This window comes from Prenolepis imparis, unplaced genomic scaffold (assembly GCF_030444845.1).
Source record: "Prenolepis imparis isolate NDT839.2.m4 unplaced genomic scaffold, iyPreImpa1.0 SCAF_2, whole genome shotgun sequence".
NCBI classification, from domain to species: Eukaryota; Metazoa; Arthropoda; class Insecta; order Hymenoptera; family Formicidae; genus Prenolepis; species Prenolepis imparis.
In genome coordinates this window covers 10,326,826-11,450,448 of record NW_028141160.1, presented here as the reverse complement: position 1 = coordinate 11,450,448, position 1,123,623 = coordinate 10,326,826, and the positions used below count along the sequence as shown (strand labels likewise).

General features: G+C 33.7%; 27 protein-coding genes, 3 long non-coding RNA genes and 1 pseudogene across 89 annotated transcripts in view; 14 read left to right on the top strand and 17 right to left on the bottom strand.

Annotated features, from left to right (window-relative positions):
- Positions 1-19,225: 19,225 nt before the first annotated feature.
- LOC145949090 (protein G12-like) lies at positions 19,226-21,261 on the bottom strand. 2 transcript variants are annotated; one of them, XM_083058801.1, is made up of 4 exons: positions 21,129-21,261; positions 20,568-20,583; positions 20,459-20,488; positions 19,226-20,040 (listed from the first exon to the last, which is right to left on the bottom strand). In XM_083058801.1, exon 4 carries the CDS (start codon positions 20,038-20,040, stop codon positions 19,354-19,356), a length of 687 nt encoding a protein of 228 aa, XP_082914927.1. In that variant the 5' UTR covers positions 20,459-20,488; positions 20,568-20,583; positions 21,129-21,261; the 3' UTR covers positions 19,226-19,353. The 2 variants fall into 2 exon arrangements, with proteins under 2 accessions (XP_082914927.1, XP_082914926.1); XM_083058800.1 differs by having other exon boundaries at positions 20,459-20,583.
- A 75-nt stretch (positions 21,262-21,336) lies between these two features.
- On the bottom strand, positions 21,337-22,400 carry LOC145949089 (protein G12-like; annotated as a pseudogene). The gene is made up of 2 exons (XR_014427537.1): positions 22,307-22,400; positions 21,337-22,069 (listed from the first exon to the last, which is right to left on the bottom strand). The product of XR_014427537.1 is annotated as a protein G12-like (transcript).
- Positions 22,401-23,809: 1,409 nt separating this feature from the next.
- LOC145933173 (uncharacterized) lies at positions 23,810-26,360 on the top strand. The gene is made up of 2 exons (XM_083032716.1): positions 23,810-23,889; positions 24,775-26,360. The coding sequence occupies exon 2, from the start codon at positions 24,775-24,777 to the stop codon at positions 26,233-26,235; it is 1,461 nt and encodes a 486-aa protein (XP_082888842.1). The 5' UTR covers positions 23,810-23,889; the 3' UTR covers positions 26,236-26,360.
- Positions 26,361-53,621: 27,261 nt separating this feature from the next.
- On the bottom strand, positions 53,622-58,636 carry LOC145933178 (uncharacterized). Its single transcript, XM_083032724.1, has 3 exons — positions 58,275-58,636; positions 55,088-55,642; positions 53,622-54,571 (listed from the first exon to the last, which is right to left on the bottom strand). The coding sequence occupies exons 1-3, from the start codon at positions 58,294-58,296 to the stop codon at positions 54,471-54,473; spliced, it is 678 nt and encodes a 225-aa protein (XP_082888850.1). The 5' UTR covers positions 58,297-58,636; the 3' UTR covers positions 53,622-54,470.
- An 8,964-nt stretch (positions 58,637-67,600) lies between these two features.
- LOC145933179 (uncharacterized) lies at positions 67,601-70,452 on the top strand. The gene is made up of 3 exons (XM_083032725.1): positions 67,601-67,696; positions 69,346-69,718; positions 70,170-70,452. The coding sequence occupies exons 2-3, from the start codon at positions 69,406-69,408 to the stop codon at positions 70,268-70,270; spliced, it is 414 nt and encodes a 137-aa protein (XP_082888851.1). The 5' UTR covers positions 67,601-67,696; positions 69,346-69,405; the 3' UTR covers positions 70,271-70,452.
- Positions 70,453-110,324: 39,872 nt separating this feature from the next.
- On the bottom strand, positions 110,325-112,566 carry LOC145933176 (farnesol dehydrogenase). Of its 3 annotated transcripts, none has more exons than XM_083032719.1 (6): positions 112,413-112,566; positions 111,922-112,277; positions 111,342-111,468; positions 110,938-111,094; positions 110,523-110,666; positions 110,325-110,452 (listed from the first exon to the last, which is right to left on the bottom strand). In XM_083032719.1, the coding sequence occupies exons 2-6, from the start codon at positions 112,220-112,222 to the stop codon at positions 110,411-110,413; spliced, it is 771 nt and encodes a 256-aa protein (XP_082888845.1). In that variant the 5' UTR covers positions 112,223-112,277; positions 112,413-112,566; the 3' UTR covers positions 110,325-110,410. The 3 variants fall into 3 exon arrangements, with proteins under 3 accessions (XP_082888845.1, XP_082888847.1, XP_082888846.1); XM_083032721.1 differs by having other exon boundaries at positions 111,922-112,232; positions 112,413-112,565; XM_083032720.1 differs by having other exon boundaries at positions 111,922-112,274; positions 112,413-112,564.
- A 49,319-nt stretch (positions 112,567-161,885) lies between these two features.
- Positions 161,886-164,240, top strand: Syx17 (syntaxin 17). Its single transcript, XM_083032718.1, has 5 exons — positions 161,886-162,433; positions 162,516-162,711; positions 162,794-163,002; positions 163,148-163,364; positions 163,459-164,240. The coding sequence occupies exons 1-5, from the start codon at positions 162,302-162,304 to the stop codon at positions 163,602-163,604; spliced, it is 900 nt and encodes a 299-aa protein (XP_082888844.1). The 5' UTR covers positions 161,886-162,301; the 3' UTR covers positions 163,605-164,240.
- A 301-nt stretch (positions 164,241-164,541) lies between these two features.
- LOC145933172 (puratrophin-1) lies at positions 164,542-487,165 on the bottom strand. 5 transcript variants are annotated; one of them, XM_083032711.1, is made up of 23 exons: positions 487,035-487,165; positions 486,873-486,918; positions 390,526-390,723; positions 307,170-307,382; positions 305,532-306,516; positions 279,442-279,531; positions 260,055-260,172; positions 251,107-251,200; positions 250,931-251,023; positions 250,454-250,543; positions 248,391-248,608; positions 247,729-247,867; positions 210,143-210,268; positions 169,634-170,072; positions 169,309-169,561; positions 168,912-168,987; positions 168,642-168,815; positions 168,154-168,525; positions 167,818-167,961; positions 167,504-167,717; positions 167,301-167,417; positions 167,005-167,208; positions 164,542-166,918 (listed from the first exon to the last, which is right to left on the bottom strand). In XM_083032711.1, exons 1-23 carry the CDS (start codon positions 487,094-487,096, stop codon positions 166,698-166,700), a joined length of 4,686 nt encoding a protein of 1,561 aa, XP_082888837.1. In that variant the 5' UTR covers positions 487,097-487,165; the 3' UTR covers positions 164,542-166,697. The 5 variants fall into 5 exon arrangements, with proteins under 5 accessions (XP_082888837.1, XP_082888838.1, XP_082888839.1 ...); XM_083032712.1 differs by lacking the exons at positions 486,873-486,918; positions 487,035-487,165 and adding an exon at positions 478,897-480,102 and having other exon boundaries at positions 164,544-166,918; XM_083032713.1 differs by lacking the exons at positions 486,873-486,918; positions 487,035-487,165 and adding an exon at positions 469,722-471,351 and having other exon boundaries at positions 164,544-166,918.
- Positions 292,958-377,097, top strand: LOC145933177 (protein G12-like). Its single transcript, XM_083032723.1, has 2 exons — positions 292,958-293,004; positions 376,317-377,097. The coding sequence occupies exon 2, from the start codon at positions 376,317-376,319 to the stop codon at positions 376,998-377,000; it is 684 nt and encodes a 227-aa protein (XP_082888849.1). The 5' UTR covers positions 292,958-293,004; the 3' UTR covers positions 377,001-377,097.
- Positions 487,166-497,538: 10,373 nt separating the features above from the next.
- LOC145933180 (uncharacterized) lies at positions 497,539-499,415 on the top strand. Of its 2 annotated transcripts, none has more exons than XR_014424821.1 (3): positions 497,539-498,002; positions 498,090-498,272; positions 498,344-499,415. It is a non-coding gene; the product is annotated as an uncharacterized LOC145933180 (long non-coding RNA). The 2 variants fall into 2 exon arrangements; XR_014424822.1 differs by having other exon boundaries at positions 498,090-498,264; positions 498,344-499,414.
- LOC145933181 (uncharacterized) lies at positions 499,175-500,937 on the bottom strand. Its single transcript, XR_014424823.1, has 4 exons — positions 500,728-500,937; positions 500,105-500,177; positions 499,463-499,535; positions 499,175-499,258 (listed from the first exon to the last, which is right to left on the bottom strand). It is a non-coding gene; the product is annotated as an uncharacterized LOC145933181 (long non-coding RNA).
- Positions 500,938-503,218: 2,281 nt separating this feature from the next.
- LOC145933210 (uncharacterized) lies at positions 503,219-509,824 on the bottom strand. 4 transcript variants are annotated; one of them, XM_083032763.1, is made up of 13 exons: positions 509,546-509,824; positions 508,148-508,324; positions 507,845-508,068; positions 507,389-507,765; positions 507,048-507,217; positions 506,641-506,777; positions 506,043-506,193; positions 505,768-505,909; positions 505,340-505,612; positions 505,116-505,252; positions 504,502-504,638; positions 503,978-504,211; positions 503,219-503,848 (listed from the first exon to the last, which is right to left on the bottom strand). In XM_083032763.1, the coding sequence occupies exons 2-13, from the start codon at positions 508,272-508,274 to the stop codon at positions 503,789-503,791; spliced, it is 2,169 nt and encodes a 722-aa protein (XP_082888889.1). In that variant the 5' UTR covers positions 508,275-508,324; positions 509,546-509,824; the 3' UTR covers positions 503,219-503,788. The 4 variants fall into 4 exon arrangements, with proteins under 4 accessions (XP_082888889.1, XP_082888892.1, XP_082888891.1 ...); XM_083032766.1 differs by lacking the exon at positions 509,546-509,824 and adding an exon at positions 509,403-509,516; XM_083032765.1 differs by lacking the exon at positions 509,546-509,824 and adding an exon at positions 509,250-509,363.
- A 703-nt stretch (positions 509,825-510,527) lies between these two features.
- On the bottom strand, positions 510,528-514,136 carry LOC145933211 (motile sperm domain-containing protein 2). Of its 3 annotated transcripts, none has more exons than XM_083032768.1 (9): positions 513,996-514,136; positions 513,534-513,680; positions 513,249-513,426; positions 512,664-513,027; positions 512,086-512,164; positions 511,871-511,980; positions 511,555-511,755; positions 511,260-511,394; positions 510,528-511,176 (listed from the first exon to the last, which is right to left on the bottom strand). In XM_083032768.1, the coding sequence occupies exons 1-9, from the start codon at positions 514,075-514,077 to the stop codon at positions 510,997-510,999; spliced, it is 1,476 nt and encodes a 491-aa protein (XP_082888894.1). In that variant the 5' UTR covers positions 514,078-514,136; the 3' UTR covers positions 510,528-510,996. The 3 variants fall into 3 exon arrangements, with proteins under 3 accessions (XP_082888894.1, XP_082888895.1, XP_082888896.1); XM_083032769.1 differs by having other exon boundaries at positions 513,534-513,677; positions 513,996-514,126; XM_083032770.1 differs by lacking the exon at positions 513,996-514,136 and adding an exon at positions 513,823-513,985.
- Positions 514,137-514,165: 29 nt separating this feature from the next.
- On the top strand, positions 514,166-517,494 carry LOC145933212 (protein POLR1D). 3 transcript variants are annotated; one of them, XM_083032771.1, is made up of 3 exons: positions 514,166-514,306; positions 514,912-514,962; positions 515,300-517,494. In XM_083032771.1, exons 2-3 carry the CDS (start codon positions 514,940-514,942, stop codon positions 515,514-515,516), a joined length of 240 nt encoding a protein of 79 aa, XP_082888897.1. In that variant the 5' UTR covers positions 514,166-514,306; positions 514,912-514,939; the 3' UTR covers positions 515,517-517,494. The 3 variants fall into 3 exon arrangements, with proteins under 3 accessions (XP_082888897.1, XP_082888898.1, XP_082888899.1); XM_083032772.1 differs by lacking the exon at positions 514,166-514,306 and adding an exon at positions 514,538-514,682; XM_083032773.1 differs by lacking the exon at positions 514,166-514,306 and adding an exon at positions 514,688-514,792.
- A 244-nt stretch (positions 517,495-517,738) lies between these two features.
- Positions 517,739-535,387, bottom strand: Whd (carnitine O-palmitoyltransferase whd). 3 transcript variants are annotated; one of them, XM_083032760.1, is made up of 16 exons: positions 535,127-535,387; positions 523,083-523,238; positions 522,834-522,970; positions 522,453-522,729; positions 521,447-521,770; positions 520,918-521,117; positions 520,636-520,840; positions 520,433-520,540; positions 520,326-520,351; positions 519,968-520,033; positions 519,525-519,587; positions 518,932-519,043; positions 518,579-518,845; positions 518,345-518,494; positions 518,034-518,243; positions 517,739-517,850 (listed from the first exon to the last, which is right to left on the bottom strand). In XM_083032760.1, exons 2-16 carry the CDS (start codon positions 523,221-523,223, stop codon positions 517,752-517,754), a joined length of 2,385 nt encoding a protein of 794 aa, XP_082888886.1. In that variant the 5' UTR covers positions 523,224-523,238; positions 535,127-535,387; the 3' UTR covers positions 517,739-517,751. The 3 variants fall into 3 exon arrangements, with proteins under 3 accessions (XP_082888886.1, XP_082888888.1, XP_082888887.1); XM_083032762.1 differs by lacking the exon at positions 519,968-520,033; XM_083032761.1 differs by lacking the exon at positions 519,525-519,587 and having other exon boundaries at positions 535,127-535,386.
- Positions 535,388-536,192: 805 nt separating this feature from the next.
- Positions 536,193-538,215, top strand: LOC145946822 (uncharacterized). Its single transcript, XR_014427081.1, has 5 exons — positions 536,193-536,259; positions 536,916-536,983; positions 537,188-537,275; positions 537,583-537,653; positions 537,862-538,215. It is a non-coding gene; the product is annotated as an uncharacterized LOC145946822 (long non-coding RNA).
- A 583-nt stretch (positions 538,216-538,798) lies between these two features.
- Positions 538,799-606,146, top strand: LOC145946799 (solute carrier family 53 member 1). 2 transcript variants are annotated; one of them, XM_083056563.1, is made up of 11 exons: positions 538,799-539,122; positions 539,423-539,473; positions 601,860-601,957; positions 602,103-602,256; positions 602,345-602,589; positions 602,876-603,137; positions 603,334-603,701; positions 603,794-604,136; positions 604,361-604,530; positions 604,614-604,747; positions 604,821-606,146. In XM_083056563.1, the coding sequence occupies exons 3-11, from the start codon at positions 601,889-601,891 to the stop codon at positions 605,080-605,082; spliced, it is 2,007 nt and encodes a 668-aa protein (XP_082912689.1). In that variant the 5' UTR covers positions 538,799-539,122; positions 539,423-539,473; positions 601,860-601,888; the 3' UTR covers positions 605,083-606,146. The 2 variants fall into 2 exon arrangements, with proteins under 2 accessions (XP_082912689.1, XP_082912683.1); XM_083056557.1 differs by lacking the exons at positions 538,799-539,122; positions 539,423-539,473 and adding an exon at positions 601,617-601,756.
- Positions 544,441-577,651, bottom strand: LOC145947779 (sushi, von Willebrand factor type A, EGF and pentraxin domain-containing protein 1). Of its 5 annotated transcripts, XR_014427236.1 has the most exons (12): positions 577,182-577,651; positions 566,829-567,065; positions 558,672-558,884; positions 552,078-552,307; positions 551,717-551,928; positions 550,859-551,073; positions 549,979-550,182; positions 549,776-549,892; positions 549,361-549,645; positions 548,753-549,245; positions 547,422-547,873; positions 545,856-545,982 (listed from the first exon to the last, which is right to left on the bottom strand). XR_014427236.1 is itself a non-coding variant. In XM_083057559.1 (11 exons), exons 1-11 carry the CDS (start codon positions 577,228-577,230, stop codon positions 545,583-545,585), a joined length of 2,652 nt encoding a protein of 883 aa, XP_082913685.1. In that variant the 5' UTR covers positions 577,231-577,650; the 3' UTR covers positions 544,441-545,582. The 5 variants fall into 5 exon arrangements, 4 of the variants coding, with proteins under 4 accessions (XP_082913685.1, XP_082913684.1, XP_082913702.1 ...); XM_083057559.1 differs by lacking the exon at positions 547,422-547,873 and having other exon boundaries at positions 544,441-545,982; positions 548,753-549,242; positions 577,182-577,650; XM_083057558.1 differs by lacking the exon at positions 547,422-547,873 and having other exon boundaries at positions 544,442-545,982; positions 577,182-577,650.
- On the bottom strand, positions 592,023-601,495 carry LOC145946814 (putative serine protease K12H4.7). The gene is made up of 10 exons (XM_083056573.1): positions 601,356-601,495; positions 600,701-600,848; positions 600,247-600,503; positions 599,928-600,109; positions 599,612-599,847; positions 599,387-599,522; positions 599,003-599,319; positions 592,586-592,718; positions 592,327-592,496; positions 592,023-592,249 (listed from the first exon to the last, which is right to left on the bottom strand). Exons 3-10 carry the CDS (start codon positions 600,469-600,471, stop codon positions 592,137-592,139), a joined length of 1,512 nt encoding a protein of 503 aa, XP_082912699.1. The 5' UTR covers positions 600,472-600,503; positions 600,701-600,848; positions 601,356-601,495; the 3' UTR covers positions 592,023-592,136.
- Positions 606,147-608,369: 2,223 nt separating the features above from the next.
- On the top strand, positions 608,370-611,214 carry Por (Protein-serine O-palmitoleoyltransferase por). The gene is made up of 7 exons (XM_083055993.1): positions 608,370-608,886; positions 609,164-609,460; positions 609,557-609,749; positions 609,825-610,041; positions 610,164-610,270; positions 610,355-610,557; positions 610,689-611,214. The coding sequence occupies exons 2-7, from the start codon at positions 609,238-609,240 to the stop codon at positions 611,126-611,128; spliced, it is 1,383 nt and encodes a 460-aa protein (XP_082912119.1). The 5' UTR covers positions 608,370-608,886; positions 609,164-609,237; the 3' UTR covers positions 611,129-611,214.
- Positions 611,215-613,604: 2,390 nt separating this feature from the next.
- Positions 613,605-680,117, bottom strand: LOC145947530 (UNC93-like protein). 2 transcript variants are annotated; one of them, XM_083057318.1, is made up of 8 exons: positions 680,033-680,117; positions 672,093-672,316; positions 666,240-666,335; positions 644,834-645,561; positions 638,832-639,048; positions 628,212-628,374; positions 619,788-620,055; positions 613,605-617,036 (listed from the first exon to the last, which is right to left on the bottom strand). In XM_083057318.1, the coding sequence occupies exons 4-8, from the start codon at positions 645,543-645,545 to the stop codon at positions 616,717-616,719; spliced, it is 1,680 nt and encodes a 559-aa protein (XP_082913444.1). In that variant the 5' UTR covers positions 645,546-645,561; positions 666,240-666,335; positions 672,093-672,316; positions 680,033-680,117; the 3' UTR covers positions 613,605-616,716. The 2 variants fall into 2 exon arrangements, with proteins under 2 accessions (XP_082913444.1, XP_082913442.1); XM_083057316.1 differs by lacking the exons at positions 666,240-666,335; positions 672,093-672,316; positions 680,033-680,117 and adding an exon at positions 663,124-663,595.
- Positions 680,118-681,454: 1,337 nt separating this feature from the next.
- LOC145933090 (protein stunted) lies at positions 681,455-683,031 on the top strand. 2 transcript variants are annotated; one of them, XM_083032559.1, is made up of 4 exons: positions 681,455-681,584; positions 681,791-681,921; positions 682,091-682,116; positions 682,730-683,031. In XM_083032559.1, exons 1-3 carry the CDS (start codon positions 681,556-681,558, stop codon positions 682,102-682,104), a joined length of 174 nt encoding a protein of 57 aa, XP_082888685.1. In that variant the 5' UTR covers positions 681,455-681,555; the 3' UTR covers positions 682,105-682,116; positions 682,730-683,031. The 2 variants fall into 2 exon arrangements, with proteins under 2 accessions (XP_082888685.1, XP_082888686.1); XM_083032560.1 differs by lacking the exon at positions 682,091-682,116.
- On the bottom strand, positions 682,804-685,875 carry Th1 (negative elongation factor complex member TH1). Its single transcript, XM_083032558.1, has 8 exons — positions 685,770-685,875; positions 685,480-685,682; positions 684,113-685,088; positions 683,747-683,999; positions 683,447-683,657; positions 683,231-683,371; positions 683,012-683,141; positions 682,804-682,939 (listed from the first exon to the last, which is right to left on the bottom strand). Exons 3-8 carry the CDS (start codon positions 685,086-685,088, stop codon positions 682,905-682,907), a joined length of 1,746 nt encoding a protein of 581 aa, XP_082888684.1. The 5' UTR covers positions 685,480-685,682; positions 685,770-685,875; the 3' UTR covers positions 682,804-682,904.
- Positions 685,876-685,914: 39 nt separating this feature from the next.
- On the top strand, positions 685,915-698,711 carry LOC145933085 (uncharacterized). Of its 3 annotated transcripts, XM_083032540.1 has the most exons (9): positions 685,915-686,166; positions 687,657-687,935; positions 688,013-688,313; positions 688,470-688,690; positions 688,803-689,191; positions 689,277-692,184; positions 692,326-692,447; positions 693,389-693,486; positions 697,082-698,711. In XM_083032540.1, exons 1-8 carry the CDS (start codon positions 686,083-686,085, stop codon positions 693,453-693,455), a joined length of 4,371 nt encoding a protein of 1,456 aa, XP_082888666.1. In that variant the 5' UTR covers positions 685,915-686,082; the 3' UTR covers positions 693,456-693,486; positions 697,082-698,711. The 3 variants fall into 3 exon arrangements, with proteins under 3 accessions (XP_082888666.1, XP_082888665.1, XP_082888667.1); XM_083032539.1 differs by having other exon boundaries at positions 693,389-698,711; XM_083032541.1 differs by lacking the exon at positions 685,915-686,166 and adding an exon at positions 686,838-686,893 and having other exon boundaries at positions 693,389-698,711.
- A 618-nt stretch (positions 698,712-699,329) lies between these two features.
- Wcy (WW domain-containing adapter protein with coiled-coil wacky) lies at positions 699,330-708,435 on the bottom strand. Of its 9 annotated transcripts, none has more exons than XM_083032553.1 (12): positions 708,242-708,432; positions 707,803-707,836; positions 705,754-705,994; positions 705,369-705,454; positions 704,634-704,714; positions 704,087-704,285; positions 703,248-703,598; positions 702,621-702,847; positions 701,443-701,581; positions 700,676-700,902; positions 700,470-700,597; positions 699,330-700,359 (listed from the first exon to the last, which is right to left on the bottom strand). In XM_083032553.1, exons 1-12 carry the CDS (start codon positions 708,280-708,282, stop codon positions 700,281-700,283), a joined length of 1,833 nt encoding a protein of 610 aa, XP_082888679.1. In that variant the 5' UTR covers positions 708,283-708,432; the 3' UTR covers positions 699,330-700,280. The 9 variants fall into 9 exon arrangements, with proteins under 9 accessions (XP_082888679.1, XP_082888678.1, XP_082888677.1 ...); XM_083032552.1 differs by having other exon boundaries at positions 701,443-701,584; positions 708,242-708,431; XM_083032551.1 differs by lacking the exon at positions 707,803-707,836 and having other exon boundaries at positions 708,242-708,435.
- Positions 707,926-718,494, top strand: LOC145933086 (uncharacterized). 5 transcript variants are annotated; one of them, XM_083032545.1, is made up of 8 exons: positions 707,926-708,060; positions 708,790-709,033; positions 710,159-710,376; positions 710,550-710,661; positions 710,749-710,878; positions 711,214-713,893; positions 714,756-714,807; positions 715,473-718,494. In XM_083032545.1, exons 2-6 carry the CDS (start codon positions 708,974-708,976, stop codon positions 712,824-712,826), a joined length of 2,133 nt encoding a protein of 710 aa, XP_082888671.1. In that variant the 5' UTR covers positions 707,926-708,060; positions 708,790-708,973; the 3' UTR covers positions 712,827-713,893; positions 714,756-714,807; positions 715,473-718,494. The 5 variants fall into 5 exon arrangements, with proteins under 5 accessions (XP_082888671.1, XP_082888670.1, XP_082888668.1 ...); XM_083032544.1 differs by having other exon boundaries at positions 711,214-714,010; XM_083032542.1 differs by having other exon boundaries at positions 711,214-714,024.
- A 2,727-nt stretch (positions 718,495-721,221) lies between these two features.
- LOC145933084 (uncharacterized) lies at positions 721,222-732,261 on the bottom strand. Of its 2 annotated transcripts, none has more exons than XM_083032536.1 (8): positions 731,134-732,261; positions 729,444-729,615; positions 728,048-728,165; positions 727,628-727,772; positions 727,455-727,542; positions 726,770-727,136; positions 721,750-726,355; positions 721,222-721,359 (listed from the first exon to the last, which is right to left on the bottom strand). In XM_083032536.1, the coding sequence occupies exons 1-7, from the start codon at positions 731,195-731,197 to the stop codon at positions 722,333-722,335; spliced, it is 4,977 nt and encodes a 1,658-aa protein (XP_082888662.1). In that variant the 5' UTR covers positions 731,198-732,261; the 3' UTR covers positions 721,222-721,359; positions 721,750-722,332. The 2 variants fall into 2 exon arrangements, with proteins under 2 accessions (XP_082888662.1, XP_082888664.1); XM_083032538.1 differs by lacking the exon at positions 731,134-732,261 and adding an exon at positions 730,138-731,127.
- A 70,860-nt stretch (positions 732,262-803,121) lies between these two features.
- Positions 803,122-971,711, top strand: LOC145933075 (melatonin receptor type 1B). Its single transcript, XM_083032524.1, has 6 exons — positions 803,122-803,146; positions 805,387-805,447; positions 822,237-822,266; positions 952,965-953,224; positions 960,370-960,586; positions 966,781-971,711. Exons 4-6 carry the CDS (start codon positions 952,972-952,974, stop codon positions 967,436-967,438), a joined length of 1,128 nt encoding a protein of 375 aa, XP_082888650.1. The 5' UTR covers positions 803,122-803,146; positions 805,387-805,447; positions 822,237-822,266; positions 952,965-952,971; the 3' UTR covers positions 967,439-971,711.
- An 8,502-nt stretch (positions 971,712-980,213) lies between these two features.
- On the bottom strand, positions 980,214-1,062,646 carry Rdl (Resistant to dieldrin). 14 transcript variants are annotated; one of them, XM_083032501.1, is made up of 11 exons: positions 1,062,390-1,062,646; positions 1,027,692-1,027,789; positions 1,017,719-1,017,786; positions 1,004,682-1,004,926; positions 1,003,489-1,003,571; positions 995,894-996,031; positions 994,619-994,756; positions 993,072-993,356; positions 992,235-992,383; positions 990,304-990,463; positions 980,214-989,693 (listed from the first exon to the last, which is right to left on the bottom strand). In XM_083032501.1, exons 1-11 carry the CDS (start codon positions 1,062,494-1,062,496, stop codon positions 989,548-989,550), a joined length of 1,617 nt encoding a protein of 538 aa, XP_082888627.1. In that variant the 5' UTR covers positions 1,062,497-1,062,646; the 3' UTR covers positions 980,214-989,547. The 14 variants fall into 14 exon arrangements, with proteins under 14 accessions (XP_082888627.1, XP_082888628.1, XP_082888629.1 ...); XM_083032502.1 differs by having other exon boundaries at positions 990,304-990,460; XM_083032503.1 differs by having other exon boundaries at positions 1,004,682-1,004,908.
- Positions 1,019,074-1,123,623, top strand: part of LOC145933077 (uncharacterized) — a 229,973-nt gene continuing 125,423 nt past the window's right edge. Inside the window, exons 1-7 of the mRNA XM_083032525.1 lie at positions 1,019,074-1,019,279; positions 1,023,288-1,023,591; positions 1,023,683-1,023,724; positions 1,050,058-1,050,128; positions 1,078,811-1,078,916; positions 1,118,547-1,118,737; positions 1,118,827-1,118,868. Coding sequence (XP_082888651.1) covers positions 1,078,833-1,078,916; positions 1,118,547-1,118,737; positions 1,118,827-1,118,868 — 317 coding nt within the window. The 5' untranslated portion in view covers positions 1,019,074-1,019,279; positions 1,023,288-1,023,591; positions 1,023,683-1,023,724; positions 1,050,058-1,050,128; positions 1,078,811-1,078,832. The remainder of the gene's footprint in view (positions 1,019,280-1,023,287; positions 1,023,592-1,023,682; positions 1,023,725-1,050,057; positions 1,050,129-1,078,810; positions 1,078,917-1,118,546; positions 1,118,738-1,118,826; positions 1,118,869-1,123,623) is intronic.
- Glurib (Glutamate receptor IB) overlaps positions 1,096,809-1,123,623 on the bottom strand; it is a 223,378-nt gene continuing 196,563 nt past the window's right edge. The window contains exons 5-21 of one of the 7 annotated variants that reach the window (XR_014424809.1): positions 1,119,949-1,120,081; positions 1,116,506-1,116,626; positions 1,114,043-1,114,204; positions 1,112,241-1,112,456; positions 1,111,077-1,111,184; positions 1,110,146-1,110,256; positions 1,109,935-1,110,055; positions 1,109,337-1,109,431; positions 1,108,374-1,108,597; positions 1,106,912-1,107,124; positions 1,103,126-1,103,324; positions 1,102,750-1,102,994; positions 1,100,668-1,100,914; positions 1,100,295-1,100,369; positions 1,099,182-1,099,236; positions 1,098,638-1,098,697; positions 1,096,868-1,096,944 (exon numbers count right to left, since the gene is read on the bottom strand). Coding sequence is in view for 6 of the 7 variants with exons in the window: in XM_083032500.1 (XP_082888626.1) it covers positions 1,099,578-1,099,820; positions 1,100,295-1,100,369; positions 1,100,668-1,100,914; positions 1,102,750-1,102,994; positions 1,103,126-1,103,324; positions 1,106,912-1,107,124; positions 1,108,374-1,108,597; positions 1,109,337-1,109,431; positions 1,109,935-1,110,055; positions 1,110,146-1,110,256; positions 1,111,077-1,111,184; positions 1,112,241-1,112,456; positions 1,114,043-1,114,204; positions 1,116,506-1,116,626; positions 1,119,949-1,120,081; positions 1,120,726-1,120,762 (2,550 nt within the window). In the remaining variant the exon portion in view is untranslated. Of the gene's footprint in view, positions 1,098,698-1,099,181; positions 1,099,237-1,099,309; positions 1,099,821-1,100,294; positions 1,100,370-1,100,667; positions 1,100,915-1,102,749; positions 1,102,995-1,103,125; positions 1,103,325-1,106,911; positions 1,107,125-1,108,373; positions 1,108,598-1,109,336; positions 1,109,432-1,109,934; positions 1,110,056-1,110,145; positions 1,110,257-1,111,076; positions 1,111,185-1,112,240; positions 1,112,457-1,114,042; positions 1,114,205-1,116,505; positions 1,116,627-1,119,948; positions 1,120,082-1,120,725; positions 1,120,794-1,123,623 lie in introns of those variants that run through there. The other 6 variants (XM_083032497.1, XM_083032495.1, XM_083032498.1 and 3 more) reach the window with 6 other exon arrangements.

The window sequence follows — 1,123,623 nt, the reverse complement described above, 5'->3', positions numbered from 1 at the left end:
GATAGTATAGCGAATTTCTCGCTAAACTTGGAAAATTTAGATTAACATTGTTATAACTTTAATGTAATTTGCTCATTTGACTTTATACTGTCAGCTAGAATTTAGAGAAGAATTTATTACTAACAGGGAAAAATCAACAAAGTGCTTATAAGAGTATTCCTTTAACTTTCATAATTAATGATATATTAATATTAATGACATTTGATCGATGAACGATTTTACCAGCGTATAATTTTTGATATATAACTTAATTTAACTCTGATTCTTTACCTCTTCTTATTTTTGAATGTACAAGCATAAAAAAGAATTATTTTTTTCAATTTAGATTATAATTATTAATAATTCTGAATTAAATTTGAATAAGAAGTCCCCAAATGTGAAATTACAAGTTATTTTATTATTTTATTAATAAAATTAAATATGTAGCACACTTGCTACAATAGGAACTGATCAATCGGACACAGCAGTCGCTTACATATTTTATTTATCGAACACACATTCTTTATTCTGCCATAATATTGCCGTCAATCTCGCGAGCGCTCTTTGCCATGTCTGTCGTCTTCTGTTTCTCTTGCACTCGATAGCAGATTCTGTCTTATGTAGCGCTACAAATATAATTTTTATTTTGTTGGCAAATATAATTTTTAATAATTGTTGGCAAATGTGAGTGATAAAAATTATCAAATAATACTGATAAAATAGCATGCATAAATATTTTAATATTCTCAACATCAGAATGAGTAGTAACAATTTCATGTGGACAGCCAATCGTAAAACCGGATTGCAAAATCAACGTTAGACACCGTCCCGTTTTGCGAAATCCGGCATTTTTTGTGTAATTTTCAATTCCGCTTATGACAAAAAGACATATGTTTGCGGAAAAGTCGGCACATAATGGTTCTCTTTAAACGAGTTTCAGCATCATACGAATAAAAGTACGCCGTAGCGGATTTCTCGCTTTTTGTGAAACGAATGTCGAATGGAAATCGATACGGTCGACCAGGCGACATTTTCCCCTATTGTGAAAAACTTTGGTAAGCCGGCTTTACTGGAGTTCACACAGTCCCTGCAGCGAATATCCCGGTAATATTTGATCGTTGATCTAGCTGTCAAAAAGCCATCAAATTGTCGACATTTACCAGCGAATCATAAGATGCGCAAGTAGGAAGAAAACACGTCAATGAATAGTTATGCTTTTTATTGTACAATAATCCTCTCAAAGAAAAAGAAAATCTAATGGAAAATACAAAAATTTTATATTAATGTAGTAAGAGAATATTTATGACTATTACTAATTTTGCTTAAAATATATGTATACACGAGGGATGTACTAGGCTAATTATCCAATCAAACATTTATCGATTTGTTTAGAAAATTTGTAGCGATTTTATATAAAAATTAAAGGCAATATTTATATATTTAGATATATTTTTCTTTTTAATATAGTAATCCTTATTTTTTATCATCTTGATACTATGTACAAAAAAATTCATGTCAAATTTGAGGTGTTAAATTGAGAGTATCTTATTGTTAGATTATCTTAATAAACTTAATCAATAGCTGGGTTTGTTAAGAAAATTTTATTATTCTATTAAAATTTAATTTTAATCTTTGCTCAACATATATATTATACAAAATGTTTAATTAAACATTTTCTACCTGAGATGTTTTCCGTTCATTTTCTTTCGGTTGCATTTACGATAAGATGAGGGAATTTCTTTGGACAATCAAGTATCTTATGGTAGATATGACGTATTCGACTGCAAGCAGAAAATCGCATGGCGCCTTTGATAGCGGTTCTATGAATTTCTTATCTTTCTTATCGCCGACACAGGCTTCTTTGCCGGCGAGCCTCGCGCTCGCTGCAACTTGTTCAGCAAGCAATTAACGCGATATTAGCAACTCTTTAATCCTTGGCGTATCTCGCGATTCGTTTCCCAGTGGCTCGTTCTCGTTGAGACACGCCGATTAATAATGCAACCGAGAGTCGCCCCTTCCAGTTACCCTCATTGCTTTCGAAAGTTCGCTTCCTGATCCTTGGCCGACGGACGGGATATTAATTATGCTCAGTCGAGTCCCGTTTATTGCTTCGCTGCCTTGAAAAACGGGAAATCGCGTCGCAAAAAGGTTAATACGTAACGAGCGTCGAAACTTGCAATATTCCTCTCGCGATGGAATTACTTTTTCTTCTCCTTTCCGGCAAGATGGCGAGCGCGCGAGATATTCTTCCGGAAGAGGAGCATGTAATGTGCAGCGCGCGCGCTACAATTTTGTAATTCTGTAATTAAACAAATAGCAGTCGGGATGAAATTTCCGTCATGCCTCTCTCGCAATCGTTTCAAGGAGCAACGTCGCCTTTTCTTTAATTGCGCGGGCAAAAATAAACGAAGGACGGTCTCGGGGAGACAATGTCGAGGAGTAACAATAATGCGTGCAAACAGTCCAGAGATTTCTTCCGACTTGGTGTTTCCTCCACGGGGTTACTCTTAGTCCATTACACATCGTGAGGCACAAGGATATACGTATGCTGCGAGTGTGTGTGTGTGTGTGTGTGTATGTGTATGTGTATGTGTATGTGTATGTCGGGAGCAAACACGGCGCGCGCGCCGGACAGGTTTCATTGAAAAACAGAGTGGCAATTCCGGTGAGTACGTGGCGCAAAATGAAAAGAGCATTTCATGCACCGACGCTCTTTTCACGGGTTTCTCGTGATAAATTCTTCAGCGTCTCATTACGGCGCATTTCCGCGTGAAAGAACACAACATAAATTGCAAATCCCGACAGCGGGGTTTAGATACGGCCGTTTACAATTCGTTTTCATCAAAAGTATTCCATGCCAAGAAACATCTACAGTACTTCGAATTTAGTTTTATATACACATAACTTTATTTCTTAAATCTCTATCTTAAATATTCTCTTCTCTTATTTTTTTATATGTCTGAATCACTAGCGGATCCTGATGTCGATAATGGGGGGGGGGGGTTTGCAAAATTATTTTATTTAATATTTTTGGTTTCATGATTAGCTTTTATTCCAGGATCAACGACGTCGATAGCTGTTTAATGTTTGTTTTTCTTTATTTATATTTTTTAAACAAATTCAGCAAAACTGTTTCTTTTAATTTGCAAGGGGGGGTTTTAACCCCCCCCCCCCCTTCAAGATCCGCCAGTGGTCTGAATATATGTATTTATATCCTATATGTGTTTATGTAACATATATTTAAAGAAATACAAAAATATTTTATAAAATTATGTGCTTGTAAAGTGTGATTGTACGGATTGTATTCTATGTTGAAACTGCAAGTCAGATTATTACAAGAGCATCTCATTTATAACTCGCAGAGAAAGAGAGGGAGAATTATCTACAACTTATCTTCCTTATTCGTATAGGTTGTTTCGAGAGAGGAAAATTATCGGAGAGATAACTTGAACTAAAAGATGATTCGAGACTTTTGCATCCTATTAAATAATCCGAAAAGTTTAAAAGCTTTTTATAAAACTGAAATATAGAAAATCTTACCTCGCGCATCTTCCGCGGAATCCTTCGAATGGCATTCGACGAATCTCTTAATCACTTTAATAAGATAAAACAGATCCTTTAAATAATTCCCCTGGCGCAAATCGCGAAACGATTAATCAACATTTAATATTAATACTATCCCCTTTGACCATTTGCTTTAAGTACTCGCACTCGGCGATGCAATGGAGAAACATAGGAAAATGATAATCAAGGAAAAGATAATCTCCGCGCAGTCACAACGCTCAAGGCTTCAAGCTGAAAGCTGAAAGAAAGAGAGAGAGAAAAAAGAGAGCAAGCCTTCTTTAAGAAACGAAAGAAAACTGGAGATCGTCGAAGGAATATTTCTTTCAAATTACGTGTCTCGCGAATGGTTACGGAAGCCAATTACTTGAAAAGACTTATTCGGTCACGTTCCGTTTACTTTTTCTTGCAGCAATAGCTCCAGAAGAATAAGAAAATATTACGATCGGTGAGCAAACGCTCCGACGCATACACCTTAAAGTTTCTCAATCTGTATTTTAGCTATAATTCTTCCGTTTCTCGTTCGTAAAGAAAAAAAAAAAGAAAGAAAACTCGCATTTAATTAAGATAATAATTTTACATGGAAAAAAATAAATATAAAAAATACAATTTTTTACAGACTCTGTTTTAAGGTACTTATCTAACATCAAAGAATATATTTTCGCTTTGAATCTATCAGTGCTGTAAATTGCCGTGTAATCCACTTGCTAACTTTGCCGTTAACTTCATTTTCTCGCTTTGATCGACCGCGAGAATGATGATGAAAAGGGCATGAAGGCAGAGAGGAGAAGAGAGAGATAAAAAAACGGAGTGCGCTAGAGCATAGATCATATTTTAGTCCATCAACGAGCGCATCACGTTTCCATGTATCTCATGTTCCACCATCCACTCGGAACATTCGAGCGTGTCACCGGGACGAGACGAACGTGTCACCTGTTCGCAGCATCTACTTTACATGCTTATTCCAGTCTCGGCTTATAACGTCTACCGCTACATCGTATGTGAATGTGTGCGTGTGTATCTGTCAAAGTATGTGTGTTTTCGTGTGTATGTAGAAGTCCAGTGCACGCGCAGCTACCTCGATTTGCATAACACGCGAGTATTTACAGATTCGTCTATGTACACGAGTGTCTCCGCTATCGAGTCTGACTCGCTGCAAATCCGCGCAATGAAAACGTTACCGACTAAACCGATTAACCAGTTTGCAATTTGTTGGTCGTGTTATATCGTTATAGTGTCACACACCGACTAGTATTAATGTCGAATGTCAAAATTCATATTGCCCGGGCGTTCGAGCTATTTAATCAGCTATCTATTTTGATCTCTTTTATTTTCTCTTGAAATATATACTTTATATTTATATATTACTTTATATTTCTCTAAAGCGTTTTACTCTAAAAGCTTCTCGAATGAAAACAAACATTATTTTACCCGCATTATTTAAAATTTTTTCATATATAATAATATCTGTCCGCTGAAACAAATTAATATGCTTTCTGCGAGGTGGACTATAATGTTGAAAAAAATGATGCATTTTAAATGTTAGATATATGTGTAAAGTAGCAATCAAAATAATGCAATGCGGGGACATTAGCTATCTAAATCTCGTGATATGTCACAGAACAGACATTTCCATTGTGACAACAGGAACTAGATAATATGATGTATAATTCTGTCAGTCCTCGGCGACACACGACCAAATGTCGCATTTAGACGTTAAGGATAAGCGATAAAGCAACATAGACGATGCATAATGTTATAGTTCGAGAATTACGTTTGCGCGAATCCGACTTCTGGTGTATTCCCAGGGACCATCGATACATATAATACACTCGGTAAAAAATAAGTAGCAATGTTGTTACTCTAAACTGAAAGTGCGTTTAGATCTGACGTTTATGGCACGACATTTCTCTCCGACACTCGATGTTGCCGATATAAATGGTTAATATGTCCGTTTACAACCGGCTTTACCGACGATAAAGCCTCGTTGTAAGGGGTACCGAGCAGCGTTATTATATTTCCGTACGAATGGTGGAGAAGAAACGGACCGACAAGGAATGAAAAATACGGAAAGTAGAGAAAATGAGCGAGACGATAAATTTCACGGAGCCCCGCCGGATCGATGGGGCACCGTGGGCAGATCCAGAAAGAGGACCCGGATTCACTGCAGAGAATCCCCGCGCGTCCCTGCGAAACTGCGCCGGTAAACTACGCCGAACTATTTACAGATTTATCGCCGGCCCCGCTGTTATTGTATTTCCCGTGAAATGAAATCGGATGGAAAATACCGCGAAAGAGTGAGAAAGGAAGAAGAAAAAAAAAAGAAATACACCCCGAGAGAAGAGAGGAAGCTAAGTTTCGCAGAGACGTCGGGCCAAGAGACTTTTCCAACGTGACGTTATTTACTTCATTTTAGTAGTTTGAAGAAACGACACCTTATTCACGCACGCGAACGAAAAAGTGTTCGTCCTGATTCCTTATTCCTGTAGAATCTTATTGAAGAATCTAAGAATGGTGCGCAAGTTCGCGACGATCTCGCTGATTTGACGCGCGAGATACCACTGGAAAATTTTATTACATCCTTGGACTTTAATCTAATGTCTTTCTCTGCTTCGCAAAATCTTTTTATGAAATTTTCATCGTGATATATATTCTGAATCTGTTCGTGAAACTTATTTAAGAAATCAGAGTTAATATTGCTAATACCTACATTACTACAATATATTACATGATAAAAGAACATTTTACAAGGTAATTTTCACGTTATCAATAAAGAAATCTCTTTTCTGAATTTATTTTATTATTGTCTCTACTTTATTTTCTATCGAAATTTCAATACCGATAATTTTTTTGTACGTCGATGTTTTATCCTGATTGTCTCTGAAGAGAAGAGGATAGGAAAGTTTTATTGCTAAAATGCATACAGTATGTTTCGAGAGAAACCAGCAATAGTTTTAAATCTCTTGAAGTGTCTGAAAACTATTAGATTGGATGATCCTGTGGGATTTCAATCCGAAGCAAATGTCTTGTTTGCACATCCTTCGCAGAAAGAAGTTTTACGATTGGCTTGAAGTTTTGCAAGTTCAGGCATCTACCGAGTTATCCCCAAGAAATTTTGATAGTCGTTTAGCATGTCATACTATACAATACGTACTCGAAACAAAGGTGAATGTGTGTGTGTCTACAGACGCATAAATTCTAAATAGACGAAAATAATAATGCGTGAGAAAATTGGTTTACGGTTATAGCCTTGACAATTTGCCGTTTATTAAATCTGCCGCATCGTGAAGCCGCATTATAAAATTTGCAACACGCGAAATAGGTTCCGCGTGATTGTCAGTCCCGATGATTTTAATTTGGCGGAACGTGCTACCGCCAATTCTCAACAACTTCCAACTGCGTTTCACGGAATTATCGTGTTGTACGCGGCGACAAATTCGCGAGGCAGCCACGCGCAAAGCCGACGCACGAAGCGACGTAATTATTTCGCTAAGTTCCCCTAAACGAGCCGGAATGGCATGGCACGTCGCGACGCGCTCCACAAACTTGTTTGTCGCGACATTACCATACTTATTTGCTCGTCATTATGCCATTCGCATTCGCATGTCGAATCGCGTTACGTCGCGACATATATATGTAATATGCGCCGATTTCGAACTTCGAGATGTCAAGGAATCGATATCGGACGATGTATTGGCGAGAGGGATGAAATCACTCCCCTCGCGCAAGACGCAAACACACAAACACACATATTTATACTCGAAGATGCTGGCGGGATTATCGTCATCGTTATCCTTATCACGTGCTGGCGCGGAGTTACCGCGATTGCATGGCGAATTTAAAAAGCAACTCGCGCACGCCGCGTAAATTTCTTCCCGAGATTAATCCTCCCATCACTTCTCCGCGATCTTTGCACGTAAAACGAGAGATTAAAATCTTACTGTCTTCCTCCGCTCGTGTGTGCTTTCCTACATGTAAAATAACCAAAGTTGCTCTTATTAAAATTGCATAAAGCATTTCCAGGCCTTAAGATTGGTAAAGAACGTCATAGACATTTTAAAATAATTAATTAATTAAAAATACAATTCATTGTTGTTACAAAATATCATAACGCAAAATAAACACAAAATAAATTCATACAAAATATTATGTTTATTTAATTTTAAATTAATTATTAATTAAACGATATATATATTACTACTTTTCATTATTTTAACAGTTTAATTTAATTATGTTAAATCGGTAATAGATAGGCTATTCGAGCCGTACGCGGATGTCGGTGCGTCGATTCCAACGAAAATTAATTTTTCGTTGGAATCGACGCACCAACATCCGCGTATGGCTCGAATAGCCTATCTATTACCGATTTATATTTGATATATATCGAGCCTTTATATTCTTAGTGTTTAATTATGTTAATTATTTTTGCAATTTAAGTTTTATTACACAAGTTTAATCCGAATATAAATGCATTTAGATCAACAAAAAATTTAAAGCACTGGACAAAATATATTTAACTCTAAGCATCATCAAAAAAATTATTATCATCAAGAACTGAAAGAATCATAACAAAATAATTTTATAATTCTTTATAATTTTACAAAATAATTTTTATAAAAAAATTTATAATTTATATTCCTGTTGTTTTGATTTTTATTTGCAGATATTGAAGAAGTTTATAATGTATAATCTTCTTCGTTTGATACGAGTTTAATATATTGCTTTTCAAAAACGGAGAAAATTATAATATACTCTTCTTTAGTTTGCAGCAATATATTGAAAGATTATCGTAAAAATTGTATATTTTTATAGCTTTTTTAATATCGAGCGCACAGAAGTCAAATTCGCACATGGCATGTTGCTTTCGATATTGAAATCGCGATGTCAAGTCGCTCACAATCAGTCACATTGCGCGACTCTGTATATGCCAGACATATGATTGACCTTATCTACTGTTCGTCGTCGTGACTCGCGTGACTCGCGCTCCTTCATTCGCAGAGTCACATGTATGAATCAGCTGTGCGCTTACGCTACACATATGTAATAGCTGCGATTTATCTACTACCTTAATCCCGCGCTCAATTTTTAATTTTATGGGCGGCAATAACTGTGCAGAAAATTGACATAATGGCGTGCCACAAAGATGGATTTTCAAGATTTATCTCATTCCATCCTTTTGTTGTTCTTTTGCATATTGATATGTGCGTTATTTCGTATCGATAAAAATTTGTTATATATATAGCACATTTTTTGTAAATTCAGTCTTTTCATAAAAAATCGATTTCTAAAAATTCTGCGCTTTATAAAAAACTAAGGTATTTTTGTAAAAAAATTTTATGAAACGTTTGCAACATCAGGTTGCAAACTTTAAATCTACAAATCCAGATTCTAATGGATAACTCTTTGCAATGCGTTCTTTTTATTATAAAAAAAAGTGGAGTTTTGCCAGTTTAAATCCAGACTGACATATCAGAGCGAGAGCTGTTCCCCTCTATGCCGCAGATGTAGACGTCGTTGTTGGAAGAAGGCTTTCTCCTTTGAGGATTCCCGCGTTGATTTTTGCGAGAAGTGAAAAGTATGAAGCACGCTCGCTGCCGTCCATCGGGGATCGTAAATACTTGACCAGTCAAAAGTCATGCTCAAGGTAGGAATAAATAAAATTATAAAGGTACGAAGGTAGGAAAAATAAGAACTAAGAGATTTGTCACACATTAGAGTAGGCAGACACGTACTAGTTTCGTATTCGCGACATAAGTTTATTGCGGCAAGCATTTGCGGTTTGTATTCAGTAGATCAAGGGGATTATTCAGTTTGTATGCAGCGATTAAGTGGATTGTCTCCCTAGTTGTTGTAATAAGAAGCGTCGGATGCATTCGCGATGCGTTTGCATGCGAATACAGACTTCGAAGTTTCGAGTTTGATAAATTTCGTATTCAGGCATTAAGTTCTAAAACAGCTCGCAAAGGCCACTATCGTTTCTCGACGAAACTGATTAGCGTTTGATTAGCGAAACAGAAGGCTTGTTAACTTTAATTAATCTTGAAAATAGTTTTCGACATCTTACTGCCTCTCTTTATATCGAAGCAATTACGTGCGCGAAACAAATTGAAAGTTTAATTGGTCTTAATCGATTTAATACTGAATTAAATGCTACAAAATCATATTTATATTTTCTATTGAAATGTGTGTAAAATCTTACAATGTCGCGAATGGTTGTAGTTATATTCCAACCGTCACAACATGTAACGAGCGACAAAAGAACTTGTCTTTAAAGAATTTAAAATAACAGCATATTCGGAGTAAAACGTATGAAATGGAAAGCAAATATTTGCGTTCATGCATGTTTTCATGTCGTGTATTGTTTCAAGCCGGTGTTGTACATTCAGCCAGCGTGTAGGATTTTAAAATGCGTGTACATTTACCTCTACATAGTTTATTTACGAAATGACATTTTTTTCTTTGTGCGCGCAAAACAGCAGAGTATTCGCCTCCATTTGTTATACACACTTGTAGTTTTAAAATTATGATATTTTTTTCTACAAAAATTATTAATAATAACTCCATTTTTGAATAAAGAAAATTAAAAGAAAATTCATGGACAAATAATAAAATAACTTGACAGAGAGAGAACTAATTAATTTATATTCTTTATTTTATTTAAATTGATTTTTTAGATTTATCACTTTGATATATTTATAATAAATATCGAATTCAAATGGATCAAAGGATTCACAGATGAAAAGAAGCGCGAGGAAACTGGCACATCTTGTATATATTGAGATGTACAGTTTTATCTGTCAAAGATCGTAAAAAGATGCTTTACATTCACGTTCCACGACTGTCAGAAGGTTCTATTACTTTCGCTTAATTGATGCGTATTAGAAGGATCTCGTCGCGGCTCTCTATTGAAGGACTAACGTAATCTCTCCACGTCGCGTGTAGTTCGTTAGAGATGCAGGCAGCGTGCTGAGCGCCTGGCGATGAATCCGCAGAAAAGCGTCGGGCGTCGACGGCGACGCTCGGATGGCATGAAAGTGTTCCCGGTCGTCTTTATAAATTACTTTATTCCCGCTCTACCGGGCGTAACCGACAGGTATAATGCTTTGATATATTGTCGTTGCCAACCATCCTAGCGCTGGGAAATTGTAAGAGAGGATCGGAGTGAGATGAGGACGGTTGGTGCGTCCGTTTGTATGCGTCGGTTCGGATGCTGCGAAAGGAGGGAAGAAGCGAAAGCAAGAATAGAGATAAACAGAGGTACAAAGAAGAACCGAGATATAGAGAGGAAGATAGAGGAATAGGATTGGAACAAGAACGAAGAAAGGGGGCGAAGGGGTTATAGTTTCAAGAGGTGAGAAGACGAGGGCGGCTTTCTAATCAGCTTATTTCCGTAGCTCACACCTTTTGTACCCGACGTCGCTCCCCGGATTAAAGCATTGCCGTTACCGGTTATTATATCACGAGATACGAACGAGCGGTGCACGTCTGCGGGGCAAAGTACACAACAATAACACGTGGTTCTATGCAGATAAACTGCGCCAGCAGAAACAATGCCGGTTCTGACCCTCGTGGGGCCGACGTTAAAGGTATACGCCACTAGACCGAACAAGAATTATGGTCTCGCCCCGGTAATTTCAGAACCAGGGCTAACGGGATTAAACCACCTAGAGAAGTTTACAGATATGTGTACAATAGTGAGAATCATAACGTGTTTGAATAATTTTTGTTCAGCGCTTACAGACCGTTTAGTTGTGTAATTATAATGGCCATTTATATTCGAAGTTAATATAAGAGTTGAAAACGTTTCACGTTGAAGCTTCAAAAGCACAAATAAATGATAAAACATTATCTTGCTATTTATTGAAGTAGACTTTGACAAAATTTTGATTTAAGGCTTAGCTGCGTTTGAAATTTTCAAAAAGTTGTTACAAGCTTCAGTGACAGCTTTTCATGTAGATCTTGTCTCGAGATGGAAAAGCATTCGATAATTAACATTTTATATTTTTAAGAATCAAGGATAATTTTTTTAGAAAAAATTTAAGAAACAGTACATACAATAGACATTGAGAATATTTTATGGAAGAATAAATTTCGAAAAATATCGTACTGCATTCGACATTTGTGGCTCGATTGAAATTACATTTCGTCGCCGATCTTATCGAGAGACCTCGAGATCTTATACGCAAGAAGTATCTATATAGCCATGTTGCCTTCTTGCGCGACTGTTCAAAGTTTAATGCATGCGAGAAGGTCGGCTTGTTTGCGCTCCCGAGAAAATTGCTCCTGTAGAGTATATGTATACAGGTGAAATGTGATTTCATAGATGACCTAAGGGACGTTGCGACGTTGATCGTCTTGCGGAAAGAAAGTGACATCTAGATCAGTACACAGCAAACTGGATCCCATTAAACCGAAAAGACGCTTGTAATGTATGCAAAAAATAAACTTTTAATTTATAAAATGTATTACTTGTATCTTTTTTTGCACGTATTAAAAATTTACAAAAGATAATAATTCTAGATTATTTATTATAAGTGTGTATGTGTGTGTCATCATAATGAATATATTATGTAACACACAAATGAGAAACAGATTAAAATAAAAGTTGTTATATAAATGAAGAAAATAATATCATTAACTTCTTATCAATTATCTCTAAAGTTTAATAAACAACAATATGATAACAGAGAATATGATAAGATTATGCGATAGTTCATTTAGATACAAAGTAGTGGGAGTTCAATAAAGATAAATATATAATAAAAAAAAATTAGTAAATACAAGATATATCTATCAAATTTAATCTTTTCTATTATCGATTTAAATTATAGATTAAAATTAAATTGATATCTCTCGATGTGCAATGTATGTTAAAATATTCAACTTTTCAATAACTTAATTATTCCATTTTTTGCACATTAGAATAGAAGAAAAACGTTACAATAAAGTAAAATTAATTTGAATTAAAGTATAATATATATTTTTATAGCAAATATTTTATCACATTAATTTTATATATTATTATTGCAAAAGATTCTCTCTATCAGCATATTATTTCAAGCACACGTACAATCTTATTGATGGCAACACATGTGTTTACTTTGCAAAGATTCTGCTCAAGAATGCTCTTATCTTGCAAGTCACAGTCTCGCCCTGCAACCGACATTAATTAATGTAACTCGACGAGGAATACGAGCATAATTACTTTGCTCGAGTGGCCGGAGCCAAAAGTTTGCTCGTTATCGGGGCTCCACGTAGCTACATACATGTAGATGATGCACAAAGGCACATTCGATAATCTAGTCTTAACACCGGATAGTATGATATTATCACTTTACCACCTGTATCTTATAGATTATAGATAGATGCAATCGAATTAACAACACTGTGTAAAGGGAGAATTAATATTCATTTGCTCTAACAATTGCAATTTTCTATTTTTTAATTTTTAGATCATTATATGATTCATTGGACGAAACAGTGGCAGCATCCATTTTATATATTAATAAAAAATATCCATTCTGTATATTAATAAAAAATAATAAAAGTTAATGTATAAGAATATCATAATATTAATATAAATTTTAATATATAAAAGCAAAAATATAAATGTTAATATATATATAAATTAGAGTAGAATGGGATAATATTAATAAAATGTAGCGCGTAGCTTGCAATGATTTAAAAATGTAAAATTTATATAATTTCAAATAATATATTTGTAATATATTTGTGATGAGAGATATTAACAGATATTTCAACGTGCCGAGCATCCAATTAATGTGAACGAGTGATTGAACAATTTACCTGCATAATCGTGTGCACTATCGCAATTTTCAATAATATTGTGTATTATTAATTGTCACGTAAAATTGTTATTAAACTGAATTTCCTGAAATAATATTTGATGAGGTTTAGCACCATCGCATATACAGTTCCTATTACGAAATTAGCACGAAGACCGAATTGGCATAACTGTCATATATTCTATAAACGTATATAATTCTATATCTAATATGTTACACAAACACAAACATATACGAGCATATACGTATACAATGTGATTGTAAGAATATAATAAAAAAGAATAAAATAAAATAAAATAAAATATAATAAAAAGAGAAAATTTTTTATCAAATCTTAAACGAGAGAGAGAGAGAGAGTGATTTTAATTTCTTTCTAATAACTTTAATAATAGTTTTCTAATTCTAATCGCTTTCTGATTATTTATTTTATATATATATATATATATATATATATATATATATATCTAAATGTTCAGTTTCGTTATCTAAGAAAGTTTAAAATACAATTCTCTTCTTGTATGTCAAGAGTGTCAAATATAAAGTATAATATGTATATTTTATTATTTACATTAAATTGAGTTCAACATAAAATTGAGATAAAATTTAGAAAATATATAATATTATTTATATATTCTATCTGATATTTGTATATATACGAGAAATGTATAATAACAGTTTTGTCGATAAATAATTTCTGTATACTATTTCAAAGTTTTAAGTCTATTTATGAAAGAGCTAAATCATAAAGTTATATAGCAAAGACATTGTCAACAAACTTCGTCTAGCAGCTTTGCGTTTTCGAGCTTTATGCTCCCTTGCAACAGCATTTTTCGTGGCGCACATGCAGCTATATTACTATGTAACCCGCAATGACGCGGTTTTCGCGTCACAGGCTGAAGGGTCGTGCGTTAGGCGGTCACCTCGTGACAGTCAGGCCCATGGCGCCGAGGAAAGTTGAACCCGGGCAAACATACGGAAGAGCGAACGCACACGACAGTGTTTGGCGACGGCCGGATGTACGGGGATAGCAGACCACATCACTCGTCGGAGTGGCCGGATGTCCCGACATTGAAATACAAGCGAACTTGTGCACGTCCACCGAGGTTGCTAACCCCTACGGTTCTTTATCGCCCTTCTCCTCGACCTTCCCGCATTTCTGCGGCGCGAAAGTCACATTTTCTACATAGACCGCTAAGAATTCATCGTGACGCTGTCATTCCGAGATAACTGCAACATTTCTGTTTTAGGATTCTAATAACTTTTTTTAATGTATTTTATGTCATTTATTTTATTTACCGTTTTGCAAATGGAATTACCGCATGATGATTTTTTAATGAAAAAATAATTATAGTCGTCTAATTTCATCTCTCTCTCTTTCTCTTATTCTCTAAGGATCGCTAATTCTAAAAATATCCTGATAACTGTTATGTAAATGTATTTAAATTACTTTGTTAATAATTTTTAGAAGTTATTGTATTCTCTTATTTATTTAATGGATTATATATTTCGTTTTGTCATGATTCAAAGACTTTTATAATAATCCAATTTCTGAATTACATGTTATTTCTCTATTTCTATAGAAAACTCAAATATAATTTTTTTTAATTAAAAAATTTAAGAATTTAAAAGATAGCATTTTTTTAAAGAAAGTTTTATATAGAAATAAAATTATTTATACTTTCTAGAATAATATTATACATATAAGAAATGGATATTATTTTTTTTAAACTAAAATTGTCATGCTTTAAAAGTTCTCATTGCCGCACGGGGTACAATCCTTCTTGTATCGTCCTTTCCCACTGCACCCTGTCAGAGTTCATAGTGCCGGTACTCGAGCAACGGTCTCCTTCTTCTCTCTGGGGTATTTTATCGTGTCGCCTGTAATAAGGTTTCCACGTGTAAGAAACCACCGAGGTGTTCCGCGATATAGGTGGTCGAGGAGCGGTACAGAAAGAGACAAAGGGGATAGTGGGCGCGCGAAACGGGGCGAGAGCGGCAAAGTAGCGAGAAAACGAAACGGGCGATGGTGAGCGTACTACAGGCAGCCGGAGAATCCAATCGCAATAGAGTTAAGTGTTGGAGAGTAAAACCTTGCCGAGGCACGACCTCGATTACTTGCGGAGGATTTGTTACGGCCACCTTTTCTGCCACTTTCTAGCGGGCAACCTCTCCGCTTCTCCGGCAACACAGAGTCGTCCTGAAGTCCTCCTTTGTCCAGGAGCCTTCCGCAAGGCAAGCAACACATAACACGAATGTAACACTAAAAGGACTAAAAGAAGCGCTTTACTCCCCGCACCATCGTTGATCTTTGGGCCACTCGGGGGCTTTTTTCTGCCATCAAACATGAGAGACTTCCGATTGGCTGAGTTTAGTTGGTCACCAATTCCCGATGTCGCCTTCGGATAACATGCCGTAAAATACAAATTTTTTCTCACCCGCTCCTGTACTTTTGTTCCACGCTTTTATAAAGCACTCGTTCTCATTCGTTTTACAAGTTGATCGTTTTTATTCCGATATCAGAAAAATCTTTTGTGACTAAACAAGAAAAACCAATTGTGTATTTAATAATAAATACGTAAATGATACACATCAAGATTATCCAATTTTATATTGATGCATACTAAAGGCTAAAGATTGATGCAGTTTAATATTAATATTAAAGCAGCTTCTCTCTGTGCCACTTAATTGGCTTCTGTGTGTTCCTAAGTAAACAGTTGTTAATTTATTACACACCGAGGTAAGCTATAAATCTTTGATTAATAACTGCAAGACGATCGATAAGTATAATTAACGACCTTTGACTTTTGGCTTTTAATCAAGTAATATAACATTTTTAAAATACCGAAATAATCTAGATACTTATGATTTTATAGAAAATCTAGAAGAAAAGATGAAATTTGATAAAACTAATTATATGAATAAAACTTTCTTCATAGAACCGTGGATTCTCTGAATGATTATATAATGGTGACATACAAAATTAACATTTTAATGATAAATGTGCAATATTTATTACCATGCAATGAAATCGAAATATTATCTGCTACTACATCTATTATTATACTCATAAAAATGACATTTTACATGGCAGATACACAAACGATTCGCTTGTAATTCGAGAACAATGGATTTTATCGCTGACTGAATAAAACAATCGTTATAATATTTTAATTATGATGGGAGTTTATAAATATAATAAATAATAAAAATTAATTTTTAAAAATTATGATTGTCAAAAATTTATGCAGATTATTTTCTGTTATATATGAATATAAAATTATGCTTTTATGATCTCTCATAAATTAATGCAGCTAGTATTGTAAAATACCATAATATAGTTACTTTTCTCAGCATCTTGCAGTTTTGTTGAAATTCCAAAATGCATTTTTACGCGTTTCGCATCCGTTATTGCATATCGGTACGGCAACGCGAATGGAGTATCGAAATTACCCGCGGCAATTCGAATTCTGCCCGGCGGCAAGCCGCTTTAATGTAATTCCGAACACATTTTCTTAGTTGGTTCTTCTTGTTTTACTGTGAAAATCCTCGAGGCCGTTACGTCGGTAACGATAGAACCGGCACGGCAGGCTGTTACCGCCACATGCCGCCATAATATCGAGCAAAAGTTTTCTGGCCAGCAAGAGAAAATAATTTGATATGACTTGCTGTTGCAACCCCGCGCACAGGTGGAACTTCGGTGGAAACGGGGATCCTCCAAAGTACAATTATGAAGCCGATGCTACCGCCGCTGCCAATTAAACGTAGTGCAGTACACGATATAGAAGATCGCAAAGTTTTCCTCTTTTCTTGAGAAACTAGAAACGAATAAATCTGGCACGTATCTTTACACACAATATAAGAAATTATTATTATTTTTTAATATTATTAAGACAATTTGATTTATTACAATAAAATTATAAAATCTGATTGTATAATTAAGAGGGAATGGCGATGTAACAGTTTATATATTGCCATACAAATTTTTGAATAGGACAAGAAAATGGAGAAATTACAAAATTAATTAATATGTTATCTTTAAAAATTATTTGATGAAAATGTTTTGATAATTTTTTTTCAAATAAGGATTGAAAAAAGACATGAGAGAATTGATGCAATTTTATTGTGAACATAAAAGTTTGCTTTCCTGCCAAAAAAATTAATTAATAATAATAATTACTATCAATTGTATTAATTTTATGTAATAATAAATAATATGATATATGCAAATTATTCTCTCTCTATCTCTGGATTTTTTGACTAACGTAAATATTTAGTTATTATATATGAGAAAAAATTGCAAGAAAGAAATTATAAAATTGTGTTAAGCCTTTTTCACAAGTCATATTATAAAGAAGATATAGATCTAGATATAGTTTATTGAGTAAAAAAATTAAGAAATCAAGAAGATAATATCTTCTTCTTCATACTCTTTTTTCCCCTTTTTCTTTTTCCTTAGTGTATTTCTATATTTTGCTTGCTTTCCCTTTCTTACTATCTCTTTCTCCACAACCCTTTAAGCTCATTTAATTATTCTCTCTTCATTTCTCTTCTAAAAATCTTTCTCGTTCTCTTATTCTCTGTCCCACTTATTCTTCTCATGACTTCTCATTACGCGCCAATGATAAGTTCCAAGGCTTATAATTGTAACAATTTTAATTAGAGAAACACCATCATTTCTTATACATTTTCTCTAAACTTTTTCCGTATTATTTTTGTTTCCGTAGTTTTGCTTTCTTCGTGCCTGTATACGTAACCATCCTGCGATTATTGATATTCTTTTTGATTTCAACACGAGAAATCGGATGCCAACTCTTTAGCCTTCTTTTAAAAGTTAGCGCCACACCTGCACTGACTCGTCTTTTCTTATTTATCGAATAGGTGCGAGCGCACAAAGTCATTCGTAACACACGGTGCATGAGTCGCCTTCTCTTATGATCGGCAAAACTTTCGGTGTGCTAAAGAAGACGTAACGATGATTTTTTTTTACTAGAAAAGCTTGAAATTAATCTGTCTTTAAAAAATATAACATTAATAGAAAACGTTCAAAATTAATACATTAAAAAATGTTTGATCGATAATGTAATATCTTAATTTATATTTGCATCTCATAATTGAAATCTGATTGTAATCGTTCATCATTCATCAGAAATATTCTAAAATCGTCTCAAGTCTATTAATACGCAATCTAGTTTTTATTAATTGTATACATTTTTATTTTTCATTAAAATCAAATAATTTTAAACGAAAAATGTTGCAACTTTATTAAATTAAAGTAACGTTGAAAGTATTGCATTTTTTACTGTGATTTCTCAATAATCAATGAAATATTAACATCGCGATTTTTTGAAACATTTTATGTCTCATTAAATGCTCTTGTCATTATTTGTTCAATAATTATCCTGCATATGGAATTATCATAAAAATAAATTTATACAGAAATATAATGTTATATTTTTCAATAATTTAATATATAGACATAATTTTACAAATATTTGTATTTTAATTTTAAATTGTGCATATCATATATATAATTCGTATCATCTACATAATCTTATCATTGTGAATTAAAAAAAAAGAAGGGTTAATTCTATGTATATATATAAGGCAACAATAGGGAGACATACTTTCCTGGATCATAAGTGCATCAGAAATATCACAACAACTTCAAAGGTAAATACAAATTATGTTGGATACTTTAAAGTAAATTTTAATTATAGATTGTATGTATAAGCAAGGATGAAATTATAAATTATATGTATAGGCAATATTATAATTGATAATTTAATCTCAAATTCAATTTCCTACAAATATATATATTATAAATGCTTTATATTCCTTAAGAACTCCAACATTATACAACAGGAAATGAAATTCGGGTGTTAATTTAAATAGCACAGTGTCTTGTATTTGTTTGTCTTTATATATAATATAATAACATAAAATTCAATATATTTTTATTATTCTTTAACCGAAATAAGATTCCAAAAATCCAAGATCTTGTCATCTATTATACGTTAACGTGAACATAATCTGAATCGTTCGGTACAGTGATACCAAGAACGATGAACATGATGTCCGCTACGATTCTCGTATTCACATCTTTGCTCTTGAGGAAATTCAGAATGGTCTGAAACGAATCTATGTCGTACAATTTGTTAATGATTTGCTGGAAGTTGTCGGACTTGAGTTGATCCACGAAACCGACGAAAACTGGAGAAGTTTTCATCTTCTTCACGTAGATGCGAATATAATCGTCATAATGGAACAGTATCTTGATGTCTTTAAAAAGGCCGGAAATTCCGCCGGTTCTCTTCATGGTCGGAGAATATACATGAGAAGGAGGTTCAAGTTCGTCGATATCGAGAGCTTTGTTAACTTTGTTTATTAAGAAGTAAATATCGACGTCTTCTTCATACAGATAATTGAAAAAGGTGATCACTTCTGGGGTAGCCTCGAAATCTACCATTAGATCTCTGAGAATAGTTGTGGATACAAGGTGTTTAAAAGCAGCTTTTACTTCAGAATCCTCCTTCAAATAATCCAAAAATACTTTATTAATGTCTTTAGCAGGAACTAAGTCTAGAATGTCCTGAATATCCTCGTGAAGAGGACCTTTGCCGAAATTTGGAAACTGATGAGTTTGACCCAAGCCGATAATGGCCAAGATGGCAAACAGAGCTAATGCAAAGTTCATCTGCAAATATATGTTTAATAAATTAATACTAAGTATTAGAATGTATTTTTTATATAATATAAAATATGACGCATTGTTACTATTTAGAATTACTAATAGAAATAAAAATTTTTTAATAGAAATATATAAAAATCAGATTTATATATATTTTTCCTTAATTTTAAGAATCTGCTAACTTTTAAAGTAAGCTTTAAAATATATTAGTATGCAATTTAATTACAACAGTCTGTATCATTTAGATACAAAGTTATTGAAAAAGAAGCAAATAAATTTATATTAGAAAAAAATTACTCTAGATTGATATAAAATCGATAATTAAAATTAAAAGCAGTACTTACATATAATAACATTGACAATTATTTAATACAAAAAAATAAAATTTTTATAAAAAGCTCTTGAAATTGTTTTCTTAACTTACCGTGGCAATTGTAGATAATCACACTGAGATCTGTAAGTAATTATCGCATATTTATATACTGGAAACCTCATGTTTTAGATAAATCAATTAGTAAAGTAGATAAGATTACTTTGACATCATAACATCTAAAAAAATGTAAAGATTATTTAATAAATCATTGAACATTTAGGAAAATTTTATACTGTTACATTTGCTTCTTTTACATACGCTTCTTTAGTAAAAGTAATTTTTCTATGCAAAAGGTTTTATTTTTAGAAAGTTTTGTTGTAGTGTAGTTTTATTAGTATAGATATACATATATAATAGTGCATGCATTATAGCAAATTTTATATATCTTATTCTTTTAATATAGAAATATAGAATTCATTTTTAAATTATAAAATCTGCAATAAAAAGGTTGTTGTTATTTGACAACATAAGCACTGATGCTCTTCGTTAACAAAATTTTTTATTTTCTTATTCTGATAATGGACAGATTATTTAAAATTTTACCACATAAAATTCTGTATTCTTAAACAATATATTTAGTATACAATAAAATAATAAAATAATAATATATCGTAAAGATCCTTGATTCTTCATGTTATTTCATTGCCGATCTTTTACACTCTAACCAAAGATTTAAAAGTACTGTTTATTTTATATATAGATAACATATTCTTTTTCATACCAATAGCCTTGTGGAATGTTTCAATATAATTGACAACATTTAATCCAGCCTTTTGTAGATATATTATGAAATTCCTTAAGAGCTTCGACAGTGTATAATCTAATCATGAAATTCAGTAAACTGTAAATAAGTATAGAAGAGCGTTTTGTACTTTCTTTTATCCTCGCGCGCACGCGCGTTTATATATACATAAGTAAATAATATCTTATTATTTTTCTATCGGAATAAATTGCAGAGAGTCCAAGAACTCGTCATCTATCGTACTCGCAGGATAAGCATAATCTTGATAGCTTGGTACAGTGATGCTAAGAACGATAAACATGATATCCGCTACAATTCGCGTATTTACTCCGCTGCTCTTAAGGCCATTTAAAATGATCTGGAAGGATTTAATTTTATAAACTTTGTTGACAATCTGCTGGAAATTATCGGACTTAAGTTGATTGATGTATCTGACAAAAGCTGGAGAGGTTTTCAATTTCTACACGTAGATGTGAATAAAGTCGTCAAAGGGAAGCACTTTGCTGATGTCTTTGAAAAATCCAGCGATTCCACCAGTTCTGTTCGCGATCGTAGAATACACATGGGAGTTGGGTGGTTCGAGTTCTTTGATGTCAAGAGCTTTATTAATTTCGTTTATTAAGAAATAAATATCAATTCCTTCTTTTTGTAGTTAAAAAGCTTGATCACTTTAAGCATAGCCTCCAAATCTACTATCAAATCTTCAATTATAGTTGTGCTAAGGATATATTGAATAGCAGCTTGTATTTCAGGATCCTTTAAATACTCGTCGCAAATGTTATTAATTTCTTCAACAGGGATTAAGTCTAGAATGTCCTGGATATCCTCATGAAGAGGACCTTTGCCGAAATCTGGAGCCCGATGAGCTTGGCTTAGGTCGATAATAGCCAAGACGGTAAAAACGCTAACGTGAATTTCATCTATAAATATATAATATACATATATCTATATTTCATAAATTAATATTAATGGGTCTATTCTGTAAAAATGCTCTATAACATTGTATCTCTAGTATAAGCTATGTATCACTGTAGAGCAAAAAAGAAAAAGCGAAGAGCGAAAAAAAGAACTAAAAAGCTACTTGAATAGTTATAGTTTTCAATAAAAATTATTATAATTCTCAAAGAAATGTGCATAAAGATTATTTCTTTACTTACCGTGACAGCTGTAGATGAACACTGACGTGAATGAACGAACACTTTGTGTATACAATTCTCGTAAAGTTACATTAAAGAACATCATGCTAGATTGATAATGAATCACATAAGCTAGATAGAATTAGATAAGATTTTACTTTTCAATATCAATTTCTGAAAAATGTAAACGTTACTTGATAAATCGTTGTATTTGTCATATATTTATATATGACAAATTTGTCTTGAATTCAATGAAATGCTATATTGTTCGCTATTTCTTTTGTTTATATCTTTCTTATCTATATGCATTTTTCGTTTAAAGCAATATGTATTATCAAATTCTAACAATGTTTGCTGTATTAACGTAGTTTTCATGTATTCTATTTTTTTAATATGAGAATAATTTATTTTAAAATTATAAAGTCATTAATAGAAACATTGCTATTACTTGACAATGAAACTGACATACTTTGTTAATAGATTTTATTTACTTCATCATTTTGATTATTAATTATTTCATGTTTTGACACACCAAATTCTATATTTTTTAATAATACAAAGAATTGTTTTATGGTAAGCAAACCAGGTTATATTTTTAATTCTGTATCAAATTAATATAATAATGTACATTTTATTTCCATTATTTTTAACTTTGTTGTAATTTACAGATAAATATATTACAGAGAAATAACTTGTTTTGTAATATACGTTATCTTAGATAATTTGTTTATGTAGGAGGATACACATATACATATATAATAACGAGAAATAAAGAAGTCGATATTGATGATAAATTCTTGTAAGTACATTTTCCAGGATATGAAATTAATTAACGATATAATCAATATCAAAAATCGTGAAGAAGGAAGAACGATTATCAATGTATCTTAATTTCATAAAATTTATGGTATAAAATATAAGAAATATAAATGTATTATTCCATGAAAAGTATGTAATCTATGATTTTAAGATATCAATTATTGAGTAAGAGACATATCACTCTCTCTCTCTCTCTTTCTAATAATAAGATATCACACAAATCAGAAAGATAAAGCATTAAAACCGATTTCTTAAAAATGATTATATTGTAAGAAACAAACAATCAAGAGATATACTAGCAATATCGAAGTTTCGATCATAACTTTTGTCAATAATAAATGATTAATTATTATAATAGCAAAATATAAGAATTGTGAGGCAAAATGTGAGTGAGAAATATATAGTAATTAAACTAATTTCCAAACATTAAAATTGATTATTTTATTAAAACGCATGACTTAAGAGGAAGCGCGGCTGTTAAGTAAAAAATGATATATTCTAAATATTTTAAATATATCTATCATAATATGAAGAGAAAAGTGCATTTACATCCACCTTTCCATTATTTGATACATTACATATATGTATAGAGAAAAATAAATAATGTGAACTTTATTTTTATGTCGAAAAACTTATCAAATAATCCCTAGTTTTTTTCTCGTGTATCAGTATATCACAATCTGATCATAATCTTATCTAGACTTTTATGTAATTTGATGATACTAATAGTATATAAATGTACGATAATTATTCACTGATCTCAAAGCGCATTCACAGCTATCAAGGTAAGTAAAGAAAAATTTTGTATACACTTTCTTGAAAATTTTGTTTGACAAATTATTTTCACAAAAATTATTTTTACTGTCACTCCTGATTTTAGTTATTTCATAAATAATTTAGAGTCAGTTTATTCTTTTTTAGTAAAAATTTAATGAGATTTAATGCCGATTTTTCTATTAATTTGTTAACAATGAATTATATTAATAATTATATTTATAGTTCTAATCTTTTGTACAGAACGGCGCATGAAATGCCATACTATTTGAAAAGTGATTTCGCACCATTTCGATGTTTATTATGTACAAACACTAGCAGTGCAGGATCACTTTTTAAATAATATGACATTACGTACGTTATCCTGTATAATCTATATTTGTATTTAAATTTTAAAAATATTAATATTTTCTTTTTAAGTAAAATCTACTGAGAACTAAGCAATCAATGAAATGTGTAAGAAAAATCTTATACATATGTGCTACACATATATATCTTAAATATTATGTGCATATATATTTATTGCACATATATATATAAAGTTAGATATATGTATGTTTTAACTTCTGTTTTAAGGCTTTAGTTTAAAGTAAAATTTAATTTATAAAAACTTCTAAATTTCTGTTTATGTAAAAAATAAATTTAGATAATTTTCATATAATTAGAAGCAATTTAACTTATAAATAATTATTATTTCCTTTTCTCCTATATAATTTATCACTGTGCTTGCAAATTTTACAAATTAAATATAATTAAAAGAAATAGATTTTTTTCTCAAAATATGTATATAATACTTTTTTAAATATACTTTTTAAAATTATATTTGCATATATTAAAATATGTTATAATACTTATACAATACCAATTTATTTAATACGGATATAATATATTTGCAGATGAAATTGATCTTAGCGCTATTTGTCAGCTTGGCCATTATCGGCCTGGGCCAATCTCATCAGTTCCCAGATTTTGGCAAGGGTCCTCTTCATGAAGATCTTCAAGATATTTTGGATTTGATTCCTACGAAAAGAATTGTTGAAGTCGCTTCGGATTACTTGCAGAATGATCTTGAAGTAAAAGATGTTGTTCAATATCTCAGACTCACTCCTATACTCAGAAATCTAGTGATAGATTTGGAGGCTATTCCCGAAGTGCTCAATCTTATTAATTATCTGCAAGAGAACGGTATCGAAAGCTACTATTTAGTAAATCAGCTTAATAGAGCCCTACAAATCAAGGAACTCATACCACCTACGCCAGCACCTACCCCTACATCTTCATCTTTACCTACATCTTCACCTTTACCTACATCTTCACCTTTACCTACATCTTCACCTTTACCTACATCTACAGACGGAAGTACATCTACATCTGAATCTACACCTGAGCCTACACGTCAATCTACAACCACGGATGTAGGTACATCTACTACACTTAAAGCTACAACATCTGAACCTATCTTTCACAAGTATAATGTAATCCAGAGGACTGGTGGACTCGCAGGACTTTTCAAAGACATCCACAATCTCTTCAATTATGACGACATTATTGCTGTATATGTGAACAAATTGAGAAACTCCTCAGCCTTCGGCAACTTGATTAACGAACTCAAATCTGGCAACTTACAACAGATTGTTAACAAGCTTTTCGAAAGTCACTCCTTCCAGGTCATTCTAAATGGCCTCCACAACTTGAATGTGAATGTGAAAATCGTAGGAAATGCCTTGTATCTTCTTTTCGGTGTCACTGTACCGAACAGTCCTAAAACGCTATTGGAAGAAATAACTGACTTCGTGAAGCTTCTTTCACTGGAAAAGTGGACTGACGTAATAATCAAGTATATAAACGAAGACAAAGAAGTACTTGAATCTATTCTCTTCATGTTCACACCCGAATTCCATGATGAGCTACGCAAGGTCGAAGCTCTTGAGGTACATAAGGCAGTGGTAATATACTTCGAAAAATCTGGACTCCCTGTTATTCAAATGATGCAGGAATTCCACAAGAATATCGGTATGGAGGACTATGTGCCCCCTAAAATAGAAAACTTTCTCAAATCTCAAATTGGTGCGCAAGAAGTCGGCGGTGGAACGAAAGCACTGCTCAAGGAGCTTGATGATTTGCTACCTTTGGACAAGATCAATGCTCTCTATCAGGAAAAATTGAAGACTTCCAAAGTCTTTGCTAATTTCATCGCAAGGATTGGATCCCCGGAATTTGGAAAAATTGCCAATAACCTAACGACTCATAAGACTTTTACGGAATATATCATAAAATGCAATGAAAAGGGATTGGATTTAGTAGGATGGGCGAGACTTAGTAATAGAATAATTGGTCTTAAATGGGAGAAAAATTGATATATGTAGCATTTTGAACATTTAATGCAAGCAAATTATACGCTATGTAATAATGTAAGATAAGAATTCTCGGATTCACATATATTGCTTCTGTGTAATTAATAAATTTATTGCCTTATAATAAAGTGCTTATTTTATTTATCCTTATTTTCTCTTGCAATAAAAATAATAATTTAATTAAATCATCAAATAAATCAACTAAATATTAAAAAAAACAAATATTTATATCCTGCTGATTTATCAATTTTAGTTATAATTAATATTTATTATGCATGTATTATATTATATATATACTGTGTATATTTTAGTTTCATTAAATAGATATACATATCAACCTATAAATATATTAAAGATTAAATAATAATTATTATATTATTTAACTTTATGTGTATATAGTTTATTTATATATACTCAGTTTATTTAAATGATATATTAATATATAATTTATGTATATGTATAAAACAATATTTGAAAGCAACATGATCACTCAATATATTCAATTTTATAAACAAATGTACAAATAATGTTCAACTTCAGTTTGTAAAAATAATGGACAAGTATTTAATAATCTTTATTCATGACTTTGTCGCGCATTTTAGTGTAACAAAATTAAAATGGATGTAAAAATTATATAACATTATTTAACTTTTAGCAACTAGATATATATATAATCGCATTGGAGATTATTAAATCATTTAATTGTGTATTTATAAGAAGCAAAATATCTGTGTAAGAAATATTATGAAAATTCTAATCTTTTTATGATTATCTTTAATGGTAAAAGTTTTAGCAGTGAGCATAAATGCATTAGACAATGTGCGCAAATCTAATTCTTTATTAATTTGGAACAATTTATGATTTTTTATTCATATAATTTGTAAGTATATATCTCAAATAACAAATTCCATTATAATTATTACGATATTTATATCATCAAATCAGACACATAATATGCTGTAAAGTTATGTTTTTATCATTTCTCGTTATGTTATAATTTTTTCAGGTAATTCTAATAATGAACGAGTCATTTATAATGATAAGTATTCGCTGTAATCATTCTTTTTGGTATTGTAGCTCGCCTTAGTTCTCTAATTAGAGAAAACTTTGAAGGATATCTTAGAACTTATTTTGATCGAGATGACCGATGAATCATTAACAATTATCTGAAATACAATCAGTAAATCAACGATAGAACGAGTTCTTTATCGATAATTAAAAAAAGTTTATCACAGAGAGAACTTCAGCGAACACTTCAACTAATCTTGGCATGTGTCTTGGTTATGCAAAAAAATCATCTATAATAGAAAATGATAATTAGAAATAAAAAATTTAAGATATTTATAAAAGATAATATTATATATAGAATTTAGATATCTACAAATGTCGCTATAAATAGTCTTATGTGATGATTCAAAAGATTTTAAATGTCATGTCGAAGAACATAGTTGATAAATTTCTGCATCAGAAATATATTGGTAACTCTTGCAGATTTTTACAGTTATTATTTATAGAGTTTAAAGATTTTCTTCTTTTTATAAAACTATTAATTATATAATGATATATCTTTTGGGCAAGACAAGAAGACATTGAAAATCACATCAAAGACATCGAATTACTTGCTCTGACGCGAACTCTTAAAAAATTTACAATATATAATGTATGTGAAAATAATTTTGATAATTTATAAAAATTTATTAAAAGTTTATTTTAATAATTATATAAAAATTATATGTTGCTAAATAGCAATATATTTTTGAGAATTATATATATTGTTTTTGTCTTAAAAATATGTATTAACATGATACTCTTGAGAAAAGTAAATAATTAATTTCATCTAACATTTTATGCTAATAATTTTTTTCTTATATTTATAAGAATGCGCAATTCAGTAAAATAAATTTTAAAATTTAAAGTGCACAAAAACATATATGCAGAATTCATTACTTTCTTCTTCTGCACATTCAGAATCACTTAAACGATTCGTGTCATTTGCCTAATACGAAGGAATAATTCATCGCCGGGTTTCAATGAAAAAGTGCGATATCTATTCTGAGGAAGTTGGGAATCATAATTTTATTATCATCGCAATATTTTAATAAGAAAATAATCCAATACTTAAACAGACTCAGGCGTCTGTTAATTCTGTCTTTAAATACATAATCCTTTGATTGAAATCTTACAAGTATATAAAATCTTATAAACTATGCAAATCTTATAAATTATGCAATTCTAACTATATAAATTATGCAAATTGTATACTTATATGATAATATTTTTAATTCTTTGTAATTATTTTTTTTTGCAAAATTTTAGTAATTAGTAAATGATATAATATATATTTATATAAAGTTAATACACGTGTGTGTGTGTATATATATATATATGTTTATTATAACAACTTAACTATATATAACGATAATAATAAACTTCGTTTCCAACATTGTTATAATTAATTAAACAGATATTATACGTATGTATTTCGAAAATGGTAAATATATTACGCATTCTTCTAACAGTAAGATTATTTGGGCAATTCGAAAGAAAAGATGGGCAAGCATCTTAACACGAGGTCTTTAGCAAGCACCGAGTTTGTGGATGGTAGAAATTAATACCTCTCAGGATGTCAGAAACTGCATGAACGCGACGAGACTGCGGGGTGTGAGTTTCATGCTAAAGTCACGATAGCCAGGATAGACCAGCGACAAAGAGAAGGCGCTGCTCGAGGTATAGGATTCAGAAGGGTGCGAGGGCAAACGGCTCGCGGTGTCTGCAGCAAACAATTCCAATTAACTTGCTGGAATTGGAATAGGACTCGTACTCACCCGTTCGCCCGGCCGACTCTCGGCTCATGGATGCCACGACGTCGAGGACGACGAGGACATGAGCATTCCTTCGTCCATCCGTCGCGCCTTCTCATTTTTCCTTGTCAAATTTCGCTGTTACGCTATTTGCGTCCGCAAATTGGTTGTCCTACGAAACCGAAAAACAGCGATGCAACGAGAGTTGACTGAGAAATTGCTCTATGCGCACTGCTGGATTTATCAAAGTACTTTCAAATGCCATTTTTACGTAACAATTGTACTTAATTAAAGTTATTACAAGAATGCCTGAAAAGTCTTACACATTTTGGAGAAATTTTTTAGAAATTGTAAATATTTTAAAAATTTTTGCAACTTAAGCATTTAATTTTTTGTTCAATTTTAATAAACACAGTTCAATCTGTGTGGTTTTATTCACAGCATTTATAGTAAAAGTAAATGAAGTAGATAAATGCTTAATCTATGATGTAAACTTTAAGCAGTTAATTCTAATCCATTAATCTAATAACTTTAATCGCTACCCTTTTTTCTACGTACAGAAAGAAAGTATTATCACATGTTCTGTTAATTTTCTAAAAATTATCGTGCAAATGTGTTGAATACATTGATCTAGAATGTCCTATGAGTTAAAAGTTTAAAAATTTTAGAGAATGTTAAATATTAATAAATCAGAAATACATCATAAGATCTAGGTAAAGTTTAAAAATTTTAGAAAATCTTAAATATGAATAGATCACAGAAAGGCACCATGATACTTAAAAGAGCAAACTTTTGAGATCGAATTCCGAACAAATGACAGTCTATGCAGTTTTCTGTGTACGCATATCAAGCGGATGGCAGCTAGTGGTACCATTATCCGTTGCATAATGCTCATCATCGCCGTCATCGGTTGAGGTAACCATAAAGCACAGCGAGCGAAGCTGCGCCGTTGCCGCCCTTAGACAATGCCACGCTTCTGAGCTTCTCAGATATTGAAGATGCCCGAAAGCTGTGTGTACCGATCCTGATATGTACACAACGTCTAGCCTGCTTCTCAACATTATTAAATCCTACCTTGCTCGTGGACCAACCGTGCGGGACAATGGCGTTCTTTACGTCGCGATAACGTGTCATGAATTGATAATCGGTTTATTGGACGAAATTGTCTCGTCTCGCGTACGTTCATCAATTTCTTTCAATTTAATTCAATTTCTTTCGATCGTCTTGCTGATACTTTGTCACAGCATCTTAGCTTGTACAGGTTTATTCTCTTCTTTTAAAATAAATTGGTAGATAAGAAAATAAGATATAGATAAGTTTTACATTTCAAGTTTTGCATATATTAAATTTTTCTAATAGTACAATATATTTTTTATTTGCCTTCTTGTATTTATTTTTGCAGATTTTTTTTCAGACTCACTGCGATATTTATGCATTTTGTAGCAGATAACAGATAAGTTAGAAAATAAGAAGCATCATACTATATAAGAGAACTATATCTACACATCATATATGATTTATTACAAGATAATTGCCATTTGTAAAGATACTTTTAGGGGCATATATACTTTATTCGTTCATTTATTTCTTCGGAGTGTAATTTTTCTTATTTTATTGCTTTATCATCTCATCGCAGTAGTATAAGTAATTATCTTTTCTCTCCGTCACACACAGGTCCGTACTTGATTCCTGATTCTCGTTCTACGAGAGAACATTACCTACCGTATGACTGCGGCAAATCGACGAGTTTATAGGCCAACGACGGCCGCTTACGGTGGCGTAATTGCCCATCCGATGATCGCGCGGGCGTCATATAATCACCAGCTCGTAAGCCTCGAACAGCTTAATCCATGAGGAGTCGCGTCATTACCCGCGTCGTCAGCGCGGCGTCGCCGACGAGCGTCGCAATAGTCGTCGTTGTCGTTGCCGCTGTCGTTGTCGATGCTGCTGAAGCTCCAGTGAGGAGAAGACATTTAAAGGTAAGTATAGTCTGGCAGAGATCTTTGCCTAGTGGGCTTAAAAGTCAAGTGCCAAGAGCGCAATTTATCTCATCCATTTGCCAGATGAGAAGGGAAAGGGAGGAAGGGGTGAGTCGCCGAGAAGAGAACGCTCGCTACATGAAACGAAGGACGTTGGGGGAAAAAGGCTCGATCCTCTCACCTCTACTTTTATCTCGGTTCGTTATGCCGACACTACGACCACTTTATTGTATGACTCATTTTATTTCCTAGCATGAAAAGTATCATTTTTCCCCGTTCAAAATTCTTTATTTCTCGCAGATCTTCATAATCTATCTGCCTCTTCTCTCTCGTGGTCCAATGGCGAGGCCAGTCTCTTGCTAATCTCATTACTCTTAAGAGCTCTTCTCAAACAAATACAAAGAGTATGTAATTTGTCATATGAAGACTGGCTTGTATGCGAACATTAAATGAAGTCTAATAAAGAAAAAAACCTTTACAACTGTTTTAACAAAAACTATTGAAGGATATCAAATGATATAAGAGGAATTATAAAAATGTATATAACAAAAGCGTAGAGTGAATACATTTTAACATATTAATGAAATATATAATTAATAGTAGTATAAGATAATATTAAGATATTTTTTAAGGACGAAAAACCTAACAATAAATGAAATAAGAAAAAAAATTATTACTTTACTTCTGCCGGTATAATTTAATTAAAATGCAAATATAGGCACGACTGTGTAGGGTTTTTGAAGACGAGACATGCTAATTATTGTATCATCGATTGTACGGCAAAGATGTGTGATCTATCATTCGCCTTTATACAGCGCGAGTGCACCCAATATTGGAAATTCTATACCACAAGTGCATGTGGTCGTAACCCGTTTACACGTACTCGCACCATCTCGATACAGATATGTTTATTACCGGGAACGACATAGACACCCCCGCTCGGGCTATGACTTATCGGACGCGACTTGTTGCGCGTACACGTTGAACCGCGTAACAATTGTTTCCGGTCTTTCCTAGATTACGACGCTACATTGTTGCGATTAATAACGCGATCGATGACAAAGTATCTTTGCGGACTCGCGTCACAGAATCGCAATTAAAGAATCGTAAAAGTCCGATAACGGACGATTAATTTTTTTACATCAGTTTCCTTTACTGCACGAGGGTGCATCTGAGAAATAAGACGAGAAATAAGATGACTGTGAAACTCGTTAAACTCGAAAGATGCGCGCTCAAACAGCAGAAAGCGCTTCTTCAAAGTTCTGAAAAAGCACTGCAACCTCCCTCGCAAAGTCAGCAATTACGCGACGGCTGATAAGAACAAAGCTTAAAGCTTTAGATGAATATTTTTCTCTCTCTTTCTCTCTCTTTTATACGTCTATTTTTTATAAATCTGAATTATACATTTTTTATGCATTTTTTGTAATATGATTAAGTCAGTCTGTTAAAGATTAGCATCAGTTATAGCTGCAGAAACTCTAAACTTATGACATTTAATTCCAGTTTTTCTTAGATATGTGCAAAATTGAAATAAGATTGTAAAATTATTAATATAAAAAATATATCGTATAGAGTAGAACGAAAATGTTATTTACAAAAATCACTATCTAATATGATCACTATTACACACTATCACAAACTGCTTGCTAATAGAAATTTTTAAGAATTTGATTTTTAAAAAAATTCTTTGATTACATGTATACGGATAAATCCGATACGACGAAGTTATCCCATAATTCTGAAAAACAAGTAACTTAGGGGACTAAACGTGACAGAGAAAGTCTATCGTGAAGTAGACTTTACCGTCCACGTGTATCGACTGACGACGAGTGCAGGGTCATGTGAGGGAAGAAACAAGAAAGAACAGAAACGACGATAAAAGAGAGAAGGAGACGAGATACCGAGCAAGCGTCGTAGAAAGTACGAGTGCTGTTAGAATGCGAGAAGTACGTTCGCAATCAGCAGAGTTGCTGTCTGTGTTGGTCCGGTCGAATTCGCAGGCATATCACGTCGTTACATAACAAGATTATATCATTAACCAGCGAGATGCAGACAACGACTACAGTCGATAACGATATGAAGTTGAACTCTATTTTCATTGATTAATGAGAGCGTCGCATACGCCGAAATACAATAAAATATACAATATAAAATACACATATAACGCTTGTTAATAAATGAAATTAGCAATTAAAATATGCTTGTCACTGTCACTTGTCTTGCAAATATACATATAATAAACAATATTATAAAGAATATAAAAATAATCTCTCTTGAAAAGCAATAAATATTAGCACTATTAGCATATAATTATTATAAGTGATATTGATTTAGCGATGCAAAATAAAAGGATTTCTTTTTGCGTTTACTTTACTTTAAGATATCATTAAGAAGGTTTAATTTTTCAAATATATTGAATAAAATTGGCAAAACAAAGAACAGTTTAATATTAAATAACTTGTAACAGTTAAATGTTATATAACTTGTACAACGATTAATTTCGTAATTTTTAATCTTTCGTAAAATTTTAAGAACGTGACAGTTTATCTTTTCTTATCCTTTTTCTAGGAAAAATATAATTTGCTGGTTTTTTATTATAATTGAGATAAGAAAAAAGATAATTTAGATTTAAACAGCATAAAAAATATAATAAATTCCGCGAAGTTAATATAACATTCCAGATTAAAAATTCCCAATATTTTTTAAACCAAATAAATTTTAATTTTAAAATAAAATAAAATTTTCAATATATTTAAAATATGCATCCATAATATAATACATGCTAATTTCGATATTGCAACGTGCTCATTAAGTTAATCGAATTTTTGTGTACATGTAAAATATTTTGAAGACATTAAACTGTAAGAGAGAAAGTCAAGCATTTTTAATATTTTAGTAACTTTCTTCGACTGTGATACATAGTGATTCTAATGAACGATTCAATCATATCTACAAGTGACTCGTTCCGACAACTCTGACTGAATAAATGAATTTCATGCATATTGTTGGAACAAGCACTGGAATGTGACAATGAAATTAGTCTGCGGAATATCATGTCATTATCGACAAGTTTTTTTATTCGTTAGATGATTAATATTTTTATTCTAATAAAGAATTTACGAGGGAAAATCTCAGAGACTCTTAGTACATGGAACAATAAATAATAATAAGGCGGAGAAATCAAAATAAAAATAAGAAAAACAAGCAATTAAGGAGGAACTTGATTAGAAGCATAAGAATGCTAGAAAGCAGAGAGATGTTAGACGATATTTACTTACTGAAAATATATTAGAATTATAAGCAGCCACATATACATGTAAGAATATATATTTAAGAGTATAGAAGACAGAAAGAAAAGAACACAAATTCTTATTTCTCTCTCGCGAAATTTATATTTTATCCTATGTGTATTACTATCACTAGCGGATCCTGATGTCGATAATGGGGGGGGGAGGGGTTTGCAAAATTATTTTATTTAATATTTTTAGTTTCATGATTAGCTTTTATTCCAGGATCAACAACGTCGATAGCTCTTTAATGTTTTTTTTTCTTTATTTATATTTTTTAAACAAATTCAGCAAAACTGTTTCTTTAATTTGCAAGGGGGGTTTAACCCCCCCCCCCCCCCGGATCCGCCAGTGTATATATATATATATATATATATATGTATATATATTATATAGATATAAAGAATTTCTCGCCTAATTATTTTCATGTAACGAAATTATCTCATTATTTCGTCCTATGTCTGACTTAATCTATACTTAACTCCTTGAATGCGTAATGAGTATAATTTACAGTGTATATTATACATATTGTATATATTATATATATATATAAAGAATTTCGCCTAATTATTTTCGTACAACGAAATTATCTCATCATTTCGTCCTATGTCTGACTTAATCTACACTTAACTCCTTGAATGCGTAATGAGTATAATTTCCAGTGTATCTTATACATACATATTGTATATATTATATAAATATAAAGAATTTCGCCTAATTATTTTCGTGCAACGAAATTATCTCATCATTTCGTCCTATGTCTGACTTAATCTACACTTAACTCCTTGAATGCGTAATGAGTATAATTTCCAGTGTATCTTATACTTTTATATATATATATATATATATATATATATATATATATATATGTATATTATATAGATATAAAGAATTTCGCCTAATTATTTTTATGCAATGAAATTATTTCATCATTTCGTCCTATGTCTGACTTAATCTATACTTAACTCCTTGAATACGTAATGAGTATAATTTACAGTGTATCTTATACTTTTATATATATATATATATTATATATATAATATATACAATATGTATGTATAAGATACACTGTAAATTATACTCATTACGCATTCAAGAAATTAAGTATAGATTAAGTCAGACATAGGACGAAATGATGAGATAATTTTGTACGAAAATAATTAGGCAAAATTCTTTGTATCTATATAATATATATTATATAGATATAAAGAATTTCACCTAATTATTTTCATGCAATGAAATTACCTCATCATTTCGTCCTATGTCTGACTTAATCTATACTTAACTCCTTGAATGCGTAATGAGTATAATTTACAGTGTATCTTATATTTATATATATACACTAGCGGATCCTGACGTCGATAGCTCTTTAATGTTTGTTTTTCTTTATTTATATTTTTTAAACAAATTCAGCAAAACTGTTTTATTTATTTGCAAGGAGGGAGGGTTTTAATCCCCCCTCCCCCCCACAATCCGCCAGTGATTACTATATATTTTATAATATTTTATATTTAATTTTTGTAGATTGTCCACCAAAACTTTTTTCCTAAATATTTATATTTGTATTTTTAACATATTTTTTATAAAAAAGATTTATTTTACTTAAATTTCACGAATAGTTTTTATGTCAAATGCGCACAGAGAGATCATAGATTGATCGTAATGGAATAGCTGCAATGGATCATAATAAAATAGATAGAAAAAGAAGAATCTCAAGGAGATAACATCACGATAAAAAGCCGATAAAATACGGTAAAAAAAAGATTATTCCATGTCTCCGATGCGACGCGAAACCATCGATAAGGATGACTGGGTGGTAGATGGAGGCCTTTGAGCATTGTGTACAGAATTTCCATGGGGGGAGAGAGAGATGAGGCAAATTCATGGGGTAATTCCGTGTTCGATACATCGTGCGCGCTTAAGGCTGCGATGTTACCGGCGTCACATAAGCGTAATACCGGATAAGCCGCAATAATGCAGACCCGTTGTGCGTGCATGCGAAAGCGGAATGGATCCTGCTGCTCGGAGAGCTTCAAGAGCCAAACGTCCGTGGTGTAATCATTGCATTGAAACATAGCAAGAATGATGTAACACTTCGACGATAATCCGGCGAATCGAAAAGTTTTAAGAATTCTAAAAGTTCTGTGATGTGAGGACAAATAAAGTCCAAAAGAACGGATTATATATAAAGGTAAAAAGATGGAAAAATTTAGCTATTGCAGATATTTAACTTCTTCATACAATACGTTTTCAATGTATAGTATCGCACTTTTTTTTCTTCCAAATGCAAATACAAAGAATCAAAAATCATAATTGCATTTAGGAAAAATAAAAGATGTGGATTTAATCTATGCCTTGCGAGAACAATGAATAAAACGAACGAGAGATTGTCTTAATTTTGTATTATACTAATTTCACTTAAGACTTTACTCCTCCGTTGTTGTCAGATTTTTATATTCGCGCTTTTTCTTTTATTGCAGACGAAATAATACGTGGCAATCGGGACATTTCTCTCCAAGAAAAGGTGTATCGCTCGAAATTAAATCACATAAAAAGAATCGTGGATTTTTCCTGAGCCCCTGCCGACGTAAAAACAGCGAGAACAATGAAAGAGCAGGATCCAACTCCGAGGTAATTAGTGTGAGAAGCATTAAGAAGACACAGGGCAATTTGGGCCATTTTTCACGGTAATCTGCGGCATTCGCGTGGCGTCGGTTCTCTCGAATTGGCGTCTTCATTTTGCCACAGTGCAACTGTGAAAACGGAGACAGATGGGAGTCTTGAGTGAAGGGTTAGAAACCGTCGCGATAGGGCGAGCGGCTAGGAAAGGAGCGGCAATAAAACGAGGGCTTTTATGAAGACGAACGAATTTAAGAAACCCGACAATAGATTCAGGCTTATGGATTGTAAAAAGTTTTGTCGCAGAGATCTTGTTTGAGTAAGAAAAATGCTGTCTAATATTTTCTTCTTCTCTTAATTTGCGATATTAAATTGTTTACTACATAATGATATAAATTTAAGACTTATTATTAAAAATTTATTACGAGTAATCATTTATATTACAATTTTTTTAAATACAAATTTTACTATTCTAAGTTTTATTATGGATTAGTAAATTATAAAATTAATAAATTAAAAAATATTATAAAATTAATATTATTATTATCTTTAAATATTAGTACACTTATTAATAATATTAATAATTCACAGTTACTTGTGAAATAAAAAATTATTATTTTATTGTTCTATCCTACTAATATTAAAATTACTATTCTATAATACTGAAGTAATCACGCCGATATGCGATGCCTCATTAAATCCTGCAAACATACGAATTGTTCCGAACTCGCGCCAAAATCGTATAACGCGATTATTCAGTTTCATTCGTTCCTCCGTTTTCCTATCGAGCAGATTCATTGAAGAAGACAACGCGACTATAGACATAGACAGAAGAAGAAGAGAGGCGCATCTGCGATTCACTTAAGGAGTTAACTTCATTTGAGTTGGAAAGGCGACTGAATACCGTTTTGCTCGATTATCTCCCAGGTTTTCTCAAGTTCGAAATTCGTTCATCCTGTTTTATACAATAATCGTTTTCTTAATTAACGTAAGAATGACTGACGATACAAAAATTGTATTTCTAAAACTTAAACTAAGAACTTGAAAAAGAAGAGTTCTTTAAAAAAAAAAATTAAAAACCGTTTTTAAAATTTAATTCAGTTTTTAGTTAGAAAATTATAAAATCTATTATTACTTTTTTCCATTTAAATATAAAATATTTAATTAAATGTGTGTGTATTAAATTTTTATATATGATCTCCATTACAAATATTTTTATTTTTTTTAACGATTTAGAATATTAAACGCTACATTTTTACTGCTTTTAATGTTGGAATGCAAACCAGGAGTTAACTCAAGCTTCGACGATTATTTTCAAAACTGGCTGTAAGAGATTTGTCACGGTCTATATAAATTTTATCCGAACGTCAACACAGAGTACCATCCTTAGAGCGATCTACCCAGACGGTGGATAATCCGGCTTTGCGCGATCGGTCCGCAGCTGAAACGATTTGGATACTGGACGTGAAAACCGCATTCCGGATAATAACTAGCTGCTTATCAAGCATCTAAGACGATTTTGGGAACCTATCTGCGAAATGTTGGAGATCAGAATCTTGGCTAACATTCGAGAATCGGCGCAAAGCCTGGCTTAATGTTATTTGTGCTAGAGATCTTTATCTATTGATTTCTATCTTAAAATTGCAACTCAGGAAAAGAGGATTGTTTATATGATTATACACGCAATTGATTTATTAGCTAGATTTGATATCAGATAGTATTAGAAGAAATAAGATAACCGGACCGGATGTATAAATGGAAGCTACTTATAATAAGAATCAAAAGTACTGATAACTGAGAATCATCAAAGATTCTCATTGATACACTTACTCACTTGCTATTGGCTCGGTTATCAACCATCAATAGCTCTTTTAGCAAAAACTAGCTCTTGAAACAAGCTCCTTTACCATCTTGAAATCTCTCTCTTCTTTTCACTCAAATCGCCTTCGAAACCTTCTTTGATTCTTGTGCGACGAGGAAAAAGTATCGATACAAGCGAAACACTTTGCTAACTTCGGGCGAAAAATGTAAAAAATAAGAAGCGAAGCACGAAGTCGGTTCGATGTAAAAGTAAGATAAGAATTCTTGTATTCCAGAAAATGTTGAAAGTGCGGCTTTGTTCCAAAGACGCATTCCTAGTCATCAATAGACATTCTTTTCTTTCTTTTTATTACGATTTAAAGAGCTTAAGATACATGTCTTTCATTATAAAATTCTTATTCCGAAAGAAAATTATTTCTTTCTATTTCAACATAAAACAATATGCAATAGTTTTCATTTCTTCTCATTTTCATAAATAAAATTGTTCAATACTTAAAAAATAAAATAAAATATTCTCTTCAGTATATTCGTTCAAATATATTGCATTACTTGTCGTATTTATTTATGTATGTGTATTATCTGTTTCTACTATTATTCATTTACGTTATTTCTCTGTAAAGTATTTTTCTTAAAGACGTTGGAACATTGATTTGTAAACAAAATAGTTCTTGCTCTTATTAAAACGACTAATATTTATTAAAAAATCTTTATGCATATTTACAATCTTGAAATCGTTTATACAAATATTTGGGTACAGTGTTTCGGAATTATGATTATAAATGTTGAAAAGAAAGAAACTAAAATGAAATTAATTGTCGGTTGTCAGTGTAGAAAGATTCAAAGCAATTAATCGCTAGTGAGAATCGCATGCTCGATTTTTTGAAGCTTTGAAAAAAGGATATAAAAAACAACAATTTGCGATATCGTCTCGCGGATTTCTGTTTAATTAATTGCCTCTACTATCTACATCATCTTCATTTATACCTTATGACAATCTATTCTTTCCTCATTGGCCAAGCAGACTGAAAATAATCAAACGACAATTGATATGTTTGTCTATCATTGATTAATTAATATCTCTATATGAAGACATCGCTCTGGATACTCATTCGGTAACATGTTATGAATATCTAAAGTAACATCAAAGCCTAGTTATAGATTTATCCTATTACACTCAATTTCATCAACCGTAAGCATCTCATCTCTTGCGCAATCTGTATGATATACTTGAGCAATTGAATAACTGATTCCAAAAATATTAGCGAAGAGTTATTTGATGCATGATAATTAAAAATCTCTCATCTATTTTTAATTCTATATATACAATAAAAGTTTCGTGTTAGAAGTGTAAGTAAAATAATTTCAAGGAGACAACATTGGTAGAAATATATTACTTTGATCTCTTGATTGGATCAACGTAGTATAGAAAAATGTATTAATAAATTACATATAAGCAAATAAATATTTTAAAAAAGTTCAACACTTTTCCAGTGATTTTATAATTTACAAATTATGCTAATATCATATTTGAATATTTTATATAATTATCTACTAAGTACATATTATTGTATAAAGTATGTCATCGCTTCTGGTCATGGTGGCGATTTACCAGCCATGAATTCATTGAACAACGTCGGCATCACGCGAGAGAAGGACTTTCAAAAGCAGCATAATACGCTCGTATATAAAACTCGCGTAAAGATAAAACGGCAGACTCGTATCTCGCATTCACTCCCGACACGGTGAATTTTCGTCGTTACAAAAAAAAAGAAAAGAAATTTCAGAATGTTCCGTTTATCTGTCAAATGATGACAAAAAATCACACCCGTAGCGTCGTGTATACATATACATACGTGCGTCAACATACGAGTGCATCGGCACGTTTTAGAACATTCGGAGCAAGGATGTATCCAACAGCCCTGAACGAGGGAGAAAAGATTTGAAAGACTGCATACACTATAATATTTACGCTCATACAGGCCGTCGTGTATATTCGCGCCATACTTTGGCACGAAATATAAAAAGAGATTGCATGGCTGATTTATGTAAATACCTTAGGCCCGCGAATAAACGAGTTCTCGAGAGAGGAAGGCGGAAGGATAGAAACCTTTTCGGAAGAGAGCTGGGCAAGACGGCCGAGGGGGATCGGGGGATGGGTGGGTACGGTAAAGGCTTACGATAGGAAGGTGCGGGTACGTTGGGGAAGTAAATATTTTTCGACGCCGTCACTCGCGGGGATTCGCGAAGAGAGTTTATCGTATTTCGCGCCCAGCTGCCTCGACTGCTGTGAGAGGCTTGGAAGGAAGAAGCCTCGCCGAGGCAAAGGTACGACGAATAGATGGAGGCACGACGAGGAGACGAGAGAGGGATGGGGTTCGCGCAGCCAGGATGCACGCTCATCCGGACAAGCGTATTTCGCCCCGTCGGAAGTCACGACCTACTCAATTTGCGAGTCGACTGCTTATATGCATACCGCCGCATGCTGCTGAAGTTTAAATAATCTCGACGTTTCTGCCGGGCAATAGGAGCACTATGTAACGCGAGTATTTAAAGCGAAATAAGTCTTCATCTTGTAAGCATGCAGATCTTGAATTTTGATGAGAGAAGTGAACGATAATAATATCATATCATTTTCAAATATATAAATACTCTGAAGAGAATTTGGATTATTAAAGAGTTGTCAAATATGTGTGTCATGTGCGCAATCTGCGAAAATATTTCACGGATCAATATCATCTCCGAATCTCAGGAAATTTAATTCATTTTGAATTAAACTTTAAATGAATTAATTTTATATATGTTTATATATCTCTTATTCCCCCTACTTCTCGCATTTCATTTTTAAAGAATAGAATTATTTATACACAATGATCGAATACATTTTCTGTACAAATAAATTGATAAATAATTCCTGAAAATCAGTCATTTCTTTACATTTTGCACAGACATGTATAACATCTAAGATTACACATTAAATAATTAATAAAAACTCGCTTATTCTTCTCTATTGCAATTGAAGAAACATGCCATTATAAATTATAATAGTAGCTGAAGCTTTTGCACTTCGTGGATGTAACAAAAACGTTCATTGTACAAAGCTAAATATTCCCAAACATCGCGACATTGTTCATTTCGTGCGATCAGAGCGCAGTTGATTAACCAGTTTGCGGATCGCAAACATATCGAAGAGAGAGAGAGAGGAATCGAGAGTAAGAGAGCTGGGCGTCTCTCGAGTAATTACACAGACATACCTGGGGCGACGGTGAGACGAAAGCTTCGGTCGGTCCGCGCCGATTGCGCGTGTCTATGTAAACGCGTTGCCAGAATATACCATATTGTATCCGTTTGTTAACATAACGCATCGCGAGAGCAGACGTCTCTTTGATGCGTGGAATATGTTCCTAAGTGACGAATCGCTCCGGATACGAGCAAATATCATCCGTAGGCGACGCCGACGTCTGGCTCGCAGCATCGCCTCGTACAGGTCTTAAGCAAACGAAGCGAAGACCTCCGCGAGAACGGGGTCCTTCCTTGCGACGCCTAAGACTACCCTTTCCCCAGACTACGCAACGACAAAGTCCTTAGTACGAACGGGTTACACATCGCCCTAGGCCAGCTTTTCGCTTAGCGCAGGGTAGATACCACCCTGTAAATGCATACGTAGTGCAACAAGAGTGCGGATGGAACGGATGGTCGCGTTAGTCCGTACAATTCGCCCGAGAATGCCGAAACCGCGAATAATACCACCGCTTGCCCGTCTGACGCTCGAAAATCGTTTGATGTCTCGCACGGCCGATGCTCGAGTATAATTCTAAAGTCGTGTATAATTCAATTGCGGTAAATTCGCATCACACATTGGCTCTCGCGCGTTCGAATGCGCGCGAGAGAAGATTTACTCTTCGACGTAAACGCGTGAAATACTCCAAGCAGTACTCTGCGAAATAATTCCGTCTCGTAATTTATGTACATGTAAAGATATATATATATATATATATATATATATATATATATATATATTATGTCTCTCTCGGGAGGAGGGGGGAGGACGATATTTTAATTCGTAATCAAAAGCCGTCTGTGTATCTGCGATATTTGCCTCGTGTGTTATTACGAGACGTATGCAATTTAATTATGGTGCACACCGCGGTATTGCGAGCAGCTGTCTATGCAAAGACGACACGCATTTGACGTTCCTGACGTATACGATGCCGAATATATATATATATATATATATATATATATATATATATATATATACATATATATACCGCGTCGCTATTACAGTGCTGAAATTACATTATCACCAGGACTTCCTGCATACATGCTTACATTCGATGCTCGTCGACTATTTGCTAATCGATTTCACCGTGAATTCGTCGTGGAACGAAATCAATCGAGAACTGTGTATATCGGATACACATCGTAATGTTGCCTTGCGACGGACGTTTGCGACAGATACGTCGCCTTCCACTTTTCCAGATAGCACATAGAGTTTTCCATTACGTAAACTTTCAATTTAAATCTTTTTTGCATTAGAAGAATTTCAAATTGAGGAATCATATCGAAAATAAATATAAAAATGTATCGTTAAGTGACACAATTTTTGTAAAAGAAATAAGTTTAATCTTTTGTACAGATAACGCTATATAATATATCTCGTGCAAAATGTATATAAAAAATTATAATATAAACGGCATTCTTTGTATGTAATTATAATGCGATTTTATTTAAATAGAACGATTTAATTCAAAAAGTATATGCTTTGTAACAGTATTTTTCGGATTTAACTTTGTTCGGTATCTCAGTCCGCATCACCAAACTATCTATAACTATATACCTATATCCTTTCTCTTCGTCATTTTGGCAACTGACGTCCTCTAGTTCATCGTTAGACTTTTGGTCAGCTATTATCGTGCTTTAAACGTTCACTCTTTTGCGCTATATTCCCTTTCAATATCCCAGCGATCCCGACCACGGAATAATTAGATCAGTCTTGCGCCTGGAGCAGATGGAAGAGGTCAATATTGCGACCCAAGTGAAATGAGAAGGGGCCAAGAGGGAGAAAGAGAATTATCTCTCTCGTGCCGCGTGAAAAAGACTTAATCACATTTCAGAGCGCAGCAGAATCCTCCTTTTTTCGCGTCCACCTTTTCCATTAACTAATAACGGCCTGGCGGATGGATCGGGGAGGAGGGGAAAAGGTCCCGGGAAATAATTTGCGAAGTATTATAAAAATATCACGACTCCTTGAACGACGGTGACGCAAAGTTTCGATGAAAGACATGCACAAAGTTATGATTGGAAATTAACGTTGTTCTAATTACAGAGAATTTCTTAAATGTCGCTTCAGGCGACGTCGTTTAATTGATCAAAGTTCGACACTGATGCACACTGAAGCTTTTATGATTCTCAGAAAATGCAATGTCTATATTTATTTAAAAAATATCAAACGCCATAAAATGGAATATATATTCTATACATATATAGCCAATTGTAAACAACACATACATTTATTAATTAAGCATTGCAATTGTAAATACTATATATGTATATATACATATGTTGTATATGCACTAGCGGATCCTGACCTCGATAATGGGGGGGTTTTGCAAAATTATTTTATCTAATATTTTTAGTTTCATGATTAGCTTTTATTCCAGGATCAACGACGTCGATAGCTCTTTAATGTTTGTTTTTCTTTATTTATATTTTTTAAACAAATTCAGCAAAACTGTTTCTTTTAATTTGCAGGGGGGGTTTAACCCCCCCCCCCCTCCCCAGGATCCGCCAGTATATATATATATATATTATATAGATATAAAAAATTTCTCGCCTAATTATTTTCGTGCAACGAAATTATCTCATCATTTCGTCCTATGTCTGACTTAATCTATACTTAACTCCTTGAATGCGTAATGAGTATAATTTCCAGTGTATCTTATACATACATATTGTATATATTATATATATATAAAGAATTTCGCCTAATTATTTTCGTGTAGCGAAATTATCTCATCATTTCGTCTTATGTCTGACTTAATCTACACTTAACTCCTTGAATGCGTAATGAGTATAATTTACAATGTATCTTATACATACATATATGTATATTATATAGATATAAAGAATTTCGTCTAATTATTTTCATGCAACGAAATTATTTCATCATTTCGTCCTATGTCTGACTTAATCTAAACTTAACTCCTTGAATGCGTAATGAGTATAATTTACAGTGTATCTTATACTTTTATATATATATATATATATTATATATATAATATATACAATATGTATGTATAAGATACATTGTAAATTATACTCATTACGCATTCAAGAAATTAAGTATAGATTAAGTCAGACATAGGACAAAATGATGAGATAATTTTGTACGAAAATAATTAGGCAAAATTCTTTGTATCTATATAATATATATTATATAGATATAAAGAATTTCACCTAATTATTTTCATGCAATGAAATTATCTCATCATTTCGTCCTATGTCTGACTTAATCTAAACTTAACTCCTTGAATGCGTAATGAGTATAATTTCCAGTGTATCTTATACATACATATTATATATATTATATATATACATATATATATATATATATATATATACATATATATATATATATATATATATATATAAAATTTCGCCTAATTATTGTCGTGCAACGAAATTATCTCATCATTTCGTCCTATGTCTGACTTAATCTAAACTTAATTCCTTGAATGCGTAATGAGTATAATTTCCAGTGTATTTTATACTTATATATATACATATACTATATAAATATAAAGAATTTCGCCTAATTATTTTCATGCAATGAAATTATCTCATCATTTCGTCCTATGTCTGACTTAATCTATACGTAACTCCTTGAATGCGTAATGAGTATAATTTACAGTGTATCTTATATTTTTATATATATATAATATATATATAAAATACATATATATATAATATATATATATATATATAAAATACATATATATATAATATATATATATATATATAAAAGTATAAGATACACTGTAAATTATACTCATTACGCATTCAAGGAGTTACGTATAGATTAAGTCAGACATAGGACGAAATGATGAGGTAATTTCTTTGTACGAAAATAATTAGGCGAAATTCTTTGTATCTATATAATATATATTATATAGAAATAATATATATTATATAGATATATAAGTATAAGATACACTGTAAATTATACTCATTACGCATTCAAGGAGTTACGTATAGATTAAGTCAGACATAGGACGAAATGATGAGATAATTTCGTTGTACGAAAATAATTAGGCGAAATTTTTTATATCTATATAATATATATACATATATATATATATATATATATATATATATAAGTATAAGATACACTGTAAATTATACTCATTACGCATTCAAGGAGTTACGTATAGATTAAGTCAGACATAGGACGAAATAATGAGATAATTTCGTTGTACGAAAATAATTAGGCAAAATTCTTTGTATCTATATAATATATATTATATAGAAATAATATATATTATATAGAAATAATATATATTATATAGATATAATATATATTATATATATTTTATATAGATATAAAGAATTTCACCTAATTATTTTCGTGCAATGAAATTATCTAATCATTTCGTCCTATGTCTGACTTAATCTATACTTAACTCCTTGAATGCGTAATGAGTATAATTTCCAGTGTATCTTATACTTTTATATATATATATATATGTATATTATATAGATATAAAGAATTTCGCCTAATTATTTTTATGCAACGAAATTATTTCATCATTTCGTCCTATGTCTGACTTAATCTATACTTAACTCCTTGAATGCGTAATGAGTATAATTTACAGTGTATCTTATACTTATATATATACACTAGCGGATCCTGACGTCAATAGCTCTTTAATGTTTGTTTTTCTTTATTTATATTTTTTAAACAAATTCAGCAAAACTGTTTCTTTTAATTTGCAAAGGGGGGAGGTCTAACCTCTCCACCCCCTAGGATCCGCCAGTGTGTATATGTATATGTGTATTGTTTAGCAAGCAATATATAAAATAACTTTTGAAAAACTAAAAGCCCAATGAAAACTTCAATATGTTATTTCCAAGCGAGTACTGTCGCTTTCACAAATGGAACGTTGCGTTATTTCGCCAGGGATTGCGGATGTCTTGAAAAATCGGAGAATTCTCAGCGGGAAAATCGCCTCGCCGAACTGCCGCGGCAAACCACAAATCGTGGAAGAAACCGAGCCAGACTTTCCTGCCTGCCGGCACACACGCCAAGGAGGATACGAAAGTTTCTTCCGCGAGGAAAGTTTTGAATATTCAATACTCGCCGGCGAGAGAGGCGAGCGAGCGGATTCGCGGAGCGAGGCGGACGGTTGCGGGTGCACGGAGCAATTTCATTTCTCCTATTTCCTTCTTTCCCGCGTATTATTCGTAGAACGCATTTGTAGGCGCAAGAAGGGATGGCGAAGGGACGAAAGAGAGAGAGGAGATGGTCGCGACGGTATTTTCTATTGCCGATGCGTCTGGCATTTTGCGCGAGACTCCATCATATCCCGCCGCTCTCATCGCGATCTCTCTCGCGGAGACAGTTCTCAGGACCCTACAAATCTCCCCGTGAAAGATGTCGAGGAGGTACCCAAGAGGGTTAGATGTTTTTCGATGAATCGATTCGAGGGCACTTCCGCTATGCAAACTCCCTTTCCGCTCTTCTTTTCCCTCCGCGGACTATCTCTCCGGAAACCAAACCCCTGCAGGCTCGGCCTTTTCCCACTTCCCCTCGATCTACCATCGAATCAACGGAGTTAAGGCTGCACTCTTGCAAATCCTTCCTCCTGCAGTCACCGGCTCGGCGCATCGTCCGTCAGACGAGGAAGTTCCGGTAACGAGGTTGACTCCGGACGACGGTATTCCCCGGGCGTATGATCTCGCGGAATCTTGTTTAGAGAGTGTGCGATCGAATGGAAACTCTTTCACTGAGATTACTAGCATATGCTATCGAAAGACATGTTGCGCGATGAAAACATTGTCGGATGGACCCGAATCCGAGGGTATCACGCGCGTAATCAAAGTTTAATAATACATGTCAGCTGTGTATATCTTAAATAATCCTTAGACACATTGTGACTCCATAGACTCTTTTTGAAATTTATCGCTAGAATATTCTTTTCAATTATTTATTTTGAATGCATCTTTTTATTGTTGACGAAATAACAGCTTATTTAATGCACTTACGGAATTAGAGAGATATTTATTAGTACATCCTGATATTTATATTACATTAAATACTACTTCTGTAAGATCATCTAATTTTCGCAAATTATACGAAACATCACAGTTATACACACACATATAAATAAAAGTTTAACGCAAATAATCAGATGACTTTTAATATTAAAATATAATAAAAGAAAAAAAATTATAGAAAAATATTATTTAGAAATATATTACAGCTAGTTTTTATAAATGTATTAAATAATGCAAACATAAATTTTGTTAGCTTATAATTAGTAAAAATATATGAATTTCTCTTCAAACAGTGTATGATTAAATTTGCTTAACTCTCTGTTAATCTCTATAAACGACAAAAAAAAACACGTTTATTCTGTACATCGAATACGTATATAATACATTGAACTCTTTTCATATTTAAAAAAAAAAAAAATTAAAATTAATAACGGTACAATTTTTTCATTTAAAAATTATTTTACATTAATATATATTTTTTAATTTTATTAATTTCTGTCTTATTTTTATTTCCCAGCATTCTCAGTTTCAATAATTACTTAAGATCTTTAGAGAATGTGCTGTATATATATGGATATCGATATTGATGATAGCATCGTGTTTGCAAGGATTAACTTCGGTATAACCATGTAGTAGCCCTCCCAGTAACGTCGCACACCAGCGCTTTTCCTCGAGTTCGCGAGGAGAAACACAGGCGGTTAACTTCGGTTTGAATTAATAAACGAGGCTTGGCTTCTAATACTAAGCTTAACTCAGTTTAGTTTGCCGATCGAGGTCTCCTGCACCGAATTCTAATCCGATTGTGCAGATCACGTGCAATATGGGACGGCGATATAAGCACGGCGATATAACGCGTTTGAGTAAAGTTATATCCGATAAACGTAAATTTTTAAGGAAAATATAACTAAACTTTACAGAAGAGAGAAAGGCAATTATACATTATACATTTAATAAAGTTTTTTTAAGACAATCGTTTCACAGAACGGATCGTATATTTATATTGCAGTTCCTTATATTATCACATGAAGAAGAGAAAATCTAATTGTCCCTTGCAAATATTGATGCTTTCTCTTGTGTACTCTGTGAATAGTATTCCATCATAACAGACGTAAATTGAGTTAGTTCTAGACACAACTTTTACAATTGCATTTAAGCGGATTATATCGGTCAATGAATGACCTGATAAAATAAAAAGAATATTTTAATAAAGGTCCATATAACTCTTGAAATTTTATTTAAGTTAATAAGGCGTAAGAGATACATAGGCAGACACATATTTCGATTGCTGTCATAACACATTTAGAAAACACTCTTGTAACGTGGCGCGATCTAAAATCGCATCGCAGAAAGGATCATCGATAGATTCTTCGCCGAGCTACGCTGCATGCGTGTTTTCGCAAAAGTGGTAGCATCGGCGATGAAACGAGAAACGGTGCAACATAGACGACAGACTTGAATCGGGGATATTGTAGATACCGGCAATCGCGAGGGAAACCATTAAAGGCTGTTTCTGAGGCTTATCATAGTCGCGCAGCGACAGCGCCAAGCAAGGAGGACTCGACCCATTCAATTGTCGCGATAACGTCGGGATTCGAGTCAAGACGCATCAGACTTGGCCGGAAACGACGTCGTCGAAGAGCTTCCTCCTCGTTTAACCGTCCCCGCGAGCGCCACTGATCTAACCCTCGTTTCCGACCTTGCACCCTTCAGATCTGCCCTTCACGAGATTATGACCTTGAGATGTAGTATAGATTGTTGTACAGTGACAATTCTTGGATTATTCTTACCAATCAAATATCCCTGATTCGCCTTCGAAATATTTCTAAATTACTTATCTTACCAAAGAACAAAACGTTATATCTTTGATAATAAATCTTTTCATTATTAATAAGAGAAATCTTTAATAATGAATAAGAATATTATCTAAATAATTTTTATATAATATATATATCATTTAATTGTAGGCTCTTGGTCTTTTTTTATTTGAGAGTCTATTACAAGCGCATTTTATGCTACTAAAAACGCGAGTTACAAGTAAAAACGGGCGAGTTAAATACCTCGCTGAAACGTTTAGGCAACAAGCGTGTAATTAAAAACACGAGAGAAACGATAATCTGGCTTTCGAGAACCGCACACGGTAGAAAGGTCACACGCTCCTGGCAAAATAGAGCCATGCCATCGATTTCCGCTCTCTTTCCCCCTACCCCCATCTCTCTCTCTCTCTCTCTCTCTCTCTCTCTCTCTCTCTCTCTCTCTCTCTCTCTCTCTTTGGCCCAATAAACCTCATCTCCATTCACGCCGCTACCGACTTCCGCTCAGAAAGCACGAAGCGTTCTCTCCGGCGCCCGATGTAGTCCGTCATGTGTTCCTGACAATAGAATCGCGAGGGTTCATGCATAAATGCGACGTAACAATAAACAGAGCGGCTGAGAGTCCAGGGGTGAGACGCGGGAGGGAAGTGGCCCTTCAAAAGCCATCATAGCCGGAGGATCAGAAACCGATATGAGATTCGGGTATATATGAATGATGTATCGCGCCCACACACGCTGTGCTACTATTTCTGTTACTGCGTTGTTGCGAGAACGAGTAAGAAACATCGCGAAAACTCTTCACTTGAAATATATACGCATGCACACACATTGTGTATAACTATATACGAGTCAGACCTGCCGGATATCGCCGCCATCGTGTGAAAAATCTTTTGTAAACTGCGGAATCGTGACTTTGGTTACTGTGCATACAATGTAAAAGTGTATTGCATAATATTCAATTACAATTTAATATTGATAGCAATAATAGAATTGAAGTAAGAGAAAATTGAAAATATGAGAAATAAATAAAATATAATAATTAATTTATAATTATTAATTAATACATTCAAATATGTATGTTCGCATCCTCGGGTTTGAGCATGTAATCAAACAGTACACATATAAACTCAAGAAGATGAAATCTTAAAGAGACGATATCCTGCAAATAATTGCTAAAGCTAAATATAATTTACGAGACAAGTTGCTTTTTCTTCTTGTGCATACAATTGCAATAATGCATATAAAAGATACGATTCTTTCGCTTTTTTACCTTTAATTTTGCTTTTTATTTTTCTTCAGAATAAAAAATTCTTCGATTTGTGTGTCTCAAAAACATGTATATTAATTTTTCACATCTTGCTTTTTGTATAAAACATTAAGATTGATTCGGTATATTTTCACAAAATGATTTAAATCATGTAAAAAAAACTACTTAATGATATTTGAATAAAGTATTATATATGTTTTTTTTCTAATTTAATTATGTGCAATTAACTTTGATAATTCCGTTGAAAAAAGTGTATTTCTATAAAAATTAATAAAAATAGGAAATTTTGTATGTCATATATTTCTGAATTTCTTTTGTTGGAGATCAGAAAGTCAGAAGTATTAACGCGTTTAAAAAATATGTAATTATCGATAGCTGAACATCATAAACGCATTGTTAAAAGTTAACGAGTAAAATTACATATATTCTTATCATAAATTTTGGAAGCTATCAAATTAAAAATTGCACCGTGTGTGTTATTTTAATTATTTAAATCTAGATTAAAGTAAACACATTACAGTGAACACATTACAGATTAAAGTAACACATTACAGTTCTGAATGCAGATTTTCGTGTGCAATCAGAATCCCTTTATCGAGATTGCGAAAGTAGCGGAAAAGCGTCGTTTACAGAGCGAGTATGACCCGTCTGCCGGATTAGATACTCGTAAACTCTTACAGGTGACAGGAAGACGCGAGGGACGCGAGGGGTGACTCAGATCCATGAAGGAGATGCAAAGGGGAGAAGGGGAAGGAATTGATGGCACGCGGGGACCCCGAGGTTGCCTCGAGTGGCGAAACGGCTGGAAGTTCCTTTCATGTAAAGTAATTAACTACCGGCAACCGTTGACAAACACCTTACCCTCGTTCGCGGGCCTGCTGGCCTCGAGTGTCCTGGCATCGTGTCGTTTTCCTGGCACGAACCCGCCCCGCCATTCCCTTTATCCTTTCAAGGGAGAGGATTTTTGTATTTTTCATCAACCCTCTCCGACCCTTCGTTTTCCTCGCTGCTCTCGGCCGCTAACTTGTCTGGCTTTATAGCCAGCGTTCCTTTTCGTCCTTGAGGCTTCTCGTCCTGCATTAAACTTCTATCATCTTTGATCCTCTTCGGCTTTTGCGCAAACCACTGGCCGAGGAAAATCGACCTCGCTCTTTTGTTTTATGAGGCCCTTTTATTATCATATATTTTCAACAAGAAACCCGTACTTCCAAAGCATTATAAAAATTATATGCACGTAGAATTTTTCGTCTTAACGTGCACGAAGATGCGTGTAAAATCATTTGCATATTTAAGTGCTGGTCAGAAGAAGAACTTAAATTTGAATTGCAAATGCTCAAATTAATGAAGGTTTTGGCAAAACACACATCCAACAATTTTGCGTAAATATCTCTTATTTTTAAATGTAAAATATATTAAAAAATTATGTATTTAAACATTAATTTTTAACATTTAAACAGATATTTAGATATCTTAAAAATATCTATTTAATATTGTTTAGAACTCAGTTACACTAAAAGTCTACTTAGTGCTCTTATTGTTAGTTGCTTTATCCATCTTCATCGTGAGAATTTACTTTCAGTTACAAACTTTCACATCTCCCGGGATATCCAGACTTTTCTGATCACCTATTCTCAAGAGATACCAGTTTGTATTTTTAATCAGTATACGATGAGCGCCTCCATTTACCCTTCCCTTTCTTAACTTTATTGTTCAGTTACCGTCTCTTCTACCACGACGTTGTCTACTTCTTCCTGGTCTTTCACTACTTCGTCATCGGCGTCCCATCGGACCAATAAGCGTCGAAGTTTCTACATTAAATAGATAACCGTCTTGACAAATAATTATGAACTTTGTATAACATCGCCGATGACATTTCAATTAGTTAGAGATTTATAAATTGCATAAATAAAGACAAATAAATTGATAAATTTATGTATATTGTATATCATGCACATAATTTTCTGTAATATATCAAATTTTATTTAAAGAAAATGTTGATGTCCGATAACTAAGCTTGAATTAAATTATATATAAAATGTGTATATAAAATTATGTTGATAAAACCAATTTTCTGAAAAAAATATTTGTAAAATTATAATTAATTATTTGTGTGCGTGTTCTGTATGTATTCTATGTGATTTACACATACGAATAATATACACACACACATATGCTTATAGATATAATTTTCTCTGTAAATAAAAAATTTAGTCTCATTACACAGTGTGAATTACTTTACCACTTAATTTCCCACGCGATGCATTGTTTATTAATTGATCTGAGGGATACTGAGGGGGACATCATTTCGAATATAGATTCAAAACTGATGCTATCAGAATAACAATGGTTTGACAAAATTGTTAAACGTAATTAGAATTATAATAGCATTCTGACGAGAGAAATGAAAGGCCCATATTACAACATAATTAAAGCGTATCCCCTAACAAAGTCAAACATTATCATTAAAACTCCTATTAAAACTCCCTCTTCATGTTTAATGATATATTTAATAATGTAATATATACACAAGTCACAGAGTGAATACATAAAAATATTTCGTATTATTAATAATAAAATACACATATATATTAAAGCGCATTCGGTAAATATTCCTCGTTTTAAAATAGATATATTATATTGTTACTCTGAAAGATTACATATTACTTCTTATTTTTTAATTATTAATATCAAAATGCATTTTTCATTATTTACAATAATAATCGTAATGCAATCTACGCAATAAACGCAAATCTAAACAGGATAAGAGTCAAGAGTGGCGATGAGAGTCTAAGTTTGATTATTATACTATATATGCTCACATATTTTTTAAATTTTATTATCGCTTGAGATGATGAAAAGCACAATAATTAATGTCTGCGTAACATTGGATCAATTGTGATAACCTTAGTTACATGCTTTTTTAATACCAATAGAGATGTAATGTACAAGTTATATAATAAAAGTCTAAATATATAATCTGACACTTGATATTTATAGAAAAAATATTATTGCATAAATAAATGGCATTGCTCACATAAGATAAGATAATTCAAAAACAATTATCAAATCATTATTATAAAAAGCATACACATCCTTCATGTTCTGTATATTAAAAACATAACACACAAGTAAAATATTAATTAAAATTGATAAATCTCAAAAATTCTGTCATTTACAAATAAATATAAATGAGAGTGTGCAACGAGATTAGTTCGAAATAGCTAGTATATAATAATTGAAAAGTTTATTTTTCGTGTTAAATAAAATTACGTTAAAAACTATGCTAGATTCTAATCACAGATTCGTCAATAAATGTCTTTTTTTGATTATACGATTTATCGACGAATATTTTATAAGTAACCACTGATTTAATTGATAAGCTATCTTCGCCACCAACTCCTTTCCATGACGAAACGAACCATCAAGGATAGAACCATAAGAAAGATGATAACCGCCGCTGCCACAAGAATAGCGCCGTATCCTATTAAAAAAATTTTTTTTAAATTCTTTCTTTTGTTCATCGCATTACTTTTAGTAGACTGACGGTCACTATATATAATTTTGAATTCGACATTTAAATTCGACTTTGTTACTGAGGACTGAAATCATTGGTCTACGATAGCGTTAAAATTAAATAAACTTCTTCATGATTGCTAAACTAATTGTAAGAGATAAATGCTGATCTATCTTATACTTTAATATCCAAGGTACGTAAAGAAATAATAAACAATTTTTTTCGACAAAAGACTAAGTCATTTACATTTTTTACGTCATTTACTGATAATTTTATTCTTATTGTTAGCCAAGAAAGTTTTTTCTTTCACATTTAAATACATAGAGCATACGTATATTAATTATATACCTATATAATATATGTCTGTGTGTGTATTAGTAATTTCAGAATTATATATATAGATAAATTTTTTAATAGTAAATTTTTTACAATTAAAAGATACACATTATAGAACGATTACAAATTTTAATGATTGATACTCACTTCGTGATTTTTTATCATTAGATTTCTCCGTGATTCTATCGTCTGCACAAGACGTCGATTCAAAAGAACTTCTACGGCAACCCATCTTGAAGAATCGCTCAGGCGTTAGAGGCATCAACGCGTGCTGACCATTAGTCCCCTGGGAATGAAAACCTGTAGCCGGCGTTAGAGATGCTTGGAAAGATGTTAATGGTATTTGCACCCTACAATTCGTTTGGTCCATGGAATGCGTGTTGCCGAACGAAAAAAGTTCATACGGCCAGCCGGCGTGATTTGGTAGCGCAATCGCGCTGTAAGGTGGCGGAATCGCGGTATAAGGCGGTGGATCGTCATTATCCCCATTGTTTATGGACAACGTTATCACGGCACCCGGATTACTCGAGGTTTCCCCGATCTGTACAGATTTGTCCTGAGGCGTTGACCTTAATGACGAAGCGTCACCTTGGAGATACGACTCGTCCGTCGACCATCTCTGAGAGCTTACACTTGTTTCTGATGCATCTCTGCACGTGTCAGTAGATAATAACTGCTCGGTCTCCGGACTTGCCGAAAAATCTATAATTAAAATTGTACATATCTTTAATAAGAGCAATATTTTTTAATTCTTATCCGAGTATCCCTGACCGAAAAGAAAAGTTTATCGTAATCAGACGATATATAAAAATGTAAATAAATTTCAGAAATACATTATACTTACACATATATACAAATGCAACTATACATTTATATTGTTGTAAAGACACAGAGTATATTTAAATTACATTGAATGTTCTTACTATAAAATTTCAGTAGATATAGTTAAAACTACCTTAACACAAGAATCTTTACAAGACTGTCTAAATTATCTAAAAAAATTAAATCAATTATTTTTGAATCAATATTGCTCTAATTCATATTTTATATTCTCTAAATTGATACTTAATCATTTATATTTTTGTTTCTAATGCTGTATAATTAAAATATTGTAAAAATATTAATTACATTACTTACAATTTAATAAATTTTTTGTATAATTATCTTGTGTATAATTATCTTTCTCTTAATTAATAACTAATAATTTAATGATTGATTTTAACATTTAATGATTTAACAATTAATAATTTGATAATATGATAAAAATAAGATTAATATTAAATACTTACATTAAGTTCTAAAAAAGTTAACAAAAAGATATATGTCATAGTTTATGTAGCACATGAAATAAGTGTAAGGAAAATTTTAATCTTGTAAATGCATGTCTACATCGTCAAGTCGAATCGCATAATGATTGCAGATATTAACAATTACGACATAGTTTTCGCGATGCATTTCTATGATACTTAGCTAAAAGCCTGGATTGTGAACGTTGATTTATGCTAATAATCAACTTACATGAACGCGCGCGTCGCAGATCAATATTCTCTGATATAGTATATTATATATTTTTTCCTAGGTCGCGTTGATATGGACCGCTTTAAGAATATTTTTACACATTACAGATTATTATCCATTGTAAATCTCACGCGATGAAATGTAAAGCACAGATTGTTAGGTTGGAAAAAATAACCATGTGCACGTTATATGTAAATTGCAAGATTAGCTTTAATTTACGACATGCGTTATTAACATAGCACTGTGTCACGAATTTTATAAATTATTGTTCGCTCTCAAAAATATTTTTCATCATTATTACATATTGCACTGAACATAAATTATGATTATTACAAAATCTTATGCGAGCAATGCTTTAACAATTATGATGATTTATGTTTTCGTTTCTTTTCTGACGCATGACTTCCTTGTTGCAGGCGAATATGGCTAACTAGTAAATTTATTACACGAACACAATATTCAATATCATATAAATACAACTGTATATGTTGTATGGTTACACAAGGTGCATACACAACTAGCAAACGCCTTGAAACTTGAGACTACTTTCATCCACGAAGGCCAATTAGTCAATTTAATGCAAAATAAGCAAGTATTTTTATATTTAGAGGAGCAAAGACCATTCGATCAAAAAATTTTCAAAAGATGTAAATTAAAAAAAAATTATACGTATCTTTATATTATATTATAAATTTACCATATTATATACGTATAATTTATTTAATTTGCGTCACACTCACCTAACTAAAAAAAAATATAGACCAGAGAAGATTTCTTCAACGATAGTTTTACAACGCTTGTAATGATGAAATATATGCGTCATACACATCTGTCATTATAATAAATAAAATGACGCGATTTGCACTGAATTGTAAAAGAATTTTTTTACGGCGGCATTTACTGATGAATATATAAAGAGTGTTTTCGCAAGTCGCAGCTATTAAAGCACCAATGCTAATATCGATTATTGATCGCTCTCACATATGTAATATTTATCTCATCGGCAAGTCCTTGAAAGCTAGTATATTACCTTCACTATTAAAGCGCGATAGCCGAAGAAACACTTTCTATTATAATACTCTCGTAAGAGGTAACGTGAGCCGAATTCTCACATCTTGCGTTACGTCAAATGTATGCGCCTGTTTTAAAGGAACGTTTCACCCAAAATATCGGCCGCTTTCCTTTCCCATAACGCAACTTATTTACGATTATATAATGTTGATATTTATCATAAAAATTTGCATACATTTGCGTGCGTGATATTTATACGAAATCTTTCCGATACACGATTTATTTTTAAAGTTTAACTTTTAGAATTATCAAAGACTCAAATAGTATAATCAAAATATATTTTTTTAATTTTAGAAAGCAGAATTTACAATAACGGATCAATGTTAAAAATTAAAAATAAATAAGATGGGTTTTAGTATCGCATAGAATAAATTACAGCAAATTATGACATAATACACCTGGTAGCTTCTACAGTAAGTCTGTCAAATATTAAATGTGCAATCACATAAAACTTTTTCACTATTTTACATTTTACTTAATAACATTTATGAGTCACTTGAGTAATAAACTCTAATGAACTGTACATGATAAAAACGACGACTTGCAATCATCTGTATGAAAACCGATAAGAAAAAAACATATAAACGAAGATCGAAATGTCGAGCCATCGAGGCAAATCGAAGTGCGGAACCGGTTTCTGCTGCTCGCAGAAACGAATGATGTCAAAATATCAAACGCGTTCGAGATGGAGCTGACTATTGACACAAAATTTCACGCGATAAATTTACGGTATCTACACGCATACCTTTTCCAGCGTCCCTCGACATTTCTCCATACTAGGTGCACCTCTCGAGCGACGACTGAGCGACGAGAATGTCGCGAGTATCGTGCACGTCCGTGATTCGACTGACAATCACCTGGTGATGCACCTGGCGCGTAAATGCATACATATGTACACATACGCACGCACGTAGCGACGTACCAATCGGGAACCGATAATAAGAGATGCGTCGCGATGATGGTGCCTTATAATACTGAACCGAACGCACGACACGGTGAAACTGCGATCGCTAACGCGACCAGTCGACCAGCAACGAGAATACATGAGGGGCGGACACGTGATCAGCTGTAATGATTTCACAAGAACATGGATAACTCCTGATGACCGCAGTCGTTCAAGATCGGAGACATGTTGACTTCCACATGAAAAAACCCGGTTTCTCGAGCAAAGATACATGCATCGTTGTTGAAGTCAAAGTAAAAAAGTCTGTTTGTGTTTGAGCGATTTAATAATAATTAAGTCGCGTCACACGCGATATTAAGAGAGCTGAACGAATTAAAGCCATTAAATTCCACGTATAATAAAAGAAATATAAAACATAAATTATATATATATATATATAATAATAAAAGAAATATAAAACATAAATTATATATATAATAATAAAAGAAATATAAAACATAAATTATATATATATAACCGATTGTTATTACTGTCTTTCTCAACTGGATAATATAAATTAGTTTTGTTTATAATCTCAGCAACGTATTAAGAATTATGATGGCAAAACTTTATTGCAAAACAATGATTGACAGATCATAAACATCATTGAATAATATCGCTGACTTAGCAGAATCGCACAAGAATTGGGTTAAAGTTGACACCTCTGGTTTAATGAGCGATATTGATGTATTATTATTAATTAGAGCGATATTGATTTAAATAATGTTGCGTATGTAACTTCAAATAAAATTTTATGTTGCTATAAATCCTTTCGTGCAGTAAATTATATATTAATCAAGACGTTAGTATAATTGTATTTTGAAACACGTGTCGCGCGTGTAAAATGAAAAAACACGAAATAATTAAGTATCCACGATGAGATTTTATATCTTTAAACAAGAATTTATGACAGAACTATTACTATTCATTATTGATATATGAGTGACGTCGAAAATTTGCAAAAATTTCAATAACAAATAATTAATTACAATAAAATTAATGATAATTATATATATGTGTATATATATATATATATATATATATATATATATATAACATAAGAGAGAAAATATAATTTCACAAACATGTAGGTGGAATGGAAAATAATGACTTCAATAAATTTCTTAAAACAATAAGACAATTTTAATATAAATGTATCTTTAATCGAACAGCATTTATTATAATAGCATCGTAATATATTTTATGTTCCTATAAGAATATTCTGCCGAATTTATATGACGAAATAAAACCACGTAAGGTGCGATCTCACATCGCGTGGTGCCAATATCTCTCATCCCAATCGATTATGTTTACGATGGCTAACATATCTTGAATATTTAATCGGTGATTCATGGTCGACTTTAAACGAAAGACGCAATACGGATATTTTTTTTAATTTTCAGCGAAGTATGCACAACTCAATCTCGTGACGACATACAGAGCGACGATATTCATAAAAAAAACTTATTCCTTGCCGACGGTATGGCGTACAGTTGTATGTGCGTTATATTTGCGATTACGTATTTCGCATGTCCTTCGCCGATTCTTCCGGAATTTGCACAACGCTCGTTTCCCGACCGGTTGTTTTACGGTCGTCGGAATAACTCCGCCGTGATTTCTCGTGGATTCGCGAAGACACGGCCCGTGAACGAACGACGCGGCGATTTCTGGAAATCACGTGCTATTCTCGTACGTTTTATTTCTGGAGACAGCCGCATCGTAAACCGGCTACGGGATGAGACGTCACACTTTCGCGATATGCTACAATCGTAACAGTAAATAAAATGATGGGTCTGATACTTCAAGAATAACTAAATCTAGCGTGATTTCTTTATCCTAAGTCGAATGCATTAATTGACTGAAAATAAAAAAAATCTCGATCAAATAACTTTATAAGTAGCAAATATATTCCGTCAGAAATAAATCAGATAATAATACAACAGAGAGATGTTAATGTATAATAATTATAATAAGCAGATATATATATACGTGTTTCTCAAAATAGAACAAGATCATTGAGAGACGTGACAGCTTTATTAAGCATGAGCCAGTCTATATCGACTGTCATTAAAATTATGACTATAAAAACTATTTTTAATCGTATAGGCTTTCAAGATGATTTCTCTCGCGTTTACTGCCATTGTAACGAGGAAAAAGGGAAAATGCACTTTCCAAGAACGTTGATCATAAAAATAGGTTACTACCGGGGTGCGCGCTACGACTCTGCTTCGTCTACGTGAAGCTGCTCTTATGGCACATTCGTGTCCTCTCTTCTTTCTTCTATGCGCCATATATAACTGCTTATGGTGTACGTATACGCATGGCCCATGTAAAAACGTGCTTGTTAAAATTTGACGCTGTGCTCACGTGCACGATGAACACTATATTTGGGAGATATAAACGGGAAGCGATGACGACAGCACGAGCAAGAGGCTATACGCTTTGTAAATTAATCAATTAATATTTTCGTAAGAGAGTATGCACGACGTAATTGAAGATATTATATTATAAATTATATTATAGATCTTTAAAATATTCTATAGCGTTTTGATTCAAATTTATAAATAAAAGTGAAATTATTTTTTTTTTAATGGAAACAAGTAGGGGTCTAAATAATTAAAAAAATTTTTTATTAAATCTTTAAATCAGTTTAAAGTCTATATAAAATCAGTTTAAAGCCTATATAAAATTAAATGAGAAATAATATTTTGTCATTTAGTGGCACTCTTGATGTTTCCGCATCGCTGGATAAATATTAGATAAAAGTCGCAAAAGAGAAAAAAATATTCTATCTCTTCACAAAAAAAAAACATTCTTTACAAATTGCAATCGCAATTTTGCATTAAAACCCTTTATAATCGATTCCCATTCTTTGGCTAAGAACTTTGTAGCAATGAGGGCGAGCGCCAACGACTATCTCAAAATAAATGAACGAACGAACGACTGTTTAGCGACAAAGAGCCCGAGAGAACGGAAGTCCGCCTGTGCTGGCATACTTTGTAGCAATTTTGCGAAGTTGCGGTCCGATACACGACTTTCCGGACTGTAAGGGTAGATTAGATTTGGCTTAAGAGTGGATGAACTTGTTTTACGATAAAAGCAGGTAATTCCGTGACGCGCTCGCTAACTTCGACACGACTTGGATGCCCGGAAAATAATCAGCCGCGGAGGTAGTCGTAGAACGACAGACGTAGAACAAACCCCCTTGTTCCGAAGGACGCTGCAACCTGGAGAGAAGGGGATCGGTCTTTGTGCTTCTCGTGAAAATCGTAAGATTGGTATCGTCGCTCGTCTCCTACTCGGTATTGCAGCGTCACTGCCGTGGTGGTCGTCGCCTTTTATTTCGAGGGAAATTAACGACGACCGCCGAGTAATTGTCGGGCGTTAAGCTCCTGTAGAACGTAATTACGCGGGGACAAAGCGGTGTGCGAAGTAAATACGAAAACGCTGCCGCGGGACGAAATTTGTCGCGAGACGCGCTTTCGAAGCAGCGAAAACTTCTTCAGAACTCCGTGCGTTGGCTGTTGTTCCCGTTTGTGTGGGTCTGGAGTTTTCTAACTGGCGAAAGAGTGTCTCTTCACAAGTCCGAAAGGACAATTAATAAATAATTGAAATGATAGTCGTGTCAACACGACTGCAGTAATGTCAATTTAAATTCAGTTAAGTACACAGATTTCGCGATATGAAAAGTTATTTTCTCGTCGGCAAATATGGACGCGAACGGATATATCTTCTCGAATGCATGTAAAATGAATATAAAATAATATAAATGATATAATCTGTCTAATCAAGGATAGTCTTAAACGTAAAGATAATAGGTAATTTAACTTTGACTTAATAAGTAGTAAATTATAGTTTGTAGCTAATAATAAAATAGTGACAAGAACACTTTTAATTTTCTTGTAATAATATTTTCTGCTCTATCTTCGTCAGAAAATTTGGTTAAATTTTTAAAATATTATTTATACTCTTAAAAGAAAATAGACAGAACGCGTTTAATGTTTTAGTCAAATATAAAAAGCCACAAAAGAATTATGCTTAAGAAATTTAATTAGGATTAAAAAATAATGTTTGTAATATTCTTACATATTTTAATAAAAATTTATTAAGTAATATGCAGTATACGAAAATCATTAATAATTATTATAATAAAGTAAATGTGTATATATATTATTTAATTTAAATAATTAATATTAAAAATATTTAATCTTAAATAGTTGTTCCTTGAAAGTTTCCTAAATCTGTCTCTGTATATATGCAAAGTAACTTCTGCTAATTAAAAATTCGTAAATATTAGGAGATTAATTGCAGTGATTAACTCGCAAGAAGGTGTCCATTGTCGGTAACTTCTGACGTAAATTAAGTATCGCGGTGTCGTAATTACAGCGCGAGGCACGCGTGTTGAAGTAAACACGAAGATATAATGACACGAATTTGTCGCACGCGGACGACACCGTTGCATCCGTTATCGCCATCCATTGCAATGGCCAAACGCCGACTGCAGATGGGGCCCGTGGTTGCAATTTAAAAGTCCATTTGTTCTTGAATAACGTAGGAAACGCCGACAACCATCGGCACGCGCATTTTATCCGAAAAATATTGGGGCTGAAAATTGTACATAAAGCCCAACAAAGAGAGACGGAAGGTAGCAAATAAAGTAGTAGAAGAAGCACTACATGAATGCGTGAAAATTATAGAAGAATAATGAGTTAAATACACAAAAAACAAAGAAATATCTCTCTTGGTGATAGTCAAGATCTTATTGAATTTGTTCACAATATATAAACAATAATATATAAACAAACACATATATACATACTATTATATATAGCAAAATAATTTCGATGTTTATTTCGGTGTAAAAAAATTTTCTATTAATCTATATAAAAATATTTCACTTAATAGTTATCAATTAAATAACAAACTAATCAGTCAACAAGTTTCGCGATCATTGCAATACTCGTTTTTTGTTTTGTGAAGCTTTCGAAGTGCGGACGATACAAAGATACATGGTATTCGATACGACCTTGATGATATACGTATATGTGTATTTTATTTGCGAGGCCAACTTACGATAGGTATTGTATATTCATTCTTTTACTGGGTGTGTTAGTCATTTCTCATGCATGATGTCGTATCAGAAAAGAGAATAATAAGTATATGACTTAATCTCAATATATACATTTATTGTGTTCTTTGTCATCAAATTGCAGCAAAAACTAGCTTCTCCTATCAATTATATGCGACTTTGTGTTTTCAAGAAGGTTAGATAATATTAAAAATATGTATATATAATTATATAAATATAAATTAAAATTTATATAGTTACAAAAAAAATTAATCTCTCGATATATCCCCCCCAACCCCCTCCATTGTAATTAGTATTTTCGTATACTTTTCGTATACTTTAAGTATGTTACTAATATTATTAGATTAAAAAAATATATATATATATGTAGTTAAATATAAATATATATATGTAGTTAGATTAAAGTGGAATGTGTTTAACAATCCAGCTATGATATTTATCTTGCATATTTTCGATCTTATTGTTAGTATTAATGGTATTTTAATTTTTTGCGGATCAGCAAACCCACTGTGCAGCAATAAGCAGAAATTGCTTAATGGCAGACTTGACGTCTTTTCACATAAACATGTGAGATAAATGCGGAAGAGCTCAGCGCGGAGAATTTGTGCATCCGTGAATGTTCTGATTTGCATGTAATTGGCATTATATGAACAAAAAGACGTATTTTAAGATTATAATTTGAATGCCAAATCATATGAATTAAACAAACAATGAGTATTAAAATGTGGTTTCATTATTTTTATAGTAAAAAAATTCAAAAGACGTTTAAAAATATATATTAAAACGACTGTGTACTGTGTACTGTGTATGTTGTGTATATACTTCTGTAACTGAAATGTAATTTCTATAAAATAGGCTAGCAAAAGAAACTTAGTGATAACTCAAATGACAATTGTTTAATTTACCTATATTAATTTATTTATATTTGTTATTAAACTTAAAAATTGTAATTTTGTATTTCTATGCACATATAATAACTAATCAATAATATTATATAAAGTTTGACAAATTTATAAATTATAATCATCACATAAATCATAATCAGAAACTCCTAACAACGAAAATTGTACATTATTCATTATATAACAATGTTATAAATAATTTATAACAATGCACTTGGAACATTGTATAGAGAATTTTCAGATACCGAAGCTACTTCAATAAGATTGAATTATAGGATAAAAATATTTAATTAATATGTAATAGTGTATATGTAATAGTTATATCAATCGATACTTTATTTAATATTAATAATGAAACGCACATAATATATAGATGAGATAAGTAAAATAAATATAGAAAAGATAATAATTAATTATGCATAGATTTAACAAGAAATGTCAAATTATATTCATGATACGAAAGATTAATGCACTAATTTACTAAATAATTTTGCCAAGTTTTTGAGTCGTTAATTCACTTTAATCACACTCTGCTCGAGAAGCTTATTACAATCTCTATTATAATCTTATTATCATGACTGTTTATCTAGCTTCTTTCTCTTTCGAAAAAAATTTGTAATTAATTGTATATTCGTTATTATAAAACAGCAGTTATACATAGTACAATACAGGTATAGTGAATTGTCGGGGATGTCACATTGCCATTTTGCTTCCTCGCTGACAGAAACCACCTTCACACCCGGAAATTATGTGGCGTGAATTCTCAGTGCCTTAACGTTCGACAACCTGTCTGAGTACATTTTCCGGCAACACACGTTAGACGCCCAAGTTTCGCGAAAGCACGAACTGTGACGTTTTAAGATCGTATATTACAGCGTTACAGGAATTACACGTGACATTTTCCGTATCACTCCATATAAATTGTGATCGTATTAAATACGTTTCATTTTGCATTAACTATTAATATGCAATATAATGTATGATAATTTTAAAATTTATAAAGATCATTAATCACAAGATATAAAAAGTATGATTAATAAGAGAACATATACAAAATAAATAAAAGATAATAGATGGAATACACATATAAATAGAACAAAAATAGATGACTATAAAAAGAATAATTGTTCAAATCTTTGATTTTCAAAGACATAAACAGCTAATGACGTTAGCATGTGAATCATTAATGATATAAAGTTTTATTATTATATTAAAATTTTAATATTGAATACATTTCCTATGATCAATATTAATAAATATAATATATATACGCGCTTTCTAAGATATAACAGATATTAATCGATTTTTAGATATCTTCGCGTTTTGCCTTAATAATCTTTTTATTAAAAATATTTTAGTATTTATAATTTAATTAATCAAATTTATTAAATACATACGAGAATCATTAATTAATCATTACTCATTAATTACCTACTCATAGATAAATTCAATATGAACAAATTGTTTCAATTTGTATTTAATTTAGTTAATTTATTTTTTATGCATATTTGCAAATTTTCTTTTCACGATTTCTTACAGAAAGTTTTTGTACGACATTATCATCTATTTCGTCTTGTCTGTATGTGTGTGACTTGTAAGAAATAGTTCTAAGGATTATACATATTAAAGATTTGACTTATAGATAATTAATAATTTTTGTATATGTCTCAACTGGATATTAACTAACGTATCCTATTATTGTTATTACTAACCGAATAAAATCATCACTAATTATGAGAATTAAGACTATTGCATAACATGTTTGACGCGTATTGATTTTAATAATTTTTGTAGATAAAAAATAGGTTATCGTTAAATAACCTATATATTCTAATATTCTTTTTCTTTTCATATTCTCATGTACAGTAGTATGTATAGTTAAAAAATTTTAAAGACATTTAAAAATAACATGCTTCAATTTGTTCTGAATAAATTGTGCGTATGTATGTGTATATTTGTGTATGTTATTAATTGCAGTAATTTTTCAAATTAATTTTTCGAAAGTGTCTGCCTATAGACACGGTAATTCCTATGCTTGTCACGAGAAACGATCGAGCATACGTACAAGCTCTTTCATATATATTCGTCATATTGGTGGAAGTTTGATTCGGTCGATGACACAACGTCATACATGCAACTTTTTTTTTCATCGTACTTCAAACATTGACGAGTGAGCGACGAGTGTCACACTCGGCGCCAGGGTGACTCCCAAAGTGACGTACCGCAACAACGTCATTCGAAAGAAGGAAACAAAAAGCGGAGAAAGTAGGGGGTGGCACACGCGATAAAACGACGTGCGTGAGCGGAAGGGATGACGGGCAAGAGACAGGGGTGCAACAAAGTCACGTGCATCGGCAAGAAATAGAGAGAGTGACGGAGGATGCATTCTCGATGAAGGCACTGTGGAGCGAATGACAATCTGAATTTTCGTCGTTATACGAGCGGCTCGTACATTTTTTTTTTTTTGCAGACACGCCCGAATGGCGCCGAAACCATTGATTAAATCCCGGCGCCGACCCATTTTTCCTCTCTCGGTGACCTGCTCTCTCTCTCTCTCTTTTTCTCTTCTTCTCCGATTCTCTTGCCACAGGAGTCTCGTATGCGCAAACTTTTTGGCAACTCGTATACATTCGTGTTATTACCGCACCGATTGAGAATCACAGAGATCACTTGACTCGCGACTAATCCATATAAACACCGTTCTCTTACCGCGTAACATCTATCGTATGTTTTAAAACTGAAAGCCAACATTCGATAAAATACAAACGCGACATACATCGCTCGCGAGACTTTTCTCTTCAATATTAATATCACGATATCATAAATCTTGTACTATGCAATTGTGTATCAATTAAATGTCAAAATTTAAAAAATAATTAATATGTTTTTTTAATTTGTTATTTTCTTTTTCATATCAAGCATAATATGTCTTGGCTTTTAAACAATATAATCTTATTATAAATTAATTTAATACAATTTTAATGCAATTTAAGACATAATTGTATAACTCTTAATCCACGATTATGTTGAATATTTCGTATTATATCGCATTATAAAGCATTTAAATTTCGCGCTTTATTTCTCATTTGGAAGAGTGGGAGTTTTGACATTGACAATGATAACGACAATTTATCGGTAACTGATTGTACTTATCAATAAAATGACACGTTCGCAGTGTTCGACAATGGCAAGTCAGGGATAGTCTAATCAAACTGTGAAAAATAAAGGAAAAAGTGAGTATAGACTATTTCAATGTTTTGAGATATCATCATATAATTTGCTTTAAAATAAACTAGATTTATCTAATTTCTGTTATTAATTCATTTGATAGAGTTATTAAGTTTATACTAATATATTTGTATATTTTAACAAACAGAAAAATTTGATTTTAATAAATTTTATGCAAGTAATCTCTCCCTCTCTCTCTCTCTCTCTCTCTCTCTCTCTTTCTCTCTGAATTAATTAAATTTGTAATTATATTGAGAACAATCATTAAAAATAATCGTATCTGCAACTGATATATAGCACGAATAATTGGATTGAAACATTTACAGTAAATTATAAGCATTGCGATAAATCACATAATAAATTACAAATAATTAGAAAAATTAATATTATTGTTATTTTTATCAATTGTATTATCAAATAATAATTGTTAAACAATATTTAATATCGTGCGAGAAAAAAGGAAATTCTTAAAATTCATGATGTATAATGACTCATATTTGTCCCTCTTATCTTTCAATCAACAATGTTGATATGTATCGCTTTAATAATGTTACGAAACAAAGTATTTGACTTTCATTTGCATTAAATTTAAACGATATTAAAAAATCATAATTAAACTGTTTAAAAATGTTTGTAATCATCGTGATTTCGCAGGTGATATAAAACATATTGTGTCTGGTTACACACCCCAATTAATTACCACAATTTGCATGCTCAACATTATCGTTAAGGAAATCAACGATACATACTAGATATAGTAACAAAATTTTTCTTATTTTTACGATTAGAATTAATTCTATACTTAATACTTATTTTAGATATAGAATATGTAAAATATGTTTTTTAAATCTATAGCCATTCATATTTTACGATATAAGAAAATCAATTTTAAGATAAAAGGTAGATAAAATGATTAAAAGAGATAAAAATATATCGCAAATTTTTATAAATATGATGCAAAAATAAGCTTACCAATTTTGTGTGCGCAAATAATATATATATGTATATTTTTCACATATAAAGCTCAAATTTATCTCATTTAAATATTATTGCTAGGTATATCTTTTATTGCTGCCTCTCTAACTTTACCTTTTTTTCTCTCAAGTTCTTTTAGTCTTTCTTTCTGTCATTTTTGATGCTACGAAAATATGTTTAAAAGAAATATGTATTATCAAAATAATAAAAATTTTATAATTAATAATTATTAATAATAAATAAGATTGCGTAACATGTACCTACATTTTTTAAGTTTAGTCTATCATAATATATAAAATATATAATACATACATATATATCATTAATTATTTTGTAGTTTATAACATTTTTCATTCAATTTTATATACATAATACATACAATTATATACTCCGATTCCATTACACATTTAATATGCATTTAATATGCATTTAATTTTATTAGAGTATAATTAACTTTATTAGAGTAACTAGATAAATATTATATTTATCTAGTTACTCTAATTATTATAAAATTGTCGTTTATTAAACATGCGTATAAGCGTGTCTAATTAAAGTTATGAAAATTTTTAATTATATATCTTTTGACATTATATCATTGCTGTTAATTCAATGCATACTCACGTACAAATTCTATTTTCTTTCTTCAAGATTAATTACATTATTTGTTCTCTTTCTTTAGATTCGGAAATTATTAACGTCGCGACTTTATAATCTGGCGATCTCACAGTATAAATCAAATATGCATACGATGAATAATCCTGCACCACCTTCGTATGAGGAGACAATGGAGGCATCTACATCCGCGAAAAATAATTCGCACATATCTGCATCTAACCAGCCAATGTCAAATATTCAAGAAAATTCGCAAATGTCCGACAGTTATCCCTCATCCGCATCAGCACATCCACAGTCAAATCATTTTTCAAATGCCCCCCCACCTTATCCAGTTGACCCATCTTATGTATCGATAGAATCGATTCAGCAAAATCAATCCGCAAACATACCCCCTGTTCCTGATACAATAATAATACAGCCTGCAGCGAATAGAAAAAGTAAGTGTAAATGAAATAGATATTATGTAATTACACATGATATTATAATCATGATATCATTTATTATTTATAGATTTAATATATATATTGCAGGAAATAAAATATATATTACGAAAGAAACGATATTTAAGCTTATACTATATTTTTAGACACACTTAATTTTAAAATGTTTATAAATTATTAACGCGAAATAATTATCTTTCTCTCTGTCTCTCTCTTTGTAGCATGATTTTAGAGTAATTTTATCTGATTCAAACAAAATATTTGTAACAGTTGTATAATTGTTTAATATTAAAAAATAATTTTATCATGATGGTTATATATTGTCCACCAATGCATTAAATGTGTATTACTGGGTTTAAAAATTTGTAATTTACATGCATAACACATATACACTCGGCTTTTCAATTTTATATTGCAATATTATAATAAAGTTTTTTTTATGTTTCAGCCATCCGCAATTATGTTATACTTAGGACACTAGGTTTGACTTTAGGTATAATAAGCATCATAGTAATAGTAATAAGAATCATTTTTTGGACTCTTGTTTAGTATGTAAAGAAAGCAAGAGAACTCTCTTATTTATGATTGAATGCAATATCTATAATATATATTCGAAGATAAATGAAATAAGTGTATTTTATGTTATTACTGTTAGTATATTAACATCACGAATATATAAATCATTAGTACATTTAAAAGTCGTTAATAAACTAATAATTAATATACTGATATCTTGTAATTTGTCCTATCAATAATCGCTAAAATTATATCTTGTAATTTTATATAGTATAAATCATTATATATAATATATAACAATTTTTATTATGTATATATAATATATATATTATAAATTATAACATTTACCCAAATATATAATCTTAAAGCTAATAAAATTGTATATTTGAGCTTCCGTTTGAGACACAGTTGAAAATAAATTTTGCATTACAAATTACATATACATTCGAATTACGTAATTTTTTTATTTTAATGAGTTATTATTTTTTATATTATTTTATTATTATATTTTATTATTATTTTGTTATTTTATTATTAAATTTTTTTCGTTATCATTCATAAATATGCTGGCTTGTTGATTTTTACTCTAATTACTCTAATCATATTTGTCAAAGTATAAGTATACAGGAAATTTTTTAATATATAAATAAATTATATATAAATTATATGTAAATTATATATGTATATACCTATATATAAATTATAGAACAATAAGAGAGAGAAAATTTGGAATCTTTTAATAATATCCTTTTATAATAGTTCAGTAGCTTTCGTTATTCAATATTCAAACGTCACAAAGATGTATTGTATCTCATCAATTGTTGCTGTTATAAAGTCATTATCACTTACAAACTGACAAAACAATGAGAATTGTCCTTCTGTGCACATATTACAATTTCTTCATTTTCGTTTGAGTTTCGCATAAAGGGACCTATAATATACGTTTATTCACGACAATGTTAATATAAAATATTGTGTAATGAGGAAATAAAGAAAAATAGATAATGCAAAGAGAAAATTTCATCTCGCACACCAGTCTTGCATTTCAGTATCACAAGCATTAAAGACGTTACGTCGATTTGGACGTGCTAAAGCTCGCAATATAAGTAACGACCATATTTCGCATCAGCTACAACAAAACGTCACCTACACATGGGGGGAATTGTGCGCGGAGAGCGAGGTGGAAAAGCCGGCGGGTTGGCCGTGATATCGCTCGCTTTTATTATTAGCGCAATAAAACCTCAGTAACTGAGTAATAATTTAAAAGTTGAGCGCCGTTCACAACTCAAGCACCTTCGGCGCCGCGCCGTGCCAATAAGTGCATCGGTAAAATTCGCGAATATTTCGCGCTACAAGAAAAAGCTGTCGCCAATGCTGATTTTATTTTACAGACTATTCTGTGTCGGACACGGCCATTTAGAATCATGTTGAATAAATATAGATTCGGGACAAGACATATGTCTGAATACAATGCGTCTTTTAAATGACAAATATATGTAAGTATAAATACTTTATAAAGAAGAAAAAAAATAATATTACACGCGATATTGATAGCATGTTGATGACGTGTTATATCTCTATAGCGATTATATTATTTTTAATTACGTAGATACATTAGTTTTCAAAATTTATCAAAACTTGTAACAATGATAAAATGTAAGACTAACTTTTTTTCCCTCAAAGTGATGTAACAGATAATTTTCTGCATTGCGGATAATTGTGTCTATAGCACACAGGGAAAGTTTATACAAAAATATGCAAGAAACTCGTATAAATTCGTTGATATACAAGTATTTTAAACAAATATATGTGTAAATAAAATACATGTATATAATAAAATATTTCATTATTGTAATTAAATATTTAATTGTTAACAAATTGCATAAATTTGTAGGCAAAATTATTTAATAATTCGTTTATGTAACGCGTAGAATTTCTCTCACATGTATGATATTTAATATAATAATGCGTTACAGTGAAACTAAATTTCGCAAACCCCACACATTTCATATTCATCAAAAATTACGCAAAGCGTAATTAATTTATACCTACGACGATTGGAATTACGTAATAAAGCTTGTCGAAAACTCATCGCGTCGTTCGTTCGTTGACGAGGAATTGATGGGACAGCTTTTGTACGATTCCTACGAAAATCGATCAGAAAAGCTTGAATAAGTTCATAGGACGCATTGTCGAACTGAGCAAAGAATACGAGAATTGTCGTTAGCCCCCCGGTGACACGTCTAAGTTGTGGAGTGGAGAAATGGGAACTAGATATACGAACGAATGTTGAGCGGGTAACAAGGTTTCCCGTTATCGAGTCTAAGATACCTAAAAAAAACGAGCGCCGATCACGATGCATCTCCGCGTTACTACGGGCACTGGGAAAAAGGGGGTAAAAGGGAACAGAGAAACGGGGTAGTTGGAAATGTGAGGAAAACACGCGGGTTCTCTAGCTCCTCCCCGCGTGTAAAAATAGATCTTTCTCCGGATCTGCTGGAATTCGATATTGCTTGTATACGTTGCACTCCGCACATCCTATTGTGCGCGTAAAACGAATTAAATATTTTCTCGCAACGGACGATCCGGAGAATTCCAACGAAACGATAGCACACAGATTCGCGGATTTCGTTCGCGAATTAAAATTAATAGAACGCCTATCGATAGAATGATTGCGCGCACACAAACACACACACGCTCGCGTGTGCATTTATCTTGTACGTTTACATGGCTTTAGATTATTGATCGATCGTACGATCGATTGAACCTGAACATATATGTATATATAGAGAGAGAGGATTTCAAATGACTATTAGAAAAGCAGGCTTTTCCCGCTCCACTCCGGACTTTCGAGCTTGCCACGGCGAGATGCGAGCTCACATGAGCTCAACGTTTTTGCCGCACCTTTTTCCGATAATTAATGTTCGTTCCTGCGCACCCGCAAAGAGAACGGAAGAGACAAACGCGAAAGAGAGAGGCAGATCAGATTAATGATTGTTTTACTCGCCCGTCATTACGTGAAAGGCGGCGTTGGTTATCGCCGAGTGAGATAGCGAGAAGAAAGGAATAGAGAAAGTGGAAATGACGTAAAACGTGTCGGACGAGAAATCAAAGAGTGAAAAAGAAAAAAAAGTCGGAACGCGAAAATCGGCAGACGGAATGACGTTTGTACTGTGCGAATTATTTTACAGATTTTTACCACGAGAAAAAATGTGAAGTGTTAAAATACTCTTGCAAAAGCCTTTGTGATCGCATTATGAATTATGCTCTTTTAATAAACGCGCTAATATAATGTTAATAATAACCTCTTACAAAATTAAAATTTACAATTATATGTTATGGATAATGTTAATTTAAACATTATATTTTTATATATAAATTATTTATTATATAATTAGGCAAAATAGTCAGCTGTTCACGGAAACGCTTTTGTAGAAAAATCAATTTATACGTAATTTACAAATTTCTAGAAATGTGTACCGACAAAAGTCTATGTTAGCATTCGCTACCAGAAACATTCTCAATTATTGGAAAAGTTATCGGAAACGTGTGTTTCTCACAGACCCGAAAACAGAAAGAGAATGAGAAAAACCGAATGAAGAAGAGATGGCATGACAAAAGGAAAAGAAAATTATGTGAAAAATCGCTTTAGATTCTAAAGGAATTTATTTGCTTGAATCTAACACCGAATTTAATCAGGAGGTCAAGTTAATGTTTGTTCCAATTTGCTGTTTATTCTTTTTCATGAGATTAAACTTTATAAGTTGCATGAAAAAATGTCTTTTCTTTTTATTTAAGATATTTTTCGAAAACAATCGCCACATTACATTGCTAAAATAAGCCATTGCATTGCTAAATAATAAATTAAAATAAAAATTAAAAATTTTGATATTTAAAACTATTATAAATGGATTACATTTGTGGAAATAATTAACTCGTTTTGCAAGTGTATTGCGATTCAAAATAGAATTTATGGACATTAAGTTATGTGTAACTTGTCTTGCACAGTTTATTTTGTAAATGAAAAAATAAAATGCAGATAAGTAATTATTCTCAAAATGTGTTTTAGTTATTATGATCTAAATATAAAGCTTTACAGTAACAATCTAAATATCTTCGAGAACCATGCGGAATATTGCGGGCATCGAGTTAAATGATCCATTATACACTATTCCATTGTACAAATGAGAAAAGTCTGCGCATTCCTCTGGCGACGTACATTTTACTAAAATTGATATTGATGGAATGGTCCCCGGCGAGATTTGCGAGAAACTTGCGAGCGCGCGTTAAAATAATTAATTTAACGTGCACATTTTACTAGAGACGCCGTCCCGGCGTTCGGAACTGTGTGACGGCGAACAAAGCGGACCACATCGGAAAATTATGTGCTCGAGAGCACGACAATAGCGAGAACGAAAGTGGCCACGTCGCAGCGCCGGGAAAGCCTTAATCCACAACATAAACCGATATAAACCTCAAAACTTATATACCGCTGTAACGGTACTGCGAGTACACGTTCGCCCCCTCGAGATGGAAGTGGCCTGGTCGCCGCGAGTGTTAAAAGGGGTTGCACGGACGTGAGAAGTTAGTGGATGTGGTCGTCGGGGTGGATGTGGCGCAAATAGAGGACCGGGGACGAGAGGGTTTGGCAAAACGTTCCCGCTCGCCCCCCGCGATCGTTTCTTTTCTTCTTGCCTATCCACATTTACGCTCTCTTAGCCCTTCGACTCTTGCTCTCCGACTCCTCTTTCCATCGCGCGCTTTTTCCTCCTTGTCGTCCCTCTCTTGCCCCGACCGACGGCACATCGTCGTGACAACCGGAAGTTGAAGAAGCCGCTGGCCCCGATCGATACCCCGGCAGCGCTATTTGATTCGCTCCCCCGCAACGCGAGGGAAAAAAATTGTGTCTTTCCGCGGAGAGACGCGACGTCCCAAATTGAGAACGATAACGATAATGCGGCGGGACGGCTTAAAATCGAGGACGGCCGAGCGCGAAGAAATCGTTGTGAATTCTCTCACGACTCGCGCTCATCCGAAGAGACGTGCATCGAGCAAGAAACGCATTTCTATTGGCCACGTGACGTATATTTCTTTTTCGCAAGATACTCTTTTCGATTTCGAGACCAGAACCTGAAGCGATTCCAGATGCAGACGTATATCGAGATATATACGAAATCAATTTTAGATAGCTAAAAGATTTAAGAAAGATGTAAGAAACAACTCTGTTTTTCTTTTCAAATACTAAAATGTAATATATGCACAATTGATATGATAAAAAATCTCTCTTTAAAATTTAATAAGAATTATGCATTACATTATGTTTTACATTCTAATTAATTTAATAATTAATTTAATCTGATTCCTACGCTTTTTTAAAAATTATTAAACTTTCAACCATTTAATCTTTTATTTCTTTATTCTTTTTAAATTAAATTTAAAGGTCTGCTTCCTTGTACTCTACGAGATATCATGCACTTTTCATAAGAAGTCATCACTATTATGTAAGTATTTAATTGAATTATGCATTCAGCGATTGTTTCACAGATTATGAATACAATGGTTGGAAAGCGTAGGCATTAAAAGCCCAGTTAAAACTTCCCGTCCGCGATTGTAAAAGCGAGAAACCCCGGAAGGTCAAATGGAAGAAAGTACTTATACGAAGTGCTAGACACGCGACGCCCTCGGCAATTTGCATACGTTTCAATTAGACATTCCCTTAACAAACTGTTCCGAATCAGCATGATCCCGTTATGCGTCCGATACTTTGCATAATTTTGTCGGTATGCTAATTTGCATGTGTAATGCAAGCGGCGTGAAAAAAAAGTACCGGAAGTATCGGGAAATGGATATGGATGGAATCGCGTAAATGGGTAGACAAATTACGATGAATTTGAACGAACTTTCCGAACAGATTACGGATTCGTTCGCTTTTATACATACTTCCTCACACGAAGAATGAACGTTTTGCTGTTGCATACGCACGTTGTACTACGATACACACACAGTACACCATAGACAAAAGAAACGAAGGCACGAAACTCTCTTCTGCCAGAGAGAAGAAAGCAGCAAGAAGGAAAACGTAGAAAAACGTTTCGCGTGCAGTCAGCGACAAGTCGACAATGCGCGCATCGTACTTTAAAACTCGATGCAGTTTATGTCGGTAGACACGTTTACACTTGCATGTATGCAACAGCGGTGTACATGCGTAGATAAACATACCAAAGAACTCATGTAGCTTGTATACTCTGTCATATGTATATGGTATGCAAATGTATAGGGAATATATACTATACATATAAATGAATAGATGTACATGTGCGCATATCCACGTATAATCCATGATCGGTAACGTTACTGAGACGTGAATCTAGAATCCGTTGGCAATGGCGCATTAAAGTTCATGCTATAAACCGCTTTTTCGAACTATGAAAACTTTTGCTGAAAGAAACATCTTATTCGCGAGCTATAACAAAACGATCTGCTCAGATCAACGAATAATAAACTGACATAAATCCTACCGAAATTATAGATGAATATCGTTAATATATTTTAATTAATTATAATTATGTAAATGAAGCAAACATGATAAAATTTTCGATAAAATGATCAAACAATTACTTGTAATACATTGTAATAAATAACAATGTGTGTGATATGATCTACTTGATAATAATCGAAATCAAAAGTAATCTTGCATTACCGGTAAATTATTCATTATAATACAAAATGTGAGCATTATAAATTACATTAATTGGAGTTTGAAATGTTTTGATCATACATATTGCATAATCCAGAGAAGAAACTATTAGCAACAATACATGATATAACTGAAACTTCTGTCTAATACAATTCGCAGGCAGTAACGCGTCATAAAGGGACAGCGCACAATCAAGTTACATATGCGAAATTCATTACAAATATGAATACGTAAGTCACATAGAGTAGATGAAGCGCACAATTCTACGTCGCAAAGTTCCAATGCCATCGGCGAGAGTGTTTCACACAAGTTGAACTTTATAGACAGAACTGACACGACGAATGTATCATAGCGATGGGGTTAAATGCTCCCTTCTGACTTCTCTGAGTAGTTAAACCGCAAGCAAATACAAGTTCGGAGATAAGTACACAGTCCAACATCCATCTCTCGAATGTCAATTCGAGAGATGGGGATATTTTGCGAAATTATATTCCCGTTGTAATTCGCCATAAAAAAAGAGAGAGAAGAAACACGAAACTCGCGTGAGAAAGCAACAAAATGTACGGACTTTTCTAACAATCGTTCACCCCCTTCTGCCAGCAATGGTGAGTTTAAATGCATAAACATATGCATGATTGTACCTAAAGAGAATATTCGGAATTATAATTCGCTTGGCGAATCATTCAATCATATCCGTCATATTATTTGCGCGCCAATTAAGTGCAAGCATTGTAATATAGATTCCATAATTTATTTACTTGACTTTTTGATATCCGTTAATTGACTCTTATAATCTCCGAGTATCATCAATTGCTATTTTATCGATATCAATTTTATTCAATTTTTACATAAGAAAATATATAAATAACCATATAATGTAAAGAGATCATATAAAACAAAAATGTATAAAGTTAAAATATATTTTACTTGCAAAAATAAAAATATTACATATTATTGATTAATATGATCAATTTATATCATGACACGATGATTGTGTTTGAATGCTGCCTTTTGTTAGACGAAGTATACTCCGAAATCAATAATAATTCTAACCAGTTTATCAGTATCTAGATCCTGTTTCGAACTACAATTGCATGCAACTCTGTAATTGCGTGCAATTCTCTGTACTTTCAATATTCGAGACGGAGATGCGGAGACACTATAACTACGAGGACATACAATTAAAACACAGTTTGGTAATAGAGCGAACAGAGCGCTTCTTCTCGCAATCTATATGCACGTAGCACACAAACTGTAGATATGCGAATGTGTAGTTCGCTTCTACAGACTGCTGTAAAGCATTTCATATTTGCATACGTGCATACTTGCTTGATATCCTAAATATGAGCAGCAATATGTGTACGATCCAATATCATAATGTACATCCAACAATAATTTTGCAACGAATGCAATTTTATTGATTTTAATAATTAATTTCATTTACTAATTATAATAATTAAAATATATCTTTTAAAGCATTTTTAATGCAAAAGATCTAATTAATAGCATAACATTATACATACGAATAATGGAAGGTACTTTATCACAAAATTCAATAATGCCTATTATTTTTTTCAATTAACAAATGTTTTAAAAATTTCTCCATATTGACTTGATAAGATTAATACATAGTTAGTAATAATAATTACAAATTTAATTAACCATCAATATGATTCTATTTACATTGCAACATATTGCGTAAAGCTTACCAAACTGTTGGTTGCTTCTTCTTTCACAAGTTTACGTAATAGTAGTTTACGTAACAGAATGAGGGAAAGACAAGAAAATTTAAAAATATCTGCAACATGCTTTCCATTTCACATGTATGTTCATTCTATACAGATATTGACAGAATATAATTTATCATTGCAAAAGATGATTTGATGAGAATATAAACGCGTTAAAAATAATTGCACAATTACTATTTTTATTAAATGCAATCGCATACGTAGAAAAGTTACTGTCCCCGTTTCTAATCCTCGCAAGGAGATTTTCACCTGTGCGTCGTTGCAATTCCAATGATTGCGGTCGCTTTCATACATGACCACCTGTTTGGCAAGCACAGCGCTATAATTTCTATTATGGCCGTAGGCTGTGTCGAAATTTCACTTGGTAAGCGCATTACCGTAAGGCGCTTATCCGATTGCTGACCAACGCAATTAGATACATCATGATTAGTCGCCGACACCGGTTAGCGACTTGTGACCTGCAAAGACTGTGAAATCAAAGAAAGCGCATTTCAAGCTATTTGAAGAGATTAAAAAAAATAAAACCAAAAAAAAAAAAGATGTCGAGACGCTACAATTCAACCATCATTTAGTACTAGAATGATAGAGAAGAAAGAGAAAAATAAAAGAGGTCTTCATTAAGATCTTTTTTTAAAAGTAAACGGATAGAAATAGTTAACAATGAAACACAGACACGCCATAAGAAAATACTGGCAACATTTCTGCATTAAAACAGTTCCCTGTTTACGCTCGCTTTAGAAAGACACAGAATCAAGTTAAATTTAAAATAAACAATTGAATAAAAAAAAATATCACTGTTAAATAGAATAGAATAAACTCACTAGTATATCTTTTAAAAGACAGAAAAAGAGCAGTTGTTTGCTGTAATAAATTTAAATATATCGAGACGCTTTTTTTCATTTCAATTTTGCAGTACATATAGACAAACGAGTTTAGTCACAGACAATTAACGCTGAATAAAATGTTATCACAATTTTGTTAAATATTTTTGTCAAACAGCTTTCATTTAAAAATTGTGTAGCACTAAACTTTACGATCGACGCGAATGTTTTCATGTAAATTGTATGAATAGTGCCGAATAGAATAAAGCAATCGATCGTAAAGGTGAGGTCACACGAGTACCACACTGATATTCACCTATACGTCCCGCAGACCGTAGACGAGAAATGATTTTTCAACAACTGAAGAAATTTCAGCATTTTTGTCTCATGCATTATGGAGCAGCGGTTATTAGACGAAAGACGAAGAAAACCAGAGTCCATTTCCGATAGCCTTACTTCGCCACGCTCTCATCGCGACCGACACTTTTGACGAAATATATGTGATTTGAATCTCGGAACGCGAAAGTGCTATCACCTCCATCCGTCCCACGTCCGTATATCGATTTCCAATTCAACCAGATATTTTCAATATCGTTGTCGTGTCCGTGCTGCTCTCGCTATATTCTTCTATCTTGTCTATATTTGACGCAACTTCGAAAGCTCCGAGCAACTCGACGAAACTAAGAGACACTTAATTTTTTTCCCCCCGTTAAAAAGTTAATTCCCGCGATTCTCATCTGACATTTTTGTCAATACTTTAGCAAATTTCGGAATTATTAAATCATCCTCTCAATCAGAGAGCAATATATATATATATATTTTCTTAATATTGCCTGTTATTCTAATATTTCATGTGTCATTTAAAATTTTTAAGATATCAATATGGATTTTTTTTAAACACACAGACATTTTTACGCATTTTATTATGTCTCGATAAAAAATTGTCGCAATAATCACATCAATCTTATCAAATCGTTTCTATCAGAATTACACGAAAAAAAGAACGAGAGCCATCAATTAGGAACTATCCATCGAGGTCGGTGTAGAAAGCACGCAATCAGCAACATCGCGGAATCGAAACTACCCTATCGACAACGAGACAGAATTAACGTCCTACCAAAGGTGGATTGAGTTTAACCCTGAAGAGGGGAAGGATCGAAAGAAGCGAGAGGAGGAAGACGCTAGAGAGGAAGAAGAAGGAAAGATAATCACGAGAGAGAACTCGTGACCATGGTGCTTCTCCTAGTTTTCGAGTACTTTACGGCTCTTGCTGGTTAAGTACGTACGGCCGACGTTTGCCACCGGCACACGTAAAGTATATATCGTAAAGAGGGCACGGGGGGAGCGTACGGGGAAGGACGGATGTCCTCGGCCGACTCGCCAGTTCAATCAACTGTACGCCCGGCAACAAACCACCGCCGTTAATTGGATCCGAGCAGACCCGGCTTTACGAGGGCCAATCGCGCCGAATTATCCGACCTGCATTTCCCGATCGCCTGCAAGCAGCGGCGCCAACCGCCGGATGCACCACTCGAAAGTTAAAGCTCGCCGACCGCGAGCAACTTCCGCCGTGAGACAAGGAGGGTTCGAGGGCAGCCTAACGGCGGATTAAGTTGGTCCGTGCCATGGAATGCAGGAGCCGACCAATGATAGAAACAGCCCGAAATTGGAATTGGATATAACACCAAGGGAAATAAATAAAACATCGATCATGTTTATATATTATTGAAAATTATTACGTGGAATATGATTACATATGAAATAAATATAAACATTTTTCGTTTTCTAAGGGATCGGAAATTGTTCTCAGTTGATTGACTGCTATATGAAACACGCATTGCATTTATAGTAACAATTATAATTGATGATATATTTTCAATTAGAAGACTGTCATTAAAAGAATAATAATATTAGAAATTGCTGAATTATATTATTTTTTTAATATTATATGTGAATGTTTCATATACATATGTTATTTCGATTTTTTATGGTGGAGGTACTAACTTTTAACAAAGGTAAATTTTGAAGCTTTAAAAAATATTCGCGAACCAATTATTGAGTTACAGTATTTATTTAGCAATCGCACTTAAAATTCGCACTATTTGTTAATTAATTCTTACATTCTCAAATCTGCTAGCACACAGATGTTTTCATCCTAATCAAATTGAATAAATTTTAATTTTTTGTATATTATGTTTGAGTATCAAGTATTCAAAAAATTTCTAATTACTGATCATAATTAAAAACAGAAATAAGAATTAGAGTCATATCTAAGATTATACATTTATATATGCTCGTAGGATCGCACCTGCGAGAGTTTCCCGTTAACGCTTTAAATCATTTTTGCGTACTCATTGAATCAAGTGTTCATTCAATAAGATTACTATACAATCTGTCACGTGTACGCTAAAAATAGTTCTTACTATGTATAAAAAAAATTAATTCTTTAAATACCTTAAGCTATTTTTAGCGTCCACGTGACAGACTGTATACATGACAAATCGTATAGTTGAATGAATGAATGAATACTTGATTCAGTGGATCAGAAGAATGATTTAAAGCGCTAACAGGACACTTTCTCTTGCAATTCTACGAGCATATTATAAATGGATATATAAATCTGCACGACACGATCAAAATTTTTTATCACGTTATATATTTTTTACAAACTTTTATAATGTTTTTATTTTTAAAAATAGCATAAAACATTCTTTTCTCCTTTTTATTCTTTATTAGTTTTTTGTAATCATAAGAATTTTTTTTCAATTTTATATAAACGCATAATAAAGACATTTTTAAAAAAGTTCGAATAATCCTAGAAATTTAACAATTTAGAATACAATAGCATAGAAGGTGTAGCGGAACTAGAATTATAAATTGCGCGAATAGACTCAACTAGACCAGTACTCTGTAAATATCGCGGAAATCGAACGGAAGCCCAAATTTCCGGTATACCTTAAGCCAATCGAGGAGGGGAGGTTGAACGAAGTTTCGTTTTATTTTTTCCGTGAATACATACGTATATACGACCCGTTTCTTCCCCGCCATCACATCATTCCCCGTAGAAATGCTTCCATCGTGCGAAGTATCCTTTTTGCAACGACCCTCCATTTCCGAAAACCTATAGAAGGACCTCTTCACCTTGACGAGGCAGGAGGGTACCAAGAAAAACGGAACAGCACTCAAACATCTCGCTACCCTTTATTTGCCACTTAGCTTAAACCCTTTTACCCACCCAATGTGCGTTCATATTGAAACACTAGACGACACAAACATCGTGTGCATGCGTGTGCGTTCGTGCACCGACGTCGCAAGTAACGTGTTTACGTAAATATTAAGCTGCATTCACATACCTCAATTCAAAGATTCTACACACTTGATTTAAACGGAAATAAGAAAATATGCCCGCGCGAAATTCTGCTATTATATATTGTAAATAATGATCGAGAGCAACAATATATGTAACCAACCGCACATGTACGAATCTATGTGTTATGCTGGCTTTTGCCAATAATAATTAATATCATCCATGCTCGAGTGTAGACGCAATTTTATAGCTTCTTACAAATTAGATTCAACATGGCGCGCATGCTTTTAGCTCTTGGGAATCTTGCTTCATCTTATGGTAGCAGTGGATTTCGTAATTGAAGTACGATACACACGACGTACGTTTTGCGCCCTCCACGAAATTACGGCCGGGTCGTTAAAAATGATTTAGCCTGGAATCTCTTGCAAGAGGAAAAACTCCGCGAATTTCACACAACGGGAGAATAATCTTGGCCACATTTAAATAATGAATTGGTGCTCCACAATAATCATAATGGATTATTATAGAGAGTGAAAATTTTTCTATGCCCAAAAAGTTCACATTGAAACAACTAAAATAAAATTATATATATACACACACACACACACATATATTATTAACCATTAATTTGTATACGTTTATAAAATTTATGCTATTGCAAATGCAATTTATACAAACAAATTGTAATTATGTAATCCTTGTGAATTTATAAACATGTTTTCTTATTAATTATAAATCTCATTTAAATCTACAATAATGTATAATTTTATATAGTAAAATAAATTTAATGTGTTTATTTATTGCAGAAATTGTTATGTGCAAGATATAACTTTGTAATAATATTTTTCAAAATAATGAAACTAATTAATAATACATAAAGTGAAATTAGAGAATCTGATTAAATATATAATATAAAAATCTAAATCATAATAAATATTTATAAAAAAACTTTTTACTTAATATATAGGTATGTATAGCATAATTTGCGTGGCTTAAAATGATAATTTCAGAAAAATGTTTGCCATTAAAAATATAGATATCTGATTCTCTCTTGGTACTTAACAATACAACATGTGTAAACAACTTATGTGTTGAAATTAATGTCAAAATAATCGAGAATCTTACCCTATGCAAGTACTTTTTAAGATGCAATTAGCAAATTTAAATATTATTTAAAATTACATTTAATTAAGCGTCAAATTTTGTATCATTTTGTGATAAAATGTATCAAACACTATTTGAAAATTAATATAAATTAATCTTTAATAAGATTTTACTTGGCATATTGATTATATTGGAAACTTTTATAAATGTTTTTAATACAGCAAGTGCTAACAGGATTTAGAAAGAAATTGGAAGAAAATGCAAAGCACAAAGAAAAAGAGAAATATTTCAAAGCGGCGAAAGGAAAAATATGGAAGAGTATAAAAAAGGAATTAAATTTCATTAATAAGCTACAAACGAGTTTCTTTTTACCGTTGCAGTTATTGATTTATTTTCTACCTGGCAAAAGTAAGATTTTAAAAATTTTGCAGATTACAGTAAATCAAAGCTTCTAGTAATAACATCAGAATTGGATCAGTATTTTCCATCTCCAATAACTGTACGTATGTGTGTGTGTATGTGTTCTGTTCAATCATGTTACTACATATATAGAATGCCAATATATTTCCATCCTATAATAAAAAGACACCAGTGCTGCATAGAAATAATGTGTGAAGGGAGAGTAGAGAATAATCATGAAAATAATAAAGATAAATTCTTTTTTCTCTGAAAAATTCATTTAGCCGATAATATCGCTATCAGAAAGTCAAAAGCGTCGCACCAGCCATGCATCACAAAGATGCGAGTTCCTGGCAGGGAATTGCTAATCCTCATTGGTACAAGCCAGAACTACTACGCACAGATCCACGAGTTTCTTCGAGAAGGTAAGGACGGTTCGCGGGAGCGGTCGGAGAGAGATTGTGAAGGTGGATCTCGGAGCAGAAGGGTGACAAATCAATGGCGGATGGTAGGGTAGGTAGCGGCATATGAGCGCTGGTCTCCTATCTTATCAACGCATTATTCAACGGCGGAGGCTGCTCGGGACTCTAACTGCCTGCATTTGCATAAATCCATAGATCTCCCGGACCTGCTCGGCTGCCCGGCCGTGTCTATCCATCTCTGGATGCATGCATACAGCAAATTACAGTGCCCGCAAGCGGAATTGTGGGTGGCGGACTGGTATGTTTCTCTCTCTCTCTTCCCCTCCCTATCAGTCTCTCTCTCACCTCTTACCGATCCCCCCTTCGTCCCTTTCATGAAAGGCCGAAGGGTGCACTACGATGGCAGGAGAGACATTCACTCTAGTTACGGCTTTGTATTGGATCGTTAACGACACCTCACCTCCTCGCCTTCTCTCTTATTGCCTCTTCCAAAAATATTAGCATATCCATAATTTTCAAAAAGTGTGTACACAATATAGAGGGTTACATAATGTATGTAAATTTTAAGACAAGACCAAGGAAAGATTATGCAATCCCCTAATTGTTAATAGATTACAATTGAAAACAAGAAATATATTACAAGAAATAAATTTACATTTTATAGCTTTTATGTCACAAAATATCTTTGCAATACGTAATCTGTTATATCAACCGTAGAATAAAAAATAATTAAAATATTGTTTAAATTATTTTAAAAATATGTCTCTATATGAATTTTTACAATGCAATATGATATGATCTATAAATTCCACACAAATTAAAAAATATTGACAGAGTTTACAGTAAAACAGAAATATTTTTCGTTTCTTTGTTTATAAAATTTACTACATGTTGTACAATACTAAATTCAGATCCTGCTTTGATGGCGTATTCAGGACACAATCGTCGTCAAATCACTAATCAGTAAGAGAAACAAAAGGATTGCTTCAATGTATTAAGGTGCCGCGAGGAAACGCCGTTTCACGGTGTCAGGATTGCGGTCGAGATTCCTGCCATGGCGGTTCGTTAGCAAAAGGAGACGAAACTATGAGTTCTGGTGCAAATACTGTCGATTACGTGCCAAGCAATAGTCTCGATCTTTAGTGGATTTTCGTGCGCAGCAATATCGATTGTTATATACGTGAGTTCCATGAAATCAGAAACCACTGACTTATCAGTGCTATATGTATATAGACAACTCACTAAATCATTTCTCTGCAATTATGTAATTAATTTGCGCCGAGTTTTCCCAGGAATGTAAACCCTTTGAAATGCGCCTCTTTGGAATGTAAATTAATACGTAACTTCACATATACGTACATCTATCAGCGTTTCGGTCGTCGTTAATTAGTAAATTTATATTCGATGTAAATTTTAATTATACCACACTAGCATGATATTTTGTAATTTTATTATTCACAATCTCCACGATATTAGAAATTATATTTTCCCGTTTTGAAAATATATTATTATCGTCAACAATCATCTAATTACCAATGTATAAATGCAATTAATAATATATCGAAAATATTGGAAAAATGGAGAGTTTTCTCTTAGAATTTACCCTGAAAATCATGGTAATCGTGGAACAATATGGTATGGAAAGAATTTTATGAGAATTTCCCTGATTAATATTTATCACAATAAAAATAATATCTATCACAATAAAATATAAAATATGTTTGATTAATTTTACTATGCAGTTTAGTAAAATTAATCAAACATATTTTATTGTGATAAATATTATTTTTTTGTCATAAATATATATTAATCAGAAAAATTCTCATATATATATCAAATTCTTTCCATACCATATTGTCCCACGATTACCATGATTTTCAGGGTAAATTCTAAGAGAAAATTCTCTCAATGTGTTTATTAGCAAAATTTATGTATGTAGAAAGCAATAAAAATCTGCAATTATTAAAAGAACAACGAAACTTTCACATTAAAACGTATAAAGTGGAAAGTGTGAGCCGATAGAGTCCGTTTCGACCCACCACCGGTTAAAAATTCTCATTTTGTTATTCGACCATTGGATGATCGCGCTAGTTTCGAGAACGGCTGAAACCGATTCCCGACTTCTCGTGAGTGGGTGCAACGGACGCGTAATAAATTCCAGGTTTACCTATTCTGCTTGCGACAGGAATTATTCGGCGAACTCGTAGGTGTACGATCGATTAAACCAGGAGAGATGAAATACGGGGGACGCACCAATTCGTTGTGCCGGTTCAGTAGTTCTACGGTAATCTACGATTATCTCTCAATCCTCTCCTGATTGTTTCAACGGACCTTCTCTATTATATATCCGGCTTTACGCTTCGTTCGTTGTGATTACACTATCGATTTCATTTCGATAAATTATAAATGACATTCACTATATGTTAATATTATTTTCCATTTTTTACTTATCGCAATAAGAAGAGAAAAAATTGATAGTTTATCACTATAGAGAAAGACAATCTAAGCTTTCGAAATACTAAGTGAGTGAAATAGATAATTATATAGAATAAATTAATGATAGTAAATAATTGTTCTCTAATTTACTATACATTAAGAAATATAATATTTAGTGATATTATATTATTGTAAAGAGTGAAACAAACTTGTTCCTTTCTTTTCATACAGTTATAGCTCTCCTTAAACGGCCTATTCAGGTGCAACGCGGAAAATGATGAAATGGCCCGAGCAAGTAGTTCGCACTCCAATTTAACGCAACACGCTCGAGTTCGCCAACAACTCGCGGGAAAAGCCGCATCGCATTTTCCCGAGCCCACGTACGTTACATCGCGCTCGAGGGAACACTTCCGCGAAGGTAAAAGCGTGGGAAGGGCCGGCGGCGGAAGCTACGGCGCGCGTACGTATGCTACATCTCGGGGTGCTTAGCCTTAAAAACTTGGTTCTGCCCTTTTCTCCCGGTGTATCATCAACAAGATATCTTATGAGCGTTTCAACAAGCGGCGAAATGACTGCGGAGTGGCCAACTTAAGTCGAGTCCCTCTCGAATGTCCCTGACGGCGACGGGACGAGCAGTTAATTAACACCTCCGCTTCCTCAGTTGGTGGCAGCCGCAGCAAACTGTCGGTGCGTTCCACTTCTCGCGAGTACCGCCAGCCTTTTCCATCCCCTTGGAAAAGCTCTTCCTTCTTCCACGAAGGAAAGGCCCTACTCAACGATGCTCTCCTTCATCTCTTCCCTCGACGTCTTCTTCTTCTTCTTCTTCTTCGTCCATTCGCTCTTTTCTGGCAGCACTTATCGAGTTTCTCCTTCTTCGGTACCTTCTACCCTCTTCGTCGCTTTCGCAAGATCGGTTAGTAATTAAGATGCTCTCGCGGAGTAAAGAAAAAAAAGTCACCGGCAAGAGCACGAGACAGATTCTCATGTATTTTTAATTTAAAGATAGTGCCTCATCACCGCAACCGTTCACGCTACGAGAGGTGAAGAATAAAAGACCATTTACATCGCAGGCAGATAAAAGAATGTACTTTCTATTAATTTTATTCCTACGATATTTTCCGTTACCCTCCTAATTTCCGTGATTCTTCCGTAATTTCCGCGTTGTGTTTCCAACGATAGATTTTTCTTTCTTCAAACTATAATCTATAAGACAATCAATCTTGTGCAAGAAACAGCTCAATCTACAGCTCATTCTAGAGAGAGAAACATCTGCTTCAATATTATTCTTTTCAAAGAATATCGACAAAAAAAACCAATATGTCTCATCCTTGAAAATACTGGAACGACTGCCAGGGACAAAAAATCTAAGCCTTTGCATACGATATCAACGAATACATGATGCGTCGTATATATCTGGATCCCTTCGCGGCGAATTTCAGGTGTCCACGGCATAAATATTTCCGAGAGTATCCGCACGCGCAGTTGGGCGCAAACAGACGTGACAAGAACGATAATATTCGGGCGTCTGGGCGCTACTGCGGCTCGTTATCCGCGATGTTAATGGTTTTATAATATCGAGACGCTTGAGACGCGCCAATGGCAGAGGCTCGGCGTCGAATGCATTTAGCAAGAGGGAACGCAAAATCGCACGAAGAGATCGGTAAGCTGTGCTGTGCAAAGGGGGCGGACGACGGCCCTTTAATCCGCTGGCGATGCTAGACGTCGTGGCGCTCTGAATAGTTCCTCGACGCTATATCCAGACCGGTTATCGGTTTTCGATCTGTGCGACGAAGCGCGAGAAACGCCGAGTGATAATGCAGCGCGGCGGGGGCTAATATCGTAAACGATAATTTAACGGCGTTCCGCCACACGCCGGCGCTCTCGGACCGATTCTTCCGACGTTGAAACACGAGGCGCGAGGTACGGTTATCGTTGTCGGTATTGGTTGATATTACAACTGTATGCGTACGTACACCATATGTTCCGGCGAAGAAAAAAAGAATAAAGAAAACTCTGAAACTGCCCGAAAGAAAAGCGAAAATTTCTATATGACGGAAACTAAAGTAGAGAGAAACAAGAAAATATGTTTGAGAACATTTATGGTACGTTCGGTGATCTTTTTTTTTTACGCACGTGCATGCCAATCTTATGTGGAGCGCAATCTTTGATTTAATATTTTTATTTAATATAAAAGAAATTTTAATGAGCGCAACGTTGGAGAAAATATTTAATTAATATTTAATATGTATATAGACGAAATATCGTAAGTAAGTGGAAAAGAATAGTTAAGGACAGACAATTCTTTTGTCATTACTACATCCATAGTAATAATAAATCAAAACTTGAAATTTTCTTAATTTTACCGTAATTTCGCGTATTTCTTGACTATTTGCAGATGATACTTTTTTAAGTCATATATTATGTGGACTTGTAAAGTACAAAATTATTTACGCGAATCGCTAATTGGTACAAACAAAAAAAATCTCACATGTAGATTTATACATAAGAGAATAATAAATAATCGCCATAAATAAACTATTGCGATACGTCTGTGCATTATAATTGTGTGTTAACTACCCCTAAACAGGAATTTCGTTCTGTAATGACGTCATATAGATCCTGCTAATGACGGGATGGTAATATCCGCGTCGTGCACAATACCAAAACCAGGACATGTTACAGATCACTTGCATTATCTTGTATCACGCTCAATCTAATATTGGATTATCATTTATAATTCAAATTTGATTACTTTCAAATAAGCGGATGTGAGAGATTCCTAATTTATCTAATTAATACATATTTAATTTATTAACAAGTACAAATCTGCATAAGTCTAGTACATATATAAGTATATATATATACATACAAGTACATATATAAATACACTTGAAGATAATTATTAAAAAAGATTATTCTAATATTTCAAATTGTGAATTTATAATTGTCTCTAATGAAATCAATTGAAATATGTTGACAAATAAAAGCATCATCGCAAAATGTAGTTTACATCAACATAACAATGTACATTTGTTATTTAATTATTTTAATTGAATAAAGTATGAAGTTGTAGTTTATTAATAATTTTATTGTGATACATGATCACAATTAATTGTTCCATGGTATAAAAGCGTATCAATGTAAGCAATTCGATTTATCAAATGTGCGAATTTAAATATTGAAAGACATTATAATAGGTACCTACTAAATAAAGATTTAAGCATACAACAAATGTCAAATGGCCCCTCGCTGTCTGTCATGACGGCGAAAGGGTTAAAATCATGAAACTTAAATTGTATAAATCAGTCGATCCATTAGTCAATCAGAGATCCGAAATACACTTTCAAGTATAATACCCGTCTCGCTGGCGAAACTGACATATCCTGACGTAAAGAATTCTCGCGTGACGTGCTGCAAAATGCAATTTCCACGTATACATGGCGCGCCGATTTCCTACACTGCAACGCGCTTAAGTAATTACTACGCGCGCAACGTGCAACCCTCAAATCGGATTCGACGCACCCGCACATCCCATTTATGTCCCCTCGCAATCCTCCGCGACCTTCGTGCATACATAGCTATATAACGAGATACGCGAGATGATTCTTTGCTTAATCTCTTAAACAATAATTCTACGGCGTACGCGGGAGAGTATCAATAGCGAGATTTTCAACGTAGGATCGCTAGATCACGATCGCCGATCGTAATCGCGGATTGGTTAGAACCACATCATTCTGCGGCGGCCAGGTATTCCACGTCCATCCGATGTAATCACCCTTGCACAACCTAGCCACTGCTACCCCGTGTAGCACGGCCGGCGTTAATTGATCAAATTACAGGACCGTGAGCCGCCATCGAAATTGCAGGACTGACGGACGCCACGTTTTCGGACCGTTCCAAAAGGGGGCCGTCATGAGGGTACACCCGCGTGATGCTACGTGAATTTCCTCTACCTCCGGATACCCTTCTAACCGCCCTCGAACGACCCTTCGTCCGTAGGCGGAAGGGGAAGGAGCGGAGGGGTGGAGGATCACTTCAAACCGATCGGGATGATGTTCCACGAGGCTGCTCGACCGGTCAAGTGTTCATTGCCGGTTCATTCGTGCGAATTCCGCTTTTAATTAATGACTACCCAAACTCAATGATTGATCGACAGTATCGTTGATTGGCGGCATTGCCGCGTTGGTTAGAATTTATCTCTTACTCGACAGAGACATCTTATTGTCGAGGACTCTTCTTCAGCGCGTCTTGTCATTTGTCGCATATTTTGCGAGATAACTCTCCTTCGAGAACTCGTTTAGAACTTGGTGCAAACAACAAAATTTAAATGGAATAGAATTAACAGATTATTCATTAAATAAAAATTAAAAACATAATTATACTTTGTTTAAGAATTTACGAATTGTGCATAACATAATGCAAATAATATTCATTAAACTTTTACAACCATTGATAAGATTAAGCATTATTTATAAAAAGAATGCGTTTACGAATGCGTTTATATACACTGTTTATAAAAAATTATAGAATAATTGCAAAGATTTATGCCAATTAATGTTGCACCTACAGAGATTTATATTTTGAGACAAATAAATAAATAAATGGTTCCAAAATGAATGTTTAAAACCTTAGGTTTTTGACTTGTTTGATATTTCGTGAATGATAAACAATTAGCCATATCAAACGGCTTGACATGTCTCGGGGCACGTTCGTTGCCGATCCTTCGGTCCGACAGACCGCCGGTCAACAACAGCCAGAATTTGTTGCAACAGTGACGAGGGTCGACGTAGTTAAATATGATCGACATAGAACAAGTGCCGTCGACGCCCGTATTCAGTGTTTATAGTTACCGTTGTTTATAGTTGTTTCGAACCTGCCGCGCCATGGCAAAAAGCGCAAGCAAAGCTTAAAGCAGATTGTTACATATGAATTGCATAATAACGTCAATTCAATAAAATATATGTGATCGTATAAGACATGTCGAGTGTTACTATTTTTATCTCTCTTTTCATGACACAAAATTAACCAAAAACTGCACATATAAGAAATCTACATAAATTACGTATAATTACGTATAAATTTTATACTATATCCTTGCTGCAGAATATTTCGAGCGTAATAATCAAGAGTCTTGATATATTTCGCTTTGTGTAATATGAATACAATACATTCGTGTAAATAGAAATTACACTGTAAAAAGATCACATACAATTTATTATGTTTACACGTTTTGCAGAGTATTCAAGTTTTCAATAAAATTAAAACTCTATTTTTCTAACACGTTATAAATTGCAGATTTCAACCTCATATGTTTCAAAAGATTAATATTTTATGTGCAAGTTTGTACACGAAAACAAAGATCGATAAAATTTTCATAAAATAATATAAATATAATTTTTAAATAAAAAGGTTTATATTTATTCTATCCCTGAAGATTTCTATTCTTCTCTGCACAAACTTGATCGGACATTCAACTCGTACGGCGAGATACATAGTTGGTCTCGAGCAATGGATGCGCGCGTTCGAAACATTGATTCGTACTACTTGAAACTCCGCGACGCCGCGAGGCGTAACTTCCACGGATGTTCGGTGCACGCGCGTAGACGGTCAATAACATTGAAAACTAGTCTGCGAGATGAAGGAAGGGGGAGGGAGGGGAGGGACCGAAAGGGAAAACTGACGTAATGAAATATGATCGACATAGAACGCGCGCGAGTGCCATCGCGATGAAGTTATCCAGCTTGGTTTTCGCACAATGGACGACTCTTCGTTGAAATATCCATATACACGCACGCCATGTCGGCATATATATCGCGCGTATATAACACGTCAAACGCGTGCAAATATTGATTCGGCCGCTGTCGAACTCTTCTATACACGCGAACTATAGATTCGCGCACGTAACGCGTGACACACGGACGTGATGCACGTTTTGCGAAACCAAACTGTTATACGCTTGTAATCGATGATATCCAGATGACTCTCTCAAATGTGACAGTGACCGGTGACAACTTCGAAGTCATCTGTCCAAATAGCTCGATCAAAGCAATGGCGTTTAATTTTTTTTTTTTTTTTCACAAAGCTTTACGCTCCTTTTTGTAATATTGTAAAATTGCGGCGAAAATTGCCGAAAAACGTTTAGCCTATGGCGCATAACGCACAATTGTGCGTGACACTAGAACAAATTGTTATTGGAGAATAAGTTTCTCTGCAAAATTCGACAATGTTGCAGTGTAAATCAGATTGTTGATTTTTAAATTATTAATCTTATGTAATTATAAGAAGTTTGATTATATTCAATGTATTAATGTATTAACATTTACCTATTTCTTTTTCTACCTATCTACAAAAGAGTAAAAATAAAAGAATACATATGCTTTCTGCGCAAACGGTTATATATATAAAAAAAAAATTAGGCAATCAACGCAGGCGCCGACCCGATACTTTCGAATCGCGTTAAACAATTTACATGGCAAGCGGCTGAATAGGAATATACGAGTTTCATAACTCGATTCCCCTATTGCGATACAAACGAAATCATTCGCTTTTCAAAGTTTCCCGAGCCAATGCGACCGGAAGATCGCGCAATTCTCGGCCCGTTTATTTTCGCGAATGTACATAGAGAAATACGCGGGCGATTGAAGTCGAGGGGAAGAGCAAAGAGTAACAGGGCTCGTCAAGAGCTAAATCGATTTGCCTGTACGTGGAAGCCGCCGGCGCATCTCCATCTCCTACCCCATCGGGTGCTGCCGACTTTTATTTGCCGGTTCAAGTCGGTTCTGCGCACATCCGTCGTCGTCGTCGTCCTCGTCGTCCTCGTCGTCGTCTTTGCCGTATGTGTACGCAAGTTTTTAAATTCAGTGCACCGCGCGCGGAATACAACGCGAAAGAGATCACGGAAGAAAGAACGATTGGCGCGCAAAAAAAAACGGCGGATCGAAGGAAAACGATAAACGCACAGAAAGAGAAATGCAGCAAAGAGAGAATCCAAGGAAGTAAAGAGGAGGAAGAGATGGCGAGAGAAGGGACTGACTGTGAGAGAGGAGGGTGGAATCTTGGGAGAAATCGAAATTACAGGTTTTCGTCGAAACGCTGGACTGGTCAGACGTGACCAAATTGCCGAAATAAGGGTACGAGCGAGCCGCATCTTCCACGCCAAGATAAATAGGATATTTCGAGATAAATGCTTACCTACGTGCTTTCAAACGGTATCGAGTGCTATCCGAAGCTACCGTGCGCGAGGTACTCTCGATCACTCTCTTCCCCTATTCTATGCGGCAGGAATTTACTTACGAGAGAGCCTCGAGACATACACACATACACACACACACACACACACACACACACACACACAATTTCATGTCGTCACCGTCGTTCTCGCTGCAACGCGAACGTTACTCAGTCGGCGTTCCGAGAATTAAATGAACCGAATAATTGCATAGAGCACCTCGGCGCTCATGGTGCCCCGAATCTCCTTTGCCATCCTTCCGCGCCTTTTCACCCTTTTATAGTTACTAAAGTAACCATTTTATCTCGCACGACCAACTTGCTCCGAATATCGATTCTCAAGGAACACGCGGACGTTTTCTTGAATAGAAAACTTTATTAATCTTTCTTGAAGTCCTGTAGGCGTGTTTAATCAATTAACGTCTATTATTCTTGCAATTCCAGAATAAAATTACTTCACATTGTTAAATAAAAGAATAAAGTTATTTAAATATGAAACTACTATATTATATATATATATATATATATATATATATATATTTGATTGATTGGCTGTAAGAAAAGTCTTTAACAGTGACTTTTAATTGTTGCAATAATGTAGAAGAAATTTGCAGCAGAAATCGATAATGAAATTTGATAAATATCTTTAGCATTATTAAATTTTTTGCATATTGAAATGATAAATATTTCTGCGAATAATTTCAAATATTTTCTATATTATAAATATACTGAAAATTTGTCGTAAATTTGTCATAGCAGTTGAACGCGTGTTGTTAAAACTTGCTCAAACACGAAGTATTGTTTCTCCGCTATTGAATAAAATTTAAATGCTGCGAAGCGGTAGAATTTTTTGTTGATTCGACATGCGAATTGCCCCAAACTTGACACCTACACACAAGCGCCAAATTCCATCATTTTTTCCGAGAACTTTAACAACCATCGGGCGATTGTTAAATAACGCTTCACATTGTCTCTTTGCTTTTAACTAATACAATCAGTATTTTTCAATAATATCAATATAATAATTCGTCGAATATTCAGATTGTGATTTTAGCGTGCATACCGATTTTAATAACAGCCTTTGATATCGTTCGTTATTACACAATCGGTATACGCGTTTTTTTTTCGATAAAATTGTTTGAAGTACGAAATACACATGTATTAAAACATTTCGTAATTTAGTAAGTATATAGAAGAGAAATATTAATCACACAAATCACACACGCACATGCAATATTTAAAAGTACATTTGCTATTTCTGTATCTCCAATAAAAATATTTGAATTTTTCTGTGGACAACTCAACACAAAAATCGGGTAGACATTAATCTTAGTTGAATACATCGGTCGTATTGAATATCCGAGAAAAAGTAAAACTTCTCTCATTTATCATTTGACAATTACGTGTAAAATTGGACAAAAAAAAATTCGAGAAGATATTCTGAAGCTCTTAGTTCTTAACAAAAAAATCGAACAAGTAAATCTTAAATATATTATAAAACAATTCTATAATATTATAATGTTTCCAAACAAAATCATTTTTTCTCAAAATCTTTCAACGTCATTATTTTGTCTTTCCTTTACCAAATCAATTTTGAAGAAAGAACAAACACAAAAAAAGTAGTCGCGCAAAATTGCTTTATTGTCACCGTCAGTCGCGTCACGAACAAATTTAGGGGGAACCGTCAGTGACAAATTGGTACTATTTACTTATTCTTTCTTTAGTGAAACATACAATAAAGCGATACAGAATGATATAGCGCGCAATTTACATTTCTATACATATTTAATCTTTTTTCTCTGTCTACTTTCTTTCTATACAAAACTTTTAAATACATTATATATAATAAATATGTTAAATATATAATAATATTTTAAAAACCTTGTGCACACACACAGTTTTCTATGATAACAGAGAAGACGCATCAGAATAAATTCATTTTACTTGTGCATATTTTGATAAAAATTATAATCTATTCAAAACGAGTTTATAGAAGGAATGTGAGAGTAGGAAAGCTAATTGCTTGATCGACAGCGACGTCGCTCGGACTGAAGAAGAAAAATTTCTCCCTCGATCCTTCAACGTCGTCGTCAACGTCACGTCAACAACATTCCATTATGAGGCCCGCGACGGTGACAATGTTGGTGTTTCCCTCGATCGATCTTCCTTCTAAAACGATGCACTTTTAGTGTCGCGCCGCGCTGACGGGTAAATATGGATACTGCCAAAATTCGAGGGAAGTGCTCAAACGTAAGACGCAATAGACACAAGACAATTGGATGATCCATGAATTTTTTTACGGCCCTTCGAACGGAGAAAAGTCCATCTCGTGATCGTTACGAACTAACATCATACACGCGTAACAAAATGCTTCCCTCGACGAAGCATCTGTAAACGCGACGTGCAGGCAGCTTGGAGAGGCATAAAAGTCGTACAAACGTTTCAAACTCCAAACAGCATTTTCGGCGAGTAAGTATAAGGTTCGAGAGTCTATCTGTATATAACTGTGTTGCGATTTATGTTCGAGTACGCGAGAAACGTCACAAAATCATATAACTGTTTGAAATCAGTGCGAGAACGTTTGCGCGAGAGTAATTTTTGATAGTGTAAGAACCTTAAATTTTACAATCGCATCAATGCGAAACGACGTCTCCTTCGACCAATACTCTTTCGCGTGTACTTCAGATCTGATGTAGCAATGAAATTTTAAACAATGAGAATACAATCGAAATAACATGTAAGTAAGGACGAAATTTTTATAGAATTATCACAAATTATACTCTTAATAAAATGTTAATTCTATATTAATGAGAATATATCATATATTAAAATATATTTCTAATATTATTTATATTAATGCGACACTTTTTTGCATATGTCGATTTTATCGCATTATTATTCCAATGATTATTTTCATTATTATCATCTCTCTTCTTTCTCTCTCTCTCCCCCCTTCTCTCTCGACATACAACGAGCAATTTCGCTGAACGATTTAACGATACCTTAATTTGGTATTCATTCAACCGCGCTCCGTCAAACTTTACATCTTCCCCAGGCGAAACACTTTGTGCCATCGTGCTCGCGTCTTCGCCCATCTTCGTCCGTCTTCGCTCTCGATCGTGATTTCGCGGAGGAATATTTGCAATTTAGATAGAACCAGCATGTGTATGTGTGTATGTATGTGTATAGCAACAGGGACAACGCGACATTCAGTGCATCCTCCGGGTGTGGACGAGGAGCAAAGGGGCACCAGGAGACAAATGTTTCGGAGGGAAGAAGAGGGAGAAGAAGGTTGGTCGCTTGCTTGCTGGCGTCGCGATGTTAAATAATCGCGTCGCCGGCACGTTTTCGCGTAACGAGGACGTTTATCAGGATCCAGCAACCGGGAACTGATTTACAAATAGGCCCCGAGAGAGGCAGCATCTCCCTCCTCCCCTTTTCGTTCCTCTCCTATCCTACCAACACCTTTCTCCGTTCGCTCACCCGCGCTTATAATCCCGCAAACTTTCCGGCATCCCTGTTCCTTCTCAATGCCTCTCTCTTCTTCTCATCGTTTTTCGCTTGTCCTTTCTATAATGGCAGAGACGAATCAGTGAATTTTCGGTATATCGTCAGAAAACGTTTTTTATTTCGATCTTAGCCGCGAGAATCAACCAAGAGCGAAGTTTTCTACAATAGCCTATGTTCATTTTATTTATCAAATAAAGCACTGTACAATGTATTATAATTATGTTATTTTAAGCAATAATTATTTTATAGCATTGATTAATGTTCTTTCTAAAATTGATATAACTCAACATTGTACTGTCGAAAATATCTTTTAAAATCAATTCTATTTATTGTTAGATAGATATGAGATCACAGTAATAAGAAACTGATACACGTTATATAGCAATAATATAGCAAATAAATTTATACATGTATTTATATTATTTCATTATATAGTGATAAATATTGCTTTTGTATTTTTCTCAAATCCATGAAAAAACTATAAAGAACAATCTTTTTAAAATGAGAAACGCGCAGCAGAATCTTCCATCAAGAGATGGGAAAGGCGTTAGTTTGTTTCGCGGATAACCGCAAGTAGAATAGCATTAATTCATAAGAGTTTATATTCCTCTCGTATTTTCGAAGAGAAATGAACGGTAAAGTGGATGCGGTTCTTTTGAGATCTAGGGGTTAACCTAAGACGGTCTCCCTTCCCTGGTCTGTCCCTACGTCGCGCTGCCCTTACCCAGCTTTTTCTCTCTAGGGAAATCATTTTCATTTAAGATCATATACTATCCGCCACCGCCCACACGACCAAGCCAAAGATGGACTCTCTTTCGCTTTTGCTTGGAATAAATTATTTCTCGCACTCGTTTCTTTTTTTTACTATCGACATGCGAGTACCTTCCTTCCACGCGGTATGTTTTGGAAACGGCTTTTACCCTACGACAAAAATAAGCACGCAAGCTGTCTCTCCAAGCGATAAATCACGATTCAATGCACCATCGACGAACATTATTATTGTTTAATGGCGCAATGCCGTGTGTATGAGCGTTTTTTTCTCATTTCATAAATGCGTTATTATGTCTTCCTTTCCGATCGACGCACATCGAGTGCATTAATCAAAGATACCTTGCAACGAAAAGGCACGCAATGTAATAATGGATATGCATACTAAACGAGTGTAATATTTCAATTATACACTGAGATATCGAATAACAATAAACAGTTAAATGCAAATAAAAGCGCTATCGAATTTGTACCGTAATCTAAAACAAACATTCTACAAGCATTGAAAGGTATCAAAGTGCATTACAAAAAATTTAACGGTATTCTCGCGTTTGAAAATCCTGTTTGACACAATTGGACGACGTTTTATTTTAACAGAGTCTTGCTGTATAGAACGAGACGAGGCTGTGCGGTTTTTGTACAAAGAATCAAAAAATACACCTGTCACACACGGCGTGAAATCGGAAAAAAAAAACGGACACGGTGATCCGAAACAACAGAAAACAGTAGGCCTGCGTGACTGAATGCCACAGATTGCCAACAAATCCCTACGAAACTATGTCACGTAAAACTTTTGCAATATCGCCGTTGACCGCGAAATACGCGATACACAAGGGCGCACTGGTGCATCATAATACTGCATAACTATAGACATCCGTAACAAAACTGTATTTCAATAGCTATCTGCAATTGTCTCTGAATGCACAAAGAAAAATTTGCAATTTTAAACAACAGCCGAAACTTTTTACAATACATCGCAAAACACAATTAATTACATATATATTGCAATACAAGAGAATCAATTAAATGTCAGAAATAATAATAGTTCTAGACAATATACATATGTATATAATAGAGAAATGCAAATGTAATATTATATTATATTATTTTATTAATATTACTAGTATTTTATTTGTGTATTGTATTATATTTTATACATGTATATTTAACAAGTATTAAACTTCAAATCAAATTAAATTAAATAAAGTTAAATCAATTACGTAAAAATATAATAAAAATATTTTTTATGTAAAATATTATTATAATATATATGTATATATTATTAAAGCACACACATATTTTTTTATTGTGTCAAGTATATTCATGTATCTGTATTGTTTTAGTCTTTTTTTTTTATTTTTACGCGATGTTCAATTTACGATAAGTAATTTTATCTTTATCTCAAATTTTCTTTTTGCATTCGGAGAGATTTTCTCAATCTTTGTAAAGATTGACCAAGTCGGTAGCGCGGCCGTCAAAACGATCGATGTTTCCGAATAATAATTCGCCTGTCCCTGAAGATTCAACGGTTTCCCGACAAATCGATGCGGTTGAGCCTCCGGGAGTACCGGGACGACCATAAAGCTTCTTGCCACGGGGTAAATCGAACACGCGGCGTCCGCGATGTAAATCTATGCATAGCTTTTGTTCCCTCGACGTACGCGCACCGCCCCGTCCACAAAAGTTTTCTTATTGCTGTATCCGAATACGGCAAAGGTATATAAGAAAAGAGATGGTACATTTATCGCTTTGCTTTTCTCTCCCGTGTGATTCGCCAATCAATTTGTATGAGATACAGTAAAGTTTGTGATTAAAAAATACACAAAATTTTCTCTGTATTTAATTTACATTCTCCTCAAGAATCGCATATAATTTTAATTTAACGCATACAAGATATTTTATAATATATTAATAATTGTCAATATACTCAAAAGTTATCTTTCGACTGATTGTTGTGAATCAACGATAGAAATAAATAATGTAAAAAAATAAATAATTTTTCATTGTTCATTTCGATATATTATATCGCATCATTATTTATTATAATGCTCAGTATGCATTTTCAATATATATTTAATTTCTAAGTAATCAATGCAAATAACTGTTATAACGTATTGTACCGATGTTTGAAATTATTAAACTCTATCAAGTGCAATTAATAATTTAATTGCAACTAAAAATTTATCTATGAAAAGTACACATATTGGAATAGCAGTTTTATGAATTTATCAATTTATAGAGACGAAATAATCCAACAGGAACCTATTGATCGCGCATGCGAACTATGGGACGCGCAACTTTTCTACACAGTAAAATAACAGATATTATAACCTTTGAAACGCGTGAACAAATTATTGGTTAAATCATCGAGCACTTTCCAGCCCTTGCCGCGCTGACTATAGGCTGACTGCCGTTTAGTAAAATACGTGCCACTTTTGACATCATAATGAGATTGAGCGTCGTTACAGGCACATAAACACGTTCGACGCGCAAAAGGGGATAAAATGCGGCTTAATTATATGCAATTAAACCCGGATGGTACAAGTAGATAACAGAGTCCCAGTGAAAACGATTTAACATATCCGTTAATGGATTAAAGTCTAATTTTCTTTTGATACAAATAGCCTAACTATTATTGGCGAGTATCATTAACAAACGAATACAGAGCCATCAACATGACAAAATAAATGATGAGACTTTAAAGACAAAGCCATTAAAATGGCATAGCATCCAAGCTATGTGTAAAGAAGTAATTTGCATTGCATTATATTTATTTAGGCGTAAAGTATAATAAAAAACATTGATTATCTAATAAAACATAAAATGTAGCAGATTGTATTATTCTCTATAATAATTATGCGATGCTAAATACATAATTATTATAATATAATGATGTACTTCTCTCTATTAACTCAAATTTAAATATAATAGTAAAATACGATCTCTCAAAATAATCTTTGTGGTGTTTTATATATATTAGATTAATTTATAAAATGTACAAGCAATTATAAAATGTCTCGCGGACTTCTCTTACACAAGATTCCTTTCCTACGATCTTGTTGTAAAAGCACCGGTCGCGGCATTTGAAATTGCGTGTGCAGCGCTTGAAGACTCGACTGAAGAAACACCGAGGCAGAGTCGTTAAACTTATCGTCGCCGTTAATGAGTAGGGACCTGTAAAGAGACAGCCAACAGCATTTATCTCTCGTCGCGGGTCTTTGTGACGCGGACTGCAATCAGCGGTGTGAAGGAGTTCGGTCTACAAACCCCTTTACACGACTAACTTTGTTACATCGACTTTCCTCCTTTATCTCCAACGCGCAAGAAATCCCGAAAGACATTCGGCATTACGCGCTTAAGAAACTTACGTCTTCTTCTATACAGGCCACGTATTCTCTTGTGTTCTTTCATGCATTTCGTTGCTTCAGTCACGTCACGTCTTTAATCATCGGATGTAGAAGGTGGCCGAATAAAAGAACAAACTTTTCTTTGGCTAAAATATTTGAAGAACGATACTGAATCGTCTAAAGAACAATTAACGCGCGCGAATTTTTGATTATCAAAAGTGATGCTGCCTTTTATATGCTTATATGAATATATATATATATATATATATATATATATACATGTATAAATGTATATATAATGTAAACTATACAGTACGAATTTCTTTTACAAACTGTAAAGCTACAAATGCCACAATCCGCCACGAAATCCAATAACAATGTCGATACGTTGCAGCAAAGTACTTTCCATGACGTTTTTAACCACCGGACGCAAAACCTTTTTATTTCTTTCGTGAATTGACGCGGCGAAAGAGGGAAGTATAAAAGAGCGAAGTAAAGGAAGAGAAGCCCTCGGTCGAAGTCGAAGAAAGACAAACCACTCGGTCGTGACGACTCGTAAGTTCCCGCGCCGGTAGTATCGGGACTCTGGAACGAAACTAATCGAAGAGCATGACGCAGAAGCCTCTCATCCGTGGAGGGTCGTCGCTATTGACTTAGCAAAGTTTGGATTGCCGTGCGGATAAGACGCACGGCAGCGTCAGCAGGCAAGCCGCGAAAGCTTCAGCGAGCTTCAGTTTCGTCCTCGTCCTCATGCGTATGCCGAACTTTCGATCGTGCACTCCGCATTTAAGTGACCAGCTATGAATCGATGACAACAACGATACAAATCTAGACTAAACTGACATTAACGCCATTCTATTCTAGCAATCAATTTTGATCGGGCAAATACTTATTTCTAAATTTTTTATTACATTTATACACATACATATATGTATATTATGTTATATATACAATAAATTTAAGGAGAAAGATTTAATCCAAAAAGATATATAAAAACTTATGAAAGAAGCATTAAATTAAATTTTAATAAAAAGATATACAACAATATTCGACGCATTCAATCAAAGAGAATTCTTCTAATTTTATATGTGTGTATAAATAATATAAATATTAAATGGAGAAATAATTCGGAAGAAATAATTTATAGAAAATTTGAACGAAACAATAGATATTAATCATGCACCGTTTCGCCCGAAAAAGAGTCCCTTGCAAATGTCGAAAAGAATGGAGCCAAAGGCGAAATTGGCGACCGCGTTTACATCGTTCGCGGAAGACAACGCGGCACTCGTTGTCTCGTTAAGTCGACAGAGATCGAACGTTCGTTTCCTTTGCTCTGCGAGAAAGAGCATCGTCCCTTTTCAATACGTCAACCCCATTCAACCTCTAGAGATTCTGGAATCTTTTCTCCGAGCAAAGTGACTCACGTGAGATCACAATTCTTTTTATAAAGGAACATGGCTGGCTTTGATAAAGAGAAAAGAAGAAGATAATGATGCCGCGATACACATTCTACATGGATAATTCGCGCATGGAAAATAGCTTCCAAACATAATTAACGATTTTTCCATATGTGATGCTTCATGCGAATTACGTGGCGAGAGATAATCTTAAATGGACCAAAACCCTGATGCAATGGAGACCATGGGAGTCAAAGAGGAGCAGAGGTCGACCACAGACAAGATGGCGAGAGGACATCCAGCGACACGCGAGGAAAAACTGGATACAGACTGCACAGGAGAGAACGACGTGGAAACAAATGGAAGAGGCCTATGTCCAGGAGTGGATGCTTTAAGGCTGAAGAAGAAGATGCGAATTAAGCAGTGTATATATATATATAATAACAAGTTCTACAGTAGATAGAAACGTTTCTTTCAAGAATAATGACAAGCATTGTAACGAGATGTCGAAGAAGAAAATATAAAAATTTTCGAATATAAATTTATTGTGGTAAATTGTATTAATTTTAATCGATCACAATCAAGGAAGTTCAAGAGAAGTCTCTGAGAAAATAAATTATACGAGATAGAAATAGACAACAGACAGACAGACTTGTCTAGACGTCATTTAGGTCGCAATTCTCTAATAGAGCGCTCTATAACTTGATTTTCCTGAGCAGATCGAGGCCTGATGGCGACTGAACACGTGAAAACGTGGGAAGGAGCGGGATGAATGCTATCATTTCGCGCGATAATGGCCGTAATGACGACGATAATGCCTCAACACACGCGCCTCGCGCAACCGACGACTTGATATATCGTTTAAATCACGACCGGCGTCGTTACATCGTGCACGGACGCTCGACGTCGTAACAGCGGTTCCTACAGTATAGAGAGTGTGGAGTTAAGCGCACCCTATGGAGAAGACGCTCGCGGGGTGTCGTTAACGGTGTCATCTCGTTGTCATCATCCACCTACGTGAACGGCTGAATATGAAATAAGCGGAAATACTTCAGCGGCGAGTCGTTTACGGTGATAACGATAGCCTCGCGGTGATAAACCTCTTCGTTTATATACGTGATAGAGCATTACCGCTATTCGAACGAATAGGTATACATGTAAAATTATGCTTTGTCTCTATTCGGTTGTGGATAGGAGATGCTGCTGCTGGCTGTTTCTTACATATGTATATAGGGTAATATAGATTCCGCGAGTGAAACCGGCCGTTACTTATACATATACGTAGTTTTCCTTACATATGTTCCATAGAGAATGGTTTAAAATTATCATTTCCTCTTCTTGCTTTCGATATATTGTTATATTTTCGTTAACCTTCTTCTTCCTTTATATAATATTGCAAGTTCTAGTACTCTATATATATCGTATATCAATTTTTGTCAACACTATTTTTGGTAAGAAAAAAACAATTTCCAAATTATCGAATCATTCTTAATAATAGTTAACGAGGTCGTATTCTTGAGAGAAAAATAACTGTTGTTTATAAAGGCATTGTAAAATCCCCTGCATAAGTAAAGATGTTGGCGAAGATGCGCCGAGGAAACTTCATCGATAAATCCGATATAAATTTTCCAACCGAGCGAAGAAGTTATGTACCAATGTCGGAGACAGACTTTCAATATTCCTACAATTAAATATTCAGGGATTTATCGAAAAACGATAAACATCCGGCACGTGTGCTGGATGATCTGTCGTTCGTATACAATATTTATTTCGCATACCAACAATAAAACAATTTTTTAATTTTAAGCACGCTCTATATTATTTAAGCATGCTGGCTATAATCTTTTCGTTTTTCTACAATATAAAACTCGATTACAGAGAATTGGATAGTGATTTTTTTATAGTGATAAATTTTTTGTTATCTGAAGTCTGAATAATTTTTCAAACGTATTTGGTGCAAAATAATAAAATATTTAAGAAAGCATTATTTTTAGCCTTTTTATAGCTTTCAATAAATATTTCACACAGTCAATGAAAATATAAAACGTATACAATATACGTATATAAATTGTTAATAAGATCTGCCTAAAAGTCATGTTATATTATATAAAAACGCATTCGTTGAACCCTCTTTATTTAATATTTCGCTACATTGACAAACTACTCTCGCAATAGACACGGTACTTTCTCGATAGATTAAATCATGCCGCGCGCGTATATATTTCTCCTCCGACCCGGAGGAATCACGATCTTTCTTGTTTTTGTATTTTCCAGGCGAAGTAAACTTATCTACATTATTCAAATGACACTTCTCTCAGATTTCTCCTTTTAGCCTCATCCAATATTACTAGCAACTACAGACGACGACGGACGGAATTCATCGTATATACCGCGGGGATCAGCGTCGCAGTGGATTAAACTACGCGCGGCCACGTCGGGAATGCGTTGATAACATTATGCGCATCTTTTTACCTCATGAATGTCTCCGGGATGCGGACGAATGAAACGAGCGGATTTATATTACGGAGGCGAAAGATTCTCCTCTTTCCCTCTTGCGCGCTTGACAAGAGCGGCGTCCATAATATTCATTCTCGAGGTATACGCCCCTTGTAAAGCAAGGCGAAAAATCAAAGTCCTACCAACGTGCAAGTCATAATCCCTCCGCGCGCGGCTGTCCTTCTCTTTCACCGACTTATTATCCGCATTATACAAATCAGGTCCTTGCATCTTCAGGACCGCGAGTCGACATTACGCGCGCGAATCGCCTCGAATTCGACATCGCGCAGGGACCGATTAAATTCATACTCGCGCCGGGCAAGCGAGGGAAACTATTCCGTAACTTCTCCGCTTCGCAGTTTCGCAATTGCAGATTATACAAGGGGAAGTAGACGAGGCACGGCGGTAAGGAGACGGGGCGATGGGGATGCTCGAAAATTTCGGGGGTTAGCGGAGCAATCGACGAGATAACACATAAAGCGCAAGGTTCAAACTGCATTATCTAAACCGGTCACAGAGCAGAATACGTGCCAATTGCAGTTGCGATGTTTAGTTATTGTGTATTCACGTCACATATATGATTGTTAACATATATGATAGTTAAGAAAACATCTTTGCCGAAAAAAAGATATAATTAAAAGGAAAAAACATAGAAGCTACATTCTTAATTTAATCTCTCTTCTTTATGCATTTAAATATGTTATTAATACTTGTAAATTTCGTTGTACAAACCTCGCAAATAGTTTTTCAAATTTAATATTTTGTCAAATATCTTACTTTATTCGATTAAAAAAGAATGACTAAAGAAAAATTGTAGCAATATATTTTAATTTATATTAATTTTTAAGATTATCATGTCCACACAAACACTCTCTCTCTCAAATAATTTTTGGATTTAATTCAATTATTTAATTATTGACTAAACATAATTTGTTAAAAAAATGTATAAAAATTTGCTCACGATATTTAGTTACGTCATTATAATTATATTATGTTTAATGAAATTTCTTTTTCCCCATTAAACCGAGGAAAGCAGAAAACAGAGGGCACTTAATTTACTATAATTCCGATATATAATTCCATTTTTGTAGCTTTTTTATATAAGATTTACAATCTTAAAGCCTTGAACTAGTGACATCAACGCGAAAATTTCACTGTCGTCCACCTCTATCAGGAATATGTCCGAATGCACTCGGAACCGCGCAATATAGTTACCCCGAGAAAATAGCTTTCATTCGCGGCGAAATAATTGAGGTCGCTACCGCACCACCACGATGAACACGGAAATCGGCCGAAATCCGGGGAATCGAATTTTCCGCCTTCGCTCCAATTTCATCCGGCTTTTAATAAGTCAACAGACTTGTTCGATATTCAACCCAATGTGCGGCTTACGGCATGGGCCAATACCAAACGATCGTCGTCGTCCTCGTCGTTGTCGGCGAAGGTGCGCGTTTAGTTCCAACGCGTCACGTGCACGCCGTCACCGCGAATCACTTCAAATTTGACACCGCATTGACGCACGTACGCAGTCGGTTTAAGCCATGTTTGCACTGCCAGTGTTTCGCTAACGAACCTTCTGCAGGCACCCCCGAACCTGTCTAGCGAACCCTTAGCAATCCGACTGACTTCTCGTTGTCGTCGTATCCAGCTGCGCGCCACGTTTTGCTCTCCGCTTTAATGACAAATCAAAACTTCTAATGCATCAAAATCATTTTTTCCAACTCTCAATCACGAGGTTTTAACTTTGCGTTAGACGAAATTTAAGAAAAAATTAATTTCTTGATTGGACGTAAAGAGTTATCACTTTTTTTAATGATGTGCTAATTATGTGCTATAAAATTATTTCAATCTTTCTCTCTCTCTCTGCATATTCTCTCTTTCTTCTCTTAAAAATAGACATGAATAAAGTGTCATATCATATACAAACTCTAAATATAAATTATATTAGATTTAAACAAGAGTATATATCAGCAAAAATTATTATATCTCCCATTGACAATTTATTCTTATTTTCTTTTTCATTATAATTCATTTTCGTTTTCGTTTTCTGAAATATAAATTTCATCCCTGATAATGTCTCAAGCAAAAAAAAAAACGAAATACGCATTCGTAGTTGCTCGCAGGAAAGATTAATTTTTTAGACTTCAAGTCAATAAATAAAGAGGCAGAAAAAGATGATGCAAAAGATATTCTCCAAGAGTCATGTGTACATATCCATCAATTGTTTAGACTCACAGAAGATGTACCCGAAATATACTTTGAGACGTATTCAAATGCGCGAGAACTGCAGAAACACGGTCAAACAACTGTTAGCATACAGAGTCAGTAGAGAAGAGAAGGTGAGTTGTTCCCTGTCGGAAACAGTTACGAACGCATTTAAGGCAGTTAAATCGGGATGTTTGTTCCTTAACATTCAGTGGCTCGTGTAAATTCCGGAATTCGCGAAATTAGTTTAAGTTTTTGAAGCAATATAATAGCCTATGTTCTAAAGGATGTTTTCGAACCAAAACCACTATTGATTCCAATTTATAAGTATATTGAATTGCTTATTACTAAAAATAACATTTTAAATTTCTATAATAATTCGAAATATTTTAATTTCACATTTTTACGTTGCATAGATAACATGTATCCGATAATCCCAATTTATGAGATAAACTCGTTGCTATAGAATGTAAACTAGCTAAGCGAAGAGTGGCAGAATTTGGAAGCATCAGGTGTTACTATACGAGAAAGACGTGAAAGGCACGAAAAAACAATGAATACAAATGCTGCTGTTGGCCGCATAAGCGCTCTCTCTCTCTCTCTTTCTCCCCTTCCTTCCTCTCTCTTTCTCTTCCGCGTAAATAAAGAAATAATTTATGATCGTTACACAATGATCGTCATAAATCGCATTTCTGCCGGTCGACAGAACGTGCCGTTATGCGAGGAACTCCGCTTCCGCCGTCAGCCTCAACCCCTTGCCGCGCGCTGTCGATATTTTACCGCGGGAACGCAATACACGGCCGGCATAATTTATCTGTTTTCAAATATGCCCACGCGCGCCAATAGATTTACATATTTTAATATAAATTCCTAAATACCGGCCTGTCCATACAGACAGCCCTATGAAGCGCCTATGTACGTCTTTATCGATCATCACCCCGCCGCTCTTCTGCGTCGCTTTAAATCTTGCTCTTCTTAACCACGCGCCTCTCCTTAATGTAACACGGCTAAGAGCACGACGAAGAATAAAGCGAAGAATAAAAACAACGGATTATATTTGCATGGCTTCGTGTTATTATAATAGCAGCATAACAGTAAGATAAAAGCATGCAACTATATTAACTTAATCCGTAATGTGTAATTTAATTTTTTACTTATATTGAAAAGTAATGTAATTAATTAATATAACTATATATTAATTAATTACATTACTTCTCAATATAAATAAAAAATTGAATTACCTACATATTACGGACTAAGTTAATATAGTTGCATGCTTTTATCTTACTGTTATGCTGCTATTATAATAATACGAAGCCATGCAAATAATCCGTTGTTTTTATTCTATGTTAAATTTTATGCAGTTTTTTGCAAATATGTAAGTCTAAAATGATCTCATTTAAAACGTTGCTAGAAACGAAATCTCATCACAGAAGCTGGACTTAAATTTTGACAGGGCACCCGATGCATCCGACATATGCCGAGAAAATCAATTTTCCTCTCGCGGCTGATACGTGACATGATTCCCCCTCACTCAAATAGCCCTCTACTCGAAGCATGACGGAATTTGTTTGACACCTTAACTATCGCCTCAAATGTCTTCCTGGTCGACAGTCGAGCTCGGTACAATGTGAGCTGCTATCGTCATCGTCGGAAGTTCACGTTTAGAAACACGCATGCGGATATGCAATAATGTATAGGGAACGCGCGTTTCGATCGTTAGTGTAAATGCCATATGACATGCATCGCTGTATTTGTCATACGCCAAGCAGGATGAAACCGCCGATCGTGTGTAACAACTACTTTGTCGAAATTTGAATGAAGCGATTACACATGAACATATTGCCGATAACGTTACATCACGATAAGCAAAATATGTCACAAATTCGAATTTTTGATCTTTTTAAAATGATACGCGCAAGTGAAGCATCGTGCGCTGATAAAAATAAATATAGAAATCATTATTTCCACAATTATTTTATTAGATTACTTCTTTTCGCAACAAATTTAATTGTGCAACCTGAAATAAATATATGTATGTGTATATATGTGTAAAATATAAAATATAAAAGTATACTATAAAAAATTATATCAGAGCAAAATATATTAGACAAAGTACACATACATATACATACATACACATAAAAATTACGCACAAAATTTTATATTCATGCAAAAAATGCAAAGAGAGCACACAAAAGAGTTTACGAACCAAGTTTATTATTTTATAGTATAAGTTCTTGTAAAGTAATATGCTAAGATGGACATGTATGTTGCTAAAAATATTTTTCATGGAATTTCCCCGGTATGTTGAATAGTAAGCTCCGTAATCTGAAATTAAACGTGTTAAAATAATATAAAAATAATGTTTTTATTAAAGAAAAATTAACAAAAATTAAACCTGAACTTCCTGTCGTGTTCCAAGAGCATAAATGATTGCATCTGCTATGTCTTCCGGTTGAAGAGATGATAATTTTTGGAATTTATCATGCGCTTTTTCCGATCGCGAAACAAAATTCGTTTTTACGAGACCAGGACTAATACTCTGAAATTACATATATTAATGTCTTATATAAAATATATATTCATTACATAATTTTTATATAAAAGTTTTCATTTTAATTTTTTTTATCGCGAAATGATTTATCATCAATATTTCAATATCAAGCATAATGATTAAAATACACGTTTTTTTTTATAAATAAAGTTTTATATATTATTTAATTAGAGTAATATTTATAAAGCAAAAGAAGGAGAGAGAGAAATAAAGACTCAAAATATGATTTCAATCAAAATATAAATTGATCACAACTTACTGTAATTCGAATATAAGGTCTAATGTCCGTTACTTCTTGTCGTACAGTATGAGTCAAAGCAACAGTTGCGTGCTTAGAAGCAACATATATATTCAAATCAAATGCAATATCAATATTTTCTTCAGAAGGCTTTCCCGGAATGCAATGACCCATAACACTATAAATTCAAAATTATCTATATTACCAAATTAATAATACCAAATTACCAAATTACCAAATTAATAATAAATGTTAACAATAAATAAAAGTCATTTTTAAGAAGATTTCTCACATTTTCGCTTTACTATGAGAAACTCTGAGAACAAATGCTTGTTTTAGGAAATAATTTATTAATATTAAGAATTTATCCAAATTTATTTCAAAGTTTTTCTATGTAATTAATGAACGAATAATAGTAATAGTACCTGTTGATATTGAATATGTGCCCTTCGACATTTCGTTCGCGCATAGAATGTACTGCCTTATTCATGCATGCAGCATATGCTGTGACATTAGTATTCATTATTATTTGAAATGTTTTCCACTCACTATCTGCAAATATAATTTATGAATTTTTGTTTAAATGTACGAAAGGGGCAGTTCAAAGTCTTTTATTGTCAATATAAGCTTCTGCTTGCCATCGTGCCAACTATATGTACGTCATAAAAGTAAGAGCTTCCTTAGCGATAACATCCTTTCGTGTAAGAAGCTATCATGTTTTTGAACGAATTTAATAAATAATATTTCATAATCAAAATTAAATTTTTAAATGAGACTTTTTTGAACCAAGAATTTCGCTTCGGTACAAAATTATATTTTCGCAATTTGTTATAGAAAAAGAGTTATTCGCTTATCAATATAAATTTAAAAAAGCGTATGAATATAACACTTATTTAAATAACTGAAATATTTAAATCTTATTTTTCTCCCTTCTCCCCCCCCCCCTCACTCTCTCTCTCTCTCTCTCTATAATATTTTGTGTAAATACAAATATAATATCATTACCAATTACGCGTGTGTATTCACAATAAGCAGCATTGTTGATCATAATGTCCACACCCTTCATCCTTGTTTCGATTTCTCTGAATGCCTTGTTAAGTTCATCCTCGTGACTTACATTGCACCATATAGTTTCTAATCTGCCCGGAAATTTTTCCTTTGCCGCTTTAAGTTCGATCAATTTTTCATTCATGATATCTATAGCAGCCACGTTTACTCCGTACCGCAGAAGAGCGCATGTAATTGCTTGGCCGATGCCGGATGCAGCTCCGGTAACGACTGCGGTTTTACCAATCCAGCGATCCATAATTGCCTGTCTGCAAGTACGACGTAGCTCGCGGTTGACATGCCACTAATAACTACTGAGCCGAAAATAATTTCAAGCATGTAAAAAACGCAATTATTAGCATCTACAATCGCAGTGATGTTAAATTCAACCATAAATTTATGGAAATGGCATTTCGATTAACATCAACCGCGTTAATGCATAAACTTACCTGTGTATCTTCTATTCGATGCTGTCGGCAAAACTTTATGAGACTCACTGCAGAAAACGTATGAATGCGCACAGTCACTATCTTACATAAGTACGAGGCAGAGGTCAAATTTGTCATATCAACGACACGCTCGAGTACGAACTGTGCGTGTAGTAACAAGATAATTCTACTGATAAAACAGATGTGTGACTCATTCCCCCGCTTATAAAGTGGGGATAATAAATTCAAAGCGCACATCTGATATGAAACATAATGAAATAAATACATTGTATACATGATGTACGTCGTGTAGAGACAAATAATATATAAGTACAAAAATAATATAAAAATTTAAAACAAGAAATCTAAGACATTGAATATTTTATAATGTTTATAGTATAGTTATTATATTATTTATTCCTTGTACAATTTATAAATTATTATTAAATGTTATATCAGTAAGCGATATATATTAATGCATTATTATTTATTTTAATTTAAAACAAGATAAAATACGTTTTTTATGATAAAGAGCGAATATAAATAATCGATTATTTTTCTTATGAGTCACCGACAACGAACTGCTGTATTAAAAGTTTTTGTATCCGTATCACAACTTTAACAGAGAACATTTCATGAAACAAGGTAACCATTCTTCGTTGCAGGTATGTCCTGCACGTATAGGCCAGACGCATCATATAGAAGGACAGAGATCCTTCGGCTTAGGTTTATCCGGTTATCCACTCTGGTTCCGTCCTACGGTTTTGCCGCGGCCTTTACTTGTTTTAAGTGAAGCGTGACGTGACCTGCCGCAATCCCTTCTGTATCCACGTACAATCACATTGGCTTCTGCGTACCGTCTCTGAACCAATCTCTTTCGCGAAGACATCGGGCAGAATATCAGGATATTTCGAAATCCCGGAGATTCCGGTAGACGACTCTCAGAGACTCATCCCGCAAAAGGAGGATCTTATTGTCAAAATATATAACACAAATATCTCACATATGACCAACAGAAGGTTGTCGAGACATTTGCTAAAAACGTATTCTCAATGTAAAAGAATATTTATATTTTAAAAACAGAATTAATTTTTATTATATCTGGAGCATATATTATTTTGTATACATATGAATAATAAAACGGAAATGTCGATTGATAAATTAATAATTTATCAATTAATTATTGCTTTCTCAATCTAAGAAAGTTCAATGTGGATGAAAAATAAGAGAAATTAAAAAAATTTTTATTTTATCGTCCCGAATGCATCCGATATACAACCAATCGATTTCAAAACTTCAGCAGGTGGTTCTAGCATCAGCATGGAATATCATACGCGATTTCCATCTTTGTTGTTGGTAAAAAATGCTCGAATAAAAGACTTGCAACTATCGAATTACATCATACTGCGCTGATTAATTTTTTTATATGAACAAAGTCGAATTCGCTGCGTCAGTAATCTCGCGATTCGAAATGATTCTTTCCTCCCTCTCTTCTTCTTCGAATAAACGATACCCGTTTCCGGGCGCAATAATAACATCGTGTATCGATCTTCGTAAGCTGGCATCTGGTACTGGGTCTGATATCGGGCCGAGAGCATTATTCTTGTTCACGCGGGACGACGAGGAAATCAACAAGAAAACCAGAGAAAGCTTCTCCCGCCTTTCTCTTCCCGGCCCAGTTCAACCCACCAGATGCTACTGCTACTCGACCATTTCTCAACGTTGCTGTGATTACGCGCAGCGTTCTGAACTTATCACTATGGACACATATTTTTTTCATAGCAGCAAATTACATAACGAGTGCAAGCACATAAATACGATCTCGGTCCGCATGAAATATACGAAATGAACAAAATACGATGTAAAACATCGATTTCCGCGAGATAAATAATATCATGTTACGTGTGTATATATATATATATATATATATATATATATATATATATGTATATCCTGTAATCCTGTAATTTATTTAATTAAAATTGCTTAATTATTCTCGTTATTTCCTACAAAGAAAGTCTATGACACAATAAATATAAAATTATTTAATCCTAAAAATTAAGCAATTTTAATTAAATAAATTACAGGATTAAATGCCATTTCTATTTTATTTTAAACACAATTTATATTTTAATAAAGTTAATTAAGTTTTAAAAGACTTAATTAACAAAATATTTAATGTTTGTCAATTAAAATATTAAAATCAATAATTAAAGAAATATCAAGTTCATGTTTATTGAACAATTTTTATTTTAAAACAAAATTTAAAACATTTTATATAACTTTGTAAAACATATATCTCCTTAGCAACACACGTACTTTAGATTTCATTTTTAATGTGTTACTTGCTCTACGGAGTGCTTTAAAATCAATGAAAACCGGGCAATATTTCTTGAGATATCAGAAATATTCGGGCTTAAGAAGTAATGACCTTCGAACCAAAAATATTATTATACTCCGCGCCAGCTGACGAGGAAAAAAAAAAAAAACGTGAAAGAAAGCTGTTCTTCGATTCGGAGCGCCATATGCTTTTACTGCTTGGCTATTTTTCAACGAGTCGTGATGACATATACCAATCCGTATTGCAATAAGCTTTATATGCTTTCCTTTCTTACAACGTAACCATATGAATTACATATATTACATGTAGAAGAAAATAGATTTCAACAAATTTAGCGTGGATTGTTTAGTATAGAAAAACTTCAAAATAAATCTATATCAGATTAAATATTTTAGTTAAATTTACATGTAAAAGAAAAATTTCTCTTTAAAAAGAGAAAGAGAAATTTTTATGAATTATATATGAGAAAAAATTTTTCTTTCACATGTATTTAGCTAAAATATCTAATCTAATATAGATTTATATATTTTGCAGCTTTTCTATACTAAACAATTAACGCTCAATTTTGAGAGAGAGAAAGAGAGAAATAAATGAATTTTTTTATCACGAAAATTTTACAATTGTTATTAGTATGAAAAAAATCTAATCTTACTTCTTCATTTATATACGTTGCATATATCTTTTTGCCAATTCCCATAGTTTTCTTAAAAATGTATAACAGTTCGTCTTGTGTCTAGAATCTTCGATTTTATAGAAGTTGGCTTTACACGTCGTTTCTGCCGGCCAGATGTGGAGAAACGACCATTGGGCACCCATAATTCTCGAGTTATCGAAAAAACTTCTGCGGATCTAGGGCGAAGCGGGCGCCTGCCGAGAATTTCCAAAACTTTCTTTTTCGCCAGGTGCAAACGAGATGCAAACAACCGGGCTGTCAGACCATTTTGAAAATTCCAAGCGGGTCATCCAACTAGCTCCGCGTGCGGGAAATGCGAAATCAGCCACCCACGCGCTCGCACGAGCATCTTGTTTCCAATTCGGAAACGACGCGATGAAAGGCTTTTAAAATCTTAGCGTGACAAATAAGATTGAAGAAGAGTGTAAAAGAAAATTTTGAAAATCTAGACTCATTGACCTACTTCATCTTGAAGTTGAGATAATTGCTGGTGGTGTGATAAGACGCAAACGAGAGAGAAGTGCGGCGACTCCGCGCAGCAAAAACTCAGAAACTCAAGACCGAGTCCATCGTAAAGTTCTCCATTACCGGTTCTGCTCGGAAAATTGTTTGCGTAATATGTAGGACACAAATGCCGACGAAATTCAAGAAAGTCGTTATAAACTTGCCTCGCGCAAATCACGAACCTTTTTTCTTTGCTCGCTTAATTATTTCTTTATTTCTCGGGGGAATCCATATTTATCCGATGCGAAAATAAACTCAAAAATTTACGATGTTTGCGGCAAGAAAACGCTAACTGAAAAGTGTATCATCCCAGGCAGATGAGAAAAATGAGAAAAGATTTGCCCGTTTTCCGTTTCAAAGCGCCAGATGTTCTCGCTACTCGGCCATTTCTCAACGACGGCGTGATTACACGCATCACTTAGTATTATTGCAACATTAAGAATTTCTTTTTCTTATAATTGCAGAATATGCATAATATAAATATATATCAAAATTTTGGTTAAGTTTTATCTTGCGTTACAATAAACAGTTAAATATTTTTTTAAATTGTTGCATTTATAAAATAAACTAACATTTACAATTTAATCTATGAATGTAAATAATGATTTTAATTATATAAAACATCTCAATATGTAATGTCATATTCTTTAATAGAAGGGTTAATTTGTCTATTTTAAGCTAAAATGCTAGTCCGCAAGATTCTCAATCATTTTCAATTATTCATTGCTAATAGATTTTTGTCTTCACGATTTTACTTTAAAGAAAGATTAATAAACTTTTCAAGTTTATTAAATAATGTATTATCAAAAATTAATGAATTGCATTAGTAAGTTTATTTGTATAAGTTAAACTGAAAAATGATATGATTTTTAAACTGCAAATGTTAATTTACAAGAGATGTAAATAAGCAAATTAAGATGCAGACTCTATGCTAAGAAAAAATCTATAATAATAATCGACTGTTAATTTTCGAGAGTATCTCTTTTTATTTGACGAGAACATAGAGAAAGAGAGAGCTTTACAAAAGAGCTTATCTTTAACGTAGTTCATTTAATGGAAGTTATTTGGAAGCTTATTCGGAAGTTTATATAAAGCAACTATCACGAAGAATATAACTGAGAACATAGAGCAAAAGATGGCATTCAACTTCGTTTTCGAAGCAATAAACGATGACGGATGGTATCGACGTTCTTTCAGACTATCGAACTAATGTATAAACGTGAAGTAGTCGATTTGGCGTTTTTATGACATCAATGCTATACTTGTTCATCAATTTTGTTAATTTTTAAAGTGCAAAAATGTTTCACTGATAATTAAACATATTTATACAATATTATTAATATTTTTATTATCTTAATAAAATATTTTAAAACATTTCATTGAAATTATACTCATAAAAAAAGCTGTGTAATATTAAAATAATCTGAATTTACATCATTTTTGCGCGTTCGCGTTCAAGAGAATCTAGAAAAAAGAGAGAAATAAAATTTAAAAAAAATTATTTTTTTATAATTTAAAAGTTTAAATCAATTTTCTAAGAAATGACATACACACACAAGATATTGTTTACTTTTACACATAAATCGTATAAATATGATTCATTTTAAATAGAAGAAGTGACTACAAATTACTGTAAAGCTTGTTCTAAAAAATAAAATAGACTACCGAAGTCATATTAAACTATTTCCGTCAACTAAAGCGTTGATGAATAGTATCAATATTTTATTTCGATAATTTTCTATATAAAGTATCCTCCAGACATTTAATGATTGCCGTTCCAACGTTTGTTAATACATTCTGTATTAAATATATTTGACAAGATGCCACAGAAGAAGCATTTTGTATTCGATATTTTAATGAAAAGAGTCAACATGAGTAAAGAAATATAGAATACACGAATACATAGCTCTTGATTCTATCTGAATCTTCTATTTCAACGTTAATTTTAATTTGCTATATCCTTATTAAATTCTTTATATATTTTATCGGCTATTTAGATAAAGAAGCATCATACTTTTTAATTTTATAATACAAAATGTTGTAAAATACAGTATCTATAAAAATTCGTCTATAATAAATATAATAGCGTGCTTTGCTATTAAAAATATAAAATACAGATACACAAAAATACGATATTTCTTTATCTCACGCAATTGTTCAAGAATTAAAATAATGATAAATATATCATGTCGCATATAGAATTAATGCGAGACTATGATGATTTAAATAGCCAGGTATGCCCGCAATTAACGTTAAATACTTCGACAACTGCGTACCCGTGTATTTTTGGCAGCGTCAAAATACCTCTTTGGCTAATTACTTCTTTGCTAAAAAGCAAAAAGAAAGGCAGGAGGACCGTTCAAGCTCGTAGTTAGTTTCACATACCGCCCGGCTATTTTCACAATCTGCATTCCGAAGTGAAGGCCTTTCGCCGGCGCGCTTCCACCTGTTCCCAGATCCCTTCTCTCTGTTTATCCCCGCGTATAATTTCAGCCGACTGGTGACTCGTTAATTTCTCGGTGCCTCGTTCGCGGTCATTCCCATCCCCTCGAGTCCTCTTCTTCCCCTTATGTCTCCGAGCCCCCATATTCGTACGTTGGCGCGTCTAACGACCGGGCGTCATTGCGCGATACAGCCCTGAGGAGCGATCTCGCCTATACATATTCATGAGGCAATAAGCTCGCCGCTGATCTTCCGGGGAATGGAACAACAAGGGAAGAATGGAAAGTAGGGACGCGACGGATGTCGGTCCTGAACAGACATCGTCGAGGCTGTCTCGCCCGCTGGGGAAACACTCATCAACCCTTTTTCGATTGTTTCGGTATTCTCGCGCGTTTACGGCTTGGCCCGACCGCGTTTTATTTCACGGGCATCTAAGCGAAGAAACGAGAGATTAGGAGAAGTATAGCTGTATATATGTATACGAGAAACCGGCATGATATTACAGTTCATTTACGTGACGACAGTTATCTTTCCTTTGAGTCATCGAATATAACGCTCGACTTATGCATCAAACATCGCGGAAAGGTTGAATTAACGAGAATCATTTCTATCTCTATGGTTGTTATGGTTGTTAATATTAATAATATTGTTACGGTTAAGCTGTGAAATGCAAAATATGAATGCAGAGTTGCTCGAACTTGAGATGTAGCATAAACAGAATTGAATATTTTATGAAAACAATTAATTAACTCGGATGTAAATTGATACATACGGGAAACTAAAAGTCTCTAAAAATGTAAAAAAATTGATTTTAATTATAAATATTAATATAAGTATTAAAGTTCTCATCTCAAGGCAATAATAGTTATTTTCAAATGTACGTATAAATATTGTTAATATACTAATGCCGCTTTTGATAGAAGGAGAGAGAGAGAGAACATTAAATAGTATTTAAAGAATAAGAAACCTGCAGAATGCAAAAATATTACAGCAAAATACAAAATATAATATTTAACGAGTAGAATTAAGTCAAGTATATATTGCATTATGATTACATGAAGAAACTACTTGAAAATAATAAAATTTGACGTACTTCTTCTTTGATATTTTAAATTCTCGCTATATCGGATCACGCCTCTGATGCAGGTCACAGAGAAATCGCGAGATATTTCGTGCGCTTGCATTCCGATGCAAATCGAATAAAAGTCGCGCCAACGTATATCTCAACTTTGAATTCGAATTTCGCGCACCGATCGTTCTGCATTAACGACAGCCGACTCAAAGAGTCCACACATCGAAAGTATTTGCGTCGCAAACATCGTGTTTGTCGGAGGCTCCAACGCCTCCATCTCTAACTATCTGCCCCTCACCGCGTCTGTCCTACGCTTTTTCAGCATCCCCTATCTCGAACTGTCCTTCTGCCTCTCACACTCGCGAAACGCCGTGGTGTGAATACGAAACCATTTGGCACCTCTGAGCTGAATTCCAAATTCATTCGATGACAATGTGGCGATCGATAGAGATAGCATGGCCCTAATCTTGCCTTTTCATTAGCCATGTTTATTATTCACGACAGCCTGTCGGCCAAAAATTATTAGAGGGTGAATGCAACTTTAAATTAAAGGAGAGAGATGCAGAAATTATGATTCATTCGAAATTCACGATTCGCCCACGAGCTGCACGATCATTCATTTTATTCAGAGCTTCGAAAACCCTTAGATTAATTATTAATGATTAATTATTACAAGTTGGATACGGAATATAATCGATTGCTTTTATCGCAGCTCGTTGAAGAGCTCCGAAGAATTTTTCATGACATGCAATTTATTCCGCTCACGTTAGTAGACTTTCCTTGTGGATTTCTAATTAATTTCGTATTAACTGTAAGAAACGAAGTTTAAAATAACTCATCCGATATTGTCAATAGCAAGCAACAGCCTGTCGTTGACAACTTCTCGTCGTTTTTCCGTAGCCAAAGGGTTCTCGACCTGAATAAAGGGCTGCTGTTACCAAGTGTCTGAAAGTGTCTTAAAGCTTCAGAAAATTTTCTACCCCCCAGAAAAATGCATCGTTACCATTTTCGAAGAGTTACATCTTAATGCTGTATACTACAGAGATCCATTTATTACTGTTAACTTTGTCAACTACAGAGGAGATAAGAAAAATTTTCATTCGATTTCAAAATTAATTAGAACTGTGCCAATACTGTTGTTTATTTCGACTTGCGGCGTTCTTATCCCAAATTGTTTACATAATACGATTGATCGCACGATTTAACGCCAAATGCTTTCACGGGAAGCTCAATTTTGTTAGAATCGATAGAAGTGTACTCTCTTTTCTATTCGTTCATTCGCCGTGGTCTCCGCGGGCAAGACGTCCTATGTATGCATACGATTTTCAATCAGCAACTTCCCCGCTAGCGCATAGCACAATGCAACGTCACTCATCCAAAGGACAATATATCCCGGAATCCATTGATAAAACGTACAATACTCGCATTCGAGAGTTTCCCCTTTCCCCGATGTGCAAATGCTTTCGCATCCTCAGATCGCTCTGTGTATATCGCTTCTATTTCCTCTTAATCGAACCAATATTATAGTGTTGCACATTTATACTCTTAGAGACAATTACCCATAATCACAATAGCTTGATTAGTTACGCGTGATTAATAATAAATTGAATTATGTAGCACATATAGAATATGTAGAAGATTTTAAAAATTTGATAACTCATGTATGTATACGCGCACACACATACACACACATTATATATGTATATAATATATTCAAATGCATTAAAACGTATAAATATGTTAAATTAATTAATTCTATTTTTATAATACGTACATTTGTTATTAATTCACTTGAAGCAGAAAAAAGTGAATTAAAATTCTCTATTCAATATTCTTTTTCATATTGCCAGAAAAACATAAAGAGAATAATTTACAAATGTGTGTTGATGTGTATACTTAATACTTTTTGATAGACTTATAAACTGTAAAATATTTTAAAATATTTTAAAATATTTTACCAACTTTTCACTGATTAAATTCGCGCTGTTTGCCAGTGATTAACTAGTAATAATTAAATTGTGAATTATATAGTATTGCAAAGTGAAATTTACAGATGTATATAAAAGTTATATATCTGACATGCACTCGACAAGCGTCTGAAGGACTTTGAAACTCTCTACTTTTAAAATCGAGGAAATCTCCATCTCGTAGCTCTATTTTTGTCTAGCAACACTCATAGCGACATTTACCGCTATAACGATGCTCTTGACGAAACATCGACCGGTCTCGTTCGATTCTCGCGTTCTCGAGTGACGCAATTATGTTACCACGATTCCTCGGTATGCGACGTGGTTCACCAGTTGCGGTTTTAGGTAAGGGCTAAGTATAGCTCTACGGTCTTTTCGCGCAGTAATTGGTCCTCGGCGAGTGCGGTCTTGCTGCTTCATTACGTAAATTGACTGGCCAAATAAATGGCATCTCTCGAAAGCTACCACTCACGTTCATGACTTACAACTCTGTCTACTCCAGCGTTATTTGAACCAGAAGAGATTTCAGAAGTTACGTGTTAAATCTTTAGTAGATTTTCTCTCATCTATGCTAGTGTGCCACCAAATCTTAATAGCAGTATCATTTTATTCTATTCAAAATAAAACGAAGCCATAACAATGAGATTTTATCACTAAGCTTCTTATAAAAAAAATTATTATCGCCGCTAATGCTTAAAACTTATTAAAAAATGAAACAGCGTGTTTAAAAATATCAAAAAATATAAAAAGTTAACTTTATACTATAAAATTATAATTTTCTTAATGATACATATTTATCCATGGTATTTATTTAATTATTACGTAAATTAGTTATTATATAATTATTTTTATCCTGTGTTTATATCATTAAATACTATATAATTCAATTTTATTATTACTAATTAATCACTGGCAAGCTCGTAAAGATCATTTATATAAAGATGTGGAATTGTTCTAGTTTCCAAAATAACGTGAAGATGTTGCAGTTATTTTTTATTAGCTAGCAGTTAATCAACCGATAATTTATCTAATATTTCCGAAAAACTAAAGAAACTGACAATCGAATAAGTAATAATTAATATATTGATCACTGTCAAAAATGTGTAATTTTATATAGTTAACTTTATACTATAAAATTTTAACTTAAAAAAATTAAGTAGTTATTAGTTGTATCGTAACGCATAATATTTAAATTTTAATTATTATAATAGTCAATATTGTTTTGAATAGGGGGGGGGGGGTTTAACTTTTTACTTTATATGTTTATGACTTTAATATATTCAATGAACTACGCCAATGTCTCATATTAACTTTCATCAGTACACCGAGTAATTCACGAAATGTCATTGCTTATCTTTTACTAACTCTAGCTCTTACATAACATACGTCCAATGTTAAACAAGTTTAATTCGTGTTATTCATAAACTTGTATTATTCATCAATCATCATTATAAATATGTAAATATATATTTTTTATTTGTAATAATTATTTATAAAAATAATTAAACAGTTGTAATGAGAACTATCTACAATCTACGATCTAGATCTACATCTACATCTACACAATCTAATCTCTACAAGCATCGCTAGTTCATAATAAAATAAGTTTATCACTCACCGGCCCATGAGCCGGTTGCATCGAAGCGCTACGTTGATCTGTAACATACAAATAAAATCCAAATTATAGCAGCGCTTTAAATAATGAATATTTTAAAAAATTATTATTATTTTAATTTTATATTCGATGAGTACAATCATCAGTAGATGTATAATTGAGTAACTTTATAAATTTTTTAAAGACTATATTTTTTATAATATAAACTTTTATAAGACTTATAGTATCTATATCAAAAGTATTTCTCTCTAATTCTCTTTTGTTTAAATTAATATAGAAATAGAAGATAATATACAGAGTGGGGAAAAAATCCCGGACCCCTGAAATATCTCGAAAAGAATGAGATACAGAAAAAAATATTAAATACAAAAGTAGGATTTAAAGTAGGGCACTTGATGGTGACCTTCACCTTGAGGTCAAATTTAAGGATCATTTTAAGGTCCGGGAGTCGAGGGGTCCAGGATTTTTTCCTCACCCTGTATATATATGTACGTGTATGCGATTTATATGTTTATATATTTATTATAACAAATCTATTATACAGTATTACAATACTCACTCCAGAGTTGCTCTGCCAGCGCCCGATGCCTTCTAGGCCTGCTCCTCCTCTCAGGTCGGGTAAAGTCCATCGATTTCCGAAACGCGCGATACTTTGAACGACACTCCCGCACTAAACGCGCGATACTTTGAACGAAATTCCCGCACTAAACGCGCGATACTTTTGGACGAAACTCCCGCATTAAACGCGCGATATTTTGGACGACACTCCCGCATTAAAACAAACTACAAAATTGTAGTAAAATAACATGAGATCTGAAAGATACTTTGCAGGTATTTTATCGCGATTTAAAAAAATGAAAAGAATAGTGATTAAAAATTTGCATAATAATTAATTAAATTAATAAAATTTACGAGAATATTTTAGAATTTTTAATGCAATTTCTACTACGCGTTACTTTATTTTACACTTTAAGATTGACTGAATGTACTGATTGATTATCAAGTTTTTGCGACGGTCGACGCGTAATAAAAAATATATAAATATTATAATAATAATTTCTTATATATATACATATATAAATATAATAGTAATTAATACAAATATAATAACAATAATTTTAATATTATAATAATTCTTTTTGAAAATATATAAAAACATATCTACATCTACATTTGCAGAATCTAATCTCTACAATACTACATCTAATCTCTACAATACTAGTAATAAAATAATAGTTTATCACTCACCGGTTGATGCACAATAGCGGAGTTATCATCGCATCGAAGCTACGCTGATCTGTAACATACAAATAAAATCCAAATTGTAGCAACGTCAACAGTAATTAATATTTCAGAAAACTATTATTGTATGCATTAAATTTTATATTTTTTTTTACGCGTACTCATCAGACATATAATTAAAACATTTTATGAATTTTGATTTAATAATTACAACTAATAAACAAATAATAAATCCTCACCTCAGGGTTGCTCCGCTGATGCCCGATGTCTCTCACAGACCTCCTCCTCCTCTCAGGTTGTCGACGTCTTCAGCTTAAGTTGATCTATAAAATAGAAATTAAATCCAAATTGTAACAGAGCTTAAAATAATTAATATATAAAAAAATTAATATTATATGCATCGAATTTTATTTGATGCGCACAATAAACACAAATATATTTAAATACATTAACTAACAAATTTTGATTTAATGCACTAATAAATTGTTAATAAATACCTAGAAAATAAGTGATTTATAATTATATTAGTAAAACCATGTTAATTTGTCAATTCCTAAGGTATTTAATAAAATTAATGATTAGTAGATATTTTGTCGAGAAATATTATCAATAACGTTGCATAGTAAAAAGTGTTTTTAAAGAGCATAATTTGGTAACTGATATGACTCGATATTATCAACGCGATGCTTTATATATGATGTCTCTCATATAAATGCAAGAATGATGGACATTCGTGATTATCATAATTATTAAGTTTTAAGATAAATATACTTCCGCACTTTTTGCTGAGACATTAAAAAATTAATAAGATACTTCGTGATCAACGGCATAAACTAGACATGCCCGTAATCGTCGTCTGACGAAACGAAAGGAACAGCAAGAGAGGGGAAGCACTTAGAATATCATAAATTTATGGCCGCGGTTGTGCAGCGACCGCGATAACAAAAAAAGCAACAATTTACTCCGTAAACGCGATTTTGCATTAACCACTCGAGGGATGAGGTTCGCGGCGCGTCGAGCAGCGCGGATGGGGAAAGAGCTGGCATGGGCGGACAGGTATCTCAACTTTTCTCATATCGTTTCACGTTCGTTATTACGCGCCGAGTTGCCGCGAGGCGGATGAGTAAAATTAATGGCTCCCATTTGGAACTATTCCCACGTACTTTCGCCTTTTTTTTTCTCTCCTCGCTACCTCTTGCGCTCCCTCCAACACGCTCACTCTGGCGCATCTATTCATATATATATTTTATATATATAATATATGTATGTATATTTCTCTCTTTCTCTCTCGCTCTCTTTTCTCGTTATTCCGCCGTGATTTATAATTAATGTTAGCATTCCTCGACCCAGTCGCCAATCGCCAAAGCGCCGATGTAAACTTTTATCAAATTATTCGAACACAATGCTCTCTTTATCTTGATGCTCGGTATTTTACCAAATTGAAATTACAAAACTATTATAATACGCTGTATATATTGCACGCCGTATGTTTCTAAGACAATTACTAATGCTTCGTCTCTGTATTATATTACTAATTTTTCTGATTAACAAATTTATTCAACAAACTTTCATCCTTTTAGCTAATTTGGCAATAATCAGTAACATCGAAAAATTTTTTGTAATGCAACTTTATTCTATTTCAATTGCGCTTCTTCTTTAAGCAATTTTTAAAAAGATTATATAAAATTCATTAAAAAGATTTATTTAGAAAAAAGAATATTTAGAACATTTTTAGTGCAATTTAATTTTTAAATCAACTATTTAATATATTACAGTTTGACAAATTGTTCGACGTGTGTATTTCCAAAAAATCCATTTCGTACTTATTTGTTCGAAGGAAGACGTAAATACATCTCAAATTTACTAATCGAAATTTACCACAGAGACGTAATCACGGTAACACGTTCACCTCGTGCGTCCCATGTATTTCGCTCATCCGACGCAATTACGAGATATACGTGACAAATTGCTCGCATCGCCGATAAGTTATTTACATTTCATTACCGGCGTCCGAGTAATTTGTACTCTCTGCCGGCGTATCGGAAATTTTTTGCTATCGTGCCGCTGTGGAAAAAGTGCGAGTTGAATAGAGAACAGGTGAAGGTAAGGGGTAAACGAGAACGTTGAAAAGAGGAAGGAACGATCGGGTGACAACTGTAGAAAGAAAAGGATGGTGACATCGATGCGGATGGAGACGCGACACGTTTTTATTAATACCTCCTAGCACACCCTCGTTGGTGGGCACGTGACGCGTCGAAGGAAAAAGTTAACGAACTTCTCAGAGCGTCGCGACGAAGAAACCTGCCTGATAAATAGCGGAGGATGATGGAGAAAACGGCTGTAGGACCGCGCATAGAAGCATCTACCGGGCGGACCAAGAATGTCTCCGATGATATATAGGGCAGATAACTCCGAAGGGTGACTGGGTAATTCATTCGTAAGTCATAAGTCCGCGCGATAAGGGTTATTTATCGATCTTTCTCCGCTCTCTCTTTTTCTCTTTATTCTCTCTTTGTTTTTCGGTAGGCGTGTGTCGAATGAAGGCCAACGGAAATCATCGCTTGATATTAAGTTCGTTAGAGGAGATGAAAAAATGAGGGGTAACTTAGACAACCGGAAAGCAATATCGAAAGCAATATTGGGAATACACTGTTTTCCTTTTTCAAAATATTAAAAATATAATTAAATAGTTGTCACCAAAAGAGGAACCGACAAAAATTATATTTGACATTGTAAATAATTTATGCTGCTTAATACATCGTGTTGATTTAACTCGACATCAATAAACATTCTCTTACAATGTAAAAAATATAATATTAAAAAACATATACGCGCACACTATAGAATTATTAATCATAATTTCATAACAAAATTCTTTCATTTCTATTTTCGCAAAAATATTAATATATTTTATAAATAATATAATATCATAATTAGAAAATGGAATAGATAAGAAATGCTTGACAGTAATCCAAGCAGCCAAGGAGAGTCGGAAGGATAATGCACGCCGTAAACAAACGTAAACACTATGTATGTGCTTATTCGCGAATGTATACCGGTAATAAATCTAAATTTAGCGCGGGTACGAAAAACTAAATCCTCTGCAATTTCTGTCCCGACGAAAGGCAAAAACCTGGAGAGCACCGCCTGCCCCGACAATGTGTCATAATAACGTTTCTGCAGCCATGGTTCTCCTGGCATGATAACCATGGGTCACGATCTCGACGCGGTAACTCGTCGCCTTTTCACCATGGAAACCCTTAAGCCTTAAACCGTACCGAGACTAAGGAATTTGTGGCTCCGCCATGAAGCTCTGGCGACATTGTTGCCTTCTGTCTCTCTCCTTCATCCTTCCGCCCTTAACTTTGATTGTCCTTCTCTCGGTGCATCGTGCGACGTGTTTACGTACGTGCACGCGTGAAGAGACGTGCTTCAGAAGACAAACGCGAATAGCAACTTGAAAGCAATGTTTACTTAAAGCCGTAGTTTACTCAACTGAGAGAGAGAGAGAGAGAGAGAGAGAGAGAGAGAGAGAGAGAGAGAGAGAGAGAGAGAGAATCATCCGGAAGAAAATAAAAAAAATGTTTATTGAAGCGTAATAACAGAAATCTTGCAGCTTTTGAGGCTGCAAAATGTAATGCGTGCAAATATATTTTAGAATGAAATCTTTATATTATAAGCATACTGTTTATTAAACAATATCCGAGTTTTTCCTCTAGTTAAGTGTTATCAAGTTAGTTGCGATAGAAAAAGGCAATATCGCAGTTTCTCGCAAGAACCTGGTTAATGACGGAGAGATGATTCTTAATCAAGGATCGCTCAGAATAGAAAATCGCTCCGGAGCGTGAATTGATTGGTTCTGGGATGAGGTGGCAAGGTGGTAGACCTGATCGATTGATTTGCCTACCAGGAGTGCCTGTGGTACCTGTGGTACCAGCGGAGAGTGCCTTAATTAATCCTGGAGTGGGGAGATATAGTATCCTGCGGTACACGGCTGGTTTCCAATAGATGAGATTTCTATTTCCGAAGTGGCTCGCGCTGATTCCCTACCGTGGAATGACATGTAGTACGAAATTGAACATTCCTCACCGTATGAAGATGTCTAGAACATATTTTCTATCCTGACCTATTTATTAAAAGATATTTCTGTCGTTTAAACGAATTGTAAAACTCACAAGCGACACGGATCTTATATATACATACATGAAGATACAGTTAATTTTTTCTAACAAAAATTCAGTATCATTTTAATTTAAAGATACAGAGAAGTAAATTTTTACATTAACAATTATAATATATATATATATAATTCTTTTATTTATTTCTAAAATTATACAAACTTAGAAACAATCAATGCTTTACGAGTAAATTGCATTGCGACTTTTGTGACAAGCAATAGATATGGAATTTTTATCTTATCAAAATTACTTTCCCTTAAAGTATTATTTCAAAATATTTATTCTTCTCTTCTCCTTTTGTTATTGCGCGCATATCTAACCGAAACCGAAGTCACCAACTAAGATACTTTTGACATTCAAATAACGCCAACTTAATATGCACGATGTCGCTCGAAGCCAATCGAATTGCGGAGAGCTCGTTTCCTTGAGTCACAAAATCTTTCTGCTAAGAATCTTCTATCCTGCTAGTAACCTTCTTATTGCCTATCCTATCAGATTATAAGCTACAGATTTACGTATTCATTTTTAAAAGTCAGTGACAAGCTTCGACCATCAATCTTTTTAACAGTTAAAATTGTTAGATTCTGACACTTTATTATTCTGATGTTTGTTTTTTGTATTTAACTTTTTATTTTAAATATATAGTTTCTCTCTTTTTCTTTCTCTCTTTCTATCTATAACTAGAAAATTATTATGTTATAAAATATTTATTTTATCAAGAATGTGTGTATATATTATATTTAGATTTTTTTTACAAAATAATTTTATAAAGTAGTTTTATAGAAATGTATACAATTTTTAATTGTTTACACATACATTTGCAATTATTAATATTATCTATCTCATCATCAAAGAATCAAAAGTGTCGGATACTTTGCAGTTTGCTCATATCTGTTACAAGTTTTACGCTTACATAACAGAAGAAACGTCAAGAGAAGGCTTCAAACAGGATGCTCTCTATCCTCATTAGCTCTTACTCTGAGCAAAGCAACGATCGTATTCCCTTTTCAGATTCTGGTTTCATCGTCAAGAGAGAAAAGCTCGAAATTTGTTCACCGATGAACTGAAAGTGGTCCTTCTCGTTCTCGTTGTAGCCGATAGAAACTCTCCCGGCAAATCGAGCGGCAAATCTGCCCTTTAATCTCGACCCTTCCTGCATAAAGGGTTAAAAATGACTGCCGTTACCCCCGATGGTCGACTCTCCCCTATCGGGACCCCTTTGCAAGTAACCACTGCGCCCCCGTGAACGCGTGTAAGTGCGCCCGTACGCTCGCTCACGCGAGTGCTCGCATCGTTTCGCCTTCGTGCATGTAAATGAGTAATAAAGTGGGCCAGAGTGATGTGTAAAATTTCATTTTTTTATGAACCACCACTAGAAACGCCAAAGAGTATAGACCAATTATTAACCGTGCTTTTTAAACTCCATCGTCATCTGTCGCACGTATGCGTATACTGTCAAATATGTTGTCAAAAGTTGGTAACTAAGCATGCAAGTTATTGCAATCATCCTATGATTAGTAATATCAATTGACTTTAGCACAAGTCAAAATTTAACGTTTTATAAAGAAACTACATAATTAGCTTTATAAGTAATTACCTATTGAATATAATATATGAAAAATTAATGATTAATGTATAATTATAAAATAAATTTAGTAGCCTTCTATAAGAAAGAAAAAGAGAGAATAAAAAGTTTGGAGAAATAAAACTATCAGTTATTACAGTTATATTATTATTACAAGCTCAGATGAAAATGAGCTTGATAATTCAACGATAACTCAGTAGAGAAAAAAATTAATATTTTATTTTACTTTTTTTTGAACATCTAAACAGACAGAGAGATTATCAAATTCGTATATCTCGATTATTTTTATAATAATAAAAATTCGATTGTAAAATAAATTTTTAAACAGGTCCTAATGTTCGTTTTTTTTTCATGATTCAATGTTTCCCATTATACGACGCGGGATACCAGCGTATCGGAAGCATGGCAAGTGAAAGCAAGACAGAAAAAGCTCCAGGCATTTAATCTCTTTATGAGACATGATAATCGTTCATAACATACGGTGACGCGAGGTGGGCAACAGGCTCATAGGACATGACATAAAGCGGAGGTGCGTTAATTAAATTAAAAACATTGTGTGTATGTGTATGTGTGTGTGTGTGTACATATATATATATATATATATATATATATATATATATATATACACATATATATATCCATTTATTCGGCAAGCGACGAAAAATACGAGACCGTGAAAAAGTGCAGACAAAGAGAGCAATAATAAATAATACAATGATAAAGGAAAAAGAACAGCAAGAGGAGAGCAAGGGGAAGATACAGAAGAAATATCTTTTTCACGATTAATTCGACAAGAGTTGACTTGCCAGAGGGAACGAAAAGCGAAAGAGTTGCAGTGACACAAGCATAAAGGTATTGCAATATCCGTAATGAAAATTAATGAGATTATTGGAGCAGCTTCGACATAAGAAAAAAAAAGGAAAAGGTCTTTCCGCCAAAAGATAGGCATCCTTGATTCTGCTACGAGCGAAATGCAGCATCGGCGATATTATTAGTATCCGTTGATTTATTAATTGTCGGAAATTCCTCCTTTTTCTCGGAATTTCTTAATCGATAGAAATTTAGACTGCTAAGAACGTTAATATTTTATCGATATCATACATTTACAATATCGACAAAGTGTACATATACAGAGATATCAACACACATGCCGCAATTTTCTTCGCTCGCGTGAGATGCAATAACATTAGGTAATCTATCAAATTTAGTATGTTGTAAATTTTGAAAGTTTATGACTAAAACTTTTTTAATTTTTCGTGTGTCCATGTGTGAGATAATAGTTAGTAGTTTTACATATTTATACCTACTGCCGTTGCTATTAATAATACGATATTAACATAAAATATATTCTCACGTAAAACTCATTTTATCATTAGCTACGAGAAAAGATTACATGCGCGCCAGACCGCTATCTCCCGTGAATATTCGCTCTAATGCAGTGTTCACGAATAGATTTTCCAGAATATATAACTGTACGCGACAATGTGCGTGTATGTGTGTGTATGTGTGTGTGCGCGCACAAAAAGCAGCTCGATTAATTAACCTTCTTTGACTGCGCTTTGACTCCCGGCCGAGCGAAGCGCGAGTAGTTTTTGCGCACTCTATGTAAATCCCTAAATTTTCGCTGGCGTCGCGCGACTACCGCTCCATTTTAACGCGGCTATAATGCGCGACGATAAAGTTTGTATTGCACAAATCGGGAATCCTGCATTACGACCTAGACAATCGTTTATTGCTCACCGTGCACAGCCATCCCGCATTAATAATGCTAATCGTGTGTGTATGCCGTCGACGCATTAATTAATGCCGCTGGACGATTGTGCTCCGTAAACAATGAAACTCGAACGTGATTGCGAGCAACGTGCTATTGCAAGACCATTAATGATTACCTCATATAATTTTACGCGATCGGCAATCAATAATTTATTTATCGTCACGCCGAAAGTCATCACCAGCCACGTAACATATATATATTATACAATATATAGAGGGGTGCCAATATTTTGCACGTTTACACGAAAAAAAAAAAAATTATATCGAGCGTGTATTGCAGAAAAACGTGCGATAAATTCGCGTCGACATTAACCATCGAGGGATGAAACCGACGACGGATTTCGCGCCACTGATTATCCGATCGCGTTTCGTTTTCGATCGATCTGCGCGATACGATTGTTTATTCGTTAAACGGATCGAGTTTTGGCGCGACACCTTTGACGCCAATTGGATGTTTGATCGGCGTGTACGAGGCAACACGATTATTTAGCGTACACTAGCTAACAATCGCTTTATCTCTCCTCCAACGGATCGCTCTGTAGTATTTGTAGAGTAGGTTACGAGAGCGTTGAAATTCCAAACTCAGTCGATGGACCACGTATTCGTGCACGTGTACACGCACTGGGCAAGAGAGAGAGAGAGAGAGAGCGAGAGAAAAGGTGAGAGAGAGGGATGGCGATATATAAAGTGCTTTTCGATGGTGTGCGCGTAAACTGAAATCGACGCGAGTGTGCTCAGCCAGTAATCTATGATCATCAGCATCAGGTAACGAGTACTTGTTCGCAGAGTTCGCTGTAGCCGGAGTACAACAAATCAGATTACTCGCGCGGCTAAGTGCGTAACTCGTAAGTGATTTGAACGCAAGAAGCAGAATTATACGCAAAATTGGAGACACATATTCGCACACAGACGCGAAAATGATTCATGTTCACGGATTATTCAATATGTTTTAACGCGATGCATGGCCAGCTAATAGCATAGAATGCATATAAACGATGAGCCATAGAGTTTATGCATTAACACTGCAGTGTTAATGCATAACCTCTATGGCTCATCGTTTATTATTAACACTGCAGTGTTAATGCATAAACTCTACGACTGCTAATAGATTGAAATAATCTGAAACGTAGAAAACTGTGATCATCTATTAAAAAACTCATCGGTACGGTTTTTCATAACAAATGTCGAGCATTGTAAAAATGCACTGTACAAACTTTACCGCTTTGCGATGTATTAGTGATAAATTCAATTGCACATCTGTTTTTTTAACATGTTGATTAAACATTTGGCCGTTATATGACAAAGTGAAATAATACATTTTGCAATCCGCAATCGCGCGATGTCCATATCGATGTTCGAAACCGATGTAGAAAAAAAATGCTAATGACGCGCGGAATATTAATGACGGCGGAAATTGATTAAAAAAGTATTTACATAAAAAACGATTCGTCGAGAAAAGGCTCACGTGCGCGGCTCATTAAATATCTTGTCGTCTAACGCGAATTATTAACATTTACATATTATGATTATCGGAGCTCTCATTATATTGTACATACATATATTAGCAGTTAAGTTTTATCTTAATTCTCTTCTTGTTTATTCTTGTGGCAATTATGATTCACGATAAGATAGCCGAAACGCGATCTCAAAATTCAACATTCGCCATGTGTACGCATTGACACACACGTGCGTGTATGTACGTGTGTATGTGTGTGTACGATGTCCTCTCAATCGAACTTGAAACGGTCACTACTACGGGTCTAGTGCATTTATGATCCGTTCTGATCGACGAATGCTTGGCTTTATTGCCGGACCAAAAAGTATTTTCTACCATCGCGTACTGATATTTACAGTGCCGCGACGTTTCAGGAGGCAATAATATCGGCGATGAGCTCCGTCACGGGATAGAAAAGCTATCCCGCATTTACGTCACTCTCAATTCCAAGAGCTTTCTCTGGAATATCGACTGCATGGATAAAAAAAGAAGTAAAAAAATATAGAGGAAACCTAGATTTTTTTACTCACAATCGTTGAATCAATATATAATGTTCAATATGATGGACAGACACGTGAATAATGGCACAAGCAAATAAATTGTGTATATACGTGTAAAAATAGAATATAAAATTGCAAACAATTAGAGGCATTTTCTGCAAAAAAAAATAGATATATTTTCTATATGAAAAATTAATGATAAAGTGATAATATTTTTCTATTTATTATACATTTTTATGTCATTTAAAATCACTCGTCTCATTAGTCAAACAGATTTAATTATACTAATAGGCTATTAGAATGAGAGCCGGTCCCTATTAAAAGTTACGCGTATAAATTTATTTTACTGCGTGAGTCTTAATATACAACGACAACACGAGTATTTAAGACGACACCGTGAGTTTGCCTTTAAATTTCGACCCGTCTTATCGTCGTCCATGCACGCACGACATAGCATGGCTATTTGTCACTCTAAGCGGTAAGAGTTATGCGAGAAAACGCACCCCTTCTCCGTGGTGTCTCACGCGCGGGATGACGGTGTATCGTACACGCGCGTAAATAAGACTTTGTTTAAGAGCGACCATCGCGATACGCGAATCCAGTCTGATCCACGTGCAAACATCAGGTACCATGGTTTTTAGTGGTTGATGCACTGCACATTGATATTTATAACAAGTAGTATTATCATAGCTATACATCAGCTTTGTAGAAAACTCTGTCTGACTCTTTCCTTCTTTTTCTACTTATACAGATAAGTTGCTTGTGATAAACGTATAAAATTTAATTATTGTTCGTTGTATTGTTATTATAAATTTCAGGAATTATAATGTATTTTGAATAAGATATCAAACACATCAGATACAGAAATGACGTATTAAGTATCGATACTTTCGGGGATCAATCAAATAAAAATATAAAAATGTGTTGTTGAATTAAATCAGATGTATTCATTAATGTAGCTAATCTATATATTCATTAATATTATAATAATAGTTCAGTTTAAAAATAAAGAAAAGATCATCAATGATTGATTCTTTATACGTATATTCAATGTATGGTATTTATTCATAACGTTATAGTTTTGCAGAAATATACATGCAGCTTTCATTATGTTTTGTGTCACATGATTTTAGAAAAATGCATAAGTATATAAAACATGTATAGAATTTAAAAAATATAAAAATTTAAAAAAAAAACTCTGTCCTGATATATCCTGATATATCCAGTAACACTTTTTAAGAGATATTTCTCAGTAAAGAAAATGTTCGAGAATACGCGAACGTCATTATATTCAAATGTAAGATTAGATGTAAGATGCGCGAGAGAATGGCATCTCAGCAGTGTCGGTAGTATCATTACGTAATATAGACACGAATGAGCTAATAAAAATTCTACTGGCGTAATTGAAGAGTACATGACGTTACGAGCGTTAGATATAAGGGGAATATTACTTTATTCGCCGGCGCAGCAATGTAACACCGCGTCGAAGATTATCAAGAGTCTGCGCTACATTCCGCTGCAAGTCTCGAGCGTGAAAAGTACAAGGGAGAGCTTTTCTTTCTCTTTTTCTCTCGTAGGATTAATACACTCGAGCGACCGGAACGGGTGAAGAACGTGCTCTTAGCACGCTGTGTACGTGACGTTATTCTCTCGTTTCTCTCGTCTTCCTCTTCTGTATCATCCAGTTCGGATAGTAGCAGCTTCCTCTCCTAAACTTCTTGCCTTTCCATTCGGCTTCTCCATCCTTTTGTTCCTCCTTCCTCCGTTCCTCGAAGATCTTCGCTATTGCCCTCTCTCGCGCTATGCCTTGCACGGTTACTCTCTCCCTGCGACTGTCACATCTTCCTCTCCTCTCTCCGTCGCCGTCTCGACCTGCTTCCCTCTTTCTCTTCGAGATTAAGTCGTACACTCTCTGAGAATAAGGGAACGTGAGGACAAACGTTCTCATTTCCATAGCAACAATCCGGGAAGCACGTTTTCCAAATTAACCCACGCGCTGTGCAGAATTAACCCAACCTCCCGCAGCATCCTTGTCCTTTCCGTTATCCCGCCGGACGAGCCTCTCGTCCTCCTCGCGATTACGTCGCGCGTTAATTCCGCCCCTAATGAACGGCGCAAACGCAGCGTACGAATTGAAATCTCTAATCGCCGGTTTAGAACCGTGTCCGATTCTCGCATAACACAAATAGCGTTTAGCAACTTCAAGCATCTATTACTGGTATTGCTAATTGCGAGTAGAAACACTTGTGTGCCGCGTTAAGCAGACTTTAAAGGCTTAATTTTGAATTTCTCGAGAAAGAACTTTTTCAAGCTATATATAAATATTCAATAAGATTGACATTATAACTAATTGTAAGTATAAAAATATTTATTCACACTAGTTTTTTTGTGTCTATCACAAAATTCAATAAAGTTTTTTATAAGTAATATTTTCTTAATAAAGTCAATTTATATATAAATTAGAAGAAAATATAACACATAAAAATCTATCTATACTTTAAAAATAAGGCATGACATCAACGTTACGATATTAATAATTATGATAGCAGCACAGCATAAAAATAGCATTTTATTCAGTAAGCGTATAAAAGACGGATATCGAAATTTTTCAATGCATACGGATTTTTATACGTTCAATAAAAGAAAAAAAAAGCAAATGCGAGTATTGGCGAGAAATGGATTATCGAGCACAGCATTTCGAAAAAAATTCGTCAAGACCACCAACTCATTTTTTGAGAAACTAGATCCTCATCTTTTGCAGATTTTGTCAGTTAGAATCGACGATCGAGTAGAATTTACGAAGGACAGTAGGTAGTAGGGTCACTCTCATAAACCAAGTAAGTCGATCTTCTCGGCCATAAAACTCAACTTCGCAGTTTTCTCTGTGTACGCCCAGCCTCTTCTAAAGCAGAATGTGAACGTGGCGAGAACGCGTCTAGTGGAAGGTATTGGAGCCAAGATAGAGAGAAAGGGAATTGTATTAAAGAGCAGGAAGAAGGCGCCGATCTCTTGAAGAAGGCGCGGAGGAAAGGCAGAAACGAAGGATACGCAAACACTTCGCCCGAGGAATGGCCCTATAGGCTTTCACCTTACCGGCCTTCCGTAGAGACGATTGATTATTTAAGTCCTCTCTTGCCTTATATATCTAACGTTCTTCTGGTATTTCCCCCCACCCCCGAGACTCGGCTCCCGGTTGACCCGTAATCCTTTCTTCTTACTCACTACCACTCGTATATTTGTAAATTCACGGTCCGCTCCCATTCTATCGCGGCGCACAAAGAAAAGCCCCCGAATATCGAAAATCGAAGCCATGCCGTGGTACGATCGAGATCGAGGACACCGTTTTCGCACTCATCGTCGTCGTCGTCGTCGTCGTCGTCGTCGTCGTGGTCGCTACAATTTTACGCTGTACAAAGTGCTACGCCACAATCCCTCCTTTCCCTCTTCGCTGGTCCTTGTGCCTCAAGCCACATAATGGTCTCTGGGCTTTACACCAGGCACGTGCTTTCTTGAATTAAAGACCGCCTTCGCACCGGTATGCTATACCGTAACGCATACAACCAGATCGTATACAAGGTTTCGCGGCTTCGGGAAAAGCTATTGGAGCATGAAAACTTGAACGCGCGCGCATTGCACTGGTGTGAACATTTTTCGCACGTGTGTGTTGGTGGGAATGAAACAAGAAACGGGAATGAGTCAAATGTCAATTTCGGAGCCAATTAAAAACTCTTCACGACAAGCGCTTCGCGGCTCCGCGATGAAAGACGTAAATATTTTATCGTTCGTCTACACGTAGCGGCTACTCTAATGGTATCAACTAGATAGCTGAGCACCGTGATTTACGAGCTTGTATGCGCATATTGTTTCCTCTGCAAATATTCTCTCTCAATGACAGACGCCTCATTTGCTGACGCCGAAACGAGCAGATGACTCAAATAATACTAGTCCATTAATTGCACACTAAAGTCTTTCCTATCAGATATAGTAACCATATACGAACTTAATTTTATCGTAACTTTATCGTTATTTTAATTTATAAATAAAAGAATATCGAAGAAAATTTGCAATAAATTTGATCATTTATATTGTATTTATATTTGTATTTGTAATACAAAAATGTCAATTAGAAAATGTCAATTAAAAAATTAGTCCATGCAAAATAAGTCTATAAATAGAACAAGAAATGAGCGAAAAAAAGTCAACGTTTTCAGTCAATTAGTGATAAATTACAGAACTAAAATATTTTCAATAATCATTGCAAATATGTGTATAAGATATATCATTGAATAGCATATTAACAAAAATAAAAACTTTAAATTCCGCTATATGAAATATCTATACGACAACATATTAGATTAAAAATGAATATAAAATATCAAAATTCCGTTTATAGATAATACCTAAATCTTTTCCAATACAGTCTTCGAATATAGAAACACTCAAAGCCTAAAATCTTCAGTTTAATCCGGCAGCTTTCCAACCTATTGTCGTTTATACATATTCTATATTCCCCATACTCTTCTGCGGTCAACAAAACGGTTAACGGATCTTCCACGAGGTCGCGTGACCAACGACAAATCCGATTGTTCCGATGGTATCGCGATTTCTAGTCGATTATATGTATACAGTACGTATATACATATATCTTGCGGGATCCTTGGATGTACTCTCGTCATATCGGCCGGTTCGCGAGCAACCAGAGCGAGGGGTTGGAAGGGATCGGGGATCGGACGAATACATCCGCCTCAAATTGATTGGAATTGTTCCCCGGCTGATATCTCGTTCCTAGTGGTTCGTGGCAGCGTCAGATAGACGGTAGGCTGCACCTTGCAAAGGGACAATGCTTTGCGTTCAGTTAGGCTAGTTTAACCCGGGCTATATCCGTCAGATCGCCCTCGTATGTTTACAGAAGACTACGGGGTAAGCGGGGCAAGGGTAAGCAACGACGAAGGGGTTCTTCTCCGGAATTAATTTCGAAGCTTCTACAGAGAGCACTTTACTCCACGCTTATCGTATTGCTCGATGGAAGGACGCGTTAACTTCACTGCCGGCATCCGCGGAACATATTGAATGTTTGTGTTAAGTATTGATAGATCGACAATGGATCCCGGATTGGAATATTCCCCCCCAATTGGAATTGCAATTAAAATTAAATAATGCAATAACATTCCCTAATTGGATTATTTCTCTCGCATTTGCGAAATACTTTCAAATAAAATAATTTGGCGTAATATCTTTTGATGTAATATAAACGTATACATTCAAAAAAATTAAATCTTTTACTACATACAATTTTTTTAATGACAAACTTTTTAGTCAAAATAACATTATTAATTTTTTATATTTATATATAAATGAAGTAAATGCTCCTGATTAGATTAATATAAAAATGAAAAGTGTTTAAAACAACGTAATTTGTATATATGTATATTACATCAGAAACGATTTATATTTCAATAAATCTGTTTCCAATAAAATAATGTGTGCGATTTTATCGTCATAATTCTAAACAGTATTATACTCAAGAGAACAATTCATATTCATAAAGCATGCGAAGCATTATTTATAATTGTTTGGACGTTTGCGAACGTTTTACTTGGAACAATTATGAATTACCGCACGATAAATTTGCCACAAATAGTATCCGTCGCGTCCATCGTTTGTAAACGTTGATATGCGCATTACAAAGTATTACAAGTACAAAACCGATATCGATCATTCAGTGCGCGAGATAAATAGAAGGTAAGTCTATCATATATCATTTCCTAAATGTAATTAGAATGTAATCTCTGGAGAAATAAACTGCTATGTAAAGATATTCGAAAAATCTATTTTTTATCAACGATGATAATTTATGAAAGTGATTTATGAAAATAATTTTATTTAAAATCCTTTTTTAATTACTCTTATTATTTACTATTTAAAGTCTCTTATCATTTAAATTTGCATTACTTGAATACTTAATAATAAAGAAAAGATTATAACTTTAGCTTTTAAAAATTTCGTGATATTACGTAATAACTAATTTCCCATTTATTCTATAAAATTGATAATTTTTTATTTATTATTTCCATTTTTATCAATTTTTGTCATTATTGCAAAAATTTAAGACATCATACATCGTAGCAATTGTATATAATAAATAATAAGTGTTTGTGCATTGCGCATATTGAAACATTAATAAAAGATTATTTATAGTCGGATATTACGACCACAGTTATAACAACTTGAGATTAGAGTTGTATAGTCTGCTAATATAAGATCATGAAGTTCTGCTCGTTTTGTATAATGTTTTGCAGCTTGCAATGTCAATGCGCGATAACAAAATAGTCTATCAAAAATTCAGATAAAAATTGTGCGAAAGACTTACCACACATTCGGATTGTGGCGATGAGAAATACATTGAATGCATTTTACAGCTTTCAAAGCATCAAAAGAACCTCTTATCTGAAACAGATCAAAACACATTAATCTTAAACATGTGTTACATTAAATAACGTAATTCGTTAAATATATGTAGTTAAAATTAATGACTATATCTATATAAGTATAATTATTACAGGCTATTGTTTGGTTCAAAGTAATTGATGTCATAATATGACTTTTATATATATAATAGCCAATGTATCTTATTTATGCAATCCATATATGCGATTGATTTAAATGAAATGTTTTGTATGTGAAAGTTGATAAGTTTTCGGCGATCGTTGATTCATGAGAATGGCTCATATATCATCTATACATTAATGACATTAAATTGCACAAAACAGGGAAATGCTTTCAAACTTATTAGCAGCCACCGTATCACCACGACTTCCGCCATACGTCACGGCTAATATGCACAGGCGCAGTCTATAACCGTAACAATACGCGTGCTTTGCTTTATATTGCCACAGGCAATAATTACCACAGCAGCAAGGTGAACTTCAGTTTCATGAATCCTCCAAGGAAACCGCCGCTACATTAGATTAGGTAGTTTGACACTAAGGAGGTGAACGTGCATCCAAGCCTAATCTGGAAAGCAATAGTTCGCGTCCTTGTGTATCCTACCTTATAGTGTTACCGCGTTTGATATTCAAGGAAGACTTGTTTATCGGATTAATATGAATTACAGGAACCACTAAATACAAATTAGTAAACGTAATTTAAACAATAATAAAAATACATTTATTGCCTATAATAATGCAAATAAATAATTTAAATAAAAAAGTAATAATAAATAGACAATTCAAATTCCTCATAAAGAAAACATTTTAATTTTTAAACACATTAAGGCACTACTTGCATATATCATTTGTATTTTATATATTAATATTTTTTAATAAAATAAAAATTCGTATAAAAATATACGAATGTAATGTATTAACTATTGAATAGATGTGTAATAATTATGTAATATGTATAAGTACTAAATAAAATCTTGTGTTATTCTAAAAAGAAATATTTTTATTTTTCTCTAAATTAATTTGAATGTATTTTAATCAAAAATATTTTCAACACTCGTATAGAATAATATAATGTCCACTATTACTAGATATTAATTAGTAATTGCATTAATAACTGTTTTATCATAGCATTATTAGTAAATATACCACTGATTACATTATCGCAATTTGATACCAAATTGCTTCGATTTCAATAAAATATACATACAGCGCGACGACCCGTGCCTCAATAAAAATCTAATTGCGTAATTAACGAGAATAACAGCCGCGAAAGGTATTCGTGACTAGCGTCGACAATTATTATCCATTCCTCCAATTAATTGATAGTGTGTACGCAATCGAGTGAATTCGTAAATGTTTCACGTGCGTTAAATTAAATAGCATCGTCAATGATATCTTTATTCGGATGTATAATCATTTATTAAATAATGCCGCTTGAAATTAGGGTTAAGCAGCCGAAGTTTCCATCTTTCTTTCGTCTCTCGAGAAAAGGGGTGATTCCATGGTACGTTGGAAATACGCGTGAGGGATGGCTTCGGCCATTTTATATGACGTGCCGTAGGTAATCCCCATTGCGAAACGATCTGGGCCACGAGCCGAGGAACGACCTTTTTATTTCTCGACCGATTTTACGGCGAGAGCTCGCATTTATTTCGGCTCTTGCTCTTTCCTTCACTCCATCTTGGTTTCTTCTTTCTTTCTCTTTTACTTTTCCTCGTCCTCCTCCTTTGTTAGTTTCTCTGTTTCTCTCCATTCTTTGTATCTTCTATCGTACTACGGCTTCTACTACTGCGACAGGATTTATAACGGCGTCCTCAGCCTTTCCCGTTACTTTATTTATCCGGTTTTTATCGAAGAATTGTCGACTATATAAAAATAATCGACAAGTATCACTATTCACGAAAATTAGATCCTTCTGATGGAAATCACGATTGATCGATTGCGAATTAATTTTGATCAATGCAATAAATAAAAGAAATGTCTACATTAAATTATATAATGAATTTTATGTACTATTTCTCCACACATCAAGATGCGGTATGTAATCAATACATTGCACATATATTGAAGCAGTATAGATACCAATGGATGGCAAATTCCAGCATTGGTAGGCATTGCAAGACGTATTCAGCATATATATCCTGTTTCTCTATGTAACTAGCTCGAAGGATTCGGCCAAGTGATAGGACGACAACCCTAAATCCTACCTACGTGTATTCGAGATGAGAAGCTTGTGAAATAGATAGGATCTGACTGTAGGGTGAATCGCACAGGATATCGAAATTATGTATAAACAGGTGATGAAATAATTTCACATTTACACATTAAAATATATATTAACAAAACAATAATAAATTTTTTAATGAAGATCTTTACTCTCTTGAAATAATATTAGAATATTGTAATTATAGAAATTGGAATTAAAATATCATTTAAATATATCATAAAGTATATGAGAATCACTTGAAAATAAAATAAATAAGATTGACGATCTTGTATACAAAAAATAATAAAAATATTAATAATTTATAACATGCAATTACTAAATTTTTCAAAAGAGAGATAAATATTTTTTTTATTACATGATAATACTATGCAAATGTGGGTAATTTCATATAATTCGCGAATATTGCATTTCTGTGTGTAACAATTTCTGTCAATAGTTAATTCTTTTCAGATCGAGGAAATTTTAACGACATGTACGTATCTGTGTAAAGCCAGCTACGTATATTTCGATATCAATACAATATTATTTTTTTTCCGTTTATTTATCTCGTGCGCGACTATCGTGGAATAAAAATGGACACTGCATTTTTTTTATATAAAAAGAGGAGGAACGAACGAGTCTTTGTTCTTCTCGATTCGCTGCTAAACTAGGCTGACAGAGGGCAACGCACCAAAATACATGACGAGCTAATAAAGCTCGCGCTCGACTTGTCTTTATTGTATGTGAAGAAGAAATAAAGCTTCATTTTGCGCGCATAGCCTTGAGGCTACCGCAGTCTCATCGAGGGACAAAAGGGACGGAACCAATGGCGAGAAGTGAGGCGGGTGCGATATTATTACGCGATACGAACAGACCTTTTTTGTCGTTTACTGTTAAGGGCGTCGAGGCAAAAAGGTCCCTTCGTCCACAGATTGCGGCGCTTCTAGTATACGGAAAAACCTAAGAGCTTAAAACGACCGCTCCGTTGCGTGCGCCATAATGTAATGCATGTTAAATTCGTAAGCTTGCACCGATGTCAACTAAGTGAGATCAATTAAATTTTATATTGTTTTAATTTGAAAATTCTTTTCTATGTGTTTCTCACATATTTCTCTATATTTATGAGGTATTGATTGTAAGAAGCATAGCTGTGCAAAAATGCAATTGTTGCGAAGTTGTGTCATTATGCATCTAAAGCTTTGTTCCGCTCGTTTCCTTGCGACATAAATTAAATTCTACTACTTCATTAGAGACGAGGAACCAATTAAGATGCACGACAAAGCGCCATTTTCGCTTGTGATCCCATTACTTTTTAAGATAGTCATGAAATGCAGTAGTGCCATGATTTTTATACCCGTAGAAAGTAACAATAAAAATTTAGAATAATATCATTCTTCTTTAAGAGTATCATTGTAAAAGATTCGCATGTAAAAAGTGAAATAAATCTCAATGTCGCAAAAAGACAATCATATATCACATCTATCATGATATAAACAAAATTATCATATTACTATACATTTCATATATAATGCCAATTTTTGTTTTTAATGATGAATAAAATCTCAAAAATTTAACAAAATTTTTTTCGAAATTCTGCAATTATTTAAGATTATATACTATATAAAGTTATGTAATGACACATTTAAAAAAAAATCATAAATATAATAAAATATCGCAATACATGCACAAAATTGCAAATATTAGAAGCATGAGAATTACATGTATAGCAATAAATACAATAACTGCATATCGACAATGAAAATCAAACAAATTGACCATTCAGTTGCATCAAAGCTATCAGAAAGTTCGGTTAACTTTTTTTAATCAAACGATAAATCGACTGTCCTATACTACGAACAAGCGAGCCAACAATTTCACAAGCCGAACTAGGTCGGCATATTCGACACACCTACACACACCTATACACCCACATATATGTACAAATATGTACCTATATATATATATATATATATATATATATATATATATATTGCTGCATTACAAAAACTATTATAAGACAAGAAATAAATATTCTATTACACAATAACGGAAAGAAGATCGTCTTCACTTTTGTTTCTATTATTTCAGATGCAAAAAATATGAAATTTGGAAATAATTATTCTTTCTTCTCGTTTTAATAAAACACAATGTCTACATAACACTACATGAAGAACAAATACTACTCTGCCACTTTTTACAATTTTATAATTTGTAATCTTTTTAATTGTTTGCACATAGAAAATGGAATATTTCTAAATATTAACGTTTTATTACACAGTTATACAAAAAATTTAGATCAAATATATGTATATTTAAATATTTTATTATTTGTGCAACGACTATCTGCATAAATTTCCCGAATATAATCAAATGTCTTCTAATAATTTTACCCTCCCGATACTTCGTTGAATTAAGTCTCTCCAGCTTGAGAAAAGTGTCCATAATAATTATCGATCGGTTAATACAATTTACGAACTTACTCCGAAGTGCGAAGTGGTTTTACGTCGCGTGCCAAAGCCCAGAGTCCGTGTGGATACCCTAAGATTCAATTAGAAGCCGATGGGGTATGCAGTTTACCATCAGCTCTCTCCCCGCCCTTCTCTCTCACTTCGTGAACATTTTCCGAAACCCCATAGAGACACGCGCGCAGAGCCGTTTGATGCCAGATGCTGCCATGGATATTGGATAAAAGTTTCTCGGTTCGCGGAGGAAATAATTTCACAAGCCGCGCGCGGCCAGGGCTGCCGCTTCTCGCACCCTCTTTCTCCGTTGCGCAGCGCTCGTCCTTTTGCAAGAAGCAAAACGCTAGTTCGATGCTCAGAAAGAAACTCTTGCAAGTATCGGGTATAAGACTCTCCTACGGGTTTTCTCGACTTGTCGTGTTTCTCTGTAGACAAAACGGTCGGCGACGCCACCTGGCACTTAACATATATGGAAAAGTCCCGCTTCATATTGCGCAATAGTGAAACTTTCCTCCCGACCGATTAAGAGATGCAGAATTCGCGAAGAAGCAATCTCACCGAGGTAATCTCCCCTGTTTATCGAAGGAAAAAGACACTATATCCGTTACTAGCGAGAAGAACAGATTGACAAAAAGATAAGCAATGCATATAATGCAATACATTACAAAAATATTTCTTTGCTTTTAATCATTATTATTCTTGAATTCTTGAAAACTATTCTTATTATCAATGAATAAAAATATTTTTTGCATAAATGTTTCAACAAAGAATGTTATCTCGGTATACATTGCTATCTCTCTCTGTTACTGATACGCTGTCTGGATGCAAGCACCATATAATCGAATCTCCAAGACACCATTATAGCAACTACACCACCTATCCATATCCACGTCCTCATTAACATGCACTCCGAGCTGCATACTATTATTTACTCAACACAATTGTCTTATCATTGATAAGCTAGAGCGATTTCGCATAGAGTATATGAGAGGAAATCGAAACAGAATACGAGAGTACTTCGTAACTGCATCGGTTTACTATTACCAATAAAACGAAAAATAAATGTACATGTGTTATCTAAATTATCGTAATAAAAAGATTAGATTAATTTCCAAATTATATAAAGTATTATCTAAAAAAAAAATATTAATTATTCTATGTAGAATTCAACGTATATTACTATTTTTTTATTTGCCGACGAAATTTAACAATTAAAATAAAATATTAATAAAATATTTAAATATATTTGCTTAACAAAATGAAAAGTTTATATTTCTCATAAAATATTTCTCAAGATATTTCTTCAAAAAATTAAAAAACAAAAAAAGGGGATATTAAAACCGACAATTGCCATTTCTTCCTGCTATTTACTAATTACTTTCATTGAAAGAATAGAAAAGCTATTACATATCGCGCAAAATCGGCCACATAATGCACTAGTTTCTGATAAATACGCGAGTCACATCCAGTATATTGAAAGCTTAATTTTTTCTCTCGGGGAGGAAATCATACAATTTTTTATCTATTATTCTTGAACATCGATGATCTCGTGATACGTACATCGTATCCGATAGATCGTGGACCCCGATCATCCGACGCGACATCGAAGAGAATTTTTCGTTGTTACGGACAATTCCTCGATACACGTTTCAGTTTTACATAGCTATTCCGAATCGACTATTTTTGTTGCGGATTTATTTTTGAAGCACGATAAACAGCGCACGATCGGCCTAGCTAAGTGCTCTCGGCAGCAAGCGAATATTACTCTGTCGCAGCGTCCAATAATCTACGGACAGCATTGAAATAAATGTTTTTTTTTTCAACAGTTCATATGACAATCGTTCGTAGAACAAGCAAATCACGCTTATTAGAAAAACGATAATCCGGTGATTTTAAAGTGATATCTTAATATTTTTATTTGAAATATATGTATATATAATTCGCTCATAATCAGTTATTTAGAAAAACCTTTTCTCTTATTCTAACGTACGTATTCAAATATATTGAAATATATTTTTAAATATGAGAAAAATAATAAATTTTATAATATTATAATATTTTGTTTAAACTGACTGATGCAATTGCTAATTTCTGCATTTAAAAAATTTTCAAATAGCATAGTACAAATATAAAGCAATAAATATAAAGAAATTATAACATATAAACCCCAATATATTTTATAGATAATTTAATTTATAGCTCATTTTTCATGCTTCGTAAATTTAAATTAATAAAATAATTATATTAGAAATAATTAAATTATAGAAATAAAATAAAAATAATAACTTTTAAGAAAATTTTCCTGTATTCTACAAAATATATATCAGGTACATGTTTTGCTTGACATTTATTTACACTAGAAAGCACCCTGTCACCGCAATGTTGATTTATTCTCTTGTAACATATAATGAATCTTTTACGGATTACACGAATCAATCTCGCGTTGTCTATTTTTTTAAGTGATCGTTTTATTTTTTTCTATGCTCAATTTCTCTTGTTGCCTGTTATAAAATCGACGAATAAATCAATTGTATCGCGCGAAAGAAAGACGCATTTTACGCGCGTCATCAAAATTAAATGGTTCTGCAATATTGAATAATTTTCGTCTTATGCTTATTCATTCGAAAAAATATCATTTCAGAAATAATAAGAAAAATGTTAAAGAACATAGAATATAATGTTCTCATTTATACAAAGTCCACATAGTTCTTAAATGAAGCGGCATAATTTGAATGCACATTAATCAAGAAGAGATAAAAAGTTGTCACAGCTATCCTGAGCACTGAATAACTGAATATTATGTATTCATGACAAACAATGCGCCACAAAAAAATTACTTTTATCATTTATGATAAAGGCAAGCATGTGAGATAATTTGTTAATTTATCATGCGACAAAGTGATTATTTTTAACGTCATAAATTTTTTAACCTTATAAGTTTTCTTAATCATTATCGAAATCACTTCTATTGATTTAAATATATTTTTTGAATTTTTCATAATCGTTGCATAAGCAGAATAACATACTCGATACTTTCAAAAATTGAAAGAGAGAGAAAGATAGATATATATATATATATATATATATATATATATATATATATATATCATGTATTTTATACCCCAATTTCTAATTAATTATTGCTTGTTACTGCATATGACAAGTTATGCTCTTTTCTGTCAGCATCAGGAAAGTGGATGCATAATATCCTAATAGTAATTTAATTTGTGTAATTAATTGTAAAGCGTAAAATCATATTGATAATTTCTATGAGTTTAAACGGAGCGAAAATGTATCTTTGATTTCAGCCGTTTGGATCTAAATTATATTCCTCATAATTATTACCATAGAAAAATTTTTTAAAATCTTTAATTGTTATACTCAAACACATTTTTAACAAAATGTATATTAAATGTGATAAAGCAATAAGTTGACAACAATCTACTGAAAAAAAAAACTTTATGTATTTTCTTCTTCAGTCGTCAAATAAAATAATCCCTAAGATATAAAAAAAATATATTATTAAACAATAAATTACGATTAAGCATGGTAAAAACTAGTTTGTAAGTCGCGGTAGTCTTATGCTTAATATTAGAAAAATTTAGAACGCGCACGCGACGATATTTCTTCTCACAGCAATATTTCAATAACGCCCGCATAAAATATCAATGCATTTTTCCAACACAATCCCTATATTCAATAGGCGTCTATCAGTTTTACGTCGCAAGCGACGTTAAATTTACATTGGTTGAAACCGTCCTGTCTATCTATAAAAGTCATGCGAAAGACTTTGTTCCAAGGAGAAGTCTGACATCGACAACATTTGTTAATATTCGTATCTATCGATGATTGCGAAAGAAGAAAGATATTTCTGCCACAACGCCATTGACAGCCAAATAATATATTACGAAATATTTCATCGATTATCCATATGATGACAAGGTAATAAACGAGGCGATAAAAACGACGTAATAAAAAAAATTAGTCCGGGGGTATTAAAAAATACAAAGTACTGTGCAACACAGATGATGCTCACAACGCAATTAATCATCATAACATGGCAATCCAAAATTTCATAAACTGTGAAACGATCTACGCTTTATGCCATAATTTCCAAATAGGCAAAATTCATTTTAGATGGCAAAATTTGTGCAAATATCAATTCGACAATATAAATGGTTGCTACGTTGAATTTTACATTGTCATTTGAACCAAAATAGTAAAATCGTTGTCAAAAATTCTACAAGTTCCTGCGCTGAAAAATCGAATATTATCCTCAAAATTGATAATTTGTAATGGTAGACTATCGAACTTGTCCTAAGACTACATTTTGTGGAATGTTTTGTTGTATAAGAAATTTATATTTAATTAATTCGTAACATATGTATCTGTATGTAACGTGTGCGTATGTAACGGGATGTGATTTGGCGACCGCAATATCGACAATGGTTACACGATGCAAAATTATACTGGCACAGATGCTGAGAAATATTTGAATAAGTGCAAACATCGTGAAATGTTACCATATGCAGAAGGTAAAGATTAGTTAAATGATCAATGTTTAATTATAACGCTGTTACACTAAAATTTGGCGTCTTCGAGAGCAAGATGGTAGTAAAATTTATTTTACTAAAAGCGAGAGAATTAATTCGGATAGGCTATTACTCTCCAGTTGGATGTAGCACCATTAGCGCCTCACCATGTAACTGTACTAAATTATTCGTGAAACTGTTGCTGACAGTACAAAATAATTATAAAATATATATTTCAATATATATCTCTTTGTTATTATTATATAATTATTAATATTATTAAATAATATTATTATTATTGTGTTCTTGTTATTATAATATTATTATATATTACACAATCAACTTGTGTCCCGTATAAATCACACACACACACACATATTATAAGATGCCGTGCATATAAATAATTATGTGCGCATTTTATTTACGTAATATATTTGCTTACCTATATATTTAACATACATATCTGTAATATATACTTATAATCTATCACAAATGAATAAAGTATACGAAAAATCATTATAAATTAAAATCGTTTTTTTTTTTTTAGTTTGCGATCAATACTATCGATTTGTCTGTAAAATAATTAAAGGAATAAATGCGTAAAAGCGCAGAGAAAAAATAAAAATGTGCCAACACCTTTATGAAAAAGGAAATATTGTGTATGCAATGTGTTCGTCTGCAATCAGATCGGTGCAGATTCCTAATTAAGAATGGATTTCAAAGTAATGAAGAATATAAGCCTACATTGAACAAATGTATTAAGTTTTGTGTAAATGCTTTTAACATTTTTTTGGCAATAAGATCTACTCTGTTATATTTCAACATTTATGAAAATAGAATAACCTCACGTTAATTAAAGTTTATATTACTTTATTATATTTATGTTATTGTATTGAAATAAGTTTTAACTATAAAGTTACGAATTGTATTTATTTTTATATTGTATATACTATTGTGTATTTTGCTAATAATAAAAAAATAAAAGCTTTATTTTTTATGCGTGTGAATATTTTATAATATAATTTTAAATATAATATTATATTAAAAACACAGATAATTTAAATAGGAAATAGTTTCTAACTATTCGTAACTAACATTCGAGCGCTAGACACGTGACTTTGTTATTAAATAATGCTATTTCCGAATTTATATCTAACTTCCACTTTAGAGACTACGAATTTGGACTTCCTAATTAACGAGAACGAGAAGAGACAAAGCGCAATCATCGTTCTAGCATAGATGTCAGATATAATTAATTTCACATATTACAAATACGCGAATCAACTCATAATCAGTGTAGTAATAGTAAATTGAATAGTCATATATCTGGCAATTTAATTTTTCGTGATTTAATTTCTCCTTTATAATTAACTTCTGAATTGAAATTAATATCTGATTGCATTTTAATATAGTCCTATTTAATGTGATTGATGAGCAAGATGACAAATTAATGCTTCTTTAAATTAATAGAAATGATTAAAGAATCTTAAAATGATTTAGCGGTGTATATATTGCGCGCGTGCACCCATGTGAATGTGTATGTGTGTGTAATTAATCTAACAATAAGAATTAAAAAATTTAAAAACTCTTCAAGCAAAGTTGTGTAACATTTTTCAATATATAATATAAAATCGCATAAGAGAGACGAGCAATAAACTTAAGATTAAATAAGAATGATTTTTTACTCATTTCTTAGGTAAATGAGAATGACGGATGGAATATGTGGACGATGTTTAAAACGTTTCTAAACGTCCGGTGGCAAAAGGTCAAAAGATCGAGTATCCAGATAACGGTAATTTGAATGCGGTTGTTTGAAATAAAAGGTCACGCAAAAGCAGAACAAAACGGATCTCTGTGTACAGACGACGTATAGCGACTAATGGAAGGCAGAGAAATCACGGGAAGAGGAAGAAGCATAGGGAACGGGAAATCAAGGGAGAGAGGAAGGATGAGATGTGGATGGAAGGAAGGGAGACAAAGGAACCGGGGGTGGGTGGCGAAGCGACAGAAGAGAAGACTCGATTACACGTCACCAGCAGCCCGGAGCCTATTTGGTCGCAATCGGTTTTTCATTACCAAAAGCCTCACCGGCTTTATACCAAATTGTACATTCGCGGCGACCCTTGTAAAACTCATCGAGATCTCACGGACGCACGAGCATTGAAATTCCAGGATGACGCATAATTGATCACCTCTTAATATATACATAAATTTCTCAATTACTGCCTGTAACTTCAGTCAAATACGAAATAAAGAAACGTGAATTTCAAGTGCTGCTCACGTCAAATCTTCAATTTGTAAAAACAAATTATGTAAAATTAAATTATGTATTAGAAATGTGTAATGCGCGGTAAATATATCGTAACTATATATATTAATATATATGGATTGCTTTTATGAAACCTTTTTATATATTTTTTCATAATTTATATATATATTAGAACAACACAAGCGCGCTACGCTATTCCTCAATCCTTTTCTAAAAAAGTCCTTTTCTAAAAAAGATATGTAAAGTCGATACTCGCATATATCGAAGTTTATTGTTGTCGCTTTTCCGCGATGCTCATTGTCTGTCAAGATTCACGTTGTGCGTTATATTCGTAGCATCGAGAGGCTGTCATCGCGAGAGTTAACAGTTTGACAGTTTGTTCAAAATAAAATAAAATAATGATATTAGTATTAAATAATAAATTATAATACTTTAAACTCAATTAATATTTTTGACAGTTATTAGCTGATTTCTGTCAAAAAATATTAATCGCGGATAAAGTATTATAACATATTATTTAAAACATATTATTTTATTTAATTTTATTTTGAACAAATTGTTAAACTACTAATCCTCGCGATAACAGCCTCTCGATGCTATGAATATAACGCACAATGCGAATCGAAACAGTCAATCAGCATCGCGGAAAAGATGCAACAATACTTGCGAGAATCGACTTAATATGCCTTTTTTAGAAAGGGTGTTACAATATTTTTAATTCGATTAATATTTTTGACAATTACCAGCTGATTTTTGTCAAAAAATATTAATCGCGAATAAGATATTATATAACATATTATTTAAAATGTTACTATTTTAATATTTTCAACATATTATATACACCTCCATATTACCGCTATAGAAATGTTAATAAAATAACAATTTCTCACTCACCGATACGTATAATAATGGAGTTGTAGTACACAGCACACATTGATCTGAAAACAAAATATTCAAATTATGTATATACATATATGTGTGTCGAATATCTCATAAACAATGCAGTTTAGAAAAAAAGTTTTTATTTGCATACCTCACAGTTGCCCCGCTGTCACCCGATGCCTCCCTGGGCCTCCTCGTCCTCTTTTGGTCCATGGTAGCACTCACGGCACTCGCGAAAACACGAATAATTACGATTCCGACATCTTACACGGCACTCTCGACATACAAAACTTTACACAGTACTCCCGACGCGCGACACTTTACACGGCACTCCCGGACACGACGCGGCGACGCGTGAATCGCACTGTGTATCGCAATGCTGTAACAAATAAAATACACACATATATTAGAATAATCTTATTATTTCGCGTTATAAGATACACAATATAAATATAAATATGTAAGCTAGAATATAATTAATTTGCTAATTAATTTTCAACATATGTTTTAAATAATATGTTATATTTTAAACTCGATTATAATATTTTTGACAGTTATCAGCTGATTTCTGTCAAAAAATATTAATGGAGGATAAGGTATTATAAATTATAACATATTATTTACAACATATTACTATTTTAATTTTTATAACATATGTATTATTATTTTAAAATTTAATTAGCAAATTTTCACTTTATTAATATTTTTGACAGAAATGAGCTGATTAAAGAAGCATTAATTTGCTAATTAATTTTTAAAATAATAATATGTTATAAAAATTAAAATAATATAATATGTTATAATACTTTTAAACTCGATTAATATTTTTGATAGTTATCAGCTGATTTCTGTCAAAAAATATTAATCGAAAATAAGGTATTATAACATATTATTTACAACATATTACTATTTTAATTTTTATAACATATTTTGATATAAAATAATGTAATAAATGTAAGTAGTATAGGACAACGAAAGTAGTATAAATCGATAAAATAATACAAGTTAAAATTTATAATAATAAATAATAAACAATATTAATTAATTTGGACATCATAATTAAAGGCTTAAATGTAAAACAATGATATAAAATAATGGTGTAGTAAATGTAAGTAGTATAGGTCAATGAAAGTAATAAATGTAAGTAGTATAAGTCAATGAAAGCAGTAAATGTAAGTAGTATAGGTAAACGAAAGTAATAAATGTAAGTAGTATAAGTCAATGAAAGCAGTAAATATAAGTAGTATAGGTCAATGAAAGTAGTGTAGATCAATTAAAGTAATAAGTCAATTAAACTCTACAAGTTTATATATATAATAATAAGTAATAAGCAATATTAATTAATTTTGACATCATAAATTAAAAAGTTAAATGCAAAATGGTGACATAAAATAATGTAGTAAATGTAAGTAGTATAGGTCAATGAAAGTAGTGTAGATCAATAAAAGTGATATAAATTAATAAAAATACTATCAATCAATATATATATGAATAAATAATAAGCAATATTAATTAATTTGGACATCATAAATTAAAAAGTTAAATGCAAAATTGTGATAAAAAATAATGTAGTAAATGTAAGTAGTATAGGTCAACGAAAGTAATATAAATCGATAAAATATTACAAGTTAAAATTTATAATAATAAATAATAAGCAATATTAATTAATTTAAACATTATGAATTAAAAAGTTAAATGCAAAATGGTGATATAAAATAATGTAGTAAATGTAAGTAGTATAGGTCAATGAAAGTAGTGTACATCAATGAAAGTGATATAAATTAATAAAAATACTATCAATCAATACATATAATAATAAATAATAAGCAATATTAATTAATTTGGACATCATGAATTAAAAAGTTAAATGCAAAATGGTGACAAAATAATGTAGTAAATGTAAGTAGTATAGACAATGAAAGTAGTAAACGTAAGTAGTATAGGTCAATGAAAATAGTGTAGATCAATTAAAGTAATATAAGTCAATAAAAACTTTACAAGTTAATATATATAATAATAAGTAATAAGCAATATTAATTAATTTTGACATCATAAATTAAAAAGTTAAATGCAAAATGGTGACATAAAATAATGTAGTAAATGTAAGTAGTATAGGTCAATGAAAGTAGTGTAGATCAATAAAAGTGATATAAATTAATAAAAATACTATCAATCAATATATATATGAATAAATAATAAGCAATATTAATTAATTTGGACATCATAAATTAAAAAGTTAAATGCAAAATTGTGATAAAAAATAATGTAGTAAATGTAAGTAGTATAGGTCAACGAAAGTAATATAAATCGATAAAATATTACAAGTTAAAATTTATAATAATAAATAATAAGCAATATTAATTAATTTAAACATTATGAATTAAAAAGTTAAATGCAAAATGGTGATATAAAATAATGTAGTAAATGTAAGTAGTATAGGTCAATGAAAGTAGTGTACATCAATGAAAGTGATATAAATTAATAAAAATACTATCAATCAATACATATAGTAATAAATAATAAGCAATATTAATTAATTTGGACATCATGAATTAAAAAGTTAAATGCAAAATAGTGACATAAAATAATGTAGTAAATGTAAGTAGTATAGGTCAATGAAAGTAGTGTAGATCAATAAAACTGATATAAATTAATAAAAATACTATCAATCAATACATATAATAATAAATAATAAGCAATATTAATTAATTTGGACATCATGAATTAAAAAGTTAAATGCAAAATGGTGACATAAAATAATGTAGTAAATGTAAGTAGTATAGGTCAATGAAAGTAGTGTACATCAATGAAAGTGATATAAATTAATAAAAATACTATCAATCAATACATATAATAATAAGTAATAAGCAATATTAATTAATTTTGACATCATAAATTAAAAAGTTAAATGCAAAATGGTGACATAAAATAATGTAGTAAATGTAAGTAGTATAGGTCAATGAAAGTAGTGTAGATCAATAAAAGTGATATAAATGAATAAAAATACTATCAATCAATACATATAATAATAAATAATAAGCAATATTAATTAATTTGGACATCATGAATTAAAAAGTTAAATGCAAAATGGTGACATAAAATAATGTAGTAAATGTAAGTAGTATAGGTCAATAAAAGTAGTGTAGATCAATGAAAGTGATATAAATTAATAAAAAAACTATCAATTAATACATACACTGGCGGGTCCTGGGGGGGGGGGGGGGTAAAACCCTTGCAAATTAAAAGAAACTGTTTTGCTAAATTTGTTTAAAAAAAATAAACAAAAGAAAAACAAACATTAAAAAGCTATCGACGTCAGGATCCGCTAGTGTATATATATAAGTATAAGATACACTGTAATTTATACTCATTACGCATTCAAGGAGTTAAGTATAGATTAAGTCAGACATAGGACGAAATGATGAGATAATTTTATTGCACGAAAATATGTAGGTGAAATTCTTTATATCTATATAATATATATGTATATAATATATATTATATAGATACAAAGAATTTCGCCTAATTATTTTCGTACAACAAAATTATCTCATCATTTCGTCCTATGTCTGACTTAATCTATACTTAATTCCTTGAATGCGTAATGAGTATAATTTACAGTGTATCTTATGCATACATATTGTATATATTATATAGATGTAAAGAATTTTGCCTTATTATTTTTGTGCAACGAAATTATCTCATCATTTCGTCTTATGTCTGATTTAATCTATTCTTAACTCCTTGAATGCGTAATGAGTATAATTTACAGTGTATCTTATACATACATATTGTATATATTATATAGATATAAAGAATTTCGCCTAATTATTTTTGTGCAACGAAATTATCTCATCATTTCGTCGTATGTCTGACTTAATCTAAACTTAACTCCTTGAATGCGTAATGAGTATAATTTACAGTGTATCTTATACATACATATTGTATATATCATATATATATAAAGAATTTTGCTTAATTATTTTCGTGTATGAAATTATCTCATTATTTCATTCTATGTGTGACTTAATCTATTCTTAACTCCTTGAATACGTAATGAGTATAATTTACAGTGTATTTTATACTTTTATATATATATATTTTATATATATTTTTTATATATATTTTTTATATATATATATTATATATATATATATATATATAAAAGTATAAAATACACTGTAAATTATACTCATTAGGCATTCAAGGAATTAAGTATAGATTAAGTTAGACATACGACGAAATGATGAGATAATTTCGTTGCATGAAAATAATTAAGCAAAATTCTTTATATCTATATAATATACATATATATATATATATATATATATAAAAGTATAAGATACACTGGAAATTATACTCATTACGCATTCAAGGAGTTAAGTTTAGATTAAGTCAGACATAAGACGAAATGATGAGATAATTTCGTTGCACGAAAATAATTAGGCGAAATTCTTTATATCTATATAATATATACAATATGTATGTATAAGATACACTGGAAATTATACTCATTACGCATTCAAGGAGTTAAGTTTAGATTAAGTCAGACATACGACGAAATGATGATAATTTCGTTGCACGAAAATAATTAGGCGAAATTCTTTATATCTATATAATATATACAATATGTATGTATAAGATACATTGTAAATTATACTCATTACGCATTCAAGGAGTTAAGTATAGATTAAGTCAGACATAGGACGAAATAATGAGATAATTTCGTTGCATGAAAATAATTAGGCGAGAAATTCTTTATATCTATATAATATATATATATATATATATATATATATATATACACTGGCGGATCCTGGGGGGTTAAACCCCCCCCCCCCTTGCAAATTAAAAGAAACAGTTTCGCTGAATTTGTTTAAAATATATAAATAAAGAAAAACAAACATTAAAGAGCTATCGACGTCGTTGATCCTGGAATAAAAGCTAATCATGAAACCAAAAATATTAAATAAAATAATTTTGCAAACCCCCCCCCCCATTATCGACGTCAGGATCCGCTAGTGAATACATATAATAATAAATAATAAGCAATATTAATTAATTTGGACATCATGAATTAAAAAGTTAAATGCAAAATGGTGACATAAAATAATGTAGTAAATGTAAGTAGTATAGGTAAATGAAAGTAGTGTAGATCGATGAAAGTAATATAAGTCAATAAAAATACTATCAATCAATAAATATAATAATAAATAATAAGCAATATTAATTAATTTTGACATCATAAATTAAAAAGTTAAATGCAAAATGGTGACATAAAATAATGTAATAAATGTAAGTAGTACAGGTCAATGAAAATAGTGTAGACTGATGAAAGTAATATAAGTCAATAAAAATACTATCAATCAATAAATATAATAATAAATAATAAGCAATATTAATTAATTTAGACATTATGAATTAAAAAGTTAAATGCAAAATGGTGATATAAAATAATGTAGTAAATGTAAGTAGTGTAGATCAATGAAAGTGATTTAAATTAATAAAAATACTATCAATCAATAAATATAATAATAAATAATAAGCAATATTAATTAATTTTGACATCATAAATTTAAAAGTTAAATGCAAAATGGTGACAAAATAATGTAGTAAATGTAAATAGTGTAGATCAATGAAAGTGATTTAAATTAATAAAAATACTATCAATCAATACATATAATAATAAATAATAAGCAATATTAATTAATTTGGACATTATAAATTAAAAAGTTAAATGCAAAATGGTGATATAAAATAATGTAATAAATGTAAGTAGTATAGATCAATGAAAGTAGTGTAGATCGATGAAAGTAATACAAGTCAATAAAAATACTATAAATCAATAAATATATTAATAAATAATAAGCAATATTAATTAATTTTTATTTAATTATATTTCATTAAAGAGATTTGACGGGTCGCGTTTTCGTCGGGCAGAAGTTCCGTAGTAATTGCAACAGTTTCAACTATGTCGGATGCAACTGGTGTTGCGTTTATAATTTACCACGCGCATACGCGAATCGGTTGCCATATATGCGTGCTATGGTCTACCGCTAAGTTTCAGCCGATTGATTTTCTCTAAGAATCTCATTAGCTTGATAAAATTAATTAGATAATTAACGCTTCATTGATATTTTTGAGTTATTAATAATAAAATTTTTAAAGATATAGAATCGTTTGCCAAATCAAATTCATTTTTTAAATTCATTTTTTACCTTTCAAATTCACCTTTCAATTACGAAAAAATTTGCTAAAAAATGACATAAAAATAAAAGACATTGTTTATGATAAGAGAAATTATAATTTGCAAGGTTGAAACATTTTTAAAGATATAGAATCATTTGTCAAGCAAAATTCATTTTTTAAATTTACATTTCATCTTTCAAATTCACCTTTCAATTACAACAAAATTTGCTGAAAAAAATCATGTAAAGTAAAAGACATTTTTTATGGTAAGAGAAATTATAATTTACAAAGTTAAAAAAAATTTTTAATATAAAATTATTTATCAAGCAAAATTAACCTTTCAATTACGATAGCTAAAAAAAGCATATAAAAGTAAAAAACATTTTATAATAAGTGAAATTATATTTTACAAGATTAAAAAATTTTTAAAGATATAAAATCATTTGCCAGGTGAAATTCACCTTTTACCTTTCAATTACGATATTTATAACAAAATGTATTTTTTAATTTAAGTAGCACATAAGTTTTTAGTTTTAATTTTTAGTTTTAATCAGCTGATATTTGTCAAAAAATATTAATAAAGCGTTAATTTAGTAATTAAATTTAAAAATAATAATTTCCTATAAAATTAAAATAGTAATACGCTTTTAATAATATGTTATAATGCCTTATTTGTGATTAATATCTTTTGGCAGAAATATAGCTGATAACTGTCAAAAAATATTAATCGAGTTTGAAGTACTGTAACATTTTATGTAAAACATATTATTTTAATTTTTATAACATAATATTACTTTAAAATTTAAGTAGCAAATTAACGCTTTAATCGGCTGATTAATTTGCTAATTAAATTTTAAAATAATAATATAAAAATTAAAATAATAATATGTTTTAAATAAAATATTATAATACCTTAAACTCGATTAAAATTTTTGACAATTATCAGCTAATTTCTGTCAAAAAATATTAATCGCGGATAAAGTATTATAACATATTATATTACTTACAAAATATTATTATTTTAATTATAATAAAATGTAAATAATAAAATAATATAAATAATAATTTTATATAATTTATATTTTTCGCAGATTTTTTTTTATTCTATTGCATATCTATTGCATATCGCAGATTTGTGGAAATAGATTATAATAGTTTCTAAAAATGTTGCAAAAAGTGCAAAGGGCTAATCCGTATTAAAATATTGAAAACATTGAAAAATAACGATATATGTATAACCATTACATATACCTATGCATATATACATACATACACACATATATGCACATATACATATATACATAAATACATATATATATTTTTATATTTAGGACGACAAAACTTTATGTATGATTGTTTCATTTCATTTTAAGACATTGCAATTTAAAGTTTTTTAATATCTGAATATGAAATTTGTATGTTATGTATATTAAAAATAATCTCAACTTATTGTTAGAATCATGACGCAGGTTTGAATATGATAAAATATAAAAGAATATACTATATATTATAATATATATATAAGTATTACGACTAAAATTCTTTTACTAAAAATGCTTTGTAAGCTAAAAATGACACTATTGCAATTTAAACGTTATTATTTAAACATTATTACTATTATTATTACAAATTAAATATAAGCTATGTATGCAATGTATATCAATAAAAAATGCTTAAGCATCTCACAAATTAATATATATTTTGAATTTAAGTTAAGTATTAATTATGTATCTTTTATTTTATATACATATATGTGTGTGTATATATATATATAATGCAAATATATGTTGAATTGTCAGCAATATTAAATATATTAATTTCTAATTATTATACACCTTAATCATCTTAAATACCTTAATTTGTTCGATCCATATTTTTACTGCTCCACTGCAATGTACGACGTGAAGAGAGAATGTCACAAAGCACAAATAATTTTCGCGTTAATCGACGAAAGATCAAATATACGTTACGATGAACGACATTGCAAATTACGCGCATAAATGATTGTTTACTTATAATACTTATAATACTCACGCGCACACCACCACATCGCGTACATTTGTACAACAACCGTATACGACAATTTACTCGACATTACCGAATGTTTATATATATACAGAAAATTTCTTTTTTAACGCGAAAACCGTGGAAATCGTTTGTACGTGCGGACACGATAACGAACGCGAAACGTAATGAAGGTTGGCGCCAATGACCGCGCATGCGACAACGACCCCTGCGCCCCCGCATGTGCAATATTCAGCATCGTTTTCTAACCTGTTAATTAGAAAAAGAAAAATATGTTTATGTATCCTTTATTTAATATACATGCGTGTATGTAATATATATATATGTATTATATATAATATACATATATATACATACATATATACATAATATATATGTATATATGTGTATGTATATATATAGAATGCAAATACATGTTCAATTGTCAGCGATATTAAACATTAATTTCTAATTATTATATAATACTCACGCATGTATCAGCACATCGGGCATACTGATTAACTGATTAAGAACTCGTAGAACAACCGTACGACGTTTTATTCGACATTACCGAACGTTTATATATGCACACAATTTGATGTTTAATTATCGAAAACCGTGGAAATCGTTTGCATGCGCGGTGGACACGACACACGTACGAAACGTAGTGAATGTAGCGCGATGATCGCGCATGCTGCGACGACCGCGCATGCGCAATATTCAGCAACATGTTCCGCTAATTATAAAAAGAAAAATATTTTATTATTACATTATTATTATCTTTGAAATTGTATCATGCTATTTAATATTTTATTTGGCATTTATTTATACAAATAAAATGAGTGATAAACATAAATATGCGAAGCGCATTTAAATACATATAAAATGTTATTTTAACATATTTTTGAATGCACTATCTTTTATTTATATTTTAATTTAATAATAATTTTAATCTAAAATGTATTAATAAAAGCCTCGTTTAATACGGCTGTCTGCATCTATTTTAAAACTGAGAATTGCGTAGTCACCTTATTCTACACTGCTGGTAAAGTCATCATTTGTATTATATCTATAAATTGTGAATCAGCAATATTGTCTGTGTGTGGATTAATACTGATTTAATTATATATTTCATTAATTGTGTGCACGTACTTTTTTTATTGCAGCACATGTATTAGAAACATCAATATGCTACTGTAGATGGCAATAGCATCACATTTATACAGCTGTGTTTGTGTCGTGTGTTTATATTCAACAACAGCTGTTCGTTTATTTTGGACAGAGACAGAATGTGTATAAAATTAGTGAAGTAATAAAACGCCATTAGTGAATAATCGTATTTCGTTATTAACTAATTTCATTTATCGTGAGAAACTTGTGTAATGAGAATTAGGAGGGTTCAGGTGAAACTTACAATTAGACATGTATAAAGAGTGAACTTTGAGATTGAGATTTTTTTTTTTCTTATCACAAAGATATAAATTACGTAGAACTCTATAAACGAGCAAATATTAACAAAGAGTCTCGTCAGCCATGTCAGCCTTATCAGAGAATATTACAATCAAGCAACCTATAAGACGTTTGGAAATTCAAATTAATAACTTCAATGTTGCTATTCCGCACCATGTAGATTTATTAAAGCGACACAAGACCAACATTAAAAAAGTAAGTATACATATATATCAATTTTATATTTTTTTCATATTAAAATATTTTAAATATATATAAACAAATTATATCTCTGCAGTATCAAAATCAACACGATTGGGAACGGATACGGAAAGAACATATAAATGTCTCTCGTATTATTAAGCAATTGAAGGAGTTATTGTATCAAATGGAAACTCTCAGAGCGCAAGTTCTTGATGTTGATATTGATAAATTTGATAAATTGACAATACATGCACGGTCTAGCATCATGCGCGCAATTGAGGAATATTTAGGTAAGGAACATATAATACTCTCTCTCAATTTTGATTAACATAAAATTCTAAGAATTAATATAGATATAAATATCAATTGCAGAGATGGAATTAGATGCATCGAAATTGTCACCCAAATCATCAAAGAATGAAAATGAAGAGACAGAATATCCATTTGATGATAATGATATTCAATTGCAAATAGAAGAAGATTTACAACATCAGCAAACATGTCTACAAGTCTGGAATTGTCTGCAAGAGGAAATACAGCAATTACATGAGCTCTTTGCTGAATTTAATAAAATTGTACATGTAAGGATATAATTTCAATTTTGGAGATTTACATATTATAATTTAAGAAAATAGCTCTTAAATTTTTCCTTACTTTAGCTTTTAAAAACAGAAAAAGTATTCTATACTTTATTACATATATATATATATATTTTTTTACAAATAGGATCAGAAAGAAATGGTGGACAATATGGAAGAAAATATTGAAGAAACTCAAATAAATGTGAATGAAGGTAAAAGATATCTACAAGCAGCCTCTAAATATAAAGTCGCTGCGTATCCTATAGCAGGCGCTATGTTAGGTACATGTATCGGAGGACCAATAGGTTTACTAGCTGGAATGAAAATTGGTGGTCTTGCTGCTCTAAGCTGTGGTATTTTAGGTAAGTATTATATAAATTTATATAAAATTAATAGGATATTAAATTTTAATTTTTTAAAATTACACAAGATAGATAATGGATATTATCTCTTTAGGGTTTACAGGTGGATCATTATTAAAAAAGAAACAGATAGAATCACGAAAAGAAATATGTGCAAGTACATCAGCAATTAATCTCCAAAGTGTTAAGAAATCTGCCTCTTGTCCTGATAATTTAAAAGAAGATAAAAAACATTCATGACAGAACATGACTTTGTCAACATGCGATGTAATCAGTTTTAAACATAAAAAAAAATGTACTGTTATATAATTTTAAATTGCTAAGAGATATTTGCACATTTTTCTATTTCTAGTAAATATATTTTTATTTGTACATAAATACTGTGCAATCTTACAAAGTTACATAGTTCAAGAAATTTTTTGGAGAGAAATCTTTTAACACTTTTACTATTTATAATTTTATATACTTAAAAAATATTGACTCTAGTCTATCTATCTTAAATCTTATTGAACCTACAATTGGCTATCTAATCTGTGAATTAATCTTTATTAGAATATGTATGGTCTATTTAGCAATATGTTCGTAGAAATTTAATATAATCACACATGGCCAAAATCAGATTAAGGATAAGTACGTATCTCTTTTATAAAGCAATGACTTTTTTGTATGCCTTTCGCGTGCCTTGTAAATTATTAAAGATGTACTTTTTAAAGTTGCTTGTAATTGCTTATCTATAAATATTAATATAATTATAGCTGCATTTCTAAATAAAACTTAACACACATTATATATATGTATTATGCACATTTAAAGCGATTAAATTAACAAAAATTAAACTTTTGTGGTATTGTATATTTTACATTTTAAATACATAGAACTGGATTGTTTTAAAGGATATCATTTTTTTCACTTATTAAATCAAGATATAAAATACAAAATATAAAAACATCTTACATTAATCAAACTACAAATTGTTAAACTATTTATAAATACTTTAATATATAAGATATATGATACGCATATAATAATCGATCAAAACTACTAAAAGTAATATGTAGAAATATGTATATAAGATGTGGGATAATATTTTAAAAAGATTTGAATTCTCTACAAAAGGCACCCAATACAGTATATTTAGCAAGTAATAAAATACATCGGTGTTAGACAATAGTACAATACTGAAATAATTGTGTTATTAAAGGTAATATATACATTTTATTCTCATAATGGAAATATTTAATTCTAAAGACTAAAGAGCGTTCTACTTAAAAAAATATTAATAAATATCTAAAAACGTGTATAATATTAAGTGACTATCGGCATATTTTCTTATATAAGGTACTATTTTGTTATTGTTATTCCAACATCCCTTCCATTCAAAAGCAACACCAAACACATTCACAGACTTGTGGAAAATAGAAATTGTTTACTTTTGTTTAGTTTTACTTTCGAAGATCGGGATGCTCAGCCAGGTGCACCGATGTATAGCATATTCATGTCATAATTTAAATTCATGTAAACGCAATTGATTTACTTCTGATTGAAAATTATTGTAAAATTGCGATCAAATAGAATTTATAATAAAATAGGGTGCATCGGACTGTGCCAAAATTCTTCGTAACACTCTATGATCTACATCTACACTTCTAAATACTTGAGACTTTTGTCCTCACACAAAAAGATAATAAAATAAAGTTTGGTCAGCATCTATATAAGGTATATACTTACAATACCTTGACAGACCTTGGCAATATGGATGGCTAATTAATCGATTTACTTGGAAGCAAAGTAACAATGCAGAATCACATATTGGCGAACAGCTATTATTTCAATGTCGCATTTATTCAAATTAAAAGAATTAGATGACTATAAAGATTCACAAAATTGATTTCTTTTTTTTTCCTTTATGGAATATAATTTCTTCTAAAATTGCTTAAAATTGCAAGTTATATAGTTGTTTTTAACAATAACATGTATTATACTTACAAGGCGGATATCTCTCCGGCTAGCCATTATTGCAGATAAGAAATCACGAGCAATTCTGCATAGTTTAACTAATCGATTTATTAATAAAGACATTGGAATATGGAGTGTGGATTGTCTTAAGGTAAGCTTACCATTTTAATTGACCTTAAGCTCTTCCAAAACATTTATCCACACTTATATATTAAAATAACTTTATTCTTAAAACATAATAGAATACTCTGTAACAGAAATTTGGCTTTTGAGTACAGGCCAGAGTTAGATTTACATTTATGACGGATAATAAAAGATTTTACAAATGACTGACATAAAAAGAATATATAATATTATATATATATAATCTGGAAATAATATATAGACTATTGGTTACATTACTTGTGGCTACACATTGTATATAAACCTTTGATATTACATTATATTACAAATTAGTATGTATATGTGCGCATTGATTTGACACACATTCCTGAACATATAATCCACAATCAAAACTGTTAGATTCATTATCGAGATAGCATGACAATTAAGGAAAATATATATTTTTTTCAACTTGTATACGATTCGCGCATAAGATCATATATTTTCCTTAATACAGTAAACGCGAACACAATGTGGAGTTAAAGTATTATATTTATCAACTATAAATATAAATAAAAGTGTATAAAATTGTCATATAAGTTATCGGGGAAGATTCACAAAATTTTCCACCGCCGTAATCAGGAATGCCAATGTAAATGAGAATAGCGACCCGTGCATATCATTTATAGTATTATAGCATACCTCGATATAATCGTACATTTGATAGAACATATCTATCTAGCATCGTGTCTTGAGCACGTTGATAAAAATTAATGAGACGGAATAAGAAAATACATGTTGCTATTACTTCAGAGAAACCAGTTATCAGTTGCTTCATAAGTAATAGCTCAATAGCTATATGATCATATAGATCTGTGAATTTCGAAGTGTATCAAAAGATAGATTTACAGAAACAGATTCACTTGAAAGTTAAATGTTAAAATTCAGTACCATTTCTGTAACTATAGGATAATATAATCTACATTTATATGTAATGCGATTACAAGTTCTGTAGCTGGGCACACGTGTTAAGCGTAATGCGGCGACCTATCGAATTGCATGCGGCGTTATATTCTTTCTTTTACGGCGCATTAAACTATAAGTTGCTCACAAGAATGTGATGTATTCAATAGTACACGTGCAACGATATTACCTCATTGTACTTAATTAAATATGTCACGACGATGCGTTACGTCTTTGTAATCATAACACAAACTTGCAAGTGAATCAATTATAGTCGCCTTTTCGCAATATTCTCTATATATTGAGAAAGGTTCATAGATTAATGGACATGTCTTGGTCATAAGATGTGAGATTCGTGTCTGTCGAAGAAGCCGGGGTAACTGTTGCCGCCGTTCCGCTAGTTGGCGATTGCAGAGGGGTCGAAGTCGTAGGTAAAGACGTAGGACTTTCCAAGGTTGAATTCCAAGGACTTCTTTCGGTGCTGTCGCCTCCGTCATCCGACACGATGGAGATATCAGCGATAATACCGCTTTCTATAAGATAAATATTAGCATTATAAATCGATATCGGTCTCAAATTTCTTTTTAAAAAATTACTGCAATCGAAGCGTAATACTCACCAACGCTACACTGACTGTTCAGTGTAGTACTACGATGATGCGGTCGTGGACTTGTATCTAATCCAAGATTAAGCGTTGTAGGAGGACCGCTGCTTCCACCGCTGCTCGAGGATGAACTAACGGAAATTACGCTGTGCGGTCTTCTGCTGCAGCGACTGGAGTCCTCCGCCATTGACACCGCTATAGAGTTTCTAAATCTGGGCGCTGTGCGAGCAAAATTCAAATTTTCATCTCAATATTCGAGATCATCGACATAAACGAATATATTCGATAGCCCGCAAATTTGTCATACTTACTCTTAGAGAGTTGAGCTACACTGATAGAACGATCGTTAATCTGATCTGCGCTAGGCCTTATATCTAAACACGGTTTATTCCCAATGCCCATGCTCGACATCTCCGCCAGGCGCACTTCTAAAAACGTCAAACATCATCGAGTGTAATTCGCTGTCACAATTCTTTTTTTTTTCAAGATTGACGAAACAAAGATAGCAAATTACCTCTGTTTTTAAGCGCCTGTTTCCACAAAAGGTTGCTAAGCTCCTCGGACCAGGCTTTCTTGATGTCTTCACTTGCGCACTGCAGCGTATATGTATCGCCCGGTTTTCTTTTACGGAACCAGATCTCGAATTTTGTGGGCGAATCCGCGATAACGGCGGTCATACCAATGTCCGTCGTTTTAATGCTATGTTTATATATGTAAATATCAAGGTTCTGAAAAAAAAAGTATATATACATAAGTAATATTTAATAAAATAAGATAAAAACATATATGCGTATAATTAAATACGAAGCGACATTCACAAAATTTTACCTTTCTATCAGGGAATCTTCTTGCCTTACTGAAGAGTATAAGATCTTCGAACAAAAATACTTGTCGCAGGCACTTCTTGCCTTTTCCTTGCCAGACTAAAAACTCGTTTTGCCGCAATAATCTGCCTTGTTCTTTTACGTTTACCTACGAAATAATGTTACACAACTTATATATATATATATATATACGTAGATTTAAGAACATAATATATTATATTATTTATGAAAATCATAATTAAAACATATATGAGAGCGAGACATTCATTTAATTATTAAATTAGATAATTAATTTTATTAATTTCCTTATGTTTTAATTATATAAACAATTTTAACGTACGTCACAATCGCGAAGCGAATCCATTGCCAAAAGATCATTTCCATGTCGAAGTTGAAATCGCACCATTTGCTCAGCAGCCCTTAAATCCAATTCACCTTCGACTATCGGTTTCATACTATCTTCTTTTTCTTCCTTCTCATCTTTACCGGACAATTGTTCCGATAGATCTGTGCCGGCTTTAACTAGCTGCTGAAGTAGCAAAGCATATTTTCCCATCCGTTGGACTGGTTTCAATAAATAGCTAGCCAAGTCCATTTTATCCCCCAACTCTAGTTGCTTCTGTTTGAAGAAACTTGTGCCGTATTCCGCCATCAGTGAATCCGAATTTGGTTTGTTTTTATTGTACAAGGCGTAAAGATAAAACTTTTTCTCCTGCATTAAAATATTCATATATATTAATTAACATATTAAAATATTTATAAGACATTTTAGATACAGTGTCTCTTTGATATTTTACAACTGTCAAGAATTGATATAATTATACTCACGTGTCTGAGAAAACATTGTCCCACAAGCATAGGCGATTGCTCGCATTGCTCTAGTTCACGTAGAAAGTGTTGACTGTGAAATTCGTATATCTTCTCGACATTCCCGAAGATTACGTTTCTTTGTCCTCTAAGAGCCTGCGGAATGTCCTCTCGCACGAGTTCCGGGATATAGTTCTTCGCAAGAAAATTCAAACGTGTTATTACTCAGTATACGCGAGGATAAATAATAAAATTATGAATAAACTTTAATGATGTACACATGACAATTACCTCTATTATGTACTCGAGTGACTTCACGTAGTCTCGTTCAGTCTGTATCATCTCCCTCATTATGAGCAGTATTGTTCTGCAAGGTGAAATTCTTCATTAATGGCGCCGTATAATAATGAGTACGATGGCATAAAGTAAATTAAATTATGGAAGAACAATGAATCGTTATTTCAATGATATAGTAGTGAAATGTCACCGTAAGACATTACGTGCTTAATAATTTTATCATTCTATTAACGATTAATACGAGATATTTTTATTCTCAATTAGTTTTTATTTATATTTTTATACGCATCGAAAATTAATATATTAATATATAATTTAAAATGCGAATAACAAAAACATAAATCCATTTATTATTAAAAATATAGTGATATGTGATATGTGAATATCATACTTTTTCGCCTTCATTCCTGGCGCGATGCTGGCTGATCTGTGAAGATGCGAATTCACCGGTGGCTTAACCAGCCTCCTCGGAGCCGGGCTTCGCGGAGGTGTTCGTGGTGGCGAGCAGTCCAAAAGTTGCTCAGCACTTTCCCGAAGTTCGGCGATGTTATCCAGCACCGGTCGACCACCGCTGCCAGCTGATCCGACACTTTCCATCGGACAAGCGTAAGAAGAGCTGCTGTCACTATCATCCCAGGATGTCCCTGGAGAACATGTGTAATTCCAAATTATATATATATTTTTTTGCAACGATCGTAAGGAAGAAGGAATCTTACTTTTTGCTAAAGTATCATCCCAGGAGGTCGACTCGGAAGCAGCGAAGGACCTTCTTCTCGCGGGACTTCCCGGGGCGGACCTAGCGATTTCAAGGGCTTCCACGCATTTGTTTCGCGCGATACGACATTGCTCCAAGAGAACTTCGTTACCGAGCTTCTCTGCCAGAGCTATCATCTCGGTGAAGTGTTCGGGTGGCAGAGGCGGCCTCGCCATCAAGAATTGCTGGGATCTCCTCTCGCTTGCTAGACGAGCCTCCTGCGCCCATTCGTAGGCGCGATCCTGAAGGAGACAGCATCTCGACGTGTCCTCCAAGTACTCCCGCCTATCTTCCAAGCGAGAGCCGAATCCTCGTAGATGCTGCTTCAAGGATCTCGCGAGCTCGCGAAGTCCGCTCGCGCTCGCCGCCTCAGCAAGGTCGCTTCCCTTGTCCAGGTGTCTCTGTAACACGAAGAGAGAGATACAAATCAGTGATGAATAGGTATACTTGTAGTTTCGATCGTAATCTGTGAGCACGAACATTAGTCCGATAAATTCGTGTAATTTCTTGCATCGCTTCTCAACAAAGCTCCGTCTGAAGCTCTATCTAGAATTTCATTTAAAATTTTGCAATAGGCTATAACGGAAGTCAACCGAATATTTCATCCACCAGCTCATAACGAAGGGTGCGATAAAGGACAAAGGTCTTCCATCTCTCGAAAAGATACCTTGGTATCCCTTCTGGTACCACAGAACTGCAGAGCTCCCGCAGCGTCTAACAGACCCATTCCTAATGGAAGGACCATAAATCGACATATGGGGGTAAATAATGTCACGATAAGCCAGGGGGGACCACTACCTCCTGTAGAGGTCTACAACACGTTTGTAGAGGGATGAGTAACACGCGCATTTACACGCGGAAAACCCCGCGTGCACGCACGGAATCGCATCCCGATGATGCGATGATACACGTACTCTCGCATTCGCGCGAGCGTGAAATCCACTTATTGTTAGACACGGCTCGACTACATCCTGGAACATGGATTGCTCGATCGAGTGTCCGTGACGAAAGACGCTCCCTGTATTTCATCCCACGATCGCCCAAGATATTATAATGGTACGATCGAAGAGAGAAAATCATCGCGGATAGGAATCAAGTCGATATCATGCAGAAAAAAGATTTCACCGGTTTATTTATTAGATATAAATAAATGACGCATTAATATGCAATCGAGAAATGAAATCGGATGAAGAAGGAAAAGTCGCAAGAGGCTTCGGTACAAAGAAGAAAGTATTTCGCACGTAACACATCGGTTCATACAGGATACACGTCACATTATATTCCTGATAAAATATCACGTCTCCCGCAGTGTTGAGACACTTTAACATCGTAAGTAGAAAGTATGTGACACGTAACTGCTTTAGACATGTTAATACTGATGTGAATTGAAGGGAAAAATGCAGAGTTCGAATATGAATGATCAGGGGAAGAATGATGTAAGCTATTAAAAATTATTACATTTTACTGCTACTCTATGCGATGGTCTATATAAGCAGCTGTAATGTGTAAAAATTGCAAATGCAATTTAAACGGACCTGTTTCATATATATATTTAAATATTTCATTTAAAATTCGCATTCAAATAAGATACGATAAAATTCGTACAAATAAGAAAGATAAAGACATTTTTATTATTCTTCAAAACGTTGATATATTTTTAAAAGTTGATCTATTAAAAATAAATTCACAGCTATAAATGTATATAAAAAGTCTGTGACATATTATTATTATTAATTGCACATTAATTTCTTAAGTATGATTAGATATTATTTATTAATTTAACGATAAATTGTGATATATATCCCATAAATATTTATAATCAATTAAATTGCTCTCTTTAAAATATATAATTACATGATATAATTATGTCTGTTTTTTTACGACTTGCCCTATCGATTGCAAACGTAATTTAGTGTTTCTCATCCATCCCGATGGCATTCGTTCATTTATGTGCACACGTGGCTAATCCCCCTCAAAATTCTCAAATTATCAAAGCTACTGTTCTCCTATTGAAGCATGACACTCGTGAGAAAATTATACAACACGTGCAATATTATATTTTTTCACGCTAGTAGCACTCTTAAGTATTGAGTAGCGTGCCTTGCTGGCATTACTCATCGATACAATATGGTATAACAAATATTTTCTAATTAATGTATCGTATTATTTTATAGATATATGTGAGGATACATTGTATCCATTTATTTATTAATAGCACGTTTATTAATCAAACAAATATATTTAAATTTTTACTGTCATAATGATTTGATTCTTTTAATATTACTCGCATCAAGCAATGATCAAGATAGCATTTTCAGAAAACTGTTACTTTATAAACAAAGTTTTAGAGATATATAAATTTAATTCCGTTCCCACATACATAATCATCGCTATGCAATGTAATTACGGACACCGCTCAAAACTGAAATCTGCAAAATAATTGTCAATTAAAATTATAAATCAACATTCTTCGCACGTGTCAACAATATTTTTTAATCTCCTTGTATGGGGGATTCGCACTTTTCAATCAGAATATCGAAACGAATCGATTTGCGTCCGGTCCAATCTTCTGATTATAAGTGGTTTACAGAGTGCGTAAATTTTACCTCGAGGGTCGTGATGCTATCTTTCTCTCTCTTTCTCTTTGAATCGTTTAATCAGAGGGACCGTTTCAATACAGGATATAATCCTCTTCCCATAAGCATGCAACTCTCTTACGCATTGTGGATTACGCATAGGGGCGATTATTAAATTTCACGTATCCAGCAGCGAATATCTCGCAGAAAAATCCTTTAAAGATTTATATAGTGTCGCAGTGTGTATTCTGTATTTCCGCTTCTCAGTTTAATTGTTTATCTACACGAGAGAAAACCAACCCGCATTATTATGAAAGTCTGCCAATGACTTGTTAATTTATTATCGCGCCCTCATTGTGACACACATATCTAGATGCAGCGCAAATCCAAGATCATTGTGAAAGTATGCTTATTTTACTGTATTTATGTATTTAAAAGACCATTAAGCAAATGCCGTAAAAAATAAGACACACGATGTACACGACATAAAATTTCAAGCTCGACATAATTGTTTAAATTGTATAACAATTTTCTGTATTGTATATTGTATATTAAATATAAATTAATTGTATGTATAATTAATCAAGTACAAAAGATTACGATAATTGTATTTAAATAATCAAAAATTAGTGCATTATATTGCATATAAAAAAATGCAAAATACATCAATCATAATAAATATTAAACTTAACATTCATACTGCATATAAAAAAATGCCAATTGATGCAAAATACATCGATCATAAATATTAAATTTAATATACATAGAGATCATTGTTCATTAACAGTTAAAAATGTGTTACACTGAAATTATTTTACACGACATAATTATTATTATATAACGCGAAATTGAATACGAAAATTCCTCAGTATAACACGCTCGTGGTTTGTTATTACGATGGAATGTAAAAAGGCGCCTCTCGGAGCATAATTGTTGGAGCGTGAAACCAGATTAGAGCTAAAACGTGAATGGATATATAGATTGTCTACGAACCATCGTACGTGTGTGTGTGTGTGTGTGTTTGTTCGCGCGCATCTATTAATTCATACTATCGTTAATTATTTATCATAATAAATTGTCAATTAATATAAGAAACTTTACAAAGGACCGCTGCAGCACTGTGAACACGCGGCGCCGATTATACTTTCTAATTATGGCAACACACGAACGGTATATCTATCAAAGATGGAAAGTTCTATTGTAGACAGAGGTTACTCCTAATGTCAGGAGGAATCGGCTGCAATATATCTCTTCAAATGCGAGCGCCATGAATGTACCTAATTAACATATCTTCGACCTAGGATAAGTGCAATCTTTCGTAAGCACGCGGGCGCGACGATTCGCGATTGATGGCTGGAAATAATTACATCCAACGTGCATTATTCTTTGAGGAATCATTCGTGAATTTCATTATAACACTGACATAAGTAAATGGCGGATTTGCGAAAGAAGAGCCGAAAAAAAAAAAAACTAAAGAGTGCGCAGTGCAATAAAAGTATAAGTCGTGAGATATACTTATAATATCCTGCAATGTAATTAATTATAGATGAGTTTTGTGGACTAGTAGAGTTAAATTAGTACAATGATTCACACATGATTGTTTAATCGGTGGTCTTATAAGATCTGATATAATCGGCTACATGTGTCATACTTTATGCAGCAATGGTATGCTAACAAGTTGAATTCCATTTTATGATTCAAGTGCATCACAAGTTATTTGTTTCTACTGCAAACTGCTCGTTTGTAAACAGCATTACAAACGCTTGATCAACAATTTGATAATTTTTATACACGTATAAGATCAAGATCATAGTATAATTTCAAATATATTTAATTAAACTTTTACTTATAATTAAATTATTTACTCGATTTAAAATTCGCAAAATTTTTCAAGTGCTTAAAACATTTGGTTGAATATAGTATAAAAAATAGCTTACAAAATATACAACTGCACAAGTTAAAGCAATTCCTCTCAATAGCATCATGCGATGCCAATACATCGTGAGTGAGTTAGCTCGATTTAAATTGACCTATCCTTTCCTGGTCTTACTCGATGTTATAGCTCCATTAATCTTATACAGTAAGAAATAAAAATGACATAAGACATAGATATGCAATATTGTCCGATTGTTGTCATATTGCAATCAACGCGATTTAAAGCGATTCTCAATCTTCCTCTCTATCAGTCTTTACGTGCTCCATTAAGCAACGTTAATTAACCGTTAAAGTAATCATTCACTGTCGCTGGTTATGGGTGAACTCTTATGTCAAGCATACTTCTTGGCTGCGACTCGTATTAGATTTTTCAACCGGTACTTGCAATATTTTTCTAACTGTTTAACGAACGATAAGATGACACTATTCGAAGACGCGGATGTGAACTGACAAGTAGTTGACTGTCAAACGGTTTTCCCGGTTCGACCGGCTCTCTTCTCGCAAACAATTGCCGAGAACTTCCCTATGGCTGAACCGAACATCGATTTCTCATCAGCAACAGGTTGTTGACCAATGTGGAATGTCACGTAAGAAAGTTGCAGTAAAATGCGGACGAATCGGATGTGTTTAACAGAATGCAATATAGTAGTAAGCGTTATCAACAATGACTTTCTTTGCGCATCCGCAAGATACAAAATGTATGGCATGTAAAAATAGATTGGTCAACAGATCCTGCTGTGCCAATTGCATTCAGAAAGCAGTTTTTACGATAATCGCAGAAAAAAATATGAATAGTTCAGTGGTAAAGTAGAAAATGAGATTTATTATAAAACAGAGATAATTTTTCGTTGTATTTTTACTGATAAATGCCACGCTGTACGTGTGTGCTGCAAATAAAATGATAAAATCAAATCATTATTGAAAAAAAAAATCACTTTCCCGTAAATGTGCTAGAAAGCTTACATATTTGAAGAAATAAAACATTTTTTAAAAGTATATAATTGCAATTTTATAAATTGCAGGTATAATATATTTACGCTTGCGGCATTAACTATTTATGGCTGGAACTTTCATTGCGATAAATCACGCGAGAATCTTGCCGTAGACGCTTAGAACTATAGAGAATAGCAAACGCTATTTGAGTCTCGAAAGTTATGTTAAACGCGAGTTCTTTTCCCGCATGATTCAATTCCGGATACAAATTTCGGATGGCAACTTCTCGTTTTCAATCCAGATAGCTCAAGAAAATTTTGTTCTTTGTATTCAAGGCGACGAAATCCAACGCGAGTTTCAACGGCAACAAATTACCTGTCACGATACTTTCTCCTACTGCAATCCTATTGCATACTGCAGAAAAGGTAGAGTTACGCGGGACACACTGAGAGATGCACCATGTTCGCGAGTATTCACGAACGTTTCGCTCTGTCACATTTGACTAAATTTATGATCGGGGCAAATAAGTTAAATAAATAAATCTCAAGAGAAGATGAAGTCAAAAGACTGTTGAATATTCATGAAATTGCAAGAAGACGATGCTCAATAAAAGATTTAATTACAGCAGCAACATGTTAATTTCTTGATGCAATTATTTCCATAGTCACAGTTACAGTAATTAAAAAAATACATTTATATTATTATATAAAAGAAACTTTATATGTCAATAAACTGTAACGAAATTTTACTTATAAAAATAGCAAAATTTGCATTATAAACAAAATAATCACAGGCACTGTTTATATGTTTGCAAACCTAGAAAGAGATTAAATTTATCTTTCCTCCATCTATGCATATTACGATCATGCATATAGATGACTGTTATACGACGTTATATACAACTGTTATATGATAACATGACTGTTATACGACGTTAAAAATTTCTTTTACTGCATAAAAAAATTGTGAATGCAATGATGTAACTTGTGTAACTGATGTAAATATAAACGTGCGGACATTTCTTCATTAATGAAAAAACGGAACAGGATCTAACATGAATGAGCATACGCGATACATTAATTTGCATAATTTGAGAAGAAAGGCAGAAAACATCCAGGTTAATAAGGCATTATTTTAAATAAGAAAATAAAAACGCGTAACCGAGATGTACAGTGATGTGTTTCATACATAACAGCACTTCGCTTACGATTGCATATATGACGATCGTATAATTTATTAAGCAATAAGATATGACACAGAATATCTAGGTCTGACATTTAAAGATAGAGAAAGTATATTATTGCACATGGGCATTTTATAATAGATTATAATAGCGTGTAAGTTCTCTTTTTAAATATGTATTATATATACACAATATATAAAATAATACATATATAAATTAATAAATAATAATATAAAATGTATTATATATGATAAAATATATCTTTATCTTTTTTTTTATCTATTATTTTTTTATCTATTTTCTCACGATATATCTATATCAATAAAAAAATATATAGTTATTAATATTATTTGAATATATATACGATGTGATTGTGTGTGTACTATCGCAATCAAATTTGTTGAATGCATCCTCTGTTTAAATTTTAAATCATTAAAAATAAAAAAAATGCATATCCAGATTTCATCATAAATTCGCAGCAACGCATACAAGACATCGGTCAGATCGTTTCGACACCAACCGTGTTATTGCAAAGTTCAAGAGTACTTTTATTACTTTCCCTCCTGCCCTTCCCGCACGAGATCGACCACTTTCACTTTTTCTCTTCCTGCCTTTTTGAGTGCGCGCCGCGCGATTAGCTGCAGAAATGCAGGTATTCACGATGAAAACTGGTACCGGTCGCACGTGAAATCGATAATCGCCATAGCCACGAATGGTGCAAGTGTCTCGAGATATCGCATTCCACGAGACGGCAAAGGTCGTATCTCTCGATTAGACGTCTGCGTTCGTCGCCACGTGAAATCTCTCTCCCTGCATATTTCGATGTCTGTTTCTCCCGTCAACGTGAAACGTTTACCTTTAATTGTTACGAGACTTTACTTTCTGTATCCGGCAGATCTTTTATGGACAAAATCTATAAAATTTTAACCGAGTCGTAATTTAATTATCAAGGAAAATATCGTATATTCGAAAAATTATTTAACCTCTTCCAATCCTCGATAAGAAATTAATTCGAGATATGCGTCATAAGATGCAATCGTTAGACTATCATGTAAATAGGCTCTCAAACTTTTATTCGTGGTGTCTCATCAGGATGATTGAAGGCAAGTGGCCGCTAAGTTCTAACTTTAGCCACAAGTGTTGATTCCCTACGTTTACGCAAAATAATTCATTGTAAAATTACTGTAATACTCGTAATTCAAGTAAAACATTTTTTATAGTGATTGAGAACTTGCCTATGAAAAGCCTTTTAAAACAATCTAACTACGGTAGAAAAATAATAAAATTAGTTATATTTCATAATTCTTTTATTTTTATCAAAATTTCGAATTAATTTGTGTATTTTTTATAAACTTATCACACATCTCTTTATAGATAAGATTCATGATTACTCCTGAACATGTTTTATAGGATCATATTCGATTCTCAGAAATCACTACTCCGCTAGAATAGAAATTCCTGAAGGCCATTTCATCGGTAGGAAGACACGCGAGAACTATAGTGTGAGAAAAGATCGATCCGAATCGAATCGAGGTCGATTCATGCTCAGAGCATGATCGATCGATCCGATCTATACTTTATGCGCTTCGCGATTTCCATCCATGATTTTTATTGTTCACTTTAGTGATTGGCCATGATCCCCCCTTATTGCCGATATAGATGCAGATAGGAACTATGCATATAAATCATTCGTGAGAAGTCCGGTGCCTTTGCGACACTCAAAATGATCTTGTTACCGATATATCTCTGTATTTTATACATTCCGCGTATTAATCAAATAATGCAATCTAAAAACAGATTTCGTGAAACACAATCACGCCAAATCCTGTCATATATTTACATAAATCATGATAAACAATCTAATACTGTGTTAGATACAGCATCAGATTGTTATATTATATTGTAATTTTTTATTATAATATAATATATACGCTGTATATATAACAATTTTACCGCATGATAAATAGAAAGTTCTAATTTTGCGAACCACAATTATAACGATTTCTAATTTTATAAATCGTTTAGTATGCACAGTTATCCTTTAAAAAATTCTGCCGCGAGATAAGAGCTGAAGATACCAACGAGAATCGTGAGAAGTCTAGAGCTGCAACCGCACTTGTGGTCACATTTTTTTGTCGAAGATAACCACGTGAAGGGAAGAACGATTTTACGAGAGCACGATCTCGCGCTGAAACGTATATAAAGAGTGATTTATGACCGGACGGGACACACACGGGAAAAAGATGAGGGGAACGCACCCCTCAGTGGTTACACACTCGATTCTCGATCTGTGAGCCACGACGCATTATTTATGCACAACACACACAGGGTGTCGTTTTTCAGTCGTGCACCTTTACGGGCTTCTTATACATGCACTTTGGACCGAAGGAACCGCAAGGCTGCATTCGAATGTTTGACTTTTGTGGTTGATTTGCGTGTCATCACGCTATGAAAAGTACCATTAAAATGACAAGAATGTACTAACAAACAAAGATGTATTACAAGTATCAGTTAAATATATACAACCTAACTTTTATTAGATTGTTGTTCACATATGCTATACTATCGTATATACTGAAAAGACGATAAAAAATTGGAAATGGAAAAAAATTTCGTATATCGAGATTTAATCATTTGATTTGCCTATCGAAAAACTTTTAATGTATTAAAATCTATATATGTAAATTGTGTTTGTTATGCGAAAAATGCACATCAAATTAAAAAGATAAAAACAAATATACATAATTTATACGTAGAATCCATAAACATTTAATTTTATGGATTCAAAACTTAAATGAGTATTTCATATTTGTATCTTTTTCTGCTTTATTACATAAAATTCTATTTGTAATAATTAAAATCATTTTTTGTAGTACTACAAAAAAATTTCTTTCAATACCGTTTACAATAAAATTTATACGTTTTATTGATGCCTGAAGTATATGTTTGTTTGGCTCGCTTTAACTGAATCTTGTACAAAATGTTTTGTGTATTCGAGACACCGCACGACTGCATAAACGCTATTCTAACGGTCCGGAAAATGTTTGGCATTCATGACGAAACAAATATTATCACAAAGGGTATTGGTACAATAAGGCATAAAAGACTCTCGCATCTGTCATTCTCATTATTTAGGGAGTAGTGCTAGCTTGTCGAAAACTTTGACGGCGCGTTCCGCGTTTAGCGCGAAAGTTTACAGCTGCCAGATGATCCTTGCGCAGAATGAAAAGCGAGAGCTGCTGCAATCGATAGATCATACATACACATAATAGTGTTAAGAGGCGATCAGAGTATGAATGGCTGTAAATAGTTTTCGTATAAACTACCTCTTAGATTATTACAGCCATAACTCTTGTATAATGTGCTTATAGACGTACCTCTTGTTAGCGTTAACTATATATTGTATTATAGTGAAGGTATTCTTTAGAATACTTTTTTCTCTGTGTCGTATCAATATACTAGTAGTAGTTATATCATGAAAATTAATTGCGTTATATTATGTTATTAATTTTATGTTAAAGAGTTTATTTTATTTTTTATTATTTCATATTACATTATGAATAATTACGCTTGACGAATATATAATATCGCAAATTATGATTTAAATATAATATAATATAATATTGCAAATTATATAATTTATGAAGGTTTTATGCTGTTTTGTAGAGAATCGTAAAATTCCAATATGTCACGAGAGAAAGCAGTCGAATAACTATTCAATCAAATATAATTCGAGTAATTATAAGAGAATATATGTATGAGAATGCAGTATACAATTATCGTTTTGTAGTACGCTCTACAAAATCCCCCCCTCACTCTTTCTATATTTAATTCAATATTGCCGACTCCGATAATTAAAGGGTAAAAACATGAAACATATGTCAGCATAGCGACTGCTGCGTTGATGGCAAAATATAATACGGAATCACACGCATGCTCGAGTTTCATCGACATGTATGACCATTAATCGTGACCACACCTGGCAATGATTCAAAATCATTATCCCGCACAATGAAAAATAAGTAGTTTAAACGTGCCACATAATACTTTCTGTAAAATGGGATATATAAATTAACCTACATCACATTATTACGTATAGTATACTTTGTCTTCGTTTTTACATTCTCTTATACTTTTATCACCTCAGAGCGCTATTAAAAAAATATCCGCTGTAATTAATATTAAAAAAAAGATATGATTACTCAATATCACGTTATTCAATAGTAATTTCTTCATTATATTCTTACAGTTTCTTTCTTGAAGCAAAGTAAAAAAAAAAATCATTATCATGTTTTGTAATATCTTTTCACATTTTCTTACGCATGATTAATTCTGCTACTGTAAGTGAACCATTATGTCGATGCCATAGAGATATTACGTTTGTATCTGAAAAAGGTGCTATAACCGAGCCTGTAGCTACTGGTGCAATATGAATAAAGGAATGCGAGGCAACAATAATAATAATCGTTGCAAATCTCTCGATATAGCGTTATAAATTATTATTCGAATTGAAGTAAAATAGTTTTTAGATAAACAAAATCATATTAACTTCATCACATTCTACCCGTTTTTAACAGTATCCCACCTCACTTTCCTTTCTTCTATCGAGATCTTTCTCCACAAGCTGTTACGAGATGACAATTCTACGCGTTAGTCCTGGTTGCACGTGACTTGCACGTCCTATGCATCGCTCAGTTATTCTTAGACCGTAAAACGTTTATTTTTCTCAGCTTAAAAGGTTTCGAACTGTGAGGTCTATGCGCGCTCTAATAACTCGACGATGTTATGCACATCGCCAGCGACGCGTATACACAGGCCATAAATTCCTCAGCCAAGATTCCTCCACTCCTAGTGGTAATGAAATTCATAGTATTATTCGCGATCTTTCTTATGCAATTCTACTGCGAATGATTAATAACTGATTATCATACATGTTCCCAAGTAAACGATTACTGATAATAATCGTTCTGACGCAGTCTTGATAACTATAAAATAATATATAATAATTATTATTAAGATGTGTAAAGATCTCTTATCTTTTTTTTTTCCAAGAATATAGAAATCTCGCAGAAAAAGAAAGAGAAGATATTTCAAATTAATAAGTCTTTTAATTTTATTTTGAGATTCGATTGTCAAAATTTAATATTAAAATTCTTACGCTTCGTCAGTCAAGAATTTCGTGATATGCTACATCCGTTTATTCGCGATAGTAATCGAAGATTTAAGCATTTCTTTAAAAAATAGGCAACGATATCTTAACCCACGTGCATTCAAGAGTTTGTGCAAACTAAAGATTCTATCTTCAGTTGTGATGAATAAGTAGTGTTGCGATTAAACACATATGCGTTATTATGAAATAATAATACTGCGAACAGTATTGCTTACATTAAATTCGATGATAAAAATTATATCACTTACAATACATTTTCACGCGCGAACGCTTCGCCGACAGATTGGATCAGTTTAACGAGCGTCACGATTGAATTTGCCTCTCCAGGGACTACGACTAATTCAATTTCTAGCGAGTATCGCGAAATACTCGAACGCATCGGTCATGGTTAAATGGATAATCCTGCTCGTCGGTACTGTCAGTCAAATCGCCGTGTCACAGCTGACAGATAATATCATGATGCTCTGCTTTCCAATTACATAGCATGTAGTTATTACGGATAGTGTTAAAAAATTTCAATTCAATTTTTAAACTTTTAGCCAATGATTGTCTTTTACCACTATAATCTATACAAGTATATTTATTATATTTTATAATAATTTTTCAATAATTGATATTATACGTTTGTACTTGCATAATATATTTGCACTATTAATACTATTACTTATTAAATTTCAAAAAGAGAGAAAACTCTCGCTATTTAGATAAGATTTTGTCATATTCAGAGATATAATTATATACCTTGCACTCTCCTTTTCTCTCTTTACTTAAGTAATTATAGATCTAGGAGCGCGAGCACAGATTGCAATTACTGCAAGTATCGACGGAAGTATCTAAGGTTGTTCGATCAATTTGATGCGGATCGAGTACACACTCGGTCTCGTGGATTCAAACGCGATACCAAAGAAGCTATGCTTACAGCGTATTACTGTAGGTGAGACGAGAGTATCGACGTTTACATAAGCGTCTCTGATGTAATTGATCACGAACGCGGTGACTCTCTCGGGCGGAGACCAACGCGTAGCCTGCAGATTGCATTATAGTGCGATTTATCCGCCGATGATTCGCGCAGGATGAAAAATACGAACGTAGCATGAGCGTGGGATACAATCTGCTCGCCCTGACTTAATTGTCTAGCGCGAAGCAGCCTGTAATTCGTCTCTGATTGAGTTCGGTTTAACGAGCATCGAGCAAAAAAGACTTCTTCACAATGACCGCACCCATACTCCACGACGCGAAATTCCTAGCTCCTCGGATAGATTATATTCCGTCAAGTGTCCTAGTGGCGAGCAGTTACTGCTCTACATACTGGAATCTCTTAAAAGCATCCGCCGAGAGTGCATAGGGTTCAAGTGCACCGATTACTTTGCATTCGTCAGATGACGGAGCTGAATTGATGGCAATTGCGGGTAAAGGGAAGGCTGGAGTGATTCAGGATTATGCATTAAAAGCCGTTTCACTTCCACTCGCTTCAGTTCAATCTACTAACTCTCCCGGTCATCAGGAAGCAGTTACTCTTATATCCAATTATGCTTTCTCAGGAGCGCGAGCGTTTTAATCTTAATGCAATTTACCTTGCAATCACATCTTCACTTTCATCTACAATCTTTTCGCGTAAATAAAAAAATCGTTTTCTTCTTTTACTTGAATCGCATTTATTAATTTAAAAAATTGCAAGAATTCTTTTTTGCTCTCTAAATCACTTGAATCGGTCAATGAACTTGCAAGGAAGCGGATCAAATTGTGCGTGACACGCCAAGTAATGCATACAGTGGCGAACAGATGGATGCTGATTTCGAAAGGGAAAAGATCTCATCACCAGTAGCATTATTATTTCCTTATCTATCGCGACATATATATTTTTCTTTCCATCAACAGTGGCAAGGCTTTAACGGTATATTCGAAAACGAGTCACCTGGCCTCCAAGAGGCCTTCGCGCACGTCTGCAGCATACCATACTGATATTGGGGCCTTAGCTCCGGCTCCGTCGCCATGCCCGACCCGTATATATACTGTTCATGCGACACGAATAATAACTAACGGCAAAGTACATTGCGAACACGCTGGCATCTGAATATCACGCTTTGTCACGCAAATAAGCACGGACTTACGCGCTAATACGCGCCGTGTACTTACAGCGGATACATTTATTACGGTACGCAGCCGCAACGAGAATGCATAGTGCAACGAGATGCAAGGTCCGGGCACGTAGGAAAACGCGATGATTGATGAACCACTCGAGAGTTATTCGTACAGTACCACCGTAGCACGATGGTAATGTGCATATGAAAGCGCGAGAGAGAATACATATTTTTACTGTGCTAAATACCGGAATGAGTCGGGAGAAATGGTTAAAATCGTCGTAGCCGGAAAAATACAAATGTAAGTGACCGTTGATGAATTATGTCGCTTCTCATTTTAAGCGCTTTCATCTTAACAGAATTCGCGAACTTTTACTCTTATGGTCTTTTATAAACCATGCATTTATAATGAAAAATTATAAAGAAATGCATTATTTTATGTGCGACATAATTTTGATCATATCTATCGATTTCTCATCAAATTATTATCTTATATATAAACAGCTCATAAATACATTTTGTATTTAAAAAAAATGTACATATATTTGTAAATTGAATAAAATCCTTCGCAAAGATAGAAATAGAAAGTATCAAAAGAGTTATCGATTTTTATATCATGAAGATCATGAAGTTTTATTTAGAATTCAAGTAAAAATACCTTTAAATATCGGTTAATTCAGTTTTATTTCTTTCTTGTCGTACAGGAAATGATCGAGTAGAACTATTATATCTTGATCTTGATCTACATTTTTTTAGTCGCGTATATGACAAAGTTAGTTACTCTTAAATAAAAGTCTACCGCCTTCACGCTTCTCTCTCTTTCTTTCTCGATGATATGAATCTCTCAACCATTGTCCTACATTATTATAATATCGGCGTCAGACATCCTGTTTGACATGACATGACTCGATTCAGGCATGCATTAATTATCGTCGACGTGCTGCCGATAATCGACGGATAATAGCATTGCCTACATAGGGGGCACATGAACGGGAACAGGAACACGTAGGATGCTTTTTTTTCGTCAACGCTTTTCTTTTGCCTTGACATTTCGTAGGCATGTCTATGAGCGCACTTTTACGATTAAATTAATATTTCAAGTGTCTGAATATCATAAATATCAAATATCAAAGAAACATTCTTTTTTATTTATATTATATGTTATATAGGCAGAATAATAATTTCATATAAAATTTTCGCATTTTTGTTATTGCATAAATAATACGTTAATGTGTACACAATTTTGTACATTCTAAAAATCTCTGGATATATTAAAACATGCATTGCGCGCTGAAACTACCAAGATTCCTGCCTTAAAGACCACAAGAACAAAGTGGAATGTTCCTTTTAAACGACAAAATACTCTTACTCTCCTAACTAGGCATCTGCGAATAATTAAGTACAGCGTAGGATATTCATAAAGTAGTAGTAGACTCATAAACGTCTTTCTCGAGGGCTCGTCTTTTCAACAGGATGCGTCGCAGCATGCATGCATGCATGCATACGCTATATTTATCGTGACAGACAAACGTAATAGAAGTGAGACTTTCATTAATTAGACGCAAAATCGACGAGGATTTTCTTCGACTGTTCTATCCGCGGAAACGAAAGGGAAAGGCCGAATTGGTTGGAGAGGAGATTGTTTTGAAGGATAACCGGCATACCTAATGATACCAATATATTATGCAATTGCATCGATCGGACAAATTAAACATGAATTTCAACAAGACTCGAACGGTACTTGTTCTTTTTTTGTATATATTTACGCAACAAATGACCATATATCACGCGAAGTATAAACGGCATAATGCCAAAGTAAATGATAAATTGCATCATAAATAAAATCGTTGTTTTCCTCGTACAATTTTTCTTTTTCCGCAACGCGCAGGACATAATGTATCTTATAATTTTATAATAAAAAATAATGCTGTTATAATTTCACTTATGAACAATCAAAATATTTGATAAGTATCCACAAGATGTTATAAGCAAAAATGATAAATTAATTTTAGATTTCGGTAGAAAAAGTTGAGTTACGAGGCACATGGGCTGCAAAAGAAATATTTTCTTTCAGCTTTCATGTTTAACACAAAGGTCCACGATAAATCTGTGGAAAGGCGACGTCTCGATTAAATTGTGTTACGTTTTGAATTCGCATTTAATTATACGGCGCTAGGAATTTAATCGCAGCGGCAGGAACGCGAGAGCGAGAGTTTACCTTGAAATAGGACGGTGACGTGCGCAATTAAAATGTGCGCAAACGGATGCAATTCCGTGCGACAGCTGCACCCGTTGGTGCGCTAAAGGGAGGACGTGAACCGCGAGGAAAGCGAAGGAGAATAATGGTCGGAGCACAACATAGGGAGGACGCAGCGCAGAGGAGAATGTTGACCAGCCGTAACGCTAAAAATATATGAGCGTAAAGCGATGACTCCGCGCCTCCCCGACATCCGCCGTCGAATCCGCTTTTACCCTCGAAATTACTCGGCGTACCTCTGACAAGGAATTTTTGGCACGCGTGCAAAGCGGGTGAAACAAGGGAGGAAAATTCCGCAACCTTAGTCTCGAATAGCTGTTCTCATGCGCAAGCCCTCAAATATAGTACGGTGGTAAGTCGAAAGGAATCTCCATAGGAGCAGTGAAAAATGATCACTTGTTACCCCCGTTTACTCAACGCATTTATCTGTACCCTGAATTGGAACGCTGCAAATCGGGATTACTCTATGTCATAGGTATGTCTCTTATCTTTTTATAAATGATGACACATAAAATTCTTCTTGAAATTAAAATATAAATTTTACAAATTATGTGAACAATAATAGAAAAATGAATTTGAATTACTTATAACAAAAAAAGATTCTCTTTGCTCCAAAAATTCTACAACAAATAGAAATAAAAATTCCGATGTAATCATCAATATCAGCATAAATGAGAAAAAGAGGGAAAGAGAGATTATCATAAAATATTTCCATGAGAGTTCTTCGATTAAAATGCAAATTTTTTAATTGTTTCGAATATAATTTCAAATATGGTCTCGGCAAATGAAATTATATGTCATTATCATATAATTAACAACGATTGCAAATTTCGGTGCGACGCGGAACAGCACGAATTGCGCGTGCTGGTATGCTTCACTTTAAAAAAAAAAAAGAAAAGAAAAAAAAAACATTGCAATACCTTTCGTTACGCAAAAACATTCACGACATGCTCTCACTTACCAGCTCTCTCGTGTATTTCTTGAAATAGTGCGGTCTCGAAAGAAATTTGCCGGGATGAAAACTCGTTCGCGCGACGGCAGGTATGTATGTAATGAGCAGTTTGTTCCAAAGGGTTGATTAATATAAAAATTGAGCTACGCCCACGACGTAATTGATACACAGATGCACGCACGCGTAAGATGCAGCGAGGAGATGTAAGGAGGTGTAACGCGGTTTCACATTTGACCGCATTTTTGCTCGCAGCGGGGTGACTCGCATAAATCACGTGAATCACGTGTGAGTCGTTGTGTAATTCGAAATTACGTTCGGTCGCAGAAGGTAATTGTGCAATAATGTATCGATAATACCCGACGAGGATCACGACGCAACCGATCGACGTTTTCGCCCGTTATTAGACCGTAATTATATGCATTACACGCAGCCGTATATATTTTAAAGACGCGCCATCCACAAGCGCGTAGAATATTAAATGCGAATTACGGAAAATTACGAAAAAAGAAGTTGCGGATTCCGCGCGGAAATTTATTATTTCCGCGAGATTACAATCGCTACACTTGATCAGAATTTTCCCGAAGGAAATTATTTTTTATCTTATTTTGAAATTATTAATAAATGAATTAATGGTCGGTTAAATATAACAAAAGCTAATAAGATTCTAAAAGATTCGAACAAGAAGTTTAAATAAATGCATCTCGCAATTTACTGACATTGTCTTGATGTATCATACACCATGTTCCTTTCTTTGCCAATAAATCGTTTCAGAAAAATCTACAGAACTTTTTCGCATTTCTCATCGAAGTGCATTGAAAGAAATACTGTCTTTTACTTCTCGCGATCAAACTTGTTTTAAGGATATTTTTACTTAGCAAGAAAATATAATTATTTTAAAAAGTCTGGGATAAGATTCAAATTAAACTTTATAAATAAGATAAGTAACTGTTATTATATATAATATAAAAATTCTCCCCTTTTTCCAATGTTCTCTTCTTATTTATAAATTCTATGCTTAACTGGATTATTGCTCAAAATAATTTTGTATTTGTATTTTTAATTTTTACACAGTTCACCAATATTGCATAATTATTGGAAATATCATTTTATGGATATTAATAAAATCATCGACACGTTTTACGAATAATTTGCGGTCAAAATGTACGAACAAACAAAATGACATTTGAAATATTTGACTTCTTCTTTTACCCATAATATATTTCGCGCCTCTGATTGTCGAGAATTCAAAGAATATATTTTATTCGACATAAAATTCGCAAAATTCGAAATCCGAGAACCGAATCGATTGCCGACTGGAATTTATTTTCCTGCCAGCAAATTAATCCGAAAAAATTTGTTATCGGGTGTGCGCTGGTTCGAGGATATCATGTTTTGTTTTGCTTCATCAGACTCGCATTGTTCCGTTTGATAGACACGTTTCGGAATTGTATGATGGATTCACGGAAGCTAGGACCTATCGTATAAAAAAGCGGATACATGAGTCAAAGCGAACGATTGGATTACTCGAAGCTCTCCCTGGCGTTAGCTTCCATCTCTCGCTATCGGTTATTATTCGTGGAACTTTGCAACGGTCCCCCATAAAAATACAGGAATTGTACTGCGGTGCGTGCACCATGGAGCAGAGTGAAAGTTGTGCTTATGGATAAATTATATAAAACTGTAGGTAACTATATGATATACGTTGTAAAAGAAATAATTACAAACTGCTAATAAAAAATATTAATAATGTAAAAGATATTTCTTGAAAATTTTTCGTTATTTTTTAAAAATAGATATTGCTCATATTATGCTTGAACTTCTCTCCCTATGAAAAAACAAGCATGAGCAACTACGTTGGAGAAACGCGATATGTTTTTTTCAGTTTTTGTGTTTTTACAAATATGATGATTCAACAAGATATTTGCATCGTGAGACTTTTTGAGTGATGCTACTCTGATATCGGATAATATTTTCGAATGACCGTATTATTCGCGTTTATTCGCGAAGGCCACAACGGAATCACGTCTCACATATTCCTTAGTAAGGAAACACGTATCTGATAGAAGAGTTTTTGCGAAATCGAAAGTCCAAGTGCTAAATAACGGAAAAGTCTTAGTTTATTTTCACCTTATTGCATCGGTAAGGGAAAGTCAGTTTCCTTTGGAAATATCGAAACACTCGACCTGCGAAATATGTCGACAAGCTTTTTCGTTCAATATCACTAATTCATAGAGTAATAATAAGGAAATAAAAAGACTAATAAGGAAATAATACACACACATACTTATATGCAACTCATAATATTTAGCGAACAAGAAAGAAACCGTACGTCGCTATCTGCGTAAGCTTTCTCCTGATCAATCATCCTTCCGACCTAATTCACGTAATCCATTGTCTTCGTTCATTCTCGCAAGACGCTTCCTTCGTGAAAGAAAAATTCAAGCGTGTATAAAAAACAAATAATTTAGTCTATTGTGAATAGAAATAATCGACACACACATGCACACATTCATAATTTTCGTTACGTCATTAGGAATTGTCGTGCAGCATTATGTTGAGATTGCATGATTTCCATTAATGTACACGAATAAAATATTATAGTAAAAATTACAATATTCGCAATTGGAATTTTTGTAATCGTGGAACACATATAAAAGAAATCACGATATTTTTATTCAATAATATTATACATATGTATTATATTTTAGTAAGAAGTATTTTGTAATTATTAAAATATTTTGATGTGTAAACAAATGCATAATTTATAATTTTTATAGTAAATCTTAATGTTGTTATAGCTTTATATGTTGTAAAAGAGAAATGTTCGTATAATTTGTACTCTAAAATTTTCTCCGTGTACAGCCGTACTTTTCTCGAGAACATTAAATTGAGGGCATTTGCTTTATCGTTATTTTATGTGATGGATCTACGCAGAAACGGATGCGAAATTACTCCCATTGCCAATCACTAATTGCCACGAGTGAACATGTATGACTAATACCAATACGAAATTTTTGTCTTTTTAAGACTCAGTCCCATATAGAAGAAAATATAATTCAATACAATCCTGCACTATTTAAAAGATTTACAAACGTAATGCAATATATAAAACACATATTTAGAATCACAAATGTAAGAGGAAAAAAATGGTTATTATGTATAAAGTAGACTATATACAGATTTGCACACATATATACATATATGTAAATAATATATCAGACATGTAATTTCAAATTTCTAATTTTCTTCGAGATACTGAGGGTTAAGAGGTCAAAGCAAGATAAAAAACATATTAAGGTCAGAAGTCATAAAAGTGCAACGAAGAAGCCTTTTTAGCGAACACTAAACGCTATCAACAATTACGTCATATCGATATAAATGCATTGTGATGTTATAACGTGATATTCGAGATATATCGTGTATTATATTTATAAACAAATAATATAAAAAATTCAATTAAAACAAATAATATAAAAAATTTCCAGTTATATCTTATTATATTCTAATTAAACATAATATAAAATATATCGCGCGTAAATAAAAATTTTATACAAAACACGGTAACGATATAAAAGCATCCCACGCTGCAGTGATCGTGAACGTGAGAACATTTTTCTCATAGTGATTTCGAAAGGCGCCAAATCAAAAACTGAAAGTGGTTTCAAACTGGATCGGAACGTTAGACCGGTCCTAGGAGCAACACATTATTTTCCTTCGGTCACGCGAAACCACTTCATTGGTCCATTAACATTCCACGAATGCGTGGCCCGCGATTTTGTCGGCCGGATTTGCATAAAGTTCCGCAGGATCCCCGACGCTGGCATCGTGTACCAGAATAAACGGCGATAAACTTATACGCGTTGATGATCATTTCATTGGTTTAGTAACCTCGGGCTTTAGCATATACAGCGGTTATTCTGTTCGGCTAAACACCGTATTTTAGATTAAATTTTATCCCAATCTCATCCTGCTTGCTTTATAAACAGCTTGTTTTTAGATATTAACAAATGTAAACAATTTATCAATTTTTCGCGTAAAATGTTGCATTATATTTGCTACAATTGAGTAATATTTTTAGTAAAATATAAATTATATTTAATTGAAATTGTAGCTGAAATGTTACAGTTTTATTAAATCACACACATATATAATTCAAGCCAATTTTTCAAAAATTTTTTATTCACACTATTGTGGAATTTTTATGAAATATATTTTTATTTGCATTATTTGCAAAAATATATTTCTGTAAAAAATTATGTAGCAAGACAAAAAAAATATCAGATATTAAAATATAAAAGTTAATATTAAATTAAGCTACATTATTGTGCAGAAATTTTTAAATATGTTCAAACCGCGTATTCAATATTTAATTAATACATACGTTAAAGTAAATAAAATGGCTTACAAAAAATGTCAATCGTTCACTGGATCTAAGTGAAAAATTCTAATTATAGAAAGAATTTAATTTAATCGAACAAAAGAAACCTACTAACAACCAAGAACTAAAAGCTATGAAATTGCGTTATCAAATGTGTTGTTTATTTATAAATAAATATGATCAAATTCTTCTAGTTTCACAAAAAATGATAAACTATATCTTATTAATCTATCTCGTATTTATAAACGAACATAATTATATTTGCTCGCGATTCGATTTGATCGCAAATTCTATTGGAAAATCATAATATTGTTTTATTGATTTATCGTATGTATTTATTTCAGCAGCATATAGCTTAAAATGCTACACATACAATAGCATAATATATTAATTGTATAGTTTTATATAGACTATAACAATAACTGGAAAAAAATACTTGCTCCATTCCAGTACAATTACGGAAGGCACGCGCGACAGATAATACGAGTGTCAACACGTAACTAAACGAACAAATTTCATTTCGTAATTTTGATAAGCGAATGTATATTTTTCGCACGTGCAGCGTGTAAATGGCAGGCAAACATCATGACGTGGAAAAACCAAGAAAGTTCGAACGTTGTGTAATCCTAAGCGATTCTGCGAAATATGAACTTTATATTTTTAGATCGGGACACTACAGCCTCTGCAAAACAGCTCATTCCATGACATTGTGCATAATTTTAATAAAACTGAAGAACCTGTTTCTGCGTATGCGGTATAAAATAATCCTCAGTAAAATTAAAAAGAAAAAATAATACATGGCAAAGCATATACTCGATGCATTAACACTATGTTACTACATTATGACAATTTCAATTAGTTTTATAATTCTCTCTTTCTATATATTCTGTATTTCTTTCTTTATATCTATCGTCACTGTATTAATGCAGAGAGTTGCGAAAATGTATACAAAAATTATTATCTACACGATAATCAAAATAAAATTCTGAAATAATATAGAGACATATAATTCAAGATGTGTAAACGAGTCAATAAAATATCGATTAAGATAGCAATCGGAGCGTTGGCACATCTAGATAACATCTAGATAGTTGGTATTCTTGGTAGCAAAAGGAAACACGGTTCCAAAGAATTATTTTCATCGCAGATAGAAGTACGACTAAGATAATCGTTATCGGTATCATAACTTTACTACGTCTAGATATATCCGATGCGTGAAAATTTCAATACAGTGTTCAACACAGGGAAGAGAGAACACACCTTTCCGTAGCATTACTTGGCAAATGCGCGCATTATCGGGATACGCTTTTAATGCCTCGCGTTCACCGACTATACGCAAGCAACCTTTCTCAATGCAAATCTTATTAGCAACATTAACGTACTCGTTGGCGATAAGACACGCATGCCAGTGCAGATAAGAGACTTAAGGTCGATCGTTTTAAGCCGCTCGTTCGACGATCGGCCCCTTAGCATCTCCGGCGTATTTTACGAGCTCGCAATTCACCCACGCAGCTAGATTCAAGTACACGTATCCAGCAAAGCAGGTATTATGTCAAGTTGGAATCGAAAGCGTATATACATGATCGCATGTGTGAATAAGAGACGCGTCAGCCACACCAAATAAATTCTAGAGATCATGACACTCGCCAACGCATCGACAAGTCCGGTGTACGAGAGACGATTTGTTAGATTATCTTAGAGATATGCATTTCTCGATACTAAAGAATGTCGAGGATCACCCGCGAAAGCTGAAATAACATTTCGCTGATTGAAACGCGAAATGCAATATATCGATGCAAATATCCAAAAAAACAATGATAAGAAATGACTACCATCTCGAATCGATATGATTCGCTTGATTTCTGACACCAAGATTTTCATAAAAAAATATAATTTCCCGTTAAATTTCCTTGATAAATAAACCACCGTACGGCTTATTTATCAGATCATCTAACACGATGACTACAATAATTAATCATCGATAATAAACATAGCTCAATAAGTTTAATGATAATTATGTGTTGATTTAAAAAAAAATTATTTTTTTTTTAAATAATTTATGAACCGCGATGGAAGATTCGTCGAAACAAGTTTGCTCTCCATTAAAATTTAATTGAAATCCCCGCTAATATTGAGAGGTCCGATAATTATGCATTAAACTAACGGAACAGAAGCATCTATACGCGCTCAGGATCGAACGGGACGACACGCGAGAGGATTAAAATATGTAAGAGGTTAATGGATGCGCAATCGCGAACATTTCGCAACAGGCGCAAAACCCGTACTCATCCCTTCTCGTGAAGAAATTCAAGTGCACATTCTGAGCCGGTTGCTGGCAGCACGTTTATGTCAAGGCGCGAGGCGAACGTCAAGTCAGCTGTGCCAGGTAAATTCACACTCACAGATCGAGGTGCTCGCCAACGCAAATACCCGAAGGAGCTTTGCGCAACAGACGAGATCGATTCGCATCTAAATACCACCATCGCGGCCGTGTGGGTGCTTTAAAGGGGAACGCAGATCGTAGATCCGCGAGCGATTTGCGCGGGAGAGAACGAGAGATGCGCATCTTTTCGCGACGAAATTGCGCGATTTATTCGCGTATAAAACACGCGCCTATTGAATAGGCGCACCTACGTATCGCCGAAGCGATCCGCCGGAAATAATGCGTCTGGACTTGCATCCATTCAACCAGCCGAAACATTCGAGATGCTCGAGACACAGTCTTGCATCTTCTTGAGAAGCACGAGAGATGCAACTCGAGTTATTCAAACATGCGGTTAAGCGTTTTCGTGTTTCGAATGGAATACGCTCGCTCGCGGAAGCCTCGCGAAACTTACATCGACGACAATATTTCATCATCGGGCAAATCGCTTCGTAAACGTTTATTCTATAAAATGCCTCGTTATTTTTGTTTGTCCAAAACCGGCAAACGAAGCATCTCCGAGCTACTCGCGGCGGATTATTATAAATTACGAGCCGTCCGGTAAGACGAGTTCTCTCTAAGTACTCGCACACATTGATCATCGTTCGCTAATAATTACCATCTGTTACACAGATCGTGGAAAAATGACATATTCATTTATCGATGATGATGATGAGATGCTAAGAGGATTTTACTTTCTAAAAATTTTGTTTTGAATCTTTAGGAATCCCTACATAAATATTTAATGTCAATATAATAAAAATATATATGAAGAATATTTTCAATTTAAAAACTTTTGCTAAATAAAAAATATATTAAAAATAAACAAAGTTTTAATTTATGTCCGATAAAGAAAATAGTAATAATTATGTAAAATTATTTATGTATGTATTATTTCCTGCATATGTTATCATTTGCGTAGGAAATGGCAACCACTTTTTTATTTATTTGTTTATCGGTATGAAATATGTAAAAATTATAGCCTTTGCGAACAGATAGCTCAATATGGAAGCAGCCTGAGACTCTTAAAAATGTCACTCACTTTTAATCTGGGTACCGAGGCCGATCTGCCGTTGATTCTTCTGCGTCTCAAGATTCTTGCCCGTTCGCGATCCCTTCTGGTACACCTGACATCTTGCCGCGGCGCCAGACCAATTTGAGGTGCATCTTCAAGGGACCGCACTCCAAGCAGGACGCAGCCTTCGTCCTCGCTAACACCCGCCACCGCGCTACCGCAGTTCCGCATTCCATCGGCACCCGTGTCACTCGTTATCGTGCACTGTGACAGATCCTCGATGGACCTCGAGGATGTTTTAGCACCAAGCCGATGTCTCCTCCGCTCGATGACAAAGGACGAGGCTCTTGCGCGCCGAGCGAGATCAATCTGCGGCGCGACGACACGCCTAGCGATCAGCTGCTCCGCCTTCGTCACGAATTCCTGCGATCTGCTCGACCGCGATTCAGTTCTCGAGCGATACTTGGTTGTCTGAATCCCATCGATGACGTCGCGACTCGACGAAGGCGTGTTCCACTCTAAGCTCTCGAGGCAAATCTGTTGTTCGGTGTCCCTGGTTCTTTCCGCTCGATCATTTGCATTCTCGCGCGACTGTCCTTTGATTCTCGAGCAATCATCCGTGGAGATCGGCTCGCTACTTTCCGGCGCAGAAGCGGTCCTTCTCAAAACGCGTTCTCGTGCCTCTATTTTGGAAAACACCTGGATCGATCGCGTCAACGTATCGCGATACTGCGGATTCACCACTGTCGTGTGTCCGTCCTCCTCCACGGTATTCTCGCGATTGACAATCTCGCCCGGCACTTTCCACGTCGTCCTATCAATCTCTCGAGTCAGGACGAAACTCGCGCTTCTCCCCTTAAGGGCGTGCGCGTCGTAATACCTGCGCGACGGACCCTTCCAGGATCGATTCTTGCGAAATTCTCGTAGCTTCTCCGGAGACTCAGGCTTCTCGGATTCGCTGGTCTTCTTCAAGATGCCTGACGGCACGATGCGCTTATTGACCTCCAGCGTCGTCGCGCAGTTGTCGCCCTCGCGACGCTTCAAATCGACATTACTGTCGTCGTCGACTCGTTGTTCCTCGGGTCGCGACGACGACGTCTCGTATGCTCCGTCGACGTCGACGCACTGACGTACGGAGATCAGACGGCAGCCGCCGTCGTCGTCCCCACTATCCTCTTCGTTGATATACATCCGAAATAACTAGGCGTCGCGCGTCATCGTCGCGTCACAACGCGACACTTTATCGCGAAATTGAACGCACCAACTTACTTCCTTTGGATAAAAAAAACTGCCGACTCTTCGGGATCTCTCAAGTTACTCTTCTTGCCGAGATGGACCGAGAGAAATCTCGTAATTTGTCAAAATGTATTTGTGCGCGCAGTTTCACGGAAAATCTGCCAAAATCACAGATTCGAAGAATGAAATCGAAATCTCTCTGCGACGTCGGTGATAAATATTATTTAAAAGGGGCTTTCGGGAAATTTTTCTTAAACCGTGTGCTTTTTTTGGTCTCAAGCTACGAACATCAGCAGTGGATGCTGCCGTGTACTCAGGCTATTAATTAACGTCTCGCCGAGATGTCTCGTTTCGGTCATACGTTTGAATGATCTTCTGTATAATTAATCGAGAGGAAAGCATACCTTTCAATATCATCTCTGTTATAATGTAACAGGTTGTCTTTTTGCATGAATAATGTATAGAATAAAAAAATCAAGTCTTGAAAATAAGGTCGTATATAAATTGCAATTTGTTGCTTTCCCAAAAGTAATTAGCGATCATCTTTTAAATTTTTTTTTTCCAGAGTATATAATATATATTATCCCATATCAATTTCACTTTTACCGTTAATATCTCGAGCAGAGAATGCAAAATACATTATTGATAAAAAAACCAGTGTAATTAGAAAGAATTTGATACTTATTCACAATAATTTCCTCGAAAAATCTTGTGATATTTTTTGAGTCTTGAAATATATTGACGTGGAATAATCTCGTCCGTTATGTTCGTGTGGATATGTGTTAAAATAATAACCGCTTTTACATTCGACGCCAAGTCTCATTGGAATTCGTCCCACGTCGAGTTATACGCAAGAAAGAAACACAAGTGCTTTAACAATTTAAAGATAATAGCTTCTTCATTCTTTACAATTAGCAGATAATTATGCAACAGCATTGAAATTTTTCACGATAAAATAGCGACCTTGGAAACCTTCTTAGAATCAAAAATCAAGAATTTACGTGTTAAAAACCCATAATGTTTCGTTCCTCAGACAATTGACTTTTGCAAAAGTTTTGTGTAGCAACATTACTTGGCAGATATTTCACTTAACATACATTGTCCACTCGAGAATCGTCAGACATAATGAAGAAAAGCAATTTTCTAGATATTTTTTAAATAGTCCAATATACAATTAAGGCCAGAATTCTAAATTTAGTGAGAAAGCTCCTGTCTAAAGCAATTTGCCATTGCGAAAGCCGATAAGTATCAGCGAGCTCGATCGATCTTCAGTATCGCGCTAGCGAGAGATCGAAGCAGACAGCGTGTGCTGCGTCACGCATAATTGTATTACCGTAATTAGTGCTCGTTAGATCCCTCGCGACGTCATCTGTCGCAACGTTTGGCGCTTCGTCGTAGTGCAAATCACTATCATAAGACACGCTGTTAAAACGTGTTTTACAAATGAAACCACTTGTAAATCAAATCGAAGCAAGATGAAAGATGAAGATGAAATTCATCGAAGGGAAAGGAGGAAATGTAAATCTTACGTAACGTAATTTTTACAAATTAAGATTTGCGTCAACACCATCATCCATTTGATTGTCGCACTCACATGTAAGTGTCTTCGCCGAATAAATTTCACATATTAATAATTACAACATTACTTTTATCGTCAAATTTTTGTTTTCAAAATAGATCCCCCCGAATCTCGATTAATCAAGCCGAAGATCTTCAAAAGGGGTTGAAGATCCATCTACACCCTCTGTCGCAATTTTTCGCGCACCGCAAAAGAAAAAAATTTTTTTTTTTTTTTAGTTTCTATCTCGATCAATCACCACCGATAAACGGGGGGTTGCACTCCCCTGGTTTAGCATAGGTCGAACACGCGCGAGCGGAAAAAGAGACGCACAGACGTCGAGCGCCGATGGCCTACTGCGCCGGCACCTAATCCCATAGAGCCGGTACGGCGCGCTGTACGAGATACAGCGCACCGCGTGCACAGTGCGCGAGCGCGTGTACATGCACGTATACAAACACCATCGTTACATGGGACACGTACGTATACACGCAAATATGCGACACACACAAACATATACGCACACCTTTCCATTCCGTTCCGTTCCATTCGAACCGCGCACCTCGCGTCTAAACTCTCACCGGTGTTCGGGTCTCTCGCCACGCCACGCTGCGCTGGTTTCATGTCTCTTTCATGGTATGTGCACGTGTGCAATATGTATGTATATATGTATGTATGTATGTATGTGGGTATGTGTATTGACGTTTTGCCGCCGCTGCCGTCGACGTCAGGATCCAATCGAGGACCGATTGCCAGCACTCTTGGCATGGAATGCCTTTTCCTTTCGGAAACCAGCTCGGATCACGGACCGGTTACAACCGCGATACTGCGCACGCACGGCAGAGAATTATTGGGAATTATCGAAAATTGATACTAGAACGGGAAGGGTCTAAAAGGGGTACCCCGAAGGTGCAGATAATGCGGAGAAGTTCGTGTGAAAGTATCGCTTGTCTTGAGACTTTGTTCTTAGAAAATGTAAACATCTAGAAATCACGCAATAAAAAAATATTTTTTTAGATTTATATTTTTATATGGATTTACCATAGAATCTATATGCTCCTTTTCCTGATTAATATTCACTACAACACAAGAGATATCTAAGAAAATTAAAGTTTTAAAGTATCATTTCTTCTCATTGTTTTATAAAATTTTGCTAATCTTATGAAAAAATCAATCTCAAAGTTTATATTCAAGGAATATTGAACCTTAATTGTTAACTTTGATATTAACATTCTATAATACAAAAAAATTATTTAAAATTATTTAAATTATTAATACAAAAAAAAATATTTATACTATATTTTCGTGCTTCTTCTTTTTCACATAAGTCACATAATATATTTAAAAAATGAGTTTAATTATACATCTACTTTCTATATTCTGGTTTAATTAAATATATGTTTCAGAATTATAAAATTCAAATTATATTTGAAGTCTTTTTATAGTCATTGACTATAAAATTATCGACGTCTCTTTTTCACGTACACAATCGAGAGATATCATTTCAAAAAAATGCCCTGCATGGTTTTGAACTAATAAAGGTAGTGTACTTTCGTGAAAACATCATCAGATAAAAGCCCTATATAGACATTTTCCATTCGTGGGTTGCATTCGGTGTAAAGTTTCACTCTACTTTGCATATTTGTAGTCATTATTGAACCTTCATCTATTTTCTTCTTGTTTAATTTTTTTCTTGGTTAACCACACATTGAAGAAAGAAGGTATCATATAATTTATCAAGTTTAGAAAATATCTCTTTTAATCTACTTTCTTTAGAATAATTTATTCGCAATGTCTTTCTCGTGTGATATCAAATATTTTTCGATATAATAAAAATAAAGTCTGCTCGTGATGCAGACGAAACTCGAGACATAATTAGCTTTCAAGATTTTGTGTCTTGTATCATATTCCAAGAAACACATTCAATGCAAAAGATGTTTTATCGTATAATTTTTGTTCTCATATTAATTATTTTTTTGTTTCTTTATTAATTAAATAAAATAAATTATTAAATATCTCTGCAAAAGTCATATACACCTCAAATAATAAATAATTGTAATAATAATAATAAAGTTGCAAATTTTAAATCTCGGAAAGACACAAATTTATTCGCGGTTTCACTAACTTGATATTGTAAAAAAAAAATGCGCAAACTCTTCAATAACCTCCAATCGATATGCCTGATAAAAGGCTTTCACATAAGAATATTTGCATATATATATACACTCCAACTGGAGAGTTACAGAGAGCTACAGTGAGAATGCTTGCACGTGCCGCGTACGCGAATCCGTTTACGCACGTGCTGACGGGATTTTATTAATTGTTCGGCACAGGCCGCCCATTCGCTTTGACACGTGATCCCAGGATGTTCTACCCTAGGATCATATATGTCACCATTAATTATAGTACGCGCAAACATATCGACCAGCCCGTGTGGATAACGAGCTCGTGAGAAATAATCGTCAGCTTATACTGAATTATCGTAAATTTCACGGTAATAATAATCGTTCTTAATCAGCGTACTCATTATCCGCTTCGTTGGAATATAAAATATTAAAATAATTGGAAGCCTTAACGAGAATAACTAAATATTTTGACACGGATTTTTTTTATTTTAATAAAATCATTAAAAATTTATTATCCTACTGTAATTAACTTTTCCTTATAATATAGATTTAAATGAATATGTTTATATGTACGTCTATTATCTTGTATGATAACTTTAATAAATTTGAATTAAAAACACAATTACAAATTTAAATAATTGTAATAAGAATATATGTCACAATGATATTAAATATAACAATTTTTCTTCTATATATTAATCATGTAAAAATTAAATAGATATTAATTATAAAAAAAATCTCATAAATATAATTATACGAAAAGTATATTCAGGAGATATTAAGTATATTCATTTGCGAGTTGATGGAGAACCATGAGAGATGAGTTCAGAGAAATTTATGCTTTCGTATAGTCGTGCAACAATTCATCCGCGAAATATAATAAGTCTCATCTAACAGAATTAATTAATTTTAACTTTGTACTGCGCTGTAAATTCTGGTTTAGCCACCCGATAAATAAAGAAATTTATATACGCGGATTTGTTTAGAATTATGATAATTAACTATATATTTTGCAACTTCGCGACCTGCGATGAATGAATGAATGCTGAGATCATCGTTAATTTGTTGTTGAACGTATTTTTTTTCACGGATATCTGATCCCTAACATTTAAAACTCGGTTCGTTAATTTTCTCTCGCGTTATCTGACGAAAAAACAGGAGATCCGAACTCCGTGCTGTTTCACCCTTGAATCGATCATGTTGATGTGCGTGATACGTTGCAACAAGGATCTGCTTGGTATTTCAATGTTGGAGCTTATGGATTATCGTGTGATACCTGATGCGGCAGTAAAAAAGAAACGTATCCGCATTAATCGAGTATTATCATCGAAACCATCTCACGTACTCCGATACATATAACTGTACGACGACATATATCTGCGACATATTGGTTTTCGCGCATTATAACGGATTTCATGAACGTGTATTTCATATGACCATGTATGTAAGCTTTAATCGATTTTCTATGAAATTCAAATATGTCTCTCGTAATAGTAAAAACATTTTAAAATCCCAAACAAGAATTTTGAGAAGTTGATATACGTATGAAATCTATCTAAAAAATATATTTTAAAAAAAATTTATAAATAAAATAAAATCAAGAAAATAATCTAGAATTTTATGCTTCAATCAATTTATGCAGAATATAAAATATGGCAAAATAGAAGCTTCAAAGAATATAAAAGCTATATCTACAACTGTTAAAAAAAGAGAGAAAATGCATGCATAATTAAATAGTGATCGATAAATTAGTCGTTAACATTTATAGGTACGTGTTTACGCTCGTTGTGTTCACTTTTATTTCAGAGGGGCGACCGACACCCAGCGTGGAAAAACACTAGAGTCCCACGGTGTGTTAATAGTTCCTTTTAGCTAAAACAACGCTATCTCGCATTCCTTTTAATTCCTAACTAACGAGGTGCTCAAGTACGATTCTCCCGGTGGCACAGAGGCCGGATTATACGGATTATACCGCTTTCATCGCAACTATGCGCCATTGTGTACATGCGTGAGGATTATATGTTACGCAAATGCCGCATTATTTCTTCGAGCTAATAAACTTGTGTCATCGGCTGCAACCTCTCAAACATCCTTGAGTAGATTTATAAATGCTCAGCGTTCTCATTACGATATCGCGAATATCCAACTACGAATGCAAATGTAGTCTACATCCATCGGATTCTCAGACCTCGATTACCGATATCGAGCATAGGTGATCATTGCTTTCTATGCACGGATTATAGTGATTGACAGATGATCTTGATTATCTTAGCACTAGAAAAGCCTGCGTAAAAAGGGTTTCAATGCGGAACGAATCAACCATCTGTATAAGAATAAAATTAAGTTTTTCGATTTAACAATAACGTTTAAGGATTAAATAAAGTAAAACAGTAATTACTGCATATAATAAAATGCATAAAAGTAAAAAGTTACAATATGACATTTTATACATCTGAAAAAAGGCTCGTCTTATTATTGTTAATATATCTTTTTATGATGTGTTTCTACCATTAATTTCCCTATATTACTTGCCAATAATCAAGTATAAATATAGAAAAAATAGGCAAAGAGAACATAACGATATGGAAAAAATTATATAAGCTCAAAAACATAATATACGAGAACTATATCGAACGGGAAATCGGCTCAAGAATCCGGTTTATGACAATTCATGAATAATAACGTCGCGTAAAGAGGAACTCAAGTACAGTTATATTTTCCACTCATTTCTACGCAATACAGGTAGTATACGTTCGAACAAGCATATATGCACGTACATGTCGGTACACCCGACGGGTCACCCACTTCGTTTTTCATGAAGAACACGTATGTAACGTGGCCCTGACTGACCAGTTCAAGATTCCCAAACTAGAAATAGAATAGAATCTCTTGAGTTGTACCGTAACGTCAGCGAAAAAAATACTGCGAGTTGTACGGTAAATTTGTAATTTATTTATTCTGCGGTCAACGAAACGACTGTGGAGTCGAAAACGAGCTACTTCTTGGATTGTGGCTAATAAATATTTAAAGACTGCAAAATAACAATTACGCTCTAACAAAAGCATCATTTCATTCATTTGAAAATACATGTATGGAATGGCGAATTTCTGATTTCCGCAATTCCACAGTTACAGTTACTTCACAATAATACGTTCTCGTGATTTCATCACAATTATTTAATGACACGCTTCTAACTTGCACGTGTTATTAAATTTAAACATACATTCTTAATTTATTATTTCATAACGGTGCATGACGAAATTCTGCGATTCCGTGATCACTCATTCGTCGTATGCTCAGATACTTTAAGAATGAACGTAAGAGATTAGTATGGCTAGCTTATACTAATCTATGATAGAGATAAGGCTCTACTATATTCAAAAAAAGGATTGAAGGAATGGGGCTAATAAGAGCCGGTGCGTCGGAAATAAGAACGCAAAAATTCGTATACTTATTTTTTATTTCTTTAGAACGTTTCGACGTTTTGACTGACACCGTCAAGTATTATATCATACATCATTTGTATCACATGTTAAACTGAAGATGGTCCAAAGAAAGAACCGAAACGTTCTAAAGAAATAAATAAGTATACGAATTTTTGCGTTCTTATTTCCAACGTTCTTATTAGCCCATTCCTTCAATCCTTTTTTGAATATAGTAGAGCCTTATCTCTATCATAGATTAGTATAAGCTAGTCATCATCATCGTTTCTCGATTGCTGATTCACGCTAACAAATCTGCGGTACGAAAAGGTGTTTGACGAATGGAATCTCCTGAGAGACTATGCCAAGTTAAAAATTGTTAGATTAATATGTTATTGCAACAACACGCGGGTTCTTCGTGCACATATTCACACGCGTGTGCGTGCACGATAATCGGCATGCGGGTTCATTCACTTAAAAATGCAATAGAAACAGAGAAAGTGCGCTACGCATAGCTGATTGTGCACGTAGGTGCAATAGAAGAAAAAAAGATAATAAAACGCAATGCACCTTGAGAGATATGTGGGTTAATCGACGATTGCAAGTGGAGCGAAACCCACCTCACACCGGGAGGCGAGATGTTTCGTTCGAGATGTACTTACGGTGACCTTCACCGGATGTCACCTCGCGTCTCATCTCCCTTTCTCTTCCGTTTGGCACTGAGCCGCGCGTGTAATGTGCGTGAGAAACGCGTCTTTGTATGCGGAATGATATTTCAAACACAGATTCTTCCGGACTGTGCCATCGCCTTGGGCTTAAATTGGCTATAAATACTTGGCGCCAACATTTTGGACCGTCGATTATTCTCGCAGCAGTTACTTTCTATTAGCTCTTCAAAACAAACATGTTTTCTTAAAACATTATCATATTATACTTTATTAATTTTTTTCAAGAAACACGATGCGCTTATGTATATCTACTTCGGCTTGTTAAATTAAATTTCATAAATTTGGTAAATAAATAAAGAGAAATTCATCTATTTATTTATCTATTTGATAAAAACTGATAAATAGAATATTATGTTACTAATCTATAATAAACGCAGATCTCTCGCGAGAAGTCAATTGTACGATCATAAAATTTTATTAATACATATCGGTCTATTTGCCATTGTTCTTGTTAATGCATCATTAAATTTCAGCACACGTACATAATTGTTGGCCTTCATATATAATTATTTGCAGAGTCATGTATATGGCAAGGCTTATTCGTTAAACACGAGTGCAAATTTGATTCACAATCAGTAAAATTTTTGTAATATATTGTCAAGCGATCATAAATCAAAATCGAGTTTTAATAAAGTCAAAATAAAAGAATTGAGTCAAAATAAAATCTATCCTATTACGATAATTAACTTTTAGAAACAAGTATGATTACATAAAGTGGGAAATAGCAACAGGGAATAGCACATAATTTATGTGTAAAACATAATCGTATCGTTCCAAAGTCTCTCAGATTTTATTTATTAAGTTTGTCGTGACTCATTACATTAATGCTAAGGCGCGGCATTTTATGGTTTCTTCCTCTAAACGTGAGCGTCAAGCGCACGTATTGCCTAACATAACCATTGTACTATGCGTCGTGAGAAAAAGATAACGTAAGTGACATTGAGTCGTCATTTTTACGGAGACGCGAATAATCGAATGGCCCTCTCGGAAGGTTATGCGAACCAGTTTATAATTGCATCAGATTTTTAGAGAACTGTTGAAGGAAACATTATTTTTGCACGATATTGCGACACAACTAGCATAGAACAAAACTCGGCTAAACGTAAAAATTTCAACGAAACGGAACCGCGCAAAAATACCGCGCAAAAATATATCACTTACGCGGATGATTGTTGTTGCCTCGATCACCGATACATATTTTGTCTGTAATTTGCAATGAAAAAGAGTTGTGCAATCTTTATATATGTGAACTATTTCGTCATTCTTTTATCAACAAAAAATATACCTGCGATAGCTTATCGTTTTATTTAAAATTCAGTTGCAATTTTACGAGCAAATTTACATCATGCCGAGAATATTGCCAACCAACTTGCAAATAACTTCTGCACCGTCGCAAATGGATTAAACGACTATCGCGCAACAGATGTTGCATTCAGACGAGGAGGACCATCTTCCTTTTACTCGCGATAAATCTATCGTGCATTAAGTGGGTGTTACGCGTGGGGTCGAACACGATTATTAAGCGATTACGCACTTTCGCACTGGTGGGCAGTTCCGCGCGATAGACGAAATCACAAGGGGCGCAACAAAAAAATTGGGGACTATGCGATAAAGTTAGACTACGCAAAAAGTACCCATGTGCCTCTATAAATGCTACTTAGTGCCCAATAAACACACTCGATTAAATTCATTGATACCAAACGTAAATGATTGAATCGAGCTAGGAAGAACAGTCATTCTTTTTTCAATATAAAAATAAATTTTACAGAATAAAATTATTAAAATTTAATGTGTTGAATTAATATATTAAAAATTCTTAAGAAATTTATTCTAAAATTTATTTAAATTGTTATATTTTGTGCTGTTAAAATTTGTTTATTAATTTGTTTCCAAAACATAAATTTTAAAATTTCATTCTTATTAGAATACCTAATTATCTGATACTATGCAGTATCGTCTCAACTAAATCTCCTTTTGAGAATGAATAAATGGCAAATTAAGTAATTCGATAATTGTGAGCCTTTTTATTTTTAAAATCACTTAAAGTATTATGAAAAGAATGCTTTGACTATGCGGCACATCAGATGCTAGACAGCATCGTCGTCTTGATCATCGCGTGATTGTGATGGAAAGTTGTATCCCGTTTGTAGTTGTATTAAAAGAATATAGCTAACTAACAAGCATATAAAAGAATATACCGAACTAACAAGCATAACCGCCTTGTGCTGATTTGCGCTTTTGCAATCAGATTTTGAAACTGATTTGCCGATCGCGATTCGTGACACGACCACACGGTGGTATCAAAGAGCACTTTGACCGGATGTGAATATTGTAATCATTCAGTGAATAACTCCGAGATATTAATGCAATTATTACGTCGAGATAAATTTAAAAAAGTGTCACATTAATCATTGTCTAATCATTATGGCATTATTAAACCATTATAAAAAAAGAAGAATACTCATAAGATGCATAAAATGCTTGTAAACAAAAATTGAATTTTATTTATAAAAATAAATTATATCAAAAAATTATAATATAATGAAGATAAAATCTTGGTTTTTAAAAACGCGTTTGATTATCTGCATTACTTTCTTAAAATTGTATTGTATAACTACAAATAAATTTAGTCTTTATGTTTATTATATAATTGATTGAGATAATCTAAATATTATTTGAATGTGCTATTTAGTTTTTAATTATTTCTTTGATTTAGATTCGAGATAACTTTTTTTTATCTTAATTATTTTTTTCCAATCTGTGAATTTGAACAATTAATTGAATGTTTAATAGAAAAGTGTAAATAAGATTCTATTTTCCTTTACATTGAATTATATTTCGATCGCATAATTTTTGCCACTTTCACGATCGATCGTTAAAATTCCTCAGAGTGCGTTACACTCAACGTTGGATGTTTAATAAGAATCGCGCGCGACCATACCTTGATTCGCGAAGTAAAGATAGCGGTTTCTAAACGATGGAATTTCTTTTCGAGCCGATCAGAATCGGCTGTGATTTCACGAGCCGCGATCGTCGTCGTTATAGGTGGCGACATAATGCCTCGTTCTTATTCTTGGCATGGCTTCTTCGCCTTTTCTGCCGATGGTGTGTCATGTAATTGGGTTACGAGAACGCCGTATAGGTCATTACGAGCCTTGACGATTCCTCGACATTATCCTGTCCCACCGCATACCATCGCGGCCTTAACAACGTTTCGTACTTTGATCAGTTCGACGGGCTATTTTTCGACGCTTATCTCACTCGAAGTCTACGACAACTTTTACTTTTCTTATCAACAACTGCAGTACGCGTATTACCTAACGTCACGAATATTTGCGAGTATAATATTCGCTAGAAAAAGATCAAGACGATTTGAAATGACTGCGAACCGATCCGACTTTAGCTCTCTATATTACGCATAACGTAAGATGAATTAGTCCCGATTATTATCTTAAGATACACCGCGACGATATCGCGTCTTTTTGAAATAATTAGATGAGCATAATTTTCATCGCCATTAAACTTACGGCGGCATTCAATTGATCACTCTCTTCGTCGAACAACTCCGTCGTGTAATTACTCGATGCTCCATATACCGTTCGCTCGTCGAGGATCGAAACGTGGATCGCGCGTTCAATAATAAATCGCCAATAACTTTGTTCCAGTTCCGTCAAGATGACCCAAATAATATGCTTTTTCGACCATCGCGGCAATAATCGGTGACAATTATGACAGCGTGTAGGTAGCCCAATGGGGGTCAATAGGCCGAGAAAAAGATTTTAAAAAAAGAAAGAAAAAAGGAAAACTGGGAGAAGATACGAGAGATATGTACATTTTTGGATAATGACCATGCGCTCGAGCGTATCCCATATGAAACAGATAATTGAAGTAGGTGCAACGTGATTAATTAATGTCCTGCACAATCGATCGTTGGACCCGGCCAACCGGCTTTTATATCTCGTTGATCGTTCGCCTCGCATTGCCGTGAAACTGATTAATTAAGTAACAACTGTCTGGATCATCGACGAGCCTTTATTGTGCCCTGAAACTGTCTGCGTTACGCGCAGACTTCGAGAGAAAGTTTAGTCTGTCGCAAGAAGGAAAAACAATCGCGGAACGTCGATTTCGTTCGCAATAAATTTTCCACGACGAGAGAGACTGATCGAGGACCAAAGATATTATTATCACGCTAAATTGCGACTCCGTCGCGTAACGCTTCATAACGTTTAATATGATCGTTCCCGTTTAATTGCTACACCAAATTTCACGTAACTGCACGTAATTAACCTAACGAAAATGTATGCTGTCTGGCCACAGTTCTTATTTTATTTTTTCATAATTCTTTCAATATTATCGAGTTTACTTGCAGTAACTGTGTAAACGGATGTTAATATGTAATTAGCAATTATTGTCGACAAATTGAATACGTACTTTCGCTTTATGTTATTTCTATGAAAATAAAATCGCAATTATATGTTAAGAAGTAAACACTTTCTGCGCAAATAATTAATATATAAGAGGAAAAAATTTACGACAAATTAATTGCAGATTGATGATTCCAATTAATCGCTGATGGAATATTAAAAAAAGATTGGAAAAACTATACAGTATCAGTAACTTTAAGAAAGTTTCGAGAAATCATGAGAAAACTACCAGTTTGCAGGTCGAAAGCACAACAAGTTTCATCAATATTCGTTATCAAAGAACGGAAGTATGTGCTCGCAGACATCAATCGTTGTCGTGCTATTGATCGAAGAAAGGACATCGGTACGCACTTACTTAGGAATGGAGATTCAAGTTTCACTCGTTGTGAGAGTGTTAGTCAATTCTTCATTATTCGGCTTAGCTGGTAGTAAGTGTACGACTCTAATTGCGGAACTTATTCAAGAAGACGGCTCCTATATCCGTAAATTAATGATCACGATCGAATCGGCTCATTACACAGCGCCGGAGAGATTCTAATTAACTAGGTGGCCCGTGTCAAAAGGAAAATAATTGCCGCTATTTACGGCGCACCTACAGTTCTCCAACTATTCTAATTTACGCGCCGTGCTTGGTAAGTCGAGAAGAACTATGTCTGTTTGTTCGAAGAACACCTCAGCAGACGGCGCCACGCGATTAGTGGATTGACTTACCGATTAAAGAGAAAATACTGACAAATGTGTATAAAATTTAACGATAACTCAAATAATTTTTACACGAATCAGTAGAAAAATATGTTGTAAAAGAACGATACAGATTTGTAAAATGTTACACATAAAAAAATCTATTATCGACAGAGAAGAGAAAGATCAGGTTTGTAGTTGACTATCTAACTGCAAGCTAAGCAAGTAGATAAAACAGTGATCTGTTGCATAGTTATAGTTATTAATTTTGCACTGCGATAATTATTTATAATGAATTTAAAAAAGAAATTTACGTGGCTTGATTTTTGTCAGTATTAATTTTTTTTTTTTAATTAATCAACAATTATCTCTTTGTCTCAGAGAAAATAACAACATAAAGAGAAATCAATAATAAATTACTTTGTTATAACATTTCATCATTATAAGCAATGAGACGATTAATGCAATTATATTCAAGCGAAATGTGAAAAGAATTGAAAGCGTAACTCTGTGACAATTTTTACAAACATTTTCAATGAAATATTTAACATATATGTGTTGCTTTTTCTAAGAAACAAATGATGCGTGTGCTTAACAATTTGCATACTACAAATTGGCGTACAAATGAATCGTCGAACGAAATCACATCGGTTATATTTTTTAAACAAGTATCATATCAACCTTACGCGCTGACGTTGCACGTATCACATAAATCGTCTTCGAGGAACAGTGATAATTAATGCAAACGAATGACCGGGCACATCTCATAAAGATCACCGTCTTCAAGCATATTTTACTTCCACGAATTAAACCAGCGAGAGATAAATCCGTCCAAATGCAACAGAGAAATAAAACCTTTCCCTTAATCATATGCAGTTACTTTTAATTTGCGCGAACATTTCGCAGGAATGAATATATAGCTGAAGTTATCTCGATGAACATCTTCATCGCTCCTGTCTTTTACCGTCCTCTATTCTGTATATTTTAAGGACACACTTTCGATCTGACCATATTAAGTCTACAGATGCAAGAGAAATAATCATTTTTTTCGTCTCCCTCTCTTTCGGTTTCGTCACGACTTCTTCCGCGTTAGTTGTTCAACTCCGTTGGCAGATAAATAATTTAAAAAAAAAAAGGTGGAAGAGTGCGCGCACTCTTGGCAGGGGTCTTTGCAACAGTTCGCCTGTCACAAAGGAATCTTTTATTATCTCGCGCTTATTGCAATCACCTTTTGAGTACTCGACGGAATTTCTTTCGCATCGAAGCGTGACGGGCGGCTCAATGGGTCGCGAAAAAAAGTGAAATCGTCTCTTAGGAGAGCAACTCAATTCTTGGGAGACTCTCCTTTCAATTCCATTAACCGCTATAGGACAATCAACATGTGCGTTACTTACCATCGACGTGAAATAAAACTTCTCGAATTCGCGCTCGTGAAGCCTCGCTGACGCCAAGTTCGTCGCTGCGTGCTGTGCGTGCTTCGACAGAATGTCCTCACCCTTCTTGCAAAGCCACGATAGTATCTGTAACAAAAAAATTAGAACAATATTCTTAATCTTCGTCCAATATTATCGATAGTCAAAGATCAGTTTTCAAAACTTAATTAATAGAAAATTTTTAAAAATTTAGTTAGTGAAACAGCATACATATTAAGTAATTGACAAAAATCGGTCTTGATAATTTTCAAAATGAGAAAGTATACGTTTAAAAATATTTAGCACATTCTATCTTTTTACGATTATTTTTTTCGACGTTAATTTCGGAAATAAAGGCGATGAAATAACAAGCAGAGAAATGTCAGTTGTCAGTTGATGGTCTGTGCCTTTCATTTGCACTTTATTTCGCTTGCTTTGCTTCCGTATTCTTGAATGAGCTGTCGAGTAAGTCGCAGACAAAACTGCAGTGCACATCAAATGATGCTTTAAAGCGTAACCGGTCCTGAAAGAGTTTTTATATTATGCATAATAGTAATCACTTTATACTCTCTTTCTTCTTCGAAAATTCGCAGACTTTCTAAATACATTCGTGAATCGAAAGCATATTTAAAAGTTTCTATTTCTCTCTTAATAATTACGCCCCCTATTTTCGCATCGTTAACATCAAACGTTAAGTATTGGGGGTAGAAAAATGGGGCTCTCGTAAAACGATGGGCGGACTTATATCGAGCAACGGTTAAAACGTGAGACCATCCTCGTGAAACGACGCACACAGTTTCGCCCGACATGGTGAGAACGTTGTGTCGGTATTTAGTACAGCTGGACAGTGAATAATCGCCGCGCATCCGAATTCGCCGGATAATTAAGGCTCTCCGATGCGGCTGTCCCTGACTTGGCAGCCGCGAGAGAGTTATTTATGGTAGTTGCACGGGGATACACACATCCGTGGATTATGAAAGATATATAGTGTGTCGCTCCATTTCAATATAGATATAATACAGCAGCTCGCAGATCAATGACTCCCGTCGTGATTAGTCATGTCTTACGCAATTTCTCTGCAAGACGATTTCTACCGACGCGATGCTCGCGATATTTCTCGTTACGCAATCGCACGATCCTCATTATGACATAATCGTGATGGCAGGACAGGAGCGATTCTTTGATAACGATCGGGCCATATCAAACGCATGCTCTCGTTCAGGATTGCCACATTTTCCGTCATGCTCCAGAACCCTCAAACAAACGATAGATGTATCGTTCGAGGTATTATTGCTTATGACTTATGACGACTTAATGTTTGCTTGATCGACGTATTAATCGTCTGCACGATGATTCAGCATACATTTATAACGTTGGATAGTTATAGTAAAAAAATTACAGAATTTAATAAATTTAATAAAATGTCAAAATAAATTATTAGATATTTATCTCTGGAACATGTGTGCATTTGCGTGAACGAGAGGAAATAATAAAAAATCAAAAATTTGCACGAAGCAGAATATTAAGTCTGTAATCTGCAAGTATTATAAATTGTAAAACTAGACTTACATATATTGAAACATTCTAAATAGCAGCTATCGATAATTATCATTATTATTTTTCGTTAGGCAAAATAAAAATTAATCAAAAAATAAAATAAAGTCCATAATTTCATTTAATTATATTTATCTTTTTGTCTTAATTAAAAATTAGCCTCATCTACCTAATTTAGCTTATAAATGATCTTTGGCTCGATGCCACTGCGTTTCCTGCGTCTCGATAGTTTCACCTGTCACACACATGCCATCGAAGGCCGTAGTCTCCTCGAAGGAAAACAAGTACGACGCATGCATCGAAGATCTTGCTGATAATTAGACCACCTCTATGTGTACATCGCGTGTGATAAATGGCTAATCGTCATGACATACTGGCGGGCAAAAAATATGCGGGGTTAATTAATGGCAGCAGCCGCGGATTAGAAGACATTGCGAAGAGAAGAAGACGAGGACGAACCAGGAAAATTATTGAAAGAGGAGAGAGAAGAAAGTGTAAGAAAATAAAATTTTACTATGAAAGGCCGTGACTAAAATTAAATTTACGGATCAAGCTCTCTCTCTCTTTCTGTACAATAAAAAATATTATTAATCTCACAAATATTATTTAAAAAACAATACAATTTTCTTGTTATGCTTCTTTAGGAGAGTCAAGGGAGTTTTATTAAGATAAAAATCTTAAATTGAGATTTATTTTAATTCCTTGAAATCAGGAAGAAAATTTATGCACAATTAATCAGTTTCAACAAAAAATTATTTTCCTTGAAACTGACGCACTATCATTCGCGTCTGGCTCCTCTTTCTGGTTAGTTCAAATTTGCGTTTCACAATATCTTTTTTTAAGAACAAATAGTAGTATAAATTAAATCACTGCTTTTTACAATCGCAAAATTTCTTATTAAAGGATTGAAACACACATACACTTTATCAGATATTATTCAAAGATATTCTATAAGAGATATTATAAGAGATTACAATCAAAATTAAATTGAATATGGACTTCATCAATCATATGTTCATCATTTATAGATATAAAATAAGTATGGACATAAGTACGAGCGTCAGAGGCGAGAAAGAAAGCGACACCGCCTCTGTCAGTAGACCTCGCCAAAGAGCACGATTGGGCCCGAGGAGAAACGGAAACCGCTTCGATCATAAGCAAACAGTGCTTTATTTGGGTCACTGGGCCGCGTTAGGTGAACCGACGATCGAATATCGTGCATACGGCTCTACAACACGCGGCTCTTTCGAATGTGTAAACCATTTGTGGGATCGTGATATAGGAACGGGTAGCGAATTTCGCGTATCGACTTTGATCTTGTACAGTAGAATTTATCTCACGCATAGATCGTGCCGGAGAAGCACGCACACCGATTTCTAGATAAATATGCGAAAAACGGACACGCGGATGTGCATTGTATAGATTAGAGTGGTATTTGTGCCTTGTGCAATGTCCATTTAAACGCTTCAATATTTGTCCTGTGTGACGATAATAAAAGCTATGAGAAAATTATAAATGTCATATGTTCCTTTTTTTACAAAATTAATATAAAAATAATATATAAAATAAAATATGTGTGCGACAAATAATATAAAGAGAATACAAAACCTCCGTTAAAAAATATAGTTTCGAATTTAAAAGTAAAAATATCTTATATAAAATAATTAATGATAACTATTCTTCCATAAGAGTTCTGTATTCTTTTACTGATGCAAATATGTCAGACGAGCATTGATGTTCCTGCAACTTCTCGTCTTCAAACATTGAGTTATCGATCGATGAGGCAAACGTGGGAAATGAAAGTTAAATCACGCGCTAACTAATGTACATACTCGTGTTATAAAAAGATTTAGAATATATCATCACCGGAGAATTATATGCATTAAAATCGCCGGTATTTAACAAGCGCGAGCGCGTACGAATATTTCATCCCGTGATGCAACCGAAGCGTGACGCTTAACCCAATTACGAATTTTTCGGCACGCAAATTCTATCGAGAAGCACGAGGTCACCGACACATCATATCGATCCAAAGTGAGTATCGATTATCAAGCCGCGAATATGTGTGTGCGAGGCTCACACACAGACGTGGGAAATAAAAACTAAATCGCGCGCGAGAGAGCAAAACGTGCATCTCGCGTCTGTTGCAAAATTATTGCTGTAAATCATCACGCTAGAGCTGCATACATCGGCATTAGCGGAGGAAATCACTCTCAACATCGTGCACCACCGCCGCACGCATTCCGGAACCATAAGAAGCGAAACACGCGATGAGCACCTCGTTATTATCGTAATACATTTCTTCTTTCCTTCCTTCCTTCTTGCTTTTTTCTCGATTTTCCTTGCAAGAATACTTCTTGATACTTGTATGTAGGATTTTTTTCAAGTTTCAGATTTATTAAAGTATAATATTTTCAACGTGATTTTTTATGAGAAAAATAAATTGTTATACGAAAAAGACAATTATTATAAATTTCACGTAAGATTGACAACGCGTTGCATCTACATAGAATAAACTTAAGAGATTTTACAGAAATCGCGAAATCATAAACATTCACAGCGAAAAGAATTACAAAAATCTTATGGTGAATTCTAAATTCTCATGATTTTAATATTCGATGCGAGTCAACTGTCGATATAAAGTAGAAGAAATCAAGCACTCACTAAACTAAAAAAAAAAAAAAAATTGCATTGATTTGAATATCGTTATCGAATGCTCGATGCTTTATTCGCATTACTACCGAGAGACGATCCCCATGAGATGCAACGCGGGATCCTATACCGTCCCGTTAAGGGAAAGATACACGGAAACCTTCTCGATCATAAGCAGACCTTAGGTTATACGGGTCACTGGGCCGTGCTAAGTGAACGACGATCAAATACCGTAAACGTATGCGAGCGCGTGTGCATGTGCGCGCGTTTATATGTGCGACGAGAAGGTGAGTCAGGTGCGAGAGCGTGCAAACGAACGTTGGCACCATGAGAGAGAAGCCTCGTCCTCCTCCACCTCCTTTTCCTCACCGTAACATGCAGCGATCTCACGCGCCGCGACCTCGACGTGGACCGCGTGCGTTTTATCTCGCCTCCACGCGCGAGCGTGCACGCCTAACGGGCGATAGGTATTTAGGTTCCGTCGTGTGGCTTCTCTACTGAAACGCTTCCGCGTGGTGCATCTTCTCACGCGCGTGTGGACCACAGCGATCGCTTATCGCTTATGGAAAACGCGACGTGTTCGTTCGATTCGATAGCTCGGACCTGGGATTGTCGTCATGGGACTACGTCGACTTACAACGTCGACCAATTACACCGACACCAGCATACGTGTACGTTTAGAGAAGAGAATGATGCGGACCTCGAGCGTGTACGTGTGGGGGAGTGGTGACCGCTTTTGGTCCATAATATGCACAGGAAGGTTGAATAGGTTGATGCCTTTCGGATAAACGCGTCGCGACTGTGACGTACAAAAAGTCTCTGTACATCTCTGATATTAATTATTTGATAGGCGAACCGTTTGAACAATGTACATAAAGTAACAGATGTGTCTATAATATTAACGTACTTATATAATATTTTCTGGATTGAAAGATTTTCAACTGCACCGAGTCATCTTAGTATATTAGATAGAAATAAAAATATTTGAAAATGCATCTGCAGTGATATGAAACTTGCTCACCGATAAAAGGCCATTAGATCCATTAACTTTTAATACAATCTCAATAATTTTTTGTTGTAAAAATAATTTTATCTTCCAAGGAAGAATTTTAGGTAAGTCTGATTGCAAAATATACAAAGTATCGAAATCTCAATTGAATTAAATACAGGTAAATTACCATCCACATTATATATATATTGCCTCATCATTAAAAAGATATGGGCTAGTCGTATAAGTATCTCCGTTCTTCGCTTAATTATCTGGGCGTATACATGCGAAAGTAAACCGAGAGCGCGCGAGAGCTAATTCGATCGAAAGTATCCCGAGTTTTTTCTGCGAAGCTGGTTTTATTCGGACAGGTATACATATATCGGAGACGAGATATACGCGCATGATACTCCCGCTTCCTCTCGACTCGCGATGAAGATCTTTGTCGCAATAACGACGCACCTTCCCGAAACCTGCGTTTTACGACACCACCTCGTTTGAGTTTCGGGACGCGAGCCTCGTTTTATCGTCCCAGATTCGTGGTGGCACGACTCGTCGGCGAACGGAAAGAAAAGAGGACGTCGAACCAGGAACACGTTGGCTTAGCTCGGAGGGCTGTCGAGACCCGAATTTTTATCCACGATGACAGGACTATCAACGTGAAGCGGTTTACGCTACTTTCGTATGAACGATCGCGCACTTTGCGAATTAACATGTCGTATTTTTGATGCGCCAAGGTATGAGAGACTAGCGTGCATCGTCTTTTTGCGAATTCGCGAAATAGCCGTAAATTGAATTGCTTCAACAACTGAAGTCTATTCGCGAGGCGAGTGTACGGATTGCTAGAGCGCGAACGGATCTTCAAGTGTAATTCTCGCGAGGAAAGTTAGTTTAATTATTCGGAGGATTCGGATCTTCAAGTTCGACGTATGGTTAATTTGAATTTTCGAGATGCCCGAGATTGATTAAAAAGCGAATCGGCGCGGCCGATTTGTAGACAGAGAAAGAGAGAGAGACTCGCCGCCGATATTCAAAGCGGGATTAATTGAAAATTTCGCCCTCGACGAGTAGCTGCGTAATTTATCTTCGTCCCCGTGACGTACGCATGTATTCACGCTGAATGCAGCACGAATATTCGACGAGGTTGCCTTTCGACTGCAATCTAACGAGCAAAATTAACACCTAATTTCTAGTCATACATCTATAAAAGCGTTAGGTCTATACATAATCAATTGACCCGTGAAAGTTCAGCTTAACTTTACGATAGACACAAATTTAGGTTTCAGTTAACTGAAATTAAGGAGAACATTGATACGTTACAAATTATTCATTATTAGCCATAAAGCGGTCCATTGAAAATGATTAAGATGTAATTGATAGAATATCCCACTTATACATTTATATAATTAAAGATTAATTATACGATAACATCAAACGCTTTTCGCAGTCAATCAGTAAAATTGCGAATCATAAAATACTAATAAATTCGACGATCGTAAAACACGCACAGTGATGTATAGGTACAAAACGTTTCTCTCGAAATTCATCCAGGATAGAACTTTATAATGTCGTGGCGTCCCGCGGAGAGTTGGAAAGGATCGATTGTCAATAAAGAACAGAGTCGAAAGAAGCGTGGTACCGATTCATCGAGAGGGACCGTGCAGTGTCAGTTTCGACGCGCGATTTATTCGTCCGACTATTTTTCGCATTTTGACGTTGATACCATCTCACTCTACGGGACACGAGGTTTATTTCTCCGATCTATACGCGGCTAGGATTAATGACTCTTCGCCGGTGCGGGTCGCCCACGCGAGAATCCGCGATTCGCTATCATTCAAAGCTTGATTTTCGTTTCGCGCGATCCTGTCCGACGTATATATCCTGTCAATTGAATCGTAACGTAAAATGCGTGCGGATGCAGTTGTCGGTGCGATCAATTTTGATTGACGTGATAATTTAGATATTAAGTCGTTGCAACACGTATCGCGAATGACGAATGAAGAAAAAGATGCACTATCTATATATGTGACATTGATAATATATAATCATATTGTAATTATTATACGTAATGTATATATAATTTTGTGTAAAGTAAAAAAGTATTATCGACAGCGTCATATAGTTTAGAAAATTCCACAATTTTTTGTATACGTAATAATTTTATGAAAATTATTTCAATAATATTTAATTATAAAAACAACAAATCGGAAATATATTGGATAATTAATCTGTATTACTGCATCTGTAAATATTGATCTGATTAAGATATCAAATTATGTCTTAAACTACAATGCAACAATTTTATAGAGTGACAATTTTATATTTATTTTATACATATATATATGTATGCATGAAAACTGTAACAGTTAATCATTTTACAGCGACTTGTATCGTGCTCTGACTCAGTCTTTGAGGAACTCGGAAGATCAAATCACTCGTCGAATCGAATTCTTCGATGCCACACAGGCACGTGCTGTCAAGTTAAACGCGAAGTTGACAGCACGCTATCAATCAACAGGGAGATACCGGGAGATGAGATGTGGGAATATTATGTGAGATGAGATTTATCGACGAAGCTCTGATTGTAAATAAAATCTAAAGCGAAGATAGCGCGTGCACCAAGCTAACATACACACACATACAAGTATGATACTTTTGTCTGCTAAAGATTGATTCACCGGAGACTTAATTCTAAATGTCGCGGGTGTAATATTACCACGTATAAATCGCGAGAGTCAATGATTGATAGAACGTGTTCCACCACCGATCGTACCGTAGTCATTGGTCATCGGAGACAAATTGCAATACCTTTATTATTCATGAGATATTTGAGATTTTTAGAGACAAAAACTATAAAAGTGTAAAACGCATACACAATGAGATTACTTCATGCGGTCGCAATTTAAAAGATTCATCATCTCTTGGACTTAAAAAGTAGGAGCCGAAATTCAACTGGACGGTTGGTGACTGAAAGTATCGATGGCAGAGCCGTTATATGCATGTATATGTGTGTCATGCATGCAATCAACGTCTCAATGAATAATCGCACCGCCAAAGGCTGCTTTTACCACGGACTCTCATCCTCTTTCTCGTCGCAGGAACGATGGAAGTGCAAACGAGACTCGGCACACTGATCTGACACATACGACGGTATGTAGGAAAGAACCATTTTACCGGGAATGAGACGATAGAGATTAAAAGAAGCTGAGCAATAGCTCCTAAAATATTATGCATACTTTGCTTTCATCACTTTTCCACTATAAATTAAGCTGTTATAAAAATATTAATTATTATGATATTAAAATATATAAAATTTTATATGTACATACATAAAAATTTTAAATAAAAATACGTTAACCTTTATGTTAAATATATTATTATATTGCAAATTACAGTTATGTCATTAAATATCGAGATTTATGCATCCAAAAAAATATTTTTGTCATAATTATTAACACGTTTACGCGAACTGAAACGTTAAATGTGCAGTAGTTACATATAATGTCGATACCTGCATAAGACAAGCATCATACACTGCGTAAGTTCAATAAAAACTTGTAACACGTATCGCTTTCAATTTATAATCTTATTTAAAATATCTTCTCTCTTTCTAAAAAACAGCAAGTTATTGATATTGTTGTCGCTTTTCCGCGATGCTGTCTCGATTCGCGTTGTGCATTATATTCATAGCATCGAGCAGCTGTCATCGCAAGGAGGGTTAGCAGTTTGACAGTTTGTCTAAAATAAAATTAAATAAAATAATATTATATTTTTTAAATAATATGTTATAATACTTTAAATTCGATTAACATTTTTGACAGTTATCAGCTGATTTCTGTAAAAAAATATTAATCGCGGATAAAGTATTATAACATATTATATTACTTACAAAATATTATTATTTTAATTATAATAATATGTTGTAATTAATATAATATGTTATAATATATAAACTTTATTCACGATTCAGAAATCAGCTGATAACTGTCAAAAATATTAATCGAATTTAAAGTATTAAAACATATTATTTAAAACATATTATTATTTTATTTAATTTTATTTTGGACAAACTGTCAAACTGCTAATCCTCGCGATGACAGCCTCTTGATGCTATGAATATAATGCAATAAATCGAGGCAGCTAATAAACATCGCAAAAAAGAGGCAACAATATTTGCGAGAATCGACTTAACATGTCTTTTTTAGAAAAAGGGACAAGAATAACACAAGCTATTTGATTTTATGCAAAAAAAAATGATATTTGGACCCTATACTGCGCATATATAAATTATATACATTAAATAAAAAAATTTGTACGCTGGTGTCTGCTTGGTATTAAAATATTCTGCAAACAATGTACTATCAAAATATATAAACGATGAATTTTTGGCTCGCTTTATAATATTAAAAATCGATACTTTGTTGCCGCGGACCCTATACTGTTTAAACAAAATTTAAACAAACTTTATAAAAATATTCTTATTTATATAAAATCGGGAAATGGTGCGCGCGTAGCGCGCACTTATGTTCTAGTAATTCAAATATGCTGGAATGTTTACACCGCGCATACCGCATTTGTATCGCGCTGTCATGACCAAATTTATTAGGTGCGAAACATAAGAAGCGTAATAATTTTAACCACGCTAAAAATTATCATCGCTATAATTGCCTCAAGAGTTATACATCCAGAATGCTCACTGCGCGAAAGTCGGTAAAGTTTAAGCGAAAGACTTCATGTGTAATAATGCTCATAATAATATTTTCAATGCGACAGGTTTACAATCTTATTGCGGAAAAGTATGAAAAATAATAAATCACAAATATTATTTATATAGATATTTGCACATAAATCTCATTAAATTTTTAATAGATTATATCCTGCATCGCGAAAAAAATGCAATTCCATCGAAATTACCATCTAGCAACTTGATCTAATTTTAATGAATCGTTTATAAAATAGCTGATATGATCGATCCATTGTACATCGTGCGATAGCATGTTTCAATGCAACGATGCAAGCGGTGATTCGTAAAGTCACGGATAAGCAAATTGATTGCAAGACGTCATACATAGTAAACAGGTCAGTACGAGACGCACGACAAACGCCGATTCCGATGGGGACTCGCATACGAATGCATCGCGACACGATAGTTATCGGTATCGTCGCAGGATCTCTCGTTGCAGGTGCACCCACTGATTGGCCATGCCACCCGATCGCGATAAACAATAAAACGAAAACAAGCCGGAAAGTGCTTGGCATTATACGCACAAGCGCAAGCGAGGTAATGAGGATACAATTTATTCCTAATAAGAAGATACGCATCATATTTTATGAGCGAACTCCTTTGCTTCCGCACCATATATTGCGTCGCTTCCCATAAAACCGTTGCGCGTACAGTCCTGGCATTAAAAGGCGCGAATGTCTTAACGAATGGACTCGTAAAAACGACACAATCTTCAGGATCTCGATATTTTCCACCATCGGATCAGAATAAAGTCCTCCCATTTTTACAAAAATTAAAGAAAAAATAATTAAATCATTAATCCAGATATATATCTAAATCTAAAATATTTCTTATCCACAACATAATTGAAACTCTAAATTGAAAAATCTTAAGTAACAAGAAAAAAAGGAAACTTGTTGAAATGTAAAATTTGAAAAAAGAAACAAATTAACGCTTTATTAATATTTTTGACAGAAATCAGCCGAGTAAAGCGTTAATTTGCTAATTAATTTTTTTAATATTAATATGTTATAAAAATTAAAATAATAATTTGTTTTAAATAATATGTCATAATTCTTTAAATTCGATTAATATTTTTGACAGTTATCAGCTGATTAAAACGTTAATTTGTTAATTAAATTTTAAAATAATAGTATTTAATAAAAATATAATAAAATTATAAAATAATATGTTTTAAATAAAATGTTATAGTACTTTAAACTTAATTAATATTTTTTGACAGTTATCAGCTGATTTCTGCCAAAAAATATTATTCAAGTTTAAAGTATTATAACATATTATTTACATTATTATTTTAATTTTTGTTATTATTTTAAAATTTAATTAGCAAATTAATGTTTTAATTAGCTGATTTCTGTCAATAAATATTAATCAAGTTTAAACTTTTTCATAAAATCGAGGAATACCGCGTGCTTGTGTTGTTCTAGTATAAGAATCTAATATACATATATCGCGTTATGTAAATTACATAATTATTCGAAGAGGAAAAAAAAAGCTATTCGTTCTAAGACTAATTTTATAGAAAAGATTGAGAAATGAAGAAATTGATGAGCGAAAATGCGATTTGCCGAACTCGGGCCATAGATAAAACGGGCTTCCATTAATCGCGCTATTAAACTTCCGGTATCAGCGAGTTTATCGGGGCTTCTTACTCTAATAGCATCCCGCCTGTACTCTACCACCGAGTTCACGTCTATCGTTGGAAGCGATTCAAACGAGAGAACTGCGTTTAGTAAAGTAGACGCCACCAACTGATTACGCAGCTACGAAGAAAGGGACTGCGTGCAAACCGATGTTACGTACACGAAGGAAAGAGGTTTCTCTCTCTCTTTCTCTTTCTCTTTCTATATACCGAGAGAACCAAGATTATAGTTATTACTGTAATAAAGATACATGGTTTGTTTGTTCTCCGATCTGAGGAGAGAAGGGCTCTTCGCTCTCGCTGGCGAGATTCGTTACAATTTATTTGCCCGCGAGCCGAGGAAGTACTTATGTGTACCGTCGACTTTAAAATCTCATACGTAAGTCTCATCAAATCTCGTTTAAACCATTCTTTCGAATAATTTGTCAAGAGATTCGTACGTGTGCGCATGTATATTCCCAGAGTTTTGTAAAACACTCCGAATGTAGAATTCTGAGATATATAATAGGCGTGTCTATCTCTTCATTTCGTACCTTCACCGAATGCAGTTGCACGCAGATACAAAATGAGAACTCAATTGACTCGAAATGAAAGTGGTATCACGTTCCTCGACGAATATTCGCCGAAAGCGGTCTTATCGAGGATTAAGCTCTTAAAGGAGAGAATTGCATTCGCGATATGTTTGAGCTCGTAAGATACTGCGCTCGCACGTCGTTACACGGGAGCGAGAGTTTTGTTGAAAATCTAATTTACAACCAGAGATTGCGATCGTGCAGATTACGGGCTATGGATTACAGATTACAGGTTACGAGCGCTCGTTGCGAACGGTCTGCCGGTTGTTCGCAGGTTCTAATTTGCGGCGCAAAAAAAGACGCCGGTGCCATCTCTGACTCGATGGAAACCGAGTTCTTATTTACGACTCGCACCCGTTAATCGATTGCTTATTCGATCTGTTTATCGGCGCTTATGCCACGATCGCTATCCCTGCGACGTTTTTCCTCGACAAAGTATTCCCATGGGAACATTCATGCTCATGAACTGTCACTTCACACGATGCCGAAAGCGGGATATCGTTTCAGTCGACAGATTTACATATGTACGAAAATACCATTTCCCCCTTTAATCGTATCATTATCGCCATCTAATAACTCGTCTATCAAAATGATTAAACGTAATCGTACAAGAATGTCTTAAGAGACAATTAGAAAATAAATTGTATATAGAATGAAATATCTTCTTCCCGAGATTCCAGAGATATCTTGTATAATTTAGGTGATATTAAAGCTTTATTGCATCCTAGTGCACTATGTCAAGTCTCGTCCTCTTTTCGCCTGATCGTTATTTATGAGAGGGTAGATTAAGAAAGGAATTTCAAGGAACGAAGCAAGGCAGAAGACGCTATCACATGCGACACGGCGTGTTCTTTCGATAAGATAAGACCAGCCTGCAACACAGGACCACTTATGTAGATCGCTTCGTGGAGCCGTCAGCGTCGGTGCATGCGCGTGAAAACTAATTACACGTGTACACGCGTTTACACATTCGACACGACGGTTTCACGGTGCTCACTTTTCCTGTTTATAAAACAGTGCTTAACAAGAATGGAGGCTATTGTTCGAGTAAACGAATGTTGTCGTTTCTTCGATCAAACTATGAGAGACCTCCTTGTATATCACGTACAAAATGTGTTTTAATAATTCGTACCTTTTTTAAAAGAGCACTGTACAAAATTACACGTTCTCACGAAATGACAAAATCAACATTAGAGAATAAAAGAGAAAGAAAGAGAAAACAGAGGGTACTCTATCACACAAGTAAATCATCAAATTTTATAGTTAACAAATACAAATTATTCGAAAAATGAAACAAAGTATTAATTATTTTTTATTCAAATTATTCTAATTACTTTTATATAATTTTGTTCCCATTCTCGAAAAGTAGATCTCTCTTCTTTTCGCAAAACATGTTTTCAGAGCTAAGAAGTAGTTTACTTAAGATGAAATCACGAGTATTGTAAAGGATAATTATCGCTGCAATTATATTGTCCAACCGTATCGGCATCAATCGATGCATCGCTGCATCTGGACGCTACAAATCATAAGTTTCTCTTCAGAGAGCATGCACTTCAAATTCATTTGATTCAAAGATCGAGCCACTTTCGCCATTCGACCGATCGTTAATCCGCGCGGCGTGGGAAGCAGAATGTACTACGGAAGATTCGCGACAGCTGGCGATTCTCTGCTATGATCTATCCGCGAAACGTCCGAAACATTAACATGCTGGAAGAAGCGAGAAACCGCGCGTCTCCGACCGATCACTATGACGCTATGAATTATCATCGCGGCCGCAATATAATTCGCCGCGTGCGTAATATATTGCGAAAATCAAACACGGATGACAGGCAGTTGACTAGACAAAAGGCGCCATTGGCGAGGCATAAATCATCTTAGCAGTCGCGACTCGGAACGAGAGGAAACCCTTCTCCTCAGGGGTTATGCCACAATAATCTTCTCCTGTTTCTGTCTACCTTTCGCTTTCTTTCTTTCCCTTCCTCTCTCTCTTTCTTGCTTCTTCATGATGCGACTACACTCGATGGTTCCTCGCCTCCACTCCGCTTTGTTCGACGACTCCGTAAAGTTTTTTAAGAGACCACACACTACGGTCTTCGACGACCGCGACGACACGGAGAACTCCTCGAAAAGTCATCGCGACCCGCCGTGAACGAGCGCGTTCTGACCACAGACGGGTGTACACAGACCGGTCTACGTTGAAAACCGAACTCGAGTACCTGTCGCGCCCTTCGAGAGTGGTGCGATCGGTATCTCGCTGGCAATTCGTGAAGGATTCTTTCGTAGCCGGTTTGTAATACTTTTTTTCTCCGAAATACCTCGTCTTATAATAGCCCGAGGAGAGCCGCGCCGATAAAGGATCGACCGCATAAGCCTCGTATGTCGAGAGAAAGAGATATCTTCGTTTAATGATACTTAGATGTTCTTTGGATAAGCGATATGCGAAGGACGATAAGTAACGGGCGCTGTAAATAGTGGGTCATCGAACGTGAAATGCCCCAGAAAGCAACGCCGAACGCGATACTTTCCCCATGACCAATTCATGAATGGAACACGAGATAATGGAGGACTACGCGGCGAACAGAGCGCGTTATCAAGTATCAATTATGCGTCAATGTATACGCATCCCTTTTTTCTAAATTAGATTGTACAACTGTTCGTAATGGAATGAATAATTGCACATTATCCTATCAATCGATATGAATAAATTATTAATTTAGAAACAGAAATTAATCACTGTCAACGACGCTCAGAAATGAAAAAAAGCATGTCGAGAAACATCACTTAGAGCTTAGAGCGCTGTACATCGTGTAGCATGCATATGTAAAAATTCTTGAGCTATGGAAGTTAATATGAATTATGATAAGCGATCGCTTCGACTCACTTCGACTCACTCGTATCTATACGTGTCAACGAAGAATGTCCGCAAGATATTCCGTGATCCGTAGAGACACATTTTTCGATCGTTTATCGCGCGACATTTCAACAATTTGTCATCCGTTCTCGTTCTATCTAAGTCCTGGCACCTGGAAGAAGCTTGCTCCGAAAAATCAATTTAACATTCTCGACGATCCTAGGGATGGCGCAATAGCGATGTTATACTTTCTCGAGTCGATCTCATTAAGAAGCCAGTTCTAATAGGTACAGTGCACTCAATCGCAAGGATGCACGTGATACGTTCATTTCCACGATATCGTGCGATTATTGACACCATGCGAACGACGATTCTCCAAATTTAGCCGGTTTTAGGCTCGCGCGCGACGTTCTGCAGTCGGATGCTGCGGCAGAGAAGGAGTTACTGAGCCCGAACTGATCTCAGGTTAAGACGTACCTACGCCACACTGGGAACCATACGCCCCACCTATCTATCGCGTCGCACAAGACTCCGAGAGTGTTGCTCCTACACCTTCGATTTTTACAAGTAAATATAATAGCAGAGATCGAGAATTCCTCACTTATTATAGACATGATTTTTTCTCTAAATTATTTTTTATCAAAAATCTTTATGCTTAGCAAACAATTTATATAATAATTTTATATTTATACATATGTATATGTATGCATATGTGTATTATATGTATCATAATATGTTTTTCTCTTAGAAAATTTAAGATAAAATTAGGAGAAATAGCACATAATGAAAAAAAAATATTTTTTAAATTTAATATTATTTAATTTTAATAAAATAGAAACTACATACTCTTCATTTTTTAAAATAATTCTATATTGACTTTCATTAATTTTGAAAATTTATCTCCTCTTACCGTATTCAAATAGAAATATCTTTCTTCTACTCTATCAACTTTTATGTATGCAGTTTCTCATAGTAAAACCATTAGAATATAAATAGACTAAAAAAAACTCGAGAATAGAAAAGTTAAAAATTCGATCTTTATAACAAAAGAACAAGACAAAAAAAATACTCAAAACTATATATGCACATGAATGCAAATTAATACAATGCAAATAAGAGCTGTAAAAATAGTCATCTTGAAATATATGCATATAGACAAGTATATCATTTACACAGGATTATAATTGCAATATTCTTATCAAAGCTAATGCGGAATATTGTAAGAGGATTATAACGCATACATATTGGCATTAATTTTACTTCACGATATGAAGAAGATTCAATTATATATAAGGACGATATATATAAGGACGATTTTATTTTCCCGATTATGCGAGAAACTAAAGTAAATCCGCCGTTTAAAATCGTGAGTAAAAAGACGTAAGAGACGATTTCTTAGCTATATCACGAAACCATACAAGGATAGAACCATGGATAGATCAGTGGTAGATTAGAAGGTCCCATGCTCCGCAAACATCTCAGAACGCAGAGTCGTGCCTGCGGTCGGGCCATGCATATTTAATGACGCGACCGGATCTCGTAAAGCTATTTCCTGTAATAAGGATCTTCGTCTAGCGAATGGATCTCGAATAAGTACGACCACCGGCGACGGGGAATTCGAGAGATCTCGTACCGCATAATTCACGAGTGCACCGCGTTTAATATGCAGCACTTTTGAGGAATGGCTCTTCTCCGTTCCGGTAAAATCCAAGTCAAAAAAAGAAAAAAAAATAACAGCGATAGATCCGTGAGCACCGCACTCGAAGGTCAAGCGCCTTTCCGCGTGAGATTCGCGTAGCTGGTGCTTCGCTTCCTGAGAACGAGCGTCTCATTGTTAATACTTCCGGCCGCCGGATACCACACCGACTTTAATTAGTCTTCCGTGAGTGATTAAACGCTCGCACGAGATATAAGATCGCAACAAATTTCCAACGCGATTCTAGATTCTTTTAATGAACAACCGAGATTCCTGTCCTCATCACGCGCGCGTATTATTTATTTTGGAATATGAATTAAACATTGGTACGTATCGGTACGTTAATGCAACTCGTATAACGACTCGTGCAACGATAATATATACAGATATACACCGATGCTTGGTATCTGCATCACGCGGATCAGAGAGATCTCCTCGGATGATTGTCTCGAACGCGAGTGTGCATACATAGCTTTGTCTGCGATGAAATTGCAGATGCAGCTTATGCGCGATGATGCAGCGAAACGACGCCGACTGGTACCGCCATGAAGATCGATGTCGATTAGGATCGACAGAGACAACATTAAGCGCAGAAGTAGCGATAATAATGAGCTACTTGCAACCGATACCGTCGGGAATTTGTCACAACCGACTTCGCGCATTCCATCTCGAGAAATTAATTATGATAACATCATTGCTTGCATGAAAAGAGCTCTCATATCTTGACGAATGAATCCTCGTGGCTTTCTTAAGCGCCTAGGTGTCGAGAATGCGATAACATCTGCATAATTACATGCATTATTACGCATATCAATTAGATATTTTCTATTATTAACGAGGCGAACAAAAATCTCTTGATAAACAAATATATAATTTCTCCTTTTTAATTATCTCTCTTGTCACTTACTCTCCTCTCCCAGTGATTTTCTAACCAGCAATTAAAAAGGAACTAGATGATCAAAAATGAATTTTATTTTCTCATTTCTATAGTTGAACAAATTTCTCATGCAATGACCATCTATTCCGTTTAATTAATGAATCGAATTAATCATCTTTGACAATCCACTAAATTTGTCCTTACATGACGGGAGTTTAAAAGACTTTCTATTTCTTCGCGCCTTTACGGAGAGTTTCACGTTTCAAAGTGTTTCTCAATTAAACAAAAGACAAAGGCGTATCTAAAAATTAATCTTAAAGCGTATCTGGGAATTAATAATCTAATAAATATAATACTTAATACTCACGGCATCTACTTCGATATTTTAAAAAGCGACTATACGTGTAAAGTATTAGGATGAATCGAGAGTCTTAAATTTTAATCAGCACACTTCTGGAGTGATATAATATAATATTCTATAATAAATTCTCAGTTATGATTCACTTAAAATTCCTGAAATATATAATAGTTTCGAAAGCTCAAGATTCATTCGCATGATCATCCTAACTCTGAGCTCAGGTGGTATTAATGCGCATACATGCGCATCATGCATGCATGAAACACTACGCATACGCATGTGCACGCTTACGCACAGACGTGACAATTAGCATACCAGGACGTTCCAGGAACCAACCAGTGATTCCGTTCATCGCCGATCCGAGAATCGTGCGCCGGGTTTGGTGACTCACTCGTTGATTCGCGACAAGCCGCAAGTATAGAATCCCATTGATAATTTTCTTACCGGAAGAAATTATGAATTTTTCCGTAAAAGAGTTATACTACTGTTATAACGCCAGAACGACGCAAACTGATGCAAGCTTAATGAAAAAACGATCAACTTCAAACGCAACGCAAAATAGATTTTAATTTTAATTAACGATAGTCGAGCAAATAATTGGTCATGATAATCTATAAGTATCTTCACCCAAAAATAAAAACTTGCTAGAAATTTTATTTTACTCGAAAATATTATAAATTCTTTAATTAAATTTATTATATTTTTTATCCATATTAAATTTATATTTTTCTTTAGTAAAAGTCTTCTTTCGCAATCTTTCTACTTGAGAAACATTGTATATATATATATCTCTCTCTTATTTTCTAACAATCTTTTAAATTTATCAATATGAGTAAAATTCTTTTTAATATAATAAAAAAATTAAAACTTAAAAAAATCTTGATATGGAGTAATTCTATATTTTAAATAGGCTTACAATTAGTGTCAAGTGCTCTCCTTATCTTGCGCAACAAATTAGAGAACAAGTTTTGTGTGCGAGGGGGCCACAGCATCCTACGCAAGTTACAAATGGAAAAGATAGTCCACAGGGAGGAGGATAATGATGACTCCCGGCGAGGAATCCCGCTCAAATTACGATCACGCTTTTGCGATTGCACTCTCGATCGACCACATGTAACCGCAATATTCCATGCCGAGCGAGAATGTCGCAACATATACGAAACGTTGTCGCGACAAAGTGGGCATCTATATATTTATATACGTATATATATATCTATATATTTATATACATACGTTACGAGGGAGATTACAGCACCAGGCAGTAAAAGTCGCTCGCGAAAGCCATCGAGAGGGAAGAGAGAAAAGCAAGGGCAAGAACGGGAAGAGGAGAAAGAGAGAAAAGTGTTGCAACGACGACGGATAGAGAAACATGGATATATATAATTTATACGAGTCCTAAAGGATTGCACAAGAATGGCCGGTGGTCTGCTAAGAAAAACGACGGCGACAGCGGCACCTCGTGATTCGACGCGCCTTATCGTCGCGAAAACGTTTGTTCAGTATAGGAGACAAAGGATCGACAAAGGACCGATCGTGAAACTTACCACCGTTACTGTACGATTGCGTTGCTCCGACAATCGTTATATCGGTCGACGAACTCGATAAGACTCCGAGATCGATGCAATGTCCGAGGAGTCATCGATCCAAAGTTCGCGCGCTATTAAAGTTCATTCATATAAACGTCGGCAAAAACAGAAATTATATTCCGTAAGAGTCGAGGATACTTTAAATTTAAAAAAAAAACTTTAGATAGATAGAAACCCCTAATTATATATAAAAGAAAATTAAATATGTCTCTGTAATGTACTATATTTTTTAATTCAGTATAAAAGTTGTTTTAGATAAAATAAAAAGAATTTTTTTCGAGAACAAAGAGTCAAAGTTCTTGAGAGACAAAGTATCTAAATCGAAATCTTCACATATTTGTGTTATTTATTATAAAATTTTACAAATTTTACTAGCAAAAAATAATTTCTTTCGAATTTTAAGACGCATCGCGATTTCTTAAACAGTTTATCGTTCGATTTGGGGCGATAATTCACGCTTTCATCGTATGTTTCGTACGTTTTCATTGCTGCAACTTTGCGGATCCACTTTGCAATAAAGTCATTACGCGATGATTACTGTAGCAACACTATAATCTCATCCTGCAGCAAGCAATGCGAACGATACAAGCAATCGTATACGATTCAGACAGAAGTATCACATTCAGCACGCAGTTACAATTTCGCTCGAAACTTCACGAAACGAATTAATAATATCGAGAGCGATGTCTTATCGAAAGTTAGTGGAACGCACACACATCTCGGATGACTTCCCGATATAAACGGAAACATCGAGCAATTGCCCTGAAAAAACAAGGAAGGATATAACGCGAGAGATAACGACCGGGATCGCCATCATGTTGCGGATCATCGATTCGACCACAGTGTATTTTCGGATCTTCTTTTTATCGCGAATCGAACGAAGTAACAGCGGAAAGTTTTACGCGATATCGTTGCAGCCACCGCAAACCCACTCGAGGAGAGGCGAAAGAAGAAAGTCCCCGCGGTCGCAATTATATCCGTGTATTTCGGTTTCCACTGGTAATCCAAGGTCGTCAAATAAAACGCCGAAACCATTAATAAACACTTTCATTCTTAAGGTTTACACCCTGAAACCGCGTAATCCGTCCCACGAGGATTATGATCACGTTACAGCAGTCGAGACTCTTTTCACTCTTACTCTCCCGGAATTTTATTTAAACGTGATACATTCAACACCGCGATAAAGTAACGCGAGACAAACTGTGCTTAACATAGACTTTATTTATTACTATTTTTATCATTATTTGAATTAATCACTTCTAGGGCACTAGTAATTTTAAACGTGATTAAATTAATTGTCGTACATTAAATTATTATATGTATTTACACAATTGTTTTAAAATTTACGTATAATCAATGCGATAGCAATGTGGAAAAGGCTCAAGTCCCCAAATTTGTATTTACACGCATGCTTTCGAACTGAAGGCCAAATTCCAGCGGTAGTCTCGCTAAGAAAATAATTACAAAGTAATGAGAAAATAGGAGCGGGAGGATGATAAGTAACGACAACGATGCGAGCAGAGGTATGGCGGTTTAATATCGGCGAAATATCATCAGGATTATTCATTGGCTCGCGGTAAGCCCCCCTGATTGGAGATGAGCGAACTCGATAAGGACCCTCGGGCCTCGCGAAAGAATTTTCAGGTCTGAGAGCAGGTGTCGCGTATACGGCCAACCTGTTTCAACATCGACGAGAGAGGAGAACGCGCAGTCTGGTCTTGCCGTGTCCCTTACAAGCCTCTGAGATGCGATCGAATATAAGCTACTTCGTACAAATTTGTCCTGAGTAATGTACGAAAGTGGACTGGCGATCGAAATAAATCTCGCGAACGTGATACTTTTCTGATATTGACAAATCAAAGAAAGTCGAAAAATTATGTTTTTATGCCGCAAGTATATCATATACGAAGATATACAATTTGCAATCATTCGACCTGCTTAGAAAATCTTTATTTTTAATATTACTAATATTGTATTTATTACTAATACGTGTATCATTATTTAAAATAATAGAAGATCGAATTTAAATAAAAAAATAAGTGGTCTAATCCTTCATCAAGTATTATACTAATGCGTCTGCTCTGTCGAACATAAGTGGTTTCATTCTTCGAAATGTTAAAGAGCGTTAATATTCCGAGAAAGCATGATCGTTTTTCCGCAATCATACGTGTATACGTGTACATACGCAAAGCTGGTGCCAAGGTACGAACTGTATGTGTTGTACAAGAAATACTATACATCATACAAATATTTACAAGGCGCATGCACGTACGATGCAGTCGATATGCTCCGCGAGGTTACGACGAGGCATTGGTAGCGAACGTGATCCATGGATCGTGCACTTCCTGTAGGATGCAACGTTCGCCTTCCTGCCGAGACCTATGAACCTTCGACGCGCTTTTTTTGTAGGCTCAGTGAAATAGATCGCTCGGGCGAAGGATAACATCGAAGATCGAAAACATGTATTAAAGGCAAACGGCAGAGAGAAAATGTATAGGATGCTCCGTAAAAAATTGACGTTAAATTTCAATATATTATTTAAAATTTTATGAAATATTCTTTGAGATACATTAAATTTATTTTTTATTAAATGCCTCCCTATTTTTCTTTGATTTTTTAATTTGCACATTTTAAATACCTTGATAAAATATTGATTAATATTTTTTAAAATTTAGATTTATTTAAATAATCAGTAATATTAAACAAATTTCAAAAATATGAGATATAAATATTATAAAGTACATTCTATAATCAGTAATAAACTTAATCTAAACACAATTTTAATGTTTGATGTATAAATTGCTTTTGGGAAGTATTCAAGTATATTGGTCTCAAAAGCCGGTATACTTTCCTCAAAGATATATAACGGAATTAAAACTGGCTTTATTATAGAGATTATATTTATACGTATCTCCGCAAACGGTGACTTGGCAATAATCGAGATAGCTTTCGCCGCGGCTCGTTCTCGCAACGCTATATTCGAATCTCGTATAGCAATCGACGGGGCGATATTTATCCAGCCGGTATCAAAGTCAAGGTCCTCATAGCCGCGAATGATAGAGAATACAGGGTGCGATTTATTATTCCACGCGCACACGAATAAATACATGGGCCTGTCATGGGGGGCAGCAGTCCCGATGGAGTTACGATAGGAGATTCTATAAGGAGACCGAGGAGAGGCGCTAATCGAATCGACCCGGTCTGTACAGCTACGTTGCGTGCACACAGTTTATCGCCTTTACGCCTAATTACGGAGTTAATTGCCGATACGGGCGCGGTGTTCGCGATGTATTTCGATGCCGCGCTCGAAGAAGAGTTGCTCGAGAGAGAAAGAAAGAGAACGTTGGCGCGCGCGATTATCACAAATTAATGAACGATTAAATTATCTACTCCCTTCTCATTTTGTCTCTCTTGCTCCAGTCTCTCCCTTTTAACGAGAGAACCTCTCAATCTCTCTTCTAACGGTCGCGCACAATTCTTCGTCCTACCTCTCATCTCATTCGACCATAATCTACACCCATAATTCCTTCGTAATAGTCTCCCTCCCTCCCGACTCGAACCGGCTCTGTCTTTCTTCACTGGGTTTATAATAAACGCGCCTTAAATCAGTCACAGTGTATTAGCGATGCCAAAGGCGCAAAAAATAAACTCTCCCTCAAGGTCGATATGATCCAATAACGTGGGAATTCGCGAGCGTAAACTCGCCGCTGCACAATTAAACCGCGCTCAATTCAATTAGCAATAATTGACAAATTACATCACGCGCCGCGTGCGCAGTAACCATTTAAATGCCTATTTCGCGTCGGAATGGCACAAGTTTCACAAGCGTTGTTACGACGCCTTTTCGTCAGCCGAACATATATGTTGTAATAACAAAAATGCACGTTAAACAGACATTTTCGTTAGCAATGCTTCATTATCAAAGATATACAGTGTTAAACATCCTGTTGAAAGTATTTGCTACTTCTCTTTCTCTTTCAATATTATGTATTTTATATATATTATTATTATTATTCGTTTTTAATTTGATATATTTGTTAATAGATAATCAAAATATTATACCACTTTAATATAATATATATAGTATAATAAGAAAAAGAAAACTCAATTCTCTATTATGTCATCAGTTCAACAAGATTATTAGTCCTCGAGTAATTGTACAAGTCTAGAATCAATTATAATTCGTGCAATTCTTTTAAGAGATTCAATCCCGCGAGATCGCCATTATTTGGATTGCCGAGAGCGTTAATCCCATTAACTTCTGTTTTATTCTAATTGCGCGAGTCGGATATTCGATATCGTTTTTGGCGTCCCTTCCAGCTCTTAGATGCTATGAAGAACTCCTGAACTTAGTTCCACGAGCGAACGCAAATGATAATACTTCGGTAAGCGATTGGATTAAGTCTAATGATGCCGACAGTTCTGTTATCCAATACCGGAAAGTCACGCAATTCTATCATTTCCTTCGTGTATGGATGCGGATGCATTTAATACAGTTTTGGCACGAGCGACGCAAACGCAAAAAAGCAGCATTTCCCTTTCAAAGGAATCAAAAGGTATACAGACATTATCATGTAATTGTTTAGATAGAGATGTGCACATTAATACACACATTTTTGGATTAACTCAGAAATACTATAGAAAATATATGAATTATATATTATGAACAATTTTGATTTGCAATGACAAAACTGCAGGAAAAAAATATAAAAAACAATACCGATATATTTTGTTTTCACTATTCTCAGAAATATTTTCATCGATAAGATAATATAACACTAACAAAAGTCAATAATTTTGATTTTACTTCTTTTATTATTTTTAAATTTTTTAAAATTTAAATTAAATTTTATATATTTTTCAAATAATTTAGTTTAATTTTTCTCGGAGATTAATTAGAATTTAATCGAAATATTGCGTAATCTTTCCTCTCTAATATACACAGTGGGTGATTTATCAAACGGTTAAGTGCAAGAAATCATGCAAATCATTCTCGACATTGGAAGTAACTGATTGAAAAATAGATATTGACCTCTATAAATACACGAAGAAGAGATCAATTTAATCTAACAGTTTTTTATTATCGCTAAGAAAAGAGGATGAATACTAAGTGAAAGGTAATCACTGCGTATCATCGGGTGGATTCTAAGCAAAGCTCATAACGTTACTATTTACGCGTAATTTAATGCAGGAAGCGCGATGTAAAAATAATAAAAAACAGAAGTGAAGAAAATTCTTGGAACCCGTTTCTCACATCCGATTCAAGAACCAAAGGGCACGTACAAAGGTGAAGTATTCGTTACCTCATCATGCTTCCATGAAAAGAAAAGCCATTCATGAAAAAATTCTACATTCTACGTTGAGAAAATCGCGGAAGACATACATCGAAAGAGTAAAAATTACAAAGCAGTAAATAAAATAGAAAATAAGACAGTCCATGATACTTTTCCTCATTTCGATGTCAATATGATGACCAATAAATAATTTAACCTCTAACACTAGCTTATTAACAACAATAATCTAATCTGTTTGCTCCAAAGATTCCTCACACAATTAATAAAAAAATATGCAAAATACAAAGTTTATTAAATTTAATTTAGCTAAAACAACACAAGCGCGCGCCATTCTTGAATTTTGTTTAAAAAGAATGTAATTAAAAAAAATAATATAAAATTTGTTTAAACTCGATTAATATTTTTTTGGCAGAAATCAGCTGATTAAAGCGTTAATTTGCTAATTAAATTTTAAAACAATAACATGTTATAAAAATTAAAATAATAATGTTGTAAATAATATGTTATAATACTTTTAACTCGATTAATATTTTTTGACAGTTATCAGCTGATTTCTGTCAAAAAATGTTATTCGAGAATAAAGTATTATAACATTATTTACAACATATTACTCTTTTAATTTTTATAACATTATTATTTGAAAATTTAATTAACAGATTGACGCTTTATTAAAATCAGCTGATTTCTGTCAAAAAATATTATTCGAGTTTAAATAAACTGAATTATTTTTTAAAAAATATTCTTTTTAATACAAAACTGAAGTTCTAGTTTTTCAAAATTTATTATGTTAATTAAAAACGATATAATTATGTAGAAACACACGGCGGAGTAAAGCAAAACTCGTTGTCTCTCTACATGTGTTTCTACGAAGTATCTGCTTCAGAAGAGATTCCCTGTATACGGCGAGTCTGCGACGAGAAGAGAGAGAGATCACGGAAGGGTTATAGGAGAACCACCAGAGAGGGAATAGGATCCTCGGAAAGGAGACTCAATGACCCGTGGACATCCTGTCCTTTGTGGGGTCTTTCGTAGAAACGATAAACCGTGCGTCGCGGCGTAAGAGAAAAGGAGGAAAAGAGAGAAATGGGAGAAAGAGAGAAAAAGAACGACGAGAGACGACGACGACGACCGGCTCGTCGCCACCGTGGCAGGAAACGCAGCCTTTATACCTATAAGGCGTTATGACACGCCAAAGAGGTCGCCGCATACTTATTTGCATATGCTTTGGTACAACAATGGTATCAGCCTTACACGAGTCTTGGCTAGATGCATCCTGCGGTGGCCACGCAATACAAGCAGCGCGACTCGCCGCGAAGTACAATACATACGCTGTCGGTTTCTTAATGGCTTGCATTTTTCACGAAAGTTATTAAGAATATTTCAAAAAATATTCCAATAAAAAATCAGAGAATAAAGAAGATGTGCGAAATTTGCATTATTATGAATGCCTAACTTAAATTTAATTTTATATACAAAAAATATATAAAGATACATGTATATATATAACAGAAAACAATTTTTTGATAGATTATTATTTTATATTTCAATTAATTCTTTTCTAAAAAAGGCGTATTATATTGATAGTCGAAAGTCTCGAAGTGATTGTTACCTCTTTTCCGTGATGCTGATTGGCTGTCTCGAATGCTATTGTGCGTTACTATCGAGCGGCTGTCATCGCGAAGGTTAACAGTTTTGACAGTTGTTTAAAATAACATTAAATAAAATTAAATAAAATTAGAATTAATTTTCGTGCTTGGCTCTATTGGTCGTTTTAAAAAAATCATATTTATTTATTTATTAAATACTGAGAGCCGATAAAAATATTTCTTAAATTTATTTAAATAAAATCTTTGAATAAAATGGCGCGTTTGTGTTGTCTAGTGATATATAAAGTGCGTGTTATTTTTTATTGTTTTTGACTCGCATTTATGATTTTATGTTAATGATTAAATGATTGCGCGACGAAAAGGCTAAACGTAGTGCGAAATTGTTGACTCGTACTACTTAATCTATCTATATTCTTACTTTGCGCATAATAAAATTATAATATATAAAGTGCATATAATTTTTTATTGTTTTTAACTCGCATTTATGATTTTATGTTAATGATTAAATAATTGCGCGACGAAAAGGCTAAACGTAGTGAGAAATTGTTGACTCGTACTACTTAATTTATCTATATTCTTACTTTATGAATAATAAAATTATGATATATAAATTGCGTGTTATTTTTTATTATTTTTGACTCGTATTTATTATTTTATGCTCATGGCAGAGTAATAATAAAGATTAAAGATTTAAAGATTTTATTTAATTTAATTTTAAACAACTGTCAAAACTGTTAACCTTCGCGATGACAGCCTCTCGATGGTACAAACATAACGCACAATAGCATTCGAGACAGCCAATCAACATCACGGAAAAGAGGCAACAATCACTTCGAGACTTTCGACTATCGATATAACACGCTTTTTTTAGAAAAGGAAGGAATGGCACGCGCGCAGCGCGCACTTGTGTTGTCTAGTATATAAAAAAAAACATTAGTTATTCTTTCACAAGAACAAGACGTAAAAATACTCCAAAATGACTAATTGCTAATTAAAATATAATAGTTAATTTTCATCAATTATTATTGACCTAAGTATTTGATCTCATCCCAATATAAATATATTTATCTAAATATTTCCAATTTTAGTATATCTTTAAACGTCAATATCAAGGTACGATTTATCGAAACAACTGTCTGACGAAAATTCCAGTTTCGAGCTATCATCCCTGTGTAGGGACAGCGGAGATAGCGAGACAACGAAATTGCAGGAGTAACACGACGCTTAGCAATGGAGCAACGCGACTGTACACGCACAATAGGTAGATAAGAACGACGGGCGGTCGTAAGAGGTATGCGGCCCGGACTTGTCTTACGCGTTGATATGCACCGAGAAGAAGCGGTCTAGAGAGCGAGTGCAACGAGGCCCTCCCGAGCAGGGAAAAGCGTTCGCCTTCGTTGGCCGTGCCCGGCGCATCTCTTTATCTGATGGAAAGAAGCCGCCTTCGGAGACTTTTGCCCTCGCGCGAGATCGAGTCCGAGTCTTCGTGAGTCATCACCGAGGGCAACGTGAACCTTCCGCTCTTCGAGCTCCGTAAACTCACTTTCTTGCGCCGCTAACTGTTCAGGAAGATTGCAGTGAAACCGTACGAGTCGGAGCTCACTTTCGTTTGTCCAAGTGGAAGTTCGCAGGTAGTCAAAGTACGTGTTTAGCGCTATTGATTTATGATGCAAAGGTTAATCATCTTACTCTCTCTCTTTCTCCCTCTTTGTCACGTGCGCGTTAAAGTTAAATACATTCAAATAATTTACAAAAAAATTTTTTTAAATAGACTCTCATTAGAAGATTCTCATCAGAAGAAAAGAATCTGCGCTTCGCTAATCCTGGCTCTCAATTCCCGTTTGTTAGATAAAAAAATAAAATTGCCAATTAAAAGAATCATCGATCAATATGATACAAAAATTTTTAATTATTCAAAGCAAACTTTAAGATTATTATTAATTTTTATAAAATCGAATGAAAAATTTCAATTTTACTTGATTTAAAATTTAATTTGTTTTTTACTTTTCAAAGTCTCGTACACATTTATAATTATAAAATCAATAAAAAATTATTTTTTTTAGTAACTCTGTAAACGATAGAGAAGCGAGTAATATTTTTCGTCAGCTGTGTCTAACTAGAGAAATCTCCTCGAAAGTTATACCTAGATTGACGATCGAACTCGCATAAATCTTCTATAACTGACACGCTTTTAGGATTTTTCTCGAGGATTACTTTCATCGCATAAACCTCGATCTCCTTTATTTTCGTCCAATCTTCTCCACTCATCCTCCAATAACAATTTTCATTTAATCTGGCTTTGACAGAAGATAGATTAATATCTTCGCATATGACTTGCGACGCAATGTTAAATAAAAATGTCGCTATTCCTTTCAGAAATTAGAACGATTCAATTATCCACTTCTAATCACGTCATTTGCGGTACATTATTCGCTAACTAAGTCACGACTCACCTAGTTCGAATGAAATAGACTGGAATGGTCAATTCGATGCGAACGCTTATTATCATGGACATGGGCGTTTGACCATGAAACAGGCCGTTTGCACTAACGATACCTATAATAGTCCGCGAGATCGGCGTACTTCCTCCATTATAAACGAGTGTAGTCTTCACTACGATGCACTTTAATGAATTCTCAGATGACCAATATTTACCGCCAATCTAGGTACTAACAGTTTTCTAATGTAGATATATATCATAGATTGACGATAGTAATTTCGAATAATCAATATTTTATCGTCCTTTGTGAATGGCATTTCTTACGTCAAAACTTTACGGTAATATTTTGCAATACGAGAAATATTTTTTACTTTTACGTCATTTTATAAGTACTTTTTTAATATCCACCGGGATTCTTCAATGTCCGCTAATATTGTCAACATCAAACAAGAAGTATTCTTTAAAAACCTTACTCAAGCCAAGATCTTAAGCATGAATGCTTTTTTTCGTCTCTGTTAGTTGCCTTTCAAGACGGTAATTGGATATTTTTTTTGAGAGCAAAATTGCATGAGCGAAGCAAATTACTTTACTGTTGCACCGGGGCTTGTTCCTTTCTGCATAAAGAGATCGAGCGAAATGGAAAGTTCGAGTTCGAGATGAAAATTCTGCCATATAAGGCGACAAATCTGAATTATCGCAATTTCGACTGTCGATATACATAGGTCTCAGCCCCCGGAAGTTCCGCCGACAGTCGTGCAAATAAGGTGCGTAAGTGGAAGAAAGTCGGCGCTTTTAACATTTTGAGAGGAACAAGTACAGAAGATTAGAGTATATTATGTAAAATGCACATCAGTGCCTGGACAGATTGTTGCAGAATGTGCGACGCGATCGTTTCGCCTGGGCGTATGCGCATTATTCTCTGTTATTTACTCGGTCCCTGTGTGTGATCGCACCGTGAAAGTCCGCTTTATACGTTCTCGCGCATCATTTCGAGAACTGTCGGCACTTCCTTATTAAGATTCATTCTGCGGGAATCGCTGGTCCGTGCGTGACGAAAATATACGGATTTGCACGACAACCGGAATATCTCTTTAACACTCTCTTTAACACAGGCTATATAAAGCCTTTTTCGGAGCAATAAAGAAGGATAATGTAAGGATCGAAAAAAATATATCAATTATTAATATGAAAAAGAAACATATAATAAATTAATTCAATTATAATGTTTTTATGAGAATAAAATCAATCATACGATAAATCCATTAAATAAGCATATTAAAAAATTAAAATCTTGTTGAAAGAATGAGAGAAAAAGATCAAATAAAAAATGTTTTAATCTATGAATAATATTGCAAAAATAAATTTCTTATATATTAAATTTTAATAAATTTCTTAACTTTTAAATGTTTAATGTGCTTATACATATTTTTTTTCCATTATGTATTAAACTTGTATGTATATAGACACGCATATTATATATAATTTTGAGAAGAATTAAATTATATAACCGATGGAAGCAGGTCGGGTCTTTTGAAAGTTAAGTGTCGAGAACTTGAAGTAAAGTTAATCCGATATTTCTTCGGAGAAGGCGGAAACAAGAGATGGAAAGAGATCATAACACCGGAAATTTGCGTCGTGGATAGACAACGCGAATCTCGAGCAAAGAGGTCTTAATGCACCGTAATTGTCAGTCGGGAGGAGCTCTCTACTAGTCACCATTTCTGTGTGGCAGGTCAACAGTTAGAGGAAAGTGCGGATAAATGTAAAACGTGACGCAGTTTCAATCCGTCGCACGTAATTGGGTGTAAAAATCGATTCACGTTCACGGAGACAAACGAGCCAAACGGAAGGAGACGATACAAACTGGCGGAAACACGCACAGTTCTCTCTTTTTCTTTCTCTCCCTTCGATTCGCATTAATCCTGAATCTGGAAAGCTTTCCACATATCATGCTAACGTGACAAAAAATGTGAATTGCGAAAAATCAAAGATTGCACGGTGACCGAAGAAGATAAACGTGAAGGACGATGAATGAAAGTTAATTTTTTCAGAAAGCCCGTTTTACTCTTGATACGCGTGCATTAGATTGACGTCGATAATAAATCTTTGTTCGATCACTCGCTACCTTTTATGGTGCACGATCTATTTAATAGACAATTAAATGTCGACCGGCGATTTCTATTGTTAAAACAAAAGTAGAAAGTTATTTTGAAAGTATAAAGCGAAGAGTAACGAAAGAGTAGCACAAAGGAGAAATTTTAATAAACGAGAAAACACGGAGAATTAACAGGCTTCTTCACGGAAGGAGTTATATAGTAATCTTTCGCATCCTGTTTCTTTTTCTGCGAGAATAGGAAATATAATAATCTGATATTAGGTACTTCTATTATGTTCATAATGACTTCGCAAAGCGCGTTTCCTTTAAACACAGAATGGCTCGCAAATTTACCGTTATAAAAGTTAACATAGAAATATTTTCAATAAAATGTCACGGTCTACCGCACGCTTACATATTGTATCGGAAATTTCTCACGTCGATGGACACGCCTTAACACGGACGCGTACATATAATATGAAATAAATATATTTTAACTTTGTAGAAAATGTTCAAAATTATAGCCACGCGTGCATGAATAGTAATTCACAGCTACTTTCTATACGAAACGATAAGAAAACACCAATTTTACATACAAAACAGATTTTACTTACGTTTTAAATATCGTCATCTCCGATTTTTTCTTATTCGTGTTCATGTATTACCATAATTAATTAATTCAGGAAAACGGTCATACACAAAAGTGCATCTGAATGTTTCGCAACATAAAGCTCTCCTTAAGAGAAGAGCAGAGATATTATTGAGCGCAAAAAATTAAGTATTTAAAAAATATAGAATTTTCAAAAAAATTTAAAATTATGAAATTTGTTCTTGATACTTTCCAAAACCATTTGTAAAAGGTTGTAATTAAAATTAAAAGGTTTGTTAATCGAAAATCTCATGAAAAGAGACCGCTGAGGAACGAATCAGCACACTTTCCCATACACATCCGTAATTCCGTACGCGGCGTTCGCTCTCGTCGAGAGGGAGGAACCGGTGTTACGGCAATTAATTCGAGTCCGATCGGTGCGCTCCTCTTTTCCCGCTCGAGTTCTCATCTCCGACCGTCGTTGAGAGACGACGCGCGCTATTTCCGTGAACCAAATACGGCGTTCGGTCAAAGACGAGGAACAGAGAGTTGCCGACTATCACGCAGGGGCATGAACGATTGATGAGCAATGTCGGACTGATTTTCTTTCGGATCCTTGACGCTCAACTTTAACTTGAAGGCGATAACAATTACACGACAAAGAAACTCAATTAAGGTGCACCGACAAATGTTCTCTTTAATTGTGCAAACAAAAATGCAACATTATCATGGCCTATAAAAATGTTGTATGTTTTTGGTATAGATATTTAATTTATTTGTTGTATATTAATAATTTTGTGATCTCTAATATTATCTGCTCAAGAATATAAAACGCTTTCTTTTTCTGTATTCTTGCGATAAATGTTGAAATTCATGCAACAGATTATCTGCGGATACAAAAAAATTATTTCTCTCAATCATTTACATAATTAAAGTCTTTTTTTCTATTTTTTACTTATTTGTTTATTTTTTATTCTTTCATTTTCTGCTCTTTATTTTGAAAAAGTCTCTTTTCTTTTATTAATGATACTAATGATGAGAAGAATAGAAAGGAGATGGAGGAGGACGTTCGCACAAGCCTCCACGGATCATCAAAGTAGAACGCGTAATAACGGAATGTGCACGAGATTTTCGCTTCGGGCGATCACCGTGATTATTATTGTCGTGCGTGTTTTCTAGATTTTTTCTCTCCTTCTCCTCCTTCGACAACAAAGCGTGATAATTTTATGGCGATCGAAAGGCGCTGCCACTCGCTCGAGGTGAACCACCGATCAATGTTAAACGAGAGAGAGACTACTTTTCTGTCGTAGACGAATAGATTCACATGTATCAATCATGTGTATCGATCATTTGAAATTAGATCGACCAAGAACATTCTATAACTCGGAGGCAAAAAATAAATATCTTATGTCTATATAGATATATAACAATTGCAGTCTTATTGTATGAAACAGATTATTATTGTCGTACACTATAATTTGGTTTTTATAACAGAGTTATCCATTAAGAGACATGATAACGTCCAAGATTTTGTCGAAGCATCATAAGAGCTTACGAAATAAAATATTCTCATTTAGCAATGTGTGCTGATGAAGCAATTCTGAATATATATAATATATATAGGTCTCTCTTTCCCTTCCCTGCACAATCGTTCGTAACGTGAAAGTGAAATATGCTCGATGGAAGTTCGATTGAATAATTAAACAATTGTCAGGAGTATAGATCCACTTCCTGGTCAGGACCAGGAAGTCGTTCCTTCTCATGCCTGCCATTATATAGAGCGTAGGACTTTTAATGTACTAAACATCTGCGGCAATTATCTAGATTAAAATCGTCCGATCGCGTGCGTGGAGCTTATTTGGCAAAAGAATGATCAAATACAGCATATGGTACTGCATCCCATACGTCCCAATGGAAATCTCAATGAAAGAAAAAAGAAGAACAAACAGATACACAGAGAGAATGCCGATATTACATATATGCTCGAAAAATATAAATTATAAATTATCTATAATTTATTCGAGAGAGTATCTCTTTCGTTATAAATTCTCTTTCTATAGATTTATAAAATTATCCATAATAAGAAATAAAGTTGAATTTATTCTAACATCGGGCATATGACACCTTCACTGATTTTTCAAATGATATTATCGAAACAATCAAAATACATATCTAATATTTAGTTTAGAAATATTATTGCGCTATATTATTGGATTCTTAATTCATTCTGATCTCTTTGTGTGCTCTAGATGCACGATCGGGTAAGATGCTTAACGCGCTTCCAGTCGTAAACTATCAACGTGGCGCTTACGGGAAAATGATTCCGATTAATAATTAATCAGTTCAATAATGTTGTCTCGCGTTATCGCCCGCGAGCTGCTACCTGCTTTTCTTTATTACCACTTGCCGATGATAGATGGATCGATCCAGGCGCAGCGCGTTAAACTACCCATTACGATTATACGCGTTCCTGATCACATCTCGCGCGCACGTGGTTAATAAGATAATAAGTATCACGCGGGGATGAATAATCGCGATTGGGCGCCATTGCGCCGCCGGTCCTGGCGCACAGTATCCCGCGAAGAGGAGCCCGTTATCATTATCCGCGCGCAAGTACGTCGCGGGGCGGCGATTAACCGTAGCAATAAGGAAGTGCCTACGTTACGGATTGATCGCCCAGACTCTCTTATGGTTCTCGTTGCGCCGGCATAACGAAAGTACGCACTTAGACGACGAATCGTTGATTAATAAAAAGCCGGTGACTCGATTTTACAACGGTAAATCCCCCGTTGACGGAAATTTAACGTTACAGGGAATGCGTCCGGGTTTTCGATAAACTACAGGAGCGAGAGAAGCGCGTTTTCCTTTCACGAGCAAAATCCATCGAAGGACCGAGGTGGTTATCGGTGGATCAAAATTATAATCGTGACGTTAAGTAACGGTTTCGTCAAAGTGAAAGTCCAGTGGCGTGGCGATGATCATCTCGATATATCGGGTATATGACTTCGCGTACGTCGCACAGCCACAAGGGAAGCGCGTGCACGCATCTCGTATCTAATTATCGAGGAATGCTTTGTGCGTGTAGGAAGCCGCTCGCGGACTTAACGACTCGATGCAAGAAAGAGAATCGAGCAAAGCATGCGAGATTGAGCGGTACACGATACTATTATATTTACGCGATTACTATTATATATAATTTCTCGATCGATTTCGCACTCTTTTCTTGTATTTCACGGCGGCTTTTATATATAATATATATTGGGAAATATCGTGCTGCATTATTATAATTTGGCATCTGAAAAAGTATTGCTACTTTGCATCTCTAATGATTTCAAATAAAGGAGATTTTTATCGCATGAACTTTTATGATAATATATTTTGCTCTTTTAATAATATACTTTGTTATTGATTTTTCAACGATAATTTAGACATTGTACATATATTTTTTTGATACTAAAAAGGGAAAGAAATTTACTGTTCTTCAATCGATAATTGTGAATGATTATATGAGTTAAACATTTCAAACATATGTTTCTTCCTCTCCATAAATGTCTTCTCTCTCTTTAACCTTTAAATATTCTTTAATTTAAAAGAAGAAAAATGTACAGTTACAAGATAATGCCTATATTTAATAGCAATCTTTTTTTCTCTTTAGCACTGATGGTTGGTGATCTCATAATTTTGATGAATACTATTACTATACGAATACTATTTCTACGTCGACCGTTTTGGACGTCTTGATGATTATGGAGGGATATAAAAAAAATGGTGAAAATTACACACTGGCGAGCATCGCGAACCGCCCAGGTCATTCATTCACACTCGGCTTCCCAAAGGATGGGCCATCGCTATTTTTTATGTGCACGTGATGGATAATTATTAATTATAAAGCGATCAACGACAGGGTGGCATTTGTGTGCGATCCATCGTGGTAATTTCTGATTCGCTTGTGTACGAAAAATGTGTACTCGCGGCAAGCTCGATTTTCGTTTTCAAGCCCTGGAGGGCTCGTTAAACATGCACATTCGCGCATAAAACCGAGTTTAAATTGCGGTTCGTTTAATGCGACGCAAACGCTGCAGAAAATCACGCGGTCTCAAAGTATTCAGAGGCCTGTACACAGGCCACTGTATACAGAAGGGGAAGAAATGTAATGTTATTAAAGACGGTTTTCAAGGCGTTCAGAAATCTACTGAATATAGAAAGGGAAAAACTGTAACTTTATTACACGTAATGATTTAGAAAAAGTATTACGAGACAATTTTCACAGGCATAACATAAAGACATACTCGCGACGTTTAGAAATAGAAAAAAAGTAAACTACATATTAAAAAGTACAATCATCGAAAAAGAATTAGTTTTCATAGTTATAAAAAATTTTAAAAATTAAAAATTAAAATAGTATATAAGATTGTCTTTGTATAAGAAATATATAAGATAGAGAAATTGATTCCTTTTGATAATGATGTCATACAAAATATTAATCAATATATAGAATGTTTCGAGATAAAAGTATATGTTAAAAAAAAATTAAGCCTTTTCTGCTCGCAAACGGATTAGTTTGTAGGGAAAAATAAAAGGAAATTTTTAAAAATTTACAGTAGAGATGTTCTGATACTGTTGATTGGACCATTCCCATGATACCACCCCCTAGATTGTTTATCGACTCGCACGATCCTCCCATTACATTACCGATTATACTCGCATGCGTTAGTAAATCGCGCACAATCACGTCCTCAGACTTCGTCGTCATTATGAAAATAGCGAGTGTAATGCGTCGAGGAGGCACAAGATTGCGTTTGCCGATCTCCATAACATTTAATACCACGGGGAAAACGCGTTAACACCTTTTTGCTTTAGGCATCTCTCAGAATCAGTGACTGGACAATCACTCGGTTCGCTAAAATTGCTAGAGAAAGCACCGAGTGTAATTTAAAATGTTAAATACTTTCACATTATTAGGTCTACATGTTCCTAAAAAATCTCATTCAGACAAAATTGAACCCAAATTCAATTAAAAATCTGTTTAAAAAAAATATATTTTATATAAATAATGATAGATATTGAAATAAAATATATCTCGCTATGTATCTAAATAATCAATTATAGATAAATGCAATTTTTCTCGATATGGAAAGAGCTGAATTCTCCTGACACTACTAACAAAGCCTCGTATTTGCGAAGGACGAAAGAATAACAAGCCGCTGAGTCAGATTTACGCGCCGCGAAAGATCGATGAGAGATCGAACGTCAAGTCGAGAGACCGTTCGACAACCAGATGTATAGCGCTGCGATTTTCAAAACGAAAGCTCGTTCGTGGAAGCGAGAATAGGGAGGCCTTTGTGCGACTTTGTGCCCTTTGTGCCTTTTGTCGATCGAGGGAAGCTGACTGGCTGAATTTAATGCACGAATCGCTCGACACAGAGTGACCACACGCGGTTTAAGGAGAGGATGAGCCGCATATATGCGGCATAAATGTACCGTGTGCAATAATTCCGACGTAATCATCGGGGAGAGACAACGTGGCGGGCTTTTACATAAGCCACTTTGCGACACACTAACAATTTTTTTCTAGTGCAAGGCCATGGTGACCGTCATCAACCCTTAAACAACATTCATTGTGCTAATCTAAGTCCCAGATTTTTAGAAAATAGTTTCGTCTTATTCAGATTTTAATGTGGATAATTGTGTATCATGTTATTAAACACTCTCTTTCATAGAATGATAAAAATAATATCCCGATACTCTTTTAATTTTGAAAAAATTTAATGATTTTATGCGTATTATTTTCCATTGTAAATAGATATATGTCTTAAATATTTAAAAATATAAAACTATAATATAGTTTGTCGCAATGTCTGTTCTGATTCATGCTGAGACCAGCATCAGGGTTAATGTCGGTCGAATAAGCTGATGTGATTTCGATTATAAATTAATCAAAATAGATCGCAAATGAAAAAAAATTGCGAAACTGGTCGGATGGCTCGCATGCATCATGCATATTTAATTTGGTCAACACTCACCTCATGCGCCTGGTCCTCGATGCTCCGTAGAACTGCGAGATTGCGAATAGTCGCGCGCCGCGACTCGAACGATGACTCCAGTCTGGTGGCGGCTTTACCAACCTCCTCCACCAATCTGCGAGCTCGTGTCACCGACAATCTGGAAAAAAAAAAAAAAAAAACAATTATATAAAATGTAAATTTACTGTTATGAATTCACGTAACCATTCTCTCGCATTCGAAATATCTAAACCTGATTCGCGAGTCCGCGAAGGTTAAGCCGCAAATCGCAACTAAATGCGTATCGAGCATCGCGTTCTTTATCTTTGCATTAAAATGTCCTTGGTCGATACATACTTCATAAAAATGCATAAATGCAAAACATAATGCACATATTATGTACATAGCAAAAAGCTCATACGATCTTAATTAACGGCAAAAGCTATTTGCAAAAAATTATATTGCTACGAATTATTTGATTTATATGTAATGCAGGATAATTGATTATCGATTAGTATAAAAAAGGCATAATTGTATATCAATATTTTTATTTACAAGAAAAAATTAAAATCATAAAAAAAATATTTTTTATAAAACGTATAATATAAGAAACAATTTATGTAATTCATGCTAAAAGAACAATGCATTTTGCGCGCTCATTATGGAATATAAAATTCATTTACCTAACGTGCTCGATGTGCAAAAGCGGGGCCGCGCGTTCCTCGAGCGTGGCGATAGCCTCTTCGGCATCTCTAGACGTTCTTCTCAATGTGGGGTCCGTAAGGAGCCGACCGAGAGGCGTCAAAGTGCCAGACAGGCTTGCGCATTCCTTCAACTCCGACATTTCGAGAGCCAACCTGCGACCAGCTGATTGCCACTCTGTCATGAGGCTGTCGTATTCCTGTAGGAAATCAAAATACCAATCGTGTTGAAGCATCGATCTGTCTACTTTCCGATAATGTTCTCGCGATCCAACGAAATAATATGATCGACAACCGGTGTTCCGGAAGGAATGTCAGCGACGTATAAAAGTAGATGTGTCTGATACGGTGATTGCGCGATTCAATGAACCGTGGTAATCGATCAAATATTATAAATCTTACGGAGAGCACATTGTTTAAAGAGATACGTAATGTGGATGACGCATAACTGTTGCAGAATATAGAACAAATAATCCGAACTATTATCTTGATGATTTCTCTCTCTCTTAACTCCAATTATTCGTTCGCTCGAATCGGTTCGCAAATACCAATCGCATTAGATCAACTTGCGACGAATGTAACGTATAGCGATATCGGTTTCCGATACAATCAATTACACATACATATCTATAACGAGATATATTAATATTAGCTGATATAATCTCAAGATTGTTTTGCAGAAACTAAATCATCAACTTTCATATATTAATTTAGATGAAATGCCGAAAAGTTTAAATTAAATATATTTATCTATCCAGCTGTTTTATTTTAAATATATGTTTCAAAAAGAGGAGATTTATAAAATGTACAATAAAAATAAATCGATGTGCGACTCTATGTCTGCGTGATAATTTACAAATTAGGCTAATGTCTTATTTTCGCGAAAGCGCGTCCAGATCGATCAATCTTATCGATCAATCGATTAATGCTCCATAATTAATCCATCGGCAAATTTCTATCACTACGATAATATCGTAAAATAGATCACTGTAGGAGGACATGCAATTTGATATAGGATTATTATTAATTACGTAAAATAATTGCAAAATTCTCTCTAGATATTCTTCTAATTCTTTTTGACTAAATTTATTTTTTCATCATACTTTTCGAGTGAAAACAAATTTTCGATTGCCCAATCGTATCAACTTAAAAAAAGTCTTATAAACGTAAATATCTCAATGAAAAATGTAAAGTATTAATCTTTAATCGCTATGTCATATATATTAAGCTTGAAAAAATTTTTAAAAATTATTTTAGAAATAAAAAAAGTTAATACACAAATCTGAAAAGATGCAAAATATAAAAAATGTATGTAATGTGACATCTAATCAAAATTTAATTTTTTTTTCTTTGTAAGAAAAAAGTTTTAAAAGATTCTAGCAAATTAGAGAACAAATATATGAATATTTTTGAATGAGATGAAGGTCTGACAAATTGGTAATGTCGCTCAATATCACAATCGGACGATAAATTCTCCGACTATCATTGCGAGATAAAGATCATCGAAGTGAGCAGATCGGCACAATTATTTCGCTCAAACGATTTTCAACGTGTATTTATTCTGCCAAATCTGCCGAATCATTATCATGACATTAAGCCGATCTAAGTGGCTTTCGGTTGCATGACGTTGAACGACAAGTTGCGATAACAATTTACCAAGAAATAATGCATTATTTACATTCACGTTCGTTAATTTTTACAAACTTTATATAATATAATGTAACAATAATTTAAGCTTTTCTCATCTCAATAACACTCTATAAAAAAAAATAAATTGGTGAAGAGATTTTATAAAATATTGCAAATAAAATATATTGTTCAAATGCAATTAACTAAATTATTTAATGACTGTATCGATCCGCATTGCCAATCATTATTTAAATATCGTTGATACGTATTTATGAAGTGTTTTATATTCTTTCCTTATACGCTCGTTATTTCAATTTTTCACAAAGTTGACAAAGTAGATATTCATTGTAGATATTCAAGTAAATATTCATTGTAAATATGTGCGTAGATATTTATTGTAAAGGCATGTAAATTACCTTGTAAAAAGCGATCCACTGCATATGATCGTGATTCTCTTCTCGTCTGGAAATATATTTGGCGAGAGTGGCGTCATTCACGACGACGGTCTGAAAGGAAATGTTTATGGCTAATTATAATGTCACGCGGAGTCGTTCAGTGCTCGTACTTGTGCGATCATAAATTACATGTATCGCAAACACCGAGTTCCAGCTTTTGTGTATCGATATTCGTTTTGCGATGACAAAAAAGTCCTCGTCACAATGGAAACCTCTCGGCAATAATGTACTAAGCGACACGAAATATGCGTAGGTACAAAACGCGAATGTGCATGCACTCGAGAAGACCGAATATAAGGCACTGTGAAATCTAGCTCAGCAGCGCACAATAAGCAACCAAGGAGACAAAAACAACGAGCGATTGAGCCTTAACTACTTTCTTGTCCGCGGGAAGGTGCGCTCAATGCGCGTAAAGATTCAATTGTCCGCTGGACTCACCTGGATGTTACTGAGAGGTAAGAGAGAATCGATCGGACCATGCGTTGTTGCGGCATTTCGAAACACGAGAGTCTGAGCGACGTTGATTCTACCCTATAAAAGCAAGAAAGAAATGCGCGTGATTTCTATGACGATAAAGTCTTCATTCGTTCGAGATTCCTCGAAATTCTTCTTACCTGCAGCAAAACCAACATTTTGTCCATGAATTCCAGACTCTCCTTAGAATCGTTGAGTATGAAAATAGTGAAGCCATCTTTCGTGCGTTCGGAGCTAGAAATTAAAGATATATACCAAATATTAATTTGTGAAAAAAAAATTCTGGATCATTAACTTTCTAATTTTACATAATCTCTTTAAAATCGTCGCCATTACTGTTGCAGCGTTTTACATTATGTGTGATGTAATTTTTTTTTTAAGTATATTGTGTTGAGAAATATCTCCAAAAAATCAATTGACAAATTGTCATTTATGCTAAAGCAACAGTAACATTCAGAATTAACCCTACGTGATATACTACTGTCATTTAAAAATAATTCGTTGTCCATCGTCTCGTATTAGCCGAGTAGCCTGCTGCTTTCGAGTGCTTATCGAAACCGTATCCTCTGCTGCATACGAGCGAGCATCGGATCTTATTTACAAACGTCGAATTTCCTAAGCAAATATTATCGCTTCCATCGAGGAATTCCATGCGCACACGTGAGTCATCGCGTGTCGCAGTAGTATACACGTATGGTTAAGTCTCCCACGTGTGCTGCTACGATTTCTCCTCCTTCCCATCGTCGTGCGCGGAGTGAAGCATGTCATTCGTTGTATGGCAATGCTTTTGTAAATCGACGTACACGTGCAGGCCCGTCAAACCAGACCTCGTTATGTACTTTAATCGTCGTATCGTTTCTCACGTCGCTCGCAATTCAATTGACCGATAGATTAAGGACAAAGCGATTAAATCGCGGTAACAACTAGCGCGTTCTTAATGTCATTGTCATTGTTAGATATCCGATTAAATTGCAAATGAAAAAAAAACTGTTAAACTAAATTTAAAAAATAAATAATACAAATTTTAAAAGCCTTCTCTATTCATATTAATGTCAAAAAAAAAAAAAAAAATTTGCTGAAGTAAAACATGCACGGACCATATCTCTAGTTATGTATAATAATAAGATCGTGTTTCTCCGGTAGCTGAAAATGCTTGTAAGCGTAATTTCAGCCGGTTAAACGTAACTCAATTGTATCGGATATCGCAAACGGCATTAAGTTATGACACGTGGGTGGCTGACATTAAGCATGCTGCATTTCTCACGCAGCTCCCGTGGCACCCCTCTCGTACTCTTGCGTATATAATCGTATAGTAATCATGCTCCTGCATAGCACAGTGATGCAGTGTTTATCCATTACAATGTCGAGCTTTGTACGCGCCATGCGGTGCACCGAGATCTATCCTAAATTGTCATCAGCACGACAGGCTACGAGTCGCGCATATATTTCTCTGTCTTCGTATAATCTATATTTTCTACTTCTGGTTACGTTCGGTCGACGTTTCTTCCGATTTCTCTGTCGCGGCATAATTGATACGCTAAATTTCTCGAGTGCGACGAAGGGACGCCTATGTAAATGCCTCGTGACAACCTTCTCAAATTGCACGTGCAACTGAACGTCGCTACTCCACGTAAAACTCGATAGCGCAAATCATAGAGTTGAACGTGAGTCGATGTACGCGAATCTTGTTGGGGCGGTAGTAGTATATAAGATAAAATCAAATCTCTGTCTTGATTTCCTGTCGTTAAACGTCCTGGTATATAGTTACGGTAATGTTCGAGAACCCAGGAAGATCATGTTTCTGGATTTCAATACCGTGAGATTTTAAATGATGTTATCGTTGGGGAGAGAAGGTTATCGAAGGCCTAAATATTTAATCCTCGTTCACAATCAATTTTTAATAATAATTGATTATGTTTTTTATTTTTATTTAATTAATATTTAAATTTAAAGCTTAATGAATATAATATTATCTTTTAGAGCTAAAAGATTGAATTGTCTGATAATGTTCCTCGACCATCGATGCATATTCGTGTATATAATCTGTCCAGACGTAGCTGAATTATTCGCGGATATTTTCTATTTTACCGTATGATAATCGAAGATCAGAAGACGCGATCGGACAACTCTTCCTCATCGGAATCATCGCGAGATCTATTATCCGGTCGAATCGGCTGTTTTCATGTAACCGTAATGACACGTATACTCGCGGAACTCAACGGCGCAAAACAGCTAGATCACAGCAGCCATCGCTCCCTCGGAACTGACGATCGTTGTTGATAAGTAAATCACTTTGATTTCGCCGAGTTAACGCGACGCCCACGTCTTGGATTCATCAGCTCGCGATATAATCGCCGCGCGCGCCCGGTTGACGTATGATAAATATAGGTGTTAGCGCGCATATGTCGCGTCCCCCTCTCGTCCCCCTTTTACAATGCAATTCATCGGCAACGGAACGAGATCGATAAGACGAGGCCCAGGGGTTGCCGTGTCGACACTGATCGTCCGTTAGCGTGCCTGACAGTTAGCGCTTCGCCTAAATTACACGTCCCACACGTCGAGAGAGCTAATGAAAGGGCGCCGCACGATAGGTTTTGTCGCTCGCCGGAGATCCCGTTGCGATGCCAAGCGGGCGTGCACTTCCTTTCGTAATGACGTTGGTAACGGGGACGAGATGTCTCTCTTTCTTTTTCTCTTTCTCTTTTTCTCTCTTTCAGCTAGCGGAAGTCAATGTCACCATAGCGCGCATGGAACGTAAACGACTTTAATTATAATCTCTTGCCCGATCTAATACAAGATTGTCTAGAGTTAGCAGCATTTATCAATCAATCGCTAATTTCCACTTCTACTTTCTAGTTAACGATTTGATGGTTTAATACCTTGTGCTTAACGCCGGCAATATATTATCAGGTATTTAAATCTCTTGAGCGCTGCATTGAATTCAAGATGTTGAATTAAATATTAAAAATCTTTTAAAACTATTTTTTCGAACGAGTGGGTGTGTGTGTTTCGATGTAAATATAATCCAATATCTTTCAAAGTTTCACGATGTAACACGAAAATCACATAAAACATATAAAATATCGTATCGACTCTCAGAGTGCATATGAACATTAAATGTATACAGACGTGGATTTATCCGATACTGTCGGCGATCACACAAAACTACATCACTGCCCACTCTCGGAAGAACCTCTCGTGTGTGCATTAGCAACCATTGTCAACCTAGACCCCGGTAGAACCGCTGCATTCGGTATCGCGCGAGTACGCCGTACGGACACTCCGAGTGTTGCAGTAGGGTCTAAAATCACGATCGCGTCCTGGGTGGGCGAAGATTGTCGAATGAAGGCTGTGTCACGACCAACTGTCGACTCGCAATTGACACCGAGGCGAGTCCCGGTGTGACGACGATAATTTCGCGACCCCGGAACCATGCGAATGACATTTTTGCCGATGCGCTCGCAGGACGACCCGCCGATTGTTATCGTCATCGCCATTCAACTCTGCTTATCACTGTGCTGCGACGATGATGTTATGTTAAATTTCTTTTTCCTCGCGAACCGAGAGAAAATGGCTGTGACGCAGTCTGCGCGAATCATACCCGGAAACATCTCCCGGCGAATGAATCCTGGTGAATTATATTACGGTCTCATATGGAAGCGTCTAACTGTTATGGCTTCGAGACTCTGCGTTTTTCCGTCGTGAATTCTATCGAGCCAAAGTTCCATTCTGATGCTTAGTCACGAGCCATAAAGTTTGGATAAATATAATAGTTAGCGTTAGAATGTCGTGTCGGCCATAATAAGCTTCGGGAAAGATAATCACTGCGCGATAGACAGTGCGTGGTTAGAGCTATCTTTTAAACAGAGAATACCGTATTTCTCGATATAAATATTCAATCTTTCAAAAAAAAATTCATTACGTTATCTGACTTGCAAAATTTAAAAAGAAATTAAAAGATAATAAAAGATTACATTAATTTTCAAAATATATATTTGCACATATAATAAATATATTTCGCTCTTTTAAAATCTGTCGATTTATCAACTCATATTAAGCAATACGCTAATCAAAATAAATCAAAATGCAGAAAAATCGATGAGCGCGAAAGATAATAGCATATATTGCATTAGTGTTTACGAAATATGTATCTCGTATAAAAGAATCATTCGATCGAATCTTACTGGGGATATCAAAATACTCGACCACCCGGTTGGTCAGTTTAAACCGATAGCTGTAACGTGACTGATCGCAGCGATTGACTCTCGAAAGATCGAATTTCGGATTGTTGAAGGGACGAGATGAGCTCGTAGAAAGTCGACAAGTCGAGCTCGACGTAAGTGGAGCATAAGTCGTCCGCGAAACGTCGGTAGGTCGTGCGAACTGACACTAAAAACGGACAAACCTATATTCATAATAATATTCTAATAATGTAAATAGTATTTTAACGAGTCTGTAAAAGACCGCCGGTATTTAAACATTACACGCCGTTAATTGCATCGCCAACGAGAGACGATTGCGCAAAAATTGCGTGGCTTTTCCCGCCGAGAGCGAGAAAATGAAGCAAGCCGCGATTATATGTCTCGTTATAAAAAAATGTATAAACCTTCGTATCTCCACAATAAAACATACATGAAGATATGATTACATGTTACGTGAATAAATTTAAATGAATATGAAAGACCAATGGAATATAATTTCTCTAAGAATGCGATCAGAGTAAAATTTTCTTTAATAAAACAAAAAGACTCTGATAGGAGATAAACTAATAAGCGCAGAAATTAGGCAATAAATTTTGTTTTAAAATCTCCATTCTAGAATTAAGCGCAATAGTTGCGTGTGCGGAGGGAAATAGGCCGGACAAATAAGAAGACAGCAATTAGAGAAAGATGAAAAGGTGACGGCGGCACAAAAAACGAGAGGCACAGATAGCACAGATACGATCTCGCAAGTAGGTCAGTAAACTGCAGTCACGAATCTTCATCCCGGAGGGAAAAGCGAGCGCGATAACGAGGAGGGACGTTTCGCCGAAGTCGTTACCGTTACCATCGGCACAAACGGAGGGTGGCTTGTGTCGGTGGAGGGAGGGCAAGAAGACGATCATGCCGATTTCTCGAGATGGGGGACGCGGGGGAGAGAGAGCAGGGTAAAAGGATTGATGCGCGTCCATAACTCATGCGCAAATGCGGTCAGGTGCACAACTGGATCAACGAGAGATCCCCGCGATCCTATCATCCCGCGATTTGCCGCTCGTGACTTTCCGTTCTGCACGATACATACGCGACAGATTGCCAGCCACCGAGATGTTTCCTGACCTACCGTTTGTTTTCGCGCAATCGTCTATTAATTATTTTGTCGCAGGTTATCTAGTCGCGATGAATACCGGACGCATTACTAGACTTATCGATTGCAAAATAGCTGTTCTTTACATAAATCGTATAAGTCATGTCAAGCTGATTTTTGAGAGAGAAAGAGAAAAATTATCTAGACACTTTTTTTATCATAAATAATTATTATTGTATAAATGTACCCGATAAAAAAGTTTTGCTAATAAGACATGAATACATATTACGTTACATATATTTTTACGCGAGTACATCTGTCAGTCAATTTTTTACCCTCCTCCTTAATATAATGATCAAAGCTCCGATTCAACACTGGTGATGCGAGTTAACGGTGAAAGACGACTCGAGGTCAATTTCGCCTGGCGATGCATTTGCGAATTACTTTTGGTGATTCGACCTTTCACCGCGACCAATCCAGTTATTACGCGTAACGCAAACCGCGGGAGTCTCGCTTGACGCTTAATATATTTCTCCCGTGTGAGATATAAGCTTTCAAGGCGGCCACTGCAAAAGCAACTGTGAAACGTGACTTGTTACTTCATACTATGACAATCTTGAATTAAGAAAGTTGTACAGATCCGTTACACGTATATTCCCTTAAGGTTTCATCGTTTATACATCAATTTGCTTTTAGTTAAATATTTTATTTTTTCGCATTATTTGATAACAGAAATTTGATAATTTATTTAACATATATATATATTAAAAAATGCGCATTTGACTTATTATATATCAATAATTTTAATCGAAATGATTTAAAAACATTTTTCATGTTTTATTCCGAGTTTAATATTTTTTAATACAAGTCCACATAAGAAAAATAAATTAAAAATTAAAAAAAAACTGAAATACATAAAGTTTATGAAAAAAAATAATACCGTGAATAAAAGCTAGTCTGTGTAAGTAAACGCATAAATATAAATGCAAACTCAGGAAGTTTAATTAAAATGGAAATTATTAGCCGACAAGTTGCCTATCTCACATCTGTCGTTTCAATCGACCAATAAATATCGATACTCGCAGACATGCAGATGAGTGCATTCAATGCACGATAACGATATGTACCGCGCTTTCGCCACTTTACTATCTGCGAAAATGAGACGTGGTCGAAGCACAGTACATTTTTTAATCCCTTTCACACACGAGACTCCTTTTTGTTTTTGGAAAGGCAAAATCGATAATCGATAAGAATTAAGAGTGTAAACATCTGTATGCTGCTAAAAAATATCGTCAATATTTTTTTTAAATTATATAAAAATATTTAGTTTATGTTAAAATGTCGCTCACTTATATTCCAATGTTATTCAAAAATTACTTAATTAATCGCGCACATCTGTGCCTAATTGGAATGCATGTGCGTCCCAGATTCATAACAAACTTCTAACTATCCATTTATTACGCGCGATTTGCCGATTAAACGCTCTTCCGCGTGATTACATGATGAAATGAAAGAGTGCCGCCCGTTTTTATGCCTGGTCGAGATATTACACGGTACGATAATGCACAAACTCTGTACATATAAAGTTTCGTATGCGCGTTTCGAGCGTGTATATGGAAATTCCGGGGTCAATTTCATGGCGAGGAGGTTCCCAGTCGTTTGGTCGTTCTGTTCGCAATAATAAATCTGCATCGCCGGACTTATCCGCGAAGTAATCTGCCACCGATAGCCCAGCGAGGCGCTATGTCAACGTCGCGCTTTCCCACCGCGGTCGCGCGAAAAAATGCTAATGAATCTCTCGCGCCGCGCACAATGTACACGTATAACCGGCACGCTGATTTATAGCGATCGTGTTCCGCTTAGAGAATCATTATGACACCACCTTTCGTCGCGGATCCCGCGACGAGAGATATGTAGTCCACGTATTCGCGTATAGCGCGTTTCCGAGTCTTTTTCTTCCGGCAACGAAAGATATCGACGCGTAACAATGCATATTGTGGCCAAGCGAGATGATAACTCGGCTGCGATAAATTAGAAGTATCGCCTAGACACGCTTACCGATCCTGGGAACGCGAGAGATAAATCGCTTTCGCGAGTTCCAATATCGCGAGCGCGAGTTTCTTATTCGCTTATTATCGACACAGAAAATCATCCGGTCAGCCAGAATACATTTCGTTACGGCGCGGCGGTGTAATCTTTTCGTCGTAATAATTCGTATTAATTCCTGCGTAGTGCGATCGACGAAAGCGCGATATTTTTCCAGGGATCCCTTCAATTATTCCCGCGGAGATACATCGCGATCTCCGAAAAGCCCGCGGGGACAGGCTATCAGTTGCGTGAGTTAAACTTCGCACCGAGAGAGAGAGAGATGCCGATGAAAGGCGGTATATAGACGCGGCGTTCGATGAAATCGCGGAAATTTTCCGTCGCGAACTTTTTCCCATGCCGACGCGGAAACGAGGCAGGCTCTGCCTCGCTCGCGTCGAAGATGCTGAAAGATAGATCTCGACGGTGTTTCTCGCCGAGAAACGCCCCGAGCGCGATAGCACGCGCTTTTCTCGTTTTCGTCCTTTCTGTCTCGTTCCTCCCGCCTTTCCGGACGCTCTTCTCCCGTTCATTTGCGTATACGAGATTGCGTCGTTGCGCGGAAAGTCATAAAGCCGCGGGATGATCGATACCGATATATGCGAGACCACCGTCGTATGTTTTATGAGCTAGAAAGTATGTGAATATATTTGCCGGTCAAGAGCGCGGCAAAAAATCGCAAACGACGTCGCGATTATTACGTTGCCGATAAGCGCCATACGAAGAAGTAAAAATTCAGAAAGTAATTTTTGCAAAAAAGATACGTGCTATTCTTCTAATTTCTTCATTTTAATTAATTTTCAGCTACTTCATGATTTTATCTTAAATAAATTCAAACAAATCGAACAGCAATGTGTACACAATTTAGAGAACATATAGATTAGGCGCTATAATATTTCACATTTGCTCTATGATCAATAAAATTTAGTTTTCAATATTTTAAGTTAATTAATGCTTTTAATAATTAATAACTCATTGATAACTATCTTATCGAATATTAGATACGCAACACGTATACGTTTTCCGTAATCGAATACATGTCGATTTGCGTTCGATTCCGTTCTCACGGTATTTAATCGGTGTTGCACCGATGTTAGAAAGTGCTATATCAGTAGGCACGTCGTAAACGCGTTAATTGAATAGCTTACAAATGAGAGGAAGCTTCGTTAGAGAGCTTGTAGGACGAGATACGATGAGGCCAGGAAGAACGGCGAGCCGCGATTTTGCCCCGCATCGACGATTATAGTGGGCGGTGCCCGCGATTTCATGACAGTGGAAAATTATAATTATTACCGACACCGGCGTCGATCACGTTTATTTAGCGGAAAGCGTTCGCGCGCGCGCGCGCGCTCCTTCCTCTCTGTCGGCCGGGATTAATAAATTGCCAATTCGGAGTCGGATGATTTCAGTTATTATCGGCTACAACGGCCTCGTTGAGGAGTACAGATGCCGTTGTAATAAATGGGTGTCTCGCGCCGGCGCGCCGCAGCCGTAAAGTGTGAAGAATTCTTTCTCTCCGCGGGTTAAAAATGCTCTTTGCAAAAATTATCGCGAGCCGCGCGCTAATCGAATTCATAAATTATAGCGTGCGGTCCAATGGGCGCGCGACTGATCTCGCGATATAATCCGATTGATTTATCGATATCCCGCGACTCCGTAGGATGATTTCGACCTTCTCCGGAGGTTGATGCATTATGCGAATGTTATATGAGACACGTACCTGGGTAGACGAGCGAGGTAGAGCAGAAAAGACGATGTCTCTCTAACGGAGAGGTCTTCCCTTGTGGACACGTTGTCCTCGAATTCGATAACCGGTCTCCCGACGACGTCTATGTATCCTGCAACAAACAATTAGAATAGTCTTGATTAATATTACAAATATTTGATGTAGAAAATTATCAAATGTACCGATTTCTCTTTGTAAGAAATTTTAAAACCAAGGGCATGTTTTATGCGTATATATATTATTTTCAAAATTATCATTGTGTTATAAATTTACCTCTCTAAAGAGATGTAATGCTCTAGAAGTTTAATTTGTTCGCACATATGGCATTATCTCCTTGCATATTTTAATTTGCGTCGCAAGTATAGATACATATACGATTGTGCAACGTGAATTATTTCAATGGGGCAGTAAACGTTGGCAAGCGCGGTTGATTATAAATCATGATTCGATTCATGATGAGCGATTGCCGATTGCAATCTCTCTGCCCGTAATAAATTATTAAATGACATCCTTTTAGAAGTTGTATCTATCTCGGGAGTAGGTCATCTCACTTTGAATAAGGTCTTTTAGCTACGGGGTAAAATATGTATCAGCAGTGACATTCTAAACAATTCCGTGATCGTAATAGATAACGCTGAGTAACAGTTCGTTTTCATCCGTGTTACTGCGGTCGTGATGCCGAGGTCGTAACCCCGGCTATATACTACTGATCATTAAATATAGCCGACGCCTTTTAGCATTGCTTAGAGCTAATCTATGTTTGAGAACGTAATAATGTTCGAAAGACGCTATGTCTGTAAGTAAAAGTCGTGAAAGTTAATTACTAATTAATTTCATACTTATTGCCTTACAGATAAACATCAAATAAAAAGACATTTGTAGAAATCGATAGAAAGAAAGATAAAGAAATAGATATGTAACTTTGTAAAAACATTTTGTCAAGTTTAAAATATATAAAATATCCCAAGATCGACAAAATTAAAAATTACAACGTGTATTTAAATCTCCCAAAAAAATTTCCCGTACTTATCTTATAATCTTCTAAATTAAAATTTATAAATTTAAAACAATTATTTTATCAAAAGATAAAATTAGATTTAAGACTATTTTTATTCCTAAAAATCTAACGTTACATTGTATATATCTTAAACAACATTTCGAGATTAAAAAAGATTTCATATTTTTTTTATATTAACAGATAATGCGTTTAGATATAAATAAATCGCATTGTGAACACAAAATTAAGAGATATATTAAATACGTGAGTACATTAATCTCCTACTGGATAGAGGTGTAGAGTTTTACGAGACACACGATTACGAACGCATCGCGTTGCCAGTTCATAAATACGTGCATAACACCTTGAAGCTCTTCTGAAGGTACTTGCCCAAGGCGTGAATGATAATTCGCGGCGACATTATCTCGCTATTTACGTGGTAACACAATAATAATTGTCCAACGATGATAAGGAAACATCGTATAAAAACTATTAAAGTCTATAAAAGCGCAATTTTTGTACTTCTTTTTATAATGTTATGAAAACTGCAATTATTTGCCCAATTTCACGCAGAATTGCCTCTGCCTCTCTTTTTTTTCTCTTCTTAATTTGCATTATCAATTAGCTTTTCATACAAATAACAGTAATACTATATATAGAATGCGTTCTAGTTTTCCACGAGTTTCACCATTACTATCATTATTTATCGCTCTATCATCTTGATCTATGATATTCAATCCTATAATTATAAATAATTGTTGAGATGATAAATTAATCAAGTAACAATATGATTTGCCAATGCATTAAAAATCTAATTTTAATGTGTATCGAGTGTAATATGTATTCTAATATATATCAGAGATAATAATAATAATAATAATAATATAACACATTATATAATATCTTAAAAACTAATTATGCATACACATGTTGCATATAGTGCATCGTGACAAAACATTTGCGTTGTATTGCTAATATATCAGAAGAAATGTGAAAAATTAATAATCTTGTAAAAAAATCGCATTTCTTATGCATGTGACAATAAATTCATTAGTTTTTTTCCTAATAAATTTTTCTAATTTTTCTAAAAATCTTTTCAAGTATTAGGATAATATTTATCTGTGTCTGGTTAATAAAGTGTCAATCGTCCTACAAACACGTCGAAAGAAATTTCTCGAATCAGTGCATCGCCTCCACGATCAGCTGCGATCGTAGGTAGAGAGGTGGGCGTTTCTTCCGTGGGTTTCTTTCTTTTCACGCACGACGGACAACCGATCGCGCACCCGTTGTTGCGTTAATCGAACTGCACGCATCGCGACCGCTTATCGCTACGAGTACGTGGCGGTTGCACCAGGTATACCGTAACCGCACGGTTGGCGGGTAGCTTTTTTAACGATCGCGCTTGACGCTCGCTCGGATTACCATAACCGATCGATTACTGGCGCACCATTGCGAGAGCGAGGGGTTTCTCGTGGAATAAAGACGTTAACCCGAACTGCCTGTGCTAGAAAATCGCCTTTATCGGGATAGAAATCAAAATGGAGCATCAAATATCGTAATCGATATTGAATACATGATAAAATGTTTTATAATTTTATATATAATAAAATATTATATATACTTATGTGAAATGTATAAAATATTATTTCAGACAATATGCATATAATAAAATTAAAAAGCTATATAATAAGCAAAGTTTTAAAGCTCTGAACAGATAAAAAAAAATCCCCATTAATTAATTTAATTTAAATTTAATATAATTTTAATAGATATAAATAATGCATAATTTGAATATCAATTTCCAACAAATACGTTTAAGAATTTATGGTTAATAAATGAAGATTCTATCAAAGAATCCATTTGAAACGACAACTGATAAGATTCTATACCGCACGTAACGAACTGCTGAAAGACGATTGTGATTGCAATTTTTCTACCGGCACAAAGCGATCTTCTCAAAGCGCGTTTTGTGCACGCGGGATATGGGTTACGATGATCAGCAGATTCGTTCAGGCACACATACACATACGTATATAGATACATATCCGTTTCGCATATGCGCGCATTCGACGATCACCTCTACAAATCGCCGATCGTTCATCATCATCGTCTCACTCCTACTCGATAAAGACTCAATGCGGGCCCCGACTCGGCTTTTAACGTAAATCAAGCATGCTTATGGCCGCGGCGCGACGCGTTCTTCCTCTTTATCTCTCTCTTTCCTTCCTCATTGCATCCCCCCTGAGAAGAAAGCCCCGTAGTTCATTCTGGAGGCGTCGATCCTTTCGTCTCGTCGTCCTCGCCGCGTGAACGAGCGAGAGCGAGTAGCCGCGAGGCGCGCGTCGCGGATACGGGGCGTGCACGCGATGAGACTCGTGAGAAAGATGAACGATAGTCAGATGGATACGTCAATATGCGTGCTATTAGCCGTTACTTTTTGGATTTATTGCCCGATGCCCCGTAAATCCCGTGATTTCTAATTACATGGTCGCGTTTGTCCTACTCCCCCTCTTTCCCTTCTTCTCTGCCCATCACGCGTTCAGTTCCTCACGCCTGTTCTATCTTCAGCCTCTCTCTTTCGTCTCCCTAATTTCCTACTTATTCGCGCAGATCTCTGTCTCGATCGATTTCTATTAAAATGAAACGTGCCGAAGCGGGCGGCGGCCGCGAAGTTTATTGATAATAACTGGGCTATAACGTGCGATTTGATAAATTATCATTTTCGATTTTGCTATGGCAAGCCGGAGAACAGTCTATACTATGCGATACAACCGCAATTTAATCATAGATTAATGCTTGATCGTATCCGTAGGCGATTAATCGCTTAATTAGTCGACTAGATGGATTATTGAGAGTTTCTGTAAAAAATAATAACTCGCGAAATCTTATGATGCATCTGATCGTTTCAATATATTTTCTCTTTACAATTTTAATCTATTACAAAAAAAGCCAATGATTCCTTAGGGGTCTACTCTGTAAAAATGCTCTTTAAAATGCTGTATCTCTATATAAGCTATGTAGCACTGTAGAGCAAAAAGGGAAGAGCTAAGGAGCTACAGAGCTTATAGAGCAAAAATAATTAATTTGACAGTTATCAGCTGATTTCTGTCAAAAATATTATTCGAGTTTAAAGTCATAAAGGCATAAAAAAAAATTTTTTTTTAAATATATACTATAATATATAATAATAATCTTTCTTCTTTTCTCTATTTTGCGTTCCTATTTTTCCTTTACTCCAGATTTCTCCTTTATTCCATATTTATGGATTATTAATTAAATAAAATGTTTCTCACAAGAGCGCATGAAAAGAACGAAATTACAAAACAAAGATATTTGCGTTTACATAATCAAACGAGAAAAGTGTGGTGCCTTTGACCGCGAAATGAGGTTTTCAGCAAACACGTTGATAAGCAAGCTCGTCGTCATGCTCGGTTAGGCTCGCGGCAGATTGACCCCCGTGAGCTCAAACAGGCACGACTCGCCTGTGGATTAACACTCGTTAGCTCACCCGAGATGCTATAATCGCTTAATTAGTCGCCTCGATGCACTACTACGTACTTGTTAGGGTAATCGGCGATTATACATTTGCCGCGGCAAGTAGCACCGTAAGTTTCTCGCAATGTAAGTCCAACGAGGAAGTTCCACGATCGTAACTTCGTCGCGACAAATTAATGACCGCGACTAGTTAGCCTCCCGTCGACTTCGGTTGTGCAACGTCGGATCATATGATCGTTCATATGATAAATACTTTTGTTAGTAAGTAATTCGTTAATTAAACCATTACTCAAAACTATTTGATTTTTTTTACTAAAACTGTAAATTTAAAAAATTACAAAACTATGTAATCTCGCTTTTAAAATTGAATATTATAATATTTAGGAGATTACTGCACATTAGAAATTTACATATTTTATTGATTTATTAAAATTCAGATTCAAACTAAAAATTTGAAACGTTAGATAAATAAGAAAATTATTAATGTAAGATTTTACAAATATTATCTCGTTTGAAAGAAACAACAGTGAATATTTGAATCAATGAATAATAATATACAATAAATAAATTCTTTGAGTGATACGTGTATTTGATATTCAACTTATCCAAAAACGGTATACTATACAATATTTTTGTAAAAATAATTATTTAAATGAAATACTCGGATCGTCTTGCTATTTGAATGTTCAAAGCTTTAAGTGTCTAGTATATATGTTAACGCGCGTAAGGATCGATGGGACACGTCATTCTCTTTCAGATAAGTGTCCATGGTAATATGGCGAAAAAAAGTTTCACCTCTATTAACTTTGAATCTTTCACCTTTCAATGGGCCATCGACTTCTGCATACTGGTCATCGATCATACGCGATATATGTTCCAGGTGTTATAACCGATTGCGGGAACGTATATAGATACATTTCGATCCTTGACCCGACTCTCTCTCGTGTCGTGCGCTCGTAAGATGCACACATATCGCGACGCTAAAATGACGTTAACCACGCCTCGGCATTATCTTTCCATCGTGACCGTTATTGAGAATCCATGAGAGAGATTGGCCGGTCAATTAATAGACGGCAGGATGAATCTCCGTTAGAAACGCGCTACCGAATGGATCATTAACTGCGAAACGAACTCATAAGCCGACGTGGCTTACGAAATCTCGCATATTTGAATCGCGTGAGGAGAAATGCGTCATTAGCGAGAGTCTCAAAACGTATTCATATACCGTACTTAACATTTCCTTTAACGTTTCTTACGTATTTCTCACATCTGTTGGATCGCTCGCAGGAGTAAGCTTCGGGAAGCAACGGGTCGGATCGCGCAATCTCCCTCTCTTTATCTTGAAAAAAATTCGTTGCCGTTTTGTTAAAATCCTAGCTTGTCAACACGTAGAGGCGTCGTTGAGCAAACTTGCCAACGACGACTCACGAAACCGGTAATGCCGACGCGTTACGAAGCAAATACAAACTTTACAACCATGACCTTGACTCTCGATCGCACGAACGCGGTTGCTCGGGCCATAAAGATCGCGGGATCACGCCCTCGTCTCTCGATCTCATCCTAAAGTATATTCCGCCGACATGGCCGAGCTAGGGGTCGAGGCGCATACAAAATGTGTATGCGGCGTGTATAGCCTCGGTTCGTGCGTGGCTAATGCACTTGATCCAATCGTCGACGTGATAACCATAATCACGTGCGGTCCAAGTATACCGCGAATATGTACGACCGAGCTCGCGTATAGCCGATTGCACGTCCGCCGATGAGGATGCAGTTGCGCTGCGTGATGCAGCGTGATACACGTGCGCTGACGCATCGGGCCTAATGCAAATCGAGAAAGCCAAATCATCGTGGCGTCCGCCTATTTTACAGAGTAACACGGATTTATGTGCCTAGTTACTCTTATACAATTGTACAACGCATTGTGGAGAAAATAATTATATATATGCAAAATAATATTTTCAATTGCATTAATATTGCATAAAATATTGAGTAACTTTCCGAGGGATATTCACTTATTGTGCTCTGACAGTGAGATGTAATACACACGCGTAAATAAAATTAATTGATCAATTAAATGTCGTAAATTAAGTTTCAAAGATAGTTAAGATAATATTAATTGTTACATTAAATTTAGTTTTCTTTTTTGTAAAAGAAAATATATCTGAACAAAATATATGTAAATTTCAAGAAAATTTCTTCGATTAAACGAATTATGATTTTATTATTATCAACTATATATTAAAAATGTTTAAGATGCAAGCGTTAACTCTATCTTTTGATCGTGCGTTTTCAATTATACGAAGATCTATCAAGACTCTTTCTCGATTTGTTCTCTATTTGCTTGCCTCTCACTCACGCCATTCGACCAATATTGCTCGCTAATACACCGACGATGCATCAAAGTCCCTATGGTGAATCTCACGCCCCCACACCAACAGATGCCCATTACTATTTACGAACAGAAAGGGACCGACAATCGTGCAGCTTCGTTTGCATATTCTGCTTTATTAACCCACATCGCGCTATAAATGCGCACAATGCACGCTGAAAAATGTCTAGTAAAAATTTCTCGATTCTTTTCTATAATAATCACATTAAATATTATTTCATAAATTTACCTGCCTTATTTTTCATTATATACAATTTATAAATATATTTGTAAAAAGAATTATATTATTTAAAGTATCTAACATTATAAATTTCAAAATTGCATATTTTTTTAATTAAAGAAGAACAAATATTCAGAAAAAAACATCCAATCCACATTTTAATTATATTTATATTTTTTTAAAAATCAAAATATTTCAAAATTTTAAAACCTATTTTGAAATAATTTAAAAGCAATAAAATTCAAATCTTGAATTAAAGATTCTACTTTTTTCTTGATTCTTTTCTTCGTAATTTTGAAAAAAATAAGAGTTAATTTAACATTAACTAAAAAGCAGTTTAACAGCGTAACCACAAAAAATATATACAAAATTTTCTCAAACAAAATATTGATTTTAGAATGCCAATCTTCTCTATTTCTCTTATGAAAAAAATAACGTGCTGATCAAAGACGAGTTTGTTCCAATCTTTCGTACTGTGGTCAAGCGAATCTTTTCTCCATGTTCGATGCCGGTTACCGTAGGAAATAAGACCAGGTTTCGAGAAGCGACTCGTTCCACGAGCGCAGATCGGTGTGATAAGAGCGGTCGATAACGGGGCTCTGGCGGGTGGGCGTATTTACGTTTGCAGAAGCAATCGAAAATACCTCCCGGTTATATGCCGATCGGAGATCGTTCGATGTAAGATTATTTGGATCCTTGTTTACGAGCGCAACATTGTGTACGGACGCAAACAAATAATTCGATAAAGGGATGCATGCTCGATCGAGTGCAGAGTGTTAGAGTATCGAGAAGCATAAGCTGTTAGTTACACATAAATTGGCACCCGCGTTTTGAGCAGCAAATCTCCTTATTATTAATGCGAAAATTAATAATTTAAAATTTTAGATATAAATATAATTTAATAGTACATCAAAAGATTAAAAAAGATTAAATATTGTTATTGTTAAATATTATAATACACTATAAATGTCAACGACCAAGAAAAAATCAATCGGACTTTGTAGTGTTTAATATCCATTTTACGATTGTGTTAATACTCGCGAACTTGTTAAAAGGAGCGGTGCTAAATATCATTTCTCTTAACTCGTAGATCTTGTTTGCTAATAATAATGAAGTCAACGGTAAAGTCGAGAACCCGGCAACGAACGGTTCTCTCTCTCTCTCTTTCTCGGGTACTCGAATACCGATATTTACGATCCTCTCTGATTATTTCCGATCGAGCCTTGAAAGCATTAGGACATTAGTTATCACGTAGCTGCTGGTCAGACATTACTTACATTCACTTGGACATTTCTCATAACAAGGTGGTCGAATACGCAGCGGCAGTTACTACTTGCATTCCTCGTTTGCAAGCGGCGCGGCGTACCGACGACTGCATTCACTACTTTCTCGCGAGATCGCCACTGTTTTGGGATCATATAAAGCGTTATGCGCTTATCAAACAAATCAATTCGCGTATCATATCTCACTGTCATTTGCTAAACGCGGATAGTCATGCAATATATGCAAAGTTGTTGTACCGAATAATATACTTCGATTAAATTGTATAATCAATGGCATCTTTGTAACTTTAAGTTATTCAAATAACTCGAATAACGCGTTTTACTCTTGCAACTAGCTCAGATTCTGTTAGATACGCGTATTGTATCACTGTCATTTACCGAAGTCATGTAATATATACAAAGTTACTATAGTGAATAATATATTTCAATTAAATTTTATAATCCATTAATTGCAGCTGTAATTTTATTTTCAATTATTCGAATAAAATTTAAATAACTTGTACTCTGCTCTCATAGCGAATTGAAAATCTGTTAGAATCACCTGCATATTATTTTATTAAATTATGTTTATAATCCCCTTTTCTCCATCCCTTCGTTTTAAAGTTTAAAAACTGCGTATCAGTTCATTTAATGCGATTAATTTCATATTTTACGTTAAAGCTAATTATTATATTGAGATACACAGCGATTTTAATACGGCTGATAATCTTCCGATAAGCATAATTAGCGTTCAATGAAAAATTGACGGTGAGTTAATAAATCATATAAAATATCAGTCGACGATGATGATTAGAAGCGCATTGATCAGTTATACCAGGAAGGAGTTATCTAAATGGGAGAAATATTGATTGGACATACTTATTTCGTTGCAAGTTTAATCTGCTATTGCGATTACCACTTGCATTCCTCTCTGACAAATCCGCGTAGTGCATTTATCACCACGCAACTCTCTGTATAAATAATATTTTATAAAAGTTGCGGATTTTAAAGTTTAAATCGATATATATCTGATGATTACATCTAATGATTAATTAAGTACTATCAATATCGTATTGCTTGATATACTATGATAAAATTAAAAGCTGAAAATATCGATCTTTGTGAGGAAATTAATTCCTAATCTGCGATATTTTTTCGATCAATGATTAAACTGATAAATGCATTTAATTTATTGTATTTTGTGATAAAAATATTACTACTCAATATCTATTCAATACTTCAATTATCTTATCACGATTTTCGTTAATATTGGCTAACTTGATAACTTCAATTATTTATTCTCCATTAAAAAAGACATTATTTCAAATGTATGGTATATCTTAATGATTAAATATGTATTATATTATATATATTTGACGCGCACACACCCTCCATAATTCACAATCTTATATATTAAAATACTTTCAATATAGAACATAAATATAAATATGTGCAGAACACAATTTGTGCAGTGACACAGATGCACAAAACAGATACCGTCCTCCACAATTAAAGGAAAGCAACGTACATAAATTCGCGTTAAAGATAGACGGATGAATCGTAAAAAGTGGCAAGAAACATCGCGTGTATTTAATTAATCTCTAATCGATGAATGACCGGTAGTTAATACGGTCAGCTCCTTTATCTCCGTTTCGAAGACATTTCTAGTCTATATAGTACGCCTTTGCAACTTTCTAAGCAACGCATTCGCACGGCGCCAATAATGGCAGCCGGCCCGTTTCGGGACCCGCGTGGATGCAGCGCAATTAGTGCCGCGGAAAATCTACGCGGCGGTTAATAACGCGAGTCGATAATCGGGCGAGGCGCATCGATCACTCGGGGAGGCATTATCGATTGGCCTCGGCGAAACCTTATGCCGCCTCGATGCAGCACGTCGGCGGTGGCGGCGGGCAGACTCCTCTCTTCTCTGGGATCTGGGTCGTACCCTGAATTCAGGTTGCGTGCGCGATATCTACGATTACCGCGTAATTGCCTGCGTGTCCGGGCCGCAGCCTAAAGAGCGGCCTAAAACGAGGGCCGGGCCGTGATTATCGAGTATCGAAAATTATAATCCTCCGTCATCTCGCGTGCACATCACCAGTATTAAATGGCGAGAGATATGATTTCACGACGATTTTTGCGGGAAAGCTCATGTGCGCGCATCCGTAATACGGTAGATTTCAACGACAGATTCTGTGATGCTGCTGCAGATTACCGCGTTAAGGTATTAATTCCTCGAATAATATTACGGTTGCACATCTCCGTGGTTTTTATAGGAACATTGACCTACATTTCGATCATATCTCTGCGGTGAAATGTTTCTGTTTCCGAGTTTCATCTTCTTAATATTGAATCAATATAAAATTGAATTATTAAATTAAAATGAGTCCATTACTTTGAACCGAAAAGTAAATGGCAGATTTTAGTGTGTGATGCTTAAATGGCTATGCACAAAAAAGTTCTTTCCAGAATAAAATTCAAAAATTAATTAAGACTGCATTAAGAATGCATATAAAAGGGAATTATAATTGTTTTAAAATAATCTACGTTTTACTTTTGTGTGTAAATACAATTAAAATTTTCTAAAATGTCCCTTTACTTTTTGACTTTCCTCGTATAATATCTGACAATTATTCTTGTCATCTCTTAACGGCTGGAATCGATAGGAGACTTATCAGAAACGTAAGCCGTTAAGAAAAGTAAAGACGCAAGAATTTTTTGTCTATTGGTTTGCTGAAAATGATTCAAAGAAGAAATTTAAATATTCAAGATTATTAAAAAAGATTTTTAGATAATTTTGTTGCGCCTATTTTCTGCGTTTGGCTCTTAGTAGCTCACTACCTATCTGTATTTTTGTAATCTAAGCATATATTCGAATTTTCAGAAAGCCTTTAATTTGTTATAGAATACGAAAATATTCAGTATCATAAATGAGCCTTATGCCTCATCCGTGTACGTTTACAATATTCAAACTTCATTAAGTTTGCGAGGTTGATAAATAGCAATAGAAAAAAGCAGAAACTAGATTCTTTACTTAATCTACTCACACCGACCCTAATGCGAGATATATACATTTCACGTTTTTGTCATAAATGTTAGACTGCCTGAGTACTTCTAGTTATTATTGCTATTCGTCACAAGCTTGTTGCCAGTTACCCGGTTATTGCTTTAATATATATGAGCGGAAAATCAGGATTACGTACAGCATGAATAACATCGCATTTCAAACGATCTTTAGAGACACGAACAAGAGTTTAAGACACCTCGTTAAAAGATGCTTTATTTATATGCTGTAACTAAATTTTCATTTATATTCATTTTTCGAAACTTTCATAATTAAAAATTGTTTTTAATTTCGTTTTTTCATTTTTATATAGCATTCATAGGCTCGCGATAAGTTTTAAAAAACGTTTACTAATATTTCGATCTAATTTACATCTTCGCGAACGTATATATGTAACATTTACTTTCTAAAATTTATTCCTTTTGATCGTCGCGTTTCTGTCACGCGTTTCCCGTACACTTTGCAGGATGCAAATTTCTTAGGAGATCTCTAAGATTTTCTAATTTTCTCACATCGTGATACACACAAGTGGTAAAGACGTAATTACATGAATCGGGCAATCGGGATCTTCCTAATAATACGAGAGACGCGATGATCGCGTGGCGTAACGAGCCGTTTCTAAATCGCTGAAATCGTAACCGGAGTGTTTTGCTCCGCGCGCGCGCACTCAGATATACGCGTGCCGATGAAGCGAGATGATGCTTCAGAAAGGTGGATCACATAGCTTATCGCATGTCGAATGTAACGGAATGTATGCCTCTCTTTTTGCATGCTCGAAGGCACGCATGTACCCCGGCGTAGCCACGCTTCGATGTATTCTCAAAGTAACAATTTCGTTAATCCCCTAATTACAAGGCAAACGGGGTTGAATATAGACTGGCAGCCATTAAGAATGTCTTACATGTTACATTTGAAAAAGAGAGAACACACTGTATTCTGTTTTCTCTATTCATTTCGTAATGGTACTATGTGGATGTGCGCACATGAAAAAATTGGAAAAATATAAAAAAATTTATAATAAATAATAAATAACATAATAGCAAGCAATAGTATCAAGCATTGCAGTAAAAAAAATCTTACAAAAATCGCGTATGTTGTTCTGTCAAATGTTTGCAACGTACAAGTCAGTTAATACAGATCAGCTGATACACATTCATGTTCTAATAGAATTCAATTTCTCATTACAGATACATAAAAAGCGCTTCGTCGCAAATCGAATCACTTCTGGCTTGCATATTCACCTAGCAATTTACTGTATGCAAAACGCGTTTCATATCAGTGTATTACAATCCCGTTTCAGTTTATGTATTACAAGCTCCATATCGGTAAAATGTACAGTTAAAAGTTATCGTACTGACGATGCGCGGTGATCTTCACCTTCTCTTGTTACGAATTTAATTATCATATCGCTCAAAGCACGAAAGAACACATAATGTACCGTAAACCATGCATAGCTAATTAGGCTAATAAACTTGGAGGATGCAATACAAAGCAGTAGTGCGAAAGATATTCCTTGCATAAATACGTTCATTATCATAACTCGTCCATACACGAGCTGCAGGAAAGTTGTAAATTTTCACCGTTTTCTGCGCGTGATAAATTATCGCGACCTCGATATGAATCGCAGTTTTTTTTTCGCCGGCAATGACGTATGGAATTCTGGCCCATTCCGCCCACGTGAAGGCCACGGGGCCCTTGTGCCCCGTCAGGTGATACACCGAGGCGTGTGCGCGTTAAACGGCCATTGATTCATTGCTCGGTGTCACAATAATAAAATACTTCCATGTAATTAGCTCTGCGAAAGTACTGGCCGATACGCTCGACTAGTTAGACGCGATCGGTCGATGACGGCTATGAAATACCGGATATGATGGCACTCAATTTAAATACCCGCATATGCTCTATCAGCGCGTGGCTAAGACTTTCGTAACGACCAACGGGATTATCGCCGAATAATTCCCCGAATCTATCATAGAAAAAATTGCATTTATTTATTTAAATATATGACCTTAATTAATATTAATGCAAAGAGGACCTAAATACTATACCACCTGGATTCTTATCTTGGATTGGATTAATCGTTCCGACTGTGCGCAACAACCTTTTCCCACTGTATCTACTAAATCACTTTTAGTATATCTTCAGTATAAAATATATATATAGTTATATGTACGATGTACATCCACCTATTGCAAACGTTCATCTAGTATCTAGTAGCATCGGCCGTAGGCAATGATATGGATCTTTCGTGCCAGATCCCTCGTTTCACTTCCACTTTTACATTTCTGGTATATCTGTATATTAAAAGTACCTTGCCTGAACAGTGCATGTCTAATCGCATATCGCGATTTTGCCTGTCTTATAATAAAGTAAAATCCTGAAGGAAAGAACGATCGCACTCGCGCAATTAATAAATCAATTTGTAGAATAAGGGATAGTTTCACTAACGCCACAAACTAGAACTGGAACAAGGAAAGGCTCTATTAGCCGGAGAAATTATTTTCTCCTTTTACTTAGCATTAAAAATAATTATTTATATTCGTTACATATGTTATATTAATTATATAGATATAGTACTAATCGTATGACAATTATATATAAAAAAAAAAACAACAAGTTATACTGAAAATATTTAATAATTTATGCATAAAACGCAAGCAATTGCATTTAAAAATTTATTGAATTTAATATACCGATGATAGAAACAATCTAAATGACAAATATATTCGCAAAATTGCCATTTCATATAATCGGATGTATAATTTTCAATTAGATTTTTACGAAGATAATCGAAAGTCGCGTAACACTATATTGAAATTAAAATTGAAATTGAAGCTGACACATCTGATGTCCAGATAAAACTGGTACTGAACAATCGAGTATATTCATCCCTTTTTGACCATATAAATAATAATCCTGCTTAATTCATTTAATTCGCTGCCAATTGCGCGTATTGCCAGGTCAAGATTATAGTCTCGGCCAAGTCACCACGACAATTTTATCGTCGAGAGAATGGTCATAAATAGTCGACCGCTTTCACGTACATGCTCGAGTTTCAGTTAGGTGAATCAGTTTGATTTGTGCATTAGTTTGAACTCGGTGAACAAGATACGAATCGTCTTTATCACGATCAGACGCGCATCCGAACTTGGATAAAATCGTAAATCACAACATGTGTAAATACATGTTCGGAGTGTCGCAATTCACGCCACTGCCTCGTTGTCGTTCTCTCTTCGTTTAATTTAACAAGAATATTTAGTCACTGACATATCGCACTTTTCATACAAGGTACTCCGTAAATTTTGCATCAAAGTTTTATTTAGCGAACGTTTGATCGGACAGCATCTCTCTTTGTTATTAAGTGCACAATTAAAGTCTTGCATGATATTGTCGAAGTGTATGTATAATTAATAAATAATATAATTAAATAATGTAATTAAATAAATAATTAACTTCTATCTCTATAATTGTTTAATTTTGAAAGTTAAATCACTCTTAAGTTAAACTTTGACTTGAATTTTTAGACAAGGAAAATACTGATTTCAAATCTGTCGACATATATACTTCTAAAATTTAATGTAGACTTCACGAAACACCCTATATAATTTCTCATCGCCTCTCTCGAAGATTCTATTACATGCTGCATTCACCTGCTGCGATCGGATACGCGTCACGCGGTGAGCTACCTTATAAATCTATGATTCCTGACATAAATCCAACCGAAGCGATTTCTCCTGACGTGGTAACATTTTCCGATAATTTATGTGAATAACGCCTAATTGAGTCTCGACGGATGTCCGTACTAACGAGCTTGATAACTCGAATCATCTCACGCATATCGATTCGATTTAATCACGCGCGACTTAGAGCGAATTAAAGCGATCGCGAAATTTATCTCACCTCTGTGAAAATTCTCGCGTTGTTCGGAGCTGAGGCAAACAGAAAAAAACGGTGGTAAAAAAATATACGAGACGCCGCCAAAGAGGCCGTCATCGCACTCGCGGCTCTCCAATCTCCGACTCTCTCTCGAAACGCTTGAACTTCGGCCGCGGTCGTTTGTCGTATTTGCACTTCTTTGCCCGGCGGGCGTAAATGCAGCTCGATGCAGCATCTCCTGCGCGCTTCCTCTTCCTGCTCGTCCCGCCTCTTTTAGGCGACCGCGTGCGGCGCAGCGCAACTTCAGCTAGCTAATCGGCGACAAAGCGGCAGCTTCGCCAACTACGGGATTACAGTTAGATACTCGGTGATTTCCCCAGCTGGGAATCCGTGAGAAGAGGAAAGAAAACGACGTAGAGAAAAGAGGGGATATAATGAGAAGATCTTCAATTGCTTCAAGAAAGTCGAGAATCAATGACGAGGAAGCAGAAACACGTTCGAATGACGTATCGAGATTCATATCACACTAAAAGACTTGTAATGCTAGATGATACTTAAAAAAATAGATAGATATTCGTGTAACAATAAAATTATCATGATTTATTATTTAATCATGACTTTAAATTGGACGATGATGAGATTTTTTATTGTGAATCTTTCTTTAATAAGCGTTTAATCTCCGAACGTTATTCACTAAAAAATAGCTTGAATCTATAAATAGACACTGAAGGCTTATATCATGCTTATTTTCTTACTATTGTTGAAGTATGTATTTACAGTGAGAAGCAGTCTTGAGATTGACAGATATGGATTTTTTTAGATACGTTTTCGACCGATCGTGACGACATGTGTGAATATATGAATATATTCGCGTAACTTTCAACGCGAATCTTTTTATATATTTTACACTAATACGCGAATTTGAATCCTTCTCAAAATAATCGAATATTTTTTTGCAGCATAAAAATATTAATGATTGAATTCTAATAAATTCCTTAATCACATATCGTTCTTAATATTACAAGTCTTGTAATTTTATATAACACATTTCCGCAAGTACTTCCAAAATTATAAGAAAAAATATCTGCAGCACTTGTATCTAACATATACATTTTTAATAACTTTCAATCAATCTTTATATATAATCAAGAAATCGATGACTCTCAGGTTTATGCATTATTTATTCGAAAATAAATAGGCTACCCACATTATGTATATAAAATTTTCATATCTGCATTTTTTTCCGTACACAATTGACACAATAGATAATTACTTAAAAGACCAAATTTACATTTCTTGAATAGACAGTGCACTTCTCGATAGACTTTCTCGTAAATCTCTATGTTCTCATCATCAATCGTTTATGCAATAGGCATGTAGATATATTAAGGTGTAAAAGCCGAGCGACGTGAGATGGTCGGAAAATTTCGTGAAGATTACTCGAGACGGGTTGAAAACTTAGCCGCGAGGCAGCTCCAACTAGATACCGCGAAACTAAAACAAGGTTGCGCTTTGTTGCAATCAAGCTGCGGAATGAAGGAAGTGAGCACGACCAGATGAGGAGAACACCGCGAGCATCGAGCCGTTCAAGGTAGAATCGATGGATGGAGAAAAGAGGAGCAGGAAGGGCTTAACGAGACACGCGAGGAACTACCACCAGGAAAGAAAGATAGTATAAATAGGTACCGGAATGTATGATATGCGCGCGTGGGTCGAATCAAAACATAGTCATCGATGCTTTCGTAAGGCTATGTTTTCAAACGAATTTAGGCGATTTATTCTTATAAATTGACTGCAATAAAAAATCGTGTAAACAATTTATAGAAAAAAATACCTATATTTTTTCCCCATATAAGATTATTTAAAAGTTTTGTATAGTGATTTATAATTAATTCTATTATATGCATCCTATTTTCTATAATTAAAAAAATGTTATTAAATTATGTTGCAAATTAAATAATTCGCTTTTTTGCCTTTTATAAATAAAACTTGATTCATTCACCGCATTCATTTCTTGCGGATCATCGGGATCAATTTAAAAGTAAAATCCGTAAATTCTCTTAATGTTACATACGGAAAACAATCGTTCTCGAAAAAATGCAGCGCACGTGCATACACTTTATTGTAATTAAACTTGACAACTCGCGGTACGACGCGTTTCTTACTGTTTATTTCTACTGTTCGACGCAATCCATTGGCCTGTCGCCTATCGGCTCTTCCTGCCCGTATACTTAATCGGCGACAAAGCAGCAGCTTCGCTAACTACGGGGTACAGTTAGACATCCGTAGATCCGGTCAGCTGAGCGAGCCATGAGGATGAGCGGAAGAAGGGACGAGGTAGAACACGAAGCTCGAAGGGAGCACGAACATTGTGAGGCAGTAGTGGGAGATGGAAAAAGGTAGCGGTAAGAGTGTATATGAGATAGTATACGGAAGAATGTGTGTACGGTACACGTGTGTGAGATATATACAAACAGAAAGAAGCATTTAGTAAGATAGAGAGAGAAAGAGGGAGAAAGAAAGGAGGAAGGCCCTTTTACGAGAAGAGCCGTATAAATGGACGAATGCACGAGAACACGAAGGCGTGTGAATTGAGCATGTAGCTCATGTTCGAATAAATGGATAGTTAACGTTAATGTTGCTGCGAGGGGTCTCTCTTTAATCGAGACACAAAAGAGTCGCGTATATCCCACACTCTGTTGTAATTAAAGCGCCCGAGAGTGCGCTTTTCCCTTTCACCCGGTTACCGTTGCAGAATACCGTCTCGTAAGAGGTGACTGTTACATGAACGACGCCGATGTCGAAAATATCGAAAAAAAAGTGGCGGATTTATTCGATCCGAAGCAAAGTTCGGTAGAGCGATTTCTCCTCCTTTGTAATATTAAAAATATTACATGTTGCCTTTAATCAATCTTTGTAGATTGATATCATCTTGGGTCTATTATATTACGAGATAATGTTACGATATTACGATATTATCAATTTATAGCTTTACGCGTAAAATTTTAATTTAAACACGTCATTTACATCCTATACAAATGTTCCGGCAAAAAATTATTTTTGCACAAAACTTCATTTTGTCTTTCACTTAATTTTCAGCTTTCTAAAATATACACACCTATTTAAAAGCTCCTAGACGATCATTATATATTTTCTATGGTAATTTAAGACACATACATACAAAGCGTGTGTTTCGTGACGCGAACGCTCGCGGGTTAATCTTCGGTCAGACTCCTCTCAAGTACCGTCCAACGACTACCTTCTTCCTGCCGTGCGCTAATCGACGACAGAGAGTAACAACTGCGCCAACTACGGGAATACAGTTAGACATCCGCGGATCTGGCCAGCTGAGCCTCGCAGAAAGGGAGAGAAAGGGACAAAGCGGGATGAAAGGCAAGGAGAGCGGTCGAGAGAATGGCGCACTTGAGAGAAGACGGAATCGCAATATAGAAAGGAGAGAAGGGAGAGATAGAGATAGAGAGGATCTGCTCTCCGAGGAGAAGTATCCGCTGGTACTCGGACGAAGTACGTAAATAGATGCGCGGAACAGGCAGAAGATGCGGGGGCGTGTGAATCGACCGAGCTTAAGAACCCTACGTGGTGGGTGTGTCCCAGCTTCCGCATACTCCTACGCGGTCACCGCATGTTGTTATCTTCCGCAACGCGAAGTCGCGAGTGTACGGTATATAAGCGCACGTTTCTGCCATTGCGTGTCTCTATGTGGAGCACTTTAAATGCGAGACAAAGGCTTACGACAAAAGTGCGGCCGACGATCGCGCGAAAAGCGATTTAAAGATGGAAATCTACGAGCGTTTTATGTCACCTTTAAACGATATCTCTTTAAATCAACTACTTTCACTTGTAAACGTAGATCTCAGATAAATATTTGACAATTTGAGATTTATTATTATAAAAAACTCTCTTGTGTGAAGATTATAATTTTAAATTCTCCCTTTTTCTCGACGAATTATACTATAATTTTCCTTATATCGAATTACTACGATTACACGATTACTTTTATCGTATAACTTTTTCTCATAATTTCTTAAAAAGAATATTTTGTTTTTGCAAAACTTACCGGGAAGTGACAGGCCACAGGTAAGGACGCGTTCCGGCAAGTCGTGAATAGTCCTCGGTAATACTACTTCGTCGACTCGTTTTTTGGTTCCTGAAACAAGAATATGAAGAATCTCGTTACACCCGCATCTTCGATAACAAGGATATTGTATTTTAATTTGACAATTAAATTCTAAATACCAGCATATCCATACATACATATAGCAATCAATAATTTGAACGTGAGATTAATAAAACTAGCTAAACGAATCTCAATGGGAACCTCATCGAAATTTGTCTTAGAGCCACTTCGACCAACTCTGATTAACTTCAATCGACAATTAAACTATATCTTTGTCTCTTTTCAGATACCTTCTTAAAAAGAGACAAAGATATAGTTTAATTGTCGATTGAAGTTAATCAGAGCTGGTCGAAGTGGCCCTTAATAACGAGATCGAATAACTTCCTTATGATTAGTCACGATAAATTGAAAATTACTGACTAACAGAATATTTATAATTATTTTCTCAAATTTTTTTACATTATCTGAATAATTGTTATAAACACGCATTTCAATATATTCTTTTTAAATTGTAAAAGTATATTATGTCAAACATAAAATTTAAAAATAGAAAAGTTTTATTTCTTTTCTTACAAATCGCTTTAACAACTAATTTGAAATTTTGTTGGAGCACGTTACTAATTTATTTGCTATATCTTTTTATAACTTGAACCTTTTAACAAAAAATTCAGTCTTTCTATAAACAACTAATTGTGTAAAAATTTGGCGCTTTTTTTCAAAAGATCTTCTTGTAAAAGATCTGATTCTAAAAAAAATTACAATATATTCATAATTAGATATCACGTATTAAAATGTTAAGTAATTAATTACTTAATTTCATACTAAGATTCGAATAGTGACATACAGTATTTCAATATCTTCTATTGAACAAACATGCATGTCACGCTGCTATTAAAGAAAAACATACATACATCTCTACAGTGAATAATGCCAACTTGCTTCATCGAACTATTAAATACGTTTCTCCGATTAATATTCGTTTTACAAGATACAGAGATCGATCGAAGTGCGCGCTCGCTACCGAAACGAAGCCCATTTGTCGATTAATCGCGATGGGAAACGCACGTGTACCGGTGGCATACGATGACGAACACACGTATGTGTATACGCATGCAGAAACTCGGACTCTGCCAGCCCGCGAGCTTGACCTTTGGTTGAAAGGCCCCCTCTAATTCCACCTTTTAACCCTCATCACCTCCTGCCAGGGGAACTGGCGAAGGTAAACGGCGAAATGCGCGCCTATGTTCTCATCTCCTCGAGCGTATATGCATCGCGATGCATCTCGCGGCTCTCGACGGAGCACTTTCTACCGCCGAGACTAACACGTCGAATAATATGTATCTCACGTCGGCAGTTTTAAATAGCGTTACTACCGCGCGCGAGTAGCGAGGCGCGAATACCGGACGTCTCATTCATGACGGCGCAGAAATAATCGAAAGTAAGCGAACATGAGCGCGGCGTCTCTCTTGTCAAAGCGCGCATTCACTTATGCAAAGATCTCGAGGAAAATGTAATCAAGCATAAATCTCAACGCTGGTTAGTTCGCCTTTTCTCTATTCTACTCTTTCTCCCTCTCTCTCTCTTTATTCTTTTTATCTTCCGGAGATCGGCGTAATCACGATTTCAATATAACTAACGCTGATACTACTGGCGCATTATTAAAACGAGCGACTCTCCGTGAAACGCGCGGAAAAAGTTTATCGTTTACACCTGCGGACGCGTTTAGTGACGGTCGTTAAACCGGTTACGATAAGTTTTCCGGCACAGTATCGTGAATCGTGATGTCAGCCATGTCGAGGCATCATTATATTGAAAAGCTCTGCACTTTTTGTATTAATCGTCAGCCACGCGACACACTACGTGTATCCAATTAGCGGACGCTATTTGCACACGGACGCTTATTAAGCGATTATAAGACGTTTCACCGCGAATGCTAATTGCAGGTTCGAGAACAGCCTCGCGACGGGCTCGACTTTATCGCACGTCCCCGCTCTTATTAAATAAATTGATCCGTCGCGAAATCGGAACGACGCAAACCGCATAAGACTTTAAACCGATAAAAGTATTCTGCGTGCTCAGCACGCTGGTTTAAATGCGCGCTAAGATACGATCAATTAGTGTTCACCGTGCACACGCGAGAAGTGACGATGGGTCATGTTTGTTTCCAATAAAAACATATCTTTCGCGGATGCCACGCGAAACGCGTATGGACCGGTTTGTAACACGCAAGTAAAATAAGCTGTATCATGGGCGCGATTTCTGAAATTGCACAAAACTGTCCGCAAAAGTTATACGACATTGAGATTATCAGAGATTGAGATTTTGCTAAAATAAATTCCACTTAAAATTAATTGAAGTGTAAGTTTTACTTATTTACATTTCTAAAGCATCTCTTAAATCGCAAAATTTTTTTTAATTATCCAATTATTTGTAATTCGATAACTATTTATGTCTCGATATTCTCAAACTGTACTAATAATTTCTCCTAAGTATTCCTAATTCTAAAAAATATACAATTTCTAAAATAATGTGTGTGTAGTACCTATACATATATGCATATGGGATATACATATGGATAACATATATATATAAAATAACATAACAATTATATATAGAGCTTTGCTAAAGAAATTAAATCTTAATAATTATTATATAATTGTTGCTATTTTTTAGGTGAATTCTTTAGATTCGTTTGAAAATTAATTCTGAAATATATAATCATTGCTTTTGCGAGATCGAGAAAAATATCCTGAACAAAGAACATATTAAAATAGTCACTAAACGAGGAACAATTCCAATCAATCGTCATGACGTTACACTAACTATCGATGCATATCGCCGTGGCAATTATCAGAGAATTCACAATGACTGGCTATCTCTCCTCGTATGGCTATCTATTCCGGAATTACTCTATCGTAGACTGTATTCAATCGATAACCAATAACTAATAAATCGTTTTTCGCATAACTGAATGACAACGAGTCCGTTATTGGTATTTCTGTATTGAAAGTACAATCCGACATTTATGTTTATATTTGCGGAATAACGATGACGGGCGCGACACGCGACCCAGTTTAGTTACCATGTGCATTCACACGGCTGCATTCGTGTAATGTATTCATGTATAACTCGGAGGGAAGAATTATTTCGCGAATGCGGTTTGCGGTATGTCGGCAGCCTTAGCAAGATTCGCATGCAAATTTTCACGCTCGGACTCATTACGCGGAGGAATGATGAGTCGGGGAGGGAAGGGAGAGTGTTAATTACGCAGTTAATGACGTCGATGAGCGCGTGCATTTCACGAGACAATGAACCTAATATATCAACTCCATCAAAAACCTGCGAGTCGACGCAACAGTAAAAACGAAGATAGCCGCGTTAAGACACGTCTGCAAAAAAAAAAACCGCGATTATCGGTGATTTATCGACGACGGTTCTCCGAAGAACTCGTCGATCATTTCGACGGACCGATGAAACTGCAAAAAAAAAACATGCATACGCAGGGCCACTTCCCTTCTCTGCTTTCTTTCTCTGCTCTATCGCCTGCTTCTGCAGAATACTGCGAAAAAGAGCAGTTATCTGAATAAATACGTAAATCTTCATCGCGCTCTAATCTTTGAACCAATAATTTGCATAATAATGCTCTTTTGATACAATATACGCATCATATAAATATTGCAGAGAGATTTATTTCTTATCTTCTCTTTAGTTTTCCATCACTTGTCATGCTCGGAATAATTAAACACTCGCAATTTGAAACAAAATATCAGAAATAAAGTTAGCTCTATATTTCATATATTGTTTCTATTAAATTACATATGGTTTCATTCAAATTTATCATTACTATTATCAATTGATTTCCATTTAATTTTATAATAATTGTATTAATTAAATAAAATCAAATAATCACCAGAAAATTACGTACGACTCTGCCTCGACAGTAATAAACAAATAATGTACATCATCATACGCAATACCTAAAATAACAATAACGATTAATGTACTCTTTCTACATAGTTGATTAATACCGCTAATATAAAATACTGCTCCCCTATCCCTGAGTTAACGGAAGTCTGCATCATTTTATTTCTCGCGATAGGAACTTCCGTTAGGGCAAGTGCAGACAATTAGTATATTATCATTACTTTATCAATCGAACCATAATTCACGTTCAATTATGCATTTATTTTTTATTACGAAGATACAATACTACAAAGATATGAGCAGTTGAAAAATAATGTTGATGTCTTCCTCGTTTTTCATAATACACAAATACGTCACTCTTCCGTTTGTAATTATATTTATTCAGCGTGATAGAGACCGGAAAGAAAGAGAGAGTAACGTGAAGGGATATTATCATAGCGGCCCTAACAATTATGAGTGAAGTTAATCATTGATAATAATTATAATTAAAGCGAATTCACATCTTAGAGTAACAAGCGGAATATTCGCAATTATCGCCGATAGATCAGTAGATATTATTTATGCAAATTGTGTTTAGCTACCGTCGCAAATCCACCGCCGCACTTTCGCTCTCTCCAGACAGGGTTTCTAATTTCTTCTAGCCGTCAAAACGGACAGGATTTCGAATTCATTGGCGAGTAATCCGCGCTAACAAATCGCCGCTGATCAATACAACGTCGTTAAGAATTGCCAGTTATCACGCGAGGAAAACAGCTGATGAGATCAACCGCCTCGGAGATAATAGGCCTTCTTTGTTCGAAAGTACACCGACGAAGAAACGATCGAGAGACACGCGACCGTATCTATTAGAGCCATAATTTAGAGTAAACAAATTTATATGAACGAGAACCAAGCATTTCGAACGCGGGATTTTGCGGAAGAGAACACGACGGCATCACGCGAGAGACTAGCGAACAAAGCACTAAACGTCTAAATGATTTGCGATAGAAAATCACAATTATATACCTCCGTAATAAAAGCGATTAAAAGAGATTACACGTGTGAATCGAGTGTTAAATTAAAAGCTGTCATACCATATAACTTCCGCTCGCTTCAACTTGTTCTGGTACAAACGCGTTATGTAATTCATTTAATTTTTAATTCAATAATTCTCAATTAATTTTTAAATACCTAATTTTAAAAAATTAATCTTAGTGAAATTAAAGCAATGAAAAATTATTGAATAGAGTAGTCGATGGACATAATTACGTGTATAAACGTAGAAAATAAATTATCGAAACAAATGATAAATGTATTAGCAAAAAATAATTTTCTGACATCACAATCCGTAACATCGGAAAGTTCACTTGAGCGAATAAGCTTTGTGCAAGCTTTCTTCTATCGGATCTGAGATCATTGAGAAGCGAACTAAATGAACAGAAAAGAGGGAGAGAAAAAGAGAGAGATAAATAAAATATAAGGATGATACAATAAGAATATAATCGAAATTATCAATACGTAATCAAATACTACCCGTTGTGTCTAAGCTACTACAACGCGCTCTTAGAAATGAGATAGAAACCTTTTCAGTACGGTAATTGTCATCGGAATTGCAAGATCATTCACTACTGATCATAGATTTTGCGGCTAGTAATTTTAAGATTCGTGATATCTCTAAGTTTTCTGTTACAAAGAAAAATCGGCACATTTACAGCTATCATATTAAAGTTTTCGTTCCCTATTAATGATCGGGAAGAAAAACCGATTCATCTTCAACTTGCCTACCAAATATAAATACCGATTACATTTTCAGAGAAAAAGTAATAGGTTATCTATTTTTCACAATATCGTAAAAGCAATAAAATTCAATTAATTACAAAACATTTTAATAAAATATATAATATATATAAATTTAATAATATATATAAATATACAATATATATAAATATTTTTTTGTTTTTATCTTAAAGAAAATATAAATTACGAACAATGCTAGATTTAATTTTTGAAAGTGTAAATTAAATTTTTTTATTCAATGACAATTAATTATTAAATAAATGCGCCTTCAAAATGTAATAATTTTATATATAATTTTATATATATATATATATATATATATATAATGTAATAATTTTATAATATAATAATTTTATATACACAGAGAGAATTTTCTCTTAGAATTTACCCTAAAAATCATGGTAATTCGTGGGACAATATGATATGGAAAGAATTTTATGAGAATTTCTCTGATTAATATTTATCACAATAAAAATAATAATATCTACTAAAATATAAAACATGTTTGATTAATTTTACTAAACTGCATAGTAAAATTAATCAAACATGATTTATATTTTATTATAATAGATATTATTATTTTTATTGTGATAAATATTAATCAGAGAAATTCTCATAAAAGTCTTTCCATACCATATTGACCCACGATTACCATAATTTTTAGGATAAATTATAAGAGAAAATTCTTTCAGTGTTATGTAATAATTTTATATATAATTATATATTATATATTATAGTGTATATGTAATAATTTTATATATAATTTTATATATTATATATACATATATATGTATATAATTATATTGTATTAATTGTATGAGATTATTAGCTCAATGAATGCTGTTATATTATTAACATATTTACACATAATTAATTTTATGTCAATATTTAATAAATCTATATTAATATTTAAAATCTATATTACATATAATACATGTATATTCATATATATACATATTCATATATGTATATATATGTATGTATATATATATATATATATATATATATATATATATATGTCACCATTTTGCATTTAACTTTTTAATTCATAATGTCCAAATTAATTAATATTGCTTATTATTTATTGTTATTGTATTGATTGATAGTATTTTTATTAACTTATGTGCACATTTATATATATATATATATATATATATATACATATATGTACAAATTTATATTTATATATATATATATACATATTTATGTACACATTTATATATATATGTTTTTTTTATTATATATATATTATATATATTATATATATTATATATATATATATATATAAATGTGTACATAAATATGTATATATATATATATAAATATAAATTTGTACATATATGTATATATATATATATATATAAATGTGCACATAAGTTAATAAAAATACTATCAATCAATACAATAACAATAAATAATAAGCAATATTAATTAATTTGGACATTATGAATTAAAAAGTTAAATGCAAAATGGTGACAAAATAATGTAGTAAATGTAAGTAGTATAGGTCAATGAAAGTAGTGTAGATCAATGAAAGTGATTTAAATTAATAAAAATACTATCAATCAATACATATAATAATAAATAATAAACAATATTAATTAATTTTGACATTATGAATTAAAAAGTTAAATGCAAAATAGTGACATAAAATAATGTAGTAAATGTAAGTAGTATAGGTCAATGAAAGTAGTGTAGATCAATGAAAGTGATATAAATTAATAAAAATACTATCAATCAATAAATATAATAATAAATAATAAACAATATTAATTAATTTGGACATTATGAATTAAAAAGTTAAATGCAAAATGGTGACATAAAATAATGTAGTAAATATAAGTAGTATAGGTCAATGAAAGTAGTGTAGATCAATGAAAGTGATATAAATTAATAAAAATACTATCAATCAATAAATATAATAATAAATAATAAACAATATTAATTAATTTGGACATTATAAATTAAAAAGTTAAATGCAAAATGGTGACATAAAATAATGTAGTAAATGTAAGTAGTATAGGTCAATGAAAGTAGTGTAGATCAATGAAAGTGATTTAAATTAATAAAAATACTATCAATCAATACATATAATAATAAATAATAAACAATATTAATTAATTTAGACATCATAAATTAAAAAGTTAAATGCAAAATGGTGACATAAAATAATGTAGTAAATGTAAGTAGTATAGGTCAATGAAAGTAGTGTAGATCAATGAAAGTGATATAAATTAATAAAAATGCTATCAATCAATAAATATAATAATAAATAATAAGCAATATTAATTAATTTGGACATCATGAATTAAAAAGTTAAATGCAAAATGGTGACATAAAATAATTTAGTAAATGTAAGTAGTATAGGTCAATGAAAGTAGTGTAGATCAATGAAAGTGATATAAATTAATAAAAATAATACTATCAATCAATAAATATAATAATAAATAATAAGCAATATTAATTAATTTGGACATCATGAATTAAAAAGTTAAATGCAAAATGGTGACATAAAATAATGTAGTAAATATAAGTAGTATAGGTCAATGAAAGTAGTGTAGATCAATGAAAGTGATACAAATTAATAAAAATACTATCAATCAATACATATAATAATAAATAATAAGCAATATTAATTAATTTAGACATCATAAATTAAAAGGTTAAATGCAAAATGGTGACATAAAATAATGTCGTAAATGTAAGATGTAAGTAGTATAGGTCAACATAATTATACAAAATATACATAAATGTGTACATAAATGTATATATATGTATATAAATGCATATACTATATATACATGTATATAATATATATGCATATTCATATATATACATATTCATATTGTACACGTAATATAGATATATTATAATATAGTAATATTAATATAGATTTATTAAATATTGACATAAAATTAATTATGTGTAAATATGTTAATAATACAACAGCATTCATTGATCTAATAATAAAAGCGTGACTTGATGTGTCAAACTAATAATTATTACCTCCAAGATAATACTATTTCCCATGACTTAAACAGATTAATCACATTAACGTTGGGTCAGTTTAATCCCAGTTTTTAGCCTTATACTTCCACGCGATTCGACGTGCACTAGCACGCGACTTAACGTCGTAATTTATAGCGCGAAAGCGCAATCAAGCGGCGCGCGATGATTTTATTTAGCGATCTCTCCTCAAGCATATCGGCCGACGCTTATCGCGATACGCGATAATTAGGAGCAGAAGAATGAAAAACGGTGTAACAAACTCCGTCCGCCGTTTTTACGCGACACGCGAGAAAAGTGTAACGGCCGGTTTTTCAGTTTTTATTCTTGATTGTATGCGCGAGAGATGTGCCCCTAATCGATTCATTTTATACGGTGCTCCATTCTTCGCACGCGACCAATCTACTTCAGGATCAATCAGGCTCGAGACCGGTCCAAAGCACAGAAACGAAAGAGCATTTATCGTACTCGGTCTTGTTTCGCCCGCGGTGGATGCTCTTGTATTTGGGTTAATGCATGTTAACGCATCAAGTCCGAAACCACTCCCACCATCATAAATCTTTGTCCACCGATTTATTGTCGCTGTACTAGACACAGTGTATCATCTTGCGAATGATCCCGCGGAATTGTTACTAGACCTTAGGCAAGTATTACTAGGAAGATCACTCTCTGCCTTCTACTTTAGACTAAGCTTTTTTTATTTTAATTTTTTAATTATATTTTTTTCTAGATTTCTTTTTAAGACTACTTGCTCCACGGAAATATGAAAAATTTATATAAAAAATATCTTTTCGAATTAAATTCATTACATATGTCAAAGAACCTATAGTCATCTGAATACAGATCAGCAGCATGTCGCGATTTATAGAATACATTATTCTCTAGAGGTTTCATGGCACGTCCTGCTTTTATTTTATTTATTAAGTAATTGCTGAAGAAACGAATAAAATTGATCGAGTGACAAAATTCGAGTTACTATTGTGAATATTATTTTTGATATAAAATATTATTTCGTTTCTTTTTATCGGATGTATATTTGAGTTAAAAAAAAATCAAAAAAAAGTTGAGTCAAATAAAATAATTCCTATGCTCGTATTTTAATTTTAAAGCACAATTATTCGCGTGTATAGTTTGATAGAAAATATATAATATTATTTTAAAATAAAATATTCTATTATATTCTTTCTTTTTGTATTTATTGTGTATTGGCAGATTTATTTCAAAATGTAATGCTATATATAAACTGTATCTCAATTTTAAAATCAACATATTTAGCTAAAAAATTTGCAGTTATACAACTAATCTATTATATATATATATATATATATATATATATATATAATATTATATAAATAATATTTATAATAAATTGTACACACAGTAAACTATTTGTTTTATATCTATTTTTTTTCTTATTCACTATAATTTATTCATCGTAATTATTTTTAATGAATACCGATTAGTACTGATAAAAATCATATGAATATATGAATGCACAATTGGAATTGCATGGGGTATGTATTATAGTATACAATGCATTATAGACTTTCTGAAGTCTCAAATGTCACGCATCGGCCGTCTGAGAATTCTAAGAGTTTAATAATCTTCGCAGGTTCGTCTTCAACGGCAGTACGAACCTATTTGCGGGAGACGAAACCGCCTCTATTAGCATAAGGTGTCGCGAACCGACGACTCGATTGACTTGTAAGTAAAGGTTGATTGGATATCCTCGCTTTACGATGTGCCGTTTGCAATTTAAACGTTTCCATTCGCGATGTCTTGTGGTCTAGCGCAATGTTTCCGCGTGCCTATGATCTCTCAACATTTTCTCGCCATTTTTTTATTGACAAATAGTACAAAAACAAGACCGCCAATTTTCAACATTTTTCTAATTTCAACATTAGAAAAATCCTAACAAATGTTTTGTTATCGACGAACATGAAAAACATGATTCTATTTTGCATCAAGACAATGCATAGAAAATTTACTTAAAATAAAGATTACAGAATTTATTCAAAAGAAAAAAATATTTATAATTATAATAAAAACATATGTATGACTTTCTTGTATTTTGAATTTTTTTCAAAAGCTGTATAATTATTTAAAATAAGGTAAATTTTTAAAACAAAATTTTTAAACATTTAAATATTTACATTTTAAATATCATTTTATCTGCATTGACTTTGCATAAATAATCTATCAGTTGACAGCATGTATAATTAAAATGTATTGCATTTTTCTCACGTCTATAATTTATACAATATACAATATATGATCTTGAAAAGAAATAGAAAAAATAACAAATGCAAATCTTTAACCAATAAATAATAAATTAAATAAATGACATAGATTACTCACTCCAGGATTGCTCACTCTTGAGTTTCCTTTTCCTTTTTCATTCACTTTTTGTTGCTCTTTCATGGCACTCGTGAAAACACGATTAATTACTGCGCACGCACCAATCAACAAAATACGATGACCACGCGGCATTTTGCACGACACACCTGATAATCATACGCAATGAGCAATTTTATTATGTATATTGCGGAAAACAATTCGAAAATTACGATTGAATTTTGCATTCGAAAATCATGCAGCAAATTTACATACTAGTATCACTGTGACAATATTATTTCTGTTTCTAACGAATATATACATCGTTTATCAATTTTATTATTTCGCGTGATAATATATAAATACGTGAAATTAAAAAGAAATATCCGTAAATTGCAGAAAATATGGTTAGATTTGCCGACTATCCACATAATAGATTTCAGATAACGCGTTTTAATAAATTATAATAATGTACAAAACATTGAATTTATGTGATAAGCGATAAATACGTGATTATATTATTATATATTGAATCTGCAACGTTTTGTTAATGACCGGAAAACACTGACTAAAAAAGTCAATCGACTTTATTTCTAATCAATATATAATATATAATACTGCAAATTGATTTAATTACTAGTTAAAATATGAGAGAGAGAGAGAGAAACCGCCACAAAATATACATCGAAATACAATCGAAATTTAATATTGCAAGCATGATAAATATCTAAGGCATAAAAATCTCGCGAAATATATATATTATTAATATATCGTACCTTTTTTTACTTGAATCAAAGTCGCCACCGACATCTTCGTTACTCTAAGATGCAATCGTATACTACTTATCAAGAGTTGATCAATTATACGGACTCGTAATCGCCAATTGTTATAATTATGAAATATGTATGTATTTCAAAAGAGCAATATGACGTCACACACGAAGCAACGGACGCCGCTGCCTGCTCGCTCGAGAATATCACAGAATGAATGACAAGAATGCAAATACAAATACATCCACAGCAGTACGTAAGCTCCAGCGCGCTATTGTTTATGTGGCCTTGTCATACACGTCACTAGACTCGAGTGAGCCGGCAGCCAAGGCCATATAAACAATAGCGCGCTGGAGTTAACGTACCGCCGCGCCGTACCGCCCGCCATGTCGTCGTCTTGTTATTCTCACTGTGAAATTCGATCGCGCGAGCAGCGGGTTAGTCGCTCTCTCTCTCTCTCCGCGCCTAACGTCAGATTACTTTTCGAAATGCAGATATCTTTTATGATTATTACTTAACTATTAGGGATCCGCATAATTGATCAACTCTCGTGATAAATAGTATATACTCACATCTCTATTTCACGAAGACCGGTTAGATGCACCGACAGGCCGCGTAGTCAAAATTAGCAGGTTAGCCAACCTCAAATATTCATGCGCCTCTATGCGTCGCTTTAGTTACACTGCTACACTAGGTGCACGCTACGCTAATACATTGGCTACACTAGGTGCACGCTACGCTAATACATTGGCTACACTGCTTCTACCCCATTGGTTCATTGAGATTCGCCCTTAGAATAAAAAGATATCGATGACAACTTTAATTCAAATAACGAAAAGATACGATATATAAATATATTAATAATATACATATATTTCACACGCGATTTGCCTTAGACCTATTATGCTTGCAATATTAAATTTCGATTATGTATTTTCTAGTGATTCCTCGCGTCTTAATTAATAATTAATTCGATTCGAGTGGTATCGATTATATCGATATATCGATTAGGAGTAAAGTCGAGTTATTTTTTCAGTTGATGTTTTCCGGTCATTAACAAGAAGTCGCGATGCAATATGGATCGATGTCGAGTGAAGCAACGGTGAGATTATAATTAAAAGGAACAATTGTTAATAATATCAGTCGCGTACCACAGAAATTTAGTGTTTATACATATATCATTGTAATTTATTGAAGTACGTTATTCGCGAGATTTATTTGATCGAAATCTGAACAGTCGACAAATCTATATTTTCAAATATTGCAATCCACGGATATTTATTCTTATATTGATATTAACTATTTATATTTTTATCCATTTACATATATTATAATAGCAAAATAGTAAAAATACTTAAAAATTCAAGTATATGATATTCGTTAGAAATAACAGTAGCATTGCTGTCACGGTAGTAATGCGAGAATTTAATTGCATAATTTTCAAGTATCAAACAAATTTCGAATTATTCTTCCGTCACAATATGATAAAACTGTATATCGCGTGATTAGCGGGAGTGTCGTGCAAAATGCCGCATGTTCATCGTATTTTGTTGATTAGTATACATGCACAATCGTAATTAATCGTGTTTTGACGAATATCGTGCGAGTGCCATAAAAGAACAATAAAAAATGAACAAAAAAGGAGGAGGAAATCCATGGTATCGAGCGATGACAGAGTAAGCAGAATTTTGGAGTGAGTAATCTGTATAATTCATTCAATTTATTTGTTAATTGTAAAATTAATTGCTTGTTTATCTCTATGATAATAATATATTTCACATAATTCACACACATACACGCGCGTGCGTGTAATATTTTGTGTAATATGTGTGTAATATTTTGACGTGGCTTAACAGAATTATAATTATTTAAATTAATTATATAACATACATTTTTATTATGTTCTATTTAATGTTCTATAAAAACTACAAACTTTTTTCAAGAATTATGTATTTTTGATATTAAAGATTTAAGAAAAATGATTAAAAAATTTAATTTCTGCATAATTATTTTTAAAGATATTAATTATTTTAAATTGACTTGTAATCATTGCTTTTTATGCATTTAACGAATGAGACTTAGATATAAATTAAAACTGATATTGTTTAAAACGGAAATAGTTGATTGTAATAAAAATTGATTCATTAGGTAAGTATACGTTTTAATTAAAATGAAGGAAACATATATCTACTTATTGTTAGATATTGAATAAAACATGATCTTTATATGATAGTCGTGCGCATAATTCGTTAAATGGTTATTTAGAATATTATGAGTGATGTTCTTGTCAAATCCAGTAAATCAGATACTATAGCTCGTTGGGTGGTCGTAAACTTTTAGTTTGTTCGTTTTCTTGGATTCTGCGATATATTTCCCTCTTGCAATCTCTTCATGATTCTACTGCCATAGAAATTCGCCGCGTATCCATGTATTAGAAACTGTTTAGAATCCTTATACGGAGTTCAATCTTTATATATCATGGCATAATTGAATAAAACGTTATTGTGTTTTCATATATTTCTCCGCATAAAGCCAAATGTGAAACGCACGAAGCGTCACAAATGAATAAATATTACAACTTAAATTGTTCCTCATAAATAAGATTTTTACTTATGAAAATAATATATGAAATTAATTTCGAAAATTTCGTTGATACAGATGTACAAATATTTTAATTGACTATATTTTTTTATATAAATCAATTATTTTTGAATATTAGTTCATGCTTATTTTGTTACACAGAATGTCCGATAATAATCTCTCATATATATATATATATATATATATATATATATATATATATATATATATATATGTATATATTATATATATACGCGATTGATTTATTTGAATAATTTTAAGAAAATCTCCTATATTGTTTATTGCTTAATAATTAACAAACAAATATGCTACAGAAAATGTAGCAAAGCAATTGAATTTTGAATAGGATTTTTTTCTTGGACCTCTTTGATTTATCTCGCGACAAATCTTATTGTATATTATCGAACATTATTTTTCATTCGAAAATACCGATAATGAAATCTGACATAATTGGCTGCTAACGGAAATAGTTAATGTCACAAATAAAAACTGAAAACAATCTAGTCAACGATTGGCTTTCAAGTTTAAGAATCTCTCTGCAATTTTTTGCATTTCTTCGCAATAATTTATTGAATAATCTTCTTTCGCAAATATATTAGAGAATTACTAATTATTTTTACTATCTATACATTTACATCTAATTTTCTGATTACATTCCTAATATCTACAAGTTTTATAATTTATGAGCTCATATTTTGCATTTCTTTAAATCTTGATTTATTTTAATAATTTTAAGAAAATCTCCAGGTATTGTTTATTGCTTAATAATTAACAAAATATGCTACAGAAAATGTAGCAAAGCAATTGAATTTTTAATAGGATTTTTTTCTTGGACCTCTTTGATTTATCTCGCGACAAATCTTATTGTATATTATCGAACATTATTTTTCATTCGAAAATACCGATAATGAAATCTGACATAATTGGCTGCTAACGGAAATAGTTAATGTCACAAATGGAAACTGAAAACAATCTAGTCAACAATTGGCTTTCAAGTTTAAGAATCTCTCTGCAATTTTTTGCATTTCTTCGCAATAATTTATTGAATAATCTTCTTTCGCAAATATATTAGAGAATTACTAATTATTTTTACTAGCTATACATTTACACCTAATTTTCTGATTACATTCCTAATATCTACAAGTTTTATAATTTATGAGCTCATATTTTGCATTTCTTTAAATCTTGATTTATTTTAATAATTTTAAGAAAATCTCCAGGTATTGTTTATTGCTTAATAATTAACAAAATATGCTACAGAAAATGTAACAAAGCAATTGAATTTTTAATAGGATTTTTTTCTTGGACCTCTTTGATTTATCTCGCGACAAATCTTATTGTATATTATCGAGCATTATTTTTCATTCGAAAATACCGATAATGAAATCTGACATAATTGGCTGCTAACGGAAATAGTTAATGTCACAACTGGAAACTGAAAACAATCTAGTCAACAATTAGCTTTCAAGTTTAAGAATCTCTCTGCAATTTTTTGCATTTCTTCGCAATAATTTATTGAATAATCTTCTTTCGCAAATATATTAAAGAATTACTAATTATTTTTACTATCTATACATTTACACCTAATTTTCTGATTACATTCCTAATATCTACAAGTTTTATAATTTATGAGCTCATATTTTGCATTTCTTTAAATCTTGATTTATTTTAATAATTTTAAGAAAATCTCCAGGTATTGTTTATTGCTTAATAATTAACAAAATATGCTACAGAAAATGTAGCAAAGCAATTGAATTTTTAATAGGATTTTTTTCTTGGACCTCTGATTTATCTCGCGACAAATCTTATTGTATATTATCGAGCATTATTTTTCATTCGAAAATACCGATAATGAAAACTGACATAATTGGCTGCTAACGGAAATAGTTAATGTCACAAATAAAAACTGAAAACAATTTAGTCAACGATTGGCTTTCAAGTTTAAGAATCTCTCTGCAATTTTTTGCATTTCTTCGCAATAATTTATTGAATAATCTTCTTTCGCAAATATATTAGAGAATTACTAATTATTTTTACTATCTATACATTTACACCTAATTTTCTGATTACATTCCTAATATGTACAAGTTTTATAATTTATGAGTTCATATTTTGCATTTCTTTAAATCTTGATTTATTTTAATAATTTTAAGAAAATCTCCAGGTATTGTTTATTGCTTAATAATTAACAAAATATGCTACAGAAAATGTAGCAAAGCAATTGAATTTTTAATAGGATTTTTTTCTTGGACCTCTTTGATTTATCTCGCGACAAATCTTATTGTATATTATCGAGCATTATTTTTCATTCGAAAATACCGATAATGAAATCTGACATAATTGGCTGCTAACGGAAATAGTTAATGTCACAAATAAAAACTGAAAACAATTTAGTCAACGATTGGCTTTCAAGTTTAAGAATCTCTCTGCAATTTTTTGCATTTCTTCGCAATAATTTATTGAATAATCTTCTTTCGCAAATATATTAGAGAATTACTAATTATTTTTACTATCTATACATTTACACCTAATTTTCTGATTACATTCCTAATATCTACAAGTTTTATAATTTATGAGCTCATATTTTGCATTTCTTTAAATCTTGATTTATTTTAATAATTTTAAGAAAATCTCCAGGTATTGTTTATTGCTTAATAATTAACAAAATATGCTACAGAAAATGTAGCAAAGCAATTGAATTTTTAATAGGATTTTTTTCTTGGACCTCTTTGATTTATCTCGCGACAAATCTTATTGTATATTATCGAGCATTATTTTTCATTCGAAAATACCGATAATGAAATCTGACATAATTGGCTGCTAACGGAAATAGTTAATGTCACAAATAAAAACTGAAAACAATTTAGTCAACGATTGGCTTTCAAGTTTACGAATCTCTCTGCAATTTTTTGCATTTCTTCGCAATAATTTATTGAATAATCTTCTTTCGCAAATATATTAGAGAATTACTAATTATTTTTACTAGCTATACATTTACACCTAATTTTCTGATTACATTCCTAATATCTACAAGTTTTATAATTTATGAGCTCATATTTTGCATTTCTTTAAATCTTGATTTATTTTAATAATTTTAAGAAAATCTCCAGGTATTGTTTATTGCTTAATAATTAACAAAATATGCTACAGAAAATGTAGCAAAGCAATTGAATTTTTAATAGGATTTTTTTCTTGGAGCTCTTTGATTTATCTCGCGACAAATCTTATTGTATATTATCGAGCATTATTTTTCATTCGAAAATACCGATAATGAAATCTGACATAATTGGCTGCTAACGGAAATAGTTAATGTCACAACTGGAAACAATCTAGTCAACAATTAGCTTTCAAGTTTAAGAATCTCTCTGCAATTTTTTGCATTTCTTCGCAATAATTTATTGAATAATCTTCTTTCGCAAATATATTAGAGAATTACTAATTATTTTTACTATCTATACATTTACACCTAATTTTCTGATTACATTCCTAATATCTACAAGTTTTATAATTTATGAGCTCATATTTTGCATTTCTTTAAATCTTGATTTATTTTAATAATTTTAAGAAAATCTCCAGGTATTGTTTATTGCTTAATAATTAACAAAATATGCTACAGAAAATGTAGCAAAGCAATTGAATTTTTAATAGGATTTTTTTCTTGGACCTCTTTGATTTATCTCGCGACAAATCTTATTGTATATTATCGAGCATTATTTTTCATTCGAAAATACCGATAATGAAATCTGACATAATTGGCTGCTAACGGAAATAGTTAATGTCACAAATGGAAACTGAAAACAATCTAGTCAACGATTGGCTTTCAAGTTTAAGAATCTCTCTGCAATTTTTTGCATTTCTTCGCAATAATTTATTGAATAATCTTCTTTCGCAAATATATTAAAGAATTACTAATTATTTTTACTATCTATATATTGACACCTAATTTTCTAATCACATTCCTAATATCTACAAGTTTTATAATTTATGTCCTCTATATTTTGCGTTTCTTTAGATCTTATAATAACTTTTATCGCGTAAAATAGAACCTCATTTCCTCTCAATTTAATGCGTAAATTGTAGATTTCACAATTAAGTTTCAATATAATATTTTTTAGATACTTATTGTGTCTTTTTACGTCACCAAAACAAATTTATCAAATATCCTTTATTGTACAAGGTACAAGCCTAACAAAAATTCAGCTTTAAATCATATTTTTCTTTAATCAAAATATTTTCTATATTCAAAAAGACAAAAGAGCACATGATCAGAATCAGCCGAGTAATCAAAAAATTACATGTAAATCCATACTGTATAATTAACACTCTATATTCACAAAAAAAAAGATTATTTAACAAATTGTTCCGAGAAAATCGCGTAGAAATTCTCAAGCTTGATTATTGCATTTAACTCGTAAAATTTGAGACATTTTTATTGTTTTAGTCACATGTTTAACTCTTATATTTGTATGAAAACAATTGTCAAATGCAATATGCGCACGTAATATATACAATTAACAATAAGAAAAATTATAAAAATAATATTTCCCTTTGATGTCACATATAGTAATATCCCGCATTAAATATTAACTATAACACTTCACCCTATTCGTAAGCACTGTAAACTTTTTTTTACATGTGCACTTTACGGCTGATGCCACTTCAATCAGGTACGATATTTTTTCTGTGCAAAAAAGATCCCGTACACAGAAGGCCGCGTATTAATAAGAGGAAGCGTCTAATGGACTTCCGCTGCGTTGTTCTTTATTTTCTATAGTATATACGGCGTTTGTAAATAACATCATGGCGTAATGGGCCGTGTAATGTGGCGGCATTTATTCGGCTCGTTGAAGATCGCTTTATTCACGGTTGGATCAAAAGATCTACCGGCGGCTGCGCTACCAGATTTTACGATGTCCTGTGTGATGGAAATTTGATCACTATCAGCATTATGATTAATAGCGACAACTTCCCTTTCCACGTTTCAGGATTCGCTTTGACAATTGATAATGCGGGAATTTTGTAAAAGCAGACAGAACAGTAAAAATAATCAAAGACTTGACATCAAAAAGAATTTGAAGTGTAAAAAAAAATTGTAGGATTATATAAAATAAATTTCTTCTAAATATAATAATATTTCGTACTTTCATTCCGAGAAAAAATATAAAAAAGATTATTTCATACTCTTTTTTTATAAGCTATTAATATTACATACAGTTATTAATATTAGTTTACATAGAGTTTCAGAATTTAAAATAAACATAAGATTATTTTTGTTCATTAAATGTCTTCCTTACATAAAAATAATGTTAAAAATATTGGATTCTTTTACCTCTTTTATGTCAAGTCTTTGAATTAAAATAATAATGACATAGAAATCATGTATTTAGGATTAATTTATCACATCAAATTTTTCAATTAATAATTTTCAAACCGCAAAGTTTACGATCAGCAATAATCTAATCAAAAACATTACACTGACGTTTGCAAAGATGACAGTTTACAGCAAATAAGCGCTGTGAAACAAACCTCATTCAACTCAATCATTGTCGACATGCGTAATAAAACTCCGAATTAATCCAATTGTCTTGCAACGTAATTGAATTGCGTAAGAAGCGAAAAATCGATAACCGCCCTGATAGGCAAGTACAGTCTCGGGCAAACGATTGGCAATCATTCTGTTGGTACGTGCAAACAAGCAACCCCGCGAGATTCGACGCGATGAGTGTAATCGGGAAGTACGGATTGTCTGAACGAATGATGATTCCTCGCTTTCTCGTTCTACTCGCGGCGCGATACAGCGCGTTGAACGGCCTCGCCGCGCCGCGAGAGGTGAACAGCCTCCATTGTGGAAGCCGCTTGATTCCCGCTTAAGTAGATATGATTGAGGACCGCAGTGGGGACGATCAATGAGCTACTAAGTATAGCCGGCCCGTGTGCCCGGGAGACGTTCAATCAACTCGCGCGCAACACGGGTCGCTCGTCTACTCCGAAACGCTTCAATCTGATCGCGAAACTTCCAGATATGCAATGCAGAAGCTTGCAGCAATGTCACGATCCGCTATTTATTCTCCTTCTTATCCCATGATCGCGTTACGAAAAATGCCATCAGCCGCGATCGAGTGAAATAGGAAAGTTGCCAAAAGTGAAAAAAAAAGAATATGCACGTTTACAAATATTGCAAATAAAATCATAATAAATATTTATAGGAAGACATATTATTAAATGAATAGCTTCATATTATTATTAATTTGACGTAAAGTATAATCGATGATATTTCTTTTAACAAATAATATAAATTTTAATAGATAAATATTAAATTTTTCAAGACAATAATTCTTAACAGGATTTTATATATTTCATAAAAAAGATAATTTTTTATATGAGTAGCTCATAGCGCGATCAATGAACTAATAACACAATCAGTGGACAATGAAAGAAAAATGTTTAAACATCGAATCGCTACAGCATTCTTTTCGCGAGAAGAAAAAACGTAAGAATGGTCGGTCATTCATTAAGTGCATCTTAATAGCGAATCCCATAAAATTTACTAGCTTTCACATACCTCTGACGACATCGAGCAATAAAATTCCACGATGGAGCGCGAGAAACAATAAAGTGGGCGAACTAAGTTGTATCTTCAGTAGTTTCTCTTCAGAGTATAATAATCCCACGCGAAAAAAACAACATTACATCGATATCAGCTGATCGTTAACACCTATTTATATTTCATGCTATTTCTCGCTTTCGCGTGAGAACCTTTGACTCTAAATCACGTCGCAAAAAGCGCATTGCTCAGCTACTATAATTATCGTTACTGCAAAAGTATATTTTAACGAAATTGAACTCATTTAGCTAATTGATAAAACTCATTTTAGCTAATTTATAAAATGTTAATCATCAAACAAAATTGATTTTTTAGCTAAATATTTTAAATCATAAACGTAGATAACAAACGATGCAAAGTAGGTCAATATAATATCCTTGTTATAAAAAATATTGTCTTCTCTGAGAAAACAATATTGTCTTCAATTTATTATTAATTTCACATTATTATTAATAATTTCCGAAATATCATCGTTTTTAAAATAATTTCTTTCACATTTTTATATAATTTGAATAGCATTCAAGATATGTAAAAAGAAAAAATTTAAATGAAGACATTGATTATCATCATTAAATGAAATTTCGAAATGTTTTTAACATCTTCGTAATATTTTCTCAGAGATATTAAATATAATATACAACAGTATTTCTCGTACATTATTTCTACATTATACTTTTACATTATATTCGTAAGAAAACGTAGAGGAATTAGACATTGAACATAGTGAGAAAGGATCGGGTATTCTAGTGTTAAGAATAGAAGCCAGGAACCGGCTTCGCTACTCTTGTTCATCGTTTTTTTCTGCCAGCAAAGAATATGCATTGCGGTTATTGCCGTTGTTAAAGTCGATGATTTTCTTAGGTCGGTTGCGACAACACTAAGATAACTCGCCGCATTCTTCCTGCTCATGTCTTGTCGACTGTCTGAGAATTAACCGCCGCGATACGAGATCGGTTCTTGTGAATCTCACGGAACTCACGCGTTCAAAGAATTTCCGCGAGTCGCGAATTTTTCCGTCTAGACTGAGAAAACTGCGCGTATCATGGATACTACCGTAGACTTAATTGAGCATCGAAAGAGAAATATCCGCGAATGAAAACAATTTCCAGAGACTCGTATACGTCGAATTGCGAGGCAGAGAACGCTCATCACGATAAGGTCGTCGAACTTACAGAAGGATGTGAAAATGTGAGAGTTTCCCAATAATCTCTTAACATCAATCTCTGGTATTGTAGAAATTGCGGACCCCCAGTAAATTCGCTGTTGCAAATTAAATTCAGTGAAAGAAACTATTTTATTAAGGACGATCAATTTTCTCAGAAAATCCAAGGGGGTAGTAAATTTTTCCCTTTACTTCCACGGCCTTCGCGCCGAGGTCGAAGAAGGCTAAATCGAATGCATTCCGCGCTGTCACGCGGCGTAACTCATCCCGACGGTATTCTCCTCTCTTACCCTCGCGTAGGTATTGGCTTTTATATCCAACAACGGGCAGATTATGGCATTGCGGCATGCCGACAAAACGGGGCGCGAAAACGAGTGGGTCGCGCCGACGAGATCGAGCTGCCGTCAATGAGATATCCTCATGCTAATGAACACGACAACCGGCGCAAAGTCATGTCCGATCGTATAGCGTGATGTGCCATAAGTGTAATCATGTCGACTATGCAGGTTACGAAACGATGACAATAAAACGGCCGTTCCAGACGGGAATAAGAATAACGACCGGTTCTTCGCACTTGATCATCGGATGCCAAAATAGAGATAAGGAAATACAGATAGAATTATTGATTCTATACCGTTATTACTCACTGTTACGACTATCTTAATTCATCTTTATTTATTTACATGTTTCGTGTATCATATCTGTATAGGAAAGAATAATAATCTCTCTCATCTCCTGACTCGGCAATCGAAAAACCTTCAACTAAAGCGAAAGAGCAAATATATTAAAATCGATAGTTTTAATTTATTACGTTTATATTTTTTATTTCTCTTGTTTAAAAAAAAAATATATTTTATTCGTATTTATTGACACAGAATTCAGAGCATTTATAACGAGTTCTAAATTAACTTGTTTTGATTCAAATAACTTATCTTGTAAAATAATCTTGAAATTCGCATGATTAAGTTTTATTGTAAAATTTTAATATTTTCACAGTGTTAAATTGTTCGATATTAATTTATTTACACTTTCAAAATTTAATTTGAACAATTAAATTGCGAAAAATTGATTATTCGGTAAATGTTTTTGAAAAAAATTGTTCGATAAATGTATTTCGATTCCTCACAGCTGACTTTTTTTTATTCGACGGTTTGTCTGTTTGCTCTCAACGCTGTAGAAAAATCGCCGCTTTGTTGCCGTATGTCATTAGCACGAATACTTATTGACGAGTTCGTTACTCCGTTCATTCCTGTCGGAGCAGGTCGCTCGCCTCTTGCACCGCGAACATAAACATCGCTGACACACGTCCGGCACACTAGCCGCAGAAAAGTCAGGAAACGTGTTCGAGCATATATACCGAAGCTGCCAATTGCAAGCTGTAACGGACGCGCGATTCGGTCGTAATAGTTCGCAACGGTCCGTGGTATTTGCGGTTCGCCGTACCTGCGTGTATATGGAGGGACTTAGGAAGCCGCGAACTAAAAAATAATTGTTACGATGATTACGCGCGTTTTGCGCGAGTCATTTCTACAACGACGAGCATAATCGACATTAACGTGGTATTGTAACATAATATTCTCGTTTTCTGCCCCATAAAGACAGGAAGAAATCTTGATCATTCAGAATACTCAACTCATTCAATGACCATTTTAATAGAATAATTAACAATATGAGAAGAATTATCTTCTTTATAACATAAGATTTCTTATAAAATCATGTTTCGACTAAGTTCTTTGTACTTTATCATTTAAACTATTAATCATCGAGGTTTTGACTTCACAGATTAAATGAATAATATATATATTTATTAAATTAATATATAAATATATTATTAATATATTATGTATATTATTAATATATTAGTAATATTAATTTTTTAAATTTGTTATTTTCGTAAAAGAGTTAATATTTATTAAGAAAAAAAACTGAATTTTTATTATAAATTGCTGCTACCAATCATGGCTGAAGTGATTTGAAGGTTTCATGTTCATATACCTTCCTACATTTTATTCGTAAATAATATGTAGAACTATTCTATTTTTTGGGGTGGGTTATTTGTTAAATCACGTAGTGTTTTAAATTTTTAAATCACAGTTTAAGTCACATGTTTATATCTAAACTAATTGTAAAACAATAGATACGGCTTTAAACAATAATTTGCATATGACAAACGAGAGAACAAGATAGATTTATAATTGAGAACAAATTTAGAAGTAAAGAAATTGAGAAATCCGCTTGTAAGACGACACAAATTACTTGGTACTGTGTAAAATATTACACAACGGAGCGACGCGAATACTGTAGTCCTTACTTTTATGTCGACGCCGCCGACGTGGCGACGTTTCGGATAAAGGCTCTTGACTTTGCAAACCTGTCGGCGCGGTAGTTACCAAAGAGGCGCGCCGAGACGAGCGTGGGAGGACACGAAAGGAGATCGACAAGAAGAGCCACGAGAGACTTTAAAGTCCGGTCCGGCTCGGCCCATCCGGGCCCGCGAGTGATTCGTTTGGCGACGTCCACGACGAAAGATCGAGTGACAAGCGAACGCGCCGACAATTTGCATACTCGTCCGTTACAATTACGCCTGTGTCGCCGACGCGAGAGTCATCGCTCGTTAACGATGCCCTGGAGAGACGGATTAAACCCGGATTGTGACACGTGACTTGAAAATTTATTGCACCGAAAGAGAGAAAGAGAGATTTAAGCTGCAGAGAAGCTGCATTGATTTGTCTGACGCGATTTTAGAGTAAAGAAATATTAAATTTAAAGACTGATTAATAACTGTTAAAGACCAAAAAAAAAAGTAAAATAAAATGCATTAGATTTTACGGCTCTAGTTCGAATAAATTAAAATGAAAAGACGATTATGGTAGAGTAAAAACATAAATAAATTTTTTTCCAATTCAAAATATATTTCCCGAGTTTCACAGTTATCTGTCAATTAAAAAATTAATCTTATTAAATAATAATTGAAATTTTTTAAAATAAATTAAAAATAAATTTTGCAAATAAAGAGAATCAACATTTGTTTTCAAAACCTAATTAATTATGTCCATTTGTATAAGTTACGGAATAAATTATGAAGAAATTAACATAGAAGGCTTTGTTAAACACACGTTGCGGGGCTTTTCGGTATTTTATTGAGCAGGAAATATTTCCATCATAAATTTTGTCGCAGCTTCAAAGCTATAAAGGCGCATATTCGCATGTTACGCGAGCACATGCATATCGGAATATAACATCACTACTAGTACAGCGATTCTATTCACACGCACTTGTGAGTCTCGCTGCAGAAATTTTTCACACCGGTACAAACGAAGTGCAAGCATGCCGATTCGGTGCCACAAGCATTCGGATTCTTCAACAGACGGCATGACATGAAGTAGCCACTTTACAAGGTACACCGCCTACGCCGTACTTCGACCAGAATTTCAAGTTCGGCTTGCCACGCGAGTTTAGTTGTCCGTAAATCATCCACGTACACAGATGCGTCTGTGCATAAGAGGATTCATCGAATGCGAGCAACTAAACGTGCTGGCTTGGCAGAAATCATTCGCGAATTTTCATAAACCGCATACGCTCCATAGACATTAATCCCGGAAATAAAACTTAACGTTGTATCCACGATTTCTACTCTCGTAAATTCTTCCCCAACTATATTCATTAATAAATTTATATATTACGAATAATTTAACTTTTTAAATAAAGATATTATTTATAAGAAAAATATTTTCGATTTTAAAAAAAGGCAGAATTAAATCATTATTTAAATCATTGTTTAAAGGCAACTAAAATCGGATTGATGTTAAAGATCATGTAAAATAGAGATTCGAAGATTAAAATCATTACTCACCGAATCCCATCCGCACCTCCTCTTCGTCGTCACTGTCGATATGCTTGATTCCTGCCACTTCGAAGCTCTTCGCGAATTGTTCCTTCCGCGAGACGGACACAGAGGAAGAACAGTCACAGTTATCTTCGCCACAGCCGCAGTCGTCGCCGGCGCATCTACATCCTAACAGCGGATCGTCCGTGTCTATGTTCCTACACGCCGGACAAGGAAACGTCATATCGTCGAGCGAGACCCTCTCGATTTTTCTCTCGACGGTGACAAGCAGACTGCCTATGTACGCCGGCAGATCCTCGTCACTGACGTCACCGGGACCACCTACGATCCGTAATCTGTCCTCGAGATCCTTCGGCGAATCATTAGCGCCGTTGCTGTCTTGCCACAGAATGCTCTCTTCAAATTGCAACGGGCTCTTCAGATCTTTCGGCGCGATCGATCTGCTGCGCGTTTCGCACCTGCTGCTCTCCTTCCATTTCTCCATCACTATAGTGGAGACGACGTTGGCGTATCGTTTCACTTTGACGCGGCTCTCGTCGCCGCCAGTGGGACTAGAGTAGTTCTTGGAATGCACCCTGCGACTCGAATCTCGATTAAGTTCGCCGTCAAGGTCGTCCTTCCAAGCATCAACGCTGGATGCGGACTTGGACTTCATCACCGTGTTAGCGCGACCGTATTTGCTGATCGTGCGATTCTCACGACAAGTTTGGTGCTCAAGCCTGTCGATCGATCTGGCCTCCTCCCGGCGATGTTCAGCGCTGCTGATCTCGCGTGTCCTCGGACGCGCATCTTCGCGCGATCTTCGCCGCGGACGACCGGTCTTCATCGCGTTAGAGGATTGCGCCCCGCCGAGATTCGCGCCCGCGGTACTTGCTGACGAGCTCGGCTGACCCTTGTTCGTCAACTCCCGCCAGTCCATGAACTCGTCCTCACGATCCCAACCCAAGATACCCGGAGCCCTCATCGACGTAGTTCGCCAGACTACTGCTATCTGCGAACAATAGCATATAGCTTTGTTCTTAACTCTCTTGCACTTTTACCATCCGCTTAAGTTACGTAAAGATTAACACACCAAGAAATTTTCGACTCTAAATTCCTTCAAATTTTAATTTAAAATTCATTTTTCCCCATAATAAAAATGTTAAAATAATAATAGTTTCCGACAGTTTAAACTACTGATAATAAAAGATTTTTTAACTACGCTAACTAAACAGAATTATGAATAAGTAAAAAGAATTTAGCTGTAACTTATTGTCGCGGTAAAATCGGCTTGCTCGGCACAATTCTAGGAACAGGAAAACGTTATAAACGTATTAACGTGACAATGTCGCCTCGGCGTTCTCAAAGAGATATGTCTTTTATTACCTGAGAGGGAGGCTTAAACGGGCATCTAATACCGCACGTCCCATTACGCGTCTCTATCCGTGTACACGATGACTAGTACAATATTTATGCCGAGGATTCGTCGTAACGATCACTCGGAAGGAACGCTAGGAATTCTGGTCGAGTCTTCGACTCGGTCATTAAGACGAAGTTGTCATTCTCTCGCGGCGGTACCTGCCAGGACATCCTCTGGCACGATCCTTTCGCGACGACCAGGAAGGAGAGAGAGAAAAAAAAGGAACGAAAAAGGATGTGACTCACCTCAACGGTATTTTGCTCGGCGGCTTTACCGGCAATCTTAACGCCGCTGACCGACGAGGTAGTTGCAGTTGTAGTTGCAGCAGACACGCTGCGTACGCAGAGGTAACATTCCCCGAGACGTAGCGCGGACGCCTCGAGCTCACCCAGATGCAGGATCAGACCGCTGCCGCCTAACGTTAGAGGCCAGCCCTCTGGCACCACCACCTCGTTCCCCTGCAATCAGATAAATGGATCGTGTTAGTATTTCATTTCTTAATCAACTTTATGGATGCTTTCGCGCTAAACATCGTAATTTTCGTATATGGATGGAGTCTCTTAAGCTCTTCCGCACACGTGGTTTTTATCGAATATTCTACGCGTAATATTTTCTTTTTTTTTCACAAATAAGAAAAAAAAGCAAAATACAATTGAAGGTAAAAAGAAAGCACGTAGCAGAAAATGCAGTGCGAATTAAGCTAATTAGAATCTTCGTGCATAAATTGCGGATGAAAGTGAAAAGAATTACGACACAACGCACGTTAATAATGCTAATTGCCAGAATAATTCACCCTGTACGGATACACCCTAAATTAAGAGTACGTGCAGTCAGCCAGTGACTGTCCCTTCTGCCTTTCTCTGCTAAAGAAGGTGCGGAATATTCCGCGCGGAATGTGTTAATGTCGGAGATTGTGCATCTCAAAATGCATACTTTTGTTAAGATGTTACAACATAGTCACACTAACTCCACGTTGAATAGTTACACAGTTAAATCATGTACTTATAAATATTTGAAAATGTGATTTTTAATAAAAAATAACATCGCATTTATTATAATAAAATAAGCTGAGATATAAGATATTAAATTTTATTTTTATCCAAGATTATTAATTACAATTAGTTTGATTTTATTAGAACACAAAATACGTATATTGTAATCATATTTATCGTGCAAAATAAAAAATGAACCGAGGAGTGATCTTTGCTGTAACGATGTAACACGTAACACATTCGCAAATACATAACTGTCGGCAATATCGGAAGCGTTATCACGATTTATTCCTAGGCCACCTCGATACATTGTAGCGTTTAATTTAATATCCAGCCTCACGGCTCGTATCTTCTCATCTTCGAAGGAGAGGAGATCGTCGAAGGTGCAAGACTCTCTCGAGACTTGCACCTTGCAATAACGCCTACATATGTCGGCTCGTGACTATGTGGCTCGTGTAAGTAATTAGATGGTAGGATAGCGCAAATAAAGGGCGCTAAACAAATGCACACCGTATACTTCGTGTTCGTAATTAAAAGCACGTAGCAAATGAAACTCGTTCGATCGTCCGCGATTTTCATTATCGAGGTTGAAAAGATGCGTGATTGCATTCCACAACAAAATAAAACTTTACCAAATAGAGTTAGTCAATTGGAATATTTGACGACGAATCTCATCTGTTCATCAATGCAAAACTAATTAACTCGCGACAAAGTAATACTAATAGTGACGTTGATGGCGTAATTTAGAAAATTTAAAGGCATTCTCATTTAGACAGTTTTATATACTCGTATTTGACTTTTATGTAAAAAATATATAATGCTTAATTTTTTATATTTATTAGATATGATATAACACAAAATTGCTTTAACTTTTTTGTTTTATATATTTATTAATTCACAGAAACAATTTTTGGCTTTAAAATACGATATGTATAAATTATTTTTTTATTCAAAAAAAAAATTCTTTTGATTAATTTAAGGTATATTTTTTCTGAAATCTTTACTGTTGATTTCTGACAAGTAAAGCAATTGATAAAATAGCATTTCATAAAAAAAAATTACGAGGCTTTCTTTGTAGATAAGTTATGATCTACATATTTTTGTCTGCGATTTTTTATTTCAAGCATAAAATAATAGAGATACAACAAAAAATGTTTCCTTGCATACATTCTGCAAACCGAATGCATATCTCTGAAAAATATACATAGATGTGTATTAGGCTTTACACATAATATCACATAGAGTAAAATTCAAACAAGAGGAAAACGGATCAATAGCAATTTAACACAAAGCGGATAAGAAGCACTAAGTCTAGTTGTAGAAACTTCTACACCTGGCATTGATTCTTCCATTTCATTAAAGCGGACATGCACGTGTCGCGTGCTACGTGTCGTTGCGTGTTCATCGAACTGCAATGTGCAAGAATACGAGGTAACACGAACTGCCCCGGTTACTAGGTATCCTCAATTATAAAAAGAACATGCATGCAAGTAGGTTTATTATTAAACTAAAAAACTTTTCCAAAACATATAGCAAATAAAAATGCAAGAATAAATCGAGTCGCGCTCTGACAAATCGCGTGAAATAAACTTTATTACGATCCATCGGTGCATTCAAATGTCACGCGACAGATTGTATGGTATGTCTTGGCACAAGTTGTCAGCTGTTCGCAGTGTCAGTAATACTCTGAATAAGTGAAGCCGTTGTTTTCAAAGGAACGTCGCCAAATAAATTATTGAATCACGTAATGAAATGCAAAATAGATCGTAAGACTAGATAAAATAGCGACGAAACTCAAGGAGGCAAACATAATACACGAGGGGAAAGTGCGATATCGCGAAATTTCATCGAGCGTCTAGTATCACATTGTCAAACAGTCTAAGACCAATCAGTGCTAAGGTAACAATGAGAGAGAGAATACAAAGCCAGTCTTGTCTTGAGCATGACGACAGAACGGACGTTTATGATGCGCGCGATAAGGAAACCGGAGGCCTTCTTGCCTGTCAACCATGTGTCTCATTAGCGGTATAAAATGTCGCGCGGGAAATGTATCTAGCGCCGAAACTAAGCGACTTTCACTGCGTGATTTACCGACATACATACTGTCTCCTTGATTTAATTCGCGCGGCTGGATCTTATGTTCTGCACGCGGAAAATCCATGCATTCAGCGATCGACGCAAAACGGGAGATTCCGACGAGAACGTAAATCAGAGCTTATCGCCGCGAAATTCACGTTAGACCGTTAAATTTCATCGCTCTCAATATTACCGATGTTATTATCATTCGTATTTCAGACGCATGCTGAAAAGTTTATTGATCACCCTTGCAGGCATCGCAAATCGTCGCGTAATAATTTTAACTTTATCAACGATTTTACGTGACGTGATTGCGTTCTCCGTTACATGCGGAGGACGATCGCGCATTGATATATACTACTAGTATCTTGAGACTAGTTTGACAGCTGCGTCATAAGAGATATTTCGATATTTATATTAGAATTATTTTTTTTTATTGACAGTAAGCGTCAGATGCAAAGGAAAAGAGAGAGTATTAAATCGTACTTTTTCTACTTTAAAAAAAAAAGGTATAAATACATTTGAGAAAATAAGAAGCTATTTATTATTTATATTAAAATAAAATATAGATCCTGAAATTATACTTAAAAATAAAGAAAACGTATTTTAATTATGTGAATTAAAAAATATGTATATACATATACACTGAAAAAAAATTTGTTAACTAAATCTTTCAATTAAATATTATTTTGTTAATTGAACATATAGAAGTATTTAAATTAAATATAACATATTAAATCTAACAAAATGTATATTTGACTTAAATACAAATATATGTTCAATTAACAAAATAGTAATTTAGTTGAAAAGGTTTAGTCAAATTAACAAATTTTTTTTCAGTGTACACTTACATTTTTTAATTCTTAAATCGCATATATATCGGACTTAAAAATGATTTCTATTTTTTATCCTATTTGATAAGAATGGTTTGGTTTCTAAATTGATTGTACGCGGTATCATCCGTAAATGAATTAGCTCGTTAATGCGTTCGCACGGCGAGAGCAACGCATAGTTAAACACATCGTTCCCCGATATCCGCTTGATCTAAGAAAAGAATCCGTAATAGACGATTAACGAGGGAGAGCAATAAAAAGAGAGAAAGGAGAGACGAAGCGGCGGCTGCTGTACCGGATGCTGTCCAAGTGACAGACACGTGCACGCGACTGACGAGGGCTCATTAATCGCTGGCCGTACTACTGCGGCGTACGCATCGACGCGTCTGTATCACTCGATCCACACGAGCGAAACTCGAACGAGTAACACGCGCGGAAGTAGCGGAGCGGGTACATCGAAACATACATTTCGCGACGGCCCGATCTGATGAAAGTCCGGTAAGACTGATTGCGATCTGGCTGCCGCGAGGAAGCGAGAGCAAGAGGGAAAGAAAAAAAAGAGATATATATATATATATTCACGAACTTGTTCCATGGGACCCGGTTAAAAAACGCGCACGCGTCTCACCGACCGCCCGTGGTAAACATGCTGTGTGCGCGATCAAATTAATCGGCATGACATCGTTACTTCTCCGAGTCGGACGTCTTTCACTCTGAGCTCCGGAGCAGTCTCTCTCGCGATCCGAATGGGGGAAATAAGTCTTAACCATGATATCGTTTCGCGGTGCGAAAAAATATAACGGTTGAGTGCAGAGGCTAACAGAGCTAAAAGAGAGAGCGAATGTGGATTTACGACGTGTATCGAGTTACCGTAAATATGTGAATTGAGATTTGCGTAAATTTGCGTAGTGTGCGCGACGCGACTGGTTTTTAACGAGCATATTTTCGAAAGTATTGATCGCGCATAGCTAATGGGATAAAAAAAATTATATGGATGGCTTATGGTGGAAAACGATAGAAAGCCAAGGCGGAAGGAATGATTTGTCAACTATATGCGAAGGATATTTAATGCGAGCAGATTTTATCAGATTTAAAAAATACCTCTCAAATACACAAACGAGATATGCTTCACTTATCCTTTTAAAAATAACTGCATCGCTCTAATCAATGTATTACGTTTACTCCACGATTTAATAATTAATAAAAAGCAACCACAATTCAGCTAAAATTGCTAGATAGTCCCTGTGTACCAATTAACATAATATGTTAATTGTAAAATAGAGATAGAATTATTTTCATTTGCATTTCGCATGTGTAAAGTATTTCGGAATATCCATGCAAAAAGGAGACCCGAGAATGGATCACGCAGAGATGCGATCTACCAGCCTGCGGACATGGGGTTCTCTCGGGGATCTCGGATGCGGCAACGGATGTGTGCATGCGGGCGGCACATATACAACGCGATGGGGCTTTCTGGCCGATAACGCGCCGTGAATACAGGCGTGTACAGACCGATTCCCTCTTTGCGCGCAGCGGCATGGCTCGTTTAAAATGCAGATTAGACCCTATCCCAGCGTCCTTTTAGAGTTGCCGCCTGGTGTCGACGTGCAAACGGCACCGATCGCACAATATTCGGCGTTATAAAACAGCATCTACTACAATTAAACGTGTAGATAGACGGATAAAAAAAGAATTTTATTATTCTCTAGAAAAAAATCCATTGGATTAAAAATAGTAATACATGAAACAAAGTATTAGCTAAAAATAATAATAGAAACAGCATACATAATAGTGTGTTGAGAAAATAAAATAAAAATATGAAAAGTGAAAAAAAATATATTACGACAGCGCATGGAAATGTTAAAAATTAAGGAACATTATCATATCTTACAATTGTCAATTGCGCGGATTGAGAAACAAAACTTCGTACGTGAGCATGCATATTCTGTCCAAGTCATTCGGCAGTATGTAAAAAATGTCTAAATAGATGCAATGACGACGTTCATATTGCGGTCGCACGAGCACGAAATTTCTTTGAGCAATGTAACAGAGACCGGTTCAAATCGACTCAAATATACGTACGCAAATGGACGCAATTCAAGACCGCGGCTTTCATTGCGGTTTCACAATGAACCTTGCGAGACCAAGGTTCACGACATGGAAATCCTATTCGGTAACAGGCGCCGTTGTTATTCGCGTTTCGTCTCGGTATCGCAGCGTCTGCCACGCGAACTGTTTATGAATCAACGTATAACGTATCGACGAAGTATCTCTTTTCTCACAATTATAATATTATTCTCTTGTAAATCAAGAAAAAATTTCTATCGATTTACAATTTTTTAATTTGCTTTTTATTTTTTTTAAAATATTTCTTTCTTTGAATTTCTCAATTGTATTTTTGATAATATCTTATCATTAGTGTCATTGAATGTATTCTTGTGTTATAAAAAATAGTTGTAAAAGTTTTTACATAACAGCTAGAAAGAAATAATCATAGATTAATTATTCTCTATAGATTAATTATAATCTATGTCTCTGTAATTTAATTTTATTTAATTCTATAAAACGCTAGCCAAAAACCAGTCGCAGCATATTATTATATTAATATATACGATAATTAATATACGAAAAAGATTCATTCTACCTTCATCTCTCTTTCTCGCTTTCTTGAGTAATAAATCACCGCCAAACGCGCACGAATACAGAATTTCTCGACTACCAGTTAACAATGCAGGATCCTGAGGAAAACGCGAAAACGAGCCCGAGCGAAAAGAAGAAGTCTCTCCATCTTATTCGCGTCTTGTCTGTCAAGACAGCTTGACTGGCGAGCTCGACTCCGTCAGAGATCGATCTCTACGTACAGCAATAAACGGTGTTAAAGAAAATCCCCGATGCGGTTTCTCAATTTCTTTTGCCATATCTTTTGTAAAGAAGCTCTCTCCCTTTCCTTTTTTTCTCTCATTTTTATGTTATCTGTTTAAATTCGGTCACAAAATAGGGGGATTTTTTAATATAATGCGATTGATGAATGCATTATAATTATGTTATTTTTAAGATAAAATATATTTAAGAATTCTATACAATATTACATAATAAGGGAAAATATTAAATATTTCCTAAATTAATATTAATTGTATATTCTCTCTTATATACCTACAACATAATTCTTCTTTGAATTCTTTTGCGCGAAATATTTATCCAGGATATAATAAATAAAACCTAATAATAAATCTAAGTCTGCTGTTTGATTGTGCGGGGATATCTTCCTTCTGCGGTGTGACTTCCGCAAAGGAATTACAGGATCAATGCGCATTTTACTGCGTAGAAGCCAAAGGTCCTCGGTGTCCTCTAGCTGTGATTGGCCTATGACCGGCAACAATAGAAAGCTGGATATGCTCGTAAACCCGATGGCTTTTGAAAACGTCACTCGGGAAGAATCATGGAAATAGCGGACGGATTGAGGAAGCATCCAGCGAAAAGGTTCCTTGAACCTCGCTGGTTGACGGTCACTTTCCTCGAACATCGTCCTTTCACATGTGTCACGTTGCAATCACCTGCACTGCCCGAGTCATCGCCTTTGCCATCCACGAGAAACAATCTCCCGCAACTGTTGTGCGAAACATCATCCATCTGGATGGCAATACGCCGAGGTCGATATTACGGTATCGGACAATGATTTTCTGCACGATGCAACATCAAATGCAGAGGAAAATGTTAAAAAATAATTTTTACGTGCGTCAAAAATTACAGAAGATTTAAAATCTAATAACAAACCCGGCTAATAAATTTATAGTTGTGCTAGATAAAGCTCTACATTCTTTCCACATATTTTATCTTCTATAGAATAAAATAAAAAATAAGATAGAGTTCAATATTCATTGCAAATCATATTAATAAAACCATAAATCAATAAGTTTATCGCAAAAATAGTTTATAATTGGTATAAAAATAGAACAGAAACATTTACGGAGTATAGATCGTAATGAAAAAGATGGATTAATAACTGCATGCGTGAAATACGCGGAATAAGCAGAATGCGCATTTCTCGATGACAGAAATGCAACTCTATCGAATTAGAGCGCGAGCAAAGATCGAGAGGCGGTACTTTTCACGACGTTTATCTCCGCGCAGCTGCATTGCATTGTGACGTCGCATCTCGAGCGAGCATATCGTCCATCGGGGTACATGTTGCGAATTCTTTCCGGCTTCTATCGCAACCTATCATTATCTGATGTGACATTTCATGAAAATGTGTGACGTCGGCCGTTTGTTATTACGCGGCTATCCGTGAACGTCGCGTCGTGCTAGCAAGTAATTATCGGTCTCACGGTGTAATTATCGCAATTGTTATCCGATCTCGGGGCGAGGCCAAAAAGGTCAGAACTAGGGGAAGCCTCAACGAGACTTGCAATGTAGATCCATCTTCTTGATCCTCGTCTCGCTATTATAAAAGCACGTCTAGTTAACGAGTGAAAAATATCGAACGGTACGAGAAAAAAGTTGCAAAAAGATGGAAAACAATTTAGTAAATTAATTTGAAACATATCTGTCTATTATTTATTTTAATCTAAAATATAATATAAAACAAATTACTTCAAAATATTTGCATTATTTTGCTTATAATTAGAATATTCTTCTGTATGGAGAATACTTTTTTGCCATTAATTTTCTCTGTATGCTCTAAAGGAGTGAAGTGTATAAAAAATATGAAATACAAAAAAACACAAATATAAAAAAATCAAAACGATAAAGAAAATTTATCATTTCCAATTATTTCTAGAAAAATTGCATATCTCGCCTATTAGAGATTATAAAATTAAATATATAGCGAACGTTAATACAGTACATAAAGTTATCGTTTAATTAATTATCCGTCAATTATTTCCTTATCAGCGTGCTTTATTAGTAACAGCATGGGACAGTGTATGGCCTCCCTCTATAGAGAAAGACATATCTTGTCTCCGAAGTCCCTACATTCTACAAGCGGACTGATAAATTCACATCATCATAACGTTAACCTTCATTAAGCTTTCTTCTGCGATGTATATGCAAAAAAATCGACGATAAAATTATGAATATTATATATGGTTCAATACAGTACACAATGTATGTATATGCAAAAGATATGTAATTCCTCAAGTATATAATTCCTCTGCTATAATTCATTGTGAGAATAGGAAATAAACGGCTCTTCCTCGGTATGGAAGAGGCATCTTTTTGCCGGTTCAATGAGTTATCATTGGAAGACCTCCCCAGAATCGCCGGAGGTGTGTATCGAGTTGTCGTATCTCTTAGACGCATACGTACACATTGCTATCCCGCGCGTAGTAATTATGATAATGTCGCGTGAGTCACGATTACAGGGAAGCGCGACGGGCAAAATTAATAACGAAGATTCACGATATATCTGAGGACATGTCAATTTAAGACAATCGCAACCGACATGGAAATAAGTAAACGCAACGCGAACAGAAAGCGAAACGGAACAGGTAGACGGAACTTGGAAAACGCTAGGTTTCTTAAGAACGAGAGAGCACACGCGAGCCTGCGATCAACGTCGATGACGAAATTTATAGTTTACGTGAAACAGCCCAGCGTACGGTCATCGTGCCTAAGGCCCACTTATTAAATCAATTTAAACATGCATAAATCGATGAGTATGAATATATAGACGATGAGTCTATCTAATGTTGCGTCATGAGATTTTATTTTGAAATAATTTGAATAACAGCTTTGAACTTTCATAAGTAATTAATGTCTTAATTAAGTTATGAATAAAACATTGTTTTCTCAGGAAATAATAATAAATATTAAACAATAATATATTTTCAAGACAATACAAAACTATCTCATAAAAAGATTTTATTTTGAAATAATTTGAATAACAGCTTTGAACTTTCGTAAGTAATTAATGTCTTAATTAAGTTATGAATAAAACATTGTTTTCTCAGGAAATAATAATAAATATTAAACAATAACATTTTCAAGACAGTGCAAAATTATCTCATAAAATAATATCCATTGATACATAGCTTATCTAAAATAAATAATTCATCTCCCATATTTTTCATACTTTGTTATTTCATATATATTTTGAGTCTTAATTCAAAATGTGTTTGTTTCAAATAAATTTCTTAATCATCAATCACAATTTTATCATTTTATAAAAATTAAAAATTAAAAATATTTATTTGCTTCCGTACAAGTTTTTCCTCGCAAAAGAATTTTTAATTGTGTAACGTCGAAATACGGATTCAAGATAAAATCCTAATACATGCCGGAAAGGTATATAGTGCTAGTATTTCCGACCATCACGATGCAAACGAACGTTTATCTTGTGTCCGCGTGCGTGCACCTTCGTGAATAATTCCGCATACAAGAACCCCAATTATCCGGTACTTGCACCTCGCTTGAGCATCCTCAACAATGTATCGATCTAAGAGATCTGCTCAATTTTTTTCTCTCGCCAAGACCATAAGATAAATACGCATTGTTTTCACTCGCGCGCTGTACGCATAATCCTCGCAAAATTGTGAGAGCGATCTTTTCTCGAAAAATCGAGTCTCAATACTCGTATTTTTGTAAACTTTTAGAATGTTTTTTAAAGTATAATTCAATTAAAATTGAATAATAATTTTTGAAGCATGAATAATAATTTACTTACGCGTAAACTTAATAAGATCCAATGCTTTTATTAGAAAGCAATCAACTTTAAATGTATCTAACAACAATTCTGAATCACCAGTCATCCATCGTTCATTGGTACACTACTCATTCGATGCCGATTGAAACACGCTTCATTAGATTTTGATAGCGCAGAGCAAGCAGCTGATTTATTTTCTCGAATCTATTTTCCACGTGTTACGAAATCGCTCGCGAAGGGTTTGATTCCATCTTTAATCTCGACTAAAGTGCAAGCCTGAGCTAACGTCATTCCCGACGGGGGATGATGCTGCGAACTGGTCGTCCGGAGCGTTATCTCTTTCCCGACCGCCGTGTCGGTCACCCGCGGGCTACTTTTCTTCCAAGTGCATGCATGCATCTTGCCGTGCCCTCCCATATAGTCATTACTAACACTTGCACCGGTTCGCTGGCCGTGTAAGTGCGTGCGTGCTTACGTGCGTATGCGCGTGCTACCTCGCCTAGCCGCCGATGCGTGACTATATCAGAGGAGAGCAGAGTCTGTCAGGATTATTATGCAAGCTCGTGGTGCTCTCAGGCTGTCGGTGCTCCGGGTTCCGGGTCCGATTGTTCGTTCACTTCGACGCGATACACTGCTCCCTGACACCTGATGTTAATAGCGAACGTTAACGTGTACGACATTCTTGTTTATTTACGTATCATTTATTATACTTGCTTTTCACCTCGCGCGTATTTCGAATGTCTAATAATTTTTTAACATCGCAATTTTTGTCCTAAAGCGATTTCATTTTTTTTGTCTTAATAAATTAATCTCTTTAGACTTCATTAAATTATCTAATTCTCGTTATTAAAAACATCAAGGATTTTTTTTAAACAAATGGTAATGTCAAACAAGATCGCGATGCAGTTGCACGAAAAATGTTTTACATGTTTATCAATTGTGCTATGGATAAAATATTGCGCCAAGTGCGTGTCACACGTTCAATTCAATCTCTGTTTCTCTGACAAGCGCAGCATCCCACGGCTACATCTGCGATGGCGAAAGAGAATCACTTATTGTGAGTTCATACGCTCGGTTGCGTCTGTCGAGAGTCGATTTGCATTATACGCAAAGCGGTTCTTCTTGATCGCGTGCAATTTGTCATTACGTGTGTCATCCTCCCAGTAGAAGTGCCGGACAAAAAATCCATCAGAGTGGCGATCTCTCGTGCGCTCGTCAGCACGTGATAAAAGGAGTTTCATTATTCATCAGGTTCGGCCAACCGTGCGAGTTATGGATAGTGTGTATAGATAGTTCGTTTACAGGGAGAAGTTCGATGTCTCTTGGCGAGAGTTTCGCAAAGTATCATTGCACTTACGCAAAGCACACCTACGCAAACAGCTTACGCGAACACGTTGCATTATTGCCTCGCATTTCGCGATCGAATCGATATACTTTCTCTCTTTCTCTCGCGAATGATTGTCGAATGTTCAAGCAACATTAAGCTTTGTTTGAGTTATTTTAACGATATCATCAAGAACTTGAATAATAACTCAAGATACGATAACCGAGACCTTATCGCATTAAACATGATCGCGTTAAAGCTTTCGCTAATATACTATTTTTAAATGTATTGTTAATAGATTTCTACTCGATAGTATCGATATGTTATTGTTACTATATATAAAATATTTTTTTTGACGGTCTTATGAGAATATCGATAGATTAGAAACTGAAAAAATCACGGAATTATAATCTGATTATTACATATCAAAAAATTTGCTGTAAGGAAATTATTAAATTATAATGCCTTTTTCTTTTTTCTTCTCATAACAAAATCAAATTTCTAAGCTACCATTAATAAATATCTACCTATTCTCTCTCTATTTCTCTCACTCTCTCGCTTTTCTCTCCGTTCGCTAAACAATACCAGAGTTAATAGCGATCGCACATGCATGCAATCAGTTTACAACCGGATCCGGAGAAAAAATGACGTGCACCGACTATATTTTTTCGCTATTATCGCCAACTGATTTACGAGGGAATCAACGAGCGACAATCGATACGTCGGTTTTACGAGCGGAGATCGTGATACACACGTGGTACTGTCACCCAACGAACCGGTGCCCCGTCTATAAACGTCTTTCCTCTCCCCCTCTTTTTTGCACGTTCATTGAGCAGCGGGTGCCATAAGCAGACGTATTATTAAGCACAGATGCTGCCGTCGTTTAAAGCTTTATTTACGTCCGCGGGCAAAGCAATAAATTTACGTAGGACCAAAGACTTCCTGCAGCATCTTGCTCGGGTCGACGCACCTGTTTCGTGCCCGTCTATATCAGAAAACACAACGCGTAATTTACGAGCGATTCGGGAAAGTATTTAAACGCGACAAAGATCTCCGCCCCACGCCGTCATAATTTATCGCGGGGATAACAACCGTCCGAATATGGCATTACATTATCGTAATAAAGTAATCGCATTTGATCTTAAACCGCTTATTAACTATCGTAAATTAGCGTTTACGCGGATACATTAAACTTAAATTGATCGCGTAATTAGAAAATGAAGATAAATCCTCTCTCTGTAGAGAGTTTCAATAATTTCACAAGAATTGAAAGACTGATAATAAAATAAGACTGTACAGCATATGTACACAAATGCAAAGAGTTAATCCTAATCAAATATTTTTAATGAGCTATAATTATCCTTCTCGATTATATCTTTCATTAAACGCGCGCACGCGTAACCCTCTGAATATATATATTTTATAAAGTGTTTATATCATTTTATATTTTATATTACGTAGAGTTCTCACTTGGCTGGCTAAAACCAGTCATTAAAATTTGTCATTAAGCGAAAGGATAATTGCAGTGACACACCGCGCTAAATCAATTTTTAAGATAAAGCGTGGTTGATGTAAACAAAAATAAAAAACGATCGACAAAATCGTCTGGCGTAATGCGCTTTTACGTGACTTTCGTAATGTCGGTTAACCGGCTAATAATTACGCTCCTTATACGTGCGCGAGGATAATTGTTTTTGCATAATCGAGATGACTTCGATCTCTCGCGGCGCGTTTATTTGATGCGCGAAAAGAATCGGCGAGACGAGCACGCGCGTGCATGTATATGTGTGTCAGAAGAGCCTATATATATATATATATATATATATATATATATATATATATATATATATAGAAGCTATATACACGCGAGTTGCGTAATGCACGATGTAATTATACGAGATTCAGAGCAGATTTTGATGTACATATATACCGTCCAAGATGATGATGATCTACGAAGTAGATTAGTCAAGAAGTAATTACATGCTGATCGATATTATATAGGCGTTTTCGAATACTATGTCTATCTTCCTGCGATTACGTGACGCCTCAACTGATAACTTCTTACATAATTAAAAAATTTTTATGTCAGAATATAGCAAGAAAAATTTTTTTAAAACTTTTTTTCAAACTCAAGCAATATAATAACTTTTAAGATCAACGTCTATCAACTACCGAAATATAAGTGAATTAAAAATTAATGAGCAACGTACTGATATCTGACAATGGAAAAAATATTGGTAAATAGTACGTACATGTGTTTTGAATATTTATAAAGGTAAAAATATATTTATAAATATATAAAAATTGTATTAATGTCCATTATTCATATATATGTATATAAGAAAATGCAGTTATTTATTTGATATCACTCATATAAAAATTACATATGTGACAGACAGACCCAAAACTAAAATCTTCTTCACGAATAAACTGTAATAAAATGTTGATATAATAGCAAATATAGATATTTTCCGGTTTACCAAGTGTAGTTAGGCAATAGTAATATTAACTGAAGCACTTGAATCTTTTAAAGCAGTTCAGAGACGGTCATATGTTATTGATCTTGACAGATTATCGACACAAAAAGCTTTCCTAAAGACTTTCGTCCGATCACATCAGAGTTCATTGTGAGCTCTTCTTCTGATGTTAGGAAAAGTGAAAATGTGTGGCATTGTTAATATGAAGCAGCGCATCAATGCTATACAACGCGTCATCGTAATATTTCAAAAGAGCTGTCATGATTCGAGCTCAGCAACGAGAGCTATTCAAAGTACCGGCATGAAAAATGAGCAATTTATATGATGTTGGAGTTATGTACTTTCATTTTCTCGTAGGCCCAAATTAGTTAAAAGATTATGGAGAAGTAGAAATTGATTTCCAATGTAATAATTAGTTATACCTTTAACACGTTTTCTTGTAAGATTCTAAGAAATTATTTGTCACGCATAAATGTATATGAATATTATAATACGAAATAAAGTGTGAATAATAAAAGCTTTTTGATATAAAATCAAGATAGCAAGAGAAAGTTATTGAAAGTCGAAATTGCAGCAAGTTGCAAATGCAATAACCAAAAATGTTGTCAAAAGTGTAAAAAGTACAAAAATCATCAAATAATTTTTCAATTCGCTTCGAGTTCTTTTTAATTTAAAAAAGATTTTAAAAATTAGAGGAAAAAAACCTATATTACATCTGATATTGATGTTAACGAAAATATGGATAGATGTAAAAGAACTTTCAAAAAGAGGTATAATAAAAAAATTGTTAAGAAAAAATAATTTTCTCCTACATTTTTAATTATTCATTCTATATCAGAATAAGTATATATAGGTATATGTATTTATTAGCAACCGCAATATAATTTAAATATAATTTCGTGCGTGAAGAAGCCGCGCGACGCAAGTGCGAGAAAGTGACGGCGAAATTAATTGACAGCGGGTAGAAATACCTGTAAAAACGAAAGCGGCGACCGGAAATTTAATCAAGCGAGTTGATAGCGAAGGTCCTACTGCCGATGGCCCATCCGGTGGTAGAGAACTTGGCAGCACGCGCTAAATTACAGGTTTTGAAAGGCTCTGGAAGAAATCGCTGTCTTCCCTGTGCGCGCCGCGCGTACTCTCGCACGAATTATCGATCGTGCGATCGAGTCGCCGATCGCCATGGTCGCCAATCAAGCGGTTTTCTAACGACAATGAAAGTGCTCGCTCGACGAGCGATTTTCGTGTGGAAACCGTCGCGGAAGGAGTCGCCTGCAAAGGTTGACGACACGCGATTGACCCCCGTAGACATTATGTCCGCGTGGATTTATCGAGAGAATTTAGACTTAAAACTCGAAATTAAAAAAAAAAAAAAAAAAAAGAAATTGCCAGCAAGTATAATAGCGAAAAAGGTGTTTTAGCAACACGGCCATTTTCATCATTATTTCTTTATTTGATAAACTCAACTACGCAAGAAATCAGCTGATATTGATTGCTGTAGTAATTTGAGAGACTATTGCAATGCAACCATAAAAGTAAACACTAGTAATTTTCTACGATAGATTATTTAGACGTAAATCAGAAAAGCGTATTATTTGTACCGTGGCATCAACGCAGTTATAGAGACGTGTACTCTAATTTACGCAATTGAATAACTTTTCTCTGCGAGGCAATAACTGTCCAGAGTATATATTTCTTCACATTTCTTGTTAAAAAATTAACATCTGCAGTTCGCAACATAAGTGTTGCGATAATTAGGCAACAAAATGTAATAAAATACAAATATTTCGGAGATCTAGATATTGCTCCAAAAACAGAAGACTTGAACATTATTAGAACAGAGAACTGGATGATATAAAAATACATGTTAAAAGTTAATTTATTGAAAAAAATCAGATTATCGACAAAATAATATGTAGTACATTTTTAAAAAAGCAACGATAATATATCGAAAAGAAATCTTTTAGTTGCAATTTATATCATAATTAAATTAGTAATTCCCTCTGCTGCATTCATAATATAGTTGTTTGGAAAGCGAAAGACTTCTTCAACCTCACATTTTTCTAGTTCGAAAATTTTCTAGCGATTATTTATTGAGCTGAAAAATACTCTACAGATATGTCATTGCCTCTGTCACAAATAGAAGATGATTGCTACAAGTGTCTTGACTCATGTCACCCTCCACTTCACCCCAGCTTATTTACCTAAGAACTTTCACGCTAAAATTTCGCTAGAATACGATAACTTTCTTTTTGCGAGAGAAAAGAAACATATGAATATAGCGGCAGCACGACTATCGATGGTATCGATTGCAATCCCGTGTGCAACGTGTAATTTGGGGGCGTATATATATGATATGAGCATGCGATGTTAATGATAACGTTACGACACACATCGTGCTATCGATCGAAAGGGTTAAACAGGTGCGTTCGATTATCCGTTCAATTATACCTTTCTGCTCCAAATGCCGCTCGATCGCGTGGATGCGTTAAACGACAGAAATTGACGTTTGATCTTTCGCTTCTGTGGAGAACGTGAGAGGCCATAATCGGCCCCTGGCGGGCCACGAAGAGTCGCGTGGGAACTCGTCGGTTCGCTTATTTCGAACGCTCTTCCTTCCCTCTCCAAAAATTGAATTAAAGTACGATGCGAATAAGTATAATTATTAAGCAGTCTTTAATAATCGACTAGTCAAATATGGTTAGAACGCCGATGATAAACAGACAATGTTTCATATTCAGTCCGATTCAAGTTTCTACATTTTTTCTCGTCTATTCTTTTATCAATTTATAGCGATTTTTTTGACAGTATTAATCGTTCCAAAGTTACAAACAATTAAAATTCGAATTATTAAGTAAGTTTCAAGACTAAGAATAGCGCTGACAAGATCTTATGCTATATTTAATTCCATGCGGACTTTATACTTTAACAGAACTCTGCTTTCTCGATAGGTTTCTCGAGGACAATCAATATAATCGACGGTATATAATATGGTTACCATATATAGGAAGTAACTATAGGAAGTAACGGTCGGTTTTGCCTCAATTGCGCCGAGATCGTCCGCGAGCACAAGCCATATCGCGCGCCTCATTTTCGGGATCGCTGATCTGAATTCCATAATGGTCCCCTAACGAGCTCAAATTTACGAATAACCGTGCAACAATTTACGAACGAGAATTCTTGCATTGGATAAATAGCCCTCGTAAAGGATCCGCTTTCGAGATACTTCCATAAGGAATAATTCACTTAACGCAATACAAAAAGTATCTAATTAGAAGTTATTAAATTCTGTATATACGCGTGAATTTTTTGAATTTATTTTTAAGTGTATTAAATTGCTTCAAATATCACGAATTATCATATGCTATCACAGAGCATTTATAAGACTGCTCGAAAGACGCAAAAACGCCATAAAAGGACGGAGAATTTTTTTACAATCTGCATAAATATATAAATGAATTATATCGAAAAAAATCTTCACATTCATAATGAAGACAGAGATTCTTGTATTCATCGTAAAGTCACACGATATAATATGTGGAGAAAGTTACTGCTATGTATCAGCAAAACGCGCGAAATAAGCGTAGCCCATTAGCCTCCGACCGTCTGTTTCTAATTAGTATTCGCCTGTATGATAGGTAATATTACTGAGATAATAATACGAAGAGAACCATGCGTTTTCTTACTTGTATGATTCCTCGGGAGCAAGAGACAATCGCGGCCAGATAGAAAGTATAATGAAAGAATTCGTGCAAATAACATGGGAAAATAGTAAATTTCTTGCAAATCTCTGCGTTTCAGAGACATCGCGTTAAATTATTCCTTTTCACAATGGATTTCATCAAGTATTCTCGATATATTTAAGCGATATCTCGAACATGATGACGCGCACACATGCTATGCGTTCATAATAAATTATTATTCGCGATTAAGCTGGCCGAAGATAACGCGAGAATGCACATCAATAATGGTATACATCGTATTTATTGGCCGGCAAGTGCAGAAGCATCGTAAAATACACGACGACTGCAGTTGTATCGAGAGTACTTTCAAAAGTACATCCATTATTCGCTTCGTTATCCCACTTTATACTAATCGCCCAAGATGTTTATGACGTCTAGTTGCTACAAAAGATCATTCGCTCGATTGCGCCGCAATATTCGACGAATAGAGAAATCATATGTTATAAGGAATACACAGCGGAGTTTTCTCTGGTATAAAATAAGAAAGCGTAGATACAAAGAGTTCATAAAGTATAACAAACTTTTATTTTTATAATAAACATTATAATTATTTTTGTTCACATTATGTGCGAATAGTAGATGTAAAGATTTTTTCCTCAATTTTACTATTAATTTTACTATTAATATTTTTCAACAAATCCAGTAAAAAAAAAAATAAATAAAAACTAGCCACTGCAGATATTCGCGGGGCGACTTTTTCCGCCGAAAGTGGATCTCGCCGGAAAGACGCCCGTGGAGTTTACATAATGTCATCGTTCACAGACGTCGCACGCTGGGACGACAGGACACGAGAGAGAGACGGCGAACAAATTATATAAAAGGACCACACACGGCGTACGAGAGGGGGGTTGCAAGTCGCCGCGCGAGGATGTGGCGCGGGCGAAATATATACGACTTCGCCGTGACTATGCCGGAGGATTTACCTTACGTCGAGCTTTGAATCGCTCGTTTAGAATGAAAAGGATCAGTGGCTCGACGGCCTCGTCCACGTGGGTGGTGGCGCGAGACTGAGGGGCCGAAAGAATCTCCGCACGCGCGCGAGGGTTTAGGGATTCATCCAGGTTTAACCTCGAGCCCACACCTCTTTGATTACAGAACGACTCGTTTAATCTTTTCAAATGCAACGATTGTGATATCAATGCGGTAGCATCGCGACGCCGTGAAATAGAAATCGAAGGGATGGGAAAATGAAATTTTAATTTATTCCGTCAGGATATTAATGGGCAGCAATTATTTCTTTAACGATGCTCGTTGACTCGTATATCTCATATCACGCTTAAAATTTTTCTTGCCAATATGTAATTTTGTTATCATTACATTTTCACATGAAGAAAGCAGAGTAACACAAATTAAACACTTATTATTGCACGTATTAAATTTTTTTACATTTGAAATATTAATTATTTTAGGTGTTGTTATAATTTGAATCTTGTATTTGTATGATAGATCAAATAGTTAATTTCAAATAAGAAAATGTATTCATATCTGAGCGTACACATGTGAAAACGAATGAGAGAAAAAACGTCATAAGTCAGACTGATTAATGAGCTGCACAATCTGATACATAATTTCGCAAGATTATTTTCAAGCGTATAATATCCCCGTTTACATAGATCACTTATCTTATGTTGTTTTTTTTCCTTTTTTAATATAGTATGCATGTATGTTTTACTCTGCAACCTGTTTATACATATAAAGATGAATACATTTTCTTCTTCTTTCTTAGCTGATAAACAATTAGTAATCAAAAAAATATAACTAAAAAAATATATAGACTAAAGAAAATAAAAATAAAGAAACTTTTGCAACAAAAATCAAAAGCCAATACAAGAATATATTAAATAATACAAATATTAATAAAAAGACTCTAAATAAATTAGATTTAAACCTTTAATAGCTAATACTCATCCGAGATTAGAAATCAATTTTTATTTCAATTTGAACAAATAAAAAATTCCAAGAACTTTATGATGTTTCTATATATTATTTTGATCGAAAAAACATTGTTTAAAAAAATTCTATCAAATGGAAAATAAAAAAGGCCAGAACTCTTAAGGAACGAATAAAACTGTTCACCGGTGAAACTTAAACGCGACGCATAAAAATTCATCAATAACGCCTCAAGATCCGATCCGATCTTCTGAGCCATAATTTTCGTCTAGTCGAGCAAAATGGATTGAAGGCGAGTCTCCTTGTCGCGCTCGACGACGCGCGTGATACAACTCGTGTCCGTTCCTTTCGAATATAGGTATTCGCGCGGGAAAGCGCGAGAGATTTCGCCGATCATTCGATAGATCGATCTATCGTGTCTCTTGCGAAAATTGCAATTACACTCACGCGTGAAATTTCTCTTCCGGCCACCGCTGCAACTTTGCTGCAACCTCCCTTAGGGCTCTCCCTCTCTTGCTCTTTCTCTTCATGCCAAGTGAGCGACTATCTATTGACAACAACTAACGCGCACTTGGAACATGCATAATAATTACTATATTAGGATTTTGATTGCACAATACTGCGCCGAGGAGATTATAGTCATTACAACTTGTTGTCGAATGTGGAGTCATGGTCAGAAAAAGATGATAATTCCCCATCGATTGATCAAATTATATTATTCGTCATATAAAAATCGATATAAATGATGGAAATAATAAAATCTCCGCTGAATATTAAACTTTTTAAATGCCTAATGTAAGCACATTACTAATCTTAATTGAATAGAAATTTTCATATAATATAATAAAAACCTACTTATACAAATCTCCTATTTTTTATATTAAAATTGTTGAGTAATTAAAAATAATAAATTTTAATCATGAATAATAAATATCAATTTGTAAAAAAAAAAAAAACAAAAATAAATTAAATAATTATATAAGAATCAGATTTTTTTATAATATTGCTACTATTCAGAAAATATATTTTTTTCAATCATTTATTTCTCTCACGTGCAAAGATAAATTTGTCACTTTTATTAAAAGAATTTGTCAGTCAGATTTTCTTCGTTATAACGCATATCGCAGATCCGAGAGTTGTGGCTCTTTTCTGCACCCTTCCTACGTTTCCTGCTTTTCCACCTCTTATACACACACACACACACGCGTAGATTTATTATCCGCGATCCTCCTCGCGTGCGAGCCGCGAGCGTGAAGGGAGATCCCGGTTGGTCTCACCCACCCACTGCCACGTAATGCATGCATGCATGCATCGCATGCGTTGCACCTATCTCCATGCATATTTATATGTATAACCGCGTGCGAAGTGCATTACGCTTCTAATTGAATACCGGCTAGGCCACTACTATTCGAAAGAATTGTCGCCAGTCTCCGTTAGCTCCTGAGATTATTAGATTAAATAATAGATTTCGCGTCACGCATGATACATTGCATTGTTGATATTATACTTTATTATACAGTTTTAATTGAAAATTCATGACAACCATTTATTATCTATAGAAAAGATAAGTCTCAGGATAGGACTATATGTTCACACATTGACAGCGTCAGATAACAAATATATTTATAAAAATACTAAATTGCGCGAGCTAATAGAATCTATTCTTTTAGCTCTTCTTCACTGATTACAAATCTCTAAGAAAAAAAAAATACAATTCCTATAATCAAATGTTTCCGCTACAGACACGAGCAAAGGAACGAACGTAGTGTAAACGCACCTCTAATCGGTATACAACCTTGCAATCTGCCAAGAAATCTAAAACCGGCCGGAAGGAGAACTCGATGAGCTGGCGGCGAGTATACTAGGCGCATCTTCTCGCGCGCGTTTTGCGAATCGCCGCCGTCCGCGCGCGCTACTATTAGAATCGCATTAGGCGAAGGTACGGCGCCGCCAGCAATGAATCATGCCCCGCGATCTTAAAGGTTAACGGCCGAAACAATTTCTTAATTGTTTCAGAGCTCGCGCGCGCCAATCGTATACCTAAAGAGCCCCGGCGCACGTTTATCCTCCTCCTCCTCGCGAGCGCGAACTCGCCGCTAATTATCATCCGCGAGGTGCATTGTATGAACTGACTAAGTACGATGGTCACGACTGCAGTTGCTTTAACCGTTGTGATAAATTCTTTCTGCCCCTTTCATGTCGAGGTTGTTACCTAATAACGTTGACTACTCTGATTTATAGCGAACAAATTTCGCTTGTGTAATTTATATGCAACACAGTTATAATTAACAATTATATATTTAAATACTGATATTATTAAATATATTAAATATATTAAATATATTAAATATATTAAATATTGATATTTATATACCGAAAAGTATAATTTTGTTTTTCTTTATATAAACTCACAAGAAATAGATGAAATTGTTAATTACATATATAATATTACATATTTATCTCCAAACAGCTGATAGATAAATAAAATATTTTTCTATTTATTATCACACAAAAATTTAATTTAAATTATCATTACATTTTTAAATTAAACATATTATATTTTAATTATAATTATGAAAATTATGATAAACAATGAGAGAGAGAGAGAGAACACATATTTTGATTAATATATTTATAAATATCTTAAAAGATTAGCGAATTTCTCGTTTTAATATAAAATATTTCATTAGCGTTTAAATATCCAAAGACAATTTTATAGCATGAAACTTTTCTAATTAACCAGCGGAAGTTCTTCGTATAATTTCTTGATTGTCTTTAATATATGGCATTTCCAGTGAAACGCCTTCTTTCAACGTGGTTACTTTCCCACGACATATGTGATTTTTTTAGAGAAGCTTAAGCACGTAAATTTTTACATTTACGGATTGAGAAAGTTCGACGGTTTCTCTACTTTTTTGCGTTAATATTATCGCGAAACTATTGTCGTGAAACGATAAACGCGTTTATAGGTATCTAAATAATTGTTTCAGAAGCGTATATAATTTGGTGTAGAAAGATTTAACCGAATAATTTCTTTCTCTTTCTCTTTTTTTACAATGTTTTTCTTCGAGCTATTCGAAGGAGCAACAGACCGTATGCACCTGCATACATATAGCATTGTGTCGTCTTAGCGGTACCTTGAGAAAATGAGGAGCACACGTAGTTACCGATCGCCAGCGATCATATAACTAGGCAGAAAATACGTTAAAATTGTCGAGAGAAATCACTGACCTACGTCCTACGGCATTACATAGAAAATGTCCTGTTTTCTTCCATCATGTGACTTACCCTGAAAAATTATCTCTTCGCTTTAAAATAATCGCGACTCGATTATTACCGCTCTTACCTCTCTCTTATATGATTTCTATGTTCCTGACCATGTATTGTTTATTCCCATTTTTCAATTTAAACAGTACATATATCTCTTTGCTATATAACAGTTTCAAATATGTATATTTTATCTTCTATTATTTTGAAAGTGATGAGTCTTTCTTTTTCTAAATTTTATAAAATTGACACATTGCATTAATTCGAAATGTATATCCTATGCAAACAGATTAGATAAAATTAACATTTAGATAAAATTAAATATTTAAAAATAAAATTAAATATTTAAATGTTTAATTGAGATATTTAATTTTAATTTAGATATATTTTTATAGTGCAGTTTAATTAAATTCAAACTATTTTAATGCCATCATTTATATGCAAATGTTATAGCGTATATGCAAACGTTGAAAAATTGTACGACTACTTGTCTCTAAAGACAATCGTAATATTCGTGCTAACCCATGCACATCTAAAAGATAACAATATTGAGAGAACAACTCGCAGACAGCAGATTGCAGTGTCTTACTTTATGTTCATGCAGAGTTACATTGCACCGACTCTTAACTATCCTATAATTGTACGCAGGAAAGTCCCATCGAGAAACTAATTATCGTTAATACACGACGAAAACGTTTTCACGAGACGACCGTGCAATTAACATGTTCGACCACGAAGTCGGCTCCGCCGAGGACTTCCGTTGACGAAGGATGTCCGTTAGAGGCAAAGCGTTTATTATGCAGCGAAATTATGCTATACTGAAAACCGGATCAGAAGGAGACGATCAGGAGGCAGGAAACGCATGAAGATGGCGACAACTACACACGGCAGTTCGTGCAGGACAATAGCATATGCAACTAGTGGTTGCAGCACACAGAATTGAGAAAAATGGACAACGATAAATCAAAACACCAGCAGTACGAGGAAAAAGATGCCTTATAGTACAGCGAATAAAATAGGACGCTATACAGCAGTATAAAGGACGAGTACAGTTATTACGCAACTTCGTTCGAAGATTCGAAAAATAACAATAGAAACGATATTCGCGGCTACAGGTGATTAACAATAGGACCTTTTATGACGAGGCAACGTTACGTGACAAGAAAAGAAAACCAGTATACGACGTCACGTGCATTGTGGCAGTCAATAATCATGACTTTACAACCACGAAGGTGAGGCCGATCAATTTAAACTTTACTATACAAGCAAATACGATAAGTAAATTGAAAACCAGACCAGAAGAAGACGATTAGAAAGAGAAGCTATGGGCGAAGACGCAAGTTTACCAGAGAAAGTTGACAAAAATAAAAAATTAATGACAATATTAATTAATTATCTCGTGCCACATCCTTATTTATTTACTTCGTCCATCTAATTGCTTTTTCGTTTTAACATAATTTTTATGTTATACGAGAAAAATTAAAAGAGAAAAATATATTAATATATATATAAAGAGAAAAATATATTAATATATAAATAAATATATATTAATGATATTAATAGATATATTAATATAACAAGATAATATAATAAAACGTTTCCTTTTTTTTCGTTAGTTTTTAGAATTTTTGCAAATAAATTCTAACGATTTCTATCGACATAGTTTTTGAGGGTGTAACTCTTTTTAATAACATAAACTTTGTGCTAACTCGAAGTCATGAATCTCGTAGTAGAGGATTAAATCGCGAGCGATGTTATATGAGACTTGCAAGGCAATTTTGCGATCTACCGGATCGCCCGTCATAATGGCGTCCAAGTGGTTTGTATAAATCACGTGTCGGTAGTTATGTGTTTGTTCATTAGTTTCTTTCCGGCGGCATGTGCATCATAAGCGATTATCTAAGCGATTAATCTCGCCGTCGGTCACAGCCGCGAATCTCCCCGCGGCACCAAGATTCCCGACGTCCATCACTGGAGCAAGAACCAGCCAATATTACTTTATGACTCAGATGCAGAAGGAAAAGAACGTTGACTGTAGTACAGATAGACAACATTCGTCACCCGGAACATTCTTATACTTCAAAGTTGTAAAATGAGTCGTTACACGCGTACACATTATTATAGATCCGATGCAACGATATTATATATAGATCGTGATTGAAAGTAATTAATAACTGCAAGGACAAATAATCCAGATCATCTGTTCGAGATAGAATCATCAAGATTGAGAATTTATTCGATTCGCGTCCAGCAAAGAATGAGGGACTTCTCATTGAGCAGAGATTTTTGATTTATATACGATTTTCTCATTTGACACGCAAGAGCAGTGATTTCAAGTTCCGATAATACGGCGGGCGGTGCCAGGTTAATGAATATCGCAGATTAAAATCTAGGTTCGTTGCAATAGTATGTAATCGTTCAATGCACTCTCGGTCGCAATAAATTTCGCGCCATGCGGGTGCTCGATCGTGTTCGTCGAGAAATATGGCATGGCCGTGATACGATGTTATTGATCTTCTCACGGATCTCGGTAACCAAATTTACTTTAATACGGCGCTAATGTCAATATACAAGAGAGAAGTTGATATTTCATTGATTATATTTTAACGAATCATTAACAGTCCGTGAGTCACGTTGATTGTCAGCTAGTTGCAACGTGATTCTCAGGGAACAGATGAGTGAGCTATTCTTTCAACAGCAACGTGCAACCTCCACTAATTACTCAGCGAAATAAACTTTTCAAACTCTTATCTTTTTTTATTCTTATCTTTTCCGAGATATTACGCCTGTACAAGCGCAAACTCGAACGCGCAAGAAATAGATTGGCCCTTCTTCATTCAATGTTGCAAAAAAAAGACATCATGCCTGTTAAGAGCTACCTTGGACTGATTCATCGTCGCGCATTTATTTCCGTGGAAAAGTTAATAAATTCTCTGCGAAAGAACGCGTATACGAATTAAGCAATTATTATTTCCAACGTAACTATCATCTCTCCTCAGCTCGCACGCACATATCGTTCTCAAGACAGATTACTACGCTGTAACGTATTCTTATTGTAATTTCAAGTTACAGAATACATCGCGTGTATTCTTGAAATGATACATACAATAGTGCTCGGTAATAATTAATCATATTCTGCAGCGATATTTGTTCAATTTGTGTATATCTAAAAACACAAAAATACATATATAAATAATAATTAATAAATGATAATCAGAGGTCTCTACAACGTCTGTCAACGTCAAATAAATAATGTCTTAATGAAATTGTCGGCCGAAAACTGACATAACCAGACTCGAAGAATTTCGCAGATGTGATTAAATAAAATCAAGATGCGACAATTATTTAAAATTTGTAATGTTCTGCTTTCGCGAGATTCGACCATGCGTATTAGCTCGTCGGAATTAAAGCTCGAGGAAGAGCGGCCAGACACAAGACATGTAATTTTAAATTAAATTAAAAAGATCTTTAAGTATTTGTCGTAGTCAAATATAGAATGTGTGTGTAAATTATGTATTGTGTTTGTGTGTGTGTATGCGTGTTTGTTATATACAGTGTTGTATTAAGCACTCAGGCTTCTGTAGCTTACGAAGCTATTTGACAATTATTTCACTATGCCTTTCACTGTCGTTCGACGATGGAGCAAAAAGATTGTGAACGAATAAATAGCTGTTACAAGAATGTTGCATCAAAATAGAGATGACAAAACTCTTGCCATAAAGTTGGCGCAAAACAAGGTATAAGAAAAATGTGCTTAACCTCGGGGACCCATTTTTAAAATCTTATATTTAGACAAGATTTTATTTAGAAAATAAAAATTGAATAAATCACGTGGTTTTAATAATCTGAAATTTATTACAATTCACCGGAAGATAAACCAAGACTTTCGGCAAAGAGAAAGAGAGAAATGAACATGAGAAGAATTTACAAAAATTATTTGAAAAAAATGGGCTTTAAAGTTGTTGTACATGAAAATTTAACAGAACTAGAAATAAAAAATGTAATAAGAAAATTTTGGAAAAAATTAATCTCTGTTTTGTAATAGTTACAAGTCATGGTACTGAAGACCAAAATACCAAAGACAAAGAAAATAGCACTAAAATTCAGAGAACAGATTATTCGAAAAAACCAAAGATTTAAATATAAAATTTAAATATAAATTGAGATAGAAAATGGGCTAATATAATAGCCAGACGCAGAAATTAGGCGCAACAAACTTATGGAAGCTATCAATCGGAATATCAATTTTGAGGGCCACATAGGGCGTAAGGCCCTAATTTCAGGGCATAAATTCTTACAGAAAATAATATGAAGTTGTGTCACAAAGAATGAATATTAGTAACATTCTTATAAATTACATATATATCTTATAATTAATCTAATTAAGCCTTTAGGCTCTCGATGTGAAAATATTATTTTAAATTTAACAGGCAAGTAAGAGCCAAACGCGGATGTCAATTTGAAGGAAGAAATCAGTTTTTCGTTTTAAATTAATTCGTTGTGCAGAGCACTAATTTTTCTCTGGGACCCCTCCCAGGGGGATACCAAATAATTACAATAATAAATCTCTAATTCAATTTTTTTTTATTAAACCCTTCTGTCTCGCTAAAAAGCTATATCTAAAAAAAAATTCTAGATATTACTTTAATAAACCTTCAATAAACAATTTTTAATTTTAATAAACCTTTAATGAATAATTTCTTACAAATCTTCTGTATTCTTTTTTTATAATATGAGAAAGTATTGCAAAATATGTCAAACAATTATAAAACTTTGTATAAAAGGAAGATTAACTATTTCGAGACCTAACAGATCGGAAGCAAGCCAACTAGAAAATTACATCCTGCTTCCGCATTAAAAGGGAAACACGTGTAGCGATTGAGTTTAACAAAAATGCAGCTACAGAAGGATAGTGCACGGATTATAACATCACAAAGCGATGGTTGGAAATATAGAGCAGTTTTCAGGAGATAGGCAAATGAAAATTTTTTCTTTGAATCTTCGCGTTCGTACGGCTCATATTTAAAGAGGCTTACGCGCCAGTTAACGTATTAATCTACTGACAGTTAATCTTGGCATTAGGTGCCGGTGCGCTACGGTAAGCAGCTTAAATCATCAAGCACCGTCAAGCATTACTTGCTCTCTCTCTCCTTCTCTCGGAATAAATAAAACCAGTTTTCATAAAATTCACATCAAGCTCGCAAGAACAAGTCGTTGCTGCAAAACTCGTACGCGACGCGAATCTATGAGAAATTCATTAATGTCTTAATGAATCTCTATCATACGTTATACGTATTTCTCGGCGACAAAAATTAATTCGATTGTTGTGCGTTATGACTTTTCGGATACTGATTACCGACAATATATCATCTTCTCGCGACGAAAAATTAATTCCAATTGATTCTAAAAAAAAGCTACTATATAAATAATATAATATCTCTAGCATGCCAGTTATAAAAAATGATTTGCAGATGGATAAATGAAAGTACATTATTTAAATAACAGTACATTAGTTAAAGCATTAATGGAAATTAAACCAATCAATTTTGAAATCTGATAGCGCCAGTCTTGATAATGCCGATAACGTTGTCATACTCATGATTTCTATCAAAAGATACGACAGCCATAATCATGAAAACACCCATGGCAAAGATTTAAACGGCTTGTTCCCTTCCGTCGTGTAAGGTTCGTTCTCTGACGCGAACTCTGAACTACGAGCAAAAGTTGGTCGATAGTGAGGTAACTGTATGGGTCATCAGACAATTTTCATTCTTTCATCCTACGGTGCTCGAACGGTGCTTCTACGAGCGTGCTTATATCAGAAGTAAAAATCGATTGTACCTAATCATGACGACGGCTCGTCAACAAGTGTACAAGAATTTTACCAATGTCTATTATCAAATTTTATGGCTTTCGATAAACGTTCAATGAACTTATTTATCCGGATATATAATCTAGAATAAATAAACTCGTTATCAAAAAGTCCATGCCATCCATTCTTTAAGATATGGAAATATATAGTAATTATGTATCATTTTTTTTTTAAGATTGGAATCCTTCAAGAAACGAAGATTAAAGTGACAATGTGAATCTTGAAATATAAAATAATCATTCTGAATATTGAGTAATTATTAAGAAAATTATAAGCCATTATAATTCATCCGTTTGATCGATTAATAATCTTGAATAATGCGAGGATGGGTAAAAGCGGTTTAATTTTAAACATGCGATATGAATCACGTGAATGTTTCCTTGGCGCACTGATTTAATGAAACGATGCTCGAACAGGTTAAATAAAGCAACTATCGCGTTATAAACGGCGCTCGTTCTACCATAATTAATCGCCCTCGTTAATAATCGACTGATAAGGAACTACATTTGATATCCGTTGAACGAGACTTGCACACCGCGCAATTGTTAATAAATAATAACGATAATGACATTCGTGAACAACGATATCGCGCAACATAAAGGAGGCATCACGATTTTTCGGATAAGATGAGCGATTAGAGGTCCGTTTTCTCAAGGGAGGATATTAGTGTCGTGCGACTAGGTCTACGTATTCGTGCTCTTAACCCAGCGAGGGAAAGGTCTCGACCGGCGATAGTTGGGAAACGATTTGTAAGCGTCGCCACGGCGCAATAACCATATCACTTGCCCGTTACCTTCGTGAAATGTTAATCGCAGTCGTGGAAACTGGTCGGCGATTGCGCATGGGTACGCTTTCGCGCGTTCGCGTAGGAAATGGTCCCTCTCTTAATCCCAGAATGCTAAACGCGACCGTCGCGATTAACAGTCATACGGCTTTACATGTGAAAGACAAGAAAACCGGAGATTAAGCATAATTCGACATAATAGAATTTTATCGTATCTCGACACAACGGCACTCCTCTATCGGATAATGATATAAATAAAATATATATTTTAAAAATGGTGTAAGCATTAAAACATGCACAGAGAGATATTATCAGTAATATCAAATCCTTGATTAATTATTCATATACATAGTTGTGGAGAAATATACAAATATAAAACTCACGAAAAAAAATTTACAATGTGCTCATAAATCAGAAAGACATAAAAAGCTCACCTGTCGACATACTAAAGTAAAGACATTGTAAGAATCGTAATTGAATGTAATGCAATTATTAAATCTCGCTAATCGCGTGAGAATCGACACGAGCGAAATCGCGTTATCGCAAAACTTACCGGCTCATTAAACAAATGCCGGACACCGTATTTCTCATCTTAATGATAATTCTCCTAGCCGCGAATTAATATATGTATATATATGCACAACTTCCACTTGTCGCGAGTCTAAAGAGAGAGAAAAAGAGAGACACGCGACAGCGAATCAAGCTTCTCACTAACGGCTGTATCGCAGTCTCATTTTAATTTCTCGTAGGCGATTTAATTTAATCAAGAGATATATATCGGGTATGTACGAAGCGGAGCTTCGCGATCGCGTCCACTTTTCACGAGTGTCACCAAACGCGCCAGGTACCTGTAACCAGCGTCGTACCGGACTTTATCGGCAATCACGTCGATTATCATTGGAACATGGGAAAACGTGATTTATTAAGCGACCACTTCGTAATCCGCGTGCTCAATGACCTGCCTGCCTCGTTATCCTTATCGGCGAAAGAATATCGCTTATTCCACGAGGTCCGAGAACGGCGACTTCCTGGCTCGCCGCAGCATCGCGTCATGTAGCCGCGATTACAATTTGCCTTCGCAAAATCGACGCGTAAATACGCGCGTTTTTCTCTCGTCTGTCGTCCATCCAGAACTGCTCGCATAGGTGCCGCGAAATCGACCTAAAGAACTACATTATACGTTGACTCGTTGTCAACTCCGCGATAGTCGATTACTGGCTACATTTTATTATTTCTAATTTTTATTATTTTTTTTTTGTCAGTTTTACATTTGTCTTTTATTCTTTGACCGTTTTCTTATTGAGTAAACTATTGCGCTATACACGTCATCTCTCTATATTGATATGCTTGTTGCAATGAAAAACATGGATGGATATCTGTTTATTATCTCTTGATCAAATTAATAATAAAATAAAATATTTTTAATATTAAATCAAGCATATCACAAATATATTATATTTTTTAATTTATTGATAAAATTAGATTTCTTTCCAGAAAATTTTCCTTAAAAACTCTATAAGCACTCAGCTCATTCGTAAAAAAAAAATCATGTCGACATCCGTGGATGTATGAAAGTTTTGTTTATACGCCTCGGGACGTGCGCATATGCATTCTTTCCTCGTTCCATGTGCAAGACATGAGTAAACGTCGGCAAACGTGTCTGGCATAAGTATGGCCCAAAAGAATATACTTGCATGCGAGTCACACGGGACAGTGAATTTCGTGACAGGGATCTAAGCATGTCGCAATACTAAATTGCCATATTCTCAATTAAATGTAATTTCCGTCCATAAAAATTAAGTAAAAACCAAAATTTTTCACATATTCATGAGCCTTAATTCACCTTCAAATCTTTACTATTAAATAATTTTGTAATTAATCAATATGCCGATATAAAATTATGATTGTTTTTTTCTTATTAATTATTTTGTAGCTAGAACTATCCAATCTACAATTAGAATTAAAAAGAAATATTTAAATCTTCTTTAGTTAACATAAACATTCTGATTCTTTTTTTGGACCATTTACATCGAACCAATTGACAAAAAAATTAAAGAAAAAATTCATGCGTCTTGATCCTCATCACCGTCTTACGTCTCCGATAAGTTTCGAAAACGAGATGAAGAACAAGAAGCGAAAACCGTACAATGTCATGATGTCAGGTATACAAAACAGTGTCTATAACAATATCTACTTCCTTTACGTTTTCTTTATTTTATAAAACGCCATATAAACTTCGATTTTAAGATAGTACCTAGCTCGGACCGATCGATGCAAGGGAAACGAATACGATATTCGCACTAAATTGAAATTCATAAATCCATAGTCGCTAGTTTGCGTACGTTCTCTCTTCGTTTTGGCGACGCGACGGTGCATATAGGACACGTCGTCGTCATCGTCGTCGTCGTGTATCGCGAATGGCGAACTGGTATCGCGATATTTCACAGCGGCTGCCGCTATTAAGCGCGGATTGCGCTCTCGCGGTGGTCTACCTATGGCCGGGTTATTACCGACGACCTGCCACCCAGGATCTCGAGGTGGGTGTGCCAGGCACTCCGCGACGCTCCGTTATGCTAAGCACACACAGGCAAGGATCTCTCGTCTCGTTCTTGCGATTCCTCGAGAATCGCCAACACTGCTCCGAAACGGGAGAAAAAATCTCGCCATCGATCGCACTCTCGTATGTTTCTAGCTTGTTCCCTCGATTTTAGTTCGATACTCGAGACGAAAACGCGGCGTTTATCATTCTACCACGCACCACCCAAGATGTGTGCACGTTTGATCAACATCGGAAAAACTAGTCTTATATTAAACGCGATTGAATAAACTGAAGATGTTTGAATCGCGGTTTACTTCCAGAAAATAATAGCATACATGCGGAAATAAAAATCATGACAAACCGAACCGCATGTATAAAAATATTTAACATAAAAATATCTTAGAATTTTATTAACATTAATTGCGATAAATATTTAATAACATACAATATCTTCCAATCATGGCTATTATTTTTGCATATTTTTTATAATAAATACTAAATTATAAGTCTCATGAGTTAATGTCTCATTTAATTTATCTTAACTCAAATCTTTGAAAAAAAATCTAGCAAATTAAAATTTCTTTTCGATAGTTTCACAAGATTTAAATTGTCATTATACAAATCGCTACAAGATATAATTATAATGATGTAGCTTTGTGTCTCGGTTAACATTTCTTTAGATAGCTTGTCATTAAATTAAAAGTACCGACTTACATTTATGTAAGTACATAAATGTAAGTCGGTACTTTTAATTTAATGAGAAGCAATCTAAAGAAAAGTTAGCCGAGACACATCGCGGAGCAATGTTCTAATAGCATTGTCTAAAACCGCTGACCAATGACGTTTAACTCTTGCGTGCGCGATTCGCCGCGGTCGACAGCGTGTCCGACGAATTCCGTAGTTGCATGCACGTGAATAATGCGCGTACGCCTACGTTGCAACGACGCGCAAGTAGAATGCGTGCGTAATGGACCGGCATGAAAGGAAGAGGACGATCGTCATAGAACGTGCAGTCGAGACGACTTGTCTTTATACGTGGGCGTACGCCTATAAAATCGCTCTGCTTTCACGATCGAGCACGTGTGCGTCGACCACATGTCGCTGTGTTCTCATCTCTAATTAACGCGTGTCACCAATCGCATCTTAATCGTTCCCTTAGTCAGCAATGAGTTTGTAAATAATGTGACGAACAAGTTGTCAAACGCAATTTAAAGAAACTATGATATTCCTTGCATTTTTTGCATCCAATATAGTCGACTTAAATACATTTGATTCATTTGTCACCATCAAATTTTTTTCTAATAGACTTAAATATTATGAAAATTATGACTATTTCTTGAAAGAATTCCTGTAAGTCAGCAGACGTAGGCAAACTTAATAGACATTACTTTAGGAAAAAAAAAAAAGAAAAATTTAAAACCAGAGTTATTGTATGTGTCACATTAAAATAATTATCGAAAGCTAAATATCTTTATTTTATAAAACATTGCAAGATTGATTAAATATATCAATACAGATAATTGGTCGAACGTGATCGAATGAATGTCGATTCCAGATTTAAAACAGAGCCGTATCAATCTTTCTTATGATTTTGATAAATGTGACACGATCCTTTCTTTATTAAGACATTTAATTTTGCATTTAACAGGAACCAGACTACAGTTTGCTTAATATCTGAATGAAAGAATATGCAAATAAAGACAAATCTGTTTAACTGATATCTGAAGTATCAACGTATAGCCACCTGAACGACACACCTGTGCTTAATCCGATTACCAAGTTATATACATAAATGTATATATGTGTGGGATCGACATATCTGGTCGGGTTACGATTGTATGTGATCACGTTCTTAGTTATCTCGGCAAGGGAGAGTGATATTGAGATTTCAGAGCAACCATTGCTCACACGTGCTCTCATGCAAGTAGAACATAATTATTTACAGTACAAAACTTTGATAAAGTACGTGAAGCCAAAGAAAGATAACTAAATGTGATCTCAGAAACTGTAATAATAAATTTTACAGAAATTATGTTGATCAAAAAATTAGCGATTTAAAAAAGCAATGCTCTATTAAATATGCGTATATAATGTAATATAGTTATCTGCGAGAGAGTTGCTCTTATTATTCTTATTACAATTTATGCATATATAAAATATTGGCTCTCTCAGACGTAACTGATGACTTAAAGAGTACATGTCAAGAAATTAGCTATAGATGACTTATAATATCTTTTCGCAAGACTAATTATCGATGAGACTGGAAATAAATTTCACGACCGTTCATAATTAATCATTAATGACAATTTCCTCCCGGAAACTCGGTGTGTGTTTTTACACCCGCGGCAGTCGCATATACATGTAAGCGTCACAAAGGTCATCGAGGGAGGGATAAGCGCATTCACGATGTGTCCAAGGGAATATACATGTTCAGCTACTATCGCGCTTTCTATCGTTAATCATGCTGGCAAATTAAACGGAAACGATTCATCTACGACGTTCCTAGAAACGTCGGCGCAGCTTCGAAGACGAAACGCGAGGCCGCCCGCGTGTCAGCTCGGTGCGATGAGAGGGCTTTATTCCTGGCAACAAATCAAGATTATGCGTGCCCTATGTTCTATGATCCTGCATTTTATATAGCAAGATCAAATGGCCGACGAATTTTTATCGGTGACACGAACGTCTTATTTTAATCCGACGCGGCCGGAGGACTTCCGGTGGACCACCCGCTCGAATGAGAACACAGCATCGAGCCTTTACCTGGAACTGCTACCTGAAGAGCAACTCGATGACTAATGGATCTAGTCGATGAGAAACGTGTGAGCCTATATCATAAGAAGATGCCCGACCGACAAACGGCTCTCGGTTTTCGAATTCATTGAGTGGCCGCTTGGCATTTACTCTTGCGACGACCTTTCATTCTCAAGTATTAATGGAGTCTATCTATGTATACCGCAATCACGGGACGTGTTTCTGTCGGTTTTGTTTCGCGGAGTCCCTTCCCGATTCGTCTCGGATGAGCGATTATGATTCTCAATTCTTGCGGCAGACGCATTCGTATCCTGCAAATTCTATTATATCTTCGCGCGTCGCTCAGAGGTGATTGCCTCAAATGAGATTACAATCATTTATGCCGCAAGTACTATGTATATATTGGAGGAAATACCGATCTAATCATACGCGTGATAAATGTAGACATCTGTTTTTCTATATGTAAAATTGGTGTACTTCAGGAAACGTTCACACACAAAAGAATATATGTATATAAATTAATTTTCTCTATTTCTCTCTTGCAATTATTTAAAAGGTGTGTAAAGATTATTAAATAATTAACAAAGGCTCCTGTCAATGTAACAAAATTTTATGTAGCAGTTTGCGTTCAAGTTTTTGTCTTACAATATCTCTCATATTTTTGGAAAGTCGTGCGCTACCGCGGAAATAAGAGAGAACCAGCTCCGCGCACAGTTAACGTAATAATCGCCGTTGAAATCGCAAATGCGGACAAGAACTCGAGAACTGTAATTCCAGTTCTTCGTGCATTTCTAGAAAATTGTAAGAGATGAAAGAGGGAGAAAAGTGAAAGAAAAGGGACGAGGTCGATCTCGCGGATATGCTCCATAGAATCTCGCATCGATAACGAGGCGAGAGTGAAGACCAGGCATCGTCACGAAATCATCCGCGATTGTATTATGTAATCACTACAAAGATAGTCTTGTCACCACTATTCTTGCTTCGACGGTCAAAGCGGCTTCAATCAACGCCGCCGATATATTGTAGAGTTAACGACGAGAATAGAATGATACCGAGATGTGAAATAACGCTATAAGCGTTTTGTCTATTACTTCATGTAATCTATCAGAGTCTTTAAACGTCCCGTTAGTCTTTCGTTCTTGCGATTAATAGACGCGCGTCCTTGAAATCTTTACAATGTACGTTGCATTATGCAGCCTAAGCAAAAAACGACAATGCGCGAAAGTCCAAGAACAAATTATTAAAGTATGATTGGCGCCGTCACGTTTGCGAAAGCATACCGACATGAACGAGTGCGCAATATATTTTTCTCAAGGTATCTTTTCACTGATATAGTCGATTATTCATTTCCTATATATAAATTGCCTTATACGAAACCATATTAATATTAATCTATGTATATTTCATACTTGTTAAGTAATCATATTAATTATTTTTTAATCATATTAATGTTTGTGAAAATTCGTGATATTAAAATGAAAATATTAGAGCCTTTCTTTACTCTACTCATTATTGCGAATAAAATTATTCGTATCGCCTACGGCTAGCATCGAAACATAGATTAATCAAAGTATACTTCTAGATATATATATCTCTCTCTCGAGAAAGAGAGAGAAAAAAAGAAATATTTCCATTTATATCTAAAAAATTATTACAATATATAACATATCATACAACAAACACATACTCGTCCAGATGAAATACTGTTTTCCAAGAACTCTGTCGGTCTTCAAAGTGGAGGAAACGATGAAACAAAAGGGCAGAATAGGATGCGAAGAGAGAAAGAGAGGGCGTATAAAAAATGAGGAAGAAGACGAAGAAGAAGGAGGATATACTGACGTGTTCTCGAGGCATCGGGTCGCGTGGCCTTCGACGTGTGCAGAATGTGATGAGCGCTTCGCGATTCTAAAAGACTCGGAGAGGAGAAGAAAAGGGAAAAAAAGAAACTTTCTACGGATATGATAGAAAAGAGTCGCTGTTGCCTTCTCGCCGTAGGATATTCTCGATGTTGGGGAGGAGGATCGAGGGATCGAAGAAAATCACCAGTTCGTCGATCGTAATTAAATCCCTTCGCTCGAGGAAGACCCTCGTCAGCGCGCCACGATTTCGCCAAAAGGAACGCAAACGTAAAATCCCATCGCACATCATGTCGACAATATTTTATATTCGGGGATGAAAACCGCGGCTATAATTTTGCTGAATTTTTGATGCTAAAGATAAACTATAGATATATATTATTATTCTATATCTATTTTAATTTTAAATTAAGTGTATGCAACGATTAATCTATGAATATTAAAATGAAAGATCTATCTGATCTCTTTTATTTTAATTCACTTCAGAGAACATTATCTCTAAATATCTTGCAAAGATGAATCGCAGCAATTCTTGTCTTGTTTAATATATTAATATATTAAATTAATTTTTTCTCCAATAATTTCTTGTATTTTAATAACATGTAAAACATAAATTGCTTCGTAAAAATGATTTAGTTATCATTAGAATCGAACAATTAATTTTTCAGTCAAGCGGTTTAATTCCTTAGTCTAATTTTCACGTATAGATTATCTAGAAATCATGTCTGTTCTCGTAATTATTCTTGCAAGAATGCTTAATTTTACGAAAACGCGGCAAGAAGTATCCTGACGCAATCCTCGATTCGACTTCCTACCGATCGAACATCGACAAAGAATCATGCAATATGTATGGAGCAATCCGTCATCGGAGGCGAGACGCCGCAATGGTCGGAGTAATGAACCGTAGAAATGCGAGCTCGTTTTTGCGTACCCTGTGATGAGTCGCGCGCCGAAGGACTCGCTCTTTTTGCCGGCCGCGGGGACTACCGGATCCGTCGCCGGGTTGTTTACAAATTGATTGCATCGTGGCATCTGAACCCAGACGTATATGATCGCGTTGCGGGCGCCGATTCATTGAATTCCCGAACGAATTTCTGGATTTTTTGGAGCTGGTCAAGCGTTATTTTGACGCATGAAATATTGATGAATCGCGCAGCTTGCTTCCAGTTATTCGGACAAACTCCTGTGAAAATTTCTTACAATTAGCAGAACGAACTGCTCATTCACCGCGCGGATATGTCGTATTAATATTACGATAATTCTTGCCTCGATGTGCTCCGTTAACTTCTCGTACAGCTCGATCCCCTTACCGGGGTAGATCTCATTTAGATCGTCGATCGATTGTCCGTAATACGAATAATAAATTATCATTGATGCCGAGTGTGCGGCTTGATTTAATTATCCAATTCGATCGCTCGAGATAAAGATAGTGACAGTGAGATAAAACTCGTACGACGCGTTCGAGGAGACCGACTGTGTTAAAGATTTACGGTCGTCGGTCTTCGTAAATTCACGTTTAATGCTGTCCACCAATTGGATATAACGCGAGATCCGAGAAATCAGAATCTCGAACAGACATTATGTTATCTCGCGACTCACACCGGTGATCGCATATGGAACGATCCCACTGTACTTTCACGAGCGTTCCTGAATTACGGAATTTCATGTGGGCGGCGATACTTTTTTTTTTTTTTTTCATCTATCCGTTGCAGGTCCGCGAAACACGCGCGAGCGAATGTTCTATGAGCTCATTCCTCAATACTTAATTGATCGCCCACTTCAGTTAAAAACTTGTCCCTGCAGCCGGCACTTTCGCGACGTATTATGCCATTTGACAGAACAGTTGCATGAAAATATAATTATATACAAACCCGCGGAGGTGTTTCAAGATTTTAAGACTTCTAACAGGATTCATTGTCAGACATACCAGTGGAATAAAGAGACAGATACATGCGCAATGAGTAATATATTGATAATACGCAATTCATGCAGACGTATGCAATCTGCTGGCTAATATAAGATCTAGGAGTCGGCAGGTATTAAACCTAAGAGTCAAAGGTTCCGTTATTTTTTCATTGGTATTTCTTGCAACTGTACTTTCTCCGGAAACGATAGATTAAGCCTAATTAAGTTTATTTAAACCTTTGAAAGCAACCAACGTCAAACTTATGACACTCACTATCAGAGATTCAAATATAACTTAATATAAAATCATATTAATTATTTTAAGGTTCTTGCAGCGTCGGATTACTTAACTTTCATTTTTATTTGCCTAATTAATTTCAGTTCTAATTGAATAAAAAGATAAAAATCAGTTAAGCTATAGTTGAAATTAATATTAATAATTCTTCGATCATAATTCTACTCTTTGATCAATTCTTAGATGAATCAATGCATCAACTCTTTCTAGCTTCGCAAAGAACGCACACTACCTCGTGCGATTCGCCGGCGTTGGCTCATTAACAATATTAATAATAAATAATTAGTCACGATCTGTGATGGATTCGGATTTTTTTTAAACCACCCGATATGTAAATCTAGTTAGTATAGTATGATAAATTTATGGGAGCCGAGGCGTCATCGTAGACATCTCATACACGCCGGGAATCATTGTGACTCTTTTCCCATTCGCTTCCCTCATTTTCTCGTCGATATTCATTCGCAGACCCCTGCGGCGGCCCGGCTATACGTACCGCGAGACAGGCCGCTTTCTCCGAGATTCTCCTATCGCATCTTTATTGGCCGATCGAGTCCAAGTACCGCGCCAGGTGACATTAAACACAACGCGCCGGATCGCGCCTCGGCTCTCTAAATAGAACTCCATATATAATTTCCGTGACGATCGATAACAAACATCGTTCTTATTGTGCCATTAAAGGCAGAGTTCAAAGTTTAGATGAGCATGAACGTTCGTGTCACTTCGCGCCCGCTTCTCGGTTAATTACATATGCATCTAGCGTAATGTTCAAAAAGATTTGAAAATTTTTAATTATTAATATTAATTAGCAAGCACATTATACGTGATAATAATTTTTTAATTCTAAATTACACAACGCAATATGTAATTAACAAATAAATGTACAATTTATTTCGCGAATCATTTTTAAATCCGAAATAGTTGTGAACATTTCTAACAGTCACATTATTTCAATTTTGATTCACATCGTTATAATGGATTAATTCCATATATCGCATGACATGCGAAATATAAAGCAATCACTCAAAACCAATTAAAACTACAACCAATTAAAAATTACGATCAAAATGATTACGTAACATCGAAATATCGCAATTATATAATTCGAACGATGGAATCTGTACTATAAAAGAATAAATGAATAAAATATTTATTGATCGATTATATCTCAAAATAATAATACGTATTTCGATATTTGATAGTAATTATTTTTAGTAATTATTTTATATATAAAAAATATATAATTTCAGTATAAATAAAATGAGTTTATCATTAAAGTCTGTAAGTTTCATAAAAACTGCAATCGTAAAACTATATCTACCCCAGCGCGTTGCGGGTCCAAAAAGGATTATCGAATTGTGATAAATCTCTCGCCTCCTACACATTCTGATTTCGATCGCGCCCGCGGCTACCGGTCCTAGAGAGACGATTCCTCGCCTTCTCGCGGAGCGGAGAGGAGGGTCAAAGGACGAAAGGCACCCACCAGCCAGCGTGGGATCCCGGGTGAGATAAACACAGCCTCCGAGGAGCCTGCAGGAGAGGGAAGAGGGAAGAGGGAAAGGGAAGCGAGCGCTCGCTCTCGATGGGTCCTTCTCGTGGCCGGTTTCTAATGCTAGTCTTCCGAGAAGCCGTGGAACGCTTCGCGATCGTCCGAATATATGAATGTCTTATGAGGGAAGGACATCGAACGCTCCTCGGGAGAATCGAGAGATCCCGGCGCGATTCGGTATACGGCAATGGAAGAGTGGAAATTCGCCGCCGCGACTCTACATACGCGACCGTCTCGCTTTTGCGATAGCGCATCATAAAGGTTGCGGCACGCGGAGGAATCGGGCACACTCAATGGAATCTCACTTCTTGCAAGAAAGTTCCTACTTACTGCTTACTCTCGCAAAAAGCGTTCCCGCGGCCGATGTTCGAGGTAATCGACGGACGAAGGAGTAGCAGCAGCGCGTTCTCGACGGTCTCGCGCGCCGATCTCTCTCCGCCTTCTTGAACTCTCCGCCGTCGTAATCATGCAGAAAGTGCATTACATACGGGTAACATATACACGCGAGCACACGCGTTCAGGGGTCAAAAAGAGATTGCGAAAAACTTCTGCGTCCGCGAGCGCGCACCCGCCCGATTGTTTCCGTGCATACTTCCCATTGTCTGGACCTAATTAGAGATTAAACGGGCGCGTCACGAAAGAGAGATAGAGAGACAGAGACCAAACCCACACAAAGAGCCTTTAATGATCTACGAAAATATTCTACAATCGATCGTATCCCGTGTCTTGTCCTCGTAAATACCGTTTTCTCGCGATTCTCACGAACTCATCTCGAGTCTTCCTTTCTCTCTTTCTCTTGTGTGAACGAGAGTTTGTGGTGCTCCGAAATCGGTCAGAGAAACTGGTGCAGCGAAATCATGGAACAGTGACACATAGCATAGACAACAACGACAGCAACGACGATCGACGAGGAAGCGAATGGCAAAGAAAGAGAGGACAACGATGCAACTACGCTATCGGCGTGACGATCCCATAATAGTTCTATGGTTCCGTGGCACTCGTGTGTGTATGTGTGTGTATGGACAGGGTCCAAAGAGCGTTTACACGGTGAGGAAAGGAGGCAGGATCGACAGTGGGGATCAGCAAGATCGAGAACCGTGCGATCGTGTGACGGGTGTCGCGCTGGTCACGGTCTACGATCCCTGCGGGACCAACGGGATATTAGGCTACATTCACACTAGCGATGACAAGTCTAAAGTCGATGCTGCTCGGCAATCGATAAATATCAAGCGAAAGATCATACTTCAGTTGTACGATATTCTTTATTGTACGACTGGAATATAATAATCTCAACAGATAATTAATAGCTTAGATACAATGCAATACTAGTTTATCACCTAACAACGTTGCACTTTATAATATTAGATACGAGCTACTTTTAACAGATGATATTGCAAACCATGCTAGCTCTGCCTCTCTCAATCTTTTCGAGAAAATATAGAAATGGCTAGAAGCGACCACCGTCTCTCATTTGTTGAAATAAAATAAATACATGTAAAAGAAGACATGGTTTTTAAAATTAGAAATGCTACCTGAAATGTGCATAAATTATAAAACTGGGAATAATTATCAAACAAATTTATAAAGAAATTAGCGAGTTCTTATTACCAATCTAACAATAAGAGAAAGTTCAGTGGTTCAGCGACACCTCATATATTCTTTACTTTTTTCAAAGAAAGATTAATGTTATCGCTGATAATAATAATGGCAGAGCCGTTTTGTTATTCACTATAGCGATTAAATATAACTGCACTGCTCGTTATATATGTATAGCGACACTATCGAATGAAAATCTGTCGGGTATCTCGTCGACCAAAATCGAGCTATAAAAAGTGCGAATTTATAGTGTGTGGAGAGATTCCGGTGCGTAATTCTTGGCAATAATCTTAGCGAAATTCCAGCTATCTGACGGTTGCAAAAGAGCATTAAAATCTACAGCCCGATCTGGAAAGTTAAAGCTGGTTATTCGACATTGCAATGAAAACTAATACGCTGTTTACCGTTTTACATAAGCATGTTGAATGTCAAGAACTTTTGCAAGGCGAAACAGCGTGAAATATTTGACTAATAAACTTATCAATTGTTGAACCCATTATTAAGATAATCAACTTTAATTAAACGGGTATTAAATATTACACTTTGCGTAGCAATCTTTCTCGTGATAATTTATTTATGGGAAAATAATTAAACTTGAATAGATTGAGAGAAATCCTTCAGTAATTTATAACGGCGATATTTATTACCGTCATAGAATTGATTATTTACGTTCTATAAATATGAAACATTTTATTTGATAATTGTTTAATAATTTAGAACGTATGTATATATAATATGAATGATGACTTTGTAATTAACTCATATTAAAATTGAAACGTAAATCACGTGTCATATCCCGCTCTTAAAACACAACTGTCTCCTGTTTGAGAGACCGTTTAATCATATCGCATACTCGTTTCATTCTTATTTGACACATAGTCGCACGACGATCTTCAAGTTCGACAAAGAAGTCATGCGCTACATTTCTCGAAGCAGATCCGTTCTCCGCTTCCGTTCGTCATGAAGCGTCGGCTATACATCTACGCGATCCGTATGAATTTAGATATGCGAACGGCCGATACATATTCATGGCGGAATTCATTTGCTGGGAACCACGAGGAGGGCAGCGTCTCATCATGCCGCACCACTCCTTTTCTTCTCCTCGCGCGCTGTTTGTCTTTGGGGACCATACTCTATTCATTATAATTTCACGTTGGATCGTCGCGGCAACCCTATCAACATACTGCGTATGTGGCGCGTATTTAGCAATCGATCTTAAAGGCGGAGACCGCCCAGTTGCTTGTGGAATAAAACATGAGGAAAAAATTTTCATTCGTATATTACGCTGCGCGACTATATGTGATAGAACCTCGTGTCTTGAATCGTTTCCACGACGTGACCGTGTATCTTTCAAAACGGGATTCGGTTTCATCGCCGACATAAAATGCATTTTATGCTTCGGATAGAAGCATAGAGATAACCAAATAATAACTCTTGTTACATAATAAAAAATTGCGTTATCTTTGTCGTAAAAAAGAAATATATATGTTCGAGAGAGCCATTTTAAATTCTTCTAAAAGCATATATTATACGCAAACACTGTTAACTTTTAAATTTCTCTCTTTAGTAACCGTATATCTGTAATTAAATATTTTTTTCAGTTAAATGTGAACTTGTGATTTGTTTGAGAACGATATAGAGAAACGTAAATTTAACGCTGACAAGACAGAATTATATGACGCTCGACATTCATTTTCAGTTTAAAAGCGGATATTAAATTTTATTTTTATATTTACATAATGCATGGCAAAAATTCTTGACATTCAAATAACATGCTGGCGCCACTTTTATAGAGAGTTTAATAATAATTCTTACTGCTATATATTGCTCATGCCATTATTTTGGTGATATCGATATAAATATTAAAGCAGTGTACATTTTTTTTCTTAAAAAAATAATACAAACGAAAATATGTGTACAGTTCAATTGACCAATATATTCATTTGACAAATATAAACATGGAAAAACTGTTTATGATGCGAATCGAATTAGTGGACGAAACCAATCCAAGAAAATTCCGCGTAGAAATTAAATAAAGATGACATAACTAGTCGAACGCGAGGTTTATCAAAAGAAGATGATTTACTCTTACGTGATTAGAACTAAACGTTCAAATTTTCGATATAAGTTTAAAGTAAGTAGAGCATTAGTATCGAAACTGTAAGAATCGGGGATATTCACGTATAAGAATTGGTACCATTAACTCTTTCGAGACTCTGGAGAAAATATGTTTGAAAGAACGCATAATATATTCGTGTAATATATGTTTTGAATTATAAATGTTTCTCTATATATCTTGAACTTCCATTAGAAAATGTCAGGTAACATCGTAAAAGTCAAGATTTAGAAATACATTTATATTTCGAAAGCGTTACAAAGTTATGAACCTGTCAAAAACATGCGTTTCTATAAATTATCAAGTAGTTGTAGCAAAAAGAAATCATCTTCAAGCGTTACTATTATACTCGTAAATCACGATCACCTTTTTTCTAGTCATATTTTTGACTTATACAAGATGATACAGTTATCGCATCGAAAAGAACCAAGATTTAGAAGATTAAAATATTTTATAACCGATATGCGATAATTATAATATAAAAATATTAATCGAAGATACATATCGTTTTAAGTAATAAATTTAAAAAAGATAGTGCAAAAAAAATAATTTAAAAAATAAAGCATTCCTATTAACTATTGACGGTCCGCGTTTAATTAAATGTGATGCTTATGTGGACTGTTTACAACACTGAATCCGAGACCAGGAACCGCTGAGCAGGTACCGATTCTCGTTTCCGCATCGGCGTTTTCATCGCGACAACGTGGTACACCACATAAACGTGTATGAACACACGCATCCCTTCGGACCTGCACGCAAGAACTGGTCCGCGTTTTACAACGGTACGTGATTTACGTGATTCGACGAAATGATAACGGCTACCTGCACGGTGAGCATAGAGAACGCTGCATCATCAGCGAGACGCAACATTTAGCACAAGCAAAAACGTTTCGTGAAGATTTCACGAGTTATAATAATTCCGAAGCACGAGCAAAAAATAGATGCACCCTGATACGAAGGAGAAATAAAATGTAATGAAAATAGTCTGATTAGTCTTTTCTAAAAAGTCAAAAAAGTATTATTAAATATATTGCTTCTTGAGAAACACACAGACACAGACTATATCGCGCATTGCACTTGAATGAAGCCGTGTTCAAATATATATGGATAAAATTATTCTGTTATTTACAAGAATCTAAATAATTGCATTCATAAATTATTCTTTCTATTTCTAATACATGTGTTTAATATCAAATACAAATTTTATTTTATAAATTAATTTACAATTATTTTTGTGAATAATTTTTAACACAAAACAATAAATCTATCTTTATAAAATTATAGCAAATCTATCTGAAATTAATGAATCAGTGCATCCCGCGTGTAAAAGTACATAGATATACAAAGTATCCTGTAATAATTGCATCATTTCTTGTGTGTAAGTAGAGGGTTAAACCGAATAAGAAAGACCTACTGTTTTGCAATCTTCACAATTAATAAGAAATTAATTTTAAAAAAAATAAAATAAATAAATTTAAAAAAGTCAATAAATAGAATTAATAAAAAATAATAAAACTAATAATAGCTTATGCATATATACAGTATGATTACTGTTTACATCTTGTTACTGTATAGAATATATCATAACGGTGGCTTCAGGGTGCAGCGTCCTCAAGGCCACACTTTAGCTAACTTTAGCTTTATCCAATTTTTCAACCAGTCCCTAAGTTATTCTAAGATGGCATTTTGCCAAGGATATATATATGCATTTACTCTTCAGGTTATTTACGTACTTTAAACACGACGCACGTAAACCTTTACGTGGTCTTTTATCGCGTATGTTTCAATCATAGTAATGTTTGTATACTCACGATGTTGACATATACATATCTAATCGCAATTTTTGTTTGTGGCCTATGAATATTTATCTTATGGATTAACGATCGCTTCGTGTAAGAAATAATACCGTTAATAAAACTATGTTTTTCAAATATATCAATTTTCTTAAATAATCTAACGTATTTATATGCAATAAAATAAGTAATAATATTATTAATACATAAAAAGTTTAATTTAATAAAAATATAAATTAGTAAAAAAAATATGACAAAGAAATACGTGTCTCGATTTGAGCAAGACTTTTTAAACATTGGAGAAAATTTATTCAAAAAATGCATGATTTATTTACATGTTTATCTAACTAAAACCTTTTATGCTACTTTTGTGTAATTAATTGTGAGAAAGAGTATCCCCCCTTTTTTTCTCACTACATCATATATGCGGCAAACGTAAAATGTTTTATTCGACAAGAACATGCTTTCATTCCTATTCCTGCATACGAACGTGATGCACATACGTTGCTCAGTTGCTGCATGTTACATTTTGTCGCCCGAAGCGACGTGCATTTTATGCCCGTATTTTACAGCATTAAAAAAAACTATTAAGAGACTTTGATGGCCATGACGATTGCATGGCATTGATAAAGGTCCTTTTTCGAATGCGACGAGCGTATCGTAAATTTTGGAATATAGTTAGGGGCGTATCTCAGCGCGAATGCACTCACGCTTTGAACGTTGCGGTCAAAGTTTTTCGAGCTTACATATTTTATATATACAACTGAGTTGAAAGTATGAAAATTGCGGTCCGGAACGGTACCACTGCTATCTTTTTTAAGAGGCAATAACGAGCCGACAGAACTGCTCGGACCTTGATCCGTTCTGCCGGTACTTAAGTAACGGCTTTAACAGCCCTTAAGACAACGTTCGGTAATCCGTGTGAACGGCCATTACGGCTGTTAAATTGAACAATTGCCACGACGATGGGATCCCGGTTAAACACCTTCAGTCTCACGCGCTTTTCTTCCCACGCGTTAAACACAACCGACGAAGATAGCAGCCAGGATCCTTTTGTTTCTTTTATTTTAATATTATATTAGCATAGCTTTTACAATTTACATTATTGTAACGGAAACATCGAAGAATATAGATATTTTGTATAGACATAAAATTGTTATGGAGATGTTACGTACAACATACACAAATACATATATGTATATGCATATATAAAGATAACAAAATAATAACTATTTATGTTATATAATAAAAAACTATTGTCCTTTTTGCCGTTTCATATATATATATATATGATGTATATACATGTGTGTGTATATATATATATACACACACATGTATATACATTGTATATGTATATCGGGATATATGTCACACGATCGACACGAGCGTGGGTGTGTTCCGTGCTCTCGTGAATCGTGAAGCACTCTCGAACTCATTCTCGGTACGTGATCCTGACTAAGTCCGTTCGATCTTAAATACATGTTCACGCTTTTCGCTTTTGCGCGCGGCTGCATCAAGTCCCGTCACGATCGAGCGGGTATGAAACGACGGATATGAAACACGCCAGTCAACCGCACGTCTTGTCACCTCGCGTTTGTCGATAATAAATCCCGGGATCATGATTGATCACGTAGTCACATGCGCGCATAGTGGATATCGATTTTGAAAATTACGAGACGTAATGTCGCCCGATAACAGTCTAATCTCCGCGCGGTTTCTCCGAGAAATCGATCTCTCAGCTGGATTTCCTCGAGTTATCGTGGGATGGAAATCCCACCTGTGCACATTTTCGCCTTTGCCTTCCTACGTGATCGTATAAGCGAGATTGCTCTTTGCTTCGAAGCATGCTTTACGTTATTTTTATAATATGGAAATATATCAGTACTTTCGGCATCGATACTTTGTCTTCAACAATAAATAAAATAGATATTGATGCATCGTAAATAACAATGACCTCAAAATATTGGAAAGATGTTAGCATTTTTTTCATAAATAATTCTGGAACATCCTGTATATTTTTATATACACATAAAATATATTTTGCATTGTTTTTTATTAATTTACTATTAAAGCTTTTTTTCTTTTTATCATAGAATATTATCGAAATAGAAAAGATGACTGTAACAAATCGAATAGTATCGAAAACAAAAGTATACTATCTATTAGACTTAAGATGATAAAAAATAGAAGCATATTGCCGCGATCTTTACGCTTAATAGTTATGGATAATTGGTAGTAGTTATGGCTTTATGAAATCGCATAACTAGACGTTTAAATAGCATTGGGTTAAAAGTTCTCGTATAAAACGGCCGATATATTTTCTAAGTCAAAATGCAAAAGCAAATAATATCCATACAATCGCAACTAGAATGAATAGTTTAAAGAGACAATTCTTATCTCATTTAATGATACATGATTAACCGTTTCGATCTCAGTTGATTAATGGTTGAAATGTATTTAGGAAATCGTGACGTTTCATTTTCTCGCTAAGATATTGAACTGTATGAGAATATAGGGATAACTTAGCCCCAAAGACAGGAACTTTCTAACGGCAAGAAAGTGATAATATTTTATTTGACATTATAAAAAATTTTTTTATTTCACATATATTTTTTTACACCGCATTATTAAATTCTTTTTTATAAGAATCTATAAATTCACTCTAACAATAAGAGCTTTATAGATATAATAATCACATGAGACTACAGTGTAATTTTTTTATAATGTTAGATTTCAAAAGATAAACAAGATAAAAACAAAGTAAATACAAACGTGGAGAAAAAAAGAAGCGACAAAAAAAGGGGGTTGGCCGTCAGAGAAAAATTGCAACATTATCTTCTCTCTTTCTGAATCCTCCTTCCGAAAGAATCGATTCAGAATTCATACAAAAATCTGACATTAGAATATTTAAATATTTATAATATAAATATATTATAAATATATTTATATTATAAATATATAATATAAATTAGAATATAAGACGGTAAACGAGGAAGAATTACGAAGGGACAGCTCCTTCAGTTAGACGCAAAGATATATGCACGAACCGTTCGTCTGTGCCCACATAACTGGCGGCGGGGGACCCTTCCGATCCAGCCTTCGAAGGGGTCGCAGGGTCGGCGATGTCGTGTCTCTGTTTTGCAACGCGTAATTACCGATAACGGGCAGCAAGCACGCCGAGTGCACGGCCGAGCGCGCGCGGCATTAGACGAATTTTTATATGCGTTCGCGTAACGAACGGCGTTTTGCATATTCTACGACGAACAGCAGCAGGAGTCGCAGCCGCGAGCAGTACTATGTCTCTTCGTTCCGGTAGATGTTACATATGCCCATCGATATATACCGTTGTTGCAGTTGCTTTTGCTGCTGCTCGTCGCTTATGATCGGGATGATCGATGTGAAACACACAGCACGAACGTGAGCGGACTTGAGGGATATGATTTACAGTTTAAAATATCTCTTCATGATTATTTTCCGTTGATCAAGCGTAGATCTTCCGAAGATATTTTGAATAGAGATATATTAATTTTACGATTGAATTGATGTAGAAAGCTCTGGTGTTTGAATATCACAAGGATAACGGAGCTAATTAAAAGTACATTTCGGTCTTAATTTCAAACCATCTTCAAAAAATAATAATTGATTTAATTATGTGTGCGTCTTTGCCTCAGCAACATCCGCGATGGATAAACGTAATATTTTAATAAGAAAAAAAAATATTTTGTACACCGCTTATCATATTAAACTCTTAATTAACCTACCATACTCTTTATTTTATAAACAGAATTATTTTAACACTCCAAATGCATCAAAAGGTCAAAATACACATCAATAATGTCAATCGTTAATAGACTTTAGAGATATCGTCTCGCACTTTGCTGCATAATAAACAAATCCTATTCAAGTCACTAGATTATGGGCAGTAATACGTATATACGAAGCAATGCCGCAAAGACAAGACCGAGAGGCACGATGATACATTTACGAGTAGCGCGTAAAATTCGAACGTATAAACCAAAATCGAGATCGTATTTTTCGACAAGTCCATTTTCAAAATTGTCTTTTGAAACAACACAAACCGTGTAAAAATTTACAGAAATATTCGCATAAATATCTCAAAGAGAAATATAGTGGAAATAGTAATTCTTCGCGAAGGAAAAGATAAAGAGTAAATCTAGTTAGCACTTTTAATGAACTTTTCACAAATATAAAGACTGACAAATCAAACAAAATCTTTTTGCAGCCAAATAAAATTCGCCACAAAAAACATGTTTTGATGCTCGAAAATTCGTCGCAATTCGTCTTGACGGTGATTCTCGTTTAAGAAATCGTTGAGGAGTAAATAAGAAAGAAAAAAAGAATACAAGTGCAAACATGTGTCGCATGCAGCGGTATGGCACCGAAAAGAGCGGTCCTCGAAAGATATATAAACGTATGACTTACGGCTTGCGACCGTGTATCATGAAAAAGCCCGAGCGCGAGTGTTTTCGTGTCACGTCGACGGAGTTTATGCAAACCGTCATACGTTACAGCACATTACACCTCGTTAAAGGCGGCGTTGATGCGTACGCGAGGCATCGGACGAAGTTACGTGTCCGCTCAAAATAGGAAACAACATTCTCCCGTTGCTGCACCAAAGATCGTTCGCTATCTCGCGCGAAAGTTATAAGAGCACTATACACGTGCGAGCGAGCGTCATGCGCGAAATACCGTATTCCCGTCACGCCTTCAACTAAATGCGGCCGTACGACTCTCATCTCGCGTTGGCATTGAATGCAATTCTCGCGCATTAGGCGCATAAATCTTAGAATCATATGGCTGCACGTAACGTCAAAGAGAACAGTACAATGTCACTGTCAAGAACACGCACGCGAAGAGGAATAAGAAAATAAACCGAAGCATAAGAGAAAGAAAGAATAGAAAATTGCCTTAGAACATTTCTACGAACGTAATTTTTTTTTATTTTAATTCAAGAGACGTCGATAAAAATATATCTATCTGAAAATATATATAATCTATAAAATAAATATAAAAATTAATTTTTACATCAATGCACTGGAATCTCAAACGAATCGAACACTAACAAAGAGACTTCGAATTAATAATGCATTTAGTTCCAGGAAGTCAGAGCGGACAGATGGTCCTTGATCCAAATTTAGATCGTGGGTTTTCACAATGATGCATAATGAGAGCAACGATGAACTACAGCTTTATTTATATCGTGGCTGACCGTCTAAGATACGAGAGTTCCACAAACTAGAAAACACCGATCAAAAGCGAAAGAATTGGCGACGAAGGTCCGCGTGCTATTTTTACGAAGGACTCGTGTGCGATGGGGGATCCTATTAACATACAATAAGGACATAATTCTTTGGTACTCCTGAGCGCAAGATGCTGCAGCATGCTGCTAAGTGCTCTTGTTGCCCCTCTTAATCCTCTCGGAATCTTATGGACAATGGACAAAGGAATCTTGCAATTTCGTGAATTGTCGGGAAAACATTTGTACGATTTATGACTGTCAAAATGTATGTCATTTCTAAAGAATTAAAATCTCGACGAAGAATATGTAAAAAATAACATATCGCAAAAGAGTAGGATCTAAAATATATTTGTAGTTAATGTTAAATCCAAAATTTTAGAAAATCTTTGTCTTTTTAGAAAATTTTTTTAAACATTTAAAAAAATTGCAATTCTATTAAAAATTTAAATGACGTACTAGTGTATTGCGTGTATTGAAAGATTCTTTTGATTCCTTTGAGAAACATAATCAAAACGATAAAACCAATGGCGACTTTTACTTTCAAGCTTTCAAGTGATGATTACAAAGAGACGCGTATCGGCCACTAGTTCATCGACATCGAAGCCATTGAGAAGACTTGCACGAAGATAAAGCGCTTTTGCCGCTTAACAGATGTGTTCTGAAATAGGTGAAGTGCATCTCGGAGATGGAGACAATCATGAGAGAGAGGAAAGAAACGAGTCCCAGAGTCCTCGCACTTTGTTATCGGCGCAATGCTATTGACCTCGTATCGACAACACCCTTCGGCTACGGTTCACTATATTTAACGAGCTCGCATACCAACGAGAGAACCATAACACCACAACGCAATGGAAAACTTATTGTTACCATTATCGACAGGATTGTCATATGAAAGATTATCATAAAGATCTAAGAATCGATAGCTGTAATTATATAAATTATGGAACACTAATTAAAAATAAAACAAAATTTGAATGTGTTATATGTAAGAAACACGTTAATGTTATATTTAAGATTTCGAAATCTTAAATAATCACTAATGTGTTTCTTACATATCACACATTCAAATTTTGTTTTATTTTCAATTAGAATGTTACATTATTCATATAATAATATATTTATAATGACAAGTAAATCGAAAAATTTAACAATATTGTTTATGGCACCTTTTATACCTTTCTTAAAAAGGTAATTTTTCATATATAATTCGAAAAAAATATTTTTGTTTTATAATCATGGCGTACCATAATTACATCCTTGTAGAATATAAAGCTAGGGAGAAATTAATTCTAAATTTATCAAAGTATGTATGAAGTATCCTGCAGTAGATATCTGGAACATTCTGTATCGCATGTCGGGTACCGATTCGACGAATCGATCGATCTCATAAAATCGTATTGCGTAGCGCAGAACACGTCGTCATGCAGCACCACGAAGACGTAGATGGACTACCTGTTTCTACCGGTTTGGTATCGGCGCCAACGCTCTGAAAGGCGCTGTCTGCTTGTCGCATACCAAACTGTTCGCATGCACGTTCTTGCAACTCAAGAAAAAGTCAACAGATAATAGATAAAATGCTAGCGATTACACGATTCTCCTCAAACATGACCTACGTGTATTAATCGAGAGAAGACGAAGAATAAGTTACGCCTACACATATTAAAGAGTATTAGTGTGTCATTGTGCAATCTTATGCTATAATATGATAAAGTTTATTATTTATTTGCATTACGCAAATTTTTTATAGCGATATACAAATAAATACAAATTTATTTGTATTTATTTATATATTGCTAGAAAAAATTTTTATTAAAATTAGATATGTCTCACATATATATATTGCAATATATAATTATCAATATCTTTTAAAAATCAATTTTATATTAGCTTATATGTCTGTGTGTGTCATGGAATATTTTATGAATATAATATTACAGTTCAATGTACGACTCGTGATATCATTATAGCGTTTCGTAAAAATTTATCATAGTAGAGCAGTTCGAGAATGCACAATTAATTACATTGTCTGCTAAAGACAACGTATTAATGGACAATTGACACTGCGCAACCTGCTCATGCAAATGACATTATACTCTCGTATGCGCATTCGGATGGGGGCACGCGATGATTTGAGAGCGCGTATGCACCGCAAATAAACGGTCCCACGCACGCATGTACACGGAAATGCAGGGTCTATAATAACCGCATTGCTCTGGTCAGTGACATCGACACCTTAAAGGCTATTGCCTACAATAAAAATGACAAAGAGATAAGCGACTTATCCGTTGCTCGTACCGCATGAAGTGCAAAGTACATTAGTTATTCGACGCACGTTCTCCTTTCTTCAACGTCATTTCGCTATCTTCCACCGTTCGATTCAATTGCCCTTCTACGTAATTAAATTTATTAATTCTATCTATAAAATATCTCACGTTGCTTCTTCATATCACCATTTCAATATGATTCCGCAGAAGCAAAAACTTTAAAAAAAAATTAACTGACTGTGAATCAAGTTGGTTCACACTTACTTGTCAATTAGAGTGTCGCGTAGCACTGATACGTGAAATTGTCAAAAAGACGAAAAATGTGCAAAGAAAAGATTAAAGGGAAGAAAAGACATTAAAAATCGCGCGTATATTCGTTGACAACTCCACGACAAATTGTGCGTGAGGTCTCAAATCGCGTTAACACGTCGGTGGCAAGTGCGTATACACGTTTCTCTATCTGGTCCTCCGGTCGGTCGCTGACACGCACGACGTATTTACTCGCGTGCTCGGCGTGAGATGTGTGTCCGTGAAAGAGAGAGAAAGAAAGTACAAGAGAAAGAACTCTCGTGAGACACATTTCGACTTGCACGAAATCGGTACGACATAAGATCTAATTAGGAAACAACGAGAGAAAGAGAAAGAGAGGGAAATGACGAGCGGTGGAATAAATTTTCGATAAGACGCGTGCGCGTCTTATGACTTAAGTAGAAGATAGACGCGCGTGCTGCTACGTCGGATGCTTAATATGCGCATACTAAAAGAGGCGTCGGGCCTCTCCCTGATTTATTGGAAATCGATTCGAGTCCGACGTCCGCCTTTGCACTGTCGGCCGCTTCAGTGACATCGATTACATAATAATTGCGACCGACCGTGTAAATGAATTTTCTACCTGCTGCTTGCGTGATAAGTTGTAACACATAGTGTCACATAGCAAAGCACCGTTTGTGATAAGTGCGAAAAAGGAGTGTACTTTTTCCCGCAAGAGAATATGAATCATCTGCGCGGAACATCCGTATCTGAGGAATTAATTTTTGCAATTTTTTTAATTTTTGATAATTGTTATATTTTAATGAAACAATATTAGGAAAAGCAAGTTTTAATCAAATGCATTGATCTTTTGAAAAGTGATTCAATATAGATATCGACATTTCATAAATATGATATGCTTTTAGCTATGGCAATAATAATTTTACAATAATATATACATATAAATAAAAAAATCTAATAAGACGATAATTTTTAATATTTCCTAATTAATTTTCCAAAGTTAAAACTATAATTTTTATTGTATAAAAATTTCTTCTTACGTTATGTTTTTTTATACAAAAATATGTTTTATTTTTTAAGAAAATAATATTCCTAAAGATTAAAAATGTCGTCAAATTACGAAATTCACGCTTAAAAAAAATAATTTAAAACAGCAACGAAGAAGCTGTCTAAAAATGTTGGCGATGTTCCGAAAGCGTGTAAAACGGTACGCGAGTATACTATATGTAATAAGCACAGTGATATAAGGTAAGCGATCATATATGCATACATACGTAGACACACACAATTACGCACGTGTCTCTCTCTGCTAGCGCATTGTTCTAGAGAAGCGATCGAATACATTGCATGCAACAGCCCAGTTTGCAATACGAGACTATCTACGCGAGTTCGCGATTCGAGACGCATGGAATGTCAGTATAGGTACGTACGTACTATACACGCGCAATAAGACAATACATAATAGTAGAACAGGAAATGGCGCAACTTTGCCACAATGTCTCGGTATATATCTGGTCTCTCTGCAACTTACAAAGCGAATCCTGCGAACTCCTTGCGCGAGCATTTACGAGGCGGTGGAGTGTATCATATCCCGTCTCGTGCAGTTACACGCGTCGCTGGGTCGTGGTTCTTCGTGAGAATGGCAACCAAACTATTCTTGCCGAGTCCATTTCAAATTAGCGTGACTCATTACCCGTTAAAAAACCGCCGCAGCCTCTCTCGCTGCGGCGATCGAGTTCCTGATCCCTTTCCATCTTGGTAGAGAACATCTTACGATATCGCCTTTCTCTCTCTCTCTTTCTCTCTCGAACCGCGTAGTAATTGCGATCTTACGTTACAAGATCGCAAATTGCCGCCCGGTTATACCGTTAGTCTATAAATTCGCGCGCCGACATCTTTTGCACTTGGTCGTGTTGCTAACTATCCGAAGAACGCTCATTTTCTCACCTATCGCGACATAAACGAGATGCTGCGAAGTGACGGGATTATTGAAGACTCTTCATGTTCGGTACTAAAAGTATCGAGAAAACGATAATGTACCCGAGTAAAAAAGGTTTTATTATTATGAACTATTTCCGACAGTATACGACGTGTATAGTACCAAGCAGACAAGAAATTCTAGCAGAGCTAAGAATCAATTTATCTACTGATTTCGATTGCTCTCAACGTCTCTCCGTGTGTCACGCGAACATTCTACCGAGTATTTTGATGTAATGAGAAATGTCATAAAGAAATAACGCTCTCGTACAGCCGATTTCGATTCCATTGAGATAAATTGTGTCATTCATTGTCGGTACGAAACTAATAAGCCATCGTGCCACGAGTACGACGGTTCTTTCTCTCTTTCTCTTTCTCTCTGTTGATGCACCGATCTGTTATACACACGGTGCACTCGACCCGAACAATGCATAACAAGCATTGTCTCTTCGCTCCGCCCACCAATTCCATACCACGCTGCATTGCTTTTATATCTCTTACTCCGATTATTCAGCCGCTTACACTCCATGTACACACGTGTGGTGTATAATACGGGGGCGCGTAAAAAAAATATTACCTATCAAAGCCGGCAGCTAGACATGAGAATAGACATAAGAATAGATACAACGAATGAACATAGACTCGAGCGATTGAAATTTAAGGTGAGGAATTCAATATAGGTATATCTATCGCAACCGCGCGTTAGACACTGGTTTAAATCAGTGCAACGATTTATATAATTTTGTTCCTTTCTAAAACGTCGGATTTTTCGTAAAAAAAAAAAGAGGCAGAAGAAAGAGAGCTCTATTACAATTATTTATCCATAATATACCGATGTGTGTGGAATTTTCGACCAGTATCATTCAAAGATATTATCACGTTATATTCCTATGTTCCTACGCATAATATATCTCCAACTCTCGAACTATCTTTTCCTTGGTGGCAGCTACGTGCCAATCGCTCCATTCAGACAAGCCCATTAACTGCCGCGCGCTCGATAAACAATCTTTGTCTTGTCAGTGAGCGAGCTACGGTCTTTGCACTGTAACTCGCTCGCATGGCAGTCGATCGGGCGACAAAGAGCTGGCGGTGCACACACTCATCCATTGTTGCGCAAAAGTGGTCGTTATGCAGCCGGCAGTCGTTATCGTCGAGCGGATCGCGAGGCATTCTCGGAATTGCTATTTTTCTACTCTTTTTTTTCTCTTCCCCTAATTAAAGCCGTTAAGTAATTTTCTCCCCTCGCGATGTGCACACGCACGCGTTACACGCATCGTTTCGCCGGAATCGAGTAATATTGATTCCGCACGGTTGCAGTCGATCGAACATGTGCGCGCCTCGATTATCCGCCCATTGTTTAGCAGGCATCCTCTCATGTACATATGAATTACCGATCGCTCGGCCCTCGAAAAGGCTAAACCGTACACGTTTCTCCTTTCTTCTTCGGGAATCGTCCGTACGCCCACCCTCCACGAACTGTTTGCTTCATTCATGAGCCCGCAGCTATTATGCACGGCGTATGCACAACGGATGAATAGCAATTACGATCGTACACAGCAGATCAACGGGAATTAGAATTAAGTAATGTAAGCATCCCGTGACGAATGAATTTCCCTCCCTTGTGATATAGACGCTCTTCTAGCTCCGTTCCCGAAATTTCAAAGCCTAGCTATCTCTTCACCATATTTTTCTGCAGAAACCAACAATTACGTATTCATTTTGTTATAAAGTTTTAGATATTCTCTCCATATAAATTTTACTTTCAACGAAGAAATTCCCCCAAAAAACAAACGCGAAACACTAAGTAAAAAGAAAATCTCATTTCAATTTTGATTAATTAAAAAAAGTTTGATTAAAAAATGCTTACGCATTATTCTCAGTTTCGCATAATTATAAATTAATTCCTGCACAGCTCGTAATCGTTTACATACTGTTTTGCATCGCGTTGTATCGAGGAGACGCGGTTCATTGCGGTTTACCAACCGTAAAAAGCGAGCATGTGTGTTACGCCGTTTAAGATCAACGCGTTTTTTATTTCCCGTTCCCTCCGCGCACAGCATTTCCCGTTGAACCTTGTTACCAATCGTGTGGACACAGGTGGCTGCTGTCTGTCGATGCATTTTACGTCGTCGTGTAGACTCCGTGTGTAAACTCCCAAGTCGCTTGAGCGCCGTGCAAGCAAATGTTAATTACTATCGTCAAGCACGTGCTCGAAGTTTCAGGCTTTGCGGAGATTTAACTCTTTCAGTGTGTACTGAGCTTTTACTCTTATTAGAAGAAAAAAAATCTAAATTTGCCTTGAGATATTTATACGTACATACGTGACTCTATAAGTATATCTAAAAAATTTAATCGATAGAATAGTAAACGTCTCAGAGAGAGAAAGAGAGAAAGAGAGAAAGAGACTGTATATTTGCATATCATAAATAAAGAGAAAGCAGACTTGTCTAATCAGAGCTAATGCTAGAAATACAAAATTATTTATAGTTTTATCGAACTACTTGCTATTTACTATCAAGTTCACTTTTCAAGTGATTTACATTATAATCCCATCGATCGATATTTCGTTCGCGAAACGCAATGAACCGATTAACGTCGCCATCGCGCAATCGAACATTTTAATGGACCCGCGAAATGACAGTTGCCGGCACGTGCACACAGTTTTCTACATAATGAGTGCATAATACTCAACAAGCTCGTTATGAAACTGTACTGATTATTGCGGCGTGCGATAGCGCGCAATAAAACAGCGAATGACTGTTTATCTGACAGGTCTTACGTATCTGACTATACGAGACTTTTTTGGAAGCCGGATATAGTAGCCGATCGATAAAGTGCAGAGAATGTCACTCAGTCACAAATCAATTATTTTATTAATTTGCATGAGGATAAAACATACGCGAAACCGGTTTCTGTCACACCGACAACTATCTCCATTTGCAACAACAATGAATCTCGACTTGTGAATTTTTTCTGTCACCAAAAGCAGTATCATATAAATCTAAAAATGGTCAAATTTGGATCTTTCCACGGCCAATTACGTAAATGATGCTTACGCAAAGCTCAGAGTTACTCAACCATACATTATTGGCGAAAAAAAGAATATATCGAGAATAAGTCTCGAATAATAGGTAATATTATCAGAGAAAGCATTGATATCTTGCTATGAAATATGTTCAGCTGTAGAAATAAATAAATGTCTATTTTTTTTATATATAGTCCTACTTTAAAATCTATCCAAAGTTCAAAAACATGTTCAACTCTTGACAAAAGAAATAGGCTATTTCTTAATTGTGTCAGTAATTATCATATGTTCTCTATAACATTCGTGATAGTTTAATACGGGCAATAGGTATGTACTACTTTAGCAACGAAACCAATCGACTTTGCAGTACCGATCGCGCGTTCACGATTTCCATCGATCACCTTCTTGATCTCGTGTCGATCGCGAGCTAATCTTCGATTAGCTGCAGGGCCTTTCCCCTTTGCCTGCACTTACGGCATTACGACGTGACACGCAAATGCCGAGCAACGTGTTATCGCATACCTGAGAGCGGTGGTCAGGCCAACGCTTGATTCGCTTGCGAAATCTGAAACAGCCGGGCGACTCCGGGTCGGCAAACTGCTGCGTGAAAAAAATATACGACCGCTCTGACCCATAATGCATCGTTGCTCGTATGAGAAAGAGAGTACTTATATGCGTCAAAATTGCATTTGGTGAATGCAAGAGAGAAAAGAATTTATTTTCCGATTTCTCTAACATGCGCATAGATTTCGACAGTCTATTTAATTAAAAATTATATGCAATCAATCTCTTATTTTTTAAAGCTAATTAAAACAGTGAAAATTTAAATGTAAAAAATATCAAATTTTATATAACTTAATTTTGCAAAAAGCATCTATTCAGCTTCGTGATTAAAAATTAATCAATAGATAGAATTTCGTAAATTACATATTTATATTTCTCTTAGTGCTTACAACCTGTTATTACTTATTAATCACTAAACACGAAAAAGTTATATTATTTCCACAATGTATCAGAGCGCATTGTGATAAGGCAGACGTGCAGAGTTATGCGACTTTCATTAATTATACACCCCAAGTATCATTAATCTTTTCATTACACAATGATGAAATATATATAAGAGAAGTCTCCATTCATCACTAAAGTGATCACTAGCATAATTATGGCAGTCATATATTTATTATTAGTTAATTATCTGAATGAGCGAAAGAGAAAAGAAATTACTTTTATTATTTCGTTTAAGTATATCACTGAAAATAACAATTAAATCTGATTAGTAAAATAAGAATAATTTTCTGAAATATATCAAGTCTATATTTTCTTTTCAAAAACTGTCGCGCATTTTATCATCAATAATTTCTTAAAATAATATTTTTAAATGTATTAAAATTTTCTCGGAATATAGAAAACGAGGATTTTTATTCAGTATATTTCGGATAATTCGGATGCATGATAAATGAGAAGAAAAGAAATCCCATTGACCCGCAACTCTCGCATATTATTTACAGGACGATACTCGGAAAAACAATCTCGAAAAAACCTTATATAATAACATCGAAAAAGAATAATCCGCTTTATGCGGTGAAAAAGAAAAGGACACAACGTGGCGCCGGGAGCCGCAGGCTAAAAATGCTGTTATGACGGTGTGCAATCAATAACGCGGCTAAACAAAGGGAGGCTTTGTGGCGGCGCGCGAAGGAGATACTCCGCGTAAGGTCAGACAATAAGTACATCGCCTTGCAAATGCGCGATGAGGCTGCTATGATAGCCGTTTACAAATTGCGGCGGATCTTTGACGCGGTTCGAGGTTCGAGGTTCGAGCTGCTCGAGGCGGCCAGGAAAAAGAAAAACCACGTGAATCGCGCGAAGCGATGATCTGCAACCGTAAAAATACTCTCACGAGATACCGTCCATCCAATCAATGGAGAAACTTTTGCGAAAAGATGACACTAACATGCCTGAATTGACATATGAATTTTACGATAGCAAATTTTACCATCGTTAAGACGATTAAAATTTGGATAATAGAGATTAATAATGTCAATGATTACAAATCATAACAAATTTGTTAAATTAATTTTCTTGCTTAGAGCTTACGAATTTTGAAGAATCTTACAGAAAATTGTAATTTTATTCATACAGAAAATTGAAAAGAACGACAAATTCTTTCTGTTCCCAATTTTCGTGATATTAAAAATATATTTATGCTGTGATAAATCGTGCAATTTTTATGTATGTCAAGTACCAACTAAAACGAATAAGTTCTTCCAATTATTCCTATACGTGTATTGTTTTTTTCTATAACGATATATTAGACTCTGTCTATTCTTACTTATGTATTGTATGTCCACGTGTCGAATTGAACGCGTATAATCGAACGAGTAAGTGTTAACATGCAGCTTTCGCATGCTACTTGTTAAGTCCGAGATAGCGTTATTAATCGAGGCGGTTATGCAGGCGCGTTGATACGATTCATGTTGCTCGTTTATTCGATATAATGCAGTTAATTTGCCAGTAGTAACGCTAAACGCATTGTTATTTATTGATGAATTGATTGCGATACCAACCGATAGAAAAGCTAGCTCCCCGATACTCCCTCCCGTTTCCTTTTCCAGATTTTTGCTGTCAGGATGGCGCGTCGCGTTTTTATTGCCCTTCATGCACGCTCATGGGTTTTTACGATCTGTTTCGTAGAATCGTTGATGATGTGGCGGAAAGCGATGATATCGATGGTATCGATGGTATCAATTCAAAGCGAAAAAACAAGAGATGTCTATATTATTCGTCGAGAAATCGCTAAATCGAGAAATCTGCCGACTATGACTATTGTTTTTCCCTGACGTAGTTTTTATTTGCGCCTGCAGGCCATATTTTTTATACATATATACTCGAGAATATATTTATATAGTTTCAATAACAAGTTAAAGAACCTAACTAAAAGAAGATAATTATATCATTGTGAAAAGAAAAAAGTAGTGAATTTAATATTGAATAATATGTTGCAAAATCAAAAGACACTGTATGTATAACGCGAATTGTGTCATGTAGTTCTTTTTATGTAAGATATAATGAAGGAATATGTCAAACAAACGTACATTTTTATATCAGTGATCGTTTCATAAAAATGTCGCGATAATCGTAGTTTGAGCCTCTTTCCCTGTTTTTCCCCTCTTTCTTTCTCCAACTCAAAACACACAGTTGTATCAACGAACGATTATCGTAACGAGCGCGTTACGGCCACAATGAGAGATTACCCGAACCGGAAACCAGTCACTATTACGAGAAATGAACATGAAACGTGTTCGTGGAAGATTACTGCATCGAACCAGAAAGGAAATACGAATTATAATAAACATAACAAATATGAAATTCAAGTTTGTTACAAAAAAAAGTCAAAAAATAAGCGCACAAATGAAGAAAATAAGAATATCAGTAAAATACTCTCATTAACAAAAAAATTTAAATAACGAAATTTAATGAATTGATACAATTTAATTGAAAAGTGTAACTTTAGTATAAAATAAATTAGCAACGCTATACAAAATATGTTCATAATTGTCAATATTTTTAAAATATAAAAAAAATAATTCTCTTTTTATTTATTCAGAAAGAAAAGAAATTGATGCGCAATACTACACCCCCTGTACGTATCTTTCGATTATTCCATACTTGACTATGTTGGCATTATTCCCGACTAAGAGATACTTATTGTTTTACCGCAATCCCCCCTTTCTGTTTTCCGACGTGCGTAACCAACAAGATCCGCGTCCTGCAACTCGTTACAACATCGTTACAGACGTTCCCGATCGTTGTGATCTCTCGTTCCTGCGATAAATCGGACACGACAAAAAAAAAAGACTTGTCGGCGAACCATATTTTCCACCTGCGCGCAACCTCGGAAATATATTGATGATTGGATCGATAATTGGACGGTCTACGATTCGCTACTTCCGATCAAGCGGGCTCGATTACACCAATCAAGGAAACTCCCGATCTCTCCGCGCTGTGTACTCTAGCCGATCGGGATAATAGAGAAGAAACGAGAGCTTGCGAGGTGAATTCGATCGATCAGCATAGAGAGGGAGAAGAGTGGAAATAGGAGAAAGCCAAAGCGAGCGGAATGATTTTCTTTGGACAGCCGCCCGCATACATGACATATAAAAGACTTTTGCAAAGGGTATACGCGTGGAATATATTCGGAATACAATATACACGTAGCTATAAATCACGAGACAACGTTTTAACAATGTTAATTTCACGATAATTCTCACCCCGATGTATCCCTTGCAGCTCAATTTTCTTACCGGGATTAATTTCATTTAGATCGTCGATCGATCCAATGATGCGAATAATAAATTTTACAAATTTAACCAATGTTGCGTAATGACAAAATATCGTATATAATATAATTAATTTAAATTAAATGATTTTATTCTAAAATTATTCTTTCTAATTTATAATATTTCTTGTTTCTAATATTAAACGTAATTTCTTTTTCTTAGTCTTATCAACAATTCAAAAAATAAGAAAAAAATTATAATATATTTTATATATTTAACAGATAGTGTAAAGTTTCTATTTAAAGATATAGATCTTTGATAAAAATCCAATTACGCTAATTAATATCTATTCTAGTCAAACTACTCTTGTAGTTTATCGACATAGAAGAGAACGAAATCATGTATTGAAAATATATTTTGCTGGTATTATTTCTTCCGATAACTCTAAATTATGAGATTAGTCCAGTTTGCATGCACAAAAGCATGCTTAAAATGTATTTCACTATACATCGTTTATGACAACATTAATATTATCGTTTCACTTTAATTATAACTGTTCAGTATTCATTATGCTTATACTTTTCCTCAGCTACGAGCGTGCATCTTTTTAACACATTCGAGTTGAAGTAGGGCTCAATGTAGGGCTAAACTTGACTTTCGCCTTGAAGATTAATTGCGAATTAATACGAAGTTCGTCGATGACGAAAAAGCGGTACAAAAATTATTTCAGATGCTATCTCGCGTTCCCGTGCAATTATATGCGAACGGGATCGCCAATCGCGGGTGTCGTCGTGTATATACTCAAAGGCAAAGTCATAATTCTCAAATGTCGTCGAAATAATTATGGCAGATAACGTGTTTAATAAGTCATCGACGGAAAGTCACTCGAAAGTATCGTATTAATTTAATTCAAAGTTTTCGTGAGTTGTTCTTATTAATGTAATTATAATTTACATTTTTAACTTGAGATTTTAGCAAATATTTATCTCAAATTTTTATAAGAATTATATGATCAAAAATTCTAATATATTAAACAACTTCAATTATTATAACTTATTAATGAAACGAATATGAAAATATGATTATATATAAAAAAAATACCGCACGATATCATGATAAATAAAATAAAAATAAATATATTACGCGTTTATATACATAGAAGAATGAGATCAACATTTTTTTTATTTGATAAATTCTGAGTTAAACTATGTATACTTTTGTATTGCATACAATTTTGCAGCTTCTCTCTCTCGTATAACACTATTTATAATAAAATCAGATACGGAAATAACTGATAACATTGGGAAAAAAGAATATATCCTACAGTTTTTGTGGGATTTGTAATACAATCGTTTGTGAGATGCCGCGTGAGATATACATATATAAATTAAACTAGCTAATTCGTGGGAAATGCGCAGAAGTGTGAATGATCAGACTAATAGATAAAGACTAATCGATAAAGACAACGAATATTTCCGAAGGCGATTTTCCAACAAGATGTTTGTTACGCTTCAGTGAGCCACGCGTTGCACTTTGCAACTTTCAATAATTTTTGTGAAAAGACTCCGAAATGTTATATAATAATCTAAATGTTCAATTCTATGGCATTAAAAATAATAGATAATAATCATTTTTTTAATCAAAATTTGAATAATTTTTTAAACTTCTCTTTGAATAACTTTTTAAAGAACGTATGTACATTTTCATTTTGAATCGATTTTATTCTTCCAAGAGAATAAGTCAATCAAATTTTAATCAATTTTCTTGGATCACCCGCAGTTCTAATATCCCATCCGCATCTGAGGGCTATCTCAGATGAGGCAATTTCTTGCTAGAATATCAAATGATCGCCAGTTTCGATCCCCTGGGAGTTTTCCGCTTCCCAATAGCAATCTAGAAAGCTTTCGGTTGATTAAATTTTAGCCGCGTGACTCCCAAAATGTTCTTCATTTTTGTTGGTAACAACGACGATACATCGGTTGTTGACCCGCCCACGATCTTATTGCTTTGTTTCGCAGCAACAACTCATACTTTCCGACCTTCCGATCAATGAAACTGCACAGCATGTTCCGAAATGTTCCCGCATGAAGCAAGAAAAAAAATCAAGTCTGCGAAGCTCCCATTATTCACCGTTGTGGCACGAATAAAACATGCGTTTTATTACGCGTTTTCGAGAAAGAAATTATTTAATCCCTTCGTCTCGCCGTTTAAATCACTTTTTTTAAAGCCAGAAAGATCGTTTGCAGAATGCTCTCGGAATGAGTTTGAACTTCGTCGGTAATTGCAGTCGGTGCAATTTCACTATATTTCGGGACGCGAAAAGTCTTTCTTTTACCGAAGATGGTTCCCGGCATTTCTTCGTCGAACGCTGGCGTGGTCGATTTTACGACTCGTAATACATGACCGAGACACGCTTTGCGAGTAGATGCTTCGAGATGAAAAAAAAAGAACGACGAGAAGAGATTGACTTTTAGTGGACACTTCATACGTCGAGCTAACGCGTGCATCTTGAAGCAACGAACCAAAGCGAGGAGGGAGAGGCTGGCAGGCGGAAAAAAACGATTTTGGTGCCATTACGTCATCCCTTTTGAGAGATTGACGTGCTCGTCCCGCCGTGTCGGATGGAGCAAAGAACATGCTACCCTAGATTAGCATAACAAACGTATACTGGAATACTTTAACCGCACGAAATGCTCGAATAGAGAGATAGGGTTAAAAGTATGTATAACTACGGTCGAACTTATCGTTCAACGTATAACGCAACTGAATGAGAAAATATTCCTATTAGAAAGTATCTAATTGTCAGTTTTAACTTATAAATAAAACTAAAAGCTTGGACCGAAAAGGCCGGACAAATCTACATTTTAAATAAATAAAACATCTGCCAGTTAATGTTCGATAAATAGTAATTCGATCGTTGCAAACATCAATATTATACCTACATGTTTAAATAAAACATATTGCGAACAAAGTAGAACAATTTTACTGATGCCCAGTTATAGATCTTGAACGCGTGTCTGAGTTTTACAATATTAATATGTATTATAAATAATTATTATAACAGTTATAAAATAACGCACTTTTGCCATTTCGTCTTTACCAAAATACAGAAAAGAGAATTTTATATAATTTAATTTTTTTGAAATAAAATTTTAAAAAATTAAACAAATTGTACACAAATATGCGTTAAATTTTACTTTGAAAAAAAAAAACTAAGTGTTTTTTTCGATATATAAAAATAATTTGAAAATGACAGAATTAATCTATTATAAAGCAGCGGATAATTAATTACATGAAATTGTTTCTTTGGCAAACTTCTTTATCAAATCTGATCTAACTGCAAAAAAAATGCTATTACGATAGAAATAACGTTATTCCATTTAGCGAAACACATGTTCGCGCCCGCCAGCGATAACGAAAGTGGAACTAAAACGTCAAAAATCGACAATCGACGTGAGATCAAACATCGAGTCCACGATCGAAAAGCGATGAAGAAATATATGACCATATTTCCTCGTCACAATGACGCAAAAGAACGTTTTCTGACTTGCGAATTATTGTTCGCATATATTTTATAAATTCCCTTCTATAAGCACTGATCGTTCTCTTGCGATCAATACAGAAAAGATTTCGATTCGAAAAAAATTTTCTTTCGGCGGATTAATGATCCACAGTTTTCGATATGTTTAAACATAAATCTTGTTCTCTTCGTCAAACGATAGCTTTTATATTTCCACGGCGAAAAAAACACGAATATAACAAGATAAATGAAAAAAGAATAACGACAGTTCTTAAAAAAATTAATGATATGCGAGCAAACGAGTGCAAAATTAAAAGTCTGTTATGCAATTATGATAATTTTCTATACATAAAAAAATTGTGCCGAAAAAATGTGCTACTTACAGCACTCATCATTAAAAAATGCCAATCAATAACAATTGAAAAAAAGAGATAAATGAAAAATATAAATTATATTAAATAGAAAATAGATTAATGTTAAGAATATTTTTCACGTAGAACAACATTCTATCAAAACTATCAAAACATGCCATAATTTTCGCAGAATTTAATTAATATAATTAATTAATATATGTTCGCGTTCATGTATTTTGAAAAGTATTGTTAATTTATAATAAATTCATTTGCGTCCTAGATACTTAATTGGCTCTTATGGCTGTTTTCTTTCTCGTTTTTATTTTTTAAGATATATTTTTTATCATATGTACAAATCTCTATTGTGTTTAAGTAATTTTATTAAATGGAAAACCCTATTTTAATGATAATCTGACTCATTGGAAATTTGGAGCAAGTATTTACGATTATAGAACAAAACAATTTCGCACTTGATAACGCACCTGCATCTTATCGATCGATTTTAAAAGAGATAAGTACAAACTGATTTGGTTAACATTTTTAATCAATGTTATGTAATAAAAAAATTATTTAATATTAATCTATATCACTAAAAATATACACGTATATATTTCAATTAAATAAATAAAATTAATTTAATTTTTTAAATCTTTAGAATACATTTCAAAAATATTAAGATTTGAAAGTATTTTTTTGCCTTTATCTTTGAGTTGATAATAATTACTTTATGAATATTTTAAATATTAAGTCTGTGCGATATCATTATCTTTTATATTTATTTTTAGAGAATCTAAGTACTCCTTTATCACTTAAATTCTAAATCTTTAAATAAAATAGAACTAAGTGAAATTAACAAAGTAAAAAAATAAAACTAATAAAGTTAAAATTATATTAGAAATATTAAACATTCTATTATAATTTACATTCTGTTATATGATGCTCCATGTACCAGTAAACACATTAATTGCGATTTTCTAAAACATCGTGACTCACCGAAGGCACCTAATGTCATTTACACAGCAATTATTCTATACAATGCAATTATCAATAAAATCATCAAATATCTGATACTTCATAAAAGAAAAATAATCTATAGCTAAAATCATTGCATAATTCTTTACATTATTTTAAAAGTGTTTTGACTTAATTAAATCAAGCACTTATAGATAATACATAATCTTATCATCGTAGATTGAATAAACAAGATTTAATTTTGTATATAAAGTCTGTGACAAAAACTGTAGAGCATCAGTTTTCGGGATCACAAGTAGAAGTACCACAACAACAATATTCCGAAGGTAAGTATCGACAGGCTGTCTGACAATGAGTTGAACACTTTAAACTTCAATTATAGATCGCGAGTAAATAAGGATTCTGAGCAATATTATAAATAATTTATTTTTTGCTTATTTAAGATGTACTATTTCTTTTAAAATAATTATAAATTAAATAATATAAATAAAAAGCAATATTTTAAATATATTATTTTAGTTTTAGAAATATTTTTCCCCCAGAGAAATAAATGGTTTCTTGTATCATAAATCTATTAAAAATGTTTAAAATTAATTTTATCAATTTTTTATTAATATTTATTATTTTATAATTAATAATTTTACTTTATTAATTATCAAATCTCGTTAAAAATCTCGAATTAGATTAGTATTCTGTATAATAGAGAACATATTTTTAAATGGATAGATTTTTATTCAGCGCAAAATATCATCAAACAAATATAGATTTTCACACCTTCAATTAATTAAAAATTAAACTAATTCATTTATATTTCAAACAGATCAATATGTTGTGGTATATTTCGATTGCCAGTATATAGTAAAAATGGAAATTGTGAATAATATTCGCAATTTCTATATAATATTCAGTCAATATTTGTTCATGCGCATAGCAAAAATATTAAAAATTTACTTTTAATCAAATATAATTTTTGCATAAATCTCTCATATTTATTATCAATTTTTTTTAGTCAATCTATTAGTTTATATATATATATATATATATATATATGTATTATATATATATGCATGCCCTTACGTGTGTATACATCCCACAATATAATTATATAAAATATAATATACGCGCGCATGTTTAGATGTAGGTCAATAATCCTAACGAAATTTACTTTCGCAGATGAAATTCGCATTAGCATTGTTGGCTCTCGTGGCTACGGCCTCCGCCAAGATCGAGCTCCCCAATTTCGGCAGAGGCGAGCTCTACAAGGATATCCAAGACTTTTTAGACATTCTACCTCAAGATGAAATAATAGCAATTACTCTTCAATATTATTCTGAAGATGCTGAATTCCAGCATATGGTCGAATATTTCCAATCTGACGAATTCATAGACTTGGTAAAAACGGTCGAGGATCTGTCTGAGATCAAAGAATTGATGGATTACATCCACAATGCTGGCATTGACATTTACCAGATCGTGAACAAGCTGAACGACTTGCTTGGACTCGATCATCTCACTCCGCCCGACTATGCTGCAGTCACTAAACAGATCACCGGTGGAATTCGTGGATACGTTGATGACATTATGGCCATCTTGCCCATGGACAAGATTAACGACTTGTATGAAGAGAAACTGAAAACCTCCAAAGAATTCGCTAAGTTCATCGACCAATTGGAATCCGACAATTTCCAAAAAATCGTCAATAAGGTTTACGCTAATCCCGAATTCCAAAATCTCTTGCAACATGCCAAGGATGCTGGCATTGATCTTGAAAAAATCAAGAATTTGCTGAAGATTCTCTGGGGTATTAACATTCCCTCCCGTTCTCGTCTCCATCCCCGTTTTCATATCAAATATTAGAGGCCAAAATGCAGTGTGTGAAAAATGAATTTCTATTGTCATATTATACACTAATAGCATTTTCAAAAGGATATTATCATCTCGCAGATATTATAAATTTTTCGGCAATGTAATCTTTCACGTACTTTACTTGTGTAAAATATAATAAAAGCAGCTTTCTATATTGCTACATTTCTTCTTTCAAATGAAAAAAAATATTCCTTGAAAAAATATTCCTTTAGAAATATTTCCCTTTTCTTATTAGTTTATTCTGTCGAAAATTGCTTTGGACATGATCCAAATTACTCGACCATTCATACCGCGCGATGCATTTCTTTTTGCATTACTTCGGACCGTTCCCACCCGGTCAGGCCAGGTCGAGATAAGCGAGATTATGCTGGCCCGACTGGTCGACCTGCCAAACTCGTTTTCGCGCACTCACGACGGCTTAACTCCGTGAATGGAAGTGAGATTGGGACGAGTCTTCTCCCTACTCTTGCGTAATTATCCCGTCTTTTGCGCCTACCGAACATAACATCGGCAAAAGGAAGAGATTTATTTTAGATTTATTTCTAGTATGAGAACTATCTAAGAACAATAAGTAGAGTGATATTAACAGAAATTGAAAATAAATAATAGATTCATGATTAGAAATAAATAATAGATTATAATAATTGTCAAATAAAAAAAAATATACATATATATTATAGTATAAACGGAATATATAAAGTTTAAAAATATAATCGTATTATTTGTAATAATATAAATAATAATTTTAATAAAAACAAATTTTAATAATAATAAATAAAATTCATATAAACAAGCATTGACATTTAATAAAAAAAATTACGTAATCACGATGATCTTCGTGAAAAAAAATATTTTTGCTATTTAACTTTATTTCTCTACCAATATATTTTATAATTTTATATGATCGATCTCGAGAAGTGACATTTTGTATTGCACGCGTGTTCGTATACATATGTATAGACAACAAATCCAAGTTTCAAGTGTCTCATAGAGATACTACGGAATTGCATATTTTCAAGAAGGGGAACAAGGGGGGATGCTACCAACGAGCGTGGCTTTTAATTAATGGTGCTTTAGAGTATACGTGTCGCGAGACCGATTTACGAGCCGGCGTGCGCTGGCACGTCGTGTGACTAGGATTTATGGTACCGCACTAGTGTTTCCCGCTAATATTTAACCGTGTTGAAAGAGGTTAGCGAGATGCCGCGGGAGGTACATACTCTACGCGGATCGTGCGTATTCTCGAACTACAAGAACGACGATCGACTTTCTCGCACAACCCATCGAACGCGCGTGCTCTGCAATAGAAACGAGCGATGCTCGTTGAAGGCGGCGACTGCAAAGGATATATATGTATATCCGCAAACGAATGTCCTAAACTGTTAAAATAATATCGTATGGAAAATTCGATAAATTAACAGCATTGGGTTCAAAACAACAGATTCAAACTGACACAGACATAGCTAACGAATGCCATTTAAATATAATTTCGCTTAATTAATTATTTTTTTCGTATATATTATGTAGTGATATAATTTCTAAACCAGATTTATTTAATGCAGACCCTACTGATAAAAAAGTTTTGTTTTAACAATTCGACATTGATATTGTCTATTTTTTAGTTTATCTAATAACTCATCTGATCCTTCCATTTATAGTCAATATATTTTAGGTACTCATTAGGTGATAATGTTAAAAAAAATATTTTCGGCATAAATAAAAAAATAGATATATATGTATATTAAATAGTGCACACATATACCTCCTCAAAAAATATTTTGTAATCTCGTATCTCAAAGAATAATTCGATTTTTATAATAAACAAAAATAATAAACTTATCTTTTCTAATAATAGACATTTTGTTAATTACTATTTAAATTATATTTTATTTAAAACAAGGGGAACAACAAACGAGGGAATTGAAAAAATAAGAATCGTATGTGCCATACTTTTCGAGTCTACTTTTATTTTAACGAAATAAAGAAAACAATGTGTTAGATAGATAAATATTGTTATGCGCAACTGTTATTGCATGCATGTTATACATTCGCATTAATTCTAGGACTTACCTAGATATGATAAACACTTTTATAACCCCAGTAATAGCTCCACGTACTCAATGTAGCACTCATAAGTTGTGAAACTTATAAGCTTCGTATTTTACTCTTATAACACTTATATAAGCTCCGAGATAAACTCTATGTAAACCAAGTTCCATTCACGACGTACAATTGACACTTGTCACAATAATACTACCCACGAGGTCCAATCACGTACAGTATATATCACGAATATAAATAATCAGGTCTCACCCGTCAGATGATTGAATAAACGAATAGCGAAAAGGTTCCACTGTTCATTGACGAAGTCGACTAGAAAATTCGATAAACACGATATAGACTGAATCCCAATGTGTCTCCACACGATCTCGTTATCGCGTACAATCGATTATTCTGATTCGACCCTACTTAATATCTGGCGTAAGATAGGCCTTTTAGTCAATCGAGCGATGAACCAGAGACGATTACGGTGTACTGACCTACGATAAAACTGTTTCGCTTTCGCACGAAGCGGATCACCCTTCATTCATTCACGATCTCGTCGCTGTAAATGAATTATTATCGCGTGCAACGTGCTCCAAAAATTCCGCAACGTTCTCTCTGTATTCTCGATTCGCATACATTCATACAATAAATCGGAATCCTTCGATGCATGAACGAGAAAAAAAAACTTGAATGAGAAGAGAAAAAAATTATTCAGTTTTTCCTTTCGTGCGCTACGTCAATCCTTCACGCACGATCATCGCGTGCCCTCGCGCGACGCACCCCTTTCCTTTCCCTCTCGGGAACCACCCCTCGCTCGTTAACGCATATTTGCGATCATCAACGAAAAAGGCATTTTTCCCGGACAATCACACGCGCACCATCTTTCTTATATGTCCATTATCGCACCCGTAGCACTTGGAAATCGATTATAAGGATTCGCGTCTGATATCGTTGCGCGAGAATATTTTTCGCGATCGGAAAACGGAAGAGGAAAATAAGAATGAAAGTCTCTCGGCACGCGAAGATCAACCGACAACACGTGCGGCACGGAGGACGGCGCGTACCTACTGCGAGACAGCAGCCGGATCGTATCGTACCGCGGCTACGACAGCAATGCCCCCGCGTCGGAGGCTTAAGCGCCGCCGACGCGGTCGGGAACCCCGACTGTGGCCCCCCACCACGGGAACCCACCGGTCGACCGTTCCCCACCGCCTCTCTTTCGGTGACATATACAACACCGGTTTCCCCGGTCGACGTGCACCCAGCCGACGATGCGTCCGGGGTGCGCGAACAGCTTTCCCTGCTTCGGGTAAATCGCGACGATTGACTTTTTCGTTTCACCGAGATCAATGGAGAAAGCACTATGGACGGATCAAAATTTTACATCGAGGATCATTTTCTTTCTTTTTTAGATCCATCAAATTCTGGCAAAAATATTTTTTAATAGAAAAAATAGAATAGAAAATTAATCAGAAATCTGTGTAAATAATTAATAGTACCTCTCCCAGAAAAAATTTCTATTATCATGTAATTGTCAAAGAAATATTGAACAAAAATTGTTGAAGAGCAATCTTTTAGTATAGATTTCATACAATTATCAAAATTGTCATATTACAAGTTCTTATTAGGTACTTTTATTGTTAATATAACGAGATAATTTGTCTAGAATCGTTGCAAAAGAAGCAAGGTTCAATATTAATTAAATACATTATCGCACATTGCTTCTATCGATAAAAAGACTAAAAAAATACTGATTGAATATATTTATCAGTTTACACAATATGAGACTGCATAAAAATTTCCAATGTTGTATTGTGTAACATTTTATAAAAGACGGACGTTTAATGGCACAAGAGGATTAATAGCGCATCTTTCATACTCCATCTTTAGAAATGCATTTCCGATGACGAGTACCAGAAAGGGAGGTCGGTGCCGCATTATCGGTAATGGAAAGAGTGGCGAGGCGACCGTGAAAAATGACCTCGGAGTACGTCCGCGTCTGGGAGGGTAGTAACCTCCGTTCACCCCGTCGCCAGGACAGCAGACGGTCACCTAGCCTAACCTCGTTCTTCCGCTACATAACGGATGCCGGAGGCTTTAGGAACATCCCGAGACCTGGCGGAGCCCGGGTAGCCGGAACAATTTTCCATTATTCCGGTCTAATGTAGATTACCTCCGCCCTTTTTCGTGATAGAGAGAAGAGAGAACAATGAAACCTGCATCCCGGCCTATCGTACATAAGCTTTAAATACTCTATGTAATATGAAAGACTTCAGGATATTTACGAGACGATATATGAAATATTAATTTAACTTAAAAAAAAACAATAAATAAAATAATTCTCTTTTTCGTAGAATTCAAAACGGTAGAAATAAGATCGAGAAAATCGCCTTGGAATTTTATTAAAAAAAAGAATACATATAAATCTCCATACACTCAATAGATTAATGTATAAATGTATAATGAATATAAGAAAATGTATAAGAAAATCTCTTGCATTTTCTGTCATAGAAGAAACTGTATAAAGCAGCGATCTCATAAGATAAATGTGCTAGATGCTGTAAATAACTTAAAATATTTTAAGTAAAATATATTTTAGTCTAGCTCACTAGCACGAGAATACACATGAGATACTGCTAGGCGAAATTAGAGATTAACTAATGTAAGTGAGTAAGCGGCTAAGAATAAAATTTTATTGCCACTATAAATAATTCTTATTTCAGGCTATATATTTCAAGTCCTAATTTTACATGCACGGCGACACGACAAACTTTCCAGCTTTTTACGAAACGATGTAACTTGAATAAATGACAGAGGCAAGCTCGGTGCAACTTTGTGCTAGGCTGTGCCTCGCATGACCTTACCCGTCTTTATGACACGAACATGGAAAAAATATAATATTTATATAATTATTTATACTATTAATACTGTTTTATACAGAGAGAAATCGTTGTTTGAACAAAAAAAATTAAGAGAACTGCGTACCAGAAATTTAAGAGTTTTTATATAATTTCATATTCGTAGTAGTAAGTGTATGTAAAAAATTATTTGAATTATACGTATGTATGTTAAATCAAGATCTTTTTTTATACTTTGTTTTCGTTTGGATTTTGTGGATTTGCTGTCTTAATTTATATTTGAAAAGCATATGTACTTTAAATGTAGTTGCGGTAGAAACTATTGGAAAATGAGATAAATAGCGAGCCAATGATAATTTGCTGCCTACGCGATATAAGTCTGTTGTATTTTTTATCATAAGTAATCTAGGACAGCCAATAAGTCTGTCCTACGCATCAGCATGTTCCTGTATCAGCATCAATCTAGATATATTATATCTTTTTCTCCGAATGTCATAAATCGAGATTAAATAATGCGGCAATAAAACTGGGATCATCAATGAAGTAATTAAATCGATATTGCATGGTATCTTTTTACTAAAGGGCGATAAATTCTTGCTTCTAATGTTCCGTAGTCTTAGACTAATTTATCGTCGATTATATCGCATTGTTTAATGTGATCGTCAGTTAAAAAAAAACCGATCAGCGATCAACATCTCTGTCGGATGTAGTTAGAAAAATTGGGAAAATCAAATAATGGCGGTAATATGGATTTGTCGATTTTTCGTATCGCGATTGATAGAGAAGTGGCGAACACCGATGAAGCGAGGAACCGAGCGCTCACAGTGAAAGCGTAGCAGTAGTTCCCGTTTTGATTGATTGTCAAGGAGATTGAGTATCTTGGATTTATCTCGCGTATGTGCGAACGACGCCGCGTAATGACGCGAAAGCGTATTGCAGCACGCGCGCGAGCAAAATTATCCGCGCCGTGTACATGATTACGTCTTATCGTGCAAAAATAAGTTTATTGACGGCTCGTCGGATTTTCCATTTTAATGCCTGCTCTGTCCCGCCATATCGCACGACAGATATACATATGTATCGTTTCCGCAATTTTTTAGTGACAACGATGTTTGATAGAAAGCATGTGCATGCAGAGCACTAAGTAAATATGTGTGAAACAAATATTTTCCTCGCGTCATATATCTCTCAATGATCATATTTCCTGTATGTGGAAATAATTCACCCACATGACGAACGATCTTCTATGCATTGCGCAATTCCGGGTTAATCGATCGAGAATTTATGCGACATCGCGGAATCGAATTCTGTAGCATACAACGAAAGTTGTAATTGAAGAAATAATGACACACAGTTGCGTGGGCGTGTGGAATCTATGGCTGTCATTGGAGAAAGTGTAACATACGCGTGTAGCCGACACCGCCGCTCGATCGCTAGGCGATTTTCACGCGTGCAAGAGATTTTCTACAGGGAGTCTCGATCGCGAGTCGGAGTCACGCTTTTCTCGGTGTATTTCTTCGCGCCCGCGACCGGGAGATAAATCGGTCGAAAAGTGAAACACATGCCGCACATTCGAATTTCATTCGTAGCCCGATTTGATTTATGAAAATTAGTATCGATTTTTTTTTCTCCGCCAAACGAATCATGCTGCTCGCTGCACGCAACTCGAATCAATCTGTGTCCCGAACCTATTATTCAACGCCGCCGCAGTCATTGGCGGCACAAGTGCGTTGCAATGTTGAGGCAACGTGACGGTTTCGAGTATCGTCACGCTGCTTAATAACAGACCAATTTTTACTCTTTACGAGTTGTTAATGAAATCGATTATTTGAAAAAATTAATTATCTTATTTATATTTATCGCCCGTATTTAATGTACTTTAACACACGCATTATTATAGGAAGAAATTAACGTTGCGTAACAGAAAATATTAGTAATCAATTTTTCATCATTATAAATTTCCATCTTTTTCTAAGAATTGAATAGAATCCTATTGCGCTCGTCAAGATCGCATTGGCTATCAAAGCCATACTAAAGATTAAAAAAGCAATAATTTAGACCGCCATTTTAAGAGGTGTTAAATCCACTGTAGCAAACTCAACAAATTTTATAAAAAAAAAAACAAACTTGTAATGTGACTGATAGTTTTAAGTCCAGGAATAATTCAAAATATCTCCAAAAAGTTACCAAAGTAGAAAAAGAAAGCAAAACTTTGACTTTAAAACATGAAACTTTACGATGATGCAAATATCGGGGGTCTCATTGATCCCTAACAAAGGAAAAACAGCAAGAGCAAGAAGAGAATTTTAAGACCGGAAGGTGCGACGACCCGAACATGCGCCGCAGTTGTTGTTTTAGCAACGCTGCGTGTATAGTATCGATTGCCATGGAACCGTGAACTTCGAACAATTACTAAACGACTGCCACTTCTTTACGATGTGACTTTACGGGCGATATGTTCTCGTTAGAGCTTAAGCCAGCTCACGCCTAACCCGTCGTAAGCGAAGGCAAATAACCGTAAAGTTATGTCTTCCTTTACGGTGGGAAAACGTTTAGATCGTTTTCATCACAAAGAGATCGACAAAATTATGAATTAATAAATCTTTGTTTAAAGAAACCATACACAATAAATACCTACTTACTTCTGAAAAATCTAGAAAAGATATTATTGATTTTGTTTTTTTTTTAATTCTGAAATGTATGAAAATCTATCAGAATAAAAATAAAGCATAATCAATGCAACAAGTTTGTCACACCCCCCCCCCCCATATAATGAGCTTTACAAAATTTTAATATTACTCTCGGCGAGTTGAAAATGTGTATAATACATTTCATCACCCGAGTTCTTCTTTCTCAAAAATTATTTCTTTGTTAGCATTAACTCATTTACTTATCATTAATAATTTTCAAGCTTGAAAATTATGTAATAAACAACATAATCGAACTTAATTTCGAAATCAGCTAAAATCGCAGTAAATCTGATACAAAAGAAATTATTAAAATCGGCAGTGTGTTCATATAGAGAGAAGGCGCAAAGAAAATGGAGAACATTGAAATAAATGGATGCAGTATGCACAATCGATATCCAATGTCTTATCATGCATGTCAAAACACGCGCCTTCGTTATCGTGCCTTGATTCGAAAGTTGAATCAATTTTCCGGACGAGGAATCGGGTTGCGCACAAGAAAAGGGAAGCACGTCGTCAATCGGCCTAGTATATTCTTCGCAACTTTTTTTTATAGTTATCACACAAAGCTAAGAAGTAGACAGATTTTATTTAGATTTACTAGAATAAACTTTAAAAATTACTCAAATTTATGTATTCTATATTTTTATGTTCTAATTTAATTTAATTTAATCTTTACTCCTTAAAATTATAAATTAAACCCTCAGAGTACATTTAACTAGCTTGACCGATTAAATATATCAAGGATATCGATATAATTTCAGTAGCTATCTCTTCCAATCTATCGAGCGATCGCTGTCGCAGGGCACCTTTTCGTACCGCAGTGAAAACACCGAGGGTAAGTCAGCCCACGCGGATTCAACGACTTCGATCGTCATGAGTGCATGCCGGCGAATTAAATTTATTATTCGTCTAACTGCCAGAATATCTCCCGAGGGCCTCGTGCGCGAGCCGGCCAACACCGAGATATTATAATCGCCGTGACGACGTGATACGCAATTAATCCATCGCGCGTCAGCGCTCGCTCGAGCCCGCGTTTACGGCGGCGCATACAATAATAACACGTATCGACACGAGCGAAGTAGATGCGCGAATCGTGCCACGGCAATATGATTAATGATACCGCCTATCAGTGCGTGTACGCAGCAAAACGAAGACAAATAGTCGTGCCGGGGCACTTTAAACGCGCTCACCGCGGATCTGTTTCCGTCGAAAACGCGCACACCGCGCAAAAAGACGTGAAATTCTCAAGTCCTCCGCAGACCAATTAGATGCAGATTGCAGATTATCGCGACTGAGAAGAGTTTCGAAACATATGTAGATACTTTATAGTTAGTAGAGGCATTTATAATCAATCTTTTTATAGTGGAAGTCGGAAAGAAATTTTTCCGGAATTTTTTAATTCATTAAAGTAAAATATTAATTAAAAAATAAAGTTTTATTATTTATCCTAATTTTAATTTCAATTATTAATAATACAAGTATAATAATACAAGAGAGATTTATAAAGGCAGCTGGAAAGATAATATACACGTGTGACTTTTTTAAATCTATATAATTTTTTGCAACTTATATGTATACGTGATGTCTCTTAACTATTGAAAAGGCTTGATAGCCAGAAAAGAGCAATTCTCAGGATGCACGGAATATATCGTAGACATTCGCACACGAGCACCTTTCTCGCGCGTAAAATTTAATTTTAGTGAAGATCGATTTATGGAGGGAAATATAATTTCGCTGATAGTGCACAACGTGAGAAAGAGAGAGTTGCGCTAATAGTGCACCTTCTACATCTGCTTTATCGTATTTTGCAATTGCCACACTAATAGACCGTATTATAATCACCGGGACGAACGCGTAATTTGAGATTGCAAGTTATCGTCGATCTTGTGAGGGATATTATTTATTATCGTACTTATCTCACGATACTACGTCGATGCTACATCCTCTATACGTTTTTATGTGAAGTTATATAGTTATTTTTACACACATATGCCATTTATTTTTCACATTAATTATAAAAATTATAAAGAGATTTGTCTACTTATATTAATTATTCAATAAAAGAATATTTTTATGTATATAGGTATATAATCTTTATAATATAATACATTTCTAATTTTATAATATGTATACATACGTAATTTTATCGAAATTATTTTACTATTAATCAATGCAAGATACTCCCAAAAATTTATTTTGGTCAATATTCATTTAAAAATTCTTAATGACATTTAATTAAATCAAAAATAAAAAAGCAAAGCATAGGACAATATACTGTACATAATAAATTGAAATTAATCGTTCGCACAAGTTGTCACAGAATTTATTCTTATTTCTGAATTTTTTTCTTTCAAAGCGTTATTTGAAAGCAACATCATCCATTAGCGGACGTTAACCTGACGGAAAAAAAAAGAGTACTCCCTACGAAAAGCTCGCTCCATCGTTATAAACGGCACATGCCTCGTAAGCTTCGACCCGCAAGGCTCGCTTCGAAAGTGCTCATTCGGGGAACTTTCGCAAGCGCGAAAGCCTACAGAAACTTTGAACTTTCGCGGCGTGATGCGAGGCGAGGTGCACCTTTCTATCTAACCCTTAAGCGACAGCGGGTGAAGAGCGGGGGCAGAAGAGGCTCTGATTGACGACGGCGGACTTTTAATTACTCCGCCGCAAGTTTTAGGGCACGTGGAAGCGAAAGATAAGCTTCCTCGCTCGAAATGAAACGAACGAACGGCGAACGGCGCTCCGGCGCGTAAGTTATGCCGCAAATTATGCAATTAAAAGTCCCGCGGACAGATGTGGGTCCCGCTTTTCGCGCGCGCTCTGTCTTCCGTACTAACGACTTCCGTTGCATAGCTACAGTTGTGGCGGATGCGTGTTGCCGACGAAAACTCTTTCCGACAAATTTGCAACGAATAAATTAGATGTATCAAAATGATGAAGTACATTCGTAATAAGAAAAAAAAGTAATTAAAAGAATATCGAAATTTGTCATTTTTCTTTAAGTATGAGGTCTGTCAGAAAATAATGAGATTAATTCTTTTTCTCTTTATTATAGATATATAATAATTTTTTGCATTTCTACTTCAATTTGTTTGTTATTAATTTGTAATATTGTTTTTTTTTTCTATGAATTAGTATTGACGCGAGGCTTCGTTGCAACATGCGTTTACTGCAATTCTAAACCAAATGCTTATTAAGATCAGTACATGTGCTTGCTAATTTAGATTAATCATAGTTTCACGGATTTGATGCACCGCGCGGCTGACATGAAAATTAATCCGTCAGAAACAGGGCAAGATTATTACACGATGGAGGGTGAAAGTCTTATGGAAAATCGCATTTCGTGCAAAATGATTATAGAAGTGTTAAAACGAGGAGCTTAACATTCAACCATTTCCGCATGCAACAGCATGTTATGGCAATTTCTCGAATCGCCTGTAAAATATGAATCTCGATACGGTATACGGCTCACGCCATAATCTCGCATAATTTATACTAAGGCGCGAGAGAATTATGAGGAGTATACTGCGCAAGAGCGACGGGAATTAAATTGTATACCATTCGCATATAAGATTGCTGCTGCGAACCACTATTGATTCGTGCAGCAATACCCGAGGAACAATGGCGCTTACGGTTCACCACATCCGAGAGTAAAAGTTATTTCTTGTCTCTCTGAATATTATTTATCCGATTATGACATCGCTATATTTCGGAAGAGCTACCGAAATTATTATATCGATAGCCTTAATATATTTAATAGGTCAAGCTAGTTAAATGTGTACTCTGAGGGTTTAATTTATTATTTTAAGGGGAGTAAAGATTAAATTAAATTAGAACATATGAAAATAATAGAATAAAAATATATATATGTTCTATTATACATATATATAATAAATATATAGAACATATATTTGTTTTTAATTTATTCTAGCAAATCTATATAATCTTCCTACTTCTTAGCTTTAATAACTACAAAGAAAAAGTTGCGAAAAATATACTGCGAATCTAATATAGAAATTGTATACGCATGATGAATTAAAAATTTATTCGAAATCGTTTCGTGTTGCCATTTTCTATGTGTACAGAAAAATTTACAAAAATCCTATCTATTTTCTACAAATTATACGAATAATTATTACGGATAATTATTATATGTAATTAAACATCTTGCTCAGCGAATGCGGGTAGTTCGACGACACGTGCAATAAAGCGAATAAAAGGTTCGTCGGAATGAGGCGAATAAAAGGTCTCATCGATCGATACGTAAATAGGTTAATCGCCATCATTCGTCCTCCGAGCATGCAGTCTCTAGCCGACTGTGTGCATGTTGACGATTACACAAACGGTCTATTCAGGTTGCCGGTTCAACGGAAATCGCACGGTCGATAGACCCTAAACGTCGACCCCGACCCATTACGGAACGACAGTGGTACGAACGCACACGCGTATATATTTTCGCGTTTCACGCTCGCAAGAAAGTCGCTTGGCCTTTATGAGAACCGTTCTGTCTAATGACACAGTTGGTATGCCATATGATGAAGATGGATAATGGAGAATCTTTCCCGCAAAGATAAATCGGAAGTCAATGAGATGGACTTAAATGCTCGTTCGTTAAATTATAAAAGTATCTTTGTTCCAATTGTCGTGGAACGACAATGGGGAACTATTCGAAATTCAACATATGTTTGGTAAACTTAGTGTATAAAGTCAATTAAAATAATAGCAACTAGCCATTATCTATATATATATATTCAAATCTATATAATAATCTATCTATCTAATACTATGTTTAACTGAGATCGCGCGCATAAACATTTTTTTATCACGTTACAAACAGTACCATTTTATGATTAATTTTCTCATGGTAATATTTTATGATTAAGTTTACAATCTCTGTATGGGTTTTTAAAAATTAGCATGGCCGATGATATTTCACATCGTCACGTGGCGGGTATTGATAAAAATCTTCATTTTTTTTTTAACGAGCACAATTCTGATATTAAAAATGATCGGTTAATTAAACGACTTAATTCGTCAGATATAGCAACTCAGCTGGATTTTAATTGCGAGAAAATTTCAAGCTGCTCTTGCCATCTAACGAAACTCACTCGAAGCTTAATACGCTCTACTCATTCTATAATATTTTTAGTGCGCGTTATATTCGAGGGTTTTCATGCAACTTGCAACTCTAATCAATAACAGTTGTTTCATTAATGAATCGCAAAAAGAAACAAATTTAAAATGTGTATATTTCGCAGTTAATAAATTTTGTAAAGAGATTTTTGTCGTATTCCTCAATAATTCTGTGTAAGCAAATTTTCTTACAATTGGAATAAATAAATAAAGCCAAAAACTTCAATCACAACTATTGAAGTTTGTCAAGATACAAGTGGACAAAGCAGGGACCCGTGCGCGTCACCGAAAAAAAATTCTTCTCCAAATTATAAAATGTTCAAAGATAATAAATCTTTTTATATATTTCGAGATATTTTTTTAAATCTTAAACAAGTATTGCAAATGCGAAGTTTCATATAGAACACGTCTTATTATAAAATATAATCATTATTATGTATAGTTTCAAAATATTTATATATAATTAAAAAATATATATGTTTAGAAATGTTTAGAAATTTTGCTACAGTAAAAGAATGAGTCTCAAAAATATTTAATATAAGAATTTATAAAATCGTTATTACTCTCAAACTGTGACGACATTTATCTTTATTAGAATGTAACAAGATATATCAACATTTAAATCTGTTGATGTAAAAACTCTTATGCAGATATAATCAGAATGAGTATTCCAAGATTATATCAAAGATTATAGATATTACAGATTATATTAGATATCAGAGATTATAGACATTATCAAATGCCTTCCATTCTCTTAAAAAGAATTTAATACAGGAGAAAATAACTCACCGTTTCGGAGACGACACTCTTGACTTCCGCTAGTAAGGCTGCAGCAGGTGATAGATAAGCCCGGACGAAGTTTTCCAAGTTACCATGATAAACACAAACCAGGATGTCTCGCGCTTGTCTTATCAGTAAATCCATAACACTATCACCATAAATTGGGCCGAGCAAGTTCCGGACCAGAGAAGCGAAGTCTCCACGATCCTATAAAATAACAATAATAAAGCGTAAATAAAAAAAGATAACTTTTATCGCTTCATTTAAAATAATTAGAATACTTTTAGCTTTAGAATATTTATTAATGAAAACAAGTCATGTAAAGTTTTGGTAAAAAGCATATGATTGCCGAATAAAATATGTGAGAAAAAAAACTTATGTACAAAATTCCTCGAAATGTCTAATATAAATTGGATATGAAATACTAAATATTTATAAAACGTGTTGCAAAAGTCTAAATATATGTATATATATCTCAATTTAAAAAATATTAATTCCTTATAAAATCCTTGGGGAAAAACTTGCTTTAGCCAAATAAAAGACAATTAATAATTAACAGACATAGAAATATTAATCCAGCAATTATTTTTTCCTTTATTTGTAACGTTTGTAATTACAAATTAAACAATCCTGTTATTTAATATCGATATCGAGTCATATCACGAAAATGTAACATTACGCTACATTTAAATCATATATATCGTATATATAATTAAATCGATTTCAACATTTGTCCAAACACCGGAAACAATAGAGACAGCGAACCGAACAGTTTCGCGAATCCATTCATATTGTTACGGAATCACGGTCATCGCGCGTAAAATCTGTTACTGGCAGTTATCTCCCTCGGCGCCCAGGATAAACAAGGGGAACGTGATTTGGATTCTGTGACAAAAGCTGACAGAAATTCTGACCGAGGGTGCTGCAACACCCGCGGGAGAGAAACATCAATATTCCTCCCGAACGTATCGCTTAAACTAATATCGGTTAGGATATATTATCCTTGAAGCGCATCTGTGCAAAATCGTATCAGCTGCAAGGTAATAAAGTTCAACCCAACATCGTCGAAAAGGAATCTAGTCCGAAGAATGACAATAATCTTAATCTTTACTTATTTAATATGTACATAAAATAACACGTTTATATATTTAATTATTCCAACTTTCAATCGCCTATAGTTTTTCTTTTATTTCTCAACCCTTTTTCGATGTATACAAAAAATCGATAAATATCATGACTTATATATTCATAAACGTATGAATATACAGTATGTCCTTAAACACGGTTCAATAGAATTCCAATTTTGGACGAGCAGTATCTCCGACGCAATCTCTTTTGCGAAACGTATTGCGTTATTGGTAATGTCTTTCCCCAGCATCACTTTCCCACCAAGATTCGAATACCGAGGTGAACAAGTGTCGTCTTGCGTTCGATGTGGGTGCATTATATCGAGCTGCTTCACCGCATAAACATTGAAGTTTAGCGAGGGCACACGAGAAACTGAGAGAGGAGAGTGAGAGGAAACGACGCGCCATGTATAACCATTATATGTGCGCCCGATCGCCCACGTATTTCCGCCCTCATGGTGCGTGCGGACGAGTGACTATAACGCGAAGTGTCGAGAGCGTGCGAAACTTGTATTTTCGGAGACACACATGCCACACTGCCGAGGGTTTCACGTGGGATCTAGGCGATCGAGAGCGAAACCGGATGTGGCGAGTATGTACGAGATCTACAAAAAGTGTGTGTTACTACACTGTTGTTGCGTATACAATGCCCTCAAATAGTAGTTTTCATTTAAATTCAAGTAAAATTTACAATAATTTTATTCCAAGAAGGCTCACTTATCATGATAATTAATATTGAAACTTAAAAGATTGTCGTATCTGTTATTTATTAAAAAGAATTAACATAAAATTGATTGAAAATTTATAAATAATAATTTGTAATTTGCTTGTATGAATGCTATGTAATGTAAATGATATTTTCTCGGATATTCTATAATATTGAATAATACAATAGGAAATTTTTTATATATTATGCATAATACGTCACAAAAATGTATCATAAATATTAGTTTATAAATTTAATATCAAAAATCATGATATTTCACTATCTCTAAGGATGTCAATTCTGATCGGTTGCAGAAAATTAATATAAATTTTTTGAAAATACATAAATGGCATAAATCATGTATCACATTACAATGCTTCAGTAAATACTGCCAATATTTTTTTTTCATGTGATGTCTCACGGGGTGTATCGATCATAATAAGACCGACACGAGTCGGTTCGTCAGTATCAATATTTGACCACCCAAAATTTATGGGAAAAGGGGTAACTCGGTATTGCATAAAGAGCTCGTTAGGGGAAACACACGTCTCCCGCAGGGAATTCGTCGGAATAAAAGTGCATACGCAGTCTGAGTCTACATATAAATTAACTGATTCACGTGCTGGCAGTTTTAATCGTCTCTACCTTATGGGCACACATTGTTTATTAATGTATTTACTCGTGTGAATGGAAGAACCGCAATTTACTGTCGTGTATTCACATGTTCAAATGCTAATACAAAATGCTCTACCATAGAAGCAAAAAGACATTTTTTTTCTCGAAGAAAAAAATATAGATTTTGTCATAGCGAGAAAAAATTTCGTATCTATATATTTGTTATAAAAAGATTTAAAACAAATTAATTTGTTATGTATTTAAAATAGATTTAATATAAAGAGATAAAATCATGTCTTTATGCAGATAAAATTGTTTGCACAATAAATTGTAAATCTTTCGAAATCACACATAAATTTTAGAGAAACATCGAGAGTTTGCGCGTTTGTATTCTGAATCAATTTGATCATTGGGGAAATCACACTGCATGTGCATTGTTATGCAAATGTGGTATCATTCGTGTAACGTTATTTTAGTTTGCAGCAGTGCAGTAAAATATAACCGCACACATTGAGTATCAAATCAGTGCTAATAATAATTAATAAATTCAATTAAATTATTGTAAATGGCAATTGAATTAATTGCCGCTTCTGCAGGTGAAGCGAGATAAATGTGTCGCTGAAGATTCTTATGCAGGGCGCACCTGCACCCTCGATTCGTTATCTTCACCGCGGTATCTAACGCCTACGCGCATCCCGCGAATATTTATTCCTTGTATTTCGCCTGTCTGTCTGCTTTTACCGCCCTTTCGTCACGTATTTTTCTTACTCGTCGCTTACATTTTATCGTCATTCCGCGCCGAACGAAAATGTGCCATGACGCGAGACGTGCTCGCTCTTTGCTTCGAAGTAACTGTTACGTATACGCGAACGGCTAGGCTTGTAAAATCTATTTTCTCGCCAAACACATCCTCCGCGTGTCGGTGTATATCCCAATCCCCGATCCTTTGAATTCTACTTATCAATATTCCCCGGTTACGAGCGGGGCAATCTCGTCGAGCTATTCCACAACGTTTCGTACACACGTCTTCTTTGCTGTTGGCACGCCCACGTTATAAGAGACAAACGTCGTCCAGCCTCGTAAAACGAGAGGAGTATATCCAGTCTAAATTGGATATCTCTGCACGATGCTATGCTTAAAATACGTCAGTCTTTCATACAATATCTCTTTTGCAAAAGCAATTCTTCTCGTTTTAAACTATTTTCTTTGTCCTTTTCTCGAATTCTTCAAGCAAAAAAAAATGAAATTTTGAACTCTATCTTTAATACTCCAAACATCGCGTTATACTATATACAAAAATATAATTATAATTATATTTCTAAGAGTTATTAATTTAAATTTAACATAATTTACTAACTTTGTATGTATAATATAAGATAAAAATTTTACTAATTTTTTGGATCGGAAGTTGATAGCATCTTTATATGCTAGGCATTATAAATATATTCGGCGAACTAGAAGATATGCATAAAAAATGTTTACGCAATTGCTGGTCTCCTTTTTTGTTCTTTCAGCGGAAGAAGTTTCAGCTGAGTATAATGCTATACGCGACACTCATGATCTCAGATGTGCAAATATTCGCGGAGAACGGGACTGCGTGGTTAACGTAGGAATGTTGCCAAAGAATCGTGGTAGGTGGAACGTCCTATGGGACGAGACGATAGCACGAAGACACCATAACGGTTCTTCGTACGAACCGATTGACAATGATTGAAGGCTGCGGGCCTCGTTCCGGACCGGGGTCTCAACCTTCGTGTAAACCACCGATATATATCTCCGCCACGCTATCCGTCGATCTCCTTCTGCCTTAATCTTGCGGCCGCTCGAGCTTAGACGCCGACGACAGAAACGGGAAACGCCGGCCCACGCGTTCGCTATCGCACGATTTCACGATCGTTCCGAGCGCGATGATACTACCTCCCATGGTGCTTCCGTTTCTCCGCATCGAATTTTTTTCCGAATGTATTTCAGCGTCTCTACTGCGCCACGATTCCATCTCGCGTATAGATATCACCTTCGTTTCATTATGACACTTTAAGCTTTTGCCGAATTAAATACCAAATTAAACGTACCAAACTTTGTATACCTACTTATTTGAGAAAAAGCGATTAAAAAAAAAAAAAAAAAAAATAGTTCAACATGAAAAATAAAATAATTCGATATGCGAAGAAGTAATAGCCGATCAATAATGTTACCTCTCTTTTCACTCAACTATCGAGACATGTATTATTCGTTCAGGTTGATGGTCCCGTTTAAGCATCGCGTAATTACTCTACAATTTACGTAATAATTACGAAAGTAATGGAAAAATGTCTACTTATTGGGGCACTCCTTCGCATAAACCAGGAAGGCGACGGATTACGTGATCGTTTGTTACCTCCGGCGTTGATCCGCGTAAAAAGTGAGACGAATTCCTAATGATACCCTCGGCCATCATCGAATTGCCGAGCGGATCCGGCGAACGACGGTGCGGTTTCACGCATGCTATGCGTACATACGCTCGAGTAACAGCAACGTAGTTATAAAATACTTAACTACGAATTGCCTCGATAGCAGATTATGATAAGATAATCTCTGTCGATTGTCATTGCTTCGCGAAGGTAACGGCAAAGATAACGGCGAAGGTAGCGGTGACAACAACGGGGCGGTAATTGCACACAGGGAACGGAAAATCGATTGACAATTTATTTCCGTCAATTGCATCCTTGTTTTATATTAATTGTACTTTTTTTAAATAAAGAGCTCGTTAAATAGATCCTGATCATTCCTTTTAAAAATATTAATTTTATTTGTGTGCATCGCAAATATATATCCATAAATTCAAGTTATTTTCGTGCGCGCAAGTATAATATTAGGAATTCTATATATAAACAAAAGGACTGAAAAATAAATCTGGTCTTCAAAATATCGTATCACATTTAAAAGTTATAACATAGTGACATATCAATAACAAAAATAATAATTAAAATTATATGCATAAAATAATGCTATTCCGTTGTTAATTTTTAAGTAATAAAAAAAATGTTACGCTAAGAAGAATGAGACATTTTACTTAAAAATATAAATGTTCTTCCGAAAATGTAGAAAAATATATAATTTTATAATTAAATTGAAATATATGACGTTTGTTGATTTTGACTTTAAAATATCGACATCGCCGTAGTATTCGGCTTTCCTCCGTAAGAAAGTGACGCGGAGAAATCTCGAGGATCGAATCACTTGTACTTTGAGAAGACTGAAACGAAGATTGAACAGTTTCTTGCGCTTCCCGGAGCGCGCGCGCGTAGCATAGAACCGCCCGAGGAACGGCTTCGTGATATGTTCCATGTCCATGCGGCTAATAAATTAACTTTATAAAACTATGAGCGCCGCAAAAACCAAACGGCTACTTCGTAAGTTCATATAGCCGCGTCGAGAAATCCGCTTCGGACAAACCGCACGCGAGATATCCGGCGGTCCTATTGAAGGTACGATTTAATTGGTAGTTGGCCTCGTCGTGCCTTTCACCTCCAAGCGCATCCTTCAGCCGTGAATTGCGCTTCCTTAACGGGAAGAGAGGGAAGAAGGGAGAGAAATTGTATCCATTCAGTTCGGTATAGTTCTATTTATAATGAAGCTATCCTAATCCGTACTAATAAAAATATTAATTGCACTATACTAATCATCTTGTCAATTAAAAGACAAATTAAAATTCTAGTACGGGTAAACGTACCTTAGCAGCAAGATGTTCAATTAAAATTCTATTATAGAATTTGATCAATCTGAATAAAAGAAAAAATTAAATATCGCCAAAATTTACTTCGGCATATCACTTAATCTTCAATTAAAGAAATCGAAAAGAAAGTCAAAGCTGAAATTGTTTAAATTCTTTTCTGGTGTTACTTGATATAATATTTCAGAAATTATTTTTATGTTTTGTGTGTGTGTGTGTGTATGTGTGTGCGCGTGCGTGCGTGCACTAATTACAACGCATTGAAAGAAACTAAAAGCTTCAAGATTTTGTTCTTATGATTGATCTAATCAGTTCGAAATTATTCCTTACTAAGAAATTGAATTAAAAATAATTATAAAAACAAGGCAAATTCTCGCCATTCATTTTCAATATTGTATGCTTAAACGATTCTAAATTATTGTTACGTAGCGTAAAAACATTTTTATGCAATTACGCGACACATCAGATACGGCGATGCATCTGTGACGATTTAGACGTTAGACAATCCTACAAGAGCTTTCGGATTCCGATTGTAAAGACGCTAGACTGTAAAAACCCAATCGGAGGATTGATCACAATTACCGGAGAATTATATTCTGCAAGAAACTTCTCCGACCTTTCGTCACCAGGACGATAAATGGAGGCCTTCACGCTATACAAATATCGAGTCGATGATCTAGTGGTGAGAACGCTTGACGTAGCGTTCCCAGTCATCGAGATGCAACGGTCTTTCAGGACCACAAAGTCATAAATAAAATGACCTGTATGTAGACTTGTATATATAATAAAATATATAATAAAATGTGTACATAATAAAAAAAACTGTCTCATCTACATAAAGTTCTTCATTGGTCGATCCTGTCTAGGCGTCTACGTTCTACAGCAAATCGTGGCCGAGCGAGTAAAGGCCCTACATCAAATAATTGCGCGCACGATAATAATAATAATGATGGCTAGATAATAATGATAATTGTGCGCGTTATTGTAGAGATGTGAAACATTTTTTCCACCTTCACTGCAGCGTGAGATTTATTGTCCCGCTCTGACTCATCATCACTGGGACTCGTGTCTTTTTGGGGTACAACGACCGCATAGGCGGATTATGCGGTGCGTTCCGCCTGAGATAACGTAAAGAGATACGTTTACGAGCTTATGAAGTACGAGTACGGACGCGCAAAGAAAGGGAGAATGGAAGAACATGACGACGATGTTGGGCCATTGAACGGATTAAGCAGAGGATATATCATTCATTCAGTTTACTTCAGTCCGAAATGGAACACTTGTAAGTTAATCTTAGAATCATAATATGCTTTGCTTGCAACGAAAATCATATATGTATATACATAAGAACTATATTTTTCTAGAAAGACATAAAAGAATATTAAGAATTAATTAATATTGTTTTACATTATCGCAGAAAAATACCTTATAAAAATTTAATTAAATTATATAAAAATATATAATATATATTATATAATATAATATATTATATTATATTTTATATATTACATAAATATTGATATTAATCTGCATGATAAAACATTAAGATATAATGAGAGATAATAGAACGATTATATATGATTAATATCGAAACAATGCGAGATATAAACAATCAATAAATACATTGTACATGCTTATGTTCGCATACGAAAATTTCGATTATGAAGGCTAAAAAATAGCTCTCTTTGATATATATTTAAAATAAAATCGCTTATGGTTTGTGCAACATCTCGAAGAAGCAACCATTGATTTTGCGTGCGTAGAGACGACCAGACACGCAGTACACAGGAGCAATTTCTACGTGCGTACACAGCTGCGAGGATCGGTAGACCCTTTTACGCCCACGACTTACGATCGGACGAGCTTTTATGCGCTGGTACTCGTCGGTACATGAATATCATCCAACGACAACGGCGGCGATGGCAGCGGCAGCTGCTGCTTAATGATCAAGAGAGCAAAGGAAGTCGAAGTACGCGTATGCCGTACGCATGCATGTGAGTTAGTGCACGTATATCGCAAAGCCGTGATACACACGCATCCAAAGGAGCAGAGACGGTTTCTCGAACTCATAAGATCTATAACGGAAAAGCTTCCGACGTAACCGGAATTGCAGTTTCCGCGCCCGCTTTCTCGTATCTAACTGCTGCCACCAATCGATCCGCCGATTTACGGTAGCTACTTTCACCGATTTCCAATTTGATCCCTCGTATTGTGGCGCGACAGCGAGATATAATGCATCGTACGCACGGACGATTTTCCATGCGTAATAGATCTCGCACGTAAATTGAGTCCTCGTTTTGAGAGAAAGAGAGAGAGGTATGATTTAATTAAATTTCGTTGACCAGTTCGTGCGTTGACAACTGCAATAGTTGACTGTTTTAGAAATTAAAATCTCGAGATTGCGTGTAGATAATGTGATACATATATTTCTGAACTTAATGTCGAATGTAAATAAGCCGAGATAATGCATAGATGCATTAGATCTTATAATGTTATAAAAAAAAAACAATTATAATAAATAATAAATTTTTAAATAATTAAGTCAAATTATATGTCCTAATTTTTATATAACGCGATGTGAAGAGATCAAAGTGCAGTCATAAGAAAAGAGGTTAAAGATTAATGATTTCATTAAGAAAGATGTATCTCGGCGCACTATGTCAAACAATAAAAGAAAAAAAAGTATTTATATCTCTCCCCTTCTTTTATATGCACTTGATCCAACATGATGACGGCAAAGTGTTCCGCCCGTGAAATTGTAATCATGCCTTTGCACCAGGGTAGATTTTGATTAGCCTCTTTGTTTAGTAACCCTTGTATAATCGCGCCACTCCTCGCAAGTCCATCGTGGACAGTAATTTGCATTTTGATCATCGGAATCTCATTTCACAAGCCACGAAATCATACGGAGCTTTAAACAAGAGTATTTTAAGCCTGAATTCGCAATTTAAGACCGAAATTATATTTACCAACAGATTAAATAAGAATGTAAATTTTTTAAGACGATAAAGAGATTGTAAATTAATTTAATAAAAATAAAATTACATTCTATATATATATATATATATATATATATATATATATAGAGAGAGAGAGAGAGAGAGAGAGAGAGAGGAGAAATCAAAAGTTAAACATAAATTATATCTAACAATACGTTTTATGTAGGTAATATGTTAGAAATTTTAAAAATAATATCTAAATAGAAATAGCTAACACAATTATTTAACTTCAATGTACTTCAATGTATAGTTAAGCTTATCTAGCTTGCGAAAGGGTCCGCGATTATTCTCCCTAGAATATTGATCAAGTTCCTCTTCGATTTCCCATTACATTACGCGCATCGAATTTCAAATTAAGCCAGACGCCTGTCGAATTCATCTCATGCACACGCTTATAACACGTTTACTTGTTTAGTCAGCTTCCGAAGTTCCCACCATTTTATGTACCCATTCTCTCAATTGACTAACCAAAAGAGGATTTAGTTCAAATATATGTATAAAGAATGCCCCTCCCTTCTCCGCCTGCTTGGCTCGCATCTTCTCCGAAAAATGTATGTACATATGTATGTATACATGTATGTATGTATACATGTATGTATGTATGCATGCATATTTATCAATTTCAATAAGACAGATTTAGATAATGCAGAGAGTTGTAAACGAGAAATCTCATTCATTCTATTCATTGATCATTGTTAGAGAAAGATATAACAGTCTCAATTTTATCTATATGGGTTAGTAATTTTTTATATATAATTTTTATTAATTTTAGCGGTAAAATTAATAACAATAAATTATAGAAATGTTAACAGCCGCTTAGTTTGCGTAATTCTGGATGATATTTTCTCGGCTGCGACTGCTCAAAGCAACCACGCATTTCCGCGACCGCGACGCGACGCGACGTCCCGATAATTATCGAAAAATGCGCGGGGTCGGTCGTTGTTAATTAAATAGCCGCGCGAATGCGAGGGAAATGTATTGGAAGCGAAGCGCGTCGTTATACAATACACTCTAGAAGCAACCGCAATATCTATCAATATTATACTCTGTTCGCAGTTTTATTAGCCATTGCTTTTAGAAGATTTTTTAAATTTAAAGTATATTTTTTTCATTTCATATTTTGCATCTCTTATCGATAATGCAACGAACTACTACTGTGAGCTGTTGGAGAAAAATTCACGAAAGAGAAGCTGAGTAAAGAAGAGGGACAGAAAATAGAAGGAGAAGTTGAGAGAGATACGCAAGTATTAATCAATCTACGAACGTGGAAAACCGCGGCTTAGCGGATGGGTGCCTCACTTGGCTTAATAAAGTTGCAAATCGTTTCTACGCATGTACACGTGATTAAACGCGTGACACGCATTACACTATCCGCGTGTATATCTAAGAAGACTGTTTACGCTTGTTTAAAAAGCTCCATGTGTCTGTCCATCACGTTCTCCATCGTGGTAATGTTCTTCATACGCGAGCGTATCATCGTACGTGAACACCTCTCAGAATCTTTTAACTGTCCGTCAATCAAAGGATCGGTCTAGCACGCGTCACAAAAGCAGATAAGGAGTTTGATATAATAATTTCTGAAAATGGAATTTGTCAAAAATTTTCATACCGTTCTGTCATACATCGTTATAATTTTTTATATTTTCTAGAATTTTTCGAAATTGATCGTGCAAAATATGGTCAAGAAATTGGGCAATTGTTTATAATTCGTTCTCGAAAATAGTAAATATAGGTGTCAAGTCCGAATAGACTGTTTTTATTATATATTATAAAGAAAAGACGAATAAAATAGAGCACGAGCGACGAGAGATTTCGTCGCCTGCACGACGATGGGTCACGGCTGTTATATTCTATGTAATACGATGTGTATAGGACGGTGACGTCAACGCAGATTGTCTACGAGAAGTATGTATATAAAATGCATCCGGTGGGTGTGTCGCTCCCATACCCTTTGTGACTCCGGCTGGCGCTAGGAGCGACGAGGCTGCTATTATACAAACGCCGCCGTTTAACAGCGGCACGCGGAAAGGGAAGGTAATGGTAATCGTGCGCGCACTACCGCGCGCGAGACCGAATTCTATTTTGTAAGCTTTAAATTTAAAGGGGAAAGGGAGAGAAAGAGGGAATTAACACCGTCATTTTACTTTCGAGATATTCTATGTATAATGGAGTTTCTGAATAGCCTTTCGAAATAAGGTAAATCAAAATACTATCAGTTTTATTAGCTGCAAAGATTGCAACTATATTTTTGACATAAAAAAAGAGAATGAATTATTGAAAATTTATTTTTAAAAGAGTCGTATATACTACTTTCCCTTTGCCATTATTTTTTGCTATAAAAAATTTTTAAGTATCCCTTATAAGACATAACTTATTCATTTTTAAAGATATCATCCAATGGGATTCGATAGAATCATTTGTACGATTATATCGTTTGTATCATTTTTGGTTTCGTTTGGTTTACGTCAAAGGGTACAGAACTATAACAATTTTTTTTTTAATTTTTACTTATATAAGAAGTACTTGCGGTCATTTTTAAAGATATTGTAAAACGGCCAAATTCGGCAAAAACGATTTGATACAGGATCGTTTGTATCGTTTTTGATTTCGTTTGTGCTACAAAACTATAGCAATTTTTAATTTTTTAAGTTTATAAGAAGTAATTTTATTGTTTTTTAAAATATCGTAAAACTCTTTACCAACGAGACTTTTTAGAGAATCATTTGTATCCATGATATTTGTAAAATGGTAGATTTAACATTTTAATGTTACACTAGAAATTTAAAAATGCTGTTTTCGAGTCTTTTGAGAGAAAACAAAATAAAAAGTGATACAAATAATTCTCTATAAAAATAACGCTAACAAAATTAAAAATATCTTAAAGTCGGCTGGTCATTATTTATCACTTTATATATTTTACATTTTTTTAAATGCAAAGGAAATAAAGTGCGATACGTGAAGTACAAACACAATGTTATTTTTAATTTTTAATAAATAATAAAATCAAGCGCTAGGTTTACACATCGATATCCTACATTGTGATTATTTATCTGAGCATTATTTTCGGATTTAAGTACTAATAGAGTCAATCATGAATAATTGTCGTTCGTGCTATGCAACTGTAACGAGAACGGCACTTCGCATGCGAACGAGCTTGCCGTCGTCCACGCCTTTCGCGCAATGTAAATCGATTTCGTTAGACCACAACGCCGCGATAATCTTCCAATTCTCTTAAATCGCGTTGCTTTCAAAATCACAAAGATTAACCGGTAATCAAGCGTACCGATTACATAATAGAGTAGTTATATAGTTGCAACGTTTCACATCTTGAAACTGAAGGGTATAGCATTAATTGTAAAAATCTAATAGAGAGAGAGAGAGCAAAATGTAAGATTCAAAGTAAATACATATAACATCAACACATAGTTATAATGTATTATTTAAAAAAATTGCAAAAAATCGCACTTTAAGCATAATTGCTTAATAATAACAACTGTTTTCTAATCGGCAATTATATAATAAAAAATTGTAAATGCTACAATATCGACACGTGCAATAAAATGAATTTAACTGAACAAAATGACCTGAAAAAAATCGTGCGACATTTTACATTTTGATAATAGATAAAAATTGACTAAAATTAATAACAGATAAACTGGAATATATGTAGAATATAATCCATACAGAAGTAATGAATGGGAAAATTCAAATTTTGTACACATTGCATTTTCCGCAAACAGGAAATCCTCTTTCGTTCTAAAGTTTGCGAAGCAAACTTATTTGCTTTTAAGAAGAGAAAAGGGAGAGACTTTCACCTCGGCCACGGCCTCGCGCGCGCGCGTGCGCACTTGGCACGATGATCACGAAGGATTTACTCTCGCACATGAAAGAGAGGATGAATCTCTCAGTGCGAGCGGCAAGCAGGCTCTTCAAACGGAATAGCATGCGGAATGAAATTCCTCCTCTTCCACTAGCGCGGCGGATCGGCTCGGTACGGCGCACGGAAACGTCCCTCCCGGCGATTCGTAGGTGGAAACTCGAGTCTCGTGCTCATACGGATCGACCACAGGAGCAACCACCTCTTGAGTGGCATGAGAGACGAATGCACTATGTTCACCAGTTCGCTCCCTCGCTCTCTTTCTCCTTCTGTCTCTCCTTTCCCTATCTCTTTTTCCCTTTCCCTCTCTCTTTCTCTCTTTCTCCCTATTGCTTTATCTACTCTGCTTCTTTCTATCTCTTTTCGACTTTTTCCGTTTACTTCGACTGCTTTTATTAACCCTGAACCAACCGTGCATGCTTCTGACAGCGACGATACTGCAAATATTTGTCCACCGATTCTACGCTGTTACCGCGCGCACTGAAAGCGGGAAGGTTGCTGCCCTTCACAAACATTGATGACCGTGATGGGAATTATGAGTATATATAATAACCCTAATAATTTCATATATCTTATATAATCACTTGATCTCTCCAACCGTTCGATCATACATAAACAAGAGGCTATATTTTCGCTATTGATATCATATTTCAAATTTTTTATGTGCCTGAAGAAGCATTAATGCCAAAACGTCCCACATTTTATATTATTTCATTGTACCCAATTATACATTAAATTTATTAAACAAAATAAAACTCGAAGTATTATTTATTTAGACTTTTTAATGATTTTTATTTGGTAAAAAAGTTCATATTTAATTCATATGTTGCATTGAATCAAAAATATCGAATATTAAATTATCAATTTGTCAAAATTGATGCTGGTGAGTTGTGAGCGGTTCACTAGATGCATCCTTGACTTACTATCAAACATAATGCTTGGTAATAACGCTCTCTTCGCTAGTCGCGATCATATATGGAAAATGCACGTAGAATAAATCTTAATCTTATTTATGTTAATATATATATATATATTATATATATTATATATTTTATATATATTATATATGTGTTTCTGGCTTAATCAGCCAGAACAATATTTACATCGACTTTTTTTATTAATTGACGAAAAGAGGACTGAAAGAACGCTATTATCGTCTGCGCTCACAAAACATTTTAAATAATCTTTAAATGCACTATATAATTAGAGTAACTTTAATATTTTTATGCTTCTATACGGGAAAAGGGAAGGAGATTGTCTCTCCGAAAAAACAAATTGAAATTAAATTAGATTTTTCAATGGTATATAAGATTTTCACAATGCTACAATGTCGAAAAAGGTGCGTATAACTCGTCGTATTTACATCGACCAACCCTTCGCACTATCTCATTTAAATTCACGAGGAACTACATTTTCGCGTTACTCTCTTTCTTCTTTAACCATACAGCTGTTTTATATAGAAAAACTGTCAATTGTTAAAACTGCCTAATTCATAAAAAAAGTAATATATTAATTTTTTGAATGTTAATAAAATGATCATCCTTACAGACTTGATTTAATATATTAAAGCATCTACATTTTTTTTGACAACTCGAAGATATTTATTATATAATATTTTATTTTACCATAATGAAATAAATAATGGAATTCATGTTCGCATATAAACCAAAACTTTCTTTGTTTCTTGAGTAAATAATTAGATTTCATCATTTAAAAAAAACTTCAGATTCTGCAAAGTGCAACATTGAGTTAAATTACCAGTATAATATTTATGTTGCGACAATAACCGTGATTCTTGTTTAAGGTACGATTAGATCTAAAATGTGATTACCAATCACTGGAATATTAAACTTCTAAAGAAGATAAAGCAAAAAATACATAGAGACGATTAACAATAATCATTTGATAATCACAATAATACATTTCTAGTTTTGCCTTACGAAATTATACTTGTTGAGTGAATCACGATACTACTCAGTTGCGACACAAGATTCATCTTTCATTAAAATTGCTTTATTATGAGAGCAATAACTTTTGTGTGGCAAGATGCCTTTGATGAAATCGAATTACTTTTCCCTGACAATCTCGATCACCTCGATCAAAATTCAACACAAGAAATTCATCAACTGCATATTACAACTTTCCCTATCCAAACACTTCCGCATCGACGAGAAAGTTAACACCATCGATGATTCTAATCGCGTTATCTTTTCAATAGTATTTTTATCGTGCAAATATATATATATATATATATATATATATATATATTAAAAATATTTTATGCCACTTCATTTATCTCACAGCCCTGTATTGAGATTGAGATGTTATTAGCTTCCCTGATAGATAAACATTATTATGACACAAATCGTATCCTATTGTTACTCTGCAAAATGTTAGTAGTGCCTTGTCTCTCCCCTTTCTTAACGAGCAATTGCATGCGCGATAGAAAGTCAGAAACTACGATACTCTTTTTTTATGTATTCATTTACAATCGATGACATCAACCACTTCTAGATGAAGCGGGTCTACCTCTTTTACAAATAAAGGCTTACAAAATGTATGAAAAAAATGACGTCACTCTGCAGGCGTTGAAATGTTACGCCTCGCGACATTAACAAGAGGATGACGATCGCTCAATCGGAATTTCAATTCATTTACCAAGCTTCTCTATCTCTTTCTTTCTCTTTTTTCTCTTTTCCTGTCGGCGCGCCCATTTATGACGTATTACACCTGGCAACGAACACAAATATACTACTACAAGAGAGGTACGGGTAGCTCGATAGAGCCTATTCGTGCGAATAATTAAGCGAGACCACCACCCAAGCGGCATGTTTCGAGTTCCGAACGCGCCTATCAGCGAGTGTAAGTCTTGAGAGATTATTAATCAACACCCTTTAAAATCAGAGAAAGAGAAATGTATTGTACATTGAGAAAAAAATAATCAAAACTGTAAATATTTCTATATCTTGTAAATTAAATATTATAAGATAAAATATAAGCTTATTAATAATGCAAATCGAAAATATTTATTTATTTAGAACCAATAGCAAAACACAATTTGAGAGAAATCTTGTTTTGTCTACAGTCTTTAATGACAAAATAAAACAATCACTTTCGTACGTCATAGTTCAAAGCCTGCAAGACGGCCGTCTTGTGATATTTCGTTTCACAATAACTGATAGCAGTACGTTAACACCGTTACGTTATCGTAATCGCGATATTTCTTTGTTGATATTAATAGTTTTGTTATTAATAACATTATTAATAACATTTCATTGTGCTTGTCAGTATAGCATGTGCATGGATTTAGAAAGAAATTTGTTAAATATATTGCAATATATTAAATATGTCACATAATTTCGGGGATTATTTAAAATTTGTAAAAATAAATCATAAAAAAATCAGCCTGCATGTGAGATAAAAATATAAAATATTATTTAATATATTCGCCGTTATTAGAGCAAACTCGTAATTAAAATCTTTCGTGAGTAAACGTTAAAGTTAGAGACTAAGGAAGATGAAGAAAGATAAAAGAGAAGACAGCTCTCAGGGATTAGTAAAAACGCATTCATCAATATATCTCAATAAATACTTGATCGATTATATAACTATAGATGCGATAAAGATTAAATCGGTGGAAATCTCGACGTACTGTTCGATAACTTTAAGAATCAGGTTTGAGCCTTGTTTCTAGTATGGCATTTCTCCAAGACGATTTATCGCAAAACTCGAGAGGTGACCTTTAATTGCGGTACCAGATATCGACGTGACCTCAAAAAACGCCAACTATCGGGAGCTTTCGCGCCTAGAGTAGAAGGTAATATAACTAGAAATTATGAAGACGGTATAAGGAAGAGGATGTGATATCCCCTGGTCTCAGGACCCGATTGAGCCGTCCAGGTGAATGTTCTGACACACCGGAAAGCCAGAACGGACTTTAATGAAGAGAGACATTCAGCGTCGCGATTCTTGACGGACTACAAGCGTTGCTAACATGGCAACGATCTCTCTTCCTCATCTCCTTATTCTTTTCCCATCTTCCCGTTGCTCATCTCCTCTTTTATCCACCTCCTCTGCTCGGACTTTCGAACGAGCCTTCGCTGCACATTTGGCTTTCATTGTCAAAGAAACCGCCGATCAACTGACTGCCAGATACTTTCTACCGGTCACGAAATGTTCTCGGAGCACAAAAAAGGCAAGCGAAGTATCTTGGATAAAAATATGTATAAATCTCCTTTCTTTTTCTTTTTTTCATCTTCACGATATAATAATCTACTTGCCAAGTTCTTTATAGCGTTTTTTTATTAAAAGTCACAAAATGCAAAATAAAATGTAAAACGCTTTACCATTTTAAAATACGCTATAATAAAAGAACTATAATTTATATCGCGTTCTAATATAATAGAGAAAAAAATAATCTAATTATAAGCATATTTACGGAATATGAAATATATAATTCCAAGTTTCGATTCAACGAGTAATCGCTTGCACTGACAGTTGCATTACTCTCCTTTTACCTCTAGCAGCCCCTCTTTTTACCGTTTGTTATCGCATATATCTATTCTCATTATCACGTACTCACGTACTCACAATCAGTTGTGTCGTTTGACGCCGAACGCGTGACTGCACTTTCTATCAACTATTGCATTTCTCTGTTTTAATTCAGAAAAGAACTACAGCCCGCTCCAGTTACAAGAATTACTGTGAACTATTATTCGAAAGACATGCAAATTGCAGTCTTGAAACTTTCAGAGACTTTCGCCGCGGCAAGAACAGACTGTATACCTGCATACCAGGCGATTAGCTTATCGATATCCGTCCCATTACACTCAACTAAGGCACGTTCCGATTCCCAGGGAACGTCGCGCGAAACATCTGCGAAATTCCATTGGCGAAATTAAAGCTCAATTCCATCCGCTGATCATCGTCAAGCGGTATCGGCAACCCTTTGTATCACGAAGATAAATACACTGTTCCACTTTCCTTGCGGCACAATAGCCGCGGCGTGTCTTACCGCGTCGTCGTTTTACTAAGCTCTCCTCTATCACGTTGCGTCCCGTGGACTTCAATCATAACGGCGGAGCCGGCTCCATAAATTTGTCACAATGTGTGAAGATAGCGAGCCATACGATATACGCGAGCACGATCCATCGTGCCGCCGTGCGAGTGAAGAGGTCGTCGACGAGCAGGACGGCTACGACATGGAAAATGTCATCCTCGTGGCGGAAGAGGAGCTCCGACGTGTGCTCCAAGCGTGGGATATAGGTCGCGGCGTCTGGGTACTCTGGGTGTGATCATCGGCGAGAAAGAAGAGGAGATCGAGGCAGACGCGCGCGACCAGCGTTTACACAACACGCTGGAAAAAGACGCGACCCCCGGGGACACTCACGTCACGTTATTAATGATTGGTTATCTAATACCCGTGCAAGAACCGTCATTTTCGATACCGCGCGGACGACACGTTTACCATTGATACGATACTGGCGATGACAGTCTCGGTCGACAGTCGTATAATTTCTATATCGATGATTAACGGTTGTAAGTAATTTTGTTACATACCAAAAAATATTTTGATATTTATATTATATAAATATTATAAATGTTCGTATTTTTTAATATAAAATTAATATAATATTTTTATTATTTAAAATATGCATCAGAATATAAAAATCATTCATGAAGTGACAGTCGTCGTATGACATAATTGTGATGCAGTTCTCTCTCATAATAACCATTACTATGCATATTTTTTTTTTAAAAAGAAGAATGTGTATCTATAAATATAAAGTAAGAAAAATATTTAATATATCATATTTAATGTTACATACTTAATATATAATATTAAATATTATATACATTAAATATTTAACTAAAACTTTAATAAGGCTCTCAATGTGAAATACTTATATATATACATTATGTATATGCATTTATTTATATAGATCAATATTATTTGGCAAAACTGAAATTATCGATTTTATTTTATTTGCCGCAATTCCGAGGGATGTACTAGTTCGTCTCGATCTCGGCGTTGACGTGGGCCATTAATTACCGGAAACGTGACTCGCTCGACGCGCGGCAGTGACACGCGGCAGCAACGGTACAGGGCTCGCGTGTGCGAGATCGGATGTGGCTTGAAAGATATCGTCGTATCACGACTATCACGAGAGGTCCGCACGCGCGTGTATGACGACGAAAGATGTTCGCTGTCAAATTACTTTCTCCCAACGAACGCCCCAAGTTCCGGACAATTCTTTGGATTATGTTAAAAACATAATATTATATTTTTAATATAATATATTGTTTGTTGTTAATATAATTATGTATCAATAAATAAAGAGTTTGGACAGTCGTATGTCCTTTGTCTCTTCTCGAATATTTAACATTTATGCAAAGTATAAAGTCTTATCACAAGCCTCCTCTTTCTTTTCTTTCCATATTACCATTATATGTTTATTACGTTGTTTTTCTTTTTGCATAAAGATAAATTATGTATCTTCGAGATATATGTATAACATATCTAACATAAGTTAGAAAAAAATAATTTAGAAAATCAAAGCAATAATACTCTTAATTATTTTTCTCTATTCTACTTTAATAAGAACTATGGTTTCAACTCTAAATCTCAAATAGCAATTATTATTGATACCCATGGAATGGCAATATAGGCTATCCGTAATATATAACATGGTACGATATGATATGAGACAGTGTGGTCTCTTCCATCACTATATTATTTTTAAGATCTTTGATAGAGGGAAAAAGAATAAAATAAAATATACAGAATATATTTCAAATTAAAAATAATGTAAAATATATAAAAACCATTATTATATATAAATGATTTTGTAATACATATACGATTATGTATACATATTTCTATAAGTAGTATAATAAACACCTAAAAACGTGTAATAAGAAAGATTAATAGTTATTAACCACATATAACATTCTAACCATATATAATCATATATAACAAATTAACATTAATATAATTGAATGTTGATTTTTTTCCCTCTTTAGCAAAAGAATTAGAAATGAATTAAAGAGAATCAAACTTTATTTACAATTATAGGGGGGCCTTGCCTATATTGTAAGATGTTTTTTTTTTTAAATTAAACAATGCAATAATGCATTAACGAGAAAACAAGAAATGCAAGATAGGGATATAAATCAATAGTTCGGGTTCCATACGCGACTCTTTCGGTTAATCGAAGAGAAAAGGTCGTGGTCGACCAAGCGGAATCAATTACAACGGTCGCATGCGGTAAGCCGCGTAGTCGCTTTAACGCATGTCATAAATACGAAAACGGTTGGTAAACCGCGAAATTTAATTGGTTATTAGTTCCCTGCCTCTTCTCTTTAGCTCGCCATTGAATAGAAAAAGCTCGTGACCTTGAAAGTCGATTCCGAACCAGCTACTCTAATCAGCGCGATACATTGAATACGATGTGAAACACGTAACACTCGCTGCTCCTTGATTCGACTCGAGCCGAGGCGAGGCGAGGCAAACACGATGTAAAACATATATTTAACGGTAGTCGGGTACCATAGAGAGGATTGTAATCGTATACGTTTAAAGTGGTGGGTATCGACTGTTGCTGTTTCGCAGTCGGAGAATATTAATGACGAGAGCACGCAGCCATTTCGAGAAAGTTCATCGACTTTCGTTCTCTGCTTGTGGGCAAATAAATCGTGCAAAAAATATAATTACCGCGGCGCAAGAGAATCTTACGCAACTAAACTCGCCAAGTGGAAAACAATAAACACCAATATATATAGACAGATAATTTATGTGTAAAACTCTTGAATCTTTTATCGAGAAATATGTTTGTCGCAAAAAGATATAAAGTGATAAATACCAAACAATAAACGCATCTCATTGGTCGCTAATATGGTTCAATTCGATCGCGCGATAAATAACTCCATAATCATCCGTAACATTTTAATAAATCTTATGTCTTACAAGTTACGAATAACAGCGATTTTTATTGTATGTATTCTAATTGGACAAAAATTAATTATAGCTACTATCAATGATTGAGGAGATGATAGTAAAAAAATAAAAATTCTAAAGAATTAGTTAAATTTAAAAGATATTAAAAGCTTTTAGCGAATAACAAAGCTTTAGTTATATAAAAAGAATTAAATATACTAAATACAGAATCATGTTTCATACGCAAATTATTCATGTATATCTTATACTTTATGTTAGAAAAAAATAGATAGAAAATGTTAAAATAAAAAAATTCTTCTATTCTTATAAATAAACTTATGATAGCAAATGAATATTTTCATAATTTTTAGACGTAACGAAATAGAGAAATAATCGAAAAATGTTTATCTTGTACGTCTTGAAAATGTATTAAATTAAATGTTTAATCTCTTTAGAAAAGATATTGGAAATTACACGTAGATCTAACTTCGCCTAAAAATTTTAAAATAAAAGTTTTAACTTTTACTTTTATATACGAGACATGTGTTTTAAATAAGGTCCACAAATCCGACATTAAAAAAAATTAAGTAAGAGAAAACCATTGAAAAACCAAGCTTCCATCAACACCACTTCTTGAGATGAAAAAAGAATTTAAATATTTAAGTATTTGACTGAAACATTTAAATATTTCAACTAAAGGCATAATAATCAAAATTAAAGACAATTTAGTCAATTGAGCGAATCACAGACATTCTTTGGTCTGAAAAAATGATAAAATATAGAATTTAATTTTACTTTTTTGTATAATAGATAGATTTGATAGATTTTTCTGATATTATATATGATTTCACATAATTTTTTGAAGTCGATCGGACGTTCGGCTACAATTCAAAGTATAAATCATCTACATATAACGGGCCTCGGTTTTATTAATGGGCGAGCTAACTCGAAAGACGCGGAAGTTCTATGGGTGTGTGCGAGTTCATTCCACTTGTCTTTAAACGAGCGACGACGAAGTCTCGAGGCGGTGTATAGCGGAGTTCCACGAGTAAGGACTTAAGGACGAAATAGTATATCTATAAGATGGTCACTTTTACACATTGGCATTAGCTAACGCGTGCGTGCACGCGTCGACATTCATCGTGTAGAGAGAGATATTATGTAGCGTGTCGTGGCGCATGCATGCACACGCGCGTATATAGTAAATCTAACTGTTTGACGGTGCCGATTGCCGCTGAAACACTACCCGATCAGTCGTGAAAGTGTAGCCGCGGAAAATGATTATCCCCCCCCCCCTCTCCTTTCAATGCTCACTCTATATGTATGTACACACATGCATACATATATCTACTCTTTTTTTTTTTTTTGTTGGTCCCTCATTCTATTCCTTTTTTCTTACTTTATGTTTCGCCACGTTCCTCTCGCGAAAATGATTTTATAAGCACGCACTTATACAGAGTTCTAAAATTCACAATTTCTTCAAAATTTGAGTAATGTGTGTGTTACAACTTTGTTGTAAAAGTTATTATTTTTAGTATTCAATATCTCAATAAATAAATTCAATAAAATAATAACAATTAATTTAATAAAAAAACAACCAATATATAAAGTAATGTTAAGGAGAATATCTCTGGATTTTCAAACAAAGGGCGGAAAAATTTCTCGAGACCGCTTGGATACCATAACAGAGTCACAAAAGAAAATTTAAAGAACTGTCCATTTATTTATTTTTACGCGTACGTGTTAAAGTTTTTTTTTAGAAGCGTTGTCCAAAATATTTATTCATACAATTCCTCTTCGAGGAAGAAGATCAATTAATGATTCTCACAGAAACGCCGGCTGAGGTTTGACCGAGTTTCTCTTTAGTCTTTTTTTATTTCGATGTTTCGAGATATAAGATTCAAATAAAGAATTGTTCTCTTATTAAGCCGTGGTCAGTGCTCGAGATCATCAATATTCACCTAGATTAAACTGGCCCTCTCACCATCGCCAAAGTAATAATAAGATAATAATATTATTATGTTATTATATAGATAATAATATTAATATAGATAGAAGAATATTAAGAAATTATATTATTTAATTAATACTACTATACACTTAGTTTCTCACCGCGCCATTCACTTGAGCGAAGTAAAAGTAAAAAACTAAAAGAATTTATTACTCGCACGTTTTTGGGGTATTAAAACAAACTGTAGACAATATATTATCACGCGCACGAATCTCTCAAGAGCGACAAGTTGAGCCGGGACTTATTCGCGTGACTTCTGATCGGTATATAGTTTAGCAGACCATTCTTTTCTTCTCAGGACTTTCGCCACAACGCAGGGCGATGCAGCGCGGAGATCGCAGAAAGCGCCGATGTCTTACTGACGATCACAGCCCGAGGCGTGGCGATAATAAGGTGTCAACATTCGCGGACCTCAGTGCATATCAAGCCCCTCGATGTCGGATAATTTCCGGGTTATATACTCATGCCAAAGGACTCACTCGTTGGCCTTGTAATTGCAAAATCATGCCGCGACGAACGGGCAAACAAACAATCAACAAGCTCGCCAGAATTGCCCAGAGGACAGCAACAACTTATTAAGATTACCTACTTTTAGTATGTGTCATAAATGACATATTACATTATACTATTTTCTAGAAAATTCAATCGTTTAAATATGAGGGGGGTTTTTTTAGGGGGAAATATATTTTTGTGACATACAAATGTTCTTGCGCAAGAAGAATTGGAGGTGAATTCAACGACGCAAAGAAAGAGTTATAAAACACTTAGTTATTAAATTCATTAAACGCGCGTTAAGATTTAAATAAGATATATTCTCAGGTTATCGTAGAATGACAAAAACTCAATTCAATAACTGTATTATCAGCTTTATAAGTTTTCAGTTATCAACATTATATAAAGTTAAACATATAATTTATAAAATCTGATATATTTAACAAAATCATAGCAAAGAATTAACAAACTGAGCGACTGCAAACTACACAAATAATACAACAGAAGGGCACAAAAACAAGAATATTATCAGAATAGATCTGCACTATTATTGAAGCGAAAAGACAAACTAAACAGAGACGCTTGCCACGATTTTGCCTCTTGTGAGATTCCGGCAAAGCGGCCTGCACGACGTCTATACGTCGGAGTGCACGTGGTGACTCTCCAACGACCGCGCAACCAGCCGTGATCCAGATAGATCACGTCCGATATAATTAATGAGCACGACCCGCAATTCCCATACACACCTCCAGCTCGCTAGATCCGCCCTAACAAGTATCTCGGCGAACCTAATCTAACTTGTGCAGTCAAACTGTTTTCCGTTGGAATAAGTATTATATAGGTATCTAATAACAAGCTGTGATATTGCGCCCTTAGCAGGACGGCAATCTATAGGGAAAAAAGAAAAAAGGGAAGGGAGGAGATTTTAAGAGAGGATAATATACAGAAATCTCGAAGACATTAATCTATTATAAAAATAAAAAAATTTTTTTATTACGGATTTAAAGTAAGCAAGTTATATTTTTCACGCGATAAAATACTAATTAGATGAAAATTTAGAAATATCATAAATACTGATCGCCATTATTGCATCGACATAAATTTTTTAATTAAAAATTTTTATAAAAATTTGCGGATAATATTAATTCTTCGTTATTTAAATCCAATATGCCAAATATGTCTAACAATTAAAATCTCGAATCGATATTAGCGGCGCCGTCAAAATACTTAAATATGAAAAGAAGCATACATTTTAATAGAACAAACTACAATTATGATTATCACGCGTACAGCAATAAAGCAAATTGTGACATATATCGTGTATGGACAAAAAAAGGTATTCATAATTTATGTTTTTGCTTCTTAATGTGTTTCTAGCAATTATTAAAACATAATTTCCACGGATAGGAAGAAACATGGCGTTTTCCTTCGCTTTGATTTACGGCGCTTTATTTTTCTTCGTTATGATTTATACCGACGATCGTTCTCTCGCAAACGCTTTCGAGAAACATGCTCTTTATCGAATATAAAATCTAATAGCATACAAAACACACTGATTCTTCTAAAAAAAATCTAATAGCATACAAAACACCTGATTCTTCTAAAAAAAATCAGCCTTCTGTTATTTAATCACGGAAATAAAACTTTTAGCTATCAAAAACAATCATTAAAATATTTAAAATTATATTGTAGATTTTACTTGACGCTTCTTTTTTTATTGCGCTTACAAGGATTAAATCCTATTTTTGGACTATCCCGTACCTCACTGATGCAAATTGCGTGGTAAGCTGGAGCACTTTGCATTTGCGTTTTACGAGTGCGGTGACTCATGTCCTCGGGACGGCGGGAATGGCGTTCGTCGTATTTCAGAGAGTAGGAAACCGAGAGGCTGCGGCGCATTATGAAATAGGATATATTACAAGAGGAAGTTGTATTCCTGGTAATCTTATTGGCGCAAACTTCGCGGGATCGCGGTATAAAATATCAATCGTTATGCACTGTTTGATATTAGCCGACAATGGCACTGTCGATATATATAGAACTATAGATCTACTCAAAAGAGTTTTAAAATTAAGCTCAGAACTATTGGAACTCGATGTGTAAAAAAATCGTGAAGTTGGCACCCCCATTTTTCAAAGTCAATTTTCATTATCATAATGACCGGAACTATTTATAAAAACTATCAAGAACTCTTCCTTAGCTTCTAAATAATTCAGAACTCTTAACAGAACTATGATATCGTAATATAGGGGTGCCAACTTCACACACTCAGATTTTTGGATGCTGAAAACGATGCCGCAAGCCAATTTTTACTAGCACATCAGATTTCCGAAATAATTGAAGTTTAATATGCAAAAAACGGATTTTTTGTGATATTTGAGATTCTTTTGTAAAAAAGGTTAATGTTATCTGGAAAATCTGATAAGATGTTATGAATATATTGTTCATCCTATAAAATGCATTTTTTTTTATTTAGATATCTCACTTTTTAGCCATATATATTATAAAAAATTAAAGCTAAAAACTACTTTCCATATAAAGACGAGTGTCTCATATGAAAAATAGTTTCCAACTTTAATTTTTCATAACATGGCTAAAAAGTAAGACATCGAAATAAAAAATGCATTTAATAGGAGATAAACAATACATTCATATCTGATCAAAATGTTTAGGAAACGCTAACTTTTTTTTACGAAAAAACCTCAAATATCGCAAAAAAGCAGTTTTTTGCATAAAAAACTGCTCAATTATTTCGGAAACCTGACGTGCTAGTGAAAATTTATTTTCGGCATCGTTTTCAGCACTCAAAAAAGAACATTGTCTGATTTAAAATAATTTTTGGGTGCACACTAGTGTAATTAAAAATTTTTTTAAAAAGCGCGTTTAAAATTACGGAAAAAAACAAATTCCTCCGTTCAAAAATAAAAAATATTAAAAAAAAAACGTGTCAACTTAACATTATTACGGTATCTAAATAGCGATCTTAAAATTTGGAAATAATTATGGCCACTAATGATTAAAATTTATTAAAAACTGAAAAAAATTGATATAAAATTATATATACTAAAACAACACAAGCGCTACTTCTTCCTCGCGCGCCTTTCCTCGATTTTATATAAAAATAAAAAAGAATGAAATTTTTATATAAAGTTTGTTTAAACTTGATTAATATTTTTTGAAAGAAATCAGCTAATTAAAGCGTTAATTTGCTAAATAAATTTTAAAATAAAAATATATTATAAAAATTAAAATAATAATGTTATAGTAATATAAGTCTGCGTTGTATAAGATCCGCGGGTAAAAAGTAACGATATTTAACATTTTTATAGGAGCCAAAAATTCATCGCTTGTATATTTCGATAGTACATTGCTTGCAGATTATTTTTATATCATAAACATATAAGCGTACAAATTTTTTTTATTTAATATACGTAATATAAGTCTGCGTTGTATAGGGTCCGCGGCTAAAAAGTATCGATATTTAATATTTTAAAAAAAGCAAAAAATTCATCGCTTGCATATTTCGATGCTATATTATTATTAGATTATTTTTATAAACACCATATAAACGTACAAATTCATTTATTTTATATACAAAATGTCTACTATATAAAGATACTCTGCAATCAATGTACTATTAACATATACAATGGATGATTTTTGGCTATTCTTAAAATATTAAATATCAATAATTTGTAGCCGCGGAATTTATATTTATTATATGAAAAAATTTGTACGCTATGTTTATGATATAAGAATAATCTGCAATCAATATACTATCAATATATACAAGCGATAAATTTTAGGCTATTTTTAAAATATTAAATATCAATCTCTTGTAACTACAAAGTATCGACAGTTTAAAAGCATATTAAATATTTTAAAAGGAGCCAAAAATTCATCGCTTGTATATTTTGATAATACACTATTTAAAAATTATTTTTATATCATAAACATATGAGCGTACAAATTCTCTTATTTAATATACGTAATATTGCGTTGTATAGCGTTCGCTACAAAGTATCGATATTAATTATTTTAAAGAGAGCCAAATATTCATCATTAGCATTAAAAGTTATTGATAAAACTAGAAAAAACCGCATGGCTCTATCTATTATATTTTCCGAGATATCGATTTATTTCACTTTTTCCACTTTTACGTCGGGCCAGAAATTTAAAGTCGACCTGTCATACGAAAATTTGCGATAACTTTTTATATATTAATCTTAGCGCGTCGGTCATTAATAACTATTAGTAGAACTCGTGAACTGCTACCCAAAATTGTCAACAAAACTATCGAAACATTAAAAAAATTTTTATTCATCGTCAAAAAATTTCTATCCCGATGAATAAAAATTTTTTAACAGTTCTGATAATTAGGCTTGGAGCACTAATAGTTATTGATAAAACAAGTAAAAACGTGGAAACCGCATGTCTCTACTTATTATAGTTTAAAAGATATCGATTTATTTCACTTTTACAAAATTTTCGTATGTCAGGTGGACTTCAAATTTCTGGCCCGACGTAAAAGTGGTAAAAGTGAAATAAATCGATATCTTTTAAACTATAATAAACAGAGATATGCGGTTTCCACGTTTTTACTTGTTCTATCAATAACAATTAATGCTCCAAGCCTAATTATCTGAACTGTTAAAAATTATTTATTCCCCGGGACATAGATATTTTTCGACAATAAATAAAAATTTTTTTAATGTTTCTATAGTTATTTTAACAATTTTGGGTAGCCCCGGACGACTTTTACCAATAACTATTAATGCTCGAAGCGCTGAGATTGTTATATAAAAAGTTATTGCAAACTTTCGTATGACAGCTCGAAAAATTTCTGGCCCGACGTAAAAGTGGTAAAAGTGAAATAAATCGATATCTTTTAAACTATAATAAACAGAGACATGCGGTTTCCACGTTCTTACTTGTTCTATTAATAATTATTAATTCTCCAAGCCTGATTATCAGAACTGTTAAAAATTATTTATTCACCGGGACATAGAAATTTTTCGACAATAAATAAAAATATTTTTAATGTTTCTATATATTTTTAACAATTTTGGGTAGCACCTGACGAGATTTATTAACAACTATTATTGCTCGAAGCGCTCAGATTGTTATATAAAAAGTTATCGCCACTTTTCGTATGACAGGTCTAAAAATTTCTGGCCCGACGTAAAAGTGCTAAAAGTGAAATAAATCGATATCTTTTAAACTATAATAAATAGAGAAATGCGGTTTCCACGTTTTTACTTGTTTTATCAATAACTATTAATTCTCCACGCCTGATTATCAGAACTGCTAAAAATTATTTATTCCCCGGGACATAGAAATTTTTCGACAATAAATAAAAATTTTTTTAATGTTTCTATAGTTATTTTAACAATTTTGGGTAGCACCGGACGAGTTCTACCAATAACTATTAATGCTCGAAGCGCTGAGATTGTTATATAAAAAGTTATTGCAAACTCTCGTATGACAGGTCGAAAAATTTCTGGCCGGACGGGAAAGTGGTAAAAGTGAAATAAATCGATATCTTTTAAACTATAATAAACAGAGACATGCGGTTTCCACGTTTTTACTTGTTTTATCAATAACTATTAATTCTCCACGCCTGATTATCAGAACTGTTAAAAATTATTTATTCACCGGGACATAGAAATATTTCAATAAATAAAAATTTTTTTAATGTTTCTATAGTTATTTTAACAATTTTGGGTAGCACCTGACGAGTTTTATTAAGAACTATTATTGCTCGAAGCGCTCAGATTGTTATATAAAAAGTTATCGCCACTTTTCGTATGACAGGTCTAAAAATTTCTGGCCCGACGGAAAAGTGGTAAAAGTGAAATAAATCGATATCTTTTAAACAATAATAAATAGAGACATGCGGTTTCCACGTTATTACTTGTTCTATTAATAATTATTAATTCTCCAAGCCTGATTATCAGAACTGCTAAAAATTATTTATACCCCGGGACATAGAAATTTTTCGACAATAAATAAAAATTTTTGTAATGTTTCTATAGTTATTTTAACAATTTTGGGTAGCACCGGACGAGTTCTACCAATAACTATTAATTCTCGAAGCGCTAGGATTAATATATAAAAAGTTATTGCAAATTTTCGTATGTCAGGTCCACTTTAAATTTCTGGCCCGATGTAAAAGTGGTAAAAGTGAAATAAATCGATATCTTTTAAACTATAATAAATAGAGACATGCGGTTTCCACGTTTTTACTCGTCTTATCAATAATTATTAATTCTCCAAGCCTGATTATCAGAACTGTTAAAAATTATTTATTCACCGGGACATAGAAATATTTCAATAAATAAAAATTTTTTTAATGTTTCTATAGTTATTTTAACAATTTTGGGTAGCACCTGACGAGTTTTATTAAGAACTATTATTGCTCGAAGCGCTCAGATTGTTATATAAAAAGTTATCGCCACTTTTCGTATGACAGGTCTAAAAATTTCTGGCCCGACGGAAAAGTGGTAAAAGTGAAATAAATCGATATCTTTTAAACAATAATAAATAGAGACATGCGGTTTCCACGTTTTTACTTGTTCTATTAATAATTATTAATTCTCCAAGCCTGATTATCAGAACTGCTAAAAATTATTTATTCCCCGGGACATAGAAATTTTTCGACAATAAATAAAAATTTTTTTAATGTTTCTATAGTTATTTTAACAATTTTGGGTAGCACCTGACGAGTTTTATTAATAACTATTATTGCTCGAAGCGCTCAGATTGTTATATAAAAAGTTATCGCCACTTTTCGTATGACAGGTCTAAAAATTTCTGGCCCGACGGAAAAGTGGTAAAAGTGAAATAAATCGATATCTTTTAAACAATAATAAATAGAGACATGCGGTTTCCACGTTATTACTTGTTCTATTAATAATTATTAATTCTCCAAGCCTGATTATCAGAACTGTTAAAAATTATTTATTCACCGGGACATAGAAATATTTCAATAAATAAAAATTTTTTTAATGTTTCTATATTTTTTTTAACAATTTTGGGTAGCACCTGACGAGTTTTATTAACAACTATTATTGCTCGAAGCGCTCAGATTGTTATATAAAAAGTTATCGCCACTTTTCGTATGACAGGTCTAAAAATTTCTGGCCCCACGTAAAAGTGCTAAAAGTGAAATAAATCGATATCTTTTAAAATATAATAAATAGAGACATGCGGTTTCCACGTTTTTACTCGTCTTATCAATAATTATTAATTCTCCAAGCCTGATTATCAGAACTGTTAAAAATTATTTATTCACCGGGACATAGAAATATTTCAATAAATAAAAATTTTTTTAATGTTTCTATAGTTATTTTAACAATTTTGGGTAGCACCTGACGAGTTTTATTAAGAACTATTATTGCTCGAAGCGCTCAGATTGTTATATAAAAAGTTATCGCCACTTTTCGTATGACAGGTCTAAAAATTTCTGGCCCGACGGAAAAGTGGTAAAAGTGAAATAAATCGATATCTTTTAAACAATAATAAATAGAGACATGCGGTTTCCACGTTTTTACTTGTTCTATTAATAATTATTAATTCTCCAAGCCTGATTATCAGAACTGCTAAAAATTATTTATTCCCCGGGACATAGAAATTTTTCGACAATAAATAAAAATTTTTTTAATGTTTCTATAGTTATTTTAACAATTTTGGGTAGCACCTGACGAGTTTTATTAATAACTATTATTGCTCGAAGCGCTCAGATTGTTATATAAAAAGTTATCGCCACTTTTCGTATGACAGGTCTAAAAATTTCTGGCCCGACGGAAAAGTGGTAAAAGTGAAATAAATCGATATCTTTTAAACAATAATGAATAGAGACATGCGGTTTCCACGTTATTACTTGTTCTATTAATAATTATTAATTCTCCAAGCCTGATTATCAGAACTGCTAAAAATTATTTATACCCCGGGACATAGAAATTTTTCGACAATAAATAAAAATTTTTGTAATGTTTCTATAGTTATTTTAACAATTTTGGGTAGCACCGGACGAGTTCTACCAATAACTATTAATTCTCGAAGCGCTAGGATTAATATATAAAAAGTTATTGCAAATTTTCGTATGTCAGGTCGACTTTAAATTTCTGGCCCGATGTAAAAGTGGTAAAAGTGAAATAAATCGATATCTTTTAAACTATAATAAACAGAGACATGCGGTTTCCACGTTTTTACTTGTTTTATCAATAACTATTAATTCTCCACGCCTGATTATCAGAACTGCTAAAAATTATTTATTCCCCGGGACATAGAAATTTTTCGACAATAAATAAAAATTTTTGTAATGTTTCTATAGTTATTTTAACAATTTTGGGTAGCACCGGACGAGTTCTACCAATAACTATTAATGCTCGAAGCGCTGAGATTGTTATATAAAAAGTTATTGCAAACTCTCGTATGACAGGTCGAAAAATTTCTGGCCCGACGGAAAAGTGGTAAAAGTGAAATAAATCGATATCTTTTAAACTATAATAAACAGAGACATGCGGTTTCCACGTTTTTACTTGTTTTATCAATAACTATTAATTCTCCACGCCTGATTATCAGAACTGTTAAAAATTATTTATTCACCGGAACATAGAAATATTTCAATAAATAAAAATTTTTTTAATGTTTCTATAGTTATTTTAACAATTTTGGGTAGCACCTGACGAGTTTTATTAAGAACTATTATTGCTCGAAGCGCTCAGATTGTTATATAAAAAGTTATCGCCACTTTTCGTATGACAGGTCTAAAAATTTCTGGCCCCACGTAAAAGTGCTAAAAGTGAAATAAATCGATATCTTTTAAAATATAATAAATAGAAACATGCGGTTTCCACGTTTTTACTCGTCTTATCAATAATTATTAATTCTCCAAGCCTGATTATCAGAACTGTTAAAAATTATTTATTCACCGGGACATAGAAATTTTTCGACAATAAATAAAAATATTTTTAATGTTTCTATATTTTTTTTAACAATTTTGGGTAGCACCTGACGAGTTTTATTAACAACTATTATTGCTCGAAGCGCTCAGATTGTTATATAAAAAGTTATCGCCACTTTTCGTATGACAGGTCTAAAAATTTCTGGCCCGACGGAAAAGTGGTAAAAGTGAAATAAATCGATATCTTTTAAACTATAATAAACAGAGACATGCGGTTTCCACGTTTTTACTTGTTCTATTAATAATTATTAATTCTCCAAGCCTGATTATCAGAACTGCTAAAAATTATTTATTCCCCGGGACATAGAAATTTTTCGACAATAAATAAAAATTTTTTTAATGTTTCTATAGTTATTTTAACAATTTTTGGTAGCACCGGACGAGTTCTACCAATAACTATTAATTCTCGAAGCGCTAGGATTAATATATAAAAAGTTATTGCAAATTTTCGTATGTCAGGTCCACTTTAAATTTCTGGCCCGACGTAAAAGTGGTAAAAGTGAAATAAATCGATATCTTTTAAACTATAATAAACAGAGACATGCGGTTTCCACGTTTTTACTTGTTCTATCAATAACTATTAATTCTCCACGCCTGATTATCAGAACTGCTAAAAATTATTTATTCCCCGGGACATAGAAATTTTTCGACAATAAATAAAAATTTTTTTAATGTTTCTATAGTTATTTTAACAATTTTGGGTAGCACCGGACGAGTTCTACCAATAACTATTAATGCTCGAAGCGCTGAGATTGTTATATAAAAAGTTATTGCAAACTCTCGTATGACAGGTCGAAAAATTTCTGGCCGGACGGGAAAGTGGTAAAAGTGAAATAAATCGATATCTTTTAAACTATAATAAACAGAGACATGCGGTTTCCACGTTTTTACTTGTTTTATCAATAACTATTAATTCTCCACGCCTGATTATCAGAACTGTTAAAAATTATTTATTCACCGGGACATAGAAATATTTCAATAAATAAAAATTTTTTTAATGTTTCTATAGTTATTTTAACAATTTTGGGTAGCACCTGACGAGTTTTATTAAGAACTATTATTGCTCGAAGCGCTCAGATTGTTATATAAAAAGTTATCGCCACTTTTCGTATGACAGGTCTAAAAATTTCTGGCCCGACGGAAAAGTGGTAAAAGTGAAATAAATCGATATCTTTTAAACAATAATAAATAGAGACATGCGGTTTCCACGTTATTACTTGTTCTATTAATAATTATTAATTCTCCAAGCCTGATTATCAGAACTGCTAAAAATTATTTATACCCCGGGACATAGAAATTTTTCGACAATAAATAAAAATTTTTGTAATGTTTCTATAGTTATTTTAACAATTTTGGGTAGCACCGGACGAGTTCTACCAATAACTATTAATTCTCGAAGCGCTAGGATTAATATATAAAAAGTTATTGCAAATTTTCGTATGTCAGGTCCACTTTAAATTTCTGGCCCGATGTAAAAGTGGTAAAAGTGAAATAAATCGATATCTTTTAAACTATAATAAATAGAGACATGCGGTTTCCACGTTTTTACTCGTCTTATCAATAATTATTAATTCTCCAAGCCTGATTATCAGAACTGTTAAAAATTATTTATTCACCGGGACATAGAAATATTTCAATAAATAAAAATTTTTTTAATGTTTCTATAGTTATTTTAACAATTTTGGGTAGCACCTGACGAGTTTTATTAAGAACTATTATTGCTCGAAGCGCTCAGATTGTTATATAAAAAGTTATCGCCACTTTTCGTATGACAGGTCTAAAAATTTCTGGCCCGACGGAAAAGTGGTAAAAGTGAAATAAATCGATATCTTTTAAACAATAATAAATAGAGACATGCGGTTTCCACGTTTTTACTTGTTCTATTAATAATTATTAATTCTCCAAGCCTGATTATCAGAACTGCTAAAAATTATTTATTCCCCGGGACATAGAAATTTTTCGACAATAAATAAAAATTTTTTTAATGTTTCTATAGTTATTTTAACAATTTTGGGTAGCACCTGACGAGTTTTATTAATAACTATTATTGCTCGAAGCGCTCAGATTGTTATATAAAAAGTTATCGCCACTTTTCGTATGACAGGTCTAAAAATTTCTGGCCCGACGGAAAAGTGGTAAAAGTGAAATAAATCGATATCTTTTAAACAATAATAAATAGAGACATGCGGTTTCCACGTTATTACTTGTTCTATTAATAATTATTAATTCTCCAAGCCTGATTATCAGAACTGTTAAAAATTATTTATTCACCGGGACATAGAAATATTTCAATAAATAAAAATTTTTTTAATGTTTCTATATTTTTTTTAACAATTTTGGGTAGCACCTGACGAGTTTTATTAACAACTATTATTGCTCGAAGCGCTCAGATTGTTATATAAAAAGTTATCGCCACTTTTCGTATGACAGGTCTAAAAATTTCTGGCCCCACGTAAAAGTGCTAAAAGTGAAATAAATCGATATCTTTTAAAATATAATAAATAGAGACATGCGGTTTCCACGTTTTTACTCGTCTTATCAATAATTATTAATTCTCCAAGCCTGATTATCAGAACTGTTAAAAATTATTTATTCACCGGGACATAGAAATATTTCAATAAATAAAAATTTTTTTAATGTTTCTATAGTTATTTTAACAATTTTGGGTAGCACCTGACGAGTTTTATTAAGAACTATTATTGCTCGAAGCGCTCAGATTGTTATATAAAAAGTTATCGCCACTTTTCGTATGACAGGTCTAAAAATTTCTGGCCCGACGGAAAAGTGGTAAAAGTGAAATAAATCGATATCTTTTAAACAATAATAAATAGAGACATGCGGTTTCCACGTTTTTACTTGTTCTATTAATAATTATTAATTCTCCAAGCCTGATTATCAGAACTGCTAAAAATTATTTATTCCCCGGGACATAGAAATTTTTCGACAATAAATAAAAATTTTTTTAATGTTTCTATAGTTATTTTAACAATTTTGGGTAGCACCTGACGAGTTTTATTAATAACTATTATTGCTCGAAGCGCTCAGATTGTTATATAAAAAGTTATCGCCACTTTTCGTATGACAGGTCTAAAAATTTCTGGCCCGACGGAAAAGTGGTAAAAGTGAAATAAATCGATATCTTTTAAACAATAATGAATAGAGACATGCGGTTTCCACGTTATTACTTGTTCTATTAATAATTATTAATTCTCCAAGCCTGATTATCAGAACTGCTAAAAATTATTTATACCCCGGGACATAGAAATTTTTCGACAATAAATAAAAATTTTTGTAATGTTTCTATAGTTATTTTAACAATTTTGGGTAGCACCGGACGAGTTCTACCAATAACTATTAATTCTCGAAGCGCTAGGATTAATATATAAAAAGTTATTGCAAATTTTCGTATGTCAGGTCGACTTTAAATTTCTGGCCCGATGTAAAAGTGGTAAAAGTGAAATAAATCGATATCTTTTAAACTATAATAAACAGAGACATGCGGTTTCCACGTTTTTACTTGTTTTATCAATAACTATTAATTCTCCACGCCTGATTATCAGAACTGCTAAAAATTATTTATTCCCCGGGACATAGAAATTTTTCGACAATAAATAAAAATTTTTGTAATGTTTCTATAGTTATTTTAACAATTTTGGGTAGCACCGGACGAGTTCTACCAATAACTATTAATGCTCGAAGCGCTGAGATTGTTATATAAAAAGTTATTGCAAACTCTCGTATGACAGGTCGAAAAATTTCTGGCCCGACGGAAAAGTGGTAAAAGTGAAATAAATCGATATCTTTTAAACTATAATAAACAGAGACATGCGGTTTCCACGTTTTTACTTGTTTTATCAATAACTATTAATTCTCCACGCCTGATTATCAGAACTGTTAAAAATTATTTATTCACCGGAACATAGAAATATTTCAATAAATAAAAATTTTTTTAATGTTTCTATAGTTATTTTAACAATTTTGGGTAGCACCTGACGAGTTTTATTAAGAACTATTATTGCTCGAAGCGCTCAGATTGTTATATAAAAAGTTATCGCCACTTTTCGTATGACAGGTCTAAAAATTTCTGGCCCCACGTAAAAGTGCTAAAAGTGAAATAAATCGATATCTTTTAAAATATAATAAATAGAAACATGCGGTTTCCACGTTTTTACTCGTCTTATCAATAATTATTAATTCTCCAAGCCTGATTATCAGAACTGTTAAAAATTATTTATTCACCGGGACATAGAAATTTTTCGACAATAAATAAAAATATTTTTAATGTTTCTATATTTTTTTTAACAATTTTGGGTAGCACCTGACGAGTTTTATTAACAACTATTATTGCTCGAAGCGCTCAGATTGTTATATAAAAAGTTATCGCCACTTTTCGTATGACAGGTCTAAAAATTTCTGGCCCGACGGAAAAGTGGTAAAAGTGAAATAAATCGATATCTTTTAAACTATAATAAACAGAGACATGCGGTTTCCACGTTTTTACTTGTTCTATTAATAATTATTAATTCTCCAAGCCTGATTATCAGAACTGCTAAAAATTATTTATTCCCCGGGACATAGAAATTTTTCGACAATAAATAAAAATTTTTTTAATGTTTCTATAGTTATTTTAACAATTTTTGGTAGCACCGGACGAGTTCTACCAATAACTATTAATTCTCGAAGCGCTAGGATTAATATATAAAAAGTTATTGCAAATTTTCGTATGTCAGGTCCACTTTAAATTTCTGGCCCGACGTAAAAGTGGTAAAAGTGAAATAAATCGATATCTTTTAAACTATAATAAACAGAGACATGCGGTTTCCACGTTTTTACTTGTTCTATCAATAACTATTAATTCTCCACGCCTGATTATCAGAACTGTTAAAAATTATTTATTCACCGGGACATAGAAATATTTCAATAAATAAAAATTTTTTTAATGTTTCTATAGTTATTTTAACAATTTTGGGTAGCACCTGACGAGTTTTATTAAGAACTATTATTGCTCGAAGCGCTCAGATTGTTATATAAAAAGTTATCGCCACTTTTCGTATGACAGGTCTAAAAATTTCTGGCCCCACGTAAAAGTGCTAAAAGTGAAATAAATCGATATCTTTTAAAATATAATAAATAGAGACATGCGGTTTCCACGTTTTTACTCGTCTTATCAATAATTATTAATTCTCCAAGCCTGATTATCAGAACTGTTAAAAATTATTTATTCACCGGGACATAGAAATTTTTCGACAATAAATAAAAATATTTTTAATGTTTCTATATTTTTTTTAACAATTTTGGGTAGCACCTGACGAGTTTTATTAACAACTATTATTGCTCGAAGCGCTCAGATTGTTATATAAAAAGTTATCGCCACTTTTCGTATGACAGGTCTAAAAATTTCTGGCCCGACGGAAAAGTGGTAAAAGTGAAATAAATCGATATCTTTTAAACTATAATAAACAGAGACATGCGGTTTCCACGTTTTTACTTGTTCTATCAATAACTATTAATTCTCCAAGCCTGATTATCAGAACTGCTAAAAATTATTTATTCCCCGGGACATAGAAATTTTTCGACAATAAATAAAAATTTTTTTAATGTTTCTATAGTTATTTTAACAATTTTGGGTAGCACCTGACGAGTTTTATTAATAACTATTATTGCTCGAAGCGCTCAGATTGTTATATAAAAAGTTATCGCCACTTTTCGTATGACAGGTCTAAAAATTTCTGGCCCGACGGAAAAGTGGTAAAAGTGAAATAAATCGATATCTTTTAAACAATAATAAATAGAGACATGCGGTTTCCACGTTATTACTTGTTCTATTAATAATTATTAATTCTCCAAGCCTGATTATCAGAACTGTTAAAAATTATTTATTCACCGGGACATAGAAATATTTCAATAAATAAAAATTTTTTTAATGTTTCTATATTTTTTTTAACAATTTTGGGTAGCACCTGACGAGTTTTATTAACAACTATTATTGCTCGAAGCGCTCAGATTGTTATATAAAAAGTTATCGCCACTTTTCGTATGACAGGTCTAAAAATTTCTGGCCCCACGTAAAAGTGCTAAAAGTGAAATAAATCGATATCTTTTAAAATATAATAAATAGAGACATGCGGTTTCCACGTTTTTACTCGTCTTATCAATAATTATTAATTCTCCACGCCTGATTATCAGAACTGCTAAAAATTATTTATTCCCCGGGACATAGAAATTTTTCGACAATAAATAAAAATTTTTTTAATGTTTCTATAGTTATTTTAACAATTTTGGGTAGCACCGGACGAGTTCTACCAATAACTATTAATGCTCGAAGCGCTGAGATTGTTATATAAAAAGTTATTGCAAACTCTCGTATGACAGGTCTAAAAATTTCTGGCCCGACGGAAAAGTGGTAAAAGTGAAATAAATCGATATCTTTTAAACAATAATGAATAGAGACATGCGGTTTCCACGTTATTACTTGTTCTATTAATAATTATTAATTCTCCAAGCCTGATTATCAGAACTGCTAAAAATTATTTATACCCCGGGACATAGAAATTTTTCGACAATAAATAAAAATTTTTGTAATGTTTCTATAGTTATTTTAACAATTTTGGGTAGCACCGGACGAGTTCTACCAATAACTATTAATTCTCGAAGCGCTAGGATTAATATATAAAAAGTTATTGCAAATTTTCGTATGTCAGGTCGACTTTAAATTTCTGGCCCGATGTAAAAGTGGTAAAAGTGAAATAAATCGATATCTTTTAAACTATAATAAACAGAGACATGCGGTTTCCACGTTTTTACTTGTTTTATCAATAACTATTAATTCTCCACGCCTGATTATCAGAACTGCTAAAAATTATTTATTCCCCGGGACATAGAAATTTTTCGACAATAAATAAAAATTTTTGTAATGTTTCTATAGTTATTTTAACAATTTTGGGTAGCACCGGACGAGTTCTACCAATAACTATTAATGCTCGAAGCGCTGAGATTGTTATATAAAAAGTTATTGCAAACTCTCGTATGACAGGTCGAAAAATTTCTGGCCCGACGGAAAAGTGGTAAAAGTGAAATAAATCGATATCTTTTAAACTATAATAAACAGAGACATGCGGTTTCCACGTTTTTACTTGTTTTATCAATAACTATTAATTCTCCACGCCTGATTATCAGAACTGTTAAAAATTATTTATTCACCGGAACATAGAAATATTTCAATAAATAAAAATTTTTTTAATGTTTCTATAGTTATTTTAACAATTTTGGGTAGCACCTGACGAGTTTTATTAAGAACTATTATTGCTCGAAGCGCTCAGATTGTTATATAAAAAGTTATCGCCACTTTTCGTATGACAGGTCTAAAAATTTCTGGCCCCACGTAAAAGTGCTAAAAGTGAAATAAATCGATATCTTTTAAAATATAATAAATAGAAACATGCGGTTTCCACGTTTTTACTCGTCTTATCAATAATTATTAATTCTCCAAGCCTGATTATCAGAACTGTTAAAAATTATTTATTCACCGGGACATAGAAATTTTTCGACAATAAATAAAAATATTTTTAATGTTTCTATATTTTTTTTAACAATTTTGGGTAGCACCTGACGAGTTTTATTAACAACTATTATTGCTCGAAGCGCTCAGATTGTTATATAAAAAGTTATCGCCACTTTTCGTATGACAGGTCTAAAAATTTCTGGCCCGACGGAAAAGTGGTAAAAGTGAAATAAATCGATATCTTTTAAACTATAATAAACAGAGACATGCGGTTTCCACGTTTTTACTTGTTCTATTAATAATTATTAATTCTCCAAGCCTGATTATCAGAACTGCTAAAAATTATTTATTCCCCGGGACATAGAAATTTTTCGACAATAAATAAAAATTTTTTTAATGTTTCTATAGTTATTTTAACAATTTTTGGTAGCACCGGACGAGTTCTACCAATAACTATTAATTCTCGAAGCGCTAGGATTAATATATAAAAAGTTATTGCAAATTTTCGTATGTCAGGTCCACTTTAAATTTCTGGCCCGACGTAAAAGTGGTAAAAGTGAAATAAATCGATATCTTTTAAACTATAATAAACAGAGACATGCGGTTTCCACGTTTTTACTTGTTCTATCAATAACTATTAATTCTCCACGCCTGATTATCAGAACTGTTAAAAATTATTTATTCACCGGGACATAGAAATATTTCAATAAATAAAAATTTTTTTAATGTTTCTATATTTTTTTTAACAATTTTGGGTAGCACCTGACGAGTTTTATTAACAACTATTATTGCTCGAAGCGCTCAGATTGTTATATAAAAAGTTATCGCCACTTTTCGTATGACAGGTCTAAAAATTTCTGGCCCGACGGAAAAGTGGTAAAAGTGAAATAAATCGATATCTTTTAAACTATAATAAACAGAGACATGCGGTTTCCACGTTTTTACTTGTTCTATCAATAACTATTAATTCTCCAAGCCTGATTATCTGAACTGTTAAAAATTATTTATTCACCGGGACATAGAAATATTTCAATAAATAAAAATTTTTTTAATGTTTCTATAGTTATTTTAACAATTTTGGGTAGCACCTGACGAGTTTTATTAAGAACTATTATTGCTCGAAGCGCTCAGATTGTTATATAAAAAGTTATCGCCACTTTTCGTATGACAGGTCTAAAAATTTCTGGCCCGACGGAAAAGTGGTAAAAGTGAAATAAATCGATATCTTTTAAACAATAATAAATAGAGACATGCGGTTTCCACGTTTTTACTTGTTCTATTAATAATTATTAATTCTCCAAGCCTGATTATCAGAACTGCTAAAAATTATTTATTCCCCGGGACATAGAAATTTTTCGACAATAAATAAAAATTTTTTTAATGTTTCTATAGTTATTTTAACAATTTTGGGTAGCACCTGACGAGTTTTATTAATAACTATTATTGCTCGAAGCGCTCAGATTGTTATATAAAAAGTTATCGCCACTTTTCGTATGACAGGTCTAAAAATTTCTGGCCCGACGGAAAAGTGGTAAAAGTGAAATAAATCGATATCTTTTAAACAATAATAAATAGAGACATGCGGTTTCCACGTTATTACTTGTTCTATTAATAATTATTAATTCTCCAAGCCTGATTATCAGAACTGTTAAAAATTATTTATTCACCGGGACATAGAAATATTTCAATAAATAAAAATTTTTTTAATGTTTCTATATTTTTTTTAACAATTTTGGGTAGCACCTGACGAGTTTTATTAACAACTATTATTGCTCGAAGCGCTCAGATTGTTATATAAAAAGTTATCGCCACTTTTCGTATGACAGGTCTAAAAATTTCTGGCCCCACGTAAAAGTGCTAAAAGTGAAATAAATCGATATCTTTTAAAATATAATAAATAGAGACATGCGGTTTCCACGTTTTTACTCGTCTTATCAATAATTATTAATTCTCCACGCCTGATTATCAGAACTGCTAAAAATTATTTATTCCCCGGGACATAGAAATTTTTCGACAATAAATAAAAATTTTTTTAATGTTTCTATAGTTATTTTAACAATTTTGGGTAGCACCGGACGAGTTCTACCAATAACTATTAATGCTCGAAGCGCTGAGATTGTTATATAAAAAGTTATTGCAAACTCTCGTATGACAGGTCTAAAAATTTCTGGCCCGACGGAAAAGTGGTAAAAGTGAAATAAATCGATATCTTTTAAACAATAATGAATAGAGACATGCGGTTTCCACGTTATTACTTGTTCTATTAATAATTATTAATTCTCCAAGCCTGATTATCAGAACTGCTAAAAATTATTTATACCCCGGGACATAGAAATTTTTCGACAATAAATAAAAATTTTTGTAATGTTTCTATAGTTATTTTAACAATTTTGGGTAGCACCGGACGAGTTCTACCAATAACTATTAATTCTCGAAGCGCTAGGATTAATATATAAAAAGTTATTGCAAATTTTCGTATGTCAGGTCGACTTTAAATTTCTGGCCCGATGTAAAAGTGGTAAAAGTGAAATAAATCGATATCTTTTAAACTATAATAAACAGAGACATGCGGTTTCCACGTTTTTACTTGTTTTATCAATAACTATTAATTCTCCACGCCTGATTATCAGAACTGCTAAAAATTATTTATTCCCCGGGACATAGAAATTTTTCGACAATAAATAAAAATTTTTGTAATGTTTCTATAGTTATTTTAACAATTTTGGGTAGCACCGGACGAGTTCTACCAATAACTATTAATGCTCGAAGCGCTGAGATTGTTATATAAAAAGTTATTGCAAACTCTCGTATGACAGGTCGAAAAATTTCTGGCCCGACGGAAAAGTGGTAAAAGTGAAATAAATCGATATCTTTTAAACTATAATAAACAGAGACATGCGGTTTCCACGTTTTTACTTGTTTTATCAATAACTATTAATTCTCCACGCCTGATTATCAGAACTGTTAAAAATTATTTATTCACCGGAACATAGAAATATTTCAATAAATAAAAATTTTTTTAATGTTTCTATAGTTATTTTAACAATTTTGGGTAGCACCTGACGAGTTTTATTAAGAACTATTATTGCTCGAAGCGCTCAGATTGTTATATAAAAAGTTATCGCCACTTTTCGTATGACAGGTCTAAAAATTTCTGGCCCCACGTAAAAGTGCTAAAAGTGAAATAAATCGATATCTTTTAAAATATAATAAATAGAAACATGCGGTTTCCACGTTTTTACTCGTCTTATCAATAATTATTAATTCTCCAAGCCTGATTATCAGAACTGTTAAAAATTATTTATTCACCGGGACATAGAAATTTTTCGACAATAAATAAAAATATTTTTAATGTTTCTATATTTTTTTTAACAATTTTGGGTAGCACCTGACGAGTTTTATTAACAACTATTATTGCTCGAAGCGCTCAGATTGTTATATAAAAAGTTATCGCCACTTTTCGTATGACAGGTCTAAAAATTTCTGGCCCGACGGAAAAGTGGTAAAAGTGAAATAAATCGATATCTTTTAAACAATAATAAATAGAGACATGCGGTTTCCACGTTATTACTTGTTCTATTAATAATTATTAATTCTCCAAGCCTGATTATCAGAACTGCTAAAAATTATTTATACCCCGGGACATAGAAATTTTTCGACAATAAATAAAAATTTTTGTAATGTTTCTATAGTTATTTTAACAATTTTGGGTAGCACCGGACGAGTTCTACCAATAACTATTAATTCTCGAAGCGCTAGGATTAATATATAAAAAGTTATTGCAAATTTTCGTATGTCAGGTCGACTTTAAATTTCTGGCCCGATGTAAAAGTGGTAAAAGTGAAATAAATCGATATCTTTTAAACTATAATAAACAGAGACATGCGGTTTCCACGTTTTTACTTGTTTTATCAATAACTATTAATTCTCCACGCCTGATTATCAGAACTGCTAAAAATTATTTATTCCCCGGGACATAGAAATTTTTCGACAATAAATAAAAATTTTTTTAATGTTTCTATAGTTATTTTAACAATTTTGGGTAGCACCTGACGAGTTTTATTAATAACTATTATTGCTCGAAGCGCTCAGATTGTTATATAAAAAGTTATCGCCACTTTTCGTATGACAGGTCTAAAAATTTCTGGCCCGACGGAAAAGTGGTAAAAGTGAAATAAATCGATATCTTTTAAACAATAATAAATAGAGACATGCGGTTTCCACGTTATTACTTGTTCTATTAATAATTATTAATTCTCCAAGCCTGATTATCAGAACTGTTAAAAATTATTTATTCACCGGGACATAGAAATATTTCAATAAATAAAAATTTTTTTAATGTTTCTATATTTTTTTTAACAATTTTGGGTAGCACCTGACGAGTTTTATTAACAACTATTATTGCTCGAAGCGCTCAGATTGTTATATAAAAAGTTATCGCCACTTTTCGTATGACAGGTCTAAAAATTTCTGGCCCCACGTAAAAGTGCTAAAAGTGAAATAAATCGATATCTTTTAAAATATAATAAATAGAGACATGCGGTTTCCACGTTTTTACTCGTCTTATCAATAATTATTAATTCTCCACGCCTGATTATCAGAACTGCTAAAAATTATTTATTCCCCGGGACATAGAAATTTTTCGACAATAAATAAAAATTTTTTTAATGTTTCTATAGTTATTTTAACAATTTTGGGTAGCACCGGACGAGTTCTACCAATAACTATTAATGCTCGAAGCGCTGAGATTGTTATATAAAAAGTTATTGCAAACTCTCGTATGACAGGTCTAAAAATTTCTGGCCCGACGGAAAAGTGGTAAAAGTGAAATAAATCGATATCTTTTAAACAATAATGAATAGAGACATGCGGTTTCCACGTTATTACTTGTTCTATTAATAATTATTAATTCTCCAAGCCTGATTATCAGAACTGCTAAAAATTATTTATACCCCGGGACATAGAAATTTTTCGACAATAAATAAAAATTTTTGTAATGTTTCTATAGTTATTTTAACAATTTTGGGTAGCACCGGACGAGTTCTACCAATAACTATTAATTCTCGAAGCGCTAGGATTAATATATAAAAAGTTATTGCAAATTTTCGTATGTCAGGTCGACTTTAAATTTCTGGCCCGATGTAAAAGTGGTAAAAGTGAAATAAATCGATATCTTTTAAACTATAATAAACAGAGACATGCGGTTTCCACGTTTTTACTTGTTTTATCAATAACTATTAATTCTCCACGCCTGATTATCAGAACTGCTAAAAATTATTTATTCCCCGGGACATAGAAATTTTTCGACAATAAATAAAAATTTTTGTAATGTTTCTATAGTTATTTTAACAATTTTGGGTAGCACCGGACGAGTTCTACCAATAACTATTAATGCTCGAAGCGCTGAGATTGTTATATAAAAAGTTATTGCAAACTCTCGTATGACAGGTCGAAAAATTTCTGGCCCGACGGAAAAGTGGTAAAAGTGAAATAAATCGATATCTTTTAAACTATAATAAACAGAGACATGCGGTTTCCACGTTTTTACTTGTTTTATCAATAACTATTAATTCTCCACGCCTGATTATCAGAACTGTTAAAAATTATTTATTCACCGGAACATAGAAATATTTCAATAAATAAAAATTTTTTTAATGTTTCTATAGTTATTTTAACAATTTTGGGTAGCACCTGACGAGTTTTATTAAGAACTATTATTGCTCGAAGCGCTCAGATTGTTATATAAAAAGTTATCGCCACTTTTCGTATGACAGGTCTAAAAATTTCTGGCCCCACGTAAAAGTGCTAAAAGTGAAATAAATCGATATCTTTTAAAATATAATAAATAGAAACATGCGGTTTCCACGTTTTTACTCGTCTTATCAATAATTATTAATTCTCCAAGCCTGATTATCAGAACTGTTAAAAATTATTTATTCACCGGGACATAGAAATTTTTCGACAATAAATAAAAATATTTTTAATGTTTCTATATTTTTTTTAACAATTTTGGGTAGCACCTGACGAGTTTTATTAACAACTATTATTGCTCGAAGCGCTCAGATTGTTATATAAAAAGTTATCGCCACTTTTCGTATGACAGGTCTAAAAATTTCTGGCCCGACGGAAAAGTGGTAAAAGTGAAATAAATCGATATCTTTTAAACAATAATAAATAGAGACATGCGGTTTCCACGTTATTACTTGTTCTATTAATAATTATTAATTCTCCAAGCCTGATTATCAGAACTGCTAAAAATTATTTATACCCCGGGACATAGAAATTTTTCGACAATAAATAAAAATTTTTGTAATGTTTCTATAGTTATTTTAACAATTTTGGGTAGCACCGGACGAGTTCTACCAATAACTATTAATTCTCGAAGCGCTAGGATTAATATATAAAAAGTTATTGCAAATTTTCGTATGTCAGGTCGACTTTAAATTTCTGGCCCGATGTAAAAGTGGTAAAAGTGAAATAAATCGATATCTTTTAAACTATAATAAACAGAGACATGCGGTTTCCACGTTTTTACTTGTTTTATCAATAACTATTAATTCTCCACGCCTGATTATCAGAACTGCTAAAAATTATTTATTCCCCGGGACATAGAAATTTTTCGACAATAAATAAAAATTTTTGTAATGTTTCTATAGTTATTTTAACAATTTTGGGTAGCACCGGACGAGTTCTACCAATAACTATTAATGCTCGAAGCGCTGAGATTGTTATATAAAAAGTTATTGCAAACTCTCGTATGACAGGTCGAAAAATTTCTGGCCCGACGGAAAAGTGGTAAAAGTGAAATAAATCGATATCTTTTAAACTATAATAAACAGAGACATGCGGTTTCCACGTTTTTACTTGTTTTATCAATAACTATTAATTCTCCACGCCTGATTATCAGAACTGTTAAAAATTATTTATTCACCGGAACATAGAAATATTTCAATAAATAAAAATTTTTTTAATGTTTCTATAGTTATTTTAACAATTTTGGGTAGCACCTGACGAGTTTTATTAAGAACTATTATTGCTCGAAGCGCTCAGATTGTTATATAAAAAGTTATCGCCACTTTTCGTATGACAGGTCTAAAAATTTCTGGCCCCACGTAAAAGTGCTAAAAGTGAAATAAATCGATATCTTTTAAAATATAATAAATAGAAACATGCGGTTTCCACGTTTTTACTCGTCTTATCAATAATTATTAATTCTCCAAGCCTGATTATCAGAACTGTTAAAAATTATTTATTCACCGGGACATAGAAATTTTTCGACAATAAATAAAAATATTTTTAATGTTTCTATATTTTTTTTAACAATTTTGGGTAGCACCTGACGAGTTTTATTAACAACTATTATTGCTCGAAGCGCTCAGATTGTTATATAAAAAGTTATCGCCACTTTTCGTATGACAGGTCTAAAAATTTCTGGCCCGACGGAAAAGTGGTAAAAGTGAAATAAATCGATATCTTTTAAACAATAATAAATAGAGACATGCGGTTTCCACGTTATTACTTGTTCTATTAATAATTATTAATTCTCCAAGCCTGATTATCAGAACTGCTAAAAATTATTTATACCCCGGGACATAGAAATTTTTCGACAATAAATAAAAATTTTTGTAATGTTTCTATAGTTATTTTAACAATTTTGGGTAGCACCGGACGAGTTCTACCAATAACTATTAATTCTCGAAGCGCTAGGATTAATATATAAAAAGTTATTGCAAATTTTCGTATGTCAGGTCGACTTTAAATTTCTGGCCCGATGTAAAAGTGGTAAAAGTGAAATAAATCGATATCTTTTAAACTATAATAAACAGAGACATGCGGTTTCCACGTTTTTACTTGTTTTATCAATAACTATTAATTCTCCACGCCTGATTATCAGAACTGCTAAAAATTATTTATTCCCCGGGACATAGAAATTTTTCGACAATAAATAAAAATTTTTTTAATGTTTCTATAGTTATTTTAACAATTTTGGGTAGCACCTGACGAGTTTTATTAATAACTATTATTGCTCGAAGCGCTCAGATTGTTATATAAAAAGTTATCGCCACTTTTCGTATGACAGGTCTAAAAATTTCTGGCCCGACGGAAAAGTGGTAAAAGTGAAATAAATCGATATCTTTTAAACAATAATAAATAGAGACATGCGGTTTCCACGTTATTACTTGTTCTATTAATAATTATTAATTCTCCAAGCCTGATTATCAGAACTGTTAAAAATTATTTATTCACCGGGACATAGAAATATTTCAATAAATAAAAATTTTTTTAATGTTTCTATATTTTTTTTAACAATTTTGGGTAGCACCTGACGAGTTTTATTAACAACTATTATTGCTCGAAGCGCTCAGATTGTTATATAAAAAGTTATCGCCACTTTTCGTATGACAGGTCTAAAAATTTCTGGCCCCACGTAAAAGTGCTAAAAGTGAAATAAATCGATATCTTTTAAAATATAATAAATAGAAACATGCGGTTTCCACGTTTTTACTCGTCTTATCAATAATTATTAATTCTCCAAGCCTGATTATCAGAACTGTTAAAAATTATTTATTCACCGGGACATAGAAATTTTTCGACAATAAATAAAAATATTTTTAATGTTTCTATATTTTTTTTAACAATTTTGGGTAGCACCTGACGAGTTTTATTAACAACTATTATTGCTCGAAGCGCTCAGATTGTTATATAAAAAGTTATCGCCACTTTTCGTATGACAGGTCTAAAAATTTCTGGCCCGACGGAAAAGTGGTAAAAGTGAAATAAATCGATATCTTTTAAACTATAATAAACAGAGACATGCGGTTTCCACGTTTTTACTTGTTCTATTAATAATTATTAATTCTCCAAGCCTGATTATCAGAACTGCTAAAAATTATTTATTCCCCGGGACATAGAAATTTTTCGACAATAAATAAAAATTTTTTTAATGTTTCTATAGTTATTTTAACAATTTTTGGTAGCACCGGACGAGTTCTACCAATAACTATTAATTCTCGAAGCGCTAGGATTAATATATAAAAAGTTATTGCAAATTTTCGTATGTCAGGTCCACTTTAAATTTCTGGCCCGACGTAAAAGTGGTAAAAGTGAAATAAATCGATATCTTTTAAACTATAATAAACAGAGACATGCGGTTTCCACGTTTTTACTTGTTCTATCAATAACTATTAATTCTCCACGCCTGATTATCAGAACTGTTAAAAATTATTTATTCACCGGGACATAGAAATATTTCAATAAATAAAAATTTTTTTAATGTTTCTATATTTTTTTTAACAATTTTGGGTAGCACCTGACGAGTTTTATTAACAACTATTATTGCTCGAAGCGCTCAGATTGTTATATAAAAAGTTATCGCCACTTTTCGTATGACAGGTCTAAAAATTTCTGGCCCGACGGAAAAGTGGTAAAAGTGAAATAAATCGATATCTTTTAAACTATAATAAACAGAGACATGCGGTTTCCACGTTTTTACTTGTTCTATCAATAACTATTAATTCTCCAAGCCTGATTATCTGAACTGTTAAAAATTATTTATTCACCGGGACATAGAAATATTTCAATAAATAAAAATTTTTTTAATGTTTCTATAGTTATTTTAACAATTTTGGGTAGCACCTGACGAGTTTTATTAAGAACTATTATTGCTCGAAGCGCTCAGATTGTTATATAAAAAGTTATCGCCACTTTTCGTATGACAGGTCTAAAAATTTCTGGCCCGACGGAAAAGTGGTAAAAGTGAAATAAATCGATATCTTTTAAACAATAATAAATAGAGACATGCGGTTTCCACGTTTTTACTTGTTCTATTAATAATTATTAATTCTCCAAGCCTGATTATCAGAACTGCTAAAAATTATTTATTCCCCGGGACATAGAAATTTTTCGACAATAAATAAAAATTTTTTTAATGTTTCTATAGTTATTTTAACAATTTTGGGTAGCACCTGACGAGTTTTATTAATAACTATTATTGCTCGAAGCGCTCAGATTGTTATATAAAAAGTTATCGCCACTTTTCGTATGACAGGTCTAAAAATTTCTGGCCCGACGGAAAAGTGGTAAAAGTGAAATAAATCGATATCTTTTAAACAATAATAAATAGAGACATGCGGTTTCCACGTTATTACTTGTTCTATTAATAATTATTAATTCTCCAAGCCTGATTATCAGAACTGTTAAAAATTATTTATTCACCGGGACATAGAAATATTTCAATAAATAAAAATTTTTTTAATGTTTCTATATTTTTTTTAACAATTTTGGGTAGCACCTGACGAGTTTTATTAACAACTATTATTGCTCGAAGCGCTCAGATTGTTATATAAAAAGTTATCGCCACTTTTCGTATGACAGGTCTAAAAATTTCTGGCCCCACGTAAAAGTGCTAAAAGTGAAATAAATCGATATCTTTTAAAATATAATAAATAGAGACATGCGGTTTCCACGTTTTTACTCGTCTTATCAATAATTATTAATTCTCCACGCCTGATTATCAGAACTGCTAAAAATTATTTATTCCCCGGGACATAGAAATTTTTCGACAATAAATAAAAATTTTTTTAATGTTTCTATAGTTATTTTAACAATTTTGGGTAGCACCGGACGAGTTCTACCAATAACTATTAATGCTCGAAGCGCTGAGATTGTTATATAAAAAGTTATTGCAAACTCTCGTATGACAGGTCTAAAAATTTCTGGCCCGACGGAAAAGTGGTAAAAGTGAAATAAATCGATATCTTTTAAACAATAATGAATAGAGACATGCGGTTTCCACGTTATTACTTGTTCTATTAATAATTATTAATTCTCCAAGCCTGATTATCAGAACTGCTAAAAATTATTTATACCCCGGGACATAGAAATTTTTCGACAATAAATAAAAATTTTTGTAATGTTTCTATAGTTATTTTAACAATTTTGGGTAGCACCGGACGAGTTCTACCAATAACTATTAATTCTCGAAGCGCTAGGATTAATATATAAAAAGTTATTGCAAATTTTCGTATGTCAGGTCGACTTTAAATTTCTGGCCCGATGTAAAAGTGGTAAAAGTGAAATAAATCGATATCTTTTAAACTATAATAAACAGAGACATGCGGTTTCCACGTTTTTACTTGTTTTATCAATAACTATTAATTCTCCACGCCTGATTATCAGAACTGCTAAAAATTATTTATTCCCCGGGACATAGAAATTTTTCGACAATAAATAAAAATTTTTGTAATGTTTCTATAGTTATTTTAACAATTTTGGGTAGCACCGGACGAGTTCTACCAATAACTATTAATGCTCGAAGCGCTGAGATTGTTATATAAAAAGTTATTGCAAACTCTCGTATGACAGGTCGAAAAATTTCTGGCCCGACGGAAAAGTGGTAAAAGTGAAATAAATCGATATCTTTTAAACTATAATAAACAGAGACATGCGGTTTCCACGTTTTTACTTGTTTTATCAATAACTATTAATTCTCCACGCCTGATTATCAGAACTGTTAAAAATTATTTATTCACCGGAACATAGAAATATTTCAATAAATAAAAATTTTTTTAATGTTTCTATAGTTATTTTAACAATTTTGGGTAGCACCTGACGAGTTTTATTAAGAACTATTATTGCTCGAAGCGCTCAGATTGTTATATAAAAAGTTATCGCCACTTTTCGTATGACAGGTCTAAAAATTTCTGGCCCCACGTAAAAGTGCTAAAAGTGAAATAAATCGATATCTTTTAAAATATAATAAATAGAAACATGCGGTTTCCACGTTTTTACTCGTCTTATCAATAATTATTAATTCTCCAAGCCTGATTATCAGAACTGTTAAAAATTATTTATTCACCGGGACATAGAAATTTTTCGACAATAAATAAAAATATTTTTAATGTTTCTATATTTTTTTTAACAATTTTGGGTAGCACCTGACGAGTTTTATTAACAACTATTATTGCTCGAAGCGCTCAGATTGTTATATAAAAAGTTATCGCCACTTTTCGTATGACAGGTCTAAAAATTTCTGGCCCGACGGAAAAGTGGTAAAAGTGAAATAAATCGATATCTTTTAAACAATAATAAATAGAGACATGCGGTTTCCACGTTATTACTTGTTCTATTAATAATTATTAATTCTCCAAGCCTGATTATCAGAACTGCTAAAAATTATTTATACCCCGGGACATAGAAATTTTTCGACAATAAATAAAAATTTTTGTAATGTTTCTATAGTTATTTTAACAATTTTGGGTAGCACCGGACGAGTTCTACCAATAACTATTAATTCTCGAAGCGCTAGGATTAATATATAAAAAGTTATTGCAAATTTTCGTATGTCAGGTCGACTTTAAATTTCTGGCCCGATGTAAAAGTGGTAAAAGTGAAATAAATCGATATCTTTTAAACTATAATAAACAGAGACATGCGGTTTCCACGTTTTTACTTGTTTTATCAATAACTATTAATTCTCCACGCCTGATTATCAGAACTGCTAAAAATTATTTATTCCCCGGGACATAGAAATTTTTCGACAATAAATAAAAATTTTTTTAATGTTTCTATAGTTATTTTAACAATTTTGGGTAGCACCTGACGAGTTTTATTAATAACTATTATTGCTCGAAGCGCTCAGATTGTTATATAAAAAGTTATCGCCACTTTTCGTATGACAGGTCTAAAAATTTCTGGCCCGACGGAAAAGTGGTAAAAGTGAAATAAATCGATATCTTTTAAACAATAATAAATAGAGACATGCGGTTTCCACGTTATTACTTGTTCTATTAATAATTATTAATTCTCCAAGCCTGATTATCAGAACTGTTAAAAATTATTTATTCACCGGGACATAGAAATATTTCAATAAATAAAAATTTTTTTAATGTTTCTATATTTTTTTTAACAATTTTGGGTAGCACCTGACGAGTTTTATTAACAACTATTATTGCTCGAAGCGCTCAGATTGTTATATAAAAAGTTATCGCCACTTTTCGTATGACAGGTCTAAAAATTTCTGGCCCCACGTAAAAGTGCTAAAAGTGAAATAAATCGATATCTTTTAAAATATAATAAATAGAGACATGCGGTTTCCACGTTTTTACTCGTCTTATCAATAATTATTAATTCTCCACGCCTGATTATCAGAACTGCTAAAAATTATTTATTCCCCGGGACATAGAAATTTTTCGACAATAAATAAAAATTTTTTTAATGTTTCTATAGTTATTTTAACAATTTTGGGTAGCACCGGACGAGTTCTACCAATAACTATTAATGCTCGAAGCGCTGAGATTGTTATATAAAAAGTTATTGCAAACTCTCGTATGACAGGTCTAAAAATTTCTGGCCCGACGGAAAAGTGGTAAAAGTGAAATAAATCGATATCTTTTAAACAATAATGAATAGAGACATGCGGTTTCCACGTTATTACTTGTTCTATTAATAATTATTAATTCTCCAAGCCTGATTATCAGAACTGCTAAAAATTATTTATACCCCGGGACATAGAAATTTTTCGACAATAAATAAAAATTTTTGTAATGTTTCTATAGTTATTTTAACAATTTTGGGTAGCACCGGACGAGTTCTACCAATAACTATTAATTCTCGAAGCGCTAGGATTAATATATAAAAAGTTATTGCAAATTTTCGTATGTCAGGTCGACTTTAAATTTCTGGCCCGATGTAAAAGTGGTAAAAGTGAAATAAATCGATATCTTTTAAACTATAATAAACAGAGACATGCGGTTTCCACGTTTTTACTTGTTTTATCAATAACTATTAATTCTCCACGCCTGATTATCAGAACTGCTAAAAATTATTTATTCCCCGGGACATAGAAATTTTTCGACAATAAATAAAAATTTTTGTAATGTTTCTATAGTTATTTTAACAATTTTGGGTAGCACCGGACGAGTTCTACCAATAACTATTAATGCTCGAAGCGCTGAGATTGTTATATAAAAAGTTATTGCAAACTCTCGTATGACAGGTCGAAAAATTTCTGGCCCGACGGAAAAGTGGTAAAAGTGAAATAAATCGATATCTTTTAAACTATAATAAACAGAGACATGCGGTTTCCACGTTTTTACTTGTTTTATCAATAACTATTAATTCTCCACGCCTGATTATCAGAACTGTTAAAAATTATTTATTCACCGGAACATAGAAATATTTCAATAAATAAAAATTTTTTTAATGTTTCTATAGTTATTTTAACAATTTTGGGTAGCACCTGACGAGTTTTATTAAGAACTATTATTGCTCGAAGCGCTCAGATTGTTATATAAAAAGTTATCGCCACTTTTCGTATGACAGGTCTAAAAATTTCTGGCCCCACGTAAAAGTGCTAAAAGTGAAATAAATCGATATCTTTTAAAATATAATAAATAGAAACATGCGGTTTCCACGTTTTTACTCGTCTTATCAATAATTATTAATTCTCCAAGCCTGATTATCAGAACTGTTAAAAATTATTTATTCACCGGGACATAGAAATTTTTCGACAATAAATAAAAATATTTTTAATGTTTCTATATTTTTTTTAACAATTTTGGGTAGCACCTGACGAGTTTTATTAACAACTATTATTGCTCGAAGCGCTCAGATTGTTATATAAAAAGTTATCGCCACTTTTCGTATGACAGGTCTAAAAATTTCTGGCCCGACGGAAAAGTGGTAAAAGTGAAATAAATCGATATCTTTTAAACAATAATAAATAGAGACATGCGGTTTCCACGTTATTACTTGTTCTATTAATAATTATTAATTCTCCAAGCCTGATTATCAGAACTGCTAAAAATTATTTATACCCCGGGACATAGAAATTTTTCGACAATAAATAAAAATTTTTGTAATGTTTCTATAGTTATTTTAACAATTTTGGGTAGCACCGGACGAGTTCTACCAATAACTATTAATTCTCGAAGCGCTAGGATTAATATATAAAAAGTTATTGCAAATTTTCGTATGTCAGGTCGACTTTAAATTTCTGGCCCGATGTAAAAGTGGTAAAAGTGAAATAAATCGATATCTTTTAAACTATAATAAACAGAGACATGCGGTTTCCACGTTTTTACTTGTTTTATCAATAACTATTAATTCTCCACGCCTGATTATCAGAACTGCTAAAAATTATTTATTCCCCGGGACATAGAAATTTTTCGACAATAAATAAAAATTTTTGTAATGTTTCTATAGTTATTTTAACAATTTTGGGTAGCACCGGACGAGTTCTACCAATAACTATTAATGCTCGAAGCGCTGAGATTGTTATATAAAAAGTTATTGCAAACTCTCGTATGACAGGTCGAAAAATTTCTGGCCCGACGGAAAAGTGGTAAAAGTGAAATAAATCGATATCTTTTAAACTATAATAAACAGAGACATGCGGTTTCCACGTTTTTACTTGTTTTATCAATAACTATTAATTCTCCACGCCTGATTATCAGAACTGTTAAAAATTATTTATTCACCGGAACATAGAAATATTTCAATAAATAAAAATTTTTTTAATGTTTCTATAGTTATTTTAACAATTTTGGGTAGCACCTGACGAGTTTTATTAAGAACTATTATTGCTCGAAGCGCTCAGATTGTTATATAAAAAGTTATCGCCACTTTTCGTATGACAGGTCTAAAAATTTCTGGCCCCACGTAAAAGTGCTAAAAGTGAAATAAATCGATATCTTTTAAAATATAATAAATAGAAACATGCGGTTTCCACGTTTTTACTCGTCTTATCAATAATTATTAATTCTCCAAGCCTGATTATCAGAACTGTTAAAAATTATTTATTCACCGGGACATAGAAATTTTTCGACAATAAATAAAAATATTTTTAATGTTTCTATATTTTTTTTAACAATTTTGGGTAGCACCTGACGAGTTTTATTAACAACTATTATTGCTCGAAGCGCTCAGATTGTTATATAAAAAGTTATCGCCACTTTTCGTATGACAGGTCTAAAAATTTCTGGCCCGACGGAAAAGTGGTAAAAGTGAAATAAATCGATATCTTTTAAACAATAATAAATAGAGACATGCGGTTTCCACGTTATTACTTGTTCTATTAATAATTATTAATTCTCCAAGCCTGATTATCAGAACTGCTAAAAATTATTTATACCCCGGGACATAGAAATTTTTCGACAATAAATAAAAATTTTTGTAATGTTTCTATAGTTATTTTAACAATTTTGGGTAGCACCGGACGAGTTCTACCAATAACTATTAATTCTCGAAGCGCTAGGATTAATATATAAAAAGTTATTGCAAATTTTCGTATGTCAGGTCGACTTTAAATTTCTGGCCCGATGTAAAAGTGGTAAAAGTGAAATAAATCGATATCTTTTAAACTATAATAAACAGAGACATGCGGTTTCCACGTTTTTACTTGTTTTATCAATAACTATTAATTCTCCACGCCTGATTATCAGAACTGCTAAAAATTATTTATTCCCCGGGACATAGAAATTTTTCGACAATAAATAAAAATTTTTTTAATGTTTCTATAGTTATTTTAACAATTTTGGGTAGCACCTGACGAGTTTTATTAATAACTATTATTGCTCGAAGCGCTCAGATTGTTATATAAAAAGTTATCGCCACTTTTCGTATGACAGGTCTAAAAATTTCTGGCCCGACGGAAAAGTGGTAAAAGTGAAATAAATCGATATCTTTTAAACAATAATAAATAGAGACATGCGGTTTCCACGTTATTACTTGTTCTATTAATAATTATTAATTCTCCAAGCCTGATTATCAGAACTGTTAAAAATTATTTATTCACCGGGACATAGAAATATTTCAATAAATAAAAATTTTTTTAATGTTTCTATATTTTTTTTAACAATTTTGGGTAGCACCTGACGAGTTTTATTAACAACTATTATTGCTCGAAGCGCTCAGATTGTTATATAAAAAGTTATCGCCACTTTTCGTATGACAGGTCTAAAAATTTCTGGCCCCACGTAAAAGTGCTAAAAGTGAAATAAATCGATATCTTTTAAAATATAATAAATAGAGACATGCGGTTTCCACGTTTTTACTCGTCTTATCAATAATTATTAATTCTCCACGCCTGATTATCAGAACTGCTAAAAATTATTTATTCCCCGGGACATAGAAATTTTTCGACAATAAATAAAAATTTTTTTAATGTTTCTATAGTTATTTTAACAATTTTGGGTAGCACCGGACGAGTTCTACCAATAACTATTAATGCTCGAAGCGCTGAGATTGTTATATAAAAAGTTATTGCAAACTCTCGTATGACAGGTCTAAAAATTTCTGGCCCGACGGAAAAGTGGTAAAAGTGAAATAAATCGATATCTTTTAAACAATAATGAATAGAGACATGCGGTTTCCACGTTATTACTTGTTCTATTAATAATTATTAATTCTCCAAGCCTGATTATCAGAACTGCTAAAAATTATTTATACCCCGGGACATAGAAATTTTTCGACAATAAATAAAAATTTTTGTAATGTTTCTATAGTTATTTTAACAATTTTGGGTAGCACCGGACGAGTTCTACCAATAACTATTAATTCTCGAAGCGCTAGGATTAATATATAAAAAGTTATTGCAAATTTTCGTATGTCAGGTCGACTTTAAATTTCTGGCCCGATGTAAAAGTGGTAAAAGTGAAATAAATCGATATCTTTTAAACTATAATAAACAGAGACATGCGGTTTCCACGTTTTTACTTGTTTTATCAATAACTATTAATTCTCCACGCCTGATTATCAGAACTGCTAAAAATTATTTATTCCCCGGGACATAGAAATTTTTCGACAATAAATAAAAATTTTTGTAATGTTTCTATAGTTATTTTAACAATTTTGGGTAGCACCGGACGAGTTCTACCAATAACTATTAATGCTCGAAGCGCTGAGATTGTTATATAAAAAGTTATTGCAAACTCTCGTATGACAGGTCGAAAAATTTCTGGCCCGACGGAAAAGTGGTAAAAGTGAAATAAATCGATATCTTTTAAACTATAATAAACAGAGACATGCGGTTTCCACGTTTTTACTTGTTTTATCAATAACTATTAATTCTCCACGCCTGATTATCAGAACTGTTAAAAATTATTTATTCACCGGAACATAGAAATATTTCAATAAATAAAAATTTTTTTAATGTTTCTATAGTTATTTTAACAATTTTGGGTAGCACCTGACGAGTTTTATTAAGAACTATTATTGCTCGAAGCGCTCAGATTGTTATATAAAAAGTTATCGCCACTTTTCGTATGACAGGTCTAAAAATTTCTGGCCCCACGTAAAAGTGCTAAAAGTGAAATAAATCGATATCTTTTAAAATATAATAAATAGAAACATGCGGTTTCCACGTTTTTACTCGTCTTATCAATAATTATTAATTCTCCAAGCCTGATTATCAGAACTGTTAAAAATTATTTATTCACCGGGACATAGAAATTTTTCGACAATAAATAAAAATATTTTTAATGTTTCTATATTTTTTTTAACAATTTTGGGTAGCACCTGACGAGTTTTATTAACAACTATTATTGCTCGAAGCGCTCAGATTGTTATATAAAAAGTTATCGCCACTTTTCGTATGACAGGTCTAAAAATTTCTGGCCCCACGTAAAAGTGCTAAAAGTGAAATAAATCGATATCTTTTAAAATATAATAAATAGAGACATGCGGTTTCCACGTTTTTACTCGTCTTATCAATAATTATTAATTCTCCACGCCTGATTATCAGAACTGCTAAAAATTATTTATTCCCCGGGACATAGAAATTTTTCGACAATAAATAAAAATTTTTTTAATGTTTCTATAGTTATTTTAACAATTTTGGGTAGCACCGGACGAGTTCTACCAATAACTATTAATGCTCGAAGCGCTGAGATTGTTATATAAAAAGTTATTGCAAACTCTCGTATGACAGGTCTAAAAATTTCTGGCCCGACGGAAAAGTGGTAAAAGTGAAATAAATCGATATCTTTTAAACAATAATGAATAGAGACATGCGGTTTCCACGTTATTACTTGTTCTATTAATAATTATTAATTCTCCAAGCCTGATTATCAGAACTGCTAAAAATTATTTATACCCCGGGACATAGAAATTTTTCGACAATAAATAAAAATTTTTGTAATGTTTCTATAGTTATTTTAACAATTTTGGGTAGCACCGGACGAGTTCTACCAATAACTATTAATTCTCGAAGCGCTAGGATTAATATATAAAAAGTTATTGCAAATTTTCGTATGTCAGGTCGACTTTAAATTTCTGGCCCGATGTAAAAGTGGTAAAAGTGAAATAAATCGATATCTTTTAAACTATAATAAACAGAGACATGCGGTTTCCACGTTTTTACTTGTTTTATCAATAACTATTAATTCTCCACGCCTGATTATCAGAACTGCTAAAAATTATTTATTCCCCGGGACATAGAAATTTTTCGACAATAAATAAAAATTTTTGTAATGTTTCTATAGTTATTTTAACAATTTTGGGTAGCACCGGACGAGTTCTACCAATAACTATTAATGCTCGAAGCGCTGAGATTGTTATATAAAAAGTTATTGCAAACTCTCGTATGACAGGTCGAAAAATTTCTGGCCCGACGGAAAAGTGGTAAAAGTGAAATAAATCGATATCTTTTAAACTATAATAAACAGAGACATGCGGTTTCCACGTTTTTACTTGTTTTATCAATAACTATTAATTCTCCACGCCTGATTATCAGAACTGTTAAAAATTATTTATTCACCGGAACATAGAAATATTTCAATAAATAAAAATTTTTTTAATGTTTCTATAGTTATTTTAACAATTTTGGGTAGCACCTGACGAGTTTTATTAAGAACTATTATTGCTCGAAGCGCTCAGATTGTTATATAAAAAGTTATCGCCACTTTTCGTATGACAGGTCTAAAAATTTCTGGCCCCACGTAAAAGTGCTAAAAGTGAAATAAATCGATATCTTTTAAAATATAATAAATAGAAACATGCGGTTTCCACGTTTTTACTCGTCTTATCAATAATTATTAATTCTCCAAGCCTGATTATCAGAACTGTTAAAAATTATTTATTCACCGGGACATAGAAATTTTTCGACAATAAATAAAAATATTTTTAATGTTTCTATATTTTTTTTAACAATTTTGGGTAGCACCTGACGAGTTTTATTAACAACTATTATTGCTCGAAGCGCTCAGATTGTTATATAAAAAGTTATCGCCACTTTTCGTATGACAGGTCTAAAAATTTCTGGCCCGACGGAAAAGTGGTAAAAGTGAAATAAATCGATATCTTTTAAACAATAATAAATAGAGACATGCGGTTTCCACGTTATTACTTGTTCTATTAATAATTATTAATTCTCCAAGCCTGATTATCAGAACTGCTAAAAATTATTTATACCCCGGGACATAGAAATTTTTCGACAATAAATAAAAATTTTTGTAATGTTTCTATAGTTATTTTAACAATTTTGGGTAGCACCGGACGAGTTCTACCAATAACTATTAATTCTCGAAGCGCTAGGATTAATATATAAAAAGTTATTGCAAATTTTCGTATGTCAGGTCGACTTTAAATTTCTGGCCCGATGTAAAAGTGGTAAAAGTGAAATAAATCGATATCTTTTAAACTATAATAAACAGAGACATGCGGTTTCCACGTTTTTACTTGTTTTATCAATAACTATTAATTCTCCACGCCTGATTATCAGAACTGCTAAAAATTATTTATTCCCCGGGACATAGAAATTTTTCGACAATAAATAAAAATTTTTGTAATGTTTCTATAGTTATTTTAACAATTTTGGGTAGCACCGGACGAGTTCTACCAATAACTATTAATGCTCGAAGCGCTGAGATTGTTATATAAAAAGTTATTGCAAACTCTCGTATGACAGGTCTAAAAATTTCTGGCCCGACGGAAAAGTGGTAAAAGTGAAATAAATCGATATCTTTTAAACAATAATAAATAGAGACATGCGGTTTCCACGTTATTACTTGTTCTATTAATAATTATTAATTCTCCAAGCCTGATTATCAGAACTGTTAAAAATTATTTATTCACCGGGACATAGAAATATTTCAATAAATAAAAATTTTTTTAATGTTTCTATATTTTTTTTAACAATTTTGGGTAGCACCTGACGAGTTTTATTAACAACTATTATTGCTCGAAGCGCTCAGATTGTTATATAAAAAGTTATCGCCACTTTTCGTATGACAGGTCTAAAAATTTCTGGCCCCACGTAAAAGTGCTAAAAGTGAAATAAATCGATATCTTTTAAAATATAATAAATAGAGACATGCGGTTTCCACGTTTTTACTCGTCTTATCAATAATTATTAATTCTCCACGCCTGATTATCAGAACTGCTAAAAATTATTTATTCCCCGGGACATAGAAATTTTTCGACAATAAATAAAAATTTTTTTAATGTTTCTATAGTTATTTTAACAATTTTGGGTAGCACCGGACGAGTTCTACCAATAACTATTAATGCTCGAAGCGCTGAGATTGTTATATAAAAAGTTATTGCAAACTCTCGTATGACAGGTCTAAAAATTTCTGGCCCGACGGAAAAGTGGTAAAAGTGAAATAAATCGATATCTTTTAAACAATAATGAATAGAGACATGCGGTTTCCACGTTATTACTTGTTCTATTAATAATTATTAATTCTCCAAGCCTGATTATCAGAACTGCTAAAAATTATTTATACCCCGGGACATAGAAATTTTTCGACAATAAATAAAAATTTTTGTAATGTTTCTATAGTTATTTTAACAATTTTGGGTAGCACCGGACGAGTTCTACCAATAACTATTAATTCTCGAAGCGCTAGGATTAATATATAAAAAGTTATTGCAAATTTTCGTATGTCAGGTCGACTTTAAATTTCTGGCCCGATGTAAAAGTGGTAAAAGTGAAATAAATCGATATCTTTTAAACTATAATAAACAGAGACATGCGGTTTCCACGTTTTTACTTGTTTTATCAATAACTATTAATTCTCCACGCCTGATTATCAGAACTGCTAAAAATTATTTATTCCCCGGGACATAGAAATTTTTCGACAATAAATAAAAATTTTTGTAATGTTTCTATAGTTATTTTAACAATTTTGGGTAGCACCTGACGAGTTTTATTAACAACTATTATTGCTCGAAGCGCTCAGATTGTTATATAAAAAGTTATCGCCACTTTTCGTATGACAGGTCTAAAAATTTCTGGCCCGACGGAAAAGTGGTAAAAGTGAAATAAATCGATATCTTTTAAACTATAATAAACAGAGACATGCGGTTTCCACGTTTTTACTTGTTCTATTAATAATTATTAATTCTCCAAGCCTGATTATCAGAACTGCTAAAAATTATTTATTCCCCGGGACATAGAAATTTTTCGACAATAAATAAAAATTTTTTTAATGTTTCTATAGTTATTTTAACAATTTTTGGTAGCACCGGACGAGTTCTACCAATAACTATTAATTCTCGAAGCGCTAGGATTAATATATAAAAAGTTATTGCAAATTTTCGTATGTCAGGTCCACTTTAAATTTCTGGCCCGACGTAAAAGTGGTAAAAGTGAAATAAATCGATATCTTTTAAACTATAATAAACAGAGACATGCGGTTTCCACGTTTTTACTTGTTCTATCAATAACTATTAATTCTCCACGCCTGATTATCAGAACTGTTAAAAATTATTTATTCACCGGGACATAGAAATATTTCAATAAATAAAAATTTTTTTAATGTTTCTATAGTTATTTTAACAATTTTGGGTAGCACCTGACGAGTTTTATTAAGAACTATTATTGCTCGAAGCGCTCAGATTGTTATATAAAAAGTTATCGCCACTTTTCGTATGACAGGTCTAAAAATTTCTGGCCCCACGTAAAAGTGCTAAAAGTGAAATAAATCGATATCTTTTAAAATATAATAAATAGAGACATGCGGTTTCCACGTTTTTACTCGTCTTATCAATAATTATTAATTCTCCAAGCCTGATTATCAGAACTGTTAAAAATTATTTATTCACCGGGACATAGAAATTTTTCGACAATAAATAAAAATATTTTTAATGTTTCTATATTTTTTTTAACAATTTTGGGTAGCACCTGACGAGTTTTATTAACAACTATTATTGCTCGAAGCGCTCAGATTGTTATATAAAAAGTTATCGCCACTTTTCGTATGACAGGTCTAAAAATTTCTGGCCCCACGTAAAAGTGCTAAAAGTGAAATAAATCGATATCTTTTAAAATATAATAAATAGAGACATGCGGTTTCCACGTTTTTACTCGTCTTATCAATAATTATTAATTCTCCACGCCTGATTATCAGAACTGCTAAAAATTATTTATTCCCCGGGACATAGAAATTTTTCGACAATAAATAAAAATTTTTTTAATGTTTCTATAGTTATTTTAACAATTTTGGGTAGCACCGGACGAGTTCTACCAATAACTATTAATGCTCGAAGCGCTGAGATTGTTATATAAAAAGTTATTGCAAACTCTCGTATGACAGGTCTAAAAATTTCTGGCCCGACGGAAAAGTGGTAAAAGTGAAATAAATCGATATCTTTTAAACAATAATGAATAGAGACATGCGGTTTCCACGTTATTACTTGTTCTATTAATAATTATTAATTCTCCAAGCCTGATTATCAGAACTGCTAAAAATTATTTATACCCCGGGACATAGAAATTTTTCGACAATAAATAAAAATTTTTGTAATGTTTCTATAGTTATTTTAACAATTTTGGGTAGCACCGGACGAGTTCTACCAATAACTATTAATTCTCGAAGCGCTAGGATTAATATATAAAAAGTTATTGCAAATTTTCGTATGTCAGGTCGACTTTAAATTTCTGGCCCGATGTAAAAGTGGTAAAAGTGAAATAAATCGATATCTTTTAAACTATAATAAACAGAGACATGCGGTTTCCACGTTTTTACTTGTTTTATCAATAACTATTAATTCTCCACGCCTGATTATCAGAACTGCTAAAAATTATTTATTCCCCGGGACATAGAAATTTTTCGACAATAAATAAAAATTTTTGTAATGTTTCTATAGTTATTTTAACAATTTTGGGTAGCACCGGACGAGTTCTACCAATAACTATTAATGCTCGAAGCGCTGAGATTGTTATATAAAAAGTTATTGCAAACTCTCGTATGACAGGTCGAAAAATTTCTGGCCCGACGGAAAAGTGGTAAAAGTGAAATAAATCGATATCTTTTAAACTATAATAAACAGAGACATGCGGTTTCCACGTTTTTACTTGTTTTATCAATAACTATTAATTCTCCACGCCTGATTATCAGAACTGTTAAAAATTATTTATTCACCGGAACATAGAAATATTTCAATAAATAAAAATTTTTTTAATGTTTCTATAGTTATTTTAACAATTTTGGGTAGCACCTGACGAGTTTTATTAAGAACTATTATTGCTCGAAGCGCTCAGATTGTTATATAAAAAGTTATCGCCACTTTTCGTATGACAGGTCTAAAAATTTCTGGCCCCACGTAAAAGTGCTAAAAGTGAAATAAATCGATATCTTTTAAAATATAATAAATAGAAACATGCGGTTTCCACGTTTTTACTCGTCTTATCAATAATTATTAATTCTCCAAGCCTGATTATCAGAACTGTTAAAAATTATTTATTCACCGGGACATAGAAATTTTTCGACAATAAATAAAAATATTTTTAATGTTTCTATATTTTTTTTAACAATTTTGGGTAGCACCTGACGAGTTTTATTAACAACTATTATTGCTCGAAGCGCTCAGATTGTTATATAAAAAGTTATCGCCACTTTTCGTATGACAGGTCTAAAAATTTCTGGCCCGACGGAAAAGTGGTAAAAGTGAAATAAATCGATATCTTTTAAACAATAATAAATAGAGACATGCGGTTTCCACGTTATTACTTGTTCTATTAATAATTATTAATTCTCCAAGCCTGATTATCAGAACTGCTAAAAATTATTTATACCCCGGGACATAGAAATTTTTCGACAATAAATAAAAATTTTTGTAATGTTTCTATAGTTATTTTAACAATTTTGGGTAGCACCGGACGAGTTCTACCAATAACTATTAATTCTCGAAGCGCTAGGATTAATATATAAAAAGTTATTGCAAATTTTCGTATGTCAGGTCGACTTTAAATTTCTGGCCCGATGTAAAAGTGGTAAAAGTGAAATAAATCGATATCTTTTAAACTATAATAAACAGAGACATGCGGTTTCCACGTTTTTACTTGTTTTATCAATAACTATTAATTCTCCACGCCTGATTATCAGAACTGCTAAAAATTATTTATTCCCCGGGACATAGAAATTTTTCGACAATAAATAAAAATTTTTGTAATGTTTCTATAGTTATTTTAACAATTTTGGGTAGCACCGGACGAGTTCTACCAATAACTATTAATGCTCGAAGCGCTGAGATTGTTATATAAAAAGTTATTGCAAACTCTCGTATGACAGGTCTAAAAATTTCTGGCCCGACGGAAAAGTGGTAAAAGTGAAATAAATCGATATCTTTTAAACAATAATAAATAGAGACATGCGGTTTCCACGTTATTACTTGTTCTATTAATAATTATTAATTCTCCAAGCCTGATTATCAGAACTGTTAAAAATTATTTATTCACCGGGACATAGAAATATTTCAATAAATAAAAATTTTTTTAATGTTTCTATATTTTTTTTAACAATTTTGGGTAGCACCTGACGAGTTTTATTAACAACTATTATTGCTCGAAGCGCTCAGATTGTTATATAAAAAGTTATCGCCACTTTTCGTATGACAGGTCTAAAAATTTCTGGCCCCACGTAAAAGTGCTAAAAGTGAAATAAATCGATATCTTTTAAAATATAATAAATAGAGACATGCGGTTTCCACGTTTTTACTCGTCTTATCAATAATTATTAATTCTCCACGCCTGATTATCAGAACTGCTAAAAATTATTTATTCCCCGGGACATAGAAATTTTTCGACAATAAATAAAAATTTTTTTAATGTTTCTATAGTTATTTTAACAATTTTGGGTAGCACCGGACGAGTTCTACCAATAACTATTAATGCTCGAAGCGCTGAGATTGTTATATAAAAAGTTATTGCAAACTCTCGTATGACAGGTCTAAAAATTTCTGGCCCGACGGAAAAGTGGTAAAAGTGAAATAAATCGATATCTTTTAAACAATAATGAATAGAGACATGCGGTTTCCACGTTATTACTTGTTCTATTAATAATTATTAATTCTCCAAGCCTGATTATCAGAACTGCTAAAAATTATTTATACCCCGGGACATAGAAATTTTTCGACAATAAATAAAAATTTTTGTAATGTTTCTATAGTTATTTTAACAATTTTGGGTAGCACCGGACGAGTTCTACCAATAACTATTAATTCTCGAAGCGCTAGGATTAATATATAAAAAGTTATTGCAAATTTTCGTATGTCAGGTCGACTTTAAATTTCTGGCCCGATGTAAAAGTGGTAAAAGTGAAATAAATCGATATCTTTTAAACTATAATAAACAGAGACATGCGGTTTCCACGTTTTTACTTGTTTTATCAATAACTATTAATTCTCCACGCCTGATTATCAGAACTGCTAAAAATTATTTATTCCCCGGGACATAGAAATTTTTCGACAATAAATAAAAATTTTTGTAATGTTTCTATAGTTATTTTAACAATTTTGGGTAGCACCTGACGAGTTTTATTAACAACTATTATTGCTCGAAGCGCTCAGATTGTTATATAAAAAGTTATCGCCACTTTTCGTATGACAGGTCTAAAAATTTCTGGCCCGACGGAAAAGTGGTAAAAGTGAAATAAATCGATATCTTTTAAACTATAATAAACAGAGACATGCGGTTTCCACGTTTTTACTTGTTCTATTAATAATTATTAATTCTCCAAGCCTGATTATCAGAACTGCTAAAAATTATTTATTCCCCGGGACATAGAAATTTTTCGACAATAAATAAAAATTTTTTTAATGTTTCTATAGTTATTTTAACAATTTTTGGTAGCACCGGACGAGTTCTACCAATAACTATTAATTCTCGAAGCGCTAGGATTAATATATAAAAAGTTATTGCAAATTTTCGTATGTCAGGTCCACTTTAAATTTCTGGCCCGACGTAAAAGTGGTAAAAGTGAAATAAATCGATATCTTTTAAACTATAATAAACAGAGACATGCGGTTTCCACGTTTTTACTTGTTCTATCAATAACTATTAATTCTCCACGCCTGATTATCAGAACTGTTAAAAATTATTTATTCACCGGGACATAGAAATATTTCAATAAATAAAAATTTTTTTAATGTTTCTATAGTTATTTTAACAATTTTGGGTAGCACCTGACGAGTTTTATTAAGAACTATTATTGCTCGAAGCGCTCAGATTGTTATATAAAAAGTTATCGCCACTTTTCGTATGACAGGTCTAAAAATTTCTGGCCCCACGTAAAAGTGCTAAAAGTGAAATAAATCGATATCTTTTAAAATATAATAAATAGAGACATGCGGTTTCCACGTTTTTACTCGTCTTATCAATAATTATTAATTCTCCAAGCCTGATTATCAGAACTGTTAAAAATTATTTATTCACCGGGACATAGAAATTTTTCGACAATAAATAAAAATATTTTTAATGTTTCTATATTTTTTTTAACAATTTTGGGTAGCACCTGACGAGTTTTATTAACAACTATTATTGCTCGAAGCGCTCAGATTGTTATATAAAAAGTTATCGCCACTTTTCGTATGACAGGTCTAAAAATTTCTGGCCCGACGGAAAAGTGGTAAAAGTGAAATAAATCGATATCTTTTAAACTATAATAAACAGAGACATGCGGTTTCCACGTTTTTACTTGTTCTATCAATAACTATTAATTCTCCAAGCCTGATTATCTGAACTGTTAAAAATTATTTATTCAGCGGGATAGAAATTTTTCGACAATAAATAAAAATTTTTTAAATATTTCTATAGTTTTTTTTTACTATTTTGGCTAGCACCGGACGAGTTCTACCAATAACTATTAATGCTCGAAACGCTGAGATTGTTATATAAAATGTTATCGCAAACTTTCGTATGACAGCTCGAAAAATTTCTGGCCCGACGTAAAAGTGGTAAAAGTGAATAAAAAAGTGATTAAAATTATATTATATTTTTATATTATAATTAAGATATAACAAAAAGTTACGCATTCCTGATTATAAATTTAAAAAAGTGTCTTCTTTTAAACTTCGTGCTTAAAATATTTTTAAAAATCAACGAAAAAAAACATTTTTAATAAAAATTTCTTATATATAAACTTGAACACACACAAAATAGAAATAAAATTCGATTAGATCTGAACAAATTAAAAATTAAATATTAATGATTTCATATAAATTATAATATTTAATAAAATATATTTTTAAAAAACCACATAACATTATTTTTACTTTTCAAAACGTTTTAATTTTATCTGGGTTATTATTAGTTTATGCTTGTAGATTAATGTAGAATGTAGATCAATGCTAAGTAATGTGTAATTCCAGAAAAAATGTACATGTCGATACATGTACTGCGACAGTAAGACACTCCTCGGAATAACATTATTACCTTATCGTTTCAAATTTCGTTGCTTGAATATCCAGTGCAAACAAGGACACAGTGTGTCCAGCTAATTGTTATCATCTCGAAACATTATTAAAACTATTTATGATTTAATAAAATAATTTTGTCATATTCTATCTCGCATTTTTCTTTGATCATTATATATATATATATAATAAATAAAAATCAATATATAACGGCTTTTTATTATTATAATAAATAAATTATTTACCATATGGTTGCTTTGCCGTTGCCCGATGCCACTCCGGGCCTCCTCCTCGTAGAAGTTTCGAAACACTCACGTTCACAACACAAACACTTTGTTCCGTTTGTGACGCGCGGCGACGCCCGGGTTTTAGCTATCACATTTTTGACGCGTTTCGGTAAAACGCGAGACTCGCGAGAGCTTATTCGCGCACGAAAACCGAAGCTCCGTTTTCGCGTCGCCGCTTTTTTTCAAGGCTCATTTATCGGAGGGCCTTATCGAACGAAGATGATCAAAATGGCGACTTCGCCGCGACGCACATAAGTCACCGAAAGATGCAAGCGAGACGAACATTGAGCGAGATTCACGGCCGACGAGATCAATCTCGCGCTTGCGATCGCGATTACGATATTGGTACGCGCGACGTGATCATATTTATACGATAATTAACCACCAAAGACACTAATTAACACACACTCGCGGACCGGACCGGCAATGAGCGCGCGACCGTTAATCACGAAGTGGAAAGTACCACGAGAACGTAGCAGCGCTTGTCGAACGAAAATGGCGACTTCGCCGCGACGCACTCAGAAGTCGCCGAAGGACACAAGCGAGACGAATATTGAGCGAGATTTACGACCAACGAGATCATTCTCGCGCTTGAAAGCGCGATTACGATGTTGGTACGCGCGACGTGATCATATTTATACGATAATTAACCACTAAAGATACTAATTAATACATTCGTTCTTTCGCGGAGCGACAAGAAGCGCGCGACCTTAATCACGAACAACCGACGAGCAGCAATGGAGCTAGACTGACGCCTGCCAGTTTCGGAACGCGCAACGACACGTCGCGCCACGTCGTAGTGGTGGGGGTATGTAGAGGTCGCGACGTGGGAGCTCGGCGAATCACATCGCGACTACATACCCCCACCCCCCACCACTACGCGGTGGCGTGACTTCGTTGCGCGTTCCGAACCTGGCAGTGCCAGTCTAGATCCAGTGCTGTTCCTCGGTTGTTCGTGGCCAACGGTCGCGTGCTTATTGTCGGTCCGCGAAAGGACGGGTGTATTAATTAGCGTCTTTGACGGTTAATTATCGTATAAATCCGATCGCGTCGCACGTACCGACATCGTAATCGCGATCGCACACTCGAGATTGATATCCTCGGCCATGAATTTCGCTCAATATTCGTCTCGCTTGCGTTCTTGAGCGACTTCAGTGCGGCGCGGCGAAGTCGCTCTCTTGATCATCTTCGTTCGATAAGCCCCTGCGAAAAGTGGGTCTTGGAAAAAGCGGCGACGCAAAAATGGAGCTTCGGTTTTATTCGCGCGCGAATAAGCCCTCGCGAGTCTCGCGTTTTATCGAAACGCGTCGAAGATTGTGATAGCTAAAACCCGGGCGTCGCCGCGCGTCGCGAACGAAAAAAAATAACGCGAGTGCAAGTGTTTCGAAACTTGTACGAGAAGGAGGCCCGGGAAGGCATCGGGCAACAAAGGAGCAACCGTGAGGTGAGTAAATTTTAATTGTTTAATAGTTACATAGTTCCTGATTATTATTTTTTGCAATTTTTATAGAGATAAAAAAACATACTTTCAATATCGAAGATATTTCTAAAATATCTTCGATATTAAAGGTACGTTTTTTTATCTAAAAATTGCAGAACTCTTTCAAAAAATTATCAGGAACTATATAACTATTTAAAAGAACCTTAAAACTCTGCTCAAAACTATTAGAACTCGATGTGTAAAAAAATGTGAAGTTGGTTATTTTTTGAGAAACTGATTTTCGTTATCGCAATGACCGGAACTATTTCTAAAAATTATCAAAAACTCTTCCTATGGTTCTAAATAACTCAGAACTCTTAACAGAACTATGATAGCATAACATAGAGGTGCCAACTTCACACACCCATTTTATGCAACATATAGTGCAGTATCTCTATGTGTCATAGAATCATGTCATACACAAAAAAAAACAATAAATGGAATAATAATAATAATGATGAAATTCGATACAAACATGGTAAGATAGTATACGAGTAAGTGATTAAATGATAAATCTTATACATATCTCATATCTTGCTAGAGAAGACAATTATACATAAAAAATAATATATATTTTTAAAAATAACTTTTTAAAGCTTTGAATAATACGTCATATATTGAATTTATTACCGTTGCAAGTAATATCAAGAATCGCCAAAGAAAGAAGAAATATGGATCCTGACTACCAATCAACAAAATCCGTTCATCTTCTTCGACGATACTGTTTGATGTCGAAAGGAATATAGAATCTTGAAAAGAGAGGGAAAAATGCAATTGAAACACGGGAAATAATTTTCGAGATGCGATAAAATGACAACTTGCCACGTCACGAAGAAAATAATAGAAATGTTTGTGAAATTTCTAAAGTAACAACTTAAAAACTACTAGTAAGAAAAATTAAATTATACAATTCTAAAAATAATTTTCTCTTATGGCATTTTTCTATTGCAAATTATTTTGCAGAATTATTTAATCAATTATTTAAACAAACACAAAATAGATTATTACGCCTATTGTCAAGGTTTCGCGATCTCATCTGCGGGCTTCTTTGTAAACGCGCGAAAGTTGCAAACGAATATTTCTTGCCGAGTAAATCTTACAGCTTAGCAGAGTTCGCCATGTTTTTGCGGCAGGCAAAAATAACCGCGCGAGTAGATCGACAGCGAGCGGAGCTGGTTTTATATCGTTCCCCGCGAGAGAGGAGAGCTTATACGAGCGCGGCGAGAGATTTAATCTCCGCGATGATGCGATAACGAGATGAGGCGTGGGAGTCGACTCGGACTAATCTTTTGAGCGGCGCGAGCAGCTCTCGTTCGTAGTGTTTGTCTCCACCGACTGATATACTGTCAAAAAGAAAAATGTCCCTCTTGAAAATCTGATCATACCGTCTTTACTCACGCGTCGCATCGACCGAAAAGCGCGAGGAATACATATATCGAGAGAAGAACAAAAAAAAGCAAAGAGCAGAAATGCGATTTATTGTTGCGTAAAACAATCGAAACTTTTTCTTCATTGACTCTAATGGTATCAGATTAATAATAAAAATTTCACACAGCCAGCAACAGGTACGAGATAGAAAGACGTTATACGCATTGCGGGCAAATCAGTGAGGAACTTGAGCTTAAAAAGCATGAAGTAATATAATAAGCATTTGATCGTTTATATAATTAGGAATCTCTATAGAGTGCATAAAACTAGAAAGCATGTGACAGAGGCAAAAGAAGAAATCCTAAATCAGATTTTACAAAACATTAAGAACGAATTTTAAGAAAAAATAAAATGCAGAGATTTGTTTTTTCTTATCAGAGAAGTTTTCTATTGCACGTTTTAAATAAAACCTCCTCAATGATATATATATATATATTTTTTTTTTTAATTGAAACGGGCGGACACGTGACGGTCAATTATTATTTCTCTCTCTCTTTCTCTCGATGCACGATCATGCAAGAGCGCGTTTTAGTGCCTTAATCAAATTATTAACCGGCGGCGAACCACCTCCTGCTTTCCCCTCCCTCGTAAATTTTAGTCTCGTTTCTCGTGGGCTCGACTGTTAAGTCCTTTATTACAATGAGATCTGAACCTATTAAAGAGACTTGAAACAACCAGACACTGGTCGGATGGTTAAATGAGTCGATCGACGGCTCGTGCTAATATAACTGCCTCGGCAATAATAATTTAACTCATTTTCTTTTTTAATACGTAAAATCGGCATGTATTTTGTGTTGCGTTGCGCTCCAATTTGAAATGCCATAACGGTTTGATATATGAATAACAAATGTATATATATGTAATTGTATGACACATATAACTATGTTTGCGCAAAACCCGCTGAAGAAACGATCGTTTGTAGCCTACGGTAGTTTCAGTAACGAGAAGTCGCCGAACGTCAATACGCGGGCATATAAATGATCTCAGTAATGGATATGTATACGATTACTACGCAACGTCAAGAAGAGATATGAACAGACATGAACGTGGATAATTATGCAATTCGGTACTTAAGCGCACAATGAAATATCATGTCATCGTAAATATTACGAAATGATGAAAAGCACCTCCTGATTTGCAATATCTACATCCGTTAGAACGCGATTCATTAATGCCACGTGGAAAGAATATAAAAGATGCAGAGGAAAAAATTTGGAAAAATTGAGATGTATGCATGATTTGTACCTAATCGACGAATTTTTTTTAACTTCTAAATATTTATTATACAATCGATTGCATTCCTTTTGCATTATTACAAAATTCACGTTTCATATTATTAAAATTACTATCACTTTTTTATCGTACCTTTTCATACATGGCATATGATGCAAAACTAGAAGATACATTCCATTGCAATATGTGATATAAATATCAATTATAAACGCCAATAAAAGACAAGTGTGCTGCGATACACGTGCAAAGTGTATAAAATTACTGTGTGCTTGATTAAACTTGATTAATCCACATTTTTAATATTTATTTTTGAAAAGATTTTAATAAGTAAAAATAAAGAAAAAAAAAATCGCGGTAAATTTTTCTCAAACAGAGTAAGAAAACTTTTTTTTTATAATATTAAATCTTTATTAGTAAAAGAGACCTGTTGTGATTCCACAAAAAATATAAAATTAATTTTTTGTTCTATATCTTATATGTTGAGTAAATTTAACTTATACGCGACCAAGAAAGATATTAAATAAGTATTAATTAAAATATAATTAAGAATCAATTAAAATATCTGAAAATAATAATTTGCCTTAACTTAATATAATTTTCAGAAAATTATATATCAATAATCCGATTCCTAAAAACGTCATTTATTTATATATATTAAATACGCGTACGATAAATCAGTGCCTATCTAAACTAACGTACGATATGCGATTCCGGATGCATTTTGCTGCGTGAAACCATCGCCGAGCGACCTATGAACATCTTTGACATGGTACGCCGAATCGCGAAGGCACACGATTAATCTTCGTATCCTCTCGCATTTTACCGCAAAGACGTTCACGCGATATTGACAACAATGTTAATTAGTCCGCGGGATAATTTATATTCAGCCATTCAGTAGCGGAGCGGATTAGTGTGGGAAGAACGCTCCGGACTTGGACGTAAATCACAGACAAGATGTGACGTATGGAGGGAATTCCGATTCTCCTTGTCTCGCTTAAAAGCATCGCCAGTTAAATATTGAATGAAGATCCCGTCTGCGTACGTATATGTGTGTGCGTGTCATATATATATATTATATGTTTGGTTTTGCCAAACGATCTCGATCTCTAGATTACCGGTCGACGAAACATATCACGGCAATAGTACTCACTTTATTACAGCAATTGTAATTATGGACGACGTATTTATCGGCTAGTGAGAGTAGATTTGCACTACATCAACATTATATTACACGGAGAAAATTACAAACCAAAGCTGAACCTTGTGAATAAATGTGAATAATAAACATGTGAGTGGAATCCATCGAAGTGTAATGTTGATTATCGAAATTTTCATATAACTACTCAATGCTCGGACATAATCTAGCCCTTTATATTGATACTTTAACATACTTCAGAAAGATAGAGATTAAATTATAATACTTTGTTCCAACAGGAAAAAAAGTAGAAGAAAAGAGATAAGGGAGATAAAATATTTTGCTACGTGGTTGTTCCCATGGTTGCTGCGCGTCTGAGAGCACAGATGAAAAGCGTGTAGCGCATGCGAGGGTTGCGATCGATGCTAGCCCCACCCCGATGCAATACAACGGAAAACGGAAGCAATGCCCCGAATCCGTTTGCACTTTGGCTAGACGGATCGGCGACGATGCTTGAGATGACGAACAGAAGGCTGCACGTTTTATCAAGTATACAACTGTTTGTAAGAGAGACTCTACACGTGCGCGCACACGCATTTCCCGTTTATAATATATATATATATATATATATATATATATATATATAACATTGTAATAATATATGCAATATGTAATAGTATATATTATATAATAACAAAATAATTATAATATATTGTAAAATATAAAGAAAGATATTAATATTTTTCAATAATCTAATTTATTATTTTTTAATAATTTTATAAGCTTTTGTTTTGCAATAGAATTTTAACGACTCTACTCGCCAATAGCTTATCAATATTCGATAAAATTTGGTTTGATGATTGGATCGTTTTATAAGTTTCGATAAACACATGAGTCAATCAAGTAATCTGCCAGTCTAATGTGTGGCCTGTCAACATATTTTTTATGGTTTACATCGACGCTAGCATTTCTGAATACAAAATATGTTTCATTCGGAAGATAGGGAGACAAAATATTACTGAGGAATATAAAAATTTTTAAATTTAAATATCTAACTGCGGACAAACTTATTGATTTCAAACTATATCGACCTTCCTCTCTCATTCTTACCCTAGTACCGGGCAACGGACGGTTCCGTTGGCCTACTTTAAGCACATATTAGCACGTTCTAGCCTTTTACAATCATGACTACAGGGCGTCTAGCAATTTACACATACGACAAAAAAATCAATTCCGTTCACGTTGCCATAGAGAGAGAATTGACGCCGTCGATATAATAATAATGTCCATTTCCATCGATTTATATCACGCACTTCACAAAGCCCTATCGCGAAATTATGATCTGAATTTTTCATACGCGTGCAGTTATCCCAACTCTCTCTTTTGACCAATGAGAATAAACATAGGCCAAGGTGAACGAGTTAATTTCAATTTGTGATTGATCGCGGACATGATAAGTTTTCCATTATCTCGCGTAAGAATTCGCACGCGGTTACTTTGACTGCAGTCCGGATCGACATTGACTGGAAGATTGTAAAAGTATATGTATGTGAGGGAGGATTTAGAAAGAAAACTAGAACAAATAAAGAAATAGTTAGATGGAGATGGGGAAAGGATTTTAATGCTAGAATAGATGTAAGAAGTAAGGTAAAATTATTTATCTCATTGTGTCGCGCATGTGTAATTTATATTTTATATATTTATATTTTACGATTTATAAATATTATAAATACGAAATCACGAAATAAACATCCTTTCACATATATGTATAACGTTCTTTTTTTATCGTTAGTTAAATAATTAGTTAATATTCAAGATGCATATATACTAATTTATATTATTATTTATTATATCATGCTCACAAAATAAATAATATTTTCTCTTTCTTTCTCTTAATCATTTTAAAATATAATTATTATACCGTCAATATGCGAAAATCAAAAGAAAAATTTATGTAAAAAAGGAAAAACAAAAATATCGCCCACCCAAACGTGATAATTACTTAATCGATGTAATGCATTAAATGTCAGAAAATAAATGCAACCAGAACTCTTATAACCATCGTTAATTATGTTTCCCCACAGTAAATATTTGTTTACGCGGAAAATCGCTTTATTTACGAGATTGCGCATGATATTTTTATATCGATTGTCTGTTGTATCAGTGTGTATTTTCCGATTTTTATATAGGCGCGACTTTACGATGTTGTGTTAATAACATGAAACACGATCGTACAATTTCTACAACCGAACATATAACACGCGTGATAAATGTCGCGAGTAAGATTTTTGCAAGAAAATCGTTTATGCTAATAGAACCGACAGTATTTCGTTATTCGTTGTTACGTCGCCAAGACAATTACATGGATAAATTAAAGTCAGCGAGCAAATCATCATACACTTGACGCATTCAATGCAAATTGTCGTCGGGCCCGTTTGAGCCGCGGGGTGTATATAGATAATCCATTAATATGCACGTATGAATGTCGCTCTTTGGATCGCGCATAACTCACCCGGGTTAAAATCTCACCGCCGAGAGTGAAAGTCGTTTTATCAATGGCGATAAAACGCACCGATAGCGCAAATATACAATGTTTACCATTACGACACTGTGCATCTCGAAATACCTCGATCAGGAATACGGAGATAATTATCGTAGAACAAGAAAAGACCGCGGAGACAGAAAGCCGGACGCATTGATGCCTGAAATTTAATGCCGTAACGCCTTCTTTCTGTTATGCAAATTCTTCCGAACGCGTTCGCGCCTCTAGGGTAATATATATATAGCCGCTGGATAAAACGTAAGTAATTTTATCGCGAGTCACTGCTAACACACGGAACAAATATATCGAGAATGCGACTATATATAAGCTTTGCACACACGCGGTAAAACAAGAGGCTCGAATTGCATTACTCTCGTCCACTGTATTTTCCATCTGCGATCTTAACTCTCGCATCGAGCATTTTATCAGTCACGATTTCGAACACACCGTTTGATTAGAAGAGAGGTTATTATAGAAGTTTTTAAATGTAATAAAATTATAATCAAAATAGAGAGAGAGAATTCGATGATGTGTAATGAGGTCATTGTACTCTATTTGAGTCGATTATGCAATACAGTGCGTGCAATTATTCAACTTCTAAACAATCATTAATTAAAAATCACTCTGTTATGCAGTAACTTAAAATGATTATTAATTGAAAATCATTGTTACATAGTTATTAAAAAAAAATAAGTAAAATAATAAATCCGTTTTTTAAATGATCAATCTAAATATTGACAGAAGTGCCAATTAAAAATAATTGATGCTGATGCATACATATTCATGATTTAAGAATTGATAGCCAAATATTCAATAATTTTTCTTTGGAATTTTTTTCAATGTTATGTGAGCAAAATTTTAATATAAATATAGATTGCATGGATTAAATATAGATATAAATATAGATATAAATATAGATTGCAAAAATTTTTTGAAAAAAGTTTCATGGTAGACTACTTCATGATGATATGCACCTAGCATAGTAGCAAGGAAATAACACGTGACTTATGCGGTAGCTATAATCAGTGGTCTCTCGCTTTTCCGGAAATAAATACGTACGATACATGATTGGCTATCTCGTTCATTCTTATCACATCACTGTCCTACTCAGAGGCCATATCAAGATAACATAATTTCCTGAATATCGATTCGCTTCGTTTATCTCCATATAATACAAAAATAGACAACTTTTATAATCACTTTCGACGTCTCCATTATTCGGCATATGATCGCAATCATCACGACGATTAGTGTTCACCCCTATACTTCCGTGACAATTATCGAATGAATCAAACTGTCAGCGGAAACATTTCATTAATCTTCTAATGCAATTTAGGGAATAAAGAGAACGATCCTATTTCTAACAATTTCTTTACATTTTTTTTTTTTTTTTTTCATGTAGCTTTAGATATACTAAACGTTAAATAGTATATCGTGATATTACAGAAAGTAACGGAATATTACGAGGTCAAGGTTTTCTAGTTTCGCACGTGTCTGCTAACAATGTGAGATTCAGCAGAAATTCGAAAGACAATGACCGCGCTTTCCGAGTCAATGGGAATAAAAACGGCGGAAATGAAACTCTGAGCATCGGCGCACAAAAGCGCACAGAGTGGGTTCTTAATATTTCTTAAAAAGGCAATTCTCTACGTTTCCGGCCATCTCGTTCTCTCTGTGACTAATGGATCGTCATTATAGCGACACTCAATGTCTCTATTATTCTCAACTATACATTCATTTACGTGCGAAAACGAGCAACTTGCTGCCCGCGCTATGATGTAGCGTCGTACTAATCTGTCCGCGGGTCAATAAGTCACTTTTTATACGAGTGGCAATTTGTAATCACGACTTACTTACATTCATTATGTTTCAGAAATTGACTAATAGCACTTTTAACCCACGAGTACGCGCGTAGTTGTTTTTCATCATAATTACATGCAGCAGAAGAATAAGAAATCATATATACAATTGTTTTCTAGTGAGATCTTAAATATGTATTTAAATAAAAAAATAGTGCGCTGTTTTGATAATATATAATATATTTGATATAAAACGTTTCTTTAATATAAAAATAAATTGTAAGTTAAAAAATATTTAAAATATTTATATGCATAATTGAGATTATTAATTATGATGCACGTGATTTTATGTTTATTTTATTTGTATGTAAAAAAAATCTCGCGTGTAATATATATATAATTGAGAGCTTTTTTATATATCGCTTAAGCAATATAAATAAATATCAAATAAAATAAGATTCAATAACCCAATATTTGCAGCAAAGTTATATACAAAATAAAATAAAATTATTAATATATCGAAATGTCAAAAATGTCACAAGGCATATTTAGAAACATAACGAATTCAAATCCTGATTCCAAACGCACGCTATAGACCAGAAAATTATCTTTGTGTTAATTTTGTGAAACAAATTGATAAGAAAATAATCATATCAGTCAACACAGAACAAAATTTTAAAAAATCGTGAAAAATACATTACACTCGATCTAACGAACCGTACCTTCTTTCGTCGTAGTAGCTTCCACTCAAAATTATTCATCCTGTTTGATTTGTCAATCTCTCCTTATCCTCTTTTCTCGTCTCTACGTTTTTTTCATTCTTTCGAATCGTCATAGACAGATGAAAGCGAGTATCGCTTGACAGTCTCCCGGTTAACTTATTCTCTTATTCACGGTGTGAATTCGCAACTAGACTTCACTCACGCGTGTCAACGGAGCGAACGACGACGGTGACGATGATATCGCGGATGACGACGTAGAGGAAGAGCAAAACGAGACGAGTCGAGTTTTGAATTCCCGGCACGACATCCCGGCATCGCAGCTAAACAGCCATTCCGAGATACTCATTGTTCTCGAATCGCGCGCCCGAGGATACGTGTCCTTGGCATGGACAGCGGCATCCGCCCACCTTCGAACGAATGCACCGGGATATAGCCTGAAACCGACCGAGAGCGCGGGAATCCGTTCGCGGACGAGAGCCCGCGTCAAGATCCAAAACAGGATTTCACGTTAGAGAGAGACGCTCTTGACAGACGGACAGTTCTACGTTCGTGAGGAGAACAGCAGGTTCGTGCCCAGGGTTGCCTAAGGGAAGACCCCCACCCTTCGCACGGAGAATTACAAAACGCAATCGAAACGTTACGAAAGTCACCTTGAAAATTTACGATTGCCTCGCAACACAAATATATTCCAAAAGCTCGCGTTTATCGCATCGAATATTTTTAAGTTGTATGCAAAGCGGCTAAAAGTAGAGACGGCGTTATTCTGTCGAACATTTTACTGATATATAACACACGCGCACACATGTAAACATATACACACATCGCGAAACCTGATTCCGGAGCCGTCGCGTGAACGCGCCACGAGATTACTTTGTAATTTTCAGGAAGATTTACACGGCACTTTAGGATGCTCGCGCCGGCGGTGATTCGACGATGTCGAGATAACCGGCCCCACCTCACCAAGGAAGTATACATGCCCGTGAAATCCGCATACTTGAGTTAACACAACCACCTTCCCGCCGAGCGGTGCGCAAGTCATTCAAACACTTCAAGCTGCGACTACACCCATCCACCACTTGCGCTCAAAAACGAGTCAACATCTTGCTCCGAGACGTCGCGAAGATTCGGACCTGCCGCGCTGCCATTTCTCTCGGCCACCCTGAGAGCGTAACTGAAAAATGGTACCGTCTACACGCGAAGCATACGAGACCTCGGGACGACTCGTTGAATTTACTGATGATCACTTCTTCTCTCTCCGTTCATAACCAAGCGAAAAGCTCTCGAGTCAAAAATAATTCTTCGCGAAAATTAAGATGCCGTTCCAGATGAAAAAGCATCAATTTATCCATCCCTCGACAATCTCATCGGCGCTCGTTTTCCCTCCCAGTGAGGAAACACTCCGGACGCGCACAAACACTCGCTCGGACTTTATCGACTGACCCTGTTCCGCGAACGGCGCTGTTAAACATGCACGTTTAAACGGCGCATCTGACGCGACTTCCTCGATGTATATAGAAGATATCAGTGGCGATATCACGGAATCACACGCGAGCAAGCGAGAGCAAGGATGGCCGGTGCCATGGACGACGAGGGTCAAGATGCATCTCGACGCGGAAGATGCAGGGCGGCGTACTGTCAAAATCTCCGTCGGGTGATTCCGCGGAACGGACGAGGGTGCTGGGGAATACGGGCATGCGTGATAACGCTTTCCTCTCATCGTTGTCGTCGCCGTCGTCGCCGTCGCCGACAGGGGTATAATCGAACTCCATACCGGTGTCGATTGCCGCGCGGCGCGGAAACAGACAGAGTCTGAATGAAAGTAAATGATACGACGTACATATGTACGCAACATGCCAGACGAGGCATTACATTCTCACTTTTCTTATACTGATAAATAATCGTAATAAAAATGGCGGATGACTACGAGCAAATTGGGTCCAGTATGATAATACAATTAATGCTGCCTAAAATTATGTGTAACAATAAAAAATCTCGAAAGTATTGTTATATATATGTATATATGTAAAAGGTTGTGTTTTATTTTAAGATTACGTTTTCTATATATCAAGAATGAGATCATAGAAATTGAAATAATAATAGCATATATGTTACTAATTAAGCGCGCTTTATAAAATTTTTTATATTTAAATATTTATAATTATAAATTTCTTACTGTTTCGATTAAAAAGAATACGATATGTTATGGATTCATTGTAATTATTAAGATTATTGTAGATATATTAATTTTCATATTAAGTTTCTAATATTTCGATTTTTCTCTCGTAATACTATTACGTAATATTCTCGTAAATTCAATCGCACACAAAAACACATAGTGTTTTCAAATAGATATTAATTTCTTTGAATAAGTATCAAGACTATTTTGTGTAGAATACATCAATTTCCAACCGAGAGTTTTCTCTCTGGTAACCATTATTAATAATGGCTGCCAAAGGGAAAACCCTAGTTGGAAATGATTGTACTATACACAAAATAGTCTCGATACTTCACACAAAATATGAATATGGTTAAATGCAGATTATGCTCTCGTCAACTTAACTTAATAAATGACCATGAAAATTTAGATGATCTAACATGGAATGATTTTTACACAAAAACCGAAGAAATCAATAAATTTAAATGCAATCTTCAAAGAATAATCATGAAATAAATGAAAAAGTAGAACAACACAATTAGAAAGTCATTAAAAATCATTTTTTAATAGACTAGAAATAAACACGTCATTGTTATTAGGCTTTCCATTAAACTGCAGAAACATTTACTTATCCGAGGTTCATGTATTGATAGCTTTGGCAAAAATCCTTGCTTTTTTTCGCGAGAAAAATAGACTTAATTGTGAATCAACGCAATCATCGAAATTATTATTCCAAAAAAATGTAATAAAAAAACAAAACATCTTTAAATTTTTTTAAGATTAATATATATAGAATAGAAACAAATTCTTTTATTAATCGAATTTTTGTTCAGATTGGAAACTTCGCGATTCATTGTCGTTGACTCGTTGGCGATTGAATGTCTCTTTCATCGTGTGCTCGAATTGTCATGTCACCGGCACACATCGATCTCTTTGCCATGTTATGTGACATTGCATTCTCAGAATTATAAGTCTAAACTAATTAAATTAATTAAGTTCGCTAGTGATATTCTTACGCGTCTATCGTTAAATTCGAACCCACCGATTAACACGCACTAATTTAATATAAAATATGCAATGGCTTTTTAAGTAGATTTCTGCGGAAATGAACAATCTTCTTTGCAAATAAATGAAAATATAAATCGATGCAAATAAAATAAGTGTCAACGTTCCAATGAACTACGTATTGTGCGAGCGGTGAAATAGTTTCGCATGTTTAATTGCGTTTCACGAATAATACGAAGAGCGAATAAAATCTGTTATACCAAAATTTTCACATTATTGAATGCAGAGTATCGAATAGAAGCACAAGTGAAAATTGACAAGCCTTAGGTTACGTACATTCAAAGTAGAGAATAACGCATAAAACGAAAGTGTGTCAGAAATAAGCATCGTAATACAAATTCGCAAAAATTGATATTTGTTGATATCGTTAGACATCTTATGTATATATCATATAGTATACACAGAAATCGAAACTCGTATAATTTAAAAAGACTAGAAAATTATTATACTTATTCATATTTCAAAAAGAAAAAGAGAGAAGAGAAAGAGAGAAAAATATGTTTCCATATTTAGACAAAAATAGAAGCAGCAAAATAATTCAATTATGAATTCAAGAGATATAGAATCTCATTTGATATGCATTTTCAATCATTGCATACACATATTGCGCAAATAAAACAAAATAATAGGTATAATAATGAAATACAACAAAATAGTTCTTTTAATATACTATATACGTGTATAATTTTTCTATATCAAAAGAACTATTTCATTATTATATTTCATTATTATACATATTATTTTGTTTTATTTGCGCAATATGTGTATGCAATGATTGAGAATGTATATCAAATGAGATTTTATTTCTCTTGAATTCGTATTTGCATTATTTTGCTGCTTCTATTTTCTAAATATGGAAACATTTTTCTCTTTCTCTCTTCTCTCTTTTTCTCTTTTAAGCACAAATAAATATAATAATTTTCTATGATATAAAAAAATTAAGTGAAAAAATTAAAATATACTTGATATATACAAAATTATTCCAATATCTTTTATAAATTTTCTATTACTATATAAATAAAAAATATATTTTAGTGGTTAATTGTTTCAGTTAAATTAGGTCAAATTTTTTAAAGACTAGTTTAATTTTTTGTTTAATTATTCGTATTCTGATTTTATTGCTTTCTTTTAAAAAATATTTAATTTGCACTGTCAGTCGTAATTAATATGTATATTCTATTAGTTCTACGTTAGTGATCAAACGTGAGAGGATGAGAAGATACATATATGTATATATGATCTTTAGTTTATTTACTATTTTATGTATGCTTCTCTCAATTTATCGTTGTTTAATTTTTAAAAAAATTCTTTTAACAAAAATTTCTACATAAAGACATAAATACAAGAAATTTCAATTTTTTATATATGTAATATTAATCAAATTATATATAAATAATCACGTATTATGCAATTGCAATGCAACTGCATAAGTAATCTATCTGGTGCCATCTATTGGTTAATGCCTGCATCAGTGCATCTCACGTATGATCAATAACGTAGAACTAATAGAATATATTAATTATGACTGACAATACAAATTAAATATTTTTTTAAAGAAAGAAAACAATAAAATCAGAATACGAATAACCAAACTAGTTTTTTAAAAAATTTGACCTAATCTAACTTACCCTGAAACAATTAACCTGTAAAATATATTTTTTGTTTATATAGTAATAGAAAATTTATAAAAGATATTGAAATAACTTTGTATATATCAAGTATATTTTAATTGTTTTCAATATATTATTAATATACGATAATCGTGCATCGATAATGGATACACGCGCCAATTGCTAATAATCATCTCTCTTCTTATGATTATTATGTTCTTCAGACAGAGAAAGAGAAGGGGGAGAAAGATAAATCCTAAAAATATTTATATTTTTTAAAAGATAACACGAAAAGTAGGATATTGATTAATGTGCAAATTGAAGTCGCGTACTAAATGAAAAAATACATATGTATCTCTATCTGACGACGAAGTAAAATCTTTCGTATATTTTTGAAGAATAGAAGAATAAGAAAGTGGCGTCGTACTTTTCAAGAAAGCTAATATATTTTTTTGTCAGAATTGTACGACCGCGCCGATATTTTATCCCGCGCTGTCTTAATGTTTCATGCTCATACATTTGCATGTATTATAGGACGCCGGTTCTTTCTGTGCGTGCGATAGCTATCTTTTCCCGAATATTTCTTGAGGATCGCGAACAGGGCGTGCGAAGACGTGCGCTTCTCGATTTAACTACAGCACGAATGAAAAGTGATACACACGACTCTTCATTCAATTTTGATTACGGTATTTCGCGGCGTACCGTTAATGATATTAGATGATTTCTCGCGCTCAAAAAACCATATTACGCAATAATAATGCACTTCGACGCTTATCGCGACGATTTAAACTGCAGGTATTGTTTGCATAGGAGATATACGCACGTTATAACGGCGCTGTCTTAATGATAAATAGTTATTAATTTTCTTTCACAATAGATTTTGTCGCAACGAGAACGTGGGATCCTTTATGTTGAAGTAAGATATGATATTCGCGATAAGCATCCGTGAAATTCATTGAATAAGCTCGAACTTACGAACGAAATAATGCTTCTCTTTTAATCACTCTGAGATGCAAGAGCTATTTAAATTTCTCTTCCACTGTCAAATACAGTGAACAGATTAATAATAACCATTAATAATAACTATTAATAATAATCATTAAATAAATCATAATCATTAATAATTAACAGATAATAATATCGTTATTAATATTTGTAATAGTAATTCAAATCATATGTACATATACATATGATATACAATAATTATTATTATAAGTATTATTATTATTATTATATAATTATTATTATTTATTAATTATGAGAATTTTGGACAATCACATCTTTATCTCCACGGAATTAATTTTCTCTTGAGACATAAAACTGATATTATACATATCTTGTATAATAACTACTAAACCATTTATATTGTATACATTATGCTTTCATTAAAAATATCTCTTTAATCTTTATTTATTCCGATTTATTCTGTTATTTGAATAGTTACTTTAACGGATTTCAATTAAATAATTCAATTAAATAATTTATTTCTTAACTTGAAAGTTAACGAGGACATATGAGAAATACAACGAAGGAGTAGAACGAAAAGCATGAAAATATAAAATGCATACAACTATCAGACTAACAATAAGCTAAACTTTCCTCTCTCTTTCTCTTTCTTTCTCTATAATGCTATGGATTTAAGACAATAGTCATTCCAGTCGTGAAATTATCCTCCGTTATAATTAAGGTTTTTACATATAGTTTTGGAATTGGCACGCTTAGAATTTCCGTTGGCGGCGGAAGATTTCTCTCGTAAAAGATTGTCATACTAAAATGTTAAAACGATGCGAAACAAGCGGATTTGAGCTGTACTTAGAAAATGATTTCTACCGTAATTAGGGCACAGAATCGTTTTAGACGGTATATGCTAAATCCGAATAGTGGAACTTTCACGTTTTTGCTTAAGCTGAATTGCATTCACAAACTTTTAGAAAAAGTCACATGAATATCTGTGAATATTCTGGAAGCACATGACGTTCCAACATGAATGTAAATGCTCGTAATGGCATCAAATTAGAATCTCGCGTCACGAAAGTACATTTCTAGTTTACATTTATAGTAACATCACAACCTATCTGGCGCATCTAAAGATAAGTGCCATCATAAACGTCATCAATCAAAATCATACATATTTAGAAAAACATAAGGAAAGAAAAACCAGAATAAACGAATAAAGAAATTATTGTTTTGGTGAAAGCCGAATAAAGAGATTTTGGCAAAAGCTAAGTTATGCAAGTGTTTACCATCAATTATTATCGAATTTTTCATTAACTATAATCAACCATTGTATAATCATAGTTAATCGACAAATAGCGAGAAGATCAGAAATTGCTTTCAAAAGTCAAAAAAACCGAGTATTTGTTCTTGAGGATCGTTACCCTAACAGCACACATATCCGAAAGACGTTCAGAGGACATCCAGAGGACATCCCAACATCCTCTGGATGTCCCTTGAACGTCTTTCGGATATGTGTGCTGTTAGGGTAGCAGGTCGTACAAAATCGCGCGCGCTTCTCGATTTAATTACAGCACGTATAAAAAGAGATACACACGACTCTTTATTCAATTTAATTACGGTATTTCGTGGCGTACCGTTAATGATATTAGATTTCTCGCGTTCAAAAAGCCATATTACGCAATAATAGTATAAAAAAGAAAAAACCAGAACAAACGAATAAAGAAATTATCGTTTCGGCAACAGCTAAAGTATGCAATTGTTTACCATCAATTACTATCGAATTTTCAAATAACTATAAGCAATCATATAAGATTTAATCGATAAATGTTTTATCGTCATTATTAAAAACTGTCTGAAACTAAATTTCTTGTCTAGCAAACAAGTTACTATCAAAACATATAGTCAAAATAAAATAATATAATAAAAATAAAAAAATACAGAATTCATAATAGCATAAGAAAAGAAAAACATCGAATAAAGAAATTATTGTTTCGGCAAAAGAACCTATAATACATGCAAATATATAAACGTGGTATTAACATAACGCGGGATAAAATATCGGCACGGTCGCACAATTCTGACAAAAAAACACGTTAGCTTTTTTTAAAAAGTACGCCACTTCTCGTTCTTCGATTCTTCAAAAATACACGAAAGATTTTACTTAATCGTCATATACATACATATACTTTTTCGTTTAGTACGCAATTTGCACATTTATCAACATCCTACTTCGTTATCTTTTAAAAAAATATATAAATATTTTTCAAACAACTATAATCAAAATTATTGTATAACCAAACATAATTGACAAATGTCCATTATTAAAAACTGCCAGAAACTGGCTAAATTTATTGTGCAAACAAGTTGCTACCAAAACATATATAACGTAGTGGAAATGAATAAAAATAAGTGAAAAAATCCAAATTTTATACTCGTAATAGCATAAGGGAGGAAAAATCAGAAAGCACGAATAAAGAAATTATCGTTTCGGCAAAAGCTAAATTATGCAGTTGTTTATCATCAATTACTATCGAATTTTCCATTAATTATAATCAATCATTGAATAACCAGATTTAATCGACAAATGTGCCCATTGTTAAAAACTGCCAGAAAATGGCTAAGTTTATTGTCTAGCAAACAAGTTACTACCAAAACATATATGTATAACGTAGTGAAAATAAAATAATAAAATAAAATAATAAGTGAACAAATTCAAAATTCATATTCATAATATTATAAAAGAGGAAAAACCAGAACAAACGAATTAAAAAAATTATTTCAGCAAAAGCCAAATTATGCAATTGTTTATCATCAATTACTATCGAATTTTCAAATAATCAACCATTGTATAATCAGATTTAATCGACAAATGTCTATTATTAAAAACAGCCAGAAATTGGTTAAATTTATTATCTAGCAAACAAGTTGCTATCAAAACATATATAACGTAGTGGAAGTGAAATAATAAAGTGAAATAATGAATGAGAAAATTCAGAATTCATATTCATAATAACATAAAAGACGAAAAATCAGAATAAATGATTTAAAAAATTATTGTTTCGGCAAAAGTTAAATTATGCAATTGTTTATCATCAGTTACTATCAAATGTTCAAATAATCAACCATTGTATAATCAGATTTAATCGATAAATGTCATAATTAAAAACAGCCAGAAATTAATTAAATTTATTGTCTAGAAAACAAGTTATTAGCAAAAACAAGCATAAATCAAATTGACTAAAGTAATCAATAATATTAGCCAAATACTAACGAAAATTCCGGTCAATTGACTAAAAATTTTGGATATTTTTTATCCATATTCATTATTTTATTTTCACTACGATATGTAATATCTCGTACATTTTAATTGCAAATAGCAAAAACTCACCGGAGCATTTCTGATACCCAATCGTACTTTACAGTACTTTTTCATAAATACTCGCCACAGTACGTAAGCCATGACGATGATAATTGTCTCGAATACTCCTGCCGTCTTGGAAGCTAACAATCCTCCTTCCACAAAAGATGAAATATCAAATGTCCGTTGCACCACTCGCGAACCGTTTCGATTGCCGGGAATTCAAGACATCGCGGACAATAAACACGGCACGACACGATGCGAATGGGCGAATCGGGATTGCAAGGACACAGACTTTCACACGAACGTTCGTTTATCCGCAAAGATCGTTGATCGATAAACACGCCAGTTACGTCACGATTACGTTGATATGCAAATCGCGCTGTCGCACATTGAAATCCTGCGTGCGATGCGATATGAGAGTGAGATGAAAAAACGACAGTTAAGTAGACGATACGAACAAACTCGGTTTGTTAGCGGCTCATTTGCCGACATTCAGACAGGATCAACAATCGTCGTGCACGCGCCGTTACGAATTACAAATTACGCACAAGTCGCACAACGATCTCAGTTTTCGTCACGTATCACTGCTCGCAATCTCTGAAACGTGATCAATCGTCGGCAACGAACTTTGTCGTCGTAAAATTCGCCGCATCTCGAGATTCGCTCATTCGCGCGATGTTCACTTCAGTGTCGAGCGACACGATACTTACACGAGCAAAATTCACAAGATCACGTGATAAAGTCCACATAGGCGCAATAAAAACTTGCATGAAAACATTCGGGTACTTTCCGCCATGACACAAATTAATCCGTTGTCCTTGAAAAATTTGGCGATTCTTTTCTCGTGTCTTTCTTCGCGTTATTATCGTCCTGGAGAGTCGTTTGTACTCGACGATACTGAACGATCGTGTGTCCTCGCATAATCAAACGTACACAGTTCACATTATCCTGCGTAGTGCGCGATATTAGACGACATTTTGCGGACGCGAGAAACACCGCGGTACGAAACGAACGTTAACTAAACGTGCGAAGACATGTTCACGGCGCATTCTTCGCTTTTACACTCGATTTACTTCACTCGCGTACCTTACGATAGGCATACGATCGCGTCTGATAAAAGAAAGAACTCGATCGGCGCTCGCTTGTTCGTGCATCGGCACGATAGTAACGAGGATCTTCGCGAATCACGTTGACTAAAGACGCGCACCCCATAGACCCGACGAGGTTGGCTGCCGCGATATGACTGACACGCGACACACGCAACTAACCGCGCAGGCGACTACCTCCCTCCCCACCCCCCACCCCCCACCCCCCACCGCGCGACCGAGCGCTGTGTGAAAGACGAACGAAAGAGAGAATATACACAATCAAAAGTTTTATACTGAAATTTTTTAATTGATATAATAACAATATATATATATATATATATATATATATATATATGTTTTGAGAGTCTATCGAAATATATATATATTTGCAAAAATTTTTCTTATATTCTTAATACTGTTATCAAATTATAAAATGTTTAAATCAAAATAAAAAATATTTCTTTTCGAAATATAAATAAAACTTATTTTATTATTAATTTATTTATTTATTATATTTTTTAAATATATACATATACAGTAATGGTCATGCAAATAGAGTCACTAAAAAAGAAAAACAATAATCAACAAATAAAAATACTAAGCAATAAGTTGCAATAAAATAAAAATTTGTTTTTTGTCTCTTATGGAATAAATTATATGATAAAATAAATTTTATCATATTAGTACAAATTTAAACTTTAGTATTTTTATTGCTAATTGTTGTTTTCATTTTTCAGTGACTCTATTTTCATGACCATCATTGTATATTTTTTCTGTATTAATAAAATTAAATGAATAAAATTATCAAAACAATACTAAAAAATTTGGATGAAAAACTAATTAGATTTAATATCTTTTATTGGCAATAGAAGCATATTTTTGACCTACTAGAAACAAAATTATAAGTGTAACATACACTTACATTGGAAAATATATTTATTTATATTCTTAAATCATATATTGATTTTTGTTATACACATATATGTGAAACAAATTTTATTTCAATCAAATAAACTAAAAGTGTAGTAAAAAAGTATTACAATTAGAGATTAAAAGTTTCATAAATAGTGATGATAGAATAACTAATTGTTTAAAAGAATAAAAAAAAGTGTACATAAAACTGATATTAATCGCAAACAGGTAAATCTTTATAAAATTATAATTCAATCTTTATAATCTTTATAAATATATACTCATTAATTACTATAATATATATAATATTTATTTATTAAATATTATTAGTTAATATTTATTTATTTATGAAATATACATCTAATTAATTATTATGTATATTTAATATTAATATTAATATTAATATTTATTATGTATATTTAATATTAATAAAAATATTAATTATTGAAGATATAGAATTTGATACGGAAATAAAAAAATGTGCAGAAACATGATATAGCATCATGGGACGATATTTTAGAGAAATAGCACAATAATGAAATAAGAATAAATTATCTTGCTAAATTAGAAGATAAAAACTTAGCAAAGATTTTTGATAATTGATCGCTTTAAACATTCTGAATTGATAGACAATGATTTTAAGATTATGAATATTAATTATATGAAATTTGAACTATGTTAATATTTAGATGAAATGTTTTAAAGTTATACAAGATCAGCTAATTTTAAAGTTGGCAACGTACAATCAATGATGTCCAACATAAAATATTTTTGTTTCATAAAGAAAAATAATTTTATTTAAAAAAAAATATTTTGAAGATAACTAAATATTTTTTATGCAAACAAAAGTTTTAAAATAAAAAGATTACTTTCTTACAAATATAGAAAATAATCGTTTACTAGATTTAAAAATTTCTTAAAGTTAGCATATTTTTTCAATGATAATTAACAAAAATTTATCTTTAAAGTACTCGTGTTGCCGTGTTTCCTCAACGATAGTGCAGAGTTTCGCATATGATGCTGCTGGCATCTCACTAAACCTTGAGACTTTCGCATCGTGATGGAGATTCATTAAACATACACGAGAGATGTCTCGTTTTAACAAAACAGTTTTAAAAAAGTTTTAAAAGAATATATGAAGGTGTGCACTGCACGATGATTATTATATTATTAACGGAATGACACTGTCTATTCACTTCGAAGTCCGATTGTTCTATCCGATTTTCAATTGTTTCGCTCCATATCCGACTTCAAATTCTTTTATGTTAACGAAAATCACTTAAAGTAATCTTTTATTCGCTAGTGCTCTTCTATAGACTGGAAACAGTCTATAGAATAATAGGATCGAGAGATACACGAACAATAAAGATTGTTACAGAGTCAAACATGTTTATTTAAAATTTTTATTTAAAAAAATTATTTAATTCCACTGATTGTGAGTCTGAACCGTAATCACGTTCACTGAACAAATTGAGACGCGAATGCATTGTAATACTTTAATATACTTATGGCTATTTACAGTTCCAATAATTATACACAGAGAGAATTTTCTCTTAGAATTTACCCTGAAAATCATGGTAATCGTGGGACAATATGGTTTGGAAAGAATTTTATGAGAATTTCTGCCCTGATTCATATTTATCACAATAAAAAATAATAATATCTATCACAATAAAATATAAATATATTAGATTAATTTTACTATGTATAATAAAATGTATAATCTAAAAGAAAATTCTCTCTGTGTATAGTTATTGGAACTGTAAAGAGCCATAAGTATATTAAAGTATTACAATGCATTCGCATCTCAATTTGTTCAGTGAACGTGATTACGGTTCAGACTCACTATCAGTGGAATTAAATAATTTTTTTAAATAAAATTTAATTTTTAATTCTAACAGAAATTCTCTCTATGTACTTAAAGAAATGATAAGACGCGAAATTGATAATCGCTCGGTGTCGACTGATTGTAAGAGGGATGATCTCGAATACCTTACTATCTCACATGGATTTGTCGCGAATTCTAGTGTTTGAACCAATTAGGTTGAAGAATCGACATATAAGTCCAAATAAGGTAACGAAACTATTTGTTGATGTTCTAATACATCCAAAATATTAGTATGTAGGTGAGATGTCGAGGATGTCTTGCGTGGGGGAAAGTCATAGAAGGATTCAAAACATCTACAGAAATTCCTTCTAGAATAATCTACAGCCGCTACTTTAAATCAATGTTTTAAAATTAATTATTTATTGCCAATCTCGATTAGAAAAACCAATAATGAGTGTATTTTGTAATAATGTTCAAAATTTATATCAAGAAATTTAAGAGTTTTCTTTAATGACTGTCTTAACATAATCTCGATAAGACAATTACAATCTTCTATTAAGACAATTACATAAACAATCTTATTGTTAGTTATGTAGGTTAAAAAATATATAATGTAATATATATTAATATAAAAAAAACATGTATTTTTCCTCTTTCGTCGTTTTCGGAAATTTTCTCACCGTCGGATCTTTCGAGAGCTAAGTTATATAGAGATATATGTATATAGAGAAAAATATATATATATATGTATATATTTTAGATAAAAGTATTTTAACATATAAAAAGAAAGAGTATTTTATTTATAATAAATAGCGTAACACATTAAAACATATTTTTCATTGGAAATTTTAATTATATTTATGAAAATTTATTAAGAAAGGATTGATAAGATCTTCGATATTTACATTTGTATTACATTTTTATTCCTGAAAATTGTATTTCGTGTATTACCTCGAATATGTTCATTAAATTTTATATATATGTAGAAGAAAGTTTCTCATGGCCAGGTCTAATATATTTGGTCATATTTATGTTTTTCTTTCGGTCTATTATAGTCAGGGTCATTATTATATTTTCGACAAAGATCCTTTTGATCCCCAAGATCGCGCGCGATAATTGATCACGGCTTTTGAGCGTGTTGTCAGCTGTTTAAGCCACATAAATACAGAGAGATATATAATCAGCTCTAACAAATGTACAGAGAGATATATCATATCAACTCTCGAAAGGACAGCGAAAGAATTTCTGAAAATGACTGAGAAAAGAGGAAAAATTTATATTATATCGATATATATTATATTATATTATATATTATATTGGCAACAACTAATTCTTTGCTATAATAAATCGTTAATATACCAAATTTTATTTGGTAAAGCAGCAAAAATATGTATTACTTCAATAAATATACTTTGTTGTAAATTTAAAGCCATATTTTGGATTGAATTAATTAGAAAATATTGTCTTTGCTATATTAATAAGTCTGCCATGCTATATTATCCTATTTTATCAGTTATAATCATAAATTTTATGCAGCTCTGAAACTTGATTACTATGACACAGAAGATTGGTTGTCTGTATAGTACGGTTGTATATTTGTGAAACTATTAAAATTTTAGCTGTTTCAATAAATCTTTTTATTCCATGATTAATATAAGTTTATATTCAGTCGTCGTTTTCACAATCTGTATGTTACAGTGCAAACACACACGTATTGCAGAGAGAGTATATGCAGCGTTAAAATGCGCGTTACTTATACATCGCACGCACTTTCAACCCGCGAGGGACACGTGGGTGTTCTTGCCTCGTGCACATCCTCGAAAACGATTCTCCTGTTCCCTTAACGTTCATTCATACAACAAGTTGGCTTGCGCCCGTGGGCGGCGATGATGACTCTTAAGACTTCTCTGACCGAAAATCGAGGAGAACCAGGTTCGGTTACGAAAAAAGGGCAGAGAAATGTATGAACCAGTTGTATGTACCGTTTAACGTTTAACGAATTAACGTAAAAACAGTTGACATAAAAATGCGTTGCCTCATTTTTGTACGATTTCCAAATACGTGCCTAACGAGATTGTGGACATAATTAATTTTCGTGAATATATTTTTTGTTTGCGTTAATTGCAATGGACATTTATTAGGATGTGAAACTAAAATATACCTAGTTTAACTAATAAAAATACATTTCTTTACACGTTAAAAAATGCAAAATAAATTTGTTAAAAGTACAATATTTATATTTTTCGATTTTATATATTTTGTTTAACTAATCTTTTTATAATAATTCCTTTTATGTATATCTCTCTTTACATATATTACATTTAATCAAAATCTTTTAAAATATATCATGGCGCAAAATTATCTAAATAGCTGCGGTTTACGTCATCACGTTACATAATTTCTATTCAGATTCAATGTTCTTGCAATTGCGATATCGGCTGATGCGATCGTGCGCATGTCTAATTGCTGAACAATCGTAACTGAACAGCTGATTTTTTTTCTTCTCTTTAATCGAAAATCTAATCCAGTAATTGCTTAATTAACTTATTTCAATAGAGATATTACGAATTTATAAGTTATTTCAATAACGGTAGACCGGATCTGCGACAATTATTTTATTTTCCGCTTTCGTGGCGTGATCACGCACGATCTTTGTCGAACACAATACACGTATACTAAAGGTTCATAGAGTTAAGTAGATGTCAATGCGTTCTCTCCTACGTGTCCATGTTTGGCGATCACTTTCGTGCTCAGAATCGATATAAGAAAAAAAGAGACTCATTTTGCGACGCGCAGTCTTCTATAAAGCGAGATCTCGATTAACCGAATTTCAGAAATTGTAATTATTAATGAATGCTATATGCCTGGCAAATTCTACTAATTATAGAGATATTTCATAATTGTGTCAGCAATTAAGGTATGTTCTTTTTGAAATGTTTGCGAGTGTTTTTGTGCATTTTAAATATTCTAGTTCTGCCTGTTTGTAAAAAAAATTTTTTTTTTTTCTATGACGGCATGTGAAAAAATATAATTGTCTTAAATTGCTTTATATCGAACGTGTGGAAGAAAGCGCGATTAATTAGAGAACGGATTAAAACATGTTGCAAGATATACGGGTCTTCACGACGTATTTGTATATACATACATGTATTTATGTATACGTATCATGTAAATGTATCAAATTAATCAAAGAGAATAATCCGTGTATATAACGATGATGATTATTATTCGATCTGACGAAATTCTAGCATGCATGGCGTTATCTTATAGGAAGATGCTTTCGCGCCTATCTTTTTAAAATGTGAAACCGAGCACAAATATATAAATACAATGAGAATGACGATTAGTTTATAGCGACGAAGTAAAAATTTCGAATTCCGCGAGTTTACGATTTTCGCTCTGATTGTGAGTCTGACTTATGGCACTTCGTATCCCTTATTGCATTTATAAACCTGTCGTGCGCTGCATATGCGATGCGCAGGTTTTGCGCATTACACATTATACACGTCTCGAATACATGGTTATGACCATGATCACAGATACTTACATCAGCAGCCCTGCGGTATAAGATTACACTGAAAATAACGAAGAAACATTTACCGCAAACCTATGACCGGTCTAACAATTAAAATTTACCGTTCACCTCATTCTCGTAATGTAAATCTCTCCGAAAATGCGAAGAAACGGCGTCCAGGGCATAAAATTATCTTTATCAACTTCTTCGCGGGCGATATCCCTTTTTCGGAAAGTCGCAGCGCAATGCGAAATAGCATACACATTCAACGAGATATGCACGTTGAATATAAATATGATTTTCTCACTTTATTTTACGTACTGTTGTATTTGCCAACGTCGTCATTTTTGAGTTCCTTTTTTCTTTGCGTTCGATTATCTATTTATTCTTTTTGAATAAAAACATGCAATAATGATGATAATTTCACGCCGAATATTGAATATACGACTGATTATAATTTTAATCTCATTATTATATCAAATACGATCTTTAAACAAATAAAAATTATAACTCGCGAAATTATGGATAGCTATATCTTGCGTTAAATTTGTCTATCGAATTTGTGTCAATTGTTTATGAAATATGCCGTTTTTATATTGGAGCAAAAAAAAATCGATTATTCATATTTGAACTCGATCGAAATAAACAATTTCTCACTCACCGATACGTGCAATAGCGAAGTTGTAGTACACAGCACACACATTGACCTGAAAACAAAATATTCAAATTATGTATATACATGGGGGTATAGAATGTTTTAGAAGTCTGGAAACGGTCGAATATCTCAGTGTAATGTAGAAAAAAATGTTTTTATTCTGCATACCTCGCAGTTGCTCCGTTGTCGCCTGATGCCTCCCCGAGCCTCCTCCTCCTCTCTTGCTCCATGGTAGCACTCGCGACACTCGCGAAAATACGAATAATTACGATCGCCCGACATTTTACACGGCACTCCCGACACGCGAAACTTTACACGGCACTCCCGACGCGACGCGTGAATCGCACGCGTCTTTCGCGTACATTGCACAATGAGAAGAAACGATTCGAAAACTATAATCGCACGAATCAACGTCCGATCGACACTCGAGAATCTCGCAGTCAAGCGCGCAGCTTATCAGCAATGCTATCTGTAACAAATAAAATACAAATATAGAAAGATACTTAAATAAATATACCCCATATAATTAAATATAATTAAATAAATATATCCCACCACGTCAAGGTGTACCCATTGGGAGGGGGGTATTATTGACGATAATCCCTTCGACAAGTGAGAATAACATACGTTACATTCATGTGAACGTATGTCTCTGTCAAATCGTGAATAAGAGTCGAAACTCAAAATCACGAGACTCGAGGACGTTTAATCATAATAAATAATTCACCTCCAGTGCTATTGCTGGGATAAATAGTTACTAATACAGTAAAACTATCTATAAAAAGCAAAGATTAATATTTTTTGACAGTTATCAGCTGATTTCTGTCAAAAAATATTAATCAAGTTTAAACAAACTTTATATAAAAATATCGTTCTTTTTTATAAAAAATCGAGGAATGGCGAGCGCTTGTGTTCTAATCTTAGTATAAAATTGCGATGTGAAAATAAAAACCTTTATTTTTTATGCTCGTTATTGAAAGTCTGTCTACAGCATTAAGGACGCAACAACCCCGTAAAAAAGAAAGTTTCCGCAATTTATAGTACAACCGTGCTTGCATCTGGAGACTTATGCGTGCATGTCAGTTCACCATCGCATTTATGCGTTATCAAGGACTACATGCGCGAATAAACGCGAATAGCTTTACGCATCCATGAGCTGCGATTATCCGCAAAAATGTCTGCGGCTTCGTAAATGAAGCATCAAGTAGGTAAAAGCATGTGTTACGTTTGCAATAGTCTAAGATTACTGACATTAAATTTGCAATTTTGTGATAAGCATTGAAATCTAATGGAGAGAATCTAATACGTAAATTATTTATTGTGTAACTAAAATGAATGAAGTAAATTTGTGTGTGTAGGTAACTAAATTAATACTTCAACAACTGTAAGTTGTCAAAAAAAGGAGCAGCAAATTTTGTTTCAATCAAATCTTTGTTATCTGCGTACCGAGTTTAAAGGAAGCCGAATAATACTCGTTTGAGCGTGCTTTAAAAAAAATTAGAATATATATATAATACTAAAAACTTCCTGCCCTCTCTTCGATTTTCTCTCTTCGATTTATTATCATCATAAAATTCAAATATTTTTGTATTATATATTCTTTTTTGTCTTTTTCTCATCTACTACTTCTTGTTACTTCTGAAATTGTGGCGAAGTTATTGCCTCTTTGCTTTTTTTCTTAAAAAAACCATCAATATTTCTTATTAAACGCCACGTCTCTCGGCGTGGATTTTTACAGTCGGCCCTACGTCGAAGTAATATTTACGACGTGCGTTTCTTGTTTCATATTCTTGTTTCGCACGACGTCGTGCCGACCGAGAGCCTGTATGTGCATTCGAAACCTTTCGGAGCTTTGTTCTTTGCACTCACTCTCACTCGCGAAAAGATATTTTCTTTCTCTTCGCTTTCTTCTCGACGCACGCGACCAAAGCAGACACGTTGCATTCGAAAAGAACAGAACGAAGCCGCGAGACGAGAAGATTCTGGTATGATAGTATAGAGAATGGTGGTAAAAGGATAATAACAAGACAAGACGAAGAAGAAAGGGCGAGAAAGACTCTGGTTGACTCATCGTAAAACGAAGAAGAATTTTAATCACGATAAATGATAATTGATTAATAATTTTCGCACAAAACTATAAATCTTTGAATAATATACTCTTCAAGCAAGTTATAATATAGAAGAGACGGAAAGTCTGTATATAAACTTTAATATTCCGAACTTTGGAACAACTTTCAGATAATATTTGTGTAACGGCCACATAACTGCTCTCCTAAAGAAATTATTCATAATGAAATTTATTTATAATGGTAAAATAGCTTTAAGTTTGTTAGTATACGTGTACAATTCTATGTACAAATTATTTCTATTGAAATTTCTAATATAAAAAAATGTTTCTAATATAACCAACTAAATATTTCAAGCACATGTCTTCTACAAAATATCGTTTAGAGAGAGAGAGAGAGAGAGAGAGAGAGAGAGATTAATCATAAATATATATAATATATATGATAAATATGATTTTATCAGCCTACTGCCATATCAATATGATTATATATATGTGTATGTTTTTAATTATACATATATTTGAAATTAGAATTTAACACATATATTACAATTATAATACTTTTTAATACAGCAATATATATTATAAGTATAAATAATTAAAATTTATAAAATAGAAATATATGAAATATGAAGTTCCAAGACCGAAATCTGATTTCGAAGATTAGAGAGTGAGATTCGAGTTTATAGAATGAATTAATTTTTCTACAACAATATATAAAAGTAACTATTTTTCTTATTATTATTTCCTCAAAATGTTAGAGATATTCATACATACACCTGAATCGCACTTTCGATTTCATAGCACCGATTCCAATGAACTTTTTACGAACTTGCCACGTGGGCGAGACAGATCGGATAGGTATCAGGATACAAATTGTGGTGCAACGGGATAAAGTTTAATGTCTCTGTCCTTGCGAATCTCGTTGAATGGCGCCACGCCTTCATTGCAAATTGACGTTTGCACAGGGACATACACGTACGCACACACATACACACATATGCAATTATACGAGGCGATAAAGACATAACGCTGCATTCGATTATGGCATTACTCGTGGGTGCGATTATGCTTCATGCATCACTTGGGCACGAAATCATTCCGCTCGAGTCGAGGTTCTTATAAGGATCGAAACATTGAAAGAAAAACGCTCACTGCATCTCGAATTTCACGATAATAAATAATCGAATGTCGACAGACTTTAAAAAAATAATCGAATCATACGATGTTGAGACTCTTGCTTGATTTCATTAGAATAAAATTGTCGCCCGTAAAACTTGCATCCGAGAAGCATATAGGATAAGTGCAAGTTTATTAGTTTTTACTTTATGTATGAAGAAAACAAGTTATATAAGTTACAAAATATAAAATCAAATTGAGAAAAACAACCAATTATATGATGAGTATTTGTATTGTTAATAACATATAAGACGTATTGAAATTTACATTAAAATAAAATTAATCGCCTTAATTTTAATTTTAAATAAAGACTGCTTAAACATCAAGGATCTATATTACAATAATTTACAAATAAAAATTTTAATTATTTTAATTAATATATACATATATATATATATATATATTTAATTAAAAAATATATTTATTTAAATTATCTCTTAAAAAAGAATTTATCTTGAAAGTTATATAAATAGGAATGTTCCCAAACTTTTTTAAAAGAAAATAAGTTTTAGGACTTGTATATTCCTCTTTACTTCTCGGATATAGAAATATATATTTCGAAAAATGTGTATTTTGCATGCTATTGATTGATCAAAATTTTTAATCGATCGATAATTGAGTAATTAATTTGCGTAAGTCTTACGTGTTCTGAATTGGGCGGATATTATTAATAGATAATCAAATGTAATTATAGCGTATTGAATCACACGATACAAAGATCGGCCTATCTCGTTGAAGCGGATGTTCATAATGATAGATCTTTAAACAATAAACATGATGTTTCTCGATATGGAAATAAAATATGTAGACATTTATACGAAAAGTGGTAGCAAAAGGGAAGAACATGCGTGCGTCACTTTTTTGGTTCTTATACTTTACAATTATAACGGTATATATGTATAATAATGTCTGCTAAATTTATTATAGAATCACATTAATATAATGTTTACAAAATTAGTTTGTTATGTCTATGACAATAGATGTCTATGGTAATGATGTTTTGTAATGGATAATTAATTTTTTCTCGCCTACGCTTCTTTAGGGGGACGGCTTTATTAAAATAAAGATGAGTTTATTAAAATAAAAATCTAAAATTGTGTGAGATCTATTTAATTACTTGGTATCGCACTAAGGAAAATTTGTGCCTTGTTCAATAAAAAATCAATTTTCTTTGAAACTGATGCACTACCATCTGCATCTGGCTCTTTCTTACCCGAAATTTAAATTTGTATTTCGCATTGAGAACTTTACTAAATTTTTAGTTGTTTATACTTATATAAATCTCCGTTACCAGAGTACTTTCGTATAAATTAACAGGATAACGAAAGAGCATTGTTCTCGGATAATATCTCCAAGAAACGTACATTTCCAACAGCTGACGCGATCGCGCCTGTCGGTTTGCGTAACGCGTGTTACGCAATAATCGCGGCAGCAACACGGTAAAATTGCAGTCATCGTCATTGTCTCACTCAAAATATCGATCATGGTTATCGTTCATTATCATTTTAATTGGTTCATTCCATGCTTCCCCACTCTGTTTTTTGTCGATTAATAAATCATTCTAAATATGATAGAATAGTTATTAAAGAAGATTGTATCAACATAGTAGCTTGGATTAATACAAATTTCGTTTATGTTTATAAATCATTATCATAAATATTAGATAATAAAAGTTCAATTAATTTTCTTCACTATGTATTAAAATATTTTTCTTTCTGAAAATAAATTTTTTATACTTTTGAAATAAATAAATACACTGAGAGAATTTTCTCTTAGAATTTACCCTGAAAATCATGGTAATCGTGGGACAATATGGTATGGAAAGAATTTTATGAGAATTTCTCTGATTAATATTTATCACAATAAAAATAATAATATCTATCACAATAAAATATAGAACATGTTTGATTAATTTTACTAAACTGCATAGTAAAATTAATCAAACATATTTTATATTTTATTATTGTAACAGATATATATTATTTTTATTGTGATAAATATTAATCAGAGAAATTCTCATAAAATTCTTTCCATACCATATTGTCCCACAATTACCATGATTTTCAGGGTAAATTCTAAAAGAAAATTTTCCCTGTGTATATATATGTATATGTATATATATATATATATATATATTAATTATAATTATAAAAATTTATAATAAAAATAATAAATAATAAGTTTATAATAAAAATTATTATCATCTTTATTTCTGTGCGAAAAATTTGCCTGTATTTATGCCAGACATTAGATTCAAAATATTTTAAGTGCATCATTGTAGGTTGATCTATGACAATGGAATGAATGATTAACAGGATGGGTTTATAAGTCAGCATAGATATTTACTTGCCGTCACGCATCATGGATGGAGTCATTCGCGCGGTAGATTGTCGCAATAAACTAACGACATCCTGCAATTAAAGTACTTGCTCTAGTAATATGCCAGGAGATCCGGCATGATAAATAGTCGTCAATCGTAGATGATGAAATCCAGACAGCGTCGATTTCTCATCTAACACTTATGTGGACATATTGTTTCCGGTTGAAGTAAGTAAAAGCGGCTATGTATAATAGCTTACACCGCTACACGTTTTAAATTGTATGCGTATAACATTGTTGCAAAAATTTTTCCAGATATAATTTGAATAATTTATTAATTTACTATTATTATTATTATTATTATTATATATTAATTTATTATTGCTTGAACTTTCTCTTTATTTCAGATAATATAATTGCATTTTTACTTTAACTTAATAAATATTGTCTATAATAACTAAATTCTATTATTGTCCGAATATTTTTAAAAATTATCTAAAAAATATAATATGCAATAGCAATAATTATTTATTATTTAAAATGTTTACTATTTAAAATGTTTCTAAGATTAAAGATTATCATTAATATAAGCAGTATATCGAAGGTTTTAGTACACATTGAACAGTTTCGACTGATTCTTTTGACACAATTGCTTTCATACAATAAAAATAAATCTAGAAATCCGCATACGAGCAATTAACAAAGACAGACACCTAATTTCTCATTGCGAGGAGATGCCTAAATACGATCTTTCCATATTCTTTCCTGCAGTGAGAGAAACCGCAGAAATGTGATGGCTGGCGGATTTCTTTTGGGAAAAACGAGCTTTCTGTTGGGAATACCTTCGGAGTTATAAATTGTAACAGTACATATGTCTGCTGAGTAGAGATGGTGAGTCTAATTGAATGAGAATCCCGACTGTTTTTTGCGCTATTCTTTCCTGCATTATAAAAGCCAGATAAAAGGCAGAAGAAAATTAAACAACTTTAAAAACTATTTCTGTGATTTTCAAAGATTAGAAATCTATTTCGCACTATTAATCTCTTTTGGTTCATACTTTCGCTTTTGTTGCTCTCTTCGTATATCAAAATATATAATATCTAATATAGTTAAGTCTTTCAGAGACATGTCTAATTATGTTATCATGTCTAATAAACGTTATCGTACGTAGCAAGTAAAATAAAGAATGGAATTCCTATATCATGATTCATTCGACATTAACAAAACATGTCTTTCCTGCACTTGACATTTAAAACCCATCCGATTACATGTTTCCGTCTCGACGTATGATCGATCTTATAATATGTATTCCGCGCTCTGTCGATCTTATATACGATAAAACATTACCATTTAATATTCTCAGCTGAGAGCGTACGTGAAATGCGAACTTTGTCACGCGAATCGATGCTCGTAAAAGGATTTCGAAAGACCTATACACATTTGGCTCGCACGCTTATATCTGCTTGGCCGTGTGTCTCATTTATCCGCTCTCACTATCAGGGAATGATAGCCGTGTGCGTAATTTACGTATACGGACGACGTACACGCGCAATTTTCCGCGCGCTCACGTGCGTTTATATGCGTAAATGTATTCGCGAACACGTAGATTCTCGCAGCGTCGAATCCGGTTAGATCATCGTCACGGTCCATCTAGGTGGTCCTCGTGAAAAAGAAACTGCATATATGTACGCGAGGTTGATTGCGACACACATATATGTGCATACACGAGACTATGATTATGCATGCACGGCATGAGTTCACCGACACGTGAGTTTATCTCACGCGTCTCCGCGTTCTCCGCCGAGCATAGATTGGAGCGGAGGTAGTAAGATTGTGTATAACGTTGGCCAACAATACATTTTCGAATCTAATTTCAACGACAAAGTAATAACAAAATAATAAGTGTAGAAAAATTTATCTTGAAAAGAGTGATTATTGTATTATATGCGCGTGAAATCTGTATTTTCTGTTTCTTTTTAGATCACTAGCGAACACAAGCGCGCGCTACGCACGCAACGCATTAATCAGCTGATATTTGTTAAAAAACATTAATAAAGCGTTAATTTGTCAATTAAATTTTAAAATAATAATATTTAAAAATAATATTTAAAAAGTAATATATATTGTAAATAATATGTTGTACACAGAGAGAATTTTCTCTTATAGACTTTACCCTGAAAATCATGATAATCGTGGAACAATATAATATGGAAAGAATTTTATGAGAATTTCTCTCATTAATATTTATCACAATAAAAATAATAATATCTATTATAATAAAATATAAAATATGTTTGATTAATTTTACTAAACTAACTGCATAGTAAAATTAATCAAACATATTTTATATTTTATTATAATAGATATTATTATTTTTATTGTGATAAATATTAATGAGAGAAATTCTCATAAAATTCTTTCCATACCATATTGTCCCACGATTACTATAATTTTCAAAGTAAATTTTAAGAGAAAATTTTCTCAGTGTAATACCTTATAAGCGATTAATATTTTTTGACAGAAATCAGCTGATAACTATCAAAAATATTAATCGAGTTTAAAATATAACATATTATTACTTCTGTCAAAAAATATTAATCGCGGAGATAAAGTAATATAATATATTATTTACAACATATTACAATATTTCAATATTTTGAACATATTATTTTAAAATCCAAATTAACGCTTTATTAACCTTTTTTTGACAGAAGTCAGCTGTTTAATTTTATTATTTTATTTTTTAACATATTATTTTGAAATTTAATTAACAAACTAATGCTTTACTTTAATCAGTTATTTTCTGCAAAAAATATTAATTTGCTAATTAAATTTTAAAATAATAATATGTTATAAAATGTAAAATAGTAATAGATTGTAAATAATTAATATGTTAAAATGCCTTATCTGCGATTAATATTTATTGACAGAAATCAGCTGATAACTGTCAGAAAATATTAATCAGGTTTAAAGAATTATAACATATTATTTAAAACATTATTATTTTATAATAGCATATAAGTACATATTGCAGAATATAACAAAAAAAAACAGTAATTGACTCAATCATATCAGAAAAATAAGATTCGATATATGAATTTCTTATGTCAATGAAAAACAAAATATAATTAAGAATGCAAAAGCTATATATAATGAATAAGAAAAAAATCGTTAGCGTTGCGTGTACTGGCTTTCTCTTCCTCAGAACTTTATTACTCTAGTAATACCATTAATTTAAATACAGTTGTGTAAAACACATTAATTATATAACCAATAATAAAAAAATATGTCATTATAAATCAAAAATTGAAACATTATATCCGAACAGTGCAAGATTGAATATACATCGAGTATAGACAAAGAAGTTTATAAAATTTATATCATAAATTATGATTAATTATGCAACTTTAATTACGGCAACCAATTCCTGTTTTAATAGCGATTGCTATTAAATGTAAGTAATTACATTCATAATAGTAAAACATTTTATAATAATCTAAAAATAAACTAAATAAGATAAAGATAAAAATTATCTTTCATTGTCTCATTCTCTTTATTCAATACCTGCTCTAGTATAATTTTTGTTTTTTAATAAATACACAGAAAGAATTTTCTCTTAGAATTTACCCTGAAAATCATGGTAATCGTGGGACAATATGGAAAGAATTTTATGAGAATTTCTCTGATTAATATTTATCATAATAAACATAATAATATCTACACGTTAAAATATAAAACATGTTTGAATAATTTTACCATGCAGTTTAGTAAAATTAATCAAACATGTTTTATATTTTATTGTAATAGATATTATTATTTTTATTGTGATAAATATTAATCAGAGAAATTCTCATAAAATTCTTTCCATCCCACGATTACTATGATTTTCAAAGTAAATTCTAAGAGAAAATTCTCTCCGTGTATTTATTAATGAGTGAAATATATTGTAAGATTCTCCATTTTCTCTATTTTTTTAAAAAGAGGAATAAATATTTTACAACTATAACCGTTTTATGAATAGATTATTGCAGATATTTGTAATAAGGTAACAAAATATTTTGAGAAAATTAATATTATTAATATTTATTATTTATTATTTATTTATGTATTATTTATTATTTATCATTTATTCATTTGTTATTTATTTGTTATTTATTTGTTATTAATATTTATTACCCTAATATTTGTGAATATCATTGAATTTTTGCGATAGCTTTTTATTAAATTACATATATTTTTTTAAAATTAATTTTTATAAAAATATTTTTATAAAAATTATTTATATAAAAATATAAATGTGTGAGATAATATATATAATAAATAATAATATATAAAAATCATCACAAACATGTAAAATTCCAAGAATATCAACAAAAGTATGTTGATCAAAACATATTTATATTAAGAAATCAAATAAATAAATTATTTTAAGAAAATATGCAAATCCAAAATATGCAATTTCAAAAAGAATCGTTATATTAATGAAAAATCGCCTCAGTCTAGACTACATTTCACTTGGCGATCACAACATTCCTAGAATGATTTCATCCTTGATGTTCACTAAAAGCTAGACAAAGATAACGATAGCTAGAATTGCCAAGTGAAGCGTAAAATTCTGAACGACGATTGTTCGAACAAACATTACGATGGACGTTCCATGTCCATTAGAGTTACAATGCTTCCAATTATTTGATCAATTCAGATGAAAAGTACGAAGATTGTCTGTTTTAGTCGAGCAAGGAAATGCTTGAAGCATTTATAACTCTAAATAAAGTATCTCAATAGCGTCGGTTTGGAGAGCCGCGCGCCGCGCCGTATACAATCGCGACACAATTCATCATGATTTCAATGAAAATATTGGGCCTGCTCTATTTCTGAAGCAATAGATGAGAACAAAACTCACCGAAGCAGCTTATCGATGTGGCACAACTCTTGATTTCGGTCTAAATTTTCTGTATTTATTCTCGATTTATGCACACACTCGCGAGACGTTACTCTTTCACGCCGGCAGTTTTGAATGCGTGACGCGCCCTTGTTACGTACACTCGCCACAAGCGGCGCTGTAGTCGCCACCGCTGTGACCACGTGACTCAACCGCATTATGGCTGCGTTCGGAAACGTCATTCGAGAATCATTCCCTCTCTTTCTACATCATTTCTCTCTCAGTGATATAGAAAGAGAGGGAATGCACTCGGGTGACGTTTCCGAATGCAGCCCATATGTGTGAGAATGCATGTGTAGTGCAAAGTGCAATGTTTGTTGTTTTTAACCTCTGGGCACTTGGGCACGATTATGCCATAAATTCAATGATTATGATTGTAATGAACTATAAATAAAGCTTTTTGTCGCCTGAAAAACATGTGACGTTTAATAAAATAATATTTATTTATTGCACATATGTGTATATTGCAGACAGTATGTGTGTGCATGCAACTATATATATAAAAAGAGAATTAATACACACTCTATTTAATATGCAATAAATAAACATTTATATATTTCGTGATGGATGTCTGTAATGATAGTCTGCGACAACATTATCAGGAAGAATTCAAATATTGTCAGGAAGATCTGTGAGTGTACCGTAAAATATATTGTAATATATTATAATATTTTTAACAATTGTTATATATTTGCTAATTATATTATATTAATTTCAGGAAAAAGTAAAAGTTTAATATGTCTGTCAAGATCGCTACTTTGAAACACATTCTATGCATAAAATTATAAAGAAGAACACATCGAGAAGGGAATGAATGACACGCTGAGCAAATACAAACATTTCACAAATGTAAAGGCTGAGTTTGACATATATTATATATATGCAATTATTATGTATGTGTGTATGTATTATTATTTATATATTACTATTTAAAGAAAAGAATTCTAAATAATAGACTGTTTTATGTTACAGAAAGAAGAGACACTTTTAATGGAAAAAACCGTAGAATTGGAGTCGATATTAATAAAAGAATGAAATGAATATTATTGGAAAAATAATGACACAAGCAAGAAAGTATTTTGCTGGCATCTTACAACATGTACATTGTCTTATTTTTTAGACCAAATTTTTCTGCTTAAAAATTTATAAAAATTTTATTCACGGCTTGCAATTAACGCAACTTGTGAATTACGCAATAGTGCAACAGGTCAATTTCAAAAATAAAAAATAAATAAAATAAAGTAACGCGTGTATAAAAAATTCGCGTTAAAAGTTTTAAAACTAAAATCGTAAATTATTCTGCAAATTTTTAACTATTTCTTTTATTTTTCTCTTACACGTCAAATATATCTCGCAAAATATCTTTTAAAACTCGCGTTATTTTAATACATTTGTTTTAATGAATATAAAATCAATTTAAATCAATGATGAATTTCAATCATGGATGAATGGATTACAAAACATTATTATTAACTCGAAATATTATAACAAGTAAATAATTATGATTATGTAATCAGTTATACCATTACACAATTTATAATGTAATTTAGTATGTGCTGTATAAAATAAATTAGATTGAACGTACTATATACAAAATGTATGTTAGAAAATGTTTCTCGTATGTTTCTATGTAGAAAATGTATGTTAGAAAATGTTTTTCGTCCTTTTTTAAACTGAAATATTATTAATCTGGAATTGTAACCCATTCATTTTGAGGTAACGGAACTATCTACAATCTACCAATCTACAATTTCTATGATCTATATCTACACAATCTAATTTCTACAACACCGTTACCTCATATAATAGAATAATAGTTTATCACTCACATATACCAATCGATACAATACTGGAGTTGACTGTGGAGTTTAAAAGCTATATGTTGATCTGTAACATATACAAATAAAATATAAATTGTAGCAGCATCAACAGTAATTAATATTCTAAAATTATCATTGCATGCATTAAATTTTATATTATAATTGAATTTTATATTTTATTTGATGTGTATAAGAAGTACTATATAATTAAGAAGAACTATAATTAAATAATTTCATAAATTTTAATTCAATACAACTAATGAATACTCACTCCAGGTTGTTCCACCGGTACCTGATGCCTCTCCTAGACTTCATCCTCCTCTCAAATTGTCAGCTATGTTGATCTATAATAAAATATAAATATAAATATAGAATTTAAATTAACTTAACTTAAACTTTTATTATTTTTTAATATAATTTTAAAATTAATGAATAATTTATGGAAATAAATAATGCAAACTTTTACACATTAATAATTATCAGAAAATTATTTTTAATTGTTCAATTTGTTTCCAATATTTATAATCTCATAGATATATATTTTATACATATATTTAATAAAATTTTCTCAAATTTATTAATTATTTATAATTAAATTAGAAAAGTTTATGTTCACTGATGCGATTTGCAGCGACCGATTTACACAGCAGAGTACATAATCGATTTACATAGCGAAGTACATAGCCGATTTACACGGCGTTGATCTGTAAAATACACATGTATATACATATGTATTTAATCTAAATTAAAGCATTTGTATCCAAATTATATTTAATATCTCGAAAGATAAACATTACGCGCATTAAAATTTTTCTTTTATTAATTTTTTTACAAACAATAATGAAAAATAAATAATAAATTAATCTTAAATTAGCCCGTATTTATCAGTTATTTTAAATAATAAATTATTAACCTCATGATTACTTCGCCGCCCGGATCTCCTCTTCTTTTTTCACCTTTTCATTATCGCTCTTTCGTGGCACTCACTGGAAAAAACAATTAATTACAGTTAGGCACGCGCGCTCGCAAAAAGAATTAATTACGTGCGCATTAATGACACCTGAAGTTAATTAATAAACGCGCGGTACTTTGCACGACTTTAACGGCAGGCGACGCGAACTCGATTATGGCGGGAATATAATGCGGGAAAAGCGCGCGAATCTCGATACTCACAATATTTCTAGATAGTAATTTTGCGCATGCGCGCATGGCGGATGTAGAATAAATCATCGATAATCACACGTATTTAAGACTAATTTTTACCACGTCCGTTAAGATGAACCATTGATTAAAATTAGCAGGCTGACCAAAACAAGCATTCATGTCTATGAATGGCATGAATACTTTTATATCTATTGGCCACTCTGCTAATTTTAACTATCAGTTTATTTAACCGAACTTGATAAAATTGACCCTTATATAACCGCTACGCGGTCGACAATATAATCTCTCGGACAGATAAATATTCCGCGTATTAAAATTTTTCTTCTATTAAATTTTTTACAAATAATAAAAAATAAATAATAATTTATTAACCTCATGGTTGCTTCGCCATCGCCTGATGCCGCCCAGGTCTCGTCCTCTTTTATTTCACATTATCGCTTTTTCGTGGCACTCACTATATAGAAGAAGCAATTAATTATTACAGTTAAGCATGCGCTCGCAAGAGAGATTAATTACGATTACGTGCGCATTAAACATACCCGAAGTTAATTAATAAACGCGCGGCACTTTGCACATTTGCGACTGTAATGGCAAGCGACGCGCACTCGATTGTTGGGGGGAGGGGGGAAATAAGGTGGGAAAAACGCGCGAAGCTCGATACTCGCACAATCGATGCTTCTCTTGCGATATATCCCTAGATTTGCAAGCGCGCGAAATTACAAATTACAAATTAGAAATTACAAATTACAACAAATTTGAACAAATTATCAATGATCATATAAACATCATATTTATATGTTATGCAGTCGAAAAATTATTATAATATGATGTTAATACATCATAATTGATTATTGTAAATATATTCTAAAATAATTATTTTTATATAAATAGTAATATGTTATAAATATAATGTCATAATACTTAAAACCAATTAATATTTTTTGACAGAAATTACTCGCTATTGATAACTTTCGATAACATTAAAATAAAAACAAGAGCAAAAGAAAAGAAAACAAGAACAAAAGAAAAAGTTATAGAATAGAGGAGGAAAAAATAGCTAAAAGACGCAAAAAATGATTTTAAGAATAAATTTGATTAAGATCATATTATTAATAAAACCAGACTTTTAATTGATTTATCTCGAAATAAAATATATATCTTCACTCAAACACAGGTCATGCAATTCATGTTTTAACGCTTGAAATACATCCTTATAAATGAAAGGAAATTTATCTATGGGGTTGATGACTAAGGATGCATTTGGGTGTGGTCTTTTCTCTCTAATAACACTAATAGAATAGTGTAAATATATATTGGTAAACATTGTCAATTTATTAACAAACTAAAGTAATATCGATAGAAAGAAAAGGTCAAAAATTACAAATTTGAAAGTACAGTAAACCTCCAATATATCCATTATTTCAATCTTAATTAATCTTATGTCTAAACTTATTTCTTAAATTTAAATAAAATTCCAAAGTATTTAAAAAATTAAAAATGTAAGTCTAAACGCGAACATGTTGAATGATTGAAATAATTATATTGTCGACGACATAATGTTTATTATCGAGAAAATGTTACACCGCTTTTATTCTTTGGAATAATGTAAGAAAGTGCAGAATTTTAGATAGTATATAATATAATAATTAATCACTAAATTACAATTGTACAATTTGTAAAAAAAATTGTACATTCTTTTTACAAGGTTTATTTCGTTACCTCGAACAAGGTAAGCGAAATAATATATTTCATGAGCAACATTGTACGAGTATTTAATTACACACTGTTCTGCATTCTGACATACTCATAAATTCATGAAGATATATATTTCATATAGTTTTATTAACAAGACAATGTTAAAAAGTTATTGGTTTTATTGGAAAATTGTAATGTTTCCAGTGATCAAAAGAGGCATGCGCATATAAATTTGCTTTTTATAAAAAAGAAATCCATTGTTTTAACAATTATTTTATTATATCATTTTCTCTAAAATTAAATTGTCACTTATCAATATGTATATATATTCCATATTGGAAATCATGATGCCCCTAAATTAAATTGGAAACATTACGTGCGAGGTTGTGATTATTAAACAGTTATATGTATTAAAGATTATTTAAATACATTATGTGAATAAATTCGCGATAATTTTAGAATGTACAAAGCACAAATCTAACAGCAAGTCTGCAATACTTATTTCTTCTTATAAATCATATATTTAACGTGCTGTACTATTCTATGTATATACATACATACATACATATATATATATATATATATATATATTATATTATATATATGCGTATATGTATAAACAATACATATAGAAATTTGTCAAAAAATGTTGTGCCCGAATTGATGTCTAATTAACGAAAGGTAAACAAATATGTTTAAAAAATAAAATAAAATAAAATAAAATAATTTATTATTTCTTATATATAATTTATAATTTTTATTAATTTAATTTAATTTTTAACAAAACCTTATCTTTTTTTTCATTGTATCACGAATAAAATTGTTTTATAGTATTTTTTACGTACCATATATCAAATCTTTCATGACCAATATATTTCAACTGACATAAAATTCTTTCTACTTACTTCCTGATTTTTTAACGTAAGAAAAGGTAATTATAAAGTAGATAATATAAAATATTTTTGATACAATTTTTAAATCACTTCCTTCTTGATATCTCTTATTTATGTTTGAAACATTAAAATAATTTCTAATTCAAACTACATGGACATGCGTCCATGAAGTTTTAGGACTATATTAAACATAATCTCAAAAAAGTACATATCACGGCACTTTTTTGAGATTTATTATATTTAATTAATGTAGTGCTAAAACTTTGTAGACTCACTGTGTATGACAAGCATTTATTTACATTGCAGCCTCATATTATTTTTGTTAGTTTCAGCTTTGTAGCTGCTTTTAGCAGAACTAATATGTTATGCTAATTTATTCCATTCATTTAGTGAAAGTGATGAGTTTCTATATCATAATTATACATATAAATTAACTTAAAATTATACCAAGATATTCTATTGTTTTTCCTTATTATTAACATATGCATAATCTTATCTAATTTTCTTGATGTTACTTTTAAGAAGTTCATAATTGTACATTTGCTTGATATTTTACTAAACCACAAAACTACAATATTTTCATAAATTATTATGTGTACCTAATGCACTAATGGCAAAAAAAAGTTCTTGTACCATGCATGTGAATCACACTGCAGCTCCCTATTAGAGATATGCAAAGTACTTTTAGATGGTAATACACTGCACTCACAGTTTTTTTCTGTACACAGTATATATAATTTTTGCGACTTTAATAATTTTTTGGGGAGGATACGTACACTAACACTGGGACAAAAGTAAAATATTCGACTATTGAATATGTATATTTTTCTTCTTAATATTTGTTATTACGAAATTGTCTGTAACATGTTTATATTACCGCTTTCTTCTTCTTCTTCTTCTTCTTCCTAATATGAAAAATGCCATGTATATATCATGTATTTATCTATATAATAAATTTATATTTGATTTCTTTTCATGTGTAGCCAACTTTTCAAAAAATTAATCATTTAAAAAACAAAATCTTATGTACTCACTTCATCAAAGCCAAAACAGGTTTCCATTTCCTTTTGCAGTTTTGGATCACTTTGTGTGTTCTGTGTTGAAGATTTAGGTGAAGCGGAGGCAATAGATTCTATCTTTAACTCTTGCATTTCTATATCTTCGTCTACTTCGTCAACTTCTTCTCCCGTTTCTGCTACTATACCACTTTCTTGACTTAAAGGATCTTGCATTACTAGTTCTCCATCTTCATTTGCGACTACGGCCATCTGTTATAAATATATACATATACATACACAAATACATACAAAATATACCAAGATATTCTATCATTGTTCCTTATGAACATATGCAATTTTATCTAATTTTCTATTATTTTAAAGAAGTCTATAATTGTACATTTGCTCAATATTTACTAAACCACAAAACTATAATATTTTGATAAATTATTACACACATTATGTTTAATATATATTGTAACAAATAATATTTATATTTTCACATATGGTTTTGTTATAATTTAGTCCAAAAGATAAATAAATCTTTCAAAATATTTTACTTGATCAGTTCCTTGATTATCAGCTAATTGGATGACTTCGAGTACGACATATTGTTGTCCATCACTGCCTTGGACTGCCATCATATCGTCTTCGTCTTCTTCTTCTTCTTCTTCTTCTTCTTCATCATCATCATAACCTTTAAGTTTAGAAGCTAAATCACTTGTTGTCACAACATAACACATGGATATTAGTCAATGATCTATATTTAGATCATATCGTCTAAATCTAAATATAGATCATTGACTAATATCCATGTGTTATGTTGTGACAACAAGTGATATATATATTATAAATGCATACATCATATATATATATATATATATATATATATATATATATATATATGATGTATGCATTTATAATATATATATATATATAAAACATTAATATATTAATAAAAACCAGCTTTTAATAAATTTTTTAAGGAAACAGATATAGACCTTCATCAAAAATATATATCTCCAATAAAGATATATCTTTATTAAAGCAATTCATATGCTAAAACAAGATCAAATAATATTAAAAAATTACATTTTGTCAATAAATGATGTAAATGCATCAAATGAAAATATTAAAATTAATCTTAATACTAGTTTTCGAGTAAATATTTTACCTGTCATTACTTCAACACGTTGACCATCGATGATTTGTATCTTTTTCTGCCTGCCGATTTTCAAAGCTTGCTGTTTTTCTTGTAGAGATGATTCTGGATCATGAACGGCCATATGTCGGATAAGATTACCTTTATGTCTACATAACAAAATTTGTTTTATTAGAAAAAAAATTACATTTTAATAGTCATATTATTGTTTCAAATAATTGTTGCAATGTACATACCTAAATGCTCTTTCGCATTCAGGACATTGATGCGTTTTTTCTTGCGGTGGTGGAGGAATATAGGAAGGATTATGATAGAGATTGCAGTGTCGTTTGAGTAACTGTTTTTGCCTAAATGATTGAAAGCAATGATCACATTGGTATGGCTTTTGATCGGTATGAATGAGCATATGACTCTCCAAATGACGCGCCGATATGGACGCATATGGACATAAATCGCACTTGTAACATTTTTCCCCTTCGTGAGTCTTGCTATGTAACTTATAACTATATCTGCAATATATAATATCCATATATTAAAAAATATAGTTTATTCTCAGATGCTATTATTATATTTTTTATAATTCATTCATATATTTGACTGTTTAAACACACACATATTACCACAATGTAAAGTCTTATAATATTTAAAGAAATTATTCGCATACCTATCCGGGAATGTTTTTCCACAACGTTTACATTTTAAAGGTTTATCAGAAGTATGTAATTTTTGCACATGAATCCTGAGATCTGTTTTCCTGCCACATGTAGCTGGACATAATTCACACTGAAATACTGGTTTATCGCCCACTGCAATGTATATTATTAACATTAAAAAATAAATTCTAATAAGTGATAGTTAATCTCTACACATGAGTAATATGAAACATGAAGAAAGCGGTGTGCGCATGTACATAATACTACAATTTTATACATAACTTACCATTATGTATTAATTTATGTGCTTTTAAACTGTTGGACTGAGTAAATCTCGCTTGGCAAAAATCACATTCGTATGGTTTTTCTCCAGTGTGAATGCGAAGATGGCGTTTCAGTTTAAATGTATCTGGACTTGCATATGTACAGTGTGGACACTGAAAAAATAATTAATTATATTTTAATTCCTTAGTGAAATAGAACTAATATACTTTGAGAGTAACATTTATAAAAGTTTTATATATAATTAAGAATATTAAGCAAAAATATTTAAGTATAATACTTAAAAATTGATTAAGAAAAACTCTACAAAAGTTAAAAAAAATTAAACACGTAATATTGTGGAAGATGCATAAAACTATAGAAAAAAAAAAATCTTATATAGATGTTTTCAGATGTGTGTACATGCAATGTCTACATTAGCGATCAATGTTCAGTTGTGTAAGTTAGCACACGCTTCCATGTGTGTACACATGTAATTGCGCAATTTATTTTTCTATGTTTATATAATTACAAATAGTGCACTTTCATTATTTTTTATATGTGTTTATAATATATAAAATTAATTTATTGCCTTTAAAAATAAAGAAAAAGTACGAAAATACCTGATAGGGTCGTTCGCCTGTATGACATCTAATATGTCTCTTCAGTTTTGATAGTTCGACAGATGCATAATCGCACTCGTGACACTTGTGCGGTTTTTCATGGGTGTGTCTGTACCGAACATGTCTTACAAGTTCACCTGAAAATACGAATAAGACATATTTTATAATTCTTATTTTTGCACGTATTTTTGCATCAGAATTGATGAAACAAAATATTTCTATCCTGATAAAATTTGAGAAAATTATTTATAATTATTAAGAAAATTATTTATATGAAATATTTTTATTTCATTTATACTATAATAATTTATACATTATATATATATCTAAAAAAAATTATGTTTAATATGCATTTCAATGTATATATGATGTGTGAATAAAAATGTAAATAATAATTAATTACATACCAGAAGTCGTAAATGCACTCTCACAAAATTTGCAATGATGAGGCTTGGTCCCAGTATGAGTATTCACATGATTCTGCAACGAAGCCAAAGTTTTAAATCCTCTCTCACAGACACTACATTTATGCGGTCTTTCTTCTGAGTGGGATTTCATGTGCCGTGATAAGAGATACCTATTACATATATAAATTATTCAAATTATTTTCCTTGCTTTTACATACATTTTTCCAAAAAATGATTAACATATTAACGTACAATAATAAATTCAAAAATAAAAATTAGAGATTTAATGTAATACAGAAATATAAGAAAAAAGTATATATAATTATGTATGAAAGCAGTACCGTTTTGGGCTGGTGTAATTGCAGTAGTTACACATATGAGCTTGTGTTACAGTTTGAGATTTTTTAGGAAGAAATTTAATGATTTTAGTCTTATCATCTTCCGCTTCGGATTCTACTGGAGCTTCGTTGTCTTCATTGTCCTCAAAATCATATACAGTGAGATCTTGTTCACCTTCTGCTTCCTCTCCTTCTGCTGCTGCTGTTATTGTTTCACCTTCTGCAGGTTTACTTTCTTTTTCTTCGGATTCAGGTTGTTGAACTATCAGAACATAACTAACTTCTCCAGGATTTGTGTCAGATGGTACAATCGTGACAGTTTGATATGCATCACCAGAATTAATTACAACTTGATTGTTTTCACTAGTGGCTACTTGTTCCTAAAATTTTTCCTTGTATATAAGATATGTTTAAAAGTCATATAATTATATATATCATTGAGATTTTAACATTACTTACATCTTCATCACCCTCGGCATTTTCAAGCTCTTCAATTTCGTGATACTGTTCATCTTGACTTGCTTCCCCTTCATTTTGTACATCAGTTTCTTCTACTTCTTGTATTTGCACTTGTGTCATCACAGGCGGTTCATCGCTACTTGCCTGGTAGTAATATTGACCAGACTGATCAACAAAGTATGTCCCACCTTCTTCTCCACCAGATAATCCCTCCACTTGTTGTACTATAATAAAATGTGAGGATAAATATCATTTGATATAAATACTTGTAAAAAAGAAAAAAACCTGTTGTAAAATACCAACATTGCACATGTAACTGTTCTCCTTGTCCTCCCTCTATTTCTTTATTAAATGTTTCTAAGTAAGTTTGAATCTCTGTGACAGATTCTTGTCCTTCTTCCAACTTTATGGTTGTTACGTTACTCGTCATGATTGAAGCATTTAATTCATACACACACAGTAACACTTATATTCATTAATCTGAAACATTATACATATATATTATTAAACATGTTCACAGATAACTCGAAAGTGTGTTTATATGTCTGTTATGATTGTAAATATAATCAATATTAATATAAAACTTCTGCATCAAAACAATTACATATACATTAACATACTAAAAATAAACGAAATTTTGGCAATATTAAGTATGCATTACATACAATACATAACAGTACACTTCATTCACAAATTTTTCCTCCAATTAAACAGCGCAATTAGGATATTAATATAATCCTAATTGCACTGTTTACAAGATGAAATATGAAATAATTCATTATATATTTATTAAGATTTCAAAACAAAAGAATAATTTATTATAAATTAGCCTTCTACCTTTCATTATACCCTAGTTCTTGAAATCTATCTTAAACATAACATCGCGAGGGAAAGACGCGAGTGCGCCTAAAAAATAATAAACTATTTCGACCAAGCTGACAAAACTGAAAACATCTTTGCACGTCGATATTACGCATAACGTTGTTTTTCCTGGCGCGATGAATGATCATGATTACAACGGTGGATTCCCACGCGTCCGAACTACAGGAGAAAAAAAAATCAATAAAACGCGACAATCATCACACGACGGAAGGAAAGAAAGAAAGAAACGTGCACCGGAGCGCGAGCTCCAGGATCCATTCGCGGCGCCGGTTTCTCGAATCGCGCGGGACAGTCAGGTGGAACACGCGACTACGGAGGGACGACGAGCGCCGCGGAAGCGACGCGCGCCATATGACATGACGCTGGGGGAGGACGAGCAACGCCGTGGACCGCGCCATGACGGATGGACGACGCCAGCGAGGCGCGGCGCGGCGAGGCGAGGCGAGGCGAAGGCGTGACGGGACGAGGCGAGACGAGGAGCGGGCGAACGACCCTGGAGCGTGGAGACACCTGGGAGTGATACCTGGGGGGCACCGTAATCGCGGACTCTCGCAGCAACACGGCGGGGGCCCCGACGAGGTCGCGCATTCTGTCGGGGAGCTTTTAAGACAACGCGGGTGCTTTCGATCTCAGGACACAGGGGGCATTAACGACAAAAATTTCAGAAAATTATCACCGTCGGCGCTGTCATCAATATGGAGGACACGGGCGACGATGCCGCCGTTGCACTGCGTCGCGCGTGTCACCGAGGAGGCGGACTGATCGTCCCGGGAATATCCCGGGCGCCTTCGACCGGACGGATAATTCAAGTAGACTCACCCGCTCGTCACCGTACGATGAAATTGTGCGCGCGATGCAGGACGAGACGACACGGAGGCCTCGGAAATTTATTCACATAAACCCACGTTCGTTCGCGTGAGGGCGTTGTGTAAGAGGCAAATATGGCCGATCGAACTGCGAAGGTTCAAATGCTGCGCTGTGCTGCGCGTCGCCAGCTGCGCAGTGGCACGTTGCGCATCGCTCTCTCGCGTGTTTCTACATACATACACCTCTCCTTCGCCAGTTTGCGTATATTCCGTTTATGCTACTTCCTCCGAGTGCTATGCTGTCGAGTCTCTGTGTTCTGAAATGAACGTCCCGGACTCGCTTATTTTCGCAAACCTAAACCTTCTAGGCTAAAATTTACATAACCGCGTAATCCACCTATATATGTAACTATATGAAAAATCAATCGATACCTTGTTAAACGACAGTCCTCGTTGAAAGGAAGTCTTATTGCTACGCTCCTTCTGCATCAAACGCATGATTGCTCAATTCTTTTTATTCAAATTATAATAAAATCGTTGAAGCCTTTATCCCTCGATCAATCATGCCCGTATAATTTTATTGTTAGTATATTATGCGAGAAACGCATCCCATGCATAAATAAGAGTTTGTTTCAAGTGTAATAGAATCCCTAGTAATATATCTACGCTACCAATCACGAGCGTTTTACAGTTTTTATTACCCAATAGAACTACGAGATCCCATAGTGTAACCAATCACGAACGTTCTCGTTCCGCGCATTCTACATTTTTACATTCTCATGAAATAGCGGAACGAGTCAATCGCGAAAATTAAGTATAAAAAATTAAAAAGGCTTTTCACCAATATAATTAATACACTTTTCCAAATTATATTATATATATGTATATTTTTGTAAACTTCTTATCAATAATTAATTAGAACCATGTATAGCAAACTATACTAATGATTAAATACAATAATGTCAAGTCATTAAGGATATATATAACAAATTACATACATATACATTAACCTGCAAGTTTAATATACATAATCATCAGGCTAGTTTATAGAGTATGTATAAAAGCTTACAAAAATAGTAGTTTTATAATATAGTTTTACACTACTGTAGAGTTAATAGGTATATACTAGTTATGCATGTTTTATGTATTGTGTTATAGAACACAATGGTAAACCACAAAATTACCACAATGATGATAACTTATTAAATGAAAATAACATACATAATATATCAAATGTTAGATAAGAAATTACAAAATTAGTATCTGTAGAAACACAATTAAGTATTTCAGATTTTTATGGAAGAGAGAAAACAATAGCAACTTAAAGATACTAACTATGTATATGTATAGCATAAAGATTAATTTTTATATATTCACATATTAGATTTAATTAGAATAGAAAGATTTGTTTAACATTTTTTCTGATATATATCAAAGTTATTATAAATATATATTTTAGACACTTTAATTACCATCATGAATGTGGCAGTTTTGTTGATCCATCGAATTTTTAATATCCGTTTTCAGAACGTAAACTAATAATATTGCAATTACGATTGTCAATATCATATAAATTAAAAGCATGTACCTTACAGTAACAATCTCACCGCGTAATTTGCCATAATTTTCTTCTAGATGATTCATCTGGAATTTTAATCATAATGCATTATAATATAAAATTTATAAGTTAATATATATTTTTATGAAAATGTGTATAGCTTATATACCTTAGATAAAAATGCATCAATATTTCGATCATTTCCTGTAGAGGTTAATACAGAATGAGACGATTTTTGAATCTCGTTGTTTTCACTGTTACCATCACAACATCGTAGTCTATGCATTTCTGATGCTTTTTCAGACTACAAAGAAAGAGAGCGTACAACATATTAGCATCTTAATCATTTCATTCATAAATATAATTAAAATTTAATTATTTATATTTTGCACAATAACATAATGATAAATATTGAATTAGAGAATGTAAAAAAAAAAAAAAAAAAAAAAAAAAAACCAATTTACCTTCCAGAGTGCAATTAATTCCTGTGGTGTAGCATTTGCATTTTTTAATGAAAGGCACATGACTAAAAATCGATCATTATGTAATAGACCGCGTACATTATAGCCAGGCTGTAATACAACCGCAACACTTCTTTGTTCCGATGGTTGCAAGATTCCAGAACTTGGTTTTACTCTAAATTTTTCAGGGGATGTTGTCTTTATCTATAAATTATTATACTTATATTATGTGTCATGTATTTGTTTCGATATATCTTCATAACTCTATTCTAATGTGATTATGTAGTAATAAAAAAAATAATATCAAACTTATATGTACCTTATAAGATAAAGACTTATCAGTTGTAATATTTTTAAGAGTAATTGTCCCTGTAATGTCATTTCCATCTTTATTAAATGTAATTGCTTCTACAGGTTCTATGGATAATACTGAAATAAACACAATTTAAAGTTGTACATACTTCTGTCTCCAATACTGTATACTAGTGTTAGATTTTATAATAAATTCCTGATTGCAATAAATTTTATACATACATTGTTCTTCATTAATCTGGTCTCCAATACTTGGAGATGGGCTTTGTTCTGTAATTGGTGAACTTTCCGCAAAATGTACCTAGAGAACATATAGCATATTTAAAAAAGAAATTACATAGAACTTTTAAAAATTATTAATAACTTGATATACATCTTGTATATATTCCATATTATTTAATTTTTTCTTATAAATACTATATTTTATATGGATACTCTATTTTGTCAGTGAGGTTATAAGTTTTCTTCTATTTTGTTTCTATAGATATAGAAAGCATAGACTGCTTGTAAACGAGTCAGGCATAGCAACGCAACAAAAGAAGTAGAGTAATTCAATTTTTTTCATTCATATATTTTTGATATATCTTAATTGCAAATTAGATAGCAGCAGTCTATGTTTCCTATATCTATGTTTGTGTCATTTCTTACATAAAAAAAGAAAGGAAATGAAAAAGCATAGTGAAATTGATCTATCATATATAAAAGCAAAAGAATAATGTCCTGGATATTATCTGCTTCATCATTGCAATTGCAGTTTCACAAATAAGAACTTTAATAAAAGAAAAAAGAGATATATATACCTTTTTATTATCCAGTTTGCCATTCAATACACCATCTCCATTTGTATGTACCTCTGATACAAATTTGAAAACATAATCGCTGTTACCTCCCCAAGATTTTAATGCATCGTTTGGATCAACAAACTCCTTCAATGTTGATTTGTTAACAAGTTTGATTTTTGGAATAGCTTTAGCAGGTAACCATGATTTTATTATTTTAAAAGCTGTATTTAAAATCCAGGGCATCTCAAAAATTATAATGTAATTCAGAAAATTTGGATAGTAAGACTTGAATAAATTAATGAGGTATCTAATAAGCTCCATATCCATGTTGGAAAGTCCAGCTTCTGCCATATCAAAGAAAAGTGATACCTGATCTACTTCTCTGAAAATGCAATAAATCAGAAATCCATTAACAAGAGAATGAATAGATATATTAATGATATATGTATATTTGTGACTCTACTTGAAAAAGAGGATTTTAAGATTTTAGTATTGATTTAAGTATTTCCAAACTTGTTCTTTCAAAAAAAAATTGAATTTTCAAAAACTTTTGCAGAATCATATTTGCTGTTCTTACACAAAATTAAGATACATATACAATACCTTTCTAATCTTTCAAACCAATAAATTATACATCTCTGAAGCTCTGCAAAGTCTTTTGTTCCTTTAACATGCAATTTTAATTTAACCACAAGAAGTTTCTTGCCATCTTTATCTTTACCATAGCCAAAGCATGATCCTTCTTCTAGATATTCTCTTTTCACATTATCTTCGGTAATATCTATAATTCAATAATATTAAATTTTTAAGAGTGCCATTTTCTGTTATTAAAATGTCTATAAAAGATAGCCAAAGCTAGGAAACAAATACAAAATAACATAATTTTACCATTTGCTCCAAATTTTCTTCTCCAAGTACAAGTATCCCAAAGCATATTGAATGCTTCCTGATCGTTGAATTCGCTATGTTCCAAAAATCGATTTAGCCAGTCATCGTTATTCTTAATCCTGGCTATATCAGCAGGATGAAAACCTTCTGCAAGCAATATTCGTCCATCAGATTAAATGTGTATAGAATTTACGAAAACAAATAACTGTCATATCTTTTTATTTTTTTATTTTTAAGTCTAAATAATAATGAGATGCATGCGTAAGCATTCCATCAATTATTTACACACGTTCTAGCGTTCTTGCTGCTACGTTATTTACAGTGTAAATTGTTTTCAATTAAATGCGATCGACCTTTGCACACATGTTACATGAGCACTGTTACAACACAAAATATACATTAATTCGCGTTACAAGAACGGAATTCGCTTTCGACGCCGAAAGAGAGGAAGAATGTACACACTAGGATCGGGTGGTCCCTCGTCGTCTAATTTTTTGAAAAACTTGTCGCGAAGTTCCGCGATCGCCTTCGTGTGCGTTTCCATCTTCCTTATGTCAGGCTAGTGACCGGGAGAATGACACTTTGACCGGCACCGAGAACCAATTTATTCACACGCCTCATCTATGCGCGCCACGTCGCGCATGACACTCGAACTTTCCTTCTCCTCGTCTTTTGTGCTCTTCTCAATTAGACGCACTTTTCCTATAATTTCAAACCGAAATTCAATATTATTCGGGCCCGGAAAGGGGAGAAAGAGAAGAGCAACATAGTGTGTAAGTAAGGCAATTAAGAGGAATAGATTTTTTTCTGCGATCATGCAAATTAATTGGAAACACTTTGTTGTGTTTGTAGATAATATTCTGTCACATTTACTCCTATATTTTTTAATATTATCAATTTAATGCGATTCTTTATCTTATCTTCCTCGCAACGCTCTTTTTCTTACGTTAGGCAAAGCATTATTTATCACAAATAGATAATTATAATGGAATTGCGTGTTTATGGTAAATTATTTCTCTCTAGCTTGTGTATCATATATATATATCGAGCATTTTCCATGCTTGAATCAGCTGTGCAAACAGCCATTTTGCAGTCATCAGCTGTCATAAGCGTTATCACATTGCGGAAGTATTAATTACGTGCGAATCGGTATGACAATGCATGACAATCCTGACTTTTCGAAACAGTAGTTTGGTTTAACGTAATATTTGTACATAAAAAGCTGTAAATTAAATACGCGATATCATGTTTATTAAAATGTAATCTACATGTGACATATGACAGATATATATACATACAAATCAATATTTATATTTATATTTATTTTACAATATTTATATTTCATCGTAAATGATTATCATATTTTCGTTTCTTTTAGGACTTCTAGGATAATAGCAATCTAAAATATGGATGATGAAACATTAAACAGGTAATTGTACGATTCTATACTCTCTGTGTTATTACATTTACAATTTCTAACATATATACATAGAATCTCAATAGTATCCCAAGTGTATAGTGTATTTTTCTATATAAGAATGTAGTTTAATAATGCCTGGCCTTTATTTTGGCTTGAAATTGAGAAAATTAGATATTACATCACAGTTACATTTTTGAATATATTGAAAATAACAAATATAATATATTTGAATAATACTTTAACATGCATCCAACTTTTTCATGTTGATTTATCACAATTTTATAATTTTATCTTTATAATTGCAATTTGCATTGTTATTACTATGAAATATATATATGTATTATAGACTTGCAGTTGAAGCTTTACTAGAAGAAGCTAAACTCGGTGCACAAAGGGCTGAAATAATGGGACCTAGTGGATGGATAAAACCTAAAGAAACTGTCAACAAAAGATTTCTCCATTCAACATTACGAAATGCAGTAATATCAAACAAACATCGTTCACTGAGGCAAGAAAAAGTGAAAGTTCAATCACATAAAGCAGATATTGTTAAAAAATCATAGATTGCAATGTATATGTGATATTATTCTTGTATATTTGTGTTAATATATATTCTCGATATATAATTTTAAAAATATATATTTACCATTTTTATAGGTATACAAACATATTTAAGTTGCTAAACAACTACATTTTTTTTGTGTATTTATTCTTCTATTGCAGTACACTCGTGTTAAATAATTTATGTTACATCTTTTTCTAATTTAATTGAAAAAAATTTGTTCATAAAGATATACCAATAAATGGTATAAAAAGAATTACAGATTACAATTATCAATATTGTACAAAAATATTTCGAATATTTGTTTGCAAACATCTTTTTTCGTTTTCATGCCAATATTTAATATATTTTATATTTTTTAGTTGAGTTTTATAAATTCTTAATTTTCATAGAAATCACTTTTATTTACAATGTCAACTTCAAAGTTGCTAATAAATGTAATGCATAAAATTCTATTATACAATTCATGTCTCTTTAATCTGTAGAGTCATCAAAATTTTCATTAAATATACAAATATGAAATAAAGTGTACAGATATGTATCTATTTCATGTTGCACATTTCATATTATCTCTTGGATGTGTTCGGGGAGCTTGCTGTCACATTATAGACGCAAATGCTATGAAATTTGTTCAGAGAGTCAATAAAGCGTTGGAGATTCTAAGTTCCATGAACAGAATTAGCAAAGTGTCATGATGCCTTCTAATTTAAATAAATATAAATATATATGTATATATATATAATTATTATTAATAGTATTAATATCTATTTAAATTAGAAAATTTGTGAACACTGTATGCTGCTGTCGGTTTCAAACAATCAAGATTTATTAAAATAATATAATAATATTAATAGTTAATATTATATAAAATATTAATATTATTTTAATAAATTTTATTAAATCTTGATACTTAGGAACAGATAGTGTTCAGCAGCATTAATTAGCATTCACAATTTACAAATGTCAACACTACCATTACACCATCTAGGATAAAATAGCATTGGCAGTACGAAGTTATGACATAACACACTTCACTAATGACATCCCAAATAATTTTTGCATTGGATAATGCTAATAGCATACTCCACGAACGTATCCTTTGCATATTTAGTTTAAAAGTCAATAAAGATTAATTGTGTAACACCACCAAGTAATAACAAGTTTTATAGAAGCACCAATATCTTTAAACTTACATAACTTTAACAAATATATGTATATAGTGTAGAGAATGTAATCATACACTTTTTTTCTAAGTATAAAATTACTTACAATTAGTATTTACTTACAAGTAATACATTTTGCATTGATAAGTTGCACATATCAATATATGGCATTGGTTAAACGCTGCTTACAAAAAAAACCATCAAAATAATCACATATTTATAGTTGAATCTGTATCTCATATCAGATTTTGAGGTCTGACAAGATTCATAAATCGAAATATCTTTCCTTATTAAGATGCAGCTGATACTTTCTTACTATTTGCATATGGAATAAAATTTTTCCTTCTCTTATGTGTGTAAATTGCATTGTATTCACGTATTTAATTGGTAGGAAAATTTATAATAGGATATTGTTGTATATATATTACACGCACACATACACACATTAAAATAAATTGCATTTACACTCATAGTAGATATGCATGTATATAAATGTTTCAAATTCGATTGTTAATATTTACAAATCGTATTTTTGATAACGTACTCTGTCACATCACAAGCGCGAAAATTATCAATAGTTTCAATAAGTATGTAATTTCTAAATATTGGTTTTTATATTTCTGTAGTCATTTAATATGAAAATGCTTAAGTTTGTAATATTACACAGCAAGAAATGAAGATTTTATACTTGTACTTTTGTACATTTTTGCTATGCAATATTAGCAAATCACGAATAAATTGTCAGTTTATAAATGATATATATAATTTAATAATAAAAATGCTATTTAATGATACACGTGACAAACATAAAAATAATTCTATAAAATTTTTCTACATATCTCTATGTGCAATTGTCTATACTGCATCTTCAATTTTGGGCCCATGATTTTCTTTTTATACATTCTTTCCAAAATAACTGTTATAAAAAGTACCTTCAAAAGGTTAGCATATTAAATTATAATATCATGTCAACATTATTAAATCTTTTCATATGCCAGAAAAATTATTTTGGAGCTATAGATTCCTTTTCATCTGTAATCGCTTTTGCAAGACTGTTACAAATTATGACTAAATTATGCGGACCCGTTCTGATGTATTTTCTTTTTCTGCTCTAGTAAGTTTTTCATATCATCGAGTGCTTTCTTTATCTGCTTTGCAAATCTTGCGGCATCCTATAATTAATTATTGTATATTAGAATTGCTTAATAATTACGAGCATATTATTTAATGAATAAACAGATGTATATTACATGTATAACTGTACTTACAAATGCAAGATGTAACAGATAATAAAAATTCAAGAAATAAATATAAATGATTAATGATTACTAGTAAAGCTAAAAATATTATTTTACCGTATTTGAGGAAGATCGTTTACTAGAAACATGGAAGAATAGAAGATTTTCTCCTGCAATTATGTAAGAAACACCATAGCCATCATCAGCCACAGGGCCAAATCCACCACCTGCTGAAATGCAATTAGGATATTTTTTCAAATCCAATTTTGAAGTTTGGCCATGTGGAGTTTGTGATGTTGATAGTCTCCATGGTTCACTTAAAACTTCCTATAATAGAAACATAATAAAATGTTTTGTTGTATTTTATTAAACTGTTAATTGATACATTATATATCATTACATGATATAGTCAAAAACAAAACAATTACCTTTAGAAATGGCGAGTCTACTTCTAAGTACTTTGATACTACATACAAGCAGAATAAATGTCTATCTATTCCTTTACCGCACATCGCATCCTGATAACCTCTCTGATGCTGTTTTACTGCATCCATTAGTAATCTAATTTTTTCATCCACCTTTATATCAAAAAAGAAAGAAACTGTTAAAAACATATGAATAATCAAACATTTATATTTTTGTTTATTTTATTTCATTTTTACCGTTGTTTTGTTCTCCATTGCTTTCACCCAATTAGCAGATTCAATAGTGCATGGTCTAACTGTTTCCGTTCTACCTTCTCGGAATAATCTTGTCATGGAAGCTTCGTAAGTTAAACTGAATTTTCCAGCATCGCGATAATACGCTAGTTGAAGTGCCATTTGTATATAGGCATCTGGTGATATGGAATTGGCCTTCATCAAGCCTTTGCCATAAGTATCGTGCGCATAAATACGCAACTCAACATCATTCAATATATTGTGTGCTACCTATGTATTAAATAAAATATAAAATTGATTTGTTATTATAATCTAATATATTGCTTAAATAATACCTTTTATGTCATTATTATTACCTGATAGGATTGCTCGATAGCTTCAATACATTTAGGATTCAAATCCCACTGCAATCGAATTGGAGCTGGAGGTGTAAATTCTGGAGTGCCCACATTATGTCCATCCTTATATCTGAGTTATACATATTTATTATATAATTAGAGTTAGACAATTTTAGCTGGAAAATTGTATAAGCTTCTGTGTTATTTTTTATCTTTTGTTTCACAACGCGCTGATCAAACAATTAACAATTATATTCAATTATATATTAAAAACATTAGCAAATTTTCATGCACAAATAAAGGCCCTTGCACAATGCTAGGCGATAGCGATAGAATAGCATCTATTCTCTGTTCCTATTGGTGGAATAAAAAATATTCACCAATAGGAATAGAGAATAGGTACTATTCTATCGCTATCGCTATTCCTATCGCTATTGCCTAGCATTGTGCAAGGGCCTTAAAAATCGAAATAATCACTGTATTACAGCAATATAAAAATTATATGATAGAAGAATTATATAATTATATGATTGTTAGGAATGATGCAGTATGAATGGTTAAAAATCTATATCCCATTATTCTATCTGAAAACAATGCACGAATAAAATTACCCAATTTCATTATCAGCAGCCAAAATGAATTCCCATAGAGTTCCCATCACCGGTGCATCAGCCCTAATAAGCATATCAGTACGAAATATTAAAGTCATAATGCGAAAAGAAATACGAAGAACATTCATTGTCAGTAAAAATACTCAGTAGAGAAAAGTAACCTAGAGAAAATAATATTTAAGAGATTGAAACATAGGCATAATAAGAACCCCAAGAAACCTTTAAAGATGTCTGCCGCAAAAAGTACTGAAAGCACTAAAGATTTGCTGAGGTTTTTTTTAAATAAAATAAATAAAAAAATAAACATATATATGTTGCAGCCTCAACTCTTTTCAGAAGTCCTTGCTACACAAGAAAGAGATAGCAATATATAACAGTTATTTTTCAGAAGCAAAAGAAAAAAATATACAAAATAATATAATTCTATAGATTATAATTCTTACTCTCTCTCCAGGAACTCCGAACATACCACGTACTCCCATAAGTGCGACATGACTGCAGCGTCTGCCCTGCTCATTACTTATCATTATATGTGATGTTTCGATATATAAGTTCATGTGTGTAATAGAACTTATTATATAATTGAATTTTTTATATAATTGTAAATCTAAATCTAATTCTTTGTAATATATTGTATATAATGAAATCGCGCTCTATGCTTATCTCTGTGTAGAATAGATAGGACGTACAATATTTTGAAATAATTTCTTTTTTATATGACAAAAATTTTGATAAAAAATATCAAGAGTTTTTATTTTTTATTATTATAATATATAATCTAACTCTCTGAAATGTACTCACCAAGAATGTTCTGCGTTAAAGCCAATCTAAACAGAAATCATTTTTATAGAATGAAGTTAATTTTAATTCTCATATATAATTGTGAAAATATAATCAATATTACTCACTCTACCGTTGGATCCAACGCACAGTGTAAAAGATTTATCAAACCATCGATCATATCCTTTTCCACGTAATAAAACTCTACCATAATGATCCAATTTCTCTGGATGGTCCTAAAACATGAAATGTTCATAACAAGTATATTAGTTTGTCAATCTAATCAGTATTTTTTCTATTCAAAATATGTCGAATTTATTGGATAACATACTGGATCATATTCATAAGGTACATCGTCTAATGCGACCACGAATGCAGCTTTCTCAATAATATCCAAAGAAGCTTTATTTACACCTTTCGCAAAGAAGTTTTGTCTAGCCTGCGCCCAGGCAGTTCTTTCACCAGCCGTTAACGCAGCTAGTTTCTCCTCTCCCTCCGACGGTGTTGAATCATCGTTTAAAATTTGTTGAATCTGACTGTAAGATAATATTTTCGCCATAATAGACACACAATAGATAAGAATATATGTCAATAAAAAAATTAAATAACTTACAGTTCTATTTCGCAGGCTTGAAGAATTCTATTTCGATAATAAATTAACACCTTAAAATATCTACCCTTATGATAAACTACAATATGTTTAGCATCTTGGTAATGCACAATCTTGTCAACCTCTATTCCTGGAATTCGTGTGGTGTTGAATACTCTTTCATATTGCCAAGAACATAATGGTACTAATCCTTGTACCAGAATCTAAAAATGCACATAATTTTTTGATATATGTGATAATAATAATATTTACATTTGTTAAATAAAATGTAAAAATTCACAGTTTTTTATTCTTGTGTGCTTTACTCATTTTTCTTTTTCAATAAAAAATAGTGAAAACAGAGATATAAAACAATTGAAAAAAATTTTTATATGTAATTACAATTGTATTATTTTGTGAAATAAAAAAGTTTTCTTAACTATACTATTTAATACTAATTACAGTAGCTTTGTCTTACAATTGCAAGTTCGTATTTAAATAATTTCTCGATTCTTAGTAAAATAAAAAAATTAATAACAAAAAGGCTACTAACCGGTTCTAATTCTTGACGTTCGATAAGACGTCTATATTGTAAGCAGTAATATATAATTGCTGCAGTTCGTGCGGCTTGCAGATTCGTAGGATGCGAGAGAATGGCATCAATTGCATAGAAATTCGAGTTCACCATCAGAGGTGATCTTCCACGTAGATAAACGTACTCCTCCCACCAATCGGACACGTAGTTAGTGGACCACCAAGACTTGAGAACTAAGTAACGCTGTAACTTGACGCCGATGCCATTTTGGAACTCGTTGGCCAATCTTTCCATGCGAGCGTAATTTTTGTCATCCAGCAACGGCCGTACGCTCCTCAAATACTATTTCATAAACAATATTTTAAATTTTCGTCTACAATATTTAAACAGACATGAACATTCAAAACTCATTCAATAAAATTTTTTCACCATTGATAACTTTCAAGCATTCCAATATATTAATAACAATCTTACATTTTATTGTAATGTGTGACATTTGAGAATTAAATAAAACACACATTTTGGAAAATATTATGCTATTAGAAACAATTCTCGATATAGTAAGATTCATCAATAAACTCAATCTCAGAAATAAAATAAAAGCAAAAAAAAAATCATTATTTACACTCTATAATCTAAGCAATTAAAAATCTTATAAATAACCATCATTAATTATCCACACATTTTGGAAAATATTATGCTATTAGAAATAATTCTCTATATAATAAGATTTATCAATATAAACTGAATCTCAGAAATAAAATAAAAAGCAAAAAAAAAAAAATCGTTATTTACACTCTACAATCTAAGATCTAAGCAATTAAAAATTTTATAATAAACCATCATTAATGCCATTAAAACAAACTTTATAAATAAAATTAAAACAGATAAAAATTAAGTATTTTATGAAATAAAGCGAAATAGATACAGTCATGGATAGTGATATCGAAATTCAATTGAAGTATGCGAGCGCAGTAAATTAACGTGTCTAACATAACATCATAAAGTATATTATTGATCTAACCCGTTTCATAGTGTCGGCTACTGTCGGCAGTGGTAATCGTGGCAGTGATCCTTGGAAGCTGTACAGCATAGGTTTATGCCAACCGGAGAACAACTTTACCAGCAAGAGCCAGGTTATTGTCAATCTTGATAACTTGTGACCCTTACCCCTTGGTTCATATATCCATCCTTTGTACATAAGTAATAATTTCAATGTGTATCGAATCGCGTATATGACCGCTAGCCATAAGAACAGTCCGACTACGAAAGAGCCTGCCAGGTGCGCAAGTATAGAGGATCTGTTACAAAAAAAAAACGGTCATTAATTCCAGAAACTATTGTCAATCTGCGAATGCAATGAATCATAAACATCTTGCGATCGAACGAAATTATATCGACTTACCCGGAAAGATATGGTGAAATTTTTCCAACGAGGTCATACGGAACCTTATAACCGGCAAAGTGTATCACCGTTACTAACATCACAGTAATCCACAAGCTTTCCAAAGAAGCCGGATAAACGCCGCTTTTCAGATTATTCTGGGGGAGAGAAATGAAATATACATATATGTTTTAAAAAATATGTTTACAAAGATATGTTTTAATATTCGATATTAAATGTTCAGAAATTAAGAATGTGATCGGCGCTTACCTGGAATCGAAAAAATCTCTTCTTCCATGATCGCACACCGGAAAGCCACACCAAATGAAGTACTTCCCGATCGAAATTTACATCCCATCCTTCGTGTGTTATCGAGAAGCTGAATGCTACAGCTGAATGGGCTTCCGCCATTCTGCGTTAGCCTTCCTATAAAATGTAATTAAAATTTAAAATTTGATTTAAGAATAAATATCTTGCGACTTAACTGTAATTTACGCTCTCTCACAGCGTTAAAATTATTAAACACATGTTATTAAATATACAAAACATTATTTTACATAATCTTAAAAAAAAGAAGAAAGAAACCATTGAAACAGTAGCTTAAAATACAAGTATGTCAAAATATCCGCCTATAATGCTAATCGTATAAAAATTAAAATTTTTGTATATAATTAAGATTAATCTAATTTTTGTATAATTAAAATTGATCATACATAATTTTTTAATTGTATATTTTTAATATTTTTAATTTCTTAAATCTGACATATTCTAAAAAAGACCCGTTTGGAAACGGTTAATCGATGAGAAAAAAAGCAATTTCGTCGCAAAGATAATCGTGAAGATGAGCTGCATGAGCGTGACGATGATAATAATGCAGAATGAACGCAGATATACCAGTTGACCTTACTTAAAAGTTTCAATTGCGGTGCGCACGCGTGTATGCGTAAACGTATTGTATAGATCGTGTCAAACTGGTAAATATGAGCATCAAAAAGCGAGTTTGGTGTACTTGTCATTTACGGTAGACTTACTTTGACGAGGTCAAACATATTCGACTTTCAAAAGATGCCTAACAATAATTGCGTTCTTAGTTAATATCAGCTGTTACGTAACTCTTTTCTTTCCTCCTTTCCTTATTTCTTAAATTCCGAAATTAAATCCTCTAACTCCCGATATCATATTTTTAATATTTAAATGCTTAATTTATTTATTTTAATATTTAAAAAATGGATTCTTTTTAAATTATTTTTATTTTTTAAATTTCTTAATTATTAATACTAATTATTATATGATGTATATGTACAATGTACAATGAATAAAATTTTAATTTCTAAGAAATTATTAATACAGTACTGTTAATATAAAAAAATGTCATAAATAACTAGAGTATTTCTTTATACAGGATACATAAAAAAATCTTTCTAAGTTGATATTACTCTTTTAGAATCACTTTTATTATTGAACAATAAGGGAATATTATACATATGAATTGGAGGTCGTCGTGAAATAAAAGTGTAATGTATTTAATAATTAAAAGTATGTCACATCAAAGTACAATACAAAACAAATTAGTGTTGCAGTAAGAATAATATGTGAACCGATGGTGTTGAAAATGAATCCCTCTTTCATGTTACATTCTCGTTAATTGTATGCATTTTATTTGATTAGAGTACAAGTTTGCGAGAGCGTGAGCGTGTGAGATAGAAAGTCTTTCTACATTTTACTCGATTTCCATTCAAGTAAACAATCGGGAAAATAAAAAAGAAAAATGACGATAAGTCCGAATCGATACGTAATTAATTCAACGAGTTGCACGCGTGAATTAAAAAAATATTGGCAAACATATTACTCTCCTAAAGAGAGAAGAAAATAATCGGTAATAATTTATATATAGGATGTACGCGCGAGCGAATATAATATATACAAACCGTCACGCTTTCAGATCGGAGCCTTTTCAGCGTGAGCGTATGAGATGTTACTTGATACGCCATTTAAGGATCTCTCTTCAACTGATTTCACTAGGAAAGTCGGTTTGCTAATAATGTAGTAAGTGTTGAACAGTGTAAAGCGATTAGTAAAAGTTTTACAGTGCTGTCCTTTCAAACATTGCATATAATTATGGAAAAATATTTGGACAGAATGACATCATATATAAATATTTGGACAGAATGACATCATATAAACAAAACGAGAAACAGAATTCCACGCTTTATAGGCAATGTACATTTGTATAATCTTACATATAATTATACTTTTATAAATAATATTTGTGTTTTGATTTCATATACATATAGTATCTAATTTTTTTTCATATGAAAATTCAAAGAAAGATCAATCTTTGTGTGCGCAACTCTTTTTATTTAGAAGAAAATTTGATACGGCATAAGCCATTTTCCGCTTCTAATTATCACTAACGCAGTTATGCAATTTGTAGGTAATATTACCACACATTCCCTAGTTCTCTCTTCTCTTTTCAATATTGAACCAATGAAATTTATTATCAAATGTGGCGTAATAACCTTGGACTTTGAACGACGACTCGTCCGAAACTATTATAAATTTAGAGCTATAATAATAGAACACGATGTATTTACGCATCTATCACGTTGCATCTATGTTATAACATCAAAAACATATCCTTTATAAGCGTTGAATTTTTCGACAATGATAAAGTATATAATATGTCAATTGATAAAGTCGATAATTTTAACGAAAACGTGATAATTTATCTGCGTGTGGTCTTTGGTAGGCGTGTATCAATTCAACAATTTAATTGGTCCGCCCGTTATTCTTATTTCAATATACATATTAGTCATTCTTTGATCGTTTTCCCCGATAAAATAATATCAACATTCTCTTATCAGAGAACGTTATAAAGTGCTTGTTCATTTCTCACAAATTTTCTGTATTTTCAATGTAAGCCAGAATGCTTATTTGTTTTATTATTATTTCTCTATCATTATTTTACAATATATTAATCGATCAAATAAAAATTCATATGCTTTACTGCGATAGAACATATATTGATGTCATCATAAATAAATTACATTAAACAAACTCCTTCCTCACGTAAGTAGGTCGTATATTGTGCCTTTCATTTATCAAGTATACATATATTTTATTGACGAATGTATGAAAGAAAAAAAAATTCTACACAGAAAGTATTCTGGAAAAACAAAACTGATAGTGTCAACAATAATCTCGCAAGATTAATCACAAATATGATTATACGAGAGTAATTATACACAGCATTTCTTAATAAAAACTATCAAAATGTGAATTATAAATAAAATAATATAAATAAAATAATATTATAAATAAAATTTAGATTGTTCACAATTGAATGTTCAAAATTCGTAATATCAAAATTAAGATAAGGCTCGTGTATAATTAAAATCAAACAATCAATAATAGGCCAACTTGCGAGCCGAATAATCAAGATGTTAAACAGATTCTTTATTAAGGAATAAATTAAGTTAGATGATAGCGACGCATTATAAGGCCAGCGTGAAATAAAATTAATAATATCAAAATTAAGATAAGGCTCGTGTATAATTAATGTGTATATTATTCGGCTCGCAAGTTGGCCTATTATTGATTGTTTGATTTTAATTATACACGAGCCTTATCTTAATTTTGATATTATTAATTTTATTTCACGCTGGCCTTATAATGCGTCGCTATCATCTAACTTAATTTATTCCTTAATAAAGAATTTGTTTAACATCTTGATTATTCGGCTCGCAAGTTGGCCTATTATTGATTGTTTGATTTCAAAATTCGTAATATTATACATTATTATATTCATCGTGCAATATTGTGTATTGTGATTATTGGAGTTTATAACGATATGTGATTGCATATCTCTTGTTACGGAAATAAAAGAAAACTAATAAAGACAACATTTTTAGCGTTACGATACAATCTCGAGTTTATCATTATACGTCAGAGATTATTATGAAATTGTATGTGGGTGTGTATACATATATGTATATAAAGTTATCATTAATAATCGAGCTAGTTTATAAAAATTTGGATCCCATTTGTAAATAATTATCTACGATGCATAATCGCAGTAAATAAAATAGATTACTGATTGAAAGAAATCGATTTTATACTCAGATATAAATTTGTAAATTTATTCGATGATATTTTCAATCTGATTCGTTATTTTCATTTATGGTCAAAGCAATTTGCTTCAAAATTTGTGATAAAATAAATTTCTCATCACAAGATAAAATTTTTTATAAACTATTTTATTGACGAATGTATTCCAATCCGAATCTTATCAATTCACTTTCACAATTTACTAATAGTGTCTCGCATTCTTCTCTAGTTTATTCAAAATTTTAGATTTTTTCAAATTGTAATTTTAATTTTTCGATTTCTTTTTCATCTCTTCTTGAGTGTTTTTATTCTAATCTGAAAAGACTTATTGTTAGGCAAAAAAAAAACTGAATAATTAGAAGGCATGAAAATGTGATCGTTCGATATAATATATTAAATAAGAAAATAAATTTAATAATTATCGATATAAATGTATATATGTATCAGTTTCTTTGTAAACTTAAAAATCTTTCAAAATTACTTATTAAAAGATGAATTCTCAAATAAAATTTAATATCACATTATATAATTACAATTTATAAATTATAATATGTATAATATTTTTTATTATGCGATCAATATATATAATAGATAAATATCTAATGTTTCACAAATAGATTATTATCGATATGATAAATTGTCATGTGTGCAGTTATAATAATTTGTGTAAAATAACATCAACTGATATAAAACTATGCATATATAAATAATATATAGAAATAGATGAGTCAAATAAAATTTTTAATAAAAATATTACATTATTTAACAGAATTTATGTTGAATATATTTCATTAAAAATTAAAGTGCTTACTTATATTACAACAATTTAATTTACTTATATAAGTAATGGACAATAGAAATATCTATATTTTCTGTCAACTTTCACTATTTAATATATGCATCATATCTTTTAAAATTAATTAATTTTTTTATTAGATCAATATTTTTAATATTGAATTTAATATTTGATATCTTACATTTTTTATATGAATGTAGATTTCTTCATTGTAAATATCTTTAAAAGTTTTCTTTTACTCGTTTGCTCATAAGTTATGTAAGCTCCCTCTTAACCCGGATATAATGAATTGTAAAATAAAAGATTACATTATTTATCAGCGAGATATCATATCAAACGGTAGTACTTCTGTCTCGGTGTAACTTTAGTCTGGAAATGATAACGCGCAATATTACACATAAAGGTTTTATAATTTCGATGAGATACAGATACGTGCCTCTTTTGATTCCAGAATAAACATTCTGTTCTGTTATTTATTTAATCACGAAAGTGAATTGATAAGATTCGGATTGGAATATCGCTAAAAAATTCATTGAATATGCAGTAGCAAGTCCCAATTTTAAAATTACTTTTCTGCTAATGTATAACTATATTGTATATTTTCTTGGATTAAAATTAAACAATAGTAATATGATATATGATATAAAAATTTACGTGACGCATTTCCTTTGAATATGATATAAAATAACAAAATAGAACACTCATAATATTATTTACAATTTTTCTATAATATAATTTTTATAAATATTATTTATATTTTGTTTTTAATTGTTTCCGTTTTTAAACATAATATTAAGATTAATAAAATAGTATTATAATCTGTATTTGTTTTATATTGCACATATGTTAGTAAATTCTGCAATATTAGCATTTTTTTTGTTTTTCTATTTTTCCTCTTTCTCGTTTTATCACAAATGTTTAAAAGAAATATTAAAAGTTTAGTAAATTGTTCTATAAGAACAATGACTTTAATAAAATATTATAAATATATATAAGTTTATAACGCTATTCTATTATATACAAAGAGAAAAAGAGTACAATCGATTATTTACATATATTAATACATACAATATAATAAACGTTTCTTGGACTTTTAATCATTGTGGTGTACATAATTTTACATTTTTTATTTGCAGCATAAAAATGCTCATGTTTATTTATTTAACTTCCTGTTATTAAGCTTAAAAGTTCTAGTCATAATATCATATTAAAATATTATGTGATTCTAATTCTACGTATTTAATTTATCAATGACATTATTATTCGCGATTCATGATAATTAATGATAATTAATCATTCTCTTTAGCACTTAATAAAAAGCAAAAAAATACAAACATATATATGCTATTTTCTGAGCATGGTAAACAATAAGACGATTTCTTTTCGTAATGCAGAATTTTTACTTTTTGTGTGGGGCAGAAATCCACGATACACAAATAGTACATGATTATATGATTATTGGCTAATTGCAAAGTTATCTATACATATATCATTTTAAAGAACGTGATGTAAGTTCCGCCGGATAACTATTACAGTCAGCCTGAAATCCAATCTGTAAAGTGAACTATAAGATCACTAAAGTGAAATATTATAAGTCGCAAAAAATTTTCACGTTAAACGATGTGCAGCAGTAAACAGTTCTGAAGCAAAGCATTAAATTAACTATTAACATAGAGTATGAATATAATATAAGATGTGACCAACTGATTTTATAGCCTATTCAGTATTTAAATAGTTGCAACAGGCAATTTTTAAATCTAATATCTGTATTTAATATTAATTTCCATTATTCAATTCTTTATTGATTGATAATATTTAATCAAATTAAATTATATATATTATTTATTTTAAATATTAATTTATTTATTTAGATAAAATATCAAAATGTTAAGTTAGGCGTGTGAGAAAGTAAAAAACGAACAAAAATTGATTATTCCTCTTTGTAAATATTTTCTTTTGAATTGTTCTTGATATACTTTTAAACTGTTGTTTTTTCCTTAAAGATTTTATTGTTTAGTTACGTAATTACACAATTTTGTTTAATTATGCGATTGTAATATTACTCGAAAGTTTCAGATAATAAAACTGTCAAGTCAACCAGCATTGAAAATCTCTTCTCGAATAATTGCTTTCAGGAAATAGAAGTTTAAACATCTACGTAAAAATAATTGTGATATTTCACTAATAAGAAACAAATCCAAAGTACATTATTATTTTATGCAATTAGTATAAAAGTATTATCGATATAGAAAATATTTGCTTGTGATATAAGATGAAATAAAGAATATTATTGACGTCGTCGCGATAAGATATTTCTTCTTGTTTCTCTGTCTGATTACACAGCATGAAGACGTACATACATCATACTAGCTTATCGCGCTTACTATATAATCAACATAATATCGCGCACCCGACGTCACTTGTCTATAGAAACAAATATATGCTCGTCACTATAAGAAATAATTAGACTTCACAATTATCTGCAGTAAGATTACTTCATTGTGCAACTGTTTTAAAGCCTGTCTCACACTAAATGCCGATTTAAAATCATAATTGCACATTGAAAGTTCGAACTTAATCAACAAAACGGAGCTAGCAAGAACAGAAATCAAGATCAAGAACGAAACAATCATCTTTTTTTAATGTATACAATTCAATCTTAACTTGATTCTAAAATGTTATATCGTTGATATATGAAATTTAGCATTTTTGGGAGGAAAGTGAAAAAATTCAATTATGAATTATATATATGTCGCATTATAAATATACATATATATGTATATAATAAATATAATGTTATGTATATAGTATTATTAAATTTTCAATAAAAAATGTATTTATTTCTGTGTTTTCTATATAATTTTTAATGCTATTTATTTTATCTATTTATTTTTGTTAATTTTACTAAATATAATATTTTACATTACATAATTTGATATTACTAAAAATTATTAAATTTAAAACAAAATTTTATTTATAAATCGATTCTTTGGTTAATTGACTCGTTCAATATTTTTATTTTAGAATAAGATTCTATAAAAAAATATTTAAAGTAACTTATAGTACAAATATATTATTATTTGAACCACTAGCGGATCCTGACGTCGATAATGGAGGGGGGGGGGGGGGGTTTGCAAAATTATTTTATTTAATATTTTTGGTTTCATGATTAGATTTATTTATTCCAGGATCAACGACGTCGATAGCTCTTTAATGTTTGTTTTTCTTTACTTACATTTTTTAAACAAATTCAGCAAAACTGTTTCTTTTAATTTCCAAAGAGGGAGAGGGGGTTTAACCCCAAACCCCCCCCAGGATCCGCTACTGATTTGAATTTATCTTTGTACAGTCATGGAGGTCACAGAGGTCGCGACCCTTTTTTTCAATGAGTTTATAAATATGCAGTAAAATTCAGAATGCGAATCATTGTCATGTGCTTATGCGCGATGAGTAATCATGATGTTGTTAATTTGTATGCATAGTGTGTAATATAAATTTAAATGCCGTCGAAAAATAATAAATAAACATCAAATTCAATAAATATAAAATGTCGCAACGATTACCATGATTTTCCACGATTACCATGATTTTCAGGGTAAATTCTAAGAGAAAATTCTCTCTGTGTACTATTACAATTTTGATTAATGATTTGATGATAAATTTAAAATGCGTAGCATAGCACGGCCTTCAAGTTTATTATGAAGACAACGGAGAGAGAAATATGACAGAGCTACTTTCTACAATCTACATGATAACGCAAGACTCTGCACCAACACATAATGCTTTTCGCAATCGAAAATCTCGCTAGACATAATTGCACATAATGCAATCGCAATATGTGCTGTCTAATTATAACTAAAAATATCATATTTTAGATAAAAATACCAGAGATGTGCTATATTTAAATATATAGATAAATTATACATAAGCTGATAGAAAATTATTGTATTATTATAAGTAAAGTACGATTGAATTAAAAATTAAAGATTTTAAAGAAAATTTGAGATAGAAAATTAAAAAGTTTAAGAATTAAAAATTTTAAATATTTACATAAAATATTGTGACTTATAAAAAAATTATATACAAAACAAAGTTTGTCTGACAATATTTTAATCAAAATACAAATATAAAGTGTTAAATATAAATATTATCAAATTAAATTGTCTACATATGCGAAAAGATAATGCACAGAAAAATTACTTATTAAATTTGCAAATTATTAAGACATCAATAAAAAATGTGTAATCTTTTAAATAAAATTTAACGTTTAAGGCCGTATAACCTATCCAAGGCCGAATTCCGTCTTATAACTAGTATCTCAGCACTTTTGCTGCTATGTTGGACTTTGACCGTCACATGGATGCGCGATCAACGTATGTGTTAATCATGTGTAAAGAACCGGACTCTGTAATACGTCATTCGGAAAGTTGTGGCTTCAGAGGAAACATATGAGCAGCAGCACGTTTTAAGTTTAATTTATTCTTTGTTTTTTTCATTTGTTATACGATTGATTTTTATTATAATTTTTTTTTAATTTAATAAACATTACATCACGTTTTTCTTCTTTTTCTTTACTTGAATGACCATTTTAATTGCATGAGATGCGTTGTCTGAATAGTGCAATCGACTTTTGCGCGCGTGAAACATGTGCATAAGTCGTTGATCGCACATGTTTCACGCACAATTTCAGAAAAAAGGAAAACCTTGCTTCAAGAGTTGGACTTTGACCCGGAAAAAACAACACGTACAACGTCAGATATTTTAAGACAGAGGTCTCAAATACATGGCGAGCCAAATTGTAGCCAACATACATATACATACATCTACATACATAAACATATCACACATTCTTTCCCCCTAATGATCTGTCTAGCTTTTTCCTTTTAATTTTCTATTAATTAATATGTTGATTAAGATAAAATTAATATTAGTTATATTATTTCATGTGTGTGTGTGTATGTGAGTAGTTTTTCTTTTTCTTTTTTTTCATTATATATTCATAAAAATTCACAAAATTTTTTTGAGAACAATTTTGCAAGAATATTAATTTTAAATACTCAAATGTAGATTCGTCACTGATTTGTATATATCACTGTTTTTATTATATAATTATAAAAGCAATTATAAAAATATTTAGGTGATTTAAAACGTGAATTTCTCCGAGCTTTGCGGTAAAAAGTACGCGACATTTCACGCATTTAAGATTTGTTGATATAACAGAATTCGTCTATTTAACTTAACAAAATTTTTTAATGGCAAGACAACAAATGCTTCTGAATATCACATAACATATCATAACATTGTTAGGCTTATTCTTATCTTGTCAATCGTACTTAACAGTATGAATGAGAAGAAGCACAGAATACAAATTGACAATTTAAAAAAGAAAAACTGAAACGAGAATAAGTTTAGCTAAACAAACGATTTCTTATTTCTCGATACGTACTCAAAAACTCTATAACATCATTACACTTTCGAGTCATTTTATTAAGAATTTTTATTCGAGTGTCAAATATTTATGTGTTATATCTATTGATTAAATAATTAAAAATTACAGTTTTATTGATTGATTTAATTTAATTTGAATTATTTTATCTGTTAATCTTATGTTTAATAATTTATATGTGTAGGCAGATGCTAAATTGTCATACATTTCTGAATTCTGCTATATGAATATCAAGATACATTCAATCGAAAACATTTAATATTCTAAATGTCGAAAGCAAAAAGGCGTTAATACGCCTTTACATGTGTATATAGCTATCTCGCGCGAAAGAAATTGATAATAATCGGCATAGAAAATAAGTAGTCAGCTGATATCGAGCTGAAATAGGATACAAGACTTTGAACAGTGAATAAATATGCGTTTATTGTAGAGCATTTTTTAATGCATTTTTATGCACAATTTATAACACATTACCTTATTGACACATTGCTGTTTCCACGTGTCGTAAACAGAATAAAATTGTTTATATAAATTTTATATTTTATATTTTATTTTTTATTTTATTAAAATATAAAATTTAGGTAATTTATGAGAATGTTTATATAAATTAGATAATTATTTTTTCGCTTTGATCGTTGTATTAATCTAGTTAATAAATTTTTATAAACTCACGAACTGAGCATTACTCATAAATAAAAGTCAAATTTGTCTGCTGTTTTAACTTTCGTAAATTCAAACTCTGTCTACTTTATATTTCATATTCATAATTTCGATCAGCTTGCAATTGTCATCACTAGACTTTGAATTGTATGCAATTGCATATTTGTTACTTTTTGCATATTCTTCGAGAGCATTAATAATGTGAACAATTTATACTGTTTTCAACTAATTAATTGAAAATGTTATAACTTGTTCACATTATTGTTTTTGTAGAGTATCCAAAAAGTAACTAATATGCAATTTGCATATAATCCAAAGTCTAGTCATCACTGATACATATTCTAATGCGCGAATAGAGTGGTACAGTAGAATATAATAAATACAAATCTTTAACTTCATCAAATACTCATTCATCATGAAAATATTGATATAAATATCAGTGACAAATCTGCATATATTTTCGGAAGCTTGAATATCTCTACAGATTATTCGTTTTTCAGAAAAGTTTGATTTATAAATATAGAAAAATGAAAGAAAAAAGAAAATATTAATTATTTATTAAAACAAGATAATATAAAAAAGACATTATGATAAGAATTATATTTCAAATACATATATATGTATAAAGTATAATAATATACCAAAATATATAAAAATATGAAAAAATATATACGTGTGTATGTGTGCATTGTATATATGTATATAGATAATAAGTAACAAGTTATTATGTATATTATGTACACATTTAGTAACAAGTTTTTATGTTAGTGTAATATATATATGATTGATACGTATCTGCAGGAGATCATTTCCGAGCTAGTTTTTGCAATATTTTTTTGCAATGATTTTGCAGGTGGTTATTTTTTAGCGATGATTTTGCAGTTTTATCATAACTAATGTAAACTACGACGCAATACAAATTATGAAAAAACAAGCATGTATTCAAATACCGCGTACTACATATAGATATCGCCGTTATTAAACGAGAAAACGCAGACTTCTCCTTGACTCTCTTCTCTTTAAATACATCTGAATGATTAACATTCGCAAGATCGATTCCCCCCGCAAATATTCAATTTAACTTCTGAAAACTAAAAAAATGAAAGAGAGAGATACTGTCCTCCAAAGGACAAACATCTGTAAAAGAAGGAGGAGAGACTAAAGCTCGTGAGCGATTGGTTGGACATGAAGGTGTGCGACCGCGCCTCCGGGCCAAAAAGTAAACCACGCTTTCTCTCTAGTCTCTAATAATAGAATACGATCTTGTTACGTAGCTGTTGAAAATGACTGGTTGTTACTACTTACCGGCGATGTATACGTAGGCAAAGTCGACGATATTAATCTAGGTCTATGGACGAGTCGGCGTTTCAGACAAAATACGAGACGTATTCGCTGCGACGTATGGTTCGACGACGACGTAGAACCGTCAGATCGCGAATCAACAAACGCACTTCCTGTTACGCGGTATATCTTATACGGAGATTACGCAAGAAAAACACCTACTGTACAAATCGAAGCACCGCTACAGACTAAAGCCACGATGATGAATGATGACGAATGACGAAACGCACTAAAGTGAGACGATGGCGCCGTAGTCTCACGTCACGTGACGTGACACGTGACGCGCATGCGTTTTCGCTAGAAACTGGACAGACTAAATACTATTTTTCATTGGACGTGCAACGACACGACGGAACCAATCACGAGTGACAGAATAATGAGCGGTAGAATTCAAAATAAAGAATTACAAAATTAATAAAAAAATTATATTAATGTCAAAATATTTTTAATAATAATATGTTATATTTAATATGTTATAATACTTTATCCTCAGATTCATATTTTTGACAGAAATCAACTATAACTGTAAAAATATATTAATCGAGTTTAAAATATTATAACATATTATTTTAATTTTTATAATATATTATTATTTTAAAAATCAATTAACACAAATTACATCTTTAATTAGCTAATTTTTGTCAAAAAATATTAATCAAATTTTAAGTATTATAATATATTATTTACAACATGTTATAAAAATCATTGTTTTAGAATATATACATATTTACTAATATATACATATTTAATAATCAATTGTAATGGTTTACAAGCATATTTTAATAATTTTCAAACGCATAACATATAAATACGGTGTTTATGTGATTATTGATAATTTGTTGTAATTTGTAATCTCTAGGTTTGTTCTTTTTAACACTGCACTGATGAACTAGTGCAATATGTTAGAGTGAAACAATGCAGCTAAAAAGAACAAACCTTCTGCTGTTCGCGCGCTTGCAAAGTTAGTGTCTAGGGATATATCGCAAAAGAAATATCGATCGCGAGTATCGATCTTCGCTCACTTCATGCGCGTCAACGATAGTCAAGCAAGATTAATGCGCCGCTTAGTTTTCGAGACGAGAGTGACCAATAAATATGTAAGTATTCACCACTAATTATTCGTAAAGTAAGTAGGTATTGATGCGATAGGTAATTTACATAAATAATTATATGTATATGTGTGTTACTTGTCTTACATTAAAATTATTTTTTAAAACAATATATATATGTATATATATATATTGTCGACCGCGTAGCGGCGGTTATATATATAAGGGATAATTTTGCCAAGTTCGGTTAAATGAACTAATAGTTAAAATTAGCAGAGTGGCCAATAGATATGAAAGTAATTATGACTTTCATAGACATAATAAATGTTTTTGTTTTGGTCACCTAACCTAACCGATGATTCATCTAAAATTTAAACTAAACGGACTTGGTGAAAATTGATCCTATACGTGTGTCTATCGATGATTTATTCTACATCCGCCATGTGCGCATGCGAAATTACTATCTAGAAATAGTTTAAGAGACACCTATCTAGGAATATTGTGAGTATCGAGATTCGCGCGCTTTTCCCCCGCATTATTTTCTCGTCCCATAATCGAGTGCGCGTCGCCTGCCGTTAATATAATAAAGTCGTGCAAAGTGCCGTGCGTTTATTAATTAACTTCAGGTATGATTAATGTCCACGTAATCGTAATTAATTCTTTTTGCGAGCGTGTGCTTAACTGTAATTAATTGTTTTTTCTAGTGAGTGCCATGAAAGAGCGACAATGAAATGGTAAAAAAAAGGAACAGCGATGGCGAAGCAATCATGAGGTTAATAATTTATTATTTAAAATAACTGATAAATACGAGCTAATTAAGATTAATTTATTATTTATTTTTTATTATTGTTCGTAAAAAATTTAATAAAAGAAAAATTTTAATGCGCGGAATATTTATCTTTCGAGATATTAAATATAATTTGGATACAAATGCTTTAATTTAGATTAAATATGTATATATTTGTGTATTTTACAGATCAACGCCGTGTAAATCGGCTATGTACTTCGTTGTGTAAATCGGCTATGTACTCTGCTGTGTAAATCGGCCACTGCAAATCGCATCAGTGAGTATAAACTTTTTCTAATTTAATTATAAGTTATTAATAAATTTGGGAAAACTTATCAAATATATGTATAAAATATATATCTATCAGATTATAAATATTGGAAACAAATTGAACAATTTAAAATAATTTCCTGATAATCATTAATGCGTAAAAATTTGCATTATTTATTATTTATATATATTCATAAATTATTCATTAACTATTCCATAAATTATATATTAACTTTAAAATTATATTAAAAAATAATAAACATATTTAAAAATAATAAAAGTTTAATTTAAATTCTATTTATTATATATTATAGATCAACGTAGCTGACAACCTGAGAGGAGGAAGAAGTCTAGGAGAGGCATCGGACACTGGAGCAACTCTAGAGTAAGTATTTATTAGTTGTATTGAATCAAAATTTATAAAATTATTTAATTATAGTTCTTCTTAATTATATATAGTACTTCTTACACACGTCAAATATAAAATTCAATTATAATATAAAATTTAATGCATACAATGATAATTTTTTAAAATATTAATTACTGTTGATGCTGCTTGCTGCTACAATTTATATTTTATTTGTATGTTACAGATCAACATATAGCTTTTCAACTCCGCAGTCAACTCTGGTATTGTACCGATTGGTATATGTGAGTGATAAACTATTGTTTTATTATATGAGGTAACGGAGTTGTAGAAATTAGATTGTGTAGATATAGATCATAGATTGTAGATTGATAGATTGTAGATAGTTCCGTTACCTCAAAATGAATGGGTTACAATTCCAGATTAATAATATTTCAATTTAAAGAAAAACGAAAAACGTTTTCTAACATACATTTTCTACATAGAGGCATACAGGAAACATTTTCTAACATACAACATTTTTTGTATATAGTACGTTCAATCTAATTTATTTTATACAGCACATACTAAACATTATAAATTATGTAATGGTATGATTGATTACATAATCATAATTATACTTACTTGTTATAATATGTCGAGTTAATAATAATGTTTTGTAATCCATTCATCCATGATTGAAATTCATCATTGATTTAAATTGATTTTATATTGGTTAAAACAAATGTATTAAAATAACGTGAGTTATTTTAAAAGATATTTTGCGGGATATTTTTAACGTGTAAAAGAAAAATAAAAGAAATAGTAGTTAAAAATTTGCAGAATATACGATATACAGTTTTAGAACTTCTAACGCAAATTTTTTATACACGCGTTACTTTATTTTATTTATTTTTTATTTTTGAAATTGACTGTACTATTGCGTAATTCACAAGTTGCGTTAATTGCAAGCCGCGAATAAACGATAGATAAAGATTAATTATTAAATTTCATGACAGCTCAAGCGTAATATAAAACAAAATTTCAAAAATTTTTTGTAATAAATATATTACAAATACATATATATAATTTAGTAATATCAGGTAATAAATATAATTTAATAAATATAATATTAATTTGTTAAAATTAAAATTCATTAAGGGGGGGGGGTAAGGGAGCTGTGCTAGAACAGTAATTTAATTATTAATGAAGCACATATAGCGTGTCTGACATCGTTAAATGTTCGTATTGAGCAATTTTTATTCCGACATTCTAACAATAAGATAAATTGAATTTTGTGTAAAGTATCTAGTGCGGGAGTGTCGTCCAAAAAGTATCGCGCGTTTAGTACGGAAGTATCGTACAAAAGTATTACATATTTTTAAGTGCGGGAGTGTCGTGTAAAGTATCGCGCGTGTAAATCAAAAGACTGACAACGGACAACCCTGATCATCCTGAGAGGAGGAACAGGCCTAGGAGGCATCGGGCGCCGGCAGAGCAACATTGGGGTAAATATTTTTATTATTTATAATAGTGTAATATTTGTTATAAATCACGTATGCATTAATTTTATTTCTATATTTGAATTTAAACAAGAAATAATTATAAAACAATACTTTTGATATATAAAAGTTTATACAAATTTCCTATAAAAGTTTATATTAAAAAAATTAGTTATTTAATTATATATTTGTTAATTAGTGTACGCGATTTTTTGAATATAAAATTCAATAGGTACAATAATAATTTTAAGAAATATTTATTATTTTGAGTGCTGTTATAATTTGAATTCTATTTGTTTGTTACAGATCAGCGTACATAGCTTCGATGCAGTTAACTTCGCCGTTGAGCTTCGATTGGTGAGTGAATTATTATTTTATTATGAGGTAACGGTTTTGTAGAAATTAGATTATAGATATATGTAGATTTAGATTGCAGATTGTAGACTGTAGATTGTAGATCCGTTACCTCAAAATGAATTGTCCTATATTTTTAAACATGCTCTTTCATTTTTTAAAGAGTTTTAATCATTAGCGGCGATAACAACGTTACTAATAATTAAAATTCTTTCAAAAATAAGAGAATATGGTTTAAATTATAGGAATAATAGAGGATATAGAAATAATATTGATATTGTCTTTTAATTAATATATTGTCTAAATCTAAAAAAAAACGATTTATTATTAGACTGAATATGGATATAATGCATAGATTTTATTACGCTTAGATAAATTTCAATTTAGCAAATAAATTACAATTGATTTTTGACGATTTCTTTAACAGAAAATGTGATTACGAATGTATTTTATAAATTAACTAGAACGACATAAGCGCGCGCTACGCGCGCATCATTATTCAATTTTGTGTTAAAAAGAATGTAATTTAAAAAGAATAATATAAAGTTTGTTTTTTTTAACTTAAAAAATATTTTTTGACAGAAATTAGCTGATCAAAATGTTAATTTGCTAATTAAATTTCAAAATAATGATATGTTAAAAAAATAAAATAATAATGTATTCTAAATAATATGTTATAATACTTTAAACTTGATTAATATTTTTTGACATATGTGCGTATGTCAGATAACAATAAAAAAATATTAATCGAGTTTAAAGTATTATAACATATTATTTAGAACATATTATTATCTTATTATTTTAACATATTATTATTTTAAAATTTAGTAAGCAAATTAACACTTTAATCAGCTAATTTTTGTCAAAAAATATTAATAAAGCGTTAATTTGCTAATTAAATTTTAAAATAATATGTTATAAAATGTAAAATAGTAATAGATTGTAAATAATTAATATGTTAAAATGTCTTATTTGTGATTAATATTTTTCGACAGAAATCAGCTGATAACTGTCAAAAATATTAATCGAGTTTAAGGAATTATAACATATTATTTAAAACATATTATTTTAATTTTTATAACATATTCTTATTTTAAAATTTAATTAGCAAATTAACTCTTTAATCAATTGATTTCTATCAAACAATAATAATGAGGTGTTAATATGCTAATTAAATTTTAAAATAAAAATATGTTATAAAAATTAAAATAATATGTTCTAAATAATATGTTATAATTCTTTAAACTTGATTAATATTTGTTGACAGTTATCAGCTGATTTATGTCAATAAATATTAAATCGCAGATAAGGCATTATAATATATTATTATTTAGAATTTATTACAATTTTACATTTTATAACATATTATTATTTTAAAATTTAAATAGCAAATTAACGTTTTAATTAACTGATTTCTGTCAAAAGATATTAATAAGACATTATAATTTGCTAATTAAATTTTAAAATAATAACATGTTATAAAATGTAAAATAGTAATATGTTGTAATAATGTTATAATTCCTTATCTGCGATTAATATTTTTTGACAGAAATCAGCTGATAACTGTCAAAATATTAATTAAGTTTAAAGAATTATAACATATTATTTAAAACATATTATTATTTTAATTTTTATAACACGTTTTTATTTTAAAATTTATTTCGCAAATTAACACTTCATTATTATTGTTTGATAGAAATTAACTGATTAAAGAGTTAATTTGCTAATTAAATTTTAAAATAAGAATATGTTATAAAAATTAAAATAATAATGTTTTAAATAATATGTTATAATTTTTTAAACTTGATTAATATTTTTTGACAATTATCAGCTGATTTCTGTCAATAAATATTAATCGCAAATAAGACATTATAACACATTATTATTTACAACATATTACTATTTTACATTTTATAACATGTTATTATTTTAAAATTTAAATAGCAAATTAACGTTTTAATTAACTGATTTCTGTCAAAAGATATTAATAAGACATTATAATTTGCTAATTAAATTTTAAAATAATAACATGTTATAAAATGTAAAATAGTAATATGTTGTAATAATGTTATAATTCCTTATCTGCGATTAATATTTTTTGACAGAAATCAGCTGATAACTGTCAAAATATTAATTAAGTTTAAAGAATTATAACATATTATTTAAAACATATTATTATTTTAATTTTTATAACACGTTTTTATTTTAAAATTTATTTCGCAAATTAACACTTCATTATTATTGTTTGATAGAAATCAACTGATTAAAGAGTTAATTTGCTAATTAAATTTTAAAATAAGAATATGTTATAAAAATTAAAATAATAATGTTTTAAATAATATGTTATAATTTTTTAAACTTGATTAATATTTTTTGACAATTATCAGCTGATTTCTGTCAATAAATATTAATCGCAAATAAGACATTATAACACATTATTATTTACAACATATTACTATTTTACATTTTATAACATGTTATTATTTTAAAATTTAGTTAGCAAATTAACTCTTTAATCAGTTGATTTCTATCAAACAAAAATAATGAGGTGTTAATTTGCTAATTAAGATTTAAAATTAAATTATGTTATAAAAATTAAAATAATAATATGTTTTAAATAATATGTTATAATTTTTTATACTTGATTAATATTTTTTGACAGTTATCAGCTGATTTCTGACAATAAATATTAATCGCAGATAAGTCATTATAATATATTATTATTTACAATCTATTACTATTTTACATTTTATAACATATTATTATTTTAAAATTTAAATAGCAAATTAACGTTTCAATTAGCTGATTTCTGTCAAAAGATATTAATAAAGTATTAATTTACTAATTAAATTTTAAAATAATAACATGTTATAAAATGTAAAATAGTAATATGTTGTAAATTATAATGTGTTATAATATGCCTTATATGCGATTAATATTTATTGACAGACATCAGCTGATAACTGTCAAAATATATTAATTAAGTTTAAAGAATTATAACATATTATTTAAAACATATTATTATTTTAATTTTTATAACATATTTTTATTTTAAAATTTAATTAGTAAATTAACACCTTATTATTATTGTTTGATAGAAATCAACTGATTAAGGAGTTAGTTTGCTAATTAAATTTTAAAATAAGAATATGTTACAAAATTTAAATTATAATATGTTTTAAATTTTAAATAATATGTTATAATTCTTTAAACTTGATTAATATTTTTTGACAGTTATCAGCTGATTTCTGTCATTAAATATTAATCGGAGATAGTGCATTATGACACATTGTTATTTATAACATATTACTATTTTACATTTTATAACATATTATAATTTTAAAATTTAAGTAGCAAATTAACGTTTAGTTAATATTTTTTGACAGAAATTAGCTAATTAAAGCATTAATTTGCTAATTAATTTTTAAAATGAGTATATGTTATAAAAATTAAAATAATAATATGTTTTAAATAATGTGTTATAATTCTTTAAACTTGATTAATATTTTTTGACAGTTATCAGCTGATTTCTGTCAATAAATATTAATCGCAGATAAGGTATTATAACATACATTTATTATTACAACATATTACTATTTTACATTTTATAACGTATTATTATTTTAAAATTTAATTAGCAAATTAATGCTTTATTTATATCTTTTGAGAGAAATCAGTTGATTAAAACGTTAATTTGCTATTTAAATTTTAAAATATTAATATATTAAAAAAATAAAGCAATAATATTTCTAAATAATATGTTGTAATACTTTAAAATCGATTAATATTTTTTGACAGTTATCAGCTGATTTCTGTTAATAAATATTAATCGAATTTAAAGTATTATAACATATTATTTAAAACATATTATTAATTTAAAATTTAATTAACAAATTAATATTTTAATCTACGTGTTTATGTAAATAGATTATGCGATAAAGGACGAATAAGAGAAGAAGAGAATCTGACTGGCATCGGATAAGCAGCAACTGAAAAATATTATTAAAGCGTTAATTTTTTAAATTAAATTTTAATATAATTTTATGTTATAAAAATTAAAATAATAATATGATGTAAATAATATGTAAATGACATATTACTTTAAACTCAATTAACATTTTTTGACAGAAATTAGCTGATTAAAGCATTAATTCGCTAATTAAATTTTAATAATTTTATGCTATAAAAATTAGAATAATAATATGTTGTAAATGTTACATTACTTTAAATTCAATTCACATTTTTTGACAGAAATTAGCTGATATCTGTCAAAAAAATATTAATAAAGCGTAAATTTGCTAATGTATTGTCTAAAAAACGACCATAAAATTATGAAAAAATGCAAATAAAAAACAACAAATCAAATAAGTAATAAGTTATAAATTGGTTATCTTCAATTGCTGCTTATCGGATGTCAGCTAGAATTCCTTTGTTCTATTATTCGTCCTTTATCGCATGTTTTATTTAAACACGTAGAAAGAACAAAAGTTCCACTCTATAATCATTCTTCTTTTGATAATATTTACTTTATAATACTTTTAAGTAACTTTATTTTTGATAAATATCTCAAAGAAAGAAAACACACCACTTATTTCGAAGTTTTTTTCCCAATTTGGCTGTGTAATTTGAGATATTTGCGAGTCATTAAAAAATATAAGAAAATATTATCGAAATAAAATTAGCAAAATTTCTTAAAACAGATTTTTCTGTATCACAATTAATTTGTCGTTGATTGGAAACAACAAACAGGAGATTTCGCAATTTTCTGTAAACTTTGAATCATTAAGAAAATAGAATGTTTATTGTTTTAAACGATTATTAATATGACGAACGTTTTGAAAAAAATGTATTTTGATATCTTTTTTCCTTTTATTATTTTTGTTATTTTACTTATGTTAAAGAGATAAACACACACACACACACACAATATATATATTTATATAAATATCTTTATTCTAAATTCTCATATACAATATGATATTAAATCTAATGATATTCGTAATAAACGAATGCGCGCTAAAATTATTTATCATGTACCATGTTTGAGTGACAAAAATGCTTTTACAATAGATTAAACAAGTTTGCCCAAAATGGCACTATAATTTATTGCGATAAATAAAATTATGGAAATACATATACAACAAATGTCACGCCGCATGTGATTGCCTCACAATCAGTCAATAAATAAAAAGATATTGCGAAAATTGCATTATTTCTTAATTATATATTAATTCAATGAACTTAATAGATATGCTCCATAGATAGTAACTATAATTAAATGTTATCATACGTATATATTTATATAATACAAACTCTCGATAGAAAAAGTAGCATATATTGGAGGTATAACAGCGATCCACGACAGGCATTCAAATACATTAGTTATAATGTGTCTTCGTGTCCTCGCGTTCGTTTACTTGCATAGACACGCACAATAGTTATTATAATATTTGTTTTACTCCTAAATGGATAAAACATCGGCCTTTCCTTAATGATACTTACATACAGTATTCCGTTTTTCTGAAAACAGTAATCCGTTTAAAGTGAGGCCAAGGTACCCATAACACAGATATAAATTTTGCCAATCCGATTTTTCGTTAGACAAATCTTTTCGAACGTGTAAGAAACTGCATATAAATCTTCAATCTTACAATAACTTACCTTTAAGCGTTAAATTACTATATGTTCGTTTGATCGCGTTATTTTATATTACTTTTGTGCTTTTTGGCATATCTTCTGACCAGCTTATACTACCTTCCTTACGATGAGTAATAATCCATCGTTTTTCTTAAGTGTTACAATGTATATAATATTTACACATTTCGCGTATATATAAAATAAAATTACGATAAATAACATAATAGAATAATATACGTAGGATCTATTTCTTGTTCTCAATTTTATTATCTACTACTTATTAGTGGAAGATTCGCTGTGCTCCCTCATTTAAGGAAGATTTTTTGACCCGCGTAAGAGTTGTGAAAACATTCACTATAGTCTCTCTCTCTCTCTACATTTTCTACAAATCATCATTCACTTGATTGTAGATAATGATGTAGCGAATGTAGCGTTTCAATGATAAAATTTGTTGTTTTATAATTTTATCTTCCGCTTAGTATCGGTGGTGAGACTGTGATTGTCTCCAATCAGGTGTCGCGTTGCCATGATGATGATGATGATGGTGATGATGACGCTTCTTATCGGAGATGCTCGCGTGCTTACTTGATGGATAAGCAGCGACATCACTAACGACTAATTCCGAGCCATCGCGCTCGGTGTTGTTGTTACCGCGGAAGTTCTCTCGATATCCTGGTTCATCCAGGGTCTCCTTACGACGAAGTGGCGGATGGCTGGTCTTGTGACCGGCGGTTTCGTGCAGATTCTCCCAGGCTTGACGATAATAACGATTCAGACCTCCTCGACTTTCCGAGGAACTGCTATCGAAACTGGCAACGGTGTTACAATCGGGCGATGCACGATGACGATAATGTTTACTGCTTCTTCCGCGGTTTCTAAATAAGGATATTAAACGTTATATTATAATGCGTTATTGATTTTTTTTTAATTTTGAATTATCACATTTTAATTACATGAAATTTCTATTGTATAGCACTAAACACATATTTGTGTACAATGAAAAGATAGGCAAAGCGTTATGTGTAATAGAAAAATAATCATTCCGATTTTTCGTGAATTATTATCATAGTCACATATACAATTCACAGTGACATGCATTTTGCAGGCATAAAATTTGTACGTTCTATTAGTGAATAAAATGTAAATGCTGATTCGCCTGAGAGTGCACTTTCATATATTAAATATCAGCAAAAATTTAAAATATATATCTCTTATTACATAGCCTGAAGCAATTTTCAATTTTCTGACAAAAAAGATGAAGAGATAAACAGACAGAAAAGAGAATGAGCATTATATTAACATAGCAATTCGAAAAGATATATTGAAAAACTCGTGAAAAACTTGTTATATATCGAGCGATAATACATAATACAGATATTTACACAGAGAGAAATTTTTCTTTAGAATTTACCCTGAAAATCATGGTAATCGTGGGACAATATGGTATGGAAAGAATTTTATGAGAATTTCTCTGATTAATATTTATCACAATAAAAATAATAATATCTATCACAATAAAATATAAAACATGTTTGATTAATTTTACTAAACTGCATAGTAAAATTAATCAAATATATTATTTTATTGTAATAGATATTATTATTTTTGTTGTGATAAATATTAATCAAAGAAATTCTCATAAAATTCTTTCCATACCATATTGTCCCACGATTACCATGATTTTCAGAGTAAATTCTAAGAGAAAATTCTCTCAGTGCATCAACTAATTTACCAGTGCAATCTTAGAGATAATAATGCAGTTAATATAAAGTGTGCAAGCGAGAAAAAAAGAGCACGATACATGTATATAATTATATTCTGTCGCGGTTTCTTTGCGCAGTGCGATATTCAGGATTCCTAGATCGCAGTCGATTTTGTCTCATTTTATATTATCAAAGTGAGAAAAAAAATAAAATAATTTCCCAGAGAATATAATTGGTTCTCTACGTTTTGTAAAAGTGTTTAAAATTTAATTTCTTAATTTTAAATTACTTTTCTTTAATATATATATATATTTTTTTTTAATTTAAAATTAATTTAAAATTACTTTAACTTATCAATCTTTTTACAAGATTATTTTAAATCATATTTGGGAACCTGTTCAGAACATATGACTGCTTTCTAGAATTTTTATATACGCGATGAGATTTTTTTTCTATTGGAATGGGGTGTAGTTTTGGTGTGTCCGCGTGCGTGCAACGCACTACAAAGGCATCTTCTATTCCGTAGGCGTGATGTGACGTGATGCGACGAGATGGCAAAACCAACTATCGCTAAAAGAAAGTGCACAGTAGAAAACCTTGCTCTCGTTTACCTTGACTAGTATCACTCGCGAAGGGTGGCGCGTGGTAGTTGGTGGTGGTACGTGATGATGGTTGATGTGTTGGTGGGCGGTGGTTGCGTGGAGGGTTGGGGTGGTAGTAGTGGTTGCGGGCTTTGTTAGGGGAGCGGTTCTTTCTCTCTCTTTTTTTTTAACGGCGGAGGCGAGAGGGAGGGGCGGCGATGGCAATCTACAGAGAAGGGTTCGAGAAGTAGCCGGCACGATGAGCCGCCGACAGGCTGAAGGAATAAGGATGATCGCTACCGCGGCGAGCCGTGAGGTCGCGGCGCCCCAGGTGCTGGTCGGGGAAGGGCAGCGCGAGTAGGGTATACCAACGCGAGGGCATTCCGGTGTCACCCCTCCCAAGGCCACCACTACCGCCACCCCTCAGCGCACCAACCCCACCGAGCCCCCTGCGGCGCCTTCCTCTGACGCTGCCGTTGCCGCTAATTACCGCAACGCATAAATTGACTCAGTGTTAATCGTCGTCGTGGCGGATAAGACAATCTACGGGATTCGCGCGCATCTCTTTCTTACGTTACATGTTAGGTCTTGCAACGTGTTTCTCAACTTTTTCTTCAGTCATGGCCACTTTTCGAGCCATTTTTATTTGTATTTGCGGCTATGCTAATCATTTACCCTCACAGTCATTGTCAATTTGCATTGTCACTGGCAAAGAAAATTTTGACTACTTTGTTAAAAAATTTAGTTTGATATTTGTATCTTTTGCGTTACTTGTATGTACAAGACAAAATCTTTGAGTGGCCGCGATTCATGTTGAGAATCATAGGTTTAATGAACGATAAATTAATAAATTAAATGAAATCATTACGGATCGATCAGGGAAAAAATACGTCTCCTTTGCAAAGCGTAATCTATGTTAAAGTAAGTTCTAGTTAAATTACAGGCTAAATTACAGGAAGCTTATGATCAATGAATGAAGGAACGAATAGTACTGTTATCTCTGCACGGTTTTATCCGCGATGTACTGCGGGATGTTAGAAAACTCGTTATCCAAGAGACATGTACACGCGACTTCATCATACAAGCGAAATCATCCTCTCTATGGAGAGGAGAAATACAATACAGCATATATGTTCGTATTACAAGTTAGGAAGAAGATAGAGTGATACATGAACAGAGAATAGAAAGTAGATCAAACAAATACAAAGTAAGCATTACAATGTACAATCCGGTCGAACATCGTCTATGTATATCAGAGTGCGCTATATCATCAGAGAGACAATAAAGATTCGCGAGAGCGGATATAATCCTCGAAGTTGGATCATCGCTCAAAGTGGCTCGATAAGATGTTATTTTTTTACCTGCGTATGAGTATAACCACTGTCGTGATTACCGCTGCGAGGAACACAAAGCCGCCGAATACTCCCAAGGCGATCACGGCACCTAGGTTCAATTTGGCCTGATGAGTACCGCTAGGCTGATCGTCTACACGGAAGGGGCCGGAAGGTTCCGGAACAGCCGCGCCGATCCCCGCTTGAGCATGATCCACGCCGCTTCCGGATATCTCGTTGTCTTGCGGATGATCGCTACCGGCGTCATTGAGCACGGATGAAGGTAATCCGGATTTGTTTAGGCCGACGGTCGGTCTCTTCGAGATGGTCTCCCTCACCGTAGCTGGAAGTTCCGCGGCGTTAGGTACTTTTTTAGCTGGCAAGAAAGTTGTACTGGTGGTGATCGTTGCCGCACTCGTCGTGGTTCTAATCCTCGGCGTGAGATATGCTGGCCGAGGTTTCGATGTCGACGACCGTATCGTTCCTCGAGTAGGAATGCTCACAGTTGTCCGTGATTCCTCTGCTAGGAAAAAATTTATATATTGAATATACATTATATATATCGTATATATCACTATCTTCATTATAAAATTAATTACTTAATTAATTACTTAATTAATTAATTAATTAATTAATACCTATGCAAGTGGGTGCGACATGATCGTATAATCCGGTAGCTAAGCAGAGTATTTGCCGGAAACCAACGAGTCGATAACCCTTCTCGCACGTATAGGTGACGATGCTACCAACTAACAGACTTCGATTGAAATTATTTTTCAACGGGACACTTTCGCTCTCATTGATTTCGTCTATTTGCACATAACTATGCGCAACTATAGCCGGTGGATCGCAAAGAATCGGCTCGCATCGCGGTGGTGGTCCATTCCACCGCTCGTCGATATCACAAGTCAGTCGGGCACGTCCTGCAATTGCAGATTAGCTTTATAAATGTTTTTTTTTATAGATTTATATAAAATGTTTGCTATAAGTCTCTTTTTAATACACTCAGCGTAATTAAGAGTATCGAGTTGCGATCAACTCGGCGATGCTTACCAGTCATCTCGTATCCCTCCTCGCAAGAGTAAAGTACTTGGCTGAGATAATTGACGGTGTTATTGATAAGCGTGTAACCACCATGTTTTATACTTGCGGGATAACCGCACTCGATACCTAAAACGATCAGGGCGATTTACGCTATAAGTCACGTTCGCAATGATTTCGTCTGAGTAAAGTTGTACAATAGTCGTATTCCTTACTTTTGCACACTGGCGGAAACTCGTTGTAGAAACCGGTGTCGAGGCAAGTACGGGTTGCCGGTCCAATCAGAAGGCTACCTACGTTACAACTGTACTCCACCGTCTCTCCGACTTCGTATACGTTGCCGGGAGTCCTGGTTGACGTGGTGGTTACTGTCATCGTCGAATTTGGCGGCTGCTCAGGTCTGCCGCAAGCTTGTGGTTCTAAAAAGAGCAAAACAATATTTTATTATTATTATCATCTTAATCAACAACAAATAATTTTTAATGAGATAGTACATATAAGCTTAACAATTAAAACATTTAACGTAGCAATGGATTGGGTTAAAGAATTTAAATGCAAAGACATAAATTAAATGCATAAGAGACATAAATTTTAAGAGAAATCGTATTTTAGAAAAATTAATCAATAAATAAAGTACAATAAAGTTTTTTCACTAGAACTTTCTATTTCTCAATATACGAACTCTATAATCTTAGATTTTCACGTAATACATTATTTTGAAATCACATGTTGCAAAGAAAATGTTTATCGCGATATATTTATATGTATCTAATAAAATGATAAAATTATACACGTATATTGGGAAATAGAAAATTTTAGTGAAAAAACTTTACTGTAATTTATTTATTAATTAAATTTCTTAAAATATACGATTTTTCTTAAAATTTATGTCTCTTGTGCATTTAATTTATGTCTTTGCATTTAAATTCTTTAACCAATCCATTGCTATACGTTAAATGTTTTATTGTTAAGCTTATATGTACTATCTCATTAAAAATTATTTGTTGTTGATTAAGATAATAACAATAATATCTTTTCTGAAGCGTAGCTTAAAAAAAAGATATAAAACTGCATTGTAAGAAAGATGATACATACGATGCTGACAGATGAAATTAAGTCGCGCTGTGCAAGGTGTATCGGACCAAAGCCAGCCTCTGCTGCCATCATACCGAGCGCAGTCCTCTTCCGTGCCTTGCGGTAAACTCCAAAACGAGACAGACACTTCCTCGCCACTTCCGGTCCATCTCCACAATGTCCGATCTTTCTGATCTCTAACTGCGCCCATCCAATATTGACTGGACGTGTCGCTCCTTCATTGGCAATAAATAAAATTTCTTATTATTTTCTCTCTGTCTCTTTAGTATCTAATTTTAATATTTATTTGATTATTTTATTTAATCTATTATTATCCAAGAAATAGTACATTCTCTAACATATTAATATGCAAACATTTTTTAGCCCTTGATTCACGCGCATATAATTTTCTTATAGATTTTATCGTTCACCTATATCATGTGTAAATTGTTCAGATAATGAGTTATTGAATTTGTCATACCTCAGTGTTTTCATTAGTAATTAATGCTTCATAAATGTACGCATTTGAATTAGAACTTATTTTCTCTCATAGTCTATTAGAAATTCTTAAAAATATATAGATATAATAAAAGTATATTTTAAAATTGCTTTCCCGCTCGATAATGATCGATATCGATTATACAAACATTTAAATTATTTCCTTTTAAATGGTTTTATATCCCGAAAATTTAAAAAAGAAATTTAAATTTGACGAGCAAGTAAGAACTATATTTTAATCATTATTATAAGAGTAATAAAATAGAACGTGATAATAATGAAATGTTCTTATATCAGCTAGTTGAATGTATCTTACGTTTTTTGAAAAAAATAATTTAGACTGCATTTTTCAAACTGATTAATCCTTCTGCATCGTATTACCTGTGCCGTCTCCATAACTCCCACGAAATAAATCCTTGTAGAGCAGGATTGCTCTCATCCACGAGAGTGCCGCCTCGCGCACGACAGAAGGCCAAAGCTTCTCTGAATATCAGTGGGTGACGATTGTAAAATATGTAACACTTGCCATTGTAAGTTGCCGTTGATCCTGGTGGCTGATCCCGGAATTGAGGACATCTTTCGATCGGCAAGGCCTGCATTCATTTCTCATGAAATAAATAATTGTAAAAGAGAAAAAAAGAGATAGTCTATAAACTCTTCAATCTCTCGATTGAAGGATTTTTAAAAAATATTTTGAATTGTAATTTTAATTATTTTATTATACTTTCTGCTGAATACATACCTGATCAGTATAAACGAATGCCTCGCATAAAGATAGCTGCACGGGAATATCGCTGGATGCAGTTTCCAGATGTACCGAGACGAAAGCACCAGGCATCGGCGGGTTGCAAGGTAGAAAAAGAGGCTGTCCTTCCTCTAGAGTTCCGGTGAATCGATTGCAAATGGGATTCGTTCCTAAATCTGGTCGATTATTACCGACTCGGACAATGATAGTACCGGGAACATCATCGCCTATAGATTGATTAAATAATTTACTTATTAAAACTCATTGCTAAAAATTGTAGTATATGTTTTTATCTCAAACATTTAAATATTACAAAAAATATCGTCGCAAATTATTTATATATTTTGTATATTGTATAATAAAATACTAGTTTGGATTATTTTATAAGTCAAAATAAATAAGTTAGTGGAAACGTCTCTCTAGAGGAGAGAGAGAGAGAGAGAGAGAGAATTTAGAAAATTATAGATTAAACATATACCATAATTACAACAAGTTTATAGACTATCTGTGTTCAGGTTAACGGTAAACGTTTATGATATAAAAGTATATAATGATAATATAATAATAATAATGATTAATAATGATTAAATTATATAATAATAATGATTAAAATATATCTCTATATAATAATTATTAAAATATAGCTATAATAATGATTAAAATATAGCTCTTACTTGCTCGTCAAATTTAAATTTTTTTTTGAAACTTTCGGGATTAAAGTCATTTAAAATAATATCTGTGTTAGTGTTATAATAATAGATGTAATTATATATATACATATATATATATATAAATAATACTTTATTAGATTTAAATTAAAGGACTTTTCTTTAGATGAAGCACAACTTTCAAATTGTATAAGAGCAACTTGTATGCAACTTATAGTTCTAGTTTTATATTGTTATTGTAGGAATTTATTTAATTCAGTAATTTTAATTTTGATAAATAATATAATTACTTTATTATAGATTACTTTACTATATTAACTTTATTAAATAGTTGATACAAAAAAGGTCTCGGATCTGGATAAAAGATCGCGTCTTTCTCGAAATTCTCGCGCGACCGTCTCGCTTCGCTTTCTTTTCGGTTCGATGACTTTCAACGACTGACTTATTATTACCGTGTCGAAATCTATCTCGCCAGAGAAAAGACAAATAATACGAATACACAGACGATAAACATTACCGGCTCGACAGTTAAAATATACATATATAAAACAGCGCGTTTGACCGACCTTGTTTTCGAGTCAAAATAAAGATAATGTGCCGAATATAATATCGGTAAGCAACGCATAAAATATAATCACAATAAAAGATAAAAATATCCTACATATCCGTATCATAATTTCCTGTTTAAATATTTACATATCTACATATATATCTATAATCATTAATAGCTGATAAATTCATCTTCATCTCTGTGTATAAGCTTAACATATAAATTGATAATCAATATATTTTATGCTTGTTTATGATTTTTCCTATTTTGTTATTATATATAATTATATGTCTTTTAATACAATAATTTTATTAGAACATATATTATTCAGTTTCCAATAAGTAAAACTTTAATAAAAAATTGCCGCAAAGTGACTAACAATAAGATGTGACGCTGCAATTAATTAGATATAATTAATTTCATATCTGCTTTTATTTTTTAATTGAATTATATTTTTTATGTATAGCGACAATCTACAGGAAAAAGTGATATGATACAATGATACATTATAGAAACCAGACGAACGATATATCGAACAACGATATACTTTTATACCGTCTAAATAGATTTTAATCGCACTATATTTACTCGAATTAATGTAAATTGAGAACCATTAATTTGGTAGAGACTATATTATTTATAGTTTAATTTAAAATAGAATTTATGTGTACAGTGGGGTTAATCACAAACATAGTAGGTATTTGGGCAGATAAAATCATCTCGAGCAATTCGGCGCGCGAGCACTACATCTTCTGACCCGGAAAATATCCCGATTGTGACTGGCTATGGACAACCGTCGTTCGTCCGTTTTGTAGTTGAAAATCGCATAATTACATGCTTTTCATGTTTTGTTCCTGCAATCATGATTGCAGATACGAACTAGCGCGACAGTTTCTCGTTCGGTAAAACTCGCATTAAAAGATATGTACATGCGGCACGTACATACGTTAAGACTTTCTTATTGCACGTGCGAGCCGCTATTCTCGCCTCTAATGAGTGCGTGAACATGTAGCGCATGAGCGAGGAGCAATGTAAGATAAAAGAGAAATTTTAACATCGGGAAAAAATTAAGAGACTAACATGTTTTTCGCTAAGTGTCACGCATAGGCAAGAAAACGAGGGAGACTATGTGTCCATATATAAAATACTATATTATTAATCATGAATATTGGTTGCTAATCACGCTTATATTAATTATTAATTTGATTACATATCAGTCCTTCACTATGGCATATGTTATATGAAGTTTACTCAATTTACTTTTTTTAGCTAAAATTTGATAGAATAGTAATTAGGAAACTATTTTTTGCTCGAGTGCATAAAGTTTTGTTTTTTGTATCGCTAAAGCTTTTAAAAATTCTTTTGTTACGAAATCTCTTGTTTCTAAAAATTGCTCAAAAAAATATTAATGTATTAAAATTTTCAAGGGATAAGTGTCACATTAGATACGTCTACAGTAAGCATTGTTCTTATTTAGTTTACTTTCTTAAATTCATATTATTAGATGTTTGCAAAAGTTCGTATGATTTGACAATTTTTATTTATTAATAACAAATAAAATAACATATAATATTTTAATCAAAACATTGGTCGTTTCTATTGACAACTTTTTGTTACTTTTCGCGCAATAATTTAATTCCACGTCGATAAAATGACTCCATCTTTTGAAGCAATCCATTGCTCGATCCATTTTTGCACTTTTTTAGCATTTTGAAATCGTGTATTGGATAGTAGACCGTGTTGCATCGATTTAAATAGATAAAAATTAGTTGGGGCGATGTCTGGAGAGTACGCTGGTAGAACTTCCCAATCCAATTCGAACAACGTCTCTTTAGTTGCAACAGCAACATGCGGTCTGGTTTTATCATGAAGTAGGATGATTCCATTTTCAATCGCGTTAAATATGAAGTTATATTCGGAATTATGATTTATCAGCCATCAATTCTGATTAAATATAGTCAACATTTAAAAACAAGAAAGCAACTTAAAAGAAAATAATTAAAATATTATTAAGTGACTGCAATCTAATCTAACGCGCCATTTATTTGTAACCTTACGAACTTTTGCAAACTCCTAATATATATCTTGCAAACATATGTACGTCAATAATGTACATTGTCGAAATTGAACGTTTTGATTCTTTTTCGCCGCTGAAGCATAACGTGAAAGTTACTCTTTCGCGCAGAGGGACCGAAATAGTAATTGTAATGCGCCGTCTGTTTAATTATAAGCGGCTGAAGAATCGGCATAAGAATCGTCAGGCATCTCATCGGTGCTGAGCCGTAACTAAACAGCTGCTTGAGATGGGCACATTATACCAGTCATTGTTCCTATCCATCTCGCGCGTATCTATCCGCGAGCACACAAAGGCCAATCGTCAAAATTATCGCACTTGAATAATTCATTTCCCCGACAGATTATGCAGATTATCCGGCGGAATTTGCGCGAGCGGCACGGAAGTCGTTAACAATCTACTACGATTGCATCGCAAGAGCGCTCTTGAGATTAATACGGATTAGCCGTTCACCTCGCTCGTGTAATGATTATTCAAAATTATTTTTATCGCTTTGAGATATATAATTAGACGCGATCTCGTTAATCTGCCGGATGAGAAACTCGCCAAAGGATGGAAATGTTTTTATTCCGAAAAGAACGGTCGCTGGGGGAACGTTTTTCCAGGAAACGCAACGAAACTTTCTTAGGCCCTTTCTTCTTTTGCGCGAATAGTGTGCGTTCAGTGTGCCGACAATGTCATTATTATCAGTCATTTAACAGTGAAAGTTTCCCCTTATTCCACTGAACGGTATTACGAATGAAGCGAATAAATTTTCGAAATAACAATACGAGTTTTAAAACGTTACACAGAGATTAATTAATGAAGAAACGTAAATGGAAAAATTTTGTCAAAATCGTGAAAGTTTCATGCTATTAACGTTGTGATAAAAAATTTTCTCTTTCTGTATATTAGTAATTAAATATTTAATTAAATATTTAATTAAATATTTAATTACGTATAAATATTATACCATATTTTTGCATATACATTATTGTATGTATAATATATCAATCGATATTATTTGAATCTATATACCTAAGGTTTAAAAGGAGGAAGTTATCAAAGTGATGAGATGTGATTAGTTCTGGAGTTGAATGTTCGCGATAATTTTCAGTTGATTGATGATAGAGTATGCGTTTCTTAATAAAACACTGTTGAAAAATGTATGCGGCATACCGCAAAAGACGTATCGCGATGGTTTTCTAACAATTGAAAGTGGAAAGACTCTCACTTTCATCGTGGAAGTTTCTAAACGATCTCGCATGCAAGCAGGGCCTTCGACCGGGTTGGAGAAAAGGGAAGGAAGTGCAAATTTTACGGTGGGATTTTACGGCTCGCTTGTGAAACGTGCTTTTTCCGCTGCTCCGTCATCCGTGGACAAGACTCTCGAACGATTTATTCTAATCATCGAAAGCATCACCGGCTAGCCCCAGGCGATTCATCATCCACAATCATAATTTCAGATCGAATGCTCGTTGAAGCATCGATTTCTTCGAGAATAGATCTCATCGAAATTTATCGCGACCGCAAAATACGAATAGCTAGCTCAGCATTAAGTAGATTGACTCAGTAATTTAGTAATTTAGCATTAATCTGTCAAAGAGCTGTGTAATTCTCTATTATATCTTTTTTTTAAATAATATACGAGTTTCAAAATCAAAGAGAGAGAGAGAAAAAAGAGGAACGAGAGAGATGCAGCATTGCTTTAGTGTTATCTATTAAATGTGTTAATATGTTTTTCAAGTAGAGCTCGCATATAAAAATAAATTATTTATTTAATTTACATTAGATTTATCATATTTTATGAATAGATGGATAACGTCAGGCTTCATGCTCAGCTTGTTTTGCATTTGCATCGAGCAACGCAATCGCGAATTTATCTCGTCGGCGGGAATTACTTCACGTAATTACCGGTGATACTTATTTATCGATAGAAAGTTGAGAAAACGCGTCATGGAAATGAAAGTACCGGATGACGGACAGGATATTTACGATATCGCGGGAATTCTATCTCAACAAGCTTCATTAAAATTCATAATGAGAGTCCGCGCTTATCAGTAACAACGCCCACTGCAGAACATATCATTTTGTAGCAAATTATAATGCGTGAATAGCTCTTTACCGCCATTTTATATTTTGTTTTGGACTCCATTGAAAAACAATATTGTAATGAATATCGGATTCAATATCTGCGAGAATAACATTGTGAAGAAAACAGACAATGTGTTTGATATGCGATTCGCGCGATGAACTCATAAAATCATTATATAAACTGCAAACGTTCAATTATCATTGTCATCGGATGATCTTTCTTATGATCGTTCGTCATTTTTTTCATAATAATTCTTGATAATAGATCTTTTAAATACTGCAAATTGTCTCGCTAGAAAGAAACTATCGACGGTTCGTTCTAGACTATAATTTGAAATAGAACGAATCCGCAAGTACCTTGCGGTCTTTAAGTATAAATACTTAAAGACCGCAAATATCAATTTGCCTGCTGGTCGCTCTCTTAGTCATCGCTTCGTCCAGCTAAGATTTCTTAATATTAACACATCGATCATTGTATTCTTAGTAACACGTTCAATTTAACTATTATTACATAGAGAGTATAAAAATGTTTCATGAATTAAAAATGCTTCTGTATTTTACTCATAAATGAATTCTTTAATTAATTGTAGTTTTTGTTAATTAGTAAGTTAATTACTAGTTAATTACAAAGTCAATTTAAACAATTTTTAATTCAAAACATAGTGAGCAGCATTTAACAGAATTTCAAATCGTCTCTGTACATTTCTTTAAATGCTATATAATATAAAATTCCACAACTTTCTAAATTGATGTTAGAAATTTTAGTAATGCAGATGAATAAAAAAATATATTTTTTGATCCGCAAAAGTTTTTAGTTTAACGGATCAATACGTCTATTTACGTTTATTATATTCTATTCTAAATTTTATGTTGAATATTCTAAATAAATAATATCAATCATTAATATAATATGCATTACTACATATTCAATCTTTCTGAAAAAATCAAAATCATTACGCTTTAATATCTCAAAGTTCTACCTATATAATATTTTTGTCTGATACTTTTAACAGATTATTCAAGATTGTTTATTATTTACAAGTTGCTATTTGTTTACAATTATCAATATTTTAAGGAACGCGCATTATACGAGCATACTATGTTGAAATTAAATGCGACGATAGAGTTGAAAAATATTTCCTATAATTTGCGAAAAGTCTTTTATTGCACAAAACGGTAAATTCTCGCAAGCAACGAAGCGCGGAGAAATATACGATATTACTTACCGCAACACGGTTTACCGAAGTCCAATCGCACCAACTGAACCATATACGGTTCCAACAGGTTCACGTACCACCATGGTCTACGTTCGGGCCTCGTCAGGGTGCAGGTTTGTGGCGTGTAAATCTGACCGCTGCTTCCATCCACGGCGCGTTGCGGAATTCCGCCCTCCGCGCTGCTGGACTGCATCGGCGCTTTGCCGCCAGCCACGTTCAGAACTGCGATTAATACAATTGATCACACATTGTGCTCGTTAATTGAGGCGGAATGGGCTATTTCCGCAAATGTATCGGAAGTAATTAAACTTTTTCACGCAGCAATTGCCGTGAATAAACTCTGTGATTAAATATAAAGAAGCACGATAGCATTCTGCGAATCATCATTTTCAAATGCATAATAAAATTCTCCACAAAAGGCTATCGTGCATCGTTAAAAGATGGAAAGTCTTTTCTCTATATTTTTAACGAGTAATATTTTAATTGACAAAAGATAAATGAGATAAATATAAAATAATATTAATATCGGTAATTACTATAAATTATTATTCTTTTTTCTAGCAAATTGTGTTCACTGATTACTTTAATTTTCTTTCTGATACAGTGCTCGATTAAAGTTCCAATTAACGATTACATTGTAATAGAAAATTTGAGATTACATCACGCGCGAATTAACATATTAGCCATTGATTTAAATTAAGGATTACAAGGCAACAGAAAGGGACGTGACAGATGATTGTACTATGGACATGTATCTATGTGTATGCAATGTGCTAGTTTTACTTTTTTTCACGAGATAGTTCGATGACGCAATGATAATTTTCTATGAGAAAATTACCGTAACTCATTGCCATCTCTGTCCGATAAAAAGAATATTAGCCGTCGTCGCATGGGTGACTAGCCGTATGGCACGCAGATGTAGACGACGAGTGTTGCTGTGGCCGTCAAGTTTTGTGTGTGCAGTAAATGCCGCGCATTCGCGAACAAGTTGTCCGCCTTGCGGTAGTTTTACTGTACCGTAACGTGAGAATTTTATCGAATCGTCAATACGCCGATGCGTAATCTGCGATCATCGCCTTGACGCTTGTCTTCATTATGTCTAATCAGAATCCGACCAACAGGATTCATTCTCTGTATAGAGCTGACCTAATCAAAAGATCCTTGCGAAAGAGTTTGCGCGCGCGTTGCAAGAATTTTACATATAGGTAATAATACTTAGCTTCTTTGTGTATCTCCATAAATGAGTCATTTTATGATTCAGTATCAGTGCTTTTTATTCCAGCAGCTTTACATTGTTATAAACGTCATTCAATAAACAAATTCTGAACATATATACTCAGAAGAAAATAATAAGTATTATTATATATATGTGTAGGCGGGATATTTATTTTAATTATCATTGCAAAATATTTCTCGATCACTTGTGTTAGAAGTACGCAACGTCAAAAACACAATGTGTTAATGAATTTCTCATGCATATGTAATATTCTTCGTGGTCGGCATAATTCGTACCCTATGTATTTTGTGGCTATGTGTTTTGAGATACCTCACAACGTGTTTCTGCATGCAATCTGTTACCACGGCCCCAAAGTATCTCGCGGAATCTTGTGCGGAACAATTGAGAGATGCACAGACAATACGGTAAAAGCTCGTCGTATGCAGAAGACCGGTACGCGAACAAAGGATTGTCTGAAAATCCGTCTGCGTATATGCGTTGAGCACATCTCTAAGATACCCCGATAATAAGCGTTGGGAAATAGCGGTCAGGTTTATGCGGTAAGGTTAATTCAGACTTAATTGTATTTCGCGTCGCTCTGTCCCTTTGAAGAAGAAAGCTTAGTGGTCGTTAAAGATAGGAAAGTGTCAAGTTGTACAATTGGTTCAATCAGGTCAGTAATTGTCAATTAGCGTCAGGTACAATTGCGGCATACAGAAATTTAGGTGCATTGTTCTTGAACTTCGAAAATGCATTCAGTATCTCGAGCTTCTTAAGGATGAAAATTCATTGTAGTTACACGAAACATTTCTTCTCACTCAATATTATCTTTTAATTATTTTTGTTATTCAGTTCTGTTTTTTTTAAATATATATGTTTTAATTTTTTAATACATTTAAAATAATAAAATTGATAAAAGTTATTTTTATCCTCATCAAAATGTTTTTCAGAAAACTTGTGCAGTCATTGCATTTTATTATCACGTCTAATAAAAAAAGTTTTTTAAATTACACATTGCTATATTTAATACTAATAAAAATGCACAATATAATTACATAAAACTGAAATTAATCAATTAATTAGGATACATGAAAATGCTCGAAATTGCCGAAACGGATATGAAAAATAGACATGAATTACAATAATGGGTCGTTCAGATTAATTTTTTTCATACTAAATCGAAATAAAATAATGCTAATATAAATTATTTAATTTAAAATCCATCTTACTTTTGTTATAAGTACTCTAATTAAATGTATATATGTGTTATTCTTAATATAGTTTAAAGAAAGGATTAAAATATTCATCGTGCATTCGCATCAACCGCGTCTCTCATATAATTATCTTAACGAAGCAATCATGATTCTATCAAGTAGGCGTAGGTTTGACACATAAAACGATAATCAATGCATTCTCGACCTAAACCTACATACTGGCTAGCGCCCCCATGAAAGTCCACGCATACCGCGCATGTTCCCACAAGATGTATACGTATGTAAGCGCGTCGTGCTTACCTCATAATTTACAGTTATTTCTTATACACGCAAATGCAAATGATTTTTATGTTGCCGTATCGTTTCCGTCAGTATCGCGTTAACAAGAGATATGGAAAACAATCCATATTGCCACATACTTCCGACGCAAATAATCATATACAATATTGTGTCTTCTAATCTAATCGTAACATTGAATTGTTTATTCGCAAAATTATTTACTCTAAAAATTAGTTCAATATAATATTTATAAATTAATATAATCACAAAATATAATCGAAAGAATTCCATAGAATACTTGAAGAAAAATAACTCAAGTCAAGAAAATGATAAACATAATATAAAGATCAAAGTTTTACAATTACTAATAAAAAAATTATTATAATCTTAAAAACATATTTTATCCGAATAAATAAAGATAATGAGAAGATAATTTTTTTTAATACATGATGTGTGTGTTAATTTTTTATCTTGATGAGAAAGTAGTGCTATTTTATTTTCTATTATGTACAATGTCGTAAAATACAACGTCTATAAAGTCAATTGCTATTTTTTTACGTTTATCTGTAAGACTATTCTATTATTTTTTAATGTAAGTATTGACCATGTACGATTTTTTCAGTTTGACCATCGATGCAAAATATACTACGTTAGCATACTAATCGCTCTTTGTACATATCCTTGTATGTCATATTACGGTTTTGATGAGAATATCAATGATATGAATAAAAATCAACGATACAATAAAAAATACATTCGTCCGTGAAATTGCTAAGTTCATAGAACCGTTTTTATATAATAATAATAATAATAGATGACTCTTTTCTCTTCCACAACTTGCGCCTATTGAAGCATACGTTGCACAATTTAATGCAATCAGGAAGTTTCTTTCTCTATTAAGTATCGAAAAAAATTGAATCTTACTTTCGCAAAATGCCGTTTATGGATCCTTAAAATGGAGAAACAAAAATATTCTACAGATAATTAGCATCGAGTTTATGTCTGATTAAAAATTTTATTAAAGCATATACTAGAAAATAATATTAATAGTGTTAATAGAGTAAGCGATATTTCTTTCCTTTTTTTCAGTATGACATATAATCTCCTCAATTTGAATTATTCTCTTGCGTTAAATTCTCCGATCTCCTTATATTTTTTATGCATCCCTGTCGTCGCGACATCATTAATCAAGTTTGATCGCAAATGAGTTCTCTGGAATTATCGTACACTTATCGTGGAAGGCAAACGAGAAGTACGCATTTGAAAAGTCAAGTTCACGCATAGCTGCGCAAGTGGCAACCGGCTCTCTCGCGGTCGGCGGATCACGAGAAACTGTTGCGACTGTCTTGAGTGGGCAATCGAGTAATTTCGCACAAATGTTACTCGCGCTTATGTTTGCTTTGCAATTATCAAAACGACGACGAAAAGATCCGTGAATATTTGATGATTATTGCTCTATGTATAAGAAATGTCGCGGTCATTATAACATCATCAATCTGCAATATGATATTTCCTTTTTCCACGAGAAATAGGTGTAAAGATTATACCACAGAAATGTGCAAGATTCTGCTTTATCGAATTGCTTCCTGAACTTACACTATCATTCTTGAATATTGAATATTTAAGAGATATCTAACAACTATTTATTGATATTTGAACATATTTTGATATTGATATTTGCAACATATTTTAATTACCGAGAATTATTTATTTCAAGACACGTGAAATATACATATATAACTGATTGCAAAGTAGTATCAGTCAATCAGAGTTTGACTATTTGTCTAAAGCATTTATAATTTTTTCTAAAACATATATTCAGAAGATGAAATAAAACACATTGTTATAGATAAAAACTAAAGAAGAATGTAATAGAACGATCGTGTAATAAATATGATTAAAGATTAAAGATCTTTCTAAGGATAATTATCAATATTATCATGCAAAGACAGAATCGAGCACTTAGAGATATTTGGGTTAAGAAGTTGTTAACGATTTTTATATGGAGACCGTGAAATTCGAAAATAATTTCAGAGACTATGTTCCGCCTTTCTGATCAAGACAGTTTCATTTGTTTCTGTCCCTTTTTGTTCGAGAACCTCGTGACCTATAATTCTATTCCAACGTCGTTCAAATATGTATATCTAAAGTAATATGTGCTCATTAACAATATATGCGAGAGAGAGAGAGAGAGAGTAGAAAAAGAAAGAAGGCGAAAGAGAGATGAAAGGAGAAAAAGAGAGATTCTCTATGTAATATTATTTTTTTAAATATAATTCATCTTTAATGATAATGCACATTATATGTATAATCAAAACTTCTACAAAAATGTTATATTTATGTTTAAAATTTGATTATCATCAGAAATTAACTATCAGCGATTTTTGTATTAATCATTCTTTTTTGTAAGAACTCTCTTTATGCATTTCTTATTTATAAAATAAGACCAAGTTGATATAAGAATTTTATTATTTATATATGCTGTAGAATTGATTCTCCATCATACACAAAATATTAATAAAATTTACGAGTTATTGTATAATACATAATATGAAAAACTGATAATGTTGGATATTTCGATCACAAATAAAAATTCCCGAACTTAGATTTCATATTTATAGATTTAGATTTCAATTTATTTATCGAAATAAAATTACATAAATAAGAAACAACTCTTACATTTATATTTTTTTGAGAATTGATTTTAAATGAGAGATTAAAAAATTTAATATTACTTTTTATAATTTATAATAATTTATATTTTATATATATACATATATATATAATGCATGTATGTATGTGTAGATGATTTGGCGATAAACCATTTAATAAGAGCATCTCTTTTTTGTATCTTTTTTTCGCGTTTTGCTTGTTTCACCTTACGAAAAGACAGTCCTCGCAATTGTCGGGGCGTGTCGATATTGTGTACTCGTAACTCGTAATCCACGTCGCGACCCACTTCCGCCCACGTCACGGCGCCACTTCTCGTGATCCTGGACCAGTTTGGTCTGTCATCGAGCTCACGAAGCGTGACCGTGAGATTTCATCGCGAACGATTCTTTCAAACCATATTCTTTCACTTCGATACGTTTCGCACGTGCAGGAATTGTATTACTAGAAGCAAGAACAACGTCGTGCATTTCCGGAAATAAGTGCATTTTATTCAATCGTCAGTTAATTGTACGACTTTCTGATGAAATAGAAATAGGGTCGGTTCGCGGTTTACTTTTTTCTCTGATTCTAATTCTACTTCTAAATGAAGATGAAAGGATAAAATTAAAACTAACTAATATTGGAGCAATAATACATTTCGAAAGTCTTTTTCTTAGAAAGAAAAAAGATTAACATGATATTTCTTCTACTAACAATAATTTATATCACACTAATTGTTAATGTTTTATTCTATTTAATAAATTAAACAATTTTTTTTAAAGTATGAAAAAATTTTTAAAAAATGAGTAAATAAAAATACAAATTTTTTAAATATTTTCAATTTTAAATGACTAATATTTGTACTTGATTTATTATATTTTAAAATATGTTTTTAGAACTAACATACGAAGGATGAAGAATTCATTAATAAATTTAATATAAAATTTAAATAAAAAATATAAATATTATTTATTTTAAAAAAGAAAGATAAGAAAATGCTTATAATGTAAATTTTTGTCTTTGAGAAATATTTTTTTCTTTGATATGTGAAAAAGACGAATTTCTGAGCTAAGTGTAAAAGTATTTGATCTGATCTGTGGTTTGCACATTCAATCGAGATGCGGTAGGAGAAGAATCGGTCACCTCATTCTTGAGATGATCGACCGCAAGACTAGAAAACGCATTCCACGCGATAAATAATATCTATACATAGTATATATATGAAATACAAGGCATTCCTTATCGTTCGGAAATCTCGTCAATGAGAAAAGCACAGATTTTAGCATACACACATACATATATAGGAAAGCACATGAGATACTTTGATCGTGAACGCTAATGAGTGCGGTAATTATTTTGGAGTCGACAGATTTCACTGACGTCATCCAAAAAGAATTAGCATTTTATATCTCGCGTACAATAAATTAAATATTTTTCCTAATTTATCTATGTAAACCATGATAAAAAATGAAGAAGAATTTATAGTCAAAATAAGCGGCAGATAATAATAAAAGCGGCATATTTGTAAAGACAAAAGTGTTTCCGGAAGAGGGGTCGTACAAAAAACAGAGTAAATTCGTCCGATACGACTCCCAAGGACAAGAGTCTGAAGACGATCCTGTACCAGGAATGCGCGTAAGATTGGGAAAGCCGCGGGCGGTCTTAGCTGGTAACAGGTTCAGAGTTAACGGTGCACTGCCCCCACCGACGACTTCGGCATAGCATTTCTTGTGCCAGCATTGCTGGGCCTGCTCGGTCAAGGACACGTGGAACCAGGTCACTTGCCTTCCCGAAACATCGTGGACATATCATTGCTCTCTATCGATCGTTCGCGTTGAATATAATTATACATAGAAAATCGAACAATTCCGCATCTGACATACATATATAATGTACAAGAGCGATTCTTTTTTAACACGGGGTTCCAGACACTTAGCAAGTCATATTTTATTTATAAATTTTCTGTTTAATTTGTGTGTGAAGTTGATTTTTTTTTTTTTTCAGAAAGGTCAGAAAACTAATCTTATTGAATTATATATGATTAAAAGATGCTGTTTGAAAACTAAAATCCTTTATTCAAATTCTCACTTTAACTTGTTTTAATAGTTTTGTAATTCGAGGATTAATTATATGTAATGTTAAAAAATCCGCTAAAGATAACAATTCAAAATTAATCAGAAAATCTATAAATGAAAGACTGCTTAAAGTTGAATAGCCTATAGTATAGAGAATTTATGATACTTGCAGTCAGTATTACATCATTGTGTATCATTATGTCATATTATACAGTTATCCTGCTAAATTATCATCGCAGTTTATAATCCACAACATATTATGGATATTATCACACACATAAGATATTAATTTGACATTTAATTTTTAATATATATACATATAATTTTATTTGTTTTCTATTTTTCAATTAAATATTGTTTTAAACTATTTTTAATTTTTAATTTCTCTATATAATTAGAGCATTTTTTAAAAGTCTATCCTCCTCTCCACATTTCTTAAGGCCACTTCGACCAACTCTGATTAACTTTAATCGACGATTAAACTATATCTTTGTCTCGTTTCAGATTCTTAAAAAGAGACAAAGATATAGGTTAATCGTCGATTAAAGTTAATCAGAGTTGGTCAAAGTGGCCCTTATTTTTATACATTTTATTTATTATGACTACCAATATTTTGACAAGATGTTATGCTTCACGAAATACCGGAAATATAATTGTATATAATTTTGCCGATCGAAAAAAAAAAAGTTTATATTTGAAACAATTATAAGCATCAAAATTATATACTTACCGCAGAAGGGCACACCCTCCGGTGTCCACATTCCATCGGCTTGGCATTCTCTTCTCGCTGGTCCCAAAAGCTCGAATCCTCGTTCACAGGAATACGTAGCTACGGTGCCCTCCGGTAATGTGGTATCTTTAAGAAGGGCATCTTCCTCATCTATGACATCATTGATATCTGTGCCGGTGAAACGTACGCTGCTATGTGCCGGTGCACCTGGATAACCGCATCCAGCGCCATTGGCACCTGAAACATAATACATTGATTGTTATTTTAACATGATTATTATCAAGTTTTTCACGATTAACGACATAAATTTATTTATATTGAAATATGTTTCATAAGAGAAAAGAGAGAAAGAGAGAGAGAGAGAGAGAGAGAGAGAGAGAGAGAGAGAGAGAGAGAGAGAGAGAGAGAGAGAGAGAGAGATGCAGTGTAGGTTTACAAGAACTTTAATTGTTGCAATGTTTAGTGAAAATAATTATTTTTTATAATGACACGCGCAAATAGTATTAAAAATAGGTATTAATAATAAAAATTACATAAGAAAGAAAAAAATTATTCTTGCATCTTTCCAATAAACTAACTAAAACATAATTTTTTTCATGAATTAAAATATAACGCATAAGAAGAAATTTTTATCATATTAGCACATAAAAAAATGTTTTATTAGATATTATTTTATACAATTCTGTTATAATATAAATATCTAATATTAAAATTTATGCAAACTTTATATTTTAATTAATTTTTATTATATTAGTGTAATTAATGTGTGTGTTATTTACTATAATTCTTAACGTTCATACATAGGATATTAACTTGGATATATTCCATACATTAAATAAACCTAGTTTCTAAGTGCTGAAAGATTTCACTTTTACCCTCATACAGCGACAACAGTTATTTAGAGTGACATACTAATTAATATATAGATTACTCTTGTTTCCTTTTTTAATTCCAGTCGATCGATCCACATATTTGCATATAAGGGAGATAATACAATATAAATTAACTACAGATATACTTCCAAAGTTTCGTTAAAAATTTCTAAGAATTCAAGAGACGTGAAAGGATGCCACTTTAATCTCATTTTTCCATAATTACGCATACTCTCGTAACGATGATTTTAATGCGTTTTTCTCAATGATCATGTCTAATCATGCCCTATGTCCATTTCACAATACTAAATTGCCTCAAATACTCGCGCGTAAATTCTCGCGAAAGCTGTTAAGCTTCTCATAAAGGATAGGCGCTCGACTATCTACCCAGTTCAATCTCACATGACTAATTGCACGATGTAATGCAACAAGTTCTCTGGCTGTTCATCGCAAGTGCATCGCACGCGCTAGACGAGCATGCTCTTTTCAATCTCTTCTATCGAAGACACGCAATCTCACATCATCACGCACTGAGCGCATCAACCATGTACGATGCAAAGCGGATGTACGTTGCCTCATCGGATTGCCGCTGCCGTTTTTCAAGCTGGTGATTTCAATGAGCGGTGAGACTCATCACCTTCCCGAGCAAAATGCTCAAATTCATCGAGGCAATATGTAGCAATATTTTTTCATGTTATCCTAGATACAAAACAGAATCTTCCTTATGTAAGTAATGTCTTCCCATGCACAACGAAAGTGAACACAGGAAACCAGTCGTAAATAGTCTGTTGCTTCGCTTTTTCCTGCGACGCGAATGAAAAATGTAGGTTTGGTCTAAGTATACATCCGCTGCCAGCGATTACGAAAGGTGTTGCAAAGTAGGATAAGTTTACAGATAAGTGTAATGTTTTACAATAAACGTCTAAGAAGATGATTCATAAATTTTTTAATTTAGTTCTAAATGTTATAATAAAAATTAACAGATTATATTATTTTCGCTGCTAAAAAAATTACTAAAAAAATCCTTTATTTTTATAGTTCAAAAACAATATTAAATTAACATTTTCATTGTTAATAATAGAAATAAAAAAAATTTCAAGAATTTTATAACGCTGTCTGTCTCTAATAATCTGGATTTCTTTGTATAACAAATATAATAGAAGCGATGCATAATTCAATCCTATGTCTAAAAATTTAGAAATGCCTCAACACACACACACACACACAATTCTGATTATATTATACCCTTTCGTCTCGTCACGTTTCACTGGTTTATGTGGGCAGAAAAAAACACAGAAACATACACACGTTTTGATAATAAACCGTCATTATCACCACCCTGTCATTTACGTACACGCGGTTGTCAGCAATTTTGAGCAGAGCAAAGTATCGAGCTGGTCGCGAGAAAGCGAGGGATGTAAAACGCCGGTAAGATACGTAACGGAAGCGATAACGCAAGCTGCTCACATCCTGCGGCGATCGCGCAATCGTCTAGGAAGTCATCGGCTATGCACTCGTGTGCGTTGCCCGCGGCCAGCATGATATGTGCCAATCCAAAAAAAAAGGAAGTAAACTTTATCTGACAATGATGAATTTCACTCGTCATCATTGTGTGACAGCTGTCGTCATTCGTTATTCTTTCATTTCAAAAAAATTATTTCCCTTGTTGAAAATAATCTCCTCATTTCTTCTTTTTTCTTTTGTCGAAAAGAATTGTCTAGCGCACGCATACATATATCATATATGTATCGCGCATTTGACGAGCAATCTTCCTTCCATAAATTGTAAAAACGCGCGAACTTTTTCTCGATTTTTGCGAGTAATATTCATAAATTTTTCCTTAATTTTTGATTTGATTTGTTAGATTTATAAAAGTAGCAAAAACATAGAATTTTGTCTATCTATAAAAAATTAAAAATTTACACACATATTATATATATATATACATATATTCTAAATTCTAAATTTCTCATCAGTAAAGTTTTTAATAATAGTTTATCGAAACAATTTTAAAATATTATATGAAAATTTAATATCTCGTAGAAACATTATATACACAATACATGGCACACGACATAGGTATTAGAAATTTTTATAAATCATTTATTAAGAAAACAAGCTTCTTCTTCTCTTCTCTCTCTCTCTTCTTTTTTTTTTGCATTTACTTGCATCGGTTTTAACGAAGTGAAGTATAAAATCGAATGCTTTTTGAGACAATTTACACATTGCGTAAGAACCGCGCACACGAATCGCGTGTGAAACGCAAATCTTGAACGTTTCTCATCAGATATACACAGGCGCGTTCTGAAATCAGTGAAATCGTCTAGCATCTCGTCTTGCATCGATTTGCGGCGAAAGATGGATGCATCGAACGCAACGGAATTGTAGAAACGCGCTGCAATTGCACGCATGCACTTGGCAAAAGCGGACGTTGCAGCGCGAGCGCGAGGGTCGTTGACTTTGGATGTAGGATGTGCAACTTGTGTACTATTGTCGTGCATAATTTTTATTTAATTATATAAAACAGCCAAATTCTAATTGCTCGATATTTTATTTTAATTATATATTTTATTTTATATTATTTTAATTTTATCGATATATAATGTTCAGAAATTAGGAACAGCAAGTTTGTAATGATACATATATATTAAGAAGAAATACCAATAATCATAAATAAACAGAGATTATGTTTATGTCTATCATATCAAAATTCAAACTCACCAAAATTGTATAATTATTATTATAAATCTTAATCTGTTTTATATAACTTTATATTAATGCAATAATAATTATTTTCGAAGCCACATAAATCATGTTATACCTCTATAAATAATACTTAGAAGTTCTTTATCGTGCTTTTGTGTATGTGTGTGTGTATAAAAGTTATAATATCAAATTATATATATATATGATTTTTGTTAAGATATGTAGGCTTTAAAAGATAAAAAAGAATTGTCATGCATGCGTCACGTCATCCGGCTAATTTGGCGCGATAGAATGAGTGTTTGGCTCACGAATGGCATTTCATTCCGAACGCGCAATCGAACGGTGCTATCCATCGACGACATACAATTGATGTCTTGTGGGCTAACTGCGTAACGGTTCGCACTATTCAATTAACATATTTATCACGCGTTTCTTATAATCACGCGTGCGACGCACCAACAAGGATACGCTATGCGGTCGGCCAGCAGATGAAATAGCCCATGATGGCATAAACCCGTTAATTTTATTAAATGTATTATTTTAAATAATTTGCTATCGTGATACGATCATGTTCTTTCCAAGAGAATTTAAATTTTGATGAAATTGATAGTATGTTATTTATTAAAGAGTTTGAATATAACTTCTGTTATGATATCTTCAATTTCATTAAACAGTATCGTATTTTCTGAGAAGAAGGAAGTCGATCGATAAAGATAATGGCGATATAAGGCGCGCGTAAAGCAGGTGCTACGTGTGCAAGCTATCTTCTTGTTTCGATACGCATGTTACCTTTTCATATTCTCGAGAATGCATTACGTGCACGTGCTACGAAAAATAAAGATCGTAGTAACCACCAGCAAATTTATAACTTGCACATAGGAAAACATATAACCAATATTATATTTCATAAGCAGTAATGATGATTTATTCTTTTTAGAGTAACGATTATTTCTTTAACCAGAATGTTAATATATGTATAAACATGCTAATAAAGCAGCAAATATGTTTAATTCTAAAAGTTATATTATAACAATTAAATATCGTATCCTTGAATAAGATTGTTTGTATCTATACAAATATTTTCCATGCGCAATTTACATTCTCAAAATAAATGTCGCGAACAACAACTTGTTCGTTATATCCGCGCTTAATGTAGGTTGCTGGCATCGTCGTAATTGTTAAGCCGCAAATCGGGGCAGAACCTGAAGCCGCGAGGTCTGATTTGAAAAGTACTTTATCCTCTGCCAACGTATATGATCGTCATCAACGTACGCAGCCACGTGAATCGTAAGTTACGGAGAAATCGATTAGAGACCGGCAACCAGCCGCATCTTACGACGCAGAAAAAAGAATCAGCTATAGCTGCAAATTATTACGGGCGAGAAAATATTGCTGGCATTACGAGAGTCAAAAGACAGGAAGTTGTCAAAAGATGATAGGTATAAAATAAAACGAATACAATAATCGTCCTTTGCTAACAAGAATAGCTATGCCCTGCCAAGTTAATTGTTAGAAAAGATAAGAAAGTAATCAATTTAAATAATTTCTTTAGATGGATTAATCAATTTTTTCTGATGAAATAATTTGTCATGATTATTATATGTGCAGTTTGTAATATATCGAATGCCATTTTAAATTATCGAATAACATTTAGTATACTTAAATTATCATCAAGCCTTAGACTCCGATTGAATAATAAAAAAAAATCATAATCTTCGGTTATTAAATTCTGCGCATGTATAGAATGAATAAGAATACGAAGGTTAAATACTGAAATAATAACGAAAATTAAAATTAGCAAATGGTGTCAGTAATTATAACTATAATCCTAATTTTCAAAATAATTAAGAAATTCCGTTATCTCAAAGAGATTCTTAATGTTCTACAAAGCTAATAATTTTAATTGTTCATCAGAATTTTTTTTTTTTTTTAATTTCTTATTTTTACCTATTTTATTCTCTCAATAATTTTCTTTAAGATTGACCTCGATCTCTAACTTTCCTCAATGTTTGCAAAATTATCTGTATTATGTATAATAATTAATAATTATAATATTTAAAATTAATATTTAAATTAATATTTCAATTTCAATTTATTACATATATTTTGCAGATAATAATGTATTGTAATATTTCAATTATTTGTTGTGATTAATATTTATTAAGTTTTATGAAATAAATCCAAGTTTAATATATAATAAAACTAAGTTTGATACACTTGTAAGTAAATTTGCAAAATTACGCCTTAATTAATTCTTTGATTTATTACTGATTTATTCTTATTCTAATTTATAAATAAGAAGCTTATAAATATTTAGTTAATATTTATAAATATTCAAAATAAAAACTTTTAATTGTTCCAATACATCGTGTTCAAAATACATTGCTAAATAGTACGTGTTTCGAATAAATTAGCTTATGTAGGACAATAGAATGGAGACAACGCGTCGAAAAATAACATGGAAAGGATAAAAATTATTCCGGTGTAAATATCAGGTCACTGCTATTTTACCGTTATCCTTAAAACGATTGTCATACCCTACGTTTTTATCATCTTATCTCACTACCGCGACAAATACATTTAGCAAATTACCAGTATTACTTTCGAGTTTTGTGCTATTTATGTAAAATCCAGTATTTGATTATAATAAAAGGAATAATGTACAACTGTAATTCTTTCAATATATATAAGAGGTTGAAACATTTTTTAAATTTAATAATCATGAGATAATCATTATTTTTCGATTAAATACCACGCCATATATAATTATTATAGGTTTTTGCATACTTTTATTTTACATTTGCATATTTTTTAAATACAACTGTTTATGTAATATAAAAAATTAAATTTAAATTTAAATCTATGTAATGTAGTTATTAATAGATAGAATTTAGGTTCCGATAAATCGCACATTTTAATTTTTATTAATGGTTTTAATTTTTATTAATAATTTTAATAATTAAGATAATGTATCACTTATTATATGTAGTAAAAAAAAATATAGTATATTATCGATTATCCTAAAATTATTGAGTTGCTGTACATAATGGATAATACGATTTATATATTTATCTATTTATATATGTGATCTATATTTAAAGTATTTCAAATTATAAAATTTGTAAAATTTATTATAAAAGCTTACTCTCTTATAGAGAGATTTAGTTTTTAGCTATAATAATTTAGAATTATAATTAAAATAAAATAAAAACTCTTTTTATATATATGTATATACAATATATAAATACACAAATAACTTTTATTTTTACTGCAGTAAAGTTTCATTCTTTCATCATAGATGAAGAAATGAAACTTTGCTTCTACTAACTTGCACTCGGGTTTTGTATGTAGTATGTAGTATAACATGTGACTTCAATGTTCGGAGTTTCGCCCACGCCGTAAGAAAAGTGGATAATCAGGGCAAAAGTAGAAGAGAAAAGGTAGACATCGGTCTCGCCTTCTTTTTCCTGTTCATTCGCCTGATATTCCCGTTATTTCACGGAATTGTGGGAAATTGGGTACTGAGCCAAGCTAATTAAACACGCCGTCCTTTTGTTTTCAAGGCGTGCCAATGTATGAGTCAACACATACGCGAAATCGCGACTAATCCTACAATACGACGGAAGTAAATGTATTTATCGCGAAAGTTAGCTGTCGATGATTGGAAGTCAAAAGTTGATTGTATCGTTCTGTATGTGTAAAAAAAATAAGTTAGTTAAATATTTTCAGAAGTCATAATTTAACACAAGCAACTCCTCCATTAATGCTGTTGATAAATCAATGTGATAATTGTAAATCGTTTTACATTATTAAATTACAAAAAAGACTTTTTACAGATTTCTACGATTTCTAATAATTGCTCTGAACTTGTTTCTAAACTTCAAATTTGTAACTGTATTTAAATCTAATTTTAATGATATTATATCATAAGAAGAGAGAGTTGAAATATAACTATAATAATGATTTATATCATGTTTATATCATCTTATCATCTTATCATTTACGAATTATATACAAATTTCTATTTAACTTATAATAAATTCATATGGGAAAATCTCTTAATTTATATTTGATTGAAGTAAGATGTATGAATATCAAATAATGAATAATCGATGACTGTCGATGAACGACTGATTCGACAAAGTAATGAATAATAATGAAATCTGCTCACGTCCCAGTTAATACTTGACACCGATCGATTTAATGATAACGACAGCATCGATCTTTTATAGTTTCAACAGGAAACGACATATATATATATATATATATATATATATATATATATATATGAGAGGACAATAACTGGATATGACTCAACGACAATTGAAAGAAACCAGCAAGAGAACGTGCAGTTAAGAGAAGTGTTTGAAGAGTGTACAGGAGAGAAAAAAAATGATGCACACGACATGTGGGAAATGCAAGTAACCACCACTTTACTGCGAGATATAATCTCGGTCATTAACCTAACTTGTGCGGAAGAAGTAGCATATGTATTATTAAAGTAAAATGCAAAATCAAGTAATGATGACGGAAATTTTTTCTTTGCGTATTTCGCGAAAAAGCTACTTCTTAGATTTAAGAAAGATAACTCATTCTTAAAGTTCTTGTATTTAAGAAATTATATCATGTTGTTAAATTGATAATTAGTGATGACAAATTATAAAAATATCAAAGCTGAATTTACTAGTAGATTGTAGATTATTAAAGTTGATATGTGAATATATTCGATGAAATTGTCGATACTGTTAAATTATATAGAGACACATATAAAATGTCTGTATTAGATTTGTTTCGCGCAATTCAATGTATTTCGCGTTATTTTATAAATTTTACATTTCACGGCAATGTGTAAATGTGCAAGTAAATAGGTAAACGACTTTCTTCACGAGAGTGCACGTTGGAGGGATACTAACAAGTCAACTATATATCTTCTCGCGAACTTCTCTTATACGTTATTGCGATGAAACCTGCTCTTTGCCGGCCACTTTCCACAGCGTGGAAAAACGAGCAAGGATCGTGGAAAGTCGATTATATGCATGCACACTGGAGATGAGAACCCGTGCTGCGTTTCATTTACATACGAGATGTGCATTTATGCGTTTAATGGTGAACGCGCTTCTTCGGAGTGAGCCTAGTGGTGTCTTCGTTAAAGCGAAGATGACATTGAAGAATTATCTCGTTTAACCAGACCGGAGATATAGAAATTGTATTTACAAACGGATTATCCTGCAGGATAATTATGCGAAAACATAGCAAAGTTCTACAGAAAATAAATCGATTATTTATAAAAACACTCTCAAAAGTTAATCAACGCTAATTGAAGACACTTTTTCGAAGTCATTTGTGTGGATCAATCGTGCTACCATTTAAATAATGCTTAACGCAAATCCAATTTACCATCACGTGACGTAAAATTTTACAGCAAAAATGAATCGGTATACGGTATCCTCTCACTAAATGCATTCTAACACACATGCATTATACATTATGTGCTAATTGGCGGATAATCTTCGCTTATTTTCAGATACTTCTCGTCTGCAAATCGTGTACGTAATCAAGTGTGCTTTGGTAATTCGTTATTAAGTTCAATAATGCCGCGAACGCGTGGGATGATCTTGACCCGAGTTGAATTGCCGAGAAAATAAAAGAAAGAAAAATAGAAAAAGAAACTTTACCAGAAAGATACTTATTACAAAAAAAATTATATTTATATTAATATTATAATATATGTATATTCATTATATTCACGAAATGGCTTCTATATTATATGTTACATTAGAGTATACATGTTTTCGGAAAATTTTTCTCTTTTTTATTACTGCAATAGAAAACATTATTATAAAGCAATCTTTTTTCAAAGAACTTTTTCTATTTTATGAGAAATCTATTCATATTTACATTAATGCTATACAAGTTATTAATATATCATTTGAAAGTTGGTGCTAATTTAGATGATCCCATAATTAACTTATAATGAGCACATTCGATTAGATGCCGCATTTATAGGTGTGTTTGATTAGTTTCATTGCCGGTTCTGCAAAATAGAGTGTTTCAATGATACGTAAAATAGAGAATGTCGTTACAAACTGTAAGCATTGTCTCATAATCAGTCAACTCATTAAATTTCTTAGCGTTTAGAAAGCAACAAGTGAATGGGATGTAATAATGATTATAATAATCTTCAGTGTATTAATGAGGCATTATATTTTCCACGGGAGATTAATTCATCTTTGCACAAAATGCCTATTCGCCATATTAAAGTTCTCTAAGAAAATATCCAATTATATTTTCTTGTAAAATTCATAACGAATCGTTACACAAAAACTCAATTAGAGACAATCATAAAAATAATTAATTTTATATCGTGTTTTAGACTATACAAATATAAAAGCCTATTTATTTGCATATCATTATGTATAATTATTATATATGCAATTACAATATATACACACTATAATGACATATATTGTATAATATATATATATATATATATATATATATATATATATATATATATTATCGCGTTTAATGTATATTTGCAATTTATTATATTTGATTATAAATATATAATTCAGCAATCAGCAAAATGTATATACATATATATAATAATTTATGCATATTTTTATTTGTTTATCTTTGAAAATCTCTCGAATATTTAAGAATATCTTCTGGTAATCATTATTGCTAGAAATTTTTATGTGATAATTTTTATTTAATATATGTGTATTTAATTCGATAACCGATAAAATTAGAACTGAAAAAAAAATTTACGTACTTTTGGAAATCAGAGTGATGAAAAGTAAGCAAAGTGTCTTGCGTTCCATTTCCTTAGCGAGGACCACCTTTTCCACGTGGAACTTTAATCTTTATTTAATTAAACTTGTATGTCTTCTCGTTCTCCGGAAAATTGGAGAGACAGCTATTTTGGCGCAACTCCGTGATGGAACAATAATTAATAAGTCCGTAACAATCGCACTTTGTCGATTCCGCAAGAGAAGTTCACCGAATGCACTTCGAAAAAAACATCATTTTGGGGTTCGGGCAACCCTCTTTATTTTTTCTTCTGAACACTAAGCAGCGCGTTTGTTCAAAGCGCGAGTTTAAAAAAAGCGAATCTCTCAAGTCTTTCAGGTATCTTCGAACAGAGTTAAAATAGCGTGCAGTCCAGATCTCGTGCTGTAACTCTCGAAACTCGTATCGATGTACCGATGTCGAACGTTCTTTCCTGAAGACTGAGGCGCTTACTCTCTAGCAGGAAGTCGTCCAGGTGTTCTGTTCCCCTCCACCTGTTCCTCGCTACCACCACCTTAACGAGTAACGACCACTGTACCGGTTGCCATCAGGAACGAGGCTGGCCTGTGCGACTGACTGACTATTCATCCTCCTTCCTTTTTACTCATCCGCCTCTCCTCAGGTATTCAGGCCATCCTGCGTGGTGCTGACACGTCACCAAAAATAGTGAGAACATAATATCCTTTTCCTGTATAGGATGGCTGGATTAGCTATTTCATCAAAAATAGATTTTTTGACTTTCCCGAGGGAAAATTGATCCCAATTTGAAGGAATGTTAATAGGATTATGTAGAACAAATAAAATATTTCGACATAGTTGTATGGAAAGTTTATAAAGAAATTATAAAATCTGTGAATAATATAAGTGGAAGATCGCATTATCTTATTTTTTTAAATATTCTAATTTATAGTTCTAAAAAATGCTTTGTTATGAACAGAAAATATTTGTTTAATTATATTTTTAATATATTATTTAATTTATAATTATTATATTATTTAATTTCTTTAAAAATACTTCTAATTATTAATTATTAGCATTATTAATATTATTAGTTTTAATATTATAATTTATTTTTAAACGATCGAACAGTAATTAACCCTAATTAATATATACCGATACATATAATTCATTAGATTTGATTGTTCGCGTAATTATACGTTTATGGAGATCGTAAGAAAGTGCTGGGGTAATTTTGCAGCAAATGACGAAAGAATATTACATGCAGCTTATGTGCATCGCGTAACATGTTGTTATTATGGTAAAATGTCGAAAACGTCTAATGCGAGTTGAACTCAAGAGTTTTACATAAAAGATAATTCTAAGAATTGTACATATATAAATTTCGCCAATTCACGCTTTTACATAATTCTTGACGTTTCTACTGTGCGCGATAATTGATAATCATCAACCTTTATAATCGTCATGTAGGATATAATTGTAAATTCACAGAGCAAAGCACATCCCTCAACATGGAACTATAAAAATGGAAACGAGGCGTCTCGAAGAAAATAACAGATATATAGAGTTCCCGTAAGCATACGCAATTGTGAAAATTCGTGGAAATTCTATGGCAATTTGTAACAATGTACTAGCGATTAAGAACAATGTATGTATAATTTTGCGGAAAGTATAAGTGGGACCGTAATTTGTACATACATCGTACCTAAATAATTTCTTTTTCGTAACGTGGAATTAAATTAATAGTAAGAAAAATATTTCTTGCAAAATACACGACGTAACGGAATAACAATCTCTATGTATCAAAACTTATGTGAAAATTATATAAAATGTTTACTTGAATTATATTCTTAACTCCAGTGTTTCCAATTTATTCTTAAAAGAAAAAACATTTTTTTAAATTATATACTTGAATTATAATATTTTATAATTATATATATACATTTTTATTAGGTGTGACGTTATTATTTTTTATTTTTCTTCCGGTTAGAAAGAATCTAGAATGCCTTAAGAAAGAAGGACTAGGAAGATGATCACCCAACCGCGTCACCCTAAACCAGCTCGCCTAGCCCTCGATGCTTCCTTGTTCCTTGTGCTAAGTTAATTATGGTTTCTTGATGCTAACAATGAAGAGCATCCATAATTGTATCTTTATAGAGCGCCTCATACGTGCTGATTAACGCAACCATGAAATTTAATAGTCCAGCATGCGTGTATCAGAAGTATTTCATGTGCTTGGGATCTAAGCTGTTTCAACAAGCATAGACTTTGGAAAATTGTAAAAAAATATCTTCAAGACAAATTAATTCATATTGTATGTGTATGTGTACATATAATATTATCTATAATTTTACACTATATAAGAGATATTCTTAATTCTCAAAGATGTCTCTTTTGGAAATGCTAATGGGAAAATCGAATTTATAAAAATTTTCAAAATGGATGAATTATATTTGCATAGAATATATCTTATTTTTTATGTAACCTTTTTCTTAAAATTCCAACGCAGAGAGATTGACGTAAAAGAACTACGTAACCGGGTTCTTGCATTCAAGAACATACATATGGTTTGTCTGTCGCATTCCATGTCACTCGATCAAGAAGAGGTCGCGATTGATTATTCAATTAGAAATAAAATGCGTGAACATACGAGCAGAATTGCGTACGCAGAAATGCACGTATCATGTGGTCGCATCCATCGCATTCATGACGACTGCTTTAAGAAATGCCATATCGAAGCAACCGTGCATGATTTTCGATTATCGAGCATAATTCTTCTTTACTTGATCCTATTTTGCGATGGAACAGATACTTGATCGCTCAGTCAATTGCAAAATGAAGATCAAAACGTGTACTCGATGCAGAGAACGCAACGTGCGTGAAGAAGCAGATTTCCGCGATGTAAATTACGCATTAAAATCTCTCTGAACCAAGAGATGCAGTAAATATTTAATTTAAATATAATTATGTGAGTTAGTGTTAAATCTGTTTAGTTTTGTGAAAAAAATATAGAAATGTAATTATATTTGTTCCAAATATACGTAGTTATGAAAACATTTTTGGAAGAAATAACTATTCACTGATTTTTTTATATTATTGTAATAGTCTTCTTTTCATTATACTAAATCGATTTTGATACACTTTAAAATTAAAAAATTAAAAATTGAAATATTTAATTATATTTTTTAATATTTAAGTGCATGATGTACACAATTTCATGCGTGTAAAATCCGTTTAACAATATCCAATTATTTCTACGACAAATGTTATGAAATATTATAAACGTATCTAACACTAACTCCAATCTGTCATCTTCTAATTCATTTAAACTTTAAACTATAACATAAATCGTGATAATTACTAAAGACTAATTGTAATCACTTTTTTTACACTAGTCACAGAACTAAGTTCAAGGAATTGTGCCTGCAATCGTTTTTACGAAGCACAATTATAGGATCATTATATTAAATCGAGGAGTAGCGAGGAGACCAAATTTATTAAAAGACGGAAATTCGGCGCAACAAAAGCTAGCAGTGTGTGTCGTTTTACGAATCGTCTCGAATCGAGTCACTTGTTAGTAACGCCGGCTTCCTGACCCACATACCGCGACCGCCATACAACAAACGTAACACTTTGTAGCCGCGTGTGCACTCACGAATGCACATGTATGCGCCGATAATACACCTGAGATGTGTATGTGCATGCACAAACACATCTCACGCAAGTACCCCATTATCGTATACGATCAGGTTTTCGTTCAGGTTCAGGTTCTCCATGATTCTGACACAGGAGTCGACGATCTTTAAAGTGACTGAATGAATAGGCTAAATCATGCATTTATCAATTTAAAGAGTTATTCTCGATTTTCATGAAATAATTATTAATGATAATAATGATATTTCATGAAAATCGAGAATAACAAGATGAAAATTAATGTCAATACATATAATAATTGTACAGAATAAATTTTGGAAAAACTTCAAATTTTTTTCTATAAATTTATTGTCAAATGTCATCGTGTGAACTCAATTGCAGTATACAGTATGCGATTGTGCGAATTAGAGAATGAATTTAGAAATTCAGAATGAATAACTATCAGAGAAGGGAGGTAAAATTAAATTATTATTTACTGTATAATTATTATTTATTTGAATCGCTTGTGCTTTGTGTATATGTTTTATCGCCTATACACGAATAAAAAAATTAATTAATATTTCAAAAACAACTAATGAGAGAGATGAGAAAAGGCATGTAACTCTTCGCGAGTACCTTGCAATAATTATCTGCTACAGAGATTTGCACAAAATGGTGAATTATGCGTGAATTATCTTGCGGTACTTTTCCGCAGAAGTTTTCTTTTGTCAATTTACACATTTCGTATATACAACATATCAGTTTCTTGGAAATAATGGAAATTACATTATTCTTCTTGGAACACATTGTTCTTGCTAAATATTGTACTTTCTGCATTAAAATTTATAACTCTTAAGTAATTTCTCTATCTTATGAATAAAAAGAAATAAAGAAAAAGAAGTATAATTAAATTAGTTATAAGTTTTAAATCGCCGCTACAATTTTTAGTTTCTTCCTCACAAATTATATTAATCGGTCTTATCGCTTGATATTTTATAATTTTGCAAAACGAGTCAAGATACAGTTTTATCACCTTAATCTTCTAGCGGAACGATACAGTAAGATTGCCATACAAGGAATTTCCCCTGCCACCTGATCTAGACTAGATCTTAACTGCAAAACAGGAACTATAAATTTTTCTTTCTTACTTTTCACTCTTACACTTCGATTATCAAAATGACTCGCAAATGACTTGCGGCTGAATTCCGCGAGTCTCTCTACTGCGTCATCATCACTGCGGGCATCATTAAACTTTCGAAATTCGCTGAATAATTATCGCAGGTTTCGAACGCGTATAAAGACGAGGTCGTCGACCGGCATGTTCTAATCAGATAGGATTCAATAAGAGCCTCTCCGTTAGTCGTATATCGCAAACCTGGCCATAACCGTTCTTCATTTCGTGCATATATACGAATTGATCGAAGAATCGGCGTCCTCGAATTTTCGAGTTATCGAACAGCAACTTTGTAAGCGTGTTTCCGTGTTTAGAACTCTCTGATTTCTCTTCTCCAATGACAAATAAGTTCAATTCATATTTTAATTATTTATTCTTTTTTCTTTCATAATTGCATTTTATTTACATTTTAAATTAAGAAAAGTAAATTTTTAAATTGAATACTAGACTACTGTTTCATTACAGTCGCAACATAAGCTTATTACATTATTTATATACATATCAACCGTATTAATCTTTGTTTCGTTATTTTACATATGATTAACGTATTTATTAATCATTTTTATGGAAATAGATTGATAGCGCTGTTTTGTAAGAATCCGAGTAAACCGGTAATTATAAACTCTGTAAATTATTTGCGAGCGAGTCAAGGATGTCGAAGAGATTTCCAGCATGCTGGATTTGTGAAAGATTCAATTTTGCCGCGAAGTTAAAGGACGTAGATTTATGATTGCAACACGACTGTAATGTACTTTTTTCTCAGAGCGCACACGTGTGCACATTGTTAGTATATTTAAATTGTTCTTTGCGCGCGTGTGATGTTTTCCCGCAATCTGCTTACTATACGCTAGGTGCATCATCTGCTGGTGTACTTTATGCGACCCCGATTCTAGCCTTAGGGAATTCCTTGGAAAGTCGATGGCTATGGAAAGTCAAAGCAGCGAAAAGATAGAAGACGGTGATACAGCTGTGATTATATTGTCCGTTTGCATGCGCAATGTGTAAATTTTCTCACACAGTCATGCTTTTTTTCTATTATCGTTGTACAGCTATACCCTTGTGCAATTTTAATCGATTGATCAAGCCATGAGTTAATTCACTCGCGACTAATTGTTTTAGTGGACAAGGATGGGAAAACAGAACAATTTTTCGTTAAGAGTTTTCTTCGTGAGTCTTTATTAAGTCTTCCTTAGTTGGACTGTAATTAAATTAAAATAAAGTAAAGAAATCGTTACAGTTATACGCGAAAATGTCTGTTTTTATTTATGCAAATTGTGTGTGTGTGTGTGTGTGTATGAAAATAAAATGACAAGCATCGGAGAAAAACTACTGAATCTCAACAAAGCTGAATATTATAAGCTAACTCTAAAAAGATTGATAATAAAATAAAATTTAATTTCATTATCATTATCTTTTTCCTGTATATGTCAAAAAATATCTTTATCTCTATTTTCTTATTATATATTTTTATACCGATTTCATTCTCTGTTCGTTGCATCGAGTCTTCTTCCGTAACGGAACGCATTGTAAAATGTGTATAACTATTTAAAAAATGATATGATAATATCTTGCAACAAGTATAGGTCAGTGCGCATTGCACTGTGTTAACATAATGCATTCAAATGAGGATATCGTAATGCATGCGACGTCGCTTGCTCCTTTTTCATCTAATAGTGCCCTTTACTCCACTTTCTCTGTAGACTCAAAAAAAAACACGTTATGCGCGTATAAATGCTTGACAAGAGAGCACTGTAAAATTTTTAGCACGACTAATCTAATTGTAAAATAATAAGCGTTTAAATGCACAATATCGACATATTGTGAATTCACAAAATAATGTTCAAACGTGTTACTAATGTGTTTCTTCTTTAAATATCTATTAGAGAGAATTGACTCTAAAACAATGCCATTTTCATAATTGCAATATGTGAGTATTTATACTAACGTAAAATACGTAAAATGACACGTTTAGTCTCAAAGATAAAGTTCCTCATTGCATGCTTTCTCTAGTAATCAGAGTACAAAGCGTACCTATTATTAGTTAAATCGTTGAAAATCCTTCCCGTCACTGTTACAACTAGTATTTTAAGTGCCAAGTTGTAAAAATGTTAAAAAATTTATATTTATAAAAATTTTTCTATTTTTAATTGGATCCTCTCATCATAATCATCTTTAGATTCTTTTAGTTGATAATTTTTACAAAATAATCTATCATATCATCCAAAAAGACATTATTTAAAAAGAGTTACATTATTTATAATCTTTACAATTCTCTACTAATTAGAAAGCATAGAAGACGATCGATATTTTTCGAGATAAAAATATATTTATATAAACGAGAATATAAGTATCCGCAAAATTTTATTTGAGAACAAATATGAAGAATAAACATCGTTACTTAATCGTTAAATAATTGAAATAATCAGAGGAATCTTTGAAAAAATGCAAATTTTTATGAAACGCGCAATCATCATTTAATTTAAAATGGTGTAATCAATACTGGATATTTCATAATTTTACATTTCATATGATCTATCTGTTTTAAAAAATCTTGTAAGTTAAGTCTCTTTTAAGATTTTTTTACATTTAGCTGATTCATCGTAAATTCAAAAATTTAAATAAAAATTTAACTTACATCATTTTTAATTAATGATTCACATTAATATCGATTTCTAAAATTTATTACTCCTACATCCGGGTCTTATGCGATTATTACTTAGTGCGTGTAAAAATATAATTAAAAAGAGATGACGTTGACGCGTTCGACATGTATACAAAAAATCTTTCATGATTCTACAAATCCAGTTGGATACGATAGGACTACGAGAATTGTCGCTTTCTCTTCTGAGCTTATGTCGATTGACGGTACACTTTCATAGACTTTTAAAAAGAATGCTACTGTAACACTCACACTACCAACGCTTCTCCTCAACGAACAATCTATCCTAGAAGAAAAAAAAAATTGACGAAACTTGTCAGTCTTACGAAACATAATTACAACTAATTAAAGCTTGTTAAAGTATTATTCAAAAATCGCGATTTGCTTCAAAATACATAATGTCAGATATAACTATAATCGATACAGCGCAATGACGCAAAACGGTGTTTTTATATGATGAGAAGTCCTGAGGACATTAACATAGCATAAACTATAGCATACAGGTAACAGATGCAAGACCGTTACTATGCTCGGTTTCGATTCTCCGACAGATAATGCGTACAGTTGTTTGCACTGTTGCTGAATTTATTCATCTGAGACAGTATTCCTTCTTCTTTCGCAAAGCGAGCAAACGAATAACTGTATGTGAGAGGTACCTCTTTCTTCTAACATGTAAATACAGAAGTTATCATTTTCTTAATAAGAAACTGCATTCAATATTTTGTTTATAAAAATTTTAAATTTTTATTTTAATTTGTATGCATCAAAAATAAAATATTATAATAATGAACTATTGTTTTTTTTAAAATTATATAATCTTTTATTTTTGTACGATTGCAATTAGGATGCACAATTTAAAAATGTCTTGTTTTCTAAATATACTTATTAATTAGACCAATTAATAATTTCAAACAATTTTAAAATATGAGTAAGCATTAAATTGGCGATAAAAGACTACTTGTATCAATTTTTGCATTACTTTTATTGTATTTTAAATTCACTTTTTAAAATATTTTATTTATTTGATATTTCACTAAAGTGAAGAATATTAATTCTTTTGTTATATTTCTATGTTCTTATAATCTTTATTGTCATAAATAATCAACATAATTATTGATATAAATGTAACACTTTTGAAGAAGTGCTTCTTTCCTAGCTAAATCCTAAGCAAAATATATTATAAAATTTTAATATTGTAAAAAATAACAATATACTCTAAGAATAAAGTAAAAAAGATATTATATATTGATATTAGAAAAATCATTATTAATAAATTTAATCAAGCGACGTGATAGCGTAGAAAAATTTCTTTCTGGCTTGCCACTTTTGCCTGTATGTATATAGGGACCATGGTGCTACCATTCTGATCTCTATTATTTGTAGATCTTGTAAAAATATGAAATATAGTTTCCAATCACATCATTCTCAGTTTTCCAATTACATAGTTTATCTAAACATAAAATGACTGACAGAAAAAAATTTAATTTATCAATGTCAGAGATTGTTGGAAGAGTCGTCTTGAGTACGTAAGAAGAATCGAAGCCGGTATTGCGAAAGCTGCAATTAAATTTTCTGTTTCCATTTATGTCACAAGTAGAACTGTAATTTAGTAGGTGACAGCAAACTGTTCACACTCGGAGTCAGTTGACTTGTATCTGAGATCAAGTTGACTGAAATGACGAAGTGAAACTTTTGATACGGTCAGTAACGATTCTGAAAAACGTATGGGATCATGACATTGTCAACCTACAATAGGAGAACGTCACGAGTCGAAAATTAAAAAAAAAATATGTCACGTATGTGAGTCATACTGTCGACCTAACAGGTATCGCTTTCTCCGTTCAGACAATCGTCAAAGTCCAGGGATAGATACGCGTCATCGCCGAGATCTTCGTCACCAATTTCCTTCGACCTCGTTTTGTGTACGGCCTTCTCACGCCTCGCGAAAAGAGACGCGATTTTCACGCTTCGTTGGAAATTCCGCACGCTGGGAATAGAGCTACAGGATCTTGTTTCAAAGAGAGCGAGAGAGGAGAGGCATAATTGATGCGCGAGATACGTCGCAAGAAGTTTCACTATCCTTCTACGACGAATGTCGAAGTAGGTCCCGATGGGAAGGTGCAACGACCCGATTTGTTCACCTTATAATATACTACGTGATGACGTATACTTTCGAGCCTTAAGCGAGATTATTATAAGAAGTATATTTGAAAAAAGTCAAGGAATAGTTGCAAATTAAAATAAAAATTAAAATAGAATTCTTTATTGTCGCAATAGATTGTATTAAGATAAAAAAATAATTAATTAATTATTCATATATTAGCCACATTTTTAATGAAAAATAGAAATACAATTTTTTTAAATTTTTATTATCAATTTTCAATTGCGTGTACGCTCTTCTTAGAATCTTATAAGATTTAAAGATTTATATAATTAGAGATTTTATATTTTGATTTAAATTTTGTATAAACTAAAAAAAGCAATTTTTTGTTGCAAAAAAGTCAGAACAATATAAACAATTTCTAAATTTTACCCCGCTAGAAATTGTGCAGAAATAAAAGACTATAATCTAGGGAAAAGACAGCAGAAAGTATAATATTTACAATTTATCTCTAGAAGACATAACTAAATAAACTAAATAAAGTATCAATTGATATGCAATCATCAAAATTTATAATCGATAAATTAATATATGTAGAAAGAGAATTAAAATACACATATAGAAGAGAGATTTCGTCGATGGAATTTGTATTGAAATTTAACGTGGCCAGGAAAGAATTATTTTGTATCGTATAAGCCGTACTTTTTTCTATGATCCGTCGTAGATCGTTCGATTAATTTGGATAGTGTCATTAGTATCAGACAAGTAATTTTGGTCAACGACTTCGAAATCGACGACTAGCGAAGGGGAACGCTAAAGAGGCGACGACGATGCAGCAAGTAGTTTCACCGTGTTAAATTAACCGAACGCCGATCAAATCGATCGAAACAGAATAATGTCCGAAGAATGTAGCACGCCGTGAAAGTTCTGCCCCTTGAAAGGGTGAGATAGAAAGAACCTGTCATGCGTTATGCGATATGTAATATGCATTAGATATGCATTAAATACGTGATCGTTGCACTCACAATTAGTCGCAGAGCTGCTGCATATCAGACGGTGCAAAATGCAGTTACATTTCTATGATGTTACCAAATCATTAATCGACAATTACCGCGGAATTACATTATTTAGCGATCGCTCGATTCCAGACTTACGTATCTACTCGTATCCAGTCTAATTGACAGAAACAAAATTGGTTTTCGTAATAAACATCAAAGAGAGATGAAACCGTTAATATCTTGCATGTTGTGAAATAATAGATTTCGCGATATATATATGTAAGAAAAACTGGTTCTTATTTATTAAGAAAAATATAGTTCCTATTTATTCTTAATATACATATATAAATCGTGAAATCTATTATTTCACAACATGCAAGATATTAAAAGTTTTATCTCTCTTTGATGTTTACTACGAAAACTAATTTTATTTCTGCTGTCAATTAGACTAGATAAATCTAGAATCGAGCGATCGTTAAATAAGGTAATTTGCGTTTATTTATTATTAATATTAAAAGCTATCAAATGATGTAAGCGCGCACTTGAATAATAATAAAAAATAACAACAAATAATAATAAAAATAAATAGAAAATAATTCCACTGATAATTATAATAAATATAATACACTTAAATATAAAACTAATAGTTATAATGAATAACTAATAGTTAATAAGAATAATTTGTTTTATTTCAAAAACAGAACTTATTGTACTGTCTATTTCAAACTTTTAAAGCATTATATTTCAGATCTCACACTACTTAATTCTCTATTACTATTTTTGTAAAAGATACAGTTTTTCAGAGCAATTTATCTTTAATAGACTAATAACATGAATTCATCAAATAGTACCTTCTAGTTCTGTATTGTCATCTAAATAGATTGTATTTTCGTTAATGTGTGCTTTTTACTGTGCCATATAACTCTTTATCGGATTTTATCAATTTTCTAATTTGAATACTATAAATATACTAACAATAGTAATATGTTTTATTAATATTTTTGACAGTTATCAGCTGATTTCTGTAAAAAAAAATTAATAGAGCGTTAATTTGCTAATTAAATTTTAAAATAATAATGTATTATACAAATTAAAATAGTAATATGTTAACTGTAATAAAATAGTAATATGATAACTGATTAATATTTTTTGACGGAAATCAGCTGATAACTGTCAAAAATATTAATCACAGATAAGGCATTATAACATATATTATTTACAACATAATACTATTTTAATATTTCTAACATATTATTTTAAAATTTAATTAGCAAATTAACGCTTTATTAATATTTTTTGACAGAAATCAGCTGATTAAAGTGTTAATTTGTTACTTAATTTTTAAAATTAGAATATGTTATAAATTAAAATAATAATATGTTTTAAATACTATGTCATAATTCCTTAAATTCGATTAATATTTTTGACAATTATATCAGCTGATTTCTGTCAGAAATATTATTCGCAAATAAGGTATTATAATATATTATTTATATATAAACATATTACTATTTTACATTTTATAACATATTATTATTTTAAAATTTAATTATCAAATTAACACTATATTAATATTTTTGACAGAAATCAGCTGATTAAAGCGTTAATTTCCTAATTAATTTTTTAAATAAGAATACGATATAAAAATTAAAATAATAATATGTTTTAAATAATATGTTATAATTCCTTAAACTCGATTAATATTTTTAACAGTTATCAGCTGATTTCTGTCAAAAAATATTAATCGCAAATAAGGCATTATAACATATTATTTACAACGTATTATTATTTTAATTTTATAGGTAATTATTATTTTAAAATTTAATTAGTAAATTAACGCTTTATTAATATTTTTGACAAGTATATCAGCTGATTAAAGCGTTTATGTGCTTCTTATAAATTAAAAATATTATATTATAAATATTGTAAATAACTGAAAGGTGGAAGGTGAATTTCGCTTGGCAAACGATTTTATATCTTTAAAAATTTTTTTATCTTGTAAAATATAATTTCTCTTATAAAATGTTTTTTACTTTTATATGATTTTTTAGCTATTGTAATTGAAAAGTGAATTTGAAAGATGAATTTTGCTTGACAAATGATTTTATATTTAATTTTTTAACTTGCAAATTATAATTTCTCTTATCACAAAGTAATGTCCTTTTCTTTACATAATTTTTTTAGCAAAGTTTGTCGTAATTGAAAGGTGAATTTAAAAAGTGAAATGTGAATTTAAAAAATGAATTTTGCTTGACAAATGATTCTATATCTTTAAAAATTTTATTTATTTATAACTGTCAAAAATATAAATAAAGCGTTAATTTGCTAATTAAATTTTGAAATAATAATATGTTAAAAATATTAAAATAGTAATATGTTGTAAATAATATGTTATAATAGCTTATCCGCGATTAATATTTTGACAGAAATCAGCTGATAACTGTAAAAAAATATTAATCGAATTTAAAGTATTATAACATATTATTTAAAATATATTATTATTTTAATTTTTATAACATATTATTTTAAAATTTAATTAGCAAATTAACGCTTTAATCAGCTTATTTCTGATTTCAAGAAATATTAATAAAGCGTTAATTTGCTAACTAAATTTTGAAGTAATAATATATTAAAACTATTAAAATAGTAATATGTTTTAAATAATATGCTATAATTTAACTTTGGGTCTTGCACACAATAAAGAAAATATTAGTAATAGGAATAAATATTAAGCATTAGACTTACTGCACAATACAAAAGTACAAGCAATAAGAACAGAAAATAGAAAATATTTATCAATAGAACAGGAAATATCTATTGTTATCCCCTAATAGCTATCTGCTTCTGTTGATGCATGGATATTTTTATTCTCTCTGTTCTTATTGTCTATACTTTTATATTGTGCAGTAGGCCTAATGCTTAATATTTATTCCTATTCCTAATATTTTCTCTATTGTGCGCAGAGCCTTTTAATATTTTTGAGTTATCAGCTGATTTCTGTCAAAAAGTATTAATCGAGGATAAGGTATTATAACATATATTATTCACAACATATTACTATTTTAAAATTTTAACATATTATTATTTGTAAATTTATTTATCAAATTAATACTTTATTAATATTTTTTGACAGAAATCGACTGATAAAACATTAATTTACTAATTAAATTTTAAAATAATAATATGTTATAAAACTTAAAAATAATGTTTTAAATAATGTTATAATATTTTAAACTCGATAAATATTTTTTGACAGTTATCAGCTGATTTCTGTAAAAAAATATTATTCGAGTTTAAAGTATATACTATATCAAATGTTATTTACATTATTATTTTAATTCTTATAACATATTATTTTTATTTTAAAATTTAATTATCAAGTTAACACTTCTAGTTCTAAAAAAATTAAATAATTATTAATAATTAATTTATTCAAATTAATTATTTATTTATTTAAAAATAATAACTTATAATGTAAGAATTTCTTATGTTTCTTAAAGAAAATTTCGGATGTGTTCACTTATCATGCCTAAGTAGACAAATCCTCCTTTCTCCTTTTTCCTCTCTAGAATAAATAAATTTACCAACTCTGAGAAAAATATCTGCGAAACCTTGAGATCGAGAATTCGTTATAAAATGTACAATTGCCGAGATGTACGTTAAGTGCGTAGAAAATAGCTAGATAATAAAAAATGACGGCGATTGCAATCGAATCTCATTTATTCTCACGGTCTTTCCGTTCTGTCTAGCAACAAAATGAATCTTACCTTTCTTTCGCGAAGATCTCTCAGCCGTCTGCAAGAGATCGAATCGCTGACTAGTAATTTCTATCGATGGCGTTTATCGGCGACGTTTCTTCGTATCTCCCAGAATTGTTATTGCCACTATTTTCGCTTTTGCTTTCACCGTTCCCACAACAATAGCGAGATACATTGTTTGTAGGAAAATCGGGAAGAAACAATGTGGGAGAAAATCTGTCATTTCCGCTTTTAATTTTACTTGAGGACATTATTAATGGGGTTTGAATTGTGTTCCGCGAAATGTTATCTATTCATATCAGATCGAAAGATTTCGCTAAAAAATATGACGTATGTATGGAAAGAGTTGAGATGATCCCGTTATCGATTAAGAGATAGTAACAGTTTAAATTTTATGAATGTGTTCAAGATGTGTATATAACGGAGATTAAAGTTGGAATCAGGAAATTAATATACCAATACTGTTTTGAATACATAAAAAAATTAAATTTTTTAATTAATGGAGAACTAATTTCACAAGAGTTACATATTGTTTATTTTCATACATGTAGTGTGTATATATACGTATATATATATATGTATATATATATATATATATATATATATATATATATATAATGTATAATATATGACGATGGAAAAATATGACATGAATTTTTAATCATTTTTTAACCATTGTTTGATTAAACCTTTTATTTGTATTCTAGCTTCCTTCAATTGAGGCAGATCATTTTCTGACGAAGGATACATATCTGCACAATGTGCAGTGCCTTCAAATAAATTAATAAATTAAATAATGCACACATATATACATGCATAATAAATATCTATAGTACATTCTACTTACCATTGATATAAATAGCAGGTGCTTGTGGATTGGAAGAGTTTATAATACCTAGCACATGCCAAGGATCGACAGAACCATGTACAAATACTACATTTGATACTTGTAGATTTAACGCACCATAGAAAATATTCGTTCGGGTGACAGCAGATTTCAATAAATCTATATCGTATCTGCAAGAGAAAGAATTTTCTCTTATTATTTAAACATTTTCTAAGTGAATATTACATTCAAAAAATATAACTTAAATAGAAAAACAAACCTAGGCCCGAAAATATCGATGCATTGCTGTATAAAAACATTTACTGGAAAGGTATCACTGAACAAATTAGGCTGCGCAGTTGAAGTTTGGAAGAATCCAAACTCTGTACAAGTCTGATACATCCATTGACGTCCTACAAATACCATTCATAATTTATATATGTACACTAGCGGATCCTATCGATAATGGGGGGGGGGGGGGTTTGCAAAATTATTTTAATTAATATTTTTGGTTTCATGATTAGCTTTTTTTATTCCAGGATCAACGACGTCGATAGCTCTCTAACGTTTGCTTTCCATTACTATATTTTTTAAACGACTTATATTTTTTAAACGAATTCAGCAAAACTGGTTCTTTTAATTTGCAAAAGTGGGTTTTAACCCCAAAACCCTCCTCCAGGATCCGCCAGTGCATATATATACATAAACATAAATGTACATACATATTCATATATATGCATAAACATAAATGTACATACATATTCATATATATGCATAAACATAAATGTACATACATATTCATATATATGCATAAACATAAATGTACATACATATTCATATATATGCATAAACATAAATGTACATACATATTCATATATATGCATAAACATAAATGTACATACATATTCATATATATGCATAAACATAAATGTACATACATATTCATATATATGCATAAACATAAATGTACATACATATTCATATATATGCATAAACATAAATGTACATACATATTCATATATATGCATAATCATAAATGTACATACATATTCATATATATGCATAATCATAAATGTACATACATATTCATATATATGCATAATCATAAATGTACATACATATTCATATATATGCATAATCATAAATGTACATACATATTCATATATATGCATAATCATAAATGTACATACATATTCATATATATGCATAAACATAAATGTACATACATATTCATATATATGCATAAACATAAATGTACATACATATTCATATATATGCATAAACATAAATGTACATACATATTCATATATATGCATAAACATAAATGTACATACATATTCATATATATGCATAAACATAAATGTACATACATATTCATATATATGCATAATCATAAATGTACATACATATTCATATATATGCATAATCATAAATGTACATACATATTCATATATATGCATAATCATAAATGTACATACATATTCATATATATGCATAATCATAAATGTACATACATATTCATATATATGCATAATCATAAATGTACATACATATTCATATATATGCATAATCATAAATGTACATACATATTCATATATATGCATAATCATAAATGTACATACATATTCATATATATGCATAATCATAAATGTACATACATATTCATATATATGCATAATCATAAATGTACATACATATTCATATATATGCATAATCATAAATGTACATACATATTCATATATATGCATAATCATAAATGTACATACATATTCATATATATGCACAATCATAAATGTACATACATATTCATATATATGCACAATCATAAATGTACATACATATTCATATATATGCACAATCATAAATGTACATACATATTCATATATATGCACAATCATAAATGTACATACATATTCATATATATGCACAATCATAAATGTACATACATATTCATATATATGCACAATCATAAATGTACATACATATTCATATATATGCACAATCATAAATGTACATACATATTCATATATATGCACAATCATAAATGTACATACATATTCATATATATGCACAAACATAAATGTACATACATATTCATATATATGCACAATCATAAATGTACATACATATTCATATATATGCACAATCATAAATGTACATACATATTCATATATATGCATAAACATAAATGTACATACATATTCATATATATGCATAAACATAAATGTACATACATATTCATATATATGCATAAACATAAATGTACATACATATTCATATATATGCATAAACATAAATGTACATACATATTCATATATATGCATAAACATAAATGTACATACATATTCATATATATGCATAAACATAAATGTACATACATATTCATATATATGCATAAACATAAATGTACATACATATTCATATATATGCATAAACATAAATGTACATACATATTCATATATATGCATAAACATAAATGTACATACATATTCATATATATGCATAAACATAAATGTACATACATATTCATATATATGCATAAACATAAATGTACATACATATTCATATATATGCATAAACATAAATGTACATACATATTCATATATATGCATAAACATAAATGTACATACATATTCATATATATGCATAAACATAAATGTACATACATATTCATATATATGCATAAACATAAATGTACATACATATTCATATATATGCATAAACATAAATGTACATACATATTCATATATATGCATAAACATAAATGTACATACATATTCATATATATGCATAAACATAAATGTACATACATATTCATATATATGCATAAACATAAATGTACATACATATTCATATATATGCATAAACATAAATGTACATACATATTCATATATATGCATAAACATAAATGTACATACATATTCATATATATGCATAAACATAAATGTACATACATATTCATATATATGCATAATCATAAATGTACATACATATTCATATATATGCATAAACATAAATGTACATACATATTCATATATATGCATAATCATAAATGTACATACATATTCATATATATGCATAAACATAAATGTACATACATATTCATATATATGCATAAACATAAATGTACATACATATTCATATATATGCATAATCATAAATGTACATACATATTCATATATATGCATAATCATAAATGTACATACATATTCATATATATGCATAATCATAAATGTACATACATATTCATATATATGCATAATCATAAATGTACATACATATTCATATATATGCATAAACATAAATGTACATACATATTCATATATATGCATAAACATAAATGTACATACATATTCATATATATGCATAATCATAAATGTACATACATATTCATATATATGCATAAACATAAATGTACATACATATTCATATATATGCATAAACATAAATGTACATACATATTCATATATATGCATAAACATAAATGTACATACATATTCATATATATGCATAAACATAAATGTACATACATATTCATATATATGCATAAACATAAATGTACATACATATTCATATATATGCATAAACATAAATGTACATACATATTCATATATATGCATAAACATAAATGTACATACATATTCATATATATGCATAAACATAAATGTACATACATATTCATATATATGCATAAACATAAATGTACATACATATTCATATATATGCATAAACATAAATGTACATACATATTCATATATATGCATAAACATAAATGTACATACATATTCATATATATGCATAAACATAAATGTACATACATATTCATATATATGCATAAACATAAATGTACATACATATTCATATATATGCATAAACATAAATGTACATACATATTCATATATATGCATAAACATAAATGTACATACATATTCATATATATGCATAAACATAAATGTACATACATATTCATATATATGCATAAACATAAATGTACATACATATTCATATATATGCATAAACATAAATGTACATACATATTCATATATATGCATAAACATAAATGTACATACATATTCATATATATGCATAAACATAAATGTACATACATATTCATATATATGCATAAACATAAATGTACATACATATTCATATATATGCATAAACATAAATGTACATACATATTCATATATATGCATAAACATAAATGTACATACATATTCATATATATGCATAAACATAAATGTACATACATATTCATATATATGCATAAACATAAATGTACATACATATTCATATATATGCATAATCATAAATGTACATACATATTCATATATATGCATAAACATAAATGTACATACATATTCATATATATGCATAAACATAAATGTACATACATATTCATATATATGCATAAACATAAATGTACATACATATTCATATATATGCATAAACATAAATGTACATACATATTCATATATATGCATAAACATAAATGTACATACATATTCATATATATGCATAATCATAAATGTACATACATATTCATATATATGCATAAACATAAATGTACATACATATTCATATATATGCATAAACATAAATGTACATACATATTCATATATATGCATAAACATAAATGTACATACATATTCATATATATGCATAAACATAAATGTACATACATATTCATATATATGCATAAACATAAATGTACATACATATTCATATATATGCATAAACATAAATGTACATACATATTCATATATATGCATAATCATAAATGTACATACATATTCATATATATGCATAATCATAAATGTACATACATATTCATATATATGCATAATCATAAATGTACATACATATTCATATATATGCATAAACATAAATGTACATACATATTCATATATATGCATAAACATAAATGTACATACATATTCATATATATGCATAAACATAAATGTACATACATATTCATATATATGCATAAACATAAATGTACATACATATTCATATATATGCATAAACATAAATGTACATACATATTCATATATATGCATAAACATAAATGTACATACATATTCATATATATGCATAAACATAAATGTACATACATATTCATATATATGCATAAACATAAATGTACATACATATTCATATATATGCATAAACATAAATGTACATACATATTCATATATATGCATAAACATAAATGTACATACATATTCATATATATGCATAAACATAAATGTACATACATATTCATATATATGCATAATCATAAATGTACATACATATTCATATATATGCATAAACATAAATGTACATACATATTCATATATATGCATAAACATAAATGTACATACATATTCATATATATGCATAAACATAAATGTACATACATATTCATATATATGCATAAACATAAATGTACATACATATTCATATATATGCATAAACATAAATGTACATACATATTCATATATATGCATAAACATAAATGTACATACATATTCATATATATGCATAAACATAAATGTACATACATATTCATATATATGCATAAACATAAATGTACATACATATTCATATATATGCATAAACATAAATGTACATACATATTCATATATATGCATAAACATAAATGTACATACATATTCATATATATGCATAAACATAAATGTACATACATATTCATATATATGCATAAACATAAATGTACATACATATTCATATATATGCATAAACATAAATGTACATACATATTCATATATATGCATAAACATAAATGTACATACATATTCATATATATGCATAAACATAAATGTACATACATATTCATATATATGCATAAACATAAATGTACATACATATTCATATATATGCATAAACATAAATGTACATACATATTCATATATATGCATAAACATAAATGTACATACATATTCATATATATGCATAAACATAAATGTACATACATATTCATATATATGCATAAACATAAATGTACATACATATTCATATATATGCATAAACATAAATGTACATACATATTCATATATATGCATAAACATAAATGTACATACATATTCATATATATGCATAATCATAAATGTACATACATATTCATATATATGCATAATCATAAATGTACATACATATTCATATATATGCATAAACATAAATGTACATACATATTCATATATATGCATAATCATAAATGTACATACATATTCATATATATGCATAATCATAAATGTACATACATATTCATATATATGCATAAACATAAATGTACATACATATTCATATATATGCATAAACATAAATGTACATACATATTCATATATATGCATAAACATAAATGTACATACATATTCATATATATGCATAATCATAAATGTACATACATATTCATATATATGCATAAACATAAATGTACATACATATTCATATATATGCATAATCATAAATGTACATACATATTCATATATATGCATAATCATAAATGTACATACATATTCATATATATGCATAAACATAAATGTACATACATATTCATATATATGCATAATCATAAATGTACATACATATTCATATATATACATAATCATTATGTAGCATTATATAAACATAATTTGCAGTAATGAAATAATTTAAAAATTAAATTCATACGCTATTAATTTAAATGTATTACCTCCTTCTGCTTGCTCACTAGCCCAAGTGACATTTCGAAGCTCACGAATCATTTTACTATATCGATAATCCAAACATTTCTCCTTAGTAGCATTTAATATCATGTTGCTTATATAAGCGAGTCTATCAATAGGTTTTCCTATCTTTTCATCTACTAATGTGTTACATACAGTTTCAATAGTGATGTTAGCAGTTTGGGAGCTTTGACGATTGTCTTTATTATATTGTACAACGTCAGCAAAGTTACTTGCTAATGTTTCATATAGATTAGAAATGTCCACTTTTTTTGTATGCCCAGGATCAATTGGGTTGCATAATCTGAAATATGATTTGTATGAGAAAACAGCAAATCGCACTTTATCAACACTCTAACATTTCTACTCACTTGAATTTTTTCTCTATTTGCTGTTGACCAACAATATGATGCAACAATATATTGAATTGCCTGTTAGCTTCTGCTATTGTGTCAACACAGTTTTGAGAATAATCTTTCAGAGCATTTGCAACAACAACAAAATATTCTGTAATACAAAATCATTTGTATACACTTATATCATTTTTATCTTAAAATAATACTAGTTAAAATTATATATATATATATATATATTACTTTGAAAGTCAATCTCCGCTAGCAATGGCCCACTACTAGAGACAGCTCCGTGTACTAAATGGGGATATTTAGAACGCATCCAAGCAGCTAGAGATCCACCATATGATCCTCCAAATACAATCCATTTTGTGTCATTTGAAAACTTGTATCCAATATTAACACTTGTAATAAAGTATGCTAAGTCTGCTAATGCCTGCTGCGAGCTTAAATATACCAAATTCTTTACGCTCAGATCCCTGCAAGTATACAATTTACAACATAATATAAATTTCTAAATTAATTTTCTCTTGCATTCAATTATTTATATTCTACATACTGAGTAGGGTGACTTTTTCCATAAAAACGATGTTCTACATAAAAACACATTGCCCCAAACTCTTTGGCATATTCAATCCATTGACCTTCTACCATCCATGTGGCATTTGCTACACCTTCAGCTCCAATCAATAAAAATATGGGGCCATTTGGTTTATAAAAATTGGAATTGACAAAATATTTCTATAAAAAATAATAAATAAATATAACCAACAGTAATTCTATTAGTTTGTTTGAAGAGATAACAAAACTTAATGAAATAGCAATAAGATATAAGATATAATGAAAGATTTCATTATATCTTATATCTTATATAATACCTGTTTCCAAACACGAGCCTCAGTTGGGTTGAAATGATCTAAATATTGCGTGAACCACTGCTCCTCAGGAAGCACATATGTTTCAGAAGATAAAATTGGTTCTCCTAAATTGCCATATTTGCTCCGACCTCTCAGGAAAGTACGCCATGCTGTGCTGATATTTATGATATTCAAAATAATTGATAATAACAGTAGAAGCTGCATATTAAAATGCATTTGAATCATTATTATTCTCCACTCTCAGTATGGAAGCAATTCTGTAAGATGAGATACAACAAATATAAATATATGTCATTGTGAATATTTTAATTGAAGAGAAAGTATAAACCTTTTTTAACTTAATATATAAATACAAACTTTATACACTTTGCTATTAAAATATAAACATATATTTTTCACATCTATGAATATCTTTGACAGAAATTTTAATAAATGCAATATATAAGATACTCACTCAAACTACTTGTAGCAATAAAGGTAAGGTTCTAAAAGTTAGACTCTACTGCAGAAAGTCTGAAACATTCCTTGCGATGAACTTTGTGTGACCTTGCTGTGCGGAGAATTGATATTGTGAATGTAAACACAAACAACTCTTCAAGGACCTGCGCAGGTTAAATACATATGTACATATATAATATATATTTATAGGATAGAGAAATATTTCAAGAGGGGAGAAATAACAAGAAATGGGGTATATATTTTTTTAAATTAAAGGAAAACTTCACAATAAGGACTGCTTTCGAAATCTCGACTTCATAATACGGATAATATTATGAATTTAGGATTTATATATACAATGATAATATATAATATCCTTTTTGGAATCTCTCTTTCTTTCATTAATCAGTCGTATCAGATTTTTATAGAGAGAACGAAAAAAAAAACAATAATTCAGAAAATTATTCATTATTCATTAAATTAAAAATTATTATTATAAAAGATTATTATATTAATTATATATTATATTAAAAATTATTAATTATTATTCATTAAATTAAAAAAACTGAAAGATTGTTGTCGCATATAAAACATTTGCATGCCTATGTTATTTTGCTACAGAAATATTGTTACAGCAAGTTGTAAAAAAAATGAAAATTTCAAGTACATACAATGCAAATTACGTGTAATATTCTCGTGATTTGTCCCGTGAGCGATCATATGACAGATCAACATGTGAGAAACATAATTATTATAATTGTCTGTGAGAGAAATCCGCGTGATTTTTCGCGAAAACTCTGGTTAGCTCGATGCTCGATCAGCTGTTCAGTTAAATGAAACTCGTGACTCGTGATAAGGCGGTTGAAGAAGATTCACTTGGGAGTCGTGAACTCCTCTCGCTGGCGAATGTCAAATAGTTTTATCTCCGATTAAATATTTATCACGCCAAACAGCATTTGATAAAGCGTTTGATCGGCCGCCGCCGACAAAGTTCCTCGGTTTGTTATAAATGTCATCTATAACCTGTTTTGGATTTAGATCCGTTGAGGCGAGCACCAAGAAAAGTTTCTCGGTATGCTCTATATGTAATTTTTCTTATTATTTAATATTACTTATTTTTTTAGATTCTTTCTGTGTGTGCAATATATTATTCATATTTTTTTTTTTTCTTACAGATTAGTGCAACTACTGTGTATAAGACAACATGAAGTTTGCGGAACATTTATCTGCACATATTACGCCTGAGTGGCGTAAACAATATATTAGCTATGAGGTATAATTTAAGTAAAAACATTTAAGTTTATGCTGCGATTAATAAAGCGAGAAAATACATTCGTAAAGCAAACTTGTCAAAATCAAATTTAAAATTTTATCATTACACAAGCTTTTTTTTAACTAAATTTTTTTTTATCTTGCAGGAAATGAAAGCAATGCTTTATACAGCGGTGGAAGAGGCACCTTCAGATGAAAGCGTAGAACCAGAAGTGATATCGCGTCATTTTGCTTCATTTGATGAAGTATTTTTTACATTCTGTGATCGTGAATTAAAAAAGATTAATACATTTTACTCGGGTAAGAATTTCTTTGGCACTAATATTGTTTAATAATTTCATAATTTTTCTATGAATAATATATTAATTATTATTTATTTATTGTATAGAAAAATTAGCAGAAGCCACACGCAAATATGCAGCACTGCAAAGTGAATTAAAAACTGCACTGGAGCTGCAACAAGGAAGTGGAAAGAACAAAGGAAAGGCTAGTGTGAAACCAATTTTGCCCACCAGAAAGCTTAGGGATCTAAAGCTTGCGTTTTCAGAATTTTATCTCTCCCTAATTCTTCTTCAGAACTATCAAAATCTTAACCATACTGGATTTCGCAAGATTCTTAAGAAACATGACAAGGTATTTGTATTGCAATATTTGCATGTCTTTTGTAACTTAACGCTTGTTAGTCACAGCTTGTATAATTTCAGAGACTACAATTATATCCCAATATTATTACCATTTTCTCTTATAGTTGAAAAATAATGCAAGAAAATGCAAGAGAAACAGCTGTTATATATGATATTATAGCTATATTCCCTGTATTACTCAAGTAAAAGCCAGTAATTGTCTAATGATTTGTGCTTTTATTATATAATAGTGTTCAAATCTTAATTTCCCCATAATGTATTAAAAATATTTTCAGCTGCTATCGGTTGATGCTGGTTCAAAATGGAGAGTTGAGTGTGTTGAGACGTCACATTTTTACACGTCCAAAGATATAGACAAATTGATACAAGAAACAGAAGCCACAGTGACAAATGATCTTGAAGGTGGTGATCGACAGCGTGCTATGAAACGTCTTCGAGTACCACCACTTGGCGAGCACCAAAGTCCATGGACTACTTTCAAAGTTGGTTTATTTTCCGGTAGTTTCATTGTTCTCTCTATCGCGGTCGTCCTTTCAGGTATTGTAAAAAATGTATATATATTATATATATTAAATTTATATATATTTATATATATAATAAAATATATATATATATTAAGAATTTTATATATATATATATATATATGTATATAATATATATAAATTTATATATATTATAAAAGAATTACTATGTGTGCTTATAGTTTCATTATTAAAAATTTCCTTATTTTCAGCGATCTTCCATGATAGTGGAGAAAATCTAAAGATTGCATTTAGATTATATCGAGGTCCCTTCCTTATTATCGAGTTTTTATTCCTTATTGGAATTAATGTCTACGGATGGAGATCTTCTGGTGTCAATCATGTTTTGATATTCGAGCTGGACCCACGTAATCATCTTTCGGAGCAACATCTCATGGAACTAGCCGCTGTTCTCGGAGTTGTTTGGACGCTTAGCCTATTAAGTTTCTTATACAGTGCAAGTCTAAGCATTCCACCATACATAAATCCATTTGTACTTGTCTGCATTATGTTGACGTTTCTGTTAAATCCGATTAAGATATTTCGCCATGAAGCTCGTTTCTGGCTGTTGAAGATCATAGTAAGTACAATTTGTGCAATATTGCTCTTGTTGTGAATAAAAAATTGAATATAGTATATATAATTGAATATCTTTTGTGCGCTATTTTTTAGGGACGTGTTTTAATATCACCGTTTGCATATGTCAATTTCGCTGATTTCTGGTTGGCGGATCAGTTTAACAGCTTGGCGACTGCGTTCTTGGATTTTCATTTTTTAATATGCTTTTATATCACGAACGGCGACTGGTTAAAGGCAGGCGATACTACGCATTGTATGTCTGGCTCTCTCGTTATTAGACCTATCGTGAGTTGCCTTCCCGCGTGGTTTCGCTTTGCGCAATGTGTTCGTCGATATCGAGATTCCAGAGAAGCTTTTCCGCATTTGGTGAACGCTGGAAAATATTCTACAACTTTTCTCGTCGTTGCAGCTAATACTTTCTACGCTTATCACGCAGGTAAATTGCATTTATATTAAAAAACTTTTTAAAAGTGTATGTTTTTACATATATACCATATATATTAACTTCAATTTGAAGAGAATTTAAATATGATTTTTATATAAAATTATTATATACGTATGTGTACGTGTTTATAATTTTATAAAAATTATATTTAAATTTTCTTCTAGTTAAAGTTCTTAATTTTTTTTTTTTAATTAATGCAATGTATATATTTTCAGGAGAATATAAAAATCAATGGGAGAATCCATGGTTATGGCTATGGGTGTGTAGTTGCCTTATTAATTCGATATATTCGTACACATGGGATCTTAAGATGGACTGGGGTCTTTTAGATAGTAACGCTGGCGAAAATCGTTTTCTGCGGGAAGAAGTAGTGTACTCAGCATCTGTAAGTAAAACTTATTTGCAAAGAAATATATAATTTGATATTTATGTATTATATATATTAATAATTTAATTTGTATTTTTTAGTGGTTTTATTACTTTGCAATAATTGAAGATTTTATACTACGATTTGTATGGATTGCAAGCTTTATTCTTGTTGAATGCAAATACATCTCTAGCGACTTGATGACTTCCATTGTAGCACCTCTTGAGGTCTTTAGGTATAAACATCCTCTTTGAATTTATTTAAAAATTTCTATGTATCTTCCTATTTTCTTATCAAATTGTTTTCAGACGATTTGTATGGAACTTTTTCCGTTTGGAGAACGAACATTTGAATAACTGTGGTAAATTCCGCGCCGTACGAGATATCTCCATAGCACCCATAGAAAGTTCCGATCAGACGCAAATTCTACGAATGATGGATGACGAAAATGGTGTACTTAATAGGGGCAAGCGTAAAAGTGGTGGTAAAAAACAGAACAACATGAAGGAGGAAAAACGAGCGTTGCTTAAAGAAGAAACCATGGATATTGATATATCGAATGCAAGTTGAATATAGCTCAAAATTTTTGTACGATATTATTTTTAACTTGTTGCAATTGCAGACTGCTATTGGAAGCGTTTGAAATATAGTACTTAAGTGAGGATGATAAGTCACAATTTCGTAAATAACACATATTTGATTTCGTTAGAATACAGATGAAATGCTTTAGTTGAATATTATGAATTTGAAACTATTACAGTGCCTTTGATGTTGCTCTCGCATAAGATACTTCAGGATAAATTATAACACAAAATATTTTAGAATCTGCACCGAGTCTTCCAATATAAAAACAAATAGTTATAGCTTGAATAAATAAGCTTTATGAACTTTATAATCTTCAGATCTATAGATATTAAGACAGGATATACTCGCAAATGAAACATACTTTGCATGCTTTATGAAACGTTGATGAGTAAGATTTTGTCTGCCATTTAGATACCAATGATTTTATTGACTATATTGCTACTAAATTTTTTCTAAAAATGCCAATTTTTAGTAATAAGTATAATTGCTATAAATATGAATATTTCTACAAATATAAAAAAATAGACTATTGATGCATCACATAGCTTGATGTTATCACATTGTTAAGACAAGTGACACTAAATATATTAGACTAATGTTAGAAGTTTTTTTTATACATATTGAACATATAGTACTTATACATACCTTATGCAATTATATTGTGTGTATAAATTATTTTCTGGCCGCGAGAAGAGCAGACATATTGTAAATTCAATATTTAATTTACCAATATTTTGCATATTTGGATAATAGAGCATTTTGTATATAAAACAGTATTATAATTAGCCGACTATTTTATACAAATATTTGGTGAGATAATGGTCGAGAATACACTACGAATGCTTTGAAACATCATTCTAGCTTTGTTCTACATTCCAGAAAAATAAAGATAGAATGATGTTTCGAAACATTTGTAGCGCATTCTTGATCGCAGCCTATATTCCATTATCATCTTATTAATTTTGAAGATATATTGATATAATATAATATAATTTTTGTAGGAAGAGTTATCTATTTTATTTTCAATTGTTATATACTTAAACATATACAATATTTAATAACGATAAAAATGTATATCATTTTATATTATTATTGTTATATTATATGTTATTGTATTTATTATATCAAATTTTTGGTGTGTGTATATATATAAAACTTACTATCTATTATTAATTATTTATACACGTGCCACAAAATAAGTTAATGATTTATTACATTAGAATAACAGAGGCTATATATTTTAAATTTTAAGTAAATAATTCGACTTCATTTTTCGATAAAACTGCTTACATTTGTCAAACGTTATATAAGTATGTACATTATTATTATAGTAATATATTAAAATACATAAATAATCCACACAAAAGAAACTGTAACTATAATTTTCTCTGTATCAATTTTTTTGTTGGAAAAAAAATTAAAAGTTTTTATATTTATATATGAGTTCGAAATATATTTATTTCCTTTTTTGTACTTCTTCATTAAATATGTATTTATCTATGTAAATGATACTCATCTTATCTTCTAGTGAATAAAAATGTGTTTCTAGATGTAAATTCTATATTAGATTTTGTGTTCCAATAATTATGGTTTTATTATACTAGAACAACACAAGCGCGCGCTACGCGCGCGCCATTCTTCGGTTTTATGTTAAAAAAAATATTTTTTTAAAAATAATAAAATTTGTTTAAACTCGATTAATAGTTTTTCATAGAAATCAGCTGATTAAAGCGTTAATTTATTAATTAAATTTTTAAATAATATGATAAAAAATTAAAATAGTAATATGTTGTAAATAATATGTTATAATATCTTATTCTCGATTAATATTTTTTGATAGAAATCAGCTGATAACTTTCAAAAATATTAATCAAGTTTAAAGTATTATAACATATTATTTAAAATATATTAAAAGACATCAGGACTCTTTCTTGCGCTTATTCAGTGGCAGAATCTGCGAGAAAAATCAGTTTTCATATATTTTTGTTATTAATTTACAGATAATTATTAATGCAATTAACGTGCAATAATACGAGTCTTTTAATATCTTCGATAATTCATCTAAATTAATAGATTATATTTTGCGAAGAGATTTAACGAGCAATAATATATGTCTTATTGCGCTCGAAAAATCGTCTGAGTTAATAGGGGAACATATTTTGCGAAGAGGTATAGTGTAGCAATATGTGTCTTTTCAGGTCCGAAAAATCATCTGAGTTAATAGGAATACATATTATGCAAAGAGGTAGATCGAAGTAACGTCGGTAATAAAAGTTGCTAATTTATTGATAATAACGTCGATAATTTACCAACCTTTATTACCGACGTTACTTCGAACAACCTCTTTGCATAACATGTATTCCTATTAACTCAGACGATTTTTCGGACATATTAAAAGACATTTATTGCCGCACTATCGACACTACCTCTTTGCAAATTATATTCTCCTATTAACGCGGATGATTTTTCGAATATATTATTTGCTGCACTATCGACACTACCTCTTTGCAAATTATATTCCCCTATTAACTCAGACGATTTTTCGGACATAAATGACACATATTACTGCAGAGATAGTGCAGCTGTTCTATAGTTATACATATATATTTTTTTTTTTTTACATTATTACTTTATATTATTTGTTATATATTTTTACATTATTATTATTTTATATATTTTATGCATTATTTAAACAGATAAAAATAAGAATAATAATTAAAATAATTAAAAAATAATGTAAAGAATAATTATATTATTTTTTTTCGAAAAAGTAAAAGTTTGCGCAATTAAGTTATAGAACATTCTATATATAATTATAAAGTTTTTAACAAGATGATCTTGGAAATAATATGATTGATATGCTTAAAATAATCTAAATACAAATGCAATAAAAATATAAATGTGTACATAAATGTATATATATATAAATGCGTACATAAATGTATATATATATAAATGTGTACATAAATGCATGTATATATATATATATATATAAATGGTACATAAATGTATATATATATAAATGTGTACATAAATTAAAAAGTTAAATGTAAAACGGTGACATAAAATAATGTAGTAAATGTAAGTAGTATAGGTCAATAAAAGTAGTATAAATCAATAAAATATTAAAAGTTATTATTTATAATAATAAATAATAAGCAAAATTAATTAATTTGAAACATTATAATTAAGGGATAAATGCAAAACAGTGATATAAAATAATGATGTAATCAATATAAGTGGTATAGGTCAATGAAAGTAGTGTAGATCAATGAAAGTAACATAAGTTAATAAAAACACTATCAATCAATACATATAACAATAAATAATAAGCAATATTAATTAATTTTGACATCATAAATTAAAAAGTTAAATGCAAAATGGTGACAATCATATGTTCTACTATTAACTCAGGCGAGAAATGACACGGAGAACACGTGGAAAGAAGAAGTATGTTTTAGGAGAGTATACCTGGCGAAGAGGTTTTAATTTAGGCGTATTTACTGTGTTGTGTCGCATAATCACATAACCTGAAAAAACATCCGGCGACGCCGGGGAAAAAAAAACGTGGACTGTGTACATATATTGAAAAAGATCGAGCGTTGAAAGTATTATATTGTTGCTAATAATCAATTTTTATACTGTGTAATATCTTCTACTTAAAACTTTTACCCGTTAAGATTATGCCGATTGTATAATTATTGAATATCAGAGCATAATCTATCATATAATCTAATTATATGACACGTGCGCTTCAGTATTATTATACGTCACATTATTTCAAGTGAGGTAAATTTCTAAGATCAATTTTACATTTTATTTAGTATTTTAGTGATTTTATCCTGCATACACACATACATTTTCTCTGTCTGATTTTATATAATTATTATTTTGTGTGTGTATAAAAGTCTATCAACGTTTTTATTTGTTTGGCTAAATTTACATTGTCTTTTCAAACAATTTTAAACAATTACTTGCTCTAAATTATGAAATTATAGTTTATCTTGTTCATATTTTCTTTTACCCATGAAATTTCTAAGTTTTATTCTTTATGTTGAAAAAATAGGTTAAACAAGGTGCATCGGTTCTACAAACGTGCTATGTTAATCAGTTACTGGATTCTTTGTGTCTCATACTGTGATGGAAGATGTAGGCGCCACAGTTTTCTACGATGAGGACGATTGTTCGGACTACGGATGCTTACACAACAATGTCGAATATGATTACGATTATGCAGATACAGAGAAGGAAACTCTACATGAATTGTACCAGTATTGTCTTAGTCCTAGTCTATATGATACAGGATATAATCTGTTGCCTTTGTTGGGTTGCACAATCTTATTTAGATTGTTTATTCACATTCGTAAGATTCTTTTTTCTATATTAAAAATGTTATTCTTTTTATTCAGATCATTTCATTTGCATCAATTACAATTGTTTCTATTGTTTTATATTTCAGAATACATATCACACAAGATATTTCATATATTATCAGTAATTATAGGCTTGTACATTATCCACCATTATGTGCATGAATCTTTAAATATATTGATTGTATATGTTCTATTTTCTTACGCTATTCTATATGTGCCAAAAAAATGGTATAGTGGCATAGGAGTCTTTTTACCATCTCTTTTGATAATTGCATACTGGTATGTTTCAATAAAATATTTTTTAAATTACTTGATATTTATATTTCAGTAGATAATACTTTAATTTTTTTTCAGCGAGTTTTTTATGCAGTCAATAATATGGCACAAAATACGCAGTGTGATTATGATTATGGTGATGAAAGCGATTAGTGTTGCCATTGATAGAAGTGATTCGAGCAACTTGCCAGATATTTATAGTTACATGGGTTACATGTTTTGTGGTGTAACTTGTCTATTTGGACCCTGGATATCCTTTAATGATTACCTATTGTTGCATTATTCCAAGATTCAGGTAAATAAATAATCACAAATTTAGTTTTAGTTTACTATACAAAATATTTTAATAAAAAATGTTTCTTTTAAATAGTTTAGAAAATGATAGTGTTTAAAATAAAATTAAAAATTCTATTATAGGCAAGACGATGGATAATATGCAGCATGGGATATGCCATTCTTTCCTTTGTCTTCCTAAGCATTTCAAACTGTTGGATGCAATGGATATTCGTAGATAACTCTTGGAAGTTAGTATCTATAATTTCATATTCTTGATAAATATTTAATCTTACTGTTCCATATCTAAAATACTTTGTTTCATATTTTTTTAGGTGGTTGATAGCATACAGAGATGCATTGTCTTTTAGAGGATCTCACTACTTTGTATCATACATAGCTTCGGCGCTGTTAGTTTTAGGTGGATTTTCACTTTCAACGTCAATGATAGTTAAGCCTTTGTACATCGAGTTCCCACACTCGCTGGTTCAAGTTGTGATTTACTGGAACATTCCAATGCATTATTGGCTAAAAACTTGTAAGTATAAAAATCGGAATTCAAAACAAAGTGTTAATATTTTAAGAATAATAAATCATATAAATCAAACACAAAATGTGTCCGAGATATAAAAATAGAATTTAAATTAGTCTCAATATTATTTTTTACAGATATCTTCCGTCCTAGTATTAAAAATTATGGAACATTTGGCGCAGTGATCATCACATATCTCATAAGCTCTCTTTTGCACGGATTGAACTTTCAACTGGCAGCTGTGTTACTTAGTTTAGGATTTTATACATATGTCGAATTTCAACTCAGGGCCATGCTAGCTGATACTTTCGATGCTTGTATCGCGTCCAAACAATGCGCCAAACGAAAATGCGTACACAAATATAATTCCAATTGTTGGTGGGTGTTTATGACGAATCTGGCATTCTCCGGATTGGCGATGTTCCACTTAGCTTATTTAGGTCTCATGTTTGATACGTCCGATCTGCAAGAAACAGGGTACAGTTATAGTCACACTATCGATAAGTGGACTGAACTTGGATTCGCTAGTCACTGGGTAGCTTTGACTACATATTGTATATATTTTTTAATGAAGTAGCAAATTATTTTGTAAGTATGATTTATACAATTAATTTTATTAAGAATGATGTACTTAATTACTTTTTTATAAAAAATCATAAATCAAATCTGTAGCATATTTTATAGACAATTTCCTCTCTATAAAACTTTAAAAAATATGAATAATACATTTTAAGATAATATTTTATATTATTCCTAATGTATTTAATAAAACAATATAAGTTTGCAAAAAAAAAGAAATTTTTTTAACAATGAGAAAACAAAGGAAAGATGACTACTATTATTATTATATGTTATCTGCTTAAATAAATAATTTGTTTATATGCAATACACAAATACACAATAAAATTGCTTTGCAAATTTTGTTAGTATATTATTCATATTGTTGAATCATCGTAACTATAAAATAAAAGGTTAATTCTCGCATAATAAATACTTGTGTTTCTAATCGTTTGAAATTGTCTAATTGTCTTACATTGACAATTACACTACAATTATTGCTTGTTAATTTATTGAAGATTAAATGGATGAATATCACAAATTATATTTTAAAGTATTATAAAATATTTGTCACTTAATTTTTTTGAGATAAGTTTAACTTTTTAGCAATGTTTTTGAAAGATCAATACTTGTACGAACAAACGCATAGTATTTTGTTAGAAGGAAATTAGAAAAATAAAATTCATATTATTTATATTTATATATAATTATATCTTAATCGACAATTTTAATAAAATAATCCTTATAGTTACATAACATTACGTGTGTCGGCCATATATATAATAATATAGTAATATATTATTAACTATAGCAGCAAAATAATCTGGTGATATAACAATGATTGCAATCATAATCAACGTGTCATCATAATGTATGATAACAATCGAATGTACTAGTAAAAGGAAGTGAACATATAATTATATCTATACTGTACAATTTTTATCGGACGCATTGATAATTATATAGGCGTGCCATGATCTTTTTATCATAAAACAACAAACTTAGCATATACGCTGGATTCCCTTAGTTCATCTAAGGATATATATATAACAATCGCGTTCATGCATGTCTAAAAAGTGAAAAATATTCAAGCAATATAGATCTATTCTTTCCTGTCACTCTTCTATACACGCTTTTATTTCAAACGAAATAAGTATGTGCTTACACATATTTTCAAGATATAATAGAACAATAGAATATATAAGCATAGAGAATAAGCATATAAAAAGAATAGATCTAATAATCTTAAATACAGAGGAAAAGGAAGATAATAACATAATAGCTGTAATTATACTCTTTTGACGCGCATAAACGTAGTTAAATAAAAATAACAGAAAACAACGTTTAAAAAATGTGCTTGATACGTGAACCGAGATGTCCAGTTGCTCTTTCTGTCTGCACAATTATATATCTAGCGATTAATACTTACAAATTAATTGATATTTACAAATCTCAATAAAAGAGCAAGAAGAACGCAAATTCAAAATGGTCCCAATGCTATTTGCTCGCGATTATACATCGCGTCCATATATTTTTCATCTTCTAAACAGATATATATATATATATATATATATATATATATATATATTTCTCTAAATATTTTTCAATAAAATCTAGGAAGTCTAATCTCGCAGGCTTAAATATGTTAGGTCGTGGTCCCCGTTAAACCATGTCTTCTTATCAATGCATTTAAAGTGCAAATTGTAGTTCGTGTAAATCTTTAAAGTTCAACAAAATAGAACTAGTATTTTTTTCGAAAACTATATATAATAGATATTCTAGGCAACCTCGCTGCCTTTTTCGTCTCAAACTCTCGATGTTTAATTTTTCTATCATTTGCTTTCTTACCGTAACACTACCATTATATATGTATCTAATTGCAATATTAATATGTATAGTAATCGGATGAAACTGAATTGCAGAACGAATCGGATTTCAAATAAGGCACAATTCTTCTAATCACTAGAAAGCAATACCTATATATGCTATCACTATGTTTCATTAAACGTGTTTAACGCTAATCCGATTCAACCTCTGTAATCTCATTCATCCGATGTTACACCACATAACTATAGAGCTACTTAAATCTACAATGTTCGCAATACAATAAAGAAAAAGAAATAAGATATAGAGCACAATTTGAGTGATATAGAATATACATTCTTAATGCAAAACCAGATATTATGTATAATGAGTATACATAATGTGTATTTTGATTCGCATGACAGAACCACTCTCTGACATAAATGTCTCTCGAATTATTACATAAATTATCATTTATTTTGTATTTACATATTGAAGAAAAAAATTTTCTTTTCTCGCATCCGAATATCTTCGATATTTCGATTTGATAAAATGGTGATTATTTCATTCCTCTTTGGATATAATATTATACATATATGTAAGAATATGTTTGCTAAATGAAATATTTATAATTATAAGAGTCATTAGATCTGATTTTATTTAATGTGATTAATACTGATATTGCCGCATCGTTCATGTTTATTTCATTTTTGAGATTTCACAGTGGGAGACTCCTCGCGAAATGAAGATGAGGAATTCGCTATGCGACACCACGGAAAGAAAAGAGGGATATAACGTAGGGTATTAAAAATCCTGTCGAGAAGTGTAATACTTTCCGTGGCATTGAGAAGCTAAGAGAAAAAAAGAAAGAAAAGGCGAGATGAAGGAGAGAGGATTGGCAACGTGCATAAAATCCAGCAAGTAAAAAGCGAGCAAAACGAGCACCGTTATATGCCGCGCGTTTCATTCTTGTCGCGCAGCTTCCAACAATGTCATTATGGGGTTCTTTTCGCGACAGCGGTGCTGATCGAGTAGAAAATCGTGATACCGTGTCGCGTCAAGTTGACAAGACGAGTTCTCGCCAACAGGATGAAAAACAAGAAAATATAAATGAATAATAATAAAAAAAGACGAGAGACGGACATGGAACGCGGAGCTGAAGTAACTTTAAACCAGGATGAAATAATATCACGAGTATTTAAATTTAAATAGGCGGCCGCAATACCCCAGAATTGAATATCTCTCATCCAGGAGACAGAATTCTCGTGAGTTCCCTGGTTTCTTATCCATCTCGTTCTGCTTATTGTGTACTGCTGCGAAAAAAAAATAGTTGTTTACTCGTCTGTGGAAACGTTATTGGAATCGTAATTTGGTTTATCGCACGAATCTCTCGGAGCACGTGCAATAAATACGCAAAGGTTGATAAACTCCGAATAAGACCAGCAGACAAACAATTAATCTTTTAGACTGCGCAATAATTGACGGAAATTAACGCAAAATATTTAATTTTATGACGCGTCTGTTAATAAATAAAACAGCCTCGATCTTTACGTTTTGGAAAAGTTTCGCGAAAGTTGTACCATATAAGTGAAATCTTCCTACATAAAGACAATTTTTTCTAAACGAGAAAACACATTGATATATATACAATCCCGTTATGTATGACAATGCTTTTTTAACTTTTTGCGCAAATCAAATTAATTAATTTTAATAAATCTATCATTATTTTTTAATTTTAATATGAACATTGTTGCAAATATCAATTTATTTTTGTCGAATTATATATATATATATAAAAATTCCGAGAAAAATAAAACATTCTTTATCTGAAGAATTTTAGCGAGGATTATTACAAATCATTATGTTGAATGCAAATACTAAATTAAAAACAATATCGATCAGTATTTGACATAATTATTCTAAGAAAAGGCATTAATTTTTTTCAGCAACGAAAAACTTTCAGTCTCTATTATATGTCACATCTCTACGCAACGAGATGCAGGAATTATATATGTATATATAGTATATAGTATATAGTATATTAATCGGAGTATTTATACATAAGAAATATTTGCATAACTTTGCAAAATTTGCTCCGATGAGATAGAGATACGATGAGTTTTTAATATTTTCACGTACTGATTATTCTTTCACGAACAATAAAATTTGTATGCTTCGTGATACATGATATAATTTTTTTTTTTTGTAACGGGGATATAAAGAATTGAGAAATTAAATTCATATTTTTATATATAATTTCGCGTTTTTATTTTCAATCTAAGAAATAATCACCATTCTATCAACACGATAATTTTCTCGTAAAAACAGATCTCTAAAGGATTGCATCCGTATTCTAAGTTTACATTGTAGACTCTTGAGCTACTGTATAAAGTGTGTGATAGGACGAAAATGAGATGCATGTTTTGCATTCAAGCGACTTATGGTGTTTATAACTTATACTTTGATATGTTTTTTGCGCTTTTTCCACTTCTAAAAGAATAAAAAATAGCGCTAGATAAGATTGTCGCAAAAAATAGATCCGAAGATAAAATTTGAATTCTTATTCTGTGAAATTTTTAATTGCAGTGATATGACTTAAATATCGGAATAAGAAAAAAATTTATTTTAATTTGCCTGTAAAAAAATAACATTTTTATAAATTCAATTTAATTAAGATACATTTTTCTCTCCTTTTATATGTGAAACAGAGAGAGAAAATAAAATACACAACATTGAAGAAAGATATTTATATATAAGCGATTCATAATTTAGAATTTTGAATATTAAAAATTTAAAATTACGCGTAGAATAAAACTTTGCTCATTCCTTTTAATTCGTCTTTTTGGTAGAAAAAAAAATACTGTTTTAATGTCCATATTGACATCTCACGTGTTTCTCTTTCAAGAAAAATGCGAGAAATTTCGACTGTCGATGTAACCAATAACAATATTTCTTTATTAAGAATGTCTTTCTTCTAACGATTATTTGTCCTTTTTTAAACATAGAGTATTATAAATTCGAGCGAGAGTATAGAGCATTCTTCCTCGAATAAATGACGAATTTCGTCCAATCTCACGCCAATTTCCATTAGTTATAAACTATACACATATGTCACATGCATTCTCATTTAGGGACACGAAATATAACATAGTAATCTTTACAAATAGTCTCGATTAAGTATTTATAATAAAAAAAATTCGTATATAATTAATGTGTAAAGATCACTAGATTATTTAAACCGGCGCCGGTGCCGGTATTAACAAAATCCACTTTTCTCTCTATGAATCATGATGAAGACATAGAATGGGAACGTTCATCAAGATGGTCCTTATCGTCGATGTCAATTCAAAAGTTTCTAGTAATAGTAACGAAAGTCCCATCTAACACGAGAGCCAATTCTACGTCACCATGCATTTTTTTAGCACCATTTCCTTGAAGGGAAGCGTCCTGTGAGATGGAGTCAACATTCAGCATTTCCACTTCATCATGGAAGGCTTGCGCATATACTCACCGAAATTGCATCCCGACTTTGACTTTTTATTGTCAACAGAAAAAAGTACGTGAGATTGCGCACCGATTACCAGCCCGGATCTATCGGTGAAGTTCGAAGAACTGATAAGCGAAAACGAGAGAATTGATGTATGATTTCATCAGATATAGCGGAAGAAAGGATATCCGCGAAATCAATCGATTGTCGTCTTCCGGTCATCATCGTCTCGACTTTCCCGTCGACAAGACGAGAAAGAGCCGGGAGCGCGGATAATACTTTTAATAAGGAACGATTACGTCGATGGCGGAGATCATTCACAGGTGGGTGATGGTGATCTCGTCGTCGAGGTCGTCCTTCTCATCGTCAGTCTCCTCTGGCTGATTCGCCTCGATCTGGGCGGCCTTCGGATCCTCGGCGATCGCTTTGAGCCGTTGTTGCTTGCGCCTGTGTAGCAATTCGACAATAATGTAGCCTATGGTGCCGGTAATCAGCACCGTCAGCATCACATACAGCTTCATACGGGCGCAGAGATGCGTGCTGTACGCGTAGGCGATCACGAAACCTGCGCTCTCCCATAGCCTGTAGTTTGAGAAGGCCGCCTCCTTGTTACGTCTGAACAGCGTGCCATAGAGTCCTGTAAAAAGGAATCGCACCAGGTACGACGATAAGAGAAAGATTTAAGAATGATTTTTAGTGTCTAAGAAATATTCATCCGCGAAAAAATTAAAGGTTTCTGTTATTATATCTACAAAGATGTTAAAATTATTTTTATGTGGATTCTAAATTTTTTATATAATTACATTAATGATCTTTAAAAATGACGCACCATTAGGAAACATATAGTGTTAATGATTCGCAATGTCATATTAATGTAATTAGTAAAAAAAAAATCAAGAAAAATCTATGAGAAAAAAGCAGAATATACGAGGTATATATTAATCCATGATGGCAATAGCCTTAATTAAAGATATATTTAAATTTAAGGAAATGTTCCATTCACAGCTAAAATTTGACAAGTGGAATTTTCCAATTTAATCTTCAAATCTTGCGTAATAACAACTTGTTATTTTCGTAAGTTGTCGACATACGATGGAAAGAAAATTTTCCATCAATAATTGGTGTAATTTGAGATTGTTTTATAATATGTTCTTAGAGAGACTTGAGAGAATATTTTTTAGATCTTTAAATAATGATATCGCATGAGTGATTGTGCTAATTATCTAGATTGAAATTAGAAATTCGCACGATGTGCACGCATGATGCACGTAATTATTCCGCCAAAGCCGGATACGAAGTAAGTGCTGTCTATATTGTGTGCTTTAATGTATAGGTAGTTGGATAGATTTGCATATCGGTTTTTGCAAAATCTCAGGATGCAACTCGAACAAATCGTAGAGCGATTAATCTCGGAAGAACTACACACTAACAATAAGACAGAAAAGAAACGCCGAAACTTGCTTTCCGGTCGTATAATTGTGCAGAAGTTCTAATTATATATATACAGCTTGCTATGCGCAGGTAACGCGAAATTGTGTCATTTGGTTGTTCTTTATTACACGTGAAAACTGCAGTTAACAAATAAAAATTAAGTCGAAACGGAATTATTGATGTCGCTCGAATATCTCTTTTTTCATCTCAAAACAAAGGAGTGGTAATTATTTTTTTCTAGTGATAAGAAATCTAAAAAACATTGATTTTTTTTTATAATATCTAGTATAGATTCCTTTTTATTTGCCAACCACAACGCATTATGATGCAACAACTCTTGAAAAATGCGAATATATAATGGAATGTTTCTCTGATGTTTAAATTAAATCCTACGCATTAATGAAATAAAGTATGAAAAATTAGTATCGAGTAATTTTTTGTGACTTGAGTATTATCTCTGAAAAAATTTTTGGACATGATTTAATCAACGAAGGTAAAAATCGTCGTCTTCAGTTGATGCTGTAATACGTAATATATGAATATGAATATTTGCTTGATTTCACGTAAGTAAATTTTTTGCGAGATAAAGAGAAGTATTTTTAATGCCTTTGAAAATATATCGATACAATATATCAACAATATGTAGTGTCTTATTTAGAACAAATCTATTTATTGTCATCTAACTATATCATCGAATATTTGATGTTGCGTTGATGTAATGATGATGTTACAATAATGTTACAATAATGTGTATTCAGCTTTATTATGCATCATAAAATTACTATTTTTTTTCTATATGTTATCTCCCTTAATCAATTTCTCCGGGCTCTAATTCAGGAAAACATTTTCATTAATCATGACTCTTTTATTAATTCAACTGATTATATAGCAACGGCATGTGCAAACTAATATAAAGAAAATTACATTATCGAAGTAGTCGCTAGTTATCGAACAGCAATTTAGCTGTTTAGTAATTCGCGATTTATTACTTCCTCTCTTTCTGTCGCGATTAATTTTTTATAGATTACATATTACATCATCGAACCTTCTATTTATCTACCTTGTCAACAACGAACAAGTGCTACATAAAAAAGGATATTTTTCTTATTATCCGTCAAAAATCGCAGACAAATTGACGTTTGCATAATCTATGAAATATAGCCGATGATTATATATTTGTTATAAACTCTATCTTCTCTTTTTTCTCCGACTGAATAGATCAGTGATCTTAGCTTATTAAAAACGTTAATATTAATGAGAAATAATTTATTTCCAGACTAATATTATTTTTTTGTCACGAATATATTAAGAATGCTCGTCAAGTATTCATCTGATCTGTCAATATCCGTGTTGATTGTTGTGAACAAACAAATGCGTAAGCAGTAAATCTTAACGGGCCAAGGGTAAATAATAAAAATTCATCGATTCGATTTTCTTGAAACGACACAGAAAGAGACTGTCGGACAAATCCGCGTAAATCAAAATTGATTTGTCTATCTCTCATCGTATTATGGATAATCAATAATAATGGGATTAAATAATTTAACGATATAACGTTTGCTTCATTATGTTCGATTGTGCGAATAATAATAATAAATGCACGCTCCACATTATGGATTCTAATCTAATATTAATCCGAATAATCTTTTTGTCTCTCTATAATGCAACAATATATCGTTCGATTTATTATATACTGGATTGCGCGTATAATAGCTTGCAAGCCATATGGTTAATAACGTTCATCACGTAATATTTTTCATGATGCTCGATTATTTCAATAGAAACTGATTGCTGTAAAATTAACATATAAAAAATAACAATTCTGAAAAACTGTTATAGCATTGCACTATCTCTCTTTATTATATATTATATGTGTATATATATTCTTTGTGTATTTTTTTATTTTTGCAACATTTAAAATATAATGACTAACATGTAAAATATAATGAATACTCACCATTGACCTGCGTTTGCCATACGGCATCACCTACGCCCCATAGACCCGAAACAGAATAAAAGACATAGGGATTATCAGGATGAGGCTTCCACATGAGAAGAACGACTACGAGAGAAGCGTGAACGATGGCGCCAAGTGCCATCAGCGGTTGTCTGCCGACGAATTTCATTAATGAACCGAACAACAACGAACATCCGGCATTGACCACCCCGAAGCAGATCATGACGTAGCCGACCCTGTGAACACCTAGGGCGCAGGAGATGTACGCCTGGAAAGACAAAAAGAGATAAAAGAATTCGATTTAATATTTCTTTTTTTAATTCGCCAAAGATAATCTATGACATTCCGAGTCCATTAAACTTTCTTCTTTTCTCTCTTTTTTTCTTTCTTTCTTTGAACGTTAAAGGTTGTTGATAAATTAGATCAATAGTTGAAACACAATGGCTTTCATTATCATCGCTCTATATTAGTAAATGTGCTCTTGATTTTCATTCTGCATTTCGATTATCGTATTAAGCAATCAACATCAAACTTAATGACCATATAGAAGATATCATACTATGAATTTTACACTATGAAAAAGAAAGCAAAATTGAAAAAAAAAGAGAATTGGTTTTAATGCAATTAAACTTTAATTTTTTCTTTATAATTTTTACATTGTTAATATTAACAAAAGAATTATAAAAATATTTTTTAAAATATTTGTATTTAGAAAAAAAACTTAATAAAATATTAAAATACATATTAAAACTCAAATTATTAAAAGTGAAAATAATTTTTTAATACCAATAAATGTGAGGCTTGATAAAAAAGTGCATAAAAACGAATCAATCAATTCTTAGATTGCTCATAATAATATCGATTATAATAAGATTAATTTTTCTCTCTTTGAATTTTTTAAAAGACCTGAAGAATGATAACATAAGAAAATGAAAATGACTAAAACTAACCAACATTTTTATGGGAAACAAAATATTAATAATATATAATTAATATAATAAATTATACATAAAAATTATATATAATGATTTATATATATATATATATATATATATATATATATATATAAGTAATAAGAAATTATAATGAAAAAATTTTTTTTAATAAAAATTATTATCGAACGTTTGAAATGCGCAGATGCTGCGTATCAAATTTGCATCCATTAAGATACAAGATTCACGAGATGTAATCGGTCACTTTCAATTCTGTTGCTTTCACACATTGACAAGATTCATGTGCATGTTAATTGAATTTTCAAAACAAGAATCATCAGTTTCTCTCAGATTATTACTATTAAGCGTCACACAGATAGCAGAATACTAATCTATTTTTTCCTGTGCATATTCTGCATATCGAATAAACTGATGCCCTTGTTTTATAGGAAGCTGATGTCAGTCCTTCGTATGTGTATATCAATGCTATCTTGCAATTATAATCCCATCAATCAAATCTTAATGTAATGTGACGATAAAGCTCAGCGAGTTTATAATTTTTTTAATTATGTTTAAACGTGTTTCTATCTTTATTTAAATCTATTATAACATATAAGATACGATTCTGAGGATACTAAGATTCCGAAATGTTCTTGAAATGAGAGCATTAAATACTTTTTTTTAATACTACTCAGGATATCTAATTATATGTTTTATATATTCATATATTTTTTCATTTAAAAAAATAATGATTGTTACTAATATGTAAAAAATAAAAATTAATAATTATATGTATTTTATAAAATATTAAATATGAAATTTAAATTATATTGTGTATTCTGTGTACATGTTACATTCAATTGTCATATACTCGCACTAAAAATGATTGATGCGCAAAAGTACTGATTTCATTCAAGAATAAATTGTTCATTGACGTATTTATCATTGACGTATTTAATCACCAGCTACACCAATTAAAATCAATTTCAAAGTAAAATATATTCATTTGCTAATTCTAAATGCGAAAAAATTCTAAAAAATGTTTAATTCTTCACAGAAGTTTTATATACATACATTAATTAATGTACTCAAATACATATATCACGGAATGTATTTTAATACTGCAAAACAACTGACTGAGACTATACGTTTTTTCATAAAAATTGAATATAAAACAACGTCATAAAAATATCTACGTGCGATTATTTTTCGCAATAAGCAGACATCGTACTCTTCTAGAATATTTTATAAATATCATGCTAAATATCATGCATTTTCCAGCTAGAAAGACGCATTAAGACACTTATCGCGCGATCATTCTGGACCGATCGTTAATGCGTAAATGTATATAATTAAACACACACTCGAACGAACAATCCAAACAAATAATTCGAGTCCGAGTTTTTACAGTGATTATGCAGCAGCTATTTCGAGAGACATTTATAATCAACTTTATAATCAACTTTATAATCAATGATCAAAGTCATTCGAGATTCTGCGTTTAATCAAATATATTATTTTGAATATTATGGCTCATCAAAATAATTGCACAAAATAATGTATTTTCAATTGTATTAATGCAAGTTGAATAACGTAGATGCTAAGATTTCAAGTGACTCATTTATAATAATTGCATCACACCTGCTTTGTTTCGTATACTGTGTGCGAAAAGTGCTTTTTTTAGCATACAATATGTAGTAGCATTTTATTATAAAAACTCAGCATAAGACCGATTATTGCTGATTGAAAAAAAAATTATGTCCAATTAATAAAGAGATTAATATATTTTGTTTAAGAGATAAATATCAAAAATATCGACAGTCTTTTAATATTAATTCATAAAAATAAACCAATACAGATAAAAAAACTCATTTCAATCATATCAATCATACATAATCATGTCTATTTACTTAGCAACTTTCTTTGTATTATGCATGTACACATGCGAATATTTCTATTTCCATACATATAAACATGGCACATGTCATATTATGTCATCCTATAGCTCAAGGCAAACGGCTATCTTCTTAAGAGACAGTACAATAAGTGAATCTCTTCGAACATCTCAATCATTGTGCGATGGATAAACGAATATATTCTGTTCAATATAAACGATAAATGTATTGCTGATAAGTTGACACATAAATATAAGTCACTTCTCGTGATACGGAGTATATTTTCCGAACAAAGCAATAAATTCAAAAAAACGTGATTGATACGATGTTTTATGTATATTTGATAATTCTATTTATATTCACTATTTATATAGTGACACTGAAATATATAAATAGTCACTATTTATATAGTGACACTGAAATATATAAATAGTCACTATTTATATAGTGACACTGAAAATATCTTTTCCGAAAGAAGCAATAAATTAGAAAAAACATGATAATGCTATATATAGATATAATAATTCTATTTATGTGTTTTATATGCACATTTCGACATTGAAAAAAAATTCTAAACTTATATTTGAGTATAGGACAAATAGTATTTCGTAAACCTCCACATCTTCTAATGATTATATTTTTATGCTGTTTACTTTCTTTTTCTCTCTCTCTTAATTATATTTGGTATACACCATATACCAAGCATTAAATAGAATTTTTAACAATGTTTAAAACAAAAAAATCGAAGTAAATTAAAGAAGTTTATGCTGATTTCTCGTCCTTGAATAACCGTATCAGTTAATTCATTAAAAATTCCTTCGGCGCAAATTGCAAGTCATGCGTCGTACCTTTGGTTTCATTGAGTTCCGTCATATCGTCGCATTCCTTTAATACTTCGGTATAATTCTTGACCGGACAACATCCGGGCATTTGAATGGGCTTATATGTATGTGTCCCGAGGATTTACGATATCGAAGAGCAAGTCGTGATCACGACACGTGCACGCGCGTGCGTGCATGCAATCCGGTAGAAGAAATACTGGTATACAGGATTCCAGATATAGAAGCGATATTGCCGGATCGGCGCAAAAATAAGCTCGCGGGGCTATTTATAACAAGTCCAGCATCACTCAGCTGACTCAGCGAAGTCTGCAACCTGCTCTTCCTTCTTTTTCTTTCTCTCTCTTTCTTTTCATCTCGTTTTCTCTCTTATCATGCGCATTTAATTGCCCAATTATCCGGCTTCTCAGAGTCGAAGACGTCGTACGACATGTCGACGAACCAGTTTCGAACAACTCGCTACCCCGGCAAAGCACGAAGCACTTTTTGTAATGCAGGGTCGCTTAATAACGAAGGGGTTTATCTGATGCACGACCTTCCTCGATTAATTCTGCTTTCTTACGTGAAACTCACATTCTACAGCTTTGACGTATAAACAATATCTGACAATTATGAAAAATTAATTTGATTATTCTTAAAGTAGATCTATCTTCAAATGAAAGAGAGAATGAAAACTCTAGAATTTAGGAAATATTCTCAATATATTTTCTTTAAAAAAGGAATCTAAGCACACAGTTATATTTAAAAGCCTAAACTAAGTTCGGGCTTCTTTTGTGTTGAATGTATAGTTTTCCAAGAGATATAAATATTATAAATATTCTTAACTGGCATTATTTTAAAACTCAAAAAATATAATTGAAACTTCAACCGGCAGATATAAGAAAAATTAAAAAGATGATCCGTTAAAACTCGTCGTAGCTCGATCGCAATCGTAAAAAAATCGATAAACTTGCGGTTGTTAAATGCCGTTCTGAGACGTGTTTTTGCTCGCGAGATACTATATTTGTAATACTCGAGAAAACGTAAAGATATAGTATATTGTTGGATGGATCGATTACCAGGTAGACAGCATACAAATTACGCAAATCCATCTCTTCAATCGAGCGAAATAATTCGCATAAGCCTGGTATGATTACCGTCATGGTTTTTTTCTTCATTACGACTTAGAGCAGCTATTAATTACATTCCTTATGCTGTATGCGTGAATAAGTATCACGTTATATCCTGCTTTCAAATATATATCTCCTCCTTATTTAATAATGCTCTTGCTCGCATGTTAGACACATACATTTCCAGATTAAAAAAATGTCTGTTTTAAAAGAAAAGTTTGTTTCTTTATTATATATCTCTCTCTCTTTTCTTATTTCGTTTTCCTTATTTCGCTTTCATAGCAAACATACATATATATCAATTAATGTATGTTTACTTTCTAAATCTAACTCGTATAACTATCATGTGATACGTTTAATCATTTTCTTTTGTAACATACATTCTAATGTTTTTCCATTATTATTTTTATCTAATTATATTTCAATATTTATTGTAGCTTTCCAGTTTCACATGTACACGCACGTGAACGAATATACGAATCTCGTCTCAAAATATAATAAATTTCTTTCTATCTGTTTGTGATGTATTTGATATTAGTTTAATTTTATATTTCTTGGAAGCTATATTTATTTAGAAAAATTATTTTATTTAAGTGTTGAAAAAACAGATTATTTTTGAAGCAGCATTTATTGCACAAAACTTTTTCTTCTTTTGATTTTTTGTCACCATTTAGAGTATTTTTTTCTTTTAATGTATTATTGATAAAAAATCTAATTTAAGCAATAATTAACATATATCTTGCTTAAATTTTTCTATCTTAATGCAATTGCTAACAAATTAACCGTTCAAGTTGTCCGCATTAATATTACACTAAATTGCGAAATTAAAAAAAATATTATCTGACGAAACAGTTGCAATATTAACTGTTTTATATAAACATTTGTATCTTTTATATACATACTTATATTATTCATACAAATGTATCGAATATGTATATATACGAATGTGTATATATACGAATATGTATATATACGAATATCCGAAATAAAAAATTATGGAACACATGTTTCATTAATGCTAGAATTTTTTTGAATATATATTCATTCAACAATACATTTCGCATATAAATCACTTTTCAATAAAGTCATCATCGAAAAAAGCAACAAATTTGATCCTAACATCGTATCTGTAATCACTAACACGTGCTTCCGGAGGATGATCACGCGTCCTCGTGTGGCCGTCACGCTTCAAGAAACGCCGTTCTAAATCTGGCGTGAATCCTAGCGTTGATTCAGGTCGATCTTTTATTGCATTTCATTGATTGCAAATCATTGTTATAGCAAGGTTTCGCGTGCAAGGAAAAATCGAAGAGAAAACTCGTGAAAAACAAAAGTGTATATAAACTTATTAATTTTACTGTAATAATGTTATTTTTTGTTTAGCAATGGTGTGAAAAACCTTCACACATTGAATGAACCAAATCTACACCAAATTTTTTAATTACCGATATCGATATATGTATCTGTAATGTTTGTAACATTTTAATTATTTTTCTTTCAAAATTTAAATAATTAATCTTGTGCGTCATTAGTTTTCAATTTTAATTTTACATTATTTTCTCTTACTTTCTTTTCTCGAACTATATATGTATTTCTGTTAGAGTAATCCATTTGTACAAATTGAGATTGTCCTGTATAAATAAATAAATAAATAAAATAAATAATGGCACAAATGCGACTAAATTAAATTGATTTTATCAAAATTTACTTCATAGATATGATACAAATTAATAACTCTAACAGAGATTTTTTTATCTAATTGTTAATCGCAAATAAAACAGAATTTTCATTAATAAATTTGTTAATAAAATTAATAATTAAAGTATATGAAAAAAATGTAAGCAACACAAATTATTTATTATGATAGATATAATATTTATAATATTATTAATAAAAAAAGTAAATTGATAAAAAAGAAACTTTTGCTAAGACATAGGAATCGAAGAATCGAACGAAAATTAACAATAATTTTATAGAAAGTCGAGCAGCAAATTTTCGCCTCGAGAGCGACGATCGAAATGGATTAAAAGATCTAGAGAGATCTGATGTCGTCAGCTATGTCGTTGACATCGCGTTCGCAATCTTGATGGCAGTTTCCATGCCGACGAAAAGAAAAGTGACTACTTATTCCCGCTACAGTCGAAGACTGCATACTTGCTGTTATCGACGACGAAGAGGACGAAGACTGTCGTTCCCGACTTACAGTGATTCGAGGCCGGATCAGGGAAGGTAGACTCTGGCGCCAGTTGAAGCGCACAAAAAGAGAAAATCTACTCAGAGACCAACCGGTTATAGAGCTTGGCGATCAACCGCGAAAGACTTCCATCATTTCTTCGTAGCCTTCTTCAAAAGTAGGTTACTCACAGATTCTCGAGATTCAATTGAGATATGATTCAAAAAGGATCATTCTAAATATCTTCTAAATAATCGAATACAATCGAAAGAGATAAATAAATAATTTTACGTTTTTAGAAAATGATCAGACGTTGATTTGAGAGTTTTCATTGAGTTCAATATTTATAGTTCGATCAATAGATTTGCAATATAAATAATTAATATAACTTGCGTATTGCGCTTGAATCATTACTTTAGCTCTAATGTAGAAAATCGATTGTTCTTTTCGCGTTTTCGCGTAGGCTACAAGTCTTCTTTTGTATCGACACGTCCGTCGTATCTCATATGAAATATTCTTGCGATGATCGAGTTTTTATCGAAGACTGCCATTTGTCATGACAAATAATTACGTCCATCATAAGCCACAGCGATTTTCGCTATTGCGAAAGGCGTCGATAAATCTTCGTGCGCGGTTTAACGTCATAAATAGAACCGAATGGTACGTGCCCGGGAATAAGAAAGGAGAATATTATAAATAAGAATACGGAACTCTGCTTTTTTCATCGCCTCTTTTTTTGTCTCTTTGCCGCTCGATGACGGCTCGATAATAATTACGGAAGCAAATTGAGCTGACGTCATTGCGTTTCGTTAATGTCGAAGCCTGGCATACGAAACCAAGGATGGTCCATTACCTTTATCAATGATTCGCGAGAACACGTGGATCTAATGGCTCGCAATAAAAGGTCGATACACGGAACAACCTTCTGTAGGTTGCAAAATGGAATGCCATTGTTTTATCAACGATTGCAGTTTACAATGTGCGCGAAAAGGAATGACCAGCGTCGATTTATACGACGACAGCACGATCGAAGCTGCCATTAGAAAGTATATATTTTAATATCCATGAACAAATCTATCTACCGTGATAAATGCAATTACTTGTATTTTATCATCTTTTAATATCAAAGACAATAATTATTATTAATTATGCGAATAATTCATAAAATTTTAAATTTAAGAGTAAAGAATTCGATATTCTTCTAGAAAAAGAAACAATTAAAATTCTTTTTTATGGCTCTTATTACAAGTATGTAATATATGTGTGTTGCATTAAATTAAACTTTCATTAATTATATAGATAAGATAGCTCAGAAAGATAAAATCAAATATTATATTAGTTATAAGTATTATTCTTTCTTCCAAGTCAAATCTCAAATCTCATAGAATTGTGATTAAATTTCTAATATCAATTTATATTGACAGGAATACAGAACAAGAGCGGTTTAAAAATCGTTTACGCATTTCAAGAACTCACCTGCGTAAAATCCGCGCCGATGAAAGCCTGTTCCATACCGATCCATACCGTGATCGGTATCAGTAATTGTTGATAAAGCTTCTTTAGCTGGTAAGCTGTAGCAGACAGTAATTGAATGCCATTTATTTCTTGACTATCCGCTCGTCGTTGCTTCTCACCGTATCTGAAAGACAATTGAGAATTCTGTGAACATTGTAATGTCTTCTCGAGAAGCGCTAAAATGCTATCCATTCTGCGTTTTATTGATTTTTTTTTAAATTCTACACTGAAACACAAGTTTCCAACTCTTGCGATAGACAAATGTGCGGAAACAAAATAAATGTACGATGAGATAATAGGTCTGATTCCGGGAAGGCAAAATTACGCCATCCGAGAGATTTATTTAATAATAGTTTCAACGATAATGAATTCTCATTTACTGACCTTTCCTGAAAAAATTGTGTATTTTTATCTTTATCTAATTTAATCAATTGTAGTTAAATATACAGTTATCTCTCTTTATTAAAATCGATATGCATTATTTATACTTGAGAGATATCCATATTAAAATTTAAAATTATTATTTTCAGATAACTATACCTATATTACTACAATTATATTTTAACAATCAGCGCGATTGTGCTTTACGTTGAACATAATTTCATATATATATATATGTAATGCTAAGTCAAGAGTCGGGTGGACAAAAGAGCGGGAAACGTGAATGAACAATGATAATCAGCTTAGAACGTATGATTTTCCGGCAAACTTTTGCGCCGCTATTCGCAAAGAGGAAGAGCACATTCGCTTGGATAGAGATTAATGATGACCGAGATTAATTATCATCGTGATTGTACCATCCATGTGCTTATTCAGTGTCCATGCAACGCAAGCCACGCGGAAGCGGATTGCGTAATTAGCAAACTTCCACTGGTATACACTGCCATTGAATGATATCGCGTGTCCAACCAGATTCATTCATCGTTTCTTGTCGCGGTTACATGAATGTGAACTCGGACGACATATGAATCGATTCACATTTCCTATTGCCCGATATAATAAATCAATGACTGAGCACAATAATGACACATAAGTTTTATTTTTCTCATTTTTTCTCATTTTTTAAAGAAATAAAAAATTTATAGACCTATTTAATATAAAAATTTGTAAATCTATTTAATATAAACTCTCTATTTTATTGTAATATTTTTATAACACTACAAAAAGCAATATTTAATATTTTATGCCAAAAAATTATTGTACATATATGTATATACATATAATATACAATATATTGTACAATATTATTTTCCTTTTTCTAATATAACAAAGTAGGAAAAAGAATTGAAATGTTACATCGCGCAATTTGCGTATTAGTCAAGGTACTAATCTTTAGTGAGATCGCGTCTAAAAGATTTATGCGCCACTAAAACCACACACACACGAATGGTACTTAAGCTTGAAAATTCTTAAAAAATTTAAATACTTAAAGCTGTTAATAGAAGAAGTTAAGAAGTTTAAATATTTAAAGCTTTGTGTAATATTTTCGCACAAAAATATCAATAACAGGCCAAAGTATTGTAATATTAAAATTGCAATATAAAAAATTTTTATTAAGACAAAAAAATTGTTATTTTGTTGTAAAGCTTATTTATGCATATAACATTTTTTTATTTTTTCTACTTTTCATATTATTATAAATTATTAATTAAATAGATATTATATTATATTTTAAGATATTTAAATGTAATCTAAAAATTATATATACGATAAAGAATACGATAAAAGATTTGTGATCAAAGGAAATATGGGAAATATCTTAAAAGAAAATAAATACCAGCAAAGAGTTTTAAAGGTTCATATATCGTGCATCATAAGATTAATATAAATATCACAGGAATGAGAAGCCATTCTCTCTTTCTCTCGCATGTTCCGCGACAAAATCCGACAGAATCCAGGTGCTAAATTTAACTGACGAATAGATATAATCCGAGGATCCGCGAGAAGTTGGGGCCTAAGATGGTACAACAATACATCTCCGGTGCCTTGTCGGTGAATTCGCAAAATAAATCTTTCGGCTGTGCTCGACAGTTCAGCGAATGTTCTTCACCCCGGGCAACAACATTCCTGAGAACACGTTTGCTAGACTTCTGGGCCCGGCCAAAGTCACGGCTACCATTTAAATCCGCGAAGGACACGTGTTGCAAATTGACACGTGTGCAAAGGTAAATATACATATGTATCTTTTCAGACGGAGGCGTCAAAATAAAGAGAGACGACGCGATCGGATAACATATCTTCCAGAATGATCTAATACACGATTGCTCCATATTACTTTTAAATCGCGTATTATCATTATCATTAGCGCATGTATTAATAACTTGGCGAACAATCATGACAGGTGACGGGACGATCTCAGAAATATATAAGACTAAAGAATTATTACTGTAGATAATTTTTTTTTTTCATATGCTGATTTCTTTGTGATGGCACCACGAAGTCGTGTTTTCGCATGTAAATGTTCATTGAAATTAAGAGAAATTATCATGATATGTTTTGTTTGATATGTTTTGTCCGGAGAGCACGAATATTTCATTAGATGATAGTGATTAATGTGACAGCGATTAAATTACGTATCTCGCTCACGCCGATTCCAAAAGAATTTATATTCATTTCATAGAAGATTTTCCAATAATAAAACTATCTGGCGACTTCTTAATTGAGCAAGGACGTCTTCTTGTAACTAGCATGATATCTATGTCAGAGATCTATCGCCTCTCATCCGCTAATGTAAATGTCTTATATAATGTCACATTAAATCACTTTCAAGCATTAATTTACTATCTTTTCACAATATTTGAGATATAAAAAAATAGTTTTTACGTTTCTATTAAAAATAATTTCTAAAAATAATCGAGAATTACTTCCTAAATTGTGTGTATATTTTTTCAAATTGTAAAACTTGATATAATTATTTCAGTGATTACTTGTAAGAATTTTTATTTTGCTGAAAAAAACGAATGTTATACGATTGCAAAGGATGAAATATAATCGTAACTACGAAATTTCATTCATAATTATTAGCCTTATTAATCTCCTAACAGAAAAGAACTTTCCTTTCAATATAATAATTACGTTGGCCCCTTCCGCTTTGATTTGCGTTTTTTTCCAATCGTGCACTCACGTGCACGAGCGATGAGCGTCATACTATGAGAATCATTTGCTGATTTACGCAACTCGATATTATCTGAAAATTACAGCAGAACGCTTTTCTGCTTGCCGGTCGGTCGGAGAGCGAAAAATTAACGTGCATATATATTATATATGTTTGCAAAAAGCGCGCTTTTATGCACATGAGAGTCGCTGCGCGTTAATCCAGATACATAATTCAAGAATCTCTGGCTAATACTTTCAATAGACTTGATACCGGTTAGTGTTATGGCTCTCTTCGATCCGTTCGAGGACATAGGAGAAAAATGTATTCGATCAGATATGTGTTTATCTCACGCGAACTTCTAATCTATTAATCCTCCAAGCATGAGTAATCTCCGTTCTATTAATAATGAAGAAATTATCGATATCGATAATGAAAAAACGCTCGAAATTATTTTTACACTTAATTCTAGTTTTTCCACGACTGGAATGATTGTTCGCAACTTGTAGGACATAAACCGGTATTTTGCTCAATTGTGAATAAACTTCACGTTCTCATTATCATTATTATTCGCTTCATTTTACGCGTCTTTGTATCGATCACGCGCAACTTTTTATATCCGGCCCCGCGAACGTTCACGTATAGAGTAGCCTAAGCGTTCCTTTTCACCTCTTTCAACCACAGCTGCACCTTTGCGAACGCATATTTCCGCGACGCTTTCCAACGTGCACAGACTTGGTCTGAACTAACCGTTATAGCGCAGCCTTGGAAGCAGCGCGAGTGGACGATAGCGAGAGAACGCGAGAGGTTCTGCGATCTGCATGCGGATCTAACACGCTCGCCTTTCTTACGTAAGACCAATATGCAGATATCACGGACGAGAGATGATAATATCATTACAACAAACGACAATGGAAGGAAAGAGAGCGAGAGAGCGACAAATCGCGATCAACTCTTTGGATATTTTCTGCGGATAATATATCAAGGAAAACATTCAATCAAATGTTTATAATTAATTAAATATATATCAATTATAATTTATAATTAATTAAATATTCATTATCTGCTTCGATCGCAAAGTTACAAATTTTGCGGAAAGCAGTGAGAGATGATATTCCGGAAGAATTATAGTAGCAAACGCGGTATTTTGCACGATTATTATTATTCGATTTGTAACGTACATATTGTAAGATTAAATTGATTTTGCAAGAGAAAATGTACTTAATTTATATATGTAGCATGCCGATATTAATGATTTAATTTATGATCCGCGCAGTCTTGTTCTGCGGTTCGCCTTCCTCGATAACGCGGTTGCATTATGCGGGTCAGGATTATCTTTCTCCTAATGATGTCGCTTGCTAGATTGCAGCGACATAGTTAGCTACTTTATAGCAAACTGGCAGCTTCATCCGCCAAATAGGTTCATTGTTTTCTCATAGCGGTTACCAATGATGCATTTCATTTAGAGAAAACAAAAGCGCCCACATTTCCATCATAATGTTTGCCGTAAATTTAGATAATATTCATATATTGAATATATTCATATATTTTATTCAAATATCTCTTAATGATTGGTGAATTTATTTTCTGCGATTAATTCTTTCGAATAATTTCGAAGTGACATCAAATAAAATAGAGATGTATTAATTCCAGCTATTAACTTAATTTTTTAGTGCATTAGTAGGTATATCGACATACTTTTGCAACAACATATTTTTGTTTTAAAATGATTAGTCATTTATGTATGTTAACAGCTTTTATCTATAATATGTGTATGCGCATTATAAAAAGTCATAGTTGATTGCACAAAAACTGCACGATATTAAATATTAAATTATTTAATTATTCTGTTAATCTAATATGGATTTTCCTATCATTATTAAAACGGCTGTCATTGCTAGTTATATTTGCATTATTGCATTAAAATTAAGTTTGTAATGCAGCGAGCAGACATACAACGCGTTTGAAACTGATAAATATCAAAGCAGCTGATACCGGAAATCGAAAAAGTCAAGTATTTGCGATATACATATATATATTTTTTTTTTTTACCTTGTATTCCGATGTACGCGTCTATCTATCTACAACTAAAGGCAAATTAGCGGTATGCACGGACCGGAAAGAGATGCATATGCGCACTGGGGAAACGTCAGTTTTTCTAACTGCACTGGTATTATGCATGCTGTGTTTCATCGTGGACGATTATCGAACGGCGCGTATCTTCGTAAGCGATCGCATGAATGAAGCGCGACAGCGCTGTACCATGATGCATCAGTTCGCGGATTATGCAACGCGTAACATCGACGATCGTGAAATTTCATTTGCTCAGAGAGAGAAGCGGAAAACGACACTTTACTTTGATTCACTGGCACGAGAATCTGCTCGAAGAATCGTTAATAAAAAAACAAAAATATATTTACAAAATAGTGTAGTAAATAATTATTAAATGGATTTTTCTCTTTTTTTATCTTTGTGATATAATATGTATAAATCCTGATTAAAATTGTAATTATTATATAATAATGATATTTAGATAGATGATTATTTTAACATATATTATATAAAATATTCGATTTTTTTCCTTAATAAAAGTGTGAAAAGCTAGGTATAACTAAAATAGCAAAAGCTTTAAGCTTTTTCTAATTTTAAAAGTACACACGAATTTGCTATTTATGCACGATCTGTTTTTTTTTTCTTACATTTGCGATAACAGGTATGCGTTTGTGAACAAAGGGATATGTTTCTCTCAGAGCGATAACAAAGAAGTTCTATTCCCGCAGATTTAAGCGAGAACACGAGCAGCAAGTATGGGAAGTTGTATCGGTACGTGCTGTCGCGTGTCCTAAATACATTCGTTTTACTGCAACTACGATAAAATGTATATCTACACAGTGTTTTTCACTGCGATATTTTCCTTTCGACTACAAATATATGTATGTATATAAATTTGAAATATAAACTATCTTTATTAATTTATATTATAGAGAATTTATATATAAAATTAAAAAGAAGACTTTTTAGCAAATTAAAGTTTAAATCAATAAATAATTTTGCAGTTTTGTTCCTTAATAATATCTTTTTTTTTTAATTTGATCAATATTTATTAAATTAAATTTGTATTTGTGATACCACAATTAGAAAGTCATAATAAATAATGATTTCGCATAGAATTTTCGCTAAGAATAAACTGGTAATAAAAAATATAGAAAAATTTGTCAAGGATATCACAAAACACTTCTGGAACACCCTATACTTGGCGCAACTATGAGTGTTGTTTTATCATCGTTTTCTTTTCGTCAGACTAGCATTGTGAATTTCTCGTTATCAAAACTCGCGTTAACACACACGTAAATCAGAAGAGGCGCGGCCTTGCGAAAAAACAATTCTGCAGCTCTGCGACCATCGTAAATTTTCCCAGCAATTAAAGACGTCTAAGTATAGTTACAGAGTTCCGGATGAATTCGTCATTAGAACGAAGAATAAACAAGCGAAACAAGAAATGTCTAAATTCAGCAGGATATAATAAAATGTTCAAAAACTCAAAGAATATTCTCTCTCGTCAAAACGAAATATATTAAAAAAGATTAAAATAGGCATGTTAAAAGATGGACAGAATTTGAATTAATTAACATTTACTCTTGATATCCACGAGAAATTTCGTGTAGATATCATGCTGTAAATATAAAGATATATATATAATACAGCTATATATATTTTTATATCATATTATTATTTAATAGTATAAAGATTTTTGGTAAAATATATAAAATACAAATTTAAATTTCAACAAGCTAGTAAGAGCCAGACGCGGATGGTAGTTTCAATAAAAAATTAATTTTCTTTAAAACTGACATCCGTGTCTAACTTTTACTAGCCCGAAAATTTAAATTTCACATTAAGAATCTTATTAATTTTTCTTATCAATTGTTGTAAATATATAAAAGTATAATATATATTATTATTCATAAATAATATTATAAATAAAATATTGTTAATTAAAATAAATAATATATAATGTATAATAAATAATGCTTGTTGTTTGAATACAGCAAATTATATTCGCCAAAATTGTGAAAGAATTGAATTAAATAATAAAAGTTCATAGAATCTCGCGGCGGTGCTGGTGTGCGAAAACAATGAAAATCTGTTGTAGCGCGAGCCATAAAACCGTAACGCTGTAATTACAACTGGGAATAAGTCTGACACGATAGTATCTATCACCTATCATCTAATTGCGATAATACTCTATCGTTTGTTCTTTCCACGAAGGAGTCCGAACCAACTGATTTACCGGACGAGCACAATGAATGAAGCCTTGATGTCTCACGAGAAAAACGTAAAGGTATATTTCATCGTAGATGTCTATAAAAACAATTCATTAAACGAATCGGCCAAGTGTGCGGACAGGAAATAAGACCTATGAGCAGGAAGGTCTTCCTTTCCGTTTTTCCTCTCCGCGACTTTATGGTCAGCGATAAAACAGACGTTTTCGATATAGAAGTGTCGTTAATGTTACGTCTACATTAGAGCGATATCTTTCTATCTCAGCGACGGAAGGTCAATTGTATTAATTACAAATGGGGTAGTTGACGTAGTGCGCATTTCAGCAAAGTATGTATTTTGTAAGACTTTGTAATGTTGAGTTGCAATCTAATCTGCGGCCTGATAATAATTTGGTGGACAACGTATCATTAAGAGTTGCTTACATCCGGACAAACGCGTCCTTGAGTATCTTCCCGCGGCAGGATGAATACGAAAGCACTGACGACAGAAACGAAATGGCAGCTCTACAAATATTATTTAAATATATATCTGATGTTAATATTTAAAATATATTCCACGAGCCAATCCTTTCATCCAATCAATACCAATATATATATATATTTATTTATTTATTTTTTATTATAATTTGTTATAAGTAGAATTTTATTAATTTCTTTATCAAAGTTGGAGAAAGAGAAAAAGAGAAAAACTTAATAGTAATCGATTTATCAATTTTTTATACTGACCTAAGCCTCTGGATTTTTTGCGATTAGCTGGGTAAACGAGATGTAACATTAAACAGTAAGTTTCGAGTTAATTATCTTTCAATAATAGATGTGAAAAAATACAAATATTTTTCTAGTACAGAGACTAGTTATGCAGCATGTTCAAGGATACGCGCATTCAGCATTGACGCAACAATGTGATTTGTCGTTAAAAATATATAATATATAAATATATAATATTTATATGAAAACATAGTAATTTTTTTTTCCAATTTATCAAATTTTTTCGTTAAAATAAAATAGAAATTTAGCGAATTTTTTTTGCTAAGAGTATACGCACTCTTTATTTATCTCAATCTTTTTAAACACATGTTTTATATGTGTCAGATTTATTTCATAAAGCAATAAATTATTTGATTAAACATCGACTACTTTCAATTTGCAAATGAGCAAACGCAAAGTAATCAGCAGATTAATAAGTGTTTCCTCGAATGTGCTTCTAGAAAATTTTAGAAAAACACACATTTTGTTTCATCAGTATCTACCGCGACATTGATCTACGCGAGTAGGACACGAAACCCGTTCACCACAAAGAAGCCAGTAATTGCGTGTTGAGCCAACAATGAAGCCTAATTGCGAAGGTAGAGCATGCCGCAATTATGCACCGCACGAAAGATGACATGCGCGGGATGTAACAAAGGAAGCTGCTTCTACCATTCGTACCACTCTATACCTTATCGGTTTGCACGATCACTGACAATGATATATTTTATCCGTGATTTTGCACTGTGTGAATTGCGTAGCTGTCATCGTCCGCATAGTCGTTTTATGAATATATGACGACGTCACGCGCGATCGCGTCATATTTTCGTCAAGCTGTTCTAAATATAAATCAACAATACACGATCGAGAGATTTTTTCCTCCCAATCTGATAAGACATTATTCTTGTGAAAGTGGTAGAACAACAAAATACATATCACTTTGCGTAAAACTCGAGCATAATAATCGAAGCTCTTGTTCATTAACAGATGTTTCTTAAAAGTCGTTGTGTAAAATAAAATTGATAATTTTTAGCTACTTTTAAAGAGCAAATTTACAAAGTTCAACAATTTACATAATGTATTTCCCAGAAGAAGATTAAAATCCAATTCATCTGACTCGTTCGTAAAAAAGTTGACTCATATTCTCTCTGCAATAAGCAACTTGTAGCTATTATATTTGCGCTCGTAATGCTTATACATTACTAACATTACATAGATTATCAGATGGTTTGAAAAATCCGATCCAAAAGGTCGTACGTTTTAAACGATCGCTTCTTTCCTGTCATTTTTCAAAGATGGTTTTCAACAAATGAGTTGGAATTATTTTCACGGTGTGTCATGTTTTTTTACGATATTACGAAACCGCAGCTTGATAGACGTGATCCGCGAAACATCAACCCGAATTTCCTCTCCCCTACTTCCTTCATTTTGGGATCATCGTAACCATTGCTCTGCTTATGATTGCGAAATAGCGTACATCCGACAGGATGTGCCGGCGATTGCATAATGCTACATGTAGCGTGAACCATACTTATTAAAAGTCGGTAAGTTTCTGGATTCGCTCGTTGCGTCAACACTAAGTGCTCGTATCCTTTGGCATAAATTGTAAAGCAGCGTAAACTAAAGAGAGTCTGGAAAATCTTTGTATTTTTTCATCGATTGTTAAGAAAGAATTTTAGTGAATATGTCTCGGATTAAATTGATATTTTATTCAAGTCCCCTCTTGATAGATAACTAGAGATATTAATTAGCGAATAAAACTTTGTTAAGTATCTTTACATTCTTAGGCAGAATTACAACTTTGATTTGTCGCGTTAAATTATTATATAAAAAAAGTTCAAGTTAAAATTTTTACCAAAGAAATTATCGATTCAAAATTTAAGAAACATATTTCCAATTACTTCAAGCTTTTTCGAATGCAATATTTATATTTATCGATTTTTAATCAATAATAATCCCCCTCCCAAAAGTGGAAAAAACGTAGCTCCCAATTTGCCTGGTTTTATCTATTTTTTTAAAATGAAACAGACAAAATTTTTCTAAGTAAATTTTAATCAGTATCAATGGGATGATTTGGAGTATATTAGTCATTAGTGCTCTATTAGCAGCGTGAAAAGTCACGTTATAAGGAGTAAGTTGATTCAACGTATTTCTCTCAGCGCGTATAGATATGTAAATTCGATCGATTAACATTCGATGCGTTATTTCCAATCACTGACGCACGTCAAAAAGTAGGTAATCAGGTTCGCCAGTCTCAACTACTCTCTAACATTTTTCAACAGCTGCTCGTGCAGCCTATCCTTGTTCATCGGACGCGCAATTTCGTCGCAAAATGTTACGACGGTCATTAAGTCGGTTGATACCTGGCAGGCGATAAAAACGCGTCGCTCTCGAGCGATTAGCATCCCCTGTACCCTCCGACGCCAACTTTCATTCCGACATATATTAGGCACTCACCTGGAAAGAGGATCGACGAACAGAGCGACGATGATTACCGCAACGACAACGCACGCGAGGTAGATCGCCGAGATTTCATAGATCTCCGACTCCGGCGGCCGCTCCAGGCTCTCGTGGCCTCCGTTGCCAAGGACGCAGAAATCCGCACCGCATAATTTAATTTTGTCCCAGCTGGTCGTGCCGTTGCTACCGCCACCTCCGCCACCGTCGCTCAACACTGCAATTTGAAAGTGATCTCTGAGCTGTTTCCTCAAACGCGTTCGCGCTTTCACTACTAAGCTGCTTCTTCGAATTTCATCCAAAAAACAGAGATTGAGAGTCTCTCTCTATATTCAAAAATTTATGGATTTATCTATTGTTTTATTTATGATTATTATAATATAAATAATTATTTAATCTTCTTGCTAAAATGTCTCTATATAGTTTTCAATAAAAAATGTTTAAATAAATTTTTAAATAAAAGGAGAATTTCACAGGAAAAGGAAAATTTATTTTAATATTTATATTTTATATTTCCTATAATTAAAAATTAAAGGATTGTTACGACTATTTATGATATCAATTCGCTTACTTATATTCTTTGAAATTAAATAATCTAGGATCTATGAAATTCAGGACTTAGTTTTTTAAGATAATAGTTTAATAAATGTTCATTAACTGAATTATGTAAGAGTCGTACTTTTCTGCGTTAGAAAACATGATTTTTTTTTCTAGAATTGTAATTAAAAAAAGCTAATTTAAATTATACAAATAACTTGAGGGAAAAATAACTATTGCGCCTTATACTTTGCAACAAGAAGACCATATCATTTTCATATTAATATTCTAAAGAAGAAGAAATAATTATTTTAGAATATTATAATATTTCTAATTCAAAAAAGCGTATAAGTGGTATAAATGGCTTGTTAAATAATTGTTAGCATGACATTTTTTCATTGAAGAAGCATTGATAGTAAAGCATTAATAATAAAAGTATAAGAAATATTGATAAAGTGTTTTTAATTAATGTTAGTTAGCACTCAACGATACATTTACTAAATTTAGCATATGTATATATATATTGATATATTGATAGCATGTGTAGACAGATGATAACAAGAAATATTGATAAAGTGTTTTTAATTAATGTTAGTTAGCATTCAACGATACATTTACTAAATTTAGCATATATATATATATATATATATATATATATATATATATACACGGTATATTTTTTGTCAGTTTTACTAATTTAGGCTGAACAGCTTCAAATTCGATCACCAATCTGTTTAAATCTAATATATATTTCTATGATATCCTTTTCAACATAAGTTTAGTTACGGAAATTATTTTATCATCTTATACATATATGTATCTCAATCGAGGAGTAAAATTGAATATCATTGCAAGCTGCCTGGCAACTGCATGTATACTTAGTAAGTAAGGAATACGTAATAATTTATATTGCCACGTCGATTATGTTAGTGCGCTCGAAGAATCGCATGGTGAAGGTGTACAAGCAATAAATCGAGAGGTCGACCTGTTACGCCGTAACCGGAAACCGACATACCGCCTTGTCTCGGTCGCGAGAGAGCTAGGATATAAAGAATACAAGTCACACACGCACATGAGCGAGAAGCTGGACTCTTCGTAAATCAATATTTCATGAGCGAATTTCACCGCTGATGAGACTCTTCCCTAATCGTTTTGCGGTTTGCGCGCTAGACACGCTTTTTGCTTCGTCTTTTCACGATCGAAAAATTGATTATGCGCATCGACGCGTCCTATGGAGGTAATGCCGAACATCGGTGTCACGGTTGCACCTATCTTCAGTGGGGATGTATCGCGTAATATAAATTTCTGCATTTTTAGTCACGACGCGTGAAGTCGAAAAAGACCTTTGTCGGATGTAAATGACGACTGGTTACCTCTGATAAAAAAAAAACACAACAGACATTCGTCGCAACCTAACGTGTTCTGATTGCTTTATTAACGCTACAAAAATAGCTGAGATTGCGAAGTTGTTTTGCGCAAAAATCCTTCTATGCACTCTAAACGCATGAAAAAATCTTTTGATAAACAGAATGTACCGTTTAATGTACTGTTTTTTGTGTGCATTTTATGTCTTCAGAAAAATTGTAGTTATTTTGGACCTGACAACGAATTGAAAATGGAAAAGAGTTAATTATTCGTTAATAAAGAATCATTGAACCGATCGCGACGAAGCGCACAGCAGAGAGAAGTGCTCGCAAATAACAAGATAAAGAAATTCCCGCACAGCTGTGCAAACGCAGCCTACGCACAAGAGTGTCGTCAATGAGGAAGCGCACGACACGCGTTCGAATGTGGTCGTTTACAGGAAACCTTCTCGAAGGATCTCGTTGGTATTCGACCCGAGTCGAGTTAAATCTCGGAGCCATGAAGGCGCGCTCCGAAGTGCAACGATTCGTTCTGAAACGCGCGAATGTACAACGTTATACATATACGAGTTTATTATTAGCGCACGTGATGTAATGTGTAACAGGTATGCGACGTTAAAATTCTTCTTGAATGTGTCGAGAAATCACGCAATGCGTTAAGCGAGATGCGTTACGTTGCCGTGAAAAATTAACGGTCACCACATCCCGCCGGTTAAATCATCGACCGGAACTACTGACGCGGTACGACTTTCATCTTCTATCGTCGCGGCGTGCGCGACTGGAATCTTGCGTTACTTACAATTTCATATAAGCGTTTAAATTATTATTCGACAGGATTTCAAGAACTAATTGATAGCTCTAAGCGAAGCGTATCGTCATTCTGGAATTTACGTAGGATTTAATCCGGTGCGCGTCGTTAAGTCAACCAGAAGAACTTTCACCGGAGTAGCGCTAATAATACTAAGTATGCCGTGTTTAAGATTGTTCCCACCATCGTTACCAATTGAAAAAGTCTGCTTTTTAACGGCGCGTGCCATTCAAGCACGAGGAAATCGTTCGAATTACACGATCGTACGATGTGACTATATACAGTAAATATGAATAAAAAACATACTGAAGATGTCAAATATCTTTCATGGAGAGAAATAATAATGCAGTAGAACACGCATAAATTTTTTATATAAAAACAAAAGTATTGTTTTATCATTTTTATATTTATTTTTCTTTAACAAAGACTGATAAATAGTTTTATAATTGTAAAAATTTTTTAAGTTTTTAAATTTGGAATAGAAGAATGTTTAATTACAGCTTCAATAAACTAAACTTTTAAGTCTAAATTAAAAAAATAATAAAGCAAGATATATATAAAAAAACCAAATTATTATTCTTTAAAGTTCAAATAAATTTTGTTTTTACTGTATTTTAAATCACATTTATCGCCGATATATATATTTAATATTAAAAGATTGCAATAAATAATGGCCTTCGCTGAAATTTTTATAATAAAACATTGATATCGAATATATCAAGAAATACGTATAACATTAAAATTGCAGGCTCGATGATACACATTTATAATTAAAAATTTTAATTAAAATCATTAAAATCTTAATTCACTTGTACTTCGAAATAAACCGGATTCTTTACGATAATTTACCATATTACGTAAATACGGTCGGTATATTACATATATTTAATCGACTTCTTCCATAATCGGTGTCATAATGGATAAAAAATCCTACAAGTATTTATCGAATCATTTCACAAAAATCTCGTTGTACGAATTATTTAATTATACCCTGTCCGTCCGCGTAATCGATAACCTTCATGTCACTATTGACCATTCATTGCTATCATATTGCGCACACGTCGACCTCAACAAGGACTCAAAACAATCTTGACCTTTGTAGTATATTTGCAAATATTATCTGGCGTCAATGACACCAACTTTTCTCGATCTCCATCTGCGATAATTCAAGAAGAGCTCGTCTTCAGCTAGCTACTTTATATACTTATCTAGAATAATATTTCTTTTTTATAAAAGTAAATATTCTCAATCTCCCATTCCCTCTTCCTTTCCCTTTTTCTCTCTCTATCTTTCTTTGTGTTATACTGTGTTATATTACTCACACATATGTTTAATAAACATCAATAGTTATTTAATATTGTGCATTATTATTGTTCTTTTATCTTTGCGATTTATTATTTAATTAGATTTATCTAGATCAATTTTATATATATTTTTTTATTACAAATTAAATTATATATATATTCTCCGTTGTAGATCTTACAGAATTATGTCCAAAATAGCGTCAAAATAGCGTCAAACTGAATATATTAGGCATTCGAGACGAGCGAAGAAATCGAAGAAACATTTCTTCACTTGTAAAATTGACACACAATAATACTTTACGGAATGTGCATGTGTATGTGTGCGTATATATAGAGATAGAGGTGTACGCGGCAATGGAGAATGCGTACGAGGTAGTACGGAAACCGACTATCACGAGTTTATACCGGATAAATCTCGTTTCTTCTCGGCGAATGTGCGATTCGCTCTCTGTCGCTATCATGGCCTGTCTCGCTTGAGGAGTTCCTCACCGATAGTGTTGTCTTTCACACATGTATGACGAACACGAGGTGTGTAAAGGCGCGAGATATACGAGCGTCAGGGGAAAACCAAGCATTTAGTCCGACTGTCTGACTATAACGTCTGTTTCTACTGGACACGTATGCTGCGTACGACGCTTTGTCATCGCGAAACTTGTCTAATTTTGAGAACAAAAATAGTTTACCTAGTCGAAAGCAAATATTCTGCATTTCTATATATTTGTTTAAAGACTACTTTTAATTTAATTAACCAAAAATGGACTTACAGAGCTCTAGAAAAATTTATATATGTATATGCACATGTATAGAATATTTTAACAATCAAATATAAAAATATATAAGCTATTTTCTATATAAGCAAATTATAATTTTACCATAGAATAAATATAAAAAGTAATCAAATTTAATTAATTACAAATAGTTGTTTTTATAATTTATATTAACAAAAGTTTTCTGAAATTTTTATATTGATAATTTGTATTTAGAAAGATTTATTTTTTAACCGGTTACACAATAATTTTATAATTAAAAAATTTTATAATTATAATAATTATAATAATACACATGCATTTGATTGCAAGATGAGCAAGATAATCTAAGCCATCGTACATTTGTGTATACATTTTACGAGCGTATTTGCGCGGCATTAATAAATATATTGAGCTGCTGGTAATTGAGTGTAAAAACCAGACGGCGATAGTATTAAGACGTTGTGTTATTGAGATGTAGAAAATGTCTTATTATACATTTACGCGAGACAGTAAAGAGAGCTTTTGCAAAAATATATACATACGGTTTAATATGATGTCAAAAATTATGTAAAGTTCATTAAATTCTTTTATAATTTCGACAATGAGAATTAGATAATTTTATTTCCAAAAATCAATACTCTTCACGAAGTAACAATTACTAATTATGTGCATATAAATATATAAAATGCAGGTACTAAAAAAACTCAATTGTAAAACTAATCTTATAACATGCATTGATTTTATCATTGTTGTCATCTCTTTCTATTAGACTGTTACAAAATTTTGTCATTATAATTTTCCAGTCAAAAGTACTTTGATCTTATATACACGATATCCTTGTTTTTAATTGACAATATGCGACTAGTCACAAAATGTGAATTACGAAAAAAACAGCGTGTATTTTTTGTATTAATTTAAATAAAAGTTTAAATAAAAGTTCATTAAAATACGTTGCATATAAATAATAATAAAAATATTCATATAGCATAAAACAGTCCAATAAATCCTGTTATTCATATGCGACCATTATATGCTCCAAAATAATATAAAAGTTAATATTTTGCGAAATAGCAATGTATATTGTATATTTTCAGAATATCATATATCTTAAAAGAACAAAGATACTAAGTAAGATATTCGTCCTCGTACGATTTACAATAACACTTATTATTTTATTTTCAAAGTGTTAAAATAATAGTTTTAATAATATATCGTAAACTTAAAAAAAGTTGTAACTTACCAAGAGAGGAGATGAGATTGCCCCAGAGCTCGGCGGTTTGCCACGCCAGGAAAAAGAAGCCGAAGAACCGTACAACGATGGCGTCAATCGGTTGGTCGGTGATCTTGGCGTAAACCCCGCCGACCTGCGTGAGATATGTGGCTTTGGCGGCCCACATGGGCGCGGCGCCGAGGCCAAGGAGTACTCCGGCAGGTACCAGGGTGTAGAATTTGGGATAGAACTGCGAGCCGATGTACGGTGCGTAGCAGAGCATAGATAGACAGAGGGTCCACTTGACGGTGAGCCTCTTGATGAGGAACGTGGGCACAAAAATGCACGAGAGTACCAGGGCGGCGTAGATAGCCGAGAGTGATACGGTGCCGAGACCATCGCTGGCATTGATCGACGATTGTAGATTCGCCGTACCCTGGAACGCGGTGAACTGCACCATGAAGGCGATCGACACGGTGCCAATGTTCTTCAGGATACGCCATTTCTCGCCGCGCGATATCTTGAACTTCCGCGACTGCGTATCATCATCCGTCGCCGGTAGCTGCGGCGGTTTTTGCGGCTCCGGCGGTATGCCGTCGGTGCCGTCGTCCTTGTAGCCCTCGTTCCTATAACCGCCGCCACTCATCACAGCTACCGTATAAACAGTGCCATCGCCGTCGCCGCCGCCGCCCGTATCGCCACCACTCAAACTTCTGCCACCATCGTTTTGCGATGCCACCATTTTACGAATTGACTACCTAAACATACACAATTACACAATTGTTTATTACTTACATTTGCTTATGGATTATTTGTATTATTATCAACTAATCTCCCGTAATAATTGATAATTAAATATTTGTAAATATCCTCCGTGTGTAAACTAGAAATTAAAAATATGTAAGCAGCTAATTATATAAATTTTCTTTTTCATAATAAGATATAATTAATAAAATTTTAAATTTTAATATATAAAATATAATAATAATCTCTAACACACTCGTTGTATGATATATTGATGTTCAACGAAAATATTATAAATGGTTCAGCATATAAGTAATATTTCGCAATGGAAAGTGCAATCAGTCAAAGAACAAATTATAATATCTTGGCGCGGTGAAAGATTGATGATTTATTAATCGATGTTATGTGCATATAATAATTGACGACGCTTACGTCACATGAAATATTATCAATATGCGTCAAAGGTATGCGTGTATCCTTTCGCCAGAGAAGATCGTTTTTATTATGTACATAGATAAAAATTACTCAGTTTGTTTGGTCTTATCAATTATCAATATCGTTGTGGCTGACATTGAAGACACTCAATAAAAACATCAATTCTTACGTGAATACCTGTGATTAACGCATGTTAAATGAGAATTTATTCAATGTTCTTGACGCGCGAATAAAACACATATACAATTACATAAAATTATTCATGTACATAGAGATGCATGCATATATTAATGTGGCTTTATGCACTGCACTTGCACACACAGTGTTTCCTTCACAATATTGCGATTGCTTCCTGTGATATTTCTTTATCAGATTGCTTCGCTCTTATATACTTCGTGCTATGCAATTGCAGCCTGTATTCATCTATAGTCACTATTAACGAACATATTTTTAATTATGATAATTTATTCATAAATAACAATTTTTTCGGTTATTATTTTATTGTGATATTTTATCGTGAGATTAAAAAGAATAATCGATCAAAAGTTTAGTAATGTAAATTTATAGATGTGACAATAGCTCTCATTAAAACAATGTATTGTTTATTTCACTGTTTCTTCGTTAATTCAATAAACACTTAAACATTGTAAGTACATATTACAACCTGCAGCAAATATTAGTATGATATTGCAATACCCTATTAGAACCTATTTTTGCAACTTTTTGTCGAAGCCATCACTGCGCAAACAAAAATCTGCGAATTGCGATGAATACGACGTGACAAACGATAACCTTTTGAGAGAGAGAACGGCAAGGCTGCGTAATCTGTATAGTGAGTCTATACGGTGAGGTACAAGCGCCTCGTATACGCGTGAATGGATACGAAAATATTAATCAGCTGCCAGGCGTGTATGCTAATTACAATGGATTGCTGCGAGTGACTGACGATCTTTCGCTACGATCGAGAAAGAGCGCGTAATTATGGGCGCATTTCGTCGCTCTTAAAGAAGAAAGATCAAACTTAACTGTTACTGATACCAGTGATATCGTATTAGTATACGATACCATTCTTCAGAGACAATAAACATTTTTATTGTCTCTGAAGAATAGTCACATTGGTCACTAGCTCAGAATAGGCTGCAATAATGGAAGTAATAATATTATTATATATAGATATTGTTTTAAAAAAAATCAATTTCATATATGATATGTTTAACACTTTAATAACCAAGCTTTCTCTTTAATTTCATTTATTGTTCACGAGATAAATGTGTATATATATATGCTGAAGCTATATGCAAACAAAATCTTATAGGAATTATACTTGTGTTATTATGTCGCTGTTCACGCAGCGTTATAATTTTGATCGATTTATATCATTATTTTAAATTCTATAAATCTCTCAACAGGGACATATTTTCATTTATATCTTTTATATAGATACAAATAAAATGAAAGACGAAGAGAATGGATGCTGCAGCATATATGTGGGCATATGCTACAACAAGACTCTTGTCTAATTATTAGAAATTTAATTAGAAAATAATTAGAAACTAATATTTATATTAATACTTAAAGTAATCAAGATTTATGCTTACGTCGGTATTTTAAAATAAAGGTAATATAGTTTTATATCTTTTTATTTACGAGTAATTTTATATGTTAAAATTCTAAGATTAAAATAATCATATCGATAATATATAATGGATAGTATTACGACGAAACGAAAAATGTTATTTGTTGAAAAAAAAATTATTAAAGCAAAATGTAGTCGATTTTATTTCGCTTATGCGTGCTCGATGCCTTTTTATTAAGTGCGATTCTCTGAACAATCGTCATATCGCTCGTGCGATAAAAAGCAATAGCTACTCGTGTCTGAGATAATAATTTTACTGCTGACTTTTCCATGACTAAAAAGCATGTCGGGTCCGTTTAAGACCGTGCCAATGGCAATCAATTCGCTCGAACAGAAAAATTGTGTATGTTATGCGAACAATTGAAATATTCCTGCGATTGTCATACAATCGTATAACAAAAATGAAATAATTCGCAATTATAGCTGTTGTGTTCTTTTAATGGTAGAATAACCGAAGCGTTTCTGCAAAACAATCGTAATTTTTTCCTCGTGCCGTATCGACGCGAGGTGTGTTTTTAATTTATCGATTTCATGTACCAGATAGTTTTATTAAAATTGCGTCATGTATGCGGGTGAACTTACTTAAATCGCAAGCCTGACGAATCGCGTGCTTATTCCGTTGCGTCACTAGCAGTGAAAAATATGCGACACGGAGATAGACACGCTTGGTTACAGACACACGTCAAAATAATCAACGCGATATTGCAAAGTGCGAGGTCGCTGTACGCATGAATATTTTTGTATAGCTAACAAATTAGGAACTACTAATAATTATTGCGAAAAATAAAATAGATGACAAGTACATAGAAATAAATGGTCAAAATAGATAGGAAAATAAACAAGAAAAAAATGCAATTTCACTGATGGCAAGTGTTCTTTGTATTACACACAAGACTTCTCTCTCCAATAATTTATATAACTTTCCAAAGCTATTTCAAAGCTATTCCAAAACTAGGATATAAAAATTAGACATAATAAAAGTTCTCGATTAAATATGAAAAAAACTGAGCATATAAAATATATTATATATTAATATATATTTAAATTATATTATATATCAATATATATTATAACTGTAAAGAGCATTATAAGGATAAAAAAATATCTCTGCCTTAAATATATGCATGTTATCCGATTTCTCTCAAATCTGTGTAAATCGGCTTTTGCCGTATAAATGTCGCATGAATCATGGTATAAATCACAGAAATTCATTGGAAGTATTTTTTTTTTTTCGCTAAAGAACACATAATCTCGTGGCTCCTCTGATATATTTTGCCTCGTTTCTTTGCAATATTTTTTTACAAATACGCGCAAAATTTACGTCCTTGAGTCTTTTGCAATGTACGATTAGAAGCTCAACGAACGATGGAGCCAATGATTTATCTCATAGCATCATATTAAATCTCCTCGACGAATCCCGATCATGAAAATGGATTGGCTGACCCAGCACCAGAAACCGGTAGAATTAAGGCGATTGGTCGCCGGTGAAAGCCGGTTTGGATCGGTTAGAACCGTAATATACATTTGGTGTCGATGACTGAAGACATTCCGCTCGCGGGGTCTACGTATGAGGCCCCGAGACAAACTAGAAAGAGAGATTTAGAAAGACTAGTATATACACGAGAGCTGTCACTCATTAACTACACAACGAATGAATCGCGCAAATTTAACAAATTCTTACTAGAACTGCACTTGAACACAGTGAGTTTTACGATAACAATTCTGAACCCTATCCGTCTCTCTTCGGAGAGACTCTTTCCGCCAGAGGAAGATGCGTATCTCGCGGAGAGATAATACGAACGACTGCAACGGTTATTCAATCTCGATGACTTCAAGACGACATCGCGTGCTCGTAGGATGGCAAGATGTGATGAAACGTCTAATTACCTTGACATATTTTCTCGTGAAAACAGAAAGTACGGATGATGTCTAGATTTTTTCCGCGTACATAGCGCGAAATATGCAGTTACTATTCGTCAGTGATGAAAACTATGGTTGTCTCAGCCACGGATTGCCCATGTCGTGAGATAAATACTACTACCGTAGATGCTGAATGATGCTGACAGCATGTTTAGCACATTTAGTAACAGAGTTAACACATTTGTCTCTTTTCTCTCAATATTGGTCATTTTTGTTTAATTTACATTATCTCTCTAAAATACTGATAGATAAATTGCTACGTAAGGATCATTATTCTTGCTAATCTCTTTAAATTTCTTTATTAAATACATTATAAAAATATCTAGAGGCAAATTATGTGCAACACTGGCTGAAAAAAATGGTCGTTTTATCCGAGGCTACCTGATATGGATTTTAATTATTTTTACCTTGTCTCATTACATGTATCGTTTGCAAATCAAGATTCGCTGGTGTTGTAATTACCGAACGAGATATCTCCGATAATAAAGAGCTGTGTCGTGTATTGTGTAAGCGCATAATGGTTGAGATTGCGTATATACAAGTAAATTTATAAACATTCGCCACAAGGACAGGTATATAATATCGCTTGCGATTATCATTTCTTGCCTCAAATAACTTAAAAAAATGCTTTGAAAAATTCTAAGGCAAAATGCGAAACATCGATTGTACCGATATCGCACATTTACTATTAAATGTGATTGCTATGAGTTTTAGCCCGTAATAATATACCACAAATTTAAAATTCTCAAGAATCTATAAGCGGAACATTTACGAACTCTATGCGTGTATGTGTGTGTAGTTAAAAAATAAATAAAATTATATTAATTTAATTTTAAACAAACAGCATCGAATATCAGCATCTCAAATGATCACATTTAACAGTAAATGTAAAATGCAAATATGTGTCAATGTCAATAAATGTTATAACGCGACTATACGGTATATGAATACACACATACACATAGAACAAGAGAATTGTTGAAACAAAAAATAATCTTAACAGAACATGCAATATCATGTAATTCTTTCATTAATGTCACTTTATATGCATCCTAACTATCTAATTAAACGATCCGTTAGCGGTTCTTAGAGTTCTGAGATGTTATCGCGATTGCCTAGATCAAGCAAGCTGTATTCCTTCTTCGAGAAGATTGGGAACATAAACAGATGGAATTTTTTTCACACGGTGAAATCGAACATAAGCGAGAAGGCATCGTCGCGAGAAACACGAGAGAAAAAATTCCATTCGCTTTGCACTTTCGAATCACGAGCAAACGTCGGATTTAGTTAAAATTGATCGCGAGTTATGTGGATGTCCTTGCGAATAACCTCAGAACCATTGCTTTGCGTCGACTTTGTCAGCAGCTCTATCGAAGCTTAAAGACTTTGATCAATCGGTTCAAATTCATACATATTACTTTCTTGTCTCTCTCTCTCTCTCTCTCTCTCTCTCTCTCTCTCTCTCTCTCTCTCTCTCTCTCTCTCTCTTTCTCTCTCTCTCTCTCTCTCTCTCTCTCTCTGTATTCTAACTACATTGACTTCGCACGAATTAACAAGTCTAATTACGTGAAGTTCAACCATTCGTATGTAAATTGTTCAAAAATATCTACACACTTTACATTTTACACACAGACTGTTTTAAACAAATATTTTTTTTATTTTTAATTCAGTATTTTATTTTTAATTCAGATTTAACTCAGATTTTAACATCAGATTTTAAATTCATTCTACTGTAATGAGAAAAAGTGTTTTATTATATGCTATAAATTTAGAGCTTAAATCTAACATTGCTACTGACAATGAGATAAAAGTGATATTTTATGCAGATAAAATTTTCTTTCAACCAATTTTATTCTATGATCAGACACATAATTGTGTCGTTCTCTCCTCTAGCTAGAGCTCCATAGAGTAACTATAATTAATCTTTCGATCATCAATGTTCCATTTTCTAGTTTACGTAATTCCCTCATACAAGTGAAGCGATTATTTCGCCGCAAAGCAAAAGTAAATACGAGTGCATTTGTGCATTCCCGGCACTATGACGCATTTGCGATTCTTTGCAAATATATATAGATGCGATCGTATATACAAATCCTTTCATGGAGTGAAAAAAAGATGTATGTATATAAGTTACATGTAAAACGTACACACTCGAAACGGAAAAATGACGCGTTTCTGCATCAAAGTATTATTTTTACAGTCATCGAGAAGAAATCGGGAGAAACCGCAAATTCTCATCATCACACGAGAAATAAAGGATGATCGGTACGACAATGATCGATAATATGCTCTCCAATTATCACTGACATTTGCAGAATTGAATGTCATATCAATCTTGTACCTGGCACAACATAGTACCGCGAATTACGTGTCTTATGTTCTTTAAATCCGGCGTACGTTTCTTAAGTCATTAATTCTCAAGTCATTAATGTATATTGTTTAATGATCGTATGTGATTGATAATCGACTATATTGATTCTTATTTATCTAAGCTAATTATAAAATTACGTTCAATAATATCTTTAAAATAATTTTCTGAAATTTTACAACCAGATTTTAAAATCATAGTGTATTATACTATATTTTAAATTTCATAAAAAAAATACTTTGATTATTATATCAATCTGTACATTAATTATTAATAAATCTGCGATATAAAACTTTTTCCCGCTGAGATAATTCTCAGTTCATCTTCAAAATCTCATTAACGGCGCTTAGATGACACGTACCTACGAGGATGCTTGAGATTCGCTTGTCGTCAATGTAATCGATGCGAATGCGTGACCGACCGTGCCATGCCATGACACGTGTCGTGGCGTGCATCATAATTAAGCGGCGCTCACAATGAGTAGTCGACCACTCCTTCGTGCCCCCGCGAACACATCTATTTCGAAGCATTCCTATTCTCAAACAACCATCGATGGTTTTTCCACCATTCGTGTATTCTATACGAAAATCGTGAAATACAGAGAGAGGAATATTAAGTACTAGGGGTAACAAGGTGTTGTACAATGCAAATAAAGGAAAATAATGCGATAGTCGATGTGTTACGCGCAAAGAATTAAAACCGAGTGAAAGATCTTGAAAAAGAGAGAGAGAGAGAGAGAGAGAGAGAGAGAAAAGAAAAAAAAAAAAATAAAATTATGCTACCATAAATAAGGCACCTTAATATCACGGCCGTCGACTATTTGGAAGTATTAAAGATTGTTCATTAAGCCGACCTCGATTATGCAATGATAGAATGCAGCACACGATTCCATCCCGAATGCGTTCGTCAATGTGCGTTTGGCTTTGCCAAACTGTCACCGATGTCCGTCATCGAAAGTACGAACGTTAATATCGTCAAAGATATATTATATCGATGATCATATTCGTCTGATTGACGAAATAAAAAAATCATATATTGTATATATAATTTTCCGCGTTTTTACATTAAATTATAAAAAAATAAATATTGACAAATTTGAAACTTTCCTAAAAAAATTAATTTCCAGCTGTCGTTTCAGCTTAGTTGAGCTCTTCCGTATAATCAACGGCAATGTATACAACGCTGACTCAGCGTGGTTATCAGTGGATTATTAACGGCTACGTGCGGCATGCGAGAATCGTGAACTCGGTATTAAGCGCGGCTTGTCGCGATTACCCATATGCATACAAGTTTCACGTTCCAGTAAATCGGCAAACGATATCGATACGTGTACATTTTTTTATGTATCGTACGATATACATATGCTATTGTTCTACAAAATCATAGCATAGTGAAAATAAATTAAATGTATCAGCAATTTTACTGTGTATGTATATAGAATACGAAAACTAATTGTATCTTTGGAATCATTGATTAAATATAGCTATCAATATATGGTCATATATTTTAGAAAAAAAACTTATTAGTTTTTTTCTTAAAAAAATATAGTTTTATATTAAGTTTCTTCATCTTGAAATTCTGATTTCATTAACAGAAGAATATTTTGATGTATGTCAAGCATAATGAATTTATCGAACCATATGAAAGAGTTGTTTTCAAACACAAGATAATGAATATACGATTAATATATTGCAAAATATTACAATTTTTATCTCGACGTTTAATGCAATAATTTATTTTATATATATAAGTAATTTATATTTAATATAAATTCTCAATAGATTTTCTTTTTATCTCAAACATAGACGCATACTATAACACACTTATTTATAAAAAACTAATTGAACTTAATCCTTTAGTATCACATTTCTTAATCTTTTAAATAATTTAATTTATTTTATTTTTAATGATGCCCATTAAGATACTTATGACAAGAGATCTATTTTATACTACTAAAGATATCATTATTCGCAAAGAATTAACTTTGCCACAAAAATATATGCTGCTTTAGTTAATTGAGTGATCAACAAGCTTCATTAATTCGTGATGGTCTAATATAATTTATATTTCTAAATGGAGTATAACGTATAATGTAGTCTATAGCTCATTATTTTCTAAGAATAACCACATTAATTTAGCATGTGTTTAATAATTTACAGCATAAACCATAAATCGTTGATCGTCATTAAAAATCTGTTGTATTTAAAAATTAAACCTGCGTTGTCATCACGAAAGATTTTCAGCGTTATTAAAACGCTAGTATATATAATATATATATGCATATTCAGTGTCGATTGTGTTAAATCATCGCAAAATTATACCAAGAAAACATAGAAATTTCGAAATAATAATATACTATTACTATTCGACACAGAATCAATTGCCCTCAGGCTTCTTCAAACAAAATCGTTTCCTGGTATTATGAAATCTACCAATTCTTCAAATAAAGACAATGACCGCGTGATAGTTATTTCATCATTTCGAATGAAGAATAACTTTTGACTTTATATGAACTTTATATGACTTTATACTTTATATGAATACTTTATATATGCTGAAAAATTATTCAACGATTTAATTTAATTTCGACTCCATATATATGTAGAATCGAAATTAAATTAAATTGTTGAATAAGCTTTTAATATAAAATTCACAAAGTATAAAGTCACAAGTTATTCTTCATTCCAAATGATGTAATAACTATCACGTGATCATATATACATGTATATTAATAGTCCAATATAAAGTTATCTAAAAATTTCGTTGAGCAATTCGAGACATTGTTACAATGTCAAATAAGAGTTTCATAAATATAATTTCTCTTTTAATATATCACATAATTTTCAATATTCGATATTATAAATTATAGAATTATTGATATTTTTTTGCAGTGGAAAACACATTTTCACATAGCGAATTTAGAATAAATTGAATTATAATCCGTGGTCAAGATAAGATCAAGATACCAACAAAGTGTCTGCTTAGCCGGCATTCAAATCTCTCTCCTTTCTCCCTTCCTCTTACTATCAAATATCAAGCTCACTCATAGATGTATCTATACTACTGCCAAAGTGCATTTATATATATTCCGCATAAAAATACGTCGTAATAAATATTATACGATCATCGTAAAATAATGCTTCTGATATGCATTGTTGCACTATAATGTCACCTATATACTTTTATAAAACATATGCTAGAATATTAGTAGTCCACTGTCTTATAGAAATTTACAAATATTAAAAAAATACAATATGATAATTTGAGGCACAAATAATATTTCTCGCTATATAAAAATTAATTATAGATATAAGTTAATGATAATAATTATGATTATAATAATAATAACAATAATAAAATGTATTTAAGGGGGAGCTTATTATACTGACAATTAATTAAGAAATATATCAAAAGCAATTCGAGAAATATAAAGAAACAATTGAAATTTCTAAATACAACAAAAGTAAAATTTGCCAAATGTGGTACACTTTCGCGTCTCTTTGGAAGTCTACGAACGTCTCGAACACTCCGAGAAGGCCGCGGCGATAAATCGAGGCCACAAGGCGCGAACGAGTGCGCAAGAGAATCCATCGAACGTGAAACGTGGCTGTTTGTACAGGACATACGTATATAATAGCCTGCTCACTTATGCCTATCTCGAGGCGATATTAAATTGGCGAACTGTGCGTTTTCCCCATTCCATTCTGACAGCGCTATTTATATTTGACGATTGCTTAATCCAATATAATCGAGCGAGCGTTTCCTAGTGAAGAGAAGAAGACAACGTTGGTTCGGTAAAAAACGGAGGATCTTTAAAATTATCGTCCTTGCATGACGTTATTATTACAAATAAATTATTCGCGGACATATATCAGTCTTCTAAATTCGCCATGTCTTTTTTGTAACAACTTCTCGAATCGCTCACACGTCATGATTTAATTTTACGATATGTTTAACGTATGTCTGAACATAAAAGTTCTTTTTTCACAATTCGTCTCTTTAATACTCTAATTTACTATTAGAAGACTATATATTAATATAAAAAAATATGTATTTATATATATAATCAGCTTCGAATTGTAAATTAAAATAACAAGAGAGACAACAAAAACTTTCTCTTTATCAGTTTACTTCTTAGAGTTTTATGGTTTTTATATGCATAAATAAAATATATTACATATATTATATAAGTAAAATATATGTAATATATTTTATTTAGTTCTCCATGCATTTATAATATGTAAAACAATGTGTGTATAAACTGTGTGTATAATATATAAAACAGTAACACAAGTTATTCTGAATTAGCATTCTAGAATTAAATAAAAGAGCTGCGAAAATATTGTTAAATATTATCTATATTCTTTTCAATTTGATTTGTCTTTTACGTATAATTGAAAATCAATAACACGATTCGAAAAAAAACACGTGCCGCAAACAAAAACTACTTCATTCGAAGAAGTATCGTTCGAAGTTATATACCGATTGGCTAAAAATTCAACAGTTACCACATTACGTGTTACATCATCACGATCGGTGTCATCGATCGCCATGAGAAACCAAAGAGAGAGATTGTGAGTATGCACAATACTCGAAGCGCGAATACTTTTCTCGATGGATTAAACCGATTGATCAGACTGCACGTCGTTAGAGGACTTGCGAGGAAGATCTGATCTGTATTAACGTTAATCGAAACTCGCGGCTATTTTCTGTCAACTATTATTGATCATCAAAAAACGATGCATTAATTTAAAAAAATTTATCGATCATTTTAATTGCCATTATTGATTTTTAACGCAGAAAAAATTAAATACTCTTTTTAACGCATGCAGTGAATGATAACTGTTCTCATCACAATTAATCATATTTACCGGTATAACTTAATCGATGCGGGACTTATTTAATATTGCGCAATATCCAACATTACAATAATTAAATTGCAATCAACAACATAATTTTGTTTCCTTATCCTTCGAATCTTTTCGTCGAAAAAGAAAACGAGAAGGAACTTTTTATAACTTCAGCCTTCGACACGAAGTTTCTATACGCGGGTGACTTCCTCTCGTCACCAGGGTCAGAGATGACACCGAGTCATTCGGTATACACGGAGACATGAAAGGTCCTTGCAAAAAGAAAAGATGCCACCGAGCTATGCGCTGTCCGTTCGGCATGCATGCGTGAGAAATGCGCGATGTTCATGCATGCAAATTCATGCGGCCGCATCGCAAACTTTCGCACAAATTGATATTTGTCAATATTAATTATACAGCGTGCGCGCTTTTCCTCTAATCTTTTATCTACGAAATCTTTTCAAAATGTCTAGCAAAATATGTTTAAATAAATAATACTCTATTCATAAGAATTTATTATGATATATGTGTACTTTGTAATTAATATTTATCATAAAGTAATTTGTTTTTTTATATTGATAATATAATTTTTTATACGCTCGTGTAGCATCTCAGAATAACTAAATATCTTCTCAGTTATAGATTTGAATAAAAATGTCGTATAAAATAAATGAGATAAAGTAATGAAAAAAATGAAATTTTTCAACAGAAATTATATGTTTACTATTATTTTTGTTCCTGTCTATTTATAATTGAGCAAATATACATTAATAACTTTTTTAAACAATTTATCCCGATTCTTATTTATTTTCAAAAAACTGTGTATAAAGTTTATTATTTAAATTAAAACTTAGTAGCATAATAATGTAGAATTTCGCGATGTATGAATAAGTATTCGTTTATGTATTACGTTCGATCGTGGAAAGATTACGCATTATATTTGCACATGTAAGGCTCAGCTGTTTGCATGCGTTGGCAATATATATGGATTATTGGTCGCGTCAGCGCATTGTTCCACCTATTAAATTAGGCTAATGTTAATTACAAATGACGTTCCGTCGAGTTTAATTTTCTCGACAACAGATTCGTTGACAATTTTGCCACGAATTACAGTGGAAAATGCTATTAAAATTCAGATCAATGTAAAAATGACTTTTACATCACGCTAGGATCCCATACCATGTATCATATGAAGTATGACTAAACGCATCGCAGAATAATGCATATGAAGAATAATTATAGTAATTTTTCAACCATGCAAGTCGTAATTATATTCGCATCATAATTAACGCCCAAAGTACTTCTCGAACACGATGTAAAACACAGAATATATATATATATATATATATATATATATATATATATATCCCATTCACTCTCTATGAGAAATTAATTTCATATCTGCGGTTTCATTCCGGCACAATTTAATTTCCACCATATCTCCGCGCACAATCGCGAACTAAACATAGCAACCATATGTACACTCTGTCCTACGTATAAGGAAATTAGATTACTTTTTCTTCTGGTTCTTTATATTAAAATAGACAAAATTAATCCGCCAAACATAAAATAAGATCATCAATCAGATCCAGAACAATCTCTAACAAAGATCTAAAATTTAGAGCACGAAAAACCATTTGGAAATTCTGTCATACAATTAAAGATTACCGATTAATTGGTAGCATATGATTTTATACGAACTCCTACGCACGTGCGCTCTCGATAATTCTATCGATGTATCGCTAACGTCAATACACTCGTATATTTCGTTCGCTTCAAGCCTTTATTGCATCTGAATGTATATTCGCGTGTGTATACCGAGCTATACCGAGACGCGAAACAAATGCACGCACGTGGCCATGCGGATATTATATTCACTACGGTTTAGAAAGTCCGCAAAACGATCGGCTCGCAAACGTTACAACCGTTTCACAACGAATCATCGAGTAAGGTGTGCCCGCATCGAGAGGTGTACGATCTTCTACAGAAAGAAACATAATAAATAAATAATCCACACAAAGATCTTCAATGCGAAAATCTTTAATCTATTATAGACTGATGTTGGATCAGTGCTACATTTGATCCGTAGATGCCTGCAGCAAGATAACTGTCATTATTAGCACTTCTGTTGAGAAATGTGTAAAACTAACTGTAAATATAAATAACCGTTACGAGATTTGTGTGCCGCCTATACTAATATGCGTTAAAGCATATATATTTAAAGCACCAAATCTTGATTATCATCGCAATATTAACAAATGACTAAAGTTATCTCTTCGACAAGTGTCACGGAAAAAAAAAAAAAAAAAATATGTATATTTCATGACACTTGTCGTCAAAGAGATAACTTTAGTCATTTGTTAATATTGCGATGATAATCGAGATACTTTAAACATATATGCTTTAACATATATAGTAGGCAGTACTAAAATCTCGTAATGATTATATGCGTGTGTTGATAAATTTAAGTTTAAAGTTAAATTTCCCATTAGTTGCATAATTCAAGAACTGACATATTTTGGTATATATTATTTTATTTAAAAAAAAATAATAAAGACAGATTTTATTTCCTAACAAAGAGTTCTTTCTTTTTCTTCTATTTATTATTCTTTAATTTAATTAAAAAGTGATTTTATTTTTTTATGAAGAATGCATAATTTTATTTTTTGTAAAGAGACGACATAAAGACTAACAATATAGAAAATATGCAGCTATTATATTAATTATTATATTTGTATGCAACAAATAATCTCTATTAAAGAAGTGTACAATAATTTGATGTAATAATTTATTCGCGAAATAAATCATAATAAAATTTGTAGTCGATGCTCACCGTCATACAAATTACTTATTATACGATTAATTGTTGTCATATATTGTTGGATAAGAAGAATTGTTGGATAATTAAAGAGCACACAAAAAATCTACAATGCCGTCATGCATTTCGTAATTAAACCTTTGCAATTATTGTATAAATTTAATAATTGTTAAAATAATTTGCATTATTCTTGGATTTCAAATGCAAAGGATGAATTTTGATATATCCGGTTGTTTCAATGATATATATACGAGTGTAATTTTGTATTATATATCGGCGAACTTGCATGGCATGTCAAATAAACCGGAAAACGTAATGTTATCTCCACTCCTTCACTACGATGTCTTTAAGCGCATACGGCACAATTTTATGTCGCACTTGACGGTCATAAATGTCTTAACGATTCCTTGTGCCTTTTGAACACTATCGTTAAAGATTTCGGTACATGTTCTTCGTTATGCCCGTCGCGTATAAACGAAAAAAAAGAGAAATAAAAAACGGAGACTATTCGAATTATTCGGCGATATGGTTTCTTCCAAAAGGAAGATAAATTGTTATTATTCAACATCGCTGAACGTCGAAAGTCTTTATCCGAGTGATTATGAGGAACACGCGTTCAAAAACAGGAAGACCTACACATATATACATATGCGGTGGGATTATACATGTACTATATAATTCTAAATTCTGACATTGTGTAAAAGATCGCGGAATATTTTACGTGCGAGAGATCATTAGATGCTCTCATAACTTTATTCTGTCTCATTACATTATCACGCATCATAGCGTATATCATATGGTCTCCCGTGCGATTTCTGAAATATTTCATTATTCTTATCATTTTAATTAGCCGTTACCTGGCCTTGTCGCTCGATATTACACAGATACAGCCACAACAGCATGATATAAATAGAAGTATAAATTAGTCATGTTGAATGTGTTAGCGCAATTGGCCTTTCTGTTGATATTAATACGCAAACAAATGTATTATAAATTTTAATGTGATTATGAGATCAATATAAAATAAAGTAATATAGCAAGTGTGTAATGTAATCGAAAAAAAAAAAAAAATATATATATATATATATATATTATTGTAGCTTGCCCATGTTTTTATTCAAAATTTATTAATTAGGGAAGGAGAAGATTCTTGAATATTAAAAAAAAATGTGTTTTATATGCAAGAAGATATTTTTATAATATAATCCTTAATATAATCCTTTCATATAATCTTGCGTATGTTTGTAACATGTGTTGTTTAAAATTAACTTATATTTTACCATGTATTTTATCACAGCAGATAACTGATACTAATTAATTGCAGAAATAAAGATTGTAATAATTATTCTTTTAATTTTTAATATAAAGAATAATGCAATATTGCATCTAATTATCAATTGCGAAATTATAGATATATTTAATAATATATTTATTATCTCTTTCGGGTTGATTATGAGATGCAAGATGCATTCTGACAATGGGATAATTAATTTTCTCTTTCTTGTGCAACTTAAATTGATGTGCAATTAAAATTTTTGCATTCTAATTCTATCAAAAAACTTCGCTTAGTAGATACAAAACAATTGCGGAGAACACTTTGAGTAACGTGCAAAGAAGAATTCAGGTGCTTACATCTGCAAGTATAGCAGTTTTCGTCTTTGAAATTTCTGTATAATGTGTTTTATGTCACGCTAAAGTAAATGTATATTTATTTAATAAGAATCTCGCCAGAGCTGCACTCGAATATAATATTGATGAAACCGCGGGCAAATCAAAGATTAAATAATACTTTTGCAATTTATCTTTCGTTCAAAACTTTAGATATAATTATAATTGAAGTCATAATCGATCTTAATAATAGATCGATATAATAAAAGACAACGAAATATGCAATCAGACCAGATTGAAGAATCTTTCATTGAATGTTTTATAATATAATATATATCAGATAAATATTTCTTAATAATATAAGCATACTGTAAATATATATATACAATTAAGCGATCATCTGCAAGTCATGTGCAACGCGTACCTCTCTATATATCAGATACTCACATGAAAGTATTTGTGAACACTTATGAATATTTAATACAACACGAAAACCACTTTTTTTAATATGAAATAATATACATATGAAAGACTTTAGTCTCTATTAAACCGAATGATTGATGAGATAGTTTGTATATCTCAAAGAGATTAAATCAATTTTCCTGTTATAAAAAATTTGCAGAAATGTATATTTACACACGTTGCAATATCTTTTTATAAAATGACAAATCTATCTCTACTTTAATTTTATAATGTATAGTTAATATTGGATGTTTAAGTTATTGTAATTGCAATACAAGTGTACAACTTATTGTTAGATCAATGTTTAAAATGTAAACATTATATAAACGTAAAACTTCTTTTAAGTAGTCATGAATAAGTGTCTGTATGCAATAATATTAAAAATAACACGATGTAAATTATGCAATTTGACATATCATCGTGCTATGTTATTGTAAAAAGTAAAGAGAATTTATTTATTTATTATCGAAAGTCTATCCTAAAACAATAAGTAGTGTAGTGTAGTGTAGAATATGCATAATAACTATATCGCGTTTCTTTCAGTATTGAACATACATATGTGCTATATATTCGAGCAATCGTAACTCTACATCATTGGAACGAAGCGCGTTCAGTATCGCCGACTGCTTGTAGCGAGCGAACATAACGATGCGTGCATATAAACCGTCCAAAGTATAAAACTACAAGCATACGAATTCCTTCTCTGACTGTAAACAACAGATCTTTTTAACGCTAAAGAATGTACGAAAAATTTATTATTTATTTGTACTACCTACAATATTTCCACGCTAAAATTAAAACTTGAAGTAAATCATATTATACTGTCGCGTTCTTATAATGATCGTGTTATACTAATGTTCTTTTCTCGAGAGAACAATATTATTGCTGTTTACAAATAAAATGTCATGAAAGGTCGTATACCCGAGAATCGCAAACCGTAATTTCATGTACATATATTTCTCCATCTTATTCTGCATCAAACCCCCTGCATATTGGTGTTCTATTATGCAAATGTTTCATTTACTCTTTTTACATTTAACAAATTAAAAAAGCTATATATCTTATCAAAACATATAGGTATATAAGTGACTCTTTACTCATAAGTAAGCCTTGCGAATTTGATCGTAATTTTTATCAAAACAATCCAGACGTGTAAAATAATATTATCATCGCAATGGTACATATCAGTTAACGTGAAATGTTTCAGTTTTCTGATTTTGCATTCATGCCAGTTATAAGTATTTAATAATGGATACGTGTTATCCATTCGTATTCTCATTTTCTATCGTGATGTTTCGATCCCCACTTTGACATCTTTACTTTCTAAAAACGAAGTAGGAGCATTATCTCTCATCCGGTTAAAATAACTCGGTAGCAACCATGCGTGTAGTGCACGATGATGCGTACAAAGAGTTCGCCGCGGCTGGCAAACCACCCTCTTAGCATGTAACTCCATAGCTTTCTTGCTACGATACTCACGTCTTAGCAGATCGATCGTTCGAATCAGCGACGATCTCGCGCTCCCCTTCGTCTCGGTGAACAGAGAGACAGGTGGTTGGTTCCCGCGAAGGGTTGTTCTATCGACGTAGCGGTAGATAGGAACCTCTACGTTGACAGCCGTGGCTACCCCCGTCGTTCTCGCGAGAATTTTCAAATCAATTCGATCTTCGATCGATCGAATTCTTCCCCGTGCACTTCGATTTTTCGATGCGTCCGTGTATCTATCAAAGACGAATCGCGCGTGTTCGCGAGAACGCGTCGTAGGATGAAAATCTGCTTCTGGAGAACACGTCCGAACAGTTCGGGGGTTCGGAGACAACTGAACCTGCTTGACTGCCGGCGGACTTTGGAATCGGCGAACGGTTCGGTTCTCACTCAGTTCGCCGACTCTCGGCTTCGCGGATTCGTACGCGCGAGTCGCGGTCGTCGTTTTCTCTCTATACACAAGGTACACGATGCGTCTTTACTTACTCCTCCCCCACCTCCCTATTCACCTTCTTTTCCTACCCCTTTCCACCTCCTGAAAACCTCTCTCTCGTTCGTGCTGTTTCTTCTGTGTCACTGGCCGTGTCGCCGGGCGAACAGGTAGTCCCGTGAAGAACGCATGCACGTGCGTTTTAAGATTTGCACAAATGCACGAGACCAACTGCTGACGCCTTAAATCGCGTATGATCAATATATTTTCCCATCACTTCCTTATATCTTTAATTCCTTCCTTCCTCCCACATATACGTCTTGATTTTGTCATTTTAATACATATCTTCAAACTTTAGATTACAATTAAACGTCAATTATTTAGATTTAATAATGCTACAAAATTTTACAAAAGCTACACTTAATATAAAACCACCATTTCAAAAATAAATTGTTCAATGAATTTTAAGCAGCATTTCTTTGCGACAAGTTTGCAAGAAATGCATTGATGATTCGATAAAAAAAAGACTATAAGATCACTGTAAGAAATAAAAATCTTTTTGAAAAAGTTTCTTAAATCATGCTTCATCTATTTGAGAAATGTACAAAGAGAATATCTCTTTATATTAATTTCGTATACATCATGAATAATATCTATAATTATTACAAGTATTTGTTGCGCAAATATAATCTTTTTAAGTTTAATCTTCCTAAAGACATCGTATTAAAATCTCCTAACAATAAAGAGCCGTAAATAAAATTTTTGTGTAAATAAAATGTATGTCAAATTAATCAAGAAATTACGCGCAATCTATTTATAGACCTGAAGTTTAAGTTAAAGAAATTATTTCCAATATAATTATATAATTTTATAATTATCGATGCACGTAGGTAACAAAAGAACTATCATTTTTCTCATAATTAAATTCTGATATGAAACACAACTTCGAAAAAGTGCACAGAACAAAAAATGCATATTAATTTATATTTTATATGTATAAAATTGTAATGTATCATTGTAGTATTAAATATATAAAAATGGTGACAACAAAAGTTCAGAAATAAAACATTCAGTTAAAGCAACGCATAAAACGAATAAATTTGCATAAATTTTGCAACGAATCTATTTTCAGAAACGTCATTACATGAAGTATCAAACGAAAAATAATAAATTACAAAATAAAGTATTAAATATAAGCTTCTATTAATAATGATAATTATTATACAATTATATTTTCATGAATAAAGCGAAAGAGAATAATGAAAGTTCTGTAGCGATAGAATAACTATGTTTCACGTGTCACTGGATCACTATGTGTTTTCCAGCAATAAAAGATTTTTTTCCTTAGCATGTAGATTATTTTCAACAAAGCAAGTAGCCGACGTGACAAAAGACATTGTCTGAATGTCAAGAGTAAATAATTAAAATCATTAAGCCGCGTATTAAAGTGCTCCGCCAATTTTAGCACATGTACATTATATGTACACATTATCGCGTTACATGACTATAAGATATTATGATAAAAATAATAAAGATGTTTCAATAATTAAAATGTTTGAGATAATCTCATAATAATATATTTAGAATTTCTAGAAAATGAAAGTCTAGAAATTAAAATATATTTAAAAATACGTGACGTAAAAATAGTTTGACAGATTTTAATACCATTTTTCCACGTAGGTATTTGATTTATTTAAAGTTAAGAGTCAGGTCAATATATAAGAAAATATCATATAAATATTGTTTGTTTATAATAATTCATTAGAAGCCATTGATTACTGAAGAAATAGCTGTACTGGACACTATACAAAGAATGTTTGAAGATTTATCTAGTTAATTAACCAACCTTTGACTGAAGAGAATCTGAGTAAAAGTTTCTCTGCTTAAGAGAGAATTTTAAGAATACTAACTGAGAGTACTTAAAGTAATATATAGTACAAGTATCTATGTCTAACGGCTCGTACTGACCTGAACATCCTGACTTAGTTAGATTTTTCTAAAAAAAATTTTTTTCTCTCTTTCAATATTTTTTCTTTTTTAAATTTTTATATTTGAAATTATTTAGAAATGTCTTTTTTTCTTAATACAAATATCCATACGAAATATTCAAATTAAATCTATCGTCAAATAAGTCAATTAATTTATGAGATTTTTTAAAATACATTTTTATATTCTTATTTTATGTTTGTGTGTCAAAAATGAAATGAAACATTCGTTAAAGTTGGGGAAAAAAATCAAGTAACAAGTTTTATCGACAAAGTGATATTAAATAAAAAGATTGGATATTATCCAAGTATCAATTGATTGAAATAAAATTGAAATACTTCTAAAAAGGTAGTACAAATATAAATACAAATGGTTTATGTCACAAAAATCGAAATGACAAAAATTGCTAAATTGGAGAATTATGAACTTATTGAATTGATTGTAAATCAAAATAATACGGAATAGTACGATATATTAATACTCGATACGGAAAAATACCAGTGTCTCGAAAACGGAACAACAAGTCACGAACTGCCCCTATAACTGGTCGTCTCGAGAGAACTAAAGTTCACCGATTCTTATTCACACATCTGCACTGTTAACTCGTTTCTTTAGTTAGTACATCGCTTGCGAAAAGAGCTTTCCCGTTATCAGCGATACTGGGACATAAGCGCGCTTCAAAAAGTGTACTCACCGTTTACACCGTATATTGTAGCCGCGCGAATACTCGGAGTGTCCTCTCATACACGATAGTACTTGAAGATTATTTCATGGCATCGCGCGAAGTGACCTACGACATAAAATAGTCTACTGGTAGAATGTTATCCTTCTACTTTCATATACGCGAGATAAAATTGTTAAAACAGGACAATATAACACATAGTATATATATTAAGCAATAAATAATTAAATATAATATGTAAAATATGATTTTTTCTCTGTAAAATATGAATCAAGAAAGGGATAAAAATCATTACAGTAAAAATGAAAAGATTATTGTTATTATTTAATCTATTGATTAAAATCTATCTTGATATTTTATTGTCAGCGAACAGGCGCATTTGCTCAAACCACATATGCATCCATACTCCGAACAAGATAATAACACATACACATACTCTCATTTGCAGTTCAATAAACTTTTTTAGATATAAATTCTCTCTAAGAGATACAAAATTTATTATTATTTATTTATAATTTATGACGCAATCTTTCAAATATGATGTTACTATGTATTTTATATTTAATAGTCACTCACTCGCATATTATTATTCATTATTTTCTAATAGTTTCGTAACTTCTTCCTAAACAGCGTGATCAATTGTTGTGATCATTATCTTTTACTATGTAGTTATTATTCAATTACGTGACTGTTACAAGTATCATACTTTCTCATTTCAGTCAGATAAGAATTGTATATAATGTATGTTGGAGAAAGAATATTGATACTTTACATTCTCTTTTATATACTTATGAAACTTATTGCTGATTTATATTAATGTCCACATACCAAAACGAAATTAGAAGAATATATTAGAAAGAACAAAAACCTGACTCTTCGCCAAATACGTGAATCAATCGAAATGCCATCGGTTTTTTTCCACGAGTATCGACAATAATCGATATTGGTGTACTGGTGTTTAAACACAAGGTGAAAGAGTCTTACTTATTTCAAATGCCGGCTACGTACGCATACATCACTTCTCCTTGATTGTCGTCTTTCTTTGTTCTTTTTTAATAGCTGTTACCGTGGCATCGTATCGCTACTATCACTAATACATCTTTAATTTTAATCGATTTAATGCAATCACGCACGCTGTTTGTTATTGTGAATTTATTTATTCCGCATTTTTAATGTTAAAATGCAATAAATGCAATAAAAGAAAAAATTAAAAAAAATAGAATATAAAATTATAATTACAATATATATGTATATGTATTATAATTTTATATAACTTTCATATATAATATATGTATAATTTTTACACACCGTTTTTATTTCCGTATTATAACATAATATATATAATTTTTAATTATATCAAATTGTTATTTTTTTTTATCAAAAAACAAATAAATTTGTAAGTTCGATAATTATGAAAGACATGATCGAATAGTTTTCAATCGATATTTTTTCACGGGTTATTGTAACTCGTATCAATTTTTCTCATAATTCAAAGGCAATTTATTCTAAAAACAATTCTTATACTGAAAATGTAACTGACGACTTTCACCGAGCGAAGCCGAAACAGAGTAAACTCTATTCTTTCGCGGCTCTAATTGCCGCGTGCGATCGAGCGAACAATACTTTCTCCACGACATTTTCCAGAACATCAAGAAAATACTCAAGATTTTCGAACTAATGTCTATCTACCTGCTTATTTATCGAGAGAGATTAATTTACTGTTATCGTCGTTAACATAATGACTAGAGAGTCGTCACGTCAACGTCACAGCGCAAACAAATCGTAAAAAGTATCATCATTTTCAACCGATTCGCTGCTTAAACAAACTGCCATCTGAGGAATTATCTCGAGTTTATCAGTAGTCAGTTGTAAGTCAGTCCGGGAAGGATAAGGGTTTAATGAGCAAATTGTATCCAAGAAATTTTGCATGAATAACAAACGTCATAACCACCTGTCGGCTGAATCATATTTCTCATTGTTAACCATGCAACCAAATATGTATCTATAGCTTAGTAATCGGCAGTCCTTGAAATGCAATTTTTAAAACAGATTCGATGGTCCCTACTGGAAATGGGATTGTAAAGGTTGATGCCTGATAAATATCTGAGTATTCTTGTGGTAAATTTTAAGCAGACAGAGATTCGTCACTTGCATATTATTATATGCGATATATTATCCGCGATTATTGATTGATTGATTTAGTTGGATTCAATTCGCTCATTTTATTTATTTTTATTTTATTTATATTTTTATTTAATTCATGATTGCCGTGATTATCGTAAATGAATTATAGTAAGAAAAAATGTAATGCATTCCTATTTGAATTATGTATATGTTGCAGTTTTTATATGTTTATAATTTTAGCGATTAATTTGAAATGTTGCACTCTATAAAAAAATCATGGTCAGAACTTTAATATTGTAGCGATAGAGTTTATTATAACATTTTCATATTTAAAAATGTATCACATTATATCTCAATCGTCTCTCGTTGCATGTTCGATTTTATCGTAATCTTTTTTACGACGGATTTACCATTCAACGAAGTAACAAGACACTTGACGAGTTATCAAACAATAGCTGCGTGCCAATAATGAGAGACAACGCGGGACTGTAGCCACGTGCAACAGCCGTGCAAAGCTAGTTACATTCGTCCGATTTGCGAATAAGCTTTATGAAAAAAGATGAAAATTATTTCAAGTAAAAAATTATTTGTAGTGCACTTCAAAGCATCTTAAAAACATCTCATTCACATGGCATCTCATTCACATGGCATATTAATTACAACTATTCGGTAAATGAGATCGCTATTTACTGATTTATCGATATCAGAATTAATTGTTTTATTATTTGAGATTGAAATGTTATTATTCTGAAATAATTTTTGTGCAAGTTAAAGAGATGTATAATAGTTTGATTAATTGACAAGACTTCAAGTATTAATTGACAAAAGATTTTAAATAGACCGATTAATCGAAATATACATTAATAACGGAAGAGTAATTATTTCCTTTTTTAATGTGCGCTCAAACTGAGAGATATAAGTGACAGGAGCATGTTTAAAGAACAAACATCTCACCTCATATGTGTTATTTAGACAAAATGTGATACAAATGGAAATGCATGTTAAATAAAAACACAATTGTAATTAAAATGCGGCGAAACGCACTGCACGATTGTAATTCAAATGTAACAAAACGAAGCGAATTTATTTTGTCGTCTCCATATTATCGTGTGCTAATTTTCTTCTCTAAAATATGAGATATTTGCATTTTTAAACATTGTCTCGAAAAGTAAATATAAAAAGTAAGAAATCTACAAACTTGGTTTCAGTGCAAAACTGCTTTTATCACGGTATCAGTGATAAGAAGACGTGATATATGTGAGCCAAGACAATAATAGTGATAAAGGTCAAGGATCTCCTTGATGAACCTGACGTAATGTACTTAAAGAGATTGTAAAAATTTAAATATACATATATATATGTATATATATTTAAATATATTTAAATAGTTAAAAGTATATTCCATTTTCATGTCACAGTTTTACATTTAAAAACGCTAGTAAATCATGTGCTACCACATACGGTTACTGATTTAATCCTCGACAAAATAAATAAACATTTCGATTCATATAAATAATAAATATGAAAGTGCGAATGGCCCTCAATTAACGATTATCTATAGTTAAAAGATATAGCGCGTGTCACACGTCAAAATTGTGTAAATAATACCTAATAATAATATCTAATTATTGCTGTTTCATGTATAGATATATTATCGGACTAAAAAGAAAATTATCTTCCTTAACTTCCTTATTATATGCTAATGCAAATAAAATTGGAGTTCTTGTCATGATAATCAGACAGTTAAGAATATAATCATCGATCATTAAATATATAAAATAAAAAATTTTCATTATTACATAAAAATATCATCATTACACGTATACATATACCTATACAAATTTATGATTTTTATTTCTGCTTATTATTAAGATTTAAAAAAACAATAGATATGTTCGTTTCAGTTGTTTAAGCTGTTAAATCCATTAATAGTTACGAAAATTCTGAAATCTTTTATACTTTCTGTACCGCGATCGTCACATGTCTCTTGTTCGATATGATTAATTCATTCGAATATAATCCAATTAAAAATTTTATTATAATTACCGATTGTATTCTGACCTCGCAAAATGTATGACACAAAATCAGTGACTGGCAGTAATCCCGTTATTTCAACTGATGTATAAACTTTCACGTTCTCTTGAACGCACACATTCCGTAAAAAAAAATTATATTCTATTAGTTCATCAAATGCATTTAAAATTGAAGGTAATAATACATTGTCATGCAAACGTCATAATAATTGATTGTAATAAATTTAATTAATACTAGAATAAGGAATTTTGTTTATAATGTTCTTCAAAAAAGATCATATGTGTGTTGTGCCAAAAAACTAAAATTAATTCGATATTGCATAATTACGTACAGTTGTATCTGAATAAAAATAATTTCCTTTATCTATTTACATAAATAGAATTATCAAAAAGGGATGATGAGTTGATAGTAAAAGTAAGTTAATCAAAACTTCATCATATTAATGCAGAGACTAATTATAATATATTATATGATATTTATCAATGATACGAAAATTTAGTCGTAAGTTTGGAAAGTCATAAGTTTAACATTCAATAAAGATATTTTCATAATAAAACGTCAATTGCTTCAACGTCACAGCATGTCAAGTATTATTCCGACAACATGTGCGGGCCAGACTATTACGTGGTATATGATAACATTAATCAGGTGCGTTAAAAGCAGACATTGAAAAAATGCGATTATAATATTTGAACAGACGCGATCAGAGAATGAATTGTGTAATACCTAAAAATATCGCAATTCAAATAGAACATAATAGATACTATTCATAATACGATGACTTTTCCTAAATCATACTTTCGAAAACGAAACTGGTTGAAACGAATGTATTGAGGTATAAAATCAAATACGCGTTACTCTCCATTTCGCGTTTTAGTTCAAAAAGTATATGACAGAAATAATAAAATCGAGTCGTATATCTGGTGTTTGTCGAGCAATAAGAAACGAACAAAATAACTCACATTTAAAATTTTCTGCAAACGGTATACAATCCTTTTCTAAAAAAGATATGTAAAGTCGATGTACTTGCATATATCGAAATTTATTGTTGTCGCTTTTCCGCGATGCTCATTGACTGTCAAGATTCGCGTTGTGCGTTATATTCGTAGCATCAAGAGACTGTCATCGCGAGGATTAGCAGTTTAACAGTTTGTTCAAAATAAAATTAAATAAAATAATAATATTAGTTTTAAATAATGTTATAATATACCTTATCCGCGATTAATATTTTTTGACAGAAATCAGCTGATAACTATCAAAAATATTAATCAAGTTTAAAGTATTACAACATATTATTTAAAACATATTATTTTATTTTATTTTATTTTGAACAAATTGTTAAACTACTAACCCTCGCGATGACAGCCTCTCGATGCTACAAATATAACGCACAATGCAAATCGAAACAGTCAATCAGCATCGCAGAAAAGATGCAACAATACTTGCGAGAATCGACTTACAATTAACATGCCTTTTTAGAAATGGATGTTATAATATTTAAATTCGATTAATATTTTTGACAATTGTCAGCTGATTTTTGTCAAAAAATATTAATCGCAGATAAGATATTATAATATATTATTTAAAATATATTACTATTTTAATATTTTCATTATATACATCCTCATTATCGCTATAGAAATGTACATTAAACAATTTCTCACTCAAAACAATACAGTTAAAAAAAAATGTTTTTATTTTGCATACCTTTTGCCTCCGCTGTTGCCCGATGCCTCCCCGGGCCTCCTCCTCCTCCTCTCTTGGTCCTTCGTAGCACTCACGACATTTGCGAAAACATAAATAATTACGATTGTTCGACACTTTACGCGGCACTCCCGACACGCGAAACTTCACACGGCACTCCCGACACGCGAAACTTAACACGGCACTACCGACACGACGCGTGAATCGCACTATGTATTGCATGCTACCTGTAACAAATAAAATACATACACATATTAGAATAATCTTATTATTTTACATTATAACATACACATACACAATATAAATATAAATATGTAAGCTAGAATATTTAATTAGCAAATTTTCGCTTTATTAATATTCTTTGACAGAAATCAGCTGATTAAAGCATTAATTTGCTAATTAATTTTTAAAATAATATATTATAAAAATTAAAATAATAATATGTTTTAAATAATATGTTATAATACTTTAAATTTGATTAATATTTTTGATAGTTATCAGCTGATTTCTGTCAAAAAATATTAATCGAGAATAAGATAATATAATATATTATTTACAACATATTACTATTTTAATTTTTTAACATATTATTATTTTAAAATTTAATTATCAAATTAACGGTTTAATCAGCTAATTTCTGTAAAAAAATATTAATTGAGTTTAAACAAACTTTATATTATTTTTGAAAAAATATCATTTTTTTAACATAAAATCAAAGAATGGCGCGGGCGTAGCGCGCGCTTGTGTTGTTCTAGTAATAATAAAATTGCGTGCAGTTTATAATATTTTTAAAAAAGAAGAAAGCGAGAGAGAGAGAGAGAGAATAATTCATTTAAAATATATAATTAAGCAACAAAAAAAGCCTTCTTAAGCAATTGTCAATCCTTATATATGTATATATATATAAATATATAAGGATTGACAATTGCTTAAGAAGGCTTTTTTTGTTGCTTAATTATATAATATATATAAAAATAGGTAATAAAAACCATTAAAATGTAAATATAAAATAGTTTTTAGAAAGCATGAATTTTAAATGCAAAATACAAAATAGGCGCATTTTACATTTTACATTTCCATTTTAAATGCATCTATTTAAAATAATGCACATCCCTGGATGTAACATATTCCTGGTAGTAAAACATATATTAACATGTTGCATGCGTCATATTCTCGAATGATAATTTCTCACGTTTCTGTATTCTGTATTCTCACGTTTCTGTATTGTTGTTTTCTATACTGCTTTCTAAAGAAGAAAAATTTATCACTTCTCAAAAACTACGTTTTTCTACGTTTCATTAGAAAGAAAGATTAAAGGACAAATGTACAAATTTGTTACAATAATGTTTAGAATTTGTTAGAATATTTCATTTTGTTGTTAGAAACATAATAACTATTGTATATAGATATAATTGTTACACAGAATGTGTGTGTTTCACACTATCTTTCATTATATATCATAATTTTCTAGTTATTCTTCGGTCAATTGTAGTTGAGATATTCTCAGACAAAATATCTTGGAATCTCTCAAATAATTAGCAAATAAAAAATTTTTCTAGAAAACTAAGGATAATAAGAATATAGAATCTCATATATCGACTATATATTAATCAAAAATCTATTATTATAAAATAATGTAAAATTTATATATATGTATATATATATATATACATATATAAAAGAGAAAAGTACATTGTATATATAAATTCTGGTTTAATTCCGAATAATGAATTTAAAAAGATTTACTCGGAAGGTGTATACTCTTTGCGTGCGATAACATTTATATTGACAATGTTATTAAAATATTTTATCAAAGACAAATTACGAGAATTTTAATTTGACGTTGCGTGATATTTATTCCTGTCTGACATATATATTTTTATTTTTGTGCGGGCAAAGAAAGATTAAATTTGTTCCATAAATATAAAGTTTTATATCAATATATATCTTGAAAATGTAAACTGTTAATTAAAAAATTAGAGTTTTATGTATAATTCCGACGTAACTTGCTTATTTAATACTTATACAAGAATAGCAATTAGCAATAATGATGTATTCATACTTCATTAATTTATTGTACCGGCCATAACGAAGTTATTCGATTTACTAGTGATAGCTCAGGCGAATCTATTATACAATGTAATAACAAATGTTCGTAATGCGCCAATTATTTCCCGAGTTTCTAAAAAAATTTACGGCGCATTTCCGGTCGCGCAAATCGGGCGGAAGGATCTCTCGTGATCGCTACCGAGGATCGAAGTACTCTAACCACGACTTCCGATATGTTGTGTAATCCCGATTTATATGTATATGCTTTGACATCACGTGGACGAGGAAAATCTATGCAAAATGTATGTGATCGGCCAATCGGCGGAACTTGTCACTTTTACTGTTCGTGATGCAATACGTTTCGTGTTATCACTTGTTGTTTGACAGGAAGTATTATATAGTTTATACCGGAAATGCATAAATTTTCCTGATATATTTATGCTATTACTATTGTAAACATAAAGTTACTGTCGTAAATATATAGCGAATATAGCGACAAATACGCGAGATTATAATGGATATTCTGATAATATTACAGTTTAATATTTATAATTATATTATGTAGTAAATTAATATATTTGTAGTAAGCTTATTATAATGTAGTAAGTAAGCTTATAATTAACATACATGCATAAAAGACGTGCGAATAGAAATTTGCATCCGTCGTATCTTCGTACATATATTGTCATGAATCTGTATGCATTGTATGTATATATCTCGGTGTGTTAAGAAAACTGTCAGATCGTTATGAATAGGCGACAATGACTCACGCAAGCATCAATGAACATCACAAACAGTGAGGCAACAAATGTAATTTTCCTCTCTACAGAAAAAGCGCCTATTTGATCTATTCCTTAAGCAATATTATATATATCAAATGATATTTATATAGTAATTTTCCGACAGATTTATCAAAATTCCTAGTTTTGTCAATACATTAAATCGTGTTTACTTAATGTGTAATAATTTTTATGTATAGAAAATGTCGCAAGAACAGCACCGGGATTTATCAATGGAAAAATTAGTAGAATAATTCTCGCGTTGCGTGAATACTGAGAAACACAATATATTCCGATAATTCTCTTGCTAAATTTTTCTTTGTGGTTTATACTAGTTAAAAGTGGATTTTTATGACTCGTTCAATTTGGTATCTAACAATTTCGAAATCGCCAAACAAATAAAATAAAATCATATCGTCATAATCTAATTATTTTGTTTTCTTACGCTGAAGATCTATCTTTCGGATTCTAATAATTCAATGAAATAATGACATAATTATATAAGAAATGTAACCGTAAACACATATATATTAATATGTTCAGATATTAAAATAATAAATAATTTTGACAATATATGTAGTGAGTTTTTATACACAATAAAAATACGAATTAATAATATACACTATACGATACGTTTATTGACCGTAATTAGATTTTCACTTTAAGATTGCAAAAAGTATCGGCGCTTCTATATAATTTAATTATATTCACATACACACGTTCACCTGTAAGAATAATAAGGAACTATTCGGTATGTTTTTTGTTCAAGACATAATGTAACGATTTCTTGGAGAATACCTCAACCTTATTGACAGATATAATAATTATTGTGTAATTTCGGCGAGCCACAATTCTACTAAGTAATTTATTTTAAAATTTATTTATTTTAAAACTCTTGATTTAGTTTAAAGCTGTTGATTATTTTAGATTATAAAAGTATTAATCTATAAATCTATTTACACATATTTATATTTACCAATCTCTAACGCAGATTTATAAATACATATTATAAATATACGAGTATACTTCTATTGAAATCAGCTCTTTTCATGTAAACATATTTTCAGGCAGGTAAATTCTCAAATTGATATGAATTAAAATAAAATTGAATATAAAGCACAATTGTATTTCTTTTTAATATTAAAATTATCTGAATGTTTTCAACTGCATATCTTTGCTCTGTGCAATGTTCATCATATATCATTAGCGGCATATCAACGTTTCCATAATGCATATAATTATATCCTCGATAAATACAATCTCATACAAAAATAAACATACTTGCAGACGGATTAAGGTCTTTTCGGATAGCCATAAACCCTCATGTACTTGACCGACTACTCTAATTATGTCTTTTCCTTTGCGTGTCTGATGATACGCGACGTGATTGTTTTATATACTTTTCTGTTCATGACAAGCGACGCGGAGATAAACAAGATTATAAATTACTACCAACTAGAATTTTTATGATTTTTATCTGCATTCGCAAATATAACATACTACAGTGTCACAAATTGCAAAAAGAAAAATTTATCACCGATAATATTATCAAATAATATTATCAAAAACATTCTAAAGTATCATTTTAAATCATTTTAAATCCCAAACATAAAAACTTTGTCAACTAAAGGTATACCATAATACATTTATTAAAACTTAAAAAAAAGCAAAAGAAAACCTATTTTCACGAAAGCTCAATTTTTTGAATTTGCGAATCTACCAACATTAGATTTTACGATTGCATATAATAATTTTTATGCAAAATTTCTAATGCAAAATTAGCAAAGTTTGATTGAATTTGATTTATTAAATTTGACGTTAATAAACAACTATATTTTTCAAATTTAGAAGACGAAAGTATTAACGAAAGATATTACTTTCGTCTGTATATTATATACAACTACTATTGATCATTATTATCAAGCATTTTAAATTTAGACATAAAACATCAAGAATTTATTAATTAATTAATATTACTCTATCATATTTTCCATGATTATAAATATGCGTACAAACACAAGCAGATTATTTTAAAAGCTGGATTTTAAATCAACCTAACATAACGAAGAAAATATTATAAATATTTAAAAAATATACGACAATCTTGTGTAATGTTTCTAATAAAATGCTGCTAATTACGTATATTTATTTTTGAATTTGAACATTTACACTTTTTTAAGACTCTGATAATAAATTTTTGCAATTCTCATTTCTTTACGAAAATTAATTCATCTTGCATTGCATAAAATTGTTATAGAATAAAATTGTTGTCAGATAAACAAATTTTCGAGATTATTTTTTTTTCATTATCTTCATAATGAAGATATTAGAAAATAATTCAATTTAGCTAAATTGTTATTTTTTTTTCGATTAGTGTCATCGTCACTTTTACGCGTACAAAAATTACGAGCCTACCTAGCGTTGTTAACTTAGCGTTAATGCAATCAGCGGACAGCTTAATATCTATACTGACAGTATGACGTCATCTCTAATATACTTGACAAATGCAATTTGCGACATTGACTAATCAGGCACTATGACAACTTAATATTGCTCTTCTCTCAATTATTATTGTCATACATAATGCACAAGATGTCATATAACTTATATGTTACAGAAATGTATATAATAGTAATGGAAATTTTTCTATATTACAAGTAGACGTAAATTAAATACATACACGTTATGTATGTGTGTGTGTGTGTGTGTGTGTGTGTGTGTGTGTGTGTGTGTGTGTGTGTGTGTGTGTGTGTGTGTGTGTGTGTGTGTGTGTGTGTGTGTGTGTGTGTGTGTGTGTGTAAAGTATATGATAATAATTTTTTCATCATTTTAACCATCTTAATTTTTAAAAAATATTTGAGATATATAATACACATATCTCGTGTGCCATAAAAGCTTCGCGTTAGCAATGTTGATCTAAAATTGCTTTAAAGTTTAAAGGATGAGAAAGGATATAGTTGTATAAATATCGAATAATTTCACAATTTTATATATACCATCATTACACGTATTAATTTATAGAATACGTAATTTTTATATAAAAAGGAAAAAAAAGATATGAAATATTCTATTATATAAACACAAATATGATTTGTATGTATTTAAATTTATATTTGCCATGTAATTAGCAGCATTTCATTAGAAGCATTACACAGGCTGTCGTATATTTTTTAAATATTTATAATATGTATTTTCTTCGTTATGTTAGGTTGATTTAAAATCCAACTTTTAAAATAATCTGCTTGTGTTTGTACGCATATTTATAATCACGGAAAATATGATAGAGATTATTAATTAATTAATAAATTCTTGATGTTTTATGTCTAATAAATCTAAAATGCTTGATAATAATGATCGATAGTAGTTGTATATAATATACAGACGAAAGTAATATCTTTCGTTAATACTTTCGTCTTCTAAATTTGAAAAATATAGTTGTTTATTAAATATTTATGTTTATACATTATCATGTTCAGAAATCAAGCTTCATTGATATAATCTAATAAACTGTATTCGTGATAAATGCAATAACATGTATCGGCGATTTTATCGCGACCAGCACGTTTTTTTTCACGTTCCCTGAGGTTATTGTCCTCATCCACGAAATGTGGTATTACTATCCGAAGAAAGAAGATGGACTATGATTACATAACACGGTCATACGTCGTATTTATGGGCGAAGGTGCGCGAACGCCACGAGCATTGGCAAAATGATATATTGTTTCGTAAAAACAAGCCAAGCAAAAGTGTAATACGCTTTTGAACATCAATCGAGTATGCTTCGACAAGCTGTTCTTTTGATAAATTCTTTTCACTTAACTTTTTAAATAAAATGTAAAATGTTAATCATAAAAAAATTTTAGATATAACAATTAATGCTCGGTGTGAATTTCACACACACATCACCATTTGCAAATATAAATAAAAAAACCAAATAATTTAAAAAAATAATTTGTCATTAAACAAAAAGTCAGAGAAAATATGGAAAAAATTGTATTTAAAAAAAAATAATTTTTAAAATATCTTTTGCTACGTTAAAATCTAACAACACAGCGGTCATTATTTCTGAATTATAAACAATAATCAGAAAAGATAATAACTATCGACGTCAAAGTTTTCTCAATTATCGGATAATTATTAAGAGAGACATCAATATTGCAATTCTTGACAAAATAAATCTGTAATCTATCTTAAAAACAAGTGTCAAATCAAATGCATCATCAAGATTGTAAAATAAATATTAAATCGTCGACTATAAATTGTCGAAAAAATCGCAATGCTTAAATACCATCTTAAAAATTATGAATCGTGACGTTATTGCAACGTTACGAAGTAATTTACGAAAGGAATGAGAACATGCACAATGCAAAACTGATAAAATGGCATTCATTGAAAATTATAGAAAACTTACTAACTGATAATATAAACAAATAAAATATAGATAAGTAAGTAAAAAATACATCGAATCTAAATAATGCAAGAATGCACATTTAAGCGGGTGTATAATATTATGCATGTTTAATATCCTGTTTAATATTTTTACTTGACAACAAGAAATAGCATATCATTAAAAAGTAAGTTAAACACTAATTGTAAGTTAAAATATTATAGTTTTAAAGTTTCATACTAGGTGCAAAACAATCTTAAATTATGATATCTTAATCTTCATTTTAAATTTGCATTATTATTTTACATTTTGCGAATTTAATACAATATTAAATTCATCGTATTCCAAATCATGTTATTGAATTAAAAATATTATTATATTTATATCTCTTTATATATATTTATATATATATCTCTGTAAAAAATGTATTTGCTTTATGATTTTATTTTGTTTCTTGAAAAAATAATATCATCATATTGAGAACTTTACCTTTTTCTTATTGTAATTTATGCAATTTTTCTAAATGTTTGAAGAGAATACGAAATATATCGACACAATTCAACATTTTGAATTAATTAAATTTTTTTACTGTTCTAATTATATTTAAATACTAATTGGTCTATTTTTTTATAGTAGTTTTTATTTTTTAATCTTCCTCTCTCTTTTCAACTTGCTTTTCAACTTTTTAAAAAATATTTTTGATATATAAATGTGACAAAAAAACTCACCCACACACGGTGTATATTGTTTATTTATTTCTGATTGTCTCTGAGACACTGCTATGCGCACATGCTTCATTATCCAAATTTTATTGAGGATCCACCTGCATAAAACATCAAATACATTAATAATTTTGCGTATACATTGCATTTCGTCGTTTTTAAATAAAAGCGAACAATTTTAAGTAGCTATCGAGAAGAAAAGAAAAACTTAGTTATTTTCTAAACATATCGTGTCTTTTTTATTGTTAATAGTTTTTATCAATGATTGGCTATAATAAGATTTTTCTATAGATCTCTTACTGATCATACATCTATGCCGATGATTATAAATAGTTCGTGATATATTTGTTTAATTCAAATAATTCATACGAAGTTATTTATACATTATTTTAATGACTTTCGCACAGTGGATTTACTCATCGCGTTACATTATTCGAATTTTAGATTAAATTTATTCTTCGTCTCTCAACAATGCGATTATAATGTATGCAGAATTGTTTATTATATAATTTTTTTTTATTATATAAACAAAATTCTGCATACATTATAATTGCATTGTATATAAAGTTTTTTTAGCTTTCATATTATATGACATACCTTAATTGATTCACTGACAAGATATTAAAAATCGATGGTCTTATAAAAATTAACAAATTAAAATATATACACACACACACACACACCGATCAGATATTGTTAAAGACTTAAAAAAGATAAGTATTTTTCATAATTTTATTATGTTTTTTCATTTTTAAAAGAGTTTTAATTAGCAAAATGTTAATTAACTTATTTAATAATTTTATGGTCCTATCCGATTGAAGATATATATAATGTTAGATTTTTTACATATTTTTTCGAGACACTCGATTTTTGAAACGGAGATCTATTTAATTATTCTATAATTTTCTTCCTGTAGTTCAACTCATATTTTTTCATTTTTTTAAAGAGTTCTAATCGCATTGATTATATATATAATTAACGCTGCTAATAATTAGAACTCTTTAAAAAGTGAAAAAATATGGTTTGAACTGTGTGTGTGTCGGAAAATTTTAATAAAATATAGACCTCCATTTGAAAAATCGAGCATCTCGAAAAGATAGGTAAAAAATCTAGCGTTATATATCTTCAATCAGAGAACTGTAAAGTTAATTAATGCTGCTGATTGAAACTCTTTAGATAATGAAATAATGTTAATGAAATTATGAAAAATACCTATTCTCTTTAGATTTTTAACAACGTCCGTTGCGCCGTTGCGCGGTACATTTAGATCGATGTGCGATACATATAGAGATGTGCACATGCGTCAACTCGAGTGTCCTTTATGCCGCATTTTCAATGCAATGCGTGCTATTGGTGCTACCATTTTGGACAAATCTTCGAAAGCCAATGAGAAGACAGAATCAAAGTGAACAGTTTTCTCGAGTTTAATACGTTTTTCTGCTACAAGTAGCGCTCTGTTATCTATATTTCTCTTGTCCTTCAGTACCGGAGATTCTTTTGTGATTTTCTAATATAAATTATTAGCAAAAATGTCAGTGTGGAGGCAAGCAGGATTAAAGTAAGAAAATCAATTCTCGTCCTCAGGATTCGTATTTTAGATTGTTTTCTTTACGCGTATATCAAGTATATGAAAATTTTTCATCAAGAATTATGTAACCAAATTCTCATCTGCTTATGAATAATCATAGAATTTTACTTTGTGGAATGTTATTTTAATAAAAATTGAAGATATATATGTATATAAAATCTTTTTTCCTGTTACAGTTATATTAACTACTCTCAGATCGCAGCAAGATTAGTTAGACAAGCTTTGAAAGCTGACTTGAGAGCAGAGGCTGCCAAACGTGACGAAGTCAATGTAAAGTTTACTCAATGGAAAGATGGGAAACCTATCAGTATGTACACTTATTGATTGTTACAATTCTGTTCTACTGTCCTGTTCAATTCTGTCTTTATCACTCATTTCATATTTGTCATTCTCTGTTTCTTTCTTTCTTTTTTTCTTTTAGAATTGATTTTTCTATTATACTTTTGTTATACGTTACGATATATATTTTGTTACAGCTGAAAAGATATAATCATAATGATCAGTAAGTCTGTGATTTTGTGTTACAACCATGTCTAGAAATTTTGTTATTTTAATAGAACACCTTAAAGGCCAATGTCCACGATGCTAGAACTCGGTCCAAGAAGTTTGTAGCCAATAAAATTGCCGCTTTTCCGTAAAAGCTGCAAACTAATTGGCTACAAACTTCTCGGTCCAAGAACTCGGATCGACTTCTAGCATCGTGGACATTGGCCTTAATACACTATCCTGTAACACAAGTGTGGCATTTCTCATCTCAAAAAAAATAATCCTTTAATCATTATGTATAATATGGTTGGCAGTTGTTTTTGCATTTTCTTTTTATAATGTAAAAATCTAATAATTTTTTACTATTCTTATTCTTTTTAATATTATTCTGCATCTGTATTTTGTAAATCCAAGCAATATATTTTGGCAATGAAATAATATATACCTAAATATATATTATTTATATCTCTATAAGCTACAAAATAATATTGCTTGAAATTTAAGATATAATTAAAATAACTTTTTTGTCTGTTGTGTTTCATTAATAAGCATCTTTCTTTATGATTTATATAATATTTATAGTATACTATGTATATGTTAAAATAACATATATAATTTTTTTTTTCCAGAAAATGCCTAGATGACAATGTTATAGATGGATGTAGAGAATTCATCCCGTACATATTTATAGCTTTTAGCAAATTATATATAACAATCTCTGTTTTCATATAAAATAAAATCACTCTTTGTGCTGTCAATTTACTTACTTTTGATTTCATCTACTTGTAATTAATTTTTATAGCGTCATCTCAAAACCGAACAATGTGTTTTGCAGTGTACTGAAAAAAATTATTTTTTTTTAAGGTAAAAATATTTTCATCATTATTTGCTGTTATGAATGTTATATTTACCAATAAATTCTGAAACTAGATCGTTCTCATTTTCTCCACGCATAGTTCCTGTAATTTCTTCATCTTCTACCATTGGCAAAAATAATTGTACAAATTCTGCAGTGTATGGAGGAGCTATTGCTTCTAAAACCTAACAAATTAAAACTCGTATTACAATAAAATATTAATATATTATAATAAATTATATATATTAAAAAAGAAAATAATATTATAATTCACCTCTGTGACAAAATATCTAATTAGAGATACATCTGTATCTCCACGCTGCCAACATTGCTTAATATAGCACACAACAGGTACTACGCAGCCTCTACTCAGTAAATTCACCATTCTATCAATTAACATCTTTTTCATTTCCAGCTGTATAAGAAAATTGTTTGTTTAAAATGTTGATAATTTTTCTTTTTTAATTCTATTTGAAGATTTTGTACTTACTTGTACAAGTATCTCTAATTCATCTTGTTTGCTTTCAAATAAATGCACAAGTAAGTTCAATATTTTTGTATGCAATAGAGGATGACAGGCTACAACTTCATCCAGTAAAGCGAGGTGCACAGGACAATGCTCTGTACATAATTTGAAGTATGATGGTTCTGTTACAGTGCATTCTACCCATCGAATTACACCTACACTTACAACAGAAAACCTGCAATACAAAAGATATTAGTTAAAAAATAATTAAAAATATTTTCTTTTCCATGATATAGAGAGGAAAGATGTTAAAAATCAAATTACCGTATGCATTGATATAGAGTTTGCAACTCTGCTATTAGCTCAGTTGATCCTTTGTTTATATTACATATATTGTGTACTTTCTCAATTGCTTGAATAGTTGTTTTTAATTCGTCTTTATTAATTTTACGTGTATTGCCCTTTTTAGGAGCTGTTTCGCATACACTTGCTGCATAAGCTAATAGATATATATATTTTGATTTATGTTCAGGATTTATCTTAACTCCAGGTTTAAAAAGTGCATCAACCAGTAATTCTGTAATGTACAAAGTTTTAACATAGAGAGAGCTTTTTAAATTTATTACTATACAATTACTACTAATAAATAATCTTTTTTTTTGTCATTATATTATTACTATAAATCTTTACCTAAAAATTGTGGATTACGCAACAGCTCGATAGGAGGTGGCTCTGATGTTGAATAATTTCTAAATAATACACTGATATCAGCTGGATTTAAAGTATTTCTTGATAACATAGATGCTAATGCTTGACACGCTCCAGGACTACTAGCAGCACCATTTAGAGCCATTGTTATTGGAGTAACGTCGTGTCGATTCTGCTGAGCACATTTAGTAATTTCTTGAGAGAGTCTTTTCATCATAAAACCACCGCGAGATTCCTGTGCAAGAATTTGCAGCAAGACTTGACTATATACATAAGTGTGTTGACCGTGACAGACCATTTTTGCGCACTCTTGTATACTGGATTGCCAATTTTCTGTATTTTCAAGAAATCCAGCAATCGCGGTCTTTAATACACGCGAGAAGACTTCAATTTGTTGAGCTGCAGTTGAAATACTTGTAATTTCACCTTGGAATCCAGCATCGGATATAAGTTTGATGGTAAAATTTAACATTAAACAATCTGGATATTCTTCCGCAAGCCTATAAATTAGGGATCTCCAAGTGGGATGCTGTATCATTTCGGTCAACCAAGCAGGAGTTTCACCTTCTTCCGTAAAGATTTTGTCTGCTTTCTTGGGATCAAAAGTTTTAAGGATCATATCTTTCAAATTGTTTTCTACCATTGCTTGTACATCTGTAACTTTTACTCCAGCAAGAATCAACCATTCTGCAAGAAGGTTTGCCATTTGTGCGCAAGCTGTATAATTCTTAGATAATAATTCGATAACTTGTTCAGGATTTCCTCCAGCTTGAAAGTATCTTTTAAGTTGGGCAAAAATGCCAGGCTCCATTATGTAATCTGGTGTTTTGAATTTATCCAAACATTCATTCAGTACTTCTTGCGGATTATCGAATGTGTCTTCTCCACTGCAATCATCGGTACTTCGACCCATTTCATCTCCCCAACCACTGCGATCTTCATCGTAATCAGACTCCATCTAGATAATAATTAAATAGGTAATATTAATTTTCCATTAATATTATTGCATACAAATGTGTATATTTTTTTTTAATTTCAAGATTTGAAAATGCAACATATTCAAGAATATTTTGTTATTATTCCATCAAATAATAAGTCAATAAAAATATGTACAATTATAATTATACACATATGAGAATATTTAAATTCTGTTTTTATAAAGAATAAATAATCTGTAATCTTCAATATAATATATATAATATGATATTAAACATTTTCAATAGGTTAAAGAAGATAGTAGAGCGAACACTTTCGTACAAATTGTTTTTTTTGTTTTTTTCTCAAATAAAAAAATACACAAAATATTATCATCCTGATTATTGAATCAACGAATATTTCTACTTGCATACCTTGCACAAGCACCACGTAAATAAAACCGTTGATCGCTGCCGATGCAAACATCAAACGTACATTAAGGTTGCTGCACATGAGACACGATCAATCCGCCATTCTTCCGGAAATAATGCGTAACGTCACATCCTTAGTTATGATTGGTTGCTTCCGGCGCGCGCCAATGTTACGTTATTGTCCAGTTCTTTTTTTTTACCTCCCTCTACAGATATTCGATTACAATTATACATATATATATTTAATCGTTTTCGTTCTTCGATATACTTGAATAATGTTGACAGTTCCGTACCGCTGACAGGGAGTGCTGGGCAGAAAAAAAGAGCGGATGTCGCGTGTCACGTGGCCAGGCGCACCGAGCACGATATTCGAAGGAAGCCCCGTAGCGCCGTAGTGGCGGTTTCGGGGCCGAGCTCGGCCATATTTCCTCTCGTGGGTCCCGCTGGCAAGAGGGAAGAAGAGGTGGTGCTGTTCCAACGGCGAAGACAGAAAATTTCCAAGGAGGCGATGATCGTGTCGCGCGCGCGCGTCTCGTAACCGATCGTCGTGCAGTGCTAGTGCAGTGCGGTAGAGCAAGACCCGAGCTGCGACCGACCGGACTGAGGATGTCCAAGGGAAGCGGCAGTAATCCGGCCGGCAGGCGGCCCTCGTCGTCGTCGCGCAACGCGAAGCCCTACGACGCGAACAACGTGAGTAGAGCAGCCTCGATCCCGCGAGCCCGCGTCCAAAGCGGGAGCCAAAGTTAAAGCGGTTGACAGATCGACGTCGAGAGCGAACCCTCGGACGAATAGTATCTTCTCGCACGCCCGCCCTAGTCCTACGACGAGGTATCCCGCCGCACGATGTCGCGGTTATGTGAGCGAGCTCGATAACCTTATTCTCGTGCACGCATCTCGTAACCTTGAAGCGAGACTTCATTTATATATCGCGAATAAGATATATGTGTGTCGAGAGAGAAGCGTCTCTTGGAAGCCTCTGGATCTGGCGGTTTAAAAAAAATTATGCGAATCATACCTCCTCTGCGTATTTCTCTTTCTCTTTCTCTCTGTCTCTCTTCTCTGTTTCTCTCTCTCTCTCTTCTCTGTTTCTCTCTCTCTCTCTCTCTCTCTCTCTCTCTCTCTCTCTCTCTCTCTCTCTCTCTCTCTCTCTCTCTTCTCTGTTTCTCTCTCTCTCTCTCTCTCTCTCCTCTCTCTCTCTCTCTCTCTCTCTCTCCCTCCCTCTCTCTCTCTCTCCCTCCCTCTCTCTCTCTCCCTCCCTCTCTCTCTCTCTCTCTCTCTCTCTCTCTCTCTCTCTCTCTCTCTCTCTCTCTCTTTCTCTCTCTCTTTTTCTTTCTTTCTTTCCCCCCCGTGTCCCCTTCGCGAGCGTCACGCGCTCTCTGCGTAGGTCTCTTCGCGCGAATTCTCGCAGCGTGTTATCGTAAGTGTGATGTAGACGGTTCTTGAATAATGCGAGATCCTTAGACACATTGTCAAAGTCAGAGCAGAAATTATTATTATCTCCTTGTGTATTGCATAATATAATGTAACTTGAACTTTAGGTGACTTACATCTTTTGCATTTACTTGCTGCAGTGTCTTTTATACTTGGAAATTAATGTTGGAATTAAATTGGAATATATATGTACTCATTAAATCAATTCGATATCTATATATGTAATTTTTTTTAAATTGTTTAAATTCTTTCATAATCATTATTTTCTTAAGAATAAGAATTCTCTATGTATTTTATACTGTGTTAGATTTTATAATTTTTAAACTTATAAAGAATTTAAACAGTTTAATATTTGATTTGATAAATTATATAATTGTGTATAGCATAAATAATAACTAAAGTTTGTTTAAAGACAATACTAAATTACTTACAATATCTTTTATAGCAAAAATTTTTGCTAAACCGTACTTCATAGCAGATGAATAAAACTTTAAATTTATATTTATTAATATTGTACATATTATTTTGTTCTTCTCTTTTATTTATTTATTATTTAAAAATTTGAAAACATTCTGTGAATATATATATATATATATATGTACTGAATTTATATATTGAATAATTATAAAAATATATTGAAGCAATTATTTTTGCTCTATAGTAATATGTATGTTATAATGGCTGGCTTACACATTTGCATTAATTATACATATTTATATTATATATTTGTGTATTTATATTTTTTACAGTCATTTGTAAGAAAAATGGCGACAAAGGTAACAGATTTTATACCACAATCGTCATGGATTAGTAAGTGGTTTAATCCTCTCCAAAGTAATGAGGATGCATTAGAGAGTAGAGAGAATACGGAGGAAATAGAAGATGATACACAACAGCCTCCAAACAAACGATCACGTATTTGTATGGATACTATTCATCCACCTGGCACATTTTCTATACAAACAAGAGCTAAAAGTGCATTAAATACGATTGAACCCTCTAAGGAGCAATATTCTGTTCATAATGAGGTGATAATCAAATATGTGAGACTGAAATATTAAGAGAGCGAGAGAGATATATTTTGCTTATCACAATTTATTTACAGAGGGAAGATTTTTCGGAACTTGGAATGGCTGGACCAAGTGGGATAGGCCATTTAATATCTTCAACTCCTGCAATGCAAGCAGATATTAGGACTGTAACATCTCACAAATCTGACTTAAATTTAACTTCATCAATTAATAATGGGATAATAAATGGAATTGATGATAATTCGGAGTCGAGTGAAAGTACCAGTGGATGCAGTTCGCTTATTCCACAAATAAACAGACACGAAGGCCCATCAAATTTATACAATTCAACATTTCCCAGTAGAAAGAGACATATTGATGATAAATTAACATTTAGTGAGTGTAAATTGCATACTGCATATAGTTACTTAAATGCATAATATAAGTGATTTTGTGATTAAAACTATTTTCAAGCTTAAAACTATTTTCAAAGAATAATATGTCGATATATGTATATTCCACATTTATGTAAATTTTATATTTTTGTTTCAGCTAATCATTTACAATCTCCAAGGTCCTTGTTTCTAGACAGTAATTCTCGCGATACTTTAAGCAGTCGTAGACCGAGTTTCAATGCATCAGTTGTGACAAATGTTCTAGATCGCACATCTCCCCTGTCCTCACCTTTTTATAGTGGTAATATTACTTATGGAGGTGCAAATGCAGCAGGTTTTTACAAGCAAAGTCGTAATCTTTTTAATAACTCAAGTGAGGTATGTAATTTAATTATCTTTTATTTTAAAGATTGATTCCTTATGCTCCAAAATCACAAAGATTATTTGTTGTTGATATAATAATTTATGTTAATATATTTATTAATTTTAGTTACAACTTAAAGTACCAAGAAGGACAAATGTTGAAGTTAAACCTTCCAATGTAGTTGATTCATCAGGTATAAGTCAAACTGCAAAAAAAATATTGGAAGCATTAGAACATTTCTCATCACCTATATCTGATGCGAAGAAAATTCCATTGAAAAACACAAATAATGCTTCATCTCCGATAATGGGTAGAAAAAGAGCACGAGAAGAAGTAGCGAGCCCATCTACTAGGATTGGCATGCGTCATTTAACGCGAGAATTGACAGTACCAACCGTTCCTGACATATTGAAACTAAGAAGACGTCAAAAATTGCAAGATACAACTCTTGCAGCTAGGAAAATCGTTTCTTCTCGCAGTGATCCACCTCCGCCACTACAAGAATATCGGTTGAGGTATTTATCGAATGCAATTATATTTATATTTATCTGAATTTTCAGAAAATAAATAATATTTAAAATCTGCATTTTTTCTCTCTAGGATGGATGATGCCGATAGTGAAAAGTATCGTGGCAAGCTGAAAGGCAAATCTAAAATAAATTTAGAACAAGAAGAAACAGTGGCTCCTGTAAATTTGCCGAATGTACCTCTACCAATAACAACATTACCCAATTTCAATTTTACGTTACCATTTCCTGCTTTACATTCTGCAGGAAAAACTACAGCAAATAAAGAAAACACGTTTACGTTTGCTAGCCCAATTAAAATGCCAGATGTTGAGAAAAATTTACAATCTGTCAACAATTTCACTTTCAGTAATCCAATCAATGCTGATGACAGCACAAGTAAGATAATTGATACGAGTTCGTATTCAATAACTGAGAATGTTCAGTCTACTGTATTCTCCTCCACTGATAGTACGACCACGTCTATGCCGAATTTTATTTGGTCTGGCTCATCTACAGCGCCTAGATTAAAAGCAAAAATAAAAAAAAATAAGGATGATTTTGTCGAATCTGCGACAGCGCAAGAACAAAAGTCGAGAAGTGTTATGAATGTATTGTGCTCTAAATCTAACAAAATGGAATCTACTTTAACCGGACAGTCAAACTCAGGATTGGTCTCTGAAATGACATATGTAGACAAGAGTGCCAGTTCAGATTTAGATATCAAAAATACACACGATGCCACATTGTCTTGGGAGTGTAGTGAATGTCTGATCAAAAATAGTGGTACAGATAAACAGTGTACTGCGTGCAAATTTGCTCGACCAAATCCTAACGACAAAACTTCAACATCAACATGCTCAACATCAACGATAGATACCATCGTAAAAGCGAAACCGATCGCAGACGATTGTTTCGGCTCTCAATTTAAATTATCTGCCAATCAATGGGAGTGTGCAGTATGCTGTGTAAGAAACAAGCAGAGTGAGATCAAATGCGTAGCATGCTATGCGTTAAAACCAGAGAGTAATTCTGCGATACAGCAAACTGTCAAGTCTCAAACTTATGATCTAATGGAGAAGTTCAAGCCTGCTGAAGGATCATGGGAATGTCATGGTTGCTTGTTAAGAAATGCTGCAAACGTTATTACATGTCCGTGTTGTAATGCATCTAAACCTACTTCCATAAAAACAAATCTGAAAAAGACAGATACTGTTACAAAATCATCCTCACAAAAATCGAGCATTGCTGAGACAAACAACACGACAACACAGGAAACAACATCTAGTAATTACCAAGTAATCAATAAATCACCTAAACCTACTTCCATAAAAACAAGCCCAAGGAAGACAGATACTGTTACAGAATCGTCCTCACAGAAGTTGAGCACTGCTGATACAGATAACACAGCAGCGATACAGAAAACAGCATCGAGTGATGAAATAATGAACAAATTTAAACCAAGCCAAGATTCCTGGGAGTGTTCAGGGTGCCTTGTGAGAAACAACAACTCTGTTACTATCTGCCCTTGCTGTAGTACTTCTAAACCTAATTCTTTTGGTGGATCAAGCAACACAGATCAGACATCGACTAATGGATTTGGAGACAAATTTAAAAAGCCGGAAGGTTCGTGGATTTGTGATTCTTGTTTGGTACAAAATGATGCAAATCATACGCAATGCGTGGCTTGCCAAGCTTTAAAGCCTGGTACTGCAAAATCAAACCAACCAGCATCGAGCATTACTAATTCTACTTTGCAGTTTAAGTTTGGCGTACCATCTGGTACATCAAACTTAGTTAATCCAAGTGGCTTTAATTTCGGCATAGATAAGGCTGATAATCACTCTAAGTCTGATACTGCAATCCCCTTAAATGGATTCAAATTTGGTAATGCGCAGCAAGTAATGTGTAATACTTCCACGAATGCAACGACTACTTGTCTTCCAACTTTTGCTCAACCTACTTTCACATTTTCCGATTCAAAGACAACGTCTCAGTCAACAATACCAACTTTCGGCCAAGTTCCAACATCGTCTGCCGCATTATCTACGAAACTATCGTTTGGAGAAAACAAGCTAACTGAAGCATCCACTCCGTCATCCAACAAATCCGCAAGTGATACGCCAGCTGCTACGCTTTTCCCGATCGTATCGAGTTCCACGTCGCTTTTCAACAAAAACGAATCGAAAACGACGATAGCATTCAGCACGGATAAATCGTCGGCGTTTACTAAAACGGACAGCAGCAAGCCGTCAGGATTCGCCATACCCGAGAAAATCCCAACATTCGGCAGTAATACGCAAGATAGTAAACCAACAATCTTCGGGACGCCAGACGCGAAATTGCCCGTTGTATTTAATTCACCCACAGTAAATCCTCTACCGACATTTGGCATACCGTCCACTAGCAGCACTACTCCGTCGCTCTTCGGATCATCCAGTAATTCTGCTGCTTTTGGAAACAACACTACGCCTGCTTTCGGTGACACCGCAATTGCGACGCCCACTACTCTGTTCTCGTCTACCAAGCCCAGCGTCGAAACTAATAATCCAGCGTCGAATTCTTCTTTATTCAAGTTTGGTTCGGCATCAACGCAGCAACCGGCGACAGGCAGCGGATTTAACTTCTCCGCGAACGTTAATCCGGCTTCATCCTCTACGAAACCGCTCTTTACATTTGGTAACAATTCGAATGCATCGCCGAGTAGTAACAATATGTTCAGTAGTGGTACATTCGGGGCTAATGCTGCTTCGACCAGCCAGAATACAAATGCTGCAGAATACAAAAGTTTTGCGTTTAATGCACCTAAACAAGAAACACCGGTGGCATTCGGTGTTCAAGGCGCAGCAACGACTCCGATGTTCGGCGCCCCGCAGGCAAATCCACAGACTCAAGCAACATCACCATCGTTCTCGTCTATCCCTTCGTCCAGTACAGGATTCAATTTTGCATCTGCAGCTCCACCCGCTGCAGCATCAGGAGGCTTTAACTTTGGAGGAATGGTAAATTGCATACATATATTTCATTAATTAATAAGATAAGACAGTGTAAGTGCCCCCCTTCCCTCTCATATATATTGTATTTCAGTATTTTTTAGATATCTCAAAAAATTATAATAATATTGATATTTTGTGATGTTGCAGTCTACATCTACGCCAACCGGAGGATTCAATTTTAATCCTCCTACTACTACCACAGTAGTTTTCGATCCCAACAGTCGGCCTTCATTCAACTTCACCAAAGGAACCGCGCCGACATCATTCAAGTAAGCATGTGATTGATTAGAAATTTGTACATTATATACAGGTTTTTTTGACTCACATGAAATAAACACTCGATTTTAAATAATTATTTTATTTAGACTTGACAGTTATGTATAAAATATAACACAGTCTCTGGCTGTGACACAAATGCGAGCTCTGTCGATGGCATATTTTACTGCATTTTCACATATTTTAAGCAGTTTATTTTATTTACAGTTTCACGAATATTGTTTTTCAGTTAATCAATCATTCTTAGCTTGTTCTCATTTTTTTTTGGAGGTATCCATAACAAAAATCTGGCGCCATTATAAATCGAATGAAATGAATGGCTAATTAATGTTGCCGAATTTTGAAATTAATTGGTTTGGAAACCTTTTCCTCAAAATTTCCATTGTGGCTCGTGTTGTGTGTATCGTAAATGTAACATCGTTTTGTTGGAACTTTATATTTTCTAAATCCAATTCATCCAATTTGATCAGGAAGGGGTATAGAGGATCTCAATCCTCTTACAATATGCTCTCACAATCTTTCAATCATTATAAGCATTATTACCCTTGGCATTCTTAAAGATCTGACATTTCTCCCAAATACCATACTGTCATTTTATGAGAATGTAAAAGTTACTGATGAATTAAATACAAATTTTTGACAAAATAATACTGAATAATATCAGAATCAGTTATTTTGTTTATCGATGAAGGTCCTGAGATCAAAATCAGTCTCATCACTCATAATTTTCTCGTTAAAATATGGATATTTGCTCCCAATAAGCTGCAAAATTAAATTATTGTATTGCCAAGTCTAAATAAAATAATTATTTAAAAAAACTCATCATGTTTTTATTTCGTATGAGAATTTTTTTTTTATTTAGAAAAAAGTTAGTCTTCTATACTTATAAGATATATACTATTGTAAATGGATATGCATATCATCTGTTTTATAGCGCTCCACCCCAATCGGCACCAGCACCACGGAAAATCAAAAAAGCATTTCGAAGATGCGTGCGGTAGAGAGCATGTGACATATAACGCATACACTCAGGTGCGTCCTTATATATCTATCTGTATATTTAGGTATGTCCCTGTATGTATGTTAAGCGTTATACAATATGTAAAATGAAATTCTGTCATACATTAATCACATCAGTGTGGTGGTATATACCAAGCATCTTTGTAATATAGTAACCCAAAGCTAATCCCCGAATATGCTTGCGTACAACCACTTGTGTTCTCTCTACAGAAAAAGAAATGTAAATTATAAATTATTTAAATTATACAGTAATAATGAAAATAATACCCTGGAGTTGGCATGAAGCCAGTGAAAATCGTGATGCTTTTGCATTACTAACTAAGACCTTACCAAAAAAAAAAGGAAAAAAAATCAGACGTGGTGCGTATGTATACTGACATGACGTACTCAAGATAACATACATATTTACCGAAATTGAAAAATACCTCGATAAAGAAAAAACTTATAATAAGCACTTAACATGTGCAATCGAAAATTAAAAACTCTAGTGGGAGATTGTCACCCGCTCAGGTAAGTATAAGTCAGTCACAGCTCGTAGCACAGGTTGCAAAACCAAAACCTTGATGTTATACTTATTTGGCGAAGATATAATAATAAATTGAAAAGCACACACAAGTATAAAATAATTTTCTTATTAAAATGTTATACATAGAGCAGAGATGACAGCTAAATATATAATAACATTTAAATATATTTGAATATGAACAAAGATTCTTCAAGAAAAAAATTCAGAAAAATTTGAGAGAAATATTATAATTTTAAATAATTTAAATTAATTTTCGATACTTTTTATATTATTTCATAATTTTATTATATTTGACTCTTTAAATATCGAAGAATTTATTTATGTATCTACTAAAAGGATTGGAAATATTAAATGTTTAGCTGCCTTCTGTATAGTTCTTTTTTTTGTTAAAAATGATTAATTTTTCTATGTTTATGTGTTGCAATATCTTCCGTCTGATGAGAGTTGTATTAATTATTTTTTTTAAAAATATCTTACAAGATTCTGTGTGCGATCTTAGTGTCATTGTCATCTTTGAAAATGTATCATATGGATAATAATAGTCTAAAGATACTTGTAAAATATCGTGACATTGCGCACGAGCATTGTGAACTGACTATATATCAATAAAATCCCACTATATACACATATACACATACACGCGCATTAATTATATTTTAATTAGAATTTCGTGGGCAGCCCTACACAATCTTTGTAGAGAACTAGTCCAGGAAAAGTGTAATATACACAAAAATGGCATTCGGATAGTACAAACTGACGATTACTGAACGTTTCCATTGAGTAGTCGAAATTGTATATTTTTTTTATATATTGAATGAAATAATCCTATAAGAAAATACTGAATGCCATTTTGATAGGATTATATTATAATGTGTGTTTTATCTTAGAATGAATGAAATAAATTTAAAAGAAGGATGTGTTGAATGGGAATAGATTATTATGGGGCTTCTAAAGAGTTTCTTTCTTATCTAAAATCTTATAATTCTTGTTTATGGGGGGCAAGAAATTTCTGAATATTTTTCTAATTGTGTTTTCAATTATTATTAATATGTGCTTATATACTGAAGTGATATAATAAATAAAGATTTCATTTCATTTAATATTAAAAATTTGAAAAATTTAATTGAGAAATTGAATAATATATTTGTTTCTATGAATTTATATATTAAACTATCTATTTATTTATATCACGTTAAATATCATTAAAACGAAGAGACAGCCAGTCAAAATTGAAAATTTTTGAAAACTTCATTATTTGGATATTGCAAATAATATAATAAAAAGTAAAAAAAAATATCTCTAACTTGTTGACTTTTTAAACATTCGAAAAATGTTTCCTTTTATCACTTAAAGACAAATTTATGTTGATAAAAATGATTAAGTTTTTTTTTTTATAAAATATCTTTATGATGTACACAATTCACACTCGAATAATGAATAATTTTTATAAGTGCAATTCTTTGAATGACATTAATTTTGGAACTTTATTACTTTAAATAGCTGAGACTGTAAGCTATTCTTTTTAGAAGTCCCTAAAGTGGAAAGTAGTTAGATGGCATGTAATAATGATGAACAAATCATTAAAATCATGCACATCTTATTTAAGATTAGACTAGTTGTGTACAATGTTGGCTTAGATCTGACAGTAGCCAAAAATAACTCGGCACATGGCCCATCTTATGCCATATTAGACATCTAGGTACAAAACATTCTGTTAATTCTGTTGTTATTATATCCCTGTTGTTATATAATATTTACAATACATGTAAACATATTGAGAGAATTTTTAAGTTCTATGCATTATTAAGACACAAAAATTCATAACTTCTTTATGTTAAGCACTTGTATATTTAACATTGTCAAAACACCCTTTGTAGGTATATCTCCCATTTAAGATGTAAACAGTGTTAATAAAATATATAATACGCTAGCGTATGGGTGATTTTAAGAAAACTTTTCTGTGATGCAACTGAAGGTCAAGTTAATCTCGAGTGTGTACCGATTAATAATTTAAAAATTATTTCGGGATTAATATAGGGATAAAATTATTTTAGTTTTTAAGAGAGAAACTCATATCGAACGACCTACAAAGGATTTTTTGGACATAATTAAGTGATTGACACAGGACTCTGTTTTACATGATTATAAAACAAAGATATTTGTAATTAATGGTAGAATGAGGCTGCGCTGAGATATGTCTGTGCTGCTGTCTTACACTGTGAACATTCTCTGTTGAGGCTGTGTCGTCCATTTGTCTATGAATAGACAAATTTCCAAATTAATATATCGAATACATTGCCTACGGAAAGGCAATATCTTTATAATAAATTTCGCGTATATATATATAATATATATATGGCCTTACAAATACATAATGAACGTATAACGTAGATGTATTTAACAATTATAAAGCAAATCGTATTGGACTTGTTTTGTAGCTTTATATGCTCTCCATTCTATGTTTGCATAAATATCCGAAGAGAACTGCATTAAAAATGTTCAACAATAGATATGTAACATCTCATGACTGAAATTCTCAATTGAGTATTTACATATTTTTATTAGATTGTAATATTACTCAAGTATATTTATTATATATAAAATTATTAGCATTATTATTGTATTAAGTGGAAAAAAGAAACTTTTAATGTTTTTCTTAACCACACGTGATGTTCTTAGCAAAAATCTTTTGCTGATAAATCGACTATATATATTTTTTACATTAAAAATTTATATAAACAATTCTTTTTGTTAACAAAGAATTAAAATAACAATGAATATAAAAGCTATGTGCCTTATAATGTGTACTATTGTCAGATTGCTCAAAGGATTACTTCGTTTATCTGAAATTAAAAGGGTTTGTAGGTTTTTAGAAATTGCATGAGTGTAATCATAAATGTACGTACAAATTTTTTAAAATATAAAATTATTGCAAACTACTGATAAAATAAAAATTTGCTAAAAAACGGCAAATTTGAAGCTTTTCTCAAAAAATATTTTTTAAAAAATTTACGTATACGCGTTTAATGATATTTATGCTCATATAGTTTCTATAAAAATGCACATCTTTTTTTATTTCAGATTATCTTAATCGAAGTATAATTCCTGAGACAGTACGACAATAGCATGGAAAGATGCATAGCTTTAAGTATACATCACTATATTTTCAAGCGAAATTTTATATATAAAGCATTCTCAAAATATACAATCATTATGTCGATAAAGCATTTTTAATGAAAACTACAAGAACATCCTTTTCTAGATTCTTACTGTTACAGTTCTACTTTAATAGAGTCAGCCAAATTTAAAATAATTGTTTTCATATTGTATTTTTATGTATCATGAGATGTTACAATATGTTAAATATTCCGAGGCCTTATTCTAATCTTAGTCCATTGGAAATCATGCATTGTACTGAATTTTTCTGAATGTCTGTAATGATTCTATTGAAAATGTATTAAGCAATTACCTAATGGAATTCAGAAATGAGGGAGTTTGTTATGAAATAAATCCAATGACTGACTGTAATTAAATAAAATAATATGTAGGAGAATGTTCACTGTATGCTTCAGGTGCTATGGGAATGTTGTATTCTCATGACATGGTGTAACATTAGTTAATATTATGAAAAGCACATCGGTGTTTCTCAACCGATGAATCATAGAACAATTCAAAAGCGATTTGTTATAGCAAAATGTATAAGAAAAGCCATCTTTATTCGTACAAGCAAAGTTGACGAAATACGCTAATACAGCGATTGAATCTTTTTTTCCCCATAAAAAAAATGTGTATATATATATATATATATATATATATATATATATATATATATACTGTATCTTAAAATCTGTAAGCCGCAATTTATTTCTTTAAGACGATACATTATTAAATACATTTGATTTTACAGAATATACAGATAAAATGTAAGTCAATAATACTCGCAATGATAACAATAAAAAATATATATATATGTGGAATTCTTTTGTGGACCAGAAAAAAAGCAAAGAATAATTGTTACTCTTTCGATTCTTTATCTTTATTGAATAAAGGTGACATCAAGTTGCCTTAATGGATAGCTCTTGTAACTACTCAGGAGCTACTTGGAGCTTGTGTTGAGAAACACCGTGATAGATACGTTAACATTATTACGAATACTATTCTTAATACTAATCTCTGTTTATCTATAATGATTATATAATTATGCACATAATAATTATATAATTATCTAACTATGTGTGTATAATTATATGATTATACACGTAATAATCATGTAATTATATAATTATATTAGAATATAAAAAATACTAATTAAAAATGACGAGGTTAATTAATTTTTGGGTTAAAGTTTTATTTCATATTTAGAAAAAAAAAAAATATATATATATATATATATAAGAGGGCATTTAGTAAAATGATTTGAACTAAAGAATTTTATATAGCATGTGCACACACATACACACACATACATATATATACATATTAATATATATTAAAATAATTAAAAATTATTTACTCTCTGATATAAGGAGGAAAAATTATTAAAAATGTGCAAATCCATATTAAAATTCTTTGGATCAAAAAATAATCTAGAGATGACATAAATTTATAACATAAATTCAATCGCTCTATTCCGATATTTAAGATAAAGTATATTTTATGGGGTTTTTTTTTTTTTTTTTTTTTTTTTTTTTTTTTTTTTTTTATTTATTTTGTTTTAATCCTGTAATTAGTAGGATTGCTCCTTGACAGTTCCTTAAAGAAATATACAAAATAAGAGATGCATATTGTGAATTATTGTATCACATTCATGGTTTTCGACATCTTAAATTGTATACATATGTTATATATATACACATATATATCGCTCTACAAATTGTTATAACAATCTATTTCAAAAGATAATTTTCAACACCATGCTACGCAAACAATTTGTTTTGGACATTTTTCAATAGAGTATGAATCGTTTAATATACTCCTTCCATTTCTTGCAGAATATATAATATATATATATGTATGTGTATAAATATATATACATACACATATATATACATACACATATATATACATATATATATATATGTATATATAATTCAAATAAATAAGTTACAGTAAAAAATGTTTGAAATACCTCATTAAAGGATTCCTTAACAATATTATAATCCCTTAAATAACAATTACAATTAGCGTTATTATTGACTATTCCATATACAGTACAATGTTTATCCAACATTAAGATTATGATCATAACTAACAAATATTATCTTTATTTGTTTAATTTAATATAGTTATATAGGAAATTACAAATAAAGTAAAAACAAATTATCTGTAATTGTAATATAAAAAATGCATATGTTTATTTTTTAGATCCACAGTTTCGATACAATAATGTTCTTAATAACTCAAGAAATTTGACATACATAAAATTTTGTTCACAAATAATAGTACTCACTCTGATTCTGCTATTTACACGTTAAGAGTTAAATGATGGCTATTTAAGTTAATCTAAAGATTTCGTCACTGCTATATACTTTTTAATTACACGATGTAAATAGGAGAGCATGTATATAACAATATATCAATATGTGCTCAGCGATGATACATTCTATTATGTCAAAAAACCCTGTGTAATAAAATGATTGGAGATCAAACACAAATCTGAATATAGAACATACAATTTCTTATATTTTTCCCTATATATTGTATTTATGGATTTAATGTAAATTTTTTTTAAGATAATTCTCAATGAAAAAGAATTTGGGAGATTAGGTAAGTGAGACTACGGCGATAAAGAACTGTATTAAAACTTGTGGCACGAATTTTATTCCGAGATTTACAACGAAAATGTTTCAACTAGTTAAAATGCCGCTTAATCTGGGGATATGAAACATTGACACGTATAACATAGGTAAATACAAGACGATGTGGATAATTCAGATATACAATTCAGCAGTTTGCATTGAACTGATAAAATTGATTTGTTTTTTCTATTTATTTAGTGTTGTGTTTGCGACTTGGATAGGCCTGCTGTGCTTCTCAGAGAGGTGGATTCACTAATAATAAATTTATTCATTAGTTAAGACTCATTAGCTGTTAAATAAAACAGCCGATCCTCTCTGAGCAGCCCATGTTCATTTCGCTATTATATCACTTCTATTACGATATTATAATTTAGGTACAATCTTAATTATTCAATATTAATGAGAATATTAATAATCATGTTTTATTTTTGCTTGAATTAATTATAGATTTTAATTATAATTACTTTATAAAGATTCTTACACTAAGAATCATCAGACATGAAGGAATTTTGGGATTTTAATTCCTCCAGTGTTCGAATTTGTTGACGGAGGAATAATATCCTAAAATGACAAATAAATAAACGAAATGATATAAAAAGTCAATAGAACAATTGTTTTGTTTGACGTAGCACTTATTAAATGCTCGAAAACGGAATAAATAAGATGCTTACCTTTGTTCCTGCAACGTTGCCTGGATTTCTGTCAGCCTCACTATCGATCGTGCCGTTTTTAATTCTGCAGACACTCTCGTACATTGTAAACTGCCCATTGTGTGTGCTTCTTCACTAAGTTTCTGTGCCTAAACAAAATTATTTCATTTAAGAAAACATTTTTTTAATAACATCAGAAATCTTTATTTGAAAAGTCGCATTCCCACCTGTTTTTCGAGAATATCGGCGGGAAAAGCACGAACATGTTGCGTCAAGTCTTCCCGATAATGATTAGCGAGCGATGGTGTTAAAGAAGGTGTTAGGGGAGGCTGCACTCTAGATAATGCCTGTAAACCTCCCGTATTACTTAAATTCCCAAGGGACCCTAATGTACTGAGACTCTGTAACGAGCTCAGACCTTGTACTCCGGAATTTGTTCCTCCAGGACTCGTTACTATAAAAAGACAAAGACAATATATATTTTTAAAACATTTTTGAAAAAATAAAGAATAAATATTGAAAAAGGAAATAAAAGATTTTAATTCTCTCTCTAATAATTAAAATAATTTGCGAATGTATACTTAGATCAAAATAACAATTAATTTTTATATATATTATGTTATTTATATATACTATTTCTCTTTTAATTGGAATCTTTTATCAAAATGATTCTTACTGATGTTAATAGAACCAAGCATTACATTTTATTTGATTAAGCTGTTCCACATTTAATTTTGATATGAATAAAATGCAAAATAAGTGTGTCATGAATAAATCTTGTAATAAAAATTTGTAATTGTGATACTTCATAAATTGTTATAAAAAAGTACAAAGTGATTATTTATCTGTGAAATAAATTGAACGATGCTAAATGATTTAGATATTGAGTAGGATATATCAAACATAAGGACTAACAAATTGCCATCATCTAATTGCAATAAGGTAAAATGAACATGTTTACGTTTTAAACATCTTTGAGTTAAAAAAAACTTACATTTTCGCGCGTCAATGCAATCCTGGGTTTCTGAATGTGTGGGAGTAGGTGGACCCTCACTAGTAATATTGCCACTTGTATCAACTTTTAGCGGGACCATCACATCACTTCCACTATTATTTCGGTCTCCACTAGCGGACTGCTACATAAAAGCGGCAAAATAACATTATGGGTTTAATAACGTTCGCATATGTTCAAAACAAAGAAAAAAATTATTAATTATTGTCCAAAATCACTAGATACTTTTGATTATGATTATTAAGGATGAAAAAGATTAAAAACGACCACCATTATATTAATGTCTGAGAATTGATAAAGTTTTCAAAATTAAAACTTAAGGCTCCTGGCTCCTTGCCGACCATGTCGAAATCGTGACGTCAGAGGTGAGAAAACACACGCTAAAATTTCTTAGATGCCATTTCGAAATAAAAAAATATTTCGATGAAACAGCACTTCGGATGGCTTTAGCACACTCTTAAAAAACCCCGAAAACTATCCTTTCCTCTTTATAATCAATCAACAGCTGTAAAATGTAATATTATGAAGTCCAGTCCGTCTGGTCTTTGCACATGCGCAGTCATTCCGCATGTCAAAGTCTGATATCTCAATCATGTTACAGATGTTGATTGATTATAAAGGGAAAAGGATAGTTTTCGGGGTTTTTTTAAAGAGTATGCTAAAGCCATCTGAAGTGCTGTTTAATCGAAATATCTTTTCATTAAAAAATGGCATCTAAGAATTTTCAGCGTGTGCTTTCTCGCCTCTGACGTCACAATCCAATATGGCCGCGGTGAGCACCCAGGAGCCTTAAAGAATGTTAAATAATAATCTAAATTGATAACAAAAAAACTCTACATTTAGAATTTTAACTGAATTTTTTAAATATAAAGTCTAATTATATATGAATGTGTGTATAATCATTACATAAAAGATAAAAACTTATGAAAAATACATAGTTTTTTCGAAAATTCTGAGGAAAAATCTCATATTTATTAAAGTTGATAAAAAGATATTTAATAAATTGTTAAATTTATTCATATATATTGATATCAAGAAAAACAGAAAAAAAAACTAGAAGAAAAATAAATACTTTTTCACATCATGCATATTTGCATTGCATGAAAGTATAACATGCTTATTATATTGGTATAAAGCTCAAACGATTTTATTTTTCTTACTTGTCGAGATAGCAAGATGGCTGTTTGAATTGTCTGTAATGCTTTCTGTGGAGTGATATCAGGTTGTTCTTTGTTGCCCGTAATTTGCGATAGAAGTCTCGGGAGATTTGCCAGTGACACCGGTGGTCCCGGGGCGTTACTGTTTCCCTGTTGTTGCGTGGGCGAACTAAGTTTTCCAGCCGCCTGCGGTGTCGTTGACGGTGGATGTGATGTTAATCGAGGTAATGCTAACAAAAACACAAAATTATCAATATTAGAAATTCTTCTTATGGAACATATAGAATGTTAGAGTTCCATAAAGTGTACAATATAGATGCATATCTTAAAAAATAGTGATTTTAGAAAGAAATAGTTGAGTTAACTGTAAAACAAAAACTTCTAAAAAAATTTAAAAAGATTATAATCTAATCAAATTAAAAAGTATATAGTCATTACAATATTTTGAAAATAACATCTAATAAAATAATGTATGATAAAATTATTATTATCGTTAACTTTAAAACCGCGCATAATAGGTTTCTTTTATTTAAAACCTTTACTTTATCTAAAATTAACTATTATACATAAATTTAAAAAAAATGCGCCAAATTCTTTACGTGCCTCGTCTTATATACGTAAAGAACATACCGGTGGCCAAGAGAACAGGGCCCTGTGGCAGTGGATCGTGAGCGCAGGATGATGTCACGGGTTCCGAAGTGGGTGTGGAATCGCCTGGCGAGATATCCATATCCTGGGCCTGACGTTCCACACTAGCTTCCTCTCTACAGGATTCTCTTTCTCGTTCGCGTTCGCGTTCTCGTTCCCTTTCCCGTTCCTTTTCCCGCTCCCTTTCCCTCGCTGAAACATCTTCCCTGCTACTGCTACTGCCGCTCCCGCCACATGCGCTCCAATATTCTCGTTTGTCAGACTGTCGCGACGATTTACCATCTCGCATACTGCTACTGCTATTTGATCGCGAGTTGGAATGTTTATCATGACCTATTCAGGAAAATTTCAGATTTTTAAAAGTCCTATACACTTCACATAAGAGGCAAATAATTACTTTACCAAAATATCAAAAATTGTGGAATATGATTTAATATAATTGTTTCTTAATCTTTTTAAAAGCAGCTAACAAAATGCAATAAGCATTTTTTGCAATATGCATTTTATTTTAAATCAATGCAACAAAAACAAATTGCATATTATAGTATGTTCTAATTCAAGATGGAAAAGATAACAAATTCATAAAGAAATTTGTAAATAAGTTCATATTTCATAAAAAGACTTTTTTATAATGTGAATGTCTAAGCTGTAAGCACTAAATATCGACATACAAAAGAATCATATAATTTATCTCTTATTTTAACAACAAAAACTTGTTTTATTTCATATTTTTTTCATTCTATATCTAATTTTCATTCACTATTTTATTTTTTTCATTAATATTTTACGCATATTTAATAATTATGAAAATTTAGACGTACTTGACCTAGACGAATAGTCACTAGACTGTCGTTGACGATTATCTGTCCGATTGATCCATTCTCGTGGTTTCTCCCACTGAGAAACTTCTGTCTTGCAGTTGTAGTAATACTTCTTTCCTGATGAACTCATGTGTTCCGACCAATCTCCAAACCTTGCTGTACGTTCCATTGCACCTCCTCGCTCATCACCACGTTTATCCTAAACAGACTGTTCTAAAATTTCTGGAAACGATTGAATAGATAGGAAGTATTCGCATTAATTCCAAAACTCGTTCGAAAAGTTGATATTCGTCCATATTCTTGAGGTTACACATTGTGTATGTGTGCGAAATCACATTTTTTCATACAAACACACGCGTATCACACACAATAGTTTTTTAAATTAAAATAATAAATAAAAATTTATAGAAACTTTTTTTTCAGAATGTTGATTTATACCAATTAATTTAAATTTTGAAATATATTAATTTAATGCACGTTAATTTAGAATTTTGAATTCATGATTAACACGCACTGATATAAATAAATATAATTATAAGGCACTGACCTGACAGGAATTGTGTGATGGTTTTCTCTGGGATGAAGATTCTCTTGATGAATTGGATGATAATTTTATGGGATGTAAGATCTATATAGAGACGTGAATAAATATTATTTTTTATAATAATGGATGCCTCTCGAATAAAATATTTAATCTAATAGAGATACAATATTCTCATATGTATATTAAATGTTTCTTTTTTAAAGAAGTTTAAAATATATTTGTAAATATTACACTTTCTTTTTTTAGGGCTGTGACCATACAAAAATTATCCAACAGTCCATTTGCACACGGATGTAGGAATAAAGATATATTTTTGATAAAATCAGATATATTATAAATGTATACACACATATGCATGCTAAAGAAATATATTTATGTCTTTTGCATAACATATTTGCAGTTTGTACATATTTAAAACCTTCTAAAAATTAAAAATTTTGCAACATATGAGTTACTGGCTCAATAAATTTCATATTATAGATTAAACATAGTACAATGAATTAAATTTCATGCATATAGAGAATAGAAAATAAATAAAAACAAATATGTTTCATATATAAAGATTGATAAACTTGATGTAATATTTACTATATCATAATATTTGTTCTCTTTAGTTTTCTTTTGAAGCAGTTTTGAGACATTATAGTATGACTATCATATCTCAGAGAAATTATAATGTCTCAATTATATTTTTCTAATTATAACAATCATCAAATTATATATTAATATAATACATACCTCCCCACTACTCCTATCATGGTTGGTCCTGTGTTCCGAGTCTCTGCTTTCACGGCTTCTCTTGTCTTTTGGGGATCGTGCACAATCTACACATATGCAAGCAAGCATGTTACAGCTGAAAATGTTAAGAGACAATTCTGTTTTTATACTGAAAAAGAGAAGGAAATGAGATTCTAAATAAATAAAATAAGAATTGTACACATGACGAACAAGAATAGTATTACGTCATAACACAATATCATAGCAACTGATATATACAATAGTTTATATATTCAATGATATTCAAAAATATGCTTCTCTTGTCCCATTTCTTTGGATTAGTTTTCAAAATATAATTTTATTCAGTAAAATGTTGAAAAAAATAGGGCAAACAAAAATTATTTACCGGAATACTTGTCCCTAGAGGAGGATAATTTATAGTCTCTATTTTCTCTCTCCTTCTTGTAAAGAGGCTTGGATGTGTAATTCCGAGGGCTGTCCCGATCCGTCCCCATGCCCATTCCCAAGCTGCCTGCTGGACTGTAAGAGTTACCATTTGGAGAATCGCGCATACGTCCCTCGTAGCGACCATCCGACGACGTGGTCGAGGAGGAATAGCCACCCTTAGAACTGCTGTACTTTGCGTTCTATAATCAAATTATTAACAATATAAATAAGAGATTATACAAGTAATTCAAGATACATGAGAAGATTGCTTACTTCTAAAATTACTTTTCTCATCATGAATACATGAGATTGTTATTAAAAATGTTATTGAATATTATAGGTTCGACTTTGGAATAACCAACTGTTTCGGTTAAGTGGCCGTCTGCAAGAATCTGTATATAAGAGAAGCAATGTTATGATAAAAGCAAAATTAAAACAATAATTTAATAAAATCTCTGATTCTTCTATAGAATTGACTACGTTCCTATAGAATCGCCAGTGATTTTAAACATTATTCGCCTTCATATCATATCAATTATGTATATATCCATTCCTAATTTAAGACCAACTCTTGTTACTTATTTATATATTTCTCATTTTAATAAACATTATAAAATAAATATTTTTTAATATTACATCATAAAAACAAATATTTTGAAGTACATTGGAAACTTTTTTCCAAGAAAAAAACCTCTAATTAAAAGAAACTCTAGTATGTAATTTTAGAATTATTACGTTTATAGTAATTTTTTTGTATACACTTCAAAATGCTGAAAAAACCATCGAAACGAGAAGAAAACTGAAACGAGAACTTTAATAAAGTAATATTGAAATATTTTTGAAGCACATATCTGCTAGAATAAATTATTGATTTTTCGAAAAGTGAGGTTATGTTTACAACACTAGCAAGTAGTTCTCTCTAATCAGAGATGTAAAAAGAAAACAATTGGCGATATATTCCGATTAATTACTGACCTTCTCATCTCGTATGATTAAATTCAAGTAATGATACGAGAACATGCAATAATCAATTGTTAATCTCACTTAGCAATAAATAATGTATGAATCAAGAGAGAACACCACAATCAATCAATGAGAAAAACCATGAATCCTCTCTACAATTAAATTATATTAGTTTAATCCCTGAGTTTACCCAAAATTCTATCTAAACGTGAATTTTCGCGACGACACGTCTAATCGAACCCGTATATACATATCGATGAAAACAACCATTCCCATTCGCCAAAGTGTCACTTGTCAAAGCTGAAGAGATTCTCCTCGTCTACCAAGCTCGTCGTCTTAAAACGTATAGCCGAGTATCTTGGTGCACAATATATATACGTACAAATTGCCAGCGATTAAGCTAATAATCGCGACGATGACCTGGTGAAGAGATCTACTTCTACACGCAGAGAGACTGAAAGAGAGAGAAAAAAATATTAATAAACCGTCGACAAAAAGACAAGAGTCGACGACGACGACGACGACGATGAGCCTGACAGGACGAGTTGAGAAGAAAACAGAGACGCGCGAATGAGGAATGCGAATCTGTCTGGACTTGGCCTCGAGTCAGGATGATGTGCTCGTTTATCGATTCTACACGTCCGCGACCGCGAATTTCCCCTTGCAGAAAAGAGAAAAAAAAAAAAAAAAAAAGAAAAAATGGGCCGTCGTGCGTGTCCCGCCCGCTCGCGCGCGGCCCGATGCCAGCTGAGAAACGAATACGAACTTTGTGATGCTCTCCCGGAAGAAGAGTGCTGTCACTGCGGCTCGTATCCTCCGCGCGAGAACCGGGACGATCTCATCTCTCTATCTTTCTCTCTCTGTCGTCGGGCGACGCGCGACGACGCGTTAATCGCGGGCGAGAATAATGCGTGCTGTCCGACGAGGACGAGGACGACGTCGACGACGATGACGTGAGGTTGCCTGTGTAAGAGAAAATCTTACACCCCCCCTCCGTATCCCCGATCCACCAATCGCTCCGGCGGTAGCAGATATTATTATTTACCTGATAGGGATGGGCCTGGTGCTTTTCGAAGTACCTGGAATCATAAGACAACGGACCGTGAGTTAGAGAGGTCGTCGTGGCGCGATGTCCGCCGCCGCGGTCGTTTTCACGGGGAACGGCGCCCGAACGGATTCCCATCGTCGTGGAAATTCGTGGAACGTCGTGAGCGGCGGATTGTGGCAGTGAAGTGTTGCGATGCGTGTATGTGCGGTCGAACGAGGCGTACGGACGAATGGACGGAGACGTCGGTGACGAGAGGTGAGGCGAGAGAGCGAGAGAAAAAGAGAGATGTACAGATTGAGGGAGAAGCGAGGGGGGGAGGAGGAGGAGGAGAGCGAAAGAAGGAAAGAGAGAGAGAGAATGAGTGAGAGTGAGAGAGAGAGAGAGAGAGAGAGGTTGGTCGTGTGTCAGTATCGGGTATTTGACGGCAGAGCCCTACCCATCGCTGATCCTTTGAGGTTTCCTCGCATGCATTACCATCAATGCCAGTGTCTGTGGGAAATTCGCGGCCTCGGATGTTCCCTTTTCGGTCGGTCAATGTCATAAGAACAACATTAACGCTTATTTAGCAGTTAACTTTCTTTCTACCCGGACGCCATGTCACATACGTGCTCGGCCGCTGCCGTGCGCGCCGGCGCCCTAGACGAAGCGCTTACGTCACGACGCGCGAGCGACCGACCCGGTGGTGGGGGATCTCGGGTACGTTCAGGAACGTTCCACCAAATTCGGGGTTCCCTAATATAATAATAACTTGCTCTTTGCTGATAAACCAATTTATTTTATATATATATAAAATATATAAATAGAACATATATAATATAATAAGAATTTTATGACATATCTAATTATATGAAAATTGTGAAGCATCCATATTCACATTTTTAGCATTAAATGCGAATTGTCAACGACGCTGAAAATATTCTAATAATATTGTAAAATAAAAAATAATATTGTAAAATAAAAATTTCTAATAATATTCAATTCTAGTGCGAGAGTTACGCCTCAGGGGTCCTTGCGAACATTGACACGTACCTGACCGCGATGGACGTCGCGCAAACTCGTCCGATCTAAAGTCACGGCGGCGTCGCGGCAAACAGGGACGCGAGGAGCCGCCGTGCGTTCCATCATTTGCGCCTGCGCAATTATCGCCGCAAAGAGAGATCCGAAAAAAATGGTTGCGCGAGCTTCGGCCTACTTTGGCCTTTGGCCGACAGACGGCGCAACGCGACATGTGAGTAGAGTCCCTAGGTAACCTCGTAGAGTATAACGGCGTACACGCCAGTCGATTACGGATAAATTACGCGTTTTGCTTGCCAATTTAATAATCACGACTCGAAGATGCCGTGATACTTGGATTTAGCACGATCACTGCATATAGAGAGCAGCGGCTGGACCTAGTGCTCGTAGCTCGTAGTAATCTTGATGCAAACAACTCGGAAGAGACACCGGTCACAGGAAGAGAAGACTCGGTCGTGTGCGGGAAGAGAGATCTCCACACACTTCGAGGGAGGCACGGATAGGTCGTCGTTATGTCAAATTCGCGATAAGCACTGTAAGACGAACGTTCTTTCTTCCCCGCGCGGATAGTTTAAGAGTTGCCTCTTATCTCTTCACGCGAAGAAACGTACGAGAGTTTTCCTTAGTACATCTTATACGAAGATATCGTGTGTCAAAATGATATTGATATTCACGCCTGATACGATGTCTAGAACGGAAGAATTGTTTAGATTTCAACCACCTTTTTCCTCAAATATAATTTTTTTAAATTTTATTCTATTTTTAATAATTTAGCTTTTTCAATTATTGTATATCATGGATTTTTAAACAGATAAATGGTCTGATATATAGCTGTTACTTTGCAGTTTGAAATATTTATGTATCTTTTATTTTATATTATTTATTTTATTTTTATTTTATATTTATTTTATATTATATAGTGTATTTTTTTTAATGTAGATATAAAATGTGAGAAGTATCATAGTTGTTCATATACAACAAAATAACACTCGAAGAATTTATATTGTAAATTCTTGATTGCAAATTTCTTTATTTACATATATAATAATAGTATCAACACTTATATATCTTAAATTTTTTGCATAACTTGATTTGATTTTTACATTTTTTCATTAGATATAAAATCAAAAATAAAATACAAATTTAATGTATTGAATATTGACAAATTCTCTAATTTTTATGCTATATATGTTAGACTTTTTGTAACGTTATAAATAAAAAAAGTTGACTTTTAGCATTCTCTTTGTAATAACAGTGTAATTTTGAAACAAGTAGTAAACAATTATTATAATTATTAAGATTATTTATTGGAATATACTGACAAATTGTAATTATACAGAACTTGTGTCATAAGGAAACTACAGAGGAAAATATGGATATAATTTCTGCACGTGAAAATAATGAAAATACAACAAAATGTTCAAAAATTCGACAACTGGAAAATATCACAAGGAATGATAATAATGCGATTGAAGAAACCTTTTTTAAAATTTTATGTTCATCCAGAGGAAATAGGAATTATCGACATCTCAAACAGTTGCTTTTGCTGTATACTCAGTAAGATCATTATTTACATTAATTAGATCTAATATAATATTTAATTATTAAATGTATCTTTTATTCCTTTTTTTTTGTTTTACAACTAAAAAATTTTATATATACAAGTCAGAGCAGTTAAATTTAGCAAAAATATAAAAGATATATAATAATTGTGATTGCATATATTTCAGGAATGTTCTTTCTAGTGTGGAAAGCAATGTTAAGTTTGATCCAATTAATTTAAAAAACAATATTAATAATATATTAATATTCTTTCACTTATATTGGCTTGACATAAAACAGGTATTGTGTTTTTTTAATTATTCTTTGTTATTTTTGTTGAATTGGTATAAGAGTTATATGATGTAATTGTTAAATTTTTATGTTTAGGAGATAGCTGATCATAGTTTATATTTAAATAAAATGTCAGCTTTATTAAGCATATGTATAGATATGGAATTAAAAACTTCCAGAGAAGAAATTGATGTAAAGATTCTTCCAGCGCTGTGTATATACTTAAGTAAGTATTAATATATTCATATATATACATATTCATATACATATATACAAATTCATATATATACATATTCATATATATACATATACATATATATACATATATATACGTATTCATATATATACATATTCTGATTAACAAAAGACTAATTTCGTACAAACTAATTATGTCGATAATTATCGATAAATATTTATTGAGTATGTTCCTATTACCTTTCAGTATTACTGTCAGTACAGAAAATCTATAATATATGTAACAAACTAGAATTCCAGTACTGGCAGTAGTACTGAGAAGAAATAGAAACACACCCATTGTATTTAATATTAAATTGCTTACAGATAACTCGGAAGAGCATATTATCAGGGTATTACTTAGAATTAAACATATGACAAAAAAATATACAAAGAAAATTTGTAATCACATATTTACGTATGTAAAGGAAAGAAGAGGCCTTGAATCATTGAAAAAAATAACCAAAGAATCAATAATCAAAAAACCAGGGAAAATTGAAATTATCGATTTAACTAAAGATGATGAAAGTGTTTCTTACAAAGAGACAAGTAAAAAGATTAAACATAATTTACAAGATCAAGATTGTTTGAAAACCAAGAAAGATACTGTGAAAAATAAAAAGCGGAAAAATAAAAAGGGAAAAATAAAAAAGTCCGTCGTCGAACTTTTAAAGCATTCAAGTGGGCTTATGGCAAGTGTTAATATCGAAAAAAGTTCCAATGGAGATAGCAAAAGCACAGTCAAGAAAGTTTGTCTGGAGCATAAACCTTTTCCTAACAACAAAATTAGTGATAGTACAGAGAGTTATACTTCAATTTGTAATAGATCTTCATTAAATAATTCATTAAATAATCATATTAATCTTCAAAAGAGTGAACATTTAAATGTAATAAAGAATCAAATGAATAATACTTGTCCAGAAATTGTGAAAGAGGATGAAAAATTGGATAACCCACTTTACTCGTCAACGTTTCATAATCATGATCAATATATTAAAGGGTTCAATGTTACGACAAATGAATTGAAAGAATGTAAACCAGAAAATCATCATGATGTATCACATATGACATATATGACAGGAAATGCAATAGATTCATATAATAATACAATAATGCAAAGTAAGAAGACATTAACATCTCATGAAGAAAATGTCAAGGACATAATACCTTCATTGAAGATATGTCAAAATGATAATGTGGATCAGCATTCTTTCAAGCATGAAATACCAATAAACACAAATTGTAATGCAACGCAAAAGTCATGCAAGTATTGCGAATCGATGCCTGTTGGGAAACCTATAATTTGCATGATATGCAATCGCTTATACAATAATGAACATATTTACGTTGTATGTCGACATCGTATCGATGATATCAGCGTTATAATATGTCGTGACATGCACGGTGAAATAAAAGTGCAACATCTAGATAAATCCAATGACAATACTGTTTCAACTACAACATTTACTGAGGATCAAATGATAGAGTCGTCATTATATAATCAACATGTCAATTTTGATAATGTAAAAATGAATGATAATGACATTGCTAAATACTCTGAAAAAAGAAATAATTCTAATGACATGTATACTGTCTCAACTACATTCATGGAAGATCAAATTGTACATGGCTCCAAATATTCCGAAAATATAATAAAGACAGAACAAGAAAGAAACGATTGTGATACTTTGAATGAAACAAATGATCGATTACATCTCTTTGAACGTGATATATTTAATATAGATATGGATTCTACAGATATGGATTCAAAACTGGACTTTAAAACTTCTATAGATATGGACGATTCTATCAGTTTCTCGCATCAAATTACAATTTTAGAAACTCTGGAAAATGTGTCGAATGAAACCACCGAATTTCTTCTATCTCCAAAGCAGGATATTATTCTATCTCCAAAGCAGGACAAATACATTTTTAAGTGAAAAGGACATTTTATGCCATAATCAAAAGAATGCTGTTAACAGTAATGTAAATCCGATCTTCCATTTGAATACTGATAACATCTTTCAATGATTATCAGCCAAATCTGATAAGTTTAATTTGTCAGTAAATCGCAGTAAGTTTCAATCCAATGTCTTTCAACATCTTTAACCAATTCAAATATCGCTCTTCCAGCTTTCAAGGAGCTACAGAATTTCAGTACTTTTTCTGTTAAGTTAAATAATGATGCTTTAATCAAGCAAGTTTTTATGTTTGTAAAAAAGAAGATATTGAAGGTTTATATATCTTGAGGAATATGTTGAATCAATCTTTGACTGAATTTTGCGCTTTGAAGAAGATGTCGTCAAATTTGCTAAAAAATTATTTAACATCATCACGAAGAAAAGATTCTGCCTCAACATTATACATAAAAAATATATTTTTATCCTTGGATAGGCCTGATGGTCTATCAATTAATAAGATGGTTAATTCAAAATTCATGGATCATATCGACTGTGAAGACCAGACTATGGAACGAGCTGTCAGATGTAATAGTTATTTATTGAAGAAGCACACATCCACTCCATCTGTTGAAGAAAGAAATTATAACAGTTTGAACAAAACGTTCTGATGTTCATTAAAAAGTTTGTCTTGAAAAATTTCCAGTCTCTTGAGAGATGGACTAGAAAATCAATTTTCTAAAAAATTTTCTACTTCTGAAGATCCATTGAGAGCTGCCAAACTGAATCGCATAATATCGTACAGAGAATATTCTTGCTTGGAACACCATACATATAAAATATGAATTTACTTTGAACACACAATCTTATAGCAATTTAATTAAGATCAAATCACGATGAATACAACTGAGAAACCATATACCATAAGTTAATAAATATCAATAAGGAGTAGACTCAGATGTATTAAATTATTGCCTACTGAAGAAACACCTGAAAAAAGAAAGAGAATCGCATCTACGATTTTGCCTCTTCTAGATGCTAACAAGGTTTATTAAATATATCAATATGATATTCTCTCTCGAAAGAGAATTTCTCTTCTGTAATGAAAGGTAATTTAATTTATAAGTCTTTGATATATTTTATTATTATAAATTGTTTATATATTGACAAAATCTGTAACATCGCAGAAGAATATCAAGAACATCTCTGAAGATTATCATCTTTTTGTATGTTTTAAAAAGTATATTAAAACAAGTCTTATTTTTTCTTCATTTCATTGCATTGTGTGTGACAAAAAAACAAGTCTTATCAATTATATGGAAACTTATTTGAACAATTATGAAAAGTTTTCTAAAATATCAATATTTATATTTAATGTCTTTTTGTATGAATTACACAAATAATTTCATATTAAATAATACAATAATGATACATATCAAAAATTGAATATAAAAGTATAATATATATATAATCAGATATGTAACCACAGGAGTATAATAATATATAAAAATATCTAAAACATTATTTGCTTTAACTTAGCTCAATATTGAATTAAATTAAATTTTATTTGTGCATAAAAAATAAGAACTTTTAATGTGCCAATTTTGTACAGGAAGCAATATTCACTTTTAGCGAATATAAGCATTATCTTATGATATTTAAAACGTGATATTTATAATATTATATTTTTGTACTACTTTTTGTCATATATATATTTCACAAAATTATTTTTAAATTTTTAAATTATTTATCTAAACAATATTAAAAATTATAGGTATAAATAAGAGAAAAACGTATTGAACTTGAGATGTATACATGTGTATACGAAGATGCAACACTTATATATCTCATATGTGTTATTCTCATTGAATTTCTTACAGATATTAAATATTTTTTTTATAATCATATCACATAACATTTTACTATTCGATAACTTATATAATATTTATTGATTTTTTATCTTATTTACAGAATTTGTATGTAGAAGAACAAGAAAAAGAACAAGAAAAATAATGCAGTGTGGGTGAGTGTAACTTATATTAGATATGTAATTATATATTATGTAAAAACTTCTCATTTTAAATCTTTGCTATCTCGTCATAGAAGAATGATTTACAAGAACATTTTTTGTATGAATTTTGAGATATTAAAGAGAATCTATAAAAGAAGAGAGAACAAGAAAGAAAGATCATTGCAAAAAGTTAATTTTGGAATATATAATAAATGTTATAATTATATCTTTATAGATACATTGGTACTTACAATTAGTACTATCCTCCATCTAGACACTAAATTCTTTTTTAGAGATAGCGAGTTTTGATATGAGAACTCTTATGCGTTATAGCCTTTTGCGGTCTGAGCTTTTAAATATATAAGTATATATATATATATATATATATATATATATATATTTTGTTTTTTAATTCAAAATATTTTTATAGAAAAAATATTTAAAGAAAAATTATCCTATATTTAAAACATTTTTAGATATGCTTATATAAGATATATAAATATACATCTATCTAGACATTTTTTTAGATTTTGTTAAATTAGAACATTTGATGTATGATTTTATATAAGATAATGATTCTTGATCTTCTATATAATGATGGTTCTATATAAGAATTGTGAACCGCAAAGGCCTAAAAGTAATAAAGAAATCATGTTTACTATTTGCATTTATTGCAGCGTGATCGTTTATCCTGAAGAAGTCGGCAATTTTGAACTACTTATACAATGCAGTCTCATAATTTGACGATTGAAATAAAATTTGAACATCCTGATATAAAATACCGAAAATTACTATTACAATCTTAATAGTTCTCAAGTTATTAATACAATTAAGTACACAATGTCACTATAATTCTCTCATACTCAAACATAATCTCTGTAGATTAGAAATTTGCACAAAGGTAAAAACCGCTTCTTTAAGTTATGTTTTATTATGATTTTAAATAATTTTATTACGTAATATGTTTAAAAAACATATTTTCAATAGATCTTTTATAGCTATATTTTTTTGTATATGTATACACGCGTATATTATTTTATAGTTGCGTTTAAATATTAAATGAAATAATGCAAACACACACGTTGTGAAAAATAAGGAAAAGTAACTAAATACTTTAGTGATCTCGTCTACTCTAGTAGTTATATTTCTGGAGTATTGTTTTATTGTAAAAATAAATTTTATAAAAATAACCGAAAACTTTAACTACACAAATTGTATTTAAAGAAAAATATGCAAGATATTTTACTTTAGGTTTTATATAAGGCAAAAAATGATTAAAATAACTCTATTAATTATTGGAATGAATACTTTCTGAGAATATATATTACAGTATTGAATAATCCGGAAAATTAATGTTTTACAAAGCGAGCTATATAAATAGTTTCACATTATGTGTACTAGCGTATCTATGACACATTTTTTCTTTGATAGCTTTTAATCATTAATGAGAATATATAACAGTAAAAGAAAATGAAATATTCTGTTCCTATTATCGTTATACACATTTATTATTGCTATATGCCAATAAAAATATTTTTTTTTTTATGTATATAAAAATCTTAACTAAATTATGTAATTTGTATGAAGTCTTGTTATAAATTTTATTGATATATATTATTGTTATTTTAATTATTCAAAATAAGATTAAAGCTTATATCTAGTCGATGAGATGAATTCTCTATACAAAGAAGACTTCCGTAACATTTAGCATTGAAATGTTTATATAGTCTGTTATATATTTCTCTACTGATATCTGATATGGAGACTGATTTTATGATATTTTATTATATTTTATTATAGTTCGACAAAAAAATGTCATCTATTATAGATTATGATGTCAGAAATACAAATGCTTAGATTCGCATATAAATAATTTCTCTTTAACAAATTCATAAAGAGAATTTATAAAATAATAGAGAATTTAAGAACCAAGTTGATAGAATCGCAATTTAAAAATCTGCGTATAATTTCTCACACTCCTGACATCATAACACAAGATGCTTTATATAATTAATCTATGATTCATACATTCCTTTTTATTTTCTTATATATTTTATTTTTGTTAATTTTATACAAAGTAAAATCATCAGTTAATGCTTGCCATATTATAGCTGTAAGGATATATAGTTCATCTTTTACACTAAATTTCTTGAATGATTAAGATGTATTTAGTACAAATATCGTTTTGAGATATTTAATAATTATAGCGAAATACACACTGGCTATTTTTTAAACTGCATATGTATAAGTTGCAAAGAAAAATTTTATATCCAAGTTACATACTATAAAACCATATATATATATATATATATATATTCGAGCACATGCTCCACATAATATAATTTACATATAATGTAAATAGAGCGTGTGTAAAGAGAAATTTATGGTCAATTTGTATATATGTATATATCTTGAATGATATTTCTACTGTAAAAATCTCCACCTATATATTCTCGAAAGAATATCATATATTCTAAAAAAAATTGTAGAATTTTATTCGAAAGATTGCTTTTAGTTGAAAGTTATAGCCAGTAGATAGATAAATAAATAAAATATGCATTCTCTAATAAGTAAAATTTATCAAAATAATTTGATCAATTCTGTGTGAATAAATGCAGTGTCTTGATGAGCATATATTTCAAAAGCTGCATTTGAATAGATTTTGATTTGATACAGTAGTACAACACCAAATAATTATTAGATGCAAATAATAAACACCAACTCACATAAGCAATAATATTGCTTATAGGAAATAGTTTATTTTCTGGGAATGGAAATTTTAGAACTTTTTATTGCATTGTATTTGTTTTTACCAAATGTATGTACATGTGTTAAGATATAATGCTAATCTTTCTCTGTAAACTTTATGATAAGATGTTATTTGTTTACAGCTTTAGGCCTAAGAGAGAACACAGTTGTATCTTCTTTTAGTCATCCTTATATACAAAATATTTATATAATAAATACTATATGTAAGAAGCTTTTAACAAATTCGTTAAAAAAGAAAGTTATAAATCTGGTTACAGAGTGTCTGAACTAATAGTACAATCAAAAAGAGTGTAATATAAAACAATAAATAGAAAATAAAGAATAAATTTTTTCGTAGTTTTATTTTTGAGAAAAATATCGTACGAAAACAATTTATTCAACTTATTCCATTTACTTTTTTTTCATGAGAAATTATTCTCTTTTTGCTTATACCACCAGTTTGAAGATACTGTGTAGGAATATGAAAATAATATAAATCTATGGAATATATCATATCTATCAAATCATATACGTGCAAATTATTATATTTCTTGTTCAAGTATCAATATAAAAAGGCAGAATACACTTAGATGATGTTTTCATACGTTTTTAACACAGGTTTCTTTTGTTTATCATCCATACTGTACGTAAAATATTCAAATATGCAGTTTGATTGATAAAGATATTAGCGAATACTTTTTGTGAGCCACATAGTTGTATCTCCTAATTTTATTAAATTCAAATTTTTGTGTACGTAATATTAATATCTTCTACATGAAATCATTCATAAATCTTCATGTAAGTTCGACAATAGTTGTAGACCTGCGATAAATTATTAACTTTTGGTAATGATTGCGTTTTGTGTAAAAAAAAATTGTATTGTGATAAGTTAATCCATGATGTACAACAATGTCGAGACTGAAAAAGAAAATAAAAGTTCAATTTTTAATATATTCGAGTTATTCATTTATTACGCGCAATAATTTGTACAATTCGATAACTTGATGTTTAGCTTCGAAATACTTGAATAATCTATATAAAAGGAAAAAATATTGTATTTTCATTAAAATGCAGAATTTGTATTTGTATGCAAGATTATTAAATTACTATACTATTTTTAAAGCATTCAATACATTTTCTTTCATTATATATATTTAGTTTATAGATACTTGTTATTATATTAGCATAACATACACGCACACACACATACACACCCACACGTTTGTATATGGAAACCGGTACTGTAATTTCCCTAATTTTTTGTTTGCATGGAAAAATAATATTGCAATATATATAACACGGCGTGATTAATATACACTTAAAAATATATTTACAGATCTTGGACAGTAGTATTATTAAGTGTAATAAAAGCCGTACACTCTAAAATTGAAAAGAAAAGAACATTGTAATAGTAGATATATATCTGTAAAAAAAACTAATATACAATTAAGGAAGGTATCTGTAATTATGTGAACTTAATGAGCATTATAAGCATGCCGAGTATTTTTCGCTTTTACCCTGTACAGTATATTCTAATTTTATAGTGAATAAGTATACGTACTTATGTAAAATATTATAACTTTGATGCTACAAACATCTCAAAAGCATATCAACACATTTACCCTGTTGAGAGTTTCTAACATTTCTATTCTTATTTCATAGGTAATGAATCTAGTAGTTTCAGTGAATATAATAGAGGTAAATATATTAATATTTTCATATGTGTGGAGTATATTTACCTCGATTTTTTGCGGTCGACATTTTATATAATGCACATAATGTACAAATATAGGTAAATACAGGTTTATTTATCACTTATGAAAGAGATGTTCTACGCATACACAATACTGAATTTTTGATGAACACGAATTAATGAGGCATCCGATATAAAGTACTTTACTATACTAATTCGATTAATGTTTAAAATGTCAGACTTTCTCCTTTTTTTTAATAAATGCTTTATGCGCGTACAATAATTTATTTATAATTAATGATCTATTTATATTCTCAATCCATATGTATGAAGACTTTTGGCAATTTTGACGAACTAATTATTTATATAGATATATAGTATATAACTTATAGTTTTGTGTTAAACTTAAGCCTATCAGACTTATCGCATTGTAAATTAATAATTAAATAAATAATAACAATAAAAGATATTCGGTAATGAAATAGATGCGCTTTTTTCAATCAAGTATAAGATTTAGTAATTTAAAATCGAAAATAAGGAAACAGCATTGTAGTATAAACGTAAGAGCATTCTACAATTAAAAAATTCTCTAACTACAATCATTTTTACGAAGCTGAATAAATGTACAATAATGACAAGTGTGACAGTGACAAGTAATCTATCAAATAGACTACTTAACAAGGTACATTTCTTTTTGTACAACAAAATGTTAGCTACTGTTTAGCTAAAGATCACAGATATGAGATCAGGTATAGGGATATGGCACTGAAGTTATGCATTTACTTGAACCAAATATATATCCCAAAACAATTAAAAAATGTAGTTAGAACATTCGTATTAGAATAATATAGTGATGCTGACTGGTTCAGGTTTAACACAGAGACTCTTGCAATATGACTTAATTTGTTCAAATCGAATACATATTATAAAAAGTTTATATTAATAGATTCTGAAATCATTAACATAGAATATTAAAATACAGTTCAATGAGTATGAACAGTTTTAAGCTTAGAACTGTTTATAATATACAGCATTTAAAATATCGTTTTCAGAAATTTTTCTAATAGTACAAGAGTTAATTTTAATTTAATTAAATGCTCTATATATATAATTATTAATGTTAATCAGTTCTTAAAGCAAGATTCCATATATATGTATAAACTGAAATATTGAGTAATTACATAGGAACAAGCTATACAATGCTTGCTAGTTGTAAAGCTTTTCTATCTTGGTAACTATACAATATCTAAATTGTGCATTTTCCTTGCATGTCTCTGTTTTATTTTATTTATCAAGCTCGATTAGGTCATTTTATTTTTTTTTTTACTTTTTTTTTTTTTTTTTAGAATACCGCACGTGATTCGTATTTTACGAACGAAAGATGGACATTCATACAAGAAAAATATATGAATTACTTTCAATTATATGTAGCATACTATCTTTTCTTTTTTTCTACGAGATCTGAAATTGTTGTCATATATAAATCGCGGCTGACTAACTATTCTACTTCTTTTGATAGGTACCTGTACGTATAAATTTATATTAAACAATAGCTTTTTTCGATATATGTAATATAAGATTGTATCTATATGTATACATATAAGAGAACAAATTGCAAAGTGGAAACAAATTGAAACATTTCCAGTTTTTGTAATTGTACGGCAATACAAATAATTTTACACCATTCGGCGAATTTATTGACATTATGTGCTTGCATTAAACACTTGCCTGAAGTTACTCAAGAGTCTAAGCGGGCAATTAATCTGAAATACAAAATAAGAGATATATGCTATAAAAATATGTGTAAATCTGTATGTGTGTATATATATATATATATATGTATATATATACATAAATACACATATAGTACACCTCTAATATTTGAAATAAATACAAATTGAAAAACTATCGTCACATAATTAAATAATATCCCAACTATGAAATCTAAATCTTATTACATATATACATAATTACTACAGAATTACCTACGCAAATATATTCCTGGTACATCGTGTATTCTGCATGTGTTTTCAGGGAAGTTGGATTAAAAATTTTATACTCATAATTTTCAATTATCAACCTGGTCATGTTACATTCCCGAATCTAAATTTTTCTGCAAAAATCTGAAAAAATTTACACACAATTAATATTATAAATCGTGAATATTACCAAATATGCAACATATACATGTGTATGCGTAAAACAAAAATATAGTAGAGTACTTTTCTATTGTAACGATTGTAAAGAAAAAGCGTTATACATCAATAATAATTATTGACGTTAATTATTGAAATGAATAATTATTACGTAAATAATAAAGTATATAAAAACATTTATATATAATGTTTTTGATATATATGATTTAAGTGATGTAATTTATATAATTTTTTTAATAACATGCTTTATGTAAATAATTCATTGAATTACTCTATACAAAATTGTTATTGTATAAAATTATTATTGGTATTGATGCAAAAGATTTATCATTTTCCTGTCTAAATCTAATACCTTACCTCAAAAATGATATTACTTCATATTATTTTGTTTTCAATATCACTTTGTTTGTTGAGTTTCTGTGTGTTTGGCATTGATTTTATATATATACATATTTATATGGAAAATATACAGAAACTTAAATTTTATTTTATAGAAATTTAAGAATTTTATGATTAAGAAAATTATTTTTTTTACTGCAGACGGTTGCTGTGCAACCACGTGACAATAGGAAAACATTAGAATTTAAATATTAACTTACAAATATTATCTTACAAAGCTTTATATATTGTGTTATTGCAAGGTAGAGATGACGTTTAACGGAATAAAATTCTCTACAACTTGCTTCTAGCGATATCTAACTAAACATCAAAAATATTTTATGCAAGAATCTTTTAACTAGTCTATCCCTTCACTGATACTAATCTTGAACACGCTGAACGGTCTATCTCTAAAAATCTTCCTAGGACGAGTTACGTTTTCACTTCTGCTTTGTACATATATTTACAAATTTACAGTGCCACACAGCTTGAAGAACACATTTATCCACTCTGTACAGATTTTTTTTTACAGCAGTGACTTTTCATAATGAAATAGTATTGATCATCGACTAGTTTTCTTGCGCCTTCGTTTTGACTCACCGGACGGATTCCATTCTGGATCATCGTAACAATAATTTACCTTAGGAACCTTTCTCTTTGAGCTTCTCGTTTGTCTAATAGATGACTGCATCTTTTTCGCCTTCTTACACGCGTTTTCTTGCTCCAATGCCTCGGTCGTTATACGTTTGAGAGATGTCGGAATCGTTGCTGTTACGTCTCTACGCTGCGCAGGTGCTTTAAACGTCCTATCTTGACAACGTTCTAGGCACACTGCGTTAGACTGATCACCGTTTGGTCGAAACTGGCGCTCGTGATTTCTTGTACTTTCTTTCGTAAGATTGTGATGTGCATTAGAAATATGAATATCTTTGCAGTAATCCCTTCGCACTATATTCGAATTGAAATGATAGCTGCCATGTGGATTATCCACTTCTTCGTTGGGGGATAATTCGTACGATGATTGAATTATTTGTGTGGGATGCTTCTGCGTATTATCTAGTGCTTCTAAGGCTGCTATGGACATCATGGGAATTCCAGGATAGTTATCCAATTTTTCCGCTTTGATGGGTACCTTTTCATACACCATGGACATCATGGCGTGAGCCTTCAATCTCTTCTTCAGCGGCAACTTGTTTTCCATATCCTTCTTAAATAACTTGTCCGGTTCTCTTTGCACGTCCAATTTCTCCAACGTATTATTCTGTAGCGATACTCTCTGCTCTATTTTACGCAGTATTTGATCGTCATATAAACTTATTACCGCTTCACTTTTTGTCCTATCGTGCTCTTGGACGGCGGATGTTTGTACTGACGAATGCGCGGGCAAAAAATAAGAATTACTTTCAATGCAAGACACATGGGAATCTGTGGCAGGGTGTATACACTGTCTGCAATGCGTGACTATGTCGTACGTACAATTTAGGCATGAGCAATGCGATCTACCACATGAATTGGCGGATTTTGTGTGGGAATGGAGCGAAGTAGTGGAATTAATTTGTAGACTACACGACACGGAAGTGCAATGCTTGTGATACGGCATACACAGATCTGTACCGGCGGCGCAATTCCCATAAATCGAGGGTATCGTTGTGGGATGAGTGACTGGAATATGTAACGAATGCTGCGGATCGATCACTTCGTGCGGATGCGTATGTATCCCGTTGCATCCTTGTATTCCGCAAGTTGGCGTAATATGATTACTAAACTCTTGCTTAATGTTCTGCCTGTAAGTAAGGATGGATTTGGATTTTCGTTTATCAATCGACTTGCTGCTGATGCTCACATTCGCAACGTTCGTGTCCTGATAAATCTGCGATGTCGCGGGTAACGTCACGTCGGCCGACAATGAACCTTTCTTACCGTAAGACTTCATTTCCGTGATACTCATCAAGCTGCTCTCCTCCTCGGGTTCGATTTTTATACCCTTGTTCCTGCCGACAGAAAATTTATTTTCTTGACATGATAATTCTTTGCCATATTGCGGCAGATCTAAATTAAAAGAAATGTGCTCCGACATATTAACGACTTCGAACGATGCACAATCCTCCGATGGCATCATCCAACCTTTCTCCTTAACTGGACAATTCTCATCGTCGCTGTTGTGATCTCGTGCATTCTCCACTGCTTTATTAATGATGTACAAATTGCTATTGGGAGACTTTTGTAACAGCACGACTGTCTCCCCGTTTAATATAACATTCGTATTTTCCTTTATCGACTGCACATTGTTTTCTACCATATTTAAATTGTTAGACGTATCCGTTTCGTAATTTACTGCGGTTTCAACGATATGCGGAACGCTATTGTTGAGATCATTTTCGCGATCGTCGGAATTCGTGTCAGTTGTCGATGTCACTTCAACGTGAAGCGCTACTTTATCCAAGGCGTCCTCTGGATAAATTCCAACTATTCTATTGATAACGTCAGCAGTTGGATTTTCCAAAATTTGAGAAACTGCATTCGGCGAGTCGTTGATATTAACTTCATCTTCAATAGTTTGATTATAAGAATTTCTTAACGATGCATAATCCTTGACTTTGATTTGTTCGCATTGTAATTCACGCTCAGTTTTTAAATGAGACACATGTTGACTTGCGATAACATTGGCTAATAATGAAAGTCCGTCTATATTATCCTGTAATTCTGAATCTTGAATGACGCATTTATCTTCCGAAGAATCTTGAATACTTTTCGTGTGAGATATTTTATAGAGTTTCTTCAATAACTTATCATGCGTTTGGTCAAAATTATGAAGATCTTTCTCGTTAATTTTTGTATGCAGTACAGAAGATTTTTTAAATTCTTCTATATTATATTCTTTAACATAATTTTTGGATTCGAGTTCTGCACCTTTCTTATGATCTATTTTCAGATCGATATCTTCCTCATCATTGACTTCTTCTTTTTTTGAACACAGTGACATATTGAAGATATTAGAAATATTTTTCTTATCAGCTGTGCAATTTTCAAAAATAGTTTCTCTGATTTTGTGATTAGAGATTTTGCTATTTCTTGTGTTTTCGCTTACTTTGATGCAAGTACCAACTTCTAAATCTGTTTGTACATTAGAATGGTCTCCATCTGTTATACTAAGACTTATAGTATTATTTGCAATATTGTGTCTTGCTGATACATATTCATCCTGAGATTCAGGCTCCTTTGGTTGCTTTATATTTTCAGAAATGCGTAGTTGTTGTAACCGTTCAGATTCTATTGCATCACTTATTGATACCTCTGGATTATTTATAATTGTTGTAGTAAAAAGTTCAACTGCTGTTGCAGACTCTGCAAAATTTTGTTTATTTAATTCATTGTTGACTGCAGTTGATTTCAAACACTGCGTTTTGTTACTCATTAATTTATGAACATGTTCTTGCACGGATTTTTCATTGTCAGTGATATCTTCTACTGTACTTTTGTCAATTGTTTCTTCCTTTTCATTATTTGTATAATGCGTATGTTCTGAAGACGAAATTACATACAAGGGTTTATCTTTAGTTGTACTAAGATAATTAGCATTATGATTAGAACCAACATCTTCATCTTTGGAATCTTGAGTACATATCGCGGGAGGAATATTTACAGTTTTAGAGTGCTCTGTTCCTAAATCACAGATTTTCCTTAAACTTTCAACTTTTTTACATGTTTCACTTTCAGGCGGAATATCTTCTTCTAGCAGTCGTTTAATCACAGTCTGTGCATTATGTCTATTGTTTATTTTTTCATCATTTTTTGCCTCCAAGGAAGTATTAACATCATGGCAATTGCTAATGTTATTAGTGTCGTTTGTAACATCCAATAACAATTTTGTAGAAGCTTTAGATTTATTAGACTGTGGTCTATCAACTATTACAGAAGAGATTGTTCGAGATATCTCAACAATTTTATTGTTGTCACTGCTGTTCACATCCACTGATTGTTTTGTAGATATCATGTTAGTTAATGTACTTTTACATTCTGTTTCAAAATGTTGCATGGATTTAATTTTATTATTATCTTCTAACTGTATGTCCCATGTTGCAGATGCATTCAAATTATTCTTTAAACATGTATTTTCCGTGGCATGTATGGATTGAAGAAAATCTTCCAATTGCTGATCAAGAGCCATTTTCTTCAAGGAGATAACATTCTCTGCCATTTGCTGTTTCTTCTGTGATGCCCTTATCGCTTTTGCGTCGAGTTTTCTCTTAGCTTCTTCAAGCCATGCAACTTTCTTCGAGCTCCTCTTCTTTATACATCGTTCGAAAACAGTATCAGTTGTAAGATCAATTATTACAATTTTATTGGATTTTTTAGCCTTCTTTCGTGGAAGCACTTTTGGTTTTATCTGCTTAAAAATAGTCCGTGCTACTGAAATATTTGTAGAAATCGTGCCTAAAGGTTTAACATTTGCTTGTTCTGTTAAATTTGAGGATTTTAAATTATCTAATGAAACAGAATTATTTTGCATATTCTTATCCGAGGAAGTAAGATTAGACTTATTTTTTATACAATTCATATTTTCATTTTCGCGTGATGCAACTTCCTAAAAATACAAGCTTCATTATTTTCCTATCAAAATAATCTTAACCTATTACCTATTACATTATTTTTATGCAAATCTCATATCGATGAAAATAAATTAAACTGTTAATATAAAGATTTGTTTATATCTTATACCTCTTTTACAATTTATTTATCATAGTTTTATATTATTACTGATTACATATATTATGTGAAAATTCATTATAATTATGAATAAAATAGAGATTTCCTGACAATTGCATAAAAATGATTTTTCTCTCTCTATCACTTTCTACTTATATAAATAAGTTCTATAATACTTTAATGAAATGGTTTTACAATATAAATATATGATATGAATAGTTTGTATGACAATATAAAAAAAAACATAATATTTATAAGAATATGAAAGTGACAGAAAAATATATGCACATACCAGTTGCAAAGTAGTCTTCTTGGGTGAATTTGGAATAGTAGTTGCATTTTCACTTCTTTTCTGCCATATATCTTCTCTACAGAATTGTATAAATAATTTGCAGCATTTTCTTATGTCAAATTTCTGGTTCATTAGGTTCATTAGGTATTTTGTTGGATTTGGTTGACACTTTGGCACTTTTGGTAATACATCTTCTAACACGCACGGTGGGAAAGCAGCTGGTGGTGCTCCCAGAGAGGCAATTGCGGTTGTAATAATTTGACTTTTCCTTTCCTTATTTACCGTTTTCCAAAGATAATAAATAAGAAAGCAACGACTGTACATAATAGTTGATTCAGGATGCGCTGGAATTTTATTAGTTACTTTTCTGAAACCAAATAAGAAAGAAAACAATTGTACAAAACATTTTAATATATACATTTTTTAAATGCAGAAATAATTTTGTAAATATATATTTCACACTTAATCTTAACTTTAAAAATTAGAATTATTAATAAACAATTGTAAATTGTAAAAAAATAAGTAACAAAAATATAATGACGTAATATAGACTATATTTTGGATGGTATAATTTTTTGATAGAATTATATATATATAAAATTTAATTTAAAATAGTAAGCTACAAAATAATATAGGCAAAAATCGCCTCAAAAATTTAGATTTTGTGTCTATATCGTATACTTACTTCATTATCGGATCTAAAATACGATGATAACTCTGGGACATAAGTTGTATTTTTATCAAAGTATCTAACAAATGCTCGATAGAATGTTCTGGATAAAAAGTATAGAGAAATTTGATTATTATCAGTAATAAAATTGATGAATTATACATATATAAAATGTTTGAAATACATACCTAGATATATATAAAGACAAGAAATAAGTCTTGTACAAATTCTACTATGATCTTCTTTACTTTTTTTTGAAGCTTTTAATTCCATATCTATGTACAATGCCAATAAATCGGACATATTATTTAAGTAAATAGATCTATTACGGTCCTGAAAAGATTTTTGTTTGGTTAAATAAATATTATTAGAAAAAGTTACATATACAATAAAATAAAAATTATATGGATATTATAATAAAGTTAAAGTTTTCATATAAAAAGAAATCCATATCTATATATGCAAATAATGCAATAAAATCGGATATATTATTTAAATAAAATACATTTTCTATTGTAATTTTGAAAAGAAATTAATTCAGTTTATTTGAATATTATTACATGAATATATGCAATAAAATATATAATAAAATAAACTGTTGAACTTACCTCAGAAAGCTCGCGATAGATATATAAGAACAAAAATAAGGTTTCACTAATAGAATCCTTCAGCTTTGCTGCTTTTAAAGGCTTTGTATAACATTCATTCACACTGATACTTATATTTCTGTAATAAAAATAAAAAATATACATTTGAACTATAAGCAATTAAACCTTTATAATGCATACGTATTACTTGTAATTTAATTGTAAAGAGAATGAACAGTAAATGTACTCAAGCATTATAAAATAAATATATATTAAGATGTGTATAATTTATAATATTCTAAATAAGAGTAATAAAAATTATAAATAAATGTCAAATATAATACTAGCATCTAAAAGTTGATCACATTTTTATATAAAATTGAATATTAATAAAATATATTAATAAAATGGAATAAAATATAATGTTGTTAATCTATTAAAGTATTAATTATTTTTTTTTAAAGAGATATGTTAATGAAATAAGATATATATATATATATATTTTATTGCTAATCTATTATAAATCCTTATACATTTGTAAATTATATTTAATTTAACACTTATGTTGGTACAATTAAATATTTTTTTCATAGTTTTATTTCATAGTTTTAATGTTGCCTTACAATATATAAGATAATATCTTTTTGACCTTCAGACTGTTACAATCTGATTAAGTAATTGAGAGGGTCAATGCAATAGCAGAATGACCCTCGAGATCAGTTTAATAATGATACAGTATAGAGGAAATGGTGTGTGTAATACACAATAACTAAGGCTTTCCAAGAGAATTAATAAAAAGAAAACAATAATTAAAAATAAAATATACAAATTCAAATTATCAAAAAATATAGATTAAAAATGTTCTTACTACATTGCAACTATTATGTTATAATTTGTCATTTAAATCTTAAGTTATAGATATAAATAAATGTACACATTTTTTAAAATCTGACAATACATTAAACATTTAAAATCTATTAAGATTTCTGTTTTTCATATACAATGAATTATTAAATAACACTTATATTTTTTGCTAAACTAATTTCAATAAATTTAAATTGTAATTATTTAATATAAATAATTTCTTTCCTCTTCAAAATTATTTACTGGAAAAGATGATAACACACAACAGAAATATGTTTTATATTTGTTAAAATATTTTAACTAATATGTAGCAGCAAACACAAGAAGAATAAATTAAAGAATTTTGAATAAATAAATTTAAATATTTTCAAGTCACTTAATAATTAAAATTTAAAAAAAAATTTTCCAACACTTATTTTTAATCAAAGGTATCATTGATTGAATATTTAGTGTAACATACATGTCATGCAATAGTATCCTGACACCAGTGCTCAAAGCAATAATACTGGTGAGTTGCATATAATATTACAGAAAATACTGAGTGATAGATTACCTGATATAGTACTGCATAAGCTCTGCCAAAGAAGCCATACTTTTGTCTGCGTATATACATTTACACATTTTCTTAAATTCTGAGACCCATGGAAATGATTCTATAACTGTTGATTTGGCGTCGTCACTGTTTATTTTAAATCTTCCATTGTTAAACATTGCGTTTTTGATATCTAAACATCAATCAAGATGTACGAATTTTTTAGCATATATTTGTAACAGTGTAAAACACGGACATAACACAAACGATAATAAATTTTTATGAAAAAACTATACAATGTGTATGTGTGTGTGCGCGTATATGTATATATATGTATAAGGACATCAAATATCAATTAATAAAATATCTTCGATATCTTTATTGCGTATTTTGTGCCATGTTTTATCTCGATTACGGCAATCTTTTTAACACAATTTTATTTTAAAAAAATACTTTCGCCGATTAAAAAAAAAATGATCTAACGGTTTCCACCAAATTACTATCAGTTACTTGATCGATGCAGACAATATCGTGTAGAATAATTTGATTGTGATCGACGCGAACAATTTTGTTGAAAAATATCTATAATAACGTATTGGAATTTTTTGGCCGATTAAAGAAAGGAAAATCGGTTCTCGCCGACATAACTGTTGGATTCTTATACGATAATTTACGCGCGTTTTAAAACTATCCATTATTTTCTTACAACCCTGACCATTCTTAACATCTGCTGCGGCAGGTGCCGAGACCCATGCAGACTATAAATTGCCTAAAAGCCGGTTGTATATTTCTGTAACGTTCACACAGCTGAATGCCACATTTTCCGAGCCGTTTCACGATGTAGTTTCGAGGAAGGGCGAGACAAACGTTACCCTCTAAATGCTCGGAGAGTCACCGCAAATCGAAACTTTCAAAATGCTTCCTCAAACTCATCGGTATATTGTTTCCGGAATTTTTTTTTTTTCAATCAAGATTACGTTAGTTTCTCGGCATTCCGACGTTAACGTGAATCACCGGCGAGTCGAAAACCGATAAAGCAATATCGTCGCCAAGGAACGCGGACACGCCAATAGTAAATCCCGAGGACGGTATCGATTGTCTTGAAACGACGTCGAGCGAATTCGTGGAATACTCTCCGATCGCGACGTTCGCGACGTCTCTGTCGTAATTATTTCTCGAGGTGAAAGAAAAAAAAAAAAGGTCGAAAGAGAGAAATAACAAGGGTAGGCATCCCGCCCCGTCATTCACAAAGAAAATGTGCACGAGACTCCGCGGGAGACTTTGCCTCGAGAAAATTCCTTGGACGAACGAAAATGTACCGGGTCTGTCCGTTCTTTCTCGCGCTCGATGCACTAGGCGAAGCACACTTTTATTTCCCAATCACGTCGTGCACTCGCACCATTCATCGACTTGAACACATATGAACCAAGGAGTTTAATCACGGAGTTTAATCACGAGCTTGCGAGCAACCTGGGGAGGGGAAGGAGAGGGGGGAGGGAGAAGGCCACGCGGCTAGCGCGTTGCTCTCTCGGAGAGTTCGTCGAAATCCCGACAAATTGATGGTCGAATGACAAGGACGACGAGCTAGGAATCGATCGCGACGGGGTTAGCTTTGCACGACGCGGAGGAGACGTGACCTTAAACGCACACGACGGAATCGCCATCGCGCGGAGAGAAAGGATGCGATTCGAGAGAATGATGCACCACGTACCTTGTACCGCGCCGATCTGCTCATCGTTCGCGGCTGCCGCCACCTCCGACGCGGTGCAGTTCATTTTGTACGTGCCGGGTACGTCCGGGATATATCCGGGGAAAGGAGGAGGGGTGGTGTATTACGTAAAAGCGTCCCTCCTGGTCGTGGTATACTTCATGTTAGGGGGATCGAAGACCGAGACTATACTATCGCGGCCACGTCTTTACGCACACTGCGCTCACGCCAACGGCCATATTGACACTGACGTTTGGCGCAGCTACCGCGAGAGAGCGTGCTCTGCGCCCCACCGTCACCACCACTACTGCCACCACCACCGCTACTACTACCACCACCACCACTACTACTACTACCGGTCACCACCGAGAGACTGGTGTTCTTTTTTTTTTTATTCTATGCTTTTATTTATTTATTTATTTTTTTTATCTATTCTTCGGCATTTGTCACTTGTATCTCGTTAGGTTATAGGAGAGCGGCTGTCCCGCTCTTCTAGCTTCACTTCTCTCCACTTATTCACTCGTTCTCCCTTCGCTACGATCCCTACGACACGCGAGAGTCGTGAGCATCGGCCATCGTATACTGTCGCGAGGACGCGCACGATGTTGCCGCAACGCGGCAGCGGCTATCGATGTCGGGCGCATTCGAAACTTCGATACTCGTCGTTCTCTCTCTCTCTGGCGCGCGCGCGCGCGCTCGCGTCTACATCTCATCCCTCGTACCGTCAGTTCGTCCTTGTTCCTCTCGCGGGGGTTTCAGAAATGAATGGCTGATTCGTCGGTCGCCCAGGTAACCCGGCCAATGGAAGCGCGATGCACGCGCGGTGCGCAAATCACGAACCGAGGACACCGTTATCCCTTCTCCGCGGCGGGCCCAATCAGATACGAGCAATTAAGTAATTGCGGGGCACGCGCGCGCGCTACACTACCATCTAGCTAGGAGCTAGGCGATGGGTACTCAAACCTCGATACTCGCTCGCAATTTTCCAACGAGTACCCGGCACTCTCCGTTGAATAGGTATCGATATGCACTTCGGGAATATTAACATAGCCGCAAGACTCGCGAGAATTCAGACGAGCAGCGGAGCGACGACTATCGATTCGAGTGGAGTCAACAGACTATGTTTTGAAATCACGCGCACGAGGTAAGTGCGCGCTACTCTTTTCCCACCACTTCAGCTCCAGTTATATATATGTCTGTTGATTGCGCAATAAATGAACCTACGAATGAAAAATTGCGAATACAAAGATGACACTGTATCCCCGACGAAGAGACATTTATCGAGCGAAACATAAAAGTTATGTATAACCTTGTTTTTGTCATATAATGTAAAAAAGCCGCGTTATTATTATAGTCGTGTCATTAAAATTATGTAATAAAGGAAAGTTGAATCGATTTCAATATATATATCACAAGTCTATAATCAAAAAGTTTCAGATAGTCAAACTTATTATTATATATCAAACTCTATACATATGTAGAATACATAGATTGTGAAGTCGCAGAGAAAAAAAAAGTTATTTTACCGCCGCGACTAATGCTGGTTAGTTAATTTGCAGGATGACCAACATGAAAAATGTTAACGATCTAATTATCGATGCGATAGAAATTTTCAAGTCTTGCCGTTGGCTATCCTGCAAATTAATCAGCCATTAAGTTTAATCGCGTTGATAGAAATGGGACCAAAGAGCGCGAGAACGAGAGTGAAAGCGGTTCGGCGTCAACTTCATCGTTTTCAAAATATTGCAACTTCAACGTATTTCTGAGCAAGTCCATTTAATCGAGTATCTCGCGGGCGAAAACATCGCGAACGTGGAACGTCTGTATCTCGGCCGGGATGAAACGGCGCGTATAATATATCGCGTATACATATATTTGAGAGGGTGGAATATTCGCGTTACAACGTTGAGCGGGTCTCTCTCGACACGACGCAGCCGCTGCCTCCCGCGATTCGCATCGATCCGTCTGCGTATCTTCGCACAATCGAAGCGCGCGCAAGGTAAGTGCACGCTACTTTTCCCGCCTATATGTACGTTGGCCCAACTCCATGAATGTCTTGAAAAGGAAGGTAAACGCGCGTCGAATATTTGCAATTCGCGCGCCGCTGATGGCTGCGCTTGTTGCCGGTGTCATTCATCATCATCCTCGTCGATTCCTTCGAGCGAATATTAAAGGTTCGTGTCAACTTGCGATGAGGGAGAAAGAAATTGCGCGACTCGCACTTGCGCGCAGCTTTTCGTTCGCGTCGATCGATATATAAGTGTATTCGTTTTAATTTCGGGCGAAGTAAATCTGCGAGTGCAAAAATTCTTTAAACGATTTTTGATACGCCATTCTGATATATAAATTTACATGTTTATTCGAATATATTTCCCAAACATATTAGTACACAGAGAATTTTCTCTTAGAATTTACCCTAAAAATCATGGTAATCGTGGGACTATATGGTATGGAAAGAATTTTATGAGAATTTCTCTGATCAATATTTATCACAATAAAAAAATAATAATATCTATCACAAAAATATATAAAATATGTTTGATTAATTTTACTATACTTTTAGTAAAATTAATCAAACATATTTATATTTTATTGTGATAGATGTTATTATTATTTATTGTGATAAATATTAATCAGAAATTCTCATAAAACTTTTTCCATACCATATTGTCCCACGATTACGATGATTTTCAGGGTAAATTCTAAAAGAAAATTCTCTCTGTGACTTTCCTTTCTAGTCGCAACTTTACCGTTGCATTTTTGATTTATGAATCGATCATGGTATTATAATTTAAAAAATATCAAATATAATACAGATATATATTTTAAGTAGATTATAAATTGCCATTATACGACATAAAAGTAAAAGTAGTTATGCGATTCGCATATACAAGATATTCTCATGCGATGTCGAATAATTCTAAATAATTCGTAATTAGCTTTACAGTCAATATGATACTTAAATTTCTGATTTAATATGCATATTTTGTTTTTACTAGAAAAACACAAGCGCGCGTCATTCCTCAAATATTATCTAAAAAAGAATAATATTTTTATATAAAGTTTGATTAATATTTTTTGACAGAAATCAACTGATTAAAGCGTTAATTTGCTAAAATTTTATAGCTGATATCAGCGTTAATTTACTAATTAATTTTTAAAATAATAAGATGTTATTAAATGTAAAATAGTAATATGTTGCAAATAATATGTTGTAATGCCGTATCGGCGATTAATATTTTTGATAGAAATCAGCTGATAACTGTCAAAAATATTAATCGAGTTTAACGAATTATGACATATTTTATTTAAAACATATTAATATTTTAATTTTTATAACATATTATTTTAAAAATTAGTTAGCAAATTAACTCCTTAATCAGCTGATTTCTGACAAAAAATATTAATAAGGTGTTAATTTGTTAATTAAATTTTAAAATAAAAATATGTCATACAAATTAAAATATGTTTTAAATAATATGTTATAATTCATTAAACTCGATTAATATTTTTGATAGTTATCAGCTGATTTCTATCAAAAGATATTAAGGGCAGATAGGGCATTATAACATATTATTTACAACATATTACTATTTTACATTTTATAACATCTTATTATTTTAAATTTTAATTAGCAAATTAATGCTTTAATATGTTTTGACAGAAATCAGCTGATATCAGCGTTGCCCGGACCGCCGAGCCGAGCCGAGTCGAGTCGAGCCGAGCCGAGCCGAGCCGAGCCGAGCCGAGCCGAGCTCCGAGTTCGCAGCGAAGTACGCCGCGACCCGCGACCACCGCCATTACGAGTTTGCGACCTTGGCGTGCTGCACGTCCCGTAAATGGCACAAACCTGTCTGTTGCTTGGTGCATTTTCGATTGTTCGCGATCAACGTTTGCACGCTCATCGCCGGTCCGCGACAGTACAAGTGTGAGTTTAATGTTTTTGCGTATTTAATTATCGTACAAAGCCGATTGCGTCGCGAAATCATGTATCGACATCGTGATCGCGATCGCACGGGCGAGTCTACTACACAGACGGATCGAATTATATTGTTGCGCTTTCGACGTGAATTTCCGGAATTTTTCGGCGTGTCTTCTACGTCGTTGAATTGTGAAATATGAAACATAGTGAAATGTAGTGCCCATTTCGTGGAATATCGGCGACTCCTGACCTAATCTGAGTGCGTCGCGGGGGAGTCGCCGCATCATCGTCGTTCGATGAGGTTAGGTCCAACTTCCGATAAGTAGGCCTTTAAAAAAGAGGCGACGCGAAAACAGAGCATCGGTTTTATTCGCGCGCGAATAAGCTCTCGCGATTCTCGCGTTTTACCGAAACGCGTCGAAAATGTAATATTTAAAATCCGGGCGTCGCCGCGCGTCGCGAACGAAAAAAATAACGCGAATGTTTCGAGTGAGTGCCATAAAGAAACGGTGTGGAGAGAGAGAGGTCGGTGGTCCGGGAAGGCATCGGACAACGGCGGAGCACAACGAGATAGGGTAAATATAATTTATAATTTATTTAACTTTTTATTCGTTATTTGTTTATTTGATTATCTATTTATCTTCGCGATGATGATTCAAATTTTACATTGTTGTATAATTGACTGTCTCGATTCGCGTTGTGCGTTATATTCTTAGCATCGAGAGGCTGTCATCGCGAGGGTTAGCAATTTGACAGTTTAAACAAAATAAAATTAAATAAAATAATGATATATTTTAAATAATATGTTTTAATACTTTAAATTTGATTAATATTTTTGACAGTTATCAGCTGATTTCTGTCAAAAAATATTAATCGCGGACAAAGTATATATTATAAGATTTATAAGTATATATTATAACATATTATATTATTTACAATATATTATTATAATTAAAATAATATTTTGTAAGTAATATAATACGTTATAATACTTTATCTGCGATTAATATTTTTTGACAGAAATCAGCTGATAACTGTCAAAAATATTAAATTAGCTATGATAACTGTCAAAAATTATATTCGAATTTAAAGTATTAAAACATATTATTTATAACATATTATTTTATTTAATTTTATTTTGTTTAAACTGTCAAATTGCTAACCCTCGCGATGACAGCCTCTCGATGCTAAGAATATAACGCACAACGCGAATCGAGACAGTCAATTAGCATCGCGAAAGAGGCAACAATACTTGCGAGAATCGACTTATGTAACATGCCTTTTTTAGAAAGGGAAATAAATATGCGGCAAGATTTCTTTTAAAATATTTCCCTTTTATTTAAAGGGAAAGAGAATTTATTTTTCGATAAATATAAAAATATCTGAATTTTTAAATTTATATCTTATTCAACAAAAATTCTATTTGGAATTAACTTACATATAAGATTAAAATAACTTGTTTTTATTATTTTAGAAAATAATTTGTAAAATAATGTGTAGCTTTTCGAAGGATTTTTATATTTTTGTTTGAAAAAATTGGAAAGCACTCTTATAATCACTTTATATATATTTTAATTTTTGCTCGTTTATTATCGAAATTTATTTCGAAGTTGCATTCAACGTAAACGTGGAATAAAAGGGTCACGTATATTTGGTGCTGAATATACAGCACGCACATGCGAGACTATCTCTCGATAAAGTCAACGAGCGAGTCTCATTTCCAAGCTCAAGTACATACTTCGTATATACAGCTCTTGATTTATTTCTTAATTATTATTCGAAAAAAAATATCTGATTTTCATCTCATATCTGGATTAAATTTGTCCATATTTTATATCTATTAAGCGAATTTCTCGAGTATATCCAAATGTCAAAGGTCGTAAAATGAGTACGTTTAAGCGCGGAATGTGAAATATTAAGAAATCAAAGAGAGAAAAAGAGAGAGGGGAGGGGGAGAAGAGCAAAGGAAGAGAGATACACCAATCTGCTGATATAATACATATGGAGAATCTTCGCATTCACACATTGAATACCGTGCATTTTTATATCCAACATTTCGATATTGGAACTTTTATAGCACGGCTACGAATGGTCGCTTTCCCTTTTTCCCTGCCTCTCGCTGCAAGATAGACAGGATAATTGCAGTGCCGCATCTCGTACGTACCGCTTGTATAAAGAGCTTGTTTACTTGGTGGGCAAATGGAATGGGAAACTAACGTTTCTCGTTCCAAGCGTGCACGTTGAAAATATCGCTCGAGAGCCATAAGCGTCTCACAATCAGACTATCTACTTTAGGTTGTTGTTCATATTAAGCGGAACGCCGAGCTTTTCATCTCGGATACGAAAAGAAAAGTCGGTCGACGGAACAATATAATTGCGAAATGTAACTGCGTTATGTCAATAGGGTTCACGTAGCGTTATTACTTCGCATGATAATTAGGAATCATTAGTAACTTTAATTTCTTGGAAGGACATATGTGTACAGACAGCATTTTCTCTTATTTATCCTGAAAATTATGGTAATCGTGGGACAATATGGTATGGAAAGAATTTTATGAGAATTTCTCTGATTAATATTTATCACAATAAAATATATCTATCACAATAAAATATAAAATATATGTTTGATTAATTTTACTATACATATAGTTTAGTAAAATTAATCAAACATATATTTTATATTTTATTGTGATAGATATTATTTTTTATTGTGATAAATATTAATCAGAGAAATTCTCATACAATTCTTTCCATACCATATTGTCCCACGATTACCATAATTTTCAGGCTAAATAAGAGAAAATACTCTCTATGATATATGTATATGTATATTTTTTATATATATCTTATATAAAAAGTTCACATCTAATTCGTCCTTTTGGATAATTACAACATGAAAATACTTCTTTTTTAGCATTTCAAAGCAAATTTAAATTTACACAACATTAAAAATGTGCTCGATGTTATTTTATAATTACGTGGAAACACTTTGATTTTAGTTATTTCCGGTATATCTCTAGTGGGAAATATAACATGCAAGTTTTAAATTTAATAAAAATTTAATGTAACAATTGTATTTTAATATAAAACTGAACAAGCTCTCATCAAATGCTTATACCTTTTTATTTTTAGCGTTTTTAATGGTTATATCTAGACCCTCTACATAATAGCGTAATTAGAATAATTGGGGAATATAATTTAGCCGAGCTTTCAAGTCTTCTTTGAAAAAATTAATCCTCTTTAAAATATAACTTTAACCTACTTGCATAAAATAAAGTAGCCGGCGGTCTTCCTAAAGGCAATTACTGAAAGCAATTTACTCGTAGTTTCAGGGTGCACTGTAAATTAGTCACGACGAGAGTGTACCGGCGTCGCATGTGACGTGCACAGTACACGTAATTTCCTCGTCGATTATGTTCCAGCAACATAACAGCGCTTCTGTCAGTTTCCTGGCCGCGCACAAGATACGAAACCAAGGTACGCTTGGGCCAGTCCTGAAGAAGGGCTCGCCGGAAGCTCCTTGGAAAAGGACCGGAAGTATCTTGCCGGCAGGAAGAGACCAGACCTACGACAGCGGTCAAAGGACCGTTTCTCTTCTTCCTTCTCAACCTTCACCCTCTCTCTCTCTATCTCTCTTCGAGCTCGTTACTGCCGAACCGTGTCGTGAAGTATAGCACCACAAAGCGAAGTACAACTCTCTCGACCACACGAGCTCCGCTCGACAAGCACGTCCGTATAGCGCTGCCCCGAGCACCTCATGTGTCATCAAACATCAACGACGTCGACAATCACGGCGACATCGACGACGACGACAACGACGGTCAACAACAGCGGCCACCGACTCCCACGCCAAATCTCATCGACCTTTCAAAGTTCATAGCAAATGCGACGCATATCCTAGAATGGCGCGTAAAGGGAAAGCTCGGTTTACCGTGGAGAGACAGGATGCGAAATGGTATTTATTGATACTACTGGATCCAATAATTCCCTTCAAAAGCGTACAACGATTCCAAATATATAAAGTCCGGGTTCGTGAATCAGGATTAAAAGATATATACAGCATTTGCGTATATAAGAGCAGAGAGATGCCGAAAATAGAGAGGGAAAGAGACAGAGAAAGAGGAGAGGCACCCTCGTATGCCGTATTTCGTCGCGCCTGCGCTTTTCATCGAAAAGCTCGGCTCGTTCTCTCGGTCCTCGTCGGTTGTAGCCGTGATCCTCCGTTCCGCTGGTGTCGCCCACCTCGAGCTCAGTGAGCCGGTGTGTGAGCGCCGCGACGCCTAGAACAGCACTGTCGTCGTCGAACGTTGTCATCATCGTTGTCGTCGCCCTCGTCGTCATCATCGTCGTTCCCATCGGTGTGGATTTGGCGACAGTTTCACGTTTTCCTTCATCCTCGTCGTTGGTCCTCGTCGTCGTCGTTGTCGTCGTCTTCGTCGTCATCATCGTCGTCGTCGTCGTCGTCGTCGTCGTTGTCGCTGTCGCTGTCATCGTTGTGTGGGTTCTTTTCGCTCGAGCGCCGTCTGTCATCATCGTCCTCGTCGTCGTCATCGTCGTTGTCGTTGTCATCATCTCATTGCTTTCGATATACCACGGTGGTGCTGGGCGCTATCTGATAGACACGCGACTACTTCGAGCGATTCTGGTGCGCGAGTCGCAGTCGGCGCGGAAAGAGAGAGACGGACGAGTGCAACATACTACCCCCTTGTCCCTCTTCTCCTCTTACTCCATCCATCTGTCTCTCCTACAACTTCTCTCTTTCTCCTTTTGTTCTTCTCCTTTCCCCTCTCTTTCTCTGTATATGCACGCTCTCTCCCTCTGCTTCATCCCTCTTGCCACCGTTTTCTCTCTCGTTCTCACGATCAAGTTCATTCTTCGCGCAACGGCGCTACCCTGCTCGTTGTACCGTGTCCGGTTACTGTATCGTCGTCGTCTTTTCCTCGTTATTGTTGCCTCACGTGCTACGCTACACGGATACACGGCGCTGCTCGAGACAGATCTCGATTTCACGTCTCGCGAGTTCTCTCGTCCGCTCCGATCTCTCTCAGGAGACGACGACCGCGCAGCAGAGGGCAAGTGGAACAGCGGACGAGAGCGCGAGGGGTAGAGAAAAGGAGTAAGTCAGAGGGAGCGAGAGAGCTAGAGAGATAGAGAGATAGAGAGAAAGAAAAAAGGGAAGACTGAAAAACGCGACACGCAGAAGAAGACGAAAGATGTGTAGACACCGTAGCGTCGTGCCTATCATCGTGCTCGCAGGACCTCCAAGGTGGACATTCGTGTAAGAAAAGATACTCGCGTGACGGTCCTTAAACTTTACCTCGGGCGTGCATTCTCGTGTATAGAGAGGGAACGGGAGACAGGAAGTGGAAAAGAGAGAGGAGTCAGGACACTTGTACACAGAGAGGGCGTTAGAGCGAGAGGGAAAAAAGGGAAAGAGGAAAAAGGAGTGTGTGTGTGTGTGTGTGTGTGTGTGAGAGAGAGAAAGAGCGAGCGAGAGATAGAGGGTAGCTGGGAGGGGAATGTACAACAGAGAAGATAGCGATGCTTGAACGTGATGCTATGCACGACCGCGAGGGTTGTTCCGAACGACGATGGTAAACCGAATAATCATTTGATTCCTTTTGGATTGCGTGATACGTATATAACGCGCAGAGCCACATACTGCGTGTCGCTGCGAGCGCGCCTTCCGGTTGCACGACGGCGATCAACGCGTCGGCGGATGACAGCAAACCCGCGAGGGATCGTCAGGCCGATACGTTGTCCCGTATACGTCGAATCTCGGCACGCTCGCTCGCTCGTATTCACAAGAAATCATGTCGATGTTCTGCATATATAATCGTTCTTACGTATTTGTCACATTTGCTTGCACGCAACTGTTGGTGTATATTTGCTATATATATATATATATTTGAGATGATCGATGTATGCACGTTGGTGGTGTTATTGTCCGACGTCGATTTGTATCGTACCGATAATGATCTCGCTAGTTGATTGTCGTAAATTAAAAAGAGATCCAACTATTGTATATACCGCGAAAACTTTAAATAATCTAGTCTTTATATAACACATCTCGACAAGAATTAGATTTTACGCAAATTTTTTAGACATGGACGAAACAGTTAAATTCCGTCTTGGATATCTTTTTTAGATATTATTAATTTTGGCGTTTAAATCTCATTTTTCAATTTATGATATTCATTCGCGTTCGCGTTTTCAAATGTTACGACATTTAATTCTAAGTTTTATGTATAACATGAAGATTGCATTCGATGTAACATCGTGGGATGAAAATCAGATATATTTAATATTAAATGCGATGTGAATATGGACTGATGATGTAACATGATGTCCTTGGTGTACCTTTGTAACATGAATGCATGTGACTATATGGATGAGCTTTTATGAAAGGAATCAAGAGCCTTTATATTAAAACGGAAAAATATACTTATTTTCAAAAAAATAATATAACATTTTGTACTATATAAGACCAATTTATGAAACGTTTTAATTTATTAAACTAGGTAGAGAAAGAGTTGATTATTATATTAATAATGTATAATAAATTTATAAATATATACTACTTTATATGAAAATAATCCACAATCAAATTCGAATAATCAAGTAGAAATATGTATCACACTTTGTAAACTAGATATTTTTTTATCTGTTCGGGAGTAATAAATAATAAAGATTTTCACTACCTTTAATATTATGTCGTACTTCGATTTCATTAGAAGAAATACACAGTACAAATTTGTTTCAACCATGACCTGTTGAATGTCACAAAAAAAAAGATTTCCTATTATAATAATTTAAGAAAAAGATACATTATTCTGTCTCAATAAAGATAGTCGGAGAATTGCATCGCGCAAATAATGAAATGCATCACATACAATAAAAAAAAGTCGGATGAATGCGCATAAATTCAACGTGAAAAACGCGAACGGAATAACAGTATTAATTTCGTGTTAAATGTTCTTGTATTGGCTTCGCATACATATTCGCAATGTCACTTTTACTACATTTAATAAGTTTTTTCTTTTTTTATTAATGAAATTAACTTGCTGTATCTTTGCCTCTTATTCTCTTTTCATATATTTTCCTATCTTTCCAATCTTTTCAGAATGTCGTGTCAAAAATAAGCATCAGCCTTTTTTTCTCAATATATGTTAATATATACGTTAACACAGTATACATGTTAGTATATGATTAATTGATTAATTCATTCTCCGAGTGTTATCTATCTAATACGTACACAGAGAGAATTTTCTCTTAGAATTTACCCTGAAAATCATGGTAATCGTGGGACAATATGATATGAAAAGAATTTTATGAGAATTTTTCTGAATTATATTTATCACAATAAAAAGTAATAATATCTATCACAGAAAAAAATTAAATATGTTTGATTAATTTTACTAAAAGTATAGTAAAATTTATTAAAAATATAGCAAAATTAATCAAACATATTTTATATATTTTTGTGATAGATATTATTTTTTTATTGTGATAAATATTAACCAGAGAAATTCTCGTAAAATTCTTTCCATACCATATTGTCCCACGATTACCATGATTTTCAGGGTAAATTCTAAGAGAAAATTCTCTCAGTGTACAAATAAATGATGAAAATAAAATGCTTGCTGCTTTTCATAACTATTCCAAAAAAGAAACTTTATTTGTGCGTATTCAAAGATTAGAGTAAGTGATAAGAGTGGTAAGTTTCAACACCATGCTTTATGTACTGTTTATTAATACTAATAATGATGACACTTTAGTTATCTATAATTCTCAGATATGCATTTTATTCGCGCTTTAAAACGCTTAATATTGATTGAGCGACAAAAGAGAATAATTGTTTGCATTAAAAATTTACATGATATAATTGGTGTATAGATTAGTTTTTATAAAATTGATGTGATAAATCATAAAGAGAGCTTACAATTTAAATAAAAAATAAATAATAAAAGTGTTTCAATAGATGTAAAATATCATATAAATAAACAAAAATATATATAGAATTAATATATGAATGATAAATCATTCACAAGAGAGAAACCTCAAAGCTTTCGTATTTAAAAGAAATGACGATGATTAGTCTCTCTCTCATGATTTTCAATTTTACATAGAGCGTTACATTAAAACTGAAATGCCAAATATAAATTTAAAGATAAAATAAAAAAAATGTGTAATAAAGACAAGAATTGTAGAACTTGCAGAAAAATATTGTGTGAAATACTATATAAAAACACACAATGTTTGTGTAATAACTATGAAACTTTCTTGAAATTACTGACGAAATAAACCAAGTATAATAGCATAACATCTGCGAAATGGCACCTCAAATGTAACGCGCTGTGTAACCGGAAATAATCTCGTGGACCCTCGACTCTCGAATGATTCATCAGCGCGTTTTACACGACGTCGGGCGAGGAAAGCTGATTATTTTCGGCGTGGATTCAGATAGCTCTCGTTGCGAAACGGAACGCTTTTAACGGTCGTTACACCGTAAAATAGGAAGCTGATACCGGCGTATCAACGTTATCGCGTAATATGAATTTATATGACGATGCCTTTCTATTACGACCGACGATGGTGGCGGCGACGGTGGTGGCGTAATATTACCAAGTCGCCCCGTTGTAATGTATAGCCGTATATGTGCGGTTCTCTCTCTCTTTCTCTCTCTCCGCGGCCCATAAAGCGAATAATATAGCTCGCACGCAAAATGAAATATTTCAATTGCGGGACCCGCGTTAATTGCGCGCGCGAGCGCGTCGTTTCAATTATCCTAATGAATTACGGCGAACGCGAATTTCGACGCACGCGCGCGGATTCCGAGAGCGGATCTCCCGACGCTCGGTCTTCGATCGACCGATCCGGATATGGCATTCGAAAGGGACGCGCGGGGAATATAATGAATATGTAAATATTCAACGGTGTGCATGGCACGTTGCCGCTTGTAAATAGCGAAATGCGTGTAACAGGTGGTGCACACTCTGTTTCTCGCCCGGTGTCGCATCGCTCTTAACAATGATGTACAGACCGATGGCGGGCCGCGATGATGTAACACCATGATAGGTGGATATGGGCCCTCGGGCCCTCGTAACAACAACGTACGCGATCGAGTTCCTCACGCTTTATAGCTGGTGTTCACGAGCCGAATGCGTACGTCCGTTCCTTCGTTCGTTTGTATGCAACACACATACGTGCATTCGTATATAAGATACACGTGCACACGCGGGGCCTGCGGGCACAGAAACGTGTACAACGCGGCAGTAAAAGTTAACGGCGCATTCCTATACGATCGTAAGCCATCGCGCAATAAAAATTTTACGCGTGCCATAAATAATTACAACAAATACACATATCGTTTCTTCTAGATTGTTCGTCCGAGAAGCCTGAATTTTCGGGTTATCGTTCCAACCACTCGTTAGAACCTCGAACTCCCCTTCGGACCGCTCGTTTTTACATCGTCCTTATAAAGAAACCTCTTCAGATCCCTATATATAGGAGTTGCGCGAAGTTCGATTTTATGAACGGCATATGAAATGCGCGAACTCGCGCTTTGTGCAACTTCTGCAGCTCTTGTAAGGTTTCTTTTAAAGGAATTTATTAATGCAAACTAAAAGTTAGATGCGTAATTAAAGCGAGCACGAGAAAGAATGCAATGATCAAATATACAAGCGTAAATGCATATAATTCCATTTTAATTAATTCATTAATTTAATTTTAAATTATAAAATTTTGCTAACAATATACGCACTCGTATTGTTTCCTCCACAGATGTTTTGAAAGCAAAGATTCCTTCGAGATTATAATCTTCGACAAACGAAGAGTAAAAAAAGCAATGTAAGGATATTAAAACCGGTATGCGATTCGAAAGTTATATCGGGCAGTAGAGAGCGTTATCGCGGATGTACATTCAGATGAAATGCACCAGCAACGAAATTCATCAACGTGGATTACAGTAACATTCAATAATTCATTAAAACTTTAATTTCTTTTTTTTACTCGTAATAAATTCGTATTATTCAGGCTGTAAAATGGACCGAATAAAAAAAGTGTATATTCGAGCACTCCACTCTCTCTTTAGGCTCGCTTAATTACGTCATTACAAAGAGCTTTATATGCAATTCGCTATCGAATCGCGTTGACCTTCAATGATGCCGCCGACGAAATAATCGGGGGCACATATATGACGTAATATGGTGATCGATATCTTTATGCCCCTCCAACATGCATTGTGTAAAAGGCGCGATCTTTTGCAGGGCTCGCTTCACATCCCGCAGGCTGCTGTCGACTGCGATGTAATCGTCCCTCGAACTCGCCCTCGATCTCTCATCATCGGCTACGCATTGTCCGTGCTGCAACACCAACAATTTCTGGAAGAGTATGTAATGCGTTCGACGCACTGTGAGACAAGGAGATGAAATCGCGCGGTTATTATCCGAAAAATCCGAATCGATTCGCATCAGATAAATCTCAACAGTGATGATGGGCGACAAGATAATCATCATGATAACCGAGCGTGCTTTTATCGCAACGTTGACGAAACAGTCGAGGAACGTATACGGAACGCACGTGTGATCCTGCATCGAGTTGATTAGTTCGGACCCCACGTTTGCAAGCACGGACGCATCCTTCGAGGAACAGACATTCTTCAGTGATCGGTGAGTACCTGCTGCTCACTATTAAGTGTCCTTTGTCAATGGCGTTTGCATTTGAACAGACCTCATTGTGAAAACCTTTCTGAAAGGCACATTTTCCCTTTCCACTTTATAAAACAATTTTCTCGACTAATTGAGATAAATAAATTTATTTAATTGTTTACTAGTAAATTATCATCTTATAATTGCGAATAGTTATTTTTATATTTATAGAATCATCTAATTTTTTTGAGATTATTTAATACATTATTTTCCGAGGCTATATGCAGACGGTATCGTTTTTCATGTATATTTTAATAAATAGAATTAATAATAGAAAGTGCCATATTTTATAGAAAACGGCACATAAGAGTGCTTACTAAAGTTTTTAAATAAATATATTTTTTTGTGTGACACACGTAATTTTTCGATATACTAAAAAAATTCGTTTTTTTAAAAGATGCAATCGTTATATTTAACTTGTAATCACAAAATAATGTCTTTGAATTTACATCTTGAACTTAATTTTGAATTTACATCTTGATTCCATCCAATGATTATTCAGATAAGAAATTGAAAATCAAATAAAATTTGTTTATTTACATGTTTACAAAATTCTTACGATTATGAATTATTCAATATAAAATGTACAAGTTACTAAGAGTAACTGTAATTATCCGTCAACTTCTTACATTAAATATATAATAAATGCATAAATAATGAAGGTTCGAAACATGTATGCCATTCTGTATATCACGACTTTGACATATATTCTTGTCGTGTATCGTGTACTCAATCAAACTGATAATCTCTGCAATTTATCAAGCAATTTATATATATGTTATATATTTCACACACATTTTTTATCGCGGTAAAAACGCGTGTTTGTTTATATCATCGGATTATTTACTCGTTCGTCCATCGAGAAACAGCTTGCTTTCTCGTACGAAATATTGAACGTTATTCTATCGGACGTATTATTCTACGATGCGATCGGAACGAATTGTTGCGATGGCAATTCGATACGCCGCGGTTTCATGAGACGCCAGCATAATACTGAATGTAATGCACGTTAAGCGCGGCTGCGTGTTGCGTATATCTTGACGGGGGCGCAATAAATGGAGGTACAAGCCGCAATTCGCTCAATGCAGGTAGAAGTCGTAATCGTTCTGGTGCGCACGCTATTACTCCTCAACGGCCGGACGTGGTTAATTGCGAGGCAATATTCAAAGTAATTCTCGGTCCTCGGCAAGAATATGGCTAATTGACATGTAATCCGACGTGTTCGATCGGCGGCTGATTGCAGATGGAATAAACGTATCTGTCTAGAGAAGCCAATATTATATCGCGGAGTTCACGAGTGTATGAGATTCTTCTTACTCTGGACCAGACTTATCTCAAAGAGTCTCGTCTCAATTATTTTACCATTATTTTTTAATAATACTATAAGGAAACATAAGTGTCATAATTATTATAAAATTAAATGAAAATATACTTTCTTTATATATGAATAAAAAATTCATAAATGCGGAAAGGCAATTTCTTATTAATTCTTGAAAAGCTATCTCGGATAATTGTTACCGGCGAGACGAGATATACTTTCCGACCACCATTTTGCTACTGATATTCAATTCCAGCGAGGACCGTGCGAGAAAGCATAATTAACGCCGTCGGATTGTAAATTCACTCTAGTATAAATATTTGCATCTCGGAACTCCGCGCACAAAGCTTGCATACATTTGAATATATCTTCTTTCCGCGGAGATTCCGCGGACGAAACGCGCATATCGGCGATACGATTCTACATCGAGCTCGAGGGTTTATTTCAATCTCGGTAATTCGTGACGTTGATCTTCTTGGATCTACAAAATTAAAGCGAATTGACGAAGAGCGGTGGAGCCGAAGAAACGGAATGAAAATAAAGCAATGATTCTTTAATATTTTTAAATTTCGAAAACAGCATAAGCCATGAATCTCATTAAAACGTATAGAAAAAATTACGAGTATGATATAAAAAAGGGAACAATTTATAATTAAAAATAGATAATTTTGCTATATATTCTCTCTATCTTCTATATTTAATTTTTTTCTAATCCTGTCCAACAGACATACAATATATAATTATATTTATGAAAAAAATTTCTTAAAAAATGTTTTAAATTCCTATATACAACTTGTATCATAAACATAATACTTTATTGTATTCTCATATCAAGAGGAAATTTGTCCTATTTTTAGTAAACCAGTCTACATAATGATTAGTCTCGCTAATTTATAAATTGTTGAATTCTATTGTAATTTAACAATTCGCCTTTCGCCATTTTCGAAATAAATGGTCCATTTAATTCCTGTAATTTCTGTAATTGTCGTAATTTTCCAATGGACCGCACCGTCATTCGATTATCGGCGTAACGAATTTTCTCGCGAATTGACTTTAACCCTTGGTGCCGCAGCGTAATTTCTAGAAATGGTTTGACATTTAAATATCTCTTTTTATCTTGACAACTATCAGTATTGCGTAAATGTAATCACCAATTTTCGTCAGTTTTAACGTTACTATAGAACAACACAAGCGCGCGCTACGCGTGCCATTACTCGATTTTATATGAAAAAGAATGATATTTTTATATAAAGCTTCTTTTAACTTGATTAATATTTTTTGACAGGAATCAGCTGATTAAAGCATCAATTTGCTAACTAAATTTTAAAATAAAAATATGTTATAAAAATTAAAATAGTAATATGTTGTAAATAATATGTTATAATGCCTTGTCTGCGATTAATATTTTTGACAGAAATCAGCTGATATCTGTTAAAAATATTAATCTAGTTTAAGGAATTATAACATATTATTTAAAACATATTATTATTTTAATTTTTATAATATATTCTTATTTTAAAAATTAATTAACAAATTAACACTTTAATCAGTTGATTTCTCTGAAAAATTATTAATAAGGTGTTACGAACAGTAATATAAAACGAGTAATATATAAAACGTTTAACTTCAAATACTCCTCGTAATTCCATTTGTAATTTCTCAGATTGACATCTGAGATTGATGTGATTTTGATAAGATTAGATTTCTATCAGATTCTACAGATAAGTATGATACAAGAGAAGGAAATTCTGTTTTCTCGTAACGACGGAAACACAACAATCAACATAAGGTATATTTTTCCGTACCCGTAGAGCATCGTACGAGATTGAACTTGCCGAAATAACACGATTTCAATACTTGCGCTTTTATAGCACGCACGAATAAAACGATTCACAAAGTGTAGAGAGGATAGAGTCGTCGAAATCGAAGCGAGGGTTTCGAGCAAACGCAAGCTCGGGATGAGCGAGCGGAGTCAATGAACTTCTCGCGTTTACGTAACCCCGGTCGTATGTAAACATATCGATCTCTCTCCGCGGGAGCATGAGCGTATTGTAGCTTTATTTCGTCGCAGAATTGTTGAACGACGAGACTACTTGGACATGAGCAAATCGACACGCTCGTCCTTGGCCCTTTTTTTCAAATCAATTTTCAATTTTCGCGCCAATATTCGCGTCGCGTTGCGTCGCGTCGCGTCGCAGCGATATATCGCATTACGTCACAGTTGTCGAAACATTCTCAAGTGACGAGTGACCGTGCGCGGCGCGTACGCCGGGAATGCTTTTTTATTCGCGTTAGAAATTCGATCACGCGGAAAAAAATACTGCGAGAAACGCGTCGAAAGTGTGAATGTGTTTGTTCTACGTCTGGCGGTTTCTTGTTTCGCCGCGCGATGTTGTACAACTTCATCCTGCGTCCGGTTTAACCCAAGGCTAACCTATCGATGCGACTTGGCGCTCCGCACATACCCGAAACATTTCTCGATGAGAATTATGTGAGTAATGTAATAAACTTTTCGGAAAAGAAAGACAGAATAAACTGGAGCAAGTAGCAAATTGATTATTATTATTAATTAATTCAGGTAATTCAGGTAATTCAGATTTATACAACAAATACGAGAGAAACGAAGTTAGCTTTTTTCTACGTTCTAACCTATCCGAATTCTTGCGATAAAATGTCTCGTATGCTAATTTCAATATATATAATTTTGCCAAGAAAGATATTATTTCTCTTTGACTTGCAAAATTGTAAAGCAACGCTCGTTTCGTGTTCGCGGCCTTTTAATTGGCGCACGTATCGTCGCATTCCAATTCGCGCGTTTCGCGCTTCAATCGCGGACTCTCGGCGGCATACGTCACAGTTGATTAAATATTCTCAAGCGATCGCGCGCGGCACACCGAACGGAAATGTTTTTTTTTATCCCGCATGTGGAATTCTCTTTCACGGTCACGCGCGAAAAACACCGCGAGAGACGCGTTAAAATGTGAATACGTTTTTCGTGTCTGGTGCTTGTTTCGCCGCGCGATTCTCACGAAACTTTAATCCTGCGCCCAACCTAACCTAACCTATTGAAGTTGGTGTCGTTTGGCCGTTAGGATTCATATTATAGGGAAGCGAAGCATTTTCTTAATGACTACTATGTAAGTAATGTAATGAACTTTTCAAACATGTATACTGGGATAAATTGATTTTGATTACTTCGGATATAAGCATTATATTAAGTGCGAGAAAACTGAGACTTACTTCTTTTACAAATTAAAGAGTTTCTAATAAATAAGTTTTATACAAAGGAAATGAGATAATATATCTTTCTTGAAAAATTATTAGTATTCGTATGTGAGATATTCTACTGAAAAAATTAAAATAGGATACAGCAAGTAAAAGATACAGCTAATATAAAAAATTAAAGTTTTGTTTGCTTAAATCTATTTCTAATTAAACTTGAAGTTTTTTAGCTGACAAATTTATAAATAGATTTTGGGAACAAAACTTTAATTTTTATATTTTTTACTTGCTTTATCCTATCTTAATTCTTTCAGTAGAATGTCTCACACATGAATACTAATAATTTTTCAGGAAAGATATATTATCTCATTTCCTTTGTGTTTAAGACTCGAAACTTAGCCAAATATCTTCAACTTATACTCTTGACACGTACAAAGAGTTTATTTCCAAACCGTCTTAAATCTATATTTTAAAGAGAATGGAGTTTATACATTATAAAACTTGTTATAGTGAGCATCGGAAAAAGTTTACAATCGCAATGTTAGAAAAATTACTCACCGAATTCGAAATCTGCATCGTGTAGATTTCTCGATAACACGAGCCAACTTGACAGTTTGTTGCGTTTCCAATGCGTATAGTTGACTTTCGAGCCGTCGTTGTTGACACTTGACACTACTTCACAAAATAAACGCACGTGTCAGGAACTTGGCGATAACGATAGCGTGGTTCTTTGAACTGATACCCGTCGTTATCGCATTCATCTCATATCATATATATATCGTAGACTGTATAATCTTGTGACGGTTCTTCCTTTTCGATGTCACGTTAATTTTATTAAACGCATTCTGCGACAAATATCTTTGCCTTTGAAATTTCCACACTCTCATTATACGAATTTAGATGTGAAATAGTCAAGATATTCATTATTAATAGTTGATCAATTGCCGAACAAATCGTAATTATCATTAATGAAAGGAATAACGAAAGTATTTACATTCTAAAACATAGCATTTCGTTTATTAAACATGGCATGGAATACGCGAGATTACGATTAATTATTAATTTCATTAAGCATTAATCTATTACTTTCGTGATTAGAAGTCATTGCTCAAAATGAGTTAATCAATTGCTATTAATTGTCAACAAGACAACAGATACAGATATATTAAGAGAGAAATGCGCGAAACTCAACGTGAATGATCATCGTTTATTACTTTCACAATGTCGTTGCATCAGTGCGACTCGACGAGACGCGAAATCTCGTTAAATAGCCGTTGATTCCACAATTAAAGTTAACTCGGTTACGTGACAATCGCTTGTAATTTAATCAACACACACATATAGTTACTCATTTCCATTATATTTTACATAATATCAAGTGGCTATACCAAAGCACTAATTAACGTAGTCATATAATAGTACGATGCGGCTCTCTGCCACAGTCTATGTAATCATAGTGGTAAAAAAATTACACACCACGTGCGTAGAGGAATTCGCGATACATTGTCGCGAAAGCGGCTATAAATTCGCGTAATTCGTTGAAGCGAAAATTTATACCAAAACGTTCGTGTCCCACGGTACGCTTCTATGTATACAGGGTGTTCTGCAATTTAACTGAATTTAATTTTTAAAATACATTCTTCTCGCAAAACTTTTTCATAGAAAGAACTAGACACTGTCTTTTTTATATATATTAATTAACATATATTGACTGATTAAACTCTTGGAATTAAAATTCCGAGAAAGTAATCGACTACGCATTCACGGATTTAAAATTTTATTTGTCGAATACATTAGAGATCTTATTCGTCAATATTTTTTACTAGCATTTTTGTTAGTGAAAAAGCTATTCTCTCGATAAGCGAATATATTATTAAAATTGAAATCTGAGATTTCGTCATTCCAATTATTCATATAATTCATATTAATATTCATCCTGTGCGCGTGTAAAATGCGTGTCCTTTCTTCTCGAACTCGACACGCCGATGTATCAATTCTCCGATCGACCCTAGATTGATCGCAGTGGTTTGATTAAGAAAGAAAGGATATTAAGGTCGCGTGATTCCGAGACACTCTGTACATGTGTGCGCTACACGTGACCGGCTGATATACGGCGGGTCGCACCGTAGTACGGGCACGACACCGAATTTAATAACGCGGAACTGCGCTCGACGCGACGAGGTGCGACGTCGCGCGGTCCATACAATCGGGACAATCAACGTCGTCGAGCGGCCATTAGCCCGCGATTACGGGGCGACTTTATTACACGACTGCCACTTCTAACGCAGGACGCACAATCGACGGTATTATCGGTAGACGGCGGTTCGCGGATGCTCGTATAGAGAGGGACGAACGACCGAGTGGCGAGTGTGCTCTATCCCGACGATCGGATTTGCCTCGCAGCGGGCACTCGAGCAGAATCGTTTTCGCTCGAGGCGAACGAGCGCTATCGGGCCCGCGGTGCGCATCTTAAAGCAGCACGCTTAATCGATGATTGTCACTTAAAGGGGAAATGACGACGTTCAACGAACGAGTCTCCTGCGCATCGACCGCGCGCGACGCGTCTCTCCTTTCTCTTGCGTTTCTTTCTCTTAATCAGCTTTTCGATCTCTTTAAGCGCGTATGTTATATCTTTATCAGAATACACAAGCATAAATAAAAAGTGGAAAAAAGTTTACTCACCGAAAAGTTGATTCACGCGAGAATAAATGATATAACTATGAGTAATAATTCTTTGATAGTCATAATAAACGGATTCTTCTGAGTTTATTTTGCTGTAAACAGTTAGGCATCGCGGATTTATACGATATGCGAAAAATAATGGATAAACATTGTCTGGCAAAATACGAGAAATAGCGATAAGAAATAATTGGTACACGAACATCTTTATTCAGCACATAAAACAGAAGAGCTCTCGTTCACGATAACCACACGTGATTGCACTCCTACGCAATTATCCCAAGAAAGGACTATCGATTCTATCTGACCCAGCTGGTCCACTGTATTGTGTTCGCCCTAGAGTATACTTCTCACTAATGAAATGCACGAGTCTGAGCGAATCGGGATTGTCGTTCAGATGTGAAAAGAGCCGCGCAGATCAACGATTAAACGCGAGGGATTGCTTGCTCTTTCTTTCTTTGTTGTCGAAAACGCGAAACGAGAAGGCACAAACGACTCGTCATCATCGACCCGTAGATCTTTGCTCTCTCGCGTAATCAACGATGGAACGGATCGCGTTACGATTGAAAGACAATGGGTCCGCGAGGACGACACTCACGACGAGATCCGCACACTTTTGTACGCGCGATGCGACGACGCACGACTGTGACTTTGTCCCGTTTCACGCACTACTTCGGTGATTGCATCAGGACTCGTCGAATCCCGTACCTTGACCGCGAAACGAAGCGGCTTGGTTGCCATTTTTTTGACTGACTATGCGAGAAAAAAAAAGACGAGTGCGAGAAAGAGAGAAGCGCCGCGGCGACACGTGCTCGGATACAATAAAGCTACGGGTGTGTGAAGTTGGCACCCCCATAGGGGTTATGCTATCATAGTTTTGTTAATTAAGAGTTCTGAGTTATTTAGAACCATAGGAAGAGTTCTTGATAATTTTTTGAAATAGTTCCGGCCATTACGATAACGAAAATCAGTTTCCAAAAATAGGGGTGCCAACTTCACATTTTTTTACACATCGAGTTCCAATAGTTTTGAGCAGAGTTTTAAGGTTCTTTTAAATAGTTCCTAATTATTTTTTGAAAGAGTTCTGCAATTTTTAGATAAAAAAACGTACCTTCAATATCGAAGATATTTTTAAAATATCTTCGATATTGAAAAATATTGGTCCGAAAGCGGTTCCCGCTTCAGCGACTTTTCGGACCAATATTTTTCTCGCCTATTCTCCCGTTGTAAGTTCGAGGATTATTAATTGATCGAACTTAGTAATCTTAAATAGAGATACAGTTCCGAGAAATTAAAAATTTGATTTTCGTGCTTGGCTCTATTGGCCAAATTTAAGAATCACATTTAGATATTATTATATATTTTAAAAATTAATTAGCAAATTAACTCTTTAATCAACTGATTTCTGTCAAAAAATATTAAAGCGAAAATTTGTTAATTAAATATTCCAGTTTACATATTTATATTTATGTTATGTATGTTATAATGCGAAATAATAAGATTATTCTAATATATGTATGTATTTTATTTGTTACAGGTAGCATTGCGATACACAGTGCGATTCACGCGTCGTGTCGGGAGTGTCGTGTAAAGTGTCGGACAATCGTAATTATTCGTGTTTTCGCGAGTGTCGTGAGTGCTACGAAGGACCAAGAGAGGAGGAGGAGGCCCGGGGAGGCATCGGGCAACAGCGAGGCAACTGTGAGGTATGCAAAATAAAAACATTTTTTCTAAACTGCATTAATGCAGTGTTTATGAGATATTCGACTACACACATATGCATATACATAATTTGAATATTTTGCTTTCAGATCAATGTGCTGTGTACTACAACTCCGCTATTGCACGTATCGGTGAGTGAGAAATTGTTTATTTTATAACATTTTTATAGCGATAATGGGGATGCATATATAATATGTTGAAACTATTAAAATAGTAACGTATTTTAAATAATATTATAATATCTTATCTGCGATTAATATTTTTTGACAAAAATCAGATGATAATTGTCAAAAATATTAATCGAATTAAAAATATTATAACATTCCTTTCTAGAAAGGATTTCTTAGGGCTTTTAGAAAGGATTCCTCTTTCTGAAACACTATTGAAATAAGGCTTGAAAATATGAATCCATTTAAAAACTTTATATTTCGACAAATACAGATTTATTGTTTGTTTTAATTAACAGATTAACATATTTTTATGCATCTTCATAATTGTATAACTTACAAATATAATTACGGAGCGAATAATCTCATGTGCATTAATTGTAAATGCAATAATGACTTTCCTTGCACGCATTTTTTAAAATCTATTTATATAAGTAATTGTATATAAGGATAACAATGCTTGACTGATCTTTAAAATATCGATGACTGAACAATGCATTCCACATGCAGCGCTATGAGAATGAAAATAAACGCACGTGCCGCGACAACACGAGTAACCGATCATCTGTTTTCGCTCATTCGCACGAGCTCGCGACTAATGCGGTCGCGAAATCGATCGCTCGTATCTTTCTTGCGCGCGCGAGCCCAAGCGGAAATGAAAAAAAAAGGAACGGAGAAGCGAAAGAGAAAAAGGATGGGAGCACGCGTGTAATTTCGACGAATTTTCGCGAAATTGCGCTCACGTCGTTCTCTCGTGGGCACATTGCCATTGCCACTGCCGCCCGTCCGCCCCGGGTCCATTTTACGGCTGACTCAGCAACGAATTTCACCGACGCGGCAACGAATATTGCTATTGGTAACAGTTTCTGAATACCGTGGGTGCCGCTGCAATTTTCACCCGAGACGAATATACCGCGCGCGCGAACATCGCGGTGCGGCGGAAGGGTCCAGGTTCACCGCACATGTTTTCGCCTCTCGGACCATTCCTCTCTTTCTCTCTCTCACTCAATCTCTCTCGCTCTTTCTCTCTCGGTGGGGTCATTTTCGCCGCCATGGAGGAAACCGTTCCGGTGCGAAACGAGACGGGTTAACCCTCTTGCGGTTCCGCTCTGTTCCGCGACAGTTGCTTGTCAGATCCCATTTAGCCTCCTCACCGCGGCGCGTTTAGTTGCCGGTCTCTATCTGTCTCTCTCTTTCGACCCCTTCTCGGAGAACAATGCTGCCCAACTGAAAGAATCTCATCTGACGTCTGAGTCATTTTTCAGAAAATCACATTTTACGCTCTGTTTCGCATGATCCACATTTCGCATATTATTTCACTGAAGGATATGTCGTTTTCTGACGAAACACGACTTTTAAATTTACTATGAGAATGCAGTCGAAAGATGCCTGAGAGCTACCTTAAAATTTAATTTTTCTGACGTATTTGAAACTGGATATATTTTTGATCTTTTAAGTATTTGGCTATATAGTTTTCTATTGAGCATTCTCCTGTCTTAAAAATAAATGCAAATTGAAAATATAAGAACTTTTGTTTTAATAAATAAAATCTAGAAATATAAACGTGTGTTGTGTGTAGGGAATTTTTTCATAGTTGAGTTATTACTCATTACTGCGATATACATAATATAGCAAATGAAATTAATACAAAATATAAATTAAAGAAATTTAATGTAAATTAAGTAGCCGTACTATTTATAGTAATAATAATTCATCGCACACTCTTGAAATAAATATAAATTCTAGATTAAAGCTACATAAGTTGAAATATAAAAATGTCAAAAAAGGTACGATCTAAATGTACTAATAGAAAATTTTTTATAAACTTTATGTCAATAATTAAATATTTTTTTTCTAAGAAAGAAAGTTAAAATATTTTAATTTTGTAAATTTATTAACTAATTTTCATAATTTTTATGTGATTTAAGATATATTATTCTGTTAATTAATTTTTTTTTATTAATTGACAACAATTCTTCTTTGAAAAGTATTAAATTAAAAAAATGTAATATTCATAAAAAAATTTTTATAATTTGTATATTTTTGTTTAATCGTTGCTCTTTACGCGAAATAAATATATAATTTTTTATATATAATAAAAACTACATATATATAATCGTAAGAAACATTTATTTTTTCATTTGCGCGTGGAAATTATAAATATATAAGATGTTATCATATTCGTTCTTATCGCCGAGAATACCGTCGCGTTTTAAATTCAGGCGACGACGTGATCATTCAAGAAGCCGATGAGATGAAACGAACGAGATACCGAATACCGTACGGTGTTGAGTGCATGCCGTTATTAAATCATGGCATGTGTGTACATCGCGCGACTGCGTTATAGCAAATATACGCTCTGTCCTCTGACGATTGATAGATACCACCGCCTCATTCGATATTTCAAAAGCGCATTGTTCGACACGGACTTTGTCTACGCGCGTCGCAATAGGCAGCTTCCCCAGCTATCGTCGCATCGTCGTCGACGGCATGCATAATTCCGCGTATTGCATGCAGAATGCCCGAATGAGATTAAACCTTGCGAAATGGGCTATTGTGTATCCGCACGTTGCGCAAATGCTTAAATAGTCATTGCTGTGCTGTTGGTGCACCATATATGATTCCAGTGTTCGAGTAAATATATGTACGCGCTCTTCTCTACTCGTTTTTCAACGTATATAATCGCTATAAATCACTACGTAAAGCAAGTCATTATTTTTCATTATACGTGACTTTTTATCGCGTTTAAAAATATGTCCTTCACCTACTTAACTATGTCTTAATGTCTGAATTTTGCATAATAATCTTCTAATCTCTCTCTATTGTGGTAATTTATTCTGTGCGGCTCAATTTAGCTCGTATACCCTTTCTTTGAAATTTTTATATCTCGATTTATGTAGCTTTAATCTAGAATTTATATTTGGTTCAAGAGTGTGTGCGATGAATTACTATTATTATAAATTACTACTATTGAATCTATCTTATATTTGAGAGAGATATTGTGCATGCTGCACGCGCGATGATAATGATATAACGATCGCTATGATTTTCCGACCGTTGTCGCGAAAGACTTTTCGTTGAAACGAATTCCGTTATGCGTGTAAACTCTTAAAATATGCGGCAAGCAGTACGAACTCAATCTACTGTCGGTACAGATACCGAATAAACTTCCCTATCAAACCAGGAAAGGGAGCTCAGCGGAAATCGTTGCCAAGAAAAATAGTAAGAGCTATTCACTTCGCCGCGTAATGGAGTTAAAGGATTTAGAACTTGGCACACGGGGCGGATCGTGGCGGCGGCCTGGTCGAAAAAGGAGCATCTTAACCCTCGGATTACCGAAACTCGTACATACCACTCGTAAAATGAATCATTGAACGTCGGTTGAACTATATAAAAGCCATAATGGCACGATCGCTAATTGTTTCAAAAAGAAAAACCAAGCATAAAGAAAAAGAGAAAGAATAATATCAACGAAAAGAGAGAGAAAGAACGCGTTCTCGGAATTCTTATATCTGCATTTGTTTTTAACTGTTTTCATAAGATAGAAAGATCAAACGACGAGATTTTCGATAACGGCTTGAGATGGGTTTTGAGTCCTATTCGATTGCGTTTTCAATCCAGTCTCGCGGTCCATTATTGTATCCATTGTTACTCAAGTATTTCTTCTTACAGTAACATAGGTTTGATCGCTTGATCGGAATTTATTATGCTAAAAATCTCGGTCCCGATTATTTATCATAACTATAACACCGATTGCAATGATATAGAATAAAAGCGTATTATTATTTTTTTTCCGAAAGTACATATATTCTTGCATCTATTCATTATGTTATGCAACTTTGTACATTTTAAATTGGGAAAATTTTACTTTTGTAAGCAATCTTTGTGAAAAAAGGATTTATTCACTCTTCTTTTTCGCAGTAAAAAAAAATAAAAAATACACAAAGACAAACATTTTAAATTAGAGATACCATTTAAATATTATTCTATTTATTAAAATAGACTAGTACAGTAGAGCATTGAAATATATATAAACACATTTAATAATTGCACCAGTATTAGAGCACTCTGCTATTTTTTAGATTATAGTTCTAATTGCATTGCCATCTCTTTCCTTTGACAATTTTATAGATATATTTTACTTCTCTTTTCTAATTTAAAGTTTTCTGGCAATCGGCCATGTGTATATAGTTATCCTTAAGCATCCTCCATGCGCAGCAATATTAGCATTTGAATTTTCATGAGTTTAGCATTTATGGACGCTGTTTGTTTGGCAATTATACATTATACCTTATATTCGAAGAATTCAGTTAAAATAAGTTCAACAATAAAAATAAAGATTATTAATACAGTTAATTGTATAGGAAAATATGTCTACACATGCTCAAACATGTGTTTAAAAAAAAATTAAAGATTTTTCTTTAGCACATATTTCATTGGACAAATATCTTATGTCGTAACTTATAAATTTTTGATATTATATATTTTAATATATGTATATGATTTATAAAGATCTCTATTAAAAAAAGATCGTAATTAAACAAAAATTTTTTAAAAATTATTTGAAGCTTAATTTGCATAAATTATATGATCGGATTTAAACTATCAAAGATTTTCTTGGATGTTATTTTTAAAATTTGACATGAATTAAAATATATTTTATATAAGATCGATTTTAATATCTTATATAGGATCGATTCGCGATTAAGTATTAATAAACGACATATGAAAGTCTTCGTAAAAATATAATTTTACGATGTCCAATTATCTATTGCATTAGCGAGATGATCTGCGCATCCATAATACGTGTAATTTAACTTGGCGAGATTCGCGAAATCGGGGAGTCGGTGCCTCCGCTAGTTAGCGGTGCGTGTTTTGATTGTTTGCGACGAGCCGAAAATTTACTCATCTCCATACGCGCGCCATCAGGCTCCGGCGTGATTCGCCGGCATTCATGAACCAGCAATTTTATCGACAAACACCGGACGACGTTCAAATACATATTTAATGCCCGTGTGTGTACGTACTTGTGTGCGTATACGTAAACACGATTTTGCGCATCGTATACGAGCCGCGCGGTTTGCACAGCTGATGGATCAATACAGGACATTACCGCGACGAGTAATAAGTTGCCAATACCTGATTCATCACCGTCAATACCGTCGGAGTACATCGCGATAATTAGCCGATAATCCTTGAGCGTTCGATAAACCACCGAACGAACGGGGTGAGCGAGGTGATGTACTACACGCGTGAGAGACAGCGTCGTCGTGCGCGCGTGAACGCTTCTCGTAAATGGTAATTACCGTCCGGGGTGATAACTTTGAAGATATCCGATTAATGCCGGTTCCGTGGTTTAGCATAAGCTAAGGTTGTATGAGACAGGCCGTGTTATCGAAGTCAATATCATCAAGCTAGCAAGCAGATTGGGAAACGATGTGATATACGATGACGATAGTCCTTAGAATAGCGCGATAAACGGTATGGTGATAAACCGTAATTAGAATTTCTAACAGAAAGCGCACAGATCAATTTCTTATCTGTGGAACATGTTATACTTTATCAATATACTATATATACACAACGTATTTCGAGTACATAGAAATTTTGGAAAAATTATACATCGCGTACGAATCAATTTTTATTTTTAACTCGAGAACATTCACCTTATATATTACGTCCACCTGTTTCTATCTAATTTGCATTGTTTCATAAAATAGATAAGAAGCTTTATCGCGCATCGCGTCTCGCTATTTATTACATCTATGCACTTAGGTTACCAGATAATTTTGCTATTCTACACGTGAGCTACGGCGTAGACGGCCAACGCTGGGGTTTTCGCCCTTATGAAATATAAGCCGCCGCACCGCACGATCGTTTGCGGCATTGTGCGCAACCCTCGAAATGCATCAAAGCTGCATACTGCAAAGCGCTAAGGCTCGGACCGCTGCGCGACCGCACTCCCGCGTATTTTATCTCCTCGCAGACTCCTCGCGGAATTGTCGCGCGATCCACGCGAAGAATATAATGAAATATAAGTCCGGTAGGTGCGGTCGGCCTTTCTCGCGACTGCGAATCCGGGAAAAGTTCACCGTGCGACACCCAGCGCGACGCAACCGGCGCAATATTGCCGGTAATAAAGACGTTTGGCGGAAATCCAGCTGTGTGTATGGGATTTTCCCCTACTGTAAACAGTCGTTTCGCGGAGACGTACGGCGAAACTTTGCGAGCGGCGTGTATACTCTTCGCAGATTTGATGAACTCTCCCTTCCCTTCCTTTCTCCGTGTTTCTCTACCCTGTATACGCGCATCCGGATTCTTCCTCGCCACCGAGGCTCTCTCTGCTCGTTTCAGTTTGAAAGAACCTCCTCTTCCTCTCTCTCTTGCCAGGTTCGCCTATCGCATACGAATCGCATTACGGTCGCTTCCCCAAACGACGCCAGTTGTCTCGATATTGCGTATACGAACGTGTCCGTATCGGTTCTGGTTAAATCACCGCGATGTAAACGCGCGCGTCGATGAAATTCGTACGCGCATCGCGATCGCGCTTACGGGAGATACGCTGACTAACCCCTATGCGGATGATGCGCGATGTCACGATCGTGGCTTCGCGACATGGGGCCACCCGTTATACTATCGTTGTACTTGTACAACGGAATCATTCGCGGATATTAACGCGACCGACACGCATGCATATTCAAACGAGCCGAGCCGAGCGTTGATTTTCATCGCGCGCATTTCGAGGACTCTTGTTATACGCGTCGCGATTTCACACGGCTAATGCATTCATGCGCGTACCCAAGTCGCCGATTCCGAATCGGTAAACACGGCCGGGCACGGCGCGACATTATTGGAACCATGGAGAGAGGCTGTGTGTTTTCTCTTGTCGCTCTGCTCGCTACGGTCTTTTTGTATTTTTTTTTTTTTTTTTGCAACTTTGTTTCTTTCTTTTTTTCGCACGAATAACGACGAGCGATTACGACACGTCGTTGCGCGGAACCGAAAATTTTTAATCTCGCCGACCAGAGCGCACTGCCCGGAAATTAAAATGCGTTCACTTCGTTAGGTAAATTTTTAATATGCGCAAGTAGAACGCGCACCTGCGTTTTAGTGCGCGCACCACTCTGGAAATCCGCACGTAAAGTACGCAAAGTGCGATACAATAAAAATCACAAGGTGCAAAGCGAAATTGCGAAAAATCCATACGAGACGCAATTACGGCGCGTCGTTGGCACTTCTCGATACGCGGTGGTCGCATGTGGTATTATAATTTTTTACCGAGGTGAATATTATTTCATTATTGGTTCAACTTGTACACTGTCTTCTATTCCCGTTACTTATTAAATTTTAATGACAGATTCTCGATAAACCTAAGCAGCATTATTAATTAGGGAACGCTAATTTTTTCTTACAATTTTTTAATTACAAAATAATCATTCAATTACAAGATTTAGTGGTTTCATAAATGTTCAGTAAACAGAATATTTTCTGTTAAGAGATAATGTTCCTTTAAATTAATAATAAAGTCTCTCCTCTTATTATTTGTTGATTTTTTTATAGCTTAATTAGTAAAAACGAAATCCTGACATTTTTAATCGGTGAAAACTGGGAAAATTAAAAAACTAAAATATTCACGGTTTTTTTTTGGGCGGAAAATTCTATTCTTTATTTCAACATTTGCATAAGCGAACGTGTAATTTGTTTATGTAAATTTTCTCACTGCGTGATGCAAAAAATGTACAATTCATCATAAAACTTACCATGCGAAAATATTTCGTAATATGAATGTGGATGAATGGCTCTATAAAAGGTCCGTACGCTCTTCGTTTCATAAAAACGTACGTTCTCATTCTCTAATTTCCGCCTCTCATTAGCCGACGCGGTCGCTTTTTTGTATGTCACGTCCTTCCCTTTGGATGCATTTTTGCAAACGTATCACCTGGCTATTTTTTCCCTGGACCGTTCCGGAACAATGTCGTCTGCATATGCTGGTCGAAACCGCCGACCTCGACAAAAGAGCCAAAGGGTGCCACGTTGTCGAGCACCACGTGTCTCAGCGTAATCGACGAAGGTCACTTACGGCTTCTTTCACGTAGAAGTTAAAGAGAATGCGACTGAATTAAAAAATCGATACCGAAGTCAGCCTTCTTTCTCTCTTTATTATAACAGATGACATAGAATGATAAATTTAGAATTAAAATGAATTCTTAATATTCTTTTCGATACAAAAGATTTCTTACGTATTTCTTTTGTTCATAAAATTTAATTATATTTAAGTAACTATATTATATAGTAACTAAAAAAAGTCTTAATGCACATTATACAATTATTTTATATATATATATATATATATATATATATATATATAATTATATATATAAATGAGACATTTTACAATTATATTATTCTTTTTTATTAAAACAAAATTTATTTGCCGGTAATTTTGTTGGTTGTTATATTTTTTTCCTTTAAATATCAATTTTAAATCTTCTATAAATATTCACGTGAAGCTAATTGATTGTATTTGATCAGATTAAAATTATATAACAAGAAAGCTTTTATTTATCGAGAAAAATTGATGCATTTCCTTTGTAACACTTGACTTAACAAACATTAAATGTATTCATCTATGCAAAACAAAAAATAAGGATATGATATTTTAGTCGACAGAATTGAATGTTATTCTAATGTTAGTCTGAGCGAATAAATTTCGCAATCACATTCCACAAACACAAAAATCTTCCATGCATACTTATCACAGAAGGAATAGAGCCGTATCGTGTATTTGGCAGACTGATTGCGCGTGACATAGGTTTAAGTATTATGGTAACGCGATATTTCGCATATTCTCACGCGCGCGTATACATACCAGGGATATTTTATTCATATTCTTACGTGGCTCTCTTTCTCTCTTTCTCTTTCGCGACGCACACATGCTCGGCAAATATTTCAGCCATGACACAAAGATATCTGAATTCGCGAATGTAGAAAACGTCCCGATCGCGGCGCTCATGCATGTATTCATGCACGGTCGCTCGTGCGCACGTCTTTGGAAGATGCCGTCCATATTCTTGTGCGGTACTCGCTACTTTTAGATACTCGTATACGTATATATGCATCTCTCGTTGATGTGCGGTCCTGACTTTCATGCGACGTTATACTTACCCGTCGTTGGGCAGGTGGGCGCCTAGAAATTCGTTAAGGGGGGCTTTGGACGCCATTGCCGTTTATCCTCGAACAAGTCCGCCAAGGGGGGAGGGGGATAAGTCTCCCCTTTACGTTCATAATATAAGAATCTTAAATGCAGCACAGCACACATCGTATAAAATCGTCGGCATATAACGAATTAAGAAGTTATGTGAATTGTATTTCCACGCTTGAATTAGAGATTTGTGAGTTCAAGGGACGCTGTTAGTTTGGACGAGAGAGTTCGCATCTCCGGGTCCCTACTCTTATATCCTCTCTTGCGCCATAATCCCGGTTTTCTACATTTGCGGTTTTTCGACGGCAATGAGAGCGGCGCACTTGGCGGTTTTCTGAACGGCGATCTAATTCCTAATGGCCAATTTCGCTTATAGACCGTGTCGACTTCTTTCAGCTTTAGCGAACTCAATTTCGCAAATGTTATTTGCGCAAATCACTTCGTAATGCTGCGCAACATCGACATCTAAGGATGTGCTTAAGATAATTCGATATTATTAAAATGTTGACATCGAATCTTGTGAAATTAACATATTCTGTAGTCGAAATAATAAAAACATATAGAAATATCTTACATATACATATAATTAATTAAATATGTATGATATCTATTAATTGCACTGATTTGCATTATTTTAATAATACAATTTTTTTGTAAGCGATATTGCACTTTTTGAAAAAATATTAAATAACGTTAATAGTTGTGAGATGTGAATATCAAGAGATATTCAAAAATTCTTACATGCAGCTTGAAATTAATCGCATATGCATTCTAGCAATTATGCAGATATCTCGTATCCTTGACATTTATACGTCGGATATATTTCGCACGCTTCAACGTGTCGCGGAAATTACGATTTGTTTTACACCCGAGGCAAATGGCCGCGTATGCGTGAAATTTCGATTGGCTTGCAATGATGCACAGAAATATGGGCTCCAGTATAGACGGAAATTGGTAACACTTAAAAAATATTTCCTACATTTTGCTTTTATCTCGTGATTTTCCGATATCGGAAATCACACACTTGAAATTTTATTACTATGACGTGTCACACGAAAATTAAAAAAGAGATCAATTGATATAGAGATATATTTTATGTGCATTTGTGCGTAAAAAATGCAGCAAAAAATGCGAGTAGTAAAAAGAGGCATTTTACAAAAAAAAGCATTTAACCTGTTTATTTAATTATTTTTTTATCATTGTTACATTTTTGTTACCTTTATTAGTATTTTTAATATTTACAAAAAGTAATTTATTACAACTATTATGCTATTTTCTTTCATATTTAATTATATATATCCATATGTTAATATATTTCAAGATTTACTTTATAAATAATTTTATCTATACTTATTTACGGCACTTATTGATTGATTTTGATATAAATATTTTTTTATGTGAATAAAAATATATGAGAAATAATGAAAAACTATACAAATATACAAATAATATACGAATGATATATTTTACATTAACTATTCTTTTTCTGCTTCATTATGCTCATTCTATGTATCTCTTCATTCCATTTGTCCAACTTATTAATTTAAGAAATCAACAATCATTTACTCTTTTATACGTCAACAACGATTAATCATAAAAATCAATCTTATCTTTTGCCTCACCTTCTAATTAGCAGCGCTTCTGCTCGCGATCATTAATTATCTCGTTCCATTTTCACGCTTGATTGCTTGACTGAAATATTTTTACCTGAAGCCGCGTTAATTCATCATCCGCATTAAATAATAAGAATGTGATGAAAGTTATGCCATTAGACCGCGTGCTTTTCAAAACCACAGTAATTTGCTGTCCGTGGTAACGCCCTTTATATACAACTCGAAACATACATTTGATTGCTATATATATAAGGAAAAGTTAAAGTGATCATTAAACGGTTATTTAACCCTTGTAAGTATAACCCATTAAAAGGGTAAAGAAAAAAATGACTAATATCATATTATGATGAAGATACATATATAGAAAATGCAAAATATTAAAAAATACAGTAAAAGATATTCAAAATTTTCTTTTTTTTTTTTTTAATATAGATTTAATTTTTATTTTTAATATTAGATTTTGTGTTTATAATATACATACTTTCTATTAAAATATAATAACAATGATCAATTTGAAGAAGTCTTTAAATAAAAATTTTATATTTAATTTAATCTTGTTTAATGTGAAAGTAATTTGTAAAGATTGGCTATATGGATTTATCTTAATGATTGATCTGAAATCTCTCTCTCTCTCTCTCTCTCTCTCTCTCTCTCTCTCTCTCTCTCTTTCTTAATAAGGAATAGCGAATGTTATTGTAGTGGAAAATTATTGTTATTTATCGACGTGTTCTTGTCGTCGATTTAATGACAAATGCAACTATTTGCGGCTATTCAGATTCTATCAGATGTACGCGCAAATAAATTAGCACGCGAAGAGAATCACGTTGACAGACTGCCGATTAATTATATCGTTCAAGGGTGAATCCGCCTTCTTTCCGCACCCCATCCCGGCTCGCCCTTTGCGTACTGCCCTGATGGCAGCAAGTCGATAAACACGTCCGCTACTCGCGTGCATTCGGCGATGGATTAATGACCACTGCAACGGCTGCGATGCTTATAAATCATGCTTACGCGCCGTCTGCTGTATGATCAGTGGTATTCGGTAATAGAAATAAAGAAATACATTCTTGAGAAGGATACATATAAGATTAACTGTATCCCCTTACCAATTAACATTTTTATGATGCATTTCCGATTAAAGCTATATTGCATATAATTATATGGATATATATGTAATACTACAGATAGTGAGTTACGTTTTATTACATTTTGCGCTATCAGTTTACGTATATTTGAAAAAATTCAATAACAATTTTAAGTTTTATTACGTAAAATTGTAGATGAAATAGATTTATTATATATGCCACAAAATATTGCATTGTAACTGCAGTATGTACGACAGACATATTTGTGTGGGAGAGATTTATGTTTTCTCTATATAAATGTATAGATATATATTGTTTAGATACTTAAATAATGTTTAATCTGAATACACTAGGATTATAGCATGAATATTCAGCAAAAATACACAGCTTATTAAAAAATTTTTAATTAGACAAATTTTAAACATATTTATTAAATTCTTCTACTCGTTTATATAAGGGACAAATATATTTCTTATACATTACTCATCTCGGCAAAGTCTTTGTTATGACGCTTCACGGTACGTGCGCGCATTGTGCCAATTAAGCTTCGTGGGAATCAAAGTAAACAATTGTATGCGAGTGCTGCTATATTCGCAGTGCTCCAGCGTAATTAACACACCTGCGCTTGGCGGAACACGTCGTTGTTCAGGGATGACGAGCATTCGTCTTTGAATGAAGTCTAAGCAAAGCGTTTCCACATTTCTCATAACACTGGAATTATTTGTACCAGACGCTTTATGTAATGAGCGGTTTCCTTTAATATTTCATTCAACGTAGCACGTGCGCAATATGAATCTTCAGAAATTTCATCTAGATGGTGTTTAAATTACATCTAATTGTTTGACCTAATGTATCTGCGTCGAGACGAATAATGTTTCAAATTAGTCGCTTTGAATAATGGAATAATTTTAATGGGCTCTAGTTTTCGAATTTTAAAAAAGTCTTTACGAGGAAGAGAATATATTATACATATGTATATTCTCAGATAAAATCAATATTTTATCTGATATTTTTTTAGAGTCATTAATTATGCAGTTTATTATCAATTAAAAATATAGAAAGAGAAGCATAAGAGATGTAAGATAAATATAAAACTATACAACGATTCCCCCTAAAAAAATACGGTATTAAATGATCCACAAGTCCTTCCTGCAAGTGGCAGGAAACTAAAATTCGTTACGTGTCCAAAAAGTATTCTACCGTCCTGCGAGTTTGGAAAAGGGCCATCCTATTATGCGCGCACACTACAATTTATCGCTTCTATTCCGCAAGGCCTGCTCGGAAGGAGACCCTTGACTGCGGCGCCCGGTCGACCGTGTGTCTCAGACTTCCGTGAAAAGCCGCGTCTCGCTTCGACGGCCGCCTATATACGGCGCGTGTATATTCCCTTTAAAGATCTTATCTCGCGCCGTGGATGGATAAAAATAAGGACGTCGTCCTTCGTAGAGTCAAAGTGCATTATCGTTCGTTTTCGTGCCATGACTGGCTCGCCTATCGAGAGAGAAACGAGAATCGTCAGGCCGCTGCTGCCTCTTTCGAGAGAGCCACTGACGCGTTGTCGTTCAACCGCAACCTCTCGACGTGGAAACTTCCGTCCCGACGACCCATATTGAGCGGACTCTGGCTCTTTTGAGCGGCTCTCACGTGAGAGACGCGACGAGTAGGCTGTATGCGGAGCAAAATTCGTGTTCCTTCGAGGGGCGCGCGCCCGCTTCTCCGTCGTCTAACGCCGATGTCAAGCGAGAATTTATTGCACCCGCCAGAAAAGAGAGAGACCCTAGGACTTTCGTTCGATTTCGAAGAGCCGCAGGATTTTTCGTGCGACCGATTCGCGCGGTGAAAAATAAATCGTCAGCTCCGCGTCCCTTGTTGGAAGTTAAAGGCGTTGCTCCTCGCCGGCGCATTGGTTTTTATTTGGCATTCTGTCCTGCACGTTCAGTTGTATATTTCAAGCTGCCTTTGTAATATCCCTAATATCCTCTTTCGACCAGACGCTCATTTGTCGCGTGACCACTTCGGTTGCTTGCTGCGCGGGAGCATAATTTTCTATTCTACTGGCTAGGAAAAAAATTTTTGGCGGAACAAAATGAATTATCAAGGGTAGACATTTATTCTCTATGCATTCGCAAAGGATACGCGTATATGCTTTAGCAAAAAATATTTTAAGTCGAATAAAATTTATAAATAGATTTAATCGTACGTAATTTTTAATTGTATTTATAAATCTGTCCGTTGATATTTTATGCATTCTTATGCATGTGCAAGCGAAGTCTAGTCGCAACTCTCAGTGGCCTCTCGCACTTTTTTTTATCCGGTTTGTAATCCGCTTTTGCAGATAGACGATTTTTTTATTCCGCGCCCCTGAACTCGAGAACACACAGTGCAACGGGATTTAGTGTCGCTTGGAATATTACTCCGATAATATCTAGTCATCTCGCATTTTACCGCGGCATAAAATTCTACCAGGTATACATATATACATATATGTGTCAGTTCCATGTGTTGCGAAAAACCCCGCCTTCCATTATAACATCCGGCTCGTACAATGTGCCTGCTTTTAACGTGAAGAAACGACGACAAACGTAAGGTGACAGGTATAACATGCGCTAACATGCAGCACTTAAACTACCTGCTCTCCGTTCGAGCGGCGGGTTCAATCGACCGCGTTGCGTACTCGACTCAAGTCAAATGCATCACCTTACGCCCACGCGAACCTTCGACACACGCGACAGGAATATCACCCTTCCTCCGCTTTTTGCCTCGCCCCACGCGAGACAACATAAAAGAAAAATTCCATTGTGTTTCTAACGAGCGCTATTTCTCGTCAACTGTCCACGGCACCGTGAAATTTACCAGATTAACGCCGTTCGCCGGCAAAAATGAATTTTTTAATGCGCCGCCCGGACGCGTCTCTCACTGCGGATGTTTGCAACCCGCGACGCGCGCGCAATCCTCTCACCGTAAAACGCGTAAAATCCTGGGCGTAAAATGTAAATGTAGCTGTAAGCTGGCGTGAAAGAAAGAAAGGTGACGGTCACATGGAAATTTTCCGGCTGGTAATTGGTAATAAAGGGGATTAGGATAGCGAATATCGTAAACTGTCGAAAGTAGGATCATCGAGGGGATGGGATCAAAATTACGATTATGAAAATGCATTAAATGCATAATACCCTTTCTTTTGTTGTTTCGAACACGTACTTATGCCCTTTTGATTGCATAATTTGTATTATATAGAGAGCAAATATTTATTTCTCGATGAATAAAGATCTAATTATTATTAGTGAGATTTTTTTATCTTCATGATTACGAAAGAGATTTATAAAGAGAGAACGAAACATATTTAAAAATAAAAGTATTATTACTAATTCAATAGGATTAATGAGAAAGGAGATGTAGTATCTGAGAAGTCATGCGCATTCTTCGAATTACAGGCACAAATTAAAAAGAATAGCGGTTGTTCTGATGCTATTATATCGTAATAGCTTTTCAGTTGTAAATGAAGACTTAAAGAGTTTTGCTGACAATGAGATTTATTTCTAACAAAGAGTACAAATAATATAATATATTTTAATATAATATAATTATATATTTATTTTATTTATTGAATATTTATTTGTGATTCATTATTATAAAAACACGTTAATACTGGAAATTAAGAAATTATGATGTAAAAATTCTTTAAAATTTTTTTTGCTCAGAAGAGCAATTTCATACTTGACATAAATCTATAGTCAATGAGAAGCATGCGATTTGTTTATACAGAAATACATATTTATAGCAATTAAAAAATGTGTCGAAGAGATTTATATATAACTAATTAAAAATTGAAGTAAACATTATATAACTTTTTTGATTGAAAATCGTTATATATATAGTGGAACTATTAATCTTTATAGGTTTCATAATTTATAGAGATGTAATTATGCGCGTATATATAGATTAATAATTTTTAAGATATTTTTTATGTTAGTAATAAGTATTTTTATCTGTTCGCATGCTTCTCTTACATGACAATATAAGCCACGGATATTAAGCGTCTTTGCGTGCAGCGATTCATTTTCCTGCACGCATCCTGACATGATACGTCGTTCCTCGCCTTCGGCGTGCGTGCGTTCTGGATTATGGATCGACTTGAAGCGCTCTCGGGAATCTTGAGTTATTTTATGAGCCGTTAAGATGAGACTTTTCCACTTATGAGATTAACAAGACATCCACGTGCGCGAACGCACGAACGCACTGTGGATACAAAGCAGTCAAATTGAATTTGTTCTCTTTATCTTTAATATATCATAAATCTTAATTTCCTGTATACGTCAAGAGTAATTAGCAATGACGTGAATTGCTAATACGACAATGTATAATAAGAACCACCTTACGAAACTTCTTTAATTATTACTGAATTAGAAATTCTCCTTCAATTATGATGATGATTAACTTTTATCTATTCTCATAGAATTTGATTATAACATATAATTTAAATAAATTAATTTAAATAACTAATTTAAATGTTACATATTAAACTTATGAGATACAAGATTATAGGTATACTATTAATTCTTACACATTTATCTAAAAGTGATTTCTGTGAAAAATATTCTTTTATTTTACATATTTAATTTTATTCTTTATTAATCGGTTAAAATATTGCATGCACTAATAATTTTATAAAATAACTTGTGAAAAGAAACTTTTCTCGAATTAAAATAATTATAAATATTATTATTAAATTATGTGTTGTACGTGTGAGAGAATAAAATCTTATAATCTTGTATTTAAATAACATACAAAGATACGGTAGTAAATTATATATTTGTTTATCGTATTATCAAGAGGATAGTGAATACATATATAAATATTATATAAGTATTGCTGTCGCTGCGGGTGTATAGTTAACAATAGCAATATCTATCAGTTTACAACTCCGCAAACTGATAGGTACTGCGATATAGTCAGAAGAAACACACGACTTCGTAGATATCTCTTTCGTATATATCATCTCCACCTCTATTGATCCGTATTGTTAGTAGTGAACAGAGACACTTTTATTTCCGCCACTGATTTGCTATTCATATTTCTACAAAGTTATATGGAATCGCGAAAAAAGTAAAGATTGCACGAAAAGATTGTGAATTTATTTATTGCAAAACAATTGATTGTTATTTGATATACAAAAAGAGAAAGATATAGGGAGATCATTGCGTAATAAAATCATTATTTAACTGTCTTTTTCAAAATTTGCTTCATCAAAAAATTCTCAAACGCCGATAATTGTGTTTAAATAAGATAGATTACTTTTTTCAATACATTCTGAGAAAGCTGAGACAATTTTTGACAATTGTATGGAAATTATTAGTATTATTAGCAATTTTTGCGCCGCACATGTGCGCGAATAGATAAAAGAAGAGACAGATTTCCAATAGATTCGCGGCTTTTGTTTTAAGAGCAAACACAACACTGTGACGTGAGACCGTTCCGAAGCCGTCAAAAAGGATGAAAGTCCGTCGAAAAAGGACGGTTTGCTCCGACATTTGTTCCAGCGAATACATATATATACGATTCCATCCCCTCGCTCACCGTATATCCCGAAGCCAGGGACGCCATTAGTGTACATCAAGGGATCGACTTATTCTCTTTCTCTCTCTTTCTCTCTTTCCCTCTTTTTCTTTTTCTCTTTCACTTCTCTCGAGGTCTTTGTCGATATTCTGAATCACCGAAAGGGGATACGCGCGGAAGGGGATAGAGTAACGAGTACGTAGTAGAGAGTAGTCATACTCGTCGAATGGACCGGCCGCGCGCGGTTACGAGACCGAATGCTCGTTAAAGGCCGCGGGAGCAGGCATACAACCTTATCGTTTTCGATCGATGTCGAATCCTCGTTACAACTCTTTTCCTCGCCCGCACTCTCTCGTCCTTTTCTACATCTCTTCTCCTCGTCCCTCCTCATTCTTCTCGCGTCGTTCTTTCGTTCGCGGGTGTAACGCGGCCTTAACGATCGCTTCGAGCTCGTTTCAGATGCAGATCTCAAGCCCGAATCTCATTGTTGTCCTCGTCTGCGATGCGACTACGGCTACCTGTTAGCGCCCCGGCTAAACCAGCTGGCCGACCGGACCGTGCAATGACGCCCCCACGCGTGCTTGTCACAGGCTAATTAATCGGATGTTCAGTACGCCGCGCCGATAGATAACGAGCGGTCGATGTTATGGTTCATGGAGAACGTAAAAGTCACTTGCGCGCGCGCCCCGTATAAGCGGATTAACGCCGCCTGACGGATCATCGGAATCCGTGCACGCGTAATATAACGTGGGGATGCACGCGGGCTCCGATCGACGGGGATTGGTCATCCCGCGCGATAACATCCGCATAATTAATGCGTTTTCTTATATTAGGTACGATTGCTGGTACACAGATTATTTATTATATTTTGTTGATTAGTCTTTAGAATAAATGCATCAGTAAATATAATTGGTTTTATATAAGGGAGGGAGATAAATTATTTTACTTTTATTATATATGCGTATATAAAACAATATTATAATATAGCATTATTTTTGTTAAGCACAAATTCTATTTTTTATTGCTAAATAATTTTACATTTATTACTTCCTATTTTTTTACTCATCTTTTAGATATTGATCAAACCTTAAGTTTTCGGATATCATTAACTTGAAAATATGTTTCTAAAAATATTTTTTCTATTATTACAAGAAGAATATTTTCTGTTTTTGTGTATTTGAAATATGTGTAGGTACATATGAATAATACATTAATCGAGATGAATGCAAAAATTAAGGATATATTTTAATGCATATGCATATATTGATATACATTATTATATAGATACAAATTATGAGGATTATTAAACTTGATTGAAAACAGTTTCTAATACAGCAGAAAACAAAGATGTATATGCGTGTTGACAATTATGTGCTGCGGAAAATACGTACACACGTAGAAGAATGTACATATACAATAATGTGTTGTCATTTAGATTATCATGATTAATGCTCAGTTTATCAAAAAATAACTACTTAATGATTTATTACACTCTGAAAGCGAGAAGTAATAATAGATTTATATATATTTTCGGTCAATTATAATAATTCACAAACGATGCTAATACAACAATACCATATCATTATTTAGAGAACAAGAAAGGTGTCCGTTTATTGTTGTAACTCATAGTTGAAACCGTAATCACTTTATATTGTTTCGATGAATTGGAGCACAGAGATATCGTTTGTTTCCCCCGCGATATCTGCGATGGCGTCATTGCCAAAAAAGTAACAATGATACGTATACGTAACACGCATTCAACTAAATATACATGCGTGCATGTATTCGTGTCGATCTCGCGTTCAACGACCGATAAATTAAGAGGCTTCCAAGCGTTCCGTCTATTATCAACAATCGAGAGAGCAAAATGATACGCGCGCGTATATCAAAATCTGCATGCGGGCGGGCGGACGTGCGTAGCGTGAAATTTTGCGAACGTGATGGCATATGGGACGGCAGCATATGCGTTTATACACACGTGTATATTGATCCGCGAGGGCCAGTAACATCGCGTTATTTATCACGCTACGCTATAACGGTCGGATAAATAGCCGGCCGCTGTTAATTATGTTACGTGGGAACGTTACTTCGTTCTCTAAGGTAATAACGGTAAAACGCCAACGGGTGGATTAGCATAATGTCGCGACGTAAAAGTTAACGCGGCCCGTTAGGCAGCGTTTATGAGCCGGTTAAAGATATTCGCGAATGGCCCATTATCGCGCCCTATTTGTATTTGTCCTGGCAAATATTTAGGCATAATCGCGCACATTTCTCACCGTGGAATCACGCTCTGTATCGCGATTTGTCCGAGCTTAACATTCGTTAACGTGAACAGAGCGTACACGTGTTCGTGTTAACACCGAATGGTCTCTAATTTATATAATTTCGATCTTTGAATCGATTTTTCCTTAACAAATACATGGAGGCACTAATTGTTTTGGAGAGACAAAAGATTGGCTTAAACTTCTCTTGCAAACTAGAATTTCTATTATTATTAATAATATTAATAATAGATAACACAAAAGTTTAGTTTTTAGATTTTATTTAAATAGAATATTATATTTTAAGATTTAATATTGGAAAAATTAAATATTGACTATCTAAAAATTGAAAAACAATGATCTCTTTAATTAAATTAATATTAATGAAAAATCGACTACAAATTAAACAAATAAGCTTTGTGGGTGGATGTGAATTATAAACGCAAATTTCGGTATACTTTGTAGAAATGCGTGAATTTTCACGTGATGACATGCACAGAAATATTCCGCCCCTATCGCCGCGTTGCATTTCTGCGCCATAAATCCTGCTATACGTGTATGGCTGCAGTTAATTAGCTGAGTTGATTGGTATCCACGGCTAATTACTGATGCACGTATGCTAATTAATGCGTAGATGATAGATGATAGTAATCGCATATCGAGAAGCAAAAAGTAATTGGAACCTCCTTAAACACATAAAGTACACATCACGCACATTTAGACAAATTCTTTAGAATATTTTTAAAACGCATCTTTCAATTTCTTTATTTAATCGCACGTGCAAGAGTAACGTTTCTTTAAAATACATTATATATATATATATATTGTATATACTATAATATATATGTCATAAATATAGCCTCGATTATTTATATATATTGCATATCATAATTTGAACAATCATATGTTACGTTCAATAATTTTGAAGCTTTAGGCAAAAATTTCTAAATATTCTTCACATACGGGAGATATTTCTATCCCTTTTTTTTTCCTCCCGAGAAACACATTGGTTGATGTGAAATACTGACAGCCACCGCGGAAAACTTCGAAAACATCTCGTTTCTAAACAAACGAAATGAAAAAATGCGTCGACTGTTTATTTTCCTACAGTACTATTCTCGAGCCATATTTTTCCGCGAGAGATAATAAGGATTCCGCGTTTCCTCAGTTTAATATACGGCAGAAACACGGAAAATCAGGCTGTGCTACATGCCAGCGGCTTCGTCGCTTGATGGATGTGCGGCGTCGCGCATGGAGCTCACGCGGAAATTTAGTCCTGAGGCTTTGTGTATGTAGCTACCTATCTACCGCGTACACAGTTTTGCACGCGATAAATAAGTCATATTACACGCCCCTCGCACGGTGTTTTTTCATGAATCTTTCATCGACGGTGCGTTACGGCAGGAGGCGCGCGTCGATGCCTCTCATGGCTGAATTTATTCACAAGCGGATAAGCTTATATCACCTCCGCCCCGTGTACGTGCGTCATTGCGAAGTTGCAGCACTATGCAAAACGCGAGATAATCTTAAAATATGTGCGTGCTCGTAATGTTTCGGAGGAAATATTGACTATAAATTTATTTCTGTGTTGATCGTTTAGAAATGGAGCACGATAACGAAATGATAATCGAATATCGTTACTTCTACTTCTAATATTGTCGCTGAATATATCGATGCCAATAATTTCTCTTTTGCATGATTCTCTATGCATCAGAAAAAAAATATAAGGTATTTAAAAATACACATTGATTATAGCAAACATATTGATTATAGCAAACATTATGAACGAGTTAAATTATTTGTCAATTATTAACAGTTTATAACAAGATATCGTTATGTTACAATTGATACAAATTATATTGAATGATTACATTATTCTTTCCACATTATTATTTTCGCGACAAGCTTAATATTCGAGACTGGTAGGCATAAAGCGTTCTCCCTCTTTTGATAAGCATTCATATCGCGCATTCAGCATTCAATGTGGCTAAATTCCTAGTTTATGACAGATGAATACGTTCTGTATATTGATTGAATCAAACAATCACGTTTGATCCGCACTAAATGCGATTATTCGATTTTCATTCCATGATTACATTAAATTGATTTTCATATTAGACGTAGAACAGGATAATCGTTTCTAACATTAAACGTAGATATGAATTTTTAATTTTATACACTTTAAATTCACTGTATATGAAACTTTAATGATAAATTTAATGATAAAAATCAACGCTTAATTAAACCTTTTTATTATCATATCAACATAATCAAATTCGCCTGGAATTTTTACGTATTCTTGCGCGGCGGTGTATATTTATTCAGATAAGTATATGTGAGATAAATTTTGTTCAAATCTGTAATAAATTGAAGTACGATTTGCTAGTTCGACAGAATTAGGTTACATTTTCAATATTTAAATAAAGCAATTGCCGACACGTAGATAAGATAAATTCGACAGAGAGTGACGCGCGTTCGTATTAGATCCGACATTACATTAATGGTATTACCGTGAGAAGTTTTGCCGCGCCATCGAATGTCGATACCGCATTATAGGGATGGACAGCGTTTTGCTACGGCAGAAACCTTTGATTTATCTTTGAGCGAAGTCACGAAGACGCCAGTTTTCAGATTTTCCATCCGCAATATTGGATCTCAGTTCTTCTCAGATATACTATGAAGATAGAGTTGCCTTAAGATATTTGTATATTTGTAGACGGGGTAATACTTATGTGTATCATTTATATACATATATATACATATAACTTTTAAAATATATCATATGCTAAATATAAATGAAAAAAATTAATTACTATGCTACTATAAAATAAAAATATTAAAGAAAATAAAAATTAGCAATATTTTAATATTAGTTATAAAATAAGTTATTTATCAAAATATGTGTTAATGAAACATTTCTATATTATAGAACAAACTTACACATGATTAAATATACAAAAAATTTCTAAAATAAATATTATAACAAAACGCACTCTGAAAGCTGTGACTATTTAGAGAAATGTAATATAGTGTGCCGATGTATCCTTTTCGCTCTGCAGAGCAAAACGCTTCGCATTACGTAGGAAGTACTGGAAAGGGACTCAATTTGGCTAAATCTTGGCGGGCGGTAAATCTGTGCAAATCCGCTGATACGACGCGGGGACTAAAGGCCGTAAATTCGAGCGCGCGACATACACCGGTGTACCGTAAACGTAAATAATCGTTATCATCGTGCCGCCGTGTAACAAGGTAATGCGGCATTAATACCGAAATCTCGACGCGCATTTGCACGGTGCCGATTTTTAATCTGTTCGATCGAAGTGGTTTGGAGCACTCTCAAAGCGAATAAATTCCATTTTTATGAATTTGCGGATTTTCTCTCAATTCTCAATGTACATATAAAATGCAATACAATTAAATTCTAGATAAAAATGTAAAAAAAGTTAAAACTACAAATAAAAGTTAAGTGTAAAATGAAAATACTGAACAATAATTTTTTTATACGAAATGTTCTAAACTTTGATTTTTATTTTCAAATGTATACATGCTTTTCAAACGAATTTAGAGTTGATTTTTTCCAAAGAAAGATTTAAAAAAAAAAAGTATTGTAAAATTTTATGTTTATTATTATCTTTGTTACTAAATTTTAAATTAACATTCTGTGAATTAAAATTTCACATACATATCAAATGCATTTTTAATCAAATATAAGTCCGTGAATTTAATTGAGTTTAATCGCTCCCAGGCCGATTCAAACCGCCTCACTCGAATACGCTATTCATATCTGAATGCATCCCGAGTGTACAACATATGCGCGATAGGAACAAGATTTTTTCAACGTGGACGCACTCGACGTAGTACATACAATGCAGCGAGATCAATTCCATTATAGGCCGCGGCGGGTAAATAACACTCACGCATAAAACACATCAGACCAGCGCTATGGGATTTGCAGAGTACAGTGCATCGAAATCCCATCGCAAATTGCCGCGCCGAGCCTCTCTCTCTCTTCCCTCCTTTCTCTCTCTCTCTCTCTCGTATCGTGCGCGCAACGGCAATACGATCAAATCAAGCGCAATCTCCAAATCTGCTAGAGCACTGCCCCGGAGTGCCTATTCGGAGTTAGAGGCCGACGGAACGCGGCTTCGTGCTTATCGCCGATGGAACACGTGGAGTAAAACCCACTGCGTCGCACCGCGCGCGCGGGGTAACCCCCGTCGGGATTTCAGAAGAGAGGGTCGTCGGGGGCCAGGCAGGGGAATCGGGCTCTCTCTCCCTGGCGCAAAGCCTCCAATCGATACAGCTTCCCTCCTCGCCGCCGGCACATCTTCCCTAGTCGAGGATGCGTCGCGGGGAGGATAAGAGATAGACAAAAAAGAGAGAAATAGAGAGATAGATAGAGAAAGGGAAGGGAAGATAGGATAGGAAGCGAGAAAGAGACCGATGGATCTACCTGTTAGACTCGTCGATTGCGTTGAAAACCAATACCATATATACGCGCGCGCGCGCAAGGAGAGGTTTGTATTCCTATATAGCCATGGTGCATCGTCGCCGGAGGCGACGGCGATGTCGAGGACGCCCCTCCGCTCCTGCGGCCTCCGCAACAGCTTTGTAATTACCGCATACCCGCGTCCCTATCGGTCGAAGGAATCATCCGCACACCGTGTGCGGCGTATGACAGCGGGCATTGCAAGCCCGACTGCGAGAGAGAGCGTGAATGGACCCCGGTAATGGCCGGAAAGTAATTTGCGACTTTTGTGCGCATTGAAATTTCGCGCTTTTCTCTTTCTTTTTTTTTATTTTATTTTATTTCGCGCGCCCGCCATCGGTGCTCGTTGGAAAATGCCGGAGCGATTATTGCCACCATATGAATATACCTTTCCATTCTGAAACGTGTACTTTCCTTCTTTTTTTTTTTTTTCATTTTGTTTAATTTAACGAAAAAAATCAAGCGCTTTGATTAACGATAATTCGCCGATTTTATACGATAAATTCGCTTTTTCCTACGGCGTATATATTCATGATTCAGGAGGGTTAAATTATTCATGAGTGCTGCTAATAACAACGACCGTGTCACCGGTTGTGTAATATCTTGAGGAATAAATATATTATATGTAGCTTTCCCTTTAAAAGTATTAGTAAGACTCTTTTTCATTTACGTACAGTATAAAACTTTAATTAATTAAATGCATTCGGAAAAAAACGACTATTACGTGGAAAGCTATTTTAGGTGGATGCTCAACTTCCCTAGTCTACCTCGCATTCTGTAACTTCTAAAACTAATTAAGTTAGGGCAGGTCAGTTTAGAACTTTACAAAGCGCGCAACTTTCCTACCATACCCAGCTTAACTTATCCTAATCAAATTGCGGTTTCAGATGATATAAAAATAGCAAAGAAAAGCGCGTGTGTGTAACAAAATTCTCTCTTACCATATTTTCTATACAACTTATCTACCGCCTAACTTTCCTCAGCCAACTTGTTTTTTAGTTTAATCAGTTATTCGCGTTATTTTAAATTATATAAAAATCGAGCTACACAAGTCGCATATGTACACATACTCACGATACATTTCATACACCCATATCTTAAATAACGAAATATGTTTATTTTCCTTTTAAATTTTAAAAAATGGAAATTTTTAAATAAATATATATCTCTCGAAGAAATTTTTATTATATTTTAATATAGTTTTTTTTATTTATTACGCTATACACAATAAATTTTTCGAAAGATATACATTTATTTAGATGTTTCCATTTTCTACAAGTTAAAAGTAAAATATATTTCGCGTTATTTAAAAGATATGGTGTATGAAATGTATATGTATAAAATCCATTACTTATTCGCATTCCATTTTCAAAAGTAATTACAAAACTTACGTACGTTTTACGGATTAACCTCGTGTATATTCCAATTGCTGCACCCGGCTACGTGCCAAGGAATAACGGCGGAACCACCACCTGTCAGTCAAACGTTGCGACAGTTGGACCGAAGCGATTAGCGCGGCAGTAGGCGCACGTTCGATATTGGTAATTGTGCAGAGCGCTGCACGCCCGCCGTGTGGACGAGACAGCAGCAGTTACACGGATTTTATGTTTTCGTTAATCGTTCCGGGGTCTCGCGCACTCTCTCCCGGAGATCCATCGCGTTCATTAACAATCCGTAACGACGGATTAATTTAACGGACGACGTTCGTAATCCCGCTGGCGGCGGGCCGGGTCGGTCGTGCACGCGATTCGTTAAAAGCGCAATATTTCACAAAGTCATTCGGACGCTTTATATCATCGGATATATATATGCATAAGAGTATATGAAGCAAAAGGTACACGAAAGTTTCTTGAAACGCGCTTAATTACGCGATACGTCCACGGGTGGAAGGTATTTTTTTCGGAATTTATATTGCAGGAAAAAATCAACGTTTATCTAGGAAAAAAAGCCCCGTTCTTTTAGATAGTAATGATAAATAAATATTTTTATTCTTTGGTCGCTTAATGAGGTATATTGTTTTCTGTCAAGAATAAGAGCGTCACCGTATATCGAGGGAGCAAGTGTGAATTTACAGATCAATGATAATCAGAAAACTCGAGTGAACTCTCGCATTTAATAGCTGAGCAAGAGAGAGGGATAAAAATTATCGTTTTTTAAAATGTATTTATTAATAGCTTTATCAAGCAAATATCAAACTGTTTTAATAATTTTATGTGATAATTATTCATGAGATTCATCCATATATTATAGTGTTATGCTCAAATACAATTATCTTGATTGATTCTGTCGTTCTTCAAATTAGATTCTTATTTGAGATATTTCACACACACATTAACTGATTAGATATTAAATAATCATTATAATGTGCATCAAACATATGTCAATCTAAGTATAATTTTTAATTATACTAGAACAACACGCTACGCGCGCGTCATTCTTCGATTTTATGTTAAAAAGAATATTTAAAAAAAATAATATAAAGTTTGTTTAAACTTGATTAACATTTTTACAGTAATTAGCTATAATTAAAGCGTTAATTTGTTAATTAAATTTTAAAATAATATGTTAAAAAATTAAAATAGTAATGTGTGTTGTAAATAATATATTATAATATCTTATTCTTGATTGATATTTTTTGACAGAAATCAGCTAATAACTGTCAAAAATATTAATCGAGTTTAAAGTATTATAACATATATTATATAAAACATTATTATTTTAATTTTTATAACAATTATTATTTTAAAACTTAATTAGCAAATTAACGCTTTAATCAGTTGATTTTCTAAACTGCATTTATGAAATATTCGACACACACATATGTAAATACATAATTTGAATATTTTGTTTTCAGATCATTGTGCTGTGTGCTACAACTCTGCTATTGTACGTATCGGTGAGTGAGAAATTGTTTATTTTATAACATTTCTTTCGTATATAATATGTTGAAAATATTATAAGGTTTTAAATAATACGTTATAATATCTTATTCGCGATTAATATTTTTTTGACTAAAATCAGCTGATAATTGTCAAAAATATTAATCGAATTTAAAATATTATAACATCCCTTTCTAAAAAAGGCATGCTAAGTCAATTCTCGCAAATATTGTTGCATATTTTCCGCAAAAGCAGCAACAATATACTTGCGAGAATCGACTTAACATGTCTTTTTAGAAAGGGAATCTTATAATTAGGATATATTTATCATTTTAATTATAAATTATACAATATATATAATCTTACAAATTATTAAAATTGATAACTTTATTTGAAATCGCATTTTTTTTAAATACACGGCGAATTATCTGTGCAATTTAATGCATCAATGCGTGTTAAGTTAGGATTTAGTTGGTCTAATGAAAAATGTGCTTTATAAACATAGCACTATAGAAACCGTTTAACCAAAAACTCCGGATGTGCGTTCACCAACGCATTTAAATACTCTTCTGGCACTCGACGAGTGGGCACCGCGCTGCGCACATCTGTGCCATTTGTGTGGAGCATTTGTACGTGTCGCACAGCGACTGTGCACATCATAGAATTAGGGCTATGTTACGCGTGACTGACGCGACTGTCAAACGTAGCGACAACGGGATTATAACCATTAGCGTCACGTATTTCGCCGACGCTAATAATTGCGCTACGCGACGCGCAAAATTATCGCCACGCGGCTTTGATGCTCTACCTCAAATCGTTCAATAGATGCACTCGAATCTGCATATGTGTATGAATCGTCGCGTTGAGCACTGCGTGCAGACGCATGCGACAGATGAATTCGACACGAGGAAGTGAGATAAATTCATTTCGCTGCATTTCGCACAAACAGAGAGAAGGCGAGTTAAGAAATTAATTTTAAAATCTTTTAATTTTTCTGAATAATATTATAGGACATGAGTTTTTTAATTGATTATAATTTTCTTAATTTTTAAAGTAAAATTTATTTTATTTTTACATTCCGTATATTATATCGTATTTATTATCTCTCTACAAATGTTAGGACGTAATAAAGATTGTTTCTACATACACATACTCATACAGTTTTACACATATCATTTTTAATCAAGTCTATGAGAGTTAAAAGTATTTTTCTATGTCTTATTGTTGATGCTCATAATTATCTTTTGCTAAATCTTTGATTAATGACTGAACAGATTGCCAGAAAATTGCGTCAAGATCATAAAAGTCTGTATTTTTCCAATCTATCTTTTAGAAAAATTTTTATGCATAACTGTCTTATATTAAATGATAAAATCTCATTTAAAAAATTATATTTTTTGCAGAAATTTTTAATAAACAATTAATGTATCGATATCAATGTGCGTCGAACCAATAAATTGGCAGAATAAGTATAATAAATAAAGATGCAGGAGCAATTTCTCTCTCTCTCTCTTGCTGGGAATATATATTCCGCGAGAGGTACTGAAAGATTTAACCGGTGGAATAATTCCGTCCGAGACACGACCGCGCAACGATCTCATTAGCGCGTTAAGGTTCTTTCGCAAACGCGTAGCACCAGGGAAATATTTATGGTGGTCTATAGATTATCGGGTTATCCCCTAGATCTGAACAGCCGCGGTCGGCGCCGCGGGCAAACAGTTTATCGTGTGCCACGTTATTTTTACCCCTCTCTCTCTCTCTTTCCCTCGCCGAAACCGCGTGCGGCGTGCGACACATTAAACGAAATCGTCAATGGTCTCGCCGCGGCGCGGCAGCGTTTAGCGTTTACCGACACCGCGCGCTTGTAATTCCGCGCGTTTGTTTACGGTCGAGATTTTGTTTACAATCGTACTAACGAGATCCAGAATGAAAGGGCCGATTCCCTGGCGCGGTGAATCGCGTTTTGCGCGCGCGAGATGCTTTAAGCGTTTCCGTCCGAAAATCCCCGCGGGGCTTTATTGGAGTACGCGCGGCGATATTTAAACGACGAACACCAACGAACGCGCAGTATGCTATCCGGCGAATATTTGTAGGTTACTCCTCGTGTTATTTGCACGCGCGCGTGTCCGGACGGGAGGATATAGGAGAGAAATCCGGATAGATGAGACGAGGACTCTGCGGTGCGAGCGACAAGGAAATTTCTCGCTTGTCTCTTTGGTAGAAAAGAGAGCCGCGCGCGAGTCCAGAGGATCGTAAATATCGCCCATCGACTCGCTGACGCGATCGGTTTACAGTGCGTCCCATGTATATAGCTACGGCGATACTCTATTTATTTTATTTATCGGACAACCGCGCTCTCTCTGTGGATTGCTTTGCGCGCAGCTCGCGAGAGAGGTAGTAGTATGAATTACAGCGACAAGGAAGACGTCTGCGTTGCAGGTAAAATCCAATCGGGACAGATTGCGAAATACCGTATGCAAAAACACCGAAGCGTGCGTGATGTATAACGTGGTGGATTGACTCAATAGTCAATACGTGCAAATATTTCTCACCGATGCTTTGTACGATATATATGTTCATTCGACAGATTTTCGCCAAGCTAACACAACCCTCGTTTCATGTAAACGAGAAATAACGAATTACGAAATAATAATGCTTTTATTTTATATATGCCAATGCCGATAAAATTATCAGAAAATACAAAGTAACTGATAATATTTACGATGTAAATATTATATATTGCACATATATCGAATATATATATATATACTTTGACACAATGCGTCATTATATACATTTAAAAACTTGTTTTAATAATCATTTCTTATCACATAATATATTATCATAAGCACACGAGACACCTCGTTTTATTGAAGTCTTACAGTTGATTTTTGTACATAATAAAAATTACAAAAGGAGAATCATACATTATATAGGTTCTCATTTATTTCATGATTGGTTCTCTTTGGAAAAATATATATACCGAGTTTTAGGATATAATACAGACATTCACAAAGTTCCATTAAAACAGAACCACATGAAAATAATATTCTACGGCAAGAAAGTAATTTAAGTAAAACAACATCACTTTTCCAATAGTTACATTCTCGGTTATTCGAAACCAAATGGGTATTTTAATAAAGTTTAAATTTTCGAATGCTCTTGACTTTAATTGAATGGATATTATATAAAAATAGTAATTACTGAAAGTTGTTGAACAAATTTGTCATTTAATGAACATTAAATTATTAAATAAGTGTTAATTATGCTTCAAGTTATAAATATATAATATAAATACAAGCTATATACGTACAACAAAATTAGAATGTAATATTTTATAATATAAACATTTTTTATAGAATATTATATCTCCATCTATCATTAAAACGATAAAATATTATATTAAGATAATAATAGAAATCATCATAAAAATCTAATTGAATATTTTCAATTTAAATATATCCAATATTTTTTCACATTTGAATCAGCTGTTTGATTATTGTTATCGTTGACACAATTGATTGTAATATATACTCGATTAATAGTAGTCGACCACGCGTCGCATATTTCATATAAAAAAAAAAGACTGCATCGAGAGAATCGTCGGGATAATTATAGCGAGATAAATCGTGCATAAAAAGTCGCCGATTTCACGCATGCATAAGTGCAGACAATTCCATACAATTCTTGTAAGTTGTAGCGATGAATTTCTTCTACGTTCGCACATTCGCATAAAACCGAGTTTCTTCGATGCAGAATTCATGCACGTGTGTATGATGTATGTGTATGTATGTGTGTATGTGTGTATGTGTGTATGTGTGTATGTGTGTGTGTGTGTGTGTGTGTGTGTGTGTGTGTGTGTGTGTATGTTCTGTTTCTAACTCGTTTGCCGAGCTGGCTTTACATCGTCGCGCGGATCTCATTAACGTGTGACGTGCACACGCACGAGTGCGAACCAGATATGAATGCGAGGAGCAAGAACGAGAGCAAATAGTGACGGGCTTAATAAATACGAGGGAAATGAATCGCTAGTGTTGCTCGAAAAAAAATGTGAGACATTAATAGCCATCAATTTGTGTATCTATGATATTTACTAAGTAATATCTTTCTTTATATACATCATATACATATAACGATCAGGTGTGCAGAAATTGGATTATAATATATAGAAGAAGGAGATTTATATTACAACTCTTTAAGATAATTTATTTTTTGATAAAATTATAAATAACACGATTGTATGCAAATGTTCGATATAAGGAGCTGTTTTAACAAACAAAAAAAAAAACAAAAAAAGGAGAACGTTTCTTTATTACTATTTTTATGTTATAGAAAATTGCTATTTTTATGTCAATTGTATAAGAAAAGCTTTTTCTTCATATATTCTTTAAATAATTTTTAAATTCTATATGAAATCTTTTTTTTAATTGTATTGGGATATAATTTTTTGAACTTATTTGGTTTTTGAATTTGTTTTTTACTTATAAAGAAAATACAGCTTTCAAAATTTTAATTGAATCTATAAATAAATTGATCTAAAATTTGTTTTGTCTCATGCATTTTAGTACATGATTTAGTGTTATTTTTCCTGGATCATTTACAACTCTACTCTGAGTTATAAGTTATAATCAACAAATTTTTATAAATGATAAACGAGTAATAAGTTTTTTCTTCTAGTCTTATAGAGAAAGAGAAAAATTTTAATTCTAGAATTGTAAAAAATTAAATCCTAACTTTTGTTTTGTTTTTCATTGTTTTCATTTCAGTTAGAAATAAAACAAAACAATATGGATTCGATAAACTAAATTGACAGATATTTCTTACTTATACTCTGAAGTTAATTTTTATCGAGTGTTAAATTATTCAGTTAATCTTCCAGTAATTTATCGTATTTATTGAAATTTACTGAAATATAATTGGCATTCGAGTGGTTAGATCTATTTACTTGACTATAAATTGTGATGCGAATGCATACTTAGGGCGAGGCGCATTTCGCAATACTTATCTGGCTGCGAGCATATAAATCCTTCCGGATTCGTTAGAGATTATGATTTAGGTCAGTCGCGGTAGAATCGATGGCGAGATCTCGCGTATTTCAGTCTGAACAGACAACAGACACAGTGCTCTGATTAATCCTTTCGCCCACGGTCGCGTAATCTCGCGGGACGCGCAATCTCGTTACCGATCGCTTCGTCATGGCGTGCGTAAGCTTGGAATTCTCGAATTAAAATTCAAGAAGGCGCGGCTCCTTGATTCGCCCTTAAATCTCTCCTCAATCCACCGCTTCCCGAGACTGCGTTTAAATCGGAGTTCATGTTCCGCTTAAATTCATGAATGCGAGCGGCCTGCGGTGCGATTATGCTCGGCGAAAACTCGTCGCGCGATCGTTGAATCACTACGTATACGCGACGCGGACAAAGCGTCGTCGAGAGTTCAACGACGAAGGTTCAACAGGTAAGAATACCCGAGCGCATACCTGAATCCGCACGTTCCGGTTCCCAAGCGACTCACAGAGCGACAATAGCGCATGTATACGATGGAGGTGCTTTATGATTGGCATAGGTAGTATGTCTACTGAACGAAAGCGGGGCAGCAATAGTGATAAAAAAGGTAAAGGGCACAAAAAGAGTAGAGAGAGAGAGAAAGAGAGAGAGAGAGAGAGAGAGCAAAGGAGAAAAAAAAAGCGAGAAAGAAGTTTGGACGGGACAGGTTCTCTCTCCTTCGGAGACCGACGATATTTGATATCCACGTGAATTGTTACGTAATTTATTTCTTGCGCGGGTGGAGAGAGAAAGAGAGAGAAAGAGAAAGAACAAAAAAGCATGTCTGCTGTCAAAAAGACAAAAAAAAAATAGTTACATCCGAGACAGCATGTATCAAAAGCTTAACATTATCATATAATTCTTTCATATTCGTATCCAACATTTCAATGTCTTTATGTTCCAATATTTGTTTATAGGAAAAGACAGCATATATATGCTACTATTTTATTCTAAAGCATTTAATTAGAAAAAACATAGAAAAGCTTAAAAGTATCAAAAATAACAATTTTCGAATAATATTTTTTGGTCTTATATCACATGCACTTATATACACATACATGTATATCTATGTAAATTGATCGTATATAATTATGTTCTTATTGCTTTGAAAGATTTTTATATTCGTTAAAATGTATATCTTTATATGAATCGCGTATATTGTTTGCCTAATTTTTGCTTCGTTAATTTATTATCCAATTTTTGCAATTTAATTGTCATTTTTATATAATCTATTATCAATCCATAAATATTTTCAAATAATTTCCAAATTGCGACGTATTATCGAATAATTCTCATATTTATTTGACTTAATGCATCTCAGAGCAAATATAACGGTACCTCTACTTAGGAAATATATTTCGTAATGAGAGGATTGGCGAAACCCTACCATGTTCCTGCCTTTCGTCTCGGGTTTAAGGACGCTGCCTGCCTTTTTCCCCAGTGCGGCATTCCATGCCCTGAATTTAAGATGGGTAGCGGATGGCAGGGCCAAGAAGGTTAACGCGATTTGTAGTCTTGCTTGTATCTATGGAATTTTAGGGCTTCGTAGATTTCTACGCGGGGAATCGCGGGGAGAAAGTACAACTCGTTTAACGATGTTGCCGAGGAGCGCTTTTATTTATTTTCGCTCGAGGTGTTTTACGTGCCTAGTGTAACTCAACGTTCAGTCGCTCTAATCTCTTAACAATTAAATACGTTTGTGTACGGTACATTATTATAACGACTCAATTAGTTTTATATATACATAGCGGATCCTGAACTCAATAATGAGATTTCTACAAAATTATTTACTAATGAAACAATTTTTGAAAATAATTGAATTACAATTATTTCTTTTAATTTGGAAGGGAAGAGTTAACTTCGAAACCTTCCCCCTTGGATTTGTCAGTGATTTAATTAAAAAATCGTGGTTTGGGAGATGCATTATGATTTCAGTGGTTTAGGTGTCGCACATTGCACCTCGCGGTGTAAAACTACATGTCGAGCTGTCATCGAGTTTTTTTAAGTGGAGATTTATGTTTTAATTTAATTCTTCGTACAAATTTCTTTCATACATGTATTTACATACGCGAATATATCGTCGATGTAGTTTCGATTGATGTTTTGAATTTTTTATTCGCATCCTTTCTTATCCTCTTTGTGTGAGTCTTTCTCACTTTATCTCTAATCTAATTCTTTAAAAGGCATGTTTGAACCTTGTTGAAATCGGTATACAAATAAAAACATAACATAAAAAATTGAAACAAAAGATGCCGATACTTTTTTGATACTTTTTTACTTTTTTAACTCAACAATAAAATAACGTTTTAATTTATATATTAATGTTAAATTAATTATTTCTACTCGTTTATATCTCTGAAACATTGTGTATCTTCTAAAATAATATTAATTATTAATTAATAAAAATTATTTATTATCAATATTTTATTTATTATTAATAGTTTGAAGAGTTTAGAAATATTTACAACTATATATTCGTAAGTGATGTTGCATCTGAAATGTAATTACTTCAGAGAATCGATTAAAATATTTAAATATTTTATATTGCGGTATGCACATATGTAATTTCTATATGTTTTATTTAAATCACGTATATATTTATATTCAGATATAATGCATAAGTTGTCAATTAATTTGTTGCAAAATTTTTGGCAATCTTTTATCTTCTATTCATCGTTGCATGACTCCACACCCCTTATATCTCGCAGTACTCGTATTCAACTCTTCCGCATATCGTTTCCTGTTTTGTATCTCGATTCTTGGCAAATTCTCAAACTCAAAATCCGCTTTGGTTAAATCTAACGAAACATATTTCTTGAACGAAAAAACAAACTGTCACTTTGTTTAAAGAGAATTGCTTTTTTATTGACTTTAATAATCTACAATCTACGATAATCTAAGGCTCCACAGCGTGAATGTGTTTCGAAACGGATTTAATGGGTGCTGTGCGATAACATTGCTTTGTGGTCAACAAAACATTCGTGCTAGGGATCCATCGGATGATGATCGTTTGGTGCTTTAACGCGGGCGTATTGCGACACATCGTGTGTAATTCAATATCGTGCATCGTCTATCGTGGGTCGAAATTAAGCCAAACATGTTAAAAAGTCTATATCGATCACGTATCGATTTCGGTTAGCAGAATGGCTGTGCTTTGTAGAAGCTATCATGTTAATTTTTTCCAATACATTGGACAATCACAGAGGCGAAAATCTTAATCAGAATATCTTACGATACATGTCTTGTATTGATAAATCTAGCGTTGTGAGTCAGAGCAGCCTCTCTTCCGCGGCAGATCGTCTCTTCCGATATTCTTGTTAGTTGCCTCTCTCGAGACAGCTCAAGGAGGCCCAACATTTGCCATAGGCATCCTTCGTTACCGAAATGATATCGTGTTCTCGAACAATGTCAAGACGCATCCAAGTATTTTATTTCACATTGAGTGGGCGTTAATGATGCACTTTGATGCGCGGAATTCGTTTCGGAAGAAAACGTGTTACGATTAATTTTGATATTTTAAATAGAATAAAAAAAATTAGATGATTGGATCAATCAATTTCACTAAATTAGAATTGATTGGATTAGATGCTTGAATACTTAGAATTAATATCGAAATATCGATTTAATTTATATAGTAATATATGAAGTGCACGTAAAGTATATAAAATAAATATAGAAAGATGATAGAAGTTGATTAAGAAAGAGAGAGAGAGAAAGAGAGAGAGAGAGAAAACTTTATCTCTTTTGATTACATTTTCGTCAAAGTTTTATAGTAGAGTACATATATTATATAATTAAACTTTGTACTTTTTAAGATAACATACACATACACAATTAACTTTACAACTCTATTAAGATAATAACTCAGATTAAATTTCTGAATTAGTTGTTATCTATTAAGATGATAACTTACTAACTCAGATTAAATTTCTAAATTAAATATTAAATTAAAATTTTATATTATTATATTATGAGGGATAACTTTATACATTTATAATGAGGGATTATTTTTAACATTATTTGCTAAAACGAAAATTAAACATTAATCGGTATACTCTGTATTGTTATCAAATTGTGTAATTATATGTTATCAAATATTGAAAGAAAAGCATTTTTGGATAACAACATATGTATATAAATGTATATAGATAAATCCTCCTCAGCCCGTAATCTGTTATCAGTGATCTCTCTTTCTTTATCGTCTTTTTTTAGTATAAAAAGGCCTTTTATAATACTATGACATGAAACTTTGTCTACAATATTTTTTTTATAATATACTGAGAGAAATTAATAATAATATAATATAATTGATATTCTATCGAATATATATATATATATATATATATATATATATATATAAATGCTAAATCGACGTGGGCGTTAAATAAATGTGTTTAGTAATCAAGTTGGTGTTTAATCAGGCTGGCGATATTATATTCGCCGCTTAAATAGGGCACACTGGAATCTTTTGTCAAGGTTATGCAGTAATTTTAGTTCGGTGCGTGCATCGGACGTTTTCACCCCGCTCTGCGGAACAATAATACATTGTTATTACACGCCTGCTCAAAATACATTTAACGAGTTTCAGCTGTTGCACCATTTTGTCGAGACTGCGCACGACGAAAGTATTTTCCAAAAATTTTCACAGCATTAAAAATCAGTAGGATCTTTTTGATAAGTCAGGTTGCCCATTACTACGATTACTTTGTCGAGCGATTTGTTTTGGAACGATGTCAATTCACAAACCCTACCTAGCTACCTACGCCCGATTATCCAATTGACAGAATACCCCATTAATCCATTAAGCTTTGTAAAAATAGATCGCGTCCGTGAAATCGCGTGACTTGATTCTTTCCGGCTCTGTGATTGCAATTGAAATATTGCCTATTATGTATTATGCTAATTTACGTGTCTTAAAAATTAATTAAACATTTTTTTTTTTTCAATTTTTTCCTGATAATTATGTAACAAAAAGTATCAATAGCTATTGGATGAAAATTAAAGAAAATATTTTATCGATACGATTCTAATTGGGATTGTATACTTAATATTTCCAATTATAGAGTTATATTTTTATCTGTTCTATAAGAGCTTATTCATTTCGGAAATTCCACGTTACGCGTAACAAACATAATTTAATTAAACATTAATTATGCGTTGGATATATGCTAATTATGCGGATGATGGATTTTCATCTACAATTTTCAATTGCTTCCGTAATATAGATGCACTATATACATTTCCATCGAACCAACTCGTGCGTGTTGGTCGCGCGCCCCTTCATCTTCACGTATTTATGGATTGCCTGTCTCGCACGTAACAAGAGTTACGTGAAACTACATCTAAACTTGGTACGGGCGGGAGAGTAAAGTGTTAAAAGTTAACGATAATCGAGCGATCGTACGACGCGGTCGACGCCATCGTCGCGTTATATATACATCCGCGCCGTTAAGCTTCCTAACGAGCTTCGATTTTATTGATAGACCTTAAACGATTATTATGTCGTCTGATTGTGTCTTAGACTGATGGAGAGAACGAAAGATAGAAAGAGAGAGAAAGAAGGCAAGAGAAATACCTTAACGATCCTCAATGAGAGAATTTAAATTGCAGCGCGACCGCGCTCTGGTCGAGTCGAGAGGTGGACCGGATTGATAATGGCGAAGCGGAACGGGGGACAAGAAGTGGGATAGGGGGAGGGAAAGAGGAACAGAGATAACCAATCCGGAGGATAGTTTGACATGGATGATTTAACCGGTTTATCTACCGAATGACCGCGTAATTACCCATCCCGGCTCGGGACCAGATGTTTTAGCGCTCGCGGCACGATAATCCGCGTTCTCCAACTTATACTCGGACCGTTCGAAACACACATATTAAGTTGTAACGCGCGTTCGTGAGAAGATTAAAATGCCGCGTGTTGTCTCGCTGAAGGAGAGGGAAGGCGCCCGCGGGTCATCGCGCGATCGGCGTCAGCATTTTTCCCGATGTCATCGGCGTCCGAAAGGCGAAATTATATTCATTAGCGTTTAGCTCTTCTTTAGCACTCTCGACAGCACTCTCGTGTTTCTCGACGTTGAAATTAAAACGTCACCGGTCGCCGTCGAGGGTTCTCGCTAACGTCCCTCGGGGGTGAACGCGCCGCATTGCCAATACGAGGACTCACTCTCGGCCTTTCGACTTCCGGCTTCTCTCTCTCGTCGAACGAATTCCCGGTGGAATTCACGAACGCTCGACCAATCGAGTCGATCGGACATCAAAGAGTATCACGGAAGCGCAATTTCTCCACTTACGTGTCCGAATCGACAAAGAGAGGTTGACTGATGCGAGGAGAAGAGGACGAATGGTCGAATCAACGACGCTATCTCTCCGGATGCGAAATCAAACGCGGCAGCGTGATCGTCCTTCGCGCCTTCCTCCGCGACGATTCGCGTCACGTAATTCGCAAAAGATTTAAGTATCTGTCGGAGTAAAAGCCGGCCTCCCCCCCGACCGGAGTAAAATACCCATTGCCCGCTCCGTATACCAGGCACGGCTTCAATTAAGCATTCCCGATATTCCTCGTACGTGCGTGCTCGTTTCGTTGCATTCCCGTGATCGTACATAATTACGAATACTCACGAGACTCTTTGATAAGTATCGCGTTACCGATACCTTTTTTTTCCTTTGCAGCGTTCAATACTTCCGGCATTGTTGGCTTTGATCACGTTAGCTGCAACATATTGATGTCTCACATTATTTCATATAATTAAAAAATTATCGTAAAAGAACATCAGTATCGATATACGTTCTATAAACATTTGTACTCGTAATTAAAGAGAAGCTCGTGATAATCGATATCGGATGAATAAAATATTTTATAACAATATTTTATTAAAATATTGTATTTAAATCAAAATAATATTTTAGGCATAATTAAGAAAATCACGTTGATATTCGTACGAAAGGAAAGAGAAAGCGCTTTTCTGTTAGGTGGAGGGAAAAAGAGAGGAAGATAGAGAAATTTAAGCTTCGTAAACATAATTATAATACGTAATAATGCAGGAACGATCCGGATGTTTCTCTTTCCGTGCCTCTTGCCTTTCCGCGTTTTCACCTCGAGCGCTCGCGCTCAAAGAACTCGAGTTTAACATTGATACGGTTATCGTTACGACCGGCCATTACTTGGTACGGCTTACACCCGCGACTCTTCCTCCCCAACTTCCCGAATGCCGCACGCCTAATGACGCGTATCTTGGCCCGCGGCGCTATTCCGAGACGTTGCCTCATTTTTACGATTATTGGAATAGTCGCGCGCTCTCCGCCATAAAAGTATAAAATAGAGGAGAAACTGCCACGCGCGCAGGGTCACGAAAGGGTCGGCCCGCGATTTTAAGACGCGATCATTTCGAGTATGCCGTTTCCTCGGCAAGTTGTTGTTTCTGTTTAAAACTTTTATCTGCGCTGAATCGAACCGATATTTGCAAATTGACAGATGCAACTGCTGCGCAATTTGTTCGCAGCTTCCGTCTTTAGGACGCGATAATACATATATACGCGTGATTTTATAATTTTCTGTATTAAATTATCTTCTTTTAATAATTATATAAATACACATAAATTTTATTTATGAACCAAGCGTTCCAGCTTTTCTTCTTCTGCTTATATATTTTTAAAATTTTGCTTATTTAAGAAAATAGTAATTTGAATTGTAAGCTGAATTAATCTCTTTATCCATTTATTTATCTCTGTTTATAATTCTCAAAATACCGTGTTGTTTGATGAAGTTGCAAATAATAGATTAATAGAAGCCGACTAAAATATTTCCCCTGTAATATTAAATTGCATCAATTTAAATTGCATTATTTCATTTTCAGTTTTCGGGGATTGTGAATTGCAACGAAATTTTATATGACTATAACAAGACATAATATACATAGTTAAATGTACAATGAACCATTGCCGTGTCATTTTTTATGTTCTTTCTCTCTTTCTCTCTCTTTTATATATACGTCATATCTGTAAATATAATATAATATTATCTAGATGAACAATTTATCTCTCGTCCGCGTAACAGAAACAACATTCTTTCGCAATAATTAAAACGCTTCTCTCTCCACGAAGCGTAAATCCTATATAGTGCGGTGGACGTGAGAAAGCAACCCCCGGAACTATTCCGAAGCGCGTGAATAGAGGAGGATCTGCGCGATTCCCGGCTTCCATATAGTACGCGTTGGGGTACACAAATCATTGATGCGGATACGAGTCTCTTGTATTCGCGCGGACGGTTCTCGTTGTCGTCGCACAGCCATCGGATAGCATAAAGAAAGCTCTCGCTAACCAGCTTCTCGCAGAGAGACGGCGCGACATCCCCGGAACGAAGGATGCAACGTGCCCGGACTTTTAATATCGCGGTGAAAATTGTACCGAGATATCCCTCTCTCTATCTCCCGATGAGAGAACGTGAGACTATCTCTCGCGCACGTGAGCCGAGGCCGCGATGATTATTTTCTGATTCGGTAGGATTCCGTGTGCGGACGTGCGCACGATCTGATGTACGCGTGCACCGACATTGGCTGCTGGGACAGCACAATAATGCCGCATCCAGTGTTGAAAAGCTCTCACGATCACGACGACGACGACGACGACGACGACGTCGACGACGACGACGATGACGAAGACAACGACAACGATGAGAATGTGGATGACGGGTAAGAGGCGCGGCATAAGTTACGACGTGCGAGTTATCGATCCGCATGTAGTACGTGCCTAATACGTAAGCCGACTCATCTTCGAAGAACGCGACTTTATGACGATTTTCATACGAGGAAGGTGGTCAAAGGGGATAGAATACAAAGGGAAACGGGCAGGAAAACGACAGCGCTGGAATTGACAGGCGTTTCGCGAGTGAGCTCCTGTCATCGGCGGAGATGTACACGCTGATTTTAATGCCGATAAGATTTATATCTAATGGGGTAACCATCTAGAGAGAGAGAGAGAGAGAGAGTGTAGTGTGCATTTATGTAACATCTCTCAACTCTACACCGAGGAGAGAAACCGCGCGGATGTTCGTTTAAACGGCAGTTTCGTGGTTCGTCCGTTCCCTCTTTCTCTTCACGTTCACGATCGCGCACAGACGCGCGCGGCAGAGAATTTCGTGTCCGACTTTTATGTCCCGCGTTGAAAGCTCGTCCGGAACACAGTCCGCCGAGACAACGTAATTTCGCGTTATCTGCGTAATTCAAGCTCTAGATTCAATTTGCACGAGACGCGGCAGAATCGCGCGGCGAAAGAATGGCCTGTCTCGTCGAAAAGAATTACACGGAAACGGGGATGACGCTTTCCGATTAAACAGCGGTTAATTCTAAACGTGTGTCCTTTGTGTGAAGTAAATAGAGTGTGTTTCTCTTCCTATTACAGTGCAGTAATGGGATTGGAAGAATTAATTGGATTTTGCTATAATGTCAAATAATTAAAATGTAATTAAAATTTCCATGACATTCTCTTTTGGAAACAAAATTAATTTTATATATATGTATATATTATTAGTAATTCGGATCTGTTGTCTATTTATTGTTTACAGACAATTAAATACGACTGAGTTAACTTGTACAAATACTACTTGTATGCTATTTTGAAGTATGAAGGCTCCTTTATTTCTCATTATTGCCGTATATCTTCCGAAATGATATTTTGTTTTTACTGTCAGCTTGAATGAAGCACGTATTGTTTTATTATCTTTGCGTGAGAGTTTTATAATAAACTTTCAGCGTGTCTCGCGTGAACGTACCGTTTTTCGAAAACCCATTCGCTCGTTTTTCATCGTGAATTTCGTAGGTTACAGTTTATATCGTCGCTCGAAAAGTTTTGCAATCAACCGGAAGAGCACATTGCGTGTTTGCGATGCATTACGAAATGCAGACTCTTTCTCTGCAGGCTGGCTGACTTTCTTATCGAGCTGTCGCATAATCTTTTACATGTTTTGCAAAGTCGTTCGGTCAAGTCTGGGGGAGGCTCCGATTTTCTCTTTTCTCAGATAGCGATACAAGCTGCGCGCGCGAGGCTGATTTCGTGGGCGAGCGCCGATTTTCTGCTCTCAATCGGCAATGAAACTTTTGCGAACTCCCGCTCGAAATCCCGTGCGAACGAACGATGATTTCCAAGTTTGTGCTCTCAAACGGTCGGCAATGCTGCGCGATGTGTAAAACGACTTCTGAATTGAACGTAGTCAACTCGTGTTGTCATATTGCACTTTTAGTGAAGAAAAAAGTTACAGCGCTAAAAGTTATTTCTCCTGAAATCGCGATTATAAAAACAAAGAAAAGAAATTATTAAGTTAATCGACGAAAAATGATACTAATCTCTTGCTACATTTGAATTATGGATTAATAAAAAATCATCTCCAACTGGAGAAACATGCATTTTACACTAGATTTGAGTGACAAAATCATGCAAATATTGTTTAAATTTCTGTGTAAAATATACAATAATTCATTAATATATAATATGTACCAATAGCAACGAGTGAAATTGATTCAGAATTATGTAATAATTTTTACAGACATTTATATATATAAATTTTATTTTATTATAAATATTTATATGTTGTATATGTGTGTTTAAATATTCGGTATATAATTGTTACTGTATATCTTAATGTAAAAAATATATAAAAAATAATCGTAAATATGCTTTTAATCTTAGAGCTTATATAATGGAGAACAATTTTCTTGCATAGATTTTGCTAAAACTGTAACATCAGGTCTCGGCAGCTTATATAACTTCTGTAATTGAATATTGTGGGGAACAATTTATTGTGCGAAATGTCGATGAACGTCGTTTTTTCGCCGGGCAATTTTGTTTCTCTCCCCACCGATTCAAATTTTATCCCTGGACTAAACGACGCTATTAGCTCCCTTCAAAGCTTCTATACGCGACATCGACGTTTCCCTATGAACTGAACGGTTCTCGTTCGCGAAACAACGCGCCATGGGAACGCGCGCTTTGTTCCCTCAAAAATCACAGAAGTTTTTGTGCCTCGCGTGCACGTTGCTGAGGCGCGAGTTCACACAAAAAAAAAAAAAAAAAAAAAAAAAATAACGTGTGCAAATTTTTCCCTCTCTTTTCTTTTCTCTCTTTTTTTTCATGTCGCTCGCTCACTTGCTCGTGCTAGCGGTCGTAACGTGAAATTCGTCACGTTCCATCATTGCGGTTTACAGTAGCGAAGCCCGGTGGCGGATGAAAATTCCACATTGGCCGATCGTCAGGCCTCCGAATCGTAAAAACTTGTATCTCCACGCGATTGAGCCGCTACCTCGTTCTTTTTCTCTCGAAAGATGAGAGAGAAAGAGAGGAGGGAAAAGAGAAAGAGAGGGAGAATATCGTGGCCAGGATCACGTCCGACGGAGGAGGACGCGACGCAATCGCACCCTCGTCGTCCCATTAAAATCCCCTTTCCCTAGAGAACGGTGCGCGCGCGTTGCCCATATTCGCGTAGAAAAATCCGCGCTTAATCGCGCCGGCCGAGGAAACGCGGCGTTTAATGACATTAGCCCCTCGGGCGATTTCCATCGGCGAATCGCGTGACTCGCCATAAGCGAATTTTGCCAGCCTTTCGAGAGATTGGGTTAGGTCGGCACGAAGGCATTCTGTCTCCCTTGCTTCCTCCTCAACCGGAGGACGATCTTCGATCGCAGATTAAGGCGCTGCCGTTGCCGTCCGACACGTAAACCGGGATAAACGCCGTCTCGTGCGGCCTTTTGTAATTGGCACTTGTTGCCGAGAGTGGCCGAGAGTGGCCGAGAGTTCAATTTACAGCCTGAGAATAGCTGACAATTATCGATAATCGTCGCCGGTTATCTGTAACGTCATGGTCGTATCGTCGCTTTGTCGGGATTGCCGATAACTCGCGTTAGCCGGGCTGTTAGGTCGACTGCAACGTCGATTTCTTGGGATGAGTTGCAGGGACAGCCTTGGTTAAGCTTCATAGCCCCGGGGGAATACTACATGTACCGCGTAATATTAACGCGAATGAATGGTACTGCTATGTTATCAGATTATAGTTAGCGATTCCCCAGTCCCTTCCTAGATTATACCTCTAGACGTAATATCGATGAAGAAAGAAACTTTGGTTAACTCTATGATCACATGCACCCGTTGGTGCAATCGGCTTTTATTGATTTATAGACGATAAGGTATTATATTAGGTGATAAAGTATAACTGAGCATTAAGCATTTTCTGCGCTGACTTTAAATATTATATTATGCAAGAGGCATTAAGAATTCTTTTGAATTATTGATTGATACTGATTAAAGTTAAAGGGTTCTCGCACATTAATTTTAAAATTTTAAAGCTTAGAATATATATATATATGCAATTTATAAATTGTTAATATTCCTGATTATATTCCTGTATACAGTTATTAACTTTTATTGTTAATTATATTTATAAATTGTTGCATAATTAACATAATTTATATTTCATCTTTTTTCTCTATTTTTTCTTAAATTTGTCTTAAGTTTTAAAATATTTATATTACTCAAATAGAAAGAGAGAGATAAGAAAACTTGAGCATTTAAAAGTTTAAGCTTCAGTGATATAAATGGGTAATGCAACTTTATTCCTCGCTTAATTTCTAAGAGGCTTTATGAAAATTTATTAATTTTTGCGGTTTATATTTACCGGCAGTTTTAATATCATGAAGAATTCAGAAGCTGTGAAAAAAAAATATAGAGTCCAATGAAATTTTCGTCGGGTATAAATCGACTGCGAATTTATCAAAGTGTCTGAGCGTAGAACATTGCGCCGTGCCTCGCACACCCCTTTATCTGGACGCATCCCTACAAGTGAGAGAAACTCGGATTCGGACAGGACCGATGAGCTTTTCCGACCAGACGTTATTCGCGGGTGGCATATTGTCCACGAGTAAGTCTGGCGAGTTTTGGCGAGTTTGGGATGTGGGCTTTGACTTGGGTAACTCGCACTATAATCTACAACCCGCTCTAACACAATGGCTGGTTGAGTCCCGGAGGGAATTGCGTCTCGTACCTGCGGCAATGGTTCCCCGGAGTGGTTTCGCGAGTAAATTATTCGCAGCGCGAGCGATCTTCCGGCTTCGTCAAAATAAAATGACGTTTAGCAGTTGGGTTTTCAACGATTTTTTTAGAGAGTTTTTTAAGGGAATTTCTCGCATTTTGGACGCAACGCGGCGCGCGTGAAAAGTTAGTTTAAAAAAAATTTTGTCACAAACTTCGGCGCCGTGCACGCGGTTCATTTAAATGCTTAATTGACAGAATACTTCGTCGGACGACTCGTAAAAGCATCATGAATATTTAATCCGTCGCGTAATCAAGAAAGTTCGGCTAGTTAGGCCGAGTACACAATCGCGATGTACGTGACAACGTGGAAAAGTAGGATGATTTTACTCCGGTAAGTTTATAATCTATTGAGACTTGTACGTTTCTTTGAGAAACTCTGCTCTCTGCGAACTCGTTTAATTATTCGAGGCGAATCCGTGTTATATTCGCAGGAAATGCAAAGTGTTGTACATTGGGAGTCGTACATATTATTAACCCCTTTCTTTATCTCTTTCCGTCCATCCGATAAACTCGATACAACTATTGTTACTTTACGAGACTTTATTGTTACGGGGCAATTTAGATAATGCGATGAAATAGAGTAGTAATCTTTGCAATCTTTTAACGGACCGTATATATTCGCATCACGGACACTACCGTGTCGCGTTTTGTTATTTGACAATTCATTGCGATTACTCTAATCAAACTAAATGCGGAAGTATCGGCGCGCGCACGTTTGTGAACAAAATTACTGCCAAAGGGCGCGCGCAAAACACGTTTTCAGGATCACCGACGCGATGTATCGGAAGTAGATAACGCCGACGCGATTTATTTTCATCACTATCGATGCGAGACACCCGCGGGCGATGTATAGTTAGTGGAGTGAAACCGCGCGCTGGTTAAAATCCTCGTTTTATCCCCGCGGTTTCGGCATTTAATGGTTAAAAATAAAGTAATTCACTGCCAATCTAACAAATCTGGTGATTTAATGACGTCGATTCCATATCAGCGGCAGTTTATATCGGTCCCAATTTTATCGTGTTACTCTGTTACTTTGATATACGCAAGTGGGATTTTACTGTCGGTATAAACCCGATTTATGCGTGGCTTCCGGCCCGGCGACGTGAATTTCGTTCGACCAATCGATAAACCAGTCTACGCAATTGCATGCAGCAGGTTCTGCCATTCTTTACCATCACCGTACAAACGAAATTATGCTTCTCTTGTTCCCCCCCTCTTCTATCTTTCTCTCTCTCTTTCCGCTCCATCCGTATTGCGATAGGGCAATTCGTTTCCGAATCTAATTTGCCGTATTGAAGAAAAAAAAATTGAAAAAAATGATTGACAGTTCGACGATTTGTACAAAAGAATTGCAACTTATGAAAAAAAAAAAGAAATAATAAAATTTTTGAGTTATTATCGAGTCTTTTTGCTATAAAGCGAATAACGTTACGAATAACGCTTTATTCGGCAAATATTCGATGAAATAAAGTATGCCGATGTATGACTTTTAACTGTACTGTGAAAGTACCGTATATGCACAATGGGGAAGTTCGTCATATAAACGCGACGCATTTGCATTTTGTCGAATGTATTGCGGAAAATAAATTACATTCGTGATTCTGAATCGGTTGTTACTGAAAAGAGTTATTGATATACATACATCTCAGTGTTTCGAGTTATAACTCTTTTTTAGAAAGCCATCGCCGGCTCATCCGGGAAACGAGTGGAAATAAGGACGATCGTTACGGCCTCGGTTGCATCATCATGGGGGAACGCGCACCGGATATAAAACCGTGAAAATAAAAAGATTTTCCGCGCGAACATCCCGGCCGCGCTCGGCTGGCAGCTTATCGATTTACTCCACTTAGAGTCCGTTATGACGATAATTGAATTTATATTGTCAATTTTCCGCCGGCTGTGCTAGATCGGCGGATCGATGGGTCAATCTGCGCGACCGTGAACCATTTTGCGGAACGATAGCTTATCGCGAATACTTAATAAGAAGGGGGCGAATTTATCCGGGACATCGATAGGAACCGCTCCTCTCTAGCGTGAAACGCGGTTCGTAAACATTATCGCGCCGCGGTGGATTTATTACAATTGGCTCCCTCTGATTGGTTAATCAAATTACGGAAATCTAGATTCAACGCTGGCAAGTATAATTTGACTGGTAAGCACTGTTCCGCATGTATACGCGTCTTTGATTCAATCAACGCCAATCTGTGCGATTACAGGTTCAATGCGCGCGAATCGAGGGCAGAGATGCATTTCAAGGCTCGAAATATTAGAATAAAATATTAAATTTATAGAATTTATTCTATTATTGCGTATGCGTTTTTCTTATATATGAATTTTATATTGATATACTGGTTTGGGGGAGGGGGCTATGGTGAAATTTTATTTTTAATTCTCGTGCTGCATATTATACATACACACACATATATTATATTCTTACTAGAACAACACAAGCGCGCCATTCTTCGGTTTTATGTTAAAAAAAAATGATATTTAAAAAAAATAATATGAAGTTTGTTTAAACTCGATTAATATTTTTTCACAGAAATTAGCTGATTAAAGCGTTAATTTGCTAATTAAAATTTAAAATAATAATATGTTAAAAAATTAAAATAGTAATATGTTGTAAATAATATATTATAATAACTTATTCTCGATTAATATTTTTTGACAGAAATCAGCTGATAACTGTCAAAAATATTAATCGAGTTTAAGGTATTATAAGATATTATTTAAAACATATTATATTATTTTAATTTTTATAACATATTATTATTTTTAAAATTAATTAGCAAATTAACGCTTTAATCAGCTGATTTCTGTCAAAAAATATTAAAAAAGCAAAAATTTGCTAATTAAATTTTAAAATATGTTATAAAAATTAAAATAGTAATATGTTGTAAATAATATGTTATAATATCTTATTTTTGATTAATATTTTTTGTGAGGTATGCAATATAAAAACATTTTTTTCTAAACTATATTGTTTATGAGATATTCGACATATGTATATACATAATTTGAATATTTTGTTTTCAGATCAATGTGTGCTGTGTGTACAACTCCGCTATTGTACGTATCGGTGAGTGAGAAACTGTTTATTTTATGACATTTTTATAACGGTAATGAGGGTGTATATAATATGTTGAAAATATATGTTGAACTATAATATGTTGAACATCCCTTTCTAAAAAAGTTAAGTCGATTCTCGCAAGTATTGTTGCATCTTTTCAGCGATGCTGATTGTCTGTTTCGATTCGCATTGTGCGTTATATTCGTAGCATCGAGAGGCTGTCATCGCGAGGATTAGTAGTTTAACAGTTTGTTCAAAATAAAATAAAATAAAATAATATGTTTGAAAAAATATGTTATAATACTTTATCCGCGATTAATATTTTTTGACAGAAATCAGCTGATAACTGTCAAAAATATTAATCGAGTTTAAAGTATTACAACATATTATTTAAAACTAATATTATTATTTTATTTAATTTAATTTTGAACAAACTGTCAAACTGCTAATCCTCACGATGACAGCCTCTCGATGCTACGAATATAACACACAACGCGAATCTTGACAGCCAGTGAGCATCGCGGAAAAGCGACAACAATAAACTTTGATATATGCGAGTATCGATTTTACATATCTTTTTTAGAAAAGGAAAGGTTTCAGCCTTTTTGTCGCGCAATTACTTTGCCATGAGCATAAAATAATAAATACGAGTCAAAAATAATAAAAAAATAACACGCACTTTATATATCGTAATTTTATTATGCGCAAAGTAAGAATGTAGATAGATTAAGTAGTACGAGTCAACAATTTCTCACTATGGTTAGTCTTTTTGTCGCGCAATCACTTAATTAATAACATAAAATCATTAATGCCAATCAAAAATAATAAAAAATAACACGCAATTTATATATCATAATTTTATTATTCATAAAGTAAGAATATAGATAGATTAAGTAGTACGAGTCAACAATTTCTCACTACGTTTAGCCTTTTCGTCGCGCAATTATTTAATCATTAACATAAAATCATAAATGCGAGTTAAAAACAATAAAAAATAACACGCACTTTATATACCGTAATTTTATTATGCGCAAAGCAAGAATTTAGATAGATTAAGTAGTACGAGTCAACAATATCTCACTACGGTTAGCCTTTTCATCGCGCAATCACTTAATCATTAACATAAAATCATAAATGCGAGTCAAAAACAATAAAAAATAACACGCACTTTATATATCTCTTTCTCACTAGACAACACAAGCTATTTTATTTAAAGATTTAATTTAATTTAATTTTATTTTATTTTAAACAACTGTCAAAACTGTTAACCTTCGCGATGACAGCCGCTCGATTAATATTTTTTCACAGAAATCAGCTGATTAAAGCGTTAATTTGCTAATTAAATTTTAAAATAATAATATGGTAAAAAATTAAAATAGTTATATGTTGTAAATAATATGTTATAATACCTTATTTTCAATTAATATTTTTTGACAGAAATCAGCTGATAACTGTCAAAAATATTAATCGTGTTTAAAGTATTATAACATATTATTTAAAACATTATTTTAATTTTTATAACATATTATTTTAAAAATTAATTAGCAAATTAACGCTTTAATCAGCTGATTTTTATCAAAAAATATTAATAAAGCGAAAATTTGCTAATTAAATATTCTAACTTATATATTTATATTTATATTGTGTATGTTATAATTTGCTAATTAAATTTTAAAATAATAATATGGTAAAAGTTATAAAATAGTAATATGTTGTAAATAATATGTTATAATACCTTATTCTCGATTAATATTTTTTCTTTCTATATCTTTTAAAGCTATATCTTTTCGAACAAATCTCCTTCGAGTTTTAATTAATTATTAATATTAAGTCATGCGTATAGTATCGCGCGCGCGTTATTAGAGTGCAGTTGCCGATATTTGTAGCCTCGGCCATTACCGAAACGCCGCGAGTATCAGGCAGTTGGAGCTGCGTCCCGCTGTGATTAATTAGTAAGCATAATCGTTAGAAACCATTTCTAACCTTTGTATTGTAATATTTATCAATCGCATATCATAATTTCAACGTTAATATGTAGTCGTAATTGTTCGAAACGCATATTTCGCGAAAAATTCGATGCAAAATATCTTGCCAACATAACCAAATTTAATCTGTTTTCGCGCGCGCGAATGTGTTACGATCCGTGGATATATCTATCGTTAATTCTAGCTTACATATTTATATTGTGCATGTTGTAATGCGAAATAATAAGATTATTCTAATATATGTATGTATTTTATTTGTTACAGGTAGCATTGCGATACACAGTGCGATTGACGCGTCGTGTCGGGAGTGCCGTGTAAAGTATCGGTGAGTGAGAAATTATTTATTTTATAATATTTCTATAGCGGTAATGGAGATATATATCATATGTTGAAAATATTAAAATAGTAACATATACAGAAAAGCGGCAACAATACATGCGAGAATCGACTTTGCATGCACTTTTTAGAAAGGGATAATATTAATTGCATACACAAAATCTCTATTTAAAATGGCTACGCAATTGTTTTTTTATCATAAGCGCATCGAAACCGATGAAAAAAAATATCTCGCGGCGTGAGAAAGTTCTTTTTTTTTCACGTGTCGAGATACGTGCAAAAATAGAAACGCACCTGCAGATGTGCATGTTTCATGATCTTGCCTCTCGTGTATCGAATATATTTATTTTTCAATGGCGAGCTCACGAGCTCATAGCACGCGAATCAATTGCTCAAACGCATTCACATACTTGCTGTAATAAATAAACAATAACTTTATATATTAAGCAAACGAAAAAAGTTATTGCAAGATTTTGAAAAAATGAAATGAATTGAAGAATATTGCATAGGGGTATATGCGAGTAAAGAAAAAAGAAGAAAATGAAATGATTGTCTTACAAAAAAATAATATAATAAATTTAGAAAAAATTAATCAAATTTTAATCAAAGAGAACTTATTCTTTGCAGACGCATATTATTATTTATTATAAATATTTATTTTTCATGATAAATAAGTGTAAAATATATTTATTAGGATAAATATAAAATATATTTGATATTTGATATGTGCAAACTCCAAAATTCATATATTTACATTACTTAATGTAATGGCATTCTTTGAATGAATTGAACTTGAGGTTTTTTTAACTCATTATGCAAGACTATACAAGATTTAGCTAGTTGATCATATTACTTAATAACTTCCTAAAAGAAAAAAGAAAGACGTAACACGATTATTATATCAGAATATTATCTTTGCTGACTTATGTCATTATTCCTCTTAGCGCTGCGTGTCTACCGTCAGCTATCTTAAATCAATGAATAATTTTGTAATGAAGGTTCAATAACGGGATAGGAAGAGGCGGAAGACGAAGGGGTGGCGGAGAGAAGGGTGGGTGGGTGGGAGGGAAAGTAAGGATTGGAGAAGCTGGGCGCATGTTGGATTAATTAAGTACGGTTCACTTTAGCGCGAGCAGAAACCAGCGCTCGATGAGGAACGCACCAACTTGGCAGTGTCGTAAATTTGCTCACCAAGATCAGAAGATTGGTGCTCGTCCAGAATGGCGAGCAGAGGGATAGAGAGAGAAAGAGAAAGAGAGAGAGAGAGTGAGTGGCGGCGGCGGTGGCGGCGGTAGCTGATTGGTTTCTCAAGTGCTTGCAAAACATTCACCGTTGAAAGGCTTTCTAGTCGTGTGCTTCCGTCGTCATGGCAATCTCGAGATCGTTCCAGTTTTAAATGCAGATATATCCGCGGCCACCGCGCGCACGCGCGCACCAGACAATACGCATTTAATGTTGGAAGTCAAATTTATTTGCACACCGACCAGCGGCGATAGTTCGCTAACGATGAATACCCGCTGGAGGTAATTAATTCGAGATTAAGCAAAGCAGGGATACTTGATCCCTGAAAATTAGCGAGCAAAATACGAACGCGCGTGCACAATTATTACTTTTGTAATTCATTTTATCAGGAATGTTTTAAAAATTAAATGTATATACAAATACAAAATAAGATAGACTGCGACAAAAAATTCGGTTAGTATATTATTGATATATTTTACACAAGAGTGAAATTTTTTTATAAATTAAAATACAGTGGCAGGATGTACCCATGGTTATAAATATAAATGAGTTTATATACGCTACAGTCTGCTTTGTTATAAATATGCATTGGATGAAAGTTACATGATTCTGTTATGAATATTAAACTGAAACTGCACAAAATATCACTTAGAGTCACAGATTATTGAAATTGATTGATTGAACAATTATTAGTAAAATCACGAAAAAGCAAAGAGCCAAAAAGCTTTGTGGGAGAATCGATTCTGTACACCATACGGTGCGAGGGGTCACAGACACCAATTGGATGTACAGAATACACATACATACATTTTCTATATATTCAATTTTTTTTTTTTAATCAAAGAGATTATATTTTTCCTTTCTTGTTATTTTTGATAATAATATATAGCATGTGTACTTCTAATTTTCAAATTTTAAAAATTACATAGGTAAATATTGTAATATATACATACGTTTTTTTATAATTTCTTTTTCACTCTGCGGTTAAAACACCAAAGAAAAATAAATATACGAAATGTGATGGGCACATTCAATTCTTTTTTTTTTTTATTTTTTTTTTATTTTATTTAATTGTCGCTAAAAAGCTCCGACCAGGTTTAAGACCAGTACTCGAACGAAACGGCCAAGCGAAATGGCAGCTTTCGAAAGAGATTCTAATCGAACACACGGCGCCAATAAATCCAACAAAAATTTCACATGTATGGGGTGTACACGAGCAGGCTCGCGTGTTAACGAATAGGTTCCGGAGTCAAATGAAAGGACGTAACACAAGCGCGGCGCCATGTGAAATTTGGACGTTTGACGTTTTCCCCCTCGCGCGCCTTGCACCGCCCGGAATGATTTGACTGCGCCGACCAAACCTCGCTTTGAAGTCTTTCGCCCGCAAATTTTTCGCTCGACGGCGCCGTTTGATCATAGCCATCGTATGCGTCGCATCGGATCGCTTCGCATCGAGACGCATCGCGCGCCATTTTTCGCGGTGTGGGAACGGAACGGACCCGCGGCAGAAAATCGCCAATTTAATCGGACGCTTCAATTAAAGCGCAGCAGCGCGGCCAACGTTCCTTTGGCTTTCGCTGTAATTGTCACAGGACGGAACGAGAGACTCGCGACCGATTCTCGTTAATTGAGAAATAGCCCGATCGCGGTCGCGACGAGAATGTAATAAAACATATATAGTGGCGAGACGTATGCGATGACGTTCGCCACCTGCATTATTCATGCATCGTTGCTTCTTCTCGACGAAACTCTCGAAGAGAACTTTTCAGATTTATATGAATTCCCGAGATACCAGCGAGAGAACGGGTAAGGGAGTGTAGAACAGGAAAAAAAGAAGAGGGAATATCGAGAATAGAGAAACGGGGGCGTCTTTCTAAAGATCCGCGCGCAACGATGACTTCTATAAATTCAATAGGGCTTCTTTTTTTCCATCCGTAACTCTGCCTGGCTTGCTTCTCTCGGCGTTTCTCTTGAATTTTATGTGCCATTATGTGTGTTGGGATTCGCGGTTTGTTCTGTGTCGGTACGGCGGCGTTTCCGGGTCCTGAGCTTTGAACTGTGGGCTCATCAATTTTTATCAAGAGCAACCATCCCGATCGCGCTTTCGCGACGTCGACGACCAATGTCGTCTAGATTGGCGCCCTTATTTCGTTCCCCGCGGAAAAGACGACGCATTTCTTTTCGATAACTGTCGTCGTAGAATGATTTGCGACCATAACCGGCGCAGACAATTCGTCGATTCGGTCGTTAATGGATTTTTCAACCATCGTTATTTGGATGGCTTGCTCCGAAAAAGAGATTGTAACTAAAATAATGATTCTTGAGCTATCGAGATGATTTGTTTTGATATATTCCAATGGTAGATATTAACAATATTTTTCGAGCTTTTTCACGTCTTTGTATATAGAATAATCTTTCTGCTAATAATTTTTTTCAAGTACCAAAATCAGCAAGAATTTTTCATATCGATAAAATTTGAATAAAATCGAAGGATACCGCGATCTCTTTCCTTTTTTTTTTTACAGATTATCGCTAATTCTTTAGTATGGATTTACTCACGTCCAATAATATTATATATCGCGGTATATTGACGGTAAATATCGATCTCATGGGTGGGAGGGCCCTTTAGTAAAGCCGGGCTTTAACGAGCGTGCTCGTTCTGTCGGAGTTAAGCGAGTGTGACATGGCCGGCGGCGCTGCACTTAGCGGATTTACATCGCGGCCAGCTTCCTCGTCGGCCCCGCCATCGATTCGCTCTCGTGATCTCGCGAGGCGAGCTTTGGGCTAGCTCCAGAGGTGCGCAACTCAAATATCGAACACAGTGGGCCATATGCACCTTAAATGTCTAAAATCGAGCCGTAATATTATAAAGGTTTCACGATAAATAGATTATTTACAGTGCAGGAATCTGGGCTTTTAGAAATATTAAAATTTTTAAGTTGTTAATTTTGAAAAAAAAAAAAAAATTTAATGGATAAAAAATGTCAGAAAAAAGAAAAAGTGCATTATAGTATCTCGTTTTTAAATCTTATATTTAATTTTATATATTTTGTTCTGTCTCTCTCGATTTTTTTTTATATTCATATGTATACATTAGAATATTCTATGGTTAAAAGCAATATTTCTGTAAATTTGAACATTAGATTTATTATGAGAAGGCAGATTTATTATGAGAAGAAACATCGAAGGGCCGTACGGCCCACGTGTTTTGCGCACCGCTGGAAAGGGCTAGCTGGAAACATGAACGATTAAATCCGCCGGGGCATTATCCGTCAAAGCGGCCAATTGAATGACAGCATCCGGCACGGGGCAAGTCGTGTTGCTCACGGGGTAATTTGAGGGTGTCGCGTCTTACCGTGGATCGGCCTGACGTGAACGATTATCTACCTCTCTGCGGGAAGAATCGCCCGAGTGAGAATACCGTAATCGATCGAATTTCATGGATCAGCTTTGATCGCTTGGAGAACATTTAATGTAATTTAATCTTTTTGATTTCCCCGAAGACGAATATTTTTGTAAATGTATATAATCACAAGGCACTACTTTGTATTGCGACGATGGTATATATATCAGAAAATTATATGTGATTTTTACTAGAAAAGCTTGCATATTTTATACAGAAATTATGTACTTTGTGTTATATGTAATTTGTGGAGTATCAGCTTTTTCACACGTATAAAGAGATGAAGATATCCTGCAAATTGTCAAAACAGTTTTTGTAAAAAATATTCAAGGCTACTAAAGAGAACTAAAAGAAATATTTTTACATTCTGATTTTATTATATATTTATTGCATTTCTGTACCTATAAATAATATCTATTAATAAGTTCTTTTTTTTTTCTCTCTTAAATGATAATTAGTTTTTTAGTTATTAATTTATACGTGTCAATTTTAAAAGAGTCACAATGTGTGCGATGGGATGCTGGAAAGTACCACAGGGAACATCGATCTCCTTACGAAGTAGTTGCCTTTAAGAATTGTAGCGACCTTGATACACGCGAGAGGCGGCGTGAAACTCGTTGAAACTTAAATTGAAGGCAGTCTTTGCTTCATAAACAACTATTAGTGGCGCCGCCCGACTCGATTAATTCTCTTTTATATTTCCGCCTCGATAACATGGTTGAACATTTACGAGGTCTTTGCTAAAGGCAATCGTTTTCAAAATTATCGATACGTAAATGAAACAGTCGATGAATAGATTGCTTTATTTATTTTATGATCATTATATCAACCAATCTCTATTCAAAAAATAAATTTATAATAAAATGAATTTTTGATTATAGAATAGACTGATAGAAATATGCAAAGATATAAAAAATGGAAAATAATCTCTACCATGAAACAGAATTTTAGAATCATATATTAAAATATCTTATACATATATTTTTATACTTTTCTTATTTGTATTTGCAATTGTAAATCTTATGTTCCCTACATAAAATACTGAGAATGATATATAATCTATTAAATTACAATTACACTTTTACATATATATCAAAGGATCTTTTAATATTTTTTTTCTTATCGTTTTTCTAATATTTAATATTTGTGATTCAAGTACTCGCGTCATTTTTTAACGCTTGACATGTATCTATTGTAATAACAGTCTTACCTCGCGCATATTCCATCGTCATAAGTCGCAGTACAGGTGCTTGAAGCGAATATCTCAGGAACGCTTTGGATAACCGGATGCCGTGGCACGCTTTTAAGTAGGAGGGCTCTATCCCGACCGTTCACCCCGACCACTCTCGACCGCAATTTCAGCGCGCGGCGACGCGACGTAACGACGCGCCCTTCACGTATTCCGGAGCGTCTGCCGACGATGTCGTCTATACGCGACGACGTCGTCGCCGACGGACCGCCTGGACGTCAGGAAAACTGACGAGTCATTCTGCGTACACATCCGATGATCGTATATATATTCCACCCAGTTGAGTCGCGAGTAACCGTTCGTAAACACTCCGTAAAAGGCGGTAATCAACGGCCATTTCGCGATGCATCACCGTTGGGACGTTAATCGATTCGTTTGATAGTAATTGCAGATACGATTGGTGCGCTCGCGAGGTGCCTGTATTATTCATGAGGGACTCGAATAATCGAACAGATACGCGTTACCTGCGGACGCGGAGGATTGACGACGAGAATTTTCACAACCGCGCGCGCGACTCGTTCTCCACGATGGCGTTTGCCAAATGCGCCTCTCGGATCTCGATGAGGAGTCCGGGGCGGACAATAATGCGGCATGCCTCTTGAATATCGCTGTTTTACCCGATTCCGAAATTGCGAGCAAAAATTGGATCTACTTTCGCGGAATATAGGATCAAATACCGGGTATTGTCCATGTCGCTCCCTCTTCGCGGAATTTATCCTCGATGGAGAGATCGCATAGCTACCCAGAAAAATATTTTACAGACATATATTTTAAATTAGATATTTTAAATATCTAATATTTAAATTTAATTCCATTTAATTTAATTTAAATATAGTATATTTTGTAAAATATATACGCGCCCTGCAAACAAATTATATAATCTCCATGAGATATATCTATTTTTCCTATATTAATATAATTTGTTTAAATGTTACGCGTGTGAAATTTCGTCATCGTATATTAGTATTGCTCTTCTCGATAATATAAAATTCGTTCAGAACTTTTGTTGAATTTGCATAACTGACAATGAGCCTCCTTGTGTGCTTGTTAGTACTATGATGGTCATTAAATATGCAATACGTTGTGTGCTCTCTATATAGCTACGTCTGTACTCCTTTACTTCGTTATGCTACTGCATTTCTCTATGAGCCCGACCTGAAAGCGCTTCATGTTAACCCTAACGATAACAAGGTTCCAATAACCAGAAATATCAATGCGAGGCTATTTTGTGTGTATTGTAAAATTTCATATTCTGATAGCTATTTCCAGCCACCAACGATTTACTCGGAAATAATATTGTGTTATAAAAGATTATTGGCAATGAATAACCTATTGTTTTTTAACGTTGAAAATTTGAATTATATAAAGGTTTTGAAAAATACAAGAATGAATGTATATATCAATTTTATTTGCTTTAATTCTCGTAAAATATTCATTATTTAATATTGAAAATTAAGAACTCGAGAATTCTTTTATGTGCAATTAACTTTCTGATTTTATCAACGGTATAGTATTGTATTGGGTTATATGAAACGTGCCGATTTTCGTTCGCCATTGTGATATATCGGCCGGTTATAATAACACTTTGGAAAAGAGGGAGAACAAGAATAAAATCTGAGATTATCTTTATTTATGAGATATGTTGCGGCCGATTCCGCGAATCGGCCGCCGAAAGTAAGGACCGGTTTTTGGGCGGGCAAGCGTCTGCGGCGCTATTTTCTTTACGACCGTCCAACGTTTGCGGTTATTTCAAGAGAGACAGGATAGCTTGCTCTTCGAGAACGCTTCGGACTCGTGTTGCGCGCGTGATACTGCGGAACTCTCGTGGAACAGATCATTGGCGATGGCACGCGGATCTGGCCGTTTTCGACCTGAGTAAATGCACACATCCGCTCGTAGTATCCCAAGGGATATATTTATCCTTTGCCGATACAAACAAACGGTCTGGGATGCTGAGATCGTGCCGGGCTTGTCTGTATTCTATGCGCGTTCGCGAACTCGGAGTACAGCGAACTCGTTCGTTGTTGTTTCTACAATGTCCCGATTGTGTCTGAAAGCATTCTTATTTTTAAACGCCAAAACACGATCTTATGTTCTTATGTTAATCTTGAATTCTGATTTTATAAATGCATTTATGGTATCCATTAGCGTCCTTCGGTCGGTGACAGTCTTTATTATATAGTATATAGTCGAGATGAATAAAAAAATCGCAACATTCAGTCAGAAGTTTTATACAATATCGCCGAGGTTGGGTAAAGTCAAGTGGGCTAAAACTAAGTTGATTATCTTAGAAAGTATTTTTTTTACGAACGCATTCTTAGCTTTCCGATGCTAAGAACGATCTTTCGAATTTGTTGTCGTGGTAGTCTTCTGCTTCACTGAGTGACCAGAATATCTTGTCGACCTTCCTTTGTTTTGCTATAGGTATATATGTATGTACATTGGAAATCATCGTCCTTTCGTGAAACAATGGGATGGTTAACCAGTGCGCCGATTTTAAATATGAGATTTAAATTGCAATTTTTATGATTTGTTCACACTGTGAATACCTACATCTTACACGTATTTTATTTATATACATACATATATATAATAAAATAATTATTTTAATTATTAAAAAGAGAAAGAAGGAGAGAGTAATATAACATTAATAACATTTGACAATTAAACTATGTATATATACACACATACACACACACACACACACACACACACACACACACACACACACACACATATAATTGTAGTAAAGTAATTATAATTAAATATTTATATGTCGAGAGTTAGTTGAAAGCCCAATTCAATCTCCATTGGAATTGGACGTGTAGATTTATGTTCGAAGAGGTTCATTCGCTCGCAAATATACAGTTTCAAAATGTCGGTTTCGGGCATGAATGGCTGCGAGTTCGTTCGCTCTTGATGACCGTACCCATTACAGCGACTGCATTCGTTTGCTCGTGCTCGATCGCCCGTGTTCGTATAGTATAAATGCACCTTTGGCTCTGCTGGAATACCTGATGCGCGCACATCTATAATTTCACGCTCGCGTGTCACCGATCCGTTTCATTTCCCATCGAGCTATCATCCGAGAAGAATATTCATCATACTCGACGCCAGTGCCGCGTCAGGAACTCATCATCAAGTTCTGCCAGCGTAGTTCGATCATTCACACTGTCCATCAGATTAATGATAATACTCTATCTCTTACGCATGGATCTGTCGCGATGTTTGCATGATCTCTCGCGAAATCGCATAGTCATACTCGGTCATACTCTATGCGTTTGCAATGCTGATAGCAATAATCACGAGATGACACAAAATCATCGTTGAGATTTTGCAAGGATTATGTATTTGATTAATGCTTGTACTATTCGATGATTTTGGAATTCGAATATATATTTGGCAAATTGATATCGAAACAACACATGAATTAAACAAGCTATAAACGTACATATTAATTAATTATCTATATTTTATTATTACACAGATATACGACATCCCGTATTGTCGAAATAATATCGCGTGATTGGTATTTCAACTTTTACAGTTATATTATAAACGTTTATTATCAGTAAAATAATTTCAGTTTTTCGCGCAGCTATAATTTTCTCAATAATAAACAAGTCTTTATTTTACCTTGCCTCACTTGGGCGGCTTTGCTGCCTGTGTTCATTTCTGTTTTTTACTCACAATAATTCTTTATGTTTTCGTCACAGAGAGGATATAAGAAAATAAAATACAAGCTCCGGCGCTTGGTGCACTTTAAGCTGCTCTCTCTCTCTTTCTCTCTCTCTCTCTCTCTCTCTCTCTCCCTCTCTCTTTCTCTTTCTACCACAATAAGAAGGAACGGTCGAAGCGATTTCGTGGCGCTTCCACGTGTAACCATTTTTCATCTTCTTCGTTCCTGAAACTGGCCAAAGAAATCAGCGCGAGTGTACGCTGTATCGCGATTCGAAACGCCACGGTGGCGTACGAGGAGGCATCGAGACAATCCGTGAACGGCGAAACGCGGGGATGTGGTACACCGATAAGATGGGGTCCGCTCATGTATCAAATTACGACAACTTCATACCCACGCCGGTCGTAAGTCAGGCTATTATCTCCATTATTGCCATCTTTTTTTTCTCGGACTAGGTATATATAAACAGCCCGTACTCGTACAGATAATAGGCACATTCCCCGTCTTCTCTGTCGCGCGGAGGACAGATCTCCCTCCGTGAGTCTCGACGATCTGGTCGTTTGATCCGCAAACATCTGAATTTATGCGGCCGTGATTGCCGTCGAGGAAGCTTGCGCGAAGACTATTACATCGTTATTGTCGTCGTTAGACCTTTGTCGTAGCTCGCGCTTTTTGTCCCGCGTCGACGACTTCCTTCTTCGATAAAACGCAGCGCGTTTGCGTGATCACGCGAATGCTCGTGAGAGTAGCGAATCGGGCTACAAGAGCCTGCGCTTCCTCAGCGTGGTCATTAAAAGTGAATATTGTAATAAACCGGTTTATGGTCGCCGTACGCGAAGGGGAATGGATTAAATCGCAAGCACCTTAATTCTATTCCGCGACACGCAGGCACCCTGTTAGATCGCCGATCAATATATTTATGATCGCTAAATAGGGAGCCGCATTTGTAAAGGAGATTAGTTGGCGCGCGATTGTTAGTTTGTTTGAGAAGGACATTGCAAATTTTTTTTGTAGGGAAATCCGGTCTATGGTTAATTGCACGTATGGGAAATTCATGCACTACTAACTTGATAGCATTCCCGTGAGATCTAATTATCTTTTGTTTATTAATGAGAAAATACAAAGGACCGGTTTTGTTCCTTTGTATTTAACAGATGTAATGTTTTTCGACTTTGTGACGCGAATGTACGATTGTCCTGTTTTTATTCGATTTTTAATGCAAACATTTGCGGGGGTCTGCTCTTGAAACGAATTGCGCGCTAAGTACTTTAACGAGCGAAATCCATTCCAACTAATTGCATTATTCGCGATATATATGGATTAACAAAGTTAGCAGCATTAAAAAAACATAGACTGCAGTTATTTGCAGTTGTTTGGAATCATGACGACGTTAATGCATTTTCATGTACCGTGTATAAAATAGAATAATAAATTTATTAATCTCTCTTAGAGATATACCGAGCGCACATTAAAATCTAAATTGAAAGTAATGACATGGATAATTTCTCTTTTAATTTATATTATTATTTAAAATTCCAATAGGGATAAAAGTTTCAGTAACACTTAAAAATTTCATATCAAATTACATCTGAAATATACAGTTGAAATATAAATTGTGCAAAATTTGCACACATTTATATATGCCTGCATTGATTTTATTATGCAAAGTGTATCGATATAAAATTATTATTTTTGCAATATAAAATAATTTATTTGTATGTGATTGTTGATGACAAAGTATACGTATAAGAAAAAATAACACTGTACATTTTCCAATATATGAATGCAATTAATTATCTACGTGATATCTATATAATAAATGATAACATGTTTTTCTCTAATAATAACTTGTAAATAATTTAATAATGTCATATTTAAAAATGGATTCTAAAATACAGCTGCTTTATCCTATTTTGTTTTTATAAATTCAGTTCTGACAATATACATAAATACAATTTGATCGAACCGAACTAGGCAATCCAAGCCGGTGAAGTTTGGTCGTAGAAATCGCTATTGAAATATCCGCGACGTGACACGCCAATTGTTTTGATTTCCACGTTTTCTCCCGGCACGTCGCAGTTTTATCAATGCGGTCCTTTCGAGTAACATCCCGTCCGCCGTCCGTCGTATTCAGCTGATGTCGCAGGCCTCGTCCGACTTTCGAGAACCAATGCAGACTACCGATGCTGCCTACGTCGCGTCCCGCCAATTATTCAAATTCGAAAAGATTTCCGCCTCGCCGGCGGAAGATGGCAAATATTGACGAAAAATATCAAGCCTTCTCTTGTGCCTAGCCATCGCGTCGCATCGTGACTGACGGTGAAGTCTCGTCCGTTTCATTGCGGATGCGAAGGTCCGGGCACGTCTTCTACCCTCGATCCACATACAAAAGCGAGCGCCTGATAAGGGGTTCCTCGGCGACGACGCGACGCCGTCAGAGAGTACGCGTCCGAAATTTCAACCGGAGCCGGAGAGAGAGAGGCCAGATGTCCCGTCCGATTTCCTTATTATCGGGGGACCCGCGAACACGTGTGTATGGCGCAACGTAACGCGGATGCAATGCGGCGCAACCGCAACCGCGTATGCACATTGCAGATGTATACGGGGGATGAGCTCGTGGGAACGTAGTCGCATGCGGTTCGATCGCTACGCGATGGACGTGCTATATCGGTTACCGTCCACCGTCCACCATGATCGCGTCGCCATAGCCGTTTTGCATTCGGCCGACGCAGGGCTTAATAGCCCGACGCCCCGACTTTATTCTCATGAGACCAGCGCGCGTTCCCTTGCACGCGATATCTCTCGCGTTACATCCTTCCGCCCTCCCGCTCTCTCTCTCGTACGCCGACGTAAAAGCGCCCCCAATGACTTTTAACGAGGGATCTATATGGCGAATCGAGGCCGAGGCCAGGATGAATCGGCCGCTCATGGCTAATTTTAGGAGCTTCGTGTCGCTCGCGGCTTTAGGCAACGTGATCTTCTCTCTCTCTCTATCTCTCTCATTCTGCCCAAGATCGATAAATGTTCACTATGGGAAAACGGATAGAAGCGAATTACTCTGTCGTGTATGCGTGTATATGTTGAAAGTACAGTTTCCAACAAGTTTTCACGACGATCTCGTATCACATTTTCAATCCTTACAACAGCCATGTCGTAAATACAGTTTGACTTTTCTTTCGATAAAAAAAAATCCTTGCGAAAAAGATTTTTGTTTTTACTCGCGGATTAAACAAAAAAAATTACTTTTAAATTTCAATCGAGGACATTGCAATAATATTACGAACGGTTGTCGTGTTAAAACGTCTGGCGAATCACTGCCTTGTAATCTTACTTTGCGATTTATATCAGGGTCAGACCGGTTTGCGTTAAGGCGCTTTAGCTTGTCGCCGAAATCCGCGTCTGGGATTCTTCTCGTTCATCAGAAAGAAGTCGTACCTCGGATGAGATGAAATTTCTCTCTCTTTAGGTATCTCTTCTCTTAAAAAAAAAAGAGAAGGAGAAGAAGAGAAATCATTTATGCGCCAAATATACGGGACAAAATCGTGATATGGATAATGAAGTTAAATTTTTATTTTAGTATTTTTATGTATATCCGTACTTTATATGTTTGTTCTCGAGCTTTTCATATATTGTTATCGCAAATTTATCCTTTATTAACGTCACGAGGTCCTCGCGTTTTACTTATGGCCTCATGTAACATCTGTTACACGTACACGTTCGGCGGGACATGTTGCGGCCGGTGTAACAACCGGCTGCGATCGTAAATCACGCTCGCATGACTCAAAATCAGCGATTTGCATGGCGAGTCGATTGCGTGTGAGCATAAAGGGGGAAAAGGGGAATCCCCTCGCGCGTCGCTAATTCAAAAAATCGCAGGGCAGTCGACGGGACCGTCGGTGCAAGGAATGCAAACCGGCCACGGAGATTTCGTTGAGTTATTACGTGCCGAAATGCGACGTGCAAAGCGGCTTTGAGGAGTCCTATCTCCTCTGAAAGAGAAAGAGAAATATAAAGACGGAAGCGCAATTTACCGGCGGACGAAGAAGGAGCAGGGAAGGGTGGGAGGAAAAAACGAGGAAAAAAGGAGGAAGAGAGATCGCGAAATTATAGCCACAAATCACCGGTTACCGATGTGAAGGGAACTCATCATAATTTTTGTGCAGAGAGAGGGAGGAGACAGAAAGAGATCCAGTCGCGTAATGATTGCTTCCCGGACGTGCTTCTTGAGCTTAACGAAAAGTTGCGGACGCGCGAGAGATTCATGCAAGTTTTACGAACGAAAGAGAGAGAGTAAGATCATTGCATTCGCGTCAACCGCGCGTGAATTTCACTCGGGGAATCGATAGGTAAACGTTTACACTTTGAGACGGAACACAGATCGGAGCTTACAAAGGACAATGCACACTGCCTGTTTCAATTCTGTGGACAAAGGGTTCGGGAGCCAACGATTTATCCGATGGGATAAAAGATGGAAAAATTTTTAGTATTAAATAAAAGAATTGTGTGCGCACGCCAATATTCTCTCTTACGCGAATTTAATATCATTACAAAGTCTACAAGAGCGGCGAGGGTTTCCCAGGCCTCGCTCCACGTTATTTTGCCTTCATTTTTTCAAATAGACCGCCGGCAGTCCGTCGACGATTCAACGGAAGCGACGTCCACGGTTAACATAACAGGGAGCTTCGTGTATTTTCCGCAAAAATTCGCGAGCTACCTTCTGCTACTATATCTTTGTACATGTATATATATATATATATGTATACATATATATCTTGCTTTCCTTCTCTTCGCCCGTTATCCAGCATCCAAGGTGCTTCTCAAATTTCCTCGAGCCGGTGCCGCGCAAAGTAAATTTGCTCTATGCGCCGTGTGCAAAGCAGATTCGTCCTTTATCCCCGCGCCAGACACGAGATTGCCTGAACCATCGAGAGAGTGCGAGCGGGCAGAAAAAGGGCTAAGGAGGATGAAAAGCGCGGACATTACAAAAATTTGTTTATGACGGCGCGTTCCAGCACGACACGGTAATTAGCCTCGTAGAAGTTATTTCAGAGAGGCGTCGTGCCGTTTGACTGGCGTAAGCGAAATATTCCCCCGGCTTGTGCCCGACGATGCGCGCGGCTTTTAAGGCCGTCTTCTCTCTTTCTCTCTCTTTGCAGCCTTGGAACAGCAGCCGCTCGATATCGCGCCGCTGACTTTCGGACCTTCATCGTCGGCTTGTCAACGCTCCCCCGGCGCCTACGATATTAAATTTCGCGTCTCTCGGTGTGCAGCAAAAAGAGAGACAGAGAGAAAAGAGAAAGGGGGTAAAGGGGAGGAATCAAGAGAGATAGAGTAAGCGAGATCGTGGGCCTCTTTTCACGCGGGACCGATACATTTGCCCGAGCCCCGGAAGGAAGGCGTAATGCCGCGGTGCTTTTAAGGCAGCTTAGAAGGGCACGACGAACACCTTACCGTACTCCCACGGCTTACGGCTTACGGCGGGAGCTCGAATGTTATATCAACGGGATTTCGTTTCCAACGTCGCAGCGCAGCGAGCGTAAATAAGAGTCCCTCCGCCACTGCAAGAGTGGAGTCCCGCGTGGGACCCGGGGAAGAGATGCCGGGATCTCTCCGTCGTCGTCGAGCTTCCGAGCGAGCTTCGTCCGAGAAACGCGCGTTTCGTTCCCGATTCGTATGTATCGTGTGTGCACGAGGGAAATGCGGACTTTTCGCGGATATACCGCGGCCTTTCGGGGGGGACGATACGGTAAACACCGGAGTTCTCGTGTGTATGTTGAATGTTGATGCAAGTCCAAACGGTACCGCCGCAGCAAGTTGCAGTTGATTCTGTACTGCACGTGGCACTTTAATGTTTACCGTAACCGAAGCACGGTATCGCAAAGACTCCCTAATGACGAAAGCGTCGTGCGATGCGTGAGCGTATATATGTACGTATGTATGTGTGGATGTGTGGGTGTGTACAGTTGTGGTCGTACCACCGACCGAGCATGGATTTCAGCGGGATCGGAAAAGGCTTTCAAGCCGCTTGCGGGAGAGAGAAGCTCGCGTCCCCGCGATATATACACTCGTAGGGAAATTAAGTCTTATTTCGATACATATATATAGAGAGTCGATGAGCAGTCGCTCGTCCTCGTCTCGTCGCACTCTTTTAATTGCTATATGATTAAACGCTAAAAAGATGAATATAAGATATTCTGCTTGCAGATTTTTAAAGCGCACGTTAATTGTACCTATTTAAATTGATAGCGGCGGCGATAAATTTATGCGGCTTCTTATACGGACCGGCAATTACCGGCGCTTTTATATGCAAGCAATCGCATCGGTGCGAGCAAAGACGTGTTTCTACGCGAGGGTAGCGCGTCGCATAAATTTCGTCAATGCTTGTATATAAGGGCGCGGAATGATATCGCGCTTAATTATTCGCTCCGCTCCCTTCGCTCTTCTCCCTTTAGTAAACGCTAATCAAGCACCCGTGAAAACCGGTCTGGGTAGACGTCACAATTATTACAGCCAGTTGTAACGCCGTGGGCATTATGGGTAAATTGATCAAGTACGTGCTAGCGCGCCGTAGAATTATAGTAATTATTTCGTCTCTAATACAGATGATAAGCGAAATAAGGGAAAGGGAATTGAGCAATGTAAGTGATATCTATCCTCGGATCGAAGTTGGGATAAAAAGTAAACGTAATTTAACGGGATAAATTTAATAGTATTTTATTTAACGGAATAATTAGTCTTAATTTGCAATCTTGACGAAAAGGTTCGAAGCTCTTTCAAGAGCTCTTTTAAGAAATTGCCCTGTCGAGCAGGCCCCTTCAGCTTTCCTCTCTAAAAAAAGGCATGTTATTGATTCTCGAAAGTCTCGAAACCCTCTCGAAAATCTCGAAATGTATTGTTACCTTTTTTCCGCGTTGCCGATTGATTCTGTCGTTGCGCTTATTTCGTAAGCGACTGTCATTACATATTTTGATAGTTGTGTGCATCGAGACAGAATCAATCGGCAACGCAGAAAAGAGGCAACAATACATTTTGAGATTTTCGAGAGGACTTTGAGACTTTCGAGAATCAACAACATGTCTTTTTTAGAGAAGGATGTCTATTTAATAAATTGAATAAGAAACTCAATATAAATAATAATTTTATTTTTCAAAATATCAATTATTTTAAATTTCATTGTATAATTTCGATGTATTTATATTTTACAGATTACAACTCCACTGCTGCGCATCGGATCGGTGAGTCATCAATTTTTACTTCAATTTTGGGTAATATCATGTATGAGAGAAAGAGATTGCAAACAATATGAGATTTTATTGTACGTCTTGATGGAAAAAGATAATATTTATATGGCAATATGTTCATTTTTTGTTTAACACACTCTTGCACAGTTATATTTTAGGCTTATTTTATTACGCGATTTAAAGCGATTCACAAATTATTAATGTAATTTGTCCATAGTTTACATAGTTTTCCGATAGAGAATAATACCGCGCGCGTATTAGGAATATAATATATTCGCAATCAAATACGTCATTGACTTTGTATCTTTTTGACTTATGAAACGGGGGATTCACTTTCACACGATGGAAACCGGCGGAGAATCACGCGATAGATCGTATCTGCGAATCAATTTATAGAGCTCTATCGTGGATAATTAAAATCTTCTAGTCAAAAATAAAAAACAAATAAAAATAGATACCTTAACATAATATTACTTAGCAAATATACATATATGTATTTTTTTTATTCCAGTAACTATTCTAATTTTTTAATAGGATTTTATATCTTGTACCACAGTAGTGTGACTGACATTTAAGTCCGACAGCGCTTTAAATCATTCTTCCGTACCCATTGAATCAAGTGTTCATTTCTTCAATATGATTTGTCATATGTTGTACACTAAAAATAGCTTACGATGTATAAAAAATAAATAAATTCTTTAAATATCGCAAGCTATTTTTGGCGTACACGTGACAAATCATATCGAATGAATAAACAAAAGCATTAAAAAAATCTTACTACTGATAGCAGTCAAGAGATAGAAATAACTACCAGTAGAGTAATTTCTTCGATCGCGCCGCGCGGACTTAAATACCCGATTCGTGGGATAGAACACGCAAGAAAGTTTCCCGCTAGCTTATTATTAGTGCTGTCTCTCATCGCTACATAAACCCGCACGGCGCGATCGAAGAAATTACTCTACCGATAGAGTCTCTCAACTATTATCAGTAGTTTGAGATTTTTTTTAATGCTTGTGTCATTCATTCAGTGTAATTTGTCATGTGTACGCTTAAAAATAGCTTACGGTGATTAAAGAATTTACTTTTTATACATCGTAAGTTATTTTTAGCGTACACGTGACAAATCACATTGAATGAATGGCACAAGCATAAAAAAATCATAAACTACTGACAAATCGGTACAGTATTGGATGAATGAACACTTGACTTAATGAATAGAAGAATGATTTAAAGCGCTAACGGGAAACTTTCTCGCATGTATCCGCGCGGCGCGATCTTACAATTAGAAATCACTCTATTGACTTATTTTTGTTCTCATTTACGATCAGTATAAAAATTTTTGAATACTTGTTATGCAGACACAATACACAAAAAATTAAAATTCATTCAATTTAATTAGGAAGAAAATATATATGTATGTATCTGTATGCTAGCAAATTTAAGAATGTAAGAATTAATTAATTACTAAATAGTGCGAATTTTAAATGCGATTACTAAATAAATACTGCAACTCAATAATCGGCTAGTGAATATTTTTGAAACTTTAGTTATTTGTTAAGATATTTAAACGTGGAATTAAGTACTCATTCCATTTGACAAAATCTCGGACTTAAACGTCGATCGCGCCTACAAAAAAGCAAAGTCCTATTAAATAATTAGGAACTCTAGGATAGTTAATGGTATCAAAATACTTGTTAATTAATGTTATGTTAAGATATTTAAGAGTTAAGATTTTAATATTTATTACGATCTCTCTTTCTCTCCAAGAACTTTTTACGACATTCAATTAATATTTAGGAAAAGGAATCTTATCCTGAAATTCGTTCACAATATAATTTTGTTGAAAAATGTGACTTTTAGAGTAGAAATATTTCATTTTTAGATAACATAATATCTGTATTGTTTTGGTATAAATAACACACACAGTGAACTGTGTAACTTGCCTTCTTTGTATATAATTATTAATCACATAATGCAGCGGGATTTGTCAACTTATAATTTCCAGAGTAATGGAAATATTAAAATATATTTTTAAAAATTATTTTATATATGTAAGGATATTTAGCACTGACTGTCCTTGGCAGCAACGATTAGCTCTTTAATTAATCGTTCTCATGATATATATTCGCGATTAACCGATAAACTTGACACGAATAAAGGGTCGGATATTTATCCTACGATTTATAGACTTACGGGGTCTTACGGTAACGCTTAATCGATTCTGGTGCCGTGATTACCACGTCCGGAAACGTCACAATACTGCCCGAGTCGGCTAATTACACGGTCGAGCAACGTGTCACGAGTCAGCCCTTTCCATCGCATAAATCGTCCGCTCTAATTACGAGCAATTGCACGCGTCACGATTCTCTCTCGAGCTTTCGTATGGTTTTCGCTGCTTATGACCAGCTTACAAATACGCAGAACCGTGAACAGGTATATACGCGGAGATAATGCTATCTGATTTTACGCATTTCGTATGAACGCACATGCCAATAAGTAATCTCAATTTCTCCTTCCAAATTGGAGGAACGCATCGCGAACGAAGGAAATGCAGCGGAGATTTAACGATTCTCATTCTCACGCCGGAGCCATACAATTTCGCGTTATTATTACACAAGTACCGCACGCGCAATTAATGCATATGTATGGTATGCAATAAAGGCTTGAGTATCTCGCTCGAGTGGGTAGATTTGCAGATTTGATTATAACAATGAGAACAAGAAGATAACCATATGTGCATTTGTACTAAATGAAGTCGTGGCGCCGAGGATTCTCTCTTTTTCTCTTTTAATCTAATTAATTAATTTATATGCTCTGCAATTATTGCATTAATCTGTACGTCTATTTACCCTTTATTGCGATTCCTTTGATTTAAATGAATGAAATAGTTTTGAATATATATACCCTATATACTTCTATCTTGCTTATCAGATGATAAGCGAAAGTTTAAATAATTTTTTCTCTTGATATAACTATACGCATCTTGATTGTTACATAATTATGTTGTGTCATAATTATTAATACGTCTTGCATTATAATTATCACATAGCAAATAATCTTTTATTGTTTTTTTTATCTTAGATATAGCATATAGCGATAAATTTTTCTAAATTAAAACAAGCATTTTTTTTAATTATAGCAATTTTACCGCTTTAAGGGGAATGATATTCATTTCTGTTTTTTTTTGCCGAAACCGCAGTTTGCAATAGTTTATTTTAGCTCAAAGAAAATACTCTTCGATAAAGAGAAACTATCGTGGCTTTCTCAGATGTTATACGTCATTAGAGTCAGCATTTTCGATACTCGTTTAATGGTCTTCGTATACTCACCACGTTGTTTTTCAATATGATTGATCGCTGTGGAAATTCGACGGAGACCAATCAATGTGAGATTTACATATTAAATATTTAACATAAAATCTAGATAATATTTTTTGTAGCATTTTTATATAACTCTGTAAAAAAAAAATTTTTAACTTTTATATCACGCCACAAGTTATTTACAGAAAGCGATATATATCTATATATAAATTTTATTTTTACTTGTTACACATATATTACGCTTATATATATATTGCACTATCACGCACGATGACTCATATATCGATAACATATGCGATAACATAAAATATCAACAATAACTATAAACCTTACAATTTATTTATGGATGCATTTTGTTAAACTAATTATCATTGTTATTTCAATTTCAATCACGTAAAAATGCACTATTTACGAGAGCGGGATTTCACTTATACTTACACATCTATTTTGCATGGTCTGTCAAACACGCGGGGTTTTATCGAGCGTGTCCAAGAAAGAGGCGCATAGAGACGTGTGTATTTGCAGCGGGGATTGTAACAGCGAAACGATGTTTTGACATGCCTCGTAGATTCAGTCAATTAGCGCTTTTCCGAGCGTGTGTTTAAGTCATTTCAATCCGACACAGTCGCGTAGAGCGAATGCATACAAATAAACTCCCTCGCGATCCAAGTTCGCTGATTTATCCAACTTTGGTTTGCTGCCTTTCAATCACGCTCAGGCATCTTGGAAACAATTCCTCCTCGGAGGAGGAATGTAACGCTGATTCAGAGGATCAGACGTCCGATAAAACGCCAGCTGTTTTACATATATGGATCTGATAATACCGACTTGATTAATGCACGTGCATATTAATTCCCGTATTATCTCGAACGAGGAACTTGAAAAAGCTTTTAATGCTGTCCCTTTTCTTCGGAGGTCGCCCGCGGATTATCGGCGAAAACCGTATAATGTTGTACAATATACATGTATCGCGAGGCCGCTGTCCGATTCGGTTGTTTTGTTATTCGCTATCGCGTTCGCGTTATGTAGGTTAACGAAATGGCTCTCTCCCATAGCAGATAAATAAAAATTGTATACCGAGTATATTATCTATGATACGTTCGTAGCGCCATGAAAGCAATCTTAATCTTCGTAATCTTCTCTTACGTAGACGTATATTATATTTAGTTTGCCGCCTCTTTGCTCGATTTAGCATTCCCGTCATACGTGCACGTGTGAACGCACGTGCATTAAAGGTGACGGATAATTTATATTGATACGATGTGTACGGATAGTATGTTGATGGATCTGTTTTCGCCTCGTAACATCTGATGCGTACTTTGTGGACAGCACAGCGTGCGATTTATTCCAAAAATAAATTCCCGATCTCTCACTTAGAAAGAGGATCGTAAAGCACGGCAGTGTCTTATCCGCAGAAAGCGCGGATTTACGTATCGCAACGAATGATTGACACGCGTGCACAGCCAGCTGTGAACTGTTTATGCTATCTTACGCCGCGGAATACGGAATATATACGCAGCGCGCGCGTTTTTGGAATATATGCCGGTGCATTATGCGCGCTCCTGAGCGATGACCCTTTTCTCCCTCTCCCCCTCATCCCTTCCTCTCTCTTCCTTCTCTTCCCCTTTTCCCTTCCTGCTCTAAGTTTACGTAAACCCATCTCGCGATCTCGGAGGGGTCCAGATTACCATCGTTGCGCACATAAGAAAGTCAGTCCGCGGAACAAAGGTGAGACGTGATTTACATGTTGGCTCTGGTATATCACGACATTTGCATCGCCTGTTTGCTTCGAGTCCCATGATAAATAGCCCTGCTTTGCCCATAACGTTTAGCCTATTGTATATACATACGTGTGAGGCATCTTTTCAATTCGCACACAACTATGATCCAGATTTACGTACCGAGATTTATCTCCGCGAAGATAGAGCCACCGGCGTACGCCGGGTTGATTTATCACTTCTTTTACAAACCGATTTTTCCGATGATACTGCTTATATTGAAAGACTCCTACGTCTTTCGCACATTATATAAAGCTGTTGAGCTGTATGTTTTCCAAGTACTGAGATCTTCATTACGTTAAGAGCTTGTATTTATGATCCATGACATATTTATACGATAGTTGAATGTTAATCAGCTCGGATATTATCTAAAGTGCTTTGTTAGAATTCAAAGATTTGTCTGCGAGATAATTTCCAGGTGAATATGGAAATTGTCTGCGTAAGGAGGAGAGTTATGAAAATCAAGATACCTTATTGTTGAAATAATTGATATTAAAATACCGTACTGTATTGTAATTGTAACAACGATCACTGACATTTAAATAGATAGCTTCTACGGGACGGGCATTTGTCTTCTTGTCTCGATGTTTACAAGACGAAGGTAGAGGCCGAGGAACGTCAGGTAGGAGTAAATATCGTCGACGCGGTGAATCGTAAAGAATTAATGGCGGAAGGTATCGCTTGTAACAATCTCCGGTTGCCGTATACATCCGCCATTATCGCCACGGACATGATTGGGAATAAAAAATATCGAGCACGCTGACCGCTGAACATTATTCGTAATTCGGCAATGCACTTATGACTAATAAATCGCTCCGCCGCATCGGTGGGGAGAGGCAACAAAGATCTTATATCTTATAAGAGCTTATAAGAGTCGCAAATCGCGGCTTACGGACTTGGCTGAGCTGGCGATCGTTAATGTCGCGAGGGGCGAGCGCGGCGCAAGTAACGTGAAGAGACCTCCAGATACTTTACTGTCCGTGGCCAAAAAACGAGGCGGCGCGGCGCATCGTTGTGCATTCGCCAGTGCATCGCGAAGCGATGCCAGGAAGCGACGACGCCGCCGTCGCTGTCGTTGTCGTCGTCGTAGTCGTCGTCGTCGTCGTCGTCGTCGTCGTCGTCGTCGTCGTCGTAGTCGTAATCGTAGTCGTAGTCGTAGTCGTCGTCGTCGCTGTTGCTCAGAATCCATGGGGAGGATTATTCGTCCGCCCGGAATATTTCTCGTTTTGTGCACCGCCGCAGCGGCCAAACTCATTGCAATTCAGATCGCGTAATTACATGCGCCGCAACGGATGACATCTTGCCGGCGATGTACGCGCGATGTGCACAGTCGCGGGAAAATATAACAAACGGGAGATTACTGCCGGCTGTTTCGTCGTGCTGCTGCGTCTCCGGAGTCTCTCGAGGGAATTTTTGGAACCGCTAGATCTCATATTTCGAATTGCATCGCACAATGGGACGAGGTGAACAATAAGCCGAGCATTGCTAATAACTCTTGCGCGATCCGCTCGTTTTGTGATATTCCTTCCGTTAACTGTCTAATAAATTGCTTTTTACGTATATATATATATATATATATATAAAAAATTCGAATACGCACGCTAATGTATGTATATATTTATTGGGTAAATTTTTTTCAGATATACATTATTCGACATATTATTATGACATATTCGAGACAAGGATTAAATATTCATATTAATGTCATTTATTCAACTTCTAGTTAATTAATCTTTCAGTTTATTTGAAGACATCTGTTTCAAAGACTCTTTGTTTTTATATTATATCTCGGCAGGAAATTACCTCGTATTCCGCATTTCACGGTGCATTAAAAGACACTGGCAGCATAATTCAAGATGGCTTACATAGGTATTGCAGACCCTTAAAAGAAGCGCGTTTCATTGAGCTCGTAATAGCATTGCTGATGTCGTGTTGGTAGCAACGGCCTTCGTGCGCTCTCTCTGTGTTGCGCATGTAGCAATGTCGCTGAGGCCCGGCTCTAAATTCTGGAGCGTGTGCATCCTAAGCTCTCCGGAGATAATAGAAAGTTAATGGTCCGTCTCGTCGCCGCTCGACTTTGCTAGCGCAGTTCAGTATACGTATTGTTAGAAGACACGTGCCTGCCCTTTCATTAATAGAGAGTGGCTAATTTGGACAAGACGTCTTGGCAATAGATCGGCGTAAATAAAAAATTAAGAACATGAACGAGAGAGAGAGAAAGAGGGAGATAATTACGTAGGTATATAAAATCCAAAAAATCCTTTTTTTTTTTTCGAGACATTCTCTTATAGATCATTGATTTCTGAATGTGAGCTCACGACTTGCGCAGAACAGGCTTTACATACTTTAACGCGACGTTACTCGCGTTGGCATTAGATATCCGCCAAAGACCGCGGTCTCTAGAGTCAAGTGTATTCAAATTTCGAACTTCAATACCGCCTCCATACCTGAGTACACTACCGGCCGTCCCTATGTATTCATCGTTATTCCCTTACAATTCGAGCACAATCGGAGCGCGGCTAAGGGGTGCGCCCGTTACCGCAACCGGTACCGCGTCTCTGATACCGGAATACTCATCCCACTAATAGTCGGGCTCTTCCCTATCTTCCACCTCTGTTCCCAGGCTCGATTGTGAATCGCGGCCTAAGGGCGAACGGATCCCTCTGATCTCCGGTCGCGATATCAAAGTATGCCAGATAATGCTGTCTCTTTCTTTCTTTCTTTCTCTATCTCTCTTTCTCTTTGCTCGGATGTTCGCCGTGAGGAGATGGAAACGACAAAAAAAAAAAAAAAAAAAATTATAAAACAACCACGATGATGGTAAATCGACGTTTTCCTGTTCTTCTGTGGAGAGAGAGCTCGCTTAAGCGTGAAACGTATCTCCGCGTATTTTATATTCCGCACGGCTCTCCATTTATTCCTGCCCGTTCGCGCGAAGGTGGTTGCTAGACATCGATTTTACCTCGATCTCCTCCATCTCAGCTTGCCTGCTGCTCATAAAATGACGCGCGAATAGAGAGGAAATCTGGGAACTAAGCTCAGGAAACTGGGTTTCCACGATGCGACAAGGAATATGATGCGAGCGAGATTGATATTTCTTGTGCGCTTTATTTTAGTTTATCGCTTGATCCATTATATGATGCGAAGATAACGATAACGTTTCCGTCACAATATCAAACAGACTTTTATGCACCTCTCTCGCTTCTTTCTGTAGTACATTACGTCTCAAGTACCCGGTTTACTGCAAGCTCGAGAAAATCTCAGATATCTACATCTCTAAACTTTATTAATTATAAAAAAAATATCATATTTGTTATTTTGCGTGATTATGCTGAAAACAGTATAATCACGAAAAATTCAATGATCAGTTCGGATGCGTCTTGCTAACGTTATGCAACTAATAATAGCCTTCAAATATTACGATTCACTGCACGCAACCTCGCGACTGCATCGTTTTTATAGTCGACGATATTGTAAAAGACGTTTGTGTAATATTCTCGCTCGCTGCAGAGACGGACGATGACTTCCGAATGTTGCTCGTGTCTTTTCGCTGTGCAAATGCATCCCTTGGCGCATCCAAGATGCGTTTATTATGAAAATAAGTATATCCAGGGCGGTCGCGGATGTTCCGCTTCGTAATAGCTGTTCCTGCTATACGTTCGCATCCCTCGAAAAGCACGGCGGCGAGGGCGAGGGTGGGCGAGAGTATCCGTGAATGCCCTGGTTACAGACACATGCGCGGAAGTGCATGCAACGTCGTTCACACACGCGGCCACCCCGTCACGATGTTGGTATTCCTTCGAACCCTCTCGCGCGCGCACGCTTCTATTCCATGTCGCGGTGTTCTCGACGTACTTCGACGTTTGGAATGGGTGCGCCTTCAGGCTGTGCCAGCGGGATCGCCGGAGCGGATGAAATCGTCGACTTGCGATCCGGCGATGTGTTTCCCGATAACGTTAAATCGTCCAACGCAAGGGATTCCTACGGAATACCGGCGGCGGAAGTAGGCGATGGGTATCGTAAAGCGGGCCGCATGAACGATAGCCGGGGAGATCTCTCCGCAGAATCGAAGAGACCGCGTCTCCTCTCCCTAGGATAAGGTATTCGCGATAGCGTGCGCCCTCCGCGTGGTGCTATCAATTCCTGGTTGCTGACCGCAAAATATTTCTCTCTCAGACGCGTAATACTTATTACTCGTAGATTTTCCTGTTAGATTTCCTCGTTTAGTTAGATGAGATTGGGTCGCGCGTATATTACGTAGGAATGAAAAAGAATTAAGCTCTGTAAAAGATTTTCGTACGAAACGTGTAGCGAAGTAAAATAAAAAGAAAATTGTAGAATAAAAATAAAAGTGAACAATAGAAGCTGGATCGTTTGCCACAAATTTTAGAACGTAATTGGTTGTTAGATTTTCTGTTGTCGCAATGGTAGATTCGAAAAGAGTTTATTATACTTATTATATGCTTTAGAATGAAAAATAACAATGGGATATATAAAAGGAGGGAATAAAATAGAGATATAGTAAATAAAGAATTATATAATCAACAATAAAAGCTGAAGAAAGCTTTCGTATTCTGGAACTATTCAGTTTCTTTCATCTGTCTGTTCTTTGATCAATGCGAAGCCGATTTTAACAAAAGCTCGAGAAGAGACTTTGATGAATTCTCCAGTTATACAACAAAGCCTTGTACACATAGACACATCTATATGTATATGATGTATTATATAAATTTCTTGAGATATTCTATTTTAGAGGCTAAAATACTACGCGACAATCAAAAACATTTAATCAAAGAAAAAGTGAAAAAACTTACAGAATATAAAAAACGATAATTTTGAATATTTTATTTTATATATGTTATGTATATAATACTTGAATGATACTTGAAATTGTCTAATGTGCATTGAATGTCATCTGAAAATTTCTATGTATGACGTAACAGCCTATCCGGTAGACATGATATTCGATGATTGTAGTTTACAGAAGATTAGGATTTCCAATCCATCGCTTCTGAAACACGATCCACCAAAGGAAATTTTAGATTCGATGATACATGATCTTAGTCACCTTGCATATCACGTTTCTGCCCAATTTCGTTCTAGATCAGTGGGCGACTTAGTGTTACTTCTTATATATTTATGGTTAATAGAACTCTTTCTGAGATTACTCTTATGTAGAATTATACATGCTCTTCAAAGTCGTACGAGAATATCGCGTTTTGGACATAATTTGCTATAAATTGCTTCAAGCGAAATATTCAACTGTACGATTCGTATCAGAAAATAGCATATCACCGTCGGAGATTTAAATATTTATATAATTATCCTTTACATATCTTTGGTACGCGAGATTTGAATGAGATTCTCTTTTATCTAACTGTGAATAAATTATTAAGAATATACTCGGTGAAATATACTTATAATACATAATATAATATGATAAAATGATATAATAGATATATCATTACTGTTAGTTTGATTAATATTTATTAATATAAAACTATATGATACATACACAGTTTTCTTTGCTTTTCTGAAAAGTAGAATATCTTGATTGATGACTTTCATGCATAATTAGCGTAATAGAGACATGTTACAATATTGCTCCCCTCTTTCAACGTAATTAACATTTCTGATAAATTAAGTCTTGAATTGTAGCCTAATGTTCTCCTCGAAAATATGATCTCAATTAAGCGAAATGTGCTACAGGCACGTGAGGTTCCCATTTATGAAGTAAAACTTATGTTTGCACCGCGCGGTCTCGCCGTATTCGATGAGTGTCCTGCGAACGTTCTAACGAGGGCGTGCTTTTTACTTTAATTGCCCTATAAAAGTGACAAATCCTCACGGCTCCTCGAAACTTTCACCATTGGCTCGCTGCCCTGGCCGATACCCAAATATACCTACTTCATTTACGAGAGAGGAGACGCTCTTCTATCCGCCGCGCAGAGAGAGGGAAAGATCTTTCTATCCACAGTCCGTGAATATAATAGATAAACGTCCATTCTCGGGTTTGCCGACGACGGAGATACGCTTTACGTTCTAAATGCGGGCCGTTTAGATATGTGCAATATCTGCGACTGGCGCGCGATTTGTCTCTCCAGCCGTGGCGGCAGTTCGGAAAAAGAGCTGGGATTGAATGGATATATAGCCGGCTTTCTCCCCGAACCCGGGTCTATCTGCATGCGACGCGAGAAGAGTACGACGAGAGACGGGGGAGACGTAGGGATGGCAACGTGAGAGGTGGCGCGATCGAAAACTTTTCCGGAGTCTGTAATCGCGAAGCCGACAGAATAGAAGAAGAAAGCAGGAAGAAGTCTGACTGTACATCTATGGACTATCAGCATCCGCACTTTACCCATAAAAATCTGTATCGAAAACTGTATCCGACATATTTAACCCTTCCTCCTGCTTTCCTGATCTTTTTATTTTAGGAATTTTTCGTGCCCTTATATATACACGTAACGAAAAATAGAAATATATACGCAATTTTTTTTTATTATTATCTGTGAGTCTCGTTGAAACGTTGGCTGCATATTGGAATATATTTACAGAGCTTTTTATTACAAGTAAGAAATTAAATCTTACATTTGAAAATTCTTCACGTTTTAGATACTTTATATTTATGATAAATTGTATAAATTTATAAAAATTGTAAACACACTTAATAGTCGAGAATCGTCTCTTTGAACGTCTTGTACAATTAAGGAAAGTAGCGTACATGAGCCAAGAAAAGTCGGAGACCGCTTATCGCCTCTGCAGCATCCTGCTGTCCCGCAAAGAAATATGTTCTCGCAAGGCGAGAGATTTCGGAGCGTGCGTTTTTATGTGCATCTAGTCGGCCAAGATTTTTTGTAGATTACAGTCACGTTTACGGATTTTCCTTTTTCTCCCTCTCTCTTTCTCTCCGCGTGTGTCGCGAAGGGTCGCGCATAGTATTGCGAAATGAGAAATGTCGCGCGTGATGACGCCCCTGTATTTTCTCCGATACGAAGCGAGCGCGAAATAACTTTCGAAAGGGAAGCATGCTGCTCGGCAAGAGCAATACGATCGCGGCAACAAAATTAACGTCGCGTCGCGCAACGTTTCCCGTTGTCTTCAGATTTATTTATCGCACATAAATGCTCAGCTGAGGAGAGCGAAACGGTTATTCACACGCGAAACCTAACTTGAGTTATTTCAAGAGTAAATTTTCAAAGTGTTGTTAGAAATCATACTATCTTTACTATTTATCAATATTATCAATATTATCTTTTATTAAGACATTTTTGTATTTTTAATGACAATGCTGGATGATATAAAGTATTTTTGCACAAGTTGAGGCAAGAGATTTCTCACCTTTGCAAAATAAATGTTGAAACAAAATTATAGCATGATAGAAGCAAAATTATTACTGGCTTTGATACACTTTATTTTTCATGAAGAGAAAATGATTCGTCAATTATTTTTTCAGAGAGTGTTGGATTTCTAATTTTATTTAATAGGAGAATGTGACAGACTTTAATAAAAGATCTTAATAAATCTTTTGCATAAATCTTGTTTAATGAAGCATCGACACGTTGTTATTTGAAATAAATTTTTTTTTCAAACTCGATGTAAATATGTCAACGATACTTAGAAGAGACAAAATTTAATTTCTTTAAAAAAATCCTTTAAAACAGCTTCTCATTTCAGTTTTTTTTTTATATAACGTATGTATATAAAATTGTCTTGTTTTCATCGATATGCGCCATCCGATTTTTTTTGTACAATACCTTTATATTCAATATCTTTCAAAAGTAAAAGAGAGTTTTTTTTTCTCCCAAAAGGAGTAACATAGATTTTTTTTAAGTATATTTCTGACGTATAGATTTTGAAGTCATTTGGAATAAAACATATTGCTTTTTTAATTGATATCTTAAATCTCAAGTCAAGTTGCATGTGAGTAATTAGTTGCTTCTTGAATAAATTTCAATTGATTCCTAATCTAATGAAATTATTGAATAAAATTCATATCTCAAGATACCAAACTTTGTTCGGAGTTGATTCGCTTGTTGAAACAAGATTTAAATAATGGCCATAAATACGGGTTTAAGATTAGCGCGCGAAAAAGAACTGCAGACTCAATCCGGAAGAAACAACGAGCACATTAAAAATACATAGGTATTCTTCCAACACTGATGACGCGAATACATTTCCTCGTTTGCTATTTTTGAGCAGACGTTATTAAGAAAATATCTTGAGAACTAAAGCAAAAAATGATAAAAGTCTCGTTTATCTCTCATTTCATCAGGATAAGACATTTACTTTATTAGGATATCACTTCAGAATATGATATTTATTTAAAAATTGATTTAAAATTAAAACTCGAAAGTCCAAATTAATATTTAATCTACTTCAGGATTCCTGTAATACCAAATTTACATATAATGCATACTTAACATTTTTGATACAATAATATCAGATTATCTTCGACTTAAAGATAATTTATGAAAAATTATTATTATGCTGCAATAATAATATAGAGGTTTTTGAATATATAACTTTATATATCTTTATTCTTTTCATTTAAAGGATTATTACATAGAAAAAAATAATGATTACATTTTTTCTTCGTTTTTGTAAACAACATTATGTAATTTTTGACTAATATATAGACACGAGTTACGACTCTTTTACCGCTTATATCCCACGGTAATGCTGGAGTCAATATACGCGATGCATCGTGAAAATGTCGAATCGCGAGAACTGATGTAGACATCGAGCGAGAGCGCCCCAAGCGCTTTTTGCATGTCCTACTGTCAGCATCAGGAAATTCAATTCGCGAAATTCATCCGTCGCGCGAGACGAAGTCGGGGTCGAACGGAAATTCTTACAATTCCCGTTGGCAGGAGGGAGGGGAGGAGGCGCCAAAGCGACGGATTTGAAAAATCTGTTTTCGCCAACGTGCAGGTGACGCCAGGGCTCCATTCTCCCGGCCTCGAGAAGACGTCCTTTCTCGAGCCGAGTGAAAAATCGCCATAGGAAAATCCTCAGGGGATCACCCAGACGTCCGGGACGTTCCGCGACGACGACGACGACGACATGAATCCGTAATATTTACAACGTCAGCGTTTTTGCCGTGAATATATGAAGTCATAGTCGATAGCGTATTTAACGAAGTTATCACGCTCGTCTTCTTTCTTCTATCACAGACTTCTTTTCTGTCCTGAATCGTCTGGTAATCAATTATTGAAAGCACAAAAAAAATATTTTTTCACATATTTATTTCGATTAATAAGTTTAATTGACTTTTAAGTATCTTTAGAGAAGGTTCAACGAAAAATTGATGGAAAACGAATATCTTTTGAAAAAATTCAGATAGTTCTAGAATAGAAGGGGATAAAAAAAAAATTTACTGGACAAAATATTATATAAAATATTTATTATATATGCACTTAATTATATTTTGATATAAATTGTTTCTATTGTTATTTTTTTTACTATTACGTAGAAATGTTATATAAAATTTGATTACATATTAATTACATATTATTTTAAAATATTTCTTTCATTAACATATAACTGTAATGGTACTCAATAATTTTCTTAATTTTATTTTCATTTCTCATTAATTTTACTTATGGCTTATCCGTTCAAAATGCATTATGCGCTCATACAATTTTATATATCTGAGCTAGCGATTCGCGCACATGCTTATCGAAGTCGAAGTTCCTCTTTTTTACAAACTACTTTTAATCACTGTGCTCCGATCTTTGATATTCAATATGACATTCGCACATAAGCAAATATTTGATCGGATATCTATTCGACGAATCTTGTCGGCGAAGTAATTCCCGCGTATTATATTATCCCGTGGTTTGGAAATTGAAAATTCCTTTGCCTCGGATCGGCTCCGGATCGACTTTTTACGATTAAGCTTATGCCAATAGTCGCTTACGAAGGGTGCGATCGGCTGCCGCAGGCTTTCAGCTCGAAAACGCGCGAGAGTGCAATAATTATTTCAGTCTCTCTTTCATCGGCGGGCACTCTCAGTAATGAGACGTTTTCCCAGCAGACGGAATGTAGATACGTCGCCCTCATTGCGTCTCGCACACGTTCCGAGTAATCAGTATTTTTAAACTAAATAGGATCAAACCGGAGCACAATTTTTTTTTAATCTTTCCATTTTTGACGTTTCTTCCCTCATTATTAATTTTGACATTTAATACATTAACATTTCGATTATCCAGAATTATTAGAAATATCTCGTACTTTTGTTTTTTATTATTTGGATTAAATAAAATAAACGAAACATAAATTAGACAAATAAATTAAACAAAAGCATTTTAATGTAAATGATAATTGAGTAAGGTCAAGAGAGAGAAAGGAAGGGAGAGAAGGAGTAAAGAATTGAAATAGAACGCAATATCCGAGCGTGTATGTGTTTTTATTACACATTCGCAATTTTAATTTGGAACAACGCGTGTTTCGTCGTGACGTGAATACACCCAGTGTGCCAGATATATTATGTCTCGGCCATCCCAACCGGCCTTTTCACGACCATCCTCTCTTTCTTTCCTTCCCCTTATGTATATATACTATATACCCGCGGTCTTTCTTTTCGTTCCTCGGCTCTTCGCTCTTATTCGCTCCAACATCCGCGTTCTCCTCTCGACGGTGGCTTGAAAACAGGTTTTGTCACTTCGCGCAGACTTCGCTGCGTTCGCAAGGGGAGAGAGAGATACGTAAAGCGTCTTGCAGATTAAACGACACTTTAAGCGCGATAGGCACGAATGGACATAGTCATGACTCTTCTGTTTACGCACGTACATACATACGAATGTTGTTTTAATAAGGTACGGATACACCGACGTGTGCACGAAAAGATCGCTGCCTGCTTCTCCGCGCAAATTTCTCTTCGTGGCACTTGGTGAATCCGAGCACGAGGGTTTCGCTGTCGTTGAAAGCCGTGATATGTCTCGCGTTAACTGATCGCGAGCGTAGGAGGCTGTTCGCTAAAGCGCAATAAGATATTTGTTATACGTGTATATATATATATATATACGTACGAAACATCTCGGTACAACTTTTGCCCGCGCAATAACGTGTTACTATCTTCGCCATTCTGTGTGTGCGCGAAAGGGTAGTAAATTACGTGGACACGGTTATATGTGTGTGTGGAATAATAGTGGTATGTTGCCATGACAAAATTTTATGTGTCTCTTTGCGGGGATCGTAACAAATATTATACAATAACGTAACTTTGTACATATATGAAATATTAGAGAGAATACTCTCTCTCATGAATAAATAATTATAGCTTCATCATCATCATTTCGACGGAGGATGATGTAATGTCGCATAAATGAAGAACCGAAGTGTTCCAAACGGATATACTGCATTGCGGCTGCACGTCGCGTCGGGTGATTTCCCTTGTAGTTTCATCAACATTAGCTTTTATACGGCCTAATCTCCATTCTTATTACCTTTTTTTATGCATCTCTCCCGTGAAAACTCTTAAAACACTCGTCCGTCTTCGGACAACAAATGTATCTTTCTTCCTTATTCTGTTTTCACCGCTATAAAAACGACTCGTAAAGCGAACCGTAATATTTTTAACCACTCTCTTCGTTAGAACGCGTCGTTATAACGGCAAACTACATCTGTTTAAAGACAATATTAGCGCGTACACATAAATCCAAATGGCGCGCGTGCACTCGGAACTAACGGAAGGTTGGAGTATCCTTAAAGTAAATGCTCGCGGGGTTGAGAACTTACGAGCTTGTTGTTAGGAACTATACACGGAGTCGGTTGTTGTTCCACGGGTGGTTTCGCCGCCGAGCCTACCGCGAGATGTGTCGAGACTTTACGGGGGTCGGAGTGCGCTGAACGAGAGAGAGAGAATTCGACTTTAATGATCGCGGGGAGTAACGCGTCTCCCGTGTTTGCCGCATAATTGCTGCCGTTGCAATCATCGTAACCGGCTCGCGTACGACGGGACGGAAATGCAGAATATATACACATGCAGAGTCGTCCTGCGGCCGGTGCTCATAAAGGTAACGTTACGGTTCAGAGGGGGCCGGTCGTTGCGCCACGTTCTCCGGGCGCACGAATTATGGGAGACATTTGCTCGGTAGTTATCGTTTTCGGGTTATTAAACCATTTATCTAACGCACAGAGCGAGCTCCTTTAAATTCTCGGTCAACGGTAATGCCGCGCGGTTTTCGTCCCTCATCTCTCTCGTCGTCGATGTATGTACTCTTGTTTATGCTGGCGTCGAGCGTGTTTTACTGCGCATTCCGCTTCCCTTCGATATCATTCCGGAAATATTGGATATACTAGCCGAAATAAACGACGAAACGCAGACGATGCGCGGAGATATAAAATTCAAACAATGCACGGAAACGTTCTGGCTTGTATGTATTCATTTGCAAGTAAAGTCGCATGAGTCAACTGTCGACATATATAGCCGTGTATATCCAGCTTTTATGTTACTCTATGTAAATGCATTTAAATTTCGAGCGATTCGCGTTAAAACTATTTATATTGTTTATAAACGCGAATATTAACTAAATGTTAATATCAAGAGCACAATCTAAAATAGTAATAATTGCAATAATAATATTAAACTAATCTTTAAGCGGATCAAACATAGTTGTATTACATAATTTATAATATTAATATCATTAATTACAACAAAGTCTTTTTGCGATAATTACCCACATATATATATATTTAACATACGTTTGCGCAAATATCTATTAATATTCTGTACTCGTAAAAGTATTGCGCTCGCAAGAGAATTCAAACGAAAATTGGCGCGTCGAAGCATTAAAGTAATTTCTGTCACTTCGAAAGAAGTGACGTTTATAAAACGGCATTTCTCTGACTTTTATGACTCTCCCTCTCTCCCTAAGTTTTCTCCGAATATATACTCCCAAATAAAGCTTTCGTCACTTTCTCCGGCTGCAGAGGAGTAAAGAGAACAAGCCCCTCGACGCTCTATTATAGCGACTCCCGTATTTTTTCCGCGATAAATCTCTCACCGTCGCGACACATCTCTCGCGTGATCTACGGGCGATCGCGTCCCTCGAAGTCGCGGGCGAGCGATATATTAAGACGTGAGCACAGACTGCCACAAGGTCGAAACTTTCCGCGCGTTAATCTCGCATGCGTTGCCCCGGTTGGTGTTTCTTGCCGCTTCGCGGCCGGCACCGCGAAATATTTGACGTTAATGATTATAAAGTAACAGGCATCCCCCCTTTCGCACATTCATCGGCTAATTGCTCCGTTTTAAATGCCCGGCAAAGCGTTATATGTCGCGGCGACGTCCAGGTCGCGCGAGATTTACGAGGCGAATTGAACCGAGACGGCGAGGTCGGCGTGCCACGCTGCTACTTTCTGTCTCGTCGTCACAAGATATCTTCGAGCGCGTTATTTTTATTACAGCTTTTAGCGTCGTCGTCGTCGTCGTCGTCGTCGTCCTTATATAGTGCGGTTACCATAAACGTCGCGACAAGTTTTTTAGTCATCTACGATAAAAAGAAATCAAGGATATCGCGACGTTTTTCTCCTGTGTGTGAAATCTGCTGCTGTTATTTTTTTTTTTTTTTTTTTTGATAGAAGGCTGTTTGAATGAATTTAATAACTCGAGATTATCTAAATTTAAACAAAGAAAAAATGTTAATACACTTTTTGTTATTTTTTTCAGACTTAAATAGTTGTTTAATAGATCAATGAATTCGCTGCAACAGTAGTCATAAAGAGATGAATATAAAAAAGTATAATGTTTTCCATTTCTAAAAAGTGCATGTTAAGTCGATTCTCGAAAGTCTCGAAGTATTGTTGCCTCTTTTCCGCAATGCTGATAGGTTCTCTGTCGATTCGCGTTGTGTGTTATATTCGTAGCATCGAAAGGCTGTCATCGCGAGGGTTAGCAGTTTGACAGTTAGTCTAAAATAAAATTAAATAAAATAATAATAAAAATGTTTTAAATAATATGTGATAATACTTTAAGCTTGATTAATATTTTTGACATTCGTGTTGTGTGTTATATTCGTAGTATCGAAAGGCTGTCATCGCGAGGGTTAGCAGTTAGCAGTTTGACAGTCCAAAAAGTAAAATAAAATAATAATGTTTTAAATAATATGTTATTATACTTTAAACTTCATTAATATTTTGGCGGAAAAAAGGTAAAAATACTTGCGAGAATCAACTTAATGTCTTTTTTAGAAAAAGATTAGAATAACAAAAGCGCGCGTTACGCCATTCCTCGATTTTAAATAAAAAATTAATATTTTTATATAAAGTTTGTTTAAACTTGGTTAATATTTTTTGATAGAAATCAGATGATTAAAGCATTACATTGCCAATTAAATTTTAAAATAAAAATATGTTATAAAAATTAAAATAATATATAATTCCTTAAACTCGATTAATATTTTTTGACAGAAATCAGCTGATAGCTATTATAAATATTAATAAAATGTATAATCGATGAATTTTTGGCTCGTCTTAAAATATTAGAAATTCATACTTTTTTGACGCGTACCCTGTGGGACGCATCCTAATTTTATGTTTATCATATTAAAAAATTTGTACGCTGGTGTCTGCATGGAACGAAAAGATTCTGTAATCAATGTACTATTAAAATGTATAATCGATGAATTTTCTAATATTTTAAGACGAGCCAAAAATTCATCGATTATACATTTTAATAGTACATTGATTACAGAATCTTTTGGTACCATGTAGACACCAGCGTACAAATTTTTTAATACGATAAACATAAAATAAGGATGCGTCGCATAGGGTCAGCAGCAAAAAAGTATCCATTTCTAATATTTTAAGACGAGCCAAAAATTCATCGATTATACATTTTAATAGTACATTGATTACAGAATCTTTTGGTACCATGCAGACACCAGCGTACAAATTTTTTAATACGATAAACATAAAATAAGGATGCGTCGCACAGGGTCCGCGTCAAAAAAATATCAATTTCTAATATTTTAAGACGAGCCAAAAATTCATCGATTATACATTTTAATAGTACATTGATTATAGAATCATTTGGTACCAAACAGACACCAGCGTACAAATTTTTTAACTTGATATACACTAAATAATGTTGCGTCGCATAGGGTCAGCGGTAAAAAAGTATCGATTTCTAATATTTTAAGACGAGCCAAAAATTCATCGATTATACATTTTAATAGTACATCGATTACAGAATCTTTTGGTACCATGCAGACACCAGCGTACAAATTTTTTAATACGATAAACATAAAATAAGGATGCGTCGCACAGGGTCCGCGTCAAAAAAGTATCAATTTCTAATATTTTAAGACGAGCCAAAAATTCATCGATTATACATTTTAATAGTACATTGATTACAAAATCTTTTGGTACCAAGCAGACAACAGCGTACACATTTTTTAACTTGATATACATAAAATAAGGTTGCGTCGCATAGGGTCAGCGGTAAAAAGTATCGATTTCCAATATTTTAAGACGAGCCAAAAATTCATCGATTATACATTTTAATAATACATTGATTATAGAATCTTTTTGTACCATGCAGACACCAGCGTACAAATTTTTTAATACGATAAACATAAAATAAGGATGCGTCGCACAGGGTCCGCGTCAAAAAAGTATCAATTGCTAATATTTTAAGACGAGCCAAAAATTCATCGATTATACATTTTAATAGTACATTGATTACAGAATCATTTGATACCAAACAGACACCAGCGTACAAATTTTTTAATACGATAAACATAAAATAAGGATGCGTCGCACAGGGTCCGCGTCAAAAAAGTATCAATTTCTAATATTTTAAGACGAGCCAAAAATTCATCGATTATACATTTTAATAGTACATTGATTACAGAATCTTTTGGTACCATGCAGACACCAGCGTACAAATTTTTTAATACGATAAACATAAAATAAGGATGCGTCGCACAGGGTTCGCGTCAAAAAAGTATGGATTTCTAATATTTTAAGACGAGCCAAAAATTCATCGATTATACATTTTAATAGTACATTGATTACAAAATCTTTTGGTACCAAGCAGACAACAGCGTACAAATTTTTTAACTTGATATTCACTAAATATTGTTGCGTCGCATAGGGTCAGCGGTAAAAAAGTATCGATTTCTAATATTTTAAGACGAGCCAAAAATTCATCGATTATACATTTTAATAGTACATTGATTACAAAATCTTTTGGTACCAAGCAGACAACAGCGTACAAATTTTTTAACTTGATATACATAAAATAAGGTTGCGTCGCATAGGGTCAGCGGTAAAAAGTATCGATTTCCAATATTTTAAGACGAGCCAAAAATTCATCGATTATACATTTTAATAATACATTGATTATAGAATCTTTTTGTACCATGCAGACACCAGCGTACAAATTTTTTAATACGATAAACATTTAATAAGCATTCGTCGCACAGGGTCCGCGTCAAAAAAGTATCAATTTCTAATATTTAAAGACGAGCCAAAAATTCATCGATTATACATTTTAATAGTACATTGATTACAAAATCTTTTGGTACCAAGCAGACAACAGCGTACAAATTTTTTAACTTGATATTCACTAAATATTGTTGCGTCGCATAGGGTCAGCGGTAAAAAAGTATCGATTTCTAATATTTTAAGACGAGCCAAAAATTCATCGATTATACATTTTAATACTACATTGATTACAGAATCATTTGGTATCAAATAGACAACAGCGTACAAATTTTTTAACTTGATATACATAAAATAAGGTTGCGTCGCATAGGGTCAGCGGTAAAAAAGTATCGATTTGTAATATTTTAAGATGAGCCAAAAATTCATCGATTATACATTTTAATAGTACATTGATTACAAAATCTTTAGGTACCAAGCAGACAACAGGGTACAAATTTTTTAACTTGATATACACTAAATAATGTTGCGTCGCATAGGGTCAGCGGTAAAAAAGTATCGATTTCTAATATTTTAAGACGAGCCAAAAATTCATCGATTATACATTTTAATAGTACATTGATTACAAAATCTTTTGGTACCAAGCAGACAACAGCGTACAAATTTTTTAACTTGATATACATAAAATAAGGTTGCGTCGCATAGGGTCAGCGGTAAAAAGTATCGATTTCCAATATTTTAAGACGAGCCAAAAATTCATCGATTATACATTTTAATAATACATTGATTATAGAATCTTTTTGTACCATGCAGACACCAGCGTACAAATTTTTTAATACGATAAACATTTAATAAGCATTCGTCGCACAGGGTCCGCGTCAAAAAAGTATCAATTTCTAATATTTAAAGACGAGCCAAAAATTCATCGATTATACATTTTAATAGTACATTAATTACAAAATCTTTTGGTACCAAGCAGACAACAGCGTACAAATTTTTTAACTTGATATACACTAAATAATGTTGCGTCGCATAGGGTCAGCGGTAAAAAAGTATCGATTTCTAATATTTTAAGACGAGCCAAAAATTCATCGATTATACATTTTAATACTACATTGATTACAGAATCATTTGGTACCAAACAGACAACAGCGTACAAATTTTTTAACTTGATATACATAAAATAAGGTTGCGTCGCATAGGGTCAGCGGTAAAAAAGTATCGATTTCTAATATTTTAAGACGAGCCAAAAATTCATCGATTATAAATTTTAATAGTACATTGATTAGAAAATATTTTGGTACCAAGCAGACAACAGCGTACAAATTTTTTAACTTGATATACACTAAATAATGTTGCGTCGCATAGGGTCAGCGGTAAAAGAGTATCGATTTCTAATATTTTAAGACGAGCCAAAAATTCATCGATTATACATTTTAATACTACATTGATTACAGAATCATTTGGTACCAAACAGACAACAGCGTACAAATTTTTTAACTTGATAAACATAAAATAAGGATGCGTCGCACATGGTCCGCGTCAAAAAAGTATCGATTTCTAATATTTTAAGACGAGCCAAAAATTCATCGATTATACATTTTAATACTACATTGATTACAAAATCTTCTGGTACCAAGCAGACAACAGCGTACACATTTTTTAACTTGATATACATAAAATAAGGTTGCGTCGCATAGGGTCAGCGGTAAAAAGTATCGATTTCAAATATTTTAAGACGAGCCAAAAATTCATCGATTATACATTTTAATACTACATTGATTACAGAATCATTTGGTACCAAACAGACAACAGCGTACAAATTTTTTAACTTGATATACATAAAATAAGGTTGCGTCGCATAGGGTCAGCGGTAAAAAAGTATCGATTTCTAATATTCTAAGACGAGCCAAAAATTCATCGATTATACATTTTAATAGTACATTGATTACAAAATCTTTTGGTACCAAGCAGACAACAGCGTACACATTTTTTAACTTGATATACATAAAATAAGGTTGCGTCGCATAGGGTCAGCGGTAAAAAGTATCGAATTCCAATATTTCAAGACGAGCCAAAAATTCATCGATTATACATTTTAATAGTACATTGATTACAGAATCTTTTGGTACCATGCAGACACCAGCGTACAAATTTTTTAACTTGATATACACTAAATAATGTTGCGTCGCATAGGGTCAGCGGTAAAAAAGTATCGATTTCTAATATTTTAAGACGAGCCAAAAATTCATCGATTATACATTTTAATAGTACATCGATTACAGAATCTTTTGGTACCATGCAGACACCAGCGTACAAATTTTTTAATACGATAAACATAAAATAAGGATGCGTCGCACAGGGTCCGCGTCAAAAAAGTATCAATTTCTAATATTTTAAGACGAGCCAAAAATTCATCGATTATACATTTTAATAGTACATTGATTACAAAATCTTTTGGTACCAAGCAGACAACAGCGTACACATTTTTTAACTTGATATACATAAAATAAGGTTGCGTCGCATAGGGTCAGCGGTAAAAAGTATCGATTTCCAATATTTTAAGACGAGCCAAAAATTCATCGATTATACATTTTAATAATACATTGATTATAGAATCTTTTTGTACCATGCAGACACCAGCGTACAAATTTTTTAATACGATAAACATTTAATAAGCATTCGTCGCACAGGGTCCGCGTCAAAAAAGTATCAATTTCTAATATTTAAAGACGAGCCAAAAATTCATCGATTATACATTTTAATAGTACATTGATTACAAAATCTTTTGGTACCAAGCAGACAACAGCGTACAAATTTTTTAACTTGATATTCACTAAATATTGTTGCGTCGCATAGGGTCAGCGGTAAAAAAGTATCGATTTCTAATATTTTAAGACGAGCCAAAAATTCATCGATTATACATTTTAATAGTACATTGATTACAAAATCTTTTGGTACCAAGCAGACAACAGCGTACAAATTTTTTAACTTGATATACATAAAATAAGGTTGCGTCGCATAGGGTCAGCGGGAAAAAGTATCGATTTCCAATATTTTAAGACGAGCCAAAAATTCATCGATTATACATTTTAATAATACATTGATTATAGAATCTTTTTGTACCATGCAGACACCAGCGTACAAATTTTTTAATACGATAAACATTTAATAAGCATTCGTCGCACAGGGTCCGCGTCAAAAAAGTATCAATTTCTAATATTTAAAGACGAGCCAAAAATTCATCGATTATACATTTTAATAGTACATTGATTACAAAATCTTTTGGTACCAAGCAGACAACAGCGTACAAATTTTTTAACTTGATATACACTAAATAATGTTGCGTCGCATAGGGTCAGCGGTAAAAGAGTATCGATTTCTAATATTTTAAGACGAGCCAAAAATTCATCGATTATACATTTTAATACTACATTGATTACAGAATCATTTGGTACCAAACAGACAACAGCGTACAAATTTTTTAACTTGATAAACATAAAATAAGGATGCGTCGCACATGGTCCGCGTCAAAAAAGTATCAATTTCTAATATTTTAAGACGAGCCAAAAATTCATCGATTATACATTTTAATACTACATTGATTACAGAATCATTTGGTACCAAACAGATAACAGCGTACAAATTTTTTAATACGATAAACATAAAATAAGGATGCGTCGCACAGGGTCCGCGTCAAAAAAGTATCGATTTCTAATATTTTAAGACGAGCCAAAAATTCATCGATTATACATTTTAATACTACATTGATTACAAAATCTTTTGGTACCAAGCAGACAACAGCGTACACATTTTTTAACTTGATATACACTAAATAATGTTGCGTCGCATAGGGTCAGCGGTAAAAAAGTATCGATTTCTAATATTTTAAGACGAGCCAAAAATTCATCGATTATACATTTTAATAGTACATTGATTACAAAATCTTTTGGTACCAAGCAGACAACAGCGTACAAATTTTTTAACTTGATATACACTAAATAATGTTGCGTCGCGTAGGGTCAGCGGTAAAAAGTATCGATTTCCAATATTTTAATACGAGCCAAAAATTCATCGATTATACATTTTAATAATGCATTGATTATAGAATCTTTTTGTACCATGCAGACACCAGCGTACATATTTTTTAATACGATAAACATAAAATAAGGATGCGTCGCACAGGGTCCGCGTCAAAAAAGTATCAATTGCTAATATTTTAAGGCGAGCCAAAAATTCATCGATTATACATTTTAATAGTACATTGATTACAGAATCATTTGATACCAAACAGACACCAGCGTACAAATTTTTTAATACGATAAACATAAAATAAGGATGCGTCGCACAGGGTCCGCGTCAAAAAAATATCGATTTCTAATATTTTAAGACGAGCCAAAAATTCATCGATTATACATTTTAATACTACATTGATTACAAAATCTTCTGGTACCAAGCAGACAACAGCGTACACATTTTTTAACTTGATATACATAAAATAAGGTTGCGTCGCATAGGGTCAGCGGTAAAAAGTATCGATTTCCAATATTTTAAGACGAGCCAAAAATTCATCGATTATACATTTTAATACTACATTGATTACAGAATCATTTGGTACCAAACAGACAACAGCGTACAAATTTTTTAACTTGATATACATAAAATAAGGTTGCGTCGCATAGGGTCAGCGGTAAAAAAGTATCGATTTCTAATATTCTAAGACGAGCCAAAAATTCATCGATTATACATTTTAATAGTACATTGATTACAAAATCTTTTGGTACCAAGCAGACAACAGCGTACACATTTTTTAACTTGATATACATAAAATAAGGTTGCGTCGCATAGGGTCAGCGGTAAAAAGTATCGAATTCCAATATTTTAAGACGAGCCAAAAATTCATCGATTATACATTTTAATAGTACATTGATTACAGAATCTTTTGGTACCATGCAGACACCAGCGTACAAATTTTTTAACTTGATATACACTAAATAATGTTGCGTCGCATAGGGTCAGCGGTAAAAAAGTATCGATTTCTAATATTTTAAGACGAGCCAAAAATTCATCGATTATACATTTTAATAGTACATCGATTACAGAATCTTTTGGTACCATGCAGACACCAGCGTACAAATTTTTTAATACGATAAACATAAAATAAGGATGCGTCGCACAGGGTCCGCGTCAAAAAAGTATCAATTTCTAATATTTTAAGACGAGCCAAAAATTCATCGATTATACATTTTAATAGTACATTGATTACAAAATCTTTTGGTACCAAGCAGACAACAGCGTACACATTTTTTAACTTGATATACATAAAATAAGGTTGCGTCGCATAGGGTCAGCGGTAAAAAGTATCGATTTCCAATATTTTAAGACGAGCCAAAAATTCATCGATTATACATTTTAATAATACATTGATTATAGAATCTTTTTGTACCATGCAGACACCAGCGTACAAATTTTTTAATACGATAAACATAAAATAAGGATGCGTCGCACAGGGTCCGCGTCAAAAATGTATGAATTGCTAATATTTTAAGACGAGCCAAAAATTCATCGATTATACATTTTAATAGTACATTGATTACAGAATCATTTGATACCAAACAGACACCAGCGTACAAATTTTTTAATACGATAAACATAAAATAAGGATGCGTCGCACAGGGTCCGCGTCAAAAAAGTATCAATTTCTAATATTTTAAGACGAGCCAAAAATTCATCGATTATACATTTTAATAGTACATTGATTACAGAATCTTTTGTTACCATGCAGACACCAGCGTACAAATTTTTTAATACGATAAACATAAAATAAGGATGCGTCGCACAGGGTTCGCGTCAAAAAAGTATGGATTTCTAATATTTTAAGACGAGCCAAAAATTCATCGATTATACATTTTAATAGTACATTGATTACAAAATATTTTGGTACCAAGCAGACAACAGCGTACAAATTTTTTAACTTGATATTCACTAAATATTGTTGCGTCGCATAGGGTCAGCGGTAAAAAAGTATCGATTTCTAATATTTTAAGACGAGCCAAAAATTCATCGATTATACATTTTAATAGTACATTGATTACAAAATCTTTTGGTACCAAGCAGACAACAGCGTACACATTTTTTAACTTGATATACATAAAATAAGGTTGCGTCGCACAGGGTCCGCGTCAAAAAAGTATCGATTTCTAATATTTTAAGACGAGCCAAAAATTCATCGATTATACATTTTAATACTACATTGATTACAAAATCTTTTGGTACCAAGCAGACAACAGCGTACAAATTTTTTAACTTGATATACACTAAATAATGTTGCGTCGCGTAGGGTCAGCGGTAAAAAGTATCGTTTTCCAATATTTTAATACGAGCCAAAAATTCATCGATTATACATTTTAATAATACATTGATTATAGAATCTTTTTGTACCATGCAGACACCAGCGTACAAATTTTTTAATACGATAAACATAAAATAAGGATGCGTCGCACAGGGTCCGCGTCAAAAAAGTATCAATTGCTAATATTTTAAGGCGAGCCAAAAATTCATCGATTATACATTTTAATAGTACATTGATTACAGAATCATTTGATACCAAACAGACACCAGCGTACAAATTTTTTAATACGATAAACATAAAATAAGGATGCGTCGCACAGGGTCCGCGTCAAAAAAGTATCGATTTCTAATTTTTTAAGACGAGCCAAAAATTCATCGATTATACATTTTAATACTACATTGATTACAGAATCATTTGGTACCAAGCAGACAACAGCGTACACATTTTTTAACTTGATATACATAAAATAAGGTTGCGTCGCATAGGGTCAGCGGTAAAAAGTATCGTTTTCCAATATTTTAAGACGAGCCAAAAATTCATCGATTATACATTTTAATACTACATTGATTACAGAATCATTTGGTACCAAGCAGACAACAGCGTACACATTTTTTAACTTGATATACATAAAATAAGGTTGCGTCGCATAGGGTCAGCGGTAAAAAGTATCGATTTCCAATATTTTAAGACGAGCCAAAAATTCATCGATTATACATTTTAATAATACATTGATTACAGAATCTTTTGGTACCATGCAGACACCAGCGTACAAATTTTTTAATACGATAAACATAAAATAAGGATGCGTCGCACAGGGTCCGCGTCAAAAAAGTATCAATTGCTAATATTTTAAGGCGAGCCAAAAATTCATCGATTATACATTTTAATAGTTCATTGATTACAGAATCATTTGATACCAAACAGACACCAGCGTACAAATTTTTTAATACGATAAACATAAAATAAGGATGTGTCGCACAGGGTCCGCGTCAAAAAAGTATCGATTTCTAATTTTTTAAGACGAGCCAAAAATTCATCGATTATACATTTTAATAGTACATTGATTACAAAACCTTTTGTTACCAAGCAGACAACAGCGTACAAATTTTTTAACTTGATATACACTAAATAATGTTGCGTCGCATAGGGTCAGCGGTAAAAAGTATCGATTTCCAATATTTTAAGACGAGCCAAAAATTCATCGATTATACATTTTAATACTACATTGATTACAGAATCATTTGATACCAAACAGACACCAGCGTACAAATTTTTTAATACGATAAACATAAAATAAGGATGCGTCGCACAGGGTCCGCGTCAAAAAAGTATCGATTTCTAATATTTTAAGACGAGCCAAAAATTCATCGATTATACATTTTAATACTACATTGATTACAAAATCTTTTGATACCAAGCAGACAACAGCGTACACATTTTTTAACTTGATATACATAAAATAAGGTTGCGTCGCATAGGGTCAGCGGTAAAAAGTATCGTTTTCCAATATTTTAAGACGAGCCAAAAATTCATCGATTATACATTTTAATACTACATTGATTACAGAATCATTTGGTACCAAGCAGACAACAGCGTACACATTTTTTAACTTGATATACATAAAATAAGGTTGCGTCGCATAGGGTCAGCGGTAAAAAGTATCGATTTCCAATATTTTAAGACGAGCCAAAAATTCATCGATTATACATTTTAATAATACATTGATTACAGAATCATTTGATACCAAACAGACACCAGCGTACAAATTTTTTAATACGATAAACATAAAATAAGGATGTGTCGCACAGGATCCGCGTCAAAAAAGTATCGATTTCTAATTTTTTAAGACGAGCCAAAAATTCATGGATTATACATTTTAATAGTACATTGATTACAAAACCTTTTGGTACCAAGCAGACAACAGCGTACAAATTTTTTAACTTGATATACACTAAATAATGTTGCGTCGCGTAGGGTCAGCGGTAAAAAGTATCGATTTCCAATATTTTAAGACGAGCCAAAAATTCATCGATTATACATTTTAATACTACATTGATTACAGAATCATTTGATACCAAACAGACACCAGCGTACAAATTTTTTAATACGATAAACATAAAATAAGGATGCGTCGCACAGGGTCCGCGTCAAAAAAGTATCGATTTCTAATATTTTGAGACGAGCCAAAAATTCATCGATTATACATTTTAATACTACATTGATTACAAAATCTTTTGGTACCAAGCAGACAACAGCGTACACATTTTTTAACTTGATATACATAAAATAAGGTTGCGTCGCATAGGGTCAGCGGTAAAAAGTATCGATTTCCAATATTTTAAGACGAGCCAAAAATTCATCGATTATACATTTTAATACTACATTGATTACAGAATCATTTGGTACCAAGCAGACAACAGCGTACACATTTTTTAACTTGATATACATAAAATAAGGTTGCGTCGCTTAGGGTCAGCGGTAAAAAGTATCGATTTTCAATATTTTAAGACGAGCCAAAAATTCATCGATTATACATTTTAATAATACATTGATTACAGAATCTTTTGGTACCATGCAGACACCAGCGTACAAATTTTTTAATACGATAAACATAAAATAAGGATGCGTCGCACAGGGTCCGCATCAAAAAAGTATCAATTGCTAATATTTTAAGGCGAGCCAAAAATTCATCGATTATACATTTTAATAGTACATTGATTACAGAATCATTTGATACCAAACAGACACCAGCGTACAAATTTTTTAATACGATAAACATAAAATAAGGATGCGTCGCACAGGGTCCGCGTCAAAAAAGTATCGATTTCTAATTTTTTAAGACGAGCCAAAAATTCATCGATTATACATTTTAATAGTACATTGATTACAAAACCTTTTGGTACCAAGCAGACAACAGCGTACAAATTTTTTAATTTGATATACACTAAATAATGTTGCGTCGCATAGGGTCAGCGGTAAAAAGTATCGAATTCCAATATTTTAAGACGAGCCAAAAATTCAACGATTATACATTTTAATAGTACATTGATTACAGAATCTTTTGGTACCATGCAGACACCAGCGTACAAATTTTTTAACTTGATATACACTAAATAATGTTGCGTCGCATAGGGTCAGCGGTAAAAAAGTATCGATTTCTAATATTTTAAGACGAGCCAAAAATTCATCGATTATACATTTTAATAGTACATCGATTACAGAATCTTTTGGTACCATGCAGACACCAGCGTACAAATTTTTTAATACGATAAACATAAAATAAGGATGCGTCGCACAGGGTCCGCGTCAAAAAAGTATCAATTTCTAATATTTTAAGACGAACCAAAAATTCATCGATTATACATTTTAATAGTACATTGATTACAAAATCTTTTGGTACCAAGCAGACAACAGCGTACACATTTTTTAACTTGATATACATAAAATAAGGTTGCGTCGCATAGGGTCAACGGTAAAAAGTATCGATTTCCAATATTTTAAGACGAGCCAAAAATTCATCGATTATACATTTTAATAATACATTGATTATAGAATCTTTTTGTACCATGCAGACACCAGCGTACAAATTTTTTAATACGGTAAACATAAAATAAGGATGCGTCGCACAGGGTCCGCGTCAAAAAAGTATCAATTGCTAATATTTTAAGACGAGCCAAAAATTCATCGATTATACATTTTAATAGTACATTGATTACAGAATCATTTGATACCAAACAGACACCAGCGTACAAATTTTTTAATACGATAAACATAAAATAAGGATGCGTCGCACAGGGTCCGCGTCAAAAAAGTATCAATTTCTAATATTTTAAGACGAGCCAAAAATTCATCGATTATACATTTTAATAGTACATTGATTACAGAATCTTTTGGTACCATGCAGACACCAGCGTACAAATTTTTTAATACGATAAACATAAAATAAGGATGCGTCGCACAGGGTTCGCGTCAAAAAAGTATGGATTTCTAATATTTTAAGACGAGCCAAAAATTCATCGATTATACATTTTAATAGTACATTGATTACAAAATCTTTTGGTACCAAGCAGACAACAGCGTACAAATTTTTTAACTTGATATTCACTAAATATTGTTGCGTCGCATAGGGTCAGCGGTAAAAAAGTATCGATTTCTAATATTTTAAGACGAGCCAAAAATTCATCGATTATACATTTTAATACTACATTGATTACAGAATCATTTGGTACCAAATAGACAACAGCGTACAAATTTTTTAACTTGATATACATAAAATAAGGTTGCGTCGCATAGGGTCAGCGGTAAAAAAGTATCGATTTGTAATATTTTAAGATGAGCCAAAAATTCATCGATTATACATTTTAATAGTACATTGATTACAAAATCATTAGGTACCAAGCAGACAACAGCGTACAAATTTTTTAACTTGATATACACTAAATAATGTTGCGTCGCATAGGGTCAGCGGTAAAAAAGTATCGATTTCTAATATTTTAAGACGAGCCAAAAATTCATCGATTATACATTTTAATACTACATTGATTACAGAATCATTTGGTACCAAGCAGACAACAGCGTACACATTTTTTAACTTGATATACATAAAATAAGGTTGCGTCGCATAGGGTCAGCGGTAAAAAGTATCGATTTCCAATATTTTAAGACGAGCCAAAAATTCATCGATTATACATTTTAATAATACATTGATTACAGAATCTTTTGGTACCATGCAGACACCAGCGTACAAATTTTTTAATACGATAAACATAAAATAAGGATGCGTCGCACAGGGTCCGCGTCAAAAAAGTATCAATTGCTAATATTTTAAGGCGAGCCAAAAATTCATCGATTATACATTTTAATAGTACATTGATTACAGAATCATTTGATACCAAACAGACACCAGCGTACAAATTTTTTAATACGATAAACATAAAATAAGGATGCGTCGCAGCGGGTCCGCGTCAAAAAAGTATCGATTTCTAATTTTTAAGACGAGCCAAAAATTCATCGATTATACATTTTAATAGTACATTGATTACAGAATCTTTTGGTACCATGCAGACACCAGCGTACAAATTTTTTAACTTGATATACACTAAATAATGTTGCGTCGCATAGGGTCAGCGGTAAAAAAGTATCGATTTCTAATATTTTAAGACGAGCCAAAAATTCATCGATTATACATTTTAATAGTACATCGATTACAGAATCTTTTGGTACCATGCAGACACCAGCGTACAAATTTTTTAATACGATAAACATAAAATAAGGATGCGTCGCACAGGGTCCGCGTCAAAAAAGTATCAATTTCTAATATTTTAAGACGAACCAAAAATTCATCGATTATACATTTTAATAGTACATTGATTACAAAATCTTTTGGTACCAAGCAGACAACAGCGTACACATTTTTTAACTTGATATACATAAAATAAGGTTGCGTCGCATAGGGTCAACGGTAAAAAGTATCGATTTCCAATATTTTAAGACGAGCCAAAAATTCATCGATTATACATTTTAATAATACATTGATTATAGAATCTTTTTGTACCATGCAGACACCAGCGTACAAATTTTTTAATACGATAAACATAAAATAAGGATGCGTCGCACAGGGTCCGCGTCAAAAAAGTATCAATTGCAAATATTTTAAGACGAGCCAAAAATTCATCGATTATACATTTTAATAGTACATTGATTACAGAATCATTTGATACCAAACAGACACCAGCGTACAAATTTTTTAATACGATAAACATAAAATAAGGATGCGTCGCACAGGGTCCGCGTCAAAAAAGTATCAATTTCTAATATTTTAAGACGAGCCAAAAATTCATCGATTATACATTTTAATAGTACATTGATTACAGAATCTTTTGGTACCATGCAGACACCAGCGTACAAATTTTTTAATACGATAAACATAAAATAAGGATGCGTCGCACAGGGTTCGCGTCAAAAAAGTATGGATTTCTAATATTTTAAGACGAGCCAAAAATTCATCGATTATACATTTTAATAGTACATTGATTACAAAATCTTTTGGTACCAAGCAGACAACAGCGTACAAATTTTTTAACTTGATATTCACTAAATATTGTTGCGTCGCATAGGGTCAGCGGTAAAAAAGTATCGATTTCTAATATTTTAAGACGAGCCAAAAATTCATCGATTATACATTTTAATACTACATTGATTACAGAATCATTTGGTACCAAATAGACAACAGCGTACAAATTTTTTAACTTGATATACATAAAATAAGGTTGCGTCGCATAGGGTCAGCGGTAAAAAAGTATCGATTTGTAATATTTTAAGATGAGCCAAAAATTCATCGATTATACATTTTAATAGTACATTGATTACAAAATCATTAGGTACCAAGCAGACAACAGCGTACAAATTTTTTAACTTGATATACACTAAATAATGTTGCGTCGCATAGGGTCAGCGGTAAAAAAGTATCGATTTCTAATATTTTAAGACGAGCCAAAAATTCATCGATTATACATTTTAATACTACATTGATTACAGAATCATTTGGTACCAAGCAGACAACAGCGTACACATTTTTTAACTTGATATACATAAAATAAGGTTGCGTCGCATAGGGTCAGCGGTAAAAAGTATCGATTTCCAATATTTTAAGACGAGCCAAAAATTCATCGATTATACATTTTAATAATACATTGATTACAGAATCTTTTGGTACCATGCAGACACCAGCGTACAAATTTTTTAATACGATAAACATAAAATAAGGATGCGTCGCACAGGGTCCGCGTCAAAAAAGTATCAATTGCTAATATTTTAAGGCGAGCCAAAAATTCATCGATTATACATTTTAATAGTACATTGATTACAGAATCATTTGATACCAAACAGACACCAGCGTACAAATTTTTTAATACGATAAACATAAAATAAGGATGCGTCGCAGCGGGTCCGCGTCAAAAAAGTATCGATTTCTAATTTTTAAGACGAGCCAAAAATTCATCGATTATACATTTTAATAGTACATTGATTACAAAACCTTTTGGTACCAAGCAGACAACAGCTTACAAATTTTTTAACTTGATATACACTAAATAATGTTGCGTCGCATAGGGTCAGCGGTAAAAAGTATCGATTTCCAATATTTTAAGACGAGCCAAAAATTCATCGATTATACATTTTAATAGTACATTGATTACAGAATCATTTGATACCAAACAGACACCAGCGTACAAATTTTTTAATACGATAAACATAAAATAAGGATGCGTCGCACAGGGTCCGCGTCAAAAAAGTATCAATTTCTAATATTTTAAGACGAGCAAAAAATTCATCGATTATACATTTTAATAGTACATTGATTACAAAATCTTTTGGTACCAAGCAGACAACAGCGTACACATTTTTTAACTTGATATACATAAAATAAGGTTGCGTCGCATAGGGTCAGCGGTAAAAAGTATCGATTTCCAATATTTTAAGACGAGCCAAAAATTCATCGATTATACATTTTAATAATACATTGATTACAGAATCTTTTGGTACCATGCAGACACCAGCGTACAAATTTTTTAATACGATAAACATAAAATAAGGATGCGTCGCACAGGGTCCGCGTCAAAAAAGTATCAATTGCTAATATTTTAAGGCGAGCCAAAAATTCATCGATTATACATTTTAATAGTTCATTGATTACAGAATCATTTGATACCAAACAGACACCAGCGTACAAATTTTTTAATACGATAAACATAAAATAAGGATGTGTCGCACAGGGTCCGCGTCAAAAAAGTATCGATTTCTAATTTTTTAAGACGAGCCAAAAATTCATCGATTATACATTTTAATAGTACATTGATTACAAAACCTTTTGTTACCAAGCAGACAACAGCGTACAAATTTTTTTACTTGATATACACTAAATAATGTTGCGTCGCATAGGGTCAGCGGTAAAAAGTATCGATTTCCAATATTTTAAGACGAGCCAAAAATTCATCGATTATACATTTTAATACTACATTGATTACAGAATCATTTGATACCAAACAGACACCAGCGTACAAATTTTTTAATACGATAAACATAAAATAAGGATGCGTCGCACAGGGTCCGCGTCAAAAAAGTATCGATTTCTAATATTTTAAGACGAGCCAAAAATTCATCGATTATACATTTTAATACTACATTGATTACAAAATCTTTTGATACCAAGCAGACAACAGCGTACACATTTTTTAACTTGATATACATAAAATAAGGTTGCGTCGCATAGGGTCAGCGGTAAAAAGTATCGTTTTCCAATATTTTAAGACGAGCCAAAAATTCATCGATTATACATTTTAATACTACATTGATTACAGAATCATTTGGTACCAAGCAGACAACAGCGTACACATTTTTTAACTTGATATACATAAAATAAGGTTGCGTCGCATAGGGTCAGCGGTAAAAAGTATCGATTTCCAATATTTTAAGACGAGCCAAAAATTCATCGATTATACATTTTAATAATACATTGATTACAGAATCATTTGATACCAAACAGACACCAGCGTACAAATTTTTTAATACGATAAACATAAAATAAGGATGTGTCGCACAGGATCCGCGTCAAAAAAGTATCGATTTCTAATTTTTTAAGACGAGCCAAAAATTCATGGATTATACATTTTAATAGTACATTGATTACAAAACCTTTTGGTACCAAGCAGACAACAGCGTACAAATTTTTTAACTTGATATACACTAAATAATGTTGCGTCGCGTAGGGTCAGCGGTAAAAAGTATCGATTTCCAATATTTTAAGACGAGCCAAAAATTCATCGATTATACATTTTAATACTACATTGATTACAGAATCATTTGATACCAAACAGACACCAGCGTACAAATTTTTTAATACGATAAACATAAAATAAGGATGCGTCGCACAGGGTCCGCGTCAAAAAAGTATCGATTTCTAATATTTTGAGACGAGCCAAAAATTCATCGATTATACATTTTAATACTACATTGATTACAAAATCTTTTGGTACCAAGCAGACAACAGCGTACACATTTTTTAACTTGATATACATAAAATAAGGTTGCGTCGCATAGGGTCAGCGGTAAAAAGTATCGATTTCCAATATTTTAAGACGAGCCAAAAATTCATCGATTATACATTTTAATACTACATTGATTACAGAATCATTTGGTACCAAGCAGACAACAGCGTACACATTTTTTAACTTGATATACATAAAATAAGGTTGCGTCGCTTAGGGTCAGCGGTAAAAAGTATCGATTTTCAATATTTTAAGACGAGCCAAAAATTCATCGATTATACATTTTAATAATACATTGATTACAGAATCTTTTGGTACCATGCAGACACCAGCGTACAAATTTTTTAATACGATAAACATAAAATAAGGATGCGTCGCACAGGGTCCGCATCAAAAAAGTATCAATTGCTAATATTTTAAGGCGAGCCAAAAATTCATCGATTATACATTTTAATAGTACATTGATTACAGAATCATTTGATACCAAACAGACACCAGCGTACAAATTTTTTAATACGATAAACATAAAATAAGGATGCGTCGCACAGGGTCCGCGTCAAAAAAGTATCGATTTCTAATTTTTTAAGACGAGCCAAAAATTCATCGATTATACATTTTAATAGTACATTGATTACAAAACCTTTTGGTACCAAGCAGACAACAGCGTACAAATTTTTTAATTTGATATACACTAAATAATGTTGCGTCGCATAGGGTCAGCGGTAAAAAGTATCGAATTCCAATATTTTAAGACGAGCCAAAAATTCAACGATTATACATTTTAATAGTACATTGATTACAGAATCTTTTGGTACCATGCAGACACCAGCGTACAAATTTTTTAACTTGATATACACTAAATAATGTTGCGTCGCATAGGGTCAGCGGTAAAAAAGTATCGATTTCTAATATTTTAAGACGAGCCAAAAATTCATCGATTATACATTTTAATAGTACATCGATTACAGAATCTTTTGGTACCATGCAGACACCAGCGTACAAATTTTTTAATACGATAAACATAAAATAAGGATGCGTCGCACAGGGTCCGCGTCAAAAAAGTATCAATTTCTAATATTTTAAGACGAACCAAAAATTCATCGATTATACATTTTAATAGTACATTGATTACAAAATCTTTTGGTACCAAGCAGACAACAGCGTACACATTTTTTAACTTGATATACATAAAATAAGGTTGCGTCGCATAGGGTCAACGGTAAAAAGTATCGATTTCCAATATTTTAAGACGAGCCAAAAATTCATCGATTATACATTTTAATAATACATTGATTATAGAATCTTTTTGTACCATGCAGACACCAGCGTACAAATTTTTTAATACGATAAACATAAAATAAGGATGCGTCGCACAGGGTCCGCGTCAAAAAAGTATCAATTGCTAATATTTTAAGACGAGCCAAAAATTCATCGATTATACATTTTAATAGTACATTGATTACAGAATCATTTGATACCAAACAGACACCAGCGTACAAATTTTTTAATACGATAAACATAAAATAAGGATGCGTCGCACAGGGTCCGCGTCAAAAAAGTATCAATTTCTAATATTTTAAGACGAGCCAAAAATTCATCGATTATACATTTTAATAGTACATTGATTACAGAATCTTTTGGTACCATGCAGACACCAGCGTACAAATTTTTTAATACGATAAACATAAAATAAGGATGCGTCGCACAGGGTTCGCGTCAAAAAAGTATGGATTTCTAATATTTTAAGACGAGCCAAAAATTCATCGATTATACATTTTAATAGTACATTGATTACAAAATCTTTTGGTACCAAGCAGACAACAGCGTACAAATTTTTTAACTTGATATTCACTAAATATTGTTGCGTCGCATAGGGTCAGCGGTAAAAAAGTATCGATTTCTAATATTTTAAGACGAGCCAAAAATTCATCGATTATACATTTTAATACTACATTGATTACAGAATCATTTGGTACCAAATAGACAACAGCGTACAAATTTTTTAACTTGATATACATAAAATAAGGTTGCGTCGCATAGGGTCAGCGGTAAAAAAGTATCGATTTGTAATATTTTAAGATGAGCCAAAAATTCATCGATTATACATTTTAATAGTACATTGATTACAAAATCATTAGGTACCAAGCAGACAACAGCGTACAAATTTTTTAACTTGATATACACTAAATAATGTTGCGTCGCATAGGGTCAGCGGTAAAAAAGTATCGATTTCTAATATTTTAAGACGAGCCAAAAATTCATCGATTATACATTTTAATACTACATTGATTACAGAATCATTTGGTACCAAGCAGACAACAGCGTACACATTTTTTAACTTGATATACATAAAATAAGGTTGCGTCGCATAGGGTCAGCGGTAAAAAGTATCGATTTCCAATATTTTAAGACGAGCCAAAAATTCATCGATTATACATTTTAATAATACATTGATTACAGAATCTTTTGGTACCATGCAGACACCAGCGTACAAATTTTTTAATACGATAAACATAAAATAAGGATGCGTCGCACAGGGTCCGCGTCAAAAAAGTATCAATTGCTAATATTTTAAGGCGAGCCAAAAATTCATCGATTATACATTTTAATAGTACATTGATTACAGAATCATTTGATACCAAACAGACACCAGCGTACAAATTTTTTAATACGATAAACATAAAATAAGGATGCGTCGCAGCGGGTCCGCGTCAAAAAAGTATCGATTTCTAATTTTTAAGACGAGCCAAAAATTCATCGATTATACATTTTAATAGTACATTGATTACAGAATCTTTTGGTACCATGCAGACACCAGCGTACAAATTTTTTAACTTGATATACACTAAATAATGTTGCGTCGCATAGGGTCAGCGGTAAAAAAGTATCGATTTCTAATATTTTAAGACGAGCCAAAAATTCATCGATTATACATTTTAATAGTACATCGATTACAGAATCTTTTGGTACCATGCAGACACCAGCGTACAAATTTTTTAATACGATAAACATAAAATAAGGATGCGTCGCACAGGGTCCGCGTCAAAAAAGTATCAATTTCTAATATTTTAAGACGAACCAAAAATTCATCGATTATACATTTTAATAGTACATTGATTACAAAATCTTTTGGTACCAAGCAGACAACAGCGTACACATTTTTTAACTTGATATACATAAAATAAGGTTGCGTCGCATAGGGTCAACGGTAAAAAGTATCGATTTCCAATATTTTAAGACGAGCCAAAAATTCATCGATTATACATTTTAATAATACATTGATTATAGAATCTTTTTGTACCATGCAGACACCAGCGTACAAATTTTTTAATACGATAAACATAAAATAAGGATGCGTCGCACAGGGTCCGCGTCAAAAAAGTATCAATTGCTAATATTTTAAGACGAGCCAAAAATTCATCGATTATACATTTTAATAGTACATTGATTACAGAATCATTTGATACCAAACAGACACCAGCGTACAAATTTTTTAATACGATAAACATAAAATAAGGATGCGTCGCACAGGGTCCGCGTCAAAAAAGTATCAATTTCTAATATTTTAAGACGAGCCAAAAATTCATCGATTATACATTTTAATAGTACATTGATTACAGAATCTTTTGGTACCATGCAGACACCAGCGTACAAATTTTTTAATACGATAAACATAAAATAAGGATGCGTCGCACAGGGTTCGCGTCAAAAAAGTATGGATTTCTAATATTTTAAGACGAGCCAAAAATTCATCGATTATACATTTTAATAGTACATTGATTACAAAATCTTTTGGTACCAAGCAGACAACAGCGTACAAATTTTTTAACTTGATATTCACTAAATATTGTTGCGTCGCATAGGGTCAGCGGTAAAAAAGTATCGATTTCTAATATTTTAAGACGAGCCAAAAATTCATCGATTATACATTTTAATACTACATTGATTACAGAATCATTTGGTACCAAATAGACAACAGCGTACAAATTTTTTAACTTGATATACATAAAATAAGGTTGCGTCGCATAGGGTCAGCGGTAAAAAAGTATCGATTTGTAATATTTTAAGATGAGCCAAAAATTCATCGATTATACATTTTAATAATACATTGATTACAGAATCTTTTGGTACCATGCAGACACCAGCGTACAAATTTTTTAATACGATAAACATAAAATAAGGATGCGTCGCACAGGGTCCGCGTCAAAAAAGTATCAATTGCTAATATTTTAAGGCGAGCCAAAAATTCATCGATTATACATTTTAATAGTACATTGATTACAGAATCATTTGATACCAAACAGACACCAGCGTACAAATTTTTTAATACGATAAACATAAAATAAGGATGCGTCGCAGCGGGTCCGCGTCAAAAAAGTATCGATTTCTAATTTTTAAGACGAGCCAAAAATTCATCGATTATACATTTTAATAGTACATTGATTACAAAACCTTTTGGTACCAAGCAGACAACAGCTTACAAATTTTTTAACTTGATATACACTAAATAATGTTGCGTCGCATAGGGTCAGCGGTAAAAAGTATCGATTTCCAATATTTTAAGACGAGCCAAAAATTCATCGATTATACATTTTAATAGTACATTGATTACAGAATCATTTGATACCAAACAGACACCAGCGTACAAATTTTTTAATACGATAAACATAAAATAAGGATGCGTCGCACAGGGTCCGCGTCAAAAAAGTATCAATTTCTAATATTTTAAGACGAGCCAAAAATTCATCGATTATACATTTTAATAGTACATTGATTACAAAATCTTTTGGTACCAAGCAGACAACAGCGTACACATTTTTTAACTTGATATACATAAAATAAGGTTGCGTCGCATAGGGTCAGCGGTAAAAAGTATCGATTTCCAATATTTTAAGACGAGCCAAAAATTCATCGATTATACATTTTAATAATACATTGATTACAGAATCTTTTGGTACCATGCAGACACCAGCGTACAAATTTTTTAATACGATAAACATAAAATAAGGATGCGTCGCACAGGGTCCGCGTCAAAAAAGTATCAATTGCTAATATTTTAAGGCGAGCCAAAAATTCATCGATTATACATTTTAATAGTACATTGATTACAGAATCATTTGATACCAAACAGACACCAGCGTACAAATTTTTTAATACGATAAACATAAAATAAGGATGCGTCGCAGCGGGTCCGCGTCAAAAAAGTATCGATTTCTAATTTTTAAGACGAGCCAAAAATTCATCGATTATACATTTTAATAGTACATTGATTACAAAACCTTTTGGTACCAAGCAGACAACAGCTTACAAATTTTTTAACTTGATATACACTAAATAATGTTGCGTCGCATAGGATCCGCGTCAAAAAAGTATCGATTTCTAATTTTTTAAGACGAGCCAAAAATTCATCGATTATACATTTTAATAGTACATTGATTACAGAATCATTTGATACCAAACAGACACCAGCGTACAAATTTTTTAATACGATAAACATAAAATAAGGATGCGTCGCACAGGGTCCGCGTCAAAAAAGTATCGATTTCTAATTTTTTAAGACGAGCCAAAAATTCATCGATTATACATTTTAATAGTACATTGATTACAGAATCATTTGATACCAAACAGACACCAGCGTACAAATTTTTTAATACGATAAACATATAATAAGTATGCGTCGCACAGGATCCGCGTCAAAAAAGTATCGATTTCTAATTTTTTAAGACGAGCCAAAAATTCATCGATTATACATTTTAATACTACATTGATTACAAAATCTTTTGGTACCAAGCAGACAAGAGCGTACACATTTTTTAACTTGATATATACTAAATAATGTTGCGTCGCATAGGGTCAGCGGTAAAAAAGTATCGATTTCTAATATTTTGAGACGAGCCAAAAATTCATCGATTATACATTTTAATAGTACATTGATTACAAAACCTTTTGGTACCAAGCAGACAACAGCGTACAAATTTTTTAACTTGATATACATAAAATAAGGTTGCGTCGCATAGGGTCAGCGGTAAAAAGTATCGATTTCCAATATTTTAAGACGAGCCAAAAATTCATCGCTTATACATTTTAATAATACATTGATTATAGAATCTTTTTGTACCATGCAGACACCAGCGTACAAATTTTTTAATACGATAAACATAAAATAAGGATGCGTCGCACAGGGTCCGCGTCAAAAAAGTATCAATTGCTAATATTTTAAGGCGAGCCAAAAATTCATCGATTATACATTTTAATACTACATTAATTACAAAATCATTTGGTACCAAGCAGACAACAGCGTACACATTTTTTAACTTGATATACACTAAATAATGTTGCGTCGCAGAGGGTCAGCGGTAAAAAAGTATCGATTTCTAATATTTTAAGACGAGCCAAAAATTCATCGATTATACATTTTAATAGTACATTGATTACAAAATCTTTTGGTACCAAGCAGACAACAGCGTACAAATTTTTTAACTTGATATACACTAAATAATGTTGCGTCGCATAGGGTCAGCGGTAAAAAGTATCGAATTCCAATATTTTAAGACGAGCCAAAAATTCATCGATTATACATTTTAATAATACATTGATTATAGAATCTTTTTGTACCATGCAGACACCAGCGTACAAATTTTTTAATACGATAAACATAAAATAAGGATGCGTCGCACAGGGTCCGCGTCAAAAAAGTATCGATTTCTAATATTTTAAGACGGACCAAAAATTCATCGATTATACATTTTAATAGTACATTGATTACAAAATCTTTTGGTACCAAGCAGACAACAGCGTACACTTTTTTTAACTTGATATACATAAAATAAGGTTGCGTCGCATAGGGTCAGCGGAAAAAAGTATCGATTTCCAATATTTTAAGACGAGCCAAAAATTCATCGATTATACATTTTAATAATACATTGATTATAGAATCTTTTTGTACCATGCAGACACCAGCGTACAAATTTTTTAATACGATAAACATAAAATAAGGATGCGTCGCACAGGGTCCGCGTCAAAAAAGTATCAATTGCTAATATTTTAAGACGAGCCAAAAATTCATCGATTATACATTTTAATAGTACATTGATTACAGAATCATTTGATACCAAACAGACACCAGCGTACAAATTTTTTAATACGATAATCATAAAATAAGGATGCGTCGCACAGGGTCCGCGTCAAAAAAGTATGGATTTCTAATATTTTAAGACGAGCCAAAAATTCATCGATTATACATTTTAATAGTACATTGATTACAAAATCTTTTGGTACCAAGCAGACAACAGCGTACACATTTTTTAACTTGACATACACTAAATAATGTTGCGTCGCAGAGGGTCAGCGGTAAAAAAGTATCGATTTCTAATATTTTAAGACGAGCCAAAAATTCATCGATTTTACATTTTAATAGTACATTGATTACAAAATCTTTTGGTACCAAGCAGACAACAGCGTACAAATTTTTTAACTTGATATACACTAAATAATGTTGCGTCGCATAGGGTCAGCGGTAAAAAAGTATCGATTTCTAATATTTTAAGACGAGCCAAAAATTCATCGATTATACATTTTAATACTACATTGATTACAGAATCATTTGGTACCAAACAGACAACAGCGTACAAATTTTTTAACTTGATATACATAAAATAATGTTGCGTCGCATAGGGTCAGCGGTAAAAAAGTATCGATTTCTAATATTTTAAGATGAGCCAAAAATTCATCGATTATACATTTTAATAGTACATTGATTACAAAATCTTTTGGTACCAAGCAGACAACAGCGTACAAATTTTTTAACTTGATATACATAAAATAAGGTTGCGTCGCATAGGGTCAGCGGTAAAAAGTATCGATTTCCAATATTTTAAGACGAGCCAAAAATTCATCGATTATACATTTTAATAATACATTGATTATAGAATCTTTTTGTACCATGCAGACACCAGCGTACAAATTTTTTAATACGATAAACATAAAATAAGTATGCGTCGCACAGGGTCCGCGTCAAAAAAGTATCAATTGCTAATATTTTAAGACGAGCCAAAAATTCATCGATTATACATTTTAATAGTACATTGATTACAGAATCTTTTGGTACCATGCAGACACCAGCGTACAAATTTTTTAACTTGATATACATAAAATAAGGTTGCGTCGCATAGGGTCAGCGGTAAAAAAGTATCGATTTCTAATATTTTAAGACGAGCCAAAAATTCATCGATTATACATTTTAATTGTACATTGATTACAGAATCTTTTGGTACCATGCAGACACCAGCGTACAAATTTTTTAATACGATAAACATAAAATAAGGATGCGTCGCACAGGGTCCGCGTCAAAAAAGTATGGATTTCTAATATTTTAAGACGAGCCAAAAATTCATCGATTATACATTTTAATACTACATTGATTACAAAATCTTTTGGTACCAAGCAGACAACAGCGTACACATTTTTTAACTTGACATACACTAAATAATGTTGCGTCGCAGAGGGTCAGCGGTAAAAAAGTATCGATTTCTAATATTTTAAGACGAGCCAAAAATTCATCGATTATACATTTTAATAGTACATTGATTACAAAATCTTTTGGTACCAAGCAGACAACAGCGTACACATTTTTTAACTTGATATACATAAAATAAGGTTGCGTCGCATAGGGTCAGCGGAAAAAAGTATCGATTTCCAATATTTTAAGACGAGCCAAAAATTCATCGATTATACATTTTAATAATACATTGATTATAGAATCTTTTTGTACCATGCAGACACCAGCGTACAAATTTTTTAATACGATAAACATAAAATAAGGATGCGTCGCACAGGGTCCGCGTCAAAAAAGTATCAATTGCTAATATTTTAAGGCGAGCCAAAAATTCATCGATTATACATTTTAATAGTACATTGATTACAGAATCATTTGATACCAAACAGACACCAGCGTACAAATTTTTTAATACGATAAACATAAAATAAGGATGCGTCGCACAGGGTCCGCGTCAAAAAAGTATCGATTTCTAATATTTTAAGACGAGCCAAAAATTCATCGATTATACATTTTAATACTACATTGATTACAAAATCTTTTGGTACCAAGCAGACAACAGCGTACACATTTTTTAACTTGATATACACTAAATAATGTTGCGTCGCATAGGGTCAGCGGTAAAAAAGTATCGATTTCTAATATTTTAAGACGAGCCAAAAATTCATCGATTATACATTTTAATAGTACATTGATTACAAAATCTTTTGGTACCAAGCAGACAACAGCGTACAAATTTTTTAACTTGATATACACTAAATAATGTTGCGTCGCGTAGGGTCAGCGGTAAAATGTATCGTTTTCCAATATTTTAATACGAGCCAAAAATTCATCGATTATACATTTTAATAATACATTGATTATAGAATCTTTTTGTACCATGCAGACACCAGCGTACAAATTTTTTAATACGATAAACATAAAATAAGGATGCGTCGCACAGGGTCCGCGTCAAAAAAGTATCGATTTCTAATATTTTAAGACGAGCCAAAAATTCATCGATTATACATTTTAATACTACATTGATTACAAAATCTTTTGGTACCAAGCAGACAACAGCGTACACATTTTTTAACTTGATATACATAAAATAAGGTTGCGTCGCATAGGGTCAGCGGTAAAAAGTATCGATTTCCAATATTTTAAGACGAGCCAAAAATTCATCGATTATACATTTTAATACTACATTGATTACAGAATCATTTGGTACCAAGCAGACAACAGCGTACACATTTTTTAACTTGATATACATAAAATAAGGTTGCGTCGCATAGGGTCAGCGGTAAAAAGTATCGATTTCCAATATTTTAAGACGAGCCAAAAATTCATCGATTATACATTTTAATAATACATTGATTACAGAATCTTTTGGTACCATGCAGACACCAGCGTACAAATTTTTTAATACGATAAACATAAAATAAGGATGCGTCGCACAGGGTCCGCGTCAAAAAAGTATCAATTGCTAATATTTTAAGGCGAGCCAAAAATTCATCGATTATACATTTTAATAGTACATTGATTACAGAATCATTTGATACCAAACAGACACCAGCGTACAAATTTTTTAATACGATAAACATAAAATAAGGATGCGTCGCAGCGGTTCCGCGTCAAAAAAGTATCGATTTCTAATTTTTAAGACGAGCCAAAAATTCATCGATTATACATTTTAATAGTACATTGATTACAAAACCTTTTGGTACCAAGCAGACAACAGCTTACAAATTTTTTAACTTGATATACACTAAATAATGTTGCGTCGCATAGGGTCAGCGGTAAAAAGTATCGATTTCCAATATTTTAAGACGAGCCAAAAATTCATCGATTATACATTTTAATAGTACATTGATTACAGAATCATTTGATACCAAACAGACACCAGCGTACAAATTTTTTAATACGATAAACATAAAATAAGGATGCGTCGCACAGGGTCCGCGTCAAAAAAGTATCGATTTCTAATATTTTAAGACGAGCCAAAAATTCATCGATTATACATTTTAATAATACATTGATTATAGAATCTTTTTGTACCATGCAGACACCAGCGTACAAATTTTTTAATATGATAAACATAAAATAAGGATGCGTCGCACAGGGTCCGCGTCAAAAAAGTATCGATTTCTAATTTTTTAAGACGAGCCAAAAATTCATCGATTATACATTTTAATAGTACATTGATTACAGAATCATTTGATACCAAACAGACACCAGCGTACAAATTTTTTAATACGATAAACATATAATAAGTATGCGTCGCACAGGATCCGCGTCAAAAAAGTATCGATTTCTAATTTTTTAAGACGAGCCAAAAATTCATCGATTATACATTTTAATACTACATTGATTACAAAATCTTTTGGTACCAAGCAGACAAGAGCGTACACATTTTTTAACTTGATATATACTAAATAATGTTGCGTCGCATAGGGTCAGCGGTAAAAAAGTATCGATTTCTAATATTTTGAGACGAGCCAAAAATTCATCGATTATACATTTTAATAGTACATTGATTACAAAACCTTTTGGTACCAAGCAGACAACAGCGTACAAATTTTTTAACTTGATATACATAAAATAAGGTTGCGTCGCATAGGGTCAGCGGTAAAAAGTATCGATTTCCAATATTTTAAGACGAGCCAAAAATTCATCGCTTATACATTTTAATAATACATTGATTATAGAATCTTTTTGTACCATGCAGACACCAGCGTACAAATTTTTTAATACGATAAACATAAAATAAGGATGCGTCGCACAGGGTCCGCGTCAAAAAAGTATCAATTGCTAATATTTTAAGGCGAGCCAAAAATTCATCGATTATACATTTTAATAGTACATTGATTACAGAATCATTTGATACCAAACAGACACCAGCGTACAAATTTTTTAATACGATAAACATAAAATAAGGATGCGTCGCACAGGGTCCGCGTCAAAAAAGTATCGATTTCTAATATTTTAAGACGAGCCAAAAATTCATCGATTATACATTTTAATACTACATTGATTACAAAATCATTTGGTACCAAGCAGACAACAGCGTACACATTTTTTAACTTGATATACACTAAATAATGTTGCGTCGCAGAGGGTCAGCGGTAAAAAAGTATCGATTTCTAATATTTTAAGACGAGCCAAAAATTCATCGATTATACATTTTAATACTACATTGATTACAAAATCTTTTGGTACCAAGCAGACAACAGCGTACACATTTTTTAACTTGATATACACTAAATAATGTTGCGTCGCATAGGGTCAGCGGTAAAAAAGTATCGATTTCTATTATTTTAAGACGAGCCAAAAATTCATCGATTATACATTTTAATAGTACATTGATTACAAAATCTTTTGGTACCAAGCAGACAACAGCGTACACATTTTTTAACTTGATATACATAAAATAAGGTTGCGTCGCATAGGGTCAGCGGTAAAAAGTATCGTTTTCCAATATTTTAAGACGAGCCAAAAATTCATCGATTATACATTTTAATACTACATTGATTACAGAATCATTTGGTACCAAGCAGACAACAGCGTACACATTTTTTAACTTGATATACATAAAATAAGGTTGCGTCGCATAGGGTCAGCGGTAAAAAGTATCGATTTCCAATATTTTAAGACGAGCCAAAAATTCATCGATTATACATTTTAATAATACATTGATTACAGAATCATTTGATACCAAACAGACACCAGCGTACAAATTTTTTAATACGATAAACATAAAATAAGGATGTGTCGCACAGGATCCGCGTCAAAAAAGTTTCGATTTCTAATTTTTTAAGACGAGCCAAAAATTCATGGATTATACATTTTAATAGTACATTGATTACAAAACCTTTTGGTACCAAGCAGACAACAGCGTACAAATTTTTTAACTTGATATACACTAAATAATGTTGCGTCGCGTAGGGTCAGCGGTAAAAAGTATCGATTTCCAATATTTTAAGACGAGCCAAAAATTCATCGATTATACATTTTAATACTACATTGATTACAGAATCATTTGATACCAAACAGACACCAGCGTACAAATTTTTTAATACGATAAACATAAAATAAGGATGCGTCGCACAGGGTCCGCGTCAAAAAAGTATCGATTTCTAATATTTTGAGACGAGCCAAAAATTCATCGATTATACATTTTAATACTACATTGATTACAAAATCTTTTGGTACCAAGCAGACAACAGCGTACACATTTTTTAACTTGATATACATAAAATAAGGTTGCGTCGCATAGGGTCAGCGGTAAAAAGTATCGATTTCCAATATTTTAAGACGAGCCAAAAATTCATCGATTATACATTTTAATACTACATTGATTACAGAATCATTTGGTACCAAGCAGACAACAGCGTACACATTTTTTAACTTGATATACATAAAATAAGGTTGCGTCGCTTAGGGTCAGCGGTAAAAAGTATCGATTTTCAATATTTTAAGACGAGCCAAAAATTCATCGATTATACATTTTAATAATACATTGATTACAGAATCTTTTGGTACCATGCAGACACCAGCGTACAAATTTTTTAATACGATAAACATAAAATAAGGATGCGTCGCACAGGGTCCGCATCAAAAAAGTATCAATTGCTAATATTTTAAGGCGAGCCAAAAATTCATCGATTATACATTTTAATAGTACATTGATTACAGAATCATTTGATACCAAACAGACACCAGCGTACAAATTTTTTAATACGATAAACATAAAATAAGGATGCGTCGCACAGGGTCCGCGTCAAAAAAGTATCGATTTCTAATTTTTTAAGACGAGCCAAAAATTCATCGATTATACATTTTAATAGTACATTGATTACAAAACCTTTTGGTACCAAGCAGACAACAGCGTACAAATTTTTTAATTTGATATACACTAAATAATGTTGCGTCGCATAGGGTCAGCGGTAAAAAGTATCGAATTCCAATATTTTAAGACGAGCCAAAAATTCAACGATTATACATTTTAATAGTACATTGATTACAGAATCTTTTGGTACCATGCAGACACCAGCGTACAAATTTTTTAACTTGATATACACTAAATAATGTTGCGTCGCATAGGGTCAGCGGTAAAAAAGTATCGATTTCTAATATTTTAAGACGAGCCAAAAATTCATCGATTATACATTTTAATAGTACATCGATTACAGAATCTTTTGGTACCATGCAGACACCAGCGTACAAATTTTTTAATACGATAAACATAAAATAAGGATGCGTCGCACAGGGTCCGCGTCAAAAAAGTATCAATTGCTAATATTTTAAGACGAGCCAAAAATTCATCGATTATACATTTTAATAGTACATTGATTACAGAATCATTTGATACCAAACAGACACCAGCGTACAAATTTTTTAATACGATAAACATAAAATAAGGATGCGTCGCACAGGGTCCGCGTCAAAAAAGTATCAATTTCTAATATTTTAAGACGAGCCAAAAATTCATCGATTATACATTTTAATAGTACATTGATTACAGAATCTTTTGGTACCATGCAGACACCAGCGTACAAATTTTTTAATACGATAAACATAAAATAAGGATGCGTCGCACAGGGTTCGCGTCAAAAAAGTATGGATTTCTAATATTTTAAGACGAGCCAAAAATTCATCGATTATACATTTTAATAGTACATTGATTACAAAATCTTTTGGTACCAAGCAGACAACAGCGTACAAATTTTTTAACTTGATATTCACTAAATATTGTTGCGTCGCATAGGGTCAGCGGTAAAAAAGTATCGATTTCTAATATTTTAAGACGAGCCAAAAATTCATCGATTATACATTTTAATACTACATTGATTACAGAATCATTTGGTACCAAATAGACAACAGCGTACAAATTTTTTAACTTGATATACATAAAATAAGGTTGCGTCGCATAGGGTCAGCGGTAAAAAAGTATCGATTTGTAATATTTTAAGATGAGCCAAAAATTCATCGATTATACATTTTAATAGTACATTGATTACAAAATCATTAGGTACCAAGCAGACAACAGCGTACAAATTTTTTAACTTGATATACACTAAATAATGTTGCGTCGCATAGGGTCAGCGGTAAAAAAGTATCGATTTCTAATATTTTAAGACGAGCCAAAAATTCATCGATTATACATTTTAATACTACATTGATTACAGAATCATTTGGTACCAAGCAGACAACAGCGTACACATTTTTTAACTTGATATACATAAAATAAGGTTGCGTCGCATAGGGTCAGCGGTAAAAAGTATCGATTTCCAATATTTTAAGACGAGCCAAAAATTCATCGATTATACATTTTAATAATACATTGATTACAGAATCTTTTGGTACCATGCAGACACCAGCGTACAAATTTTTTAATACGATAAACATAAAATAAGGATGCGTCGCACAGGGTCCGCGTCAAAAAAGTATCAATTGCTAATATTTTAAGGCGAGCCAAAAATTCATCGATTATACATTTTAATAGTACATTGATTACAGAATCATTTGATACCAAACAGACACCAGCGTACAAATTTTTTAATACGATAAACATAAAATAAGGATGCGTCGCAGCGGGTCCGCGTCAAAAAAGTATCGATTTCTAATTTTTAAGACGAGCCAAAAATTCATCGATTATACATTTTAATAGTACATTGATTACAAAACCTTTTGGTACCAAGCAGACAACAGCTTACAAATTTTTTAACTTGATATACACTAAATAATGTTGCGTCGCATAGGGTCAGCGGTAAAAAGTATTGATTTCCAATATTTTAAGACGAGCCAAAAATTCATCGATTATACATTTTAATAGTACATTGATTACAGAATCATTTGATACCAAACAGACACCAGCGTACAAATTTTTTAATACGATAAACATAAAATAAGGATGCGTCGCACAGGGTCCGCGTCAAAAAAGTATCAATTTCTAATTTTTTAAGACGAGCCAAAAATTCATCGATTATACATTTTAATAGTACATTGATTACAGAATCATTTGATACCAAACAGACACCAGCGTACAAATTTTTTAATACGATAAACATATAATAAGTATGCGTCGCACAGGATCCGCGTCAAAAAAGTATCGATTTCTAATTTTTTAAGACGAGCCAAAAATTCATCGATTATACATTTTAATACTACATTGATTACAAAATCTTTTGGTACCAAGCAGACAAGAGCGTACACATTTTTTAACTTGATATATACTAAATAATGTTGCGTCGCATAGGGTCAGCGGTAAAAAAGTATCGATTTCTAATATTTTGAGACGAGCCAAAAATTCATCGATTATACATTTTAATAGTACATTGATTACAAAACCTTTTGGTACCAAGCAGACAACAGCGTACAAATTTTTTAACTTGATATACATAAAATAAGGTTGCGTCGCATAGGGTCAGCGGTAAAAAGTATCGATTTCCAATATTTTAAGACGAGCCAAAAATTCATCGCTTATACATTTTAATAATACATTGATTATAGAATCTTTTTGTACCATGCAGACACCAGCGTACAAATTTTTTAATACGATAAACATAAAATAAGGATGCGTCGTACAGGGTCCGCGTCAAAAAAGTATCAATTGCTAATATTTTAAGGCGAGCCAAAAATTCATCGATTATACATTTTAATAGTACATTGATTACAGAATCATTTGATACCAAACAGACACCAGCGTACAAATTTTTTAATACGATAAACATAAAATAAGGATGCGTCGCACAGGGTCCGCGTCAAAAAAGTATCGATTTCTAATATTTTAAGACGAGCCAAAAATTCATCGATTATACATTTTAATACTACATTAATTACAAAATCATTTGGTACCAAGCAGACAACAGCGTACACATTTTTTAACTTGATATACACTAAATAATGTTGCGTCGCAGAGGGTCAGCGGTAAAAAAGTATCGATTTCTAATATTTTAAGACGAGCCAAAAATTCATCGATTATACATTTTAATAGTACATCGATTACAGAATCTTTTGGTACCATGCAGACACCAGCGTACAAATTTTTTAATACGATAAACATAAAATAAGGATGCGTCGCACAGGGTCCGCGTCAAAAAAGTATCAATTTCTAATATTTTAAGACGAGCCAAAAATTCATCGATTATACATTTTAATAGTACATTGATTACAAAATCTTTTGGTACCAAGCAGACAACAGCGTACACATTTTTTAACTTGATATACATAAAATAAGGTTGCGTCGCATAGGGTCAGCGGTAAAAAGTATCGATTTCCAATATTTTAAGACGAGCCAAAAATTCATCGATTATACATTTTAATAATACATTGATTATAGAATCTTTTTGTACCATGCAGACACCAGCGTACAAATTTTTTAATACGATAAACATAAAATAAGGATGCGTCGCACAGGGTCCGCGTCAAAAAAGTATGAATTGCTAATATTTTAAGACGAGCCAAAAATTCATCGATTATACATTTTAATAGTACATTGATTACAGAATCATTTGATACCAAACAGACACCAGCGTACAAATTTTTTAATACGATAAACATAAAATAAGGATGCGTCGCACAGGGTCCGCGTCAAAAAAGTATCAATTTCTAATATTTTAAGACGAGCCAAAAATTCATCGATTATACATTTTAATAGTACATTGATTACAGAATCTTTTGTTACCATGCAGACACCAGCGTACAAATTTTTTAATACGATAAACATAAAATAAGGATGCGTCGCACAGGGTTCGCGTCAAAAAAGTATGGATTTCTAATATTTTAAGACGAGCCAAAAATTCATCGATTATACATTTTAATAGTACATTGATTACAAAATATTTTGGTACGAAGCAGACAACAGCGTACAAATTTTTTAACTTGATATTCACTAAATATTGTTGCGTCGCATAGGGTCAGCGGTAAAAAAGTATCGATTTCTAATATTTTAAGACGAGCCAAAAATTCATCGATTATACATTTTAATAGTACATTGATTACAAAATCTTTTGGTACCAAGCAGACAACAGCGTACACATTTTTTAACTTGATATACATAAAATAAGGTTGCGTCGCACAGGGTCCGCGTCAAAAAAGTATCGATTTCTAATATTTTAAGACGAGCCAAAAATTCATCGATTATACATTTTAATACTACATTGATTACAAAATCTTTTGGTACCAAGCAGACAACAGCGTACAAATTTTTTAACTTGATATACACTAAATAATGTTGCGTCGCGTAGGGTCAGCGGTAAAAAGTATCGTTTTCCAATATTTTAATACGAGCCAAAAATTCATCGATTATACATTTTAATAATACATTGATTATAGAATCTTTTTGTACCATGCAGACACCAGCGTACAAATTTTTTAATACGATAAACATAAAATAAGGATGCGTCGCACAGGGTCCGCGTCAAAAAAGTATCAATTGCTAATATTTTAAGGCGAGCCAAAAATTCATCGATTATACATTTTAATAGTACATTGATTACAGAATCATTTGATACCAAACAGACACCAGCGTACAAATTTTTTAATACGATAAACATAAAATAAGGATGCGTCGCACAGGGTCCGCGTCAAAAAAGTATCGATTTCTAATTTTTTAAGACGAGCCAAAAATTCATCGATTATACATTTTAATACTACATTGATTACAGAATCATTTGATACCAAACAGACACCAGCGTACAAATTTTTTAATACGATAAACATAAAATAAGGATGCGTCGCACAGGGTCCGCGTCAAAAAAGTATCGATTTCTAATATTTTAAGACGAGCCAAAAATTCATCGATTATACATTTTAATACTACATTGATTACAAAATCTTTTGGTACCAAGCAGACAAGAGCGTACACATTTTTTAACTTGATATATACTAAATAATGTTGCGTCGCATAGGGTCAGCGGTAAAAAAGTATCGATTTCTAATATTTTAAGACGAGCCAAAAATTCATCGATTATACATTTTAATAGTACATTGATTACAAAATCTTTTGGTACCAAGCAGACAACAGCGTACAAATTTTTTAACTTGATATACACTAAATAATGTTGCGTCGCGTAGGGTCAGCGGTAAAATGTATCGTTTTCCAATATTTTAATACGAGCCAAAAATTCATCGATTATACATTTTAATAATACATTGATTATAGAATCTTTTTGTACCATGCAGACACCAGCGTACAAATTTTTTAATACGATAAACATAAAATAAGGATGCGTCGCACAGGGTCCGCGTCAAAAAAGTATCGATTTCTAATATTTTAAGACGAGCCAAAAATTCATCGATTATACATTTTAATACTACATTGATTACAAAATCTTTTGGTACCAAGCAGACAACAGCGTACACATTTTTTAACTTGATATACATAAAATAAGGTTGCGTCGCATAGGGTCAGCGGTAAAAAGTATCGATTTCCAATATTTTAAGACGAGCCAAAAATTCATCGATTATACATTTTAATACTACATTGATTACAGAATCATTTGGTACCAAGCAGACAACAGCGTACACATTTTTTAACTTGATATACATAAAATAAGGTTGCGTTGCATAGGGTCAGCGGTAAAAAGTATCGATTTCCAATATTTTAAGACGAGCCAAAAATTCATCGATTATACATTTTAATAATACATTGATTACAGAATCTTTTGGTACCATGCAGACACCAGCGTACAAATTTTTTAATACGATAAACATAAAATAAGGATGCGTCGTACAGGGTCCGCGTCAAAAAAGTATCAATTGCTAATATTTTAAGGCGAGCCAAAAATTCATCGATTATACATTTTAATAGTACATTGATTACAGAATCATTTGATACCAAACAGACACCAGCGTACAAATTTTTTAATACGATAAACATAAAATAAGGATGCGTCGCACAGGGTCCGCGTCAAAAAAGTATCGATTTCTAATATTTTAAGACGAGCCAAAAATTCATCGATTATACATTTTAATACTACATTAATTACAAAATCATTTGGTACCAAGCAGACAACAGCGTACACATTTTTTAACTTGATATACACTAAATAATGTTGCGTCGCAGAGGGTCAGCGGTAAAAAAGTATCGATTTCTAATATTTTAAGACGAGCCAAAAATTCATCGATTATACATTTTAATAGTACATCGATTACAGAATCTTTTGGTACCATGCAGACACCAGCGTACAAATTTTTTAATACGATAAACATAAAATAAGGATGCGTCGCACAGGGTCCGCGTCAAAAAAGTATCAATTTCTAATATTTTAAGACGAGCCAAAAATTCATCGATTATACATTTTAATAGTACATTGATTACAAAATCTTTTGGTACCAAGCAGACAACAGCGTACACATTTTTTAACTTGATATACATAAAATAAGGTTGCGTCGCATAGGGTCAGCGGTAAAAAGTATCGATTTCCAATATTTTAAGACGAGCCAAAAATTCATCGATTATACATTTTAATAATACATTGATTATAGAATCTTTTTGTACCATGCAGACACCAGCGTACAAATTTTTTAATACGATAAACATAAAATAAGGATGCGTCGCACAGGGTCCGCGTCAAAAAAGTATGAATTGCTAATATTTTAAGACGAGCCAAAAATTCATCGATTATACATTTTAATAGTACATTGATTACAGAATCATTTGATACCAAACAGACACCAGCGTACAAATTTTTTAATACGATAAACATAAAATAAGGATGCGTCGCACAGGGTCCGCGTCAAAAAAGTATCAATTTCTAATATTTTAAGACGAGCCAAAAATTCATCGATTATACATTTTAATAGTACATTGATTACAGAATCTTTTGTTACCATGCAGACACCAGCGTACAAATTTTTTAATACGATAAACATAAAATAAGGATGCGTCGCACAGGGTTCGCGTCAAAAAAGTATGGATTTCTAATATTTTAAGACGAGCCAAAAATTCATCGATTATACATTTTAATAGTACATTGATTACAAAATATTTTGGTACGAAGCAGACAACAGCGTACAAATTTTTTAACTTGATATTCACTAAATATTGTTGCGTCGCATAGGGTCAGCGGTAAAAAAGTATCGATTTCTAATATTTTAAGACGAGCCAAAAATTCATCGATTATACATTTTAATAGTACATTGATTACAAAATCTTTTGGTACCAAGCAGACAACAGCGTACACATTTTTTAACTTGATATACATAAAATAAGGTTGCGTCGCACAGGGTCCGCGTCAAAAAAGTATCGATTTCTAATATTTTAAGACGAGCCAAAAATTCATCGATTATACATTTTAATACTACATTGATTACAAAATCTTTTGGTACCAAGCAGACAACAGCGTACAAATTTTTTAACTTGATATACACTAAATAATGTTGCGTCGCGTAGGGTCAGCGGTAAAAAGTATCGTTTTCCAATATTTTAATACGAGCCAAAAATTCATCGATTATACATTTTAATAATACATTGATTATAGAATCTTTTTGTACCATGCAGACACCAGCGTACAAATTTTTTAATACGATAAACATAAAATAAGGATGCGTCGCACAGGGTCCGCGTCAAAAAAGTATCAATTGCTAATATTTTAAGGCGAGCCAAAAATTCATCGATTATACATTTTAATAGTACATTGATTACAGAATCATTTGATACCAAACAGACACCAGCGTACAAATTTTTTAATACGATAAACATAAAATAAGGATGCGTCGCACAGGGTCCGCGTCAAAAAAGTATCGATTTCTAATTTTTTAAGACGAGCCAAAAATTCATCGATTATACATTTTAATACTACATTGATTACAGAATCATTTGATACCAAACAGACACCAGCGTACAAATTTTTTAATACGATAAACATAAAATAAGGATGCGTCGCACAGGGTCCGCGTCAAAAAAGTATCGATTTCTAATATTTTAAGACGAGCCAAAAATTCATCGATTATACATTTTAATACTACATTGATTACAAAATCTTTTGGTACCAAGCAGACAAGAGCGTACACATTTTTTAACTTGATATATACTAAATAATGTTGCGTCGCATAGGGTCAGCGGTAAAAAAGTATCGATTTCTAATATTTTAAGACGAGCCAAAAATTCATCGATTATACATTTTAATAGTACATTGATTACAAAATCTTTTGGTACCAAGCAGACAACAGCGTACAAATTTTTTAACTTGATATACACTAAATAATGTTGCGTCGCGTAGGGTCAGCGGTAAAATGTATCGTTTTCCAATATTTTAATACGAGCCAAAAATTCATCGATTATACATTTTAATAATACATTGATTATAGAATCTTTTTGTACCATGCAGACACCAGCGTACAAATTTTTTAATACGATAAACATAAAATAAGGATGCGTCGCACAGGGTCCGCGTCAAAAAAGTATCGATTTCTAATATTTTAAGACGAGCCAAAAATTCATCGATTATACATTTTAATACTACATTGATTACAAAATCTTTTGGTACCAAGCAGACAACAGCGTACACATTTTTTAACTTGATATACATAAAATAAGGTTGCGTCGCATAGGGTCAGCGGTAAAAAGTATCGATTTCCAATATTTTAAGACGAGCCAAAAATTCATCGATTATACATTTTAATACTACATTGATTACAGAATCATTTGGTACCAAGCAGACAACAGCGTACACATTTTTTAACTTGATATACATAAAATAAGGTTGCGTCGCATAGGGTCAGCGGTAAAAAGTATCGATTTCCAATATTTTAAGACGAGCCAAAAATTCATCGATTATACATTTTAATAATACATTGATTACAGAATCTTTTGGTACCATGCAGACACCAGCGTACAAATTTTTTAATACGATAAACATAAAATAAGGATGCGTCGCACAGGGTCCGCGTCAAAAAAGTATCAATTGCTAATATTTTAAGGCGAGCCAAAAATTCATCGATTATACATTTTAATAGTACATTGATTACAGAATCATTTGATACCAAACAGACACCAGCGTACAAATTTTTTAATACGATAAACATAAAATAAGGATGCGTCGCAGCGGTTCCGCGTCAAAAAAGTATCGATTTCTAATTTTTAAGACGAGCCAAAAATTCATCGATTATACATTTTAATAGTACATTGATTACAAAACCTTTTGGTACCAAGCAGACAACAGCTTACAAATTTTTTAACTTGATATACACTAAATAATGTTGCATCGCATAGGGTCAGCGGTAAAAAGTATCGATTTCCAATATTTTAAGACGAGCCAAAAATTCATCGATTATACATTTTAATAGTACATTGATTACAGAATCATTTGATACCAAACAGACACCAGCGTACAAATTTTTTAATACGATAAACATAAAATAAGGATGCGTCGCACAGGGTCCGCGTCAAAAAAGTATCGATTTCTAATATTTTAAGACGAGCCAAAAATTCATCGATTATACATTTTAATAATACATTGATTATAGAATCTTTTTGTACCATGCAGACACCAGCGTACAAATTTTTTAATATGATAAACATAAAATAAGGATGCGTCGCACAGGGTCCGCGTCAAAAAAGTATCGATTTCTAATTTTTTAAGACGAGCCAAAAATTCATCGATTATACATTTTAATAGTACATTGATTACAGAATCATTTGATACCAAACAGACACCAGCGTACAAATTTTTTAATACGATAAACATATAATAAGTATGCGTCGCACAGGATCCGCGTCAAAAAAGTATCGATTTCTAATTTTTTAAGACGAGCCAAAAATTCATCGATTATACATTTTAATACTACATTGATTACAAAATCTTTTGGTACCAAGCAGACAAGAGCGTACACATTTTTTAACTTGATATATACTAAATAATGTTGCGTCGCATAGGGTCAGCGGTAAAAAAGTATCGATTTCTAATATTTTGAGACGAGCCAAAAATTCATCGATTATACATTTTAATAGTACATTGATTACAAAACCTTTTGGTACCAAGCAGACAACAGCGTACAAATTTTTTAACTTGATATACATAAAATAAGGTTGCGTCGCATAGGGTCAGCGGTAAAAAGTATCGATTTCCAATATTTTAAGACGAGCCAAAAATTCATCGCTTATACATTTTAATAATACATTGATTATAGAATCTTTTTGTACCATGCAGACACCAGCGTACAAATTTTTTAATACGATAAACATAAAATAAGGATGCGTCGCACAGGGTCCGCGTCAAAAAAGTATCAATTGCTAATATTTTAAGGCGAGCCAAAAATTCATCGATTATACATTTTAATAGTACATTGATTACAGAATCATTTGATACCAAACAGACACCAGCGTACAAATTTTTTAATACGATAAACATAAAATAAGGATGCGTCGCACAGGGTCCGCGTCAAAAAAGTATCGATTTCTAATATTTTAAGACGAGCCAAAAATTCATCGATTATACATTTTAATACTACATTGATTACAAAATCATTTGGTACCAAGCAGACAACAGCGTACACATTTTTTAACTTGATATACACTAAATAATGTTGCGTCGCAGAGGGTCAGCGGTAAAAAAGTATCGATTTCTAATATTTTAAGACGAGCCAAAAATTCATCGATTATACATTTTAATACTACATTGATTACAAAATCTTTTGGTACCAAGCAGACAACAGCGTACACATTTTTTAACTTGATATACACTAAATAATGTTGCGTCGCATAGGGTCAGCGGTAAAAAAGTATCGATTTCTATTATTTTAAGACGAGCCAAAAATTCATCGATTATACATTTTAATAGTACATTGATTACAAAATCTTTTGGTACCAAGCAGACAACAGCGTACACATTTTTTAACTTGATATACATAAAATAAGGTTGCGTCGCATAGGGTCAGCGGTAAAAAGTATCGTTTTCCAATATTTTAAGACGAGCCAAAAATTCATCGATTATACATTTTAATACTACATTGATTACAGAATCATTTGGTACCAAGCAGACAACAGCGTACACATTTTTTAACTTGATATACATAAAATAAGGTTGCGTCGCATAGGGTCAGCGGTAAAAAGTATCGATTTCCAATATTTTAAGACGAGCCAAAAATTCATCGATTATACATTTTAATAATACATTGATTACAGAATCATTTGATACCAAACAGACACCAGCGTACAAATTTTTTAATACGATAAACATAAAATAAGGATGTGTCGCACAGGATCCGCGTCAAAAAAGTATCGATTTCTAATTTTTTAAGACGAGCCAAAAATTCATGGATTATACATTTTAATAGTACATTGATTACAAAACCTTTTGGTACCAAGCAGACAACAGCGTACAAATTTTTTAACTTGATATACACTAAATAATGTTGCGTCGCGTAGGGTCAGCGGTAAAAAGTATCGATTTCCAATATTTTAAGACGAGCCAAAAATTCATCGATTATACATTTTAATACTACATTGATTACAGAATCATTTGATACCAAACAGACACCAGCGTACAAATTTTTTAATACGATAAACATAAAATAAGGATGCGTCGCACAGGGTCCGCGTCAAAAAAGTATCGATTTCTAATATTTTGAGACGAGCCAAAAATTCATCGATTATACATTTTAATACTACATTGATTACAAAATCTTTTGGTACCAAGCAGACAACAGCGTACACATTTTTTAACTTGATATACATAAAATAAGGTTGCGTCGCATAGGGTCAGCGGTAAAAAGTATCGATTTCCAATATTTTAAGACGAGCCAAAAATTCATCGATTATACATTTTAATACTACATTGATTACAGAATCATTTGGTACCAAGCAGACAACAGCGTACACATTTTTTAACTTGATATACATAAAATAAGGTTGCGTCGCTTAGGGTCAGCGGTAAAAAGTATCGATTTTCAATATTTTAAGACGAGCCAAAAATTCATCGATTATACATTTTAATAATACATTGATTACAGAATCTTTTGGTACCATGCAGACACCAGCGTACAAATTTTTTAATACGATAAACATAAAATAAGGATGCGTCGCACAGGGTCCGCATCAAAAAAGTATCAATTGCTAATATTTTAAGGCGAGCCAAAAATTCATCGATTATACATTTTAATAGTACATTGATTACAGAATCATTTGATACCAAACAGACACCAGCGTACAAATTTTTTAATACGATAAACATAAAATAAGGATGCGTCGCACAGGGTCCGCGTCAAAAAAGTATCGATTTCTAATTTTTTAAGACGAGCCAAAAATTCATCGATTATACATTTTAATAGTACATTGATTACAAAACCTTTTGGTACCAAGCAGACAACAGCGTACAAATTTTTTAATTTGATATACACTAAATAATGTTGCGTCGCATAGGGTCAGCGGTAAAAAGTATCGAATTCCAATATTTTAAGACGAGCCAAAAATTCAACGATTATACATTTTAATAGTACATTGATTACAGAATCTTTTGGTACCATGCAGACACCAGCGTACAAATTTTTTAACTTGATATACACTAAATAATGTTGCGTCGCATAGGGTCAGCGGTAAAAAAGTATCGATTTCTAATATTTTAAGACGAGCCAAAAATTCATCGATTATACATTTTAATAGTACATCGATTACAGAATCTTTTGGTACCATGCAGACACCAGCGTACAAATTTTTTAATACGATAAACATAAAATAAGGATGCGTCGCACAGGGTCCGCGTCAAAAAAGTATCAATTGCTAATATTTTAAGACGAGCCAAAAATTCATCGATTATACATTTTAATAGTACATTGATTACAGAATCATTTGATACCAAACAGACACCAGCGTACAAATTTTTTAATACGATAAACATAAAATAAGGATGCGTCGCACAGGGTCCGCGTCAAAAAAGTATCAATTTCTAATATTTTAAGACGAGCCAAAAATTCATCGATTATACATTTTAATAGTACATTGATTACAGAATCTTTTGGTACCATGCAGACACCAGCGTACAAATTTTTTAATACGATAAACATAAAATAAGGATGCGTCGCACAGGGTTCGCGTCAAAAAAGTATGGATTTCTAATATTTTAAGACGAGCCAAAAATTCATCGATTATACATTTTAATAGTACATTGATTACAAAATCTTTTGGTACCAAGCAGACAACAGCGTACAAATTTTTTAACTTGATATTCACTAAATATTGTTGCGTCGCATAGGGTCAGCGGTAAAAAAGTATCGATTTCTAATATTTTAAGACGAGCCAAAAATTCATCGATTATACATTTTAATACTACATTGATTACAGAATCATTTGGTACCAAATAGACAACAGCGTACAAATTTTTTAACTTGATATACATAAAATAAGGTTGCGTCGCATAGGGTCAGCGGTAAAAAAGTATCGATTTGTAATATTTTAAGATGAGCCAAAAATTCATCGATTATACATTTTAATAGTACATTGATTACAAAATCATTAGGTACCAAGCAGACAACAGCGTACAAATTTTTTAACTTGATATACACTAAATAATGTTGCGTCGCATAGGGTCAGCGGTAAAAAAGTATCGATTTCTAATATTTTAAGACGAGCCAAAAATTCATCGATTATACATTTTAATACTACATTGATTACAGAATCATTTGGTACCAAGCAGACAACAGCGTACACATTTTTTAACTTGATATACATAAAATAAGGTTGCGTCGCATAGGGTCAGCGGTAAAAAGTATCGATTTCCAATATTTTAAGACGAGCCAAAAATTCATCGATTATACATTTTAATAATACATTGATTACAGAATCTTTTGGTACCATGCAGACACCAGCGTACAAATTTTTTAATACGATAAACATAAAATAAGGATGCGTCGCACAGGGTCCGCGTCAAAAAAGTATCAATTGCTAATATTTTAAGGCGAGCCAAAAATTCATCGATTATACATTTTAATAGTACATTGATTACAGAATCATTTGATACCAAACAGACACCAGCGTACAAATTTTTTAATACGATAAACATAAAATAAGGATGCGTCGCAGCGGGTCCGCGTCAAAAAAGTATCGATTTCTAATTTTTAAGACGAGCCAAAAATTCATCGATTATACATTTTAATAGTACATTGATTACAAAACCTTTTGGTACCAAGCAGACAACAGCTTACAAATTTTTTAACTTGATATACACTAAATAATGTTGCGTCGCATAGGGTCAGCGGTAAAAAGTATCGATTTCCAATATTTTAAGACGAGCCAAAAATTCATCGATTATACATTTTAATAGTACATTGATTACAGAATCATTTGATACCAAACAGACACCAGCGTACAAATTTTTTAATACGATAAACATAAAATAAGGATGCGTCGCACAGGGTCCGCGTCAAAAAAGTATCAATTTCTAATTTTTTAAGACGAGCCAAAAATTCATCGATTATACATTTTAATAGTACATTGATTACAGAATCATTTGATACCAAACAGACACCAGCGTACAAATTTTTTAATACGATAAACATATAATAAGTATGCGTCGCACAGGATCCGCGTCAAAAAAGTATCGATTTCTAATTTTTTAAGACGAGCCAAAAATTCATCGATTATACATTTTAATACTACATTGATTACAAAATCTTTTGGTACCAAGCAGACAAGAGCGTACACATTTTTTAACTTGATATATACTAAATAATGTTGCGTCGCATAGGGTCAGCGGTAAAAAAGTATCGATTTCTAATATTTTGAGACGAGCCAAAAATTCATCGATTATACATTTTAATAGTACATTGATTACAAAACCTTTTGGTACCAAGCAGACAACAGCGTACAAATTTTTTAACTTGATATACATAAAATAAGGTTGCGTCGCATAGGGTCAGCGGTAAAAAGTATCGATTTCCAATATTTTAAGACGAGCCAAAAATTCATCGCTTATACATTTTAATAATACATTGATTATAGAATCTTTTTGTACCATGCAGACACCAGCGTACAAATTTTTTAATACGATAAACATAAAATAAGGATGCGTCGCACAGGGTCCGCGTCAAAAAAGTATCAATTGCTAATATTTTAAGGCGAGCCAAAAATTCATCGATTATACATTTTAATAGTACATTGATTACAGAATCATTTGATACCAAACAGACACCAGCGTACAAATTTTTTAATACGATAAACATAAAATAAGGATGCGTCGCACAGGGTCCGCGTCAAAAAAGTATCGATTTCTAATATTTTAAGACGAGCCAAAAATTCATCGATTATACATTTTAATACTACATTAATTACAAAATCATTTGGTACCAAGCAGACAACAGCTTACACATTTTTTAACTTGATATACACTAAATAATGTTGCGTCGCAGAGGGTCAGCGGTAAAAAAGTATCGATTTCTAATATTTTAAGACGAGCCAAAAATTCATCGATTATACATTTTAATAGTACATCGATTACAGAATCTTTTGGTACCATGCAGACACCAGCGTACAAATTTTTTAATACGATAAACATAAAATAAGGATGCGTCGCACAGGGTCCGCGTCAAAAAAGTATCAATTTCTAATATTTTAAGACGAGCCAAAAATTCATCGATTATACATTTTAATAGTACATTGATTACAAAATCTTTTGGTACCAAGCAGACAACAGCGTACACATTTTTTAACTTGATATACATAAAATAAGGTTGCGTCGCATAGGGTCAGCGGTAAAAAGTATCGATTTCCAATATTTTAAGACGAGCCAAAAATTCATCGATTATACATTTTAATAATACATTGATTATAGAATCTTTTTGTACCATGCAGACACCAGCGTACAAATTTTTTAATACGATAAACATAAAATAAGGATGCGTCGCACAGGGTCCGCGTCAAAAAAGTATGAATTGCTAATATTTTAAGACGAGCCAAAAATTCATCGATTATACATTTTAATAGTACATTGATTACAGAATCATTTGATACCAAACAGACACCAGCGTACAAATTTTTTAATACGATAAACATAAAATAAGGATGCGTCGCACAGGGTCCGCGTCAAAAAAGTATCAATTTCTAATATTTTAAGACGAGCCAAAAATTCATCGATTATACATTTTAATAGTACATTGATTACAGAATCTTTTGTTACCATGCAGACACCAGCGTACAAATTTTTTAATACGATAAACATAAAATAAGGATGCGTCGCACAGGGTTCGCGTCAAAAAAGTATGGATTTCTAATATTTTAAGACGAGCCAAAAATTCATCGATTATACATTTTAATAGTACATTGATTACAAAATATTTTGGTACGAAGCAGACAACAGCGTACAAATTTTTTAACTTGATATTCACTAAATATTGTTGCGTCGCATAGGGTCAGCGGTAAAAAAGTATCGATTTCTAATATTTTAAGACGAGCCAAAAATTCATCGATTATACATTTTAATAGTACATTGATTACAAAATCTTTTGGTACCAAGCAGACAACAGCGTACACATTTTTTAACTTGATATACATAAAATAAGGTTGCGTCGCACAGGGTCCGCGTCAAAAAAGTATCGATTTCTAATATTTTAAGACGAGCCAAAAATTCATCGATTATACATTTTAATACTACATTGATTACAAAATCTTTTGGTACCAAGCAGACAACAGCGTACAAATTTTTTAACTTGATATACACTAAATAATGTTGCGTCGCGTAGGGTCAGCGGTAAAAAGTATCGTTTTCCAATATTTTAATACGAGCCAAAAATTCATCGATTATACATTTTAATAATACATTGATTATAGAATCTTTTTGTACCATGCAGACACCAGCGTACAAATTTTTTAATACGATAAACATAAAATAAGGATGCGTCGCACAGGGTCCGCGTCAAAAAAGTATCAATTGCTAATATTTTAAGGCGAGCCAAAAATTCATCGATTATACATTTTAATAGTACATTGATTACAGAATCATTTGATACCAAACAGACACCAGCGTACAAATTTTTTAATACGATAAACATAAAATAAGGATGCGTCGCACAGGGTCCGCGTCAAAAAAGTATCGATTTCTAATTTTTTAAGACGAGCCAAAAATTCATCGATTATACATTTTAATACTACATTGATTACAGAATCATTTGATACCAAACAGACACCAGCGTACAAATTTTTTAATACGATAAACATAAAATAAGGATGCGTCGCACAGGGTCCGCGTCAAAAAAGTATCGATTTCTAATATTTTAAGACGAGCCAAAAATTCATCGATTATACATTTTAATACTACATTGATTACAAAATCTTTTGGTACCAAGCAGACAACAGCGTACACATTTTTTAACTTGATATACATAAAATAAGGTTGCGTCGCATAGGGTCAGCGGTAAAAAGTATCGTTTTCCAATATTTTAAGACGAGCCAAAAATTCATCGATTATACATTTTAATACTACATTGATTACAGAATCATTTGGTACCAAGCAGACAACAGCGTACACATTTTTTAACTTGATATACATAAAATAAGGTTGCGTCGCATAGGGTCAGCGGTAAAAAGTATCGATTTCCAATATTTTAAGACGAGCCAAAAATTCATCGATTATACATTTTAATAATACATTGATTACAGAATCTTTTGGTACCATGCAGACACCAGCGTACAAATTTTTTAATACGATAAACATAAAATAAGGATGCGTCGCACAGGGTCCGCGTCAAAAAAGTATCAATTGCTAATATTTTAAGGCGAGCCAAAAATTCATCGATTATACATTTTAATAGTTCATTGATTACAGAATCATTTGATACCAAACAGACACCAGCGTACAAATTTTTTAATACGATAAACATAAAATAAGGATGTGTCGCACAGGGTCCGCGTCAAAAAAGTATCGATTTCTAATTTTTTAAGACGAGCCAAAAATTCATCGATTATACATTTTAATAGTACATTGATTACAAAACCTTTTGTTACCAAGCAGACAACAGCGTACAAATTTTTTAACTTGATATACACTAAATAATGTTGCGTCGCATAGGGTCAGCGTTAAAAAGTATCGATTTCCAATATTTTAAGACGAGCCAAAAATTCATCGATTATACATTTTAATAATACATTGATTATAGAATCTTTTTGTACCATGCAGACACCAGCGTACAAATTTTTTAATACGATAAACATAAAATAAGTATGCGTCGCACAGGGTCCGCGTCAAAAAAGTATCAATTGCTAATATTTTAAGACGAGCCAAAAATTCATCGATTATACATTTTAATAGTACATTGATTACAGAATCTTTTGGTACCATGCAGACACCAGCGTACAAATTTTTTAACTTGATATACATAAAATAAGGTTGCGTCGCATAGGGTCAGCGGTAAAAAAGTATCGATTTCTAATATTTTAAGACGAGCCAAAAATTCATCGATTATACATTTTAATTGTACATTGATTACAGAATCTTTTGGTACCATGCAGACACCAGCGTACAAATTTTTTAATACGATAAACATAAAATAAGGATGCGTCGCACAGGGTCCGCGTCAAAAAAGTATGGATTTCTAATATTTTAAGACGAGCCAAAAATTCATCGATTATACATTTTAATACTACATTGATTACAAAATCTTTTGGTACCAAGCAGACAACAGCGTACACATTTTTTAACTTGACATACACTAAATAATGTTGCGTCGCAGAGGGTCAGCGGTAAAAAAGTATCGATTTCTAATATTTTAAGACGAGCCAAAAATTCATCGATTATACATTTTAATAGTACATTGATTACAAAATCTTTTGGTACCAAGCAGACAACAGCGTACACATTTTTTAACTTGATATACATAAAATAAGGTTGCGTCGCATAGGGTCAGCGGAAAAAAGTATCGATTTCCAATATTTTAAGACGAGCCAAAAATTCATCGATTATACATTTTAATAATACATTGATTATAGAATCTTTTTGTACCATGCAGACACCAGCGTACAAATTTTTTAATACGATAAACATAAAATAAGGATGCGTCGCACAGGGTCCGCGTCAAAAAAGTATCAATTGCTAATATTTTAAGGCGAGCCAAAAATTCATCGATTATACATTTTAATAGTACATTGATTACAGAATCATTTGATACCAAACAGACACCAGCGTACAAATTTTTTAATACGATAAACATAAAATAAGGATGCGTCGCACAGGGTCCGCGTCAAAAAAGTATCGATTTCTAATATTTTAAGACGAGCCAAAAATTCATCGATTATACATTTTAATACTACATTAATTACAAAATCATTTGGTACCAAGCAGACAACAGCGTACACATTTTTTAACTTGATATACACTAAATAATGTTGCGTCGCAGAGGGTCAGCGGTAAAAAAGTATCGATTTCTAATATTTTAAGACGAGCCAAAAATTCATCGATTATACATTTTAATAGTACATCGATTACAGAATCTTTTGGTACCATGCAGACACCAGCGTACAAATTTTTTAATACGATAAACATAAAATAAGGATGCGTCGCACAGGGTCCGCGTCAAAAAAGTATCAATTTCTAATATTTTAAGACGAGCCAAAAATTCATCGATTATACATTTTAATAGTACATTGATTACAAAATCTTTTGGTACCAAGCAGACAACAGCGTACACATTTTTTAACTTGATATACATAAAATAAGGTTGCGTCGCATAGGGTCAGCGGTAAAAAGTATCGATTTCCAATATTTTAAGACGAGCCAAAAATTCATCGATTATACATTTTAATAATACATTGATTATAGAATCTTTTTGTACCATGCAGACACCAGCGTACAAATTTTTTAATACGATAAACATAAAATAAGGATGCGTCGCACAGGGTCCGCGTCAAAAAAGTATGAATTGCTAATATTTTAAGACGAGCCAAAAATTCATCGATTATACATTTTAATAGTACATTGATTACAGAATCATTTGATACCAAACAGACACCAGCGTACAAATTTTTTAATACGATAAACATAAAATAAGGATGCGTCGCACAGGGTCCGCGTCAAAAAAGTATCAATTTCTAATATTTTAAGACGAGCCAAAAATTCATCGATTATACATTTTAATAGTACATTGATTACAGAATCTTTTGTTACCATGCAGACACCAGCGTACAAATTTTTTAATACGATAAACATAAAATAAGGATGCGTCGCACAGGGTTCGCGTCAAAAAAGTATGGATTTCTAATATTTTAAGACGAGCCAAAAATTCATCGATTATACATTTTAATAGTACATTGATTACAAAATATTTTGGTACGAAGCAGACAACAGCGTACAAATTTTTTAACTTGATATTCACTAAATATTGTTGCGTCGCATAGGGTCAGCGGTAAAAAAGTATCGATTTCTAATATTTTAAGACGAGCCAAAAATTCATCGATTATACATTTTAATAGTACATTGATTACAAAATCTTTTGGTACCAAGCAGACAACAGCGTACACATTTTTTAACTTGATATACATAAAATAAGGTTGCGTCGCACAGGGTCCGCGTCAAAAAAGTATCGATTTCTAATATTTTAAGACGAGCCAAAAATTCATCGATTATACATTTTAATACTACATTGATTACAAAATCTTTTGGTACCAAGCAGACAACAGCGTACAAATTTTTTAACTTGATATACACTAAATAATGTTGCGTCGCGTAGGGTCAGCGGTAAAAAGTATCGTTTTCCAATATTTTAATACGAGCCAAAAATTCATCGATTATACATTTTAATAATACATTGATTATAGAATCTTTTTGTATCATGCAGACACCAGCGTACAAATTTTTTAATACGATAAACATAAAATAAGGATGCGTCGCACAGGGTCCGCGTCAAAAAAGTATCAATTGCTAATATTTTAAGGCGAGCCAAAAATTCATCGATTATACATTTTAATAGTACATTGATTACAGAATCATTTGATACCAAACAGACACCAGCGTACAAATTTTTTAATACGATAAACATAAAATAAGGATGCGTCGCACAGGGTCCGCGTCAAAAAAGTATCGATTTCTAATTTTTTAAGACGAGCCAAAAATTCATCGATTATACATTTTAATACTACATTGATTACAGAATCATTTGATACCAAACAGACACCAGCGTACAAATTTTTTAATACGATAAACATAAAATAAGGATGCGTCGCACAGGGTCCGCGTCAAAAAAGTATCGATTTCTAATATTTTAAGACGAGCCAAAAATTCATCGATTATACATTTTAATACTACATTGATTACAAAATCTTTTGGTACCAAGCAGACAACAGCGTACACATTTTTTAACTTGATATACATAAAATAAGGTTGCGTCGCATAGGGTCAGCGGTAAAAAGTATCGTTTTCCAATATTTTAAGACGAGCCAAAAATTCATCGATTATACATTTTAATACTACATTGATTACAGAATCATTTGGTACCAAGCAGACAACAGCGTACACATTTTTTAACTTGATATACATAAAATAAGGTTGCGTCGCATAGGGTCAGCGGTAAAAAGTATCGATTTCCAATATTTTAAGACGAGCCAAAAATTCATCGATTATACATTTTAATAATACATTGATTACAGAATCTTTTGGTACCATGCAGACACCAGCGTACAAATTTTTTAATACGATAAACATAAAATAAGGATGCGTCGCACAGGGTCCGCGTCAAAAAAGTATCAATTGCTAATATTTTAAGGCGAGCCAAAAATTCATCGATTATACATTTTAATAGTTCATTGATTACAGAATCATTTGATACCAAACAGACACCAGCGTACAAATTTTTTAATACGATAAACATAAAATAAGGATGTGTCGCACAGGGTCCGCGTCAAAAAAGTATCGATTTCTAATTTTTTAAGTCGAGCCAAAAATTCATCGATTATACATTTTAATAGTACATTGATTACAAAACCTTTTGTTACCAAGCAGACAACAGCGTACAAATTTTTTAACTTGATATACACTAAATAATGTTGCGTCGCATAGGGTCAGCGGTAAAAAGTATCGATTTCCAATATTTTAAGACGAGCCAAAAATTCATCGATTATACATTTTAATAATACATTGATTATAGAATCTTTTTGTACCATGCAGACACCAGCGTACAAATTTTTTAATACGATAAACATAAAATAAGTATGCGTCGCACAGGGTCCGCGTCAAAAAAGTATCAATTGCTAATATTTTAAGACGAGCCAAAAATTCATCGATTATACATTTTAATAGTACATTGATTACAGAATCTTTTGGTACCATGCAGACACCAGCGTACAAATTTTTTAACTTGATATACATAAAATAAGGTTGCGTCGCATAGGGTCAGCGGTAAAAAAGTATCGATTTCTAATATTTTAAGACGAGCCAAAAATTCATCGATTATACATTTTAATTGTACATTGATTACAGAATCTTTTGGTACCATGCAGACACCAGCGTACAAATTTTTTAATACGATAAACATAAAATAAGGATGCGTCGCACAGGGTCCGCGTCAAAAAAGTATGGATTTCTAATATTTTAAGACGAGCCAAAAATTCATCGATTATACATTTTAATACTACATTGATTACAAAATCTTTTGGTACCAAGCAGACAACAGCGTACACATTTTTTAACTTGACATACACTAAATAATGTTGCGTCGCAGAGGGTCAGCGGTAAAAAAGTATCGATTTCTAATATTTTAAGACGAGCCAAAAATTCATCGATTATACATTTTAATAGTACATTGATTACAAAATCTTTTGGTACCAAGCAGACAACAGCGTACACATTTTTTAACTTGATATACATAAAATAAGGTTGCGTCGCATAGGGTCAGCGGAAAAAAGTATCGATTTCCAATATTTTAAGACGAGCCAAAAATTCATCGATTATACATTTTAATAATACATTGATTATAGAATCTTTTTGTACCATGCAGACACCAGCGTACAAATTTTTTAATACGATAAACATAAAATAAGGATGCGTCGCACAGGGTCCGCGTCAAAAAAGTATCAATTGTTAATATTTTAAGGCGAGCCAAAAATTCATCGATTATACATTTTAATAGTACATTGATTACAGAATCATTTGATACCAAACAGACACCAGCGTACAAATTTTTTAATACGATAAACATAAAATAAGGATGCGTCGCACAGGGTCCGCGTCAAAAAAGTATCGATTTCTAATATTTTAAGACGAGCCAAAAATTCATCGATTATACATTTTAATACTACATTGATTACAAAATCTTTTGGTACCAAGCAGACAACAGCGTACACATTTTTTAACTTGATATACACTAAATAATGTTGCGTCGCATAGGGTCAGCGGTAAAAAAGTATCGATTTCTAATATTTTAAGACGAGCCAAAAATTCATCGATTATACATTTTAATAGTACATTGATTACAAAATCTTTTGGTACCAAGCAGACAACAGCGTACAAATTTTTTAACTTGATATACACTAAATAATGTTGCGTCGCGTAGGGTCAGCGGTAAAATGTATCGTTTTCCAATATTTTAATACGAGCCAAAAATTCATCGATTATACATTTTAATAATACATTGATTATAGAATCTTTTTGTACCATGCAGACACCAGCGTACAAATTTTTTAATACGATAAACATAAAATAAGGATGCGTCGCACAGGGTCCGCGTCAAAAAAGTATCGATTTCTAATATTTTAAGACGAGCCAAAAATTCATCGATTATACATTTTAATACTACATTGATTACAAAATCTTTTGGTACCAAGCAGACAACAGCGTACACATTTTTTAACTTGATATACATAAAATAAGGTTGCGTCGCATAGGGTCAGCGGTAAAAAGTATCGATTTCCAATATTTTAAGACGAGCCAAAAATTCATCGATTATACATTTTAATACTACATTGATTACAGAATCATTTGGTACCAAGCAGACAACAGCGTACACATTTTTTAACTTGATATACATAAAATAAGGTTGCGTCGCATAGGGTCAGCGGTAAAAAGTATCGATTTCCAATATTTTAAGACGAGCCAAAAATTCATCGATTATACATTTTAATAATACATTGATTACAGAATCTTTTGGTACCATGCAGACACCAGCGTACAAATTTTTTAATACGATAAACATAAAATAAGGATGCGTCGCACAGGGTCCGCGTCAAAAAAGTATCAATTGCTAATATTTTAAGGCGAGCCAAAAATTCATCGATTATACATTTTAATAGTACATTGATTACAGAATCATTTGATACCAAACAGACACCAGCGTACAAATTTTTTAATACGATAAACATAAAATAAGGATGCGTCGCAGCGGTTCCGCGTCAAAAAAGTATCGATTTCTAATTTTTAAGACGAGCCAAAAATTCATCGATTATACATTTTAATAGTACATTGATTACAGAATCATTTGATACCAAACAGACACCAGCGTACAAATTTTTTAATACGATAAACATAAAATAAGGATGCGTCGCACAGGGTCCGCGTCAAAAAAGTATCGATTTCTAATATTTTAAGACGAGCCAAAAATTCATCGATTATACATTTTAATACTACATTGATTACAAAATCTTTTGGTACCAAGCAGACAACAGCGTACACATTTTTTAACTTGATATACACTAAATAATGTTGCGTCGCATAGGGTCAGCGGTAAAAAAGTATCGATTTCTAATATTTTAAGACGAGCCAAAAATTCATCGATTATACATTTTAATAGTACATTGATTACAAAACCTTTTGGTACCAAGCAGACAACAGCTTACAAATTTTTTAACTTGATATACACTAAATAATGTTGCGTCGCATAGGGTCAGCGGTAAAAAGTATCGATTTCCAATATTTTAAGACGAGCCAAAAATTCATCGATTATACATTTTAATAGTACATTGATTACAGAATCATTTGATACCAAACAGACACCAGCGTACAAATTTTTTAATACGATAAACATAAAATAAGGATGCGTCGCACAGGGTCCGCGTCAAAAAAGTATCGATTTCTAATATTTTAAGACGAGCCAAAAATTCATCGATTATACATTTTAATAATACATTGATTATAGAATCTTTTTGTACCATGCAGACACCAGCGTACAAATTTTTTAATATGATAAACATAAAATAAGGATGCGTCGCACAGGGTCCGCGCCAAAAAAGTATCGATTTCTAATTTTTTAAGACGAGCCAAAAATTCATCGATTATACATTTTAATAGTACATTGATTACAGAATCATTTGATACCAAACAGACACCAGCGTACAAATTTTTTAATACGATAAACATATAATAAGGATGCGTCGCACAGGATCCGCGTCAAAAAAGTATCGATTTCTAATTTTTTAAGACGAGCCAAAAATTCATCGATTATACATTTTAATACTACATTGATTACAAAATCTTTTGGTACCAAGCAGACAAGAGCGTACACATTTTTTAACTTGATATATACTAAATAATGTTGCGTCGCATAGGGTCAGCGGTAAAAAAGTATCGATTTCTAATATTTTGAGACGAGCCAAAAATTCATCGATTATACATTTTAATAGTACATTGATTACAAAACCTTTTGGTACCAAGCAGACAACAGCGTACAAATTTTTTAACTTGATATACATAAAATAAGGTTGCGTCGCATAGGGTCAGCGGTAAAAAGTATCGATTTCCAATATTTTAAGACGAGCCAAAAATTCATCGCTTATACATTTTAATAATACATTGATTATAGAATCTTTTTGTACCATGCAGACACCAGCGTACAAATTTTTTAATACGATAAACATAAAATAAGGATGCGTCGCACAGGGTCCGCGTCAAAAAAGTATCAATTTCTAATATTTTAAGACGAGCCAAAAATTCATCGATTATACATTTTAATAGTACATTGATTACAGAATCTTTTGGTACCATGCAGACACCAGCGTACAAATTTTTTAATACGATAAACATAAAATAAGGATGCGTCGCACAGGGTTCGCGTCAAAAAAGTATGGATTTCTAATATTTTAAGACGAGCCAAAAATTCATCGATTATACATTTTAATAGTACATTGATTACAAAATCTTTTGGTACCAAGCAGACAACAGCGTACAAATTTTTTAACTTGATATTCACTAAATATTGTTGCGTCGCATAGGGTCAGCGGTAAAAAAGTATCGATTTCTAATATTTTAAGACGAGCCAAAAATTCATCGATTATACATTTTAATACTACATTGATTACAGAATCATTTGGTACCAAATAGACAACAGCGTACAAATTTTTTAACTTGATATACATAAAATAAGGTTGCGTCGCATAGGGTCAGCGGTAAAAAAGTATCGATTTGTAATATTTTAAGATGAGCCAAAAATTCATCGATTATACATTTTAATAGTACATTGATTACAAAATCATTAGGTACCAAGCAGACAACAGCGTACAAATTTTTTAACTTGATATACACTAAATAATGTTGCGTCGCATAGGGTCAGCGGTAAAAAAGTATCGATTTCTAATATTTTAAGACGAGCCAAAAATTCATCGATTATACATTTTAATACTACATTGATTACAGAATCATTTGGTACCAAGCAGACAACAGCGTACACATTTTTTAACTTGATATACATAAAATAAGGTTGCGTCGCATAGGGTCAGCGGTAAAAAGTATCGATTTCCAATATTTTAAGACGAGCCAAAAATTCATCGATTATACATTTTAATAATACATTGATTACAGAATCTTTTGGTACCATGCAGACACCAGCGTACAAATTTTTTAATACGATAAACATAAAATAAGGATGCGTCGCACAGGGTCCGCGTCAAAAAAGTATCAATTGCTAATATTTTAAGGCGAGCCAAAAATTCATCGATTATACATTTTAATAGTACATTGATTACAGAATCATTTGATACCAAACAGACACCAGCGTACAAATTTTTTAATACGATAAACATAAAATAAGGATGCGTCGCAGCGGGTCCGCGTCAAAAAAGTATCGATTTCTAATTTTTAAGACGAGCCAAAAATTCATCGATTATACATTTTAATAGTACATTGATTACAAAACCTTTTGGTACCAAGCAGACAACAGCTTACAAATTTTTTAACTTGATATACACTAAATAATGTTGCGTCGCATAGGGTCAGCGGTAAAAAGTATCGATTTCCAATATTTTAAGACGAGCCAAAAATTCATCGATTATACATTTTAATAGTACATTGATTACAGAATCATTTGATACCAAACAGACACCAGCGTACAAATTTTTTAATACGATAAACATAAAATAAGGATGCGTCGCACAGGGTCCGCGTCAAAAAAGTATCAATTTCTAATTTTTTAAGACGAGCCAAAAATTCATCGATTATACATTTTAATAGTACATTGATTACAGAATCATTTGATACCAAACAGACACCAGCGTACAAATTTTTTAATACGATAAACATATAATAAGTATGCGTCGCACAGGATCCGCGTCAAAAAAGTATCGATTTCTAATTTTTTAAGACGAGCCAAAAATTCATCGATTATACATTTTAATACTACATTGATTACAAAATCTTTTGGTACCAAGCAGACAAGAGCGTACACATTTTTTAACTTGATATATACTAAATAATGTTGCGTCGCATAGGGTCAGCGGTAAAAAAGTATCGATTTCTAATATTTTGAGACGAGCCAAAAATTCATCGATTATACATTTTAATAGTACATTGATTACAAAACCTTTTGGTACCAAGCAGACAACAGCGTACAAATTTTTTAACTTGATATACATAAAATAAGGTTGCGTCGCATAGGGTCAGCGGTAAAAAGTATCGATTTCCAATATTTTAAGACGAGCCAAAAATTCATCGCTTATACATTTTAATAATACATTGATTATAGAATCTTTTTGTACCATGCAGACACCAGCGTACAAATTTTTTAATACGATAAACATAAAATAAGGATGCGTCGCACAGGGTCCGCGTCAAAAAAGTATCAATTGCTAATATTTTAAGGCGAGCCAAAAATTCATCGATTATACATTTTAATAGTACATTGATTACAGAATCATTTGATACCAAACAGACACCAGCGTACAAATTTTTTAATACGATAAACATAAAATAAGGATGCGTCGCACAGGGTCCGCGTCAAAAAAGTATCGATTTCTAATATTTTAAGACGAGCCAAAAATTCATCGATTATACATTTTAATACTACATTAATTACAAAATCATTTGGTACCAAGCAGACAACAGCGTACACATTTTTTAACTTGATATACACTAAATAATGTTGCGTCGCAGAGGGTCAGCGGTAAAAAAGTATCGATTTCTAATATTTTAAGACGAGCCAAAAATTCATCGATTATACATTTTAATAGTACATTGATTACAAAATATTTTGGTACGAAGCAGACAACAGCGTACAAATTTTTTAACTTGATATTCACTAAATATTGTTGCGTCGCATAGGGTCAGCGGTAAAAAAGTATCGATTTCTAATATTTTAAGACGAGCCAAAAATTCATCGATTATACATTTTAATAGTACATTGATTACAAAATCTTTTGGTACCAAGCAGACAACAGCGTACACATTTTTTAACTTGATATACATAAAATAAGGTTGCGTCGCACAGGGTCCGCGTCAAAAAAGTATCGATTTCTAATATTTTAAGACGAGCCAAAAATTCATCGATTATACATTTTAATACTACATTGATTACAAAATCTTTTGGTACCAAGCAGACAACAGCGTACACATTTTTTAACTTGATATACATAAAATAAGGTTGCGTCGCATAGGGTCAGCGGTAAAAAGTATCGTTTTCCAATATTTTAAGACGAGCCAAAAATTCATCGATTATACATTTTAATACTACATTGATTACAGAATCATTTGGTACCAAGCAGACAACAGCGTACACATTTTTTAACTTGATATACATAAAATAAGGTTGCGTCGCATAGGGTCAGCGGTAAAAAGTATCGATTTCCAATATTTTAAGACGAGCCAAAAATTCATCGATTATACATTTTAATAATACATTGATTACAGAATCTTTTGGTACCATGCAGACACCAGCGTACAAATTTTTTAATACGATAAACATAAAATAAGGATGCGTCGCACAGGGTCCGCGTCAAAAAAGTATCAATTGCTAATATTTTAAGGCGAGCCAAAAATTCATCGATTATACATTTTAATAGTTCATTGATTACAGAATCATTTGATACCAAACAGACACCAGCGTACAAATTTTTTAATACGATAAACATAAAATAAGGATGTGTCGCACAGGGTCCGCGTCAAAAAAGTATCGATTTCTAATTTTTTAAGACGAGCCAAAAATTCATCGATTATACATTTTAATAGTACATTGATTACAAAACCTTTTGTTACCAAGCAGACAACAGCGTACAAATTTTTTAACTTGATATACACTAAATAATGTTGCGTCGCATAGGGTCAGCGGTAAAAAGTATCGATTTCCAATATTTTAAGACGAGCCAAAAATTCATCGATTATACATTTTAATAATACATTGATTATAGAATCTTTTTGTACCATGCAGACACCAGCGTACAAATTTTTTAATACGATAAACATAAAATAAGTATGCGTCGCACAGGGTCCGCGTCAAAAAAGTATCAATTGCTAATATTTTAAGACGAGCCAAAAATTCATCGATTATACATTTTAATAGTACATTGATTACAGAATCTTTTGGTACCATGCAGACACCAGCGTACAAATTTTTTAACTTGATATACATAAAATAAGGTTGCGTCGCATAGGGTCAGCGGTAAAAAAGTATCGATTTCTAATATTTTAAGACGAGCCAAAAATTCATCGATTATACATTTTAATTGTACATTGATTACAGAATCTTTTGGTACCATGCAGACACCAGCGTACAAATTTTTTAATACGATAAACATAAAATAAGGATGCGTCGCACAGGGTCCGCGTCAAAAAAGTATGGATTTCTAATATTTTAAGACGAGCCAAAAATTCATCGATTATACATTTTAATACTACATTGATTACAAAATCTTTTGGTACCAAGCAGACAACAGCGTACACATTTTTTAACTTGACATACACTAAATAATGTTGCGTCGCAGAGGGTCAGCGGTAAAAAAGTATCGATTTCTAATATTTTAAGACGAGCCAAAAATTCATCGATTATACATTTTAATAGTACATTGATTACAAAATCTTTTGGTACCAAGCAGACAACAGCGTACACATTTTTTAACTTGATATACATAAAATAAGGTTGCGTCGCATAGGGTCAGCGGAAAAAAGTATCGATTTCCAATATTTTAAGACGAGCCAAAAATTCATCGATTATACATTTTAATAATACATTGATTATAGAATCTTTTTGTACCATGCAGACACCAGCGTACAAATTTTTTAATACGATAAACATAAAATAAGGATGCGTCGCACAGGGTCCGCGTCAAAAAAGTATCAATTGCTAATATTTTAAGGCGAGCCAAAAATTCATCGATTATACATTTTAATAGTACATTGATTACAGAATCATTTGATACCAAACAGACACCAGCGTACAAATTTTTTAATACGATAAACATAAAATAAGGATGCGTCGCACAGGGTCCGCGTCAAAAAAGTATCGATTTCTAATATTTTAAGACGAGCCAAAAATTCATCGATTATACATTTTAATACTACATTAATTACAAAATCATTTGGTACCAAGCAGACAACAGCGTACACATTTTTTAACTTGATATACACTAAATAATGTTGCGTCGCAGAGGGTCAGCGGTAAAAAAGTATCGATTTCTAATATTTTAAGACGAGCCAAAAATTCATCGATTATACATTTTAATAGTACATCGATTACAGAATCTTTTGGTACCATGCAGACACCAGCGTACAAATTTTTTAATACGATAAACATAAAATAAGGATGCGTCGCACAGGGTCCGCGTCAAAAAAGTATCAATTTCTAATTTTTTAAGACGAGCCAAAAATTCATCGATTATACATTTTAATAGTACATTGATTACAAAACCTTTTGTTACCAAGCAGACAACAGCGTACAAATTTTTTAACTTGATATACACTAAATAATGTTGCGTCGCATAGGGTCAGCGGTAAAAAGTATCGATTTCCAATATTTTAAGACGAGCCAAAAATTCATCGATTATACATTTTAATAATACATTGATTATAGAATCTTTTTGTACCATGCAGACACCAGCGTACAAATTTTTTAATACGATAAACATAAAATAAGTATGCGTCGCACAGGGTCCGCGTCAAAAAAGTATCAATTGCTAATATTTTAAGACGAGCCAAAAATTCATCGATTATACATTTTAATAGTACATTGATTACAGAATCTTTTGGTACCATGCAGACACCAGCGTACAAATTTTTTAACTTGATATACATAAAATAAGGTTGCGTCGCATAGGGTCAGCGGTAAAAAAGTATCGATTTCTAATATTTTAAGACGAGCCAAAAATTCATCGATTATACATTTTAATTGTACATTGATTACAGAATCTTTTGGTACCATGCAGACACCAGCGTACAAATTTTTTAATACGATAAACATAAAATAAGGATGCGTCGCACAGGGTCCGCGTCAAAAAAGTATGGATTTCTAATATTTTAAGACGAGCCAAAAATTCATCGATTATACATTTTAATACTACATTGATTACAAAATCTTTTGGTACCAAGCAGACAACAGCGTACACATTTTTTAACTTGACATACACTAAATAATGTTGCGTCGCAGAGGGTCAGCGGTAAAAAAGTATCGATTTCTAATATTTTAAGACGAGCCAAAAATTCATCGATTATACATTTTAATAGTACATTGATTACAAAATCTTTTGGTACCAAGCAGACAACAGCGTACACATTTTTTAACTTGATATACATAAAATAAGGTTGCGTCGCATAGGGTCAGCGGAAAAAAGTATCGATTTCCAATATTTTAAGACGAGCCAAAAATTCATCGATTATACATTTTAATAATACATTGATTATAGAATCTTTTTGTACCATGCAGACACCAGCGTACAAATTTTTTAATACGATAAACATAAAATAAGGATGCGTCGCACAGGGTCCGCGTCAAAAAAGTATCAATTGCTAATATTTTAAGGCGAGCCAAAAATTCATCGATTATACATTTTAATAGTACATTGATTACAGAATCATTTGATACCAAACAGACACCAGCGTACAAATTTTTTAATACGATAAACATAAAATAAGGATGCGTCGCACAGGGTCCGCGTCAAAAAAGTATCGATTTCTAATATTTTAAGACGAGCCAAAAATTCATCGATTATACATTTTAATACTACATTGATTACAAAATCTTTTGGTACCAAGCAGACAACAGCGTACACATTTTTTAACTTGATATACACTAAATAATGTTGCGTCGCATAGGGTCAGCGGTAAAAAAGTATCGATTTCTAATATTTTAAGACGAGCCAAAAATTCATCGATTATACATTTTAATAGTACATTGATTACAAAATCTTTTGGTACCAAGCAGACAACAGCGTACAAATTTTTTAACTTGATATACACTAAATAATGTTGCGTCGCGTAGGGTCAGCGGTAAAATGTATCGTTTTCCAATATTTTAATACGAGCCAAAAATTCATCGATTATACATTTTAATAATACATTGATTATAGAATCTTTTTGTACCATGCAGACACCAGCGTACAAATTTTTTAATACGATAAACATAAAATAAGGATGCGTCGCACAGGGTCCGCGTCAAAAAAGTATCGATTTCTAATATTTTAAGACGAGCCAAAAATTCATCGATTATACATTTTAATACTACATTGATTACAAAATCTTTTGGTACCAAGCAGACAACAGCGTACACATTTTTTAACTTGATATACATAAAATAAGGTTGCGTCGCATAGGGTCAGCGGTAAAAAGTATCGATTTCCAATATTTTAAGACGAGCCAAAAATTCATCGATTATACATTTTAATACTACATTGATTACAGAATCATTTGGTACCAAGCAGACAACAGCGTACACATTTTTTAACTTGATATACATAAAATAAGGTTGCGTCGCATAGGGTCAGCGGTAAAAAGTATCGATTTCCAATATTTTAAGACGAGCCAAAAATTCATCGATTATACATTTTAATAATACATTGATTACAGAATCTTTTGGTACCATGCAGACACCAGCGTACAAATTTTTTAATACGATAAACATAAAATAAAGATGCGTCGCACAGGGTCCGCGTCAAAAAAGTATCAATTGCTAATATTTTAAGGCGAGCCAAAAATTCATCGATTATACATTTTAATAGTACATTGATTACAGAATCATTTGATACCAAACAGACACCAGCGTACAAATTTTTTAATACGATAAACATAAAATAAGGATGCGTCGCAGCGGTTCCGCGTCAAAAAAGTATCGATTTCTAATTTTTAAGACGAGCCAAAAATTCATCGATTATACATTTTAATAGTACATTGATTACAAAACCTTTTGGTACCAAGCAGACAACAGCTTACAAATTTTTTAACTTGATATACACTAAATAATGTTGCGTCGCATAGGGTCAGCGGTAAAAAGTATCGATTTCCAATATTTTAAGACAAGCCAAAAATTCATCGATTATACATTTTAATAGTACATTGATTACAGAATCATTTGATACCAAACAGACACCAGCGTACAAATTTTTTAATACGATAAACATAAAATAAGGATGCGTCGCACAGGGTCCGCGTCAAAAAGGTATCGATTTCTAATATTTTAAGACGAGCCAAAAATTCATCGATTATACATTTTAATAATACATTGATTATAGAATCTTTTTGTACCATGCAGACACCAGCGTACAAATTTTTTAATATGATAAACATAAAATAAGGATGCGTCGCACAGGGTCCGCGTCAAAAAAGTATCGATTTCTAATTTTTTAAGACGAGCCAAAAATTCATCGATTATACATTTTAATAGTACATTGATTACAGAATCATTTGATACCAAACAGACACCAGCGTACAAATTTTTTAATACGATAAACATATAATAAGGATGCGTCGCACAGGATCCGCGTCAAAAAAGTATCGATTTCTAATTTTTTAAGACGAGCCAAAAATTCATCGATTATACATTTTAATACTACATTGATTACAAAATCTTTTGGTACCAAGCAGACAAGAGCGTACACATTTTTTAACTTGATATATACTAAATAATGTTGCGTCGCATAGGGTCAGCGGTAAAAAAGTATCGATTTCTAATATTTTGAGACGAGCCAAAAATTCATCGATTATACATTTTAATAGTACATTGATTACAAAACCTTTTGGTACCAAGCAGACAACAGCGTACAAATTTTTTAACTTGATATACATAAAATAAGGTTGCGTCGCATAGGGTCAGCGGTAAAAAGTATCGATTTCCAATATTTTAAGACGAGCCAAAAATTCATCGCTTATACATTTTAATAATACATTGATTATAGAATCTTTTTGTACCATGCAGACACCAGCGTACAAATTTTTTAATACGATAAACATAAAATAAGGATGCGTCGCACAGGGTCCGCGTCAAAAAAGTATCAATTGCTAATATTTTAAGGCGAGCCAAAAATTCATCGATTATACATTTTAATAGTACATTGATTACAGAATCATTTGATACCAAACAGACACCAGCGTACAAATTTTTTAATACGATAAACATAAAATAAGGATGCGTCGCACAGGGTCCGCGTCAAAAAAGTATCGATTTCTAATATTTTAAGACGAGCCAAAAATTCATCGATTATACATTTTAATACTACATTGATTACAAAATCATTTGGTACCAAGCAGACAACAGCGTACACATTTTTTAACTTGATATACACTAAATAATGTTGCGTCGCAGAGGGTCAGCGGTAAAAAAGTATCGATTTCTAATATTTTAAGACGAGCCAAAAATTCATCGATTATACATTTTAATACTACATTGATTACAAAATCTTTTGGTACCAAGCAGACAACAGCGTACACATTTTTTAACTTGATATACACTAAATAATGTTGCGTCGCATAGGGTCAGCGGTAAAAAAGTATCGATTTCTATTATTTTAAGACGAGCCAAAAATTCATCGATTATACATTTTAATAGTACATTGATTACAAAATCTTTTGGTACCAAGCAGACAACAGCGTACAAATTTTTTAACTTGATATACATAAAATAAGGTTGCTTCGCATAGGGTCAGCGGTAAAAAGTATTGATTTCCAATATTTTAAGACGAGCCAAAAATTCATCGCTTATACATTTTAATAATACATTGATTATAGAATCTTTTTGTACCATGCAGACACCAGCGTACAAATTTTTTAATACGATAAACATAAAATAAGGATGCTTCGCACAGGGTCCGCGTCAAAAAAGTATCGATTTCTAATATTTTAAGACGAGCCAAAATTTCATCGATTATACATTTTAATACTACATTGATTACAGAATTATTTGATACCAAACAGACACCAGCGTACAAATTTTTTAACTTGATATACATAAAATAAGGTTGCGTCGCATAGGATCAGCGGTAAAAAAGTATCGATTTCTAATATTTTAAGACGAGCCAAAAATTCATCGATTATACATTTTAATAGTACATTGATTACAAAATCTTTTGGTACCAAGCAGACAACAGCGTACAAATTTTTTAACTTGATATTCACTAAATATTGTTGCGTCGCATAGGGTCAGCGGTAAAAAAGTATCGATTTCTAATATTTTAAGACGAGCCAAAAATTCATCGATTATACATTTTAATACTACATTGATTACAGAATCATTTGGTACCAAGTAGACAACAGCGTACAAATTTTTTAACTTGATATACATAAAATAAGGTTGCGTCGCATAGGGTCAGCGGTAAAAAAGTATCGATTTGTAATATTTTAAGACGAGCCAAAAATTCATCGATTATACATTTTAATAGTACATTGATTACAAAATCTTTTGGTACCAAGCAGACAACAGCGTACAAATTTTTTAACTTGATATACATAAAATAAGGTTGCGTCGCATAGGGTCAGCGGTAAAAAGTATCTATTTCCAATATTTTAAGACGAGCCAAAAATTCATCGATTATACATTTTAATAATACATTGATTATAGAATCTTTTTGTACCATGCAGACACCAGCGTACAAATTTTTTAATACGATAAACATTTAATAAGCATGCGTCGCACAGGGTCCGCGTCAAAAAAGTATCAATTGCTAATATATTAAGGCGAGCCAAAAATTCATCGATTATACATTTTAATAGTACATTGATTGCAGAATCTTTTGATACCATGCAGACACCAGCGTACAAATTTTTTAATACGATAAACATAAAATAAGGATGCGTCGCACAGGTTCCGCGTCAAAAAAGTATGAATTTCTAATATTTTAAGACGAGCCAAAAATTCATCGATTATGCATTTTAATAGTACATTGATTATAGAATCATTTGGTACCAAACAGACACCAGCGTACAAATTTTTTAACTTGATATACACTAAATAATGTTGCGTCGCATAGGGTCAGCGGTAAAAAAGTATCGATTTCTAATATTTTAAGACGAGCCAAAAATTCATCGATTTTACATTTTAATAGTACATTGATTACAAAATCTTTTGGTACCAAGCAGACAACAGCGTACAAATTTTTTAACTTGATATACACTAAATAATGTTGCGTCGCATAGGGTCAGCGGTAAAAAAGTATCGATTTCTAATATTTTAAGACGAGCCAAAAATTCATCGATTATACATTTTAATACTACATTGATTACAGAATCATTTGGTACCAAACAGACAACAGCGTACAAATTTTTTAACTTGATATACATAAAATAATGTTGCGTCGCATAGGGTCAGCGGTAAAAAAGTATCGATTTCTAATATTTTAAGATGAGCCAAAAATTCATCGATTATACATTTTAATAGTACATTGATTACAAAATCTTTTGGTACCAAGCAGACAACAGCGTACAAATTTTTTAACTTGATATTCATAAAATAAGGTTGCGTCGCATAGGGTCAGCGGTAAAAAGTATCGATTTCCAATATTTTAAGACGAGCCAAAAATTCATCGATTATACATTTTAATAATACATTGATTATAGAATCTTTTTGTACCATGCAGACACCAGCGTACAAATTTTTTAATACGATAAACATAAAATAAGTATGCGTCGCACAGGGTCCGCGTCAAAAAAGTATCAATTGCTAATATTTTAAGACGAGCCAAAAATTCATCGATTATACATTTTAATAGTACATTGATTACAGAATCTTTTGGTACCATGCAGACACCAGCGTACAAATTTTTTAACTTGATATACATAAAATAAGGTTGCGTCGCACAGGGTCCGCGTCAAAAAAGTATCAATTGCTAATATTTTAAGACGAGCCAAAAATTCATCGATTATACATTTTAATAGTACATTCATTACAGAATCATTTGGTACCAAACAGACACCAGCGTACAAATTTTTTAATATGATATACATAAAATAATTATGCGTTGCATAGGGTCAGCCGCAAAAAAGTATGAATTTCTAATATTTTAATATTTTATATTTTATTTTATTTTGGCTCGTCTTAAAATATTAGAAATTGATACTTTTTTGACGCGGACCCTGTGCGACGCATCCTTATTTTATGTTTATCGTATTAAAAAATTTGTACGCTGGTGTCTGCATGGTACAAAAAGATTCTGTAATCAATGTACTATTAAAATGTATAATCGATGAATTTTTAGAAAAAGATTAGAATAACAAAAGCGCGCGTTACGCCATTCCTCGATTCTAAATAAAAAAGAATAATATTTTTATATAAAGTTTGTTTAAACTTGGTTAATATTTTTTGATAGAAATCAGATGATTAAAGCATTACATTGCTAATTAAATTTTAACACAAAAATATGTTATAAAAATTAATATAATAATGTTATAAATAATATGTTATATCCTTATCTGCGATTAATATTGTTTGACAGAAATCAGCTGATAGCTGTTATAAATATTAATCGAATTTAAGAAATTATAATACATTATTTAAAACATATTATTATTTTAAATGTTATAACATATTCTTATTTTAAGAATTAATTAGCAATTTTACGTTTTAATCAGCTGATTTCTGTAACAAAAATATTAATCGAGGATAAAATATTACAACATATTATTCACAACATATTGCTATTTTAATTATTATAACATATTATTATTTTAAAATTTAATTAGCTCGCTATATTAATAATTTATTCATTTAATTATAAAGTAATATATTTATTAAGTTAAAAATATAAGTGAGACATAAATCCAAATTAACAATTAAGGTTCCGTAGCAATTTTTAAGGACAATAAATATTTCCTTTATTAGAGTCATAAATATATTTCGTCCGACACTTTTCGATAATCTTAATATAATTCGAATTGCGAATGCGCAGTAGAAATGAGTATCGACATCTATTACCGCGATATATGTATATAGTTACGCATAATATTAAAAATTAAAATTTTAAGCCGCGGATCCCATACGGCGCACAATTATATTATGTATATTATACCAAAAAGTTTGTAGGCTGGTATGGTGATGGTACCATCATAATGTGCAGGCAACGTATTGTTGAAATATGTAAACGAATAATTTTTGGCGCGTTTAAAAATATTGAAAATTAAAATTTTTTTACCGCGAATCCCATACGACGCTGATTCATTTTACGTATATTAGAACAAAAAGGTAGTACGCTGGTATGCTGATGGTACCAAAATAATCTGCAAACAATACACTATTGAAACTTATATACGATTAATTTTTGGCTCGTTTCAAAATATAGAAAACTAAAATTTTTAAGCCGCGGATCCCATACGGCGCACAAGTATATTACACCAAAAAGTTTGTAGACTGGTATGGTGATGGTACCATCATAATGTACAGGCAATGTACTGTTGAAATATGTAAACGAATAATTTTTGGCGCGTTTTAAAATACTGAAAATTGAAATTTTTAAGCCGCGAATCGCATGCGGCGCGGATTTATTTTATGTTTATTAGATTAAAATAGTAGTACGCTAATATGCTTATGGTACCAAAATAATCTGCAAACAATACACTATTGAAATATATTTACGATTAATTTTTGGCTCGCTTTAAACAATTGGAAATTAATATTTTTAAACCGCGGACCCCATACGGCGCACAATTATCAGCTGATTTCTGTCAAAAAATATTAATCGAGTTTAATGTACTATAACATTTTATTTAAAACATATTATTTTATAATTTCTATTACATACTATTATTTTAAAATTTAATTAACAAATTAACGCTTTAATCAGCTGATTTCTATCAAAAAATATTAATCAAATTGAAACAAACTTTATATAAAAATATCATTTATTTTATATAAAATTGAAGAATAGTGCGCGCATTGCGCGCACTTGTGTGCTGTTCTAGTATATTTTGTACACAGTACACAGTAATCTTGAATTTTAAATAAAAAATAATTAATTAAATATTTTTTAAATGAAATTTGTTGCCATTTAAAAACTAAAAAGTTTTTCTACGTGTATAAAAAATTGTTATATTGGACTACCGAAATGATTTTTAAAAAATGTAGTCTGTTAGAGGCGATTATTTTATTAATATATTCGGGTCTACATTGCATTAAAAAGGCTGGGGATGAGTCCGGAATTTGTTTTCACAAGATATTCTTACAGTAACAATATTTACCTGATGCGAGAATACTCTCTTATTTAGATATTCAAATGGTTGCAAATGATGCATTGATTCAATAAATATTTACTGTGTCGATACAAGTGTGTCGCATCGCGTGAACACATATCGTTGTGACAATAATTTTATGCCATGTGGTCGGATTTGACAGACGAATGCACCACATTTAGATGCGACGAATATTCGACAAGCTTTTAGAAACATTTTCAGCTAACGCGCAAATTTATTTCAATAAAAAAAAATCGAGAAAAGAGAGCAATCGAAACATATGTCGAAACATACATATTCACATATTCACATATCATATGCGGAAATAGGCAATATATACATTTAATCAATTTCTTTTTTTAATAGATTTATTGAGATTGAGATCAATAATTTTGAATTACGCGCATGTGTATGTGTGAATATCTTTCAAGTTGACATAGCTACTTTAGTAGAATCTGAATACGTTTGCAGTTGTAAACACTTGTGACTTAAATTCGCTTAGACGGGCATATTTAGCAATGCATATATGTTTGAATTAAATGGCACGTTGTGATAATTGGTTGATATTAAGAAAAGATGAGAAAAGAAGAGTTTTATTACATTACAGCGTTGTTATAGCGCATCGCATTATGCTTACAGTGCTTTGTCTACAGTGTTGGAATTAAATGAGACATTAAAGGGTCTGAATATTTATAAAGCCTGTTGGTTTCTGTGCGTATCTCTATTTCTCTATTGGGATTTCTTTGTGCATATTTTTCTTTTTTTACTCCAATGAAAGTCTATAGTCCTTAGCGTCACGTTAAAAGTTCGCGGAGTCTTTTAACAGGCAAATTATTCAAAGAAAAAAGAAAAGTCTGTGGACGCGTTTTATACAAATATTTATTATTTTTTTGTACGATGCGCAATTATTACAAATTATATATATTATATATATATATATATATATATATCCAAGAAAATCGTGTATGTGCATATCAATAGTATACTTGCTTATTTCAAGGTAACATCGTTTTAACTCTAGATTTGAATAATACATTCACGGGTAATAAAGGTCGATTAAGATTGTCGTTGCATTATTGTAACACGTGATCATCCATTATATCTTGTTAATGGCCACCTTACTTTATGATCAGCGCGCATTGCAGATGCATCTTGGTTCAATTGATTGTCTCTAATAGGACTTAATTGTTTATTCATCGTTGTAGTGCTCGTGCACTTTGTCTCTGCGAGACGTTTATATTTGCATATATATAAAATTTACGACTCATGCAGTATATTCTTATTCCCTGACATATATGTTATTTATTAACGAGAGTTTGTGATTACGCGCATAGTATTTTACGTGATATTATACATGTTAATATGCATATTATGCATATACAATTATTAAAACTGCAACAAGGTAGCTGTTTTTTGTCATCGACAAAATGCATCGTTTATCTTATCTAAACGCATATTTATATGTATACATTTATAATTACATGTATGTATTTATACAAACAAGACTTTACTCTGTCTAATTAGTTACGCGTTGTTAATCAGGCGTTATTATATTCTTATATTAAAATCGCGATAACTCTTTCGATGTTTAATTTGCCGTTCGGTTTTAAATAAGTAAATAAGTAAGCTCATTTATCTTCGCGAATAATCTCATCTGGTTTCGCGTTTACTTTATTTTCCCCCTGTGTGACAACCGAAGGTCTATCTCGTTTATCTTTTAAGCGATTTTGTACGATTATGGTCGATAACCGGTTGGAATATAACGATACGTTTAATCAATTAAACCAACGAGTAACGAAATGGATTTTGAGTCGATTATTTAACGCGATATTTAAGATATTTAAGATTATCTGCACAACAACGCTTATATGAAAATAACTCTTTGAGATCTAACTTTTAGATCTGTATTTATATTTGCGTTTTCTGAAACACTCGCAAAATACACATTTCTTACATTCTGGTTCACACTCTTATGTTTATATGTTTACCAATCATTATGATTTTTGGTTTCAATAAGAAAATGATATTATTTGCGTTGCATCGCGATCGTCAATCTGTCGTTGTCAAAATATATTTCAATGATTTATTAACGGATGTTCCGTTAAAACCTTGTAAATAAAGGGGAGAGTATGTATTTCTCGTCGAGTTCGTAACTCTAATAACGCCGAGAGAATTCTTTCAAGTTGTTTCATTAATCTCTTTTCGCACGCACTATTTAACTTGGGGTTGTTGTCGTTACTTCGACCCTTCATTGCTAATATTTCTTCAAGTACAAGATACAATACGAATGAAAAAGTCGAGCGTGACAAACCGAACTGGTCTAGATCTCAGTATTTGCAATGCGAAGATGCTTATACGTTTGTCTTTCATGACAGACGTTGATATGTTTCTGCTTGACATGCTCCAGCTCTCTCTTTCTCTCTCTCTTTCTTTCTACTCGTTCGACTGCAGAGTTCCATTTAGGTCGTCGCTGTCTGCTTTCCGGAGATGGCCTAAGAACTAGTTCTGTCACCCTAGCGTAAAAGCAACTAGAGAAGCTATGTGAATCTTAGCACCCGACTTTATAAAAATAAATTTTTTAAACCGGAAAATGATAGCATTTCGTTTGTAGTTGTTTGTAGTAACAATAATTTCGTTTGTTAGTTTTATCAATTAATAAATAAAAAAAATGTTTTAAATGACTCGCACCCGACATTGAGATATCGCAAATCCGCTTGCGCAGTTTTCTTTAGAATTGTTTGTAGTTGTTTGTAGTGATTTTCCTTTCGTTTGTAGTTGAGCGGTTCAAAAGTTATAAACAATTGTTTATTCGTCCAAGAGGTAAATTTGTTAATTTTAAAGATATCGCAAATTCGCTTGCGCAGTTTTCTTTAGAATCGTTTGTAGTTGTTTGTAGTGATTTTCCTTTCGTTTGTAGGTGAGCGGTTCAAAAGTTATAAACAAAAGTTATAAACAATTTGTTTATAACTTTCGAACCGCTCAACTACAAACGAAAGGAAAATCACTACAAACAACTACAAACGATTCTAAAAAGACTGCGCAAGCGGATTTGCGATATGTTTAAAATTAAAAAATTTACCTCTTGGACGAATAAACAATTGTTTATAACTTTTGAATCGCTCAACTACAAACAAAAGGAAAATCACTACAAACAACTACAAATGATACTAAAGAAGACTGCGCAAGCGGATTTGAAAAATCTTAAAAATTGACAAAGTTAGTTCTTGGACGAATAAACAATTGTTTATAACTTTTGAATCGCTCAACTATACAAACGAAAGAAAAATCACTACAAACAACTACAAACGATACTAAAGAAGACTGCGCAAGCGGATTTGAAAAATCTTAAAAATTGACAAAATTAGCTCTTGGACGAATAAACAATTGTTTATAACTTTTGAATCGCTCAACTATACAAACGAAAAAAAAATCACTACAAACAACTACAAACGATTCTAAAGAAGACTGCGCAAGCGGATTTGCGATATCTCAATGTCTGGTGCGAGTTATTTAAATAATTTTTTTTATTAATTGATAAAACTACAAACGAAATGCTATCATTTTTTGTTTGAAGAAATTAATTTTTAAAAAGTCGAATGCTAGGTACACATAGCTACGACACTATGTAATATACTAATTTGTGAATTTATATATATATATATATTACACAGAAAGAAAGAAAAGGTTTTAAGAAATAATCAATTTTTCGTTCCTAGTGGTATAATTCAAAATTAGTCGGCCTATTTCAAGTAGTGTAAATCAAGATTAAACAGTGCTAATTTTTAAATGGAACTATTAATTATGTGTAATATATTAGTCTAAGAATTTATTAAAGAGCAAAATAACAAATTTTAAGAAATTAAAATCTATTCTTATGTTTAGTAGTACAGTTTAAAATTAGTCAGGCTTTTTGAAGCAGTATGAATAGAGATTCAACAGTCTATAATTATAAACGACACTTTAGCTATGTGAACCTAGCACCCGACTTTTTAAAAATTAATTTTTTAAAACGGAAAATGATAGACATTTTGTTTGTAGTTGTTTGTAGTAACAATAATTTTGTTTGTAGTTTTATCAATTAATAAATAAAAAAAATTTTTTAAATGACTCGCACTCGACATTGAGATATCGCAAATCTGCGCAGTCTTCTTTAGAATCCTTTGTAGTTGTTTGTAGTGATTTTCCTTTCGTTTGTAGTTGAGCGGTTCAAAAGTTATAAACAATTGTTTATTCGTCCAAGAGATAAATTTTTTAATTTTAAAGATATTGCAAATCCGCTTGCGCAGTCTTCTTTAGAATCGTTTGTAGTTGTTTGTAGTGATTTTCCTTTCGTTTGTAGTTGAGCGATTCAAAAGTTATAAACAATCGTTTATTCGTCCAAGAGCTTAACTTTGTCAATTTTTAAGATTTTTAAATCCGCTTGCGAAGTCTTCTTTAGTATCGTTTGTAGTTGTTTGTAGTGATTTTCCTTTTGTTTGTAGTTGAGCGATTCAAAAGTTATAAACAATTGTTTATTCGTCCAAGAGGTAAATTTTTTAATTTTAAACATATCGCAAATCCGCTTGCGCAGTCTTCTTTAGAATCGTTTGTAGTTGTTTGTAGTGATTTTTCTTTCGTTTGTAATTGAGCGATTCAAAAGTTATAAACAATTGTTTATTCGTCCAAGAGCTAACTTTGTCAATTTTTAAGATTTTTAAATCCGCTTGCGCAGTCTTCTTTAGAATTGTTTGTAGTTGTTTGTAGTGATTTTCCTTTCGTTTGTAGGTGAGCGGTTCAAAAGTTATGAACAAAAGTTATAAACAATTTGTTTATAACTTTCGAACCGCTCAACTACAAACGAAAGGAAAATCACTACAAACAACTACAAACGATTCTAAAGAAGACTGCGCAAGCGGATTTAAAAATCTTAAAAATTGACAAAGTTAGCTCTTGGACGAATAAACAATTGTTTATAACTTTTGAATCGCTCAACTACAAACAAAAGGAAAATCACTACAAACAACTACAAACGATACTAAAGAAGACTGCGCAAGCGGATTTGAAAAATCTTAAAAATTGACAAAGTTAGCTCTTGGACGAATAAACAATTGTTTATAACTTTTGAATCGCTCAACTATACAAACGAAAGAAAAATCATTACAAACAACTACAAACGATTCTAAAGAAGACTGCGCAAGCGGATTTGCGATATCTCAATGTCGGGTGCGAGTTATTTAAATAATTTTTTTTATTTATTAATTGATAAAACTACAAACGAAATGCTATCATTTTTTGTTTGAAGAAATTAATTTTTAAAAAGTCGAATGCTAGGTTCACATAGCTACGACACTATGTAATATACTAATTTGTGAATTTATATATATATATATTACACAGAAAGAAAGAAAAGGTTTTAAGAAATAATCAATTTTTCGTTCCTAGTGGTATAATTCAAAATTAGTCGGCCTATTTCAAGTAGTGTAAATCAAGATTAAACAGTGCTAATTTTTAAATGGAACTATTAATTATGTGTAATATATTAGTCTAAGAATTTATTAAAGAGCAAAATAACAAATTTTAAGAAATTAAAATCTATTCTTATGTTTAGTAGTACAGTTTAAAATTAGTCAGACTTTTTGAAGCAGTATGAATAGAGATTCAACAGTCTATAATTATAAACGACACTTTAGCTATGTGAACCTAGCACCCGACTTTTTAAAAATTAATTTTTCAAAACGGAAAATGATGGACATTTTGTTTGTAGTTGTTTGTAGTAACAATAATTTTGTTTGTAGTTTTATCAATTAATAAATAAAAAAAATTTTTTAAATGACTCGCACTCGACATTGAGATATCGCAAATCTGCGCAGTCTTCTTTAGAATCCTTTGTAGTTGTTTGTAGTGATTTTCCTTTCGTTTGTAGTTGAGCGGTTCAAAAGTTATAAACAATTGTTTATTCGTCCAAGAGATAAATTTTTTAATTTTAAAGATATTGCAAATCCGCTTGCGCAGTCTTCTTTAGAATCGTTTGTAGTTGTTTGTAGTGATTTTCCTTTCGTTTGTAGTTGAGCGGTTCAAAAGTTATAAACAATTGTTTATTCGTCCAAGAGGTAAATTTTTTAATTTTAAACATATCGCAAATCCGCTTGCGCAGTCTTCTTTAGAATCGTTTGTAGTTGTTTGTAGTGATTTTTCTTTCGTTTGTAGTTGAGCGATTCAAAAGTTATAAACAATTGTTTATTCGTCCAAGAGCTTAACTTTGTCAATTTTTAAGATTTTTAAATCCGCTTGCGAAGTCTTCTTTAGAATCGTTTGTAGTTGTTTGTAGTGATTTTCCTTTCGTTTGTAGGTGAGCGGTTCAAAAGTTATGAACAAAAGTTATAAACAATTTGTTTATAACTTTCGAACCGCTCAACTACAAACGAAAGGAAAATCACTACAAACAACTACAAACGATTCTAAAGAAGACTGCGCAAGCGGATTTAAAAATCTTAAAAATTGACAAAGATAGCTCTTGGACGAATAAATAATTGTTTATAACTTTTGAATCGCTCAACTACAAACGAAAGAAAAATCATTACAAACAACTACAAACGATTCTAAAGAAGACTGCGCAAGCGGATTTGCGATATGTTTAAAATTAAAAAATTTACCTCTTGGACGAATAAACAATTGTTTATAACTTTTGAATCGCTCAACTACAAACAAAAGGAAAATCACTACAAACAACTACAAACGATACTAAAGAAGACTGCGCAAGTGGATTTGAAAAATCTTAAAAATTGACAAAGTTAGCTCTTGGACGAATAAACAATTGTTTATAACTTTTGAATCGCTCAACTATACAAACGAAAGAAAAATCACTACAAACAACTACAAACGATTCTAAAGAAGACTGCGCAAGCGGATTTGCGATATCTCAATGTCGGGTGCGAGTTATTTAAATAATTTTTCTTATTTATTAATTGATAAAACTACAAACGAAATGCTATCATTTTTTGTTTGAAGAAATTAATTTTTAAAAAGTCGAATGCTAGGTTCACATAGCTACGACACTTTATGTAATATACTAATTTGGGAATTTATATATATATATATTATATAGAAAGAAAGAAAAGGTTTTAAGAAATAATCAATTTTTCGTTCCTAGTGGTATAATTCAAAATTAGTCGGCCTATTTCAAGTAGTGTAAATCAAGATTAAACAGTGCTAATTTTTAAATGGAACTATTAATTATGTGTAATATATTAGTCTAAGAATTTATTAGAGAGCAAAATAATAGATTTAAAAAAATAAAAAGCTAACTTTATGTTCAGTAGTACAGTTGAAAATTAATCAGACTTTTTGAAGTAGTATAAATCAAGATTCAACAATATATAATTATAAACGATATTTCGTGACATACTAATTTATGAATTTATTACACAGAAAAAAAAGATTATAAGAAATAATCAATTTTTCGTTCCTAGTGGTATAATTCAAAATTAGTCGGCCTATTTCAAGTAGTGTAAATCAAGATTAAACAGTGCTAATTTTTAAATGGAACTATTAATTATGTGTAATATATTAGTCTAAGAATTTATTAAAGAGCAAAATAACAAATTTTAAGAAATTAAAATCTATTCTTATGTTTAGTAGTACAGTTTAAAATTAGTCAGACTTTTTGAAGCAGTATGATTCGAGATTCAACAGTCTATAATTATAAACGACACTTTAGCTATGTGAACTTAGCACCCGACTTTTTAAAAATTAATTTTTCAAAACGGAAAATGATAGACATTTTGTTTGTAGTTGTTTGTAGTAACAATAATTTTGTTTGTAGTTTTATCAATTAATAAATAAAAAAAATTTTTTAAATGACTCGCACTCGACATTGAGATATCGCAAATCTGCGCAGTCTTCTTTAGAATCCTTTGTAGTTGTTTGTAGTGATTTTCCTTTCGTTTGTAGTTGAGCGGTTCAAAAGTTATAAACAATTGTTTATTCGTCCAAGAGATAAATTTTTTAATTTTAAAGATATTGCAAATCCGCTTGCGCAGTCTTCTTTAGAATCGTTTGTAGTTGTTTGTAGTGATTTTCCTTTTGTTTGTAGTTGAGCGATTCAAAAGTTATAAACAATTGTTTATTCGTCCAAGAGGTAAATTTTTTAATTTTAAACATATCGCAAATCCGCTTGCGCAGTCTTCTTTAGAATCGTTTGTAGTTGTTTGTAGTGATTTTCCTTTCGTTTGTAGTTGGGCGATTCAAAAGTTATAAACAATTGTTTATTCGTCCAAGAGCTAACTTTGTCAATTTTTAAGATTTTTCAAATCCGATTGCGTAGTTTTCTTTAGTATCGTGTGTAAACAATATTGTTTATAACTTTTGAACCGCTCAACTACAAACGAAAGGAAAATCACTACAAACAACTACAAACGATTTTAAAGAAGACTGCGCAAGCGGATTTGCGATATCTCAATGTCGGGTGCGAGTCATTAAAAAATTTTTTTTATTTATTAATTGATAAAACTACAAACAACTACAAACGAAATGCTATCATTTTCCGTTTTAAAAAATTAAATTTGAAAAAGTCGGGTGCTAGGTTCACATAGCTAACTAGAGACTCTGTTGCTCCCTCTTCGGGTCGAGCATTCTTTTGAAACGAATAATTAGTTTTACCGTCTTCTTGCTTCCCCTTAATCTAAATGTTGCCCGAACACTTTTCATTTACATTGAACGCGTCTAGATACTTTTAAATTGATGGAACTATGGTTGCAGTATCTATGCGTGAAACTATTTTCTTTTTCAAATTTTTAATTATTGATAAATTGAATCTGAATTTAATATAGATATCATATATTCTAAAGAATGGTAAAAAACACAACATAGTACAAACATATAGTCAAGTATATAAAAAGTATCAAAAAATTTGTATGCAACATAGATAGAAATTTAAAATAATAATTAAGATATACTTATATGTACTTGTCGTTTTGACATAATATAAATGTCGAATGTTTCGTTCAATGCATTGCAAATTAGTTATTAATTACACGATTAATTTCAATTCTGTATATATTCGACATATATATTGCATCGAAGATAGAAGTTGGAAATTATTGGTTCTGTTGCGACATATTTACAAGCACTAATTATTTTCTTAATGATTTCTATATATATTTCTTGTATTCATATATATTTCCATCTTCTATCTTCGATTTCTACTTCAAATTGCGCTACATATTTCTTTTGATACTCTGGTCCTTTGATACGAATCTTTAATCGTGAAATTAATTAATTGTACGAATTGATCGCTCTATTGCTAATTGCAAAATATTTACAAAATTATTCGCGCGTGTATATGTGTACGTGAGACTGGAAATTAAATCTAAAACAAGAAACATTGTCACTTATCATAGATTAAATTTCGAAAATAACTGTATCAAGTTTATTAAAATTGATCGCAATTAAAATTTTATATCAAGATTATACACCGAAAAATGCTGTTAGATTTTTTTTATCACTCCAGTTCTAATGATATTTTAATTGAAAACTTAATATAAGAATTTCGCATAACTAGTGTTTTAATGATATGAATATAATCACACGGTCAATTACTTTTCATGTATTTACTATCGCGATGCTAACGCATATTGCTTCAAGAAACCTAATTTATTTTTATTTTATTATATTTTTAACGCCTTATAAATATTAATTTTAGTTTATTATGTTTTTAGGATCTTAAATGCGGCTTAAATGTTAATTTTACACATATTATCTTTTCATTTACTGCACATGAAAAAATATGAGATTGCTTTTTAATTTATTAGCATATAAATTATTAGCTATAAATTTTTCAACTATAATTTATAAATTTTTATTATAGTTTATGATTATAAAAACATTCAAATCAACATTCAATTTGCTCATAAGTCTGTACGTGCGACAAGTATGATTTATATTTTTAATTATATAACAATTATTATTTATTTAAATCATTGACTGATTCAATCGTTATTGAGATAATTATTTCTCATTTTTGATAATAATTTTGCAATGTATAACATCTTGCAATTATTTATTTTGCTTAAACAAAAATAATCATTGTTTGAAATATCAAGATTTGAAATATATTTGTTTTTTTTCCTAGCTTCTTTCCGCTATTCTATATGTTCACTTAATTCAAATATATTTCGCTATGTATTATGCATTTCCATGGTTATCCGCAATCTACGCAGGCTAGGAAGGTTGGAGGGTTTGAAGGCCTCTATAATCACGGTAAAATAAGCCCGCGCAGCTGGCTCGCTATTGTCCCGTATTACGTAAACTTCACTACTCTCCGCCTGTATTATGCACCGACTTGTGAACTCGCGCAGTGCAATTCGTAGACTCGTTGCCAGAAGCTCGTACTTGGCATTCAGAAAAATGAAAGAGGCTTTCAAAAGTCTTTTGAAGAATCCTATAATGAACCAAGGGAGGAGATTGCCCGCGTTTACCTATTTTAGGACGGTGTTTTGAAATAAAGAACAGTTTCCTTCTCGCAAGCGTTCCCTCGTTTCTCCGCGCGTTTCTTTCGGCCTCTCGGCGCAACGAAAGTTCACCTTACGACACCCTGCTCGATACATATTGCGTTTCGTAATTGCGTGCGAGCGGTAGTCTCAAAGCCGATAATTAAACGCCGCCGGTGAGAGAGATTCTCTCGGTTCTCTCTCTCTCTCTCTCTCTCTCTCTCTCTCTCTCTCTCTCTCTCTCTCTCTCTCTTCCCGCGGGAGGATGAGAGGAGTCAAAGGCACGTAACGTCCAGGATTTGCCGACTCCGTCGTCCTATTTGCGCAATAATTTCGCGCGTGTAGCTTTTCCACCGGCTGCATAAATGTCACGCTCGGTGGGTATGTTACGCCTTGGCTCGAGAGTTGGCAAATTGGATTAAGCGGTGTATCCGGGGCTCAAGGAACTAATGGGTACTAGGGCCACCGGCTTCCGCTGACTATAAAGTTCGCTAGCTGGCTGGCTGGTTGGTTAGCTGGCTGGCTGGCGGCGCCTACGCCGATGCCGGAGGTAACAGCAGGCGGCGGTGTGATTTCGGCTATAGGGACTAGCTCATGCCGCTTTAAACTGTCACGCGTTGACAGCGGTCTACCGCCGAAGCGGGGATACCTACCAAGTTTATTATCGCCGACGCAAATCCTGGTCGCGGCTTGGGCGCCGCTGCGGTTCTTTTACGCGGATCAGAAATTCTCTTGCAGCTTTAGTGGCGGATCTGGCCACGTGGAGAGCAGTGCGAAAAACAAGAGTATATATATTTAGTGCTTCCCGCGCGAAAATAATCCGGAAGGTAATCCTCTATATTGGAAAATAAGAGAAAACGTTAAGCTGAACATTTTGAAAGTCACTTTAATGCTCGATAAATTTTTCCGGGATCGTGTTTCTCGCCTCGAGCGTGTTAAGATATTTATTTCTCTAATATTGTATAAAGCATTTTTTTAATATAATTTATCAGCTATATTGTATATTAATTTTTTTATTATACATAAATAATTTTAACGTCACATACTAAATCTAAAGCAAAGGTAGTGATATGTTTTTTTAGGAACTGTGTTTTTATACGATTAAATTTCAGATTACATTATTTGAACAGGGAGAAGTGGTTGGGTCAAATGATACGCGAAATGCGGGAAGTAGGAAATACAATATCCGCCTGGAGCCCGTTATGGATTTCTGGCCGTTTGGTTTGTCTTCTTTAACTTTATCGATTAGCGAGCAGTGTGTGAAATGGGTTAAGCAATATACAGGGTGTCCGGTGGTTTGCGTTTCACCTGTCGTGGGCAGATAGAGTGGGTTAGACTGAATAGAAAAGTCCTGTACCATTTTGCGAAATTCCCAATAATTAATAAGAAATTAATTAAAAAAGATCGGCCAATTCGAGCGCCTACAAGCACGCGGCGAGAAGAGACAGCCCACTCGGGGGTCCAACGTTATCCGCTGCTCATACATGCTATTGTCTTTTGTAGATCGCTCCTCCCCGCGCTTAGCAACCGCGTAACATTAGACTGTTTCTTTTCGCCGCGTACTTAGTAACCATGTAAGACTGGACTGTCTTTTCTCGCCGCGTGCTTGTAGGGCATGCAAATTGGCCAATCTTTTTAAATTAATTTCTCATTAATTATTGCGAATTTTGCAAAATGGTAAAGGACTTTTCTATTCGGTTTCACCCACTTTACCTGCCCACGACAGGTGAAACGCGAACCACCGGACATCCTGTATTTAAGAGATCTTGACGACTCGAATATACACGTATAGACGATTGCATTTTCGTCACGAATATATTATAGGTGTATAGGGTGGTATAGACAGCGGTGGTACAATACTCTTGTGTACCGTGTCTTTCGTGGCAATGCGATAGGATTGTCAATGGCAGGACTCTTTAATGGCACATTAGAAGCACTCAGCGCTTCGCATACGCCTGGTAACCCCTTCGGGAGATACAATTATTAAATTACGTTTAATGGTCACTAATAGCTCGGATTAAAATCGCCCGGAGTTGTCTGGGAGTTACTTCGGAGGGGGAAATGGGGCTTAAAAATACGAGCGGCTACGCGCCCATCGGACAAGTTTCCGGAGAACTCCAAGTTCGTCCAGTTTCTCAAAGTTCGGAACCTCACCTGACCGGTAATTCGCAGACTGAAGACTCGGATATTCCGTAGACTCGGAGTTTCGTCGAAATCATTCATTGGAAGATGGCTGTGAGGGAGGCGAAGGGAGGCGAAGTGACCGTTTGCTACGAATGAATAAAGTTTCCAAACAAATTTCACCGGGCGAGAGGAAGTCGTTCGCAGCTTGGGATTCGCGGTAAACTACCGCGAAGGAACGCGCTGTCGCTATCAAACTCGACTTAGCCTCCTTAACGGATGGAGGAAGAGAAATGGGGAGAGAGAGAGAGAAAGAGAGACTGACATTGTAAGGGATGAAGCGTGAGTTTGCGAGATGCGCGTGCGGAAAGGAACCGGCGAAAAACTTGGAGATTCTCTAAATGCCGTAACTATCCCGCTTAAACGCAGCAAATACCCTCCGTGACGGGCATTAGCCGCTCTATTCTGTCTGCGGGACGGCTAACAAAATTGGATTCCGCCCACGGAGCGGTGTTACAACGTCTCGTATGAATAAATTCATTCACTCTGGCGGTGCCACCACCCCCTCCCATCGCCGCCCCATGCTCTCTATGATCTTCCTTTATCCTTATGCCCTTTTAGCATTCATGCCGGAATGAACCTGTTCTCGGTGCATTTATTGCGCCGCGGCTAGGAGCGAGAGAGCTATTTAAAGCGTAATATGAAAAATGGAAAATACACGGGTAGTCTCGCTTTTGATAATGTAATAGTTTGATTAATTGTCCCAGGTAGTCGTTGCTCTCCGGCATAAAAAGAGGGAGCACCGTGCGTAAAACTCGTGCCTCGGGCACGAATTGCATTATGCAATCGAGATGCGTAAAAGCATGCCATTTAAACATATTGTACAATTCAACGTAAAAGTGTTTTCCACGTTTAAATGAACACAGCGGGTTAATATCCTCTGCCAATGAAAAACTTACAAAGAATACGCAGCCACTTGTAAATAGATATAAATAAAATAACTTTTTTATTTTAAAACGTAAATATAATAATTCTAAAGTCGGATAAAAAAGCTCCAAAGATTAGTATACATTTTTATCTTTTGTTTCACCTACGCATCTCATTAATACTGAGAGAGTTAAGGTAATAGCATCGAGCAAAGATAATATCAGCGCCGTATTATTGTTTGTAATATATGCACGAATATATTATTATCTACTTGGCGTAGCCGTATATATATGTTCTACTACTTGGAGACTAGTTTTCACATTAACCGACTCCCGTGCTTAACTTAACGAGCTTCGTTAATTAAGATGATGATGACTGTACGGTTGATAAGCACATAATGACGACTCTTTGCTAATTATATATATCGCGTGTGCTATACCGGTGATTATCGCCTTTTATATGTTTTTACGCGGCAGAGATATCAGCTGCATATAATTAATATGCAGAAATACGTTGATAGAAATGCGCAAAATAAAAATTACATAAGTCGAGCGCGTGGAAAACTCGCGATATGAAAATTCAATGAATCGCGGAGAAATATTCAGATATATCGCTCCGTCCGCCCAAAATTGCGCGACTCCTCTTAATTAATTCTACGCACGTTTCGTCCAAGTAGCCAAGTAGAGGAGAAGAATACCGCAGGTCCCGACGTCAAATGTTACGTAATAATGGCTATAGTTTAAAAAGTTAAATCCCTCCGCGAGATGTAATTGCGGCGCTATCCGAGTTCTACGACTTTTGTCACGATATCCACATTCCGGGCAGGAAAAACGCGATTCGTGCCTGCCCGCAATCATTAAAGGAATTAACGCGCGCAAGAGATAACCGAGGTAAGGAGATTTCACATTTCTAATTAGTCGTAGGAACGCGATATCTCCTTTTATACGCCGCCACTTCGGGGAGAGAACGGAGGGCGTAGGGCATTTGCATGAGAGATGTTCGAAGAATCGGCTGGCGGCCAAAGTAGCGGGACTTTGGCGAGGAGACTGAGGCAATATTCCATTTCGCTATGTACAGGCAATGTATTCATGGTCGGTATGAAAATTGGGTTAACGTTTAATTCCGATAAAGGCTTCGTAATTCTCTCGATAAGAAAAGTAAGATTGCGGAATCGGTGAATATTTTATTTTTCTTATTTTATTCTCCTTCCTGCAGACATTATTTCTACTTCTTAAAACCGTATCATCTTCGAAGTCACATTTACTTACATTTGCGACGAGAGAAGAATCGATTTATATAAAAAGAAGATTATATAGTCTTATCTGATAACGAAGTAATTACATTTTGCATGTGCATCGACAACTATCTTAGGAAGACGAAGGTTATTAAACTATGCAAATTTTTTCTCCCCCATATTATTTTTCTATCTTAAAAAGATTTTCATTTAAAGAGAAGTTATTACTTGTGCGTCTGCAATTTTTTTGAATTACTATAGTTATATACTTTTTTTTATTATACAATAATAGTAAGTAATTTTAGTCTTGCAATAATATATAGACAGACACTAAGAAAAGAAAATTGTCTAAGTCCTCAGTGTTCGCGTAAAAGCGCGTTTCCCCTCACATCCGGTGGTCGTTTCAAGATTCTTATTAAAACTTTGCGGCGCGGCACTCGTGACTCTCGTAGTTACATTGCCCTGACCGAGAAAAGTGTTGTATATATGTTATGCAGAAAGAGAAAAATGCTATGTGTGTGTGAGGCAGAAAAGATACGATACAAACAAAAAAAATATATGTAGGACGTATAAATATAGGATGTAGAGTTTACTTGGAAATCATAAATATGCACGTTCGCGATGCTAAAAGGGCAGATGGTTCGCGATAAGAATCGCTTCTCGTCATACACATAAAGCGAGGCAACTACTTTTTTTCTACAGCCGGATGAAAGAGCGATGCCGGCGGCGAAATTTTCATGCGGGAGACACCGGCGAGAGGAGGAAGAGGCGCGGTGGTGATTGAAGCGTACGGCCGTTTGTAGTGACAGATATTGCAAGGATCGACAAAATCGAGCGGAGAGAGAGAGAAATATCAATCGAGGAGATCGGGGGTCCGCGTCGGCCAACTTGGGGGGGTGCGATCGATATTATGGTTTGCCTATTGATTTTCGGGCTTTCGAGAAATCTGAAGAATGCGTCGGGTCATAAGAGAATTTTCCGCATTCGAAATCATTATCGAATATGTCATCGAAAATATATGCAACAGTGTTTATGCGATACAGTGTAGAACATAGCGGGGTATATATGCGTCGAGTATCACGGTTGTTTTTACACAATGATCAAACTAAAAGCCTTACCTCTGTTTATCAGAGAGGGAGTCTCCCATTTCGTTCAAACGGTATTAAAGGTCGGAAATTTCAAAGTTCTTCGAAGGTACGCCCCATTGTCGTGAGCGTACTGAAAAGTGCATTTCAGGCGCAATGAATTACCCTTTGACGATCCGCGTGAACGACGTAGTAATGCCAGGGGACATTCCAAGTGAGGGTGAGGGGAGGGAATGAAGAAGGGAAACGTATACCGCTCTTGAAAGACTAAACCTCATTCGCGCGTTTCCAGCTCCGTTTCTGCTACGAGCTTTGGAGAGGTCGTAGAGCTCCGTAGAAGTAACGCGGAATAAGGAACCTTTGAGGCTTCTCCGACAGACTGATTTAATGCATTCGCGGGGACGCGCGCGCGCGCGTTTGTCCTCGTTCCCCTTTTTATTCCGAGGGCTTTTAAATGGCTGTCGTACGAACGTGATTACCAGCAGCTTGATGCACGTTGTAACTAAAGCGCGCAGCAGCCATTTACACTTTCGCGTCGCCACGCATTTATCGTCGGTTCTCCGATCACGGGAAAAACTGGATACGCGACGTCAATTTAATCCGGTTCTCCCTCTCTCTTTCTGTTCCTCTGTTGAGGTAGATCCCTCGTGTCGCGCGACCGCAAACGAAGTTGCTAGTTCGAGAAAGTACTTTCAGACAGAAAAATCGTTTTCCTCGACGCGCTTCGTCAATGCCGTCGCGTTATGCCCTTCAGACTTTTCTTATAAACCGGTGAAGCAGCCTGAATCTTTTGCATGCTCCATTTTATGCGAGATATTCAATGAATGGGAGATATTTCATCCCTCGTCTGTGCAAACCCGATTTTTACAGAAACCTGAAAGAGAGTAACGCAAAAAAATAAAAGAGATCTCAATGTCACGCGATATTATACATATATGATATATTAACATACAACATTAAAGCGATGTCTCTATTCCCCGGACACATTTCCCGGAGGCAATTACGTTAATTACGCCGCGACATATCCGGAGACGCTGATCAGCCCCATACGCGAGAGAACGGATTCGGATCACTCCGCTCGAACGAATGATTGATCATCGAATATGCGCGGCACAGTCGAAGCACGAACGTGTATATATATATATATATATATATATATATAGCGCGTCATATTTCCCCACATCCACGCTATACATCCGGAACACACGACTGCCCGGGCATTTCCTCCATCATCCAGCTTAACGACTTCGGCGGGAATTCGCACCTCGTGTTTAGCGTAACGAGGACCTGTCTGACTCTGACATTTTGTTTAGGCACACACTCCCGTGTGCACTCTGCGTATACAGACGACGGCAAAATAGAGCTCGTCAGCAGCAGAATAAGGGATATTTGCCGCACTTAACCACTTAACCACACGAATGTACATGCGCGCCCGACGTTAGATGTTACTACACATGTATGATTCAGCTCCTGACGTTTAATACGTATACGCGAAATTAATATGATATAATATATCACGCATACGTTGAGATGAGACATATTATTGTTGTGTGAGATATATTTTTTTTACATTTTTAATTATAAAAATTTTATCGTTAAAACAAGATTTATTGTCGGTTAACTTTTAATCTTCAATTTGATCAAATATTGAAAGACTCGAAAAATTCTACATACGTAATATCTCTTAGATCTATTATAAGAAGAAATATTTTAAAGTGGAATTCTTTGACAAAATTCTTCTTTCCAGTCGATCCTTGCTTTGCGAAAATATCAAGATACGTCGTCATTTACTGCAGCTTTTCTGTAAAAAATTATATCTCTTAACAAGCAAGCATCAAACGAAATGCTAGTTAAAGCAAAATTTATCTGAAAGTGTATAATTGGAAAAGAAAATTTTACTCTCATACATATTTATATTTTTATTAAATTTTAATTCCAAAACTATTTGTATCGCTGATTATTTTCGTCGAGGTGTTTCACGCGTCAAAGGTATATATAAATTCTTTCTGTAAATCTTGAATTATAATTATAAATTCAGAGGCAGCGAAAGTTGGAGATATATCTTACAAGATAAATAGACCAGTTTTAGATTTAATGATTCGTTCTTTTCGCTTTTATCGATTCATAGCAGCATAGCAGCTTCTTGCGAACGCTGCGATTATCTAGATATAAACCAGATGAAAACGAGTTTACCTTCTCGTCTTGCGGGTAGAAAAATGTGCTTACGATCAATTAAGGCGCACTACCGAGCTCGAGTTAAGGTTAATACTGAGATTGAAGCACCACTTTACGAACGTCGTATGTATCGCGTCAGGACGATTACATGACCTCGTATTAAAAGTGCGGGATTTATCAACGAGATCAACTTCAACGCAATGTTGTTAGAGGACTGAAAATTTCGAAGCATATAGAAACTGGTCAATAATTCTCGCAATATAATGACAGAGCTGATAAACCAGTCAGCAAGGCAAGTTCTCTATTGACTTAATGAACGTAAAACTATCGGATGTTCGCTATCCAATTTTTTTGTAGATCGATATTATTGTCGTCTTAAATATAAACAATTTAATATTTACATTTTATGCATATATTTTTATCACATATATATGTGATAACTCTCGTTTTTGATTTTTTATCGATCTGATAAATAAAGTGTAATGTAGACTCTAAATTATACTCATAATACTCATAATTGATTTAATAATGTACTTTTTATTGATAATAACGTAGACAAGGTATACGCGCTTTTCATATTTCTATATTTATTATATAAATTTATTTAAATAAATAGAGATCGCGTAATATATGACATTGCAATTACTAAATAAATGTAATATATTTACTGGAATCATGATTTTAATCTTCCTTTTGATCTTTCTCTAAAAGATATATCCCGCCCATATGACAGGAAATATAATTTTCCATTCACAAGAACTTGACGTACACGCATTTCTCGTATAGTCCGGCGGCTTTATGGGAACCGTAATTTACTTCCGTGTAGTTTCATGCCAGCCATAATGCAATCACATGCGCTTCCGGCATAACACAAAATGTCAGATGCTCAGATTACAATAGACAACTTGTAATTACTCGTGTCCATTTGGCGGGTAGGTAGGAAGGTATGATGAGGGCAAAATTGGGGGCGCAGTTGCAAGGAAGCTTTCAACAATACCATCTGTTTTTAGCGTTGTCGGGCCGCGATGAATATTCCCGGTATTCGCACTGTTGTAATTAGCGGAGGTTATTCAGTGCTTAAGTATACGCTCTTCACTCTTCTCTGCCATTTTCCTCTTCTCTCTCCTCGCCATATTCACTTGTAGCTATTCATCTTCCAAACAATATTTCCTTCTTTTTGAAAGTACGAATAATACAGGCTCGTTATATAAGCAAAAGGAAACTGTGCACAAGTAAATTAATAAATATTATGTAAGCCAATGCTCGCGCGCGCGTTATAGTAAGTTCCATCAATCTTGCGCGCTCGCCACCCCTTGCCTAGTTACGTCACTGACCATTTAGCTAAAGTTTCTACTGCTATATGATTATCCAGAGAATTACCGGATGGTAGCGGGATGCGCGCAGCGTCCAAAACGCATAATTTCGTCGAAATAACAGGGTCAAAGCCTGGTCCGGAGGTGGGTTAAATTGCGTCCGGAACACGGGGGCTAAAGGACAATTAGAATCTGCCGTTGGCCGGCCATGCAAGTACCAACTGAGAGAGTACAGTCTCTCTATCTCTCTCACTCTTTATCTCTCTGTTTCTCTTTCTTGAGCGGAGATCGGATAGAATAAATCCGGCTCCAATTTTCGTCGCGTCGCAATACGCGACGCGGCGCGGAATTAATTACAGAGCCGAGAGAGGAATTGCTGCGAGCCGGTCTGACGACGAGCGTCTACTGTGATCGAAGACTGCTGGAAATGGGGTTAACTGCCGCGATAATTATTATTCCACCCCGGCTAGCAGCCGCTGCACGAGCGATTGAATTTCGAGCACGCGCGCGAGCGCGATGAGATTCGCTCAAGTCAAGTCGGCCGTTCCCCCGCGCGCGCGAGACGTGGACTAATTAATATCGTGCCGGTCGCGTAACTTAGCGGCGAACGCCTCGGCACGAAGGGATTGCATCTAGAAATACGACGGTCTGTCCTTGCACGCGGTCACGCGAAGTGTCGACCCGTAGTCGTCACGCACGCATTACGCGGTATTCACAACGCGAGGGAATTCCTGGCGATGACCGAAGAGGAAGTGATAAAAGCTAGAAAAATGAGGATAAAAAAAAACCGATAACACAATTAGAGAGAAGATGATAAAAAGATGAAATTATTTCGCGCGGAGTAGTTTTTGCAATATAATTTAATTTCAAGCAAGCAATTTCCATTATCGTGTTTTATATATCGAAATATGGATATGTGAGATTAGTATATGTAATGATGAAAATTATTTATTTGAGAATAATGATATAATAAAAAAAAAACTTAAAAAATATCGTATAATTTCAAGATATTAGAGTTGGCTAACGTACTTTGCATATTTTATATTAGCTAAAATTACAGAACGCAATGTTTCTTTGGGGAAATTTTGCGTCTCTGCCGAATCGAAGATTCATGTCTGTCGTCACAAGTACAGACGAAAGTATATTAAAGATCCGTTTATATTTAAACAGAAGATAAGGATAAAGATGACGTTCGGGAAGCAGCTTGGCCAGCAAGACCTTTTCGAAGTCAGAATAAACACTTTACTTGCGTGAAAATTCTGCAAGCGTCGTCTCTCCTTCGAACGAAAGGTCTCGAGACCGCGCGCTCGAGTTGCGCTCTCTAAACACGGTTTCAGAGTATCATAAAACCGATACGCTCGTCTGCGTTTTATATCGACTGCATCTGTATGAAGTGCCCAGCGATGCGGAATATATCGCGATATATATCTCCCATCCACCGCAATTAACTTTTTAATAAAGCTTCACGCGTCCGAACGCGATGCCGGCGCATTTTTCGCGGCGGAGCGACACGATGGGAAATTGATTTTTTTTTTTCGAAGACAAGTGTGTACCCGGCTTTATTCGTTATTTACGGCTGCCGAGGAGTGGCATTCTTCCCGCTTGCATGCCTACCGAGAGATAAGATACATCCATGGACATTAATAGCAACCGCAACACCGATAAAGCATTGTTAGGTACGGACTCGACGTTGCCGAATTTTCCTTCGGCTTGTTAGCCTGAATAAATTACGATAGTCACTCCCATGTTTGTTTACAATTTCGTTGGGAGAATCATCGTGGAGACCCACCCAGTATTTCTATAGTAGCTTAATTGGACGATAATAATTCTTTTATCGCGACATGATAAATCGCAACCGCTCTTTAATATATTAAAAAAAAAAATTGTCGATAACAGCAACAAAATGATTCGATTAAAATTGATAATAAATTTCTGCGAAATTGCAGACACGGATTTTGTAAATTGAAAAGTCTTCCAGAAAAATATTGCGATAGTCAGATTCATCAGATGTAAAATGTCAAACATAGTGGCATGTAATTTGCAATGCTGTGGAGCTTAAATAATTCTATATAGTAATGAATTATATTAAATTTTTTTTTATTATAATGGTTATTTTATTTTGTTAACTAGATACGCTCAAGAAGGTAGAATAAATAAAAATTGCACTTTCAATGTTATTTTAATATTATATTTATATGCTATATCTATTGTGATTTATTAATTTATCGAGACAATGGATTTATAAAATCTATGAGACGATAAATATTTGTCGTCAATTAATTAAATAATTAATTTTGTTGTTTTTTCATGACAATCATATACTCTCTCACGCAAAAGTAGTTAATTGCAAGAATATGATAATCACGCGATATCTTGTATAGCAATGTTAATCGCGATGTACTTTATTATATTGTAACGAGAAAATGATGCAGAAATTACAAAATTGCCTCGACATTAAAAAAAAATTGTGTGGTATAAACGCGTATTTTGATAAGCTGCAAGGATACAAACGCCGAATTTATGATATGCGATTAATAAAAATGAAGATATATTAATAATTTATCAATTAAATCTTGCTTATTAATTAAATTCGATTCGATTCGATTCTTTTCTTTTTTTATATTCGCGACACTAAATGATCAAAAAATTCGAGTATGGTATTGGCATTTTTATTCTGATACTGCGCAATATTACACGAGTCGAATGCATATTATTCTGTTCCGTGCTGATTTTGTAAAATAGAGAAATTATATTTATATTGAAAAATTCAAAGGGCGATGTGAAATAGATTCGAGTATTAATTACTATCTCTTAAATATATGTATATATCGAAATGAAAGAATAATTTATAATTACAATTCCCTGTATGATACTTCAATGAACTGTCCATTGCGGAAATTAATTAATTGCACGAGCTGATTATTTGTAATAAAATACGATTGCATTTAGCATTTTTTCTAGTATTTAATTTATTTTCATTATATTCATTTTACGGATAATACGACACACATACATAAACACGGAGAACTTCACGCTGCCTCGAAATGCCAATAACAAGGTCATGTAAACAGTAGCGTTCTTTGTGCCTCGGAAAGCCACAAATTATTGTTAGAAATTTTATGACGTATGGCGCATAGGCGTTGTTGTTTATGTCGGTGGTCGCCTTGTTATCATTCACATGGCGAGACTCGAACGAGAAAGTAACAGTGCGAATCGCTTCAGTATGTGCATCGTATTATCACATTGTTTTGCGACAAGTATTAGAAAATGATCACATTTTCTACAAAATAATCAGTCTGCGCGATTGACGATTCATCAGTGTCTACCTAAGTTATTATTATTCATCAAAATAGGTATTTTTCTTGCGAGTATTTTTTTACTCATCTAAAAGTTTATTACTATTTAATTTGAAATACATACGTATACATGTATATTATATAAACGCACATTTTATTTTTATATAGATCAAGAATTTTTTTATAGCGTCTTTTCAAAAACTTTTATTTTGGGAACAGTACAATAAATAATTTAAAAGACATAAAAATTTATACACTTCCATGATAAAATATATATCGTGACACAAATGTGATGCGAGTGATATTTTTCTGTATCTATATAGCCAAAATTATATTTCACTGAAATAATATCGACTTTATATATGTAAAAAAATTTTTGCTTAGATCAAATATTATCGGACGCATTATATATGCCACCTGTAATTTTCTCGAATCAGTCTCGATGCCAGATGACTGTTCCGACCGGTCGTATTGAAGAAGAATAAATATGCGCGGATTGGAACGGAGAAGAAATCTATGCAATTACGCGCGTTGCGCTTAGCAGCGCTATCGGAAATCCCGATAAACCGCAATCAGGGGTGAGCACCGTGATTAAAGCCCCGTGACGGTAATGGTACCGATATAGCGCCGTATATAAATAGAATCCGACGTTGAATCGTTAATGGTGGCAATTCGTGTGTATGCGAGAGTAGCCGTTGTAACAATGTTTCTGAATAGCGATCGGTTAAAACCGCGCGCGTATATAACAGATAACTTTGATAAATATTTATGCTGAATATCGAAAATTGTGATAATTTGAATATTGTTGCCCATTGCTCATGCAAAACCGAGAGAACGAAACGTAGCGTCGTATATATCGTTACATACATACATATACATACATACATATATGTGCGTACACTTTCTAAAAATCCCCTCGATAAATAACCAAATATTCGGTCGCGGGCTTTTCGGGATCTTCTTTTGACGTTTTCTACCTGTTTTTAAGTTTTTGGTTCAATATATCGGAGGATGTCGAAGACAGTTCGAGAAATGAAGTTACTCGGTTTCGGAATGTTTCCAGGACCGGCCGATAAAATCTGTGGAATCTACTTTACGGGAGGACATTCGATGTTCTTCTTTGTCTTAAACACCGTAGTATCGACAATGTGAGTTTCCAAAGGCAAGGATTTTTCGAAGAATTCCTCAAGCGGGATTGCGCTTGGGAGGGACGAGAGGCAGAAGACGCGCGCGTAAAAGACGAACCGCCGAATCTAGCTAGATCGAACCGTCGTCTTACGAAATAATAATGGGCGCCGGCGGAGATGCCTCGGAGCCAATTAATTAAAATAATTTACGAGTGCCGCGTCGTAGCGGCGCGATGGTTAATGTTTATCGCTTACGACGCTCGTATCGGCAGCATAATTTATCTCTGACCAACCAACTGCGTCGCTCGCACGATTTACTACTACGCGCCCGCTAATTTATTTGGGAAATAATAATCGTTCGGTGGCAGATGGCGATGGCGTTTTTCTCCCCTGCGCGCTTCCACATCCGGATAACGTATTGCGTAACCATCACGCGTCTAAAACTCATCGCTGCGGAGCCGGCCATTGCATTTCGGTGTCGAAAGGTCAGGTCGGGTTTCACGAAAATTGGCTCTGCTTAGCGTCGAGCGTAATCTAACGATACTATTGGTATTTAACCGCGGATACAGGTGATGGCATATATGGTGTGCGTGGGACAATAAAGTTCTCGATAAAATGGTGGACGAGACACCGAGAAGGGAGGTAACAGGTGCAGTCATTAACACCAACTGTAAACATTTAATCAGGCAACATTTGGTCGCTTTAATCCCCCGGAGGGTTGCGCGCGGCAGAAGTAAAATATTAATCGAAGAGAGCAAAATCGGCATCGCAGGGTAACCGTGTTTCACGCGAAAAAATTCACTAATCCTCGTGATATTGTTTTTTTTTCTGCATCATCCGATGAGCGAGCGCAAACGCACCAGCATTTAACGGCTGATTAATGCCGGATAGTCTAATTCTGGCAATTCACGGTCATTCGCGTCGCGTCTCGAGGAGGCATTGAATTAAATTGGTCTACTTGTTTCTTATTGCCGTCTATCTCCCCGAGACGGATCGCGTCGCAACGCGACGCGGGAGGAGGAAATTGTTTCTCATTTTAAATTTAGAATTCGGAATTGTCGCGCGCGGAAACTTCAAAGAGGCCTCTTAATTGCGACTCGAAATGAGAGAAATAAAGTCTCGCGAGAGATGAGGTGAGAGACCCCCTGAAAAAGTTGCATCTCGGTGAGAGAGAGAGAGAGAGAGAGAGAGACAGCACTCGTTCGACACCTGAGACTTTGTTCGTCGCGATAGGGAGAAACGTGCACACGGTTTGTAAATGCGCCCACACGTACGCAAGAGCCGCGCTATTTCTCTAGCGCAATCAAATACTTCCGCGGATGAATATTCACGCGTTACCGGGGTTCGGGGAGGAAGAGGAGAGAGGGATGAGAGGGCAGCTGTACCAACTGTGTGAAAGTTAAAGCCAATTCAGAAACCGGAAAAGTAAAATGACAACACACATGGACGGGCTTCGAGCGCCAGCGCACGTCCCGCTAAAATTTACTTTCCTGTTATCCAGTTCGCGCGTGCATACTAAACTGCATATTATACTGCGCTCCGACTTTGCCGAGAGCACCAAGTACGCTCTCTTTCTCTCGTCACTTCACTCTGTCTCTCTATCTCTCTTGCTTTATTGCCGCCCGCGGCCATTTAGCGCAATAAATTAGACGCGATGACGGTAAGCGTCGCGTTATACTGACGATCAAAGGTAATTTGATTTATGTATCTCACCTCCCTGCTACGAAGGGAGGACGGAACGGGTTGCTCTACGCCTTGGAGAATTGGCTTTCCCCAAAACACGGCGGATCCGCAGCAACACACCTACAAACTCCGTGTAATTAACGTAAAGACGCGCAAGGGTGCACAGTTGCTCCAAGTTCCTGCCACATCGACCGTATAACGTGACGTTATAATAGAAACCGTAGACACGCCATCTCAGGCATAGGTCAAATAACGCGAGAATCACGGGACCGTTTCAGACGTCGTGCGCAAGTTTCCGTAGGTCTCGACACTAAACCTGCAAATTTCCGCGACGCTATTGAATGCGAACATCTGAACGATGATGCGATGATGGGGAGGGGGTGATCAAACGACAGAGAAACGAAATAATTTTAGCTTATTTTAAGGTGAAGATATTTATACATAAAAGTATAATTTATTGTAGAAAAGAGTAACAATCTTTTTTAATTATCTTTTAATTATTCGTGAAATTATGTTTGCTGGATTTTACTTGTTAATGCTACATATCATTACATGTATTAATTACGTTATGAATTTCATGGAGAAGGAGATATTAAAAAATAAGTAGTATATATCAATTTATGCGCCTACTCCAGAGTTAAAATACTTAACGCATATGCAGACAAATTTATACGCCGAATGATTGTAACTTTTGTTTCGTGACATGATAAAATGGCTTTCCGTCCGCTTGTGCCTCGTATCTCGAGCGAACGGTACACGCAGATAACATCTTTAAATTTAGAAAAGAATGACGATAAAAGGACGTCGTGTGTACCAGCTGGTACCTACCCTGATACGATTGAACCTGGCCGGAAAACAGGGTTAATCTTATCAAAGAGCCTTGGTAACGCGCTGCGCGGCAAGATCTATCGGGACAGGCTCGATATATGTGCAGGATTCCGTGCAGGATTTTCGTGCTACAGAGGCACGGAAGAGCGACGGGGCGACGCGCGATTGTCCCCCCCTCCTCATCCCCTTCATTTAAATTATTCACCAGGCAGAATACCGAAACGCGGAGCGCAAAGCGGATGGAAGACGACGCGGCTCCGGTTGGGAGCAAAGTGACGTTCGCGTTCCGAAACTCATTTTCGAGCACAAAAGAGTCGCCGCGAATATAGGAAAGGAGTCGACGTTTATTAATAAGTACTGATATTGGCTCTGCTGCGACTGTGGCAAACGCGTATAAGTGAAGCTCGCGAGAGGACCATTTGAAGAGGGTAAAATCGGCTTGAATTAATTCCCTCGCTCTGGCCTATTCATCTTCCGCTCTCGCTTTCGCAATGACGATAAAAATTTTATAACTTTATTATATCAGCCATAATGTCATTCTCAAAACGACATAATGTCGATTATAATAAAATTTGGAGTTATGATCCAATGTTCTATAGAGTTAAGGATCTTTCGAAAAAAAAGATGAACACATTAGGGGATCAAATAATTTAAAAGCTAATATTTTTGGATCATAATTTTCAACAAAATGGATACAATATTTTTTCGGAAAAAAGTTCTAAATTGTTTCCGACGTTTCTTCACGAATTTATCGGAGCTATAATCTCACGCTCGTTATTTTTATCGTGCCACAGGTAACTATTTTTATCCGTCAACTTTTAAGCGGCCGGACTAGAATGAAATCCCCTTAAATATCCCTTCGCAAGTTGTTGCGGCGAAAAAATAAGAGGCCGAAAAAAGGCGCACGTTGTTAGCGCAATGATCCTCGGTTGTGTATATCTCTTATCGCGAACCCATTAAAGCCCGCTATCAAACATAACGTCGCTTTGAAGCCCGGATTAGCTGGCCTTTGCGGAATTTCGATGGCCGGCAAGATCAACCGTTGTAATATCGTTGAGCGTCGCGTTGCACCGACCGGACCTGATTGCTTACCGGGGATTAAAGGGTTTATGTGCGGGTGCGTGTCCGCTAAACGATGCAATTTATCTGCGACATGTCGCGAGACTCGACGAGCCGTAATATTGCCGGTGAGTTATTAAAGGGCCGAACTTGAGGGGCCTGTCCGGGACGAGCGCGATCTATTCGAACTAGCAACATCAAGGGAAGCAACTTGTAGATTCGGCACAAATTGAGATGTTCAGCCGTCTATGAAAATTAATTTAGACCAAGTTCGCGGATATCCCTGTGTTGCCTGTACACGCTCTAATACCCGGGCGTGAGTTTCGCGTAGGTGTGAGAGTTAGTACTAGGATAGGACTTTACCATCGCCTTCACCCTTTCCTTCCCCCTTCTCCTCCTATCCTATGCCCTCCTCGTTAATAAAACTATGAAGATAGTTAACGTATCGCGTCCGTGCGAAACTGTATAGTAACAATTTAACGCTGATAAACTAAAATTAGAAACTTTATCGCCGCACACAATAATCTTAAACGCGACAACTAATTACGTTCACATCATTTGAAGCGTTAAATGTGTAATATGTATACTTATGCGTATCATGTACACATTTATTTATGATCTTGTCACTCGTAATCGCATAACAAAGTAGTCTAAATGATCTCAATTAAGTACGGCAGACATATGGAGGCTATAATCTATTAGCAATTAATTAAAATTGATTTACTCAAAATTGCTACGATAATTTTTGTTTTTTTTTCCTCTGAGAATGTGCTGGCGCATAAATTTCAGGCGTTTGTTCTCTAAACGTAAAAGCTTACACGGCTAACGAATATCAAAGCGAGCGAGTTGCAAATTTGGTACAGAGTGTTCAACCGTCTATGCAAATTCATTTAGACAAGGTGCGGCCGCTAGTTATATGCCACTGCACGTCGAGAACGTAATATGAATATGCCGTGCATTGACTGTTATTGCGATTGCGGAGAGCTCGGCCCGTAACCGCATTCGAGATGCAATACACTGTAATTACATCGTGTAATTACTGACTGAAGTGCACCAAATATGTGTCAAATAATAGCGGTATATCTCTTTAATATCTTAGCTCTTCCAAGTTCTTACACATCTTATCGGAATTATAATAAAAGATATAAAGGATTAACAAAAATATATGCGTCAAAATATTTATATATATATATTTCTATATCTCTAAAATATATGATTTTGTTTTATCTAATTAGAGATCAGAGTTGATTTCTCTTTTAAAATTTGGTTTTACCGAGGTGATTCACTCGGAGATAGAAAGTCAACCAGTAATCTAGAAATAAATAGCTAAAATCCGAAATTTCCGGATTAAATCCGACGAGATGGCCGGAACTTTTGAAATATCTCACGTTGGAGAAAATGGAAATTGGTTTCCGAATAAAAGCGCGGTTACACATCTCAACTTTATATTTATATTTAAAATATTGTTAATGATAAGTGCATCTTTGACATATGTATTTATTGCCTTATCTAGTACGTCAATAAATAAAATACAGAAAGACGTGACAGTGAGATAAGAATCGATAAAAATTATTGCATCCTCCATCATGCGTATAATTGATTACAGTTGACAGAAAAATCATACGCTGATACCGTAAAATCCTTCGATACAGTCCCCTGCTGCGCGAAACATATCTCACAACGATATATCCCGTATTTTCCATTCCTGCGAGAAAGACCACGTGTAAGAAGAAATGGAAGAGAAATTGTACAGAGTTAACGCGACGCAAATTTGTGTATGTATGTAACTGCTAAATTCGATCGGCACGCCATTAAAAACGGATTCTAGTTACGCGGATTAAGAAACAAAAGGATTAAAAGAGGAACAAAATTCATTACGTAACAAAATCGAAATAATCCTTTAACGAGATTATTTCAACGACGCAATTTCGATAAAAGCAAAAATATTTTTTGTATTTATTCGTCGAGACGTAAACTTAGGGAGGTTTATATAATAATGAGAGAATTTTTTTGACACACACACACACACACACAGATCCGCGATTAATTGCTGTACACTCGCGATTTTTAATATCGTTCGTTGTGTTCGATATTGTACGGAACGGGACACGAAACAGATCATTTTTCCACGATCGCGCCCGGACACTTAAAAGAGGCTTCAGGCGTGAAAGAAGTAAACTTCGTTTCCGCCTTATCTCGAGACGGATGCTTTGACTGTCTTCATCTGTGCAAACGAAGTTAGGCGTCAACCTGGACTTCTCTCCGCGGGAAACGCACTGAATCGCGATATCGATCGCGATGCAATGCCGGTTCTCTCGCCGCCTCTCGAGTTTTCCGCGAGCTGTCTGAAGGATTTCTCAAGTTTCGGATGCCGGCGGAGCGAAGTATAAAGTTTTTCAAGTGGATTTCCTCCTACTTTCGGCCTCGCATCAAAGAGCTTCACGGCAGCCCCGACGAGTAATGCATTATGAAATTATCCCCGCGCAAAGCGGATACGCAATAAATATTTGCTGGCGACTACAGTGAAATATCCTTTGATAGGCGCGCCGGGCGTAAAAAATATTAAAGCTTCATGAAGATCTTCGCTCGCGGTAGAGAAGGGAGAGACGTGTTTGTATGTGTGTTGTATGTATACGACTAGCAGAAATCGACTAATTCGACAAGTGTAATCTGCGTGTGTGGGGGGAGGGGGGGCAAAGACCGGCTTTCTCGCGGAGAAAAGGGAAAAGGGCGCGGCTTATATGGGAGGCTTAATACGTAGATTTAATTTTCTCTAATTACAAGCCGCGCGGCGCAGTGATGCGTGTCCGATGTGGCGTATATGCATATTCACCGCGTGTGGGTTACGTTTAATGAGAGGCAGACAGCGTTTCGACAGCTCGATGCGCGCGTATATGCGTATGAGCGCTATCTATGTACGTGTGTGCGGCGAAATTCGGGAGAAAATAAATTTTACAAACGCTCATCGGAAACGTTACACGCGTGTTTGAACTTTCGAAAATGATTGTTGGCCGACGTTGGTTGGGCTTATGAACGAACGCCGCAGAGAGCGGCCGGTCCGGTCGGCGCGATTGAATGCGTGAATGGTTGGCTAAACATCATGCAATTTCCATGTCCAATTTACAGCTTATGCAAATGCCGTCCGGCATTTCATAATTTTATGCGTCAATTGCGCGATGGTTCGATACCAATTTCTCCACGACGCGACGCGACGCGACTCGGCTCGGCGCGACGCCCCGCAAAGTCAGAGGCTTTTCCGTAATTCGAATTCAAATGTTACTTACTTTGTGAATTGCTTCTTTGCTTGCTCTGTAGCAGAGTCGAGCGCTGAGTACACAGCGTTTTATAACGGACGAATGGGATCGCGGATAGAAGTGGCGTACAAACAAGAGCGAATTTCCCGGATAGGACTACGAAAGACCGACAGATGAAATTAATTTCGAGAGTAGACGAATGATGGGCGACCGGTGAAACGTTTAATTAATGATCGAAATGCAATCGCGATGTGTTTCATAAAAATGTTGTCACTAGGGGGTAGCTTATACTATGTACAATTATGCCGCACGTTTGTTTAATTACATTCACGTAATTTACATTTATTTAATTACATTACATTAGAAAAGCATAAAACGAAAATTAAAGAAAAAAGAAAAATTGATAAATAGAGTATGTTACGAATCTAAAGAGATCGATACATTGCTTGCCTTCATGGTCTCGGAAAATGAACTCAATATTGAGAACGTGCTTTGATCCTTAACCAGCTTCAAATAGGTTGGGAAAATCGCTTTCAACTTTAGACGACGACAAAATGTAAAATAAGATTTTTACAAGATCCACGTCATCGTGTTTCGAACAAGATTAATAATGTAATAACGTAGTAATATCTAACGGATTCATTAAAAATGTAGGTTTCTTATTCTGGGCTAAGAAGAATTGACATTAAGTTCAGAAAGAACTTGGGTGGTTCTTTGATAGGAAGAGAGTTTAAAAATAAGAGGATTAATATCGCTCGAGCTATATAATAGCTGCCGCACAACATTCGTGAAGATTTGATGAATTTTGTTCAGGCTTTAGTATACTCTTGTATCTCTCAATAATTAAAGAAGTTTTATTAACAATTAAATAAGTAAAATATTAAGGCTGATAATACTACACAAGTGGGATGATGTGCTGTTCTTTAACCAAAGTTGTATATAAATTCATCGTGTTATTTATTAACAAAAATCATATATTAATTTATGAATTACGAGCGGAATCTTTCGTTTCATATACTATTACGTCATTTATTATCGTCTCTCGAGAAACAATTATTCGACATAAATTTCACAGTATATAAGAGTCGACTCTCGATCAAATCAAATTATTAAGTCCGATATACCGCAGCTTATACGAAATTTTCGAGAAATATTTTGCCTTTATCGTGGCGTACGAGCGTACGTGATCGATATTGTGTCGTAATATTTCAGTAGCTCGTCCGACGACACACGAGACTCTCCCGTGAGAGAGGAGGCGCTTGAGCGTCGTAAAGGAGAGAGCCGGAGGCAGGGTGCGAAAATTGTTTCTTTGTTCCAAGCTAGAGAAGACAGCAAAGAATTCACTTTAATTTTACACTTTGAAGCGCCCTCGGACACAAAGACCGGACGGTGGACCGCTTTAGATCACAGAGTGACCCGCCAGCCAGAAGACGTAGGCAGCTCGGCGCGCACAGTTTTCTCGGAATTCTTTCGAGGTCCGGTAAATGATCTTCCTCCCCGGTAGATATAAAAATAAGAGGACCGCTCTCTCTCTCTTTTTCCTCCCGTGCATTTTTCGCGTCGCGAATTTATATGTACGAGAAATACCCTCGGCGCGGCGCGTCCGCGAAATTTCTCGCGGACGTTGACGCGAAGGGGGTGGTTTCTCTCGTCGGACCTGGACAATCTCGCATTCATTCAGAAATGCATTCTGCAAGTTTTCAGTCGGCCGCGCGTACGGTGGGACATAATAGGCGCGGCCGGCAATTATGTCGCGCGCAAACGGCCGCTGATTACTCCGCATTCACGGATTACGTCGCGCCTGTCGGGGAACGTCGCGTCGTCCCTGTTTCCAGCGCAATATCGTAGAGAAGTTGCGGGGATAATGACTGACGAGGGAGACGTAATAAACGGCGCGGCCCGGTCTCTCTCTCTCTCTCTCTCTCTCTCTCTTCCCTCTTCCCTCTTTTATCGTCGGACGCGAACGAGGTCGGATGCGAGACCGCCGCTATTCGGGGACGAAACTCTAAAACCCCAAGGTGCTAGCTAATCCCGGAATTGTCGCGTAAAATGTTACGATTTGAACGTACGTCGGCCCCATTATGTTTCTGGTCAAATGCATTTCGGTATAACTCGACTCTCTTCGAGCCACCCCTCTATAAATGCTTTCATGAGTTTACGTTAGTTCTCAGTTCTGCTAAGTGCACTTTGTATTCCTCGCGAATATCGTGATCAACATTATGGCTGTTGATAGTCGTTTGATTACATTTACATTCTAATTATACTTTTCATTTGTTACCGTGATTAGCATGATTATTATCTGCTTCATCGTGTAAGCAGTGTGTATGAAAATTTTGTTTTATTTCAGCTATATTTTTAAAAACATATTTGTGACTACAGAATCATCATGTTATTTATTACAAAAACATGTTAAAATAACTTTAATTTCGCCAAGTTTAGCGTCTGATTTCTCGAGTCGGAGTTTTAGAGTTGATTGGAAATTTGAATTCGATGTTTAATTAACGAAAATTTGATCAAAAGCCTAATTGCAAAGACGGGAAAGTTGACTCTAAGTTTCTTAATGAATCTGTCATTAACAGTTGACTTAATGATAAAATTATATATACGTATCCTGCATTTAACGAAATAGAGATAAAGAATAAAAAAAAAAAAAAAATCTTCATTTTTTTAAATCTCACCTTCGTTAAAGATATATTTTTCTATATATAAAAAAAATACCAATTATATATATATATATATTTACGCAATTAGTGTAACATTTTAAACAATACGGACGTACGAAAAATATAAATGCGGAGATAGACAACCTACCTACTCATCTGCTTGCGAATGCGGACGCATTTGAAGGAAACGAGCGTGCACTTAATAGTTTCCCTCCGGCGACGGTCATGGTACTGAAAATATCAATTCCAGCTGTGCTCCCGGGAGCAACCTAATCTGGCAGCGTAGCGTGAAACGATTTAAATCCAGTTCCGTAGCGCGTAGCGCTACACACTAAGGAGATTCCTTAAGCCAATCCGCCGTGTGGGATTAAAATTTAATCTCGAAAAGATGTTAACAAATAGCGAGGCGGAATTCCCGCCGTCGCGTCCCGCTGATCGTCCGCGTCCGCGCGCGACTCTCGCAATCCGATGAGTTAAATCCGCGTCGGTCCGTTATCGCGGCCCGAATAAAGGATCGAGTTAGGCGCTTGTCATATGCACGTGGCACATTTTTGTACGCGTCAGATGTTCTGACGGAAATTAACGATGCAGATTTTAAAGGGCGGAATTTCTATGCGGACGGCGGCGTGCTCGCGAGAGAGCACGCCGACAAAGTCGCGCGCGTTTCGCATATCGCATTCCTCTGCCTTGAATCGTATTAATTAAAAAACCGGGGGGGAGGGAGAGTGGGGACAACCGTAATGAAAAATCCGCCGCTCTGACAGATCGTACGTATATCTCGATTTCAGTATTGTTCGACTGTGACACGGACCGTGCGCGATATATATATATATATATGTATATATATTCGCGATATTATAAACGCGTTTGCTTCAGAGCGCGGAATAAAGAGTCTCGCATTCAGATTCTCCGTTTCAATTCTTTCAGCAATATTGCGATGCGATATATACTACAATACTAGACCTTGTTGTTCTTTTGCGTGGGCGTGTTTTTGAACGCACAATAAAGAGATCCATACTACTCCTCTTTCCCTCTCTTTCTCTCGTAATCGCGGCGTTAGATCTTTTATTAATATTTCGAAATTGCCGACCGATTGTGTTCGTTCACAAAGAGATCGGGACCAGGTGGATCCTATGTTGTGCTCCACAGCCATTTAATGGATTCTTTCGTTGAACGGGGCATATTGTTTAAGAAAATAAATGAAGCGAGGGAGAAAGCGCGTGTGTAGAATTTTTTTTATGCTGAAAGATATTAAACATCTTATGTCTCGTCAATGACAGTTTAATCGATTTTATTATTAAGCTTGGAATATATAATGGCCACGTGCATTAAATGCATTCTATGTAGCGTAGAATATATAGATACGCGTTATTATGCTGCTTCAAGAAGTATACAAAACTCGACATAACTTGTTGCGAATGAAAGACGATTCTTCTCATTACGAAAGATTTAAAATGTTTTGTTGTATAATAGTTATATAACAAATCAGGTTATGCATTGCATTTTTCTATAATTCCCGCAATTTTATTAAGCGGATTGTGTTCAAGCAATTTGGACTTGTTTTGGAGATACTGATAATATTTTTCAGTTGTACACGACTAAAAAAAAATTGTTGGCGAATTAAACTACAAAGTTTCGATTACACGCGAAGAAACTTTGTGTTTTATTTTTTTAAAGTAAGCTTTGCTTCAACTTTAGTTTCAAGTAGATTCCACTTTAGATTACTACTTTAAGACTTAGTTGCTAAGATTTAATGATTGTAGATAAAGAAAAATAATTTCACACGCACACAGATTAAATTTAAAGACAAATCTGAAACATTCTCCTTCGCCGTTAGTTTCTCTTAATAATTTATAATTCTTTTTCCTGCCGCGACATATAATTGCCACTATGTCGCGCGTCCGACATAGTAAGCACGTGACATATAGTGGAGGCTCTTTCTCGCGAGCAAAAAACAAAGACTTTAAGTGCGACACCGAACTTCTCGATTTACGAGCGAAACCGTCGTCAGAAAGTTAAACGATAAATAAGGCATTAAAACAAAATACCAGTTCGCGGAATACCGGTTCGCAAACCATTCTTTTACGACTGCTAAGATGGTATTTGCGACAGTACACGTATGAGAAAGGACTGATAGAAATTCGTTTTTGTTGCGACGGAAATAGTAATCTGCATGGTGTTGTATTTCGTACAATTTAAAACCCATTAGGTAAGACGATACTATACAGAGCGGATGAGAGGGCGAGATTATGGGAGGATCTACCTGCATGTATGCTGATGAATACGTGCTTTTGGTAATCAGGTTCTTTGCACGAGGAGAAGCTAATAAAAATTTTTTTTTTCGACTCAAGATCGTGTTACGTAGCCTTGTCGTTTTCTCTTTCATTGAACATTCTTTCATAATATAGCCTATAAAAATTTGGGTAACGTTATTTTATCGTTGCGAAGGTATCAATTTAAATCCAATAAATAAGTTTATTTTTAGTCATCCACTTTCATAATATCAATGGAAAGATCATACTTGGAAAAATATAAGAAAAAACAATTTAAAAATTATATACATATATTATGATTGCAATAAAATAATTCTCTGACACCGAATTATTTCAATGAATTTAATACAGTTTATAAACGACAAATTATCTAATAAAAATAGTCTAGATAATAAAGAAATAAAGGAGACTATTAATTATATCGTTGGAAAATCTGTATCACGATGATATTTAAAAAAGGTCATGAATTGTTACGAGTCTCAAGTTACAAATGCATTAATTCCGCTCGTACTGTTCTTCGCAGAAGCACGTCAAAAATGTAGTCGAGAGAAATTACAGCATCCCGCGCCAAATATCGACGATGCATTATTTATTAAAAAGATGCCGGCGTACGTGATCCGGATGTTAAAGGACCGGCACCGTCCATGAAACTTCCGGGCCGTTTCGAGCACATCCGAGCACCATTCTCGAGGAATTTTTTGCTTAGCCGTGTATATTCTCACGACCGCGCCGTCTCTCTTTTTCTCCTCTCTTTTCCCCTCCCTCGCTTCCTCTCATAAAGCCTCGCCTCGGTGACTTCTTATCCTTACGCCTGCCTTAAGCCCACTTTACACTCCAGAAACTTTCTCGTAACCTTCCCGGTCGACGCGTCACGTAATCACGTAACCCCGCCATCCGCGAAATTTGTTGCCGCCTTTATCACACTGGCACGTACGTTTCTCGGAGAAATTTTATTTTCCGCCCTGTAATCGTCCATCGACGGTTTATACGCGGGCGATCGGAGCGCGATGGCTCAAGAATCTACTTTATATAACGTCTTACGCCGGAATGAAAGAATTATAGCACTATACATTCAATCCATAACTGTGGATAAAGCGTATAAAGGTAATGGCGCGTAATTACACGGATCGTTTAGCGTTAAAAATTGTCATTCGATTTCGCGGGTTTATTATTCGAGATGCTAGTTTGTTAGTTAGAGCCTCATCTTGGCACTCATCATTGTTCGGAGAGCATCGGAGAGACGAGAGTTCGTGGTATCAAAACGCTTGTTAAATTGACAGGAAAGCTCATGTTTATTTCGCTCTCCGTGTGAATTTCGACGGTTTACATATATAAATTCGGAATGAACATGTTTTGATCATTACGAACGCGTGAACATTAACTCTTAACTCTGGCCGGTCCGCGTCCCCCTTCGCGCAGTCTTAATGATATGCCGGGTGAATATTCATTTGCGGATTACTTTCATGCAAATTAACGGCGCCACTCCTCGAGCGCATCGATGGCGCTCGCGGGCGCCAAGTTCCGAAAGTCTTAAAATGAAGCAGTTTGCAAACTTGATACGAACCTAATTACTCCTCACCGGCTTTATCGTCAATAAAACATGGTATACGGCTGCACCGTAACTTCGATTTCGGCCGCTTTAATGAGTCGTAAAAGGTGTCGTTGCGACCTGCGCGCCTGCCGGAACGGTCTCTCCGGAAGATCGTTATACGTTTTTTCTACCCTCCCCTTTTTTTTCTCTCCCGCGAGAGAGGGTCCAGGCCTCTCTCGCGTATGTCGGCGCCGTAAAAATTTTAGCGACTGCACGTAGCACGCGGCAAGCTGGCGAGGCGAACATCGAGGTGGCAATTAAGCACGCGAGCACTATCGTTTAGCACCGGCGCTTTATCCCCGTCCGTCGGATACGAGCACGAAAAACGGACATGGACTAGGCTTGGCGTGTGTTGGGGGTTAACTGTATCCCGGCCATCATCGATTCCACGAAATCCGATATCGCCGCGAAGCGAGACTGCTGGTGTTACAGTAGATCGCGGATTTTCTGCCTTCTATGTTCACGGGGTGAGTCATGTAAGGTGGTTGCTTCCCCTCCGAGCAGCACCGTGAACCGTGTCTGTATGAATAGAAATATGAAATTTCCGACCGCGAGATGTGACGGGAGGACAATGTCACAGCGGTCTGCTCGAGAGACTAGACGACGTGACTTGTCTCCGTCGTGCATTCTCACATAGATAAAGGGAGGAGAGACACCGGCGGTAACCGTATTTTGTCGCACCCCTTGTGTGCGCAGAGATTTGTAATTGTGAAGCGAAAGAGAATTTGTCTCGCACAGTCGGAATAATTCAAAAGATTGTACATTCGAATGCTCGTTAATACACACTTTGAGGATTTCTGAGGATAATCCTCCCTTTTCCTTAGTTCCGCGCGGGAATGCAATCACATCTTCTTGTAATCTAGCTCATTCAGGATCGACGGTGGATCACGGTGGTCGTCCGTCAACATCCCCCGTTGTAAGCGCATCCATCGTTGCGCCTTCATCGGAGATGCGCTTCTAGGTTTCTTGAGAGAACGAATGTGGTAACTCGTTTTTTACGCACACATTCGAACGGGATTGAAGGAGACTCGTGAAACGTGAGATGCTCTCTTCCGCCGATAGGACCGTTTGCATCTTTTTGCATCGCGAATGAGATCCACTTTCGCAAGGTGTCACAATGAGATTGTAATCTATACGTCTCGTCGAGTAGTCAGACGGTCGGAGACACCTCTCGAAATAGATCTACAATTTAAAAGCCGCTTAAAGCGGACGTAAGAGTCGTATCGTATTCATGGATCCGTAAGATGCATGTTTTCGATGTACATGGTGTCCCAAAACCATCGCGACAGTTTTCGTCAGCTACGTAGTTTAAAAAACTTCTGCTCTTCAAGATACGATTAACGATTAGAAATGAAGGACGTTTCGCGAATTAATTAAGGAGATCTTAATATTCTCGTTCCACAACTTTAGGTGGATTTTATTTTTAACAGTAGATATTAATTTTTGAAATGTAAATACTAATCTATGTAAATACTAATCTAATAACAAACTGAGAGTAAAAATTAAAAAAAAATGACGCTAGATTCGATAAAGAATTCGTAAAGAAAAAAACGAGACAGTTTTGAGACATCTCGTACAACGAGCATCGATCATTCCGGCTCATCCTCTTCCGCGCGAAAAGACGGAAGCGAGAATTTGCAGTTTGCTCTTCCATGGCGTGTCAATGACGCTTTCGTTCGCTCGCGCAGAAGTCGTTTTTCAATTAGGAAAAGATACCGGTATCGTCCGCGGGGAAATTGATTTGATGTCGATGTGCGTGAAAGGTCACGTAACGGGATTGATGAGATTATTGGCTCGAGGAGTTCGCCATTTCAAGCTCTAATGCAACAAGTGAAAATATTTCTATAAGTAGTAAGGAAGGACGGTTTGTCGATCGGGAGAAAGAGCGATGATGCAGCTTTATTATTAAACGTAATATTCGCGATCAATTTCTTCGCGATCGTCGACCGGCGAAACACGGCGTGTTAAACATTTCAATGGCCACCCGAGGCTGCGTTTGCTAATGAAAATTTAAAATTCACTTTGGAAACGCTATGTCTGTGTAGATACGATCGAGACGGTTCCATTTATATGCAGAATAGCGAAGCAGATAGGTTTCATTATTGATAATACAATTTAAATTAACGATGATAATTTGAAACATACAATAGAATTGCATGTTTCAAATTAAAATGCATGCAATATAAAATTGCAAATATATATTCATGTCAAATATACATACGCATAATATTTAAAAAAGAGAAGATTTAATATTTTCTATAGAGAAGTTATAGAAAATCAATATATTTAATCATTTAAGTAAAACTAAAGTTGCGTTAAATTCAACAGAGAAAATTTTAATAAGCGAAAGCATTTTATATGTTTTGTGTATATTAAAACATTTTTTCTTTTTTTGCATTTTATAAAATATTTATTTCACCTTTAGAAATTTATATTTGAGTATATTATTTGAGCTATTATTATAAATTATGATATAATTTAGTGCATGATTATAATTTTCTCATACATATGAAAAATACTGTGACTGACGTCACAATCCAATATGGCCGCGGTGAGCACCCAGGAGCCATAAGATGTTCTTGTTTTATAAGCTTGTATAATATTTCCAATTTTTTATTTATATAAAACAAGCATTTTTTAATTCTTTGATCGTGAAATATTTTAATATCTTTCTCTATATTTTTCTAAATATGTTCTTTAAAAAAAACAGAAGCAAAAGGATACCTGCTCCACTTTATTCGTACAGATTGTCATGTTCGTGAAACTTCTTTGCCGAGATAAAAGGCAGTTCAGATAAATATGCATTTTTAAATTCCTGAATTAAATTCCTAAATTCTTCTTTTTCCAAGCTGCACAACATTATATAATATATAGCGTCAGCTGTTATCTTTCTGCGTGCATGACATTTATATTTGCTAATTACCATGATATTGCGCAGATGTTGTTAGCGACAACGAGGACATTGTAGAAACCTAACATGAGCCATAGGTCGGAACAGGTGACTATCCCCACACCGTGGTTCGATCGATAATTCACAATTAGGGTGGTCGGTATGGTCTTGTTGGCCCTAATCTTCAAAAGGCCTCTCTCTGTATAATAGTGTGATATCGAATAGCTTTAGCCTCGTTTCCTCCGTGTTTCGAACTTGAAGACCACCACGAACCATCCTTTAAAGTAATGAAAGACGGGATGTGTTGCTCATCAAAATTAGACTTTGTTATATTTGCCGTTAATCACCCGTGCGTTAATCATCAGATATAAACTTTAGTCACCGATCGCAATTTTAATTTGTACTCAAAAGTGAGTGAAAATGTTTTTCTATCAAAAATTTTGTACTGCGATTAGTACAAAGATGTAAAATAATATTAAGCAGCAGATTTATTTATATTATTATTTATCATTCTATAAACAATGATTTGTGTTCTTCTCAGTTTCAGAATGAACGTAACAACAATCTATAACGGTGCGAGTACCGTGGCAAGCATCATCAGTATCGAATCTGGAGTAAGACTGAACAAGACATTAAGTAGCATTATCGACAATGACCTCGATGTTTCGCCGGTGACCTTGTCATCGGCCTGGTCCAGAGTGGCCCGACTTTTGTTATTGGCCTCTCTCGCCGTCGGCGGGAGCGTGGGTAACGTCTTCATGATATCCGCCGTGGTAGTAGAAGACCAGCTCAACAAACGAGGTATGTTTGCAAATTTTTTTTGCACTTATAGATAAAAATGATAGACGAACGCGCAGAATTCGTTTTATAGAGACGAATAGTATATATATATAGAGAGAGAGGAGAAATTCTTTTCGCTGTATAAATCCGAGGTGGAAAATTAAAATGGTAAAGGCGAGAGACATTAGAAAGGATTGAAAAGAGTAGAAGGGAAGAGAGAAGGCGGCAGGGGAGGCAGTGGTACCTGAAAGAGAATACTCTCATCGACAAATGCAACGACAAAAGTTTTTACTCTATAGAAGTATATCCGACTAAAAGCCATCCTGGGGGTCGTACATTTCCGACATGCCTTGCGACAACGTTCTTTCGTATATATCGTCGTGGTAAGATCTCTTATCTTTTTTTTGCGTCTCTACGGACAAAAGCGTCCTCCGTCTGTATCCGGCTGGGAAGGGACATAACAGCAAAGAACGACGTCGTCGGTACAATCTGTAGGGAAGATGGGATCTTCATCGTGCCATTATACCTGCGGCAATGACGAGATCGATTTCTCGTATTATTTGCAAACCGAACTTCTCTCTCGTCTCTGTCTCCTCCTTGCAAATATGCCGGCGTGATAATAAATAATCCCTAGGCTGCGTTCGGAAACGTCACCCGAGTGCATTCCCTCTCTTTCTATATCACTGAGAGAGTAGTGATATAGAAAGCGAGGGAATGCACTCGGGTGACGTTTCCGAACGCAGCCTAGGTGTGCGTTTTATATATATATATATATATATATATATATATATATATATATGCATGTATATATTGCGCGTGTCGCTGTCTCCGCGCTCTGAAAGACCGACCCGAGATAATTATTATTTGCACGCGAGCGCTCTCCGCATAGAGCATAATAACAATGACTGTAGATACAATGGAACACAAAGCAATGGGAGTGGAAATGTAATTACATTGTCGCTTAAATATATCGTTCTTCCTTCTCTCCTCTTTATATATATGTATCTCCTTATCTTTATATTCAATTTAAATCCACAAGTTTAAATTGTCACAGAGAAATTGGGTCGCGCTTGAAAACGATCTGTCTACAAATTATAGACCTTACTGCTTCAGAATTTTCAATTTGAAGTTTTCGGTGATAAATTAGTTAACGAATACAAAAGTCCCGACTCTGTTCTTTTAAAAAAACTTTTCGAAGAAAAAATGATAATTAAAAAAAAAATTAATATTACCTTTAAATATTTTTTTATGAAAATTATTGTGTTTGTGTTTCGAATATATATATTTTTCTATCACACACTTGTATTAATTATAATTATCGTCTGTCTTGTAATTTTTTATTCATATTTATTAATATTTTTATAGCTTTTATATATTTATTACACACATACACACACAAATACACACATACATTTATATATAGTATATATATATATATATATATATATATATATATATATATATATATACTTATATATCATGTATAAGCTTTCTGAGAAGACTTGATGTCCCAGAGCAGCGAATCAATTTTACTTTACCGTACTTTCTCTCTCTCTTTAAATGGACTTTTTCCTTTTTTTTTCTTCTTTCTCCTTTTTTCTTCCTTCTTTTTCTTCTTCTTCTTCTTCTCAGCACTCCAATTTGTCGAGTTTCTCGGTTTTATAACTGTGTACCGTCACACACTGGCCAGCCTCGTAATTCTTATTGAAACGGCCCGAAACATTTTTACCGCTATTTTATTCCGCATGAATCTCGACAGTGGCGCAAATAATACCAACTTTCGTTCGTCTGAAACTATTCACCGAGAAAATCTCGTTCCGTTTTACTCGTTTTGTCAGCTATAAAGTTCTTTTAATGCGCAGTTTGCTGTGATGTGTCGTCTCTCGTGCCTCGTGATGACAACGAGAAACTTGGGTCATTATTATCGCGGTAACGAGAATTAACCTTCGCCTCGTTCGTGACTATTTCTCGATTTTATAATAATTGTAAATATATCCGGACTCAACGTGATGAATGCAAATGTTCTCAAGAAGATGGTGCTCTATAATCGTTTCCGCATTCAATGCGCATGTTCAAAGTATGGTATAAATATTGATAACAACCGTGAATGAGAATACATGAATCCTTGTTTATTCTGAAATGCAGAGAGACGATGGGAATGCATGAATATATTTTTACATTAGCAGTCATCTAAATTGTCTTTGAAATATTATTTGCTGATTTATTTCTTAGGTTTACAGTCATATATTTTTTATTGGTTAATGCTTTAAAAATAACATAATATGATGAGAGTGTATATAAGTTATATAAACTAGATCTGTTTTCTTATGAGAAAGAGAATGCACATAATTTTTTAATGAGAGATTAATTCGTTTTTGATGTAGTAACGTAATTACGATATGTTTAAATTTTTATTGCATTAATTTAGTCTTTTCTTTTATGATTAAATTTTTTTTAAATTATAAAATTATGTAATATAGTTTTTAATTTAATATTCTTTTTCTCTTAATAATTATATGCTAAGAGATCTCTATACAATTTTTTTGTATTGTCTTAAAATAGTTGAGTATCTTAAAAAAAATGATGAAGTATTTTAAATAAAAAAGAAAAAGTTAGATTGTATAAAATAGCAAGTTCTCCTTTTATGAGAAATATCTATTACTAGAAATTTTGCTCGAGCCACTGTCAATTTACGCGAATGGCCAATAATACATAATACAGGAGTTTGGGTATGGATGGGACATCGTAGGACATCGAATAAGCTTGTAACAAGATTGAAGTTTTAATGTGCCGATCGCGCGCGCAATTTCGAACTTCACGATCGTCCCTTTCCAATAAATACGTCCGAACGTGACGCGACGGCAACTGGCCTGTCTGTAGCCGGAAATCCGGTCCTACCACTGGGCGATTCCTCCTTTTTCCGCGCGTCGCCTCCACCCCGGCGTGCGGCAAGAGAGGAGGAACGTCTCCGGTGTGTGTGCTTGCGGAACGAGAGAGGATCGCGGGAAATGCTTTCGTAGATGTCCGTTCGTGCCTGACGTAAACCCCATTTCCACTGCGGACGTGAAGTGTCGGACGGACTTCGGCTTCGTTTGCGTGAACTCTGCCGGCTCGGCACAGAGAGAACTCGGTAGAAACAAAAAGCCCCCGTACCGCAGCGGGGATCCACCGCGATGCCCGGTAACCCGAATGGCGCCGTAATGGATTGCGCAGTCGTGGGGTCCCTATAAGGGTGTACACGGATGAGCGAGTCAATTTCGCGGCGCGTAGCCGCACGAGCGGGCCCGGTTGCCGTATAACTCTGCTAGCCTCGTATCTAATGCCGCAACGAGAGAGCGCCGTTCTATATCTTCCATCTTCTCTCTGTCTCTCTCTCTTCTCCACTCTACTCGTTCTTGTCTCATCTCGTCTCGTCTGTGGGGTGCTTCCCTTGGAAACCCCGATCACGGAGGCGGCCGAACGCGGTGAATCCACGCCGGTAATGCGAATACTTCGGGTACTCCGCGGTGCGGTTGGCGAATAGTTCGGTTCGGCGCTCGTGAAACGACGGGGCACAACGAGGAGATGGAACGAGGAGGAGAGCCTGTGCGCGGCGGGCTGACTCGGTAAATCGATTAAAACAAATTCTGATCAGCGCGGATTCATTCGGTACGTAGAAGAATACTCCGGGGTAGAAGGGGGATAGAGAGCACGTTCCCATGACGATGCTGCGGCACTGCGGCTAGACAGGGGACCCGGATGAGAGATGGAGATATAGAGGAGGATGAGATAGAGAGAATCAATTTCGAAGTGACGCCACGGAGCGCTGATGCGGGATAATTTATTCCACGCATCAACCGCTGAATCGATCGGATCTCGTCACGCCGAAACGTACCGCCGGAAAATGCGATCGGCGAATGCGGGCGGCGCGAATGCGACGACTGCAGGGCTTAATTCGCCGATATCTGAAGAGAGAGGAAGAACGCGGGGGGGTCCCTTGCCCTCTCGATCCTCTTTCCGCCTCTGCAAACCCTCTGCGCGCGATTCTCTCTTCTCTCCCCCGAGTTTTCGTCTACCTAGCTTACCGGAGAGGCCGCGATATTTCATCCTATTAACCGGCAGACGAAGGCGAAAAGAGGCGCGCCTACCTTGCGCGGACGGTGCAATTTGTCGCGTAATCATTTTTATCGCAGTGGTGTAATATCCTCGCCAAAGGCGCGAACACGTTTGCGGCCGTCCTGCGAACCGCCGGCGTGTTGATGCGTTTTGCGCTTCCTAAAAAGCGACAAGTCCGAAGTAACCCTCGGTAAAAATGTCACTTTAGCTTTCGAGCGAGGGTGGAAATGTAATTTATTTTATCTGCTAGAGCGTGTTCCCCAGATATTCTTAATGTTGTGATGTTAGGATTATTAACTCTTCAATCGTACACAAACGTACCGGTATTGAGAGCTTTGTTTTCAACAAATGAGTAAGAATAAGAAAAGTTTGCAATAAATTAAATCGATAAGAATCTCTCCCCCTATTAATTTATGATATCGTTATTTTATGTTGATTAACATGAAAATGCAAATGAGCAGTGTATTGCAACCGCAGTTCCGCTTGTAAAGAAATAAACATGTATATAAGAAAATAATATCATTTTTCAAGAATCTCTCTACCGTGCAATATAATGTTACATTTTTATCTTTTGACGACAACAATGTAAGAGACTGTTTCCGCAAGTACTGTAATATTTTTTTTTTTTCAAATAGATATTAACTTTATAAATGACTTATCCATATTAAAATGGACATATGTAAGTAATGCGTTGTACCAGGTACTTTAATGAGAGTGTCCGATGCCAAGTGCCACTTTGCGCGAGATAGTGATAAGATGTCGAGAAAAAGACTAAATTACACGTGCCGGCTGCGAACTTAACGCGCCGCTTTGTTTGTAATTTATAGGTGTTGATGACTCCTTAAAAGTGCTTTCACGACTTAATTAAACTGCGCGGTTAAAATCGTGACGCTCGGCTGCTCATAACTATATACCTTTTCTAAGTAATTTGAATACCTGATATCCCACTGCATCGTTTTACGTCGGGCGTAGGGCATTATCCCATTGTGCGCGGTATATATTTACATAAGGAAACCAGTAAATGAAAATTTATCTTGTAAGGGTGAGTGAAGCTCTAGCTTCGCAACACGGGTAGAGAACGGGGCAAGATGTGGGGCTGCAAGAAAATGTATAATTATAATAATTGCTCCTCGTGCGCGCGCGAATGCATATGTATGCGCGACTGACTGGCGATTGACTAATGAAAACTTCATTTTTATTCATATCATAATACACACAGGTCTTTTCTTCGTTTGACGGACGGATCGTTAAGCTCGGCGCGAAAGCTCGAGTGCCTTAGCACTCGTGCACTTGTGCGGTGTGAAACAAAATAAAAAAAAAAGAGAAAGAAATGAATCTTATTATGCATTTTATTACTCATAGAGGAGATAGTGTGAGCGAGCGTAACGGCGTATACGTTCGTTCCCTTCGCGCAACCTTATTATACCGTTATACTCCCCTAAGGACGTGCCGACGTACGGATATTATTTCTTTTTTCTTCGTGTGTCTCTTCGTCGGGTATTGATCTCGGGGAAATCCCCGAGAATCGAGGGAATATATCGCGTCGCGAGAGAGGGGCAGCAACGCAAGATAATGCAGATATTACGCTCCTTTCTTTCTGCGACTCGATCTCTACGATTTGATATTTCGCTTAACCGGGCTCCTATATATATATGAACTTATGAAACGCTATAATCGTTGACTCGTAATAACAGCCGCTGGCCTGCACCGGTGGCCTCCAGCCTCTCGTTTTAGTAGCTGTCGTCGGTCGAACGCCGTTACCGTCTGAACAAAGTTTTACAGCCGGCATGACCGTTCGTTTCGGTCGACATCGTTTTGCAATTACTATGGCTTTTACGATTCGCCCGAGAAGAAGCTACGACCTCTGATATTATGCCCCTGTGGGCGTGCGTTGATTAAATGTAGGAGATTGAGACCGGCCCCTGGTCTCTCTGTGCGATTCTCCGTGACGGTGAAAATCAAGCCCTCCCTTAGCTCCCGGCACAAAGCTGCAAAAAATCCAAGATTTTTCAGTCCGCGTAATATAATAGTTTGGCACAAGGGTACCCGATCGAAGGCTGGCATTCTTTTGCCAACGGAAGGGGAAGAGCGTGTTTGACGCTCTTGGCAGTACAGTCGAAATCCTGGCGTCGTGTGTGGGCGATAGATCGATATGTATCCAACACGGTTACCCTGTGAATTTATATCACTATCCGGGAATCCTTTCTCTTCGGACGGAGCGTACGCGCGCGATCGATCGGAAACGGTGAATTCTAACCCAGTGGATTACATTCTAGACGGTAAATTCTAGCTACTGCGACATAAAGCTGCGACGAAACGGTTCGTAAACATGTCGAAGAAGCCTCAAAAGACAAATGAAACCCCTAATTTACACGCATTAGCGCAGCCTACTATCTGGCCCACCCATCTCCCATCGCGTGACAATCGCAGCATTAAGGTATTAAAGCTGATATTGTATAGAGTTCCCCCAAGCTCTCACAATACGCGAACATTCACGTGTAACGACGGAATTCGCGATTATTCAAAGCTACCATCAAGTTTTAATAATGGTGCATTGTTAAATTTTTTTATGGAATATGAATTTAAATTATCACTCGTCAATGATATTTAATCCGCTTATCTCGCAAGAATCTCGAAAAAATTATTCGAAATAAAATTTTGTCTAAAATTTAATTTGTCCATTAAATGAAATCCTCGCTTTTGTTTTTAGAAAGATTATAAAATATGAGAAAAGCAGATCTCTCTCTCTCTCTCTCTCTCTCTCTCTCTCTCTCTCTCTCTCTCTCTATATATATATATATATATATATATATATATAAAAGTTGGTAATATTGACTATAGTAAGGTTTTTCGAACTTAATGTATTAATTTAGATATCGCTTCGCGCAATTTTGCGATTATCGCACGATAGAGAAACATTATTTCAAGTATATCTGCCAAGATCCTACCCACAATATATAATACGAACGTAAAAAGTGCGGAACGTCGACTCTCTCGAGCGTTTCCAGATCGCAAGAACTGTTGGAAGCTAATTACTTTAATGAGTTTCACACGCGGATTCTTTTTTCCAGGAAACGCGTTCCTCGTGAACGTGGCGCTGGCGGATCTGGTGGTGACCGGACTGGTAATACCGGTCTCGGTGATCGTAATCCTGGCGGGCCACGAAGAGTCCCTGGCTACCTGCCGATTTGAGTGGACCCTCGAGGCCCTTTGCTTTTTGGTGACCGTATTGACGTTGGCCGCAATCGCCTTTGAAAATTACGCACGTCTGTGTCTACCCGCCGAAAGGTATGTGTGAGAATGGAGAGAGATCCGCGTAAAATGGGTGTTTCCGCAATTTAACGCGTCGACTGCCACGTGACATCACGGTCGCGTTTCATTTTCCCGTCTATTTTCTCCCGGGGATCCTTTTGTGGTTTTGTGATATTTGAGCGTGGTATATATCACGCTCGAAATCGAGAAATTCTTTGGGAGAACAACTTAACTGCAGTTAAGTCTTTTATCTTTATATATTTCTGATTGCTTGTGTGCTCTTGGTTACTTTTTCTTTCTCAATCCAAATTTTCTCTTTCAATTTTCTTTGTTGAAAATTTATTATCAAATTTATAGAAATATAAAATATATATTAATTCATCAATATTTCTAGTCAAAATAAAAAAGACAAAAATTAAAAATTTTATAGAATTCCTTTTTAATCTTCCTTATATATTTAATTTATGTTTTTAATTTTTATTTTCGTATATATGTATAACATTTGACAGAGATCTGTTTTTTTCATGTCTAGACTGTAATTTATACATGCAACGAATAATTAAGTTTTATTTCAAATTGAATTTTAAAATATAATTTTTTTTTTTTTAACTTAAACCGCTTTTCTCAAATGACTTTTCAATCATGCGTGTAAATGTAGAAAAATAAAAAAGAGTTTGTTTATATTTATAACGTTTATAAATGTATACAAATAATATCTTGATAGAAAATTGTTATATTATGTATGATAAAAAAATACTATAAATTATATTAATAATTGCTCATATCTAATCTGGACGCAGTTATTATCTAAAAAACTATAGATTTATATATCACGCTTCTGTATTGCGTGATATACTTTTTGCAGTAAAATAGTCGATGCGTTACAAATAATGGTCAGTTTAATGATATCATGATTTTATAGCGTGTGGGGGAAATGCAGAGTATCGCTTTCATAATGCGATGGTTACCCAATATTTCATATATTTATGGCTTTTCCGGACAATACGATTACAGTGTTGTAGTGCGAAAACGCAATTTTAATGTAATGACACACATTGTGTCTCTGGCTCGGTACTATTTATATGCAAAACTCCAACTTTCTATGCAAATTCATTTGCTGCGACATTTCCATTTGCGCATAGACACAGTTCCGGATTAAAATGTTTCCTAGTTAGCTTGCACGGTGCAGCTTGAATACGTAATAATGTAATTCGTTGTTCGATCAACTAAACATATTAATTTATATTATTATTATTATTCGTGAGAATTCTTGTGTCTATAAGAATAATTAATTTTATTTAATAGATGCACAAGAATATTTTCTCTTTTCACGAAAAGCTCGGCTAAAACGAACCTCGCACATCACTATTTCACACATTATCGATTATACCCTCGACAAATCCGATGTTGAAAAAACGATACGTCGGTAGATCGGGGAGCGAAAGATTGATCAGCTTATTGCGAAAATAATAGAAAATGGTGCTGACCTTTCGTTTGACCGTTGAAATGGCGTGAATCCAACTCTGGACATGAACAGTGACCCGGTGCCCGATCAATATTACAACCCTGTAACTGCCACCCTTCGGGAAGACGAGTCTGCTATTACTGTTATCGCGTCGTCTCATCCGGAATACTTCTTGTGTGTGTATTTTTTTTTTTTATTCTCTTCACCGAGACGTCGCGGACTCGCTCGCACCCGTGCGTCGACGAACGACGGGCGAAAAAGACGGCGAAACGCGTTGTCAGCGACGGAAACAGGGGGGTGCCCCCCATTCGCCATCGAATTAAGTGTCGGGCGCTTCGTCGATCGAAAAGATATAGCACACGTGACCGGTGGCGCGATCAATAGCCGCTACATTCCTGCGATTGTCGACGCTTTTTGCCACCGCTCGTCTCATCGCACTCGACTTCTTTTTCCCCCGCGTCGAGGGGGGACGGTGAGGGTGAGCTCTTCAAAGCGTCGCCTTTAAACCCACGCGCTTTGTTTACGAGGTGGCGTTTGTCGGTTACTAATTGAGCGGTCCGTTTCCGGAACGACGCGACACATACACACATGAGCACGCTCGTTCTTGCCCACGGCCGTCACTCGCTCTGAGGGACGGATGGCCGAACTGATGTACTGCGGTGTAATCGTTAACAAAGTTTGTTATTTGTCCCGTAGGGTGGCATGAAAAATGGATCGAACCCCGGGGTGTCTCGATTTGTCGAGCCGCCGCAAAAACTAACAAATTCTCACTCGCGCAAAGGCCGGATAAAAAAAGGGTTCCTCTTTGGTTTGGTAGACAAACGGGGGGACGGGTTTTTAACGCGAATTTTATCGGCTGGCTGTGGCTTTCGATAACTGAATAAAGAACTTTACAGTGTGACGCTAGCCGATTAATCAAATCGACTTGTTTGATATATAATCGGAAATATTATTAATCACTTGTTTTATGCTGATGTATATCTGTAAGAATTTTTATTGGCTGATGTGATATAAATTTTTTCTATTATTTATAAATTACTAGAACAACACAAACGCGCGCTACGCGCGCGCCATTTCTCGATTTTATATAAAAAAAAATGATATTTTTATATAAAATTTGTTTAAATTTGATTAACATTTTTTGACAGATAATTAAATCGTTAATTTGCTAATTAAATTTTAAAATAAAAATATGTTGTAAATATTAAAAATGTTACAAATAATATTACAATTAATATGTTTACTACTTAAAACTCGAATAATATATTTCATTGTTTGCATATAACTTTTATATATATAATACAATGTACTATCAAAATATACAAGCAATAAATTTTGAATATTAAAAATCGATACTTTGTAGCAGCGGATCCTATATGGCGCAAACTTTTATTATGTATATCAAATAAAAGAATTTGCACGCTCGTATCTATTTGGTATAAAAATAATCTGCAAACAATGTACTATTGAAATAAACAAGCGATAAATTATTGGCTCTTTATATTAAATAAATACGAGCATATTTATTGCTTAGAGGCTAAGGCCTCTATAAAGCCCAGAACATTTTCTGTCGGCTCATTTTGTAGGTCTTGAAGAAATCTTTTAAAGATCTCTTCTATAAAGCCTAGAACAAAAAATGTTCTATTAGGCTTTATAGAGGCCTTAATCTTTTCAAGTTTAAACGTTTATCGGGCAAATTCAGCAAACTATAAAATTAAAATAGCAATATGTTGTGAATAATATGTTGTAATACCTTATCCTCGATTAATATTTTTGTTACAGAAATCAGCTGATTAAAACGTTAATTTGCTAATTAATTTTAAAAATAAGAATATATGTTATAACATTTAAAATAATAATCTTTTAAATAATGTATATTATAATTCCTTAAACTCGATTAATATTTATGACAGCTATCAGCTGATTTCTGTCAAAAAATATTAATCGCAGATAAAGCATTATAACATATTATTTATAAAATTATTTTAATTTTTATAACATATTTTCATTTTAAAATTTAATTAGCAATGTAATGCTTTAATCATCTGATTTCTGCCAAAAAATATTAATCAAGTTTAAACAAACTTTATATAAAAACATCATTCTTTTTTATATAAAATCGATGAATGGCGTAGCGCGCGCTTGTTGTTTTAGTTCTTTTTTGAAAAAGACATATTAAGTCGATTCTCGCAAGTATTGTTGCCTCTTTTCCGCGAAAATATTTATCAAGTTTAAAGTATTATAACATTTTATTTAATTTTATTTTGGACTAACTGTCAAACTGCTAGCTGCTAACCCTCGCGATGACAGCCTTTCGATGCTACGAATATAACACACAACGCAAATCGACAGAGAGCCAATCTGCATTGCGGAAAAGAGGCAACAATACACTTCGAGACTTTCGAGATGACTTCGATACATTCGAGTGGACTGCGATACATTCGAGAATCGACTTAACATGCCTTTTTTAAAGAAAGGACTATTTGTATTTTGACTTACAAATGAAGAAGCTTGACACATTACACGTAAAATCCAAGTTATTTACAGGAATCTATTCAAATCTTTGAACTTGAAGGGCGCGAACTGACACTGCAGAAAAGGTAGGAGCAATCAATTTTATCCCACACGCGATATCAGATCCAATATGTGAAGATGGAGTTAAATCCATTTACGGTTAGCACGCAAACAAGCTACGAACTTCATCAAACTGCTGCGACTACCGACTAACAATTTGCCTTAATAAACACTTGCATTATCCTGCAGCAGGAGATTGTCTCCATTTCCATGTAAATAATTCACTTCGATCAAAGGCGAGGCTATCTGGTTCTTGCAGGCGGGTCTTCATTTGGCTCGGTCGTTGTAACGTATATACCAAAACCTGTGTGCTTGTAAAGCTCTTTGGTCCCCGGTGGCCTTACCACCGTCCGCGACAATAGTGGCCCGAAAATTACGCCCGCTTGTGTTAACTGTTTGCCAGCCTTAGGATAAAGCGAGTGGTACCGGCGATTCCGGCAATCGATACCACGTTCTTCCAATTCCCACACACATGTAGTACATATTCTTGTTCCGCTCCGGGGATGTTTTTATCCTATGATATTTCCACTAGCGATTCACTCTTTCTTTTTCTCTCTCTCTTTTCTTTTCTAACGACAAATTTATATAACACAAACTACGAGAAAGATATATGTAATAGCCTCCTTTTGTTTCAGACCGTTTTTTATTGCAAAAATATTCCGCGAGTTTATTGTGTAATCACCAAAACTCGCATAATAATTTTTAAGAAAATATGCTACTGACCTTTTTCTTATATGTATGTATCTGACTTTGATATTTTTACCGAGCAAGTGTTTCTAAGGCAACACCCTAAATACGATAATATAGGCACACACACAAGTCGGGTCATCGTTTGAAGGTCGAAATTCCGATGGGGACAATAAAGGGATGAAAATTATGTGACCGCGCCTGTTTACCCACAAAAAGGCGAAGCGTTCTGGATAGAGAAATCGATAATTCGTACTTTTATATCCGCGCTCATCGTGTTACTCGACTTATTTATTATGTAATGCCGCGCCTTGATGTTTTCTCGAATCAGTGAACACATAAATATTTCGGGGTATTGCGCGCCCCCGCTGTTATAAATATTAGATAACGTTATTAAAGTTGGAGAGAAAATTATAATATAAAATACACGCGCGCGTATGCCTCTGGACGCGTATCATTCTGCCTATGGCAAGAAAGTATCTCGCTGATGATTAACGTCGTTGGATGGATATGGGTAATGTAAACATAGTGAATGGGGTAGAAATCAAATTACTGTTATCAGTTTAAGCCATCGCGTATAATGGCGTATGGCGGCTACTGCTTGGAACTTTGAGTTTGATGTTGAAGTGCTTCTCCGGTTCTCTATCAGCGTCACGATCGAGTTCGTAATTTCGCATTCCGAGCGACGTTCTCTTTAGCTTGAATTGCCGGAATCCGTAACCGATAGCAGACGATCCCGGGGGAGACGACGACGACGACGACGACAACGAAGACTACGACGACGACGACGAAAACGACTGCTGCTTTTCATACGCACGCGGAAAGTTTCGCGACAATACGGCGTTACGGGAAGTATTTTAACCGGTCGCGTCAGAAGAATCACGGCGAGCACGTGGACTCGGGGAAGTTTCCTCGCATTGTAAACGAGAAATCGTCCGCCAGCGCCGCTAACTCCGTAACTACCGACTCGTTTTTCAAGCCCCTCGTTAATCCACAGACTAGTACGACCAACTCCGTAATTGCAGTCGTAGTGTATCACTGGCGGAAATATTTTCTTTAATTGAATACGTCCGTATAAGAAAGCTGGGACTTAACCAAGCATGATGCAATTAAAGGGAGAATACCCATCCACGAGACAATGCATTATTTCCTGTTATTTTCGCAAGATTTATTCCTAGATATCAATTGTAGTGATAGCCGAGTTGTGTAATGATGATATGCCGATTTACATTTATATTCTTTTCAAAACATGTCTTGATTATAATTGACTGGACTTCATTTTGTTTGATATAAATTATAAATTCGAAACTATAAAGTTACGATGGTGTTTGAGTAGATAAATTATTGACAGCCATTAAACATTTGTTAAAATGTTTTTGCTTCAATCATCAGTATTAGAGGCGTCATATCGTACAGGCGTACCTGCATTTTCTCCTAGTGTATTTATTAATAATTTCAGCAGCATATTTTAATCTTACACAAGCAATATATTTTAATCTTCTAGATACGCCAATGTAACCGCATGCCATGTAACATCCGCGATTGTTTTCCTCTGGTTGCTCGCCGTGATTGCAGTAGTCTTGCAATCAACTTTCGACGTGGGTCCTGACTTTTGTCGTCGCAAGCTCAGCGGCATCGCGATGGAGCAAGTAGTGGGCGCGAGCCTCCTGGTCGGAGTTCCTACTCTGATAACGATTTTCTTCTACGTGAAGCTGGTGATGCGCGTGCGACGTGTCACGCGGACGTACAAACCGCCGCTCGCCTTTTCCTGGGACTACGAGCTCACCAAGACGAATATGTGCAGCTGCGTGATGTTCGCCGTGTTCTGGTTGCCATTCGGTTTGGCGGTATGCGTGAATTCCTTCAGGCCGATCAGCGCCCGCGTGCTTTACAATCTGGCCTGGTTCGCTCTGTCCAAGTCTTGCTTCAACAATCTGCTCTACTGTGTGGTGAACCGCCACTTTCGCAGTGCTTACGTCAAGCTCTTTCACTACTGCTGTTGCAAGACCACGGTGAGCTTCTCAAGGAGGCCTCGCGGCGGTGAGGGCAGAAATGCCAGCGACGTGCGTCTACGGGTGCACATTATTCACTCGTACGCGAGTCCGTCGTCCTGTCGACCGGCTGTGGCCAGGCCGAACGGACGTGACGTCTATGAGCTCTAGACGCGACGCAATGCACGTGCGAGATGCACAAACAAGACGATAAAGATGTCGTTGCATCCATCCGGACCCCGTTTTGCTGCGTAATGAGAGTCCATTCTTGCGAGATGAGGCAATCATTGTGTCGAGGCACAAACGACGTCGCGGCGGGACTCTGGTATCACCTTACAAGGAGAATTAATTGGTTCGTCTTTTTCAATTCTTTTGATTTCTTTTTCGACAGCTGAATTATTTTTACGTTGAATGAAGTTCTTTCCGTTTTTATAAGGATGTCAAGAACAAGTTCTTTTTACAGAGATAATTAGTTTTGACATAACTGAAGACGTTGACGGTTATTGCATAGATCTGATTTAGTAATTTATATATTATTTTTATTTTATTTTATATATTCTTTTTTTTGTATTATATGTATCCATAAATTTTATGGATATATTAAGTTTTAACTTCATTATTTTTTATTAGTACGTAAGGATATTATTTTGTAAGAAACAGTGAAGACCTAAGCACGAAAACATCGGCACTAAAGATATGTACATGTGACATAATGATTGTCGTGATGTTTAGCAGTTATCGGCGTCGATTCGAAAAGAATTCGAGCTTATTGGGTTTAGGAAATAAATAGTTGAAATATAAAAGGATGTGCAATGTTTTTGACGCTGAAACGAATAGTTGCCGTCCTTTGGAAGAATGTTTCATATATTATAATCCTATTGAAGCTTATATAATGTCACATATATTTCTGATTTAGAGCAAGATTTGTTCTCTGACCATTTAGAAATTTTCAATTTTAATCACGAAAATGTTTAATTTTTACATTGATAATGGCATTTTTTACTTTCGAGTGAAAATTTTAAACGCGGATATTCTATTTTAGAATTTCCTGGCAATATCAAACGTTGCATTCTTTTTACATGCATTTTCTTATTTATCGCAAAACATCGTCCATTCTCGGTAGAGAAGAGTGAAGCCTATTTCGCGAGATTTCATCTTGCAACAAGGGAGAGGGGAGGGTAGAGGACGAGTGTCTCACCCGCGACAGCATTTTATCTGGCTGCAAAACGAGACGCGAAATGCGGACGAGAGGGAAAATAAGGTTTTCCCAATCTCGATTAAATTTCTTGACGGAGCTTTACTGGCATCCCAGAAGGGAGGATGCCGACCGCGAAGTTATACGCGTACGTTGGTGGGGAGTAATTTACGCTGGTTGCGCTATAAGCTCGCTATGTGTGAGATTTAAGCTCAACGAACACACTCTAGTAACGCCGCGAACACCACATTACGAATTACGGCGGCTCCGTAAGTCGGCCGGTAGATGAAAATGCCGTAACGTTTAAGGAGGTACTTGGCGGTGCTCATCATCCCCCAAAGTTAATAACATTCCAGTAAGAAGGTGAAGTCAGGTGGATCAGATAAGGGCGATTCGATGATAAAGATGGCAATAATATTAGTTAAAAACTTTTAGCACTTTGCTCGTCTATCGGTTTCGACGTTCGGTAGTTTAGTGGGATTTCTTAAAAAAAAAAAAGAAAAAAAAGAAAAAAAGAAAAAAGAGATCAAAAAGAGCTCTCTTCAGCCATTTATTATGTAAATCGCGAACGATCACACGCGGGAAAAGTTTTTTCGATGACGACCAAATGAGAATCAAGGCTCAAATCAAGTACCGTAATATGTTGCTTCATTGGCGAAAGTAATGAGATAAAATGACTGAGTGTTCTCTTGTAAAAGAATGAAACCAGTCTTAAGAAATATTATTCTATGTGCCATAAGACTTACATAAAGTCGTATATAATCTGCCCTTAGAATTCATTACTCGACAAATATCTTCACTCATCTTGCATTCATTGTCAGATTGACTTGTTGTTTGTTTTTACATAAAAAAGTTTGTGTAACGCTGCCACCAATTTACTTAATTTTAAACATACATATCGCACAAAATTTGATAATTAATTATAGTATATATTTTTCCCTTGAACATATCTTGTTGCGAATAATCCATCAAAGTATTGAAAAAATACCCTGAAAAAACGGTACACGTTTTATTGTCTCTATAATCTCGAGATAACTAAGAGGCACGTATCTGGATTTAATAAAAAGTGTACGAGAGCTTATATACAGATAGCATCATATTGACGCAGAGAACGCGAGGACGATTTACGACGGAAGATACGGGGATTAACGCAAAAACACTCTTCGAGAGAGTGTGACTCAATTGACCCCTGAAGCTTTCGTGTATTTCGTGTAATCGGTCGGTAAATATTGTCGTACCAATTATTTTAGAAAACGACGCCATTCTTCAGCCCGGTTGGGTAATTCGTTATGTACCCCGTTCGGCGACGTGTTCGCTTTGCTGTGTGTCGCGTTTTCTTGGGACAGACACTGTGTTTCAGGGACCGCGATTTATTTAGTAGCGTTTCATTGAAGGACACTCGCTCGCTCGCGAGTGACACTATGGTATTCGCTTTACGAGAATGCGCTTTCTCCGTCCATATATGCGCACGTGCAACTGAGATCGCGAATATCAGAGAGAATCTCGTTCGATGATATTTGCATCCCGAAGAAAATTTCTTTTGGTTCGTTTTTTGAACGACATGCCTAAATGTTCGTCAAATTTTTTAACCCAAATTTTTTTCTGTATAAAATTTTCCGATGTGTTCACATATACGCAATTTTACGATTTTTAACGGGGATAGTATGCGATTATCGCAAATAATAAAAAAATTTTAATGATAATTTGTATTAAATTTTGATAAAAAATTAATTTATCTTTGCTATTAAAATAACAACTTTTAACTTTTTTAATAATGCGTTATGTAATTCCAGATTTCATTATTTAAAGTTGTACAAGAAATTGCCATTTCAGATTTGATTTATTATGTTGAAAAAAATCAGGTTTACTTTTTGCATCCTAGGGAATATGTCTTGATTCTAGATTACATTGTCTTTTGTTAAATGTATTTTATATAACATATTTCAGCGATGGCAGCTTTGATTATTGCTAATCATGTATCTAAGCACATATCTCTATCATTCTTTACATTTAGAAATTTATTCTGTTTGTATATATCTTAAATTAACAATAAAATGCACGTGTGATACGTGCACTTGTGTAAAGTGGAATGTTAAAACGTATATCGCTTTCCATCTATATCGCCATATCGTTTACTTGATATTCAAACTTATACGCAAGCCAATAAGCGTATGCAAATAATATGTATATCCTAATATCATATGATTCTCTTAAAATGTAATTTAGGATATATAATTATACTCGAGAATATAACTAACAATAAGCACATATATAATTGACGGTCTTACTTCGTGTATATAAAAACAGTAGGAAAAATAGACGAGTGATAAATCATATACGTATCTAAAAAAAAAAAAATGTTACGCTAGTATATTGAACATGTATCAAATTGATAACGCACTATTACATGATCGATGCTTCGATCTTAGATATGTAATAGGGCCATATATTTGTGACTGACAAACAATAATACTGATCGTGTTACGAATCAAATTTTTTTATTCGCATATCAAAGGAGAAGGTATAAAAGCTAGAAAAAGGTGCCTCGCATGACATGAAACAATATCATTTCAGAGTTTATGATCTTTTTGGACTTTAAGTTCAACAATATTTCTTCGAAAGAAATATAATATTTCCCTATTGTGACTTTCTATTATCCTATTCGGTAAGTTATTCCTCATATTCATCAACTTTTTTATTGTAATAATAATTTTAAAAAGACTTGAACAAATTTTTATTGTAAACGTTCAGAGACAAAGAATAGAGTATAGAAAATAACGGCATTCATTAATCTGATAATATACGATGAAAATAGTAGATTTTAATATATAACGAAAATAACATGTTTTGAATAATAATCTTTAAGAATATTCAAATTATAATTAGAAAATTTATATTGGATATTTATCAGGGAATTTTGTTACTATTTATTCTAATAAAAAATTTTTATGCAATTTTTACTCTGATTATTTTGGAGAACGAGGCAAAAAGATGATAATTAAGACAAAATTGTTAAAGAAGAAAAAATTTTTAGTACAGTTTTACATGTCTAATATACTTATATGGTATATGTTTAATGTTTAATCCGACAAAGGTAAGAAACATATATTTATTTGTTTTTGATGCAAACATTATGCAAATAGTATTTTTAATTTTGATAAGTGATAATTCGAATAAAAACATAGCTAATTGAAATTTTAATATGTTATACTGTATGTTATATTATATGTTATAATATGGTATACATAATCTCAGCAAAAATATTTTTTATATTGGTCAAATGCTCAAATAAAAAATTTAATGCAGCATTATTATTTCTATGAACTGGATTTTGCTTATTGACGGATTTAGATACAATTTTTAAACTAAGTAAAAAGTTTTGAAAACGATTTTATATGTCAAAGAGACTTAATACTAAATTTAACTTAATAATAAACTTTATATTAAAAATTAAATATTTTATTTTTACTCATATAAAATTTTTTTTCTGATTTTGGCATTTGTGTTTTGAGGTTTATATAAATTATTGCACATACACATACACATTCACACACACACACACACACACACACACACACACACACACACACACACACACACACACACATATATGTTAACTCGTCTTATATATATATGACTGTATTTATTAATTGAGATTACTGCAATGGCGTATCTCTCCTGACTGTATATCTATAATGTCGTATTTTACACGCCTTCTGTCAATCTGTGATCAGACTTTTAGGTATGTAATAGTAGAGATTGTTTGAATAGTGTATGCGAATATGCATCATATCCTCAAATTTTGCACATTTTATCCGATTCGTGATAGCTTGATTATTCTCCCACAATATATGCTCCTCGTAAATGAAATTAAATGTAAGAAAGCGACGGCTTGTCAAATACGATGAAAACACTTTGATATTCTAAGTGACGATAATCGTCTTACAAAGTGCTAAGTTTGACTACTGATTTGCGGACGTTGTGTGCAAAATTTGAAATTAAAATTTAAGCGTCTTTCAAGATAGGAACTTTGATAAAACATCCGACGAGTGGCCGCGCGTTGATCAATTATGCGGGGGGAGGGGAACATTCGGCACAGTAGAGATTTTATTAAAAGTTCTGTCGCCGAAACTGAGTTTTCGGCAACGCGAACAGACGTTTGGGATAGTAAGAAGTGCCGTTGACGATAATGCTTGAGAAATGGGACCAGGAACTAGTTTCTCGTGACTATATATACCTTTTCCGGTTACTTTTATATCGTCCGCTTTGTTCATTCTCAGAGTAGTCGCAATAAGAGTGCTGTAACTATTTCGCGATCGTGTAATTTACGCGAGATCGAGAATTTCTACCGGTAAAATTCCGTAAACAAATTTGCAAGTTTTGAGAAGTAGGGAAAATTCATACACGCAATAATTAAATGATTTGAACTAATGTAATTAAATAATTTTGCTTAAACGATTGTTTCGCGTACTTGCCTTAGCGTTAAGTCGCAAGTAAGCGCCTAAGTAAATATCCCATATCTATACACAATGTGTATTGTATCTTCGAAAATATACGTATATGTATTCTCCGTGTATGTATATATTATACGATGCGTGCAAAGCATAGAGTTGGACGTTGGCGAACATTATCGAGTATATTGGTGAACGGGATCGATCGATAGGCACTGCATGCTTTTCGATATACAACCCCGCGATGCCATGATCATCACAGTTATCGTAAACGATTTGTTAATCGAAAGCTGAAATTTATTTCCGCTTACCTCGTTACGTGAGATGGGAATTTTCATGCTTTTCACGCTGCATACTTTTGCGCTACTTCCTTGACGCGTTATATACCGTAGCTAATGCAGTGTCCGTCCACGAAATACTCTTTTCTACGAAAAAGATACAACGTATTCTTAGTTATAATTATATAATTCATATTATATATATATAATATATAATTTAATATATTAATTATATAACAGTGAGATGTAAAATTCTTTCAGAGATAATGATAGTATAAGCATATAAAAGTGCGATTTATATCTAGAGAAATCCGTATGTTTTATGAAAAAGGGCGATTGATTTTATTATTTATCAATGAGAATAATAAATTATTTATATTTTTACCAGTGAAAGAGCGTGATTAGTTTACGATTAAAGTTTTACTTGCGCATAATTTTATTCTCTATACTCTATATAATGAATGAGTCCTTGATAGAGGGTGCGTGTAGTATTTTGTAATGTGATATCAACATTTATCTAATAATTTTAATCATTAAAAAAATTACTGTGGATTTTATTTATATGTGTCAGATGTAATTAGATAGAGATATTATCACATTGATTTGCTATTATCGTTAGCGATAATTAGGGCATGGATAAATGTCGCTAATTACGATACAGAATATTGTAGAGAAGCATTAGACAACGCTTAAAAGCATTTGCCTTTATGTCCTTGACTTATTGAATTAAACGCAGGTCAAACTCGTTCAAGCTCATTCGTTCTCGTCTGCGTAGTTGACTGGTGTATTAAATGTAGAAGTAGAGAGTAGAAGAGAGGGAGAGAAAGAGAGAGTGGTAAATTGTGTTATAGATGATGAGCAGAGATATGTATATGTCTTAGGTAAATCAGGAAGAACGAAACATTCCCGATGCACTTTTCTGGCATAATTGCATGTAAACAGTATTGTCGAGCGAAACGAACTGTGCCGTTTCGTAATTCTTCCGGTTGTCTCAACTCATTTCAAGGATTCGATTAATTCTGACGTGTTTCGTACAAACTTGTCTGAGCGGATTCTCGTCATGGTGGGATATTTGGTGGCGTGTTCTGACGGGGCCTCATTCTGACAAATTTGTACCGAGCGTCGGAAATAATCATATACATCGAAGTAAGTGGAGGCGATTATAGCGAATGCGCCGTGTGATTAGGCCCTGTACTGTAATCATCGGGACGCATTTCATTAATACTGACATCTTCGTGCGAATTTGTTAGAACGAGTTATCGTCGGAACACGCATTGGCTATGATTACACCTTTGGGATATGATCGTGTGGTAGGTATACGCATTTTTCGACAGCATCACGTTGTAACTTATATGGGGCATCGAAATGAGCGTCCACAATAATATAGATGCATTAGTGAATTTAACTTTTTTTTTTGCTAAAACTAAATTTTTTTCAACATTTTATCAATTCAGATTTAAATTATATTATTCCGATATACATTTTTAATTTTATATAAAACTTGTATTACCATTTATGAGGAAGGATAATTATTGATTGAGTTGTTGAATTGTTTCATTTCAATACACTTGATTAATTCTGATATTTTTTATTAATATGTCAGAATAAGTTTTCTTTAAAACGCGCATTTGCTTGATTATGCCTTTGATCTAAGATTATAGTAGATACGTAATTTGTCAAAGAAACTCATTCTGACGAGTTTTTATATCATCGAAATAAATCAAAATAAATCAAAATAAATCAAATATATTATGATAAGTGAAAATGATTACAATATGCATCATATGATCAGATCTTTTTCTACAAATCTATCAGAATAAATTTTCTGTAGGACAAGTAAATTGCTGTAACTCGTGTCATTGTTTCGTTTTTGTTGCTTATGTCGAGGCAAGTATTGTACAATTTGTTTGTATGTACATACGTTCGAAATCGAAATGAATAGTATAGATTTATAGATTATATAAAGAGAGCCAATTGTAATATTGTTTGCGGGTATACCATCGAATATGAGCCATGCGACATTTCGAATACACAAATCTTAAAGCATGCTATTGATGATTACTGTACGAAGTCATTGAAAAGCACTACATTCGAAACTTTGAGGACCACGAACTCACAATAACATTAGCCATGGATCTATATAGATTATTCGTCTTTTTCAACAAGTGTAGCGGTCGCAATTGAGATAAATTCTATATAAAACATCAAGGCATCCACGAGAGAACTACGAAAGAAAAATGTCTTTGTATATCTGGCCCGCGTTTATACGCGCAAAAGTCGCGATATTAATCCGTTGTAATGTAAAAAAGAACGGCAAAGTCCGTTTATCGGTGTTGTGTCGTAATAAATGTCCATAATGTCTCGTAACAATACTTACGAACGTAATGGCTGATCAATTGATGACAACCAATTGTTTCGATTAATACGAGAGTAGCGTATAGTAAAAGTCAGGTCGATGTGTCTTGTGTGTTAACTAGTAGAATAGTAAAGTTAGTTTATAGAACAACCACGTAGAACAATCTGTAACGTTAACATCTAGCCCTCTAGCCCTAACAAAATCATAAATCGACGCAAACTGTGTACCGAACTATATAGATGTATTTATTTTGTACTGAATGTATTTCGCATTGATGTATTTTTTGTGAGGGTGGACGTAGCACGCCACGTCGAAACGACATTCTGATTTTATTAATACTTTACCGTGAACTGTGCATATGTAAATTTTATAATGTTGTAATAAAAATGCGTTTCTCTTTCTCTTTCCTTATATGCTGTGAAACACCGCTAATATGATACACTGCTGTAGTTGCATAATAATTGTAATGACAACGCTTTCACATTTCGTAGAAATTCAACTCTAAATATATTTAATTAAATTATATTTTTTAATTTCAATCATTACTTTTTAATATTATTGTTAATTATATTAATTAATTGGTTAATTCAATTTTTAAATTATAAATCTTATTCTCTCATAGTTTATTCTATAATTTTATGCATTCAAAAATTTTGTCAGCCTTGTTAGTGCCAAGCGTGAAAATTAACTATTACACTATTATTTTTCTTTTACAAGACTAATAAGATTCGTTTTAATTATAAAAAGAATTCTTTGAAAGATTGTGCTTATGTATATGTGGGGGAGATATAAACTCAATTAATTTTTTCTTATCTTAGATATTATTAATTATATAAATTATAGAATAGTACTACTTTTGCCTTTTATCAATTATAGCTTCGATTTCTAAAATCTGGAGAAAATGCAGACGAGTTATTGCAATAGCTGATAACTGGATATTAACATCATCTCTCGAAAATTCAACGAGGTATTCTGTCGGCATTGTTTTATCAGTTTGTGATAAAGTATACTGGCATTTCTGATATCGATTTTAGTGGAGTAAAACGCTTATCAAGCCTTGTTTAATACATGCATTTGCTTCATTTTAGAGGCTACATAATTAAATAAATTTTTCGAAATTACTGATAAAATTATTGATTAGCGCGTGTCTTTATTACATGTATAAATTTTGACTGAGAACACATTCCATGCATAATAGTATATGGTTCTCCGCATATACTATGAAAATCGATATATATTATTATTGAAATATTTTTATTTATATGTATATGTGTGCATGCAGTTATTATTCTCATAAAAAAAGAAAAATCTTTAATAAATTTAATTGCTCTTGATAAGATAATTTCAGAGAGAATAAAATAATACTTTATAGATAAAATAAAACATAAAACTTGTATTTTATATAACATTTTAATAAATATATAAATTTTATTGTATTTCATAGTTTTCTGCAACATGATCTTTTATTATTCTAGCATATATTATGAAAATCGATATACTATTATTGAAATACTTTTATTTATGTATGCCTGCAGATTATTCTCGATAAAGAAAGAAAAATCTTTAATAAATTTAATTGCTCTTCATAAGATAATTTCAGAGAAAATAAAATAATACTTTTTAGATAAAATACAACATAAAACTTATATTTTATATAACATTTTAATAAATATATAAATTTAATTGTATTTCATAGTTTTCTGCAACATGATCTTTTATTATTCTAGCACATATTATGAAAATCGATATAATTATTATTGAAATGCTTTTATTTATGTATGCATGCAGATTATTAAATTCTCGATAAAGAAAGATAAATCTTTAATAAATTTAATTGCTCTTAATAAAATAATTTCAGAGAGAATAAAAATAATACTTTATTTAGATAAAATAAAAAATAAAACGTATTTTATATAACATTTTAATAATTTATAGAATATTGTATAAAATAAATTCTATATATTTGAAATATAAAAGATATCTGTGATATCAAGACATTTTTCCAATTTATCAAATTTATGAATGTAGTAAAGTATATAGGACGTACCTTTCAATGATTTTAGCAGATGAATTTTAATTAATTGTAGACTCTAAGATGGGTATAGATGGTGGTACACTAAACAAAGTAAACGTTCAAAGAATAGGTTTCTCTCTGGATAAGCGAAAGATTTCCGCTCCGTTTTCTCTTTGATATCAGTTCATACTGGCGCACAGGTCGGTTATTTGATTGGTGGCGCCATCTGCAACCAGTAGCAAAACTTTTCAGTTGAGGTTGTGTAGTTGACCGCGTCGGATTCAGTTCTCGAACTTGGCACGAAAACGAGTAAGTTTTTATTAATTATCAGTAATTAAATGCGATAAACGATGAACTGAATCGAGTGGAGCATTAGCGAATCGATATATTTCTCGAGTATGTATATGTCAGGCGACAGACTGCAACGGTAGATTGATAAATCCGTAGGCGAAATCGCGGGGTTCAAAAACTTGATAATGTGTGCACATTTGTTTTCAATTATATTAATTTAATCTTACTTTTGATCTTAATCTTCTTTTTCAGGTTACACAATCTCTCGCGTCGATTCAGAACTTTCATGCGTGCACACAGACATTCGCATACATACAGTGTTGCGTGTGTTTATTTTTCAAGAGGAATGAAAATTCGCGTGGATTTTTATAACCTCTGCATGTGAAAGAGCTGGTTGGCCGGAAATGGCCGGAAGTGTCCCCCATGCACGAAGAAAAGGACGAGATTTATTGTTTGCAAGGTATGTACATACTTTTCATCGATAATATAATGTTTTACTCACGCAATAAAAACTTTACATAATATTGTATCACGCGCGCTGGTGATAATTTGTTAGGTATATCGATCATGCAATGTTATCTTTTTTTTGTTATTATATACTTGTTCGTACGTGCACAATGTGTATAGTATATTCGTTCTATATTGATTCATATCCTAGGCGAAAATGTTGGCGAAGATGATCTTTCATTTTAATTGAAAAGAATAATAATTTCCATTGGAAAATCGGTCGCGAAGAATTTTACACATATTATATATTAATGAATATTTTAAAAAATATGCAAACATAATACATCCTTTTCTTCTTTATAAAAACAAAAATATTTGTAGGCCAATGCGCGCTAGGATAAGAATTAAATTGTGTTAAATGACGATATCACTGTGTTTCAATGCTCTCGATCGCGTTGATTCGATACTCTTGATTTTCTTCTTGAATTTTATCATCATATCATGATATTATAAATCGACGATTGTGTTCTGCACAAAATAAACCATGAATATTTCGCTAAATTTATTTCGAGCTTAGCTCGACCGAAGGAAAAATACGAAAAATAAGAGAGAAATTAATAAAATCGTATTCTGCGTATTTCAATCTTTGAAATTAACAAAAATTAAAAATTTTTAAATTATTTTTTAAAGCGAATCGCAGCGATCGGACATTTATATCTGTAAAATTCGCGATTCTTTTAAGAATGTACGATAATCGCCAACACACATTCGCTTTCGCTATCACGTGGATCTCACGATACATTTGTAAGCATGCACGAGATTGCTTGCGTTCGTCGATTGATGCGGATCGATACCCTTTCGCCTAATTTCTGTTTTGTGTTTAAGATATATTAGAAATTAACACCTTTTTTTTTAAATCTCTCTCGCGATAGAAGTTAAATCTTTTCTTTTTTTTTCACTCTTTAATTGTGAACAACTTGAGGCGTGCACGATTATTGGCACGTGTATGCCATCTTATTTGTACGTAAAGTTATTCTGCATTATAGTGATGCGTATCTAGACTTTCGTTCTCTTACGCGAACGTTATTTAGAATATTATTTCAATGAGCAAGTAACTAGGAGAATCCTCATTTTAGTTCTCCGTTTCCTTCTCTTTATATATATATTTATATTTTTTTGCCTCTATCGGCCGTTTTGTAATTATTTTCGGCCAGAACGATATTTATTTTCGTCGCGTTCCCCTTGGCGTATTCTCTTTCTTCGGCAGTCGGAATGAACAGTCCAATTACTTTATACACGTAACGCGAGAATATCAAAACATAATCATAACACGATCATGCATTGAACGTAGGATGCATTCTTTCACTCCACCTTTCTGCTTTTGCTTCCACTCTCGCTCGTCCTCGCTCTTCGATTTATTTACAACGAATCTTGTTCGATCCAACTCGCTACTTCGTAATTAAAAAATTATCCGTCAAAGAAAGAAATCGCTGATAAATAGATAATGTGCATTCTAAGTAGGTCTGTGACTTGGCAAAAGTTGATTTATGTATCCTTCGAGAAAGTTTTATTCTCAATAACGATTCTCGATAGTAAAGATCTCCGAGAGAGTTGAGTTTTGGAGAATTGAAAGTCTTATTCTCTATATCTCTTATATCTATTTTTATATCTTTATACACTGTATAAGAAATTTATGGAAGTAAATATGTCAGAGGTGGACAATTGACAATAATGTTTAATACTCTCACTATCGAGAATTGTTCTCGAGATTTAGCAGATTGTAGAAGTATGCCGTGTAGACTTGCAGCCAAATAATAAGAAGCAAATTCCATTGATACTGGTCCTTTGTCAGTTTCAAGTCTCTAGAGGTTGAATCGTTCGATCGCAGAGAATAAGTGAGTAAGTTTTCGTACATCATCATCGACCATGCATTTTATTCGGATATTACAAAAAATGGCCTTAATAGCGCGCGGCTAATCGTAAATGAGGGCGCTTGCCAGGATCTGACCTACTTTTCCTTTCTATTAGCAGCGATGTCTTTCTCTTTTCCATTTTTCCGCGTTGGTTTTCTTACATTATATTGTTCAGGCTGATATACACTCAAGAATTTTATTCTTTCAAAATGACTTTCTTCTTCTACTTTTTGTTCTGAGATGGATGACTGTCTCTACCGAGACACAGTATTGCTTTTTCATCTTTCTTATTCGCTTTATTTTCGGAAAAACGACTTTTGACATTGAAATTCTCTTATTATAAATTTTTTTATTAATAACATAAATGCGAAGAAAGTTCGATAAAATTAAATATTACTGTCTAATAACCGATATTTCTTATGTTTTTCCCAGATAAATTATTTGTCTTAAATGTATGATTATCATAGGTGATTAGCGCTAATAAATAATCATCGATCCTCCATCATTTTTATTTTTAAAGAATTTTTGTAATATTACGTTTTTTTAGATATAAAACACTTGAGCCAATAATTTTAATGTTTGCTGTACATGATATTTTTAAACGAGTCGTTAAAAAATAGAAGAATTGTCATTGCATTTACATATCTAACGATTGTTAATAAAAATTTAAGAAACAGTCAGAGAAAGCGTTTAATAAAATCAAACATTATTTTCTTAACGCGATTACCGAAAATAAAACTGTCCGGTGTATATCTAGCCTTGTGATTCGCTCGTGACATTTTATTCGTACGTACAATAGAAAGGATCAGCTGTCTTTCGTGCAGATCTGGCAGCCCCCGCGCGAATCGGATAATATCTACAAAATCTCGATAAGTTTGTTTGTCATCTTTATCATCTTTCATCCCCGCAATCCTCTTCTTCTTTTGTCACCGTCTCGAGGAACAGGAACTTCCGCAATGGGATACAGAGCACGGAGATTCTCACGCACGTACATACTTCCGGTGTATGTAGTAGACACGCGGCATTCTTACACGAACGGATACACACCCCAGATTACGACAGACACTCGTATATTCCCAGATCTCTATATTAGCCTACGTCTAAGCTTATTATGTGTATATTCGCACTATTGCGCGCCGCACAAGCGAACGTTACATGTCTCTTCTCCACCGGTTACATCTTACATCGATTCTCTTTCGTCAGCCTTTTCGTTTTTTTCTTTCTCTCTCTTTCATTCTTACTCTCTTGCTCTTTCTCTCTCACTCTTTTTTTTTCGCCTCCCACTATCGGCATCGCAGCCGAGTAGAAAGTTGCAGGTAGTGTAGGTATACTCGGTACGTGTACCTGTCTACCTAGTGCCGGTATATGTATATATATATAAGTATGTATATATATCATTAATTATATATAATATATAATCGCTTCGAGATGGCAATCGCCCGACCTATAAGGGTATTTTTATGTGTTTGATGTGTATATCGTGTATGTTGTGTATATATATATATATATATATATATACACGTGCAGACGGCTGCATATGTCATGTTTATGTATGTGTATTTAAGTTACGTGTGTATCTACATTGTCCTCCTTACAGTTTACGATGGTAGAATACGTTTCTACAGTATAATGCAGTTTAGCGTGTGTCTTTAAATACATTTTAGAATTTGGTACTCTCGTCGAGACGACTCGTCGCGCCGCATTCGCCATACTTTCGTCTTCGTTCCTTCATTCAGAGTTTCGTTCGCGTTCGCCGATCCACACTCTCCTGTTTTTTTTATGCGAAGCAATGCAAACTTTCCCGTCTTCACACGAGGAGGGACGCATTTTTCCATCGTATTTTGCAATTCCCGTCGATCTAGATCAGTCGCGAAGTAATTCACGAAATGGTCTCGATTGCAATGAATGACATTGGATGCTTTCGATCCTTTGGAAAACGCGATCCGCGATAACTGGAGACTGCATCCCTGAAATCCGATTCGATGATACTCGAAATTCTCAACTATCCCGAATGAACAGCGGTTAGAGAAATATCGGAAGCAGCTGGTAGAAACTTCGGAATCTCCGGCGACAAGCGAGAAATGTTTCAGGGCTCTGGTTAAATGCAAACGATCTGCATGTCGCTGGTTTCTCGCTTGTGGCACGAATAAATGATCACGTATTTTTCGTTTTTAAAGTTACGAGTCTCTTTCCCTAATTTTTTTCATAAGTATTTGCCGATTATATTTATTTCTTTTAAAACGTTTTATTAGACACAATTGATCTCGTAGAATAGAAAATATTTTGCAATTATTCGCTTATTTATTCCGTAAAGTCTATTTCGAACATTCACTCAATTACAAATATTTGTAAAGCTGATAAAAAATCTGCATCGTATAAATTAACGTAAACATAAAATAACTTTTCACATATACAATACGCTACATTTATATTCGTCGAATATTTATGAAATGATATGGTTTGTGAAATTATTTAAAGCAGCCTTGACATTTTGCTTATATTTTTCTCCCGAGCGAATTAAAAATTATTTTTTGATCACGGAATTTATTATATAGGATCGCAAAGTTACGGAATTATCTGTACAATTATTGATAAGTCAACCAATCGATCAGTATCGAGGAATCTTTCGTGAAGTATTTCGCGTTGATCAATCGACGCGATCGAGATACATCAACGTTTCTCGTTGTCACTTAGAAAATAGTGCAGTCTCACTGCTCGCTCTACTTCTCGTCGTTTTTTATTTGCGATCTTTTTTCCTCTCTCTCCTTCTCTCGCCACGATTGACTAAAACGTATATTGCAATATGAAGTTGGCAGTTTTCGTTACAATGCAGTTTGAACTGTCGTGGTCTTGTCAGAGTATGCACACCGGCGGCGCGATTCTGCCATATGTTGCATGCCGTCCAGAAGAGTTTTTCGTTCGCGGCAACGATGATTGTACGACGTGAGCACGTGTTCTGTTGATAATTATTCGCAACTATGATCATTTTTGGTCATGAAATGAAATAATGCAATCTGAGGCAAGACGAGTTTACGAATAGTTTACATGAGAAACCACCTCATACGTTTCTACGCGCGCATCAACACTTATAATATTATAATATTATTTATTAATATATATATATATATTTTATTATCTACACAAACAATTATATTTCTCTGCTGTAAAACTCAAAATTACTTGTGATTTATATACATCTGTTGAAAATTTGACAACCATGTTTTGAGCAATTTTTACGTTTACATCCGCGGATGAATAATGATTGCGAATGTCTAATATATAGATGCATTAACAAAAAATTTTATCACACGTAGAATTCGTTCATGTTATTCTTATCTATGCATAATGATAAATATGAGATATTTATATTTACGAGCCCACAGATTAACTCTTCTAGTCGTTTTTATCGATCGATCAGTGATCGCGGAAAATATTCTGAATTCCATTTTTACATAGATGGTTGCCAAGTAATTAATTTTGAACTGTCGATTATCATGACCTATATATATATATATATATATATACGCTACGAACGGACGTATGGACGAACGAACGAACGAACGAACGAACGAATGAACGAATGAACGAATGAACATATGCGTACTGAGTTTTTTCGACTCTCCCTCGACGTTCTTCCAGTCTACTTTAGTTTTTTCTTTTTTCCCTATACTTTAAAAGTGATTTACCTAAATATGTGCGAACAGTCACATTGTCGTGTGCACTACATTTGCATATATATATTATGTATATAATATGTATATGTGTATATGTATAATATATATATATATATATATATATATATATATATATAATTTTTATATGTATATATATATATGCGTATATATATACACATATTACTTCGCAATAGGTACTCTCTTTGTTTAACGAATACAATGCTCTGTATAAAACTCGTATTTACAAGGTGATCGATTTATATAATATTAATAGTATTCTGTTTTTCTCTCTTCATTCCTTTCTTTTCATTAAATCTCAAGATGCTTGCGCGTCGATGGTGCTCTTTGTAACGATTTCATCTCTGTTAATGTTATACGCGAGATATATATAAGTACCCGCCGATAACGCAAGTATCATTCATCCTAGCAGAGAATAGAGATCATTTATTTAACCTTCTTTTAAACGGTCATATATAATATTAACGGTAATAAAAATAATAACGAAGGTAATACTAATTTCAATGAGGCTAATTATAATGGTCGACCGTGGCGTGTCTTCCTGGGAATTGACGCGTCCTGTACGATGTACGTATGTCGATTTGCATTTAACCCACGCAATTTTTAAACATTCGACACAAGGAATCGCTTTGAAGTGACTAAATTATCGCAAATAAATGAGATTACACACATTCCTGCTATCAAGTTTTCCGTTATTTAATTTTTAAAGCATGAGATTGGTTTTTCAAGCAAGAATATTAAAATAAAGCAAATATATATTCAGAAATTCAATTAAGCGTTAATTATTTTTACGTTAGTATCTTTATGTATGTGATAACAAGCTCTATAGTATCATAATAAATAAATGAATGAATCAAATGAATGAAGAATAAAACTTCTACAGGATTATAGCAGATTTGCATAATTGTTCTTAAAAAGTTAATTCCCGCAATTGATTATTGTGAATTATGAAAGCAGCATTTATCATTATATTACTTTAACGATTAATAAATTGGCTTAATATCGCGTATCTGAAAGGAACATTGTTGATTCGCGATTTCAAAACTCCATTACACGTTACATCGCGAGATACATATATACGAGACTTTTTATTACGTTAATTATTTTATTATTCGTGCAAATAATTAATTATTATATTATTAATTAGTTCGTTTTATTTTATACTTAACTACACACCTACCTAGGGAAGAATTTTTCATTATCATCTTTCATCATAGACGCGTCAATTCCCGTTATTTGTTTGCCCGGCTTAAGGTTTCAGTGTAAACAATAGGCACGCATATATATATATGTACGTCCTCATATATATGCGCGATTAAATGCATATAGCTATCATAGAATATATCACAACGATAAAACGAGTTAGATCCTCTCTTTCTCCCTCCTCTTTCGTTATTATAGAGACTCCGAATAGATAACGGATGTACAGAGTTATATAAATTGCACACAATGCTTCCGGTTAGGGCGGACGTGGAAGTGTATCGATACTTACATATTATGTACGAACGCAGCCGAAGAAAGAAACGAACGAGGGCCAGGCACGCGATTTGCACCTTTTCGCGCATCGTCGTTATTTGCACTGTCGCGTGACCGAGAGAACCGATCAAAAATCGAATGTTTGAATGTTCGACACGGAAAATGCGAGAGCCAAATAAGTCGCTACGATCACTCGATTATGTCCGCGTCGGATGTTGTATAATCGCGTTCATATCGAAAGAAATACGAAAAGTCAGAGCGTGTTGAAGAGAATTTCACAGTAGAATCACTACTATATTTATTTGCGGCAACGGAAATTCGATTAAAGTTATAACGCGGTTTTAATTAATAGTCTTTAAATTCGACACATGTTGCAAGACATAAAAATGATGTAAATAAATTGAAATTATTGAGAGTTTCTTTCTACTCACGCAAATTTAACCATTTTAGAATCAAATTTATCGATGCCGTTTCAAAATACAATCATTTAAAAAAAATCTCTAGAACATCTAGACATCAATATATTTTATAAGAGAAAATCACGCATTTTTAGCGTATATATAAATTAAAATTTTAAAAATCTGGTGTAAAATACTTTAGTATTTTTAGTTTTAACAAAACTGAACGATTTTACGAAATAATTTTATATTCTTCTGTTTTAAGCATCATTTTTTGCATACTTCAAGCGTCGTTCTTTAGACAAAAGAAACATTGTTAATTGAATTTAAGCGTATCTTCTAAATGAATCTACATACATAGTCATCTACATATATGTATAGTCGTCGATTCCTGATACTCGTAACTTCCAATGATAGAGTCGATAAAGGCAACTGACGTTATCTAATAAAAATCGCATGATTCCGCGTTTTCACATTGGCAAAACGTGACGCTCGAATACGACTATCCCTCCTTCGTTTCTCTCAAATATCTGAGGATAGCGGTCCAAGACAGAATCCCCGACTAAGGATTCCTATTTTCATAAAGAATTCTCGCGGAGTAGCTAAGGCAAGGATCTCGTTATTAAATAAACGACTGACAGGAGCGTCCGATATAACTAAACTATTTGGCGATTGCGAAGTAGAATGGAGGACAAGAATAGAGAGAGAGAGCGGGAGAGTAAGAACGATAACGTAGAAGGGGCGAGAAAGAGTCGGAGGGTGGGTTGGGCGTGTCAGCTGGTCGATATCCTGAATGGCAAGCTTCTACGACCTAGCTTGCAGTCAGCCGCTAGGTTCGAAGGACGAGAGAGAAACCAGCAAAAAGAGAGGATGCATATACGGAATGTTTTATAAGTTTTCCCTTCGCGCGCTTTTCCTAAATCACAAATATTGAAAAGTTTAACTGAAAAGAATTATCGATCAATTATTCTTTATATTACAAATGTTTGGAAATTGGCAAAAGTTAAATTTTTAAAAAGTGAGCATTAAGCTTGATAATAATAAAATTATATAATAATACAACTTTAATATTAATTTTAATTTTAATTAAAGTACTAAAACTTTTATATTTAATTAAATCTTTTATATTTAAATCAAGATTAACTAAATTTTAATTGAAAATTTAATTATTAGAATATATAATTTTCTCGATTGAAGAAGTAAAAAAATAGCATCTACTTATAATCTAATCTTTATTAAGAAAGAATTGACCTTGTTCCAAAGAAAATGCCACGTTATCAGAACAACCTGTATATCAAGTAAAAAAGTTCTCTTAATATATGTTTTGGAAGCTTCTTGTAAGTGTGATCGATGGTTTGTAATGGTGAGCAGGATTTCAGAAAGCGCGAGCAACGAGTGAAAAAAAGAAGTAAAATATCATGCAATTAACGTTAATTAAAATTGATAAAAACTTTGCTTGTGCAACGAAATACTTTGCGGAATAAGAAGATTTTTATACGTTCGGAGCTGAAAGCATGTAGATAAAAGTAAAATTGTATCTCACAGTTCCATTTTCTGTAGGTATATAAATGTGAGTGCCATAGAGGATATTGACAGAATTACTTGCAATTTAAATCGAAATTAAAATTCATTGCGTCACGTTGACGATATAAAAAGACATACAATTAAAATATAAATCTCTCGATATAGAAATGTTTCAGTATTCTGCGAATAACAAGATATCCCAATCGCAGTTATACAAAATTTATTCTCATTATTTCTCCGTCTCCATTGATATATTAATCGAATAAAAGACATGTGCTTTAATTTTAATTAATTACAAATGATACGTATATATATTCGCGTGACGTTAATTATATTCATTCTCTCGCAAGAATCTTCTTCAGGCGAAAGTAGATATATCAGTGCAATATACGAGTGCCGAGAGAGTTGTATTCTGTCTTGGTTCGCTATCCCCGTCTTGATTTTCTCGACTCGATTGGAATGTTTTTTACGTCCGATCTATAATCGTCATACGTCCCTATGTAAACAATCGCGACTACGTAGTACGAGCTAATTAGAGTACTCCCGATTGAGCCGCGTGCACACGCACGTATACACGCGTACAAAGAAAGAAACACCCCCGACGAGGACGACGAGTAGACAAAGAGTTACGCGATTTCACGATATGTAGCGACGACGCGCGCAAGTCATATACATATATGTACGTATACGGAGAAAAATACAAAAGTATCACGCTGTTAAAAATCGTAAAAAAGTTCTACGAAATGAAAAGAGAGAGAGAGATTTGGCTTTTACTTGGCCATAATCCAAATAAATGCGGATGCTGAGAAGAAGCCGCTACCGTAAAATCGAAGCCGCTTTCGTCGTAAGCGTCCTGTATCGCACACATAGTTCCCTTTTTCTCTTGTTTTTTGTAAATCTCCCTTATCGATCGTTTGTACGCGTCCTGCGTACGCGTGTGTGCACGTACGTATCTAATATCCATGCACGCGCGTGGATCTAACGCGGCCGCGTACGCGCGCCATATATATACGTATATATATATAAATATATATACAAATATATATGGTTAATATACATATACTTATACTGTACTTACTTAAGTAATAAGTCGCACCAGTCTCCAATAGTACATCGTTTATATCTTCATTCGGAATATGAACTTTCCTGTCCGTCGTTTCTTCATTCCGCGCTCACCTTCACGCACACATTTACGCTCGTCTTCATTCTTTCTCTCTTTCTCTCTCTCGTGTTCTCTTTCTCGCTCGCTCGCATGCACGCACGCACACATGCCACCGCACGATTTCCGCTACGTTTCCTCCGTCCGCGTACGAACGCTGCAGACGGCGTGACAGAGCGACGATTCATCCTCGACCTCGACGAACGTCGATAATCCTATATTTTTCCGTCTCCCCTCAAGCCGCTCTCGATTGAACTGTCGCTTCAAACCGACGAGTCTCGGTGTTGTCCTTAGCGTTAGTTAACGTTACTATATAATGGTGGCTAAATTGACAAGTGTTTATATCGAAGGTATTTTCTCCGTTTAAGAACTAGGAATACCTAGAAATACCTGGCAATGTTTTATGGTATGTATGCTCGTAGAGATTCGGTTTCGGAAATTTTTGAGCCTCTGTTTTGCCCGTTTCGCTTACGTCGCGACATATATAGGTATCCTTGTACATCACGTGTTGTCTATACAATTATATCGAGTCTTTTAACGAAGACACCTCGTGGAGAGCGAGACGTTAGCCAAGACTTTACGAGGTCGATCGTTGATTGACGAACGAGAGCAGGACTCTCTGCCTGGAGTAATAATCGCGGCAGAGCCACACGCAGTAGTTGAAGCGCGCGTTTGGTCAGCCACGTCTCTTTCGGAGCGACGACGCGGCGATCCTACACGAAAGCGTTCGCTCTTATACATTCTACTTTCCTTCGGTAGATCGCGAGTAAGTGGTCTTACTCCGAGTCTAATGCGTATACGTCCGCTGTTACTTCGTGGTCGCGAAAGAAGTTGCCGAGCGATCTCGAGATGGACATAAGCGCTCTCCTGCCTGCGAGCTGGTCTCGCTTGTCGTTTGCTTCTACTACTTTCGCCTCGAAGTGGCCACCAAGCGCGCCTGGGATTCGCGTTCCTCCGCACCGTTTTCTTTTCGCCTTTCTCTCTTACGAACCGGCTCCCTCGTCTTGTCCTTCCTTCAAGTGCTCGATTCCGCCTGCACTTTTTGCTCTCCTCTCTTCTCGATACGAAGCGCCTCGACGTCGTCGTTTACTTCGCCTCATCGAGCAGCACGAGATCGTCTGCAACTACGTCGCTGATGTGGAGATAAATGATCCAGTACATCAGATTGAAGCAGATGAAACACACTGGGAACACGATGCGGGAATACTTGTCGATGTCCGACGGCGTGATGCCTGTTTAAGGGAACGTCAGAATGATGTTAGAATAAGTGGCGCATGAGATTGTAGAGGGAAGGCATATTTCAGTGAGCTTCCGATTTCGCGCGGTGCCGTTTTCTCTCGTGAGAGTACAAGAAAGAAGCGTCTAAATATAGTGCATCGTAATGCTTGAAAATAAATCGTATATATATATAAAAGTTTCTCAATGCAAAAAGCTTTTCATAGCGTAACGTCGGTGACAAGCGATTTCGGACGGTGATTGAAGCGCAGAAAGATATAATACACAACGGTCGCAGGCCCGTGGCATCATCGTATATATAATTATATAATTTTATAATTTTGACAAAGTTCAAAATATATATATTCTCGATATCAATATTGACAGCCTTATCAGGCCCGGGCGATGATGCCACGCCAGTGGTCTCACAAACTCGCTGACGGTTAAGCCGTACAGTGACGTTTGTTATATATATATATATATATATATATATATATATATATATATATATATATGCCCCGTTCACAGAAGCTCGTTGAAATAGACAGCCTGCCAAGCTAAGAACTGAATATTTCTGTTTGATAGCTTGCCAGGCGAAGGGTAAAATAGTGTATAAAATGTGCGTACATGGTCTACTCATACCGTAGAGCTTGGTGATGTCTTTGCCAGGGTGAATAATATGTTGTGGCGCGCCCGCCGATTCCTCGTCGGCGCGACCGTTTATGGTGTTCTCAAGTGTCCCACCTTTGCTGTGTGCCTTTGGGTCGTGCACCTTGAACCGCACCTCCTGGACAACACGGGACCACTTACAAGAGACACGGCAGTTCGCCGTGAGGTGTTCCTCACCCGAGGTTTACCCCTTACTTTGTCGGATTGTGACATGCGACACCGAGGACCGGGCATTGTGTATTTTTATCGTTCAATAGCGATGACGTCTGATTTTTATGTGGTTATCGGGGCGATCGGTATTCGAGAGACTCACCTGCCTTTATGTCGCGCTATTGCGCGACTCGTGTCTGTTAGCTTTATTCGATTAAACGTAGTGTAAAAAAGAGGGAAAGTCTCTCGTAAAAGGACCGCGGTTTATAGAAACGCGCGGTGCGACGGCTGCTCGTGCTCAAGCAAAAGAGATTTGTGAAAATTCGAGTTAGAAGCTGGTGTATATGGTGCTATTTATAGATATCGTTGGAATGGAGATGCAGAGGAGGAAATAGACTTGTATTTATTTGACGCACAAAATTATTGGACGCGCAAGATTATTAGAATTTAATTGCGCATTAAATTAATATTAAAATGACTGCACACACAGACATTATATATGTTGGAGAATGCTGTAAGATATGCTGTAAAATTATGGGATATAATTTTGACATTTTTATTATTTTTAGTATCAAATGGATGCATCTCTCTGAAAAAATAAAATTAATAAAATATTAAATCTATCATCATCTATCAGTATCTATCATCTTTCTAACATTTCAACGAGGATAATCATTAGCTGTAAAAATCTTGGAAGAAATATATAATTATTAGGAATATATGATTAATTATATTATATCGTCGTATATCGTCGTATTATCGTTGAGCATTTACCGCCAAATCATGAATAATTAACCTTCTAGCAATAATTAATTCAAATGTTTTATTCTGCCGACTCTTTACGAGCGTTTTTTGTCGTCTGTCTCGTTCATCCCTGTCGTCCGTTCATTTATTTCTTTCTTGTCCCCCTCTCCCTCATAATGTGCTCTTCTTTTTCACTTTCTTTCGGTCTTTTAATATTTTTCATTTTCCCGGTCTACAATACCGAAGATTAAAAGAAAATTTATAGCGTCGTATTCATGGGTGTCCAGCGTGTTGCGCGGCCGAATGGGAATTCATCTCGCAGAACCTTTTAGCTTTTGACCTTTTACGAGTCGAGCCTGCTGTTTCTAGTTTTTTTGGGGGGGAGGGGGGGGAAGAGTGCATATTTAAATCGCGCGATGATATGTGCTCAGCCGGAACGAGGAACGAATGCTCGGCTCCGTCCTGTTGAGCCTGCCCTTGTGACGAGGAGAAGAGCTCGATGATTAGCTCTAATGTCCCTTTCTGTGTGTGCCGATGATTATTGAAAATGTTTATTTTTTTTTGTCACAACTGTCACATTATTGAATACCACGTGCTATCTTGTTCGTTAAAAATTTATCATTTAAAATTAATTTCGAGCGATGAGACTTTCTTCGTTGTGCTGATGCAGGCGGAGCAAACATCGATAATTATCTAACATTTTTAGTATTATGTGACTCCCTCTCTCTTTCTCTCTCTCTTGAGAGCCGTAAAATTATGAATTAAATATTACATGATTATGCTATGATAAATATAATTGTGCCACGAGATCGGCGTCTGGATGTGCCGACAGAGTCGATCGCGTATGCGCTGAAAGAAAGCGTGTTAACTCGTCCAGAGGAGCATTAGTACGTCTGGATCTCCTGGTAAAAATTTCGCGGTGACGAAACGACATTCTGTATGGAAGAAACATAAAAAAATTCGGGCACGACGACACTCTGGTCGACGTTACTCACAGTTTGCTTAGGCGCGTGATCGCCATGATCGCCAGGCACGCGCGGCGGTCCTGGATTCTCGCTCGCGGCCTTCATGCTCTCGGCTATCTTTTGGAAGCGATTCTTCCGCATTTGAATCCTCTTCGCCATGTAGCCCACCGTGGCGTATTCTGCGAAGAAGAAGAATCCACGGGAATGAAAACACGTAACCATACAATGCCACGACACGTCTGCCACTGTAAGACCCCGGGGGGGGAAAGCCCGGTTTTTCACGGGCTCCACTTCCATCCGTCGAGAATCTCACTCATGCTTGTGCTCCCGGTACTTGTGTAGAGCTCACGTGCAGATGAAAGAAAGCCATTTCCCTGGAAACCCTGCCATGCAGAGCACCGCGATGGCGAAGTACCTTGATGTCGTACGTAATTAGGTACTCGCGATCGCAGTTATGAAAACGCAACAATGTGTGTATGTATGTGTATATATTTATATATGTGTCATCAGGCCGTGTGTTAGTTAAATCGATTGCAGATAAATATCCGCGGGACTCTTACCGCATTGATTTTTCATGCTTTTGCGATTGCTTCGTGAAATCAACGATTTACGAGGCGCCGTATCATCATATAATGATAGTTTTTATAACGGGCTCTCTCTCATCGTCGACGATAAGTAACGATTTCGAGGAAAATAGGTCTCTTGCATTGTCACGTGAGCCCTGCACAAGTATCCGTCTACGATACTCTACGAGCTCGCTACTGGAACGGCACGGCTCCGAGCTATACGGAGTATATGAGAGGACGCAGGATGGAAAGCTTAATGGCAGCGACGTAAAGGCACGGAAGAGTACACGATCGCACTCACCGAGCAACGAGGCAAAGACCATGACGAAGCAGGTGCCCAGATAGACGTCGATAGACTTGACGTAGGAGATCTTTGGTAGCGCCGCGTTCGTCGAGGACATTAGGGTCGTCATAGTGAGCACAGTGGTTACTCCGAGGGCCACCCGAGCGGGGGTCGCGTTTCGGTTTAGCCAAAAGCTCACCCACGATATTATGACAATCAGCCCCGAGGGTATGTAGATCTGGATCAGGTAGTAGCCCATCGACCGTACGAACTGGATCTCGCAGGCCAGCCGCGAATAATTCCCTACGATTAAAAGATCGAAGGTCAGGACAGGGAGACGGAGAGGCGCTATTTAATGTCTCTTTATCTCCCGTGCTCACTGTCCTTCCTCCTCACTATTCGTTTATCTCTCTCTCTCTTTCTCGCTTTCTCGTTCCTTGCATCTCTCTCTTTTTCTCTCTCTCCCTCTCCTCCTTCCATCTCGTTCATTCTTTCTGTGCTTTCCTCCCTTCAATCTCCCCTCAGTGTTCCATCGTTGGCCTTTGCCAGGAAAAGCGGTTTTATTGTTTGCGAGTAGCTCTCTCCATTTCTTGCGTCGGCCGGAAATACGACGCGCCAGAGCTGGCTGGATGTTAAGTGAAATTCTCGTCGTTGATGCGCGACTCTTTGTGCCCGTTGTTGCATATATATCTCCCAATGTAGATGTGCGTGCATGCACGTTGCCGTATGAAGTGCTGGCGGCGTGTATCATTCGCCGTTCAAGAGATTCGAGATGCGATTGCGAAAGGAGAAAAGAATGAAGAATCGACGAGGATGAAAAATCGAGTTGTCTCACAATTCGTACCATATAATGGCACTTTTTCGTTTTAGCGAATTGACGATAATTTATTTCTTGCACGCCACTACCGGAGAAAATGCAGCGAGGAGAGAGAAGACATTAACCTGCCTTCCATGTCGTTAGCCATGAATGCGCATCATCTAATCACCATCTGCGGTATAATCAGTGGATAATACGAGCTTACGAAGCATCGAAGGATGAAAGTTTGAAACTTCGTTCGAATATTCGTGACTGCGTAAGATTGTCGACTCAAGTGCATGGTTACATCACTGAATGTCGCAATTATTCGCGCCACAAGAGAAGATGACTCAGAGATTGACGGTAATAAGTACTTCGTTGACGATCAATACGAAGATAATTGCGTTTGCTCAGAATTTCACCTTAACGAAGGAATGTGGAACGATGATTTCTGAGGAAGTCTTCGCGGCTGAACCGCAGCTAATCGTTCGAATTCGTGGCAGCGCGGCGAAGCCGAAATGCCAGCCAGCTCCGCTATTCGATGAAGCTAAACAAACGCGTGAGATCGCGAGAAAGAGAGAGATCGATCGATCGATCGACGGCTTTATGTAAGTAAGGTAACACAGGATTTACGACGGTTTCTCTTACGAGCGGCAATTACGCCTGCGGACATCGGATAGCGCTCACGTGTCTCTCCACCTTACCCATGCCGTTAAAAGCGAGGGTTGAACAATTATTTGTTGGTGGTGGGGTTGTGTTCATACGTTACCGGTGGTAAGACTAATCTCCATAGCACGTTGACGATGACCGAGGACCTTGAATTGAGGCAGGGAGACCTCGTTGCTGACCCCGACGCTGTTCGGGCCCTCGTTCCACTTGTACCGGATGTCCCTCATCGTGTATCCGACTGAAAAAATAGAGAGACCCCCCGCGGTTGGTACGTACCTTCGCGGAAGCCCTCAAACGCATTTCAGCTCCGAGGGGGCCTCCACTTACCTCGCACCTCCATCAAACCTCACGAGTCCGCTCTCTTTCACTTTCTCCCCTTTCTCTCTGTTTCACATTTTTTCCTTCCCTTTCTTTCTTTCTATCTATCTGTCCTTCTCAGTTTATCTTACTCTCTGTCTTGCTTCGTGAGAGATGCTCTCACGATGAGAGCTATCGAGAGAGCCCGGATTAAATTAACTTTTTAAAGGGGCGTGTGGAGACGGAATATCTGACGTGTAATGAGAGATCGTGGACGATCTTCCCGATCGTTAAATACGATCGAGAAGCAAAGGAGCGTATAATTCGTATTTATACGAGTCCGTCGTGTCGATTATTGTTTTGATGTTGTAGATGATGGATGTTAGGCCAAAAAGAGATGGACGTAATACTATTTCAAGCTCTACAAATCAATACTTTTCTACAGATTTTAATTTTGTAATAAATTTTAATTATATAATCTTTTATGTAATAAAAGATAAAATAAAGTAAAAATAGTATATCGTTCATCTACAAGCGAGAAGAGGAAATTACGTCTGGGAACGATGGATACGCGTAACTCAAGTAACGTCTGCGTCTTTTGTAGTGTAAGGAAAAATCGATGAGTCAATTAGTCGATTGGTCGAAATGAATGGCCATAAGACTGCGCAGTAGTCCATTGAATAAATTCGTTCTTACATAATTAATTGTGTTCGCGAAAAGACGTTAGTGATCGGTGCATATCGATGCGGGTAAAATAAGACTCACATTATATAAATACATATATAATATATGTGAGTCTTATTTATATATATATATATATATATATATATATATATAATATATAAAATATGCATCGTAAAAATTCTGCGTTAAATCGTGATCCTGCGTAAATACAGTGCATATTTACACATATTCCTGAGATAAGATTATTATCTCGCTCCGATGGCATTATTATCCGCGAGAATAATTATGATAATTATGATTTGGGCGCATTTTCTCTGATATATACATATATTATATCGACGCAAACTTTTGGACCAAGTTTAGAAGGAAGAACGAATAAGAGGGGAATATCTACCTGTAGATAGGTGTATGGTTGTCTGTCGTTGCCTGTGACCGAGCACGCGAAACTGCGGTAGTTCCACTTCGTTCGAGATGCCGACCGACTGTAGGCCGGCGTTCCATTTGTACCGAATATCGCGCATTGTGTATCCAACTGCCGGGAGAACAAGAACACAAATATCTTCGCTCTAACATACAGTAATTAGACACTGAGGTGGTGTTCGGTTCGGGACAGGAGGGCGGGTACCTCGGGGAGCACAGTAATTAGAAGCAAAGTTATCACGAGCAACCTAAAGCGGTTCCCGGTTGTTGCGTCACGATCCAATTCTGTCGGGAAACAGCATAAATTTCTCTCCGCGCGGAATCGATTTAGGATGCCCTCCGTGCCGCTGTATCATAGACGTCATCAAATTAGACATTTCAATTAATATATTCATATATATGTTTTACCGTGGTCTAAAAAAATATTTAAAAATTTTCTCGCGAGTATGCAGTATCGTAAAAAAGAAGAGCTGTCATAAATGCTGAATTTCATTTTCGCATGGAAAAATGTTGTATTACAAAGCGGATTTTATAGCAAAAGGAGAGCAATGTCATTCTACGCGAAAATTTCGAGCTCTCTTGATATTCTGTCTTTGAATTTATGTAAAAAAATGTTGTAAGTCTTTATATTGAGATTTCTTATTCACAAAGTAATGCCTTCCGACGCGTCTATGATGTTTGCAAAATTGAGCTTGTGCGCTTACGACGGCCGAAGTCACGCGAAAATTGATATTGATCGATGACACCTTATTCCGTGTTATTCAGAAGGTAAAAACTTTAATGCAATCTACTAATTTGCGGTTCCTTTCTCAATGGATAGTCTGCAATCGAATTTTTTTTTTTTTTCTTTATTCGATTCGCGACTAGAGTTTCCGTCGTCTAATTTCCTTCGCGTGGCCTCCAGCGCGTACATACCGCATCCAGAAACATTCCTCCATAACTGAATCTTAGGTGATTACGATCATTACACCGCATTCCAGACACCAAAGTGGCATTCTGTCGCGGTGGCGGCCACATTGCGCGAGCATCGGCCAAACGTGAATTAAGCGGTTCGAATATGCCTCCGAATATGCCAGATTAATTGCTTTTGTTTTTGGAATCCGATTTTGAATGCCGCCACGTTTTATCCCCATTCGGTTATATAGGTATACATACGTACGCGAGCACAGCTGCATGTGACCTCGCGCAAAACCGCGATTTCGGTAATGACATTACGATCCGCGACGGGCGTGTTCGGCACTGCCGGTGAGCTGCGGAAATAACGGGTTTTACTTACTCCGCGGCTCTCGCGTGAGAAATTTACGCTTGTCATATACTAATGAGAGGATAGTAATGCTGACGTTTCATAATATCTCAGGATATATATATTCTACGGTATTTCAGCGCGTTTCCTTTTTTTTTTATTTAATTGTACGTTTCCGGCCGCTACCCTCATTATACTTGCAAATGAGACTGCGCTTAACAAAAATGGAACAAGGAATATCGCGTCCACCAGCAGTAATGAGCCCGCCTCGAAGAAAAGATTAGCAAAAATATTAACCGCGTCCGTTCGTTTTTCTACCGATGATCGTCGCATAATTAAGTGCAGCGTAGATATAAATTGGTACTCTTATAAAGTTTTAATAAAGAGATTCTGGATTTCTCGGGGGGCAACATTAAGCATTACGAGAGGTAAAAAAGGGGTCGGAACAGAACGGGGGAGAAGAGGGCGGGTTGTAGCAGTGGCTGTTGAATACTGCAGGGAGGGAGGACTGCGGCAACATTAGCAAAATACCGAGGACTATGGTAGTGGCAGAGCAAGTTTAGGTTTAAGACGAAACGTGGAAAGTGTATAAGTAGATATGGAGAAGCAGAGATAGAGAGAGAGAAAGAGAGAGAGAGAAAGAAAGAAAGAAAAAGAGAGAGAGGCAAAGAAAAAGAAAGAATTTCGTGCATGTGGCATGCTACGGTGACACACACAGGCTCGGGGATTAGGTAGATTTACATATATGTGCTACATGCTTTACGCTGCGCATTTCATCTCCTGTATTGCATGCTCTGTGCTACATGCTCCATTCTCCGTGTTCTGTGAGAAACGCGAATTTCCATGCGAGCTTAACAGTCTCCTTCCGTTTTAGATTCAAATATTATCCTTGGTCAAACGTATAATATTATCGAGGTCTTCTCGAGAAGCAGGATTGAATTAATTAAACTCATTCGATGTACATATACAGGGATTGCGTTCTAATCCTTTATTTTTATATTAATGTAATAATTTATGTAAAAACACATATATATGTATTTTTTTTTTTTTTTTTTTAATAAACGCGATCTCCTTTCGTTAATAAACGATCAATATTATTATGAAACAGGAGTTTTAAAATTAAAATCAAAATAGAGGCACATACATGTAAAACCTTATCGTTATTATATACATATAAAAAAATAATTCATGCGAATTTACCATTGTTTCAATTTATCTCGATTATTCTCTTAGCATCCATCTACTGATCTCGTTCTTGATAAATCTTATTCTCTGTATGGAGCAGACCGAAAGTAAATATTCATGCCGACACATGCTGTTCCCGAATTATGTTAGATTAGCTTAACGTCTATTGCTCTACCATACGTACAAAGGAGTCGTTCGAAGGGAGATAAAGAAGGAAGGAACAGACGTATTACCGGAATAAGAGAATCGTAGAGATCAGAATCAGATCGCAAGCAGATTCATAGGCATACCGATAACATGACCACGGCGTGGTACGCCATGGGTAATAATAATAATAATAATGTTGCAGTCGTTTCGTTCTTACATGCGCTGGGCTAGATGCACAATGCGTTTTAATTCGGTCGGACCATTGTTGACACGCCGTTTCTGGGTTTTGCCTCCTTCGGGGCTGGCCGTCGTCGGCCCTTACTACGTCCCCGGACACGAGGCTCAGTGCTATATGTCGGAGGCCCTTCAAGGTCGGGGGGAGAGGAGAGTCGGTAGGTGATGGTTGAGTGATGGCCGGTGGTCAGTGGTAGTGGTGAGTGGCAAAGTTGTGAAATAGTGTTCAAACAGCACACTTTCGTCGCGCTCTTTTCCATTTCGGGATCAATTTTTGGCAGCAGCGCACGTGGAGAAGTCTCGTCTCTTGTATATTGTATATTTACAATTGTGCGTATGCCTCGTGGTGTATCTAGTTTAGCATAATCTTTCTCTCTGAGTACATGTTCCTCTCGGAAGAAGCCATCCTAGATCTCGTGAGAACGGAATAAATTTTATTCTCTCGTATCTAGATGTATTAGAGCTCATGTACTCGGTCTAGATACCTTCACTCGGCATTTCCTGTCATTCCCAATGCGAAAAAAATCCTCGCTCGATTCATACAGTTTGAATAAATAATTTTATTCTGATAATTTCGATTAATCGCACACTTGTACGTAATCCACGAGGAATTTTCCGCTCGGCGACGACAGGAAAAGGAACACGTCGTGTGTTGTACTCAGTTTAATAGGCGCACGCGGTCATTAGTCGTATTCATTAGTCGAATGACCGCGCGACCATTGAGATATCACGCGAGAATTCAGCTAATTGTAAGACCGACGTGACGACTCACAGTCAGCGGTAACTTAGTAAAGTGGAGACCCTTTCTCGGAGAATGTGTGTGTTATCGTAAATAATACGTTCGCATACGGTCTTTGCGTAGGATGTGACAAAGCGTGTCCTGTAAACGTATTGGTCGTTGGATACATATCGCTTCTTTTCTTTTTTTTTTTGTAGTTGAAGCTACCTCAGGAAAGTAATTCGAACTTTGTCGCTCTTTTATCGTGAAAGTCGCAGTCGTTTCGTGTCGACGAGCGATGAAGAATGATACGCGATCGAACTCGCTCGCTACAATCCGTGATTACTGCAAGTTGCACGTTTATTTTCATCCACGATACTGTACGATTATACATCTCCTGAAATGAATTTAGCGAGGTCCATAAGACGAAACGGAACGACCGTTCGCGCATAAAAGGTTTTATTTTATCGTGCACGTGGAATGCACAAATAAAGACGCTTTTGTATGTTCTTTTTTTTTTTTTTTTTTTTTTAAATTTGTTTTTACGTAATCAAGAGAACGTGAGAAACTGCGGTCGGTTGCAAAAATACTCACGAACTAGCACCATTCTCGCCGTTGCAGTAATACAAAATCGATGCGGAGAAGGGTAATAATATCACGCTTAATGGCTAAGTTAAGAGCGAAACGACGTTCGTGATCCGGCACTTCAATCCAGCGAAACTAATCAAGAAACTCTCCAGAGTTTTACAAATTTGGCGCATCCCCGCCTTCTTCTTTTATAGATCCCATCAGCCGCGATATGTTCAGACAGAAATTGCGCGAAAATGTCCATCAAAATCTACGATTATAAATAGAAACGAAGAGTTTTTGGGACAATCACGGATTAAATCACGTAGGAGAATGTAATATTATTACCTTCTCTTTATGTCAAATCTGATATCCAAGTAAAATTTTACACATTGTTTCAAAATTAATACATTAATGCCAAATGTACTTTACAAAAAGTCTAGAAAAAAAATATAAAATTAAATTATTAAACTGATCCTATAACTTGAAACGCTAAAAGTTATATTTATCCTCCCAATGATTGACTTTATCGATATCCTTTAACCGTATTTAATAGTTTTTATCTTTCATTGGAAAAAACTTCAATCAGAAAGCGACAGAGACATGAAATTCAAGTTAAAGTTAAAACGAAAGTTTTTAAATCGTGTCGAAAGTTTAGCAACTTATGCGAACATTCCTTTAATACGTATTGCGGGAATATATGGTAACAACTCTTATAATGATCGTAATAACTTTCGTTCGAGCAATCCGACCAATTAAGGACGGAAGGGCGTTTGCGAGAGTCCGAGCTTTCTACTCAACGAAACTAATCGACCAACTTGGTCGACTCTCTGCGATATCTCGTACGCCGGACTTCCGGTGACCCCTCGACCCTATTCCACGACCGACTGAGTTTTAATATAGATCTTTTAGCGGGGGTAAAGTTAAAACCAAACTTTTTCCATCATCCTATATAAATCGGCAATATTGAGCGTTTCTGTGTCGAACGATCGAAGATGTTCAAATAAAGCTTGTAATCATTTTTGTTAACTGCTTTCGATATGGCCCTGCAAAAATGTTGCATCCACATTTCTACGAATATTCTACAAACCCGAATCGTTCTTGTATAAAATCATGTTTACACGCGAAAACGCATTTTTAATTATTCATTATGTAATTATTATCATAACGCTGATTTGGAGCAACCATATCGTATTGATTTATTCAGGAAATTTGCGCAGTACTTGTATTACCGTAAACGCGAATTATTAACGCCAATACTAATGAATAACGATAATTATTCCACGACGTGAGCGTATTATGAATTAATCACGAAATAATTTTTAAAAAATGAGTTTGAAATTTTTATTTGCTTTTGTACATAAACACACCGTGCAATTTGCAGTAATGACGATAATCACAACACGAGCTTGTGACAGTGAAACGTTAGCGCTATCACAGCGTATCGACACATTCACGCACGCACACATACACGCATACACACGCACACATATACTGGTGATAGACTTTTCGCATGTGTCTCTGCGCATTGGGCCGTTCCCACGGCGTATTATAACTCCTAGTTAATCTATGATTTGTAACAATAGCAATTCGATTAATAACAACTCGATTAATCGAGACGTGTCTTATCGATGACTCAGTTTGTGTGTATACAGTGCATGTATCGATATAGAAGCCGTTGTTATAACGGCGCGTCAAAGCTCCTTCTTAAGGTGCTTACTGACTGCACACTGTGCAATTGCAAAATCGGGTTTTCATTGTCAAAAAACCATAACAATGGAACAAAAAAAAAAATAAAATAAAATTTTATACACACGTTATTTTTTTCTCTACGTTAATATTTGAAATGTCACGTACACCTTTTTTCGTTGATCGACTTTTGTTTCGCGAGAGAAAAAATTAAAAAGAACAGGACAACAATAAATGCCCGACTTTGCAAGTCCATGTTGTTACACACGTACAATCGTGTATGGAATAAAAAAAATAGAAACCCAACCAGTGTGTGAGCGAGAGCGGGTGAGTGAGCGAGTGAGTGAACGAGGTGAATGGGAGTGATTCTCACTGTATGGCTGACTGATCGTGTGAGTGAGCGTGTGAAGTGGCGAGTGACGGACAGACAGACAGACAGACAGATAAACAGATAGAGAGGGGAGATAGAGAAGAAAGAAGGAAGTAAAACCTGATGTCGGGAAAAGGGTGAGAGAGAGGAGGGCAGACATCGTTGGTAGTTGAGGGTGAGAGGAGGGAAAAGAAAGAAAGGAAAAGTGGAGATTGACGGGTTATGGAAATTGACAGTATTCTCTGTGTGAGCGTGTGATAGAGGGGGATATAATTTTTTTTTCTTTTTTTTATGCTCGACGAAAATATATACGGTAGAAGCATCTTTCTGTGTTTTATCTGAAAAAAAGGTTCAAGGCGATGTACAGTTGAATCGCGTTGAATCAGCGACAATCGACTTTCGATAAGGATAATTTCTGCGTATCTCTTTCGACGTTATTCTCGAATTATACGCACGAGTTCATATGCCGGAATTGATCGTTTATATTTTACGATCTATTTCGTTGAGAATTATGGCCAATCAAATGATATTAGGGTGAATGCAACACCGCGGCATTTTTTAAAGATATTGTTCGTAATTGATGATTACCGCGTTTCTTGAAGAGTTCATTTTTATCTCTATTAAATAAATAGTTGTTATTTTTTAAAACTATTTTATACGACAGTAGATTTATTATCGAGATATATCTTATCATTATATTTACTTCATAAGTTGCAATTGGTTTTATATTCGTTAGAAAAAATTTTGATAATTTTTTTTAATTACATCGAGTACGTATACGATTGACGCCAAAAAGATACGGCGAGTCGATTGTCATTTTGAGAAGTAATATCGAGAAACGTATGAGAAAGTCTCTCCGACTTCCATTATAATGTGCGTAAGTACACAGAGAGAATTTTCTCTTAGAATTTACCCTGAAAATCATGGTAATCGTTGGACAATATGGTATGGAAAGAATTTTATGAGAATTTCTCTGATTAATATTTACCACAATAAACATAATAATATCTACACGTTAAAATATAAAACACGTTAATATCTACACGTTAAAATATAAAACGTTTGAATAATTTTACCACGCAGTTTAGTAAAATTAATCAAACATGTTTTATATTTTATTGTGATAGATATTATTATTCTTATTATGGTAAATATTAATCAGAAATTCTCATAAAATTCTTTCCATACCATATTGTCCCACGATTACCATGATTTTCAGGGTAAATTTTAAGAGAAAATTCTCTCCGTGTATGTATGTACGTGTTAGTATGTCGAGTAGAAGTAAGTAAGAGTAGGCGAGAGAATGTCGAACTCTGTGTGAAATCGTATTTTGTTCACTTGTATGCACCTATATATAATACGTATAAAAAATGTATATTTAATATATACATTCGGGCATGTATGTTGCGTACTTACAGCTCTCGATCTCGATATGGCACAATTGCCGGTCCATCGGGAAATATTGCAAATTCATGGGACACGACGCTGTAATTGTTAAGCTGAAACACATTCAATTAAAATCCGTTTAACGATCGCTTTTCAAGACGAAGTGTTTTGCAGATCTTATACGAATACGGAAATTTATAGCCAATCCACTTGCGCCCGAGTAAGGCTGATGTATGTATGTGTGTGTTGCATGTAAATGTGTGTATGTATAAATTAATTCGTAGTCGACTCCATTAGGTTTGATTCACGGCGGGATTAACGTGTAAGAACCAATCTGTATTGATTCGACATGCGGTATCGTTAATACGTGTCTATTCTCGTTTTCGATGAAACGTACGAAACGTTACATAGACGTACCGTATTTCGCATGATTCGTACGTAGAGACGACATTGATTGATGATTCCCGTACTCTATATCATGGGAAGAATTTATTCACGCAAACGAGCGCGCGCTGCTTCATCGATATTCTTCCTCCATTCTTGGCAGCGAGCGGCTCGATTCGGCAGTTCCGATTCGGAAGTCGAGGATGTAATATAATGGAACGATATTGCGCGAGGGAGCGCAAGTTAGGTATGCATGGATCGTCTGAATATAGCGGGCGCGTTAATACCGGAACACTTTCGGCCGAGAAGGGGTCAGATAGGGAGGAATGATACGAGCTGCGTCAAGCAAGAAGGGGCGGAAGTTGTTACAGGGAACAAATTTGTCGTGCCGGGCACAATTGGTCCCAGAAGTGCCACGAACGTTTTATAGTGATGGAGGACAATGTACTCGATTTGCAGCCACGTCAGAAAATACCGTGAATGTATTCCCCGGACGGTGAAAGTAACAATTCGGAATTATTCCTGCTTAATTCAATACAGAAAGAGGAGATATATGTTTATACACATACATAAATATCTTTTTTCAATTGCAATGTAAAATAAACATAGCTATTGAGATAGAGAAAAAGAATGGGATTAAGAGTGATTTTCGAATGCGGATTTATTACGCAAAAAATCTAAAAATATTTAAAAATATTTCTTGTGTAAATCGGACGTATATATATATATATATATATATATATATATATATATATATAATATATATTTTTTCTATATATATTGTATATATAACTGTGGAAGCTTATATGTATATAGGAATATAAATGTTTTATACTCACCGTATGCTACGCGTTATGCTTCCCGAGTGGTGAATGCGAATGAACTCGTTGCTGGTGGTAGCGATGTGAAAGTATGACTGCTTCTCGTTGACAAAGAAGGTGTCGGGTACCCAAATGTTCTTGATGAATTCCGAGCCGACGCTGAGTGTCTCCACGCCCGTTCTTTGCTTGAACGCGAGTCGTGGATCCGTCCAGAATTGTCGGAAGTAAAAATCCAACGTAAAGTCCTGGTACGACACAGGTGACTTATTAGACTGGAAGTCATTTGTGTTCACAAATACACTAGAGAAATTCGAGGATTTAAGTAAGCCTTTCTGTGCCTTGCATATACTTTGTGTGTATGATGTTTTTTTATTGAATTTTATATTTCTGAAACTGATAAAAATCACTTGTCGATTTATCGCCAATTTTAATTGCAAAATATTTGTTTTAGATACATTTTGTCTTGAAAAGAAAAATAACATAGAAATTATTAAATTTTGACAGTTCAATATAAATACGTAAAGTGTTTTAAGACAGATATTTTGTGCATTGGTCGTTGAATATATTAAAATTATTTCATAGATTTTTTAAAATAAAGCATTTGAAGGCTAATTTGAAATGCTACGTTAGTCCTCGTTCTTCCCATGTGTGTCGGGCCGCGGAAAATCTCAAGAAATTGGAAAAGCATTCGCGTTTTTATACGTGAGAGAATTCAGGGTTCACGATCGCACAGAATTGCGCGAGATAAATAACAAGATTGTAGTGTAACGCGATAACGCGAAGTCACGGCGATGCGGTCGTCGTTTGAACGTAAGAAATGTCGATCGTAAGAGATACATGTGCGGATAGTTACGGGTGTAAGGAAAATACATTCGGGATCGTGAACGTCGACAGGTACTCTTCGAAGACTTATCGAGGTGGCTCGTCGCGATTATCGTAACACGTGAAATCAGCCACTTAACGCTTACGTGACCCTTTACTATGCAGACCTCCTCCGGTTTTCTACAACACTTGACCCCACGCTGTGAAATGAGGCGAGGGTTAATTCGGCTCGGAGCGGTTATATAAAGTCCAAGTTGCGAGGGCAACTTCGAGAGCTTTGTAAAGCGCTCCATCATTCGATCTCACACGCGCAAGAGTGTTTATCGTAGCACGATAGAGTGAATCTGAGCGACGTGTAGAGCAGCTCAAGCAAGACCGATTTCGAATAAACGTGACTGATGACCGTGAGTCGGTTTCATTATTAAATTTTCGCAGCGGTATATTAAACGCAAAAGCGGTATAAATATCTCTTTATTAAATTTAGTTTTATTATCGACCAATTTGCAATGTATGACAATAACACGTATGACAAGTTAAAGAAATATGCAATCATCAAAAGAATATGCAATAATATAAAAAAAGAATTGATTAATGTTTTGTAGATAAAAGTTAGGTATATATCTTACCGTAAATTTGATTAATTTGTAATTAAGCATAATTACCGAAAAATACGCACCAATAATTTTGGTAAATTTAATATATTTTATATTATAATTAAATAAATAAAGAAAATTAGTTATATAAATTTTATAAATTTTATTTATGTAAAATTACCTGCAAAGATAATTATTTTGATGAAGTTTATACGTACTATTTGTATTGGTAATTATGCATAATAATCAATTAATTATATATATATATATATATATATATATATATATAATGAACTATTAAATAAATTTAAGTTAAAAATTTTATAATAATTTACAATTATTTTGCTGGCTATAAAATTTTATATATGTATAGAATTTATAATATATTACAGAGACTCTATAAAATATGTGATATTAAAAGACACAAACTCTCGAACTTTATGGATAATAAAAATAATGTCAAGTTATAAGAAAATGCTTCTGTATCGAAAAATTACTTCTATATAGAAAGCTGAAGATCTTAAAATAATTTTTTAATATACTACTTCGTTGTGCATTTAATACGTTATAGCGCCCATATAAACTCACTGGCAATGTTAGTTCGTTCATGAGCTTTCTAAATTACTCCACTGCCGATTTTACCAAAATGTTTATTCGTGTACCTAAGAAAGTTTGAATATTAAGCCAAGAATCAAGAGACAAAGAGAGAGAGCTTTTGAATGCGTTTGAGTGAAATAGACGAGTAGATTTATTATCCCAGGTGGAAGTTCCTTAATCGCGTCTCGCTATTACAACAAGAAATCCTAAAAGAAATATGTCCAAAACTTGCTTGATATAAGCAAGGTTTCGTTGTCTTACTGTATTATCGGATTAAACTATAACAGAATTTAATAATCATTGAATTATAATTGATTAGAGACGACATAATTGAAATTCTTGATAGAAGAAATTCTTTAGAAACGTAAGGCATATAAAGTAACAAAATTTCTATAAGATTTTTCGTTTGTGATTTATATTACTTAATAACATCAAGATGTAATGTTATATTTTGTAACAATTAGAATGTACGAGAATATTAGTTTTTAATGAATTTGTAATATTTGTTGAATTTTATTTTGTATAATAATTTTTACTTTGATAATTATTATATATATTATTATAAAATATTCTTCTTCTTCTCTCTCTTTCTCTCTTTCTGTGTTATATTTATTACACTATCGTAATTTTTTCAATTAAATTTATATTGCAGAGGCACATTAAAAATCTAAATACGACGTGCACTGTTATAATAGTGCACAGTTACAGGACGGCAAGTTAATTGTTTATAATTATACGATGCTAGGCGCGATTACGACTGGAAATCTTACGCGTGACTTACACGCCTCGTGAGCATCGAGATTCCTGTCGACGTTAGGGTCGATCATAGGACAAGAATCTCGCGACGCGAAATATAATTCATGTATACACGCGACGAGATAAGGTGTAGGGACTGTGTATGTATGGTGACTACATATACGTATCGTACATACATCTAAATACGGATATTTGTGACGAAACCACTACGTGCAGACATGCTACGAGACTGTTACAAAATTCATGCACCACGCGCTGTGTGAGGATGATGTTATATAGCATCTCTAAAAATATTTCGATCATTATCTCCACGTGTTTGCATTCATAAAAAAGTAATGCAAAAATTAATTTAGTACTTGCAAAAAGTTTCTTTTCCTTTGCAATTAGTTTTCTTGTTCTTAACGATATATTTCAGCGAGGAGACGACAGTACAACAATAAAAATTGATCATTATCTTTGAAATTAGTCTTTTATATTGTAAAATTGCTACGATAAAATGTATATGCTAAAATTGTTTTGGAAGATATATTTGAGATTGAATCGTTTTTACATTTAATCTAAAGTTACAATTAAGTTCTCAATTCTATTGTTATTTATTAATTTCTCCCTTGCTCACTTTTTTCACACATTTTTCCACTACGGGCTCAATTATCTCGTCAGTAGCAACGTCGGTAATCACCATAAGTTTGAGCGAATTTTTTTTCAAAATTTTTGCAATTATCAACGAGCATAAAATTCTGAGAAAATTTAAAGAACTTTGAGAGAATAAAGTTCGGAATTTTGCAACTTCAATAAGATGTCATGGCCATCCGTGACAAGAGGGAGAGTCCGACCGGGGGTAAAGTTTGCCATCCTCTTTGACGTGCGCACGCACACATAAAGACTTTTCAAAGTAAAGACTTTTCTTCCTATTCACATCGCGTTGCTATGAAGAATTTAATGCGCATTTGCCTACTGTTTATATCATTTCTACATTTTTCGATTTACGTCAATTTTACCATTATTTTCGCTTGATTAATTAAAGCGGCAAGTGCAGAATCGAAAGATTACACGATTTTGTTATACTACATTAATATATGACAATCTATATATTTAATTGTATTTTTACAATTAATAATAATGACACTATATATATATAATATTTGAAGCTTTAAAATATCACGACTGAATATACGATAAGTAATTAATCTTGTGATTTAAATATGCGAATATGTCGACAGATATATGAAAGATTTTAGTATCCCGTTGATATGCCGTATGGACCGGAAGTTCTCATCGTTCGTGTTTCTGGCGGCTCTCCAGGCGCACTGCGGTTACGCCGTGACGTGTAATTGCTGCGCTAATAAATTCTCGGGTGTTATTAACTGATCACTGTCAACTATTCCCACGCGAATATTCGCGAGAGAATTTCTTCTCTAATTTCTGACTTTTCTCTGCTTTTTTAAAATTTATCATAGCTATTGCTTTTTTTTCTTTTTATGCGTAATTCCCAATTTGTAATCATGTCGTGATTATGCTGTATCTAGTAAACTCGTTTCTTTATGTTAATTAAAAATAAATAAGAATATTTATGAATAACCTTAATATAGTTGAGAAATGTTTCATTCCAAACTTGTTAGAAATTTGCGACTCTTATTTAGAGAAATTGAACATAAATTCATTTACTAACAAAGGTATAAAATTAATTTATCTTAAATTCTAGTAAGCAAATTTTGTATTCTTGCATATTTCTAGAGTCATATTTTTAAATATGAGAGAGAGAATATTTCTAAATATGAGAATATTTCTAAATATGGCAATATTTTCTCATATGTGCATGCTTACGTATTCTGAGATATGCAGTATAAAGCATTTTATGATCTAAATTATCTCTATTGCATACTGTTTATGTATATCTGTTGTACATTCTTCAAAATAATTTTAAATACAAGTTTGTTAATTTTAAAAGAACTTACATACAAGGGATTCTTTATGGCATGCATGCCTTACTTTGTATGCTTTCTACAATTAAGCATTTGTTTTATCATTTTATAAAGAACTAATTGTAAGTTATATTATGTCATATATATTATATGTATATATGAATTGTGTTATATGAAATAATTATATATGAAAAATACATTACGTATTTTTCTCTTTTTCTTTCTATAAAAACTACTGGACTATTTATTTCGAAAACATGCAATCGGAATATTCCATAAGAAAATAACGAGGTATTTTTTACATACGTATCGTCTGTGCTATTGTTTTCTAATTGAATAATTGAATATTTCCTGTTTAATTTCAACCGGACGCAAATCTTGCACGATGTATTTGAGTGTGAATTCAACAATTTGAACAATTATGCGCCGGTGAAACGATTCGAGAGGAATAGGTGCGCGCAAGCATCTTTATTATGCTCAAATCGAAGCGTAAACAATAGAAAGCAAGAGGAAAGCTTTGTAGAAGCGTTCAGGCAAAAGTTCGTAGGCCAATCAAAGAAAAAAGAGAAAAAATAGAGAAAGCAGCGCAGTACGATGCTGTATGGCAAGTGATGGAAGCGCGAGGGGCTCATTCGAGGAGGACCGCTCCATTTCGTTTGGAGTCCATCGTGCCTCGACGAGCGCGATTACCGTGATGTGTACGCGCACAAGCATATGTACATATATATTTATATATATAAAAATATATATATATGTATATATATGAATTGTGCTATACGCGTCACGCATACAATATGCGCACATCGAGAAGGACACACAGTATAAACGCAAGCTTACACGCGCACAACATACATTACACACGCACACACACGAATGAGCGTACACACATATCGCGGCACGCGCGCGCGTACACGTATACACGCGCTCGCGCGCTCGTAGAATCGTATATAATATGTACAATTTACAGCGTGAGAGACGTGATTCATAGCAACCAGAAGCGCACTGCACACACTGACAATGACACAGCTTATATAGGTGTCAGTATATATTTACGATATATAGCATAAATATATATATATGTATATACGAGATATATAATATGCAAATACAATTATATATGTATATCGGTATAGTCTCGATGTAGTCGCAACGTCGTACGAGCTATACTCTTTGTTCGGTATGCAATCATTGGCTGGCTGAGGGAGGAAGGATAGGACGAGGTTCTTCGAGAGCCGCGGGGTAGTTTCTGTCGATACTCTTCTTCTGCTCTTTTCTTCTCTTTCTCTTTTCACCCCTGGTTTTATTCTTTATTTTCTCGGTCCCGTCCGGCCTGGAAGATTACGATCAGCGAGCGCATAAAGGCGCTTTCACCGTATTATTCTCTTTGCTCGTTGATTTTTCTCGAAAGTGGAGACGAGAAGAGAAAGGGAAGACAAATTGTTAGAAAAATTGTCTCGTTGTACGCGGATATGTCGGCCGGAGAGTCCGAAGAGTGGCCCTCGAGGGAGGGATGGACATTGAAAGTCGCCTTTCTTTTTTTTTTTTTTTTTTCGGAAGCAAATAGGTTCACGGAAATCGGTGAAAGTGAAATAGGGGAACATGTATAGAATGGAGACTCGCCAGCGGATGTAAAAATTTGCGCGTCACGTCCCAGGTGACAGTGTCGACTTGATTTGGTTTCCGCACAGGGCTCAACACCTGGGGTCCAGCCTCGTACATTCAGCTTCAAACTTGTACTCTGGATCTCAGGGGGAAGTTGAGAGGGAGGGCGGCAAACGACATGCCCTTTTATACCCCTCGCACGATTACGCGTCAAATATGTAGGAAGAGAGTCGATCTCACAGAGTAGCTCACAGTTGATGTTCCGGCCTGTGGCAAGTCAACATTACAACCGCTTTCAAATTCATTGCACGCGAGCCGAGGCTCTGAAAGTTTTATCGTACCGGAGGAAAGATCACAGAATCGACGAGTAGCGTTAAACCTTTTTTTTTTTACCTACGGATTGTGGATATATATGTATTCTTTCTTTCTTTCTGCAATCAACGGATCGTATGCTACTATCGGTTACGTCAGAATGCTAGAGATTCCTATCGGCGGTAATTTCTGGTATAATTATTACCACAATCTCTGAAGCGTATACTTCGGGAGTTATAGTCGATAAAGGGTGGATCCAGTTTTGTGCCAGTTTGAAACTGAGTGTCGACACCGGAACGAATATACCTTCGATTACTACAGGATTATGCGTAATATACAATATGTTGTACGGTGCCGCTATATACCTTAGATATTGAGAAACAAATACGAATATATATATACGTGTACGATAACGTAGGATACGCATACGTATTCTTTTACGTATTGTATATATAGTATATATAGTAGTATAATATATATACAGATATAAAGAATACATAAAAGTGTACGATCGCCCGCATACGTATCTCAACATATGTGCGGCCTACGGTGCTCGGTCCGAGACTTAATAATTGCCATGCCAATTAATCATGTTAAAATCATAAAATTATTATATGATATTTTACTTTGATATTTTCTTGATATTTTTCTATCATATACTTGTTTCACTCGAATTGATTTTCAACAATATGCACATTACTTTCAGAGACGTCCGATGGGATTTCCGCCTCGTGGATTTTCCGGAAAGATGGTAAGTCGAGCACGGATTTTTGACTTATTTACGACCGCTTTGAACGTCGGGAAACGGTCCGCAGCCGCGCGATATTGCGAGCGGGATTTAATGGTCCCCTGGGGGGATTAAAGGGCCATCTCGCCCGTTGACGGTGGCGTCCACCGAGTCTCTCTCGGAATTTTTCCACTTGGATTTTTGTACGCGAAACCGTCGGTCTTTTATCGTCGGTTCGAGCACCGCGGGTAGGGCCATGCAACAAGAACATCGCAAATCGAATCAAACGACTCAACCATAAACCATAAACGAAGTGGACAAGAATATATCTTGCGAAGACTGTGGAACGTAGCAAGGTTCCCTTGTAACAGTTCAGCCAACCAAACAGCTGTGACGAGCTATAAAAACGTAGGTTAGTAGGCCATCAGTGTGTACTGTTGTCGTTTTTGTGTGTATCAGCGTCTATACGTACGTATGAGGAGTATGTATGTATGTATGTATGTTTGTAGGATATATATGTATATATATGTTACGTGTAAATCTATGCTCCGTGGCTATGTGTCGATACGCCTCTTGCTGCCGACATAAACATTGGTATTTGCGTTGCATCTATTTCCCCTGGTGCAATTTTCCGTGACCAGATATCGAGGACTCGAGATTTAAGCAGATGTGAACATATACGTACACAGAGGGAATTTTCTCTTAGAATTTACCCTGCAAATCATGGTAATCGTGGGACAATATGGTATGGAAAGAATTTTATGAAAATTTCTCTGATTAATATATATCACAATAAACATAATAATATCTACATATTTTATTGTGATAAATATTAATCAGAGAAATTCTCATAAAATTCTTTCCATACCATGTTGTCCCATGATTACCATGATTTGCAGGGTAAATTCTAAGAGAAAATTCTCTCCGTGTACGCGTGAAGACACACCATTATATACGTTTACATCGCTATATATTATAGAAGATTTTTTTTTATATTATAAATGCGCGAGAATTGATGTGTAAAAAATCATAAACTTTTTTTTTTATTAATGTGTCTTGTTGTGATGACTTCAATATGTGATTTCATGAACGCGTGATACTTTTATTATGAAACTGTCAATCGTACAGGAATCTGACAACAAAACTTCAATGATCCGTTTTTGATTGACATGGATATTTTATTGTTCTGCGACAAATATCCGTCGCAGAACGCGCGCACAAAGTTAAAAAGAAACAAACCGAAACAGATGATACTATGAAATGCAATCGGAAGCAAGTGGCGCGACTGGTAAGCTAATTCGATCAATGATGTGGCATCGGTTCCATGATAGGCACGTTCGACACGTGATGATCGATTCAATTAAACGCTGGGGTCAAAACTGTCTTTAAAACGGTATCGACACAATTTTGGCATTACGGTCGATCGTGCCATCGCGAGATGCGAAAGAGGGTTGTGTCGCGTGAGGGAATTAATGTTCTCGTTGTCGCGTTTCAATATACAAGGGACATGTTGTGGATGGGATAGGAGGGATCGTTCGCGAAAAACTAGACGAAATAAATGAACGAACGAACGAACGACTGTCGATGTCAAGAGTTTTGTATGAGTTTGAATGCAAACTGTACCATCAACACCTCGGACACGGAGCTGATGCTGAGGACATACATGGTGACGCCGACCTCCACGGGCGGACCTGCAATCAACAAAACCATCCGGCCTTGGTCGCTGTGATTACCCGCCAATCTCTAATTAACCGTGTAATGACCTATCGTGTGTGTGAGATAAATAGATTATACACATAGATCTAGATAATAAGTGGTAATTAACAGGAATAAAATGCATCGAATCTCCCTTCACCTCTGACTCACGCGCACGTTGAAACTTAAATTTATTTTTAAGTACTTTCCAAAAGATTGTATTTTGCGTGACGCGCGCGACGACGTGTCTATCAGAAGAATCAAGATCCATCGTGGAAACGCTCTGTATTTTTGATACGCGTAAGCGAGTATTGGCGTTCGGCGATTTTTTTCTCGAGTCTTCGGATGAATCGGGAAATGGATTGTCATTCTCCCAACGGGGAGAGAGGGTTACGTCCGGGAACGTCGCGCGCGTTTATTATTCGTGAGCCAGAGGCGAGGCACAAATTGACAAAGTCGAGGAGAGCTCGCACCCTGCACGGAACCAAATCAACAGGACTCGTCGTCTCAGGCCACGTTGCCTTCCAAGCTGGAAGAATCATTCATACTTGTCTCGTTACATCAGGCACATTATATGCTCTTACGTAATATTTACATACACATCACAGCCACGTAGCAGTATGTGAAATTACCTTACTACTATTGTCTTTCGTTTTACTGTACATCACGTTGCTTTTTTTATTGCAGTTTGCTATGTGCTTTCTCTCTTTCTCTCACTCTCGTTCTCTTTTGTTCTTTGTGTTATTTTTGCCGATCGTCACGTCGTATTCCAATTTGGCTTGTTGTGGCTATACGTGTACGTATCTCAGGGAAATCTGGCTCGCTTTACACAGCCCTTTTTCTCGCCCTATATTATAAACGTCTCTCCATTGTCGAGAGTAACGCGTCGTCTTGTCGAACGTTCGTCGAACGACATCGTTACTTTACACTGAATTGCTGTCATTGTCATTGCGGTTGTCGATTCCGGGCGAAATTGATTTTTTAAACATTTTTTTTAGCTTCTGGGATTGTGAGGGGGATGCCTTGAATACTGAAAGAGCTGCTGGAAGGAACTTGAAACGGATATCACGATCGAGGGAGTTCGATCGAATTGTTCATTCTCGCGTGTTCATTCACGAACGTGTGATACGTGCGGTGTTCAGACAGAGAGATGGCGGAAGTGTTGGGCAAAGAAGGGGGCGGGTATTTTTTCTCGGGTGGCGGGACATAGAGTAATAATAATAATCGTAAGTGGTTTGCAGGCGGCAGCCCATCTCATTGTCAGCAACCGCGGCATAGCAGCTAGAGCGTCTAAGAAACGGTCTAAACGGGACGGTCGTGCGTGTTTAATATATTGAACAAAATATTATTTTTTTTCCCTGAGAGCAGAAAGCAATAAAAGAGACGCTCCTCATTCACGTTCTCTCTAACACTACGTGACGCTCGGGGCAGCCCAGGCTCAAAAGTCAGGCAGGAGATCAATGAACTAAATTTTCCACACTCGTAGAAAACGAACGTAGTTCGAAGCAACTGAAATTCGGTTATGATTCAGAATTTTCATAGATTTTCTCATCAATGTCGAAACTTTTAATAGGTTTAATAGTTCTCGCGTCAATACAGCATTTACTCACGGTAAAATCACTTCATCAAATGTCTAAACAAGAGATTATATTTTCGTTGAAATAAATCTGACTCGAGCACGTTAAACTGCTCGCAATAATTTAGAACTTGTGAATTCGTTTTTTTTTCTTTTTTTTAAAAAGATTTAGCTCAACTTGCGCTGCTACGTGCTCCCGTTTTCAGTTGCTGAAACTACAGCCCCATTTCTCGAGTGTAGAACGAGGACAGCCAGTATATATTTATTATCTGAAATATGAAATAGTACTTTGTTCATTTTTAGTAGTGTCTTTTTTTTGTTGCTCGCTACTAATATATATATATATATATATGTGTGTGTGTGTGTGTGTGTGTGTTGTGTATGTGTGTGTGTGTGTGTGTGTCTGTATGTCTGTGTATGTGTACGGGAGAGCGCGTGTATAAGGTCATACACGCGCACACTCATTTCTGCGTTGGTATAAACCGGTACCGCGATAAGCGGACAGACCACGAGGCACTACAATGTATCAAGTGAGTTAGGAGATTCGGCTTGGTTGGCTTCATTTTGGTAGTTTCGAAGTACAAGCGGTAAACCACATCGCGTAATCGCTACTGTGCGCAAAGTGCGTTTTATACATAGAGTATACATAAGTTAGAATTTTTATGCAATTTTGTGGCTTTTTTTCGTGTCTGCGAATAATAAAATGTGTATATTTCCTCAAGATATGCAAATTAAAACAATTTTACTATTTTGAGATGGGAAAAGTATACATTGTCAAGTATTTGTGTATAAAACAAATTATGTATTATTCTGTCTCGCGCAAATTCACGTAATAATAATGTCTGGAAAATTCTCTCTTTTATAAGTAATCAATTATTTATTCTTCGAGTCTCACGTTATGCCAGATTAAAAAAATGCATCAAATAAGAACGAAATAAACCCGAAATATCATAAGAAAAATCAAATAAAACAGATTAATTTCTAATATTTTTTCTATTTAAAATTTTATAAAATATGTGTCACAAAAAGAAAATCGATTTATAAAAGTCCAATTAATGAATCTTATATGGTTAGGAACCAAATGTTTATTTCGTTTAAATGTTTATTTCGCACAAGAGATATATTCGCAATTTCGGAATGCTGGAATAGCGGCGAATCGGGTCTCTTCTGCATAAGTTGCGTTCAATCCCGGAATTAACGCGCCAAGAAGTTGGACCTTTGCCTCGAAGCGAGCTCCGAGTTGCTCCGATAATCACATTATGCAATTGTCGCGATTCCAAATCGCTAGTCGTCGCTAAACGGAAAGCACACCAAAGAAGCACATAACCCAGGGCGATGCGAAGGATTTGCGCGCGACAAGCGAACTGATTTCATCTTCGGGGCGCCGAAGATCGACACGACGAAGGCGGTGATCGAAGAGAACATCCTTCGTCCCGACGTTGACGACGCCCCGAGGACTAAGTTTTTTTTATTTTCGTTGTACTAAAAGAAGAGACGAGATTAAAGCCCGCGGAGCAGCAATTAATCGATCGCTATGTATACGCGTTAGAAGCGAAATAATCACTCGTCGACGTCATTAGGTTAACGAAGATAATTCACGCTTCACAATAAAGAATGTGTATTAAACAACGAGACGTTTATTGCGGAGGGGCGACTCGATCGCTGAAAGTATCGCGCCAATTAGTCGTGATTAACGACACAAACGAATTATTTCATCGAGGCGAGACACGGATGACGGTATGAGAAATCACCCGGCATGGATATTGCAAATGTTGATCGTTATAACGCAATCGACATTGAGAGTCGACCGCTAGAATCAATATGTCTTGTTCTCTCGTTATACCTTTGTTGATTTTTGAAAATAGATTTGAATCGCATTGTGCGCAGTGTGTGTGTAAAGTACTTGTTTATCTAACGAGACACTATGGGGATGTTTATGTGCCTTAATATCTACAAACACAAATAATAGTACAACACGAATAAAGTGAAAATTATATTATTGCGTGGTGCGCGCATAATCTCTCAGAATATGTGTATATATACCGTAACTTATGATTAGAAACAATAGTTATTCCAATATACATTTGTTGGAGGGATGACGAAAACAATGGGAAGAATATACACTCGTGTGCGCGTGTATGTACAACAATATAATTGAATATGCATCCGCATAAATCTCCCAGATGTGTGTCTGTGCATATATTGTGTGTATACATGTGTGTGTGTATGTCAGTGGATAAAAAGATGCTGATGACAATTCAGTAACGATCAGCGGCAACCGTTGACTTGAAAAATACACGGGCACTAAGAAAGTGTGGTTGCTTGAGCGAAAAAGAGACCGATGGGAGAAGGGAAGAAGAGAACGGGCGGGGTTTGTGTTTAGTTAGCCGAGAACGATAGTTAATAAGTATAACTTTCAGCGGAAATTATTGAGTAAGACCTAGAGGTAGTACCATTTTCACTTCGGATAGGGAGCTGATACTCAAGACGTACATGGTGACGCCCACCTCGACGGGAGGACCTGAAATCGAAGGTTAGTAAGTCTGAGTCGCCGGTTTTTCCGGCCGCAGCCACACAAGCTATACGGTGAGAGAGTGACTGTATGGCATTCGTTCGTTAATCTCACGAATATCACACACGAATGTATACACATATATTGCTTTCTTTCTTTCTTTTTTTCATTCGGTAGCGTTCTGTGAGTTTACTGAGTTTACTGTGAATGCGAAATGGCATGTTGGTGATGTCGCTACGTTGGATGGATCGCTGAAAGTGGTAATCGCTTTCGATTAGACGAAACGTCCCCTAATTATTCATGAGCTAATTTACGTGTGCTCGGTTGTCATTGTACGATTTTTTGCAAAGATGGCTTTGCTCGGACCTGTTTTGATATCTCTAGGCGCAGCGCTGTGTAACGTCGTTTTTTATTCGTGTTCTATACATTTAATTAAAAAGTCGAGATGAATAAGTTAACATTTTTTTTAATGAGATTTAAAGTGCTAAATAATCGAAAATTATTTATATCTTAATATATTTTTTCTTTTCTTTTCAATGTTATATCTATAATATATTAATTATTTGTCAAGAATATATTTTTTGTATCGCAGTTAAAACCAGTTCAACCTTTAACATATTAGAACAATACAAGCGCCCGCTACGCGCACACCATTCTTTGATTTTATGTCAAAAAGAATATTTTTTTAAAATTATATAAAGTTTGTTTAAACTCGATTAATATTTTTTTACAGAAATCAGCTGATTAAGGCGTTAATTTGTTAATTAAATTTTAAAATAATAATATGTTAAAAGGTAAAAAATTAAAATAGTAATATGTTGTAAATAATATGTTATAATACTTTATTCTTGATTAATATTTTTTGACAGAAATCAGCTGATAACTGTCAAAAATATAACATACTATTTAAAACATATTATTAAAATTTTTATATGTTATTTTGAAAATTAATTAGCAAATTAACGCTTTAATTAGCTGATTTCTGTAAAAAATATTAATAAAGCGAAAATTTGCTAATTAAATTTTAAAATAATAATATGTTATGAAAATTAAAATAGTAATATCTTGTAAATAATATGTTATTCTCGATTAATATATTTTGACAGAAATCAGCTGATAACTGTGAGTGCTACGAAGGAGCAATGACGGTCAACCAAAATATATAATATTTCTTTTAAAAAACATATAATTTTTGTTATATTTGTTTAAGTATCTCTCTATATATGTATTTTATTTATTTGTTACAGGTAGCATTGCTGATAAACTGCGCGCGAGTTTAACTGCGAGAGTCTCGAGTGTCAAACGGATGTTGATTCGTGCGATTATAGTTATCGCATATTTTTTTCTCATTGTGCAATGTACGCGAAATACGCGTCGCGTCGGGAGTGCCGTGTAAACTGTCGGGCGATCGTAATTATTCGTGTTTTCGCGAGTGCTACCATGGACCAAGAGAGGAGGAGCAGGCCCGGGGAGGCATCGGGCGACAGCGGGGCAACTGTGAAGTAAGGAAAATAAATATATAATAATATTTCTTTTAAGAAACATATTTTTTGTTATATTTGTTATATTTGCAATATAGATTTGATTGGCCAATTCCAACTGACCAATCAAACGCTTCGAAGTATTTGTAATACAAGAGGACTGTGTTCTATATATTTTATGTATTATATGTACATTCATATAAACGCGCGGGTAGCACTAGCGCGCGAAGTGGTAGCGCTAGCGCGTGAAGTTGGCCGCGCAATTTTCCATCTCTCCGCCATTTCCGTCGCGCTTGTGAGACGTGTCGCGTGCGTGTCGAGTGGATTGCAACTTCGTGACCGTATAAAATGTCGCTCAAAGTGCCGCACAATTGTTATACTCTGATTATTACTAGTGCGCGCGCGATCGTAATCGTTGTCTGCTTAATTTTCGATCTCTCCACTTAAAATTTGTTCGTTGCGTTAGTGAAACGTCGTGCGCAAGCCGAGTGAATCGCAGCTTCTTCTAACCCTATCTTTTTCGCGTTATTCTTTCGTCGTAATGTAATAAAATGCGCGTCGTGTGTGATCAACATCGGGAATGCCATGTAAAGTATCGCGCGATCATAACTTTTCGGGTTTGAGACATCACGGGTGCCGAGTGGATCGTATTTTTTTTGCGTGATTTTTTCATCGTAACGGTAATAAAGCACACGTTGCATGTGACGCCACGCCGGGAGTAAAATACCGTGCAAAGTCCCGCACAATTGTTATACTCCGATTATTATTAGTACGCGCACGATCGTAATCGTATTTTCGCGAATTAATATTGTGCGAGCAACCAAGAAAGAAAAATACGCGATAGTAAAGCTTATTTAAGGTAAATTTACTGCTTACTTATTATTTGTCCTTAATTAATTATTTATTCCCGTGATAATCGCATGGCATAATTTTTCTACGTGTTATTTTAATAAAATGCGTAAAATATATCTAATTTATTATTAATATACTATAATATAATTGTTTGTAATATTTAATATATACATAATATATATTAAGAATTATATAATATATATTAAATTTATGTGTATATACACACACACACACACACACACAATATAGCTACATAATATTTTCAATATATTCACACTTTATAATTATGTATTTTAAAAAATTATATTTTTACTTATTAACAACAATATAAAAAATGTTTACTTATTAATTGAACAACACAAGTGTTTAATTTTTATATTATATTCTTATTATAAAAATTAATTAGAAAATTAACTCTTTAATCAGCTGATTTCTCTAAAAAAATATTAATAAGGTGTTAATTTGTTAATTAAATTTTAAAATAAAAATATGTTATAAACATTAAAATAATAATATGTTTTAAATAATATGTGTTATAATTTCTTAAATTTGATTAACATTTTTTACAGTTATCAGCTGATTTCTGTCAAAAAATATTAATCGCAGATAAGGCATTATAATATATTATTTCCAACATATTTCTATTTTAAATTTTATAATCTATTATTATTTTAAAATTTAATTAGCAAATTAACGCTTTATTAATATTTTTTGACAGAAATTAGCTGACCAAAGTGTTAATTTGCTAATTAAATTTTAACATAAAAATATGTTATAAAAATTAAAATAATAATGTTGTAAATAATATATTATAATACTTTAAACTCGAATAATATTTTATGACAGAAATCAGCTGATAATTGTAAAAAATATTAATCGAGTTAAAAGAACTATAACATATTATTTAAAACATATTATTTTAATTTTTAAAACATATTTTAAAATTTAATTAGCAAATTAACGTTTTAATCAACTGATTTCTGTCAAAGATTATATATATATATATATATATATATATATAATTATATATAATATATATATTTTAGATAATATGTTATAATATTTTAAACTCGATTAATATTTTTAACAGTTATCAATTGATTTCTGTAAGAAATATTAATCGAGTTTAAAGAATTATAACATATTATTTAAAACATTATTATTTTAATTTTTATACCATATTGTTATTTTAAAAATTAATTAGAAAAATTGACGCTTTAATCAGCTGATATCTATCAAATATTAATAAAGTAAAAATTTTACAAATATTAATAAAGTAAAAATTTGCTAACTAAGTTTTAAAATAATAATATGTTATAAAAATTAAAATAGAAATATGTTGGAAATAATATGTTATAATCACTGGCGGATCCTGGGTTAAAACCCCCCCCTTGCAAATTAAAAGAAACAGTTTTGCTGAATTTGTTTAAAAAATATAAATAAAGAAAAACAAACATTAAAGAGCTATCGACGTCAGGATCCGCTAGTGTATATATATAAGTATAAGATACACTGTAAATTATACTCATTACGCATTCAAGGAGTTAAGTATAGATTAAGTCAGACATAGGACGAAATGATGAGATAATTTCATTGCACGAAAATAATTAGGTGAAATTCTTTATATCTATTTAATATATATATCATATATATTATATAGATACAAAGAATTTCGCCTGATTATTTTCGTACAACAAAATTATCTCATCATTTCGTCCTATGTTTGACTTATTCTAAACTTAATTCCATGAATGCGTAATGAGTATAATTTACAGTGTATCTTATACATACATATTGTATATATATTATATAGATATAAAGAATTTCGCCTAATTATTTTTGTGCAACGAAATTATCTCATTATTTCGTCCTATGTCTGACTTAATCTAAACTTAACTCCTTGAATGCGTAATGAGTATAATTTACAGTGTATCTTATACTTTTATATATATATATATAATATATATATATATATAAAAAAAAGAATTTCGCCTAATTATTTTCATGCAACGAAATTATCTTATCATTTCGTCGTATGTCTGACTTAATCTATACTTAATTTCTTGAATGCGTAATGAGTATAATTTACAGTGTATACTTTTATATATATATATATATATATAAAATATATATATATATATAAAATATATATAAAAAATATATATATATATATAAAAGTATAAGATACACTGTAAATTATATACTCATTACGCATTCAAGGAGTTAAGTTTAGATTAAGTCAGGCATAGGACGGAATGATGATATAATTTTGTTGCACTAAAATAATTAGGCGAAATTCTTTATATCTATATAATATATACACAATGTATGTATAAGATACACTGGAAATTGTACTCATTACGCATTCAAGGAGTTAAGTTTAGATTAAGTCAGACATAGGACGAAATGATAAGATTCGTTGCACGAAAATAATTAGGCGAAATTCTTTATATCTATATAATATATACAATATGTATGTATAAGATACATTGTAAATTATACTCATTACGCATTCAAGGAGTTAAGTTTAGATTAAGTCAGACATAGGACGAAATGATGAGATAATTTTGTTGCATGAAAATAATTAGGCGAGAATTTTTTATATCTATATAATATATATATATATATATATATATATATACACTGGCGGATCCGAGGTTAACCCCCCCCCCCTTGCAAATTAAAAGAAACAGTTTTGCTGAATTTGTTTAAAAAATATAAATAAAGAAAAACAAACATTAAAGAGCTATCGACGTCGTTGATCCTGGAATAAAAGCTAATCATGAAACCAAAATTATTAAATAAAATAATTTTGCAACCCCCCCCCCCATTATCGACGTCAGGATCCGCTAGTGGTTATAATGTCTTATCTGCAATTAATATTTTTTGATAGAAATCAGCTGATAACTGTCAAAAATATTAATCGAATTTAAAGTATTATAACATATATTATTCAAAACATATTATTATTTTAATTTTATAACATATATTATTTTTAAAATTAATTGGCAAATTGACGCTTTAATCAGCTGATATCTGTTAAAAAATATTAATAAAGTGAAAATTTGCTAATTAAATTTTGAAATAATAATATGTTAAAAATATTAACTATAGTAATTTGTTATTAAAATTTTATAATAATAATATGTTATAAAATATGTATTTTATTTGTTACAGATAAGCATTACTGATGAGCTGCGCGCGAGTTTGACTGCGAGATTTTCGAGTGCTGAACGTACGTTGCTTCGTGCATTTATAGTTTTCGCATCGTTTCTTTTAATTGCACAATGCGCGAAATACGCGTGCGATTCACGCGTCGCGTCGGAAGTGCCGTGTAAAGTTTCGCGTGTCGGGAGTGCCGTGTAAAGTGTCGGGCGATCGCAATTATTCGTGTTTTCGCGAGTGTCGTGAGTGCTACCATGGACCAAGAGAGGAGGAGGAGGCCCAGGGAGGCATCAGGCGACAGCGGGGCAACTGTGAGGTATGCAAAATAAAAACATTTTTTCTAAACTGCATTGTTTATAAGATGTTTGACACACATAATACATATAATTTGAATATTTTGCTTTCAGATCAATGTGCTGTGTACTACAACTTCGCTATTCCACCTATCGGTGAGTGCTTTTTTAACATGCTTTTTTCAGAAAAGGATAATATTATAAAACACAAATTATAATTTTTCATGTATCTACCTAAATACGCGAACGTTTACGTTACTTCATTATGTAATACATGACACAAGCTATTTCTCTCCTTTGCAAAATCTAAGTTCAAAAACCCAAATAAGAATTTGTAAAAATTTCTGCCGAGGAGAAATCTTCTGCCGGTCGAATTGATCGGCCGTAAAGAACGGAAGAATGTAATCGCGGTCAATTTCACCGAGAAAAGTTTATGGCCGAAATTTCAGGCAGTGAAAGAGAGTGGGAAGCCAGGTGCGGATAGAAAGAATCGTTTGTCGAGGGGAGAGTGACGAGAAAATGCGAGGGCGCGAATTGGGAAAGGGTTAACGAATACAAGCCGGGATATGTGTCCACGTTGGCGTTTTCGCGATAAAGTTGACTCGTAAACAACGGCTCTGCCAACGCCATCGCGCGCCACTCGACCAATATATCTTCATTTCCATTTCTAGGATGTTTTTAAAGCCCTATAGCCGAGGAACATCCCATATGGGACACATATTTCACAATGACGTTCTCGCGTACACGCTCGGAAAACGCACGGCCGACGTGGTATCGAGTTAATTGAAACGCGCCAGTATGCTTTGCCCGTGCAAACCGATCACCCATGAGAGAGCTTTACTATAAAAAAAAATAAAAGATATATGAGACATGTGTGATGCAACTGAGAAAGAACAAAAATTAATAATCGACTGTGGGGTTGAAAAATTGCAGTCATCAGCCACGCGTGTGTCAATATTCATGGATTATTTATATTAGTTTTATGTTTGCGGATAATATATTTTTTTCCGTGCACGTTATATCATCGGGCATTATATCGAGTTTTAATTTTAAAAAATCTAATATTTTAATTTAAAAAGTCTAACAGTCTAGTTTTGCGAATATTTTACGAATACGTAAAAAGTATCTACAGAATAATTAAATATTAAACAAAATATTAAATATTTTTAGTTACATTTTTTTTATAAACATATATATGAAAAGATATACGTATGTGTATTGCATCAACACACGAGCGTTGTGAATTATAAATATATTCGTCAATTTAAATGAATTTATTTGTTGCAATTCTCCGAGTCTGAGTTGAGAGTCTCTTTTAACACACGAACGCGAAAAGTTGTGTTGTTTATTATTACATCAAGCCAGTTTATGGAGTGCAAACATTTCGAGTTTCTTGTCACGTATTTTGTCATTTTACATAGGCCTTGGACTGTGGCGGTAGAACTGTTTGAAAATCCGGTTGCGCTCCGAGGAATATCCGATGAAGCGTCACGAGTCGAAAAGAGCAACGCGACTGTTTATCCTATCCACGATATTCTTACGCCCGTTTTTCGTAATGTGTTCCCGTACATAGCGTACAATTTAAATTTTAAATGTTAAAAACCCGTATCTTTCCCAGCGAATCCCGTGTATCGGGCATGTGAGAGAGCGACGAGAGAGACGCGGATATCGGCGATTCGAATCGAGATGATACGTTTACAGTGCTCCTTTTTTGCAATCTATCGACGAGTAACCTATATACGTGATCCCGCGGAAAACTGAGACGCCCGTTTTTCACGTTTGACAGTCGACCCCGAGTTTTCTGCACAGTAAATTATTACAAATGTATTTTTCAGATTTTTAGTTTGTTTGAATAATCAAGATAGACCGTGTTTTCTCTGTGTGTTTTCGATCAATTTCAGATCAAGCAAGGCTTTGTCGTCTTCCACTCGAAAGCTCGTTGATACATTTTTGATTATTACAGGCAGTGTGGAAAAAATTTTCGAATTTTACAAATTGAATAAATTGAATAATATTTCTTTAATATAGAAGCGGTTTGTGCATATTTAACATAGTTACATGGAATGTATGTAATTAAATGATAATACGCTGACTGCGTGTTTATTTTATTCTGCCGCGCGCTGAGAATTCGTAATTGCAGTACATATAATTTTAACTTTACACGCGGCATACGAATTGAAGCTTTTAATTATTCGGTCACCGCTTTTTCGGTTTTCATATCTGACGTGTAACAGCAATTATAACTATGAGCAAAAATACATTTCGAATATTTAATGGATATCGGTAAATATTTTTAGAGCTTCGTCGAAAATGATGAACTAAAATAATTCTCAGTCAATCAAATCCCAAATCCTCCTTTTGGAGAAGAAAATGGAAACGGGGGCGATATGCGAAGCACCAAGGGTGTCATTTTTGTTAGCGATCGCGATTCACGAAGAACCGAAAGTATATGATCCTGGAATAGAATCTGGGACAAGAAGAGAGAGAGAGAGAAGGGGGAGAGTGCGAAGACTCGAAATCAAAGTCAGGTCGAAATCAAAGTCAAAATCGTAATTGACGCGGCGAAAGATACAGAGTATCTGTGTAGTCGGTGCCGAGATGCCGTTAACGGTAACCCGTGGCAACCCGCGGAGCGTCCCAGCATCGATCCGAGTTTTATCGAAGCGTTCCAGCCCCGCCCTGCCACCACGAGACCACTCTCGAAAATGTGTCTTTGTCGTGGATAGAATTGTCATCGACATACATGAATCATAATAATCGTAGCGCTTTTCGAGACCGATAAGTAATCATCGGTCCGTCAGATTGAGCCTATATCCGAAATGCGCGGTGACTTTTTGGCCGGAGCCCATTGTACCAAGCCGAAAGTGGGACAGACCGTCCATCGACAAACGCTAATTGCTTCTAACTGACTGTCGACTCTCTGGCGAGAGCGTGCTCACTCGAAACTGGCCTAATGGCTCTTTAATATTCCCGTGTTTTATAAGCACCCCGTTTATTCGGCCGCGAAATCGCATCACAGTCCGCGGTCGATAACCGCCTGGCATTTATTCAAAGCGACCATCCGTGCGAAGGTCTATCTATCCGTACCAATTGCGTGCAAACTGCGTCTCGCGCGAATCAAAAGTAAAATGTAACAGAAAACGCTCTGTTACTTTTGCCTTTGAAATCGCGTTTCTATCTCCGTGATGGTATACGTGCTTGCCGCATCACTTTATTGATATTTTTTTTTTAGTTTAGCTATGCGTAATCGAGCCGCGCGCGATAAACTGCAAATTACTCCTTTGTCGGGAAAAACACGATGCGAGAATCGCATACACGTGCTGCCGCGCTGTTCCTGTCAGACTTGTTTTATGGAAGCGCGCGGTAGTATGCTCGACAGAGCCCGGCGTTTTTGTAGGATAAACGTGGGAAGTGGTAAGCGGCGTCAAAAATATTTCCTCGAGCGTTTCGTCGAAGCTTTACTACTGTGTTGCGCTATTGTTGCATATAGCGATTCGAAAGCTCGCGCTTTATATCTTGATTTATCGCGTATCGATCTCGTGTGTTAAATTGTTTTTTTTTTTTTTTTTTTTTTGTGATAAATCCTCTCTGTATGTATATATTTATTCACTCTCTGTCAGCGTACTTCTTCAATTTTTTTTATTTCAGCACTGCATCAAGATGGAATATACGATGCCAGTTATTTTTTTCTGTTTTATCCGAGCACACGTAAAAAGCTCTTTTCTGCGCTTGCAGCGAACGAAATGGAATTAAAAGAATCGTGCGCGTTTGTCGGTACTCGATTCTCTCGCTAATTGATTGAATTCACCAGTGTGTCAATATTTGGTCTCTTTCGTCATCGAACTTTCTTAATTTCGTTGGCTGCAAGGTAACGTTTTAGATTCACGTAATAGTGCAACGAACATAAAAAAAAATAAATGAGACGGAGAACGCTTTGCGCAAAACTTGCTACGGCATGTATTATTTTACGATCATGAATTAATCGAGGCTAATCGACGTCAATCAGATAATCACATTGAACGTATGAAATTGACAAGTTTTGCGCATGATATAAAATCCACGCCACAGGGTGGTTGAATGATCTCGGTTATCGAAAAATGGGAAAAATCAAATCCCTACTCACCTCCGTAGTTCGGCCTTACTCTTTTATCGTAACTGACGGAAAAGGAGTCTAGTATCGCAGAAATGTTCACGTCGCCCAGCATACTGCCGCCGCCAGTTCTGCAAAAAAAGAAAGAAATTTAATCTTAAATTTTCTCTATAAAAAAATAGTCTATCTAATATCTAAAATTACAATAATTGGTTATAGTATAAGTTTTACATTATTTATAGCATTTATTTATATATCTAATCGGTGTTTCTTCTGTGAAATTAATTGAAGTATGAGTGAAAACATTTTTTCTGAATGCAAAATATATTCCACATAATTTTACATAATATTTTCTACATAATAGTTGAAAAATTTTAACAATAAAAGATGTCTAGATAAATACTTTAACACGTATTATATAATATTGTATGTAACAATATTATTTTTAGAAAACTTGCTTATCATTAAACATTTTTTACAAATAATACACAATTCTATGACAATTATAATATAAATTAAATTGCAAATGATTGCTTTTCGTGAAATCGACAATGTTAAGATAACTTGCTATTGAATTTCGGTATATCGTCACCAAATTCTTGAACCGATATAAATACTAGTATTAGCCTTATTCCGAAAATAAGTTCGAGAGAAGATATTGTAACAGTCTGCATGACATACACGACCGCGAGAAGTAGATACGTCCGAAGATTCGAGACATAAAGTGCAGGGGGTCTGTTCTTGACTTAACGGGTCAGTAGATACAGATGGCCTCGGTCAGCCAAACAAACGGCCCTTGAGTCCGCGAGCTGATACGGTTCCGCATTACCTACAAGAGCCCCGATCTAATGGTCACAACGGCGCAGCAGCCGATTCCTGTTACGCTAAGTAGAGCAACTCGGCCCCCTCGTTTTCTGCTTGGCTCAGCGGCCTGACCAAAATCGCACGTAATCACTTGGCGCAGCATTCCCGAATCACGCGAAGCCTCGTGTGCTGACGACCTTGGTCGGATCACGCAATATCTTTGCTTTGATATCCGCAGATTGAGTCACACGCGCGAATCGTTACAAATTTTAATCGGAATGAGAAAGATAGAAGAAATCAAACGAGTTTGTGAAACTTTTATTTTACTCGCATCGCAATGCGCTTTTATTTTGCACGAAAAATTACTTTTTATTTTTAAGCTTCAGCGATTATTTTGTTGCTCTTTGATGTAAGCAAAATTTAATTTAACTTTTATAAAACAGTAACACTTTGATAAGAGATATCGTTTATGTCAATTTAATTAAGCACATATATATCAATCATCTTTGATTATATAAAAGGGCTGAGATCAATTGAAATTATAGTGTGGCTTCTATTATCTATAAATATAAAACATTGGTCAAACTGTAATAGACAAATGGTGTCAAAAGAAAATAATAATGAGGCTATTATAACATTCTTGTACCAGGTCGACAACATAAATTTACTTACAATTATTATTTACTATATGATAAAAGTGATTTATTTTCATACATAAATATTATCTGATAAAAATCGTGGCTAGCTTCTATAAATTAGGTTGATAATAATGTCGTGCGTGTTTGATTAGTGCGTTACTCCCAATTATTAAACAAGGTAGACGTAAGAAAAGCCTTGACCCTACAATTATGTGTACATATGAGTCAGCAGAATGTTCGAGACACAGTGTACCTATCGTACATCAGCTTGCGCGCATAATCTTACAATGAAAGCAAGTAAAACTGGCGAGCTTGTAAAGTGTTGCACGAATTAGACTAATCAAGATCGTGTGCATGTTAGCCGCGTTCTATTCTACTGACCAAGATTCCAAGCGTGAGTTATGCGATCTACAATGTGTCCCCGCGATTAGGTTCACGGGATTTCATAATCAATTATAAATCAAGAAAATAACCGCTGTCTAAACAGTCTACTTTGCGATTCAAAGTAGTAAGCTCATTAGCAAAAATCTCAATCATCATTTCGTATTCATTCGCTTATGCGAAACAGAATAATTGCAAATTCGACAACGATTATGGAGGAGCTGTAAAATAGATACTAAAATAGACACTAAAATAGATATTAAATAGATTGACAATTCACATTTGATTTTGATGAATAATTAATAAATAATAATAAAATCAATGAAATAATAAAATAAAAAAGAAACTATGTGTTAAATGTAAGAGAAGAGAAGAAAATAATGCTCTAATTACGATCGTATTATGAGTTGCTTCTCTGTAATCCGCTGTCTTTTACTTCACGATTTATTTCATAACAAATTATAATGTTTGTAAAGTGCTTTGGAATAAGGTATCGGTAAATGACCGAAGCGTTGATTGCTCATAGCGTATCTGAAATGATTTTATTGAATGTTTTTCTTTGCAATCACCATAATTGAAATCTTGCGAAACGATATCTCACAACGAACAAGATCTCGCTACCAAGCTGTGATAATAGGTCAAAGGTTAGGCGTATCGATTAGACGCAGATATCTACTCTGGGAACAAGGGTGCGAATAATACGATGTATAGATGGTATCGTGCAGATACGCGCGCGAAAATATAGATAGACTATTTCTCCGAAACTTATCACGAAGAATCGACTTTATTTCCGTAAAATTGTTACTTAGAACGCTTCCTGTTAAACGAAGCATGAAATATTCTTACGAAATAATTAATAGGTATAATTACAATTAAAGATAAATTAGTAAATTTTCCTGTTTAATAAAAGCAAAGAGATATGCCGTATAAATATACATATACTTCTAAATATATCGTATTCATCGCGTGTATTCGCATAATTAATTTTGTTAAACGTCATATCACAAGTACCTATATAATAGCATTCAATTTAAATTAATATTTTATTTTCGGCTTTCTCATCTGCGATATCCTGCTATCACTTTCGTCTAGATATAAGCGTAAAAGCTTTGATATCTACAAGCTTTTTTAATTAACTTTGAATTGAACGAGTAGATCTTTTTATTTACGTAAAGGGAGAAAAATGATAAAGTATCCTCTCTGTGTTGTAAAAAGAGATGACATTTTTGATTGTTTGAAATATTTGAAAGACATCTCTCCAGACGTTTTTTTAATGTTTACGAAATTTCGTGGGTGTCTGTCATTTCAGACGAAAGAACGCGCGTCTCTTTCATAGATCTTCAGGAAGGCCGTTGGAGAAATGTCACGCTATAGTTAAGCATTTCATGCTTCATTGCTTCAAAAGCGTCGCTATCCGCCAGACAATATTTTCAGAAGCTCGCTCGTTCCTTTAGATCTCGCGGGAAGTCTCTTTTCTGCTTCGTAAAAATCCATTTTTTTTTGCTATTATCTGTGTATTGTCTCAAATTATGAACTCAAGCTTTAATGTTTTCACGTATAAAGCAATATAACGCGAAATTAATGATAATTACGTCGGACAAATCTGTTTACCCGAAATTAGGTCGATTGATAATTCTGTATGGAGTTTTAATCAGAAATTTTGATTAACGGAAATTTATTACTGCCACTCTCTCATAATTCTCTAATATAATTAGAAACGTGTCATATATTTAACAGATAATATAAGATAATGGAATATAATAAGATAATATAATATACTTAATAGATTCATCTTTATGATCACGATGTCTATCAAACGCCATTACCGTAATTAATATATGTCACGTTAATTTCGCTCGATGTTACCTTGATATCTAGTAGCGCGAGAATAGGTTGGTCGCACAGAGAGGAATAATCGCGGCGCAATTGTACGGACGAACTGATTTAATAGTATTACCGCAGCACAGCCACGTGGTGCGAGCACCGAAGAAAAATGGAAGACATTACGGTGCCTGGACCGAGTTGGTGTAATTGAAAGTCTCGTAAATAAGAAGGACTGTCCGAGCGGACGAAGATGCCTCGAATTTCAATCTCTTGGATTTCCAAGAGCTCTTGACCTCCGACTCCTACATTTCTTCCGCTCACGGGCGTGGTGTCCTTTTTCTTCTCCTGGACCTCTGTGTCCCTTTTCATTCGCCCTGTTCTTTTGTCCCATGTTTCTCTTAGTTTTCCGACTCGTTGCAATTTTCCTTGTCTTTAAGAAATGATGAAAAACATCTCACAAATTTTCTCTAGGAACTTACGTTTATTTCTAGCTCGATAGCTTCGATGTGCACGGGCAACAACTCGCCTTTTCGTTTTTTTTTCTTGCCTTCTTTCAGCAGATTCAAAGAGCGACGTATACATAATGCAAGTGTACTCGAGCATTCCTTTGCTTATTTATTATGTGAATTCACTTCTGCTCTGATTTCCGATTTTGTTTTAATGATTATCGAATCGAAAATATGTATAATTGGTTATAGTATATATCGTTTATATATATACGTATAAAAATTCAATTTTTACACAGTTTTATCGTACATATCACTGTCTGATTATAATCGATACACAAATAATATTTTTTGACATGTAATTTTAATGATGAAATATTCTCCTTAAGTGTAAAGTCGTCACAAAAAAGTTTAATTTTCGTAATGTCAAAATTTGCAGATATGTATATTTTGTCATGATAAAGATAAATAAATGTACACGAAAATCATCTCATTTTTTCCGGATATTTCAGAAAGGTAAACATTTTTGTGACGAGGGTGCTTCCGCCGTCCTCGTTCCCTAGCATTTAAATTAGCAGCGTTTCGCGTAATTTATTTTCAGGCTAATGTCAAACAACTGCTAGCAACTTTGTCGACATTGTCGACCATGTCGAGTGGTTGGGCGTCTTTGAAAGGCGGAAGTCTCGAGGCTTTTGTAAGAGTCTCTTCTTTGTAATTAAGAAGTTATCGACTAGAAGATGTTGTATCGGTCTCCCTTTTCTTCTCCCTCGATCTCGTCCTGATTTTTCGCATCTTTCCCTTTTTCGTCGCGCTGTTCTCAATCCCGGGGCCAATCCTTCTTTGCCAAACGTACAGCGTTTGCGCGAGGATTGGTTATGAATTATTCATGGTGAAGAGCGAACGGCGAGCGAGCGGATTGTGGATGAAAAAGCGATTTTATATACCGGACGTTATATATAATCAACGAGAACCGATTGCATGAGCGGTAACGTTTTTCAGTGTGATTTACGTTAATTTCGGCGCTGATCTACCGTTGTGGAAGAGTCAGGAAGTCATAAGTATGCGAGCGCGTCCTTCCGGTCAGAGCCGCGTGTTTCCTTTTTATCGATATCACAGCTGGGAACTTCTGTGTGTTCTCATATTTCTCTGTCTATATATAATTCTCTCTCTCTCTTTTGTTCATTCCCTCGATAATAATTATTTATGCATGATTTTGACTCTGATAAAACTCGGCTTTTAATCGAGAATTTATGAATTAATGATATCAAGTGGGAATAATATGGTAATTAATACAAATAAATGTATGCGGAAATTAACCAGCGAATTGCGTCATTAGATATTTTATATGAACTTAAATTACTATTAAATCTTCTTTTTAATATTTAAATATATTAATATGCTTATTTTTATTGACGCGCATAAATGAGATTAAATTTTCAAAATCATTCTTTACAAAGTCTTTCAAAGGATCTTTCGTAGATCTTTAAAGATAAATCATGACGTTTGTGGGAAATCGTTCGATCATTTCTCAAAGTCAACGTATTATCAAACTCAGAGATGCGCGTGGCTTTTCTCTCCGATAATTGCTGTATACAAAGATATAAGCCAGCACACTAATACATAATAGCTTATATTCATACGGAGAATATTATTTTTATATGGTAGGCGATAATAAATAATGGGCCGGGAGAATCGGCGCGACATCAGGCTAGATATAACATGGAAAAACCAGTAGAAGAATTCGAAATAGGACGCGCCCGATAGCGAGCAGACATCCATTCGATCGTAACGCCGCCAGCCTGCGAGATATATTTGACGATGGTACCCGGGGATGATGATGGACCGGCGGACCCATTTGTCACTGTCCGTAAAGCAAGCCGTCGCCCATCTCATCCTCTCTTGCTCTCCTTTCTGCATGCGCAAACTTCTTCCGCACCGTCGAGCTTTTGCCAATACACAAAAATCTTGCGAATCATCGGCGCCCGATCGATCGCACACGTAAGCGAGATTGCTAAAACCGTACGTGACAAAAACAGAAATTTCGTCGAACAACGACGTTGTTGATCTCTCGAAGGCTGAATATACTTGAAAAAAAAATTTTCCATGGTTTTACTCACGTCAATTCAGTAGAGAGACGCGGCTACTTTTTCATCTTTATTAAGTGACAGACGTGATAGTTAGGTGGCATCAAATATGACATAAAATAATCGCGAAACGTCTTAAAATAACATGATGAAAACATTTCTGCACGTAATATTAGGAGTCGTTTATGTTGGAAACAACGTAAATCCAAAGAATTAGAATTATTAACTTTTATAATATATAATTCATTTGATGTATTAGATATATATACATATTTTAATGTGTATAATATATAAATAGAATCACGGCATATGAACACTATTTATGTAAATTTGCTTGATTTCCATGCATATTGTATAATAATGCTTTAAATATAATATATAATCCATTAAACATTTATATTTTCAGAAATTATGGACTTATGTTGTTTTCAAAATGATCGGCTCGTTTATATGTGTGCTACGTGTACTATCTACGTAGTTGATTCTATTATCAGTATCCCATGTATATAATTTAATGCGCAATATATTTATTCACATGCCTGCGAGCTAAAGAGGATCTCTAAAAAAGAATTAATGCGCTCCAATTAATCCGCGAACGATGTCAATATAACGATGCCTACGCACATTATGCACAATTCTGACCTTTTCCGTCGATTTCGTTCGGCTCGCATTAATTTGGCCGCTCCTAGTGTTTCATTAATTCTGACCTTTCGACACTGATCAATATCAGCCTTTCGGAAAATCGGATTATCACGCGTCTTGCCTCCTGTGTCTTATTTTAGTCTTGTCTCTATTTTATCCTCTCTCTATCTCGAAGCTTCCTTTCACAACGTTCTTCGATTTGAAATTTAATCCTGCCTTTTCGCGTAGGTCGCATAAATTTCTCGTCAACGCCAAAGAGGATTGTGCGTCGAATCTGTCCTGCGTAACAGATTTTCTGGAAAGTGTGTATATGTACGTATAGATTTATAGCCAGATGTATAGAAGGTGAACGGATTCAAATGAGAATGTAAACGGGGGCGGCGTTTCGCAGAAACACACGTCGCGCAACACCAGAGTCGATGAGAAAACAGAGAGCGCAGCATCCGGCAGGGGTGGGTTATCGACGCATTTGTGTAAGCTTGTGCGCGCGAATCTGACGTCATTGGGCACCCCCCGACTCTTCTACCCTCTCGGTGTGACGCCCTCTATGTGGGTTATGACGACGATAGGGAATACGTGGTCGCTTTATCCCCTCGGTTGTGCATGTATGTTCGGTTCATGCTTATGGGACCTCTGGTTTATGTCGCACAAACACGCCGTAAAAAGAGGATAGATAAGATTGTGTAAAAAATTTAAAAAGAAATCGAAATCTCTCAAATAATTTCATTATTAACGAAAAAAAATTATTACAATGTGACATAATTGTGTAATTAGTATCAATGGTATTTATGATTAGTTCTTTATTTTATTAATCATATCTATCATTGCTCTGATAATTTTATAAATATTTTTTTTTATTTTCTATCCATTTAAAATGTGGATTATATTGTCTAAGCTCTATGCAATATTTTGATCTTATTTTCGCAACTAATGCTGTATGCTTTATTTTATTGTATGTACAATGTGAATTAACTTTGCCCATGAGAACAGGAGAGAACGATACGAGACGATTCACCATTGAAGCCCAACGTCGTTTACGGGCATTGAACTTTATTGCGAGTGTAGGTGGAGGCAGGTTTAATCGAATAAGTTGAGGTTTTTGCTGGGTTCTCTGAAACGATGCAAGGAAAATGACATTGCGAGTGCTCGAGGCAGCTATAAAGAGATAAAATTCCGGAAAGTTAAGTAAATTTCTGACATTTTGAAAGAGCATTGGCGAAGAAAAGAAAATTGTTAATAATATTTTTTGATATCAGAAACAAACTATTACTAACAAATTTTACAAATAAGTTAACATGTTATTGAACATTAATATTCGTGATGCTTTAAAACTAAATCATCAATTACCTGAAAAAAGATTAGACGTGTCGAATAAATTTTTATCAACCCATATATATTTTTTCTAATAACATTATAAATTAATAACAATATAGATCATTCATTGATATAGCAATGTGTAGTGATTTCGACAAAACTATTATAATTTAATTTAAGTTTCATTAAATTAAATATTTTAGATTATTTAGAAGAACACAGAGAATTTTCTTCTTTACATCAATTGGATGGTTAATGAAATTTCTGACACTAACGTTAAGCTTCATACTTTTTGTATATAGATTAAAAGAATAGGAATACTATTTTGTGCGGTCATTTTAGAATTTCTACTTCTCTTGTGTTATCCGATAGCAAGATGTACCTTTTTGAACAAAAGACTAATTTAACCCGAACTGATGGACCTCGTGTGTCTAATTTGTCTATCTTTTTTTACGTGTTTCTCATTCTTCTTTCTAACCGAGAAGTGAAGCCACGCGTGTAATCTTGCTTTCAACCGTGTGTTTCTTGTTTCTTCGTGTGAGATCTGAGAACAGACGCGGCACAGAGCATGTCGACGCTCCCGAGACAACCACTTCCGGTATTTAGGTAAGCGACGGGCGCGGACGTGAAGCGCGAGAGAAACAAGGCGTTCCCATTAAACGCGACGGCATACGATGACGTTTAATTCGCTATCAGCGTTTCTTTAGCTTCATTGTGTTCGTTCCCTAATAGTCGACGATGTCGAAAGAGACGTATTTCCCATTGGAACTGCCGAGAGAACTTCCTGCTTTGTCTCTGCTAACGTTCCTACGACACGAAGGTTTCGCCTAACGAAAACAATATTGGTTGCATGGCATAAAGGTTTTATCGTTTGATGGCAGTCATTATCGCGTAAATATGAGCCCAGCAATTTCTCGGATAATCAACCTCAGATGATTGGTCGGAGTCGTTTAACATTTGATATCAGTTTGCAATTCCTCTCGAGATATTCCTCGAGAAAATGTTTATACATATATAATTTTGAGCCTTATTGCATGGCATTTAAATACAAATACTATGATGTGCACTGCACAAATTAGTCTTCTATTCTAAAACAATTACCAGAAGTATATGCAATAAATTTACTATTCCAAATAAATTCGTTAAATTTTTTTTTAAATTCTAAAAAATATATAATATATATTATAATATATTTTTTAGAAATTAAAAAAAATTATAATATATATATTATAAATTATATCATAATATTATTGATATCTGCTGCAGCCACAAATTTCAATGATTAATGTAAATTCGTCACAATCAGTCATGCAGCAACCAAATGTATACCACATACACGAATCCAATATTTTCATTAAATGCTAATGGAAATACCCGGAAATATTCTAATGTACACATATATACATATAACGTATACATATAAATATACAATGAATCATAAGGTCGAAGATGTGAGGCGCAATGTGGCGAAAGATGTCGAAGAATGAGGACGAAGATAAAGACAAGAGTAATATAAGGACTAGAGTAAGAGAAGGGACTCATTAAATGTCGACATCTAAGCCTTAACAAACAAATCTACAGCTGAAGAGTTACTGCGGAAATTCTTGCGCAAGTACGATACAATGGGGTGCAAGTTGTTCACAGCCTCTTCGCGCGCGCATAAGCGCGTATATTATTCATGCATAGGATGATGCTTGTCATTTCTCTTTCCTTTTGCCTCTGGTTTTTTAGTTAGTTTGTTCGACTTCTATTCTCTGCTGGTTTGTTTTGAATAAGTCAAATTAATTGACTCTTATGTCTAATGACATCTGTAATTAGTAGAACTTCTAATGCTCACGCATTTCCATGTTTAAACTTATGAGAATAAATTTTCTAAAATAGATCTCTTACCTCTTCTATATGCAATATTAAGAGAAATATTTTTAAAATTTACACTTTTATAAATTTTGTGGTCGAAATATTACAAACATAAAATATTACACACACATCCACGTTTAGAATACTGAACATTAATTTATTTACGATATATTAGTTTTATCAAGTAGTTTTCTGCAATACGTAGCGCTAATTTATAATACTACCGTATATAATAATTAAATAGCAACGTTTCAATATAAATATGATTAATCCTCGATGAGATAGAGAGAGAAAGAATAATACAATGCTTGTTAATATTCCAACATATAATATTATTGATGCTTTATATACATTTATTTACATTATCAATAACACAATTATTATAACGCTTGTGCTTTGTTTTAATTATTAATTCGTGCACGATATATCTTCGATTATTGTACGTAAAATCATATTATAGAACTATCTTTCATTCAAAGCAGAAAATAATTTTAGTATCAGCTGACTCTTATGGGGATATTTTATTTTGGTCATTAACGACATAAAAATTGATCCTGAATGATTATGAGGAGTTGTGTAATAATTCGCAATAGTTGTAGAGATACTCTCATAGATACAATATAAGAATAATAATTAAAACACTAAATAATATAAATAAATTAATAATTATATAAATAATTCGAGTATTTGAAATAATTGAGTTATGGCGATATCTCGATGCCTTTCATTAATAGCACGGCGTAGCAAAAATTAAATGATTTTTTAAGAATAAATGAAATCATTATCGACAATGTGCCCCGGCTTCTACAGGGACCTCGCGGCGACGATCGCGATAAAGACGTCGAAGCTTCATTGTCTTCGACACTATTCGTCCTGCTTTTCGTCGCGAGCTTGCTCCTAGTTATGAATGTAAACAATGAGACTGTAACACCCGACGCGAATAACCGAGATCGAAGATATAAGCGAAACACAGGGGCGAACCTCGATGTCGACGACAAAGACATCGTTCTCCATCGTCTTTATTGCCACTCGTTGCCCTTTTCGTCCTGTTGCGACGTACCTGCGATTGCGAATGTCGGCGATTAACTAAGATCCTAGATAAACGCGTCCGACGGCAATGATACCTCGTACAGGTATATCTTGTAGACGACGACGACGACGATGTCTCAGCACTTTGGCGAAACCCATTGCTTTATTACAGATTCACTGTGGGCTTATCTGCAGGACACGCGATGCTCTTGGGAATTCAGACAATAAGCCATTGAGCTAGAACGCGAGAATAATATATATATATATATATATATATATATATATATATATATATATTGATTCTATGAGTGTTTCTTTAAAAATGATTAAGAGACGACACATCACTTTACGAATGATAAAAAAATTACTCTCTGATGCACTACATTTTTAAAACTACTTTAAAAGAATTTTCGTACTTTTCTGTTTAATTATTCATTTGCACTGAAGATACTGCATTTTATAAATTCTTTATTTCTTCTTGAAGCAAAATTAGCTCTTAGAGATGAGCAAAATTTCAAATCTATATTTAAACGTAGATTTTAAGGAAATCAACAGCGTGATTCTGTACTTTATAAATATATAAATAAGAGATTATATTAAAAGCATTCTTCAGTATTACATTCTAATATAGCATTATAATTTTATCTCTGGCGTTGTTTTTAATCTTCCGAAATATGTAAAATATTTAAAAACATATAACTATTACTCTATATTTAATGTTATTCGCGAAAAAAGATAATATAAGATATAAATTTATCGATATAATTGACTTTAGAAAAAACAGGTATTATAAATCAACAAAAAGAGAATGCAATTAAAGCGGATGCTGCAAAATATTGTCACGCATTTTATGGTATAATTATTCGTATTTTAATGTTGAAATTGAATTGAAGTAAATTCCAATCGAGAAATCTATAAAGTATAAGGATTTTTAAAAATTTTATTCCGATAATATTTAAGCATTAGAGACGGGCAAGATTTCTACGCCGCGGTATAATGCCAACGTAAATATAAAACGTACGTAATTATTGATTATGTGCGCTCATACGTACACGGCCGTAGATATTTTTAGTGTTAAGTGACACTAACTATAGGCACAGGATTTACTTAATGTAGTAAGGTTAACTATGATGTTAACGATGAAAATATCGTATGATTCAGCTGGTTAAATCAAGCAAAACTTTCTTTACCATTGTCATAAATATTAATCACTGGAAAATTAATTATTGAAAAGCGCGCAAACTTCAAAATCTTTAGAAAGAACAGGTATTATAAATCAACAAAAAGAGAATGCAATTAAAGCGGATGCTGCAAAATATTGTCACGCATTTTAACCTTCGATTAAATTGATTCTATTAATATAGGAGATCAAAACGATTTAGTGAATAGTTTTTATTAATATAGGCTCAAAAGGGATCCTATAAATAATAAAGCGAAAATATTAAGAAATAATCTACGCCATGTAACATGAATAACACGTAACAGCAATATTTCTATTGCTGTAATTTATTAATAGAAACGAATAATCCGTAATAAGTTAATTATATATTATTCTGTTTAAAAATTAATCTTAAAAATTTTATATCATAAATCATAATACACTTTGAATTAGCCGAAACTGAAGAGGATTAGATAGAGAATATAATATATAGACGTTGAACTCTCTGCGCACACATTTGATTCATAATTAGATCTCGTTAACTCCATTACGATTCATGGTCGAATTTCTTGAGCTTTATGCGATCCTTTAACGGAAAATCCAGCTAAGTGTCCCTTCGCCTATACTATACCGTACGAGAAACGAAGATTGCGGACGATTTATGGACTATCGCGCATTGCTGCCGCGATATAGCCGGCTAACTGCAGTCTCATTACTTTTAATAATTAAGGCGCTGCATTCTCATTAACTTGGGTGACAATAAAATTGCGCCGCCGTTACCTGGCCGTTATTACGTAATGGAAATGTCACTGTAACCCGGACGGGGGAGAGCACGATAGAGAAAACGGGAAGGGAAGGTTTGAAGAGAGAGAGAGAGGGGGGAAAGGGGGACTATTCTTGCGATTTATGCCGGCCTTTTGCATCCCGCGCGCAGCGTGCACCTCCGTTATTAAAGCCATTAAAGGTCGCGACCATAGCTTGCATAATTAACCAAGATCGATGGTACAAGCAACGACGTCCTCTCCGGCCGGTGGCGCTTCGACGATATATAAGTTTCTAATATTTTTTATTACGTAAATTATACTGACTCTGATGTTTCTCGGTCAGCAAGTCTCTTCTCGCTCCGCGATTCCGTCTTTTCCGCGAAATTTTTTCGGTGTTCTGTCAAACTTTTTATCTCCCTGATTTTGTGCTGTTCGTCTTCTGAGAGCACTCCGAGTATTCGAGAGCATTCATAGCAAGTGAGGAAGGAATGCTCGCATACTTTGGTTCGCAGAGTGAAAAGACGGGAAACTCACATGATATATGCTTTTAACTTGAAATTGTAAAAAAAATTATATTACGCGTCTTTTCATAATCTTATAACATACTTAAGTCAAACTGGCGTGCTACATATATCTTTTTTCACTGACATTTTCTCTTATATATTGCATGTTTTCTAAACTGATATGGGTAAAACACATTTTTTATTAGATAGAATAGATCACTTTAATAATTCGATTAATAAATAAAATTAATTAATTTACGTTTACAAATTTGTGGATGTGATGAAGGAAAGGGAAGATAGTATGTATTATCTGTATCATTTGCTCATAACACGAGTTATCGTAGTCACAAGGAAACAGATACGGGCTATTATCGCCGAAATATTGAATGCCTCATCTCTATCGATGCATATATAACGTTTTCGATGCGGCAGTAAATTTCAACTCCAATGTGACATCCTTCGTCCCTTCCCACTTTTGGCCTTACTAAGTCTTCATCATTTTGCGTGACAGCGAACGTTATCAACGTTAATGAGGTATACGAGATGCATATCATGCCATTTTATGGGTGCCTTTTTCCCGCTTATTTTATTATCCCGTTATGAACACGGTCTCGAGAGTAATAACTACAAATGCGTCTGCTTCATGAAATAAACGACAATTTTTTTCATTTCGAGGTACATATCTCGTATATATCACGTACGTATTGCAGCATTTTTTATCATCGCTCCGTATAACCATGTATATTTCTCTCAAGAAGAGCTGCCAGTTAGAGAAGAAACATGACCTTGTTACTCACAATCAGTTCCGCCTCTGACAGAATATGTATATATATGTATATACCGTACGGCAGCTTTAATATCATTATATACCGTCGTTTTATCATTAGCATAATTTATGGCGACGTCAGACCATAAAATATCATCAGCTCGTGCGATATTATGTATGCGTTTACCATCCCGTGTGAGCTTTATAATTCAGCGCGCGGTTTTTAATCTACATTTTTCGTCGCATTGATAATACCGAGAGAGGGAAAAAATCTCGGTTATACGTATAATGTAAACGGGCACGAACAATTTTTTATTAACGGTCGCGTTTGTTCGCGCGACGCGCAATAATTTTAACGCGGAATCGGACCACGAACCCGTACACCCCGATCTAAAATCCACGAGAATCGCATTAAGCCGCAGGGCCGGGGGTGAAGAGAAACTCCGAAGCGAATCGCCTTGCAATTCTCTCACCAACACCATCAACGGAACGCGAACACACTGCAGACTGCTACTATTACCTACGTAATGGACATGCCAACTCCGAAAGCAACGAACGTTATTCTTACGCCGCGCCGGCCTCTCGCAGCCAACAGAGCGCACCTTTGTTATTAAGGTCTTTCATGACTGGAAGAGAACAAGCTAAGATTAATCGACCACCACTTTCTTTGTCTGCAAATGTGGTACTTGCTTTCACCATGCGCACGACAAACTTTGCGAGAAGATAAAACTGGTTCTGTTTTTAGATTTCCCCTCTCGCTGAATGCTTATTTCTTTATATATATAATATATTTAGAAAAAAAATTGTGGTAATTTTGTTAACATATAAGGATGGTTAAATATTGTTAGGCTTCTATTCCTCTTTTTGCTATTTAAAACATTATAATTATATTACACAAATTCTGAACATTTTGCATAAATGTAATTTTTTTATAATTGACGTAGCAAATGAAGGAAGAGAATCGCGTGGTGAGAACATTTGTTCGACGATTTCGACAACAGAAAATTGAACGGCCATAAATCTTGTAAAACGTATCGCAATGAACATTCGATTCGGATCATATTGAAGTAAGGATAGCACGTGATAGAGATCAACGATAGAGGCGGACAACTGTTATCGGCGATAACGATATATGAGGCTTCGTAATGCAAGCTGGACACGCAAAATCGCGATGATTTTGTCGGGAATCGGTGAAGGTACGCGATCGATAAGCAATAAGCAAGAATAAATAGAAATTGCAATTTCTTTACGAAAATTCTGCAAAAATGTCTCGCACGAAAAAAGAATCAAATTACACATATAGTTAATGAGAATCATAAATGCCGTGGAAATCTGGCACAGAGATCTAATTTTTCTAAATTTTAAAATTATATAATTATTATTCTAAAACATATATGATTATAACAATTTTATTGTAAAAATATTTATTTGAGATTTTGATGAAAATTTCGGCGGAACGCGAAATTAATATTTTAATGGTAATTTAGCGAATATAACAGTAACAAAATTTTTTCTGCAATACTGACCATAAATTTTTATTATCTTTTACATAAAAAATCATGCGCTCTTATTACTTATTACGTTGTCAAATTATTTATATATTAAATATTTAATACACATAAGTATTAAAAAAAAATAAAATTTATCAAAATAGATATTTTTCCGTAAATTATTGTTAAAACAGAGTAAATTATTTCTAACTTGCTATGATTACAATTTTATGGAGCAAATATCTCTTTTGGCGATTGACAAAGTACCACGCCGTGTAATATTGTTGAAATGCTTCTTGAAACAATATTCTTGCACGCAATGGTTTTTATAAGGATAAGGAATTCATCGCGGTTCCTATCATAGAGATATTCGAAAGCGTCTTGCAAAGTTCAAGCCATTTGCGGGCTGCAGTTTCACGTGAATGGTGTACCAAGACCTTGTCATAAAGTTACGCTTTATCGTGTTCCACGCCAACGGGAACGGCCCCGACACGAACGCGGCTTATGTCGATCTGCCAATCAAGAGTTCGACTCTTGGAAACGCGATGCCTTTACCTTCGTGCCAGGATGTACTGGCAAAATGAAATCGACTCGAACGATCGCTATTTCTTGTCTTCGGTTCACCTCGGGATATTCTATGTATTTGATAAGTAAGAGCTTTCCAATATCAATTTGTGTATTATTAGAACTCACTGCGACTGTGTTGTAAAATATTTAAAAATTTATTTGCATGTCAATCGTATTGTTCTTCGATATATCAAGAAAAGATTGCTTTAAATAAGCCAAAGACTATTATGAGAAGATTAAGAAAAATATGTGATAAACTATACATTAACAATATACTATAAACAACAAAGTAAATAAAAATTATATTTTTGTTTTTTATGAATTGATAAAGATTTCGGATTCCTCGGAATTTCCTCCAATGTCGCTTTAATATTTAGTAGACATGTGAGAAAAGATAAATTATTGCGTATCAGCGCAGACTTCTATATAAGTATAGTCTTGCAATTGCTTGGCGATTACTTATAATTTAAATCTAGCGCGCAGATTTTTAAATTTCTTTTTATTTATATATAATTTCTTTTATACTGCATTTATTTCTATATTTATTTTGTAAGAAATGGAAAATGGCCATTTACACCGTCCTCGCGCGAAATTCGCGCTATACCTCTTAAGTGAGATATCTGTGATGTTGATCTTTTAATTCGTTTATGGTAAAGAGACCTCTGGAGATTATGTGTTACCGCAAACATACCTCGAAAGATAAACTCGTCAGAGATGAATAATATCATTTAACAAAGCTCTAATTACATAATCTTCACATATAATTTTCCTCATTTATTTATCTCTTCAAATTACTTAATAAATTAAATGTAGATATAACGCAATATTGTGCAGTTTTACGATTTAGCTCGTTAGCGTTAATCAATTTTTCATTCATTTACAAATTTATAGATGCCAAAATTATTTAGTATCTAAAATTATATAAATAATTGCAGATATTGAAATGCTTGTTTTTATGATGAGTTCTTTTAGTCTTTTATGCATGATAATCGGTGTGCATATATTGATATCTTTTTTTTAATATAAATAATTCTATCGAAATATTCTTAATTACAGATAATATTAATTTTGTCAGAGATCAAGCCTGCTTTTTTACAGAATCGAAAAAAATATCTCAATTATTTCGAGATTCTTGCGACGCATATTAAATTAAATTAAAAGAGCAGAGAAAACATAACTGCCGTAAGTCTGAAAACTGATCTAATTGTAAGATACGCGCGTGAAGTGACTTTGCAGAGAAAATATTTATGTTATAAATGCGTTATTATAGAGAGTCAGGACTAATATTTGCATTCCATAGAGTGTGGAGAAATTTCTGGTTACGTCTAACAAACTTTGCCCGTCTTTAACCGTCTGTGTCTGTGTGACTATCTGTCTGTCTATCCATCGTCGTCGCAACATTGGTAATACCTTCAGGGTCGATCGTCGAGCCCTGATCGGGAAGTAAGGGGCCGTTTAACGCGCTTATGCTGAGTGCATTTCGCGCACAGAGAGATAGAGATAGAGATTCGCGCGAGAGAGGGCAGGCGTTGGTAATGCACTTTCCGATAATGCCGCCATCGATGTAATCGCGGTGCACCCGTGTCCATATGTGTCCGTGCTCACGGACAGGGATGCTTACATGCCGATGGGTGGAGCAATGTGAGCACAGATGGGCGCACACAGGCAGAACCCGAGGTTCACGGCTGCGACTGACTTATTATTCCGGATTACTCCGGTCTCTCCGTCGTACTTCCATCCGGTTAGCGAATGTGGATGAGCCATTAATCGCGTTACACGGAAATCCTGCGGTAAACGCCAGCGATTTTTAGGATCGACAGCTTTTAAGTAACAGTTCGAAGTTCAGATTTATTAAAAAGAGAAAATAGAATTAACTTTTATACATTCGGTTACAGAACAGCGGAATGGCAATGGTAAAGAATTTTAGGTCGTTAATTAGTGGTGCAAATATTTTACTTTATAGAATACAGATCTGCTAAAGTTGAAGAAAAGTTTTACTCGCGAGGAAAAACTTGGATGAGCTTGTTTTAGAATAACGCGAATTTTTGCGGTCGTAGAAGTTTAACTTTACAATTGTTGTAACTTGAGTCTTTTCTCATCTTAATGAGATTTTAATGATAGCCTTATTTAACATTTTCTAATCGTACGTATTTCAGTGATAAACGATCGATTTTATAATTAAAGCAAGTGAGGAGGAAGGAGGATATTTCAAGCGAGTCGCTTGCAGGCCATATTATTATCCAGACATTAATTAAAGAGTATCCGGATATCGATCATGAATATTCGAGTTGTGCTTAATAACACTCCGATTTTGGTATATGATATATGTCGGTCTATGTACGTGGACTATAGTACAGATACATACAAGAAAGTTCCATATGCGACGGCATTTGGATTACTCTGATTTCTCTGTTGTGTCCAACGAGTTCTATCCGGTTATCGGACGTGGATAAGGAATTAACTACATTAACATGCTTTGTGACGTACGATTGATGATCAAAGCAGATAAATAAGATTATTTTTAATGAGATATCTGAATTAATTAGTCGTTAATATTTAACTGGAAATTGAATATATGTAATTGTTGATGTTTTTTAATATAAAATGTCTGATAACTCTATTATTAATAGAATTAATTATTTACTTTATTATTTGATTAATTCTCATTTCTCTAAATGATATTTTATTTATTTAAAAATATACGAATGTGTGTGTTTTTTTTTATATTTTCTCTATTACAAATTAAATATAAAATAAATATATTAATTATATAGACTGTGATCACAATATAATATTATAATGCTAATGGTACTTAATTAATCACAAGTTTCAGCGCGAATGTTACATGCATTTTTAAATATATCTCGCGCAATTATTAATCACTGCAAACAGTAATTATGATACTGATTAACCGAGCTGGTACGTGATGTACATACATACATCGATCATGCTATTGTGTATAATAGTTACGTTTTGCAACCTGCTGCAGGCGTGTATGAAATACAAGTACACTTAGTTAGTGTTTAATATTAGTGAGTACATGGCTGTTTTACGTGCAGAAACTATCGATGCTCGGATTACTTCGATTTCTCTATGATATCAAACATCCGTGCAAGTTTCATTCATTGCAAGGTTATTAAAATGGCTTTCGGCTAAATAGAGTTTTATCAGGAATATTGCCGAGAGACTTCGCGAGTCAGAGCATCGGGACGTGCAGTGAAGATAGTTCTTGACACGAACAACGCGTACATATCCTAACTTTCCCATGAACTATTTCTAGAATGTTAACGTGGATTATCGATAATCTCTAACGTTTCAAACGCATGGCGTTCTAATTTTCCTTCACCGTTTTTTTTCTCTTTATAATTACAGTAAACAAGATTTATATTTATTATTAATTACTTTATTATCTTATGAGATATTTGAAGATTGATATTATTGGGATATAATTTCACGCTGATATTCTACAATCAACAAAATGTACGCTTAAACATCACAAATTATAGTTTCTAATATTTAAATATTAATCATAAATATTCAAACATTGTGCTTAGCAATGATTGCTGTTGACTCTTGGTGTAATTATGAAGACGCGAGTTTGGGAATTTTGATCACACATGCCGAAATGATGCATTTTCAACTAATTGTCGCAATTATCATGAGTGCAGGTGGGAAAGCACTTAACATATAACATACAGACTTAATGTTGAACACGGTTCTAAATGCATACTAATTTTCGTTGATACAACATTGCTACGACATTTATCTCATAACTATATATGATAAATAAAGTTAATGCAAATTACTAATTACTATTAATAGCAAACGTATTGTTCTAGCCGTTTCAGCACACAGTGACTATGTAATTTCTAACTCTCTCTCATACTTAAAATCACACTGATGTTAAACGGTAATCATTTTATGTAAATGTTTTAGGAGTGACAAAGAGCCTTCTTCTTCTCTTTCTCCTTTCCCTAACTGCAGTTTGTAATATTCAAATATTAATCATGAATATTCAGGCTTCGCCTGACAAGGCTTGGCTTTTGATTTTCATCCGATGTAGAAGCTCCGGAGCTTCGTACGAGGGAATTTAGTCACACGTGCGGCGGTGGCCGACGCGCGGATTACTCTGATTTCTTCGTCGTACTTAATGCTCGTGCGAGATTCGTCCATCTACCAAACATGAAATTTATCACGTCGAGTCGCGCGGATGAGTTCATGGAAACGAGAATTGCTTTTAATCGAGAGAGACGGGATGTGTGTTCGATTACTTTGTATATTTGCGATTAAATCGGCGAATCTATGAATCTGCATTCTTAATCGATCATTTGCATGTATCGATTCGCGACGACGCGAATGGTATCGATCTAATGTTAACATACATTAGCATTTCGTTCACTGAATTTATGAGGGCGGGAAAAAGTCACGATATAGAGAAAATTCAGCCTGCGTGCAGGCGTACTTATGATGGCCGATAATAAAGTAAGGTCGGCACGTCGTCGGTATCGTGCTGTTTCTACTCAAGGTATGCGAGTCGATCTTTGATCAGGCGCACGCGAACTCTCAGCTCTCAGAAAGTGTGCTAAAATCTAGCGTAGTAGATCAAGGGAAATTTTGAAACTATGTACTCGAGAATTGTTATACTGTACAGAGAGTGATACAAAATTTAATTATACAGGAAATTAAACTATGTACCAATATACAACTGTTTGAAGTATATGAGGCAGTTATATGAAGTAAGAATAAATATAAGAGAGGAAAATATATAATAATTTTTTTATTAATTAAAATAATGTTACTTTACGGAAAACAAAATTTTTTATTCAATTACAAGTTTGTGAATTTTCTTTCCAAACGTTTGATCTACATTGTATGTTAATTTTTCTAAAATATTATCATCATTAATTGCGAATATATATAATTTTGATTTTTTGCACTTTTCTTTCTATTCTGATGAATAATAAAAGAACTTGACGCATTATCAAAGCGATTAATAAAATTACAATTTTATCAATGGCTTTCTGCGATAAAAATTTCCTTTATTTGTTCATATTTATTTTCTTTTTATTTCATATCACTACATATCGTTTTCGAGGCACGGAAGATTATTCTTATTTCCCTCGGATATGCATGCGCATACGTGGTGCACATTTCGAACGATGAAAAAGTAAAGTGTGTGCTTCTCTATCGTGTTAAAGCCGGATACATCGAAAAATATGAAAAAGTTTTGCAAATTTGCGCGCAAAATTCAGTTTAGCCCTTAATTCAATGTTCTCTCTCCGCGCACGTACATAACTCCCGGGATTTTCCTCTCTCTCCGTATATTCTATCCCTCGATTTTGCTCGACTCGTGCGTGCTCGTGGTTGGCCCTTCCATCGACTTTCCCCATCATTACGGACGCGATACTTCCGCTCGACGTGCTCGTTCTTTGTTGCGGATTAAATAAAAATAAAAAAATACAATCTTGAAGATGTAATGCACAAGTTAATGCGCAAGTCAAGGAGCAGAAATTCGCGAAAATGAAGTAATCGCGTGCGCGCAAGTGCCAGTTGCGTTTTGCAATACTTTATCTAGAGTATAAAAGATGTAGAAGGTACCTCAAGTATATAAACAATTTTTTCCTTATTATATTAACATTATACAATCCTGACAAGTAAAAACTTTTAATTAAAAAGCAGGAATTTCATATTGATTTACTTTCTCCTTAACCTTTGCTGAAATCTCCTTAAATTAGCTGAGTAAAAAGAGACCGATTATTTTTATGTTAAAATTAAATATTACATATATGCATATTTATTTCTGAAGAAGGTAAAATTATACATGTCCTAGAAATAATTCTCGTTGTGCAATCTTATAATATATAATAAAAACCAAGTTTTTAAAAGAATTTAATTAAAAAGAAGTTAAGTTCAATAGTAGAAACATGAATATTAAATAATTAAAAAATTCAGAACTCTGAATGTAAAATTATTTCTATATATGTATGTATTTCACTTACGAATAAATTAATCAAAATTGAATTTAATTGGATTTAATCCATTTCAGACGCGAACATGCTATTAGTTTTAGTCAAGAGAACTTGCACGACACTTGAAACACCGTATATATATTGGTGTTATTTTTGTTTCAGGTGTGCGTTCGTGAGACACGGCGACGGCGACGGCGGCTTCAGCGACGTACGAGCTCGATAAGAGCGCACAGGTATAGTAGTTAATTATATCAATGCCCCATTAGCGTGCCAGTATACCGCGTGATTGCAATGGCTTTTTATACACGGGAGGGGTTCGCCGTCGGTACTGGCATTGTCGGTGCTTTTTTCAGCCGACTATATACGCCTTGACTTGCGAGAGTGGTCCGCGTAAATACGGGCCAGTAATTATGTTCGCCGGAGAGAAATTATCCGTCGGGTTTTATCCAATTATCTCGGCTTGGACTGTCGCGAGGGCAGCAAAGACTCTTTTTCGTCTCAGATTCGCCGAGATTCTTTTCGACGAACGTTTTTATTAACGATATGCATCTGTGGCAGCTTGTTCTACATTGTAAAATAACGACGGCGTCAATCGTGCTGGACGCAAAGACGATTTAGAACGTCGCGTCGTTATCGATTCAATTGTATGAAAATTACTATAATTGGTAATTACAACTGAAATGCTTCGTTTGCCGACGCAGTCGTGCAATGCGGAAATGCGGTCGATAACGTTATAAATATTTCTCATCGACTTGGGACACGTGTCCCAACGCTGATCAGAAATTCATAATGCGCGTCGGAAGAATAAAAGTAAATAACCTTGACATAGGGTGCAATTGATGTGTGAAGTTGCGTGGGATATAATCACCGACGCTCGAAGATGCGAAATTATTCCGCAATTTTGTATTTATAGTTTATAGTTGTTATTGGCGTGATGAGAATGAGATCAGTTAGAAGAGTCACGAATCTATTGAAAAGAATAATATTTGAACAAATAAAGTGATATGTCCACGACAGGCATATCGATATTTCAAAACATCGTTTTGAAATGTACAACATATTCCATTATTACTGACAAATATTTTAATGACGAATTATTTGAAAGCAATTTTTACTTAACATAACAATGGTTATTGGAGACATTTACATTACAATATAAATTAAGATTTTATTATCTCATATAAGATATTTAATATTTAATTTGAAAAACAGAACGATTAATATTAGAGAATAATTTATTGAAGATTTGTCTTAAAATACTTATCATCAAGATATTTTCAGCTGATTTTAAGATATCTGATATACAAAGACGAAAAGCTCTCGACACATCACACAAGGCTGTTCCTTTTCTTAAGATTGTCATATGCAAATTACGGGAGCGGGTGGTAGCATGAACTGGTTTTTGATTCGACGGAAAAACTCAGCTTTGCTTGTTGTTCTAGCTTAACTTTTAGACAAATTTCGACGAGGTAACCACGATGCATTACCTTAATGCGACCTAGAAAGTTCTTTTATTACGTTCCTACGTTGACGCCGACACACACATACACACACACATTTCCTCTATTCGTATTCGACAGTTCGCTGCACATTTGTTCACGTAGCAAACACATAGACACGAACGCCTGATCCTATTCATACGTTAAATTACAAAACACATCGCTCGGATTGTTTTTCTGGTTTCTCATATTTTTTGTAATTTCGCGAATGCACATATCGTACGAGGCTGTTTAATTCCGATGCCAGCGGCGTTATAACAAATTAAATCATTATTATAGTTGAATGATAACTACGCCCAAGATTTATAACGTTATGACGCTCGATTGCGCCACATATCGAAATATATTTCTGATAAAATAATCAACTGAATATAACCAACATGAAAATTATTTCAATGTTTGTTTAACTTTACAAACAAAATACCATTCCATATAACGCATATACGGAAAATTTGATTTTTAATCTAACTTTCATTAAAAGCAGAAGCAAAACAGTTTACAGCACACACACACACATATATAACTTGCAAATTTTTAAAATAATTTTATAGTTTAAATTAGAGACTAAATATCAGAGAAAATAATAAATGTCTAATTGAGAGTATGTCTTAAATAATTACGAATATGAAACATATATTTCCAGACTATCTATTGATACACTGAGAGAATTTTCTCTTAGAATTTATCTTGAAAATCATGGTAATCGAGGGACAATATGGTATGGAAAAAATTTTATAAGAATTTTTCTGATAAATATTTGTCACAATAAAAATAATATCTATCACAATAAAATATAAAATATGTTAGATAAATTTTACTATGCAGTTTAGTAAAATTAATCAAACATGTTTTATTGTGATAGATATTATTATTGTGAATATTAATCAGAAATTCTCATAAAATTCTTTCCATACTAGTATATTGTCCCATGATTACCATAATTTTCAGGATAAACTCTAGGAGAAAATTCTCTCTGTGTACAATATCATTTGTGAAAATGTACGGGGTTCAATATACATATACATATATTTCGTGTTAAAAATTATCCGCGATTCAACGACATAATCAATCGACATGTTTGTACAAAGTAGCGTTATATCTACTTGCAGTTCTCACGCCACTCGTGGCGTTTTCCCGCTGTTGGCTCTATCGCCAACGTATGCTCTTTCTCCTTTAAATCCACATATCTATAGAAGATGCTATTGTACTTTCGTTGCTATTAGTTAGCCCTGGAATTTAGCCCTAACTCGACCTCGGCGCCTCAAGTATTCCGAACGTGTAGCGGCTTTAGTCGCGCACGGCGCGGCAAACGGACGATCAAGGACGCAGACGTTAGTCGTCGAGGGTGATGTCCTCGCCATTGATTGGCAGCTCTGGCCGCGCTCTCGTCAAGGTTCTGACATGCAGATACACGACCGCGCGATTGCGGGTTACGTTGGAGGCCAGCCTCTATTGTCGCGACCGTTGTTTCTCATCAATAACATTAATGTCGACGAAAGCACTTTGTCTATCGTCGAACTGACATGTTAAATTGCGCGATAGCTATCATAGATTTTTTCCTTTCTCTCTTATATTTTGATTTATTGTGAATTTTTTGTCCTTTTTTCTCGCGTTTTGAATCAGCGATAAATGTTTAGTATATAATTCGAGTCCGCGTATCTCGTATAAAAATGTGAATACGAGAAACTGTAGTTCTATATAGGATAGAGAATGCATCTGTTTATTATCTATCCATTTTCCTATCGATGTAGTGTGTCATTTGCGAAATGTAGATATCTGTTTCGTTACTTGATATCTGATGTAGGGAAATCAAGTGGAGAGAACAGATGGAGTGGTTGCTTCTGATCGGCGAGGCGTGCCTACCGGACTGTTTGACGTTTCCTTTGAAATGTCGTTTCATTTCCTGCCTATCGGCATCGATGCCATCATCGCGATAGACAGCAGGATGGACGTTGGATCGAGATCACGACTTTCAGAAATACATAGCGTATCGATTTTTTTTATATAATACAAACTAGCTTTGATATCGATAACGCGAATCTTTTTTTTTGGCTGTGCGTGCAATTTTATTATTTGGGTGCTTCGTGTATAAAAATACAATATAGTGTAAAAATAAAATTCGTGTAAACTGTGTTTATCCATAAACAAGAAAGTGAATATTCTGAACAAGAAAAGCAGATTATCTAAAATCAATTGTCATTTGTCAAAATAGCTTTTAACACACAATAGAAAATTTCAAAAGTGGATTTTCATTAAACCATTATTCGCGTTTTATTTTATTTCTATCGCTTTAGTGAGAGATTTATATCGCGGCTTGCTCTTTTCGCAAATTTCGCTGAATCGCGCTTATCAACAAACGTCTCGGGGCTTATCGCCAACCCTAAGCGACAGATTGCTAGTTTTTGTCGACATCTGATTCAGGGGTACAAATTCGATGGCTGGCGTTTGGATAGGATCTCGCATCGATTGCTGTACATCGACAGTGCGGTACATCCGCGCGACATTATGGACGTGGGCCGTTCGTTGTGCGGCTCGGTTGACCGAGTTTGCATCGGTGTTGGAGGTCCCATTGATTTCCTGGCCCATGTCAAGGCTGCACGCGAGAAACTCCCGTTCTCCTCCGACCACCCACAACCTACGACAATCCCCTTCGACCTCCCGCGACTATTCCCCCTTCTTCCGCGTCTCGTCATCGTCTTCGATTCCGCGTGTGTGTCACGCGTACAACGCGTCCCGCATTTTTCCATTCGCATCATTAGGGGCTTTTGCATCTTCTATCACTTCGTCGATGAAAGAAAGCTTTTAGGGCTTTAACACCTCTTTGTATTACACCCCGATACGTGCGCGTGATGATTATCACGGATGACAGGTAATACGATGGCAGAAGTGATGATAGATTACGAAAGTTTCTGCACTTATACTTGCCACATATGTATTACTTGAACGTAGAATTAATATTTCTATCTTATCGTTCGCCGTTATGTTAATCATACAGCTTAAGCTTTGATATTTTAGATCTCTAAATGATAGTTGCGTGACGTATGTATAAGTACTATGTCTATTGAAATAGTTGGTCGCAACCCGCATCGTTTCCTCCGCAACTTGAAATACGAACATTCAATCATTTATTTGCAAGACCTGCAAGCCCGTATAAGTGCATTCGCTTCATGCGATCTGCATCCGATTTCTCGCTTTGACTATTTTTTTGCCTCAAATGCATTTTTAACAATTCATTATTTTCGAGATATATGTATGTGTGTGTATAAACAGAAGTTAGCATTATTTTTTACTTTATTTAGAGTTTTTTTAATAAATTGAGTTCTAGATAACTCGAAATAATTGACTCTAACTATATTTATAAGCCATTATAAAATATACAAACTTTTCTGTTTTTATAACAACGCAAACTGTTTTCGATATTCCATCGGTTTTCTTGTTTTTGCAAACTGCAATGGTAGAAATTGTTTATCTGTCAATACTGAGTCATGTTTATATCGACTATTTTCCGTGCAATATTATGCAAGAAAAATATTTTTCCTTATGCGCCATGTTTAAGATTCTATTCTATTTATTTCTTTTTTATTCTATCTAGTAACCGAAAAAAACGTATATTAAAATGACTATAATTTTTTTTCTATTGATTATATTTATTCATCAATAAGTCAGCTTGTTAGTTAGTTTATATTGATTTGTTTCTTTCTATATCGTTTTCACTGTTTACCGGTACCTTTTATATATTATTTGTATACGCCAGCATTTAGTACTAACTTTTTATATAACATTTACTTATTGTATCGTGCTTGGCTATTCTTTGACTTCGTTTCATTCATCCTTGAACGTAGATCGATCCCGTTGAATTTCTTCGCGATGCGTCTTACGTATCTTTCCATTCATTTATAAATAATTCGATTGACTTTGACCACTTGCATGCACATTACGAAGATATAGATATGTCTTCTAAATATTGACTCTCGAGAAAATGTTTTTGAAAATTGCTGTTGGAACAATTTGTATTGTATATGTACATATATCAACGATGTACATTCGATCCTTATTATATTACTTCGTTATATAAGATTACATATTCCGCTCTAACTATTAATTATGATTTATGGATATCAATATCGTTCCTTTTTACCGATGTTAATTGCATCAAATTACATTAAAGACACGGAGGTTCGCGCAAGATATATTGCCTTTTTTAAAACAACGGATAAATTTACGACTTTCTTATTACGTCACGCAACCCTGAATTCTATTTGCAGACGTGTCTTCGACCTAGGAAGGAGTTCCGTGTGCACGTTGTCATAACTTATTCGTTCTTGCGGCCGTGACGCGGCCGCCGACGACGTAATAATTTGGTTTATTCCATTCGCGTTGCGTGGCAGAATCTCCGTTATTCAGCGAGTGGTAATTTGAAAGTAATTTGAAAGTACGGCAACTGTCACGGCACGGTCGCGGATTTTGCAACGTGGCGGTCGTGTTAGAACGGGCGAGGGGATGGTGCGACGCGGGGCGAAACAACCGCATATTAATTGTGACACTCGCCGCGCGGAGCACGAATTTATGAACGCAAAAGCCACGAGTTAAAATCCAGAAGCGAACAGGAAAGTCTCCGTATCGCGTGACCGACTCGAGCTGTGTGCTCGACCCTCCATCGCGGTTACTGTCCAAGTACTCTAACTCCGACACTAATAACCCCGACCGGCGCGTTTACAGTATCGTCGCGATATTTGCGACGGGGGAGAAATTGCGTTGGTAGAGAGAATCGACAAGGAAAGCATCGCGTACTGGCATCATCGAAAATTGTAATCAAACCTCCACAGAAAAATGACAGGCACTTGGCAAAGCATAGAACACGTAAAGTTACGTAAAAAGTTTGTTTGAAGGCCAAGCGTATTGTATGTTTAAATATGTCCCCGTAGCGATCACTATGCAATATAAACAGTGTAAGTTCACGATGCCATGTGTAATGGAAGGAAAATTCCCGTATAAAATAAAAAAAAATGGCACGTATAGTTGTATTAATTATTCATTAAGCCATGATAATATAATATAAATTTTTGTTGCATTATAAACATTGAAGCTAAAATTTGGAGATGTAATAATGTCTAATATTTCTTCGTATATATACGGTTGATAATTTCGGATTTATATCGAAACCTGAGAATTGTTGAAATATCGTCGAGTTAACCAAAGGCGAACGAGCCGAGTGTGGATGAAATCATTAGTATCGAGGTTACGGTTTCCTGTATCGCTACCACGCTCGGAATATGGTACTCGATACGCTAGTGGTAAAGCACGAGGAACAGTCAGCCGTCTGAATGATCAGCGCGACTCGGCCGGATATTACAGTTACCGAAGAATATTCGATTTGTTAGCTAACTAGATGGGCTCGCTCGTCGATCCGGATGCCGTTCTCTCGTGTCTTCGATTCGCGCCTCTTCGCTGTCGAGTTACTGGCCGCCATTCCGATTAAGTTTGAAGTTACTATCGGAAATATGTTTTGTTATGTCACGCTATATATAAACAATCTTGCCAAACGTCATAACTTCGTTGGTTGGTAGAAATACAGCATGGGTCATGAAGTGACGTGTCGGAAATAACGTTCGATTGTATATACGTCGTAAAAGCGTGATTGCAGACTTATTGCAAAATTTAGTGCATGCATTTCTTCTTATTGTATCTTTTTTACATGCACCTTCTTCTTATATTTTTGAAGCAAAGGCGAGACAATTTTCAACAAGAAAGAAACAAATACGTTTTGCTTTATTTTTCGTGAAGATATAATCTAGAATTTTTATTATTAGATCTTTTGTTCATCTTTCTCTTTCTCTCTCGTAAAGATAATTTAGAATTTATAATATTATATAGCTCTATCTTTTAATTACTTTTTAAATTTATTTTTCTCTTTCTTTTCAAAATATAATAAAAAACCTCTTTTGTTGTAAAAATGTAAAAGAGCGCAGTTAAATAGAATAGACTTATAGTCATTACGATATATGAATCGTGACATAAATTGTTCAGGCTCGCACAACTCCGTATGGTTTCATCAATCACCCGCATAAGCGCGCATTAATAATCGTCCACTATTAAATATGCATTGGTTGTTTGCGAACCGTCATTCTCTCTCTCTCTTTCTCTGCTCTCCTCTCACTATTCCACTGTGCCCGATTTCTGTCAGCCTTTATATGCCAGCTGCCAGTCACTAATTGTGTACGTAAAATGCTCTGTTTTTGAAATTGGAGCATGGCAAACATCGTAACCTAATGTTATCAATTAATATTGATGCGTATAATGCATGGATGCAAAGATGCATATTTTTTAAGGAATCGGAATTATTCTTCTATATGTTATATATTACTATGAGATACGTTTTGATATATATCATGTGTATTTATTGTCAATAACGCTCTCTTTGATTTTTATTGTAGTTATATACGTTTCTTATGACATTTACAATTATGCCATTTATTTAATATTGTTTTACATGTAGAAATGTGAAACTTTAGAATATGTAAATCATGCTTGAAGTAAGTTGCGGAAATATCTCTGCACAATCGACATAATTTTTTAATGGTCTAACCAGTAACGTAGAAAATTTAGCAGTTACTGCCAGACTTCTACTTCATATTCGGATATACGTGGTAGCATTCGAAAAGCGGAAGCGCATTTAAAGCTCCATTACACGAATACAGGATGCCAGATATATTCGTGGAACCGCGAGAAAGATAAATCTTTTCTGCCCAAAACACACGGTAATGGAAAAACACTCGGTGGCATCGGTTGTCATCCTTCCAACCGATAGTGGTGTTGCCAACGCGGTTGCATAGGTCAGGTTAGAACAGATATGTGAAAGAAAACAACAATCCGTCTCTTGTCTCGCAGAAGTGCGCGCGTTTGTATGTACACTGCCGCCGAAAATGGGTCAGTCGAAGTCGAATGATTTGGCGCGATTTCGTCTGTTTCCGCGGTGGACGATGCTCTTGCAACGAAAACACGACAATTCTCAACCGGATGATAATCCAGGACGTTTCCAATTCCGGAAAGTTGCCAAGGCACTCTTCTGTCTACAAGAGTCGCGTCCCGACATGAGATATCACAGATCGATAAGTAGCACCTTCCGCGAAATCCTTGAACGGATATTTTCGACAATAGCCATTAATTATTCGCGATATAATCGTACAACTCTTAATATATATTCCCCGTAGTACTGATTGATGCAGAGAATTAAATTCATGACATACTTCTGATAAATGGCACGTGGACGTCTCTCTCTATTTTTAAAATAAAATAATGCATAGCAGAAAAAAATTTTATATACAATATTGTCGAAGAGATGTATTTTAAATTTCAAAATTTAAGACTGTAAAAAGTTTTCTGAATGTTCAAAATTCTCAAATAACAAACGTGACTTTTATATGTTATGTAAGCCATTTTTTATATTCATATATATAACAGCATATATATATATATATATATATATATATATACACAAACAAAAAGAAAAAAAGATTTTATTATATTTTATAAATAAGTTTACATGGAAATTGTGATAAATATGATAAATATTATTATTATATCACTATTTTAATCAATTTTTCGCTTATGCATTCATTGACTGCTTATCTTCGTTATCTAACAACTTATCAATTACACGATAAATTCTCATCACTACAAAGTAATTGCCCGTTCGATGGCTACAATCTTAAGGTTTAAGTAATGAGGCTATCTCGAGGATAGTGGAAACTTGAATGAAGATGGCGTGATGTAATTGAAAATTTGGATCGAACTTGGGTCGGATAACCGAGTGAAGTGAAAAGGGTGTTCTCTTCTCGCTGTACGGAGAAAGAGCTTGGTGTGCGCACCGATCTAAGAGTGGGCGAGGGTGGCGACGATCCTAGCCGCGGTGGGCGGCGTATAGGAGGATTTGGAGCTCTGCCACGTCAGGAGCACCCTCTTGCTCGAGAGCTCTACTGCGATCACCGATACCACACTACAGCACCTCCGCGGTTGGTACTCGTTAGGGTTTGGAGGAGGCCAGAGAGAAACGCGCGGCCCTCTCGAGAAGGAAACAGGTGGAACGACCGAGGCTCCGCTCGCTCGGAAGAGCGTAAATATTGATATTCCCTCTTGTAGCGTGTAGCTACTAGTTTACTTTATCTATGTTGAATATAATAACGCTCGCGAATTAAAACTATTTCGGCATACTGGCTGTCTCGCTATTAATAATTATTATCCGATACTCACGAGAGGATCGTGCCTGGAATTTGCAATATTTGACGAGTATAAAATTGTTTAATAGACTTGTCAAGAATATATGTATCTTGTTAGACTTAAACACATAGAGATAATGTCGATATTAGTCAATGTCATTGACTATAAGGTCTCTACATTCTCTCGTAACGATAAAAGTTAAACTTATGTTTCCCCTCCCCGTTATCGTTTATTCCGTGATTATTAATGATTCTATATTCGTCGGAATGTAAATGCGGCAGATTGTTGGGAAGCCTTCAATGTCTGACCTCGATGAGAAGCAGAGACTGTTTCTCATATCATTTATTTTAATGTCTTAAATAAGAAGATTTATCGTTACGTTAAATATAGTTTTCATTCAAAGAATTATAGTCATGATGCAATCATATAATTTAATTCGTAATAAAAAAATTGATTATATACTTTACATCATAAAGAGAATTTATATTGAAATCTTTTTTTAATCTAAAACGTCTAAAGAAAATTAATTGAACCAGAATATATTCTTTGATATATCTTAAAAATTTTTGTGTTGCACGATAAAAATAATAGCGATTAACTATTTTGATTACTATTCAAAGGAAACTATGAGTTTTACAATATATAGGATTATACGTTGTATTAATATATGTTTACAAGATATTGAAATATTGATAAGATGATTAGAAGATGCGACTAGCATGTTATTTACTAATAGCAAGATTTCAGTAATAGAGAAACAGTATCGCGCGATCGTCAGGGAAAGAGTCCGAGTGAAGCCAGCCGTCGGTCACGAGTACAACGCGTCGAATGTTTCGTGCAAAGTGATCGATAACGCTGGTTCTCTCGTGCTGCGAAAACCTTTGCTACATTTGCAGATTATTAATACGTGCCACTAGTGAATCGCGATCAACGGATGAGCGAGTATAGTCAATTTCAGTATCGACATTGTTTGCACTTTGTTACTGTTACTCGCCTCTCTTTACCTCTATTCTTTCTACTTGTCTACAGTTTATCGTTTTGTTTCTGCTTGTCGCATGTAGTACGGGTGTTTTTTTAATCGACAATAAATCTCGCGTATTTTGTGAACGTTTCCGTTTTAATTGTTCGCAACAGTTAAAACACTTGAAAAGATTATTCCACTGATTAATGGATAATGATCGCATGGCTATACTTAATTTTTAATTATTAAGATAATCACATTCAAGAAGAATAATATCAGAAAATAGAGCACACATGTTTTTCTTTACAAATATACAGTTTAATTTAATTTTTTTTTGTGTGATCTTAATTTTATATAATTATTTCACATAAATTTGTGTGTTTTTTACAATATATTGACTGGTAAATTATAATTATTTATATATTGGATTTAGATGATATCATTAATAGAGAATTATTCTTATACACATTAATTTTACTAATAATTAAACAATTAATAATTAACGATTAAATGCTTAATATATTAGTCTTATCGACCAACAGCTATCAATCGAAAAAAACATAGCCGAGTTAACGCGATTTATGTTAGCATTGCGCGAAATGTGCGTTATACTTATATTTATTAAAACGCGAGGAGCTTCTTCATCATCGCCTTAGAAGCACGAGGAATAGTGTCAATTGTGATCATGGAAAGAGCTTGCGCGCGTAGTGGTGAAACATACGACAGGGCATGCAATGTGGCTGCATGTATCCGCTCATTTACATGCAATCACGAAGATGCATTCAGACGGCAGAGAGAGAGAGAGAGGGGGGGGGAGGGGAGAAAAGAGAGCGCTGCTTACATTGTGGTGCCCCTTATGTCAAAGGCTAAACCTATCTTGTTTGTGTGCACACTTGATAGGCAGCGGATTGACGTCAGCGACACGATCGCGTAATAAAACTTCGTTATTCTCGTCGAAATAGCATAATGAGTGACGCGTAACGCGATGAGGATTCCACTCATCACATACATGATTTGCCTAACACAATATTTTTCCGATATTTTAAAATGAAAGGATTAATTTATATCTTGTAAAAATGTTTTTGTTTCTCATTTAATTAGTGTGAAAGATAAATGCATTGTTCTTATATCATTAAATATAAAATTAATACTAAACAAAATATTGGTAATTAAGTTTTATCGTGATACTTTTGATAAGAATACTTAAAATTTTCAGAAGTATCTAATGCGATATTTGTAACGAGTGAATAAAATCAAAATCTCTACGAGTTAGTTCTCTTTATAAGAATATTAATGATATAATCTATAATTTAATTCATCTACGTTTGTAATAAAATGTTTCATCTCGACATTATCTAAAAGTTTCTAGACACAAATATTAGCTCAGACAATCTCTTAAACGAGAGTGTTTGTGGCAGATACAAAATTATTTTACTATTTCTTCAAAGAGTTTTAAATACTCCTATATCAACTATTTTATTCCCACACACTTCAAACGTTTCATTCATAGAAAAGCGCTATCGGAGATTATTTGCGCGATAAATTCTGGATGCTGCGCGAATACAAAGAAGACGTCAACAACTTTGGTTGCCGCAGCATCCCCCATTTTCTAATACTCCCCGAATAAACATTCTTATTTTTATGCGGCTATCAATATATGAAACGTCACGATAATTTATATTACGCTTGATAAATTCACCACGTCTCTCAGCATCGATTTTGCACAAGGAAAAGCATGGAGCTAATTCAGGCAACTCTTAAACCTTAAACAAGACGTTTCGTCCGAGTCTAAGTAAGCGTGCAAACGGTTGACTTACGCGGCGTATGCAAACGGAGCGCGATGCGTGTTGGGCAGCAGGACGACCGTGGCCGCGAAGAGAACGAAGATCCCGAATGCGGCGTGGAAGGACCCCATGGTTGTCATCCCCCGGAGTCGCCGCGGCTGGCCGCGCTCTAGAGAGAAGGGACCAGGGCACCACCCCGCCGCTGAGGCGACGACGAAGGAAACGTCGACGGCTGTCCCGAGGCGTTGCTACCTGGCGCGTTGACCCGGCGTCTCTCTGCGTGTCGTCCGCGTTTCACCCTCCCTCCCTCCCTCCCGCCCGTCCCGCCCCCCTACCCCCGTCTTGCTTCCTCGTTGGGTTCCTCTACGTGTGCTCTCTGGTCCTCCGCTTTTTCCCGATTTTCCTCCTCTACTGGCTCGCACCTCTGCTTTTGCCCTCCCGTCACTATCACTCGCACGATCGTCTCCCTTGGTCAACACTGGAGCGACACTCGGTTTAATCTGAATGATCCTATACCGCGTACACCCTTTCTTCGTCCCGGGTAAGAACGTATATTCGCCACTCGAGATCTCACAAGAGTCTTGACACCGCTTGACACGATAAACGGAGACGTGTGTGATAAATTCGCAAGATTATTTATGAACCTCTCGCGATTCTTCTCTTGTCTCTCCCGAGTCCCCGTTTCTTCCTGTTCGGCGTCGAGTTTTGTTCGCGATTCCCGCTGCGTTTTCGGGGCGGAAGAGGTACCGGGGGATAACACTTGGGCGGGGGTTAACGGATGTCGGCGGAGGAGGGAGATACAGCGCGGCGAGGGTCCTCTCCTGGAGGTTGTGTGATGCCTCCTTCGTCCTGCAGCGTCCTACAGCGCCGGAGCCTCTTGATCGCCGGCGATGTCCTGCCACGAGCTCTGCCTCCACTTCGCGATTCTTCCTCTCACGATGGACATTTTTTCTGTCTGCTGCTGCTTCTTCTCGCCGTCGCTTTTCTCTGCTCACCCGCGCTCCTTCTCTCACTCTTCTCTCTTCTCTCGCGGGGACACTCGGTCAGCACCCGCGGTACACCGCTACGCGCTCGGGAGTGGCGGCTCTCGCGTCTAGCCCGGCCGTTTCAGCGCGCAGGCGCAATTCCTTCCTTCCTGCCAGCCAGCCTGCCCGCTTGCCTACCTGTCTCTAACCACCCCTCAACCAACCCTTACTCCCACTCTCTTTCTCTTTCCCTTGTGTCCACCCTAACATGCTCGCCTGCTCGCCTGCTCGCCGACGACTGCCGTCGTGGCTGCGCTCGCTGTCACCCTGACTGCCTGATTGTTTCATGAACTTATTAGTAGTTTTCGTCACCCTACCTCCCGCGTCGTTCCTTCTCGTCAGATCTCGCTATTACGTAGATTGATGCGCAGCGGAAGAAGATCATGTTTATTTAGCAGATTTTTTCTTTTTCTTCGAGATTTTGTTAGATTAAAACTCATTTATGAAATGTTAATGCGTTCGCGTGGGAGATCGTGATATTTCATAAGATGCTTATATAAGATGTACTTTAGAACTATGTTAAGTTGGATAACTAGTGCACGTAAATGTATACAATCTACTAGCTAAGTTACAGCTTTCAATTAGATGTACGCTCTAATTGAAATAATGGCCATTATGATGTTTCGAGTATGGTTGTATATTTCGAAGATAATATCGAGACTGAAGATACTTTAACTACAACGTGATTGCCTGTTGTCTGCTTGTCTCATAATTGTCTCACAAAGTTGATTTTCATCTTTTTGCCTTTGCCTCTCCTTCTCATTGGATCTCGCTAATGCGCGTATATTTATGTAAATTAAAGAGCATATTAAGCTTGCTATTATCTCTTATAATAAATTTTGACATTGTTTTAAAGCATAAAATTGTTTGCATTAGAAGCTATTTTATTGTTTATAGAATGGTCTTGAAATTTTGATAAGATTACATAAGATTGTTGAATGAAGTAATATATGAAGAAATTATTGCTTCAATTATCTGTGTGATTATAAAATTTAATTAATAATCACGTCCTTGCATGCATGTGCATCATAATATATATCATATTTTTCATCTTACTTAAACAATCGCTCGAGAAACTAAATCAATCTCTTCCTTTCTCTCTCCTCGCTGGTCTTCATCTCTCATACCGTGATTAACTTACACCTATCTACAGGAAAGAATTATTATTGTCATGTCTGCACCAGCTACTTCTCTGATAATCTAATTACTTTAATAATATTTTATTATTCCGGGGTTAATTAACTCGTCGCATTGACGTTGCGAGTCGGTTGCGTTTCCATCTCGTTCGTTTCTTTATTCACCTTCTCGCGTTATCTATTTCTTTACGTTTTACATAAATCCTCTTTCTATGCACAGCATAGAATTCACCTACAGTGACGAAAAGCGTATCATTACGTCACTTTTTCGATTGCATAGCGTTTTACATCGTTTCGGGACGTACAAATGTAAAACGGCGAGAGTACATAACGGTGATAATATAAAAGAGCGAAAAAGAAGTGCGTCAAAAGATATTCCATTTGCAGAGAGATGCATATTTCGCGCTACTTTGTGAAAAATATCCGTCGAAAACATACGCTTTTTGAAGCGCGTCGCACGTCAAAAGAGCGGACGATGATACTTTCGCATTCGAGGACGCACGCACGTAATAATAATAGTGAGACGCGCGTACGTGCGTGCGACATTTAGACGCCGGTCCTCGCGTCCGCTGGAGCGAAGATAACGCGGATCGTAACGCAACAGCGAATATACATCCTTTCCGCCCGCACAACTTTGGATCGAATTCTCTCGAGTTATACGGGGGGAAACTTTGAATACGTAGTACAAATGCGAGTTTGCGCCCTCCGTCGAGCCATGCAATGCGTAGACATATAAAGTGTCTTATAAACTGCGCACTTGTGAACCACAATGTTATGTGTATCAACGCACAATATACATTGTTTCATTATCGAAAAGAATTAAAAACATTTGGACATTTTTGAAAAATAAATTTCGAAAATGTATCGCAAATCTGATTTTGAGACTTGAGAATATTTATAATATTAAATATTTAAAAACAACAACCAAGTAAATATGTGCGCGAAAAAAGAGATTGAATGCTGCAAAATATCTATAGTATAAAGTTTACGATTTTTCTAGTACACCTTGTGTACACGGAACATTGAATCATCCACACGAGCGACGGGACGATGAGGGTGAATTTTATGCGCTTTAATCTAAGTCTAGACTTGCCTGCAGGGAACGTTTTACATTGACATTTTTCATCTTTTTTATATGTAATTTGTATATTCCATCTGCTTGAGATTTATGATTATAATTTAATTGACGATGTACGAGATAGCCATTAATCCAAGGATTTTTTATCGCAATCTCTAATTTACATAATCCTGATCGCAATCTCTCATTTACATAATCCGTATACGCGCATAACATGTATGTATTTTTATGAATTTATCATTTTACGGTTTTAATTATATATATGTATCTCTCTAACATTTTGTGTGAAAATTAAATTTACAAAAGTCATTACACTGAAAAGATATTTCTCGCAAGCTAAAATCCTACTTGATTTAAATCATCTTTTACACTTACATCGAAATATTGCATATTATTTTGCATTATATTATTACACAAAAATTATCATACAAAAAATATTACATATGTATATTATAATGTACATTTCTTTTGTTTTATATTCTTTTGTTTTATAATTTGTTTTACGTAATTGTGTTTATTTAAACATAAAATTTATGTTTGATATAATTTTGTGTAAATTTTTCTTGTGCGTTATTATAATATATTATAATAATGCACGCGAATGATAACTCAATCGTTCGATGCAAAAATATCGATGCCTTTAACGATATATACGTAAATTCTTTTATATATCAAATGTGAAAAATTTGATTGGATTTTATTTCAGTTGCATCCCGCGTCTTTTTACTTCATTTTTATGCTTCAGCTTTTATACCTCGTTTCATTTCGCAGAATATTGCTCTTTCATATTTTCAATATTTAGCTACGCTCCGACAGTTTCGACAGTATTGTACACTTGTGTCATTTTTTAATTTTTTTTGCTTCCGTCTTTTTTGCTTCGCTTCTTCTTCTAAATTTATACATTTTCGATGACATTAATTCCTGAATTTAGACATTCAGAAAATTATATTTTGTCTTATTAGCCAAGATGTGCTACGATAAAAGACAAATAAAATAAATTATTTTAATTACAATAGCTCGTTAAAATATAATTAAATCTTGATATTATTTATAAGTATAACATATTTAATTAATACAAAAGAATTTAAAAATTCTTAACTAGAGATAATAATTTTATCAAAACAGCTAAGAAAAATAGATTGGGATAGCTAGAGATCGCAGCATGTTTATGCCGATTGCTACACTTTATGTTTTCTCTCTTCCTTCCTTTTTCTTTTTATCTCTCCCCCTCCTCTCTCTCTTTCTCTCTTTCTTCTGTCGTCAACTAACTAAGTTGCCAGCGGACGTTCTGGCCTTCCGCGCACGATTGGTCTCAGTGCATCCAGACGTTATCGCTAGACGAGCGGTGCCTGGTCTCGACAGTAGTACAGGTAAACGCACGAGCCGGCGCACGAATTCCAGTGCGCTCGTGGACAGCCAGCGCGATTGTCGCTTACATCCGATGCTGCAAGCATTATTATCGTCAAGAGAGAGAGAGAGAGCGGGATATAAAATATATGTATATACGTATAATATTGGGGTTTGTGGAAGAGATGAGAGGGCGCGTGCGCGAGAGATCAAAACCAGCGGGCTCTCTGTCGCCTGGGATGACGACGGCTCACGGCCCGTCTATTGATCTTGGGTAACATTGCGCGTCGGAACGTGCCGCGTTTGAAGCCTCTCCTGTATCACTGGCCCGCAATTTCGCTTGTTCTAAAGACCGACCGACCGACCGACCGACCGATCGACTGTGTTGATCTGAATGATCCGGCCTAATATGGAGACAAACGCGATATGTCGCAAGGGACCGTCAGCCAAATGCCGGAGGGTCTCGCGGGACTTGTGTCGCACGCAATGTTGTTCCGCCTGCTTTTAATCAAAATGCGACATGGCATAAGTTGAACAGTCGCTCATATAGAATCATATGCTAATTAATCCATCTGTAAACAACTGCGAAACACGCAGGGAGAGGAGAAATAATTAAATTTAGTATCCAAGGATCGCGTTTTTGAACAAAATGTAAATAATTAGGCAATTGTAAATTTTAAATATTTTATATGTAGAACATAGTAGATTAATATTAAGTAATTAACAAGGCTAAAGAGAAAGAGAAAGAGAAAGAGAGAAAGGGAGAGAAAGAGAAAATCTGCTGCTTATTAAGCTATTTAGTAACATAACAAATTATAAAACGTAGAAAAGAAAGAAATGACTAATGCATAACACATTAAGAGCTATGTGTAATTTGATTATAAAATAGTCAATTAAAAGATAATAATAGAATGGAAGCTTATGTTGCGTTACTCTTTATTAATTTAATAATTATATTAAATTAAAACCGTAATAAATTATTCCGCGGAATTTAGAGAATTCCACTGTGATGGAATACTCATTCTATCTTATGTCACACTACGTTATCTAAAATTTTCAACAAAATGCATTAGAGCCTCTATGTAATTGCGTGCGTTGTATATCTTATATAAGAACCTTTTTATATAAATCGCACGAACCCTCGGAAAAACTTACGACCGCCATAAACGTGGCTGTTACAAAATATTCCTTTTACTCGTATAAATAAGTAACGTCTTTTGAATGAAGTCAATTTTACCGTCCAAGTCTCAGGAAAGCTCGCGCTTCGGAGTTAAAGCGACGAAAGATATTGCACCGCGTCGCCCGTCCGTTTGCGCAAACTTTTTCCAAATACTTTTTCCCCCGCGAGTTACGTCGTTCGTGCGCACGTCTTCATGCTGATATCTTCAGCACCGAAGATGGATGGAGATTTTTGTTTGTTCTCGACAGAGAGAGATCTTCCGGCTACTTTGCGGCTCTTAAGATGAACTGCAGTCGTATCAGCTGCCGACGAGCGGGAAAAAAATGATACGTCGTCATCGGTGAGAACATAGGGATGCCGAAGCCAAGAGAGACAGATTGTGGGGCGCGCTGACGTCATTACAGTTACATGTACACCTCGGGAGTGGCTTCAAGCGCATGCGGTCTGTGATTCTTCCGCATGACATCGCGCGACTCAAAAGCAGTAATTTCACAATAGAATTTCGAGCGTATTGTCGCGCACAATAGTGATAAGATTGATAGTTTAAATTTTATCCATTATTTCTAAAGCAATTTAAATTAATTCATGTTTATTGAAGATACACATACTCATATATGTATATATACATATACACGAAGGAAGTATTGTTCAAATGACATTTCTATTATACATTACCAGAGTTATGTTGCATTTTAAGCTAATGAACAAATTGCAATTTTTAATTGATTCCTGCTTTGATCGATTAATTGAGAAAAGTTGAGCATCTCGCTCGTGGCAAACAGTCTCTTTTTGGCAGGACCAATCTTTTCTATCTGAACAAATCGGCAGAACACGTGTTCGTATATCGATCTCTTTTCTCATCGCGACCGAATTCCTGTCCGCCTCCACAACAAACTTTTAACCGCGACTATCGCTCTCTCTTGATCGAGAGTCAGAGGCCGCCGATGAAGTTGAGACCTCGCACGCATGTACGGTACGCGCTTATATTCCTCCTTTCATAGCTTGTACGTGCGTATGCATTATAGAGGGACCGAGCGCGAATCCGGCGATCACGAACGTGCCGCGATAAAACTCGCTCGAGCACAAGTGTACCTACCTATATTATCTGCTCTAACTTTGATAGGGCGAGACCTGCATTATAACGCGAGGTCGGTTGCTCCGACGCTTGGAGAACGTCCCCGCGTGCATACGATATACGATAAAATATCTACGGCGTATCTTTCGCATTTCAAGGATAGAGACACCTGCGGGCACCAACAGACAATCGACTCGAGTGGCACTTAAGCGAGCACACCGCGGTCGTTCGCTCGTGGCTCTTTAAAATCTCATTTGCATCGCAGGTGGTAGATACTCGCGGCAATAGGTGGTGCATAACCGCAGGGCGCGCGTGGCGCGTTTTATCGCGCGGATACATGCGAATCTCGCTACTCCAGTGGGGTAGTAAAAACCGAATAATAGTCGGAGAAAACTTCCTGGCGAAAGACACGTGGCCGTCAAGATAGGATCGCGCGGTCGGGCAGATATACCAGCCAGTCGGATGTTATCTCAACTGCCACGCACAACAATTTTGCTCTCGTAAACTGTTATGTAAACGCTGATATGAAAAAGTGCGGATAAATTATTAAAGAGAATTTAAGTCTGGTTTGCGCTTGATACGTTCATCGTATATGTAGATACACATATGAGCATACATTCGTATAGCCTTAATCGTTGTGACCATATATATTCTTGCGTACCATTGTAGCCGCGCGAAAGATGAACGCGTGTATCACGAGAGGTATTTTATTGTACGTCACCGTGACCGCGTGTAAAGAGCCACAATTTATGACAATGTAATCCGGGAGTGTCCGGAGAGGATTACAGAGGCGCGGTCGTGGGAAGACGTGTAGAATTCCTAAATACTCCCATACTGGGAATAAATTGTAAACGGCGAGTATACCCTGGCACGTAGACACTGGATCAACACCGTAAAGTCGGCAAAAACACTTAACGTACGCCGAGGGACGAATATAAGCAAGGATTGAAATTGGCATAATAATTTTGTGACGATGACCGAGGTAGATCTCGCTACCAATTCGTGTTGAATCTATTTACCGTCCAAGAATAATGCATTAATATATCGTATGAAAAAAATTTATCGTTATTATCCTGTTTTTATTTTATTATATTTGTTAATTATCTGATGTACATTTCTGCCATTAATCCTCGATAAAATTTATCGCTTATTTCATTGAATTATATCAGCGGACGTATAATTTTAATTTATGATAAATTTATTCGACCTTTAATAATTCATTCATAAAAGAATCGGAATTTTATACAATCATATTTAATTATAATAATCAATGATGAAATTTTCAATGCGGAATATCATCGCGTATATTGCATTATATAGGATGCTATACATATATGTCCAGATATATATCACTTCCCATATTTTATAAATATTCCAGATATTTATCAAATCAATCCCTCTACGGCGTTTGCATATTAGAAAAAGATTTGCAGGGAAAGATGTTCGAGACAGGGTATATGTGCAACAGGCAAGGAAGGCAGGCAAAGCAACGGGGTCGTGCCTGCTATAGCCACATTGGCCGGTCGGCCGATCGGCACCTGGCTCGAATCGTAGAGCGATGATTTTCCAGCCTCCCCCTAATCTATCTAGCACATTTCTCCCTTCTGTTCGCTTTTCTTTCCCCCAGGGCGTGGCGTTCAACAGGCCTGGCTGTTCGCCAACCTTTTTCCTTCCTGCCTTTCGTTAGCTCTCCCTTGTGTTCGCTCCCTCGCCTTCTGCGGTACTTCTTCCGCAGACGTGCGACCGACGGCGAGTGAGGTAGGAAAGAATTAAGGCTGCGCTAACACAATCGATGTTCCTCTCCTCTAACGGTACCGGGTACTCCATTGTGTCGTGTGATATACACATTACTGCAGCCGTATTGTGCACGTATAGCTGATGTATGGCCGAGTGAAAAGAGTGAGAGAAAATAAGATTACACGAGAGAACTGGAACTCTTGCTCTAGCGCCAAATTTTAGATTTGATGTTTCGCGGAAGAAACTTCTCTCGCCACATAACTTTGAAAATGATCATATATTATAACGAGAGAAATTTTGTTGAGAGAGAGAAATAGCATATAGGGTAGGATTATCAATCTTCAGATACACGCGTCCGCGAGTGTTTCTCAAGGAATTACGGGTGTAATAATTGTTTGTCTATATATAGTAGCCTCATATCACGCGAGGAATATATTCCGCGTTATACGATTTTGCGTTTTACGATACTCATGAGTTGTATAAAGCTTGAAAGTATGTTTATTATAAAAGAAATACAGAATATTTTTCACAAAATTTTTCACAAAATTTGAAATTTATCTACCGCGTTATATGTGGCGGTGATTTATCGCGTCATATGAGAAGCAATTTTTTTACCGTGTTATACGAATCCGTGTTATAGCACCTCCTACGTGGATTTACAGTATTTGAAAAAATAGAATAACTTTCTTTTTAGCGCTTCTTTCTTTTATATAAATAAATAAATGCAGGAAGAGAGCGAAGAGATACAAAAATAGCGTGTGTAATTGCTCGCTTGTTGCCGTAAAAGCTTTTCACATTTGTTGTTCGTTCGTACACTTTTTTCCCCGAGATTCTTGTACTTTGATCTCGATGTCTCAATCTGTCGTTGTTACTCTTTATGTGTCAATTTCAAACTACCAACAGTGTATGTACCTATTTTACAGCCGTATATACTGACATATGTGCCGTATATTTAACTTGCAAGCGGTATATTCGCGGTTTTAGGATTCATTCATATATACGTGTCTGTGAAAGCTTATGCCGTTTATGCGCGGGCAAACAAAAGCCGTCTAGCCAGCTGCAACTCAAGCCCGATACTTATCCCAAATCTCTCCCTTTCGCCTCAGGTCGCCAGCAAAATGTTGCTGAACGCGATTAACGATGCATCGTCGAGAAAGGCGAGAGTTACATAGCCGTTGACGAAAAAAAGACGAGAGCTTTCAAAGAAGATTTATGCCTGTAAAGCACGCAGAGGAAGAGAGAGGAGAAAAATTATTTTAATGTGCTTTACCGATTATTTATCAAAGTCACGATTTAAAGCCTATATGCCTATATTAATTCAAATTTGCGGACTATTGCCTGGTTTTTTACGTGTTCACCATTGACGTGTCGAATATTTTTGCGTAATTTAAATTTTTCACGCAGTAAATTGACGTAAATTCGGTGACGCGAAAGCTCGATAGCCCTAGGGAGTATCGATGTCTAGTGAAGCACGAGACGCCATGAAACATCTGATTGCAAGCGGCGCCGTGCTATCGCGCCGGCACATCGAGATGTCTTATCGATGAGAGCTTGCTCGACAGGTAGCGTGCTTCTTATATGGTATTATCAAAGTCACAGCGGCATTACTACCGGAAGAGTGGGTGGTCGCAACTTTCTGGATCAAGATTTTCAACGCTTATCAGGCTCAGGATTTTTTTTCTTCTTTTTTATCTCTCTGTTTTTCTCTTTCTTTCCGCCTTCCTTCTGAAATTCGGGCTAGTATTTCGTAACAGAAAATTGCAAACAAATTCCGTGCCTTTTTGCGAACCAATTCAGAGATTTCATATATATATAAAAACGCTTGCCTTTTCTTGGAGATCAAAATATGACGAAACTCAAGGTTGGTATATCAATCTCGAGAAAACGAATTCCGAGTCTTTTATTCAAACGGAATGGAATATCAAGAGGTTATTAGATGTAAGCTTTTATCCGTCGCTGAGTTAAAATTCCCCCGAGTTCGCGAAGAAGCGGTAAGTTCTTATAAAAATATTGCCGTCCTCGCGGGATGTTTTTGCGTGGTACGGACAAATGTTTTACTCGCCATTATCGACAAAGTACATCTTTTATAATTAGTAGTACAGTTTTTATAGCAGTTTTGACTCTTGTTGGAAAATATTAGTAATTATGGGATATTTATTATTGCGATTATCTACATACATTTATTAGGTACGTGATCTTGTGCACAGAATAATCTGATGGCATTAGAAATATATCGAATCAAAAACCTTTTAAAAATTACATGATACATTTTACGTGACGTAAATATTGATCTCAAAGTTTATGGGGAAAATTTTGAGATTTCAAGACGATTTTTCTTTTCTAACTTTATCACGTATACTACCTGTTTTTTCCCAACTTTTTAATTTTCCTCAAATATCTTCGTAGCTAATTTTCTCAAGTTAAAATTCAAGTAAAGCTCGCTTGAACTTACCCGAAGCCTTTGTTATTTATTTGCATTGCTGAAGTTTAATTCAACAAAGCCATTAATTTTCAATTTGCTTTTAACTGAAAGACTATGGACGCCGTGCGTCGGGAGATTGAAATAATCAACTTTCTTCTTCGAGAATGCTGGTGGTTCTCGTAACCGGTATATCATTGTAGCGCTTTTGCCAACTTCTGTTTTCGTAATATCGGCGTCAAAACGTTCGCGAAAGCCGCGATGGATTGCGTCGACTTTAGAAAACGCAGAAACTCGTTAGAAGGATTTTACGCCGGAACGAGGCCGTGCGCGACGGCGCAAAGTATCGAGCTATCGATTTCATGGCTCGTCGGTTCGCCCGATAAGGCAAACCAACCCCTCTGCACGCTTCGCACCCCTCGCTCCAACCTCATCTTCGACGATTCGACCTTCGTCTGCTCGAACGATCTTAACTGTTCCAGTCATCAGCGGTGACGAAGTCAAGCAATAGCGTTCGAGTGACGAGGTGAACGAAAAAGAAGGATAATTTATTGTTAACAGTTAAATCTGATAGTTAGGACCGCATGTATGTAGTTTGATTCAGATAAATATGCCCCAAGTATGTAAATGAATAACTTTTACAAACCTTATCGCTAAAATATTTTATTAGAAGCAGACTGATATGTAAATATTTAATAACAACATTTTTTAAACATAAGCGAAAGAAAATAGCATTTTTACAATGTCCATTTTAGCGTAAACAAACAACAAATCCTTTAATTTTCTTATTTAATTTTGACTTTAGTAAAACTTTAATAAAGAGCACAGTTGTTTAATTAAAAATATAAATAATAATATGAATTATATATATAAAGAAGAATGTGTGTTGTGTGTGTAAAAATTTTTAATAAGAAAAAATGTTTTAAATTGATCTAAAGATCATATATGGATTTAAAGTTACATAAATGTAATTTGTCTAAAAACAAATATATATTGTATATATATTTTTTACTGTATATGATAGTAGTACAATCTTTGAATGAATATATGGCCATTATCTTAATGGTAGTAATTTTTCATTGGATAATAATGATTTATTGGCACATTGTAACGGGCGCTGTTCAAAATAGAATAGTGCAAAGATGTGGAATATGCAATTAATACTCGCGAGACAACGTGGTAAAGGGAAAAAAGTAGAAATTCTTTGAACAGCAGGAAATATCGGTAAAAACGCGGAAAACCGATAATGATACAAATCGATAAATGCGACTTGACGTGAGTATACGATTCGCTCATTGACAAATTTAGCGAAGCGTTGCAGAATAATTCGATCGCATTTCACAAGACGCGCATTTTTTTGAGAACCTGCCGATAACATTAGTCCAAGTGAGTTAAATCGATTTATAAAATATGATATTTAAAGTTAGTTTTGGCACTTTCAAAATATAGCACTAATAAAAAATATAGATAGAAAAAAATCAAATTAATCAGCGCATTTACATATAAAATAGTTTCTAAAATCACAATATTAATTTAATTTATTTTAAAGTTTAAGCGATATAATTATAACCATATTTATAAATATATTTAATAAATATATAGCAAACACATATATATTACATTTATACTTATATATAAATGTGTTTTTAAATATATTATATTTAATAAATTATGCAATTATAATTTATTAAAATTTATACGCTTTTTAGGATTTTATTATACCTACATAGTTTAATAGTTTCATAATTTATTCGGAAGAATAAATTTGTGTTAAAAATTTTTTTGGAAAGCGGCAGATTTATGGCCAATTTGGCGGAACTGTGTCGTGTACTCGTCGCAAAGTTGCCTTTTGCGAAAATGCCTAGGGATTATACATATATCACGGACACGTTTGTATATGTACGCGTACAACCTCGTTGCGTGCTGCACTGCGGCGTATCATCGCGTGACTCTTATTTGTCAGGTGACTCTCACCCGTTGCACGTCTACGTTACTTCGCGTATGCGATTATGTTATTTCACGTGTCCATCCTTTGCCGTCGGGCTTTTTCGAGCCCTTCTCTTCATGTTTTCTCTCTGCCGATCATCTTAGCATTTTACAACCCTTTGGCTTTCGTGCTGTTTTTATTCTAAACAGAAATTTCATATTTTAATAGACATTAAGCTGCCTTAAATTTTGCGTAACAAGTCGCATTCTTTGATAAATTTTTAAAATATTTATACATATATTACGATTTTATGCTGATTTATTTCTTTTATTTATTTCCTTCTTATAATGATACAAAAGATACATTTCTCATTTGAAGCGCTATTCATTAATTGACATTAAACTAATTGAAATTGCATATGGTTTTTCTTGTTATCAGATATTTTTATTTCTTTATTATTTCTCTTGTCTAATTGGATGTTATTTTACACTAGTGCTTGTTTACCTTGTGCGTTTCAAGTAGGATGTAATGGTTATGGAATAATTGTTATAAATGTAACGGTACATACATACAACATATATAATATATAGTTAGTGAATACGGATGTTCTATGCAGACGCGTACAAGCTACGTAGATCCGAGTTTATACATACAGAGCTGAATAAAGAACGATTGCTTGGATGCATTTTAAAGGCAAATTAAAAAGCTCGGATATTTTCACAATTGAGAACATGGATTGATATAAACTTCGTGATACACAAATATACATATATTGAATTATTTCTTTTCATCTATATTCCACATTTTAAGATGTTTATATTGAAAACACAAACAAGTTATATTTCTATTTATTTTTCAGATCCATTACTAAAATTTCAATTTTACTCTGCTTATATTAAATTTATTGAATTCTCTTCTTCTTTCTCTCTTTTTTTTTTCTTTACCTAGAATATACACTATTACGAAGAATGTTGCAACATTACTTGCTTCCTCATAGTTTGTGAGTTATTTTATCCGAATCTTGGTCGACTACACTTTTTGTATTAATGCGATTGTCGCTGTCGGATTTACCGAGTTACGTAATTATTAAAAAATCACATTTACAAATTTAATGTGAATCGTATGAAGTCTTACTTTTAATCCTCCGTCAGAAATAATTTTTTTTTTACTAACGCCGTCAGCAAACTGGATCTTTAAGTTCACCCTATAAAAAAATCCAAAAAACTTATGGATTATTTGTTAATATCTTTATTATAATATCCAATAGATTTTAAAACCAAATGTTAAACCCAATTGTTTATACAAAGTTTAAACAGCAATTTGCTTGCGCCTTAAAAGACCCAGATTGCTGACGGAGGGTTAAGTCGCACGCGCTATCTCTCTCCTTTCGTGTAAATCCGTCACGAAGACTGCGACAAATCGTGGCTATCGCCGACGCGTCGCATGCAAATTGATGCTCCATACGTGCATGCGCTCGTATCGTAGAAACGATCGCCCGACGACGAGCTGCATCGTCGCCGAGACGGTCTGAAAGGTCTGGGCTTGACTCTCCGCGCTGCGATGCGCGACGTCATTGTGGAATGAAACGGTACGAAAGCTGCTGGAAGAAACATTTTATGACATGTAGGTGACGTTATGCGCGCACACATATGTAGTTTGATGTCTGTGTGTGCATCTGTGACACGCGGCGACGGAGACTGCAGTGTGCGGTAAAATGCATCGCGAGCTTAGCGCATCTGCGACCATTTGCCGCGTAGAGTCTCGGATGCTCGCCTCACGGCATTTATTATTCAATCGTTGCAATGCTACAACGACGCGACATCTTCCTGATACTCGCATATATGTACGCAATATCGCAATATGATCGCAACGAGAACGACACGATCGGGATTTTAAGAGGGGTAGTTTGTTTTCCCTCTGCTGCATATTCCATGATTCTATACGTTGACTTGCAATTTTGTGTGTTTACTACTATCGGTTATATAAATTAATATTAGACAATTAATATTTGCGTAAAACAATTTAGTTTGATAGAATGTAACGAATATTCTCTGTGTGCGTATGTGTGAATATTTAGCAATTTAATTTAATATATTCACGTGAAAATAATGGCCAATAACCGAATAAACGTAATGGATAATGAAGCAAATGCGGAAAATTGCGTGACTGGTAACAAAATTTAATTAAATAAAGTTTTATATATCACGTTCAGTAAGATATATACAGTAAATTCCTATGTAGCACGATACTTCTATAATGCAGTATAATGAGGTAAAAAAAGTACAAATAATAGAAATTAAATAATAGAAACGCGGTAGATAAATTTTAAACTTTGTAAAAAATTTCGTGTTTTCTTTTTTATAACGAACAACATATTTTTGAATCTTGTGCAACTCAGAAATATCGTATAACTCGGAGTTGTATAACCTGCAGAAATATATCGTTATACGGAGGCACTTACTTGTAATATTTTTAATCTATTATTTAATTCTTATTTATGTGTGAATTTCTTATATTGTTTTCCATTGCATACATCGACATCGTGAATATAATACTGACGATACGAAATTTTGATCGCTGCGAGCCATTTTTCCGTCCGTATCATCGTCTAACTGATGTGTGTTATAATTTAACGTTAGCTGATTCTGTTCAGGACACGTGGTGATAATCCGTTGCGCTTTTTGGCGTGCGTTATTAATATCTTTGCGAGAATTCCACAGACATTTGATTTACGACTAGTATTTAAGCTTGTCTACGATAGTCGATGTCGCCCCTCTTTTTTTCACAACTTGCGGGTGACTTTTTACATTTATTTATATCTCTATAATTAGTCTGAATTTAAACTTTTTCTCCCTTTCTTCTCTTCCAAAAATAAGAAAAACTTTGAAAGAAGATGCAGTTATAATTCCAGATATTATTGATAATTTCAATAAAATATTTCAATAATATAATAATATAATTAGTTTAATAATATATTCAATAAAACGTTAAAGAATTTATATATAAGTAGATTTTAAAATAATACACACATACACATATACGCGCGCATTCTTTTTAAATCTTTTATTGAACAAACTTATTTATCGCATTCTTGCTTCAATTCGTAGTTGAATTTATTCAAAATAGTGGAATTTATTCAAAGTAGAGAAATTCAAGTGTGATAGCTTTCTCGATTGTATGTGAATTTTTACAAAAAAGCTCTAGCTTTCTAAAATCTTCGGAGATTTCTTTTTATTTGTGTCACGTGAATATATCTTTATAGTAGTGAAAAATACGCGCGTTGTTTTTGCATTGAATCATATATATTTATGCAAATTTTTATACAGAACCATAAACATCGCGCTTCTCTTTTTATTTTATTTTAATGTCATATATATAAGTGATTTATATAAAAGAGACTTTTTATTGACGCCCGACAGGTCAGGCTAAATAGCGGAATATATCATTTATGACATGCAAAAGCGATTTCTCTTCTATATTTCGGGGAGATACATTGCAAGAATTAATACAGATTTCTCTATGTGTTATAGGAAATCCGCATCACCGGGCAGGATGACGCAGAAGGAGTGCGGAAGGAAACAGCATCGCAGCCACGTTGTTGATCATATATCTTCGTACCTCTCTCTCCATGAACGGGTAATGTTTACATTTTCATTTATACACGACTTGTTTACTGCGCAAGTGTATTTCCGAGCAACATTATCGCTCGCACTTTTGACGAATGGTCCGCTGTCGACTCTTCCGGTCTGATATTTATCAAGAGCGCGCGCTTCTCTCCCCTATATATGTTTGCGCGTAAAAATTACGCAATGGCACATTAATCTCGGCGTACGCAACGAAATGTTCTGCATTTTTATGCGCCGGAGCGGTATAAATTAGTAGAGCGACGCGAGCTCGTCGACGAGCTCGAACGACGACGGAACAATGGCGTGCGGTCGCAAAAATCGCTTTCCGCGAGTAAGTTTCGAGTAAGTTAAGAGAGACCGCGGGAATTTATGCGACGAAGATGGAACGTGTGCGCGGAGGGGTGGTGTAGTTAACTAACTACTACTCGATTAGGGAAATCGAGCTTCCGCCACCGTTCGACGATATTCGCGCTGGATTGCCTTTCCCCGATAATAGGTACATAATATACCTACTGGGTATTCCAGCGTGAATGCACCGAATTGATTTAAGCTTTTCTCTTCCCCTTTTCTTCCCCCTTTACCGAGCGTTTCTCCCCATCCACCACCACGTTCTTCGGGCAACCCTCGGGGACCCGCTTTACTTCCGCCCTGTAGCTCCGGGGCGACTTTGCAGACTCAATCGAAAGTTCGCGTTTTGTTCGGCGCTCACGCTCAGGTGTAGGTAGGTATTACTCCGCTCCGCAAATTCATATTTCTTCGAGATATCGGAAGTTGACGTAAAACGCGGACGATATTTAGGACATCGATTAAAGAAGTGAAGAAAATTCGCTCGAAATTCGCGCGCTATATTTGACAGATATTTTATTCGTACCAAACCGTGAATTTTTAATTTTATTATATGCAAAATTGTTTAATTGACAAGTACTATATATATGTATATTAAGTTCTTTTTTTTATATAAACAATGCTTTAGAGATATTATTTCAATTAACAGCTATTTACATACGTGCGATATTATATATTTATCAAAACATTTGCAATGATTTTATCTTTTTTAGGATCTTCTTAAATATCAAGATCTCTATAATATATTTATTTCGAGAAATTATAATACAGCGCATACACGAAATGTACACAGAAGTTCTTGACTTTTTCTTATCGTCGAGAAATTGAAACTGGAGTGACTTGGTTCCTCTGTAGCTATATACCTCCTCTGTAATCTAAATTGAGAAATATTTTTTCGCTACGTGTACATCATTTCTGGTAGTATAGCAATTAAAGTTAATAATGGGCACTCGTCCTACATAAAAGTGGAATAAAGTGACGTTGAACGTTGCCTAACAAAAGGCACGAACAATCGGCGCTGCTGTGCGCGCGTTCCTGCGAAATGCGAGAGAAAAAGACGTCTCTCTCGAGCCTTGACCCGGTGGCCCGTGAGATATGAGACTGTATTGCCACGCGCAGGGGAAAAAATCGTGAGTTAATTAAAACTTAATTAAGAGTTTCCGCGTGTATATACATATATGTATATGCCTATGTATAACAGCACTCCCGTGTTGCACGCGCAACAGTAATAGTCCCGCGTTCGCTCCGTTTGACACGCGACTTGTCGCGAATAGAGACGACGAAGTCGGACTCGCGAGCTTTCTCGTGCCGGCGAGTCGTTTTCATCAGCATTTCGTCGCGAACACTAATCTCGAGAGTGGCATATAACGATCGGGAGGGAGTCGTGCAAATAATACCCGCTTTCCCTGAATCCAGACGGAGCTCAAACTCCGACTTGCATCGTCCGGATCGAGATTCGATCGCGAAGCTTTCTCATCCTGACGACATTCGCCAACATGCGGATGACTTTCTGCGGATTAAGAAGGCAAGATTAATCGGTCGATCGATAATCGAAATATCGCCGAATAATCGAAATGCCAAATAATCGGAAAATCGTGAAGCGCTGCTTGCTGAGCGCGAGCTTAATAAATTCTCGCCGATCCGGAAACATATCTGCGATATGCATGGTCCAGTTGTCGTCTCATTGTCATTAAACTACAATCTCGCTCGCGACGAATTCGACGAAGGGCACGGGTAGTGAAACGCTACGTGCGCAATGCGCTTAATTAATGTCCGTGACTGCGCGAGCGATCTTAATCGCTTTTCACTGCGGCACGTTAAATTGCTCTTTAAAGTTCCTGACAATCAAGATGAAATTATACCTACTGCAACGTGTTACTTGCATTTATTATTTTCACGTTTTATAACAATATATTGGCGCATTTATCATGTTAGACGTTTTATTAATTTGTAAGACACTCGCTCGCATACACGAGCTTCATGCGTCTCGCAAATTAGACTTATGTTTGTATGACCAATTAAATACATATATATACATCCGCCCCCGTTCATACAATATTTAGATGTGTAGAGTTAGATGCTAGAGATAAACGAATACGCTTAAGCATAAAAAAGTGTAAAGAATGGCATTGCAAAAAAATGTCGTTGGAATGAAATACTGTCGGGCATGAGTCGATTAATTGGAATTTAATCTGGCTTCCGGCGTAACGTGAAATTGTTAAATCGATCGAGAGATGAGCTTTGTACGATCCAGTCAGGAATAGCGCGCGCGAACGCATCAAACGTGTACGTACATATATGCTCGCTTCCGTCGGTGCGGCGACAGGAACGCACATAATTAATTAACGGGTCAATTGGTTCTTGAAAAGGCTAATTCGAATATTCAGACTGTGTGTCAGCCGCGCGCGTTCTCACGCTGCCATCCAGATAAATTCTTTGTGATTCACTCGCGGATACCTATAATTAATTAATACTCGTGCAACAAGAGATCTTGAGATCGTCTATCGTCCGTTGTGCCGTATTTAATTGATGACATTGTTTATCGCACGTGCATCTACCAACTGTGAGTTAGATCTGTAGTTTTCTAACAGCGTAAATCGCAAGTCACATTGGTCGTTATAAAATAAACCAGGCTCCTGACTGTATATATGTGGAAATATGTGCATATATTATTAATATTTTATATATTTTTTTAAGCTATAAATCAATATATAAAAAAATTATAGATTATTATAAATATAAAAATGAATAATTAATTTAATAAATGGTAAATAAAATAAAATAAAAAATATATTAATTAGGCTAACGAAATTTTAATTTGCATATTAAAAATATATTATAAAAAAGGAGCATGAAAAAATATATACATAGATAATAGCGCGTAATGTCTCTGTTGTAATCTGTCATAGAAATATCGCTTTAATAGAAAAAAGAATTGCATTTTTAATCAATTACTTGTGTAATCTAAATCACGTGTAAGTAATTAATAAATAATTAATAAATAAATGATAAATTATTCACACTAGGGTTGTTTCGTCGGTTTCCGATGCCTTTTAAGGTTACTTCTTTTCAAGTTGTCGGAATCGTCAAAATCTGATTTCTTCATTACACTTACAATAAGAGAATTTGTTTTGATTACTCGCGAAAAGTTTATACAGTTCATTACATATATAAAATACGATGAAAATGGACGCATACTTTGCACTCCCGAATTCTACGATCAGAAAACAATATTTCGCGCGAGAATTACACTTCGAGTCGATAAGGTAATATCGAGTTAAGTCTGAAGTAGAAGAAGACGGAATTGATGGATGAGATCGACGCTCTAACTCTTGTTTCAGAGCATGTTTGGATTTCAGAGTGAACTCGTTTAGACATGATTTGTTATAATATCTTAATGGCTTATAGACGTTATGATTATGTCATAAAAATCATCATGTCATAAAAAAACTGCTAATAATAAGTTGTCTCATCAAGGCAAAACATATATCTCTTCAAGGTGTAGGAAAAAAGGAATCGTTTTCGGTAGATATACATACAGACATGATACGACGACATCATATGGTGTATGTGACAAGAAAGGGAACGCGACGTCTTACCTGTCCTCATTGGGCAATCGACCAAATTCTGACCGATTCGGGAATCCGAATCGCTTGTCGGAGCAGTGCTTTCATTGAGCATTGTCCAGCAACGTTCAATGAGATTCAATGAGATTCAATTTTATTCCGTCGGCATCAGAAGTATGACTTTCGATAACAATAACGCGTAATCAGGATATCATGTGATATCACGGGACACTAGCGGATCCTGACGTCGATAATGGGGGGGGGGGGGGTTGCAAAATTATTTTATTTAATATTTTTGGTTTCATCATGATTAGTTTTTATTCCAGGATCAACGACGTCGACAGCTCTTTAATGTTTGTTTTTCTTTTATATTTTTTAAACAAATTCAGCAAAACTGTTTCTTTTAATTTGCAAGGGGGGGTTTGACCCCCCCCCCCCTTAGGATCCGCCAGTGTATATATATATATATTATATAGATATAAAGAATTTCGCCTAATTATTTTCGTGCAACGAAATTATCTCATCATTTCGTCCTATGTCTGACTTAATCTACACTTAACTCCTTGAATGCGTAATAAGTATAATTTCCAGTGTATCTTATACATACATATTGTATATATTATATAGATATAAAGAATTTCGCCTAATTATTTTCGTGCAACGAAATTATCTCATCATTTCGTCCTATGTCTGACTTAATCTAAACTTAACTCCTTGAATACGTAATGAGTATAATTTCCAGTGTATCTTATACTTTTATATATATATATATATATATATATATATATGTGTGCATATTATATAGATATACAGAATTTCGCCTAATTATTTTCATGCAACGAAATTATCTCATCATTTCGTCGTATGTCTGACTTAATCTATACTTAATTCCTTGAATGCGTAATGAGTATAATTTCCAGTGTATCTTATACTTTTATATATATATATATATAGATATATATATGTGCATATTATATAGATATACAGAATTTCGCCTAATTATTTTCATGCAACGAAATTATCTCATCATTTCGTCGTATGTCTGACTTAATCTATACTTAATTCCTTGAATGCGTAATGAGTATAATTTACAGTGTATTTTATACTTATATATGTATATACACTAGCGGATCCTGACGTCGATAGCTCTTTAATGTTTGTTTTTCTTTATTTATATTTTTTAAACAAATTCAGCAAAACTGTTTCTTTTAATTTGCAAGGGGGGGGGTTAACCTCCTCCCCTCTCCCCCCAGGATCCGCCAGTGTCACGGGAAGACGCGACGAACATCCGCTACACATTGAAAACCGATGCAATGATGCATTAACATGTGCTCATCACATATGAACAATTTGCGATTCGTGATAATGCTGTGTTTTAAGAACTTAGCTTCACTTTTAGAATGAATCTTCTAGCTCTGAGCCTTCCCTAATGTCAAAGTGTTTATACTCCTTGAAAGGATATGTTATATAATTTTTATAATATAATATATAATATATAATTTATTTTATGATTGAAAGATTATACCTATATCGCATTTTGACATAAATGAATAAATATACAAGTTAAAATTAAAGATAAATATTTGCGGATTACAATATTTGAAAATATAATTAGATTTGTTGATTGTTCACACGACAGATTTTGATCGAATAAATCTCGCGATAAACAACAAAGCGTTATATATTGTAAGAAAATGAATGTTAAACGTAAAGTAAATTAATTCATTGTCGCCGCAAAATATTATAACGCAATATAGAATTAATTCGTGTGAAATTTTGTGCTTTTTGAATTTTAAATTAATCATTAATTGCACGATTGATATATTATTACTTTTCATTATTTTAATGCGTTTAATATAATTATTTTATTCAGTCTTGCAATTCATGTTTCGTTATACAAGCTCAATCCGAATGATAAATTATATTTAAATTGGCAAAAAATTTAAAGCACGTACAAAATATATTTGACTTTCGATATCGATAAATAAATAATTATTATCGGTAAGAATTACAACAAAACAATAATTAATAATTTGATCTCTGTTATTTCGATTCTTGCTTATTGAAATAATAAATCAATCACTAGAAATTCGCTTGATAAAGATTTATTGTCGAGATACATATTGTTATTAAAATTAATTAATTACTAATTATAATAGTGATAACGAATTATTTCCCAATATTTATTGCATTGCGTTTAGGCAAGGAATTTGACAGAGCATCACTACTTTACTGCTCGAATATTGCCACATGAATGATAACAGGATTGAGGCACGTAAACATTAGCGCGCTATATACAGCTATAAGGCTAAATACAGCACCACACACGTACAATTAATTCCTTGTCAAAATATTTTACATACTATATATAGCATATATGTACGGCTAAAATTAAACGGCTCTTAAATTATAGATGAACTATTTATTTATAAACGCGATTGATGTATCACTGATGTAGGCCTTTCGTTACGTCAATCATTCGATCCTATGATACGTGTCTTACTGCACGTTTATTAACCAAATATAACAATTTATATTTGGATCGGCGAAAAATTTAAAATATTAGAATATATTTGACTTTAAGTAACGTTGGAACAACGTTTAGTTACTGTTTATGAAATGATAATTTATAATTTTTATTTCTATTGCTTTAATTTCTAGGTAAAATTATAAATGAATAAATTGCGAGAAATATGCATTTCGATAAAAAAAAAGGACGGAAAAGCGACGACGTCTTAAATAAAAAATTCTTCACGCTAAGACTTTGCATCTCTGTATATAGGACACGTAGAGCTAAAACAAAGACACTTTCCTGATATAACTAAAATTCAAGCTATAGATTAAGCCTATTAAGAATCACCTCTCTCTCCCAATTGTTACTGACAATGAGATCTGATAATAATCTAAGATACTCGTATAGATACACAGTCCGCCTGCTGAGCGTGATTTGGCGAGAGATATACCGTGTCTCTCGATTATTGCACAACAATACGCAATTGTATACATAAAGTCACTCGTTTATCAGTGTATTCAAGTAGTCAATGCATTAATTCTATTCTATTTTTATTATATATTAAAACGCCGTGCTCTATTGCACCGATATTAAATTTCGCCGCAAAGAGGCGAAGTGAATTGCGAGCCACGTCAAGTGCACGATCGCGCGTCCCGCCGAAAACATATTTTCCGCTGCAACATCACTCCATCGTACTATGAGGAAGCGCAACGAGGTAATTGCCAATTAACTGTAATTAATTCAACGGGCCAAGCGCCATGATCAAGCAGGACATGAGTTTGTCCCTCTCTGACGGTACTTGCGATAAATTCCGACTATAGTGTATTTAATAAATCTTTGACAAGTATAGGAAGGAAATTATTAATAGCATCACAACTAAAATTAAAGGGGGAAATTAATGAAAATGTATTTATGTATTATGCGATATAAAAATGAAATGAATTTTAGAATCAGTTTGTGATTAATTTAATAGTTTGATCCGTATGAATAATTCATAAAATAAAGTTAGGAATAGAACTGATAATTAAAACTGATAAACAAGAATATGTCTAATTAACAATCTGTTTTACTTCCGTGGTACGCAATTATAAATTTTCACGCGTATTCAATATTTCTTTAAAAAACTATTTGTAATAATGTCGTTACAAATATGTTACTGTCTCTATTGAACGTGTTTTCGAATATGTGCATTTCAGTTGCAAAACATTTTGAATTTTATATACGTATTGATGATAAAAGCTTCAACTGATGGCGGACGTTGGCGTATCAAAATAACTCGCATTTATTAAGCGGCTGGGAAATTAATTTTTCTCTCCGTCAAACTCGGCTCTTTTTGTTGCATTTTAATTTAGCATTTATGCCGCGCTTGTAATTGCTCGCAGGACGGGTCTCTCTTTCATCTAACAATACGGTCGCTTTATTCAGCCGATAACGAATGATAATTCAATTACAACGTAACTGTTCCTCTAGCTCCATCAGTTTGCGCTCTGTTCATCATTGCCTTTGCCTTTGTCCGTCATGAATAACTTGCTCTTCGACAAAGTGGATAGTTGGTCTCTTGAATTTTCCATTTGGTACTTTGCTTCTAATTGGTTTGGAGTATAAGTTTCGCGGACATTCTCGGACCCGAGTTCAGACATATCTTTGTCCTTTAAGCTGTCGTTTTAGCTGGCCGTAAGATATAACAAAGTGCGGAAGAAAAAATCTAATAAAATCTAAACGCGAAGAGACACACCCTGGCATCTTCTTCGCCGTTGAATATATTTGCCGCTTTCTTTTTGCTTGTTCTTCAGCTTGTCCTTATTAAAAGCAATAATTACGTCTGGCTTCTAGCGCATATTAGGGATATTCCGCGCCATCAGATCTGTACTTTAATTGCTTTCTCGGAACTTTCCACGGACGCAGTACTTTTAATTTAATCCGACAAAGATCGCTCGCGAGGCAAGTAACGACAGTTTGATGCAAATCGAGACGGGGACCTATTGGAATGCATTATTCTTACGCTATCTTCTCATATAATTCTTCTTCCGGTCCTTGGCATAGACGCTCTCCTCTCTTCTTTTTGCATACTACGCATATTTTCATCCTCTTAGCTTATATATCATTCTTTTTATTTTTTTTCTCTGTCTCTTCATTCTTATTATTTCGTGTATCTGCTCTCGCTGCCTCTTTCGTTTCTTTCTATTTAATTTTACATCACTATATAATTTACTTTTCGTAGAAAATGTTCTAGAATTCACTACTGTTTTCTCATTTGAGAGTTTCTCTTGATCAATTTATGAATCTCTTTGGTTAATAAGAGATGTAATTTTACATAATTTTTTTTTCATAACTTTTCTTGATCATTGATAATGTACCAATAAATTTAAATTTAAATCTTTATCAAACTAAAGATAAAACCAATTGAATTAATAAAATTTTATCTTATCTATTAAGATTTTGTCGAAAATTATTTTATATAAATTCTTTTAATTTTAATTATAACTTTAAAGCTTGATTGATTGTACAAAAAAATGTTAAATTGGCTCCAAGTTTTTAAAGTATTATATGACGCTATCAAGTTTAATATCATATATGATTTTTTTTATATACTTCTCTTTTTCATCTTCTCTTTCTCTCCTCTCTCTCTCTCTCTTTCTGTGTTTTATCTTTACACGAAGAAGACTCAGCAAAGAAGCATGTCTCTTGTCTGTTTCCTCTGCTTTTCATTATCGAATGTGCGCTGAATGAGGATAGCTACACACGTAGGTATACGTACATATAAGTAGGTATCTCTGAAGAGCGGCCGGGTCGGGTTGGGCAGAATGGCAGCCATGTAAATAGGCCACCGGCATAATTTATACCCGTCACGGAGAGGAACGAGCGAGCCGGCGAGCCTGCCGGGATCCAAAACTATCCGTGGAAAAGCTGCGCGTTATACGCGCGCTATGGGAGATCGCAGCTCTCATTCGCGTCCCGTTTTCCCTACTCGGGCGCGCGTTAACGTTTCACCTCTTGAGATTCCATTACCTTATATACATCGGGATACGTCAACTGGCGCGTTTCAAACTCTTGCTCCTTACTCTTTGCACGAGGAATCGTAAAAGTAGAGTGACGAATGGTTCAAAGATGCATGCATCTCTCGTTCTATAGTTTATTTTATAATCGAATTCTATAGATTGTATATATTTTAAAAACTTGACAGGAGAAGAAGGAAGTTTACACTGATATATGAACAGTGATATAAAATGAAATTATATGTACATTGCGAGGTAAAGAGAAATTATTCTGTTTTGAAGACGAGAGAGAGAGTGGATCTCAATTGAATGTGATATGTATGACGTACGTAGATTTATTTTAAAACGTCAGAAATGAAAGCGGGGAAAGAGTCTGCCTAAAGAAGAAGAGAACTTTGACGAGAGATATCCGCGAGAGAAGGGAAGATAGCAAAGGTATGGAAGGCTGGGTATCAGGGCGAGGCAACAAACGGGGCAGTAAGTCGCGGCCCGGCCAAGGGGTTGCAAACGAGAGGGCGCCTGCGGGTAGTTCGAGGGGGTTTGAGCAAGCCGTGACGTCACTAGGAGCGTCACGTTGCCACCCCTTCCACCCACGATCAATGACGCGACCTTGCGCTTCCCGCTCTATCCCGCGCCCTTTTGCCCATCCGGCTCGTTCCCCACCATCCCCCTGCTACCCCTTCGAGCTAAACAGAGTACTGGTCCCAGTACTCAAAGGGGCGGCGGCTGTTTCTGCAACCTGGCAACCCCGTCTATATTTAGCACCATTCTACACCATCTCGCACTCTCACCACTTCGTGGCTCATCTCTTTCTCTCTCCGATTTACCATCCCTTCTACATGGTCTCTGTCTGGCCTGTGTCTCTTGCCATTCCTTTCTGCTCGGTGATATAAACAACGCGATTGCGCAAGCGTCGAATTTTCGTGCCGATGGTTCGAACAACGTCTGATCAACGTCGTCGACAAAGGAACTTCGGGCATCGTGCCATCGTGATCACCCCGCTGTCAACATGGTGTTTAAATCGCCGTTCAGAGATGTTCGACGAAAATCGAGATAGTTATTCGTTTAATCATCTTTGAAAGGAGCTATGAGATGTCATTCGTTTTCGCAATTGTAGCTAAAATAAACGTGTTTTGATGCATCTTCTTTATTAACAATCACAGGGAAATATATACAATTGCTCTAAAACCACCTCGTCTCTTTTCTATAAAATTTGGAATAGTCGATTCGATAAAATTTGGAATAGTCGATTTCCTCTTTACAAATTTATATTCTTTTCTATAACTTTTTATTAATATTCTGCATGGAAAAAATTCAGATTCCGTTAGTTTAAAAATTTTAAATTACGTAAGATGAGAAGATTCTATTTATATTTTTCTATAAAATACTGTGATACTAACAGAATTGCTGATTTAGTTACAAATAATATATACGTTAAAAAAATTTTAAATTTAAAAAAAATAAATTTCTTATTTATATATAAAAAAAAAGTTTACCTTTATCTTGTGACTGAAAACACATATGCGAAATTTATATTTTGTATGTGGCGAACGATTTGTCAAAAAATATGTATATTTATATTTTTTTTGCGGAAAATTTTTTCGATTGCAACGATCGATGTTTTGGTGTCAAGTGAAATATATTATATATGAGCATGCATAATGTATCTGACAGTTTTCATTTGACAGATTTTGATCGCGACAATCATATATCATTTTTTATATTATTACTTATTTATCAATGTCTGCTTTTTCTTTTTCTTCTATTTAGCTTTATTTTTCTCTTTCTTTTTATATCCCTGCAAGCGCTTAAAAAAAATCATAATTTCCATTTGTATTTTAAATAGCATATAAATAATAATTAGTGGTATATTGAAACTGCTATCGCAATAACAATTATCAAAAACGCAGATTAATATTCATAGCGCGTTATATTTGCCGCATGTAGGGAACACATATGTGCAATCTTCTTTTTTATAAATTAGTAGTTTTATAATTGATATATTTTATTATTTTGCAATATAAAAAAATCGAATGGACGATCGACAAATTATACTTGGATAGACTTGAAATTATCGCGACTGATGTTTATCGATGATCGTGTCGTGTGGTGCATATATAAAAATCTCGAGAGCCGACCTGACTCGCGATTGATCGCCATCGATCGAAAGCCCGTTATTAGCATCTGAATGAGGCAGGAGCAAAATCAGTTTGAATCCAGGTTCGACGATGAAACGGTGGGCTCATCGATCACTAGCCATTTGACTGAAATAATTCGAATGCAAATGCATCGAACCAACGACGTCGCCGGAATCTTTACTGCTTTCGGTCTCGCGAACTAAACCAAAGATCCGACAAAGAAAATTAGCTAGGAAACGCGAAGCGATATCTCTACGGAATCCTTAGCCATAAAGAAAAATTTGATCGCTTCTGCTGAACTTCTTGAAACGCTTTTCAAGAAATGAGGTCACCCGGTTAGCATAACAATGTGGTTGGACTTTATGTATTTATGTAAAATATTTTATCCTTTGAATCCTAAAAAATAACGTAATTTATATGATCATGTGGTGAACATAGAATTATTTTTTTGTAAATATTTATAAAGGGTACACATATATGTATTAAGAATAACATATTTTATACAAATAAAATTTGATTTAAATAGTTGATTTAAATTTTTACTTGCTTATAATCATTATTCATGTTTTAAATGCGGAGAACAATTAAATTAAAAAAAAAAAAATTTTGATGACAGAATAGTTTTATAATGATTCAATCTAGACAACCACCAGCAGCAAAAATGTAAAAATTTTCATCTCCTGTTTAAATTATTAAAGCAATTTAGCAATATTAAAGTAGCCATAGTGTTCTATTTCTTCATTAATGAAATACTAACTTCTTGCGCGCGTTGAAAGTTAATGTTTTTGAAGTTCTACAAAGGGAAACTGACATAAATATCTTAGTATAAGAAACTTAATTTTTATGAAATTGTTAAAATATCGCGATTCGCCGATAACAAAGTTACGTTCTCAGTATTCCTTTACGATGAAAAACGTAATTGCCGTCATGTAAGTTAATAAACTATGATGAATTGTATAAAGTGCAAAGCTGACTGCGAGACAAGGCTATATGATTAATGACGGGTATGATAATGCATTATTTCGCAAGGCGCATTCTTAGTGCAGATCGTATAGCGGAATTACCTGACTTGCTAGAAAATGCCTTTTAATAAATTGCGATATGAGATAAAAATACAAATTATTTATTTTATGACTTAAATGTTGTACAAATAAAAATTCCGTTATCTATAAAAACGAAAAAAATTAATCATTTTTAGGAAATGTAATTAGAGCTATTTATTATAATGTGGAAGAAATTGTAAATAACACTTGTCTTTCGCTTTGACAAAAGAATAGACAAAATAGGATAAGTTCGGGATCAGTTTGGTACATATGTTACATGTTACATTTAAATAAACGATTCTATATTGGGACAAATAAAAATTCCATTAATTATAAAAAAATTAATCACTTTTAAGAAATATAATTAGAGCTGTTAATTAATGTGAAAGAAATTGTAAATATGTAGCATTTGTCATTTGCTTTGAGAAAAAAAAATAGACGGAATAGGATAGATCGGGATCAGTTTGGCACATATGTTACATGTTACATTTAAATAAACGATCCTGTATTGTGACAAATTTGATTGGTATACAATGGTTTACAAGGGAGTCGATCGTATCACGCCACGGGATGGCACGGGGGGATAACAAAGTATTGAATCGAAGATACAAGCGTAAGTGGAATGCAGCGATGAATGAAAGCGCAAACTGGAAGACGCTATTTTTTTCTTTGTTCTCTCTTTCCCTTTCTTTCCTTTGCCGTTGAAATGCTTATTTCTCTTGCGCGATTTCGTTCCGTCTACGTGTCAACGCTGCGCTTGTCGATGCAAGTTCAGAAACATGATTTTTTTTATGTTTTTCTTGTTATGTGGATATATCTACAGAGACATTCTGCTCGACATAAAGTTCAATTTTTGTGTACTAGACATCTCGTCCCGTCTATATCATAGAATCTTTCTTGTAAATTGTACATTTTGTCAGAAGTAGCGACGAGTGTACATACGCTAATATGGCAAATGCGTCGAGCAAAATGAAATGTTTGTTCGGTTTCGTCGCGACGTACAAAACTGGAGATTAATCGGTTGGATATTGCGGAACATCCCCGAATATTTTCTGCTCTCTGTGAAATCGGAGCAACACATAATCACACAATTACTTAAATTAAATGTAATCAAGTAGTTATACACGAAAATGCAAAACTCTCTATCTCTGCACGTCTCCTCTGGATGATAATTCGATTAAAAGAATGCGAATGCAAGTACTTCTACAGACATCATTAGCAGAATTGATCGATTTTGCTTCGATCAGATTCATCACACGATCCGAATAAAATTTCAAATAAAATTCGAGAGCATCCAGAGCCATCCATTGAAGACGTGTATCGTCGAGTCTCTGCGGTTCAGTGCAGGGACGAGGGAATATCCTATGGGGATACCCATTATATTGCATATTCGCGTGCGATTTCATGGCTCATTCATGCAACTCCGCGTTGCCGGAATTGTTACATTGCTTCGCGATTTTTTTTTTCGTCGTGAGTTCGGGATAGAAAAAAGTGTCACGATGAACATTAACACGAGAAACGTTAACGATAACGGACGATCGGGACACGTCGCGATTATTGCACGGCGCGCCGACAGTTTTTTTCGATTATCTTAAATCACTCGCATCACATACACGTCCTCGCTTTAACATGATTGCGCGATATACACCTGATTAGTTAATCACACACTGGGCATTCGACATAATCTTGGAATGGTTTCTCTCGACGCTCGATCCCTCTTGAACTTCCTTCCTCGTAATATCATTATGCACGACGTTTATCATTGTTTTTTATTTTTTATTTTTTTCTGAACGACTTAATACCCAATACGCATTATCTATCTCGCTTTATTAATCGGTGATAGATAACAATTACTCGTAATAAGAAAGACGATATGATAGATTGATCGCTCTCGACGGCCGCCACGAGTAAATATTTTGTATGAAATTGGAGGATATCACTTACGTTTCGCGATCATATTTCGATTAGCGCAATTTCATTATTATTTTATTTTTAATTCTTGTTACTTTTTGCGCTGAACATATTGTGTGCACATGGAATAAAGATACAATATTTGAGAGATACCTACTTTAATATATTAGTAATCGATTTTGAATCATCAACGATATCAATGTATAAAATTTCTGAAATATATATACCCTTTTCTCTTAAGAAATAAATTCAAATTATTATTTCGTTGTAAAATCGTGTTTGCCGAATGCGTCAAACAGAATGACGAGTACGTCGTGTGTAAACTTTGAATGATTGCAAGACGCGACGTAAAAAGATTTCGTGATAAATTGGCAATCCGGTGATATTTGCGATATTTACACGGGAATTGGAAATGTGCATCGCGCGCCGCAATTCAAGCATTCGAGTATTATTTGTATGGGCGAGGCGTATCTCTCGGAAAAAGGAAAATCAGCTTTACACGTGGCGGCTCGTAATTTGGCTTCCGATTTCCCCCGCCGTCACGTCCGACACTGAGGCGAGCTAAATTGCGGTTATTTTTATATGCGACAAGCGTCCCCGAGCGTTTTAAAATTCAGCACGATTCTAATTATCGATTAAACTTCGTATCGTAAAAATCGACGTTCCTACAAAGTGTTTCGCGGTTGCTTCATTTATTTCATCGCCATCATTAAAACTTATGCGTCGATTTGTCGATGTTTCGGTAAATGTATTGTCGAACGTGTATAGGAATTAATCTGAAATACGATCAACGCGAGGATCGTTTGTGTGAATTTGATCCTCTTGTATCTTTCTGATATCGAATTATTTGTATATGCACAACTACTGTGTGCAGTTGAAATAAACGATATCCCGTGTATGTGAAATATCGGTTTTCAAATGATAAACAATATTACTATACAGTCAGCAACTCGAAATTAAAATATTTTAGTATGATAAATATTTTAATATGATATATCTAACAATTTTGATTGCTAAGTTTGATTTATAAATAGTCGTGAAAGTAAGTTGTACATGTCTCATGAACTTAGCTATAAATAGCTATAAGATTTGTTGATTAGTATTTTTTTTCTCATGTTCGCGCGTCAGAGTTCTCCTTTTTCTTCTTATATATTATACAAAATGGCACATTTATTGGTTGAAATAGCATCCAACTCTGAAGTGTTAAAGACGGTTTATATACGCAATCACAAGAATCCCCTTAAGAATGTACATTATTTGCAGTGTGCCTGTCGTAGATAATGTAGCGTCGAACTATATGGGCGGGAGATATCGTCTCTTTTGGCACGAAACCAATATGAACCGTAAACGTCGTTTTTCGCGAACCAGATCGCGACGATCCGTCGACGCACGGTAAGTTTCCAATCGCGAGACGGTTCTGTATGAACGACGATAAGAAAACGAGCGAAACGCGAGAGAAGCGGGATACTTGCATCCATCTATCGATCCAGACCGGCGCGATCTGATGCTGCTTAGGTACTCATAACGCGTTTACATGATTAAAATACCATACGTTCTACACGCACCCCATTATCATGACTCGCACATTCGTTTTCTCAATAAACGTCTATAAGTATGTATATTTATATTTGCATTTATATATATATATATATATATATTTATATTTATATATTATATACTATATATATATTTCACGCAACACACTCACGCATCGGTGCGATTTTACGCCCGTCGGGATTAAAAAACTCATGTGAGACCCCGCTGTTTTGCGGAGTCAGACTTCACACTCTCGCTCATTGCACAAAATAGTTACCCCCTTATTACACAATAATCGTAATTCATAATAATAATTATAATAACTAGTAATAATAATAAGAATAATAGTTGCGTCGTCGTCACGATCGACAGTCTCTTTTGGCACGTGACGTTCTAATAATAATAATTAATTTGCGACGGCGTACTTTCATCCATCGCAAATCTTCTTCTAAAATCTTTCACCCGCGAACGCCGTTTTTTTTTTAATCTCATCACGCGTTCCTTTTTTCGCTTGTTTTTTTATGGCAGTAAGTGTGTAGTTCGAGTTGCTGGTTGCACATGCACCCATCCCAGGACCATCATTATACTATCGCAATCGCGACGACTTCATCGTCGCCTCGACGGTGAATTCGTTTTGCTTTTCTTTTTTATTTTTATTTGATTCGCTCACGGATATTTACAATGTACAAAGGACGCGGCTGACAGGAATTTTTATTTCCATTCGTGTCGCCGCTGCAGATCAGCTTTATAATCGAAGCTTGGGAAATACTTTACTTATGTGTCCTCGAGCGACGACTTCGCGACGAAAAATTCCGCCGATTCATGAGGATGTGGCTGCCCATTCTTTAATTCTTACGCTCTGATATATTTTCCATACCGATTTTACTTGATTTTATCTTTTTGGTAAATATTAAAAATCTCAAGATATTAATTTATAATAAAACGTGATAATATAATATCTACTAATTTTTATAAAATGGTAAAATTTATTGTACAAAAGTTGAATTTTGAATGTTGTATAAAGTGGCATTTTCGTGATTGGCCAATGTTTTATTTTCCGTGGATGAAATGATATTTTTCAAAGCGCGTGAAAAAGACAATAGTCGCCGATGTTTCGATATTTCATATATCGATTCTACTATCAGTTATCAAATAATCCGAAATCTCGAGTAATGTGACGGTTCTTCGCAATTCGAACATGCCGATAATCCAATTGTCATTTGCATAATTCTGTATTAAGGTAATCGCATTCCAATATTATCAGAGGAACTAGTCTCTTAACTTCTCCCTAAGTCGTTTAAATACAACGCATCGTCCATGGAAATCGCTACAGAAAACCATTCGATCCTGCGTTAAAAATGTTACAGCGCACAGAGGGACAATTTTTTCTTTTCTTTTTTTCGATTTCTTAGAATCATACAAAATCTTATGATTATTGTTCTATAAAAATATCAGTGTTTCCATGTTCTAATCGCTTCATTACTCGAGTTCGGATCATTACAAAATTTCTGGACAAAAACTTGGCAAGTGGAGAGCTACCTCGTCGGCTCGAGTACGTTCAAATGTCTCAGCACAGCGATACTCCAATAGCTAAGATCGTTATGACAGAAGGATCGTTTCAGCTTCTTACGTGATGTATTCCGGTGGTTTGTCACTGAGACCGGCCCAGTGTCGCGGCGACGCCGGCGTCCACGGGACCGCTACATCGAGGGCCGCCATGCTAGACTTTCGCTGGAAAATGTTGTACTTCGGGCTTTTCTTCTTCGGGCTCTTCGGAGGCGACTCCGCGAAAGTCACGTTCCTCCGTGGTCTCCTGGGCGGCGGGGGTGGCGGCGGGGGTGCCACCAGCGGTGGTGGCGGGGGTGTGGGCAGTGAATTTGCGGGCGATCCGTCGCTCGGGCTCTCCAGGTAATAATTTACACCTGGGTGTGTGTATTGCTGTGTACCTGATCGCCCTCCGTGTTCCCAATCGCGTTTGCTGGAGCGTAGTACTGGAAATTTCAATGCCCATGATTAGGCATTGTAGTGCTAAGCTCGTTTGAGCTAATAACCTATCGCAGTTTCTCGATTATCAACGAAGACCGGCAGTATTTGGGTTGCCTTCTTGAATTAGGATAATAAAGCAGAGTATAATTTTTAATCTTTTTGACGCATTGTCTTATTTTTTTATTTTTATGTATTCGATTTGCTGTATAGTTTTTTTTATTAAGGGTGTCAATGCATTGATTAATTCTTCCTGACAATTAGACTTTTCAGGATATAACAGTTAATATTAATAATAATAATAATAATAATAATATTAATATTAATATGTTATTATAATTAAAAATTTTAATTAATGCAAATATTGGCAGTTTTGATAACCAGTCATATTTGGATAATCTGGAAACTAAATTATGTGCGATGGTATACTAGCCCAGACATATTGACACATTGACAAAAGGCGATAGGAATTTTATATGTGACGAAATTTTTGGCAGTGATTCATAACAGAAATTATGTGAAAGACTGCAAGATTATATAAGTATGTGATTTTTCTATCGTGAGTGAGACCCATTATTCCATCTCTTCCCTTCTAAGATTTTTTATGGATATTAGCTCTACAATGCATCTCTAATTCAATAGATACGGATGTGCGGACATTTGATTCTTGTTTGTGATAGCAGTTACTGTGCTACTGATGTAAACTCGAGGTTTATCTACACAATCTTTTTTTTTATTTTTCTGAAATAATTCAGAAAAAGAGATTAGAAAACATATGACAAGTTATAACGATGAGATATTAGGAATGTCACAGTTTTCAATGACAGAAATATCTATACAGATAAACGAATTTTTGTTTGTCTTGTTTTGTAGATGAACGATCGAATATACACACATTTCACATAAGAAATAAAGAGAACAAGTCAATAAAGCAACCCAGAATTCACGTTATTTATATATATATATCTGTCACTCTATAAGCTTTGCATAATGAAAAAATATTATGTGTCATGTTCGTTTGCCGTTGATATATTTGAAAAATGTACTCATGTCATATCAAACGAGCACGAGAGTGATCCTCTAAAAGAAATATCGAAATCTTGATAAGGGAAGCACCAAACGAGTAAATGTAAAAGAAAATATGGGATAAAAAATGCGAGTTTGGCACGCAAGATAGTCGACTGACATATAAACGGAGATTTTACAGTCATTTCTAAAATAATACTATAGTAACATTTATACTGATGCTATTGTTGAAATGTTAAACTTTATGATCAACTTTATCAATCTTCCTCGAGACACATACTTCGTCAAATTTATTTTTTATTTTGTTCTATTTTTAACGAGAAGTCAGAGATGGATGTATCGATTTTGTAGCATCCTTTAATGAATATTTATAGCTCGTTATCATAAACTTAAAAAATATATTTGCGGAAGATTGTTAAAATCGAAAAACAAATTTTAATATTAAGCAGCTGCGAAGTGACGAAAAGTTCGAGAGAAAAGCAGCTCTTTGCATAGGTATATATATATATATATTCAACTAGGTACTATTCAACTTTGAAAGAGGAGCGCAAAGGATACACCGTGCAGACATATCCACACACTGATGTAGCAATGTAGGGAGGTAAAAAAAAAATCTGAGATCTTCAAAAAATTTCCTGCGGAGCTCTTGATGCACCATGGTCTCTTCAGTCATACCTTCGGCGCGAACGTAGTCAAAGTTGGTACCTCCGCAGCCAGTACTCGTTTCTTCCCGCGCTGTGAAAGGAATCAGTGTTACAAAAGATAGGAAACTCTGTGAAGATCTCAAGTTTTTTTTAAGAGTCCCTATTTATCTCTCTTTTTTTTCTTTATATTCATATTTATTTACATATTAAACACTTGTACAAGAGAGCTAGTAGTATTACTAAATCATTCTTATTGCATGATATAAATTCAATAAGAATCAATAAAATTATTCATAGTATTTTTCAAGACTATTAATTCCTAATTTTAAAATATTTACAAAGAGAAGTATGTATATATGTGTATAACAAACATCGGCTTATCCCTCCCCGAAGGACGGATAACATTTCAAAAGTTGTGGTGGTGATGTGATTTAAACCGCGACTATATCATGCAGAAGCCTCCGATGCAGAAAGCGAAAGAGAAAGAGAAAGTGAGAAAAGAGGACATGCGATAGAATTAGGAGAAAAAGCAAAATATGCAAATTGGAATTAAAATTAAGGGCGAGAGTACTCACATATGGTCCCGGGAAAGGCGCATGCATCCTCCGTCTAACTCTGCAGTCCGTACCACTAGAGAGACAAAAACCCAAAGTAGAACGAAACGCAAAAACGTAAACGAGCAAATTTTTTCGCCCCCCCCCCCCCTCCCCTTCCATACGTCATCCACCGAGTAGAAGAGAGAAACAGAAAAAAAGAGCGCATAATACATCCAGCCAGCCGCACATCGCACGCACGTACGCATACATATGTAGATATATACATATATATACATATATGTAAATTATATGTATATCAATATATATATCGATCAGTTCTCCGGTCGATCGGTCTCTTCGACACTGAGAGGCTGAAACTCTAGGACATTAAATGTAACCAGCTTCGAGTCCGGCGTAACTAAACGACAATATGTGTCAAACGTTTACGCTGCTAACTGCATGCCAAGCGTACTCTATATGTCGTTCATCTATATATGTACGAATATAATGTATAAGTTTCGTATGTATATATACGTATGTATAATGTACGATGCTCTTGTTGCGAACGTATATGTATTTTATGATATACATCGATACCTTTGGTTCGAGACCGAAGTAATTGCGCGACGAGACGCGCCGCCGATCGAGAGCTCTATGCACCGGGGTATCTTTCTTCTTCTTTACGGAATTAATGCGTAAATTAAACAAAAAATTCAAGAATTAGTAAACGCAGCTTGATATATAGAGAAACGTTCGTGTATGTTATCGCAACGATATTTAATTAGTTGTGATGACAATTTGTTTCATGCTAATTGCACGTTTGCATGATACATCGAATTAACTATGCGTACAATTTCGTTATTATTATTATTATTATTAATCATAGCAAACATGCGACTTGCTATATTTAATTTTCTCGAGCAGTTTGATATACGCGCATATATAATATGAAGCAAATGTTTAAATGCAGCATGAAGCAAATATTGTTATAAATATCATTAAACGTTATCTACCTTGTGTGCTTAACGTAATATTGTTTTATTTTCCTTGGATCGGCGGAACGTTTAGTCGAAGCGTCTCTTGCCAAACAATCTCTACTGATACCGTATGCGAATGCGAACATAATACAAAAATTTCATCGTTATCACTTACCCGTCCATTGTCGAAATCGCGACCGCCACCGATGGTCAGTCGTGCTTTCGCCTTCATCGCGTCCGACAGTGGTATCTGAAAGAGAATGGCATTTCATGAATACAATCTTCCTCTAATATAATGATAAAAGTTTTGTGATTTCACAATTATTAAATAAGATTGTTGTATTGGTATCTAAATTTTAGAAATAATACGGTTAGAATTATAACTATACAGACCACTTATTCTTATAAGAAAATTCTGTCGCGTTACATAAATTTATTTTCTAAATTTAATAACTTAATTTGTTTGAGTTTATTTTATGATAAAGTTTTATGTAGAAGGGAGTGTATGAAATTATATCTCCTACGTTTCACGCTCGACATCTCATTACCTTCGCTCTTGTCGCCTCTGTGTGCGATTTGTAGCAGAATTCCAAAAGGGCTACGGCGAGCGCCAGAAGGAGACCGCCGATGAGGATATAAAATATTCCCGCTACGTTGCTCAGCGATAATTCGTTTTTGGCAGCGTCTGGCTTGTCACTGTGCCTGCATTCCGTCCTTTCGTACCACCATCGTTCGACCAGCTTCGCCAGTTCTCCATTTTCCTTCAGCGACAGCACCGCCAAGTTTATGGGATCCCTGTCACCGTCAAATTTATCAAGGATCATATCATATCGTTACGTGAAAATGATCACGTCAAATGAATGCTACACGAGTTGCGGAAAAAATATCGTAATCTATAAGAACGCGTTATTTTTAAATAACAATCTCCTATCAGGTATTTTTGCGGCATCATATATATATATATATATATATATATATATATATATATATATCAGAGCACGAGAGACGATCAAAGTACCATCTAATTATGTGCAAATAAAGTAATCGGCGAGCGTCGAAGTACAATGGTAAAATGCGCCTAACAAGATTTGTTAGAAAAAGTTTGGAAAAACTTTCTTCAATTATAAGCTTTTCGAGAAATATCGATTCTGATAAAGTTTCTGCTCCAATCTACAAGAAGAAGTAGAACAACGGGTAGACTTGGGGAAGAGAAATAAAAATAAAATGAAGCCACCCTCTGCGTTATCTGTCGATAGGTGTATATAGGCAGACATAACAAAGCTGCTGTTTGCATACTGTCTCCAATTACCTATTCGCTGTTGCTTCGACGATCCGAAGACAGCGCGTGAGTCGCGAGAACGAGATCGGAACGTTGCACGAAACGTCAAGGGTCGCGCGGTTAAAAAATCAATAACATGCAAATTTGCGCGTATTACCGTCGCAGTGGCACGTTTATTCTAGTCACATTATGAAAATTAATAAAATAACAAATATTTATTCATAAATTTTTCTAATTTTGGTTAATTGTAGAGAATCGAACTTTGCAGAAATATGACTAGTCGTTAAAACGTAAATTTTATCTCTGTATTTGTAAAGTTTCGGAGAACAACATACTGAATTTTATTGCGTGACTTCTCTTGTTGATTTTTTCTTTTTTTAAATCGCAAGGAGAAACGACTTTGTCTAATGTTAAAATTATGATACTTCTAATTTATTAAAGAATAAGAAGTTATAGAAAATTTTGTTTCGCGATATTGCTTATTTAAAAAGTCAATAATTAATGCTAATTAATAAAATGTAAAATAATCAAATTAAAATTTATATCAGTAAAAGGAAAAAATTTATTTCAGTAAAAAGATTAACTAAAAAAATTACAACGGGGCTAGTTACTTGAGAAAATATAAAATCGGTAAATGTAAAATGGTAGAGCGAACGGATCTAACGTGTACAGGGAAGGTCGGGTTGTGTTAACACGCTGTCGAAACATGATACGAAATGGTGTTGGTCTATGGTAAACGTGTTCCCTAACGGTTAATGGCATGGAAAAGAGAGTACGAGTTTTTCTATACTAATTGCGCGTAATGATGTGCAATAACATTCTGAACACGGCGGAACGAGGAGCAAAAAGCTTTGGAAAAGACAAAGGCAAAGCGTTCGCATGAAAGAGTGATAAAGAGAGGGTGAGAGAGAAAATGTACTAGAGGATCTCTGTTTCACCATGATGACTACAAAACCACGTTAATTACCTACTCTCTCCTGTTTGTTCAACGAAAATATATCAAGTGTCTTCTCTGCCGCCGTCTGACGAGAGAAGCGGCAAGTAATTGTTACACGTAGGTGTAAAATTATTTCAACCCATCAAACTATTAATTCATTCTAATTTATCTGCGCAACGGGTAGTTTATCTTGATAAAATCGTAACAGTAGTGTACAGAGAGAAATGTGTTATACAGGAAAAAAATATTGCATTTATAACAATCACTATTAATTGAAACTGTGTTTGATTAAAATTTTATTCTTTGCTCCTTTTGCTTCATAGAGCCTTAATAAAATTCAAAGGAAAGAAAATAGCTTTCATTGATGTTTGTTAGTAATTATGTGAGGCTTCAATTATATTGCGACTAACTTACCTGAGAGGGGATCCTAATGGCGTCGCGACACCGAATCCCTTGGCATCGAGATTTCTTCCGACCTTCATCGTGTCGCAGGGCTCTCTCTCGTTTATGTATTCATTCGTCGGGCTCTCGATTAAAAGTGCGTATTTGCCCTTACTCGCTCTCACTCTTCGTACTCCCTCCTCGTACGATTTTACGAACACGTGCTTCCGCGAGTTCATGAACTCCCACATCTTGCTATAGAGACCGATCGGAGATTTCTACAGACAGATGAGAAAGAACGTGACATAAATGTCAGTCCGACTGCTGAATGTGCATTAAAATTTAATAAACCGTTCGTGAGATGAAATTACACAAGAGAAGGAATTATACATCGCTCGTGAATACTCACTTGAAAAAAATCCATCGTCGCGCCATGAGCGAGAGTGCCATACTGGACCTCCGTCTGCGCCGCTAAATCCTCGGGCGAGTTAATTGGCGTGATCATTCTCTCGATGGTTAAAAATGCGGCGAGATTCGCGGTGTAAGAGCATATTAAAATCAGAGTGAAAAACCACCAGACGCTGCCGGCTATGCGACCAGATATGGATCTGTTAATTAAATTATTCGAAAGTTATTATTTTACAGCAACAAAATAACAAACGCGCATAGTAAACGTAATATAGTACACACAAAGTATGATATACAGAGGCATAAATATATTTACATAGATATAAAGTCCCTTCTTTTATCGCAGTAAATTTTAACGCGTTTGTGTATCATGATGCTAATTTAAAATTATAATATATAAGGTGCATTTATTGCATTCGTCTGCGATTGCTGCAACCAAAATCGTAAACAAGATCAATTCGCGAACAAAAAAATTCGATGGAGATTCTTAATTATGTCTGCTCATATCGGATTAGCTCGGATTTGCGAAAGATGAGCATTGAGAACGAGGCGAGAGAGGTTGGTCGAAGGAGAAGAGAACGAGAAACATAGAAAAGGAGAGCAAGGGGATGGTGGCCACTTGCGCGGGTTCCACGAAATTTACAATTCATATCGCCGCCACACGAATATTTAAACCATTAATCAAGAGAGCTAGTAGGATGGGATGGTACACTGGATACAGCCAAATGTAAATTAATTGAGACCCAGTTTCGGAGTGAGCACGCGGTCTGTTTCGCGTAAACGACAAAACGCGCGCGTTCACTTTTATTGCAACTCCATAGGAATGTATGCAGTTTTGTGGAACAGTGTTTTCTCAATCCGAGTCTCATTAGGATGTCATAGCATTAATATCATCAGGAGGCAAAAATAATAAAAAAAGCAGAAATTATATAATTGTTTGGGATTTAACTGAAGTAGAAACAAATAAATAATATAATATTATTACATAATTATCCTCTTAAATAAATCTGATAAAGTAATTGGCAAGTTATTATCTTCTTAGCACATTGCACAAATTGTTTAAAAAATGTAAGAGTAGAAAGCAAATAACGAATATTTTAGAGAAACAAAATGTGATTTGAATCCTTATCACAGTATTGCGCAATATGCTTTAAAGCACAATATAGCACTGTCACGTGAATGTTCTATTCATGCTGGACTTTCCTATCCAGCTAGAATGTTTTGAATATATGCGAGCAAATTATGCTTTGTTTATAGATGTGGCACTTGTCCGCAGAGCCTGAAGTGTTTGCTCGAAATCATTATCTAACCTGCAGCATTATATTCCAAGAAATATACGGTCGAAAATGTTACGAAGCAATGCTAACTATATCTCCGAGAGAACAGTATAACTTTTATGCATTGAGAATTATCATAAGGCTGAAATTCAAGAAAATCGTTATATATCAGAACATATAAGTCTCAACAGACACTTTGAAGGACAGTTAATTTAAAAATGTAAAATTTTTGAAGCTATAAAACAGCCGAGAGAAATCCTTCTCTCTTTGGTTCTTTAATATACTCAACTTTCACAAAGACCATCTCCATAATTTATAACTCCTTAATTAAAAGAGAGAGAGAAGAATTTCTTGTCTCATCTTCCTATTTCTCACTTGATTTATTTATTGTCACAACTCTTTAATATATTTTAATTTTTTTTTAAATTTAATAAAAAGATATTTTGTGAACTTTTCTCAAACTCATTTGATTGTCGGTTTCTGTCGATCTCGCTAAACTAATATTATGGCACCGATTAAATATTTCTTTGAAAGCGCGCGCGCGTAGATCGATGTATAACTTTATAAAATCAAATCTGATACATATGGCACATATGGAGAAAGATTATCGCGTGAAAGCAAATGTGAAATAAAGTTTACAAAGTATTAAAGGATGTACAAATAAATACGTGGTTGGTACACGTGTCGCGGTTGGAATTTTTGCACGTGCGGTACACTTTATTCAAATGAGTCTGGCGCGGCCATAATCGTTCAGCGATTACAAAGCCGATCTAAATTACGCGTCTCACGATAAGGCAATTTTATTGTAAATGTCGTTCTGATTTTTTTCTGCAAATTGCACGCATACACAAATTTAATAAATAAATTAATATAATTTCAATTATAATTATTTACAATTATTGCAAGTATTTTGCAATACTCCAATCTAATCGATCTATGTTTGCTCGAGTGCTTTATGTCATTAAGAACAAGCATATTTGATTGTACTACATCGATGACGAATGTACAGTAATTCGTAGCTTGAGCACAATTGTAGCATGAGTGAAGCAGTACGCGAGATAAGAGCGATTGAAATGTTTGCTAACGAGAGTATAATGACGATACTGATGGTGATAACGCGTATTTATCGCGAGAATAATATGGAGAATAGTATGGAGGTTGCAGGCACAAGAGACCAAATAATATGTGATTTATATATATTTGTGTTATAATCGCATATGCCTTTAGAAGAGCGAATCTGTAACAGGTCAACAGTAATGAAGAAAGATTTTTAACTCAAGATACGTATACACGTACAGAATGTCCTAGAAAAATCTAATCTCTATTTTAACAATAAATACTTTGACAGATGTACACGTTCGAATTTTTTCATCATATTTGCACACAACGCATGAGATAAAAAAATAATTAATTTGCGAAGCGTAGATAATCTATTAAGATTAGTTAGAGAGAAGATTGTTAATTTGGCCATATATTTAACATAAAATGTTGTAAAGATCTTTTCAGCTAAATGTCCACCGCGCTATAACAATTTACACGAGAGATTTTAAACGTCAACCAGGGAGCTCTTATAGAATCTTGCCCGATTCATCCTATTACCGGGCTGTACGCTCGACCTATCCCGGGTAAAGGGAGCTATTCTCCCTGTGCCTTTATGTACTTACCTGCGCTTATACTGCGGAAACGGAAACGGAGGGAGGCAAAAGTGGGTGGCTATAATTAGCCGAGAAGGACGTGGGAGCCACTTGCGCACGCCGGTCACTTTCTCTCTCTCTCTCTCTCCCTTTCTCTCTTTTTTGCTCTCTTTCTTCTTCATTCTCTTGCAAATTCATATCTACCAGCCATTCTCGAGATAAATATCTCAACGCACCCGAATCTCTAATCGCGAAACTGCACGGTTGCACATGCTTCGTTTACACGAATCCTTCCATGCTAATGCATTTTTTAAATGTCGGATTCTTTGATGACTGTGTGAGATATTTTTTCTCAGCAAATATGAAATTGCCGTATTCGTTTCAGTTTCCAATATCCCGATAATTGAACTTTAAATTAAATTTCTGCTAAAGTTGATGAGATTGACAAAGCAAATTCTGTAGAATTAATATTTGACGAAAGAGAGGCAAAATTTCGATGTTATTTAAAAAACATTGGTAATTGTAAAATCGCGAAACAATCGAATAAGTAAAATAAGTCGAAAGATACGAATTTGTATCTTCAGTACGAATTTTACGAGTTAAATTTGATTTGCTTTTTTCGCTGCAACATGCAATAATTATCGTCGTAATTTATACTTTACGTAGCTAGCAATCAGAGGGAAAAGGACTCTTTGATATGCGAACGTCATTTATATATTAAAAAAGGATGATTAAAATTCAAAGTTTGTGGCACGAACATGAGCCGACATTAAATCCGGCGATTAGAAAAAATTAAATATCGAGTTTGCAACAGGAACGTCTTCTCGCGCACGACGTTAATTATTGTCGGAAATTAATAACGCGAGGCGTGTTTACCTGGGCGAGATATCGCAGCCCTGTTGCATAAACGCTGCCAGAGCAAACCAGAGGCTATTTACGATACTGAAGTCGTTGGCCATGCTGGAAGTTGGCATGTGGGGTGAACCTTGCGGCGTATGCGGATGTTGCAAACTGGGATCGTTTCGTCCACTAATAGCTGAATCCGTGCTACCGCTGATGGTGAGGACTCTCCATTCGTACGGTGAAAATCTATATTACAAAAAATGGGAAGAAATTAGAGAGAATCATTAAAGAAAGATATTTCATTAATTAAAAATATTTGGACGACGTTAAAGATGTTTAAAAATTATCTCTAAAATATCGATATCTCGTAGATATTACATAAAGGGAAAAATGAGAAAGAATTCATTAGAGAAAATATTTCGATAATTAAAAATATTTTTTTCAAATGTGATGTTTTTCAAATGTGATGTATTCTAAACCCCCGGGGGTGAGATTGCGTGTCCTAGTTGATGACATGAATAAATAAATTGTTTTATAATAGAGTACGCAATAGAAGGTTACCTGCCAATGTCAATAAATCATAAGAGTTGCTCATAATTATGATGAAAGATAATAAATTTCAAAGTTAATTCGTTATCTACATCTAAAAGTCGATCTATAAATAATAGCTTTTTAAAAGTGAGGGTCTACCTTAATTCTAGTTAATTTCGACAGTCATATTTTTTTCAAGTAATATCACGCGCGTCATATGCATCAGTCAATCGTACCAAGTCTCAAACGTTGGCGTTCAAAGAGTCTCATTAATTAAGAAGCTACCTAAAAACTTTCTCGGCTTGTTCATTATGCCTTCGTTAAAGTGACCGAGAGCTTTTGCAAACGAGAGTCGAGTTTTTCTCTATATCAGTGCGAAAATAACGAGCGACTTAGAATGTTTTTTTTTATCTTTATACATTAATATTTGATAACGACTTTTCGTCGGAACGGTTCCGTTCGATCGCGATGGTACAAAATAATAAGAGACATAAATATGTAGCATACCAGAGAATATAAAAGCGCAACGAGACTGTATTGCGGCGTGTCGACATATTTTGCTGACTATATCGCGATAAATGCATCTGTAATTGCTGCACCTTGACACGTAATTGTGGCAGTAGGCACAAGGTCTATACAGCCAGGATAAAAGTGGATGCATTCTCTTTATGACTGTTCTAATGTTATTAATATGAATTAACAAATCGCTTAATCGTAATTCGAGAAATGCATTAGCTCATTTTTTTTTCAAATTAATTTAGCTATTGAGTTAAAATGATCTAATAACACATAAAAGATGCATTAAAACATGTTTCGACGATTATGAGTATGTAAAAGAAGATAAAGATAATGAGTATTGTATATCGATTTTTGATTCGCGTTATTACATTTAGTTTAAGAATTGCATTTTTTCTGTTTGTAAAAAAATTACAAAAATTTTATCTCTCAATAAAAAATTTCTTACCTTGATACAATAAACAGAACGATAGAAACTGCGATGTAGGAAAAAATGACGCACACCCAGATCTCCTTGCTCAGCGGAGTCAGGAAACTGAAGACTCCGAGTTTTTGTTTGATGGGTTTTTTTATCATGATGCTGATGCCGAGAGACATAAACGGTTTACTAAAATCGATCACGCGTTCTCGTTCAGAAGTGATAGTTATGGGAGCAATTGCTATGTCGGCTTCCTGCAAATCAAGTAGAATAACTGTTGTAAATATCAGCCTGTACAATCAGAGATAAATTTTTTAATAACTTAATTTTAAAAATGTGGTAAATTATAATAAACTTTAAACATTTAAAATTTTTGTGAAAAAGCTAAGTATTTTATATGTCAATAATTAATTATAATAATTTACATAATTCTTAGCACAATTTATTATGAGAATTGCACATTACGTGATTAATAGATATCTTACTTCTGGTATTTCTATTCTTTAATTATTATTATATTTATGCGATTGTGTAGTTATTTAAATAATATAATTTTAAAACAAGTAATTTTTAGGATAATAAAAAATCTTATAATACATTTCTTAGCTCTGTTATTCTTTTTCTTGTTTCAAATATTGTCGAAATGGCATAAAGCTCGTATACCTACATGAGATGCAGCTAAAAGCTCAGTTGTTTGGATTTATCCTAAGTTCTCGAGAGATGGAGCTTAAAATCGGTTAACGATTGACGAGCTTGCAAGCTCGGGGCATCTAGTGGAATACGTTCAAACTCGCTATCGAGAGATAAAACAGCTTCTTGGTAGACCATCTCGACTGCAACCGCGCGGCGATCAATATTCTGCTCTTGCGAGAAGCTGGGTTCAATCACTCGAGGCGCCTTTCCGCGTAAACTTCCGGGGGAGCCGGTTTCGGGAGAGGAAAAAGCGCTTCGCGTTGAGGATGTAGCGGATACAACGAAATTACCGGAACTTACCTTTCTGATAAGCTCCCCGACCATGCCGTCCCAGCCGTCCGGGACGTCCGGGTTTTCCGTGCCGTATTTTCCGTCCTTCACGATCCGCAGCTCGTCTGAAAATTCGTAAGAAAGTACTTTACGAGGCGCGCGAAACACCATTTCTTTCGCGGAACTTTTTCCATTATCGATTCCGCGCGCGGAAGAAGCTTCGTTACGTCTTTTAGGTACTTGTCGAGATGGGGTTGACTTCGGAAAATTTTGCCCATAATAAAAGTAATTCTTTTGCTTGACTTATGAATTCTTATACAAGTAAAAAATAAGAATCGCTAGCATTAATAATTAAAAATTACTCTAAAACATGTAGGCGCACAGTATTAAAATAAAGACTGTGCTTCTTTTCTCCTTATCATTATTTTATTATTATATTAAATTTCAATAAATATGAAATAAATTCCAAAAAAATAAACTATTTATTAACTGATTATTTAATGCTAGAAATATTGCATGTATAAAATTTCTAAATTGTATATTACATCATTTTTATGTGTTAATGCATTAATGTAATTTTTGAACGGATCTTTTACAGAGCAACAATTATTTGCGATTATAAACTTACATGATATGCCTAACTTTTTGGCGATGAGATCAGCCAAGTCTTTACAATATCCTTCATAGCTGTCATTTCCGACTAATACTTCACCCGTATCCGACATTTTCCTCATTATGTAAGGATCGTCCTATACAATTAAAATTGCAATATTAATATTATATAATTAATCCTAATCATGCATGAATTAATTGAAAACACATAATTTTAATAAACTTACCATTATCGTAGTAACGATGTAGGTTTTATTCTTTTCAACTTCATGCGGACGAAGTCGCACATATTTTGCGGCTATGGCTTGAAAACCAGTCTCATCAGTCCATTCGGCGACCTACAACAATAAATCATGATGTAGTTCTCTTAATGTGAATCTATTGAAATAGATATTGCGAGTTTGCAGAAAAAAATAAAAAAATATAACAAAGAAGTATAAAATAGAAGTTATATTATATTACAAGGTTATTGTTTTATAAGTACTGGCGTTTGAATCTTTTACTTTGTTATATTATATTAATAGAAATTTTTTAAAAGCTACATCTTGCAAATATGTGCGATAATTACTACTATGATTCTACAGTTAAAATTTTACTGCCACAATCAGTGGAACATACCTAACATATAGAAGCAGATATGAGCGTTTTTACTGATTCAATTTTAAAAAAATAACATTTGAAGTAAAATACTTGTTAAAACTTGTTAATGCTTCTTCTTAATATCTGAGACACATTGTGTGAAAGATATGGATGCGAACAATCATATCACAGTACGGAAATCATTAAACATAAATATTGCAACACAATTTCAATCTCACCAATTTAATAAAATGAAGGATAAATACGATATCACAAGTGCAATCCGTTTAATTGCTAACAAGCATGCTACATTATGTGAAGTACGTTCAGAGAATGAAAGCGATTCTGTCACTTGTGAATCTGGACACGATAAAGTTGTGTCTCGAATCATTTCTCGAAGTAATTTTGATTGAAATAAAAGCGTGATGCGTTGCGTAAAGTTTAGAATGCGATTTGCATTAAACGCGCAATCGATTTGCAACGTAAAACTCGTTTCTAACATCGCAATTTGTTATATATGTATATATAACATTGAATAATTATTCATATATTTCTTATGAAATATAATAGTATACTCACTTTCACCATAGCGCTATTGACAGTCATTTCGACAACATGAAGCGTGTAATTCTGTCGTCGACCATCATCATTGAATCGTATCTCTCCTGTCAGCCCTTCAATCTCAACCTGCAAGTAAATAAATTTTAATTGCGCATTTCACATTTATATATAGCTATAATAATGATATTAGATGTTTATTTAGTCGTTATTACATTTTTATGAGAATAAAAGCAAAAAATATGAAATAGATGAAAAATAATGTAGATCATTTCATGCATATAATATGCTTTTAATGACAAAAATATAAATTTTAAAATATATTACAGAAATACATTTTGCAAAAATTGATAATAAATAGATATAAAAATAAATAATAATTTTTTCTGTATTATTGTTAGTATAATTAATTTATGATAATAATACGCAAAATATATTTCTAATTAAATTACCCTTTAATAAAGAAATTTAAGAACGAGAAAAATATTATTTGAATGAAAACCAAGATATCATCTGTGAAAATTTATTGGAAAAAGTCATGTTGAACTATGTAATTTTGTTACAGTTGACATGACGAATTATCAAATTATAGCGAATTAAAAAGGCAAAAAAGAGGGTACAAGAATAGCAACATGTATACGTAAGGGTGGAATGACAGAGGAGCATTTGACGCGAACGCAGGAATTCTGTTAGAGTCGGAATAACCGCCAATTACTGTCAAGAGCAGAGATACGTAGAGGAGGGTCCCTGGCAATTTCGGTCGCCACGGTATTTCGTAACACATTGAGTACCCCTGTCCTCTGATCGCGTCTCGGGAATTTGAAAACAAATTACCTACACACGATTGTGCGTATATTATTGCATTTGCGTATTATTAAAATATAAATTCTGATGATACAATATTATATAATAATGCGTGACCATCGAATCAAAAACCGACAGTAGAAATTCAAAATTTAACACGCAGCAATTAATGCTAATTTGCATGTTTATTTAATTCAATATATTTAATGGAATTATATTGAATAATTTGCCGAGTTAGATAAAATTATAGAGAAATTATAAAGGATTGCGATAGATAATTATTATATTTATATTTACTTATCCTTACTTAAATTTAATTTACAATAATTATGAAAATAAGGAAATGTTATTGTGCTCTTCTTATTAACAAGATTGATTTACCTTTCTCAAAAGTCTCGAGATTTTGTCACCATGTTCCCACGGAGTGACCCAGCCGCGATTGTTGTAGCAATCTAAAGCTTTTGTTCCGTTTATGGCCTGATTGCCGCTTGGAGTTCCTGTACGTCGTGTATTATTCTTATCGGTTCTCTTTCTCAAAAACTTGTTGAAGGCTTCGACCAAAACGAATACGGCGTCGTACATCAGAGCAGCTTGTGCCTAATTTTGACACACGTACAATAAATTACTTTGGACAAAATCTATTATATGTAAATATGTATTGATTTTCACAAGGTTGGAGAAAAAGAGAAAATAAACTTTTTCTTCAACTTTTAATCTCTCTTTTTCTCTCTCTCCCTCTCTGATTGATTTGAATGATTTTCAAAAACGGAAAGTGAAAATGCGGTAAAAAAATTGTTTGTATATTTACCCCTCGTGCACAGGATCCCGTCCACGGATAGAGTCAAGAATTTCGCAAGATTGAGAAAGGGAGATTCGTCGGTGAGATGTACATAAATTCGCGGAGACTAGAGTACCTCGGGCACTTCGCCAGTGTTGGAAAACCGCGCTTGGTATTCGCTGAATATAACGATCGAGCACGATAATCGTTGCATTAGATTGCATGCAGCCGGTCTCCGAGAGAGCTTTTAGATCCATAGATATTACGTTACCCAGGAAACCCGTTAGCAATGTATCCGTTTTAAGGATTATATAGACGCGCCCTTTCTTATAATACAGCAAAAATCATGCAAAACAATCGAATATAGTATTTCTCTGTATTGCGATTTCGCGGGGCTAAACATGAAAATAAGAATAACAAATAAACGTACAATAATCATGATTATTAATTTATATTAACACACACATTTCGCTTGTTAAAATGTAACAAATAAATAAGTTCTCCCTCTCTGAAGAAAATTACATTAAGACATTTTTTTTTATTGTACAGTTATAGCTTGTGTCTCAATCCGTATAATGCGACAATATTTTTCAAATGATAAAATATAAATATTGTCTGTGCTTCTGTATTTTTTTTATATTTTTTTTTTATTCCAATTAATTTGATCGACCCAATGATTATTGCGAGACGAAAAAGTGTTTAGTACAACAACGAGATCGTACTATAGAGTTGTGTCGCCGCGCACCGTTAAACACTAGTTACTTTTTGTTGGATCTATACAAGAACCCTCTCCGGGGAAAAAAAATGTTAACGTGCGGACGGAGGAAGAGTCATTAAGAGAAACGTGAAACACGGTTCGCGCGGTACGGTCGAGCGAGCGGCACTTTATAAACGGGCTGAAAAGTCCAAGTTTCTACATGCGGGTGCAGTTTAACAAGTTTGGTCTCAAGCCACTGTGCACACACACACACACACACACACACACACACACACACACACACACACACACACACACACACACACACACACACAGAGACGCGCAAACGAGAGAGAAAGAACACGCGCGCCAACGAACCGACATCCGTAGCGATTCTTGTTTGATTCCTCGTATGAGGAACTTTCGTGTCGTCGTCGACGACGGATACTCGAGGATGATGAAGAAACCTGAGAAAGTATTCGATCCACCGGGAGAAAATCGCTGTACTCGAGGGGTGAGGAAGGAGGAAGACGGGGTGAGCGAGCATTTCGCACAGGGAGCCATAGTTTTCTCCCTGGACGCAAACTGGTGGAAGTGGCGAGAAGCCGACGTCGAGTGAAGGACACAGGCGTGAGAAAAAAGAAGGATGAAGTCTCGTAGGAGAGAAAGATGTTGGATATATACGTAGAGAGATATATATATACGTACGGAAATGGATTCACGACCGGCTTGAGATATGGCAGGGTCCAGACGATGCCAGCCGGCCAGGAAGTCCTTGACGTGAGGTCGAGTGACATCCACGATGCGAAAGCCCGTGATGTTGATGGCGCCGAACTCGATCACCTCGCTCTCCCATCGGTCGTCCATTATCTGATTACAGCGAAACACACGGGTTATTGATATATGAAGGAAAACGCGGAGTGGAGTCTGTGAGATGGCGCAGGACTGATCTTGCTCGCTAGCGTGATAAAGGTTGTCATCTTAAAGCCTCCTTTCCGCCTTCGGCGTTCTAAGGAGACGTTTTATATATATATATATAGCTTCGCGAAAAGCATCCGACATCTCAACAACGAGGTCCTTGATCTTTCGTCGCGTCTTCAAAGTCGACTCGAGAACGGGCACTCGAATCACTGTTATATTATTACGGCCCGTTATTACCGTATTTCCTTTGTTCCCTTATGAAAAACGTAATGGGACTGAGACGGCTCGATTCCAATTCGGACCTGCCGTCTTATTTAATCACTCGAGCTCGAATGCAGCTCCCAGTTTCAGTTTTACGCTAATATTGCGTCGTTCTGCTCACTATGCGCGACGCGCAAAACCTTGAAATGATGAAAAGCTCGCTATTCGCGTTAACGCGCGCCAGTTCTTTTCAGAACGAGATGAGAAGGCAAGGGGAGGAAAAATTGATAGGTTTGGTTGGCGGCTCGCCATCGTAATCGCGCGTATTATGCTTGCACAAAACAATAAGTCCGATTAAAATTAAGATTTCTTATTTTCGCGATCATTAAACTAACGAGCAAACTATGGAGAACTATGGATTTCGTTCGAGGATGCCGGAAACGGCAGTAGTATGATACCGAAAACAAAGCTTTCTGAAAACGCGAGTAACAATTCGGCGTTTCGTTCGCGAAATTGAACTAATAATATCCGATATCTGATTATACGGATGTTATTATTAGACCTCGCCGATCTCTTCCACAACTACGGTGATCTGTTCGCTGCTTTAATGCTACGCGGTAGCATGTACCATCATCATCCATCAACCGACCTGGAGATAATACACGGTCGCTATGTTAATGTTGTATGCATTTAACTTCGTCGCGAACGAGTTCGGAGGGTTACCAGTTTAATTTGTCGGTCTGATATCACCGCGTCCGCCGCGTTGACTTTTGAACTTTTGCATCTGCGGTTAGGGAGCGGATAAAGTTTTGTAATATCCAGCTTCACTAGTTGTTGAACAACTATTAGTCTTAAAAATCCGAGCTTAAAGTATTAAAAAAATTAATACGATGGGGATAAATAAATAATAATATAACTTAAACGAAATAATATAACTTTAACGAAGTTTATTAATAATTTCTCCATTTTATAAACATATTTATAAAATAAAGAGTATATAATTAGATCGAATTAATATGATATGAATTTAAGAAATATTTATCTTTTAACTGTAATAAAATTAACAAATAGTAGAAAATTGAAGAACTTTAGTTTTATTTTGCTTTGAACATAGCTTTCTTCATTGTATCGTTTAAATAGAACAAGCTAGTAACAGATTAGAATGTTGTGGTTCATAAATGTATCGATAGAAATTTACATATGAAAGACGAAATTATCCAAGGTGCTAGTTAAGTCGTTGTCAGCAATCGTTTTCTGGTCGTCAAGTCGGTGGACGTGAAAGAGAGAAGGAAGTAGAACAAGGGATGAGTATAGCGGAAAGCGGGAAAATGTGCGAATCGACACGTCTACGCCTTGCTGGCGCGGTAAGCAACCGTTTCGAGAACGACGCGATAAATGACAATGGTGGTGCTTCGTAGAGACGGAACACTAGAGATGTATGTACATGCAGGTATGTATGTACAACTATCTTCGCCGTCGTCGGAGTGTAATGCCGCCTGCTCCTCTGCAGCAACTCGCTGGAAGCCGCTAAACACAAGCAAACTGTCCTCTAAATTCTAAAGTACGGAGGAGACATCACCGACGAAGATCTTGCCCTCCCACGACGGAGCGTTCCGTGTCAGTTTGAGCGACGGGTTCTCGGTTGTTTCGAAAATTTCGGCATGCTGCGAATTAATCCCGTACACCAGACGGTATACAAGTGAGAGCACTTTCGCGTAGTAAGGCGAAAGTCACTATTTTGCATACCGCATATTCTTCGAGTTGGAAAAGCTTACAAATAGAAATCATCGATTTTCAAATAAAAAAGAAAAATATTACTCATATTGCAATAAAACTCTTTTTATTACATGATGTGTAATAAAAAGTTTTATTTATTTTAAAATAAGTTTTCTTTTATGATAATTATATAAAATATAAGATGTTTTTTATTTCATACATATAAATTACGAATATTAACTCTATGCGAGCGATTGATTCGAAAAGTCTCGTTCGGAAAATAGGATTTGGGAAAATTAACTACAAAAGAGAGAGTTCTATTTCACAACTTACCAAGCCACTCAGCAGATAATGATACGTCCTCTTTCCCAAAGCTATATCCCTCACATGGCTCACAACAATATCCTTTGCCATATCCGTCGGACAATCGAGCACGACATATTTATTACTCCATCTGAAAAATGTTAACATGTAATTCAAAATGAATTGTCGAGAAAAAGGGGAAAGAGAGAAAAAAATCACGCACGCGACATTGAATTTTCTATCGGAAAAGCGACATAAGTCACGCGCGCTGGTTCGCCACAATTCGCGTGTCGCGTTAACGTGCGGCTTTGTCGCATTTGATCGATGCACCGCGTAGTTTCTCATGCTCATTTCGTTTGTAATAATTGGATATTGTATGGCAATTTGTAATAACGCTGTTGTTTTCGGTAACTATTACTACACTCGGTCAATTCACAACTACCGCCATAGCAATTACTCGCCGTTGTTGATTACTTGCATCGCGCAAATGCGTGCGTAGCCGCTGGTGAATTGTAGTGCCAAGCACTGCAATTCGCGCTATGAATTTTATCAGTTACATTGTCGGGGTATACTACTTGCAGGGAAATAACAATTGTGGTTAAAGCATTACCGAGTATATAGAGATTACTATAACCGCATTCTATTTTATTCCTACAAAAAAAAGACGTGAGAAGACTTGATAATCTGTCCAAAACATATGTATTATAATCAAACACAATTTTTTAAATTACTAGAACAACACAAACGCGCGCTACGCGCGCGCCATTCTTCGGTTTTATGTTAAAAAGAATGATATTTTTTTAAACAATAATATAAAGTTTGTTTAAACTCGATTAATTTTTTTCACAGAAATTAACTGATTAGAGCGTTAATGTGCTAATTAAATTTTAAAATAATATGTTAAAAAATTAAAATAGTAATATGTTGTAAATAATATGTTACAATATCTTATTCTCGATTAATATTTTTTGACAGAAATCAGCTGATAACTGTCAAAAATATTAATCGAGTTTAAAGTATTATATAACCTGCTATTATTTAATACATATTATATTATTTTAATTTTTATAACGTTATTTTAAAAATTAATTAGTAAATTAACGCTTTAATTAGCTGACACTTTAATCATATATGTCATGTAGAACTTCAATTAATTTTTTTTCAGTAGTAATATAAGATATTAATCAGACGTTGTGATCGCTCGGTAGATACACTGACAAATTATCCAAATTAATTATTATACAACAAATTAATTATATAACAAATTAATTATTTTTTACAATAATCAAGCTTCAAATACACAAGACATCTCGAAAACATTTCTATGAATACGAGAGAGAAAATATTATTGCGGAGAAAGAGACATTCTCTCTCTCAATGTCTCTTAATCAGCTGATTTTTCTGTCAAAAAATATTAATAAAATTTGCTAATTAAATATTCTAGCTTACTTATTTATATTTATATTGTGTATGTTATAATTTGCTAATTAAATTTTAAAATAATAATATGGTAAAAGTTATAAAATAGTAATACGTTGTAAATAATATGTTATAATACCTTATTCTCGATTAATATTTTTTCTTTCTGAAGCTGTATCTTTTCGAACGAATCTCCTTCGAGTTTTAATTAATTATTAATATTATATATAAGTCATGTATATAGTATCGCGCGCGCGCTATTAGAGTGAAGTTGCCGATGTTTGTAGAATAGCGGCCATTACCGAAACGCCGCGAGTATCAGGCAGTTCGAGCTGCGTCCCGCTGTGATTAATTAGTAAGCATAATCGTTAGAAACGATTTCTAACCTTTGTATTGTAGTATTTATCATTCGCATATCATAATTTCAACGTTAATATGTAGGCGTAATTGTTTGAAACGCATATTTCGCGAAAAATTCGATGCAAAATCTCTTGCCAACATAACCCAACTTATAATTTGTTGTCGCGCGCGCGAATGTGTTGCGATCCGTGGATATATTTATTGTTAATTCTAATTTACATATTTCTATTGTGTATGTTATAATGCGAAATAATAAGATTATTCTAATATGTATGTATTTTATTTGTTACAGGTTGCGATACACAGTGCGATTCACGTGTCGTGTCGGGAGTGCCGTGTAAAGTTTCGCGCGTCGGGAGTGCCGTGTAAAGTGTCGGGCAATCGTAATTATTCGTATTTTCGCGAGTATCGTGAGTGCTATCATGGACCAGAGAGGAGGAGGAGGCCCGGGGAGGCATCGGGCGACATCGGGGCAACTGTGAGGTATGCAAAATAAAACATTTTTTCTAAACTGCATTGTTTATGAGATATTCGACACACACATATACATAATTTGAATATTTTGTTTTCAGATCAATATGCTGTGTACTACAACTCTGCTATTGCACGTATTGGTGAGTGAGAAATTGTATATTTTATAATATTTCTATAGCGGTAATATGAAGGTGTATATAATATGTTGAAAATATTGAAATAGTAACATATGTTATAAATAATATGTTATAATATCCTATAACTGCGATTAATATTTTTTGACAAAAATCAGCTCTGATAATTGTCAAAAATATTAATCGAATTAAAAATATTATAACATCCTTTTGGAAAAAAAGGCACGTTAAGTCGATTCTTGCAAGTATTATTGCATCTTTTCCGATGCTGATTAACTGTTTCGATTCGCATTGTGCGTTATATTCGTAGCATTGAGAGACTGTCATCGCGAGGGTTAGTTAACAGTTTGTTCAAAATAAAATTAAATAAAATAATATGTTTTAAATAATATGTTATAATATACTTTAAACTCAATTAATATTTTTGATAGTTATCAGCTGATTTCTGTCAAAAATATTAATAAAGCGTTAATTTGCTAATTAAATTTTAAAATAATAATATGGTAAAAAATTAAAATAGTAATATGTTGTAAATATATTGTATGCGCGATTAATATTTTTTGACAGAAATCAGCTGATAACTCAAAAATATTAATCGAGTTTAAAGTTTTATAAAATATTATTTAAAACATTATATTATTGTATTTAATTTTATTTTGAACAAACTGTCAAACTGCTAACCCTCGCGATGACAGTCTCTCGATGCTACAAATATAACGCACAACGCGAATCGAGGCAACAATACTTGTGAGAATTGATTTAACATGCCTTTTTTAGAAAGGGATTATAATACATACTATTATGTAATGTAATTTTCAAATAAACTTCTGTTCTTTCAAATAAACTATAAGATAATAATAACATATTATTTATGTGATAGAGGAAACTTTTATTTGTCTTTATGATATCTGATGGAAAATTATAAATTATCTCAAGATGATTGAGAGAATGTGCTTCGTACAACCATAAAAAGAACTTATTGTTAGGATTCATAGCTAGGAATATCAAGTACAGACTTCGGAATCCTTAGCAAAGGCTTCATATTCCTTTTACACGTGTTATATGTTTCAACGAGAAAACACTCACCGGTTAAGTTCCTCGAGACTCCGTAGAAAATCGATTGCCTCTGACATATTCTGTATTCTCTTGACGGTTTCGACTTGAAAGGACTCGTTGCCTGGTTTCAAGCCTTGATAAATCTGCTGCAGCCTGAGCAGTCCTGAAACCCACGTTTAATTAAATTATAGGAAACGCTTATATGCGCGCCCCGCTCTACATGGGTTCGACATAGGCTCGGGTTACCACTCGTCGATGTGTGTGTCTTCCGAAAATTACATACGCACGATTGCGCGTTACATAGACCATGTCGTAATTCATTGGCAGCCTCTGTTCAGTCTGCGGTTTCTCGCGCAGTGTGAAATATCGCCTGTCTACGGGCTGCGCCTCTAAGTTATAGAGAGTGCCGTAGATCGTTCGATTTGACCCGCCTCGTATTTTTGGCAATGACAAAATTTAATCGCGTCGTAACGCGGCGCCACAGAATGCGTATATGTGACTCATTGTTACCACGATGTCAAAATTGTGATGCATTCTCTATAGTAGCCTAGAGCGATCTCTCTGATTCTATATATATGCCTATGCATATGTTCAGTATACGTAATATATGTAATGCTACATATCTCTAGCAATATCTTCATTTTAAATTATACAAATGTAATATAATAATATAATACGAGAGAGAATGAGCTATATATATACATAAAAAGATAAGAAAGTCACAATTAATATATACATTTACGTCTTATAAAAGCAATAGTCTATTGTTCTTTTGGAACAGTGCTTAAGAAATTGGTTTTTAAATACCTATGATATTTCTTGGGTAATTGTCTTTCTTTCTCATTTTCCGTTTCTTCAAGTCGGTTGAATCTCCGTGCGCTACTTAAAAAATACATTGCATAGAAGATTAAAAAACAATAGTCGACTCAAAATATATATCTTTTTTAGATATATAATAAATTTAGATGTGTGTGTGTGTGTGCGAAAATTCTCTCTAGAGATCTCTCTTCGTAAATTCCTAAATCCATAGAGAGAATCCATGGCTTCACTCAGCCTTACACAGATTCAAATATATATATATATATATATATATTCACAGATCCATAAATACATTATATGTATATATAACCATACAAATACATGCAAGCCCACTCTGTTCTGGCAAATATACAGAACTTCGAATTATATGCAATACGTTATCCTGAGATACGATCAAATATCAGTAAATGCTCACGCGCATGTTGCGAGGTGCTACAGGAACGCAGAGCAGAGAGTTCTGGCGGAACTAGATTCTAATCGCGGGCATCTCGTAAATTTTCGGAGGAATCTACGGCGCATGATCTGTTACAAAATAGAAAAGCGCTATTTTAATCGCGCTCATTGCATCCCGAAACCGCGTCAACGTCTTAACCGCCTACCCTTCGAGGACACATTTCGGGGGCACCATTTGCCCCGGCATAACAATGCACTCGAATTCTCACCCGTTACTTTTACGATCGCGATTACTACGGCGTAAGTTACGATGGCGTATATTGCACGATATAGACGCTCGGTGAGTTACAGCGTGAAGCATTTTTGCTCGCGGTCTCGCGATGAAAACATCAGCCGGAAAAATACCAGCGGGAAAAAAAGATTGGTAAGGTGCGGCACACGATGCTTCCGAACATCGCGACGGAATCTGGAAAATGAACAGCTGAAGAACTTTTACACCGAAAAGAAATATGTGAGGAGCTGCGCGATTCTTAAATGCGTTTCTTAATATTTCTCGGTGAGCGATATCTGCTTCGTGAAAAATAAAATCTCGCATGCATACAATGTATAATTGTAATATTTATACTAGGTGCTTATTTGTCAGGAATAGATAAAATCACAAAAATTTTTAACGCAGAAATAATTTTATATGTTATTCTGATAAAAGAGCGAGAAATTATAAGATTTATTTTTGAAAAAAATATTTTATACATGTTTTTAATTGGATGTTGAAATATCGTGTGGAATCAAAGAAAAACGCTCTTTGGCTTTGAATCTTTCAATATTATTAATATTAATATTAATTTTATTTAATTATTTAATTAATATATTTTTATACTTTAAAGAATATACAATATTTCTTCCAAATTAAATAAAAATATTTGCTCCTATAATTAAAAAAATAAACTACGACAAGAAAGGAAACGAAAAGCAATAATGTAGGTTAATGGGAAGCTCGATGCAGAAAACATGGTACGCGCAAATGTATATTTCATATTGCTATATTTCCTTCGCCGTCAGGCATGAGAAAGATGATCAGGTTAACGAGCGCAAATCTAAAACTACGAGCGTACATATACATATATGTTCCTTCGAGCGTTGCAAAAGAACTTGACATTTCGATGAGTACCATTGCTTTTTCACGAACACCATTTCCACTTCAATTCCAACCTTTTCATTGCATTTTTCTCTCAGCGATGACTCTGGCACGGTCACCGAAGCTCGGCTCGAAAATCACTTTCTTTCTACTGACTGCTCTATATTTGAGTTGTCAATAAGTAGTTTAACAATAAGAAACGAAAGAATACGAATCAGCGCGGAATATGCTTTTATCATCTAAATTGAATTTTAATACAGCATTTTTAGAGAGAGCATAAAAATGAAATTCTCAGATATAATATTCTCAACTAATTGTTTTATTAAATATAATACACATAATTTATTTTTGATTCCATCACGGTCAACTATTTTTCTTTGGATATTCTAAAATAGAAGAGAAATTTCTAATATAGAAAAAGCAAAAATAATTCTGGCAATGTCAGAATATGATTGCATCAGATTAATATAACAAATTGTCGTGATGGATTTGCGTCGAACGCACAATTTGCTCTGCGGATGTAACGGAGAGAGTTTTTAATTACGCGAATTTACATTTTCTTGTCAAACTTTGATATCAGAGTTCTTTGCGTCGCGTCGTAGCGAACTTGATTCATCGTCCAATTTATTTGTACGTATAGACCGGAAACATATATAAACTACCTTGTTACTCGGCGTGTTTCAGACACTGTGTACAACCCGTGTACACGATCCCTTTAGCCGTTACACTCGACTCCTAGCAAGTACAAGAGACGATAGTAATCGCGAAGCGAGGCTTTGAAGCACCGATGCTCGTTTGAGAAGCGTACGTGCGCACAATATTCATATTGTTAGAGGATATGGATCCACACATGCGTGCGAAGTAAATAATAATTTTGTGTGAAGCTTCAGAGAACCCTGGTGGCCCTCCCGAGGCGAGACTTTGATGTGTCGTTCATTTCATTCGCGCAACAACGATCCCAGTATTATGAACTTAGGCTGTTTACAGTACATTAAGAAGTTTATTTGGCCTCTTCGTCGCATAAAAAATATTAACAGAAAGTCTCTAGCTCTAGATTAAAATACTGTTCCATATACTTTGAATTACATAGGAATTTATGTGATGGGTGCAAATGGACGAGATAGGTGCTATTTATGGAAGATTAATTAAATATCTTTTCATGTTGAATCACGTCGAATAAAAACAGTGATATTTTAAATTCTTTATGTCTGTTTAAAGTAGATCTATACTACTATTTACAAAAAAATATGACACTTTTATAAGCGTCGTATAAAAACAGTGACACTTGAATCCTAAATTTCTTATGTCTGCTCAAAGTGGATCTATACTACTATTTAAAAGAAAAAACAATATGACAC

What these genes read in the sequence shown, in the direction of transcription:
- LOC145933075 (XM_083032524.1), top strand. Translation starts at nt 952,972, where the DNA reads ATGAACGTAACAACAATCTATAACGGTGCGAGTACCGTGGCAAGCATC. An exon ending in AGACCAGCTCAACAAACGAG is followed by an intron (nt 953,225 to 960,369) that starts GTATGTTTGCAA and finishes TCTTTTTTCCAG; the next exon opens with GAAACGCGTTCCTCGTGAAC. An exon ending in CTGTGTCTACCCGCCGAAAG is followed by an intron (nt 960,587 to 966,780) that starts GTATGTGTGAGA and finishes TTAATCTTCTAG; the next exon opens with ATACGCCAATGTAACCGCAT.
- LOC145933212 (XM_083032771.1), top strand. Translation starts at nt 514,940, where the DNA reads ATGGATGATGAAACATTAAACAG. An exon ending in GATGATGAAACATTAAACAG is followed by an intron (nt 514,963 to 515,299) that starts GTAATTGTACGA and finishes TATGTATTATAG; the next exon opens with ACTTGCAGTTGAAGCTTTAC.
- Syx17 (XM_083032718.1), top strand. Translation starts at nt 162,302, where the DNA reads ATGTCAGCCTTATCAGAGAATATTACAATCAAGCAACCTATAAGACGT. An exon ending in ACAAGACCAACATTAAAAAA is followed by an intron (nt 162,434 to 162,515) that starts GTAAGTATACAT and finishes ATATCTCTGCAG; the next exon opens with TATCAAAATCAACACGATTG. An exon ending in TCTAAGCTGTGGTATTTTAG is followed by an intron (nt 163,365 to 163,458) that starts GTAAGTATTATA and finishes TTATCTCTTTAG; the next exon opens with GGTTTACAGGTGGATCATTA.
- LOC145933176 (XM_083032719.1), bottom strand. Translation starts at nt 112,222, where the DNA reads ATGGATCGCTGGATTGGTAAAACCGCAGTCGTTACCGGAGCTGCATCC. An exon ending in TGAATACACACGCGTAATTG is followed by an intron (nt 111,469 to 111,921) that starts GTAATGATATTA and finishes TTATATTTGCAG; the next exon opens with ATAGTGAGTGGAAAACATTT. An exon ending in GACCTTATATTCGAATTACA is followed by an intron (nt 110,667 to 110,937) that starts GTAAGTTGTGAT and finishes ATGTAATTTCAG; the next exon opens with AGTATTAGTCCTGGTCTCGT.
- LOC145933090 (XM_083032559.1), top strand. Translation starts at nt 681,556, where the DNA reads ATGTCAGTGTGGAGGCAAGCAGGATTAAA. An exon ending in TGGAGGCAAGCAGGATTAAA is followed by an intron (nt 681,585 to 681,790) that starts GTAAGAAAATCA and finishes TTCCTGTTACAG; the next exon opens with TTATATTAACTACTCTCAGA.
- Por (XM_083055993.1), top strand. Translation starts at nt 609,238, where the DNA reads ATGGAAGATGTAGGCGCCACAGTTTTCTACGATGAGGACGATTGTTCG. An exon ending in TGCATTATTCCAAGATTCAG is followed by an intron (nt 610,042 to 610,163) that starts GTAAATAAATAA and finishes ATTCTATTATAG; the next exon opens with GCAAGACGATGGATAATATG. An exon ending in TTCGTAGATAACTCTTGGAA is followed by an intron (nt 610,271 to 610,354) that starts GTTAGTATCTAT and finishes ATATTTTTTTAG; the next exon opens with GTGGTTGATAGCATACAGAG.
- Rdl (XM_083032501.1), bottom strand. Translation starts at nt 1,062,496, where the DNA reads ATGACAACCATGGGGTCCTTCCACGCCGCATTCGGGATCTTCGTTCTC. An exon ending in CCATATCGAGATCGAGAGCT is followed by an intron (nt 996,032 to 1,003,488) that starts GTAAGTACGCAA and finishes TTCTCCCGGCAG; the next exon opens with TTGGATACACAATGCGCGAT. An exon ending in CTACGGTATGAGTAGACCAT is followed by an intron (nt 989,694 to 990,303) that starts GTACGCACATTT and finishes TCCCTTAAACAG; the next exon opens with GCATCACGCCGTCGGACATC.
- LOC145933211 (XM_083032768.1), bottom strand. Translation starts at nt 514,077, where the DNA reads ATGGAAACGCACACGAAGGCGATCGCGGAACTTCGCGACAAGTTTTTC. An exon ending in TGGTTTGAAAGATTAGAAAG is followed by an intron (nt 513,028 to 513,248) that starts GTATTGTATATG and finishes TTGCATTTTCAG; the next exon opens with AGAAGTAGATCAGGTATCAC. An exon ending in AATTAATTGCACTCTGGAAG is followed by an intron (nt 511,395 to 511,554) that starts GTAAATTGGTTT and finishes CTTTCTTTGTAG; the next exon opens with TCTGAAAAAGCATCAGAAAT.
- LOC145949090 (XM_083058800.1), bottom strand. Translation starts at nt 20,040, where the DNA reads ATGAACTTTGCATTAGCTCTGTTTGCCATCTTGGCCATTATCGGCTTG.
- LOC145933172 (XM_083032711.1), bottom strand. Translation starts at nt 487,096, where the DNA reads ATGGAGCAAGAGAGGAGGAGGAGGCTCGGGGAGGCATCAGGCGACAAC. An exon ending in AGAGTGTCGTCTCCGAAACG is followed by an intron (nt 307,383 to 390,525) that starts GTGAGTTATTTT and finishes ATCTGATTGCAG; the next exon opens with GGGAACGAGGTGGTGGTGCC. An exon ending in GAACAGTCAGTGTAGCGTTG is followed by an intron (nt 166,919 to 167,004) that starts GTGAGTATTACG and finishes TTTATCTTATAG; the next exon opens with AAAGCGGTATTATCGCTGAT.
- LOC145933173 (XM_083032716.1), top strand. Translation starts at nt 24,775, where the DNA reads ATGAAATTGATCTTAGCGCTATTTGTCAGCTTGGCCATTATCGGCCTG.
- LOC145933179 (XM_083032725.1), top strand. Translation starts at nt 69,406, where the DNA reads ATGCATACGATGAATAATCCTGCACCACCTTCGTATGAGGAGACAATG. An exon ending in GCCTGCAGCGAATAGAAAAA is followed by an intron (nt 69,719 to 70,169) that starts GTAAGTGTAAAT and finishes TTTATGTTTCAG; the next exon opens with CCATCCGCAATTATGTTATA.
- Th1 (XM_083032558.1), bottom strand. Translation starts at nt 685,088, where the DNA reads ATGGAGTCTGATTACGATGAAGATCGCAGTGGTTGGGGAGATGAAATG. An exon ending in TTAGATATTTTGTCACAGAG is followed by an intron (nt 683,142 to 683,230) that starts GTGAATTATAAT and finishes TTAATTTGTTAG; the next exon opens with GTTTTAGAAGCAATAGCTCC. An exon ending in TCTAGTTTCAGAATTTATTG is followed by an intron (nt 682,940 to 683,011) that starts GTAAATATAACA and finishes AATTTTTTTCAG; the next exon opens with TACACTGCAAAACACATTGT.
- LOC145933178 (XM_083032724.1), bottom strand. Translation starts at nt 58,296, where the DNA reads ATGTCGAGGGACGCTGGAAAAG. An exon ending in GTCGAGGGACGCTGGAAAAG is followed by an intron (nt 55,643 to 58,274) that starts GTATGCGTGTAG and finishes TTTTAATTATAG; the next exon opens with ATTTTTCGGCAAGTCCGGAG. An exon ending in TAATGATAAAAAATCACGAA is followed by an intron (nt 54,572 to 55,087) that starts GTGAGTATCAAT and finishes TTTTTTTAATAG; the next exon opens with GATACGGCGCTATTCTTGTG.
- Whd (XM_083032760.1), bottom strand. Translation starts at nt 523,223, where the DNA reads ATGGCGGAAGCCCATTCAGCTGTAGCATTCAGCTTCTCGATAACACAC. An exon ending in TACCTTATGAATATGATCCA is followed by an intron (nt 520,541 to 520,635) that starts GTATGTTATCCA and finishes TTCATGTTTTAG; the next exon opens with GACCATCCAGAGAAATTGGA. An exon ending in CTATCGAGCAATCCTATCAG is followed by an intron (nt 518,846 to 518,931) that starts GTAATAATAATG and finishes TTTAATACATAG; the next exon opens with GTAGCACACAATATATTGAA.
- LOC145933084 (XM_083032536.1), bottom strand. Translation starts at nt 731,197, where the DNA reads ATGAACTGCACCGCGTCGGAGGTGGCGGCAGCCGCGAACGATGAGCAG. An exon ending in GCAGATCGGCGCGGTACAAG is followed by an intron (nt 729,616 to 731,133) that starts GTACGTGGTGCA and finishes ATTGATGTTTAG; the next exon opens with ATATCAAAAACGCAATGTTT. An exon ending in ATTTTAGATCCGATAATGAA is followed by an intron (nt 727,137 to 727,454) that starts GTAAGTATACGA and finishes ATTTGGTTTCAG; the next exon opens with AAAAGTAACTAATAAAATTC.
- LOC145947779 (XM_083057558.1), bottom strand. Translation starts at nt 577,230, where the DNA reads ATGGAACGCAAGACACTTTGCTTACTTTTCATCACTCTGATTTCCAAA. An exon ending in GTTTCCGCCAGTGTGCAAAA is followed by an intron (nt 549,893 to 549,978) that starts GTAAGGAATACG and finishes TGATCGTTTTAG; the next exon opens with GTATCGAGTGCGGTTATCCC. An exon ending in GTGGTTATACTCATACGCAG is followed by an intron (nt 545,983 to 548,752) that starts GTAAAAAAATAA and finishes ATCCTTATTTAG; the next exon opens with AAACCGCGGAAGAAGCAGTA.
- LOC145933177 (XM_083032723.1), top strand. Translation starts at nt 376,317, where the DNA reads ATGAAATTCGCATTAGCATTGTTGGCTCTCGTGGCTACGGCCTCCGCC.
- LOC145933210 (XM_083032763.1), bottom strand. Translation starts at nt 508,274, where the DNA reads ATGACGAGTAACGTAACAACCATAAAGTTGGAAGAAGGACAAGAATCT. An exon ending in GAATGCGAAAGAGCATTTAG is followed by an intron (nt 505,253 to 505,339) that starts GTATGTACATTG and finishes TTTGTTATGTAG; the next exon opens with ACATAAAGGTAATCTTATCC. An exon ending in ATAATCAAGGAACTGATCAA is followed by an intron (nt 504,212 to 504,501) that starts GTAAAATATTTT and finishes TATTTATAACAG; the next exon opens with ATGGCCGTAGTCGCAAATGA.
- LOC145947530 (XM_083057318.1), bottom strand. Translation starts at nt 645,545, where the DNA reads ATGGTGGCATCGCAAAACGATGGTGGCAGAAGTTTGAGTGGTGGCGAT. An exon ending in TCGGCGCGGATTTTACGCAG is followed by an intron (nt 620,056 to 628,211) that starts GTGAGTTCTTGA and finishes TTGTCTTTCCAG; the next exon opens with GCGTACATCTCCTGCGCCCT. An exon ending in ATGGCAAACGCAGGTCAATG is followed by an intron (nt 617,037 to 619,787) that starts GTGAGTATTCAT and finishes TCCTTTTTACAG; the next exon opens with GACTCTATGGCACGCTGTTC.
- LOC145946799 (XM_083056563.1), top strand. Translation starts at nt 601,889, where the DNA reads ATGAAGTTTGCGGAACATTTATCTGCACATATTACGCCTGAGTGGCGT. An exon ending in AACAATATATTAGCTATGAG is followed by an intron (nt 601,958 to 602,102) that starts GTATAATTTAAG and finishes TTTATCTTGCAG; the next exon opens with GAAATGAAAGCAATGCTTTA. An exon ending in TCTGGCTGTTGAAGATCATA is followed by an intron (nt 603,702 to 603,793) that starts GTAAGTACAATT and finishes GCTATTTTTTAG; the next exon opens with GGACGTGTTTTAATATCACC.
- LOC145946814 (XM_083056573.1), bottom strand. Translation starts at nt 600,471, where the DNA reads ATGATTCAAATGCATTTTAATATGCAGCTTCTACTGTTATTATCAATT. An exon ending in AGCGGAGATTGACTTTCAAA is followed by an intron (nt 599,523 to 599,611) that starts GTAATATATATA and finishes TTTGTATTACAG; the next exon opens with AATATTTTGTTGTTGTTGCA. An exon ending in ACCTGCTATTTATATCAATG is followed by an intron (nt 592,250 to 592,326) that starts GTAAGTAGAATG and finishes ATTTATTTGAAG; the next exon opens with GCACTGCACATTGTGCAGAT.
- Wcy (XM_083032548.1), bottom strand. Translation starts at nt 707,940, where the DNA reads ATGGGAATCCGTTCGGGCGCCGTTCCCCGTGAAAACGACCGCGGCGGC. An exon ending in CTCTAGGGACAAGTATTCCG is followed by an intron (nt 705,455 to 705,753) that starts GTAAATAATTTT and finishes GCATATGTGTAG; the next exon opens with ATTGTGCACGATCCCCAAAA. An exon ending in TGACTATTCGTCTAGGTCAA is followed by an intron (nt 703,599 to 704,086) that starts GTACGTCTAAAT and finishes TTTCCTGAATAG; the next exon opens with GTCATGATAAACATTCCAAC.
- LOC145933086 (XM_083032545.1), top strand. Translation starts at nt 708,974, where the DNA reads ATGGTTGCGCGAGCTTCGGCCTACTTTGGCCTTTGGCCGACAGACGGC. An exon ending in CAGACGGCGCAACGCGACAT is followed by an intron (nt 709,034 to 710,158) that starts GTGAGTAGAGTC and finishes GTAATTATACAG; the next exon opens with AACTTGTGTCATAAGGAAAC. An exon ending in TTGCTTTTGCTGTATACTCA is followed by an intron (nt 710,377 to 710,549) that starts GTAAGATCATTA and finishes CATATATTTCAG; the next exon opens with GAATGTTCTTTCTAGTGTGG.
- LOC145933085 (XM_083032540.1), top strand. Translation starts at nt 686,083, where the DNA reads ATGTCCAAGGGAAGCGGCAGTAATCCGGCCGGCAGGCGGCCCTCGTCG. An exon ending in AGCCCTACGACGCGAACAAC is followed by an intron (nt 686,167 to 687,656) that starts GTGAGTAGAGCA and finishes TATTTTTTACAG; the next exon opens with TCATTTGTAAGAAAAATGGC. An exon ending in AATATTCTGTTCATAATGAG is followed by an intron (nt 687,936 to 688,012) that starts GTGATAATCAAA and finishes ATTTATTTACAG; the next exon opens with AGGGAAGATTTTTCGGAACT.